This window comes from Cygnus olor, chromosome 4 (genome assembly GCF_009769625.2).
Source record: "Cygnus olor isolate bCygOlo1 chromosome 4, bCygOlo1.pri.v2, whole genome shotgun sequence".
Taxonomy (NCBI): domain Eukaryota; kingdom Metazoa; phylum Chordata; class Aves; order Anseriformes; family Anatidae; genus Cygnus; species Cygnus olor.
The window spans coordinates 12954744-14108176 of NC_049172.1; the positions used below are offsets into that span (position 1 = coordinate 12954744).

Sequence of the window (1153433 nt, forward strand, 5' to 3'; positions counted from 1 at the left end):
TCTTGCTGCTGTAGAAAAAGTTGTGTCCCATCGTCCGTCCGTCACCCACTCCCCCAAAACAACAGGCTGGGGAAAGTTTACTCTGAGGAAGAAAATCTGACAATGTGAAGCATGTATCAATAATTTTTGCCATGCACTATGTCAATTCTTGGCATAAAAATCTTCATTGTTAGCCTGTTCGAAAACTGTATTGTTGGCTGGTCTTTAACTTGACCTAACACTCTGCGAAGGTACATGGCTTTCTAGGTTGTGATCTAGTTCAAAAACAACTCAGAGTCTTAATTTTAGTCTTCTCCATTTGTGACCTTACATGTGTATCCCATGTGACATGCAGTGGCATGAACTTCCCTGCAGACTTGCAGCAAAATGCTGTATGGTTCTCCCTAGGGTCTTGTAGGCTGCTTGTTACCTCTGGTTTTGTAGTGTGCCTTTCAAATGAGAGAGTGAACATGGCTCTAGACTTTCCCCCACCCACAGCAGATAGCTTATTGAAGCCATGGGCTGTCAGCCTCAATTATTTTCAATTGATCTTAATAAAGGTTGTAGTTTTCCTAAAAACAACAGAAAAAAAATGCCACTAGGGTCAATTGTCCTTTCTTGAAAATTCATTTCATGGAACTCAATCTCTGGGAGATTTGAGGCACTCCTGGAATTACTGCATAATCAACTCACATCTTCTCTGGGGACTTCACTACTGTGAAATCAAATAATGTTGTAATCTCTATGTGAAAACCAACTTCAGTCAGCACCTTTGATCTCAAAGGTTTGAGAGTGTCACTGAAAGAATTACTTTGAGCCTGATGTCTTCCTATCAAATTGTGCCAAGCATTGACTATGATCTCTCCAAAACCTGCAACCCAAGCAAGAAATGGCCTAGGCAAGTGAGATGCTTCCAAAAACCACTCACACGATGCGTGAGAGGTGCTGGTATTTTAGCAACTGTTGATTTCCTCAAGGAATTTCTGCAGTAGCAGCACTGCAGTGTGGTTTAGTAACTAAAGGGATTACCTTTTCCACTGCTGCACATAACTGTGCTCCTGACTATTTGTGGCCTACAGTAGTTCCATGGCTTTATTTGGAAGAGCTTGCTGGTATCTTTTCACCCAAACAAAACTTTCTACATACAATGGGCTTTCATGGGTCATGCATCATTTTTATTTCCTTTAAAAAAAATATCTTGCAGAAAAACAAAATAGGAGGAAGGGGGAAAATGCACTTTCTTATTGCTTTGGTCAGTCTTTTCTGTTTTCAGTTTCATTTTTCATTTGCAACAAAACAGATTGTTTTCTCAGGCATTTTTTTAGGATGAAAAAGTTCCTATGAAAAATAATTGGTGTTTTTCAACTGCCTACATGTGAGAGTCCCATAAACTCTAATCCTGCAGCTGAGGCTATTAACCCATATTTTTGTACCCTAGCAAAGCTGTGCTGAAATCAATGGAGCAGAGCACATTTGACAGCAAGAATGATTATAAGATCAGTAGCCAATTAGGCAAAAAGACAGCTCAAGACTGGTATGATATTGGGAACTAAAGCACCGTCTCCTTAGGTAACAGAGATGAATCACTGAAACAGAATCCACATGGTTCTTTAGAAAGGTACCAAATACCAGTTATAACAAATGTTAGTGGATCGGGGGGAAATGTCTTTTTGATAATGTTTTGTGGTGCTTACTTAAATAAATATATCTAGAGAATAGAAATACACCATTGGTTTTTGTACTCAACTTGATGGGGTGAGAAAAATATTTGTTTTTCATCTCTACCAGTTTAACTGTGGACTGTAATTGCATCTTGTGCTGTACCAGGGGACACATTCAGCTTGCCATGCCAGCTAGCTTCCACCAAAGTTAGGGGAAGTTTTATTTGATTATCATGCTAGATATAGAAGAACATTTTCATATAATATTTGTGTTTCAGCCACTCCCTTTTAAGTATTTTGCACAAGAGGTTAGTCATGACGATAATCTGATTTTTATTTTATTATTATTATATTTTCCTGTGGAAAGAAAGGCTAGGCAAACATGCTATTCTTCTGTGTTCCCTTACTCCCCAAAACTCTGGACCTTTTAGACCTCTCTGAAGCAGATCTAACACAGGGCATAGTTTTCCAAGCTTTTATTTTTCTGCAGAATCTGTAGAAGGAGGCAACCGGTTTTGCTGGAAATGGCTAAATGAAGGTGATTTGGGAATGAGCTGACACTTTGTCAGTTGTCAGAGCCACAGCACAGAAGTGAGCTGTTAGCAAAAACCTGGCTACAAGAAAAGCCCCAATTGCAGCTTGTATTTTCTTGGATCCCAAAGCCTGTCTGCTCTTAGACGCAGAGGTATTAGACCAGGCTTGGGCAACTTCAGTGCTCACAGGCAGTACAGTGAAAGCTCACAGCATGCAGTCCATAGGAAAATGTGTCACACTGGGTTTTCAGGCTCCCTCGGGCTACAGTTAAAAGAGCAAATACCTTCCAGGCACAGAGAAAAAAGGGACCAAGTTACGAAGCTGAGAAAGTGATTAGTAATTCATTAAAGGGACTCTAAGTATTAAGTCTAAAGAAGTCGTGATCTACTCATCCATACTCTGCGAGTACAAAGAGATAAAATACACCAGATAGTTTATCTCTTGTACAGGATATGCTTTGTTCTAGCTGCTTTTTTTCCTATATAATTTATTTCTCTCTCATTGATTTTCCCTTTCATGCTGTTTCCTTCTTTTTAAGATTATTTCATTTTTTTTCTTTCTACATTATGTGCATAAAAAAATAAATTAATGAAGATACTGAGATGCTTAAACAGCTCTAAAGAGCTTCTAAAGAAGCTGTTTATAATCCTCTGCCTGGGACAAACACTGCTGCTGTGTTCAACAGCTCAGAATACTGTAGCTTTATCTGTCTGCTAAAAAACTTGTAAATCACTACTGTGGGCAGTCTCCACTTTCTTGTAAATCAGGCAAATCTCAAGCCAGATCTCTCAATGAGATTGTCCAGGCACTTTAACTGCCTATACACCTTCTGTCTTCATCTACTCTGTGGTACGAAACCTTTTCACTGATCACTGCTGTGCATGCAGCCTGGAGTTTCACTGAATTATTGGAAGGGGAGAGTGAGGTTTTTGAAGACAAAATTTTCATGCTTATAAATTTTATTGTTGTCATCTTGTTCGTGAGATATACGCAGGTCTCCTACAATATCTGTGACATCCATATCCTGCCTTATAATCACACTGTGCCACAACCATCACAGTGACTAAAGGGATTACTTTTTTTTTTTTTTTTTTTTTTTTATGTGGCGAGATTAGAGTAGTTCAGTTCAATAGAAGAAGGATGATGAAGGAGTGTAGTTATATACAGTGATCAGCCTTTGGAGGAGGTCTTTAGAAGAGCCCTCCCCATGTCCCTGAGGTCTCAAGAAGAAGCATTTCTGAGACATAAGAGAGAGTGGGCACCTGTCTCCTGCTCTCTTTCTGGGAGAGCTCAGCACTGGGTCCTGCTTTTGAAATAGATCTTACCCTGACGAAAAGCCTTCAGGACTGTGAAACCCAGGGGACAGACACAACATGGTCATGAGGCAGCAAGGAGCTGGTTTGATGGTTGCACCGGGATCGGTGGTGTCTGTATCCCACTGTGGGATGGGCAATCATGCTCCAGCCAGGAGGCTCCAACGGTAGCACACCTCTCTGCATCCTCTTCTACACATCCTGCACCTCAGCTCCTCCCACCTATGTGATGCTGCAACTTTGCTGCTGAAAATCACAGAATTTTCTTTGCTGTTTCCGTTTTTATCCACCTTCCTGCCACTGCACTGATCTTCAGTGTCTTTGTTTGGCTTTAGAGGGTGTTTTTAATTGCATCTTTTGTTTTCAACAAGGCTGTCATTGTAGTAGAGACAATAATAACTTTTGTGTATCTTCTACCTTGTAATTATTAAAATAAAATTTGGGGCTGACTGTACAAAGAGAGCAGGGTGGTGGCAAAGAGGTGCAGCTGCTGGGCCAGACCTAGATCTTATGGGCCTGTAAGTCCCAGTGGCCTCCAATGAGTCCTGCTGCATTCCTTCCCCTACATTTGAATATTCGACAGAGATTAATGTTCATCTTCTGGTCTGTGCCCTGTGCAAACTGTTAGCCCTGTGCTACCCCTTAGCTGTCTGGTTTTAAAGGGCAGTGAGTGATAACACCACATCCTAAACTGCCAGACAAAGGTCTTCCACTGCTACCTTGTACTTTGAAATTATTTTTAGCACTTAAAAAAATCATTCAGATATAAATATGCAATGAGTCATTGCTCAATTTTAGGAAAATTTTCAGCAGATAGGGTTGGTTGAAATCACATCAATTTCTTAAACTACCTGCCTCAGTTTTCTCTTCTGTAGCTCCAAACTGGTAAGAGCTTCCTGCCTTTTAAGGATGCTCTGGAGATTAATTATGTGCTGTCCAGATTATGAGACAATTTGAAGTGTTACTTTCTTTTCTAAGTGCTGCTGTTCTACAACCATAATGTCCCTGGGAAGAGTTTAAGTGGCTCACTACCTTCTTACACTCGTGTTCACCTTTAATATCTCGTTCTTGTCCCAAATGTTACCAGGCAGTTTACAAATGGTTGTCAAAAGCAGCTTTTTGAGTCTTGCTACTGGTCACAGCAGAGGGAAGGATTGTAGTGAGGGAGAGGGATACCCTAGTCTGCTATCCCATTCAAGCCTCCTTCCCAGTTTTTCAGGCAGTTTTGCTGCCTAAACATTAATACATATCCTGTGCATCCAGAATGGACCACATTTTATAACCTCTCACTAATGAGCATAGCAGAAAAACTTTAAGTTATGTGTGATGAAAATTCAAGAGCAGTTCCTGATGCCCTCATGTCTGCTGGCAGCAGGCAGGTTTCCCTCTCATCAACACAAGCGTTTCAGAAACTTCCCTTTAAAAATAATAATAATAATAATAATAAAAAGGATGGCAATTACCACGGGGTAGTTTCAATGTGTGCTTTCAGTAACTTCTTTGCAGTGAGGCCAAGCTTGATTATTGTCGGATGCGGGAACACGTCGCCCAGCAGAGGGAGCACAGTCTGCCTGCCGCCTGCGGACACTGTGCATTGGCAGAAGCGCTCAGAAAGACTTCCTCAGTCCACGTAGCAGGTATGTGTTTATCCACAGTCCCAGGTGTGGGTCAGTAGGGGTTGGTGTGCCACTAAGCCCCACAGCCACAGAGCACAGGGATAAAACAGCCTTCAGCTGACCAGGTACCGCACAGGTGCTGCTGATGCATCCAGACAGACACAGCATCACCTGCTGGGGGTGCAGTGCTTGAAATCTATTCTTTATACCTGCTTATTTAAAATAGTTACCCCCTGACAAAACTGGGTTTTGTTCACATGGATGGTATCCTGTTTTCCATACACAGCAAACAGTGTGTATGGCTTCCTAAGCAGCTAGAGTAAAAGCTTAATTTCGATCTTCATTCTGGACAATTTTCGCCTTTTTGTGCTTAGTTCTATGCGTTGTCCAAGGGGTTTGCTGCACCAAGACCCCAGGGGGGCTGGTATTTGAAAGCCTTTTCTGCCTGGAGGCTTGGCTGGCTCACTGAAGGGGGAATTGGCACCATGCTAAAACAAAAAACATAAACTTAAGTGGAAAATTAATAAATAAATAAATATCAGTGTCAGAAGATAAGATATCTTTTTCTGATTACAAGTAGTGCACACCTGCCTTTGACCTTCTTAGATATGACTATGTGTAAGACCATCTAGGTATTGTTATCTAATTAGTTTACAAAAGGTTATAAAAGCCATTAGATGCATATTCAGAATATTACTTCATGCATTTGCTAAATAGGAAAACTAAAGATAGCATCAGGTTTTCCTGTAAAGCAGCCTGGCCACATGAATAAATCCCCTCCTGTTACAGTAATGCCAAAATCATTAGTGCTATTGTATTTACGTAATTCTCTGACTTCAACACAATTTTCTTTGTCTTCTTTTTCTTTTTTTTTTTTTTTGGGGGGGGGGGAAGGATTGAGACAATTGCTTAGACAAAGACCATAATCCTCCCTAAAAAGTATATGCCATAGTGAGTTGAAAAAACTGTTATATATTTTATGCAAAGATATTGAATAAGACAATTTTTTTGCTCCTTTACATAATTTTCACAGCATTAATTTACTGAAATAATTTTCACCAAAATGAAATCCACCCCAAAATTTCAGGATTTCACTTATTTGAAGCAGCAAGAAGAGAATAATTACAAAATAGTCCATCAAACTCTTCCCTTTTCTCTGAAAGACAGAAAAATTAAAAGATACAATTAAGAATCCTACCTACAACAAATATGAAACAAAAGTTTGAAAGCCTCACATTAGATTCAAGTATCTTTGGATTAGCCCTCAGGGGACAGACTCTGCTCTGATTTGCTCCTTTCTAATTCCAGAGTGATTTGAACAGGAGCTCCTTCATCCTCTACACACTTTAGCAAACAAGCTAATTAATCAACAAAATAACAGTAGGCTTTTGTTACTAATTTGTTTTATTTCAGCATTAATAAGTACACAAGTTGCAAAACACTTGACCAGAATAGTTAATAGAAGAACATATAGGGAAGCTAGACTATGTTTCTATTTGCGTTCAACAGTAATAATTAAGGAGCATTTCATATCAGAGGCATGCTTGTAAATGAGTTGCACATGCTGAATCAACTTTTGAAATCAATAGGAACAGAGTATGGAAAAAATCCATGCTATTTCAGTTCCAAGAATTACTGAAGAGTTCACCAACCTCTGAAAAAAATTGTTAGCAGAACTGACACATATCCGAAGTGTATTCTGATTTTAGCTAAGCCTTATCTTCTGGCAAAGAAAGGTTTTGTTGGAAATCTTCTATATTTCTCTTTGTGTTATTAGCTTTTTCTTCTTCGCTTTTTTAATGCAACAATTATTTTGACTCACCGTGTTAATCTGAATAGAAATAAGCATGTATTATTGTTCCGGCAGTCATACTGCCTTCAGTGGCTTTCTTTTAAGTGAAAAGACACCTCAGCAGTATGAATGGGAAGGCTACACATAAACACATCGAGCACCTTTGAATATTTACAGGAGTGGCAGTTAGCAATGGGTAGGTTGTGATGGCTTAACTGCCACCGTTACACAGGTACTGAAAGCAAATACATGTGTGCATTTACAGTTCCTTAAAGATGTGTTTATTTGATCCATAATGGATCACTTCAGGTTTTTTGAAAGTGTCTGATGGAAAATACCTTTGTTCCCATGAATAGGAGTGGTTTGCTTTTCTGTTCTGCTTTCCTCCTGCTGATTTTATTTGTAGCCATTTCAAGTCTGGCTCGCTGCAAGTGCAATTTGGGTGCAACACATGCGTGAGTGCCCTTGAATTCTTCAGCGCTGGTATTTTACATGTTTAAAATCTCCACATAACAACTGCCTAGAAAATATACAGTTATTAAAAATAGTCATGTTAAAAAAAAAAAAAAAAAAAGAATCACTATAGCAGTCAGAGCCCCAGCCAAAAGCTCAGCCCAAGCACCGAAGTCATGCGATGATTTATTTGGGTGTGTAACTTCTTATGCACTGGCTGACCAGATGGAGACCTCTGTCTCTCCTGAGAATCAGGACGGGGCTGTTCCCAAGAGCAGCCTCACCTCCTGCCACAAGCACAAGCCTGGAAATGAAGCCAGCACTGGTCCATGCCTCCACCACATCCCAGGCCTGTGGCAGAGCTTGTCCTGCCCATCCCCACCTTCAGAAATACGTCTTTCTCCACAGCATAAGCACAAGCGATTTTGCAGGGCATGTGCAGTTAAGTGCATGGTGGAGCCCTGTTTTTCACACTCACACTTTTTCATGCTGCAGGTGGTTTCCTGCCCAGGGTTTCAAGCTGTGCCTGGTGTCAGAGATGCAGCTGATGAAAGCCAGAGAGTTTCGGAACAGGGAGATTTGCTACATGCAAAACACCAACTAAAGAGCTAATTAAGCATCCCTGGGCTCTTCACTCACTTCAGGAGAAGCTGGGCCTCTAGCTGAAATAAGCATGGCCCCTGTGAGTGTGATGTTAGATATTTGCTCTTGGTATAATTAGAAAAACCTCAGGATCAGGAAAACAGCTTTGTGAAAATAAATTGCAAGCCCTATTCTCTTCATGTGAACGCTGAGTGTTTCCTACTGTAATAACACAGAGTACAGACACGAATGCCAAAGTAAGTTGAAGGACACAAATGGAAATGAAAGACAGGGAGTTACTCAGTGATGAGAACTGGTTTCTGGAGCCCACGCACTAAGCACTGGAAACAGTGTGAAACTTCAAAGTCTGAAACAAGAATATAGTGTGGAAGAAGGCGGAAGGGGAGGAAAACAGCACATCACATAGTTTTGCTTTATCTGGCACTCAGATGTCTGCACACAAATTCTTTTTATCAAGCCATAAATAAAGAAAGAAATTACAGGTAATGTGGCGAAAGCAATGAAATGGGGAAAAGACTTAAAACTTATTTTCGTTATGGGGATCATCCCTTCGGGATGAGTTGGGGCAGTCTGTCTCACACACACATACATGCATGCATACCCTTTGTAGTGCACCTGGGAAAAGCACTCAGGTGAAGCAGAGGAGTGGCTGGGAGTGGAGCAAAGACAGTGCTCCTCTGCACACCCACCACCCAGAGGGGAAACCCCTCAGCCCTGGTGCCCACAGGGGAAACACCCCAGTGGTGCTACCGAGGCAAAATCTGGGGGCTCCTCTCTCTCTGAGCTGGTACGGCTCTTCATTGTTAAGCATAGACAGGTTCAAAGCCATGATGTCAAGCCTAACAGTGACATCCTGTGAAAAAGGGTCAGGCAAGCAAATCATGAAAATTGCTCCTTTTTTTTTCCTTCCTCATCTAGTTCTAAATCTGTTTCACTTTTATGGAGGGGAATAGATACCAAAATACAGGTGTGTGATGCCTTGTGTCGTGGACATAATGACTCCTTCATTTTCCCGATTTTCACTTCATCTAAGCTCCATAAAAAGGATGGGAAGCATTACTTTAACGGTGTGATGACAGTTTAATAAATCAAGATTTCAGCGGAAGGGGGAGCACTGAGATCAGAGGCAGTTTCGGATTAGAGTCAGGACATTTGCTGTTTAGCCTCCTTCCAGTCCACCTACACAGGGTCAGCTGCTTATATGGGCATCTGATTTTCCTTGCAGGTACTGCATCCCTTCCAAGGGCTGGTAATTGATCGGATGGTGGGGTTACAGCATCAGTTGTTTTTTCCTCACTTTCCACATCTGATGTTTGTAATATCAAGGTTTGTACTCAGCAGTGTCTGAATAAACAGCCAAAAATAATAATAATAGAAAAGCTAGAGAATTGGGCCCATGCGAACCTAATGAGGTTCAACAAGTCCAAGTGCAGGGTGCTGCACATGGGCCAGAGCAATCCTGGACATGAGCACAGACTGGGTGAAGAACTCATTGAGAGCAGCCCTGCGGAGAAGGACTTGGGGGTTCTGGTGGACGAAAAGCTCAACATGAACCAGCAGCGCATGCTTGCAGCCCAGAAGGCCAGCTGCAACCTGGGCTGCATCAGCAGAGAAGTGGCCAGCAGGTGGAGGGAGGGGATTGTCCTCTACTCTCTCTGCCCTTTTGAGACCCCACTTGGAGTGCTGCATCCAGGTCTGGGGCCCCCAGCACAAGAAGGGTGTGGGGCTGTTAGAACAGGTCCAGAGGAGTTCTACAAAGATGATCCAGGGGCTGGAGCACCTCTCCTGTGAAGAAAGGCTGAGAGAGCTGGGGCCATTTGGCCTAAAGGAGAGAAGTCTCCAGGGTGACCAGATTGCAGCTTTTCGGTACTTAAAGGGAGCTTATAAAAAAGATGGAGAGGGACTCTTTGTTCAGTCAGATAATGACAGGACAAGGAGGAATGGTTTTAAACTAAAAGAGGGTTTAAGATTTAGATTAGATATTAGGAGGAAATTCTTCACTCAGAGGGTGGTGAGGCACTGGCACAGGTTGCCCAGAGAAGCTGTGGATGCCCCATCCCTGGAGGTGTTCAAGGACAGGTTAGATGAGGCCCTGAGCAACCTGATCTAGTGGGTGGTGTCCTTGCCTATGGCAGGGGGGTTGGAACTGGATGATCTTTAAGGTCCCTTCCAACTCAAACCATTCTATGATTCTATGATCCTAGCCCCACCAAAATTAACAGCAAAATTCCCATTGACTTCAGAAAAAGGCAAGCTGTTATCCTCAACTTCCCACTTATAAAACAACAACAAACATACAAAAAACACTCTCCTTAAATTAAAGGGACTCTGTTTTAAGAATATTTTTTTTCTGAATGAGATGCCTTCCACTTGCAAAGTCTGTGAGTATTTAAATTGAGTCACAGCCTTTCTTATGAAAGAGATCCACAATGGCTGTACAACAGCTCTGCAGAGTATGGTGGAGAGAAATTAAGCTAATTGCTGTAAATAATGGCAGGGAAAATATATTCCGGTACATTGACCCCCATTCTTCCACATATCTCAGATTTTAATTACTACTGAGAAATAAACAAAAACTCACACTTGTTTTTCTGCACTAATTTATGTATGAAGGTACACAGGATGCAGCGTGCACGCTCAGGAATCCCACATGGGAGATATTTTGTAGATCTTTTCCCAACATCTTACTAGAAAAAGTGAGTTCTCAGCTGGCTATTTAGTAATCTCCTTTAATAAAATATGTATTTGCTAACCCTATACCTTATTTACTATTTGTTATGATTCACATAGTGCATTAATTTTGCAGTATTTTCCATTCCCTTGCATTTATTTTCTAACATTCTGATATACATATGTTAAGACTTTTTTAAGGTTTGGAATTTAGAGAAAAAACACCTTTTTTTTTTTTCTTATGCCATCATCCTCTGCCTTATGTATCCAATGCAAACTTTTCTCCCTGTTAAGCTCTATCTGTTAAGCACAGACGTTGGCTAAAACCTTGCTTTAACTCATGTCAGAGAAGAAATGCAGTACAAGGAAACTTTCTCACCTTCAGTACTTCCAGTCTTTTATGTTTAGGTTCCCTTTTACCTTAGCCTTGGCTTGCCTGACTTTTAATGCATTGATTCTCACTGTATCAGCATCAAGCAGAGAAGAGTGATGTGTCCTATATTCCAGAAGGATGGCCAAGAAGAGTTTGTGGAATATTAAAGAATTAAACATAAGTCTTTCACCCACCAAGCAACCACCTCCAACACCAGACCACACCAAACAATACAGCTGGCTGCCATGAGGGCCCTGCCTGGTTCTTACACAGCCAGGACATCTCCAAGACATCTCCTGTCTGAGCAATGCCTGACTATGTACCTGGGTCCTCCTACTCTCCCCATTAGGTATGCTGTTAACCATTTGAAAAATTAGATACCTGAAGAAATGGGGGTGATCTGTGATACAAGTTGGATATTGTTTCAACAGGGAACAGTTGGACGTTCATGTAATTATCAGGGTAAGCAAGACTGTCCTTGTTATTCCATAGAGGTGGTAAGGGTATCTGGGTTAAGTTTTGTTCTTCTCTGAGAAAAGATGAAGTTAACTGAATTAACTCTTCTATGTCACATTAATATTGCTAGAGCTGAAAGGAGAATGTGGCCTCTTAAGCTTGTATAATAATCGCTGGGTTTTGTTTAAATGCAGAGGTCTTGTTTTTACAAAATTTCCTAGAAAAAAAAAAAAACACAAACCAACCAACCAAACAAAAAAGTGTTGTTTCATCTTTAACAGCACCTATCTTTTAAACTCCAATAAGCATGGCATGAAGTAGAGTATTATAGAGGGTTACTATCATGAGTGCTGTGGGGACATTGAACATCAGCTAGTTTGCATTTTGCCACTGCAAGTTACCCAGATAAGCTTCCCTGTAACTGAGCTAATGATAAATCTGCAACTCTGAAAGAACATCTTTCTATCTTTAGGTTTTAGTTATGCTTTTCTTTTGTGTGTATAATCTATTTATAGAGCTCTGCTGTTGAACTTGAATGTCAAATAGAAAAGCATCCTTGCTTAAGTTGTCTATAGATATCTTCTGGAGGAGCTTAAGGGGTTCCACTGGCAAGGTTTGAAGCCCTCAGTGTCCTGCTTTTTTTTTTTTTTTTTTTTTTTTTGGTCTGATGGCGTGTATAAACATCTAACCCTCTTGCTGGGGTATCACATGGCAACAGGTTGTGTAGGCTGATCACTCTCTCAGCAAATGTGTAGTTTCTTTTAAGAGTTTTGATGATTTTCCTGTTTTTTTGACTCTGAAGAGTTTTGGAGCTTGAGCTGGAAGCAGGAAAGAGTAGACAGAAATACGCCTCCATAAAATAACTCATTTTAACCTCCCAACACTCCCTTCTGTATCTTTTGAAGCAGAGAGTGGCAAGGACAGTAATAAGACATCCAATACAATTTAATGCAAATTGCATAGGGCATAATTATTGCTTTTTCACCCTTCTCGTGATTTGGTCATATGGTATTAGTGAACACTCCCATACTTCAGGGTGGAATTGTGGCTGTATTTCAGGGTATTGCCTTCACCAACCTCCAGCAACATCAAGGTTGTCACAGGTCTTCTCACTCCCTCTTGGACACCGAGGACTGGAAGGGTTTCCTGGAACAGTTCCCTTAACTGAGCAGCCAAATCAAGGGTCATATCATCCCCATTGATCGGTTCAAACTGCTGATTTTGGTTTTAGAAAACATTCATGGAAATGAAAAATTATATTTATGCAAAGAGGTTATGAAAATAAATCTGTTTTCTGATAAGCAGTGAGAAGAAAACTCTTAATAGGCCTAGAGCAAAACAAATTTTCTTTAAATTTTAAGAGAATATTTAAGAGGAGAAAACTGCAGCCTACACTGAGCCTCATTTGACACTGGAAATATGAACATTGGTCATAACTCTGATAGCAGAGTAGTAGTATATTTAAATTCATTTGGGTAACCAAATAAAATTTTTCTAAATATAAGCAGAAAATTGCAAGATAAATATGTTAAATTTAACTTCAAATTATCAACTAATAGCCTTATTTACAGCTGATTCTCTGTTTTAATCTATTGTCAGTCATTTGAAATCCATAGAGTTCATTGATCTCCATCCTATAGGAATTTATGTTATTTTGATGTTTGTTCTCATTTTGGGGGGTGAACCTAAAAATAAGATTTTTTTTTTCCAAAATAAACTTTAGAGCTACTTTATTTGAGATCAAATATCATTTGAAACTTTGATTTGGTAGCACCTGGAATGTTTCTATCAATTCTTACTTTTTTTTTTTTTTAATGTTTCATATGAAAAATAATATCCAGGGAAGGCTCCATTCCAGTGATGTTGAAACGAAATAGGAATTTGTCAAACAAGAATCATTGTTGGAATGATGCAGCTTTAAAAAAAAGCCCCAAAAGTCACAAATCAGCCCCCAAAATGGTATGCTGGCTTTATCAAAAACAGTAGGGAATATGCAATCCAAAAAACATTTCACCCAGCTTCAAAAGGACAAAAATGTCTACTTATGAAATTGTGCAAGAAGCTAAACAGGCTGGTGCCACCATCTGTTGGGTAGTATTACACTAAGAGTTTGTTTTTATTATTTTTTTCAGCTCATCCTATACATCTCAGGTCCTGCAAATACTAAATGTCTTGTGAGTACTTTTATTGATGTGGCACTTAAGTTTTTGCAGGGTTGGGAGCTGTAAGAACCTATGTTACCCCTCCAGGATGCCCAGCACGGGGAAAGGCATGAAGGCAAAGTTTACCTTGGGAAAAGATTACAGTAAAAGTGGGATTTTCATTGTGTGTCACCCATTTCCACATCTTATTTCATGGGATGCTTGCAAAGCCAGGCCAAGTTTCTTATGCTTATGCATTGTCACTAGAAATAGTGGTTTTACAAGACAAATATTGCCTGTCTTACCGCAGGAGGAATATACAGGTATAAAGGAGAAGATAAGTAGAACACAGTAATAAAGTTTCAAGCCAAACAACAGTTTCAACACCAGTTGAAACAAAAGGCTAGTAGACTTTTGTACCACATTTAAGCACAAAACAGAGTCCTCTGGTCAGCAGTGAAAGTTCACTGAAGCTATGTTAATTCTCCCACCAAAAGTGCCAACTCCTGGTAAGGAAATAAAACATTGCATTTCTTGTTGTTTGTATTCAGAATTCACCAGGCTTAAACTTTTTGAGGAAGTTCTAGGATCAGAGGACAGAGAAAGCAGTAGGATTAAATAGACATGAAAAGTCAAGTTAAAATTGGGGTACTCAAAATAGCAGTACCCCGGGTGATATCAGAGCCTTAACTCTTCACCTGCTTTCTGATATGACTTAAATTATCAGCAGAACTCACTCTGTTATTTAAATTCAAGCAGCATGGCTAGTGCCCTCCAGCCTTACAAGAGGTCATGTATTGAAATGCTTAGACGGTCTTAGGTTACCGACTCTAGACCAAGGAAATAAAACTCCTGTCTAGAAATGTGTCTCTCAGGCATTTTGTTACAACAACCTTGTTTGTTTGTTTGTCTGAACTGCTTCATGTCTAAACGGAAAGGAGGACATAACCTTTCAGCAGAGACGTGGAGAAACTTATCAGGAACATTTCCTAGTGTTTTCAGGTCAAGTGGAAACCAGAAGTCAGATGTGACCCCTAGCCCCACACACCTGTGTGTCCGTCACCATCTCCTCCCTTTGGTCCAGGCTCTCTCATCAAAGAGAAAGGGAGAGTTCATCCAGCTGTTAATGCTCTGCACTGAAGTTAAGCTGGCAATACTGTGTAGATGTTATTTCAACTGTTTGGTTTGTGTGATTAAACATACTCTTTAATGTGCACAGTCTGAGCAGTTGGATTGATTTAACATCAGCGCAGGAACCTTAGCTTTCAGTTTTCATGAATTATGTGTGTTTGAATTCTGAACCTTAAAGCTGCACTAATGTAGCCATTTGCATTTAATGACACAGCTAAGCTGAATAGGCCTGCCACCTCCTAAACTCTTAAAGGTTTTGGCTCTATCAAAACATCTTGCTGAAAATAAGAACAACATCTGATAGGTTTTCTGCCTGAAATGTTTCAGATTTCATGATAAAAAAAAAAAGAAACACAGCATCAACAAGATCTTTTGGATCTTGTGACATAGTTTTATGACCATTTTCATCATGTTATGCTCCCTATATCTGGAGTCTAGTAAGAATTAAATAAAAAAATATTTAAAATTCACACGGAAATATAACTATGGAAGGATGCATGACAGTCACCAAAGAAATAACAGAATATTTGTCTCAGACTCTTTAAATGTTTTAAAAATGAAGAGATTAATGAGATTATGTAGACAGAGCTGAAAGAAGATATCAGAAGCATTCAAAACAGCCTTGCTCTGACAACATGGTACAGTTGAAGTTACCCTAGACTTTGAGTGACAGACTCTAACTGCCTTCCTGCTGCTGAGTTGTGTCCTACTCCATCAGCAGGCCCATTGCTTTCATCAGAGCTGCTGTGGAGTACTATGTTTTGTTGCTGAAGGTTTTACTGCATTCAAGGAGAAGGTTCATTAGTGGGGAGGCTCACACCATGGTATTCAGGGCTTGTGACACCACGGTGTTTACTCTGCCAAATAGCCTCAGGGGAGTGCTCGTGCAATCGCTATAGAAACTGGGCTCTTGGGGTGGGAAGAGGGTCATCTCCAAGGAGTGATGTAGAAATCGCATTTAAGTAGACTCCTAAGAGTGTGCTCCAGATTGCTGTTTGGAAATAGGTCTTTCTCTCTCATAGCTGCAGACAAAATCAAGATAGCTGCAGACAAAATCAAGGAAGCCTAGTCTCCTAGCCTGTAATTCTTTAAACAAAAAATTTGGTTCAATTTATTAACAGTACTTCCATTTCCCCCTAAAATTTTGATCTAAGCATTTCTGACTTTATCTCAGACTGCTCTGGTCTTATCTTTAGACTGTAACAACAAGTCTTTCTTATTAAAAACAAAACAAACAACACCAACAACAAAAACTAGTAGAATGTGCATTCCAAAACTGATTGTTTTTAAAACTGGCTTTGCATTTTGCTAAAATTAAAAAATAAAAATAAAAAATCTTTTTCACATGAAAATTCCTCTCAGAGTTCAAAAATGCATTGACTATAGTTCTATTTTTTTGACATGCACTTATAATAAGTTATCTTATTATGAACTTGTGTTTGAGGCCTACCGATCAAGGGGAGCCTGTTGATGCTTCTTGCTTCAACTACAAGAGCATTAAGCTCGCACTCTCTCTTCTTGATGGGGGACTTCAACCACCTGGTTGTCTACTGGAAAAGCCACACAGCAGGCTGTAAGCAGTCCAGGAGACTCCCAGAGTGCGTTGAGGATAACTTCCTAGTCCAGGTATTAGACAAACCAACCAGAGGAGAAGCATGACTTGACCTGGTGCTCACCTATGCAGAAAAGTTCATTAAAGAGGTCAAGACTGGAGGCAGTCTGGGCTGCTGTGACTATGCCCTGGTTGAGTTTGTGATCTTGAGGATTATGGACTTGGTGAAGAGCAAAGTCAGGACCCTGAATTTCTGAAGAGTGATCTTCCAGCTGTTTAAAGACCTAATAGATGTCCTGGAACACAGTCCTTAGGGACAAAGGAGCTGAACAGAGCTGGCAGCTCTTTAAGGATGTTTTTCTTAGAGCACAAGAACTCTCCATCTGCCTGTGTAAGAAAATGAGCAGGGAGGGCAGAAAACTGGTATGGCTGTGCAATGACCTGCTGGTCAGACTGAGGTGCAGGAAGGAAATGCACAGGCCATGGCATGAGGCAGGGACATGTGGCCTGGGAAAAGTACAGGGATGCTGTCTGGATGTGCAGGGATGGGATCAGGAAAGCCAAGGCACAGATGAAACTGAGCTTGGCAAGGGACACAAAAAATAACAAGAAAGAATTCTATAGGTACATTGGTCAGAAAAGAAAGTCATAGGAGTGCGTACCTCTTCTGATAAACAAGAAGGATGAACTGATAACGACAGATGTGGAGAAGGCTGAGGTACTCAACAACTCAGGAACATGTTGCCCAGAGAAGCTTTGGATGTCCCATCCCTGGAGGTGTTCAAAACCAGGTTGGTTGAGGCCCTGAGCAACCTGATCTAGCGGGTGGCATCCCTGCCCATGGCAGCGGGGTTGGAACTAGATGGTGGTTTAGGTCCCTTCCAACCTAAGCTGTTCTATGATTCTGTGATTCTGATTCTTATTACATGCAAAATTAGTTGCTTTTTAACTTCCATGGAGCCAGATGGGATCCACTCAAGGGTGCTGAGGGAGTTGGGGGATGTGATTGCTGGAGACTTGCTAATGTGACACCCATCTATAAGAAGGGTCATAAGGAGGACACAGGGAACTACAGGCTTGTCAGCCTGACCTTGGTGCCAGGAAAGGTGATGGAACAGGTCATCTTGAATGCAATCACGCAATGTATGTGGGACAACCTGGGGGATCAGGCCCAGTCAACATGGGTTCAATAAAAGCAAGTCCTGCCCAACCAACCTCATCTCCTTCTATGACCAGGTGACCCACCTGGTAGATGAGGGAAAGGCTGTTGATGTAGTCTGCCTAGACTTCAGCAAGGCCTTTGACATGGTCTCCCACAGTATTCTCCTGGAGAAGCTGGCAGCCCATGGCTTGGACAGGCACACTCTTTGCTGGGTTAAAAACTGGCTGGATGGCCAGGCCCAGAGAGTGGTGGTGAACGGAGTGAAATCCAGCTGGCGACCGGTCGCCAGTGGTGTTCACCAGGGATCAGTGTTGGGGCCCATCCTCTTTAAGATATTTATTGATGATTTGGATGAGGGAATTGAGAGCACTCTTAGTAAGTTTACAGATGACACCAAGCTGGGGGAAGTGTTGATCTGCCGGAGGGTAGGAAGGACCTGCAGAGGAACCTGGACAGTATGGGCCGATGGGCAGAGGCCAGTGGGATGAGGTTCAACAAGGCCAAGTGCCGGGTCCTGCACTTTGGCCCCAACAACCCCATGCAGCGCTATAGGCTTGGGGTACAGTGGCTAGAAGACTGTGAAGAGAAAAGGGACCTGGGAGTGCTGATTGATGCTCACCTGAACATGAGCCAGCAGTGTGCCCAGGTGGCCAAGAAGGCCAACGGCATCCTGGCTTGTATCAGGAATAGTGCAGCCAGCAGGACCAGGGAGGTGATCGTCCCCCTGTGCTCTGCTCTGGTGAGCCCGTACCTCAAGCACTGTGTTCAGCTTTCAGCCCCTCAGTACAAGAAGGACATTGAGGCCCTGGAGCATGTCCAGAGAAGGGCTATGAAGCTGGTGAAGTGCCTGGAACACAAGTCCTGTGAGGAGCGGCTGAGGGAGCTGGGGTTGTTTAGTCTGGAGAAGAGGAGGCTCAGAGGAGACCTTATTGCTCTCTGCTACTGCCTGAAAGGAAGGTGTGGGGAGCTGGGGGTCGGCCTCTGCTCACAGGTAACTAGAGGGAATGGCCTCAAGTTGTGTCAGGGGAAGTTCAGGTTGGAAATGAGGAGACATTTCTTCTCAGAAAGAATGGTTAGGCATTGGAACAGGTTGCCCAGGGAAGTGGTGGAGTCACTGTCCCTGGGGGTGTTCAAGGAAAGGTTGGACGTGGTGCTTAGGGACATGGTTTAGTGGGTGACAGTGGTAGTAAGTGGGTGGTTGGACCAGATGATCTTGAAGGTCTTTTCCAACCTTAATGCTTCTATGATTCTATGATTCATAAACTCCTAAAACATCTAAATTTTTCACAACAAAGAGAGACACATAAAGGTCTACAATGGAAGAAGAAAAATACAACTCCTGAAGGAATATCAAATCTTTCACCTTGAGGGTTAAGTACGGGCATAAAAAACAATACAATTAAAATTGAAAACAAGGGTGTGCTAAATTGCCAGACTGTAATAAATTCATTATGCATGGATACAGGAAAGCAAAACAATTCATAATAAATACATATGCTTCTTAAGTACAATTGTTTGTAAAAATAATTAAAGTAGAATCTGAGTCCCAGAAAAGTGTTCTCAGTAGCCTGGTGGGTTTAGCAGTGCAGAAGTACCGGCACCACATGGGGAGATAGGAGATGTACATACATAACAGGATAACAACCTCTTATAAAATGTAAGCCTTCTGTCTAAAAAATAGGAAATAAAAGTGGGAAAAGGATGGTTCTCATCATTAAACTTCAAAGACTGTACCTTGTGTTTCTGTGATTTCAGAGATTATGTAAATACTAATTAAACCATAGATTTTAGTTCCCCTCTTGTACTAACATGATGCAACAACTGCAGTTAGGTATTCCAAAAACCTGATTTCCCTATTTAAGCATCTAAAAATGTTCTCATTTTCAAGACAGTTTATCCCTGGCAGTTCCAACAATGGCAAGGGTAAAAAGGCAGAGCCATTTTGCTCCAGAAGCCAGTTTCCTTTGTGCCTTGGCTACGTAGCCCAATGTCTAGTAGGAGAGCTGGTCACCTAAAAGGACCAGCTCAGACCTGCCTGTGGAATTTCCTATATTAATGTAAATTAGGATTTTAAAAGTATGAGGTATAAGGCTTTCTTTAAATGATCATTGTTGTGTTTCCTTTCCTTTCCACAGTTTCAGGAACTTGTTCCCCCAACATTTGGGGGACTATAGTAATTATTTGAGTAAGAAGAACTTGGTATGAGAAAGACCAAAAAAAAAAAAAGAGTTCAGAGAAAAATAAATAAATAGATAAATACAAAAACAAATACAATTGCAAATACAAATACAATTACAAATACAAATACAATACAAATACAAATAAAGCCAAACCAAAATAAATAAGTTAAAATTAAAAGCAACCAAAATGGCAGTGAACCCATGGGCCAGGTGAACTACTGAAAATGACAACTACCTGCAGTCTTTTCACCAGAAGGCTTTGCTAAGAATAGTGCATGAAGTATTTGCATGCAGACACTGTCAGAGGGCAGGCTTACACAATGATTGGGGTTGTGCAAAGGAACTGATTCATCAGGATCCAATGGACTTTTAAGGATAAAATCTAGAACTAGTGCCATTATTTCAGAGTACATTTCTCTCTCAGAGTCAAGATTCCCAGGAGCTATGAAAGGCAATCACACAGTTCTCAAGTGATTGGAAATGGCATTAGAATGTAAAATGAAAAATACTTAATCCCCACCACTCTTTTTTCCATAACTTTCTCCTGCCTGGACAAATGTTTCTTGTCATTTTCTTGAAAAATACATGGACATAATACTATTTTCACTGCTAATTGGTGGTGTTGTTTTCTATCATTTAAAGGCAAAAATGGGAACAAAAAACTTTAAAGAAAATGTAAGAAGTTTGCTGGCCAAGTTGAGTGGAGAGGTATTCTGAAAACTGGGAAACCAACTCGAAGAAAATATCTCATGAACTGGATGGTAAACAGCAGTGTTTAAGGATTATCATATCCTCTGAAAGTGCTGACACAAAGCATGGGACAAACAGGCCTCTGGATCTCAATGAATGGACTTCCAAAATCCTTCACTGCTTATAGCAAGGAATGACCCAAAGAGCAAGGAAGAAAACTGACTCCAGATCACAAAGCACAAATCAGTCTGGTCCCATATCTCTTGTAGATTTTTTTCTGCTGGATACAACTACCTTACCTAGGCTACCTAAAGAGTAGTGCCTAGCTTGATAAAATACATCTCTTGAGCTATGGAGTTGGTTCTGTAAAATTCTGCTTGTCTTGTTTTTTCTCAGTTCTCAGTCAAGCAAGCTCAGATTACCTCTGACTTCAGAAAAGAAAAGAACTAGGCCAAAAACTATTGTGACACAGGTTCCCTGGTTATCATTATAAATCTGAGGGTACAGCAATCATCTCTCATTAATTTTTCAGTTTATCATTTTTACAGACCACTACTTGTTGATCTGATTCCCCATAAAAGGCAAGCATTCACTTCATTTTGAAGAGAACAAACTGAATACCACACGGACCCGTATTTGCCATAGTTTTTTGCTGTTCTACCTGTTTTGCAACTCTCCCACCTCATTTCACAGGTTAGTTCGTCATGACACAAAGAAATAGCCTTGTACACAGGCTGACAATGATTATATGGAGTGTATATTTTGTCTGCAGTAACCAGAAGTCATTAATGTTGGCAGGCTATGTCAAATAACTTGGTCTCCCTCTGATCCTTAGAAGGCAGATATTGAAATTTTGGAAAACCACCCTACTCTCATAGTGCTAACCATCAAATTTCTCCTGTGAAAGCCAGGGAATGGGTGGCATTCAGATTTAATTTCCCTGTCTGAGAAACTATGTCTCCTTCTAGGTGCTGTGCCAGTATTGCATAAGTACAGAGGAGGTGGAAAGTTTACAGGATTACCTGAGAATAAAGAAATAAAGAGTTATTTGCACAAGGAAAAAAAAAAATGTAATGCTAATAAGCAAAAATGGTATTGCATAAAACAAGCCAGGCATCCTTATAAGAAAAATATGTGTCATATAATACACATATAGATTAAAAAATATAATAAAGATGTAATTCCTGGTAGATATAATTTCTATGCTAACCCAAGCCTGCTCTTTCCCCTGTCATCATAACAGAGATGATTTTTCTCACCCAGAATGAATCACTTCTGCTGCAAGCCTGTGGCAACAAGCATGCCTCTCCAAAAAGGGGAAAAAAAAAAAAAAAAAAAAAAAAAAAAGATTTGATAAAGGGCAATCTTTCCAACAGCAAAACAGGTTGAAACCTGAATTCCTGACTTAGGGCATAATGAGGCAATGCTCCCATTTTTTGACTGCCATGGGAATGACACACGTATAAAGGCTAGATATACAACCCAACCTGAATAAACCTTATAGATAAGGAATAATATGTTGTAAAAAGTGATTGATCACAAAATGGTAAAACAGGCAGGTGTTATCACAGATTTTTCACAAGGGAAACCTGTTTCTTTACATTAGTCTCCCACAGAAAGATATTGTGTCAAGTGTGTTAATATAGGTATGCTTATGGATACATTTATAATGGCTCGTGCCTTTAGGTGTCTTTATTTGGATGAATTAATCTTTTGCTGTTAGGTTAACTCCTGAAATATTTTTCTTTCTGTTTATTTTTAGAAAGTCCTTAAATTAGAACAGCCTGAAGTGAAAGTTTGGTGGTTTTTTTTTTAATTGTTTGTTTTGTTTTGTTTTTGTTTGTTTGTCTGTTTTGGTCCATAAATAATTTATTCACAGAAAAATGTATCTTCCATCAACCCAAAGCTACTTGTGAATCTAGGTAAATTCAGTGAACAGAGACAATTGAATATAAAGTGGAAAAACTTAAGTGAAGGCTAGAAAACTAGAAGAAGGTGTTGAAGACATCCTTTGCAGCCCATTTCTCAGACAGTCCATTGTTTTGGTCAAGCCACCATGCAAAATATTTACCAATACATAAGAATATAGGAACCACATTGCAGAATGGCTATGGTATAGAAGGACCAGAGTATAAGAAAATGCCTTGCTGGATCTGGACATTCTTCCAGTACACTCCTCTATGAAGTATGCATAGGGCAAACATGATGTGGTGCTTCCCTAGAGTGCTCTCCCAGGCTCTGCGGGGTGAATTCCTAGACCTGGGGTGGGTAACTTGGCATCTAATAACTCTCAAAGCATTTATTTTCTTTGAATGTGCCCTGTTGTTTTTTGTTATCTACATAAGGTTTCAGCAGCTATGACAGTTTGTGGCCATGAGTTCCCCAATCTAATGATGCAAGCCATGAAGGAGCACATGTTTTGATCCCGGCCCTGCCTGGTTTCAGTTTGCCTTTTAGTTCTCAAACTGGAAGAGATGGGACATCGATCCCTGTTCAATATGCTTTTTTTTTTTTTTTTTTTTTTTTTTTCCAGTTGCATCCAGGCTCAAACCACAGAAGGACACCCAAGTCTTATCTGCAGCACTTTCATTTTCCAGAACTATCATCATATGAGCATCTAAGATGGTTAAATCTAAAAGCCACTGGCATAGAAACTTAGTTTTTTATGCCAGTGCTCAGTTAGCTGCCTGCATCTGACAGCCCTTTGGTGTGACAATGGATGCTATAGCCTAGAGAACACTTTGAAAATCTGGGCCCAGTTACAAGTGCTGTGCTCTTTTTAAAACCTGCCCTGATGTGTACTGTGAGTTTTGCATCCCTGTCAGATTTTGGTTTCTCTCCTTGGTCCCCTGTGTTAACAGGCCAACCTAAGATTTTGCTGTTTGTCTAGCTGAGCTGACAGTGGGAGGGTTTTGTCACAACCATTCACAGAGGCTGTTTGGGATTTAATGGCTTCTAGCTGGGAACTGAAGCAAAATGTCCTATTGTACCAATAATTTCAACTCAGCTGTGACAATTTGCACAAGCCAAGGATCCAGTCCCAAATAGGGTGGCTTCTAAATTCACATTTTTCTAAGAGTAGTTGCGAAATATTTATAAGCCCTGCAAGAGCCTTAAAGCAAAAGCGAGGAAGCATGCCTGTTCTAGGCCTCTGCCTGATGCCAGGGAAAGCTACTTTCATTTCACTCGTAAAGGCTTGAGAAAATCACTTCCATTGATGAGACTGGGAGATGGGGCAAGAGTTACTACGAAAGAAACAATATCATCCAGCCTTTTTTTCTTTTTTTTTTTTTTTTTCCACTTCTCTATGTGGGGGAGTGATACTGAGATTAGTGCTTAAACTGTTTTAAGAACTTTATGGTTTTGCAGCATGATGAAAACAAGCGCACACAACTTAGGCACGTACTCCCTTACAATGGGGTCCTAATGCTCCCATGGTGGGTGACTGGTGTTTCGCCATGGAGTAGGACTCCCTACAACAGTAGGCTTCTTCTTTTCCTTTTTTTTTTTTTCTTTCCTTCTTTCCTTCTTTATTTTTTTTTCCTTCCTCTTTAGTTGGTTTCCCCTAATGTAAGGAACTCCTTAAAAAATTGAAAGAGTGTTATTTAAAGCTCACCTGCAGTCTGATTCAGGGGCTGGTCAGCCCATCCACCATTCTTTATGTAGCCACCTTGCTGCATGTATCAAAATCTCTCTCCTTTTAGGCAAGCAATGACTCTCCACGTTTAATGAATAGAAAACAAGAATGTCTCGGATATTTTTCCTTGGCGATAAAACATTGTGAGCTCTTTTGGCTCTTCTGTTTCTATTTGCTGTGTATCTTAAAGTACAGTTGTCTTCCACTTTCTTCAAGTGTATGATCAAACAGAAAAGACTTGGCATCTTCATGTCCAAGCTGTATGGGAAGGGACAAGGGTGGCCGTGGTCCCTCACCTACCCTGCAAGGTGTCCCCCCACCACACTTTCTGCAGGGTGGGGAAATGGTTATTCGTGCTTTGCCTGCAGTCCAGATATGTTGTATCCCAGCATGGTCTGCTGCAGAGCCTCAGTGAATCACATCCAACATTTCTGTAAACATTTCTCTTCAACAACAGCCCTGCAGGCCACCGCCACATATTTGCATTACTGTACAAATACTTTCCGTTGTGAGCAACATAAATCATCGCCCATTGTGTTTCAGCTCCTTTAGCATTTTCTGAAAATAGAACATACGCTGAAGTGGCGTAATGTTGTGCTTCGAGTCTGGGTTTGAGGGTTTGGTTTTTTTCCCTCCACTATGTTCATCCTCTTTCAATGATCTGGTGGTGAAGCATCTGTCACTGAACACCAAGTTTTGCACCCGTATTGCTACTTCTGAGGCACTTGAAATAAGACATCCTCCTTTTAGCAGAAGGCTGGATTTTGGTTACCAGCAGATGTACATTACACCTGTATGTGAGGGGCAGCTCTGTCCAGGGCATGGCACACCCACTGCTTAGCAGCATGCAACACCCAGGCAATGAAATAAAAACACTATATCAAGATGAAAATGCAAGATAAGTGCAGATGTGCTTGAGTGTAATACAGTTCAAGCTGAGATTTGGTCTTACTTTGTGTATTGTGTCACTTTACACCATGGTGGCTCTGCATTTTTCGATTAATTTAAGGAGCCAGATTTGTTTTTAATTTTTTTTTTTGTGTTTGTGTTGTATTTGAAATCGGCATTCTCACTAGAAATCGTGGGTTTTATCATTAAAAATGTGACAAATACAGCTAAATTCAAACCCTGTGATGCTGTATATGTATTCATACCACTTACCTACTTCTGCTATGAGAATAAACCAGTCCAACATAAGCACCTATGTGTCAGTAAAGCTGCACTCCACAATGAGATATGAAAGTATCCCAGCTGTTGCATACAGGAAAGGCTTTGGGTCTTGGCTCTTAGAGGTGTTTTCCTGCAGTTCCCATCCTGCTTCACTAATTCCCTCCCTTGCTGCTCTCCTCCAGGACACCTCTGCTGTGGTTCCCACCAGATCAGCTGTTTTTGATGGCTGAGACAGCATGAGGAGCCCACACCAGCCCCCAGCCTTGCTTCTCTGTGGTTTCTGCTGAGTGCTGGGGAAAAGATCCACACTGGTGAGCTAAACCTACATATATACACATATATGCACGTATTCATACATATATGTGCACATATATATAAAAATATACACATATAAACATATATAATTATAAATATATATATATTGAACATATATGTGTATGTAGAAATGCACGTGTTAATATTAGAAAAAATCACTGGACCTAGATGATCTTGAGGTATTAAACTGATTTCTATCCCTCCTCCCCACCCCAATAATATAAGAAGGAAAAAAAAATTATCTAGTGTTTTAATTCCTTAATAAGAATCCTTGAAATATACATTTCATTTGATCAGCCTAGCTATCTGACAAGGGCAAAGCTATTTATGACAGAACAGATATTTTATCTCCCCCCAAAATATAATAAAAAATCAATTTCTCAATGAGAAGTATTTCAAGAAATAAATTCAGCCTGATATTCTACTATAGCACAACAATTACTACTGGGAACTCATAAACAACCAGAGACCCATCAATATATTAGTGAAAGGTAAATATGGTATTGATTTTTGAAAGAAAAACAAAAGTAAGAGGTGAAAATGCATCATAGGGAAATAAATCTTCTAAAAAAATGAAAGAACCGATATCAGCGGAGTTATATCTGAGCACACAGAGGAAGAAAAAATGTATAATCTCTGCTAGATCCCATAAAAAATAAGTCTCCACTCATATATAATTAATATAAAATATAAAATATAAAATATAAAATATATAAAATATAAAATATATGAAATATAAAATGAATGTTTTATTTATTTGATTTTTATTGCTTTATATTTTAATATATGGTATAATATATAACTATAATATATTTTATGTATTTATATGTATTTTGTTAACAAAAAATAAAATACAGAATCAGTGAGTAAAAGGTGTTTGGTAAATGTGGTGCCATTGATTTTACACCTTCATAAGATATTTTTTAATGGAACTATATTTTAGAAATATAAACTGATTTACAGACTCTGAAGTAGATTCATGCATAATACAAAAACCAAGTGTTTGTGATCACTCACTAGAAGAAAAACACCTGTAAAGAACTGACAAACTCTCATTTGTTCTCTGTAAATTTTGCTGCAAGATACTTCTGGTAAAGCTTAGTAACAGTCTCTTAAATGCCCGGTGCTTGCTTTTGTCATTTTATGGTTTCTTAATTGGGGTTCTTAAAATATTCACTTAGCACACAGGGGAGGTAAAGCAGTACTGTACCATTTAAGTAACTGATCACATCGCAAAAAGCATTAGTCTGGGATGTATTAATGTAATTTGCCAGCAACCAGCATATTAAACATGTTTGCATTACACGTTTCTTGAAAATATTCAAGTAACAAACAAATCAGTAACAATCAGACTGTACGTACTTCATGAATGAAAATAAGAAGCAAAGTCATTAATGAAATGTTTCCCAGTTCTGCTCTCAAGCGTACTGAGATCTGGCAAAAAGTCCACAGAAGGAGCAATGGTAAATAACAGCACGTAATATGGAGACGTGATCAGGTAGCGTAACACAGAGTTTAGTGGCAGGTCCTGACTTAGTCGACATTCTCATTAATGTTCTGAAAGCAGGAGTAAACAGAAACATAACAAAATCTGTGGACAGCTGGTAAGAATTATCCATGCTACTATCAAAGAAAGGGGAATAAATAATCCAAAAGAAACGAGGTGTGTCGATGCCAAATAAAATGAGATTGCTTGCTAAATCAAATGAAGAAAAATCTTCCATGCATACTTATGAGGAGAACCACATGTATGTCTCTAACTAGTTTCCTGGCCAGGCACCAATTACCAGGTTCTCAGCTGGGAATAATCAGAGCAGCTCTATAACAGTCGATGGAGCTATCAGTAAGGAATGAAAGAAGAGTGAGTTAGTGTCTGCAGTCTGACAGGTATCCTCTTGATAAGGAGTGACAGGGAATGTGGCAAAGACCAAAAGGAAGCCTTTGGTGCTGTGTGGTGAGGTGGATCATTTATGTGGCAGAGAGCAGTGCTTCAGACACAACCTAGAACAAGTCTTCTTGCTGCCAAGGCCGCCCTTAATCCTAGATCCCTAAATCAAGCTTATGCTGTGAGTGCTTTCTAAAATCTGTGATATTACCCTTTTTAAAGGGTGGGGGTGAATAATACCAAAGATGTTTTTATAGATCTTTAAGCTTGAAATGATGCACCTAAAGGTGGTAAACTAGCATATGACTTCCGGAATGTTACTTGCCCTGACCATCTGTCTGATTCCATACTGAAAAAAATGTTGCTGCTGAGGTCTAGAAGTACTATTTTGCCTGTTGTTCTCATTACAAGCCACTCACGCTTTATTCAGACAACTCCAATTGGTGTATATGTTTATTCTATTTTTCACTTAAACCCTGCCAGTGAAATCAGCCTCATCTCCAAATAGTTCCGCATTATCAGTAAGCGACTACTTTCCAGTATTGCAAACTTTGTGTGTTTAATTGTCCCTAGAGAATAGGGAAATATATCTTGGTAGCAGAATAATTGTTTATGTGGCAACGCAATGGTCTCACATTTATTTTGAATAGAGAATTCTTCTCACATAGTTGGTTTCGGTATTTTTGTTGTTTCGTGCCCTGAAGTTTGTCATAGTGGGGGAAGCGAGGACAGGGAGACACCTGCTGTGATTCCTTAAAAGTAGGTTAGGAACATGTGGGAATGACAGATCAATTTAACTGGAAGGAAAAAAAAATGCCCTATGAAGGGGCAGCACCTGGCTATGTCACTGGTTAAGGACAGAAAGTAGGTAAAGTAGGTGGTATGAGTTAATGACTGGCCTCAGTGTGGATGGAGCTTGCTGACAGAGCTCCTAAAAGTTGCATGCTAAGAGTTGTCCTGTTCAACATACTTACAAAGAATATAAAGTGAAAACAAGGGTTGACTGAAAAATTACAAATTATATTCTAAGGTGGAGAGGCTAGGTAATAAAAGAGCAGGGACTGGAAAGACTTTCAGAGGAGAGTGACACAGGTGCCAAAGAATGTGGGACAGTTTCTCCATGACAAACGAGCAAACAAGCTATGAATTCTTGCTCCGGGGAAGATTTGACTGAGAGGAAACCTGGCAGTCTGTAGGCTATAATGCTAGGATGAGGCAGACACAGAGGAAACCCATGGAGGTGGTGGGGTGCAGCTTTGCTGAGGTTTTACCATGGGCTGCTCTACTGGTGCCTCACATCTTTGTGGCTTCAAGGGAGAAAATGAGCTTATATGGGAGAAATGCAGAGAGCATTACTAAGCTTGAAGAAACCACACTTAAATGAGAAACTCCCTGAGAAGAAAATGGGTGGGAAAGTATTTAGGAGAAAGTACCATGTGTGCTCATGCCACTCTTGCACTCCAGCTGTACCCTTACGAACACATCTAGGGAGGAACATGTGGTGTGTGCGTAAGCTGTTTTCATCCAGAACATGAACCATCTGCTGCTTTTAAAACTTCTGAAACTGAGCAGCCTTCTCTCCCTGATCGGACCTTATCTTTAAAATGATGATCAAATTTTGGGACTTCCTTCTGTTCTTGCTTTTGCAACCCTGAACGTTGCTCTTGGGAAGTATTTTGGAGTGACAGTTTCAGCAACTGGAAGGGGAAAAAGAAAAAGACATGATAATCACTGTCAAAAAAAAGGACTGGACAAAGACACTGAGAGATTAATTATGGCTGCAAAGGAATGGGCTTCTTGTACGAGCAATGATAAAATAAAAATAGAGGGAAGGAAGAACAGCATGGGAATTGCAGTCAGGTTTCAGAGGCTATTAGCTGTTCTGCTAATAATCATACCAGTATGGCTAGAGATTATTAAAACGGTGCAGCCTAAAAGGCTGTCAGATTGTGCACCATGTATTCTTCAAGAGATACAGAATACAAGAAGTTTTAAAACAATAGGAAATTGTTGGAGATGTGTTGCTATCTTGGTCCAAGTGAGAAAAGTTAACACATAAAAATCCATTTGAGATTTTCTTTTTTCCTTTTAATGGGCATAAGGTATGCATTAGCAGATCCAGCATAGTGGCCTTCAAAAGAAGGGAGGGATACTACAACATCATGGATACTGCTTTTCTACTTCACGTGATTGTCAGACTGAGAATGTGGGAAATGACAAATATGTATGATCAACAAGGACATGGAAAGCATAAATGCAATTACTTGAAAATTGCACAGGAAAACTAGTACAGTACTGCATATATTAGAAACACAAGTCATGGGTTCCCTCCCCCCCCCCACCCCCTCAAAAAAAAAAGTAAATAACAAAGTAATAGCATTCAAATTCATTAATAGCTGGACCCCCTGAAAACGTATATAGTAGAGGGGGAAAAATAATAAAAACTGTAACAATGGTCTTTGGTTATTATTAATACATCTACAGGAACATGTACTAATGTTTAGTATTTATATACTATAGAATAGAAAAACCGGATGCTTCAAGATGAATATTGAGATGTGGCTGTCTGCAACAGGAAGGAATCCAACCTGAATAAGCAGGTGGCCTCTTCTTGCCTAGTATTCCTTGTACAGGAAGGTCATGCATAAGTGATAATACAGGTAAGCCTGAACAGCTAAAATGCTCTCTTCTGTCTTGCCCACTTCACCCCCTCCAGCTTCTGTGTGCATCATAAATTCTGTGGCTTGAGGACATCTAACCTTCAACCCCTGTTTAACCCAGGGACTGGGATATGCAGGGCTATTCTTCTGAAGCAACAATTAAAGGTCCCCACTGTGAGTGCAGTATCTTACTACCTCTTTCCCTCCCTGAATTAAACAGTAGTTTTATCTCTTTTGGGAAAACTTTTCCCTTTCAATCAAGCGTAAAAGTAAATATGTTTTTGCTTTAAAAGTATAAATGAGACCCAGAGACTTGGAAGAGGGGGATGTTCAAGGTCAGAAGAGGGAAAGCTAGAAGTCTGCAGGTATTTGGTCACTGAGCTAACATACAACATATCCACATATATGTCAGTCATTGGGAGGTTATGAAGGAGTAGGCAACACCAGAGCTTTGAATCTTTCAAGTTAGAGGACAGCCACTTCCACAATTTAAAACAAGCAAACAAACAATACCATCTAGTCCATTGGTAAAGTCAGCAGTAATAGAAGAAAAACTTAATCCAAGAGCTTAATCTCTGCTTCAGTATAGCAGAGCAGAAGGGCAAACAGCTAGTATGCAAGAGATAACAAGGAAAGCAGTGGAAGTAAAAGAAAACAAAACAACAACAACAGAAGTCCAATGTAGTGCTGTCATGTTTTTTGACTTGAGACAGAATACTGCAGAGGTCAATGGTGTTATGCTGCCTTAGGATCACAAATTTCATGGGTAAACCTGACTTCTATCTTCTTTGCATGCAGGTGCTTATCTTCAACATGCAAGCAGACACACAATACAAAAAGTTTTACGGGCTCTATTTAAAAACACTTGACTATTGCAGAGCTTTAAAAAGCAATGGGCAAGTAACGCGTGCCCAACATAAACTTAAATCTAGGTTATCTCAGATGGATCACTACAAAGTGGATATTTTGTTTCCATCAAATTTGATGGATTTGGGAATTTCCACTCCCAAATACAGGGTATCTGTCCATCTCCATGAAATAATTGTGAACAGGCATGTGGCACCAGGTGAGAAACACTGGAGAAACAAGCTGTGCAGTTCTCTTGCTGCACAGATCAGCAAGTTGTGGCTGAGTAGGATTTACCAGAGGAAAAAGGTGTCCTGGATAAAGAAAAACAGATGTATGCTCTGTGCATGTTGGTGAATATACATCAGCTGAAGTGAGCTAAGGTCTGGGCCCCATGGCACATTTTCTGGGGAAGGAAGTTCATCTTTGTGGCTGTCCTCAGATTTCAGAATCAACAGAGCGCTCTTGAGAGGTAAGAACCTGCTGGCAACTGCTGAGGCTTTGTTTTGAGCACAGAACTGATGTCGTCTCCAACCCATTTATAGCTCAGTGTTTGAGTGTTGAAACGGGAGTTTGCTCCTTCTGTTTGTTCCTCCATCTGGGTGTCTTCATAGACTGCAATTCCTCATGTGTAATACTGAAGAGCACAAAATATGGATGAAAGTCAAAACTGACGTAGCAGTTTATTTGGAAAATGAGACTTCAAACTTCTGTCACTGTTTACTGGTATCTGGGGGGTCGACTGAGACCAGTGAAAGAGTGTGGTGATATAGGAGCCAGCCATTTGCTGGTCAGTTTACAAAAGTACCACAAGTACCAAAGTCTCCAAAAGTACCACATCTGGAAAGCAGTTTGGACGTTATTCCAAGTACTGCCTACTCCTCTTCATTATATCGATATTCATATCCCTCAAGTCACTATTCTGCTCTCACCTTGTTTCAGAGAAACTCTTGTGTATACTAATCTATTTGTGGTACATCCTATACATTAGGGTGTCTGGATTAATTTGGAAATCTTAAAAGACGTACTTGAATTATTGATTGTACAGCTCAGAAAATGAAGTGGGATGGGACGGATTTCAGTGTTATGAATGATAAACACTGCTGCTCAGGCGCAGTTACTGAATGATGAGTTCAAACTCAAGGAGATGCTACCATGACACATTCTATACATGCTAATATCAGGCTACCTACAGTCTTTCTACATATTTATTTTATTTAATAGCTATGAAGTAGTATGGATTAATGTGTAAGGGATTTAGGAGCACAAGTCCCGTTGGCTTGTGTTGAGATGATGTGCCTGAAATTTTTTTTGAAATCTGCTCCTGTTATCAGTCAAGCTCAGATTTCCATTTAGATACTGAAAGGTCCCTGAAAGTGCACACACCCTCCTTTCCCTCCCCCCCCCCCTTTTTTTTTCAGTGTGCTAGTAGATAAAACTTTATAGTCCAGCCTATTAGCCTTCATACAAAGTGTTAGATACATCTTGCTGGCTCTTCCTTCTCTTTCAGAATGTGTTTCAGCAAGTCTTTCTCAGCTCTAATGAGCACAAAACAAATTGGATTCTTCTATAACCATACTTACAAACATCTAGCACTGAAGTTGCCCTATTTATACTGTTAGTGTCAGTATCTTTGCAATGGTAAATATGCTGGCACTCAGCATCTCACACAGTCCTCTAGTGAGGGTCCACTGGGCCTTTCTATGTGTTGTTAATCTCTTCTGGTTTGTTCTGTTCATCAGTGTTTGGTTTGCTTTCTCTTCCATCACCTCACACTACACTAACTATCTGAAGATTAGATCTCCCGTTTGTTGTGGATCATTTTCCTGTGATCCTATCAAAGTAAACATAAAAAGATTTATAAAATAAATGTGCAAAACAAAGATGTGCCAATCAGCTGTACAGAAGGGGGTAAAATCATATTTCAATGACAACTAATACAAGTTAAAAGAAAAGTGAACTTATTAAAAAATCATTCCACTGATTTTTGAAATGGAACCCAGAAGGCAAAAAGATCATGAAGGAGACCAAAAAGATCAGTCACCTGTCTTTACACAGCAACTGATTTCTTAAAACCATGATTTTATGTATAATCACTTTGGCTTTGTTTTGACTCAGTCTTATCTATTCTTTTGTTTGTTTTGTTTGTCTTCACCAAATTGTATGCACCAAGTATCTGCCTAAGACTTCACTTTATGTATGTTTAACTGAAGGGGGCTTCTCTACTGTTTGGTACAAACTAGTCTACCTGGTTTCATTATTTGAAATCTTCCAAAATTTCCCTTGCAATATTGATTTCTTTCGTTTTGTAACCTGATTTAGCTGCCTTAAAAATTAGGATTGCTTTACCCCTGCAGCATAACCCCAAGCGAGAAAGTTAATTTCCTATTCAGTTTAGAGTTTTGTCTTTAATACCATGCATACTAAATTCACATCACTGCGGTTGAAGTCCTCAGAGAGAGCCTTTAAAACACTGACTTCTTAGCTATGATCATTTCCTACTTTTGTTACACAAATGGCTTTAAATCCTCTCACTGTGTTGCAAGAAGAGCAGCGTTTTCCCTTCATATCTTCTCTTGATACTGCTCACCAGGAGCTAGGTGAGATAAGTGGTTACAGATGATACAAGCATTATAGGATCCATGGCTAAAAGTACTGCAAAAGCGCCATGCCCACCAGTCCCTGAGGGGCAATACAATATTCCTGCCAGTAGCTCAAATTTCTCTAAAGCCCAGCAAGCAATGTGAACTGGAACCTTATTCTTCTGGACATCAGCATAATTCATCCCGCATGCTAATGCTGCAATGGATGCCAGGAGTGGATTTCCTCCTCTTCTTCATGGGGGATTTTGGTTTCTTGTAGCATGTAAAGGCTCCGTGGTCCTGGCTGATGGAGTCATGCTAAGGTGCAGCACACAGCATATAGCTTCAAATATCCTATAGATTAAGACTAACATGTTTTCCTACGGAATATGAGTGCCAAGTAGATATGTGGTGGTGTACTGTTCATTTACAGCATCCTATTTTCTCTAATGTCATAAAAGAATGAATTGACAAGCAGCCTGGAAATTACTGCCTGCCTCCTTCACAGGTCCTGAGAGTCATTCTGACTCTTCTTCTTAATCCCAGCTGCTGCTTTTGCTGTTTATTGAGTTTCTCCTGGTTTCCCTGAAGTTTTCCAACTTTTACCAGCAGCTGCAACCAATCAACCCCCTTGCCTCCAAATCTGCTGCCAGTCCCAGGGAAACCTCTCTGGCTGCATGGCTTATTTTCCCTCTCCTATTTCTGCTTCCTGTTGTTTCAACAATAACTACGTGGAGGGGCATTTAATTGCTCTTTCTATTTAGCCTGGATGAAGTGTACTCAGCACACCAATGTGCTTTAGCATGGCTTCTAGATCAAAGCCCCTCTTTTACAACAGTTATTTACATCTTCCAGACTAACTTTTCCACCCACAAAGAGAGGCTTTTACCTTCCTTTTCCAAAATGCGTATAGCACTTCAAAAATGTTGAGCCAGATCTGTGAATTCAGGAGTCAAACTTAATTTCAGAGATCAAATTAATGAAAGACAAGACTAAACAAGTTTTCTAAGTACTGGTTCTAGTGACAATTTTTATTTTCTACCACATTATTTATATACTGAAACAACATAGGTCATGCTTTCCAAACATCTAAAGTCTTACAGGAACACGGTATTGTTGAGTTTCAATTAAGCTAAATTATTAATGATTTTTGTGTCTAATTGCATTATTACCTCAATTATGGACAGATTTGGGTCAGCAGCTCAGATAATTCTTATGCAGAGCTATTTTGTGATCCATGTCCAAGCTACCAGTCACCACCAGTTTTCTGCAGTGTGTTTGCATGGCCTTCCCAGTTGCAATGGCTTTGTGAGCAAGGTGGATCTCGGTACGTACATCAAGAATGGTAATCTGCTTCAACCAGCCGTCATGCTTTTGGGGGCAGCACCCTACCCTGAGCATCTGTGCTAGAAATTCTTCCTATGTCCCTACTGAGGGGAACTATAGGCCTGTTAGTTTGACCTCGGTGCCAGGGAAGCTCATGGAGCAGATTATCTTGAGTGTCATCACGCGGCACTTGCAGGGCAACCAGGCGATCAGGCCCAGTCAGCATGGGTTTATGAAAGGTAGGTCCTGCTTGACGAACCTGATCTCCTTTTATGACCAAGTGACGCGCTTGGTGGATGAGGGGAAGGCTGTGGATGTGATCTACCTTGACCTCAGTAAGGCTTTTGACACCGTTTCCCACAACATTCTCCTCGAGAAACTGGCTGCTCGTGGCTTGGACTGGCGTACGCTTTGTTGGGTTAAAAACTGGCTGGATGGCCGGGCCCAAAGAGTTGTGGTGAATGGAGCCAAATCCAGTTGGAGGCCGGTTACTAGTGGAGTCCCCCAGGGCTCAGTGCTGGGGACGGTCCTCTTTAATATCTTTATTGATGACCTGGATGAGGGGATCGAGTGCACCCTCAGTAAGTTTGCAGATGACACCAAGTTAGGTGCGTGTGTCGATCTGCTCGAGGGAAAGAAGGCTCTGCAGGAGGATCTGGATAGGCTGGACCGATGGGCTGAGGTCAACTGCATGAAGTTCAACAAGGCCAAGTGCCGGGTCCTGCACCTGGGGCGCAACAACCCCAAGCAGCGCTACAGGCTGGGAGATGAGTAGCTGGAAAGCTGCCTGGCGGAGAAGGACCTGGGAGTACTGGTTGATAGTCGGCTGAATATGAGCCAGCAGTGTGCTCAGGTGGCCAAGAAGGCCAACAGCATCCTGGATTGCATAAGAAGCAGTGTGGCCAGCAGGTCTAAGGAGGTGATTGTCCCCCTGTACTCGGCTCTGGTGAGGCCGCACCTCGAGTACTGTGTTCAGTTTTGGGCCCATCGCTACAAGAAGGACATGGAGGTGCTCGAGAGAGTCCAGAGAAGGGCAACGAAGCTGGTGAGGGGTCTGGAGAACAAGTCTTACGAGGAGCGGCTGAGGGAGCTGGGGTTGTTTAGCCTGGAGAAGAGGAGGCTCAGGGGAGACCTCATCACTCTCTATAGGTACCTTAAAGGAGGCTGTAGAGAGGTGGGGGTTGGTCTATTCTCCCACGTGCCTGGTGACAGGACGAGGGGGAATGGGCTCAAGTTGCGCCAGGGGAGGTTTAGGTTGGATATTAGGAAGAACTTCTTTACTGAAAGGGTTGTTAGGCATTGGAATGGGCTGCCCAGGGAGGTGGTGGAGTCACCATCCCTGGAGGTCTTTAAAAGACATTTAGATGTAGCCCTTAGTGATATGGTTTAGTGGAGGACTTGTCAGTGTTAGGTCAGAGGTTGGACTAGATGATCTTGGAGGTCTCTTCCAACCTAGACGATTCTGTGATTCTGTGATTCTGTGATACTGCCTCCCCTTCAAGAAGCACAGAAACAGCACCACTGCTTACAGAAAGAGGGGTACAGAAGGAGTACCTCTTCCCCTGAGAGACTAGGAACCCATCTTCCACAGTGCAAGACTTTTGGATTACTGATATGGACTGAGAGGAAATACGTCAGCTACAAATTAGGGACTGGATGCTCCATGGCACTTTCTGTCCTTTGTGCTGTTCTGATGGTGCCAAGCTGTTACAAACCTGCTTTAACTGGCTGATGTGCCAGTATTAAACAAATTATTATTAAATAAAATTATTATTAAATGAAAAGGTATTATTTGATATTATGTCTTACAAATAATCAAAAATAATTATTTATTGAATTTGTTAAGTAATATGTGGCGTTCTTTGGTTGTACTTTCTGAGGCTTGGGTCGGAAGAGACATTAAAGATCATCTAATTCCAACTCCCCTGCCACAGGCAGGGATGCCACCCACTAGATCAGGTTGGCCAAGGTTATATCCAGCCTGGCCTTGAACGCCTCCAGGGATGGGGCATCCACAACTTCTCTTGGTAACCTGTTTCTGTGCCTCACTACTCTTACTGTGAAGAATTTCCTCCTAATGTCTAGTCTAAATCTATCCTCTTTTATTTTAAGACCATTTCCCCTTGTCCTATCATTATCTACCCAAGTAAAAAGTCCCTCTCCATCTCTTTATAAGACCCCTTCAAGTACTGAAAGGTTGCAATAAGGTCTTCCCTGAACCTTCTCTTCTCCAGGCTGAACATCCCGAGCTCTCTCAGCCTTTCCTCATAGGAGAGATGCTTCAGCCCTCTGATCATCTTTGTAGCCCTCTTCTGGACTCTCTCCAACAGGTCCACATATTTCTTGTGCCGGGGGCACCAAATCTGGACTCTGTACTCCAGGTGGGGCCTCACAAGGGCAGAGTAGAGGGGGACAATCCCCTCCCTCCACCTGCTGGCCACCCCTCTGCTGATGCAGCCCAGGATGCAGTTGGTCTTCTGGGCTGCAAGCACGCGCTGCTGGCTCATGTTGAGCTTTTTGTCCACCAGAACCCCCAAGTCCTTCTCTGCAGGGCTGCTCTCAGTGATTTCTTCTCCCAGCCTGTACTCCTGTCTGGGATTGCCCCGACCCAGGTGCAGCACCTTGCACTTGGACTTGTTGAACCTCATTAGGTTCACATGGGCCCACTTCTCCAGCCTCTCCAGGTCTCTTTGAATGGCATCTTTTCCTTCTTTGGTATCAACCACACCACTCAGCTTGGTGTCATCTGCAAACATGCAGAGGATGCACTCAGTCCCATCGTCTATGTCATTGATGAAGATATTGAAAATCACTGGTCCCAAGACAGACCTCTGAGGGATACCACTCATCACCGGCCTCCACCTGGACATAGAAGCATTGACCACTACTCTCTGGGTGTGACCTTCAAGCCAATTCCTTATCCACTGGATGATCCACCCTTCAAATCCATATCTTTCCAATTTAGAGATTAGGATGTCATGTGGGACCTTGTCAAAGGCCTTACAGAAACCCAAGTAGATGACATCAGTCGGTCTTCCCTTGTCAACTGATGCAGTTACTCCATCATAGAAGGCCACCAGATTGGTCAGGCACAATTTTCCCTTGGTGAAGCCATGCTGCCTGTCTCCAATCACCTCCTTGTCCTGCACGTGCCTTAACATTGCTTCCAAGTGGATCTTTTCCATGATCTTTCTAGGCACAGAGGTGAGGCTCACTGATCAGTAGTTCCCCAGGTCCTTCTTTCTGCCCTTTTTAAAAATATGAATGATGTTTCCATTTCCCAGTCACTAGGGACTTCACCTGAATGCCAGGACTTTTCAAATATGGTGCAGAGAGGCTTGGCAACTACATCAGCCAATTCCTTCAGGACCCTGGGATGCATGTCATCAGGGCCCGTAGACTTGTAGCTGTTAAATTGCACCAGGAGGTCCCAAACTCACTCTTCGCTTAGAATGTTCATGGGCCTAGAGAAATGGTATTCAAATAAAGGTGAAGCTATGTATCATGAAGAGACTGAAAAAGAAGGAAAATTTGTGCTAATTGTCCACAAACTAATGATTGCACATCCCCAGAGTTTCATTTATTATAGAAAGAAAAGTGAACAATAATGCAAGAGATGTACCATTGAAGTACTGAAAAAGTCTTACCTCTGACTTGTTTTTGATTCCTATGAAAGCAAAAATTCATGACTAAAATGGGAAATGTCTTTTAAAAACAGTTAAACTGAATCTGCAAAGACTAAAATGCTTTAATCAAATTATATGGTATGGCACGACATCTCTACATAGCAAGTAAAAAAGCATTATTAGCATGAGTGTTTTGAACATTAAAAGCCCCTGTGCAGTAGCTTTTTTCTTCCTCTCATCAAGAGGCTTTCATGTCTTCGTACGAGACAGCAGAGTAATGGCCAGTCTGACTACCCAGGCTAGCCCCAAATGTCAAACTCCCATTGATTTATGTAGGGCTGGTATTGGGGTACCAGTATCCTGATGCCCAGGCAACTTGTGTGCTACTATTTAGAAGTGCAGGGCCTCAGAAGAGGTCCACGTCTGGTCCCCCATTTCTGGAAACCAACTCCAGCAGGGAAAACACACCTCCTGAAGGAGGAGAGAGCCAGGACCTGCTCTCTTCGTTTAACCTGGCAGAAAAGGGTTTATACCTTAATCCTGAAGCAAAGCTGTGTGCTGGGCTACCAGGCATGTGCAGGGAGAAGCAGGGTGGGGTGGGAACCATCTGCTCTTGACTGAGTTGGAAGCAAAGGGCTTTGGCATGCTCCGCACACCCAGCACAGCTGCTGGCATGAAGTCTGTGGGAGGAAGGTGATGCAGGTAGCAAATGAGAATCTTGCTCAAGGGACGAGATGAGTTTTGCAGGATCTGTTAGGAAGCCCTTTTTGTTTATTTGTATCATGCCATATATATACATATATATATATATATACAGTTGTTGTATTTTTGTTATAACAAACTTCACATTGGAAAAATAAGTGAAAAGCAATCCACATAATACTTGATCATGAGGTAAAGAAAGCATTGGGAAACATATCTAGTACAGGAGAACTGGCTTAAAAAATAAATACAAAATAAAAAGCCTGAAAAGCATAAGTGTGTACCCATGAACTTGTGCAGATGACATGCATCTCTGAGAGTAAGGTAATCCATTACAGAATGTAATGGCTCAGTGACAGTTGTTTATGGAAGTTCCTGAAAATCTGAGAGAAAGCCAGAAAGTAAATGGGACACAGATCTTCAGAAAGAAAGAAGGAAGGAAAGAAAGGAAGGACGAAAGGAAGAAAGAAGAAGAAACGAAGGAAGGAAGAAGAAAAAATCAGTCACAGGCAATTACAATCCATTGAACCTAATTTTAATCCACAGTAAAATAATGAAACAGTTATTAAAGCTCTGCATCTACCTGGGGGATAATGAAATAACAAGCAGCCTGCAGTGGTGGGACGGGACAGCCCAGGCACTTTTTCACTGGTTCACTGCTTTCTTCAGAAGAATGGCAAAATTGGTGGCTGAGGGGAACCTGCCACACTGACAGCACCAGGATGTGAGCAAAGCACGCTTCAGCCTGTTTTGTGAAATGAGATCTGGCTCTTGCAGTTAATTCAAATTGCTTTGGGTATGAACACTGTCACCAGGATTGGGAGCAGACTGAGGGAACAGGCTTTTATTCACTTGTTGGCATTCTCACGCGAAGACTGTTTCTGGTGAGGCAATGCGATGACAAATGCTGTATTTTGTGTCTTTATTCATGATTTTTTGTAGGGAAGGGTGAAAGGATCAATTATTATATTTGCCAAAAATACCACATGAGTACTTTACAAACACTCCTGAAGAAGAAAATGGATTGGAAACCCAAAACATTGGGTGAGCACATTCACATAATGCATCTGGAGAGCATTAACTTGAATTTTTTTTTTTTTTCATGTGAGAAAGAGTTCTGGAAACCTCTAAGGATGCAATTTGGATCTGGCACAGGTTTTCCAGTGCAAAACACCAAACTGAATTTGAAGGCCTAATGTCTATCTGTCTGTGTGAGGAAAAACTCGAGTATGCTAGGGTGATAACAGAGTAGATTATAGACAGTCTTACAAAATGATAGAGCAGCAAAACAAATCAATGCAGTTTGGGGTTGCCAGTGCAGGTAGGTTATATCCTTCAACAGCAAAAACTAACTCTTCTTCACATATGGAATATGGCATTATATTGCACTACCTCATTACCTGTTTTTACAAAACACAAACTTGAGGGTATTCAGATTCAGAGAAGAAAAGATGTCAGATGCTTGGAAGACTGATACACAAGAGGAAATTAGGTAGCTTTAATATATACCTTATCTAATCAATAATTAAGCAAAGGAAGGGTGATGGTTTAAAAATATGTAAGAGACAGATAAGTATTTCAGATGATGCATGGTCCCAGTTCAGCACAGTACTTAAACACATGGACATATCCATCAGTTCTGCAAAACACTGACATACGTGATTTCAACGGAGCTTAAGCACATACCTAAATCTAAGCATGCACTGAAGTACTTTGATTAATTGGGGCCATAACCACAAGTAATGGGATGAAATTAAGAAACGGAAAATGTAGACTGAACAGCAGGAAAATCTTCCAAATGGTAAGATATATGAGACGAGGGAGTAATCACTCAAGGGAATTGGTAGAAACCTCATCCCTGGACACCTTTCAATTTTCACTGGACAAAGTACCAAGAAAATATCCTTTAAGGAATAATCTTGCAGTTGCCTCTACAGGAGACTACAATGGCGTGACCCAACAAGACTTTTGTGTCTCATAAGTTTTTCTGGCTTGATTGCAATATTAAGCCCAAATCACACTTTTAATATGCAACCACAGCGTGACAGGCTGGTGACTTTCTGAAGCTCTTCCTTGACTTGCCCTGAAATTCTTTGTTTTGTTGTTGTTTTTGTTTCATCTTCATAATATGTAATACTACAAGAGAAAAAAAAAAAAAGGACTATAATTCTGGTGGTAATTTGTCTTTTTCACTTGCTGACTAAGCACTGATTTCATTCTCACCTCTCCATTAAAACAGATCTTAAAAATATATAGCAAAACTAATTTCAACTTGTACAGCTTCGTTCCATTCCCAGAGCAGATGTGGTGAATATCATCAGAGAGGTAATCATATTTTGGAGAATCTCATATCTCTGAGTACCCCAACAGAGGCACCAAGCAGAGGTAGTGTTTTTTCTTTTCATTATTATTATTTATTTTTATTTCTATTTATTTATTTTCCATGTGGCCCCTGGAAGAAGGCCTGAGAATGGAGCAATAGATTCCCTAAGGCTGAAGTGAGTGCTTTTCCTACTAGAGAGAACAATTTTGCTGAGCCAAATGCAAAGCTTGAAACACAATGGGCCTTTTAATTGTTTTAAAACCTACTTTTACGTAAAGTAAACATTTGCAGAAGGCTGTGCCCTATTTGCTTGGACTTTTGGGGTTATTCTGCAGCCTTGCGGGGGAGGCCAGGTGTTCTTTAATATGACTTCACACAGGTCTACTGGAAGTGGAAACTCTTGAGACAGATCTGTTGTAACTTTAGATATTTTTTTACCTGAATTTCAACATGGTTGACATTTTTATCTTCATTTTTGCAGTGTCAGTGAGATGGGCCATGATTTTATTAGTGAGAAAACAGAGGGTTTATGTGTATCAGTCTTAATTTTCCACAGCACATTAATACTTCCATAATATCACTTCTTAACATAAAATACGCACTTCCATGCCTATCTAACCAGCAATGCATATTGGAACGTGTGTTGGCATTCTTCTGACTCGTGGTCTGAGCTAGCAAATGAGATGAATTAATTCCTCTATCCCACTGAAAAGGACAGTCTTGCAAGGTTGCACAGCCTCTGCCATTGGAGATCCTTAAGATTTTGTTAAAGAAATGTGACTGGGATAATAAATGTGTTGGTTCTTGCACTGGGGCAGTTGCATGGACTAGGTGGCCGCTTTTGGGCCTCTCCAGCTCTCTGGACTACAATTTTTCTACATTTAAAGCCAGCAATACAGTATCTAAGCAGACAGTTGTGGTCACTGCTAAAAAGTATGGTGCGTTGCTTGTGTCAGCACTTAGGCACCGGCCCATGTTGGTGGTGGGTGCACATGTTTGGGTAATTCAGCATGGCCACCCACATGGCCACCCTGTATTTTGTGAGACTGAATTTGATTTGGTTTGTGTCTTTCTCTCCAAAACTAAAGGCAAATGGACAATGAGGTCAGGGAGGAAAACATTTATTATGTTTCAACCAAGCACCTTTATTTCTAGAGGCCTGCTCTTAGCACTGTAAAAAACTGTTCACACTGTAAAGCAAAACAGAGTTCTTGTCCCTTGCCCAGATTGTCCCTGGCTCTCCGGAGAGCAGGGGATTCACATTTGGGGAGGGAAGCAGGGGATTTGGGGAGTATCTTGTTTAATATCTTTATTGATGACCTAGATGAGGGGATTGAGTGTACCCTCAGCAAGTTTGCAGACGACACCAAGTTGGGAGGTAGTGTCAATCTGCCTGAGGGTAGGGTGGCCCTTCAGAGGGATCTGGATAGGCTGGACTGCTGGGCTGAGGCGAATGGGATGAGGTTTAACAAGGCCAAGTGCCGGGTCCTGCACTTTGGCCCCAACAACCCCATGCAGCGCTATAGGCTTGGGGTACAGTGGCTAGAAGACTGTGAAGAGAAAAGGGACCTGGGAGTGCTGATTGATGCTCACCTGAACATGAGCCAGCAGTGTGCCCAGGTGGCCAAGAAGGCCAACGGCATCCTGGCTTGTATCAGGAATAGTGCAGCCAGCAGGACCAGGGAGGTGATCGTCCCCCTGTACTCTGCTCTGGTGAGCCCGTACCTCAAGCACTGTGTTCAGCTTTCAGCCCCTCAGTACAAGAAGGACATCGAGGCCCTGGAGCATGTCCAGAGAAGGGCTATGAAGCTGGTGAAGTGCCTGGAGCACAAGTCCTGTGAGGAGTGGCTGAGGGAGCTGGGGTTGTTTAGTCTGGAGAAGAGGAGGCTCAGGGGAGACCTCATTTCTCTCTGCAACTGCCTGAAAGGAAGGTGTGGGGAGCTGGGGGTCGGCCTCTGCTCGCAGGTAACCAGTGATAGGACTAGAGGGAATGGTCTCAAGTTGTGCCTGGGGAGACTTTGATTAGATTTCAGGAAAAACTTTTTCTCTCAAAGAGTGGTCAGGCACTGGAATGGCCTGCCCAGGGAGGTGGTGGAGTCACCGTCCCTCATGGTGTTCAAGGAGTGCCTGGACACGGTGCTACGAGATATGGTTTAGTAGCTCAGTGGGCAGTATTGGCAATAGGAGGACGGTTGGAATAAATGATCTTTTAGGTCCTTTCCAACCCTGTGTTTCCATGATTCTATGATTTTCCACCTGCTGGGGACCTGGGGTGGGGCTGGGGAGCTCTCCCTAGGTAGGGCAGAAAGGAGAAGGTCGGTGCCCAGGTGTCTGGCTGCGTGTGGCTGCTCGCAGAGGGACTGCAGTGTGGCCAATCCGGAGGTGGGGAATCCATCCTGGAGCAGCCTGATCCCGACATCCTGGCTGCAATTGGCCGCTTGGGAGGGGATCAACGGGCTGAGCAGCCAATGGGCAGGCGGGGAATCCAGCGGGTGATGGCTCTCTGCTGGGCGGGGGTCGTCGTGGCTTGGCTCGGCTGGGCTTGGCGCGGTGCGGGCCGGCTGCTAGGTGGAGCCCGCGTCCGCGCAACCCAGATCCGGGCCCTCGCCGCTCCCCCGCCCCTCGGCTCGCCGCCCGCCCGGCTCCGTGCGGCCGCCGCCGGGCAGGGCAGCAGCGCCGCGCCGCCTCCCGGGCCCCGCTGCTGCGGGTGCTGCGGTTCCCGGCCAACCCCCCCCACCCCCCCCCCATAGCCGCGGGCCCGCGTGTGTGTGTGTGAGTGTGTGTGTGTGAGTGTGCACGGGGCCGCCCGCGGCCATGGGCCCCCCCCGCGCCCGCTAGGCACGCCCGCCGAGCCGAGCCGCTCCGGGGCTGGCGGTGTCCGCAGCGGGAGGAGGAGGAAGAGGAGGAGGAAGGATTCGGGGTGCCGGCGGGGCCCGGGGGGCTGAGGGCCACCCGCCCCCCTCTGTACGGCCGCCTTTGTGTCGTCCCCGAGCCCCGGCGGAGCGAGAGGCCGGGGGCAGGGTAGCGGATGCGAAGAGCGGCTGGTGCTGGAGGAGGAAGAGAAAAAGGGGGATGGTGGAAGATTTCTTGCCTTTTTTTTTTTTTTTGGTGGTCTCTCTCTCTCTCTCCGGCAGCGGCTGTTCTTCCCCAGCAGCAGCAGCAAGCAGCAGCAGCAACACAGGCAATGACTGTGCCGCATACGACTCGCCTGGCCGCTGGTGCCGGCTCCGGGGACGTGTCGTTGCCCTGAAGTTGCCCACCTGGAGGAGGTAAAAGCCGGGCTGCGGTCCCAGGGGGTCGGCGACGACGGCGGAGAGGAAGCAGCGGTCGCCTCCCCCATCCCCACGCACCCTCCGTCCTCCGGGAGGGAGCCAGCGTTGCAGAAGAACGAGGCTGTAAAGGAGAGACTTTTTTTTCTTCATTTTTATTTTTTTTTTCCGTTTTATTTTTTCCGTTTTTCCTTCCTTGGGCGACAGTCCTTGCTTCTCGTGTTCCCTTCCTCCTATCTGGGGGGGCTTCGGTACTGTGGCCAGGTCTGCTTCCTGCCCCCCCCCCCCCCCCGTTTTTTAATGGATGGCTTGTGGCAGCAGCTCCCTGCTGCAGGTTGTTGAGGAGCCGATGGGGACTTGCATCTCAGGAGCCGGAGGTGACTAAAGGTAACTAACCACCCTACGGATCGATGCTCAGCAGCCCTCGCCTGGCCGTGAATCACACCCGAGCCCAGCCCCGCCAACCCGCCTGGCTGCGCTGGGCTGAAGGGTGCCGGCTGCCCTGGGCACGCGCTTGGATTGAATGGTTTCATAATAAGGATAGTTGCCTCCAGGAGAGGTGCGGGGGGGCTGCGTCCTCCAGGTAACGAGGGAACATCTCTGGGTCTGCATGCTGGAGGGCACAGCGGGGACCGGGGGGTGCCACTAGCTGCGAAATGCCTCTTGGCTCCTCTTGGCTCCAGCCGGGTTTGGAAGGGATGGCTGTGGACAGCTAGGGTGGCGGGTAGACAGAAGAGCCCCGATAGGTTTTGTTCCTGCTCTCTCCCTTCCCTTTCTCTATGAAAGGCACCACCACGTTGGACTGGTGCTGCCGTTATCCTGAGATATTCCCGAGTTTTCCTGGCTGCTTGGTTGCTCACCCCTTTGTGGATGTATGTTTCTGTTGAACTGGTGAAGGGTGCCTCAAGAAGCACCCGCTTTCCTGGATGGCAGGAGGCGGTGGGTGGGCAGGGGCCACGGGCAGGGATGTTGCTGAATTTGGGGTGCATCAGGGGCTGTGTGTGCGTAGACGTGGGGTAGGGCAGAGGTCTGCATCCAGCCCAGCTTCCCTGGGTTACAGGTAGGCGCGAGCCTCTGTTTGCCTTACAGCCAGAGAGGGAAACATAGGCTTCAGGTAGAGAGATGCCTTGCTAGAGATCTTAAGAACGTTAGTGCTTCTCACCTCCTGCCTGTAAGATTGTGTTTGCTGGCTGTAACAGTAGGGCTGGTATTCAGCAGAGAGATTTTTTTGAGTAATAGGGATCAGTATGTATGGGTGGAGGAAGAGAATTGCATTCCCCCCCCTTCTTTGTTTGAGTTGTTATTTGCTTACTTAATTATTTATTTGCTTTTCCCTTGCAATCATCTTTTGACTGTTTAACTTGGAAATATGCTTGTAAGCCTGATGATTGCTCCCTGCCATGAGCCGGAGAGCAGTCCTTTCCTGTCTCCCAGTCTAAGGAGTCTTGCTCAAGCTGGTGCTTTTATTGCTGATGAAGACTGAGGTACAGTGCCCCAGAAATGCGTCCTGGGTACCTTAGCTTTTGAGGTCTGTGTCTAATCAGCAGGCTTGTGTCCAGAGTTGTCCATAGGAGCAGCATAGTCGTCATCGTTGTCCCCCCCCCCGCCATGCATTTACTTGTTTTTTTCACCCTTTTCCCTATAGATAGGCAGATGTTTGTTTTTGCAGGAGGGATTGCAAGGTAGGAAAGGAGCCTCTCTTTCTTTCTCCTTTCCTGATAGGCATGTGATTCTTCTCTGCTGTAATTAAAACGATTTTTATATGGCCAAAAGAAATGGCTTGTTGTGTCCTTGTCACTGTAGTATTCGCAGCTTTAGCCAAAACAACGGAGGTCTGTTGTATTTACTTTCCTGTTTAGATTCCTCATTGGGAGGTATTAGCATTTCCACTCTCCAGGCAGCTAGCTGCTTAGGAGGAGGCTGAGATGCAGGAAAAAGGGTGAAAATGCCATCTATGTCTTGCTATAAGGCAGAAAGGTGGTCTGCTAGCATGCTAGTTGCAGCTTCTTTCTGTATTGTGGCATGGATTATTCCGGGGTGCTAGATCAAGATTTTCAAAGCTGGGAAAAAAAATAAAAAAGTTCATTGGAGTTAAAAATAAATACGTTTCTTTTTGTTGTGGAATGCCGTCTCTTAAAGATTGCTGCCAATACTGCTTGCTTGGTATTGAGTAGTAGCGTGTGCCTTGTAGAGCTCATTTATCATAATTTCCAGGGGTTTGCGATATGAACAGGCTTCTACTGTGTATTCATTAGGAAAAATCCTTCCACTGAGTTTTATGGGGTAAACCAGGTGTTGCAGGTTAAAGAGGCTGCTGTCAGAAAGCCTACAGTCGTCACTTAAGAATACCAGACCAGGAAGAGAGAAAATCTGCGTGCCCGTGCTGACGGTGGGCGACAAAGTTCAGATTAGGGCTCTACTGTAAAGCGGTATTTTTCTAGAGGTAAAACAACTGCTCTTGGGTTGCAGGAGGCGCGGTATTAGCAGAAGGGTTACAATCCCCTTGTTGTGGTGGAGGCTGCTCCAGATCGTTAGGAGTACTTTTCCTTTATTTAGTGTGGTTTGCTACACAGTGACTGTTGTGTTGGTACCTGCCAGCAGAAATAAAGCTGACACAAATCTCTTGTGCGTCTGTTTCCAAAGGGACTGAAGTTCTTATAAAGCTAGGATTGGCCCACGACTTCTGTGGGATTTTGTTATTCAATAAAATATGAATTCCCTTTTCTTCAGGGGGCCGTTAGGAGAGGATATGTTTAATTTTGCATTTAGTTCCAGAGCAAGCTAAGTGACGGTGCATATCGATTACGCTCAAAATTTGGGTTACTTGGTTTCGTGGCCCTCTGGAAATCGTGGAGTGATTTCTCAGCTCAGGAAACTTGTCCCCTAGGGCATTTGAGGCCACGCGTGGCAGGGGCTGGGTCTGTCCCCTGCCCTTTGTTTGCTGCAGCTGGCGCTCAGCGGCCGTGCATCCCCCAGGTTGGGATGCCACCAGGGTGTGCAGCCGGGGCGATGCTGTGGAGGTGCTCAGCTGATGCCTCCTGGCATTAATTGCAGAAGAGACTTTTGCTCCCTCAGCAGAAAATGAATTGCCCTGTCCACGAGCGTGGAAAAAAAAAAAAAAGAAAAAAGAAGCCAATGCCCTTTACTGGTTGGGAGGGAAACGCGAGCAGGTTTTTAGGTGAAGATGCATGGAGGCTGCCAGCTGACAAGCTGGGTGTCTGCACGCTTCACAATCCCAGGGCTGTGGTCCTTAAGGTATCTGCTCCGCCTGGTGAAACCGCAGATTGTTTTCCCAGCGAAGCATGCAGTGGGAGATCTTAGCTGAAGATCTTTTTAAGGTTTTCATAAGGCTGTCTGCTGTTGCATTCTCCTGATCGTCTCTTCCTTTTCAATTCATTAAATGATATGCGATATGAACCCATTTAGCTGCTGCTGTCTAATTAGATACACTTTCTCAGTTTGCTAGCAGAAGGTTCAGAAGCATGGAAGCAAATTTGTTACCATTACTCTTTGAAGCAAGAGTCATGGAAACAGGCTCTCTAGATAAAACAGATAAAGGTATAAAAGCGGATGGACTGAATTATTGGCCAGCGCTGGAGAGCAAAATGTGTGACCTTTAGCCTCGGTCAGCACGTCAGTTGGGGAGCATGATGCTGCTCTGAGGGCTTTTCGCATTCAGAGCATGAGCGTCTGCATCATCAATATGAGTAAATGAGATGCATACAGGAGAGTGCAGTCTTTGTAAATGGAGTAGTCCTGGGAGTTGCTGATTTATTATTGCAAATTTTGATACTAATAGTGTTGGGACTGGTGTAGATTGACTAGGAAACTGTTTCATGCGTGGCATAGTATAAAGGATGGGCTGAAGACCAACAAAAGAAATGAAATTCGAGGAGAAAGAATGGATCAGGGAAAAGCTAAAATATGGAGGATGGGCACAAGGCTTGTTATGCTTTTAAAAAGAAGAAAACTTAATTATATTGCTTGTTGGTTGTAGAAACAGCTTAATGCTCTGATTGGGGTGGTTTTGACAAAACTTCTTATTCCTTGGAGCATTCCTGCACATCACAAGAGAGTGTTGGAAAAACAACTCAAGAATTATTATTTTGTAGGAGGTGGTGATACTGCTCTGAGAGCTAGGCATCACGGCATTAATGTGTTGGCTGGGAGAATGCTGAGCCACCAGGACAGCCCTGCAAAGTAAACAAGTGTTTTCCTGCCACTTTACAAGAGGCTGCTTACCAGAGTGGGATATACGTGGTGAGCGTTGAAGCTTTGAAGAGATTTTACTGTAACTCATGTGGACTACTCGTTCTTCCCTGCTGGCCCCTTTCTTTTTCGACAGATGCACTCCTGCTGGGATGTGAATACTAGAAATGTACCATGTTGCCAAATTTTGCATGTATATACACACTTCAGTCTCTGCTATATCTATAGGCCGTGCTTTCAGATGTCTGTATTACGGAGCTGGGAAACGTGTTGTTTATAGCAGTTCATTGTGCCCTGGGTTATTTGTAGGAACATAACTGTCCCAGGCAAGGCATGCTGGCATCTGACTGCATCATTTCCTAGGGTCATGAAGTCTTCGTCAGCATCCTCACCAGCACTTTTTCAGACACTCGAGTCTCCACTTGGGATGCATGTGAATATGTCCTCGTTTTTGTAGGTGCTGAGATCCTCTAACGTTCCCTGATCTTCTCATGTCTGCAGGCAGTGGAAGCTCCTCAAAGCAGACTGCTAAAGTAGAAGAGGAGGAGTTTGCTTTTAAGCATCTACTTCTAATTCTTGGCTACTTTAATGACAAGGAAACCACCTCCTACTCAAATCTGCGATGTGATTATATCTGAGACGTTACCCATTGCCTGTTTTTAGCCTCCAAGTTTGCGGTGTAATGCTTTCTTTACATTTCTCACTAGATAATATCTGCAGTGCATGGTCTGAAACGCATGTGTTTCCTTGGTTCGTGCAAGCCAGCCAAGTGTTCCTTTTTAAGATGACTTGTCTAAAGGCACCTTGATTTCCATTGTCGTTTTCCCTAATGAGTAAGAGTCTGTGAGATTCAGTCACCCCACTGTGTGCTGCCAAGTAGCAATTTCAACCTGTTTTGAACTTTGCAAGCCGTCTATACATAGTCGTTGCTCCCTGTGAGATGAATAGGTGCTCTTCTACTGAGTAATGCAGCAGGGCAGAGATTGTGATTTCTGCAGAAGGCACATATGGGATGGAAACTGCAAAACTGAGACAGCAGACGGATTGGGAAAAATGGGCCCAGTGTGCAGGCCCATTTTTCCTCAGTGGTCTTTTTGAAGAGCCTTCTGACTTTATAAGTCAAGCACATTTACCAGTCATTGCACCGTACGTTTGTAGCTATAGGAAGGAAGCTAGCCTTTTCAGGCAATAAAAACTTCATCTGGAATTTGTTCTGTACCACTGTATTAATTATTAAGTAGTGGTCAAGATGGTATTTTTTCAATAGCTATATTTATAATAACTGTGTTACAACATAGTAATAACTATGTTTAAGTCTAGCAGAGAAAGAGGAACCAGAAGATTTTAAAATGGCTTTTTCTTTTTTTAACCTTTCATGTCTACTTCTTCAGGCCTGTAGCTGTCCAAGGGAGGTGTCACTATAGCTGTGATCGAGTTCCCACTATAGTCGATGGAGAGCTTCTTTTGGCTTCAGCCTGAGCAACTTCAGGTGCAGGAGAGGGAAAGGAGGCGTCCGTGATAAGCTCTGCATCTGCTCAAGAAATACCATTGCAGAGCACAGTGATGGAAATATGACCCATGCAAAATACTGCGTCATCTGTAGTTAATGCACTGGAACAGAAGGGCATCCTGTCTGAACCTGCAGGCAACAGATCGTATTGTATGCTAGTGAAACCTATCCTAATTTATCTAATCTGAAGGTCTTGGCTGGTTAGCAAGTAGTTCTGTGGTTGTTCTTTTGTTTGTTTTAGTTTTCTAATGTGAATTATGAGTAGTGAAGATGGGGTAATGATTTTTTCCCCCTGTCAGAGTCAAGAAGAGCTGATGCTCAGGAATCCTAGATGTGGCGTCTTTTCAGACACATGCCCCCACTTCAGTATCACATTTCTAGTAACTATATTGGAATAGCCTTGCCAGAGGTGGTATTTCGAACTGAACAAAGCTGTGTGAATAGGTGAAAAGTAGAAGAATGTTCAGGCTTCTAAAATCTGCTTATGAAAACAGATAAAATTAAGACGTTTTTGTTTCAGACCTGACATTTTTGGTTTCAATGGGCATGAAATAGATATCATTCAGAAGGAATCATTGAATTTTCTCTGACTAGAAATTTGTTACTATTACAGAGCATCCATTAATGTATGGCCTCACACTACCACGTTTTCTTTTTTTTTTTTTTTTTAATAAGCATTTTAGTCAACACTTGAGTAATTGCATAGGAAGCATTTCAGTGGTTATAAACCTAATGCTTCAATTCATTGCAATGGATACCTTACAGGGAACATGTTTGAAATATTTTGTACTATATTTTGAATAGATTGGATCATAGCTTTCCTACTATTAATTGGAATAGTTTACCGATTTGTTTGCAGTTGCATTGATTTACACCAGGTAAGAATCCAAGTAACTGATTTAAAACTTTCTCAGTGGAATTATGTGTTTCTTAAACTTTTGATGAAACATCAACATGAACATTTTCTTACAACAGTGCAAAGGTAAAATGAAGTGAATATGAGTGCATTGTGCTTTTACTGAAGTGGTGTGCTTAAAATGTGACCAATGCATTGCCATACTATGGAGTCCCGTGCAAAGGTGCCGGTGTTTACTGGTGCTGCTCTGAAAAGAGTTCTAGTCTAAACCTGATGCCTTCAGATTACACTTTGGGGATGCTCTAACTGGTAGAAACCAGCAACGAGTTCTTTACTTGTAATACTCATCAATATTATATAATAAGTCTCTTCTCTATTAACACTTAACCTTTCCCACTCCACAGGAGCCAAAGATCTAGTTGCAGGCATGAGGAACTTGAATGAATGGACACTGTTTAAAATTAGAGGGCTAGAAAGTGTTGTGATCTTTTAGGGAGCAGACACAGAGCTCTGTTTTTTTGGTCTTTTGGTCAAACCTGGGGGAGTGGAAAATAGAGAGCTGCACCTATACTCCAAACATATGTGTGCAGGTACGTGCATGTATGTATGCTTTGTTTGTGAATGATGCTGTTGATTCATAGAGGTCTTTTTAAAATTCTGTTGCTGGAAAATTCTCTATCCCGCTTGATTTTCTGACTCTTTATCAAGTTCTAGAGATGTAGATGCAGTGATGGACAACAACAGCAAAACACTTTTTTACAGTTTCAGAGTTTCGACTGAGTTTCTAGGTTAGTGATCAGATGCCAAAATAAAACAAACATTTTTTTTTTCAGATAAACTGGGCAACCACTGTTTTTGTCAGAGTTGGTGCTGGTCCTTGTCTATTTGTTCTAGCAGCTTCTCTCCATTTTGAAAGTACTGATTCCGGTCCTGTCTTAATGAGAAGTTTTTCCACTGCCCTCAAAGAGAGCAGAAGAGAAGTGTCATTGCATTGTGAAAGTGCAGTTTGCAGCTTTCTTGGGAATGTTAAAATTTTCCATTAAGTGAGGGGTAGGGGATATGTCAGAGATAAGTATGCTAGCCAACTTTGAGGTGATCTAGCTTAGACAGAGAATTTAGTTTAAGAGGCAAAGCCGGGCCAAGAAGCTGAGCAGCCTGCAAGCTTCATTTGGTTTAGCTTAATACGGCAGAAGAAAAAAATCTGGAAATATCACAAATATATAATTGCGTGACTTTCAGTTCAGTCTTGTATTTTCTTTCCAATCATTTCCACAGTTATATTGGAATATAAGACTTGCATACCTATAGGCAACCTGGATGAAGGAGGAAGCAAAAGGAAGATGCTGCAAGAGTTCATTTAGGAGATATCACTTGCATCAGTAAGCTTGAACTTTGCTTACAGCATCGTTACACAGCGAGGTGAGACCGTGACTGTCCAATGCTGAAGATATTTTAATTCCTAACCGCGCTAGGAAGGGCCAGGACAAGCTGACTTCGAGCCTGCAAATCTCAACAGTCACACAAACGTTTCCTTGCAAAAAGTGGCTTCAAGATTGTGAATAAAATCTGCAGCTGAAGCAGTGAGGACGGTCCATAGGTTTTGCAGGCTCTGTGTCTGCTCCCGGTGGTGGGTGAGCGCTCAAAGAGCCTGGCACAATGAGCTGTGGGCTGTTGACTTTTTTAATGTACCCGGTTGGTTGTGTTCGAGTACACCGGGAGAAAAGGAAAACGTTAAGCAGAAGCGACACCCCCGTTCTGTTTGATCGGCTTGTGTTGCTGTTTACAAGCCCTGCAGAGGCAGCGCACGTTGCTATTCAGCACGGTGTCAGAAGCAGAGCGTTAGCCTAAGCCTGTGAGAATAGGGGAGGGACCCGAGCCCAGTTTTTGATGTTCTGCATGGGTGGGTAGCCTGAATACTAAAATGCATTTCAGTGACAGCTGACCCTGTAAGGAGATTTTCAATAGCTCTGTGTTTTTTTTCTTTTTCCCCTTCTCTTCCTTCCCTCAAAGCCATTCCAAGGACTGCTGGGGAAAAGCAAAAAAAAAAAAAAAAAGCACCCATCGAAGCCATCTTTTGAATAGGTTTCATAGTTGAATAGAGTCGAGAAGGGCTTCAGAGATCATGTTAACTCCTCTTACTCCTTTTCTTTTACACTGGTTTAGCATCTGTGTGTGTTACTGTCACATCATCATTTAGAAATTCCTGTCACTCCTTTCAAAGGAGAGAGTTTTGTGTATGCTTTTTTCCTTTTTTTTAGTAAGAGGTGTACTGAAGGTTTTGTATCAAGAAATATCAGCCACGTAATGCAAATCCTAATTTGCGACTTCTTTCTGTGTGTTCTTTTGGGTAATTCTCCCCCCACACCAGTAACAAAAGGCTTTTGGGTTCTGCCCTGAATGACTCCTTATGTTAAGGCTAGGTGCACAGAACTGGTCTGTAATTATGTAATAGATTATCCAGACAACAGTCATTTTTACCTTCAGCATACAAGACATTGCTAAACTGGATGCCATGCCTCTGCTTGACTTCGTTTGGAGCCGTGTGTGATCTAAACTGTTATTCCTCCAGTTTTAGGATGTTGCAATCATGTCCTTTAATCATTTGGAAACATGGTGTATATATTCCACTTCCTTCTGAGGGAAATTACGATGTGACTACTGCACTTTAAACTCCCGCAGCACAGCCTTCTTCAAGGAGAATGTCATTTTGGATTATCTTTAATGGATGCAGGTGTGTGGAGTGGTTGTGTGTCTTTTTCTCTTCTTTTTAAGAAGGACAATAACGTTACAGGCTGCTGTAGTTGGTGTGACTCTGAAGTGATGCATGTCCCTGTGTAAAACCTGCCCTGATAGGTATTTGAAATATAGTGATTAAGCTGCACAGAGTGATAATTTGTGACCTTTTGATGAGCAATCCACAGTTACAATTGTAATGTACTTTATAGATCGCTTTAAGTAGGTCACCAATTTGCAATGAGTCTTCCTAAAGCCTGTGTAATGCATTTCGATTGTGGGAGTAGGGAGCACTTCCCCATATAATGTTGCTGATTTTGGAAGGAAGGCTAAAATGTAACAAGATAATTACATCTGTGCAAATATCCTTGATTTCACAAGAAATAAGGGTCTATAGAGTGCTTGACACTGTGAGCAGCTCCATTCTTGCAGCAGGGCTGAGATGTTAGATAACTCATCAGCACCAATAGAAAGATGATGTTTGTGCCAGGCTAAACTAAGAATTTGTAACTTTCCCATTCAGAGGGGAAAATCTGGATCTCTGCTGTGTTCAGCAGGGCATCTGTGAAAGAGGTGTTCATTGGGGCGTTTCAAGCAGGGAAAAAGGCTTGGTGGGGGAATATATCTAGAAGCTGCCTCCCTGTTTGTCTCCTCTGGCTCTGGGAGCAGCAGATGGGGGAGTTGTCATCTCCAGCATCTTTACACTCGATCACTTTCTGTGAGTGAAGGGCAGACCAGCGTAACCCATGGGCCAGGCTGCAGGGGTGAGGATACAAGTCTTTGTCTGACCCTTTTCAAGCAGTGGGCTTGATCACAGCTAGGGTCCGGGGTTCTTCCCAAATTCATGTAATTTCAAGCCTGTTCCATCAGTAGTCATTGTGATACAGCCGTCAACTTAATAAATAAATGAAATAATAGAGAGATGTACTGGACGAATTAGTGATGAATATTATGGAAGTCTGATCTGTAGTAATATTGATGTATTTTGTAAATGTAGTAAAGTAACACTGCTTCTTCAACCGGTCCTTCCTCTTACTGCTGCAATAAAATGAATGGCAAAGTGTATGTTGACCTAGGGGTGCCAGGTCCACTCCTGATTCGTAACTAAAATAAGTCTGTGCAGCGCTGCAACAGGAGTTGTAGTCAAACACAGAGCAGATAATCATGTTTTTTTCTTCTGTAAATCAGTTTTTCTTTTATACCGTAGATGTTTATGTGGGTGGTTCCTCACTGACCACAAAAGATGTGTTTTTTGTTGTCTTTCTTGTGCATTCTGTATTGAATTAGCAGAGTTATGCAGTTTTGGCTGTCACACTTGGGTGGGATACTGCAGTGATTTAATTTAAAATGAAAGAGAGATGTCTTCATTTTAGGGAAAACCACGGTTAAGTGGTGAGAGTAAGCAGGTCTAGCCTTTACCAGAAACCCTAATTAGAAGAAATCCCATGTACGGTTGACCTTGACTATTGAGACAACCCTCAAAGAAGAAAGAGCACTAAAAATTAGTATGCTGCCGGTGCTGCACTTTTATTATTTGACGTTATTAAGCAAACTTGGTGTGTATTTCTTTTTTGAAGCGTTTGATTAAATGTGTGATCTTATCTTGGTGAAATGGCCCGCTGGGCTGCAGACAGTGGTGTTCAGAAATGAAATTTGTTTAGAGCCTCTGAACAGACATTTATTCAATGAGACCTTTCTTGAATAATAGATGACAGTGAGATAGCTGTGCAACGTGTTTTTTGGGTTGGGGCTTTTTTTTTTTTTAAATGTGTAGGGAGTTGCAATGTGATAGTGGGCAGAAGATAACACAAGTGCACAGGAATGAGAATAGGATGTGTATGTAGAGAAATTATCCTGTCGTACCTTGCACCAGAGATTTGGGACCTTGTATTTGATGTTGTTTCGGGCAAAATCAAGCCCTGATTCTGCTAAGAGTTGCATTTGGGCCAACGTTTGCATGTTTTGGGGCCTCCATGTTGTTGTATTGCTTGGCATATCAAGTGATGCACATGCATCTCTGACTCTGTATCAATAATGTTATCCTCTAGCTATAGTTGCGAAGATACTTAGATTTTGTGGAAGTAAAAAAAAAAAAAAAGTGGAAATATCAAAACCAAAAATATAAAATAAAATCTCTAAACAAAAAAAAAAACAGTTTGGTAGTTGACTCTTGGGGTCAGCATTATCAGAGATGTGATTTTATACATCTGTCGTTTTTTTCCAGCAAAACAGTCAACTTCATGATAGCTTCCCATCCAGCTCACAGAGATAAGACTTTGTTGAGCATGTGGACTGCACAGGATTGTCAGCTATCAACATGTGATTACATGCCTCCCTTTTCCCAAAGTGAAGCTGAGAAGGAACATAGATACCTGAACAAAAATATATATATATTTTAATTTTTCCCCCAGTAGCGCAATTAAAAGGATATACTGTGGTGATCTCTGAGGATGAGAGATGAGTGAATTTTCTGACAAGCTTAGTCTTTCCCTGCAAAAGGGCCTTTTTTAGATAGAAAGTTTGCTTTCGAATGAAAGGAGTCCCGGAGTGCCTCTGCTGTAAAACTGCGTTTTGATCAATCTCCATCTGCCCCAGTGCTCCCCTGCATTGTACAGCAGCTGTCTTTACATCAGGTTAGATGGTGATTAAGCAATTTCTCCTTCCAGAGGTAAAGCCAAAGCCTTCTGTTACATGAGTCGGGAGAAGATGTGAGCTCGATGCCTTAATGATACGCTGAGGTGCAAGGTTTGGACTTCTCTAGCATTTGATGCTCCAGCTGCTCATCTTCCCTGCTCTTTGGGTAGTGTGGTTATTTTTCTTAAAGGCTGCACGGCTCTCAGGACTTCTGGATACTTTTAATTACAGAGCCATTCTTCTTTCCTGTCACGCAGCTCATCCCAGGAGATGCCAAATATAGACTCCTGAGACTGGTTGTGAAGTAGGGGAATTCATGCATCTGGAAATCCTGCATATTTTGCTACAACACTTGGCTCAGCTTGGGGGGATGATTTCTGTTTGCAAGGTGCCTGGCTTTGCAAGGTGATTTCTTTATATGGTATACTGAAGAATACAGCCTGCGAACCTTACATGTTATGGGCACTATTTCTTTGGCGTATTTTAAAGAGTTATTTCATAGATCTGAAGCTGGACACAAGTCTTCTCTGAAGCAGAGGCAGCAAGCCCAGAGCCGTGGGTCAAAGGACACCACACATGGTCCATCTGAGCATCCTGGATGGTGCCTCCACGGCCAGTCTGGTGTTGAGGGTGGTGAATCCACTCACCAGCTATTCCTGCACTGAAATCCTCCCTCTGGGATGGCAGCGGGCAGTGCACAAAGGAAAGGTAGGGGCGAGGAGACAAGGAGAATCACGTTAGTAGCTGCTGTGTTGGTTGTGAAAGGATGGCAGGTGTGCTTGGCTCTTAAATGAGCATAGAGAGATGCCCAGATGGGCCATACCTCTGGCTACCTGTGGGGAAGCTGTTAGAATCCAGTCTTTATATATATATATATATATATATATACATATATATATATATATATATATATATAGACAGACACGCACACATACATACACTATATATATACATATACCATCACTTTTAATAATATATTTAAACTTCTAATAATTAAAGTATTAAAAATGTATTAAAATATTTAATACACATCAGTGTGTATATATATATATTTTAAATCATTCTTTCTGCAGGTGAAGCTTGCACTTTAAAGGACAGCCTGCTAGAAAAAGTAATGGTCCCATTATGCTCTGTTTGAATTTGAAGTCAGTCAGGAAAATTAAGATGGAAAATTGACCAGGCTCAAGTCTGTTTGCCATCTGCTCTTCTATAGAAGTAACTCGGTCTAAGTAACTTTATATGTAGTGGTCAACAAGGGAAGTTTCAAAGCTGAGTTCGTGGTAACGAGTTTATGAACTGGAAATGGCAATTGGATGTATTTTTTTTTCTTTTATCTTTATGCAAATGCTGCAGAGCATTTCACCTAATTTTGAACTCTTAATGGGACTATAAAATAAGAAGAAAAATCCGTCATGAATTTTTAGATGTAACTTTTTTTTTTACTAGTGTTGCTTCTAAAGATAATCCCATGTTTTTAATTAAAAAAATAATTACATCACCTGCTTGGGGTGTTGTATATGTTCATGCTTTGGATGCTCTGCTGATGCTTCCATCGCTGAGAAATGCGGTGATCCTTGGCAAGTGTGCATGGGAGCTGTGCTTCTCCTTGTTACAAGAGGCACTTTTATGGTCCTGTTGCCCGACCAGAAAGTCAGAACTTGAGGACTGTGTGTGAACTTTGGGGCTCTGGTTCCTGCTGAAGATCCCACGTTTACCAACACCGTTTTTCCTCTTGGTGGTGAAAACCAAGGGGAAACTGACCCTGCCAGGTGTTGAACAAAACACGTGAAAAGGGGATAGTGTGTGTGCTGGAGGCAGCACACGGCGTCTTGCTGCAGTGTATCCTAATTATTCCACTTTGTAGTGCTGCTTGCTTTCTGTTACTGTGTTCTTTTTTTTTTTTTTTTGTTACAGTGATGGTTTTCTCCAGTGTAAATTAATCACCTCTTGTCATTTAGCATCTATGTCTTCTGCTGGATTTGGGGTTGTGTCTGTGGTTGACAGGAAAGCTTGTCTAACCTCTCTTGAACTCACTGTTTCTCTGCCACATGTAGAGTGTTATGGCTTAAACCATGCAAGTCTCACATGGCTAATTTTTGGCATGTTTGGGAGCAAGAGACTAATCACAACCGTGCAGTTACTGTTGTGTGTGTTTGCAGTAATAAGGTTCAAAGGAGGCTGTGTAATTATGTTAAATTTCTAGCCTTCTTGCTGATTTTCTGCTGATTGAGGGGGGAAATGAAGATCCCTTTGTGCCCTGACAAGTGTCTTCCCTTTCAGCAAGGCAGGTGCTGGTGTCTAACCACCCCAGGCTTTTCCCAATCATATGCCTGCTCTATTTTCTGATAGTTTCTGCACTTTCAGACTCATCACATCAGATATCTAGGGTATTTAAAAATAAGTGTATCAACTTATCCTATTGTAGCATAGACCAATTATTTAAATTAAGGAAGAGGACATCGCTCATCGATAGTGCAAGATAAAATACTGGTTGGTAGGAGCACCATTTTGTTTAATGCAGGTCTGTGGCTTTGGTGCTGAGATTTCAACAGCTGGCAAGGTGCTTAATCATCTGGGAAGACCTGCTGGGAGCCACAAATTAATCACATTCTGATATCTTGATGTTCCCTCACAATGTTTGCGTTGCAGCATTCAGCTGTAGGTGCTGGTTTGGCTTCACAGCAAAAAAAGCCATCAGCATGTGCTGATGGAGGAAGATGAGCAGATAGCCTTGCTGTTAACGCTGTTTTGTGGCTGCAGTGAGCTGTGAGGGATTTTTTTTTCTTTTGTCTTTTTTCACCATCACCAACTTGCCTATTGGTTCTTATCTTATTTACATTTTAGGATATCAGGCCAATGAAAAATGTAATCCCTTGATTTTCCTGTCGGTAGGATTTTCTTGTCTCTATGTTCCTCTTGTCGGATAAATGTATAATGAAGAGTCAATTTTCTCTTTTAAATTGAGAAGAAGCTGGCTTTCCCTTATGAGCCTGGCTTTGGCCAATTCTCTGAACTCTTCGGAGTGATAGGAAAATGTCCCGTAGTTTGCTTGGGTGGAGGCCAGCAGAGGTTTTCTTGTGTGGGCTTGCTTTGTTTTCCTCAAAAATCGTGTGTTGATTCAGGCCAGTTGCTGCTGATAAAGTTGTTGGATATAGCATTTGTAGCTAATTAAAAGTAGTCCCTTATTGAGAGCTGAATGTTGTGAACTTGAATTTTCCTGCGCTTCAGCTTGGATGAGAGTTTTACTGGTTAAGCAAGAGTGAATTTGCTTCAAGATGCTTGCAAAGACCTGCTTCCTTCAATTTGGAAAGGGATAAAGATACATTTGAAAAGTAGTCTAGTGGTGACTCATAATATTGCTAAAATATGTGGGAAATTGAAATTTCTTTATAAGTGCTGCATCTTGTCACTTTTGTGGCTTTCAGAAGTATATTTGTATTTGCTGTAAGTAGATATTGCACAGTACAGAGAGAGGCACGTGCTCCCCACAGCTAGGGGAGCTGATGGAGAGACAAGGGAAGATCTCTGCACTGGGATTCCTGAATGCACCAGGAGGCACTTCTCTAAAATATATGCTTTAGGTACTGTATTTGGTGCAGGAGTTCGTGAGCCATAGCACTGTCTGCATAATCTTAATAATAACAGGAGAGCAGATAATCAGAATTTCCTTCTACCCATCTTTGCTATAGGGGTAAAGATTGCAAAACTGTTGCATGAGTATTCAGCTGAATGTGCCTTGGCTGCATTCAGGTTATGGTTTTGCTTGCTTTCAGTGAATACCTGAAGGATTATTTTGTCCCGTGTTGAACGGTCTGCAGCATCTGGATCTCAAAACCTCACCTCATGTGTGGTTTATGCTGAGGGCACTTGGCTGTTTGTGTGAAAGGAGCAAGGAAGGAGCTGGAATCACGCAGGCTGGGGGCTAGGAAGCGTGCAAGAAGGTTTGCAGTCAAGTTATTGTGCTGGTAGAAGGAGCGCAGTGAAAAAGCTGAGTGGTTCTGAATTTGAGATCTTGATCTCTGGCCAAGTCACTGTGAAATGAAGGTGAAGCTCCTGATATGTTACTCCCAGGTTGTTAGTTACATGAGATTAACAGGGCCATCACCTGCTGGTGCCAGCAGCGGAGGTATTGAGTTCAGGTACGCTTTCTGGAGATCTGCAGTTCCCACCAGACCTTGTCTAGAAGGAGAGGTCACAGGGAGAGTGTGCCTGTGCCTCGCTGCAAATGTCTCAGCTGGTACAGGTCCCTGCTAACACTGTTAATCGTGATGTCTCTGGGATGTCCTTACCGAAGGGTAAGAAGTTTCAAGTTCAGCCCATCAAATGAGCGTGGCACTGACTCTTCTGGTGTAATCCCCTTGTGCCACACGATCGATCTGATGCACCTGCTTCAGTCTCTGCTGACCTTTCTGGTCTCTTGCCTTTTATTTTTTAGACAACTGTATGTATGCCACTAATTAAAAATGATGTTTTAGTGCTTCAGCTGAAAGGTGCGTGTGTCCAATGACTTCACCAAAATTGCGACGTGCCAAAGCCTGTGAATTTCAGAGATACCTTAGCAGTTCTTGCTGATCCGCAGTTAACACGTGTTATAAGCTAGATATGAAAGGAGCAAAGGAAAAAAGATGCAAATTTTTTTAAAAAAATATTATTTTGTGTAGAAATAGTGGATGATACTTGGATGCTGCTACTTTGTATTTTTATATTGACAACTGCTTTGGTTTCTTTTGCATCTAACCTTGACTCCAAATTGTTTGAGCTTCTGCTGGCTGCTTTTTGACAAGTATGGCATTCTTGAAAGTTTTTCTCTTCTCCCAGAAATTATTGAATAAAGTTACTTGATCCTATGGAGTATCTAGAAAAGCTTCACAGTCTAGCTGCTCTTTTGGTACAAGGGCAGTCATGGAGCCATGCAGAGCGAGAGGCTGCCCCAGCTGGAGACTCATCAGGACTCTACGCTTGCCTTCATTATATTTCATTAAATTTCTCCCCGCCCAACTCCCCGGCCTGGCTAGGTCCCCTCCAGATCCACCATCTCATGGTCGCTGCAACTGAGGCTGCCCTCAACCTTCACTGCTTCAACCAGCCCCTCCTTGTTAGTGATCAGCTGGTTTTTGCTGTAGGGTGCTGGCATGTAAGCCTGGGATGGTTCACAGGGTCATTAGAGAGGTTTTATTGCAGTGCTCAAGTGTGGTACACAGGAAGCAGGCGTTGTTCTGGCTTAGTTGTTTAGCTAATTGATATTTTCATAATTCTATTCTTTTATTCTTTACCCAATTGCTGCTGTGGGATTGGTGCTTTGATTTCTTTCCTTCTCATGCAGACATTTAAAATAGGTCAGAGGAATTGCACCCTAAAATGCTTATTTCTCTCAACTAACTGTAGAGGAAGCCTAAGGTGAAAAACTCAGAGGCATTTACGTTGTGGGATACCTTCAGTTAGAGGAGGTGAATCCCAGGAAATTGCTCTCTTTGGCTTGCAGTACATTTCCAATTTAAATTTGGATCTGTGTGATAAGCTGGTACACAGCACAGCAGCGCTGATCCAGCAGAGTCAGTGGGAGTGCATGTGGAGGAGTTGACATGGCCCCAGGTCTTCGTGTAGCTTGCACCCAGGAGAAGATCTCAAGAATCACATTGGCATTAAGGCACGTACCTTAAATATCACAAAAATAAACGCAAGGGTGGTGGAATGTGAGTGATCCCTCCTGTTTGTTTTAGTGGGATATCAAGGTTTTGTGCTCTACATTGAGAGTGGGATTCCCACTGCATGCTTTTGTACCCCTGCTTCTTTCCCTGAGGCTGTGTAGTATGGCCATCCATGAGCCTGGTCAGTTCCACCTTTCACCTCCCATTTTCTTTCAAAAACTGAAATGTCTGCAAACATGTTAAAAAGGCAGATGCTAGGGGACATGTCTGCCTTGACTAGTGAGGGAAGGCATCCCAGGGCAGGTGTCTGGGATGGTGAGCCTGTTGGTGGCAGAAGAGCTTCCCAGGTGGCAGCCTGGAGTTCCTCATGCCCCTGGACAGATGAAGGATTGAGCTAATGAAACTATGTCCCCTGAATATGGAATGCATGGATCCTACTACTGTTTCTTCATAACACTTGGAAAAAAAAATATATTTTTTGCTCTCCTTCCTTGAGTCACTGAGAGCTGCGGTCTGGACAGATGTTTCAGCGCAGGTTTTGGCTGCTTCCCCCCCGCCCCCAAAGCAAACCCTTCCTTTTGCCATCTGTTTCTGCGGCTGTATGGGGAACCAGCCTGGGAAATGCATCTCTAATTTTAAAACCTACGTTTGGTTTGTAGCTCTTGATGGGCTGTTTTCAACTGGGATTGGTTTCCTGGCTGGTTTACAGCTGATTTTGAGTAGCTGTGTGGTACTATCACATGTTAGGGGACAGCACAGGGGTCAGATCTGCTCAAAATAGCATCACTTTTTGTGTGGAAATGTTCATTGAACTACAACACGCGTGGTAGATATCTCATTGTTTTTTTCTCCTCTTTTTTCCTTTTTTTTTTATGTATGGATAGGTGTGTATGTGCATATATTATTATACACACTGTATATATAACTTGGTATGCAAGATATGTTGTTTTTCTCTTCCTTCCAACCATTTCTGATACACTCAAGAAAAATGGGACAGAATTTAACCTCAGCTTCATACAATCTCAATTTACAACTTGCACAGAACTTTTGAGAGACATGAGAGGAAAGTGCACTTCTCGCATCTTAAAAGCGGTGCTATAAATGGATAGCACATGCCCAGTTCCATCAATATTGCAGATACGTCGTGTTAAATTCACTCACCCTATTCCTAATTATTTGGTAGTGATTTCTTCTCTGCGCTGGTGGCTTTAATTTTTTTAGGCAGATGCCTGACTCCCTGAACAGTCCTTCATTTTGAGTTGGATGGAGATTCGGATTCCTAGGATTGCACTAAAGCAGCAGTACTCTGGTGGCTGTGGCAGAATCTGTGCAAGCTGATCTAGAGCCTCTCTTCGTTTGGCCTGTGCAAACATGCTAGAAGAGTATTTAATGGGATGCCATCACTTGTGTCCTCCGTGGTAGCTGCTGTGTTCAATTATGATCAAGTGATCTCTGCATTCTTAATTACGGCGTACAAGGTAGATAAACTCATATGCCAAGTACTGCAATAGAAAAAGTGCATTTTAGAATATCAGCTAATGATGGAAAAAAATTAACACTTCTGTTGTTCCGAGTAAGTTTTAAACAAACAATGAAAACAAAGCAGTTGTAGCTGAGTATTTACTTCAGTGTGGTTTAAAAATTCAGTTTGTGCTTTACAGTCATAATAGTCAGATCAAATTAAAAAAGCGAACACAAGCCACATGGGGTTGCATCCAACAGAGTACTTGATATGACTTATTGCCTTAAAAAAATAAAAATTAAAAAAAAAAATAACTTGAAAATTTTCACTGCCTTGGCTGAAAATGACCAGTTCTGATTCATGTGATTTTGGAGTATTCTCTTCTGGGTTACTTGGTAGCCCTTGGAGTTGGTAGTTTTGTTTCAGAAGTCATGGGCTATGAAGTATATTCATGCGTTCCATGATCTTGTGAAACTGTGTGTGTTTCCTTACAATGAACTCTCTCAGATTTAGGCCATTTCTATGATTTCTTTAGGTGTGTTTGCAATGTAGCCGTGTTGATTTACTCCAAGTATTGGGGTTTTATCTGTGCACCAAACTCTTTTGCTTACTTTCAGCATACTTTCTTACTTACCCCATATCTACTGTGGCTGTGTAATACGCGTTTGCACAGATCTATTCCTAAAAATGTCTTTGGATCACAAAGACCAGTGCATTCTGTTTGAATAAAATTAATTTGCATAAAAACAGTGTAAGCACCACAAAGGCTATGAATTAAGAACTCGTAAGTTTGAGTTCACAATCTGCCTGTTTCTCTCCAGAGAAGTACTTACAAACAGAGCCAGGGGCCAAGGGAATTAAATATGATATTTCAATGATATCTTAGTTGAATCTTATTTTTTATTAGTTTTTCTAATATTTGCAAAGTTGAAACCTGAACAAATCCTCCTCTTATTGGACAAAACTTAGATTTCTGGTTAGAGTTTATGGTACACTAGGGACACCAGTCAATACAGCTTTAGCATCTGCCTCTGTAAGAAAGAGTTGATTGAGCCTGAATGACATTGAGGTGTTGCATTAAGACCAGCCTTTCCTACCAAACGACACAGTTGAATAGCAAAGTCCAAGCATTAACTTCTCTCAGAAAATCATCCCGTATTTTTGCAAATTTGCTACTCTCTTGTTGTGAGAATCTCAAATATTATTTTAATGCAGGCTTGTGTTCCTTCTGGTTTTACAGCAGCTGTTAACGCAAACTGTTCGCAGAGCTGCACTGATTTCTGTAGTGTTGATTTTTATTTTGTAAGATTTTTTTCTTTTTTTTTTTAAAAGAGTAAGTAAATTTGGAGCTCCGTTAGAAAAATTGGGGCATGGGGACTGGTTGGCAGACATGTGAAAGGACAGTTGCAGCAAACAACAAGCTTGTTTACAGACCTGGAAACAATGAGAAGTTAGAGGAGGCACTTCAATAATAGTCTTAGCAGCCATCAGTCTGATTTCTATAGGTTGGCTTTAGCACTAGTATGGGGTTGCTCTTCAGGTTTTATTTCCCTTCCCTCCCCCCTTTTTTTTGTCATGTTGCATGAAAACAGGCAGTGTTAACTCCAAACGTGCATGCACGAGACCTGGTGGAAATTTCCCAAGATATCAGTAAATTACTGTACACTAACCCGAAACTGCAGCAGTTAATTAACAGGGAAAGGAGCTCTAGCTGTGTGTGAAACAATGCAAAAACACAGAATGATCTTAGGCAGTAGTCTGAATACAAAATGGGCTTGCTTACCCTCCTTGTCTTTGCGAGAATGAGCTGGACTCACTCTGGGGTCTAAGGCGTGGATCAGAGGCAGACTGTTGTCTTTCAGATTTTTTGCTAATTTACATTTCCAGGCTATTTGATGCTTTTAATAAGGTGTCAAGTGTCAGGACTTTGTTAAACCATATTAAAGTGATCTCAGGCAGGAGAAGGCTTAATGGCACAAGCCCTTGTCTGTTCCTCTTCCCATCTTGAAGATATTTCCCAACATCTCTCCTCAAAGGAGTGACCCTGCAGGTATTTGCCTTTCAGGGCTTGGGTTGAAACCTAACACCTTGGAGAGAATTCAGGTTTATATCATATTCCTGGTTTGCAGAGAATTGTCAATGGTCTCTTAGTAAGGTGACACGTTGATAGCTCTTTTTTATCAGGTGGCTTTTTTTTATTTTAGCTGAAAATCTGGGTATGTGCAGTTTCTAACATTTATATTATTAGATTAACTTGACTTTTTAAATAATATTTGGCCTCTATAGCTTACATAGCCTTGTGTACAATAGCACTGGTTTGTTTAACACTGTTCAGGAATGGTGTCTGTGTTTGTTCTTTTGTTGCAGTGATTTATTTTTCATGTTTTCATTCTTCTGTTAAAAAGAAATCTTAAAAGAAGTATGGTAATTACGAGTTATTAACCTTCATTTGCTATTATTTATGTTGAAAGCTGGCATCACAAATGCTGTGAGCTTTAAGAAATGTTTTAATTGGGTCATTAAATCCTGTGTGATTTGGTGATTGCCCAGAGAGAAATGATAACAGGAAGAGGTGTAAATGGGCAGAGACTTAATTCAAAAAAGCATTTATGCAGATGTACTACTAGAGCTTAAATCCTCCTTTGCAGTTGAGCATAGGCTTTGCTAGGTTAGAGCCCAAAATGGATTTTCTCCTTAAACAGGGAGGGCTCAGCACCTTGGCAGATGGAGGTGGTGCAGTGGAACTGGTGAACTTGGTGAGCTGGGCTCCCTGGACACCATTTCAGATTTAGCTGGAAGTGGTGCTGCGTGTTGGGAATTTGCCTTGGTATTTATTCTTTGCTGTATTTCTGCTCTGGGAATGTTGTTCATCTGTTGGGGGAGGAGAGGGGCTGGAAGGTAAATTCTGCATGGAAAATGACATCATGTTTTTCACTGCACTGAGTTTCAATGGGTGCTTTCACTGTTGTAACTTAAGTGTATATTTTAATCAATATAAAAGAGCAATTCTCTCTGGGAGGAAAGCTTCATAAAGGGCCCTTTGGCTGCCTTGATTTTCCTGTCTTGTCAGTGAGTGGTTTATAGCAGGAAGCAATGGGTTAGGTTTCAGAAGTCCAAAATCTTGATGTTTGATTGTAGAGGATGTTTCTACGTTCTACTCCACTAGAAAGGGGAAGAGCTTCAGCATACTATTTTTTAAGAGAAGTTTAATAACCATAAAATGTCATATCCTCTGCAATTGGATTGTAACTTTTTTTTACGGCACAATCAATAAGATAAATACTTTATCACATATCATTCCTTTTTCCCACCTTAAAAAGCCTTTTACAAAGAAAGAGGCTTATTTAATAGTTGCAGAGGTTGGATTACCCTGTGTCATGCCTTGGTGGCTTTTGAACCTGCTGCTGAATTTCATTACTGGTGGCCAGAGGAGAAGAGGTCTTAAATTAATTTCTCCAAATTTGGTAAAAGCTTTTGCCCAGGCAGAGTCCCATCAGCATCTTGTTATGGTGAGGGCCTCACCATGAGATCGGTCCTTTGTAAGGCTTCAAAGCATCCATAGCTTCCCTTGCAAATCCCTCATAAATCAGGTTTCTCGTTTCATGCCTGGTGGAGTGACTTGTTCTTGGAGGGTATGATATTACTGATAATGTTACAAATGTGACTTTTCATAACCTCTTTTTTTTTTTTTTTACGACCTAGGACTAGCAAGACCTGATTCTCAATGATGTATTGAGACTGCTTCCAGCACCTTCAGTGGGACTGCATTCTATTTATACCATCTGAAATCTGTCTTTAATTGATGGATTTTTGTACCTTTTTAAGTGAACATAAATTATATGAATGCTTTACAGTCCAAAGTAATAAAAAATTTGAATTGTCACCATTTCTTTCTAATTGTATCATAAGACAGATTCCTGAGTAAAGTATGCACATAAACTTTTAGCCCGTTGAAATATGCATATATAATTTAATTTGCATACATTAAATTCTTAGTTTCATTAATGATTTAAGATTCTTTTGCAGTTGGAAGGCTCTGTCACACTTTCTTCTTGATTGAATCGCCCATTCTATTTAAATAAGACTTTGTAATATTGCTTGTGTGTTACAGAATGATAACTGGTGACTTTGGACCTTTTATAGAATTATGGAAGTATGGTTTAGGTTGGAAGGGACCTTAAAGATCACCCAATTTCAACCCCGCTGCCATGGGCAGGGACACCTCCCCCCAGACCAGGTTGCCCAAGGCCCCATCCAGCCTGGCCTTGAGCACCTCCAGGGATGGGGCATCCGCAGCTTCTCTGGGCAGCCTGTGCCGGTGCCTCGCCACCCTCTGAGTGAAGAATTTCTTCATAGTATCTAATCTAAACCTCCCCTCTTTTAGATTAAAACCATTACTCCTTGTCTTATCACTACACCCCCTGACGAAGAGTCCCTCCCAGCTTTCCTGTAGGCCCCCTTTAGGTATTGGCAGGCCACTGTAAGGTCTCCCTGGGGCCTTCTCTTCTCCAGGCTGAACAACCCCAACTCCCTCAGTCTGTCCTCACAGGAGAGGTGCTCCAGCCCCTTAATCATCCTTGTGGCCCTCCTCTGGACTCATTCTAATATATCTGTGTCTTTCTTGTGCTGGGGGCCCTAGAGCTGAACGCAGCACCCTAGGTGGGGTCTCACAAGGGCAGAGTAGAGGGGCGGAATTCCCTCCCTCGCCCTGCTGACCACGCTTCTTTTGATGCAGCCCAGGGTATGGTTGGCTTTCTGGGCTGCAGGCACACATTGCCAGCTTGTGTTGAGCTTCTCATCAACCAACACCCCCAAGTCCCTCTCAGGGCTGCTGCACGTTTGTCAGAATGACTCATTTATAACTGGCCACATATATTATTAGCCATAGATATATTACAGTATAAGACTTCCCCAGAGAGGAAATTTTAAAGTGCAAGTAAGATGGCAATTTCAGGGGATATAGCTGAGAAGGTAAAGGAAAGAAACCTTGGCACCTTATGTGAAAAGAGCATTTTCATATTAGCATTGTTAAAAATGCAGTAAACTTGATTTGTGGTTTCCTTATAAATAACTGGTATAGCAAATGCAGAGAGCTTTTTTTTTCCTCCCCAAATTATGCTACAGCAGAACAGTAAATGTTGACTACTTTAAAGAAATTTTGAACAGCAGCATGCTAAATGAGTGAAGAGCCTTATTTTGCTGCTGGCCCAATGCTAGGTTTGAAGCTGCTGATGATAACTGACTTCTTTTGAGCTTGTGGGTCTATCACCCTGCTAAGACAAGCTAAAATCATCGTCTCAAAATTTCCAGTGACTAATGTGTCAACTTAACCCCATCTCTGTTAAAAGCAAAATAAAACAAACTGCATGTACTGACTCTTGGGATGTGTAGTAATGGGACTTGGCCTTATTCAGAGTTGACTTTCTTACAACATTCACTCGCTATGGTGCTTTTGGAGCTTGGTTGGACTTCTAGGATCTCCTAGCCCACCTGCCTGAGGTCTCTAGAGCAAAAGCTGGATGAAGAGACAGATACTTCAATACCTTCATCTCCTTCTTCACCCAGAAATGCAAATATATTTCTCTGGAACAGAGCAGCTCACAGAATCCCTATCCAAACTTAACAAGAACTGTGGAAAAACTAACCCAAGGTGTTTAGTGTCTGGCAAAGGACAGGCTTCATTCTGGCAGATGCCTCTGATTTTGGCAGGGTTTTCACACTGGTGTTCAAAAGAGAGCTGAAGAACGAACAGAAATGCCTACTTGTGCAGCACCCACCTTTCCAGAAAGATGGGTAGAAGACCTGGGACTTGGGGACTCCCGAGAGCAAGAGGGTCCTTGTCTATTCAGATCTACTTTGTCCGTGGAGCACCACTACCACAATTTCCAAGCACTGGAGACACTAATAGATGAAGGAACCGGTTTCTTTGCTGAAATGGTTCTGGTTTACCCATCTTGCCAGCTCTACTCCTCTCATCCATGTGGTAGTCGGCAGATCACCACGGCATATGCATGCAACCACTCCAGGGGAAGAAAAAAAAGTTTTTAAGTGGCTTTCTTGAGTGGCTTTCCGCAATGGACTGAAAAAGCAGCTTCTGAGAAGCACAAATAGTGTTATATATATAATTTTATATATATATTTGATGTATAATTTGGACAGGCACGTGTGGGTTGCTTAGCATTTTTTTGTTCACGATCTGAATGTTTTGAATGTTTAATTCATGGACTGTTTGCAGCATCAAGAGAGAGCTTTGTAACACAGAGGGGCCCTAATAGTGGCTTTTGCATCTGGTTTGCATCCTGCTTTTGCTTCCCTGTCCACTGTGTGTGTTTAAATGGGAAACAAATCTGGACTATCGTCTCCAAGAGGGGGCTGATGGAAAAGAATGAAGAGGGATTGTAATTGCCCACAAGGGCCCTGATCCCATAGATGCACGTGTTATCTGTAGAAAAGAGTGGTACCACGAAGCTTAAGTAGGACATCTTAGCTATTTAAATTCATGTTGCGTAGAGGAGTGTACTCTGAGCCATTGGTTAGGGTTGGGTTTGGATTCCAGAGGTGCTGTGATTATAGAGAAACGAGGACTGAAGAAGGAATAAGAGGGAAAGTGGACAATTACTGAGAACAGAGAAATCATGCAGTGCTGAAAAATCTTCTTTTTTTTTACTGAGGATGAGATATTCTCAGAGAACCTACCGACCCTTGCTCTTGAGTACTCCCAGTTTGCACTTTGATATTAGTTGAACCAAAGACTAGAATTCCTGCTTTGTCGATTGATTTTATTTTTTTTTAATTTTAAACTGATTAATGTTTTCATTTGAATAGCACTGCTGACTCTGCAGAAGATGTGATCTTTTAATTAGCAGATGTCAGGATTAGCATTAGTGTTGAGCTGTAATTAGCATTTGTATGCATAGCAAAAGACCCAAGCTCAACTTGGCAGAAAGGAGAATCAAATTATAGGTAGTGTTGTAACTTGGCGCTTTCCTGAATATCTGTAATGTTTTTATGGAAAAGTGAAACCCACAAGTATGATCAATGCATCAAGTCTAGTGGATTAATTGCTGATAGAAAAATTACACAGAAATTATTGGTATGTGTTCTGCTAGTTAAATCATAAGTTTTGTTGGCCTAACAGAATTTAATGTATCTAATTGTCACACACTGATGCTCTTAAATTGAAGACTGTGAAATGGTAATAGTTTCTTGGCTAGGCTGCAGCAGCACACACAGACTCGGATGTTTCTGGGAATGTTATTTTGTGGATAGAGGAGACCTAGCTGAAGCATGTGACGTTTGTGGCTCTTATAGTCCTACTTCAGATTAAATTAAAGAACAAGAGAGCAATGACTTTATGTCCCTATTTGCAGAAGTGAAGGTTTATTTGAACTGGGCTTGTATGGCTCTTTGGGTCCCCTCATTAGCTGTCTACACCTGGGTGACACTCAGTGTTGTCTTGGCTTCGTTTGGTTTCCTTCCCTGAGAGCATAAACCTCTACAGACATTAAAGGTGAATGTGTAAGTTAGAAATTAATTTCTGGCTGTTGATAACATGCTGAAATACCTTGAATTAATGGCCTTTCCACAGTAGATGGACAGAGTCCACTGCTGTTTTCTAGTGAAGATGTTTCTGATATTTAAAAAAAAAAAAAAAAAAAAAAGGCAAGCTAATTCTGTTCTTGGCACTGTTTGTTGAGGGCAAAGCGTGTTGCACTTTGGACTTTTGCTTCTCAAAGCAGCTATTTCATGTGATCTTTCTCTAGCGAGCCTCCACTGAAATTAATTAAAATCCAAGCAGCAGCAGTAGTCAAGGGAGGAGGAATCCATGAGGAAGCAAGAGGTGAGGAACAGGGCAGGGCATTTATCACATGCTAGGGATTTGTAGAGGGACCCAGGTACAGAAAGTAATGAAATACGGATGTCGGTAGGAGGGAGACTTTTTCTTTTCTGGTGATGAAAAGCATCATTCAAAGTAAATGAAAAGAAAACATAATTGGGTAACGTTGGACCTAGAAGGTGATGATTGGTTATTGTGGGGAAATCTGTTTAGCAGCGCTTTATCCATGTAAAAGAGAAATGCTTTGTATGTGCCTTTATAGTGCTGCTAGGTAATTGAAGCCAATGGTGATTTTTGTTACCATTACTCAAACAATTAGACAAAACTCAGCAGCTCCACTTTTTGATTCTCCAAAGAAAAAAAAGCTGCTTGATTACAGTTCGGGAATGGAGCTTTAGAGTTTGCAGTGTTGGTGCTTGGAGGAAGAAAAGGAGCTTTCTATAGAACACATCTATGATAATGATCATAATGTTAATAGTAAGTAAATGAGATTGCTGTGTTTCCAGGGCTGGACAGGAGAGCAGAATACTGTTCCCAGCTCGTGTGTGCAGGTCGTTCTTTGTGTTTTGGCTTCTCCATTGTGCCCATAGGAATAAGGTTAGTGATTCTGACCACCTTTGTCAAGTGCTCTGAAATTCATTGCTGAGAAGTGGTGTATCAGGGTGACACGTTATTTCTGCTTCCCGCACTGTTTTTGTGTTTTTGGTCTTCTGAATGTTCTTGGAGTTAAACAAGAAAAAGACAAACTTCATGCATGTGAAGCTGGTGCTTTAAAAATGAAAATATTTTGGGAGAAAATGTAGAATTGAAGTCTCAATCTGTATGTGTTTTTTTCCTCCCACTTTAAAGCTGGATGTTAACAGGTAATGAGGCTTTCAGAGGTTTATAGTAGCTGACAGACTATTCCCCTCCTGTATGCTCACGAGGGAGAGGTGATAAAGATTTAGCTATCATCTCACATGTCTAGGTATACTTGTGTGCAAAACCTACACCCCCATAGCCCCAACCACCCACCCTTGCATCCAAATCCTACTCAGATCTGTGGAAGCAGCCCTTAGTAATTTTAGGTGCAGAGCAATATGTAATTAATGTACACTGTTTTGGGTGGTTTTATATGAGTGTGTGCTTGAAAGGGAATTGGATTGAGATTTAAATTAATTTTAAGAACAACCCTTTCATAAGGTACAAACATAATCCAGAGACAGGTCCCAGCTCTGTCATGGGCCTTGGAAGCAACTTCAGTCAGGTAAAGCATTCGCCCTTGTGAAGCGGGAAGAGTATGGGAACATGCAGAGCATTACCTTAAAACGAACAGCAACAACAACAAAAAAACAGCCATGTGTTGAGTGGTTTGGGGTGAGAAACTTCATTTCTATCCGGGAATATTAATCTGTGAAATACGCTGAAGATAATAGAGTGATTGGTGCAACTTTGAGGTGCTGGTTATGTGTTAAGAAAACAACAAAGCAAAAATGCTTTTTTTTTTTTTTTAATGAATCTGGCGTGTGCAGAAGTTACTTTCATTACTTTCTTATCCTTTTCCACACCTGCACTCACTTCTGCTCAGCTGTTCAAGCATCTGGTCCAAAGCCCAATGGAGTTACGGGATTCAAGATTTTTTTTTCCACGTGTTGTTTGTACTGGGGTTCAGCTAGATGTTTGTGCCTGAAACCTTCTCCCTGTAAACGTATCTGACTTTTGAAAAAACGATGTTCAAATGAAAATTGACCTTTTGAAGATCTGAAACAGGATGCGTGGACAAAACTTTTCAGGCTTGAGTAACATGAGTGCAACCGGTGAACATTTCTGGGACATCGACATTTGGTGGACAGCAGAACACTGCTGGGACATGGATGCTTTGTGGACAGCAGAGGCAGTGATGGGGCTTGGTGCTTGGGACCATGGCACCCACAGGGAACGAGTGCCCCATCTGCTGCTTTCACTGCTGCAATGTGCCAGAGACAGCTGGAGGAAGGAGGTGCCTGGCCATTGAGTCAATGGGCATGGCCAGGATGGGTTACCTCCATGAGGAGAATGGAGGTGTGGTACAGATTGCATGATGTGTCACCAAGAGAAAACTAATCTCTTAACTCGAGAGAATTTGGTTTAATTTCTCTTGCAAGAATAGCCTTTTCATTTCCTTATCTTCTTTTTAAAATTCCAATTTGAACTTCCCTCCAGTACTTTATTTCTGAAAGAAAAAAAGAAACAATATCAAACATCAAAGTTGTTCAAGGTGTTGACCTTTCAAGGAAAGTGTGCATTACACGCAAAGCAGTGTAAACCCCGAGTGATTATTCAATGAAATAACATTAAAAGCTATGGTGAGTCTGATTTGTTAAATGAAGAAGTAGTACATCTCACCTTCCAGCTGAATAAATACAGCTTGTAGCGGAGTGTAATGTTGTCATCATAACATAATTGAAATTATATTATTGGAATGTACAATTCAATAAAACTAACCACAGTAGTGGAATTATCGATTTAAATTCAGTTAAAAGCAGTTCACATATTCAGTTCAAAATATTTCTGATGAATATCAGCTCTGGTAATATGATTTCCTTCATTCAGTAGCAAAAAAAAAGAAGTTTTTATCAGCCTAAAATATCAGATAAAATGTTAGGAAAGAATTTGATTTTGCTCCATTGGCCTGAGCAGACTGAATCCTTAACAGCGAGAGCACTGTTTTTTCAGTATGCGTGTTTCTGGTTCATGCCCACTTTCTACTGTGGTTTAAAATAGTTGAATAAAGAGGTTTACTTAATGACATGTGTCCAAAGGCAAGGAGTGCTTTCTGGGAAGCAGCCGCAGCTCGTTGTAGGCGTGATTATTTGTCATGTAAATGTCTGGCTCCAACCTCTCCTGAACCAGAAGAAAGAGTCAGTGGTAATTACTTGGGTTTTTCCTAGTGTAATTAGCAAGTAATCTGCTGTGACATCTAAGTACAACATATGTAGTCAGTGTGCAAGTAAATATGTTGTTTAGCGAATTGTAAAGCAATGTCGCCCTTTTTAAGTGGAAACTGTAGTATTGCAGAAATGCCTTGTTCATACAGTGGCTCTCGAGGCTATTTTTTCCTGGCTCGTTCTTAAAGGTCATAGAAACATGGGGAAGCAACTGCGTAGATCATTTCACGTGAGGAGCAATGAAAATATATAGATTTGGCATTTGTTTCTTCCTCATGGCAGGATCAATACTGCAGTCCTAGGGCCAACATTGCCCTTCCTTTTCTTCTCCTTTTTCTGTTCCTTTTCTCATCCCTATTTTAAATCCACTTTTAAGAGGGCAGCACAGTGATTAGTAATTTGAGGATTTAGGTCTTGCCCTATGTTGACTAGCTTGTTAGTTCTCTCAGGCTCCACTATCAGAACAGCTATTCTCTGATTGTAAAACAGCTCTTATTTTCCTATAGGAGAAAAGCGAGAAGCTTAGAAAAAATTCACACGTCCAAGAAAAGTGGATCCAGTGTGCCCTCTTTTTTTTTTCTTCCCCCTCTTTCCGTCTCTTTTAAGGGTTCATTGAGCACACATCAACATTTTGGAAATAGATTGTGAAGCCCACTTTGGGAATGGCTTTGCAATCCCCATGGACAGCCCAAGTAAGCAGGAAGGGTACTTTGTGTTGACACCCTCCATTTTATATATAGCTTTTACCAAAAAAGTTTGTCTCCCCCCCCAACCCTGTGCTCTCCTTTTGTGCTTGCTTGCTCATACTAACATACTCGCGCTTTTGTAGGTCCTTCTGCTTTCTAGAACATAAGCATGGCATGTTACAAAACCTCTTGCGGGAGCAACAAGCAAGCTGTATGCAAGCCACTAAGCTGGCCTGAGACCTTTGCTCCATCTGTTAGATTACTTCCTTACCCCGAACCTGAGCTTTAAGGCTTTTATTCTGTGTTGCTTATAAATGTGATGACAAGGAAGCAATTGATAGCCACAAGCATGTGACAAAAGCTTTACATTTGAAGGTAGATTCTTTGCATTTGAATATATTTGATTTTTCCTGTTTTCTTTATCCATAGAGATGCAAACCATTTTTTTTCTATCAGCCTCACGTCTAATTGATTTCAGAGCAAGGAAGAAAATAGAGCTGGAGCTCCTGGCAAACATAATTTCTCCTTGAAATGTTCTGAATACTTCAATTTTCATACTGTTCCAGTTATAATGAGGGCTGTACCCTGACAATCCAATGAATGAGCAGTGTCTACACCTGTGCATGGCAAGACCTTGTTTGTCAGGCTACACATCGTTTTCCTTTATCTGTCACTGCATAAATAACGGAGTGCTTGGGTTGGTTGTACCCTACCTGAGCCAAATATAGCTGACAACCTGCCAGCTGCAACAGGCTCTGAGCCCGTCAGAAGGTATCCGTCTGTATGGTAGACTTCTAAAATACCATATTATGGACCCATCAGCATCGTGCAGTTTGTGCATTGATAGAAAAAGTGGGGCTTGTTCTTCATCTTGGGTGATTAAGGGTTTCTCAGGCTAGTCCCAAATATGAGGTCACCTGTGGGAGGCATTTTTGAAGTTTGTTTGCTAATCATGGTGAGGCAGTCTTCGTTATCCGAGCAACATTATTTTCTGCAATTCGTGCATGCAGATAATTACTTGTGTTATCTTTCCATTTGAATTCAGGGTATTTTGGAAGATGAAGTTGTTACCTGCGCTGGCTTGAACAATATGGGGAGACTTTTGAGGAGCTTTGGAGAAGTACCACTGGAAATACCTTGTTTGCTTTGTGTACATCAGGTAGTGCTGTGAATAGCTTAGGGAATGAGAACTCAAATTATGAGATATGAGTTGTCCTGAAGATGGCTCTTGGTTCATGTTTGGAGTGGTTCCAGCCCACAGTCAACATCATGAACTAAGCTTGCCACAGATGTAAGTGATCTGAAGTTAGGCAGGTAACCTTGTGTTTATTGTTAATGGTATAAGGCTGTTTTGGAAGAGAATTTCTAATTTCATACGTGCTATCAGGGTTTTTATATTTTTTTAAACTATGGAACTGTTCAAAAAAGGAACCCTTGCGCACCATATTGAGCTGACCCACCATTCATTTCATGGGGAAGACTGTGTTCCATGCTATATACCATCAGTGTGCTTGCTTTGTTCTACCAAGAATGGAGTTTAAAATACTGCAGTGAATAACCCTTCGTGAGCTGCTGCTTCCTTACCTCCTTGATCATGGAAGTCAGTCTTTCTCAAGTAGGAGAAGAAATAAAAAAATAAAAAAATAAGGGCTACTTTGGTCTTCTCCACTGCATGACCTTCCTTCACTTCCTCCTGATTTAGGATTTGTTACAAACTCGTGAAGAAATGTTTGAGGCAGCCTCAAGCAAGACTGCTGGTGGTACCTATCTGTGCTGCATCCTAATCTCCTGCAGTGGTTTAGATGATTGAAATTTACATTCATGACAGTGCTCAGCATTTGCAGAGTTGTCTGAATTTCCTGAACTATAAGTTACTTATTTTAGTTTTATCATGCATTTAAACTTTTTTAAAATGTAGATGACTTGAGCACGTGTACTGACCCCTGACAGCCGCGCAGTTTTTGATGTAAGTGCGTGGCTAGCAGCATCCTTGTGACTCTACTCATGCAGCGATGCCATAGTCCTGCTCTGCAAAAGCAGCCAAAAGCTGGGGCTTGCTGAAACATCAGCAATTGAAGTCGATGCATTTCTAACCACGCTGTGATTTTTGGATTAGCTTGGTATAAGGAAGCATCGAGCCGTTCAGTGAATGAGCTGCTGGCAGGCTGTTAGCCTAACGCTGAGTGTTGTGGGATAGGCTGCACAGCTGAGTGCCTCTGTGCTACCACCAAGTGCTGCAAAGTGGCTGCCCATGTAAGAGAGCATGACACGAGTGTTGGAGGGAGAATGCCACGGATATAGTACCACCCCCATGGCCTTGAATGGGTTGGTTCAATGTCCCATTGAGTTTTGTTTCCTTTATAGACATGGGTGTTTATAAACATGGGTGTATAGAAGCCATCTTTTACCTGGCAAAACTGCTGGATCTGTCTTGTCTTGGAGATGCAAAGTATTAGGAGCAGAGAGCCTGCAGGTACTATGGCATCAGAGGGGTGATGTCACACCATGTCCTCAAGTCTCCCGTAGGCCCAGGGTGCAACAGAAATAGAAATAAGCCCAGCAGAAAGAAGCCTGTACAGGGGTGTGAGAATGATTTACTTGGGAGGTGATCGATATGCACAGGAATTGTTGTATTGGTTGAAGTGAGCCAAGGTTCAGCGCTCTGAACAGGAAAGAAAAGCTGTGCTAATATCTACTGCATATGTATGAGCTATGATGGTTTGGCTGATTTCACCTCCTGGGGCTCAGCTATTCGAGCAGGTAGTGGGAAGCAGATCTGCTCAGTGCGGGTGCATGCGCAAATTCATTAGCACAAGGAAATATTCCCACCCTGACAATTCTGGATCCATAACGTGAGGAGGAATGCTGACCTTTCCCAGGATTTGGCGTAGTGGTCCTTTAGGAGCAGGCATCTGAAGGGGTGGTGCTCTGCCCTGCCAGGCGAGGCTTGAGGGCTCTCATCTCCTTCCTTCCGCCTCGATAATAGCACTTGTCATCTTGCCGCGCGTGTGGATTTTACACAGCTCAGCATGCTTTCCAGCAGACACCAAAATATTAATTATAATGCTGTAAAAATTAATTGAAACACAGCATAATCTCCGTTAAGTAAGGTCACTGAAATTGGCTTAAAATAGACCCCTCAAGAAATAAGATGAAATCTCTCAACAGAAAAGCTTGGCAGATTTCCTGTGCCCGTTCTCTCGAGATGCCTCCTATTACCATTAAAGTGCATTCAGTATTTCTCTATTTTCCCTCAGAGTACACACCATTTGGAGCAGAGAGAACCTGCTTTTCTGTCCGGGTCATCTCTGCTAATCCATTAGAGGTATTTTGGCCTCCGTTGCCCAGATAGTTGGTGTAGGACCAAGCGCTAACCGATGGCGTCTCCATCTGAGTGTGGACTCCTTGCGAGGGGATGGTGGACGCGCATGGAGATCCAGTCTGGCAGTTCTTTGATTCCCATCACAGATCTAATACCCGGCTGACTCACCCTTCTGACTTCTTGCCAGAAATGTGCTTTTTGTGTCAGCTTCTTTGTTTCTCCCATGCTTTATGACAGCTGAGGACATTTCTAAAGAAAGGGTGGAGAGGGAGGCTGTGTCTGCGGCTGGGTTGTGTGCCTGCAGCTGGCATGTCTGTTCCTTGAAGTTCTACGTGATTTCGGTACAAAAGCTCAAAACCCATCATTTGGGGTTCCCCATTTTCCCTAAGCCTTTGCCCTAGAGCGATTTGAGGCAGGCGGATAGCAGCAGTTACCTTCAAATTCAGGCTGATACGTTAGGTCAGAGGCAGAGCAGGAAAGGGAAGATGTAGCATACACATTCTTCAGAGCCTAAGTAAAACAGGGACTGAATGTCATCCACACATCTGTCTGTGTTTTGTATGAAAAGCAGCAGACGAGAGAAGGGTACTGCTTCAGTCCTTTCACATGTCCGCTCGTTTAAAAAATACTTGGTCTTCCATTTTTTTGCACCTGCAGGGAGAAAAACACTCCATCACGAGATTCGTTGATTCCAGGGAGTTTGCTGAATTACCTGCTAAGATTTTGCAAGGTTTCAGAGCAGAGCTGGTACAAAACATTTGGTTGGTCATGCACACCAAGCACGTACAAAACTGTTCTGGTGAAATGGGTGCAAAACAATTAGAAGGATGAAAAATTTATTATTTTTATTTTAATTTTATCTTGTTTCAAGCCAGCAGCTAGTACTAAATCTGTTTAGAGTTGTAAAACAGAGTATGTGCTTATGCTAGAGGTTGTTCACATTATGTTGAGCTGGCAATAAATTACACTAATAATAAGTTTCAGAAACACTTTTTTTCCTGCAGATAACTCAGATGACCCACCCATAACTTCACTAACAATGCCAGCCTGCATCCCAACATGGTACTGATGTGGTTACTTGAAGAAATTCAAGATCCCATGCAGTGCCATAAGCCTTTGAGGAGGATGTGTGAATGGCATCCATGGCAGTCTGATTTTGGGTGACTCCTGCACCATTTTATTCGAAACTAAGCTGCTGTCTGGAAAGGTGGAATCACCTTGTGTAGGCAGAGGGGGGTCTCACTGGACAAAACGAGCTTTGAGACTTGTAACAGCGTGATCTTTCTCCAGCTCTTGTTTTTCTTTTGGTGTTGTCAAGTCCTTTCCTCTGACTGGAGACCAGTGGTCAGCAGAAGTAGTAACCTTCAGGTGGAGGTGAGGCAAAGGAATCCAAACTTCAGATGAGCAAGATGGGAACCCAGGTGGAGGAGCTGATACGTTGTGTGGATGCTGTGAGTCTCTGTGCCTTTTACCCCTGTGCTCCAAGCAAAAGCCCTTCTGCAAACCACTGTTTCCTTCCCATTGACAAAATCTGCAGGAAAGTAGTAGGTGAAAAGCTAATAGAAAGGGTTCACTTGGCATCACAGTTACGTGAGAAGTCCCTGTCCTGGTGATTGTAAGGTGCTGGCAGCTGCTTACAAAAGCACATGTTTAGAGGATCTGTTTCAAGTCCATGCTGGTCTTTCTGAGCATCATCAGCACAGGGTAGCAGTTGCTACGTAATTCTAAGATGTGCATCTTTGTAGCCTGTGTTTCACAAGAAGCTGTTCTTTCCTGTACTTTGCTGTGCAGTGTGGTGCCCTTTTGGAAGGCAGGACCAGAAAAGGAGCACCTGGAGTTTTGCAGGACTGTGACTTGCACATTTGGAACAGAGGAAGGCTTGAAATAAGCCCTTAGGATTTCAAAAGAATCATGATAAATTTGACTGATTTCCTTCCTCCTCTTCCCAGAGCACTGCAGGGCTTTGATGTGTAGAAAGTACAGCAGTGCACCATGGTGTGGGAATGTCCCTTAAACTGTGGGAATGGTGATCACTAAATCTATATTATATATTACATTATATAATATATATATTATATGATAATATATAATACTATTATATTTTAATATAATTTTTTTATATTTGCTAAATACCTGTCCCCTTCTCACACAGAGCTGGCACTTGTTTTTTAATAGGAGGAAGAAACAATTTTGTACTGACTGGCCATGTTGCAGCAAATGGATTTCCAAGATGAGGTCAAGGGGAAGAGTCTGTGCTGCTTCCCCTGCCCTCCAATAACAGTCCCTTATGAGATAAGCAAAACTGGGAAAGAAAGGTAAAATGCAATGGGTCTTTGGTTGGGAAAGGCAGGAGCGATGGAGATGGGCTAAGACCAGAGGCGGACTGGGGATTATCTCTGCCAGTAGTAGCTGGTTTCTAATTTGAACGTGTTTTTCCTAATGACGTACTCTGTTTTGTGTATAGCTGTTATCAGTTATGCTGAGATCTGCTTGGTTTATGCCCAGTGCTTCAAACACAGGGTGTTTTGGGAAGGGGAACTTGCTCTTGCTGCAGCCCAGGAAGATCACAGGCGGGTAACAACTCTCCTTGTTTGAAGCTGGGGTTGTCGTTTCCTGCTTTGTCTTTGGGCAGAGAAGAGCATCAGCTGTTTCCTGGAACAGAATGGTGGTGCCTGGTTCATATTACTTAGGTGCCAGCATGGTCAGCCATCTCAGGCCCCTGTGCTACACTCTTGGAAGGAGCTAATTTCAACCATGACTATGAAAGATGGAAGTCTTGCTTGCTCTGCCTCTCAAAAACATAAGGGAAATACATTTATCTTGTTTGTATGTTCATTTTTGTTTTCATTAAAAGTCACATTGGTTTGGAAGGACCATCCTAAGGGAGGGAGGATTACTGTCTGTGAATTTTTTAATTTACTCATATGATAGAGGTTTCAGGAAAAAAAAAAATCTTGGCATCCCCTCTTTCAGGGGATATCTGAAAATGAAACAGCCACTCCTCCCAGACCTGGTTTTACTCAAGACATCTGAACCGTGCAATATCCATCTTCTAAAATCTGTAACTAAATTTTGCAAGAAAAGCGAGATCAAACTTCATGTCGTGATGATAAAGGGAGGATCCATCATCATAGTGGTGAGGCTCCAGTTATTCCAGGCAGCTGCCGTGCTGTAAATATTGACTCCTTACCCCAATGTCAGCAGCCCAAGCCTTTTGGAGAAGGAAGGGGCAGACGTGGTGAGACAGGCGGCACGTTTGCAAATGTATTCTTCCTGTGCTGCTGGGCGTTAAAGCACTAAAAATAAATTAAAAGGCTCCATCGTAGGATATTATTACCAGTTTATGATGCAACTTTGCTGCTGATAGACAATCTATTATAACAATTCCTTCTGGCTGCTGACAGCTCACTAGGTGCTTGGAAATGTCAGCCGCTGCCCCAGGATATATGGAGAGGTTATGGTGTAATTTTCAGCTCTTCCATACTCTGGGAGTTCTCTGTGGGTGGAGAGTAGCGGGGAGGTGGCCCCAGTGGTGTTACATCAAATGGGTGTTTCTTGGTATTTTCTTTGCAAACCTTGTTGCTGTGTTTCTCTTCTGTCAGACTTGTGGATTTTGGTGCATTATGGTCTCCAATGTTGGTAGTCACATTTTTTGGCTTACTAAATCCATTTCATTGTATTCACTTGCTGCTGCTCTTTCTTTTTTTTCCCTCTTAAGGAGGTACCCGTTCAGCCTCACTGGTATGTTTGGTAACAGTATAATTAGAAAGCTAAAAATAATTTACTGAAAGCAGCAGTTTCATAGGAGGTGTCCCAGTTTGGCTCTGGTGACACTGGGCTCTGACTCACATTTGCTTAGTGAAGAACCAAGGTGTTTTAAGGCAGTTTGGAGCTGTTCCTTTTCACTCACCGGGGCCCCATTAGTGGCAAAAAAAAAAAAAAGGGGGGGGGGGGATGCTTTGCTGAGAAAGGCAGTGAGGTAGCTGATATCCTTGGTGGCTGCTAAAATGGCACCGATACAAGCTGTTGTGCTGTAGAAAGGGCTCACCCAGTACAAGGGCAGGTCAGGCAGATGGGGACAGTGATTTCATGCATGGTCAAAGCTGGAGCTTTCCTGTTGATGCTTCTCATCTCCTGTACCCCCATCTTCATCTTTTACCTGCCACCAAACGTGGTTCTCATGTAGTAATGCACACCTGCAGTATGTGGGTATGCTATTTCTCAAGTTTACAGTACATATGATGATGACTTGCTATTTAGAAGGAGAAGATGCCTGATTTCCAGGGTGCTTCAATGGACTTGAATTCAAATCCACTAAAATGAGAAGGAAAATTTTCCTCAGATTTTCAAGAGGTTTGTGTTGTTCCCAATTAATGTTATTTTAGAGCAGTTCTGCTCAGCATGACCCCACAAGCAAGCCATTTTTGTTGTTGTTTGTGTTTTAATGCACCGTCTTTAGATTATGTGACAGTATTTATTTCTGTATTTATTATCCTTGCCCCACGTGGCTATTTAGAGGAGTGGAAAGCGGGCAATGGGCATTGCCTTTGTGAGCAGCCAGCATTTGCCTGTGCTTGGAGCCACATAATTGAGAAATGGCCATTGAGCCCCAGTTCTGCTAACAGCAAAATATTTTAGATGGAGATTTATCGTGCTCTGTGTTTTTTTAGGATTTATTGCAATGCTTACCAAAACCCTGCCCAATGCTGTAAGTATCTTGGTGCGAGCAGCAATGATACAAATCAAGGAACAACTTCCCCATCTCTGTCTGGCAGCTGGCAGGCCTCAGCTCTATCAGCAATAATGCTTTTATCCTCAAAGATAGCACTGCAAGCAGTATTCATTATAATTTTTTATTATTATTTTGCTTCCTTGCATACACTGACAGACCATAAATTCCTCTTGCACTAGTTTTTATTATGTATTTGTAGTGTGCTAATTCTCAGAATATGAACCAGAATCAGGACCCCATTAATGCCCGTTTTTACAGACCCACAGTAAGAAAAAAGCTCTCTGAGATGCTGAGCAATCCTCTTTTCCCACCTAGCTGTATATTTTGAGTTCATGCTGTTCTGGGGTAGAGTTTGCATGATAGAAAATGCAAATTACAAAAAAAAGGATTTCATCCTGTGCTCTTGGCGCCAGATGAAATTCCTCTTGTTGCTAACTCCTTGTCGTTTTTTATCACGTCTTCCAGTTTGCGCTCTTTTTCCTCAGGTCCCATCCCTTAGATGCATGATACATCAATATGTGCACCTGCAGAGCAGAAGGTGGGCATAGACAAGCCCTACGCCTAACTCCCTTGGACATCTGCATCTGCTTTGTGTGTGTCTGCAGCACAGCTGGGTTGGTGTTTCTGCACGTAGCTTGCTTTCTCCTTGCAGCTCACCCATGGGAGCACCAATTTCAGGATAACCTAGTTGTGCGAGTGGGTTCCTGGGTTCCAGATGTGCTTCTCCATCTCTGCAGGTGTGGTTCCCAGGCAGTTTTTGAGTAAGTGTTTTGGGTTCACATACAGCTATGCTGGCCTTGGGCCGATATACAGCATTGCTGTCCATGTTGATCATGCAGCTGTTGAAGTCAGCAGTGGTTGTCACTGCAGGCTTAGTAGTGCAGAATCACGTACTGATTTAGGGAAGGACAGGCCTCAAAACAGCGTGGATGCAGCCTCTGCTATTGAGGATAAGTCACGTAGCAAAGATCAGAGGGAAATGGCAGATGCCATGGGTGTTTTGGGCAGGTCAAGTCCATGCGAAGCCAAGAGCTTCCCTGCAGGGTGGCAGCAAAGTGTTTTTCCCCTGTTTTTAAGGCTCAGCTCCCGTAGTTACCTTGGAAAAAAAGCCACCGTGTCTCACCTGGGCTAAGCCTTAGGGAAGAAAAGGTCAGCTGCCCAGTTGTATGGTGGTGCCATGCATTTCTCACCCCACCGTCTGGATCAAGGCACATGGCTGAAAAACCAGCATTGCTGGCCATGCAGTGGTTTGCTGACAATAAGAAGCAGGAATTTGAATCTCAGAGTCAATAAAAAGTGTATAACTGCTCTCAGGAGGGACAAAAAAACGTGTGTGCATGTATGATCTGGGTGGCCATGGGTCACCTCTTTATTGCCTGAGCACAATGTGGATCTTTTTTTATTGTTATTTGTTTAAATAAAAACAAAACAATACAGAATTTAGGAGGAAAAGCAGGGAACACTGGTTTGTCAGTATCAGAACACCTTCTACATCTATTCTGTGTGCAGGCAGATATATCTTTATATCCCATTTTGAAATTCTGATGCTGTAGATTAAGTGTGGGATGATGGCTGACATTTCAGTTAACTTCATATTATATTATTTTTAATCAGGAGCTAGTGCTCAAAATAAACACTGAGTCAACATCAGTGGTCTCACTAAGTGCTAATAAGCATTGTGATGTTATTCTTTGCAGTATAATTAATAACAATGCATTTAAGGGACTTTTTTGGTAGTTAACTTTTAGCACTGTAAACTCCTTTTTAGAGAACTCTTAAGAAAAATTGATATGCAGAAGCATTTCTTTGTGTTCAGGACAATGTTCACAATTGATAGAAATGAAATATTATGCTGACCAGGCTTTAGATGTAGTACAGAAGTCAGTGGGATTTACAACTGATTTTGTAGTCTCTGGCCATTCCCGTCTTCCTCTGTAAGAAAGCTCCTTAAAACAGAGGAAAAAGTCAAACAAAGGACTGTGCTATATCAGAGTTCTAACTAAGGACTAAAGCTTGTCCTTCCTACTGTGTTTTCCAAATTAATTTGTAACTAATATTTTAACAGAACACGAAATCTTCATGCCATCTGCAAGAAGGGCTTTATTTCCATTTAATAATATTTTCTTGACAGAGAAACAAAAGAAGAGTCCCACAGCGTTAATCACAAATATCCATTGAGAATAAACAAGTGAAATGTTACATCAACAATGTCCCTGTGTATGCAGTGCTCTGAGAGCTGTTGCTATTAATAATATGTTCAGAAGGCATGGGTGTGCAAAGGAATGGAGATGTTATATGCAGATACATATATTTATATATACCCACCAACTGTATAACCTACACGCTAGACTTTACATAGCACAGTATCAGTTTCATCCTACTGCTGCCTGCAGGACTTCCCTGGACTTAATTACATGCTAGAGGATCTTCACAGCATCAAAAGGTAAACACATTATTAACAAGAAGAGCTTGGCAATGACAGGAGCTACAATCAGGAGCATTAAGGTGTAAAAGGCTGGGCGATGGCTCACGTTTGCCAAGCTCACTTGCCACGTGTGCACCCGGGTGTACTTCCTAACCAATCCTGGCTGCAGGTGGAAATAAAGCTAGGCAGGTAGCTGGGGTGAGAATGGATGTGTAGCCACCTGAAGTTTATTTAGATAATAAACAGTTCCTGTTACAAAAAAATCATCCTTAAAAGATGAGTCCTGGGAATTTCTTTAGAAGAGAATCTGTAGTTGCTTTTGCCCCAAGGAGCAAACCAATTTGCTTGTGAGAGCTGGTGAGCAAGCTGCCTGCTGCCGGCTGTGAAGAAAGTAGCGCTGTGAATCACTGCAAAGAGCTGAACTCTGAAAAATCACATTTTTTCATGTCAAAGCTGGGTTACTCGGGTTGCATTTGGCACCACAAAGCAGCTTTCACTCCCTGCTTCCCTCCACCCCCCCCATTTTATGCTGTATAAAACAAGACCCCTTCTCTGTGGGAGAGAGAAAAGCCACAGTAATGAACCACAGTATCTTGGTTCAGATTTGTTTTGTTGTGTTTTGTTTGGTTGTTTTTTTGTCGTTGTTGTCTGGCGTTCATCAGACTGTGGTGCTTGGGGAACTGATTTGCTGTGCTCTGTGCTCGGTGGGCTGGGAGAGCTCCAGGGAGCAACAATGAACACCTTAGGGCCCGTGCTCAACGCAGAAAGCATTTATGTACTCTTAACTTCAGCCCAAGGTGACTTTTATCCCTGACCTCCATCTGTAATGCGATCCCTGGGTCTAGCCCTCTCTGTTTACATACCACCATCCTGCTTGAGGAATGTGCGCTGCGTGTGCCTGTTTGCAACATCCGGGTGTGCCCAAAACCCGCACGCCGTTCTCTGTCTTCCGTGTAATAATCCCAAATCTGCCTGTTGCTCCTGGTCCTTGTCTTAATCCGTGTCCTCCTGTTGAGCAAGGGAGGCTCGACGGGATGCGGTGTTCGCTGAAAATCAGCGTTTCACTTTGATAGTCAGGTTTGGCGCTCTGTTTATTGCTGGTGATAACTTCAGACAGTTTCACTTTCTGGGCAATTTGAAATGCTAATGGTAATCAGAAATTATAAGTGGCTGCTTCTGGGCGAACGACAGGACGCCAGAATCAACATTTATCCGTTAAAGCCACTCTTCATTACAACAAAAAACAAGTATGGTCTGTTTTCAAACCCACGAGTTTCTCAACGGGTTTCATTTATTTATTTATTTATTTATTGCTAATTTATGTCTATATAATGAACCATGCTAGACTGATATTTATTTTTTAAATCTAATTTCCAATAAATATATTCTACATCTTTCTGTTTTTTTCTGGGGGAAAGGCGGGTGGAATTTGGGTGGAGAGGAGGGATTTTGGGGGGCTAAGAGGGGGGTTTCTTTCTTTTTTCCCTTGATTTATTTCTATTTTCTTGATGCAGTCCAGTCCACTGCTCCTTTTCACCAAGGAATAATAACTTTTTCTGAGCACTGTGTGGAATGAAGCACTGTATCTACCAGCTTGACCGGATTCCTCTTCCTTGTGATCAGCACATATGTCATGCACCACCTTTCTCCTCCCTGGGTCTGAGGCTATGGGGATTTTAATGGGTTTAAAGACTACTTCAGCATTAATAACAGGAATGTTCATTTATTCGTATTGTTTCTGACATGTTATGCAGATATTGCAGTTATTGTAGCATTGTGTGTAACTCGGATGTCCTTTGATAATTTTACAAGCTGTGTTTTGCCTAATTATCCAGTCCCCAATGAGTTTAGGCTCTCTGTGATGTTAGGGCAGCACAGGGTGCACATGCTGCAGATTCCCAGGAAGGGATTTAACGTCGTGGCACATTCCTGGGCTTGCTGGGGCTCGCACCGGGCTGGCAGAAATAGCTCCTTCTTGCCTCAAATATAACCCAGCGTTGTCTCTGCCACCCATGGCTTGGCTCCTGCTCTGGGCTATTCCCTGCTTGGACAAAACAAAACAAACAGAACAACAACAACAACAAAAACCTTCTTGTTAGTGAGGCTGGGCTGATGTGGTGACTTTTCTGATGGGCTTCCCTTGTCCTCCAGCAAACCCAGCACTCTGGCAGCTGTGCTACCACCACATGAATTCATCACAAGAGCCCTGGTGCTCCTCAGCAAAAAAATCACGCTGCTTTGCACCCAGGGCAAGCGCTGTGTTGGGAGCAGTCCTGCTAAACCCTCACTGCTGGCGTCGGGTGTGCCCGGCTCTGTTCACAGCAAAACTCAGCACAGCAGCAACCTCTGCCAAAAGTCTCTCCTGAAAGACCACATTTCAACCACCTGTGAGCAAGGCTTTGAGCACTAAGGTAATTTTTGGACTGGCGGATGCAGTAATTACAGCCAGGCGATTGTTATTATGTGATATTTTCCAATTTGTACTCTATTGTCTTTGCAGAATAAGATGGTTTACCATCTTTACTATTAGGATAGTTGCTCCTAAGTGCTCTCCATAAGCCCCCGTTCGTGTGTTATGCAGTAACCTGTGTATTTCGTACCTTCTGTAGGAGAAACACAGCTTTTGCAAGTGTTGACTCGGCAGGGAAGGTGAGCCTTTCTGAAGCCCCATCCTGGCATCACTGGCCAAGTGCTTTTACGAGCATTAATGGCCAGCTCTGAGAAGTGCTTCCTTCTTTCGTTAGTATCAAAGTTGGCCTCTCCTTGTTTTATCTTTTTGCCATGTCATCCCCAAAAGGGCTGCTGCGTGCCTTTGATGCAAAGCAGGCAGTGAATTACAAGCAGAGGATTACAAGTTGGAGAAGCTTGGATGTCTCATTCCGGATGCAAATCATAAGCTGGGATCTGAAGCAGCTGCTCAAAGGTGCAGGAGACCAGTGCTGGTATCCTGTAAACCTTTGCAAGAATTTGGGGTAAACCTTGAATTTGGCAAAACCCTTTGCAGCCTTTTGGGCATACACAGTGTGTTTTCTGGAGATGAGAAGAGCAGCTTTTAGATAGCCCACATTACAAGGTGATGTGGCTGGTTCTGTGGCCTGCTTTACGTATTTACTTTTTTATGTATTATATATTTTAAAGTGACTTAAAATGGTTGTGTTGCACGCTGCATAGCTGTGAAGGTGTGTGTCACCCTGAGCACCCCACAAGTTCTCTGTTAGGCACCATGCGAGCAGGGCACTAAGAACCTGGTGTTTGCTTTCAGCATCAAGAGGAGCAAATAGGTTGTTTCTCTTGCTTTCCTGCCTTCCCAGTTGCCTTGGTTTTGCTTCTGTCTGAAGACCCTGAAGTTAGGTGATGGTGCAAATGAAACCTGTGCTTGGTGGCCCGTTTGGGAGGCAGTGCTCCTTGAATCGCTCTTGAACTGAAGTGGATGAATGTGGCTGTGTGAGCAAACATTATTTTACAAGTAAGGAAAATTGTCCCAGTCATACTTACTGAGTTCGCTTCTTTTTTTGGTCAACCTGAAGCACCGTGTTTATTTTAAAAGGCTGAAATTACTCAAAATAACTGGATTTTTGGGTTTGGAAGTCAGTTGTAAAGTAATTTTGTAATGATTTCGCTGACTGAGACAGCAGCATGTTATATTTCTGTTCCTCATGTCCCTTAAGACCTTCTTAAAATGAGATCTTCTACCTCATGAGCCTGTCAAAATGACTGCATTTTAAAGTAAATATGAAGACATCAGCGAACATAATTTTCTTTGAGTTCAGTCCAGGCCTAATGGCTTTGACAGAACATTCAGTTAATTTTGCTCTAGGCTTCTCCTGCAATCTATCCAAAGGAAATTACCGGGGATGATCAGATTTCTTTGTTTGTGAGAGATGAATGTTGCTGAATTGCCTGCTTTCTCCTCGCTGGTGCGGCCACGAGCTGGGCTGGGCTTTCCAGAGCCCACGCTGTGACTTTGCACAGGACTAAATGTCCTCAGTGGTCAGGAATATCTACCTCGGTGTCCTCTGCATAGACTGGTTGGATTTTAGTAAGGCTCTAAAGAGAGGAGAGCTGTAGGCTTAAGGAAAGAAGAGTTTAGGCAACTGTCTATTATGGATCATTTAGATGGAACTGACTCCTCGGAAGGGGTAGGAGGAGGACTGAAGGATTGCCGGAAGGGGTGAGTGGAGGCCTAGACAAACTTGCAATATTCTTCCAGCCTTATCTTCCACAGTACCTTAAATCCCAATGTGACAAATTAGGGCTTCAGGTGCAGATACGCTATTGCTGCTGATTGCAGAGCTTCGTACGTGATCAAGGCCAGACACTGTCCCCGTAAACCCAATGTCTATGTTCCCTGGCCAGCAGTAGATGTAGGCCTCAAAGCCTACTTCAGGTAGGTTTGGGGCTGATTCCTGCTAGCTCTATTGTACGGGAGAAAAGCTTTTTATTAATCCTTCCAATTTTCATCTGATAACCACAGCATGCTGTTCTTCTTGCATTTAAAAACCACCTAGGTAAATGTAATTCATTAGTAATTAAGCCATGAGGCTGGGCATGCTTTACCATCCCACAGGTTCTTGTGTTGTAAGATGAAGCATTACTTTATACACACCAGCAGTGCTCAGCATGGACCAGCAGAGAAGCTGATATGGTGCTGTTCCAACCCCTTTCTCCTAGCTGTTGTCCAGCTCACGGTTAGGCGTTTGGCTTGTGGCTATGGACAAATGAATGCACAACTCATTTTCCGTGTTGAAAGTAATGCAAAACAGCCTTGCAGAGACAGGTGTTTGCAAGCTGTTTATTGGGGTGATGGTCCAGGGGGTACTCTGCTTGCAGCGTTAAGGCATGATAGTTAAATCAGGAGGTGAAGAAAAGAAAATGATGTGTATGTGATGCAGCTGGGTAACCGAAATGATAGCAGGACAAGGAAGTAGAGGAAGTATGGCCTGCAAATTTTGAGCAGCTGTTTGAAGTTTACTGTTTCCTTCCAAAATGGCTTAAAGCAGAAAATAATTAGGGAGAAAGTGACTACTCTTAATGCAGAAAAAATAAAAACAAGTGTGAGCACAAGAAGCAAGAAAAGTGGAACATGAGTGGAAAGAAGGTGTTAAAAAGTAGACTTTGCTACTTGGGAGCAAGGCTCATGCAATAAACTGACCAAGGCCAATTTTATACCTCTTTTTTACTTCAATGGAACAAAAAGTGCTCCCTTTCCTTCTCTTCCAAAATGGGTCCACCTGTGGGAGCTGTGGTCTTAGACCTTATAGAGTGCAAATAGTCAAAATTATTCTTTCAGTAGGTTTGAAAACAGTGCACTTAGAGTTTAAAAAAAAAAAAAAAGAACAAATTGGTACCAGGCCTTTGATCTGAAACTGTTGTACTCTTGCATTTTAAAAGCGGTAATTTTGGACTTTGAGTCTCAATATAGTCTGAGAAGAAAAAAGGTTGTTTAACCTTAAAAGGAATAAAATGGAGCCCAGGTTTACTAACTAAATAGTCTTTTTGAGTAAATTGTTTAATCAAAAATGTTAGCATTACAACATATTTTCATTTTCTATAAATAGTTTTTTTTTTTCTAGAGCATTTATGGAAAACCGTACTGTTCTGTATTTTCTGCAGAGATGGAATTTATAACCAGTGCTATGAACTATTTCATGCTTTCACCAAATCTGCCACTACATTTTAAAATGTTAGAGTAGCTTTTCTTAAAAATCCAGCAAATGTAGCCATTTTCCACAAGAGGCAAATTTCCATTTTCTCCTGGCTGGTACTTCACTGCACCAAATGACCAGGCACAGAGTTGTTCACCTGCCTTCCTTTTCTCCTTGGAGATGTTTGCTGACAATGAGGAATGAAATGTCGTATATACAAGATGCGCTTTAGGTTACATTGCATCTGAGCAATAAGTCATGTGGAAGTAAATTTTATACCTGTGCATTTGGTACTCTTGGATGCACGAACTTTGGAGAAATTCAGGTGTCCTGCCCTTTGGCTCATTTGGGGCATTTTGGTCTCAATCTGGACAGCCAAATACAGTTTTCTATAGCTGCAGCTACACAGGGATATTTAATTATTCCAGCTACGGAGCATGAGGAGTCCAGATGCAAGCCTGGCCTTGCTGTTTCCGAATTGACTCAAGGACATAACCAGTACTGGTCTGAGCTAGCTGAGCTTTGTTGGACTTTTGACCTTATTCATCTCCTTGCATATCCACAGGGCAAGCATTTACCCAGGAATGTATCCCTGACCAGGGTTTTAGAGACAGACAAAGCCTCTGTATTTACTGCCACAATTTTGAGAGGACAAAGTTGTCTTGAATCAGTATCACACAATCACTGAACCAGTTTTCCAGGAGATAAAATACTCTATCTCACTGGTTACTGAGGTATTAATTTATTGCTGCAAAGAGTTGTTAGGCAGGATTTACAAACAGCCCTGAAGGTTGGGAAAACTCAATAGGTGCTATACACTGTTCTTAAATCCTCTGTAAATCCCAGACCTACTATATAGGTAGTGTCGCACAGCCAGGTACTTCAATCCTCTAAGCCATAGACAGTATGACCCGTTTAAACGCTACATGTTATGACATGCTGAAATCTCACATAGTTGTTGATTTTTTTCTTATAATGTCTCAAAAACAGGAAAAAAAAATCTTTTTTGAAATGAATGTTTCCATCATTAGCAGCTATGAAAAAGGATGCTTAATGGGAGTCTTGCATGGCAGGTTTCTGCCTTGATGAGATTGAGTGAGGACACGCTGGAATATGAGTGAAGATGTTATTAAGTGTTATAAATTCAGATATTTTACTAAGTATCTTTCTGAGCTTAAAAATCTTTCTATCAATTGATCATTATTTTCTGCTTCCATGTTATTTTCAGGGTTGTAAAGAAAAGCGTTTCTAGAAAGGAGGAGGAAACGTGGTGTATCTTTATTTTTATATTATTTTGTATTATTTCCTTTTTTTTTTCATTTCTCCTCATCCATTAAATGATAGGAGCTGAAAGTACTGGTAATTTATGAACTGAAAAAGCCTCCTTTAAATAGCTTGAAAGTTTAATTCTATATTGCCTTTGGGGAATATTTTTAAAGGTCTGTGCCTAATTCTTGTTGATTTCAGTGGGAAATAGGAGCCTAAACACCTTTTAAAAATCTTTCTGGTAGCACTTAAGGCACTTTACAAGTCAGTGGGATTTGTGTGCTTATGTCATTGAAGCACTTTGAAAATCACATTTAACAGCTTTGGAAGCAGACACCCCATTGGAAGCTATTGGGATTTGTTTTACTAAGTTGCTTAGGCGCTGCTGATAACCTGAAATGATTGTGGGTTTCCTATTCAAAACAAATTAAAGGCCCCTTCCTTTGGCCAAGGATCATTTTTCACTGCCTTTTCTATTTTGTTTCACGTGGAAAGTAGAAACCATGGAGGCTCTTCATATTTCGGAGAGTAAGGCGAGGCACCAGGAGCTGCTTTTCCCTAAAGCGATATAGAAATCTTAATTATAAAGACTGAGGAGAAGAAAAGCATTTTACTGTTAATATAGCATCTATTATCACTCCTTAGGCAAGTGGGCAGATCAATTCTTATCTGACTTTCAAAATAAATTTGCACTTAAATTGATCCAGGGTTGAGCTGCATATGGGGAAATGCTCATCGGGAGCTTGCCAACGTTCAAAGTGAGGATGGGATGTTGTGTCCGCAGCACTTCTGCACCCCTGGCTCAGCTGCTTAAGTATAGGGGAGCTGCTGCTGAATGCCTGGGTCAAGGTATGTATCTGTAAATTCTTACGTGCAGAAAATCTCCTACTTTGGTTTCAGAGGGAGCTGCAAGTTTAGCATGCTTTTTTTCCATCGCTTTTTTTGTTCTGTACAAACCCATACAGTTGGGGCAGGAACAGCGATGTATCTCATAGCAACACGTTCAGGAAGAAACAGGATGCCCCTTGAAGAAGGGCAGGATGACCTTTCAGAAGAGGAAATGGTGCCTTGTATAAAGAACGTTTTCAGCTTAGATTTATCCTGGGTGAAAACCATTCCCTCCTAAAACAATCCTCATTTATCCTCTCTTGTCTCTTTCTGCATGCAGTGTGCTGCCCTGGCTGTTGACAGGTTCCAGCCGGGGAAATCAGTAAAGAAAGGTTGGGTGGTGGTTGGGTCTTTTGGAAATTTGCCCCTAATGTTAAAAAATAGGGCTGAGAAACACTGAGAGCTGTAAAGGGGTGCTGTAGAGCATGACTGTCATTTTCCATCTCCATTAATCTTGCAGGGGAGTTCATGATGATACCTCGAGCCAGGGTTAAAGCGAGCCATGTCCCAGCACTATCTCCTCGTTTCACAGCTTCAGTGTTTATACCTACTAGAAGGCTCTGAGTGCCTGTAAAATATTTTAAAGCATTGCTTTCCTGGAATTGCAGCATGCTGATGGGACACTGCTGTTGGCATCGTGTGGTGTTTCTGTGGTGGGGGAAAGGGAGGAGGGAATTTCCTCATGTTTTGCAATTAAAATAACTTTTTTATAAACAAAAACACTGGAACTAGTTAGGAAACAAACAAGAAAGCGTGTAACTCAACCTAATAGTCTGCTTTGGCTCCTAGTATAATTTGAACAATCATTATACCTTAAATTTAGGAATTAAGGGTTTGTTTTCTGAATACTGCTGCCAGACAGCATGCTTGGGGATGCTGTAAGAAAGCTTAGGGATTTACCTGCTAAATTTAGCTCGTCTCCATTTCTCAAGACTTTCCCTTTACTTCTTGCTCAAAACATTTCTGAACAGTTTTTCCTGCCATAAAATAAAGGGTGATGTAGAAGAGATAACATAACCCTCCTAAACACACAAATGCTTATCCCCTCTCTCACCACCGCTATTTGCAGAGATCCTCCAGGCCTCTTTAGCCCCTCCACAAGTTTTCTTCAAAGGGAAACTTTCAGAGACTTAAATAAATACTTGCTTTGAAACAGTTGTAAAGATAGCAGCTCCTGGAGCAAAGCCCAGCTTTTGCAGGAGTCTGTCAGCCAGGTGTGAGAGTCTGCGGGCTGCTTGCCAGTGTAAACCCAATATATTAGGTCTTCTGGCCAGTGTAAATGCAATAGCATCTCCGAGGTCTTGCAGCTTTGAAGCCCTGGAGAAGGGGCTCTGAAGCACCAACAGGGAAACAACCAAGATTAATTTGGGAAAGGTTTGCTGGCTCAGTGTCCCTCTGTGGCAGTGCTGCTGGTGGCTCTGGAGAGGCCGCTTGCTGCAGCATGGAGGGTCCTGCTGAGAGGCCAGAGTTGCTTTCTCCGTGCTGCCACTCGACTCGTTATCGCTACCATCGTTGCCTCTTAACTATTTTTAAGTTTCGAGTAAATGTTCAGTGAGCAGTTTTTATAGCACTTCTGGTTTATCTCCCAAACTGTCTGGTGTCATCAATTTGATTGCTGTGAAATCTCGAATGATTGTGTAAGTGTATTGTAGAGCAGCAAAATGCCATTGACTTTAATATGAATATAAAGCTGTATTGGTGAAAGCTAAATTACGTGCTGGTTTTAAAAAAAAGAGCAGATGTCTGGTTGGCATGAATCGATCCTGAGCTGGTATGAATTCCTGGGAGTGCCTGCATTTATTGCTAAGGTGGGTGATGAGTTCATGTGCCATTTGTCTTTCCCTGGGAGCTGAAGACAATGTGTCCCTCTGGGGCTTACTTCAACTCTTCCTCCCCTGACGTAAAGCTCTGGAGCTGAGCAGAAACTCGAGATCTTTCCTGAGTAAAAAAAAAAATCTTGTTGGCCGTTCCTCCAGATTTTCTGCAGCAAGAAGAATTTTGAATCAATCTGTTAATTTTGATGTACTGGTACTTCGCTTGTAGTGACATGAGTTTTATTGAGTGAGGTTGCTTTTGACCTTTCCAATGATTTTTCTGGTTGTCATTAGCTCATGTGGGTGAATGGAGGAATTAGCAGCCCTGGCACATCATCAGCCATGCTTTCTGCTCCATTTGGACACAAAGGTGCTTGCTCCAAGGTGGCTTTTCGTTTTTTGCTCTTAAATTTGTGTGGCATTCTGCTCGCTTTGCCTCTCCCATGTGGTGCTACAGTAAATCTTTGCTTAGGTCTGTAGTTTACTAAACTTGTGTACAATGCATCATCAAGCTGGTGCTAGAGCAATCTGTAAAAGGATGCTTCCTGTGCATGTATGTATTTCTTAGTTGTCTCAACCATAAAATGAAGTGCAATATTTTCATGTATTTTGCACTGAAGCTAACCTTCATGGATAAATAATGCAAACGCTCTTGTTTACCTGTTTAGAAGTAATACAACTCTTTGGTTAAAATGCAGTCCTCTTTTGTGAGTAATCTGAGTATTAGTTGTCCCTGTATTTATTACTGTGAAAAGACATGGGCACCTGAATTTTGGCGCACCTTGGGTTTGGAGCTGCTTTACTTTCAGATAGTCAGACTTGACAATTTTGTTGGACAAACCTCATTAAAACTTGTTCGTTCTCAAAATGGAAACGCAGACAACTGCTCATTGCTTGTAAAAGTCTTGGCCAATCTTCAGAGAGATGGGTTTATTTTTATTTAGTAGCAGTTGTATGATTGCTGTCACAGTGATTTTTTTTTTTTTTATTTCTAGTCCATTTTTTTTAATGGTTCCAAATAGCCTGACATCACTTATGAAGTGACAGCAGTGTGAAATGAAAATTTAAGCATCCCTAGCTGTAGGAGGAGCTATTTCTTCCTTTCAGGAAGTTGTAGAGAGCTTCACCAGCTTCGTAGCCCTTCTCTGGACATGCTCCAGGGCCTCGATGTCCTTCTTGTAGTGAGGGGCCCAAAGCTGAACACAGTGCTCGAGGTGCGGCCTCACCAGAGCAGAGCACAGGGGGACGATCACCTCCCTGCTCCTGCTGGCTGCACTATTCCTGATACAGGCCAGGATGCCGTTGGCCTTCTTGGCCACCTGGGCACACTGCTTGCTATAGTGAGATACCAGATATTATCGCAACATGTTGAAATATTTAACCTGCAATCAAGAGTTCAAAAGAACCTCTATCAAAGAGATAACTGTTTTTATTGTAGGTATAATTCTGTAGACTGAAAAATAATTAGGAAAATGATTACATTGCATGAAATAGATTGGCATTCTCTGTTTTCCTTTAGATATTTTTGTTCCAACACATTGGAAAGATGAATGGGTCATTGATATTTCTGCAGTGCTCACAGTCCCTACGGAAAGGAGAAAATTATGAAAGCAGCAGGGAAATGCTACGCTCTGAAACGTGATGAAATGTTGTCCAGAACCTCCTGGTGATGCTTTTTGGTAACCTCCCTTCCTCTGCTAGGAAAACAGTATTTTGCAGATATTTAAGACATGCACCAAACTGTACCATGAGCCAGGGAAGAGGTGAGGGGAAGAGAGGGCTATGTCCGCTTGTTCATGTGCCTGCCTAGCTTAATTGCCAGCTAATGATGCTGTGTGGGTCAAACCATCTTGGTAAGGGAAGATCAAAGAAACAAACTCTTACAGTCTGTTTTGCTTGGTCTCTCACTCCAAGCAAAACCTCGGCCCTGAGCAAGGGCTTCTCTTTTCATGACTACCTGGGAAATGTACTGTATTTTTTCCCCTCCTGGTGGTGGCAGAGGTGGTGGGTACTAGTAGAAGGTAGATAAACCCTTCCTCTCTTCACAGATCTCAAAGGCTGCAGCATTTCTCTTCTAAACTCACTCGTTCAAGCCAGTTTTGGATGCAGTGTCTGGTTGGTGCATTTAAACTCTGTGCGTGTTTGTGTGCAAGCATGCAGTGGGAAAACAAGCTGTGTAAAAAGGCTGCAGGCCTGTTTTGGAGTTTGGTCGTAAGCTGTTCTGTCATGCTGTAGAGAAGAAGTCCCCGTACAGCTGCATCTTCAAGAACCGCAGAAGCAAGTCAGCAATCTAAAGATTTTAATTACATTGTCAGTCTTGAAATCCTGGCTATATTGAGGTTGAAAGGCGTATTCACGTGGACCTCATTGGGGCCTGGATTTCATAAATGGTATTTAAAAAGGATCTGTGATATGTGTGCGCTGAACAAAATTATAATTCCCCAAATTCTAAGCTCAAATGACTAAAGTCTTCTTTTTAATGTCTTTCTTAAGCAGGAATAATTTGTATCCAGGGAGAAAGTAGTATAGAAAAGCATGTTTTTAGGTCAGAAATCAGTGAAATATTGATAGTGCTGTGCTGAACAAGAGCATGCTGATACCCAAATGCATCCTACCTTGCAGCTGAGCGTGGACCAACACCATTGTGGGCTGTGGGGTGGCATGTCAGGTGGGTGCTTGAGATGGCGTGCAGGGTGGGAGCAACCTGTGGGTCAGGAGGATGAAGCCAGCCAAAAAGTCAGGCTGGCAGGCGAGAACAAGGGAACATATTGCCCTTGACTGTTTTATCCATAATCTTAGTAGGAGCAACGAAATAAACAGAGATGGAGGAAAGTTTATTCGATAATTTTAAAGTTTGAAACAATTAAATTCCCCATGTGCATAGCCGAGGTATTGTTGTGTTAAGAATCTTAAAAGTTTAAGAAAGAAGAAGCCTTTAAATGTATGAAACGGGCAACTTAAAACATTTTGTTTTTATGGCAAAAGCTATTTGCAGAATTTATCTGCCTGGTAAACATAACATATATTTATAAATACAACACTTTTATAAATGACCATTCCTGTTGCCAATAACAGGTTTTATACAGCACATTGCCATGGCACCTGACTTGCTAGAAGTTTTTGATAACATGCAGATAAAGTCGCTCTTGCATTGCATCTTGTGGTCATTGCCTCCTGCAGTATAAATACACGTAACGATGTTGTTTAATGTGACACATCCTTTTTCACCATATTGACATTTCCATTTTAATACACTATACCTGTCTGGTGAGGCTACCTTTAAGTGCACCACAAGCATAAAAATCATCAGCAGAAAAGAAAAACAGCCCACCTGAAGAAATGATAGCTAATTTACCCTAGTATTACTTCTGGGAAAGTTTTATGGTTGAACAAATGTTGCCGTTTTTCAGAGCATGTACAAACCTCAAAATGTGTTCTGTAGCCAACGTAATAAGATGATGATTGGGCTGTGGAAAAGATGCTGCTTTTCCCAGGGGAAGCATTGCTCCTTCTTGTTCATTTAGGCTATGGCTGTTTTAAAGGAGTCATGGGGTGCTGAGATTAGGTTATGCCACCTGTTAGGAGCTGATTTTCAGTCTTTGTTAAATTACTTTGGAGATGTGATACCAAACTTGAAGGACAGTATGACAGCACTGAGCATCACACTGTTTTGAACAGTGGGGTGCCATATAAGATGCTAGAGGTGGCAGAACTGAAAATACAAATATTGTCATTGCAGCAGTTGGGGTGGTAGGGGGCTGCTCCAAGCAGGAGGTATGTTGGGACAGGAGGGCCTGTTGAACAGAGTTAGTCGCAGGGAATCAGGGTGTTTCAGCTTCTTGGACCTCACTCCAAAATGCCTTCTCTCCTCTTTGCAGACCACATACTCTGCTTATCATAGAATCATAGAATATCCTGAGTTGGAAGGGACCCATAAGGATCGTCGAGTCCAACTCCTGGCACCACACAGATCTACCCCAAAATTCAGACCTATGACTAAGAGCACAGTCCAAATGCTTCTTAAACTCCGACAGGCTTGGTGCTGTGACTGTATCCCTGGGGAGCCTGTTCCAGTGCGCGACAGCCCTCTCAGTAAAGAACCTCTTCCTGATATCCAGCCTGAACCTCCCCTGTCACAGCTTGACACCATTCCCTCGGGTCCTGTCACTGGTCACTGAAGAGAACAGATCGGCGCCTGCCCCTCCCCTCCCCCTCGTGAGGAAGCTGTAGGCCGCCATGAGGTCTCCCCTCAGCCTCCTCTGTCCAGGCTGAACAGGCCGAGTGACCTCAGCCGCTCCTCGTACGTCTTCCAATATATCTGTGGGATGTGATTGGTACAGGTGGTGTCCACGAGGGAGGGGAGAGAAGTGTATCCTCAGCGTGAAAATCAAATAGATGGGAAGAAGGTGGGTGGATGTTTAAAACCTGAAGAAAGGATGGTTGGGGAAGGAATGTGCCTGGAGATGCTGGGGGAACAGACCTAGGAAGAGCCAAGGTGCTTGTGTGGCCAGGGGGCTTGGGGGAAAGGGCAGCATCCGCTGTTTCCTGAAGGGCTCATAGATGTGAGGAATTCTGTGGCTGATTTTTATTTAGCTGTAAAATTTGAGAAAGGAAAGCAGAGAAACAGATGATTATTTATTTTTTTAATGCTCCTGAAGACTTCAGAGAGAGTTCTAACTTGTAATACAAAATTTAGTAGACTCCTAGTGCATAAGGTAAAATACTAATTTTGGATGTCCTGGAGAAATAAAATCATACTGCCAGTACGTTCCTTCATGACAAGCATCTATTTACCCCCTGCCCTGCAGGCAATGTGTTTGTGCACTGTAGTATGCAGATTAACTGGAGCTTCAATTTGTCCCCAAAACCATCTGCATCCTCCTATCCTGACAAAGTAAATCCATAACCTTTTTGCTTGGAAGAAGCGACGATTGTGCTTTGGTGAGCGTAAGTAAGAAGCGACATGGTCGGCAGGAGCGGCTTTGAATCGGGCATTGTGTCCCATTATGTCCCTTTGTGTCCCGCGCCAATTACAGGTCATGTGCAGGGCACAGCAGTGGGGACACAGGACTAGCCCTATTGTTTGTACATTAATAACCACGGAGATCAGAGGCAGCTGAAAAATTCGGGGGCCAAACTCAATTCTCGTAGGCTGTCAGGGTGAGGGAAGGGTGATGCTGGAAAAACTGTAAGGGCTGCTGCGGGTTCGTGCCTGCCTGACTAAACACAGTGGCCACTGATGCCCCCCTTGAATTTCCCTCAAGCTACTGCTGACTCTGTTATCTTCCCCCATGCTTTGTGGTTAGGAAGCTCTTTGGGCAGGGACTCCATTTTCCTGTTCATATTGCTGTGCAAATGGGATCCTCCTCTCTGGAAGGGCTGTGGTGATGGAGCAGGCCTGCTTTCCAGCAGTGTGTGACCCCAATGTTTTCTTCCTCCAGAGCATTCCCTTGGAGGATGTCAAGGGGCTTTAAAAGCAGTCGCACTTTGGACGTTGTGGCAACCCTCATTAGATGAGTTACCAGGCCCTTTTTTTTATATGTCCCAAAACCATGTGAAGAGATGTTTTGCCTCAACATACTGAAATATCCGTGGAACATTTTGGGATGGGTATGCTGTGAGTGTTGTGGTCCGAGTAAATTCCTAGTGCCAAGCTGTGGCAACGCAGAAATCCCCCAAAAATGCAGGCCATGGGAATTTTGCAGAGTGCAGTCATTTAACCAGAGCTGGGAGGAGCAGCCTTGTTTGGGGATGTCTGCTCCAAAGTTTTACTTGCCACCCTCTTAACATCAGCTTCTTGAGTTGTTGGCCTTTTTAATGCAGTTATTCATTGCTCTGGCTATGTTAGAAGCAAGAAGTGACTTTTTAATTATTTTTTTTTCCTAAATAGTGGCTGTGTTCAGAACTGAGTTAGGAAATGAAATAGAGGCAACAGGGCCTTTTCTGAAAAACAGGTCTTTCAGGCAGGGGCAAGGTCAGGAGAGAGGAACAAAGGCAAAGGTGTTGCTCCTGCTCCTGAAATGTCTTGCAAATGTAACAGGGAACCACTGGGGAACCTACGTGTGGTTTTGGAGGCTCAATACAAGAAAGCGATGCAAATCAGCAGCTCAAATACAGTTACTGCCGTGCCATATATCTTTATCCGTAAATTACCATGGCTGAAGGCAAAAGGCTAAAATGGGGTTGACAGGAAGGGATAATAGGTCTTGGGCTGGAATTAAGAGTTTTCTTTTAAATGGCAAGCTAAAACTACTGCATGTCAAAATACAAGATGCCAAGCAAATGTAGAGAGAAGACGACTTTCCTTTGAACATGCAGGATGGGTGAACTCTGGCTGTGGTGTTTCCATAGCTTAATGTCAGACTGAGACACAATCTTCTGAATTTGTAGCTGAGATGGAAGAAGTAATGGTGCAAATATGCCACGCAGCAGAATTAATAACAGCTGTTAAACCATATTTCATAGTCCTCACTACTGGAAAGCATACTTTTTCAGCCTCCCCAACCCTGCATTGTTTTGTAGGGGCTTTATTTCATGTTGGGCTTGACAATTTCATATTAGATTTCTTCCTCTTATCTTCTCTGGGCAACTACTCAATGTTGCTGTCTTATCTTGTGATTTTTATCATGCTTCTCATGATTTTATTTTATTCTTTAATTCTGGTACAGCTCCTGGAATTGCAATATTTCGTGATAATTTCTGCTTTCATTAAAAATATACTTTAAGCAACAAAATCCAGCAGTGAAAGTCAGCAAAGGTGCACGGAAGTCTTTGTGAAGACAAAAGTCTTTGTTGGCAAATCTCTCATGTTTTCTGAGAGCTATTACTGCCAGGGCTTGTGTGGTGCACAGGGAAATGAAGGAGGCCTGGAACTGAAGATACTCTTTAGTCACAGGTTACTGCTGCGTTTTATTGTAGTCTAATCAGTGTTTCCTCTGAGAGACAGGATGAGCTGATGAGGTACCTGTAGAAATTAATGGAAGGGCAACTTTTTCTTCCAGGTCTGAATTGCATCCCAAGGTGAAACCCTGGTTTCATTGAAAGGATTGCCAAATTCACATTGACTAAAGGCAGTCGGGACAGTACAGGCAGTATTGTTGCACTGCTTGCAGCTAGAGCATTATAGCAATTTGCAAAAAAGACACCACAGGTAGCATTGACTTTGTCTGCTGCAGTAGGAAATGCGTGGCTTAATATAATGAATGCCTGAATGCTTGGAAATGTTTTAAATGTGTTTTCTGTGTTGGGGCCTGGTTCCAGAGCACCCTGGTTTCAGCTTGACCCTCAGAGGCTTTGGGGCAGGCTCTTAGTGGAAAGGACAGGTTGCTTTGTTCACCCTGTCAGATCTCTTCCTGGAGAAGAGGAACGAAGCTAGGCTGGAAATGGCAAAGTAAAGCCTTCCCCATGGTTTGAAAGGGGGCTCTGTGTGAGAGGAGATAACCAGTGTAATCGTCCGGTGTGCTTTAAACTTACTTCTACAAATGGGAGTCATGATGGGTCAGAAGTGCCAAGCCTCTGGAATTGGGGCCAGGTTTTTGGCATAGCTTGTCCTGTGGGCAGTGGAGCTGCCAGGGTGCTAAGCCTGTGCCAGTGCCTCACGTAGGGTAGAGGTCCCAGACAGGAGGAGGGACTGGAGTTGTCCTTTGGTGGGTGTCCCTCTCCCCCTCACCCAGGAGCACCGTCCTTCTGAATGATGGCGCCCCGTTTGGGTTTACCACCAGCATGGCTCATGGCTGGTGTCTGATTTCTCGTGCTTGACAACCTTCACGGGTGAGCTGGCTTTCCGTTCCTTCATTCAGCGCGCTTCTTGGTTTATTGCTCACACAACAGAGTTCTTTGAATTGAATTTATATTTGTTTGGGTAGCACTTGTCGTTGTGGTATGAATCTTCATTCAGGTTCACTTGTCTTTTGCCAAGTTCGTACATAGTACCACGCTCCGAAAACGGAAGGCTTATTTCCCCCTAAGGGTAAGTGCAACACTTTTGGGGCATGCCTGTCGTGTATCCTGTGTCCATCTGGTGCTTGCACCATTGATCCCTTGTCCCATACTGCAGTACTGACAGACACCAATAAGTTTTTTTTGTTTTGTTTTATGAAAATTGAATATTTAGATGAAACATAAGTGTGGTTATTTTTAATACCACTGAAGAAGTGGGGTGAGCCATGAGCCCGTGCCTGATGGCAGTGCCGGGAGGAAGGGAAGGGGTTTGCATGGTTGGCTGCTTTCTCCTTGCCCATCACATCAGATGTGCAAGGTCCGCCCCTGGAAGTTGCTGAGAGTGGCTCCCCTTTTTCAGACTCCGGATTGAAAGGCCTTAAGACCTTAAGAATTACTGACACAGGAAACATGGTGACAGTACTGGAAAAGGGATAAAAGAAACAGAACTGTAGTAATTCAGTTAACAATATGTTCGACAGAATACATTCATAACTCTTTCTTCTTAGGGATACAATTTGCTTGCTGTATTATGCCAGTAGAGATAACCCTTAATTCCTTTCGTATCCTGTTTTTGAATCATTTTGTTAAACAAAGGCCTTTGAGTCCTCTTTTGTTGCGGAGAACAAATGGTGAGATTTTGGGGACTGTAGCTACTTTTGTTATTCACAAATTCCAGAGCCTTTCAAAATTCTTCATCATTCACATTCTCAGCTTCACCACACAATCATTCATTATGTCAGCAGCTGCCCGGGGAGTCTCACTTCAGCTCATTCAGCCAAATAATAAGCCCTGGGACAACTGCTTCTGCATTAAAATAATAATAAAATAATAAATAAAGGTCCTTGCAGGCGCAAAGCAGTGTGGCTATCTTCTGCTTTTTGACACATCCCTGACTGGAAGTTTGGAGAAGTGGTTTTTGCTCAGCATCTGTGTTGAAATAAACTTCAGCATTCAGGAAATAATCTTTTTTTCTAAAGGATGCTTTGATATGGCTGAAGTCACAGAAGGCTTTACTTTTCCCAGTGAATCATTGCATAATTTTCATGCTGGTTTCTGTGGGAGTTAGAGCTTAAATTCTGCCCAATTTCTAGGAGCGTTTTAAACACGTTGTCTTACTTCTCAGACATTTTTATGTTCCAGTCAATCAAAAGGAGGTTTTGTAGTGCTCACCTTCGATGCCTTTGCAGGTATATTAGCATATAAGCGCAGAGATATGGAGATAACACAGCCCAGCAAGCAACATGGTTATTCTTGACATGGAAGCTGGATTGCAAATGAGTGACAAGTACTGTTTTTTTGGTGCAACTGTTTTATTTTTCCAAGTGAGTGCATCTGAAGAGCTAATAATAATGTTAGTGTGATGCTTCGTTCTTCCTCTTTAATTAGGATAAGGAAAGTAATTTACAAAGTAAAGCAGAATTATTCCTTCCCTGTCCTTTGCAAACAGTTTGCGCTAGCTTCCTGTGCAGATGTATGCAAATATAAACGTCCAATGTGAGTTCAAGATATCAGTCCTGCAATCTCCACAATAGCTGACTAATCCAAACTGCCTTTATCCAGATGTCGTGCCGTCCCAAAATCTGAAGTGATATACTCTGCCTGTGCTGTCATCCTGCTCATCTAAATACGAGCAACGTTTAAATACTGATTGAGATCAACAAAGGAAAGCTGTCTGTTAACTTTTCAGGCATGTCTAGTTTCCGATGCCTTGTCCAGGCTGTGTGCGACGTTGCCACCTTTTGCTGAACTCTTCTAGCCAGCACAAAGAGTGCCACATGCAAGTGAAAACCGCTATTGATGGCGTTGAAGCAGCTTGCTCTGTTAGAGGAAGTCATTTAGATGTTTATGGGAGATGCACGGAAGAAAATTTGCTAGTTTATTTATTTTTTTTCTAAAGTGAGCGTGAGGACTATACGGAAGCAAACAGATGTTCCCAAAAGGCTGACATTAGCCAATTGTTGGGAACACTGCTTGAATAAGAAAAATTGTGAAAGCGGTAGAGAGAAGTTTAAAAGGTCTCTGAATCTCCTCGGTTTCACACTATAGCAGGGAAGTCTCATAGATTATTTTTTGGGGGGGGAGCAGCTGGGAAAAATAAGAAACCTTTTTCCCTTGAGAGGCTTTCTTACCTCCCTAACTCCATTTTAGATGTAAGACTGGGTCTGAAAAGGTTCGATGAGGATTTCTTTCTGAGCCCAGATAACAGGTCCGTACAAGGGTTGTCTTCTTGTGTTGTCCCACCCAGCTCTCCTTAAACTTTTTCATAATTATACTGGAAAACAACAACAAAAAGGGCCAAGAAAAGCATTTAAATTGTGTTTGTGTCTGTTGTTCTTTTTGGTAAGTTGCAAAGAGCTTGTGTTTTTAAGTGACATAAATTGTTTTTTAAATATTCAACCAGCAACAGGAGCCCCTTGTAGCCTGCTGTCTCCTCTGGACCTCACTGACGTTTGAAAACCTACAGCCCTGCTTTGATCTGCACCATTTCTTGCCACAACCATGCTGTATTTCCTTCATTTCACAGAATCACAGAATCATCTAGATTGGAAGAGACCTCCAAGATCATCTAGTCCAACCTCTGACCTAACACTAACCAGTCCTCCACTAAACCATATCACTAAGCTCAATATCGAAACATCTTTTAAAGACCTCCAGGGATGGTGACTCCACCACTTCCCTGGGCAGCCCATTCCAATGCCTAACAACCCTTTCAGTAAAGAAGTTCTTCCTAATATTCAACCTAAACCTCCCCTGGCGCAACTTGAGCCCATTCCCCCTCGTCCTGTCACCAGGCACGTGGGAGAATAGACCAACCCGCACCTCCCTACAGCCTCCTTTAAGGTAGCTGTAGAGTGCGATAAGGTCTCCCCTGAGCCTCCTCTTCTCCAGGCTGAACGACCCCAGCTTCCTCAGCCGCTCCTCGTAAGACTTGTTCTCCAGACCCCTCACCAGCTTCGTTGCCCTTCTCTGGACTCTCTCGAGCACCTCCATGTCCTTCTTGTAGCGAGGGGCCCAAAACTGAACACAGCGCTCGAGGTGCGGCCTCACCAGAGCCGAGTACAGGGGGACAATCACTTCCTTAGACCTGCTGGCCACACTGCTTCTTATGCAATCCAGGATGCTGTTGGCCTTCTTGGCCACCTGAGCACACTGCTGGCTCATATTCAGCCGACTATCAACCAGTACTCCCAGGTCCTTCTCTGCCAGGCAGCTTTCCAACCACTCATCTCCCAGCCTGTAGCGCTGCTTGGGGTTGTTGTGCCCCAGGTGCAGGACCCGGCACTTGGCCTTGTTGAACTTCATACAGTTGGCCTCAGCCCATCGGTCCAGTCTATCCAGATCCTCCTGCAGAGCCTTCCTGCCCTCCAGCAGATCGACACACACACCTAACTTGGTGTCGTCTGCAAACTTACTGAGGGTGCGCTCGATCCCCTCCTCCAGATCATCGATAAAGATATTAAAGAGGACGGGGCCCCAGTACTGAGCCCTGGGGGACTCCACTAGTGACCGGCCTCCAACTGGATGTGACTCCATTCACCACAACTCTTTGGGCCCGGCTACCCAGCCAGTTTCTAACCCAACGAAGCGTACGCCAGTCCAAGCCATGAGCAGCCAGTTTCTTGAGGAGAATGTTGTGGGAAACGGTATCAAAAGCCTTAGTTTTGTTTTAGTTTGGTCAGAACTTATCTTGCCCTACTTTTTTCTTCCTTTTTCCTTTTTTAGTTACAAGAAGTGTCCTCAGCTGTTGGCAGCTTTGGAGGGTAGACTGTGTTTTCCCTTCTCCTTAAGGAGCTGCTAGCCCAGGGAGCCTCCACCAAGCTGGGCATCCTGTGGCCGCACAACTACCAGTTATTTACTTACCTGCATGCTTTTTTTTCTTTCTTTTTCGTGTGGGGGTGATCTGAGCTTCCTAAGCCCTTGTGCAACTCCGAACCCAGATGACAGGCTTGGCCTGGTCGCGTGAGCCACATTCCTGAACTGTCACGTAGCAAAGAGCCCTTCTTCTCCCACCCCCCTCCACACCCTCTGTACACCCCAGTTTGGCTCCCAGCCTTATTCCTCCTATTTCCACACCTCCCTGCTCAAACCTCTGCAGAGGAGGCTCCGAGCCTACGCCTTCACACAGCAGAAGCATCCCAAAAGGGTACGGATTTGCTGACTTCAAGGTGGCGTGGGCCCCAGCCTCTGTGTCCAGCACCTCCAGCCTGTTTTTGGTAAAGTAGTTCTTTGTCACTCCCCTGCTTCTTCTCCTCTTACTCTTTTGTCTGTCCACCTTTTGCTTTTACGAGTGTTTTTTCCAATTTCTGTGTGTTTTTTGCCTTGACAGTGGTGCTTGAGGATGAGGTGGGAAAAACACATTTTTCCCCTGGCAGAGAGACAGAGAGGTGGCATGGTGATGGCTCCTTACGGGTGAATTCAGTGCTGGGCTTCACGTAGAGTTTTACACTGGGGGCAGACAGAGGGCTTTTCCAGTGGTTCATCTTTCAGGCAAACTTCATACATAAAAATCCTCTCTTCTCGAGGACATCCAGAGCACAGAAGAAAATAAGCAAGGAAATAAATAAAAGTAAATAAAGCAAGATGGGCTACAGCCTGCATGGACAAATCTAACCATGTCTTTCAGCAGAGTTAGGTATGCTTAAAGAAAGAACACAAAAAAGGAAATTGATCCTGATGGGGAAATATTCCTTAGTAGAATTTCTCACCTAATTTTTTTCCCAAGGTTTTGGGTATAAACTTCCTAAACAGCTGGAGTGATGTCTGTCTGTATGATAGCTTCCCAGACCTCACCCAGCACTGTGGTGTAGTCTCAAGGCTGTCACTGCTTGGCAGAGCCTTATGCATGTGCCAAGAGCAGGGCACTGCCCGTCTGCAGGGGCAGGACGACGCTCGTGCACTGACTTGCATTCAGTTTGCGCTTTCCAGGCTGGGAACACTGGCTGGGCATGAAGAGGAATACCTGCTTCCCTTGGTAGATATTACTCTGACGGCTGGGGCCCCGTTTGCAAAATTGAACCTGAGTCTGAGAAGGGCCATAATTACATCTTCGTGCAGTAGCTACAGAAGTTATGCTGCAGCTATGAAGATGAGCATGTTCTCCACTGGCCTGTCCTTTTGGCAAGCAGTGTGCTAGTTGTACATGCTGGTAGACACCCCTATCTGGGTCAGAGGACTCCCTCCCTGGGTTCCTCTAACTACTGTTGACTCAGTCCCTGCTGACTATAATAAAAGCACCCAGGAGGTGGAGAGGCAGATAGGTTTTGGGACTGAAGCCCCCTAGGTTCTTCCTTTTGGCATTATATGGAGCCCAGCTCCCTCCTTCAGGATTTAACCTGCCCATTGTACGGGTAACCCTTAAACCTGTACAGCTTGCCCTGAAATTTGATTTCCTCTGGGCAAACCTGTTTGTCAGTCAGAGCCATGCCTCCAGGAAGGTTTCTCTGTCCGTATACTTCCTAGAGTCTCCATCTTAAGGTTTGGGGCAGCTCTCGCTTGCTGAGAGGGTCTGGGGTTACACGGGCATATCGCACAAAATACCAGAGTGGCAGCACGTGCCCTTGTCTTCCTGCTCTTGATCATCCCTTTCCCCTGACAAAGGCAGCAGATGTGGCCAAATACCCCAGGTAGAGGAAAGCTGCCTGGCTGCCTGAGGAGCAGCTGCTGATAATTGCAGGAGGTTTGTGTCCCGTCCCTCCTGTTTTGCTCGGAGGGGTCCCTTGGGGCATGGGGCTGCTTCCTGCCATGCCAGGCTGGCTGCTCCTCCCAAGTGTATGTGTCTGCGTGTACGCAGCCTGTGGCTCTATCTGGTTGTGTAGTTTTAATGAAGCAGTGGTGCAGGTCCCCCGGGAAAGCCTTTCCTGTGTTGGGGAGCATCTCTGCCGGGGGCTCTGGCTGCTCCTGCAGGGACTGATGCCCCACCCAGAACATGAGCTGTGCTTAGGGAGAACAAAGAGAATATGCTGCTGTTGTCTTGGCTTTGTTTATTACTTATTGCTGATTTATTACTTTGCATGCTTGTTTTAGTTTCCTCTCCTGGCTCTGAATCTCACTGATACCTCCATGGATGCACCCAGACCTTTCCAGCCTTCTCTGTGTGCTTCTGGTTTGTCGGGGAGGCCTTTCTCCTTTGAAGAGATGAGAGCTGAATGCTATGCTTTTGTCTCTGGGAGCTTTTCTGCCATGTTTGTCTCAAGTTTCATTTGTCTTTAGTGTGCCAGGTGACCCACAAAAGCTGGTCTCCCCCTCTTTTTGCCTGCCAGCCCCTCTACACACAAATTTACAAGTTGTCTTTCCAGATCTCCCACATCTTACGGGTTTTGATTATCTGGGGTATGCATTTTTGTATGTCAGTAGGGAAAAATCCCTTTTAATCTTGCATTTTGTGCTTTGCTCACCAAAGTCAATATTCCTCCTTGGATCTAGATACCGGCTGACTTTTAAGGTACTGGTTTGACTTCTTGGCTTTCGCACCTTAGTCATACAGACTTCGATCCTCTCTTTGGTTTCCTACATCTGCTTTTACACTGAAGGTGTATGTGCCTCCTGTGTCTCAGACGTGGCATAGCTAAGAAACTTCACCGTTTAGCTTACCTATATTTCTGCTTCTTGGCTGCTGGAAGCCTCTTCTCTTCCCCAAGCACCAGCGGTTGTCTTTGTTAACTTGTGTCACTCGGGGAGGAGAGGCGTAACAGCATGAACATCTTTGTTAATCAAGCACCTTGGCTATGATTCAGTTTCGACTCGAAAGCCCTGTTTTGGACTATGTGAGGAGCAGCAGCTTCTGCAGCAAGTGGGGTCTAGAGTCAGCCTGGCAGGGGATGTAATTTCACGTGCTGAAACCCTCCTTTCCTAGGGTCTGCACCATCGGTGCGTTCACATCCAAGTCATTGAGCTTGCCTGTTTTTTTTCTGTTATGGGTTCTAGTCCTTGCTACCTTTCACATATCCTCCTCCTCAACCTAAGGGTGTGTTTACAGGTGGCAGAATATTTGATAAAGAAGGAACGATATTTTACTTTAAGAAGTCCTTATTTTTTAAATTAGAAGCTTTTGGAAAACGTAATAGTTACACATTCTTTAAAATATCATCATCATCATTTTTTATTGATTTTTATTGATGCAGATTTATGAAATACTAGATGTTAATAATCATATGTCAGTAATCAGCCAGAAAATGAGTCATTACGGACTGAAAAGAAGCAAGTTTGGCTTTTTGCATCCTGTACCACTTGCAGCTAGGGCTTTTAGACTCCTGCTTATGTTTGAGAGCCCATCATCTTTCAGAAATGCCTGAAAGATCAGCCTTTTTCTTTCAGCTATTTGAGTTCAAGCAGTTTTTTGTTTTAAGCAAAGGACAAAATTGAACCAAAACCTCATTCATGGTGCTTTTATCTCAGACCAGAGCAGAGCAGCTTTGGCCATAAATCACCAGGAAGGCATTTTGGTTCAGCTATCTATTACTAAGCTGTCCTCAATAGCATGTGATAAGGGAGGTTTTAATTTTGGCAGTGTTGTTGTTTTCACCGTGGTCCTCTTCCTGCTTTCTGGTCCCCCTCCAGTCCCCGTGATGTCAGGATGTCCCATCGTGTCCGCATTCTGAAGCTTAGATGATTGCCCTGGAAAGGTACCAGCCCTGGCTACCTGCTTTCCTCTTCACCTGTTGGTTTGAGCTGTTCCCAAAACAGCGTGTGAACTCTGTGAGCTTCAGGGTAGGATGGGAAGATAGCATATGTCCTTTCTGCAAGACAAAAACATTTCTGAAAACCATGTTTGTCCCAGTCTTTGTGTTTTTTTGGCTACTGAGACTGCTGCTCTCTGGTCCCAGGGCAGATCTATGTGTATTTGGCCAAATGAGAAAATACTCCTGTGGTGGTGGTCTCAATCCAGGCTAATGAGAGAGGAAACAGAAATTAAACATATAGATTTCAAAGGAGGAAATCCACCCCCATGGTTGGAGTCTGGGGCACTTAGCGTGCTTCCATTTAACCTGCAGCCCTGGTTGGCCACGTTTATTTAATCCAGCGGCATCCAGGGACGGATGTACTGGCAGGGACCCTGTGATCTCTAGCACTGCAATTAGTCCTGTCTCTTTCCCTGATGGGACGCTGGCAGCACATCTGCTCTCCCGGTGGCTGTATGGGGCCGTGGGCTTTCTGGCATCTTGCAGCCACAGGAGGAGCTGCCGTGTTTTCCTGCGTGTGCTGTGCCAACCCTTGCTCCTGCCACGCAGGCTGGTATAATGTAGGGCTGATTTTTCTCCTGTCCCCCAAGTGAAACGGTGGTCTAAGATGAGCGGATGGCTTAGTCAGCTGTTAACATCAGTGCTTCGTTAGCCCCAGCTGATCATCAGCCACAGTACCTAGAACAATATTACACGAGGACGATGATAAAAGAGCTGTTCTTTCACTTGCAACTGAAACAGGGCAGGTGCCTGGGTCAGAGTGTAGCCCTGACTGCACATAGTACAGAGGATACACGCGGTGGCTAGCAATAAGCAAAATTGCTTTGTGGCCCAACATCTAATGTTTGATTGCTCTAAGGGGGGTGGTTGCTCCCTGTGCTGCCTGTTGGCCTGTGCTTCTAATAAAGCAACAGCCAAAATTGCACCCCCAAGCTGACGGTGGCACTTTTACTGCGAATTTCAACAGAGATGGCATTAGTTAGAAGGAGATAATTTTGTAAGCCCTGTGCATCACCACTGACACTTTTTTTTTACATTACTAGGGAGGGTGTATTTTTGTATGTGATAAGCTTTCTGAGTGCAAGTAGCAATCTTCTTCTTTCTGTTGCAACAGGACGTTTACCTTTCTGACTTTGTGTATGTCAGGAGAAAAAAGAGACCCGCTTCTTTTCCTTATACAACTTACCACGGAAAGGGCAAAACTTTGTAGGCTGGTTTAATGCAGATGTTAAGAGTTCATATTAACACCGTGCTTGTGTAAGGACAAAGCCAGTCACAAAGGAATGATATCTGAGGTCTTCAGGAAAGCACAAGAACCCAATCTGTCTGAAAGGAAACCTTCTGCAAAGATGGAGTCCCTGAGTATAACCACTCTTTTGTAAGTTGTTCTTCTTACAGTTTGTGGCTTTGTTTAGTATCAGATTTCCTTCATCTTGCTAGTTTTGTCTTGCAGGCTTATGCAACTGGAGTTTATCAGAAGTGAGTGACATGTAAAGTGTTTGCATATTCATAAATTAGTCTTTTTAAGACGTCTCAGTGGGACTCTTAACTGTGCTTAGTCTGTTTATCCACTCAAATCCACTGCTGCAGTGTTTTAAAACTCGAAATCATAACTGCATCTGAATTTTACCGTGAAATAAAATATTGTAAGTGAGGACACATGTTAGTAATCAAAACAGATTCTTTCAAACAAGCCCTTGTGCTGTGGGACAGGAGACGGTTCGCAGGCAAGTATTGACAGACCTTGATCACTCAGAGCCTGGGGCACTGAAACCCATAGCTAGGCACAGAGGTAATGCACACCAGCTTCTGGAGCCACTCAGGGCTTCTCAGCGATGAACCAAATTATTTTGGTACCTTAACTATAGCTAAGCTTCATCAGGCTGCCTGGAAATCATGCCACAGGGAAGCTGCAGAGGTAAAAGCAGTAAGGAGGATCTGAGGATCTGCCCGAGTTGTGCATCTGGAGCTCTCACGGCTCTTTCGCAGTGGAAAGGCAAGGCCCTGTTTGTCCCCAAGTGCAGACTTTTTAATTGGCAGCAAATTTTCTGTGTAGAAACATGGGTCGTGTTGAAGTGTTGCTCTTATCTCACCCGTTCTTGTTATGAAACGGGCTGTGTCCAGTCTGTAGGACTGCTGATTGGATTTATTCAATTAAAGAAGCTTTCATGTTACAGAAATGGAAATTCATTTATTTTTTAATTTTATTGCTGGGTAGTTGAACTGGCCAGCTTAGAATAAACTTCTCAGAAGATAAGAGGCAGTGGATTAAAGTTAGGAGGCATGGCTGTGATTTTCAAACAGACCAGAGATCTTGTGTGTCACACTTATTAGAAGCCTAAGATGGGGCTTTTCTAAAGAGGCTTCATTTTTAACGGGCAAGTATGCACCACTTCCTCCCCCCCCCCCCCTCCCAACCGAAATATATCCTCCTAAAGGCAAATTGCTTTGCACACTGAAAGGAGCAGTTGATTTTAAAACAAGCATTTGGGTGGTTATTTTTTTCTCTTTATTATGAGAGACAGATACTTGTTATAGTAGAGAGAAGTACAAAAATGTTAAGACGTGTTGCATACAATACTATGGGGATGCCATTGGACAAGTGCTGTTCCCTAGTACAAAGCACTGCAGATGGAAGAGCTGGAAACTAAGGCACAGAAATATCTTCAGAAAAGACTGTTGTAGCTGGCTGACATTAGAAAAGAAGGAACACCTCATTTATTCTTCTAGAGGGAAGAAAAGAACTTGTAAATCTAGCAGGTAAAATTCTCATTTAATATTTTTTTAATACTTCACAGGAATTCATTGATTTGCAAAGCTCCAGGCCATGTCTTTTTTTATATATATTTTTATTAAATTGAAATTATTTCTACTTCTAAGCCACTATGAAGTTCCTTAATTCATTTGACATACCTTTGCCGATACAATAGCCGAATAACAAGAAAGAGACCTCTGATCCTGGTGTGGGCATATTATGCTCTACTGTACGGCAACCTGCATTTCCTGGCGGTACTCTTATCTTCTCCTTTAAAGCAGTACAATTTAACTTTGCAGGCCCTGTCATCCAACAGTAATTTTCTGGCACTGCAGGATACCAATCCCTTGTTTGCAACTCCGATGCATTATAACACTTCACCCCATTAGCATTGCAGCGTTGTTTGAGGACTTACGTAGGTAAGATTTGTAAGCTGAGTTTCCAAAGACTGAATTCACTGGCTTGTTTCAAATGTCGAGCACAGTTTTATTTTATTTTTTTTCAGGTTTTTCTTTTTGTCGTGGATATTTTATTTTGGTCCTTGTCTTATATTTACTTTGTGGCTGATTAAAAATAGGCAAAAAAAATCTTCTGACAACTCCTTATTTTTGTATGTTGCTGGTAGTTCTGGTACTTGTAGCTAGACTTGCGTGGGATCATTTAATTTACTTTTTCTAGGACCACGAAATTTTATTTCTTTAGCCACTGATAACCAAATTAGGTTTGTTTAACAATGACTTAGTAAGCAAATGAAGAAGATTGGAGAGAACCCAAAGAGGGCTAGAGAACAGCTCCAGTCGGAAGAAATTACATGTATAAGTAAGAGGACTTAAATATCTCTGTAAGCTTAAAGAAAACAAGAAAACAGAAAATTAGAGAATAAGGGAAAACAGTCGAATCTTATGCAAAATGTTTAAATATTACCATGTGAATAAGCTTCTGCTTTTTGTATGTAGATGTGGGAGGTAAAGTCAGTACAGCTGCTGATTTGTGAAGGGTCAGAATTCCACTTGCTAGAGCTGAGAGTTTCTCGTGGTTTATTATTTTCTGTATTAACCTGGATCTTTTGGCGGGGAGGCAGATGTCTGGAAATCTGTGCCTCCTTACTACGCTACAACCCTATTATAACAGTATTATTCAATGACATTGTGAGCAGTTTCACTGTTGCTGAATTTACATTTCAGGTGATTACATTTGATTTTTACTCTAGCTATTTTCAAGTTTGTCTGTTTTCAAAAGACACATTGTGTTAACGTTCTTTAAGCTCTGTGGTAATTGTAAAATGGGTTCTGTAAATAACAGATGTGTAAAAAATCTTTGTTAAAAAAGCATTGAGATCCTCGGTCTCTAGAAGATGAAGATCTTTACCATTGTACACTTGAAAAATGGCCACACTCAGACGTCATCTCTGCAAATGTCACTGGAAGTTTTCAGCTGTGAAGGTGGTGTTTTAGGTTAGAGTGCAGGTTTGGTGCAGGTCTAGTGTGGTAATTCAGCAAGGAAAGCAGTGCTTTTAATTTTATTTATGGTCTTTGTTTCCCTGCTGTCAAGCAGCGCAGCAGTGCCTTTCATGTCTGTTGTCTTTGGGTGCTGGCGTGTCACCTCCATGGGGGAAGACCCCGTGGATGCAAGCACTGACAGCCTCTGGATGCTGTGGGGTCTCTCCAAGAGCCCTGTTCCAGGTCTGCTGGAAATCCTCTGTATTGACCCCATAGGTACTGCAGTGCGATACGTGATGCAGTAACGTGCAACAGCTGTGAGGGGAAGCCATGCAATTTCCCAGCTTTTGGAGCATTTTTTTAGTCCTGTGGGCAGGCATTTTCAGCTCAGCACAGATGGTTTCGTCTCCTCCTTTTCTTTGCTGTAGAGCTATTGCAACTTCGTATGGATCAAGCCCCAGTTCATTTTAAGTGGTCTGAAGAACCGGTGAACCTGTAATAGTTATAGTGAGTGTAAATGGGGAAGGAATCTTTCCTCAAGAGCCTTTTTTTTTTTTCCTTCCCCTCATATTTTAAGGATATGTTGTATTTCCTTACCTTTAAACTTGTTTCTTCTCAAAGATGCGTAGGGCTAGAAGTGAATAACAAACGACATGCAGAGTGTGGGGCCTACAAGGAACATAGCATCACCAGGTTTTCATTTACAAAGGTAGCGTTGGTGTGGGGTCAGAGCTGAAAGCCACAACGCCTGGCACAGTTAGAGGTGAAGAAAAGGGGAAATCATCTGCAGCAGGACAAGCAGTCATTACCTTGTTTGGAGCATTTTAATTACGGACAGATGGGATCAAAGAAACGGTCATTCGGGCAAGTTGTCTTTTTAATGCAGAGTGCATCACCTGGAAGAACTTTGGGGCGGAGAAATCAAGTGGTGGTTTTAATGATGCAGCAAAACTTAATGATGAAATATAGTTCCGGAGGGCGTATGTTTCATCATAGTGTGTATCTTTAAAAACACAGGCTTCGGGGGGTAAAAATTGTAGCATCTATCTGTGCAGGCTTTTATTTGACATGGTTGGGTAGACTATTGAATTCCTACTCCCTGCCTTAGCTTAGCTGTGTACTATATGTTCTCCACAATGCCTCAAGCTGAAAATTGATCTACAGTCAATACTGTGCAATGATTCGACCCACTCCATAATCAGCACCGCTCTGTGAATGAAATTCATCGTGGGAGGCCTGATTATTGTCTCCAGTAGGACTGACCTGACTGAAAGGGCTATCAGACTGTCTGAATTCGGACACTTTGGACAATTGCCATCAGGAATTATCTATGCTCCCAGAAAGGGCTAAATTGAGCAGAGATGAAGTGCTGGTGTTTATTGATTTTTTTTTTTTTTTTTTCCCCTCCTCCAGACTAGGTAGAGAAGAAGCAGATGCAGCTTTAGCTACATGCACTGGAGAGTTTTGGATAGCGTTGCTGCAGTGATACATGAATATCTTTCCTGACCCTGTGTCAAATTGTCTGCAGCGTGTGCTGATTTCAGGGCTGCTTTCGAAGGAAGGACCATTTGTCAAAAATGCTGTGACATATAAAATACGTTCACAGTCCTCTTGGCTATGTGCAGTGGTTCAAGTGAAATAGAAAAGTGCCTCAGATGCGGCTGAGTGCTTCTCACGTATCAGCCTTGCATATTTGGACCCTTGAAGTCTGATCTAAGCACACAAGCTATACAGATCACACTAAAACTTGTTAAATGCAGAATTTAATTATATGGGTATCTAGTCTTGCATTGGGTCTATAGAGATGTGTGTATATATAGAGAAAGCATTTTAGGTGGCTGTGAACTGCACACAGGTGTGGCAAACTCTTTGGTGTGTTGCATGGTCCTGGGTCATCACTGCCGTGGCTCGGTGTCTTTCCATGGTGCTGCATGCAGAGGCTGGGGTTCTCTCTCTGTTCCCCGCTGAGCTGGGCTAGATTAATCCTCTGCGAGGATTAATCCTGGCACAAGCCCAGGAGAGAGCCCTTCCATCTGGACCTTTCCAGCGGCTACCTTTCTACATATCCAGTAGGACAGGAAATATCTTGGGTCCGGTAGGATGGGACATGAACACACGTGGCAACACAAAGGGAACAGTTCTCATTCTGTGGACACAGGGAAGAGAAGATGAAACCTTCAGGTGCCTGGCTGGCGAGAAGTTTGCCATTCAGATGTGATTTCCATTCAATGTGTGGATACACTAGTCCATCAAGTTTTCTGGAGTTATATAAGCAAAAGGGACATTTTATGCAAGCACAATGAAGAGCTTATTAGCCGTTAGCAATATTTAAATACTTGATCTTTGGTTAGATAATGTCTTTTTTCTCTTAACCTTTGTATAGGATTACAGAAAGTGGGGCACATTTTTTTTTCTCACCTTACCAATGTGGAAATTTTAGCTATGCTGTTAATACCAATGTTGGAAAAACAGTTTTTCTCCTAAAGGAGATCGGTGGCAATCTTTATTAATGTGTGTGCAAAATATCAATAATGAAAAAAGTAGAAATGCCAAAACTGTATTTACTTTACAGAACATTTCTGAAGTTAGCATGGACCACAGGATGTCAAGCTTTAATCACAGAAAAGCGAAGTAAGGCTCACTGGTGAAACTGGAGAAACTATACCCTGCACTTTGCCTACCTTAACAGCTTTGTGTGGTACCAGTACATGGCCGAGGCTTGTTAATGGCAGCATTTCTCTTCACAGTAGCAACTCTTTTGCCTCTGACTCGAGGGACTGGACTGAAATCTTAATTCACTGCAAAACTCCCATCGACGGGTATGGACTTTGCTTCAGCTCGGTTTGATGGAGTGTGGTGGAAGCTTTAAAGGCATTCAAGCCAGAGACACTTCACCAAGTGTGTTGTGCCTGTTTGTCACAAGATAACCTCTAGTCTTTTAATAGAGTTAAAGCTTCGTGGGCAGGCTCTGCCCTTGCTTAATGCCATGGCATTGTTCCCATTGGCTTCAAAACGAGGAGGCACTTAGACCAGCACTCACAAAGGCCCTTAGGAGCCTAAGTCCCATTCATTTCCTGATTTCAGTGGGACTTAGAGTCCTAAATCCCTTTGTGAAACCAAGTCGTAATGCTCTACAATCTAGGCACAAGCATTAAAACGAGTTCTCTTTTTATCCTCTTAGCATGGTAAGCCTGGAAAGTGGAGCTTCTTATTATCTTCCCTGTGCTCCTGAAATAGGCTGAAAGAATGTGTAGCTATTTGAATATGGAAGTTATCTTTTGACTTGAGTCTAGATTATCTTTTCCAGAACTACAAAAGCAATCAAGTCTGGATGGCCTAGCTCCTTTTTTGGGCTGAAACTCTTCGGGATGGGTATTCAGGTGGAGAATGGTTAAGCTGAGTCAAGGGAGAGGAGTACTTCATGGCTCTAACCCCTCTCTGTCCTCCAGCCAGCCTGATCCCTGGGGATGCACGTGGAAGTCACAAGGTGCCAAACCTCTTTTTTCCCATACTGGAAACCATGCTTTTGAAGAGCCCTGTGCTATAATATCCTCAAAAGCTTGATCCATGGACTCTGTGCACAAGCCAGGTACACATCAGTAGGACCATAAAGTCAAACCCTCAGTAAGAAACCTTCATAATAGCCTCTTGCTCTTATTATTTGAAGGCCAAATGAGTTTTTGCGTCTGCTTGCTCATTTCTAAATCTATTGATGATGGACCCAGTGTTCAGCTGATGTAAATTAGTTTAGCACCACAGAAACTGGGTCAGTGACTGTGTTGATTTATCTCATCTGAGGAGCTGACATAGGCTCTCTGGTTTTCTTGTACTAAACACTTTTCTCTTCTCTAGCAATTTTGCTTCCATTCAAGAGCGATGTGAGTATAGGATAGGTTTTGATATTCTGAGTAAAACAAAGAGCTGTACAATCTGTCAAAAGCAAATAATGTATAGGCTTATAGAGGATCTAATGATTAGATGTTGGCATATATTCTTGATAGATTATGAATCCTTATCCCATTAATGGGTGAACTCTTAGCCTCTGTGTTAAGGAGCTGTGATTGACGGAAAAGCAAAATGATGAGATTTATTCTCTTTGCTATGACGATCCTAAGAAACTAGGAGTGTTTATGTCTGAAAAATCCTTTCATCAAAGTAAATAAAACACCAAATCAATCTAAAGTTAGCGCAGGGAATTGCTACAGAGGCGCTGCTCAAATCTTACCATTTAGAGCAAAACATGGCTGCATCAGTTAAGACTAACATAACCGAGTTTGTGTTGATTTTTGAATCCATAAAATATAAGAGCTTGCCATCTTCTGTTGTTCCAGAGGGGAACAGCGTAGTGATAGCTGTGAAGTTGATGGGAATAGAGAGCATAGCTTGGTTGTCCGTCGAAGGTCTGGAGGAATGCTGCTGGGCTTCATTCTGTTCCTCCCTTAGTGAGCCATGCTGCTGAGACAGAATGAACTCCAGGGAGCACCATGACGTTGGGTTTTTTTCCCCTCCTGTCATGGATTGGTGGTTTTAATTGTTTGTGCCAAGTTTTCTTTGCAAACGGGGCCCTTCCGGTTTTTATGCAATTTTGCTAAAATTTAGTGAGTCCTGAGTGCTGTGTGGAGTTTTGTGACTGTGTTGACAACGGAGGTTATCAGAAGGTTTTCCATCCTTAAGGGACATATGTTCTGCACACTTAGTATCTGTTGGGGCGTTTGATTACCTCATATATCTGTTAGGTCCTAAAATCCTGGGAGAGGCGCAGAGCACAGCTCCAAAACACTCACTTTTTGTAGGGCAGTCATTGGGCCTCTTTTCTTTTCCTTGCCAAATAAACAGCCTGCCATAGCAGAGAGTGGCATTGCAGAAAGGTGCATGAAGTACCTCACCACGGTGTTTCGCAGTGCTGGCACAGGCTTCAGTTGTGGGGCTGGCCTTGTGGTAGGCTTCAGACTGCAATTCAGATGACCTGTGCTTGCTTCCTGGCGTTGCCATTGATTTTTCATGTGACCTTGTGCAAGGCATGTCACCTCCCGCTACCTCGGTTGGCCGTCTGCGCTGCAGGGATGATGTTGCTGCCTCTTTCATAGTCTTTTGTCCTCAGACATACTGAATATATATCGTTCAGGGGAGAAGGGGATTTGCTATATGTGTGTATAGTACTTAGCGGGTGGGAGCTTAGGACTCCTCTGGGATTTTTGGGTACTGTGGTAGTAAAATAATGAACGATATCTTGCACTCTGCTTTCCTCCCACTTTATTACCATTGCCATCCTAACCCCTTTTCTGCCTATAAAGCTACCATATCAGCTTTGAAATGGTCTCCTGTGACCATTAGTCCATACAACAATTCACGAGTGATATGTAGCTTATGCAACTGACATGTATTTTACATTTTTATTTCATTACCAGTTGCAGGTACCTTGCTTTGGGAACAGTCCCAATCTGTAAACTCATTATTTACTGAAGCTGTGCTTAAAAATTCAGTGGTATAGCAAAAAACTTGAAAGAAGATAAACCTGACGTGCCCTTGAGAAGTTTGTGTTACGCCATGATTAGGAATCATTGCTGAAACTTTCACAAAGTTAGACACATCCTGGCTTGAATGGGTATACTGGAGCAAAACCTTAAATGCTTGTTTGAAAATCTGTACTTAGACTTGCTGGGGAATGGTTATAGAGTATATTAGACCAAGTGGCTTTTAAATAATTTTTAAAGCAAATTCATCTTGTTCTCAGAATTCCTTTCTGTAGATGTGCCAGTTGCCGTGACCAGCAGGTCTCCAGTGACTCGCAGGAATGTATCATTTTTAAAGTGATTAGAGATTAATTAAACAGAGCTTCGTCATCTGATAGAATAGCTGAAATACACGTTTGCTTTATCGTAAGTCAGCAATAAAAAGGATATATATGTTCTCAGTGGCCAAAGGCACCGCCGCATATTGCAGAGGCAGCATGCTGGCCTGTTGACTCTTTGGCAGGTTCTTCATCTCTTCCCTCCATGACTTTGAGGGTAAGACAGGAGCACAGTATGGGCAGGTATCATCTAGGGTGTCAGAAACAGGGAAGGATCATGGCCACCTTTCAAGAGACAACCATAAATCTTGACCGTGATCTTCCATGTTTTGGGGGAATAGCAGCTTTACTGATAACGAGGAGGTTGGATCCGTCTATTTAATCCCCGTGTCTAAACGATGAAGCTTTTCTTTTCCTAACTGACGTGGTGGTGGTGGAGGGGGGTGCCTTCTGTGCCTTCTGCACGTCTGTGTGTGACTTTCACTGGCAACTTCTCCTTGTCCAACTGTTCGTAGCTAAGATATGTGCTTGTCAGGAGTGGGAGAGCAGGGTTGTAAACACATGATGTTCTCCAACGTAAAGCAAATCTGTTGTCCTCTCCCCCACACCCAATTTTGTATCACAACTGATTTTTCTTTAAAATACTGGAAATAGTTTGAAAATGCCTGTTGTATGCCTGTAAAGAATAAGCATAACCATAACATCCTGCGAGCTTACTTAATTCAAGGTCTTTGTGGGCCATGTTCAGAATGGTGCTTTATCATGCAACTTCCTTTTTAATTTACTTTTTTTTTTTAAAAAAGTAGAGATTCCAATTTTCTCCTGGAATTAACAGAGTCTTTGTCAATACCGATTTAAATAATTCCAGTAATGAAAAATTGCATGATTTTTTAAGATTGTTGCTCCTTTTTTTCACCTCTTTTAGGAAGGATTATAAATGTATGGAAAAATGTATGGCTATTCAGGTCAAATAATCCTTAGGCAATGACTTTTATGTTTTGAATCGTGCTCTGATATCCATATGTCAGAACTTTGGAGGCTTAACTTTTCTGATCCTGAATGTCACTTCCTTTTCTGACCGCAGGGTGCAATTCTAGCCTTTGAGGGACAGAAGCAGAGATGGTTTGTAAGTGGAAGAGAAACAGCTGTGACGTTGAACAGGGCCATGCACCAGTGTCCTTCTATTTTCAATTTTAATGACTAGATTTAGCCTACAAATTTAGCACAATAGCTCTTCAGGAGACAGGGGATTTTCTGCAAATACCTGATTAGCAGAATATTTCTAACTTATGCAGAGGGAACTTTAATAGATGTCAAAAAAAAAAAAATCCCCCATAGTCCTGTTCATTTTGCTTCCTTGTTACTGCCAGAGTGTGGTCCTCCCTCAAACTCTCTGTATACCTGTGTGCATGTTCACTTTTCCAGCTGTGTACTGACACATACAAAGGTGCTGAATGTAGCTCCATGCTGAAAAACCAGAAGTAGTGGTGCCACTGTTCACCGTGGCTGGCTTGCTATTCCTTGAGCATTTCTGCCAAGTGCTGTGTAACACGCAGCTTGCTGTGTTCAGAGATGCTGTCACCCAGTCAAATTCCCATGTGTCACCCCAAGTGCAGCCTCGTGGCAATGCATCTCACGAGTTGCATCAAAAAGTCTCCTTTTATCAAGCTGCGGTAAGGTGTCACACATTTCCATTGTGTTTCTCTTCTCCTTGGCCAAGGAGATGAGGTAGCTGGGCTTCTTCCAAGTCTATTTGAAATCCTGTAGGGAAAGCTGTGGGGAGCCTTTGGTGGAAAGCTGTCTGGGATTTTCCACTGCACTCAAGTAAGAGGGACTCTGCTAATCTCAGTTCTTACTCTTTTAATTAAGGTCTGAATAAGAAAACTGACCTTAGGAGGTAGCTGCATAGTTGTAAGATGTTACTGTGCAGTTTTTCTCCTAACCTACTACAGTATATCCTTGCCTTAGGCGTTACAATGTGCAGATTGTCAGAGTATAGTCATACCAAACAAAAAAAGAAGGAAAAAAACCCGTCATTTTGTTCTGGCCTTAAATGAGGCAAGATGGCAAAGGAATCTAGTGTAAACCTTTAGGCAGTCTGTTGCAGCCTTTATTGCAGCCCTTGAAAATAATTCACCAATAAAAGCAAACAAGCGTAATTTGGAGTGAATACCGATGAAATGCTCTGTTCTGCTTTAGTAAGCTATCTGCAGCCTTCAAAGGCAGGTGAAATGGCTGGTGGGAAGAGGAGTTGTGTATAGTCAAAGGGACACCCTTTATCCTAAAAATGACCTGATTGCCTAATTTTTTTTCTTTTCTAGTCAGCTGTTTGTATAAATAGAAGCTTCAAATGGACTTGAGGGTTTAAAGTGGATCTGTTTTTACATAGTGCACTTCTCATTTCCTCTCTGCAGTTCAAAGATTTGCTTTTTGTGGCTTTGTTTTTGTCTTTTCTTTCCTCCTCGCCCCCCCCCCCCCCCCCAAGCAAACAAAAACCTTAAACCAAGCCATTTTGTCAGGGGTATGAAAACCTCAGGATCATGATGCAAACTTGACAGAGGTATATCTAAAACTTCTTCTGATTTCATTGCTTAGGATGGTACCTAACAGTCAGTAATACCTTTTTTTATGCAAGGATACCCTAGTCCTTAGCACACTGTGTGCCAGATGTTCTGTTAACATAGAGTCATAGAGTATCTGAGTTGGAAGGGACCTGCAAGGATCATTGAGTCCAACTCCTGGGTCCCCAAAGGACCATCCAGAAAAACAGACCGTGTATCTGAGAGCATTGTCCAAACTCTTCTTTAACTCCAGCAGGCTCAGTGCTGTGACCAGTGCCCTGGGGAGCCTGTCCCAGTGCCCAACCACCCTCTGGGTGCAGAACCTTTCCCTAACACCCAGCCTGACCCTCCCCTGTCCCAGCTCCATGCTGTTCCCTCGGGTCCTGTCGCTGTCCCCAGAGAGCAGAGCTCAGCGCCTGCCCCTCCGCTCCCCTCGTGAGGGAGCTGCAGGCCGCCATGAGGCCTCCCCTCAGCCTGCTCTGCTCTGGGCTGAACAAACCAAGGGCCCTCAGCCGTTCCTCATACATCTTCCCCTCTAGGCCCTTCACCATCTTTGTTGCCCTCCTTTCGACACTCTCTGAGCAGCTTAATATCTTTCTTATATTGTGGCACCCCAGACTGCACATGGTACTCAAGGTGAGGCCGCACCAGTGCAGAGTATGGATGTGTGTATGTATGTATATATATGCATATCCACTAGGTAATGGAATGGAGTAGTTCAGTTGGAAAAGACCTAAAAAGATCATCTAGTCCGACTGTCTGACCACTTCAGGGCTAACCAAAAGTTAAAGCATGTTATTGAGGGCATTATCCAGAGGCCTCTTGAACACTGACAGGCATGGAATACCAACCATCCCTCTAGGACCCCTGTTCCAGTGTTCAACCACCCTCACAGTAGAGAATTTTTTACTAATATCCAGTCAGAACCTCCCCTGGTATAGCTTAGTGCCATTTTTTTGTGTCCTATCCTTGGTTACCAGAGAGAAGAGATCAGTGCCTCCCTAAATGTAAATAAATTATTCACAAGGTCCTTAATTTGCAATGATATCATGTAGCTAACAGTCACTGCACCCTCCTTGGCACGTTCACAAGAGAACAAGGAATTAGCAGCCACCTTTCTGACAGTGTTTGAGCCGAGAGCTTTGCCAGTGGCTGCCTTTTGCCCTTGCTGTGGCGTTCATCGTGATGGTGCAGGAGGAGCCTGTGACAAAGCAGGGAGCAGGCACCCAGGACCTGCTTTTGGTGTTTTTTTTTCCTGCTTTTTCCTGGGGAAAAGCAGTGAGCTTTAATGTTTGCTTTTTCTTTTTCATGCGAGGGGACCACCTGTAGCCTCATTTGTCCGCAAAGCAAGGTTTTTCCTCCATTGCTTAGAAGGTATGCATCATGCATGTCATCATGCATCAGTATCATGCTCCAACTTTTGTTTGCAATATTTTCATATGGGGTTAAATGCCACCCTGCATCATCCCACTACTATAATTTGCAAGTCGAAGATTAAAGATGATTCCCAGTTGTAGCAAACACCTGTCTGCAGTAAGGAGGGCAGGAAACCCTTCGTTACAGTTTGCATTGAAGGGAGGTCAAGAATTTGTGTTGAAGGGAAGTCTAGCCCAGTGCAGAAATAATTTGTATTATGGCTATGAGACTGGCAAAATCAAAATGATGGAGTTTACATGCTATATTTTAAAGCAGAGGTAGGAAGTGTTTTGCACAGTTTCTTCCCTTCTGCCTGGTGTGGAGCACTGTTTTGCCTCCAGAGAAATTAAGGGTTGAAACATCCACTGTAGTGGTTGAGGGCTGTGGTTTTCTTAAAAACAATCCTGGTTTTTCTCTGAAAAGTGGGAATGGCTGCTGAGCTGCCTGGCTGGAAGTCGGGCTGCCAGGGGCTGTTAGCTGGCCGTGTGCGTCGGGTGGTGGTGGAGGGAGGAAATTTGAAGCTGGAAATGAAACAGTGCTGGGGCTCCCCTCCGCTGAAATCTTTCTTCCCCAACAAGGTTAACCAGCTTGGTAGCTGAGGGTAAACATTTTCTGAAAACATGACATGACCTGGTTTCTCTGCCTGCCCAAGGAACTTGCTTTTCTCACTGTTTCGGATGCCTTCAGAAGCCCCTAGGAGACCTGAGCGTATTTGGCTTTAAAACATTTCAGTCCTAACTTCATTTTATCCGGCAAGCAATAGGCCATGTGGAAGGACGTGCTCAAAAAGCTTGAGTGCCTTTCCTGTTGTCAATAGCTTCAGTGTGGAGATGTCAGCTCCATTTGTTAGCCTTCCTCCCCTTGGGAACGGGAGCCTTGTGCTGTACATGGTGAGCTTCATGCACCCATGCAGTGCGTGCGGTCAGATGTGCCCACGTAGTGAGCACATGTCTTGCTTTGTATAATCAAAGCACGGGCTCTCTGGACTTCATCTGTAATTTTGTGTGCACACAAGTTTTGAAACAGAGATCCTGGATCCGGAAACCCATAAAAGAGGAATATACAATTACTGTCCACTTCTGAAAAGCATGCATGCCATGGATTTCCTTCATCAGTGAGTGCTCTGTGGGCAGCAGGGATAGAGCCCAGTTCCCCCAAGGCATGCAAGCTCCACAGCCTCAGACCCTCTTCCCCTTCTTTCAGCTCCCCTCCACCATCGTTGCCTGTTCTCCATCCTACTGGAGCGTCCACTTTGGAAAAGCCAGAGCAATGAATTAATTCCCTTTTTCAGGGGCTGGAGCAGACCCAAGAGGAACGAGTAGATCTCCACTGAAGTGTTGCTGAGCGCCCAGTGTCTCCCAGCACTCATCTGCCGTTACCTCGTTGGGTCCTGCCAGCTCTGCACGCCTCCAAGCCTGGCTGTATTCTGCTGAATATGCTCTTTCCTTGTGAAGCTGAGTTCGTTTTCCTGCAGTCAAGTCCCTTGCGAGGTTCCCCGCCTCAGGAATTCATCAGTCAGCCTTCAGGAGATGATGTCTGCAGGATTAAGAAGTAGCTTCCAGACTTCTGGATGGATTCCCTGGCTGGGGTGAGCGGAGCAGCCCTGAGCAATGGCTCCATGGCTTCCAGCGCCAAGCATTACCTCTAGGCATTTTACTCCATACTCCATTACTTATCTGTGTAAAAAAATTTAACAGTCGCTTTGGGTTTTTGGTTTCTCCGAAGCCTTATGTTGCCTGTGGCTGACTTCCAGCCACAGCAGAGGATGGGAAGCCTGGCTGAGCAGTGCCTGCTCACCCTGCTGCGGTGACTCCCGGGGGGAAGGCTGCTTTTGTTCCAGATGCAAACAGGCTCCACACAGCTAATTGGGAAGCTGTCACTGCTGTTTTCCTGGTACCAGTAAGTTCTTCCTCCCTGGCAAACAAAATTGCTTCCAGGAATAAAAAGTCAGAGTGGACTTTGGAAGCAAGCCGATGCTTGGGGTCCTGCTGCTTTCTCTCTTTTCTGCGCTTTTTTCAAAGCGGAGGAGACAGAAAGGGGAAGAACATTTGTAAAACGCTCAGCCCTTCCTCTTAAGTAAGTGTTCTCTGTGTTGTCTTATTTCCAGGCTTAGGCATAATGTATCTATCAAAGCTTCCCCCTTGCCTTTGTCATGCAGCGTAGCATATTTTTGCCCTTAAGCAACAGGAATAGATGATAAGCTGGAGCTAACTGTCCTTGTCTTGAAGCTGCCAGAGTGGGGCGAGGAGTCCCAGCCACAGTGGGTACGTAGCTGGTACAAACGCCTGTCTTCCCTTTAATCTATGCCAGTTTCCAGCTGCCTCTTTTCAAGGCCGTTGAAGGAATTGAGCTCAGTAGCCAGTCTTCCACTTGTGTTCCCAGGAAAACAGTTTTCAAACCTAGGCGTGTCTTTGTTTTGGCAAATCTGGTGCAACCATATAAATGGTGCAAGGAAGGCCCACAGGGCTTGTGAGGGTGGATGGTAATTCAGTGTGTGCTCCATTCTGCCTGAGGCAGCTAAATGGGTAACCCAAAGCTAAGTGTCATAAATTATGCATATGGGTTGGAGGTCTTTGGGGCAGCAACCTCTTGCTGTTGTTCAGTAGAGAGTAGGAGCTTAATGTGGGAGGGCAGCTTCTGCTATTTACTGCTATTTACCCCTAGGACAGGCAGACCTTGCCTTGATTTTCAATATTTTTTTTGACCCTAGTAGGAGCAGCAGGAAGAGACAGAAGGGGAAATTCTTACATTAGGTAAAAGCAAAGTAGTGCCAGAAGGAGCACCCAGTGCACCCAGCAGTGTTTTCCCGTGCACTTAATGATTGCCTGTTTGAAATTTAGAGTTCCTGGAAAGCTGTCTCTGCTCGTACTTGTAGCCAAAGGTTGATATTTGCAGAAGATATGCAATCCTGTCCTGATACCTTCAGTAAGTACAGGGCGTTGCTCGGATTTCCTGTATGCTGCCAAAAATACCAAATCTCTTGATTGCCCTCAAAAACCCGGAGGCTTTGTAGCACTTTCAGACATTTTCACTGTTGAAGTGTTAATATCTCCAAAACAACTGTAGATCTGTATGATTCTGATTGCAGTACAAGGCTATCAAACAGTATCTGTCCCCATTTCACAGTTTGCCTTTTGCTCTCTTCCTAGAAATCCAAGCCTGTGCCTCACCTGCCCTCCACTCCAGGCTCTAATTCAAGTCTTGCAGGCAACTCCAGCAGCATCGCTGCTTTCAGAAAGGCAGGTGCATGCTTTGGTTTGACGAGGCTCATGCAAATATATCCACCTCCTTTAGGGTTAATGGTGGGTGATTCTTTGATCCAGTCTCCCATCTGAGATTGGGTGTCCAGTGTCCCAGTTGAACATACATAAGTTTGTAGGCTAGCTAGATAGGAAAGATAAATATGTGCCTCGATGTCAGAAGCTGTCCTGGCACATTGACCCATCAGTCAGGCTTCCATGGGCTCCTGCAGTCCTTGTATTTTCTCCAGAGTTTCTTTCATCCCTGATGACAAGAGAGACGTACCAGCTTCTTTCTGTGGAGTATCCCTGTTGATGTAGTCAGCAGTGTGCAAGGCAATTAAGATTATTTACTCTCCTAAGTGCTGTGACTAAAAGAGAGAGCTGACTTGTAAGCATCTTTGATGATAGACATAAGAAGTCCTCTGTTATTTGGGAAACAGGAAAACAAAACAAACAAAAAAAAGCAGAACGCAAAACGGGAGCTGCAAAAACGGTCCAAGAGATAATAGCGGTAAAACACTTCTATTTATTTGCCGCGCTGTGTATTTTTTTCCCTATTTAGCTGGATGGAGTAATGGAGTAGTATTTTATGAGCTGTATTAACTAGATCTTGGCTGCAAATTGACTCTGACTTGGAAACTGCTTTAAAACATAGAGATGAGCCAAATCAGGGATCTTTCAGCGTAGTGTCTGGAGCTCTTGTTGATAGGAAATTCTTGCACCTTGCCAGTACATTGGTTTTTGGTGGCTCTCAGGTCACAGGGATGCAGGACACAAGTCAGGCTGAAGCATGCAGATACTCAGGAAACAGAGGGCTGCAGGCATACTGAGCAGGACTATAGATTATTCATGATGTTGCATTTCCACAGTGCTCTGAAAATTGTAAGTTCTCTCCAAATGTTCATTTGAAATTCAGCATTTATTAAATCCCACAGAGAAGTCTTTTGGACTTTGTTTTCAAAATGTTGTAACTGGGCAATCCATTTTCATTGTGGTTTTCTGGTTTTGTTCATTTAACTATTTATGGAAATTATGGGGATTCTGTTAAGAAAGCGGTCTTGCAGTATGCAACTGGCTGTCCTAATGCCCGGCCCTGGTTCTCTGTTGTGACTACAGAACCAAATGCTGCAGATTTTTGTTTTCTTCATGTGGCTGGAATAAACCATGTGTATGATGAGACCAGGGAGGGGAACCGGAGTTTGATGTAGTTCTTCCCTGAACCTTAAAAATGTTGGTTTTGATAAAATAACCTCTAGTTTCCCACTTTCTGGAGCAGGGCACAGACTGACCATCAGTTAGTGCACTCAGTGTGATATGAGTATCAGGCTGAAATCCTCTGGCGTGTGTTACACAGAATACCCAAGCACAGCTGATCCATCAGTCCCTTCCAGCCTGGAGATCTGTGTGTCTGGGCCGGGATCCAGGAGAACAATGCCCAAAGTGAGGCTTTGAAATACAGCCTCCCAAATCTCAGACATGCTTAACCCCCCACCAGCTTCTGCTGATGTTGGAAGCTGGTTTGGAAGCCTCAGCACACCTGAGGATGAAGCTTCCTTATCCAGGTGACCGAAAGTGATTGGCTTCAGTGATTTTGGAAATCTCAGCCTCTGTTTCTGCAGCGCAGCCCCCCAGACTTGTGTTGACAGCAGTGAAGAGGCTGCCCACCTGATCAAGGTTTAACGTACAAGAAACTACGTGGTCCTAGCAAATGATAAAAATATGTAAGATTTTTTTCATTATTTTTCTCCACCCCCAGTGTGTCTTGCTGTGTGAGGTGGTCCCTCTCAGTACAGTTTCTTTATTCTCTTATCCTCCTACTGTGCTGCACAGAGTCACACCCTTTAACCCTTTTCGCCTTGTTTAATTCAATGTACATATTAGTACAGCGAATGAGTCATCTGGCATGTTTAAGTGCAAACCTTAGGAGGAGACAGCTCTAAAATTGCCTTTTCTACTGGAAACTGATAAGTTCATTACATATGCAAAAATAGATGTGTGTATCAGACAAAGCCAATGTATGACTTGGGAGCGAAGACCAGTCTGAAAGACAAAATATATGTAACGACGAATTTAAACACCTTGCTAAATCATAGCTGTGCCATTTTATTAGACATTGTTTCATAAACTATGAAAGCTTTAGCTATCATATAAATCTGTCTCTTAATGGGCAGCAGTTACATTTCCTTATAATTTATTTCTCTGATAGTGCTCAGCAAAACCCCACCTTCCTGGCAGCTCTGCTTATATACATTTTGTTTATCACTGCAACTTTTTTTTTTTTGTCATTCTCTCGCTGCTGGTACCATGTGAATAACAGAAACATAAGGGGAAGTATATATATAAGACAATTATATATTTAATTATATGTATTATTTATATATTAATATATATATATATATATAAAATAAGTATATATCTTAAGGGGAAGGGAAAGAGGTTGTGAAGATAGGGGTTATAGAGAAGTCCTTGTGTTGCTGGTGTTGAGCAAGGGATTGAGATGGACAAGCAAAGAGCTGCTCCCATTTCTAATGTGAGATCACCCAGTGCTCAGAATAGATGTGAGTGGTTTTGATGAGCATTCCAGGAGATTCCAGCTGGCAAGTGCCTGATAAATTACAATTTGAGGACGTTGAACGTTCCTCGTGATGCCAGATGCTGGTCAGGTTTGTGTATGGACTGCCTTTCGAGGAAATTCATACTTCAGCTGGCATGGTCCTCCGAAGCCAGTCTGTGGGGCGTGGTGGTTGGCATCGAGATCTGCAGTGGGTTTGTTAATCCTTTTTTGCATCAGTGGTGTTTTACCATCAACTTCAGTAAAGCAAGAGAGTGGTACCCCCCACTCCTAACTTTACCAACCATTTCTGCAATTTTTGGTCTGTAGTAGCTCTGCTGGAAGCTGTGGGGTAGGAGATTGGAAGAATTTATGGGAATTAGAGGAAGCTGTGTGGGAATTGGTGCCCACAGCCATAACTGAGCAGAATATTGAGAATTCTGTGAAAAATAGAATCATAGAATTGATTCTAATCTAAATCTAAGATTCTAATCTAAATCTATGATTCTAATCTTCTAATTTTCAGAGTTTGTGAATCCGCCTGTACAAAGGGCATGGATTTTGCTCCAGCATATACGAGGGGTGCTCAGCAACACCAGCCATTACATCATGCATCACTGAGGCACAATGACTTTTTTTTCTTTTAAGATTACTTTCGTTTGTGTGTGTACAGATCATTAGAGGGAAAAGAAAGAAAAGAACCATGATAGAAAAGTTTTCTTCAAAGCGGAATTTTTACTGATAAATCTAATACTGCATGCAAACATATTGCTTCTCAATATTCTGCTAAATGGCTAGCACTGCTTTTTTTCATGCTGTTTAAATGATTGTGTTTTCCTTTTGTCATTCATTTGATGTTTTTTCAACCAATACCCTTGCTCTGGTAAAATGTTTAGAACAATGTTTCTCTGTTTATACTTCTCCATATCAACGAAGAAGCACCAGCAGGAATGGGGATAATCAGAAATTCCTCCGAGATGTTCAGCAGCTGATGCTTTTTGGACAAATGACCTCTGTAATGGTTCATTAAAAAAAAGAAAATTAAAGCCTTTTTTGCTCCAATTACTGGAGTTCTGTCGTCTTTTTCTCAGGTCAAACCATTAGTAAAAGCTCCTCCTACCTTGATTAGCCTCGGTCAACAGTTACACTTGGAAAAGTTGGGCAATGCACTGCTGCTTCCATTTTAAGGAAAGCCAGAGTGCTCGTCATTTTAAGAGTCAACGAACCCTCTCTCATATTTGAAAACAAGACAGCTATAAAAAAAACATTGGTATCCATTGGACACCTGTTTGTGCAAAACTTCCTTAAAGGAGCACTTAAGAAAAAATGGACTTTTGCTTAATGCCTTTTATTTTTTTATTTATTTTTAATTTGGAAGGGATTATTCATTTATTTATGTGACTATAGAAAAAAATGTGTCCACTAAAACCTATATGCCTAGAAGGTAGTCAAACACAGCTATTGGATACAAATGAGTACAGTTTTCTAGAAGCTGAAAGCATCTGTGATGTGGGCTTGCTGTGGGTACAGAAATGTCACCTTGTGTGTTGGTGTATTTGTTGTGATGGACCACCACACAAAAGCTGTTTTCCCTGAAACCAGTCTGCGAGTTGCTAGGTTTTTCTTGCAGACATCCCACCCAATATGTCTCTGTGATGTAAATAACCAGTAATTTAGCTCCTTTAAAAAATATATGCTTACCTGAAATACTTGCCTGCATCTTAATTTGCTTTTGCTTGTGTCAGACTACTGATGACATTGCAAAATGAAATGAATATTTGATTGCAGTTTATAACAAATGCAGGTGTAATTGCTTCAGCCAGTTGTGTTCTTGTATCTGATGCGATCAAGCCTCTCTTGGAAAAATACAGCCAGGCCCCAGTACAGCAGGGTCCTTCACATCCTTAATTTTCATCCATGGTATTTTTACAGATGCTGATGAGACCCCTCAGTTGTCAGGAGCTGAGAAGGGCTGGCTGGTTTGCCTTGCTGCAGCAGTAATGCTAAGTTTTAAGTTTTAAACCATTTATAAAAGATGGCATGGCAGCATGCACCGGTGAATCTTGGGGTTTTAGAGCATACATAGAATTAAGCTCATGCTTAAACTGTGCAGTTAGATGCTCTCAGGCTTTGGAGTGGATAGTAAATGTACTCATAAACTAAATAAAAGAGAAGTGCTACCAGGAGCATCCATCTTGCCTGAGATTCAAGAAGAAGCTGAGAAAGTGATATTTTTGCTGTTTGGTCAGGTGTGTCAAATGCAAGCAGCAGCTTTGCAACAGAAGGACTCTTCTGTCACGGATATTTAAGCAAGTTATTATAACACTTATTCTTGTCCTTTCTGTGAAAAATTGTGGTGAGTATTTGAGAGATGATTTGTTTATTCTGGCTAACTGCAAACAAAACTTTATTGTTTACCTTTTAAAAAATTTAGAGTGAAACCAAGCAAGGAAATTTAAAAAAAGAAAAAAAAAAATAAGCTGTTGAAAAGCAGTGACCTTCTCAAATACACAGAGAAAATCTGTGTTAGTGAGAGCTGGGTATGTGCTACCTCTGGGTACCAACAGCAATGACAATTAAAATCCAGAGTTACCTGCTTTGAAATGAAAAGCAAATCAATTTGATTCTTGGTTACACTTTTTATATTGCAATGAACGAGCTGAGCTATTTGTTCTTAATTCCAGAAGTTGCAGCAATTTTCCTGAAAAGGGAGGATTGTACAAACTGCTTGGCAGGAGTTCAGCAGGTAGCAAGCAGCTGAGTGCCTGTTTTAACTGCGTGCCCAGGTCACAACAGACGTCTCTCTATGGCATTAGGGACATTACGACATTACCCCACCCGTGTGAGGTAGCGTGCTGCATCAAGACCAGGTATGGATCTCCAAATCTTCATGAGAATGCTTGTAGAGAGAAGTCTTGCTTATGAGGAGGTTTTTAATGGAAGCATAGGTGTGTAGCAAACATTAGTAGGGACACCGTTCAAGGTGCAAGTGCCCAACATCAGATGCACACTCAGAAATATTTGCCAAACACCTATAGCAGCACTTGCTGCCTCTTGGGTCAAGACGTGTCTGACACTCAATCCTGGCGCTCCTAGGAGCCAGGGCAGCTGTTCAAATAGCTCTGCTATAAATCACCCTGTTTACAGATGGGAGGTGTGACATCTTGCAAACCGCAGGCTCTGCATGTCGGAGAACCGCGTAATGAAAACCATGGAAAGCAGAGACCCTGATGGCTTCAGTGGGGTGGAGCGGTGTCTTGCACGGCTGGAGGCTGAAGCGATGTCAGCCCGGCAAAGCCAGGTGGATCGTCTTTCTGTTTCTGATCTGTTCCACTTTCTGGTGCAAAGAAGAAAATATTTTTAACGCAAAATCTGTTTTAAAACATAGCACACACACACACAGCCCCTAAAGCTGTTGGAAAGGTGTTTGGAAGTATGGCGTATTAGAAATAGTCCCAGCTGAAATGGATTAGCAGGCAGAGTTCAAGTGAGGAGGTCAAACGTGTAAACTGAATGCAATTTATCTTGTGGCACCGCAGTTTATCACATGGTTGCAGAAATAAAGAAATACCACACACATGCACATATTCACACCTAATAATTTAGGAATAACTGGAAAAGGTCTTAAAAGACATTAAAAAGCTTCTGATAACGTCGTGGTATCTGGTGTAAGAAACCAAAGACAGTTGCAGTCGGTTCCAAAATAGCTGTAGTCAGAGATGTCTTTATATGTCTGTCATTTTTATATTTATGTATATTTCACTTCTCAGAAAAAAAGGTATTGAACACTCTTACTGCATAGTAGCTTATTGTGTACTGCTTGGCGGGGGGTTGGACTAGATGATCTCCAGAGGTCCTATCCAACCTGAAGAATTCTGTGATTCTCTAACTGGGGAGACACTTAAAGGATTTTCCTTCAAGAATTCCTTAATGCTACATCTCTTGTAGCATCCCTTAACATCCTTGTAGCCTGTCCTTTTGGTAAAGGGTTATTTTCTGCATTAGGAGCAGCAGGAAGCTTTCTTTTTTTCTTTTTTTTTTTTTTTCCTTCCCTTTTAATAATCTTTATTATTAGCTAGAGGGCCAGTCCCCCTGGATTGCAATAGTAGATAATTTAGATAATTGAATTTGTGAGAATATCTGCAAAGAGACTCCTGTTTCCATGGTGGCTTTTGGCTCCTGCTCATAGCGGATCCTTATGGTGAAGATTTACAGTACATGCTCACCCCTCACATTGGATTTTATTCACGTGCTCCATTTTGTGAATGCCAGCAATGATGATCAAAAAGCTAAGGCACATCTTTTAATAGCTTTTCCACTATATAAGCTCTTGCTTCTCATCCCAGTACAGGATTTCCAAAGCCTGTGCTCTGCTGATGCCCCAAAGTTGGTGATATTTGGTGTGTCGGAATTGCATGCAATATATTGCTTGACAGGTTGCAAAGCTCATAAAATGAGCTTGTGAAGGCTCGATTAAAGGTCATGGAAGACACTCATCAAAATCTGGCCATCCTGGGACTTGTAGATTGGACCTCATCATCTTGAGACAATGCAGTCTGTTAGCAGTCTTTATTCTTGTGTTGGGTATTAATATCATCTAAGGCTGTGCCTGTATGTGAGGCCTTTAAACTCTGATGTGGGAAGGTCTTCCTTTGCACTTCAGAAGATGTTTACTAATGTCACCAAAATAGAAAAGGGGATGGGCCTCTGCATGGAGGAGGAACTGTGGCTGGTGAGCCACTCAAAATCAAAAGGTCAGGATAATTTTGCATTTCAGTCATATTGAATTCTAAGTTTCATGATAAATCCATCTTAAAAAAAAGTTATTTAAGTGGCATAAAATTCCAGTGAAGGATGCTAGTGTCACGTTAATAATAATTACTTAGAAGTGTGGAAAACTCATCCTGAGTAGCCTCTATTAGACACTATCTCCAAATGAAATTTAAAGTAGGAGGTAATTTCTAGGTGCAATTAAAAACTTGTCAGAGTGGAGAAGCAACCACTTTCTGTCTCATTTTGATTGTAAGCACTGTAATGAAGTGGAGCCGCCTGGCATTTCACTTCTTGGAGCCTGAGCATAGGCAGTCCTAGTGCAGTGTCTGGTGCAGTTGCATTTCTAATGCGTTAGGCTCTGATGTCGTTCTCAGAGGAAAAAACGCGTAGAACTTTGTTTTCTATGGTAATCTTCTTATAAGGATTTTTTAAATAAGCCTCTGAAATATCAGCGGCCCTTACTTCAATCATAACCATTTCAAGATGTGATCTCTGCAGTAAGCTATTGAGGTAGCATGCGCGTAACTTTTCCTTCTCCCTGCATGCCAGTTGCTGGGGGGATAGTAATTGGAGCATGGAGCCCTCCTTCCAGTATGTCCTCCCTGGCTGCATATTTCTGGACTCATTCTTTGCTTTTGTTTGCTTATCTTTTACAGTATTAAGGAACTTGATACATACAAGAAGTGCCTCAACAACAGCCTTGGGGCACAGGGAGGTTGTCTGCTTTGGTTTCAGACCAAACCCTTTTTCCTTTGCTGTTTCTGCAGTCCCTGTGCATTGCTACCACTGTCCTAGTCTACTTCTGGCCTGGGTAGCTCCTGTGATCAGGCTGTGGATGGACTTTTGAATTCTGACCGTCTAGCACTGAAAATGAATTTCTGTGTCCCTGAACCTGGTTCTCTGACCTCAGTTTCTAAGAGCCATTCATCTTGTTTCAAGTTAGCAGAATTTGGGGTACAGTGTTATGGAGAGACCATCAATGGGGCCAAGATAATTACTGTATGTTAGTTTGCACGTTTTTGTCTTCATGTTTCCCACAAGTGGGCCATTTAATAACAGGATCTGTGGGCGTTTTGTCATGATTTCTCACAAGGTTGGCCTTTTCAAAGGAACTGCTGGGCGCCCAGGCAGAGAGATCTCATTTTAACTCAAGAGTTATGGGACAAGATGCTCTTCAAATCTTTGGTGCCAGTGACTATGGTGAGATTGCATCTTAGTTCACACACCAACTGTGGCCCACAGTGACCATCCCCAGTTGTTCTCCATGAGGTTCAATGAGATCCCTGTAGGGCCATCCACTTAGCAGTGTATTTGCATAGTTTAGGATGCCCTTGGGCAGTGGTTTGCGATGGATCTTCATGAAAGACTCCCCAGCTGCTGTCAACGGCAATACAGAGCTGGGTAGATGCCTCGCAGCTCCTGTTTTAAGTTGCAAATTTTGGGATAGGGCTGCCTGGTGGCCTGCAGTTCTGCTTAAGGGTTTGCCATGTCCTGTCACCCAGCAGATCACAAGGCCGATGATTTAGGTTTTGAAGAATGCCGTTTTGGGAAAACACAAAAGTCTATAAAGCAAGATGAAAGCTAATTATGGCTTGAACTTGTGCATAGCAGAAAGGTTGCTTTAACCCTCTTTTATAAGGACGTTTAAAGAAACCCTCAGAAGATTGATTTAGCATGGAAAAGATGGAGACAGTATCTCCTAAGTTCGGATGGTGGTGTCTGGTGGGATTTTTGCTTTGTGTGTGTTGTTTTGGTAAGGATTGTCAGGGTTCTAGGCTTGTGTAGCGCTACGCATTTTATGGCATATTTAAATGTCTATAATATAAATAGCTTTACCATCAGAAGGCATAAATGTCAGCCTATTGACACATTATAAAGACACAAATGGAATGTAGCCTGGCAGACTGGTGCTGGTTTTGAGATTTAATAGTACATCTGTATCATTTATCCCAGTGGGAAATAACACAGGATGTTGCCTTGTAATTTTTTACTACTGTATAATAAAACGTAACCATAATAAATGGTGTCTAAGCAAGTAACACAGCAGATTCTGGATTTCATCCAGTTTGTCTTCACCACTTTTTGTAGGTTAGTTTGCTCCCCCAACTTTAGGCAACATACTATTTTGACTGAATACAAATTGAATGTGGTTCTCTTTAATGTGTTACATACATACAGAGAAGGAGACCCCTCCTGTGCCAAATGCATCCCACCTCTCGGTTTGCTGGGGTTAGCAGTGTGCTGTGTTCATTCCTCTTTAAATCATTCACATCCTGAGTTGAACTGTCTTTGAAAGGATCTGTTATGCATTTCTTCATTTCAAGAATGCCTTTGCACGTTGATTGCTTTTCCAAATGTCTGTACAGTGGTACGGTGTTATGTGAAAGTAGCCTTTTTACGAAAATTCAAGTAACATTTCATCTAATTCAAGTAACAGTATTTCTTCTAAGTGTTATCAGTCTTGTGCAAACTGAGAGGAAGGATTTGTTGGGTTCATCTTGTTAAATTTAACTCATCACTTGTTCCCTTCCCAGAGCTGCTGGGGCATTTAGGCTCGTGTAGTGCTACACATTTTATGGCGTATTTAAATGTCTATAATATTTATTTTCGTGGGATGGGTGTGCACTGGGTCTAGGATGGCAGCATGTCTTCTCTAGGCTCAGGCTCAAGTTTTGCGTTGACAAATGGACCACGAAGAACTGCTGTTTGCTGCTTCCCCTCTTTCTAGCAGGCCTTGGCTTCGTCTCTGGGCTCGGAGGGTGATGTCTCCCTCTAGCTGGAAGCAGCAGGGCCAACGTTTTGTCCTGCTTGGGAGGTGCTCTGTCCTGTCCAGTGCTGGCTCTACCCTAATTGCAGGGTCTGGGCTGTCCCACTGCTCCAGGCTCTGAGCTTTTCTAAAGGCAGGAGAAGTCTGAGAAGTACTCCACATGCATTTAGGCATTTCTGCGGGGGCCCAATATGCAGAAGGGCTCTGTGAGTGCTTTCTAACATCTGGCCTATGATGCTCCAAGTGAAGAGAAATATGAAAACATTATTCTGTGCATATGAGAGTATTGCACATTTGTAAAAAGACAATTAGCATAGAAATGAGGGAGGCTTTTGATTCATCAAGTAGATTCAACAGACTGTGTCATTTCCTTGATTCTCATTTTAATTAGGATTAATCAGTTTTATCTCCTAAGGTCTTTGCTGGGAATTTACATGAAACAGAAGACTTTGGTCAGCGGTGTGCCAGTGTAATAGCCCCTGCTTGAAGAAATCCAGCTGTGACACGTATACGCAGGATTAGATTTGGCAGGACCCCAGGCTCCCTTCTCCTCTCAAATTAAATGACTTGCTGTTGCAGGCAACCCACTGGGTCTTCCAATACCAGGGCCTGAGCTTCACATAGCTGCCTGGTTGCTTGCTTCCAAACTCACTTGGGACTAGTATATTGCTTGGAAAAGTCCCTGGGATGCCAGTGTGAAATAATGGCTGCTTTCTGCTCCAAAGACACACACAAAAGTCTCGCTTAATCCCAGCAGCCATCCATCCCCACAGCTGGGAGCTAGAGCCAGTTGAGACAAAATGAAGCTGACCTTTTTATCCTCAAACTCAATATATTTCACAGAAGCATATGGCTTTGGATGGAGTTTTCTCAGGTTCTGTTTGATATGTTAGAAGTGGAAAATGAGGGAAGGGAGCCAGGTAGTTATATTGGAAAGAGAACAGTGTCTCAGCTGCCTCGTAGGGGAGAACGTTAGGCTTAAGTGTGTGTTCTGCATGATGCAGAGCAGAAGCATGATTCCAACATCCCTTAGGTGAGAGATGCTGTCCCAGTGCTAGGCAGTGTTCTGTTTTTCTTTTTTTCTTTTGTTTCTCTTTCTTCTTTTGCTTCTTTCTTCCTCCATTTTTTTTAATCTTTACATTTCTTAAAGTCTCTTTCTCATCCCACTGAGAGAAAAAAAATCTTTAAAAAACTGGAATCAATTTGAGAGAAAAAAATATCTTTAAAAAACTGGAATCAAATCCATCTTTCTGTTTCAGTCGCTAGATATATTTAAGACCGACAAATTCAACTTCGGAAATTAGAGTCATTTGCAAACACGATAAGTATTTTATTGTGATTGTTTTTCTGTACCTAAATAGATGTCTTGCAATGAAAGCTTCCCTGGAATACATAGGTGAAAATTTAGCTTGCAATTTGTTTCCATAGTGGAAAGGATGTGATTGTTACAGAACATATGAAATCTAAATATTGTACTATTAATTATAGGAGAACAAAATTTTCATCCACATGGGCACCACAACAGTAAGGGTGGTAGGCTTTAAGCTTCTTCCACTCAGATAACAGATTTGAAAGCTATTAGGCATATGAACAAGAAGAAAATGGAGACAAAAGGCAAAAAACTGCTGAAGGGAAAATCCTACTGAAAGCCCACAAAGCATTTTCAAGCTTGCAGAAATGACCTGCTCCGTTCCTGTTACACAGAAGTGTTAAAATGAGAGCAGACGACCCCTCTACCCCAAATCATTCATCTGTTATGTCTGTGATGTATTTAGACTGAATCCTTTCCCAGATGCTGCGGATCTGTCGGTTCCAGTGGAAATTAATGGGATTTTACCATTTGCTTTGAGGCAAAGAGGACTGGACTTTCTCTTGCTGTCTTTGGCAGGAAGGAGAGAAGAGCTTTCCTGTCTGCTCACTTTAAATATTGCATCTTTTTAAGCCTTTTTGCCAGATAGGCTAATTTGTGTTACTGCAATATACCATGTTAGAAAATTACAGAGGTTAATGTACAGCACTGTGATACACAACCATAATGGTAGACTCTAATGTTTTTTAAATGGTAAACTGAACGAATTCATAATACGAGTTGCCCTGAATTGCCTGTAATTCTTGCCAAAGATTAGTTTAGCATTGCTTTTAATATTTTATGTGCTAAAGTTGTTTACAAAGACTAAAAGCTTCCCTCACTTTGCACACTAGTACTTTGTCCTTTCACAATACAAAGCGTAACAGAAGCACTCTCTTGCAGACTAATTGTATGGCAGGAAGTTTGACTAAATTGCAGTTACACTGTCTTTGAAAGATTTTTCTAGTAATCAGTGAAAACTATATAAGATTTATGGTGTCGTATCTCGTCTGGGTAGTTAGAAATCTAATCTTTCACAATATCACTAGTTGCATATTAATATTTTTAAGTATCTAAAACACAACTGAATAACATAGGAGGTTTTGACTTTAAATGTTACTGTAGAGATTTGACTGCCCATAATCCCATTAAAATAGAAGAGTACAAGATAAAATGATCCATTTGCAATTATAATTATGCATACCAAAATTGACCATTCCTTAAAGAATTGGAAATGCAAGATGGAGAAGGGCACTTGAGCAATCACTCTGTGTTGAAAGCATTGATGGAAGAATAAAAAGTTGAGGGGGGATCGATTTGTCAGTAATGTGCTTGAAACATATGGGAAGAATTTCTATGGAAGGTGAAAGGAAGTGCACGGCGGGAGAGGGGCAAAAGCTGGCACGTGGCACAGGCAAAGCAGGCTCCCTGTGGCTGTGTCCTGCTCTTGCATCCCTCTTGCTCCAACAGGTCAAGAGGATCCAAGCCTGTAGCATCCCATGTGACTATATTCTGCATGTCTTTGAGGTGTATTTGTCAGGTGAAAAACAGAGAGATGGCAGAGATGTCCTCCATCAGGTGGTACTCACACTTCTATTTTTAAGTGACAGCTTTGGTTTGTCACAAGTCAGGCACTCATCCACTTCTGTCGCATGGTGGATGTTTAGCTGGTCACGTTGTAGGGTTTTGTCATGTTGTAGGGTTGTGTTGACCGTTCCTCTTTTCATGATTCAGTGTTTGGGTGCCTTGTTGTCGAAGGACTGGGTACACGTCTGTCCTCTACTAAAATGTGTGTCTTGGGATGCTGAAGATACTGAGCAATGGGGGCAATAAGTACAGGCTGTTGTTTTAAAGCTGGTCGCTGCTTAGGTCCAAGAGGCTCTTGCAGAGGGAAAAAGGGCCTGGGGAAACAGCAGGTGTACTTTTGTATGGGACTGGACCATTACCAAGGCAAAGAGTTCTTTTGGCTCCAGTTTTGCACATGGGGACTGCATGTTTTGCCTAAACCTCCCTTACTATCTTACAATTGTGATGCCCACTTAAGGTAACTCTTACTGCCATGGCTAGCTTTGCGTGGAGAGCCACCACAAAAACACGTATTACAACAGAGAACAGCAAAGAACACTACGAACCACTTTACCTGCTCTTGACACTTGATAAATAAAGTGTATTAGTTGATCAGCTTTGTATGGGAGAGTCAGCATGGCCTCATGAATGGGGGTGTGGCTGAACAGCTGAGGAAATGGGCTTTGTTCTAGCTCCTCCAGTGGCCTGCTGTTTGACCTTGAGCAACTTTTTTATTTTGTCTCCATGCCTGTCTTTCTGCTATTCTTTGATTTCCTCATCTTGGAGGATGAGCTCTTCGGGAGAGAGATTTGTTTGCATTGTGTTCTGTGAACAATGAAGTCTGAGCCTAGCCAGCGCCTCTAGGGGCTTCTGTAACACAAATTATAATTGTTAGCTTTAATCACTTTCATCAAAAAAAAAAAAAAAAAAAAAAGCCTGGTAATGGAGGATGTCAGTGTGTGGGTTTTGGAAAGATCTGTAAGGGTGCATGTTAATTAAGCCACTGTAGGTAGAGAATTCGTGGTTTGGTTTCACAGGGCTGATGTAGAGACACTGGTGCCCAGGAGTGATGCCGTGCTGCTCCGTATGGGTTTTCAACCCCAAAAGCACTGCGCTGGGTGCTCACTGCTGTACTGGAACAGAGGCAGAACATCAATGGCTGGTCGGCCATTTGGCGTTGTGGTGAAGACAGCAGCTTGTGGGTGAGCCATCCCATCGTGATGGATTCTCCTCCCAGCCGTTGCTGTGGCTGAACAGACAGTGTTTATCATTCCTCTCCCTAATAGCTGCTTCTGTTTTGGCACAGGGGTGAAGCAATGCACTGGTTTGCAGATTAATTGCCCTTCTTTTGGCATCCAGAGAGGCAGAGCAGCATGCCCGTGTCCTGTTCAGGCGGATGCGTTACTCACCATAGCAGAAGATTCGGAAACATTTAGCCGCATGAACACCAGCAGTCACATTAGGAAGAGCAGGCTTTGTTGAAGTATGTATGCTACCCCTTTACGAGTAATCTCTGCAGGTAGAGCTCCAAATAACACGTGACAGAGCAAGAGGGAGACGATGATTTCCCCACTTCATCAGTATCTGAAGTGAAACCTCATGCCAGAGTGCACTTGTGGTTCAGAAATGTGACCCCGAGTCCATAGTCCAGGCTGAGTACAGCTGGGTGAGAAATGACAAATGCTTCCTGAGAAGAAGTGCTGTTGGTTTCAGAGCAGGTTGGTAGAGTGATTTGGAAAGCAGTGAAAGAAAATAAAAATGAGCTCCCACTGCACAGGGGGCAGGTGCTGTAAGGCTGTGGGTGTTAACAGGAGTCAGAGATAAAGCAACGTCTCCTCCTTTAAAGTGTTCATTCTATGTTTTAGGGCATCATCTAACGCTAAACCCCCGTAGTTCCTGCTCTGCACCCACTCCCAGTCAGTTCTGACTCTCTAGCAAGTATTTTGCAAAATCTTTGCTGTGCTGGAGTCTAGGTATCGTTCCCTTCTGTGATTAAAATAAGATCAAAAATTCCCCAAACCACATTTGAAATCTGCATAGAAATAGCATATGGCAGAGGCCAACTCAAGGTTATACACTTGACATTTGGGGAGGGAAAGCAAGAAAGATTTACCAGTCAGTACGCTCACATTATGATAAAATAAAGGTAAGTTGTGAGGAGAACATGCACTGAATCCTTAAAACAGCACAGCAGAGCCATAAACCACTGTATGTTGTGCTATCTCTAGCCCTTTATGATCTAAGCAGAAGCGAAACCCCGAGTATCATAAATGAAACAGAGATCTTGTCTTAATTTCATTTAAAAAGTCATTGCAAGGTAATGGGGTAACAGACATTAACTTGTTCAGTCTCTGCGAACCACCATTCCTGCTCTAAACAGCTGCCATCAAATTGCTTATTCTCCAACAGCTTCTCGGAGTCAGGTGGAGTTTCTGCAATAAAATATAAGTAGAGTAGTCTAAACAAATAGCACTTTTCCTAGAAATAAAGTATATGGATGCCCTCATGAGGTGTTGCCTGGTCTGCTCTGCAGTTGCAAAAACATTCTTCCTACTGAACCGGTATATATTTGATCAAAATCCAAGGCTGCAAACAGCTCACATCTGGGGACTTTTTCATTTGTACAATGAGAAATAATAGCCAGTCTTACCCTGAGTTTGCCTGTACATTTCTTAGATTGTCCACAACCTGTTTATTGCTTACAGAGGCAATTTTGCTGACGTACAGGCACGGAACAGTCTCTTTTTCTTCCCGAGCATCCATTCTTGCCTATTATAGAGAAATCACTCAAAAACTGGCACGCATGCTGGACTCTCAAGCATTGTTTTAAGTTTTAATTTACTTCTGACTTCCAAGGGTACTGCGTACAAGTGATTGCTCCTTTAGTAAGTAAATAAGATTAGTTATGCACTGGGGACCGATGCCTCAGCCGTATGAGCTCCTTCCTTTCCTACTCCCTGGGGATTGTCTGTTGAAGAATACGTAGAGCTGGGGTGAAATTTTCATTGGGGCATCAGAGATTAAAGACGACCATTCTAGATCGGCTGTGCTGTGAAACCACAGCCCTAGGGCTGCTGGTTTTTGTCTGCAGAGTTTTTACAGTATGGGATGAGCTGACTGTGGGGTAGGGAACTGGGGCCATGGCAATGGAAGGAGGAGGGGGAAAGCTGTCCTGCAGTCCATATCAGGAAAGGTTTTAGGGACCCACTGCCACACACGAGTCTATGGAAGCAACTGGACTCAACATGGGATCCTTCTGTTTTCAGGCTTTGCAGTTGCTGTTTGCCATTTTAACATACTTCTTCTAAATTGTATATCTTTTGTTGGAAACAAGATGTGGGGAGGTGAAGTCATTGCTATATCCCTTCCGTGGATTTTTTTATTTTCTAATTGCTTGAATGGGGCTGGGTAGCATCCCAGGGTCCTGCGCCATCCAGCTTGGCTCTGACAAAACTGATTCCCACTGAAGTTTCATTTGTAGCAACCCCAGCTAGGAGGAGCAAATTTTTATGTGCAATTGCTACTAGTAAACTCAGCACTTCCAGGAGGCTGACTTGGATCCACGCATTTCATGCTTTTATCAATTAACGTTACATTTAGCATCTAGCACTATGTGTAGAAGAAAATACTGAAGATATAAGGGGAGGAAATTTATGGTGTAACTGTTGAGGAACAGGAAATAGCATCCTTACAATTATAATTCATTTTATGTTATTTGCAAACCAGATGTTTCTTTAATATTCTGGCGCAGAAATCTCTAAAACCATATGATAAATCCTTAAGTATAAAAGTAGTTTATCCAGATCCTGTTGGTGACTGTCATGGTGTATATGTGCATATATGTGCACATATATTTGAAAGTTACCTGTATCTCTTTTTTTTTTTTTCTTTATTTTTCCTGTTGGCAATGATAGCTTCCACTGATTTTTCATCCAGCCTTTGATAGCTGCGTGCTATTACTGTCTTCCTATACAGAGATGCGCTGCATAAAGATTAAAATAAATTGTACAGGCTTTTGAAAATCAGATCTGTTGTCCAAAAACATTTGTTCCTTGCTGTATCCTCTGTCGCAGAGGACGTTTGTGTATTTCCGTAGAGCAGAAAGTTCATGAGCGACTAATAAGTCCTCAGAGGCAAGTATAAATGTTTTTTAATTATTTTTTCTCTTTGTTTCCAGAAATGCTGAATTCGGTACTCTGCAAAACTAGCGTATGGATTTTTAGCACCTGAAGAACAAGAAAAGGTAATTACTGCATCTCAAAGTCTACCTTTATTTGTTAGCCATGCTAAAATATTAAACCTCTCGACCCGATTATGTTGTGTGAGCCTATAGCATTGTCTCTGTATGTGTCTTTTGTGTATTTCAGTTTTCAGTTATGCATTCACAGTTGTTTCTTGAAAATATTCCTGTATGGAAAGGGAGCAGGGAAACAAAGGCAGCAAAGCATAAAAATGCTGAAGTAAAATGCTATGGAATAACATAGTGTGAATTTTTTTCAGTGCATGTAAATGTGAAACAGGTAAAAGAGAAAATCAAGGTTTAGGTGTGCCAATGGAAAATGCTGTGGAGCTCTTTATATTTGCAAGGGCACCTCAGACAGCCTTGTAGCACAGGGTGCAGGTATCGAAGGAGGCTCGGTTTTCAGCACTACAACAGCAGCCTCCCCATGTTTTGGTGACCAAGTCACTCGTGGGGTGGTGCACCCTGCTCTGGGGGTCGTGAGGCCTTCTGCTGCCTGTGAGCCTGCCTCCTTCAGTCAGGTCCTCTGATCCTCTTGGGTCGTGACATTTTGCTTGGGTATTGCAGCTCGACAGGGCTGTTGCTCAGTTGCTGGTGTTAAACAAAATACTGGTCATCAAACTTTCATGAGCCACTTTGCCAGGGGCTGCATCTTGAAAGAGTAGGCTCTGGAAAGCAGCAAGGAAAGTGGTGCAGCTTCGTTCAGCTACTGTCTCGTGTATTTTGTTCCACCTTCTTTCCAAGGCTGAGAGGCAAGCACCTCTGCAGGACCTAGTGTGTTTTTGCACTTTCCTTCTTTCTGGAGGCAAGTGACATACAAGTTGGGCAAGGAGGGCATGGCCATGTTGAAGAATCGTGGTCCTATTTCATCTAGTTCTTCCCTCCAGCTGTATAGAAGTCATTACTTCAAAGTGAGGAGAGATGCCTACATGCAGATGCCACAGTATGGAGAGCAAAAGGAAATATATAATGTGAAGTCTGTACACTTAGATATAAAAAAGCTAGCACAGTGATATTTAAAAACACAGATGTGAAGTGGTACGGAGAGCACAAACAGGGAATGTTGTGGGGGTCAGGAAGGCTTCCGTATGCACCCCTAACTTATGAGTGCATAGCTTCTTATGAGACACTTAATTTCATTGTTTTGGTTTGAAAAATGCATGTGAGTGACATCTTGTGTTCAGTATGTCTGCAATGCTGTACTGGTCACAGACTCACAGAATGGCTGAGGTTGGAAGGGACCTCTGAAGATCATCTGGTCCAACCCCCCTGCCGAGCAGGATCACCTAGAGCACATTGCACAGGATGGCATCCAGGTGGGTTTTGAATATCTCCAGAGAAGGAGACTCCACAACCTCTTTGGGCAGGCTGTCCCAGTGCTCTGTCACTCTCCCAGTAAAGAAGTGCCCTCTCAAATAATTAGCACATGCATTTTAGAGGCAGTATGTAAACAAAGATGGCAAGCACAAACAAATCATGTAAGTGGACCGATGCCACCTTCATGTATCAGTATTACAGTTCTTTGAAAGCCCATTTTCCTGCACAGCAAATGGAAGTGTCATCTCGGTTCTCAGCAAATATGTTGAAACACAATAAAAGGGCTTACATTTGCAACTTGCTCTCATTCTTGTGTATGTTTTGTAGTGGACTGCATTCATCAGTTTAGTAGGAAATTATGACAGGAGAGGAAAAATATGAGATTGAAGGAGAAGCTCTAGAATCAAATAAACATTTGAACAGAATGCATTAAGTTTTTACAAACCACACTCCCCTGTAGTGTTGTCTCACAGTGTTTTGAATTTCCTTCCATGTGATGATGAATGAGACTCTTTTGTTGGATACTCCCATTAGGATTTACAGTGTCACATAAAACTGTAAAGCGTTGTGTGACCATCCCCAGCTCTCTTCTCTGCCCTTGGACTGTTATAATGTGTATGGGAAGTGTACAATAACTGTCATGGGGACTCAAGCAATTCATTGCTCTGAGTATAAGGTTATTTTATCCATGTTAAAAAGAGAAACTCAAAAATCCAATTTCTTTTAAATCATAAATTTTAAAAAGGCAGTAATGGAAAGGTGTTTTGTACATTTTTTCCCCCTAGGTATCTTGCAGATTACAGTAACGTGCTATGTAGTGGCAAAGACAAGAACTATGCTGCACTGTGGAGTTCACTGGTATTTTGATTACTCGGTTCTCTTCTTTAAAAAAGTAAAAGTTTAGTCTTTTAAGTTATCCGAGCAATTTAAAATGATCTTAGGCAATCCAATCCTTTGTATTTATTTATGCTTTTGGTACAGTTTTAAGGAGATTTCTAAGAAATCTGTATTTCTTGTTGCAAGCAAGGAAAGAACTCAATATACCCCCAGATTCATCATGGCTAAGTGCTTTCAAAGGACTTGCAATGAAATTCCCTGTGCTTTAATGCAATGTGGCTCAAACAGGGGAATTATTCCCACTGGGTTTCTTAAAAGCTATAGGCATTGTTTTAAAGTTCAGACATAAACAATACTGTAAGTAGATAAGGTTTTGTGTGTTGCAAAGAAATGTCCACCCCTGTTGTTATGCATGATCAATATGTCATTTTCATCAGCTTCTCCTGTTCTCTGAGGTCAGGTCACACACAATTTTTTTAAGCCCACGAAATGGATCCCACAGAGACATTTAGCTCTGTCGACTGTACGAGCAGGGCAACCACTAGTTCCATAATTTCTCAAGACCTGGATTCAGCAGTGTCCTTTCGCTGGGTACAGTGTGTCACCAGGTTGCTGTGGCCAGGTTAGGTACGTGTCAGATGCTTGCACCATTTTCATCTTATTGAATAGATTCTAGCTTCTCCATGTGTGTGCTGTCTATCCCCTGGAAAAGCATTGCCTCATCTTCTGGGAGAGGTGACCTCCATGTGGGTATTCACCCCCACGAAGAAGGAGTTGAGGGCTTTTTGCAGATGGAGTCGACTTCATGCCACGTGAGGGTCTGCTCTTGTCTTGGCTCAGCTGTTAGCATCGGACCGAAATTCTAGAAATTGAGATTTTGCTTTTATTCTCTGCTTGCTCAGGCCAACGTAAGAGATCCCAAGGCTCAAGGGCATCAGTAGCGCTCTCTTCTTTTGTACTCCATGCCTTTTTTTCTTTTTTAACTGGCTGGCCATGACATTAAGATTTCTAATTAATTTAGAAACCACAGGCAGTTGAAGAGAGTGAGCAATGTAATAACTGGGCCATGGGGCAGAGTAAAAGCACATCAATTATTCAGGCAGTCGCTGCTGCTTATTCCCTTCCCGGAGCTGCGCTGGCTGTCAGTGTGTGTCAGCTATGCCGCTAATGCCCTTCAGAATTTACATGCATAAACAGTGGCCTTTTAAAATCTGCACGAGGGTAACTTCAGCATTTCCAACGATCGCTGCCAGCGCAGCAGGTGAAGCGTGCTGCCTGGTGAGCGGTCGGGGTCCCAGCCAGTATTTTGGGTGCATTGTTCAAAATGGGGATTTTGGCAGGCACATCCACCAGAAGCCTCTGCAGTGAAGTTATTCCTCAAAAAGGTGAGGGGCAGTCTGAGCCGCGGGAAGAAGGAAACAGACCTGCTTTAAAATGCAGATCGTGTCTGAGAGCGTTCTCTCTGAGCAAGTGAACAGCAGCATCTCTTTTAATGTATCATCCTCTCCTGCTATTCCTGTGAAATCCCCAAAGTGGAAGCAAGGAAGTCATGGATGCCACCTGGGCTGGACCCAGTGTGGTTCCTCTACAGGGACTACTGCCTGCTAACCAAAGGTGCTTCTTCCTCCACTGTCTCCTCCTTAGTGCTATGGCTATTTCACATCCTGTGCTTTGACTTAGCAGTGGGAAAGTTTGGAAATGAGGAAACTTTTCTTGCAAGGAAGAAATATATTTGTGGGACTACAGTGATCACCTTACTTGGGTGCACTGCAGAGTCTCATGTTAGCGATGCCACAGTGAGGAACTCTGATTTCCACATTGAACCCACGAGGGAACTGAAAACTGGGGACCCTGTAGGATTTTCTGCCGTGGACTACAAGCAGAGTACAGAGCCTCATTTTCCTGTCTGGCCAGCATGCTTCTGCCTACTGCCAGAGGCAGCCACCTTGCTTTTTAAAAAGTGGACTAATTTGTGAAGGCGATGATATAAAATGAGCCTTGCTAATTATGCGTTTTGCTGGCGAAATGACCAGCTTCAGTTTGGAAAATGCTGGCTGTAATTAACAGTGAAAGGCTTTATTCTCTGATCTGTGCAGCCATTTATGAATCACTTCTCCCCACGGAAACTTTTAAATCTGTCTCACTGGGGAGCCTGAGGAGGAACAGGTAAAATGGATTTGCTTTAATAGCTGTGGTTGTAACTTAAACACTTGAAATGATATTAAGAATCTTTCTCCATTAGCATTTCATGTTGATCCTGATGATATACCAGCCGAGGCTAAGACAGGATCAGCATTCATTAAGTGGAAGAAACTAAACTCCGTAGACAAATGCTCTGGCTAAATGGGGCCTTCATTGCACTGAGAACAAGAATGCAATTAGCTGAAATGTTTGTTTACAAAATCTAATTCCTGGGGAGTATCTTCTCAGATTGCCGCTTACATATCTTTGGTTAGTTTTGTTGCCAAGGCTTGCAGTTTGACAGCTTTTGTAAAGCTTGGCTGTGACACGTGTATAATGGATCAGTTAAGCATGCCATTAGAAACGTGGATAAGGCTGAAGAGCATGGGCTGTGCAGGCAGGTGGTTCAGGGAGGTGCCCCTCTGGTGCTCCCAGACGTAAACAAGAGCGCTCGGACTTGTGAAACCACTCCAACAAGGGGCACCGTGTACTTTTGCCTCATTTCCCTGGAAATGCAGCCTCTGTTGGGTTTAATCTTTGGCCTTTAGTGGGTGGGTCTGAACTGCCAGTTGCTCTTGTAGGCCAAAGACCACAGGCAGGATGGGTCTGAGTTCTGCATGTTAAGGTGGAAGTGACTGTGCTGAGAAAGAAAAAGGGATTTGCTGGAGCAAGGAGCCAGCAGCCTCGCTGGATTAGGAGCCTCTGGGATTTCCGCTGGACAGTGTGGTCCTGTTGGCAGTGACACCTCAGACACCAGACATTCTGCCTCCCCCCGTCTCTTCTCCTTGCCTCCCTGCCCCTGTGTGTTTGCTTCCTTCTTAGAGGACACCTTGCAGAAAGGCACTTTTATTTCTGAACTGATGGACAGTCCTGGCATAACAATTGTCAGATGTCTGTTTTATATGATATAGAGCTGCTGATGTGCCAGAATTTATTTGTACATACCCCTAGTGTATTTTGCAGTAATTAGGTGCCGTTCCTAGCAAAATAGCTGGTAGATGTTCTAGATATTAAATGAGTAGGCTGACAAAAAGCTCAGGTGGTGAAGTGCCCATGGTGAGAATTGATTAGTCTCTGCATAGCATTTGTGGAGTATAAGTATCAGATGTTCCAAGCATGTGTTGACACCAACAAAATATCAAGTATTGATTTTAAAGGATATAATAAAAACTGACTATTGTTGTCAGCATCCTCCTGTCTCCATCTCAAGACTAAACCAGGAAAATAAAAATAAATTCCAGGTGGGTCAGGATGCATCTTTCTGAGGGTACTGTCATGAAGAGCCTTGTACTGTTCTTGTACCAGCTGAGAAACTTGGGTAACCTCGGAAAGTGACTTAGCATATCTGAGATGTGAGTTGTGCACTTGGAAATCCTACTTCTCCTCTGGTCACAGAAGGAGCCAGCAGGAAGCACGTTCCCATCAGCCAAGCGCCACTATCCAGGTATTAGGTGGTTGGGATTTTTTAGTTTTTGTGTGTGTGTGTTTGGTTTGGTTTGGTTGCTTGTTGTTTTTTGTTTGTTAAATTCAGGCCAATAACATGGTTGAAAGGTTATATTTAGGTAAAGTAGGAGACAGGGGAAAACTATTGTAGGGAATTGAAAACACGGCTTGTGGTAGCCAGGTGAGAAAACTGATCTTGACAAGAATAAAATGGCTCATGCCGCCTTTAATATTGGTTATGTACGGTGGGAAGGGAGGGTGGGGACTTGGGTTTTTTACTCTGTGCCTTTGCTCAGGTGATGAAGTGCCCGCGGTGGGGTTTGCTTTGTCACCGGATAGCATTTGTAGTGTGAAGTATCATACATTTTGAGCATGTGTTGATACCAACAAAATATCAAGCATTAATTTTAAAGGCTGTAATAAAACATTACTTAGCACGCGAGAATACAGTATGGCAGTATTTATTAGCTCATTTACTTCTTGCTATGTGCAGTAGCTCTACTTTCTTTGCAGTTATTTCTTGTGGCTTCCTTTCAAATGAATAGGGTGTCTGGACTTATTCATCAGGTGACATCGGGCAAGTAAGCATTTCCTGGACACATTTGCTTCATGTGTCTGGTGGCAAACATTAAACAGTTACCAGAATAATACAATTTCCTCCCCATTTGCTGAATACAGGATATTAATGGAATAGTCAGTATAATCTGTTTGGCAATGGCTTATAGGCATGTTAAATGACGGGGAACAGACTAATGAAGACCATCCTATTGATGGATAAGGGTGACAATTTACGAACCCAGAGTAATTGAAATAAAACAAAGCTGCTTTTGCCTAATCTGCAGTGTGGCAGGCGACATGCAGGTTTTCAGTGGTATGTCCGTGCAGGGCCAGCGAGCTGCAGATCTCTGCAGGAGGTCCTGATGGGATGGGGCCGCTGCAGAGACCTGTTACCTCTTTGCAAGAAGAGAAGTCTTCAGGTCTTTCAGATATCCCAAGCATGACTTGTTGATGAGCTCACAGACAGTCTTTGAGGTGTGGAGGTCTTGCTGCCTACCCGCCCCGTGCAGTGCTCCCCTCCTTCAAGCAGTGAGAAGGGAATTGCAGAAGGTTCATGTAGGTTCAAGCCAGGCTGGGGGGAGGCAGGGGTATTTTGCAAGACAGAGACCTGACAGAGGCCCTGATGCAGCAGACAGTCTGAGTTCTGTGCAGAAATTTGCTGTGCTGGCACCAGATTTTCCTCCTGCTGGTAATATATTAAACCAAGGATGCATGGCCAGAGCTTCCACTTTAGTGCGGCCTTTGCTTGGGTGAGCGCTCCTTGCTTGAGGCTGCTCATGGTGTCCCTTGGGATTTGGTGCTAATGCAGCATTTAAAACGCCACTTTTTCAGCGTAAACACTGGAGATGACAAATGCTTTCTTTAATTTGCAAGAAGTGTTCCCGGTGTTATGTAAAAACATATGCCTGAGAGTCTATTCTCAAGATGGTACAGGGGTCTATTTCCTATGAAAGCTAATTGCACTATTAAGAGAAGACCCTGCTAACTTAATAGCATACATATATTTGTGTCATAAGCATATTTTTGCTGAGGTGATTGAAATCCTGAATGGCTGCAATTTTTATTTGAAGTGTATTGCTCTCCCCTGTCCCTTTCTCTCCTCTTCCCCATGTCAAAATGATTCTGGAAATACAAAATACTTAATCAGATAGAAGCACACAATTCGAATTGAAGACAGGCAGCATTTAACTGAGCTGTAGGGGAATTCATGGTGCTGATGACTTGAGGCTGATATTTTCCTGTGGGATATTGAGGAGGAAGTATCATTGCCAACAGGGCCGCATGCATTAAAGGTATTGAAAACATGGGGGAACAGTGAGCACTGTGGTAGAGGTGGTGCTCTTGTGGTGGACTTCCATTTTACCCTCCTCTGACATGACTTTGGCAGACACCCCAGCCATCACAGGGGTGGATCAAGTGTTTTATCTCTTGATAAAGAGATAAAGGCCCAGGGGAGAGCCTGGGCCTGGGCCTTCTACTCCTTCCCTCCTCTTTCTCCTCCAGCACTGAGGGAAGGACTCATCCTTTCCAGGCTGGCCTCCCACCTCCTTTTGGCATCCCACAATGCAGATTATCTTCATCTCCTCCTCACTTCCACAGACGGTTGCACTGCTATTAGGAGCTGGGCCTTGAGGTTTTGTAGCAGCATGATTTGAATTAAGTCTAATTTAGACCAAAGTTTTAAGAGCTATCTCCCCTCCTTCCCATGCAAAATAAATTGGAGAGTTTAAATGCACTGTGTCTGGCTTAGAGGCATTTTCCTGTGGTTTATTACTTTGTTTTTTATTGATGGGCTGTGTTTGCTCTCACATAAACCGATTAATTTGAAGTCGATGATTTGTTTCACAGAAGTTGTTTGCACGGGGATGAAGGCCGAATTAAGGATTTTTATGGGGTGGAAACTTTAGTTCCTACAGAATTCTTCAAGTCCTGTTTCCCCATCCTGCAAAGTTTGTAGAAACTCAGATAAAGTGGTCTTTGGCCAATGTATGAAGATGCAACCTGTCAAAGTAGCTGTAGGAAAAGCAGGTAGATATGCTAATTTACAGACAGCTTTTGAAAATTTCTGAATGTCCTGCTGAAGCAAAACGGAGCCTTTTTAAAGTGTAAGATGATCTGATTCTGATTCTTAATATCCAAAAATAAGAACAAAATGGAAAAAATCAATCCAATTATATTAAAATATGAAGGTATGCAAAGTACAGTAGCATTAGATATGTATTTTTTTCACTATAAATACACCTCCAAGGAATCATTCTATTTTTAAGATGAACTTAGTATTAAGATAATGCAAAAGAAGTCTATAATTTATAACTCCAATTGGAGGTGAAGAAATTTAACATGTCAGCTTCTCTATTCATTACCCCAGCAGTCAAGACTAACAGGCTGTTCCTTCACCTTCGGTGTCAATCATTTAGATAGACCAATTATGGATTCAGTTAAAAATATATACATCAAAATGGGAAAAATGCAGCAGAAGAAGGTCCAACATACTAATTAAAAAAAAAAAAAAAAAGGTATATTTAGTCCTACACTTGGAGCTTCATGGCCAATACTCTCCAACTATGACTCTGGTCATTGTGGAGGTGCCGTATGGACTACATTGAGAAGTGGTTTTTCAGTATTTGTGTGTTGGAAAAAAACTGGTGACAGCTGACAGTCACTCCTTGTACCATTTAGAAACCCTCATTGCTTGGTGGCCTAAAAACAAGAATTGGGAGGAGGAGAAAGATGAGGTCTTATGTCAGTATTTGGGCCATGGCTTTGCAGAGCCGTTCACAGATGCCGAAACATGAGCATTCTGGCTGGGTTGAGGTTACTATTAATTTTCAACAATAGTTTTAGGAGTTTTGAGCCTTCAGGTCTCTAGTACAGCCCTTCTTTAGCACTGAATTTAGAGGGTACTGTTTCCTCTTAAGATGTAGAATATAATTGCATTGACCTCTGTTCTGCCAGTACTAAATATTCAACATGCTCCAAAAAATCTGCAGAACTGGAAGTGGAAAATCAGATTCCTTATTGAGATGCATAAATAGTTGTGGGTTTAGTAATCTTGTTTTAAAGCAGCAGCATTCCTTTGGGGTAAGTTTATTATGACAAAATATACATGGCCAAACTTAAATATAGTTAACCTAATATGATCAGACTGATTTGGAGCAGAGGTAGGTCAACACTAAGTGCTTTTGAAAATCTCATCCAGGCTCTCTAGAGATTAAGGCTATGAGTGCAGAGCATCAGCCTAAGTCATGCTGAAGAGGCAGAAGGGATGTTTCTCAATGGAGAGAGGCTTCAGTAGGAAATTAAGAGTGCAAAACAGACTGGAGGGGTAAGAAAGAGCTGCACTCAGATGGGGAAGTATCAAGCTTTGCCCCAGGCATGAGTTGCTGGGGCTTGAAAGTTAAGCCATTTGTATGCATCCATAACACAGTGCTACCTGCAGTGTGTGTGTATGGGCAGACTTGCTAGTTTGGGATGGGAAGGGCATCTTCTCCTGTGTTTTGAGCAGAACTGCTACATGTAGGGAGTACAAATCAGACGCTTCAGGCTGCCAGCCTCAGGTTTATCTTTGATTTTGTCTTCTTTCTAAAGAAGGCTTGTTGCAAAGCCTGTGTCCTTGGGTTTTATAACATTCGCTGGAATCTCATACTATGGGAACTCATTTCCAGTGCACTTTTTTTTCCATTTTATTACTTAAAAGTGAAGTATTTTAGGTATTTGTGTGGGTAGAGTCTTGCTGTTGAACATGGGAAAAGGCTTGAGGGCTCTTTTCTCGAATCTCTATGAATAGCGCATGTGACTGAGTTAGCAAAGGAGTTGATAATGCAAGGTCTAGTGGAGACCATGGAAAGAGTATTAGCATCCTTTCCATGCACGGTTTTCTACTGAAATAATTGTGAAATAGTTGTGATAATTTAAAGTGACCTCTAAGGTTTGAATTTGGCACCTAGATCATGTGGACGTGATATGAGATTCGTCTGGATCCAAGGCAAGTAGCATCAGTCCATTTGCCATCAATGAGGTGATCCGTTCTGAATGCCTCACCCTCAGATGATCTTCATCATTAACACTTCATCCTGCAATAAAAAAAATGAGGTGCCTATTATAGAAATTTTTGTACAAAACAGTCTGTGGGGTCATTCATCTGTATAATTCATCTGTGAAATGGGCTCAGGGTTTCAGTAGGCAGCTATCCTACTTCCTCCTAGGAACTGGTTTGAGAAGGAGAGGAGGTGAACTCCCAGAGCTACAGGGTAAGGAGCAACCACCTTTCTGCTTTACCACCCAAACAGGAAGATAGAGTGGTACCATGTATTTTTGGGCCACTCCAAGCACAAGGCTATCTCACCTCACAGAAAAGCATCCCTGTGGCACAGCTTTCCCCACGGATACCCAGGCTTGCTTCACCAGGGCTGAAGTGATGTGTGGTCTGTCTATGCCCATGCCTGTCCTTCCAATACTTTGTTATATTGTTGGCAACTGCTATTAAAACATATAAAAATGCTTGTCCCGGTGTGCTGGGACATTGCACTGGACCCCAGTCCAGCCAGTTGTGCAGAGGACTTGCAGTGAGGTTTACCCTGGTACTATCTTAAAAAAAGTGACAGAAACAGTCAGATAAATCTGTCCTGTAAGGCTGGCAGTGGCTCTGAGCCTGGTCTCACTCACACTGGTGTTGTGGTGGTCCAGCACAGTAACTCCTGCTTCCAAAGGCCTGGCAATTAGGTGGGAATAGCGCACACCCTCCAGATGCAGCCCATTAACCCTCCTCTCCCCCCAACACACACACGCCAAAAACTTGATAGCAGTTAAGAGGGAATAAAAGGCAGTAGGCACGCACTGTGGATTTGCCATTCAGCACAACACCGTGCTGCCTTTATCACGTGTCTGTGCACAAACGCAGCCCTGTGGCCTCAAATTTGCCCGCTCTCTTTTCCTGTCGAGCTGAGGGAGCTGAAAGGTCTGATCTGGAGGTGCTCTGTCGTTCTGGAGAATCGGCACTTGGCCCACGTCCAGTGGGTGGAGGTGCTTCCCTGGTAAGCCGGGGCATCCCGGCATGAGATGCGTGCAGCCTGCTGGTGCTTTCTCTGTGCTCGGCGGCAGCTGTGTTATTTTAAGCCCCCAAAGGAAAGGCAGTCTTGCCAGTTTCCATAATATTTAAAGAGTCACTTTGTCTCTCCTTATAACTATTGTAGTTTTTTCAAGTGACAGACTGATTTGCCGATGAAACTTCCTCTTGAACCATGTGTTCGCAATTTTAAGTGTGGTTCCTGCTATTAAAAAAAATGTTGCATAAGCAGTAAGTTTAGCCCTTAAACTGCAATAGTGTGGTGCCTGTTGTAAAAGCACGTAGCTGCTTTATGTATAAAAGTGCATGAGTTGAAATCAACCCCTCCTGGGTTGATTTTTATGATCAACCATTGTATAGAAGAACACATACATGTCTTTAAGTGGCTCTACACTTATGGAGTCTTTTCCTTTGTGACTGACTTTTGCACATCCCTAATATTACATGGCGCCTGCAAAGGACTGGAAAGACATTTTGTCTACATGTATGTATCCCTGGGCTGGACCTGGTACCCATATATATGAAAAAAAAAAAAGAAAAAAAACACCTGCAAAAGCTCAAGTAGTCTACAGGCAGAGGATAGGAAAGAAAAAGAAGCAGCACGTTGAGTAAACAGCTGGGGCAGGCCAGTGTAAGAGCAGGATGGTTATGGTGAGCGTAATGTGCAAAGTCACAGAACATCAGCTGGCTAATCAGTGTCGAATGATTTGTAGGCATCACAGCAGAGGTGAGTTTTAAGGAGATTTGAAGGAGAATGGTACTGTGGCTCTGCGGATTTGTACTCTTCACCTGCAGAAACAGTGACTCTGAAAAGGCATGAAAGTTATTGCTACAATGCTGTTTTTCTATGTATTTTTTATATTTTTTTTCTTATGTATTTTTTCTTTCTTTTTGTCTTATTCTTTTTTGTTTGCATTCTCTTCAGAACCTGTCTAATAAGACAGGGTGATTGTGGGTCTAGATGCCATGCTGTAAATGCCAGTTTTTAAACCAGCTGAGAATCTGGCCTGATATTTAGCACTCGCATAGTACTTTCATCTTCAAGTCCTGTGCAAACATTAATTAATTCTGCTGGGGAGCTCACAAGAAAGCGGTGTTGGAATAGTTATGCAGACTGCAAAGCAGGGAGAGATGGCAAGGACAATATTTCTGGGCTTGTGAGGTCTGTACTTACATACATAATTCTGCAAAGGGCTCCACAACAAGTGGTTTCATGGGAGCAAAACCTACCTTAAGATGCCTGTTTTTTCCACCAAGTGGGTACTCGGTGCTTCCAAAGGAAGAGGGTATATCGCCACTGCTGCTGCCCTGCTTCAGAGACAGAGTGACCTGGGATTTCTGTGCCTGCAACCACCTCTTCAGATGGATTCAGGCTTGTAGAGGCAGTAACCTCAGCAGCCAGGCAAGTTCTCTGCAGTTCCTAGGTGCTGAGATAAAGGATGCGCAGAAGCCAAAGGTGCAGTTGCGTGCTTTTCACGTGGAAAAATCTCACAAATGTATTAGATGTTTTCTGCACATGCAGACTTGGAGATGGACAGCTGCTAGGCTCACTACTTGTGGCTCTTTGCATATGCAAAAATATTTTGCCCATGCAGATGTTGACCTTGTTATGAGTGAAAAGGCAGCAGGGGCAGTTTGTGATGTTACTGCATGAAGTAATTTCTTTCATGGAACAGCTGGCAAAATGGACTGTGCAGAAACACTTAATTTGTTCTTATCAGGGCCGTGCAATCAGCCATGTTTACAGTGTGGGGCCTGTGAACCTGCATGGGAGAGGATGAGGAGCTCCTACCACTGAATCCACTCAACCAGTCATTGTATTGTTAAAAGGAACTTTTAATGATGACACCTACTGACGCCAAGTAATTAGTACCGAACCATGAAAATATAAGATTTGACTAATGCTGTATCAGTCAATTCCAGGTTGAAATGTGCATCTTGCTCGTAAGTTTTGTTTTCTTTCCAAGTCTTTCAAGACCCATGAAAAAGCTGATGCAGGGAGAAGGGCTTTGCTTGAGGCAACACTGAGCTGGTGCCTCAGACAGACAGGACGAGGGGCAGAGGCGAGGAGGGAGGTGGGCAATGCATTAGCAAGTTGCGCTTTTTGTTTTCCAAGTCTTGGCCGTACCCCAGCACTTGACCTGAGAAATTTGTTGGCAAACATGAGGGAGGAAAGGGCAAGAAGTTCCAGGAGACCCATGTAGGCTGATGCAGGCAGATCTGCTGCCCGACTGGAGCATGTTAGTTCATGGCCAGTATCGGGTGTGTTTCTACCCCTTTCAGAGAACTGCTTAGTTTTTTGGGGGGTCTTTTACTGTGTTTTTTCCTTACTGAGTTACATGGTTAACTCACAGCCTTTAAGAGTAAGGGCCATGGCAGGGCTGTGATGCAAAGATAGCCCTTTGCACGCAAAAGTTTCCATCTGCCAGGACTTATTTGAAAGAGGTGCTCTCCTGAAAAGCATTAGTAAACCCTAGCGATGAAACTACCAAGGGTTGGCCTTTGGAGTATTCAACCACAAACGAGAAAAGAGTTGTGAGTAGATTTCGTTGGAATTGCCCGTATATTTCCTCCCCTATATGCAATTTGTTGGTGTTACAAGGGTAAATAAGTCTTGGAGAGCTAATGGGTCATGAGGATGATCACAGGGCTGGAGCACCTACCTCTCCTATGAAGACAGGCTGAGGGAGTTGGGGTTGTTCTGCCCAAAGAAGAGAAGGCTCCAGGGAGACCTTACAGCAGCGTTCCAATACATAACGGGGTGTAGTGGGTTTATGTGGCAAGGTTTTGGTAGCAGGGAGCCATAGGGGTGGCTTCTGCGAGAAGAATCCAGAAGCTGCCCCATCTTAGATAAGGGCCTCGCCCCTGGACAGAGCTGGGCCAATAAGCAATGGTTTTTGTGCTCTGTGAGAGCAGATTTAAGAAAGGGGGAAAAAAAACTGCTGGGAACAGCAACTGGGAGAGTGAGGAGTGAGAACCAGCCCTGCAGCCCCCAAGGTGAGTGCAGCAGGAGGGCAGGAGGTGCTCCAGGCACGCAGCAGCAGTTCCCCTGCGGCCTGTGGAGAGGCCCCTGGTGGAGCAGGCTGTCCCCCTGCAGCCCATGGGTCCCCCATGGAGCAGATCTCCACGCTGCAGCCCGTGGAGGAGCCCCCGGTGGAGCAGGTGGATGTGGCCTGGAGGAGGCTGCGGCCCATGGAGAGCCCCCGCAGGAGCAGGCCCCGGGCCGGAGCTGCAGCCCGTGGAGAGGAGCCCACGCAGGTCCCTTACAACCCAAACCATCCTATGATTCTGTGAAAAGGAAGGCAGAAGAGAGTATGATGTCAGAAAATAGCACAACTGTAAAGAGATTTCGGTTGTTGGATGTCTGTTGTGGATTGGATGCAAATCTGTGCTTTGGTCTAAAAGCTGGAGGCAAGACTTGTCTTAATATTGAGTGGAAACAGGTCTTTGAACAAAAGGCAGATTCAGGTTGACAGAATGGGAGCTGGGTTTTGGCTTGACTTCGCTGACCTTGCTCAGATGGTGAGGTCTGGGGAAACTTTAAACTTCTTGCACAGCTAATTTAATAATGCAGTGGTGATTCTTTGAAGCTGTATAAATGCATTTAGAAAAAAAAAAAAAAACATATTTCTTTTAGCTTTGGGGAAATAGGTAGATAAAATGTTCCTGACTGCATGCAGATTTGCCTTCATTGAGATATGTAGTTACTTACTGACAGTTTTCTGAATTTATTTTTCAAGTTGGTAAGTTCAGGAGCAGAGGAAAGAGAGAGCACGACTGAGGCAGTTACATTTCCATCTTGTACAGTCTATGCATTTAAGATAGTGAAATTATGCCTAGAGCAGTGGTTCTCTTCTGTTGCACTGTTTAGATTTCCCACTCTTCCTTTAAGTTCAGCAGATTAACACACTCAGAAATATTTCTTCTCAAGCTCAACATACTGCCATGTCTAGGTTTGCATGAAAAGCGAGGCTGGATCTCTTGAGGCTTGCAAGCTGTAATCAGATATGTTTATATGAAATTTTAGTGTTCCATCATATCTTACCATCTCGGGAGTGAAAAAATAAACTTAATGAACCTAGATCAGACAGATTTGTGATGAAGTCCCAAAGAAGAGAGAAGATTTGCAAGTAGCTGTGATTTTGCTGTGTGATTTTAATTTTATGGGCCCCTGTTGTTCAACATTTTCTTCAGAGTAACTAAGAATTGCATTAAATATTAAACAAACGGTGTGATGATTCATAAAGAGGGTCATGAGCTCCATATGTGAGTGAGAAATTTAATCTCCAGCTGGTTTCACTAAAATCCATGTCATATGTCCAGGATCAGAGAACTCCAGTATCTTCGAATAATTAGTTAGTGATCAAACCAGAAGAAATTCCACTTAAACAATTTTCTCTCAGAAAAGACTGTTTCTTCAACACAAAATTGGTTGTTAAAACTCATCAATTTTAATGACGTTTTCTTTTGGGTGGAAATAAGACAAAAATAATTCAGAAAATGTCAGAATGCCTTCCTGATATTTGCAGAATTGATAATATTTTTAGTGTAAAGTGACTATCTTTAGAGTTGTGACTTACTGTGTTTTAATGGGAAAAGAGGACTATGAGGCTTTTCCTTTTCATCTAATGTAACTTATTTTAATTAACCTAAAATGAGTTTCTTTCTAGAATGTTGTTTCACCAAAAAGGAAAACTTGCTGGCTACACAAATGGCCACTGGTATGGGGTTTGTCCATGGAGCTTCTGTGTTGGCTTTTTTGACTAACATGGTGGTGAGAGATGGAAATTCTGCGTCTGGCCACTGGAAAATCATGTCAATGAGAAAGAAATTCGCATGAGGTGCTCTTGGGTAACCACAGCCCTGGAGGTTACATTTTGGCTCTGTTGCATCTTAACTTTGAGCTATAAAAGTACATATATATATATATTTTTATATATACTATATATATCTCCACTGCACTGGTGGAGATACCACCATCTCTCTGATGTCCCGTCCCAGGGCACCGAATGCTTAAAATAAGAGAAATGCATTGAATAAGTTGTGGGGGTGAAAAAATAATGTCCAATCAAAAAAAAAATTAATCTACTTAACTGGTGTTAAAAACATGCAATTAGGGAAGTATGCAAATCATTACACAAGCAGAAGTTTGGTATCTAATTGTAAATTAGATAGACAGCTGCAGGATATCGGTAGACATATGGCAGGAATGTAAATAGTTTGCTCGCACTTTAGTGACATCCTGGAAAGCTGTGTGTAAACTTTCTGAAGTGAAGAGAGAAAAGATGATTTACTGGAAAAAAGAGTTTTCAAGAGAAATAATCACTAATAAATAATCTGTGTCCCTCTGGAAGGGAAGGTTTTATTTTTGCACTCGATTAAAATGCAGCCTCTAATCAGACTGCATTTTCTCATTTGGCTGATGCGTACTGAGCAATCTCAAGAAGGCGCTGATTGCATTTTATTGCTGGAGCAGTTGCAGATCAGAGCTAGCTCCTCCATGGGACCTGCCTGCTGATTTCAGCATAACCTCACGGCAGGTGACTTGTGTCTACCAAGATTTAGGGAAGATGACAAAGGAGGGTAAACACTTGAGTAATTCAAGAGTGAGTGTCAGATTCCAGAATGTAAGTTCGTATGTCAGTGGCCAAAACTCTTCATTCTTCACTTTCTGAAATCTCTCACCAAATCGAATGCAAGACTTGCCTGCATACCAGCTGTAGAGGTTGCTGCTACATAGAGCGGCATTTAGAATAATATCATGGAATGCAGTACTGTGAGACGCTAATTCTGGATTATTTTGTAAGCTTGTCTAAAAAGTTAATGCTCTGATGTTAATAGTTCGCCATCACACATGTTGGTTTGCATAGGGTGATACTACTGAGGTCATACAAATTCACAGTCTAATGTTGGTTCTTGTATTATCAAAGTACAACCAGTGCACGAGATATGGCAAGAGTAAACATCAAATAGTGTGCTTGATTTCTGGGTGGGTATCTAGTGACTTACTTCTTAAATAATTCTTGTAAAAATTGCAGTGCGCCAAATTCTGGATCTACTGAGGTCAACGATAGCTATTACAATTTACATTATTGGGATCATGAATCTGCCTCAGAGACTGATTTCGGTCCCATAACTTGTTAATTGTAATTTTAGTCAAAAGGCCAGACTTAGTGGCTTGATGTAAATATGCATATATATATATATATATAAAGTATTTCTTGATTAACTTTCTTACCAAGATAATTTCTGAAGGATACAAAGAAGCTTTTTGTGGAGTGGAGCACTGAAAGAGTGAGGAAAATCAAAGAAATTCAGACATCAGTAATGTTTCAAAAGTACATTTCACAAAGGAGTTTTCCTTAACTATCCTTCAAAGATGACACGATGAAAAAATTGGTTATTAATCAATGATACTATGTCTCTGTTGGGTTCAAGAATATACATTTTTTAATGAAGATTAGCATTTGGTTCAGTCTACACAGAATTTCTAGGATTGTAAAACTTTAAGTAACCATAAATTACATAAAGTTCATAGAGGATTGATACAAAAACGTTTCAAGCGTTGTTCTTTTAGAGGTGAGCTTAGCCTGCATAGTCATAGAGTTGTGTCATTGGTATATCCTTACTAAATAATTGCAAACATATAGCACAAACCATTCCCTGGAATCAGCTGACATACAAATATACTAATAGGGTATTTTATTATAGTAGAGCTTGAGAATTGCAAACCCAATTTTCCATAGAAAAATTACTTTAATGTGATTTGAGTGCCATGATTTGGTTCATTTGAAATGCTGTAAGTCAAGCTGTTTGCTGATGTTCCTAGCAGGCCCCTGCATTTATTTATAAAGACCTAATTTATATTAGAAATTATGCCCAGTGCTTGTAAATAAGAAATTGGAAGTGTGTGTGTATTTAACCAGATAATTTTCCACTCATGAAGAATGAAGGAGAGGCTCTTATCAACGGTCACTGTTTTTTGAAAGATACTGCAAAGATGAGAGGAGATTGCTATTTTCTCCTTTATCACAGCGTGTTTCTGCTTTGGTTTGCAGCAAGTAGAGGACCTTGCAGTCAGCCTGTAGCCATAACGTCATGGATGTTTTTTTTCCCTTGACTGGACTTTGGTATTTCCGAAGCCCCGGGCTTCTTCCACAAAACACTTTTGTATTGGTGTTTCACTTAAACAATAATAATGTTATGCCCCTGCTAGCTGTGGTGACACTGTTAGCATTTTAATGGCAGTTTGCTGGCATTTTAATGACTCTGCAAGCTCATTTCTGCTCCAAATGAGTCTAGAGAACAGCGTGATGAAAATCTCATCACATCCATGTGTGAAATGATTTGCTGGGAGATAGTACCTGCTAGCATTGGTAGCAGGCTTATTTTCTGACTGTCAGAGCCCTGGCTGATTTTAGTGCTGGATGCTGGAAGCTCCAAAAGCTTGGGACTGTAAGTGTACAAAACACCTTTTCTGGAAAGACTGGTGAGTATTTTTGTGACTACTGAACATATCTATTTGTTAGGTGGAAGGGCTGTGGCCGTGCATATCTGCCAAACAGGTTACAGGCAATAGGGCCTCTTTATTAGCAAGAGGATTAGCGAAAGGCTGGGTTCCCTTTGGGCAGACACTGTTCCACCTCCAGGCAGACAGCAGTGACTGGATGGCATCTGTTGTTGTTGGGAAAGTTTGAATTTCTTTGCTGGTGCTTATGAAAACGCCTGTTGTGGTTATTGTGTGAAGAAGCCACGTAAACACTGGAACCCCCCCAACTTGTATTTCGGTTGAGGCAGATGGTATTTTAGTTGCAGTGCTGATCGTTGCTCAACACTATTGCTTTTTTTCTGTTTTCTTAAGCAGTTCTATGGAAATAGTGCATCAGGAAGTCCTCAGCCAGACCAATAAAATAAACTTTGCTTCTTTGAAGATATTTAAGGCACCTATGCAGGAATAATACTTATGGCACACACACACAAGCTTATTCGAGATGCTTGTGTAGACACGGTTGCATAAATCCCTTGAAGGAAGTGTTCACCAGCTGTTGGTGGGTTTCTCTGGGAAGCCTAGATAAAAGTTGATCTAGGTCAAAGAAGTCTGATGGTTTCTTTTGCTCTTAAGAAACTGTAAGTAACTACATTATTTTCTACCGTGCTAGCTAAATCAAACACAGTTGCTGTTGAATCAAGCCCTATAAAAACACTTAGGAATGAATTCCTAAAATGCTAAAACCTATTTTTCACCTGCTCCAGATGGACAGGTGGATGGCATGCTTTATCTGCTCTTGTCATCAGCTCCCCTCTCTTTTCCTCTCCCTTCCCTAACTTCCTTCTCCTTTGGAGACTGAGGTGTGGTCTATAGGGAGCTCTGTGAAAAAATGAATGCTTCGTACCTTTCTTTTTTCCTGTTTGAGCAAAACTGTTCCTGGTTATTACTTGCCTTTTGTAAAGTCCTTTTATGTGTTTTTTTTTTCAGTGCTTCAGCAAATATTTGGTCATTATATTCTCCTTCTGGCATTCTCTTTCTCTCTTTCTTTCTGGTTGGAGTCCATTTTAGCTGTCCCAAATGGCCCCATGCCACCCTGGGGCCCATAGATCCCATGTCCCATTGGAAGGAGTCTCCAGTGCTGGTGAGGGTGCTCTGCTGGGAATTGCCCAATTTTGCTTCAGGCCCAGCAGCATCCTGTTGCGGCTGCTCTAGAGGTGATGAGTGCTCACTGTTTTCCAATAGTGCAAAGGAAGAAAGGGAATGGGTTTGATTTGCAATTAAAATAAATAAATAAATAAAAAGGAAGACCATCTTACAGGGAAGACCGTGCAGAAGAGCGTAACTTGTTCTCTCCAAGGTCATTTTGACATTGGTTCACGCCATCCTGAGCTACTGTCGTACTTCCCAAGCACTGCACAGCTTTTCCCCTGCCAGCTGAGCTCCCCGCCCAACTGCTTTCCCTGAGATGCTTTACAACACTGTCACTTCCATGCTGCCCACTGATAGATTAGCAGAGCTTCTTTATCAGGGGAGCATGAACCAGAGGAGAAAATTGAGTGCTTCCATGCTGTGAGAGGCACTGTAGTGGACAGACCGGTAGAAAACTGTTTCCCAAATTGTTCTGGCTTGTTTCAACTAAATTAAGTGGTTTTGGAATAATCCCTTTAGTTTACCTGGTGGGAATTTTGTTTTTGCTTAATATTTTTTCTTCTCGGGATGTTGATGAAATGTCAACGTTTCTGTTTCAGCTTTTTCAGGCAGTTCAGTTTTTGCCCTTTTGGAAATACCTGTGTCGAAATAAAAGCAGAGTCAGAGCTGGTATTCTTTTCTATAGGCTTTTCCACCTGGAAGATTAAGTACAAAACTTTTTTTGGAGGAGCTGAGTGCTTAAAAGCTCCTGTTATTCTGGCTGGGAGCTGCTATATGGGACACATTTTGAAAAATTGGCCTTACCTAGAGAAGCTAAGAACTTTTAAAAACTCATCCCTGAATTATTTTACCTATTTTAAAAGTCTGGATTTACTTCCTTGGGGCATACACTAACCTGCTGAGTTAGAGGGTAAAAAAAAAAAAAGAGTAAATTAGGGGAAAAAAACAAAACAAAACACAAAAGCCCCACAACTTTTTTTTTCTTCCTAATATATAACTATTTCCTGTCCCAGCTGCTGCTGGCTGGTTGTCTAGATTAACTTATTTTCTGGACTGGTATAACTGAAGGTGCATATAAATTACATGTTTACCAATGTACTTTTTTTCTTTCAGTTGTTTCAGATTGACATAGACTTCACCCTCTGGACTTGCTGTGTTTCACTCTCTCTCACATTTTACGGAAAGCTCAAAAATCTTTCCCATACTTATTTCCCATTTTAAAATGAAATTGTTACACTCCAAAGCTCAGCAGCACAGTATTCTTTAATGCAATATGCAGTTTGCACTCAGATCACTTGCTCCTGTGTATAATTTATACATGAATCATGAATTACGTTTGGATTCTCAGGAAGCTAAAATAAATTGTGTAGAGCCACATCCAATTATGTAATGAATTCCTCACTGCGAAATTTATGGCAGGGATGTTGCAAAGTGGAACATTGATAAAAGATTTCTAAAAGATTTCCAAAAGATTTGTTGCAGTTCCTCCTTATAAAAATAAACCTCTGTCCATTTTAGGCATAGAAGAGCCATTTTGATTCAAACAATAAAATATTTAAAGGTGCGCGGGATTGTTTCCCATTGTATCTTACATAGTGGCGCATAGATCAAGGAGGAGAAGAAATACTTTAATCAGTTTCACTGAACAAAAGCACTTTCCCAACATGCTATAAAGAACCTGTAGCGTAAGGCTTTTTTATTCTTCTAAAAGCACTTTCCTGACTACATCTAACGGATTTTATTTTGAGGAGCTGTTTTCTGACCCTGGATTTGACATTTGTTATTTTTTTTTAACTCTTCTGAACCCTGGCTTACTTTGCAAAATATGGCAAGTGAGCTTTTACAACACAAGCAAACCACTGGTGTCACTGCCACAAAGCATTGGTAATTTCACCTGTGTTTGTGGCATTTATTTCTTTTAATAGCTTTTTGTTTGCATTTCCTCCCACGTTTCTCACTGTTCCTTGACCCGTTGCCCATGACTCAATTTTCTTTCAGCACTCAGGTAGCCAGCCTTGGGCAGTTTTCCTGAGCAGGACACCCCACTCTTTCCAGTGAGACGTCCTTCAAAACCCATAATATGGCTCATAAAAAGCAGGTATCTGAAGCAGAGGGGTGAACAGGTGGGTATATCCGTGCTGTTGACATTAAGTAGGATGAGGAAGTGCCGCCTACCTTTTCTCCTTCTGATACTGCAGCTCACAGGAGAAACATTTCATGAGTGACCAATGACTTATACCATATAGACATCAATAGCTATTACGGGAATGCTTTTCTTTCTTTGCCTCAGCAAATTTTCATGCTGTTTGCACCATGAGGAGGCAGCTCTTGTGTAGAAAGCGGGATAGTGGTGTCCCAAGAGCTTTGCACCTGCACTTATTTATCCTGCTTCTCTCTGGGGCCCCCAGCTTCGAGTCGTCGTGCCTCTCATCCCAGCACTGCTCTGGGCAGCAGGCACTAACCCACAGCTATGATTTTTTCCTTGGACTGAAATGATTGGCAGGTACCTCTTCCGCTCTATGAGGCTACCTTTTTATGTTCCTGATGCTGCCAAGTCAACACTAATACAAGAAATAAACGTTTAAGCCATGTGCTATCTTCGAAGCTTAGGTTTTATAAACCCAGAAGCCTGAAGGTAGGCATTTGAATAAGGAAACTGGTTTTATTTTCCTAGGTAAGTGGTGCATCTTAGCAGCTCCCGTGGCTTTTTAGAACATATCATTGATTAAAAATAGAAGATAGATTGGCTAGATGAAATTTTGAATCACACCTACACCAGCTAAGAGCTTGGGAGCCTGCACTTGTAATTCCTGCTGGTTTTGAGAGAGGTTCCGCTGGTGGTTTTAATTTTGATGAACGCTCCATGGGTAAAATCTTGGCCTCCTATCAAGCTGGTAACGGGATGTTTGCCATCATCATCGATAGGCCAAGGATTTCCCTGAAGAGGTTTAACATTCCAAGGGCAGAGCATGAAGGAAAGTGCCTGACTTGACACAAAAGCAGCCTCAAACATGCAGGCTCAGATCTTCTGCATGGAGTGAGCTGACCTCTCCTGACAGCACCCACATGGTAGTTTATGTGGCTGTAATTCACGCTTTGCATCAAGGGTTTGATATCTACCGGCACAGGCTGCTCAGAGAGCTTGTGGAGTCTCTGTCCCTGGAGATCTTCAGAGGCTGCCTGGACCCAGAGCTGAGCAGCCTGCGCTGGGTGTCCCTGTTTGACCTGCAGGGTTCCCTTCCAACCTTAACCATTCCATGATTCTCTTTTAGAATGGAAATGTTTGCATGTACGTGCAGTGTCACCTGTGCAGGTAGTGGGCTTGCTCCTGTGGTTGAGCTTCCACATGGCACAAGTGCATGGTCAGGTGCATATCGTTAGCAGGGCTGTTTGCAGGGCAGGTTTTCTTTATTCAGCAGCAGCATTTCCTAACATCGTTTGTATGGATCTGTTGTACAGAATTGACAAACGCATACGTTCCTCTGCTGCTGGGAACATGCACAAAATGTAATTTATTTATGAATTTTTCTTATGCCGTACCGGCAGCAGCTTTTTGTCACTGTGCTATCGCAGGAGTCGTGGTTCAGTCTCCTGTTTGCAGGAGCATTTCATTGCTACACAGGATCCCTCATTGAGGGGAAAGTCAGAATTGGCTGGAGGATGCTGTTGCTGTCTGTGCTATTTAAAATCCCACAGAAGAAGGCATATCTTCTGAGGGGTTCTTCCAAAAATCAAATCGAATTATTCTGTCCCCTTGTGTTTCCTGCAGTGATGACAGAAGTCCAGTTTTATCACATCTGATCAAAGCAGTTTTTGACAAGGCTGTTCTTCATATATACCCAATCCTCATCAGATTGCGTTTTGTGACAAGTGCTTTCCAGCTTGGCAGGTCAGAATGGAGCTGACACAAGTTTGATATCCACACTCACAGCTCAGCTCAAACTAGATGCTTGGCAAAAGAGTCCTGAGTGAATACTCGTTTGACATCAGATTCCAAAGCAAGGTAAAGTGGAGCTGTATTGTTCTGCAGCTTTACAGCTTTCCTTTCAGTCTCACCTAAGCCAAACTTGACTTTTTTCAAGTGCAAATTCAAGCTGAGACAATAATTAGCATCTTGTTTGTTTGTTTGTCACCTTGAAGGAAGAAAGGTCAAATATAGTCTGCCGGAGAACTACTTTGCTTTTCCCCCTTGAAGCATTTAATTAGATTTCTCATGCAATGTAAAAAAGAGACAGTGCTTTCAATACAACAATCAGAGCTTGCTAGAATAGCTTATCCATTTAAGACTTTTTTTTTTCCTTTTAGTTCTCACTGGCTTCATAGCCCAATTTGTAATTTTTCTGAAAAAGTGTCAAGTTTAAACACTTAACCCTTCTTGCAGAGGGGAGTCAGTTTGTTTTGTTTTTAGAAGGGAAAGCTATAAATCAGCACAACGTACAAACAAAACCACTGCTGTGTAACATAGTAAGAAGCGCTTAGAAGATGCCCACGGTGAAAGTCTTATGGCGTGAGCATCTTTTTTTCCAGTATTACATACATAAATCCTGTATCTATAGCTCTTTAAAACCCAATTATTCCCTGTTTTTTGCAACATTTTTTTTGTCTGGATCTCTTTTTTTTTTTTTTTCTTTTTTTTTTTTTCTTTTTTTTTCTTTTTTTTTTTTTTCTAGAGGAAAGGCTTGCTAGATAACTGGAACTGTGCATGTTAGGCGGTGAGCTTGGTTCACTGATCTTCATGATTGGAAGCAATTCGGAGGAGGTCAGAGAGGCAGTACGTATTGGTGGGTTATAGACCAGGCTTGCTGAGTGTCACCACAGCTAAAAACATCCCTAAATGAACATTATTTTTTTTCCTTCAGTTGTGTCCTGGTTCGATGGAGTTAATACAGCAGCGAGGCTGCTTCCCTTATTCTCTGTCTTGCAGTGAAATGGTTCCTCTGCTTGCATGGGCATAGTCCCTGATTTTCTTCAAAATCCACAGCTTCTGCAGTATCTGCAGCAACGTCTCAAAAAGGCAGCTCGGTGTGCACGTATCTAAGTGGTTATTAACAGACTGCATCTAAATGCATGATTTAAAGATGAAAGGCTGTGTAAAAATTGTATGTTTATTTTCTTGTGGGACCCTGAACCAGTTCTTGATGGACCACGTGGGAAGCAGAGCTGTTCCTAGGGGACTGCAGCCTGGCCATGAACGTTTTGTGTGTGTCTGTAACTCAGTTTGATGTACATGCAAACAAACTCATCAATGTCCCAAACTGTGTTCCCTAACACAGCTTCTCTCTGTGCCCAGTGCACTGGGTATCTTTTACCTATGTGTATATACTCATGCACTGTTTCAGGTGTGCATTAAAGAGCATATTTAAACAACAACGACAAAAAAAGACCAAAGCAGAAGAGTGGGTTTGGAATATAACCTGTGTCATGGTATTACAATAACTGGAATTTTTCAGCAATTTCTTTCCCCTTGGTGCTTTCCCATCAATTTTATCCTACAGACAAAATGGAGTTTGTAACAGCTTCTAATCCAGGTCTTTTTGCTGTCATAACTTTTAGCAGTAATGCAAAGCCCCGGAGGGGATCAGCCAACCTGAACATTTCAAATTTTAAACTCCACTAAGTCTTGAGCTATAAGCACGAAGAAAAAGCCTTTCCCAGTCATCCTGAAATCAACTTATTCTGCGCTACCATACCCTCCTCACTCCCTCCTGCAGTAAAACTTTATTTATTTATTTATTTATTGTGAACGTGGAATGAAAACTCTCAAAGGGAAAAATCTTCCTCATCCTTCCTGGGCATGGAGAGATGACTAAGAATAGAAGATGACAGAACACAAGGAGGATTTCTCAAAACCCTCTGCGAGCAGAAGTGCTCCCGTTGACCCCGACCCCAGCCAGCATCCCACAGTCACTAACTGCACCCTACTTTTAGAGTAAGCACCTAAACCTCCTGGGTACAAAGAGGGGAAAGTCGAGGGTCTCAAGGTTTAAATCATAGAAACTATTCTCCAAATGGCAAGACGCCACATTACCCAGAGGAAATTCAGAAGATAGGTTATAATGTAAACCTTCAGAGGGCGGCTGCATATCATTATTATCCAAGAGTATTTTTCTCCTATTATTTGCAGCCATGAAACCTCTGATGATGTTAATCTGGTCATTTCCCCCTCCTTCCCCAAAGTAATGGTAATAAAGTGAGTATCACTCCTGTAAATCCCTCCAATGGGCACCGTTTCTCCAGGCATAAAAAAAATCGTTGTGTCCCGGAGCTGAAGCAACAGATATAATATTTCTCATGTTTTTAACGTGAGAAATGATGCTTTTGGACTTTCGCAGCTTCTAGAACGAGGTGCTTATTTTCTCCCCAGTTTCCACCTTAGGTGTCTGATCTTTCTTTGCTCTGCCTTTCCATATTCCATACAGTGATGAGCCTCACAGGTTCTGCTTGGTGGCTGAAAGAGGATTGCGTGGGAGACTTCGGGGAGATATTTTACAAAGGGATCAAAAGTCAGCAGATCTCCTCATTCCTCACAAAAGCTGCTTGGTGGAAAGTTGCTAAAAAAAAAAAAAAGAAAGGCCATTTTTATGACTGCTTCATTTAGATTTCAGTACCTGAGGCACATCTGTGAGGATGCAGAGGCATGCAGAACTGATTGACACCTTCCCAAAAGGTTCTTCAGAAATGCAGCAGTGCTTGGTGTCAGAAATTAAGATACATACCTTAACAAATGCCCATGGGCTGGAGTCTGTAAAATGAGGAGAGGAAGACAGATTTACTATCGCACCTGGAAGGAAAAAAAAAATCTTAGAAAGTGGGGGAAACAGTAATGTGTTTACTGCAGTCAAAATAGTTCCATGGGCCTCTTTTTTTCAGTGATGGAAATATATCAATTTATTTCTGCAAAACACATTTGTATTCGTACTGCTTAACCATGGCATTAAGATAGCAATTTAAAAGTCAACATTATATTCAAATGTCAGGTGGTTGAGATTTCAGTGATTTCCTAGCAAAAGGGCTCCGACAGGGAACTTACTGGCCGATAGTCTCATATGTGGAAGCAGTCCGTAATGGGTGATTTAGGACAAGGTTATGTGTGAATTGTTGCTCTCATATCTACATCACTCAACAGTTGTGATGAGCTGTGACTTGTGATCAGAATACCAGGACAAACATAATGAATAGTGCCACGATGAGATTAATCGGTGAGTGGTTTATTTCATTTGGGAAGGTTAGAAGAAAGTCCACCAACAAAATCACAGCTCTGCTCGTAGTAGCTGCAGTTGCCCAAGGAGCACTTTGCCTGGGGAACTGAGTGGTATGTCAATAAGGCAAGCATCAGCCAATACATTTATTTTGCTGCTTTGCTCTTCAGTATCTTTGTTTGTTCAGAATTATTCAACAGTAAAAAAAAAAATAAACGGCCCTTAATGGGTAATTGATTTCCATAAGCATTTTGTGTTTGCTCTGTTGATTAGTTGTGATTCTGCAAGATTGTGTCTGTTGAGGTGCACTCGCTGCTTCTGTCAATGTTTGTGTGTGACTTTGCATTTCCTTTCCCTGCATAGTAAGTTGGAAGTCACCGCAAACATTTTGTCCTAGGAAACTGAAGATGGTGGCATAATGTGTTGTACTTTGCAGAATTTGGAGTCATTCAAATTGTCTACTACAATTGCGAAAGGGTTTGGTACAAGTGTTTAGAATCGAAGGTGAATCCATCAGCAGGTTGTGTCTATGTTTTCAGTGATCTTCAGGTCCGGAAAAAGAATAGGAAACATCTGCTTGAAGGGGGTAAAAGGTATTTAGGGGAATATCTAGGTGATAAATATTCACTGACTTGCTTGTGGTTTAAAGCATGCGTGTTAATTATAGCCTTCATCTGGCTTCGATGTAAGTCCTGTTTCTACTACATCTTGTTCCAAGCGAGAGAAGTAAGGAGTCCCACATATTTGAGTAGGAGTAAGGGTTTTTTGTAAATAGCTCTCTACCTTATTAAAATGAGTTCTGCATGTTCAAGAGGAATTGCATTTATTCTAGAGCAAAATGAGGCTTTAAGGACTGGTATTTCTTTTCTCAGGTATATGTCAAAAAAGGGAGCGAGGAGAGCAAGGAACAGTCTTATGGTGTCCTTGGGTGCTGCTGCCTGGACATTGTGGCTAGTTATTGTCATCAGAATTGCAGCTGGTGGTACAGGACACCAGCCTTGCCTTCCCCGGAAGGTTACTGGGGCATCTCCAGTTTTTGGTTACAGCCGTACGCAGGAGGGGAATGTGTTTATTTTGCTTGTGAGCTCCAGTCAGCTTAAAAAGGTGCAAATTAATAGCGCTAACAAAGGGTAGGATTCAGACGTGGTGTATCGTTAGGAGCACAGCTGTAATTCACTTATGATATATTAAAAAAAACAGAAACACCACAAGCTGCATTAGGTGGTGTTGATTGCCGGTTCCCTCCCGCATAAACGCCATTAGATGCCTAAAGTTACAAATTGCTTTAATAACTTTCACAACTGATTGGTAATCACCCTGCAGTTAATGAAATAGGGAAAACACCTCTTGCTAAATGCATTGTCTTCATTTTCTCCTGCATAATTTCCAAAGTGGAGAGATGATTTCCTATCATGCCCATAGTAGAAGAAAGGTCATTTGTTAAGTTTTACTCATATTCATGTTTCTATTTTCCTTTCTCAGTTCAAAAACGTATATCCAAGCTCATTCTCTGATACCTTGTTGCCCAGTGTGATTTTGTGCATATGCTCCAGCATTTTACTTCCAGTTAACTCCAGTGAAATCTTTGCCAGCTTAATGGAAACGATGCTGAAGACAGCTTTGCCAGAGGTGTTCTTGCTGTGTGTCCATCCAGGCAGACGGAGAGCTGTGCTGTAAAATTCCTTAGTAGCACTTCAACCCATCATCACCTAAGGCATTATAAAACCACTTGAGGTGGAGGATGGTAATTCAGGATGGACTTGTTTGGATGTGTTTTTTTTTGTTGGTGGTGGTTTTTTCTTTGTTTGCTTGTTTTGTTTTGTTTTGTCTTCCCAAAGTGGCAAGAGTTACAAGAATTGGAAAAGTCCCATAAAATTGTATCGTCATTTAAGGATAGAATTAGTGGCCACTAGTTAATGATGCAGGGATTAAATACATGGCACTGAACTGAGGCCAACGCTTTACCTCTTGCTGCTGATAGATTTCAGAGGCCTTAATGTCCCTTAACAAACATCTGAAGGTAATTTCAAAGGGTGGGGGAGGTTATGGAAAAGAGCACCGTGGTGTTTTATAGTTGAGATTGCCTATATATTAGACAGCTCTGACAGAGCGTGTAATTAATTTTTTAAGTGTTTAGACTAAAGAATAAATAACAAGTAATGCATACGGCACATTTTATATGTTTCACGTGCGCTATAGTTGTGCTAGATGTTAAGCCATATCTTTATTGTGGTTTTGAACAGAGTCGACGGATGTAAAATTGGCCATTTAGGGTCAGGTTTTTTTTCAAGTGTATTTAACACACGGTTTAGCGTTGAAGCACTGTGGCCTGGTTTTGGAAGCTGTTTTGAAAGCACCCAGGCTGTGCATCAGCAAAATTCAGGAGCGTAGTGGTGGTTTCAGCCATTCTTGCTACCTTCAAAATAATCAAATGATTTTTTTTTCAACAGACTCTGCTGCCAGTTAGTATCTAAATGGGTGCTGAGCGCTTTTGAAATTCTGGTCCTTAGCTTTTATATGATCTATAATTTTATATGCAGTGCATCTGAAGAAGAATATGTATGATTCATATGCACATACAGGAACCAACACAGAGGGATAATTTTAATATAAATCCCAGTGCTGTCTGTTTGTTATGTTCTGAAACGTTGCATGGAATAATTCAAATATTTATAGATGGTAGTTCAGCTGCTGCTTTGCTTGCAGCATTTGCCTTTTTTTCGAGTCTCAATTGAGCTGTTCTTCCTTCCTTCCTTTGCACTGAAAACATTGCCTGTGCCCAGCACCATCCTTCTGCTTCATCCTCTTGAAACTCAAACTGTGAAACACGTCTTAGGGTCTGGGGCTCTGTTTTCTGCTGCAGGCACTGAGGCTGTGCCAGGGAGCAGGGCTGTATTTCTTTGCCATGGTCCCTGTCAGGAACGGAGGAGTTCGCTTTGCTCCCTGTGAAGCGTGCCCTCTTGGGGCACCTAAGACAGACCAGATGTTTAAGGGCTCCTTGCACGCAAAAGTAAGTTATTGCTATACTAAATGCGAAGCGATGATTAGGAGGGTGTTAACATTTGCATGTTCTTGCTGAACACACACAGTGTCTTGGCGTGGCAGTCCCACCTTCGGGGCTTGCTACAAAGCAGCTTCTTTGCTTCTCTACAGCGAAAAAAAAAAGAGGAGTTTTCTTTTCTACCAGGGAAGTCCCAAGGTGCCCCAGGTTGCTCGTAGGTTTGAGATTTGCCTGGAAAGCAAGGCTCTTATAATTATACCTAGAGCCTTGTGTCTGTCATCAGCCCTGTGGGTGGGGGGGGTGGGAATTTAATCAGCACACATAAAGTCGCCTGTTTAGGAAGCTGCACATTTTGCATGTTTTTCTTTTTGCTTGTGCTTAATTTTTTTTTTTGCCGCCTGGCTGGGAGATAGGGCAGCAGTAAAGTTGTCAACATTGAGAAGTGTAATATAATATTAAAATGCTATAGTTCCCATTGAACGGACGATGGCAAGAAGTTATTTTAATGGTCTTGTTGAGAATTGTGCTTTCATAGACTCTTAAATTATTGCAGACTCTGCTGCTGGGATATGTATGGGAAACAGCCATTTTAATTAGGAAGATACACTTGGAAATGAAAAGTCATTTTTTAAAGGTAATTTCCTTCATGAGTGTTTTACTGACCTCTTGAATTTATTTACCACACAGACCCAGCAATAAAATAGGTATTTATGGGTTAGTTTTTAATTAGAAATAATGGCTGCTAGAGTCGAAGTGATTAATCATTTTATCCATACAGGCTGTGGTAGTAGTCCCAGTGAAAGACAGTTGCATTGACAGTTTAGAGAGTGATCTAAGTGCCTGCTTTGTCCTTAAACACCACCACCAGCAATGCAAGCACAGTTTGGCTTGGAAGTCAGGCTCTAGTGCTCTCGTGAACTTGACACATGGGTGAGTAAAAAATCTCCGCTTGTGGAACAAAGTTCACTTTTTGGCCTTCTGGGAGTCACTGACGTTCATAAATAATGCTAATTAAAAAAAAATAATCCAGTGATGTGATTTTTTTTCTGCATGCAGATCAGGCTTGCAGGGAGTCAACCAGTAGCGACAGATTTATGGTGCGAGTATTCATGACAGCAGGCTCGCTGCTGAAAGGCCTGGGCAGATGCAAGTGTGCATCATTTCGGGAAGGATCACAGATTTTTAATCAGCCTTTTGTTTTGTGGCTGGGAAGCATGGGGATAGAAATTAAAAGAAACCCAACTTAACAGCTTTAATAGCCTCGAAAGAGAGAGGCTAAGAGTTTGGGGAGAGTGGCACGAGGAAGATTTTGCATGTAATGCCAGTTAGCTTTATTAAGCTTTGTATCGACTCATATATTTCCTTTACTCTCTCTGCCTGAGGAGTTTTTCACTCCATACTTCAAAATGCATCACAGTATACATTTCAACGGGTAAGAAACAAGAGCCAGTGCATATCATTTTCTGGAAAGTAATGAAATGTCATGGCAAGAGCATGAAATAAATGTATTTTTATGTACTCGTTTTAGAAATCAATGTAGTGATAAGATTTGGCTTTTTATTAAAGGTTCTTTCCAGAACTACTTTTGCGTAACCAGTATGCTAAAGCAGATGGATTTAGTGGAAAATGTGTTGAGCGTGTCTATTTGAGTACTAGTATAGTATTAACGTTATATCTATTAGTGCTTTTGAGGTCTCTGTTCGGGCACTGTATAAGTCTCAAATATCAAACCACCCTGTCTGTGTCAGATGAACCAGAGAGAAGGGCAGACACCCCAGCCTGCTTTGTGGATTTGCAGAGATGCTCTGATCCCAGGGAAATACCCACCTTCACGAGGAGAGCCTCTACAGGAGACTAACAGGTTTTGACCACCATTAATGAAAACAGACAAGGCCAGAAGGTCTGGGAAAGCAAGCACCTGGACTGGGGCAGGATGTAATTGTGGCGATAACCGTGCTTGGAGTTTGACTAAACACGTCCTCTGCATCCAGGGAGCTGCCTGCCTGCCACTAATGGCTCTCCTCTACCTACCTTTCACTCCGAAAGTCTGTTAATTATCTCTACAGGAATCAAGGTGCTTTCTTTCTTTCCAGTATCCATAGGAACCCATCGGGGATGAAAAAGCCTGACATTTTGATTCCCGGCTTTTGTTTCCATAATAAAAAATAAAGGCATAATGGATGAGATGAAGCAATTTCGTTCAGTCTGCTCATCATGGCAAGTTTTATGATTAGCCTGAATCCCACTACATTTTATTTTATTATGCCTCTGTTTGAGTTTGCAGTATCACTACTGCAAGGAGAGCCTGCTGCAGCCCAATTTTTAATAATGTGTGTTTTCTCATAAGCTTAGTGTTTACCAGGTAAGCTTGAAATTTCTCACTGGCTTGCCTAATTTCTGAGTTGGGTGCAGAAAACAAATTGCTCCATGCCTATGTGTCCCCGGCCTGTAGATTCGATCCCATCCTGTCTAATGTAGGCAAAAGAGAGGCAGGGCAGTGTCATACTGCTCACTAATTTTGTTAACAAAATGGGCTTTGCAGAGCCACTTAAATTCAGTTTGCATTTGGAAAATGAAAACATGGTGCAGCGTAGTCTGCTGGCAGATTTACATGCTACTTGGGTATTTTCAGAAGTAATAATCAAATATTTTGTTGTCATGCACACATGGTTTCTGTTTGAGCTGTGGTCCTCTTGTTTAGCTTGGTATGAAAGTGAATGAATGTTGTTGCTTGCACGTTGCAAAAGTCCGTTCATGGGAGTACTGAAATGGTCAGCTGCTCTGAAAGTGCTGTTTATTGACTTGAAGAGCAGTTGAGAGACAGTTTTGTCATCCTCTGAAACTCCATGTGGTGCTCCACAGCACGCAGGATGCTGTAGACACCCTGCAGCAAGGTACCCACCCCGACTCCCCATGGGTCCCAGTGCAAATATTGCTGGATCTGAGAACTTTTAGGTCGAGACCTTACATGTTTCACCCTCTTAGAAGCCTCTTGCCTTCCCGGGCTGAAATTTTTGGTACTTATCTCCCATAAAGAGGCTTCTTATTTTAACTACAATGTCTTAAATTGTCCTTTTGACAAAGGGACAGTGGGACAGCATGCCCACGCTGCTGCACCAGGATGGATAAAACACGCCATGATGACACAGCAAGAGGTGAGAAGGGAGAGATTTGAGATCCTGATGCTGTCAAAATCATTAATGAGGTTTCCATGGATTTCAGCATGAGCCAAGATTTGCCATTAAGAATTCTGGTGAGGATCTAACTGCACATAAGCCTGTTAATGGCTCAGAGCCGATGGCAGGGGAAATGGGAGGCTTCATCCCTCATTTCCAAATTTGCAAGGTTTCTCCTGTCTTCCCCTTCGTTGCTCGAGGCCAAAGGAGCCTCAGCTAGTTAAAACTGGTGGTTGGGCAGTCTGGCAGCTCCTCCGCTGTTTCCTTTGGATCAGAGTGAGCAACCTGAAGAACGAATAAAATGGACACAGGCCAGCCTTCACTTAAAGCCTCAGCACATATTTATTCCTGAAGAGGTACGAGGTCTGACATAGTAGGAAAGCCCTCTTGGTGGAGGATGATGGCTGCCTGCTGGAAGCTGGCACAAGTAGGACTGCTTCCGAGCATGTGGTGGTCATCACGGAGCTGGGCATTGCTTCACGTGGGGCTTGAAGCAGGTTTTGGCTGCTCCTGACTCTTCACGTGTGTGTGTGTGTGGGAGCGAGCAGCCTCTCAAACCATTTTCTTTTCAAAGGTATTTTTTAGGAAAGGCTGCTAGTGAGACTTCATTTATTCTTCAGATAGAGATCCTATTTGATAGTTTACAGCCAGTATGTATGAAGTAAGTATGGCTTTCATTAAAACGGAGACGTATTTTATCTCAGCTGGGGAATGGGGGAAACATGGGCAATAAAGCCAATATTGTAATAGAGTCTCCCTTTTTAACAGCAAGCTGTGTGCTGCACTTCTGAAAAGCTTGCAGTTCTGGGGCCTGAGCTGATCAGAGCTCAGCGTGCTCTTTTTTTGCTGCCTTATCACCCTTGTTAACTTTTCAACTTGTCAAGTGCGTGGTGGTTTATGAAATTTTAAAGCTAACAGTGTGCTGTGCAGGGATCACGGCGATACAGTAGACTTTTGAGTGCATCCTGAGATGAATAAATCATGAAGTCTCAGAAAGTTGCAATTAAACAACCCGAACCTGGATGCTTGAAATATTATACCTGGGTTCGTGTGACTTTAAATGAGCAGCAGGGCTGGAATTGGTCCGCACTTGAACTGGAGATCAGCAGAAGGAAAAATACATAGATGTCTGTGGCTCGTGTTTCTTCCTAGGCATCAGACTGATATTTACGGATCTGAAATGGAATTATTGTTGATGGAGTCGATTGCCTTCAGCTCAAACAGGTAGACATAATCCCACGGGAGATGGAAGTTGCTCGGTCTGTTTTCCCCGTGCAGTGGCTTCCTTAGAAATGAAGCTAATCCCGTGTTTGATGCTTACTTAGTTGGTGACCTTCCTGTGTTTTGCCAAGGCTCCATGAAGATGCTGCAGGTTATTATATTCATTCCTGTTAGAATCCACTATGGCTTCAGCAGTTACATTGCGACTGTGGGTCAAGCCAGGGTTACATTAACTTTTCATCCCCCCCCGCCCCGGCTTCTGAGTTGCATTTCAGACATATCTGATTTTCCGCAGACTTGAGACAAGAGGCTGATGCGTCTCATGCTTGCATCAGTTCTTATTTTAGTTTTCCCCTTGAAAAATGTGGAGAAAAAAAATCAAAAATCCAGGCACTCACCACTGGGGCTGGTGTTTGCTCTGCCTTTCACAAGGGTCTCTGTGGGAGTCGTGCCTTTCCTGCCAGCAGGGACACACTGTGATTCACATCTTTGACTTCACGAGCGTGAGTAATCTCACTGACTTCAACAAGATTACTGTGGCGTTTAAAATAAGACCGCGTTGTAAAGGTTTGTGGGATTATGAGCCCAGATAGATCTGTTGTGTGACTAGTCATTGAGATTTTGTTTTAATTTCTCCTTTTATGAGTTGGAAAAGTCAATAAAAAATAATGCGAAACACATGCATTATTAAGGCAGAGACTTAGCTGTGGCTCTGTCAGGAAGTTCACAGTTAGGGCTTTTGCAGGAACCACAGGTTTATTCTTCCTTATGCATTTCCACTGTAAAAAATGTGCATTATGCATTCACATGTATGGACTGATAACACTCCATCTAAGGTCATTTTTAACTGAAAGCCAATCTATTCGATCATCCTGCTGGGGCCAGGTGGACATGCCACTTCACCTTGATTTTGTGTGTTTCTGTTTTCTCTGCTCTGCCATTTCTTGATACGGCTCTTATCGCTGCAGTTTCCAAATGGCTTCCAGCAGTGCACATCTGTATGAGCTCTTTCATCTGCTCCCCAGGGAAAGAAGGATGTGAAGTCAAGTGTTTTGGTTTGCAAGGTTTATATAATCATGCGCATGTGTATGTGGGTAGCGTATATGTCTGTGCTATAGCAGAAAAGGGAACTCAGTGCAAAATCACCGTCACACCCCAAGCCGGTCTACAAGGACCCTCGCGGTAATGGCTCAGGACATGAGCTTGACTGGGACATTTTTCATTTTCTGCAGGCTGAAAAAGGTTAAAAGTCACAGGGCTGTAGAGTAACTGTGTAAAAAGTGTAAAAAGCCCATCAGTTACGTGGCAGAGAGAATGCACTTCAGCCCGCTGCACACTGCAGGATTTCCCAGAGCTGTATGTAAAGGGGGACCTGCATGTGTACAGCTCTGGAGCCATTCACCCCATCGTCTTCTGGCCTCTTCTTCTAGGTCTTCCCCTGGCTCTGAAAGCCAGGTGCTGACATGAATGCCCTGTCACTGTCCCTCACCTTCAGATGCCAAATAGATCCAATGGTAAGGGTTCACATGGGGAACATTAACACTGGGAAAATGTCACTGGAAATACATAAACATAATGGTTTTATTTTATTTCATCTTGCTTTCTGAAAATTGACTTAGATTTTTATTTTTTTTTCCATGAAAGCTTTTAAAAATGCTATCAATATTAACCTACCAACAAAAGTTCTTCATTTGTGTGAAAACCATGTTTATCTTGAGGGGGAGGCTCATGCAGCTGCAAGATAATACGGAGTTTGCGTGTACCTAATTTAGGTTTTAAAACAGAAAAGCTGTTGAAACTGATCGCTGAGATTTGAGAATACCTATGACATGAGGTGTACGTCTGTCTGAGATAAACCTCAGCTGACAAGAAAGAAGAAACACTTTGTTTTTATCAGTTCCCATCAACATTTCGTTGAGGAGACGTGTGTGCGGCAGTGGCAAATACAGGGTCTTTGTTCGGGACAGGGGAATGGTTCTCTCCCACGCGCAGCCTGTATAGGATGGGGAATTCAGGGTCTGGTTTCATGGGTGTTCTTCCGCAAGGTTTTTTTGGCTCATTTTACTTCAGCTAATACTATGCCTGAGCTGTTTTCATCGAGATGTTCCTTAAAGGAGAATAATTTGAGCATGCAGTCCTTCCCTTGCCTCTCCCTCCCCTTCCCGGCTCTTCAGTAATTGTATCCTGGTTCATATTCATTTGGCGTGCTAATTGTTAAGAGTTTAGAAATAAGAGACTTGGCAAGATGTAGAAGAATTAAAGTGAGTGCCCTTTTGTCTGCAGAAACAATGGAAGCTAATAATTATTACCGTTATATTTTGGTTGTTAAAACTTCTCTCTCCTGAGCTCCATTTCCCAAACCTCTGTTTTTCCTTTGACAAAAAGCAGTCTGATTTGATGTACATGGGCAATACTTCAGAATCCATCACTCATAGCCACAGCCTTCCCAGCCTCCTATATATTAACAAGCAGATGTGTCATCCTTCAGACTGCTCAATAATAGATCTTTTTAAGAACTGCTTTTCCTCTGTGGAGTTCAGTTACTCCAGAACTAGAATTTAAGCACTGCTTTCATTTTATATAGAGATATCAGAAGGTACTCAGCTTAATGTAGAGTTGTATATTTGCATTTGCAGAACATTTTGTCTTCCTTTACTTTCTTTGCAGATGTAAGGTTTGGAATGCCAAATAGCTAGTTAAGTTATATAGCGTGCACGGAGAAAATAATGTTAATGTCTAACTGTCTGGTTCGTTTTGGTGTTTTGGTTTTTGTGTGCGTTTTTTTTTTTTTTTTTTTTAAGCATTTATCAGTTTCAAAGGAGCCTAAGAAACTCCAGAAGTATGTTGAACCTAAAGTTTGTTTTTCTTTTCTTATGATTCTTGCAAAATTGACCCCAAATTTGACAGAACACTCAACTTGTCTCATCCCCGCCGTTAAACATATAGAGGAGCTATGGCAGTCTTCTAAGAAGACATAATGAAAAAAGCCTCAATAAGGTTAAACTTCCATTAATAAGCACGTTTCTATTCACCCAGCACATGGGTGGGCACTGGCTCATGAGTACACACTCATCACCGAATTACAGAGTGGCAATTAGAGCCCCACAGATAAAGTGAATTCATCTGAGAAAGGTGGCCCAAGCAGTCACATTTCTGTCCTACATTTTTACTTTGAACACAGAGGTATTTCAAAACCGTGTTGCTCTTTTTCAGTGTGAAGAATAGGTTTTATGAAACGGTTGTAGGTATGCCTCAGACACAGTTCATTGTTTTGCCACCTTTGGCACAATAGCCCTATCTATAGACATGTGTCTGAATGCACAATCCTTGGGAGCAGTGGAAAACATTTGTGATGTTTGCTTTAAAAGAGAATTAGTTATAGCCAAATTCCCAGTCTTCCACGAACTGTGCAGTCATTGCATCCCTGTTTCGTACATTATTGCAGGTGGGAAGCAACATTGGCCCTGCACACGCAGACCACTTGACCATTTCCAGGTCCTACTCCAACCCACCCCAGCCTTTGCTTCTAAACCTCTGGCTGAGCGTACGAAGGCTTTGCATGCAGAAGGACAGCATTTGCTCGTTTACCCCTGTGAAGCACACTAATTTTGGAAATCTCATCTGACCAACTGTAAAACTCTGTTTGGCAGCAGACTTAGCAGGGGGAAACGGGGTAAGCCCAGATTTCCTCACCTGGCTGCTAGCTCCTGAGGATGCAGGGATGCTACCCTGGTCAAAGCAACAATTGAGTTGCAGGGGCTTGCTCCATAGTTTTCCTTTGCTGTTTTCCTCCCTTGTCCAAGCCTTTTGTGTGTCCACGCTGGCCAGAACCCTGTGGATGAAAACCAGAACCTACCTGTTTTCTATTAATTTGAGCCCCTCCTGCCTTCAACTGAAAATAACCAGGGCTCTGACTGGCAGGAGGTGACCCAGCTGGAACAGGGCAAGGATGTAAAAACGTGTTGGAAGGGAGGAAGAGGGCTGGGAGCCTCCGAGAAACAGGACAGCGATCCACATCCACTGTGAGCCTGGGCATGCCAAAAGGCAAGACCCATTAAAAACACAGCATACAAATTCACTATAGGTGCAGGTAGGTCTGCATGGCACGTGTTGATTTTAGTGGCATGTGTCATGCCGGGGGTTTGCAAAACAAAGCACCTTTGTTTTTCAAATAGAGTGATTCAGGGGAAAAGGTTCCTGTTAGTGGCAGAATAGAAGTGCATCTTGGTAGCAAGTGAGAGGTGAAGCTCAAGATGGAGATATGCCATGAAAAAAAAACAACAAAAAAAAACCAACAAAACACACCCAAAACCACAGAGCTAAAAGCACAGCATTTATTCTGAAAGCGTGAAGCAGAGGCAACCACAAAAGAAAAACATGGAAGTGGGATGTGGTCAAAGCAGCAAAGTGCAGAAAGGATGTCTTCAGGACAGCACACTGAAGAAAAACAAACACAATAAGATGACTTTCTCTTAAGGCCGTAAAAGAGGATGTTGTAGTAACCAAATCATAATGTAACGAGGAAGGGCTCTGGCTTTTCATGGATCTGTGAGCTGCTCCCTTCTCAGCTGCAATGAGGTAAATCTGTGCATGCACAACACAGCCCTAGTCTTCAGGATGTGCCCTGTTTATCAGTGTGCCCCAGGAAAGATGCAGCAGCTGTGCAAGAGCTTGCTCTGCCACCTGTGAGTACTGGGACACAGTGAGGAAGTCAATGGCATCCCAGGGAATGAAAGAGGGAAAGGCAAAATTGGGGTGTGGGGGCTGGGAAGTTAAAAAATAGGGCAAAATGGCCCCAGGCTGCTCCTCACATCGTGGTTAAAATTTTTGTAATAAAATGGTTTTGGAGGGGAGGCCGCATGGTGGGGCTCCCCCGTGCAGAAGGAGCATAGTTTCCCATGTTATGGCGCTAAAGATGGTTTTATCCTGAGATCTCATGGGCAGCTTGTTGTAGTTCGTGTTTTGTTTTAACTCTGGTGTTTTCATTTTTGAGTAAAACATTAGCTTTTAATTTTGAGCTCGTGTCTACTAATTAGTCACTCATCTACTTCCAAGTTGCATCTAACAGCTGAATTTTACCTGCCTTTCCCTAGGCAGTGGGCTGATTGGCATCTCCTCCTCTATCCAGCTGCCTGCATTCACAAATCATGAAAAATCAATTTATCTCTCTACCCTTCCTTCAAACATGATTGAAAGCAGCCAGTGGGTTCAGAGGTATAGGGCAGGAAGACAAATAAAGAGACCAAAAAAGTGGGTCTGTGTTGTTCTTGTTTCCTTAGGAAACAAGCAGAAAGCTTACACCCCTAAATTATGGGGGGGGGGGGGGGGGGGGGGGGAGAGACTGTATCTGGAGACATATTGCTTTTTAGTTTTAAACAAATTTAAATTTGTTTAGCAAATTTTGTTAATTAATTAATTTTGTTAGTTAAATTTTGTTGCTAAGTGGCAGAGATTTTTTGTTTTAAATGTGGTGGAACTTCTGCCCAACCTTAATTTCAGTTTTCTTGTGCAGTTGTCATTTGATGGGGTTCAAAACCACAGTGTTTTCTGCTTCCTGAAACTGGAAGGAAGGTTTCTTGCCGTTGCAAGGGAGAAGTGCAAAGTACCTGGCTCGGTGCTAGAGCTTTGGTTGTAGAAGCATTTCTTAAAAAGTACTAATTGATTCTAAAAACGAAGTCATTATGTAAATGTTTATAATTCTGGGTTGCTCTGAGAAGCTTCGTTAGGAGGAATACAAGAGCAGGAACTAATTTTGCTGATGTGCAAAGGTGAGCTGCTGTGTCCGGAGGAAAGGCTGCGAAGTGAAAGAGGGATTCAGGTGCTCCCCCTTCGCTGGCTCTGTTGTGCGATGCCATTCTCCAGGCGTCTGCTTCCCTTTCGGTTTTGTTTTACAGGGCGATGTCTTCAAATATATGGCATCAGATTACACTTTTATCGTCTGCCATGAATCCCTCATAACAGTAGGATGGTGTGGAGGTGTGCAGGCAATACTGCATTATAGGGAAGCATTAGGAGCCTCTATCTCTACCAGTAATGTCCAATTAATGACCACTGAGATAAGCTAACGAGAAGTCAGGGCTACTTAGAGCTTTAACTCGTTATTTCTTGACCACCCACAGACAAAGAGGCCATTATTTCTATATTTTTACTTAATGACTATTTCAGATGAGTACAAGGGCTTGCTTCGCACCCTGGGGGACTGCCCGAACGTTTTGCTTCCAGCCTGGGAGATACTTGTAGAAAAATCAGGTAACAGAAAATCGCAGATTTCAGTGGAGGCTGGAAGATGCTTGTGTAGCAGCCACTCAGCTGAGCAGTACCCATCACAGGGCTTGGACTTTCTGCTTCTTGCCTTGCTTCTGTCACTGATCCCAGAAGAGGGACCACCAGGCAGTGGAAGCCCATTTGTGGTGGTGAGTCTGGGGCCAGCACTCAGCTCTCACATCTGCCTGAGCAATATCCTTAGGATTTTGATGACACCTGATGTTTTGCAGGTGACCTGAGAGACCAGTTCTCTCGGGTGTGCTTCAGCAGATGTGAGTTTGCTGCCTCAAAATGAGGCACAGATCTTGCTACCTTCCCTCCCATGGAAGTAGAATCAACTACCAAAAGTCCCATCGGATTTACTGCGACAACTCAGCGAGAAAAAGTAGAGATGTCAGAGTAGGTATAATTTCATGTCTGTTGGTCATCAGGTTTTCAAAACTATAGTGAAAGGGGAAATCATCATTTAATTTAGCAGGCACTTTGTGTGGTGTTCTGGCTTTACTTACGCCTGTGGGTACACCACCATTTAACAGCCCTGGGGATGTGCATCACACTCTGTATGTTGGGTTTTTGGGGCTCCACTGGTCTTGTCTCAGAGCTGGGTGTTTAATGACTGGCACTAATAAAAGTTATTGACCGGTTGAGATCGCCTGGAAGGACAAGAGGAGGCAGGAAAAATCTTGAAAGACTAAAAATAACTTGGACTGGCCAGGTGATGTCATTAGATAGAGAAAGCCAAACAAGATGCCGCTGTTACCTCCTTCGATAATAATAAGTGCCCCAACACAGAACTGTGGCTGGGGACCTTCAGCACAATTTGAGGGAAACCTGTGGCACCTGGGAAAGCTGTGACAGCTGTAACTTTGCTGCAGACACCCACTTCATGCTGATGGGGACACACTTCCACCTGCTGCTCCCCTGCTCTGTGGGCACCAACACTTGTTGCTGCTGGGAGCCATGGGTGCGCTGTGCTGGATGTGCCCTTTGTTTTAAAAAGTCAAAACTCTGGATTTTATTGCTTCCTCCTGTACAGTCTCGCTGCCTTGCACAGTGCAACTGTGTGATTTCCCAGGTTTTATAATACAGGCTTCCTTCATAAGGGCTTTCATTTTTATTTTTTGTTTTTAATAAGGTTGCTAAGCAGAGTGGTAGGAGATGATAGGTGAATGCCTTTTGGTATCGCCCAGGCGTCAAATATAACTGCTTTGTAATAACAGAAAGGGACAGACAGGGGAGCCCTTGTAAATATGTTTAGAGAGGCAGTGGAGGTGATACAGAGGCAGGTTTGTATCTGTGGCTTTGGGAGGGAGGACAGTTAGCTGTTTCCATGCACATCCCATTCTGCGGCTGTACTGTGTCCGTCCCAGGAGACTTGCAGCATCCCCAGAAGGGAAGGGAATAGCAGGGAGGGAGTAAGGAGATGTCTGTGGCCAGGCTGCCCAGGTGTGCCCGTCAGCCCCCAGACCTTCCCCTTCCCTCTGGAAGGAGGTGTTATAGCTCCCAGCTGCATGCAGGGTGGAGGTGCTCAGCTCTTCTCCTGCCAGGAGGCTGCCAGCCCGTGGGGGTCCTGTTTGCAGCTCTTTGGGAGGTTTCTGATATAGGATGGTGAGAGGGGACTGCTGGGGAGGGGGGTATTGGTATGCAAGGCAGTGTTTTAGTGAGCTTTAATGTTAATCAGCAAAAAATGTGCTTTTCGGGGCTGTGTTTGTGAGGTCTCTCAAGCTTTGAAAGAGATGGGGTTTGGGTGAAATGAAATCCAAGTGTTTGCAATGTGGGGCTAAGTCTGTTCCTGTTGCACTCATCGGCTGCTGCTCTGATGTGTGCCTGGCTGGCTTGCCGGGGCCTCCTCTGCTCCTTACTGCTGTCATTGCTCCTCCTTTTGCCTAGAATACAGGTCATGCCTTCAAGGGCATCGTGAAGGCTTAATTTTCATCTCAGGCATGCAACCCAGTGCCCAAACAGATGAGTTTTTAAAATGAGTGAGCATTGGTGATGTTTGCAACGTTCCTCAGCCAGGGGTGGAAATGAGAAATAGGAGATGAAGGCTGTGTTATTTGCTGCCTCATATAATTGCTCTTTGAAAGGGTTTATAACGTTTTGGTTACTCGGGGAAATGCAGAGGTAAGACACAAATAGGTTGTGGATAGCTTCACGTCTCCAAAGCCCTGCCTTCATTACGATGCAGCACGAGTTGCTGCTGGCACCAGGACAAATTCCACTGTAAATTATGCGTGATTTACATGAGAAGCTCATTAATTCCCCGACACCGGATTTAGATGGTTTCATTTGTAAAGGGTGTCATTTTAAACACTCCTCAAACATATTTCCCTCTAGCTGCTGACTCAGAGTGTGTGCTGAAAGATGATAAACAGTGAAGTGCGCGAGTGTTTATAAATACATGCGCACACAGGGACGAAAAATGGTATTAATTAAGAGGTACATTCCTTGTTTAGTGATGGTGTCACTGATACGCAAATTTAATAATTTCGACTGTCTCACTGTTTGCGCAACCTAGCGCTTGCAGGTTTCATATTGTGTTTATTAAAGTATTGCCGCCTTTTCCTTTCAATTTTAGTGTTGAACCTGGATCCTAGTAGATAATCCTTATTATCTACTCTTCTGGTCCTTTTCTTTTTTTTTTTTTTTCTTTAAGGGTACTTCCTTCTGCATATTAGCTGGCATCAACCCCAACAGTAATGGTTGTGGGAGGGGAAAGGTAATTTTTCCATGGTGAGGTGGCAGCTCACTTGTGCTTGGAGTTGCCTTCTTCAAAGGCAAAACCAGTTCTTAAAAAGCCCTTCAGCCGCAACACGGAAGGATGCAAGGCTCTCCCTTCTTTGGTGTTGGAGCCAGTGTGAAGTTAGTCCACACCATTCAAGCAGTCGCATGTTACTCCATCATGTGGTGTACGTTTAGGGTTGGAGGGACCTACAGAAATGCTTGCTGTTGGCCAAATTCTTCTGATTGTCAACCCCCCATTGATCTTGGCAGGACTAGAGCAAGGCCAAGGGGGATGTCTTTCCAAATCCAGCTGAGATTGCGTAGCAGAGGCGGTATTTCCGTGAGGGAATGGCATGCCGAGCATTGTACGGCAGTGCCATATGAGGGACATGGGACTTCTGAAGCTCCCTTCAGAGGGACTTCTGACTTCAGCAGCAGAAAGGCTTGGTCCTGAACAAGCAGCAGGACCACGCTGGAGCAGCTTGCTAACAAAAGCAATCAGCAGGGTGTCTTTTTTTTTTTTTCCTCCTCCTCCCTTATGTATTCCCTGTTTTTCCCAACTCTGCTCTAATTTAGAAGTTTGACTAAAAGAGTAGTCAGGGAAAAATAATCCCTCGGTGGAATTACCTTTTTATTGGAGTCCCTGTCTCTTTCTCCAGGATAGATATAGCCGATGGGCACAGCAGAAGTAGCTGTTGTTGCGGCTCATACATTGAGATAATGTAGTCCATACTTCCATTTAACATTGCTGTTGCATTAAGCAGCATGACCATTGTGCATTAGCTGAAAGAATTATTTGCTCATTTTCAGCTTGTACTTATTGTTTTAATCCAGCATCTGGAGCTACGTGTTCTCTGATATAGGGCTGATGCTGAGACTTGGATGATGGTGTAAGTGTTTTATCATACATTCATGTGCTGTTCGGGTTTAAATTGCAGCTTATAATTATTTTAAATGGGCAGTTGCTCTTTAGAAAATCATAAGGTTGACACAAACAATAAATGCAGGACAAGCTGCCAGACTCACCTTTGAAGTCTCTGGCCTAAGGAAACTGTTCCTTGACATCTCATTACTTTCCTTCTGTTATTAGAAACAAATGTGGACTTCCTACATGTAGATTAAATATGGCATGAATTAAGAAAGCTGAGGTAGACAGCAGCAGAAGAGGAGAAATTATGCCGCGCTCCGCTGCGGTTTTGTTTATCAGGATGTAAGTCTGAATTTATTATTTTTTATGACTTGTAAGTTAGCACAAGGAAAGAAAAAGGAATAACATTTTTTTTGTGACTATCAATCTACCATGATTCAAAGTGTAGTGTTCCATAAGCTTTTAAACAATTTTGCCACAGGGAAAAGAAAACATGCCTGTGTTAAGTAACCCGAACGTCTATGGCTGAGGTTGTCCTTCTGCATGTAGGAAGGCTTTCCTTGCTTTGGGTGAAATTCTCCCGCTGCCTGGAGAAAGTGGCTTTGACTTAGAAAGCATGGAGAAGTGGAGGACGGGGTTTTGACAGAAGAGGAAGGAAACCTTGTAGCTCTCTGCCTGTGAACAGCACCTGTCAGACCTTCCCTGAACTTTATTTTGGCCCTCAGATTGAAGTCTTCTGTCACAATCTCTGCGCAATATTTGGAAGGAGTGCATAAACATATTTTTGAAAATAGGAATATTGACAACATTTTTGCAGCAAAAACTTCTCTAGTAGAACTCCTCTCACTTATTTGAGGAAAATTTATGAGGGAAAACAAGCAAACTGAATATTTTACAGAAACGTGCCATTTTCTTGTTGTCTTCAACAATTTACTTCTCAGAGAAGAGCATCAGATCTGCATTTTGTCTGATTTAACAAGACTTGTGAAGGTGGTAACTGTGACTTTTTCCAGTATCTTGAACTCAGGATGCGTTTGGAAGGAGATTGGACGGCAAAGAGGTGGAAATATAAGTCAGTCCTTGCTCAATCCTCCCAAATGAGAATGTGCTGGGACTATTAAAAGTGGATGTTGTCACGTGGTGCCTCCCTACACCAACCACCCTACACACTGTATATGTAAGCCACTGACCATAAAATCTTCGTCAGTTTGATCATTTCATTTTCCTGTAGTGCTGAAAGGAAGTTTTTCTATAGCACTCTTTTTTTTTTTTTTGAAGACCCAGCACTCCTATAAGCATTGTACGAATTCTTCTTTCCTTGTTGTTGGTTTACTTTGGCTAAAGTTTAGGTCTTGAAAAGTATTTAAAACTGTTTTATGCTTTTTATTTTTTCCCTCCCTCTGGGGGAATATGCTTAGATCAACTTGGCTTAAACTGTCCTAAATATCTCAATGTACCCTCAGAGGGCGATTGTTAGCTCAGTCCCTTAAGCACTGGGAAGGTCTGTGCATGGTGCAAATCTGTGCAAGTATCATGAAAAAAGTTGTAGGAGCAGTGCCAGATGATACCATCTGAAAAGGTGATCCCAGGTGTTATTGACAGTCTTCAAGCATCGTGATCTAACACAACATTATTTCTCAATGTAGATAAGCCCTCCACATGATGTTCCTGTCTTTTATCCATCCTCATCATGCAATATACTGTTTTTAGTGGAATATTTTAATTCTTTCTAAATCATAATAAAAGTTGTGTCTGTAGTTCATAATGCAAGTGGAATAGCTCATATTTGTTTCTTTTTTTCTTATTTTTCTTTTCCTCGAGGGTGAGAGCCTCATTGGTTTAGGCATGTAGATGAACACTGTTCCATCCTGAAAAATATGCATCTCTGGGTAGACAAGATGGATAAAAAGTGGGGAAAAAAGGAGGGTTATCCTTATTTGACAGGGACTCTGCTGAGGCAGAAGAGAAAAAAGGTCCTTGGTTTTGTAGACTTACAGGTTTGTTACATCTTGCAAAGTAATCTCATTTTGAGAAATGTGATGGAATAAGGCAGAGTGAAATTTCTTCTGATTTCTCTGAGGGGAAGCTCCAAGCTTGTTTTTTCAGTTTGTGTGCCTGGTATGTAATAGGCCAGGCCAAGTATTTGCCAAAAAATAAAACAAAACACTCTGCCAGCAACTGTCTGTGTGTCTATGTATATTAAAACAAAAAAAACAAGTCTTATCCCATCTTTGCACGCCTTTTCCATATGAGGAGACTTGGGTTTGGTTTTTGCGTGATGCTATACATTACCAAGCATGTATGTGGGTCATTTTGCTACCGGCCAAGGTACTGAAGAAAATCGGCAGTTATTGCTATGTGAAGCAGAATGAGGAGAGCGTGTCACCTGTAATATGACAACATATTAACTTTCCAAGTCAGAAAATGGAGCTAGACAGACTGGAAGCTTAATCTGACTCTCGACTGTTGTGCCAAATAGATCTTAGCTAAGTGAGGCAAATGTTTATAATTAATTTTGGAGCGACTTGATTTTTGCACATTAAACAGGTTGGTGTTTTGTTCTAGGCTCTGAAACAGGGAGGTGCCTCGGTATGAGTCTGCGCGTGATTTAGTTAAAAAGAGACTGGCTTAGGTGCTCTGAATTCCTGCTTGCGGTTGAGCCGATGCTTGGTGTTAGCGCACTGGCATGGCTCCCTGAGTCAGCACCTTCACTGAACTGAAACCCGAAACTTGGAAATGCACAGACAGGTTCATAACCTTTGAGTATCTGTTTCTTTTCTTTTCTTTGTGGTGGCTTTCTGCCAGTGTGATTTTCATGACATCAGTTGCTTAATGAGTGATGCTACCATAATAAAGACCTGGAGAATCATGCTTTGTCCAGGCAATGCTATTTCTCCTACAGTCTTTGGCTGCTGCTAAAATGTCACTGTGAAACTCTGTCCAATGTTTCTATGGTTGAAAAAGCATCAGTTGACCAACAGTGGCTCAATGGTCTTTGCCTTGGGTGCTTGGGGTCCAAATTTTTATTCTCCCTTTCAAGCAGTAGCCAAACCCAGGTGTGCTCAGTTTCCAAAGTGGGACAAAATCTGGTTTATAACTATTGGTGGAAGCTCTGATGAAGGACATTATACCTAAGGTGAACCATCAGTTGTTTTAAGCACCTGAAGGATTACCATTAAATGGCTGGGGAGACGTAAAGTAGCACACGGCAGACATCATTGTTGCTTTAATGAAGGTGTGTACAGTCCTTTGAGTTTTACGACATTTCTCGTTGGGTTGCTCGTTGTCCCATCCTTGCTGAATGATGGCTGTTGTCCTGTCTTCTCACTGGACCCTCTCCGGCAATTCATGTCCACTGCACTGCCCAAGCAGAACAAGTTAATGTTTTATTTCGAAGTTAATGGGTATGTTTAAGATGGTTTCTCTTTGGGGCTTTCCCAGTGAGTTATGAGTAACTTGTGGTTGTCTTTAAACCCTGGTACCACTGAAGTTGAGAGAGGCCTGAAAACGATTATGGAGGAAACACGCTAGTTCTTAAGACCCTACAAATGGTGTTTCATTCCTCCCCCCATGCTTTTAATTCTTTTAAGGATCCCTAAATAGGAGCTTTTTAAATCAAAGCAGCAAGGAGCAAAAGCATGTCAGAGTTACGAGCCAGATGTCGGTCGCAGTTTCTCAGGTGCGCTGTTCCCTAACACCCACTCGGCTTTCCTTGTGGTGGTTCCCCAGAGGGGGCCTTGAGGCTGGATGCAAGCTGAAATCAATCCTCAGCCTCTGGCATCTGGTTGCTGAGGGCTGGAGCTGAGTTGAAGTTGTGTGAACTGAAAAACTGAGACAACGTGATGTTTGGAGCAAGCCTGGGTCTTGGGAACATATTGCTCAAGCAACCAGAAACCAGGCTTCTATCCTTCTGCCAAACCAAAGTCAAAAGCCACATGGGTTTCAGAGCATTTTATTTTTTTTAAACAGCGTTAAAGAGTAAGCTGGATTCAGTGATTGAAAACTTGTTGCTTTTGCCCTGCTGTCTGTAATTTCTGCTTTGACTTGTGCCATACCCTTGAGGCCTTGCATTAGAGGAGCTGAGTACTCACAGCAGAGAATTTGACTGAAATGTGGATGTCTTGAAGTGCATTGAGGAATGTTTCTGGAATATATAGTGTTGCCATACTTTGTTGGCTCAAGGTAAAAATGGGAGGAAAGATTTTCTTATAACAGCTTCTCCTCTGGCTTTTCCATAGGTTTGCTTGGGACTCTGGCTAGGATATCTTAGGATGTTGCATTCAGCATTTTAGTTATATACATACCCATAACTTGGCACAGACAAAGTAAGAGACAAATAACAAATTGTATTGAACTTGCTTGATTTCTGAACTGGGATGTGGTATGGCGTGGAAGGGGAAGCTTTCCATGTGGAACAGAGGAGGAAGCCAAACATGGAAAAAGGCCACACTTGTCTTTTATACACCCAAGACCTTAATTTTCTTTCTTTGCGAAGAAAGAGAAGAGATCACGGGGGCAGACTTGTGATGCTGCAATCCTGGGACATTTGGCTCCAGTGAAGCTCTTGCTGGTGATTAGATACATCTTGCAATCAGCTTTCTCAGCAAACACGTAATTACTGGAGTTTCATACTTACTTCAAATGGTTAACATATGATGTCCTTATACGTTTGTTTTTCTTGCAGCTCATTTTTCTCTGTAATTCGTCTGTGCAGGATTTGTGCAGTCTGTGATGATGGTGTCTCACCTGACAGTTTGCTGTGTAGAAAGGTTAAGGCTGCTAATGGAGCTAGTGAAGACAGAAGGATCATGATTGAGTCCGATGTTACTTATGCTGATCTGTTTGCAGACTTGTTTGGCACTAAATCTAGGAAGCATTGACTTCTTTTTTTTTTTTTAACTAGATGCCACAAATTTGGGCAGTCCTGCTTGTGAACCTTACAATCAGGTTGATGAACCAGTCAAAAATGATGAAATTCGAGGGCTTCTCCTCTTTTGATCTCTAGATCTCTCCTTGAAAAATGGCAGGGGAAAGGGAAAATGTAGCAAGCAAAAAATACAGTCTTCATCCTGTTAACGGACCAAATAGCTTTCTATAGGGGAAAAATGGAAAACTTAGAACGTGCTACAGAAGTTTGCATTGGAAATTCTGAACCTCCTTGCAGGAGGTGAAACAGTGCTCTGCTACTGTGCTCTGCAAAGGTGATTGTGAGAAGTTATCCAGCACTTGAATTTCTCTTGATACTGAAACTAGATTTAAGATGTAGTGAATGTTAAGATAGTTGCTTTCTCTTTTTGTTTGGAAGATGACCAGGCACTGCAGAGGACAGGATCAAAACTAAAGGAGGGTTTATTCATCCATTGAGCTCAAGCGCTATTCAGGGAAAGGGTTGTTCATCTTTGTACAGCTAGGATCATTGGATGCCTCATCTGCAGCTATCTAGGTGCTGTAATGGTCCTAATGGAAATACCTAGATTGTTTTGTCATGAGTGTGGTTCTTGGTCTGGATTTGGCAGAGCCATTCATTGATGAGGCAAATGGTGAGCAAACATGCAGGACATCTCACGACTGACAGTCTGGTGAAAGAAGTGGGCAGGAGTATTTACTGGTCCTTAACCCTTAGCTATTTTCATGAACCTAATATTTCTTTGAGTTTCCTTTTACCTTTACTGTTTGTTACTCTAAGGAGTCATACCAAGTACAAGAAAACTTCTATCAAAAGCTGCTACTTTGCAGTTGAGAAGTTAAGCCACGGACCTTACTTGTGTTTTTTCCCTCAGTTTTACCTTAAAATTTTTTTTGACATCTCTACGTAGCCCAGCCCCACACAGTTGGTATCTGCATTTATCTTAAAAGTATCTGAAAGAACAACACTGTTTTTATTTATTTATATTTTGAGGCATAAACATTAGTTAAGAGATGTCCACAGCAAGTAAAACAGTCAGATTTGTGACCATCCTGGCATTCTTTCTATTCCCATGGTTTTTCTGCAGTGACATAAGATGGAGGAAAATATCTTTCCAACATAAAGATTAGTTATGAGGAACAAGCGTTTGTATGGGCTGTGCACAAGGACAGATTCCACATGGACCTTGATGGGAAGTACTTTTGATTACTTTAACATGGCTGGTGCACACTCAGCTTCAGAAGAGAGCTCTGCTGATTGATATTTTTAATGAGCTAGGGGAGAGTCTTCAAACTGCCTGTCTATCTACCTACAAGCCCTCAGGGTAGAGAGCTAAATCACTGTGAAGCATTAGAAGTAGGAGAAACTTGGCAGGTTATCCCACTAGCCATATTCTCTGGTATATATGGTATTTGTGTATAGGCACATCAAACTTTATTTATCTTCTTGCAAAACAGCTTGAGTGACTGTTCCCATCAGCAGCGTTGAGTAGCTTTTGTCTAGCTGACAGCCCAATTTCATTGCTGGTTTGAGCCACTGAAACAAATTCAGTCTCCCTGTTTTTTCTACCCTAAAAATAGAAAAAGGGGAATGCACGTGGAGGATTGAATGTTTGTGTATATATGCATGAGAATGTAGTCATATGTGCGTGTTTGTATTGGTTGATAAACGTCTGAGGAGGGTCTGGAAGTATGCCTGTGAGTACACTACTTTATCATAAAAATAAAGGGGGTATTAGAAAACCCTTGGTAGCAGAACTTAATGGCATCAAGGAAAATATTGGATTCTGGGTGCTATTTCTAAGTCCTTTTCATCAGAATGGAAGTGGCATAATCAATATGTAGCTCTTTGGCTGTTAACTCTTCAGATTTAGCAGAAATCACATTAAATGGAATAGATTTTATTCCTGGCTCAGTCAGAGAGGGTTATATTTAACTGAACTCTCTGGAAGTCAACTATTCGGGAGCTGCCAACTCTTCACAAAATAATGATGCCTGTAGCTGTAAGCAAACAAATCATGATATCGTTTCTTTGTCATTAGCAATGCGGGCCCCGCTTTCTAATGAACTAAACAGAAGAAGGTCTGGTGGTGTGCATCCTGTTTGTTTTTCTTAATTCTCCCATTGATATCTTCGTCTGTTTGGCATTGGGGGAGATTCATCTTGCTCTATCCTAGGGTATCTTTGAAAGAGAAGGCCTTCCTACCATGGATTTGAAAACCTCTACTGTAGCCACTGAGTGTAACCCAGACCACAGGTTTGGGAAGCACAGTGTCTGGGCTGAATTTGCAGTTGTAGGGAACATCCGTAACCAATAGAGATTTCAGCAGGAGTAGTCATACTTACTGCTGCTGCAAGTGGCATATAACAGTATTTAACATTCAAACTGAGTACATGTGTGTTGGCAACATCATTTTTACACCACAGAAGTACTGATACAGGTAAGAAGACTACAACAATTATTTATATTAATTACTGGAAAAAAAAAAACACTATTAATAGCAGTGTCTGTAGGTCCATAGGAAATCAATGTTTCCTATAGCAAAACACTTGTTATTTTTTTAAGGAGAAAATTAAAAAAAAAAACCTTTATGTTCTGGAGATGGTGTCATGAGGGAGGCCTCCTAGGTAGCATCTCTTCACACTTCCCACATATTGTGTAAATATATCTACCTCAAGTATTTCATTTTCCCAGAAGTCATGCTTTCTTCTCCAAACAAGAAATCTGGAATCCTCTTCCTCTTACAGAGCCCACCTGTAGCTTGGCAGACTACCAGCTTGAGGCTGTGTTGTTTTTTTTTTCTTTTTTTCTTTTGATAGTGCTCCAATTTCAAATTTTGCATAAAAGCTGTAAATGTTTCTGGATTTACACGTGATCTCATTTCCCCCTTTCTCCCATTCCCCAGGAACATTCCTAATAAGTTACTCAGTTACTCTCTCTACTGAACAGGAGAATTTCAGCAATAAATAAAGCAACACTCGAAACTGTAAATAATGTTTGGACAGCTTGTGGTGAGGGTTTTCCAAAGGGAAGAACCTATTTTGTTGTGGCAGCGTATCGTGGGGCTGTCCAGTGTCATGCTGGAAGCTGATAATCGTGGTTCAGAGCATGCTGTTACATGCGTTGAGTGTCCTGACTCCCTACGAGTCGCGTTGTTTTATTTTTTCCAAGGACTCCTGAAAAATTGGCACGTAGGACAGAAAAGTAAATCACGTTGATTAGAGATGGGGAAGGGAAAAAGCAAGGGGGAGGATGAAAAACAACAAATAACCCCTGCTAAGAAATTCCGTGCTAAGGCTGAAACTGCAGGCCTATCTTAGGTCTTGGTTGAAAAAAAAAATGGCAAGAGCATATGTCGATGACAGATTGCCAACCTTAGCATTTAATTCCTGGCATTTTGTGGGTTTATAGGATTTGCTGACAAAAAGATGGGGGGAGGGTTGTAGGGAATGTAATTTCCTGAGCTTTCTTCTTGAAGGGAAAAATCTCAACCCATCTTCTTTTATTGGAATATATTGGAAACAGCATGAACAATTGTAGTTTTTCATTAGATTAAATACCTTTGAGTTATGACGCTTTCTCTTCTTTAAAAGCGATGTCCAAAGCATTGGAGAAGTATGCATAATTAAATTCTTTCCTTACTTGAACTTCATTATGATGCAGTCTATTTTTATTTCGTTTGACACCTCTGAGCTATGTAGACTCATGATCTGTTAAAATGTGCGTGTTTACAAAGATGTGAACAACCCCAGTCTGCCTGTTCTACAAAGATGTATAATAAGCAATGTTTTGAAAACTTATGGGAAGTATGAAAATGAGGATGTTAAAAACAAAGCCATGTATTGTACCTGGGCGCTTATTCAGACACTAGCTAGCCATAGTGTATAAAAATACTGTGTCCTTCCTTTGCCTTTTTCTTATCTCTATTTCATCACCTGTCGAAATATCCTTGATCTGAAAGCCTCCAACCTGCTTTTGGTGTGGATCCTTGATAGGGAACTGTTTTAAGTAATGCAATTAGAAATCCCGATGAACCCTTGGGATTCCATCTGGATGTCTCTGAGCATTACACGCTGAATGGAGAACCTGGAGGAAGCAATTAAAATGTTTTCAGGAAGATCGTGAAACGATTTAAATATAAATTGTTATTTTCCCAAACCCAGAACAATTCCTGGAGGAAGGAGGGGGGGAATAGAAGGTTCTTTTTCCTTTGGAGGTTTGACCTGTTTCTCTCTTGACTGAGGAAACAGCTTGGGAAAAGGAGAGCACTTCTCTGATAAAGGGTTTGAAGACATTTCACAAAGGATTCTTTGATATGTAAAAGATCTTTTAAAGTTCACAAAGGCCTTGGGTCTATTTAAGTGTGCATCAGTCTATTCTCATTGAACAATAGTACTTGAAACTGCTCCTAGTGGTTGGGTGCCAGAGTTTCCAAAATGCTAGACTGTGTTTTTTTTCCCTTTTGCATCAGCATCTAAGAAGGCAAAGGGCTCATCTTTTGGCTCTGTGTCATCTCGGCATGTACTTTGGTGAGCTTGGGAGGTTGCTTGGCCATTCCCGAAGGAATATGCACACTTAATAGTAGTCGTTATTCTTTTCTATAGAGGCTATACAATGTGTCTGGGTCCAAGTTTGTCGTCTGCAGGCGACACCTCTGGTAGAAATTAAAATAGCCCTCAAGTCCTTTGTTTCGGGTTTTATTGAGCCGACAAACTGCTGTAGCAAAATGATATGTTTTATAATCTCCATGAGTTAGTTGTTCATTTCAGGGCTCATGAAATTTAAAAGCTAGGCAGGCCAGTCAACAGTACTTGTAAAGCCCGTGAGTCTGTCTTTTCAGGTCCAGGGATCTGCAAATCCCCAATGGAGTGTGGATGTCCATTATAATCTCCACGGATCTTCCATGAAAGGGTTTTGGAAGTTTGTGAAATACTCTGGTAAACCAGAAGATTGCATACCACATATGGCATGCCATTTCTTTTGGCATTCTGTTAGGGTTTTAATGTGCTGAAATCCATCCTTTTCAGGCTAACCAAGACTACAAACTCTGTGGTGAAACTGAGCAGTGTTTGTAATCCTGCTCTCTGTTCTGAGGATCTGTGGGTTTATGGCTGTGTGTGATTACAATCGTCTCTGCTCTATTTCATTTGGCTTCCCCAGCAAAGATTTAATTTTCATCAGGCTTTCCTCGTGCGGGTTGGGTGCCTTAAGCCTGGTCTTTCAGCAGGTAGAAACCCCAAATTAATGTGGTGAAGGCACAGGCCTGCTTGTTCTCCATGAGAAATGCTTATGTATATGACATTCAAACGTGTTGCTAGTGTATCCAGTCTCATGGCATAGGCGTAAGTGGAGGACAAAGAAAAGTGTAGCTTAGTAGGGTCTCTAGACTTCTTTTTTCTGCCTTTCATTTTCTTTAGCCCTGTGGCAAACATGGAATAAGATGTTGAGAGGTCTGTCCTTCTTGGCATGTATAGGTAGCAGAGTTTGGGGTAAGAACATGCCTGCATGGATAAATAATTTTATAATGCTTTCCTGAACGGTGCTGATACTTACATCTCTAAGTGTTAATAAACTGGCCTGAAATCCCTTGCTGAGTTTTCCTCATCAGGGGCAGTAGCAAGGTGGAGTTGGTGCATGGAGCGCTCCGGTCTATAGGCAGGTGCTATGTATGACTCCAGGGCAGGAAGATTTATGCATTTCCAAACTTGATTTTGGTAATAGCAGTGTATAATGATTGCTGTGTTCTTTCTGAAGAAACATCTGCCGGAATGAAATCTTTTGCCCGAAGCTGTCATTAGGATTAGCCAGCAAATGTCCCATTTTGACTGTTGAGTACCGAGTCCAGAATCCCACAATGGGATTTCATTCCCTAAAAGAGATTTGCTGACTTCTCTGGCTTGTGTGCGTGCACAGGCACATATGTATGTGCATACCTTTTTAAATTGTAAATTGCTCTAAATTGCTACCAGCTTTTGAACTTCATGGGGAGGACCCCCCAAAAAAAAAATCAAAACAGGGAAGAAGAAAAAGGCAAACTAACAACAAAAAAAAGTCCTAGCTTTCAAGTACCTCAGGATCTCCTAACAAAACCTGTATGCTTGCAGGGCTCATTTGGCATTAATGAAGCACTGACAAATATTTTTGCAGCTGGGTTAGTGCTAATGAAAACCATTAGTTGGGAAGGACCTCTGTGCAGAACTGAGTTTTGCCTAATTTCAGGTCCCTGAATTGCTCGGGTCTGGGGGAGAGTGTCTGTGGCTATGTCTAAGAGCATGTCTAGGGCTGTGACTAAATGCTTATCCTGTCCTGGTGCGCTGGGCTTGGCATCCACTGTCGGCAATGTTGGAATATAATAGCATGTCTGTGTCCCTGTTGTATCTCTGGACCAACACCAGCTCATCCCGTAGGACGTAGGGTGTTTGTAGAAAGAAGAGAACCAGGTGGGGAAAATGGGGCTGTTTGGCTTAGGCTTCCTCTCTTGTGCAACCTTAGACTTGGTTCATCATACATTGTAATACCTAGGGTTGTGGCCTTCAGTTTGCCCCGTGCCCTGGAACAGCTGTATGCTGCCTGGCCAATCTCTCTTAAAGACATTTCCTCTTAAAGATGTCATCTGCCTTCATTTGAGGTTTTGTTCCCTTTAAATTCTCTTCAAAGAGGACTGCATGGGTAGTATTGCATGAAATAAACATTTTTTTCTATATACATTTATTTTGAGGGAACAATGTAAATGTATGCAAGTAGGATACTATTGTGTGAGAGCCGTGACTTATTTATATAAAGTATCAGAACACAGAGGGCTTGATTTATAACGCTGAATAGTTAATGGGAATAAGTCATAAATTACAGCATTAGACTTACCGGGTGTTTGAGATCCCTGCTTCTTTGTGTGAGCTGCTATATAGGAGGATGGCAGGCTGATTTTTCTGTGCGCTTTGTGGATTTTCATATGTTGGCTTTATATTATTCTGTCAATTCAGTCAGGAAAAAGGAACATTTTTAGTTGGCAAGTTTTGCAAGCCATGAGAAATAGGGGAATTTCTTTCTACGTCTACCTGTCCCCACCTGCTTCCACTTTGTTTCTGAAAGCAGCCCTGGTATCCGTGTCTGCAAGTGCTGCACTGGGGCTTCGGCTCCAAGGCATCGCTCTCGCCGATGGCAGCAGTGCACAAATGGGGTGAGGCAATAGCTAGAACGGCCAGACAGCAGGATAAATTGCATGCAGGGTGCGAAAAGCAAATGCATCTTGGAAACGTCCTTTTTGGGGACAGGAAAATAATGCCACAAGGAAAACTTGGAATTTTCCTTTATGGAAAACAGAATTATTTGCTTCTGGTTATGCTTCAATGAATTGAAATTAAGACCCAGTCAATAAGTACAGCATTGATAATGTGTAAATTATTGCCAGTGAAAGCAGGAAAGAAGTTTTTCAGGGTGAAAATAGTTAACAATAAAATCCACTAGTCATTGGTAGGTCTTTGAACATTAGAGTAATGGGAGCTATCTGGATAGATGGCTTGCGTTGGCTAATTATTGCAAGGATGAATCTGTAACATACAATGAGGAGATGTCAGAAAAGAGGCATCCATCCTTGAATGGCAAAGCATAATTATGGTTACTACAATAATTGATACATAATTATTGTGTTGACACAGTTGATAGTGGCTGGTATTGGACTCCCGCTAATAGTTGCTCAAATGGTTAGATGGGCACTTTTTTTTGTCACATCTCAGACTTGGTCCAGCAGCAGCAAACATCTTCCATCAAAGTGTTAGTTCCTTTTTATTTTTTTTCTCCTTTCCTGTTCTTTTTCAGCCATTTGACAGCAATTTACTACCTTGCTTAGCTTTTTAGTCAGTTGTCTCCCACTCCGGAAAGCCAGGTTTCTTAAGTGCTTCTATGATGCCAAGTTAATTGCCCGAAAATAAGTGCTTGAAGATGGATCAAGTATTGTCTCATCAGCATTTGGCATCCCTGCCAGAGCATGGGGGGGAAGGGAGGAAGCACCAGGCAAGTTTGAAGAAAAGAGATGGGTAACAAAGGCAGGCAGGACTGCCCTAGGACCAGTGAGCCAACAAAGCTCTCCTGGATGCAACTCAATCCCTAGTTCCTTTGCAGGTGGTACTGTGAAACATCAGCAGCACCACAGTGCACAACACTGGTGGGAACGATCTACCCTCTGCAAAAATTGCAGGGGAGGTCGTGCTTTTGGGTGGCCCTGACCTTGACTCTTTACAAAGGAAAACGATTGAAGTACGTGTCTACCTACCCAAGCAGTGCTAGTGCTTTATTTTCTCTGCTTCTATAGAGAGTGGATGGGGGCTGGTGTTCCTGACTTGTCTTTATGGCGAGGGTGATTTCTAGATAAATAAGCAGTCTTGGAGGTCTTTGTAAAATGTGAAGATATACAACAGCTATCCTACAAATTAAATTGGGAAGAGCAGAGGAAAAATCACAGCTGGCTCCTGCAATTCCTCCTTGCTGCTGGTATGTAGCGTAGTCAGATGCAGTACAAGACTGGATATATCACAGCAAGTGTTGAATCTTTTCCTTTTTATTGCAATGGTTAACAAGCAAACAACAAACAAGAGGCATAGCTAAGCACTGTGATGAAACTATTTGAGGCAGGTCAAGGAAGATTTCACAGATAAAGCACCCAATCTCTCCCTTTAGGCTTGCAGATGAACAGATTGGGACTTCGAGGGAGCGACGAGGATGACGAGTGTAGCTGAATGCCAGAGCTACATTAATATGTAGACAAATGCCAGAGCAACGTTAATAAAGGCCATGTTGTTCAGGGACTGAAATGCAAGTTGAGTCCTGCTGAAATCCCCGTGGGGTCTCAGTGCTGGCAGCTGTTTGCAGGGGCACGAACGTGTTTCAGGTACCTGGTTGTCGTGCCCTGCTCCTTGGCTCGAGCTGTGATCCCCAGATCTGGGATCAGGAAGGAAGCTCCCACCCCTCTAGACTTGCCGTCACTGCTGGGGCTTTGCTGTATTCTCCGTTGCCGAATAGAGCTGGGGCCACTCCCTGGGATTTAACAAATCCTCTACTATTTCAGGGCCCGAAGGCATTGGCAAGACTCTTGATCCCTTGTGCCCCACTCTTCCTCTGATTGATTACTTACCCTCCAGTGCATTGGACTCTGAGTCTTGAGGGATTTCTTGCAGTCCACTGTTTGTGGGACCCATCCAGCAACTTTGCCCTAATTATATTTGTGCCAGCCCCTTTACCTGACTTCAGTGAGCTGCAACACACTTTCTGCTCACGTTTAATTTGGGAGTGCATCCCCGCTCCAGAGAAGGAGCAGGCTTTTACTCTGGCTTGTGCGTTGTCAGCGGATTTGTTAACTAAGCTTTATAAGTATAAAACCTTTAATAAATGGGATGTCAGCGCTTTAAGGAACTTGCCTCACTTTTACACCTCACTGGCAGGGCTTGCAGTCAGAAGCTGAGCAAATCTGATATAAGCATGTGAATATGTGTGTAGCCTGTATTAGTAACTTTGCAGGGCATACATGTTATTTTAAAACATTTTCTACCATTCAGCCCTTATCTCAAGATCAGAAACACTGCAGTCCTTGACTTGGTTAGGCAGCACTGAAAGTAAATAATTACAGTTGAAAAGAACTCTGAAAATATTAAATATTGCTTTAATAAGTGCTCTCTGTCTACATTTCTGTCTCTTGTCAGATATGCGACCCTCGATTAATGCGTCAGCCTTCCTTTACCATTCATCTGTGAATGTTACCCCACTTATCGCATGTATTTTTGAAAGACCTGTCACCACTGTGTCAATGCAGCTCTTCCATATCTCATTTGCCAAACAGGTTGGGACTGGCAATAACCAGAAAGGAGCGTAATGAGCCAGAGAGAGCCCAGCATGCCTGAGCACCAGACCCAGTGCATATATTCAACAGAATCCTAGGTGATAAATTCACACTTATACCTTTGTCAGTGCTCATGCAGTAATGTCAGTTCAATAACATCCCTTCAGGACAGTAAGATGCTTTTTACATTTATAATGAATGAGATAATTTGATTATTGTTGCTAGCAGCAAAGAGGTTTAGAGATAGTCCAGCTCTCATCCCCATGAGAAGCAGAAATGATGAAAGAAACATTGCGGCATTCCTCGGCACACATTTGATCCATCAATCACCCAGACAAAGTATGTACTCCTAAACCATTAAAGTGTGACATCTTCTCCTCAGACTTCTGAGTTTACTAACTTTAAAGCAGCAAGTCAATTAGGAAGCCAAACCTAAACTGAGAGAAGAGGGGGAGAAGGAAAAAAAAAAAGAAACAAACCCATACCACCATTAGAACACTAACCTGACATGCTTAGGTTTGTTTGATAGGCTAGCAGACTGCTAATATTTAATTTTAAAAACCTGGATGCAGTCCAAAGCAAACTTATGAATAGCATAAGTCATATTAAAGCAAACTTTCATTAAGCAACAGCTTTCTCATAATTAGTTTCAGCAGAAGGATACGGTTTCAGAGAAACTATGGCATTTCTTTATTTCAGTAACAGGGCTTTCTGCTAAAGGTTATTTCCAGAGGGTTACTCATCGTGTGGTGTGATGAAATAAATGGGCGACTGATAAATTTGGAAGAAAATCTAGACCAGGAGTCCAGCTCCTGTTCTGTCCCAGTCTCCTGGACAAAGCAAGTGTCCCGATACTGTCGGACCGCTACGAACAGCTGCTGGGGAGGTGTTGGGGTGAAGTATGCTGGTTGTAATCCTCTACTGGAAATGATCATGTTTTTTACTGGAGGAAAATTATGAAGGAATACAGTGTGGTGTAGTTCTGAAATGAATTTTGCTGTGGCAGGGAGAGGCCAGGCAGCAGGAGAGGTGTAGTGGAAACAGCTGCCTAAGGACATTACTGTCGTGGGAGACTTGTGCAGCGATCACATGTCTGTGCCCCATCCAAGTGTCACAGTGATGCACTCCATGGCCAGCAGCACTGAAACTCATAATGCTTTGTTACCAGAGAATTGGATCTGGTGGGATATTTATCCTTTTGCCTTTCCGTAAACTGCATTAAGTTAATTGCTGATGCGAGGGGAAGAACATGCACAGAAATACCCGCAGAGAGTTAGGAGCCCAAATTCCCTTGCCCAAAGTGTCCTTGATTCCTGAAATAGAAACACACACATCCAAAAATGAAACAGTTATCCCAAAATAATTAGATAGACATGGTGATGTTTAATTAGTGATGTTTTTATTATTATTTTAAAGCTCGTGCACTTACCTAGTTTTTCTAGCATTTGAACTAGTAAGCTTTTTGCGATGTCAAGGATCAAGGGAGGTTTTATTGTGCATTGCCGTGTGTTTATTTTCAGTGTCCACGCCTGAGAAGCTGTACTGTGCACGTGTGACAAGTGTTTGTGTTTCCTGGGCGAAGGGAATGAGTTTGGGGAGATAAAGGGGTCAGTGGGTGGTGTGAGCAGTAAGCCTTAGAGGTGGCCCTTGTCATGAGTCCCGCAGCTACTTCTCAGAGGCACAGGGGTTCGTGTTCTCGACAGCTTCCCCTCCAAGGTCTTCAGATTGGCTCTTAATTGGCAAGCTCATTAGCAGGCTTGCTAAGAGGAGGGAGAGCGAGCCAAATTTGTATTCTGTCAGCACTTGCTGTGAGGAGTCAGTAATCAAATGGCTTTTTTAGTGTCTCCTTCAGTGTCTGCTTCTGATGGCTCAGGTTTGTAGGCCTGCTATAAACCCCAATAAATATAACAGCCATTAATAACTGATTGACCAAAGGGGTTTGTGTAATCATGGGATTACAGATGCTAATTCCTTTCTCCAGTCATGTTTCTGCATTTTATTGATCGTGGAACTGGCTGTAGAACTGATTTAAACTAATGGCATGCCAGCAAATGGGTGGCTTTAATGCCGTACGAACACCAAAACACGGTTTGGGTTGAGTGATGCTTGGGCTTGGTTTCAGAAATGCTGGAAGAGGAGGGAGCTGGGAAAGTTACTGTCCCCCATAGACAACTCCAGGAGCTGCAGCCAGCCCACCTATTTATTATCTGCCTCAGAGAAAGTGGCCGTGCTGGGCTGGATGTGCTCAGCTGCAAATAGCTATTTTTCTTAGGATATCTGGCACACTGTTTTGCCTCATAAGGCAGTTTGCAATCCATGGTCCCAAATGGGAACCATGCTTTGCCACCCGGAGTCAGCCCGTTAGGCTGAATGTCCACTTCCCCTGGTTCGTGTGGCATAGTGGGGCCGATTGCTAAGGCTATTCTGTGTGTCTGAAACTCATGCTCCTAAATCCCCTTAGGTCTCTTCCAAAAATTATTACAAGGGTTTCCTCCAAGGAACCCAGCCTAGGTCTTTTGTGACTGGCCAGGTCTTTCCCCTGAAATTTGACCTGAATTTTCACCAGAAGACCAACTTTTTCTGAGATGTTAGTGAAGTGAATTCTGGTGGGACGAAAGTTTGGCTTGCTGTACATAGGATATTTCTGCATTAGTGAGGTAGAATTACAATAGGGTACAGTTAATAATGATCCACAAGGCACAGCAAGGCAGTGCTGAAGACATAAGGTAGAGCAAAGAGACACAGACATGATGAAAATGTATGTTGGCTCATCTACATTTAAAGCAGGCTATGGGAAGTGCCTTTAATAAAATATCTTTTTTTTATCTTAAAGTAAACAAAATGAAGCTGGAAAAACGTTGAACAGAAAGCATCAGGTACCCGCGGTTGACAGCCAGCGTTTGTGATGTGGAATGCGCTCTCGGCTCCCAAGGCAGGGGATGCAGGTGGTGCCACATGTGCGATGCCTTTGAACGCTGAGCACGCCAGCTACATCTGAAAGGTATCAAACCCAAAACTTCAGCAGCAGTGAGCGCCCATCAGCTCTGTCAGGCAAAACTCTCTGTGAAAATGGCTGCTGGTTGAAAAACTGACAGTACGCAGAGATGAAGTGCTTTTCATCTGTTTCCGAACTGGTTGTGTTGTTTTTTCTTTTTTTTTTTCCCAAGCTTTATTAATAATAATAATATTGGTTTGGAAAGGCAGCACTGACTGCTACATAGTTACTGTGGATAGGAAAAAAACATAAATAAAATGTGAAAGTGAGCTTGCTGTGCTGATGCCTTTGCTCTCTCATGGTGTGCAGAGCGTAGCTTCTTGTAAAAGGTGCGGGTGCCATTTTCTGCCACATGCTCCTATCCAACAGCAAGCAAGTTAGGCCTTCCTAAGAGCAAGGTCTTCCTAAGACCATTTCTGCTCCCACCCTCTTCCTGGGACATGTTTCTTCTCTGCTGGGCCCACATAAGGGCACAGCTGAGGGGGAGCTGCCTCTCCTCAAAGGCAATCTCATTTTCTTTCATTACGGCTCTGTTTTACCGCCCTCCTGGGGTTTAGTTGGTATAGAAAGTAACATCCCAACTTTGTGTATCTCTTAATTATCTTTTTTTTTTTTCTTTCTTCTTTCTTTAATTTACCAGCAGCTCAGAACTGAATGTAGCAACTTACATGTTGTATCTGGGCTCTCTTTCAGGGGACAGCATGAATGAGCAGCAGACGCTGGATTAATGCCTTGTCCTAATCTCCTTTTATTTGCAAATATCCAGTTCCTTGCAGATGGCTCTGAACAACAAAAAACATACACGGCCTGCCTCCGGGGAAAATTAGGTTGTTTGTGGCCACTGCTGTCTGCATTATAATCCCCGCTGGTAATTTCTTCTTTTGGCACTGGAGCAGGGGTCCAGTCACAGTTTGAAGGCACAGCACGGTGAGGTGGGTGAGGAGGGATGAGGTGGCATCAGAAGCACCATGACTCAGGCTCTACAGCGCAAGTAGAGAAAGAGGAAGGAGAGGGCTTTGTCTCTTTAGAGAACAGGAGGATACAATTTTTCTTTTCAACATCCTTTCACCAGTGCCGTAACAGACAAGGGGGCCAGGACAACTAGCTCATGTGACAATTAATTGCATGTGAGTGTCTCTCCTTGTAGCATGAAATGCCTTCCTGGGGCAATGGGCTGACTCTGGAGCTAATTTCAGGCCAGGCTGTCAGTTCTCCATCTCGACTGCTGTCCCCAGGCTTACTGCACAGCCAGGTAGTGCTCATTCGTGACTTAATCCTCGGCTCGTCAGAGCATGATACCAGAAATCAGATTTGATGTGATGAATTGGGAGCAGGGCTGGGCAGTAACTACTCTTGAAAAAGGGAGGCAAGAGTAGTTATTACTGATGACTCAGGAGGGCATTATGTATCTTTGGAGTTAGTGAAGCCCCTCAGACCTTCAGTGTACGGCCATATGCTGGTCCGAACCCATAGCTCCACTAAAAATGATGCAGTTTAGGCTTTCCAATCATGTGAGCATCTTTAAAGGAGGGATTAGTTAGGAAAATTGTCAGAGCAGCTAAAAAAAAGTCAGCTAAAGTTCTTTTGAGAGTCTATGAAGGACAAAACAGTAGTATTGTTAATTGTAGTTGCACCGTGAGACCTTGTTTGATCAAGTTTACTGTGGCAGCAATGGCAAGGAAGCTGTGGTGGGACAGGCTCTCTTGTCACTCCTCCTGGCACTCGAGTTGGGGCGATCAGGCACTCTGCAGGTATGTCGACATGTTTTAATCTCACCTTTGACAGAGATACAAATGTGCCTTGAGGCTTCCGCAGTTTCGAAAGTATGCAGTTTGTCTTAAAGCCTAGAAATTGAAATGATTCATATTTCTGTCAAAAAAGAAAAAGTTACTTATCTTGTTCCCCTTTACACTTTTTTTTGAATCATTCCAATATATGTGCCCAATCCTAAACCCTATGTGGATGCTTCACCAGGTATGAGCAGTGGCAGTATTGAGCCTGACTCCAAACAAGAAACAGCTTTCTTCTAAAGAATCGCTTTCAATTTAGCCTTTGCTCTATTCTCCCATTTTCTCCTTTGTCATTAGACGTTTTTGTTCTGTAATTGTAACGAGCTCTGCAAAAGTTTTTTGGGTGCAGTGTCTAGGAAGGAAGCTCAGCCAGGTGTGCTCCCGTACACGTGTCCCTCTAGCTTAGATGGTTTGAGCCATCTGTGTGCCTAGTGCCTGCCTCTGTCTAAGATTGGCCCACTGACTTTTAGGACAGGAAGGCTGTTTTGTTGAATAAGAAAAATTAATTGAGCTGTTCTGTTTCCAGATGGCCATTAAGAGTTGTCCAGTGTTCATGCCATGATACTTTGCTCTGTCTTAACTGCTTCCTCGTGACGCTGGTTTCCATTCCTCTCATCTTTCCGTGGCAGACTGTTCCCAGGTGGTTCTACTCAGGTGTAGCACATCGGGCAGCTGACTGGAGGTTCTGCTTGAAAGAAATGGTTGTGCGTTTTGTTTGTTTATTTTTTTAAAGCGTTGGACAGGCTGTACTCATCTCAACTTCATTTAACTATTTTTTTTATATATATTTTGTTCCTGCCCCTTTTCCAATGCATCTCCGTCACTTATTCCACGTCACTGAATTAAGGGTGTTAAACAAGGTTTTGCAGATGATGGCCCTCCTGGTAGGGGATTTCTGTTTGTTTTTATAATTATTCTTTTGGGTCATTTTGTAGATTTGTACGGTGGAGATTGAATCCCTAGGAGGAAAAAGAAAAAGAGATGCAGTATGGCTTAAAAGTGCACACATATTCTCCTAGTAGCTCCTGCTGGACATACCCTTGGGTAGGAAGGATATTGTAAAGCATGCTGTGTGTTTTCCAAGAGGAGAAGAAAATTTTGGAAGACTGCATGCACCTGCTGCAAGGCAGAAGACAAGAAGTGAGCCTGTCCTGGAGCTTACTTGGCCTCCCCACTATAGGGCACATGCTTGTACTGACTGATGTGTAGGGAAAGTGCCTCAGCACCGTTTTTTCAGAGTGAACTGCCAGTTTCTAATTACACCAACACTGATAAAGCCATAGTTTGGTTACAGCAGATCAAGACAGATCAAGACTGCCTGCTCGAAGCATAATGCCGTCTTCAAAGCACATGGAAGAGGATTAAACAGTTTTCCAGCAACCTGCTGCCATCTGTGCAGTTTCCTAAAATGTGCTGGTGAATGCCTGCGGGAAGAGCCGTGAGTCTGCTTGTGTTTGCAAACCGGTCCCTTAGTCATTGGTCCTGCCTGCAAGGTCGGAAGGCAGCAGCCGAGGTAGAAAGGCAAAAATGGGAGCAGAGCAGGGACAGTGTGGGTGCATGAGGGGATTGAGAGGCAGCTGGTGTCAGAGACCTGGGAGTTTCTGAATCCTTGCTCGGCAGAGACGTCTCTCAGAGCATCCATGTTGTTAAGCAGAGATGGGCCATCTTCGAGCTACGTGGCAGTCGTGTTATCATTAAATGGTCTCTGTAGAGATGAGGGGCTGTTAGTTCTACAAATTTTCTTTGAGCCAGATCCTGCGGTCTCTGCTTGCGCTCAGCAGCTTGGTTTTCTGATTCCCATGGGTTTTGGTGAGAGCTTCTGTGCGCTAAGCCCTGCTCAGTGTGAATATTGGTGGGATAGTCTGTTCTTATTACCACGAGCATTATGTTAAAACTTCGTAATTAAAAGGGAGGGGGGAAATTCAAACCATCCTTCTTTTCATATTTCTATCTCGCTCAACAAATGTATCTTTGAGAGAAGCCTTCGCGCTGAAGTGTGTATCTCCACAGAAGGAAAAACAAACACTGCCTCTGACATAAGCTCCATTCTTCCTTCGGGCCTGTGAGATAGCAGCATAAAACATGACATTTAACATCAGCCTTCTCTAAAGGCTTCCAGATAATTGTGAAGGATGCCTTTGTTCAGACCAGTCACTTTTCACAGCTCTTCTGGAAAACTCTGAAGGGGGAGGATCAAGAGCAAGAAACCCTCCCCTCTGGCTTGGAAAACATTGCACTAAGAGGTCAGTTTAGCATCTGTCTTACCTCAAAACTGATAAGGTTCAGCTGTTGCCCTGGTGAGTTTAAAGTGATCCAAGCCTTGCTTTTTCTTCTTTGCTAGAAAACGGTGGGTGCGTTACCATGAATTCAGAGCTGCTGCACAGCCCTGCCATCCTTGGAATGAGTTGGGACTGTGAAGAGCCCTGCCCTGCAAAATGTGTCTGATGATCTCTATTTATGCAGAGGCAGGGTTAGCCATTACAGCTTATTTGGCATCTTGCCATCAGATGTCACTTATTTCATCTGGAAATGGTGAGCTCTTGGAGGTAAAAAACTGTCATTATACCACCCAGGGTAACGGGGCTCTGAGCCAGGACTAAGGTCTTCATTCTGCTGACATTATTCCGGAGAAGACATTTTGCTTTGCAACCGGAAGCCCAAACAGCCAAACAAAAAATCTTTCAGTCATGGTAAAGCAGTTGTCTTTGGTCCCAAGTCTTTTTCTGAAAGATCAGAGAGTCAGTGTGAGGTGCATAAGCAAGCTAGAGTGTGGTCCTCTTTAGAAGAGGGATCTGAAACCAAACATAGCGTAAGTGGTGAGATGCAGGAGTGTGTCAGGATAGCCAGACAAGAGCTTTCCTTAGGCCTACGTCATGGATGAGTTGAAGAGGTCCAAGCAGAAATCGGGTTCCCAAATCCCAGCTTCATGCTTCTCCCATGGACTGTGCTGCTCCTCATCACCACGCAGGGCAAGAGGAATGCTTTGTTTCCATTGGGGTACAACAAGCAGCTCGATTTGGCCCGAAGTTTACCTCAGAGAAAGAAAATTTGAACTTTGCATATGCTTATTGGTCTTGGACCACGCACTGTCTCTCTGTTCCCCCAGAGCATGCTGAATTGCTGCTCTAAATGCTTGGAGAGAATGTCAGGTCTTGGTTGAAGACTGTGCAAAATCGTCCATTTGCATCTGGCTTTGAGTCGAAGTCATAAATACTTGTCTGGCACCGTGAGAGAAAGCGAGGGGTTATCCCAGCCCATGGCCCTCGCTGGGGTGGTGCTGACACTTCTGTGAACTCTTCTGGGGGCTCGAGCTGAATTTCAGATTTGTAGTGAAACCTGAATGCAGGTCAGCATAGTGCTGCCTCAGACATGGTAACAAAACCTTGCTCGGTGCTATTTATAATCTTTTAATTTGTATTCTGGCCTGCTGCGCTCTCCGGGGGGCTGAAATAATGGTGACCGTAACTCAGCCCCCAAGAATGAATCGGTTCCAACAGGGTCGCTCTCTTTCATACCTATTGAGTCCAATTTAAATGATCCTGTTGACCTGTCTTTCTCCCTCTCAGAGGGACGTTATAACATGGCACAAACACAGCCAATGCTTTTAACAACCTAACCGACACAAGTAGGAAGAAATTTGTGCTGTTGTGCTTCCCCCTGGAAGGTTCCCAAAGCTGAGGGTCCGGCAGTACCTACCTTGCTTCCTTGCTCCTCAGACTTTTTTTTTTTTTTTTTTTTTTTTTTTTTTTTTTTTTTGAGATCGATAAGATCTTGGCAGTACGTGTTTAAAAACAGAGCAGAAATACTGCCAGGTAACCTGAAGAAGGAGTAAAGAAATGCAAGTTGCCCGTGGAATATGGGGAGCTGTAGTCTCGTGGGTTACTTGGGGGCCAGTGATTTCCTCTGTTGCCTGCCACAAGTGCCTTGACTTTTCCCATGTTTCCATCTTCGAAACCATTGTGCGCCTTGCTGGCGTGTTTGATAATACATAATTTATGGCTAACCATTTGTCTGGCATTTTGGATTTAGCTATTACAGGTCTTTACTACTAGGAGAGACCATTAGATCATCCATTTTAACTTCCAGCATGTCAGGAATGAGATTTTGTTTATTTATTTACTTATTGAGCTGCTTCTCTCTAGATCCTTGTAGCCTAAGTTTTAGTTAGTGCTAAGTATTGCTGTTATCCCTGCCCTTTTGGGATGTGTGGGGAAGTAGAGCAGCAGGGTCTGCCTGCTTTAAGTATGCATCTTCTCTCCAAATGACTTTTAAATGTGATTCTATTCTGGTTTTGTTTTGCTTTAAATAAAGAATAAGGTGCAGGATTGCTACTTAGAACTCTGTTTATTTTTATATATTGTGAATCTATGGTATTTTTATAAATCTTACAGTATTAGTAATACACACAGGCTGCAGCTGACTGATGGCCAGATATGTAAGAGCTGTCTGCTGCTCATCCAAGTAACCAAAATAAGCACAAGGCTGGGGGAGGAAATGGAGTTACAGAGCAGGGACGGGACCGATTTAGCATTTCGCACTACTCTTGTTGAGTGCAATTCAGAAATTTCAGGTGTGCTTTCTCACGAAGGTCATATCCATAGCTAGATACCTAATTCATGGGGAAATTACAGTGAGAGACCCCGTGCTGGCACTTCATGGTCCATGGGTACACATCTGCTGTTGTTCTGCAGTGAATAGGACATGCTTTGAGATAGGAGCTTGCTCTCCTGTGAGAACTGCCTCATGCTTACCGTGGAATTAAGCGTGTGTATGGATTTACCAGAGAGTGTGATCTATGATAACTTGTTTCAGAACACAGCATTCGGGACCGTGCAGTGCTAAGATGGGGTTTATGGGCGTTTTGCTGTTCCTGGCAGAGTGTTGTTTTGGCCCAATTCCCACAATCTTCCATTAATTATGGTAGAAGCAATTGGGTCCCTGGGAAATAGAACTTTTTATTGTTAAAATTTATTGTTCTAATTAAAAAAAACTATGATGGCCAAAATAAAGTTAATGTTTCATATTTGCAGATAGGCATCAGTTCCCTGCTTATTCATATCCATCAGTACTTTCCTATTGTGGCAGAGTGCAGTTTAGGTGAGGCCATTACACAGCATTCAAAAATGATGAAAGAACTTCGACTAAATCCTTGCCTGTCTGAGGCAGTTTTATGCTACTTCAGTGTATTGGATGTTTTGGCCTTGAGCACAGTTTAATGAGCAGCTGCTTCAGAGAAGAGGGTTCCTCTAGCTTCTCTAGAAGCTCAGAGGCTCCCTCCGTTGTGTTCTCAGAAGAGAGGACCATAGCTGGGGAAAAGGAGCTGTGCCTTTACACGCAGGAAAGGTGTCTGCTGGCAGCATGAGCCAGTGAGAATGACTGTTCAGAATTGCTTCTTCCAGCACTTCAATTGTGAAACTTCCTGTATTTGGTGTCTTTCTTGAAGCCTCAGCTCTTCCAGTCCTGTTATTGCAGAAGAACTGCAGCTTCAGGTTTGGTCTCTGAGCTGTACGTCTCCCCATTGCCCCCCACAATTGAAGGACATAAAAGGCAAATTAATCCAAACAGTTCTGAAGGTACCTGTGTGTGCATGGGTTTTCTCCCTTTAAAAATTAACTTCCCAATTTTCGAGGCGAAGTGATATTTAAGAGCAATTTGAGGGTTGCCTTTGTGCCCTACCTTTTAATTTTTAAAATCATCATTTATTTATTTATATTATTTTTCTTATTTATTTTGTCTCAGCATCGGGGGCAGAGGTTCCAGCTTCTGGAACCTGCTCTAGCCCTTGGATACTACAAATGCTTTCTGTCCTGTGTTCATGCTTCTCTGTGCTGATATGTTATGAGCAGGTGAGTGGGGGCTTTGTAGCAGGTGGAAAAAAAAAATAGAAGCAAGTCATGAAATTTGGTTTTGCACTTGTTATGCAATCGTTGCTACTTAGGTGCAATATTAGGTTCTTTTAAACCTATGATAAAGGTAACAGGAGCTTTAAAAAAAAAAAAGCATGCATATATGCATGCTGTTTACTGTCGGTCAGTAAACCCTGGGGAGAGGAGTTTCATCATCTGCTGGCTGAGAACTTAAAACCAACAAATCCCTCCCCTGCAGAGATAAAGCCCTTGTGAACAGTTAATTATCGAAGTCTCTGTTTTGCTCTTAAGTTCTCCTTTCCTTTGGAGAAGGACCTGTTTAAAAACCATTGTGTGTCAAGGACCTTGGGAAGATCCCTGCTTGTTTATGGGCTGTGTGTGCTGGCAGCCTGGAGGAGAAGGAAGGGTGTGCGTGCACGTGCTGCTGCCCAGTGTGTCACCTGTTGAGGTGAGGTCTGTGGGAGGTGACGTGTTATTTCCCACTTAACAGCAACAGGACAGCACCATTTGCTCAGCTACTACATCTGCCTCCTTGCTGATGGCTGGGGTTTGTGTTCTGGGGGGGATAAGCACGGCCTCTTGCTCAGGAAAAAAAGAAAAATGTCCGTGTACTTGACCTGCATTGCAGTGGTGCTTGGCAGTTTGATTTCAGCTAGTGCTCTGATGTATATTTTCAGAGCAGCTGTGACACTGTGAATGAGGGACAGTGACTGACCTGAATTTTGGTGGAAAAAACAGGCAGTTTCATCAAGTGCCACAAGAAATAGAAGATAGACTGGCAAATGCTGTTATATCTAGAGAACTGCACAGCTTTTTATCTCCTGAACTGCTGGTGTGGTTTCCAGCCATTTTTCCCCTCCAATTGTAAATGATAAACTCTTTCAGGGAGGGACACAACCATTCTTGTGTTGAAGGTAGTGCTAGGATACAGTGGTGCTTAAACAAAGAATGGATACTTCATTCTTTTTTTCCCCTTCCCCCTTTTATCCCCTTTCTTTTCCCTTTCCTTTCCTTACGGCTTCTCTTTTTATTGCACAGCCACGTACAGTAAAAAGCATCTTCTACAGCCATGCTTGGACGGGGTAAAATTTTATAACCCTTTAACAGAAATTAGGTGAAGATACCCGATAGGTGTGCTATGCTGAGGAACACTATCTATATGTGATGGTAGCAAACTTGAGGAAAATGGGACCTATTCCTACCCCTTTTGCCAAATTACTCCATCACTTGTTGATTGAGATTTCTGTTGTGAGCAGCATTGCAAGTTTTCTTCTAAAATGTGCCTTCTTAGGAAAAAGGAATAGTTACCTTTTTCTCCCTTTTCTCTGACTGAGTGCCTGTGGTTTCATCTTTGCAATCCATTCACTTCTCAGGTGACTCCCCTCGGCTCCACATCAATTGGAATTGGATGAAACCATCTTCCCTGTGCGTTTCTGCTCCTAAAACAGTATAAGTTTTGGGCTTTGTGCCTGTCTGTGAGCTGAATTCTCACTCGAACTTCCTTCTCCAGCACAGGAGACAGCAGACATGCATGGCCAACGGCTACTCCTCTGCAGGAAGCGTTGCTTAAAGGATGCAAACTCCAAAAGCAGATGTACTGTTGAAAGAGGCTTTCAAATTGAGAAAGTCTTCCAGTTTTACTTTTTATATTCCAAGAACCACATGGGCATTTAATGCTCTCCCTAGTCCACAGGAAATGAACTCCAGGTTGAATCAAAGGGTGTCTCATGAGAGATCTGTCTGTGAAACACTGCTGGAAAGTGAATAGCTTTTGTGGTGGGTTTTGTTTTCTTATTCTAAGCATGCACATCCAAGTCCTTTTTTTTTTAAGAAGAGGGAACTTGTTTTTTTCTTTTTGTTCAAGTGCTTCAAACTTTCCCTTCTCTGCATTCAGAGAAGGAAGATTCTCTTTCATGTAGCAACACTTTTCTGTGCAGCCCTGACATCCAGCCTGGTCCAGTGTCATACACAAGCGTGCAGACAGCTACAGTGAGGGTTTCCATTTATATCCTTTTCTGCTGCTGTCAACTCTTACTTGTTTTCCTCATTTGTAGGTTTTACTTAACATTTGGTATTGCAGGCCAAGAAATGTGCCTTTTAATCAGGCTGCAAATCACTTGGTACTTTTTGAAAACTGTGTAATAGTGATTTGCTGTCAACCTCTCAAAGCTGCAAAGGAAGTTAAAATAAATCCCTACCAGAACAAAGGGTGATCACCTTTTGATGAATAAACTCACAGGCAGTTAACGTAGTAACTGTAATCTCTCCAGACATCTGTCCTCTCCCTTTTGCCAGCTCTCCATATGGCACATAGTTTGCAGGCTGAGAGCAAGGAGGAAATTCCCCATGAAATATGTTGCTGCATTCCATGGGACCATTCCATACTCAACTGCCACCATGATCAAACCCTGAAACTGGCTCCCGAACGTACAGCACAAGGGGATGCTTCTTCATAAGTGAAGGCCTGCAGGTCTTCAGAGCCCTGAAGATACCTGCTGTCACAGCAGCATCCAAAGCTCTGCAAAAGATGAAACAGCTCACGAGCAAAACTTTGTTATAAGGAAGATTTTGCCACCCACAGAGGAGGGGGCAGTGTGTTCTGGGGGATGGTTAGGATCATGTGTATGTGGAGATGGCTGATACCGTGCAGAGAGGGCACTGGGGATATTTATCATTTTTGTCAGTGTATTTTCCAGAGAAGAAAAAAAAAAGTTTTGGAAATGGCTCTTAAATTCCCATATTCTTGGTACACAGCAGGAAGAAAGCTTAAAAATTTAGAACTAGCTAGAAAAGACTATGGTCGATAGTATAGAAAGGGAGGGAGAATAGAAATATGTATTTCTAATTATTTTTAAAAAAGATTGCTTATTTATTTTTAGCCATTAACATGGAAGAGAAGTTGTTTTTGATGTGCTCTTGCTTGTATTACTTCTGTCATGAATTCCTTGGGGTGATGGCAAAAGCTAGTAAGAATGTTTGCTTCCATGTTACCCACTTACTGTCGCAACAAACCTGAAAGTTTTGACTTTTCTCTCTCGTTTCTTTAGATCAGGAGCAGTACAGGAATTGCCAGGTCCCTCTCATCCCCTCTGTTAACAACATTGAACTTTCTGCTTTGTAGAAAGAAATGTCTGATAAATGGTTTCAGGATAACCTGGTCACAAGGATTTTGTGAGCTCTTGAGGATTAGGGGCCGGTATATAAACATTTGCTGCTTTGTGGATTGGCTTCATCACCCTATTGTGGCAGTGAGTTCCCTGGCTTAGGTGGGACGGGGAGAATTTCTTCGGGCTGTTTTTGATTTGCTGCTTTTTAATGTTACTGCAAGGTGAACAGCAAGTGTCCAGGTTACCTGAACCATCTGTTGTAATCAAGCTTCTTCAACACTGCTTTGAAAGTGGTGTCTACCTTAGATGACGTGTCTCCATTGTGCATAGGATGTATGCAAGCAGGGTATCTGTGGTTGTTTCTGCTTTGGCGAGCCTGAATTATTGGTTTCCTTTGCACCACTGGGATAAAAAGATTGGAGTTGTACCAAGTTTTGTAGAAGCAGTGAGGCTTCTCCCTAGATTAGAGCATGCTTACCGTTCTGTGAGTGTAAAACTGCTTGTTAAATTAGTACCAGCTAGTAACTAAAGGGGTGGTGGAGATTTAGAAGGCAACTCTGTTTGTGGCCCTAAACAATGTGTTGGTTTCATACCGACTTTTACGACATGAAAAGAAAGTATTCACTTGATGATAAGGAAATTAAAGCACTGGAGGGAATGGCGGAAAGAGGGAGTATTGGAGAATTGGAGTAGAAATTGGGGAAAGAAAGTGGAAATAAATGATTTCTGGTTGTGTTATAACTATACTTTCTGACCAAACTTTCTGTATTCCCAAATGCTCTGAGTCCTTTCATATGTTAGTGAATAGGTCAGCAGTATTATAGGTCAATATCCAAAAGATTGCTTTATCCTGCTTACGTGTGGGGAGGGAATAGTATTTGAATCATGAGACTTTGAGCACAGCTCATTAGTGCAGAGAGGGGATAAAATAAATTGGGGGAGCCATTAACAACAATGATTAAAATTTATCATAGCGTTACTATAATTGGTACATCGGCTGAGGGAGAAGTGAAGTACTCCATGCTAGTTGTATTAAGTGTTCATTTCTGAGAGGCTGACAAAGATTTATGGCTTCTTTTCCATAAGTCCCATTTAGTCTCTGTAGCACTACGTCTTTTACTGTGCACATAAGAAACAGTTACTGTTAATGGCTAGACCATTGCTGTAAAGGATATATTTAAAATGTGATTATTGTGGAGGAGAGGGGCAGGGAAACATTATAGATCTTAGGCTACCTTTTCCAAATGATGAATTGTTTATAGAGTAGTATTGTTGGTGCTTGTTCACTACTTAAATTTTCTTTATTTGGTGAAAGGCAGCAGCCAATTTCTTGCTGCACTTTGGCTTGTTGAGCCACTTTGGGATTCCCCAACGGCTTCAAGACACTGAGTCTCAGATGATGAGTCTTCTGCAAACCATTATTCCTCACCATTCATGCGCATAGACCTGCTTAGTGTAAAAGCCATGTTATACCAAGAGGCTGTTTAATTGATATTGAATACCTCTGGACCAAGATCTGAATGAACCATCAGAGGCTGGGTCTCCTCTCCCAGGTGGCTGGGGCCCCTTGGGGCCCTCAGCACAGATTTCCACAGAGGGGCACCAGTGGAGACAGGTACTTGCAGTCCTGGGGGACTCTGGTGGTGAGGAATGGGGCAGCCCTTTGGCAGTCAGCCCTGGGGAGGTGGCTGTGGGGAAGGCCCCATACCCCCTGAGGGTAGTAGGACTGCACAGAGGGGCTGAGTGCCCTGAGGTGGTGCTGTCCTGACTGGGGCTTTCACCCCCTCCCTCCACAGTGAGGGGAGCGAGCAGCACTGGTGGTGGTGACAGCCATGGTCTCCCTGAGGCCCAGGGCACGGCCTCCCCTGAGAAGCAGCTCAGGTGGTACACAGGACTCACAATGCCAGTTCTTAGCCTCACTGCTTTCTTCAAAACACCCTGTCATCCACAACCCCAACCTGTAACTTGTTAAAGAAATCCCTTTGGAGGTTTCTGGTACTATGTCAAGACTTTCCTCCCCATGCAGCCCTCTGTGGAGACAGCGCTCAGTAGGACAGCACTAGTAGGAAAAGTAGCCCTTTATCTTCCAGGCCTTTTTTTTTTTTTCTTTCTTTCTTTTTAAAATTTAAATAATAATAATAAACTTAGCTGTATACAACTTACATATATTTTTCAGAAGAAGAAATATGCTTTATCTGTCAGTACATGCTGCAACTGTGGTCTTTGAACTTGTAATCTTCCTAAACATCTCTTGACCTTCATAGCTGTCTAGCTAGTATTTATTGTTTTAGCGATGTGTTTATCCCGGAGCTCTCTTCTAATCGTGCCCTGGTTTTCACCCTGGAATGGGGGGGGAAGGAGCAAGGAGGAGGTGAGGGAGGGGAAGTTAAGGGCATCTTCAGAAGTCTTTCACCTGGCTGGGAAGAAAGACCAGGACGTGCAAACTCCCAACCAAGTCTCTGGTGTCTGATGTGCTTTTCTTCCTATAGACACATGTTAAAATAATCCCATTCATTAATTTACTTGTTTTTGTCCCCATATAGTGATGTGTACAGTTTTGTTCTTCTAATCTTTCATGAACAGGTCTTAAGGTGACATTGTGTTAAGGTGAATCGGGTTTTTGGCCTAACTTTTTCACTATTTAATAGCAAAAACATGTTTTTGAGTAATCTGGGAATATATTTTTGTGGCGGTGTATAAATACCTGTAAACAAACAGGACAATAGTTGACCATAACTCAGTAAGTTGGACCCTAATTACTACTATTTGAGGCATCCATTGATGCCCTGGTTTAAATATTAAGAGGTATTTATGCATTTGCCTTATCTTGCTGTCATCAAGCACATTTGTCAGTCAGCTGTACCATGTTATGAGCCAGTTCAGGTATCCTTGCTAAGCTGTCTAAGATTGTCATAACTAACTATTCATCCTGATAAACCTGTAGCTGAATCATTTAAAAAATAATAATAATAAAAAAAAAAAAACACATTTTTGTTCTTAACATAAGGCATTTTGACAAATGTATAAAGCAGAGCATACCACTAAGGATTTTTGTAATTATGTAAGTGTAACTACAGATTTTTAGGAAGTATTAATTAGAAGTTTGTCTCTTATTTTCTGTTTTGTAAGGTGATAGGAACATTTCACACTGTGAAGAAAATAATGTAGAAGTATAGCTCTACAGAATCAATAGGTTCAACATTGCTGTTCTTTGGTTAGTGGCTTACCAATATTGGCCCTGAAGAGTATTGATTCTTGTTGGTTTTTGTTTTGTTTTTTCCACTATTACTACAAAATAGCTTTACTTAGTACCACACAGATAAAAAGTTGCATGTTTCCAATTTGCAGTGATTTTCATACAGACTCCCTTTGGAATTGCTAGCCTCATGGATAGAATTATTGGCTTTGTGAAGATGAGCTCTCACTTTGGTGGTTATCCTAACAATCATTTTGCTTCTGCCTCTGATAAGCACACTGTGGTGTTTCTGATACGCCTGTTTCAGGTGTTATTTGGATAAGATGATGAAGGGACATGTTTTAACAGTTAGGGCTTGCTGTGTTTCACAGGAATTTCTCCAGTTTAATTTACAGCAGTGAGATGTACAGACACTCCAGGGCTGTAAGGAAGGCTTATTCCTGGTAAAGTCTTGAAGCGTGGACTGCAGGTATTCCCTGAAACTATGTATGTGACAATGTCTTCATTTGGAAGGGTAAACCAGACTAATTTACATTCTCACTTAAAGTGGATAAAATCCTGCAGCCAACTGGAAGATTAGTATTTAGAAAAAAATCAAAAGTGGTGGTGAAATGCTGTGGAGAGCAAGGCCTACAGATTAAAAGGAAGTCCTACAGATCAAAAGTACTATGCTATCTAATTCAGAATTCCCCCTTTTTTTTTAAATCCTTTCTCTCTCTCTCTCTCTCTCTCTCTCTCTCTCTCTCTCTCTCTCTCAAAACAGAGAACCTGGAATAGAAGCTTTAATTCCATTTATTCCTGACATGAGCTTTTTAGGTCTTCAATGTTGACTTGGGCAATGCCGCCATGCATGGTCAGGAAGACTCTAACACTGCCTCTCTGGTACCAGTCATTTGTAGATGAGAATAGCAAAACCCAGATTAGGTCAGAGAAAGATCAGTGAAATAACTCTTCAGTCTCACGCCTTGCTTCTTGGAAAGCTAAATATTAGTGAATGTATTTCAAGGCAGGTGGAAACTGAAGTATGTAGAGGGAAATGAAACACAAGAGAGTCTGTGTGGCTGGCAGAGGAAAGTGCTTGAACTGATTGTGTAGCACTTGAGGATGGCAATGTTAGATCATGCTGTATTTCTTTGCTTCTCTTCCCTACCTCCCTGCTCTTTTGCCCAAGTAATGCTGCAGTTGGCAGGGATGGACAGAAGACCACGTTGCATTCATCCTTACAGCTGGTACCGGGGAGTTTTCCATCATTCGGCTAGCTGTTTGGGTTTAATTGTGACTAATTTCTAATTACTTAGTACAGAGAATATAATTCCATAGAGAATTGTTTTCTCAACTACTCTTCACTCACTAGCCTTAAGCAGTGGGCTGATCCGTAACTTCTCTTCTCAGTCTTGTTTTTGCCTAGAGTAATGAAAGACTTGGGCTCATGGCAGAATGTTCAGGGAAAAAAGTACGGAGTTTGGGAATGAGTCCAGTGGGGTGGAAGTTAAGTGTATACGGGCTGAAGTCTACATCATAGCAGGAAAAAATGCACTTGTAAATGTATGTGGGTTTGGCAGTAGAGGAAGCCAGGGGGAGAAAAGATTTGCCCCGTTGCTGAGGGAAGTGTAGCTGAAATGGGGTGGGGGCTGCTGGGGCCAGGGCGGGCCTTCCAGCACCAGCCTTCCTTTGTGGAAGGATGTTTTGTCCTCCCAATTTTATCTTCAGCTCATAGTAGGGTGTCCAATGTGCTGACCATTTTATGCAACAGTGATTCGATTCATTGCATTGCACAGATCTTCTCTATAGAAAAGAGAAAACTAAGCACTGGGCACATTTTAGGAGAAAAAATCTGGGGAGTGTGCTATTTTCTCTAGCAAACTGATCGTTTCCCCCCTTCAAAATAAGGTACCAGCCAGAATGTTTCAACAAAACTGAAATCTTTTCTAGTCTGAGCGCCTTTGTTTCATAAAATGAAATCCCATAAAATTAAACCTTATCAGAAAGAGTAATTTTTAATTGGATAATTGGAACAATTCATCTTAAAAATATTGAAATGGGTAACCTGATTATTTTCAGGAGAACATGAAAATCAGAAAAAACCTCACGTGGATTAGCAGTACTGGGGTCACAGCAAAGCTGTATCTTCTATTGCTCTAGAAGAATAATTTATATCTGCCAAGGAAGAGATTAAGGTAACTTTTCGAGGATCTCTCTGTTTACATGCAGGTTGGTTGAAGAGATTTTGTTGTACCCCAGTCAAGTGAGCAAAGGGTCTTTGGAGCCATAGAGTAAAATTCAGCTCTGTAGCTGGGTAGGTTGGGATGTTTTCGTTGCTTCTGAGATGATCAACTCCTTCCTTTTCTCGTGATGTGGCTCATAAAGACTCCAGGCCTGTAAAAGCACCTGTGACAACCTAATGCTCTTCTGTTTGGAGTGGACCTCGTTGCTCTCAAAAAGGAAAGGCTTTTAAAAATGAGGGCAGTTATAACAGGGAAGGAAGTTCCTGGAAGTTTCCTAACCTGGTTGCTGTAAAAAGCATTTTTTTGCCTGCTGTTAATGTGCGATGTGTGACTGTGGCACCTCGGCATAACTCCTCATGGATGAAGACTCAACCTCTGCCTTCAGTAGAATTCTCTTTGGCAGACATTGTCCTCTCCCTCCATAGCTGTGATTACAAAGTTGAACTGTGGGAAAGTACGTTTTTTGTTTTTTTTTTTCCATCCTTTACTCTGCAGATCCTCAGTGATCGTCGCTGCTGATCATCAGTGGTTTAACTCCTAATGTATGAAGAAGAAATAACGCAGAAACTCTTTGATAAAGGGTCTGATAGCAAGCGGTGTCCCGCTTGGGTTCTCCCTAGTTTCTCAATCCAAAGCTATCTGCAGCATGAAATCTACTGGCATGTTACATTTTGGCTTTCTACGCAGATTTCCAAAGCATTTGATGCTAAAGTGTTCATGGTGATTGTGTCCAATTTATGAATGCTATTTCTGTTTTCAGTAGTGAGACAGCCTGGCTGGGATCTTGCTTTGCGGGTTTGTGTATGATACACTTCTGAATTACACTGGCTGATTTTATGCTAAATGTATCTTATGGGTAAAGGCAGTGTTAAATAGCGCTATTGGAAGGGACACTAGTGCCAGGAACTTGTCAGAAGACAGCCTCAATCTTCCCTCCCTATTTCTATTGCAATCCAAACAAAGCCTGGATGGGAAAACATTACTTTGGAGAACACTACTTTTAGGTACTGCTCTTTTTGTTGGTGGTCAGTTTGGCTTCATAGAAGATCTTGGCCTTCCTCTGAGCTGAAATACAGTTTTCTTTCAATTCAGACATTGCCTCTTTGGTGTCTTTTTGCTTTGGAAGTTAAGCTTATGTAAATATAAGGTAAGCAGTGGATGAAAGGATCTTAATGTTAGATTTTTAGCCATCAGTTGGCTCTGTTACATCTGATAGATTTCCCATCACAGGCGATCTGTGTTCTTGCTTGCTCAGATCCACGCTGCTGCCAAGTGCTAAACAATGACACTATATATCTTTCTGCACAATTTGCCAATTTTGGTTACTTTTGAAGCCTGGTGTTCCCTCTTTGCCCTTGTGAATCTCCCTTATAGGGAGAACAGAATGAACAAAGGAGTGATTGCTTTAGCAAAACCTTTAGAGTTGTTTTATTTATTTATTTATTTATTTTTATTTCTTTGGGTCGGTTTCCCCTTTGTTTTATAAACTAGAGTGCTTACACCTCTTACAGTAAATAAGTCGAAGTAAAGATGTAGTAAAAAGTTGGTTTGTTGTTTATCGTGAATGGCTTTTCAGATAATCGAATGAAATACTTTATTGCAGTTCCAGTTCCAGCTATGACCTTACATAACAAAGGTTTTACTTGCTGCTTGCTATATGTAGGGTGATATTTTCAAAGGCCCTCTCTTGGTCATGCTGCGTCCTACAGAAATCAGTGGGATTTTGCCTGTTACCTCAGATGATCTAGCATTTGAGTAGTGCTTTCAAAATCCTCACCTGCAGAGGATCAGAAATGTGGGCTTCTTATAGGGAAAATTTCAGGGAGTACCAAAATGCACTCCACACCACCAATTCATCTTGCATATTAAACATAGCTACATTTTGTTTTTTTATAAAGTCCCTTGCAAAATATCATAAAAGACAGGCCCATACATCAGATGAATTATCTTCCTTTATAGTTACCAGAAGTGCTTAATTTCTTCTTTGGAATCAAATGTGATATTTACAATTAAATGTTTCTCCCTGACTACTGAGACATCTTGCTTTTTCTAGGTGGAAGCACTGCATTAAGACTAAAATCAGTAGTGGTCTTTCCTAGTTTATATGTACCACCATAAATAAAGGTGTTAGTGCAAATTGTACAACTATTATATTTAGGGTATATGGAAATGTTACTGTTTGCTGGGTTTTTTTTGGAAGTAATAGAAACTGAATAATTAAGTTCATTGCAGAGTCCCGGTGGCACTGCCATTACATTTCAGTCTGACTGTATCTGGTGGCGATTGATTTTTGCCAGATGCCTCTGAGCTACCCGTTTATATTTTCTTGACTATTTTAGGTTCAATGTGTATTTAAAAATGCAGAATGTTATAGAAGTTCATTGCCTCAGTTTGGCAACCTACAAATGAGACCACTGTTGTTGAATACAGTCTCTCCAGTCCCGCAATAATTTATGTAAAAGATTAATTTCAGTATCTGTATTTCAGGGGTAGTCAAGTAGGAGTTACTTGGTGAAAAAATCATGTAGAAAGTTTCACTTAAAAATCTTTTTCCAAAAACTAAGAACACCAAAGATAAAAGGATAAGAAAACTTATATTGTGGATCATGGTGTTAACATTTTACAGCTCTGTTCATATAGAATCATAGAACGGCTTGGGTTGGAAGGGACCTTAAAGATCATCTAGTTCCAACAGCCCTGCCATGGAAAAGGATGCCACCTGCTAGATAGGTTGCTCAAAGCCCCATCCAACCTGGTCTTGAATACTTCCAAGGAGGGGGCATCCAAAACTTCTCTGGTCATCCTGTTCCAGTGCTTTACCACCCTCTGAGTGAAGAATTTCCTCCTAACATCTAATCTAAATATCCCTCTCTTTTAGTTAAAACCCTTGTCCTGTCATCGTCTGTCCGAGCAAAAAGTTTCTATCCTTTTTATAAGCCCCCTTTAAGTATTGAAAAGCTGCAATAAGATTACCCTGGAGCCTTCTCTTCTCCAGGCTGAACATTCCCAACTCTCTCAGCCTTTCTTCATAGGAGAGGTGCTCCAGCCCTCTGATCAACTACATGGCCTTCTTCTGGGCCTGGTCTAACAGATGTACATAGTGTTGTTAATATAAGTATTGTAGAATAAAAGTATACTATACCCAATACCCAATCCAACCTTCTGTGGTAAGAACCACATTCAGTTTTCCCTCGAGTATTTTAGAGACTGATACTCTATAATAGGCTATTAAGAAATGTGTTTAATTTGTGGCATATCAAGACAGGCAGATTATAGTTTGACCAATTGCCCAACAGGTGTATTCTCTGTTTTGGTCAGTTGTTACTGATCCTCAGCTATGAGGCATGAAAGTAGGGTGAATGTCTCACATTCCTCATGCTGCTGCCCAAGACAGTTCTCTGAAAAAGCACGTTTGTCCTGATTGTCCTAGCAGTTAATTTCAGCAAGAAAGCACTCAAGGAATTAATTAATTTTAGCCTTTCACCCACCCAAACGTTTTATTGTTTAGACATTTTATAGTACTCTTTAAAAAGAATACATGCTTAGCTAGAGTTAGTCTCTTCTCTTTTGCAAGGACGTATGTTGCCTTTAAAAATGCCTTTTGCAAGAATTAGAGGGCCATTCGTTTAGCAGAACTGGCCACCACATGGCTTTTGATAACTCCAAGGCACGATGCAAGCACAGAGACTTCAACTGGAAGTTCCTGGTGAAGTTCCAACCGTGTTTAAAAGGTCTGTTTAGTTAAGATCCCTCTTGTAATTTCAGCTGGAAATATCTGGCCTTTGTTTTACTTCAAAAGGGAAAAGAGAAGTGTATGCGATCCATATTGTATAAATATTTTATCCATCGAGAGTTTCTGGTATAGAATGTTTCCTTTGTAGTACCAAGAGAAGCGTTGGCTTTCAGCTGTAGTGCAGTGGCCCTTTGTGGTTGTAAATCACCGTAATGTCTAGTTGTACAATGCTCCTTATTACAAAGGAACCAAAGGAGGTGCAGTCGGTCAGTTGGAGTTTGAGGAAGGGGCTCGGGGTTTCACTGGGGTACATTCACACCCAGGTGAGCCCTTGCTTTGTCATCGGGTGGGTTTAGCAGCAGCACTTTATATGTTATTGGCAATAAACTCGTCCTTCATCTTCGGGAAGGCAGTAAGAGGGATGCTGAGGGTTGTTGTTTAATTTCTGGAAGGTCCAATGAGAGCTTTAGTATCCAGTTTACTAATTGAACTTCAGTCTTGGAGCAGGCCTCTGAACATTAGTCTTGAAGTAATAGTCTGGAGAGATCCCAAAGGATCGGCGTGTACCTTTGGAGACAGACAACGCTAAGGCAACTGCCTATTACTGGAAAAAAATAAATATTTTAATCAGAGATTGTTTTGGGTATGGTTGCTTTCATTGGGAAGGGCTGTTTCTTCAGGGATTAAAGAAGTGCTGAACATTTACTACTTGTTATCAAAGTCAGCTGGAAATAGTCCACTTACTGGCTGAAGCTTTGTTTTCGGAGTTGTAGAATGGCACACATGGAAATCCCAGCCGTTATCTCTACAACACTATTTTCTGCAAAAGAGATGGTGTGTTTTTTTCTCCCGTCTTTTGTTGATTGGATAATACCAGGGAGGAAAAGGGAAGGGGGACAAAAGATGTGTTTTGCTGTGAGAATGCCCGGGACCTTTCTAAACTAGACTTTGGGTTAGATGGTGACCTCTGTTACCAAAATATAAATAATAATAAAAAAGTAACTGTGCAGAAAATGAGTACGATAATTAAATCTTTTTCTTCTCCAAAGATCAAAGAGACCGGACTGTTGATTAATATGTAGCATAAGTCATTAACATGGTAAAATGTGGGAAAAAACAGCCTCTTTGTTATTACTACACAGACTTTTGTTACAGGGAACTGCAAATTCTTTTTGTTCTGATATGTGGTCTATTAGGTTTTCTATTATTCCTGTGTATGTAGCTCACTGGAAAATACCACACCCACAAATTTAGATACCACATTTACTCTTCTGCATGCATCTCTCCCCCTTACTATTTCTGACACACGGCACTTCTGTGTTGCTGTCTTGCTTTCCCACTCAGGCTGTGGACCGGCTTTGCCTTGCTTGCCTGTTCTTCTTAGACTACACTGAGTGCTGTTTGTTTTTCTCCTAGCAACCGGGTTGCTTTATTGTCTTTGGGTCTAAGAAGAGCTTTTTTTTTTTTTTTCCCTACCATGAGGTATGAATGTTTAACGTTAACCACCTGTTTTGAAAAATGAATCCAAGTTTCTTCATTTCTAATACCAGTTTTTGAGAGTGCCCACATAAAAAAAAATATATATAATATATAGATATATGTATACGTATATCTATATCTACAGTTTCTTCTACATGGCAAGGTCAGGAGTTTTTCATACATTTTACTTCTATCCAGACTGTTTCTTAATTTGCATCATTTGGTTGAATAATATAACCCTCCTAATATTTTCCAAGCCACTTATACTTAAGTAATCACTTACACTTATCTTCAGCATAAACCTCATTGATTTTATTTCTCATTGAAAACATCAGTAGTAGCAAATATGATCCTATTGGCTTGAAGTCTATTAGAAATAAAATTATATTAAATGTCTTGTGGGGTGTGAAGAGGTTAAGTCAAGGAGAGTCGTCCGAGAAAGTCATCCTGGTGTAAACCATAAATCTGTTTTATATTTAAACTACATGTCACCCACCAGCCAAAAATAGCAATGATCATTAAAACCCAATTTGCAGCTTAACATTAATAGACATTTATTACATCATAACAGATCTGAAAGACAATTAAACTTAACTTTTTCCTAGATAACTTTCTTCTAAAAAAAAAAAAAAAGTGTTATTCATTTGGCTTTTCCCATTAATTTCATTTGCCAGGGATTTTTTTATTTGATAGGGTGCACGTGCACACAGTTGTGTGCACACGTGTATAGGTGATCTCTTGTTGTTGCTCTAATTCTTTCAACAGCAGTGTATTTTAAATGGGAAAAGCAATTAACCTTGGTTATACTGCCTGTTAATTTCCTAATCAGCACAAAAGTGAAGGAAATTACATTTTCTTAGTGCAAAACGAGAAATATCTGTTACCATCCATTTGAGAAAGGAATAGTAAGCAAGAGCAGAATAAAAAGGCACTGGAGACACATTTTACATACAGGAGAGAGATCACAGCTTTGGCGCTATTTTCACTGCAATCGCTCAGGCAAGTAGTACTTTTTTCCTTTTTATTACTGCATATAGTTAGTTATATACGCACGTAGTGACTGGAGCTGGAGTCAGTCAAGGGCTGAGGAAATACAGCAATGTCAAAAGTACTGCTTCCTATGACAAATGTGGTTTTGACCGCATTTGGTATTTCAGTTCACACGCTGCTGTCTGTCGGGTCCTTGCTGCTGGGGCCCCACGAACTGCATGATCCACAAAAAAGATTGGTCATTTCAAGAAGCCATCTTTAACTTCTGCCACTTTTTGAGAGCAAACAGCTCTGAAAGCATGTGCACCATCCTAAAGGAAGAAAATTAGAGGTGGGATGAAAGGGAAGTGAGGGAGAGTGGAGATACTGAAAATTATTTTAAAGGTTACATCCAGAGACACTGAGGAGTATGCGTCCTCTGGCCCCAATATCGCACTTCGCTTAAAGATGTGCTATTTCAACTCTCATGGAGTCTTCTGTAATTTCTTGTGGCTAATTTGCTTCTTGGAGGCTGTCACTTTCTTGGTTTAAAGCAAGACCCTATGCAGAATTGGTGCCATCACAATTACAGCATTGATAAGACACTTGAATATATTCAACAGGGCCAGTGTGTATGGGAGAGGTGATGCCTCAAAATACAAGCCGTGATCATGGTAGCAAAGGGAAGTTAAATTTATGTGGACCCAGGAGATAAGCTTGTCTCCATTTGCAACACGTGCACCACATGTTTTATTTGTCACGGAAGAATTGCCCAAAGCTCTGTGACATGCAAATAAGCATTATGAGAGTATTGTCAAACCCAGGCTTTCAACAGCATGAATCATTCACAGAAAAAATTATGAGATTGATTAAAAGTCATATGAATTTTAAATTAAACAAATATGTTGAGTTGTGTTTATTTACCACTGATTTGCTGAGCCACTAAACTGCATTTGGGTCCTATTTTTCAGCTTTTCTCTGTAAGGAGAAAGTAACTTGAAAATGAAGCTGAAATTTTCATTATTCCAAGGAATTGCCACATACTGAGAGTCACGCAATGAAATCATGACTGTTGGCAACGCTCTTAGGAGTGTTTGCCTGTGTATTATTTGCCTGGTAAAGGAGATGTACTACAACCTAATACATTTGAGAAAGATGGCATATGATGTAGGTATGATAAATTTTTAGAATGATCTTAATTCCCCCTCCTCCATCCAAAAAATAAAGTTTTCAGACCATATTTGTAACAACAGTATATTATTTTGTAGATGATTTGTATGTGATAATGAGATGGAATTGTTTCAGGTGGTCAGAAGTTTTAGGATTACCTAGCTATTTGCAAGGCATATGGGGGGATTTCTCCTTGGCATTGGAGTAGTGGAGGGGATGACTTGCTTCTTGCAATCTATGAGCTGCTTTAACACATGGTGCTTAACCACTGAGAGTTACAAAGCTTTTTGTCATCAGTTTTGGGAATACCTGCTGATCTAGGAGCAGTAAAGGAGTACAAATATTTGCATGTTTAACCACATGCTCAAATAATACACTCCATCTTTTGAAATGTTGTAAGCGTTATCGTATATTTGCATACATTTAGGGACATTGTGAATGCTGTACGTTCCTCTTTTAAGTCTGTAATGAAGTATGTTGCAGAGGATAACCGGCAGGCACTTAAAGCGAGAGCATTCAGTAGCAGTGCTATTGTGGTGGATACAATTCAGTACAATTTTTAAAAGCTTCTGGAAAGCATTTCCAAGACTTTTACTTTTCTCTCTGTTCCTTCCCCCCTATCTTCCAATGTGTAGTCACAAGACGTGAGTAGTTTCACTTTTAGTTTGGTTACCATTTTCCTCTGAAATTGCTTTGATCCTGGATTGAATGGGAAAACCAACAAGCAGCTGATAGCTTAAATTCCCCCTTTGACCTTTGGGAGAGCACAAAAACCTCCCATTTCACCTATACTGAGGAGAGAAAAAAAAAAAAAAAGCTATTAGATTCAGCTGGTCTGTATTCGGGTGTGCTCCTATCAAAGGCTTGATTAATCTGAAATGAATTAACTCACTTAACACTTGAGAGTTATTTTGCCGTGAATCCTGTAGTACATCTAAAGAGTTCTTTGTCACTTTGAATTACGGCCTAAACAGGTGGTTGATGAGGCTCGGTTTGAGCTGACAGTGGTTCCTTGCTGCCTCTGCTGCTCCTCTTGGGGGAGTGTAGGTAGCGCTGCAATGAGATTTGAGAACGTAGAATGAATGTGAACTTATCAGCCATTGTTGCCTGCTTTTAAGGTTTTTAAAATTACTTCTCAAAGTGCTACGCTACAATGCGAGATATAGAGGAGGAGTAAAGGGCAGAATGCACCTAGGTTTTCAAACAATATGGATAATATTAATGAAGGCATGTGCCATTGGGGACGGAGGTGCAGGTGCTCTTGTCTTAACCCTTGCTTGGGAATGGGGACTTGGAAATATCTTGTTGCTTTGTGCATTTGGGATGAGAGGGTTGCGTAGCTTCCTTTGACGTTTGCAGGCCCAGCAGAGACGTGAGGAAGAATGGGAACAGAGGCTGTGGTACAGAAAGGACGTGTAGACACAAAGCAGGTTGAAGTACAAGCTGGGGGGCGCACTCACCCTAAGATGGGCCACTGGGCCGACTGCCCCGACTCTCATAAGGCATCCATCTAACAAACTTAAACCTGAAATGAAGCGCCAAAAGGGCTGCCGCTGTTAATTCTGAGTAACCAAAACTCGTTTTCCTCAGCTTTGTGAGATCTCTAACTTTATCAGCATTTGCCATATAGGATGAATCTTCTCCTGGGCTAAACGCAGACACAGAAAAGTTGCCAGACAGTCCAGAGTTCATGTATCAGTAAGGTGTTCCTGACTTATAAAAAATGATAATTGAAAAAATCCACTCATAAATAACCCCTTCCCTCTGGTGGCAACTTCGGTGGGTGGACAGGAGTGAAGGTGCTTGTGGTTCCATTGAAATGCCACAAGTGCTGCCCTGCTCCCGCTGGTTTGTACCATGACACGACCCTTACATGGTGGGTTGCATTGCTGCCCCTGAAGGTGACCATGGAGCCATATCCTGAGTGGGGAAAGGATTGAAAATTGGATGAAGGTGGGAAGGGCAAAACTCTTCTTTTTTTGTAGTGGTGCAAAAAATTAAAAAAGAAAAAGTGTTTTGCAGACAACTTGTAACCAAATGTATTAGAGCAATAATTCTTTAGCTCTGCGTAATGGGAGCAGCAACGCAGGACATTCTTTTACTTGAAAGAGACTTCTTTAACTTTAAATTCCAGTGAATTTATTTACTTCTGAAGAGATTGCATTTTTTTCTTTTCTCTTGCTGTGGTTATTTCCCTTTTCTCTTTTCTTAGTAAAATTCTGAAAATAGTTTCTGGTATAAATTGCTCTGCAAGTAGCAAATGCTGAGATGCTGAGAATCGCATCCATGGTTCCAATTTGGCCCATCAGCTTCAAACAGTTTATTACTGCCAAACTTTTGTTCCTGTAAATAGTGGATTTAATCAGTATTTGTTTGAAACATACTTATTTTTTACTTAGTAAGCAACTTCTGCCAAAGAAGGAGATATGTGTAGGAATCTTTTCTATTAAGGAATATAAAGCAATCCTTGCATCAGTGATTTGTAATTTTAAGTTAGTTTTGCTAAACACATTTTCAGGGGAGGGGAGAAAATTGTTTTGAAGTAAAACTGGGCAAGAAAAGCGGTGCATTTCGATCTGACTTTTGCGAATCAATGTCATTGAAAACACTCCTGCCCCTCCTGTGGCTACACCATGACTATCCAGAACATGCTGGGTGCCTGAGGAAGGCAGGAAGATTTTGCCAGGCAAGAAAAGGAGTGTCTGGCTTTGTGCAGGTGCAAATGCTCATGTTTGGGCAAAGGCAGTAATTAGGGGGATTTGTGACAGGTTTGGCTCGTGCTGCTCTAAATTCTGCTTTGAATTCAGACTTTGTTCACTCACTAGATAGACTGGTTTCCTTTTCTTTTTCACCCTGTCTGGATGCCGTCAGGAGGTGAGCTCAGAAAATGCCCCAGTGTGCTGCTTCCCATCAGCTACCAAAGGAGAGACTTGGGTAGATGTTGAGTTAGTGTATCCATAATACTCCTTTATGAATGAATGCCTTGACAAATACTTCATTGCATATCTCTACCTCACAAGGCTGTAGTTTCCTTTGGCTTTCTCCTACCCTGTCAGTACCACTTTGGGTTGGATTTTGGGAACTGTCAGCATGCAAATCGGGTTTGGGTGATGCTTGGCAGGAGATCAGCCCATGATGCTGTCAGGGGCAGCCCTATAGGCAGAAAGGTCATTGAGCAGAAGAACTTTCTTGTAAATTAATGCGGGCTGTGTCATCTTCGTGGTTCAAATCCAAACCCCTTAGGTCAAGTGTAACCCTTAACTCTTTCACTGTGATAGTATATCCCCTTCTTGCATCAATAAATGTAATAGAACTCTAAAGTTCATGGGTACATGCTCTAGTTTCTCCCTTTGGCTGTACATTACGTGGAGATAATCCAAAGATGAAGTGAATTTTGTTTTGCAGACCTCTTTTTGCATGTCATAAGTGCTTCTTGAGAGAGGTTGTGTGACCATTAAAAAAAGGTTTGCTCCACTTGTTTTCTGTGTAATTGTTCTCCTGCATATTTCATGTTCATGAGCAGAGTACGATTATTTGACCATAAAAAAATACAAAACCGAACAGAATTTTGTAGCACTACAATGTGTTTGGTTCATACAGCGGTGCTGAAGTTGTTGAGCAACTTCAACAGTTCTCTATGCATGTTGCGGATTTGGTAGGCTCATGCACAAATCTTAAGGGTTTGAACAAGTCTTTGTAGGAGCAGGCTTAAGGGCAAGGCCATGTCCACCAGTGGAAACAGCTGGACAGGCTCTGTCTCTGGCTCCTTTTACTCTGTTGGGAAAGAACATGTAGTATTGGGACAGACTTTTTACCAGAGGAAAGGGTGCCTAATGAGCTAGTCCTATCACTTCTGTTTTGCACAGGAGCTCTGTGACTGGATAATGTCCCTTCTGGTAGGATGAAATGTTTATATGCACTTCTGTCAGGTTGCAGGGCATCAGGTCCCCAGTTTAGTGTTTGGACTCTGTGAAAAGCAGGTGAATCCTTTTGCTTCCTGAGTCACAGCCCAGGAGACCCCAGAAGAGTTATTGAATTCAATCATGTAGGAAAACACAGGCAGACAAATAAAAATTATTTTAAAGACTACCATGTAAATATTTATTGACAATTATCCCTTCTCTGGGATAGGTATTGTAAATCATTTGTGATTTCTTGAGTTTATACCCAAAAAGCTTTTATTGCACCATAATGTTATCTCTTTCTAACAGGTTCAGATTATCCAGAACTTGAATCAGCTTACACTAATAAAAATTAGAAAACAAACCTCCACTCTTTCACTCCCTGACTGAGTTTTTTCCTTCAGGGCAGTGTACCTGAGATCAGACAGCTTCCCCCTATCTCTGTGTATAGCTTTTCAAATTTTGTAGCACAAAAAGCTTCTCACTTTTAAAACTCTTTATAATGATGATGCTATCGAAATAGCACACGTAAACAATGGCCCATGGGGTATTTTGATGTACACTGCTTGTTTTCTATAATATAAATGGAAAATTTGTTCACTATTTCAAAAATATAATTTAAAATATTCATAGGTCTTGTCTTCCTTTGGAAAATAGGCTTTAAATATTGTCAGTGGCTAGTGTCCTAGCTTGAGCAAGTTCCCGTTTCTTGCTTGTCTGTAAAGAAGCCACTTGCCTGCATATTGACCTTGGGCTTTTTAGTCACCACAGTCAGAGCTGAGAAAAAGCCTCAGACACTAAATGCTACATTTAAATGAACAAATTACAAGGGGAGACTGGTGAGGAGAGAAAAGTGGGAGAACAAAATTTTGGCAGAGCAAGCAGATGTACTTATCAGAAAAAATGCAGCTTCCTTATAGACTTTGGTGCTGAACAATATGGGGTTTGACTTAGTTGATCAGCAAAGATAGGAGGCAGAACAAAGGCCACTTTGTCATGCCTGAGTTTCAGGAATATATCCACATCACAATGGCATGCAGCATAGTTTTTCATAGAGTTTTTTGGCTCAAACTGGGTTTTGGGTAAGAACAAAAATTGGCAAAAACAGCTTCTTTGCTCGGAGAAGAATAACTTCTGTTGATCAGAGATTTTTTTGAGAGATTTTTAATTAGACCAGTGCTGTGAAGGCTGCAGAGTCTAGGGAGTTCAAAACAGATATGCAAAGTACTTTACAATTCCTCATATTTTATCATCATTTCAAAGTCAGCAGGGAGCTAAGTCTCAAACTGATGCCATGGCTTAACTCTGTACAGTTGTTTTATTCCTGCCAAGTTTGAGTCACTGTGGCCATCTAGGCCCTTCTTGAGAGATTAAAATGATGGGAAGCTGGAATCCTTTCTGCAATTAAATGAGTGAATGTTTCTATTCAAGCATAGATTCCAATTTCCCCATGACTTCCTGTAAGAGTGTGGGATGGACAAGAACTTCACTGTGGGGGAGATGGAGCACTGGGACAGCCTGCCCAGAGAGGTTGTGGAGTCTCCTTCTCTGGAGATATCCAAAACCCACCTGGATGCCATCCCGTGCAATGTGCTCTAGGTGACCCTGCTCGGCAGGGGGGTTGGACCAGATGATCTCCAGAGGTCCCTTCCAACCTCAGCCATTCTGTGAATGAATTCTGTGATTCTGTGAGCTCGACTAGATGTGAGTGACTGAGCCACTGGCAGTAACCAGAGATGGTAGCTGCAGGGTAAGTGGGACTTCCAGGCTCTACTTGGCTTCAAAGCCTGGTCCAGATTTGGTGATTAAGAGCCATATAGGAGACCTCAAAGGAGAGGGGATAAAGAAACTTTTAGGCATGTTATCAGCAGACGTACTCCCAAACCATGTTGCTGACCCCACTGACTGGCATCTTTGTGAGGGCCTCAACAGAGCGAGTGAAAGGTTTTAGTAGGAAGGAGTAATATGGTGCCCAGCTACGTGGGGAAGAACTGGGTTCAGTTTCTGCCCAACTCTTCAGGACTGTCAGCTTTGGTAAGTTTAGCAAGGTTAAAACCTAACTTCCTTCCCTTGCTCAACATTACTCTGAAGAGGGAACCCTGGTGCTGTGAGGAGGAAGTTGTTGAGAGGCCTCCCATGCTGTTGGCGTGCAAATGTGAGGCTGACCAAGGTACTGCCTGAGTCACAGCATTCAGGACACATGGCCAACGTGCATTGATAACTTCTGGTCAGTGCATCGACCTGGGTTAAAAATAGAGATTAAAGATTAAAGAGAAGCAGGACTATTGTGCAGGCATCTTATCCCCTAGGCTGCGACTAATCCATCTTTTCCAACCTAAGCGACTCTATGATTTTAAGCACGTTGCGCCTTCCGTGTGTGCTCACGGGTATGGCCTAGACCAAATGGTGAAGTGAACCCTGGCATCTGCAGTTTGTTGGTTTGCCTACGCGCTGGCAAGTTTGCTCTTTCAGGAGCTTGATTTTACTGCTGGGCCCTGTACCTGAGGGTTTTGGGTGGAAAGGAAGCAGCTGGGGTGGAAATTAATCTCTTGCAGAGAAATAGGCCCAGAGCCTCGGCACCAAATAAACCCTTTTCAGCAATGAAATTTCTCTCATTTTTTGATTTGTAAATACACAAGCGTTTCCCAGAGAGTTGCAGGTTGTTTTAGAAGTCCCATGTATGTAGGTTCTAGTGCAATCCGTACGGACTTGCTTTTTCCAGTCACCTTTCAAGCCTGTAGACTCCCTGGGCCCATGGGCATTATGTTCAAAACCACTGCCTTAAGCCCTGCTTTAAGAGGTGAAGTGGAATATTAGTGATGCACAAACTGTCTCTCTTGGAGACAAGTTTTAATTCCTATTGTACATAAAGAACATCTGAAGGGCTGGGGGGAAGATACGTTTGCCTTTACAGCTGTTGGCAGCAGAGAAATGCAGCAAGACTTGATTGAAAACACCTATCTTAGTGTTTTACTAACTACATTTTTTTTCCTTTCTCATTTCTAGGTCTCAGATTCTGGATACTGTCTGTGGGATTTTTTTTTATTACTATTTTTTTTTATTATCATTTTTGATTGGCTTTTTCCCCTTTCTCGGATGTGAGTCGAAGGCCAACAGTCGAAGTGCTGGAAGCAAGTGCAGGAGGACGCTCACCTTGTTTTGTTTGAACCCTTGTTTGCTGGGATACTTTCAAGCCCTCCTTCACAGTCATGTGGTCATCACAGCTGCTGTTCTTCACAGTGCTCTTAACACCGTTAGCCCATGGTGAGTGAGAGACGGGGAAATTTGCCTCCGGGACGGGAAGAAAGAATGGAAAATAGCAAAGATTATGTCTCTACTTTTTCTACCTAATCTGTTTTTTCCAGGATGTTGTTTTCTCTTCCTACTTCCACCCCAAGGTCTTTGAATTCCCAGGCTACGTTATGACTAATTAAGTCTTGAACCAAAGAATTCTGGTCACAGAAAGATTTCTGTTCTTGAGTTTAGCTGCTACAATAAGGCAGACTTTCTTCCTCATGCCCAAGCCTACTCTGTTGTATGTGTGTCACTGTGATTGTCTCTCCTGGCCTCTACAGGGAAATGATTTTCCCTTTTGTGAATACTGTTCAACAGGGGGCTGTGTCCCCCTCTTTAGCCACAGCTCCAGCGAGGGTGGGATCTTAATCACTGTCACGTCAGACCATGAGAACCAAAACCAGTATAGGTGCCTTTAGCCTGGTATACCGTGTAACCCACCTGGAAATGCAGCGTCATTAGCTGTAGCACTGTGCAGATGCAACCAGGCAGCCTCTGAGAGCTGAGCTAAGATAAGGCACCACTGCTATGCTGTGGGGGTATATTAGCTCTCACTCCAGAGTCTACATACAGCGTTCAGTTGCCTACAGTGTCCATTACATATATATATATATATATTTTTAAGTGGAAAAAATTTGTTGATTTTATTAGCCAGGAAAAAGTTAAGTGAAATATGACACGATTAATTACTTGGGATAAGACTTAAAGGCCTTGGATTGTTTTTGTTTTGTTTGTTTGCTCTTATTTTTAATGTGAGAAACTCCAACGTAGGCCACACAAGTAAATTTCCAGATTTCTTAAATGCTAAAGGGTTCAGGAGCTCATCTTCTCAGTAATCGATTTAGGTTCCTAAGTCATCAGAGCAGAGCTTTGGAAAATTTGGCTAGTTACTTGATGCCCAAATGGAAGGTGAGCTCCACTGAGTATCCCATTTTAATTTCAGTTCAGTGGGAGCATGTCTGTAAATAAGATGAATCCTTGTATTTAGCCTGTGTGCCTCTGCATTGAAAATGCAAAAAAAAAAAAAAAAAAAAAAAGGCCTTTATGCTCAGCATCTATTGTGTGTGTGCTCAGACTCTAAAGTGAAGTTTTACAGCAAAGAAGGCTAAAAAAAATGAATTCCATGTAATTGGCTGAACATATCTATTTCTAGAGCACAACCCGTCTGCTCATATCACTTATAACACCTTTGTGCACAAAGGTTATCTGTACTATCATTCTTCAAGCAAAACTCCTCACTGACTTGAAAATTAGAATGAATAATTAAATTGAGCAAACCAACTGGGGTGGAATGGAAAGAGCTATTAGGAAAGGTGCTCTCCATTCTTTTCCAGGAAAGTTAAATGGTAAATGTTTTGTAAATCTTTATAATTAAACAATATTAACAGTTAAAGCAATTAACAATTTAAACATGCCTCTGGCAGTTCTGTTTTTAAATCAAAGTGCCACTGTAGCTGGAAAATCCTGCATGATAGTTGCAAGAAATGAAAATGTCACAAGTATCTTAAGAGTCATATTGTGCTACAGATGAGCAAATACCAGGGATGCAGAAACTAGGCGCCTGGAAATGTTGTTACAGTTGTAATCTTTATGCTTTTCTGCAAAGTGGGTATATGGGGTGGCTGCTGTGGGTTTTTTTTGTTTGTCTGTTTTGGGGTGGGTTTTTTTGGTGTGTTGTTTCTGTTGCTTTTTTTTTTGGTAGCAGTCAGTAGTGGTAAATCTGACCCTTACATGTTTTCTCATCCCTGTAAATCGCTAATAAGAGTGCAGTAGAGGCTCCTAGACATTTTTGAGTATTGGATAGTGAAGACCTTTGGTCTGAGCACAAGGACTTGGAATCAAATTTAGCTCTCCCTGTTTTGTTCTCTAATATTGACCAAGATGCAGTTAGCATCTCGAAACTTTGTTCTGTTGCTTTTCATGAGGGAAGCAGGTACTGAGCATGTGTCTGGTTTTTAGGAGTGGTATGTTCTTGATCCTAAACAAAGGGAAAAAACTACAATATAGCTGTGTGTCCTGATAAGAGTATGTTTGGTATCAGCTAGCGCTGGGCAGTCAAACCCATTCAGTCTCCCATGGAGAACAAAGGGCATGTGCATTAGAGTTGTACTGGAAGTTGAAATAAATCGTCTAATAGGGCTTCCAAGGTTTTGAAATCGGATACTGAGTGTCTGATGGCTTTCAGGTACTCTCCCTTACTGCCCTTCCCCCTGCAAGCACCTACAGAAAGCTGCATGAAGCAGATGGCAAGACAGTGTCAATGCAGAAGTTGTTCCTTCTGTTCCTTCAGCTTCACCTTGCATATAAAAATGATCAATTCTTCCATTCTAGTAATCCCCTTTCATTATACGTGGAAAGGTTTTGTATTTTGTTTAACGGGATTCGAACATTCGAGTCCCTGTGTCGTGGACTGTAAGGGCTCCTGTCCTGCAGCGATTACCTGAGTTGATACAAACTGCTTTTGCAGTTCGTGGCTCACTACATCTCATTCCCTGTTTGAGTTTACACAGTCTCTTCATCTGCAGTGATTGTTATATAATAGATGGATTCCATAAATTATTATTATTATTTTTTCCTTTGTTCTTTTTTTGGTGAGAGAGGCGGGACGTGGGACAGGACCGACTCTTTTTTTTTGCTCCCATTTCTGGGGGTATACTTTCTGTCTTGGGTTATGACAAGCGTTGAGTCAACAGCTATATGACTTCAGTGATCTGCAAGATGGAAAGTAATCCTCCAGAATACTGCCCTGGTACAGTGTCTTCTTGCTGTTGTTCTGCAGCAGTAATGACAGGCGAACGAGTCTTGAATCCTTGCAGTTTCTTGGTGATTATGTTAATCTACTGTATCCTAAATGCAGAGGCACTGTGATGTCTGGTTTTGCCCAGACTGCTCTGAATCATAGCTCAGAAAATGCTCAAAACATATGAAATACTTAAGATAATAGCAGATTTGAGTAGTGCGTGCTTTCTTTACTGTTGCTCTTTACTTCAATGGAAAATAGCGTTGTGTGCCAGTGGACCAGTGCAAAAGACCCCAGGAAGCTCTCCCCCTCTTTTAAGCTCCAGCAAAGTCTGTAAATCCATCTGTTGAGTAAAACTAAACCAGATATACACAATTAGAGAATTAACTGAGATAGAAAACAACAATGCCCAGGAATAAAAAATAATAATAGTAATAAAAAAAACAATACCACCAACAACAAGAATAGCAAATAACAACAAAGCAAATGCTGTCAGTCTTTGCAAAGACTCTGCAATGGACTCTGCTTTTGCACCCCCACCTCCTCGCTGCTCATTCAAAGTCTCTTTCTAAAGCACCCAAAAGCCTGGGCTCCCAGAAAAGTGCTGCTTGGCTTGCATCCACCCCATGCACACCTGAGCAAACCGATCCTGTAATGTGTGGATGTCCCACAGGCGTTTTGTGGAATGAGCAGCTGTTCTCATCTTCCTCAGCCTTCTTCCCCTTGACCCTAAAGAGAGCAGATTTCTCTTTACTGACAAATGAGTGCTGTCAAAGTTCACCCAAAATGAGGTAGACGTGACAGGCAGCAGCTCAGCTTGCGAGCCCAAAGAGATGTACGCTTGCTCTGTCACATTGCTTTCCTGCTCATGTGTGGATTTAAGACTTCCAGGCTACTGGATAAAAATGATAATAAAAATAACAAGATTCAAAACGGCATGCTGCTGAGAGCACGGCAGAAAAGATACTATAAAATGAAATTTTGCATGTCTTCAACCAAGTAACTTATCTTAGGTTTTGGAAGAATGCTGAAGGCCTGTTGTATCCCAAGATCTTTATCATCCCATCAGATTGTTTTATTGTTTATTTGTTTATTTTTTAGGGATTGTATTGTGCAAATAGTTTCACAACAGACACCTGAAAGACACAGTATTTGAGGATCCAAGAATGAGGGTTTTTTTGGTCACTGTAATGCTTTAGTAGTCTGATCCAAAAGTAGAGCAACTGCTTATTACTCCGATTGAAGCAACAACTCAAATTGCCCATTTTCTTTTGGGGATCATTACAAATGCAATCAAATCATCAGGCACAGCTATCTGCCCGTTTCCTCTGCTGCTAAGCCTTTGTCCTGCCAATGCGTTGTGAGAGGGAACCATTAGCATCCAGGTTCCTGCCTGAGCAAAACCCAGTGTCAGTGGTGGGGGTTTCTTCCTTCTTCCTCTGGGGTCTTCAGTGTGCTTGGGGTTATTTTTTATGTTTTAACACTGTATTTGTTAGTGGGTTATACACTTTATCTCCAGATGATCCATGGGGTTAGTTAGTGATTCCTCTGATTACTTAGGCTTATAAATCTTTTTCTCCATATAAAACTTGATTTTGGGGGAAGGGGCAGAACCACACACTTGTCCAAAGCTCAACAAGACTGAAGCAAAAAAAAGTTAGGTGATAATATAACCAAAGCCAAGCTTGACATTCACAGATCAGTAGATCTCTAGTACTAGAGTAGTTTTTACTATTACAGCATGGATAGGCAAGACAAGAGTCATCTGATCATAGAGCAAGGTGCAGGTGTAGCAAAGATTTCAAGATGGGGCTGAACTAACTCGTTTGCAGAGTAGAAAATGAAATTTGAAGTCTTCTCAAATCACTTCAGCAGCAAGAAAGAGAGCCTCGTCTGGTCTACTGTTGTGCCCCTCTACGCTTCTGCAGCATCGTCCCGATATTTCTGGGAGATGACGATGGTGAGGTACGGCTGTGTCTTTGTGAGAAGGTGGCCCTGGAAGGTTAAGCTGATCTCTCTAGGCATTAGCAGGTCGAGATGCCGAGCCAGTTTCTGTGGGAACAGTGGAAATATTTATTACTGACTAGCACTGGCAGTTGCCTGGTGACAATGATTCTGTTAAGGCAAGCAGCATTATCTTTCTTGGGGGAATATATGATGCTAGCAAGCTGGTCCTCAGTGACAGAGTGCCGTTTAATGTGAGCTGAACATTTGCCTCACTACTATTTTAATACAGTGAAAATGCTGTCACTGCTTAAAATACATACTGTGTTTCTTTTATACTTGTACAATACTCTTCATATAGTCAAAATGAAATACAAGAGACATGTTTTATTAGTTGTGAAATAGCCAAGCTGACTTCCAGGCTTCTGCCTAACTTCATTGTTCTAAAAGATTAATCATCCTTGAAATATTTATAATATTTGCTATTCTTGGCAATTTGTATTACCTGCAGCAGTGCCACCTTTCCAGCAGCAGAACAAGTGATCAAGGAAGGCTTTCCCTGACAAAAGAGGGTGGTTGTTCTGTGTATATACTACAGTGCTTTCATTAGTAGGAGTGTACTAAAATCGGGAGTATTAAGTTCTCCATCTGATGACTGACCAATCTATAAGCTGATAGAGGGTGAAATTCAACCTTGCAAAGACTCTATGCACCACTTAATTCTCACTTAAACCATTAAGCATGAGCAGAGGTCTGTGTGCAGACCCACTTCACTCATTTCTAAATTTCACACTAAATAAAGGAGGAGATTTTAACCTGATAATGGTTTTGTGTGTGTGTGTGTGTGTTGTTTTTTTTTTTCCTCCATTTTTTTTTCCAGTGTTTGGCAAGTGCTCATAGCATCTTCCTACATTATGGAAGGAAACAGGATCTTTTTCCATTTTCACTTGCCATTTGCAGTGTTAGGTGCTTATGCACCAAAGCACTCTTTCCATGCAACCCATAGCCATCAGCACAGCTGTAGTTGCAATGAAGTTGAAGCTGTAGGATTGGAGCTACAGAAGCAGACTAGTGACTAGGGTCCAAATCAATGTATGGAAGTTATCCTTTCCTGTAGCCTTCTGAATATTGATGGCATGGTGCAGCAGGACATGCTCGTTTCTTTGTGGGCTCCAGCAACAGAAAGAGTTCTTGCTCTCGTAGCAATAGGAAGTGGGGAGTTGTATTGTCCTGCAGGCCTGTAACCTCTGGTGCTCGTTGTGTTTGTAACTGTTTCCTGACAAGGCTGGTTTCTGATCTCTAGTGACCAGCTCTGTGCACTCTGATTTTTGTAGTGTTAATTGAGCTATAAGATGTGACAGCATGTGAATTACAGTGTAGTAATTCACGCCCAGCACATTCAGGCACAAAGATGAAGGCCAAATGGCCTCTGTGCAGCTAAGTGTGAATTATTGTACCATAATTTAATTCCCATTATATTTTACTGGGATTATAAAACTGTTTTTGTTAGTGAACTTCTTTAAGAAAAGTTATCTTTCAAAACACAGTATTGAAAAGTACAACACAGATCTTGTCACAAAGCAGGGTAAGGAGCTTTGGGAGAAGAGGGAAGAAGTTTTGCTGAATCTTGGCATCTATAGGCTTTTAGGTGTATTTGTGTAGTTATTAGCCCTAGGAAATGAATGGGTGTTGTGGTGCAGACATCTGCCATTTAAAAACTGACCTAACACTAGCTATTCATTTCATTTTGGGTGCCGAGTAGTTGCTAAGTAGTATGGCTAGGTTTATTTATTCCTGACCTGGTCTGGTTTGATCTGGAAACCTTAGCTCCCAACCAGTCTCTTGAGCCATCTAATCTCTTTTCGGTTCAGACTATGCAAATGTGCACATCAGAAACTCATTACTGCTGGCAGATTTGGTTTGGGTCCTAGCGAGTGATGAGTGAGTAGAGGATGGGTTGTCTGCGGGAGGGTGAAAAAGCACTGGAGAAACAAGGCTGATGGGATTAATTGCTTAAGGGTAGCTGGGATAAAACTGTCCTATCAGTGAATTGTTTTCAATGATATAATAAAAGAGCTCCAACATCGATTTTTTAAGGGATTTTTTAAGGGACATCGATTGGTTAGATGACAGGGTCTCTGGGGAAGTGCCTGGACGTTTCTTTCTCTCGCGATTCAGGTGAACGTTGCATTTTTTCATCCACACTGATCCTGGTGTGTCTCTTCTGCAGAAATCCCTGGATAGCAAGCACCATTACCTAGTCCTGTCCTTGACTACTCCTCGTCCTGCCTAAACGCAAAATAAATATGCAATAGCTATTAAAAGTGGACTCTTCCAAGAGACTTATTCTCTGAATCAGTTTTACTCATAATCCCAGAAACTTCTAGCTGATCAGGATATTAGTGGGGCTAGGACTGTTTCACTCTTGGTGGATATTTGGGTTTTAGGAACATTATAGTGTCCCAGTGAAAAAAATACGATAATGTACTATGTAAGCCATAACAGCCTGTGATATAATTAGTATGGACTGAGTTTAGGTGTAAACATTATTTGTAATTAAAAAAACAACAGCAACAACTGATTTTTCACAGTTAAATACATCAGAATGGTATTTTTATACAACTTTTGGGAGTTGATAATCCCAAGCAACCAGCGCTAAAAAAAAATGTAGTGGGTCCAAGTTGACTGTTAAGGATACAGGCATTCCTTAGCCAACAACCAGTGGTACCATGTAGCACCAGGACTGTTTTCACATCTGTGGCTACCTCTGGACATAAGAGGACAGCTTGCCCCCTGTCCTTCTGGACATGTAGGATACTCCAAAGGGACTGGTGCCAAGATTAAGTAGGGCTAGTGCAGTGGAGAGAGAGAAAGAAGAATAGGAACAGGCAGCTTCCCTTTCCTCATACCATACTTGTACTGAGTAGTGGAGATAATTGCCTACTTGGTTTGCTTTCACCTATTGCATTATTACCTGAGTGGGAAAATGGAAATCTATGTGGCTCATTGCTAGTTCTAGCTAATACTTTGCTAATATTAAACTTCCTGATAAAGCTTTTATACGGTGAAGATGTCAGTAAGCTACCCCAGAGGATGGAGAGAGCCTGCTGTTCTGGGCTGCGTACAGGGTTTTGATGGATGAGGCTGTGCCAAAAGGCTGTATCTTCTCCCTGATGCTTGGGGAGGTGCAGGACCTGAAGACAGTTTCACAGCCAACGTAGCTGTGCAGTGCTGGGGCAAAGCCACCTTTCCAGCAGCGCAGGAAGGGAGCCATGGCTAGGATTTGAAAGGGTCGAAAGCTTGCATCTGTAGCACGTCTTTTCTGGAACTGAATACTCCCACAGATGGGATGTCATTCCTGTTTCTTTTCCTAATAACTTCAGCTAAGCTTAAACCACGGGAGTTAGAGAGGGGGAAAAATTTCTTCTCAGGGTTATCTGGCCCTAGTTCTTTCATCCTTAAAGGCTGGGCACAGTGAAGTACTTTAAGCTGAAATGAGAAAAGAGCGAGAATGGGGGAATGAATTATGGCCACCTTCATTCTCTTACCGCTTCCTCAGTTGCTGCTAACCTGCTCCCCCAGGATCAGGGCAAATCTGCTGTTCTCCTCTGTTAAAAAGAGCACACTTGGCCCAGCACTAATAGCAAGCAGAAGCTCTTTATTGCAAATGAAACTGCTGATTCCCTAGAAGAAATCTTTAACATCCATTTTATCAACTCTGCAGTCATGTTAAGTGAATCCCAGAGCCATCTGATGTTTATTACTCTAGGGCACATTCACTGTTGTTCAGTCGGTTCCTTTAGCGATCACAATTTCTTGAATTGGTTATGTTGTTTGGTAATGTGGTTTCATTTGAATCTGGAAAGGTTTCCTGCTGCTCAACGAGCAACTCATCTGGGAAAGACACTCTGGAAAGGGAAGAAATTAAAAGCGTGTCAGGGCATTTAGATGCTTTTCCTCACTTGGAATTTCCATGATTTCCAGGAAATCGTTTGGTGCCAGGCAGCTACCTGAATTACCCTCCCGGTGCCTGGCAGGACCATCTATGTCCCCTCGTGAATCTGCTCCAAGCCCGGGGATGCTCAAAAGGTTTTCAGCCAGCACCACACAGATGTTGCAGTCTGCCCATCCTAAGCATGTAGGAGCGGATTAATGTGCTTGTAGTCACGGTGCGGTATTGAACACACACCTTAAACTCAAGGAATTGTACCCAAAGCAATATCTTCTTTAACATATTTCCTCGTGCTTTGCTGTGTGGTGCTGCTTTCTGAAGTGGCTCAAAGTGCTGGGTTGCCTTGCTGCAGATTCCTGAGGTGTAAATTTGAGATTCACTTAACGTTCATAGATGCCAAAGATCCTTGAGTCAGTCTGTGCATTAGGGTGGTTGTGTAGAGTAAGAAGTATGGGATAGATGTATGTAATTCTGGTACTGTTACTGCCTCTTATGTCCTAATCTGTAGAAACTGGAGTGCTTGGTGGGCTTTAGGAGCTCAGTCAAATTGTTTGATGTTCTTAAATTTCCAGAACATGAAGCCATAAATAAATGGCGTATTAATACAGAGTTTTTAGGGCTTGATCCAAATACCATGCAAGTTAGGCATTCCATATAAATGTACTTCGAATCTGGTCTACTCAGCCTGGAGGGCTGGGGAAAGCTGGAGCATAATGTGGGAGAGATCATACCTTGGGTTTGTGTTTGCAAAAAGTTAGTGAGCTGACCAGGTCGTGGGCTATTCACCTGCCCCAAGAACTGCAGCACTGCACGCAGTCCTTATTCTCAGGGGATGCTGTTCCCCTTCAAGCTCTTATCGGAACAATTAGCAGTCATCAGTGCTGCTGATTTAAATGATTTTTTTCTTCTTCTTTTCTCTGTGGCTTTTGTTGCTCAAAGACCTGTCTCCAATTTTTAATTCGCAGTGTTTCAGTTTTATTACTGAAATGCTGGAGGCTGCAATAAGGGTTGATTTAGTATCAAGAGAGCAGAATCTCATGTAAGGCTCCACTCTCTATGAGGCTGGAGGGGAAATATGTGTGTTGGTTTACAAGCAAGGACATCAGACTGCCTAGGCTAGCTGCATCGAGTTGGCGTTGAGCTGGGAGCTGGGATCCTTTGGCGTTCAGGGTGCAGATGAACAAACCCACATGGCAGTGGTTTCCCTGCAGTCAGGGAAAACTGGGGTGGTGCTCCACAAAGGCAGTGGTAATCATGCCACGTTACCTACCATGCACATCTCAAAAATGTGGCATTTCCCTTTTGCTACGTGTCTGCTCCCCTGCTGCAGAGGAGAAGTCAGTACTGGTGTTGACAGGTGGTCCGGTGAGGACCCCCTCTTACTCCTCCAGCGGAGGCAAGGCTGTTCTCTGTGAGACAGATCGATGGCCAAATCCTATTTCTCACTTAATATCTTCCTAGAATTGCTGCTCACATCTATGCGTATGTAATTTGTAGCATGTTTTAGGGAAGAATGCCTACTTGTAATATCTGTAGGAAAATCCACGTCACTGGATTAATTTTTTGTGTATGTTATGTGTGTGTGTGTATTTGTGCTCATATATAATTTTCATACTATATATACAAATAAACCTATAGAGAGGTGATCTGTCTAAACTTAGAATAATGCAAGGAACTCTTAACAAACCTTCATTTCATTGGCGTGACTTGAAACGTGGCCTGTCATTGCATTTGTAATTTTATAGGCATATGCAATTAAAAATCTTACTATTAAATATTACTCTGGGGGAATTCTGAGGCCTAAGAAATCTAATAATGTTTGGTTGTTTTCCTTAATTGATTGAGAAAATAAATAAATAAACAGGCCTGTTGATCGGAAGCCAAATATATAATGAATTCGTATCATCAGCAGACACCTCAGAGTCTCCAAGCCCCGCTGATAAAAGGGCTTGGAAGTTGTATGTTATAGTGTCAGACAGCCATCAAAAAATAAAGTTCTTCCTTAACTTTGTGCTGTCTGACAAAACAGGTCTGGCTGTAAATTGTGTGAGGTGACGAGCACTTAGTTGTGAGAGGATTTTGGCATGTGCTTAGCATTTCTACCTCTCCAGGCACAAAACAGTCACCACGAGGAGCTGCAAGCGTGTTTTTGCATCCTGACAGCCACAATCCTCATTTCAGAGAGCGTCTGAATTCACGGGAGCCATAGATTAAAGGGGTGGAAAAGAGTAAGATGGAGGAGATGAAGAACAAAATGGATGAACGTGTATGCTCTGTTTAGCGTCCTTGGGGAACTGATGTAAAACTGGAGGCAGGAATCCTGTTTTGCAGAAACCCGGATGATTTAGGCTGTCTTGCTGTACGCCATGATTTGTAGCGCTAGTGCCAAAAACTTCATAGCAGTCTTCAGGGGGCAGGACCAGTCTGTTTTGATGCCTGGCTTGATATGGATTGATGTTCTGTGTCCTGTGCTCTGTCCGCCCCAGTAATGCTGGATTGTCTCCCATCCACATATATAATATCTGAGCTCTTCCTGTCTTTCTCTCACTACGGCATTGAATTGCGGTCTTTTCTCCTCTAACTAGCCAGCAGATCTCACAAAGCATAGTAACTTAATTATTTAGGGTCTGTACTGATTAGCCTTACATCTTGAGGCTATGCAGACTTGCAGCCCTGGAACATCTGGTGCGACCCTGTTTTCTCAAGGCCCTATTCCTTGTACAAATACAGCCTCTTTCTTTGGGGATAGTAAATATATGACAGATGTGAAATTCTCCAGCTCTTGGGGGAGTGCTGACGTGGTGAACTTCATTATCCTTTTTGGCCAGTTGGCAAAATGCAATCAAGAATAACTTTTGAGGAGGGATGGCGTATCCAATATCACTCTGGAACGCTATTGTAGTGAAAAGCTTAAACAGGAACAAGCTTAGGGCACAAGAAAGTTGATACAAGGAGATGGGATCAGTCTAGCTAGCACTCATAAAAATGCAATGCATTAGAAAGGGTAAACTTTGAAGTCAATAGGAGCTACGAGTTACAGACCTCTATGAAAGCTAGACTCACAGCTAGGTTAGATGCCAAGACCATTTCAGTACCTTTCCCCACAGCTTGCGAGTTTGATGGTTTGCACTGGGAATATGGCGATCTGAAAATCTCACAGAGGTGGCAATTGCAAAGCTGTCAAATGTTCCTTACTTTTTATAAATATATCCATTGGTGGTTTTGGAGTATAATGCCTAAACTGCTACAGCTTTACATAGGAAGCAAAATACACGTACGAGACGTATAGCACTGAGATGCATCATCTGGAAGGGTTGGTATTACTAGCCAGAGCTGTGCTGAAGTGTTACAGCACATGTATATCCTTCTGGGGAAGCGTGGGGGAATATTTGTTTAGAAAGCTGAATAGGTGGCTTTGACAAACCTAAAAAATCTATTTTGACACAGCGTTTGCTGTGATGTCTCAGGTGGTTCGCAAATCCCACAGCTCCCTGCGGGCGTTTTCCTCTCCTGGTCAGTCTCTTCGTCCAAAATGCGTTTCCTGAGGTAACCCACCTTCACTTTGCAGGTCAAAAGAGGAGGTGGCAAATGGGATACCATCATACAGGGAGAGGTTTAATTTGAAAGAAATTTTAGGAGTTACATTTCTGTGCCACCTACCTGAGGCTCTAAAATGAAATGTGAGGTGTCACGCAAATGAAGCATTTTGCTAAAAGCTTAAACACGGTCTCACATCTATGGCAAATCTTTTGGACTTGACCCTTTAAGATAAGCTGTGCGAAACAAAGCTCATGTATGCAGACACTGCAAGTTCTTCCAGTCCTGAGCAGAGAGGTTGATCAAGTTCTGCTTTTATTAGGTTATTAGACTATAGAGTTCAAAGCAAATTTGGGAGAAAACCATGCAAAGAAAGCGAATAAACTATAAATGCTATGTATTCATGCCAGTAAAATGATTCTCCTTGTGTTGTAGAGGGAGCAAAGAACTTTTCTCATTATAAAGGTCCTTAAAAAACTTATAAAAAATTGTAATCGACTTTTGTTTTCCCTCCTTCACCTTCATTCCTTTCCTACTTCCAAGACAAGGAACGGAGAACCCCCCCCCCCCCCCCCCCCCCCCCCCTTAAAATACCAAACCGAGAAGATCATCTGGTCTGCTGAAAATTGTGACTGTTCCTCAGAGACTGTCTCCAGGGTAACTTTGTTTGCGAGGTCCTCAAGGGGATGCTGCCCTTCAGGCTTTGTTCTGGGAAACAAAGCTTTTGCCTTTTTGCCCTCAAATACATTGCATTATAATGCTTTGAATACATTTGAGTACTCATTTGAACCCTGCAGAATGCACAAGACTGTCATGCCAAAGTGGGGCAGGATTAAATAGGTGTCACAGGATGTCTAGCAAATGTGACCGCTTATCTATTAAAATTAGGCGTTCACTGAGGCGAGCTATTGGCTTGAATACAGGGGTATCTGGTTTAAACGCACACTCTTTGTTTCGGGAACTGTGTTCTTCCGAAAAATCCCTTTCTTCGTGTTGTTCCTTGCTGCGTATTAACTGATGGCCGGTTAACTAATTGACTCCCTTTCTAATTCAGAGCTGTAGTAAACAGTTTATTACATCAGCAGCCCCAGCTGAAATTATGGGCACAGCACAAGCAATATATCCGTTTAGCAAGAAGAAAGGAACATAGGAAACCATCTTATTTTTTCTCTGGCAGCTTCAGTGCAGATCATACATTGGTATCGGGGAAACTCTTTTCTTCACATAACTGTATTCTATGCAAAAAGACCTGAAATGTTAGAAAACTTAAGAAAAGTTCCCTGAACTTCTGGGAAATAGTCTGAAGAGGTTTCCCTGGTGTTCCTTAGGGTAGATACTAAACAAGCTTTCTCATTTTGAAAACGTAACTTGCTTCATGGGCAGAGGAAGTAATGGAGACTGATTTCTTGTTTTGAGTTCTTTTCTTCACTGGGTCTGTCTCCACTGCTCACTTCCATGAAAGTTACAGAAATCAAATCATTGATGCCCTCTGTCATTTTGCCCAACTGGGATCCAAATGGACACCAGACTAAAAAAAGATTAGGGGGACACTGACCAATAGACATAGTCTGCAGGCTCGTATTAGCTTCAGTATCTTCAAAGAAGGAGCCAAAAGAAGTTAAAAATGAAACAAAACCAAAAAATAAACAAAACCAAACCCTCATTCCTTCTGACTGCTTCATCGCTGCCTGCTGCTTCCTTGCGTGGATGGCATCTGCTGGCCCAACACCTTCATCCTTCTCTGCATTATAAGGTTGAGGAACCCTGTAGGGGCCACAGTACTCCGTAGCCTTGAATATCAAGTAAGCCTTAAGGGAAACACAGGCTGTCTGTTGGTGTAAGCGTGCAGTTTCACATCTAGCAATGCAGACGCCATTCACAGTCCTATGCTTCGCATGTAAACTGCAGCAAAAGTTGTATAGACTAAGTTGATTCTATATAATCTGTCAACAGCACTCATAGCTAAGCAGAAAGAGGATGCTCATGGAGGTGGGGGTCTATATGAGGTAAATGCTCCAACACCATTGAAGCTATGCGACAGTGCTGTTGAAATGAAACCCTATAGGGTACTATTACACATAGAGCTTCATTTTCCCAAAGCTTCTGGACTTGACACCGGTTTCCTTAATTTGACACCTCTTTGTTCAAACAGAATATCAAAATGGCACTTAAATTACACTCTGAGTGAAGAGCTTAATAATAACCATGCAGTGTAATGTGTTTAAATTAAAGCACAGTGTTGTTTCAGTCTGGGGTTTCAGATTTAACTTTCAAATGCTTTTCATCTCCGTATTGCAAATTTGACAGATGCCTTTTATTGGTAGTAGGTTGTAAAGACTATTTCATTTACCTGACCTAAAGGGGACAGAGTTTATTTGCGTTTGGGCGGGCATTTGCAGCATAGTGAATTAGCAGTAAACTGATACTTTAGTTCTTGTGTTTTGCAAAAAAACTAATTCCTCCAGGCTTTGAATTTATTATTTTTTTTGAAAAATACCATAATGTGTTTATACAAAGCATTTTTTTTGGACAGAGAAGTCCTATTTTCTGTTCAGGAAATCACGTGGAAATTCACACAGACTATTGGCAAAAATCAATAAAATCTCGTAAAATAGAAACAGAACAATATTCTTTGAGACTGGGCTGTATGCCTCTTAAATCATAATTTGAGTCCCTTAAATTTCATACGTGTAGAATGTATCAATGTGAATTTACAATGAAGATACCCTCTGTGCTCCATACTTTACAGATATGCTTGGTGCTGCTTGTATTTATGTTCTGTGCTATTTTGATTTTACTTCAGTTGAATTCTGCTTCTAATGCAAGTTTTAAGTCTGCAAAGGTAACAATGAAAAATAGCGAAATGCTAAAATCCAAGTGTCCTTGGCATGGTGAATCTGACAAAATGACACCCGTTGCTGAGGTGCTATAAACACGAAGTCTTTGGAGCCAAAGTCTGCTTGCTAGTTAATTGCAGAGCATCTAGCATAACATCTTTGCAGGCTATGTAGTGTCTTAGTACATTTAGTTTTTCATTTCATTTCATCTTCTTATGCCAGCATCTATTCCTATCTGTCATTTGTTGTTATTTCCATCTGCTTGGTGGTGGTGCGATCAACTATTTTGTCTTCCCTGCAACAAATGTCTTTGTTAGATTTTTCTGGATGCTGTGGTTTCCACTCGACGGCTTCACATGGGGCTTCTGCGTGAATGTGTCTGAAATGTGGGCAGCTCTCCCTTTTTGGTAACGATGTAGTATTCTTAGATGATATGTACTGAAACTTCTGAGCTGGCTCTTGGAGATGTGAGCATGAGTAGTATTTTAGTAGTTAAAAAGCAGAAGATAGAGTGAAAAATGTGAAGAGGGAGCAGGCATCTGTGTGTCTTAGCACTCCTAGCACTGAGTAATTTTCACAACTGTGGCTTCAGCTGCAATCTCTCCCAAAGGTGACTTAGTTTGGGCTGCTGTGAGAAGGAACCGAGGAATTGCCACTGTAATAATTTAAATCTGCCTTTGGGAACACTGTGCAGCAGCATCACCACCACCACCAGGCATTACACCGTGCAAACGATGGGGATTGCTTTCTGAACACGTTATGTCAGTGCTTCAGGTGAGGCCTTTCCTTATCACCAAGGTCCTTCTCCTCAGGTGATCCCCAGGTAGGGAAGAAGTACAACTGTACGTCTCCTATGCCCTGCCAGTCTTCTGCCATTTCCCTGAAGCTCAGAGGGTTTATTTGTTCGTTCATTCGTTTGTTTACCAAATAGGCTGCCTCCTTTCTTTGCCCGGTTTTGGATGATGATAAATTGAGGGGATAGTCAAAATAACACACTTGTTGGTGTCATTCCTTACCTTAGTTGATAACTTCTTTGCCTGGTAATTAGAGTGGTATTACAGGGTGGTATCTAAAGGGGAGCAACAGCTGGTCTGTGTGTGCATCAATAGAGATGGAAGAGACGTGATATCGGGGTTATGCTTCCCCCAGGAACTGAGGTAAAAGCAGTCAAATCCAGTCTTGCTGTTCATTACACCCCAGTGCTTGCTGAAGCCTAAGCTAACCACGGCTTCCCTCACACTTCCGTGGAGAATGAGCTTGGATAAGTCCAAGAAAATCATCCAGGAAAAATATTTGCTTTGAGTAAGTTCTGTCTTTAATGGGTCTTATTAAGTATTTCCCTAATTTTGGGCCAGCTATTTTAGTAACAAGCTGGGTCATCATCAGAAACAGCACATGCACTTAGATCCCTGCTAAGATGCAAATAGTTCCTGAAACTCCTGACGTTAAAGACACTCTATAAAAATGCTGGAAACTTTCACAGAGGGAATAATTCACTTGACTCACGATTTTTTTTTTTTAATAAGATTTCCTATTTTGAGGTTTGACATTTTTCCTACTGTAGCATGATTTTTCCCATCAGAGCCAGCTGTTGGCTGAGTTTTGGTGGAGACATATTCAATATGTGCTTGTTAAGAAAGCTCTGTATCATTGTGAAGGCTCCTGGAAACCTCTTACGCTTCATTTGCCCTCATTGGACGGAGAAAAAACAAATCCACATGAAAAATGTGATTTTTCTGTTTGAAGGCCAGGCCAGAAATTGGAGCAATAAAGTAAGAAAAATAGTTATTTCTTTAAATCCTTGGGGGGTGGGGGATCAATTTTCTAAGTTGGAACTTCTAACCAGGAGGAAACCTATTGACAAAAAACACTTTGGATTAAATTATATTTCATCATGAGTACAAACAAAATGTTTTATTTTTCATTTTAGATTTTTTTAATAATGTTTTAGTCTAACCAGTTATTGTAACTCCTAGGTTATCTCAAATAAACCTACAGAAGGCACTTAAAAACTTTAGAAATGCTTTGTGGTGGCTGGACTTATTAATTGAAAAACTCGTGTCACGTGTTAGGCAGAAAAAGCTCGTCTCCTCTCCTGTAGCATCAAAGTTGACATGGTTAAATTATATCTTGTGATGTTTTGTGGCATGCCTTATGATTTTTAGTGTTTTTACTAAAATACATAATATTTAGAAGTGATTACCGTAGAATTTCAACTTCTATTTAAAAATAAAAAAGCAAAACTTGTATCACCCTCAGTGCAGTGCTGTGCGCCTTTTTAAGACATGGCTTAAAGTTGCTGTCTCCATAAGGCAAACAGAATCACCATACAGATATAGCTGGGCACACCAAAACTGGTGATATGTGTGTGTATGAAGTTACCTCTCACAGTAAGCTTGGCTTCGTTTTCCTGTTTGCGTCATGTCAGACTCGTGCTATTTGACTCTTTAGCTCGATAAAAATGAGCGTAGTGTGCTAAGCTAGACTCCCTTCTATGTGGTCAATGCGGTTAGATGTACATAGAATCATGGAATATCCCGAGTTGGAAGGGACCCACAAGGATGTCCAGTGCATCCTAAGAACATCTAGTTTTCAATCTAGCGCATCTTAGATAGACCCCTGTATATCTTCTAGTGTCTTCCTAAATGTAATTCATGTCCACCCAGGCATCTTCAAAACATCTTGCCTACAGCATAAAAAGATCCTCAAATGTATTTTTTCAAACAAATGTGGTGAGGTTACTGTACTTGTGAGGAGACTTTCAGTGAGAATTTTTTATTTTTTTCTTAATTAAAAGGTTTAATTTTTATGTTGTGGAACCAATTTCATCATAGAATCATAGAATATCCTGAGTTGGAAGGGACCCACAGGGATCATCGAGTCCAACTCCTGGCACCACACAGATCTACACACAAATTCAGGCCTATGACTAAGGGCACAGTCCAAACGCTTCTTAAACTCCGACAGGCTTGGTGCCGTGACTACGTCCCTGGGGAGCCTGTTCCAGTGCGCGACAGCCCTCTCAGTGAAGAACCTCTTCCTGATATCCAGCCTGAACCTCCCCTGTCACAGCTTGACACCGTTCCCTCGGGTCCTGTCACTGGTCACTAAAGAGAACAGATCGGCGCCTGCCCCTCCCCTCCCCCTCGTGAGGAAGCTGTAGGCTGCCATGAGGTCTCCCCTCAGCCTCCTCTTTTCCAGGCTGAACAGGCCAAGTGACCTCAGCCGCTCCTCGTACATCTTCCCCTCTAGGCCCTTCACCATCTTTGTAGGCCTCCCCTGGACACTTGCCAAAGGAGATACCACCTGCACCTTTTTTGTCCAAAGTTATGTGAGTAAGGACTTAGGCTGTAAAGGACATGTGAGATGGATAGTGTATAGCAATAAAGCAGTAGGAAAATCTCTTTACAGAGCTGGTAGGAGTCGAGCTGTTGCATGCACAAACCCAAAGCCGTAGGTTACATTCATGTTCCTTGCTTTTCACTCCACTGCCACCATCCTGCTTTTCTCTGCCTCTCGGCGGTGTGCCCCTTCCTCTCCCGTGCGCCTTTTGCTGCTCGTGCCGTTCAGAAGCACTGGTGGTATGCATGGCAGGAACGTGAGCTGAGTCAGAGAGCTGGAACAGGCAGGAGAAGCGATGAGCTCTGAGAGAGATTACAGCGTTTTAAAACAAATGAGAATGAAATGAAATTGCCTGTCTTAGGAGGGCAAGGCAAACGCTTTCAAATCTAGCCTGACGACTGACTTCTGCAGTGCTGATGTGGGCAATGCTTGAGGAATGCAATCGATTGATTTGCATTGTGGGGTAGTTTGGTAAATGAACGCTGCCTTCTAGCAGTGTTTGATGCTATTTGTTGTTGTCAGCATACAGCAGCTTTCAGGGAGCCAGAGCAAAAGCATGCAGAAATGTGTAAGTAACAAGTAGTGTATAGGAAGCAGCTTTTTCATCATGCTATACACGAAAATGCAATGAACAGATTATAACTGGGTGCTAGCTAGAACGAAATACATCTGAGGAGCAGAAGTGGTTTTTGTTTACCACACTGATTGTTATTCGGTCTTGACTACTAAGGCTGCTCTGTGCTGGAAGACAGGTTTTGCAAGCATGGGAACTGCGCATGTGATGTGTCGGACTCACATGGCAAAGAGACAGCAAGGACTGGGGTGCCTCGTCTTTGTGGATTTTGTGTTGAATGAGATGATTTGCCTTTCTCTTCTTAATGCACTTCTAGGACTGTGTAAGACAAAATCGGTCAGAGTGAGCAGCAGAAAGCCTCGTAACCTTTCATGACCTATGGTGTCTGATTAATGATCTCTGGTATCCTCAGGTACCGAAGGCACACAAATGCATCCTTCCATGATACACCTGATAGCACAGGTTAACTCGGACTATTGTGTCACCTATCAGCTCCTGGCATGTAAGCAACATAATTAAGCAGTAGACTTGAAAGACAGAGAAATTCAAACCTAATTAATGCATTTTTTTTAAATGTATTATTTCTTACAAATTCTGCTGGACAAACCTTTCTGTAAAGCCCATTTTTTTTCAGTGTATATTCAAATGCAGAATTGTGTTGCTGTTACTGGGTCTCTCAGACTCGCAAAATATCAGTATCATCTAAAGTAGACTCACAAATGATTGGACAGGGCAGTGCAATCAAAAGGCTCATGGAGAAATGCAAGTTCTCAATGCTAACCTGCTTGTAGGAAACAAGGTATGAAATCACCCTTACATGTGCTGCTCATCTCTCTGAGGAGAGATGCCAGAAAGGTAAAGAAGTACAGCACGTGTGTATTTGTCAACATAGATGTCTCTACAAGTCTATTATTAATTAGAAAAGTGTTCTATTACAAATTATGAAAATTAACAGGAGACTGATTTCAGTTACTCTCGTTTGCTCTCATTAACACTTTAGCATAATGCACACTTCAGTCAGATAAAGAATGGAACCTTTTTTGTGCCTTTTGAGAGTGCCTCAAAAAGGGCCTTGATTTATACTCTACTTTTTAGCCTAATTAAAACTGATGATTAAAACATGCGAGTCCCTTAAGATGACTGTGCTAAAGTGGTTTTTTTTATAAGCTGAATGCTGTTTAATGTTCAGGGTAAAACTGTCTGAAAATGGAATTACAGCATCTCATTATGTTTTGTATTTAAACTTAAGTAATTAACATCAACACCACCACTGACTGTGGATATCACTTTCTTGTGGAAGATTATACACAGTCACTGAAATCACATATGAATGAGTGTTCAGAAAGGCACAGCCTCAGGTATTGAATCTCCAATATTGAGTAACAGACCCTTTTCTCACCTGGTTCATGTCTCACACGGGAGCTGCCCAGACCTGACCGTGTCACTGCTGTGCATTTTGCAGAGGCAGTCGCTGTGTGCATGGAAGTACCCAGCTGAGCATAAACCTCAGGTTCCGGTCTCTGTTGGGTCACATCAGTGATAGAAATGAAGGAGCTGCAATGGCAGATATTCAATGTAATGTCTTGGTGTTTTGGTGACTAGACCTTGTGTTGCTTTGTACTAATTGCCAGCTGTACCTCTGCTGGCTCAATTAAAGATGTCCTTACATGCTGATTGAGGTGAGGTGTCTTCTTAGTGATGCTTCTGTTGTACCTCTCCTTTTACAGATACCACATATTTTAGTATTTCTGTTTGAAAATGTAGTCTTGCTTTTGTTTCTCTGCATTTGTATTTTTCCTGCTCCCACCCTAAGTGCAGAGGGGTTTACCCTGCTTTAAGCAGGACTCGGCCCTTCTCTGCACACTCATAAGGGCTTCTCTTTGCAGACAGACTACTTAGAGCAAAGGTTGGGCAAGGGAAGCTGAAAGCTTGGGATGAAGGGGATTGACCACGTGCCGACCTTCCTCCTCGATAATATTGCTCCCAGCAATTCTCAGGGCTGCACAAGGGGCTTTTTCCATGCACGGCATCCATGGAGATGCATTCGTAGGTTGGCAGAAATCAGGAAGGCCAGCACATACACTTTCCCCCTCGTTGGTACCATGACATCTTGCAAGTCTGCAGAATTCAGCCTTCAGTGATAGGTTTGCAACCTGTGGCTCCTGTACAGTGCAAAAATATATTTTAAAGCCATCTGCACTATCACTCCTGCTTTTTATGCGCTGCTGCTGTATTATTTGAGATTAAGGGCTCTGTTTGGCTGTCACGCTTACAGTGCATGATTTGATCTGATTTGATTTTGGTTAGCGATTTAGACAAGCCATATCACGTGGTTTATGGATTCAGGAGACCAGGCAGAGCTCAGTCCTGTGAGGTGCTATAAAGCGTCCTTTGCCAGAAGCAGAGTAATCTCATTGCTGGATGGCTTATATGGGAGCTCTGGGCAGCTAGAGTCTCACAAGATCAAACTCTGAGGATTACAGTCATTATTCCAAATATTCAAGGCATTGCTCTGGGTCACATTACCTACTTGAGATGGGGGAAGTGGGTATAGTTTGTGTTTTGGGAAGCAGAGACAAACATTAATACCGTTACCATTGCATAAAAGCTGTTGCAAACCGTCTCTTGTAAGAAACATGCATGCACAAAGACAGCCCATGCCAAAACATACACGGTAGGCTGTTAGAGAGCCTGGTATCTACAGCATCCCCAGTGATGCGTCAGGGTCTGCATTTAGCCCAATGAACAAAAACAGTGCTTTACCAGTGTACAGAATTCACTGGGGGAATGAAACCTTAACCTTTTTCACAGCTTTACATGGGGGCGTTTGAAGGATTTTAAATAACGAGATCTGCTGAAAATTATTATCTTGTATAAACAAGAATATAAATGCTGTAAGTGCACGGCTGCTATAATCTCGAGGTTGCTTTATTTTGTCTGTGTCTGCCTGACTGAGTTCAGTCGGACCCTCCCCAGTATGTCTTATAGATCCTTTACTCCCAGGAATTGCTCACTCCTTCCTTCTTGAGCAGTGATCAGACCACCCATTTTCTAAGGCAGCTGAGGGTGGATTCCACCGATATTGTCTGTGTGGTTCGGGCTCTTAGGCTGCCTTTGCCATGGCAGCGTCCAAACACTTGGCAATATCACAGGGATTGGTATGAGAGTTAGATGCGCTCTGCTTGTCCCCCAGCAAATGCACTGGGATGCCTCATGGGCCTGGGTATTTTCTGTTGCTCTGAGATGGATATTTATAGATATAAACCTCCAAAACAGGGTGACTGCATGCAGCTGACTTAGGCAACGTGGTCCTTTGCCAATGTTAAATCCTTTGCCGTAGCCAGATGTTGGAAGAAAGTTGTTGCTATAGGTGAATCCTACGCCGGGACCAGTGCTGACAGCTTCCATGTGGAAGATCCCATGCTGGTGTTTGTGGCCATGTCCTGGTCTTGTTTAAATCTGTGTTGATTTTTTGGGGGGCAGTCTTTGTTTTTTTATCTTGCATATGTTGTATTCTCACATTGCCCCGTGTTCATATGTGACAGGAGTGTGCCTCAGGTCGCACTGAATGTGGTGCCATGCTTGAATACCGACAATCCTGTGCTGGTTTGGAGGGCGCAGCCCCTGCAGCACCTGGAGATACTGCCCAGGTTCCTGAAAACACAACTCATTCTGTCATGAAAAGCAATACCTGCTCCCCAAGAAACCCAAGGGAGCAGCAGTATCCACAAGCAGCTCGGCAGTGGGAGCCGCACGGCCTGGCCGGGCCCTGCCCTGCAGCTGCTGATGGGCAGCTGCTCTGAGGCCTCAGGGACACTTGACTGCATCTAGTGGCACTGAACCAAAATCCCTGAAGGAGACCAGGAAAGATGATCTGGAAAGCAACTGGCCTCCCGGGTCGTATCTCCTGCAGAGCTACAAATGCCACGGAGGTAGGGCCCTGCGCCGTGCCTCTGGGCCCAGCTGGCATCCCTCCAAGGGACTCCCTCCAGCACGGCTCCATCACAAGTTGGATTTAGCAGCAAAACTGTCCCCGTGGCACAGTTCCCGCTGTATTCCATGTCGGCACGCCTGGGTGTGGACGTGCAGATGAATTTGCTAATGGATTCTTAGAAAATTTCAGGTCACCGTTTAAATACCTGGTGTCGTTCCGTGGTGCAGCTGTGGGGGAGTATGGAGTAGATGTTACAATAAAATGAATGCAAATATTAACGTGGGAATGTTTGTGTAAGGTTGTGATATGTATGTTTTCACACTTCCTTGAAAAATAGAAGGCCTTAGCCCTCTGTGTTTAATAGGTTGCAATGAAATGCAGACATGGATATCAAAGGAAACAGGTTCTCTAATTTTGCTTATTTGAATTTCTGTCCTTGAAACAAATTGTTTTTTTCTCTGTTTTATATCTAAAAGGAAATCTTAATCCCTCACACGTTTATCTAAAGTGTAATAGCCTTTTGTTTCTGCTACTCTCTCTTCCCTGAGGGTGGGGGAAAAGATATTAATTGTGCTTAGATTTTTGCAATTACTTACAGTTTGGCAGTCCTTTGTACAGCAAGTGTTGGATTAGCTCAGAGCTCTCAGCTTCATTGTTTGGCACTTTGGGACACTGAGACCCTCTTTGAATAGTTGTAAATAGCAGTTTATATGCACGGTGTTTGGAAGCCTGAATTACTGGGAAAGAGCTTTTGAAATTTGCAGTTGATTCAGGCTTCGTGGTGGAGAGCAGCCTGTATTTTACTGGCCGGGCATCCTGTGGTGGATGCACGTTGGCTGCTCCTTCTCTTGACTGCAGGGTCAAGAGTGGGGAGGTAAGAGGAAGGCAGACAAAATGCATTTCTCAGGTACTATCTGGCTCAGCTGCCTTCATGTGCTGTGTGGCTCTCTGTGGATTCTATCAGGTGGGTCAAATCCCCAGAGGCAATTCACGGGTCTTGTGCCAGTAGTTTGCCTCTACCCTTGATCCATGTGGGTAGGGATGATAGCAATTCCTTGCCCTCAGGCAGGGTGCTGTTGAGAGTCATCCGTCAGTGCAGGAGAACATGGAAGACGCAGGCAGACAAGCTCGATTTTGAAAGTGCTAGAAAATGCCTCCTCTTCTCCTAATAATCCTGTTGTGTGTTTCTGAATATAATTAGTGCAACATTCATAGCTGAAGAAGCAAGTATCTGATGAGAGATTGCTTTCTTTTCCTGTTTTGAAGAAAGCTAATGATTTAATTTTCCTTTCACTGTTCCTATACATGGCAGTTAAATAATTTAGTTGTTTTGCTTCCTCATTGGAGGAAGTCTCTGCTTTAGAAAAATGAGATCTGTTTTTACATTTCATTCTCATAATAAAAGGAATGTGAATTTCACTGAGTCAATGAAAAATAGCTCTATTACAATAGCTACTAAAGGTGAATCTTAAAATTTATTTTTTAGTGAAGTCATGAAAGGCATTGGCAATATTAACAGGGTGCTTAGGTCTCTTCCTCTCTTTTTTAATTAAAAATAAATCTTCTGGTTCCATTTATGTTAATGCACTTAGTAAATAATTTGGTAAAGAAAAAACAGCAAGAATGAGGCTGGGAGTTAACATCCAGAAGGGGAGCACAGTGGACTTCAGTTGTAGTGTTTTGCCAAAAGACTTTTTTTTGTCTTCCAAATGTTAGAAGCTTATGGTCCTTTAAACAGATCTCCACTCTCAAGGTCACTGTAAACCCTCTGTGCCAGGAGTTAAATGTGCTGTGGATGCTCTGGGACTGTCTTGACATTTTCGGTAAGACACATGAGGATGCTCTCTCTGTCCACAACACTTGCTTCGTCTCATCCATCTCTTCACTGGTTTTCTCTTTCTTCCTGTATTTTAGTAGAGATCTGTATTTCCTCCTGCTTTGTACTCACTGAAGCATTTTTTTTCCTTACCTACTCCCCTCCTCTTTCCATCTGCCCTTTGTGCAGCAAGAAAAAGAAAAAAGAAAAAAAAAAAGGGGGAAAAAAAAGGATAACTTCTTTTTTTCTCTCTACCTTTTTGCTCTACCGTCAGTCTGTTCCCTCATCTGCGGGGTGATCCCTTGCCCTCTCATGCTTGAACTGTTGCTCTTTGTCTCAAGATGTGCCAGAAATTAAGTTCTCTGGGGCACAGCGTGTTTCATTTGTGTCATCTTTATTTGCTTGGGAAGGTGCCACGTACATTTATGGTACTGCAGTTGTTGTGATGGTAACAGGGAAGGAACGGCAGAGTGCTGAGACTTTCCTTTGCTGAAACTTTTTCCTTTTTATAGTTTTGATTAAACAGTCTGGACTGGGAGGTCATTAAAAAAAATAACAAAACATTTTTTCTTGCATCCCTAACAAACATGATCTGATTCTATTGGCATGATATCACCAGCAGTGCAAGATTTATGTCAAAAACACCAAGATAAATGACAGCTACATTAATTGGGTAGGCATTTGGGCTCAAATTGAGTTTAACATCTTTATAGGTGTGCTGGGGGGCAAAAGGGGGAAATTTGATGAAAAGTTACTGGGCTATGATATTAGCTGCCAGGTATGCTAATAAGAACACAAGCCATGCTCTCTCTGTACATCTTGCGTTACTGGAGAGGGAGTTTTGGGATGCTACACACATAGCCTGAAGGGAGATAGGCTCTCTGCGTATATCTTTTTTTTTCACCTGCAGTCCCTGAGCACAAGGGGAACTGTACACAGGCAATATGAGCTGCCTACTGATCAGGCACGCAACTGCTACTTAGGCTGGGATTTTCAGGGAGGTTTAAGGGAGCTACAGATGGATCCAGGAAAATAATTAAGCAGCTCAGCTGTCATTGAAATCCATGGGAAGTTAGGAAATAAATAAGATGTCAGAACATTGGTACTTTTGTGGATATCTGTGTTCAGCATTCAACAGAGCAAAAACTTATGAAAGAAAGAAATCCCAGTACTAAATTGCGCGTGGATTTTCCTGTAATGTCAGTGTTGGATCACAGGTCACGATTTGGATGCCCAGTAGTCTCAGCAGGTTATGGAGACAGCGGGTTCTGCCTCCAGAGGCAGTGAAGAAAAAGCTGCATGCTTTGCATCAACTGCTCAGTTCTTTAGGACTACAACAGTTGGTTGCTCGGGAAGCTGTTGGATGGAAATGTCCTTTTTAATAGGTAAAGAGATCACCTGCTTTGACTAAGTTACTGTGATGCAATGTCACCTCCCTGCTCCAGCTCCTGTTTGCCTCAGCAGAAAACAGTATTGCTATATTTATATTTTAAACTTCCTGCCAGCAAACTTGAGCTAAGAAAGTTAGTTATTCTTTCTCTGCTGTGTTGGAGAAAGCATGGCTTGCTAAATTTCTTCTACATGGATAATTAGTTACACTTGTGCATCTCCAATAAATGCCATTAAATTGCAACAGCTATGATTTAATTTGCCCGAAGAACTTCTCTTACTTACGATGATAGGCAAAAAGAGATGGATCCCGGGCTGGTTTTCTAATTCCAGGCTCAGTTTTTGTTGGCACTGGCAGTGAAGCATTGTTGTTCTCTGTTTTCATGTCTGAAAGACCCCAGCAAACCTGCGGTATTTGTGTGTATGTGCTGCTGGCATTTAATATGGAAATCACAGAAACAATAAAATCGGAGCCCTGCCACGGTGTCTTTATTTATTTATTTTGGTAAGCAAGCTGCGTGTCAGAGCTGAATCAGACTTGCAAGCTTTTGCTTGCAGCTAGGGAGTGAAATTGGAAAGGAACTGAAATTGCAGAGGGCAGAGAGACGTACACGTTTTGGGGGATTAATGACATTTATGGCCTATCTAATTTTCCACAAGTGGCAGGCAGGATATATTCATTTTAACTAACATTTGTGCTTCAGATGACTTCACATTTCAAGGAGGTCTTGAATCAAGTCTAAAATCTATTTGCTTTTAGTTTATGGTGTTGATTAGTTAACGGATTGCTGTTAAACACAGCAGTTTTCAGTTGTTCTGCCCTGTTCATGGCTGACAGCAACTGTCTGGACCTTACCCCAGGATCAGTGTGGGCATTGCAAGTGTATGAGGCAAGGCTTGAAGGAACGGGTGATCTCATTTCCCCGATGAGACTGAAACTTTGTCTTTTCCCTGACAGAAAACAGGAGAATAGCTTGTACAGAGAAGTTAGCTCAAACCAAACGCTTGGCACAGCTGGCATAGTAGGCTCACAGCAGTCTCGGAGCTCAAGGAGGCATTGCTGGGCCAGAAGGGAGGTAACCAGAAGAAATACCAAAACATGCATTTTTTAGAAACGGCTTTGATCTGGTGCTCACCACGTAAATAGCATGGAGAGTATCAGAAATACAATAAAAGTGATAATGGCTGTGGGGGAAGCGTAGTAGGGAGCTGATCAGCAGTAACATTAATAACCCAGAACTCAGGTTTTCAAGTCACAATTAGCTGCTCAACAGCTGTGACCTTCTGGAGTTGCCCATTACTGTCAGGATCAGGAGCTGGCTCCCACGCTGCAGCTCTCTGACGTTGCCCACCCCAAAGGTCGCCTGCAGAAACTTCAAAAACCCACTGTCAGCTCTGCTTGTGCCACGTAGCATTTCCTTATGTTAAAAAAAAAAAAAAAAAGTGATAAATCGTTAATATGGCTATAGTGAATGCAGCTGTTCTGCCTGGCTTTAAGGCTTTTATGCTCTGTGCTGATCGCTGCTCTTCTGATAACTGGTGAGAACAGTCGGCGACAGATGGTGCTCACCAAATTAGCAAACTTTTTAATGGTGCTGGTATAGTGTGCCCTATCTTCAAACTTCGCAGGTAGGTGAGTTCCCAGTGCAAGGAGAAATCATTAAACTACTTCATATGGAGGAAAAAAAAAAAAAAAAAAAGGAAAGCAAAGAAAAAACACATCAGGTAAGGGAATAAAATCCTGCAAGAATCTCCTGGGAGCACTGTCTTTTCTCCATCTCGTCCTGATGGAAAATGACCAGGTCTCATTTCAGGTTTTCCCAGTTGAGTCAGACGTCCAGGAAAGGACGATTTTTTTCAGATGTCTTGAATGTCAGAAGCATGGGGTGAAAATGGCAGTGGTAATTCTAGCTCAGAGGCAAAAAGGTTGCAATGGTTTTGCTGCTATAACTACTTCACCTGAGTCTGGATTTGTGTTGTGTTGCAGTTGTTGTCAGAGAGGTTACTTTTACCAGAAAGTGGTGGTGGTGGTGAATTACAAGACATCTCTTCCTACACAGCTAGCTCCTAAAATGTGTCATTTGTGGCAAGGCTTTGCAGTGAGTAATGGGGATTTTTCTCTGATATTCTCTAAGAAACTGAATTTTATGATAAACATATTTATTCTTCTCATGCTGTCTTCTATTTCTCATATTCAACATTCATTAGAGATTATTTGTTCCATAAAATCGTAATCCTAGAGGAACTCAGTGGAGTGTGGCTGTGTGCATGGCTGTGACAGTACAAACTCCCTACCTACTAAGAAGAGTCAGAGGAAAAAAGGCTTTTTTGGTCATGCTGAAATGGCCAAGACAGAGGAGAAAAAAAGGAAAATTTTTCCTTTTCCTGACTGGAATGTTAGTCTATCAACCATAATCAGCGTATAATTTGGGAGTAGGGTAGAGGGCATGACAACTCATCAGTGAAAACATTGTATTTACTGTATTTGGAAGCACTACATTTTAATTTCAACATTTTTAACAATAAAACCTTTTGAATAATTTTAAAAAATAGTAAGAGTTTGGAAATTAAAAGGCATTCTAAACTAATTTAATCCTTTCATTTAGAAGATGTTTAAGTAGGATGTTTTGACAATTTGGAAGTTTTATTTTATGTATATAAATATAAACCATATATATATATATATATATGGTTTGGGTTTTTTTTAATCTTTTTTTTTTTTTCAGAATTTCCTCTCTTCCTATGAACAGATTTAGTTTTGACAGATCATCATTTTCTGATGAAAGAACAAGTTTTGTCAGAAAATTCTCAACCAGCTTTTCTCGGTGCTATGCATACTGAACAACATCGACCTGACAAGCAGGCTTTCTTAACCCACATGTGCATCAAGCCAAGTGTAAAAACAGGTAGATGCTAACTAGAAAAACATTTCAGATTTTGTTGTCTCTTTTAACTTTTTGGTATTCCCAAATAACACAGTAAATTAGAGATGAACCAATGATGGCTTACAGATATTTTATTTTTTTTTTTGAATTTAAAAGTGGCTGTGTGTAATTTCTGTAGTGAAAAAAGCAATGAAACTGGGTGGTATAGTGTCAAACTGAAGTAGTAGCATACTTCTTTGTTAGGAAGTCGTGTTGTTCTGCCATGGACTATACTTATGCTATATTGAGTAGCTTGAAAATGTATAACTTGTGGGGCTGGCATCTGTACACATGGCAGGCCTTGTAGGATGCACGCTTGTGTTTCTCTCAGAAAAGCTGCTGTCCTCAAAACTGAAATATCTGAAATACCTCTGGTGCAGCCTGAACTTTTCCTGCTGGTTTTTGAAGTCAGCTCTTACGCTAGAGTGAAAATGAATTGTCTTCTTTTCTGAAGAGTGTTTAAAAACCTGGCTTTAAGTCACCCAAAGTTTTTCTGCAGAAATAGGTATAATAAATGTTTTCTAGTAAATCCTCTTTCACAGTCCTTTTCAGTAAAGTGAAAAGGCTTTCCAAAGAAGACAGGTCGTGTGTTACAGGTGGGGATAGCAGAGATGCAGCCACATGCAGTAACCCAGAGGTCTCTGGTAGGCTGGTGTGACTGATGTTAGCCTTTAGCCATGTTTTCCCGTATGCAAGCAGAAATATAGCAGAAAACTGATTTCCTCAAACGCTTGTCAATGGGTCATCTTCTAGATGTGGGCTGTGGGGCCAGGCAGCCTCTGCTCTTCTGAAAAGCGTGATCCTTGCAAGATGATGGTGCTTGCTGCTCCTGCCAGGCTGTCTGATGGCTTTGTGCGCTAGACCCCTCTGTATTGCAGATACAGACACTCCAGTATTCACCTTAGTGGAAACAAGGCATTTTTAATAGTCTTTCCTGCATCTTTTAAAGGGTAGATAGACAACAGCAGAAGGAAGAAACCTGAGGCTCTTCAGTAATTTTCCTGCATGGGCTGGGGGTGCTGCCGTAGACCAGGCTGGAAGGTAGTGGTTCTCTTGCTTTTCCCTTTATTTATTTATTTGTTGTTATTATTTTATTTTATTTTATTTTATTTATTTTATTTTATTTTATTTTTTTATTGCTCACCCACCCTACTAACTTTCAGAGATCATCTTTGTTATCTTTCAGAAGGCAGATATTTTTCAAAGCCCTAAGATGCAATGGTGCAAGCACTTCAAGCACCTCGAAAACTGCAATTCCAATGTTCTTCACGATAGCAAAGAAAGAGAAAGAACACTCCAGTAGACAGTTATTCAGACCTAAATATTATTTTTCACCTGGGTGCTGCTATATGTCATGTGATTTCAGCAACTTCTGCTAAGCAAAGTGACTATTCTGAGGTTTCTTTGGATTTATTTCCTCACTTCAGCGAAGCCTTTTTAGTCCAATCATCTGTTCTTTCAGCATCTGTGATGGTACTTCATTGCTTGTGTTATCTGAGGACATCAACAGCAGTTTTCTGAAATGGCCCGGTGATTTTGCCTGTCCAGGCTGTTACTGCATTTCACTATACCTCTTTATTTTCAATGTATTACATAATTTTTATATAAATATTTTAAACGCTGATAGAATGGCATAAGTACATGCTGCTTAGTAAGCTTTTTTTCGGCTTTTAGTAGGTGAATTTTGAGCTGCCGTGTATACCTTGTTAGTTTTATGCAAGCTATAGATTTGATTAAAATGCAGTCGAGAAGTGTCTCAGGTATGTACGAGGAGTGAGGGCAAACCTTTCCTGAATTATTGCATGGATCTCATGTGAGGCTTGCTGGGAGAAGCTATAAAAGCTGAGTGATGTGTATTAATAGAACCATGCTAAAGATCACAGGAAAGTGTTTTATTATAGTCTGGAAATATTGTGTCTTTTTTTTTTTTTTTAAATGGTGATTTAAAATGGCAAGAACAAAGTGAAATCTTGAAATTAATTTGACTGTTAAAATGTAACTTTGCCGTGAGCTTACGGTAGGACCAGTAGCACACAATTAGTTCTTCCTACACAATGACAGAGCTGTTTGACAGCTGCACCATCTGGCTGGGTGTGGGATAGACTAGATTTGATCAATATTTGTTTTATAATTAACCCCTAGGATGCTGGTCCCTAGAAGAAGGGTACCCATCCAAGAAGAAGGGATTTAGAGGTTGATTCCTGCAGGGTTGGCAGCAGGGGGCTGCACTGGGAAAGGTATTTTGATGACTGGAAAGCAGAACAAGGTTAAACTCTCGTGTGGAGTGGCTCCTCCGGTGTGGTGGGGACTCCTGAGACTTGAATATGGGGTTTGGGTTAGCCGGGCATTGCGCGTTGCAGTGCTTCACATGTGGGAGTGAAAAATGGTGGTTGGGAAGGCACAAAGCATACTGGATTTTCTAAGTGTCTGTTATGGACTGAGCTCAAACTACAACTTAGTCTGTGCTGATAGGATTTCTCTCTTCTGCTTGGTTACTAATTCTTACTGAATAGGTAGGAAGCCAATCATCAGTGAAATCTCTTTTCCTTTACTCAAACGTTAGTGACTTGGTGGGCTGTATAAATACAGATCTGGACATAGCAATATTACACAAGACTTGCTGCCATCTGACACAGGACTAATGCTAAGTCCAAGCACAGTATAAGGTTATACTGGAGTTGAGGTCTTCAGTCTGTCCCTGTTTCTACTGCTTTTGTGCAAACAAGCCAGGCCATGCTCCTGTGATCACACTTGACTTTGTCGTGTTGCTATCTGAGAACTTTATATTCTACTTCAGTTCTTAACATTTGAGGTGATAGAGACAGAAAACGTGTGTTGGGCTCCTGTTTAATGTTTCCCTTAGTGATTTTTAGCCTTAGTTGGAGGATTAGCATGTGAGATGTGCTCTCCCCTGCTGCCATTGCTACCTCCCTTCAGTGCTATCATCGAACTCAACAGGAGTTTCAACAGAGTTCAGGGAGAGCAGTATTAAGCCAGTGGAAGCTTTGAAAATCTTTTCTTTAGGAAATAACTTTTTCTACTGATGTAATGATACCTTCTTTAATAGAGCAATAGGGTGCAGGGAAGAGGAGGGTAATGCATGTCCTTCTTAAGATTTTCTCTGTGCAATAGCTGGATAGAACGTGACTGACATTAATTAGTCCTGATTTTCCCCTCTTTCTCACAATCACACTTCGTTTTGTTTACGAACTTTAAGGTGACTTCGAGCATCCCCCTACCTTACTCTTTCTTTTGTTCCACGAAGTGAGAACTATAAGGAAAGCCCTACTGAATCCGGCTGTAAGACCTCCTGACTCAGTGTCCTGTCTCCATCTGTTGTTAGCAGCAGATGGGGGTAAGGGGAAAAGCAGTATGAGAATAAGGGCATATCTGTGATATTTGTTCTGGCATACACTACGTGTTTCTGATTTAAAGACTACCTAATCCAGAGATAACATCTGGACTGTCATGTTAAAGCCACTGATGGACCTTATGCTACATGAATGTGTCTAGTTCTTTTTGAATGTCTTTGACTTCTGCATTATTCTGTGGCAATGAGTTGCCAAAGTAGTTATATGTCATGCAAAATTGCATCATTATGCTTGTTTGAGCCTTGAAACTGTGAGTAGTTTATTGGTTGCCTCCTGGTTGTATCATGAGAAGTACTGAAAAATTACTTCCTATTTACCTTCTTCACACCATTACTGATGTCATTAAATTCAAGCATATTCCTTGCTGTTACCTCTTTTCCAAGCTGATGAAGCTAGGTCAGTGTTTCCGTAGCATATTTATAAAGAGGACTTCAATTTCTCCTTGGATGGACACCATTCCGTATCTCCAATGGTTGGTCTGTAGTAACCAAGCAGCCTTCGAGTGAAGTCTAGATGGGGATGCTTTTTTGATGGGCCTTTTGGAGTTTAAGAAGACATGAAACTTGCTGCTGTACCTTCATCTCTGTCTGCGTCTTTTTCTGCAGCAGTGAGAGATTCGTGCCTTATGTGTGCTTTGCAGAGCTGAATTGCCTCTCCTCCCCCTACCTGTCAAGTTAATAGCTGATTCTTTAATGGTCTCGGTGAAAGCCAGAAAGTTACTTAGAGCAAGGAACTTCCTTGGTGTGGGAAAGCTTGGGAGAGAGTGCTTCATAATAACAGGGCTTTGTGCTTTGGGGCATATGCACATAGACTGCTTGTCAGCATGCCCATGCACCAGGATGCTGCCTGCTCACTGTGCACGGTCTGACCAGTCCTGAGGCAAGGAGAGAGGCACAGCAGTGGCTTTCCTTGCCCAAACATTTCCAGCCCTCTCAACTGGCTAGCAAAACTATCTGGGTTGAGGATCTTGCTCTTGCATAGACTCTTTTGCAAGTCTGGTGAGGTGCTTGGACTCGTTACCATGTGTTACAAAGCTCGCTGAGATGGCTGGTGAGGGGGAACAAGGTGCTTGAATGCGGCTCTGGCAATCGTGAAGCTACCAGAGATGCTGATAGAATTGCAAACCTAAGGCTTGTAGGGGAGATGCACAATGAAGGGTGAGTGTTGTCTTGGATCAAGGCTCATACCAGTCCTTCCAACAATTCCTTTCTGGACCTGCCTCAAAATCCCTTCCAACGTTAGTGTATAAAGTGAGGACAGGACCACTGTTCTGTCTGCCATTGCCCGGCAGACAGAAAAATGAGAAATGTGCTCAAATGTGGGAACTGTGCCTATGTAAGTGTGTAAAATAGCCTTGACCGGGGACTGCGTTTGTCTTCAGACTCTGGTTAAGGTCCTAATGTTGCTCTATCAACAAATATACTGGGAGTAAGTGAAGGTAACGAGGTCAATATCCAGAGAAATTGAAAACACTGAACAACCACCAGGTGCTGTCATTTGTTTTAAGGAGATAAAATAAGGCATAACCCAGAAAACTGGAGCAGTCTGTGTAGTTAGAAGTACCTATTTTCTAATCTCTTTTAGACCTTGCTTCTCTCCATCCTTTTAGTGTATTGGTGATAGATGTCTGCAGGATCATTTAGCAGCCCTGAGTACTGCTGAGAACAGAGCTGCTGTTGTAATTTGCCACTAAATTTTGTTCCAAGTTGTTGTGTTTTTTTTTTCTTTATTATTCCTTCTCATTCCTTGCTTTGACATCTTCCCTTTGTCCTGCCTACCAGTTTGTTTTTGTTTGAGAGCTGTATGGACATCTCAGAGAAAGTGTTGAAAGCCAGTAGTGATGACTTAAGGCATTTGCAACTGCTCTTAGCATAAAAAGGTCTTATAACTTGTTCTGACTACTCATTGTGACCGGTTTGTTTCATGAGTTCCCTGTGCCCCTAATCTTGGAGGCAAACCAGGTTTATAAACAAGATGAAAAGAACACCCACCAGGAGCCATAAACGACCTAGCACATACATTTGTGAAAGACGTACTGCAGTTTCTTTTGACAGGATTGCAGCATTTTGTGGTTGTTGTATTTGTATGGCAGCCCCTGCAAGTACGTAGGAGCACTCACACTGTCAGAACATGGTGACACGCTTGCTGACATGTAGGAGAAGCTCTTAAAAAAAACAGGGCAGGCACGTGTAGTGCCTCTCACCTGTGCTTGCCCAACCACTGTCTCTTTTCATCTTTGGAACTTCCCCAGCCTGATGCAACTCTACTACACTGAGTAGTCCCTGTTACATAATGGGGAGGTGTACATTGACACGCTGCCTGACCGCCCTTGCCCCAGCTGGTGCAGCGTCTGGGTCTGGGTTCTCCCTGACTTTGTGCAGCATGTGCAATTGCAGGTTGGCCCCCTAACACTGCTTTGTAGCAGAGGCAAGGCTTGCATAAAGGCTTGCTGTTTCTGAAGAAGTCTCCATAGCAAACTCACAGGTATGGGGAGGAAGGAAACCAGGCTGGAGAAGTAAGAGAAAGGCAGCCTATGAACACGGCCAGGGTATGTGCTGCATTGTAACTTTACCTTTGCTAATTCTATTCCTGAAGTAACAGTTCATCTTGGGTTGTTATATAGAATATGAAGTTTAAAATATGGTGGTACCAATGAGACTCACAACAGACAAGAATTACAGCAGCGCTGGTTGGAAGGGCCCTCTGGAGATCTTAGTCCAACTTCCTGCTCAAATCAGGACAGTTGCCAACCATACATCAACACGAAAGTGTGATTAAAAGGAGAAGAAAAAGAAAACCACTATCAAACTATATTGAAGAGCTTTATGCAAAATCTCAAGCACACAGCAAAACATTTTCCGAACAAAAGTCCCTTTCAGGAGCAGGGTGATATGGAAAGGAAGATGTGAATCTGTGCACAGACCTACCTGGAGAATAAAGATAAGAAAGCAACCATTAAATTTGCTTTCCAACTTATCTTGGAGCCTCTGTTCTCCCATACTGAGAAGCTGCTACTGTGAAAACTGCCCAAGGCTGACTGGGGTTTTGAGTGTCCTTGCGCCAGGCAGAGCAATGTAGTTTCTTTATCCCAGAACAAGAGTAGAGGAGAAGGCAGACTTAACTCAGATATACAGCTGAAAGCTCTGGCTCTGGCATGTATTTTCTGGAGACAGTAAAGACTCTCTAGCAGGGAATTCATGTGATGCATGCATATTAACGGGAGGAGTGTAGACTAACAGAAAGAACCAGTGAAGGACTGAAAACATAATGCAGAAGCACACATGGACTGCAGGAACCCAGAGCACAGGAGGTGCAGACCTACTGTCCGCCTAGAATAAGTTGCTAAACATTTAACTGGCATATTTGCAGCTATGCTACAAGTTAACAGCCCATTCAATTTGCTCTGGGTGTCCAAGCCAGCATCTGTGTAATCCCAGCCACACTAATAAGTGGAAAATATAAGCCTAGGGAAATGTGACCAAGTCTCAGTGAGATACAGTGCAATCATTCTGAGACTAGTGGGCAAATACAAGCGTATTGTGATAACAAGTCTATGCAAGAATATACATTTTTGCCTGGAGGTTCATGCAGCTGATGTACAGCAATACCATCCATGGTGAGGCATGGATGTAGTTGTAGCACAGCACTGAGGAATATACTGGAGTGGGGAGGCAGAACAGATGTCTGGGCCTTGTCCAGTGTTTGAATATAACATAAGGATGCATCTGAAGGAAGAGTGTGTCTACAGTGCAAGGTGAGTGTGAGCCTCTTCTCTCAGCCTTCTCTTCTATTCCCTCCATCCATGCAATACCCCTATGACTTCTCTGGACAGACTGGAGAGCTGGACAATCACCAACCGCATGAAGTTTAACAAGAGCAAGTGCCAGGTCCTGCACCTGGGTTGGGGCAACCTTGGCTATATGTACAGACTGAGGGATGAGAAATTGGAGAGCAGTCCCACAGAGAGGGATCTGGGGGCTGTGGTTGATAGCAAGCTGAACATGAGCCAGCAGTGTGCCCTGGCAGCCAGGAGGGCCAGTCATACCCTGGGGTGCACCAAGCACAGCATCGCTAGTCAGTCGAGGGAAGGGATTGTCCTGCTCTGCTCTGCGCTGGTGCGGCCTCACCTCGAGCACTGTGTGCAGTTCTGGGCACCACAGTACAAAAAGGACGTGAAAGTGTTGGAGAGTGTCCAGAGGAGGGCTAGAAGGATAGTAAAGGGCCTAGAGGGGAAGATGTACGAGGAGCGGCTGAGGTCACTTGGCCTGTTCAGCCTGGAAAGAGGAGGCTGAGGGGAGACCTCATGGCAGCCTACAGCTTCCTTGTGAGGGGGAGGGGAGGGGCAGGCGCCGATCTGTTCTCTTTAGTGACCAGTGACAGGACCCGAGGGAACGGTGTCAAGCTGTGACAGGGGAGGTTCAGGCTGGATATCAGGAAGAGGTTCTTCACTGAGAGGGCTGTCGCGCACTGGAACAGGCTCCCCAGGGATACAGTCACGGCACCAAGCCTGTCGGAGTTTAAGAAGCATCTGGACTGTGCCCTTAGTCATAGGTCTGAATTTGTGTGTAGATCTGTGTGGTGCCAGGAGTTGGACTCGATGATCCCTGTGGGTCCCTTCCAACTCAGGATATTCTATGATTCTGTGATGAGATTGGTTCCACAACATAAAAATTAAACCTTTTAATTAAGAAAAAAATAAAAAATTCTCACTGAAAGTCTCCTCACAAGTACAGTAACCTCACCACATTTGTTTGAAAAAAATACATTTGAGGATCTTTTTATGCTGTAGGCAAGATGTTTTGAAGATGCCTGGGTGGACATGAATTACATTTAGGAAGACACTAGAAGATATACAGGGGTCTATCTAAGATGCGCTAGATTGAAAACTAGATGTTCTTAGGATGCACTGGACAGCAGGCTGTTCCAAACCAGCCCAGCTTGTGGGAAAGGAAACGTGTGAGCCTGGGGCTCTTTCTTCTGCAGAGCTGCATGGCGGTGCACAGAGAGCAGCAGCAGATCCCTCAAAAGGGTGACGCAGACAGCTAGCTGCTCCTCGAAAGAAGCAGAAGTTTACAGGTCTCATGAACCCCTGTTGGCTGGGACCAATGACACCAAAGAAGAGAGGAAAGCGGTTTTACTGGTTGTCATTTATTATTATTATTGTTCTTGTTGTTGTTCGTGTTGTGGCTTCATCTTCAAGCACCTGTTGGGCAGCCTTCCCCTCCTCAGACCGAGACACCCCTTGGGGCTGGGGGCACAAGAGATGGCACCTCCTCATGCTCCAAGGGCAGGGGCAGGTGCTGGGGACAGCAGGGAAGGGCTGGCACACCACTCGAACACCAGCAAGGCTTTGATCGACTGCTGGCAGACCTAGCGCAGGCCGGCCGCGCCACCCTTTCCCACAGGTGGGATATCTGCATGCTTCGCCCCATCCCAGCTCCTGTCAAGCACAGGGGGCTGCAGCTCTTGCAGGGAGCCATGTCTGTGAGAGGTTGGGGGTAATGGAAGACCCGCAACCCTCCCAAAACATTGTTGCCACCCTCTGGTGACACAGGGACCCGAGGAATGAGATGAGGAGGGGGCTGGAGGCCAGGGCACAGGAGGGGAGGCGGAGGGCAGTCCTGGTGCCCAAGGGGCAGCCTGTCTCTCTGGCAAGCAAAATGTCCCGAGAGAGCCACCCCCAGGAAAGGGGCCCTCAGCCCCCCTGACCCTCCTCCTCCTTCCACACGAGGGCCTCTTTCAGGCTGCACAAGCCCCCTCCCAACACGGCCATGTTGGGCCTGGGGCGTGGTGCGCCATCACAGCGGCCATCACAGAGGCCTCCTGATGTCACAGTGGAATCTGCCCCCCACCTCTTTGTCCTGGGGCCTATAAAAGCCCCTGCGCCTGGCCCCCCACTCACTGATCTCCCAGGCCCTCTGGCGACAACCAGCGACTGTTGGTATGAAGAGGTCCTGGGCTGACGGTTGCCCACTGCTTCTTGGGAGCAAGTGGTTTGCGGAACCACAGAAGAAGTGGAGGCGGAGGAGCGCTGGCCGAGAAGGAGCAGCCGCGGCAGATGGTGTGGAGCCCATGGAGGTGGATCCACCTGCGGAGGAAGAGCTGATGGAGGTGGATCCACCTCCATCCTATCTGACATGGCACAGCGTCATCGTGCCAGGGCTCCCACCAGCGAGACCACACCATCGTCTTCGCAGAAGTGCCCGGACTGCTCCATATTCCTGGCCCTGCCTCCGCAAATAGGGGGGAGAGGCCATCCAGTTACCATCATGCAGGCTTGCCTGCAGGATGGCCTCTTCCCCCCCCCCACCTCCCGCCCCTTCCCCCATCCCCGCCTCTCCTGTAGAGGTGTCACCTCTTCTGCACGGAGTCCCAAGCACTGGGTGAGAGCGCACTCGGCTTCCTCTGGGCTGCTGCACCGGGGCAACAGGAGAACCCTTCCGAAGGCCACGCTGGGCATGGGGTGTCTCGGCCTGAGGACGAGAAGGCTGCCCAAGAGGTGCCTGAAGACGAAGCCGCGCCCTGCATGGCGGTGCACAGAGAAGAGCAGCAGATCCCTCAAAACGGTGACACAGACAGCTGCTCCTCTGAAGAAGCAGAAGTCTTCAGGTCTGCCTGGAAGAAGCGCGGGAGTGCAGCGTAAAGGCCCCTCAAGATGCTTGGTTACCAGTTCTTCCCAAGACGGGGCAACAAACTGATAGAATAATCAAAAGAAAAATAATAAATAAATAAATACATTACAACAAGAACAACAACAATAAAGAACAATCATTAAAACCGCTTTCCTCTCTTCTTTGGTGTCATTGGTCCCAGCCAACAGGGGTTCACGAGGGGTAGGTCCTGTTAAACAAATTTGATTTCCTTTTATGATAAGATCACCCGTCTAGTCGATCAAGGGAAACCAGCTGATGTGATCTTTTTGGATTTCAATAAAGCTTTTGACACAGCTTCCCATAGGATCCTACTGGACCAAATGTCCAGCATCCAGCTGGACAAAACCATCATACGATGGGTGAATAACTGGCTGACGGGTAGGGCTCAAATGGTTGTGGTAAATGGGGCCGCATCAGGCTAGCAGCTGGTCACCAGTGGAGCCCCAAGGCTCCATTTTAGGGCCAACTCTCTTTAACCTTTTTATAAATGATTTGGATGTAGGACTAGAAGGAGTTCTGAGCAAATGTGCAGATGATACCAAACTGGGAGGAGTTGTTGACTCTGTTGAGGGTGGAAAGGCCTTGCAGAGAGATCTGGACAGACTGGAGAGCTGGGCAATCACCAACTGCATGAAGTTTAACAAGAGCAAGTGCCGGGTCCTGCACCTGGGACGGGGCAACCCTGGCTACACGTACAGACTGGGCGACGAGATGCTGGAGAGCAGCCCCGCAGAGAGGGCTCTGGGGGTTTTGGTTGATAGCAAGCTGAACATGAGCCAGCAGTGTGCCCTGGCAGCCAGGAGGGCCAGCCACACCCTGGGGTGCACCAAGCACAGCATCACTAGTCAGTCGAGGGAAGGGATTGTCCTGCTCTGCTCTGCGCTGGTGCGGCCTCACCTCGAGCACTGTGTGCAGTTCTGGGTGCCACAGTACAAAAAGGACGTGAAAGTGTTGGAGAGTGTCCAGAGGAGGGCTAGAAGGATGGTGAAGGGCCTAGAGGGGAAGACGTACGAGGAGCGGCTGAGGTCACTCGGCCTGTTCAGCCTGGAAAGAGGAGGCTGAGGGGAGACCTCATGGCAGCCTACAGCTTCCTTGTGAGGGGGAGGGGAGGGGCAGGCGCCGATCTGTTCTCTTTAGTGACCAGTGACAGGACCCGAGGGAACGGTGTCAAGCTGTGACAGGGGAGGTTCAGGCTGGATATCAGGAAGAGGTTCTTCACTGAGAGGGCTGTCGCGCACTGGAACAGGCTCCCCAGGGATACAGTCACGGCACCAAGCCTGTCGGAGTTTAAGAAGCGTTTGGACTGTGCCCTTAGTCATAGGTCTGAATTTGTGTGTAGATCTGTGTGGAGCCAGGAGTTGTTCTTGATGATCCTTATGGGTCCCTTCCTTCTTGGTATATTCTATGATTCTTTGACTTCTGAAGCACAAAGTACTGCCAGTGTTTGTGGAGAAATCATTGCATCCTTTGATACCACCCCATCCTCAGTGCATGCCTGACAGCGTCAGGAGAGCCCTTTAGGAAACCAAGGAGTTGGTCCAGTCCAAGAACATTAATGCGGATGCAGAAAAGAAGCTGTTGCCAAGGGTAAAAAGTACACTTCTTCACTGGTAATAAAAATGGCTGTTGCTGTGGGTTATGGCAAGCTGACCTGGATGACTTACTCAGCTTTCTGACGTCAGGAAGTGATTGCAGTGTTTCTGAAAACACTTGCCTGTGGTGGAAGAGTTTCTAGGCATGGAGATTGTTGTTCATCGTATTTGCGTGGCAGGAGCACAAAGACATCACAGATGATGATCAGCAGAAATCACAATGCCAAGATCTGTGTGCACGTAAAGGGGGGACAATAGAAAATACAGGCAAAGTCACCAAATTGAACCAAACCCAACTGATGATAGCCCACAGCTCCCTCATCTCCTGCCCTGCATCTCTCCATCTCATTGCCCCAGTTCTCTTGATGAAACAACTGAGGAGGAGAAGGGAAAAAAAAAAAAAAAAGCTCCCTCCCAACTGCTATGTTGGATCCAACGAAGCTTTTCAGCTGGGCTGAAAGGAAACATTTCCTGTGGGTTCTGTTTGTTTATTTCGCTTAGCTGTTTTAAATATCATTTAGGGAAAGAAAAATATCTTTGCAAGGTATTTGCTTTGTTTGGAAGATATTTCAGTGGAGCAGTGTTGGCTATGTGTTTAAAAATGAGAGAGGGAGATATTACTTGAATATTACTTTCCAGCTCTGGTGTGCCTTACAGATTGCCGTGTTCATTGTGAATCTGGGAGAATAACACAGTTGATAAAAAACAACTGCCACAACTTTCTTCCTATGGTTTTGAAGTTAACTGAAGTTGTGGCACCTCCTTATATAATTTTATTAAAAAAGAGAATTTAGTTGTAGAAACATAGTGTTTTGTCCTGTCCTTGCCTGGCACAAGATGTATAGAAATAACTCTTGAGTTTACCAGAATCACTGTGCTCTGCAAATGCTGGAAAAGGGATGGCGATTTGGTAAACTTGGTCACAAAAATGGGAATTGCCATCAAACCTAGGGGTTCTGGACTCAAGCCATGCCAGAGGGGGCATTGTCACGTTGCGTGACAGATCCATTAATAAGAAGAAGTAATTAGAATAACTTTGTATTTGGTCTCGTTTTCTTCTTGGCACTGGTGAATGAAGGTGAAAGCAGAAAGGGCTGCTTACAAAATGCCTAGTGGATGTAAGCTAGGCCTTTGTCAGCTTTTTGTTGTACTGCTTCAAAGGTTAGTCTTTTTGATTTTGCAACATTTTGGGGCTGTCAAGAGCACTATCATGGTCTTATTCACACTCTTGTTATGCTCTAGGACCTCCCAGAATGCTGCTGGAGCTCTTCTGTTGCCTTTGGTGTTAGAGCAGGGGCCAGGACGGAACTGGCTTCCCAGTCTGGCTGATGCTGTGCATCCCTCGCATGGCACCTACTGGGGAACCATCCCTACATGGGCAAGAAAGCACAGTGAGCACCGTGCCATAGGTTAGAAATGGGAGAAAGAATGAAAGAAATCTGCTTTCAGTGTGACAGTGAGCATTACAGAAAGGTTTTCAGGAAGTCGTCTCCTACTTTTTAGATGGCTTATTAGTTTAATTTTAGCAATTTCAGTGAATTAAACTTTTTCGCTTCACCTCACTTAACTTCCGTGTGCATAGAGGCCTAAGCAATTGATATGACTTCTGCTTTTGCAGCTGTTATTTTCTCAGGCGTGTTTCTGATTACTGTTGTCTCTGTTGCAGTAGTTTGTTCTGCTGCAAAAAGGGAGCAAAGCGCTCCTATTCTGTATGTATTTCATTAATTTTTCCTCACATGCATTGCTTAAAAAAAAGCAAAGAGGAAACAAAAGCATGGCTTGGGGTCCCCACTTTCAGACATTTCTCTCCAAGCAATGAGTTTCTCATCTGTTTCTTAACATGTATTAAAATCAGAAAAGCAATATACTACTTGGGCTTTACTCTGGAAGTAGCTGATTTTTAGATTGTGAAGTAATCTCATTGAGCAGCTGAAGAACGTATGATGCTTGTGATACCGTATCTCTGCCATTTCTGTGCTTGGCTTTTGGCGTAAAGCCTCGCTTGCCTGAGGCATAATAACCCAGCAAGACATGCACACTGTCATGCCTTCAAAATGTAGAGCTGTTTGTTAACAATATGGGATTGTTTCTCCAAAGTAACTGTAACCCTAATCGTCCCCCCCACCCCTTCTGTCTATAGGAGTAAAGGAACATTTTGGATTTGCTTTGTGTAACAATATTGTGACCTACCCACCTTATTGTAGACTCTTCCTGAAGCCTAACCGAGTAGCAGAGGATGGATATGTTCTCTGCAGCCTGCTTGTGGTGGTAGTTGGGGGACTGATTGGCATGTCTTCTGCCTGTCTGGTGGTATTAGTATTCATATCAAAGGAAGCTGTTTGGTTCCCTTTCTCCTGGGCAACTGCAGGAGTCAATCACTGCCACCTGATGTGAATGGCAACAAAGGCAGAGAAACCATTCGTTGACTCAGAGCAAAAGAGCCCAAGCGGGTGCTTTGATTTCATAGAAACCCTGCCCTGGGAGGGCTCTGCAAGGTTAGTCTGAATGCCTTCCTCGTAATTGTGACTCCCAAAGCGTTTTGGCAATGAAGCAGTGTGAAAGATAAGCAGGTAGGCCTCACGGATAATTTTATATTAATAACGATGACTTATAAATGCCACTGTAAGACAAGTGATTCCTCTGTGAAAGTCAGACCATCATTAAAATATCTAACGCCAGAGAGGGTCTACACTGGTGGTAAATGGGTTATTGACTTTCAGCTTCTGTTTTGACTAAAACTATATACACAGCCTAAGGACTCCAGTGGATCCCAGTGCCTAAGGTGGTAATGTATTCTGTAAATCAATAATATATTAGTAATAAAAATGACCAAAGCATACATCCATTAAGGATTCATAATAAAAATTTGTTTAGGTTATATACTGCGTGTATTGATTGCTGCTATTTAAAGATAAAGTATGTCTTTCAAGCAGAGTGCTTATATGCATAGCTGCCTACATTTTAAATCCATTTATTTTTAATATGAAGATGAACTTAAATAACATGAGGAAATATGTATGAATAGAAGTCAGTATTTTAAATTGCAAAGCATTATAGGGATGTAAGTGTGCTGAGAAGCCACAAATAGATGTCTGACATTGCTGAGACCTAAATATTGGGCCGTAGCAACATAATAAGCAATGTACATGGCACTCACTGTCTGCAGCTCCAGGCTTCCCAGTAGCTTAAGTTTTTCTTTTCTTTGCGCCTTAACATTGAATTGCTCACCTTCCTATGTCGAGGTATAGTACATAATGTAATATAAGGTAACATATGCCCTGCTTGGCCTGAATGGCAGAGCAGGTTTGTGGAACAGAGCTGTCAGCGGAGCGGAGGCCCTGTATCTGTGCAGTGCTGCTGGCTTTCTCTAACTTTCCGTGCCTGACACGAGTGGCTGCACAGTCAAAGAGGACTTACGGGACCACGCCGAGACAGGGGACATTTGCATCAACATGACTGGGATGTAGGGTTTCGGAAATAATGCCTTCAACCCATCCCAGTAACATCATACCAGGACCATAACTGCCTCTGATGTTGATGTGGTATTGTACTGTGCACATACTGGAAGGCTAAAGTTAAAAAAAAATAAGTAAATGAATAGGCAAACAAAAAGGGAAAAGAAAAAAAAAACCCACAGACAAACCTACTGAAAATGTCAGTGTAACATCTATGCTTTCATCTGTCCTAACTGTCCATCTGGCTGACTGGTCCAGGTCCACTGCACCTTCAGCAACGAAGAGGCACCTTTGGTAACAAATGGTTGAGAAAGCAATTCAAGTGCTATAGCTGCAGTCTTTATGTTTCCCTGCAACAAATAGAAACTGTTTTAGATTACACAGATTATGGTTCATTATGAAAACAAAGCAAGCCTCTGACTGAAATCCCATCTGTTGGTTTGCATTAAACAATTCCCTTCCTCCTCCCTGGCGTCTTTTATTCCTAGGAATTCAAGGAAGCTGTCCTGGCACATTTTTGTCCATCACAACCATTAGATAAAGGCAAGATACAAACCTTCTTTGCATGGATGAGCGCAGCAGGTATCTGCGTAAAAGCTGACTGAGACATTTTTATTTTTTATTTTTACTGAGATAATAAATTCGGCAAGTTCCTTGCTGCCAAACGTCCCTCTCTCTTCCTGTTTTCTTTCTCCTAAATCTTCATAGATCTTTAAAATACAAAGAGACTACTATGATCAACAAGCCAGACTGTGCACAATAGAGATCTCACCCCGTGATTTGTGAATCAGGCTCCCATATCTCCAGTTTGAGCTGTAACATATCTTCCAGAAAAATACCCAGTCATAGCTTAGGGACTTCAGCTGATAAGGAATACGTCACATACCTAAGTAAACTGTTCCATGGTAAATTACTCACACTGTTAAAATATGTACCTTAATTCTAGCCTGAATTTATCTAGCTTCAGCTTCTGACCATTGCATCGTACTTGCCTTTTGCTGCTAACGAGCTCACTATCCTTAGAAATATCTTCCCTCTGTAGAAACCTCCAGACTGCAGTGTTTTTTTGAACTAGTTAAACAGACTAAGCACCTTTGCTGTCTCACTGTGAATCTGGTTTTCCAGACTCTACTTCATTTATTTTTTAAAATTTATCTTAAGCTCTTTTGCAAAACCTCTTTCAAAGTTTCTGACAGTCTTTTTGAAGTACAGAAACCACACTGTACATGTTCCAGTAATGGACTCATTAATATCATATGCAGGGCAATTTCGTCTTCCCACTTCTCCTTGTATTCACCTCCTAATACTCACAAAGATCATGTTTGCCCTTTGAGCCACTGTGTAGTGTTCAAATGCTTATCAATCATGCAAACAGTTTTGTTTCAGAGTGACTGCTTGCTAGGCTGTGGTCTCACATAATGAGCACTTTTTGTATTCCTCCTTGGGCTTGCATTTGTCTGTGTTAAAGCATGGTCTGCTCGAACAGTATACAGATCAATCTGCAAAACTGACAAGGTCCATATCATTAGTTAACATTTTATCAAGTTTTGCACTGACTGCAAATTTGGCAAGCCTTGAGTTTATTTTCTCTCAGATCATCAAGAAGTGTGTTGAATGTTACTGGACTGATGAGGTTCTTGCTGAACTTCCAGAAATGCATCAAGTTGGGATGACAATTCCATGTTTACATTATTTTTGAGAAGCAAGAGCTAATGCATTTTTTTTCTGTGTGCAATGGGAGTTATGTTCTGTTTTCATAACCTTGATTTCTTTAAGAGTTGCCAGTAGCAATGTGCCAGTGTCCCAGATCAAGTTAAAAAGCAGCACGGGGTTCCTAAGAGGGTGTCTTTTTTCTTTTTTCTACAAACTCTTAGATATAAGGTATCTAATTCTGCAGAAAGAAAAATACCGGGCTGTAGCACTTGCTGTTATATCTTTCCTAATATCGGATGGTGATAAAGAGGTGCTTTTGTTCTCTGAATTATGAGTACATCTGTTTGCTTCTTTCCAAATAAAGGTTGGAGTGAATTGGGGAACATGTGTAGAGTGTTTATTTAATGCTTTATGACTGGTTGCATTTGTCCTATACACCTTACTATTTTAAAAATACTGCTGCTACTTAAAATTTTTACAAGCATAATTTTTCTTAATCTGATGGTAGGCAGGTTTTCTGTGTTGCTGTTGTTTTGTTTTTTAATACTTCGAGCTTTCATAACTGCAAGCTTTGTTTCCAAACTGCAATTTGTACTTGTTAACTACATTGCTGCCTTTGTTTTCTTTTTCAAGTGAGGGTAAACTTTTTAACAAAAGAAGCTTTTTCTCGTGATTGTAGAGTGGGGAATTTTGTCACCTGGAATCGGACTTCTCAATTTACTGTTCACATTTAAATGCTTCCATTTTTTTTTTCTATTCAGTTTGGTGTGAAATATTTTCATCTACAGGATGCTGTTCTGGGTAAAACCCCCAAGTAGATATGTTACCAGGGAGGGCTGTGGTCTTAACTTTGCTTTCCAAGTTAAATTGGTTTGTGATTATTTGGCCATCGGCACCTTTTTGTTTTGTTTTGTTTTGTCTTCGTCTTTGTTCAACAGACATAAACTATAGGAATAGGATCCTGTATGAAACTACCCTCAGACAGTCTTGCTATAAAATTTCCTTAACTTTTTATGCTCAAAAGTAGGCAACAATACCTTACTAGTTTTGCCAGTCATGTCTGAGACTTCTAGCATATACTTCTCAGACAGTAATGCCATGAAAAAATTTCAGAGAGAGATTCAGGAGCTGCTCTTCCTCATTCCTTATCTGAGTCAGGGGGAAATGGCAACCCTCCACCAGAGCAACATCCTATGTGGTAGCACCTTCACCCAAAAGTCCCAATGGCAAATGTTCCAGTGCTTTGAAAACTATTTTTTAAGAAAAAATGGGTTCAACACCAGCCTTTCTCTGTGACCTTTGGTATCTTTAGGTAGTTCCCTCCATCCCCTGCCAAACAGTTCTGTAACCCTACCTCTGCAGTGTTGCCAAGGTAAATCCTGTGGGGATGCTTTTAAGGTGCTTTACTGTGGAATAATAGGAGGCATGGAAGAATAAAACCTAAAAAAGTCTGATTTCATTTATAAAGGTTTTCCCTCGTACTCCAGCAGTGCCCTTGGAGGGCAGTGGTAGCAGAACAATTTCCTCAAATATGAATTGCAAGCACAAGATGATGGAAATATGCAACAATTTTATTCTGAGAAAAGGCAGAAAATTCTAGATGTGAAGTATATATGACTCCAGGATAACAATGCCTGAAATACCTACAGAAGGAAATGGGTATTAAAGGTACAGGAAAAAGTGCTTGAAATGGATCCTTTGTTAGAAAGCTCACATAAATGTGCTGTAACATAATTATATTAGAAACTTAACTAATAACTTTTAACTAACTTTGCCCTTCCAATTCTGCTGCAGGCTGCCTCTGAATTGCATCCCTGCTGCCTGTGATTCCTCTGCTGTCCCAGCAGCTCTGTCTTAATCTGGGGTTTGAAAAGGCCCAGCTTTTTCTGACGCTGTATCTGTAGGGGAACAGCCCCATTTTTAGGAATGGAATCTTTCATCAGGTATTATGTTGAAAACTTTCATTTGCCCTTATCTCTATCTGGTTTTGTTGGGCAGATAGATTTTTTTTGTTGTTGCTGTTGTTGATGACAGATCAACAAAATATTTAATTTCATCTACCTAGAGAGAGAGCTCTTGCAGGAGGAGAATTTGAAACAAGATTAGTGAATGTGTTTAGAAATAAAGCCTTCCATCCATCATAGTTGGTTGCAGCGTGTTTTTCCTGAAGCAAGTTAGATTTTCTTCAGCCATATTTTCATGGAACTGGTGAGCATTGTGCCCTCAAGTACATCTGTATCTGTTTGTTATCCATGCCGCATGGCTATCCTTTTCTGTGCTACCATCGTTCCCATCTCGAATGTGTATATATTTCCTCTTCTGTTAATTTAGTTTAAATGTCCTTTGTGGCACAGACCCTCTCTGGGTTCAGTTGTGCACACAGGTGTCTTGGCCTGTGGCAGAGCCCTATGCTTTCCCACAGGACGAACCATAAATCATGATATCCAGAGCTGTAGAGACTTTCATAAACCGGGGTTTCATAAACCCGACAGGTTTCAACTGATGCCACGTTGCTTTCATCGAGTACAGTGTCCTTGTGACTTTATTCATGCTTGTTTTTGCTTCCGCCTTGGCATGCCCCAGCCACCCTGGTTTGCCAGTGGCAGTCACGGTGGTACCGCAGGACAAGCATCCCTTCCCCAGTGTGAACCCTATGAGCTCTCAGCTCTTTTGCAGACCTCTTCACCTGGCTCTTTTGGGAACAATTAATCTGTTCAGAGCATTTGGGGAGTCTACAGGTAAGCGTTATTTCAGATTTTTTTCTCTGGCTCACCTTGAGATGGGCAGTATTGTGTGTGTTCATATATACGCACATGAACATACACACTATTTCCAGATCAATATCTGCACAGGATGCATTAGGGGGAAAATACTTAACCCCAGTGTTTACTGTGAGCAGGTGGGTGCAATAAGAAACCTGGACACTTAGGATTTTTGGTTTTGCTTCCTAGCAAGCGAACCATTTTGTAGAGGTAATTTAATTCATTAGTCTTAATGTTTTGTTATTTTCCATTGAGGAGGAGAGTTATCTGCAGGAAAAAAAAATGTGATTCCCTGAAAATCTGTTTTCATTTGGAATATATTTCCACCTGGAGCACGTGTGTGCATTTCAGTTCATTCCCAGAATTAATTCTCCTATTGTTCTTTATTTTTAAGCTTGGTGGAAGTAGATAAAGTTGGCCAACGTTCAGATGAAAGCGTACACTTCTGCAAAGCTTTTTTTAGATGTTAGTATATTTGGAGTGAAATCCTTGATCTTTCAAAGTCAGAGGGGAGTTACATTAAAGGCCTCATTGAGAGTCAGGATTTGGAGGGTCACAAAGAATGGCTTAACAAAGCCTACTTGTAATTCTTGTTAAAGTATCAGCAAAAAGAATCCTGGACCTCATGCCTGTATTTCTGAGATGGAGCTAATAGATGCCATGCTTTGTAAATCCCTATCCAGCAGCTGGGGATGGGTTGCCTTTGTAATGTAGCCAACAGGTCGAGGGGAGGTGATTCTCCCCCTCTGCTCTGCTCTCGTGAGACCCCACCTAGAGTGCTGCTCTGGGGCCCACAGCGCTAGAAGGACATGGATGCATTAGAATGGGTCCAGAGGAGGGCCACAAAGATGCTCAGAGGGCTGGAGCACCTCTCCTATGAAGACAGGCTGAGGCAGTTGGGGTTGTTCAGCGTGGAGAAGAGAAGGCTCCGGGGAGACCTTACAGCAGCCTTCCAGTGCCTAAAGGCTTACAGGAAAGCTGGGGGGTGGGGACTCTTTGTCAGGGGGTGCAGTGATAGGACAAGGGGTAATGGCTTTAAACTAAAAAAGGGTAGATCTAGATTAGATATGAGGAAGAAATTCTTTATTCTGAGGGTGATGAGGCACTGGCACAGGCTGCCCAGAGAAGCTGTGGGTGCCCCATCCTTGGAGGTGCTCAAGGCCAGGCTGGATGCAGCCTTGGGCAACCTGGTCTGTGGGGAGGTGTCCCTGCCTGTGGCAGGGGGTTGAAATTGGATGATCTTTAAGGTCCCTTCCAACCCAACCCATTCTGTGATTCTGTGATTAGTCACAGAACTTGCTGATAAGCACCCAGGGGTTTCTAAAGATCGGTGACTTCTAAGGTGTGCCAAGTAGCAGACCTCAAATTACATATCGATATTTGGAAAACTACACTTTCCATTTTGCCTGTTGCACTCATGCCATGCATTTATAGAAGTGTGTGTGTGTACGTATACATATATATTATATATATATAAAATTTATGATGGATTACAATTCTGAGAGGCAAGATCTTCAAGCAGTCTGACTTCTTTACAAAACTTTCACAGAGTTACAGCTAGCGGAAAGAGCAAATTCTCTGTTGCTATTGATGGCAGAGACTCAAAGAGGCGGTGATGTCTAAAGCACCAAGAAAAATCACAGTTATTTATTTAATGGTCTACCGTTTAGCCATATTACTTCCTGAAAAATGGCTTGTCTTCAAGTTCTGGGTAACTTCTTGTAAAATTAACTCTACGGGAGTCATTCTTGGCATTCTGTGATGTGACAGAATTGGTTTAAATGTTAAATGTTTGGCACCCAAAATTTGTATACAGGTCTTTGAATAATAGCCTGTAAAACTTGCAGAGAAATTCTTCTCTTTTGCCTACTTTCTCTCTGGACATTTCTTCAGATTTCACACAGTTCTCCTTTCTGGGCAATGCAAACTTAAAAATAGATTTACTGCTTTGCTAAACAAGTCCATAAACATCACCGAGTAATCCTCACCATGCTGTTCATCATTTCTTTAATAATGCAGATATTTCTACAAGAGCTTTAATGTTCCCCTTCAGAGGCTATTCAGGGAACTGTAAATCAAAATTAAACTTTAACTTTGAGGAGGTGTTACTTGGTAGGAATACATTATTTGCTGTCACAGTATTTCAGCTAAACCCCAAGTACGTCTAACCTGTCTGATTTGTATCTACCTTAAAAAGGATTTCTGAACCTGCTGACTTCTGGATTGGGTCCTGATTTTTTTAAAATTTGTTTTTTGTTTTTTTGTTTGTTTGTTTGTTTGTTTGCTTGTTTGTTTGTTTATAATTTTTTAATTTGTGTGTTTTTGTTTTCCCCCACAGTGGGATAGAAATCGGGTCTAGTCTCCTTGGTCTCCTTATCTTTATCCCTGTCCTGCTTCAATGCTGCTACCTCCCAGTTCATGGTGGTGCAGGTGATGGGGAACAGCATGTCCTCAGCTCCTGGGCAATATCCAACTGGGGACACCATTAATCCTTGTGTGTGTATGATTTAGTATGCCTTGAAGCCCATTCAGATGACACCTAAAAAAAAAAACAAACCTCTACTGGTTAACAGGGAAGTTATTCCAGATTTACATTATTTTAGCATCTGTAAGAATTTAATCTGGTGTTTTAGGTGGAAGCAGTAATAAAGTGTAATATCAAATGAACTTCTGATTTAATATGAAATCTGAGAAGGATAAACAGATCCTTTTTCCTTACAAGGGCTAAACCCTTGATACTCATTTACCTGACTGCCTCTATGAGCATACCTGCTATGGTGGTTTATAAAAGTTTTTATCTGAGATTAAAAAATTAACCTTACTAATGGCTATAATAAAAAGCTACAGTGGAGTAATTTAAAATGAGGTGAATTTTGTTATTACTCAAATTCCACTCGCTTCACCACATTAATTTGTACTGAATTAAATTTGAGACTTCAAGGTTGTTTGGCAATGTCAAAGTCAAAGCTCCCCTGCTTTTTGAAGACAGTTAAGCATCTACTGTAACAGCAGTAACTTTGGGTTGGGTAGGTGGTAAATGGCATGTTTTTCCTTACTCAGGGCTCTGGTGTGGTTTGTGGTATGTGGATTCGTTATAAAACAAACAAACAAAAAGGAAGAATGGTCTCTGTTGCACAGAACTTTTAAGTTTCCTTTATTGAGAACCCCAACGTCTGAATTTTGAGGACGAGGATTTCAGGATTTGAAACCCTGATATTTAAATGATGTCTATGTTAGGCTGGAGGGTAACTTTAGCATGATAGTTGTTTATAGGTCTTCTGTTCTGCAGTGCAGGACTTAAACCACAGGTTCTTACCCTATCTTTACAGTTTTCCTACGCTTGAAAGTTAATTTCCGCAAAGGAAGACTGAATTTAAAGAGCAGTTGTATCTGAGTATCTTCTTGTTCATGCCTTTCATTATAAATGAGATGATTCACTGCAAGGGAAATATACTTGGGAATAGATTTTTCCCATGATGTGGCCTAAATATTAATATACTTGCTTTGGACTGTCCCCTTGGAGACAGGATGTCTTTTGTCTGTTGTTCTCAACTTGTTGTTTGTACTTTAACTAAATTCAGTTAAGTAACATTTAACTCAGGCTGGGACTGGACTTCTGACCTCTAATTTGAAGGTAGGTTGTCACGTATTTTTTAAGAGCACATTAAATTCAGCCTCCCGCCCTTCCTTTCGGAATGCTTTGGTTCTTTTCCATGATCTTAACTAACTTTTTGTGAGTTGAAACAACTCTGCACCCAATGAGAAACCTATATTTTCTTTTTGTTCCTGCTGGTTTCATTCCTTGGCAGACTACTGAGTTAACCTGCCTCATGAAAGGCTCCAGTGAGCACCAGTATGGGCACAGGACCAGCAGCTGAAGCACGTGGGCTGGAGACAGGAGGCCTGAATAGGGCTTCAACAACGGTGGCCTGGTAACTTGGCTCATCCAGGTTCTCTACCTCTTCAGTGGCATGGAAACCTTGGCAATGTCTTGCTTGCAATGTGATCCAGGGTAAATATTAGCTGCAGAAGTGAGAGATTTGCTGGTGGTGCATGAAAATAATTTTTTGTTGCAATTCTCAGAGTACAGTGTCCTGTTACTCACTAACATTACGGCGGCCCAAGAGATTAGGTGAGGACCATCAGTGGTATGAAGCAGAAGCAGAAGTGTCCCAGGACGTAGCTTCTCAGGTGCTTAATCCTTTGGCTGCTGTTGCTGGGCTTTCTGGACTTGCAGTAGGTGGTGAAAAGGTCCGTTTATCTCTGCACTGTCCTGAGAGATCTGACCTCTGGGATGCCTGGAAATGCAAAAGGAAGAGAGCTCCTGCGGAAATAAAGGGTAACTTCCGGGAAGCTGGTGCCTGGGGGCAGAGGCTTGCTTCAGAGATGTGCTCTTCTTGACCTGGCCAAGCTTTTCGTGGTGCTCCTGTCTGCATCCTTGCCTGTGCTGACATGGAAGCTGCACTCTCTGTGTGTCTGTTTGGCAGCCCCTATAGAAAACCCATTCCATGTTATGCTACATCCTCCTCCTGTGTCCCCTCTTCATCGTGAGGGAGTGTGGTGGATGTGAACATGCTGCCAAACACCCCTTGTAATTTCACTCATATCACCTGGGAGCAAATCTCTAGCAAGTGTCACTTGAATGTTATAATGGAAGTGGATTAAGCAATTTATGGAACCATATTTGACCTCAAATTGCACATAAAATACACAGGGAAGGACTTGAGGTTTTTTTTTGTTTGTTTGTTTGGTTGTTTTTTTTTTTTTGACTTTTATTTGGTTGTCTTTTCTGGGTTGTTGCACAGCATTGCATTTCTTTTACAGTCTTTTTTGTATACTCCACTCCAGAGTATGATCCTGCAGTTAGTGAAGTCTGTTCACAGCTGGCTGTTTGCTGGGTGGGGGTGGGCTCTGCTTAGGGTAAAGATGCACAAAGGGAAGTCACAAATTGTTCTGGATATCTTTTATAAAATAATAAAGCCCAGGATAGCCTGGGGGTGTGGGTATTCAATTCATATGAGGAAACACAGGCTGAAGCCACATTCTTCACCTTCTGGGGTTTCTTCCTTTCCCTAGCAGGTTTTGGAGTGCTTAATGGTGAAGATAGTTTTCTCATTTTCATAAATAAGACAGCAATCAACTGAGGTATGGAGGGGTGAGCCCGGAGTGGAGTCCGGCACTGCCTGGCTCCAGCCTTGCGCTGTCGGAGGCTCCAGCCATTTGGCCACGCTGGCTGCCTTCAGTCTTCATTTCCTCCCTGGAGAACCTGGATATGGATGCTGGAAGCATCTGCTGCAAGGACTCGGCACCAGCCACTGTCTGTAGGATCCACCTTTAACCCCTCTGCGGGCTGAGAGTAGAAGAAAGGCTCCTCTACCCCATGCCGCTAGAAAAGACGCAGGCTTCTTTGCTATTTAATTTGTTGTCAGCATACGCAGAGAAAGTGGGGGAGAGAGAACAGCATTTCCGTGTTTGTATTCCAATCACAAGTTTTCTGAGAACTTTCAACCAACCGGTATTTTTAATCTTGTCAGAACTAAACTAATATTTGTGAGCATGAAAAGGCTGGGGGAACGGGCGCAGTGCAGACGGGAGAAATGTTTGTTGTCGCTATCTTTAACTTGAGTTTTTGTTTGCTGCCAATATTGTTCGTGAGATCAGAGGCCAGATGTAATTTGGATTAAGGGAGAGAAGAAACACTGAGCTATGTTTGCATGCTGCAAATGAATGCAGTAACGCTGCTTTATTTCTTAGCAGGAAAAGTGGGACCCTGGTTTAGGAAAGCACTTGAGCATGTGCTTTTCTTTGGGGAGTGACAGTCATATAAGGCCTTTTAACCCAAATGGGATTTCAGCCTGTACCCATGCCAGAGTAGGCTTCAGAATAAGAGGGTGGCTTTATATAAATATATATATATTTTTTTTTTTCCCTGCAGAATCAAAATGAATGGTGGGAATATTAAGTACTGTGAAATTAAAAACACAGAAGCATTTCTCCAAACTAGCAGGAAACCTTTTCCTCCAGCGTGTTGTGTTTGCCTTTGGGAACAGTAAGTCAGGTGTTTAGCTGGGCAGACCAAATCCTGTGCAGAGCTTGTGAAAATAATTATCTCTACATTTCCAGCTTTTTGTTTCGCTGTACTTAAATATGCACTTAAATTCCACTCTGAAAAATCTGAGCCAGAACATCATTTCTCTGGGAAAATTGCATATAATACCTAATTAAAAACATCATCCCACGCTTTTCTTTTAAAAGTACATCTACTACCATCATGCCTCTAAATGTAACAGAGCTCAACAAGTCTCTAGCAGCCAAGAAGAGACGTAATTTAAAGGCTATTTCAGCATTTGATTAAGCACACAGTGATAACTACAAGCCCATGCCCTGCAGGCATGACAAGAGGCAATTATGTTCTGAGGTCAAAAGCAAGGGGGAGAAAAAGCGCAAGATTTTGATGACTTACTTAATTTTCAAGCTCCTGAAATTAGCAGAGACAAAGAAGTTCTAAATTGCTGAGATAAAATCCTGTCACTGTCTCTGACTGTTTCTCCCTGTGCTCTCGCTTTGCCCTGTATAAGCTCAGGAGCATGGGTTTCCACCAAACGGCCACAGTTAGAATATTCAAACTGGCACACGGTTAAATGTTTAAAAAAAAAAAAAAGTGTTTTTCAATTTTTTTTAGGTTCAGCTGTCTGTACTAGATCGGTGTCTGCACATAGGATCCTGAAAAAAGGCACCTGTTTTCCAACGTAGTGAGCAGCCATCAGCTCTTCTTGACTCCCAGCCAACAATTAGGTCACTTATTTAGGAGATTAAATAAGGAGCTCAGTGAGAGACTGCAAAGATAGGGAGCTCCTCAAAGGAGAGAGAATGGATTAATGAATTAATACAGTCGTGCTGTGTATTTCACAGATGGGCTTTGATGTATCTTATTTCATAGCAAGAAGCACACACACACAAATAATAATAAAAAAATCTTTGCTCCTCACTGGAAAACCAGTAAAAATGATAAAGATTATCACATAGGGACACAACGTCAACAAATGTGCTTGCAAAGGAGATAAACAGCCAACCTCAAATCTCTCTTTGGAGTATTTATTGCAGATATCAGGGTAGAAAAAAGCCACGTGGAGCAACTCATTTGACAGAGAATGGCAGGATGGAAAACATGCACCATTGATTTCTCCTATTTTGTTGTATTATGGTGTTCAGTTATCCCTAATTCCTGATCCAAACAAAGCTTGTCCGAGGTGTCACATTTATTTTATGCCACATATCCAGGAAAAAACTGTTGACTGCATGATACCACAGTAAGGTATGTATAAGCGAGAGCTGTCCTTCTGATAGCAAGTGGTTGAGTGACTGTGTGAGAAACAAAAAGGTGAATTTCAGTATATAGCAAGCCACATCTGGAAACGTTTGCATCTGTCCAGGTATTCTTTAATGGGAAGTAGAATATGAGCTGTTTGGTTTTCCCCTTCCCTTCCCTTCCCTTCCCTTCCCTTCCCTTCCCTTCCCTTCCCTTCCCTTCCCTTCCCTTCCCTTCCCTTCCCTTCCCTTCCCTTCCCTTCCCTTCCCTTCCCTTCCCTTCCCTTCCCTTCCCTTCCCTTCCCTTCCCTTCCCTTCCCTTCCCTTTCCTTTCCTTTCCTTACCTTTCCTTTCCTTCCCTTCCCTTCCCTTCCCTTCCCTTCCCTTCCCTTCCCTTCCCTATTGACATTCATGCAGTTTTAGTAGATGGATGCCATAAAGCCTCATGTGCATATAGAACATACAAGAAATGTGCTCTCACATCTGGTACAGAACTGTGTGTAATAGCTTTTATTAAACCTCTGTATTTTCATATTAACTGTAAAATCCTCCACTTTAAGTACTGCATCATCCTTGTTGATAGACTTGCTGTGAGATGAGGGCACTGTCTTTGCCCTCAGATAAGCTTCTATTTTAATGAAACCATATTGCTGGTAGCAGCTCCTAATGTCCTATTTCTAATAAAACATGAGAGTTAAAATTAGCTGCGTACGTACAGGATTGCTCTTTGACAAATGCACCAGGTTTGTATAAGTGAATTCCCAGTCAATTAATTTCTATGATTTTTAAGCAGGGTTTTCTTCAGCCATCATATGTTTAATGCCTGCCTTCCTTGACAATGTAGCATAGTTACTGCAAAAAAGGCATGGGAATTAATGGCAAAAATGCACTTTCTGAAGCATGTCAACCAGAGGTTTGAGTTTTTTGTTGTTGTTGTTGTTGTTTGTTTTGTTTTGTTTTGTTTTTTGTAGTGGGAACTGCAAAAATAAATTAGTTTTAGCAGCTATCTTTGCGGTTATGGTAGTCTACAGACACATCCACAACCCAATGGAGCAAGCGGCAAGAGAGGAGCCTGCTCTGTTTTCAACCCTTTTCTTTTGCATAAAACAGAACTGGTCATTAACCTCCTAGAGAAAAGTATCCAAATTCCCCAAGAAACTGGCCAAAACTTAGTCCCAAACAGCTAATGTTAGCTGTATACCTCATTCTGCCATTTTCTTGGCACTTATTAAGAGTCCTCTAAGCACATGGCAGTAGGAGAGAGTACTCTTGGCCTCAGCATTCTGCCAAAAACTGCTCGAAACCACCTGCCTCCCATACCGCCAATCTGCTCAGGCTTAGTACGGAGCTAGCAGAGAGAGAGCTCACCACAGCTCCTTCCAGAGCCTGAAATTTTCTGGTCAGCAGTGGGCCTGTGGTCACAAAAGGTAACGCAGGCAAATAGAAACTCTTCCCTTTTGCCATCAAGTCAAGTGTTGGGCTTTTTTCTTTGCTCAGATCTTGTCTATGCCTCCATGTCCTATTCCTCCTCCACTCACCTCGTAGTTGGTTAGTAATATAAAGCCAAAGGTAAGAATGAGGTATTACATCTTGGAGGTTTGTGCTTTTTCTCCTGGCTTTCCCCTTTCTGAAACAAGAGAATTTGGTTTCACTAAGGGCTTACTGCATTAAACAGATGTATGGTGCAATAAGAGACCAGGGCAAAACTGTTACTCTAATCTCGGGAAAGAAGCACATCCTACATGATCCAAACCCTAAAGCTATGGTAATTGGAGAAGCTATTATTGAAGAATAAAATGCATGTCTGTCTCAGGAGTTTGGCAATTAGTCCACAACCCTACCACATCACTAGTATCTGCTTTTAGAGTAATCCCCGCAAATTTACAGAAATGGAAACGTTTATCTGTCCGATAATGCGGATCTCAGTGAGACAATTGACAGTAATAGGATGTTGCACAGAAGTTAATGTAATGTGTTGGATTGCTGCCTGCCAGACAGACAGACAGAGGCAGCCTTCATACAGCAAAGGGGTATACAAACAGCAATGCACTCTTTTTCCATAAGGAAGCACAGAGTGTGTGCACCAGGTTGAAGTTTTATGGGAGAAGACATCGATGCAATGGCACATTGTCCCTACAACTGGAAACGTTTGTGGTATGGGGTTTTCATCCTTGTAGAATTAGGAAAAGTAGGTGTTGGCTTTTGTTTCAGCTCATGGCTGGCACGTTTGGCTGGAAAACAAGTAGTTGGTTCCCAGCTTCACCATGGGTTTCCTGAGAGATCTTCTGGAAGACACATAACACTTCTGTGGCTCAAATGAGAGTGACAACACGTAGCTAGTTCACGTGGGTTTGAGGGCATTGATGCATTCACATTTTTCAGGCTGCTAAAGATCTTTGGATCAAAGAGACCGTGGAGATGAGAAGTACTGCTGCTTCTTGTCTTTCAAGTTTGTGTACTAATACTTTGGGCTTTGTTTTCAAGGCATCTCAAAGCACGTTTCTTTTTTCATTGCCAACATGGAGCCAACATTTTTTTAAAAACAAATAAGATTTCTGATGTCTGCTTAAATGAAGTTCCCAAGCATGTGGCAGTATCGAGTGCACATAGATTGGCCTTCCCATGGAAAATATCACTGCGGGTACCAAACTTCAGGGTGGTTACCAGAACCTGCAGGGCAGCCCCTGGCATGCCGCAGGCGGTGTTGAAAACCTTTTGGCACCTCTGTTCTGAGGACCTAGAAAAGGACTGGGAGCAATGCAGATGTTAGGACATCTGCAGCAGGGCAGCTGCAGTCGTGCTGAGCAGGTGGGATCCTGGTGCTTGCATTGCTCATTGACAGACAATTTCCCCCAGCTGATCAAGCATAACACAGGGCTGTAATTTTATATATCAAAGCTTTTCACCTAGCAAGCCGAAGTAATAACAATGCCATAGTTGCTGTTTACCTCTTTCAATACGGCGTTTCTAAAGCCCTCTACAAAAGGGATCGTTTGCGTTTTCTGTGATGAGAAAAGCAAGCAGCTGAGTGGGGAAGTGATTTCTCCAGGTGGCCAGCAGGCTGGGGATCAGACCTCACTTCTGCAGGCCGTATCGTGAGGGTACCAAAGCTATCCAGAGCGCATCTTGGTACAGCATACAGCCAAAAAAACGCTGCTAAATGTCATTCTGCTTTTAATCCTCCTATCAGTGTGGAAAAGTAAATGTTTGCTGTGTTTCTGTGTTAATCCTTGCAGCTTTCAGCCGAGCCCCGGTCCCCATGGCTGTGGTCCGAAGGGAGCTGTCCTGTGAGAGTTACCCCATCGAGCTCCGCTGCCCGGGAACAGATGTTATCATGATTGAAAGTGCCAACTATGGGAGGACTGACGATAAAATCTGTGACTCTGATCCTGCTCAGATGGAGAATATCCGCTGTTATCTGCCAGATGCCTATAAGATTATGACTCAAAGGTATAGCATTTAATATTCTTTGTTTGCTGACTGTTGTTTTTTTAATCCGCTATGTACACACCAGTTTGTTTGTGTGTTTGCATGAGAAAACGCAGGTACTTAGTGTCTGTGTATGGGCACAGAATTACAGCTATCATTGCTAAACTGTGCATTTACCAGAGGAGGTCAGGATCAAACAATATAAATAACATTTGCGGTAAGTACTGCTAATCAGCCCTCTTGATATCCACAGACTCTCGATGTTACCTCTGAAATGCCTGTATATCAATGCTCTTCATGAATATATGTGAAGTCTTTCTCATATGCGCCTTCCTTCTGCTCTGCTGTCTTTATATAGATGGCCAGTAATTTCCTTTGAACTATTAATATTTTGTGTTCAGAATAACATTTTCAGTTTTCTAAAATACAAAGGAAATTCTCCAACACTCATCATGTTGCCAGCCTCAGTTTTAGGTAGGATCTGAATTTGTAGTCAAGAATTTGTTCGGGATTACTGCTTTTGCAGAAAACTTACTAAATTTCTGTATAAATACTAGTTGCTAACACTGCATCTGAAAATGGGAACTGAGGTACGTTCCACATGGATGGACTCTTGTAGTGCAGAGCCAGGGCCTAACAGTTTATTCCAATCTATAGATATCCTGGTTATGAAAAACCTTTAACTACTGCTAAATTTTTCAGGATATTCTTTGGCACAAGAAGTGGTGTGGGAAGGATTTCTAAGTCACAGTTCTTTATATTTAATCACATTCAGTGTGCTTCTTTTAATAACTACACACAAATAACTATTCAGTGCATTTTGCTATTAATTAAATAGTAATAGAAATGAGTGTTTCAGGATATTAATAATAGTATCGACATAAGCAAAGTGCTGCTAATTGATGTCATGACAACAGTGTTTGTATGGTGACCTAATGGCTAAAGCAGTGCAAGGTTTTAATGGAGTATCTTGCTATTGTTTGTTGCAAGATACTTTGCGCTAAAAGTGGAGTTATGTGAGCAACAGAAAAGAAAACATGAGTTTCATCTATATTTGACACGTTAATGGATATTTTTGAGTTCCCTTCAGAGTTGCTCCATGTCAAAGATTTAGAACCCAAGTTGCTGAGAGGTCTCATGACAAATGTGCTCATCGCTGCAAATGGCTTGTATAAGCCCATTTGACTTGGCACTTCTTTAAGTCGAACTTCCCTGCATTGCTGCTTGAAGTCCTGTTTGTGAGATTGTGATGATTACTTTTTCAAAACAAGTGGCAAGGGTAAGAACATGACATCATCCAGTGCCTTGAATTCAGCATGGTTTTAGCAGAATTACTGTAATTCTCCTGTACAGGTTGTTAGTGGCTTCAAGCAGAAACCCTTTATCATCTGCATGTTGGCAGAAGAAAACCATGTCATCCCCTTTGTGGGGCCGTTACAAAGTACTAATATATATATATATTTATATATATATGGTAATGTCCTCCAAGCACTAGCTTCCCAGCCACACACAGAGCTCTGCAAGCTTCTGGTCAGTTCCCATGTGTAGCAAAACTGCAATAAATGTTGGCACCTTGCTCAAGGAGAGCACGTAATCATATTGTATGCCCACAGTGCTGGGATGAAAACTCATGTTGATTACTTGGCTCTGCACACTGTCACTGCCAGCCCAAACTGCTTAGCAGAGAGCTAGCAGGGAAGCACATCTCTAAGGCAAAGCATCTCTGTTTTCCCATTTAGGCAGAAATGACCAGTGAGGGGGAGATTTCTTGAAAGGGAAATGTGAATCCCTTCTGCCTGAATATTAATATCCTTGCCTGATGCTGTTTTTCAGTAAGGACTCTCAGGAAAGGGTGGTAGCTTTTTCCATTTAAGTATGTGATGATCAATTTTCTTGAAGAAGTGCGCAATCATGTTATTAATTGGGTACTTGTGAGTTTCTTGAAAGTAAATATGACCTGCTTCTAGTTAAAAGGCAGGTTAAAAGGGGAGGGGGATGACGACGACACTCCATTTTGCATTTATATGCCATTCTCATTTCTCTTTTATCTCCATTAATACAAAGAGTTGAAAAAAAATTAAAATAAAACCATTAAAATGAAATACATTCCTAAGATGCAAACCAGTCTGCCAGTTCACAGCTCAGAATATGCCTTATAGCTGAGCATCTGAAAAAAATACCGTAAAAGGAAAATCCTGACAGCCTAGTCACTGTGACATTTTCTTCCGAAAGCCTCTACCTGCAAAATTAATCAATTCAGCATTATTTAGGTGGTTTTGCAGATGAATGCAGGTTTTGATACAATTAACTTGTCTTTGCTAACGCGATAGAGTGGGGGCAACGTAACCCTCGTGGTAATCGAAGCTGTCTGCATATGGAAAGAAAAATCATATGCACAGTGCATGATTATTCTGCATTGATTAATTATTGTATTCACAAATACACGGTCCCCTTGTAGGTTTTATAATAAGTTTTCTAACTGCTAGCAGTTTTTAATCAGCAACATTGTCCAGTCAACTTAGAGGCATCATGGCGTGGCTTGCGGGGCTAAGAGTGAAAGTTAGGGAAGAAAAGTGTGTGTCTGAGAGACGGAGCTATTAGTATGTGAGCCAAGGCTGCGAGTGAGCAGATTTATGGTAGATATTAGCAATTTTTCCCTCAAGGACTCCTCCCTCCCCCCCAAAATTGAGCTGGCATGCTCCTTTCTTCTGTATGTTTATTTAAATTAATTTTGCAGACGAGTGCATGGGGTTATTTTGAAAGGGAAAGGCATAAATCTGATGCTGTGTTTGCGGAGCCCCCTGAGCAGTGAGAACACAAGGAGTTCTTACTGCAACTGTTGCCCTGAAAATCTCTAAAATCTTCAGAGTATTTCTCTAAGTAAAGAAAGTTTAAACAGCTTGTAGGGAGCTATTTTATAGGAAATTAAATCTCTGTGGCCTATTTTGTTTTCAAACTTGCCGGCTCTTCCTTCCAGCATGAGAGCAACAGCTGCCCATAAAAGCTCAGAAAGAGTGCTTTATGGACTGAAGTTATTCTGATATAATTAGAGAAAAATTATTTCATAGCATGTTTGCTTTGGAGAAATGTCTTTCTGAGGACTGTAACAAACAATTAAATTCTAACCAGGTCCATTGTAAACTGTGTGTACAGTGCCATGGGAGACTTCACCATGTTCTCCCTTGAGCAGCTCTGCCACAAAGTTAACGTGTCGTCCATTCAGACAGCCAGAGTCCTCCTCAAACAATAGGGAAAAGCAGTCTCCTATTCCCATAAGAATTCCCTTTGTGTTTATAAATGTTAACACTGTCATTTACTCTATCAAAAACAAAAACAAAAAAAAAGAAAAAGAAAAAGAAAAAGAAAAAGAAAAAGAAAAAGAAAAAGAAAAAGAAAAGAAAAATAATTGCTTTCAGCATTCTCTCTTGCATTTCTTGTGGATACTTTCCGCCAAGGAAATAAATACGTGTCCCAGAAAGATAAAACCAGCGTGGCTCTTTTTGCGTGCTTGTGGTTTCACTTTAGTCTTTGGAGCTAGTCACTGGCTAAAACTGACCCAAAAATTCAAGGCTTCAGCTCAGGCAAGGGAGTTAAACGTTTATTTGCCTCCTCCTTGATTCGGACACACATGCCAGCATGTGCTTCTTTTTAGGCACATGCTGAAGTGTTTTGTTGAGCAAAGATCTGCCCATGAAGTTTCCTGAGTTAAAGCCAATGGAAGGAAGATGGTGGGTGGATCAGGCTTCACGTGGATGTTCGCAGAACTGCTTGCTGTTGGTACCACCTTTGTTTTTAACTTAGTAATTTGAAACAGACCATTTTACTGAGCTTTTTGTCCTTTCCTGTCGGCTTTAACCTTGAAATGAGGGGGAAAGTCTGAATACACACACACACACAAAACAATTGCAGTTTTTGCCTTAAAGGCAAGTTCAAAGCTTTCTTGTTGCTTTCTAGATATGAGGAAAAAAATGATCCTTCTCTACCCTAGCCATTGTCCGTTGCTCTTAAGCTGGAGGAAGGAGAGGAAGAAGGAGAGAGGAATGAGACAAAACCAGCAGGTGTAACAGAGGAGCCAGGAGAGAAATATTCACAGGTCTTAACATCTGTTCCCAAAATCAAAGCCAAATTCTTTCTCACTTTTCAAATTTTTGAAGGTAGAAAATATGGAAGCTCTTGCTAGGGAACTCTCTTGTATCTCTCAGAAACTCAGAGCTCAGTATGCCAAGGGGACCACTTGCACAAGTCCTTGCACAGCTTGTGCAAGTCCCGTTTTTTGCCATGGTAGTGTGTAGAGAAAGGTATAGCTCCCCCCACAGAGCTGTGTACCATCTGCTCTGCTGTGGCTGTTCATGTTGCCATTTGCCCCCCCAGCAAAGTCCCCTGACATGGTGCAGGGTCTGGGCCTTGCAAGTGGGCATTGCATTTTACCTCTGTTGGCTGAGCAGAGAGAAAATTTCTAGTTGCTGAGCTGCAGTTCGATAGCTGAGGTAGTTTCCTTTAGGTTCAAGTCTAATATGCATGGTTTGGTCCCTGTGGTTTTTGTGGTGGCATTGCTGATTGCTGGTGAAGTGTGTAAGTGAAGATCTAGAATATTAAAAAAAAAAAAAAAAAAAAGAAGAAAAAGAAAAACACAACAACAACAAAGAAAGTCAGTGAAATTAAGAGCATAAGAGTGTTGTCAGCTCCTAGATGCTCTCTGGCTTCCAGTGAAGCATTTGGCTCCACAAGAGGGCCTGATTCTTTTACGCGAGGAGGGGCACTTCTAATTTCCCTGGGAGCTGGAAGGATGCTGGCAGACACTTTGCACAGGGTGGGGGAGAAGATTGTACGAACCAGCTTGCATTACATTGCAAAGATTTTTCATCTCCTGAAGGGCTGTGTTTTGTTAATGTTTTTGGTTGATGACCTGAAAAATGCAAGAGTCTGAAACGACTGTCATTATTATTGTAATAATATTGCATCTCCTAGCACACTGTTATTGATGCTATCAGCACCTGTGATTTTCAAGACGCTTCTCAAATGCCAGTGATCTACTCTTGTCTTAGGAAATAAAGAGGCTGGGTTATCTCTATTTTACAGGTAGAATAATTCACGTTAATCATTCCTAAAGTGTCTGCTGGTTTTGATCGTGCCAATTTTGGGATGTTCTCCTAGAATCTTTTATGTAAAGTAGCTTGTTCTGTTAAGCATGCAGAAGATGTGCAGGACAAGGAGAACTGCAGACCTGGAGTCTCTGCCTTGTGATGTGATTACAAGGCCATCAGTAGAACTGAATGAGCAGATTTCAGCTGAATTGCAGCACACTTGTGTCAGGCCCTAAAAAATGGATGGCGTATTTCTCAGAAAACAGCACCCTGCTTAGGCGTCGTCATCACCTCTGACTCAGATACAGAATGCCCCATTTGATAGGAACCCCTCCGCCTTCCCCTGCATCCTGAGTACATTTTGTGAAGACTGCCAAGATACTACTCATTTTTCTAAATTTGTTATTACACAGATGGCATGGGAAGTGCATTTCTGAAGAACTGAGAAGTTGCAGTGGGAAGCTAGGCTTTTCTCTCACTGGGAAGCATGAGTCTGGCGCTTTAAGATCACCATATGAAAAGCATCAATATGGAAAAATACTAATGTTTCAGTTAAAGCAGTGTTTTCTGTAACCAGTAGAAATGAACAGGGAATACTGAAGCTCATGTTCATCAGATTCTGAATTTAAATCCTAGAAAACAAACCTTACCACTTGGTTAAGCAATCTATTTTCTTGCTGTGCAGGAAGATAGATTAAAATGAAGCAAAGTCTACTAATCTCATCTGCACCCTGACCCTGGGACAAGGGCACGTACACTATTACTAAGAGGAAAAAAAAATAATCAAATGCTAGTGGAGCAGTGTGCACTGAACTGTTGAATTACTCTAAAAAAAGACCGCTACTTCCCAGCCTGTACGGTCTTAATTTATCCTACCTCTTCCTTTCTTGAAAACGCTGTCAGACCAAGCAGGAGTAAATTCTGCAAACGACAGCCCCCTGGAATTGCCCTGGTATCCCAGTAAATCAGGGCTTGTCAGCACCAGCATCTCTGCTGATTGCAGCTGCCATGGTAACAGATGAGGAGAAGGTAGTAGTTTCGGAAGGTAATTAGGTTCCAAACCATGGAAGGCTCTGTAGATCAAAAGTAATGCCCTAGGCTTCCCCAGGTACCAATTGGTAGCCATGGCCAGCTATAAAACACCCCACTTAAAAAAATAAATAAATAAGCAGACAGTCGCAGTGTGCAGTGGCTGCTGGTTTTTGGTTGTTGTTAAGATGTGACTCCAACATGCTACTGTTTGAAGAAATAGAGGCCTGAGCTGGCAAAACATCAGGCAACTGTTCTAAGGCTGTTTCAGTTTGCCAGCTTTTTTATTTTTCGGTTGTTCCCCCCACCATCTGCTGGCCTGAACCGACAAATGGAAGACGTAGGATAATCTCTTGGGTAACTCCTGGCTTGAAGAGGCCTCAGAACTGCTGAACGTACCAGGTGCTGGAATCCGTGCAGGCAAAATCCAGGTTTGTTACTCCATCCATTACTCTGCTAGCGTGAAAGTGGCCGGCTCAAGCCTGTCAGAGGGAAGGGACGAGCTAACCCTTGGCAGCCTGCCGCGTGTAGCTCTTGCCGGTGGGAGAAGACCTATGAGAAATGTGCTCCTGTCATCTGTTTTTTTTCTAAACATTTGAGGCTTGTTGAGAACAGCTACTAATTTGTACCCGGGGAGGAACCGTTGAGCAGAGATGGAGATGTTGCTGACAGTGGAGTCTGCCAGTTGAGACGTGTACTGCATTCATTACCACGTTGCAGGAGGTGGGTGCAAGCACACGGAAAGCCTTCCTGTAACTGTAAGGAGGGCAGTGCAGGAACGTGCTGCTCTAGGCCCTCAGGTACAGTTCTCCCGTATTGCTGAAATAGGTTCTGTACGATTATCCCAGGTGCCCAAAGTGCAAAATCTGAATTCAGGCACCTTCATCCTGACCGTAGCACCTAAATTGCTGAAGTGATGAGCACTGAGATGCTTCTGCTCAGTCCTCCTACATCTTTAACCTACCTGAATGTGACAGTCTTAACAAGGCCGTCACAGGGCTTGTCTTCAGATGGCTGGTCTTTTTGTCAAAAAGATTGGATAGATGTGGAGCTTTGCACAACACTGTGTAAGTTTTTTTGTTTTGTTTTGTTTTGTTTTCAGGTTAAACAGACTTATACTATCTTAAAATAGCAAAAAAATAATTTAGTTTGAGCAGAAAGATACATGGGCGGTCCTTTTTCATTTAGTCTTCTAGCTAGAAATAATGGCTAAAGGGTTGGGATGTAGGATGACTTTAAAGTCATCTATATCATGTTTTGTTTTGTTTTGCTTTGGTGGGTTGTTGTTGGTGGTTTGGGGTTTGTTTGTTTTTTGGTTGGTTGGCTGTGTAGGTTTGTTGGCTGGTTGGTTGGTTGGTTTGGTTTCTTGTTTTGTTTGTTTGCTTGGTTTTGGTACAAAAGAGCTCAGTTAGTCTATTCCTGAGGTCAAAATTGGGTTTACACACAGGGGTTTGTCAATTCCCTGGGATATTTCAAAGCTTTTATTTAGTAGATTTTTCTGATTGCATCATTTTTGGACTGTTTGGTGCTTTAACTCTTTATTCCATTCTCAAATGGGTAAAACCAGCAATGGCCTGTATACCTCACCCTCTTTATGTGGGTGACTGGGATTTCTGCGTTTCTCTGCAGGACTGCAGATGCTTTCTGCAGACCTTACTCTCACCTTCGCACACCAGCAGTTTGGCAGCCACCACAGGGCTTTGCATTTTCTGTGATCACTCTGCTGATACCAAATGCTTGTGAAGCTTCAGTGTGTTTGCCTGCGTGATGATGAGACCCAAACAGGTGAAAGATGTCTGTTAAGCACAAATCCTTCACTTGCCAGTGTCAATAATACGGCCTGGTGCAGGCAGGGTTCCTGGATCGTCAGTTCAATGTGGTCCCGAAATTTAAGCGTGAGTTTTGCTAGTGGGATGAACTGAAGTTTATTTCAATCTCTTTGGGGAAAAGAGGGAATGAAAGGCTTTTATTGGAAGCAGTGACCCAAGAAAAGGTTCTGCTGCCATTATGATTCAGGAGAAGGATTTTATGTATCAGTAAGCAGAGCGTACGAGATGCCATGCCTCATCTGTGATGTAAAAGAAGGATAGGATGTGGGATTTATGATTAGAGCCATCTTCTATGCATTATGCATAAGATAATGCATTGGTGTCAGTTATATACAGTAGAAGCCTTAATTCAGCTGGAGTCCTGCTGACATCGTAAACTGGGAGACAGCAAGTAGTTTATGGGCAGTAGTAGAGCCTCTGGACTGAATTACGGCCTCAGCATTCAGTCTGTTACCGAGTGTTGCAGTTTGTAGTAGGCAGTATATTACATGCTTTTACTCAGAGTAGGACTGGTGACAAAGAAGGAAGAACTTTATTGCAGAGACACCGTGAGGAATGGGAGATGGAGTTATGGGCAAGAGAAATGTACAAAGCTATAAAACTAATGCAAGGGATGAAGGGGGGATTTGGAGCTGGCTGGAAGGAAGTAAGCCAGAAAGAGAATAGGGTTTCCCCGTGCAGTCACTGGTCTGCCCTAGTGCCCTGCAAGGCCCAATCCTCCCTGCTTCATGGGGCAAGACGTGGCATCCCTTTGCGGGCAGGTACACGGACTGTCTCTGCCACCCCCACACCTTCCTTCATCCTAATCCTTTGTAGTTAGAGAGGGGCTTTCACCCAAATGCTCAAGACCTTTTTCATATCCTTTCTAGATTGTCTTTGTTAGCATTCACTGTAATTGCTGGGTATTCTTGATATCCACACAAATGCCCAGAGCCTTTCTGAATTTCATTACGTCCCTGGTCTTGACTTCCAGGAGCTCTATGTAAAACAGGATAATAGCTTAATATGTGAAAAAAAGGATTGGTTTTTGTTAGGTTTTAATTTCGTTGCTGTCCTCCTCATCTTGTGTCCTCAGACTGAAGACAGAGGTACCCGAGCTACCTCTTCCATTTCCATTCATGAGCTTGTATGTATTTGTCATATTACTTCTAATGTGTTCTCTCCAAGGGAGAAAGTTGTGATCTTTCAAATACTTATTTAGGGGAGTTGTTTTTGGTTTTGTCATGTATGTGTGAAGGTTGCCATTGTTTATCTCTGAATGCCCTTTAATTCTGCCTTGCCATGTTTGAGACAAGATGAGCTGTACTGTACACTGCGTTCCAGTTCGGGCTGCATCATCTACCCGTAGAAAGGCAAAATATTATTTTTATTACTTGCACTCATTTTTTTCTTTTTTTTTCCCTGTGAAGCCTACTCATATGATGAAGGTTTTCTTTATCTTAAGCATAAGCAAATGGGCAGAGGAGGGGAGAAAAAATTGTTTGTGATAAATACAAGATTTTGAGGCCTCCTTGGAAAGCCTGCTTCCTCTCTCCCTTTCCCAGGTGGCTTTGAATTACGCAGAAAGTCCCATTTGACTCAGTATTACGAACCACACAAATATAATAATGTCCTTCCCCAGATGTCTGTTCTGTTCCTGATAAATAATCAGCTCTTTTGGCCACCTGGAAAGTTGGTGGACCAGGGTGTGTGCTCAAGTTAGTACCTTGAATAATCTTCTGCTGGGTAGTTGAGGGTTGACTGTGCAAAAACAGATGAGTGATTTTTCACTGTTGGCATTTGTAGGAGCAGGGAAGAAATCCCTCTGAAATGTGCCTGTGTCAGAAGAGTTCCTTGGCATCCTTCTGAATTACTGGCAAAGCTGCAGACAGCTAAACAAAGGCATATAATATTCAAGAGACCCTAACAAAACCAAAACCAAAACAAAACAACAACCAGAAACCCTAACTGCATATATACACAAAGAATATAGGTCACCTTCAATGCAGTGGATTAGACTGAGCTCTGGAAAATCAATTTCAGTTGATTAGTTGCACTTGTAGGTAGATGTAAAGAGTTAAAGTCAGGCATCAAACAATGCAAGCTAATGTCTGATGTGTTGGGTTGTGATCCAGAAAACACTCATGTGCTTGTATAACTCTGCATGTGTGAAAGGAGCTGTTTGAAGTCGATGCAGAGGTAAAAGAGCTTAAGGCGATCTCTGCAAAGTTGTTTTTTTTTTCGTCTGGAAAACGGCCAAAGAGTGATGGCACCTGATGGGTCATCTCTCTGAATAGCTGGAGGTTGATGGACATACAGGTGACTAGGCAGCCATCTCCTTCCCTACAAACCGCATGTGCGAGCAGCTTTGCAAGCCAAGGGTGGGTGGCATCCTACTGTCCTCACTTCCCCCATTTCGAATTACTGCAGTCTTCTATATCCAGAGATGGCTGAAGTGAAACTGAAGTTGTCAATCAGTTAAAAACCAGAAGAGCAGAGGGAGCGGAAGGAAGAGGATGAAAAGTTTCTTTTACATTTCTCGAAAGACATCTCATTGCATCAGCTTATAGGCTCAGTTTCAATTAACATCATGTCCCCCTAAGGTGTATTTTGTCAGGAGCCTTTGGGTGGGAGTACCTTTGGGAAGGCCCATACATTTGTGCTGGTATTGAGAAAGTGAAATAACGTCCTTTATTGTCTTAACAGCCTTTCTCAATAGCTTAAATTTTAAGAGTTAAAACACTTAAAAGAACTCATTGCAGCCAGGAGCCTGACTCCCACTGAACTGGCATGAGTCCCAGGTTCCCAGTGTCCAGAAATTTCTTTTGGAAATGGAAGTTCACTCTTAAGTGGCTCTAGTGCCTTTTAATATTTCACTCATGATCTAATTTGGATCTTAAGTATACCAATTTGGAAACAGCTGCCTGACATCAAGCTCTGAGTTTTTAAACTCGTATGGTTTGATAAGATTAGCTTGCTGCAGTTCTGATACAGTCTTCAGTGAAATCTCATTCAAATTAAGAATCAGTCAGAGGGGAAGCAGCCTCAAGCAGAGAGCAGGAGTGAGGTGGTGCCAAAAATCAGTGCTCCAATAGGCTCTGTTGTCTCACCCTTCGGTGAGAGCAGAAACCTTTAATTGCCAAATTAATGCACCGAGGGGAAAAAGTGTAATTAAGAAATTAAAAACAAATATCCCCCTTTTCAGCTGTCATCTTTGGAGATGTACACAGATACGCACACTTGGAAACTATTACTATAGTGAAAGACTATGCTTTTTGAGACTCTATAATATGTATTAAAATATGTGGGAACTGAGTTCATTTTTACATGTCTGCTTGAATTATCAGTAATAATTCACAAAGTAGAGCATGGCCACTAAAATGAATGAATAAATAAGTGAGTTTATGGAGTGTTCCTGCCAAATCTGTGTTTTTGGGCTCTCCTGCATAAAAGAATTAATTCATGTTTTTTAATCATGTTAGTTTCTTCCAGTGTTTCCTTGCATTTTAGGAGCTGAACATCTCCACCATGAATTTAATTTCCTCAGTGTTGGTATGGGAAATCCTGATTGTGTAGCCTCTTTTGACCCAAGGTTGCATCTTAATCCCTTCTTCCCAGGGGCATACCCTCAAATTTGGCAAGTACTGTGCAATTTTCAAATGTGTACCATATTGATAACATGTATATGGAATTAGGGCCCTTCTGGTTCTGATTTGAATTCTGAGCATGTCGGGCATTTTTTGTTCTTTCATGAAGAAGAAAATTCTCAGCAGAGTTTCCATGCATAATTTCATTCGACTGTTTCAGCAAGAATAAGGCAGCTGTGGAAGAGGAATGTGAAATCAAGAGCCTGACAGTTTTTGAATATCACAAATTTTATTAAGGATCTTACAGAAAGGAGGCAATCTGTAGGACACATACATGGCTTTGGTTACAGTCCGGTGTTGCTCAGCTAGAAGAGAAACAAAGCAGCAGTAGCTGCAGCACTGATTTAAAGACATGCTTAGCACTGGCAGCCAAAATGGCTGTAGTATTTAGTCATGACTATAAGGACCACAGGTAAATGTTGAATAATCTTTGAGGTCTGCTGGGAAAACTACACAGCAGGCTGTAAGCAGTCCAAAAGATTTCTAGGGTGCATTGAGGATAACTTCCTGGTCCAGGTATTAGACAAACCAACCAGAGGAGAAGCGTTACTGGACCTGGTGCTCACTAACGTGGAAGAGCTGATTAAAGAGGTCAAGACTGGAGGCAGTCTGGGCTGCTGCGACTACGCCCTGGTTGAGTTTGTGGTCTTGAGGAATATGGGCCTGGCAAAGAGCAAAGTCAGGACCCTGAACTTGCGAAGAGCAAAATTCAAGCTGTTTAAAGACCTAGTAGCTGAGATCCCCTGGAACACTGTCCTTAGGGACAAAGGAGCTGAGCAGAGCTGGAGACTCTTTAAGAATGTTTTCCGTAGAGCACAAGAGCTCTCCATCTGCCTGCGTAAAGAAGCGGGCAGGGAGGGCAGACAACCGGGATGGCTGAGCAAGGCCCTGCTGGTCAAACTGAGGCCCAAGAAGGAATCAACCCTTATCTCAACCCTTGAGCCCTTTCCATCGTATTTTCTCTCCTTTTCTCCTTTGAGGAGGGGAAGTGAGAGGGCGGTGTAGTGGAGTTCAGCTGCCCAGCTGGGTAAAACCACCACAGGGAGAGCTTAACAAGAACAAAATGGTACTAAGATGTTTTGACCACACGACAAAATAGATTTTCTATTGAAAGAGAGACCGAGATTGGCAGAGCTGTGTCTTTTAATGGTGATGGAAGTAGTCCTGTCCTACCTTCAGTGACAGTTAAAAACATGCTTATATGCAAGCTGATCTGCTGAAGTTCCTTGCCATATAATGTAGCTTGGGTGTCTTTGTGTGGAAAAAAAAAGTTGCAGTAATGGTTAATTTGTTCACAGAGTAAGAAGTAGCAAGTAATTTATTTTTTTTTCATGTAGGTTGGCAGAAGTATAAAAATCTAGTATGGTTACATTTAATTATTTCTTCTCTACTTTTTTCCTTTCCAGATGGCTATTGCCATAATAGACCATATACAGTATGATGTTTTAAATGTATGCATTTCTTTAATGTGCAATATTTGGCATGTTTGTATATACTTCTTGTATGACTGCATATATGTAGAGAGGAATGTACACATACGAAAGTACAGCAACGTGCACAGAAAAATAGCAAATGACAGCAAAATGAAGAGGAAACTTCACGATTTGTGTCTTTCACTTCCACAAAGAGTAGAACTGATTTAAAGTCAGGAAGCAATGCATATCTCTTTAGAGGAGAATTAAAGCCAGTATCAACATTCAGAAGACCCTAAAGGTCTTGCAGCATGCTAGCAAATCCAGATTGTTATGTTATGTATCTTTCGATGATTTGTTGGTCATCTGTTTTTCTTTCAAACCGTGAAGCAAATAAGGTGCCCTGGATATCTGTTAAACTGGTGCTGCTCTACCACATGTAATGCTGAAAAATTGCTGTCACATACAGGTGTCATGACTTTCAGCTCAGCACCTCCAGACTTTTAATGACTGCAAATCTATGAATTGACACAGTGACCATATCTGCTTGTTTTTCCTGTGGTGTGTAAGACCATGGTTCACAAATAGGATCCAAGGGAGCTAGCTCCATAATGTGCTCAAGGATATAGCCTTTGGCTTTTATCATCTTAAGTTTTTCCATCTTATCCAAACTCTTTACTTTATTATTATCTTATTATCAGGCAGTGAAGGAAGCCGTAACTCTTGCTTTTAATGTTTTCTCTTTTATCCTGACTTTATATCTGCTCGATTCCTTCTTTCTTGCTAGGTGCTTCTCAGAGTCCTTCTGCTCCCAGGTGATCACCATGTTTTCTCTGAAACTGTGAAACCCATGCTGTTGCATATTTCTGATTAATCCTTGTATCTTTTTGATGTGGTTGCAGGGACTTTCACTAGACTTTGTGGACTTCTGTCCTGAACTTCTCTAGGTTAGCTGCAACTGTCAACTGTTAACTGCCAACTGTAGTCAGAGCACCCTGATTTGCAAGCACTGAGGTTCTATACTGTTCAACAGAGCCCTTGTGTTGCTGCAACAGCAAATGCTTTCTGCAGGGATATCACCCTGTATGCCAGGGAGGGCAGTTTCCATGTTCAGTGATTTCCTATGACCAGCATTATAATGAACATTGGATGGGTAGGCTATCTTTGCATCCAGATTTGACACCAAACAGATTTGACATCAATCTCTATGTTGGTGGATATATCACATAACTGGTGAAGAGGGTAATTTCTTTGGTGTTGCATGGTCAGCTATTATAGAATTACGTTAATATTTTACAAGGGTTTTGTCCTCTGACAGCATTCACTCCCTTTGATCTTTCCACTACGCAGGGAGGCAAAACCCCTGAGTTTTGCTGGGCTGTGCTTGTGGCTCTATATGGCCATCAGAAACAGATAAATCCATGCTCATATTCCTGGCCTCGGGCTGCATTGTGGGATAGTGAAAGCCGTGAGACGGGGGATGTTCCTGCCATTTTATTTCAGCTTTGAGTTAGTGATCATGCTTCATTGAGGCTCTGAGTAATTTGAGATGCAAAGCAATCAGGGCAGCAGAGCACGGTGGAAAGTATAGGGCTGTATATACAAGGAGCAAAGCCAGTTGAGTCTGTAGTGGTGGAGGTGTGTGCAGCGGTCACTAAAGTTTCTAGTGGGGCTTTGGAATATCAAGAGCCTGGATCTGATTCTGGCAGGGCTGCAATATTTTAAAGAACTTTTTTTTTTCATCAATGGTTCAGTTTAACCAAGTTGTAGTGGTTAGTCTGCTGAGCAAATCTTTGCAGGATCCAGCCTATTACTTTTGAAGATCTTTTGCTGCGGATTTCAGGAGCCCACAGAGAGGAGGGAGAGGGAAGAAAAAAGTGCAGGGCAGTAGGGAGAAAGAAGAACATTTTAGAGTGAAACCTTAATTTGAGGAATTGGCTTTTTTCATCATGTTGTAAATTCATTAGTCATGTACGATGAGGAAGCTGATTTATGATTGTTAACTATATTGAACTGATGAACATAACTTCTTGAAATTTAGTGGCCAAATGAAGGCCTCTCCAGGCATTAATAAATTAGACCACTTTAAACAATTTAATTATTTATCCTGTGCAAATGGGACAGGATATTTCTGGAGTGATGTGTGTATTGCTTTAGATATACTTTAGTGTACATGTGACTAAAGCTCTGTTTGTAATTCCTACCAATTGACTAATTGCATGGAGTGGTGGAGGATGGGGAGGACCTTGGCTGAGACTTAAGAATTTTTAGTTTTGGGGGATTTCCTGAAAAAAATCTGATTCAATCTAGGGCTCTGTTCGTTTGCTTCCCATAAACTCTTACCAGCTTCTGTTTGTAAAGGAGTTAAAGGAGCAAAAAGGAAGGCTATTAATAGCACAGGATGTCTGCATCGAACCCTACTATTATGCATATGCACTGCTATTTTTATTGCTGTAGTATGCGGATCTACTGATGTCCTATCTTGATAGGCCCTGCGTATACATAATTCCCCACCTGTAGACTTTATAACATCAGTGTAATTTTTTGTAAGTGATCGTGTCACCCAGTCATGTCATCTCCAAAGGAAATGACTGCACTGTAAGTGGCTCATCCTTAAGTGCTATCCAAACCAGAAAGAGAAGGAAATAATTAAGACAACATGAATTATGTAAAACAGACTTGAATAAAGAGTGACAGAAGGGTTGGCTTTGACAGCTGGATGTTAAATGAAATTTGTTTCTGTTGTTATAGATGCATAGACTGTTTTTAAATGTATAATTTATTTAGATTTATTTAAGGGGTAGAGGAAAGAAACAAGAAATCCCTGATGCGGAGAATTGAAATAATGAGTTGTTATACACACATAAATAGTCATTACGAAATATTTTATTGGTCTATTTTTGCTGTATTTATAAGGGCATTTTAAGACTCCTTGAGTCTGCATTTTACATCCACATAGATACACTGCATTTTATACAGCAATCCTTACTGCGTGCTTAATTGAGTTAATAACATGAAAAGTGAATACTCCTGGCTCCTCCAGCTTGGTTGTGCTGAGAGAATGAATTTATCCTGTAGGGCAGTATATCAGGCTATCTTTATTCCTCATACCTTTAAGGAGGCCAAAGCCGTAGGTATGGGAAAACTTTCTACTCAAAGCCACAGGAACTTCTTTATGAAGTCAAAACCTCTGCAAAGTACTTAATTTACATTAAAATGGCGGGGGGAAGCAGGGGTGGGGAAAAAGGGCCATTTCCAAAGAAAGCCTTGGAATGTTGTCTGCGGTGCCATTGATCCTCTGGTTAAAAACCATACAGTGCTTTGTCATTGTCCAGCACACTGTGGACCAAGAATTAACGCAGAGAGGGGAGAAATGGTTTCTGGTTTTGTTAGACTGAGTCTTGTCTGAACTCATGTGCTATTTGCTAATGACTTTTCCACTTACAGTATATGCAAATGCATGCTATTACTATAAATGTTAATCTTTATAATGATTTTTGAAAACCAGAGTATTCAGCATCCCCTACTGATTTCATGGAGATTTAACTAGACCAGTGCTCAGGACACTGTGAAGCAGGCAGTTGTGGTATAATTTGCCTTCAAGGCAAATTCTTCCCTTCTCTCCTTTCTGATCCCTGCTGTCACTGATTTAGTAGGTTTCACCAGATATAATATTACACATCATGTTATTCTCTATCCTGTTTTTCTGGCATCTGAATATTGTGTTAGAGCTCTTGGATACCCTTGGGGCAAGTGGCAGAAGTTTCTGTGGTCCTAACCGGCTGGCTTGCCAGCACTGTGCTTTTGCTTTTCTCAGTGCAAACACCTTCTGGGGTTTTTAATGCATATATACCCGTTCAATGTAGAAAGATCTCTATTTTTGTGCCTGTCTGTGGCACTTACTTTTCCGTAAGTTGTTTAGAGTGAATTGATGTCGCTGATCCTGCTTCTGCTGATCCATTTTGTTGCAGATGTACTTCATGCTTCTGATTGCTGCTGACAGCAGGATTGTGTGATAGTCTGTATCTCTGGGTGATCGCTTAATTGTCTCTATGACACCCGCAATAATATGGTCAGGAATTTGTCACTCCAGTCATGAAAATCATAAAACGTGGTTTGCTTGCAGATAATGTTGTCACACTTATAGAGAATTCAAACTTGAGCTGCTTCCTTTTTTATTTTTTTTTCTTTTTTTTTTTTTCTCTTTCCTACTTTACTCTTGCACAGTAAAATTTACTAGGCATACAGGCCAAAATAATGCTATGGTGGGGATCTTTGATCCCTTTTCCAGTGCAGACACACGCATGGCAAGCTCAACAGAGAGGAAAAAGGGCTCATTCCCAAATTCTCCACCTCTCATCCTGATTCCATCCAGAAACATGCAGTGAATGGATTTCTGGGATAATTCCCATTCTCTTTTGTCCTAAAGAGGAAGGCATGTGCCTGTTCATGTCAAGAATTAAGATGCAATAGCAGTATTTCATGGCTGTGTGTACCTCTGTTGTCTGTGTAGGTGACAGACAAATGAAAATTTCCGCAGGGCATTGGGTGCTGAGTTGCATGGTCAAAGCCTCTGGCATTTCTAGAGGTTCATATAATCTTCTTTCTTGTGTGCTTTCTTGGAAACAACCTGAAGAAAACAGACTTCCCCTCAGTTAAGGTTTGCAGTAGCTTCTGTTTTTTGAAATGAGAGCTAATGCCATTCGTGTAGTCTTTCCTGTGATGAAATGATTGTGTCTAAATCTATGCCTGGATATAGAGTATTGACCAAAATGTCAATGCAGTATGAGAATTATTCTTTAATAATCCTTGTTCACATGACTGTTATTGTTATATGGAAATATACTCTTTCAGCTTCAATGTTGCTTATCAAGAGACAAATGCCTTGTTGAGATTGCAGTCCTGTGAGCAATTCCCACAGGGCTGAAGGGAGTACTGTATTTTTTTGTTTATTTTTTGCCATAACTGTTGAGACACTTGAAGGTTACAGACTGCTTACCGAGATTTTGTCACCAGTGCCCTTTCTCAGTAAGTAAATGCATGAATCCAGGATGGATCCTTCCTATACCAGAGATGATGAGTTTGTACTAGGTTATCAAGGAAGGTTATCAGCAGCATCGACTGTGACCACTCACAAGTGGCACAGTGCACATGGAGCCTCTCCCAGACCTTTGGCTGGTCCCTGTGGCCACATGAGAGTTTTGGGATCTCCACAGAAAAGTGGCTACTGAGCCCTGCTGCACTGAGACCAGAATGGACAGGAAAGCTGGTTGTGACAGGAATCTGCCACATCTTATAGGAAATTGCACTTTGTCTACTTCTCTGTAATTTGGAGGCACTAGGTTTCGGGCCCTATGGAACGGCAACTATTGAACAAAGTAAGAAAAGAGCAATTCCTCCTCTGCAAGCCATTTTAATGTGTGCTTTGGATCAATAGAAAGAATGAAACACTTGTCAACACAGAAATCCTGGGAAGAATGTGTTGAGGGAGGCTGATGCCATAGTTACCAGAGGAATATATTTGTCTCTTGGCTCTCCAGAAGCCAAAAGACCGTTTCATTCAACTAACATAAAAAATACAAAATAAATGTACTAGCAGATCAAATTCAGATTATTGAAGATGACTTTTGTGTGCTGAATCAATGTTTAGATGAATGTTATGAGCAGAAAGAACTCCCCTGGACAGCCGTTTGCAACTATTACTGCCAATAACCTTCAATTTCTGTTCAATTTTTTGCCTACAGGTTGTTTGATGTGGAAATGGGTGCTATATATTAATTTCAGCATTAATTTATATGGGACGGGTTACTTGTGAACAGTCAGTAAAATTCCGTTTCCAAGAAATATTAGAAAACTTCATGTCCGTGACATTCTCGTGTATTAAAATACATGGTTACATCAATAGAGGCCAGAAACATATTGGATGATCTGTAAAGCTCACTTGGCATCCTTTCCGTTACCATTAAAAAGGTAATGGGGAAGAATGACAGTGTCTATATTAGTAGATTTTTTATTTTAATTGAACATTGCATCCTTTACAGTGTTTAATAAAGATCTTTCTGCACATAAGGGTTTGCATCCATACCAAGCAGTTCTTTCACTCCTGCCTCTTAGAGGAGTTTAGATTGAAACAAACCCCCAAGCTACTGAAAACACCTTTGGGGTAGAAGAGTTGTGCACGAGGGTCTGGTGGAGGACTGGATGATCTTGTACAGTGCTGGATGGTTGTTTTATTGTTGTTTTGGGGTTGTGTTGGTTTCGTTGCTGGTTTTTTTTTTTGGTTGGTGTTACCTTTGATGTACTGCGTACTAGTGAGTTGAATTCAGAGAATGGCAAGAGATCGAGGCATGCAGTGGGCACAGCCTGGAGGCAGACAAATATGGTCAATCTTAAATGGGGTGGTTGCAGGGATGGAAGTCTGCATGATGATTGAGAGAGATTTCAAGGAAAGTATTTTGGAAAGGAGTCTGGAGAGAGGAGTTGAGGAAGATGAGAGGGAAAGCTTCCGGTTGAAGGCAGAAGTAAGAGGCAGAAGAGCTCGCTGATACAGATGCAAACTTTGATGTGGATCGTCAGGCATCTAACTCAGCAATCCTCCATGTCCTCTGGGGCATGGAAGAAAATGGAGGTTGTCCCTTACTTCCATCATATCCCAAATTAGATTGTGCCCATGGGGGAGATGTAATTTAATTATCTGCGAGAACCTCAGTGTCGCTGAGACACTGGGAGTGGCTTTACAAGCAGTCCTATGACTTCACTGTGCATTCGTTATCCCAGCCCGTTCTCTTGTCGTGCCTTCCCCTTTCCAGTTGATAAGAGCCTCTGCCTTTCCATTTGGTCGATTAAATGCTGTAAATTCTGTGATGAGGGGCAGAGCATTAAATTTCTCGAGCGCGTCTGTGCGTCTTATCGTGGAGCCGCTTCCATGTTGTTAACAGTATTTGGTTCATACTGAAGGAAAATTGATGACCTGAATCCTCCTCATATAAGAGCTCCATTGTTAACATCTCTTGTTCTCGGTCACCCCCTTTTTTTATGCCTTCTCATTCAATTTATCAAACATGCTTTCAGCAATCAAAGGCTAGAAAATCGCTTTCATTCTTGAGGAAGATATTCTGTGTCATTTTGTCGAGATGCAGAGCTAATATATATAAAAAAATGCTAATAAAAAGGGGGGTCACAATGCAGAGACTGCAGCTTGGCACCAGCTCCCAAGTCATGTTAATGGAGGATTGCAGCCAAGGTGACAACAAACCATTCACGGTAAAAGAAAGCTCCCTCACATGCTCAAGGAGCTGTGGGTAAAATCGCCTTTCTCATTGCATCAGTGTTCAGTGCCGAAATGCACACAGTCAGCTCAGGCACATGGTAAACTGCTCGGGGAGGAGGCTTTGAAGTGTGTGAGTTAGAAGCTGTGCAAGGGTCGCGTGTGGATTTAAAAGAATAAGGAATATCGAGGGAGTAAATAGATGAAAGAAAAAGGGCAATTAAAACTGGACGGACAGCATCAACCTGAGTTAAAATGCCCTCTGTGAAGCGGGAGGTTAGAGTTTCAGATGGATTTTGTAGCCTGAGTCAGCTCACTCTGTGTGAACAAGCTGCTCTCACCATTAGTAAGACCTCTATTTCATTCACACTGCTGAGACTAATTCTGACTCTCCTTTTAAAACAACTAATTCCCTATTTCTGTAGACCTGGTGGCAGAATGATCTGACTTACGAAAATACAGAAGTAATTAAGGATGTGGTTGGCTGTGGGATGGACCCCCGCTTAAAACGAGGTGTGTGCTCAAGAAGTGTCTGGAAGACAGACTTGTTTGTTTTTTAAATAACACTGAGTCCATGAATAATCCAAATGAAAACAACTTTATGTGCTATGTGCTTCCAGTGATGATACGTGTGACTATCCAGTTTTGAGGGATTTGGCATTTACTGTCGGTACAGTCTCTGCTCCAGACGAAGCATGGTAGTATGGCTTTGTGCTTGTGTTTTGACAACTGAAAGGGTTAAGGCTTGTCATTTTGGAAAGTAGCTTTCTTGGGGAATAACAGTGTGACTTACTATTTTGCTGGCTGCCAGACCCTTTAAAGATGGGCTGGTTCACTTAAAAGCCTAAACAGGAGCTGAGCACTTGGGAGAATCTAGTCCAGAAAATATGATAGTCGTTCATATAACCTTATCCTGGGTATTTCACATTTACACGAGCAAGATGCATGCGATTGCCATTTGTTGGAAAGAGGACTGAATAAGATTCCTAAAAACATAATTGAAAACATCTGTCCTCTAGTCATCATTTCAGTTTTCTTAGAACTGGTAGGTCTGTCTGCTCTGTGGCAACTGTAGTGTGCCATCGGAAGGGATGGGATGATCACTGATGTTCATACCGGTGTGCTAGTAAAATGGGGAAAATAAGTGTGTGATGTTTTATAGAATAAATTTCTATAAATTACCTGTTTTGAAAGCTGTTCGGTGTACATTGGCTGGGCCAGCTGGCTACCACTTCATCGATAGGTGTGATTCAGGGCACTTCACACTGGTATCTTGCATTCAGGCTGGTTTGGCATTGCACCTTTCATTAAATCGGAGCAACATGGTACCTTGCATTGCATGTCATGTAATGTAATCTTCAGGGAAATGTCCATTGGCCCTGAATTGTGCTCTGGTAGGAGGTTTCTGAGAGTTCACTTTGAACTAATGCTCTCAGGAGTGGTTTGGGCAGACTTTGTTTGGGGCACATTGTCAGCACTGTGTCAACACAGGGAGCTGCCAGCTTGAGGGTATGAGCTTTTTGGTAACTGCTGTACAAAGGAAGTGAATGGGTGTTAAAATCACACGTTTCAGAGTTGTCTGGGAAGTTTCAATCAAATTCTGATTTTTCACTGATAAGTAGGAGAAAGATTACACCTCTGGAAGGTTGTTGATTTTGTCCAAAAAAAAAAAAAAGAGGAAAAAAATTACAACTTGACTATCCAACTTGACTATCTAATTTAAATATCTTCATTCCATGCTTGGCTGCTGTAACCTGCCAGCTTTTTCTTTGTGGGAGCTGTTGTCTTTGTAGTCCCAGTAACTGTTGAGATTGTCTTGAGTTGTTTTTCTCTTCATTGGTGCTTGTCACTGCCACCCTCCTAGAGAAGCAGAAAAAATCCTTTTGTACTGAATTATCAAGCACCCTATATGATTCACACTATTTATGTCCTGCTCCTTTTTTCCTCTCGAATGCCTTGGGTGTTTCAGCACCTAACCAGAAATTTCTGATGCTAATCGCCTCCTATCCATCTAGCTATTACATCTGATAGATAGGTAGTACAGTTGAATAGCTTGAAGGTATATGCTGTGAAAACCTCTGGGAAATGGTCAAAAATTGCATTTCCAAAAATCCAGCTGGGATTTTTGGGTACACTCCACTTAGGTTTGCCCAGGTGTTTGGGAATGTGGCTTTTCTTCTGGTTTATTAGCCAGTTTGGGGTTTTGCAAAAGTATTACTGAAATTGTTTTGAAGCATTAAAGGTGGAGCAGAAGGGAGAGGCATGAAAGATCCTGAATGGCTTTCCAAATGCACTTCACGTGACAGCAATCATAAACTAGCAACGTTTTCATTTCTATAATGTTTTAAATTAGATTAAATTGATGTTGAAGCTTTTTTCAGTTAGTGGTTTCACCCTGATTTGTTTTCTTATATTTGTAACAAGTAGCACATGCTCAGGCTTTTGTTGTTGGTAGGTTTTTTGGTTTTATTTTTTGTTTTGTCTTGTTTTGTTTTTTAGATATTTCTTGCTAAGTGTTGGTTAGCTTGCTGTGGAGTTCTCCACAGAATAACCTCAGATTGAGGCTCTGCCCCAGCCAGTGGTGCTGGCTCGATTTAGTCCCTTTGCATAGTTAATTTATCTTTTAGTTACTGGTTTAAAGATATCAGAGCTAATTACTTTGAATGCTTGGGCAGGGTTGGGGTGGTTGCTGTGAACAACAAAGCACTGAAAATAGAAGTGAGAAAAAATCTCCCCTCTTCGTTTTCCATGTGCAATATCACCACTATCACAGGTCTTTTACTTTGAAGTATGCTTCCAAACTTAGTCAGAACCCATGTATTCACTATTTTCCATGCCTGTTTGCCATGTGTTGTATATACATACGTATTTTCCTCCGATGTAGGTCATAAAACCAAACTGTCAGGTATGTTTTGTTATGAAAGGGCCACTTACTGTAGCAATGAATTGTCTTCGCTGAATTCATTTTCGCTCCAACGTGGCTTTCAATGAAAGTTTACAGACACTATAGTTCAGGCAGGCAGCCAACGCAGAAGGGATTTCTGCTTGCATTTCTTTATTTCGGTGCCAAAGGAGGATTAGCTCGTGCTGAAAGGGGGAGAGAGGTGAGCTAGAAACGCTTGACCTGGTCTTTAGTAGACATTTGCTCATTATTTTCTTTTAAGCGTTCTGCAAGTCCTTCTTCATGCGTATGGGCAAGAACAGGTTAAAAAAAGACCTGCCAAATCTTTACAAATCTCTTTACTAGCTTTATTAAAACAAGCTAAAAGTTACTGCCTGTATCTTTTTTCCTTCTTTTATTTTTTCCCCAATAGGATTTGGGGTTTTTCTTTCCAGCCCACACATGTGTACATGCCTGTTTGGTATAGGAGCCACATTTTCCTAGTTCATTAGCCTGCCATTGCAGCTCCAGCCTGTCAGTACCCCTGACTCTGTGACGTGTTCAAGACTTTGTTAGGTTGCTTGTGACCACGTCTGGGTGAGTGCTGCGAATTTTCTGTAACATATCTGGTAATTTGCTTCAGTGTAGCACGAGCTGGAAGATGGGAGTGAGCCTTTGATCTCTGACATTGTGATATCAGCAGGGAAGAAAATAAAAAAAACACTTCAGAGTCAAGATGTGTTAAATTAGTTGAAAAGTAAATTGACAGAGGGTTGGCAAGAAATGCATGCCATAAAATCACTAACCCTTTGAGTAAAGTATGGGTATTTTCCAGCAGTCGAAAGTAGTTTGCCCTAAAGCTTTTGTCTAAGAAAACTGGCTAGTAGTAGCAAGAGCTAAGGCTTAACATTTCTATTCTATATCCAAGAACTTGTTTGAGGATGCAACAGCATTACCTTAAGAAAATGGAAGTTGTTAATATGATGCCAAGAAGCTCTTCACGTCTTATTTGGAACTCTTAAATATTTGTTTAAGGCTGCATTTCCTATTAATAGTCTATCACGCTGCATTTTGTGCCAAAAACTATGCCTCTTTTTGCAAGTCAGTGCAGTTTCCTCGTTCCCTTCCCTGCGTTGCATAGTAAATGCAATGTAGTTCATTTAACAACCAAAATATTGTTGGGTACTGACACTGTCAACCGTACTAGCACATTAAGGCACTTAAATCATTGCAATATTTTGATCGTAATACACAAAATATAACCAAGAAGCTACACTGAGCTGGGAGTCCCACTGCTTCGTACTTTGAAGGAACATGTGCATTGGTGACATGGTAAAGTTGTAAACTAATTAGTTAGTAAATTAATTTCTGTGTTTAGTGGCTTTTCTTGAAGTTTCTGAAATGGACAGTTAACAAGAGTTCATTTAAAGCCTTTTGGATCACTTCCTATCAGTCTTCTGTGAGGGCTGTACGTTCAGATCTCTTCCCAGAACTAAGCTCCCTGGGCAAAGATGATGCATGGTCTAAATAACTTGTGTGCAGATTTCTCCTGCACAAAATCTGACAGCGTCTTTTTGGGAACAGTAGTTAGGATGGGTAAACGCTGAATGCATTGCGACAAGGAAATGTGGAACAAAATGGGAACGTTTAAATTTAGGCGAGGAAGCCAGAGCACCTCGAGGAACAGCTCTGAATTAAGGCAGTGCTCTGGGTGTGGGAAGGGAGCAGCCAGGGATGGGGAGGCAGAAGAAAAATCAGGAATTAAGCTGCTTAATCAAGTTACTGACCCACAAAGGAGCAGGTAGGATGTATCCATATTCTGCAAGCATGCGTGTAGTGTGGTAGCATTTTGTGTGCATGCTTGCTTCCCAGTCTGCAAGTGTTTACAGTTTTTCCAAGCATCCCTCTGTTTTTAATAAGATCCGACTCAATTATTGAACTGTGGACTTCCTTCCTTGAAACCCCACGTGCCTAGATTTCCTAACACTATGCCTGGTACACAAATACCTGAGTAATTTAAACAGGTGGCTATTTGCAGCATAATTACTGCAGTTGTTAATGATAAATAACAGGCTCAGCTTGCAAACCCCAAGAATGTCTAATTTGCTTGCCTGCCTGCAATGGATTGTCTTCTGTGCAGAATACAGATGATCCTGCTATTACAAGCTGTAAAAAGGAATTGATTTCAATTCATCCACTCTGGTCCTGGAAACACTAGCAATCTGTTTGCGGGATCAGAACCATCATTTGCTTCTACGAGAGAAGCTGGTCTTTTCCAACTTTAATAATATCCCAGCTTTGCAGAGTGGAGAGAAACCGAGGAGTAGCTTTTTGAAGTTTCCAATGCTAGTAATTTTCTTCTCACCTTTAGCAGACTGAATGTTTTTTCTCTTTAATCTCTAACTGATGAAGGCATGTTGTATTTGAACATTTTGAAACAATATTTTTACAGTTCAGCTATTCAAAAACATTTTTTTTTGAGAGAGATTTGTGCTCAAAGGTATAAGGCAAATATCTCTGCTCTTCACATAGTTTGTTTCTTAAACCAATTTAGTAATTTTAAGGGGATTAACTCATGATGTTTAAGCATTTGCATTTGGCAGTGCTACTCAGTTAACAATTGGCATAGGTTCTTGCTAATGAAAACATGATTTGGGTGAATCTTGTTTCCATTTCAGCCATTTCCTAAAAAGAACTTTTGTCAAAATACTGAAATAATAAGCCACTATTTATACTCTTCATAATCTTAACTACTTCCTTCAATTCCCTATATTTCTTTGCTATAATATATTACATAATGAAGAAATGAAGAATTATTATTACAGTGAAGAAATAGCCCAGCAAAACTGTACATAAAGAAAACATCGCCACCTTACTGTTAACTAGGAATAAGGGCATGCATCTTTTCCCACTTAAGAATTCCATATTTTTGTTGGTTTGTATGGTTTTCTACCCATGGAAATTATGCTAATCAGGAAGCACATTTATATAAAGCTGCCTTCCCTTCTTAAATTCCAATACTGCAGAGTTTGTTTTCTTATAAAACCCTGCTTTAAGGTGTATGGTAGACATTGAAAAAAAGAAAAAGATTTTCTTACTGATAATTAATCTGAGGTTGTTTATCACATCCTAACATCATAGTACTAATTTTAGTAAGTAAATGCTTTAATGTCTTAGAGACCAATGCTTCAATACTTCAATTTGCACTTTCCTTTTCTGTTTTTTTTTTTTTTAATCTTTTAAGAACTTTTTTTTTTTGAGATAATGCGTCTGAAAAGTCATCCTAGTATAGCTCAGGGGATGTAATAAAAGACCTTGCCTTGCTTTATGTCCATACACCTTTACACCTTATGGTATCATTGCATAAGAAGCTTGCAATGGCACGACACGGCTTTAGTTCTAGAAGACAAGTTGACAGAGGGAGAGAGAAATTTGGTTAAAACTGAATTTTTAAAGAATGTCAAAAAAGAGATGCTATTCAGTTGACCATTATTGTTATTATTTCAGTCAAGGACATTTCTTCGATCTTTCAAAGCTTGTCTTCTAATATATATTCTCAGCTGTCTTCTGGGGAGCTTGGAGTTGTATACCTTCTGTCTGCCTACAGACTTTCTCAAAAGAAATAAAGCAAAAATAAAACAAACAAACAAAAGCAAAGATGTAGTATAGCTCTGTGTACAGACGTTGAGCATTCATGTTAAACCTGCATATATCACACAATGTGCCTCACAGGAAATACAACGTAAAAATTTTTAGACAGTTGAATCATAAGCATTTGTTGATACCATGTTTGATATATTGAGCTCTTCCCTGTCAGTAACCTTTTGTCGTAATGGACGTCATCTTTATTCTGAAACTTTTCTACTAATTGTTGATAGTGTTAGTCCGTGTTTGTTATGAAACTGCTGCATCCTTATGTACGCAACTTTACTGTTGAATGCTATCACCTATCTTATGCCTCCATTGTTTAACAGTGTCCTTTCCCATGTCGTTTACATTTTACTGGCCACAAACCCAGTTTTAATAGTTCACAGAGTAAATCTGTGTTTTATATTTGGATGAAGCTGCTTTGGTCATATCCAAACAAGCTGCCATTGCAAGCTGCCAGAGCTTGGACCACTTTCATTGGACGTGTTTTGTAATGGCATAAGAATTTTGGCATGCTATGGTGTAGAGGCTAATGTCAGTCAGTGCTGTCTAAACACGCTAGATTTCCCATCAATTACACTGCTAAATCTTTGACAGACTATGCCAATCTTTGGGTAAATGCTTCCCAATTCTTCATTTTGACAGCAAGAGGAGGAGAGGGAAATGAGAACTCTTCTGCACAGAATGCCCAATATGGCAAGTGTGTCAAAGTTTTCTCAGCTGACTTTTTCTACAGCTAAAAAATATGTGTAATAGATTTTGGTTGTGATACAGTCCCTTCAGATGCTTTACATCAGAAATGTCCTAATATACTGGGTTTGATTCTAATTTAACTTAGTAAATCAAGATTTTTTTCAATATATTTTAAGCAGATGGTATGTTGGGTTTGGGTATCACATTTAACCAAAGAAGTTTAATTGAATGAAAATGAAGAAAAATGTCAGAGTATGTAGCACTGAGGATTTCCTTGCCTTGAATCTGACGTACTGTAATTCTGTCCCAGGTGTCTTTGAAGCAGTGCTTCAGTGATGCCATGCAGGAGGCTTCCAGCTTGTGTCCATGGCTATCTGCTTGATTTTCTCCTGCTCAGAAAGTCAGCGGAATGCTCCATGGAAATGAGCATTTGGATGTACATGAGTTGCCTCATGCATGTGCCTTAAACCAAATGTTTCCCTAAATTACTGGACCCTTTGTGCCTGTGCTGTGCAATTTCATTGGTGCCTGTACAGTGTGCATAGCCAAGATTTCTGGACCTACAGTAGCTCCAGCTGGGCTACCAGCTGTCCGGACATCTCTGCATTCACCATTGTAGATGTGCAAGCAGTCCTCAGAGCCATCCAAACAGAATTTCCAGGAAACCTGTTCAGAGAGCAGTCTTACATGTGCTAGTACATCATAACTGATCATACTTGGACTCCTCTCTTCTTTTGTTTGTTGGGTGGTGTCTTCTGGAATATATTATACCTGGATGTTACCTGTGTATATATTTTCGTATGTGTATTTTGAAAATACGTATGTGCATTTGTATACTTATGCCTCCAGGACACAAGTAAACAAGTAAAGTTGTGTTTCAGACTAGGAACTTACTATTAGCATAGCCCTGTGTGTAACTGCTTTATATGAATGTGTGCAGAATTACATTCTATTATTAGGAATGTGATTTTATACAGATGTGATTAACATCTGAACATAATGGTTGAAACACCGTCCCTATTAAAATCATTAGCTGTCTACCTGCAGGTACTTGGTAATGGCATTTCAATAAGCATAGGTAAATCATTCAAGGAAACAGGAAAAATAATTAGGGAAAATGAACCTGATTTATTTTATCAAGGCTGTTCTTTATTAGTCCTTTAAATAAACATTATTTTTGTTGGCTCAATGCAGAGCTAAGTGACCACTAAAGAGAGGAGTCAGAACTCATTTAACATACTAGTTCATTATGGCTTTCAGTGCTGCTTTTACTTGCTTTTATGTGACTACAACAGTTAAGCATAGGTAAATTAATGCGACTGGAGTTGCTTTGAAACAGTTACGCCAGGAGGAGAGAGATGGTTTCTCTTCTGGATTTGCTTGAATGGTAGTTTTTCTTTTGAATGGAAATCTAAACCCTAGGTCTAACAAAGTCTGGCTTAACACTTTGTTGTGGTTCTGACCGTTCCTTTACATTTTGCATCTCCCTCTGTTATTACTTTATTATTATTATTATTATTATTATTTTCTTTTCCCAACAACCAAGTGGCTTTGAGATTCTGGTTTTTTTGGAAGGGATTTTTGGTGTCTCCCCCTGCCGCTGTCCCTCCTATGTTTTTAAAGAAATGTTTTCTTTGGGTTTTCTTCAGGGTAGGGAATTTGTATTGTGGGTGACAGTCACTTACAGTGAGGAAATTCTTTTTTTAAGCCCTTAACTATACTTGAGCAGGGAAGGAGCTTGTTCTTTCAACTTGATTCAGGGAAGCATTACTGATGATATAAGGATATATTGTTTAAGAAACTACTGAGAAAAGCTGCTGTCTGCATTGCTCTTTCCACCTTTCCTTATCCAGGATCAACTTAGGAGGAACCTTCACTCCCTCCTTGGGTATGCTGGTTTTCATTGTGGCTGCTTTGCGAGGGGGAAGGAAAAGGAGGAGGAGAGGGAGCTGCTGGCATCATCCTTGGTGTAACTCAGCTTATAGCACAACTGGAGGGCTGAATTTTGTGACGTGCAAACGGTTCATTAATGATCGGCACACACACAACCACAGCACTGAAATAGAATTTTCTGCTCTTGATTGTCCACAGTCTCTCTCCCTCTTTTTTTTTTTTTTTTTTAATTATGAGAAGAACGGCATTTCTCACCTGCTTCCTGCATGCTTCAATTGTGCTATTAATACAGCTTCCTAAAGTCTGTGTGCAAGCAGCCTCAGTAAGTAATTTAGCAACACGGACACGCGTTTGTGACAACATTGAGCAACACCACAACCATGATTTGTGATTTTAAGGGGCTAGAGAATGGAAGTTAACATGTAACGTGTTTTGAAATCAAGGACTCCAGTCTTTGAACCAAACTTACATTAGCAGACCCTGCTATCATCAGGTAAATTTTAGGAGGAGTGATTTTCACAGCTAGAACTGAAGGGTGGGGGCCCAATTGACCGCATTATCTACGTGGGGTTACTAAAGTAAACTGATTTGAATGTACTCTTAAAATGGATTAATTAAAGTAATTTAATGGGATTTTATGGCTGCCTCCATCAGTATGAAGAAGTGCCTCTGATGCTTTGTAGCTTGTTTCATTTTCTGAGTAAAGGGGAAAATTGACGTCGAGCACTTCCCTTCCGAAATGCTCCGAACTGAATTAGAGCATCTTTAATTCTGACTGGGAGAGTCCGTGTGTTGTCTTCTTGCAGTTTTAACTCATCACCTTTAAATTCCCACCTTTATTAAATTGGTGTTATCTTTCCCAAGTGCCCCCTTAAGGGTTCGGAGGCCTTTTGAAGAACATCTAACACCATGTTGGTGATAGCCAGAATTGAGTTCTCATACCATGTTGGTTGCTGACTGGCAGAGGAATAAAAGATTAAATGGAAATTACAATCCATCTGGAAAGGATTTGTTATCACCAAGGATGGACCGGAGTCAACAAGGGATTTCATTAATTCAATTAATAAAATCTTTTTTTCTCTCCCTGCTGAAAGAAGATTAGATAAGGTGGCTGGAAAATAAGGTGTCAGTGATGGGATTAGAGAGGTTCCTGCAATTTTTCAATCATTTGCTTTGAATTAAACAACATTCAAGCTTTCCTTTAGAGGTAATAATGCTTTTCTTCTTCATTTCAGACTATAGTTACAGACTTTATTTCTCATCAGGCCTCATGTATGCACCTAATTTGGACTACGTAGAGGCTGCTTTCTGTGGTTAGTGTTTCTGGCAGCTTGCTTAGGTGTTTGTTTCCACGTGCCCATGTCGGCTGGTTCACCCAGAATTAGAGCCCTGCTCCTCTTGCAGTCCTGCCTGGCTGCTAAACGTCCATTGCTTGGACTTTGCTGGCTGTGGTCACATGAACCTTGTCGGCAGGGTAAGATGCACAAACTGTTTAAGCACTCGAAGATTCGCACTTTTATTTTGAACTAGCTCCTTATCGGCAGGCACACACCAAACTGTCTGGGAGTTGCATTAAGAAGGAGGCTTCAGGTGAAAGCTTTATTCCTTCCATCTGTAATTAAGTGATTTGTTCCAAACTCACAAATCTCTCCTTCCTCTTCCCTTTGCCACTGACTAGCTCATCCTTGCAGCTTTATATCAGATACTCCACTCCCTTTCTAGATCAAGTTTCCTTCATTGCCTTCTTTCTTCTTATACCTTCTGTGGTTTTTGAGTGTTTTCTTTAACCACTCCTCGTGTTCCTCCTAGCTACCTCCATTTCCACAGCCTTTCTGCAGGGAAACTGGCTTGTCTTTGTCTGTTTGCCCAGCATCTTCCTGTCTAGTCAAAGCTGCTGATTTTTGCCTGGCTCCTGACCCTAGCACGATTTTGGAGCCGTTAGTTGCTTGTGGGTAAATTAGCCGGTTCTTCCTTCTCCTTCCATTTCTTTATGCATCTCACGTGTTCCCCATCAATCACCTTGTGCCAGCCTCAGAGCCTGGCAGGAGAAGCTGGCACCTCCTGCTTCCCCCCTCCTCCAAAGGATCCCACTTTCGGACTGTTCCTTTATCCTCACCGGAAGGACTTGCTGCTGCTTTTTGTGTGCTTTGTGCCCTGAAGAGCTGGCCCCCTCCCTTGCACACCTCATCCTGCCTTTGGTTCCTCATCCTGCCTTTGGTTCCTCACCCTGCTCAGCTCTCAAGATGTGTGTTCTCTGCAAACTGCATCCAGCTGTGTTTAGGTGGTCTTCAGCCTCTCTGCTTCTCAGTGCCTTTCACTTTATATTACCCAGCTCTTATCTCCTGCCCTAGTTCTCCATAAAGTCTCTTCTGCCCTAACTTCTTGAATGTTATTCTGATTCAGATGTGGCTCCAGGGGGAACTTTGGACCACCAAAAGAGAAGATTTCCATTATGAGAAGACGCAGTTGGTGTGTGTGTGGAAGGTGATGCTGGTGGGACTGGGGAGATTAAAATTACCTTGGAAATCTCAGCCAGCTCTCCCAGAGATTGTCACCACTGTTCCAGCTCCCAAAGGTCTCTTGCTCTTTTGATCATCAAAGATATTTAACTCTCACTCTACCTGCCTAGGACTGTAGAAGAACTACATCCATTGAAGAGTCCTGGCATTGCCACCACCTTCCCATACCGTTATCCCATCCCTTCCATAATCCTTGACCCAGCATGAGTTATTCTTAGTGATATTATCCAGATAGGGCTGAGGCTCAGGTAAGATCTTATAACTTTGTATGCTTTTTTTTTTTTTTTTTTTGGTACATTGCTGATTTGAGATGAGAGAAAGAAAAGAGTTACGCTCATACAGGCATTCAGAGGCATGCATGTCTTATTTCTTAGGAAGCACCGTTAGTATCCTTGGAGATATGCTGCAATCCCGTCATCCCATAAGCCAATGTTAGTGTGCTGTTATTGTCCCGAAATCCATGAACCACTGCAGTAAGCAGTCTCCAGGTTTGTTTGCTTTTACTTGATCAGGACCTGCACCCTGTCCTGCGTGGTCAGTACAGTCAGCCTTGACTCTTAAGCGGGCTGCCAGCACAATCGGTAGATAATTAGGAACCCGCACTTAGAGTCAGGTTTTTCGTTCAGAATGTTAACTAATTTTCAAAACCCCTGTTATTTGGAGGAATGGGACCACAGTGGCAAGATAAGGAAGGTCAGTCTTCTCTTCCAGATCTCTTACACTTCTGAATTCCTATCCTCCTGCCTGCCAGTCAGCCCCACAATAGCTGGGGTAGGGATGTGAGCCAGCCCTTTGACGCTCTGGAGAAAATACTCACACGGTTCTGCTCTCCATTTGATAGCCTGTCCCCTCTCCCCCTTTATTTTGCATCCTCTTGTAATGTCTAATTGATTCTTTACAAGGCCTCTGTGTTCAGTTTCTGCCTAAAAATGTCAGTGCTGCTCTGTGGGGTGAGTACTTAGGGCCAGGAGACTGGCTCTGGCTTCACATCTTCTTTCAGAGTGCCCGAACCCCCTGGGGCAGGCCGTGACCCCCTCTGCCTACGCAGCTTCACATGGTTTTGGGGTGTGCAGTTAGAGCCAGGTGCTGGAGAACAAAATGCCTGCAGCCTCTGTAAATTCGGGAGCGTGTCATGTTGTTTCCCTCCTTCCACCTGCAAAGCAGAGATAACTACTCTTAACCCATCTGTATCAGAGGAGTGTTGAGAGATTTAATTAGCTCCTGTCCACACAGCTTTGAAGGTGTACAGGGTGTCTGAAATATTTTTAAAGGTTTTGCTAAGATTAGCCTTGCTGAATTTTGCTCTTTCCTGTACAATGATGACAATACACATGTACACGTTATGTGTGCGGATATGAAACAGTTAATCGTTCTCGTGTGTCTTTAGAAAAGACATCCCATTAAAACAAAACAACACATCAAAGTGAATTAAGCCCTTCTGAAATAATCTTTCTTACTGTATGTGGTTTAGGACAGCTGAACCCTCTGAAAAGGCGAAGCAGGGAGTGAGAGAGGGAGAGGGGGAGAGAGAAAGACACTTATTTATGTGAAGTCTGTCCCTCTGTTTGACTTTGTACAGCCAGAAACCGAAAGAAAGGCTTCCCTAGTGTGTCCAAGTTTCTGGTGAATGGCTCCTTTGGGTGCGGAAGTGAGCGCCACGGATCCTTTCAGCAGAATGGAACAGTTAATGAGTGTTTCTCTGTTCTGCACTGCTGGAATGAGACACATCCCTCTTTCTAGGTCACTAAGTTAATCAAGTCAAGGATTTCTGTCCATTGTCCTTCTTATCAGTCACAGCTGCATTTGCATTAGGAAGCTTTCTGTTTCTTTAAGCCTCATTCATGTACTGATTAAATCCCTTTCCAAGGCTGCAAAAGCAAATGTCTAATGTATTATATAGCCATCTCCCGACCCAAGTGAAAACAACTTACAGTAGAATGTGTTTAGAAGCAGATGAAAGAAAAAAAAAATCATTGCTTCGATTAATCTGATCATCAGTGATAAAACAAAGGGGCAAACAGGTAGAAACTTACATTTCTAATGGGTAATTTTTAGCTTGATGACGTGTAGCATCAACATGAATGTGTACCCCAACGAACAATATGAGGTGAGAAGTGAAATTGTTCTTCTTGGATGTTTGAGTGAACAGTGACATAACGTGTGGTAATAAACAGCAGTTGCCACTGCAACATGTTAGATAATAAGTTGGTCTTGTGTAACCAAGGTGTAGTAGTGTAAAATATATGTGTATATATATATATATATATGTATATATGGAAGTTAACAGATGAACAAAATCAAGTTTCACCAGGCTAGTCTGAACAGACTTTCTTTTTTAGGGCTCGCTCTTAACAAGATCATGGTCAACCTGTGGTTGTGCTTTGGTTTCTCTACTGATTCATAGTCTTGGTGTTTGGAGACACAAGTTAAAAGGTCCATCTTACTGATTATGAGTAAAAGATCCCCTTGTCCTCTTTTTGACTGCTGCAGCCCTCCCACATCCCAAAGGGTGCGCTGCATTATTTCTTTCCCTGACTCTTCTGAGTAACTGGAAGATTTTGACCTTATTCTTCTGGCAGTCCCAGTTCTTAGTTTTAATGGTGATGGAAAAATCACCTTGGTCATCATCTTACCTTCACTGTGGCTATTTGTCCTTTTTGCAAACCTTCTCTGAAAAAGTTGGGAAATACCTTTTGGTGAGCAATAAGTGTGCTGTTACGAAAACTGAATGCTCAGTGGTATACAAATTGCTCATCTTAAAAGATATTACAGTGCAGTTGGACCATTCCGAAATCTCTCCCTTCTCGTGAGCCTGCTTCCTGCAGAAGATTCGAGTTGTCTCTCTCTGACTACTTCCTCCCAGGCTGCGGTGCTCACATGGTCATGATCGCACTCGCCTTGCATCTTAATGCTTGCAGATCTGCTCAGCCAATCCTTTGAAATATGGTAAGCATCCAGAATTTGGGAACCAAGGAATGGCTTTGGCTGGCTAGAAGGGTACTGGAGGTCAGTGGCTTTGCAGTAACTCCCAAATACATTTTTATAAATATTCTGAGAAAACCTGTAGTAATCTCAGGTCAGTTTGAGGTAGTTTGTATGCTAGTGAACAAGGGCTGCATTACTTGACATTTGCTGAAAACACACTCAGCTGCTGGAGAGCAACTGTATATTGAGTTAAAAGATGTGAAGAAAACAAAGCGATTCTTGGAGTTGCCTGGAGACTGAATATTCTGTGCTGCAGGAATTTCTGCCATTGCATGACAATGTAAAACAAATCTGAATCAGTGCAAGATCAAACATTTGTAAATTATCCATAAAACTAGTTCTCTGTTGAAACAGATGTTTCTGTTGAATCAGAATATTTTGCTTTTCGAAGCTACATTATCAATTTTAACAAGAGAATATAAAATGCATTTTAAACTGTTTTTTTTTTTTTTTTTTTTTTTTCCCTAAATGACACTATACAAGTGGCAGGTTCCCACATGACATTTTGATTCAACAGTTAATCATTTTCCAAGAGAAAATAGTTCATCAAAAATACTTGACTGTTTCAATTATATGGATTCACCTGTGCTGATACAAAACAACCCAGCTGTTATTTGTGTGGACACCTAGGAGTGTCTGAAGAAGAGCAGAGGCTGGAGCAGTGCAGTGGTTTCGGTAACAGCTCTGCTTGCATTGGGGATATCAGGGGGAGCCCCTTGGAATCTTTATTGACTCAGACCTGCGAAGGATCCAGCTTACTAAATATGCAAGATAACGCTATTTCAAACCTCCAATGTGCTTAGAAGCAGATGACAGACAAGCTACAGATGATTTGAGTGGTTAATTATTCTTATCATTTGTCCACGTTAGCCAGTGGTTTCTAGAACTGCACTTTGATTAAACCTCTTTGATTAAGCAGATGAATTGACAAGATGCATGTTCCCTGCAGCCCTCCGGAGCGTGGTTTGAAATTACGAACTTTTTCCTGCTTTAGCTTTCCTTCCTGCTTTCTCTCCCACCCGCAACCAAGTGAATTTAGGATGAATCGATAGGGACCTAAATATCTTTTGTCACAGTATGTCTTATGTGAGCAAACAACACAGCTGTAACAGAAAGAAATAAATAATTTCTTAGTAGCTTTTCGAAGACCATAGTGGTTTTTTTTTGTTTTATTGGTGAAATAGTAATAGATCCCTGCTTAACATCAATAGCAAAAAATAAAAATAATAAAAAAAGAAGGGGGCAAAGAAGCAGAAAGGCCTTGACCTACTAATATAAATGCTTAGTCTCTGTAGATGGATATTTAGGCTGCATCTGAACCAAGGTGTGTGATTCCCTTTGCGTTGCTATTATCAGCACTTGCCTGAACTGGAGGGCGATATGGGAAAAGGCAGTCAGGGTGAGAGGGTTTGGCGTGTATGTTGAGGGAGATTCCAGGTTTATGCCTTCGTAATTATGCTGTGAAGTAACGTGGAGGGGGAGTCTTAAGAGCAGATGTTTAGCGATACATTGTCACCAGAGGAAGGAAAAGCCGAATGGGATTTTCCTGATGTGTGTGGAAGCCTTTGGCAGTCACACTGGACATCTGTCTCCACTCTGGTCTGCATTAAACAGTCTTTCCAATGCGGTTACGCTGGTTTGCAGCATAGGAAGACATTCCACCACACCTCTAGGATTCACAATTTGAGGACAGCTCTATTAGCAAATAATTTAAGGCCAAGGTAGCCAGTTTTACAGAGGATGAGGAAAGCTCTACCAGCAAAAGGCCCTCAATTATTAGCCTCGTTTAATTCATGATGGTGTTGAGTTGGTTTAGTTTAGATATGGTTATGCCAGAAAGAGGTTTTTATGAAGCAAGCATTATTTTTATTAAATGCAAATGCCAAACCTTATTCATCCCACCTTACTTTTATTGATACTCTTAACAGAAATGTTTAGGAGGTTTGCTGACTTTGCTCCCTGTGCAGACCTTGGGCAAAGACTAGCTCCTCCAACCAAGGTCCTCTCTCCTGGATGACGTAGGAGTCCCGCATGCTGTCCTAATTTCAGAACATTATTTAGAGCATCCAGTCTATTGCAGGGCCTGCAGGCTGGACTACCAACTCATCAGGTCAGGAGCTACGCTACAAAACCAGGGCAGGATTTGGTCCCCCAATGGGGGTCACTCTTCAAACTGTTATAGTAAAAATAATTGTCCTGCTTGGAAACAGTTAGGTAATGAGAAATCTGATCAGATTTGGTAAGTGTACAGCTCTAATGAAGTAACCTAGTGATGTCAGACCACCAGTGCTGCTGAACAAATGTGCCATATGTCTGATTATTTACCTTTTCATCCTAAAATTTATGGGTGAAGGTTCACCAAACAGGAGCAAAAAGCTTTCATTTTGCTGTGAGTGCTTGTCTGCTATTTCACTTTATGTAACAAGTTCCAGGTGAACAGGCAAAATGACTTTCACTTCTCTGTTATTGGACTGTTTTTTTAATAAATGCAACCAGATTTTAACACTTACATCATCACGAGAAAGTGCTGATCATTTATCATATCCCAGAGTGTCCCCTTTCGAAGGAACATAATCCAAAGAAGTCTATGACCCAGTTTCTTAGCAGTGGGCATCGCGGTGCTCCTTAGCACAAACGTAATTGCAGGGGCAAAGCTGCAGAGGGTTTGATTCACTGCAGAGTTCCCATGCTGAGGGACTGGAATAACTGCTGAAATCAATACTGCTATACCAGTGTACAAACAGAGCCTTGCCGGGGGAGGTTTTTTCCTTCCAAAAAAAAAGTGTGCATGGATTTACTCACCTCGTCAGTAGTCCTCTTAATTTTACTCACATCAGTAACGCTTCTTGGCAGGGGCATAGTAGAGTCTACACTCTTGGCCTGGAGAAATTTATTATGCTTTTTCTGTAAAGCTATCTGCCTGATTTGTTGTTGTTGTTGTTTTCCTTTTTTTCTTTCCCCTATTTTCAGTGGAAGCTGCCTTGTGTTTGTCACAGGTCATCCCACATCACTGCAGCTCACTGGTGAAATGGCAATAATTGCACCGCTTGCTGTATCACTGCTGGCCTTGCTCTCCCCAGTTGTCTTATGGCATGGTGTTGCTTTGTTTTGTAAGGCAGCAGTTAAGAGGGCAGGGTGAGTAGCACTACAGTTGCATCGGATATAAATGTGCACTGGCTCTTCAGGTGTTAATGCAGTTCCAGGAGCAGAGCAGGAGTGCCTCAAAGTGAAACAAAGAGAAATCAAGGAGGAAGGAGGAGCAGGGAAAGCAGGAGAGAGCAAGGTCAAAATGCCACCAGCTGCCCCAGCAGCTTTTGGCAGTCTTGTTGAAAGCAAAGGGCTGAACAGATCTTGAAAGTACTCTCCAAGTATTCCTAAATGGTAGAGGATGCTGAAAGTTGCTGGAGAAACAGCTGAATGTTTGCTTCCTTGTTGTCATTTCCATTCCACTTTTGCTGATAAAAAGAAGACATTTATTGTCTTCTATACAAATGAGAGTTACTCATGTGCTATAGCAGAGGTGTGGGGGTCTCCAGGCTGTCTTTCCAAAGCCTTTACTGTTACTAACCATTTTTGCAAATACATGTGTTGAAGCAGAAGAGAAAGGGATGAAGCTGGATGTGATTTGTTAGACCAAACAACAAGTCTGAAGCTGTAGTTCTCTGTATCACACGGTTAAGAACAGATCTCATCAAGGTTAGTAGGAGGTAGTCATACGATATTCAAAGATGTGAGAGCCAGGGTTTTGCTTCGGGAGGCACATCAAGCCGTGTAAACGACAGTACCATGGTGGTATATCCATGCTCCAGCTGTGTTAGAAGTGGCCTGTGGAAGCCCCAGGGGACTTCACCAAGCTCTCCACACTTGGTGGGACATGTGAAGACTGCAGTTGCAGGTGCCTGAGTAGAAAGGGTTGGAGGAAAAATGGTAACATCCTGTGCGGGACAGAGATCCCAGAGTGAAAAGGGTGGCCCTAGGGCACTTAACCCCACTTTTTTTATCCCCTCTGTCTAGAGGATTCTTTGGAGTTAAATAAATTTCTAGTTTTGAATTTGTTTAATTTATTCTTGCTTGGAGACACATGTAGGTGTTTTAATGTGCCTTACTCAGTTTTATCATAAGTCAATTAGGAGCAGGTATAAACTAAACTGATTCTTTTACTCTTAACCAGGGGGTTGTATCAGCTTAATGAAATCAGTTTAATGAAATCAAACACTACTGCAAGGAGTCTCCCAAAAAGGTACCTGTGCTCACGTGTGTGTACACAGAAGGTGTGTGCATGTGTTGAATGTGCGTGTAACCACATGCAAGCAAGCAACTTTCTAAATACCAACCTGCGTGTCTGTCTGGGCATTTACAGGTTGCCAATTATTTTGTTATCACCACTAATGGAGAGATGTAAATACCCCTATAAACTCAACTCGCTGCTTTGGCGGCTCTGCTGACAGACCAGTAAACAATTTCTATGCAGTGTGATTTTCTACTTTAGGAATAGAGCCACTTAGAGTAGAACTCAGCGGTTTAGTGAGAAATGTCTAAAACGTTTACATAACCTATTTACATATGAATGCAAACATTACAGGCTTTATATTAACAGCCCTTGTTGTTGCTCATTACTATGCATAGAAAAAGACATCAGCATTTCTAGTAGCATCTACAAAATTATAAATATGTGATAGAGTAATTACTGATTTGGAAATCCAAATTATATTAAAATGATTGTAGCATCTGTGTCTCCAAAAACCTCTCCATTTGTCAATTCTAATCTTTTATTGCTTAGGCAATAAACATGATTCTGAAGTCTGTTTACACAGTTCTTTATGAATCCCCCCCATCTTGAAATTTAAAAAGTGGAGGAAGGAGAGATTTGAGGCGGAGGTATCTTAAATCAGCCCACAGCTGTTTCTCTCACCTTTTCTTTCCCCAGCTACCTCAAAAATACAAGACTTGGTGGCAGCCCTTTTGGATTTATCTAAGGTAATCGGGAGTTGCCAGGAAAATTGGGTTGGAGCTAATGAGATATTGCCTCCATGCTCTTCACGCTGATCAAAATTACCAAGGAAGCTCCTTACCAGACCCATTGGTGTGGGGCTGATCCTTTACTCTTTTACTACAAACTGGCTTAAGTCAAATGGATGTGAAGCTCCTGTAAGACAGGGGAGCATTTGGTGCGCTCCATGCCATAAGTGAGTACAACTCAAGCCACGATTTATTGCTTGCAATGCAAAGTAGAAAGTGAGGACATATTTTGACACTATTAATCTCAACAATGTTTTACTTCCAAAGGAGTCCCTGAAGAACCAGCAGGTTTCAGAAGGAGATTCACTTCAGTAAATAATAGTAGTAATAACAGTATTTTTTTCATCTGTGGATCTCAGAAGGCTTTGTGGGGAGGTCAGTATAATGCTTCCCATTTTCCAGGGGGAGAAAGAAAGGTACCAGAAGAAGAGATGTCCCCAAGCTCACTCTACCTGGTAGCAGAACTCCCAGGAGAGTCTTCACCGCTCCCTACCTTGTCTTCCAGCCACTGGAAGAGGCTGCCCGAGGGAATTCATTCGTCACTCACTCAGCCATGATCATTTGTAGCAGCCTCTCTTTCCAGGTTTTTCATTCCTTTGGCTGAAATCCTGACTGGGGGAAGTCAACGGGAGATGATTTGGCTCGAAATAGCGCTCTTGCTAGTAACAGCGAGTGCCAATGTCATGGCTGCACTGATAAGCTGGGCATGGTCTCACAGCGTCGCGCTGACCTTTAAAACGGTCTTTGAGAACAGGTCCTCATTCTTCATTTTGCCCGATGATGGAGAGCGAACACTTTTTCTGAAGGGGTATGTTTTTTATGGCGTATATTTCACAATTTAGCTGAGCCATCCTCAATTCACCTCTCGGCTTTAATAATGGTACTGCCTCTAGTTTTCATCTCTTTACACCTTCTGCTTACACCACACGGGGTCCTAAAGGCCTGTATTTGCATAGTAACAGTTCTGCAAGATGAAATGCTGCTGTATAAATAAAGCATTCATCACACCTGCAAGGGAGGTTTGAATAAAATCCTGCATAGTTTTACTGCATGAGCAATGAAAGATCAGAAATGACAAATGGGTTGACAAATGGTGTGCAGTGCATAAATAGCATTATTTATTTACTCGGTCATGTTGGAGTAAGTGAAATGAAACTCACTGGCTTTTTTTAGAGAGATTTCAGAGTATGCATAAAGACAGAGGCCATGGCATCAAGTGCCTGAGCCCTTCGTTATTACTTACAGGGTAAGTAGTCGTTAGCTGGGAAACCGAAGCATCACTTTCCTGGGCTGTGTGTTTCCAGGGAGTGACAGATAAGAGCCTTGCTTGGGATAAAGGGGTTTTCTTACTTTACTATTTTAATATTTGTATTACTATTTTACTATTAATATTTGATATTTTAGGGTTTGCTCATCAATCTGTTCACAGTTAACTATTTCTCAGCAGTGTCTGTATGCCTGCATACACTAAATTCAGCATAATGAAGGGCACTGGCTGTTCATATACAACAATTTAAAAAGCCTGGAGTGACACCAGTGCTATTAAGGGCATTGATGGCATAAGAAAAATCCCATCTTCTCAACATTTGAAAAAGAATTGATTTTCCATAGATGCACTGAGAAAAAAAAAGGAAGAATTGGGTGCCACCTGTGACTGAACATACTACTTTTGTGTATACTAAGAAAGAAAATAAAACATTGCCCGTAACCTATTTTTCTTCAGTCGTCAGGGTTAGCAGTAGTGAGTATATGAAGAGTTTCTTTAACCATGAAGCTAAGTCAAGATATCCTCACCTGAGATACCATTCTCCACTGTTCTTCACTTTTACTGGAAAAATACTTGGGAGAGCCAGGCTGCCGAATGGATTACTGAAGTCCTGCAGGATTTTAAGTCATCATAATTTTAATGATATTACATGGAACTGAATGTATCACTTTTTCCAATGCTGCTCTCACTCATACATAAATGGGTCAAATATTCACCAAGTCAGATAACAGCAGAGTCTGCCTAATACTTTATTCTATCAGTCCAACTTTTACTAGGAAGATAGGATGGCATTTTCAGCCCCTATCAAAATGCTTCCTCAGTTACTCAGAAGAAGTGAAGCCCATTGCAAAGGGAAGAAGTTGGACTTTGGCCCCATAATGGTGTTCTGCTAGAGGATGCAAACTAAGCGTTGGTGGCCATCCATGGAATTAAATCCAATTTGCAGATACCGAACAAAACCTGCAACCACTGAATTACTGCAAAGAGTAGGAACAAATGAGGAGTGAGGGACAAGGTAAGGTCAAACGAATATGCTGAGCGTTATGGTCCTGATGGGGTGCAGGACTTCAGAGATTTTTGTGACTTTTAAGCGTGAGGTGTCACATTATTGTTAATTTGTGTGAGTTATTGAGATGAAGCCTGCTGGCTAACAAGAACAGAGGAAGTCTTGCTAGTCACAAGCAGGGCAGGTGGCTTGTCAGCCAGAGCAGTTCTCCTTCAGCTGATGCAAGGGGCCCCATGTAATGAGGCTGCAGAAGGAAGGAGTCAGCTCTAAGGTGGCCCTACGGGACTGTAGCCGTCACCTCTGCACCCGTGTCTTTCCCTCCTTGAGACAATCAAGGTTTTTTATAAATATATATGTCCACAGGGCATGAGTAGAATTGGATGTGGCAAAAAGGTCCGGTAGCAGCTCTGTGGTGTCAGTCATCCAACACGGAGTTCACTAGGACCAAAAGCCAGTTGGCAAGTCACCCCTTGGCTGGGAAGCACTGCAGGAGCTACCATATGTTCACAAGTCACTTTCTGGCTGTGGTGCAAGTGGTGTAGAGCTGCCCAGCTGTGGCTCCAGCTCAGCAAGGACCACCATTTGTGTTTTATCCCTAACAGGGAAGAAATTTTCCCACGACCTCACCAAAAGCTTCCAAAATTTGTCTGAGCATCCATGGTCAGTTCAATGAACCTATTCATCCAGAGGGGCTGGGCAAGCCAGGGAGTGTTTTCAGACAGATGTTTGCAATTTAAGCACTTTTTATTATTATTTGTAAAATACCGGGGCCAAATTTTCTCCCTCAAAACCAGGTCTTTTGGTAAATCAGAGCTGGTGACCTATTTGTGTGACTGCAGGAGAACAAGAAAGCAAAATGAGCATTTTAGGGAGGAGAATGTGGTACCTGGCTGATAATCCTCGAGGCAACTTGGTCACGGTCGCAATGTAGGGTAGCGACTTAAATTTATAATTTATAATTTAAAAATGCTTCTATTCAAGGGAGGTCTTGGGTGGTCAGTCTGGGGAGTCTATTCAGTGACATGGACTGCTAAAACTCTTCTTGTATGCATTTTCTTAAGAGAGGAGTGCACTTGATCATGGATGACTTCCTTCTGGCAGGGCTGAAGTATTCATGGCCAAGCCCATGACATAGCTGGGAGCAGACCATAGCGTGCAGGTACAGTAGATACCATAAGTTAACCCAGGCAAGTACCAGAGGCTACAGCCCTCTGCACCTTGGTATTACCTAGGAGACAGAGCTAGCCCCACTCAAGGAGCTTTAATGCATAAGAATATCGTGTATGTTCTTAGCTTTCAAATGCAACGGGAAGGAATGAGATGGAGGGAGCAGCATTCTCTTGGGAAACCCACTGCCAAATCTGAGAGCTTCACATGGCTGCAGCAGTGCAGCTCCTTGTCATAAAATGGAGTATTTTATTTGCTTTTATTAAGTAACAGAAGCTTAATTAAGTTTCTCCTGAATGTAATAAAGTCATACAGCTGAATGTAGGTCAGTCCCAAGTAATTGTTTCACTGTTTTAGCAGCTGTTTAACTGATGCTCAAGTGTTAAATAAGAATGCTGGATTTTTATTTTATTTTTTTTTAAAGGGACTAAGTGGTCTCTTTCTCAGGGGACTGGGAGGTTAGCCTTGCCCCTTTGAACCTAATTAATCAACAGCGAGGCTTTCCCAGTGCTGGCTATGGAATGCTCTTTAATTGCTCACTTGTGCAGTCATTTGTTTTGTTTAACCTGCGCTGGATTAAACTCTGTTACAAAGGTCTTTGCTTCTGTAGTAGAACAACGCCAACAGCTCCAGCAATACAACAGCAAGCTCCCTGCTCAATTCCTGACACCAGGGAGGAAGAGAAGGACAGCTCTACCTGCTGTCCTGCTTGCGTGTCCGTGGGTCCTCCGCATCGCTTCTGCCAGGGCTGTCGTGCTGGTTCTCGGGGCTGAGCACTTGGCAGAGCGAGTATCATTAGCTGTTAATAGAACCCAAGAAATCTCCAGATATCTCGCACGCTATCTTTCATTAAATGTGAAACTTCAGAGACAGAAACTTTTAATGATTTTTGTGTGCGTGTGTGTAATACCGTGTGCTCCGCTGGGACCCCTCAGACAGCTCACGTCTCCCAACAGCTGTCAGGCAGCTCAAGTTCTTTCGCAAACTACCAATCTCCAAAATATTTCCTCCTTTTCTCAAGTATGGAATTTCGCCCCTGAGTCAGAGGGTCTGTGAGAAGTGATGATGGGATTTGGTGACAAAGTTCAGGCTGCCAAAAAATTAGGGCCAGAAATAAGATCTTTTATACTAGCCAAGGGGAGCGTCAGGGGGAGAACCAGGGCTGTGAATCTGCAGGCTGCAGTGGGACTCTGCTTTCACCTCCAGCCCTGGTGAGTTGTTTGGAGACAGTGCATTCCTTGTAATGCTTGCCATTAGCATGCAGAAGAAAGCTAGATCATTTTAAGATGTTTCAAAAAAGGATGTTAAAATTTATCTTCCTTTTTATTAGATCCAGTGCACCAAGGCACCCAGTGGCTTTAGAAATGTAAGTAATGAAAGGCAGAGAACAAATGTGAACTATAGAAATGATTTATGGAGACATCTGATGAATTTATCCTGCATCTTTACCCTTTCATCCATCTCCCTGGACTTCAGCTAGTATGTCTGAGCAGCATCAGTCACATTTTTTTTAAAGTTGTCTTGCAGGAGTCATGCTCCATGCTCAGGAATGTGGTTTTCCCAGTTTCTGCCCCACCTAATGCTGCTCTGCAATCCCAAGCAGGTTTTTATTTTTATTTATTTATTTTTTTTTTCACAGAGCTATCTGGGTTGGATTACCCAAGTGGTTAGGCACTCCATGACATAGCCCGCTGTCTGCTGTCTGAAAAGCACTTAATAGCCATCGGCTTTGCTGTTCTTCATGAGAATCAAGGAGTCCCAGGCTGTTTTCAAACAGCTGGGCCTTTTTGTAGCTACTCCAAGAACCAAACTCATTTGAAAAATTCACCTCTGGTGGGAGGCAAAGCTGTTCTGGAAAACTTTGGCTTCTTCCAAGGAAGCTTTTTTATATATAGCAAGTTTAATTCCATGAGCATAGCATTAGACAGACTCTGCAGTATGAAATAGCCAGTACTCCACTAATACAGTATTTTCCTCATCTTTACAAAGAAGGCTTGAGGTTTCCCAGTAGCTCTATTACTCTCTTCCTAGTAGTTGTTGTCTTACTGATGTTCAGAAGCTGCTTTCCTAACAGCTTTTTTCTTGGGGGAGTCTTTTTAGCCAAATCTGTATGTATTCTAACCATGTAACTAAGGGCAAATAAAGTACACGATGTGCAAGCACTGTCCCTTTCAGGAGGGTGACTGGAGAGAATGGGGTAGGGAGAAAAGCTGGTGTGCATGTAGAGCTGAAACCTCCCCCAGGAAGGATGGGGAAGGACAAGTGGGGAGGGAATGGCGTGATGGGAGGATAGAGGTGTGTGATCCCAGACTTCTCTCAGCTTTGTGTTGAGCACGACTGAGAATGCCCAGTGGATCTACTGGACCAATGTACTCAAAAATGCATCCCTTCATCTGCTCCCATGTTTCTGCATACACCTGCAGAAAGGTTGGTGCTATGTTTAGACACTGTGAGGAACATGACAATGGCAGTTTCAAGTACTATGTCTAAGATTAGGCTTTTTATTTATTTAATTAAAAAAAAAAGTTTCCTTCTGTATATGCTTTGGCTATGCAACACTGGGCTGGAAAGCGCATGAAGGTTTTGTGATGCTGTGCTCTCTATTGAGCTTAGAATCAAAGTGCAGGCTGCCTTTATTCAAGCTTTGGGCTGAAGATCAAAGAGCCAGAGTTGGCTACGTTGGAATAAAAAAATAATTCCTTTTGAATATCAAAACCATACTTGGTTCATTTCAGGACTCTTTTTTTGAGAAAGTTTGGTTTGTTTATGATTATTATTTTTACTGCTTTAGTGCCTGAGCCAGAGACTGGCCAAGACTTCTTTGCACAAGGTGCTGTACAAACTCAGGCGCTGTTAACAGATGCTGTATTAATAGTATATGACCGTGGCAGGCTGTTTCATTCATTAATACTGTCTTTTTGTCTGAACTGATTCAGCTGTGATGCTAAAGGCATAACCTGTCACATGTTGATCCTATGGCTCACTTGGTTGGGAAGCTCCCTATCTCAGCCTTCCCCCCACAAGGCTGAGGGGCATTTGCTTTCATAACTAAAAACTGTGGCCCTTCACAAAAAAATCACCTCAGTATCATGCCATTGGCAAGAATGATGAAGAGAGAGGTTGCTCTGAGTTTTAGAAACAGTGCTGCATCGATGCCTCCAGTTCACTCCTGAGTTCATCAGGGAGTTGCCCAGCTTTGACCTCCTGTGCTGTTTGGACGTATTCATTTTTGTTTCATTCAGACATTCAATTATTATGTCAAATTTGAGATGGAGTGCCATACAAATGATTTTGGCCCAAAACCTTTCTTTAACCCTATTCACAGAGGTGAAAGGCTAATACATTAAACCTATCAGCCCATGAATACAGATTATTTTAGCCTGTTTAGAGACAGTGTTCTCTAATCTCACTTTTTCCTTTTGCAGGAATCTGTCACTGGCCAGGAGGGAAGCGTTGGGTGCTGACAGTGAACTGCAGCATCACGTTTATTATGGGCTGTGTAATTCCTTCCTTGTACTGCAAGGAAATGTGACAATTATTGAGTGGGGATGCAGTGGAAGTAATACAAGATTTTCCCTTCCTCTTTTAAGAACAGGACAGAATATCTTTTGTATTAGCTTTTATTAATATATTTAAAAGGTGTCTAAATGTTCTTGTTCGGATTTGCCCTAAGGATGACTGGCTTCTGAGAAGAGAAGAGGTGGAATGTAGCAGCAGCTTCTGAGAATGACAGGAAAAGAAAATGAAGTCTTTTTATTGATGCCTGGAAAGGTGAAGCACATCATGCGTGAGCCACCTCTCCTCTCTGCCCTGAAATGTGTGTTCCTGACCCAAGCTCTGGCTGTTCCCGCTGCAGTAGTCAAAGCTGTTGCTGCCTGCAACTGCCCCGAAGGCTCCGCATGAATTAGCAGCCCTCCAGCAGACTGAGCATGCACAGGGGCAGCATTGCCTGGCACAGCGAAGGTGGTAGGCTTGTGAGCACATCCCAATGTCTTGCACAAACACAGGGAAAAGTCCTGGGCATCAGTAGCTGTCAGCACCAGTTGCAGGCTGGGACCTCCACCCACCACAGTGGGCTGCTCTGTGAGTGTGAGGCTCCTTGTGCAGCACCTTGGTGTCTGCCATAGCACCATCCCTGTGTTTGGGCCACCCTCCTGTGCTGTAGATACAGGGGATGAGTAGGTAATGGTAGTCTGCTCTGAATGCATTTCAGAGCTCTCGTAGAGGAAATAATCCTTTACCTGTTGCTCTGGCTATCCCAGCTCCTGATGGCAGCGCTGAAGAAGCAGAAAAAAATGGGCTTTAGCTTGCATTGGCTTGTGTTAAAATGGCAATGAAGACAAAGTAGGGTGGAGTGCCAGCTGAAATTCAGCCCAGACCTCCTCTAGCCTTTAATTTGACCTCCTAACCCAAATTAAAAGCCAGACTGTTTTCTGTTCACAGTTATTTTAACTAGTGTTAACTCTGGCTAAACCACCGAGCATTTTATGGGTTGGTTTGTTTTAGGCGTTTACTCTCCTCTCCAGATTTCCTGCCAGTGTTTTGTAAAGTGGATTTTTATTAGGGTGCTACAGGAGTTTATGGAGTTGGAAGAAGTAAAGTACCTGTAAAAGGGGAGATGTAGTCCTTTAAAAGATGAGCTTTACAGCCATAAGGCTTGCCTGGTTTTGTTTTCAGCCCTACAGATGCATACAAGAAAAGGTGATAGCATTGCAAATGTGCTTGTGTCCTTAGCTCCTCGCAGCTGGAGCAACACTGCGACTACTTCAGAGGTGCTCAGTGCAGAGTTTTTCTCCATGCTAACCCCAACCTTTTTTCCAAATATACTGGATTGCTTGCACAGATTGTCGTTTTGTCATTTCTGACCTAATGACAAGTGTTTCTTGCAACAGGCAAGTTCAGGTTCCCCGTTGCCACAGGGTGGCTGTAGCCAGGCACATTAGTACAAGGCACTTGTCAGGCTTTCCTCTTGGGGTGCTTGTTGCTTGCCTTTGGGGATGTGAGAGAGAAAAGTTAACGCACACAACGGTGCAGCATGGAAGAGAAAGCTTTTGTTGCCTGGGGGAACTGTCCTTTGGAGGGTGGGTGACAAATCCATGCTGTCCCCACTGGCAGGTGTTGCCCCAGACCTCAGCCTCCTGAGCTGAGGAATCCCTGGCATTGGAGCAGATGCAGCATGTCAAGGGATGCCCTGGATTGCTCTTAAATCTGTTAAATCTTGTGAATTTGCTGTTAAATGTTTCTTGTTAAAATTTAAGGGCCTTATCAATGTGTTGAAATGGCTTAATCACTTTTTTTCCCCTTTTTTCTTTTTTCCTATGTAAAACTGGTATTTAAATTATTTCCAGGACCTATTTTCCATCTTGCTCCCAGGCTCTCCCTCATACATCTAGGCAGTCCCCTCGGTGACCTTTACTGCTCAAATTCAGGTTGGCTCTGCAGGATTTTTCTGCTGTTTGCCTGGCTCGGGTTTTGGTGTGGTTTCGGTGGTTTGTTTTTCTTCAATCTTGCTTTGCTTAATATAAAATAATAATCAGAGGAATGAAATGGGTCGAAGCTATAGAGAGAGGAATCTATTTCAAATAAAACATCGTAAGATTTTACAATAACCATAGCAGTTTAAATGCATCTCGTTGGCATGCTTCCACAGAGCCGCTTGGTGTGGCTGCAATTAGAGTGCTCTGTGCCTCTCTCTCTATTAGTTTGATCACATAAGAAGCAGCCTAGCTGACAGCTCGGGCACCTGGATAGATAATTAAAACCTGTCAATAAAACAACAAAATGCAGCGTGCAGCGGGACTCGTCTGTGCTAGCATTAAACACCACAGATAATTACACCGCACAGCAGAGGTTGGAAAGCCAGCTTCTCCATGCTCCGAGAGATCAATAAAAAAGACCAATTCGTAATGTAGAAAATGTTACAGGAACTGGATTTTCATCTCCCTGTCATTAGGTCCTTTGCTTTTAACGTTTTGCAGAGGCAGAGAAAGATTCTGTTGAGGAATTCTTTGTTTTTGAAAGCTAAACATGCGGAGGATTTAGCTTTGCTTTTGTGCAGAACGTTATTGAAAGCAAATGTGGGGAACCAAAGGCTTTTCCCAGGGCTTGTGGTTCTCTTCTCCCCCTCCACACTCCGCTGCCTCCTTTCCTTTTCTTTTTTCCTTTCCTTTTTTTTTTCTTTAATTTTTCCTCTTATTTGCAAGCCATCATGTTGACTCCACTTAGACTCCTCTTATAAGTGAATTTTCTCTTTGCTTCCTGTTTACTTTCTCCAGGGTATTATTATTTTTTTTTTTCTTTTTGGCCCTTCCTAAAGGGTTGATTTGGAAATATCACATATTGACAGGGAAGAACACACTCCTGGATGATTTATTCACCATGACAGGCTTTTTCTTTAAGCAGTCATCCAGAGAGAAGATTTTCGTGTTTCAGAGAGGAAAAAGGATGTCTTGCAGCGTTGCCATGAAGGATAATGAATTAAGTCTGTCTCTTACTGTAAAACCATTAGAAAAGTATAATAGACCTTGAGAAACAGGCTTGGATATTGATGTCTTGGCTATATTAGCATGTGTAGTCACATGATGGCTTCCTTGTCTTTACATAAAAAATAGTCTATATGAAATAGGTGTTTCAGCTGAGGGAAGAGGGAAAAAATATCTTTGGGTTTTGGTGACTAGTGCTAATGAACACAGATGAGCAGGCTTGGTGGGCACACGTAAGCATTAAGAATTGCCTTGTGCTACAGGAGGAGGGTAGAACAAGTTACAAGCAGGGTTTGGCAACAGCAGTAAAGGAAATGGCAGCTCAGGGCTTTCCAGTTTAAATCCAGGTTCATGGCCATGTAGCCTGAAATTTTCCGTGCTGTGTTTAAGACCTCTCCTGCAATAGCCTGATTCTCATTCTTCCTCTCTTTAGAAGCTAGTGCAAATAGTGTAAAAACGCCCTGAAGTTGTAGGCCAATAAACATTTTAACTATTAAAAGCACATATTAAAAGCTGAGCTATGTGTGCGTGAGATCAGGCATTTCAGAGCTCTGGATTAGGAGTGGGCATTTCAGCGGGAGGATAGCACCGGGGTCAGAAAGGTGACTGCAGTGGCTCTGGGAAAATCCATCTTCTGAGCAAGGTAAATTATACAGCTCTGAAACTACCAGGGCTGTGAGAACTGGTTAAGAGATAGAGGCTAAGCACCTCAAAGGCGTTTGAGACCCTACTCCAGGGCTTTGAGCTCTAATAAGTTGCATCCTTGCTTTCCCCCTGGTGTCAGAGGGAGGTGGGTGATGTCCCCACTTGGAGTGGCTTCCAGCACACCCCGTTCACAGGAGCTCCCAGCCACACCATTGTGTAAGGGTTGCTCCACCTCACAAGAATGCCTCTGAGGGATAAGGACCAGGAGGAAGACTGTGTGTTGAGGATGAAATGGACATTTGGATCTCGAAGCTTTTTGCAGCCCTGTGCAAAGATTTCTGCTTGCTCTTCCCTCAGGTCCCTAGCTCTACAGGGGCTGCCCCCGTGGTTTTTGGCACTCGCTTTTCTTGTCTGGGGCGAATGACCCATCTGCCTGGATGGGGGGAGCTGGAAGGCTTACTGCTATTGTGCCTGTGATGATTAGTGCTGAAAGGCTTCTCTTTGGGATTGATCTTTTATTTTGTGCTGTCTTTGCATTTTTTTTTTTTTTCTGGCAAACATAACACCCCAGACATGTCTAGCCTGATGCTGTTGACATGTCTGTGCTATTAAAGTTTCTGGAAAGGCCTAAAATAAACATCACCTGCCAAACTATTCTTTCTTTCTTTCTTTCTGGTTTGGTAAATATATCAACAATGTCAGCATTGGAAAAAATCAAAGATGTCAGACCAGGAATAAGCAGCTGTTTATGTCTTAAAGTGCTTCTCCCTCACTATCATAAGATGACCTTGTCACTTAAAAATCATAAAAATGTTGCTAGGGAGAAGGAATGGAAGTATGCTGAAGGGAAATTAAGTTTTTGTTGTTGGTGGTTTTTCTTTCTTTCTTTTTTTTTTTTTTTTTTAAAGTCTGAATTGAGAGTTGCAAACAGAGTTGAGCCCTGAAGCTGATTCTGAACTCAAATGTTTCCTTCAATCCCACTGTTGTAAATGGAAAACAAATACCGCATGAATTATTATTGTTTCACATTAAACTCCTGAAATTCATTTTCCACTGGAACAGGAAGAAGTTCTGCAAAAATAATCCCGATTTTCTGTTACAGTGTATGTGTTGTACTGGATCAACACCTCCCTTCTAGGATAAACATTTTTCCTTATCTGAAAGACAAAACAGCTACCTTGATAAGTGGAAATAAGTATAGTTGGAAAAATAACAAAGCTACCCTTCTTTTCCTGTGAGTGGGACAGTTTACGTGCTTTCCAGGAGATGGGTTTTCACTCCAAAACATGTATGTAAATAACATGAACTTCTCTTTCTCAGATGCTGGGTGCTTAATGCTGCTGAGTGCCTCAGGCTGACTTTTAGGAGGGTTTGGGGTATTCTCCTTTCCTGAGCATACAGCGTTCAGTCTCACAAGGCGGGGTGAAAATGGAGATCTCTGGTTATGCTTCGTTTTCAGATCTCTTGTTAGGCACCTGTACCTTTGCAAAGAAGTAGATTTGTTTGAAGGAGCCGATGGATCAGCACTGGAAATAAGAGGTGCTTGTGAAAAGGCAGTGGTAAGAGGCACAGATGGATGTGAAAAAGGGTGACTGTGATTTCCTGGAATATTGTTATCCTAGAGCCAGTGATGCAAACAGATCCTGCCCTGTTGGAGGAGGATCAAGCAAGATGTGGAGCTGCTTTTTTGTAGTGTAATGCAGGGGGATGCTGACCCCTTTCCACAGCTGGCTAGCTTCAGTGGTCTCCACAAAAACACACACAGGGTGCCATTTAGGGCAGCCCTCTTTGCAGCAGAGACATATCCCCACCAGAAACTGGATGGGGCCCAACTCATTAGATGCTTAGCAAGCAGTAGGCCACCAAGGGCTCTTACCATGGTAATGACTTTTTGCAATTACTGACTTGGGCAGAATTCGAAGGTAGAGGTGAAAGGTGGCATATCCCTGAGTTATCTTTTCCCTGGCTGCAGTTGCCCTAATTTATCTCAGCAAATAAAAGGAGCCTGCTTTGCCATTAGTGCCAAGAAATCACAAGAACTCAGTATAAAATACCATGATTTAGAAAGAAAAGCTAGTGCTGCTCGTGGGCTGGTTTGCTGGAAAAAGAATAAGGTACAATTACATGTTTTTCCATCCCTTTTCAAGGCTTCAGATGCATCTTCTTTTATGCATCTCCTTTTCTAAGTCACCTCTTGTGTGTCACTTAGTGTCATCTGGGCATTTAATGTGTCTGGAATGAAAAATGACAAAACCAAAGAGACCAAGAATCTGTTATAAAAGTGGAAAAAAGTATGAGCAAAACCACGGCAACCAAAGTTTTACCGATGAGTGTTTCTTACCCCTTCCTTCCCTTAAAAATTTTGTAGGCTGATGTCTGACAGTAATAGTTGGTTGAATGGGTATTAGTTTTTTCTAACATTTTTAGACCAAATTGCCTTCTTCCTTTAAGCATGCTGGAGTGAAAACCTGCAGGTTTCATCTCGGGGTCTTAAAAAGAAACTCAAAATGCCAAGTACAGGGCACAGTTTTGCTGCCAGTATGAAATGTGCCGAAATGTGTGTGGGAAAGATTTTATTTATTGTTTTTATGAGCCCTTCTTTGAAAGTTATGTGAGGTACTGATACCACTTAGTATTTCAGATTTCGTTTGGGAGTTTTTCATTTTGTTTTCAGTTGTTTTTCCCCAGGTGGCACTGACAATTTGATCTCATCTTCTTCTGAAGTTTCTGTGCTTGGTAGGCACATGTTTTGCCATCCTCTATGTAGGGAACTGCTAATGTATAGGGAGGCTGCAGCACTTCGTAGAGTTAGGGGAAAAAGCCCATCCTAGCACCCTGTGTTCCCCATTCACCTCTTATATTGTGGTGATATTCCAGAACACAGCACACCTTGGGGGATATTAAAGCTGGTGTTAGCAGCCTGAAGCAGTTGGGCTTATAACTCAGGTTTTCAAACATTGGTTATGAACCTGGAGCTTTCTAGGTTGCGTGTTTTTGCTTCTGGTTTTTGCATTCAAAATGCTGGTTCCAAGTTCTTGCTGCCTTGAAAGCATGAAAAAGAAATGGCTTTAGAGAAAGGCTTGGCCATTCAAAGCAAATGCTTCTTTACAGACAGAAAAACAAGAAAATATATGCAGATGGGCCCTAAATGTGTCTGTTCTTGCTCCCTTCCATGTTCCTCCCCCCTTTCAAAATCCTAATAAATTTGGATCCTGACTCATGATTTTGAAATGTCTCTTTGATCCATTGCTCTTATATTCTATGTAACATGCCCAGGGTTGTCCCTACTGCCAGTGAAACTATTGATTAGGCCGGTGCAATTGCTTTTTGAAAGGCACATTGAGCCCAGTAAAGGATTTTTGTTGAAAGTGAAGTTTTGGATGATGTTCAGTGCTTCTCCTGGAAGGCTGCCCACTTACACAGTCCAAACTACCTGTGATATCCCAGCCAAGCCACCTGTCTGTTAGTAGTGAGGGTAAGGACAACAAAGTCATCCTTTCTGTTAATAAAATTATTTTTCTGTGTATATGATAAAACTAGTCACTTGCTGTGATAACTGTCTCCTTTCAACAAGAAAACATGAAAACATCCCAGCCCTCTGGATTATCTGTTATCCAGCAAAAGAGCCTGATGAGCAAGCATATCAGCTCTTATTAATCTTTCCGTAAAATTAAAGAAATTATGGAGCTTAAGGCAGTGACTAATGAATCAATTTTAATTTATGGGCTCAAATAAAATCCTCATTAAGCCTGACAAACTATAGCCTCAGGTAAACACAAAGCATTTCCACTGCAGAGCTAAATGTGTTCTGTGCTGTATGTTGTGGCTTCTGCCAGAAGAGCAGTGGGGTCAGAGGTCCCATGTCACATCGGAGGAGGTAGCGTCTTAGAGAAAGTAAATGTAGTGGTCTAGCCCTTAGGAGATCTCTTTCTGGCATGCAAAACGATAAAAAATCAAAGACTAATTATATTTCTTCCTGCCTCCTGTTTTTTTTTTTTTAAAAAAAAGAAAAAGTAAAGGAATTTTCTCCATAGGATTGCTGTTTCCTGAATGTGTTTGCATCCCCAAAATACTTAAAAGTTGTACACAGAAGTGCCTGTACCATGACAACAGAAGCAAATGTGGGTGTTCACACACGCACAAGTCAATCACCCATAACTGTGAGCCAAGTGTGGTGCAGGGTTGGTATCTCTCAGGGCCCAGCCTGGGTGTGCTCTTCACCTGAAAGACACTCTCTGCAATGGGAAGGGTCGCTTCCCTCCGCATGCAGGGGAACAGTAAAATCTTCAGTGAGAATAATGTTCACTTTCAGAAGAAAGCATACCACCTCAGGAGATGCATCCATTCTGGGCAGAATGATTGAATAACTTAGCCATTTACAGCTAATACAAGCGTGTTGGCTGTGTATGAAAAAATACTATTTTCACAGAATCATAGAATATCCTGAGTTGGAAGGGACCCACAGGGATCATCTAGTCCAACTCCTGGCTCCACACAGGTCTACACACAAATTCAGACCTATGACTAAGGGCACAGTCCAGATGCTTCTTAAACTCCGACAGGCTTGGTGCCATGACTGTATCCCTGGGGAGCCTGTTCCAGTGCGCGACAGCCCTCTCAGTGAAGAACCTCTTCCTGATATCCAGCCTGAACCTCCCCTGTCACAGCTTGACACCATTCCCTCGGGTCCTGTCACTGGTCACTAAAGAGAACAAATCGGCGCCTGCCCCTCCCCTCCCCCTCGTGAGGAAGCTGTAGGCTGCCATGAGGTCTCCCCTCAGCCTCCTCTTTCCAGGCTGAACAGGCCAAGTGACCTCAGCCGCTCCTCGTACGTCTTCCCCTCTAGGCCCTTCACCATCCTTCTAGCCCTCCTCTGGACACTCTCCAAAAGTTTCATGTCCTTTTTGTACTGTGGTGCCCAGAACTGCACACAGTGCTCGAGGTGAGGCCGCACCAGCGCAGAGCAGAGCGGGACAATCCCTTTCCTTGACCGACTAGCAATGCTGTGCTTGGTGCACCCCAGGGTACGGCTGGCCCTCCTGGCTGCCAGGGCACACTGCTGGCTCATGTTCAGCTTGCTGTCAACCACAGCCCCCAGATCCCTCTCTGCGGGGCTGCTCTCCAGCATCTCGTCGCCCAGTCTGTACGTGTAGCCAAGGTTGCCCCAACCCAGGTGCAGGACCTGGCACTTGCTCTTGCTAAACTTCATGCAGTTGGTGATCGCCCAGCTCTCCAGTCTGTCCAGATCTCTCTGCAAGGCCTTTCCACCCTCAACAGAGTCAACAACTCCTCCCAGTTTGGTATCATCTGCACATTTGCTCAGAACTCCTTCCAGTCCTACATCCAAATCATTTATAAAAAGGTTAAAGAGAGTTGGCCCTAAAATGGAGCCTTGGGGCTCCACTGGTGACCAGCTGCTAGCCTGATGCGGCCCCATTTACCACAACCATTTGAGCCCTACCCGTCAGCCAGTTATTCACCCATCGTATGATGGTTTTGTCCAGCTGGATGCTGGACATTTGGTCCAGTAGGATCCTATGGGAAGCTGTGTCAAAAGCTTTACTGAAATCCAAAAAGATCACATCAACTGGTTTCCCTTGATCAACTAGACGGGTGATCTTATCATAAAAGGAAATCAAATTTGTTTAACAGGACCTACCCCTCGTGAACCCCTGTTGGCTGGGACCAATGACACCAAAGAAGAGAGGAAAGCGGTTTTAATGATTGTTCTTTATTGTTGTTGTTCTTGTTGTAATGTATTTATTTATTTATTATTTTTCTTATGATTATTCTATCAGTTTGTTGCCCCGTCTTGGGAAGAACTGGTAACCAAGCATCTTGAGGGGCCTTTACGCTGCACTCCCGCGCTTCTTCCAGGCAGACCCGAAGACTTCTGCTTCTTCAGAGGAGCAGCTGTCTGTGTCACCGTTTTGAGGGATCTGCTGCTCTTCTCTGTGCACCACCATGCAGGGCGCAGCTTCGTCTTCAGGCACCTCTTGGGCAGCCTTCTCGTCCTCAGGCCGAGACACCCCATGCCCAGCGTGGCCTTCGGAAGGGTTCTCCTGTTGCCCCGGTGCAGCAGCCCAGAGGAATCCGAGTGCGCTCTCGCCCACTGCTTGGGACTCCGTGCAGAAGAGGTGACACCTCTACAGGAGAGGCGGGGATGGGGGAAGGGGCGGGAGGTGGGGGGGGGAAGAGGCCATCCTGCAGGCAAGCCTGCATGATGGTAACTGGATGGCCTCTCCCCCCTATTTGCGGAGGCGGAGGCAGGGCCAGGAATATGGAGCAGTCCGGGCGCTTCTGCGAAGACGATGGTGTGGTCTTGCTGGTGGGAGCCCTGGCACGATGACGCTGTGCCATGTCAGATAGGATGGAGGTGGATCCACCTCCATCAGCTCTTCCTCCGCAGGTGGATCCACCTCCATGGGCTCCACACCATCCGCCGCGGCTGCTCCTTCTCGGCCGGCGCTCCTCCGCCTCCACTTCTTCTGTGGTTCCGCAAACCACTTGCTCCCAAGAAGCAGTGGGCAACCGTCAGCCCAGGACCTCTTCATACCAACAGTCGCTGGTTGTCGCCAGAGGGCCTGGGAGATCAGTGAGTGGGGGGCCAGGCGCAGGGGCTTTTATAGGCCCCAGGACAAAGAGGTGGGGGGCAGATTCCACTGTGACATCAGGAGGCCTCTGTGATGGCCTCTGTGATGGCGCACCACGCCCCAGGCCCAACATGGCCGTGTTGGGAGGGGGCTTGTGCAGCCTGAAAGAGGCCCTCGTGTGGAAGGAGGAGGAGGGTCAGGGGGGCTGAGGGCCCCTTTCCTGGGGGTGGCTCTCTCGGGACATTTTGCTTGCCAGAGAGACAGGCTGCCCCTTGGGCACCAGGACTGCCCTCCGCCTCCACTCCTGTGCCCTGGCCTCCAGCCCCCTCCTCATCTCATTCCTCGGGTCCCTGTGTCACCAGAGGGTGGCAACAATGTTTTGGGAGGGTTGCGGGTCTTCCATTACCCCCAACCTCTCACAGACATGGCTCCCTGCAAGAGCTGCAGCCCCCTGTGCTTGACAGGAGCTGGGATGGGGCGAAGCATGCAGATATCCCACCTGTAGGAAAGGGTGGCGTGGCCAGCCTGCGCTAGGTCTGCCAGCAGTCGATCAAAGCCTTGCTGGTGTTTGAGTGGTGTGCCAGCCCTTCCCTGCTGTCCCCAGCACCTGCCCCTGCCCTTGGAGCATGAGGAGGTGCCATCTCTTGTGCCCCCAGCCCCAAGGGGTGTCTCGGTCTGAGGAGGGGAAGGCTGCCCAACAGGTGCTTGAAGATGAAGCCACAACACGAACAACAACAAGAACAATAATAATAATAAATGACAACCAGTAAAACCGCTTTCCTCTCTTCTTTGGTGTCATTGGTCCCAGCCAACAGGGGTTCATGAGACCTGTAGACTTCTGCTTCTTTCGAGGAGCAGCTAGCTGTCTGCGTCACCCTTTTGAGGGATCTGCTGCTGCTCTCTGTGCACCGCCATGCAGCTCTGCAGAAGAAAGAGCCCCAGGCTCACACGTTTCCTTTCCCACAAGCTGGGCTGGTTTGGAACAGCCTGCTGTCCAGTGCATCCTAAGAACATCTAGTTTTCAATCTAGCGCATCTTAGATAGACCCCTGTATATCTTCTAGTGTCTTCCTAAATGTAATTCATGTCCACCCAGGCATCTTCAAAACAGCTTGCCTACAGCATAAAAAGATCCTCAAATGTATTTTTTTCAAACAAATGTGGTGAGGTTACTGTACTTGTGAGGAGACTTTCAGTGAGAATTTTTTATTTTTTTCTTAATTAAAAGGTTTAATTTTTATGTTGTGGAACCAATTTCATCATAGAATCATAGAATATCCTGAGTTGGAAGGGACCCACAGGGATCATCGAGTCCAACTCCTAGCACCACACAGGTCTACACACAAATTCAGGCCTATGACTAAGAGCACAGTCCAAACGCTTCTTAAACTCCGACAGGCTTGGTGCCGTGACTACGTCCCTGGGGAGCCTGTTCCAGTGCGCGACAGCCCTCTCAGTGAAGAACCTCTTCCTGATATCCAGCCTGAACCTCCCCTGTCACAGCTTGACACCGTTCCCTCGGGTCCTGTCACTGGTCACTAAAGAGAACGGATCGGCGCCTGCCCCTCCACTGCCCCTCGTGAGGAAGCTGTAGGCTGCCATGAGGTCTCCCCTCAGCCTCCTCTTTCCAGGCTGAACAGGCCAAGTGACCTCAGCCGCTCCTCGTACGTCTTCCCCTCTAGGCCCTTCACCATCCTTCTAGCCCTCCTCTGGACACTCTCCAAAAGTTTCATGTCCTTTTTGTACTGTGGTGCCCAGAACTGCACACAGTGCTCGAGGTGAGGGCATACTGCTGGCTCATGTTCAGCTTGCTGTCAACCACAGCCCCCAGATCCCTCTCTGCGGGGCTGCTCTCCAGCATCTCGTCGCCCAGTCTGTACATGTAGCCAAGGTTGCCCCAACCCAGGTGCAGGACCTGGCACTTGCTCTTGTTAAACTTCATGCGGTTGGTGATTGCCCAGCTCTCCAATCTGTTCAGAGCTCTCTGCAGAGATTTCTTGATAGTATACTTGGTGAATAGTTCTTTTTCCTCTCAGTGTTACTGCTTCCATTCTTTGCTTTGCATTAAACAGCATCATTCAAGATGACTGTTTTTGTGGAAGCATAAATATTTCGCAAAATCTATTTATTATGCCTGCCATAAAATATACAATGATTATTTTTGCCACAAATGTTGTTGCTTTAGTTTTTACATTTCATTTAGTTGTGACACTGATATTTAAGGCTAATTTCAAGAACTAGAGGGCCACACACCCATATTCATTATTTATAAATCTTCTTCTCAACTTGTTCTGAAAAAAATACCTCCTGGTGCTGTAAGAACTGCTTGGAGGGGAAGGGGTTTTGCACTGTTCATCTCCCCTTTTGAAAAAAAATTCCTCTTCATTATGTGTACAGGCAAAGCATTATCTTATGGGTATGATTTAGCTGGAATTTAGACAGCATGCAAGAAAACGGCTACCTAAAGAGTGGTGATAAGCTGATGTGGACGTATGTCAGTGTTTGCCATCAGCCTTTGTATGCTCTCTTGGGGAGCTTCCCAAGCTGATGCTGAAGTCCCGGTTTCTGCATCTTCACTCCTGCTGGTGCTGTGCCAGAAGATGTGCCAGACCTGTCCTTCTGCCCAGGTTGTTTTCTGACTCTCTTCTTTTGCTTTGCAGATGCAGTAATCGGACCCAATGTGCAGTTGTGGCTGGCCCTGATGTGTTTCCAGACCCTTGCCCTGGGACATATAAATACCTAGAAGTTCAGTACGAATGTGTCCCTTACAGTATGTATCTTGATATATTTGCATTTCTTTCTTTAATGGAGAACTGATTTATTGTGGAGAATGGGCCAGCCTTGAGCTTGTCTCTTCTTGCCTGAGGACAAATAAACACTCAATGACAAACTATATGCATCATGTGAGACTGAGGTGGTAAGATATGAAAAACTGTCCTCTGTGCAAGGTTTGTGCTTAGGTTAAAAATATCCTAGTAGTACCCCATGTTTGGCCTGTTATGCAGTGTTACAGTTATGTGTCACCTTTTTGGAAAACATTTGTAAAGCTCCATTAGTGAATGCAAACCGTAGGAATAAAACATTATTGCTAGCTTATAGCTTCTCTTTCCAGAATTTTATGCTTGTCATTGAATAGCAGTGCACTTCCTTTTAGTGTCCTTTTAATTGGTGACATTTGATAAGTGCCTTAAATACAGTATTGTAACAGCAAGGAGATAGAAAGCTTATGTTTTGGGAAATGTGATGTTTGATGGTAGAAACTACTAATTTGTAAGCTTCAAAAATTATGAAGGCAAATTGCATACTTGCCATTTAGCCTGAATTTTTGAGGGCGGAAAGACAGTCATCTGGGATTACAGCAAGATGGGCTGAATGGGAAATGTCAGAGTTGCAAAAAGTTAAGTGTACCTCAGAATTTGCTTTCTGTGGAAAGGAAATCTGTTAGATGCACTTATGGTCATGCTGTCAGAAATGGCATACCTCAAAAAGAAGTACGACCGGTAATACCAGGAGTGTACTTTTTATTAGCAGTTGTAAAGAGCTGAGCAGTGAATAACAGCACTATTTCTAGGTTTTCTGTTTGTGAAGGCCAAAACCCAAAGCTCATAGTATACCTCTCAAAATAAGAAGACAGGCTCAGGAATGGGTGCTTTTAAGCCACAGAGTTGTGTTGAGAGAGTATCAGGAGACTTCAATTTGACGAAACTTAAGATTCAGCTGGAGGACTAAGAGCATCGTCGTTGCAAACAGGCACTGCACCATTGCCTCAATCACGGGCTGCAGGAGGGCAGACATGGCTGAGAGATGCCAGGCAGGCTGTCTGGAGGGGAAGCGGTAACCTCACAGTTCCTCGTGTGGTAGGTGACCGCCTGCCTGCCACTGTGACATGGAAAGGTTGCAGAGGGTTTCGTTTGTTGTGAGACAGTTGGAAACCACAAAGTGGGGGCTGCAGCTGAGACCTCATCTGTGAGCAGAAGGATCTCTCTTCACTGAGGGACTCTGTGTCTCTCTGCGTTCGGGTGAAGGGGGGTGCTCAGCGGGTCTGTATTTGATTTTTCTACACAAAAATGTGCAGCTTCTAAATACGGTGATGGAATATTTTTTATGGGGTGAGCTATTAAACCCATGGGAAGCGTGACATTAAGGGCTTAAGGTCTGCCCTAGCAAATGACTGGTTTGAAGGTATTCCACTTTAAATGTGGTCTTTCATTGTACAAACAACGCTGTGCGTAGGGAGGGTGAGGGGGGATAGGTTTCTACTTATCATAGCAGGTTGTATTTCCTTATGATTTGCGATTTGCATGAGGTATGCTGTTCCCTCCTGAGACTGGGCTGGTAAAGCAATAGTCATTACCTAGTACCCCTCTGTAGCCTTTGTTGTATATAAAACAAAGAGGAATAGTGGTGCCTTGTGAGAAAGGTAATATGTGAATATTATGCCCCAAGGTGTTAATCGGCCTTATGTACAAGATTTAAAATAACTCTTGTGAGAGGTTGCTCAGTACCAAATGTACAGTAGGGACTGAATGTGTTTTAATGACCTGAATGATGTGAGGAAAACAACAACAACAACAAGCTGTGCTACCTTTGCAATTAAGTTAGTGACTTTGGTGGCTCTTTGCTCTGTTTGCTCATGAATCAAATATACTGCCTATGTGAGTAGAGTTATGGGAGGCAACGGGGGACAAGCATGTTGTACATAGGATGCCTTCTCCCACGTTTATTGTTCTGCGCCCTTTGACTAAGAAATTTGGGGTCAAATCCTCATGAGTGTAGCACCATGGAAGTTGGCTCACAAGCCTGCATTCATGCAAACCGTGCACTCTCATCTGCTGCGATGAAGTGTGAAACCTAAGGCCTTCTCATACCTCAGTCTCTCCCTGGCTTTGTTACTGCCTTCTACTTCTTCTCTCTGAAAATGACTGGCGTGACTTAGCAGATGTTCCTCACTTGGGCCACAGGAGCACCCCATGGCTAGTGCCACAAGCAAAGACCGTACAAGCAATGGGGAATGGGGTGAGCTCAGGAAAAGGGGGTCAGCAAGGGTGTATCTGGACCAAAGCTACTCCTGGTGGGTAAAATCTGTTTCCCCCTCGGTGATGCCTCAGCCATTTGCCATGGTTCAGCTGGTCCTGCACAGAAGCACCATCTCCCACTGGGTTCTTGTCACCAAGCCCAGGTGCTTCAGCCCAATTTGGGTTGCTGCCGAAGTCCTTTCATATCCATTTTTCTTGGCACTGCTGTCTGACCCCAGCTACAGTTCTGGATGCTTGGCTGCAGGAGAGGAGCAGGCTGTATGGTCTCTTCAGTGCTGTTAGGGAGATGCCTGGGAAATCCTTCCTCAGCCACTGGCATTTGCTCTGCAGCTTTGTGCACCAAGCCCGTGGTGAACAGCAGCATCTACCAGATGGCCATCTCCTAAAGAAACACAGCAGTTGCGTAACAAAGGAATTAATATTTCAGCAGGCACGTATATTTGTGTGCAATTCCAGCTTGCTTTGTCGGGTCGGATGGTTTACTCCCTAAGGTTTCGAATGGTTGCTTGTAGACAGCGAGGTACGGTTTAGCCAAGCGCTGACTTGGTGGCAGAGGGGAGCTCGTGTGGGTCTCAGCAGAGCAGCGTTTAGGAGTCGTCTTTAACAGATGTTAGGACTGACCTTAGACACTTACACTCAATAAAGTGCTAGTGTATACACTCCCTCAGAGAAAAGTTACAGAACTTAAAACTCTCGGTTGGGTTGCCCGCTTCTCTTGTGATTTTTTTTATTTTATTTTAATTTAGTTTTTCACTCTTCCAATAATGTGGAACATTTTCAAGAAGAAAATATCCCCCTTTCCTCTCAGGAGGGGAAAACCTCCTCTTCTAACTTCAGTAGCTCATATATTTTAAAACACCCTTTATATTACTCTCCCTGTAGCACTCCTGTGGGCTTGCTAGGGTTACCCCTGACAAGGAGCATTTCATGAGGCTGCACTAACTCTCAACGTGGGGAAAACAGATGACTATAGAGGTAGTCCTATCCTCTCCTCATTTTCCTGACCCTGCAGTAAGTTTATGTGATGGCAGATGCTATGTACATAAATGGGGAGTCATTACAAGAAGCCGTGTGTGTTGTTTTTGTGCTGTTTTTTTTTTTTCTCTGATAATAACAATCAGGTGAAAAGCAGCAGGTGATTGCAGCAAGTAAAAAGATGACCTAATTTGATAGGCTTCACTGGCATCAGTTACCATATTTTTCTGATCTCAGAAATAGTCACCAAATTAATCTTGTCTTAAACCAGACCTTGGTGTATACTGTTTTTTTCTCTGATGTCTCTTTGAAATACCCCTCCTTTTTTTCTGAAATACTGATTTTTTTTTTCAATCCATGTTTCTTACAGCTGAATTTTATTTTAATGGTTACAGACCAAGAGAGCTTTTCCATGGTTTTCTATTAAATATGTGCTATTGTAGATCTGCAGTTCGCCATTGTTGTGGAGACGTGGCACACTGCAGAGATATGTCTGAGACTGCATTTTAAGCTACATTTTGCTGTGTGTATGTATGAGAAACCCCGTGTTGCAAGGATCCCTGTGATCCCGTATTCTATTGTTATTTCTTAGCACATCCGTCTCCCCTTCTTTCTTTTCTGGGCAGTGTTAAACGGGTAATGGAAACAGCCGTGTTGGAAGTGGTTTTGTGAAGCTGGGTGTAACACTCGTAGTGGATACTACAGAAACACTTCCAGCATGTATCTGCTTATGGCACTTTTATTCTCCTGTTCTCATAGTGACTGTATGTCTAGGAGTATAATTTTCCTTATTTCATCTTTGTAATGTGCTAAGGGACTTCCCGTTTTACTTGTGAGCCAGTGCAGAAAGCAGATGAGCAGTTTATCTGCTGTCATCCATACACGAGACTGGTGACAAGCAAGAGTCTCCAGGACTAATGGTGGTAGGAGAGCTGCTGAGCTAGCTGTCATCGTTAGCAGCCACATTTTCTATTTATAATCTGATAAATCCAAACCAATGTATTGGTTTTGCCTATGCAAATATAGCCTGTGTATGCACTTTGCAGTTCAAGCCCTATGTGTCTCTGTAGTCCTGCTGGTATTTCTGAGACAGATAAAGAGAAAGAAGGGCATACTCCAGGCTGATGAACTTCCTTTCCCTCAGTCCCCGGAGCACACATGTTTGGTGGGCTGTGGCCATAGTGTTGCACTTGGTGGGTCACACCTGAAGTCAGAGCATGGGCAGATTTTCCGATCTGTGAGCAAGCGTTTCCCACTGGCTTCAGCTGAAACCTGGGGACTGCCTGCATTTGGATCCATTTCAGCTTGGAAAAAGGTGTGAGTTTGAAGTGTGGAGGTATTTTGGAGTGTTTTATCTGTTCATTTTCTCCTTCAGACAACTGTTCAGGCTCTCATGGATCCATCATGTTGTTGGAAAGGGGATAGCTAGGTCAAATTTACCTTCAGTTTTTCCTGAGCTCTGAAGTCCCCTAGGTTCTAGGTTTTGGAGATAAAAAAAATCTTGTGTGCTGTTGTCCTTCAAAACCCAGCTGTTTTATTAAAGAATGTGAAAACCTGCAGGAGGCTTAGAAATATTGTGGTATAGAGCAGGGCAAAGTGGAAAAAAAGGGTGGGAGCTCCACAGGACCAAGCGTGTTGCTGCATTGATAGAAAGGACTGCAGAAGCAGGAGGGAATGAGATTCATGCCCTGGGCTTGGCAGCAACTCACCTATCATATCACACTGTGATAACTTGCAGCTCGTCCGGGCGACAAGTCTACTACCAGGTTTTAATATCGGAAAGATCTATTCCAAGGACTATTTCCTGCAAGGGAAAAATGTGACTTCTGAGGAAGGATAAATTGTCCTCCCTTTCCATTCCTCTAGGTAATGAATGTTAGAGAGGGATCAGATACCTTTGGTGCGTACAGACATTTTCCTAGTCTTTTAATGCTAATAAAGGGAAGGAAAACAGTGGTGGAGCAGTGTTTATCTTTTCTTAAGCCTTTTTTTTGTTGTTGTTATTATTATTTTTAAACATGGAAACTGAAATCGCATTTCCCAATTGCTATATTGATAGAAGGAAAGGTCATTTCTTTGCTAGAAATATTCCTTTTATTGCTGACAGAAGAGAAGATAGGCTCACATATCAATAAAAGTGAGGGATGGTAAGTGTGATGTGGGAACAGAATTCAATAAAGTTTTATTGTATCACAAGTGGACTGAAGTGCATTTAAAAACATTAAATGAAGGCCCACAATATCTGCTCCGCTGGACCTTCGGGCCAGTGAATAGACAGATAATTGAATAATGACATTTTTAAGAGAATACAAGCACTAGAAAGCAAACTGATATTTTCAACGCTCCAAGATTGCTGGTGGAAAGGGAAAGAAGCGGGAGCAAATTACAATCTGAAAACAATTTAATGAGACCACTTTTTCCAAGAACATGGTTCTTAATTATTTCTGGAGTGCTGTAAGACTCTTATGAGGCTTCCACATTTTCCCTTTGTGCGTTTTCTTGACACCTTCCCTATTGGTTGAGAAGCAGCCTGTGCCCATCGAGAGCAATGCCATGTTTTGGTAAACAAATGGGCTTGTGGCTTCTCCAGTTTTCTTTTGCTCTATTTTTTTTTCCTTTTTCTCCCCAAGAGAACTTTCCCCCAGAGAAAATGGAGACACTTTGGTCAGTAAAGAGTGAATTCCCCCTCTAAAGCTGGGCATCCTTTGTTTTAGTTAAATAAATGATTTGTGCGCGTGGGCTAGGAACAATAATAATAATAAAAAAATAACTAAGTACTCATTATGATTATTTCTGAGCAAAGACTCTTTACTTTGTATCCTGCTGACAAATTGCCTTTCTTCCAAGGCATACAATTTCACAGGCACTGCGGCCAAAAACCCTCTTTTGTATTCACTGAAATTCTCAGCTTTGCTTGTCCGTCCTTTTTCCAAGGAGGCAGAAACAAAGGACCTGTTACTTCCCCTATCAGTCTTCTTTCACTATTTACTGGTGGGGAGAGTGCACATACACAATAGCTGCTTGGAAAGCACCCTTAATTAAAATAACTTGATATTGCAGGGCTTTGCGAACCTGAAGTCTCTTAGCCTGAAGGCTGAGCTATCTGCATAGGTGTAGGCAAGGTTTTCAGGAATGGGAGGAAAATTACATGCTGACAGATGGGGAAAATAAATGTGTTTGAAAATTTGAAAGTAGTCTGAGATGAAAAAAAAAAGATTTTTTTTTGTGAGAAATGGTGAAATCAATGAGATGTACAAAAACGTGCTTCATTTTTAAATATGAGTTGAATTTGAGTAAAATTAAAGAACAAGGTAATTTAAAGTGTTTATGCCTGTAATGCATACTTGTTTAAAGGCCTGCTGTCAGCAGGAGTACTGTGGATTTTCTCGTGAGGAGAAGTTAGACAAATGTTAGCCAATTCTGTATCATGAAGGCCACCACAACCTGCTCCATCCATTATTTCTAGCATGTTCCTGTGAAAAGCCAGCTCCTGCTGGCTCTTGTCATCTCTGTCCTTTCCTCTAGATTGTGGGACACTTCTTCCCCAACTTGTGCCAACATGGGTGTTTCTGTGAAAAGTCATCTTTTTTCTCTTTTTTTTTCTTGAGTGTTCGGCAGGTCAGCCCCTGAACTGGCTCACCACCCGGGCTTAGCATATTGAAATGCCTCCATTACCTGATGTGTCAGTCTTTACAGCACATGTTGGTTCTGAAAATCATATCTGCATGCCCGACAGAGTGTGTTCCCTGATGTCTTTGAATTGTGCATGCTTATTTATTGGAAAAGACATCTTAATGTTTCTGCTGAGCTGAACTGGATTAGATCTGAAATGCGGCAGGGGAAGAAGGTTGGACAAGGTTATAGCTTGGGCATCCATGAACTTGTCAGCTGATCATGGTGTGTTTTATTCCACATTTGCTTACAAAGTTAGTAGGGACAAAATCTGATGGACATGTGTTAACATCACTTAGAAAAATGGCTTTGTAGCTTACCAGCTGAACAGATTGTTACGGAAGAGTCGCTGCAGTAAGTACACGTTTAGTCATGTGAATATTTGAGAGTTACTTCTCTGACCATCTTGTTTTCAAACTGCACTCCTAAGTAATCAAGGAAGTGAAGTAAGCCTTAAAATGAAGTCTGACATTTGAGCTGGACACCTACAAGCTTCATAGTTGTTGAAGGTCTCACACTCAAGCACAGTGAAGATCAAAATATTACAGGAGATAGCAGGGGAGAGTTTAATTTGACCACAAGGAGGATGTACACCCCTCCACATTCTTCTTTGTCAGTCCTATTGTAAGACTTTCATTACTTCCAGACTTTTTGTGTTTCAGTCCAAAGAAAAATATTTTTTTTTTTGCAGCATTACAAAATGGCTTTTTTAACTGAAGGCTGAACTGACCAGTTACATGATGAACTATGAGAGCGGCAGCCAGGAGCATGATCTGCTGACAGGTGTCTGAATGGCACAACGTGTTGGGCTACACGTGGCACAAATTTAACACCCGCAGCCCAAATACAAAGACTTAAGGCAAGAAAAATGGCTTTATGTTTGCTTACTTTTTTTGAGGGAAATTCAGAACTTCTTTTTCCGTTTCTTTGGAAAATCCTGAGGATCTTTTAGGAAACATTGAATGTATGTGAGGGAAACAGCAGGAGTGGTGCAATTCTTTTCCTGTAAAAGCTTGAGTATCCTGGTGACAGATATAATTAAGAAGAAATTATTTTTTTTCTTTTCCAATTAATTCTTAAGTAGGTGTAAAGTGAAATGGAGACCAGTGACAAGTTTGCAAGAGTAAAATTCACAAACATATTGAGGGGAATGTTGGGGAGCATGCTAAGCATGACAGTAGTTTAATGTTCATTAAAGTTTTTAGCAAATACACTTGTGAGAAGGTTTCTTCCTTTCTTTGGATAATCTGAAAAGGTTCCTGTGGTAGAGGAACAGATAGTACATTCGTATCTGTATCCCTACCATCATCTCATGCTCACAAATTTTGCATTGCAGAGACCTAGACTTCAAATAAGTCAAAGACTTTACCATAGATATGCTGCGTGTTTCTCATGTTGGATGTTCTCCTTGAGGTAGACCTCTGTCTGTTCTCCTTAAGGCCTCCATGATTGGTTTCTGTTATGGAAACTAAAGATGGAAAACTGTGATGAATAGTGTGATTTATCTCATTTTATGAAGATTATGAATCTAAGGGAGTAACTTAATTACTAGCGTGACTTCAGAGCACTGTTATTCCTCTCCAGTCTTGTCCCACTTCTGGTGAGAAAGTGTACACCATTGCTCTGGGTTTAGCCACTTCAACTAAAATTTGCTTAAAAATCTTTAAATCTGTTGTCTGAATGCCTTTGCATTTGAATCAAAAAGTCTTTAAAGGCACTGGGAAGCTTTCTTTCAATGTCAGCAAACTTTGTGCCAGGTTTCTAGTAACCCAAGGCTTTCTGAAGGTGTTCATCTTTTTCAAGAAATCCATCTTTGTCACACCCATTTCCAGCATAGTGAGTAATTGAGAGTATCTCAACTAATAATGGAAATTGTAACCATGCTGGGCAGAAAGAATAATGAAATTCTGGCGAATTCCTCAATATATTAATAATCCATGATTTTCCCCACCTAAGTGGCTGATGATTCCGTATCCAAATAATGGAACATCTTTCTAATTTTTGAAATATATCTGTGTAGGATTAATTAATAAAGATGGCTGGAAAACATAGCAGTCTGGCCCCTGCAATCATGCTTGTCCGCTGTACATACAGGAAGAAACCACTGACTTTAGGTCCTTTGTACTAACCAGTATTTCTTGTCTACTCCTGACAGGTGTACCTCTAGGTATTTGCCACCAATTTGCCGTCTAAACATGACCCCATAGCTCACAATTGTTTCTGAACAATTCTGTGTCATTAAGAGGAATGTATTTCTTCCCATCTTTAACAACCTATTGTCTAAATTGCGCCATTATGCCGAGCACCCTCCAGAGAGGCTGATATGGATTTCATATATTTTATAACAGATCTTCATGAAGATAATATTTATATTTCCAGATTTTATTCCTGTTATCCTTTCATATCTCTCACAATAAATACTGCAAAGGTTTCTTTCATTGGTGCAAGCAGTGTAAGGAGATTAAGACCATCCTTGCCAGGTGCTATTATAAATCCACAAAAGAAATGAAATACATTTATTGGTTTTTATTCTGGCCAATAGGGAAAAGGGAATATCTGTATCCAGTGGTTAAGTTTAGGATTGAAGTTCATTTCTTCTAGCACATCAGGGAGGAGGAGGGAGGGGGAAATTTTGAGTGTATTAAGGTAAATCCCTTTAGTGTGCGAAATAGTAAAGCACATCTTTCCAGATCTAAAAATACAGCTTTGTTGAGTTCCTTTATATTAAAAGGGCTCCCAGGAAGAGAGCCAAATGGATCTGAATGTATTACTTTTTTACTCATTTCCTCCACTTTCCTTGCTAACAACATTTCCAGTCAACTTTTAATAACAATATAGGCCTGTATAAAACCATAGTAGTTGTATATACCTCAAACTCTGGCAAGGGAGACAGAAACACAGACTGCACAGCATTTGATTTTGGTTAGCTTCTGTCTCCGTTTCCAAGAGGAATTAAATGGCAGGATTTGTGGGAAGCTAAGGCAAAGGGGCCCTCCCCAGGGCATCCTTTTGAAAAAAAAAATGATAATAAAATAAAATAAAATAACTTACCCCTATGAGTTTCCTTTCCTAAACCTCGCCCAAAATTTGCCAGTTGCCAGACTGTGCAGAAATGTTGACTTGCTCAGTGGGCTCATGTCCTTGCCAGCTGCCTGACCAGCTCTCATGGCACTGCAGGAGGAAGACCTCAGCTGCAGAGCCAGCGATTCCTAGCTCACAGCTGCAACGAGCTGCAAGGCTCGTGCATTTTTTAGACGCTGTCTAGCTTCAGAAAAGACTGTGCAGTTATGGCAGATTGTTCCTGAAGGGGGCTGAGGGGGCTGTCTGCCTTTTGGGAGCTGGGGTAGCGACCGATTCCGATTAGAAAAGATTTGTTCCAAATGATTTCCCAGATGAATGTACTGCTGAGGGTCTAAACTAATCTCCTCCTCCAAAGTCTTTTTCCCTCCATGGGTAACTTAAATATGTCTAATGTAGTTTTAAAAAACGCCTTAATCTCATTTATCTTTAATTTCTCTGTTCCGCTCTACAGGCCCACATAAAAGGATTTACATGGAGTATTTATCCCTTCCAATATCAAAAGCAAATTCCCTTCCAGATCTCAAATTTCACTGATAATCCTCAGAGATGTATAATTTTAATTTACCTTGCAGATGACATCTACCTGGTTTCTCTCTGCTTCTGTGAAGGTATTATTCAGCAGTGCCTCATTAACTCTCAATTTTTTTTTTCTCTCTTGTGCATTGAGTGGTCTGTCATAGTGAAACTATTGTCTTTTCCTTTGCTGGAGAGCACAGACTAGTTCAGCAGAGGCTGGGGCTAGCATATCCCTGCATAATCCACCAAGTCATCATCTTTTTTTTTTTTTTTTTTAATAACACAGTAGAAGCAGTGTCAGGCATTTATCCTTTTGCTTTAAAAATTAATAATTGCACATTCTTCAATTTAAGCTCTTGCATAGGCCTGTGGGACCACACAGACATGCAAACCTGAAAGCTTCAGAAACCTCGGATGTTCAGATCGGCAAAATAATAGTTCTGCTAAACAGAATAGGAGCTATTGCACTCTGTGGGATTTTGAAAATGAGCCCGTTACATTTAGGTGCCCTAATGAAAGCTAAGCTTCCCTGGAAATCTACTTTCAATGTCTATATATGAAACACTCTAGAGTTACTCCACCTATGTTACTATTTAAAGCAACAAAACGTGCATTTAAGTGCTATTCCGAATGCAACCTTAGGAGACATTCCCATGTTTTTGCAGCAAAGCTAAAAGGGGGGCAGGAGGAGGGAAGGTGTGTGTGTAAAGGCGTTGTAGCAAATGCAGACTCAGGCTTGAAAATTTGACCCTAAGGAGATGAAAATTCAGGAAATGATATGTAAGTGATATTGGAGATTTTTTTTTTTATTGGTAAGATTTGGCACAAAACATTGAAATTGTAAGGTACATGACTTTGATATTGTAGCCTCGCTTGGGAGAGAGGAAAGGAGTGGCTAGTGGCTCTCTTTGGTGTAAAATTACACTGAATCGCTACTGGTGGTCTTTCTGTTATCATAAAATGAAATTAGCCCTGTTCCAATTGCATTTGTGTCCTGTTGCTTCTCTGGGTATTTATGCTCAGGTTAGCAGCACCTGAAAAAGGGAAGACCGTTAGTTGATACTCGATATAAAGCTAAAAATGTGGAGGCATCATACACTAAAATGTAGCAGTGAAAATGCAGTAGTATGTGAGTGCTGCCAACAGGTTTCATTCACATGGTGTATTTACACTACACAGGTTGTATGTACAGAGAACGTCTGCAGTTGTACCCCAGGTTTCACTGAGGCTTTTCCCAGGGAGACCACCTGTGTGTTTACACCTAGGCATGTGCTTAAATGCTTGATGAATGTCAGCGTGTTTACATTTTATATATGCTATACACAAATAGCATAAACCTAAATTGGGGATAGCTTTACATGCTGAGGCTGGATTTTTGAAGAAGGAACAAATCAGCCTTTGTCCATTTAAAGACTTACTCAGAAGAGTGAGCACATGCCGTGTACGTTTTAAATGAAGTCAATAATGAAATATGTTCCAGATGACTGTTGTGTGGGGGGACATAGTAATTATCATAAAGTGACAAATCCGCATGCTGGTGCTGGTGCTTTGGAAACAAAAAGTCAGTGTTTCAAATCGAGTCCGTTGCAAACACATCCTGGTAAAATTGTCATCTTTAATTTCTGGAGTTTAAAACCAAGCAAACAATGGGCTTAATAAAGGTGTAGCTGTCTCCAAGCCCATGCTTTTGATGAGAGCCCACTGAAACACCTGGGAGTTTTCTCGTTGACTTGGAGGTAATTTGAATGTACGGATTGAAATTGGGCATCATTAGAATCAGCGTAGCCTTGGTTAATAAATTGGGTGAGTCTGGGGCTTCAGATTTGTGAGCTGAGAAATTTGAGCTGCGGTGATGTTAATAGGGAGAGACATTTGCAGTGCAAAGGAAAGGCTTTTCTTTCTCAAAGGGGACTACTCCGTCCTCCCTTCTCTTCTCAGAGACAAAATTAAATGGCTATCAAAGTCTCAAACCAGCCCTAGAGTATACAAGACAACCATTCAGTTTTTTACTTTTTATGAGAAAAAGAGTGCTTTCTGTTGTGTATCCTTGCATTTTAATAGCTCTGTTGACACAGAGTCAACCGTTCTGTCCAGTCATACAAGCATCTAGCAATTTGGTTATTAACTGTTTGAGGGAAACAGCGCCTAATTATTAACCTGTTTTTGTGAAGGGCAGATGCTGATGCCTTGCAATGACTTGATAAATCGGGTTTCCAGAGCAGCATGTGTGTGCCAAGTGACAGTTGGCCATCATTGGCTGCAATGTATGGAAAGGAACAACAAATTGCTTTGCAACACTTCTTTGTATGCACGTTGATACTCATGTTAAAATGGGTTTTCACAGTCAAACTCAGCCCAAATCTTATCAATTATGAATGGCTACAACAGATGGTATGTATTATTGTTTTTAAGAATGAGTGATACATTTCAAATGAGAAACACATGTTGCTCAGCAGCTTTAGCTGCCATTTCTGAGACAGGAACCAACTCCCTGACCCCTTCTTCCCCTCCACTTGTTGGATAATATCCTATTTTAATAACCTGAAAATGGAGACCATGAAATACTGCATGATGGAAAACTGTGAGCAAACATCAATTCCGGTGTAAGAGGATCCTGCTCTTTTTCAGCTCAGCTTGGTGAGAGCTGCACCTGTCTGGGCAAGGGTGAAATTCATGGTTGCAGCACAAGTACCAGTCAGCCCTTCCTAAGGGGCCTTGGTTAACAGAGGTCCTGCATAACTTCTTACCTGAAGATTCAAGAAGTTTTTGCAGTGCTACTGTAAGGGGCTGATTTGTAACGTAAGACCAATGCATATCGTGATGACATTGATGAGTGCTTTTTCAGGTGCCTGGTTTTGTAGAAAATACTGTATTTTCCATCAGTAAGCCGATTTTCTTTTCAATCAATATCTGTTGCATTGCTTTGTTTGAGAAATAAAATGGTTTCTCTAAACACAACACGTGAAAGATCGTTGGCAGAATAAAAGCATGGCTCTTGAGGAGCAATCCAGATGAGAGCAAAGATGTAACTCGTTTACATTCCGATGATCCCAGCCCAGTAGTCTTCAGAAACTGGACTAACCATCTTGGAGACTACATTCTCTAAGCATGTGCCTATCATTACTATTTTACTATCTATGCACATGCCTTATGTGGAAACAAGTAAACTGTGTAAGCATCTGCAGGATCAGTGCTTAATTTGGTGGAGAACAGGCTGTTAAAAATCTTCATCACTTCTACAAAACATGCTGCAAAAACATTTGCTGGCTATGATGTGAGATACATCATTAAGGCACATATTGCCAGAACAAATGAGCCAAAGGTATTTTGTGATAGTAGCCTTTCAAAAATAAAATCACAAGCATTTGTTTACTTTCTGATTTATAAAATTGCTACAGCATGTTGGCTGGAAATGGGAGTAAAAAGCATGTACGTTCTTCCTCCAGCTTTTTTAAATTCACACAACATTCATAATACATCAAAATATTCATTTCTGCATCTTTAAAACCAATCATATTAGTTATTCCCCTGCTGAATTTAGTGCTTATTCAAATGCACTCTCTGCTCTCCTTGAAAAGAAATTCTGGCTCAATTTCTTTAGCGCAAAGCCCTTCCTTAGTGCGTAGATAACACAGTGTTATCTTATTCTGTAATGCTTCACCATACAAAGCAATCTAAAACCCAAGGAAGCATGCCAAGAGACACTGGGCAAAAAGCCCTTATATAAAGTTTGAACTTCTTTCCCTTAACAGTGCAGCATTTACGCAGCCCTCTCTTCAGGAAAAGAAAATAAGTGAATCAAAATAAAGCTGTAAAGTTAACCAAGAAGTTTCTTAAGTACTGTGTTATGTATTTATTTTAATTGGAAACAATTTGTTTCACTTTTATCAGAAAAAAATGGGGGAATTCTGCAGTGTCCTTTGCTAAGCATGGGACAAACTCCCTGTATTGTATTGTTGGTCAGACCTGAATATAGAGGATTTTCAATGAAAAAGCATACTTAGTCTTTTTGTAGTGAGATATGCTCTATGGGTCTTCCTCACCCTCTGCAGGAGTGCAGTGGGAGTTGTGCAAGGCCTAAAGGATTTATTTTCCCTAGACTTCAGGGTGAAAAGAAGCAGACTTAGATATGGATAAAGTACCTAGGCAAGAGTACCTCAGCCAGCACCTCCTGCCACCACCCAAATCTGGCAGCTTGAAGCTCCACAAGACATGAAAGCTTTCTTCTTCCCTTCCTCCCTGCTCATCCTCCTTGTGATGCTTCTGGTCCAATGCTGAGCTACTCCATTTAATGGGCAGTCAGTTACCTTTGCAGCACGGTTTGCAGGCTGAGTAAATCTGAGCAGGCTGACAGGCTCATTGCAAAGCAGAATTTGTTGGAAGGAGCCCCAGGTAGCCAAGATTTGTTGGTTTTCATGTGATATCCAGAGTCCATGGAAATCGGGCATAAGAATGCCATTAAACAGTGTGGAGATGCAAGCTATCTGCAGAGAGATTATTTATCGCTTTCTTTTCTCTCTGCCTGAATTCAGGGAGGTTTTATTGAAAATTCACCCCTTCCTCTCCCCCTTCTATGCTCTTTCCACTTCATTTCTCAGATTCTCGCTTACTCTACCATAAATATACCTGCATGGATGTGACTATGGCTTTACAAGCTTCAGCCTCTTAAATCCAAATGCTGTTCCTTGCAGTTGACCTGACCTTTCAGGAGCAGAGGGTCTCCTGGAAGACGAGGCTCCAGGAGAATGTCTGCTTGTAGAGTGTTGGATTTACTGCTAATCGCTCAGCTCAGGCCATTTTTTCGTAACTTTTTCTCGTCAAGCTGGCAGAGAGTACTGAAAGTCTGCTCAGTCCCAGGAATGCAGAATTAGCCTAACTTAATGCTCACATGGCTTTTGCGGCATCAACGGTGTGTTTTACTTTGGTCAATCAATAGGGTCAAAAGGTGAGAGTTTGTCTGGTTTATATCACTGTTTGCCTGAAGTCAAATAGGTAGCCAATTAAATTTTCCAATATTGAACAAGAATAGAGCGAGCGGTAGTGTCAGCTCTTCTACAAATGGATATTAAATTACATGATGTAAAAGTGGCTACAGATGATTCACAGCAATGATATGACCCAGTTACGTGTTTATCGCATTCAGAAGACAATTGTGAGGTTGATTTCATTGCCAGCTGCGTGGTAGTTAATGATCAGTAAGAAAGCCTCAAACTGAGAACAACTTCTGTTCTAAATACAGCCCGCCAATCTCAACTGCACAAGTTCCCAGAATGAATCGTGTATGTGTAATAGATCTAAAAATAAGGAGGAATATGCTTTTATTGAAGAATAACAGTATATATTCACTGTAAAACTGTTCTTCACTTAAAAAGAAAAATCTTATGCAGAAATGACTGACTTGCTTCTAAATGCACATAATTGCGCTGACCTACAGCTATATGTCTCCTGATTAACGGTGGCAATAAATGAAAGCCCTAATACAATTTTGAAGCCTATGAAATTAGCAGTAGAAGCCAAAATTGTTACTTCCTCTTCAGACTGACATTTTTACTGCAACCATTAGTTTTAAAAACATCAGGCAAGCTCTTTACCCCCAGTTGTCTGTCCAGTATCAGTGTTTTAAAAATTCATTTCTGGAAAGAATTGTGCATACGATAAGCATCAGTTTGAAAATTCAATTTACTGCATAAAGAATTTTGGGACACAGTTTTTCATAAAACAAAATAAGTCAATTAGAGCCTCCTTTTCACACCCTGCAGGTTTTCTTTTAAGTGAAATAGTAAGAATTGTTTTTAGGTCTATAAAAGCATAGACATTAAAGCTCCAAAGAATGATGTGCTACAGAAAATATTGAATTGGAGGTACCTAAGAGAAAATTAATGTTATAGTGCTTTTCCTTTGATTGTAGGTTTTATTATGTGGCTTGTTAGTTCCATTAAAAATAAATATGCAAATATCTCTTGTTCTAAAACACATTTTATTGGAAAAGCCAAGATTTCTTTCACATGTAAATTAAAACCTAGCAGCATCCCAATGTCTCTTTTCAGCCAGTCCTGCAGCAGAGACATTTCTGTGGTGGTGTGTGGCAGCTCTGTAAAAACCCATGGCAAAGCAAGTGATGCTGTGGACAGCAAGCAAATAAAACTGTGGCTTTACTTGCATGTCTTTCTAGTTGAAAAAGAGCGTGTTATATGGACCTGAATTTTGAACTGGAGAATGCTCCTGTTTGGCCTTTTGGGAAGGTTTTTGCCTGCCTTGAAATGGGTTGGAGCAGAAAAGAGAATTTCAGCACTGCTACTTAAACCTTTGAGCCCTCCTCAGCCCTCCTCTTATCCTAAATCTAAACAAAAATCACTGTAGTTTCTCAGGGAGATGCCTGATCTGTCATGCTTGTACAAAGGTGAAGCTTCCTCACTAGTACAGTACCTAGTGGAAGAGGTTGTGTTCCTGCAGCATGCAATTTAACCCTCATTTTTTTGGAATAGGCACACAGAAATAGTGAAGTGTTGTAAAAAAACGGTCAAGTCTCTGTAAAGTTTAGTCTGCAAGAAATGATTAATGCAGCCTTGTTTGATGGTTATCTTGCTAAAGGTGCTTTGCAGTGGACATTTTGTACTGCCTGTGATACTCCTGGCTGCTCAAGCAACTGAGTAATTGTAAAAGGATGAGTGAGAAAAATAGCAAGCCTGGCAGGTGAACCTTGCAAGTGAAATAATAGAAAAAATAGTCTTCCATTTACTGTGAAGTCATCATTAATAGAGTTTTTGGGCACTCTTTCTCTTTTTTTGTCCAGAAAAACTAATCCTTGACGGTTTCACTGGTAGTGGAGCAACATTTTAAAATCTCGTGTCTCGTTACTTAGGGTGGAACTTAACTAAATGTGTTGATGTTAAGATTTCATTGCTTTTAAGCAAATTGACCAAATAAAATAATAAAAAGCCTGCTGACTGCAGGCCTGTGCATACTTGACAGTAAGTGCAGAACCTGTGGGTTGATCTGAACTTCTCAATAAATTGATTTAAAAGAGTTAGAACTATATCAGCTGAAAGACATAGTAATAGAGTAACCACATAGGAACTGACAGCAGTTTGTCTGTGTCCCATCATTTTTTCCAGTTCCTTTTGTGTTTTTTTTCTAAACGTTGAAGTTTCCAATACTGATATGAACAAACCACCAGTACCTCTCTCTCTTATTGATACCTGCTCCCCTGAAATGAAGCTGTTACTCTAACACATGCATATACCTGCAGAGCCGAAATTGCAGCTTGGGGTTTTTGTTCTCCTAGCTTCTGGTGGCAGAATGAAGCTGCCAAATGCAAGCTGTTTGAAAGGTGCTTCAAAGGATGCCCGGGCTTGCCACATGGCATCCTAGGCAGAAGAAGGCTGTCTGTGATTATGGAGCTAATTTAAACCAGTTGCATCTCAATGTTTTATACTTTGGTCAGAAGCATTGCAATGTAAAGGTATAAGGAGGACAAGTCATGCTTTTTTTTTTTTTCTTTTTTTTTTTTTTTGTCATTCCTGTTTCACTCTTGCTAATACCCTGACTCCCTAGTGTTAGATTTCCATTGTTGGGAAGGAAACAGGGTTTGGCTTTACAGCTTCACGTTGGTGCTACAGGCTGTATTTCTAGCAGGTGTAAGATCTGTCTCTCCATCCTTCCTTCTGCTGGATATTGCTTTTAAATAAACTAGCAATGAGTTTGCACTAGTAAACTCAGTGTTCTTCCTATTGGACTGCAAATTATTTTGGTCATAATGCATCTATCCTCTTATCTTCCCCTTTCTCTTTAAAATGTTCACTGTAATGCTTTGTCTGATAAGAACTGAAGGTTTCTTACAGACTGTTGGATATCCCATTCGTATTTCCCATCCCCAACTCCAATATGTAGAATTAATCTTAGAGAAGCTGAAAAGTCTCTTTGTTCCTCCTTTGTTCGCCGTAAAACTTGATGGCAATAGCCTATGATGATGCTATTAGTGGTTGTAATTTTGGATTGAAGTTTCTGAACACGTATGATCCTATGAGTTGTTAAATTTGTGCTCTGGACACACCTTCATTTATTTATATGCATTTGCTTAAATGTACACACTGAGGGGAAAAAAAAAAAAAGAAAAAAGCCTTAGCCTTGTTTTAAAAGAATTTTTGAGCACTTTTAAAGTCCCTTTAAAAAAAAAAAAAAAAAACAACAGTGTGTATATATATTATTTTTCTCTTTCTATTTTTCTTCCAAACATGCACTGAAAACTGCTGAATGGTGATTCTCACATTCTCTGTGTGGAAACTATTCTGTACGAGAGACCTCATGTGTAACAGTGTTGAAAATCTAATCAGGAATGCTTCATGGAGCTGCAAAATCGTTGCTGGATAAAGCATTTTAAAAGGAGAGTGGAGCTGTAATTGCCAGAGAAGGTCACGATTGCAAACACTGTGTTGACTGGATGTGACTTGGATGAATCCTGATGGTCCAGAAGGAAACCCAGTTATGCCCTAACCTGTTGGCTACTATTTTCTGTTCCAGTTTTCTGCTTGTGAAACATAGTCATTACATGGCTAAAGGTTGGAAGACAAATCAGAAATTTTGATTACAGTCAACAAGCACAGCACTCTGCACACTCAGGTCCCTGGTGTGATGATACTGTGTACAGCGGTGCCATTTTCCACTATCGACTTTGTGAGCAGGAGTCTTCCCTGACCTGCTCTATAAATAAGGTCCGTGTTGCATGTAAAGCCCAAAGTCCCCTTTAGATTTATTAACAAAGAAAGTAACAAAAAAATATCATGCTGAGCTGCTCCCAGAGCTCCTCCCCGAGGACTGCAGTGTTCGGAGCTGAGGTCCTCTCTGAACACCGAATGTTCTCTATTTATCCTCGGTGTGAGCAGCGGTAGCAAGATATGCTTTGCAAAGCCACTTAACCCCTTCATGGAAAGAACTACATGTCATACTGTTTCTTGGGGAGGGGGAAAAGGGAAGGGGTTGCTGTTTTATTTATTTTCTATCCTTACCACATGAATATGCTAAATGACTTTTTCTATAATCTAATAGGCTTATTGCTGCCGTTATAGTAGGATTCAGAGTCAAAGGTCCTGTGACAAGTTGTTGTGTGCATGTGTGCATGTCACAAATATCACAGCATTACACCGCTCATGCAGTCATGGCCAGGCAAAGCTGAAAACGTAACAGAGGGCCTACCCTGCTGTGCCCCACTGGTACCTGTCTATCTTGGCGTTTATCTTCCTGAAGCATCTGAAATCTCATTTTGCTCCTGCTCTTGCTGTTGTGTTTTCTACTTCTGATGAGTCTGGTCTGTGCTTTTTGAAGGTGGCATCTTGGTGATCCTTCGATTCCTCTGCCATCACTAGGAAAGAAAACAGGCCTTTATCTATTTGCCACTGCAAACTGGGGCAGCTCTGTTTGTGTCAAATTAGTGGTGAATTGGCACATACTCTTCCTCATGATTAAACTGGCATCTATCAGGCTGTGTAGACACCAGGAATGGGGGAGAAGGAGCACCAGGGAGAGCACCATATGCCCTGGTGCTCTGCTAGAGATGTGAAGGACAGCAGCACCCTTGGACCAGTTTCCAAAGGGGCCGTGGCTCCAACCCCATGTTGTTTCCCTGCATTTGGTGCCCTTGAACAACATCCCTCTTTCCATCCCCAGCTGCCTCAGGCCTTCTTCACAACAATGGATCACCACTGGTGACCGTGCTGGTGGCATCTCAGCAGCTTTCACTGCTGAAGATGAAGGCTGTTTCCTCCTTTGCTGTTCCTGTTCCCGGGATGGGTACCGTCAGCAGGTTCATTCACAGACAGCTGCTCCAGGGGGAGCTGCTTCGGGGTCTTTGCCAAGCATTGTGGTGACTTGAAGTGTATCCAGAAGGCAACTGGCACTTTGTCCAGGGCACAGACCACGACCCCTCCTCTTGGGAGCTGACGTGTAAAAGGGAGCAGCTGTGTTGTGCGTCAGATTTAGCCTCCTGGTAGTTGTCGAAAGTGCGGCCTGTTCTGGGAGTTTGACCTTAAAATGGCAGAGGCCAGGCCTGGCTCTCACAGGAAAAGAAACAAGCTTTTGACAAGCTGAAGAAGACAGAGGAACATTCCACACAGGCTTTTCTTCCTCCTGCTACTCAAAGAACCGACCTTTCAGAGTTGAATGTACTGGGGAGTCTGTCACTGGGAAGTGCATGGGCAATTGGCAAGCCCGACAGCTGAAAACGATGCTGTAAGGTAAGAAACGTTTTCAGTCCCTTCAATCAGATTCCCTCATGCACAGTCATTCTCTAGTCTCACCTAGGCTTTGCTGACGACAACCAACAAGCATCCAGGTAGGCTGCAAGAGAGAAGATAGCTCTGAGTTCATGGAAAACACATCAAAGGCCTGAATTGAGCATCTGAATCTGACCCCTCCATGCTCTGCCCTGAGAAAAAGTGATCCACGAGGGTTCACAACACTGAAGCTGCAGGACTAGATGGACAGAAGAATTATCCATTATACAAGTTTCTATGATTCTATGATCTCTAAAAGGAATTTACCACGGTGTGATCCTCCCCCACCCTTTAAAAGTACCTGGCAAGGTGTCCTTGCCAACTTGCATGCAACACACTGGAAGGGTGCCAATAGTTGCATTTGCAGTTATCATCTCTTGAAGAAAGGATCCATGGCCACCCCTTACCCTTGCACTGTTTCTTATTTGATATTTGACTATGGTTAAAGCCCTCGAATCCAGGTTTGGCACCATTTCCTATCTCTGCCATGGCTTCCTTGAGTGACCTTTGACAAATCAGGGGATATTTTCCTGCCGCTGTTCCCAAATGGGAATCTTAGTCAATCTTTAATTAACCCTGACTCTTTTGTTTGTTTAGCTTGCAAGCTGTTGGGAGAGCAGTCTTTTCTCACATTAGCAGTGGACCATTGCCTGTTTCCACTCAGGCCCTGGGGCATTGCTATAGGAAAAGTACCATCAAAAGCAACAGTACATTTCCTTGCCTGTTATCTTCGCAGCTGTGGCAGTCACACCCCCAGTGGAAGTGCTGTTGCTGGCTTGTTGATCCACAATTTGGGATTTTTTTAATCCCAGCATACATAACAGGAATGTTGAGAGAAGCAGTTTTGCAACATCTGTGAGGCTTGTGTTTAAAATAGGATTATGAAGAACAAAACGAGGTACATCCATGAAAAAGCCATCTTTCTTCACGGCAAAACCGACTGTCTTAGGGATTTTTACTTTTTATTTAGTGTTGATATTATTTTCCTAACTTTTACCAAGTGAAAACAAAATACCTTTTTATCTCTGAAAGCCTTTGCTGAGGAGAATCAGCATGACAAGTTGAGACTATATATAGTTCTTAAACTAGTATTTTTTTTTTCCAGTGCACATAAGTCATGAAGCCATTGTTTCATCTCTTTTCTTTAGGAAAATGAGCCTTGTTCTTTTCGGCTGGTATTTTGTCTCTATATTTGGTTGTGATGCAATCAGAGACGACCAGAATTTTAAGTAGTAAAACAAGTTTTTGAGAAGTTAAAATTGCAACTCCAATCCAAAGGGTATGTGGCTTTGGAATTAAATTGTTATTATTATTATTATTTAAATATTTTAAAATACCTAGTTTGGGGTGGGGGGTTGTGTTTTGTTGTTTGTTTGTTTTTTTAAACTTACACATATTCAAGTCTCACAGCCCCCACTCCCTCAAAAAAGAGAGAGAGAACAAGAGATTGTAAAGTGCTCCTGCTGTTTATACCGTGAATGCTTTCTCCTGGCTCTACTTGTGTTTCAGGAAGGAATGATGCATGTTTAGCAAATGGAGGTCCTCTGTGGGACATCCAGATCTCCGAAGAGCTCTGACAGTACTGGACCTGTCATCTCAGTTTTTCATTGAACAAACTTCTCCTGTCCTTGCGTTCATGCATGGCTGTGCATATGTCAAACAATTTAACTTCACTTAATTCGCTACAGATTGTGTTGTGAGCACCTGGTTCAGTTTTCCTCTGACTTTGTTGCACGATGTGAAGCAAACTGTAAAATCTTTTTTTTTTTTTTTCCTTTTGCCATCCTGAAAACTGCAGTAATAGTATTCCTAGAGAGTTGTGAACTAAGAATTGCCGTAAGCAGTGAATTAGATACCTGACAAATGGCCAGCTGTGCGGGGTCACTGATCCTTGCTCTGAGAAGGCTTCAGGGTGCTGACATTTGTGTTTGCTTCCTTACCTGTAAAATGGGGATAATTCTTACCCAGGTGCAGTTTTGGAGGGAGTAGCTGTGTAATACCTAGTTCCAATATTTTGCAAACTCTCAGAGAGGTCTTCTGAAAGAGGTGGAAGCCAGCAAAGCGGCCTGTTCCCAGTTTGCATTTCTTGCCTGTTGGTCATGAAAAGAGCGATGCCAGAGCCTTGTCAAGAAGGTTCCCAAGGCTTGAAACCAGAGGCATCTGCTGGCGTTATGAACTGCTTAGCAGCCTGGCTTGGTGGCGGGGGTTCCTGTAAATTGATCGGCTCTGTCTTTACCTATACATTTCGCAGCTGTTGTGGGGAACACTTTATTTGCTGCACAGCTGCGGGGGCGAGAGTGGCAGATAAGTCGACTGGAAGAGATGGATGTGTGGTCACATAAGCAGAGGACAAGAAAGCGTGGATTTGTTCAGGCTCTTCTGGATGTGCCTTCCTGCAAGAGCGCTGTGGGGATTTTTGTGGGGATGGGGATGCCTTTTCTTCATCTAATGTGCCCTGAAACGCAGTATGAAGTGACTGGGGAAGCCTAAAGAAAGCATGTTTGTTCTCATTTTGTATTCCTTTCCAATGATGTGTTTCAGTGGCACACGTTCTGTTGGTTGAAGTCATAAATCATGAAAAAAGCTCCTAGACTATGAGCTGGCCTGGCCTGAACACTGCAGCCAGTGATGAGCTCCTTTGCTGAAAGCTGGGCCTGGGGTCATCAAAAACTCAGTACATCGCATTGCTGACATGCGTGCCAAAGGGCAGGATGGCTCTGCTACCTTCTCCTCCACCTCCTGTGTCAGCTGTGTCTCCCAGCTGCTTGCGAGCATGCAGAGCTGGAGCTGATCCATTTATCTTCCTTTTTTCCTTCCCCTGTGTCAGAGTTTGACACCAGGACAGGCAGCACCAGCTGCCAGGAGCCCCCTCCCTGCCTCCCATCACCCCCTCCTTTTTCTTTCAGAGAAGGGCGGTCTCGGCCTTTCTAGATAATACATACACTTTCATCCTTTCTCCGAGTCTCAGGTCACACAATCTGGTGTTATTAAAAGTCTTTGAGCCTCCAACACACGAGGTGAAAATACCCTAGATCAGACACTGAAGGAGAAGAGCCAGAACTGCTCTTCTGTGCCGTTTTCTGAGCATTTCAAAATGGGTTGGACTTCTGTTAATTTAAACGAATGCCCTTAAAGCCAACAAGCAGGTGTTCCAGCTCACTGGGGCCAGGTAGAGCCATCACAGGAACTCTCTTGTTTTTCCCTTTAGCTCAGGGACAATGTGGTAACACGCTGAGAGTTCTTAACATTTTTATAAAAGTAGGCATTTGTGAAATATCAAGCCACATGAGCTTCTTCTACTAGAAGGGTGGGCTACCCACAATCTCTCACTAAAGTCACTGCTCTTGCTTGCAACACCTAGGGTTTCATACGCTTGTTGAGGCCAAACAGTTGATCAAACCTTTGTTGGATTATGCCTACATGTCATCTGAATTTTATAATGATTCACTGATTTCCGGGATACGTGTTTTTTTTAGCCTCAAATATTGTTATCATTTTGTTGTTCTGCTGGTCATCAGAAACTGCTGCCTCTCTCAGAGAGGTGCAAAAAAAAAGCAGGCTGGGTTAGTGATGAGCTGCGGTGGCAGGAAGATGAATGCATGTTGCTGCATGGTCTCCGGGTTGTGTTTTCTCACCAATCTTAACGGTGATGCTTCTTAAACTGTTTCACTTCTAGCCTAGCACAGCATCTTTTCACCAGGTGATCTTAGGTCATCCAAGTGTGTTTGGGTTTGGTCCAATTCTTCTCAAATGCCCAACTTCCTCCTTTCCCTCCCACCCCCAAGGTTATTTAGTAGTTTGGTGGAAAGATGCATCTTCAGAAGCCTCTCCCAGGAGACACTAAGCTTTGTTTGTGCTGTTCATGGGCTTAGGCTCTAACATGTTCCCGTAAGATCTGTTAGATGAGGCCACCCAACAACACAGAAGAGAAAGGCTACAATGAAAGGAAAGGGCTGATGTCCCATCACCACCACCATATAGGCATGGCTTCACTGATGTCTCTTTGGGAACCTCCAGCAATGTGACCATTTGATTCTTGGGTTTTTCCTCATCTAAATTGTCCAAAAGGGAGATTTCAAAAGAGCGTTTACCTGAACCAAGCATAGCCCCGGCGTCTGGCTTTGTCCCTTTGACCTCTTAGGGTCCCTCTTAGCCCTGTTTCCTATTTTCAGATTACTAAAAGCTGGGCTGAAAACTGAACCTCACCCTTAATTCTTTTTCCAGTTTGAAGTTAGCAAGATAAGTAAGTGTCGTTTTACATAAAAACTAAGCCTTAGCAAAGTGGACAGATTTATTGAATTACCTCATAGCAAAATGAGTGTGTTTCATTGTCACATAATTTTTTTCTTTTTACTCCAGTGAGATTTTTTTTTTTAATCTATTGATGCCATGGTGAAAATACTGCATTGGCTAAGAAATAGAGAGAGGGCACCACATACTGACCGCTGTAATAATGTACACCAGTAAATATCGTGCAAGAGCCCAAGGATCCTAATTTCCGAATATAAAATATATTAGAAGTTAAGCTGTTGCAAAAGCGCACAAAAGACTTTTCTGAACCTTCATAAATTCATATGCTTTAAATTAGAAATAAAATAGTCTTTTTTTCATTAATGGTGAAAATGATAGGTCTTAGTAGTGCCTAATATTCAGTTCATTGCAAATAGTACCAAATTTCTACGTATTCACCGCATATATTTTATTGCTGTAATTTGTGGTTCTCCCAAGCAGAATAATATTTTTACTTCACCAAATATACCAGTGCAAGTTAAAGGTCTCAGATGTATTCCTTTAAAGTGACAGTTCATTCCAGCTAGGTCCCTGCTTTATATCAGTGCTTATTCATTAAAAAACTAAGTATAAAATATGTCATCCTTCTTAGTCCTAGGTTCATACGGTAGGGAACCAAATCCTGAAACACATAAAAGTGCTTTTTATTTGTGCGTGGGCCCAGAGCACACATTTGGTGCGAGCTGCCCTCCGTTAATGCGTTTACCTGCGTGCTTCATTGTCAGCACATCGCAACACCAACCTGCCAGAGGTCCGCTTGTGTGGCAGCCGCAGCCGGTGGCAGCCTGGCTGGTGCAGCCTTCCCCAGAGCACCGTGGGGACCCCCGCCAGCCCCTGGCTCCGTTTCTGCTCCTTCGTCAGCTCGGCAAGTATGCGAGGGCTTTCTGCGCGGTCCTGTAGCTAGTGATTAATGAGTTCTTGGCGCGGCGAGGAGACAAGCGAAACAGAGGTAAGAAAGATGCTGCTGCACAGCGGAGAGAGGGAGTTTTGCTCAGCTGGGGTTGGAGGACACCCTGAAGTTTAGTGGAGGAGTTGCTCTGAAGCAGCACGTTTAGTGTTGCCTAAATCTGCATCCCTCAAGGAGGCGGTTATGCCTGTCTGTCTTGCACGTACGCAGGCATGCCCACAGCCTCTCCCATCTCCCCAGCACATCTGGAGCAGGACGTGGGGAAAACCACGGGAGCCTGGCCTTTCACCTTCAGCAGGACATGATCTCCTCTAAAAAAAATCTGCATCTCAGCATAGATTTTGTTGCTGAGAGCTGGAGGAAAACAGAAAATGAAGACTCCTAAGCAGTGATACTTGCCTTGGTGATGTGTAGTTGGATGTGGGTGTCAGACTATTGCTGCTCCAGTGACTGTTTCTTCAGAGCATTTTGGGAGTGTGCCTTGAAGCGTAATCTATGCCAGTACCTAAATGAGTGTATGTGCATTTGACATGGTTGGGCGAACTATTTAAATCTGAAAATATTGCAAATCATTCCTGTGCATACGTGTAACTTGGGTTAATTACTTACACCTGAAAATGCTAGAAGTTATGCCCTGATTTTTATCCTGATTCTCCTTCTTCTTTTTTCTTCTTTTTTTTTTTTTAAATTCTGCATGTTGTTAAAATTTGCCGTGCAGCTTTTAAAACCTTGTTCCAAAGCACCAATTCCAATGCCTCCTTTCTCTGCTCTTCACTCGCTCTCCGTAGCAGTTGCGGTAAAATCCCACCTCTCCAGCTACTTCGTAGGTGTTCCCCGATTCAGAGAGGAGAAAACAAATGTGTTGGTTTATTGCTCGGTTTTGTGGAAAGACTTTTCTTGTTTTGATGGGCATTTTACTCCAGCATCCAGTTGGAGACACTTAAGAATAAGTACTATTGAGAGAGGCAGCTGATGCAAAATCCGTCCTCACGGTTTTCTCAACAGCTAAAACGAAGTGGTGTTTTACCTACCAAGCATTATTAAAGGAAACTCAGCCATAGCAGCCGGTGTCAGCAATATGCCTCACAATCAAACAAGAAATATGGTAGATACTCAAAGACATGAGATAACTGCCAAGGCTTATTGCAGAGCAAAGAGCTTTTCAAAAAATGTTTTCTCTGAAGAGCATCAGATTTCACTCACTTCTCACAGCACAGACATGCCTTGGCAATCATGATTAGCCTCATTTGGGCCTGTGGAATCCATTATTTTATAGCTAGTCTCTGAACTGGCAGGATGACAAACAGTTTATTCCTCTTTGGAGAGAAATCTGACCAAAAGACACAGAGCTTCAATTCAGCACTCCCCCACCTAGGATGTTTTCCCTTCCCACTTATGGCTTAAGGCAAGGTACCTAACGTTTGCCTTGATGGCTCTGTCAGGCTCTCGACATCCCAAATTTATCTCGTGCCTGGATGAGGACAAATCTTTAATGAACATCAGGCTTTTGTTCCTTTTTTAAAGGCAGACAAGGAGGGTTTACAATTAATCTGGCAAAGAAGACATAAATAGCTATGCAAATAATAATTATCTGAATTAGCTACATTTGCCGTGTTGCCAAGTGATCTTTCAGTGCTTTTAACATCGCAGGAGGAGGAAGAACTGGGGTGGTTTTCTGGCCCTGTTCACCCAACCCAGTTACAGGTGGACTGAATGACCAAGACCGGTAAGACCTAGACTCCAACTTGCTTACGAGAGCTTCCAGGGGTTAGATTGACTGTACCAAGCAAAACTATTTCTGAAAAAGCTGTTTGTGGGGTTTTAAACCATTTTGTTGTCTGTGCCCCATTTCTGAGTTCTCCTGGGCTGAGTGGGCAATACAGACAATGAGGTGCACCATAGGTTTTTGTCCTGGAAAGTTGCATTCAGCAGTTCTGGAGGACAAAACCCTGCTGCCAGCACTTCTTGATCCACCTCCACATGTGCAGAAGCCTTTCCTGATGGCGGGGAGCAGCAGCTCAGTGCTCATTTTGTGCCCAGACTTTTTTCAGAGAGACACTAAACGTTCTTGGAAAATGCTTGGCTATCTATTTTTTTAACCTGGAGCTGAAAGTAATGCACAGCAATGCCTCTCTATTTTAGAAAGCAGCTCACAGCCTGAATGAGGTTTAATTCAAGCCTCCATCTCAGGGGCCAGACCTCCACCTCTTGCTCTTCAGAGCTGCAGGGCTGTGTTGCAGAAGGCTGGTGGGTGCTCAGCCTAAGACTTGTCATTGGCAGCAGTAGCCAGCTGCTGCAAAAGCCCTGCAGACAGTTAGCCCTGCAGTGCTTACATCCCCTTCTGGATCTGGGCTTTCTTTTTTCCTTTTCCTTTTTTACTTTATTTTATTTTATTTTATTTTATTTTTTTGTTATGGGAGAATGATGTCCAGGTGGCTGATTCTGCTGCAATTTAGTAGCAGCTCACTCATCTGCTGTCATGCTGGAAACAATACGAGGCCAACTGCCAATGAAAGTTTGGCTGAATGACTTATATAGCTGTAATTGAATTTCACACAGTATTTGTACAATCCTTTTTTTTTTTTCTCTCGCACAAAACTCATCTTTCTGCTTCTTTTTAATTGCTGAATTTCAAAAGGAAAATCCTGGTGCACAACAACTTGGGAGAGTTGCAGTAGATTAAGAAGTTACTGCTTGTTTTTTATATAATCTAGAGGTAACAGAAGGATGCGCGACAGCCATAGGGTCACACCAGAAGTCTGTTTGGCTTGTTTATCTGCCCCTGATGATGAGCAGTGGCCAATGCTCGTGGCACTTCTCCCATCTGGCAAAAGTGGTGGCCGTGGTCTTATCTAGGCAATAGTGCGGCCCTGCCCCATTTTGCCTGGTTATGTTGCTTCTTCAGACAGAGCAGAGAAAATTAAATGATTCACCTCTGACAAACACATTGAGTAGCATAAGCAACCTTTTTGTCTCCTGAATGCCTTATCAAGGATGAATTGGGTTTTCAGGTTTCTTTATCTCTAGAATGGCACTCTAAACATAAAATCTCACCACAGAAGAGATTTATACACATTAAAAAATCAGATACTTCTTCTGAAGATGAACTATGAATATAACAATACCTGCTACTTTTTTCTTTTTTTAATATATATTTTATTCAGTGTAGTATATTTCAGGACTCATTATACCTTAAGTGAATTATCTTTACATGAGCAAAAAATATTTACCTCTTGGGTAATACATTTAGAAGCACAGCACAATCACATTCAGCATCTGCTGAAGCTGATGAAGTGGCTGCCTCTTCAGGGGAGCCAGTCACTGTGACTGCCACCTAGAATAATAACAAGAGGAGAGAGTCAAAGGAAGAATAGAAATTATTCAGAGAATTTCAGGAAATCTGAATGTTGCAAAACAGTTGAGAACTGTCTCGCTGATCTCTGCTCTGCCAAAGAGCATAGGCTCTTGCAGGGCTGGGCACTTAGCAGGGGTTTTATTGTTTAACCCCAAGACTCAGAACACAGAAGTTTCATTGGCTTTCTGCAAGACTGATGCTTGTTTTTTTTTTCTTTCCCCTTAACAAAATATTTGAAGGCATAACTTTTTGTGTGTTTTGGTACCTAAAATGAGGAAATGAAGTCATAATATTTAAGCTCCTAGAAAATTGGCCTCGAGGGGACAATGCCATGGAAAAGCATTTGTTATTTCTTGGGTTTTTGGGAGAGTCCACATGAGGGCTAGGGCCTCTGATGTCTGTCATTCATTATACAAATCTCTAACAAAAAGATGGCTTCTACCCAAAAAGTCCAAAATTTGATCTATAATACACAAAACAATTTTGTAGGAAGCTATAACTTTTTTTTCATCTGTCAGAAACCTCTGGTGGACAAGAGTTAATGTACATTAGTGGTTTCCTGGGTCCTGATGACTGTAAGTTACGCTGACGTGTGTTTTAACATTAATAATCCTTAGTATTATTTTAGTGAACATCTATTAAATTTAGTTATTATGTATTAAAAAGCAGACTGAAAGCACTGACATTTTAAGGAAGCCCAAATTAATGGTTTGAAAGGGTTCACGAATTTATCAGATGAATAAAAATCTAAAAAAAAAAAAAATCCATTTATGAAAAATGACAGCTTTGATTTCTGCAAATCCATAGATACAGTATTTAAGGATCTAATTTAGGTTGTGGTTTGTGAAAGCGTTTATGGATTATTGACATTTCCAATCTCTGTAACTTCACAGTGAGATTAATTAGGAAGTGATAATTTTGGGAATGCGTTATATGAGGCCCCTGTAACACAAGGTACTTACAGAGCACCTTTGTTTATGGATGCCTGGGTATTATATGAAAAATATAATTTGGAAAGGGAGCAAGTATTCCTCCCTTTTATTAAATAAAGGATTAGCACTTTATTTGCTGTGAAATGCAAGCATTTCTGCTGTGCAATAAGTCATGATTGTCCAGCATTCTCCTGGAGAAACTGGCTGCTCATGGCTTGGATGGCTGGACTGTTTCCTGGGTGAAAAACTGGGTGGCCAGGCCCGTAGGGTCATTGTCAGTGGAGTTAAATCCATTTGGTGGCTGGTCACAGCCGGTGTTCCCCAGGGTTCAGTGTCAGGACCAGTTTTGTTTAACGTTTTCATCAATGAGCTTGATGAGGGGATCAAGTGCAACCTCAGTACATGTGCAGACAGCACCAAGTTGGGTGGGAGTTTTGATCTGCTTGAGGGTTGGAAGGCTCTGCAGAGGGATCTGCATGGGCTAAACTGATGGGCCACATCCAACTGTATGGCATCCAACACGGCCAAGTGCCGGGTGGTACACCTGGGTCATAACAACCCCATGGGGCGGTATAGGCATGAGGAAGAGCGGCTGGAAAAAGTTTAAAACTTAGCTTGCAGAACAGTTTTGGTCTGGAGGAGAAATGCAGTAGGGAGGCTCAAAGCTGTGTGGGGTTCTTTCATAACAGAAGTTGGCAGCTGTGAGAAGGTTAATTAACAGCAATAATTGATAAGAATAATCTATTCATTGCTCTGGCTGGAGACTGGAAGTCTGTGTGCTTTACATTCAAGTGTCAAGCTGCTCTTGGACTGCTAAGGCAGGTAACGTTAATGGGGCCTGTTCCCCCAAGGGAGATCCCCCAGGTAAAGCAGTGGCAGGGCACAAAGCACAATCTGTTATGTATTTATTTACTGTACCTTGCTAAAGGAACCTGACATTGTTCTTGCTCTGAAAAGTAAGGGAAATGATTTCTAGTAAACCTGTCATGTTGAGGGCAAAGTAAAAAAAAAAAAAAAAAAAGAGGGAAAAGAAAAGTGGTAAAATGGAATCAGGTGGCAAAAATGGGAAGGTGGCAACAGTACATACTGTATTTGCAAAATAGTCTCAGAAAACCTAATTCCTCCATTCTCTCTGATTGCTCCTGAGCCTAGACCCAAGAGAGCTTCTCTGGCTGCACGTTACAACTTTTCACATGAAAAGCTCGTAAAATAAATGCTTCACGGGGGCAAACAGGCCAGGAGCTAAGGGGTCAGCTTGGTGAGGAGGGAGGCTTGTGTCTTCCGTAGCGGGAACAGTTGCACTAAAGGGACAGAGACCAAAGACCAACCTGCTATGTACCGTATTGCTGTTGCTCTTCCTTTCCCAAAAGTCCAAATGTCAGCCAGCCTTCTGCTGGGTGCAGCATGCTGCAGTGCCTGTGACTGGTTTTGCTCATTATTAGGGTGTTTAGGGTGCAGCAGCCACCCAGCTGTGCTACAGTGGGACCCCAGGCTTTCATATAAGGATGAGAGAAATGGTCCGACGTGCTTCGGTTTGCCTGTGTGCTGCAGGGAGTGAGCTCTGAGCTTAGCTATGTGGTCTCCTTTGTCATTTTAATTACGTGTCAGGAGAACAAAACAAAACAGGGACTGGTACTCGCACAGTGTTTTGAACTTTAGGTTGCCAAAACGGCTTGTGTCATATAGATGCTGAGCTATCTATCTCTCTGACTGTTCTTCTGGCAAACCATACATTGTGGGTTGTGTGTTTTTAAGTACAAACTAATGAATAGTAACATATTTCCATTCTCTGGGTTTAGAGGTGTTTACTTCAGATCTGCTGCTGCAAAGGTCAGCTTTCCTGTAACTCTGCTACCTGATTAGGATCTGTCTATGTAACATCCATGTTTCCTGGTGGCACCAGGAGCTTGAAGCACAGAATGGTACTGTCCTCTTCAGCCTTTCCAGCTGGGTGCTGAGGTAGGGAACTGGCGAGAAGATGATGACCCTCCTGCAAGTTGCATGCCCCAGTTGTGTTGCCTATGGCCTGTTGGCTGACGTATTTCCTTGGGAACCTCAACCACTTTTATAAATTGTAGGGATTGGGAAGAGAAACCACTCAGGACCTTGTGTGCTCTATTACTGTTAGCATCACCGGGAATACATCCTACCCAGCAGCAGATTTTCCTGTAGCCTGGAGTTTCTCTAGCACTGACTGCTGGGTCCTGTCATCAACGATCTGCCACGCTGAACATGCTGTGAATCTGATGCTGTTATCATTTGTATATTGCCTAATTGCCTAGACTACTGCTTTCTGTTGTGACAGCTAAAAGGGAGTTTATTGACATGTGCTTTGGTGGACTGAATTGTGAACAAGTCTCTTGTTTAACAGTCTTTTGGTATAGAAACACCAAGAATCCTGCACCCAGATGCGTCTTCAAAAAGGAAGAGCATCTTCATCTCTGAGCAAGTTCTCCCTGGGCATGCTTTGGGGTACCTTGCTAGGTTTGCAGGTTCCCAAACATATTTCTCCTTGACCCACTGAAAGGTGTGTGTGTGTGCTGGGGAGAGCCATGTAAATTGGGAAAGCTGTCTCTGGGTGCTGTAGGGAAGCCCTCAAGTCAAAGGCTGAGAGAGTTGTGGCTGTTCTGCTGTTGGTCCGAGGAGCTTGGAGTCTAGGGGTTAGAGAAAGAAAAGGCTGGAAATCCCAAGACCATCCTTGTACGAGGAGCCCTGGCACGAGGCAGCTTCCAGATTTCATTTTTATCACATTAGAGGGAGCTCAATGCTTGAGCCTGGTGCAGCAGAGTTCAGGGACAAATGGTGTGACAGTGACCACCTCGCACTATGGGTCATGTGTCGGGAAGGCACAAAACCAGCACTGTGCCTTCTGGTGATAGTTTTCCCCAGTTTGTTTCCTACTGCCATCACCACTTCTTGGCTTCACCTCCCCATGTATCTGCTCAAGCTGGTTGGTGGGGGCAAGATAACAGCAGTTAGTCACATCTGGCATGGAGCACCCTCAGAACAGCTGAAATGCTGCATCTTATACCACTAAGGTCAGCCTCAAAAAACTGTTTTAGAAGTCCTTCAATTTCATCATTAATTATGTGTTTAATGCTGAATGTCTGTATATTAAGTTTGACCTGGGAAGGACAGCAACAGGGATTGGATTTCGCTTACTCTGCTGTTACACATCTGTCCTGAAGAAAACAGCTGGCAAAGTACAGGGCACAACTTTTTATTTACTTTTGCAATTGCATTTAACATCCCCCCTACTCGGATCATTTTTTTCCAGGAGTTTTGTGCTCACGTTGTGGGTTTGAAGTAGTGCCAGGGAGAGAGAGCTCTCTACAGGACCCTACTGATGCCACAGTGTGCTTGTGCCTTGTAGAGTTGAGTGCAACTCAACGTGGTGGTAAGAAAATGAGCAGTTAATGTTGTTCAAGTGTTAATTGTGCCGGAAATTAAGAGCGTGTTTTCAGAGCCTCTATACCCAGCAGCACGAAGAGTATTTAATTAATTTGTTTGTGTGATTTCTCTGAATGGGTGGCAGGGAATCTGCCTGATTGCTCGGCTCTGGGCTCAGCAGGGGCAGGCTGCAGCAGCTGACAGTCACACGTTGGGCTTGGTTTCTCTCCCATCTGAAGAAATGGGTGAAAATCAGGGCGCGTGGAAAGTCTTGTAACTTCCCCCAGCCTCACCGAGGGGTTCTTGATTTCCTTCCAGCCTCTCATGCTGTGGAAGCCAAAGGCACTGGCCTGCAAGCAGCATAGGAAATCAAGGTGAAATACCCTTGTTGTGTTCAAACGAATGTGCCGTCAGTAGTAGAAGCAGAAGGTCTCACTGAAAGAGAAATAACTGTGTGTACACATTTTTTTTCTTAGATCCCTGTAGGGGAAGATGAGGTGCCTCCTGTGCTTTTAAATGCTACAAACTGGCACTTCTAATGTATTTTGGCATTGCAGAGGTGTAAAATGGACTGTAATCAGACAAAATTCAAATAATTCTGTCAATGCTGTGTACAAACAGATTTGCAGTGGTATTTTGCATAAATGAGGTGATAATCAGACCCTAATTCAACCCTTCCTTTTGATATAATTCAATGAGGTAAGCCCTCCAAGCTTTCCTTGCAACCTGTTTGAATAATAGAATGTTGTCCCAGTAGAAGCAGAGGAATTAGTGAAATTTAAAAGCATTAAGTCTTAAATCAGAAAGTATGTATTTGGGATGCATACAATGGAGAGCACCAAAAGCACCATGCAGGAGCTCACCAAAACATCACCGTGTCTGGGATTGTATGTGTATAATATATATCACAGAATCACAGAATGGCTTGGGTTGGAAGGGACCTCAAAGATCATCCAATTCCAATCCCCCTGCCGTAGGCAAGGACACCTCCCACCAGATCAGGTTGCTCAGGGCCTCATCTAACCTGGTCTTGAACACCTCCAGGGATGGGGCATCCACAACCTCTCTGGGCAACCTGTGCCAGAGCCTCACCACCCTCTGAGTGGAGAATTTCCTCCTAACCTCTAATCTAAATCTCCCCTCTTTTAGTTTAAAACCGTTCCCCCTTGCTCTGTCAATATCTGACTGAGCAAAGAGTTGCTCTCCATCTTTTTTATAGTCCCCTTCAAGTACTGAAAGGTTGCAGTGAGGACACCCCAGAGCCTTCTCTTCCGTAGGCTGAACATCCCCAGCTCTCTCAGGCTCTCTTCATAGGAGAGGTGCTCCAGCCCCTTGATCATCTTTGTGGCCCTCCTCTGGACCTGTTCTAACAGCCCCACGTCCTTCTTGTGCTGGGGGCCCCAGACCAGGACGCAGCACTCCAGGTGGGGCCTCGCAAGGGCAGAGCAGCGGGGGGACAATCCCCTCCCTCCACCTGCTGGCCACCCCTCTGCTGATGCAGCCCAGGATGCGGTTGGCCATAACAGAACTGGCTGTGGCACTGACCACTAACAACACATACAGGCTTTTCAGGATAAGGGTAATCAATGCTTCAGGTCACTCAACTGGTCGTGAATATATTATCTCCTGCAGAAGCTTCCCTTTTCGTACTTCAGGATATTGCTCGGTTGTTGGAGTGCATTACAAAAGCTTTTGCTCATTGTGAAACGTAAAATTACAACCATCTACGCTGCCAGAGGTACAGTATCCCATTAGGCCAGAAGAATTGGTGTTGCGTGAAGGCATGTATTTGGACGTCTGTCATTACTTTCTTGCTTTTGCAAGGGATATTTAGTGTTTTTATTAATACCTTATTAACTGTGCCCAGCCACAGCCTGGGACAGGAAGAGCAATTGCTTTGTGAGTTTCTCCAGTCGCTGGGTCCGGTGCCTTTTAGTTCTGCTGGCTTTTTCCCTTGCAAAATCAGGTACTTGCACTGAAATGTGTTGTCTCTGCTCACTAGAGCCCTGATATCCACATGGGGAAAACATTTACCTTTAACCTCAACCTGTTACAAGGTAGAAAACAGTCTGAATCAAAGCCCAGGTAAAAAAGACTGCTTAAGCTTGGAAAAATGTTCGTTTTGGGAGCTTCTGTTATATAGCTGGCTCTGGACACGCGCCTCTGCACATGGTGAAGTGCAGATCCACATGTCTAGCCAATGCATTTGCAGTCTTATCCTGAAATCATTGAGCCTGTTGATCTTCCATTTAGCCTGCAGTTTCCCATCCAAATGAACGAGACTTTTAAATGCAGAGGGTTTGCAATCCCAGCACTGGAGGACAGTCATTTGGCAAATGTCTCAGTCTGGAAGGGGCCAGAGTGAGCTCTGCACAAGCGAAAACAAAGCATGTGTGCATACCTTTGCATTCCTGTCTCGCTTCTCTGAACAGAGATCTCTCAGCTGTCAAAACTGTACTGTTTTACTGGCAAGTTCTCACTTCTCCTTTGGTGATATTTTATGGGGCCTGTCTTCTCCTATACCTTCAGGGAAGAGACCCTGCAGAACCAGCAAACCCAAGGAAGGGGAGTGCAGAAGCTGTCTGGGGGCCTCACCTTGCCATATTCTTGGTTTTCTTTTCAGAAAAGTGCTGTGTGCACTGAAACACACAACACATCGCAACTGATAAACGCAGGAGCGATATCCTGACATTTCAGTATATTGCCATGTGGTTTTCTGTGTACCACTTGAAGGAGAGGCAGGTGCACAGAAAACAGCGCTGTTCCTTTGTTAGGGCTGTGCCTCATTTTCCAGGTTCTACCCTCCTCTAAAGAAATAGTTTTTTTTTTCCAGAGATTTGACCATTTGGCTTGTTCTGTAGGCTGCCCAACTCAGCCCTGTGATTGCTGTGCCCTGCTGTCTTGGCATGGCTTGTGAGCCAGCACGGGCCAAGCTCACGATACAGGGATCCAACCAGAGCACCAGCTTTTTGCTGACCCTATGGCAGCATCCTGCCCTGCAGACAGCCAAGCATGGGGCAAAGGCAGGCAGGACCCTCATCCCCCTGGGATGCACCCAGCTGCTGCTGCAGCCAGAAGAAGGGGTTGGTGCCACAACCACAGGGGGCTTTCAGATGACAGCCCCCAGAGCCTCTCACAGAAGGCTGTTAGATACAGAAAGCGAGCATTTAGAGATTAGTAAGTGCACTGCATATATTTATTCTGACTGCAAGGGGCTTTGTCCAAAGGGACACAGCCTCTTCTGCAGCATCATTATGCATGGTGAATAATTCACATAAAAACATTCTGCAAGATGTGGGGTTGGGCTTTTTAAAGAGCGCTTAGATAAAGATAAAGAGCTTTTAACTTGTTATCATTATCAGTCGTCAGACTCTTACTGACAATCATGTAAGTATTACAATATTTAAAATGTTTTTTTTTTTGTTTTTTTTTTTTTTTTCCAAGTCCTCCTAAGCTTGTTTCTCAGAGACATGGGACAATATTCTGCAAATGTCTACCAATGGGCTTCATTTGACTCTCACAAGCTCTCTATTAGTGTCATAAGGGAATATTCTTCTGCTTAATAAAGTAGGCATCTCTATTTTACAGGTTTTTTGCTAAATATATGAGGTTGTATATTTTATAATGTTTCTCCTTGAACGAGTTCATTCTATATATAAATCTGGATCACTTGTATTTCAGAGTATGGGTATTTCATTTTGTTCTATGAACGTAGTCCAAGGCTGCTGACAAGGTCTCTCAGAAAGTTCAGGGGGTTTGGTATGTCCCAAGTATTGTTTTTTTTCCTCTTAAAATATTCGTAAAGTTAAAATATGCCTGTATTTTGATCAGTTTGTCTGCATATTATTCAGTGTATGTGGGCAGAAGGGCTTTAAATATATATATATATAAAATGTTCACATAATGTAGTAGTATCTAAAGTAAATTATTAAATCTTCCTTTTCATATGAAAGAGGTAAAGAAAAGTACCTGGCCAATACAGTACCATTAATCTATTCTCTTTTCTCCTTTCTCTCTTTACTTCTCTCTCTACAATAGAAGTGGAACAAAAAGGTAATTAAATACCTTTCGAATTATATATATATATTACTTATGTATAGGCTAAGTTATTTAACAGTTTAACGTTTTAGTTGAAATACTTTGTCATTAATTCTCACTACTTTTTTGTTAAAGTTTATTTAGTCTCTCTGCTGCTCAACTTCACGAGATAACTCATTTTTGCTGAGAAGTTTTACCAGTACCACTTCCTTTCATTAAATTTCTATTCAAAGGTTTAGATAATTCCCTTTTCTTCTGCCCCAAAGAATTTGGAAAGCATGCGTACATACGTATGTGCATAAGTATATCTAATTATGCTGCAAAAGCCTTTTAGAAATGGCACCCCTTTATCAGCTCCTTGGGGTGGTTACCAAGACTCCAGTAGAGCAATATGCTTTTACACCAGCTGCTAAATCTGATTTTCCTCCTGTTTCGCTCTCCAGAGGATATTATTTCTGAATTTTCAAAAAATAATTGGTTAAACTCCAAGCAGGGAGTACAAATGTGGGATCCCATCTGCTAGCCCTGTGCTACCATAATCCCGTGGTGGGATGGCTCCTCGTGGCTCCCCGCTGCCTATCTCATCATGGTGGTTATTCAAGCTCATGAAGATCAGCATTACAAACAACCAACAAATATTCTCCCCCTGAAGCACATGCAGCCCCTCCAGGTTGGAAGGGTGCTTACGTGGATGGTGAGGGCCAAGCGAGTCTGTTTTGCTCCGCAGCATCCCTCACACACCGCTTTTGTCTCCCCGCACAGCCGGTTGGGCTGTTGGCCTTTCCATGATGCCAACATCTGCCCAGAGCTTCCTCCCATGCCTCAGCCATGAGCCAGTCCCCCTCATCCCCCCAGAAGTCTGAGCAGCAAAGCAGCCTGGTTAGTCCCACTGCTCCTCTGTGCTCCTCTCATGTAACAATAGAAGGTATATGTTCTTAAGTTTGAATTACTACTATATTTAACAGGACATTTTTTAACTGATTAAAATCTAGACCTTGGGTTCCTCTCCAGTGAACTTGATGCTTTTCCTTCTTTCCTTTCTTTCTTTGTTCCTTTGCTCCTTCTTTTCTTCCTTCCTTCCTTTCTTCCCTCCTTCCTTCCTTTCTTCCTTCCTTCCTTCTTTCTTTCCTTTTCTTTTCCTTTCAGCATTCATACATCGTTCATTTTCAATTGTGTGGACTGCATGTTTTGTGTGTCCTGTAGCGGCTTCAAAAACTTCATTCCTAGTTACACTACTGGTCTGTAGTTGGGTATTCCCTTCCACTCCCTTTGCTTTAAATGCTCTTCTGAGTTGCTAAGGGATTCACCTCTGCTTTGCTATTGGTACCCTTTAAATATTTAATATCACTTGGGCTATAAGGATGGGACTTTCTTTCTTTTATTTCCATTTCTAGGCCACTCTTCAGTGGGCTGTTCAAAATAACTATGTGGAACAATTCCCCGGGAGTTTACTCCTTCACCTAGTAGGTACAGATTCACTGCAGAATGTAATCTGGAAATACAAACCCAGAAATCCTTTGGGGGCACATACTCATTTCAGAGTTTACAAAGGCGAGTGGTCCAAGTAAGTACACCTGTAAAAATAGATTTGAAAAGCAATAAGAAAATGAGCCGAAGTTGATAGAAAAAGCAGAAAAACAATCAATTTGGTGGAGCAAGTCTTGTTCTAGAGACTTGGCCGCTGGAAAGGCTGGTCTCCAGTTACAAGTCATTGCTTGTGGGTTTCCTCTGATCTCAAGTGTCCTCTGCTGCAGAACTAGAGGCTGTTTCGATGTTTGGGCCAAGCACCCCTGGACTCTCATTAACTTTGTTTTTTTGTTTTAAATTCTTTTCATCTCCAACAGTTTTTCTTTGCCCTGGATTGCTAAAAGGAGTATACCAGAGCGAACACTTATTCGAATCTGACCACCAGTCCGGTGCCTGGTGCAAAGACCCTCTGCAGGCATCTGACAAGATCTACTACATGCCCTGGACACCATACCGAACAGACACACTGACGGAGTACTCCTCCAAGGATGACTTCATTGCCGGGAGGCCAACCACAACCTACAAACTCCCACACCGAGTGGATGGCACGGGATTTGTGGTGTATGATGGGGCTTTGTTCTTCAACAAGGAGCGAACCCGAAACATAGTCAAGTTTGACTTGCGGACAAGAATAAAAAGTGGGGAGGCGATCATAGCTAACGCAAATTACCATGACACCTCTCCCTACCGCTGGGGAGGCAAGTCTGATATAGACCTGGCTGTGGATGAGAACGGGCTGTGGGTAATCTATGCAACAGAACAAAATAATGGCAAAATAGTCATTAGCCAGTTAAACCCTTACACATTAAGGATAGAAGGGACATGGGATACTGCCTATGACAAGAGGTCAGCTTCTAACGCCTTCATGATTTGTGGGATTTTATATGTGGTGAAGTCTGTGTATGAAGATGATGACAATGAAGCCACGGGGAATAAAATAGACTACATATATAACACTGACCAAAGCAAGGATAGCATGGTGGATGTGCCCTTTCCAAACTCCTATCAGTACATTGCTGCTGTGGATTATAATCCCCGGGACAACCTCCTTTATGTATGGAACAACTATCACGTAGTGAAGTATTCCTTGGATTTTGGCCCACTGGACAGCAGAGCAGGTAAGGGTTTTGATACTGAACCAAAATATAAACTGGGTTTTCTATTTGTCCACACAAATAGGGTGTAAAATTGAAATATGCTTCTGTGTTAATGATCTGCCTGTGTTTGTAAATTTAGCCCCACCACAAGACCTATGATGGATATTCAGTCGTTAATACACGCAGAATATATTTTTAACATCTTAGCTTGAAACAAAATAGAGAAAGGAGTGTGCTACCCATAACTAACCCGAAACAGTCTCCAAATGTCCGTGTTCTTTTTCACATCACAGGAATAGTAACACTATTTTCTTCTTAATTGAATTTTGCTCCATACATAAGATCATTATCCCTTCTGCAGGAATTTTGGCAAAATGAAGCATGGAAGATGCTGTCACTGCAAACAGCATGGGGCAAATTGCCAGCCAGTTTAAATGAGTTAGTTCCATTAAGCTGGGGGAGTCTGGGCCTTTTACAGAAGCCAACAATAATTGCGCATGTGAGCGTGCACCCACAAGTGTATCTCTAGAGTCAGGAGAGGAACTGACAACAAAATCTACCAAATTGTTGGTTTGTTTCCCTTTCTTTAAAGTTGCTCTTTTGTTTTCTTTCTTCTTCTTCTTCTTTTTTTTTTTTTTTCCCTCCATTTCGTTCAGGTCTATGTCTTAGAATACTTTCTCTAAGATAGGAATATCCAGTCCTCAGAGGATTTCCAGCTTTCTCTTGTGTTTTCCGTGTCATAAATTACACTGGTAGTTACTTAGTTGGGTTATAGTCACTAAGGATTACCAACTTCATCATTTTGCAACTATTGTGGTCACAGTTGCTACTTGATTAGTACCATGACTTAGCCTAAATTGTGGTGAGGCGTTGATGGTGCAAGAATTTCCAAACTATATTAGCTCAATATCTTTCAAATGATTACTGCTATACATAAACATATTTTAGTCAGAGTTATCAGGTATTTCTTGTGGTGGACTATGTATTTAGAAATGCTGAAAAAGGAATATGAAAGAAATATAATGTAAATGGTAAACTACTTGGTTAGTAACATGGTTATGCCAAAAATATTCTTTTTTGATAATAAGAAATACTAGGAAGCAGATCAGTGGATTCAAAGCTTCAGATTGCCAAAAGATGAGCAAAGAGGTTTTTGCTGCTGACCTTTTCTTTTCCTTTGTGCAGCCTGTCATCCATATTTAAAAAAAAAAAAAAAAGAAAGAGATGCTGAAAGAAACTGACGTAAGAAAATCTGGGGAGGGGTGGAACAGAAGTAGTAAACGAGCAGTGAATTTCCAATTTTATACAAAAATGTAAGGAAGAGGAGAAAGATATCATGAAGAGGCAAATGAACAAGCCCAAGTGACTGTTAAGGGAAGAGCAAGGAACCTTTCAATGTTGTTGACCTCTGCAAGATCTCAGATGAGCAAAAAATGAAGTAATACTTTTCATTCTCCCAGCTTAATGATGAGCATGTACTTTCTGAGTGGTGGAGTGAAGCAGAGCAATTTGTGAGCTATTGGTTATTCCCAAGGACTGAAAATCAGTTGCATCCCTTCTATTTCACAGGGTTTCTCTCCTTTTCAGTGAATCATTTACAGGTATTACAGTGGACTCCCTACTACTCCGTTTTCATACGGTGACCATTTTCAGTAATAGCATCTTTAATAAAAAAGCTGTAATCAGTGAAAAACTCAATCTGCACTTTTTTTGGTGAAAAAACTAAATGCCTTTACCACATCCCGTTTTCCCAACTGAGTCTAAGCTGGCGAGATGTGAGGGCAGCTGAAAATCTTGCAGAGGTATGGAAATCTGTTAGGTGTAAGGCTTTGATGTATCCCCATGTCATTCTGTTTGCCCCTTTAATTTCACCGATGTCTGGATGAGAATTTAAAACCCAACAATGACTACAATGGAAAGCTGAGGTAGATATTGGCTTTTGATGTTGGAAAGGAGAGGGTTAAGTTGATGTCAAGGAATCTGGTAAGCATTCTCGGATGTTCCTTTCGTACATTTTTGATAGCTTTGTAATGTGGGCATGAAGCTGAATTTTACATGCATTTCTCTTTTCTGAAAATTGCTGGGATTTCCTGTTTGGCAGAACTGTGTTAGTATCCCATTACCTCACTGTTTTACGGGTTTACAGGACTTTTGAGAGAACTGCTCTGACAGAAAGTGAAATTTTCGATTAGACAGCTCAAATGGGCCACGGCACTTCAAAGTGAAGAAAAATATCTTTGCAGAGGCAGTTCACTGCTCCATTACCTGCACAGCCTGATTAGTGGGAACATTATTTTGCTAGTCAGTGAAACAGAAGCACTGATTTTGAATTGGATAGGTGAGCAAACACTTGCTCGACACCAATTTCTTTTGTAGAGAGGAGCTGGTAGACCAGGTCCGTGTGATTCTTTTTTTTTTTTTTTTTTTTTTTTTTACTGAGTTCAGGATCCAATGCAACACATTTTATGGCTAATATGAAATTTCATGCTGCATTGCTCCATATATAATACTAAATATATGGCTGGATTAAACCCATCATGGCTCTTCCATCAAAGAGCAGAACAGGAGCCAATGCAACACTGGGAAAGCAGTGAAAACCCAGGACATATTTTTAATATTCTTTTATTTATTTATTCATTTTTATAGATAGTGGACTGTGGATATGTTCTCCCTCTTTCAAAATTGCCATTGTTTCTCACTTTCTGTAGAGCAAGGTAATGTTCAGAGAATGCTTTTTGCAGCTACTATGTATAGCTTTACAGTTTGAGTAACAAAATATGTAAACAATATCAGCTTAATTAGAAAATAAAAGAACGATTGTAAAATTGATGGGTCAAACAAATTGGTTGTTAAAAAACAATTAAGGGTGAAGTTTTAGAAACAGAGCTCTTAAAACCAAAACATTGATCATAACAAGAAAAGTGATGTATTTAGCAACCAAAATAGCCAGTAACATATTTGAAACATATTTGAAATCTCTAGTATCATGCATTTCAAGGATATGTGAAATAAAAAAAACAGGTGCTGGAGGGTCCAGTTCACTTAGACTCAAACATTTTTAGTCTTTTCCCAGATTGTCCAGGGAAACTGGGAGGAGGCAGAAGTCTTTTGTCTTACAGGAAAGGCAGAGATCATATCCTCTTACTCTTCACAGTGATTTAACATTTTCTGTATGTTTTAATTAAAGGTCTGTTTGTTCAAGTAGGTTTGGTGCATTTGTGAGATCTTCAATGTCATAGAGCTTTTCCAACTCGTTGATTGAAAAAAATGGGCTTTTACATCTCACAGAAAATGTGTCAAAATCAGGAGTTTCCGTGCTTGGCTTCTGTAGCAGCTAAAGGTACAAGGAAAGACAAAAAAATACTAAAATCTTAGGTGAGCTACAAAGCTGGATTCATCTGACCTAGAAACAATTCAGGGCTCTGGATTGAATTAAACCAAGTGTTAATTTTTCTCAAAAATTGAAAACAGTGCCTTTTAAGGATTTGTCCCATTTTTTTTTTCTTTTCCTTTTGAATTTTTGGATTTGCCTGGGATTGTTTTCAGTTATCACAAAAGCAGTTTTGAAAGTAAATACTCCTGATTGCCTGCAAACCCCATGAAACCAGTCACTTCGAGAAGTGAGCCTGAAGGCACCAAAAATCTTTGAAGCATTTTTCCTTCAGCTTTTGGCCTCTAAAATTAGTCTTCTTTTTTTTTTTTTTTTTTTTTTTTTTTGAGTGTGTTTCTCAATAAATGCTCCTGAGTTGTTTTTTTTCTTCTTCTTTTTTTTTCTTTTCTTGTGTAGCTGCTGTTGAGTTTGCCGATTGGATGAGATAGTGAGAATAGCTATGAAAATCTAGGAGTATTTTCTGTCACATGCTTCAAGATGCTTAACCCAGAGGGTGTTCGGGTTGATGTTTTCTGTACCCCACTAGATGTGCAGAGAGGTAAACCTGCCTGTATCAACAAGAATGAAAAATTCTCTACAACCTAATCAATCTTAATATTCACCAGAGTTACCCATTTTAATCATCACCCACTTGTGATACAGTCTGCATAAACAAACTCAGGAAAATATCAACAAATCCTCCTCTCCAAAAAGCTGAGAGCTCTGATCCTGCGCTCCCTCACATCGCTGCATACAAACAAGCGCCTCGTGGCTTCTCCATGGCTCCCAGCCCAGCACCAAATGGCCAGTATCTTCCAGTGGCAGATAGGCCAGAGGAAAAGTTTTGTCTTCTAAAGGTTTGAAGTGCTGTTCTTGTGAGGGAGCTCAGGATGCCTGGTCCCTTCGGGCCAGAGGTAAAGAGCGGGGAGCCCTGTCCCATAGCTCAGCTGTGAAGAAACCCAGAGCGGAGGATTTTCTCTCAGTGGTCTTTTTGGGGCAGATGGCTGCTCAGTGCGGTGTGACACACCACCAGCACCTGCTGTGCCCACCCCGGTGCTGTACCCTGCAGGGATGGGGGGCGGCTGTGCCGTGACACACACGTGTCACTGAGTGCTGTGGCACGGGGTCAGCAGCTGTAGCCACAACCCTTTTCAACCCCAACCTCTCTCTGATGGCACAGAGTGATTAAGAATCTGCCCTAAGGTAGTATTTGCAGTGTAATTTATACCGGTAACCTTTTATAAAGGCATGGTCTGTCACATTGCTTTCTGGCAGAGGGGTGTTTTGAAGTGGCGGAGCCTGACAGGAGGGCTTTAGTGGAGGCCAGGGGTACGTGGCCTCTCTGGGCAGGGCACGACCGTGGCTTTCTAAAGCTTCAGGCTTCCCTGCAGCCCCCTCAGCAGGGCACACATAGCTCCTGTTAGTTCCCTGGGCAGCTGCAGTAAGGCTTTGAGATAAATCAGCACCAAGATAAGGACCCCTATGTGCGCGTTTGGGAGCTGGCTTTTGTGGCAGCCATCTGCAGTGACACTTGGTGATGACGGAGCTCTTTGCAGGCACATGGATGGTAGAACTGGAGCGTGTGGCAGTGGGGAGAGAAGTGCTGCAATCATTGCCTCGCTGTAGCTATCTTCTGCTGGTAAAGCTCCATTTAGGCCACTAGTTATTTTCTGTGGCAGGAAAGAAAATGCAGGCCTACTACTTTTGAGGAGACATTTTGTTCTTCCCATTAAGTTATGTCCAGGAGACCCTGGAAATACAATATTGGCTATTTAATGGCTGTAAGAAGTTAATAAATAAATATGCCCTATATATGAGAAAGATAGTGACATGATATAGGACTTATAATTCAGCCTCTTTGTGCTTAAGTGGCTTTCCTATATTGCATATTAACACTGTGGAGTGCCAGTCTGGTAATGAAATGTGATGTGAGCCTTCCATCCGTATCTATGATATTTTAAAAACCTCAGAGGGTGCCTGTCAAACTTTTATCCTTCACGTTTGTCTTAAATATTGCAGGATGCTCTCTTGACATGTGATTGCAACCATTTTATTCGGTAAGGGTGATGTGTTTTTTTTTTTTTTTTTCCTAAAGCAGTTTTACAATGCAGATAAGGTGAACCCTCCGTCCTTATAATATGCTAATTAAGTGCATTTGTGTCTTGGGTAAAAGATGTGGCGGTATGGTGATGAATAAGAACTTTAAACACATATGACACCTCGTTAAAATGTAATTTTCACATCATAAATCTGAGGCCTTTACTTTGACAGCTGAGTAATGTGGATAGTGGGCAGAGGATCTTGAACGTTTCAAAGCTGTCACGTGCTAATAGGTAGCTGAAAGCAGCTTCCTGGACTGCTCGCCTTTAATGCCATACATCCTTGCCTGGGAAATGCATCAAAAGGGCTGCCGAATCTTAAACCCCACTTGTGCACAGGATATGAATTGCTATCGCTCCGAGATCCCATTGCGATAAGACATGCTTAGCATCTCTGAAGTTGAATCCAGGCTGCATTTTAAAAGGCCAGCTGAGCCTTTTTGGTGAGCAGCTTCTCCTGGCAGACAAGGACCGTTTTTAGGGAGCTGCTGAGTGTTTAATTGCAGCTTCTCCTGTGTTTTTATTTTCCAGTTGCTTTCCTCCCATCTAGGAGCATCCCTAGCTCTCTCACTGCCGTTCCTCTTCGTTGCTTACAGTGACAGCTGCTGGTTGCACAGTGTTGCTGGAGGTTTTTGTAGAGATCAGCCCTTGCTTTCAGCAACCTTTGCTAATTCACGTCATGAATTGGAGCCTTGGCTTTTATCCTTCAATATTTGCACATATATGCCTGTCCCATTTATTCTATTAATATTTCAGTCCCCTTTTTGCTATTCAAGATAGAAAGACGTGTCTAAGTTCTGAGGTGAGGAAAGCAGCACAGAGACTCTTCATCTTTTATAACAAAGCTGGCATCTCAACCTACATTTGTTGGACAGCCAGTACATTAAGCTTAGAAGGACAGGGGGATATTTCACCTAACTGGGATACACTGGGATCCAGAAGTGCACAAATCACGTTCGTTCACCAGTTTGAGGCCTAATCTCTCTGTTCGTTTTTGTCCTGTTTATTTTTTTACCTCTTTATAAAGCAGTGTTAGATTACAAAATAACAAAGCATCGTACCACTGGACACTTTTCTAAAATTAGTGATTTCTGCCCTTTACCAAGAAAGCTGAAGTTTGAGCTCCTTCCTCTATCTTTTCAAAAAAAAAAAAAAAAAGAAAACTTAAAATGCAAGATTCCTCAGTTTCAAAATACTCCCTTTGTGGAGCACTTCATAAATATTAATACTGTTTGGTTAGCACAGCGGGAGTATCTTCACTGCCTCTCCAGTACGAATAAATATGTGGTTGCTCCCTTCTCCTAAATAACAACACACTTCTCTCAGTGGGTGTGGAATGGGAGGCAGCCTTACCATACAGAGGCAGAGAAGTCCTCTTTGGGGCACCTATTTAAGCCACCCTCAGAAGATGTTACAGCAGAACTAATCCCTTGGGGAGCTAAACTGGGCTGCTGCTATGTCTCTTTGGAGTTGAGTTGTCCCTGTTGCAAACCATATGGGAATTTGCCATAAAATCTGCACGCAAGTCACAGCTCCTGTTCCCCACAGGCTGGGACGTGTCCGTGTCCTCTTCCTGAGGGCTTACAAGCTGGAGTGCTTTGGGACTGGGCTGGTGGGCAGCCAGCATGGGTTGGCATAGAGGAAGGTCAGTGAGAAAGAAATGATTAAGCGAAACTTGACTTTCAAGCTTCAAAAGAAAAGGAGGCCGGTGATTTTTGGATGTACTGCTGGAGATAGCGGGGTGGTCTCAGAGGGAAAAAAGACATTAAATGTGTGTGAAGGATAGCGGCTTTTCCATTTCTGCAGCAAGCTACTTGACTTTAGGCACCAGCCTGGAGTTGTGATTAATTGTCATTTCATTAAGTTCGAGACCACTAGGTTGTTGCACTACCATCCAGCACAGCTTATCGGCCTGATGCAAATGCTCTGCACCAAACCCAGCTATCTCAGGGGCAGGACTGAGCAGTTTGAGCAGTTTGCCAGCAGCAGGGGAAGAGGCAACACACAGCAAACACCCGAGGCAGCCTTTTGCAGGAGGAAAGGATTGCATCAAGTACTTAAGTGTTGCATTTTCACATGCAGTTTTTATTGACATGCAGCATTTAGCCCTTGGCCAGCAGGTTTCTCTGGTTTGGCTGCAAGGAGCGAGGTCTGCGTGGGGTTGGGGGTGAAAGACTCCCACTATATTCCGTTTTTGAGCTGTCACATTTACCAGGTCCTCTCCTCTCACCCTAGAAGAGGAGTATAACCTGCCAGGCTTCTTCTCAATGCATTGCCCTCTCAATTTAGATTATAATTCTGCACCTAATTCCTCGTGGCTCACCCCATAGGGTGCAAACACCCTGTGCTCCCTGCAGCTTTGCTCTGGTGTGGCTGCAGAGCTACTCGCTTGGCTTAGGACATGGGGACAAGGCGGCCTTCTTCGTGTGCCAGCTTGTTTGTTTTTTTTTTTTTTTTGCTACTGTATTTTTTCAATGAGCAGCCTTTTTCCTGCTCGCCACTGAAAATACCTCCACCATGGCTCTCCTCGCTTGTCTACCACTGATTGTGTTTGTTCTGGAAATGAATACTGTAATATTTTTAGCACCACTTATTAAGGCTCGTCTCCTGAAGCCTTGTTCAGCGTTGCTAATTAACTTCTTCAGTGCCGCCAGCACTCCTCAGTGCTGCCATGCCAGGTTTTCTTTCCTCTTTTCAGGCCAAAAAAAGCAGATGCAGATGCCCTGACGCTTTCTGCTTTAGAATCAAAGCAAGCAGAGGACGCAATGGATGCTTTTCAGGATGCTGGCCTTGATACTCAGGTTAAAGAAGAGTAATAAAGGTCTTTAGGAGTAAGCTACAAAATTAGTGAACCTTTGAAGGAGGCTTTACAGAGCCTTCCCTTGACTTGAGGAAGCTGTGCCCTTAGCATCTCCACATCCTTCAGATGTAGCAGCAAGTAAACTTTCCAGACACCTAAGGTATAACTGCAGGGATGAAAAGTACCCAAAGGATACATGAGGAGTGGAAAGGTCAGCCTAATACTCAGAAATCCACCTGAACGCTCATGGTAGGGTTGGATTGATGGGTTGATTATAGGAAAATTATTGAATTTACGTTGAACATGCAGAAAGAGTTTTGGTAGTTGGTTTGTAGATCTTCACATTTCTGGAGAAGTGGGACCAGCTATGAAGGGCTGTGAAATGCTAGTCAGTGATGCTGTCAACAACCTGACATGGGAAGACTGGCAAAGCCTAGAAAAAAATAAAATAAATTTAAAAAAAGGACACTTTGAAGCATACCTTCCTGAAGTGCATTTTGGCATAGTGACTATGTTAAATCAAGAGAATTGGTAATGAAGAAAGCAAGAATAAAACAGTGTTCATTTGTTTGGGGTAAGCAGACTTCCAAGCATGTACAGGCAAAGGTTAATACAACAAAAAAGTTTCTGGAACAAAATCCCTAAGTTCCTGGAGAGCCATTCTTTAGATAAATCCTCCGAAGCTGGTGGGAGTCTGGACCTGGACTTCAGGAACGAGTCCTGGAAGAAATGGGTGCTTTGACTTCCAAATTCATGTCTAAATCACCAGAAGAGGACAATATAAATTGTAAGCTGAAACAAATAGTGACTGCCCATGTGAAACTGAGTCACAGTATCTGCCCTGCGTTTTTGTTCTGAGAAGGCTTTTTTCAAGGGTGCGCTTATGATTGGGTGGCAAAGCAGATGATGAAGGCCTAGCTGAAAGAGATGCGTCCATTAAAACAACACAGTGATTGTTCTCTGTAACAGAATTTCTTCACTGTAATAGGATTTTTGCTTGATTAAAATGCGCTGAGAGGAAACAGGACTTAAGGTACATTCAGTGAAACATAAAAGACAATTTAAAAGGACTGGCACTAAATAAGCAAATGTTTCATGTTACATACCTACTCAGGTCTGTGTCCTCACAAAGTACCAGATGCTTCAGGCTCAAAAGGGCTGGGGGAGAGGGGAAGCAATGAAATATCAGAGCTGAAAACTAGAGGAATTTTTACATTGGCCATTACAGAAGATGGGAATATCAGCTGCCTTTATACCAGTCTGTGCAGAACTACTGGGGTGCCATTCATGGTTGTCTCAAATAGCTGGAATAAATTGGCACAGCCACTTGGGAGATCAGGCAGCAGACAGCTCTGCAATGCTTTTGCATCTGCAGATGTTTAAGATGGACACGGGGAAGGGGCCAGGGGAGGGTTTTGTTGTGTGCTGCAAATGGAGAGAAAAAGTAAAGGCAACAAGTAGAGATGTGCCAGCAACGATGGAGAATTCCTTAGTCAGTTGGTAGCATATTTCCAACACACCATGTGAAGAAGAACTTTTGTGAGCCTCCATTTATTGGCCTTAAATTCGGTTGTCCCCCTGACTGCATTAATTTATTTCCTCTGTCTAAAGCATGCATGAAGGATGCTGAGGCTTGCCAGGGTTGATCAGCCTGAACTCACGTGGTGTTTTGTGCTCTTGTACTGCTGAATTAAGCAAATGACTGGTAACAGTTCTGTGAGTGCTGAGGCTACAGGAGGGAAGGCAGAATGAAGAAGAAAAAGAATGATTTTATTTATTTATTTATTTATTTATTTATTGAGGGAGAAGTAATAAAATTGCTTTGCTTGACTGGAGCTTGGGTATACATAGGTGGGAACCTCAGTAAGAGCAATGAATATTTTTGACCCTCTCCACCTAAGCTCTTGTTTTTCTTTCTGGGCAGTGTCTGCCAAGTATTCTGTTGGTCCAGTGTTGATTATGTTACTAGGAATACGCTTAGAGCAGCTGGAACTGGTTTTATTGGTAAAAGTATCGTTCTCTTCACCACGGCAAGGATCAGGGCAAGTGAGGAACGCCAGCCAAACAAGCCAAGGTAGAAAGCACTCAGGAAAGTTTCTGATGCATTCACAACATACAAGTTCGAGATTCATTCAGTGTTGGGCTGGGAGAGGATCCTCTGTCTGGTGCCTTCCTTGTAAATACAAGCTCTCCTTGCAGATAAACAACAAAAGCCTCCTTCTGAGCTTGGTGGGAACTAAGCAAAGCTTTTGGGTAGCCGAAAAGTGTATGGTGAGAGCATGGCGTGTTGTGTAAGGCCACTGCAATGTGTTCTTTTCATATAAATGAGTTTAAATTGACTCTGGTATGAAGAGTAGAACAGAGAATTAAATTAGATTAATAGATTTTTTAAGACCAGAAGGGACCATTAGCTCATTTAGTCTGACCTCTGTAATGCATTCGATTGGATTTCATCTGCTTCCTTTTGTAGTGAGCCTAATGACTTGACTTTAACTAAAGTGTATCTTCCAGAAAGGGCACCCAGGCTCCAAGAGACAATCAGTGTGGCACTTCGAGTGGTGCATTTCTTGTGGGGGTATTCTCTCCCATGCTACGGAAGTAAAATAATACTTGTATTAGAAATGTTTGGTTGTACTGCCCAGCCATTGAATCCAATTGTACCTTTTTGCATCATGTGTAAAATAAGTCACAGAAGTGCTGCTTGAATTACACACTTTGCACCTTACTCACCCCAGTGCTCAGGAGGTTGCCTTCTGCAGGAGTCACTGGTAGCTCTGAGATTATGTTTTTTTAAAGGTGTTAGAAATTTCTTATGTCGAGTTGGAAATTCCTAAATAGACTGAGAAAAGTAATTCACTAGCAGTGGCAAAGTAGCTTGCTGGGCACTGAAAACAAGAAAGGAGCCTTCTACTTTCAGATTTGTTCTTTATGATGAGCATCGCTAAATGCTTCTGTAAACTCTGTTTTTTAATTAGAAGAAATTACCAGTCTGCAGTGCTTGCATACTGCTCTCTTAATGCCACTTCCATTTTTATTTGAACCAGTGCGGTAGGGAGTGACATTTAAACCTCAGAGTTTGTCATCAAGTTCTAATTTTCTCGTTGATGAGAACATCTGTCCATTGGAAAGGGCAAAAACTCATTCCAGCAGTTTTTCCATAAGGTATTGGAAGATTTAGTTCCAAATGGGTTTTCTGATTGTTGCTTCAGTTTTATTGCCTTTTGTTTTCCCCACTTATTTTGTTTAGAGGAGCCTGTATTTATACTGAGTAAAAGACAGGCAAGGAAGTGAACCACAGAGGGTAGAAGAAGCACTTTGGGAAATGGCCATTAAATTATATCACGGGCAGAGTCACACTGGGTTTTTCATGTCAACATGTATTAGCATTTTCTGGTGGAAAGAGGTTGCCATTTTCTTAATATGAAATCATGAATTGGCTGCACTAAAAAATGTCTCACTTGTTATACTGTGATATTACTATATAAATATTGTATTTTTTCATTCTAACACCATATTTTGTGATATTCTGGGTAAGCTTCACCTTTGGGCATTTCTTTATGGTTATTGACCACCAGAAACCTACGGTAGCTGAGAGAGGCTTCATCTGGACTTGTAGTTTCATTACGTTAAGCACTGTGAAAACTGATGTGTTACCCCCTCTTTCTCACTTTTCTGTTGGAAAGAGGAAACATTAAAATGAGCATTTATCAAGGAGTGCTACGCAAGTCCTCTCTTCCCTTAACAACAAAATTTGGGACCACAGTGCTCTTGTGCACATTTGAATGCCATCACCCCAATGCATTTGGCAACAGATGCATCAACTGTAGCCAAATATATATCCAAACGAGCCAAAATGACCCTTAAATGGTTTGGGGACTAGCTGGTGCACAAGGTGGTGCCTTGTATTTGGATGTGGAAGGTAGTAAGCATATGCTCCGTTGCATTGCCCAACCATGGTCTTAAGCACAGCAATGAATTTGCTCCTCCTTGTTACTTCCAGACTTGGGGGGAAGGATTTGGGGAATAGTTTCTCTCTACAGTTAGTTGACATTTATCAGTGACAAATGTATTTGCTTTAGAGAGTAGATCTAGATCTATAAAAAATGGTGAAAGTTTAGTTACAGAGACATTACTGTCCTCTCCATGCTCTAATTTGAAAGCTGATTTTAATTTGCAAAAGGAATACCTGTTAAAAAATGCAGCATGCATTTCTTTAATCCATCTCCCCTGGAAGTCTTGCGGATGCTGAAACAGCAAACCTGGGTTTGTGCATACCGGGGGTTCACCCGAAACTTCCTGACTTGTGTTTAAACATAAGTCTTGCTGCTGTGCATGTGTTGCAGAGACCTGGTTGGCATCGTGGTGCTGCTGGAGGAGCTTAGAGGAGTTTGTTGCTTCTTCTCTTGGAGGTGAGGAGCTTTTGAGGGAGCAGATGCACTGGGTGATTTGGATGGTTATCTACTACCGTGTAGCTTGGGACCAGCCAAGGATGCCAACGTGGCATCTCTGTGGGTGAATCTTACTGCAGAGGTTGTCTGTTAGCTCTTGCAGGTCATGCCAAAAGTGGCTGCAGCGGTTGGGATCAAGCAGGGAGCCAGGGAAAATGCAAGGCTTGCGGCTGGCAATGGGTGAGCTCTTTAATCAGAAGCATTCATGCCCGAGATGGGCCTGAAACTAGAAAAAATGAGAGGTTGTCAAGTTTCATGAAATTTCTTAACATGTGTGGCAAAGCCTCTGACCTATCATTGGGGGTAGCACTTCCCATAGCTGGTGTGACTAACTGAAGAGACATCTCTGAGCCCTTCAGTAAAAGTATGTTTGTATGTATGCATTTATTTACCTAGAAACCGTGTGAAAGTCCCCTAAAAATTTCTCTATGGGATGCCGATGTAATCTTGTCCCCAAAGTATCCTAATAAACCTAAGCTGTTGTTGATTCTAGAGATGTGTTTTACCTATTCTAGGCTTGGCTGCATGTCACTCTTCTCCTACAAGAGATTGATGATTGATTTTTTTTTTAAATTGCATATTTAACAATAAAAATGAGTGATGTTCTATTCCTAACTGGGTCTCCAAGGAATGCAACTGTTTCTCATTATAAAGGGGAAAAAAAAGTAATTAAATTTTAATTATTTTTCCCTTTTGCCCAAATATCTTCACACAGTGCAAATTAAATAAAATTATTTAACCATGACAAGCACTTCTGCCAATTAATCCCTGAGAAGTGAAGCTGGAAAATGTGTGCCACACACATGCAGGCAGTCACACGCGGATGCCTGGAAAAAAAAAGAAACCCAAAGGAGTCTGAGAGAAGCACGAGTTAAACAGCCCAGTGGAGCCATGAATGGTAGTTTAAGTGATAGTGATGTCCAGCCACGAGCTGGCCTGAGCTCTGTGCAGCTTCCCTTCTGATGCTCTGAAGAATCCTTTTCCATTCTGGCTTAATAGCTAGAGATTAATTGAAGTTCAAGAACTCGGTATTTCTAGTAGCCTTTATACTGAAATTTAAGATGGGTAATTTAACTTTGAATTGATTTTTTTTCTTCAATTTGAGCTTTTAGTATGTGCATATTTTTATCTCATCTGCACTTGGGTTTCCTGAATTACAGGCAAGATTACCAAGAGATATTCATTAGACAAATGTGTTTATTAACAACATAAAGATTGTTCTACTGAATGCCTGAAAAAATAGATCCAGTTATTAGAAAAGAAAAATCTTCAGGCAATTTCAAAGCATTAAGGAAAAAAATTGTCTTTACAGACTTTTATGTACCTGGATTTGTAGTCTACTGAAATACACTGCTTTTTTTTTATGAGCAGTGCTTCAAGGTCAAAGTTAGCCCCGTTTCTAAATTTCAGGAGATGAAGAACCTGACTTGAAGTCTTCTCTAGAAAGACTTTGTGTTGCTTCAGCAGGACAGTTCTTTTGGACAGGCATCTGGAGGGCCCTTTTACTTGCCTGGTAAAAGCCATCCCCGCATCTCTGAGATGTTTATTGAGGCCTGTTTGGTATTCAGGCTTCATCTCTCGGCAGCTGAAATCAGACACTGAGCATAGACTCGTCTACAGCTAATGCTGCTAGAGGAAGTACCGTCAACAATAAGTTGTACACATTTGAGATACGTCTATACGCGTGTATATATAGAAATAGATAATTGCACATTAATTAGATAGATTTGAAAAAATAGGGTTTGCAAGTTGACTCAGTTGCCAAGGTGATTTAACTAAATATACATTTATTCTCATGGAAGACAGGGACATACTTGCTAGCTTTACAGACAGGAGGTTTTTTTGGTGGTGGTGGTGGATTTTTTTTATGTTTAATTTTTTTTTCTCCTTGGATGAAGCTGCCCTAAGCAATGCACATGTTCTGATAGATAAAAGCATTTGGTAGGATTCCCTGACTTTAGTCAGACATCAAGATGCCATGCAGGCCTAATTAATTTGTTTGATTCCCCATGGTACTCCAAATACTGTATAGGGAATTGATACATTTCCATCATTTCACCTAGTTTCCTGCCTGCAGGATCCTCTGGGTGAGACTAGCGTGAAGTAGGGCTGTAGCAAAGTAATGACAGTCATCTGCTCTGTTGGATAATATCGGATGGCCAACAGTAAGATTAAATGTTCTCGCAAAAGGCCTACCCCAAACTAAAGCGACGCAGCAAGACTTGGGACAGCAGCTGTGAGGGAATGGGCAGATTTTCTAATCTGGACATTTTCTTACAGTTTGTAGTGAAACAACGACTTCAGTCCGAACTCTGACATCGTAATGTTCTCTTGACTTCTTAAGCAGAGGTTCCTGAGTTGACCTCTGACGTTCCCAAGTATAGGCACGGCTGTGAAGAGGAGAGATCGCCAGCCTGATGAAAATTCAGAGGCAGAATTTCACAGGCAGGAAAAGAGTCATCCAGGTGGCAAATGGGGACAGTTGAGACACCACTGCTTTCAGCATCCTCCTCTATTAAGGTTAAAGGTTTTTTATGCCACCCTGGGGCTTAAATGTAAAAAAATATACATTTAGACCACAGCACATTGTCTGTCACAGCACATGGACTGTCATTAGAACATTTTTTTTTTATGTTGGAAAATGTCCCATTGATATAAAACCAAAATATTTTGCAGGCAGGCACTTGTCCTTCTTTGGCAGGAAAGTATCAAAACAAGTAACTTGGATGCTACCGTTGCCTTCAGCAATGTTAATTATTCTTTTTTATTATTTGAATTTTATGTATAACATGGAACATTTTAATATTACCTGAGGGGGAAAAAAATCAGTTCTATGAAACTGAAAGGTTTGGTCACCTCTGAGTCAGTGTTCTTTGAAAGCCACAGTCCTTCAGAACTTTTAGCTTTGTGTTCAAGGCCATAACAAAAATAGGTCCTCACACGTCAGAATTTCCTTCAGAGGGCAGGTTTTTTTGACCGACACTGGTTTGGCTCCTCAGTCCTGCCAGAGCAATGTAAAGCACTTGTACTTGTGATTGATTTGAGCCCTACACCCTGGACCAAGGTGCATTTTTAGACCAAGCGGAGAAACCATGTGTTTTAACTACCTAGAGAGGATCTTACAAGGAGTATTTCCTGACCTTTCTAGGTGGCACTATAGCTATTTTGTGACTCTTTCATACTCTGCCTTTTTCTGTAGCTTGTAACTTTCCTATGCAGGTGGCAAACGTCAGAAAATCTCAGCAGTCCTTGCTGGACTGACCAGGGAGAGTTGGTTTGTTGATCACCGAGTAAGAAGATCCGTCATGTGTCCTGTATTTTGCTTTGGGGCGAAAGGAGCGAGCACGCCAAGTGAATTACTGGATGATTTATTTATTTGCAATTCTGCGATGGAATCTTTTATCTTCATAAATCTCGTGTTAGGAAGATATAGCTATGCCTGCTGGTGACATATTTGTCTATATAAAAATCAACACATGAAGTCTGCACAGGGAGCAAACCTTCATGTTCCACGCCAGCTGCATTTGGTATCTCAAGTTAGCCAGCACTGTCCAGTGTTTAATTACATACTAAGACAAGTCTGCATATTTCCTCTGTGTTGCTAGATGCAAAGGCTGAGATTCAGCTTCAGGCTTGTACAGTGGGGTTGGCATTTAGCAGGGGGTGCTGCGTGTGCCAGGGTTTGTGATGGTTGGGTGCCTTGCACTAACAATGAGCCAGCAAGGGGAGCTGAAACGTGCATAATGTGGCTGAAAATGCACAATGCCAGGAGTGGAGGCCTGAGAGAGAGGTGGCCAGCAGAGCTAACTGTGAATATGGCCCTTTTTATTTTGTAGTTGTTTCACTGACGTGAAGGGTGCACAGTCCTTTCCTAGTAGCACAGGCTTACTCTTCGTCTTGACATCATAGGGCCCTCTTTCAACCACAGCATCTCCTGAATGCTTGGATGCTCATTGAAATTCCAGCTAAGTCATATTTTGCATCCTCAGATGGTCACGATATTTTCTCATTTCATTGCACTCCATGCTAAGCTTATCGTGTACTCCTTTCTGTCCACGTTAGTGCTGTATTGATAGTATTTTAAATTGAATTCTGGACCTTTGGTCTGAAATTGGGAGACATGGACCAGATCAAAAAGAGTTTGCTGACATCAAAGCGTGCCTACACAATCTCTACCTGACAGCAGCCTATCCTTGGGTGGTACATACCGATCAGTTCTGACGTTTTCAATGGCTTCATTTGTCTACGACAATTTTCTTAGCTAAAGTTTGAGTAGTAGGACCGCTGACCTCAAATGACCCTGACTCCATGCTGGAGACCTTCTACTCAATGGGAGATCATTGTAGATGAGACTGATGAAATTTTAGTAGATAATCATTAACTTTTGGGGATTATGATAAAATTGCTGTTTTCCTTTGTCCTCTGCATGGTGAAAATGTAAGATGCATCAGTTTGGTGAGTGGTGCCAAACTTCATAAACAGGATTGAAGATCATTACCAGCTTCAGAGTGTAATGCCAGGTATCTGCTCCTCTCCTGATCTCTTCCTTTTTCCCAGCTGCCCCTTCTAAAGAAGCCTACTGACAAATGAGACAGGTCAGCACGGATGAGGATTGTTGCTGGCAGCCAGTCCCTGCGTTGCAAGCCCGTGTTGTATCAGAAACCACTGTAAAAGTGTCAATTTTTCCTTTCCTGCACAATGGCTTCTTCCCAGCTGAATGCAGTTCATTACTATTTATATCACTGGTCTTGTCCCAGACTGGAGATGCTAGGTCCAGAGCTCATGTGGAAGGGTGTAGCCCTGCTGAAGACAATGCAGCTGGTTGCACCACCTGAAGATTTGTCCATTTGTCTTGAAAATGGCTTACCATCTCTGCAACCCCAGGGCATGTTGCTCCTTGCTTTCCTAATTCCCAGTTTAATCAAAACCTGACATGCTGTTTCAAATATGATTTCTCCCACTGAACAATTCAGGCCGTCTCACTGTTTTTGTGCATGTGTCTGGTATAGGCCTTGAATAGCTAAAATGTATGGCTGTAATAGCCATGTTCCAGTTCCCAACTTATCATCTCCTTGTGGGGGAGACGATATTCCCAGTGGAACTGGTAGGACATTTTCATCTCTGGAGTTAAATTCCAGAACTGTCAATTCTAGTGACAGCATCGTTGAGCTCAGTGATGATTTTTTTTTGAGACCCTTAGCATCTGTGATCATGGTATTTTCAGTTTTGTTTAAAAATACAAAAGTCTTCCTGCATTTCTAAGCGGAAAAAATGCTTTAAAATACAGTTCACGAAGATCTGGGACATAGTAAAGAAAAGCCTAGATACATAATAATTCTTATTTCTTGTGAGTTTTATTTGCATTTTGCTTAAAAGTCCTAGGATATAATCTTAGAATAATCTTAGAATTTAGGGGGTGGCTCTCCAGACTTTTATATCAGAGGCTAACAGTGAAATGTCTTACGAGCACCAGCTTTTGAGCAATGTCATTTCAAGCTTCTGACAAACCTAGGCATTAGGCTTTTTTTTTCTTTTTTCTTTTCTTTTTTTTTCTTTTTTCTGTTTGTCCAGGGAGCTCTAACCTTGTTCCAGTCATTTGTAACCTTTGCAGTCAGCATGACTGAAGTACCCAGGGAAAACCTGCTTCCCTGCTCATCCAGCTCATAAGGCAGAAGATATAGGTATCTACCCTCAATAGCGCAGGTATTTTTTTCCCCTCTACTTTGTCTTGTGATTGCTCCTTTCTCCTGATCTCATCCCTTAATAAAATCTCCTAGTATTTTAAACCTCTGCTTGTCCTGAGCAAAAAGCCACCTTTGCATCAAGTAATGGACACTTCACAATCCGGCCTCTCATCTACGTGAAACTAATTGGAGATTTTTGGCTGGCTTCTTGAGAATTAAAAGTTCCATGATTGTAGTGATATGGGATTGAATGCCAGGATCTCCAACCTTCAGTGAAGGCAAGCAAGTCTTGTGCTGTTTGTAGATGTGTTGGGTGTTTCTTTGGTTTGTTTAGGGATTTTTTTCCCACTATTTCCTGCCCATTTTTGCCTTTGTTTGAATTTCCTGGAAATAACAACAGCGTGATTCCTCAAATCTAGTAACTTGAGAAGAAAAACCCTAAGTCATCCCTGGAGGGAAGGACCATGGAAGATTCAGCTCCCACACAAAGAAATCTCCTGTGAGAAGGAGCTTTATGTGTACATTATGTACACATAATTCTTGCTCTGGTAGCCACTGAGCGAGCCATTTAGCCACTGCTACTTAAAACTGAATCTATCGTGACTATCAGAGCTGGAGTGGCCAATATTATTGAGAGTGGGTCTTCAGTCTCAAGGAGCCAACCCAGAAATCATTCCTCCTTTTGAGTGGCATCAAAGACACTAAATGTAATTAGTATAACCCCAAATGCTGAGATGCAAAACAATGATTAAACACAGTTGTTTTGTCTTTTCCCTGATCCAGGGAAGACAAGCGTGTATCCATCCTTGGTTACTCAGCAATGAGGTAGTCATTACCGTTGCTCAGTGTGAAGCTAATTCTTTAAAAGTTTTTATTCCCATGTCATTGGGACAGCTATTCAGAAATACTGGCATTTCTTCTTTGCTCAGGTCATGAGAGGGTGAAGAAAGAGCTTCATGTCACTGACAGCTGCCAGTTTGGCCAGGGAATTGAAGCTTGCATTTGTCAGTTCTTTGATCAAAAGACTGTTTAAGAGACCCAAATGCAAGGTCAAAGGTTAGCCTGTTAGAGGAAATTTAGCTTGAGATAGTGGTCAGGACCAGCATATGGACATGTAAATCTATATATTCATTAAAGCAACCAAGGGGTTGTACTCCTAAAATAATTTAAAAGTATATATCATTTTTTCTCGCTGTTGGGTGATGTTTCAGAGGTGATGGAGTATATGACTAAAGACAAATTGAATGTTGCCTGTTGCAAAGGTAAATATTCAGAACTAAAACTCTCTGTTATTTTTTAAGGAGCATCTTTCACTGCAAAGACTAGGAGCCTAAGGCAGAAGGAGCTGAAAGAGTTTTCATTTGGGCTGAAACTCACCATCTTTTGGTTGTACTCCTCAGACTCCATGACCTCATTTTCAATCATGCTGTATTTTTCCTGCAATCCTTCTTTGGGCCAGACAGGTGCATCAGAAACCATGTAGCATGGCTCTTCCCCCTCTGTGTACACAGAGAGGTCAATGGATCAGGAAATTTGGCAGCCTCAAGACTCTTGTCCCAGTGCTAGTACCACAGAGCAGTGCCCTTGCAGATCCAGCTACTACCTGTGAAGAGGACAGACATCCAGCATGGCTCATACAGTGTGAAGGAAGCTTGGGCTGGAATTAGTATGTATTATTCAACAAGTACCAATCAGGATTGTTTTATTCTAGGAAATGTGCAGAATTGTAATCAAAACTGTCATCCAAAGGCCTTACAGTAACATTGTGGGAACTAAGAAAAGAATAGTCTAGAGACCCGAATGAAATGAATTAGAGTTTACATTCAAAATACAGAATATCTACTACTAATATATATATAGATATGTGTATTTTTGACCTTGTACGAAACATCTTACTTGCAGAGTGATGTTTAATATATGGACCTATGCTCTGCACAGAGCTATATTGGTGGGTTTATGCACTTTGTGACCCATTGCAAACTCCTCAGTCCCTGGCCGTCTGGAAGGAAGTAAGTGCAGGATGGCAGGAACAGATGGTGAAACCTCCTGTGTCATTTCTGGCTTTGTGAAGCCATGGAAAGGGACGTAATGATGTTTATGGAGTCCATAGCGGGCTTCACCAAAATTGTTACACCACAAACTTTAGATTTCTTTGAATATATAAATCAGCAATTCTGCTGCACAGGTCTTTTAAAATAACTTCTAAAAATTATTTTTAAAATTGGTCACATTGAGCATGGTTTCCTTTAGCTGAGTTGACAGCAGGTGAGGAAAATGGGAAGAGAAATAAAAATCAACGTGCTTTGATAGTTGGCTAGAAAAACTGTGCAGAAGCTCCCAATGAGCAAGTTAGAAGTCAAATTGTAAAGCTCTGTTATATGCAAAAAGAGTGCAAAAAAGTGCAGCCCCAAGTTGTCTGTGCAAGACGCTTTCAGGCTGCTTGGCCCTGCTTCACCTTAGAGGACTAGAGATTTCCAGAGTTCCCAGTTGAGGCAATATAAAAAGATGCTCTTTTACTGACTGTGACAGCAGCATGCTTAATCTTTGCTATAAAGTGGTAAGAGTGCTCCCAGGATTTGACCATCAAAAATTGTATTCAAAATTGTCACTGATGCGGAAAGGTTACAGATATATTCACAGCTAGGGACAAGGCTTAAAAATGCTTAGATTTCATTTTCTTTGGGCTGAGGAAGGGGGAGATGATTCCTGATGATTACTGAAAAAACCTCAGTGAGGCTTTCTTTGGGCAGTTGCTCCGGCTGCTTGCATGTTATTGGCATTTGAGATAAACTCAGGCCTAAAAGCTCTGCTTCCTACGCTGTCACCGTCTACCTGCAAAATCTATCAACTCAGTCCTCATTGGTAGTCAGAAAGGCCGTACACAGCTGATATTTGCAAGTTAGAGAAGCCCTTGTATTCAGATCCTCTTTCTGTGTGTGACATCTCGACTGGGGAGCTGCAAATGATTTCTGAGACCTTCTTCTCCCTCTCATGGGTTTGTCCATCCACCTAGGTTACAGAGCAGTGCCGCAAAGGTAGGCGATCTCTTCTCTTCTTCCGCTTCTCTAAAATGGGACTGAAAACCTTGGTTTTTTAGAAGGTTTTTGATTGAGAGAGAAAACATGAAAACAGAGAGGAAGTCTGTCAGAGTTGGATCAATTTGCCCAAACAGCTCAGTTTTTCAGCTGACAGCATTTTAGCACTCAGAGGGGAGTTGTCAAAATCTCTCTACAGGCAGCCATGTCCTTCATGCTGAGACATACCTTATATTATCTCGAAAAGAGAAGAGAAGAGAAGAGAAGAGAAGAGAAGAGAAGAGAAGAGAAGAGAAGAGAAGAGAAGAGAAGAGAAGAGAAGAGAAGAGAAGAGAAGAGAAGAGAAGAGAAGAGAAGAGAAGAGAAGAGAAGAGAAGAGAAGAGAAGAGAAGAGAAGAGAAGAAAGAAAAAAGAGAAAAGAAATAAAAGAAGAAAAGAAGAAAGAGGAAAGAGAAAATGAAAGAAGAAAAAGAAAGAAAAGAAAAAAGAAAGGAAGGGGGTGAGGTGGCTTAGATTACTTTTTTTTTTTTTAATTCACAGAGAAAATATCCACCCTCCTTTCATTTCTTTACCAAATAACCTAGTATTGATCTCTCTTACTGTCTGATCACTTCCTTTAGGGTTAAGTATATCCCCTCTTGCAGGAACTCTGCACCTTAGCTTAGCTCAAGCTTGGCAATAAGCTGGCAACAGAGGCAGGCAGGCTGTGCTGCTCATCTCAAAGCTTCTGTAGTCGATCAAAAGAAGTGATTAATGAAGTTAGGGTGCATGGACCCAATTGGAAAACAAATTGCTCATCTTCTTGCACTTCCTTAATGATAGAAGTTGATAAAAATACCCGTAATGAGGAAGACTCTTGTAACTCTTTATCGTCTGACAGTCCCATTTGGGCTGCAGTCACAATGCAGGACTGGTCACGGAAAGTGCATCTGAAAGCTGTGGAAGATAAGAGTTAAAGTTTGTGGTGTGTGGTTTTGTGGCAGTGGAAGATGGAGGTCATTAAGCAAGATGAGAGGGTGCCTGTAAGGAACTGTGGAAGCAGGCCTGCGTGTTTATATTGTTTCTTGGAGGCTGTAGTCATGAGTTCCTGGAGAGAGACTTGTCTGATGTAGAAGGTGAGCAACAGTAACGGCTCACCTGCTCAGGAGGTGACAGAGGGAGAGAGGATCACAGCAGAGGTATAGGCAGTATCAGGGAGGTATGACATGGGGATGGAGACCATGCTGGCTATGCAAAGACATACAGACTGGAAAATAAAAGCATATTGGAGTGGACATCTGCTACAGGCTGTCACAAATGGAAGAAAGCGAGAGTGACAAATTCTTGGACTGCATCTCACACTGTTTGAAACCACAAGACACTTCAATTACCATCTCTGTGCTGGTGAGTCACATATCTACCTGTCTGCTTCAAATGTGTCTCCTACCATGTAATCCGGCATCTCAGCTGATTTCTCTGACAACCTCCCCTGGATGCTTTGCCACTGAAATTTAAGCTCAACACAGCAAGAAGTGCTGCCTGATTTCTTCTCTTCCCCACTGCTCCCCTTCCTGCATTAACAACAGCTGCCCAACTAACTGAAAGACAGGGCTGTGTCCCGAGCTCAATATGCAAGGAGTGAGCGTGCTGTAATGCAGGTGGCTTTCACTAGAACCTTTGACCTGGAGCCGTGAGATGTAGCTCTCTAAATTATCCTGGCAGGTGGATTGAAAGCAGTCTGAAAGGCGGCAAAGAAAGGATGCGACCGGTGGGAGTCTCCTGGGGCGGGGAGAGAGCCTTGTGTGGGAACAGAGGGGCACCTAGACACAATGCTACTGCTGTTTCCAGGTGTGGTTTTATGTTACACCGAGACTGAGAGCTGTCCCCATCACCCCCCCAGCCTTGGCTCTTTCATGTTTTATCGGATCTGGCGCTGCTGCCGTGACAGACTGAAATGGTGGTGCTCATTGATCCAGCTGAAAACCAGTAATTACTGTTTTCGGTGGGTCGTTTTCCATCAGATCAGCTCTAGCTTGCTCTCTGCTTGCATTAATTGCCAGATCTGCTGTGAGGGGGAGTGGAAATGCACGGCAGTGTCCTGAGAGAAAGGAGACCACTGTTAAATGGGTTAGCTATGATGTGAAGCTGCACCCTTGTTTAATAATGCCCAGCTCATGGAGGTGGGAGAGGGAAGAAATGTGAGCATTATTGAGAGCACAAAAACAAAGTGCAGGGCTAAAGAAATGCTGGTGGGGAAAAGCAACAAGAAACGGGAAAAAATAAGGCAGAAACAGGCAGGAAGGCAGCAGAATCCCTCCCCCAGGAAAGGGAAAACAAAGATGTAATCTTGACAGCACGATCTGTAGATTGGTGTCTTGGAGGAAGCAGTGGGCAGCCTCGAGGAGGTACCTTTCAAAACAACATAAGGAACTATTTTGCCTCTGCAGGAGATGGACTGGATGGCTTTGGCTGGGTTTCCCCTCTTCCAAACTTCTCTGTCCCAAGTCTTTTCAGTCCCATCTGAGGCAGAATTTGCTGGTCTTGGTCCACAGCCCATTAAGGCAGTTGAAAACTTCCTGTTTGACTTTTGGGAAAAGAGAGGAGTTTCGGACAGCAAGAGCTGGCACAGTGCTCTTCATATCAGATTAAATCTTTGAGAGGTGGCCAAGAAAACCTCCTGGGGCTTAGCTGTGTTTGCCACTGCTAAAGCCGCTCTGGACAGTTCTTGCTTATGGATATTCATTGTCTCCTCCAGGGCTCTGAGCACTGCATTGCTCCAAATCCCTCAGTCTCATCTGCACTCCCCCCTCCCCAGTTTCCAGTGCAGGTGACTGGTAAATCATATTTCATAGCACGATGAACACATCTGGGAGGAGAAGGATAATATGATGTGTCATCTTTCTTTCAGCCTGCTGGGCAAGCTTTTGGGGAGCACGTCTTAGAAAATGCACAGCCCTGCAGGTCAGCTCCCTGCCTCAAGCTCTGGGGAAAGCCAGACCTGGAGAGGGCCTTTCTCCACGTTCTTCAGTATGTGGGGAAGACAGGAGGTATTTAACATTATTCAATTATAATACGTGAAATATTTCCTGACTTTTTTTCCTCTTCCTCCCTCGTATACCAGGCTCTTATACTGCAGAGTAAATTCTGGGACGTTTGCTGGAGTCTGCAGAGCACCCCTGGAGTCTAGGCCCTGCTAAAGCCAATGTTTTAAGTCTTTAACCGAGGGGTGAGGTTCATCTAAACACAGAACACAGATTGCAATGTTTGCACAGCATAGGGAAGAATCTCAGTACGACTTGAAGAAGCTTCCTTACCTCTGACTTCAGATGGGGCTTGAGTTTCTGAGTCCCAAAAGCTCATTTGAAAGTATGCAGCTGCCACTCGTGAAAAGTCTCCAGTTGCTTCAGCTGCTGTAACAGTCAGTCTTTAATCCATTCCTCTGGCATTATTCTTGTCTTTATCTTTGTATATAGTTCAAATCTGAGTTGCAAAGCATTCCTAGAAATTCAGCTAGCATAGATCCTCCTGTGTAATGGCTGTCAAAAGAGGGACAGTTTGGTCATCAAAAAATGCCATTTTGATTTCCTTTCCCCCATGGTTAAGGGTGTTGTTTATTGTGACAGATTCAAAATAAGAATAGTACGTTCTTGGAGAAGATTAGCCCATTTTACCATGCTTTCCACTCACACAAATACGTTGTCAGGAACTGTTCATGGATTTGCATTTACTTTAAAACATGAGATGCGTGTATGACAGGGACTTAGCCAAACATCTTCCCAACTCACCCCTCTCCCTGCCTCTTTTATCAAGGTTTCTTCCTTAACTCCAAGGTGGTTTTTTTTGCATTTAACAGCCCTGTGGCTGTGCTTGCAGGTTCCTCTGGTTGGTACTGGGGAACTCGGCCACAGCTTCCTACAGGGAGATGAGAACCGACCTTCTCCTCTTCTGCAAACTGATTCCTCATGGGTTTTCCTGTAGACCCCTGTCTTTGGAAGGCAGAGCAGTGAAATTCATGTATCAAAGCAGATTTCTGGTGAAAAAAAAAAAAAACAAAGCAAAAGTAAAAAGTGCATTCCTGCATTTCCTACACTCTTGGAAGATAAGATACATAAGCACACAGCATTGGCATTTGTGAGAGCTATTAAGTACATTTTGAGACAGTTTCAGAAGCAATGTATAACTAAACAATGGGTAGAGCTGCAATAATATAACTTCGCTTCGGTCAAGAATAGAATGGGAGGAGAAACATTTTCTTGTTATGCACACTGTGTGCAGAACCACTCTCCTTCGCGTGATTTGTAGCCTGTCTGTAAATGCCCATTGAGGCTTTTGAGGTTTTGGTAACTTCCAATTGCCAAAAGCAGCTGTGACCTGGAAATCCTCCACACGCAGCTACCATGTGCCCAAACAGGCTGCCCACCCTACGACCATGGTGCCATGGAACCCATCCTCCTCATTTCAGAGCTGCTCCTAGCAGTCCTGCCCTTCCCACAGGCATTGCACCTGGACACAGCTTTGCTCACAGATACCATACTTTTCCCTTTGCAGTTGCTTTAAGCTTGCAATCATTCCTAGTATGAAATAAAAGAGGTAAAATGGCAAAAGAGCAGAGCTAATGTACTCAGAGAGCACCCTTTGGAAAAGAAGTTTTCTTGTATTCGGAAGTGTGCAAGACTTCGAGGGGAGGACGAAGAAATAATCCTGGGAGAGAGAGAAGAAGAGGGAGTAGATGAGTTACAACAGCCTTAAGGATTTAAAAGGGCAATGAAAGATGAAAGAGAGATGTACAGATGAAAGAGAGAAACCCCATAAAAGTCTGTGAATAAATGAAGCGGTGGACAGAATCAGTGCTAACTCTGACATTTCTGAGGTAGGGAATGGCTTTATAAAAGCTTTATTTAAAAAGAAAGCTTTTAATGCAAAATGGAAAAGGGTGGGCAGTGAGGAAATGATGTTTTGCAAAGATAGTCATTGATGAAAGGCAGTAAAAAGGCTGCTGGGAGAAGCCTGAATATATGCAGAGTAACAGGTCTGAATGAAATTTGTTTAATGGCATGTCAGAAGGGTTTGTTAGCAAACCTACCAGCTCTTTAATTTCCCTTTCCATATGTTTTTATATATGCATACATATTATGCAGTTCAAAAAGACCCATGACTGGAGAAAAAATGACAAGAAAAATGTACTAATTTTAGAAATTAAAGAGGATGAGAGTGATGATCCTGGAAATTGCAATCCAACAAAGTGAATGTAGTCTTCATCTAGATAATAAATTAGATTAAAAAAAAAAAAATCCTGTTAACAGAGGATTACAGAAATGTGGTCAAAAAGTAATGTTGTTTTTTACAGATCAGATCAATCATACCAGACGAACTAGATTGCTTTTGAAAATGGAAATGTTCAACTGGAGGGGGAGAGGAGCAGGGGGGAAGGAGGGAGCTGTAGCATGTAAATTAAACTTTATATGTAACAATTTTATTAAAATTGCTGGTATGTTTTCTGAGACTTTTGCTTAGAATATGTATATTAAGATTAAGTGGTGTGTGCCCATCCCATTATTATAAAAAAATGAGATGAAGAACTGAAATCAAAGTCTCAGGAATCAATGTGCAGTTTCACGGTTATTAACTTACTTGTTAGTGGATGGATAAACAGAATGAAGAGTTCAGTCCACAGAGGTGGCTGTATTCAGAGGTGCTGAAAGCAAGGGGCATAAGAGAGGCAGTGCAAGGGAGCAGTGAGTTGTGAGAGGTACAGGCACAACATTAAATGAAATACTCTGGGTGAAATGCTAGCTAGACTGTCTAAGAAGGATCTCAAGAAAAGAAGGGAGTCAGTGGAAGGAGAAAATATACCAAAAGAGGCTGGAAAATGGGTAGAAAAACAAGCAAGAGATACAGTCTGACATGACAGCAAAGAAATGTGTTGCAGTGATCTCCCCTGGATGGGGACAGTAGAGATAACATTGAGATAACCAGGCACTAGAAACTTGGAATAGGGTCAGAAGGGGGTTCTGTACTGTTACATGCTACAAATGGTGGGTGTGTTTCCAAAAAGAACCAGGGGGAAGTGTTTTTAATAGATAAATGGATGAGACTGCTGTATTGCTACTTTTTTTTTTTTTTAGTTCATGCATTTGCAGATTTTCTTTTGTAATTTTATCACAAAAATCTGTAGACTAAATTATTTAAGGCCAGATTTTTGAAGATGTGTCAATGTTTGTGTTTGTAAGCATTCAGATCCCTTAAAAAATTCCCTCAAGCCATGCATGCTATTATGTTTCCCACAGTCCTCACAAAATACCATCTTTGTTCTTGTAAGTTACTGGCTTTTTAAGGTGTGCTGCATCTCTCATGTATAAGACCTGAAAAGCCAGGTGCTCCTTCTAATCCACAAACATCTCCTCTGTTTCCTTTTCCTGAGGGAGGCCATGTCACCAGGTGGACTTTCCAGGCCATGTCTATACTCCTGGAGCACAAGTCCTATGACGCGTGGCTGAGGGAACTGGGGTTGTTTAGTCTGGAGAAAAGGAGGCTCAGGGGAGACCTCATTGCTCTCTACAGCTACCTGAAAGGAAGGTGTGGGGAGCTGGGGGTCGGCCTCTTCTCACAGGTAACTAGTGATAGGACTAGAGGGAATGGCCTCAAGTTGCACCAGGGGAGGTTCAGGTTGGGAATTAGGATACATTTCTTCTCAGAAAGAGCAGTCAGGCACTGGGACGGGTTGCCCAGGGAGGTGGTGGCGTCACCATCCCTGGGGGTGTTCAAGGAAAGTTTGGACATGGTGCTTAGGGACATGGCTTAGTGGGTGACATAGGTGGTAGGGGGATGGTTGGACCAGATGATCTTGGAGGTCTTTTCCAAGCTTTTATGATTCTATGATTCTCTCCCAAAATTGCAGCTACCAAACATCCCGTTGCCACAGCATGTGCTTTTGGCCTGCCTGCTGTGGATGCTCCCTATCCTTGCTGGGGGAGGCAGTGTGGGTGGAAAGAAGGGAGGCAGGGTGTTTGTGGCTGCCTATGTCAAATTCGGTGTTTTCTCTGCCTTGGCTGAGGGTCTGTGCCGCAGTGGGAGGGAGCGGAGCCGGGGTTTTGCTGACTGACTTGATGTACGGGTGAGAGCATGAAGCTGCTGGCAAAGAAGGTGTTTTTGATCTTTATGCAGCATTGGCCCCGCTTGAATCCTTACAGCATGATACACAGAAAAAACAAAAAAACAAACAAAAAAAAACAGCAGACAGGGACTGAACCATTGTAGCACTCCAGCATTAGCCCTTGTTTTTAGCAGATTGTATGGCACAAGAGCCTCCTTACCCATCTTTTGCCACTCACAGGGGGGCCAAGACTGTCAGCCATCAGTGCCTGCCTGCCTGAGGAGGCCGCTGCCATGACGGTGGCTGGGCCTCGCAAGCAAGAGGAGTGAGGGAAACGGAGCCCGACTGAAGTGATTAGATACAAAATTGGCAACTTCATCACGCATTACTTTGATGATTACGTTTGATTGCTGTTTACTTTTTTACCTGAGAGCCGGCTGCAGAAACACCAGATGGTTATAGTCAGAGTGGGATTTGGAGAGGGCCGTGCAAGCTGTTATAATACAAGGCATGCCCAACTTTCCATCAGGAACGGAGACATCTTGACCTTTGGTATTTTGTTAGAAACAGGCTTTTTTCTCCTTTTTTTTTTTAATATTTTAAAAGTGGGTCACTTATTTAAAGAGGTGCAGTTATTTTTAGAGTGTTCTGTAAAATTTGGGGAGGGCCTGACGCTAGCCGTTTCCTCTCCCAAAGGGATGGGTACCTGACCAACAGCCCAGTGTTGGTTAGCATATGGGCAGCTCTTCACGCTTTTGAAGACTCAATCAAATAGGTTTGTGGAGGTGGAGCAATAGATGTGCAGGTGTAATCAAAGCTTGATATACTGAAAGATGGTTATGTGGGCAATGGAGGCCCACGTCCCACCTCCTGGTGCTGCAAGGTTGGCAGCACAGACCAAACACATGCAAACAGCAGAAGGACTAGGGGATTTGGAGAGGGAGATGTTGAGTGTTTCTGCCTGCGCTACGCCACCCCCCCCCGCCCTTTTTTTAAAAAAGATTTTCTCATTCCCCTTTCCAAGTGTTTGTGGTAGCTGGAACTGGAAAGGGGAGGTTGTCTGGGGTCACTCAGTCCTAAAGCTGAGGCTTGAAGTAAGCACCTGAAACTGCTAAACTCATATGAAATGGACAGGGGTTGGCATCATTTGGCAAACCTGTCCTGTCAGTCTGCCTTGAGCTGCATCAGTGATATCAGCCTCAAAATCTTGCATGGTTTCACTGGACAAAGCTGGGTTTTTTAATGGAGTCATTGGCAAAACTTTTAATACTGCTAAAGCCAGAAGAACCATACTCTGATACTCAAGTTTGATTCCCTGACTCAGTTTCCTCTGTGTACTTGCACAGTGGTCCCATTGCTGGGGCTTCCTCCAGCCTCCCTGCCTTGCCTCACTTCCCTCAACCCACTCAGATGTAGCTATTGCAAGTAATAGTGAAATCAAAGAAAAAAATATGTTTCTGTTGATTAACAAGAAGGTTTGCAAAGGATCTTGAACCTGAGCATATAATTGTGGCCATAGATAACAGTGGAGAGCTTTTTTTTTTCTCTTATGGAAAAGCTATAATGAATCTGAACAGAAACTAAGTTGGCATTCTTGCCCAGAAAATGAAGTACAACAATTGTATGGATTGCTTTTTTATAGAGAGAGTATTAAAACCCAAAATTTGATTTATTAATATTGTGAGAAATATACAGTCTAACAGGAGTCAAGTTTGATATTTTTGGGATTAGAGTGTTTTCTATCAGCAGCAAGTAGATAAAAGCTTTCTGCAACTTGTTTCATTTATCACATGTAATCATTTGATGCTACCGCTTCCTCCATATTAGGTAAAAGCTTTTATAAAACATTCATAAACTTCCTTAGTTATTACTGAATCATAATGAGTGTCTAAACTTACAGATGTTCTGTAGTCTTTTATACTGCATATGTATCTTTACTCCAGCCTAGCCCTCCAAACTTGCAGAATCATTTTTTTTTCTGTTTTGGATCACTAGCAATGTGATAGAAATGTGCCCAAGGGGCAAAAAAGAGTACCAGTATCCTGGGCTGCACTAGGCAGAGCATTGCCTGCAGATTAAGGGTGATGATCCTGTCCCTCTGCTCAGTATTGGTGAGGCTACACCTGGATGCTGAGTCTCTTTCTGGGCTTAGCAGCAGAAGAGAGACAGGGAGGAGCGGCTGGGGAACTGGGGTTGTTTAGTCTGGAGAAAAGGAGGCTCAGGGGAGACCTTATTGCTCTCTGCAACTACCTGAAAAGAAGGTGTGGGGAGCTGGGGGTCGGCCTCTTCTCACAGGTAACTAGTGATAGGACTAGAGGGAATGGCCTCAAGTTGCACCAGGGGAGGTTCAGGTTGGAAATGAGGAGACATTTCTTCTCAGAAAGAGCAGTCAGGCATTGGGACAGATTGCCCAGGGAGGTGGTGGAGTCACCATCCCTGGGGGTATTAAAGAAGTTGGACGTGGTGCTTAGGGACATGGTTTAGTGGGTGACATTGGTAGTAGGGTGATGGTTGGACCAGATGATCTTGGAGGTCTTTTCCAACCTCAATGATTCTATGATTCTATGACTTCCTGGAGCGAGTCCTGCAAAGGGCCAGAGATGACTGAAGATCTGTGGGGAGAAGCTGAGGGAGCTGGAACTGTTCTGCCTGGAGAAGACATGGTCCAGGGGAATGTTATCAATGTACATAAGTACATGATGGGAGTGTGGTGATAGAGAATGAAGAATACAAAACCATATTCTTTTCAGAGGCATCCAGTGACAGGAGAAGAAGCAATGGGCACAAACTGAAATACAAGAAATTCCACTTAAACTTAAGAATAAGCTTTTTTTTTTTTGCTTCTTTTTTTTTTTTTTTTTCCTGTGCAGGTGACTGAGCACTGGCCCAGGTTGCCCAGAGAGGTTGTGTGGTCTCCCTTCTTTGGAGATCTTCAGACCTCAAATAGATGCTGTCCTGGGCAACCAGCTCTTCCTGCCCATGGGCTAGACTAGGTAATTTCCAGAAGTCCCTTCCAACCTCAGCTGTTTTGCATTTCAGTGGTATCTGTGATGCAGCAAATGGGGAGCCTGTCCCATAGTTACAAGGGCACCGATTCTGCTCATTGAGCAGCTTGGAGTGAGAGTAGACCATCTACCTACTTCCACTGCAGAACTGAGCAGCTATTATATGATAACTTGCATTCAGTAATGACATCAAATGGATTTTTAACATGTAAACAAGAAGGGGAAACCAGAGTTACTCATTATTAGAATATGGGTTTGCCTGAAGCAGATTTCCCATGTTAAAGCACTTAAAAGCAAAGACAGAATTTATGATGTGTCAGTAGATTTTAAACCTGAATAGCGTCCAGTTGTAAAGGCTACTAATAATGCAAATTATCTAAGTCAGGCTCAGTGTAAAGCAGTAAATATAACCTGTCCATTCAGACACACTTCTTTTTTTTCTCCCCTTTCCCATTAATATTTTATCCCCTTGAGGAGATGCTTTCAACATATTATGTGCACCAGCATACTGTGCTCATGGTATTCCTGGATGTCATTACAAAGAAGCCTGAAGACTGTACCACTGCTCCACTGCCTGTGACACTAGCTTGGAAATTGCTTGGAGCAACAACAGCAAGTGTCAACAGGGAGCCGTATTAATTATTTGGAATGTGCCTCATAAGAGGAATCAACTGCTTTTATTGCAGCACGAATATTACTTGAAACAGGAAGGTTACTCTAGCTGTTATCGTAATCTATGTGTCATTAACTTTCCGTGTTTAGAAAAAGAGATTAATAACCCTGTAAATTGTTACAGTAAATAGATGAATTATAACAACATGTTTTTATTATAAATAAAAGTTTCTTGATATAGTTACCTCCAAATTGCTGGAGAAGAATTGAGTCTTTAGCAACTGGGAAACTGCACAGCAGCGTTGAGAACTGAAAAACTTCCATTCAGGTGAAAGCAATGCCAAGCTCCACAAACCCTTATCTGCAGGTGGGACAAACAGATGCAGTTATACTTCATGCCATACGTCCTTCACAAATTGTTGCGATACAGAAATATTTGCTTCCCTCTCAGCGTTAAGATTAACAGATTGAATGGGCTTGAGTGAAATTGCTTGTCTTCTGTGGCATATGGCCTCTTAAGAGAACACTGTGCAAAATGTACATGGTAGTGGTAAAGCAGGTATAACTTCAGTTCTGAATAGCTACCCCTATGTGCAAGGAAAAAGCGAAAGAAATGGGAGTGTTTTCAACTTCCGATCACAAAAATGATCACTTTCCACAAAATGGAAGTTCATCTTTGTTTTGAATGTCAACGAATGTGAAAAACATGCATTTGAAAAAATACTTGCAAACCCATTCTGAGTCCCATGCCATAAAAATATTGTATGTTTAATTATAGCCCTGATAGATCTCTGCAGGAAACAGTGCCACTAAAACACTTATTTATCCACAGGGCAGGCTCACCACGGGCAAGTTTCCTATATTGCCCCACCGATCCACCTCGATTCTGATCTGGAGCGACCACCATCCAAGGGTGAGTCAGTGATGCAGTCTCCATGCACATGCATTGCAAAAGAGCCATAGACATGAGTGTATTTCATTCATTTCTTCATAGAGCCTCCACGGCAAAGTTACCATGCTCCATCCAAGGACACTCTCGGGAACAAATTAATTCCTCTGGGACAGTTGTATGAGAGAAGACCATGTCCCATGTGCCGCATTATGTAGCTTTAAATATGCCATCTGTTTCACAAGCCACATTGCTGCCTCACTACTTTACTTCTGCAGGGAGATGTGTACTTTAGCTCCTGCCCTCTGTCTTTCTCATTTCCTTCCTAATGGTATTGCACAGGGAAAGGGGGCTGGTGGCAGGATGTAGAAAAGCAGGTTTCAGCTGCCTTCACGTGACTGAAGGCACAAAAGGAGTTGCGCGGTGGTTTGGGTCTGGATTCAATCCACATTGACATTGCTTAAGGTTTTTTCTCAAGTTGGTAGAGAGACATGTCCACTCCAGAGGTTGACTCCAGTTCTAAGTCACTTGATTGCCCTTGGGAGCAATGCTAGTAGCTAGTATATATGCATTGAATCCACAGAAGCCCTGCATAGGTGCCTCTGCTAAGTGGTGAAAATAAAGTGGTGTGAATGTGAGCCTTTGATTTCCCAGTCTGATCTGAAGGATCTTCAGCTGTCTGTGTAGTGATGAACCCTCACTGTTTTCCCTGTGTCCAGCTCCACAAGTGTGTATGAATGGTGTTGCAGTGGCAGGAGGGGTACAGGCTTTTCTTTTGTGGTGATGTTGTTATCATGCCCCCGTGCTGTAAAGCTGTGAGTAAGTTTGTGTGCGTATATGTTTCTCTAAGTGCTCGCGGTTGAAAAATACATTAATGCAAGATTAATCTGGATAGACCCACTGTCATTATGTAATATGAAGAAATCTGTCTTCTAAATCTTACTTCTTTGCTAATATTCTGAGAGACAGAACAACCCTTGTATCGGTGAATTGCAGCTGCAACTGCAAACATCCCCCTGCACCTCCAATGGCCCAAGGACTTTGTAGGCTAAATGAAAGCATACTGTTAATGCACTTAGCATGAAAGGCTCCCTTAATTTCAAGTGAGCTTTTCCGTCACCATCCATGCACCTTGATGTGTAACTCAATCAAGTAAACATTTGCTTTTTTTTTTTTTTTTTCCTCCTTTGTTAAGTGTGAATGCGTGCTTTCTTAGCTGATGCAGTAGTGAAAACTAAGGAATTGACTCTGCTGTACAAAAGCAGCCTCAGCACGGTTATTCATCGGTGGTTCCTTTCTCATCTCTGTGAGGTGGAACCATGTGCTGGGTGGCAGAGCCTGGGCGTGAGGATGCCAGATTCACAGTCCTCTCTCCAAAGCTGGGCTTGTCATGAGTGAGGCTGGTCATATACAATCTCCTGGCAGTCCACCACCTCCATTCAACTTTGGGTGAGTTACCCTGAGATTCAACACATGCACTTGAGATTGTCCACTTCTAAGCCACTTGGAAAACCTCCAGGTTTGTGATAAAATTTGCTAGCCACATTTTTTAGCAGAGCACTTCAGTAATGCAGAGACAGGTGGGACATCCAGCACCTCCTCACTAAAAACTTTTTTGAGGTAGAGTGTGATGATTCAGAGCTTACTTAGAATAGGTCAATGTAAATCTTTGCCGTGGGGTCTCGAGCAGTCTATGAAAGACTCAAGGACGATGAAACAGCAGCAAAGATGATGCCGTGCCTTGCTTTCTCCAAGGTAAAAGAGCTAAAGACTAACAAAAATTTTCAGCAGTCTGCCATTCACAAGGGCATAGCTACCTCTGTGAGATGGATGCTCCTGCCACCAGGAACAGGGCAAAGTGTGTCAGGCAGAACAGCTGCAGCACTTGAAGAGAAGGTAAAATAGAGTTTATTCAACATAAATGGCTGCATTAACTGCTTCCACTGGGGCATCCCCCACTCCAGCTGAGACATCTTAAAGAAAGGACTGCTTAGAGTGGAAGGAGTGGTATTACTGCTGCCACATACTGGAAGAAGGACTTGAATCCCTTGTATAATTTAACAGGAGAAGGCCAGGGAGGCAGCCGGCTCTGAAGACATCAATCCATTAGCTGGTGACTGTGGGGGGTCTTAAAAATGTGGTAATTGGTACTGTCTCCCAGGGAAGAGCAAGGCTTTCTTTCAGCCCAGGGGCATGTACATTTCTTTATGCATCTGTTGACTCATTTCCAGCCTCAGCACCCCAAATCTACTTGGATGTTCTAAAAATCATGATTTTTTTTCTAAGTGTATGAAGGTTATGAGATTTTTCATTTGCTTGTTTGGCTACATTTCCTGACACCATGGAACACACACTCAGGTTATGTTCTAGGCCTTATCTCATAACCACGAGGGCTATTTTAAACAGAGAGGGCAAAAAACACCTCTATTCTGAAGCTATTGTTGATTCACCACAGTTCCAGTAGCTCGTATTTAAAAAAAAAAAATGTGAGTTTATGCCAATAATCATTCTCATGCCCTTCATTTCCCTTCCATGTTCGCCCTAGCACTGACTGAACACAATGTACAGGTCAATGTTGCACTTACAGTGGCAGAAAGAAGAAAGGTGGTAGCCACCTTAAAGTTTTAATTATAATAAATGGAAATGAAGCCAGGGTAGGGTTATAAAAACATCTTTCCTTCCTGTATTAAAAATGATACAGATTTACTGCTGCTGCGGGTCTGTGCAGCTGCAATTCTCAGCTGGCAGATTTATTTGTAACTGCTTCTTCCTTCTCCTTTTTAAAAATTTTATCACTGGTGACATTTACCCACATTGTTTATGCATGCAGTGCATTTTTACCTGCCTTTCAGAGTCCTGATGCTAGTTCTGAATAGAGTATAAACTCCAGTAGTTTACTAGTACATTAGTGTCATCATACATTACAGGGTAATTACTCTGAGCCACTGCTCTGTATAGTACTGCAGTAACGACACCGTAAATCACTTAATAGAAATAAGGTGCTGAATCAGCACTTGAAGCGAGACACTGACTTTTCCCCACCCCCTTTTTAATTTGACGGTGTTTTAAAATTAATTCTATTATACGAAGCACTGTTCACCGTTATTTTTACAGCTCCTCTCATTCTGATGATCCAGATGCAGTTACATTATTTTGGCACAACTGTTTACACCATCTGCATGCAGAATGATTGCAGGGGTAGCCAAGACCTTGCACCACTAGAAATAAGTAAAATGCTGTGACATTGCTGAGGCAACATTTGTGTCTTCAGCTTCATCATGCATGGTCCTGAAGATACTGCAAGCCGGGACTGTTGGCTGGATGTTGAGGCTAATACATAAAGAGAAGAAATCTGTTTACCTTAGTGAGCTCTATTTCGTGTCCTCCGTGAGTAGTTATTAGCTGCTAGTATTTCAGGAGCCTCTTCCTTTCACTCGGGCAGCCCTGTCTTACTGAGCTGTAGATGTTAATCGTTGGTCTGTTGTGACAAACCAGTCAAACTTTTCTTGTACCCACCAATTGTGATCTCCTAGGCTGAGGATTGAACCTGCATTTAAAACTGGATCGTTGGTTACTGACAATAGCAAGGAATTTCAGAGATAAATGGTAATTCTGATACTCTGGCTTAGAAAGGAATTTTATGGAATTATCATATATAGCAATAAATTAAATTTAGAGTTTGGACTCAATTTCTGCCAGGTACTAAAATACAGCGAATAGAGTGAATTAAACTTACTGAATCTACACACTAAAACTATTTATAAAGCTTTATAGAAGCAGATTTTAGTGTATGTGTGGAATCATATTAAACATGAAATCTATGCCTGGCTTTTACAGCGAGGCAGTCCAAGAAGCTCTCCTACCCTGTTGAGCTAGCATTTTGTAATGGTTTCCTTCAAAGTCGAATCTCAGGAGACAGAGTTGTCTTGGAGATTGATATACTTGAAGTCAGTGTATGTCCAAAATATGAAATTATAAGCAAAACCATTTATTGGTCCCCAGTTCTGCAAGTACATAGCAAATACGGGAGAGGGGTTCTCACCTTTCCGTGCATATTTCTCAAGTGAAGAAGTTGTTCTGGCCCCAGTACAGGCTTTGTTTTTTCTCCTCTAAACCTCGGTTGTGTGGTTCAACCTCCTTAGATGCAGAATCTCTTCCTTTAGAGAATCCTGTAGGACATGGTGTCAGGGAGACAAACAGAAGTTTTGCTGCTTTTTCTGTCTTTCCTCTCCAACTCAGTGGTGTGCCCCTTCATGCATTTTTGCTTCAAAAACTGGGCCCACTCTATCATTTATCTTTGCATTTGCAAAGTCTGAAGAATAGTCAACTGTTCCTGAACATCAGAAGCATTGCAAAATCTTATTACCAAAAATAGATCAGATTTTTGAATGCACGCATTCTGGGTCATTTTTTTTTTTTTTTTTCTTCTTCTTCTTCCTCCCAGAGGTCCCAGAGAAGGTCAGTGGCTTTGCAGATGCAGCCCGGTCCTCCTTCCCAGACCCAGGGAAAGGGAGGATCAGGGCAGTGAGGCCCTATGGTGCTTCCTGGATGAATTCCAGCTGACACATGGAGTCACGCATCCCATGCTTGCCAGGCCCTGAAACACCCACCCTTCTGCCTTCCTTCCCCAGTTACAGTGCTGTGAGAGAGTTGTGTTGTTTGATGGCCCTGTTCTGAGCTGGTGGTGGCCAGATACCTCCTAATTCCAGGCTTTTTCATCGCTGGCTTGAGTCCCCCTAGTTTACGTAGCTTGGGAATCTTTTACAGTGCCTCTCTGGTTTTCCATGAGGTCTCACTTCTACTTACCTCGCTCCTTCTCTTTAGGGTTAGTTACAGCAATATGTTTCCAGCTTCTTAAGGTGAGTTTATTTTCCTGCTGTCTTTCAGGAGGGAGTATCCGGCTGAGAGGTTATTTCACTGCTTTAGAGCCAAGACGGGATCATGCATGTACTGGGTCGTAGTCGGGGTCTCCCATGCTCAGGGCCCTCACTCCCTTTCCACCCTCTGAGTTTCTGCATAGTCCCTTGCTCTTCCTCCTGTCTCTCTCCTTTGGTTTTCTTTGCTTTTGCTCAGCCTTTTCTCCATCCATGGCTGCTCTTAGGACTTCTCCTTCACAGCTGCTTTGTGCCCACTGGAGAATCTCATTCCCCCTAAGCTGCAGCAAGCAGCTAGGAAGGAAAACACAGCGTTTTTTCATTGGGTCTGTCCCACGTGGCTTTTTAGGCAAGTAGGGTGTATGAGGCATAGAGGTAGCTGGTGTTTCACCAACTGAATGAGAGGCAATCATTCACAGTAAGCTCACTGTAAACCTACTGTCAATGGAAAGGTTTTGCAACAACCATATGTGCAGTGAATTTTCAGTTGCCTTATCTTGAACGCATCTGTACAGATCCATTTGTTGACTTCTTTGCTGTTTATTTTTCATTTGAACTTGGCTTTTTGTCATGATGGGCTGCTCATTCAAAGCTTCCATGCTGGAGATGAGTCTTCAAACAACTTAATGTGGAGATGGAGGGGTTTTTTTGGGGGGTAGTGGGGTAGATGCAACCACAGGGATGCGGCTGCCAGATATGGAGCCTGTTTGAGTTGTGAATATGATGGATTGTGAGCTCTGATAGAAGTATGTGATGCTTTTCCCAGTCTCAGCCGCAGCTCTTCAAAAATCTGTCCTCACAGTTCAGATCTGCACTGAAACGTTCATCTGCCTGCAATACACTGATTTCCCTGGAGCAGGCAGCAGCTTTGAACATGGGCCATGCTCAGTATTTATTAATTCCTCATTTAGATAGCATGAATGAGGATAGCTAGTATCCTAACCAGAGTAGCCAGAGCTCCTGGAAACCTTGCAGCAAGCCTGCAATCCTCCTGTTCGCTTGCTATGATCAGCAAGGTCTGCTTCACATCCTGTAGCTATCCGTAGTCAGAAAGAGTTAATTGAATGCCTTTCGCCGATTCCTTTTTTACTATGGTGTTGAACTGTTGCTCTTACTTCTTTGGAATGTGTGTTTTCATTGCAGAGGGGCACCTCAGGGCATTGCTGTTTATTTATAAGATAACAGCATTTTCTCTAGCAGTAAACCGGAGCAAACAAAGTCTCTCAAGGAGGAGTGCTAAACCCTGCATGCTGGTGGGAACTGTTCAAAGTATTTACCACTTGAAAATATTTAAGGAATTGAGGGGAAGAAAGAGTCTGAGTGATGTTTAACACCTTTTCCATTATTCCTACAAATGTTTTTTTTTAAAAAAAAAAAACATTATGACTTGCTTTTTTACCTTTTTTTTTTTTTTTAGGAGTTTTTCTATGGAGATCAGCATAGACTATCATTTAAAGATGCTTTGAAATTTTGTTATTTTTTAGGCTGTTTTAAGCTACAGTACAATCTGATGTGTTCAAAGTGGACAGAGATGTCCACCCAGGAGATTCTTTTGACAGTGGGCTTCATTTTCCGTTGTACTGAGTTGTGCCAGTTGCCATCAGCAGGGGAAGTTTTCACCCATCCGACAGTGGCAACAGCTGGAAAGCAGAGACAGCTATGCCAGTACACCCTCAAGCATCACTAATCCAAAGTGAATGTCCTATTACCAGCTTCAGAAAAAAGCCGTGGAACTAATTCAATGTGGAAAACGAACATAGCGCTGCGTACAGCATGAGACTCTTCTCAAACTTCTTTTTTTTCCCTTTTCTGCCAGACTAATTTTTGGCTACACTTCTCTTTCTGAAATATTTATAGGGCAAATAACTGTTTTAAATGAGCAGATGGGGGAGACATAAGACAAGCTGTTAAATTAATAAACATGTGTGGTGCTTTATCAGTAAGGGAGCCCATTTTGGCATTTCTTCTGGATGATTTGTATGGCCTATCACCATTGCACCTGGTGCAGGGACAAGAAATGGGCACTTAATAACCAAACAATGTGCAAACTCCTTCCATTATAACTTCATTATGTCAGATATAATCGTCTGTAACTAGATGTCAAATACATAATTTATGTCCAGCTCCCCTGTGGAATAGTGGCCATATGAATGAATGGCCCCATTAATGGGAAGGAGCTTTTACCATAACTTTTCCCCTCCTGGTACATGGTCCATTTTGTCATCTGGTATTAATTCTGAATCATTTCAGGCCTGTAGAAAAATGCCTGTTATATTTATATTTGTGTAATGGGAGAGGATGGCAAATAAATCATACAAGAGATCAGATTTCAGGTCCACGGATTACCGAAGCCATACGTATGTTTGAAAGGGAACGGTTATCGGTCTGTAGCAATTTGATTGAGAGGCATAACTGGCCTTCATGTTGCCCATTCAGAGAAGTTTAAAAGGCATACGATGTGAGATAGCACTTCTTATGGGAACTCTCCAGCACAAAGGACGTAGCCTGTGGAAAGCAGGGCAACCATGCTGTTTGCATCGTTTTCAATATCTTGTTTCTTGCGTCATGTGCTGCCTATTTGTAGAAGTGCTCCATGACTTATATGATGAAGTATTTCATCATAACTTGAAAAACTAAGGTGGGGCATATGAGGATGATGTTTTATTTTAAAGGAGTCCTTCAGAAACATGTGTTTGCATTAGAGTGGGACATAAAATCCCAGTTGTTGTTCGGGGCAGGACCTGTGGATATTCACAAATAGGTACAAATTCAAAGGGTCAGGTAGAAACAGGTCCCATTGCAGAATTACTTTTATGCATTTTTATGATTTTTTTTTTTTAAATATGGCCTAGTTTGGGCAGTGGAGAACTCTGGTGGAGAACAAATTGATACTCTAAATCTGGGAAGACAGTTAGTTAGCAGTTGAGATAGGAAGCCACCTCTTGCTGCAATGTTGATGTAGTTACTTAATGAGAAAACGGGTTTTATTCTATTGCAGCTACAGAGGTAGTGTTTGTTTTATTCTTCATCAGGTATAAATTAGGATGAAAAATGATCCAGTTAACACCATTTATAATAGCAGATGACTTCTTAGTGTCTGATAGAGTTTTCCATTGACAGCACAAAATGATTTTTAGACTAGATAATGAATGGTATGTTTACCTAACAAAAAATTAATGCTTCCCAGACTTATAACTTGGATTTGTGAGTGGCATGTATGATAAAATATTTGCAGCGGTGGAATATTGCATTACATCTATAACATCTTCTACTGGCAAATATTTTTCTTTATATTTTTCTTTTTCTGTGATTGTTATTTTAGAGTTTTTATGTCATCAACAAAAGCTGCTAGAAAATTCACTGTGAGTATGTATTTAATGAAAATCACTCCCTTGGAAGTTCTTTTCCCCTTACAAAAGAAATGTAAGAAATGTAAGGTTTACTTTAATTCCAGTAAAATCTATGGTATGGAGCTGGATTGGGAATAAAACAGGTTCAGTCCCTCTCATAAATGATGTCCAACTACATTCACCAGTAGCAAATTACTTGACAAAAATGATCCAAAATGACCCTGTGGTCAAGTCTAGATTTGAATATGAGACAAGTTAGGAAAAGCAGCTGATAAAGACTTGGGCTATTCACTAGTGGTATCTGGCTGCCTTCCAATAAAGCATAGAAGTATTTTAGTAGTCAGTCAGTACGTTTGATGTAATCTCGTTGAAGTTCGTCAGACTCATGACTCTCTGGAAAGGCAACCAATTCCTCATACGAGCAAATCATGTTTGGTTCATACTTGCTGTTGACAGCACAGAGTCAAAAGGGGAAGGAGTTTTCATGTTCATTTGGTGGATCTTCAGAAAGCTCTGCAGTGGGATTTTCTGCAGGTAAACAGTTGTGGGTTTTTTTGTTCCCTTTTATTTTTTTTTTTACACTATTTGACGCTTGGAATCATTTTGGGTTGAATCAGAAATTGTTGAGAAAAAATGAGATATTTCCACCACAGAGTCAATGGTCTGATTCCTTCTAACATCTTGGCTCTTGAATTTCCTTAAGGCAATTTGATTCTTCACTTTTTATATTGCTCTGTACAGGGGAATTCTGGTGATGTGTTATAATCCATTCAGAGGGAAATTTATTTCCATGAATTGGGTACCCAGCTCTTGAAGTGTGCTTTTGGAAATCCCAGTTTTAATAAATGCAATCTACATACTGATTAACAGATAAACATTATGTAGACCTGTTGTTAAGATTGTAACTTGGCTCTCTCTTAAGACTTCTCATTATTTAAGACTTTCAGCCAAGTCACTTTGGCTTGATAACTGCAATATTTGCTCAGAAGACAAGGACTGCTGTCCTCTAGATCCAAATGGTTTGTTATTGTCTTCAAATTGGTTCAATGTTTTTCATTCTTCTGGAAAATTGATGGAAAGCAGTATTTAAAAGATCTTGATTGCCTTTGAGAAGGGAGATTATGGTTCATAAGATGTAATTATAGGAGTTAGAAGGACATGAGGGCGCGATCCAGGCCGTGGGGCTGTTGGCCAAGTTTTCAGGGATGGGGAGAACAAGCTGGACATGGGGCAAGGAGAAGATTTTGCTCCCACCCAGCTGAAGACACCTTTACATGGCAACTGTGTGTTTTAGATGTATTTTTAGTACAGCCAAATATACCAACCTTCACCTAAGGAAATGAGTTTCACGAAAGCCTCTTTCCCTATGGGTGTGAGGGCTAAGCAGGCTCTCACCTCTTTGTTTTTTTCTTTGACAGATCTGGTGCACTGGGAGTCTTATGAATGGACAGCTTTAGATTAAGCATATTAATTTGTAGCAAGTGTATCCCTTGCCTCACTGCAGCTGTATTTTTCCTGGAAAAAAAAATTAGTTGTGTTTCTTCGTTTAAAAAATTACCACAATTATGGGTACTATGCTGGCAGTCTCCCCTTTAGATTTGCTGTTTTTCTCTAAGTCCTGTTTTCATCTTTATTTCTTTCAGACTGCTGCTTTGCACAGATGTGTGTGTGTGCGTGTGTATTATGCCCACAAATTTAATAGTAGACATGCAGCAAAATAATACTGAGTAAACAATTACATTTCATTTTCTGGAATAAAAAGGAATGTGTGTCCATAAATCTTCCTTTACAAAATCTGTGCTTGAGAGTAAGAAGAAGACAAGGTTTCTAAATTCATGAAGGCCTTTTGCGATGGAATCCTGTGTGCCACTGAAGTGTAACAAGCTTATTTATATTTTATTGTGCTTCTAGATCAAGCTGCATTATTATGGGCTGCATTCCCCAGATACTATAGCTGTTGCTAAGGAAAAGGTACATTATGTTAATATTTCTTGATAATAACTATGCAAGCTGGGTTTTGTACATTAATAAAGTTACAGGGGAAAAAGTGAAGTTAACGCACCATTTTGATTTAATAGATTGTAGGTCACATTTAAAGACAAAAAGCAAGCTTGAATTTGAGAAGAATTCAAAGAGAAAAATGTGAGAAAACCAAACAATTGACAGAATTTATTTACTGAACTTTTAATTTGCTTAGCAGTAGGGATCTGGAACCAGCTCTGCTAAAAGAAAACTTGGCAGAAGCAAACTAAATGCTTTTACCAGACATTTCAGTGAAGAATTTCTCAGCATTTCTCATGCCTTAATGTGTTTTGATCATGTAAACAGAACATTCATCCTTAATTCCTGTTTCCTGACCATTTCCAGTGCTGTTGTTATGTGATTTAGGTACCTTCTGATTCATTTAATGTTAGGTTGATTCACTAAGAGCCCACAATCAAGTAGTACACAGCACAATACATAAAGTAAAATGGCGACGTAATGCATTAGTTTTGGTGTATGAAATCAAAGAAAAGGACAAAGTCATGAGCAAGATAATGATGTCCATGCTGGGTATTTTAAAAAATATGCTATACAGACTGTATCGATGAGTATTACAAAAATGTTTACAAAACAAGGAAAATAAACAAGGAAAGATCTTGGCATTCCTCCTAAAGGAATGTTCTGAACTGACTTTCCCCTTTCAAAACTGTTTCCTCATTAATAGTGCTGCCAAGGCATGAAGCAGCCACAAAGAGAGGACTGGATGGGTAGGAGCTCATCCGAATGCTCGCATACCCTGCAGTGAGAGCCCTGCACATAGCTGATTTCACCAGGACAGTGTCCTCAGGAGCATCTAGGGTTATAACGGGCACAGCACTTGAGGGCAGATAATTTTTTCTCATCCTACTGCCTCCATCATTTTCAAGCATTTTTAGCAGAACAGGGTTTGCAACTGAAGGCGAGGCGAGGCAAGGAGAGGAGAGGGATTGTTGGGCAAGTCACACAGTTCAGAGTGGAGGAAAGCAAGATGAACTGGAAAGGGAAGGACAAAATGCCTGTGTTATGTTATACATAACATGTACAGAGGTTTAAAATGTCCCTCCTCCAATGCTTTAGTTTGGGACAGGTGGGAATTTTGGCTGCTGGAGTAAATGAACTACCTCCTCCAGCAACTGTACACACAGTAATAAAATACCGCTTACTCTCCTGATTACCCACCCCAGGCACCTGCCAGCTCTCTTCTTCCTAGCTTTGCACCAAGTCTCTGCAAGCTAACAGCAAAAATCCAGCGTTCTCCTCGAGCATCATTAACTGCTCCTAACCTGCAGTAATACAGAGCTCAGCCCAAAAGTTGGGAGTGGCACAGATCGCTCATGTTTTTCAAATCTGTTGAAGTCTCCTTGTCAAATGGACCACCCAAATCTTCAGTTCCTGTCCCTTTCAGACCAGAATATCTGTACCTGGTGGCTCCAATGGCTGCGGACAGGGATGTCCAGAGTCTTTGTCCCCCAGTAATCCACCCATGGTTTTAAAAAGTGTGTGCCCCCTCATTGCCAATGGTTTGTGCTTATCTTTAAAGCACATTGCTCTTCCACATTGTGTTTGGTTAAATAACCGCAGCTTGGAGTAGATACTTCGCATATAAGCTGACAGGGTTGACACTGTGAGTATTTTGCAATCATTTGTTTAATTAGCTGAAGCTCTTTGGGGAGAAGTTTATGAAATGGCATACTCCCAAAGTCTAATTTAAATCTGTTTTGCTTTTTTGATGGAGGGCTCATAATGCAAAGCATTAAAAAACGTATGAGTGAATGGAAAGTGACAAAACCCCTTCTGTTAACGGGCAGTGCCTCAGTAACAAACTTGTCCAAATACAGAAAGGAAATTACACTGAGTAAAATGACCTACAAGAGGGGAAATTGGAATTAAGTCCACGCAGCTGTCATGTCTTTCTTTTTTTACCTGTACTTCCCCTCTGTTTTCATTTAGTGCAATGCTTAATTAAGCTTCTCCTTTGTTTGGAGGTTAATTCCTTCTCTAATCTACAGCTATTTTTGCAAAGGTGTTCATTACTGGAGCAAATGAACGCCTAAGACTGGAGAATGGCAGGTGCCGAGCCTCCTTTAGCAGGAGGGGATTTCTGCTCCCAGCGTAACCTCGCGGCCCAGCTTTCAGATGCAGGGCTTGTGTGTGGTCACGCAGACGACACCTCTGTGGCTCTCTGCTTTCAGTAAAATGGTTCCCGTTGAGGAGCTTAATTTTCTGCCAAAGTGCCATGGCAGCGCTGCTCTGCCTGCTCACTAAATACACTTAGAGCCCTTCACTCGCAGCAGACACTTAAACGAGCACTGGGAAGCGTGGTAGTGATGCTGAATTTTGCTGCCGAGCTGGGGACCAGGCAGTATTGATGGAGCAGAGACCAATTCTGCACAGGGTTTTCAGCCCATCCCTCCTGCAAGATGTGCTTCCCCTTTTTGCCAGATGGAAGCGAACTTGAGAGCAAGAGCTAAAACGGCTTTGAGAAGGATAAAGCTTGTGGGCAAAGGAATGAAAGAACGCCCAAACAGTTACAAATAGGACCACTGTTGATCAGCATAGCCCCGCCGTGAGCGATGTGGTGGGGCCACATCTCCAGGCACTGCCTTGCCCACCCACTCATTCCCTACCCTGTGGTATATCATTTATGAAGGGTCGCTCCTTCCAAATAACACGAAAGGCTGGGCATAAACACGAAGCCATTGCTTGTCATACAGGGAAACGTTGGGCATAAACAAGAAGCCATCTCTTGTCATACAGGGAGCAGATTTTATTGTTATGTTTCCTTGTTCTGATTGTGGGATTAGTAATTTCATGCTTCCACAAATACATCTAGCTTCTGTAGTAAGTGATTTTTAACTGTGGTGCCCTGTGGATATTTATTTCATGTACTGTGGTCTTTTTGGTTCTTTAGAAGCTCCAGCTTTGGGGGAAAATAGAAAAGGCAGTCGTGGAGCTGGCCAGTTACTGCTGACACAGCTTAATTACAGTGCTAATATTTCTGAAATGAGCAGGTATTGACAGAAATATATGCCCTGTCCTATACACACGTAAAAGGGAAAAAAAAAAAAAGTACTTTTAGATACATTTTTCTTTGTTGTGCTCTCTAGACAGTGCTGGTGGTAAACTGCACACATGGGTAAAACATTTTGCACTTTCTGACAATTTATTTCTTCGGAAGAATTGGCATGATGAGAAATGGCACAAAGAGCTCAAGGAGCATCGACTCTTGCAATCAGTAGCTAGTGAAATTAGCCTATTCCTTCTGTTTTGTTTGCACAGACAATTACAAATTAGATCAAGAAAGTATACTCCCAGAGGTGTGTTTGTGCTTTATAAGAGAACATTGGCATGGGAAGGGGAAAATGTATTAGTACAAAGCGTTTTAGCCCCATTTGTAGCTTGTACTGCTGGCTCCAAGCTACAAGTCTTGCAAAAATTCAATAGAAATGGAAAAGAAGAAAAATGGGGGAGGAAAAGCAAAACAGGAGAAAACAAAGAGCTGTGTGAATAGCTAATTAGGATGAATTGGGTTCAGCCGTGCAGGAGGTGCTGGGAAGATACTGGGTGTGTTATGGGAACAGTAAGGATGGAGGAACAGAGGTGCATGCTGAGCAAGGTAGGTTCTCCCACCCACTGAAACTGCATCTCTGAGCGTTTCTGCATATAGAGGTGGCTTTCCTGAGGGGTCTCTCCACCTGGGACCTCCCTGTTTCAGGGACACCAAGATGGGGTAAGACCAAGCACCATCTACAGCTTGCTAGAAATACCAGCGTGAGGTTAGCATTTGGTTGTGTGGCAACATCAGCCTCTTCGCCAAAATCCTCACCCTCAGAGAGGGCCCCAGCACCTCTCCAGCTCCGATGCTGAAGAGATGTTAAGTAACGAGCAGCTTTTACTGACTGTAATTGCGCTTGAATTAACTAGCTGCCTGTGTGGTTGGTGGCTCCCGCAGCCTGACATCACTCCTGTAGCACTGGGAACCTCATTGCTTTGCCTCGCAACAGTTCCTATGCCAGGAAGCTTCAGAGGGCACAGCTCGCTTGGCATAACTCTAAAATAACTTGGCAAGTAGGCTCTGGAGGCTTAAACTCTTGCCCTAGCTGGGATACATAATGATCTAGCTACCTGCAATCTTTGATCTTCCCTTTGTTCTCTGATTTTCTCAGTTATCATTTGTTCACATGTCAATAAATAAATAAGTAAATAAACAAACAAACAAAAAAAAAAAAAGCAAGAGGGAAAAAAACAAAAGGAAGAGGATTGGAAACACTCGCTGCAATTTGCAGGCAGGGCTGAGAGGCAGCCTTGGCTCTGCTCTTTGTGTCCTCAGGGTGGTAGTGCAGCCATTGCTTCTCCGTGCCTTGCAGGCTGGCGGGGAGCAGGGAGGCACGTTGTATGTTTAATTTACTGCTTAGATGTTTGTTTTTAATGTGCATCCCCATATTTAAATGGCACAAATGCATATGCTCGTGTGCTTTGTTTCCTGAAGCTGTGATGGGACTGCAGGGGCAAGCTGCAACCGGGCATTTTTGTGACAGCATGCTAGATGAGAGGGTTTGGATTTGGGGACTGCAAGTCACTGTCAGATGAGCAAGGATTTAGAGAAAATCTCTTCTGCCACTCTCTTGCAGCCTCAGGAGACAGGGCAGAGCAGCAGGCAGCTGGCCAAAAGATGCACAGGTGAAGAAAAAAGAAAATACAGGAACTTTTATTGGATCCAAAAATATGAAGATTTTTTTCTCTCTTTCCACTTAAAGACAGCTTATCAGAAATCTTTACAGAAGCTAATGGTGTTGATTGGGTAGCTGAGAGCTTTCTGTACAGCAGCTTTCAAAAGGCAAAGGTGCTTTTCCTAGTTCCAGCAACAGCCCTGAGCAAAGGTGAGCTGCAGCCACCCCCGGCATAGATACTGAGGCTGCCTTTGGTCTGTACCCCGCATGTGCTTGTTCCATCCTTATATTTCTTTTGCCGGGGTTTGTTCCCAATGTTGATGGACTGATACTCTGAAAAGTGACATATTAAAGGAAAAGTTAATCACATAGTGGGGATTTAAACCATCAAAGAAGGGAGTCCACTTAAAATGATGAGTATAGCTAAAGCTCTCCAGACTTCAGAATTTTGCAGTATGCAGATGATAATATACTGCAGGACATCCTTCACTGGTAGGAAGGGCTCAAATCTGTGAAGCTTTCCAGCCTTCATCTATGAAATCACTTTAGTGCTTGGGATTTTCATTTGGCTTTCTACTCTATTTGATTGTGGCCATGTTTGAATAATGTCAGAGCGGAAATTGGTTTTATTGGACTTAATTTTGTCCACAGAAAGATGTGCAGTGCCTTGAAATAGGATGTAATTCCCGAGCAGAAGGAGATGGGCTTCTCTTCAAGTCAGACCTCAGCTCTGGTGTCTTGGTTTTTAATAGTCCAGGCTGCAAAGTAGTAGGAAATGGTGGAAATTGCAAGGTGGAAGTGGGTTTAAATGGCAGTAATCTCTACCCTTGATGCAGGGAGAGAGCTGTAAATTGCTATGCTCCTTCAGCTGGGAGGAAGCCTTAAAGCAAGCTGTTGCTCTGCTTTTGTTTGACGGCATTTCACCTTTTTTTTTTTTTTAAAGTGGACAAAGGGAAAAAAAGATTATAGGGAAAAGAATGTAATACAGAACTGAAAAAAAAAAAAAAAAAAGAAAAGAAAAGGGTCTGTGTCCAAATACCTCATATTGTTGGATATGACCACTTGTCAGATAGAAAAAACTCCTTCCTAGGGTGGGTGCACAGATGGAGACACTGGCTGTGAGTGAGGGATAGCTGAAGGTTTTGATTGAAAGTGGTTGAGTGAAAAGCTGAAGAAACACGGTGCAAAATCTCCCAAAGCCCTGAAATGATGCACAGCTCATCCAGCAGACACGCTCCAGGTTGGAGGCTCCCAGCCGCCTCACTTTTATCTGAAAAACCAAAGCAGGAGTCTCAGCCATGTGAAGAACTATTTAAATAATGATAATAATAATGGTGTTGCTCAGATTTTCTGGTTGCCATGGTTTTTTGGGACTGTAGTATTCGCTGCATTCCAAATACCAAATATAGATGTAACTAATTTCACCTGGAGAAAAAAAAAAAAAGTGATGGGATTTTCTCTGTTTTTTAAAGTGGAGATTTTGTCTGGTTGTATTCTACTTGCAGTTTTGGGGAGGGTCGCTTGTCTGTTTATGGGGTATTTGTGTGTGTGTGCACAAAAATGACACTGAGTAAGGCCTATGGTGAGTTGTTTGGGCTCTGCTTGATGATGCTGGGGTAGCTTGAGTAGCTCTGTAAGTAACTCATTGCAGTCAATGCCTGTATCAAAGATAAAGGCTGGCAAGCAGATTTTTGGCTAACAGTCCCTGCTTTCTCAGCAGGCACATGTGCCAGTTACTCAGCAAGACTGATAACCCAAACCCCAGAGCCTGTTTGGGACAGAGGTACCCAGGCTGGGACAGAACTGGCCATGCTCCCCGGAGGTCAGAGCTGATGCTGACGTTGTGCCTTCTTAGAGTGTCCATTTGTGTTTTTGAAGAGCAATGGTTTCTTCGAATGTGCATCCTGTAATGGCCTTCTGCATTATCCTTTCAGGTTTGGCTGGAAATGAAATTTCCCCTTTTCTCCTTTCAGCCTTCTGTGGGATTTGGTGCATTTTTAAACCGCTGATATATTCAACATCAAAGGCATTTTGTGTTTGCGCATGGGAATAGCTGTCTTGTCATAACGAACGTGACCTTAAAGTTTGCCATCAACTAAAAAAAGAAGATTGTCTCATAGCTGCACTCACATTTTACAAAGATGTTTCTCTCACCCTACACAGTGTTTAGAAAAAAAACAACTTATAACTAGGATCCAGGAGGGGCTGTGCAAGTCAGAGCATGGTTTGTTCACTCCATATTCAATCTCCCCTTGAGCCCAGCTCAGTCCATCACTAATCCAGCTGGATTTGAGCTGAAAGCTGTGATGTACCAAGAGAAATGTATAGTGGGGTGTGATTCTAACAGTGTGAAAAACATGAGAGAAACCAGCTGTTTCTAGCCCAAAACTGTAGCTGGGACTGATGTTCCTCCTGCTCTTCTCTAAAGAGATCCCAGGTGGCACACCACTTGCCGTGGCAAAATTTTGGGGCAGGGGTAGAGAGGGAAACATGGCTTGTAGGAGACAATGCCTAATGTATTCGTGCACATTATCTGGACTAGAGATAACGGTGGGGATAACCAAACTAATTTCATTTTTAGTTCTGCTGAATGGGATATCCTCCCTGCTAAAAGACACGTTTTCTATGCCTTTGACACCTGTAGCCGTTTTCTACACCAGTGGAAGGAAACTGAGGGTAAAAATATCACTGTGATGATTTGGTAGTATTTTACACCAACTGTGCTGTCACTTTGCACAGGCAGAAAATGACTAGATGAGGTAAGGAAAATCAGTCTGTAAATCCATAAAAATCGTGGGTTTTCTGCATCTACTGATTTTCCATTGTCCATATTCATTAACGGAGAGGAAAATGGATGAATTAGTGCTTGGTTCCAGGCAGCTGTTCATCTAACTTCCCCACGCTGCACATGCTGCGGGTGTTTAGGATATTTTCACTTGCAAAGAAATAAAAAATACCCAGCTTCTGTTATCTCTCCCCCTTTCCTGTGTAGTCTTCTGAGGCAAGGGAGCCCACTACTGTGTTATGTACTTTCCTGAAGCCTGGCTCTGATTGTGGGGCTGCCTTTGAACAAAGATTTCATGCCAAAGAGTGGCTTTCGCAGGGATCCTTCCACTTCATTTCCAAATGGTTCCCAGCCCTCGGCTGCCAACTATTGTGTTTGGGGGTACATTTTCCATTAAAAACAGCCTGGGAGTTGCTGAGCTCCACTTGCTACATCAGTCCTGCCAGAGCACACACAAAAATAGTCTCTAGATTGACAACAGGAGATTTTTGAACTCAGAAGAGCAGTGGGAAAGCTTTGAGCCCACTGTAGCAGTGTAGTAAAGGGACTCTGACTCGCATGCGTCACTCACCAAGAGATAGAAAGGCTTGATTTATATTATGAGAAGCCATCTCTTTCATTGTGTGCATCCTCAAGGATGTGGAAGGTTGAGGATTCAGCAGCTTTTGACAGGGAGTTGGCAGGAGATCTGGAGGAGGCAAACATAAACTCGTGGCCTGGGGGAAGAAGGGGTTTGGAGGAGGGCTGGAGGTGTCCTGCTGCAGCGGGCGCACCTGGAGCCAGATCTCAGGTAAAAGCAAGCCAAGATCTCAGGAATAAGCAAACTTGTGCTCAAGGACCTGCTACATGCTAGAAGGAGGGTGGAAGGCAGCTAAACATGATTTCAAAAGGAAGCACTAGTCTTGCTTCTTGTGCCTGAGAGCTGTGCCAGCAGAGCCGGGCAGGGAGGGACAAGGGCTGATCTTGGGCAGGAGAGTGAGGAGAGAGGGGCAGATGCTTGAATCTGCCTGGATAACACACCTGAGCAATTTGGGCTACAGATGGCATGTCAGAGAGGAAGGCTGTATGGGTTATTAATATAGTAGGTGGCTTTCTTGGGAACGGGGCTTCTTGCGCTGTTATTTTTCTCTCTTTTTGTGGCTCAACGCTGCCGATTACAAGGGGGGCAGAGGATTATTATATATATTAGCTATTTAGACACTGGAGATAACTCACAATGCTGAAAACTAAACTTATCTCTGATTAAAATTTAATTGCTCCCAAGCTTCCACTAGTTACTTGCATTAAGTTTCACACCATCGGAAAGCGCTCATCAACCAGTGCTGGATTTAACAGGAATTTGGCAGATGTTAGTGAAGTGCTGGAGGAAATCCAAACCACAAGATCTGCGGCGTGTAATATGTTTGAAAATTTGTTGGCAGCTGAAAGAAAAATCGAAAACCTGGAAATAGCAATAACTGGACGCAGATCTCTTCTAATCAAACAGCCAAAATGTTGGACCGCCACCTCCAGCACCTGGAGCACCAGCACAGTTCGAGGAGTGCTGAGTGTCGGGTGTCTTGTGAGGTGTCAAAGCAGCAGATTTTATATTATTGGCTTTTAGAGTGCTTTATGGAAGGAACACTGGTATCTCCATGGAAATCTTAAAAAAAAAAAATCTGTTCCAAGGCAATTTAACAAATTAGTTATGTTTTATAAATCTTAGGTTTTCATTACAGCTTTTCCCTCCTCTTGAGGACATTTATTCAGAAACAGGGTCCTTGTTCGGTAAGAGACTAATTTATTTCTGTTATGTATTCCCTTCCTATCAAGCTCTGCCTGTGGCATTGTAACTTCAGCATCGAACAGCTTTTTTCTTTTTTTTTTTTTTTTAACCAGAATGTGCTCCTGGCACAAGGAGAGGACAAACACAAGTAGCAAACAAGGTTGGAGAAACCTTGATCCATTTTTTATAAGTATATCCAGAGGAATGACAAAAAAAGTGCTTACCTACACGTGGGTGTGTAATGTTTTGATAGCCTCGCTAACTGCAGCACAGAAGCAAGGCGAGGCTGCAGAGGCTGAGGATGCCTCTTTTAGACGAACGGGAGCTGAATTAAAATTTAGGATGGTACAAGTCCTTTTCAGAGAAATGACTGCTTGTGCTTAAAAATAAATATAACACACTCTGTGATTTAGTGTCTGTCATGTTTTAATGCATGCAAGTATCTCGACAGTGCTTGTGGCAGGAGTTTGTGTGGAAAAAAGTAAATCTCACCTTAAGCCTTTTTCAATTGAAACAGCATTTGGTGGAGTTTGTGCAGAAGATTAAGTCAGATTCACCCCTTGTTGGGACTGAGCTGATGGGCAGAGCACACAGAACAGTGCCTGGCTTGTGCTATTGAAGCATTTGATCCCTTATATATGATTTCATTTGTTCTGTGGTTCATAGCAAAATGCATTTCATATGCTCTTCTCCTCTGTAATCTGATCTGGACTCGGCAGATCTCAGCCGATAGGTAGATGCTGCTTGGGGGAGATGCTGGATGCCCGTGTTAATTCTGCCTTATCTGGATTTTTTTTCATCTCCCAGGGAGAACAGGAGTGAACGAGAGTTTAGAAGTTTGGGTCTATGGCTAGGAAAGGAGTTCAGCCCATGCTATATTCTGAAGTGTTGGCTCCAATAACCTTAAGCCTAGGCTTAAAAACTGTACCGAATCGGAAACTGTATGCTGCCACGGTCGGCACTGCCATGTTAGCAAGGTTAACATGCAGTCAGCTGTTGTTTTTTTTAAAGTTATGTCACGTATAATTATTAGTAATTACACAGTTGTTTTTTGTTTTTTTTTTTTTGAGAAAAAGCAAATCAAAATACTTCAAAACTATCAGTCTCTTTCAGCTCTGGTGCAAATCACACAGTCACAGAATCATCTAGGTTGGAAGAGACCTCCAAGATCACCTAGTCCAACCTCTGACCTAACACTAACAAGTCCTCCACTAAACCATATCACTAAGATGATACCACAAAACCCACCAGTGCTTTATTTCACGTAGTATTTTCTGAAGATTTCTAGAGTATGTTGTACGATGCAATCCCAGAATACATGGATAGAAAAGCTGTTTCCAGCAGTGAAACTTGGTAAAAAGCTGAAAAGAAAAGATTTTTTCGAACACCAAAAGCACTCTATTTGATGCTCTAACAGTGACGTGGGAGGCAGAACGCACACGTAGGCTGTCACAGGACTCTTTGCCAGTGAGTGGAGAGAAATAGGGCAGCACAGGCTCTCTGCAGGTTTTTCAGAGCAAATCTTAGTTCACCAGCAATGAGACACTGCTCTCTAGCTACCAGCCCTAATCCAACCTGACCGTAATAAACATTGGTCTTGCTGCTAATTTTGTCCAACAAAGATGTGACGTGTGCTGCCACAGCAAACCGTGGGAGGTATTTCAGCCACCGTGAGATGTACTGAACATTTGTTGGGTTCCTTTTGCCATTGAGGGATTAACTCCAGATTCAGATTCAAAAGCACATGCAGAAATTGAACATGCAGAGATGCATGAAGTGGATGTTTGTGGTTTTCCAGTAATTGCAGGTATTTTAGGAGTGATATAAATACTGCAGTCGATGCTTTGCAAGGTGTAGTCAGGATTTCCCAGCTAGGCTGAGTGAAACGGGTGCCTTAATCTTTTAGGGCTTGGTTAGGTCTGGCCTCACATGTGCGAGTTCATTAGATTGGACTCACAGGCTGAACCTATGCTATGCAAAGATGAAATTCAAAGGGAAAGTAAGGCCAAGACACCTAAATAACCTGATACATGAAAGGGCTGAGCACAAGGCAGTGCTTTTTGAAGTCAGTGGGAGATACTGCTTTCTTAGTGCTTTTAAAATCAGGCCACTTTTTCAGAGACTAACGTTAGGGTACTGTTTATGAAAGTCCTGACCTGCATGTCTTATTCATTGTGTCTGCATTTTTTTTCCGATGGCAAAAATAGTGAGAACAAAAATTAGGGGCAAGGAAAGCCTGCAGAGTCCTGCCTGACCCACGTGGAAGGGCACGGGCTGCGTGCGGCTCTGGTCACAGCACAATTCTCTTCCTGCTCTCAGTAAGACAATGGGTTTGTAAGTATCTAGTGACCGAAGAGTTTTCTTTATTTGCATAGGACTGTAACAGCTCCAAGGCAATAATTTCAAACAACCAAGGAGCCCCAAATCATGCCTCCTTTCCAAGCTTTGTCACTGACCTGCAGAGCAGGAGCTCCCCAAGGAGAGTATGCTTGACTCTTTCTCTCGCTGCCGGCACATCTCTGTCACAACTTGTTGGTGTTCTCGGGACAGCATCTGGCTAGCTGCCCTGCTTTTCAAGGTCTGAAGTACTTTTTCACTCTCTATAGCTATTTTCATCCTTGGCCTCCTGGCTTGGGGAAATACAGGCTTTGCTTTACCCGAGAGAGGCTGCCGTGACCTGCTGGATGCGCGCTGGCATCTCCGCTCTGGGGGGTGATGCTTTCCTCCTCCCTGACACCCTGTGCCACCTCTGGCATCGCTGGGCTGGAATAAATTTCCAGCTGCTCTAACTGCAACCTAAACCTTCTCCGCAGGCAGGCATTAAGACAAATCCTTCTCCATGTCTCCCTCTGAGGGCCCAAATGACGGGCCGTGCTCCTGAAATCATTGCCTCACATCACTCTTGCCTGCAACGTGCCAGCTGCGCATCTGCTGCAGCTCACCTCATCTTGGCCACCAAGGACAGTGTGAAGCGAGCCCATATTTCAAAGACAAAAGTGAGGATGCCCTGCCAGAAGGAAGGTTTAAGCAGAGCTTCATTGTGGTCCCATTGTGCTGCATGGCAGAGTGGCCAGGGAGGCATGCAGCAAGGGAGATTTCACTGACACGTGTGTTATGTTGGGAAGTTTTGTTCTACAAAATGCATTCTGGCCTATGAAAGATGCCTTTGGCTTCAAGCTTGGTTGTTAGAGGATTAAGTATCTTGTAATTTACTTTTTTTTTGTAAGCTCAGTTATTATGGGCAAAAATATGTCTTTGCCTACCTCACACACCTACCTTAAGGAAGCTTGAATCACAAAGGTCTTTATGAATATCAGTTATGGTTTAGCTTGTCTTTAAAAAAAAAAAACAACACACACAACAAAACTTTTAAAGGATACCAGTTACACAGACAGGTGTTTTGAGTGAAAATCTTCTGTCACATCCTTTTTCATGCGCTGTTTGATCAGACGCAGTTAACTCTAATTGTAATTTGTTTTGTGGAGGAAAAAAAAAAAAGAGTATATACAGAAATATAAACACACACACAAACGCAGGTAGCTCATCTGGTGGTTCTGAGGGTGGGAAAATGAATGTTGTTTCCACCTTGCAATCAGACTTCAGCACTGCCCTACTGGTGATGGCTCTCCAAAGTGGTAATTCAGCAAATAATACCACTGGGATGTAGCACATCAGCCAGAAAGCAGGCTTTTTTCCTCCCCTCCCTGTATCCTGCTGTGTTGGGTTTTGAAGAAGGAAAGCTGATGATAAATGTTAGCAAAATGCCTGGGATGTTATAAGCGTCATTTGCCCTTGGTACTCAGGTGGGCTTCCCTCGGTTCATTAGAGCCCTACCTGGAATATGAAGAGGTTTGTCGGGAGAATTTGAGATCTGGGGATCTGCAGTCCTGGGCAGAAAGGCCATATATGTTCCCCTTCTGCACAGGAACCCTTCTGCCCCTAAGGGAAAGCAGGGCAATTTTTAAAACTCGGTGCTCTATCAAAGCAGCCAAGCCTTAGCACTCCCTGCGAGTCTGCAAACAGGTGAGGGGGGGACCTGGCAACAGTTAGGGTGCTAAATTGTGACTACTGGACTGTGCAATTAAATTGTGGCTACTGGACTTTTAGGAGGGGGACAGACGTCAAGGTCAAGGAGACATCCAAACCTGTTGGCATTGGGAGTATCCTTGGTTTTGGAGTTAAGGAAATAGCTGAGATCTGGGCGTGAGGCTGAGGAAAGCTGCAGGTCGGGATGTGTCTGCCAGTAGGAGCTCTTCTGGGAAGGCAAAGGAGATGGAAAACAATGGAGAAATAAAGCTGGAAGGTGCAACTTGTTACTCAAGGGGCAGATGGAGAAGTGGTTCGTAGGCAATGACAGGTGAGGCATGCAGGGGTAAGTTTTGGAACTGACCTGGGATAAGAAAAAGAGCTAAAAATAGTGATTTAAGTTCCCCTTTGGTGGAGGCAAGCCAGCGCCGTGCCCAGAGAGCTGTAATGCAGGTTTCACATGAATGAAGTTTTATTCAGCATGCAGGGAGAGAAATCTGGGTAAGAGGGAGATTGGGGGATTTCTGAATGTCAGCCTGAAGTTTCAGCAGGAATCCTATCATCTGCGAGGGCTCAGCCTCGCCGGCACAGTGTTTCTCTTGGCTGATGAAGGCAATCTAACACCGCATTTCCCACTTGGAGGATCCCTGCAGAGAAATTGTCTCCAAAGAAAAAAATGTTCAGTGACACTGGCTAGCTCATACTGCTTTCATCCAGCCAGGCTGGGCTTTAAGATTTCAATAGTACAAAAAGGAAAACATGCCACCTAGAAAGGGTCAACTTCACGTTAATTGTACAAGGAAGGAATCGTTAAGCTGAGTTGGCCCTGGCACGTGGTTTTCATTTTACACACTTGGCTCCCTCTTTCCCTTGCTCCCCAGCACTGTCCCTTCTCCTTCAATACGCTCACGCTGTCCCAGGTCAGTTCTTCCGTGGTTTTGTTTTTCATGTAGGCAAACAGCACAGCTTGGACTTGCCTCGGCTTGACAGAAACGGACACATAATTTTCTGTTATATTGTTATCAGAATGCTGCACGCTTCAGCTGGCAAACAGGTCGTCAAACATCCTTGAACAATATTTGCTCAGAGTGTAACAGAGAAAAGAAATCTAATACCTGCTTTTAGACCCAGCTCCTTCCTTATGTGTTTTATTTGGTTTTCTTTGCACACGCTTAACATTTCCTTTCTATTAGAGCATATTCAACCAAAGCTGATTAATCAGATTTGTTATCCGGTGGGTGCTTGCTCATCTCTAAAAGCTGGCTGGACCAGGAGGTGAGTTTTTTCCTTATGTCCACCTCTTTCCCTCAGTGGTGGTGAACAGCGGTGAATACCAGCTCCTCTCAGGGACACGCATCCCTGTCTCCACTGAGAGCAGCAGCTTGCAGTGGGCTGAAAGCCCCGTGTGACAAATAAATGTTGGGTCACCGTGCCCTGAGAGGTATGGGTGGCTTGGAGCACGCTGGGCAGGCTGCTCTTAGACATGCTCTTGGATCTCTTCAGTACGGGATGCAGCACCTTGCTATTACTGAACATGAAATGTCTCAGTTAGGATGCATAATTTCACATTGTTGCCCCCGGAGCTGGAAATGATGCACGTTGAAGAAATAAAGTCGCATCTCCCTTTGTGACAACCCATTGCTTCGTTGGAGCCTGTTCGCCCAGGCATCTCAGAGTCTATGAGATTTCTGTGCACTCTGCTCTCGACGAAAGCTGGAGACGGCGGTGGTTTAACTGAATCAGTGTCGCTGTTTTAGCTCAAATATGAAGTTTAATAAGGGAAAATAAGAGTTTAATTTGGAAAAACATCTTGTAGGCCAGGGGGACTGACCTTGTACAAGTGACTGCTGCCAAGAGGATTAGAGAGTTGTATGTTGTACTCAGAAATGTACTGTGGACATGCCAGGCTTGGCACAGATGGGAAAAGTGGTCCATTCGGTCCCATACCTTGTCTGAGCCTTGGACTTTTCACAGGGAGAGTCTTTGGGGAATAGCCTGGAGCGAGAGAAGGGGTCTTTCTATTGCATTAGCTAGCAATTTCCTCATACTGTAACACAGGGGGACCAAAGCATTCCTTGCCCTCCTTGCTTTACTGTAATCCCTGGCACATCTCAGCACCTCCCAGGAGCGGGTTGTGGACTATGGCGGATGATGTCCTCTGCAGGAGAAGGAAATAAGGACAGCCAGTTGTCTGGTTTGGGTTGAGTTTTGCCCTGCCTCTGCCCACCAGTCTGTGATCATCATCCACCCTGGATGAAATTTGGGATTTTCTGGTCATCCATGAGAAGGTTTATGCCCTCCCCAGCACCATCTAAAGAAAGGTGAGCAAATAGTTGAGGCACATGCAGTCTCAGGCATGGAGATTTTAGTGTGGTGAAGGTGATGGCATTGCAGGAACCCGTATGTTGTAAGCTCCTGTTGTCATCAATGTAGTGAGGCACCTCCGAAGAACACCTCAGGTCCTGGGCTTTTGGTTGCTACTTTTTCCTGTCCATTGACTGGCTGATTCAGATTCTTAAATCAAAACCTCTTTGTCCCTTTCTCTCTCTTCAAGTAAAGTCATGTGTTTTTTCTGAACCGAATCAATCCCTGTGGTAGTTGAACAGAATGGGCAAGCCAGTTGCTGCTGCAGTACTTACACTTGTAATTTCCATTTTGCTGAGTGGCTCCAGGTTGGCATGCCAAGAATCTCTGTGTTTCAGATCAATGGTCAGTCAGGCTCTACTCTTATTTTTTATTTATTTTTTTTTTTAATTTAGAAGATTTAAACATTTGTTGTCTTGCTTAGTGCTGACCAGAGGGTCTATCACAGGTGACCTTCTTGCTCCCTTGCCATCTCAAGCTTGACCAGCATATTCGAAATTCAGTTATTTCATTTATTTCCAAATGAGTTCAGTATTATGCTCTGTTTTTAGCATTCCTGGCCTGACAGATTTCCTCTTGTTATAAATTATTCTGTCTGCTTCAGCTGTATGCTTTTTCTCATTTACATTTAAGATAATGGAAGAAGAGTTGCTTTTGATGACATAAGTGAGCTAGATTTTGGGTTAGCATTATTATAAAATGAGAGTTCTGCCTGGATAATGTAAAATATTAGGGATTTTGAGGTTTTAGTACCTTTAAAGCACTACAATGACTCGAAAAACTAATATACTTCTTCCCCATGAATTGACAAGACGTCTCGATGCATGCATGGAATGTGAAAGGCTCAAGGCTAATAGCATTACAGGTCCCAACACATGCACTAAATGGTCTGATGTGAAATATTTACAAAACAAAAATATTTCAGTATTTGATGCTGAAGGTGGAGGGGGATAATAATCACAGTCTAGATTGGTGTATTTATTTTATGTTGCCTGTGAGAGCTATAAAATGAGCTTTAGCCTTTGTGCTAGAGGAATACAGCAGCTCTCTAGCTCTGTATTGTGTCGGTAGTTTTATCCTATACTTACAGTAATATCTGAACAAAGAGTCTCTGCTGTATTTCAGAATCTGATACAAATTGCTTGGCTACTTATTTTTTTCTTTCTTTTCCTGGTTTTCTGTTATGCTTTTGAGTCTTTTAATCACATAAAAATGCGTTCACATTTAACTAGACAGTAGTTATATTTTTAAGATATGTGCATTAGACCAGGTCAGACTTCCTTTTCTCTCTCTCTCTCTCCCATCTCCTCTTTTTTCACATGTTGAATATATGAATCTGTTTTTTTCCCCTACGAGAGACATGATTCTTTTGCTCAAAGTATCACATTTCTGCTTTGCACTCAGGCACTTAATTCTACTGGCATATATATTACACAATGGCAATGAGTTTACACGTTTTAAAAATCTCTAAAGGCTATCATTTACTTTTCTCATTCCTGTGTTGTCCTACCTGCTTTTCTTTACCAGTTCCAACTTTTTATTCTGCTGCTGCTTGGAGGAATCCACAACACCTTTGTTGGTAGCCCAGGTGGATCAGGTGCAGTTTAGGCTTCCAGGTCAAGAGTACATTATTGAAAATCTCCTCTTTAACACAGCAGCATCTTAATGTTCCTCTGTGGATTTTGTGCTCTGGTTTGGACCAGTAATTCCTCTGGGTGCCTAATCTTTAGCACTTTTCTCTTTTCTTTGCACTTTGTGTGCAAAACCAGATACCAAACCTGGGGAGGCAGGAATATGGCTTTGTCCTAAAATACGGTGCACTTCAACACCACTATTCACTTTCCGGTAGGTTTTTGATGTCTGTCTTTTCTGTGGGACCAATTCAAAGCCCCACAAGGCCAATGGGTATATTCATCCTCTTCACAAGAACAAATACTAAACTTACATTGCAGTGTGCTGGTCTGAACTAGCCATTAGCAAGAATAATCTGAAAGCCGAGAGGTGTAAAGCTAGAAATCAGTGTTGAAGGCTTTTCCACCTTGTTCTTAAGTATTGTCACCTTGTTATCAACCCCCTCTAGTTAGAGTTTGAAACTGCACCTTGGCCAGAGCTGACTTGATGAGACTTGGCAGCCCTTGGTGGTGTTGAGTCAAACAAGTAGGGATAAACCTCCTTCTTTGAAGCTGGATGCTGGTCCTTACAACCTCTCAGCTTTGCAGTGTGACTTTTCAACAGAGATGACTAGCCATGACAATGACTTCAGCACCAGAGTCTTCAGGCTGGAGATCTCTGCATCTCCTTAAAATGATGCTGGGGCAAATTACTGCATATTCAGCATCACTACCTGCACCCCAATGTCCTCTCTCAACAAAAATACTCCCACAATACAGGTAAGGGATGCTTGTGTGTCAGCCTTGGTAGGACATCAGTGTGGTTTTGATAGTGTACTTTTTTGCCTGTGTCTTTAAGTGCCAAATGCTTGTATGAAAATGTTACCCAGTTTGCTTCAACTTAAAACTCCCCGTATTGCACAATTTGATTATTTGTTATAAATCTGCTTCGCCAAAGCAAATGTGTTTTTCATAATATTAATGGCTCTTTCATTGTTAAAGCCCTCCGCAGAACACCAGATATCTATAAAACAAATTTAGATATCAGTCCTCTAGTTAAGCATTGTTTAGGCAGATCCCTGAGCCAACATGAATACAGCTATTAGAAGTGAGCTTTACAAAATATTGACGTTTCTACATAAGCAATAAAGAGTTTTGGAAAGGAGCTAAACAGTATTACGGTTTGTCAGGGAAACTGCTTTATTTCTTAAAGCAGCTGAATATTGATATTCTCACAATGGAGTTTTGTCAGCTTCTTAGAATTTGGTTTTATGAAAGATTTTTTTCTGTTTAGCGCTAGCTTGTTCCCTCCCTTTCTTCTATCTGTCCTGCCAGTGCTGTATGGTAAACTGGCAAGTCTGGTGAAAGGATTGACCTAATCTGCACTATAAAATGCAAAATGAGATGTGGCTGAGAAGCTGAGGCCATCCCTACCCTCTCTTCAGGAGCAGTCATTTACAGGAGAGGTCTTCACCCCACATCCACACTGAGGTGCATGAGAGCATACTTGAAGGACAAGACAAGACAGCCTTTCTCAGCATTTCCCTATTCCTGCTAGTTTGAATAATCAGCTCTCCTCAGAGCTCAGGCTGTTTTTCTTGCAGGAGCAAGAATAAATGGAATAAATAAGTAACATAGAAGCCAATGCAGTCAGAGACTGAGCAGAGCAATTCCCCTGTAGAGAAAAATCACTTGGCAGCTTTGGAGAAGGATTTGGTTTTTCTGAATAAGGTTTGAAATAAACAGTGGGTTGTAGCAGGAGGAGAAAATAGACAGTTTTGGTGAAAGACAAAAGGTGAGCTTTTGCTGGCAGGTTTATCATTCCCCTTGCTCCAGAGGATGCTAGAAGTGCGGTATGGGTTTAGCATTTACTGTATAGACGGCAGTCCCAGCTTTCAGCCTTCCTGTTCATTTAGGACTGACAAAGTCAGTCCTAAAATTGGCTAGATGAAGAAGGGCATAAGCAGCCCTAAATCTACCTTTTGTATTTTGGGATTCTATTTCCCTTTTTTATTTTTTTTTTATTTCAGTTGACCAGCCCACCCATGGAGTATGTTTGCACTTAAAACGCTGGGCATCAGGGCTCATTTGGATGCTCAACAATGACATGCAAACCTGAGAGAGACTCAAATCCCGAGCCTCAGAGCAGCTGGGATTGAGGGATGGTGCACATAGTGTAAGGGGAGATGCCCAGTAAATACAAAAAGCAGCCTTTGTAATTTTAATATGCCAAATCAGATGGGAGGAAGGGAGGCCAGAAGGCTCCCACCCACCTCTCCACCCATGCCTCTTGCACAAGTGCGTGCTGCAGGGCTGGGGAGTTGCTGTCTTGTTGTTTCAGCACATCGTCTGCTTGGGTTTGGTTGTACTCTGCTCTCTTGTTCAAGATAAGAGCACAACACAATCAGGTTTTAAATATTAATATGGAGATCACAGGAGTGTAGCTGGGAAGCACTGTATCACTGAGAATTGAAAACTCTAATCTGTACTTTTGAAAGCTGTCCAATTTCTTTTTTATTTACAGTCTTTGAACCATTTCACAAATTGGAAAGTAACTATCCAGCCATTTCACAGGCAGATTATGATATGTTTAAAGGAGTCCAAGGCATTTATCTGAATGCAATTGGCCATCTTGCGGCCTAGCATCGAGATTGGAGATATTACACACACAGATGAGCAGAGACTACTTGAAGATGATAGTTTGCTCGTATTAAAGTTGTGCCTGAGCTTGCACTGAAGAAACATTTCAGACAGCAATATAAGCTGAGTGCCGTTGGCACCTGGAAGCACTTGTCGTGTTGATTGGGTAGGTCAGAAAATGCTGGGGCATGAATAAGTCATTTTAGGGCTCTTGCACTTGCTTCCATTCATTGCGAATGCAGAGGTGGAGAACTGCTGGAGAAGGACTGGCTCCATCTGGCACTGACTCTGCAGAAGGCTTGCAAGTTCTTTGATTAAAGATGCAGAAGTGTAGGTAAAAAGCAGGAAATATACAAAAGATAAAGTTACATCCGTCGCCAAATGGACAGGAAAAATTATTTTCCCCCTTAGCAGCTACACACGTGCTTGTTTTGCATAGAAATCTAAAGGTGCATTTCAGCTCGCACGAATAAAACATATACATGGTTTAATTAAAAAGAAAAAAAAAAAAACTTAAAATGTCAGCCTCCAGTGAAACTCCTGAAGCTGTAAGCACAGTGCTCACGTGTCTGTGCTCTAGCATGGTCTGAATGAAAAACTGACAGCACCTGCTATTGAAATCAAAAGCGATTCCTCTAACAATGGGATACAGGGGAATTCCTACTGGGTTTCTCTTTAATAGAGTTTGAAGGATTCAGGTTGAGAGACAGTACATAAGATCTGCACCACTGGCTCTGATGGATGTAAATCATGCCAGGGGACAGAGATTGTTGTGGAGGTTAGAAGTTCACTCCATACATTCAGTAATAATATGCAGCTGGTGTGTCCTTAAAAAGGGATTTTGTGCTTTTTTCCCCCTGTATGAAATAGCATGTGGATTATAAAAAAATAGTAGTCAGATTTTATATGTTAAAGTCCATGAATTCAAAATAAAAGCAACCATATCTGACAGTGGTTTTGAGAACTAGAGCGATATAAACCTAGATTGCCTAAAAATAGCTCTTGAACTGAACTCTCAAACCTATTTGATTAGTCCATTTGTAATAAATCCTGATGTACTGTCTATTAGATCTGCTCTTCTGTAATCTTTTCCTGTTTACCAGGCATCCTATGGGCATAGTTCATCAAGGTTTCTAAAAGCATTGCAGAACGATGTTGAAAAAAATGCTAGTTCTTTATGTCTTATACATGACGGTCCAGTTAAATTTCTTCCTGGTTGAATCAGAATCAGTTGCAAAGTCTGGAAATAGCAATATGGCATCAGTGCCCTCACTGGATGTGGACTGAAGGGTATGAGAGATTTGCAAAGGTGGATTTGACAGAGATCCTGGGTAGAAAAACAGGGCTAAGTACTGTCTTTGGCCACTGAGACTGACAGAAGAGGACCGTGGTGGAGACAGCAGCCGATGCTCATGTGCTGTAGCACTGAATTTCCTGTCCTTACTAGGTATGCTGCTGTGCTCTAGCCCCCTGCCAGTGACAGGTAAAATGTTATCTGATGTCTCTGAAGTTACTCATTTTAAGCAGGATCCCATAATTCCTTGGATAAGAATGGGTCCAAGAGAAAGAAGAAAATGAAAAGTAGCTTATTTTACTCAAATGACAACTAAACTGGGGATCTGACACCAAGAGCTGCTGGGAGCCAGAATGGTATTAAGCACTCACCCCCAACCCACACACACTTTTCTGGGAGGGAGGAGACTCATAAAAGTGGATACCTCACCAAAAAAGAAGAAAAAAAAGGTTAGTTGTTTGGATTCATTTTTTTTTCAGGCAAAATGTGGAATTTTTACAATAATAACTAGACCGCTTTCCACAAAACTTGACCTTTCCATACCAATTCGGTGTATGTAGTGAGCAGTTGATCACTGTCAGAAATGTGAAGTTTTGATTCAAAAGGGCTTGGACAGAGATGGGTTTTTGCCTGTTGGAAATTGGTCCCGTGTGGTGGTTGCTTTTAATTTTCCTTGCTGATATTTGTGGTGCAGTGAGAAGGGATGAGTTTGGGCAGATTGACTGGATTTGAACCTGTTGTGAAAATTTTGCACACTCGAGTTCTCGTTCTTTGTCTTTTGGGTTAATTTTAAGCTCTCAAATGGAGATCCAGAGGAAAAAAAAACAAAACAGTGTGTTAAGTGATTCCAGCTTGAGTGCAGAGAAACAGCTGAGTTTTCACCAGATCTTGGACCACAGCAGAAAGTTTCTCCCTAGTGCTGGGAACTCACTCAACATCTGGCCCATATCCATCGCAGCATCCATCCAGGCTCAGCAGAGTTGTTACATGTGGGCAGAGTAGCCTTGAGCACAAATCACGGTCCCCTGCTAGGTGAGGTAGGAAAAAAAAATCCAGAAAGGATGTTTCCACTTGGCAGCAGTCCACAGCGAAATGGACCTTTCTCCTCTCAGATGCGGAAACGCACCTTTCTTCTCTCCTTTCTGCTATCCCAGATGTTAGGTAAAGGTGAGGAAAAAAAGAACTATGTATCTGTAAGTATGCACTCATACTTTATACAACTTTCCCAGGGTCCAGGACTACATGAAGTCATGTTGTACAAGACGACATGACATGCTGAACACTTTAGGACCATCATATATCTAATCTTTCTTCCCACAAATAGTTTTTGTGAGCTTTTCATCAGTCTCAGTCAATAAAACTCCAACAACCAAAAAAAAAAAAGAACCCTCTGAAGTTGTTCACACACAACAGTGTGTGAACTTTTATGTTCACATATGATTCTGGCCTAGCTTACACAAGCTGTTCACTGTGTGTGTGAGTACAGGTGAGAGCTGTTCAGACATTTGATGTGAAGCCTGCTTGGCCTTCACTTGCAATAAAAATAAATTCATATTTTCTGTCAAACACATGAAAGGAGCTGTACATAATTTCAGGCTAATCTGGCGTTGTTGATTCTTCATGCTGCAGCTCCTGCGTGGCGCTGATGTGTGGCCTTTGGTCTTCCACTGGACATCCAGTCTGAGATGGTTTTGCGGGGTGATGTCTTCTGAGGCATGGGCTTGGTGTAACATTGCAGAACACCAGTGTGTGGAAAAAAATGGGACTATATTTATTTTCAAATAATATTTTTTTCTAGTGACTTTCAGAAAATATTCTGAAGTGCGTTTGAAAATGCCTGTAGAAAACTAATTCCCAGGAGATGCATTTATGTGCCAGGGAAGGGAAAAACAGCTGTGGTATAATCCTCCAACTGCATTAGGTTTGGGCTTCTTCTTTCAAGACATGCCTCAGTCTTCTTATTGCTATTTAAATACAATTTGCACCATTGTTCAGAAGAAGAAATGAAAAAAAGAAGTGGACTGATGTAAGCAAATGATGCATTTGCCAAATACAAGGACAAAATTAGTTAAAGGAGATGGGAGACATTCAGGTTTTGTGGTTTGTGCAGCCTTTCAGAAATCAGCCATGCTATGTTTGTCTTTGTGCAGCAGTTAACGTGCATAAATAATTGTGAACGCAGCCTGGACATGCTCAAGAGGGTAGCTGGATTGCTTTATCCTCCCCCAAAAGTTGAACCCCTTGGATTAGTTGTACCTCAGTTGCTTGAGAGCTGCCAGCGAGTGGCTTGGCATGCACCATGTGCAGCGCAGGGAGCAAGCGGGGGCTCTTGGCCACCGGTGCCCCAACACATCTGCTCCAGCGTCAGGCTGGGGAACGCAAAACCCGCAGGAGAGTGAAGTCATCAGGGCTTGCTTGGACCTTGCTCACGAAATGTCAAGTGTGGTCTCTCCTTCCAACTACATGAGCTGGTTATAGGCTGGATACTTCGGTGCAAAAAGATAAAAAAAAAAAAAAAACAGAAAAAAGGAAGCTTGGTAGTGATGGCAAATACTCTTGCCTGCAATCAAGACCGCTTTGCACAATCTTTTGTGATAGGAAAACGGTATTCAAAGACCAGTCACCCATGGCTGAGAGCACCAGGAAGATGTGAACAGAGTAGAAAGCAAGGCATCTGTGCTGGATTTTCCTAGTGGCCAATATGAAGTGCTGGTTGGTTGTGCGCTTGTCATTTTAGGCCAGGAAAGAAGAAAAGAAGGAAACGGAGAGAGAAAAGAAAGAGAATTTCATTTATATAGAGAGATTTTTTTTTTTCCTCTGAGCAAATTCCTCCCATGATTTTCCCCTGGCCATGCAAAATTCCTCCACCAGGAGGCTGAGTTCTGTGTACAGGAAAAAGGAAAGAGGGGAAAAGATTGGCCATTTCTTTTTCTCGCCAGTAAATGTGCAGGGAATAGAGAGAGGTTCCTCTGGGAATTGCAATTACTCCTCTGTGGAACTGGAAATGCTTTTTTTTATAGCTGCCACTCTGGTCTGACTGATGGCAAAACTTAGTCTTCTGCTCTTAGTGCCAGCTCTCTGGATAGCGCAGGGGAGAAAAAAGAGAAGTATCACTTCGGGGTGTTTCTGGGAAAGAGATGTTTCCACAACCACACTTTGCTTTCTTAGGAGCACTGTGAAAATACCTGTCCCAGCACTGTGCTGGGGGCGGTGCTTCGTGGGATCGAGTTTTGTAAAGTCTCATGAATGTTTGGGATTTGAGTGTAGGAGTAAAAACCGATTCTTGCCTAAAACATGTTTTTAAACTCTTGATATGGCAAAACATGGTGAAAGCAAGCAGTAAAATTAAAATAATCGAGACTATACATTCCTGTTTGTAACAGTGTGGATGATTTTTAAAGGTCACCACTTGTCTATAGGCAAGGACTTTACTACGAAGTATTTTAGGAAGAGTTCTTCTATTAACGTGACCTCAAGCAGTGCTGGTTTTCTCCAAGTTAAAAAATTGCAGTTTGTTGGCAGCCTGAGATAATCTGGAGGTTTGATCTCTGGTCTGCGCTTAGGTAATTTTGCACAGGTTGCAGTCTTTGCGTGGTTTTGCTTGGATTTGAGAATCATTTATATGTAAATGATGCTGATCTCTTGTTCCTTCCCTTCTAACCAATTAACTTTGTTTTAAAGCACATAGTTGTGTGAGCAACATCAGCAAGTGGCGGGGCCTCTGAAACCGGGTGGTGTTTAGTGCGTTCGTCATGCTCATTGGGGCTCGTTACCAAGTTGAGCTGTTGAATAACCAGACCTCTGAGCTGAACCCAGTGCTATCCCATCCATCTCACTCCATTAGACCACTTCAGGTCGACTCTTTTGTATCTTTTTATAATGTATGCTATGTAAATGGCAGAGATGTGTATTTTTACAGAGAGAAAGCCCAGCTGAAGAAGGAAAAAATTAGAAGAACAAGCCCTCAAAGAGATTTTGGCACCAATGCCAAGGGGTGTTGAAAGATAAAACCTTTTTTTTTTTTTTTTTTTTTTAATGGCTGAAGGAAAATACCAGTAAGTCCCTTGTGCATAGCTGACACAGTAAACTTGCCAGGACTATTCCAGAAGCAACATGCCACAAGATATTCAATAATCATCAGTGAAAACTAGGCTCAGAAATGCAGTACCCCTGCGAGCAGGTCAAGGGGAGCTCCTGGGTGCCTAGGCACTTTGCTGCCTCTTCCATGGCCTAATTAGGGCTCAATACAACTCATTTTCAGGAACTTTTACAGAAAAAAAAAAAAAAAGTTGTCTTTTAAGTTTCAGCTAGTAATTACTCTTCTCTGTTGGCTGCTGAAAATTTGTTTCTATCTGCTTGCAAATGACTCTAAGAATGATTTTAAGGGTGTTTTACCAGTTTTGCCCTTAAAACTGCATCCGCTATTTCTACTTGGTACTTCTGTGCCTGTAGTGTATGGTGTAGCTCATTTTGCAAATGGAAAGTAACTTCTTACTGCATGACTAAATGGGAGAAGAGCTGCAGGTTGTTATTTATCAGTCTGATTGTTATTATGAAGACATAAAATATGTACTCATGGCAAGACCTGCCGTGGTAAAAACAGACAATTTTTGTTTAAGTTCTCTACAAATTTCTGTCCTCCCTGCAACATCAGATGGAAATCATGTGCCGCTTCGTGATGTAGCACAGCTTTGAGCGGGACCTAGGAGATATCTGTCAATGTCTGCAGAATTTGGCTTTGTATTTTTTGGAATTCGTTCAAACCCAAGGCTCTTAGTGGAAGGGAGGTGGCATGAGAAGGCTGGAAAGTCTGATCAGTGAGTTCTGTGATTGCTGAAATGTCGACATTTCCCAAAACTTTGAGCATCCCATGTGTGTGTGTGCAAGTGCACATGCAGAAACCACAGCCTCCCGTGCTGACAAGCACAGCTTGTAGAGTCTCCAGTCAAGGCCCTTAACCCAAATCAGTCAAAGTCCCTGTGAGCATTGCTGGCCTGTATCTGAGTGAAGTGCCTCCCTGCAAAGTTAAAAACAAGGGTACTTGTGCAAAGGCTGGGGGCTGAGCCACAAATGACCGATGTTAACAGGGGGAGAAATACAAAGAGCAAGGAATTGATGCAAAGGCATCTGATATACTACAATAGCAGCAAAAAAAAAAAAAAAAAGTAGATCCCTGAAGTCCTGCTGTCCACCGACCTCTTGGCTCAGGTGGGAGACTAGGTTTTGGATCACGTTGCTTAACCTATATCCCAGTGTAAAGGTGAGCACTGTTGCTCACCTTTTTGGAGGCTGGGGGAGAAGATAATCTAGTTTTCCTAGAAATCACGGAGCTGGTATTTGTAAGTGGAACATTTTCTGGAACAAAAGCACTGATGCCTCAGAAAGCTGTGTTTATGATGCTTCTGACTTAGTTTTAAATTTTGCAGAAAGGGTTTCTCAGGCTTGGATTGAAATTATCTAAACCCAAAGCAAGCATGCACTTCAGCTGCCACATTATTGATTATGCTGGGGCATGGGAACTGCTCACAGCACCATGGTTTGGCACAAGGTAATTACTTAAATTACAAAAAAAAAAAAAAAGGCTTTCAGGATGGAAGATCTCCTGTTCCACACTAAAGGCAGTCATCTCTGTGCTTTAAATAGGTTGACTTGAATGAACGTTTACCTGAACTCCAGTGACAGCAATATCATTATACATTAATAACGAATATTACATTAATACTGAAAGTGGTCTGCTTCGCCAGTCCTCAAAGAAAGGAAAGTCTTGGCTCTCAGGAGGTTGCAGTCTGAGCCTGCTCATGCAGCTGAATTGTTACCAGGCTGCTCCTTGGGGTGAAAGGGTGATTCTTGCATTTAATTTTAATTTCTGGCTAGGCTGGCATTCACATGTGGCTGTCTTTAATGTAGAAACTCGAATTCCTGTTGCTGGACATGGTACAACCATTGCCTTGAAAGATTTTTGGGTGCTGGAAGAGACATTAGGGAGATGTGGCATGGGAATTTAAGAGGGACTGGTAACAGACAAGTCCTCCTTGGCTTGTTGTGTCTGTACTGCTGGGGGGATTGGTGGGACAGTCATGAACATCTCTTATTGACTAGAGTAGAAGCGTTATGTTGAGAGAAGCAGGAGGATGCTTATCTTTGGAACGGGGGAAAAGCAGACTTCTGCACAAGCCTCTGCACTTCGGGGCATGGCGGGGGTGGTGGAGGTAGCCAGCCTCGGCTTCCAGACCTGAGATTTCAGGTCAAGCCACAAAGAAGACACGTGAAGCTGCAGTCAGTGCAAAAAACTCAGTCTAAACAGGAGGCAAAACAAGGTAATTAGAAGGTGGACATCATTCAATATTTACCACACTTAGCGCAGCTCTGGCAGGATGTAGGATGGGTTAATGCATTTCTAAAAGAAGTTCGCCACCTCTTGCTGCATGACTGCCCACCATTAGTTGTAAGTGAAATAGCCTTTTGAGGATTAAACTCTTGAGGATTTGGCTGGGCTGATGTGTGCTTTTGTGCCTGCTGCGTGGCCATCAGCTTGAGTTGAGCACTGCTGTTGCGATGAGGCAGCAAGACACGAGAGAGAAAATGAGGGACTTGCTTCAGAGAGCACCCCTGTATTCATCCCTCCGTGTGCTTCATTTTGGGGGGGGATGGGTTTGTGGTGCAGGTTGTTGTTTTTTTTTTTTATTATACCATGGAAAATGTTTTCTTGTCCAAACCAGCTGGGTCTTCAGAAACACTAAAAAATTAAAAGCACTTCTGTGCTAGGTGCTCCCTAAAAGATGGAAAATAAGATTGTACATTAAAATGCCAGAAAGAAAAATGGGGAGGGCATAAAATGCTGCTTTATTTTCATCAGATGCTAGTGCTTTTGGAAAATCAGATGTGCTCCAGTGGTCATTACCCCCCTGTGTGCTTTCCTAACTGTGAGTTTGAGCATCTCTCTTAAAGGCAGCAAGCACCACACTAGCTGTAGCTCCTGCTACACCCTGCAGGCTGCTTTGAGTGGTAGGCAGAGGGGACATCCTCGGGACTGAATCCACTCCATCTGCCTTTTTTTCTCCCTCTCTTTAACCAGCTTTGGCTTTGTTTCAGGAGTATCCACGTCAGGGGCACTGGGCCCGGGGAGCACCACTGCCAGCACCACGCCGCGGATGGCCACCAGCAGCACCGGCCGCCCCACCACCACCTCCGCCTTGGGCAGGAGGAACAGGAGCACCAGCACGCCGTCGCCCATGGCTGACGTCCCCGACGAAATGACCACACACCTGCCGCCTGCCTCCTCCCAGCTGCCCCCAGTGGGTGCAGAGAGCTGCGACCCCATGGAAGCTCGTGATATTATGTGGTCTCGTACCCGGCAGGGGCAGGTGGCAAAGCAACCGTGTCCCATGGGCTCGATAGGTAAGTCAAGAGGTGGCCTGACCACAGGCTCCCGTGGCATACACATTTTCATCAGTGGATTACGCTGCTGCCCTTTGTCAGGTCTATACTACCTTGGAGAAGTATGGCAGACAGCTGGTCTGGCTGAAGCCTCAATGTGCTGAGCACATTGTGCAGGATCTTTGGCATCCCAAGCTCTGGCTGAAGGAAAGGAGAAGCTAATAACCTTTTGGGGTTGAGCTTGATGTGTTGTAAGAAATCCTGCCTCCACAAGCTGTATACAGTACACCCATTATCCCTGCTCTGGCTGTATTTGTAGCTTCTGGGCTCACTGACTGGTGTGTTGATGGCTAACACTTCACTTATTTGGCTAAAAAAAAAAAATCAACAAAACATACATCTTGATGAAGCTCTCTGCTTCACTGTTTGCATTTCAAAGGCAGTGGCTGGCCTTTCCAAGCACAGGTGTTCCCAGATAGTACTCCTGAACCACCATGAGTGATTTTTCAAACTGCAGCCAGCATCCGGTGCAATCAACAGGGAAAGCAGGGAGAAAACAAAGCCACCTCTTTCAAAATGGTTTATGGTTTATTGGGTTTTGTTCCTTTTCTTCTACTCTTCCCTCAGTTGTTTTCTCCCGAAAGGTTGCTTTTGGAGATTTTCTCTCCAAATTAAAACACAATGGACTGAATAATGGGCTTTGACATATGGTTTAGTTTACTGTGTTTTAACAAATGCAGTTTTTGAGAAAGAGTTTATTTTTCAAGCTAGTCTTGGTGTCCAGACCTGAGAACCAGCTTGCCAAGAAGAAATCGGAAGGTGGAGGAAATTGCCTGAAAATAAGGGCTGGAGGGATCTGGCTTGCAGAGGAGGCTCTATTAATTCTTCACTCTATTGCCCTGGAGAGCCATTCACACCTGTGTATACAAATTCTGACTCTCTTGCATTCAGTGAAGTCAGGCTGATAAAATGTACGTCAAGTATGAGAGGCATGGAAAGACATCAATGGTGAGAGTAGGTAAAAAACATTTTTACCATCTTTCTCAGCCCCGCTTGGTAAAATTAGGTGTGCAAAAGGTATCATGTGGTTCCCAGAGAGAGGAAAGGGTAGTCTGAACTGAAGCTGTGAAAAGGGAAAGAAATGGTAAAAAGGGAAAATGAAGGCTGGATGCAGGGAGCTATTTTCTAAGCAGAAGAGCAAAGGATTGGATGGAAATAGCTAAGAAAAAAAAAAAAAGAACAAACCCAACTTGTTGACAGGGGATGGTCTGGTGTAGGCAATAAGCCTTTCCAGTCTCTAATTTCAGTGATTCATGTGATTTGTTAAAAGCCATGGTATATTAGCAGTGGGCCTCTTCCCACTCCCTTTGAAGGCATCAGCAAACCCTCACTGTTTTTAATCGGCGCTACTATCAGACCTAGTATGTAATTCACTCCCCCGTTGAAAAGTTTAGCTCTGCAGGGTAGAGCACTTTATAGGATGCAGAGTCTTTAATCTATGTACTGGCTTTCTTGCTTTTTAAAGTTCTTTAACTGCATCATTTTGGATGCGATTCTCTTTGTCTGGAAGGGCCAGAGACTCTTTACTGTCTTTTGCAGCAGGGATCTGGGAAGTATTTGCCAAACAAAACTTTCCTCTAAAGTCCTTCTTAATGGTCAGGGGTGGATGGTAAAGCCCAGCATTACATCTTAGCTTTTTAGCATTTAAACTTTTGCGTGGTTCCACCCAAATGGTTTAATGATGATTCAGAGCAGTAAAACCTTCATAAAGCAGTGGGGGGCAAGGAAGTCAAAGCTCGGGGTCTGATACTGAGGCACCAACAGCGGGGCAGAGCAGGCAGAACGGCCAGCCCAGCACTTGGGATGCTGGCTCAATGGTTGAGATCCAACTTCAGTTTCTTACTCCCTGGGAGCTTTCCTGTCAGGCCTGAGGCAAAGACGTCTGTCCATAGTCTCCGTTAGGTGAAATGGAAATGATATCCCTGCACTACTTCATTAGTCTTTTATGCCTTAGAGCCGTAAGCAATAAGGTGATGGGAGATTAGAGCACTGAGACTAGTCAGAGGCATCCTACTGAGGTCCTAAGCACTAGTAAGCTCCCAGGCTTTGCATGATGTTTCTGTTGGTATGACATGAAGCCTGTGAGATGGAGTCCTGTGGGGGAAATTCGGCTGATAATACTGAACACGGTGCCTTTCCTGTTCCAGGTGTTGCAACTTTCCGGTGTCTTGCACCGGATGGGATCTGGGAGCCCCAAGGACCAGACCTCAGCAACTGCTCTTCTCCCTGGATCAACCACATCACTCAGAAGGTAAAACCTTCTCCACATGTTGACCACGCCAAGTCTGTGCAGTGACCTTCCTCAGCTCCCTGGTTGTTTCCACAGCAGAGGCCCCAAAGTCACCAACAATCACGCTTAAAGCATGGGCCGTGTGTAGTAGCTAAGTATTGCACGGAGAAAAAAAAAAGACTGTAAAAATGTGATGGAAATTAAAGTAAAGAGGGTGAGGGAAGGAAAAAGAAAGGGGCTGGAGAGTGGAATTAAACTGGAATGAATGATAGTTCTTGTTTGTGGCAAGAAAAGGAGGAAGAGAGGGGAGGAGGCAGATGGACATATGGAAAGTGCCGACTTAATGCAAAAGGAAACTTTCCCTTTCATGCATCCCTAAGGATTTTCTCTTGCCATGCAAGCACAGGATAAACACTGTAGCTGAGAAATCTTTACCAAAGAAAGGCAGGCTCAGTATGAAATGTTTGTATTGCGCTACTGACTTTCCGTTTTTAACTTCTTCCCAAATTGTAAAAGGAGTGGTGGAATAGAAAACAATGCTGCAGTAATGCATATCTTTTGACTTTTAAGTCCCTTGATGAATGTTTTGTAGCATTTCATCATTTATCAGTGTTAAAAGTGCATTAACATGTGACAATGGAAGTTCAAGACAAGCAGAGCTTATTTGGTAGCAATATGTTGAACATTTTTGTTATTAATGCACAGTGGTGCTTTCAGCTGATTTCATTACAAACAGAGACCAGATGTGTGTTTACGCCATAGAATCTGTGGGCTGAATCCTTATTATAGCAATTTGTGTGGATTTATTCACTCCTTTAGCTGGAGCAAGAGATTCCCAGTACTGCAGGCTAGCCGTGCTGCGCTCTGGGAGAGCTTGTGCTCACTGGTGAACAGGATGGGATGACCCTACAGATGGGGCTGTCTGTCTTTCTCCTCCCCGTCCCCCATCTTATTTGAGGCTCGGCAATCTGTGACTGACTACCCCCAATCAACTTCGTCTGTATTTATACCCATACCTCCCCAAAAACAGGGGGAGACATCAATTAATGTGGGGCTGCTGTGGTACAGCACAGCCGTTATGAAGCCCCTGGTCCTTCCCGGTGCTTTTGTCCCACACAGGAGGTTGGGCAGCTCTCCTGCCATATGCTAAGGCTAGCTGATTAATAAAGACTGCCTTTGCTGCCATTAGCAGCTGTGCAACTCTTGTTTTATGACCCACGTACTTATCCTGGAGGGGTTAATATTACTTACTCTAGCCATAATTCACCCAGGCAGCTGGGAGACCTCTTGCTGCTCGGTGAAGATGACTAGGCCGTTAGCCATTAGCAGAGGGAAATAATAGCCTGCACTGATGAAATTTCCATCAAGGTTAGGCTTATTTTATTTGAAACCACAGCTATCATTTGCCTAACAAATGAGGCACATTTAATTTGTTACGTGCTTTCAAAAGAGGCTAAAATTGAAGAGCCAGGTTTTCAGAAATGCTGAGCAGGCCACAACAGGGAATGATTTTATTTATTTATTTATTTATTGAGGGGGAAGGGTAGGAGGATATTGTTTTTCTGGAGAAATTTAGCTACGTTCAGCTTTGGGGACCTTTCACCAGTCAATGAAAAGACTAGGGGGATCTGCCAAACAGCTCTGGATCTAATGTTTTGGTGCCTGTGTGGGAATCTTCTGGGAACTTGGGACCGTGTGGCCCAGCCACTATGGAGATCTGCCTCAAGCCTTTCCAGGAGTGACTTCTGAGAGGAAAGCCATGACAGGCTTACCTAGGGGCTTGTGTTGGGGTTTTCGTTCAGTAATTCTTACAGCAAACAGAATTTTAAATTACTTATGAAATAACCAATAACCACTTGGTGTGCCTGCCTGAGTAAGGAGGTTGGAAATCATCACTGGCCTTAGAGTTGGAGACTGATTTATTCATAAATTGGGCACTGGATTTACGCATCCCCAGTCTGGACAGGACAATTCCCTTGGTAGGGATGGTAGGGGAATGCCATGCTTGCATTCACATCTCTATAGCGAAGTAAAGATTATTACTTCTGTTCTTTCTCCTGCTCTGCTCAAACCGTACGCTGGGTGTTTGCCTGCTTGCATCACGGTATTAGGTTTTACAACCCTCTATTAGCTTCCATTAGAGTTATCGTGCTTGATGGAAGATCAGAACAAATGTCTGCTTCAGCAATTCATTGCCCCCCTGACATTTACTTTAACTTTATTGTTGGTGCCTACTATGCCCTCGTACTTGAGCAGGAGAATAAACTTGCCAGTGCTTTTGAATTATGCACTTCTGTGTGGGTTACTTCCAGAGTCAAGCAGTAAAAGGAAGCAAAAAGGTCAGCTTGGATACATTGCATCGCCCTAATCATGAGGTCATACGTTCAGCCTTAGCCTGTTTGTCTTATCTCTTACTTCCATCAGTACTGGCCTTTACATACTGTGCAAGATGCCTGAAGATGTCATTTACTCACTGTGACTTTCAGTGGAGGGTCCTCCCACTAAGCCCAGCTTTGAGGCTCTGAAAGAGAGGATAACTTTTTTTGTAGGATAATAAGAAGTGCAGTGTCCTCCAGGAATGCCTGAAAAGCCACATGCGGTGCTCTCAAGCATCTCAGATGACACAGGCAGAATGAGCAGATAAACCCTACTGCTCAAAGTCCATTCATCAGGCCTCGTGGATCTGCTTGGCCATGTATGACAGAAAGAGTGGGGTTTTGTGGAGGATATCACCACCTCATTGTGTCCAGGCCTGAGGGTGAAGTTACAGCCTTGGCGACACCACCATGAAATCCTGCATCCAGGGTGCTTTTGACTGTGTTGAGAGCACTGTAATGTACTTGGTGCAGCAGGTGCTACAGCTCTCAGATATTAATTGGACATTAATTGGATTTGGAAGTTAGCTGGAGTGACACTTTCTTCAGAAAAAAAGAGAAGGATGGTAGATATGCTCTGACCCTATTGTGTGAATGCATGTGCATAATGAAACCTCTGCCAAGGAAACAAAATGGCCACGAAGTCTTTGCAGTGTCAGAAGTTGTCCCACAGCCCCTGTTTTGGCCCTACTGGCAGCTGGTGAGTCCTGATGAAACCTGTCAGATGTTTGTCCCTCCAGAAAATGACATCAGCTCCGTGGCCTTTAAAGCTGACTGGTCCATCTGTATGCCACTATTGTTAAAATCCGAGTTCAATCTTTCATACCATCTTTTCATGTTTTTTTATATCGCTGTCGGCCCCAGGCTGCAGGAAAATATTTTTGCCATTATGCCTGCTGATGTTTCAGCACATTTGCTCCTGTACCCGGCATCTTTCTTACTACCTATGATTTTTCTTCCTTAAAGTCGTCTTCTCTGCAATTTCCCTCATTTTTATTCTACCGTCCTCTTCTTCAGTCATTTCCTTCTGAGAAAGGCAGGGATGAAACAGCAAGCACGCCGCAGAAGGCTTGTTGTTAGTCTTTCCAGACAAAACTCGCTATTTCTCTTCCTTGGAGTATATGAAGCAGGCAAGAAAACATGCCCTACCCAACAACCATTACTTCACAGTCTTTTCAGTCGTAAGAATACGAGAGACGGTGGTATAAACTAGAAAAATGTTAGCGAGGGTTGCACAGCATGGTTTCAGGTGTGCCAGTGCTCATTTGTAAATCTGGACTGAATCCTGCCAGCATGCTCAAATGAGGAGGGGAGCATTTTTTGACAGAGCTAGAAAAGTATGGTTTTGTGTGCTTAGATTTTTGGCAGGAAACACATTCTCTCTCCTTCAAATTAGCATTCTAAGACCAGATTTAACCAATTTGCAAAAGGCTAAAAACCACCCAAAACTACCAGAAATTAAATTTAGTTTGAACAGAATGTTTTCTTTTATCCCACAATCCTCTTTATTTTTAATCTTAATTTTTTTCACAATCAAGATAGAAAATGAAAAAAAAAAATAGTGTCAAGTCAAAAAGAGATGTATTATTTTTACTTCATTTATTTTTCTTCAGCCTACCAGCAGAAAACTCAGTTATTTGTACCTTTTTTTCTCTACTTCTTGCCTGCCTTGCAGCGACAGCCTGACCCTCAAAGAACCTTGTAAGATTGTTCCTGCTTCCTGCGGATGGTGGTGACTGTGTTTAGTGTTTGATTTAAAGAGTACTGCACTTTTGGGAAGAAATAACTAATAAGAAGCTTGTCTTCCTTGCAGCAATAATGAAGGGGAAGCTGTGGAGAGGTGCTTTACAGAAGGGAAGTTCCCAAGGAATATTACTTAAATGCGTCCTCTTGGGCAGCAGTGAGCTTTGCTGTGTTACGTATAATTAATGCAAAAAGTTCAGTCATGTTTTTACACAACACCAGGCATACATTTTAGTCAGTGTTTAGGGACTAATAGCAGAAGTTGGTTTTGACAGGACTGCATGGAGGACACCTAAACCGCAGCTTCAAATGCTCAAAAGAGTTAGGAAGGTTAACATTAATAGGTCTCATGGCCATCACTGTGGGCACCACTCGCATTATGCACGCAGGCAGGATGGAACGAGTGTCTCAGCACTGTTGTGGTGGCTTGTAGCTGCATCTTCTGGGTGACAATGAAGAAGTTTGGAAATGAGTGTCAGTGCTAGGAAGTAGTTCATCAGCCACTCAGCCAGACACGATGTTCCCAGGGAATGGTGCGTCAGGAAATCTGGGTGCTTGGCGTGAGTTTGAGCAAATACATCTGGGTCCCAAGACTTGACAAATTTTGATCTTTACTGTGCCTTTCCTCAGGCATTTCATCAGTTGTTGCCTATTTTGGGGGGGGTTATTTGGTCACACTAGAATTCCTCAGAGTGGCAGTTTTTAGGACTGGTGATCTGTCTAAGATACAAGGAAAGGAGCTAATGATCAGCCCAAACTGGTTTTGCAGACAGGTAGGAGCAATGATAGCTTGCAGCTCAATACAACAAGCGGTTATTCCAGAGGAGGAAAACTCTTGGGTTTGACTTTGTAGAAGCTGAGCCATTTGTTATGAGTAGGCCAGTCTGCAAAGGTGCATGGTCCAAGAGAAAATGGATACATCAAATGTTGAGTAGCAGGGTTTTTTTTTCTGATGCATCAGTAAAAATTGCACTTCTTAGACTTTTGCAGTTTTCTGTAGGGCTCACAAAAACATAGTCTGTCATGATACATGTTAAGCTCCAGGGACAAACTGCAGGAAAATCCTGTCATTGATTTCTATATGTAAAGGGATTTGTTGCAGTCATTCTTTAAAGGCCTCGGTGCCAATGGAGGAGGTTAAAATTCAGCCCCTGTGCTGACACGTGGCTTTATCAGCTGCTTAGGAGATCAGGCAGCTGTAAGAATAGGATCTGGTTTCTATGGCATTAGCCTTGTGTGTTACAAGGAAGAAATCATTCAATTTTTGAATATATGTTATCATTGCTCTAATGGGAAGAACAACACATTATCTCCTTTATTTGTCTTATCTATATCATCATATGCTTTAATTCTCTGAAGATGAGCATATGAACGTCTTCAGTTAGATCTCATTAAATCAGATGGGCTGTTGCTGTCAAATTGATGGAAGTAAGTTATTCATTTATAACTGAGCTAATTGATTTACTGAGAGGTAGAAGCTCTGTCTGCAATCTTTCTCTGGAATCTTGCTTTTACAATAAGCACCAGAAATTGAGAGAGGAAGAGAAATATCTGATTTCTAACTGTTGGAAGATAAGACAATTGGAAATTTCATATGAAGAACCCAGCAGAGTTGGTCATTAAGCCTGACGGAGAAGTGGGACCTTCATTTAAATGTCATCCTGTGTAATTTCTCCTTATACCTGGCATATTCCCTATGGATATGCATTCCAAATTGGAGTGGCATATAATGAAGGAAGATTAGGAAGTTGCAATAGTATTTCTGTAGTGGGCTGCTCATAGAAAGGAGATGGGACTAGCTGCCCTGACCGCAATCCTCGTGGCACGGGAGAGGAAAGGGACAGCAGGTGAGGAGAGAAATACAGAGCAAGAAAGAAGGAAAAAACATTATGGAAAGAGAGAGCTTCTCAAATAATTACACAGTGAATTTCTCTACAGGTGAGTCATGAATTTTATGACTCAATTAGACAATAAGAGTCTTTTAATAGCAGATACAACCAAACAGCCTACTTGGTTTTCCCTTCCAGCAAGCCTTTATTTGAAGGCTTAAACCTTTTGCTCCTGAGTTAGTATGTTTTTAAGCTAAGAATCACTAGACTTATTACAGAAGTAGTGGCCATTGTGGTAAGGAGTACATCTCTTGTGTGCAAGCACTAAGTGTTAAATTAACAACTGATTGCTAAATCCATGCAATGGAATTTGTCAGCTTTTTTTCTCTTGTTTGTCTGAGCTGTCATCTATTTTTGTTTCTTTTCAAGGACCTTTTTTGTGCAGGAGTTGTAACAAAAATCATCTCCCCATTATCAAATAAACTTCTGGAATCAGAATCAGCTCTTTCTTGATAGGAGAACCTATTTACATGTTGTTGGGTGGGGCTTGGTTTTTTTTGTTTGTTTGTTTGTTTTTCAAGTGGAATAGATAAAACAATGGGACAAGCTAGCTGAAGCCCTCCTTAGCATCAGCATTTCCTGGAAAGCCATGACGGCTTTGGTCGCATCTGCTTCAGTGCAAAGAATTAGCAGCCTCTGAGTTCCAGTGGTGCCTTGTGAGAAAATCAGAAATGGTTGTGTTGAAGCCAGCTTGGTGGGTGACCACGTGTATCAAAAGCATGGGAATCATACTCAAATGCTGTATGTGATCAAATCCTGAAAGTCCTCGTCAAAGTTTCCTTCCTGAGAATGTTGCTTTGCAGGGAGCTGACTCACTTAAACCTGTGGGGCTGGGGGGCCTGGAGTAATGTCATACTAACAGTTAGGGACAACCTTTTCCCCTGCTTTCTCAACTGCAGATGAAGTCGGGAGAGATGGCTGCCAATATCGCCCGAGAACTTGCGGAGCACACGAAAAACCACTTGTACGCTGGTGATATCACGTACTCCGTGTCTGCCATGGTCCAGCTGGTCAACTTGCTTGACGTGCAGCTCCGAAACCTGACTCCAGGCGGGAAGGACAGCGCTGCACGCAGCTTAAATAAGGTAAAAACAAAGGGCCTTGGGAAAGGACAGGAGGCTGAAGAAAGGTTTGGCTGTCCCTGGAGAGCTATTAGAAATCTCATTCTGAACGAGTGCCATTTTAGGGCAGCCATTCTTTCTTAGTAGACAAGAGTACCTGGCAGTTTTTCATTTACAGTGCATTTTATTCTGCTGAGAAACGAAACAGTTGTAAATGCCAAGTGTACTGTTGGTGCTGGGAAGTGTATACCCTTAGATGTGTAGATATATGTACTCCTGGTACTTCAGTGTGGTCTCAGCACTCGTGGCTTGGTATGAGAATAACTCAAGTGATACCATGGCAATTATTGTGGATTTGTGCCAACATGACTGAGACTAGACTTTTGCCCAGCATTTCCAGTGCTGAATTGTCTGTGAAATGACATGTAATATAATCCAGAAAATTTGAGTTTTTAAAACCCTGAGTTGCAGAGGGAGTCTGAGTTTTGATTTTTCATCTTGTAACATTAAAAGACACTGGATGTGAAGGTCAAATGGGCACTTTTATGCATAAATATAAACAAATAAAAGCAGATAAACATTTATTTACACTTGAGATACATTTATCAAAGTCACATTAGATGGCAGCTTATTTACGTCTAAGGTGCTTAAGATGTTTTAGTATTAGAGGGCCTTTGTAATAATTACCTGTGACAGTCCAGAAGCACCTTTCTGCACGATGACTCTGTGGTTTATGTGCCCTCTGAAGAAAAAGAATTACTAGTCATTTTGTCATTTCTATATTTAAGTGCACCTGCTACATACTAAAGATGCTAGACATTGCCGATTATGGGAGAAAATATTGGCTGTGGAGTCTGTAAGAATATATTTAAACTTGTGGTTTTCCTTGGTCCAGAGCCGCCTTCATCACTGAATCTCATGTAAATGCACGGGATAAGAATTATCTGGGACTCAGGCAGTGCATTGTACAGGCCTGGTCATCAGAACAAAGAGAAGCTGAATCCTGTGGCTACCAGCACATGGTTATATTGGCCACCTACTTAAAATAAGACACCAGATTTTGTTCTCAACTATGTATTTGGCTCTGACAGTTCGGGCATCCATGTAAGTGAGAACAGAATTTGGTCACAAGGGTATACGGGGAATAAATGATCCCAGCTAAGCCTGAAATTTCTTCCGTGTCTTCTGAAGAAACATATTTTTCAGGGAAATAACGTTGTCTTTCTGTTGTAAAATATTATTGTGGACTTATTCTGTTTTAAATGAGAAGGGCTTCAGGATTGTTTAAAATTACAGCCACATGGGAATTGAAGTCCTGCATATCATGTGCTTTGCATGTGCTATGAATTGGGTTGTCCTGATGCTTTTAATTAGCGCTGCTTCCAGCTATTTTATAACAATGTAGGTAATACTTGTATTAACTGTTACATCAGCATAACATTTTTGTTATAATCCAAACGTGGTTTTATTTGAAATTATGGCGATATCTGACAATATGAGGTAAAACCAGCAATTAATGTCACCTACTAACAGGTTTCATGATTCTAGTCTGCTTGCTCTTCTGAGTATGTCCGAGCCATACCCAACATTTTGTCACTTCAGCTTTGCAAACACATATTTTTCATCTTTTTATATCCTACCTTCCAGTATTTGTTCCGATTACACGAAATGGGGTTGTATCTTGGGGAAAGGTGGGAGTTACCGATGTCACGGGAAGGTTCGGAAAGGCAGAGCTCCTCAGCTCTGCTGTCCCTCCTGTGGTTCCCCTTGCAGATTCCCCCACCGCCACCACCATCAGCTTTGCACAAGCAGCTCATACAAATCAATTGCACTCCACATTAAAATTCTGGACCGTGTGGAGTCCTGCAAAACAACGATGCGAGTCAGTGATCCAAATGACAGGCTCGGTAATTTACTTGCTCTCATTCCCCACTTAATTCTTTAGAAGAGCAACTGCTCTGTGTTCATTTAAGAATGCATGAATTCGACTTGGAAGTAGTATCGGGCAAACAAAAGGCAGCAGAGTTACTGCTCCATTTTCCCCTTCACTGATCAAGAGTATTTCCAGAAAAAAAAAAAAAAAAAAAAGGAAAAAGTAATTTACAAAGAGTTTTAGTTAGTGTTGTTTAGTCAGAAAGGAGAAATAAAGTAAGCACTAGCCATTAAATATTCTTTTAATCATTAAAGGAAATGTGCTGGGGATTTACCTTCATGCTCCATCTGAAAGCATTCACCTGTGCTCTTTTGTTTTTTATTATTTTTTACAAACTGATGTACAATGAATTAAAGTAAACTGGCATAATCAGAGTTTTTAAAAGCCATCATCTTTCAGGAGCCACTTTCCTGTCACTAAAAGCGTTGTGCTTTCCACGGGATCAGGCTTAATTAAGGTAATAATCATTCTATAGCAGACTGGTGAGACCCCCAAGTGGATAGCTCTGTAATTTCCAGCAAGGCTTTCTTTGATCTCCATTTGTGTCTGAAAAGTCTTCATACTGGCCAAGTTTACCCAGAGAAGGTTTCTACTGTTACAAATTGATGAATTAGAAATTGAAATTAGACACTGCCTGATACCTGAGTGTACTTTGTTTGTTTTGGAGTCTCAGAACTCTTGGGTACAAATCTGGCTCTCAGCTGTCCTAATGGGATGGCACTGCTGTGAGCTGAGAGTATGTTACCCCGAATCTCCATTGACAGGCATTTCCAACTCAGATACATCAGCAAAAAACAACCCAGCAAAACCAGTGGCTCCGAGCAGCCTGACTTTAGTTGCACTGCTGCAGAGCGGTCTCATTTCTAGCTCACTACTGCAGACAGCCTGCAAAGTCCCAGGGAGGTAAATAAGTGCCTGTTTGAATTTCATGACACATTGAAGTGCAGTTATCAGGCAGGAGGCATGCAAGTGCATATCAAAGTACAGTCTTAAATGTGGCTCCTATTAAGAAGGTGGGATTCTTTATGGAAAAGCTATTCAGCATATAAAGTATTTAGGCCCAGTAATTACAAAGGAAAGCACAATGCAGTATAAGAGAAAACTGGAAAATTCAGTCCTAAACAAGCAGCTTAATCCAAAGAGGAGAAAACGGCCTCAGCTGGAAATATTAAATCTGATTCCCATTTCCTAGTTATAAGCTTTTCAATGGCCATTTATGCATTCAGGAACTCTGGGCAATGCTCTCTCCCACAGCTTCAGGTGTGATCGCACTTGACATGCTCCAGAGCTGGCATTAAGGTGAGGTAAAGCTAGATGAGAGGCTCTGCCTTGAGTCTCAGGATGAGTCTAGGCCTATTTATAGATATATCCTGCATACAGCTTGCTCCCTGCTTGTCCAAAGCTGGGTTATAGCTCACTATGCCATCAGCACTCTCCAGCTGCAGAGCCCACTCTCCTTTCACATAAATAACAATCATCCCCTTCCTTCCCAGCATTGTTTGACATGAAAACTCCAAGCTGTAAGGAAAAGGTTGTATTCTGACCACCTCCACTTTACCTAAGTGTCTCTGCCATCTAACAGCTGCTCTTGCAAAGTTCCCGGTGTGTGCTTAACTGAAGAAGGACTAACCTTTATTTCTGGAGCCCGTCCTTCCAGCCTTCCACTGCTGCCTAACTCTCATGCTTCCTTTGGTTTGGTTTGTTCTCAAGAGCTGTTTAAAAGAGAAATGAGGTTTTTGCATAGGCATTTTCTTCAAAAATTTTTTTCCCTTGTTCTGTCACTAACTTGTTTTTTCTATTCCGTCTTTAATCTGCTGTCTTTATGGACTCAGCTTCAGAAAAGGGAGCGCTCTTGCAGGGCCTATGTCCAGGTATTTCTTGTGTTTTTAATACACATGTCCAGTTTTTGTTTGACTGAGTGACTGTGAAGTGGTTCTTGTCTGATTTTACCATCTTTGTGGCAGCAAGTTCTAAGGTTAAGGTTACAGGATAATATGATCATTTCATTATTTGTTTCCCTTCCACACTTGCCCGGTTGTTCACAGCCTTGACAAAAATGTGGGACAAAAACTCCGAACAAGAAAGTGGGGGAGGGAAAAAAAAAAAGAGAGAGATCTGACAAGACCCATTCAGACACTGGAATAAGCAGAGCAGTCTGGATGCATGCAATTCCAGAATGCAAAACCTCCTGCTCACAGAGGTGTCTCCAGACCACCTGGGTTTTGCTAGCAACATGTCACTCAAATAGCTGCTGCATGCAATTTCTTGTTTTTCCTTCTTCTTTTGCAAATTTAGAAACAATTCAAAATTGCGGCACTTGGCATGAGGGAGGAGGTAGAATCATAATGAAATGCAGAGTGTCCTCGCAGAGGGATGTAAGAAGGAGGAGAGTGCTGCAAACTAAATATAGGATTAGGAACATAACATCCCATAAAGTTCACCCAGCTGCGGCCTGAATTTGCAGGCTCACATTGTGTTTACATGAACGAAGTCAAGTCCCAGTGTTTTGGAAAGACCTGCCTGCACTCTTTTCAAGAGTGGGGCCTTGGGTTATGACGTTATTTATCCTGTCACCTAGGTTTGTAGCACTTGCTCCAGTGACTTTTGTATAAAGCTGTTTGTATACTATGGATGAGTTAATGCTGCTTTAAGAAATGTGAATGTTTTACCTCCTAATTTCTGTCTTGTGCTTGTGAACTTCGATGTTAAACTTACGGATGGTTGGTCATTATTTATATGTGTATATGTAACAGAGGTGTGAAAATGAAACCCATGTTTGCGGAGGGGGCTGTCAGTACCTGATTTTTTTCTGCATAGTGGAAGTTCCTACATCTCATATTGACTTTATTTTGTGAGGCATACTTCATTTAATCTGGAAGATTAGATGGCTTAGATTCTAGGGCATTAAATATAAAACAGTTCACCTCTGTGCTGGTAGCCTGTCTGTCTTCCCTTTGGTCATGATGGAAAGCCATCCCTCATCTATTCCCTTCCATAAACATTAATGGATAAAGATGAGTCATGGAGTTGTATGTATCATATCTGGACTGACCTCCCTTAAGATCCAGAAGAAGGTAACTAGCATTTTAAGGAAATTTTAGACTGCAGTGCTTACTCCCAGTTTAGCTATCTTATCTACAGTTGAAACATGGTGAAGCTGGTTTGACATGGACTGCGCGCCCCTGTTGGGGATATTGGATGCTACTCAACCTTGTCCTTTCCCTAGCTGCACAGGTGTACTCTGCAGACTCATTGCAGGCTCCTGGTCTTTTTGTCTTTTTTCGAACAACACTGAATAGTGGATTTAATATACTCTACAGAAATCTTGGCATTGATAGAATAAAACTTGAATTCTGTATAGACTTAAGCTTACCATTAATTTCAAGGACTCCTTGCCTTTCACTTGGAAAGACTACTTCTATGTTTAAACATTAATCATTTGCCTACATCTGTAGTAGACCAAAGCTGATGAAAGCTCATTGCCTAAGCTGTTTAGTGTAAATATGAACAAAGCTGGTAAATCTATTGAAGTGGACAGTCCTGTAATGGAGAGCTTGAAGAATGAATTAGATGACCTAATTGAAACCTTTCCAGCTCAGCTTTGTAATATATGTAGGTAAAATAATGTATCTAGACATATTTTCATACAGTATGTTCCATTTGGAAAATCACGTTGCTGAAGTGAACAAAAATCTTGTGGGGGAGTGTTTGTCTGTCATAGCAATTAAATGTGACTGCAGGTATTCCTGTTACAGGCCACTTACGCTGTACCAGGCAGTGAAATGTCTGGGCTGGCAAAGACAACTTAGCAATAATTTTTCAACAGATCTTAAATGGGGAAGTCCCAGATCTTGTGAAGTCGATGGGAGGTGGATACTCCATGGAAATATGCCACCGATGGCAGAGAAATTGAGTTTTCAGCCTTGCTGACATGATCTCCTTTTGCTGATCCCTTTGTCATGAAGAGCATCCACAGCTGTGCTCCCTAGGCAGAGGAAAACACTGTACAAAGTCTATGTGAGAGATGTTCAGTAACTATAAAAATCAAATGTATAATTGAAAACAGGTGAATTTGTGGGAAGGGGAGGGTAACTTGAGAAGATAATAATTACTAATATCAGTCTCAGTGGTTTTTTTGGGCTGACAAAACCTAAGTGGTTATGACAGAGCCCCTGTGCCAGCTGAGGTGTAAAGTCCTATAGAGTCCAAAATAAATGAATAATACAAATAAATGTGTAAAACGGAACTGGAAATTTTCTGAGTTATTCAAAGATGAGATGGTGGGGATGCAGTATCAGATTACCATCTTATTTTTCTGGGTAATGTCATAATTAAAACAAGTATTGATTTGATATGTCTGTAAAATGCCACAATATTTACTGAATTATAAGTTCAGGGATTTTATTTAGTGAAGACAGAGATTATGGATGCTCCTCTTTTAGTTGCATATGTGGTAGATGATCTCTTTTCTCTCAAAAATCCAACAAGAGCCAATCCGATGGGTGATATGATAAATACACATTAATATAATGACCAAACAACAGCTTGGGGTTTGCCAATCGCCATGATTAAGAAACTGCAACATAAATTTTAATTTGTGATAGTAGGAGTCACCTAGATGAACTGAGCTTACAGAGGTGGATGTCCAACAGGGATGGGGTGAGTGGACTTGGAAGGGTTCTCCATCGGCTAAGGAGAGCTTGGAGCAGGTGACTGGCTTTTTAGTGGCTGAAGATCTCTGCACCAATTCCCCTTGGAGCTGCACCTCCCTGCATTACTCAGGCCCACCTTTCCGCAGTGCACTGTTCTTGGCACTCTATTTTGGGAATGGAAGGAAAAAGTATTTGTGCAGGAGAGTGAGTCACAATGGGTGACACACTTGGTGAGTGTAGCCTCATTGGTGACTGATGTGTGACATAAGCTGGCCAGAATTTTCTGGATTTTTTTTTTTCAGAACTTACTCATTTTCCGAAGGTGTTTCTCCTTATAGTGAAGCTCTGGAGTTGTAGGAACTCTAAACATTTGTCTACTGAGAACTGTGAAACTGGGTTTGGTGTCACAGATTTCTTCCATGCCCTTCAGCAAGTGACACATGCTCATTGTTTCTCAGCTTCTCAGCCCCTTCCCGTGTGAAACTGTGTGCTGCATTTGAGATGCAGATCTCAGAGGGCAAAAACTTCCCAGTGGGGTCCATTATTCTTTTTTTTTTTTTTTAAGCCAGTCTCAGTTGCTTCAAAGCTGGAGGATGGTGAATACAATAGATAGACAGAGTGGCTGTTCTGTGGGAGGTGTGGAAGGAAGCAGCAGAGTGTAGCTTTTGCAGCATTTTCCTGGCTTAACAGCATTTTCTGCTCTGGTTTCCGCTATCCTCTGGGCTGTCCTGTAAACCAGTTTGCCCTGTTTTGTAATTTGGAGCTTGTCTGTACACTAAATGGAGATTATGGAGGTGCCACCTGCTCCATGAGGGCCCCAAGAGCTTCTGGGTGCAGGTGTCATTGCAGCCACCAGTGAGGCCAGTGTTGAGACCCTGGCAGGGTCCAGGTAGCAGATGGCCAGCAGGTGGTTGCAGTCAGACTCAGCCTTCCAGTTCTCCTGGAAGTTTTCTGAACACTTCACACTTGTAACACGGGCTGTTGGAATTGCTGTACTAAGCAAAATGAAAGGCTTTCCCCCAGGGGATTCAAGCCATTAAGTTTAGGACTGAGTAAAAGAAGAGACTTTTTTTTTCTTTTCAAACCCAGCAGCTCTTGGTAGATAAAAGGTATGTCTGGGACTTTGCCAGTAATATTTAAAATGGATTAATTCTTTTTTTTCTCTCCTTCTTGCTTGCTTGCTTGCTCAGTTGGCTCAAACTTCTGTGAGGATGAAACGAAAGAAACTTGTAGCTCTTGAGACGGAGAGTAAATTGAATTACGCCACGTTTAGCTGTGTTCTTGTTGTGCCTGCAACAAGAAAGACTCTAACCTCCATTTATAGAGAAAGGGGCAAATTAATGAGGATTTTCGAGTTCCTTGTTTGGTCACTTAATTGGCTGTATGACAAAGAGCTCCGCGGTGCGTGTCAAACAACTTTCAGAGTCCTCTAATGATTTGTGCCTTGCTCAACTCCTGATGCCGTTCTGCGTGGCCTGTCAGGAGAGGTATCGTTGTTAAAGTGGCTGGAATAAATTGGTTAGCAGTGTGCATACAATGTAGGATATTAGCTATAGCTATGGGGAGTACTTTCAGCAGCTTTTTCAAGACATCTAGATGTTTGCCCATAAGCATCAAAGTGCCCCAAACTTCCATTTGGTATAATTAAAAGGACATCTGAAAGAAGTGTGACTCACAGCAGGGTTCTGTGGTTTGGTAGCCCTTTGTTAAAACTCTGTGAACTTAATATACTTCACAGCTTGATAAACCTGCACTTGATTTGTGCCAGTAAGAGCAAAAATATAAATCCCCACCCCTCATGTTTCTGCTGCACTGAGCCTGTTGTTAGGGGAGAGGAGGATCAAAGCCGCAGCCTTGGTTTGTCGCTGGAATCCCAAATTCTTCACATAAATATTAAAAAGGAATGTGACCACATGTTCCTTACCTACAACTAAGCTACATATATGATGATACTGTCACATGTAACACAGCAAAACTGAAAAAAAAATAACCTAACGTTTTCTGTGTTACTGTGTGCTTACTTTCTGCTTTAGGCTGAGCCAGCCCTTAAATCTGGTGGCACAGGAAAAAGTCTCAATATGAGTTACCGTAGAGGCAGTGGGAGATGTTCCTTAATTTGGACCACTGGGAGAAAAGAAGAATCTCCATGGACACCCTAGGAGTTCCCCTTGAAGGCTATGGACTTCCATCAAAAAAGCACTTATTGTTTGCAAGCCATTTTCTTTTTTTTCTACATCTTTGCTCACTTCCCCTGGTAATTATTCTAGCAGTTGCTTGTATAGTCTCAAATCCCAAACAGTAGGGCAGCAAATACAGATGATTCATAAATGCAGTTTCAGCTTTTCTGCAGGTGAAGATCTCATTAGATGAAATAGATCCTATGTTATTCCTTCTTCCCAATCAATTGCTTTTATTTCAGTCCTACGATGCCTTCTGACCTTAAAATATTCTTCCTCATATACTAAGCAAAGTAAAAAACCATACCCTGTATGTTTGTAACCTTCTTTTTATTTCTTACATCTCCTATTTTTTTTTGTGCTCACCACTAGGAGATTACTGGTAGTTCAAGGCCAAGATTGCAAACTTGCATGCCTAGTGCAAGACCATTAATTCCATAAGAACGTTTGTAGATGGCCTAATTGTAATAAAGGTCAGTTACCTTTATTCCCCACTGCAGTGAGTTTCTCAGCGCCGCTGAAATTCAGGTCTTTCTGATTTGGTACAGTTCCTGTGCCTGGAGCAGACACATTTTCTGTAGCATTTAAAAGAGGAGATTGCATACTCTTACTTGAAAACCTATACCCTGAATCTATGGAGTCATTTTGGAAATTCCTCTGCAAGGCCAGTTGAAGATCTCTACTTGCCTTCACCATGAGTAGTAATCATGGGTTTTGGTTCAGTTCACCAAAACTGATACCATCAGTTGCCAGTCACCTACTCTGGTGTTAGACGTAAACTGGTGTTTCTGGGTTAGTTTTGAAGGCAGATGCGGAGATTAGCAGTAGTGTATTCTAATGATTTTTATTTTTAACCACAGTTCAGATAGATTCAATCTAAATATGTGTCAATCCATTTCGGTGAATATTTTGTTGTTTATTGATGACCAAATTGCTTTGCAAAAAGCCTTAGACACTGGCTGGACTTCCCTGTAAGAAATTGTCTCCAGTGTGCTTACTTATGCTTTGACCAGAGACTAATTTTAATTTGGAATTAATAATGACAAGAAGAAAAAAACATGCAAGGGTTGAAGAGCCTTGTCAGACATATTTGAATGCACATCTCAGCTAAGAAACAGGATGTAATGCCACCATTTAGCCAAAAAGACGCTTTTCTTGTTTAGGGAACTGAGGAAATAACGTGTATATCTATTTTTGACCTAAGCCCTACGTAGCAGAAGACTGTTTCGGTATGATTGGTGACCCTGTTGTAGAGGGATTGGTGGTGCCATTCTGAAGTCCATCATTTCCTGAGCCGGTCCCTTTCAGTGCAATTACCTTGCCAGAACCAGCTCTCCTTGCATGCCCAAATCCAGGCTTTCATCCCCATCCTCTTATCTGGAGTGCCCATTTTGGCTATACTGGGTATATTCAGAGTTAATGGGAGCTTCTCTTGTACTGGTACTTTTTAGGGCCAGAGGCAACAATTGCACAACTTCCAGCAGAACTTGTCTTCAGTATCATCGATTGTGCCTTTAACTCAATTAGTTTGAGTCTTGCAAATATCGATAGCTTTAAAAAGGGCTTATTTTGGCACTGGGTGTTTCATATGAATACAGACAAAAATGAGCTATTCTTGAGCAAGGAGGCAGGTAAGCTCTTTTAAAGTACTACTAGTTTCTAGTAGAAAGAGGGAAAAAAGAGCACAATATTGCAATCATTGAACCATATCCGCATTTCAGTGCGTCTACTCTCTGAAGTGTTTTTCATTTTCACTGTGCACTTTAGACCTGAAAGGGTTTTCGTACTTTTTTCTCCACCGATTTACCATAAAATCTCAAGCTGCTATTAAAAAGTGGGCTAATAACGTTTTTTGCATGCTTTGAATAAAGATGATGATGCACTTGTTTTGGAGTAGTACCCAGAGGCCCCAAACAGGACCAGAACCTCAAACTGTAAGCACAGCCAAAGGCTGCATCTGTGCGATTGCCCTCTATGGTCTTAGCACCACTGTTCTAGGAAAGAGTGAGCAAACCTTTCTTAGCAAAGCTGTACCAACAAACACCTTTGTACAGGGGCAGCGGTACAAGCACTGCTTTTTTCATGCACCAGCAATGATTTCAGTCTATCAATGTAAAGCACAGCTTGTTGACGTAGCTCCTTCTGTACTAATTTTTGAAAGTGCATTGCATCAAGTATTCCTGTTAGGTCAAGGAAGACGAGTGTTAGCAGTGTGAGATAGGGCTTTATAAGTTATAAAAAGCACATAGTTTTAGTAGAAATGTCATTGCAAAAGTGGTACTTTAATGCCATAAGCCACTGTCCTTATTCACCCAGCGCTGCTATAGGATCTTAGACTTTTGATATAAGGTGCATCAAAATAATTTATACTGGTTTCAGTCTCATCTTAAGGAGGTGCTGTTTTGTAAGGAAGGACAACCCGTGAATTTGAAAATTACTGAGCAGAGGCGCTCAACCAGCGTTCCCTGTAGGGCTTGCTGGTATTCACTTGGCACGAAGCAATATTTCTCTCACACTCTTGAAAATGTACTCCAGTCCTAAATTCATTGGGGTTTCCGTTCTTCCATCAGCTGCTCAGTGAAGGCTAAATGAACTATAAAGATTTAGGATCTAACACCTTTAGGACCTAGCACCGGGAGAGTTGCTGGTTTTCTAAGGTTACAATTGCTGTGCTTAAGCATGGCACAATGAGCTCTGGTCCAAATTGGCAATGAGATTAGCAGGCCTGACATCTCTTGGTAATTTCGAGGTTCAATTCCCAGTTGAAGACAGATTTACATTACAGTCTACTTCTGTCAAACAGCAATGCTTTAGGTGTTGTTATGGTGAGAGATAAACAAACGGATGTGGTATCACTGGGTATGTACTATCCTGTAGGTTTAACTATGTGTCACATAGACAGATATTCTTGCCAGGCATATCTAGAGATAAAAATAAATCAACATGCAAATTCAGTTTACGGAATGAAGCAGCTGTCACAGAGGAGATCAATGGGACATATATGATCAGCCTTTTAGTATGTGTAATTACTGTAAAACTCCTAATTAGTTGCCCTTTTGACAATACACCTTTTAATACCAATTTATAAGTGTTTGAGAAGGAAGTTTTACATTTTGTTTCTGTTTTGTAACCTCAGGACAAATCAAGAAACCATGAGCATATGCCCTTATTTGGGGGAAAAAAAAATCTCCCTCCGCAATTTATTAACATTTATTTACATTGAATGTATACTCTGTGATGCTGTATAGCCACATAATGAAAGGAATCACCATCCTGGGATTTATCTTCCACACTTGGCATTGCTCTTCTCTTAATGTCCAGTTGAAGCCACTGTTGGAGACAGAATATTGGACTCATTGAACCTGTTATCAGACCCAGAATGGTTGTTCTGTATGGCTTGCATTAAGGGGGTTTAGCATTCAGTGAATGTATAGGTACCCTGATACCGTAGTCAGCATACAGCTACACCTACAGATCTCAGGATAAAAACACAGATGGGAAGTCTTCTTTCTTGGTGCACTTTTTCCCTCATTTCTTTATACTTTAAGGCTGCAAACAAGCAAGCTATGCCTTTTGAAAGCACTCTCTTGATGTCATTTAAGTTACTTTTGTCCTTCTCCCTGGACATATATGCGCGTATGCTTTTCATTCTTAAAGCTTCTACAACCTTGGCATTGGTTTTGTGCTGTGCTGTAGGGGACATAGAGTTATTTGGAGTCCGTAAGGCTCACGAGAGTGCTTTGGCTCACTTGGAAGTTGTTCGCCTAGTTGAGCTGCTTTTGGAAGAGGAGTAAGGCAGGGGAGAGAAGAAAAATACAACAGTGGAATACCTTCAGCTTGGGAAGCAGGGACAAGGTCTTCAGTAAAGTAAACATGCAGAACCCTTAAATAGGTTTTGGGTCCTTCGGGGACAGGATTAAACTCACGTGTCTTTGGGCACCTACATGAAGATGATAATTCCTTCTACTTTGACTGGGAAGAGACACTAGAGAGCTTCTGGGCTTCTGACTTGGCTGCATGTTAAATTCATTAAAGTGAGGTGGGATGAAACTGGGTCAAAACTTCCTTAGCTCCCTCTGAAAATACCCGCCTTTATCAGCATCACCAAGGGTCTCAGGTAAAACCCAACAAGTCATCAGCTCACTAGCAGACCTATCTCATGCCTTCTTCATTTCAAAGGTCATCTGTCAGGGCTAACCCTTCTGCTGGTCACTGAGAGGCTTTGCTGGAAGATTGGCACTGCTGCTCCTATGCTGGAGCTTCATCAGACCACAAAGTCATTGGAGTTGGTGCCAAACCCACCTAAACCACAATGTCTCAGCTTAAATGCAAAGACACAGGCGCAAGTACTTGTCTCATGTGCCTGACTTTCCACAGTTCCTGGTTCCCTGCCCAACTTTTCCCAGTTGGCATCTCTGTCTCAAGAGACACTGTTGCTTTAACAGCTGTTTTGTTTCGTTTAAAACACCTACCTCAGCTCATGTCCAAAATGCAAACATTTCATTAGCACCTCATCTCCTTAGCTTCAGCCTGCAGCACTCAGCCATAATGAAGTGCTGCACTCAGAAATATAATGCGGGGAACACTTGATTAATGCACTGAGGCAGGTGAGGGGATTGACCCTCGGGAAAAGCTATGGACTAAATTCATCTTGGTTGTAATGCCAGTGATGACAGTCTACCAACTTCACATCAGATCTGTGTTAAGGACCTGAACCAAGTCCTTGGAAATCTTTCCAGAATTTTAGCGTCAGACCCAGGATCCAAAGTGATAGGACATAGCTGGTTTCAAGTTAGTCATTTCTAGAGAATGCTCAGCATCACCATGCCATTGGATGGAGAGCACACGTTTTGCAGGAGGAATCTAACCAAGGTTCTCTGTCAAGCTTTGTACGCATACATGCACACATGCTTTGTTAATAATAAATAAATAATAGCTAAATTATTTTTTCTGGGGAAATATCTTTGCAGCATATGTTTAACCATAACACAAATATTTAATCATCTGTTTCATATTTAGACAAAATAAGCATTACCTTTCCATCCAGAGCCAGGAGCTAGATCTGCTGCAAAGACTATTTCCACCACTCCGATATTGATGAAAGCATATTGTTTTAGCAGAGATTTAAAAACACCATTAGCAGCTGAGCTAAATAGAAGTAAGGCAAATTGTAGTCTGCACAGTAATATTGAAAGGTGAGAAAAATCCTTATTTTCTGCTTTCCAGGAATATAAGATCTTTGTGAGAAAACTCCATGTTGTGTAGAGCCAGCACAGCAAATAGTTGATTTTTTGGTCACTGTGAAGAATAACACCTCCTTTTTGCCTGCAAGGAGATAAGCTACCAAAGTAAACTACAGAATTTTATTAAGAGCTACAGCAATTAGGCTTCAAGATTTTAAAACGCTGAAAAAAAAAAACACTTAAATGCAATGTTTTTTTTAGTATTTCTTTTTGGCTATGAAGTTAACCTGTTTTTTCTGTGCACACACCACATTTGTTGAGATGATTTTTAGACTACTTAGGAAAATTAGTTTAATAATTAGTTTAAGAAATTGATGTATGGTTAGTAATTTCTACTTAACAGCAAATGAGAACGGGATCCCAGCTCTGAAATGTAAAAGCTTGACAACAAAAATATTTTTGCAGTAGCAATAAAGGAAGAGATTTCCGCCATTTTAATTTGCTTCAGTGATGGAAGCATTGGCTACTCTATACTTTGGAAACCAAGCTGCGAGGCTCAGGAGAAATGTTGTCTGTTAATCATGGGACCAGGGCAGTAGCTTCCAGGGAGGGGAAGATCTGCTGAAGGTAAAGGAGAGATTTGGCACAAAAGCAACTGAGTTAAGTTGTCATTAGTTAGGTTGGAGAGTAGGGGCTTTTTACTGTCAGGGGTGCCCGATTCTGCCTCTGTCTTCCAACAGGAGCTGTGGTGATATGAGAAACCATCCAACTTGAAGGACATTTAAGTTTATGATACACATGGCATTATCTAAGTGAAATGCCTTTGCTGGGATTAAAAGCACTAGCAGTGGCAGGTCTAGATGTCCTTGCTTCTCCTTTAACCTTGTTGTAATTGAAAATTCTTGAAGGTCACGTGGATATAACAATAAAATCCAATTCTGGTTCGCTGTGGTTTTATTCTCCCATTGTATCCGACTGTGACCGGTGAGGTGACATCAGCATGCCTTGCACTGAGAATCACAGAATCATTAAGGTTGGAAATGACCTCCAAGATCATCTGGTCCAACCATCCCCCCCCTACCACCAATATCACCCACTAAACCATGTCCCTAAGCACCACATCCAACCTTTCCTTAAACACCCCCAGGGATGGTGACTCCACCACCTCCCTGGGCAACCCGTTCCTATGCCTGACTGCTCTTTCTGAGAAGAAATGTCTCCTAATTCCCAACCTAAACCTCCCCTGGTGCAACTTGAGGCCATTCCCTCTAGTCCTATCACTAGTTACCTGTGAGAAGAGGCCGACCCCCAGCTCCCACACCTTCCTTTCATGTAGTTGGAGAGAGCAATGAGGCATTTGTGCCATGTGTTGCTGTTGTAATGCTCTTCCTCAGCGTTCTGCTGGAGAACAGGCCGTGCTGTAACCTCTTTTCACACATCACATTGTGGGTGTGTTTTGAAACAGTCAGGAGTAAATACTGAAGTATTTTCATTAAGTGAGCCATGGAGTGTACTTTAGGCTTGCAACATGTAGAAATCCCATGGGACTGTCTTTGCTTTGAAGATCAGAGGTATGGGGTTTGATGACTACACTTTCAACATGCAGAAAATTGTTGAGAATGGCAACTTCATCTCAAAGGGAAGGTTGGATTCTGTAGTCAGTGATAGCTGGTAATGGAGGTGTTCTTTGTGGGGCAGGCCTGCCTCATAGCTAGACACTAACCAGCAGAAGAAAACACTGTCAAAGTATATTATTTATCTCTGCACAATCAGTTTCACCAGCTGGTGCGGCTGGTCTCATTAAAAGCCTTGCCTGGAAGACAGTTGAGTCAGTTCTGGTTAGTTACTAAGCAGAGGTTTAAGGCTGAACGAAACCTTCAGGTTGGGTAGGTCTCTAGTGCTGTAATTGGGCGATCACAAGGCCAGCATGGTTCCGTGTGACCCTGGATGTGCTTCTAGATTAACCTGTAGGAAGCTACCCATGGGAAAGCTCTTTGTGCAGGGTAGCCCGGGGCGCAAGGTGCACCACGGGAGGTCCTGAAGTTGTTACTGTGGGGCCGGCTCCTTCCTGAATGGAGCAATTTGAAATGCCACGGCTTATCAAAATCTCTGTGGGGGCACCTGCTGGTTTCTCTGGATGAAACGGTGTAACTCAACTATCTCTCCATCGCCGTGACAGCCTGACAGAGGTTACGTGGTGGGAGGTGTTCTGTATGGAGCCTAACCCTTGCAGATAGTTACTGAATAGCTTCCATGGGTTCCCCAGCCCTGCTTCCGAATTCTGGTGCAGCCGATAGCAGCAACCTGCTTCACAAATGGGTTTTGAAATATATTCTCGTGCATGTTTCCTTAGGGATTTCCCCATCCCCACTCTGTCACCCCTGGCTCTAATTCCTTCTTAATCTGAGCACAGAGCTGATGAACACAGAAGCACTATTCCCAACCTGCGTTAGAATAAAATCAAGACCTCTCCCTCTCCTGTCTAATGCAAATAAACGATAACTAACTCCATTTTAGGCTGCCCGATGGTCAAGGAGAGGAAATGTTGCCCTGTCCCTATAACTAATGTGTGTGGAGGAGGGAAATGAGTGCATGTCAGAGGTCTCGACTTTAGGTTCGCTAAAGTCCTTTCTTACTCAGTTCCTCTCCCTTGCAGGCCATGGTGGAGACGGTGAACAACCTCCTGCAGCCACAGGCTCTGAATGCATGGAGGGACCTGAACGCAAGTGAACAGCAGCGCGCAGCCACCAAGTTACTCGACACCGTGGAGGACAGTGCCTTTGTGCTGGCCGATAACCTGCTGAAGACAGACATCGTCCGGGAAAAACACCGACAATATCCGTAAGAAGCAGAGCCCATAAATACTGAGAGCAGCCAGAAGGAGAGTAAGGGCTGGGGAGCCTGGCTTCTGTCTTGGCCATACATTAACTGGAGAGCAATCTGTTAGATGTGGCTTGGCATTTTGTCTGAAAGACTTAGAAGTCTTTCCAAAAGAGCCTAAAGGAATAAGGCAACTCTCTACCCTTGAAATCCCATGGAAAATGAACACCTAAACTGCCTTTATTACTCCTGGCTTTAAGTGCAAAATATCTGCTAGGGCAATGAGAGCATCGCTTCACAGGGAGATGGTTCATTGTGATGCAATTGTGTTTCATTTCATACAGATTTGTGTCTTTATTTGGCTGATTGTGATTTTAATTAAAAAACAAGCATGATGGAAAGCACCAGCACTCCCACTGTGCATATGTAAAATGAGAACAACCTTCTTTCTTTTTCTATGAATACAGATCCTGAGCGCTGATAACATTTACAGAAAGTACCAATCGCCAGTGGCAAAGAAGTAACGTTTTCAGATTTTCATTTTAACCATTGTCCTTAATATCCTGAGGTTCTTGTTTACAAGAACTGGTTGTCTTTTGTGTTCCACAGAGAGTAGAATTTATTTGATTTTTTTTTAATTAAATTTAAAACTTCTTCAGGGCAGAGATTTAAAAAGAAATAGGAGTCCAAACAGAGTCTAGTGTGAAACACTGTAACTTGATTCCTCTACTTTCAGGTGGTCTGGAGCACCATTTCTTAACTTCAAAGTATTGTGCAGAGGATTGTTTCAGTAGTGATTTTTCTTATTGTTGGTCTCTCTTGCATGCAGAGCTGGAAGTTGCAAGACTGAGCACAGATGGGAATCTGGAAGATCTTAAGTTTCCCCAGAACATGGGCCATGGTAGCGCCATTCAACTGTCAGCAAATACCTTGAAACAAAATGGTCGAAATGGTAGGTCCAGAACTTCTGGCTATGCTGGCCTTCTGAATCAGTCATGCTTTAGGCATTGTTTATGAACAGCTTGTAAACATTGTTTGTGTTTAATCAATTGTAAGCATAGTATTAATCACTGTGTTAATATTACATTAATGTTAATGCCAGCTTCCCAAGCCCTTAACTGCAGGCTAAGTTGGCTGACAAGGAATGTATTGTATTGCCGAGTGACTGACAGCCTTCAAAAGCATTACGTGCTGGTAAAAACGTGCCAGATCCCTAAATGATGTTTCTGTTGGGGCACTGCGCTGAGTCCAGAAAAGTCCTTTTAACTACTATTGTCTGCAGTGGGAGCCTTCATATAGGATAAGAGGCTTGTTTGAGTAACCTGTTCCACAATGGGCACTCTGCAAATATCTGAAAAGAGAGGGAAGAAATAACAGTAGCATATATTAGTAACGAGCCAGTGTAGCAGAAAGGTTGATTAACTGTTAAGAGTCTAAATCTTCAGTGCCTTTCTCTCTGTAGCTTATGAAGCTCCCTGATATACCATAAATTAAAGATGATGTTGTACGTGAACGGTCTTCAAGCTGCCAAGTCATTTATTTCCAGATCAGGAATTTGAAGACACATTTGTTGGTCTCTCCAGCCCCACTATAGACCAACTTCAAACTGCTAGGCTTTCTACTAATGGGCCTGACATGCTCTTATTTATGAGTTCCTTAAAGCTTGTACCCTATTTGGGTACTTTACCACTCTGCAAGGAGTATGCATTCCATGGGGCTGTCTTTTCAACATTAACCTGTATGTAGGGGAAAGCACTCTACTACAGACTTCGATCACTGTAGGCAAAGCATTGAATGATAGGACATTATTACAGCCAGACCAGATGCATTAAAACTGCCAAAATTTCTGACAATTTTTGAGAGAAGAATTTGGTTTTGGGGGTTCAGAAAGAGAGCTTTGCCATAGAATTCCTTGATGGGGTTTGGTACTTTTGTATGTACGATTTAAAGAAGAAAGCTTCATTTAGAGTTGGTGTAAAACCCAAAATGAGTAGCAAAATTGCAGTGGGATGTGTATTTCACTCCACTAGTGGACTTTGGAGAAGATTAAAAAAAAAAAAAAAAAAAAAAAAAACAGGAAAGGGAAATTTTGTTGGCAGCAGGGAAGGGAAAGTCTGTATTTCTGAGCATGATATCAGTGGAGTTCTGGTCAAATCAGGAGACCCCCATCAATTGTACCAGCTTGGCACCCACAAAGAGATTGCCAAAGAGCTGGGCATAAAATTGTCATAGAAGGATTTAGGTTGGGAAGGGCCTTCAGAGGTCATCAGTGCTTCACCTTCTGCAGAAGCTGGGGTGAAACAAAAGATGCTTCCCCACAGCTTAATATTTATAAGGCAAACTAATCACATTTGGTTCTTATTTGTAGTCTGTGAAATAATGTGCAAAACTGAAGGCAAACTGGATGGGTTTCAGCTTAAAAAAAAACGGTTGGTAGTATGTTGTGGGTTTTTTTCCGCAGGCTCCCTGTTGGTGGATTTTTATAGAAAGAGGGGCTGTCCGATTGGCAAATTTCTGCAATTTCTGTTTTATCCTTCATGTGAGATTGGAATTGTGTTGGAAAGTTTTGGATTTCTTCTCCAGATTTGACTCCACACTTTCTGAGGTTGTCTTAATTTATTAATGGCGTTTGCACTAGACTAAATTATAGTATGATATATTTATATGGCATCTCCATGGCGGACCAGAATGAAATATGTTTCCCAAGCATTGCCTGGAGAATAGTGCTATGTCAGATGGGAATGGGCCACCTGGCCTCTTTTCCCTGGAGCCCGTTACTCCCACTTATGCCAAAAATAAGCCCACCTTTGCTTCTGCTCTTCTCATCCTTGGACCTCCTATTGCACCTCATGGTGCTCATTTGAATAGGCAGGAGAACATGAATTTTCATATGCCACATCTTGGTCCTTTTAACATTTTCTCAAAAAAAAGTTTTAAAGTTGGTTCAGAGAAGAGGTTTGTCATCTAAAACAAAACCTAGTGTGATGACCTGGATATTGAACTTCTCACTACCCTTCTAGGTGAAATCAGGGTGGCCTTTGTGCTGTACAACAACTGGGCACCTATCTCTCCACGGAGAATGCCAGCATGAAATTAGGAACAGAAGCAATGTCGACTAATCACTCCGTCATTGTCAACTCACCTGTCATCACGGCAGCAATAAACAAAGAGTTCAGCAATAAGGTTTACCTAGCTGATCCCGTGGTGTTACTGTCAAGCATATCAAGGTGAGTTTGAAAACTTTTTTTTTTTTTTTTCAATTTCTAGAACAAAGTGCCACAAAAGTTGGCTGATCTGAGGCCCCCAGCAGACCTTGATTAGATTAGAATTATACATTTTTTCCTCTGCACTTTGTGTTATTTATGGTGAATGTCTCTTTTACATTGCATTAATAAAAGTAACAAAAGTCTCCTTTGAGCTGATGTCCATTGCTCAGTTGCTGACACACGTCATTCTGTAATTAAAAACTAACAATATATTAGAATGGGCCATAATGTTATTTTATCATGGTGGCAGGGGATATTAGAGGAAAGTGGAATTACAGTGAAAGAGGACAGCTAGTCCTATTAGCCAAGCACAGTCATTGCAAAAGTTTGATTGCTTAAAGCAATTAATTTCTCTGCTCTGCAATGCAAATGAAGCAATCTGGTTTTTAGAGCTGAATTTAGTCTATGTCTGAAATTAATCAAGAACAAAGAACTAAGTTTGCATTAGCAAACAGAGGAGCAATAACCTAACTTTCTTTGGTGTCGACAAGTAATACTTGACATCTAAGTCATTGCTGATTATTTATCTAAAATTAAAGGGTAAGAGTTACAAAATGCCTCTGGGAAAAAAAAATAAATAACGCATATAGAAATCTCTGAAACCCTATCATTTTACTGCATTTACTCATTGCTTCCTTGCAGCAGTCAGAAGAAAATTTCAATCCAAACTGTTCGTTCTGGAGCTATACCAAGCGTACAATGACAGGGTATTGGTCCACCCAAGGATGTCGCCTCCTGACGACTAACAAGACACACACCACGTGCTCATGTAATCACCTAACCAACTTCGCAGTCCTGATGGCACACGTGGAAGTTAAGGTAGGCATTGCAAATTCACAGGCTGCCAAGGGACTGGTCAGAAAAAGTGGCTAATGTAACACAATTTATGTGTCACCCCCACAAAGGGCAGCTGCTCGGGGAAATTGCTGTGTGATGGCAACTCACACCAACAAATGGTGGGAAATATCTCATGTAAACCTTCTTTCTGCAACATAGTGAAAAAGGAGACAGTCACACCTATGCAAGGCTGCACTGAGCTCCTGGCATGGGAAGTTCAGAGCTGCAGAAGACAAGTGAGCAGAATTGGCCATTAGTACCACATCCTTTGCTTTACTGGTCCAGAACATCTCCTGGCTGGGTCCTTGCTTGCGGGGTCCTTGCTGTGCCATGAGGGAGTAGAGAGCACCATGGGTGGTGGGACAGGATCGGACAGAGCCTGCCTTGTGGGGTGTGAGTCGGGTGCCCTGCTTGCAGGGCAAATACAGTGCTGCATTTATTTGTGAGGTGCATGTGTGGAGCCGTTTTTTTCCAGCCACCAGCTAAAGATACGTTCTCTGTGTCTCACTGTGTGGCAGCAAGCTACACATAAAAGGAAGCTATTATACCATCCTGTCTGGATTGTCCATCCATCCAAGGCTGGTACATGAGCAGTTAGTTCCTTCGCCTGCATTTAGGTCTGTGGTGTAATGCTGGTTTCTCACATGACTATCCCCACTGGGGCTAATGAAGTTACTCCTGAAAATATGGGATTTTCAGTTGGATTTTTTTTCAAGAATAGGAGAATGGTTGAGTCAGTCCTCCATTTCCTGAGCTGTCTTGGCAGTCTTTAGTTGAAAACAATCTCACCGGATGTAGAAATAAGAGAAAGCCCTGATTCCTGAAGGACTTTGTCTTCATGATTTTCTGTGTTGTAATGTCTCCATTTTGTGTGCCTGGCACCACTGCAGAATTCACTGTTCTGAGCTAGATCCTGTAGGAGCTTCTGTGCGGGCAGAATATTTCAGAGCCACTTCCATGGCTGCATAACCACAAAAACTATTATAATTTAAAAAGACCTTTTCTTAAATAGTCTTCCAGTGTCATTCCTTTGTATATTTTTGTTTCACTTAATAATCTGAAGAGGAATGTGAAGAGCTGCAATAAAATATATATTAAAGCACTGTCATGCATGACCAAAGCTCTGCAAAAAAGAAATGAGAGCCTGGCGGCTCATTTGCCACAACAGCTGGGTCCAGCTGAGAAGGACAGGATGGATCTGCTGCTGCAGAATGACATATTCATTGTATTCTGCAGGATTCACTACCAGTCCAGGAGATATGTCATCAAATGGCTATGGCATTATCCTGGGGGTTGTCTGAAGAAATGCCCTATTCAGAGCACATGCTTACAGGATAATGGTATTCAGCAGTCTAAGTCCGTTTTTGCCAGTTTCCCTCAACTGCTTGAATTTTCACAAGAAATGTATGTTTGTCTGGTTACCACCTGCCTGGATTTAACAGATATACCTGAGTCACCGAAGTCAGAGGTTGCACCTGGGAAATGCAGATAGCTTTCCACTCCACTGGTGTGAATGAACATGAGCTGTACTGCATGATGCAGATACGGGCTAGCACTGAACAGGTCTCTTCCCAAACTTCAAGTAGGTCGGCCTTGTCTGCATGGCATTTCACCTGAACCACACTAGACTAGTAGTGCTGGTGTTATCTCATCTTGCAGAAGGAGAAAGCAAGACCCTTGCTTGTCCATGCTCATCCAACAGTTTGGAAAGACCTACAACTGGAAGCTTCCTGAGTGCCAAACCACTGTGCTATCTGCCCACGGATGTTTTGGGTGTTAGTGAGTGCTCTCAAGATTTTCAGGTCATGTTTTGTCGTTTTGCTGAAGCCAAAATATCGTTGATTTAACAGCCAAATTGGCCCCGCTTTCTTGACTCTGATACAACTGGACAGCTTCCTGGCATGTCTGTCTTACTGATCATGCTAGTCTCAGGGTGAGGGCGAGTGTTTGCCCTGCAAACATCCGTAGCTCTTCCCTCCAGCTACTCAGCACCTTGCTCTTCCTCATTGTACCATCTTCCTCTGGTCTGCTGGTGGAGATGGCCTTATGGCTAACTTGAGGTAAATAATGGAAGCAGCATGTATCACATTTCTTATTCTGTTGCAATGAGTTGACTTTAAAGTCTTGCTATGCAAATACCTGCTGGTTTGGAGAAGTGGTGTATTGGGTTTATGTGGCAAGGGTTTGGTAGCAGGGGGCTGCTGGGGTGGCCTCTGTGAGAAGAGTCCAGAAGCTGCTCCATGTTAGATAAGGGCCAGTTTCAGATGGCTCCAGAGGGACCTGCTGCAGGCCAGAGACAAGTCGATAAGCAATATTGTTTGCAGCTTCATGAGACCATACTTAAGAAAGAGGAAAAACTGCTGCACAGCAGCAGCTGGGAGAGAGAGGAGTGAGAAGCAGCCCTGCAGCCCCCAAGCTCAGTGCAGCAGGAGGGCAGGAGGTGCTCCGGGCACGCGGCAGCAGTTCACCTGCAGCCTGTGGTGGAGCAAGTTCACCTGCGGCCCCTGGTGGAGCAGGCTGTCCCCCTGCAGCCCATGGGTCCCACATGGAGCAGATCTCCACGTTGCAGCCCGTGGAGGAGCCCCCAGTGGAGCAGGTGGATGTGGCCTGGAGGAGGCTGCGGCCCATGGAGAGCCCCCACAGGAGCAGGCCCCGGGCCGGAGCTGCAGCCCGTGGAGAGGAGCCCACGCAGGAGCAGGGGGTCTGGGGGGAGCTGCGGCCCGTGGGGGACCCGTGCTGGAGCAGTTTGCTCCTGAGGGATGGACCCCGTGGTACGGAGCCATGTGGGAGCAGTTGTTGAAGAGCTGCTGCCTGTGGGAAGACCATGTAGGGTCAATTCAGGAAGGACAGCATCCAGTGGGAAGGACCTCCTCATTCCCATGTTCTCCTGTGACACTCAGGGGGAGGAGGTAGAAGAGGGTGGATGGGAGGAAGGTGTTTTTAGTTTGCTTTCAGTCCCTCACTTCTCTAGCTTGTTAGTAATAGGTGAAAAATTACATTAATCTCCCTGTGCTGAGTCTTTTTTGCCCATAACCATAACTGTTGAGTGACCTCCCTGTCCTTATCTCAGTCCTTGAGCCCTTTTCATCATATTTTCTCCCCCTTTCCCTTTTAGGAGAGGGAGTGAGAAAGTGGTTGTGGTGGAGCTTAGCTATCCAGCTGAGTAAAACCACCACAGGTGGTGGTTTAAAAATAAATGGGAGTTGTTGTCATCCATTGACTCACACTCATATCTTGCATGCATACTTTGCTGTCTTGTTGTTGTCTTGTGTTTTGTACAAAAAGCATTCCTTGCCTCAGAGGCTTTTTAGTCATCTTTGAGATAGGACAATCCTTGGGGAAAGGATGCTGCGTGCTTGTGCAGGACCTCATATAGTGGTGTTTTGGTCAGTGGCTAAGGTCCCTAAATGTGACTGGCATATACACAATTAATAGTATTCTAGAAGTTTTGCCACAAAAACAATTTTCTTCTGTAATCGAGCTCTGTAATTTAATGACTTCAGTTTGGTGGGTTTTTGAAACCGTAGTTTCTTCACTGTAATGAGTATTCTCAAAACCTTACCTAATAGGACTGAACACCACACGTCATGGCAAGTGGACATCTGAGTCCTGCTCCTTAATCAAAAGGCAGTACCAATCTGACAAGTGTCATTTCTGGTCATGAATGATCTCCCTCCCTGGTAGCATGGCAAAAGAGCATGTTCTCCTGAGGAGACCTCAGTGGCTGCTCTGGGAGCTGCGGGCTGGGATTTAATTATTAGCAGTGCGTATGTGGCAAGGCGGAGTTGGAAGGTGGCACCGTTGAGCAAGTGATTGATGGCCATCTGGCTCTCAGCATGACACAGCAATATGTCTTTGTCCAGAGGGGCAGAAAATGACATTGGCTGACCATGGGTGGCAGGGATTTATTGGTATGCATCAAGAGACAAAGTTGCTGGTATCAATTCCAGTCTTAATAGGACTTCCATTAAGGGGAGGAGATTTTACTTTTGAAGGTGCTTTCTGCCTGTTAAAATAAGTTGGGCTCGGATTTGCTTATGCACCCCAACAGAAAGCCTCCCTGCAGACTTGATTTACATGCACAGTGACTTGGAGGCACCTAGAAGCCCCCCTGGAAGTGACTTTGTTCTAGAAAGAGTGGCCATGGAAAACAGGCACGCCTAGAAAAATCCTACCTTAGATATTCTTTTCCAGGACTGGGACAAATATATTTCAGGAGGGTAAATAAAAGTGCCCCAACCCAAGGGCCTGCTGTGCACACAGTCAGGGTGTATAGCTGCGGGGAAGAGCAACGCACCATGGGTACCTGCGGTACCCCTTAGGCTGCTGTCAGGGTCCTGTGTAGCATGGGAAGAGAACAGCATGCATGTCGTGACCTGTGTGTGGGACCTTGCTCATGCTTCCTCCCAGCAAGGGTTGACCTTATGGACCCATAGTAGTCCTTGCCCTTTTGGACATTTTCCAGAGAAAATGGGAACCTCTCTTTGGAGAGAGAATGTAAGACTTGGAAACAAATCACTCTTTTCATCAGCTGGGAAGTGCATTTGGCTTGTTTTATAGGAAGATTATTGCAGTCTCGTGGATATTTTGCTAAATTATGAGATACATTCAACATGGGTGAGGTCTATGTGAAATATCTATCAATTGTTTGTATCAGTGAGATGATCATTATGACCCTTAAATGCTATAAAAACATAGAGGTTACCATGCCATGGGAGAAAGCCCATAGTTAAATAAACCATTATTCCTATGTAATTGCCGCAGAGTTACTTCTCAAAATTTACAAGCTGTTTTTCATATAAGCTTGCGCTTTGCATCATAATAATTATAGCAGATGCATCTTAAATGTACCATGGGAAAAATATGCAGCCAGAAAACAAGTTCAGAGTTAGTGGGAAAATGCAATTAAAAATCACCCAAAACGGAATAAACAAAGGTACCTTAGGGTTGATAAATGTTGCTTATCAGTGTGTAGTGAATGCCAGAGCTTACTCTTCTTTAAATAAATATAAAAATAAATAAAACAAAAAGGAAAAGTGAAAAAAAAAGAAAGGTGTTTTAACTCTAGCAATTAATCTGAAGCTTTCAAATGTTATTCAATACCACACACACATTACATCATGCTAATTATTTGGGGAATGGAAGCATAAGGCAAGCTGGGGAGAGAAAGGAATAAAAATATATGAAGTCTAAATGGAATGCAGTGGTCCATTGCCTAAAGCAATACAGCCATTTCAGATAAAAAGAGCAAGCTAAAGTTATTGCAGTGCTGTCTTATCCATATATTAGCACTTGTGGGATTAAACAGCAGTGAATGAAAGCAGAGGTGGGTGAAGGATTGCAAAAACACTAACTGCAGAATTAAATTACTGAAACCGTTATATGATGAATTTTGCAAGACAAATCATTTTGTACCATCAAAAGTGTTATTTCTCAAAAAAAGGTATATTACACATTGCAATACGTAACTTATTGTAAGGTTATTAAATAAGAACTGTTTTAATTAAGCAGAGAAGTTATTAAATCTGCTTGTCTTGAATGAGATTTTAAAATTCCAGATACAGCAATATTTCAGTTTGTGTTAGGAATAGAAATCTGTGACACCGATGAACTCCAAGAATAAGATGTAAAAGGCACATTCAGTTATATATTGCATACTGCTGTTGCTATGAATGTTTTACCTACAAAACGATGTTAGCATTTGTCTAGCCACTCTTGGAAAACTACCCAAACCTTGTTGTTAAGAATATCTAGCGTGCTCTCTGACTGCCCTGTCATGAATCACAGAAATTATCTATGGTGAACCTATTAGGTCAAGTAATCTATGCCTACAGGGTCGATTCAGAGTGGTAACCGGTGGCAACCCTTGAGCTTTTTGTCTAGGTAGGCGAGTAAATCACTGCAGGGAGTTCCTTGAGTTCCCAACCCTCAGTTTAACATACACTGTTTTGAACCGAGCTGTAGCTCTGTCTTGCTAGTCCTAGTTCTGCCAGCTGGACTTTCTTGCTGGTCAGCATCTGGGCATTCCCTGAAGTATTGATGCAGATCTGCTCAGGTAACTTTGGGGTGCCTAGCCTGAAAAAAAATGTAGAGTCTGGCTTCATAAAGATTTAGGCTGAACCGTGGAATCTGCTGCTTACTGAATTTGCAGTTTCTGAGCTCTGCACTTACAGGTGCCAGAAATTTGAGCACACAGAAGCTTATCAGCCATGGCTTCCTTTCCCACCAGTTCAGTGAGTATTTATTTACTTAGCATCGTCCTTCTTGGCTCTCTGACTCGTGAGCTGTGGCTAGACCCTTGGTAAGGAACTGTGTCGCAGAGTGGGGACTGCATCACCCCTCTGTTGTAAAATTCACCATTGAAATAGCTCCTGTTCACAAGCACTAAGCCTTGCCCTTTTTATTGCCACCACCTTCCTTTCTCACTAAGTGTAAGGTTCAGGGCAAGCTCCCCCTTGGTCAGATTTTAGGCTATAAAAGACAGTATTAATCTCTGGCTAAATGTGCATCTCTTTGATCTTTATCCCTCCAGTCCAATTCATCCTACCATCCCATCCCCTAAATAAAGTCCTTAAGTTAGGGAGATTGTTGTGCCTTGATCATATTTAGGCTGAATTTTTCAGGCTCATTGTGTGTCTTAACCATTTGGATTGCTCTTTGGCAACCAGTTCAAGTCACATTTTTGAAAGAGGTGAATGAGGTGAATAAAGATAGGGAAAGATTATGCTTTGGCTCTTACAAGAATAAGCAGGATGAGATAGTGGATGAGAGGACACACAGCTTGTGCTGTTCGTTAGCTTAGAAAGTGTAGCTGAGTACTTGAGGACTGAAGGGAAGGTCATGGTGTGGCACAGCCACGTCCCAGCTGTCTCCTGGAGCCGGGCTGGGTAAGGCCATCAGTGTGCGACAGCAAAAGCTGGCGATGCTGTGACCAGATTTTGCTGGGAACTCAAGCTAACAAGCCAGCAGCTAGGCTGGCTAGACATCTGCAGTGTGAACTTGGCACCACTGCCGTAGCGCATTTCTTGGGCTAGAGATGCCTTATGAGTAAGCAAAGCTGTGCTGCTTTACTAACTCCAGCCAGCATGGGAGAGGGCCAGGACGTTGCAATCACTGGTCCGAGCCACTTCACACAACCGATGCTTCGCTGCATCACACAACTGAGTCTCTCCTTGCCACAGGGAAGTTGCAGCAGTGTCAGCAAATGAGATGGAAACCCCAAGCTCTTTCCACACCCTACATCCACAGCATGGTCTATAATGCATGGTGAGGTGAGATCTGCACCCAGTTATCTGTCTGTGTATGGCCTTGTATCTCTTTCTTCTGGCAGTGAGGGGCTCCGTGGCTTGTGCTGGATGCTGTGTCTGGTTTTTGCATTTGGGGGCGAAGTTTGTGGGAAAGGGTTCTGGCAGGAGGACTTCCTCTACCAAGAAAGGCAGAGGAGCAGGAGGACGGGTCGTGCAGCCTGTGCAGAATGCAAAAACAGCTGTGAGGACTAAGACGAGGAGAGGAAAGGCGACTTTGCGTTAGTGCTCGGGGACCCGAGCCTTATTTTAAATGACCACAGTCAGGAGTCAGTGACATTGCACAGGGGCTTCAGGTGGGAATGAAGTTCTTCTATTCCTGGATTAGGTCCTGGCAGTGCCTGTGACAGCAGGACAGAGATGTGCTGCCTTTGCAGAATACGGAGGGGGTGCTACCTGGTTGGTGGCTGCTTTGTCCTTGTGGAGCAGAGGGACAGAAAGGAGGGACAGGATGGGTGCTAGAGCAGTGGGATCCCTCCAGCGCATGTCCTGCATAGCCATGGAGAGGGGAAAGCCCCCTTGAAACCTCTCGTGCCTGCATAACCACAGCAAGTGGTGCCATCAGGCAGCACAGACATGCCACAGGAACCCTTGGGGTTTCCTCCCAGTCTGTGTAGCCCAGCTGACACTTCTGGCATATCTACAAAACCATTTGCTTGTAAAGTAAGTCCTTTGTACTTAGCCACGAAGCATTACAGCGAAGCTGTAGCAGTAATCCTCTCTTGACACCAGCGATGGGGAAAAAGGGCAGAGGGAGCCCACGCGGCTCTGGAGAGCTACAAATCTGAGGAGCAGCATTAGCAACGTGCAGGAGTTCAGATCTGTCCCACTTGGGTCTCTGCCCAGTCCTGCACTGCCAGCTCCTGCTGGGCACCAAGGAGTCGTATCTGAGCAAGTCAATGACACTGTGTTTTTATTTACTGCTTGCTTATTCCTCCACCCCCAAACGTATTACTCTTTCCTTTCCTGAAGGGACAGATTAGGCAAAGGAATGTGTCCTTTGCTGCTGGCAGCTCAGTTTGGCTGCTGTTTTCTTCTACTGATGTTTTTAATAAGGAAGGAAATGGCTGTTCATCTCGGGGAGAGCCATTCTGTCATAAGCTGACATTCCCTGGGATTTGTTTTTATTAGCTCAGCTCTGGTGTGCAGGCACTGCCAGAGCTGCTCATTGATTTCACGGCCCGGATAATATCTCGGCTGCCTGCTCACCCTGTTGTGGTGGCCACCAGCGCTCCTGTAACTCCTCCTGCAAAGCTTCCCATCAGTGCTCCCTTCCACCAGCGCTCTTGGCCCCTCTGGACCAAAAGCAGGGCTTTATTCCAAAGCCAGGGAGCTCTTCCTTCGCTGAGATTTTGGGTCAGGCTCATGCCCAAATTGCAGACGTAAAACTTAATTAATTGAGAAACCCTTTGACAGAAGTGGATTATTTTATTTCTATTTTTACAATGCTCGTGCAAACTTTGCTGCTGTCTTTTAAGCCTGCCCTGCAGTTAAGGAATTCAAAGGAATAAATCCACCTGGGAGGTTTCACACAGTTTACTTATGAAGCTGTTCCTATACTGAAAATAATCCGTGTGTCAACTTATCTGTAAAGTTAGCGTCATTTTAGCAGTAACAAAACTCAGTGGCTTGCATGCTGGGTTGTGTAGCACCAGTCTTGAAAGTCATGACGTGTTCGGGCAAGTTGGTGTTTGATTGATACTATCAGAAAATTGTCCCTTGTCCTGACATCTGTCATCTCCCATGGGCTCTTCTGGCTGCTGAGGTCTTCAGGAGATTATTGAGAAGCACAAGTTGACTGTTACCAACACATCGATGGTTTCAGATGCATTTCACGTGCTTTAGGGACCTTAGGACTTGCAGAGTTCTGGAATGATGTCATTAGTGCCTGTATCAAAGCCATTTTGTCCTCGGTCAGGGAATGCTTGAACAGTGCTGGGCAGGAGGAGCAGGGGAAAGAGAAGAATTTATTGTTCTGTGGGTCTCTGTGGTTGGGGTAATGGGCTCAGACGTTGTGATGCAGGTACAAAATCTTAGCTTGTTATTTATCATACTTAACTCTGCAAAGCCACATGCTGTTTGTACGAACCGGGTATGTTTTTGCCTTATTTGTCATGCCGTGATATAGGTGGTGGCAAGGATAATCTCATGATACTGAGGAGTGATTAACCCTAATTACTCCTTTTTCCACAGTATTCGTGAAGCTGGCATACCCTATCTGACCTGTTGGCAGCGCAGTATTCTGCAGGTTTTGGTCTCCAGTAAAAATGAAAACACCCTTTTGTTGGACTTGCTCGTGTGAAAGCTCTGCATGTATCTGGCCAAGGGACAGGTGACACTGCCAGGGAAAGAAAACCGGTGCTTATCCAGTCCTCACTGCCCTGGGGATTCTGCTGTGGCACCCAAAATTGGTTATCCCAAACGAGATGGAGCACACCTAGCCTTTGAAATCTGTCCCACTTCTTCTCTTGGACTTTACAAGAATAGCTGCAAAATCTTTTTTTATTTTTTATTTTTAGCCCTGAGGTGTTTTTAAATTGCTCTTGTTCCCAGTTTATTGTTATTATTCCTCCTTGTTTGTTCTTTTGCGAGTTTGTTGAGGTTGGGGAGGAGGTTGTAATTATGGAGAAGCTGTTTTTATGGTTGTTTCCCAGTACTCCAGGGATGGGTGTGATGTACATAACAACAGTATTAACGTTACGATTAATATTAAAAAGAAGAGCAGTAAGAGTGATAACAATAATACAGGAATGAAGTTGGCATTCCTTGCTAAGTAGGGCGAGCGTCGTGGGCAAGCAGCCCCTCCCTGAGGTTCATGCTCTGTACAGGTAGCAGGATTCCTTTCCAGAAGCAAAACCACCCGTTAATCCTGCATTGTGTTTTCGTGTCAGTAGAGCAGTGATTTCTTGATAGAAGTGCAGGAGCTGAGACCTTGTGAGGTTTGCTTCATGCAGAGGAAGATGCTCCGAGAGTGTTCCTTGTGCCAGGCTAGCTTTTTCATGGAATATGTAAGTATGTGCCGTTGGCCTTGTGTCACTCAGTCTTCCCAAGTCCGTGTGGTTGCTTTCTCCTTATATCCACCCACCTACCAGTCCCAGAGCCTTCTGTCACTTCTGCTTAGCAGGTCCATCTAATCAGGTGAGCTGGCACGATTGCTCGGGGAGATGTTATCTTGCTGTTCCCCGGCAGCCTCAGATGAAAGAAAGAGTGATTTGCAAGACATGATGTTTGCATTAACATTTTTTTGCACTGAGTTAAGAGGGATGGATGAGCTGGAACAGCACCGAGATAGAGCAATGCGCAGCCACCAGGAAAATGATGTGCACTTCGTCTTCTTGTTTTTCTGGGTGCTGCTGAAGTAGCTGGATGTAATAGGCATTTCGATCATGGTCTGCAAGAAGCACATGAGAATTTCTTGCCTCTCCGTTGTACTCGAGACCTTTAGCTCGTTAGAGACCAGAAATGCTCGGAAAGAACTGCAGGAGCATTTGGGGAAAGGAGCCCTCATCTCTCCACCCCCTTCGGGGAGTCTTCCTGGAAAGAAAACTTCCATCATGGAAGAGATGGAGGGGAAAGTCACTCCCCTTCTTTCGTTATCATTTGATGCCTATCACTCACGCTGATAAAGCCAAAGAGCTGAAAGGTTTGAGTTGCTGCTCACGGGTGCTGACATAGCAGAGTGTATATCAGGAAAGGCCTGACATTTGATGTGGCTTTATCATTGGCAGGCAGGCAAAGAAAATGGATAAATTAATCACCTTTTCCCTCCATCTGTCATAGGCTTTTATCCTACAGGGAGGAAAATGTTTCCAGTTTGTCCTGGCTTTTTGAAGTGTGACACTATTGTATTTGCCAGCCTATATAATGCCGAAGTCATCAAAATGCCAGAAGTGGGGAGAATGTGAATAGCATTTATAACACAAGCTGGTGGACCACAAAGCTGGGTTTCAAGGCTCTCAGGTCTTGTTGAAAAGGCCCTGGAGATTTCCAGGCAATCTTTCCCTCAGCTCATTGACTCTAACCACTTAGCCCCGAGCAGCCTCCTTGTAACTCACCATATATTTCTCATTTCTTATTTACATTTTACTAAGTAATGATATCTCTAATTTCACCACATCTGGTGGAAACCTGTGGAGTCACTGGTGACTTTTACAGCCTTAGTAAGGTGGTGGAATACCCTCGGTGTTAGGGTCTCAGCACCCCCTCCTTTTTTTGGGAAGTGAATGCAGCGCAAGCCTGGGAGCAATCCAGAGATTTATCAGCAGAGATAATCAGCAGAGAATCCAGAGGTTTATCAGCAGAACCCAAGCACACCTATGCTGCCCTTTGCAAAACTTTGCTGCTGGGTTGCCTGATTTGTCCACTGCAGTGGCCATGCTTGCATGGTTTGGGGTAAATCCGTGTTACAGGTTCAGCACAGGGAACTTTCCAGACCATCTTCAAATTGCTGTTCTGTTTCAATTTAAAACAAAATTAGTGTGAAAAGTGATGTCTTTTCTTCTGCGTAGTGTTCCAGGGTTCAGTCGGACTTCCCAGGAGTTTTAAAATACAGCTCCAGGGTTTCAAAATTCCCTTCTCTTTCCCAAGTGAAAAGAAAGACAAGACATTTAAGCGATCTTTTTCTGTCCAAACCCTTCAAGCTCGTACACCTCTGTGGATGTTTAAAGAGAGTCTTTTTTCACTGTTGGTAAATGGTTGTAACAGAATCGTGGTTTTCATCTCCACAATGTTGTTCATATGAAACACTTTTACACCTAATCAAAGTGTGTGATGGTTCTTTAGACAGTGTGTCCTCTTGTTTGCCATGTTTGTGAAAAATGAATCTCATCCTAAATCCAAAACACAGCACCATACAAGCTTCTAGGAAGTCAGTTAACCGTATCCTAGCCAAAACTAGTCCCTTGTGCCACAGCTTGGTGACTGGATAAAAAATATTTGGGGAAGTGTCACAGACAACCTCACTCTTTGCCTCAGATAAATTAGAAATCATACAGCATATGACTGATTTTTTTTTTGGTTTTATCTCCAGCACAGTGATGCAGTACATGACCTGCTCCTGGACTTTATCACGTGGGTTGGCATCCTGCTGTCACTCGTCTGCCTCCTGATCTGCATCTTCACCTTCTGCTTCTTCCGTGGGCTGCAGAGTGACCGCAACACGATTCACAAGAACTTGTGCATCAGCCTCTTTGTAGCAGAACTCCTCTTCCTCATTGGCATCAACCGGACTGACCAGCCGGTAAGAGGCAAAGCACTTCGTGCTCTCGCTGCAGGAGGGAGCAGAAAGTGCACTCTCACCTCTGCATATAGGATGTTTGGTCATGGAGTGGGATATATTCCAGTGCTGCCTTAATCTCATGCATGAGTCCTTGCAGGGTGAGGTAGTTAATTGGAAATCAGATCTTAATTACCAAAAGAAGACCAAGACGCTTCCTAGTATTAGCTGTCTTGAGATTTCTTCCTGGATGAGTGGGAAAAGTTATTCCCTAAATGATGCCTTACTGCGTCTGTTTAATTCTTGAAAGCATGTTGCTGTTCAGTTTTTGAAAAGAAAAGGCCCTCTTCATAGAACTGGAATAGATTTTGCATTTTCATAGTCTTTCCAGCTTTTCAAATCCCTTTGCCTAACTCCCTTCCTCTCACTATAACTGTTTTGTTGGGAAACCCCCAGCGTGCGTCCTACTGTGTCCACAGCACCCAAGGATATTCACAAGGCATGTTGACATTTGGAAAGTCACTCGGGCAAAAATAGTCGATGGGGAGAATTTGGGAAGAGAAACACAGCCTTTGTGAATCTACAGACAAAACCCCAGTGTGTTGGGGCAGTTATGATCTAGTCTGCACACTTCTGCACATGTATGCATGCATTCATGACTCTGTCTGTCAACACACACACCAGTCAGAAAAGTAAATATATGTATACACACATGCACGTTCCCTGGAGACACACTGGAAGCTGAGGGTCTGACTCAGAGATCACAGGAACGATGGAAAAGGTCTGCTCTCATTTCAGAGGCTGTATGCTCTTTGTTTGTAAATAATGCGCGTGTATGTGTTTAATCAACAGGTTATAAAAATGTGCTTATACTACACACATCTTTATATGTTTATTTGCCAGATTACATACATACCTCCTGTTGTATATTTGAATATGGTTTGCATGCACAGATGTGTCTCTTTGGAAATAGTTCTTACACATTTCCCAAGTGAAAGAAAAAAAAATTCTTACTTTGGAGATGAACTCCCTCATTCTTTTGAAACTTCCCAGTAAGAGCCTGTCTGCATGTAATCTTGACTGTTGCATTAAGTTAGCATAGTACAAACACCTTCTCTTGCTCTTTTAAACCTGTCTGCAGATCGCTTGTGCTGTCTTTGCTGCCCTCCTGCACTTCTTCTTCCTGGCGGCTTTCACCTGGATGTTCCTGGAGGGGGTGCAGCTCTACATCATGCTGGTGGAGGTTTTTGAGAGTGAACACTCCCGGAGGAAGTACTTCTATTTGGTTGGCTACGGCATGCCTGCACTGATCGTGGCTGTGTCAGCAGCAGTGGACTACCGGAGCTATGGCACAGACAAAGTGTGAGTGGGGCTTGGCATTGCTTGGATCTGGGCCAGAGGATGGGAGGGGGGACGACAAAGGGAAGCCAAAAGGCTGGAGACCGAGCAAGTGAAAGCTGCTTGTGCAGGCAGCACTCAACTGGAGGGCATAGCTCCATGTCTCCCAGTGTAGTCCATGATCGTGGACTGTTCCCCACCATGAAGAGATTTGCAAAGGTGTTTTCCTGGGAAAGTCTGATGGGGAAAATTTCATCACATCATTTCATAATATCAGCAGAGGTGGCTGTCCCAAGTCTCTGCCCAGACAGCCCAAGTCTCACTTTGGTCCTGTATCAGCAAGGTCATCCTTTTTCTCTAACCAAAGAGTATTTCTCACATAGATGATGAGACATTGCCTTCTTCTTTTTCAAGTGTTCTATCAAATTATTTTGCTTGGAGGCTCAGCTAGGTGGTGACTGTAGGGTACATTACCCTCTTTGCAAATCAGAAGAGCTACATCGCTTACCATTATGAATATTCTTAAATGTCTTCAGTATTGCTGAAGCTGGTATCAAAGCACAATTTAGATGCTCAGCAACACCGTCTAATAGAAAACAAAGGGAAAATTGAGCCTTTGATTTCTTTGCCAGCTTTGTTACAATAGCGCTAACAATATATTTTTATTGATGTTATTTTATTTTATTTGTTGCTTTCCCTTGTCAGGCTGCCTTTCCTTTGTCATTTTAACTCAGTTAAGAGCTCAGTCTGAAGGCACAAGTAGCAATGAGCCAGTGGCGTTTCTAAAGCTCTTTTTGAGCATAGGTTGGGTCAGGCTGTGGCAGTAGTTGATATTTTGTTAAATCTAACTGCAAAATTTTTGCCTGAAAGCCTTATTGCCATATATGAACCCGATTCTTTGCAGAAGCAAATCTGTAGTGCAGTAGAGCTGCTCACGATCCATTACTGTGCCAACAGGTAGGGTTGATTGCAGCTGGATATTTGCATCATGTTTTTTCCATGAGTGGGAGAATAGCAACCTGAATTTGTATGTGTCATACTTGGTGGAAAGGAAATGGCCCACACAGGATGAGGGCAAGAGGGAGTCAGTTTTCAAGGAGCTCTACCAATTTATCTCAGGTAGTGTATCCTACTTTGACAGGCCTATGGGTTAGAGAAAAAGTAGCAGAACATCCAGTTGCAGTTTCTGGAATTTGTGCAGTAGGTGAGAGTGTTTCCATCAGCTGATTCCTGCTGTTCACGTCCTGTCGTGACAAATCAGGTATTGAAACTTTCTGCCTCAATAGTCTGTTCGTCCCTTCAGGCAAATTTGTTCTTGCTGTGGTGTTTCTACTGAGGACACATTAGGGCCGAAGGGACATGAGTCTGGACCCCTGGAAGGCCAGCTGAGATGCTCTTTTGCATCTGCCATTGCTGGAGCTGCATCTCCACCAGTCTGTTTGGCAGTCTGGTTGTTTAGTGCCCTCGGGGAGTAACTTGGATGACGAGGCACAGGCTTGCTTTTCTGGCTGCCTCCCACGCTGTTCACCCCGTGATTTCTGTTGCAGGAGTTAAGCACCACAGCAATTCTTCTGCATACTTTCCCAATGTTTTGTGCTGTGCACCAAGAAAACCCATCACAGCAGCTAGTTTTTGATGAAAAGTAGCACCAAACACATTGTTTTACAGTGCTCTGTCGCTGTTGGGTATTGAGAATTTCTTGCAGTTAAAGGAATTCCTCAAGCCCAAGGTATCACTTTGGATGTGAGACAACCGTGCTACATCAGAGTTTGGTTGATTTGCATTTCTCCCATCTTTGCAAAGTCCATCTGGATGTTCTGCAGGGACAAACCACATACAAATGTAAGGTGTGACAGTTACCTGCATGCAGCAGCCAGTTGGTAGAGCAGGAACATATGGCACCTAACCATGGTGCCCATAAAGCACCATGGCAGCTTTGCATTGCTGCAACATTACCACTCCTATAAGTGTGTATAAGTTCCTTTCTGAAGCACAGCAAAATAAACATATTCCGTGGAAGATGCTGCCTTTTCCCAGCCCAAATATTTCCATACATAGGTGGTACAAGCAGAAAGTTTAGCTGAAATTCGCTGGAGATGAACAACAAAACTTTGCTGTCTTTGTGTTGATGAGGCAGCAGTCAAATGCCTCTGCCAGCAAAAGCTCTCCCCCTCCCCACAGCATAAAGTAGTATTTTTAATGACTAAACATGTATATACAATATTTTGCAAATAAATATTTACAGAGATTTGTAGAGCCTAAAATATTTATTTATAATCTCTAATTCTAGAGTGCACAATTTTATCACGTTCTCATACTGGAAAACTAAAAAACATACAATATGTTTTGTATAACTATCATGCTCCATCTGGTTGATGGATGATGATGTATTTTTCTGTGTAATGTTATTAGAAGGGTAGAACTGATTAGAATTTGTAGTGAACTATATGCCAGGCATACATAATTTGATTGCAAGAAGTTGCTTGGTTTTGCCGGGTTTTGTAAAACATCCTCTGGAATATATTACTTGCCTCCCTCCATTATTTATTGCATTTGTTTAAGCAGGACTTATGGAGCTGTTAGTGTTATTTGTTTCTTGCCTGGCATTTGGTGCCACCCTTCATACATATCAGAAGGATTTGCTTAGAGACCCCATGTAGGGTTTCTTGATTTCATTTTCCTTTCCAAATCCAACCCTCATGCCCACATTACATAGTCAAAAACAGGCAAATACAGTTAAAAACAGTTCCTCTCTCTGTTTCTTTGCTCATCAGTTGGTGCTTGTGATTTTCTGCCCCGGTGTTCATATTGATATTTTGGAGGAGCTGCCCAGTAAAGATATTGTCTGACGGTTAATTATTCCAAAAATTGGCATTGATTCTTTCCCTTTTATTATTGTTTGTTTAAGAGAAGTTCAAATCACCCACAGCAGAAGATTTAGGGCTAATTAGTTCGATGCTATAACCAGGCAGTAGCGTAGCGATTACATTAAAAGACCATCCCATTCAGGTCAGTTGGGAATATTCATGTGAGCAAGCTGAGCCCTGTTTGCCCTTTCGCCCAAATTCATCAGAAGTGTTGCATCTCACCTCATTCTGACTGTCATTTCTAAAGTAAATGTGAAAAACAGGTAAACCCCACTGCAGACACTGAGGTCAGGAGACCACAGGTGATTCTGGCAGTGCTCACATGAACCTCCAAGTGGACATTTCTTACAGACCAGGTCTTTTCAGCAGCACGAGAAAACCTGAGGTCTCAAAAATAACTGGAAGCAAGCATCATGATCTGAAGGCTGTAACAAATCAGCTGCTGAGTCTTAAATGGCCACATCTTAAGTTTTGCTGGAAAAAAAATGTGACATCAGGATTGCAGTTTTAAAAACTGCACTTGCCTTGTCCTGTGTGTTAACCGAATCCATTTATCTCCTGTCCACATCTGATGTAGTGGGCAGTGCTGCAAAATGCAGAGGAAAAATCGTATTTGCAGTTGTTGTTGTTGTGTGAAAATAACTTGTGTTTAAAATTCAGTAAAAACCTGGATTAAGACTTTAGCAGCCTCCCTGTGAGAAGACCTGCTCAAGTAGCAGGCCATCCTAAACTGACAGTCAGAAGCTACTCTATATCACATACTGCCCTGGGTTTTATATCAATGCCTATTACAAATCTCAGAGGAGAGCAGCTATGCTTTGAATGGCTCAATATATTTTACGAAACGTACTTGTAGGTATATTCATCTACTGGTGATCAAATTCATCGTGCCAGGAATCTCTCTATTGTTTCTCTCCCTCCCCTCCTTGGTATGCTATAAAGCAGGATATACGTGGCAAGAAATCCAGCTGTCATAAAGCAAAATGAAAGCCTGGTGTATATACACAGCCTCCAACTCCATCAGCCAGCTGCCGACATCACTTGCATGTTAATGTTGCTGGAAAATAGCTCCTAACAACGCGGTACTTCTTGGATGGCCCCATGAACTTGTTTTATTTTCAGTGCTTGTGCTGGGTATTTGGTGGAGGAAGCGTGAGCAATGGGGATGCTGGAGAACATACATTGCACCCCTGAAAGGCACAGCTTGTTCATACATATCCCATTACCACACACAGCCAAGGAGGCTGTATGGCCATGTGAAACGAACTGCTGAACTCCCATGAACAACATGATATGTTAGGGCTCTTCGCATTTTATGGTCCAATGGCAGCTAATGATTGTTTATTGGTTATATTTAGTACACACCGGGGATAGTTTAGTATTTGATTTCTCTTCATGCAGAAAATCGAGCAAACTCTTTGTAGTCTTTATTACTTCGAAAAAGCTGTAGGTGAATATAGTGACTTGTCATTGTGGAAAAGGAGGAAATTAAAAAGGAAAGGAAAGCAGCTCCACGGCACTCATTACAGGCACAGCACTGACTATGCTGGTGTGGCTCTTCCTAACGGTAATGGGCTCTGGAGCAGCGTTTCCCCATCCGCGGATGTGCAGATAATCTGCTCTGCATTGTGCTGAGCCCTGAAGCAGCTCATTTGCTTAATGGCAGCAGAGTATAAACTTGTAATAAGCAAGTCCGTGCTCACAGTGCAGCTGTGCATGGGGGTCAGAAGTAACTCAGCAGCCCAAGATTAGCAACTTTTTGGAAGTGAGTTGCCTGATTGCTTCCTTGTTTCAAGGAGCTCATTTATGCAGCTCATTGTGCGTGTGGTTTTGTCTTTAAGGGAAGAAAAGCTCAGTGTGGTACTTGTCTGATTAGCAATTTACATCTCTGCAACAGAATTGGCAGGACGCCTGTGTTTTGATGTTTTGTTCTTAATTTGCATTTTTAATGAGGTAGGACTTAAATGGGTTCAGAGTTGCACCGCTCACCGATGACCACGAAAAGCCTGGCTTTTTAAAATCCCCGTGTGGATTGGATGCAACCCTGCAGCTTTCAGTTCCGACGCCCAGCACTGACTGTCATACAAGGTTTCATAGAAAGTCAATTTTTCTGTTCAAACAAATAAAAAAATCGCATCGCCTTCCTTAAAGCGTGCAGAGAGGCGAGAAAGCCCATTCTGCTTTTTTTGCAAGCTGCGTTCTCATTCTTGCTCAGATGAATCTGCCTCTCAGGGGATGGGGACCATTCTGCTCAGTGTCTGCCCCACGTGGCTGGAGAGCAGGACCTTTGCATGCCAGCATAATGAATCCCTGACCTGCCTTCTTGGCTGCTTGCCATCCACGGGACCCCTCCATCATCACTGCATTGCGCTACATAACCACAGGGACAGCTTTTTAGGGGAAAGCAAGAAAGTTCATTTGGCTAGCAGGGAAGGAACCAGTTGCTTCACACTTCTTTGCTCCGCCTGGCACAGCTTTTCCCTCATCTTGTTGTATTTCAGTCCTGGGATCCGTGGGGAATCCAGGGGCTGGGATCAGGGATCTCTCCCAGAGGCGAGGCAGGACTTTGGTGTAGGCAAATAGGTGCAGGTTTTCCCTGTGTCCCAATCTATTCGTGATCAAAACCAGATGCCTCAGCTGTGACCACATGGCTAGCCAATGTGTTTTAAGGAATGGAGACAGGTTTTTATGCCTTTTGTCCTCCATTGGCTTTCTGAGAAGTGTCTTGCACTTCATGCCAAAGGAAAACTGAGTGGTTGGGCAATTGCAGTGCATCGTGCTCCCAACTCCCTGCAGCAGGGCTGGGGGATTTTGTGGATGATAACTTTGCAAAAAGGCTTAAAATATTGACATTTAAAAAAAAAAAGAAACACCACTGGGTCCTCTCCCACACACATTCCACCCAGCACTCGTATCTGTGGGAAGAAGTTGTGGGGCTGCCTATTTCCCGATTCATGTTTGGCAGCTGAGGCATAAGCACTAGGTAATTTTTTTTTTTCCCTGTGGGATGGGGTAAGTATTAAGACTTAAATGTCCCATAATGCGTGAGCTGCTGCTATGCAAACATCTTTTTTCGTGGCAGGGGGACTCTTTACAGGTACTTCATTATCCCTGAAACCTCTATTCCTCTGTCAAATCTAGTTGCAATTGGCTGACATTTCAGGCGTTGTTATGGGTGATGCACAGATGTCATGATCGCATAAACCCTTTCCTATAGGAAATCAGGCTGAAATACTTTAGAGTCACTCATGTTGCTCCATCACCAGCTGCATCTAAATCACCTTGAACTTCAGCAGCCGTGGAGGAAACAAGATTTCCGTGCAGTCGCTCTGAAAGCCCCTCTGCTTGCCGCTCCCATCACGATTTGGATGCAGTCACATTAAGATTTTTGATGAACAGCTGCGGAGTCAGTTCGGGAGTGGTGTCATGGAAGTGACTGTATTTTAATTTGTGATAAATACGGGTATGATCGTAAACATTGATACTTCTTTAAGGCTGCTGAGACACGCAATGTATATAGTCAGGGAGGAAAATGGGAAGCTTTATCTACATCCTTGAATTTATTCATATCTTGACTTTTCCCAGCCATTGAGGCTCAGGGCATGTTTTATTCTCTCAGCAGAAGACTCGTGTTGATCTCTTCTGTTGGGCTGCTGGCACAAACCTTTCTGCTTGTTTCAAAGTCCATTGGAAGGGAAAAAATTGAGCACATGCACTAGAGCTGTCATTTGTGAGAATCGCTGTCTCTTCCACCATGATAAATTCATATATACAGTTCCTGTCGCTTATCTAATTATGAAATTTCATTGGACGTTTAGTATGAGTGTTTTTACGCTTTCTTAGTCCTCTGCGTATAAATGGAGCTGTGATTTGCAGCGTCGCAAACACGACAAGATATTATTATTTTAAATATCATGTGAAACTTTCTTAGAATTTACATTCATCTGTCTTGTAACCAGTCACTTCCATTTTATCTTCCTGTCGCCTGGAATGAACTAGGAATGGAAATGTAATTTCCCAGGGGCCTAAAAAATGGGGGGAGTATTAAATGCAGCTGAAATTAAGCGATTAATAATTTAGTTTTAGGCCATGAATCAACTTCATGGAATAGCACAGACCATATGCAATGCTCGAAACATTAGTGGAAACAAAACACTCTGGAGGTTCAGGGAAATAAAACACTCTAAAGGGGAAGTTGCTGAACCTAATTAAACCTCAGCCTTCTGTTAGCAAAATCGTGCTTCCTGTTTGCACAAAATTTGCTCCGATCTGCTTGATGGAGAAATGTCACCTCTCTTGACAGCTGACAGACAGCTTGTGTTGCATCAGGGCTGGAGAGGAAAGCTGAGCTTAAAGCGAAGAAGCTCCATGGCTGCTCATCGGACTCCTTCCTTAAAAAAAAAAAAAAAAAGGTTTTAAGATTTTTTTCCAACTGACACAGAAAGCCGTAGCAACTAGGCCTTGTGCCATTTTCCCCCTCCTTCCTCCAGAGGTAATTATCTTACTCCATCAATAGCACTGTCAGAAATTGGGCACATAATTCAGCATTTAAATGAACAAGCAATGTAATATTTCCTGTCTCCCACCGGCGTGTTTTGCAGCTCACATTCTTCTCTGTCACTCGCTCACTCTTGATGTATGTCCTGGGTGCAGTCCTTGAATGCCTTCTCTCCCCTGTGTTTCATTACAGATGTTGGCTCCGACTTGACACCTACTTCATTTGGAGCTTTATAGGACCAGCGACCTTGATAATTATGGTAAGAACTCCTAATTAACTACTCCATCTCTCAGGTCAAGAAATAAAACTTTTGCTGTCCCTTTACTCTGTATCTTTAATTTACACAGATTAATTTGAGAAAGGCATGTTCTTCTGTGACCCCACCTGGCACAAGCAATTAGATGCTCGTTACGGGAGGCTCTTTGCATTGTGAAACACTTGATCAAAACAGGGAGGGGAGGGCATGTGGTATGTGCTGTGGACACTGCCTCAGAGCGGGTGCTCAGACAGTTTGGTTTGTACTGCTGGATGCGTAGCAGTGCCAAATTGCTTTGGTGCCACTTGCTGTCCCCCCTTTTGAACTCGAATAAACCTGTGTATGGATCCAGCAGAAAGGGAAATCTGAGGTGTGGGGGATGAAATAAAGCCCAAACTGGAAGAGAGGTTTTATGGGGGTTTTTTCCTCCCCTGCAGAAGTTGGAACTCCTGTGACTTCACAGTTAGCACGCTGCCAGCGTATCAGCTAACACCGCGGCAATGTAGAGCACACAACTTTAGAGACAGCTGGAGTTTTCTCAAACTTTAATCGCTACAATATGGCTTAAATAAACCATCCGTTGTTTTGAATAGGCGAGGGTTTGGCTAATGCAGCAAACCAGGCACTCTCACGTCAATGCAGACATTGTCCCTGGTTCTCCGGCAACTGGGGGCCTGTTCAGCAGCCCTCCGCATCAGGGAGGGGGCTGAACCACTAGCCAAAACTGTTATGGTATTTTTCTCCTCCGTAAGCAATGCATTAATGAAAAGATATCTTCCCTTTCTGATAATGTCTAAAACACTGGTCCGGGCTTTTGGAAACTCTTTTCCATGAACTGGTGGCCCTATTAGCACTAAGGCATTGAAACAGCATCATGTCTTTTACTGAACAAATCAAACTGTTTTTTTTCAACTTTGAATTGTGCTAAGCATCATCAACAATAGCAATTTCCCTGCCCATCTCCCCTATTAGAACATATTTAAAAGATAAAGTCACAGAAATTCACAGAAAAAGATGGTTTTATTGGGTTTGATTTCTATGGGGCTAGCTAAGCAAGAAGCTTTGAGTGACTTTTTGCAACACTACACCTCCCAGACACAGACGAGCCATTAGAGCAACTGCTTTTCATTTTCTATAACGTCATTTGAAGCACTACAGTTGATGTTGGAACCAGCCCTATATCAGTAACACACCTGGCACCACAGCTTTAGTAAAGCTGTGGCATCGCTGCTCCGCACTCTACAGGCCAGGTCACCTTATAAAACGCTTGGCAATTTTCTGTGATTCAGTCTGTATAAAACTGTAGTGAGAGCTAATTTTCTAACGCAACTCATCTGTTACAGAGGAGAGACTGACTTTCTCCCCATCACGTTCTGCCGTGTCATGTAACCATTTTTTTTCCCTTCTCTCTTTTGCAGCTTAATGTAATCTTCCTTGGGATTGCTCTCTATAAAATGTTTCATCATACTGCCATACTGAAACCCGAATCTGGATGTCTTGACAATATCAAGTAAGTGGTTGTCTTTTTTTCTTTCTCTCTGCCTCTTTCTTTCTTTTGCTGTTTATACCCCTGTTCTTCTCTGAAGGCATACAGGGGAATCAACTCTGCTGACAGCAATGATAATAAGGGGCAATAGACTGGATTACAGCGCTGCAGAGTGGTTTCTAATGGATACCAACAAGTGGCTGATGATGAAGGACTGTCTTTGAAGTGACTCAGCTTGCATTAGTGTTCAGTCAGTGCCTGTGGTGGCATTTTCCATTCAATTTTGCATGAAGGAAGCAAAGTTACATTTGCTGTCCTTGAAGTAGGTAACCTCCTATTCCCTTTACATAAGAGGAAATTGTGCCCAATAATTACCAGGTAATTATTGCAGTTTCTACAGGGAAGGTGTTGAAACTATTGATCATTACTATTTCTCTGCACTGTGAGCACAGCCTTGCTTCTTTTCTGTTTATTTTGGCCACTGACAGATTTAATGACCCAAATTCTCCGCACAACCTGATTAGTTTCAGCAAAGCTACCAGGGTTTACCTGGGGGTGCCCACAGCAGAGGATGCACTTGCCATCCTAGGCATGTTTTGCCCTTGACTTGGATGATGTCTGAGCCAGGGCATCTTACTGTCTAGCAAGCTGCCTCATTATATTGATAGAATATTAGTTTCTGCCAGTGCCTGTTTATCCAAGTACTTCTGGCTTTAATTACTTGCTTCAAAAATATGACTGGGATTTCAGGTGCAGCGTGTGATAAGATGGGGAGCCGGCTAATTAAGAAAACCATCTAATGAACTTCAGGAGGAAATTGTTGGTGTCAGTGCTTTAGTGCACATCCAGGAAAGAAGCGTGTTGTGCAATAATGCTGCTGGAAGTTGGTTGTCCCTTCTCTTCCATGACAGGAGCAGGAGAAGAGGCGAGAGGGGAGCTCGATAGGAAATGACTGAATAGCACAGTTGCAAGACGATTCTCAGCAAGTTATTGTTGTTAATGCTGAGCTGCTCTTGCAGATGTTGCTTTAATTCAAAGTAGATCGGTTTCCCCTTGAAAAGCTCCCCAGCAGGCAAGGCTCACTGTGCCACTGGCATACCATGCCACGGCATGGTCTTTGGGGTGAAGTTTTTATATCTTAGGCTCAGATTCTTGCTGGAGGGCTGGAAGGAAATGGGACCAGCTCCCTTACAAATGCAGGAGACCTGGTCTTGCAAGCATGCAGGCACAGCTAAGTGAGTCTGTGATTTTGTGAGTTCAGGGACCTGCGGGATGTTCATCTGCCGTACCTGTCCCTGCCCGGCTTGTGGGCAGGCTGCTCTGTGGTGTGTCGCTGTTTCTCCTGCCGTCACCCAGCTGTAAGACAAAACTGGAGGAGCAGTCCCTCCTGGATGTCCAGGACTGAGCCCAGCATGACAGTCTTTCATTCGTTTCAGACAGGCTTGGATGAGGCGCTAAAGGAATGGTCCATTTAATAACACTTGGGACTTGCAACATGACTACTCGTCATGCATTAGTGCTATGGGGTTGTGTGCTGAAACAGTCTTTCTAAGGTTACCCACACAAAATCTGTCTAGAAAGCCATTCAGGATGACATTTAGATTAAAAATTGGGGGAAAAATCAACTAAAAAAAAATACCAAAACCCTTATAATTAAAGCAGAGATAATAATTGCCTACTGAATAATCTTGCTTGTGCTAATCTGTAGTATCTTTGTTTAAAATGCCAGGAATCTATACAACCAGTTATGTCAATTACCATGTCATTGTAAAATATTTTATAGGTTCTTTGGCAGATGAGTGTCTATTCGTGATTTGACTTCATTAAAACATTTTGAAAACACAAGCAATTAAAACTCTTTAAAGTATGTTGCTGATAGCCTTCCAAACATTTTGCTTCATTACAAATGATTTTTTGTTTAAAAAAAAAAAAAAAAGAGAGAACATAAAGTAAACTCAGGAGGACCCCAAGCTCAGCCGAAGTTTATCAAAACAAGATTTTCAGAAGTGACTTGATTGCAATTTATGAAAACCTAAGCAGAAATTAGATGTTTAAGTTTCTAAATCAAAGTTATGTGTTATCGCAATATTGGATATACTTGAGTTAGGGGAAGGTGCAGATTTTTAACAGAGAGGGGAATTTACCTTTTTGAGATAGCTTTCCTAGAGATGTGAGGGACTCACCATCTCCAGAAATCCTTTAGGTAGGATCATAGTCTTGTTCTAGGTAAGAACAAGATCTTCCTAAATCTTTTTAGAAGTGACCAGAAAGAGCCTTTCTGAGCTTACCTCTGTGGCTTTACAGGGTTGGTCAAAATATACCCAGATCTCTTTCTCTATATGCACGTTGACTTCAGTGGCTCTCAGTGTGGTTCCAGAGCATTGGATCTTGTCTTGTCAGTTTGTGTTAAAAAAAGAACAAACCAAACCTAGGGCCTGGATTGGAGGGCCCCTTGCTGTGATCTGCATTTGACAGCTTTACGGCACACGGGGAGCTGAATGGGAGTTTGTTCTCCCAGTTCATTTCCTAGCACTGCTCTGTGTAGGGCTGTGGCGAAGCTCTCGCAACATAAATCCTGAGCCAGTTCAACAACAGCAAAATACTTGATTCCCTGTGGCAATGTAAAAATAAAGGCCATAAAATATTTTAATAGGCTGTTAATAAGAGCTCCTGCAATCTGGTGCTTGCCTATGTCACTTTAAAGGTTAGAAATACATTATGAAGTATAGAAAATAGAGAGCCAAATAACTCCACTTAAATTAATGAACTTGATAAGGGATCAGGTGTCACCTGGGATACCTTTAATTACTGCACCAACAGAAAAGCCATTCAAAGGGCAGTGCCTGAACCAGATGCTGTGCAGCTGAAAGATTTGTAGGCACTGTGCAAAGTTGTAAAAATAAACTTCCCTAACCTTCAGGAACAGGCTCTGTATTATTGTGCCAGCATGGGAGAATCTGACATTCCTGCAGTGGAGCGCTGGGTACCTAGGGGTTACCCAGCAAGAGATTCAACGAGTAAATAGCTGGTTTACTTTTTACCCACATTAACTTTTCCAGCTTAGCCCAGCACTTTGGGGAAGGACAAATCTGTTGTTGGGTAGGCACAGTTAGTACTTCTCCACTAGGAGAGCATCCTGCGTGTGTCAAGTGGGTGTTGAGCCAATTCAGGGGGTTGTACCCTCTAAAAGTGAGGTTCCTGCTCCAGTCCTGCTTTGCAGCCATGTGGTTTCTCGTGGCAGGGTTGCATTTTCGGAGGGAGAGGCTTTATTTTGTTTGTATTTCCATATCAAACATTCCCGTGTGGTGGGGAGATGTGAGCTTGTGTATGTGCTGTTCAGCTTTGCAAGGGTTTCTGTGCCAGCTGCTGACACCAGGAGGGCAGACTAGATGCCATTTCACGACAGGTACTGTCAACAGGATCTTTTGAAACAGAAGGGTTTGATTTCTGCCTTCAATGCATTTAAACAGAAATGTTAAGAGCTTGCCCTGGGTAGGGATCTCTTCTGTCTTTTAAAGATCACTTCTGTATGAAGCAGTGCAGAGGACACCGAAAAGGCTGCATGCATGGATGCTGCACGTAGCTTTTGACCCTGCCTCCTCAGATGCTGAGTGGGAGGGAAGATTTCCTCCCAGCCTTTTCCAATGGCCGTTTCTAGGTTGGAGTTGTTTTAGTCTGCCAGTGTGCTAAGGTCAAGGCCCACTGTGGCCATCACTCTTTCTACTCTTTGTGGCTTGTCGGCAAACACAGGTTAGCTGAAATGGATAGCGGAGAGGATCCTTTAGGCTTTGGTAGCTCTGTCAGCATCATTTGTGTCTCACTTGTGGCCCATCTGAGAGTGTAGCTGGGATGTGAATGGTCCACGAGGTTGCTCATGAACACAAACTGATCCACCATCAACACAGGTATCTGGCAACGTGTTGTTTTGGCGTTTTAGTTCCTGCAGCTCTTCCGAACCTACAAGGAAAGCGTGTTGCTGATAGGAAGGCAGTTCTTCCAAGCCAGGGACATGCCAGCTTTCTGGATGGTGAGAGCCTGCTGTGCCGCTTGCATCTATAGCCTGCGAGGTGGAGACTGTAGGCATGTCGGTACGGTGTTGATGCACCCTTGCTAGCAGATGGCTCCTCGTGAAGTCATGTTACCAGCTGGAATACTTTAGACCAGCTGTGAGGCTGTTTTACCGGAGGTTGCTGCTGTGTAGAATGATTTCTGGAGTCAAGTAGCTCAAAGCCTTTCCTTCACACTTTGCCATTGTGCCAGGTAGATGTTAGATGTGTGAAATGTCTCAGACTGTCGGGGACGGGAGTACACTGCATCTTTTTTATATTCACATTCCTCTAAGAAGCCTTATGTGACAAAGGAGAATGCATCTGTATGTGAACTAGTCCAGCACGGTTCTTAAGCTTTCCATCCATCAAATCCTTTCTGGGTGCAAAGGCACGTAACTTGCTGGACTAGGTCCTCACACGTCAGGTTTTCATCCGACCTGGAGCAGATGCTGCAACACGACAAAGCATCCGCATGTCTCCTAAGTCTTAACCCCATTCTCTGTGCAAAATGCAGGATGAGTGAAAGCCTTGTTCTGCAGCCGTTTAAATACTGCTCATTAGAGTCGTCATTAGGGTTTTAGTAAAGGAACAAAAAAAAAGATGGGCTACACTGATCCAGACATGGTCTTCACCATGTCTGCTGAAATCTGAGGTCCTCTCTCTGCTGCGTGGTGCACAGTATAGGGCTTGCTAATTAACGAAATGGCAAACTGGTAGAAAATTGGGTAGGGAGAGCAGTTATTTAGTTAATAAAGGGCAGGTCCTGTAGGCAGCTTAGAAGAATTCATCAGTGTGGCTGGGACACTGCCATGCCTGGAATTACACAGGAATCCCAGCTGATCTCCAAATGCCCAGAGGGGAGAGAGCGAAACCTGCTTTCTCCTAGCAGAGGCCAGAAGCCACTCTTGCTGTTCCTTACAGATGCAATCTTCCCTTTGAAGCTCCCGCAGACGCTTTTCCCTCTTCCCCCTGCTGCCTTGCTGCGGTGAGGTTTGTTAGTGTTTCCCACAGCTACACGAGCCTTCCTGACGTCCTTCTGCACTGCAGTATGTGGCAGTGAGATTTTACTGTATTTACTTTAGAAGGGTGACACGTGGGCTTTAGCTGCTGAGCACAGTTACAAACCCACTGAAAAGAAGGCAGGCAGCAGAGGGCTTTGTCAGCTCCCTCCTCTTTTGTCTTACTTAGGTGGGTGCATTGTTGTTTTAGCCATGATATAGCTTGGCTTGTGCTGAGGCCACCAGTATGCTCTTTAGAAAGGAAAACTTGTGGGGACCTTTTCAAAGAAGAGTGTGTCGGGCTGTAGTCCTGGGCTTGTATGAAAGGCTTGTCCAGTGCAATAGAAACCTGCCCCAAAATCATCCAGGAAATGCAATTTTCTGTCTCTCTTTCAGACAGGGATATCCAGACTCTTAGCTGGTAGCTCCTTTTGTTTCGAAAGAGTCAGTATTAATTAGGGGCTTTGTGATAGTTTAATCCTGGCATTAATCGCTGTGCTCTTCTTGCAGTTTTCTTCCCTCTTGTGTAAACGTGCTCCCATCTCTTCTTCTTCAACAATAGGATAAGCACTCCATCAAAAAAGCGAAATTTCCTTCAAAATGTATTTATTCTGAACACGCAGGAAAGAATGTTTTCTGGTATTGTGGCTGGATTCACAAGAACACATGCTGAAATCCTATTAACGTGGATGATGCAGAAATGTCCAGCACTTCAGAAATCAATCCCACCCCCCTAGCCTCCAGGTAACCAAAATGAGCCTCCCCAGGCTCACCAGCTGCCATGGGAGCCTCAAATGGTCTGCGGCTCAAGGCACACGGCCCTGATTTAATGGATAAATAAAAAAGTATATGCTCTCCTTGGTTTCTGACTCGAAGAAAGCTGAATGGTCTCAGCTAACTTCAGTAATTATTTTCTCTCTTGAACTTACTCCACAGTGAAAGGCCACGTTTCTCATCTGCTAATTGTCCTCCGAGGAAATGCAGCCAGTAGCGCCGTGGGCTGTCATAGGCTTCATCATTGAGAACCAAGCTCAGGAGGAGGTGCTGGGAGAGGGGAAATACCCATTCGTCTGTGTCCACAAGCACAGAGAAAAGCAGGTTAACCTGCTACACTGTCCTGCTTGAGGATGCGTGTTATTCAGAGAGGAAGACACCAATGCTGAGTGTCTAAAGCAGGAATTTGGCCTCCGTGACTCACAGGGCACCCCTTTGCAGCGTATTCAAGCCTGATTTTCGGAAGCACAGAGCTCTAGTAAGAGCTAACGACAATGAGGAGGGTATACAGCTTCACTGTCAATACCATTTGGGGTTTACAGCAAACCTTGAGTTGGTAGACCTTTTTTTTTTTTTTTTTTTTCTTAGAGCCTCAGCTCCCAAATTAAACAAGACTCACACCATGTTCCTCTAATTTTTTTTCTTTTTTTTTTTTTTTTTTTCCATAGGAGTCTCTTGCTCACAGGCTTACAGAAATAAATCTGAGAATGTGCGACCTAAAAGCAAAAATCAGGAGCCAAATGCAAAGACTCAACATTTAATATTGCTATATAAAACCTCACATAGCCAAATCTGGGCTCTTTTAGGGAGCTTGGCCCAAGCACAGGGAGGCGAGGGGTGAGGGAAGTTACATGCTGTAGACAAAGTCTGTCATGCTGGGAATTATGGTCAGGTGTACTACAGCATCAGACGCAAAAAACGAGAAGCCCCTTTTCCAAAATGTGCCTCCTTTTCAACTTTACAAACCATTTCCATATCCTGCTCTCCCCATATGTTGTATGGGTGTAAGTGATTATCTGCTCATTTTCTTGCTTCTCAACATATGTATTTTATTTAAAGAGACATGACTAATTCCATCCCCCAGATTAGCTTGTTGTTACAGTCCTGCAGTTCTTCTTAAGTCATAAAAAACTCCTCGAGAGTTAGGTATAAAATTTAAACTAAAGGTTAAATAGAACTTCCAAAAAAACATCTGCAGAATGAAATCTTTGATTTAACACAGCAGTATTGTGCTGGCAGGAACAGAGGTTTACCAATCTCATTTTATTTACCCAGCTGATTGAAATGCAGAAAAAGTAAACATCCTGGGTTTGGTGCAGTGAGGAGCGAGCTAGATTTTTGAAAATGCAGGATTCCTTATCCTGTGGTAGGAAGAGCTTACATTACTGGTGCAGACAAATCATTTGTGGAGGGTATCCTTTTACTAAAGAAAGATTAATTTGTGCTTTTAGCCATTTTAAAAACAAGTGAAACTAGGGAGACAGCAAGGATTATTTCGTATTTTTTCTATTGAGATTTAGTCGATTCACCTATCAGTTTCTGGATTTTTTATTTTATTTTTAAGACACTATAACTTGGATATAGTTTGTGATGCCAAAGGCTCTGGAATTGAATATCCCATTGGATTCATACAGGGGGCTGGACTTTCAGAGCACTTTAATCTTTCATTATGTCTGGGTTTGCAGCTGCCTGGGAGTGCGCAGCGAGGATGCAGCACTGCGTAAGGCTCCAGCCCTTGGGAGCACGCCCAGCACAGCACCTGGGTGTTGTAGTGGATGCAGAAGGCCCAATCCTGTGTGTTCAGCATTCTCGATCCCCATCAAAGAAAGAGCTGAGGGTATGTGCAAACTGACAGAAAGGAGGTCGTGAAGACAGCAGCCGGGGCAGTATGCAGGGAGAGGGGGTTACGTGCATCCACACTGAACCCTGTGCAGATGTTAGGAGGTGTGTGTGTTGGCTGGAGTGGTGGAAAGGACAAGGTACAAAGGGTTTGAAACACAAGCTACAGAATACAAACAGTTACAGGAGCCACAGTGAACCTTTGTTAAACGTGACCTGAAACCCTGACTGGTGCATTACCTATAACTTAGCGTGTTAAATAATACAGCAGTGCCTGTAAAAACAGGCTGTTAAAATTTTTGTATGGCCCTACTAACAAAGTAACAAGACAACCTGAGTGGGCTGTTCAAGAAGGTTGCATTGAAAATCTCTGCTTCCCTGCCAGCTGTGCTGTATGCTGCAGTTTTGGACTCTTTAACTTCTGGGGACAGCAGGCTGGGAGCACAGCAGCTCCAGGGGTGCCTCTCAGGGAGGAATCATCCTTTGATTTCCTCTGTGGGGAAGAATAACGTGATACCAGGGAACAACCAGAGCCCCCATTCTCTGTCACTGGAAGACTTTACCCTTTTTGTTTTTTTTGTGGTTTTTTTTGTAAGCATGGTCAAATGATCTGAATGATCTGCGTGCTTCTGAAAACAAGGCATAGGTTTTTATCTCCCTTAGAAAACCTACCACCACACAAAGTTTAGGAGCTCAGGCTATGATCTTTTTTTCCAATATGGCTTTGAGAGCTCTTATCCATTAATACCATGCCTTCATCAGCCCAATGGTTGGCTTCTTGTCTTCCTGGCTCTTGGGCAAGAAAACTCCATGCTTTGTAGATCCCTGGTTACCTCAGTGGTATTTCTATATAGCCTTCATCTGCATCTCTCCATGGCAAACTTTGAGCAGGCAGCCTAAAACAAACCCAGAAGAATCACTTAGAGAATCACAGAATGAAGTATTTACGAGCTTCCTACCAAGAGAAGATATAACACATTTATATTTTGTCAGGGCGTGGAGTGTGTGAGCACCCTGGAGACAGAAACCCTGCTTATGCTGAAAAACCATCTGAGATTGTATTTCCATGTGCCTTTCTTGCCCACTAATGTCGATTGAAGCATCGGATTTTTTTTGTTGCTGTCTCAGTTTTTTACAGCATGGTTTGGTTAATATCTGACTGTTTGGGCTTTGGGTTTTGCTTCTTTATCTGTGGCTTTTGTGATGGCTGTGTTAATGTTGCACGGTGATTGGAAAGCACTAATCTTTCCACTGACACGTGTCATCCTCCCAGAATTTGGAAAAAAAAAAATCAATCAGTGGTTATTGATCTGAGAGTGTGTTCTGGAAGATATTAAATACTTAAGGTCTTTCTGTGAACACATAAATCAAGATTATTGTTTCAAAAGGCCATACATTTTAAGTATTTTGTCAGCAAGTCCTGCTGGTGCTGTTTGTGAAATACAAATGTGTCTGAAGGCTGTGCAGAATCTGGATCGTGTGGAAACAATCAGATATGTGGTTACACATTAGCGTGTTTTGAATAATCATGGCATGCCTTTGCAAAGCTAGGAGGAAGGAAATAAACAGGGAAGGCAATTCAGAGGGTAATTAATTACTTACAGAAAATTAGGCGAGCTTAACAGAATTGCTCTTTCCAATTGCAATAATTAAGAACAAATCTCAGAAAGCAGGCCATGACTTCCCCAGGAAAGCTGAGTGGGAAAAGGGTGATACTTCTGCCTTTGACAGAGAAAAGCAGACATAGGCCACCCCAAATCATGCAGGGCCAAGGGAAATTTGGGTTCATTTGTCCGGATAAAATCTTCAGAGCTACTGGTGGCACATCCCCAGTGCAGATGGGATGTCTGGTGGCCACACGTGCCGTGGAGGGTCCATCTCTGATCACACAGCCCTTATGTGCTCATCATCACTTCCCTAGGAAGGGTGAAAGGATTTGTAGCCTGCAGGAGTTGCCTGGCATCTCCCTTCTGCCAGGAGGTAGGACCCTGACCTTTACAGATTTCCAAGGAACGTAAAGCCAGGGGTTTCTTCTGCAAATGAAGCTGAAAGGCACATGGCTCTTTTCACAAACAAGTCAGTCTTCCTTGAGAGCAAGACCCACAAACGAGCACTAGTGGGCTGGGGGAAAATGGAGGATGGAGACTTGTTGTCAAAGACGGGGAAGCAGCCAAAAGATGAGACCTGGAGATTATTTCTTGGAAGCCTGTGTGATGTCAGGGAAGCCTACAGCAGCAGCCTAAGGAAGGTACTTAGGAAAAGATTTGGCTTCATGCCACTTACGTGGTAACTTTGTCACCAAATGTGAAGACAGATCCTTTAAGCACTCCTTTATTGCTTGCTATTGATTTTTCTCAACGTGAAGATGCTCCTCCACTAATTAGCGATGAACTCGTTTGCTTTATGAGGGCAGTTCTGGGCTTTCCAGCTACTTCCTGTAGATTTTCAGAAGTTCAATAAATCAATCGTTTGTAATCCTTGAAATTAAAAATAGAAAAAAAGGAAAAAACAAACAAACCTCCCTATTGCCTCATATTGGCAGACAGTGGGGAGGCACAATAGCACGCTTTATTTTGTGTCTCTCATGCTTTTCTGCAGGAAACATCTGTCTCTGTACTCTATTTGTGCCATATTAAAATGAATTCCATGGGTCTTTCTGAATGTGCTAGAGGGTACGCATCATCCATCTATTTTTATTTGGGTTTCATCACTCATAACAGCTACTAAAGGTCCTGTTCACTGTGCATTCACTTTGGCATTTTTTGCTTGTGAGCCAAACCATGTATTTTGGGGCCCGAGCTCTGAGTCCACATGCTTACTCCATTCAGGCCTTTTGCTGATACCAGAGATACGGGAAAATACTTCAATTTATGAAAAGACTGATAAGATAGAGTTAGATGAAGTTAAACCATAAAGGGCTGAGTAAGATGGTAACATGTGAAGTCGATCGATTACGCAGGTTTTATTAGAGGTATAGTTTTACAGTAAATGTGGCTAAAAACTACACTTTTTAAATAGAAAAAAAAAACTCTTCAAAATGTACGAAGAACAGTCATTATTCTTTTAAATGAGAGTTGCATAGCTGCTTTTTGATAACAGGCATTGTCAATTCATCAGCTTTTTAAGATGAATGTAAAGGTAAATTCTTGCCTTACTGTTCCTGCTTCCAAAAAATGAAGGCTTTAATAATCCAGAGTGATGCCAAACTACCTATGTGGAAGTGGTTTGCACTGTAATATATAACTTACAGATTATCTGTGCCCCTGTATTGAGCTGTCTGTGTATATTCTGGCAGTTCGGTCACCTTGTGTCAAAAAGGTACATGCTGGGGTTTTAAAAAGACAGGCAGCTCGAAGGAAACTTCCAAGCTTCTGTCTTGTCTGTGTGTTGAAAACAACCCAGGATGCATTAGTTTTGAAATTTCTTAAGCATCCAAACAAGGACATAAGCAGCTAATATTAGCAACTTTAAAAATCTGTATTGATCTGGAAATATCACTGGAACGTAGGAAGTAATATGAACAATCCTTTCTCATAAATTACAACGAAAGTGCTTAGGGAAAATGAAAGACATCTAACTTAAATAAGATTTTGAAAGAGTTTTACATGATGTGTAATTAACCTTAAGAAGTCTTTGCCCCAAGGTAATGTCAGGGCTTTTTTAAGATTCGAAAATGGATTAGGTATTTCTGTGGATTGGTAGGCCATCCACTATCCATCATCTGGGTTGTGAAGAAACTCAAGGGAAGGAAGGTAAGATTTGCAGAGTTATAGGGATAATACAGCTACTGAAGATCAACTTTTTAACTTCAGGTATTTGAAAGTTAAGCCCCCAACTAAGACATTATTCAGATTTCCTCCCTAGTCATTAGAGAAGGGCATTTCTTCAAGGAGTGGCAAAGTCTCACCTGCCTTAAATACCTAGTCGGGATAAGTTGCAATTTGGGGGTGCCAGTCTCCTGTTAACTGTGAAGAGATCAGAGCTGCATAGTTAAAGTTGAACGGGCTGAATTCCATGGTTACCACCAGGAACCAGGAAGGATTTATCCCAATCAGTTCTGGAGAAACCATTTTATCTCCAGCCTCTCGGGCTGTGTTAGGCTAGGTTTTCCAAGGATTTATGCTTCGGCTATTATTTGCTTGCACTGTTAGTAAACATAATCTCAGTTTTCCAGTTAGCAGCTACATTTTCCCCTGAGCTAAGACTGTTCCAAGGCTTTTCTCTCATCTAAGTGATGTTTTTAAACGTGTTGCAGATAATAGCACTGTATTAATGCAGCGCTGATAGGTTTCACAGATTTTACCTGGAAAAAAAATATTCTGGAGTAATTTTTGTCAGACATGAATTGTTGCTAACACAAGAGTTAGGCTACTTATGACATTTAAATTGTTAAAATGAAAAGGAAGGATCTGTATTTCACGAGGAGTATCAGAGAGTAAGTCCTACAGGCCATATGTATAGAGAAGTGAAGTGTTTGGGAGTTAAGTGTTTGAATGTCTCACTTCTTCAGGCACCTGCATGCTTTGGGCAGTGGGTCCTAGGCACATCCATACCCAAATGGAGTGGAAATGGGGTACAAACTGCTCGGGTGTTTTTGACAGTTCTCTCTAGAGCTGCTTTGAAGTGTTACTCTCAAGCTAAAAAGCAATCCGAGTTTAGTGATTTCATGTTTTGTCTGTACAAAGATGAAACAGAGCCTTCAGTTGCCTTGAAGAAAGGCTACTGCAGTTCACCGAATTACGTTTGCAAGGGTCTGGGTAGCAGCAACAGAGAAAAAAATCCTCCGTCACTCCTCCAAAAAAAAGTCACTCCTCTGCAGGGCCATCGTTTTGGTGGCTATGCACAGAAATCATATGGGACACGCATGGGTACCTATCACACGTTTCCATCCATTGAAGGCACTTCATTAGGATTATGCAGCATGTCTGTAGCTGAACCCAGAAAGAAGCCCCTAGGCCCTATTTTCTTCTTGTGGTTTTTAAATATCAATGGCTTTTCTCTGTTCCTGGTGCCTCCAGCAATGCATTTGCAGGCGCAAAGAGCACACTGCCTCAGCCCTAGATGCTAAGCCAAAGGAGCTGAGCTTTTCTTTGGCTTGGAAGTGGGGACTCAGTTTCCTGCATCAAGCCACCTCCTCTGCACTCCTTCATCCCTCCTGATCAGCACAGGCTGAAGCATTTGAAGGGAATTTATCACTGAATTAATACTTCCCCAGTGCAACAAGACTATCAAGGTGTGCCTTGTGCTTTCCTCATTTGTCATTAGATACTGTTATTGAGGCTCAGCTCTCGTTCTTTTCATTGGCCTGCCCAATTTCCCATTTTCTGAGCACAGAGATGAGTGCAGGGCACAGGAACAGTGGATATATTGCCTTTATACCCAGACAGAAGCGGTACAATTCAGTTGTGTGGGATGAGGCATTCATTGCCATGGGGTAGCTTGGATGTCCTCACAGGGCTGGCAGATATGACACAAGATCTAAGGCATGCAGCTTTCAGCATGGCAGCAGATGAATGGAGGAAAGCCTGCAGGGACGGCAGCCTGGGAAGATGAAAGGGTGGTTGGATGCTGGAGCAGAGCTTTGGGGATCTGTCAGTGACTGGCAAGGATGAAGGCAAGTTCAGTCCCAGGAGGCTACAACAGCAGTTCCTTGAGTAGTTGTCCCCCATGGTTTTTCCTCCTGCAGATGAGCCCTGTTGAAGCCAGGCATAGGTTTAGGTACCAACTTGAGCAAACCAGTTCATATGTTCACATACTAATACAATTAACTATTTTCCATGAAGCTCTGAAAGATGCTCATGATCTCCTTACAGCCTACATAATGGTTTTTCAGTCTGCAAGGCTATTGCCCATCTACTTGTTTCTCACTGCTCAGAAGGGGGCTAGGGTGAATGTAGGGTAAAGTGCGGCCAGATCAGCCCATTCGGTGATTTTTCCTATTCTTTCCCGAAGCCCCTGAGTGACCATGCTAGGGTGAAGCTGGGAGCAGCATCACTGCCTCTTCTGTCTCAGCCAACGACAATGCAGAAGGTGTCCCTACATGGCTTTAGCCATTGCAAGGAGAAAAAAACAAAGCCTCATTTTGGAGATACCTAGTGTCCCTCTCGGTCAAAAGTTACTGCCAAAGATCATTCACCATCATCCAGCTTCTTTCTAAATCTAACATGAAATGAACATATTGAGCCAGCCTCTACCTCTGGCACCCGTGGCGCTGCTGCCATGGATCACTGGGTCAAAAGCACTGGGCAATGAGGGAAGAGAGGGCCTGGGAGGTGGCCTGCTCTCTATACCCATTGTATAATCAGCCATCACGCAGGCAGGGAGAGGCACAGAGTTATGGGTACAGCTAATTTTGTTGTCCCCATGGTGGCAGAAAGTTGTTTGGAGTGGGACACAAGCTGCTCCTTCACCAGTGGCAGCAGGCTTCTTTGCTCTGCTGAGTCCTCTCTTTGTCCTTCCTTGTGAAATGGGAGTAAATAGGTCATTGGTTTCTGTCTTCAGGCTTTTAGAAGATCTTAATGCCATTATCTCAAAAAGAAGATAACGCTGTAGTCTGGCTCCTAAGTCAGCAACTTGGGAGTTACGCTTACGAAAAAACAAAAAGCAATAAGGAGGTTCCTGTAATACACTACAGTGCATCAGATGGAGAGCACTGGAGGTGCAATGAGGTTTTGCCATCTGAATGTGTGCAAGCTTTCCATGGTGGCTGTGCAGGAGTTTCAAAGCTAGTTTTCTCCAGAGAGATACGTTTTGGGTGTACCAAGCACACCTGATGTGGTTCTGCCTTCGGTTTTGGTGATGGCTGGTGGGAGAAGGGGGGGGGACTAGCAGCAAGCTATATTCTCTATACGTCGTTATATTTCTAATGTTGGTGTTCTTGTCTTTATGTCTACGCATTCTTTAGCTATGAGGATAACAGACCCTTCATCAAGTAAGAATGACCTGAATGGCTGATAAATTTCATTTATCAGTGTGGTCCCATGAACCAGCTGTCAGATCAATATGGAAAAATCATTAAAGCTTCTGTCATTCACATTTGAGGCAGAAGAGCAAACTGTGCAGGAAAATGGCCAGGCATACAGCTAACATGCAGAGTAAATGTGCTGCATACGTATCGCCAGCCAGTTGCCGCTGTATTGGTTTATGTTCTTTGATTGGGCATAACTTGAATTCAGGGTGAACGTTCCCGATTAATCTTGTGTCGTACAGACTTGTTATACCAATAGCAACCTTCCAGTCCACTGTGCTCTATCCCTGAAAGTGCTTTATGACAATACAAATACAGAAGTAAATTTTAAAAAAGGTACACGGGTGGTACTCCACACGATTCACATTCTGGTTAATGGGTGCAGTGCATGCTAATCTGTATTCAGTGCACAGTCTCCTTACACACTGGAGTACCCAATTGTCCCTAATTGTACGCCTCTAATTTTCAATTATACGAGAACATGATTGTTTTATTTCTTTATTGCTCAAAAATTGCACTATAGAAAATAAAAAAAAAAACATGAAAAACCAACAGCAAGTCTGTACAAAGGAAAAAGCAAAAACCACAAGCCACACCAAAACAAAAACAAAAACAAAAACGCCAAGCAAGCCAAAAATGCCTAGAAATTACGTGCCTTAGGGCATCCGTGCTTTTTTCTCCTGCAAACAAAAAGTAAAGCACAGTAGCACAAAATAGAAGCAGATCGACTTTGCAGTAGACTTTCAGTTTGTTCTTCTGGTGAAGAGTCCTTTGTGTCCATTCCTGCAGCATCATTCACACATTCTCTTTCATTGCTTGGTTCTTTTTTCTGCGGGTGTGGGACGGACCCATTCAAAGTAATCTCCATGCCCTCTTTATCTCCAGGTCTGTTTTCTGAAGCACAACCCTGTATCTCGTACAGTTTGCCCTGTTGAGGGTCTTCTAACCCAAAGATTCCTTTCCATCACTGAAGGTAGCATATTTCCACTCTCGTTGCTAAATAACTGTTTCACTCCTGCGCACCGCTGCAGCCAAAGGCTCTTTGATCGGGTTCAAGAGCTGGCTACACTTTAGGGCAGCATAGTTTTGTGATGTCCTGTGGATCAGTTTTGAAAGACACTGTTAATGTAGGAACCTTTTAATCACGGTGAGAAGGGGGAAGAAATAAAATGGTGTTTTCCACTTCATTTATTTTTGTTTGTTGGTTGTTTTTTAAGGAGAAAAAAAATTGTATTTTAAAAATTGGCCTGCAATTAAGATGATAATGTGCTCTCACTGATGGTGGAATCTCAGGGAGAATAATAAACCAAGTGGCTAAATCTGTAAACTTCATCTAGTGGCTACCTTCCCGAAGTGTTTTGAGAGTGCATTTTCAATTTGCATCACGGTAAATATTTATTAGCAGGATTGACTGGAAATGCTTCAAAGGAGCTGTTCTGGTCTGATAGATACATAATAGTGATTTTTAAAGAACTGTCTAAGGAAGCAGTTACCTTAGGGAGCTCTGCTGGTCATGTGGTTAAATAATACATATTTTATAAACTTCAGCGGAAGACATAATGCTGTATTTTCATTCTAATACCTAAAGAAAAACAACAGTGAACATTAATACGACATCAGTATGATTCTGTTTGTCTAATACCTAAAGAAAAACAACAGTGAACATTAATACGACATCAGTATGATTCTGTTTGTGACAAGCCCTGCTGAAAGCAAGAGGATTTGAAGCTGCAGCTGCCATAGAGACTGTCAGCCTGCCCTGCACACGACTTCTTTTTCCCCTAAGCTGCTGCTGCCTTATCTTTCTCTCCCCTGCCCCATGCCCTGCTTAGCAGACGAAAAACCACATATGCCCAAACTCCAGACATGTTTCTACGAGGCTGAAGTGTCTTAGTGAGTTAAAATTTAGGCAGGTCATTTAAGCCCTTTTGTAGCACCCTGGGCTGCTTCGGGGCAGGCAAGGAAGCAGAGTTATCAGTTGGCTGCAGGCTTGTCTGCTCTGGGGAACCAAAGGGTTAAATGGTGAGGAAAGGGAGCAAAGAATGGGGATGACTGATGGGTATCACGGCTTTCATTTTTATGATTTTATACCTGTTTATGCCAGGGGTAGAGAGAAGAAAATCAAGGTCATGAGGGAAAGGGCAAAGGGATGCTCACAGCGCTGCTTGCTATGCAGCTGTGCTTTCCAGCTGGAAGTTGACTCTGTCCTCTATGCAGCAGCTATTCCCTTATAGCTGTAGGTAATTTAGTAAGTGGAAATTAGGTGGATGGTTAGGAGCAGGACCCAGTCCCCCCTCTGTCCCTATCCTTCTTGTCACACTTTACCTCATGTCCTGGAATTGGAAGATTAGCCTCTGAGGAGTTAATTTAGCACATGGCTAACTGTTATTTAGTACGGTGACATGGAATGCTTCTCCTGCCATCTCAGCTGGGCTTAAAGCTTGCCTAAAATCCATCTGAAAAAAAAAAAAATGACATGCAGCAGCCATCCCTCGTCCCTGGCTCCTCCGCCTGTCCTTGGCATCTCCACGGGGGAGCCAGGCACCGTTTCCCAGAGGCGCAGCAGAAGGACAGTGGGACACTGTCTATGCTAGCAGAAGGTTGCTGGGAGAATGCAAGTCAAAATTACAACCTGCCTGTGTTTGCTTGAGGAATATTTTGGGCCAGGTAGTGGCTGCCCCCTGCTCACAGATCCGTCCTGGGGTAGAGCAAGCAATAATCTTAGTTTTGCAGCTGATGTGAAGTAGGATTGGCACTCCTTTTCTCAGGGCAGCAGCTGCTGTTGGAGCAAACGTGGTGTGAGAGTGCACAGATGTTTATATATATGTATTTCCCTCATCACACGGTGGAAGAAGTGTGAAGCAGGGTCACAGAGAGCCTCCTTTGGTGGAGCTGATCTAGCAGGAGCTGAGGGCTTGCCCACCTGCTTGTCGTTGTTTGCCTGGCTCACAGGCATATGGCAGACTAGCTAAAATAGAGCAATAAACGTGTCTTGGTGTTGATGGTAAAGCAGTTAGTCCAGCTGGCAATCCTGCCCCAGTGAAACCAGTGGACACTAAAAAAGTGACACGTAGAGTTGTTGTTTTGGTTGGTTTGTTTTCTTTTTTTCCTGCCATGTACAGAACCAGCATCTACATATCATTTACATAAGCACTGCTTTTACATTAAAAAAAACAAACAACATCAACAACAAAAATCCAGAAACATTGCAGATACAAATATGCTTTGGTTATGATAAATTTCCATGCTCATAACATTTCCATTTCTGTATATTTCCTCAAGCTTGAAGACTTGCAAACTGCATCCAACTGAAGACAAAAATTCCTACAACTCATATTGATATGCTATTTTCTTTTTGCTAAAACCACAGCCAAAGCCTTCCCTGTTTGCAGACATGTGCCTTCTTTTGTAGACAAAAAACCAATCCCTTTCTTTCCCTTTTTTTTTTTTTTTTTTGTTTTGTTTTGTTTCTCCTAATAGGTCCTGGGTTATAGGTGCAATAGCTCTACTCTGCCTATTAGGACTGACCTGGGCGTTTGGACTCATGTATATTAATGAAAGCACAGTCATCATGGCGTATCTCTTCACCATATTCAATTCTCTGCAGGGAATGTTTATATTCATTTTCCATTGTGTCCTCCAGAAAAAGGTAAGACAGACGGTTCCCAGTGGCAAAAGCGGTGGTAATGGTGTGTTTTGTTGCCTAACAACCGCAGCGTAACGTTATCTGTGTGCCCTCAATTCCTATCTAGCAGATTTGTCTCTCTGCACCTAACAAGGGTGGTGTGTGAGGCTGGAAAGCTGCAGGTGCAGGGGGATGAGGTGATAAGGAAGATATGTGGCGGTGGCATTTCAGCAGCCGGGGCGCTGGCGATGAGTGTGGTGGAGGCAACACACGAGACAGCTCACGGTTTGCAGGGCTTTACGGTAGCAAACCTGTAGAAGGGCTTTGCCTGCTGTCGGGCAGATTCTCCTTTCCCTTGTGCCAGTGTGAGATGATGGGAGCGACTCCACAGGCATCCAGAGGGTCCTCATGTGGCTGAGTGCTCTCACAGCAAAATGAGGCTTTACATCTTCATTTGGGCCCTGCAGGGAATCACCCCTTTCTGCAGCAGTATATACTGGGGGAAGTATGTAATAGGGACTGCTTCCTCTACTCTTTTAAGGACTGAAGGACCTATGCTCTGCAACAGTTCATTCGACTTCTCATTGCTTGGTCCTAATGGGGGATTTTGAAAATCTTCCTTGAAACAAGCACAGTAAGTGCTTCTTGGTGGAGCTTGAAGTATGCCCCAATTAACATTTGCAAGATAACAGTGGAATAACTTAGGTAAACTCTGATTAAAAAAAGAAAAATAAAAATCTTTGTGTATATATACATCAAACTTACAGCCTCTGGCAGTCAGCAGTAAATATTTCTAAGAACCATTTTATTCTCCACTGAAATTCAGTAGTGCAGAGCCCTCCCAATCTGTGCATGTCTGCTGATAACTTTCAATGTACATCGTGGTTTCAAAGGCCAGTTTCTTCATCCAAGATAAACATAGGGAAGAGATGTGGGTACATCTGGGCCCCAGTTTCCCAGTGTGACCAGTGGCTTTTGCTGGAATGGCTTACTGGGAAAAGTCAGGGTCAGGTTGAGGTCTGTTCTTCACCCAAGAGCCTCAGGCTTTCTTCTGCATCACACGTTTTCCTATAGCTTTGAATGGGAAGTGAGAACTGGCCTAGGAGAACAGAAACGAAATTCCTCAGAGCAAGTGCACTCTGCAAGTGGTGCTTCAGGAGGATCTGCAGAGCCATACGAAAACATCATTTTTGAATCTGAAGACTTTCGTGGTTCAGAGTTTTGTTGCATGCCATTTCATCTCAGACTTGTGCAATTTAAAGCTTTAGCTAGATGCAAATGCAATGCTGATGATCCTAAAGCATTTGACAAGAATGTTTCCAGGCAAGATGATAATAAGAATGTAGGAAGCTTCACCAGTGCTAATTAAAACTGCAGGTGCCCCTCTGACAAGGAGTGTGAATTTCTGCACCATTCTCACTGTCCCATCCTCTCACCTCCAACCTGCCTCGCAAAGGGTCAGTCCCTAGCACGGCATCCCAGCACGGCACTGTACTCCTTGCCTATCAGGGTGCTCGACTGACACTCAAAACCCATGCTCCCTTCTCCCTCAAGCCAGTCTACACTCTTAAACCATCCCCGATGACTGTGGGATTGCTCCTGATTTATGGCTACATAGAGGGGAGGAGAGTGCAGCCGGTACCTGGCTGTGGGGGGGGTGCATCTCTCTGATCCAGGAGCTGAGGGAGGAATTGTTTGAGAGGAGAAAAAAAAAATCCCTTCCTTTCCTATCTGTCATGGACTAGAAAATCAGCAAAAAGCTGCAGAGAGGCAAGCAGTGGGTGGCTAATTAAAGCAATTGAATTATTTTCCCTCAGCAAAGGATTGATTAGGCACTCAAGTATATTGGGCACTCGTGGTATTGTGTTTGTCTCAAGCGCTTAAGGAAAAGCCTAATGAAAAAGCTGTAATTTGCTATTTAAACAGTTGTTTCACAGAGTTTTCAAATGCTCATAGACGGTCTGGGGAAATTTCACAGCTAAGTGCATGCTCCAAGTAACCTCAACTGGTGTTTTGGGCAGGCATGTGTTTTTATTTTTTTTCCCCGTCAATGGGCAACACGACCGGCTTTTGACTTTTCAGTACAGTCTGTTCATTTTCAGTCAAGTCCCATCTGCTTTCTGGGTATCGTTGCCCATTAAGATCACACGTACTCAGATCTGCAACTTAGCTCCTGCCCTGGCCCAGCTCAGTGTAGCTCCCAAAAAGGTGGCAAGGCTTTACTCGAGGTGAGGAGCTGCCCAGGTTTGACTGCAGTGCCCATTTAAAACATGACTGGCTTGTGCTGTGCTGTGGCTCCAGCCACCCCTACAGCCTGTGAATATAATCACTAGGGATGCTGGCTGTACAGTTTCCTCAAATTTCAATTTGACTGAAAGAAACAAAATTAAAAAAAAATAAAAATCAATAGCTCTTATATGTTTCTTTTGGATTTTTTTTCTTCGTAGTCCCTTGCCAGAAGCAATAACTTCTAGTAGCTTGATGAGCTAATATGCCAGTTTACATCAAATCTATGAGGATATTAATTTTCAGTCATAAATAGTGTATCTGTAGTTTCTCCAGTGCTCCTTTGATGTGCCTTAGAGGTAGCTACAACCAACTGGTGTCAACGAGCAGCTTTGCTGCATAAAAGCAGTTCCTTATGCCGTCGTAAATGGTGAGCTAACATGTTGGGAGCATTCAGCTGCAAGGTGTGATGGGCTTCTTCCCTGCAACAGCTATCGTTTTAATGAACCACCAAGGAAAAATCAGGGGCTGTGTTGAAAATCCTAAGGCTGTGGGTTGGAGGAGGAGCTGCCTGCTAACCACCATTACTGTTTCTTTGGCTAGGTACGTAAAGAGTATGGAAAATGCCTGCGTACGCATTGCTGTAGTGGGAAAAGTACAGAGAGCTCTATTGGCTCAGGAAAAACCTCGGGGTCACGGACACCTGGAAGATATTCCACAGGCTCACAGGTAACCCACACTTCTTGTGCACATCCCAACGCTTGGCACTTCTACACCAGTATCATTCGCGTTGGGTGGGAAGCTCTTCTCCATGCCCCACCCTCCCAGATTACAGCAAGAAGCTGCCTTAGAGCTATCCCCAGCACACTGCAAAGATTTCCCTCCTTCACAGACCTGAATTCAGCATGATTGCTTCTCTTGGGATGTGATGGCAATTAGTGCCTCTCCAAGAACTTTCTAAATAATTGCAAGGAGAACAAAAAGTCCAAATTTGCCTCCCAGAGACAGGTGAGTGCTCATAACCTGAGCTGCACCACCTGCTTTCCATGGAGATCAGGAGCTGGGAGCATTTTGTCAGCTTTGTTCCACATCCTGGAATGTCCTTTAATTGCGAATCTGAAGGTTCTTGTCACTGCTATTGCCACGTACAGGAATGATACAATAACAAGTATTTTTCTTGCTAGAAAAGGACTCCAAGAGTCTTGCAGCCCTTCACAGTGAAAGGCTTTATGGCATTCAGTGGTTTGATCAATTCCGTTGCCTCACTGGATATTCCTCAGTTTATAGATCTGTTAAGAGAATCCATTGGGGCCAGATTATTTTACTAAGTCACTGGATTTTTTATGCTCTGGTCATCTAAATTTCGGGGTTTGTGTAGATTGTACACTTAGTAATTTTCAAGCTAACTTGTACACACAGATACAGATTTATGGAAGAACAGTTAATATAAAATGAAGAAGCTTACTTCTTAATCAATAGGAACCAAACACAAATTTATTCAGTATTACTAATGGAAGTAATTATACATGACAGTTCAACTATTAAATTATGAAAGACATGCAGCGAATAACAGTCTATAACCTCCCAGGAAAACATAATGTGCGATTTATGTCTTGGAGCAAATTGTTATTTATTTTCTATGGCTTCCAAGATGTCATCCAAGAGCTCAACTTTGACATTTACTTAGGTTTGGATGTTATGCAGGGAAAATAGCAGCAATAGAATATGGGTCTTCTCCCCAGTAGGCCATCAAATCCTATAGTAATCAATAATGTACAACAATAATGTATCCAGTAACATTTAGGTGGGTGATTTCAAAGCCACTGGCAGCAACCCCCTTGTTGCAAGGGAGTTTTGAAGTACAGAGGCAGATTATTTTTCATTTAGAGGCTTGTCCTTGGAAAGGAGGGAAATGCTTGAGTCCTATCACAGGCAGGAGAAACCTCAGAGAGTGGATGGAGATCTGAGTTGTTGAGTATATCTGACCCCTAACTAATGACTAGAAAAGTCTAAGAGGAGCAAAACTCATTAGATCCTTTTTTTACCTCTGAGAAGCACTTAGGATACAGAATAATTAATCCACATGTATCATGTCAGAGGAATACAACAGATTAAATGTCCAGGTGAAAAATAATTGCTATAAAAGTGCATGGGCTGCATGTTACATTGTGGTTCCATTTCTAGAGGGCTAATGCGTGATTAGGAGATGCCATTAATACATAGCTAACGAGTAGAGCAGGACACACTTTCCAGCTGTGACCACATGAGTAAGGCCTGGATGATCTTGCATGGCTACAATTCCACTACAGGGAGCACTGTCTTGTTAGCTATTACAAAAAACATGGTCTGTCACAGTGGCAAACAGCATTCTGGATCCCCAGGACAACCTAGCAGCATTTTCACACAGCCATGGGATGCATCAATCATAGTCTCTGAGGTGAGGTGAGCCCCCTTGGCAAGGGGGCTGTAGTTGGACCACTCACGAGATGTGTGTAGCTGACTTTTTGATTTTTTGCAAGGTCTACATGGGGAAGAGCAAGACAGTGGTGTAAAAGCCATGGAGGTAGATGCTTCACTGTATATCTAAGAAACAAAACAGAAGGCCAGGACATTCAGGACACTGTTTCCCCAGCAGCAGAAGCTATACCACAGATGGCAAAATCAACACACTTTTCAGTAGGGGAACAGAAGTTATTCATACCTGTATTCCCCAAGATGGATCGTACCTGTAGAAAACTTCCATTCGTTCAGGAACACCAAGACACACATCAACTGTTCTGTTACACTTTGCAAAAACTAGACACAGGCTATGCAAGGTAATACAGGAGGCATGCATGCTTCCCTGTGTAAGTTATTTTTCAGTTATTGGGTGCTATATTGGTAAATCTGTAGCTCGTGTTGGTCTGGGTTCATCTCGTATGAGATTTCTATTGCTTTTTTTAATTAAGATGTAAGCAATCCAAGCAATCCTATTATGCACATCTTATTTGAGGTAGGCATTTGTGTTATGAAGTCAGGCAGGCAGTGTCTGGTATACACGAGGCGGGTTATAATGAAACAGCAACTGCTTGCTTACAGCTGGATAGAAACAAGTCTCATCCTGAGCTAGACATGCCAATAGCCATCTTTAGTGAGGCAGAAAGAAATGTATCTGCAGCTGCTAAAAATTCATTACCTGCTGTGGTTCAATCCCTCTTCAGAGCCGGATTCGTAGGATGTGGAATGACACAGTTCGAAAGCAGTCCGAGTCTTCCTTTATTACTGGAGATATAAACAGTTCAGCTTCACTCAACAGAGGTAATTATAAACTATTTTTCTTATCTCTAACTCTTGTGATGGCTGTAATGAGTCTAAAATATATTGCCCCTTTTTTTCCCCTCTCCTTACCTCAGATGGCATCAGACCTTATTCACTCACACAAGACATGTTACGTTATTAAGTGGGAGGAGGTTTTGTGGTGGTTGTTTCCTGTTTTCTTTTCTTTCTCTATTTTTACATACGCATTTTTAAGAACTGTCATTTCTAGAAGGGAATTAGGAAAAGGAAAAAAAAAATAAGTGGAAAAAAAAACCTCCACCTTCCCCCAGACAAACTCTGAGTGCCATAAGTTGCTGAGGTGTTAGACCTCATTGCTGGCAGTGAAAATGGGCCGTCACAGTACTGTACAGCCTGTGTTAAGCATCATAGACATTGTGATTGCCTTGGGTACATAGCAGTTCTGTCATCTCTGTGGAAGGAAAAATGAACAGCAGAGCACATACGTAAGGAAAACTGTGTGCTTGGAACAAAATGGTCTGCGTCGATGTTAATACCTAGTCTGAAGAACTGACTAACGTGAACTTTACAGACATCTGTGGAGGAAAGGCTATCAGAGAAGTACAGAAATAGAGGCATGACAAACAAAATGTGGTGCCTGGCACCAGAGGAAATCTGAACAGCTTTTTTTTAAGAAAAAAGTCTTTTCAGTGAGTTATGGGAAAACAACAGTATGGGAATACGAGAAAAAAAGCCTCAGAGATTGGTTTGTTTCACCTCCAGTGCAATTACTTTAATGCTCAACTTTGAGAAACTAGATGCCAAATTCTGCTTTTAGTGCCCACCCACTTTATGTTGGAATTAAGAGGGGGCAGAATTTGAGTCACTGGGCCCACCTGTTCTCTCATGACGGTGAAAGTCAAAAGTATTTCCAGTGCTGATGGTCAGACTGAAAAGCTCAACTGAAAATTGAACTGGGACTTTGGTTCTATTTCAGTCTTTATTCACCCATTATTCCCACTGATTTCAGGGCAAATTTGGCCTGTGTAATAATATAAGGATAGGCTTGAAGGATTTTGACTGTGCTGTTAGTAGCATTGCCAACTGAGTGCTGGGGAACTAAGGATATATGATTAATTTCTCTGAACATTACATATATTGCCCAAATCAGTGCAAAGGGGAAGGCAGTGTGGTTAACATGGAGGTTATTTTATCCCTCAAACCACTCTGAAGGATTTTGTGCCGGTATATTTTCATTTTGCACTGGAGATTTGTTGATGAAGATGGCTATAAGATGCCGTTACTGCAAATGCCTCTGTTCATATTGATTTATCCATGTGTGTTGCCCTTGCATTTCTCTACATCTTTGCATCAAAGACTGGAGAGCTACAACCAGGCTTCTCTGGGGCTAATTTAGAGGGGGATCAGTTGCTGTAAAAAGGTTACAGCAAGAACCACAGTTCCCCTCTGCCATCCATCACTCAGTCTCAGTGGCAAACCAAAATGTGTTATGCATGAAATGTTCACTCCTCTAGTTAGCACAGATTTTTCCTTGTTCTCTGATGCAGCTGAGGCTAAAAAGGGAAGTGCTCTGGCAAACAGGATCATCTTGGGTTTGTTGGAAGAAGAAAGGTATCCCTCCCTTTTCAGTTTTGGCTTTTTTCATGCAAATATGGGAGTATGACCATAAATTGGGAAAGCTATCAAGAGGCTTTAAGTGGGTAATCTTCATCCCAGTGTGGCAAGAGACCGTTGCTAGATGTACCTGTTATTGGAAGGTCAGTTGGGAAATGAACTGCTGGGGGAGGCATCTTCAAAGTGGATTTCATCCGGCTATTTCTGTTGTGTGCCATTGGATGAGATGAATCAGCCAAAGGGCCTGAATTTCTCCACAGACTGCATGAACAGCTTGGTAACTGTCTTCAAAGGGTTGCCTTTTAGGTGGGAAACTTAAGCGACTTGTATAAATTGTACTATTACGCAGAGGCACCCCTCTCTCTTTTTCACACAAGCAGGCAAACTATTTATTTTGGTTTTGTTTGTTTTCTTTCTTTTTTTGGTAGACAGATCTGCAAAATGGAAGTTAAAACATTTCCTTGGGAGCTAGTGTCTCTGAAGCAGCAGGCGGTCAGTTGTGCTAGGAAAATACACCTGACATCAACAGGAATCCAGCTGCACGGGGCCCCAGATATTTCACACTTTATCCTGTTTATTCCAGCTGGAAAGAAATGTTCATGGTCTTAGGGCTCTGCATAAAGCATAAGTTATTTCTTCAATCTCTCCAGAGGGAGCTGAAGCCTGAACGGACCAGTGGGGCAATGTGGTTTTCACAGTTCTTGTCTTCCTCTTAATATTTTAATATATATCAAGCTTTAAAGGAGCCATTTCATTAATGTTTTATTTACAAGTGTGCAATTAAAGCTCAGAGGAGTCAAGTACAAACCTTGAATTGTCTGGTTGGTATCTTTCCCTGCCTGAGGTTGATACAGCAGGCTTGTGTACCCTGTCAGAAGTCTCTCTCTAGGCTTTCCAGACTAGATACCTTCTACATGAAACTGTCTGTGTAATCCCAAATTAAACATTCTTTGTGCACTGGTATTTTTCCCAGAACCTTCAGACAGCAACCCAATTTCTAAAGTAGGGAAAAATATTATCCTTTCTCTGCAGAATCATCCCATCCTTCAGCTCCTGGTCTGACTCAACATTTCCTAAGCTGTCGCTGACTTTTCATGCTCCTGTCATGGAAGTGGAAAGCAGTGAAACTTCCTCTAACTGGGTACTTTCTCATTGAAGCCTTTTTTCCTTGATCGCATTCACAGCACTTGCAGCCCCCTGCTGCTTGCTAACGTCCCAGGCAAGTCTGCTCTTGCTATCTGTTTTCCTGTTTTAAGATTAACATCACCTATATCACCCTATCCCTTTTTCTCCTTCTTCCATGAATCTCATAGGCATGTCTGGAATATCATACCTGTATTGGCGCATCCCTCCTTTGGACATGTAAATGTACCTTTTTCTGATTTAGCAGAAGTCACATTGCTTACAGCTTTTTCCAGCTCCAGCCCCTCTTTCACCCGCTACCTCCCCACAAAATCGTTGGCTGTAACGTTGTTTTTTCACCTCTTGCCTGATGTTATTTTATCCTACCAGGAATTTCAGACGTAAACCCAAACTTGCCTGATGTATCATGTTCTGTAATGAAAGTTATACTCACTCTTGACTCCCAAGACGTACATGAGCATTTCAGCTATTTTCTGAAGGCAGCTTCTAGTTATAGATTAGTGTAAAATGTTTCAGGCTTTGTTCCTCCTTGCTTCTTGTCGTAGCTTAGTGTGCGGGTTTGGGATAGTTATACCACTGAAACCAGGAGGAAGGGAACAGAAACTGGCTGTGGATTTCCCCCTCTACTGTCAAAGGAAGACCATGCCAGTCCATCCCGTAGACATGTACTCCATTTCAGGATCCAGGGGCCTTCCTGCTCCTCACTTTCCAGCTCTGCAACTTTGCCCTCATTTTTCCCACTTGGGTCTGGCTGGATGTTTCCGCCATCTATTTCACATCCACCCTGTGCTTCTCCCAGCAGTGAAGATTTGAGATGGATCTGCTGCTTCAAGGACTTAGTCTCAGTGGTCCTCCAGCTTGTCCATGACTCCAATCCCTGCCAGATAAAAAGCACAGACATTACTTTGGGGACTTTCCTCATCTCCCTGTGCTCATGATCCTTTTAGTGTTTCTGTTTTTCTCTGCATTCCTGTCCTGTTATATCTCATGTGTGACACAGCAAGGACTGCCCTTTATTTATGTTAGGCATGACTAGACTGTAATTCACTGTGGAACAGCGTGCTTGCAAAGTCCCCAAGCCTGCATTTTGTTATTCGTCTTGCCTGACTAGGAATTGATGCAGCTGGGATATGAATGCCATGACTTCCAGCTGACTTCAGTCTCCCAAGTTGCTTCCTCTGATGCAGAGTTATTTAGACTTTGCTACACCTGAGCCAAGGCTGTGGGGCTGTGCTGAACTCGGACAAGTGCCACATGGCAAAGTAATGCTGGAGCTCTAGACCAGTGTTGAATTAGCATCCCAGATGTGGTTGTTTAACATCTGAGGAACAGCCTGCCCAAGCCAGACATGTCCCATCAGTACTAGGGTTGGGCATGCTCACAGTGTCGAAGTTATAACTGGAAGCTCTTTCAGAGTGAGCCACAAAAGGTGAGTGGGATAAAAACTGAACCAAGCTGATCACCTTGTGAGTGGAAAAAATAAGTCTTCCTTTGCCTATAGGACATTTGGGAGGCTTAAGAGGTCTTGATACAGACACTCAGAAGAAATGCTGAAAAAATGGACCAAAAAACCATGCTGGGATCCCTGAAGGATGGACTGTTGGCTAGAAATGTTTCCATGAAGGCTGAAAAGTAGAAGGCATAAAGAGAAATCAACAGGCAGAACTTCACTTTGTCTTAGGTTCATCAGAAGACAGAGCAGATAACTGTGTGGTTGTAACAGCAGATGCTTTGGTACCTGGGGTTAAGACAGTATTTAAAAAGAGCAGGAGATTAAAAGCAATTAACATCATTACTGTCTTCCCAATTCTATTGCACTTCTGCTTTTGAAATCTAGTCACGGGCTTGCACAGCACACATGGATGGGGTTGGAATGGAGTTGTTGCTCAGCACTGTGCTGATGGCAAGAGGAGCAGATTGCAGGGGACCGCTGCAAATGTGAATGTTGGGCTCTGGTGGTGTGGCATGGACCTTAGCCTTGGGTACATCCAAGTGTCTACATCCTGAGCGCGAGGGACAGGTCTGTTTATACCTCGGGAGCGTTGCTGTCAGAAACCACTCTGATAGCTTAGACAACCTTGCAAACAAGCAGTCAGCACAAGACAGCAATGTGACTCCAGCCTATTTTTATCCATGTCTTAGGTGAGAGGTAATACAGTAATTACTCTCTCTCCCAGGGTATGAAACAACCGAGAGAGAAAAAGTCATCATGAACCCTATGGTACTTTGTTACCTTTCAGGTTTTCAAGTTAGGGATTTGATGTATTTTTCTAGAGGAAAAGTGGGAGTTATCTGTTAAAGGAAGGAGTGCTTCTTGTTTTGGTGAGACTTGAGAGCACTAGAGAAAAAGGAAGAGTTTGTTGTTGGTATGACATAGTATTTTGTTACAGGAAAATGTGCTGATAGAGCTATGTATGTCCATTGAAGTTAGCAGGTAAGGGGAACTGTATCTTCACTCGTGGCAAGCACTTAGTGTATTAGTAATACTCGGTGTATTAGCAGTGGATTTTTCCTCTTTGGGAAAATAAATGAGCTAGGAATAGAGAAGCCAAATTTCTTAGAAAATAGAAACTACTCCAGAAGTCTGTTGTGCTTGGTCAAGTGCTGTACTCCCACTGCAGTGCTGTGTGTCTTGGCTTACAAACTAGACAGCAAGTATAATAGTCCAGTCCCAGTCTTCCTAGAGAAACACGAGTATGTGCACTCCTTGACTTTTCGCTCTACGCTTTAGTCCACTCACACCCAAAGCAGTGCTCACAGTCTCCTCTACCCTCATCCATAGAGGTCTCCTAGAGAGATTTCTTGGTAGTCTGCATTGCTCCCCATGTCCTTGAAGGCAGAAACATCAGAAAAACCCTGAAAGCTGGTGCAGGATTGGAGTCCAGAACTTCTGGCAACTCCTCCTGCAAGGTGGCAAGTCTTAAATATGAATTGTTCCTTGTGGCCCCGGAGTCTGCTCGCAAAGGTGAACGCATACATGGACTTGCTAGCAAATGTTAGATGCTGGATGGGGGTATGAAGGCCAGAAACACCATCAAAATATTCACTTCATGTTTCTTCCCATGAAAATGAACCGAAACGGAAAATGGAAATGAGGGCATTCTTTGTCCCTGTCCCTTGCGTTTCCTTTCCAAATGCCTAAGTGTCATTGCATGTCTCAGCTTCTAAGTAGTGCTTCAGAATAAATACTTGATTTCCCTTGCCTTTATTATTTCTCCCCTGTATTTTTATATCAACCACAAAGACATAATCTGAAACGTACACAGGAAAAAGGGAAATTATTGCTACTGTTTTCAGGGATAATCAGTTTAATGTCAAATTCATGTGGATTTCTTCATAATGAACAGAACAAATTGAGCTCAAATTCAAACAGTGGGAATCTGAGTCAGAGAAGAAAATTAAAATGAAGAACATTAATATCCTGATTTCTAACCCAGCTGAGACCTGATTGTTTCCTAAATGAAATCTCCCATCAAATTCCTCCCACCCACCCAAAAATATAATTAAGCTGTGATTTCCATGCTGAAACCCTATCTGTGCCATTTACTCAGCAGGGACGGCTGTGTGTGTTTTAGGGAGGGTGGGTGAAGTTTTAAATTACCTTCAGATGGCCATATCAGCCTGCATTTTTAGGAGATATTTCTTTAGGAAACACATCAGAAGGTGAAATCCTGCCTTTGACAGGAGGCTGTCACTCCAAAAGTAGCTGCAGGTTAGCACCAGGGAAGCACAGAAATACTAAAGTGAGTCAGTTTGGGTTGCTTTCCCCAGATTTTCCTCTTTTATAGGGTGAGAAGAAGATGCTTGGGTTAAGCTGTCTGCATAGGGTTGGTGGTAGTAGCTGTCACGGTCTGGACATAACTTGGCAATACAGCAGTGAAAACAGAGTGGCTTTTGGTGTGGTTAGAAGGAGAGACAGACAGAAAAGGTAAAAAAGGGAAAGAAAAAGAAAGAGTAGAATAAAAAATCAACATTCCCTGGGAATCTCAAACCACAAGCCTCTCTGGTAGAGGAGCTCCAGCAAGCCACGCTAACAGCAGCTCTGCCTGTCCCTCTCACCAAATTATACCCCACAAAACTGCCAGTGCCTGTGCCCAGCAAATAATAAATAAATAAATAAATAAAAACAGTTCCTATCCCACAAATTAACTTAAGCTGCCCAGGAATGGCTTAACCTGGTTCAGCATTTTTTTCCAGTTGCTGGCTTCAGAGCAGGTATCCGAGCTGCCATGCAAGCCGTGTCAGCCCCTGTTCATGAGCTGAAATAATTTCTCCATGGTGAGCCATCCCCATACACTTCAAAGAGTGATTGTTGCTCATCTGAGCCCATTGAAAAGCTGACCCTTTGCTGGCAGTGCCTAGAGAAAGTGGAGGGCAGGTGGAAATGTGGATTGTGGAAACGTTACCGTTGTCAGGTGTCAGTCTTTTCTCAAGTGGCTCATTCTCTCCCTGATAGATTTATGTGACCAGTGTGACAGTCAGATTTCTGCCAAATTTATGTTGCATATAAGACAAATAGCGAGCAGTTGAGCTCTGGGAGAGGTGGGAATGCCTCTGCTCATCTCGATAGGATATTCGGAGGGCGCCATGAATTGATATATCACAGTCAGGCTAAATGGTTCTTACCTGCTCTGAGTAACACCAATCACTCTTCTCGTGGCTGGAAGATATTAGAGAATAAATACTTTCTCTGGTTTCTTTCCATTTGTTTTCTTTTTACAGTTAGCAGCAGGCAGTGCTCCAGTTTCTCCTGTGAAGCCAGTCAGTTTTCATATCGTGTCTTTCACAAAGATAGTTTGTCTGTTGATTTTTTGTTTTGTTTGTTGTTTAGTTTTGCTTTCATTATAAATTAGCAGGATGGGCTATATGAGCGCACAAGTTGGCGGGCAGAGTTAATGGTGAGCAGTACAACGTTTAAGCACATTTTCAAATGTGCTGGGTTGCTCTTTTTCTTTTATCCTCACTCCTATCGTGGCACTGTCGTAGGCAGGTTCAGCACAGCAGACCGCCAGTACGTCCAAGGCACCTGTGGTTGCTTTCCTGGTTCATGAATGAATCTGCAGATGCCTAGAGGGAACTCATCACAATATTCCTGGGTGTAAAACTACTTTACATTCTTTCTTTCTAAGCACCAAACGGTTCAAGAATAATTTGACTAAAGGAAAGTGTCTGTCTCCCGCAGACAGTTTGCCCTTGGCAGTACCATCACTGCACAACTGGGGACGTGGTGCAGAGCAAGAGGTGCATCTGTTTAAAGCTGAGCTTTGCCCTGGAGATGCTTTAGATGCTTTGTGCTCAGTTTTTTAGTGATTCTCAGGGTTTTCTGGAGAGGAGCAGTAAATACAGCGTACTTCTTGAAGTTCAGCCCAGGATGGCCCTGGTAGGGGATGCAGCCTCTGTGACCATTTGGAGACCATCATCTGCCAATGTGCAAATCTCATTTCATCATCAACACTGCTTTCAGCCAGGGCACCTTTTCCCAGAGCCTGTCCTTTTTGCAGAGTGCTGAGAGGTGTCTATGCTCAATGCTCCCCTGAGTCAGCAGGTGCACAGTGCTGCACAGACCCAGAGGACACAGTGCTCCTTGCCCTCGAGCATTTCCCTTCCCACTTTTCAGCCCAGCCCTGGGAAATTTAGTCCTTTAGTCCCTGGTTTCAAGGGTTTCAACAGTCCTGGAGCCTGGAGGCATCTGATTTATCCACAAACAGCAACAGCAATGAAAACCCACTTTCCTCCCACCTCAGGCGTATGATTAGCTGTTCAATTTCTGTTTCTTTATGGTCAAGACTGCCTCTTGAGAGTGGAGTAGTGCTTTTCTGAGGTGTTTATGTGTCCCCTGGATGTTTGGTGGAAGTCAAAGGGCAAGAAGCAGGGTGAGAGTCCCCAGAGGCATCTGCTAATCCAGAGCAAGCCCGAAGGCTCTTTTCCAGCATCTTGTCTAACTACAGTTTCATGAGTGCTGTGGCTTCTGCTCCCTTTCTGGGGTGAGCAGTGCTCAAGAGCACATGCTGTCCCAGCACCATAAATGCCTGTGCCGGTGGTCACAACAGCGGGGAGATCCTCCAAAAGAAATAGCCCAGGGATTTCAGAAGCTTGATTTATGTCAAGACTCTGAAATATCCATTTTGCCCAGCGCAGGAGGCCGTTTCTTTACCTCACCATCTCACTGCCCCTGGCATTTTTCTGATGAAACTGGCCAAGTTTTAACTCTTTGATTTCACACCCTGTGCCCCCTGCTTTTTCTGTTACCTCTCTGTAACCCTTACAGAGCACATACATCCTGCCCTTACACTCCCTGGCCCTATGGATACCCCCACCTGGGTCCCACACCCAAACGGATGGCGTATTTGGATGAAGCAGTCCACGTGCAGCTGCACTGAATCAGCCGGGAGGGATTGCTGTTTGCAAGGCACAAATCTCTGCAACCGTGTTAAGTGGCTGTTGTTTTGGCTAAATGTCAGTATCTGGCATCAGAATGAACCATCCTGATAATTACATATGAACTAGAAATGAATTCCAGGGAGCTGAGGTAGCTGTAAGCAAATTAATATTTTCTGTTTTGTAACGTAAATGCAGTATCCTTTTGGACTAGCGATTGCCATGCTCTCTCTTTTTATTGTTCTGTTGTACTTTTTTTTTCCAGTCAGCCATACATTTTGTGCCAGGAAAATTATGATTTTCTGCGTCAAGGATCAAAACTTAAGGAATTTAACTCATATTTCTGCTTACGTGCGAAATGAATCCCAGTGCTGATTGTCTTATAGTCTGTTTTGCCTTTCTGCTGCCTGGGACTGAGTTAGCTGAGATTTGTTGCAGTGATTTCAGTGAGTGACGTGGCATTCTTCCTTTGGGAGATATTATGAACTGGCTTTGATTTTAGGATTGACAGCCATATAATTGGAAGTTCAGTCATTAGGTGGATCAGATTTAAAGAGGAAAAGTAAGGGCAAGGCAATTTCTGAAATCAGAGCGGGCTTTGGGGAGTATTAGATCCAGCAGAGTATTGCTGCAGAGCAATCTTAATATGATGACTGTGAAAGAGGGAGGAAGAAAGCATGGCTGCTTATACAGATTCCTGTAAGTACAGGCCAATTTCTGCCATAGGCAAGGCTCCCTACAAGTAAGAGCTTAGGAGTAGTGAGAAATAAGTATAAAGAGGAACAATGAGGGATAATGCACCTTTGTATAAAGAATTATAAACCCTTTGAAGGGGCAGCAATGGTAAAAAGAAATGTCCCATTCTGGGAACGTGTTTCTGCTCTGAGCAGTTGAGAAGGAATCAGTGCAGTGATGGCCTCTATCCTGGGGCAAATATTTATAAATCACTGTAGACTAGCAATATGTTTGGAACGTGGCCTGCAGATTATAATCCAGCAGAGCTTTGTCATCTGAAATCATTACGTAAGAAAGGAAGAAAATAGGGAAAAAGAAATACTTTCCCTGCCCTGTCTCTGCATAAAAGCATGGGATGTTTCATTTTGTTAAGCTCTGGATAGCCCAGAGCTTAACAACCTCATTTGCTGAAATTCCATTTCACTGCAGTCAGTATTAATAGGTTCTCAATGAATAGATTAGATGCTGCAAGTGACAACAAACCTATTTGAGAGAAATTTAATAGGGAGGTTTATTGAAGTTTATTAACTGAATCCTGTTGGCTATTATAAGAACACAGTTCGATAAATCTAAACATCAGAGCATTCGTTGAAGGGAACCAGGAAAAATGCTGAAAATGCCTGTTGTCCTTCAGCAAATGTGTGATTTCACTTTTCATAATTGCATTAATTGTTTGAATAAACTGCAAGAGAACATGTGGAAGACCAGGATTCTTTAAATACATGAAAAATCTGTGTGTAATACAGTAAAGGACACTACTGAATGCTGATAAGGACAGTCACGATGATAACTGGAGCTTTGACTCACACAAACCTGCTTTGAATATATTTTCTTTCCCTGGAAGTAAAGCGGAATAAAAAAGTTAATGCTAAATGATGTACAGAGCTAGCCAGAACTTACAAACTGAGATCTGCGCAGCAAGATTGGTTCAGTAACATTCAGGTTAAGGAAATGATTTATTTACTATGGTTAGGATAAGGCAGATTTGTTTGCTTGTTCTATTGTGGTTTTTTGTTTGTTTGTTTTTGTTGGTTTGTGTTTTTTTTGTTGTTGTTGGTTGGTTGGTTTTGTTTTTAAATGAGCGCTGAGTAAAAGAGTCATCTCTAACCACCTAGTTGGTGTCAAGGATGCACCAGCCACCTGTGCTCGCTGGTAGTTCAGGCACTGCAGTACCTCCCAGGGACTGGTCCGTTCTCTCTGCAGGGTGGTCTGAAGTCAAATATATGAAGTGTGAGAAGCTGAGGTGCTTGATTTATGGTGGCTGTGGACAGAAAGATAAGTTGGCTGCTTCGGGAGGCAGAGTGGGCGGGAGCACAGCGCCCTATCCTAGCCCTGTGGGATGGAAGTAGCAAGAGCTGCATGGATGGGAAAATGTGAAGTAAGATGAAAGATTAAGGTTGACCAAAAACACAGCAGTACATGTTTTCGTTGTTGTTTTTTTTCTTTGGGAAACAATGAAAAAAGACCAAGAAAAATTACATTTGGGGACTCCCGGGTCAGAGGCAATGAAACATTTTGTTACAACTCAGATGTGCTTTTTCAAAGCTATTTATTTCTGTTTCTACTCTAATGGAAAGATGACATCATAAGAAAAAGTCCAAGTCAGCTTTCATACAAACCACTCTTTAGAAACAACCAAAAAATAATTTTCATTTGGAAAACATGGAGTTTCTTTGGACATTTTTGAAATGCTCAGTTGATTCACTACTTTATCAGATTCAATTTGTTAAATGCTTTGGTCTCTTTTCTCTGCAAAACTGCACTTCAGGCATGTCTGCTGGGTGTTGGGGAAATCTTCCCTTCCCCAGTGTGTTCCCACCCTGCTGAAATACACATAGCAAGGCTAGAGCCAATTTTGGCATGGGATTGAAGAGATAGAAAGCCAAGAGTGATATGTGAGGGCGTTGTTATCTTTGTGGACAGATGACCCAGACTAAAGCAGTCAAGCTCAAGCCATTTGCAGCCTGGTTGGGCCATGCTGAATGACGTTATTTTTCAGAAAGTCTGGAAGAGCACTCGGATACATTTCCCTTCCTGCTGAGCAGACCACGCAGATGATTCAAGTTAGCTTAAATGCCTTTGTGTGGCTTTGTCAGCCAGCTGCCCACGAGAAATTGTTTGAATTTTGTTTCTGAATGATACAATCTAGAGTCTGGTGACACACACTTGTCATCTTTCTTTTCATCCTTTGCTTTTAGCTAGTGTCTAAATTTTACCTATGTTTAACAGGGTGCAGCTTTCTCTTATGGTCATAACACCAAATTCTTGCTCTACTGATGTTAAATACGGGCTCTGGTTGTGGTCCTCTCATCCCACTGAACAAGCAGATGCCCAGGTGAGCCTTTGAGTTTGAAGCCTCATCTTTTTCCCACCCTTAAGGGCCACATGCACACAACACACGACAGGTTTGGAAACAGAGTGAATTTCCTTTCAGCAGGGTATTTTTGGCTAGCAGAAGTGAAGGTGTTTCAAGGCAGCTGAGCCGAAGCCAGCCAGCGTAATTAAGCAAATAAAGAGCACGTTTGGTAATTGAGTGCTGGGCTCAGGTGCTTCAGGAGATGGAAGAGGGATCATTTGTGTAGGGAATCTTACTGCTGAAAGGGTGCGAAGCAAGGACTCCGTGATTTGCTGGGAGAAGTTGGTGTCATGCTACAGAAGCGGACAAGAGCTGAGGACCCAGCCGTGAGTAAAGAAAAACAAGTGATGGACAAACGCTGCTTGCTGAGGATGTTAGGCACACTGCCAGCCTCAAGCCAGGTAGTTGCTGAGGTACACATTGCGAAGGAGGAGATTCGGGGCAGTCAGTTGGTACAAGCAGCCCTGATCTTCCTGCCTTTCAGTCCCCAGACTTGCTTTGGCCATTGCCAGCAGCAGCTATCGCAGCACCAGTGGCCCGTCTTTGCTGCGCACCCACACGTGAGACTGTGGCACATAGGGTCAAATAAGCCTATTTACTTTCCCTTGTATTTAGGGAGAGAGTGCTGCTTTGATCCCAGGCTTTCTTTATCGAGCTTTGCTGGCTGTTTATTACCAAGGCCATTTTCATGCAAACGGGGTCATAGTCTGGTAGCCCACCTGCTTCTTGTGCTCATGCCTCATCTGCAGACTTAATCCATCCTTTCTAATAGCCCTGCTGGTTGCTATAGCAATGATAAAGTGTTATGAAAAAGGCAGGATGGTACTTAAATGTATGGCTGGTGTTACCTTTTCCTTTCTCCCTCCTGGGAAGGAGAAACCCAATAATGGGGATTTGGTTGTTGTATTATTGTTTTATCTAAAGCTTTAACTACAGGCTCTCTGGAGCCTTAATGCAGTTCTCTCTCAAAATCCTTTGAGGCAGGGACTGTTGCAGCTTTCAAGCAGCTAAGGAGAAACAAGAGCCCAGATTAATGAATACAAGGTGTATGCCATTTTCTTTTTAAGATGCCAGAGGTTAAATTTCCGTGACCTGCACAGAAGGTGAAGTTCGCTGTGGCCAGCGCACCTGCTGCTGAGTCCTTAGGGCCCGGCCCAGTGCCTAAAAGTATTGAAAGCAATCAGAAAGTGCTATGGGTGGGTTTGTTTTGGCTTTGCATCAGGAGAATTACTCAGCACTGCCATCACAAATGGCATTTAGATCAGTAAATTAAAAAATCTTTGCCCTCAGGAATAAAGGGAGAGGAAGGCAGAAGATACAATATTTTTGCTTAGTATCTGCATACGGGCTGTTTTGTTATACCAAGCATCCTCTTTTACACACCTGAGAGAAAGAAAATGACTTATTCTGAGTTTTCAGCCTTTGGTGGTGTTTATAGTTGGAATCATGGCTCTGCATTAAAAGTTGCCAGAAATGATCTAGTCCAGAAGAGCCAGGTTTGTGTGAATTTAGCCCGTTTCAGAGCCCACTGGGCAGCAAAGAACCCCCCTGGTGCCTCTAGGCAAGCCAAGCATTGTGTGCTGACACAGATCTGTCCCTTCTTGTCTCTTGTCATGCGACACAAGCAGCCCTGGTGTTAAACGGTCCGACCTGCCCAGCTGACACAGGGAGCAAACCCCATGAGCATCCCTGTCTTTGTTGCAGGAGCCCTGTCTTCTAGACAAGATCAGACCAGGAATATATCGAGTGAGGTGCTCTTTCTGGCAGCTGCCATTTAAAGACGCCTCGAGCAAAAGCATTCGAAATCACGTGGCAGGTATATCCTCCTCTTCCTTATTAAATCTCACAGTGACCAACTTGGAGATTGGGTTAAATCTCATATGGGAGGATTATATCACTTCTGGATTTATGACTGGCATTAGCTCTGGACATCCCTGTTACCTGAACAAAAGTGAGTCCCTTTTCAAATCTTTTATGGCCCAGCTTGTTTAGAAGTGGCATAAAAGCAGAAACACTTTAATGCAGCTAGTAGTCACACTGGTATAAAGCTAGTGCAAGAAGACAAGTTGTTCCTACAGTCCCTCACCCCACATGTACATGAGATTAATGGATAAATGCGTTACCTGAAAGAAAGGATTGACTCATTTGACTATGAGTTATATTCAAGGTTGCTTAGTTAAGTGTTCATATAATGTTTTTTTACAGGAGACAGCTTTGTTTCCTTATTTCCAATCACAACAGTTCATCAGTATAGCCAAAACCATCAGGTGAGAGACAACAGTATTTTTTCCAGCTGCATGTGTTGAGGAGCCTCCCTGGCATGCAGCCCTCATGCAGTGCTGCCTTCTTACCATGTCCTGCGCTCAAAAGGCCAAGTGACCTGCTAACGCCATGTGCCTCGGGGTGGGAGGGCTGGGGGGGAGCAGAAAAGAGGGGCAGGACAGCAGGCTGCTTTCTCCTGATCCTCTGCAATTGTAGAGCAGTGCCATCATGGGACATGGAGCCAGTGTATGAGCAGTGCGGAGGCACCTCTGGAGCTCTGGAGGTCCTTGGGTTTGGCCAGCTTTTGCTTTCTTAGATACTCTGTTGGTTTGAGCTTTCAGAGGGTTTGCTGATAAGGCAAGGCAAAGCAAAGCAGAAGCCAGGTAATTATTTGCAGAGAAGAGGTTGTGCCCTGAACCCCAAGTGCCTTGCAAAGGCTGCCTCCACAGGGCCACCTCCACCACCAAAGGAAGCAGATGGTGGTCTCCCCTACCCCAAAAGTGACAAAGGCATCGCTGTGAGAGTGGCTGGTTTTGAGGAACTGGCTTTTCGATTGCTTGTTTGGGTTTGGTCCAGCAGGTATTGGTGACAGCCAGGTAAGGCAAACAGTTTGACTAGCGGCCAAGCCAGGGCGTGGGAAGCTGGGAAGGAATATTTGGAAGGCTTGCCACAGCCCTGGATGGCAGCAGGCTGGGGAAAAGGTGGTGGTCTGTTTTCTGTGCTCCTTCCCTTCCTCTTTGCCCTCTGATAGCCCTGTCCTGGCTGGCTGTAGTCACCCCCATCAAAAACTTGCTTGTTCTTGGGAAGGTTTTGCTCTAATGGTTTAGCCCAAGAGGTTAAAAAATATATGTCCTTGAGTATTCCTGGGGATTGCCCTGGGATGAGTTTTTGTGTCAGCTGCCTCTCTGGATCCCAGAGGAGTCTTAATGGGGCAAGGGCTTAACAGATTCGTGGTCCTGCAGGTCAGCTAAAAGGAGGGGGGAGGCTTTGCTTCGTGGGTTGATGCCCATGGTGGGAAACACGGTGGGTCTCAGCAGCCACCTGCCCAACCATGATGATCCTAAAAAGCACAAGTCCGGAGGCTGCAACCACAAGGGACAGACCTGAGCAGGAGGCTGACTGCTGGCTGCGTGGTCAGAAATGACTGCAAGGAGGGCAGGGAGTGCTGAAAAAAAAAAAGGTGTTTGCTTGGAAAAAGGTGAGCAAGAGGAGAAAGCGCATCTCCATGGTCCCCTCTCGCTCCTGATAGAAACACCTGCTGGGGCTGCGGTGCTCTTGCTCCCCACCTGCCAGGAGGTACAGGGAAGCTTTCAGGAACAGGAGCTGAAGTGAAACTTGCCCTCTTAGCAATGAGAAACTGGTTCATGAAGCAGAGCTCTCCGATAAGTGCCGAGAGCCTTTCGGAGAGGATGCAGTTTCCACCCTTTCTTTTTAATTACACTTTTTTCAATTTTAGATGTGTTTCAAAGGACAAACAAAAGAGATCCTAACACATAGTGGGAATTAAATGTGCTGTTTTATGTTAATCTTTTTTTTTTCTTTTTTCCTTCTTCATTTGGTACTTTCTGGAGAGTTCCCCCCCCCATTGTGTAGGCTGCCATCTTCCTGTGTTTATTTGTAGCAAGCATGTGGGCATAGCCTTGCTTACACTCAGAGCAACTGGGGAACCACCATAAATGTAGCTTATCTGCTTTCTGATCCATTTTCTTTTGCATCAGTTTGGATTTGTGCATTGTCAGTAACATCTGTGCTGCTTTAGTGGCCTACAGTTTTTGAGTCTAATTAGCTGGCTGCTTGTAATCCGGACTATTTCAACTGTTGTCATTCTGAATGTTCTTTTTTCCCTTTTTTTTATGCCACATTTGCCTGATTGACCTTTTTTTGTTGTTTTTTTTTTTCTCTGTCTTTCTATCGGGCTGCTCCAGGAGCCATGGCTAATCATCTTATAACCAATGCTCTGCTTCGTCCTCATGGCACTAACAACCCTTATAATACATTGCTCGGGGAATCGGCGGTCTATAACAACCCTTCTGTCAGCATGTACAACGCACAAGGTGTGCTGGAGTTTCTCTCTAATTTTTCTAGTGAGAATTCCATTTTCTGTGGCTTATTTTGGCCCATTTCTTTCTTTTTTTTTTCTTCCTTTTTTTTTCTCCCCACACACACACTTTGTTTTTTTGGAACTGGGCACAAAAATGATCCCCCCCTTTCCTTTCATTTCAGTGCATTTTTCCATTTTCCTTAGGCTTTTTTTCCATGAGCGATCAAGTTCACTTTGAGAGACACTCATCAGTCCCACTCAAAGCATTCATAGTAGTTTTTATTTTGATTTTTTTTTTAATCCCCGTGCTTTTGTATTGTTTTGGTCTTGTGTCTGTGTTTTGTCAGACGTATCCATTCCTCTCTTTGTTGTCAGCACATTTCCTCGTTAAACCATTCATTTCAGAAACAGGAACACCTTTGAAGGTAAGTGAAGCTAAAATGGCCTTTGACACCAAAGCTGCTCGTTCGAAATGGCAGAGAGAAATGCGGTCAGCAGCGCACCGGCGTGTCTGCCAGAGGTTACAGGAGTAAAAATGCAAAACAAAGCAAAACCGCCCTTGATCTGTAGGAAAAAAAATGACAGCTGAAGCAAGGAGTGGAGGTCGGCTCTAACAAGTAGAGCTTAGACATTGTAGCAAATGTTTTGCCGTTTGCATTAATACGTTTTCTATATGCTCTTAGAAAGTAAGAAGAAAGAAAGAATAGAAAAAGATGTAGGGGAGACTAGGAGCTCTTGGCATACCCTCCTTGTGGCGATGAAAAGGGAATAGGTAGAGTCAGTTGTACCTAGCTGAGGCTCCTGCTGGGAGATCAGCCTCTTGTCACCTACGTGTGCGTCTCTGCTCCAGCCGTGGGGACCACTGGGGTTTGTAGGCAGATGTCCTGGTGCTGCTGCTAGGGACAGGCAGATGTGTTTAACCAGGACCTGAGGGGCAGCTGGGGAGGATGGAGCTCTGCCAGCTCCTCTCTGCTGATGGCTCTGTCCAGCTCTGCCACCTCCGTTTGATTCTGGGGGGATTGCTTGAGAGGAGGCCAGATCCTTACAGAGTAACGCTGCTTCCAAGCACAAGTTTGTCAGGTGTCCCCTCCCTATGAAGGTGTCCCTTACCAGTAAAGGATCTCTAAGGAAGGGAGAATAACGATGGTTATCATGCAAACACTAAAATCCCTGTTATGCTATATAGCAGAGTATTGTTTACAACAGAAATAGATATCAAACTGTATCACTAGGGTATTTTCATTCAAACCACAAGGAAGCATGTGTGTTTGACCTTTTTGCTGTTCATAAATTTCCTAAGCCATGCTAACTTTGTGTAATAAATTTGCTTTCACTAATGCTTTTTCTAAAAGGGACTACAGTTAAGCTTGAAATGCTCTGCATTTTAGGAACTTCTATGTATCGCAAATGTCAAAACAAGCTTTGATATTCTGTATGTTTCTTTGCATGATAATGTTGAGATTTGAGGGACTTTCAAAATAAGTTGCAGCAGGTAATGATGGGTCAACATCTGGCTTAAGACAAGCCCTAATGTTCAAGTCTGGGTGCCTTGAGCGGAAAAAAAAGTGTTTTGAGCAGAAATGTGACAAAAAGGTTTTATGTACATTTTAATAATCTTGTGTTCTTCTAGCTTTTAAGACTGGATTCTGATACAATTGCCTGAGTTAACAACGTATTATTCCACAAATAGTGTTATTGATTTGAAAGTGCTATTTGGTGCAACACAAGCAGATGGAAAACAGAGAAACCTGCCTAGTCTACATCTGTAGGAGATTAAAGAAAGTGGGACCACTACTGATCCCATTTAAGCTGCAGAAGCTTTACCATTGACTTTACCGGGCAGCAGAATGCAACCCATTGTGTTCAGGAAGCTGCAAGTTAATTAATGATCAAAGAAAGTGGTATAGCTATTGCTTTTCAAACTGGTTATTGTCCTGGGACCAAGCATTCCATTAGAAAGTGTGAATATTAGGAGATCCCGCAGGGGAAACAAAGGTTAGCAAAAGCAGTTTGGGCTCTTTGGGATTAAAGACCCTGCAGCCAGGCTAAAGCAGGGATAGTGCATTGTAAAAGTAGGCACTTGGCACCATCTCTGGGCGTGCCTTGGCTAGGACTGGTGTGCAGTGAGGGCACGATAGCTAACGTCATTCTACTAACTCACTCCATGTCACCAAGGCTATGATTTTTTTGCACCTTCATCTGCCACTTCTGGTGCTATCCATTGACAGAGGCAGGACACTATAAAGAGGGTAAACCTGGGGTCTTACCTGTTCTGTCCATTCCTTCCCCTTCCCCAGTTACATGCATTAAAATACCCTCTCTGTTCAAGCTGAAGCTGCCACATCCATGTTAGAGTCTCAACAGGAGCCCTAAAAAGCATTGAAAAAAGGCTGGGGATGAGAACCCAAAAGGCCAAAGCCTGTTTACTGGTGGCAAAAGCAATTCCTTCAGTGGGACAGAGCATAGAAGAAGGAGGAGGTGGTAGGTGAGGAGCCTGGCACCCCGCAGCACGTGCACAGCGCTTGCTGCCATTTGCAGCTGATGGATGTACGCTCGCTCGGTCTCTTGGATGCCTAAGTGTCTCAAAATGGCCTAACCACTTCCATGAGTGATAATTTTAAGAGAAGAAGGAAATCACGTAACAAGCTCTGCTTAAATCACAGCGTGCCACAGACCAGTGCAGAGTGGGAAGCTGACAGTTAAAAATGGCTCTTCATCTTCATCTCTGGCTCTCCTTTTTTTTTTTAATCCTTCCTTCTCGATAGCTTCATTTAGAGATGCCATTATTCGATCTACTATTTCTCTCACCTTTGTTTGCAAAGTCCATGTAGCTTTCCATGCGTTTTGGTTATAAAAGAACCGGAAAAAAAAAAAAAAAGCTTCCTTGCAAAAGTTTGTAACGTGCCAGCAGCCCCATGATGAGCAAAGTCGTACTCTTACAAAGCACTGTTGCAAAGGATGGACAGCAAAACATTTTAGCAAGGAAATGGATTTCAGTTTCAACTGCCAGGGGTTATTATAACTAACAGTAAGTAAAGCCATTCATTTTAAGACTTTGGAAATGACATTGACAGTGCCTGTCTTTTCAAGCATGACTGTTGCGAGCTTTAGACTTTTCTTAAAATTTCCAGGGATTATTTCTTGATTTGTGTTGCACACTGGACATTTATAATGGCATTGGAAAAAGTTTTAAATGTTATTATTTTTTTTAATAAAATGTAGTATATTGATATTGCGCGTAAAATAATTTTCTGTCTAAAATGTCAATATTTTTAACCTGAAATAAACCATGTAACAAATTCATGTATTCTGGGCAGTGAAAATTATTTCCGTTAACTCTCTTCTGCATATCATCAACTTGCTTTTTACTCATGTTTCTCCTACTGTCGCTGTAAGCTTACTTGTTGTTTTTTCTTTCCTTTTCTTCATGCTGTCGTTTAGAGCCCTACAGAGAGACAAGTATGGGAGTAAAGCTAAACATTGCATATCAAATGTAATTTTTTTTAGTTCACTTTTATTGCATCACATATAGATGATGTAGTTAATAAAGGAAATTCATCTCACAGTTTTGAAATTGGAAGAATCTAAAGCTTATGAATATACATATGTATATATACATGTGTGTGTGTGTATGTGTGTGGGTATATATATGTATGTGCACATACATATATATAGAGAGAGAGAAGATTAGATGGTGCCTTCTTTGTTTATTTCCCGTTTTTGTGGTATCATTTACCCAGCCTAGTTTTTCATTTAGCCGTGCGTACAATTCTTTTGAACTTCACCTTTTAATTTGCAAGGTCGTAGCATTTTTATACGGCGTGTTTCATTACAGAACCTGCTCTGTTTTCACGTGCAATGCCTCCGTTTTATTTCCCTGCTGAACCCCCTGGCCTCCAGCTCTATGCATTGGCAGCAGAAGTGGCACTCAGTGCCTCAATGCATACAGTGCCCAACCATCAGACAATCACTGTTCCCATTGCATACAGTCCTCCCCTAAAACGCTCACTTCTCATTTCTCCCTAAACATCATGGCTCGTTGGGAGGGCTTCTAACGTGAAAATAAGTGGCTTTGCTCTATGTCTGTGATGGCTAGCTAACTTTTTTGCATAGCTCCCTTGTTTTCTGGAAACACGGGACACAGCAGCACACTCTAAGCTTCAGAAACCTAAACTCAGACACATTTGGGGCATTTCACTCAAAAGAGAACAAAATCCTGCAGAAGCATTTTCCAGCCGTTGACATACACAACTACTACATCGCAGATATAGACTAAACCCTGTATTTTCAGAAGGTACACATGCCATGTAGCAAGCATGGTGTGAACAACCGTTAATCCTAAATTGTTGGCTAATGGCTCCTCTAATCAACCGCTGCTTGCTGGGAGTTGCTTGTGATTTTTTTGGCAACGCCCAAAACCCTTAGCTGAAAGGTAGATACATGATTTCGTGCATTCCTCGCTCTGGGTAGGCTAGTAATACAAAAAAGAAAGCAGGGCAGCTTAAACTGCCAGTGGCCCGAGTTTATCCTCCCTTGCCCACTTGTCCCACATTGCTTTCAAAGCACTTCTCCACCATCCCCTGCAGTGCGAGGGAGGCACGAGTCAAGCCCCAGACTTGCAGACAGGCAGTGTTGATGCAGGCAGTTAGTGGGACAGAAGCGACCAGGCCCATTTGTTGCTAAAATCCAAACGTCTCATCTGTGGCTGTATGTGCATTATATATTCCTCATGCAAGCCAGGCACCTGAATTTCACTGGGCTGCATTTTCCAACACAGCAGGCAAGGCAGAAAGATAGCGAGCCAGGCCTAGTGGCATCCCCAAGACCCTGTCACTCTGTGCAGGTCCCCCTGAGCCTGAGATACCATGACAGTGATGGTAGTTTATCTTCATTAAGCCCTCTGCTTTAACTTGGAAAGTAAAATAGAAGCTACTTCTAAAGGCTCTGCAAGACCCCGCAGCAGCTGTCTGCAGCACTGATTACATTAGAAATGCCACCTGTCCAGTATCAGATAAGTTATTTTGGCCACGGCCTTGGACCAGGAGAGGTAGGGCATTTAGCCTTGTTCCCAAAAAGCTTCAGACAGGAAGCGCTCTGCGCCCCTGTCTTGCATGTCTGCACAAGCTAATCACCAAATCTTGCCTTTAGGGCCTATGCCTTTCCTCTGACGTGGAGAGAGGATTTATTTTTCACCTTCAAAGCAAGTAAGGATACAGTCCTAAGTGAAGTCAGGGTAATGATTAACCTGTGCTGTGAATACATTTCCTCAGCTGGGGTGAATTGCCAAAGAGCGTGGAGCAAGGGCTGTTTGGACCAGCTCAGGCTCACGTATCCCTCAGCTCCCCAAAGACATACAGAGCAAAGCCCCGAGCCTCTGGAAGCAGCCGTGCACTATAGCCACATAGGATATATTGGTGAGGAGAGGTTATTCCTTCCCACCAGCTCTTGCTGCATCAAGTAAAACACCTGGCAGCACTTTTCCATTTTTCGGTGGCCAGACCTTAAGTCGGCGAGGTGGAGCCATGCCCTCTTGTTTTGGCCAAAGCACTCTTCTCGCTGCTGAGCCTGGCCCACCAGTTGCCTTCCCCCAGCAGCGTGGCAGCCTAGGAAGGGGGTTTTGAGTGTGCACATCCCGCGTGAGTGTCCTCCTGTTTGTACAAGTCACCCTCTCTTGTGTAATGTTTTTCAGAGGGGCTTCTGAACAATGCCAGGGATACAAGTGTCACGGATACTCTACCACTGAATGGTAATCACGGCAACAGCTACAGCATCGCCAGCGGCGAGTACCTCAGCAACTGCGTGCAAATCCTTGACCGCGGGTACAACCACACCGAGAACGCCCTTGAGAAAAAGATCCTGAAGGAACTCACCTCCAACTACATCCCTTCCTACCTGAACAACCACGAGCGCTCCAGCGAGCAGAGCCGCAACCTGATGAACAAACTCGTCAACAGCGTGGGCGGCGGGAGCGAGGACGACGCCATCGTGCTGGACGACGCCACCTCCTTCACCCACGAGGAGAGCCTGGGCCTGGAGCTCATCCATGAGGAGTCGGACGCCCCGCTGCTGCCCCCCCGGGTGTACTCGGCAGACAACCACCAGCCCCACCTCTACAGCCGGCGGCGCATCCCGCAAGACAACAGCGAGAGCTTTTTCCCTTTGCTGACCAACGAGCACACGGACGACCTCCAGTCGCCCAACAGGGATTCTCTGTACACCAGCATGCCCACGCTGGCTGGCATGCCCATGACAGAGAGCGTCACCGCCAGCACCCAAACCGACCCCCCGCCAGCCAAAAGCGGTGATGCCGATGATGTTTACTACAAAAGCATGCCCAACCTAGGCTCCAGAAACCACGTCCATCAGCTACACACGTACTACCAGCTAGGTCGAGGCAGCAGCGACGGTTTTATAGTCCCGCCAAACAAAGAGGGAACTCCCCCGGACGGCAATGCAAAAGGACCCGCTCACTTGGTCACTAGTCTATAGAAGATTAAGCAAAAATTAAGCAAACAGACAACAAACAGCCCCTCCGTAACACTTGGTTTACTGTTCTGAGTTAATACAAGCAGTGGTAATATTGTGTGTACTCCTAAATCTTCATGCTGTTCTAAACAAAATGAAACTCTTGGACTTTTTTTACTGGAATTTTTAGGCCAGCCCGGAAAAAACAAACAAACAAAAAAAAACAGGAACTGCTGCCCCCCCTCTTCCTCCCCATCCTTCCTCCCTTCAGACAGACTTCATTATGTTAATGAAAGAGATAGGACAGATAACGGCACACTTCGTGGCCTTCTCAAGTTATGCTGTGTTTGTTTAAACAATCCTTGATGCTGTGTTGCTCTTAATACCGAAGACCTGATTTAAGAAAAAAAAAAAAAAAAGCAAAGAAAAAAAAAAAGGCCAAAAATGTGCATTTGAAACTAGTAGAGATGACGCATCTAGGTGGGAGTGCTGCACAAAACAAACGAGCTAGCAAAGCTGTTTATTACAAATCCAGATCACGTAATGGGTTTTGGTCACTCACAGCTCGGTTTGACCGCAGCACCCTTTGCTGCTGGAGCAAACCAAACAAAAATTAATGAGACGGAAGGGAATCCTAGAATTATATGCTAAACGCATATTTTACATTTTGCTGTATTAACTGATGATAAAAAACTAATGGCAGAAAAAAGAGAATCGAACAATTTCTATGTAATGTACAGATACTAGCATTGCACATATAGTCTGCTTTCTGTTCCTCCAGAACTTGCGTCCCTGTTAATGTAGTGGAAAAAAAAAATAAGAACTTTTCTGTTGTGCTGGTCTTGTAAGTTTGTCTACCAGTAGGAGCAAGGTTTTTCATAACTCCTATTTTTCTTTTCTTTCCTTTTGCCTCTTCCCCTGCCCCTCCCATCCCGGTATAAAGTCTCACTGGGCCAAAAAAAAAAAAAGATACAAACACCGCTTTCTAAGGACCATTTTTAGTAACACGATAACAGTTTCTTTCCAGCCAGGGGAGTCTTTTATTTCCTTGCTGTGTCTCTCTCTTCAGCCGGTGTATTGCTGGCAGACCTTTTGCAGAATAGAGCAGGGCAAACTTTCTGTTTACAGTGCACAACCGATCATAACAGTAATCCTGTGAAGCATCTTTGGCAAGCAGCCCCTCACCCAGGCTGTAGGTTTGCATCTAGAAGCCAAGAGGTTTTCGTAGTCATAGCGGGGCTTCTGCATGAGACGGCGACTTCCCCGTAGGAGTTCAAGGGCCTTCACGGCTCTGCCCGGTCCCCAGTTTAGGCACTTGTACTGCAGTGGTTACGAAGAAAACTGATTGATGCGTAGTGATCTAAAAAGTACTTTTGCAGTGATTTTTAAAGAAAAGAAGTCTTCTGTTCATTATTTCGCCTAACAGGAAAGTTATTTATTTGACAGGATTTTAAATAACATAGGCTTTCCAGAGGTAAATTAGCAGCACGGAGAATAATTTCTTTTTTTTTTTTTTCTTTTCGCTTTTTTTTTTAATTTATGATCATTTTGTATGGTCTCAGCAGTTGAATGACCTCATTACTAATATTTGTTGTAAAAGTGAAGCTTGTTTGCCAACCAATAAACAACTGATCACAATTTAGAAGACACTGTATGTATGTACTGTACGGTTAATCGCTCTTCTCTGTTGTTCCTCTCTCCACTGCTGTCTTCAGTACGTTTCCTCTCCTGTAAGGCATGGGTGAGCAATGCCAAAGAAAGGAAGCCGAGCTGAGCAATTTAAGCACAAACGTTACACGGCTACGGCTGACTAGAGACATCAGGCTAGCAAGACTTGTTTAGGGGCGAGAACAAAGCTGGTCCACATTTCTCGCAGGTTATTCTAGGTCTGTTTTGTGCCTACTGTATATACTAGACAATGACATGCAGATGATTTGAGTATAGTATTTCATGTGTCGTACTTTTTAATCATTGTAATTTCCTTTTTTTTTTTTTATTTTTTTTATTTTGATTCTTCTGAGATTAAAAACTGCTGGTAGCATGTCAAAGAGTAAAACAAGTCCCCGTTAGGCCTCCTCAGTCTTTGTTTGCTGTCTCTTTATTTTCTTGCTCCGGGCGTATGCAAAGCTATTCCTCACAGAAGGCGCCATTGCCACCGCCAGCCACGTTGCACTAGAGACCCCGTCAGCCTTCCCATCCCACGGCCAAGGGCCCAGCCTGTCTTCGTATCCCTCAGGAGCAATCAGGTCTGTGCAAGGGTCTGTTTTGGGCCACCTGAGATGTTCCTGCAGCCAGGTGCTCAAGCCAAAATGCCATGGGGAGGAAATGAGGTCTATTCCTGACCAAGCTGTTCCTCCCGACGGGTCTAGATTTCAGCATTTCCCATCCTGACCTTGGGAATCCCCTGGTGTCATAGCGTAACAGTTGTCAGCCAGCCAGGTTGTGCCTCCCTGTTTAGTTTTATCTTTCACGCCAGCAAGGACTGAGCTGGGAGGCGTGTGGCAGAGCTGTGCATGCAAGTAAAACGAGCAATTCGGACCCTGTGGCCACGCCGATCTGTGCAGCAGTCCAACCGAGGCTGCAAAGCCTTGAAACACTTGACACACCTGTATTTTGGAGAAAGTTAAAAGGGCCCATTAGTATCAGTCTCTTCTACCCACTAGTATTAGTCTCCAAAAAACCAGGTTTCCAGGTGGGATTAAAGTCACACAGAGGGTGAGATCCACTGTAGCAAATATTGCCATGATAAAATGGGAGGGGGGTGATTGGTGCAGTGTGTCTGAAACTATGCAAGAACAAACCAGTGATGGATTTGCTATGGGGTGACTTGTGTCCTACCGAATATCTTTGTCTTTCTTTCGTTCTCTTCCCATGAGTTTTTGATTTATCGGTGAACAGGCTTTTTCCCCCCTTTTCCATCCCTTCTTTCTTGAGCGTCTCTCCTCCAGCCTACTTGCCTATTAGCGCTTTGATTGCAAAAACTGCTGCTTATTTTCAAGCTGATTATTTCCGTCCCCAGGCTGATCTGGCACCACAGGGTTCGCTGTTGGTGCTTCTTATAGATTTGGTAACAGCTGAATCACAAAAGAGGGGAAATAGACATCATTAATTACATTAAGCCAAAAATGTTTTAAAACTGACATTTGGTTCGGGGAGGGCAGGGAGCAGGATGGGGGTTATTTTTATCATTTTTTTCCCCGTCAAAGCAGTCTCTTGTCATGTTAGATAGTTGATTATGGGCATGGTGAAGGTTTCTGCTCTTTGATCAATGGCTCAGTAGAGGCAGGCGTTATGTGACTGGGAACACAGCAGTGTCGTCTGTGCAGACTGCAGCACATGAAGCTCAACTCAAGCCCTTGGAGCCTAAACTGCTCTCAGAGTGTGAGGGAGAACTACAGAACTTCTAAGGCATTTCTTCATGGTGGGCAAAGGTGGAGAGATATGAGAGAACAGCACGTGGCACACACAATAGCCTGATGAAGTAACTATTACAGTATTATATCTGTACCAACGCTTGGGGCACGCAACTTGGCAAGCCGGGTCAAAGTGTATAGCCAGCCCTGTACTGGAGGGATCTGCTTTTTAAGAGCTGTGTTAAAAGAAAGGGAGGAAAAAATGCATGTAGAGATAGATAGAATATTAAAACTTCATCATTCAGCTGCAGTAAGCATCCCACTTTCAATGAAAAACAGACTAAAGGCAAAAAGGCAGTGCTTGGTCCTACAAAGCCATCCACTTGATACATAGACTGCTCTTTTTGGAAACATGGCACTGCCTTTTGGAGATGCTGGTTGCTGGGCATGTACGGAGTGAGATTTTCCAGTGTCGATATGTAGCTTGTGGCATCCTTCCTTCATAAAGTCTTGCTTGCAAGTGGGAAAGGGGAAGGGAGAAGCACAAGGCTGTGAGATAAGCACTGAGCCACGCTTTGTGCATTGCATGCTCCTGGAAAGCATCTTGGGATGTTTTGCAAGTGGTGAATCCCTTTTTCCCCCTGCTTCTTGTAATCTGCACATAACCAGGGTTACTTTCCCTGTGCATTCCTGTCACAGAATGCCCCATAGCTACCTGATGCACAAGTTTGCTGGACTGTCACTACGTTTCCTACTGCTCAAGGACACTTTGGCTCTGATGGGCATTGCTTGTCAGTCTTCTGCAAGAACCATAGGAGACAAGCTGCATAAGACTGTAAAGATCTCCCTAAAAAATGCGAAGGAGAGGCGCAACGGGAAACACACGCCAAGACAAACTACAAGACTATGTAGGCTGGAAGTAGGGGGGGGATCATCACAGCTTTGGAGACACTGTGTAGGCAATACTGTTTACCACAGTGCTGCTCCTTTCCTCCTTTTGATTGCATTTAGTTCCCTGAAATCTGTGTTTGCTAACCAATCTGCTCCCTTCCTCCTTGCCCCCAGACAATGAGCAGCAAGATGCTCCAGAGGGATGGGGGACAGGGAGGTGCTGAGCCGTGAGAGGTCTTTGTGTTTCGCTACCTGTGTCCCTATTGCTTCCATCCCGCTTCCCCCACTGGGGCTCTTCTCTGGCTGGCCGGCCTCTCTGCCATACAATCCCACATGCTCTTGATCTTGCGAGGTTATAAAGAGTGCAATACCCTGCAGACTTGCCTAGATAACAGGAATAAAAGGGTAGCTCATCTTATAAAAAGCTCTCTCAGGAAAGCCTAAGAGCACTAGCTTGGTCATCTGTCACACCCTGATCTCCTCCTTACACTTAAAAAGAAAAGTTCTTTATTTTTAGCTACCTGCTGCATTCAGCTAGACTCTATGCAAATTTTATTTAATGAATATTTCAGGGTTTAAATAGTCTGTGCTCACGAACACTACTACATAAGTGTCATGTCGTCGCAGGTTCTCTGGTAACAGAGCAGAGAACATCCTAAGGAATGAAGCTGAAACCAGATAAAATCAGTGATTAATGCTGCCGGGGAAAGCAGCGATGGCCGCATTATCCATGGGCATCCTTGGCAGGGACAACAGCAGAGGTTATTGATGAGAAAATAGCAGAGGCTATAGATGAGGAAATCATCACTGCTGCTGCTGACTTCTGCTGCTGGGTGTTGGCCAGGGGCAGGACAGAAGCAAGGGGCTCATTGCTGGCTTGGAGGGGAGCTGGAAGAGCACCTAAAGGGGTACCCGCAGGAGGGCAGCAAGCCCTGGGGACACGTGGGTCGTACACCTGGTCACACGTCTTCCCAGTTCAGGAGAGGTGATCTGTGCAATGCTGAAATGTTGAGACTAGTCAGGACAGCCAGAGCTTGGAAATCTTACTTTCGCACACCAGAATAGCTTTTTACAGGTGGTTACTGCTCGTCGTATCTGGTACTCCAGGTGGTGATAGTCTTCTCCCACACAATGCCAACAAAAAAACTCAGCTTCTAACTAATTGCTGTCTTTTTTATTTCCTCCTCCCTTGCTTCTTTTCTTATGTTTCTACTCCTTAAATACTCTGTACACATGTAAAAACCCAAACTAAAACCTCAATAATAAAAAAATATATATATTGGTAAACCCAGAGCAGTTATTATGTGCTGGAAGCAAATGCTTGATATTCTCACAGTGCTGCTTAAACCCCCAAACAACAACTTAAATGCACAAGCCGAGCTGCACGACCGACTCAGCTGGTGTGACGGGAGTGCTGCCAGCAGCTCACGGCCTCACGTTGACTGGGGCCTGAATCCCAGACCCTTAAAAGGGATATTATGCCCAAAGACAAGAAGCATCCACATTTTAATAGGCAAATAGTCCCATCCTGGTGACAAGAGTGAATATAGCAAGAACCTACAGGTGTCTTTTCCTTTTTTGTCTTGTCTTTTTCTTTTCTTCTTGGCCTTGAAGCATTGAATATTTATAGTTTTCCCTTGGTGCCACACATGCCATCATTCACACCGGCTCCCCGTGACCGGAGGGGCAGCACACATACCTCTACGGTGCAGAAAAGCAATGGTGCTTTGCTCTGAACTCCACACACACAGATGACCTGGTATCTTTGACTGCCGCTGATAATCAGCTGCATGTACCGTTACGGCTTTAGAAAGGTTATTTCCAGCAGCAGGATGCTCCGTGGGTAAATTATGGCTATAATAAAGCTGTTTTCAACCTGTCTTCTCCCACTTCCCTCTGAGGCAGCTCACGCAGAGTTTAGTTCAGGTCCTTATGGCAGGAAAGCTCAATGCTCAAAGCACAAGCAAGCTCCTGCGCTTCGAAGGTTTTGTGTCCCACCTTGGAGGCACGAGCCTCCAGTAACCTCTGCTGATAAATGTTTTTTGGGGGGTGAGTGGTCAACAGACTTGTTAGCCGGGCTGATTTTATGGAAGATAAAAAAGGGGATTCAGGGCATGGCACTCAGGGAGCAGCACCATCCAGGTACGATGGGGGGCCAGTTGGAGCTGCAGCATTTCCAACACAGCGTGGCTGGGAACAGCAGGCTTATGTCTTGCAGCTGTCGGGCACCTGCACCAGCTCGCCCCTAGTCTCTTCTCTTTAAAAAGGAAAGTTTTACGGTTCACAGCCTTGGCAGCCCTTTTGTGAGAGGCTCACCCCAACAGATAAATGTGCTGCTTTGGTGCAGGTGCCTTCACGGCCTTGCATGTACCTGTACTCTGCCTTTCAGCAGCCTCCATCTGAGCAGGTTCCTCCTTCTTGCTTGTGTTGCTGCCATTCGTATGTATGGATAAAAGGATAGCATGACATTAAAGAGTGCTTCATATTAAATAGGTGGGATTTTCTAGTTTTTCCCCACAGTTACAGTATGTATGCAGGCGTTTTTAGCTGCTAGCCGTTTACGCCACGATGCAAAGCAGCCCACCGAACTAGCAGCAGTGTAAATGAAAGGAGAAAGGGCATCCCACTGCTAGGGAAAAAAAAAAAAAGAGATTAGCAACAAGAACTGAAGAAATTCCCTTCTCTTCCGAAAACCCCAAAAGAGCAGCAAAAATAGCCACATTGAGGGATAAGCCTGAGTAGTTTCTGGCTCTGTCCACCCCCAAACCTTCCTGGTGGTATTTCCAATGGCACCGTGCAGATCTGCTGCAACAGGGATGTTCTGGCCCTTGGGTGGGTGGGAGATAGGATGAAATGATTTATGCTTAAGAAACAGCTCAGGGACAACATTAATCCTTCTTGGAAGCGTCTAGTCTTTCTTAACCTCTCCCTGAATGTTATTATGAGAGTGTCTGCGTGTGTCCACTCCACCTCAAATAGCACAGATAATATCTGATATAAAAACAAATACGTTTACTCTGCAGTTATCCCTACCGATTAAAAAGGGTGTGGATGGGGAACATCCATGTGGATGAAAAACACCGTTTGTTCAAGCAAGCCCCACTGGGTTGGTGTAAGCTCAAGGTTGCAGCTCAGCTCTGGGCTCCCGTTGCTGGAGCAGGGCTACCCGTGAGGAGCAGCAGGCACCTTCCTCCAGTGACCAGTGGGCAGTGGTGGCCACTGCCATTAATCCTGCCGTTTAACCAGCTACTGCCTCTCCTGGGGACAAAGCCAAGCAAATCTGTACCACTGGCTCCACCAGAAGGGGTGGGAGGATGGGATGCTGTCCCGTAAATATTGAGGGAAGCCTCGTCATCTTTTGGTTGGGTCAAAATGCTCTTAAAAGTAGCAAGTGGTTGCATCAGGGAGGTCTGCATCCAGCTGGACACCTGGCTGGTTGTGGAGCGTGGCTGGGTGCTGCTCGGGGGCTTTACCAGCTCTCTCCTTGTTCTCCACAGAAAGCAGCAGGACGCCCAAGCAGGAGCCGGTCTTCAGAAGAGTGACCATGGAAGACAGTGTCATCTAGCGCCCGGGGCACCCGCAAGCCTGCCCCAGCGAGCCGGTGCTGCTGTGCTGCCTCAGCTCCTCCGTGCCTCAGTTTACCCATCCCTCAACGGGATCACACAACGGGAGAGGCCCAAGAACCAGTCTCAAAAAAACCCTTGGCAAACACTCTCATCCCCACGGAGAAACCAGCCCCGCTGAGATTTCTGCTGCCCTGTGCCTGGCAGTGCCCCGGGAAGCACGCTTGTTGGTTGGCCAATTCTTTTAAGCAGAACGAGCAAAAAAAAATATATATATATATCTTTTGTAGTAACAAAGGAGTCCTTTCTGCTCCAGATGTCGGCTTCTTGACTTGAAAACGCTTAAAGACAGCTGAGCGTGCTTGCCCCCCTTCGTGAACCCCACTATGTGCTCACATACTGGGCTGTATAAAGGCGACCCTGCTGCATTGTAGGGCCCTATTGTAAATACAGGGAGGGTCAAAGAGGGAAGGAAAAAATAAATAAATAAATAAAAAAGGGATGAAGAAACAGCCCTCACACCAGAAGAAGGTGAACTTGCCAGCAGAGTGCTCTCAAGCTGTCACTTGTAAATAGGGACCGGCACGTACGTCTAGCAGCAGCTCTGCTCAGCAAAAGCTTCCAGGGAATGCTGCTTGGATTTCGCTGTCACGTGTAAATAGAGATATTTTTTGGAAAAAATAAGCCTTAGTTTCTCGAAGATAACGATTCTCCATCAGCTCAGCTGTGAATGGATATATGCAAAGCCATGGCATCTGCCTGGCATTGCGGCAGGGGTCTGGCAGCCCAGGTGTGCCACTGCGGAAGGTGCAGGAAGCACCTGAAGGATGGTGGGCAGGGGGCTCCGCAGACATTTTGCCTTCATTCCTGTCAGCGAGGTGAACTCTCTGGCCCGTGTTCTCCCCAGGGAGCTATGGCCTGCTGAGGACTTTGGCTTCTCGGTGCAGGCATGGCAGGTGGGATGGGCAGAAATCAACAGTAAGGGATGCAGACCCCATCAGTGTGGTTCCCCTGAGGCTTTTAATATTAATTACAAAAAGAAAAAGAGGAAAAAAAAAAAAAAAAGGGAAAATGTACACCAAACCCTGAAGACTTGCTAGTGGTGTTGGGCCAACTCCTCTGCACTGAGTCGTCACCTGCTGTCCCTGCACGCGATGCAGCAGCAGCGAGCTCCATGGCTGTGTGGCCATCCTGCCGATGCTGTGTGCTCCCAGTAGAGCATGGCTGTGCTCCTGGTGGAAACCACAGGGGAGCTCTGGAGTTTCCCCTTCATCCTGCACAACTCAGAACTTACTTAGTCCTTACTTACCCTGAGTCCAACAGCATAGGTTCATGCAGCAGAAGAAAATTACATAGCAGATGGAAAAAGATGGCCCAGAATAACTTTCCCTAGACATAAAAGCCTCTATTTTGCCTGGCATTTTTCAATGAAGTAGTGCCAATGTGGAAGTGTCCCCTCTCTATGAAAAGCCAGATAGCACGGCTATCTGGTAGCTTGCTGGTAGCTATAGAAACACCTATTGCACAAATCTGGCATGATATTTGGGGCAGAGCCCTCATTCCTTGCAGGGAAAGGCCAGCAGCTTATCAGAAACTGCCTGATACTGCCAAGGGGTTTAGGCACCCACACCAGTAAGTTTTTCCCCCAGGGAAAAAAAAGAATGGGACAAAATACGAACAACCTCCCCTGCTTTATGCTGGAAAGGTTCTGGAAACTAGACAGGGAATTTGGAAGAAAATAAAAAGCTCCAAAAAGTTTGAAACCTCATGATTTTTTCAGTCACAAGGGGATGGTCCTTATGGTTTCTAGAGCCTAGAAGGGCAGTGCTAAATCCTGACCTGAGGCTGCCCAAACCTTGGGAGCTCTGGGGTGCTGCTTGGGGTGAAAGGGGGGCTGCAATTGCAGGAAAGCAGAAATCCCCTGTTTTTTTCCAGCAAATTACTGGAAAGCAGCAATCCTCTGGATTGCTTTTTTTTTTTTCATTCAAGCCCTCACTGTGAGTTTCTCTCCCCAGACAATCCTATCATCCTGCACCTTAAACCTTTGACACGATGTCTAGAAGAGTTATTCTTGGAGCCAGTTACGACAACGGTCGCTGTCTCTTTCTTCAGCCCTGACAAGGCTGACACCTGGTAACTGATGGTGAGGGCTGTAGAGACCAGCCCAAGTCCCAATAAAAATGATGAATCCTGTCTACTGCCTCCACACCGATGGCACACAGGTTACCTCTTGCAGATATTAGCCACCGTGAAATCTCTGGAAGAGCACCTGTGCATTTTGCGTGGTCTTCTCCAGGGCCCTGGGATAACGCAGACAATCAGCTGCCACCGAAGGGATCCAGGAACTTAATTGGCAAAGCCAACATATCCCATTAGCAAACCCCTCGGCCCTGTGGTTCCCCGGGGCAGAGTTTTGAATTCAATCCAGCCCCAAGTCAACAGTGATTTATGTTTCACTTGCTTTATATATCTTAACTGAACTTCCTTACTCCTCAGGCATGGAATGAATCTTAATACATTGTAATTACTGTACTCCTGTCGATGAAACCATATGAAAAGCTATCACGGAGAGCATTAATAAAATGTACATTATGAAAAAGAATTCGGTATTGTCTGAAATTAATAGTACGCCAGACTATTCTCATCCACGCCTGCTCATTACAGGCCTGCCCTTGAGTTTTTTTGTTAAAAATGCCTCGTTCAAACCACTCACATAGTTGTATTCGGTGCAAGTTACGTGCTGTAGGTCTGCATCCCAGGTAGATGTACCGCATGAGGATTTATTAATCTGTTACGTCTTTCAGGAATTGATTTTAGTGACATTTATATAATGCTTGTATGACTAAAATGAACTGATTGATTCATGCGTATGGATTAGTTTGCGTAAGACTTTGAGGCTAGGTAGGTTTATCATGCACTGTAACGACAGAATTCATCACTGTATTATTTACAAGAGACTGAACTGGCTGCATCTCAATAACTGAAGAGATCTTCACTGTTTTATTTATGTATAAATGTTTACTTAATCAGCCACCAATTTTGTTTAGCAGAATTTGTTAGCAAACGGAAATTGTAAATGATAACATGGTGTCTATTTTTAAATTTATAGGCTTTCATCTATAGCAAAAATCCAAGATTTCCAAAGTGTCTTTGTCTACTGGCAATCAACAAGCTCTCTTGTATATGCTTTCTGGTAATTGCAATTAGCTACCGCAATCCTTCACATTAAAAAAAAAAAATACAACCCTAATACAGGAGATCTAAGTGGTAGTATGTCAGAGTCACCATAAATACCCCAACTATGTAGAAGCATTGCTGTAGGTGCCAAGCTACTGGCTTGGCTGTCCTCTGAGCGTTCGGCAGTAGTTATATGTATGTAAACACAATGTGATGTGAAAAACACAGCCAGCATTTGTAAAAGACAGCCTTCGTGGAGGTGGAGGATCGACTCGGCTACATCCCCACCCAGGGCTCTGCTTCGTGCTGGGTCGAGAGATCGTGAGAAAACCCCGATTCCAGATAAAATGAAGTGAAAAGCTTCAGCGCACATTGGAAGGAATGATTTGAGCTGCTCAGCTCTCTGCTGCAACAGCTTGAGGAGAACTCGGCCAAAGGGGGGAAGGAAGACATCAGCCCACCGAGCACCCCAGCTGGGAAAGTGGCCAGGCAACAATAGGCTTTTGCTGGAATAATTCTCCGAAGAGGCTTAATCCCAGGCTGCTGATGGATGGCACGTGTTTGCTTTGAGCTGGGTTGCCCTCCGACCATGCTGCTCCTCCCAGGGATCCTGAGTAAAGAGGATTTATTAAACCAAGGAGGAAACTCTCCTTTCAGGAGCCATATGGAAATATTTTTAGTGCAGGGCACATAAGAAGTGACATGTTAGAGGGATATAAAATAATAAGTAGTGTCCAGAGAAGGTGAATTGAGCGTGCCAGTTCTCCTTAGGTAATACAGCAAGTGGCTCTGTGTGGGGAAACGAAGAGGTGAAGGCTTAAATGTAGTTAAAGGCATTTACCATTACCTCATTACCCAGCGCACAATTACCCCATGGACTCCGTGACCCAATACACCAGTAAGATGATGGACAATGAGCTTCAGCAAAATGTTATACCTTTTTACACATGCCTCACACCCTTGCACCTCCTCACTGCAGAGCTATTAGGAGTTAGAGCAGAGCACGCAGGGAGCATCGCTGTCCAGAGATGCTTTGTTCCCATGGCCAGTGCATTGCTTGTGAATGTTTGGGAAGGTTGCCTGCCACCATGCAGACTGCTATTTAGCCATGCAATTCCCATGGACCTCAGTGGCACTGCCTTCAGCCTCAGCCATTTGTCAGCACAAATAGCAATATTTGGCAGCATTGAGCTTAGCAGAGGCTGCGTGTAACCAGCATGTTTTATATTCCATGCAAATGATGGGACACTTCTGCTTCCTCACGGTCTTTAGCCTGCAAAGCCAGCAGAGCTTGTAGTGTCTGGAAATTACCCCAATGGGCAAATCTGGTGAGAGCAGCTGAGCCTCGGGAAACTCAATTCACCAAGGACTAGTACACATACTCATTGGGGCATAAAACGAAGTTTTTAGTTGCTTTTCTTGGAGAGTCTGTAAATGTGAGCTATGCAAAATTAATCAAAAACATCAGTACAAGCTAAGAAGTTAGTCATGCTTCATGAGCTGTTTATACAGGAGGCAGCTCTTGGCCTTTTAGCACCGGGAATGGGAAATGCACTGATTGTGAGACTTTCAGGTGTTAGGACAGACATGACACCCTGCCATCCTCAAGTGCAGCATGGGCTGATTTTACCCTGGGGCCACACCAAACCACACGGCTGGGTGTGAGATGCTTTGCCCCCTTGGAACAGGACTTTAGCTGCTGTTTGGGATGTGTCGGACATCTTTGCAAGTGGGTTCCCATTGTTCCTTCTCACCTAGTTACTATTTTATCTGTGATATCCATAATCCATAAAGGTTGGTTACTCCTTAATTTAAGGCAATTAGGAGATGCACCTGACAAGGTCTTAAAAATGAGATGTTTTAATCAGCTCTGTGCCCACCTGGATGCTAGCTATGGTCCTTAACCATAGGATGCTTGGGTCTTGCTTAGAGGCCCCCTAGCAAACCAAGACAGACACTGACACCCTGTGCAGACACAAGCAACAAAGCTGATGGTGCTGGCATCATGTCTGTAACTCCTGGCTGAGCCAGAGACTATCCTGGTACTAAAGTACCAGGAAGGTACTTTAAGTGACTGCATCTTTTGAAGGAATGAGGAACGTGTTGGACCCCTTGGTAAGTCACTCTACATGCTAACTACTCCTGCTGATGTACAAGCACTGTAGTTTGCCTCTTGTCTGAACAATTAGATTTTATTTCCTGTCTTATGCCCTGTTTATCCATGCTAATATCTCTCCTAGATCTTTTTGGATAATGCCTGCTGTGTAGGGGAGGTATATAATCGTAGGAAAGGCTGAGAATTTGTCACCGTAATGTCACCAAAATGGCCTTGACTAAAAGGTGGTGCTGCAGGAGTCTGATTTTTCACAAGCTTCCCTCCACGCGGATGAGCTTTTAGTTAGTCATGTTTCAAAATAAAATCGAGGCAAGCCTCTTTTTTTAGCTTTAAAGCTAAAAACGAATCTGTTGTGTGCGTGCTCCCTTCTGCTTGGATGCACTTGCTGGCGTCTGCTGCTGTGGGAAGCTGAAGGCATCAATGGCGAGGTTGAATCCAACCCCTCCAGTACGGGGGGGAGGGGTGTGGGGTGTGGTGTGTGTGTGTGTGTGTGTGTGTGTGTGTGTAAATCAGCACATGTATCATGGTGCGTGGGGTGACGGTGGGTGGGTGATTTCCACGCTGACATCCTCTGCTTAGAGCTTTGGTGTCCAGGGCGTGCAGCAGCTGCATCAAACACTCTTAAGAAAAACACATTTTTTTCCTTGCAAGCTCTTTTACCCTTACATGCCTGTTATCATGGATTCACCTGTGATAAATGCTCTGGTGCGTGCTCCTGGTAAGCAGCACCCAGGAGCTGCCCATGGGTCTCTAGCTATCCTGAATATTAAGCAGTTTCCTAAGTGCTGTGAGGCTCTCATGGCTGAACAGCTTCACCTGCACACGCATCCAGCAAGGAAATCAAAGGCATGATGTCATCAGCATTTCTCATCTAAAATTAAATATCTGTCTTAAGTCCCTAGACGCACACAGACTTTGTATTAGAAACATGTACAGAGAGTTCAAACTCTGAGTCATCTCATATATATTTCACCAAAGCCAAGGGAATAGCAGAAAGAACAGACCTGCAAAAGAGCAATTCTCCAGTCTAGCAAGACGAGGGAGGAAAACTGTTCAGGGAAAAATACTAATGGGTTCACAAGCAAAAAAATCTTGCCAATGAAGTTGTGGCTCTAATATTCTGCACCTTTGCAGTAAAGCTGTGATTTGCTGCGGAAAGTGCAGCAGAGAATAAATGGGTCAACTCGTGCTCATTAGCAGTGGTGGCAGAGCAAGTGGCATTTCAAACAAGCCTGCTTGGAGGGAAAGCCAAATGATTTATTCTGAAATAGTAAAATGTTTGTTGTCACAATTAGCTTCTCCGAGTGCACAGCGCAGAGCCATGCAGTGCTCCTGGCCGGGCAGGGATCAGCGAGGCTTTTGCCAGGAAGCTGAGCACTGCACTCCTGCTGCAGGTCTGTGCTGCATCGCTGGAGGCGCAGGCTGGTGGATGCTGCACCCTTTCCTGGTGTGTGCTGCACGTGTTTCAGTGCAGTTGTTGAATCACAGGATCATAGATTCATAAGGTTTGGAAAAGCCCTCCAAGATCATCTGGTCCAACCATCCCCCTACCACCACTGTCACCCACTAAACCATGTCCCTAAGCACCACGTCCAACCTTTCCTTGAACACCCCCAGGGACGGTGACGCCACCACCTCCCTGGGCAACCTGTCCCAATGCCTGACTGCTCTTTCTGAGAAGAAATGTCTCCTAATTCCCAACCACATATCTGAGTGGTCAAAGACTGCTTTTAAGATTCCCTTTTCCTTTGTTAGCTCCAGGCCCACAGCAGTCCCAGCCATTCCTGACCTTCCCAGTGGCCTCAGGTGGCCTAAGTGGCTTGCTCCTTGCTGGCTCCCTCTCCTGCCTCAAGCCATTCACTCAGGCCAGGCTCAGAAATGTATTTAAAGACATGCCCAAGAGGTTGATGGAGTGGGATTTGTGCTATTTTCAGCTTCCAGCGCTGCCTGGCCCCTGTTAAGCCCCCAGCTACATGGTGGCTCATTTTCCCTCCCTGATCTAATGCCGTGCCCCTCATTTGCTTCCCAGCGGGTCAAGTTCAGTTGTTATGGGCACAACCTGGCTCCTAAATGGCCTTCCCCAAGGAAGCTAAAGATGTTCCCTTCTCAGCAAAAGGGTCTTCTCCTCCCACACACAGTTCAGGCTGTTTGTTTGTGGGGAGGAGCTGTGTATCAGGGTCCCTTGGGATGTGATAAGGAACCCAGTGATGCTGCCAGTGCAGGAAGGTGTGGGGCAGAAGGCAGTGCAGGCACCTGGGGAGCTGCAGAGGATAAAATCTCTGCTCTGGGCTATTCTCCACCTCTCACTGGAGTACGCCGTGGGCCTGTGGCCTGACAGATGTGCTATCAGGTATGCAGCATCAGCCCAAGAGCTGTTCTGGCTCCATAACTGGAACCAATTCCCTCCCCTAATGTGCAGTTGTTGAGTTGCATAAAAATCATTATTACACATTGTGAAATCTAATTACATTATTACACACTGCGTATACACTCTAATAAAGGCGGTGGATGCAATAACACTGCTGGTAATACACCATTCCACCGAAATTACTATTGCTGTCAATTTTACTTCCAGTTTTCTTGATTCACCCTGAAGAGTGAAGCTTGCAGCCTGCTTGCTCCAGCAGGTGGATGAAGTGAGAAGACCTTACAGCAGCTGCAGCACCCCACAGCTCCTGTTACAGCTGTCAGCATGTAAGGAGGGGCTACCGTGTCCCCACTCCTATACACAGTGGTGAGACGTGCTCCTGCGAGGGTTATCAGTGCTGTCCTGAGACTGGCTCAAAAACAGCCCTTTGAAAGTTCCCCTGATAATAGCACTCATCATTCATCCTTGGGAACATGTGCTCTTTAGCATTTGAAGCTAGACCAGCCCAAATGCCACCCCACACACACCTCCAGAGGTTGTGGTATGCAGCAGGAGGAGGACGGATTGTTCTTAGGCTTTTTACAGACTTCACAGATATATCCAACAGTATGGATGTGACTGCACTGATGTGGTCCTCACCAGCACTAGTCTATGCAATGGGACCTGCACTCAGCTGAGGACAGAAGGCACCTTCTCAGCTAGACCAATGAAAAGAAAAAAAGCAGGAGGAAAACTGACATCTGGAGGGTTGAGATGAGAGGGAATTTAGCTCTCAAGGAGTATTTTCAGTTCTCTGCCTTCCCACCATTAACTTCTCACCGTGAAGCTCATATGATGAATACTATCCGCTGGGGCTAACCAGCTGGTGCCCTGCCCTCTGGTCCCCTGTCCCACAAATCAGAATCAAGCTCTTCTTAGTAGTGGAAGAGATGAAGAGGGGCTCCCTAAACATCTCAGCACCTGTGAGGGGATGGGTGTGCAGTTACCATCCATTGAAACACCGCTTGCAGTGTGCCCTCAATCTATTAGCTGAAGAAACTGGGAGCTGAGGAGAGGTGGTTGTAAGGATTGTGGTGATGTTCTGAAGATCCTTATTTTTTATTTTTCTTAAGCTGTGGCAAATGAGTCCAGGGCTAGGTCACTGTAGAAAAAGAAAATGAAAGGGGAAGACATGGAGAAGAAAAAAGTATTGCTTTGTAAAAAAGGCAAAAAAGTATACTAAGAAAAAAGTATTGCTTTGTATTTCCTTTGCTAGACAATTTGGACGCTGGAAGATGCCTCCCTGCTGTCCCCTTTGCAAACTCTTCAGAAGGAAAGGAGGTGAGCTTGTGGTGTTTCAATATGTCTTTACTTCTAAATGAAATAAGATGCTGAAAATTAGCCCCTGAACAACACCTAAGCTTTTACAGGAGCAAACTATCCCTCTGTTGCAGGAATTCCACTGGTTATCAGATTCCACCAGGAGAAAGATGGGGGCAGGAGGCTTGGCTCTAATTCATCCAGCCACTGATTATTTTTTAATCACCCTGAGCTTGAAACAGGTTAATTAAAATTATCAGTTAACTAGTCCTCCACTGGGAAGGTGTGCAGGAACTTAGCTGTGTGTCCTCTTGGTCACCTAAATTACTGTTCTGCATACACGTTTTACTTTAAGGATACCACTGCTCCTTTTTCTGTCTAGAAAACACAGATCCCTAGCTCTGGTTGCTGTCTGGCCTGTGGCAATCCTTCCTTTAGGAGGTGTTTGTCCTCTGGCTTCATTTTTTCTTTCCTTCTCTTGGACAAAACTCCAGAGAAGCAGCGTAAGTTAAACCAAAGGGAAATTTGAGAGGAAAAGGAGGCAGTGAGGATGCACACCTCCCTGGCTTTCTTCTTTGAAAACAGAATTTGGAGTTGGGTCTGAGACTGGTGGGAAGAGGGTAAAGGCTGAAAAATAAGGGGAAAACACCTTAAGCAGTCCCACCATCCTTCCCTGTAGGGTAAAGGGTCGTGCTTCCACAGCACACAGCTGAGTGCTAGTTGTACTTGTCAAGTTTTCACTGAAGCCACTACCTGATTTTTCCCCTGTAGTAAATTGCTGTGGAAGCCAACAATATTTCTGCCTTTATTGCAGAACCTTCACTGTCAGACAAAGAACAGACGTAAGGGTCATGTTGATAAAGACATAAGGGTCTCTTCCTCTCCCCCGCTGCAGTGATTTATGAGCAGCCTTAGCTTTCCAGGCCCTGCTGTAGCAGGTTTCCCAGGAAAGAGCCTGTTCTCAGTCTCCCACAGACTGAAATGATGGTGTCAGTGTTGCCTGTGGACAAACAGGGGCCTCACGAGACTCTTTGCCTTCATAAATCATCTGATGTGGGACTCAGCAGCCAACACCAGTCTGCCCAAGCTGCAGGTGCACAGAGCATGAAGGCTGCTGAGGAACGGTCAGCTCACTGCCCAGCACTGGGAGGACTAGAGCCTTGACACATCGCTCCTGTGCAGTGACAGTGTCTTGTCAGCAAGTAATGATCACCCGGTGACTGGTCTTGCTCCACAATACTGGGCAATAACACACTTCTAGTGGAGATATCTCCTAATAAACGGTACTGAAGAGTATGTACACACCACAGACCTACCGTCTCCTTCCTCCTTTACCATGAAGTCCTTTAGCAATAATGAGCTTTTTCATATTAGTTTCTGGCCTTTATTTTTTTTTTCATGGAGAATTCAAATTAGTCTCCCATCCTGCAGGTGCAATTCAGCCTTCACAGAAAGTTAGGCACCCTGCCAGTCCTAAAATTCAGCTGCATCCTTCACTTACGTTCTGATGCTGAGGACTGGTGACACGCCAAAACTTTGCAAAATGCCCTGTCTGCCAAGAAATGCTGCTGCGTGGCACAAGTAGCAATCCCTCTCCATTGAGATCCACTGCACTGTTTGGAGAAAAACAAGAAAAATTTAGGCCCCTATAGAAGTGAGACTATTGAGGAATTAATGAAATCTCTCTGTTTGGAGACTCGCAGATGCTCTTCTATTGGGAGTGTGCCGAGGCTGTCAAAAAACCCCTTTGGATAAGATGCAGTAAACATCTGGTACCTTTTTTTAAATAAAAACTATAATTGTTTTAGGCCTTGTTGTCTGCACATGCTGGTAATGTGCCTGCGAGGTCTAATTAGTTGACAAGTGACAAAAGAGGCCACTGCAGTGAAAGGAAGGCTGGGTGCCAGGATCGTTAGATAGGTTAGGCAGGAGCCACAGGAGCCAGCAGGAGATGGATGCAGGAAGGTGTATTATCCCCTGCTGTTATAGATGGGGGGACACGAGGAAACAAGGCAAATTGATAAGCCAAGGGCTCCATATTTTGCTATTTCTCTTACGCAAAACTGGATCTTCAGTTTTCTGGGAATAGACAGAGCAGGTCCCTCTCTGATTTTATAACCCAGGCTATGAGACAAGATCATTAGCTAAGGAGAGCACAAGCTGACTGTCTGCTCTGCTTAGGTCTTCTCTGGAGAAATCCTTGAAATGTTGCTTTTTCCTGAAGCTGTGCATAACTCCCTAAGGTTTTCCCAGGTAGCTTCCTGTTCATGTGTCTTGGCTCCTTTTGAATGGTTAACTTGGGGGGGTAAATGATGAGTCCTACGGACAAAACAATGGTGAATAAAGTGTCTTTTGGTTTGTGTTTCCTAGCACTCCTGTGAAGCATGCAATACATTTTCCTGGTGTTCCTGTGCAAATTCATAGGTAGATTCAGAGATTTCATAGCTATTAGTCTCATACCTACAGAAACATCACGGCTGGGCTCCCCAGCCACGCTGCAGGAGTGAAGTTCATTTCTGTTGAAGCCATCCTGAATCACAACTGCTGATGAGAAGGAAGTGCATAAAGGGGATCATCAGAAGTCAAGATGAGATCACCACAATATGTGCCATCAAACTGAAAGTCAATAGCTACGTTCGTTTCCCAAATATTCAATAGTTCCCTCCCTTTCTTCCACTGCTCTACAGGGACATGCTACAGACAGTAAGGAAAATACCAGCAGAGACAGCAAAACAGCACTTTCTCCTTCTATAAATCAGGAATAACACTACTAAAGCTAAGAGAGTGACACCAGGATAAAACTTTGTAAATTAAAAGAGGACAAGTCCCATTCACATTTTCTCTTGTCCAAGGCACCATGAAACGAATATTTGGAATTTACAATGCTGCTAACCTTAAAACTGTGTCCAATATTTTATATATATTTATACACACATACACACACACACACTCCCAAGTTCATGTTTTGGCAGCCAGTTAAGTGGCTTGATTTACAAATGACTGAGCCAGCTGGGGTCTCCAGAGGTATCTATCAAGTTGCAGTAGGAGCTGTCGAGTGCTGAGAATTTTGTTTAAAAAAATGCAACTTGCCTTAGACTTCTAATCTAAACCCCATTGAAACCAGTGGAAATAGTTCCATTGATGTCTAGGGGCCCTGGGACCAGACATTAACGCAGGGTCATATTTCTGTCTTGCCTTCTGAAACACACAGAGAGCAACCTGGACTCATCTGTCTGGAGAAACATGACTTGAATGAAACCAGTCCCGAGTTTGGTTTTAGCATGATAAATGGCGACAGAGGACACGGTTGAATTTCCACATGTAGCAACCCCAAAAAATTGCTCCAGAACTTGTTTTAGTTTATCCCCGCTGAGCAAAATAAACAATACTTAGTGAATCTCTTTCTGCCTAAAATATCACTGAAGTTATAGGACAGCCAGAGGAACAGGAGAGTGGGAGATTGAACGAAGTGGGTAAAATACATTTAAATCTTTTAAAAGAAAGGCTTTGTTATTTAACAACAACCCTTTCCATGATACTCATCCCCCTTTAATGCTTTGGTTCCTTTATTCCTATGGGGGGGAGGAATCCAAAACCCAAAGAAGGCAACAAAGCTGTGCTCTTTCTTTGTTTGCTGACATACAACACAATTCAAGTGCAGAACACTTACATTTTGATTTTAAGATCATAGGAAACGAGCTGCCACCATCTTTACATTCCTGGCATGATCTGATTCTCAAATGAAATGCTAGGATAATGATTATTACTTAAAAACAATGACAACAAAGGCAAAGTAGAAAAGGCACTGTAAATGCAGAAAAAAAAATTATCCAGGCAGTGTCTGCTTGTTTGTACATGTATATGTGTACATAAAAAAAATAAATAAAACCTGCATTATTGAATACAAATGAGAATGACAAAAAAGTGCTTCTCCCCAAACAGTTGCATATTCCAAAATTCTTTCAAAAAAAAAGTCTTTCCTCCCACATCTGACTTTTTATTGTTGCTTTTCAACCAAAACAAAGTGAAAAGAGATTAAAAAAAAATAAAGAGGAAATGGTAAGCTATTTCAAAAGTAATTTCTGTTTTTTTTTTTTAATCATTTTCTGGCATGGTGACAAAAGCTGCCAGCACATGTCCAAAGTTATATCTGGTGATTTATTATTATTATTACTATTATTGAAAATAAGATCAATGTTTGGAACACGAGAATGCCTGTTTCCCAATTTCAGGAGGTCACAGGCTGGGGAAAAAAAAAAAAAAGAAAAAAGGTCTGTTTTGGATGTCCAGCCTCCTCAAGCCGCCCTGCACAACCCATAAACAGAACAAGCAGCGGACGTGGTGCCACAACATTGGTACAGGTATTAAGACTTGCAACCCCAAAACTGAGAGCTGCTCAGCCTACCTACACTTGCGAGTGAGTCAGAGGTGAATATGGGGTACCCAGCTAAAACCCTGCTCAGTTCAGGATTAAGCCATGTAACAGCACTTTTCAGTTTCTTGTCCAGTGAGTTTTGCAAGTAGCACCTAAAAGAGCTAGCTGCTGGCACACGCATCATTTGCTGGCACGCTGGTTTTATTCCCTTTTGTTCCAGTGCATAATTTATAAGCATATCTTATTTTTGGAGAAGTTTGCCCTAAATGGTGCTTTTTGTTTTCGCTTGTTGCATTGCAGCTGTGAAGGCAGGCAGAGCCGTGCTGTGGAAGAAATATTTTTGCACAATTTTCCTTTTTTCTTCTTTTATTTTTTACATGTGAGGAAATACTTTCTCCCAGCTTTTTAATTCTCTCCCCCCCCCCCCATCTCTTCTAAGCAAACGGTTGTTTACTAAGAACTAGCACATCCTGATACTCATAGACATCTGTGCCACTGAGAAATACAATTGTACTTTCTTCTGCTTTGTCATATGTTTTTTCAAAGCAGGCGCATGCTCTTCCACGGGCTTGAGGTTTTTATGTGCAAATAGAGGTCTTGGTTGACTGCTCCGAAGCCTAAGATCCCACAGAAATCAAAAGAACAGAAGAGCGTCCTTTAAGTGAGATGTGCTAGAGCGATTTCCTTAACAACAGCTGCAATTTCCAAACTTCCTCAGCTATAAGTTTGTATAAATTTACCCTTGGGGTTCCACGGGTTTGGGCACTGATGGTGTGAAATATCACAGAATCACAGAATCATTTAGTTTGGAAGAGACCTCCAAGATCACCGAGTCCAACCTCTGCCCTAACACTAACCAGTCCTCCACTAAACCATATCACTAAGCTCTACATCTAAACGTCTTTTAAAGGCCTCCAGGGATGGTGACTCAACCACTTCTCTGGGCAGCCCATTCCAATGCCTAACAACTCATTCGGTAAAGAAGTTTTTCTAATATCCAACCCAAACCTCCCCTGGCGTAACTTTAGCCCATTCCCCCTTGTCCTATCACGGAGAACATGGGAGAATAGACCAAATCCGAATCTCTGACCAATATCCAAATCTCCATTCTTGCCCACCCACAAGGGAAATGCCAGCAGACAGCCCGTACCCCCCTAAAAGATCTCTTTGCTCTCCTCTTTAAAGCCGGGTTGCCGTGCTGAAGTAACAAAGCAGGAGATGCTCTCATCTGATGTAGAACCTGGCGTGCTAGCACACCAGTACAAATGTGATCACCTCAAAGTAACCCATGTTGATGAAAATGGACCTTGCAGGCCTGGAGCTGAGCCCCTAAAAAGGCTTGTTTTAAGGACTGAGAGATGATGAATCGCTTGAACACAAGGTGAAATGCAGGGCACCCGTGTTGGTGGAGATAAGTCCGGCTCTGTATCAAGAGGTCACCTCAATTTCTGCTGGTGGTCACGGTACTCCTACTTTCCCACAGGTTTTCTCAAAAATACGGCACATTCGCTTAACAGATTCAGTCCACCCCAGTATTATAAATGTTCATGCTTTAAATAATGTGTAACCGCATTTTATAACAATATCTAATAGAGATTAGGCCTAGAAAAGAACTCAGCCTAATCCTGTTAAATAATAGCAAGGATATTTTGCAGACTATAAATCAAATGCTCCCCACAATAGGAAGCTTCTTCATTACTCTGTAAGACAGATAAACAATCAGCCACACTCAAAAAAAGCTTAACTATAAGGTATATGTTGTGATACACAAATCAAAATTTAATTGCTACCAGCCCGCCTGTCTGCTTGCGGCCATGCAACATCCCTGTCTTGTACTACAGAGCATGTGCAAAGCTTTCAGAAACTTCATGCATTAAAAATGCAATTATGGAAACAATTTATAATCAATATGTGGTTATTAGGGTAACCTGCATGTATGGGATATTTTATAGCAATTATAATCCCAACAGTCCTTTCTGCGAATGAAATTTGCATTTTTGCTTTTCCCTTTCAGAGGTTTCAGTCCCAGCAGTGCCACCTACTGCTGAGATAACTTTGAAAATGGAATTTATTATTTCCTCGGGGGAAAATTTTCAGAGACCATCAGCTGCAGGTGGGCTGGAATAAAAACTCACAGGAAAAAAAAAAAAATCTCCCTACCTATATGTGGCTGAGACCAGAAGTAAAAAATAAAAATAGAAATCTCTCATTTGTAATCTCACATTACTGAAACCAAGTGTTATCACTCCTCATTTATGACAATTTATTTCTTTGCTGGTGGGAATTGTCCCAGCTCCAGTGAATAGCAGGAAGTTACACCGGCCCTTCTGAGCTCAATTTCTGGCCCAGAATTATCAAGAGAAAAATATGCAGAATTACTTTTTTTATTTTGGAGACAAAAAATAGGTGACTTTTGGCAAGAAAACCCGCAGCCTTGCTTATTTCTTAGTGATGGGGAAGCTACCACCCTCTTCCGAGAATGTGTGAAGTAATTTGGTTAATGAAGGATGTGAAGAACAGTTGAGGCAGGATCTCAGCATCTCTGGTGCAAGTGTAAGGAGCAATGGGGTACTGGCTTGGCTTTGCAAGGCCACTGCTGACAAGGCAAGGTACCAAGGATAGGCTTTAAGATCCTCAAAACAAGGAAAAAGTATAAAATTGTGGAGTTTTAAAACAATCTGCAATTTTGTAGTGGTTAAAATGTACCTCTGGTGGTACCTCGTAAGGGTTTGTGCCTTGTCCTTCCCCAGTGCCACATCTCCTTCCCATAAAAATAGCCTATGGGCTGGGCTCCCTCCCCAGGATGCCCTTTTCTGAGCCAAAAGGGACATTTGGCTCCACTCTGGGAAGTACAGTCTGGCTTCAGCTATAAGGAGGAAGGGTATAAAATACTGTGTAGCACTGTCTGAGGTTTGGGGTTGCTTCCAGCCAAGGATTTATTAGAGGATAAGGGGTAGAAGGGAGCAAACATTTTTTTGGCTGAGAATGTCAGTTTTGCAAACTGTTTTTGTTAAACTCTGAAATAGAAGCACTCTGGAATTCACATTTATATATTCAGTTAAGCAAAGAGAGATGTTTCTCCAGTGTTATCTTCACAGCATGCTGCTGGTTAGGTGAAGCCCCTCTGAAACTGGCAGATGCTTCTTGTTTAGGCAGGAGGAGGTAAGCTGGATCTTGCAGTAAGATGACTGCAGGTATAAAACTGTGACCCAAAACGGGGTCACCAGAAAGGCTGGAGAGACAGTAAGTGGTTTCAGTGAGGAGGGATCTCTGGGAACTGATGGCAAATGCTGGGGAGTGATTAGTATTTGACAGGGCTCTTTTATTTACAAGCAGGCACAGGCTGAGAAGAGCTATACAACGGAGCAATCAGTGAGATGAGCACAGACAGACTTACATGGGATGATGTCCAGAGAGAGGGTGCTCTGGGGTGAAGGCTCAGGGAAGAAAATCTTGAAAGTTTTTGGAAACTGGTGTTTTTCCTCCCTGATGTTTGCTGTGGTTAGGGAATGGGGGCTTTGGGTACTCTCTCTGTCAAGATGCAGGCTTGTATCAAAGAAAACCCTTTCCCGATAACATTTCTCCTCCTGGAGGAGACAGGCCAGCAGAGCACATGTTGATTGACCTCCTAATGCTAACCACCTTGACTTAGAATAAAAGCTCCTATCTATTCTTTTCTTGGTTCACACAGTCCCATGGATAACCTGGCTGACTGCTCGGCTTTATAAAAACACCAGACATCTCACGTCTGAAAATAACCAGCATCCTTACTGCCTGCGACGGCAAGAAAATCACAATAAGGGATGGAGATGGCCGAGCACCATCAGCTCTTTGCGCTTTCCCTCCTGCAGGCAGGCAGGAGGCTCCAGCAGCACAAGGGAGCAGGAAGGCTTGAAGGTGGTAATTGCAAGGCAGGTGTGAATGCAGAAAAGAGAGGTATCTGATATGAGGTTGTTGGGTTGGTTGGTTGTTTTTAGGGTGACTTTCCTTGAGCTAAGTATTCCATGTTTCCCTACAGCTAGCCCTCTAATTGAACATTTTGGACTTATTTTCTATGCAGATTTTGTGATTTTTAACTTAATCTTTGTCCCACTCTTACAGGGCAAAGCAATAAAATAAGAACAGGGAGAACATCTGTCCTATAGGATAAATGGCAGGCATTATCTATATTGGGCTTTACGCAAACCTCTGTAAATACTTGTTTCTAACCACTTGCTTCTGCTTACCTCACCAAATACCCTCCATTACCAGACAAAGAATATTTTATGAAGAATAGTTGAATTACCTTCGTGTCAAAATGACCTTTCTGTAGATGGACAGAGAAGGGTGAGGTAAAACAGAAAAGCTGTGGAGGGTTCCTACAGTCTAACTCCCAACCACTGGAAGAACCCGACTGAGGCATCTTGGACAATGCTGGGTACACTGACCACCTTCAGAGGGTCCTCACTTCTGTGTAGGGACCACAAAGCCTGGGATGGTGAGGCTTCTGTTTTACAACACAGTCTGTTGGGAAATTATTGAGTCTGCCTGCTGGGAAATTCATTGATATTCCAGTCTGATGTCCCCTCACCCACCCTGATAGGATCTGCGTACCCCAAAGATGCTTCTGTTTAAATTTCTGGATATCGGGTAGGCTGCTTTTCATTCCAGCTAAATGAGACCTTTTCATTGCATTTCTGTAAACTGCATTTTCCAAATTATATATATTTATTTCATATTTATATATGTATAAGTTGATAGGGAACTCTTTTTGGTGGTTCTTAGGAGAGTGATTCCAGCATGGAATGAAAAATAAACTTTAAAGTATAATTTGCCACTGTCCTTTCCAATCTGCTCATTTGGACTTCACTAAATGTTTCAACGCAGAACACCTCCAGCTGTTCCCTTGCCTATAAGAGAACTTGAATTTCAAAACCAGCTTCCACACACCCTGTCTCTGCTGGGAGCCCAGCTCTGTTCTGCAGGATTAAATCTGGACATTATTAAATTCTTCTGATCAGTGACAGAAGTGCCTTCAGAAAGAGTGCTGAGCAGCTGCTTAATATTGTTTTTGTGGTGATAGGGAGGCAAATGCCTTTTGCATTGGCTGGGAAAAGCAGTTTGTGTCATTCCTAGAGGCACTTTATTGTGGAAACACAGCTCAGAGTCATTCTTTACAGGCCAGTTGCCAAAACTTCAGCAGAAGCAGAGAAGCTTGCAAATAATTAGCTGGACTGCCTCTAGCAGGTGTCACTTCGGAATTCATAGTTGATGATAATCCTCAAAGATTGCAGAGAGGGGATCTGACTGGACAAAGCAAGTCTAATATTCACATATTACTCTGAGAGCAACCACTCTCCTCACTAATGCACCAGCTCTGATGGGAAGCAGCTTGACAAAAAATCTGCAATTAGAACTACTGGATAAAGAACGAATAAATTGCTCATTTTAACTTGGAAAAAAAAGAATGCCCCCTACCCCCAAACAAATCAATACAATGTCTTGAATTGGAAAAGGATGCTGCTTAATTGGAATACAGATCCTGCATGAAACCCTGATTCTAGCATGAGGTATTTAATACTTTCTGCCACAATAAAAGAAGAGAATTAATGGACTCAGTGGGAAATCTAGATGGCATTTAGCTCTGAATCAGACTATTATTTTACACTTGGCATTGATAGGAGTCAAAATGAGGCCACAAGCCCAAGACTTTCTCAGCTCCTTGCGTGTGCCAATTCCCTTTATATTCCCATGATCCCTGCTTGGAGGCTTCCCTTTCTCCATCACTCAATCATAGCAACAGCAAACTGAGGTAATAAATTATGAAGTCTCTCCAGGCTAAATGTGGGTAAAAAACGCATTCATTTTCTCTCTTTTTAAATATGTGGCTGTTGCACATACATGTAAGATGTAGCTGACAGTTTTTATAATATATGGTTAAAAAGGCAGACACTTATTACAGAAATTTTATTCTATAAATGCATGCTTAATCAAAATTTGCTGCTTGCCCTATAGAGGATGAATTTCTTTTGTCACCACTCTGAGTGTTAAGACATGCATGTATATTCAGGGTGAATTAAATGGAGACAAGATTTGAATGAATTTTTATACTTCCTAGGGATTAAACTATTGCAAATTTTTGCAATATTTTTTTTTCCTTTCCCCAGTGTTTGAGGAAGATTATAGCTTGTAAGAAATGAGGAAGATGAAGGAATTATATGAGTAAAAACACTGTGGGCAACTCTCCAAATCCATCCTTAGACTTTCTTTCTAATTGGAAGATTTATTTGGAAGGTGTCATGATTGTCAGCCATCTCAGAAGCCCTCACTATAACAGTCCTCAGGACACTGGATCTATCAGAAGGGCTGCATTGCCATTTTCCCCCAGGCCCAGCATTATGCTGACTGTAAACCGTGCAATGCTGCATGTAGAAGCTGTTATTTATAAACCTGGGTCTGATTAGTCCTCATGATACCTTCAAAAGTGGATATATAAGATTATGAATATCGTGCTTCAAGCCAAATGGCAAGTGAGGAGCAGAAATGAGGCTGGGATTCAAGTTCTCAGTTCCCATGCCTTTCATACAAAGTCCTGTCATACAAAGATGAGGTGTGAGAGCAGTAGTGCAACAAGAAAAAAAAAAGCTGATGATGATCACCAGGTGCCGTGTGCTCATTCCGATGCTTTTCTGGTTATTTCCCTCCAAGCAATCTGGCTTCCCTGTTACCTGAAATACCCAAGGACTGACCTCACGTAACTCTGCTTCCCCCAGGGGAGCCATGAGATGCCTTTTCAACATTTCCCAACCAAGCTGTGGAGCAAATCAAAAGCAACACTTTCTCCAGACCCCACAGAGCAAGGCTGCTTGGATCAGTGCTGGGGGGAAAAGGTAGTCTGCAAAACCAGACAGTGGGCAGCAGGAAAACAAGTGGGAACCCTGCTCCTGGAGGCCTGGTCAGAGAAATGACATTGGATCTGTGCTGGCAGACAGTGCTTCATCACCAGCTCCCTGGCTTGGGGCTTACTGGCCAGTTTCATCACATATGGCTAGCTTGAAAATAGATATCTAGAGTGAGAGCTGAAAAAGTCAGTTTGAGAAAGACTTAAGAGGAGTTTCTCTCTCCTTCCCCAGAGCAAATGCTCATAATGAGAGATTGCTTTGTGATATCCCTGGAGCCACCGAGCCATTTCCAGGCTATGGAAACCTCACCGTAGTGCAAAGAGGAATGGCTCAGCTGCAGGGCTCAGGTAACTTCAGGCAGGCTGGCTCTTTTTAGACCAATAGTGTTTTATTTCAGAAGTCAATTATGCTTTCCAAAAGCTTGAGCTTAGCTTGGCAGAAGAAGAGCACTTTTGTCCTCTCTATCTTCTCTCCACAATGACCTTTGGCTTTACAATCTGATTGCCTTTAGGGTTTTATAATCTCAGACTTGTTGGTAACAGATATCTTATGCTGGTGATCCCCATATTGTGAAGCCCTATTTTAAAAATAATTCTGCTGAAGCAAAGATAAGCTATTGTTTCCAACTATAAGGTTTTAATAAAGCTGGTATATGAGAGGGCAGGGATCCAAGCCAGTTATAACCTAATTGACCCTCTTATTCCTTCTTTCTTATCTGAAAGCACATTCTTTGCCAGTCAGGCTCGTGATATCTGTTGCTTGGAAAGCGTAGTTTTCAATGACCTGTTATCTACAGCATTCCTGATCCAGATAAATAAATGCAGGCATCTACCTCTAGTTGGATGATTGATTTAGTTACAGTGGTCATAACTGGTCAATTAGGGAGACTCAGCCTGCTAAAGCCAGGAAAATGAGCAAGAGATGGAGGGAATCTGAGCACAGGATTTACCTTGACAGAGGAAACAATTTAAATGAAGGGAATCCAGTGTTGCCTATTTAATACTCCATAGAGTATGAAAAGGCTTTCCGGAAATAATTACTCTCCATATACACTGTTGTAATGAGGAAAAATTAAGTCACTGGCAAACTGAAGTCACCATTTTCCCATAAGTTTTCATGGTTCGTTTGGCATTACTGGTTGGATGCTCGAGACTGGAGGAGAAATGAGCAGGCCATGCTGATCAGCTCAGGGGTGGGTGGCCCAGGAGCATTCTGTCAGCACACCTTGCTGCTTAAATTGGGCAAGAGGCATCTGGCATCAGCACAGCTCCTTGCATTCATTGTCTTGTGTCTAGCAGTGCTAGGAAAGGGTTTGGACAAGAGCTCCTGTGGCATGATGAAGAATACTGTATAGCAGCTCAGGCAGAGAGGGAATTGGAGAGTGAAGCTATGAGCAGGTAGATTAATCCATCCAAAGGGCATACAGTGGCTTGGCTGGATACATGACGTGAATTCAGAAGAACAGATTTGCTTCTTGCTTCTGAGCAGGAATACAAATGAGGAAATCAACTCCTACTGCTTCTCCCTCCTAAAGACTGAAGCAGGATCCGGTGTGCTGCTCCACCAAAAGCAGGGCATGCCCAGCACAGCAGCCAGGCTTGCTGCCCATAGCCATGAATTCAACTCTGTTCTAGACTTCTGCTCCAGACCCACCTTTCAAAAGGAAGGGAAGGCGAGATCTGTCCTCTTCAGAGAGTCTTTACATGACTGCAGCAAGTACGTACAGACCTCTGTATCTCCCCAGACTGTCTCCTCAGCTATGACTCCATCCTCTGTAGCACATACATGCAGCGTAACACCCAGCAAGTCCTTGAAAGAAACATAACCAGGCAGTTCTGGTCTTGTTGTCTGAGATGGGGGGAAAAATTGCTTAAATGGGCTTCTAAGGGTTTACACTCATTAGCAGTTTCAGATGCTAATGTTTATACAGCATTAGCAGTTTCAGATGCCTTTTTTCTGATCAGTGAGAAATCTCACCTTGGGCATTTTCATAGTGGTGAGGGAGGGAAAGGGTGTGCATGCACCCATGTAAGGGGGTGTTCAAGTGGAGACAGGAGATGTGGGGTCCAGTTGCTTTCTGGGGCTGGGAAGCAAAGGCAATTTTTCTGCTACTGGGGCTCTGGGAATGCTTGTAACCCGACTTTCCTTCTCAGACATTGTCATGCCACAAAGCACAAGCTTTTGGGTAGCATCCTGAGGGGTTGTGTCAGGTGGCACCTTCTCTTTTATTTGTTGGCTTGAGTACCATTGCCTTTCGCATTACTGCCTGGTTTCAACACCTGCATTTCCAAATGAGCCCTGTGCTGTTTTGTGCCCGATGTTGCTTGGGCTGGGCAAACTATCACTTTGGGGTCACAGTCAGGGAGACAATTTGGTGCCATCACCTGCAATATTTAACAGAACCCAGCTGCAGCTTGCAATATGAGACATCCCTTCCTCCCAGCCTTAGCCCTCAAATCATGGCATTTCAGCAAAGCGCACAGGAGAGCTCCACACGGAGCTAACAAGGAGTGGGTGCTGGGAGTCACAGTTTTGTGGCATTGAAAAAATCTTCAGAATTTTTTGGTCTCTTTTGCGTTTCCATTCCACGTTTGTCTCTAGTTTTCACATGTATATTTGTTGTAGTCCTTGCAGTGTGGAGATCTGCTCCATGTGGGACCCATGGGCTGCAGGGGGACAGCCTGCTCCACCAGGGGCCTCTCCACAGGCCGCGGGGGGAACTGCTGCTGCGTGCCTGGAGCACCTCCTGCCCTCCTGCTGCACTGACCTTGGGGGCTGCAGGGCTGGTTCTCCTCACTCTCCCAGCTCCTGTTGCACAGCAGTTCTTCCTCTTTCTTAAGTATGGTCTCACAGAGCTGCAAACAACATCGCTTATTGACTTGGCTCTGGGCAGTGGCAGGTCCCTTTGGAGCCATCTGACACTGGCCCTTATCAAACATGGAGCAGCTTCTGGATTCTTCTTGCAGAGGCCACCCCTGCAGCCCCCTGCTACCAAACCTTGCCACGTAAACCCAATACAGTTGAACAAGCTTAAACATTGCTGAATGGACTTCAAGAGTAGCAGCATTTGTTGCTGTTTGAGGTGGAGCCAGAGCACGCATGTCAGTCACGGTAGCCTGGTGCCTGAGCTCAGTGCTGCTTGCTAAATGAGCAGAGATTTAAAACACAGCTTCTTCATCCTGGGTTTGTAGTGAGCAGTTGTTCTGTTTATGAACATGATGTGCTGTATCACGTTGTTTATGCAACCCATCAATCATTTGCAAGTGTTTGCTTATTGCTTTGGTATGTTTGTTGGGAGAAAAGCTGAGCCCCTCAAAGCAGCTCCTCTTTCCTCTCATCCTTCTCCCATGCAACAGGTCATCCCTGTCCCCCCCCCAAAAAAAACACTTGGAGGGAAACATCTTGGGTGATTCCCACAGTGGGGGAGCAGAGGGTCTCATTGGTCTGCAACTGCAGTGACTGGCTGCTGGAGTGCCTTGGGTTAATCATACCTTGCATTGTTCAAGTCTAATGCAATTTCAAGTGAGGACAAAACTGTTTTTAACGTGCAGAGTCTGACCTAGGAGATGGGATGGGTTAACTGCCTGTTGGACAATGTTATAAGATCAGGTGCTGTGATGGGAGATCAGGTTAGGAGGCAGACGGTGCATCCTGTCCAAAATACAGCATTTAAACTAATCGTTGAATTTTTGTCCCTGTAATGAATAGTTGGGACTGAACCAGACATATTCCCAACAGGTAGCAAAATGAGGTGAGTTTCCCAAGCCTGTGCTGTTGACCCGGATCTCTTGCTGTGAGCCGTGAGCAGCACTCAGTACCGATGCTCATGGGGTTGGAGGCTACTGGGCTGAATCAGATCCCCCGTCCCTCACACTGCAACCAGTCTGAGGTAATTCAGAGGAGCAAATGGTCAGCAGCTGATGTTAGCCAAGAGTAATCCTACCCTAAGGGAAAGGGAGGAAAAAAAAACAAAACACGACAGAGGGTGAAATAGAACAACTTCTGCAGGAGGCAGTCCTGGACCTCTCAGGGGATGCTAGTTTGGCACAGAGGGAAAAGTAGTAGGCCAACACAGAAACAAAAATACATGGAGCAGAGCAAATGCATATGTGCATGTCAGTGGGGCCTTGGTGTTTCAAAAATGTGCCGCTAACTAATGTAGATTTCCCCCACATATATATGTATTTATTTAGCTACTAAACCAGAAGAGGTGACATTCTCTTCTTCTGTGGTGAAGACCACCTATAATATTCAATAATGTAATAATACAGAAAAGCCTTTAGTATGGTCTTTAATAAAATAGCCTGACCTGACAGGTAAGTTATTGACTATTATAAAGCTGTTAGATTTAATATGAATCTCCTGGGCAATCCCTGGTATTCATCACATTTTCATGAGTAGAGAACGGTTGTAGATATTGCCAGATGTGGTCTCAGAGTGGAGAGCAACTGAGATAAAAATTGCAAAAGCAGATAAATGATGCATGGGCTGAAATCCCATTTCCAATCAGACCCAGAGAATGCTGTAAAAAGATTTAGTGGGCTTCCTCCCAGCAATTTGAAAGTCTCCTGAACAATTTACCCAGCTGCCCTGGGAGAAAGAGGAGTGGGCAGAAAGTGAATAATCTGATCTTTATATTAATTTTATCTCATAGTTAGATTACTTTAAATCCTGTAGCAGGGGATTGTATAACCCTGTAGTATTTTCTATTGCTGCTCTGAAGGGCTGCATAAATGTCTGATGCCAGAACTTACTGAGTTTGACTTTGTTAACATCTTACTGTGGCCAGCATCCTAATATTTTGTGCTGCCTTTCTTGTGCTGTCTTTCATTTTAGAATTTTCTGACCTTGTTCTATGCAGTTTTGGATAAAAATCTTGTTCCAAACTTCTGTGATACAAAGTTTGGTCTGTTTGAATTGCTCATCAGTGGAAGAGAGGGAAAGGCTGCTGTGAACTTACTGCCCTCTTTTCTGTAACTCCCAAACTTCCAGATTTAGTGTTTAATTTCATTTTGCAGTCATGCCCAGAGGGATCCCCTATCAAAGTCTTAGCATCATTGCTCTAGGTGCTGTATATGCATAAAATAGTAAACCCTATGTCTGTGGGAATGAGAGCTGTGGGATTCCTAAACAGGCTGGGCAGATTTTCACAGAGGGGCTGTGCTGAAACAGCTCCTGATGGTCTTGGTGGGAGATATGTACTCTTGCAAATCACAAACCAAGCACATATCCTCTGATTTTCCTGTGCTGGGATTGGATTTTTTGTTGTTGTTGTCATCTTTCTTCATTTTATTTTATTTTATTTTTTTTCCTTCTTCTCTATTAGAAGATAGCAATACTCAGCCCTCCCAAGTGAGGATTCCTGTTGTCCAGGCCTGTGCTGTTTAGCGCTCACCAGTTTGCTTCTGCACCCCCTGTTTCTATACATCTTCTGTGAGCTGTGAACACCATGGTTGTCTCTTTCCAGGCTTATGAATCAAACAATGGTTGTTTGAGCATTTCCAGAGCCACTGCTCAGGGCAATAAACACCTGCAGAGAGAAATGATAAATAGGTGGTGACTAAAACAATCAATGAATTTTTTGTCAAATTGGTAGCATAGGCCCAATAACTTCAGTAACCAGACAAAGATATTCTCTGCCAAATAATGCTGTACTGAAGTATGAGTCTAATATGCCATTTGGGCAACATTAGGTTACGGTGTCCCTTGAAAGAGTTAACATCTAATCGCAGATTTGGTTTCCTTGATTGACAGACAATTTTCAAAAAGAGTGTGGTTTGTCAAGAAGTTGTTCCCTTCTTCTTCCAGAAATCTCTTTGAAACCAGTGCAGGCAATTTCCTGTCTGTGATGGCATTCAAGACATGAGATACCCTTGTCTTTGACAGCAAAGGACGTTGGTTTCATTTGAGCTTTGCCTTATCACTGACAACAATAAAATTGACAAGTGTGTGATTTGAAACATCAAATTCGGTATGAACTTTTTGTGTAAGCAAGGGACATTGGACATATTAACTTTTTTCTCCCATCTGTACTGATATATGGGACATACCAATTGACAAATGGTAACGATTGGCTGATGTATGTGTATAGCAACTTTTGTATGAACTATCAGCAGACCAACAAGGTTATAATGAAGTCATCTTTTGAATTTAATAATAAATTTCACTTTGTCAGCAGTGGTCCAAGGTAATGATGTGAAGCTTCTTAACAGTGAATGCAGGGGAAGACTTCACAGCTGAGGAAATGCTCATTTTAATTGCAGGCTTGAAATACTGTCTGTCAAAGTACCGTAGCATTATTTTATTTTTACTGAGAAACCAAATGCATTGGAACTTGACACCCCCCAATAAATAAATAAATAAATAAGCAAGCAGTCTCTCTGCATTCATAACAAATCGATCATGTTGAATAACAGATGATTTTGAGTATTTTGGTTTGAGTCCACAAAGAGTGAGACTTGAAAGTCACCTGAAAATTGCCGTTTTCAGGCTTGGTTTGTAGGAGCATAAGCATTGCAAGGTGTGAATGAGCTGTTTCACTGAAAGGAGAGTGGATTTCCTGCATAAACCATGACTTCAGTCTGTCTTATGTCACGCTGCTAGCCTTTGTGTAATGCGTATTGTTATACTATGGCTCTGGCTACAGCAGGCTCAGGTTCCCGTTGGTGGCATTAACTGCAGCCATGAATGTGCCTTACACCTCACGTTAAGTCTTCCTGACGGTCTTTAAAAGAAGCTGTGATCAATTATGTAGAGGATATTTTACAAGAGCGAGCCCTTGTGAAAGATGTTATCCTGCAATGTTATCTCAGTGGGTGACTGTAGCTGCTGTAAGACCAGACGTGTGCCCGCAGCCCGTGCTGCTGGCCCCAGGTCAAGGGGCAATGTTACTCACTAGCACTTCAGCTCACTGCCTGTGAGGAGCAGCACGGCTGCAGGTACCTGCCTGCCCAAATTTCACATGTACTGCAATGTACTGCAGAGCTCCCAGGTGTATGAATCCAGCTGCCTGTCTCAACACCTATTAAAGAGAATTTTTCCCAAGTAACCCAACTCCAGATCTTTCCAGTTTCTCCTGTTGCTGAATACCCCCAGATAGCCTTTCAAATTCTGGTTAGAAAGTTGTGGTTTTGTTTCCTTTTAAAAATAAATAGGCCTTGTCCTACAATCACATCTCAATACCTCTTAAAGCCAGTATTTATCATGGGAATTGTTTCAAAGTCCATGATGTCCTCCAGTGGGTCCAAAGACCTCTCTCATTGCAACATCAGTGGACAACAGCACCCAGCCCATAAGAGTGTTGGTTAGTCCTCCAGCCCTCTTTCCACTCATAAGTTCCTGCTACCTCCAGCCTCCAAAGAGCAAAAATACATGGATGTATGACTTCCCCTGTAGTAAGAGCGATGGGTGCAGTTTGGTGCTGAGTGGTAACATCCTCAGCTGAATTACAGGCAAAAGCCGAAATCTAAAGGGTGTTTATATTACTTAGTGAAAATTATTCAACAATAAAAGTCTAGTTGCTGCTGCTGGGAATATAACTGTTAGAATAAAACTTAAGGCAACGGTAAGATTCAGCTATGGTATGTTAATCTGAATCTGCAGTAAATCTGTCAGGATTTCAAGTCAGTTTAAGAGGTAAAATATAATTGTTGTAAAACACCAAACTGCAATTTATATATATTTTTCCCAACCACTTGTGGGCTAGCAATATTTCAGCTCTATAATCACAATTTGAACCTTTTAGAAGGTTCTTTTTTATACAAGTCAGCAGAAGTAGTATTTTACTTCTCTTTTGTGTGGGATTCTTTGAATGCAATGCACTTCTGGGGAGGAAAATAGTTTGGGGAGAAAAACCAGCAAAGACTGCTTTGCACTTGCTTCTCTTTTCTGAAAGAAAGACGTGCCTGAGTGTGCAATGATCAATTTGTCAGTCAGTTTGGAGCGCAATGAAAACGACTGTCAAGGTGAGGTTTTGTTAGTTAGATGTAAAATACCATTTGACCTTACAGACTCGCTTTCTGTAACGGCATTTTGTGATAACAGGTAGACGTGGTTTAAAAAAAAAAATCTTTTAGTCATCCATCCAACTATCTTTTTTTAAAAAAAGCCTCCTCTTATTTTTAAGTAGAAAAAGACTGTAAAGTGCCTTCAGTTTATTAGTTTATTAAACAATTAGACTAATAAGTGTTTTAGACTGTCAGCTTTTAACCCCAAGCTTCTCCCGGGTGGTTTTTCACAACAGCCTGAGCCTTGACTGTTCATTTGCAACCCATCTTCCCAGGTGAGCTTTGGGCTGCTGAGGAAACCGAGAGGAGACATGAAGCAGGTTGCCCACATCATGCTTTGGGCATTCGTCTAATGTCTCAGTTAGGAGGCAGTCTTCATGTTGTCACTGGAGAGCAGGGAGAGCATCTGGAGAGCTGTGTGTGACCACCATCCTGTCACTCCCGGAGGAGAAACTCAAGGGGTGTTTGAGGAGAGGCATTAATGCCAGCCCAGAGGGCTTGGTGCCTCCTGGGGTGCATTCCCAGGAGAGAAGTCCCCAGGAACCAAGTGCCCTTTGCAGGAGATGAGCTCATCAGGCAGGGTTTACAGAGACAAGTGGTTTGGGGTGAGTCCTTATGGATGAGGGATGAAATATGTGAAGAGTTACTGCAGAGGGCATGGTGTTGTCTGAGGTCAGACCCACAGGAACTCCTTGGAAGATGCCCTGGGAGCCTCTTAATGGAAAAGAAAAGGCAGCCTGTTAATTTGTCCTTATTTGGAATCATTTCTGAAGGCTTGTAAAGCTTCACTGCTCCAGAGGAAAGTTACATCTGCTGATTGAGGGGAGGAAGGGAAATGATAATAAAAGTTACTCAGTTGAGGCTAATATAGCCTTTTGAATTTTGCAGTCAGATGAGTCTGAGAGATTAAAAGGATAGAGAAAAGGATGATTTGCATGCTTAAAAAAGATAAATAACCCTTTGTACTCATTATTTTGGTATGTGTTTGCATTTTTCTTTTTTCTTTTTTAAAGCATTAAGGAAAAGGGGACTTGACAATTCTTTAGCAAGTATTAGACAAGGTTGAATTAGTGTGGAGAGACTGCTGGCCATCTGCGTAGTTTGGGCTGCTGTGACTTTTGAAGCTAATGCACTTTACATTAATAGGTTTTGATGGCCAGAGTCTGCACAAAATAATAATAATAATAATAATGAGAATGAAGGAGATTGTTTTATTTTGTTGCTACTTGCATTGAGGCATGGCCTTTCCTGTTTCCAGCAAGGCAGGGTCCAGCTGCCTGTGTACTGCTTGCACCATGGTAACAGTCCTCTGTCAGCATCCTTGCGCAAAGAGAAGATACAGAGCCTGTTCCAGAGCGTTTACAGTCCAAGCAGATAGGTGAAAACCACATTGGACTCAGGAGGAATAGGGTGGCAGAAGCACAGCATGGGGAACAGGTAGTGCTAGCAATCCCTGCTGGCACCATGACCAAAGGAGGGAGTTGCCTGAATCTCAGTTGGATCTGCTCTTTGCCTCACCTTTAATAGAACGCTGCTCTTTACCTGTTCATGAGATTTCTTCTGTTTCAAGTCTAGTGCCTGTAAACTTAGCAATTCACTCTGTACAGACACAAGTAAGACCTTGTCTCTGGGCCTTGGCAAAGGAGTGAGGGTGAGCAGTGGTCCTGCCCCCTGTGTCCCTCCACAAGTGGACAGAGCAGATATCTGCAAGGAGGTGGACCGCTGACCCTAATTCATCATCTGAACTGGTGCCTGCTGACAATTGCCTTTCTGATTGCGTATCATTTTCAAAGAGATTGCTGCATATAAGGGGAGAGAAAGCCTTTCAGATCCTCTTTGATGCGGTCTCTGGGTTTCAAAATCAAGACATCATTTAGCTGTCAGTGAAGACTGTGAAACTTGCAGGAGAATCCTCTCCAGTTGCTATTTCCCTGTAACAAGAAGACAAAAAGAAAGAAGAAAAGGCATTTCATTGTGAAGTCTCTCAGGCTTGCAAATGCACTCTGCCACTTAAATGCCTTTTGTTTGGATTGTGCTTGGCTTGGCAGGAACCTGCCTCATTAACCTTTTCCATCCCTCTCTCCTCTTCTGCTCCAAGATAATGCTGTAACCCCTTCAAGGTGCAAGGGATGGAGGTGCACAGAGCCTCACTCTTTGTGTACTCAGACAGATGAGGGAAAGCAAGCTGAGGGGAGCTGCAGTGATGTGTACTGATGCATGGACTGAGGGAGATGGAGAGTAACAGGGCCAAAGAGCAGAGAAGTGGGGCCCTAGAGCATCTGTGGGAAACGGAAAACCTCTGTTGGACAGCAGAGAGGGCATGTGCGTAATGACACTGCAAGACGGTCCCAGCATGTAGCCACTGTTAAGAAAAGACTTTGAACGTACTGAGCTGCAGAGAGCAAGCAAGATGGTCTGGTTGTAAGACACCAAGGGCTGCAGCAAGAGGGTGACCACCTGCCCCTTCCTCAGGCACTCTGGAAATACATATCACAGCAGATGTCCTTTCTTGCCTTTTTTTTTCCCCATGTTCTTCACAGTGTGGTTTGCTTTTGCATCAGGTACCACGTTGCTTTCAATGCCATGACTGCACAGGAGCAGCTCTGGAGTAGCTAGAGGTCACAGCTGTAGCATGTCTGGCGCTGGGGTTAGCTTTGCTCCCCCTATCCCCTTGTGCAGGAGCGATGCCTCCAAAAGCCCTTCCACCACCTGTTTGGCTGGACGGAGCTGAAGTCCTTTTCCCCTAAATATAGCTCTGTGCACGTGGCGGAGCTGAGCTCTGTTGGCATAGCAAAGCACAAGCAAAGGGAAAGCCAGATGGCTGATTCATGCTGAAAGGCAGCATGAGGGAGTAGAGAAGACAGGCAATAACTTGGCACAGTGACCAGTTCAGTTTCTTGGATGCCTCAGAGAGGCCATTTTACCTTTCTGTCCCACACTCTCCACCTACCTATAGCTTTTTTCAGACAGGAAGATCTCTGCTCGCCAGGGACTGCATCTCCCAAAAGGGGACAATCACAGAACACAGAATTTAGCTATATGGAATTTGAGTTGAGGTATTTCCTCAAAGGAGGGAGATGGGTTCATCCTCCTGGAGACCCAAATTGTCCCTCTCTCTTTGCTGACTATAGTGAGCAGGTAAGTGTGGTTGTCATTCCCACCCATTCCCACCAAATCTGTGTACTGCAGGATCTCCCTGCCATACACAGGATTACATTTTCCTTAAATCAACTGGGGAACATGAGACCATGTTTTATGCTGGTTTTACAAGGACAGCCAGTACCTGATGCAGGAAATAATTGCATAGGTCAGATCTAACTTTACGTGTTTTTTATTTTGTTGTTGTTTGTTTGTTTGTTTGTTTTTGTTTGTGTTTTTTTTTTTTCTTTTTTTTTTTCTCCCTGTATGTTTTTGTGGGTTGTTTTTTTGCTTGTTTGTTGCGGGGGGGAGGAGGAGGGAAATTTTGCTTTTGTTTTTGAACTCATGGGCAAGCAAGTAGGCAACTCAGGGCTTAGTGTCATTTTTGACTGTGTAGTAAATAAAGTTTGTGGAGTGAGCCCCAGTCTATGATGCCTGACACAGGCATATTTCTGAGCAGGTGCTGATATGGGCTTCCTTCTCCTAAACAGAATGGGTGGGTGGATTGGTCCTCTGTTAAGACTCAAAAACTGTACGTTTTGTACTTTAAGCTTTCCTCTGACCTGAGACCTAGTGTGCTCCTTAAGCAGGGCAGACTATCCAGGTTCAGCTTTGCAGGTTGCCTCTCCTGGGTATGCTGCAACTCCATTTCTAGAGCCAAAGCTTCTAGGGATGATGAACTAGTAGTATAACTCTGGCTACTAATTTCTTGTGTGTAAACTAGACTATGACAGTCTGTGACACTTATACGATCCTGGAATAGGGGACCAGAGAGTTGGAAGGATGCTGGGACTCCTCGCTAGACGTGCATGTGGTGGGAGGTGGGCCTCAAAGTTTCTAGCTTTGCACATGAGACTGTGCTGCTTGGGCTGGTCTCTTGTCTGCCTTGGCATGTGTTAGGTTGGAAGATGATGCAAGAAGTAGCAGAGACTGAACAACGCACTAAGATACCATTTTCTGCTAAAACACACCAATATTTACGCGTACATGTGGCTCAGATTTGCAGTGAGCAGGCTGCTACGAAAGGTGTGTATGTAACAAAGGGGTCTTTGTAAACTGCAGAGGAAGAAACTGGAACCACACTGGCACAGGCTCTGGGTGACATAAACACTGTTACAGGTGCCGAATTAGGTGCAAACATTTCAAATTTTCACCTTCTTTGTTTGCTGTCAAGAAGATGCAAGTTAGTTGGCAGAAGAACTAAGTGACACCGTGGTGCTAAACACCCCAAACCACAGTGAGACAAAAGGCATGCCTAAAACTTTTGCTGATAATATACAGCAAGCTAGAGTGCAGAGTTGTCCCAGTCTGGGTAAAATGGAGTTTGCTGGTTTCTTGTTGGATTACCACTGGCTCCTTAGGTGGGACATCAAAGTAACTCCAATTACAGGTCTGTGACAGTTGCCAACTTGCTCTTAAATTGCAGTAAGTGGGATGAACCATGAAAAACTGGAGATAATAATAATAATAATAATACCTGCAAAGACTTAGGCATCTAAGTAGAAGCGGCCACCATGACAGTAATTTATAAACAAGAAACTTGATTGAGTAACAAGAGGAGAGGTATAGGGAAAAGCGACATGAACATGGAGCTCAGAACGTCCAGCCCAACATTACAGGGATTTTTTGTGCTGCTACAAGATTATTGTGTCGGTGTGTTCAGGCCATGCACATGCTGTATCCTTGTCCCTCGGTTATAATCCCATGCCTCTGGGATGGTATGAGGGGCAGCCAGCTGGTTATCTGTTTTGCCAACTTGCAATGTTCTCGATCTGGCTCACAAAAGTCCTGTGCAGTGGAAGATGGCTATTATGGCAATCCACATGCATTTGCTTTTTCTTAGCTGTGTTAAGGAGGACATGGGTGCAGAAACAGGGAGGTGCTGCCACGAAGACACAAAAATAAACCCAAACTCGAACTGGGAAAGGGCTGTTGAGATGTGGTTGTGTGGATCTGGTATGTGCTGCAGGTACAAACTGAAACATTTTCTTCAAGTGCCGTGGAACATGGGATCAATATTGCTGGCTTGCTAGCTGATTAAATGAAACATTGCCTTCCTGGAGGAAAATGGGGCTTTTGAGGGGTTCCTGCACCAGCTGCTGTAGCTTATCAGGCTATATTTAATCAGAGCCCAGAAGTACAGATTGCTGGCTTTTGTCTGGCTGCTGAAGGTATTTTTTTCTGATGACTTCTGGGCATCTTGAACCAGCCCCTCCATGCCCTGCTCCTAGGAGTGGGAAGCTGATAACATCATAGAGCATCTCTGCAGTCCTCCTTTGAGTCTGCATGTAAAGATCGCCACCGGGGCTTGCATTTCCCCTGCATCTGGGACACATACAGATTAGTGGGATTTTGGACTCCTCTAAATCCCAGGGAGTTTGGTGAAACCTTGCTTTTCTGTGCAAAAGATTGACTTGGTTATTTAAACAGTGCTACACTGTCAGCCTCCTGCAGTCCCCACAGAAGGAAATAGCTTCAGTATTGCCTTCTTTATTCATCCATTGTGCTGTGTTAGAAAGGGCAGAGCACAGGGTTTTCCAGCAGTGCCCAGGCTGTGCTTGTGTATCCTGCTCCAGCTGCAGCTTCATGGAAGAAGCCTTTCACCCCCATGCTGGGCTCCCTCCCCTCTCTTCACCTCTTGCTGCCAGTCATCATCATTTTCATATAGTTCAAACAACATAATTGCAGTGTAATTGCCCCCAGTCCAGCTTAGCAAAACAAAAACAGGCCAAGATTAACCCATTTATCTGGTCGGTCTTTGCTGATCCAGACCATTTGGACTGAACCACGTTGTGGAAGGATGATTTGAGCCTGGAGACATGCCACGTGTGTGGGTAACCCCACTATATCCACTGCCTTCCAGGTGTGGATGTGAGCAGAGCCTCCCAAGCTTCTCCACCCTGAACTGCAGAAGAGGAGGAGTTTCAAACTGGGAACAGATTTGCATCCTCCAGGAGGCAAGAGGAAGGAAGACGCATGAGGTGCATAAGCCATGAGATTACTTCTGCATGCTGTGGGTTAAAATGCTATCATCTCTCTGAGTAGAGCATGTAAAGTGCGCACATCTGGAACGTGTGCGAGCTGCTGCGGCTATAATTACGGGACTGTGGCACACTGGGTTACTGCACAGGCTGCTGAGCAGCCCTGGCTGTTTGAGCCTGGACTAACTTTGGTATGATTCATGATGTTAATGATGCATTTTTGCAGCAGAGGAGGAAGAATCCTATTGTCCTTTCTTCTTTGTTTCAGTATATTTTTGCTTTATATCCGTTGAATTCTTTGTTTCCATTTTGTATTAATTTTGCAAATTGGTCCCTGTGGTAAGAGCATGTATAACGGTTTTATGCAGCCTTTTCTAAGCCTGCCTTAATGTCCCTGCATTTATCTTTTGAAGCTAATAATTAAAAGGGGAAAAACACTGTCTGTGGACTTCTATAGCGATGCCAGTTGAGTCCATTTTCTCTCTTGTTGGTAACTATCTGATCTGACTCGCACCCACAACAGACTGTCGGGGGGAAAAAATAGTCACTGCTTTTATTTCATGTCTGGCCTGATGAGAATAGTAATGAGAACAGCAAAGCAGTTGCATCCCCAGCTAGCTGGCTACAAAGTAGGCAGGCTGAGTCCTCGATGTACTGTCAATTCCATGCATTGTGTAGGCAATTAACATTGATGCTAAAATAATTAATGATGAGAAAACATCAAAGGGTTTGGGTGCTTCAGTTCAAATGAGCACCAGAAGCTCAGTTTGTTATCCAGGCTTGTCTAGTTGTCCGAAAATATCTTATAACTAGCTTCTTGGTGCTGCAAACCACAAAAAGGCTGGCACTTCCATTCCGACTTACATGTGTTCAGAGGTCTAGGAAGCTCCGGGAGAGGTTTCAACACGAAAATGAGCATTTGTGTTCAGTCTAATATGAGCTGTTTTGTAAATATTTGATGAAAAGATTTAGAATTTTTCAATTTCAGAAATGCACTACACAAGTTGATTTACAGAAGGTTATCAAAGTCACAAGCTTGTTCTAATTTCCAAGGTAGTGATTGAACTTTTTTGAAGCGATCTCTGGAGCAAGCAAATATACAGTGGAGGAGGTTGGTAGGAATGCCAAACTAGAGCTGGGTTGAACTTGCCATCTAAGGCAGCACTTCAAATCCCCTATTTCATACTTAGAGTACAGAATTAGCTCATATATTTATTACAGTTATTGCTCAGTGGGTAATTGCATTTCTTTTGATGGATCAGAGAAACATCCGCAACTAAAATGTCCAGAAAAAATAAAAAATAAAAAAAAAAAAAGAAAAGAAGAAGAAGAAGAAAAGAGGAAAGAAAAAAAAGCCTCATTTGTAAGTCTGGCCTGGATCTTCACTCCACCATGCACTGGTCCTTTGCATCTCATTTATTGGACTAGATCTGATTATACACGCAGCAGTGTCTCAGGTCCTGTCCTACCATCATAAACATTTATTTTTCCTGTAGAGGAATGCAAGTCACTGTGCTAATGATTGAACTGTTTGTCTGGTGCAAAAAGCAGTGAAAGACAGAACTAAGCATTGTGAGAATCATTTAAAGTAACGTGCGTTGCAATGTGTGGAGTGCAGCACAGAAATGCTGCTGATGGGCCACAATGTAGATTTTCTTTCTGGAAGTCTGTCCTCAGAGTATAATTAGGTGTGTGCTATCCCATGCGTGCTTAGAATTTATTATTGACAACAATATTGAAGCAGCTAAGTTTAAAAATAAAAAGTATGAACCAAAGAGAATGAAAGTGGTCAACGTTTTATTATCTAAAGAGAACTTTGATGTAGAAAAGTTGCATACAACACAAATCATCTATTAAATTGACCTCATCTGTGGCCTGCTTGATTTCAAAGGCCTTTGAGTAGACTTTCACAAAGAAAGTTTTAAAAGTTCATGCACAGAGGTAGCATTTAAAAAAAAAACACATAGCTTATTTATTTTTAATAAGTTATACGCATACCCCTTGGTTCCTCGACGTAGCAAACCAAACATCTGGCTTTTAGGCTCAGTGATGTTTGGATCATGATCAAAGGGAAAGGTTGCCAATTAACCCCCCATGATCTCTCCACCATGTGTGCTTGATGCCATCTTTTTTCCATTTCATTTATTCCATCTGAGCTTGATATTAAATCTCTTACCAAATTCAGATTAGCCATGGCTTTCCCATTGCTCTGACAGCACATCAAAGCTCCAGAGGACCCAGAAGGTTGAATTAGCCACTGTCTGAATCGTCACTGAGCTGCTCTGAGAGAGATGTATCTGTGTAAGGAACAAAGGGAATAGATGATATCTCTGCTCTGAAACTTTCAGAAAAGTTAAATGGTAAGACTGAGCTAAATTTAAACAAGAAGTACTGTGCAGAAAGTAAGTAGATACAATAATGAGGTGTTGTATAGTTTATAGAAAAAAAATCTAGAAAATAAGTAGCAATAAAGATCTAGAATAACTTGGAATAATTTCAGTATATATTTCAGCAAATGGGAGTATGTTACATTACTAAAGGTAATATATTTGCTATTTGTATTAAAATAACATTAGTGAAGTAGGAAGGAGCCTACAAGGAAAAACCACACTCTATTGTCATTGCTCTCATGATCTTCAGTTACCTTCAAAGCAAAAGGGCAAGCATTTTTTTGAGGCTGTCCTGGGGAGCTAAGCTACTGCCAAGAGCATGCAGCAGTGTGGAAAAAATGCAACCAATATGTGTGAGGAAAAAGGGAACGGGTTACATAGAAATGAGGTGGGGACATTTAGCTCTTAGTAACTGACAGTTAAAAGCTTCATCTGTGTACGGGACTGGCTTGACTTCACTACCCCAGCAGGAGAATGGTACCAGGGCGCTGCCACTTCAGTGGACATCATCCCCAAGGGTGAGTTATTTGCTGACATGAAAGTAGCAGACTGCTCACTGAGGTTGTGAGGAGCACGAGTCAGACCCTGATTTAGTGGAAGGTGTCCCTGCCCACGGCAGAGGGGTTGAACTAGATGATCTTTAAGGTCCCTTCCAACCCAAACTGTTCTATGATTCTGTGGTTTTATGATAAATGAGCTTGACCTGGTCCCATGCCATTCTCGTTATAATTGTGACAACAGCTGGAGGCCAGGCAAGGCTTTGCTGTCATTGTCTGGGGTAATTCTCTACATGTCCTCTGCGAAGACACAGGTGGTATCAGATATTCTGATGTTTGTATAATTTCACCTAGTCTATCTTATATGATAGAGGGTGATTTGGTACAAAAACTTGGGTCTAACAATTGAAATTAGGATTACATATCAAAAGTTGATCAGAAGTCAAGGAAGACTGGTATAAATCTTTGAACCTGTGCCACACACAGCTGGACATTTTATTGTATTTTCTCCTTCAAATGTGATGCCACTTTCTGGTGAACCAGTTCCTGATTTTTCCATTCGGGCCATCCCAGGGTGTCATTTCAGAAATGAAATACAGGCTCAATGTGAGAAGAGGGAACTGAGGTATGCTGAAAGCATGAGCTGAGCTGTAGAGGTGAGCAATTCATTTGGGACCTTGTGGAGGAGCTATAGAGGATGGGAATCATAGAATCATTAGGGTTGGAAAAGACCTCCAAGATCTTCTGGTCCAACTACTACCAATGTCACCCACTAAACCATGTCCCTAAGCACCACGTCCAACCTTTCCTTTAACACCCCTAGGGACAGTGACTCCACCACCTCCCTGGGCAACCCGTCCCAATGTCTGACTGCTCTTTCTGAGAAGAAATGTCTCCTCATTTCCCACCTGAACCTCCCCTGGTGAAACTTGAGGCCATTCCCTCTAGTCCTATCACTGGTTACCTGTGAGAAGAGGCCGACCCCCAGCTCCCCACACCTTCCTTTCAGGTAGCTGTAGAGAGCCATGAGGTCTCCCCTGAGCCTCCTCTTCTCCAGACTAAACAACCCCAGCTCCCTCAGCTGCTCCTCACAGGACTTGTGTTCCAGGCCCTTCACCAGCTTCGTAGCCCTTCTCTGGACATGCTCCAGAGCCTCGATGTCCTTCTTGTAGTGAGGGGCCCAAAGCTGAGCACAGTGCTCGAGGTGCGGCCTCACCAGAACAGAGCACAGGGGGACGATCACCTCCCTGCTCCTGCTGGCTGCACTATTCCTGACACAAGCCAGGATGCCGTTGGCCTTCTTGGCCACCTGGGCACACTGCCGGCTCATGTTCAGGCAAGCATCAATCAGCACCCCCAGATCCCTTTCCTCTGCACAGCTTTCCAGACACTCTGCCCCAAGCCTGTAGGGCTGCATGGGGTTGTTGGGGCCAAAGTGCAGGACCCAGCACTTGGCCATGTTGAACCTCATCCCCTTGGCCTCTGCCCATCAACCCATCAAATTATCTGTAACAACAGTGTAGATTTATCGACAGTTCCTTAAAAAGGCAATTGTTTAAATATTAAAGCATGATACAGTGGCATTGAAAGGACTTTTTTTTTTTTTTTAAAAGGACTTGTGTTTGTAAAGGGAAGAAAAGATCAGAAGAGAATATTAAATATACAGAGCCAAAGGTGATCACTTACAACAACGGTCTCATAGAAAAAGTCCCTCTGCTATAGGGAGTATCACACATATTATGAGAACTGGAGCAGAGACCAACTACTACAACTTGCAGGTAATCTGAAATAATTCTCTGGAGGTGTTAGTTATGTTGCATAAGAATGTGAGTGATACCAGAGTCTGGAGATCAGCTGCCTCTGTATGGTGGATAGGACAAGGACTGGTGGTCTTAAATTGCCATGAGAAGAATTCAGGTTACGCACAAAGAAAATGTTTTTAACTGCTGTCTAGAAGTGTCCTGGACTGAGCCATCTGTAGAGGTCTTGTATTCTGTAGCCTGCAGCCTTGCTTCACTCAGGTATGTTTAAGTGTAGATGTAATTACATACCTTTGAAGTCTGACCAGTTACTGACTTCGGTGTGTTAAAACCTGAGTGGAAAGGCAAATGATTTTTGAATTCTCTTCTCTGGCATTCAGATTTTAGTTTCCCCCTAGAATGTGATTATTCTATGCCAGCAGAACTGTTCTGGTTCCTTTTCCAGGAAATTTTATATATTTATATAAAATCTTTCTCTCTGTAGCCTGAGATTATGTTTAGCTGTACAGCTGCTTTTACATTTTTGTTGTAGCATGCTAATTTATACCTACAAAACCATCTTCCTCTATAAAAACTTCCTTGTCTTCTCCTGCTTTATTTGTATTGGCTTTTGGGGTCACCTGAATTGAATGAACATGCCTCTCAAAGCTTCCTGTTGACAATGTGTCTCCAGACAGTTTATCTTTAGACAAACCAGCATCCCTAGGTGGATCACCAAGTTTTATTCCAGTGTGGAGTCAGAAGTCTTGTGCTGTTAGACAGTGAAATGGGCTTTGCTCTTTGTTAACTATTTCTGGGCCTGACTTGCTCGTCCTTTATAAAGGAATGATAAACTGATGGATCTGAAAGTGAGAATGGAGCCGGTATCCTCCATTAAGCCTCAAGAACAGGGGGCAAAACATTTCATCCAGCTGCTCTTAGAGGGAACCTGGCAACCTTTCTTTACTTATAACTTGATCTTCATGGAAAAAAAAAAAAAAAAAAAAAAAAAAAAAGGAGTCTTAGTTATATGACCTTAAAAGGAGAGAAATCACAACATTTTCTGATGCATCAGATCTCATGGGATCTTGCTGTTAACAATCTTGCACCTTATTTCTCAGTTGACCTCTCCCTACTTTTATTTCAACCATAATTATTTCTAAAGACAAGGCATTGAATTTAAAAAAAAAAAAGAAGAAGAAGAAGAAAAAAAAATAAAAAAGTTGATTGCTCAATCTCCAGTCTCTTAACAAAAAAGAGCCACTCAGAGCCACCCCAAAATAGTAACAGGGGTATGCCCCAAGTCTTCTGCAACTCCTCCAGTCTCATCTCCCCTGACTTTCATGCAGGCTGGGAGGACCAGGAACATGGAGGAAGGCTTTCAAGAGCAGAAGTTACAAGAGAAATAATTTGCCCTTTGTTATCCCCTTTGCCTAAGGAAAACGGGGTGGAAACTTGATGTTAGGCAGAGGCACAGCAATGAATCAGTGTGTAAAAAAACATGGGAACTGCCCTGTGTAACCAGACACACTATTTTTCCCCTAGAAAAACTCTGAAGGCAGTATTAATGCTAGTACAGAAATGCAGACACTTAGAGTTCAGTTTTCAAAATCAGATTCTTAATTCAGCAATTAAACACCTACACACTGATTAGTGATTCAGAGAGCCTGTCGGCGCTTACCTTTTTCAGTGGGTGTCAAGTGCCAATTTTAGGTCTAAGTGCAGATGTAGGTGCATGCACAGAGGGTTTCAAGATTGGAAACCAGGCTTTTAACAACAACAGGTTCATCTGCCTGTGCCTCCTCTGCACTGCACAGTAAAATCAGCTGAGCATAAACGTGGAGGCGAGGAATAAGGAGCACGAACCGGCTAATAGTTGCTGTTATGAATCTGTCAGACGATGACTTGCTGCCTGACAAGGAAAATACTGTTCTGCTAAACGGGGCAGCAGGCTCTTCAGCTCCCAATTTATGGCATTTCCCTGCTTTGCTTCCTTTTGATTTCTGAACTATTTTCCAGTGCCTTCACCTGCAGATCAATCACATTGTTTAACAGAGTGTGGCACCTTTTGAACCCAAAGAGGCTGGCCACTGTTTGACTCCCTTCCTCTCCCACGGGGTAGAGGCATTACATTAGGAGGCAGCAAGGTATTCTATGCATTGAATAACAAAGGCTCCTTGCCTTAGCCTGAATGAACAGAGGAAAAGAGTGTAAGAAAAGACAAGTTGCAGAATGAGACGTTGAAGGTAGCAGGGCAAACACTGCACCTGTCATCAACTTTTTCCCTGATCTGGGGACAGATGGCCTACCATTTCTAGTCTGTGCTTTCAGATCCCCTAGGAGATGTGATCATGTATTTTCTTTAAATCCAGGCTGACATGTTGATAGTGTGAGTCACGTATATCACATAAGTGAGGTATGGATTTCTGCCTTAAACCCGGAAAGAAAGACAGCCTTGTCAGCCTCACAGTAATATCTGCTGGAATGTTTCTTGGGTGGAGGAAAGAAATCAGTTTGGGTTTGTGAAAGGGGTCTGTATTTCTGCACATACACAGCCAGACGCTGGCTGAGACAAAGCAGCTTGCTTTTGAATTCTGTATATAAGGCTCAGGGCAGAGACAAAATGCCGTGAACGTACTTGTGCAGGACCTGGAGGGGGCGCATTGCAGAAGAAATACCAAGAAACTAGCCTGACCTGCTATAAAAATAAAATAAAATAAAAATTTAAAATGCCAGTAAGGGAAGATAGCTCTTCTCCACATAAAACTCAATGAAAGACCATTCTCAACCAGAGCAAGGGTCCTCATTGGAATTAAGAGACTCAATTTTGTGCATGAAAAAAACAAATTTCCTTCAGTCTCAGAAGGCAGAGAAAGCACTCCGGCAATGTGCTGTCAAAAAGTGGCATGACCCCAGTCTCTGGCTCCCCGTGGGTGGGAGAAGGATGTGGAGAGTTACTGGGTTTGCTGCAATGAAAAGGAGGGATGCCTCTTCCCAAGTAAGAGCGCTGCAGGCTGAACTGGCTTTTTGGAGATCTGCCTGAGTTAGCCTCAGCCTTAGCACAGATGGTTACATAGTGCTGTGCTAGGGAGATTGTCACATCAGGAAGAAAATGCTGCTTGGGCTCTCTGGGCAGCTGTAGCTCTAGCAGTAGAGTCTTGAGACCTCTTCTGCAGGTTGCAAAGACTGCTGTCCTGTAGGTCCTGGGCCCTTGCTTAGTTTAAAAGAGAAGTTTGAATACCGTGATTTTGAGTTTGAATAGCTGATATTCATAAGCTGATCAGCAGCATTATCAAAGCAACATCTAGAGCATAGAATCAGTCCATGGCAGAGCCAGCAGACCTTCAGTTATGCTTAGCAATTCTATTTTATTGCATTTCCTTTTTGTCTTGGCTGCTCCCTACCTCTACTTCAAGTTTTGGCCTTAGCTGCTTGGATGAAGAGCAGTCTGACATGGACAGCAGGCACCTAAAGCTGATGGGGACCAAAATATTATTTTTACCAAAAAAAAATAGACTTGGAATTGGTAGGAAGAGGTTTACGATTATTATCAGTATCTCAGTAATGCCAAAAAATGCCCTTGCCAACAAGAGAGCCCCAAGATTCCCAGTATTGTTACGCGTGTGTTGTAGAAACAGTCCCTCTCTGCAAAGAGTTTGTGCTCAAAGCAGGAAAGAGTGGGAGAGAAGGAGGAGAGAGACTGACTTATGAAGGATCACTGCAGTGCTAGAGCATTTGTTTCTGTTTGAACCCAGGTCTCCTTTCCAGATTGTGTAACTTTTTCTACAAAAAACATCACCCCCTTGTCCTGTGTTGTGCTGGTGCTGCTAAGCATCGTAGATGCTCTTTTAATAGGGGCTGTTGTTGCAACAAAACTTTAATGATTCAGTTGCTGGAAATTTTTATTTTTTTTAAAGGTAAAATATGTTAAAAAAAAAAGTAAAAAAAAAAAAAGCCCTCAGTTCTTAGACTGCTTGTTAAATCCCACTATAGCTAAATAACATCTGGCTTTCTATAAATACAGCAAGCTAGTCATTAACAGTGGGACTATTCACTGTTTACAGAACTGCATTTGAAAAGAACTGAAATGCAAAGTATTCATTGAAGTCTGCAGAGCATCTGCCTGTGATAGACTTTTGATAAACCCAGCCTTGCACTCCAGTCATCTTCATGTTCCAGCGTTTGGATGTCTTGCGTATGTCTTATCTTCTGGAGTCACAGACATGTTACCGATGCAGGCAGCATGGGAATTTCTAATGTGCACAGAAATTTCTTGTGTGCAGAACAACCACCTTGGACTCACACTCATATTTAGATATACACAGCTGGTCTATCAGTCCCAATCAGTCTTTTATCCAGGTAAAGCCCTTTGCTGCCTCAGGAGAAATAAACACAAGTTGCGCGTTGCATTAGGGCTATTGCAGTAAGTACTTTAAACCAGGCTTCTCTGCAGACACTGGAGGTAGTGAAGCCTGTTTTCTACCACCTCTCTCCTGTGCAGATATGCCAATGCTTAATAACGCTTATTAGACATTTCCCCAGGGGCTAAGGAGAGGGAGGAATTTTTCCCTACCCACAACCCAACTCCATCACACACATGTAGGATCTAAATGCCTGTGAGAGATCCATCCGTTGTGTTTAGGAACAAATGGCCAGAGAGGTTGAAAAACAACCTCTGAGTGGAAAGGCAAGAGTGCACACAGCAAGATCACATAACTGCCCCTGCCAGAGAAAACCAGACTGGGTAGGAATGCTTGTGGCCAATGACACAAATGCGTGGTACTGAGGTGAACAGGGAGGTGAACAGGGAGTCATTCCTCTCTCAGAGGAACTGCTACACTAGTGATATTTCCAAGCAGGATTCTCCACAGGAGGTCACACAGGAGGGCCAGAGGAACTGCTTTTTTATTGTGAGAAACACTGGAGAGCTGGCATACTCCTGGTTGCTCTTGCAAAGTTATATTCACTTGTATCAAGCTGGGCAGCCACTGGCACATGTTGAAGTTAGAAAATGGCATTTAAGGCATTGTAAAAGCTATTTCTAGCTATTTCCTCTTCATTATAAATATACGCAGGGTTGGATCCTGTGCTTGACCTCATCTAGATCATGGGCTTTGAACTTGATGAGATTTTTGGTGGAAAATATGCCTGGAACTATCAAACCAAGCTTGCATAGGCTGTCCTCTCCTATTACACCATGCTCAAGCAGGCAGATGCGATGTGGGCTGAATGCTTTGAAATACAGCTTGGTAGCAGCACGTGCTATAAAATATGCACTTCTTAAATACTGTCAGTAAATCAAGGAAAGCTGTCGGAAACTGGTGTAACTTTTGATGTTTAAAACAGTAATGGTGGAAGTTACTGCAGTTTTATGCATTTGAAAGGATGTTTTTCCTTTATTTTAATTTATTTATTGATTTATTTCACTGTCAGCATGGGAAGTTTCTGTCATCTTTAAAGTAAAACATGCTAAGGGAGATATATTAAACAGGATATTGGCATATTATGATAAAAAGCAGTAACAGAGGGTGTTTATGATGAGTTCCCTTCAGCCTGTGGGCTTATGTATGTATAGCACACAGGCAAAACATCTTGTTGAAACTTTCATGCAGTACATCTAGCCTATAGGGCAAGAAATGAGAAGTCACCAAATGAGGAAGGAGGAGGTCTGCTTCCTCAAATTAGGAGCAGGCAAAACCATGGGGCACTCCCAGCCCTGGTTGATACAAATCTTTGGCTTAAGCATTACAACAGAGCTGGAAAGAAAGCATAGCCACTTCACGGGATGTGCATCTGCAAACCACTTTGACTGCACCATTAACTGTATGTAACTAACCTGAGACAAAACTGACACAATGCTGGACATCTTCCTGAGCTTAATAAATTCCTTTAAAACAAGGAAGCCTGAAATATACATGCATCGGAATAAAACACTGCAGGAAATACTCTTCAGTCTGAATTTAAAACTTGGCCTGGAAGAAAGGCTTTCATTTTATTGCTGGCAAAATATCTGGAATGACTTTAAAGTGCATTTTATCTGGTCTTTCTATAATATAAACTTTTAATTAGCCATAATCAACTTAAGAGGGGAGAAGTGTGTCCGAGCACCAACATGAAAAATGAGAGTTGCATCCCTAACCTATGCCAGCCTTAGGGAGGAGTTGACAGAGGCTGGTGAAAGTAGGTTTTGTAACATGAAATCGGGTGATTAGTAATTAACGTAGCTAATAAAATAAACCCCAAAATTGGTGCTTTATTGTGTTATAAGTACTTGCCACAATGCAAATGGATGCTGAACTAATGCTGATTGCACTTTACTACTGGCGTGTGAGCCTAAGCTGCCAGAGGAAAGACTGCATTTGGCTTCAGGAGTCCTTGGACCTGGCCAAAATAGCTGGAGCCATCTCCCCTAATGTTAGCCATCAACAGCAGGCAAGCTCCTGGGTATCCAGGCTCCCTCCACAGTTAATGTGAAGTGCAAGGCGCCCCCACAGACTAGTTGGTGTACAGCCCAATGTACCCAGTCGTATGTAAATGGAGGCACAACTGGATTTGGAAATAGATGGCTTTGTTTGGGTGGTAATACATGGAGCATGACCGGCCCATTCAGGTTGCTAACTCATTTTGCCCTTGCAGCAGGAATCAGAGAAGATCCATCCATAGCAGAGTTAGCAGTACAATGGACACATTGCTTTTGATCCAAGTTCTGAGAGAAAATGTTCAAAGCATCATGAGAACACATTCTTGTTTTATTTGTGCAGAGATGTGGCTCATCAAAATCTGCTTCAGAAGGCAAGGATCCTGGTGAGATATACACTAGCCTAAGCCACATGCTATTATACATATGTGAGATTGTAGTTAAAACAGATTATGGAGGAAAATGAGCCGTAATTTCATTTGCAGTTCTTGTTAACTTTGCAAAGAGAAAATGTAAGGCCTGCACGATGCACTGCACAATCAGGTGAAGAAGGACAACGAGTGGTATCAGATCTGAAGGCACTTTCCCACCATCACAGAGCAACCCACTGCAGAGCTGCAGGGAGAATTCAGCAGGGGCAGAGCAGGGGGAAAGCAACTGGAAGAAAACTCAGCATGAAAATCTGCACCACCCCCTGCCCCTTTTTCCTTTTAAATCTGTAGCTACTTGGCATAGTACTAGGAGCTTTTTCCGAAGGATTGTTGTTATAAATAGTGCTCTGTGTTACAGCCTTCACATATGACAGTGTGTGTCTGCAGACAGTAAAGTGTGTCTCTGCTTATCGCCTCCCTTTCTTACCTTGGTTCATCACCTTAATTTGCAACTGCTACCTGAGAGCTGACAGCTTCCAATTACAGTCACATTTGCAATGCCAATAGAAAACATCAGGGCCCGGTTTTCAAGGATTTGATCTATTCTTTTCTGAACAAGTTTTCTCCTGCAATCCACTCAACAGCTTGTTTTTGAGATTGTGATCTTTTTCACAGATGTGGTTTGAACTACTAGTATAACCTGTGTGGAACCAATGCAATCCACATTAAAAGGGTTACATACAGTTTCTGGAGATCTCAGCTGTTACTCTGAATGCCCTATGCATTAAAATAAAACAAGATTTTGGAACTGGAGTTTTTCCACTCCAAAAAGGGCAAATGGGAATTAGTCCATGGGTATGAATGGGAGTCATTGAGTAAACAAGTAAATGTAACTATGGGAAAATATCTCCAGCTGAAGTCTTGCTTCTTGCACATGCTTTTTCCCTATTAGCAACCAGATGGTTGAAGAAGGGACCTCAGTTTACACCCTTGGATGAGAGGTCATTAAATAGAATTTCTTTGTGGACTTAAATAGGGACAAGTCACAAGTGTATGTCTTTCTACTCTGTTGGGATTTGAATGCAAATAGATCCCACTTTTTAATCTCACAATCACTTTCAAAATGCAGTATAAAGAGTAATTCTGTCCCTGCTTTCAAAGAAATTAATTTTTTTTTTTTGTGGTATAAGAGGCTGAGAAGAAAGCAGGAAGGGACTGGTGGGGCTATGTGGTCTAGCAGTCACCTACCCCCAGCAGCTCTCTTTTGTAGCTGTAGTTAATAGATTAAAACTAGTTTGGCTTCTTGTTCTGCTAATCATGATAGGGAATTGCTCCTAGCCCTGAGGATACATCCTGCTGGAAGTGGTGAGTACAGTAGCACTTCTCCAGCCCTGTAAGCACAGTGTAGCCAGATCAAATGAGGTGATCCAGGTGGCAGTCACACTGTAGCTGCTAGATGGGTTTTGGCATGGGCAGGACTACGTAAGCATGCCGTAGCCCCATTGCCCAAGTTCAATATCAATACCCCTGAAGTTTTACAGTCATGTACTGGAAAGTACACAAGAAACTGATTTTCAATATGCAGGAAAGAACAGCTGCATCTGTTTTGTCTCCATGGTGGCTAAGCAGTGAGACAAGTGGAGGTGCCTTCCTTGGGGCACTGGATCTCTGAGGTAGAAGAGAAGGCTCTGCAGAGGGTGGCACCAGCTCCTGTGTGTTGCTTTTGAGATGAATATTTTCCTCCACAGTGAGGCTGGGGCTGTCACAAGATGCACTGCACAGGTATTTGCTGTTTCCCATCTAAATGTCATGCAGCACAGATAAATAACAAGCAGAGACGCCTGTGCCTGCACTTCAGCTGATCACTCCTAATTATGTGACATATTTAGGTGGGCCAAAACATACTAAAACAACCACTTAAAAAAGAAACTGGTTAGACTTGTGTGACTGACTTGCTGATAAAATTGCCGTGCACTTAATACATTGTGGAAGATCCTGGAGCACCAGTTGGATTTGAGCCTGATCCTCTTTTCCCTTGCACTGATGCAAGTCAGGAATGACCCCCTTCAGTCAGTGCCCATGTATAGCCACACACATGGAGGCAGGGAGGAAGTAACGCATTAGAGGTGGGTATGAAGCCAAATTTTGTGTGAAGAGACCAGTAGTTATGTTGAGTTTGCCTGTTGCTGTTGCATAGCATCACAGGCTGCAGAAAGCTCAGGTTGAGGAGCATACATCTTGGGCATTGCTGCCCCGTTCGCATGTCTGACTATCTACACACTGCTGTTGGGTTGTGAAGGATGAAGGGCATGGAAAGAACAAAGAATACTTTAAGCAAAATGCCTTAAAAAAAATATTGCTGTGTTACCTGGCAGGATGAGGTACTGTGTCTTCCTTTACAAGCCATGGAGACAAGATAAACTATGAATGCAGCCCTCTGAAATTGTTGGAAGCTGCAAAATGCGAACAAACATGCAGGACTGGGAGAAATAAAATATCACAAATGTGTGAAAGAACGGTTTACTAAAGCACCTTTGTTCTTGCCCGCACACAATGAATTGCTGTCCTTTCTCAGAGAAGCAGCAAGGAAGTAGGAGCACGAGAGAGACTGTTACAGAAACTGCGGGAGGGGAGAGAGAAAGGGACACCAATTTTGCAGAAGGGATTTATCACACTTCCTAGCAATTTGGGGGCGAAGGAACTCTGTGAGGGTTTCAGTATGCACTATTGTCATAATTTCTGCATGTGCTTTTACCCATGCTGCTGAGCATCCTGTTGTGCCAACATGTTTCGTACTGCTTTACAGCACTTTATGAATCATGCCCGCACCGCACAGGGTTTGTTTTGAAGAGCTATGCTATCTAATGAGAACTTTGCCCATCTTCAGTATGGTGTGATTACTTGTTGGAAAAGAAGCAGTTATGTATGAAATGGATGAATGACATAAGCAACTTCTTTTTAACGGGCTCTTTCGGCTCTTCTTCCCTTGATACTTTGCATCATCCTGTGCCTCCTTTCCTCACTCATTCCACTGTAAAAGGGTTGATCTCAAAAGAGCAAATACCACTTTGAAAGTTTTTTTTTTCGAAATCATTAGTGACTGACAGGGAGACAACTTAATAGTGGGAGATGAAACTGGGACACTGGAGATAAGAAATTAATAGGGGAGTTAGTCACATACACAAAACAGCACTGAGATAGGCAGATGTAAAACAGCTCTTTGATATCCTGGATGGCTTTCTGGAATGTCTGTAATGAACAAAGCCTTTTCTGAACATCGTCAAGAATAGCTCTGTGACCAAAGTCTACCAATGACTGTCACAAATGTAGGTTGCTGTTGGCTCCCAGGCTATACATATGAACTAGCTGGCTGTAGCTGGATAGAAAAGGTGCTTATATTCATGTCACTGAATTATAGAGAACTCCAGTACATTGAAGCCCACAAGATCAGTGCCAGAGGAAGATAAAGGACAAAATGTACAATTATTTCACAGCAGAACTCCAGTGTTGTCACCCTGCTATCTTCTCTTGAAAATACAGTCGGCAAGGAACTTTTAGATGTGGTCTTTGAGGTCAGTGGCATCATCGGTTTCATTAAAAAGGGCTGCAAGTACAACATGGGCGTGTGTATTTTAAGCACAGTGTTACTTGTTTGAAACAAGAGCTTCAAGGAAGCAAAATATCTGCTGAATTTGAAGGAGAGATAGAGGACTTCTGAATCACTTGTGTTTGCACGGAGGAAAAGTCTATCACATCCCTGATATGCCAGAGTTTTGTTGTGTTTTTCTTTCTTGTCCATTTAGAGATGGTTTGAGCTATTCCAGGATGTCCCAGGCTTTCCATGGGGAAGTCCATTGCTCAGACCATTGCTCTGGGAGTTCTAAATCATGGGTTAAAACACAGCAGTGTGCTCTTCATAGGCTTATTGCTGTAAGTGGCAGGTGGAAAAGGGGAGATGCTGGCTCTGGGCTGAAGGACCCATGAGACAGCTCTTAGGATACGAAGTGCAAGTCAGCTCCAAGCTCACAAGTTGCAAAATAAATACATAAATAAATAAATAAATAAATAAATAAATAGGGGGGAGGTAGGCCTTTGAATCTGTAAATTAGAAGTGAAGCACAGCAGGAGGAATTGCTGCCTAAAAGCAGATGACTCTTTTATGGCCATATTCACCCAGCTATTTAGAAGCCTAACTCTATTAATTTAAAAGGACTTGGCTTGCTGTTTTGTTTCTTTTTTAAATTATTATTTATTATATTAATTTCTCACCTATGCAAAGAGGGAATAATACCTCTCCATTGCTTCACAGAGGTGTGAGGCTCAGGTAGAGTGCTGAGAAAAGGACAGAGCAAGTGTATTGCATATCAACAGGTGGGTGAGCTGTCATGCTGATTTTAGGGCAGAAGTTTAAGGATCTAGTCCATGTGCAAGATGAAGAAAACAATTTAGATTGAGTTCCTACATGTTATCTGCTGTTTGTGGCTCAAACCAAAATTGGATGTATATGCCCAAATATAAGGTAGTTGCTGTTAATTTTTTCATAACTTAGAGGTTATAATTTCTCATATGGTTTATCTTCATACAGCTGACCTTAGTAACTCCATGCCATAACATGTCATGGTTTATTGGTATCCTCAAAATTTAACTCATTAAAATGCATATTGCCACTGTTTTCCATCTATCTCTGACAGACAAGCCAAACACAAAATCAATCCAGACTCACCCCATGTGTGTCTCTGAAGTCTTTCTCTAGGTGCCATCACTAACTTAATGCCAAAAGCCTCCTGGTTTTCCTTCGCTTCACTCAGGGCCATACAAAGAAAAAGATACTGGCAGAGGACTTCAACCATCACAAGCGCTACTTTAGCAATTTTAGTTGCTTTCAATAACCTTTGATTAGTCTTCCCTTTTGCTGAGATCAGTAGCTCACCTATTTCTTTGCACTGCAGCTAGCCTTAGACTTTGGAATACCTTTGAGAGAGCAAGGCCAAGCTGGTGTTTAGTACTGTTAACCCAGGAGCTAGTAGAATGATGTGTAGGAACCTTCCTACGTTGCAATATACTTTTTTTTTTTTAATTATTATTATCGTTATTTTTTGTGTGTGCTTTAACAGGTTCAGTGTGTTTCTGCCTTCTTTCAAAGCATCAGGTGCTGTTTTTGTTAAAGGAAGGCTACTGGCATCGTTGGACTTTTGAATCAGGTATGACAAATTCTGCATGTTGTAAAAGCAAATTGCACTGGGGTAAGGAACAATATTGTATTTGCTATTCCAGGCTTCACATTTTTTCCCGCCCCCTGGTTTTACTTTATTGATGCCTGCATAGCTGCTCTTGATGCCTGCCCCTGTAGAAGAATTATTCTATATTTCATCTGAGCTTTGCGATGCTAAGGAATAATTTGGAGGCTAACCTGGAAGCTCTCAGCATCAGTTATGCCTTTACTTCTGAAATACAGCTGCCTGTGAATGGTCACGTGTGTGGACTTTTTTTTTTTTACTGCTAATTGGAAAAGAATCTCTTGTGGTTGTTAATTAACACTGCTCCAGATTTACCATGATATGAGCAGGATAGCCTCAGGATGATTTTAACCCCTTGCTCTTCTGGAAGCAGTTTAAATTACTTAGTCTTGTTCAAGTGTGTAGGGTGACTTGTTGGCTGGGCTTTTCAAAGGACAGGCCCGTTGGTGGGGGCTGCTGCCCCAGTGCCACTGAAATCCAACAGGATTTTGGTATTGCTCATCCCTGGGGTCAGACTGATTATTGCAGTAATGGGTAGCAATTACCAGGCTTGCAGTAAGTTGCAGAGGTCTATCATCTGAGAGTCTTGATTGCCCAGAGCAAGAATGAATTGCATTTTTTGACCCATTAGTGATCTCCAATTTTATGTGGAGTATTGCTGCTTAATTCACTTATTGAGGTTAATATTGGAAAGCTTCGCTTACTCTGAATACTTTTCCTTGTAACATTTGCAATTAACAACAGAGCAGTAGAGAGAAATGAAAGATCAATAAATCCTCTCTTATCTTTTAATATCCACCTTGTCAGGTGAAATTCTGTTCCCTGAAAGGGCCACAGTGTTGGGTTCGTTCTGATGATGGATTTTTGAGGCTGCCTGGCAACTTTCCATCACTTGTATGTCAGATTTGATCACTAATTCCAACCTAAGCAAAGGTTAATGGAGGACTGTTATGTGTGTAATCATGCCTCATTGAGAAAAGGGGTCAAATACGTTTATAGGGATGAATCTCTATTGATTGTTAGGAGTATCTAAAATAATTGGACTCAGACAATCAGATTATACAGTTATGATTATGAGATATGGTTATGTGGGGCAATTTACATACTCAACACATGGATTGCATCTGATCCAGGTCCCTTTTGGTTTTAGTATGCTGAATTTTTACTCATGTTCTTGTCAAAGTTGAGAGTAATTAGAACACGTTTTAGGCAGTGGTACATAAAATTACATAAAAATTCATACGGTAGTATGCAATTCCCAGTGAATGTATAGAGAAATGTGTTTTCACTTGTGAGGGTGTGAATAAACTGAGTGTAACATCCTGAAGAGAATGAGGTCAGACTGTGTCACAATGAGAATTAAGATGTTCCTCTTACCTGAGATACCCGAAATGTGTGAGTCATTCTTCTGTCCTCATAACTGTTTGCTGGAGAGAGGTGGGAAACAAAACAGATAAATAAAAATAAAAATGCAGAAACAGCTTACCACTTGGAAAGCAGAGACCTAGACTTTTATTCACCAGAGTTAACCTTTGGAAACTTACACCCCTCACAGGGATCCCTACATATTGCTTCATTCATTTAGCTTTGGGGTCCTCCCAGCCAGGAGGTTGCTTTTACAGTGCCGGAAGGGACATAAAATGTATCTCTCCAAACTGTTGACATAAAAGAATAAAAATGCAGAGAACCCAAAATGCGTTATTTTTGAAATTTTGTCATTCTTGCCCTGTTATCCCGATTCCCTGTGGACCAGCTCACTGTTTCAAACAGTAGCAGTTTGCAGCATCGAATCCAGGTTTAAAATGTATTGTGCTGCAGGGATGTATTCAGAGCTGACGTCCTGGGGAAGCAAACAAAATACTCTTGCTCTGCCTTAACAAACAACCCAGAAATTCATCTTGCCATGACTTTCAAGCAAGCAGCCAAATTGTATGTTAACAAATCTGTTTCTGTTTAAATTGCTCTTCAGAATACTGACTTCCCCCTACTTTGGAGGTTATACTATGAGAAACACATTTGTACACTCCTGCTAAGCTGCAGGCATTACCATTTCTTACCAAGTGAATGCATGTGCCATAACTCAAGACATCATCAGCTGGAAAATCTGTTCTGTTAGTTAAAAAAAGGGGGGAGAATACATTTTGAAACATTTTAGCAAAATTCTTTAAGACAAATCAGCAGTCTAGTGATTTTTTGTCCTGTATGTCTTGAATATTGTAAGAATGGTCCTGCTGGGACAGACCTTAGGTCCATGTGGCACAGTATCCCATTTTCAAACAAGATGAGGAAAGAGGAAGAAGAACAAGGCTTGCATACAGTAATATCTCCCAGCAAGTACACTCACAAGTAAGACCAAAAGCCAGAAGTTTTGTCAAGATCTTGTGGTTTAATAGCCTTAACTTTATGGTAGTCAATACCACATGACAAAAGCTGAGTTGCTGTACACATGTTTTTCAAGGAGCTTCCATTACCCCATGAAGTTTAAAAAAAAAAATGTAGAAAAACTCACAAAGCTGGCTGAGAGCCAGACTCCAAGTTCATAGCTATCAAAAGAAAGACAGCATGAAGCAATGTGAGCTTTGGGGTCAGGGAAGGGGAAAACAAGTTTCATGTTGTATTTTTTAATTGGCATTACCGTCATCAGTCCTGCTGGTGCAATTTGGAGGTGAATAGCTCACTTATTCCTGTCATCCAAGCACTTTTTTCATAATCCAGACTTGCAGACTTAATTGTAACATGCCATCCTCTCGAATGCACAGTGCATCAAAGGGTACTGGGGCAACCGCAGACCGTGAGCACTGGGAGTTGGATGTTCTGCTTCAGCAAACGGTACTGAAAAGGTTAAGGCTGTTGACATTTAAATGTTATTAATTACATCTTAAAAACCTTGCAGACCATTTTCCTTAGGTGAGAGCTTGGATGCTGTAACAATTAGGATATCCACCAGGAGATCTCGGCGATGTTTGGGCTTCCCCCATGCACCAATTACCACTAGCCTTGGGCATACGCTTTAAGACTACTGTAAAAGCTACCACTGGGTAAAGAAAATTACACTGTTGAAACCTTCCTTCTCTCTCCCTTTTTTGGTTTGCAAAATGTTTTACTAACATTTGCAAATTGCCTTATTCATCCAGTAAAGGTTTACATACTGGTTGTACAGATGGGCGAATAAAGGGGAGGGAGGGAAGGATGGACTCTTGCCATCCACTTGCAGATCCACTTTACACCATTTCAGCCCTACTGACCAAGTGCTATTGGAAAGGGCTAAAAGCCCTCACTGGTTGTTTCTCAGCAGTTTTTCTTGTGCAATATCTCAAGTGTTTGTGTGAGAAGCAATTGAGGTCGCACCTACACTGGCAATTAGAAATTGATTTTCAAACCGTCTGTGAGCAGGGGCTTGCCAACCCTCTTTAATGCAACCTCCTCCCATGCTACTGAGCTCCTGGATGGCTTGTTCATCTTTGTGCTCCCAAAACCTGCAACCTCTTTGGAGCTAACAAAGGAGAGGGCTTAAGTGTTATAGGCTCAGGCCCACAGAGTCAGCTGGCAGGCCTCTTGCTACATGCTTTCCTCCCTGCATTGTCTGTGCATAAAGATAAACCTAAGGAAGAATGTGTGTTGAGCACAGACTGTTTCCTTCAAGACCCCTGGAAGAGGTTCTGGTACGTGACCTAGGGCTGCACTAAAGGAAAAAACAAACAAAAAATCTTGCACAGTGCAACTAGCTTTGTAGAGAGCATGCATGCATGCAGGGGCATGGGCTGTGACATTACGGCTTGCGCCAGGCTCACGAAGGTACTTCTAGCAAGCATCCATGGCTTGGGTTCATGAGCCAGTGTGTATTTTTTAATTAAATACTACTCTTTTGCTCCTTTCAATGAATGGCTCAGCAAGGAAGGATAAGATTCTATTGAACTGAATGAGGACTGTGAGACTTATTGTGCTCCTTTGTATTGAGGGGTTACTGATTTACAAGGTATACTAGATCACGCCATGGCTATTTGCTTTATTACTTCAGAGCTGGTTAAAGATATCTTCTTCAGAAGCTAGTGTTCCTGGGAAAAGCTGCTTTTGCTGAAGGACAATATCAACAGAAGCTATTCTTTCACAGATTTAGGGGAGTTTTAAGGAAAATAATACAGAAAGCTGATGAGGGGAGGGCAGGAAGAAGCTCATGATTTGGGGAAGAAGAAATCTCTCATTTCCCTCTGAAATAATAGTGGTTTTAAAAAGAAAACTTATTCTGGTAGTTATCCCACTAGAAGGCCTCAGCTCTTCTACAACACACACGAAGCTTTCTCATGGGCATGCATTACCCTACATCCCTTGTGCCAGCACTCAGAGCACCAGGTGGAGGGCAGGACTCCTGTCTGTTAAATGCTGTTCAAAGACAGAATAAAAGGATAGTCTCTGCCACAGTGAGTTTAAACCCCCTGCTCTTACTCTTAACCTTGGTTGGTATTTTAAGTCCTGAGGCAGATTTCATGACATGGGCGCTGCTGAGTTGCTGCTGTTAAGAGATTTCTGAAGTGAGCAGGCTTTTATTCACAATGCTGTATTAATTGCTAATATGTTTTGCTTTCCGGTTGCAGCATGTCAGTAATCTGCTGCTTACAAATACCTACTCCCTAGGGGGAAAATAAATCGTATGTATTTTTTGGAACCAATGCTGATTCAATACTTAGGAAATGTATTTGGTAACAATATTGGCTGTAATCCTCCTGAGAGAAATTAATTATAAACATGTAGCAAGGTAATCACGAAGCTGTTCTTGCTGTGACATTGAGCAAAGAATACCAAAGTGAACAGAAGGGTGGACTGAATTAAAAAACAAAGCAAGCCGTATTCCTAGAGGTCATTTAGTACATAATGCTGTGCTCAAGATCCCTTGGTGTGGGGAGAAAGGAGAGTTTCCTTGGACAAAATAAGGAATTATAACAGGATGTTCCCTCCAGAACTGCTGATGTGCTGGGCCAAAAAGAAAGACCATTTCTGATAATGTGGTGGATGCTGCTCGTGATCCAGGCTGTGTGAGAGGGGTATGTATATGCATGCGTGAGTGCATGTGCTTCCTTGTGAGAGGAAAACATTTGCCTAGGTTATGAGGGAGAGCAAAACACCCCAAGGGTTAAAATAGCATCATGATCAACAATAAGCTATTATTGCAGTGCCCTATTGTACAGCTACCTGCTTGCTCTCGACTTTCTATTCATCCCTGGTACCTCATAGATACCCATCTGCTCCTATCATCTTCTCAGCACCTTTTCTCTCCTCTCTTCAAGCTTTTCTTCCAGGTATCTGCAGGATGGAATTTTGTTTTGCCTTCACTTTGACCTTCCTCCTTAACATCTCCCAATACTTTAATACAAATTTTTCCACCAATCAACCGCAAACGAATGTGATTTTTGTTGCAGCAACTTCACAGGACAACAAAGAAAAATATTTTCTGCTTTTATCTCTCTTCCTGTTGCTTTTTTTTTTATTTGTTTGATTTTTGGTTTTTTTGTTTGCTGCTTTTTGGTTTGTTTGTGATTTTTTTTTTTTCCCTGTACGTATGATGGCTCTTTTTTTTTTTTTTTTTTAAGCAGTTGGACCTGTTCAAAGGTATGGATTATTAGATGTTAGTCCATATATACTGAATTAATGGGCTAAGCATAAGGTAGGTGATTAAAATTATAGCCATACTACTATGTAAAGATATATAAAAGTATATATTGCAAATATCTCCTTAATGTTCACCTTCAGGTAGTTACTACAAGAGATCTAAGCTGCTTTCTGCAACATTTAAGCCCTTTCTTAAAGCTTCCAACTCTGTTTTTATTGGGGACCAGGTTGTTTTTATACATGTCTAGTTATTTTTGCCCTCTGTTTTCATACAACTCTTCTTTTGCTTTTCTTTTCCATTTCACCTCTGGGCAATAGCATCTACTTTAAAATACCTTTTGTTAGCTTTGAAGCATGTAGGAGAAAGGAAAACAGTTCAAAGAGAAGTAGAGAATACTGAAACCAAGATACTGCTGCTGTCTTTCAAGCAATGACAACATTGTCATTTTTCCCTTTCTTTTTAGGAGATTAAAGCTGAAAACACTGATGATGCTAAGACTTATGCATGTTTAGTTTTCCTAAGTATTCACATCAATGTAATTTGAATCATTTCCATTCAGCATATCGTTGTTGCTTTCAAATATATCATTGTCCTTTGGTAAAATTATCTCATCCTGTGTAGTTCATTCTTCCAGCTATCTGTATGGGAGGTCCCATTTTTCCTTTGAAATGCACTGTAGAATGAAAACTCAAGGTTGACATCCTTCAAGAACTGTAACTTGCTATGGTCGAACGGCTGGCTTTTAATGAAATGACTTTCTTCATGTTTGAGGACGGTAATTTGGCAATACATGCCTTCCCCGATGTCCAGAAAGTACCCAATGAACATGTTCCACAAGGCTAAAACCCCCTAGGTCTTTGTTTAAGGTATAAATGTAAAAAAATAGACACTGGTATTGCAAAACAGCCATCTTGATCTTCTAATGTGATGGAGTCCACAGATTGCCAGGTCTCCCTGAAGGCCTCACAGTTTTCTCTCTCCCACCGTATTTGGCATCATTTTTGGAGCCAACCTCTTCTCTCATTTAAAAAGGCCCGGATGCAAATAAATCCCCTACAACACTGAACCCTTTCTTTTCTTTTAGCTTCAAGTATTACCAATGGGCTGGAGCCCACCAGGTGGCTTGGTTTGGGTCTGGCCTGAGCTGGTGGGTTGGCAGGCATCTGGTGCGCAAGGGGGGAGGCAGCACTGCAAAAGAGGGAACCAGAGTGCCAGGATGCTGGGTGGGTTCATTATTATTAGTTTTGTATCCCCACGAGCCTACTTCCCATGAATATTTGATAGAGCCTGAGAAGGTCACTACAGCTTGTTTACCCTCCATATGGCATTTTGGCATGTCCCTGCTCACTCTCTGTGTGCGTGTGATTTTCATCCTTTAGCTGTGGTACTCAGCCAGATCCCCCCTTTTTCCATGCCTAGTTAATTCAGGAAAGGAAAAAAAAAAAAGGGGGGGGGGGGGGGAGGGAGAGACTTCTATATTACAGGTGAAAAGCTGTATGTACTGTGAACAAATCTGAGGGGGAAGCCTTCCTATACTCTGTGAATATGTGCGTGAGTCACTAAGTAAACCAATTACAAAGGAAGAGGTTTCTGAGAACCCTAGATGGCCTGTTCATGCTTCAATGGGTTTTGCACATGAGTCCAGTTAGGTTGGCACCCTCCTCAAGGAGAAGCAAGTTTTTTCATCAGAGAGTTCCCGGCCAGTACAGATTAAAGCGGTTGACTGGATGGAGCGAGCTAAGCTTGGGAAAAAAAAAAAAAAAAAAAAAAAGGGTTTTGCAGGAGTAATTGTATCTGTTTGTTTTTGGCTGGAAAACTCAGATGTGCTCAACTGTCATGTGACTCTGTCCCATACAAACCAAGCCTGGCATAGCTCTTACAACGCAAGTCATGAGGTGAAACTGTTCTTCTCAGATGTGGTCCATGGTGTACAAGGGCTGGTGGCTTTGGGAAATTGCAGCCTCCAGAAGTTACCACCCTCAGAGAGAAGTGGGCAGAAAGAACCATGTGCCTGCACTGACCTTGCTTCAGCCCAGGGCCTCGTGTAGTAGCTGACACCTCAGTAAGAATCATAGAATATCCTGAGTTCGAAGGGACCCACAAGGATCATTGAGTCCAACTCCACACATGGGCTCCACACAGATTTACACACCAATTCAGACCTATGACTAAAAGCACAGTCCAAACGCTTCTTAAACTCTGACAGGCTTGGTGCCTTGACTACGTCCCTGGGGAGCCTGTTCCAGTGCGCGACAGCCCTCTCAGTGAAGAACCTCTTCCTGATATCCAGCCTGAACCTCCCCTGTCGCAGCTTGACACCGTTCCCTGGGGTCCTGTCACTGGTCACTAAAGAGAACAGATCGGCGCCTGCCCCTCCCCTCCCCCTCACAAGGAAGCTGTAGGCTGCCATGTCTCCCCTCAGCCTCCTCTTTGCAGGCTGAACAGGCTGAGTGACCTCAGCCACTCCTCGTACGTCTTTCCCTCTAGGCCCTTCACCATCTTTCCAGCCCTCCTCTGGACACTCTCCAACACTTTCACGTCCTTTTTGTACTGTGGTGCCCAGAACTGCACACAGTGCTCGAGGTGAGGCCGCACCAGCACAGAGCAGAGCGGGACAATCCCTTTCCTTGACTGACTAGCAATGCTGTGCTTGGTGCACCCCAGGGTACGGCTGGCCCTCCTGGCTGCCAGGGCACACTGCTGGCTCATGTTCAGCTTGCTGTCAACCACAGCCCCCAGATCCCTCTCTGCGGGGCTGCTCTCCAGCGTCTCCTCACCCAGTCTGTACGTGTAGCCAGGGTTGCCCCGTCCCAGGTGCAGGACCCGGCACTTGCTCTTGTTAAACTTCATGCGGTTGGTGATCGCCCAGCTCTCCAGTCTGTCCAGATCTCTCTGCAAGGCCTTTCCACCCTCAACAGAGTCAACAACTCCTCCCAATTTGGTATCATCTGCACATTTGCTCACAACACCTAGTCCTACATCCAAATCATTTATAAAAACGTTAAAGAGAACTGGCCCTCAAATGGAGCCTTGGGGGACCCCACTGGTGACCGTCCGCCAGCCTGATGTGGCCCCATTTACCATAACACTTTGAGCCCTACCTGTCAGCCGGTTATTCACCCATCGTATGATGGTTTTGTCTAGCTGGATGCTGGACATTTGGTCCAGTAGGATCCTATGGGAAGCTGTGTCAAAAGCTTTACTGAAATCCAAAAAGATCACATCAGCTGGTTTCCCTTGATCGACTAGACGGGTGATCTTATCATAAAAGGAAATCAAATTTGTTTAACAGGACCTACCCCTCTGAACCCCTGTTGGCTGGGACCAATGACACCAAAGAAGAGAGGAAAGCGGTTTTAATGATTGTTCTTTATTATTACTATTCTTGTTGTTCTTGTTGCAACGTATTTATTTATTATTTTTCTTATGATTATTCTATCAGTTTGTTGCCCTGTTTTGGGAAGAACTGGTAACCAAGCATCTTGAAGGGCCTTTATGCTGCACTCCCGCGCTTCTTCCAGGCAGACCTGAAGACTTCTGCTTCTTCAGAGGAGCAGCTGTCTGTGTCACCGTTTTGAGGGATCTGCTGCTCTTCTCTGTGCACCGCCATGCAGGGCGCGGCTTCGTCTTCAGGCACCTCTTGGGCAGCCTTCTCGTCCTCAGGCCGAGACACCCCATGCCCAGCATGGCCTTCGGAAGGGTTCTCCTGTCACCCCGGTGCAGCAGCCCAGAGGAAGCCGAGTGCACTCTTGCCCACTGTTTGGGACTCCGTGCAGAAGAGGTGAAACCTCTACAGGAGAGGCGGGAATGGGGGAAGGGGTGGGGAGGGTGGGGGGGAAGAGGCCATCCTACAGGCAAGCCTGCATGATGGTAAATGGATGGCCTCTCCCCCCTGTTTGCGGAGGCGGAGGCAGGGTCGGGAATATGGAGCAGTCCAGGCGCTTCTGCGAAGACGATGGTGTGGTCTCGCTGGTGGGAGCCCTGGCACGATGACGCTGTGCCATGTCAGATAGGATGGAGGTGGATCCACCTCCATCAGCTCTTCCTCCGCAGGTGGATCCATCTCCATGGGCTCCACACCATCCGCCGCGGCTGCTCCGTTTCGGACAGCGTTCCTCCGCCTCCACTTCTTCTCTGGTTCTGCGAACCACTTGCTCCCACAAAGGGGTGGGCAGCTCTCGTCTCAGGATCTCTTCATCCCAACCATCATTGGTAGTCGCTAGATGACCTGGGAGATGAGTGAGTGGGGGGCCAGGCGCAGGGGCTTTTATAGGCCCCAGGACAAAGGGGGGGGGGGGGGGGGGGCAGATGCCACTGTGACATCAGGAGGCCTCTGTGATGGCCGCTGTGATGGCGCACCACGCCCCAGGCCCAACATGGCCGTGTTGGGAGGGGGCTTGTGTGGCCTGAAAGAGGCCCTCGTGTGGAAGGAGGAGGAGGGTCAGGGGGGGCTGAGGGCCCCTTCCCTGGTAGTGGCTCTCTTGGGCCGTTTTGCTTGCCAGAGAGACAGGCTGCCCCTTGGGCACCGGGACTGCCCTCTGCCTGCCCTCCCGTGCCCTGGCCTCCAGCCCCCTCCTCATCTCATTCCTGGGGTCCCTGTGTCACCAGAGGGTGGCAACAATGTTTTGGGAGGCTTAGGGGTCACACACCCCTCACAGACGTGGCTCCCTGCAAGAGGTGCAGCCCCTCTGTGCTTGACAGGAGCTGGGATAACCTCTTCCTGATATCCAGCCTGAACCTCCCCTGTCGCAGCTTGACACCATTCCCTCGGGTCCTGTCACTGGTCACTAAAGAGAACAGATCGGCGCCTGCCCTTCCACTGCCCCTTGTGAGGAAGCTGTAGGCCGCCACGAGGTCTCCCCTCAGCCTCCTCTTTTCCAGGCTGAACAGGGCAAGTGACCTCAGCCACTCCTCATACGACTTCATGTCTAGACCCTTCACCATCTTAGTAGCCCTTAGTAGCCCAGTAAACTGGATTTGTATTAATGGTGTGGCTGATGGGCTAGGAAAGCTGCTCTTCTGACACCTTGTGTGGGTTAGATAGGCTTAGGCAGGGGGTTGCAACCAAAGCAGTGGCAGTAGTGTTAACCTCAGTAAAGAAACTGCTCAGTGAACCTGAGTCCAAGCTCTGTCTTGTACTTTGCAGTCCTGTTCTTTCTTTGGCCATGGCTTGGCAGCCCTGTGTGCACAGAAATTAACCTCCACTACTGATAAAGAAAATATTTTGGCATTCCTTACATAGGGAGGAAAATGAGGCACAGTGTGATAATTCAGACCAGAAAAAATGAGTTGTTCTTCTATCACTGAAAAAATCACTCTCTCTTGGTGTAGCTGAATAGCCCAAGCAAAACTGTTTCAGTATTTCCTCTTGCTGCTTTCAGAGATGTCTTGAAAACTCCTGAGTACAAAGTCCTTCAGCCATGTGGTGTATCACATGCTCCCTGGCTCCATGTGACACCAGCCTAGTTTTCTGCTTTCCTCTGTTGACAAAGGATGGTGAAGGCAGAAAACTACTTGTGCTGTCTTGGGAGATGTCAGCTCTGGACCTCTAAGTGGTTGATGCCTGCCAATGCTGACTGGTAAGTCTGGCTGTGTCAACACATTGCTCTGGGTAATGGGAGAGCAGCTGAGAGTTTTCATGGATGCTGTTCTTTTCTTATTTACATCCTTGTTCTCCTTAGACTGGCTGTTAACTGTATCTGCACCTTTTCTTAATCTTCTGACAAAAGGTCTTTGGAAAGACGTGGCATGTTGGTGCAGTATTTTACACGTTGCAGTGGATGTGCACAAGACATAACAGCAAATCCAATGCTTGTGACTGCCTATACCTCCGATAACAGTGGGAGGTATAGAGATGAGAGAAACCTTTTTGCAATCACCACCATTTTTCTCTCTGCACCAGCAGGTGCATAAGGGAGAAGATACTGGGTATGGACTCTTAATAAACTGTGATAGTTTTAATAAATTTAAACATGCTCTGTAGCTTTTTCCTAAGGGATTTACTCACAAGGAATAAAGATGATTAGTATGAGAATATAGCTGGACAAAACAGATGGTGTAACAAAAGGATCTGCAAGTGTTTCACGTGTTTTGAAACTGCTCCTATTCAGTACTAATGAAGAGACTGCCATCTCCTTGTGTGTTAATTCTCTACAGATTTTGTAGCTTTCTTTTGTGTTCTGCTCCCCCCTCTCCCGTTTCCTTTGTCTTCCCATGAAGAGTGCTGTCCCCAGAGCATGATATGTTTGAAAACCAGCCATGCAAAACAGGATAGTCTATAACTTTTACTATAGCTTGTTAGAGGAAATGATTGGCTGATGAGCAGAAATTAGGACCTGCCTTGTCTTTACTAATCTGCTTTTTCACATGGTCAAACCCATCCCTTTCTCCTAAAAGCACACCTGTACAGTGTCTGCTGTAAAGGTTTTCTCCAGCTAAGAGTCTCACACATGCAATTTCCCTGTGATCATCCTCGCTCACAGAACATTGCTGATGCAGGAGCTGGGATGGGGACCAGCAACCCCGTGCCAGATCCATGCAAGACCGTCACAAGGGGAGGACAGGGACAGCAGTTGCTCTCTGCATCCAGACTCTCAGCTTTCCGGCAGGCCTGAGCAAGTCTTTGTCCTTTATCCCCGACTGCATGTTTCCCTGATGCACCAGGCATGTATAAAGCCCTCCTCCAGCTCCTGTTGGTGTTGACACAAGTCTTGGTATTGCTTTTCAGAAAATTTGGCTCATGCTTGTGCATGCTGTCTAAGAAAGCAGAGGGATGGCCACATGGGCTGCCAAGCCCCCGTTGTGGAAGTTGGCACTGCACCCCAAAGCAGTCCCACCTCTCTTCTCTCCTGCCCTTGGGGATTCTAGCTGCTTTTCTCTGTATCTTTGTAAACTGGAACAAAGCCAAAAGGAGAAAAAGGCACCTGCAGGGTCTCCTCTGCTTCCTGAGCAACCAGGACCATGGGAAAAGCTTTTCCATGGGCTAAAGAGACAACTTGAAGGGAGGACTAACCTCATTGGATTGGGTTGGTCCAAATGACCTTTGGACCTCTATACCATGAACCCAACACAATCAAGATGATACAAACAAGCATTTATTGATTTTTATATATGCGGGGTGCTTGAATGTGCTTGGCTTGTCCTGGTCTCTGGGAAGGGAGTAAGCATTTTAGCAGTGGCTTCAATGAGAATCTAGAGAGAACAGAAGGAAGTAAGTACCTTTGAAAATCCTACCTTCAGTTTGCTTTTTAATGCTAGGAAAGCATAGGAAAGATGTATGTCTTTTTATCATAGGAAAGATGTATGTCCTGCGTCAGCTAGAGTTTTGTAAAGGATGATGGATGATACTGAGATCAGATGTTGCGCTTTACAAAGACTTTGGGTTGTTTTCTTTCTTTCTGCACAATTACTTGTTGTGAGCTGTCCACACTGGAGAGCAATGAATTAATTTTTTTCCTCAAAGTTTGTGCTTTAATACTGAACTAAATAAAAAAACAATTAGTACCAGATGACTGTGGCAGGGCTATTTTTTTCTCTGACCGATATTTGAACATTAGAAAGAATTGTTAGAGAAAAGAATTATTTAATTTCAAAGTGTCCTCGTTTCTAATATTTAATTAAGTGATGTTCTCAATGATAGCATATCTTTACAGTAGAATAAGGCAGAAAAAAGCTCTCCTCTACTCACTGACTTGAATATCTCTGCTAATTAGAGGAACAGTACTTTTATATAGTAAGCATTATCTTGTGTTATAGAAGCTCTTTCCCTATCTTGTGTCTGGTGAGAGGTGAAAGAAGTGTCTGAGTAAACAGCCCAGAATGAGTACAGATCTGCTGCAGTTTCTCTTTATTCACAGGGTGTAGGTTCATCCTACCGCTCTCAACATGCTTAGGGCAGACGCACTATTCCAGACTCATACCAGGTGGCACAGGTGCTTCAGGCAATTGTAGATTCAGAGCAAATTCTTCTCAACCTCCTTACAGCTTTTTACTGGATACTGGTGGCAATGTGAGCTGGTGGCACATCCCCACATGGGCACCATGAAGCTTCACCCTCATGGACACAGCAAGCTTGTCTACCTGTGGCAGAGGGGTGGCCAATCCATGGCTGAACACAGCTCTAAAGGTCTTCCTTGCATTTCCGATTTTGACACGTGCAGGAGGAAAGCAGCCCTGAGGGTGATGCTTGCTCTCCTCTGAACATTTGGGCTCCCCAGTGCCATCCAAGTTCTAAAACAGGGCACTGAGACCCAGAAAAGTGCAAGTGATTGGTGAAGAAGACCTGTCTATGACATTAGGAAGTAAGATTTTAGTGCAGTCTGTGATCACATCCTAGGGAGAAAATAGAGAATTATGTTTTTATTATTTTAGAATTACTATAACTAACCCATTGCACTCCTGCTTGGGGAAATCTCTAATGAGTCACTACTCACAATTCTTTGAAAGCAGTGGATGCAGAATGAAATAAACAATCTGGAAGGTTGGACTGAGCTAGGGATGTGGCATGTGCAATCATGAATCACGGGGACTGAGTGCTGGCAGCAGGATGAGCTCCTAGATGTAAGCAGGACCTGGAGATAGGCTGGGAGCCTGCTGGAAAAGCACAAGCCCTCCCTGAAAGGGGTTCATCTAGCTGTTTAATCACCCATGCCAAACTCCCAACATTGCAGCCAGAAGTCAGCAAGAAGACGCTTGGTGTCATGTCATGTTTTGTGCTCCCAATATCTTTTTATCCCAGACCCCATGCCTTCCTTTTAATCAACAAAACAATTCCCTCTAATCCTCACCAAGTCAGGTGAGATTCCTCAGTGCAAGTACACAGTGAGAGCTTTGGCTCTGCACCAGAAAGGAGGCAGAAGGATGAAGGAATGCTCTCCTGGCTCCCCTCCAGACAGCAGGGAAGGGGACGAGGACTGTGAGTGTCCACAGCAACTGCTGGTCAAGGATGGGGGGAAGGAGAGGAGGGCACAGCAAGGAAGGGGAGCTGTTGGAGGCAATGGTCATATTGTGTTTCCCAGGAGCCCTGCACTAATGTACCCATCTGAGCTTTCCATTTGAGGTTCCACCGGCAAGTCACAGCTAACCTTGTCGTGACTTGGGATTTCCAGCTAGCAGGGAACATCCTAGACTTTTGTAGATTATTCCTCTCTCAGGCTGGATGTTGAAAAGATTTATGGAAGGAAGGGAAAGGCAATGGTCTCATTTCTTTGATTTTTTTTTCCCACTGGTATTCTATTAGAGCATCCTCTCCCCACACATTTTTTTCCCCAAAAAAGGTTTGCCAAGGTTTTCCAGAGTTTTTGTCAAGCTGGAGTCTAAACAAATAGTAATAATAAAGGGGATTATGCAGACAATAATCATTCTTCAATTGTACTTCATGAAAACTTTCTGCTCCATGGTATAAGATTATTTTTGATTGATTTTTTAAGTGCTAAGCAGATGCTCCACTGTAATGAGAGGAAACAGAAGTGGAAAATGAGGAGACTCATACTTAAACAAATGAACAGATGCAGGGAGTGGAAAAACAACAAGGTAAACAAATGAATACTTTGAGTAAACAACCTAAAACAAATACTGAAAAAAAAATAAAAATTACAAACAATCAGCCTGCACCAATCTGGAGCTGGGTTTAATCACCTCCGCAAACTTTTCCTTTTTTTTTTTTTTTAAGTTCAGATGAACTTTTCTGGCAGTTTTGCAGTATATCTGCACGTGGAAACCCCTGCCACTGCCCTAGCGCTGGGATCATCTCCCAGCCCTGGATAGAGTTATGCTCATCCTTGCTTTTCCCCCTTGTACTGGGGGGAACAGAGGCCTGGTGAAAGTGGGAGGCTTGCTGACAGTAACCCAAACTCCCAAGAAAAGCCAGAACGGAGGCGTGGGATCTGTCTCACCCTTTGTCCTAGGAAGCATTATAGACCATGGTAAAGAGCTTCCATGTGTGCAGCCTTTCTAGCCCATATTAGATGCAAGAATTTACTGTGCTATGCCTCATACGGAGATGGAAATAGGTACCAGTGCTTCTCCAGATGAGTGCAAAGAGCAGAGAGGAGAGAGGGCAAGATCAGAAAGACAGAGGTGAGCCTGGGCCACGCTCAGGGCAGTAGGGAGCATCTCTGAGCCAAGCCTGGCCCTGTGAAGGGAAGAAGGAGAGGCAGAAGTGCCATGTCAAGCTGGGTGGGAAAGGGTAGTTGAAGCTAGAGAGGAAAGACAGTCTGCCTCTTGATGGTGATAAGAGCCCTGCTTTGTGCTAAACACCATATTTGAGGAGTTTATGAGCAATTTGGATGTGACATCCTTTCTCCCCATGTCAGGTAGCACCAATTGCCTTTCTCTCCTCTCCAGCCTCTGCCTGGCCTTTCCTCCAATTTCTCTTGACCATGTGTCTGCATGAACAGGAGCAAGACCCGAGGCATTTCTGGATCTGCTTTTCAGTAGAGCAAACATCTTGGGTAACAGACACTGCTCTGTTCATCTCTGTTAAGGGGCTTTGCACAGCACACAGACAGTATTCAGGGAAAACAATCCCCAAACACAGCCGGTGCCTCTGAAAGGGAATCAGTGTTCAGTACCATGCCACTGACTCCATTTCCTTCCCCCTTGACACTGCTTGGTGCTTCCCTGTCCAGCCCCAGCATGGTGGCCCCATCCTCTGCATGGTGGACACTGTGGTGATAGCCAGCAGGGAGAAAGGTAAGGGCAAACAGCAATCTACACCGTGGCCACTGCTGGCAAAACTAAGGTCTGTATGCCTTTCCTGAGAGCAAATCCTTGAGCAAAGAGCCTGTGTCAGGAGTCGTTGATGAATTTGGCTCCCTGACATTTCTGCGATAAGGAAAAGAAGAGACAGGCAGCACTGGATTTCTGAAAAACATTTAGACAGTTCTGCAAGCTCTTGCATATTTTTAGCTTGGTACCTCATTACCTGCTTTTGAATGAGGTTATTATTCATTCTTTATAAGACCTCCTCCCCTCTCCCTGTCATCATTTATCCTTCTTAATTAACAAATGCCATCAATTAAAATGTCAAATACACTCTGCACAGAACATGCCAAAGCCATGCTCAGTCGTATGTTGAAAAGAGAACATCCCCACGTGGCTCAGAGGAGACAAGGATAGAAAATCTTGTCTGAAATGCAATTACTTGCAATCCATGTCTGTAAGTGAGGATGGCATTTGTCTTGCACAGAGGAGCAGGCTTGACAGCCGTAGAGCTTTCTGCTGAAGATCTACCCGATTTAGGTGGCTGGCTGCTTGGGGCCGGAAAAAGCTCATTGCAAGGGTTTTATATTATTTTAACTACCTGGCCCTGGGGTCAGTCCTGGGTATCTGGGCTCCCTTGAGAGTCATCAGGGGCTGAGGAGGAGAGAAGCATTACCAAAATGTGATGCAAATCCCTAGTTTACATGCCTATTTGAGGATAGCATGAATCACCCTCTCCTGCAGAGAGGCAGGTATCTCTGGGGGACAGCGAAGCCTGCCAGAGCAGCAAACCTCCCTTGAGTGCAGTGTACCCAGGTGACTGCTGTGACAAGGCCGTTAATCTCTTGACAGCTGAAATTAGCTGAGATGTTCTTGCAGTGCTTAGTGCTTGGTGTGAGGGCACGCTGGCTCTTTATCAGGGGCTCTTCAGGATCCTTAATCAAAATACATCACTGCAAAAGGGCATTTAGAGGACATGACCATCATTTTCTGGGAACAAACACTACTTATCCACTAAGGCCTAATGGTACAAGTCCTTCAATGTGAATGCTGTGCTTATTTCAGGTCCATTGTATGAGCCAAACTGTAATTTCAGTTCATGCAGATGGAGGAGAAATGCAATTTGTACAGAACAGGCAGGTAATGTTCTTCCCTCAAACACTATTTCATGATGTGACTCAGAGCAAGTCCCTTATCTCCATTTACTTTACTTTCCATGGCAGTTTGCAGAAAAACGTTTACCAGCTTGACAGGAACCTCTTGATTACCGATCAGGTCTTGGGATCACATTTTAGCCAAAGAGTTCAGGTCATGGACCATGCTGTTGTGCTAGAGGCTGTAAAAGCATGCAGTAAAATGGTAGAGCTTGCTCTAAAAATCTGGGGGAGGCTTTTGAAGCTTTGGATGTGAAGGCAGTGTGCTAAACTGGTAAGGCAGGTCAATATTTGCTTGTGTAGCTTAATGCAAGCTGTCAGGCACAGCAACATCTCTCTCCTTGGAGAGGTTTTTGTGCTTTCCATACCCACTGCCGTGCTTGGAGCTCCTGTGGGAAAGACTTTTCCCAGCTCCGCACCTCTGTGTGGTGTGGCTTTCCATGTCCTGGGCAGCGAAAGAAGACCAAGAAGAAATACTTTCCCAGTAAAACACAAAAGGTCAGATTAAGTGGCTCTTGCTTCCCAAACAAAAAGCAGGCAGAACATCAGGGCAGTGATCTGATTCGAATACTAACTTATCAGAGGAAATCTAAAGCTCAATAATTACTTTTTTAAAACCACGAGTGCGATTAATCTGATGTGCATACACCTCAAGGGTCTCCTGTGGCATTAAACCAAGGTCAGAGAAGCTTTTAAAGAGAGAGGCTGATGTTTTATCTTGATTCAGATTTGGCAATGGTGATGTGATGTGTAAGGAGGTGATTGGTGATGGCTAACATGGCTTCACTAGGGGCAGATTGTGCCTGACACATCTGGTGACACCTTCTATGATGGGGTTACAGCACTGGTGGATAGGGGAAGAGCAACTGACATCATCTACCTGGACTTGTGCTAAGCATCTGACACTGTCCCACATGATATTCTTGTCTCTAAACTGGAGAGACATGGATTTGGTGAATGGACCACTCGGTGGGTAAGGAATTGGCTGGATGGTCACACTCAAAGAGTTGTGGTCAATGGCTCAATGTTCCAGTGGAGATTGGTGTTCCTCAGGGATCAGTACTGGGACCCATGTTGTTTAACATATTTGTCGATGACATAGACAGTGGGACTGAGTGCACCCTCAGAAAGTTTGCCGATGGCACCAAGCTGTTTGGTGCAATTGACACCCTGGAGGAAAGGATCCATCTAGAAGGACTGGGACAAGCTTGAGAGGTGGGCCTGTGAGAACCTCATGAAGTTCAACAATGCCAAGTGCAAGGTCCTGCATCTGGGCCGGGGCAATCCCAAGCACAAATATAGGCTGGGCCGAGAATGGACTGAGAGCAGCTCTGAGGAGAAGGACCTGGCGGTGTCGGTTGATGAGAAACTTGACACGAGCCATCATTGTGGGCTTGCAGTCCTGTGGGCTTGCAGTCCTGAAAGCCAACCATATCCTGGGCTGCACCAAAAGAAGTGTGACCAGCAGACCGAGGGAGGTGATTCTCTCCCTCTAGTCTGCTCTCATGAGGCCTCACCTGTAGTTCTGTGTTCAGCTCTGGGGCCTCCAGCATAAGAAAGACATGAACCTATTAGAACAAATTCAGAGTAGGGCCACAAAGATGATCAAGGGGCTAGAGCACCTCTCCTGTGAAGACAGGCTGAGGGAGTTGGGGTTGTTCAGGCTGTAGAAAAGGCGGCTCTGGGAAGACCTTATTGTGGCCTACCAGTACCTAAAGGAGGCCTACAGGAAAGCTGGGAGGGACTTTTTGTCAGGGGGTGCAGTGATAGGACAAGGGGTAATGACTTTAAACTAAGAAAGGGTAGAATTAGATTATATATAAGGAAGAAATTCTTTCCTATGAGAGTGGTGAGCCACCAGCACAGGCTGCCCAGAGAAGCTGTGGATGCCCCATCCCTGTAGGTGCCCAAGGCCAGGCTGGATGGGGCTTTGAGCAACATGGTCTGGGGGTAGGTGTCTCTGCCCGTGGCACGGGGGTGGGAACTAGATGATCTTCAAGGTCCCTTCCAACGTGAACCATTCTGTGATTCTATTCTATGTGTGCACCTGGTAGCCTGCTGTGGTTGTTTCAAGATCTCCCCTCAGTCTGCAGCTCCTTTTTTAGCAAAGTTTGTCTTGGATGCAGCTCTCATTTCTTAAGAAGGCACACATTTGCACTTGCTGGTGTAAAATAATTCTGATGGGTGATTTCAGCACGGGGTTCATTTCTTAAGCTATGCACACTCAATGCATTCCCAGTAGGAGAAAACCTAGGATTTAGGAAGTGTGGGTTTGTTTAGTTAATTCATTCAGTAAGATCTTTTTTCAGGAAGGCAACTCCACTTAGAAAGTGCGTAAGTTTACACTTAAATTCAAGCAAATGCTGAAATGTTGCTGGAGATGAGAAGATTTGCTAGGAGTGTAATGGTAACCATGTGCTTAAATATTTAGCTAACAGCAGTGGTATTAAGCAGATGCTTACGTGAGTTTCTTTAGCGGAGAGAGCATTGCAAGAGAGAAATATCCAGAATCCAGGTTTACAAGGCGTCTGGAACACTGGGTGGATGTAACTGTTTGAGAGTGGTTTCTGGTACATATCAGTTAGAGAATTATATGCTGGAGATGACATTTTGCCAGTTGGGGTGACTCAAAGCCTTTTTTTCTTCAGGATGTAAAAAACTCATTAGAGACAACAGCCCTGCATGGGGTAAAAAATCTTCAAACCTTCCCACATATAGTTATGGGCTCTGAAGTGACTGCTACCGGTAAGGAAAGAGGTCTTGGAGTTCCAACATCTGCTCAGTCCTCATTAGCACTTATGCTAAAAATTATTAGGGAAAGAGAACAGAAAATACCCTCAGGCTGCTGTTTAAATGTGTGGTGTTTTTACATCTTGAGCACTGTTTGCAATTCCAGTTTGTCTAGCTCAAAAATGATCTAGCAGAGCTGGGCAAAGTCCAAAACAAGGCAATAAGGATTATCAGAAATATGAAATAGCTTTATATAAGGGGTGACTAAACGGCCTAATGTTCTTTGGTTTGGAAAAGAAGTTCCTGGGGTATATACAAGGGAAACCTATAGAAATGTTAGTGTGGTAGAGAGGGGAAAGTCAATTGTATTTATAATTCAGGAGCTAGGAACATTAAATTGCCAAGTGACAGATCCAGTACAAACAAAAGCAGCCTTTTTTTTTTTTTTTTCCAATACCATGGGCTAGCCTAGAAACATACCTGGGTTCAAAGAGATTAGACAAGTTCACGGAAGGGAAAAACCCATCAAGGTTGGTTTGGTGTGATTATATCTCCTCTGCCTCAAGGAGTCCCTGATACCAGACAAGTATCTTTACATACTTACTATGGACTATAATCTCTGTGCACTCAAATCTCTAGAGTGTTTGGTTTAACAGAACACCTCTGACAGTACAGCTATATGACACTGCAGGGCCAAAATACAAGCAGATTTTGCTGGCTGGGTTGGCATCTTTCCTTGGGACTGAAAGGCTCATGTATTCTCCTATTTAAAATATGTACTGGAAAAGCAAACAACCAATCTGTACAGGATGGGCATTGGACAAATGTTAGAGGAGGAATTTCAGCTCCTTGCTGGGTGATCTTGGGGGGAATCACATCCTGAATCACTTTTCAAGCATGGAAGTTTTTTCATAGGTTAGGATTCTCTAATCCAACAGAAAAGGGCACAAAAAAAAAAAAAAAAGTCCTGAAGACCTGGATCTTTTTCAGTTAGCACATTGAGTTCTTCCACAATAGAAGGCAAATCCCATGATCTTTCCCATAGATTAAGGAATCCCCATATTGAAACTAGCATTTTCCTAAACTACTATTCTGTCTGGAAGTCTGTCATTGATAGGAATGAACTGCCTTCTAATTGGCAGCCTTAATTTATTCATGACTTTGCTAAATACATTTATTCTTGTACCAGTTCTAGCCCTCAGCTTAAAAAACAAATATTTCTTTTTCTATATGGTGTTTATAACCCTCATATATTTTGTAAAGTGGCAGAAAAACCTACATTGCAAGCAACTATTTATGGTTAACTAGTCCCCATACTTGCCTCAAAGCCAACCCAGTTATCCCGATAAAGCTTCTAATTGATATTTTTGTAACCTGTTCATGAAGGCAGTGGAAACTACATGCTGCTCACAGGGGATGCATACTAGTGTTTTGCTTCCACCTTTACCTCCAGAAACAGAAAATGTGTTTCCAGATTTTTAACTTCACAACGGGAAATTTAAAAAAGAATGAATAAGAAGGAAAAAGCTTACTCTCTAGTCATCTAGCTAAACCAAGCAGGAATAAATACATGAAAGGAGCAGTTGAAAGGGTCAAATTATTGGATTTAACCAGCATTCATTTATTCTGTAATCTATACATTTATGTATGGCAGAGTAGAAGTTCAGAGTAAATGTGTTATCCACCGTAAAAATAAAATAAAAATAAACAAATAAATAAATAAAGGTATTATTGTTAAACAGAGTGCTAAAAGAAGACACTAAGGAAACACAGAAATTCTGTTTCAACACACACACAAACAAACAAACAAACAAAGAAAACCACAACCCAAAATCAAAGAAATCTCAAATTCTGGAAAGCTAAATGCTAAACTCTAATAAGAGCCAAGAAGATGTTTCTTGCTAAATACAAGAGAATACTTTCTACTTCCCAAACACATCAGAAATAAGGATATTGCCATCTAGTCTATAAGGGTAATAAAAGATTGAGTCACAATAGGGGACAATCAGAAAGTTCAGACTATGCATAAAAAGTCATAAAAAATTAATTATTTTTGGAACCGAGGGAGTTTTCCCACATTGCAACATTTTTCTGGGACGCTTTTGTGACAAGCAATCAGAAATTAAATTACTGATACAAAAGGTTTCCAAATAAATTAACAAGATGAACAGTAACCAATTGTGAGTACTAACTAATTCTCACAAGGGGCGTAAAGGAACTCAAGTATGAAAGTGCTGACCTACCAGCTGTGTCTTTCACGTGCTCCTTAAATAGCCCATTGTACCAGCAGAATGGAAAATGTAACATATGTTTTCGAAGCGAAGTCTGGGAGCATCTGGTGTAAACTGTAATTAAGAATGGAATGAGTAGACATTTGGACAAATATGATACAGTGGGAAAAAAAAAGTCTATGTAGTTTTTATAAGGGGAAGTTATTACCATGCAAATCTATTAAAGCTCTCTGTAGCAACAAATATATTAATAAGGAGAATCCAATCAATACAAAACATTGGATATTGAAAGTCATTTGACAAAGACTCTTTCACCAAAGCCATGGAATAAGTGAAAATGTTCATTGATGTATATATACCATTCCTATATATTAATTATTTGTAATGGATTTGTTCCTATACAATGTTTCCTCTCTGTTAAAAGGTAAGCAATGAAGGGAAGAAAAAAGGGACATCCTTTAGTGATCAGTACCAGGACTTGGTATGTTCTGCAAAGTCAGAGGCGACTGGAATAAAGGTGATTGGGAAGCAGCAGAATTCCCCAGCAGTAATATGCCATCCCAGAAAAACAAAACTAAAATTTCCATTGAAGAGTTGAAGACAGGAAGTGGCTGCTTGATAAAACAGAATTCAGTGTCAATAAATGCAAAGTAATACAATGGAAAACAGTGCTAAATATGCATCCCGAGCAAGAAGTTTAAATGAACTGTTTTCCAGGAAATAGATGCTGTAATTATTGTGGTTATTCTGTGAAAAGAAAGAAAGAAAGAAAGAAAGAAAAAGAAAGAAAGAAAGAAAGAAAGAAAGAAAGAAAGAAAAAGAAAAACACCCAATGCCTTTTTTTTTGTTATTGTTCCTCCCCTCTCATTTTAAAACAAAAATTTGTAATATCTTTCCCGAGAAGGCTATTGATCGAGCTAGGTCTCAAGCTCCTTTCTCCAATTTTCTCCCCTTCTTAAGAGTGCAGATCTGTCTTAGGTTTAGTGCCTTTGATATGAAGCTGTCCTAGGCACTTCCTAATTCAAAACCTTGAGTTCTCTGATACAACTGACTTCCACAGTTATTTTCCCTAGTTTATCAAAATTTGCCCTGCTGATCCATATCTGGAAACAAAACTGTAAAAGTCAAGGTGAAACTCTCAATCAGGGCACTGGAAGTATTTAACCATGGGAGTAGACCACCTGAAGGTGATGGCAAATTCTCTTCCACGTCAAGGATTTCGAGTGATATCAGACCTCTCCTGCTGCAAGGTCAGTGCTGGTTCAGACACAGGATGTTGAGCTCAACTTTGGTTGAACTCCTCTACTCTGCACTACCTACCTCAAATCTCCTCATGCCTCTTTCCCCGCTGTCATCTCTGCTGTATGTGCACTTCTTCCTGACAAAACCCTGCACCAAACGTATTGCATTTACTAATTAGAATAGTAGTTACTAATTAAGTTTAAATTCCAATGTACCAATCAAATTTTATTTCCTAATTGTGCTACATTATCACTAATTAGAATAGCAGTTTTTACTTAATGGATTATATTTAAATTAAGATGTCTCCATCCAATGTTTTTTCCTACTTACATTTTAACTAATTGGTGCTGCAATTATTAAGTTACATTTAAATTGAAATATATCAGGCTGGTAGGGAATCATATGATAGCTTGCTTACAGTCTGTATGATACTAGTACGAATGATTAAGATACAGTCCAGTTAATTAGTTCTGGAATCAAAATAATTTCATAATTGTTTGAATAAGAAGTGAGGGTACACTACTCCCTTGCCACTCTATTAAGGAGGAGCATATTATGAGCTCAGCAGAAATTTAACATGGCTATTGGTGCTAATCAGTGCAGATTCAATCTGCAAATATTTAGTCCCAGGTTCAGGAGGGCATTTAAACCTATATATCCATTTAAGCATGTTCTTAATGGTTGCCCCACATGTCTGAATCAGTCTTCTGATTTCTGCTTGTCAACACTTCAGATATTTTTGTGACGGTTAATACAAACAGGTCTTTGAAGATTTATTTACCATGCTCTCCTCCATTGTATTTGTTTGCCATAGTATTCTGCACTGATGGTGACGTAAAGCAAAATTTAAGACAATTACCAAGTGCTGACAGTTAGTAAAGAGGCAGCGAGTGGCTTTAAACCACAGATTTGCATCAAGATCCAGCACAGAGGCTTACTAGCAAAGCTAGCCAGAGCACAGGAAGGAATCATTGCTGGGCTTAAAGGAGCTGTGATTCCTGCCATCTGCTGATGGTGACCCTAAAGCAGCATGGGGGAAAGCATTTCAGATTGCAGCAAATGCTTTGACCTAGGGGTTTTAACACTGCAGCCCTTCAAAGCAGCATAGTGTGGCATGCAAGCACTGAGCTGTGCTTGCCCTCCCTGAGCACCAGCTATCCTTCTTTGTCAATGTCACCTCTGCTCTGCAAGAGCGTGAGCCTCTGCACTTGTGAGCAGCGGGCATGGGGACGAGGAGGTGCAGCCTTGCAGAATCCCTGAGTATTTTTCTTTTGTTGCCATCATGAACATAAAGAGAAGGAGTGAGGTGGCTCTTGATAGATATATACATATATCTATATATGCATATGCATGACCACAGAGGAGTCACATCTTCTCTCTTTGACAAAATCAGCTTTACACAGATGCTGGGGAGACATTATCCTCTGCACTGTGCAGGTCACATTAAGGAGCTGCAGGACATCCTTATGGAAACTCTGCCTTTTTTTTTGTGGCCCGACACACCTATATAAATCAGGAGCGCCCAAAAGCTTCAAGGCAGCACTGTAACAGAACCATGAAAGATGCAAGTATCTGGGAAAGGAAGTTTGTAATGACTTACTAACAGTTGCAATATTACCAAGAGCAGATGGGGGTATGTAACGATCCAGCTGAGATCTGTAACAGGTTAACAACCTTCCTCATAACAGGTGATATTTAAAAGAAACTGGCTACCAGCTAGATATAAGGGGGCAGGGGTGTGAGGGCAAAAGGCAAAGATAAATAAATGAGGGTTAAGTTAGGAGGAAAGGTTACTGTTTCTTCAAAGACAGAAGGGCCTATGAAATTGATATTAATGAGTAAACTTTTGAATCAGTGAGTTTTTAAAGAGATTTTAGCAATATCCCCTCATCTCTATGTAAGTAAATGAGGAACTGAATATTAGAAGTGGTATGTGTTCAGTAATACGTTTCTCTTCCCCCCTGCCCGTTCTTTTTGACTTTTACAGGAGTAGAGCTGAACTCTAGAGAAATCCATCTCTGTTTCAGGGGTCTGAGTCCTTTCAAAAAGGCTGAACCATTTCAGGGTAAGTACAAAAGAAAAGATACCATAAAATCAGATTGTCCTCATATTAAACAAGATCTGAATTTTAGAAGTTTCATAACTGCCAATGTCATCAAAAGCTCATACTGCACTGAAGAGGAACAGAAAAAGTCAATGGAAAACTACTTAACTGAGGCAGAAGGATCAGCTTGAGAGGTAGGAGATAAGCCATGCTGGCAATGTGCGTTTGCGAGACTGAGTGTGTCCTTCATTGTAATGCAGCCTCAGACATGAAGGCAGATGCTGTATGATTATTCTTTAACTGTGAACTGTGAGGGGATTTTATCTATTTTTCTAATTTACTCTGACTTTGTAAAACCATGCTCCTCCAAGCTCTGCTCCCTGTTCCAGCATGCTAAGGACTCCCGTCTGTACAAAGTGAACACATTTTGAAAGCCCCAAGCTGTATTTTTCCTCCTGTATAACTTATTTTAAGGCAGTATGTGGAGTCTTTTCCTCCAACAAGTTTTGGTAGCTTTTGGAGTCTGGTTGCTTTCAGCTGAAATGCTGAACCAGAGGCCAGGCAAATTTCACAATGTTGGGTCCAGTCCTGAATACGCTCTACAGATCTGCCACCAAATGAATATGCAAGGGACACAAGTAAGCATATGTGGGGTACTGACACTTAATACAGGGTGTACACCCCATCCTCAAAACGCCTTTCCTCCGCCAGCTTACTGAACTAGGCATACAGGTGGACACGTGTCGGACACTCAACTGGTATAAATGTATGGAGCTATGCTGATTTACAGCAGCTGAAAAGCTGGCGCCTGCAATCTGTCCTAGAAATGATTTCATTTCATTAGTAGATCCCTAGACAAAATATGGTCTGCAATTCAATAACCATTCTTGATGCTTACAGGAGGTGCCTTCAGCTAAACTGTACAGGAACCAGTAAGAACATTGCTGTTTAAGCTAGTCTCAGCCAGTATATGATGTCATGTCACACCATAACACTTCTGGGCTATGCATTCCTTTTAGTGATGTTTCCACATCTTTCTGTTTTCTTAAACTCCTGGGATTTAGCACACTAGCTTTGGACGTGGAAAAAAAGATTCAGACCTTTGCACTCTCAGCTCCAGACATCCGGGGTGAAAAATCATGCCTTAATTCAGACTAAGGACTAGAAAGAGCTTATATAAATGGAGTAGCCCTAAGGCTACATGCAGGAAAATCTTAACTTTCAATCTATGGGTAGCAGGGGAGAGAAAAAGACATGAGATTCGGTTTTTGCAAAAAGCATCTAGTGAGGTTTGGTTATGCTCCACACTACAGTTCAAAACTTCCATAGCTACCATGAAATAGAAACAGGCTTATTGTCTGATCAGCTTTACATTCAAAGTGTTGTCTAAAACTACTGTACAATTGTGCAGGTATACTTCTTCGTAAATAGATGAAAGGTACAACTGAGTACTAACAGTATGAAATCAGTAAGGGTAATCGAGGAGGAAAACATTAGTGGGAAGGGTACTGATTGCACAGGTTGGGCATTAATGTACTATTTCTATTCTCAGTAATTAGAAATGTCAAAAAAATAAATAACGCACCGTGTGTGTACAGGTGTGCCTGTATGTGTAAGTATGACAAACCAGTTAACAAAACTGAGGAGCAGGTATTTGTTAGGCTAGACAAGGCTGAATTTATGCCAAATTTTATTTAGCCATAATTCTGGTGGAGAAATGTCTTATTATCTCTCTCTGAAATTTCTCCAGCACAGCCCCTGCCCCCCTGCAGATGGGAATTCATTTACTAAAAGGAGAGTTGGCAGCAGAGACCATTCTGAGCTCTATGGGCTGTGTCTCTTCAGGAGACAGGATTATTGCAAACACTCCCTTTGTGCTAAGATATTTAAACAGTCTTCCTGGCAATGTTAAAAATGTAAGGTGTACATGATTATGAAATATAACTATACAATGACTTTCACATTTAGAAAGCAACAGGACGCTTTCCAGCTGCGGCCGCCACGCTGGCAGAGTATGACATCACTCTGAGCATTTATTTCTGGAGACAGAATTTTGCTCCCTCTACAAAGCTTTCCCCTCTGCACCTGACAGGCTCTGCTGTTTGAGTTAAGTACCACCATTACCTGTTAGTTACTCAAACTCACTGAGAAATCCAAACCGTGAATGCAGGACAGTACTTGGGAGAAAATCTTCCTTTTGCCTTCATGGGGATGAGATACTTCCACAGGTATCCCATGCGCTTGTAGTACTGTCTGGCTCTACCTTTGTGTAGGGTAGGCTGTCATATCAGTCCAGGTTTCCTGGCTAAACCCAGATGATATCTGAAAACATATGAAAGGTGTCATCTAGACCAAAATCTCCAGGACAGTTTTGCTGAAGATAAGAGACAAATTCCCAACATAAATGCAGCAGACACCTGCCAGCTTTCTGAGTGAGCGGGTCATAAAGCAAGCACAGCTCAGAAAAGTCGAGGTGTATATGACATCTGAATGAGAGGTAAAAGATAAAAACAGCTTTTGTACATGTGTGGCTGGGAAACAGCCGAATAAAACAAAGTCAATGTGAATGCCAGCATGGTTTGCAGCCCAACAAAATGCAAAGCCACATTGTGTGGAGTGAAGCAAATAGCCTCTCTGATTTTGAAAGCTGGAAGAAAAGCCAACAGGAGAAGGGAAGGAAGGTGAGCTGGGAGCAGCAGCTGCTGGATTCTGTCAAGCTCTTCCAGATGAGGAAGGCTGTGGGAAGATGTGAGGCCATAATAAGAGTGCATTGTGATGTGTCTTCTTTTGGTTAAAATGGAGAGGAACAGCAATGTAATCCTGTGGATCAAAATCCAACCAGAGCAACACAGTCTGGCCCTGCTGTGTCCATTCCTTTGCTGTCATGGGTAACAAACGTTCTGTCCAAAGTGACCAGAAGACATCCATCCACTTATGCCCCAATCTACCAACATCCAACACTTAAGAAAACAAGGAAACTGGGAGCCTAGAATGGCATCTTCCTCATCAGTTGGAAATCTCAAGTAATTTATCCTCTCAGGAACCCAAGAGTAATCTCACTGCTGCTCAGCCTGCTACTTGGTTTTGGCTGCGTTTCTTATAGAACCCTCTTTATTCTTGCTTTCTACTGCCGAAGTCTCGTTGCCTCTCACGACTGAGTTACCTGTCTGCTATTTTGGACTCAGTTGTAGTGTATTCTCTGTGATTTCTTTTCATCTAGACTTGCCTCTGTGTGTGTGTTTGCCTTGTTCCTTGCCTGATGGACTTTGAATGTCCCTGACCATTGGACTACCTTTGGGCCATCCTTGTTGCTCAGACTCCCAGCCTCAGCTCCACCTTGGTCAAGGTACTGGGCTCCCCTCTGGGTTAGAAAGTTCTCACTTAGCTGTAGTCCCTGACCTTTTTTCACTGTGACTCCCATACAATGATCCTTGTTGCAAAACACCAGAAGTCATACTGACTAAAATAGGTCAACACAAAACAACAGACAAATGAGGGGCACCTACAGTAATTAGGAATTAGATGAAAGGCCCCTATGATCCAAGGAGATGCATTCCCATCTTCCTTCAAACTGTCACTTCTGGCAAACAGTTTTTGCAAGTAAGTTCCACCAGCCAAAAACCTGAGCATTTTTCCGTGTCATCCTGTGCTTGTTAATGCAATATGTGTGCTTTGAAAGCTATGATTATTTATTATTAAACTAAGAAAAACATTGCCTGAGTCTGTCAGCCTTTCAGAAATAGCGTGCGCTCTTCCACATGCCTTTCCATTATGTACAGTTTGGCACCTTCTAATGTATTGTTTCTGTCTGTGTTTATTTTAAACTGAGAATCTTAAAGAAATACACAAACAGTCACAGGGGAGAAAGGCAATCAGTTATTTATAGTATGAAGCAGTTAAGCTTTCAGGATGGTTATTAGTATGTTTTGTACCGAGCAGCGCCCTAATACTGCAGGCATTTAAGTGCATCCTACACCTGATACATTAGGTGAGGGGTGCATGGTTTCAAACATGTCATCAAAGTCACCTTTGAAAGTGTACTTGTGTTACCTGGAAGCCTGGGCTTGGGCATCACTGGACGTACCTCCAGACGCATCTGGGTGTCCCAGGACAGCTGGTGACTCTGTATGGTGCCAAGCTGGAGAGCCCATAGGGAGGAGAGAGCACCAACTACACTGTTTGGATAGACAAGACTGTCCACAGACTGCAGAAGGACTGCCCGTGTTGCCTGAAGGAGTCCGTGTGGGGGCATTTGCAGAAATCAGACTTAGCTGTGGCTACATGGTGTTGCCAAAAAGTAAAACATTACACGTCACTTCTGAAATTTGAAAAGAGGGTATTTGTCATAAGAAAAAAATCGAGACTTCACTGCAAGTGCTTACTTTTTTTTTTTTTTCCTCTGCTTTGTTATTGCCCCATCCTGCACAAACTTGTCTTTTTTTTTTTCTTCTTTTTTTGGTAAGATTTTGTTTGTTTGTTTTGTTTTGTTTTCTAGGATGCTTTTCAGCAGCTGTACACATTTGTCCTCAAGGGGACTTACTGTTGAACTGATCCTGTTAGTGCTACAAAGAACTACTGGTGCTGACAGACACTTTGATGTGCTAAACTAAGTCCCAGGAGGCATAGGTACCGAGAGCAGCCCTGCAAAAATACGGCTGGCAGATAATCATAACTGGCCAGAATTTTTATTGTAATAAATCAATATTTGATCAGCAACAAATATTTCCTCTGATCTTTCTTTTGCTTCATAAGGCAGAACACAAAGGTAGGTTGGGGTATTTCAAAGCTTGCTGTAGTAGCCTCATTAATCTCTTTTTGGACTCAGTGGCAAAGTGCCTCGTAACACCTAGTGGGAAATGAGTAAACAGTAAGCACTTTTAAAAACTCATATTGGTTGGAGGTACTTGGATAATGTAGGACCTGGAGCTAGGTTTAACCAGAGGGTTTCAGTTGTGGCTTAATTTCACAGTGCTAAGAAAGATGGGTCAATAAAATATTTGTGAGAAATGCCAAATCAGTGTTAGAAAACACATTTGCCATAATGGTAGACAGGAAATTTTCTGCTTTTCACAACATTTAGTTATGCATTTGTTGCTCATTATGCTAAGGTGAGATGCTTATCTTCAGGTGAGCCTGCTGTAGCTACGTTTCACTCTTGCTAAACATTATCGTGAGCTTGTGATCTGTCCCATGGTGGCCATATTTCAAATATGGGTTTGCCTACACTGTGGCAAAGGTATTTCAGTCTAGCTTCTGCCCTATAGCCAAAGTTTCAAATACCCAATATACAGCTAGTTGTTTTGTGCTTTGTAGTAGGTTGCATGATGACCTGTTTCTTCCCTTGCCAGACAGATGCAATTTTTTGAGTTAAGAGAAGGATTTAAATAAATCCCATGTAATCGCACAATGCTTCTGCCACAAATACTCATGTTTGCAAAAATGCTTACAGCATTTTATTTTTCCTTATGTGCTGCTGAACAACTCTTACATTAATAAACAGTGGGCACAAATATTTTGGAAGCAAATTCAGAGATTTAGTCTAGCAAATATTAGCTCATTCTCTCTTTTTTTCCCTGTCTCTCTCCCTGTCAAGTCCTAAGCACAGCTCCCCAGGATGACGCAGGATATTTTAAAATAATTAAAAGTTTCTGCTTTTGCATGACTTCTATTGACACCACATCTGCTTGAGCATGGTAGGAAACAGCTCCAAGCCAATTAAAAGGAGATGGGGGCATCGTACAGTTCCCTTCTCTCTTAGTGAACTTTTGACCAAGAGGGCACTGTATTGATGAATTTCATTTCTTCCTAATCTGCTTGTACTCTGCTTGATAGCTTGGAGCTTTGCTCTCTTCTGTTTCAGTACAATGACCCTGCTCTTGAGAAAGCCACGAGTTTGAAGTAAAGCAAAGAATTCAAGTTACTACAAGATGCTGAACACACGGGTCTCTTCTTGGCTGTCTGCAAGATGTTGCCTGAAAGTCGAGAAGGGCTCTGACCTGGCGGAAGAAGAAATGGTAAGGCATTATTACAGGGCTTTCAAGGCAGTAACAAAGAAAGAGTTCACCCTGTCCTACCTAGCTAAGTAGACTCAGTGCGTTAGAGTGCGTATATGGAAAACGAGCAAACTAGCTACACCCAGGGGTTGTGTCAGTGAAAAAAAAATAATCATGTCAATTTGCCAGCTTTTGTGCCTGTTCTGTAATTGTCTGTCTTGAGCAAAGTCTAGTGAATGGGGCCAAGGAGGCAGAGCTGCAGAATCTGCGCTCCAGCCTGCCTGCCAGCCAGACAAAATCAATTTGCCTTTTGGTCTTGTTGTCAGATGATGAGTTTTGGTCAACAGACAGTGTTGGCCTCAAATAGCTGTTCCTTGGGCAATAGGGAAATGTTTTTTTTGCTGGTTTTTGTCTATGCACTGGTAGAACCGGGCCCCAGATATCTTCCTGTGATCAGAAGACCATGCTGAGAAGAAAGACTTTTACATAACTTCCAGGAAAAAAAAAAAAAAAAAAGAAAAAGAAAAAAACAGGGCAGCAAAAATTGAGCTTTTCATTCAAACGGAAGGAAAATCCCAACACCTACCTCTTCATATTGGAAAAGTTCTTTGCTTTACATCGACTGCATTTTCAGGATCTAAGTGACATGTGGAAGTAACGTTCTAAAACAAGTACAACGCAAATTTCCATTTCCTTAGGAATTTAACATTTATAAAGTGGCTTAGTTGTGAACTGCTATGACAGTATCACAGCATTAAAGATTTGGCTGTCCTGATAATATAAACATCACCGCTTTCCCCAAGAGCATTTTGACTAGTACCTGTTCCAGTCTATTTTAAATTTTATTTAATCATGACACTCTGCACATGCAGAATGTGTCTGTGGCATGGAAAGGAAGTAAGCATGACCTTTATCAAATAAAAAATGTGCATTGCAACTGTGACAATGACTAAGTGTAGATGAAATAGATACTTTTATTTACACAACGTCTGGAAGACAAATACTGACCAGATCTTTTTATCACAACTGCACCACTCCAAGTTAATTGGAAAGACAGAAGGACATCACAGAATCTCATCAAAGGGATTTAGAGATGTCAGTCTGAGTTTCTAAACTTCCAGTGAATTTGGCACCTAATTTTTTTACCTAGTCTTTTGGAGTTTGGAGATAATAGAAAAGAAATAATGGAATGGATAGGACAATTTAGGAAGAAATTGTGTTTGAAACCGTATTATCAAATAAATCACCCTCTGTGGGAGAAAACAATAGAGTGGGACCTTGACTTTACCAGTTGGATAAAGATAAGTATTCAGAATGGGACAACTAAAGCTTAGGAAGATAATAGCTTGTCCATCAAGGGCAATGTTGCCAATTAATGTTAATAGCAGCATATAGGTCTCCTCAGTATTGCCATTGAGAATGCTGGGAATATTTTTAACGCCATTGTGCCCATCTGTTATTAAGGGACTGGAGAAGCAAAAGGAAACAAGAAAGAGCAAAGCAGAGGGAGGATCAACTCTTGCTGAATAAAATTGTTTCTGGTTATTTAATTAAGCAACATTTTTCAGGGCCAAAAAAAAAAGAATAAGTGTATCTGCATTTGTTTTCTATGTGCATCATCCACAAACCCAGCATTTCTTGAAACCCAGGATCAGAAGAGATATTTTGCCAATAGGAAAGCATCATTTATGCTCCTTACTAAACACTGTTTGAACAGTTTGTTAATGTTACTTCTTCCTTGTAATTCATTTTTGTTTCAGATAAAGCCAGCCATATTTTTTTTCCCAGCATGGACATCTCCATAAAAGGAAAAAATGGATAATGACATAGAGGCTGTGACTTGAGGAAAGCTTGCCATTATCTTATCTTTGCTTGTCTGCTTGAAACTAAATGGAAAAGACTTTCTGTAATATCTTTCATTCTAGGTAAGGGATTGTTGTGCCCAGAAATGTTTTTTTTTGTTTGATTTTTTTTTTGGGTGGGGGGTGGGTTGTTTTTTTTGTTTGTTTGTTTTTTGTTTTTGGCAGAGATTTTCTCCCCTGTGGAAATTTCAGTATTAGAATATTCTAGTGCAAAATGGATTTATTTATTTTTTTTGGTTTATATCCAGAAAGACTTTAATTCAGAAATGCTTCTATTTTTCCTTATGGAAGTTGCAATCCTGACCTAGACAGACAAAGCAGGTGCCCAAAGTACCCTGTTTTGATCCACTCAGGCTACCCTTAATGACTCCTGGAAGGGCAATGACATCATGTGAGTCCTGACCTTGGTGCACCATAAAACCAAGTCGAGAGCCTTTTCTGCAGAAGAGAAGGACACCCTGCAGCATCTGAACCCCGGAGTGTCAAAAATTTTTTAAAAATGAATTGTCAAATACACATAATTTATGGCTTGATTTAAAACAAAACCAAACCAAACCCTAGTTTTCACTGCCTGGCATCTCTGGGAAGGAAAGGGAAGGGAAAGAATCATAGAATATCCCAAGTTGGAAGGGACCCATAAGGATCACCAAGTCCAACTCCTGGCACCGCACAGGTCTGCCCAAAATTTTAGACCATGTGACTAAGTGCACAGTCCAATCGCTTCTTAAATTCAGACAGACTTGGTACAGTGACTACTTCACTGGGGAACCTGTTCCAGTGTGCGACCACCCTCTCGGTGAAGAACCTCTTCCTGATGTCCAGCCTAAACTTCCCCTGCCTCAGCTTAACACCGTTCCCGTGGGTCCTGTCACTGGTGATTATGGAGAATAGGTCACCTGCCTCTCCACTCCCCCTCGCGACAAAGTTGTAGAGTGCGATGAGGTCCCCCCTCAGCCTCCTCTTCTCCAGGCTGAACAGGCCCAGTGAAAGGTAAGGCAAGGCAAATGTTTTCTCAAAAAATTCCTGCAAGTCCTGGTTTCAGTCCCCTCCCAAAATCATGGTTAACAACTGAAAAGGATTTCAACATAGACATTTTTAGCACTCTCAACCCTCTGTTGAAAATAAGCAAGCAGAGAAATAACAGCATGCATTCCAGTTAAACAAAGGTATATGCATTGGCCTGACAGATGGATAAATGGTGAGATATGCTTTCACTTCTAGCCTGCCTTTCAGCATTTGATCCTGGACTTAAGCATCCAAAAGTAAATCAAGACTGGTTGGCAGTGCAACTGGGGTGTTCTTTCTCTCTACAAGCCTTGTCTGATCTCTCCTTCCGTTGTGTGTGTGCCCTTGCGCAGATGAAGTCTTCTGCAGAGATGGCAGCAGGTGTGCCAAGTTTCATGGCCCCACTCTTCTGCTAGTAGAGCTAGTGATGGGCAGATGTGTGCAACCATCAGCAAAAGGCAAGTTCTGCCACAATGTTAGCTCAGGAGCTCTTCTTGATGTATGTCGTTTTTAATAAGTCTTAAAAAGAAATGCATTTTGCAGGCTGCTGACCACAAGCACAGAAAAACTGAGCATATCCACTCACACCACTAATGAGAGCAGCACCAAAAAATGCCACGGCTAATTGGATTCACAGTCCATCAGTAGGCCTTCCTGGTAGGTAAGGCTCTCCTCCATTCTCCTGCTGTTACCCTATTCCAAATTTCATTTCTAAGCTCTGGTTTGTGAAAAGGATTGCATCATTCCATCATAACAACAGTTAATTAGGAACGAAAACCCACCCAAATCAATTACAACAAATCAAATGACTCTTAGGACAAAAACGCAGCAGTGAACATTGCGGTAAAATATATGAGAAATACTTCATACCAGTCCAGTATTTATAGTGGCCAGCAGCCACTGTAAATTCCCCAGTATAACGGGAAACAAACAGCACGTGTGAAATGATCTCATCTCTTCAGGGTGCTGATTTTATGAGCAGCTCTGCTCATGCCTATCTTCACACATGTAGATAGATCCACTGAAAACAATTTGCTTCGGTTTCTTAGACAGCAGGAAGAAAACAGCCTTGGATAAAAGAAAAAGGAAAAAAAAATGAAAAGGAAGCAGGAAATTGGCAGTTAAAAAAAAAAAAAAAAGAAAGAAAAGAGCAATTAAGTGGGAAAAGATCCTTTTTTTATTTTTTTTTTCCTCTGGTGAACTAAATTTACTGGCCTCTACTGTCAGTGTTTTTGCAAACAAGCTGTGTCCTCTGTGCTCTCCCACCTGCTTGGGGCTCGTCCAGCAGGCACAAGAAACCAGTCTCTTTTCAGTTGTGCCCAGCGACAGGACAAGAGGCAATGGGCACAAACTGAAGCACAGGAGGTTCTGGCTGAATATGAGAGGGCACTTCTTTACTGTGAGGGGGACAGAGCACTGGGACAGGCTGCCCGGAGAGGCTGTGGAGTCTCCTTCGCTGGGGATATTCAAAATCCGCCTGGATGCCATCCTGCACAATGTGTTCTAGGTGATCCTGCTTGGCTGAAGGGTTGGACCAGATGGTCTTCAGAGGTCCCTTCCAACCTCAGCCATTCTGTGAGTCTGTGAGAAGAAGCCTGTCAGCATGGAGAGGTACAGGTATGTCCCCATCCACTACATATGTCCCCATGAGACTATACATGTGACCAAGAAGGGTCCTAGCAAGGCCTGCAAAGTGAGCGGAAGGGGAAAGTTAGGCTCTGGCTTGAGCAAGAAATGAATGTTTTAGAGAGCTGTGTTCTATGATGGAAGAGGGGATGAGGGGAAGAGGTGATAGATGGGAGTGCACCAATGCTTTGAACCATAGGGACTTAAAGGCATGGCTAACAGCACATGGAATGTAGCTAAGGCTTTAGTGTTAGGTCTGTCCTTAAAGTGGAGCACGGTGTGAGGTATGGGTGAAAACTCTTGAAGTCATCTTGAAGTAGGTTTTGACCCACACAGAAGTACAACCACCATGAGCTTTAAAAACAGGTTTAACCCACATTACAGGCCTTTAAAGGTGTAGGGAAATGACCCATTTTCAAGTCTGATTGCTGGCTTCCCAGTCGCTGCCCCTCTGAAGAAAGAAAAGTCAAAGAAAGGTGAGCTGAGCTCCCCGCAGGATCCAGGTCAGTTTGGGCAAAGATGAGGGGGTACCAGGGAGAAGAGAGCAGAAGGACCTGAGCACCCTCCCTCTACCTCCTGAAATGGGACCAAAGTGGTGCTGGAATGCCAGGGATGGTCATGGGGTGCTTATGAGTGTTGGTGCAGAAACATTGGGGTTTGTACTTGTAGATACGATAGCTGAATGACGAAGGGTTGTGCTATCGCAGGGAATATCCAAAGCTTTTTACCAGTGGTATGTTCTATGCAGCACTGTAAATACGGCTAGACTGGAGCAGATGACAGCAAATATAAATCAATTGCGAGCAACTAATTAACACCAGTAAGGGACTCGCTCCGGTATTTCAGCTGTTGTAAGGAGCTACAGTTCTAGTCGGGGAGGTTGAGATTCGGTGATGAACTGACACAATTTTAAAGGTTTCTCTGCTTTTCTTAGGATGTCTGCTGGGACGGACTTGTCTGGCCCGTCTCTGAAGAGTGTGAATGGCTGCATGTCACAGGGCTATGTCTGTATGAGGGGAGGAAATAAAAGAAAAAAGGAAATGTAAAGGAGTCTGAGAGACTTTTTTTTTTTGTATATCATTAAGGATATGAGGTTGGTATGAAGTGATTGACTCCCTCCTGTCCTTCTTCAGGAACATCTGACTGAATGGGCCAATTTTAGGTGCAGTTGGGTGAGGTGGCACATGCCTTAGGATCTTGGTTTCATGAGACTTGGTGCCCAAGCAGAGGGAGGAGTCCCACTCTTTACAGCATGTGCCCTGTCAGATCTCAAAGAATCAAGTTGTAAGGTAAATTCCTGCTGTATCTCCTCAGATACAAGCAGAAGATGCTCTTTTCCTAGGGAAGAGATCAGGATACAAATCAGGATGCTGCAAAAGGGTGAGTCACCTCCCCCAGGGTTTCTTTCTATGGCTGAGGGAAGATGGGAAAGGATGTATGGCTTTCCTTGAACAGTAATGCCTGGGAGTCTCTGACAAAGTTCTTGTTTATTTTTATTTTTAATTACTATTTAAAATTTGGATGGCTTCATTTTTTTTCAGAAGACTTGAGTACTTTTAGGAAATGTGTTTAGGTATGCCAGGTTATTTTACATTTTATTTCAGTGAGATATGGAGGAGCCATGTCCAAAGGGCGAAATAAGCTGGGGATTTCAAAGCACAGTTAGGCTGAATGCTGGCAATGCTCATAAGCACAGTCCCAAAAAGCACATAAATGACTGGGGAGGAACTTCAGATTAATGAACACAAAGTGCTTGTTTGTTTCTTTACTACAAACAAAGAACATTGAGAGAAATTAACACAATTGGGGAAAACAAGGAGATGAACTTGAACACCTTGCCTGCGGTAAATGGATTTTGCCAGCATTAATGTATGTGCTAGTGACACTTCAGGTATAAAGGAGGACTTAAGGAGCTCTTAAATTTGAAGATGAAGATGAAACATGATATTCTTCCTGTATTTAAATTAGGCTGAGCAACAACTAGGTGATTTTTAAGCCCTCTCTGATCTATCATTTCTTTTGGCTTATTAGTCCTAAGTTTCTCCCCTTATCTTGAAGGAATTTATTATTGTCCTCTTAAAGAGGTTTACTGAATTATTTTTGGGTCAGCATCATTAGCTTTGGATGCAGGTACAAATCAAGATCCTTGTGTGAAAAGATGAACATATTTTGCAGACAACAAATAAATAGAGAGAAAACCTCATCTTCAGTGTAAACATTTCAAAGTAGTTTGATAACAACTCTCTTTGCTAAAACAAACAAACGAGCCAACTCAAAATCTTGTATTACATGCACGTTGCCTCCGTATGATACATTTATGGAGAACTCGTTACTGAAGATTTTCCAGGCCTGCTCTATTAAACTCAGTTTGCATTTCACTGATTGTGAGACCCTTTGTTTTTCACAGGTACTTTATTTGCATTCATAATGGTATTCATGTCTGCGAGGAGAGATAGGGAGGGGGTAAATATCTGGTACAACCTAAATGACTGCACTGTTTGTTGGTACAGAATAAAAGCTTGAAGGTTTTCAGCATGCAGTGAATAGATCAATGTGTATTAGGAGCAGAAAGAGCCTCCCTGCCTATCCAGCCTCATTCCTGCAGGCTAAGTTGTGAGTGATTCAGCTAACAGTCCTGGTGGTTGGACTTATTTTTCTTTTCTTGCAATTAAGTCAGGGTACAGGACTGTTTGAAAGCACAGTGATTTTTCACTGCTTTGTGGAGACAGATGAGTTTAAGTTAAATGAAGGTACGTTTGTGTAGCATCCTTGGATTGCAGATGCTGCACAGAGATCACCGTCCATCCTGCTCACTGCCTTCTCCCATTCAGAAGTCTCCATCTCCTCAGATCTGCTTCAACCAAGAGAACCAATGTTAGCAAAGAGCAGTTATTAACTACAGTTCTGACTTCGGCTGAGAAATGTCAGGAGTACTCACACGAGCAGTAGATCTGGAGATGAGTAACCCACAGCAGGGAGCAGCTGTGGCTGCCTCGGTGGGGAAGAAGAGGGTAGGTGGAAGCCAGTTAGCTCTTCAGATAGCAGAGCTGCTGCTGGGAAGGGATATGCAAATAAACCCCAGTGCCATGGGCCGCATTCACCTTTCTTCTGAGGCAAAAAATAGCACGTGCCCAATGCAAGGCAGAACTGGTTGAAATGTGAAACTGCTGAAAACAAGGACGCGATAGCTCTGCTGCATGTCACGGGCTGTGGTTTTCTGGCCAATTTATGATTTCTGCTCCCATGGGAGGTTGCAGAAGGTATCCTTTGCCTTGTGTCATGGACAGCTGGGAGAGCTAAGATGCTCTTGGGACCAGATGAATCCAATTGGAGCACCAAACTTAACTGTAGATTTTCTTTTTTTTGCTCTCTGTACATGCCTCTCCCAGTGCTGCAGAGAGAGGTTAAAGCTAGGCTAGATGAACTGGGCTTTCACAGAGCCAAGATTTCAGGGTGAGCCCAGCACAGGGCACTCAGGGTGCTCACAGAGCACCTCATTCTTTGCTTTGTAGCCCATTTCTAGTTCCTAGAGCCATTAACTCCTCCTAAGCTGCTTATTAAAATAATTATTTTAGGAGCTTAGAGCTCCTCTGTTATAGACTGGTCCTAGGAAACCAGTCTTTTATTTGCAGTTGCTTAAAGTTAACGAACAAATTGCCTGCCTCCTTCTCTTTGCAATGGTAATCTAATGACAAGGACAGCATTTGCCATAAACATGTTCTGTACTGGTTGCTTTCAGTAAGACTTCTATCAGATTAAATGAATTTTTGCTGTCAGTGGAAAGGGGTAATATAGAAACTGGCCTACAAACAATGAACAATTATGATGGGAATTAATGTCCAAGGAGAGGACAGATTCTTTTGGAATATAACCAGATGGAGATTAATAACAGGCAAACGTGTAAGATTTCTGACCACTACATCCAAGTCAACCAGAGTGCCTGTTTTCCCTTGTCTGCTTTGCAATAGAGCTAGAAGTTGGTACTTCTCTTCCAGCAAATTTTTAGTGTCAAGTCTCTGCTCAGTAAAAGCAGATGAATTTTATGGCATTCATGGTATTGCAGCTTTTTTTTTTTTTTTTTTTTTAGGAGTGGAGGAAAAAGGAAAACTGTGAAAAAGGAGCCTAATTAGAGAAAATGAGCTTAATTTGGAAGCCACAGGTACCTCTTTTATAAGCTTTTGTTGAGCTTTTGCCCACAGTAAATTTATACAAGCTTTGGATAGACGGTAAATCTCTGTTTGCTATGGCCTGCTTTAAATGGGGAGCTTTCAGCACTGTTTTGCTGACAGCTAAGGGCACAGATGAGGTCATAAAATCAACAAGTCCTGGGAAATGCCCATTCAGCTTGGAGAAACATTTCCTTGGATCCCTTGTTTCTTTGGATCTGTGTAAAATAGTATTTATTGTTTCACTGAGATGCTTGGTAGCCACATCACTTTGGGTTTAAGAAGCACTCTTATGAGATTCGATTCCTCAGCTCTCTGCTGCCTTCTGTCTTGCCAGTCAGGCATTTCAGACCTATTTCAAAAAGACTGGCATTTATTATTACAATTGCATCTCATGGGTCCTGGCCAGCCTACTTCTGGAAGGTTTCATTGAAAAGAATTGAGTGCTGATTGAACTGAAACGCCTGAATTGAATGAAGCGTGACCTGTATATGCCTGTCAATTGGATGGGAGTCACTTAGGTGAATTACTATTTAAAAAAAAATAATAATAAAAGCAACACGATCACATTTACAAATTGCAATTGTGCTTGATGAAGGTATCTAACGAGATGACCAGAATGTGGTATTGTGGCTTGCACAGTGCTGTGACTGACCACGAGCAAACCCTGACAGTCCCAGTTTTCAATATGGTCAATCCCCATGAATGTGATGAGTATATAGGTTCAGCTCTAGCATGGACTTAACTAAAGAGGGATGTCAGGGGTGGGCAACTTGTCATGTCCTACTACTGCTTGCTAGCAGCAGCATGCGTGCTCTTGCCCTGCCGTTAACAGGAACTGTCTGTCCTGATATCCAAGCTCATGTGTCTTCTCACCTGCCCAAACCAAACTACAGAGCAGCCACTTGATCAGCAGAGATGAGAAATATGGCACCTGCCCAGGCTTCATGTGGGGGAAGGCCCAGTTGGTCACATGTTTAGGCCTGGACTTCACTTGCTGAGGTAAAAAGGCCTGCTCAGGCTCTTAGCTGGTACCACTCACGATCTAACAACTCTGGCAATGATATTTAGAGAGCCTCAGCGGGGTCTCTGGTGTTACCCTAATGACTAACACACTAACAGCTTTGCAAATCTACGTGCAAGGGGAGTTACCTGCCTCAAAAGCACTCTGAAAATCTGGCCACATGTGTCTTGTGGTAGGTGCCCAACAAGTAAAACACAATTAGTGAATGCTTAGTGTCTCTTTATCTCTATACCACCACTGTAAAAGTGGGATAAATTACATTTGGTGGATGAAGATGTATTGTTTGGTTTAAAGTGGTATGAGATCTCTCTGTGAAGTTATGTTAAATTTGTTGTACCTCTTAGTAAACGTGCTGGAGTTGAAAGGGGAGCGGTCTTGGCATAGGATGGGAATGGAGCAGTTGAACTCCCCTGCCCCGATCTTGTGCCATTGAAAAATGAAAAGTTGCTTCTGTCTGAGAAAAAAAAAAAAAAAAAAGGAAAAAAAAAATATATCCCTGCTGAAAAAAGTCGGGTCTAATTATTAAAATGGCATTAATACAGTCTCCCAGGTAACTCCGAATGCTGAAAAAAAGCACAGCCTTTGAACTTCAGCCCTTTACTGATATGAAGGAGTGAATTTCTTTTATTAACAATCAGAACAGCTGTGCTACCCTGAAACAATGCAAGTCTTCCCCATGAAGGAAAAGTGTTTTCAGTATGGCACATATTTTATTGAAATACAGTGCTCTTTCAGAAAGAAACCATTGTAACTACTGAAGTTCTGAAAAACATTTGCGGAAATGTTTGTGAAGTCTCAACGGACTAGAGGCAAAATTGATTTGGGGAAATGACAAATGACCATTAATTCAGGAAACTCTGGCCCTTTAATGAAATGACTTAAAGGGCAACGCAGGAAAAATGATCAAAGGCAGATCCTTTCTTAGTAACTACAAATGTGGAGAAAAGATAAGAGCGAACAAGTGTCTGATTGCCTCTTACAATGAGATTATTACTCTCTGTGATCATTAGATATGAATGAGGTCCTTTAATCACTGTAGCTAGGTCTGGTCATTGCCCATTGGGCGAATTCTAACTGAGTTGTTAGTGTAATTTCTTTAATATTAATAGAGGTATTCCCTCCCTCACCAAATAACTTATGATCTGTTTGGACTCATGGTCTTGGCAGAGCAATGGGATGATTTTGTTTGAGTTTTTGGCCATTTCCTGTGGCTAGTGAGTGAAGGCTGACGCCCTTGTCGCTTTGAAGTTTTTGGCAAAGCAGCAGTTTACACTTTTCTCGTTGAGCGGACCTATATGCAAAGTTCATCCTTTATCCCTTACTTTCTTTAACTGTAAAAATAATAGCCATAAAATAACACATTAAACTTGAATCCTGAGACATGCTTACATCCCAGTGGTCAGGCCCAAGTTTGGTGCATATAGTCACAGCTTCATGAGTTATGGGATTATCTATTTCTCTTATGTTTCTATTTCACTTTAAAAAAAAAAAAAAAAAAAAAGTAATAATCAACATGCAAATAAGTCTATTATTTCCTCCCAAGTTTGCAGACAATCTGAAACCATAATTCTGAAAGTGGAAAATTCCCTCTGTGTTTCTAATACCATCTCAACACAATAATGTCAATATATTGGAGGAGGACAAGGAGAAAAGGGAGTTTCCTATATTTAGCACTCAAGATGGAAATACTACTCTGGGCAAGTAAGAGATCATACTCAAGGCAGTGGAAATAATGCTGATGCCAAAGTGGCAGCTGGCTTTCCAAGCCACCAGAAGCGTGGTCCAAAGCGAAATGCACATGTAAGGACTTCATCTGTTCTCAGCTTTCCACTCTGCAGCTGCTCATCTACTCCCTCTAACTGACTATTCCAGTATCTATCTGCACCATCTTATTTCATTGTGGATTACTATATCTGGACCTTTCTGATGCAGTCCTCTCTTGGGCATCTGATAGATGTCAGACATACTGATTATTAATCTTTTATCCAACTGCTATTCAGTTTCATTCTCAAATGCCTTGTTACATCATTTGCACAGCCACACTAATTAGATGTAATACTTCTCAGGGTTTCTGAGCATCACTTCAGCCTGTTCCACTTCACTGAAAAATGTCTCTCTCATCACACCAGTCTCACAATTGCCCTCCCTGCAACTGCTTTCAGCATTTCCCAGTACTGACTGGGCACCAAATTTGTTGAATCTACTTCCACTGTACTGCAGCGAAAGGTATGTCTCTGCATTACTGGCATTTGACATTTTGTGATAATAGCTCCCCCTATCAGCTTCCAGAAAGCACTGAATACTGGGGGGGTGGGGGAGAAAAAAAAAAAAAGCATCCCCTCTGAAAACCTGCAAAATGATCCTAATAAAATCAGTAATGAGATATAGTAATAAAATAGCATACATCCATCTCCTACATACAGATAAACGCAGACCTCCGTTGACACAGTGGATGCCAAATTCATTCCATGCTCTGGCTTGAAGACTGACCTTAAAGCATCGTCTGTCTTTCCTTAGGTTAATGCTCCTCAAGTGCTAATTCTTTTGAAGCACCAGCCCAGAAAGTGAAAATGTTAAAGAAACACAACACGTTAGTGCTCAGTTGGTTTAATGTGCAGAACACAGAAATTATGGGATTCTGGATACTGGTTAATTAAAAGGATTACTGGTGGCAGTGGTTTCCAATGAGGAATTTCAAATCTTAATTAAAAAATCAAGTATAATAGTGGAGAGAATTGTTTTTCTACCATAAAAACTACTAGTAGCTCCTCTGCTTTACCTGACACCTTGCCTTTGTCTCATAAGCTAAGGGGGCTGTTTTTGCATGGATGTGCAAAGAGAATTTCCCTGCTGAGCACAAAGTCATCGTAAAGGTTTGCTAAATACTCACAGTATGAAATAGCATATATAGTAGAACCCTATTAATCATGTACCATAAATCAATTATTTTTCCCTCCAGATGAGAGTGGGGAGTAATTACTCTAGGAAGGGACATTGTCCTTCAGAGATTGTAGTTACATCACAGCATTTGTAACCAGGTTTTCTATTATGGTCATTATTTTTTTCCCTGAAGTCAAAATCATTTAATCTTAATTCATAAGTAATAATTATTTCCATACTGATGATGTTTTTACACATCATCCCTGAGCTAGGTACACTAAAGTGCACCTCGCAAGTGCATACAAGCATGACATCTCCAGAGTGTTAAAAGCTACAATCAAAGAAATGAGTTGATTTAACTGCCCTCAGATAAAGTAGATTTGCATTAGAATTGGATTTCAGTATCTCTGAATGGCTACAGCTGAAGCCAAGGGAAAGTTAGAGATCTAAATCCATCAGATAATTTTGGATGCCCAAAAGAATTTCAAGAGATGAGGTTAAGTTCAGAAGGAGCTCAGGGGTTTACATTGTTCATCCACTAGTGGAGCAACCCAACTTTAGATGTGACGAGATGGCCCTTTGATGTCTCAAATGCAGAATATAACAAGATGTCAGGGGAAAAAAAAAGGCAAAACTGTGCCATGATTTCTGGACATTATGGTTCTCAAACAGAGGAAGGTGACAGGATGTGTTTCTAATCTTGAGTTTCTGTTGTAGTCATTTCTGGGTGCATTATTCACATGTGCGTGGGACAGCATGAAGAAAAATAATGAGTGGTGTACTGCATGTGAACGTCATCTGCCTCCTGGAAAGTTGTTTTTATCCTCCCTCTCTTCTTACGGTCATTCTCCCTTTAGTTTCTTCTACATAGTTTTCAGTATTGTTTTCAGTTCTCGTGCTGCATATCACATGCTGCAGTGTAGTTCTAGCTCAGGTATCAAGAATAATTTAAATTTTACTTCTCATCCAGAATTTTAGTCATGTCCAGTTCTTACCAACTATTATTTCCAGTTGCACTTATTGTTGCAATTAAATTTATTCACATTTTCTAATAAACTGGAAATAAATGTTTCTTGTATTTCCTTGTAAAACCCCTAAGAGGTGCAGCTTGAGTCTCCATAAAATACATAAAATGAGAAAATAGTTAATCTCTTGATGCTGCAGCCAACATAGTGTGAAATTCAACTCTGTAATGGCAACAATGTAATTCCATAACATTCCTGCACTTCTTTATAGAGATCAGCTTTTTAGCCACAGTTCTGTTCTAATGCTGCCAAAATCACGGTGTTCTAATTTCTGTTAATGAAATGGCTAACTTTCCAATTGAGTTTTGTTTTTCTTAATAAAAATACCACTGCTAGGCTTTGAGCAGTAGGGTTTGGGAACCTGTGCAATAGCAGATGAAATTTCCCATTCCTGAGGAAACGCTTCTAATGCTTTACTTTTGGGGGAAACTCACCCAAAAAATGAAGTGGTAGGAGTGAAATGAATAAACCACATGAAACAAAATCGGTCAAATTAATGAATTAGAAGTGTTTCATGGAAGAAAAACATTTATTTTATGTGGTTGTGGGCATGTAGGAAGCTTCTTGGTGGAGCTGTTAGCTAAGTGTGTGTGTGTGAGTATGCAAGGGGACAATGTGAATGCTACTTCTGTAGGTGTGCTCCGTTCCCAAAGGCTACAGGTCATCATTTTATTATGCCTTGAAGATGCAGAGTCTCATCCCCAAATCAGGCGTACTTCCTCTTGGAATACAGAATGAAGTTTTCCAGTAATGTAAAACAGAAATTAATTTCAGGTCATTTCAACTCAACAAACAGAACTCAAACACACGCACAAAATAAACACAAATGAATACAGACCTTAGGGAACCGGGTGCCTCTAGCAGTTCTCTATTTGCCTAGAGTTACCTAAATAACACAGCTCATCAAACCTTCCATTGAAATCATATTTATGGATACGCTACTTGGAATAAACAGTTCAGTATGTAGCAGAACTAACCAAACTCTATTTTCTACGACTTTTTACCTTCTCTCAGGTTATCTTGCAATATAAACAAGTTAAGCTTGCTTCCAAACCCCTTTTTAATAGCAGGTGATGTTAGAAACAGCAAAGACTACGATGTAGCTAGACCACTGCCTCTGATTGCTTCACCCAATCGTACTGTTTGACAGCTACTGTCAAGCATGACATGAAACAGCTGAGTGCTCCTCTCCTTTACGTTAGAGAGAACACCATATAGCTGCTATTTCTAGCAAAATCTGGGAGCCCTGAGCTAGTGCTAAACCTCCTCTCCCTTTATTAAGCTGGAAATTCAACAATAGCAGTGGATGGGATGGTTTCAGTAGTGTTACTAGTTTGCAAGAATTACAAGGAATTTGTAGTTATCCTGGTGGTAGGAGAAAATACTGACTGTTCCCTGCCCCGCTGTGTGCAAAGTACTTTGTGTGTGAAGTACTTTGTGTGCAAAGATTTGTACTAACTCTGAAGCCAAAATTTTCATAAGGAAAAAGCTCCGCAGTCTCTAAAATGTGAGACTCAGCTTACTAGGCAGCTCTAGCCTCCTGCGGAGTTTCAGATGAATAAACAAAGTGCTTTGCTCTTCGACTGATGCCACCAGGTAAACTGAAATACAGGTATAGATTTGGTTTTGATGTGAAGGAAGATATGCTTGAATGAACTCAATACATCTGCATCTAGCATGTGCATTGAGTTTATTCCAGAAGGAAGTTAGATGTTGGTGCTCTTAACTGTTAATTGGTAATTGTAATACATTGGTTTATAATGTCATTTCTGCATCCTGCAGTGCTTGGGGATTTTCTTCTGTTGTTTCGTTTTTTTTTAAGTCCCTTCCACAGTTCCTTGCTGTTTTGCCTTTCCTAACCTCATCTCTTTGGCCTGCAGAATTATTTGAAGACTTTTGGTTACTTAGAGTGCGTGGGTATCAGTTCTAACTGTGTTTGCACACTTTTGCAAAGAGATCCTGAAAGTTTGGCTTAACCTTTAATATTAGCCCCTCCACGGCTTGCTGAAGTGGCTGCTGCTGTCTCCAAGGCTGAAGACGCCTCTCTCTGGGGCTGGAACTTAGAAAAGGTGAGGGAGAGACTTTCTTGTTCTGTTTGTTTGCCTTTGTCCCCCAACCTTTTTTTGCCCCCCCAATTGCTCTTCGCATCCTTGCTCAAGTTCGACTGTATTTTGAACGTCCCATTGCCTTGCCAAAAAACTGTGCGTAGCGTGTGTCCCTCCTCCCTGAACTGCAGCTTTCCTCACCCCAGCCACCAGGAGCTTATCAGACGTCTGCTTTGACATTTAAAACTACTTTTGTTTCTTGGCCCTGGCCATGCCTGTGATTTGTTGACTCATTCCTCCTCACAAGCTGTACGATCTAGTGATTAAGTGAAGGCAACTGCCATAGGCTTTAGCTCTGTCTGTTTTACGGAGTGAGAGGTAAGGGCTGTTGGGCTCAAAAGGAGATAAATGTGTCTAAAGCCTGAGATTAACTTCATTCAGAACATGCTTTTTGTGATCTGTTATTGTGACAGTTCAGTCTGTAAGCACTACCTGAACCTACCCATGCTATCTGAAGGGGAGGAAGATGCTCCTGACCTCTGCCCGTGTCAGAATCCCATCTCAGCTGGGACATCGTACTGGGAAAGCCCTGAACACCAGGAAAGGGAGGTTTTTGACTTCTGAGGCAGAGTCCTAACGAGGAGATGGCAATATGTGATGGGCAGACACTATTATGAGTTTTGAGAATTCAAGTCTAGCTTTGCTTTTACCACTGAACTGCTCTAAAACTTTGGGCATGTCACTTTGCCTCTTTTGTGTTTCTAGCTCTTGGTTTTGTCACAGGATATTTTGGCAATATCCCAGCTATTGCCTAAACCAGCCTAGCTAATTTAGCTATACTTGTAATATGCATACTATAGTATATCTTAGGGAAACACTAATGGTATAAATGTTTTTATCAGTGCAGCTACACCCTTATGAGGATTCCTGACTTTTACTGACAAAGCCAGGCTAGCGTATTTCTCAAATTTGTTCACCGAGTTTGTGCAATGTGAGGTTAACTTCTTTCTTCCCACTGGGGACAAGCTAAAAGGATCCCACATCACATGAGTAGGAGGCCTAATTAATTTGATGCGAAAAGCTAAGCAGGGCTGTGTGTAGGGTGCAAACAAGAGACCTGCATGGATGAGACTGGGGGCATGCATACCTCATGGTTAAGGATCGTGTGTTCCTTTAGAGCAGGCACACAATGTTAATTTAAGGACTCAAAGTGATGTATAAGTGGGAGGGCAAAGGGGCACCAAGTTCTCTTACTTTATCCTCAAATGGTATGATCTAGTAGCTGGATACATCCTAGAAACTTATAATTAAAGGTCTCTGCAGAATATGTGAAGGTTCTGCCTGAGCTTCCTGCATAATTCTCAGTGAACGAAGAGAAAAAATCCTTTGAAAATATATGAGGCAGTGAATCTGTCCTCTCTGTGTGTTAGAGCTCCAGCAGAGCTGCTGAGACCTGACATCACTGAAGGAATGTAATACTTGAAGTACAGCATGATCAAATAAAATATGCAGAAACCAAGCACAGCCTTAGGCTCATTTCATTTTAAACAAATAAAAAACAGTAAGGGCTGATCATGCAGTTAGAAATGGCACGAGGAAAACAGGAGACAGAAAAAAGGAAACCTTAGCTTTAGGAGTTTGTGGTACGTGGAAGTAAATTCTAGGGCAACAACAGGTCATGGATACCACGTGACCCAAGCTTACGGACCACCCTCTGTAATGGCCTCTGGGGTTTTGTGGCTGTAGAGCCTCAGAGCTGTCTGCTTAGGCAACTGTCTTTCAAATCTAGCTGTGTGGGTAGGCCTGTGTGCCTGTAAAGAACAGGTGACTGTGAACTGATATTCAACATCGCTGCCATGCCAGTATCTGCTGTGCTTCAAGGTGGGCACTATCTCTGCCAGCATTTTTGAGTTTGGAAGGGAAGTGTGTGCCCTTAGAGGGCTTCTGTGATCCCTTGACACTTTAATCTATTTCTCCTTTCAGCTTCCTTGCCATCCAGAAAGCAAATGTAGATGGTATGGTTGGGCCTATGGTGGTAAGCAAAGAGAGTACCTTCACCAGATGCAAACTGGTCTTATTGTCTGGGGTCCCTCCCCAAATTATCGGCTTAAAAGAACTGCCTCTCTCTTGTACTGCCTCTGTTCTGATGAGCTTTCTTGTCCACCAGCCTTCTTCTGTCTTCTCTTTGCCACATTGCCGTTAAAGACTTTCACCATCCCTTCTGCTGGGTACAGCACAACATCACTTGCTGTTCACAGTGCTCTGCTGTTCTTTCCCATTTTTTTCCCCTTCATTCTGTAGATGTGTATTTTTCCAGACACTCAACATTGGGTAGAGTTTGTTCAGCCCAGGAAGTTGGAAAGAAAGAGGAAAGATTTTATAGAGACACAGTGGAGAGGGATATTTGTTTCCAAGTCTTTTCACTTTTTTCACTTAACCTGTCTCTGTTTTGTCCTTTGCCATTTCCTTAGGTACATCACATCTGTTCCCATACAGTGGTTTTTTTGTTTTGTTTTGTTTTGTTTTCTGGAGCACAGCAACAGGCATTAGCCAGGAGACGGCTGAGGAAAAACGAGGACAAGCTTCTGCAAACTGCCACAGTCCCCACTCAGGGTCACCAGGTCTCAGTCAAAGGCTATTTATTATACATATATAGCAGCCAGTGTCCTGTCTTCTTAAGACAGGCAATTCTGTTTGACTCCAAGCTTTTGTGATTAAAATACATGTATGAAGTGATAAAACATGTTTCTGTGGTACCAAACAACTTCAGAACTGCTGGGCGTTTTTGAAACCACGTGCTGCTGATCCTCTTTCACCAAGGAAAATAGTAGCATTTTGCACTTTGTAGACAATGGGAGTCTTATCGCTGCTGTGTTAAAAGCAGAGTTACACCAAAGCTGAGCTGTTTTGAAAATCCCCCCTTGAGCTCCCAAACTTTAATCTCCTGGTCTTGCAAGTAATGCACTGTATATCCCTCCAGCCCTTCTCTTTCTTTAAAAGAAGTGATCCTTTTGAGTAAGCTTCTGCATCAAATGTGAAGTGATGTGGGGATGAATGAGGATGGCTTACATGGACTCAGGAGTCACCCTTCCATTTTTTTTTACTGTATTGTCATAGCAACAACAATCTGCCCGTAGTATAGTCAGAAATGATCACTGTGTGCTAGCTATACTTTACAGAGAAGTATGTCACTTTTTTTTTTTTTTTTTTTTAAATCTGGAAGGATGACAAGGCACAAGAATGAATCACAGTGACTTGAAAAACCCCAAGCGCCGTTTTGTGCATGGCACCGCTTCTGGTTTGCATTTCACGGTGTACCAGTGGCAGGAAGAAAAAAAAAAAATGTAATTACTGCCATAAAGCATGAACTTCCAATCCCTTGAGAAACACAGCAACTCCTTGTAGAGTTTTAGTTGACATGGTGATATTTAAAAGTAGCAATATAAGATGCTGGAAGCCATGGTAACCCTTACTGTACAGAGATAGTATAATGTAAGGCACCCTGTGGTGGATTGTTGACAACAGGGCTTGAATGTAGAGTCTTTGGCTGTAAAAGTTACAGGTTCAGTAGCTAAAATAGTCATCCTGTTACACAAGCCAATGCATCAGCCTCGATGTATAGCCTAGTAAATGCAGGCTCCACGTTGTACAGAAGCAGGATGTTATGCTTCCAAAGTGGCCATCGATTGTTCCCCTCCTAAGATGGCTGGATCAGTAGCTTTGGTGTGTCTCTTGCTGCTGAGCTGTGGCTGATGGCAGGCAAATTGCATTGTTTCTTTTCCTCACCACCAAGCCCTGAGAGCCCTCACGCAAGGCTTTGAATAGGTTGTGTGATCAGTCAGCTTTCAAACAAACCGATGTAACGGGGAATACGTGCAGTGATAGTGGAGCTGCCCTGCTGAGAAGACTTGTGATGTGAAAGGCTGTCAGAGGCAGGTGGCATTAGCTACCTGTCTGCGTGTTTCTTTGCCCAGGAGAATTACCTGTATTGCCCAGTGCTGCCCTTCTGCAAAGCTGCTACTGCAGGGATCAGTCTGTTGACATACCAGCTACATCTTGGAGAGGAAAAGTGCTCTGCCGAGTGGCGCATCACAATGCGAATCTGGAGTCCAGCACTCTCCATCGAGCTCCCCTGGGGACTTACTGTGTTGTGTGGCTTTCTGCCCTCTTCTTGGCTCGGGATTATATCCTGGCTCCACTGAAATGGGCCAGGCTTTCTACCAGAGAGGTCTGCAGCAGAGATTTTCTCTCAGCGTACTACACAAAAATTTATGGGGGCCTGATCTTGCCTGGAGCTTCTAGATGATAAACCAATATTAAGATTCGCAATAATAACTCATTACAGACAGAGTATCAAAGCTGTTCCCACAGGGCCCTAGATGAAATTCTTTTTGAGGCATATTTGGCCATATTACAGACCTCTCCCTAACGCAAAGCTAACCTTTTAATAGCCCGATGCACTGGGTTCTGCTGGACTTGAGCGGTCAGTGAATCACCAGGGAAAAGCCAGGGCTGGGACTGGGAGGCTGTGCTGAGGCTTCACAGATGTTCTTCTGTAGCTGGAGGGACATGGTTGGCGTGGTGTGGCTACCTTGGGAACAGTGGCTCTTGTTTTTCCAACAGCATTCAAACGAAGCTGAGTGACATTACTGGTTATTTGTCATTCTTCTTCTGGCAGCAGATGGTGATGAACGGATAAATGCAGTCATTTCAGATGTTAAGGGTTACACCAGACTGAAGCTATAATGACAATACTAAAAACATCAATAGTTTTGAAGTTTAGAGAGAAATTACAGCTTAGTGTTACTGTTGTTGTTTGCTTGCTTTTTTAGACATATCAAAAGTGGTTAGATGTTCCCAATAAATGCGAACTAACCTCTCCATCCAGTTTTTCTGAGACTATAGTGGTGGCCACCTTCATACTAGTGGTCCAGTGACTGAAGAGTTTCATGCTGTAAACCTTGTAGATTGTTTTTTTTTTTTTTTTTTTTTTTTTTTTTTTGGCCTTGTGTTGGTCTCTTAAAGTGCATATTTTACTGTGCAGATAATCTGTATTTGTGTGCTGTTGTCATGGTTGCATAGGTATGGACTTTCCCTCTCTCAAGGACCGAGAGAAAAGCTAACAGCACTTTGCTGAGTGTGTATAATCACAAAGGAGCACGTCTTCCAACACAGCAGGATCCTATTCTCCCTCATCTTTTCTCTTCCTGAGTCCCTTTTCCTCCAGTTCTGCATGCTAACTTTAATCTGTGTTGCACACTCCCTATGGGGAGCTCTTCAACTGTTTAGCACTGACCCGAGCATTGATATTGGTACGAGTGTTATCAGTAAGATAAACAGAAGAGGCAGACTGGTACACAGAGCTTTTGGCAACCCACCTTTTATGTCCCTGTTCCACTTCAGTATAAAACCATACATGGCCTGCCCAGGTTTGTCTACCTTGCACCATTTCTTACCAATCTCTTTTTCTTCTCCAACCTTATCTCCTCAAATCTCTAACCCTTTACCTCCTTCTCTTCTCTACTGTTTCCCAGGGCTCTTTTACTGATTTCTTTCTTTTATGGGGAGATCAGGCCAGGAAGCACATGATAGGTCTGTGTAAAAAGTGAAAGGATTAGAGGATGACTGAGTAACTGTGAAGGACCAAGGATGAACCTAGACCTTTAGAGCTGCAGATACCTCTTCTGTCTTCGTGATCTTGGAGGGTCTTGAGCAAACAGCTGAGGGTCAGTGAACCAGCTCACTTCTCTGTAAATCTGACTTCTCTATAAACGGCTGGAACTGTACAGTGAGGCACTTGGTGTGTAGCAGGGCTGCCAACATTGTCTCTGTCTGGACCCTTTTGGCATTTTGTTTTGGTGCTCTGTAGTAAAACGAGCATGGCTATAGCAGTGCCTAGAAAACGTGTACTGCTCTGTGTTGACATGGGAAAGGAAGGCAGTAATAACGTACCAACAAGGACTAAATATATACTTGCAGAAAGGGTACAAATGCTTTCAGTGAGGTAGGTAGATATTTAGGTGACTAAGGCAGCTGTCCCGGTGTTGCTAGCCAGCAAAGTCCTTACTGGTGGTACCTGAGACAACTAACTGGTTCTACTCTGGGAGCACACGAGTTTGCAGCACCAGTGAAGGAACCAGATCTGGATGTTCAAAGCAAAAGCTGAAAGCCTTCCTGGTTTTCCTAGTCAGTCTATACCTGGCAAATGTGCTGAAGCCTTCCTTGCTGCGATTGTTTCCCTGCCGTATCTCTGAAGGCAGCCACAGGGATGCTGGCGTTTGCTGCCAAGGTGTCTCTGCTGTGTAAATACACTCCTAATGTCCCTTGGGATGTGTTGCTTTAAGAGCTTGGGTTTTTTCATGTTAACAAAGCAAGTAATGGGAGTCGCTGCGTCCTGCTGAGACTTTGGGGGGAATGTAGAGAGACAGAAAGCAATTATTCGAGTTAGAATGTGTGCAGAGCACTTTTATTATTGTTATTCATTTTTTTATGACCACATGAGTTGTACTGAACTACGGAGGAGGAAGAGAGGACCATTGGCAAAGCAAGTGTAAATCAATGAATTTGATACATTCTGGCCCTTGTTTTTTGCCAGTTGAGATTGCCACATGCATTTTATATGTGAAAGATTGGGACTGCAGGTGAGATGAGCAATAAAGAGGGGATGGGAATGAAAAAACCAGGCTCAGAGGGTGGTGATCGGTGGCACAGAGTCTGGCTGGAGACTTGTGACTAGCGGCGTTCCCCAGGGGTCAGTGCTGGGTCCGGTTTTGTTCAACATCATCATTGATGACCTTGATGAGGGAATAGTGTCTGCCCTCAGCAAGTTGCCAATGACATGAAGCTGGGAGGAGTGACTGACATGCCAGAAGGTTGTGCCGCCACTCAGCGAGACCTGGACCGGCTGGAGAGATGGGCAGGAAGAAACCAAATGAGGTTTAATAAGAGCAAGTGTAGAGTCCTGCACCTGGGAAGGAACAACCGCATGTATCAGTACAGGCTGGGGGACGACCTGCTGGAGAGGAGCTCTGAGGAGAAGGACCTGGGGGTCCTGGTGGACGACAGGTTGACCGTGAGCCAGCAGTGTGCCCTCGTGGCCAAGAGGGCCAATGGGATCCTGGCGTGCATTAAAAGGAGCGAGGCCAGCAGGTCAAGGGAGGTGATCCTCCCCCTCTACTCTGCCCTGGTCAGGCCTCACCTGGAGTACTGTGTCCAGTTCTGGGCTCCCCGGTACAAAAAACACAGGGAACTCCTGGAAGGAGTCCAGCAGAGGGCCACAAAGATGATACGGGGCCTGGAGCATCTTCCCTATGAGGAAAGGCTGAGAGACCTGGGTCTGTTCAGCCTGGAGAAAAGAAGACTGAGAGGGGATCTTATCAATGTGTATAAATACCTGAGGTGTGGGAGACAGAGGGATGTGGCCAACCTCTTCTCAGTGGTTTGTGGGCACAGGACAAGGGGCAATGGCCACAGGATAGAGCACAGGAAGTTCCGCACCAGCATGCAAAAGAACTTCTTCACGGTGAGGGTGACGGAGCACTGGAACAGGCTGCCCAGGGAGGTTGTGGAGTCTCCCTCTCTGGAGATATTCACGGCACATCTGGATGCCTACCTGGGCAGCCTGCTCTAAGGAGCCTGCTTCAGCAGGGGGGTTGGACCTGATGATCTTTCGAGGTCCCTTCCAACCCCTTCGATTCTGTGATTCTTATGGTCTGGTGGATGATCACTCTTCTCCTTGGCCTTTCCTCTCCTCTTCCTGCCCTCTCCACTCCTTTTTTTTTTCTTCTTTTGCATCTGAAAAGCTCATGTAAACATTTTCATAATACTCTGACTACTGCTTATGTTGTAAGAATGAAATAAATTGAGAGGAAGGGCATATTTTGGAAGCTTTGAGGTGAATAGAACTTAAAATATCCTGTTTGCATCAAAAAAGATGTTTTTTCCTTCTCTGCCAGCACCATGATTAGGCATTTCATGCCTTTTATTTGGATGGTAGGCTATTTGCTGTTCAGACGTCTGTTTCTTTACACCTCCCCTGATGCAAGGTGCAGCCCAGGGATCCCCTTGCACTGCTCTACACAAATGGCAGCTTGCCACGCATGCAAGTTCAATGTGAAACTAACCTGGTGTTTCAGTAATTTATTAGTTAATAAATTTGTAACATTTATTAATTGGGCTGGAGGAGGGGATGTAACTTGTCATTCCCTGTTGCTTCTAGAAGCTTCCCGTGGCCTCTGTGGCCACAGCAGCTACTGGCCATTGATGTCAGCTGGTAGGGAAGGGTGGGGGCTCACACAAACCTAATTAATGGTCAGCACCTGAGCCCCTAATGCTTGGAGGGCTTAATCATCCTTCCAGAGGCCAGGGGAGTGGATTCTGAAATAACATTCTGTGCCTCTGTCCTTGGCCTAGCCTGGTCTGGCCCTAAAGTAAGCAGAGAGGGGAGGTCATGTTTAGCATGTCTGCATTGTGCTTTTGTGCTTACTCCTGTCTTTTGATCAGAAAACCTGGATTTTGTTTCTCTTTTCAGCAGTATGCTCAGTGGGGACTCCTGTGTGGGTGAAGGGACTGTTGTGCTGTGGGGCTTGCTTTCTGCTGATGTGCACCTCTGAGGTATTGAGCAAAACTATGGAAGAAATGAATTAGTATTTCTTTCTTTCTCTCACTTTTCTTTCTCTCCTGTAGAGCCAAAGCAGTCATCTATATCAAGATGTAGAATAATGAGACAAGGTAGTTTACAGTATCTAATCCATATTCATTTTCATGCTTTTAAAATTAGTTTAACCTTTATGATTAGCAAATCAAGGTTTTTAATAATCATTACCCCTGAGAAAAGGGACTCTTGAAAAAACCTTGATCTTGCTTCTTTATATATTCTACATTAACTTCTTTTTGCATATTTGGGTTGCTGCCAAGCTCATAAACAATACTGGGTGATGTGCCCTGCTACCCCACCGGGCAGCTCCTCCTAGGAGGCTATTGTGTAAAATATTTCCCTGACATCAGTATTGCAATGCAGTCACGGTATTGCTATGGCTGTGTTACTGTTAAATCACCTTGTGGGTGTTTACCAGTGCCAAAACAAATCTAGAAAGCCATTTAACCAACCCATTTTAACAGGCTGTATTATGTGTATTCTCCACTCTAGCTTTTAATGTTCGGGCTTGTTCTAACCTGTGTATTTAAGCTAATGCTATGTATGCCTGTAGTCTCAGTGCTGACTATGAGCTAGCTCTCTTAAGTTGTAATAAGCCCTCTTAGGCTTCAGACCTAAAAGCATACTACTTGCATTTTTACAAAGCAGAAGTCACAACTCTTTCAAGCCTGTTCTGTAGTTTAATGATGCAAAGTTGTGAAAAGCTGTAGAAGAGAAGCTCTCAGGGAATTTTAGATTTCTCTAAAAAAAAAAAAAAATAAGTATTTTTTCCTATTGATCTGAAAGTGAAAATTTTTGTTCCCATATTTTTTGTAAAGCAGAAACTTTAGCCTTTCAAAGTCTACCAAAAATTGTAAAAAGTATTAGGTGAAACACTGTTTCAGTGGTGGAGAGAGACAATACTGCTTAAACAAACAAAAAACCCACAAATTTTGGAGGAGAGAAAAACACTTTGAAGAGAAGCAGTCAAAATACTGCACCTTTAAGTAGTTCATTTGACCGTTTTCATTTCTACTGTCTCTTACTCCCTGCTGTATCTATCAGCTAAATTTAACTTGAGCTTGCAAGTACTACCAGACAAACCGAAACTGTATTTTAAACTTGTATTTCTTGGTAGCTGATTCTATATTCACATGGAGAGCGTTGTCTAGCAGTTTTCAACATAACAGACCTCACTTATCACCTCCAGAAATGGACTCTGAAATTTACCATGCATTAGAGCCATCTACATCACCAAAAGAACAGGAGACCCTAGTCTTGGCTTCTTTCCCACCCCTTCTTATTGTGAATGTTTCTGTCCTGGCATGAATACAATGTGGCTGTGCTGTGAACTATATGCTTGGGCCTGGATATCAACACAATCGGCAGATGCTTTCTTTTGCCCAACTGTTTCCCTGCCCCATGAATCCTTGAAGGAAATCAGGTGCTTATATCAACGTGCTTCAGGGATAAGAATGAGTTGCTGGGAAGGGAGGGCATCTCAGGCTCCTTTGGTAATGGCACTGCTTTATTACATGATCTGATGTTTGCTGCATAATGTTTGCTGCACAAGGTGGACGGAACCTGAATTGCATTAAGAGTCCTTCTGTGATACTGCTTGTTGCTGGCATTGGTGCTTTTGGCTCTCTGCTCATTGCTTCCCTGCATCCTTCCACATTGCATACAGTACTTTGCTGGACACGGAATATTGTTAAATATTGCAGGCTGAATTGGTGTTTAGCATTATGAAGCTTGGATGAAGCTGAAGGAAGAGAAAGAATAGCTCAAGGAGGAGCACAGCTAATGAACCTTAGTTTCCTATGAGTTTGTTCCTTGAGGTGCATCTCCTATGTAGGTTCTCTGGTGCCTGGCCAGGGGGAGCACCCACAGTACAGCCTTTTCCTCAGCCAGGTCCTAAATGGCCTGTTCACTCCCTTTGCAGCTGATTCCTGTAAAAAGCATAAATGTTTTTGAGGCCTCTTCCTTCCTGCCAAAAGCAGTTGAAATAGGCTAATGAGCTTGGAATTAGCAGAGGGAGACAGAAAGGCACATTCAGACCACATAACTGTTTGGGAAACCAAGCTACAAACCTAACCTTTGGTAAACACAATCATCTGACGTGAGGAGCTAGACTGCCAGAGGGTGTGGGAGGGGGGTGAGATGGCTATTATCCTAGCATTGTGTGCGGCTGCTTCAATGGTGGGTGGGAAACTCTTAAAATTCAGCTTTGATCAGGAAATGAAATTGGTTATTAGAAAAAGACTTCTATTTTAAAACTGCTTTCCTCCCTCTTGTGTCCCATGGTATGACTAAGGGGCCTTGCCAATTGAGAGGAAAATAGAGAGTTTGACTCAGATATTAAAAGCTCCCTGAGGCTGTCAGCACTTCAGGGCCCTGAAGCCAGCAGGGCTTCCAAATTGATTTAGAATCAAATGAAATAGTGGGGAGGGAGAGGAGGAGGCATAAATATTTTTCCCTTGCTAATTTATTTCCCCTTTTCATGCATGAGCTAATGCGATGGAAAGCAATGCAGCTAAAATGAGTGCATTCACGGGGAGCTGTGTACTGTGTTACTCAGAGTTTGGGTGGAAATTGCTCATTGGTCTTTTAGGCCAGCCTGTTCCTTCCCCCTTCTGTAGCCTCTGGGATCTCATGAACAAAGTGGAGTAATGAATGCAATTCCAGTCAGCTAGCGTGCAGAATGGAGGCCAAATCCTGCAGCTGCTTTCACCATTGTGACTGTCTTTCAGGACTTTCATTTGTAAAAGGGAAGACTTCTATCTGGAAGGAGCAGTAAAATGGCAGGGAGGTCCATCTGCAAAATCTGGACTGTGGGCTCAGTGCTGGTGAAGACTTCCAGCATGATCGATCGCATGATCTTCCCGTTGCATCCTCTGGAAGCAAGAGGGCTCTTCACAGCTAGGTGCACCTCAGGCCTCGCTCCACACTCCTCCTTGCATACAATGTGTATCTTTTAAATGTTGTAATGCAGTCTTTTAAATGTTGGAATGCAGTTCCTTGTATTTTCCCCGTGGCACACCACTTCTGCACAGACTTGTCCATGGCCTGCATGTTCTAAATGAAACTCTCATTTTGATGCATCTTCCATCTGCTTAAGTGTTGCCCATAAATAACAACATATTACAAAATTGCCTTCTTGTCAACACACAGATTGTTTATGTGTCATTTCCTCTATCCTTTGTGCTGCTGTAACTTCCTAGGGAAGGAGGATTTATTGGTATAGCAACATTTGGGAATGAAACCAAGTCCTATGGGGGTATGAAATAAATATAGGCACTTTTTGGTACTACATTTTTATTTACTTTTTACAAAATGTCTTCTTTCCTTGACGGTTTTGTATCTCACCATGTGGCATCCACTCACTTTGCAATATCATCTGTTATTTAGGGTCTTATATTTCCAGAGTCTGTTTGCAAGCTGCGTGTAGAACTGTGAACCACTATTTTTGACTGAGAGCTAATCTTTAATTTCCATTTACTGTAAGCTAATCTTGAATACCCACAAGCCTCATTTTAGTGTCATTTCGAAAGAAGAGCTTTATAGATTTAAAATGCAGGTGGGAGATTTGTCTGAAGTCATGTTAGGAAAGAAAGCTGAGGGCCTGCTTGTTCTAGTGATAAGTGCTCTTGTTCACAACTAGGTTTCAAGTAGGTGCAACGGGCAGTGTGGTAACAGACTTGCACCATTGTACGTGGTAAAGATGAAGAGCTGGTTCTCAGTGACTGCCCCTTGGGCCAGCAGTAACAGAGCTGCCCTTGATGCGAGATTATCTTTGTCCATGTGTTCACTTCAGAAAAAAACAAACTTCTTTTTAGCTTTATGCTTATCGAGTATAAGGATGTATGTGCTAAAGCTCATCCTACACATGCAAATACATTTCCAAGTAGATTTACTTTGAAAATAAAATACTTGCCTTTTGCTGTCTCTTCTGCACAAGGGGCTCCATCCCTCACCCCCCAGAAAGAGATTGTGCTAAACAAGCCAGGCATTTACTTTTGGGAGGAAGGACCTTATGTGAATGATGAATGTTCCTGGGTTCAGACTACTAAGTTGGACCAGGAGAGATGTGATGACAATTCAAGAGCAAAAACTATGCTCTGCAAGGCTTGCTGCCATCTCTGTGTAGACATAAGTCAACTCTGAGACATACTGCTAGCCATTTGATAACAACATATGTGAGAAATTCCCAGAATCTGTTACTCTAACTTTTCCTGACAAGCAGGCTTCAGAATGCTTGTTTGCCTTCAGGTTTATCAGACCATTTGAAGAACTGACAGCATGAATAGCTGCTTTTTTATTATTATCATCATTATTTTTCTTTTTAAATAGTTTCCTTAATCTTTATTGAACTTTTTTGGCTTTAGTGATGCTACATTTTACTACCACTGGTGAATTTGATGTAGAGATCACTGGCTTAACTCTGTTTCTGTTCAGATCTATGGTAAACCTGCCAGAAAGTCCCATTCTTCATTTCCCTTACCTTGAGTCAGAGCTTGCTTATAAAAATGCCTGCATGGATTTACTTTTTGCATGCATGAATTAATCTCTTAAAAGAGAACTGATACGTGTCTTACTTTGTGAGAAGGCTGGAAGGCTTAGGGTTGTTGGGAAGATGGAAGGTCACCATAGGGCTCTGCAAAGTGCAGGAAGTGAATGCACAGTTTGGCCTCTGCTGTAACAGGTGGGCACACCATAGGGATCTCAGGGCTCACGCAGAGCTTGCAATGACCCAGAGAGCCTTGGAGGTGTGGCTGAAGCCTTGCATAGAAGACATGCAGCGAAGACAAAGTAGGCAGGGGGATTGTTTATAGTCGTATGTTTCTCCTTGGTATTTTTGAGGGATTTTTTTAAATTCCTTTAAATAAAAAAGGTGATTGGCTTCATTTATTTCTGATGAAAACTCACCTTTTGAGATTTAAAGATGTCTTTTTGGGGTGTTTGTTGCTAAAAACAGGACAAAAACTTTCCTCTGTGGTATGTTTGTAACATAAAAATGACTCAATTTTATTCCTAGTATAAATTTATGTTCTGTAGAAATAGACTTTGTAAATGAGCTTATGCTGACCAGAAAGTAAGTAGCACTAACTGCAAGAGGCAAAACTCTGATGTACAAACGTCTTTGTTAACAATAGGGAAAATGTTTTCCCCAAAACAGTAACATTTCAGTGTCTGTTTAATTTGTCACTAGAATGATAGGGAGGTGTATTGCCAGATTTTGGGTGTATTTCCCTATCTTAAGAGTAATGGTGATTTACAGAATATCAACATCTTTGGAAGAAGCTTCCTTTTAAAAAGAGGAGGGAAATGTTGTGAATGGCACAGGACTTAATGCACCTAAATTTCTGGAAGAAAAAGGTAGATATTAGGAAAATGTTTTCCAACAGAAAAATACAGTGGATTAGACTTTCTGGTCAGGATCTGAGTCTCTGCGGCTGGTCTTTAATAGCAGGTCAGGCAAATATTGATCAGTTATGACACTGGCAAAACTGAGCTTACTTTGATGCAGGAGCTGACCGTGTGACTTCTGAAGCCTCTTCCATCCCTGTGGGTGTGTGGTTGTTACATGCAGCAAGCACTCTCCTTCCTGACACCTGTTCCTTCACGTTGTATGCATGTGGGTTTTGTTTGCCTGTAATACTAGAGGCGATCGGCTCCGGGGCAGTGGCGTGCCCCAGCGGAGCGGGGGATGGCGGCGGGCAGGGCTTTTTGTACTTTTTTTAGGTTTTTTTTTTTCATGCCCCGAGGCCCCTCAAGGCAGCCGGGGGAGCCGCCAGGGCCCGACCATCCTCGTGAGGGCGGCTGAGTTGGCGCGAGCGGGGCCGGCAGCGACCCCTGGCCGGCCCTACACAGCCGGGCCCGGGGGGGGGCGCTGCACCTGGGGCATAACAACCCCATGCACCGCACAGGCCTGGGGCAGAGTGTCTGGAAAGCTCTGCAAAGGAAAAGTATCTGGGGGTGCTGAATGTGAGCCGGCAGTGTGCCCAGGTGGCCAAGAAGGCCAATGGCATTCTGGCCTGTATCAGGAATAGTGCAGCCAGCAGGACCAGGGAGGTGATCGTCCCCCTGTGCTCTGCTCTGGTGAAGCCGCACCTCGAGCACTGTGTTCAGCTTTGGGCCCCTCACTACAAGAAAGACATCGAGGCCCTGGACCATGTCCAGAGAAGGGCTACGAAGCTGGTGGAGGGCCTGGAGCACAAGTCCTGTGAGGAGCAGCTGAGGGAGCTGGGGTCATTTAGTCTGGAGAAGAGGAGGCTCAGGGGAGACCTTATTGCTCTCTACAGCTTCCTTTCAGGTAGCTGTAGCGAGGTGGGGATTGCTCTAATCTCCCACATGCACAGTGACAGGACAAGGGGGAATAGGCTAGAGTTGTGCTGGGGAGGTTTAGGTTGGATATTAGGAAAATCTTCTTTACCAACAGGGTTGTTAGGCATTGGAATGGGCTGCTCAGGGAAGTGGTTGAGTCACCATTCCTGGAGGTATTTAAAAGACATTTAAACCTTATCACTAAACTCTGCATCTAGTGGAGGACTTGTTAGTGTTAGGTCAGAGGTTGGACTAGGTGATCTGGGAGGTCTCTTCCAACCTAAATGATCCTCTGGAAGGTTAAGCAATATGATTTTATAAACTGAAGAACCATTGAAAAGAGAAAGAGGTGGGTAAGCTTTCCAAATCAATGCTGAACAATTATAAAGCTTTCTGATTATGGATGGGTTTGCATTGATCGCTTGTCCCTTTCTATGTATATGGTCTCATAGGGTTTTAGATACATCATCATGTTTTGTGTTTTTTTTCCCCATAGGATCCCCTTCTCAGCCTGGGCAGAGAGTGCACTTGCCGAACTGGTAGTTGTTCACTGTTGGTTGTGCTTCTCAGAATCAGTCCCTGTACGTTTCCAACCTGCATGTTGTCTGTATCTTGCTCTGACGGTAAGAGATGTTTATTTTTTTCAATCGTTACTTGCAATGGCTGCTTCTTAGAGTAATACTTAATGTTATTCGAGTCATCACTGTGCACTTTACTGTTATCAGCTTCATCCTGTAGCTGAGATTCAGTCATAGAGGGAGTCAGGCTAGAATCAGTAAAAATATTCATTTATTACCTCAATTAAATTATTTGGCTATATAAATTTTTGTTTTCTTCTGTGGTGTCAAACTCCAGTCTCTAGGCAGCGGCAGGAGCAGAAGTTGTACTTCCTGTTCCTTGACTAGGTGTTCCAACTTGGACAGTCAGGGACACATTGTTAAAGATCATGCAAAACTTCATGGTTGCTAAACATGATAAAGGTGAAAACTTAGTGTCTGGAGTTACTAACTTGGTGCTAGTCTTTTCATGTAACAAAGTGGTAATGGTCCTAAGGCCAAAAAAAAAAAAGACTTGTGATTCTACTGTGCTTCATTTTCCTTATAGGTCTGAAATGCATCTTGGTTATTGAGCGGGAAGGGGTAGTATTGCTATGTGCTATTTCTTGGGTGGATATTCATAGCCCACATGTCAGTACAGCAAAGTCATGGGCTCTGAAACAAAGTGTGAGGAATACATTTGAAATGTTTCTTGGTGTTAGTAATTTTCAGTACCAGTAATACTAGACTTGCTAACAAGTCTCTTCCAAGGGTTCACTACACGTTTTTTCTGCTGTTAGCTACATTCTGTCAGGTGTTTGACTATACAGGAAGAAATGGTATTAGCACAGTGCCTTGTTCTGTGTAATTCATGAAAGGGTGCCTTTTCTGATGTAAGACTGCAGGTTCTCTTCCTACTATGGCTAGTCTCTGCTCTGTTGTTTCTTTGAGCAGAACTTTTTCCATAAGCCATTGACCCACACTTCATTTCTTATGTTGTCTGTTGATTTCCTTGCACTTCCATGTATCATCAGGGTTTGATGCTCCTGCAGTTCAAGCACTTGCACAATAATGAAAAACAACATAATTGCACTTTCCCTTTAGTGGGGTGGAGGCAGACACATTTTTTTTCTGAGGTCCTGTTCAAGAATGTTTTATGGAAAACTATGAAACGTGGGCTGCTGAGAACAGTGGAGGCGTCCTCCGTGTAGCAACTAATAATTTTGTCTTGGCAAATTTTGTAGAACTGCAAATCTTCAGACTTCATCTACTTTTTCAACTGTTTCTATCTTGGAGAAAGCTATATAAATGAGCCATCTCTTTACATGTGTGCACAGAGACAGCTGTGAAGATGATGCAGATCATACTGTTTCATAGAGCCAATTGTGGAACGTTCATACATTGGTGCATTCAGTAAAGCTATTGCGTTATTGACATTTGTAGTCCAGGACTATACTGAATAGGTGTTGCTGGCTGAACCTGGTACTTGTGAGCAGATTCTCTCTTACCTTTGTGTGCCATGCTGTCTTCCCACTAAGTGGAATTATAGTTCAGTACGAAACAATGATAATAAGACTCAGTGAATGGTGTTTTTCATCAGTATATGCTGGGTTGCTTTACAAGATAAGTCTGCATCATTGATATAATCTGATGTATGTAAAGCTGAATCACAGGGCTGTGAAGTCCTTAGTATGTTAGGTGTGTCATGCTGCCCTGGTTTTGGCTGAGATAAGGTTAATTTTCTTCATAGTGGCTGATATGGTGCTATTTTGGATTTAGGACAAAGATAATGTTGGTAACACACTGATGTTTTAGTTGTTGTTGAGCAATGCTTACACTAAGTCAAGAACTATCCATCTTCTCATACTGCCCTACCAGTGAGGAAGCTGGGGATGCACAAGAAGCTGGGAGGGGACAGAACCAGGACAGGTGACCCAAACTGGCTAAAGGGGTATTCCATGCCATATGGTGTCATGCTGAAAAATAAGACTGGAGGGAGCTGGCTGGCAGGGCTGCTGTTGCTTAGGGACTAGATGGGTATTGGATAACAGGTGGTAAGAAATTGCATTGTACCTCATTTTTTTGTATATTCTTCTTATTATTTATTATTTTCCTTTTATTTTCTGTCATAATAAACTGTCTTTATTTTGACCCATGAGTTTTACCTTTTTCCAATTCTCTTCCCTATCCTGCTGGGTGGGTGTGAGGAGGAAGCGGCTACTAGCTACCTGCTGGGTTAAACCATAAAGCACAGCGTGGCGAAACAGAGTTCTTACAAACAGGTTGCCGGACAATGCAACTGTGGAGTATTTTGCATGGAGTTCCTGGCCTTTTAACCGTCTCGGTTATGTAAAATACAAGTAAGTTCCCTTCTCTTGGCTTCTGGAAGCTAAATAATTTCATTGCTGCTTTCCCTTGTAATTCTGGATCAGTGCAAAAGTTGCATCTTCTAGGAACACTTTGTTCTGATAAACAAAGTGGAATGCAGAGGACCTGGAGCCAAGGCTGGGTATATTGAGAACAATGTGAAAGTGAGCAAAACCAGATTTCTCTGTTACCTTGACTTCTAGAGAGCCAACAATTGACTTCAGGACTTCAGAAAACCATTTCTGTTGTCTTCTGACACTTTGGAAATGGCTTCACAAGAGTCATTATCATTCAAGCATTTGATAGAGGTCTGATTTTCACTTATGGTCTACTGATGCATACAACACAAAAGATGAATTTTCTGCTCAGCCAATCACCAGCTTATTGTAGTAGAAAATTGTGCTCGGCATTATGTTGTTTCTTTTGATGTACATTACACGTTATATTTCTAGTGCTTGAATTAGGATTACAAATTTCCAGAGTTATGGGATGACAGCATAACCTTGACCAGATGATCTTGAAGGTCTTTACCAATCTTAATGATTCTATGAATTATTTTAAGATGGTGTGGCAGGTAATATAGGACCCAAATTTATATTTGGTAATTAAAAATAATAAAAAGGCATCTATAAAATTTAATATGGACACAAATATGACTTTGCAAATCATTGCAATGGAAAAATTCCCTTGCAAAACTTTTTACCCAAAGGCAACACTTAACTTCAGTGAGGATACCACTGCTGCTAAATGTGCCTTTGTAGCTTTCTGTCTTACAGAACGATGGTAGCAGAAGGAAGTGGTTAAGGAAAAATAATAAAAAAAAATTTATTGTTGGCTTACTTTCAATAATCTAGGAAGTTATTAATAACTGTGGCTGCTTGAATAATTTATAAGATGCATCTCAGTGTTTTTTCATATTAATTATTTGATCATTTCCACTGATTATTGTTGTTTGTAATTACAGTGGTGCCTAGAGGATCAAATTAAGATAAGGGTCTCTTACTCTTTATGCTAAGTAAATAGATGCATTTCTTTCCTAAAGAAGCTGCAATCTGAGCTGTTATGGTAGAGAGGGGAAAGAAGATAAACAGTTGCCTCAGGGTCATAGCAAAGTCTGATGGAGAGAGTTGGCATCATTTAGGAGTCTTACTGCAACCCATTGTCTGTTGGGCCATAATTTATCTAACTGTTGATATGTGCACTCCTACTCTTTTCATATACGGCATGACAGGTTGTGAGGTATCTCTTTGCTTCTGCTTCATCCATACCTGTTGCCGAGCAAAGAAAGGCAGCTCAGATGTGTCCCAGTCCTTAGTGCCGGAGTGATGGACTAGAGATTTGTCTTTAATACTTAGAATTATAGTATTTAATGATACTGGTAAGTGTAGAAAGAGAAATGGAATCCAGTTTCTTCTCAACAGAAATGAGAATGAGTATGAATCTGTAAAGGCTAGGATGTGAGGATATTTTAACACCTTTTTTCCTGAAGCACTTATCGTCTTGCAGAGCTTGATCCGGAAGCCTGGATCTAGCGGGCTCTGGCACATTGGGTGGATCTCAGGTTGGATGTAACACAACTCAGTGTAGACTTCAGATTCATTTCAGTTCTTTCAATTGCCCTGATAAGAAATGCTGAAACTGTATAATTACATTTCTCTGGTTGGATATTACTTACTGTAATTTGTTATCTTGATGTAGTTTATGCAGTGTTTGCCATCGTAGTTGGAGTTTGAGAACTCAATAAATTGTGATTGACTTATTTCCATTAAAAAAGTAATTTCAAAATAAGATTTTCTCTGTAGTGCTGTAATCGAAGATTGAAATATAATGAGAGCAAGTGATTGTTCTTCTGTAGATTTCAATGTGCCACTAAAACCAAAAGAAAATGGATGAAAACCACAAAATCATTCTCCACATTTTAGTTTAATGGAAAATTCAGAAAAATGTCTGTTTTCTAAAATGGAGACAAGTGAGTTCAGTTGTATTTGAGACCAAAGAAATAGGAGTTGAATTAAAATATTTTAAGAATATAGTAATTTGCGTGAAGATCTAGAATATTGTACTGTTTTCTGCCTGTTAGTGTTAAAAACTGTTTCCAGTTGCCTGTTGATTGAGCCAGACTAAGGGAAGGATTTGTCTTCCTTTGTAGCTAGATTTGGGTCTAAAACAGTAAATCAGACTCTGCCAGTAGTCTTTGGGCAGAGAATGTGTCAGAGGCTGATTCAACCTGCCTGATCTGGAAGGCAGTATCTGAACAGAACTTTGGAGTACCTGTCTTTCTGCATCGGACTACCTTAGATGAGAAAGTTAATCCTTAGGAAATGACCTTTTCAGACCAAGATGTTTTGTGGTTGAGTTTTTGGAAAGCGAAGAAGAATTTAGGGGAAAACATGTATTGTCCATCTACTACTTACTTTGTTATAAAATTCCATAAGAAATGATGTGGAATCACAGGAAAATTATTTAAGGATGAATCTCAAAGGCCAGGTACTCCATTCCCATGACCTGAGAAAGATACCCTTGTATATTTCTTTGGTGCATGTTTGTTTGGAAAGTTCCAAAAAACACACTGGTAACAAAGATTCCACATCACCCTAAGCAACCTCTTTCAAGGCCTGAAACCTTGAAGTTTCTGTTGCAATTGAGAAAGATGGTCTAGAGGTTAAAATGCTAGCTGCCTTATTTTTTCTTTTTTTTCCTTTGTGCAGATGTGTCAACTTTTATAATTTCGAGAAAAGAAACACCAGGCATTCATGCTGTAAAGGATGACAGGAAGTGTTTTACTGGTGCAAAGAGATTACTGAATATAATATGGATGAAGATTGTCTCATTCTTCTGAATGCATCTCAGCGCTTGGAGGATTAAAGCCCTGATATTTTTGGTTTTGTTTTGTTTTTACATTATTTTTAACGTATTCCTCTTCTGGCATTCACCCATTCCTTGGTATATGACCAAGGTTCCCATGTTGCCTGTTGAGAAGGAGGGTTATGGATATGGAGACCTTAGTGCTTTGCAGGGGAATAGTTTCCTCACTTTAGACAGCAGTGAAGTCTCGCATGTCTCTGTCTAGAATGGTCTGGTAGAGGTTGGCCTGTAATTAGTAGAAACGTAAGAGGTGACTTGAATTCTTTAAAAAGTATAATATGAGAGCTGTGCCAGACAAAATAACAGTTTCCTGCTGTAGGCTTGGAATTTGATCATCAGTCCTTACAAGAAAACAATCCAGTGTGCCTAAATCTTTATGGCACCTGGGTTCTATCCAATTAGGTTTCATTGCCTTTGTCGGTCACACCTTTTCAGTCTGCTTAGCTGGATAGGTATGCTTTCCATCACCAAGAGGCAAATTGGTCTGGCTAGGGATACGTTAATGAGTGACGTAATTACAGAGGTCATCAGGCAGTTTGGCTGTGCATCAGGACACGTGTGACTTCTTGGTAATTCCCAAGTTACTAATGTTTTAGGTCTGTTTATTTTCAGCAAAATATTATTGGTGCATGAAATTACTGCTAGGATCTCAAGAGGTTCCAGAGGAGAATGTTAATATTGTTAGGATCTAGCACTTTGAAAAAGGAGCTGGGAAAAGGTATGTGAAGGCAGGGAGGTGGAGACTAATTATGGTCCCAATTAAAATTTCTGCAGGAATGAAAAGCGTAGTCTAAGAGCTAACAGACACAACAGAAAGCAAATCCTTCACTGGACTGCGGCTTCTGTGACAGAAACCAGGTTTTGCTCTGGTTTTACAAGGGGATTGAGACTGCTTAATAAGAATACTTGAGAAAAGTTAACCCATTATAGATTATATAAGGTTTTTGTGTATAAAATAAAATATATATATATATTTCTGTGGATGTCATGGAGAACCATCTGTTTGTGGGGATCCTTGTCTTTTCGGGAGGTTTGATTTTTAAATGTATTGATCAAAATATTAGTGTTAAAGGTGGTGTTGCATTCACCTGTGTTTCATTCATTCAAATGCATAGCATAATGCAATACAAACTGTGGTTTATTTTTATTTTATTTTATTTTTTTTAGCTATCCTTGCAGCTCTGTAGAGGAGGAGACTTTTGAACCTCAGTGGAAGTCGTTCATAGCCTGCTTTCATTGGAGAAATTTATTTTCTCTTTTTTGTTGTTCTTGTCCCTAACATAAGCTACTTTCTAGTATGCTGAATGAAGGAATAAGAAGTTGTGGAACACAAATTGCTTGCACAAAAAGTAAGATTAGAGAATGAGTAGATTAATTTCAAGGCAAGGGAAATAATAAAAAGGCAAAATGAGGGGTAGCATGCAGGAAAAAAGATGAAAGAGGTGTTCATTCAGGAAGGAAAGGTGGTAAATGAGGCTGTGCTACTAGATCAGCAGTCAGTGACTATACTGAATAGGTGTTGCTGGCTGAACCTGGTACTTGTGAGCAGATTCTCTCTTACCTTTGTGTGCCATGCTGTCTTCCCACTAAGTGGAATTATAGTTCAGTACGAAACAATGATATGAATGTTTTGTCTTCTAGAATTGCCAGCTGTATTTGTGAAGTAGTATGTTCTCTTTAAGAGGCTTGCTGTCTTTGTGGACATGCATTTTTTGGAGTGTCCATATATTCTTCGTTGGCCTTGGCTGGACACAAGAAGTTAACATTCAGTTCCTCTGAGGGTCATGGGGGAGAGGTAGTGCCCATGGCACAGACAACCTAAGCTCTTTTGCAACATCCCTGTGAGGGAAAACTACTTCACTGACATGACATAAATCTCTGGATCAGCTGAGGTTTTATCTATTAGACTCTTGGAGTCATGTGATTGCAACAGCATCATTTGCAAGAATTAATAACTCTTGAGCTCTCAAGAAACAACTGTGGCGTGCTCCTGTGCATGTGTGTATAGTACTGTTCCTCTGACAGTAAGTTCTGGGGAAAATAAAGTGCCTATACTCAGACATATTGTTTGATGTATGAAAATCCTTCCTTTATCTAACAGACCAGAGCAGCATTCCTTCCAGATTTCGTGAAGTGACCATGTAATCTGTTGGTAGGAGCGAATTACCAACAGATAGAAGAGGTCCTCCCTGGTTGATAGTGGATGGAATCTGTTACAGTCCCAGCTAAAAGATTATCTTCATGCTTTTCATAGGTGCCCTGATCAGATCCCTGGTCTCTACTGGTCAAGGTAGCACTGACTCCACGTAGTCAAGCCGTGGAAACAAGTGCCTATTTAAAGCTCAGTATGCTGTTCAGTGCTTTGCTGAATTAGAGCCAGCGTGGGTCAGCACACGGTCATATTCCGAGCTGTACAGACTTGCTGTGGCAGACTGGAATGAAAATACCAAGCATTGAAACTGTCTGTAGGACTGAGAGGACTTTCAAGTAGTGAAACAGAATGAGAACCCTACTGTGGGATAATGAGCCACAGCACAATTTATCAGAGGCTGTGGTTGTCCCTGACTCTGGACGTTTTTTAATCCCTACTGGATGTTTTCCTACAAGGTCTGCTCATTCAAATAGGTTTTAATTTAGGAGAATCCTTTGCCAGAGGTCAGGCACAGTAATTATTGAAGTATTTCATGGCTTCGTTTACATTTCTATGGGCACTTAAGCAGTTTCAGGGTATGTCAAATACAAGAAGAGGTAAAGACAAAATGCTTTGCACTAAAGTTCAGACTGAAAGCTACAAAAGCAGGGTTCTCCCATAGTAATTAATAGTTGTATGTACCTGACACTGTAAAGTGTTTATGTAACAACCATATGGCCTTAGGTTTTCAACTTGGAAAGAAAATGTAGATTTTTCAGGAGTAAATCTTAGTTATCAAATCAATAGGCAATGGATGGTTTCCATCCCTAAACTCTAGTAAAATATCCTAACATCTACAATATGTGCAAACTGATGACCTTGGCATAAAGCCTACAACTATAATAACTCCTTGAATAGGTGGGAGGAAAGTGATTCAGGATTTACAAGTGATTTGGAAATTTTATGAGTGCATCTTTGTTTTTCAAGGAAAGTCAAAGCTTCATGGTTACCACTGAGTATGTAGAACAACTCAGTTTAAAAACGATCTGGGGTAATGTTTGGGCCTTTTAAAGTTAATGGCTTATCTCTCTTGATTTCGCAGACTTTTCAAAAACAAAACTTAAAGAAGCTTAAGCAGTCAGCTGCCATCTAGTGCCCTCTTAAAATCCAAGCAGAACAACCACCAATCCTTCTCTTACTGAAGTCCCCTTGACTGGGTAGTGCTAGATTTGTGAAAAAAAAATCTTTTTTTTTTTTTTCAGGGTTTTTAAACCCTGAGTTTACAATTACATGTGGGTATTGATAAAGCTTGACAAAAAGCTTTATAAAATAGTTTTTTCAGATTTTACCAACAGGGACTTCATTGGAGTCTCAGTATGGATAATAGTTCGTCATGATGCATTTGCCGGTGCTGCAGATCATTACATTCCCATATAAATGCCAATACTTCAAATGTGTAAGATGTTTCGGCATTGCTCCCAAATGCTCAGCTTTCTGGCAGTGGCTGATTGCTCGCTGTGAAGTCTTTGTAGTTGAGGGAAAGTTGAGGGAATGTGGATCTGGTGCTAGCTGATGCTGTTTAATTATTTGATTATCCTACTTCTGGTATTTTGTTTGATTCTTTTCTTTGGTTATGATTGACTTGAGACTTCCTTTGAGAACTCCTGGGTGCAAAAAAACTTTTATTGTATTCTGTATTTATGACAACAGGATCCTCATTTGCTTCTGTTTTGCCATGACACCACCTCAATGGAAACGATGGTAGAATCTAACTTAAAGTGGGTATTACCGAAGATCAGGAGCCTTGATTCCATGCAGGTACCTAGCTGACTTGTCAGGGTGATGTGCAGGTGACGGTGTATGGCGAATGTTAGCTGTGTGAAATCATCAATCCTAGCTTTTAAAATATGGGGCAGAGATATCCTTCCCTTTTTGGCTTCCCTCACAGAACTCATGGCTTTGGCTTGGGATTTGAGATGTTTATTTTCTGAAACAATTCCCTAGTGAATATAAAGTACATTGCATTTGCATTTCACGTGCAAATGGGTACAAGCAGCATATCTTAAAGAGAAAATAAATTGCTGTCTTGAAAATGAATGTTCTGACAAGCCACGCACTGACAATTTATCATACTAGCCCCGCTAATTTGAGTCCTAGTTTTGTGTCTAGCACTACGTGCTGTCCATCTGCGTGGCGGGGTATTGCGCTGTCTGAACTCACAGACCTGCTCAGGAACTGATCTTCTGAACAACCAGTGAACAAATGATAAAGCAGGGGCAGAGAATACTATGCTGTGGTGAGTGGGAGGCCCAGGAAGCTTTACGGTTGTCTTTCTCAGTTTGTCCACTGGCTGACCTTACTACTAGTGTGTCTCGGATAGTGACTGATATTCTTCAAGTTAAAAAGAAACTCAGCCTCATAACTATTTGGCAGAATATGTACATTTAAAGGGGGGTCTATTTATGCTGAGATGCAGAATGGATAATAACTAATGTCATTGTTTTTTAATCTGAACTGCAGCTTTTCATAGTAATGAGAAGAACTACTTGGCCCAGCAGTGTACAGTGTTTCTGATAAATGAAGGTCTATTTATTGACTTGAATGACATAGGTGATTCCTAAAGGGTAGACATAGAGATTTCTGTGCTGAAATGATATTTGGGAATGACTTTAATGTAAATTTCTGAACAGCGAGCCCGAACATTCATAAGAGATGGCCCATACGAAAATCTTTAGCTTTTATGAAAACAGTAGCTTAAAATACCTTCTCTGGATTCACAGGGAAGAGGCTAAGTCAACTCTACTGGTTGCACATGGAGGCAGCAAATAACCACAGAAGTTGTATCTACTTGATGATAGAGATGGTGAGATCAAGGGATTTATCTTAAAGAAAAGTGAAGACATATAAGCAACTATTTGAGAAGAAAAGACTTGAAAATGTGTCTAATCCAGACTAAAGTACATATATTGGATAGTCAGAAGTAAGTACAGGTGTGGGTTTTTTCTTTTTGAGATTCAGGTCTGTCAAAGGTGACACAAACTCAGATATGGTATTAAGGCATTCCTGGGCATGTTGGTATTTGTTTTGTATTTTTAACTATGAAGTTACCACCGAAGAACTGAGGCTGACTCTGCCACATTTCCTCTTCCAGTTCTTCCTATGCTGAGTTCTTGCAGCAGTCCCTGTTACATTCCTCAGCATAGGAATGTTGTTTGGGTCCCCAATTGACCCCAATTGGGTCCCCTTTGATTGTCTCCTGTGAGAAATGTACATCCTTCAAATTTCTCTGAAAATGGGAATAAGAGTGCAGTGTCCAGACATGAACCAAAAAAAAAAAAATAGCATCTTTGACTCCTTTTGGGAGACTACATCACATAGTGCTTTGCACTATGACTTGTTTCAAACAACATGACTTATTTCCCAGGTTAGAAATCAACTATATTCTCTGGAATGGCCAAAGGATAGGGATGTGGTGGGTGTTGTGGGGTGCATGTTTTTTCCTTTTTTTTTTTAAAGTGAGATTTTGAGTACTGTCTTCTGTTCCTGGTGTAAGCTGAGTATCTGTAGCACGACTGCAGAAAGATTGTGTTCAGAACCCCTTCATTACTATCCTCTTCAAAAGCAGAGGGAACTCTGATAGTTGAAAGACATTTGGCTGTGTTGGTGATCAGTTTGAGAAAAATAACAACAACAAAACCTCATTCGAATGGCAGTCAGATGGCCTGTAATAATTTGAATAGGTTCGGACTAACTTTTTCTCATGGTACTCAACTGCATGGTACGTGTTAGAGACTGTGTTACTGGAGTGCAATTAATCCTACCACAGGCAAAGCTAAAAAGTAGTAGAAACTCTTGGCATGTTTCAGAGAGGATGATGGACAGGAAAAATGAAATATCTTTTGTAGGATCTGAAGGAAAACTGAAAACTCTGTGCACATGCTGATGTTGATAGTGTCTACAGCAGGGAATTTGTGTTGTTAAGAGTTGAAGGATGCTGTTGGCTTTTACCTAGGTGTATGACCATCCACAGCTACAAGAAACATGTTTCCAGTTGATCGCAGATGCAAACATCTCTGTGTCACCTAGAATATTGTTTTGGTTCTGAGGAAGTAAAAAAAGGATGTTCAGGGTGATGGGATATGAAGGAACGGCGCTTCTTTCTTTATCTCTGGGCCAGTTCTAGACATGAGTGCTGGACACCCCAGTACCAAATGGGGGAACAATGGATTTGTTTTGCTGCTTCATTTCTCATCTCTTCCTCCGTTCTTTGATATGGTGTGTACATACCCACTGGAAATGCATACCATTCCAAATACACATTAGTCACGGAGTTATTCGAATCTAATCATGCATTTCCCATAGCCATATTTTTCAATACATAACTTTACTAGCCTGTTACAGCAGTGCATGTGTATTTTACTATTATTATTTTTAAATTAAGCTAAGTGCCTGGCAGAATTGTTTCAGGGCCTGTCAAAACTTAGGCAAGGAGGCTTCATTTTTAAGGATATAAATGTATTTTCTAGAATAAATATACTGTATGCTGCTTTAGTGACAGCTTTCTTCTTCTGGCAAGGAGACGAAGGAAGATAGTTTGTTATCAAGTGCACTGTATGCCATGTAACTTAGGAGCAAAGAATGATCAGGAATGGCTGGAATTATAAATGAGTACTTCTTGATATTTAAGATTGCATTCATACAGGTGGGGTGTTCACCCCCCAGTTATGCTGGGTTTCTAACCTGTATATAAGTCAGCATTTGTTTCCCTATGAGAACAGGTGGAAAACAATGGTTTTGTTTTGTTCTGTTTTTCTGTTACAAGACTTCTGAAAGCTTAGATCTTGAAGAAAACATGCTAATCAGAGCTGAGACTGGTTAGATATAGATAATGTGTGCTATGTTCCTACCTGGGAGACAGCCACATATATTAACAAATTAATAAAACCTCTTCTGTTAAAAGAATTATGAATAATGATCAATATTCTGCACCTGCTGTGAACTAGAGAATTCATACACCTTAGCATGAAGCAGTGTTGAAATGTCTTAATTTTTCCATGTGGTCATGTCCTGTCAACAACAATGATCTGATGGTGCTGGTTAGTCCAAAGCACGCTTCTATTTTGGAGTTCTCCGTTAGCTGTAATTATCACTGTTAGTGATCATAACCTTTTTACCCTGTGGTAATGCCTCAGGAAATTTTGTGCAGGATTTGCTGTAATGATAATTATGCTTCCCTAGGATAAGTTTATCTTCTGCATGGCAGTAGTATTGGGCAGTGAGTTCCTGTATATGGAAGTGTTGCAAATAGTGACTTGTCTATTAGATTCCACAGTAGAAACAGGATCTGATCCATGTGGAGATGGATCTGCTTGCTGTCCATCCAGCATTGTCCAGGACCTCCTGCAGCAGGCTGTCTCATGTGTTTAGGCACAACCTGACAGTTCATGAACGCAGAAATGGACTAGCAACAGAAACAGGCCTGTGAGGACTTGAGACTTGTGTCCAGCCCTCTAAGCCTTGCTACCACTACTAGTCATTAACAAACTATAAACTATGATATGTTGGATCTTGAATGTTGAACTTGTGCATCTCTTTGTATAGTAGAAGGCCCAAGTCCACAGTAAGCTCCCCGTAGGTATAGTCTGATGGGTAATATGCTGTGTCTGCCATTTTTCTGCCTCGGAGCGGAGCAGATTAGACGACTGCTTCCCATCTCAATTTTCCATGCTGTGGGGTTGATAAGACCTTACCTTTGTGAGACAATTTAGACTTTAAATGCTCTGCATTATAATAAGGAGCCAAAGTGCGTTATAGTGCTTCTTGTCTGCCTTTGTTATTAAATCAGTTGCTGGGAGGCCACAGTGAGATTCTGATTTTAATGTGCTGCTGAACTTTGACATTACCTCCTCCTTCTTCCTTTTTTTTTTTCTGGTTAAGAGTGGAAATGTGTCCAAATCCACTCCAAAAATAGCACCTTGAGTTTAAAACTTGATTTACCTTTCCATTTTGAAGAGTACGTGCAGCACTTGCAGCCTGATCTTTCTATTCCTTTCAATCTAACCACAAGCCTTTTATCTGTGAATGCATTTTAATTACAGTGGAAATAAGAGGCTTTAGGAAGTAAAACTGCTGTCACTTCAGCCACATTCACCTGCCTGGTGCAGCACGCAGAGAATATCCTTGTCAAGAGGAAGCTTTGCTCTTGGAATTGATTTATAAATAGACTTCCAGGATGTGAACCTCCCGTATACTGTGTGAGGAAATTGGCATACACTTGAGTTGCATTGAAAGATGGCCTTGCCATGAATTCCTTATGACTCTGTAGACACGTTGCTTGGACTTTGAATAGAAAACTCAGTGAGTAATGGGTGAGTAGCTGAGTAATGAACAACGGTGTTAATTTTCTTGTAGAAAAGCTACAGCATATGAAGACCTTGGCTCTTTATGTGAGCTGCCATTCCACATAAACTTTTACAGCTACTGGTCACACTGTTAAGTTTCCATACATGCTTGAACACATCAATTTTTCCTTGTGGATGAATCCTTGGTCTTTTTAGTTCATTACCCCTGTATAAAAAGGGCTAATAGTACTCAGTCGTTTCACAGGTGCGTCACAAGGACATATATATCAGAGGCATTTGGTTATAGGGCTGGGAGTGCATGCATTCCTTGGTACAGCAAGGTGACAGTGTATTTGGACAGAGGGCATTGATCATTCTCAGGATCTGGGCCAAGGCTTGGCGTAGAGGTGGGCTCCAGCTCTCTGTAGTGATCCTGCTGTGAGGTGGACACTTGAGAAGGTCATGACTGGGAAAAGGTGGCGTTTTTGTCCTCTAACAGCTCCTTCTTCCAAAAGCATCCTGCCTTTTGGGCTGTAGTGAAACTGGGAGTCTGGGAGCACTGGAAGCCCTGTGGTCCCTGCTCTGATGAGGCTCCAGTTGCTGAATTCGTAGTGGAGTAGTGGAAGTTTGGGCTGGACTTGGAGTAGAGCTGTTTTCCAGTCGTTCATCTAGCTCTGAAGGGTGACAGGGTAAAGACTTCAGGATTAACGAATCCAGTTTGGAGCTTAAAGTTGATACCATTTTGTTCAAATACTTGGATTATGTGTTTTTTTCTCTAAATAAAGTGTATGTTTCTTGTTGATATTTTGAAAAATCTCATTGGCTTAAAAACCTAGATCAAATGAGTAATGGATTCTTCAAAATAAGGAGAAACCGTTGTGGACAATTTTTCAACACTTGACAGCTTCCCAACCAATTTACTAGCTCTCAGCAGAATAAATGAAGCTAGCCTGTCTCTAGTGTGACTGCTGGCTATTTCACACAGCTACCCTGACTGTTCTCTAAATTGAGCCCACGGAGAAGTTGCTGCAATGTGGAAGAACGGACTGAAGGTGCGGGGAGCTAATTAAATTGCAGACATGGGAGGCTGTGAAGCCATGGTTTCATCTCAGAGAAGTCAACTGTATTTAGGGAACAGATGTCCATATTAGCGAACACATGTTTCCTGAGATCTGCTTCCATGCATTGTGTGGACATACGGCAGATGTAGGAAGCAGACAGCTGAACTTGTCTGGTAGACCTGGATTCTGTCTGGCAGGGACTGGAGCTGACAAGTAGTAAGCGGTGGTCAGCTACGAATGACATCGCACTAATCATTAGTTATGGAGCTTCTTGCTAGATGTTGCCTCCCGCTGCTATGTGTAAACATGATTAATTTGTCATGAACTTTTCTAGTTCTCTTTGGAGTGTTCTGGTTTAGCTTTTTGCCTTCCAAAGTGATGAGTGGTAAAACAATTACCTGAGGCCACAAAGAAGGTCTGTGCCTGAAGGCATTCAGCCATTTGGTTTCAGTTTGGACACATACAATCCCTTGGAATCTCAGGCAGCTGTAAAACAGGTTGGGAAACAGCGAGAACAATCTTTTTGGTGTACTGGAGTACATAGTACAGGCAACAAGGTAATGCCATTGCAGAAAATGTAATTGTTAATATGCTGAGATGCATTGATAGGAACGTATACATTAGGAGAGGTACTTCTACTGTTTGATAGAAGAACCCAGTTAGATTACTGGTTTAGGCATTCCTGCGAGTGTTGCAAGAACGTATAGATTAATCTGAGTCTCACAGTAACCTCTATCCCTTTCTACTAAGAATGGTAAGCTGTAACTGTTACTGAATTTTACCTTTAAGAAAAGCAACTGCTTGTTCAATCTAAAAATGAGATCTCTTTTAGTGTATAAAGCACTTGCAAGAGGAGGGCAATGAACACACCTTCTGCCTCTCTTTGAGGTTAAGCCAGGAAGTATTTAACCTAATTAGAAGCAATAAAAATCTACGGTTAATACTAGGAAAAGCATCTTAACAGTAAACACTGAAACTGTGTGGCCCATGTGGCAGTGGAACCCTGGTAGAGCTGAGTTCACTACAGAAAAATGGGGACAGTCTACCATATTTTTCCCGTCTTTAGGTTGGCCGGTCTGCTGCTATTTTTAATTATTTTTTTATTTCTATTTTTATTTTATAAGGGCAAAATAAGAATAAGTGAAGACTTCTAGTCATTTGTTTTGTTTGAAGGACAAAACAGTGCACTGAGGCAAGGTAAGCTTCTAAAGAAGGAATGTTCAGATCTGCTGAGTGAAGCAGTCTTTTAATGGGAATCCTAAAAAGTTCCACGCTGCTCAGCAAGTTTCTTTGTCCCACTTTAATTTCACAGATTTCAGTTGCTTTGGGTTGCGCACAGTCCAAGGATCCATCCCCCCCATTTTGTTTTAACTACCACACAGCTGCTCTCTCATTCTACTTCCTCAGCAGGATGGTGGGGGAAAGAGATGGAGGAAAAAAAATTGCGGGTTTGAGATAGGAGTAATTTGATGAAAAGGAAAAAAAAAAAACGACTGGAAGTAAAAGAAGAGTAAAGATATTCTCTGCTTCCCATAAGCAAGCAATGTTAGGCCAATTCTTGGGAAGCAGGGCCTCAAAGTTGCCCAAGAAGACAAACACTTTCATAATCAGTCTGTTCCCCCCTCCTGTTTGGGCTTGAATGAAATTCTGCTAGTCACTCACACTGTGTTCATCAAAATGATCCTAGCTGAGAAAGCACAGCAGTACACTGCAAAGTGTAGCCTATAGACTGGCTGATAGATGTGTGAAGTTGCACACTCCATAGTTCTGGATAAATGGAGTACTTGCTTTGAAGATATACCTTTCAGGTTTTATGGAGTAGAGGAAATTCAGCTTCTACTCTCTGAGGCACCAGCTTAAAATTTTGCTGTGGTGTCAACAGATAAACGAAGAGTACCTTCTGCATTCTAGTGTTAGAGGTGTAATGGAGAATAAAATAGCATTTCACTATTACTCTTTGACAGATGCAAAAATCAGACCTTATTATGTGTCATAATGTTCAGGTATGGATTGGAGAGAGTAGCTAGCATTTATATCTTGTGGTGGGAGCCTAGGTTCCTGAGAAGTCAAATGCAGGTTGCAATGGTTTCCTAAGAGAGACCACAAACTGCTCCTGCAAGGAACTAACTTACAGCTACCCATGTTCAGATCTATCTTTCTAGTGCTACCCGTACCATACTTGCTTATCTATTGCTAGACTTTAATTTTGGTGTGCAAATAAGTACACGATAGGTGTCCTCTTGAGTCCATGTGAACACTGTCTTGTTTGTGCAGAGACCAAGCTCTGGATCAAGTCTAAGAAGAACCTTCAATGTATAGGTGGTTTCAGAGGAGACTTTTCAAAATGCTTCTGTAGAAAGGTTGTCCCCTTTCAGAAAGACACTGCCAGCCCTTTCCTCCCTTCCAGTCCAAAAGCCTTAACTGAGTTGTTCCGCAGTGTCCCGAAATAAAATGCTCAAGGTGATATGGGTTCTATTTACTAGGCCCTTTGTGTTAGTGGAAGAGTATGTGGGAGGAGTAAGCGAAGAGAAAGATGGTCAGTGATCACTAGGAACTCTGCAAGGTGTTCCACAGTCGAAGACTTTTTCTTCCCAGTGTACCATTTTGTTCTTAAATAAGTGATTTAATTACTAGAGGTGAGGATGGAGAATGATGTGTGCAAATTGGGTCTCTTGATCAAGGAAGGTGGGCACCCCAGTGGGGGCAACGGTGTTGAAGGGAAAGTTTGTGTCATTTTAGATTACTTGAGAACTAGGAAAAGGTGACTCTTTAACCAGGCACATTGTGACCAGAGACAAAGTAAGCTTTCTCTAAATAGATGGAGTTAAAAGCTGGGGAAAGAAATGAGCTACTTGAGTTCCTTGACAACACCTGGTGGGGGGGGTGCGGGGAAATGGCCACAACTTGACTGCAGGTTTAGCTTAGACCAGAAACTGGAAGAGATTTTGCTGCATAGAAGAGGAGTGAACTTCTGGAACAGTCTCCCGGTGAGCGTGTATGTGTTTGAAGGGGGGCAATGGGGTCACCAAACTGCATTTAAATGGAGTTAGATCACTTAATGGTTGTAACTGTGTTTACGGTGGTAGAAGTCTGGATTTTGAGTCAGGAGAGGATGTCCATACACTCTTTCACCTCCAGATTACCATATAGACATTAATTTAATTCTTTAACCTCTTCAGGAGGTATGAACATGTTAAGTGCATTTTGCAACAACATTTACAGCCCAGGCTGTGGTTTAGGGCCTGATACAACTGAAACTCTGCTGCAATTAATGTAAATCATGCAGTGTAAATCACTGCAATTAACGTAAATCATGCAGAATATTACCTGGCTGCGGTGACATTCATAACGTGTCTCTAAGCTTCTGTTTGTTTTCAAGTGGTTTGGACAGTTTTTAAGCAAATTATTTGTCACAGTGGCTGGACAGCGTGTCATAGGTGAGCTCAGTTATGTACAACAGATCTAGGTAGGTTGATATTAAGCTAAGTTTCTCCCCCAGCTGGCTTGCTGTGTTGACAGCTGGGTTGGTCCAGCATGCTTGGTTTCACTGTGAGGCTGGCTCCTGTGTAGAGGCTTACCTGCCATTTTTGCTAACAGATGCCTAGCAAGTGCACAGCTCAAGGTGGAAGCAACAAGGAATGTGTGTGTTGTTTTCTGGAAAGAACGTTTTTCAGTCCTGAGATGGCTCCTGGGGGATGGACCCCGTGGTACGGAGCCATGTGGGAGCAGTTCTTGAAGAGCTGCTGCCTGTGGGCAGCCCCTGCAGGCTCAGTTCGGGAAGGACGGCATCCCGTGGGAGGGACCCCGCGTGGAGCAGGGGCAGGGAGTGACCGTGAAGGAGAGACAGAGGAGAAGTGCTATAGACTGACCACAGCCCTCATTGCCCTGTTCCCCTATACTGCTCAGGGGGAGGAGGTGGAAAAGAGTGGATGTGAGGGGAGGTGTCTTTAGTATTTCTTTTTTTCTCACTGGTCTAGCTTGTTAGTAATAGGCAATATTTTTTTTCTAATCTCCCTATACTGAGTCTGTTTTGCCTATGACAATAACTGTTAAGTGATCTCCCTGTCCTTATCTCAACCCTTGAGCCCTTTTCTTCGTATTTTCTCCCCCTTTCCCTTTGAGGACAGGGAGTGAGAGAGTGGCTGTGGTGGAGCTTGGCTGCCCACCTTAGTAAAAACCTTCTCTGTAATTTTTCCAGGTTCTGAAGTTCAGATTAGCAGATCTGCAGTTTCCTGGGTCTTCTCTCACACTCTTCTTGTAGATCGGTATAACTTTGGCTAGCTTCCAGTAAATTGTTGAGAGGGCTCCAGCTATAACATCTGCCAACTCCTTCAGTACTCGGGGTTGAACTCTGTCAGGCCCCGTGGACTTATAAATGTTCAGCTGACACAATTGGTCCCTTACAATTCTGATGACCGCAGATGTAAAGTCACTGTTTCCCCAGTTGTGGGCTGCCAACTCTGAGGTCTGGGCAAGAACAGTCATTACTATTAAAGACTGAGACAAAAAGAACATTAAAGGCCTCTGCCTTTTCCTTGTCCTAACTTGTTAGCTGACCATCTGCATCAAGTGTCTTTCCAGTGTTTTGCTTTGACCTCCTCTTGCTGTTGACATACTTGGAAAAAAACTTTATTTTTTGACACCACAGTGGCCACTGCCAACTCCAGCTGGGTTTCAACTTTTCCTGCGTTCTCCATGCAGATGTAAACTGCAGCTCTGTAATCTCCTCATGAAGCCAGACCTTGCTTCCAGAGGTCATATATATATATATATTTTTTTTTCCTAAAGCCAGTTCCCCGGGGACACTGCTAAAATAGTTCCCTGTGAAACTTAGTTTGCTCTTTTAAAATCCAGTGTGGCAACTCTGACCTTGTCTCCTTACACCAAAATTTTTGAACTCAACTATTTCATGATCTCCGTGGCCAAGACAGGCACCTACTGTCACCTTTCCCACAAGGCCTTCCTTGTTCTCAAACAACAGATCCAGGAGGGCACCTTTCCCAGTCGTTTCACTTAGTACTTGTAACAGGAAGTTATCTTCAACGTCTTTTATGAATTTCTCAGACTTCCTTGTCACAGCTCTATGATATTCCCAGTTTGTGTCTGGGAAGTTGAAGTATCCCAGAAGGACGAGGGCAACTGATCCTGAGATTTCCCCCAGTTTCCTATAGAGCAGCTCTTCCATGACATTGTCCTGGGTGGGGTGGTTGACAGTATACACCTACAATGACATCTGCCTTGCTATCCACCCCCTTAGTCCTCACCCAGGTTCTCTCTACCACGTCATCCCTAAAGGCAATGGCTGTACGGTCCCATCTCTCCCTTAGGTACAGTGCCACACACCTCGTTTGCCTCGTTTGCCCTGCCTGTCCCTCCTGAACAGCTGATAGCACTCCTGTCATGAGACTTATCCCACCTCATAACGCTCTCAATTCGTCTTGCCAGGTTATAGGCCAATCAACTTTTCCCCCATTGAGAAATGTAGGTCCCACCAGCTGCCAGCAGACCTCTCGTCTGAAAGATTCTTTCATGATTATAAAACCCAAAATTCTGGCAGAGGCACCAGCCCTGGAGCCAGGCACTGCTGACCTGGACTTGCCTGCTTCTTTCCCTGTCTGTCCCCATTACTGGGAGGACTGAAGAAAACGCTATCTGTGCTCCTGAATTCTTTAGTCATCCTCTCAGGGCCCTGAAATCTCTTTTGATAGACTTCAGGCTTCTGGAGGCTATTGTGATTCTGAACTAGCCTATCACAGAGATCTGTGAAACTCAAAAGAGGCACTCAATTTTCCACATTATTTTCTTTCCTAGGAAATGGGTGTTTGTACATGTAAAATAATCAAATCTTTACTTTCTCAACACTGGCAAAAATCAGTTCAGGCTTTGGCAAAATGACTTTGAGGTGGGCTGTGTACAGTTCTCTCACTGGAATTTTTGCAGCTGTGTTGCATGTTCTGAAACAATCTAGGCTTGTCAGAGGAGGATAAGGATGGTGGGTTATTAGGTCTGCAGTGGGTTAGAAGGAAGAACCTAGGAACATGGTTGTGCTCTGCTACCAGTTATATTCCATTGTGAGTCTGTGATGACTCTTAATTTAATTGTGCCATCTGATTGCATGAATAGTCTTGTGAAATTCAGCTGTGATCTTTACTTTCTGAAGTTAGTGTTGCCACTGGAGGTAGTGGAGCAGAACTGCCAGTGCTTCCAGTGGAATGAGATAAAGGCGTTGCATTCTCCTTAACAGCCCTATGTTGGCAGGTCACTGTTGTATGGCATCATGACAAGTGCTTGAATGTTGGCAGTTTTTATATGGCAGGCAATTTAGTGCCCTGTGTCTTGTTTGATGATAATTTGTAAGGAAGACCTATTTAAAACCCTGTGGCAACAGCATGGAGAAGAACTTATTAAATCACTGGTGTCAAAGGCTCAGAGATGGTGTTTTGTGGCAATGAACATCATCGCGTTTCCATTTAACACAACTTGCCGCTGCACGATTTATAAACCTGACTGGTGAATTGGGAATTGGGATGGCTTCTTGGGCAGATGAACATCCCAAAGACTGAACAGCAGCTACCAACATTATCTGTCACTTCTTACGAGCACAAAATCCATCACAAAAAAAAGAGAAAGCAATTTCTGATGCTTTTTTAATGAACTGTTTCTCAGAGAGAGAGTAAGAGGAAAAAAAAAAAGTCTGTTCCCGCATTACATAGTAAAAAGTTGGCTATAGAAAGCTCTGGATTTCTTTTGCGCTAGCTTCATGGTATGTAATATCACCAGGATTGCACTCTGAGCCTCTCTAGCTAATACTACAGCCTCTTAAACACAAACATTGAATTTGGAAGCAGGTTTTATTGCAAACGCTTAGAAAGCAAAGAAGATAAACACAAGAAAATTATTCCAGTATTTTGACAACGAAGTTTGAGAGCTGTTACACGTTGACTCTTAACAGTTCAGGATGTCAGAATACTGAAAGTGAAAGCTAGTGACAGGAAGAGGCAAACAAAATATGAACCTAATGCTCCAACAAAATAATAATTAAAAATAAGAACACATAGGAAAGATCTGTTTTTTTTTTTAAGGTGCTGAAACAAGAATACAGGATTTTAGCTTATGTGGCCAGGGCACATATGGGGGCTTCATTAAGGCTTTTATGGCTGCTGCTATTAACAAACCAATGATGTGTCCACTAAAACTCAACATCAGCCATTGAATATCAACATGGGAGCTATAAGAGCATAATACTAATTTCTCTGCGTCTGTCTTTTCTTCCTTGCATATAATCCCTAATTGCAACATCCGGTTCTCTCTCTCCCTCTTTCTCTCTCTCTGTGTGTGTGTGGTGACCTTCAGTTAGGTTAAGGTTAATGTGATCACACTATTGGAAAAGTGCATTGAAGGTTGACAAGTTGCAGTTCCTGAGAATTTCAATGATAACATCACCAAATGAAATATTGGAGCAATAACAGTTCTCAGTCCACAGAAAGTAGTTTTTCCTTTGATGCCACTTTACTTTCTTTCTCCCAGAGGACAGCTCTGCTCCTCTCCCCTGTCCCACTCCAGTTGTTTTCTTATTTCACAGTGTTATGGTCATATTCCACATATCGGTGTGTGATGCCAACTTATTCTTGTCGTAGAGCAAGAGATTTGTAGAGGGGGGAAAGACCACCCCCCAAAACGAAGCAGTTGAAACTGAGGTAAAATTCTTGAAAGAGCATGGTTCCTGTGAGCATAATATCAAGTGTGAGCAACCATCCTTGTTGTGTGGATTAACTTGCACCTGTAATACGTTAGTGTTAGGCCTTTGAATATCTCGGGTTATTTCTTTAATTACATGTACATGCTCAGCGTTGCTCTGTGCTTATGTATTTTTTTATTTCTTCTATGGCAGAAGACAACTGATTTTCTGTGTTCATTTCATATCTTGGGTGTGTGCTTATACGGTACCAGGTTCTTATATTTCTTACCTTGTTGTCCATGGAATTAAACTCAGTCCAACAGAAAAACTGTTGACAGATGCTGAGCAACAAGATCTTGGCTTGATGGAGATATTGGCCACTTCTCTAGCAGCTACCTCACCCTACGACACCCTGTCATGGGGACGCTGGGGAGCAGTGGTCTTACCTCTTGTTCTGAGATGTTTAATAGTATGCCTTTATCCTTGTGGATACTGGTTCTTAGTCAGAAACGTGTTGTATTTTGCCTTCTCCACCATAGAGGCTCACGTTTGGATGGGAAGGCTTTAGATTTGGGCATGACTGCAGACACTGATGCTTGCTCAGAGCCTGCAATATGGCAAATTGTGGGTCAGTTGAGTGAACCTGCTGAAGCCCAACTTGCATCAAGTGTTACAGTATTGCTGCTGCCCACCTCTGTCGTTTTAATTTTTTGAATAGTCAGGTGTTTGCTCTTGCAAGGTAAAAAAAGGGAACACTAGGGTCTGTCAGAAAATACTTTGCCCAAATGTTAGATCAGATTGTATAGATGCAAGAGTAAGAACTGTAATTTTATGGTTTGCCCCGCTGCCAAACTGAGATCTTTAAAGCAGTTGGCTTTTGGGCACTTGGCATTAAGGAGGAAATTAGAAATCAAGTTGGTGCTACTCTTTCCTGTTCAATTTTATAGAATCACTACAGCTGTGTAGAAAAACATAACTTTTTTCTCTGGATGCTGTGTAACTGGCTTTTAAAGTGAGCACTGTGCCTCACAAAAGCTCAGAATTATTTGTATGACAGTCATCTTTGTAACAAATTTCCTCTTCCATTTCTCTCTGTGTGGGAGAAGGGGTCTGCATTCAGTGCTTACCCTAAAGTGAAAATTGTGAATATACTCCTAAGAATGCTGCTGCTGTTGTAAGTTGTGATGAATTCAGGCATGATGGTACTTCAGTGTGATGCCAAGAGTTTAAATTTAGTTATGCTGGCAAGTTATTTGCTAGAAGGTAGTGTTTGGTGGCCTTTGTAGAAGTGGGTGGTCTCAGACCATTTCCGTACAGGTGGATGAGTCATGCTCCATATGAAGTGTTGCTGTGTCGTGGGCTTGTATTAGAGGGCTTGAAAACTGAGATTAAATAAGGTAAGTTTAAATGCCTGGTATGTCTCCTTGTTCATGTGAAGCCTTCAGGCCACAGGTCACCTTTGGAAACCACAGTATTCTGGCCAGCAGGGAGTATAACAGCATGGCAAATCATCTGGGAGATTGTAACGGAGGCTTGCAGTGGTCCTGAGCTTCACACACGTAGCTTTAGAGAACAGAGCTTTTCCTGTGCTAGCACAGTAAGACTTTTTCATCCTGTAATAACATGTTACTGTGGTTTTATGTCTTCTGAATCTAGAAGTACCAAGTTCTGGCCCTGCTTAGGGTTCTTCAGAGTGGGTCTACAGTATAGGCCCTACCTGTTTCTGCTGTGCTGTTCTTGCCCTGGTAATAAGCAGTACATAATCGTTGTTTCTTCTTTGGCTGTGGGCAACTAGACAGAGACGATCATAATTTCTAGCATGTGGAAAAGAGCACAGTCTTACTATATTCCAGCAATATGTGAGATGAAAGCCATGTTGCTAATTTGTGCCAAGCATGAGTTCGACTCTTTTAAGCAATTGAAACCAAATTGTGCTGTGAGGCATAGGCTTGAGCAGTGCTTGGTACCTGAACAGTACCCCTCCTGAGGTTCTGCTGAAATGTTACTTGCTACTGTTTCAGAGAACTGCACTGTAAGGTAGCACTGTTTTCTTTTTTGCCTTGGGTTATGTTCTGTAACCAGCCAGGGGCCCTTGGGAGGCAGCAGGGAGAGGCACCAAGAGCTGCTGCTCACAGAAGAGCAGGACGATTCCTGGTTCAGCCGTTTTTCCTGACTTGGCTGTAGGAGGCAAAGTGCAGGAGGTGAGAACTCTGTACAGTTTGCAAGGTGGCTAAGAGGAAGAAGAAACCTTGTCATTTAATATTTGAGAGGGCCCAGAGACTGTTACTATAGTCCTAACGGAAGGTCCCTTCTTTCAGTCCTCCTACTTGGGTAGTTGATGAAAAATGCCTATGTTTGATAACTTCAGCTGTGGGGACTAGCTGGCATGTGATGCTCTTCCTTCAGCTATTATGGATGGAGCAAAGGAGGCTGCTGTGCAAACCTCAACAGTTAGCATGTGGTAGCATTGCTTATCTGAAACTGTTGGGTGGATGAGACCATAATATGAGGTTAGTGTGAAGGTAGTGGAACCCATTATACCTGCTGTAGGAAGGAAAAACTGTTTGTATGTAAAGTCCTAATCATGTTAATGACAGTCAGAGAAGAGAGACATCTGACAGACTTGGGGGAGGTAGTACTTAGAGAATATTGCCTGAACGGTTGTGTCTTGTCACCTGAATCTTGCAGGAATTGTTGAGGTTTCTAAGAAAGGTATTAGTTGTAATAATACCAAATGTTGCTTTGGATATATAACAGCAGCTGTCATTTAACCTTCATAGAAATTTTCCTTTTTTTTTAATTTCAGATTTCTATAATCTTAGTTATACTGCAGCAGCTCCTAGTCTGCTTCTTCTGATTCGTCCTTTCATAGTAATAATGGAGGAACTGTGTGCTTTTTACTTCAGAAAACAAACAGGCAAACAAACAAACAAAAAAGTTTGTTCCTTTAAAATACAGCTGTGAGATACTACCTTAGAAACATAGTTATGTCCTCAGAATTGATTAAGAGTCTGATATTTTTAATGATAATAAATTAGTGAGACAGCACATTTTCTACATGGTAACTGACTGGAAGGCAACAAGATTACTTACAGTGTTTAGTTTCAAATATTAGTTTTCTCTTCTTTAAATTACATTAGTTATATCTAATGATAGGTACAGTTTGTGGTAATCAATTTGAAGCATAACGATGTGAGTTACCCCTCTCTATAAAAAATATATTTTGACTTGGAACATTAGAGGTATTTTGAATGCTGTGTGATTTTTCATTTATGATTTGATTACATAGGTAATTGAAATGTGACAGACTCTGATAACATTTTGTTGGAACAAATTGGTGAGTTCAACTTGTTTCTCAGATATTTTCTTTTTGCCTTCACACAGGCAAAAGAAATGAGTTTCCATCTGCTTGCCGTACAGATGGTTATGAAGCATTTGATATTTTTTCACTGTCTTACTTGTTTCTTTCCATCGTGATGTCCATTGGAAGCAAAAAATAAAACAAATAAATCAAATACCAACCAACCAAAAATAATCAATTAACCCACCAACAAATTTATTACTGCCCAATGACAATAAAACAGATTTAAGCGTGCACATACAGAGGTAATTTAGGTGTGGATTGTAAGGAATTTATGTCAAGTACAAACTCTGCCACTGCAGTTATCATCTGCTAGTCGTAAGAATTACCTTATGTTGTAAATGAATTACTTCTTGATTATGATGAATTGCAAAACTATGCAGTCACTTAATAAGGACTTTGCTCAATATTTAGTAAACGTTTATAAAGGCTATATTACAACTTTTTCCTTGTGATGAAACTGAGTGACCAACCTAACCTGAAATGTCAGTTAAATCAGGTGTTTTTATTTCCATCTTGTGATATGTCTGGAGAAAAAGCCAATTGAGTCACTGCATGCAAGTCAGCACACGCAACCTTAATTCAGAAATATATTATTCAAAATAAACTATAAACAAAATGCATCAAATGTGTACTTAAATGCTATTACATGTAATTAAATTGAACATGGCCAAGTTTTTGTCTGATTTTAGAGTCCATGTCATGCAAATATACACACTTAGATTTACTTATGAGCAGATTAACTGCAGCAGCTTGTTCATTTACAGTGAACTAAAGCGTGTATATAAATTCCCTCAGGATTGGGACTTAAATATATTGTGGTAAATTGTTTTGTCGGAATGGCTATAAACAAACAAAAACAGCCTGACCAGAAACTGTTGGTTTGTTTTGGTGGAGAAGCTGGGGAAGATCAAGGGAGGGCTGATGAAATGAGAGCTGTTCTTCACCAGCCAGAAAGAAAAACTTGCCTCTGAAACTTCCCAGAGAACACAAATTTCCAGTAAGTTGATTCAGGATCATCGATCCGTATTGTTATGGATACTAATGAAATGTTTCATTAGCAAAGTGTCTAAAATTTAATTTAGATACTGTTATGATAATTTGTGCTTACTACAAGTATGGGTGCCCTGCCATACGTAATATTATAGGAACTCTTCTAACACCATGATTTGTAAGTTTTTGTTTCTCCCATTTGTAGGTAGCTGAAATTTTTCCACGGTAAATATGCATTCCTGTGTATTAGGTTTAAACTCACTAAAAGCAAACTGGTAACCTTAGAAATTGTCATAGATTTGTATAGAGTTGTAAGGTTAAATAGAGCTTTAAACTAAGTTTGAATGTCTTGCTATTGGCCTTTTTCTTTCCAATTCATTATCAGCATTGTTCAAAAAATAGCAAAATAGTTCTTCTGATAACTTTTCTTTTGGTGAAAAGAACAATTGAAGCTAGCTTCTCTTAGTGCCTAGTACTTGTGTTTTAAAAAAAAATAAATAATGAAAGGACCTTTCATGAACCCTTCATTCTTTGGAGTATGCATGTATTTTGTTTTGTGTGATGAGTTTTACTGTGATGTCCTTGCAGAACTAGGTGGAAGTGTTCAGTTAACATGTTGAAACAGACGATTCATGGGTTTCCTGGGGTTTTCTATGTGCAAGCTCTCACCAGCCTTGACTGGGGCAGAAGTTTGCCTGGCTCCTTCCAAACGGTGTCCTTCCAGTGCCACCTCTTGGTAGGCTCACTCACTGACATAGCTGCAGAGTTTCATGAGTTGAAGAGGTAAGCGTAGCAAATGTTTCTGGATGATCTGGCTGATCCTTAAAAAAGAAACAGCCTTCATACCCATTAGCTGCCTGCTGAGCAAGCATTAACCTTGTCTGGTATCAGTGGATATGTGGAAAACTGGACTCCACATGTATTTGTTGAAAATACAGTAGTAGGCCTTATTCAAAGCAGAGCTCAGCTGTTGCACCCACCACTCCTGGGTTTAGTGATGTTGTGACAAAAGTTTCCATGTGTTTAGATTCGTCCCAGTAAATAAAAAGCTGTAGTGTAATGTTATCCAGCAGATTTTTTAAATCAACTTAGTGTGCCTAGTAACTTGGCTTATAGCATTGAGTGGTCAGTCATTTTTAGTTTTACAGCAGATGGGAACGGATCTGGTTATATAGAGTTGCATTATCTTACGTGCCCTGAAGAGTAAAATCAAAAATCTTTCATGTTTTTTCAGTTAAGGTGGTTGTAATTACAATGCTCCTCATGCATTAGTTTGCCTTCCTCTGGTCCTTATCTGAGTAATGGTGATGATACCAATTTTCTGTGTATTGGTTAGCATCATACCACAATCCTTCGCAGTTGTGACAGGCCCCTGAAGAAGGAAATGCTGTCTTGAATGGGGTTGAAGAGTGTTCAGTGAAGAATCACAGAATGGTTTGGGTTGGAAGGGACCTTGAAGATAATCTAATTCCAACCTCCCTGCCACGGGCAGGGAAACTTCCCCCCAGACCAGGTTGCTCAAGGCCCCATCCAGCCTGGCCTCGAGCACCTCCAGGGATGGGGCATCCACAGCTTCTCTGGGCAGCCTGTGCCAGTGTCTCACCACTCTCATAGGAAAGATTCCTTATATCTAATCTAATTCTACCCTTTTTTAGTTTAAAGTCATTACCCCTTGTCTTATCACTGCACCCCCTGACAAAGAGTCCTTCCCCAGCTTTCCTGTAGACCCCCTGTAGGTACTGGAAGGCCACAGTAAGGTCTCCCTGGAGCCTTCTCTTCTCCAGGCTGAACAACCCCAACTGCCTCAGCCTGTGCTTAATAAGCCTGTGCTTAAATGACCATGTGCTGAATCATCCAGCCACCTTAAAGAAAACACAATGTGAAATACAATACTACGGCTTTTAACCCAAAGCTTTATTGTTGCTGTGGTTGTTTTTTTTCTTTGGGTGTGTGAAAAAAGCAATTCCTTATGAATGATGCAAGAAGATGTGATGATCACAAGTCATATGATGATTGATCTTTTGAAACAGAATCTCATCAGGTGCATCTTGTATGTATAGTATAAATAGCTTATAAAACCCATGGAAGCTTGCAGAAAAAGTTGAACAAATTCAGTATGTTAAGGAGCCTGTCCTTTCCAAATTTCCTTCTCCCAAGATATCCATGTTCCTTCAGATTTTAGGAATATTTCCAGGTGGATAATGGCAGCACGCACAGCTTTCACCAAAAGAATCTAAGAACAAAAGACCAAAGTGAGGCAGGTACCTAATACTGCTTCTTTGGATGTTTGTTTCTTCATTCTGTCTTGATTTGATTCCTTTGTCCATTTTTAGCCTGTTGCTTAGCATTTTATATTAATTTTCAAAGTAGTGTAACTGGTAAGTCTGCAGATGAATGTTAGTTGCTCAACAGCCCTTGCATGCATGTATATTCTTTAGGCAAAGCAGAACCAATCCTGTCAGTTTTGTCCTATGGCCAGTTTGTGTTAAAATCTCTTATTTATGGAGATGGTATTGGTGGTGATAGCGCTATAATCAATAGCTCCCTTACCCTTTACCTTGTTACGGATTGTGCCTATAAGTGCTGAGGAAAGCCAGGGATGAAAAAATAGCTTCAGAGAATACTCCATAAAGATGCTCATCTAATCTAATAATACAGACTGAACAGATGAAAAGGAACTGAAAAAGTGCTATTCAAATGCCAGACAATACCAAGGAAATCATCCTGCAAAAGTGTTTTACAAGGATGATTAGGAAAGAAAACCACCTGTAACTGTACCTACATGGATGGGAACAGGGAGGTAAAAAGCTTTCATTATGTCAGTGAAGAAGAGAAAAAGCTTAATTTTTCTTTCAAGCTTACTCCTAATGAAGTTGTGGCTTTCTGACACAGCCCAAAAACCCTACTGCCAATATCAGTTAGGGTATCTTAATCATTTCAACAGCAGATACTTAACGTTTAACCGCTTCATCATTTCTGGTGGCTCTCCCTGCAGTGTTTTAAAAGCCCATCATCATGCTTTTTGAAGGGCATACACAAGCATCATCAGTTTCTCTTGGCTCTCGGGCAGCTCTACTGGCTAGGTACAAATCTCTAGATTCATAGAAAAAAAACGAGTTTTCTCTGTAGTTTATCTTAAGGACTTAAAGATGCAGAAGGGTATGAATTCATAGAATCATAGAATATCCAAGTTGGAAGGGACCCACAAGGATCGAGTCCAACTCCTGGGTCCCTAAAGGACCACCCAAAAAAAAAATCAGACCATGTGTCTAAGAGAGTTGTCCAAATGCTTCTCTCAAACTCTGGCAGGCTAGGTGCTGTGACCATTTCCCTGGGGAGCCTGTTTCAGTGCCCAACCACCCTCTTGGTAAAAAAAAAAAAAAACTTTTTCCAGATATAACAGCCTGAACCTCCCCTGTCACAGCTTGACACCGTTCCCTCGGGTCCTGTCACTGGTCACTAAAGAGAACAGATCGGCGCCTGCCCCTCTCCTCCCCCTCGTGAGGAAGCTGTAGGCCGCCATGAGGTCTCCCCTCAGCCTCCTCTTTCCAGGCTGAACAGTCCCAGTTATTGAGTTCCTTTCATAGGCATGTGTATATATTTTTTTTTTTTCTGGCCTGATTGGTGGGTTACTTAACAAGAAAGAAGAGATAGCATCTTGCCATTGGCAGCAGAATTAACCCCTTTCACAATTAGTGAAACTTCTCCGAAGAGAAGATAACAGACTTAATGCAGAATTACAAACTGCTCTTAATGATTAATTTTTAATCTTATTTTTTTTGTGGTTGCTGAAAGTATTGACAAAGTTTGTTCATTCCAAAATGTTGAAATTCATATTAGGGATTTGGCACCATCCCTCACTCATGGTGGAAATTCTCTTTTCTGGTTGAACATTGAATAGCTTATGAGTTGGGATACTTCTCGGCCCCTGTTGGAGGTAGGGTTTAGGGCTCTGGTTTACATGATTCAGAGCCAGGGCTAGGATTTTTATTATTATTATTTCTTCTTTCTATTGAAAATCAGTCTACAAGATTATCTAGTGTGAGTTTCTCAGCTGCCTGTCATATAAGAAATTACTATACTTTCTGTAAATGCTACTGACCCAGAGAGAAGTTAAAGTGATTGAGGTTCTAGGCTTGTAAATTAGGACACACACCTGGGACACAAGAGGTTGGCCAAGTCCAAGTGTGGTGTCTTCATAAAACCTTTTTTTTTTTTTTTTACGGTCAAAAAAGAATTACTTTGATTGTCTTCATGGTTCAATGAGATTCTCCTTGCAGGCCTCTGCACGATAGTTGTGTTCCAATACCACACAATTTGGAGCTCTGTTGGCTCATGTGATTGAAGCATGTTTCCTCACTCTAAAGCAGTGGAAAGCAAGCTGAGCTTTTCTGAACTGTCTTTTAAGCAGCACACTTGGTTTATATTCTTGTGTTACATATAGCTTTATAGCTATCCTGTATTTATTCTCATTTCAGATACTCTTGGTAGAGAGGAGTGTTTCTGAGGTACCCAGCCATGAGTGGAAGGTGTTTGTGGCAAGGTTTGAATTCTGAGGTGCAGCTTGTTCTCTATTTCATCAAACTCTTGGCCCAGCTGAAACTCATGCAAATACTTGGCTTTCCTCCTGAAGCCAGCTTTTCCTGCCCTTCATCTGTGTGCATACTGTCAGCATATACCTCTGTAAAGTAATTAATGCTTTATTTCTATGATTATCTGCATGGAAATAATGGAAGAAGAAACCAAAACCAGTGCTTGATTCTACTGTCACATTCAAAGTGTGAAGGGAAATGATTTGGTCTTGAAAGTCTCTGAGTAGGATTTAAGGAAAATATTTGTGTGTCTGTCAGTGATGCATGTTTGGCCTTGCATGCAAGGCCTGCTCCTGTGATTCATTTTACAACAACCTTTCCACAAGGTCAGAGTCTGTGATGTCCTTTTGTGTTATTACATGGCTTTCTCTAAAATGCAACAGAATTGTTGGTGGTGGAACCTGGTGATTGCTCCCACCACAGATTTTATAGAAAAAAATGATTACAATGCAAGTAATCTGTTGCAACAGGTAATAAATAGTCAACATGTAATAATTGCTCAGATACGTGGCAACCTGTATCTACAATCTGGCTTCTATAATTTGTTATGTATGTTTCCCTTTCTTACATTTCTTCTTTAAATCACAGAAGTTTTAATTGGACATAGAGTTCCTAAAAACTTCATTTGTCACAGACATACTGAAGGATGTCTTCATTTTTTCAGGAGATCTTCTGCCAAAATTCTTTCTTTGGTTTGAATGGGTGAGATAAGAAATTGGCACGGATGGTTGGAGGCTTTCACTTCCTCCGCCTTGCAGGGATGCGTCCCAGACTTGTGGCACAGGGAAAGAATAGTTGGAAAGAACTAAGTGCAGCATGTTTTAGAGTTAGGTTGGAAGTAGGAATAGGTTATTAGGTGTGACAGTAATATTCTGATGCACCAGGAACTTGGTGATGAGAAGGGGACAAGTCTTACTTGTGCGATGGTCCTGTCGAGATGACTCTGCTATTATGCATGAAGACATATGAGAAAATATGATTAACATAAGTGGTACCGCTGATTTCAGGCGCAGTGGGAAGTTTAAACAGCTTTCAGGATAAGAGGAACACTTCAGAGGGTATTTGCTCCCAGTCTACTCTCTAGTGTCACAGCAGTTGAAGAACATGTTGAAAGGAGATGTAGTACAGGTGACAAGATGTTTCTTTCTTTGTCCTGAGAAGAGCCCCATCAATTGTCTTCTGTGGTGAAAGCAGAATAATCTGGATAGTCCCAACTGATACTGTGGGAACCTCAGAGTTCATTTTCAGTCACCAAGAGGGACTTTGATCTCTCCCAGGGTAAGGCAACCATCTGAGCTAGTTGTCTAGGCCCTTCCTATGTCTAAGATTTCTCTTAGAGCAAAATACATCTTGGGCGAAATGAGTTGCCTTTTGGTGATGTGTCTTTTGGGTCCTAATGGGAAGCTTATTTAACTGGCATAGGCTGGATAGCTGACTGAAGTTAGGTGAGGCAGCCTCTGCCAAGTTACATGGTTTATTCCCTAAGAGAAAGCCTCAGTTGGGCCAAAACTTTGCATCCTGGTGGGCAGGCTGGATCTTTCCGATCGTACAGGCAGGTATTATGTTCTTGCAAAGTAGATCTGTGCTTTTCTCGCTCAGTGAGACCACAGCCCCTGTAGCCTCTATGCTGAAATGAGAAAAGAGGGGTCTATGATGGGAGGAGGAAGAGAAAGGCCTGGAGAGAATCTTGATTAGGCTGGTTCAACCTTCTAACAGCATCACCGAATACAAGTGTAGTTGGAGGTGGAGGTAAACTTACCTGAAATGTAAAATGCTACCACTGGTAGAAATTCTTTCCTGATAACCCAAACTGCAGCATGCTTTTTTGTGTGGCCTGACAGAATGTCTGGTATGTTACCTTTGGCATAGGCTACGCTGCTTTGTTTCATGCACTGTAACAAAACACAACGCGAGTGTCCAAAAGTAGGAATCAAAAGAGTTACAGTAGATGTAATGTTTGAGAGAGGCTTTCTGCTTTTTCATCTTCTGTAATATCTGAATTAAACTAGGTAACTGGAACTGAGCAATTTGTCCCTTAAATTCAGCACCAAGTAAAATTAATGAGTGGTGCTCTGGTCATATACTTTCCAGGTAATTTTAGGAGATATGCCCATTGCAGAGAATAACAAGAAGATGCTTTGTTGTGCTGTGATTCTTTTGCAAGATCTACCCTCTGGCAACACCTGATTTGGAGAGCTATAATGAATGGATGAGGTCCCCAGTGAGTATCCAACCTAGGAAGAACAACAAGGATAATATTGAGAATTTATTGCTCAGTCTTTTACTCTGAGCATGGACCTAGTTTTTAAGTGTCAATGCGAGTTAAGCACTTAAACCCATTTTCAAAGGCTTTTAAGTGGGGGTAAACCAAAGTTCATCTGAGTGGCACAGAGGGGCCTAACAACCTAAATCTTTCAAGGCATTTGGGTCCCTACCTCCCAGTGACTTTCATCTGGAAACTGGGGTTCCTTAGCAGTTCATGAACTTCGGAAATATTTACCTCTTCTGTATGATGCAGGAGAGATTGCAGGAATAAAATGCAGTCAGGTGGTTTAAGTCCTTTGAAGGAGGTGTGTAAGTGTGTCAAAGAGAAATGCTTGTCCTGGCAGTTGCTGGGTAGAGGCAGAGAATGCCAGTGGGTGAATTAAATAGCAGGTAACTGAATAATGCATTTGCTTAGTTTCACGAGAAATTGTTCACCTTTTCTTTTTGCTTTTCCATGTTGCCCTGAGAATCTAGCACTATTTACAGTTTATTCCATACTGAATTATTTCGTCTGCTTGTTATTCCAAATAAGAACTTTCTGTAAGTCTGTATCACAGGTGAAGAAATCTAAATATATCAAGCACATCTGCAAACAGAGTTGCTGCTGTGTTTCTTATGAACAAATAGGCAAATGGCAGGAAAAATATTCTCAGCTCACTACTGTGTCAATTTGTCAATCGTATCAGGATTAACATCAGTCCGTGGGTATCTGTTTAACTTCCTTCACACAAATATATGATTACATGGCACTGGTTACCCTGTCCATACCAACAGAGACTTTATTGCTGAGATTAGTTATATGTATTGAACGGAAACATTAGCACAGCAATTTGAAATGACCGATGTGTGCGGTACCTTGTTCAGAAAGACAGTTAGTTTACTGCTTTTGAGGAGGCAGTTTAACCTTTAATTGTTGATAGCGATCAAAGTAGATTGCAATGTGGAGATGGTGGAATTTTCAGAAGGATCTAAGCTTTTTAAGCCTCCTAGTTCTTCCAAAGTCTATGCACATTAAGATGCCCTAGTTCCTAAATGACTGAAATGTTTCGGAAATACTTCCCCTAAAAGGGGGACTGAAAGAGTCATAAGACCTAGACTTCATTTAATTTTTGCATAGGTAAAGTTTGGAAAAATTATCCAGACAGAGATGGGATGTGTTTATTCGTTTATCTTTGAAGTTTGGCTCTAGAACTTCAAAGGCTATGAAAAGTACACGGACTGTGAAAGTACACTTTGAAGACAGAGGTATATTTCAGTACTTTATCTCAAGCTTTATGTTTTAAAAATGGATATACTAGCTAAGATAATGTTGTGTGCTAGATCAAGAAGTCTCCTGTAAGGATCACTGGTATTCCTGACCTGTGTGAAATCTCTAATTGACTAGTGCTGCTCTGGTGATCTGCAGTGGCTGTAAACCCAGTGTAATTCTTAACTTGATGCACTTCTGTCATGCCTCACTTGTTCCTTCTAGCTTTCTGTGTTCATGTTATCTCCTTGTATTAGTCTGGTGCTTGCATGCTTCAGCCATGCTTCTATCTCTCATCACGCTTGATGCCACACAAGCGGTGTAAAAGGGATAAAAGGTAGGGGGAGAGAGTCGAGAGGATTTGGAAGGATGTGCAGAGAAATATGGTCACATTGCCTTTAGTCATCTTTGTTTTAGCTTAAGCAGGGATGAAAAGATCATGCCTTCATTAGCTAGGGTGGTTTCTTCTTTGGATAAGGTCCAGCTTTTGTTGCCTGCTGTGGGAAATGTGGAAAGGCACTGAAAGAGCATGAGAGGGGAATAAAAGGTCTAGTATCTGACACATCTGCATTTTGCTCAGCTTTTCTTTGGGCTTCTGTTGAAAAATAACTACTAAGTTTTGTCATTGTTCTAATTGTTGGTCAGTTTCAGGTTGCTCCCATGATCTCATCTTGCATGAGAGAGAAAAATCAAATCAATTTAAAAAAAAAAAAAAAGAGGAGAAATCTAATTTATGACAGAAGCCTGGCTTCCTTAGAGCAGCAGCTGTCTTACCAGGATGACAGCATGAGAAGCTCTATAGCCCTTTTGTTTTTATAGCAATCAGATTGTTTCATCACAGAATCTAAAATGTTGTTGGAGCATATTTACTCTTCTAGCCCTTCCACTTTTCAAACAAGCATTCAGGCTCTATTTAAGTTGGGAAACAAAATTGCAGGAATTGTCTTGTTCCTCCTCATGGATGTCTGTCTTCACCCATCTGGGTGGAGGGGTCTTCTTGAGCCCAAATATCATGGGGAAAGGCGAAGTTATGGCTCACCAGCCACAGAGAAATCAAACTTTGCTGTTGATGGCAGAGACACTGTAGAACAAGTAAGAAGAGCAGCAGATCCTGAGCACTACCTCATGATTGATGAAGACATGGGTGCTCCTGGTGGAATTTCCCAAAGCATCCAGGACTGACTGTGACCCTCTTGCCATAAATCACTCTGGGAAGACCCAGTTTGCCAAATGATTTTAAACAGGCTTGATATAGAAGAAGAGCTGCGAATGTCAAGCATTGATTTCTTGCCCAAAGCAAGATTGTCTTATGCAATATGGCAAAAAATCTATGTACCTGACTTTTACAGACCTAATTATGAGGATAATTATTTTATTTTACATTTTTTTGGAAACTGTCCTAAAATCTCTTTTAAAATCATAGCCCTCCCTATTCAGATTACATGATAAGAGACAATGTGCAGATGATATGCCATAGATTATTTTGGTAGGTGATAAAGAAAAGCAAGATGTTCAGAAGACATATTACTTAATTTTTTAAAAAGATAGTTAAATATATAAATCTTTCCTCATAAATCTTCCTGAATGGACCTAGTTGGGAATTTATCACGTGGAAGTGTTTTAGTTTCACAATTCATTTTTTCCTGCTTTACATCTTTAAGTTGGAGATTGATGCCTGATTAAAACATCTCTCCAACACCAGAGAAGTTTCCAATTAAAAAAAAAAAAACACAACTCTTTGGCAAACAGGAATATGTCAAATTAGAAAAATCACAGCTACCTGCTCTGTGGATTTTCCACCAGATACTGACATCCGAGGTCTTTGTAGGTTACAAGAATAATTACAGTCCATTTGCAGAGACTGGTGCTGAGTCCTTGTAAAATAAAAGCAGGAAAGGATTAGCATGCTTATTCACAGACACAGCATGTTATACGATGGATTCTTGAAATAATTCTCTTTTGCCCCCCCTTCATTGCTGTATAATAATTTTCTAGCTTGAAAGATTTAAATATAACCTTGTTTTCAAATTAACTATATTGCAATTAGTAGAAGGAAACAAGTAGATTCAAAATCGGTTTATAAGGTAAATATTAGCTCACAATTTCCGAAGTGCTCTGTAAATGTGAGACATACATGGATCATAACTCAGATGGTATTTCTAGGTGGTCGAGGACAGTCAGGATGCTCAAAAGATAAGCTGTTGACACTAACTGGAATCAAATATCAGCTTAGTTTGCATCCTTGCTAAAAGGACAATTAAAAATCTCAGCAGAGATCAGGCCTCTGAGCGTTAGGTTCTGTACACAGACAAAGCATATTCAACATAAGATCTGTATGAACAAGACCCTTAAAAAAGAAAATGAAAAGTGTTCTGAGAGCCGTTCCCTGACTCAAAGAATTGGAATATTCCTTGTGGGTTATTCAGTTCAAATACCTTCCTTTAAATGTCAAATTGTTCCCAATGCAACTGATTTTTATCTGGTCTGTTTGTCTTGGCACATCCTAACTAGTGGAGCTTCTGCTGTTCCATTTAGTAGTTTTTTTTTTTTTTTTTTTGTCTGTGCCTCACTGTGAAGTAATATTCTGCTGTTGGTAAAGGGAAAGGGTTTTCCTACAAAGGAAAAATCAAAGGAGAGCTCTGACTCTTTGCGGCTATATACAAGGCTGCTCTACTGATAGGACCAGTAGTGGTAGGCCTAAACTTCAGAAAGGAAGGTTTGGATAAGATTTGTTAGGTGAAATTTTGTAACAGTGGGAGTAGGTAAGGGCCTTGGACTGCCTGGGTATGATGCTAAGTCTCAGGTAGCAGAGATTTTATAGGAAAAGCCTGGACATACTTCTGCAGAGGAAGGGGATGGCTTAGGCAATCCTCCAAGATGCTTTTCCGTTTCCCTGACCCCCAGATGCAGAGCTATTTGTTCACATGCAAACTGTGACTTCCTGCCTGGAATCTGAGTCACCTCAGGAGGCTGTTCACCCTTTTTTTTTTTTTTTTTGGTTTGACAATCATGGAGCCTAGTGCTTGCTGCCAGGTGGAGCAGGTAATCATAGAATGGCTTGTGTTGGAAGGGACCTTGAAGATCACCCAGTTCCAACCCCCTGCCACGGGCAGGGACACCTCCCCCCAGACCAGGTTGCCCAAAGCCCCATCCAGCCTGGCCTTGGGCACCTCCAGGGATGGGGCACCCACAGCTTCTCTGGGCAGCCTGTGCCTCACCACCCTCAGAGTGAATAATTTCTTCCTTATATCTAATCTAAACCTACCCTCTTTTAGTTTAAAGCTGTTACTGTCCTACCACTACAACCCCTGACAAAGAGTCCCTCCCCAGCTTTCCTGTAGCCCACTTTAGGCACTGTCAGGCCTCTGTAAGGTCTCCCTGGAGCCTTCTCTTCTCTAGGCTGAACAACCCCAACTCCCTCAGCCTGTGTTCATAGGAGAGGTGCTCCAGCACTTTGATCATCCTTGTGGCCCTCCTCTGGACCTGTTCTAATAATTCCATCTCCTTGTGCTGGGGGCCCAAGAGCTGAACGCAGTACTCCAGGTGGGCAGTAATGTAGCTCCCAAGATGCTCAGTCTAGAGAGCTTTGTCACAGCACTTTGGACTTGAGCTCTGGAAGATACACCTGTACTGGGAGATAGTTACGGGACATCACGATCTTCCTTTCTGTGTGCAGAAGGATGCTACTTTCCTTTTGAAGTTGAGTGGAGTATCTGAACATTGATGGATACATACTTTAAAAAGGGGGTGGGAAGGCAGGGACAATGACAAAAGCATGTAAAAATTGTTCAAACTTCAGATTAATCTGCCTGTCTTATGGAGGATGCACATTTTAATTACCTTTCTTGGCCCTTGAAAGAGAAGATGCCTTCTGAGAATTAAATTATTTTCATTATTATTGTTCACTATTGATTTCTTAACTGTTAGTGGGCAGAACACTGAAGGGAGTGCAGAAGGACTTGCATTTTCTTCACGTTTTTACTACTAACCTTTTGTGTGACTTTGTAATCTGTTACTTAAATCTACTGATCAGAGAGACTGCAAGAACCTTCTGGTGTGTCTTTGTTACAGGGATAGGACATCGCACAGCTCCCTCAAATGTTAAAAATGCACCTCTTTTTTCATTCATATGAGCTTTTGGTGATCAGTTGGTGTACTTAATGCAATTCTGCAGCTTATGTACTGCATTGAAGAAAAAAATGCTTTCCCTTTTTTTTGTTAGAGTATGTACTCTCTTCCTTTAATTTATTTCTGGGTACTAAAACTGCACATTAACATTGCTAGAGAGTTCCTTATTGCTTTGCTTAAAAGAGGCATTAAGACTTAAAACAAATACATGAATAAATTATTTACCCAGCATCGGTGTGAATTACGTTCCTCTTGGCTGTAAAGCTATGCAATGTGAAAGTTATTTTTGATCCTGCAAATTGAAGGGGTTCTGAGATTACGGGCTAGACTTTTGGAAGCGCTCATAGCTGCTCTCACTGAGAACAATGGGGAAGAGCTTCCCCGTTGAGAACAAAGGGAGCTGCAAGGCGATGAGCATGTTTGAAACTTTGTCTGTACACCCATAGACTGGGGATTTTATTAGGGATTCTTTCTGAAGGTTCCAGTAGAAAGATGTGGTTTCAACAGGCAATAGCACCAAGGGATTTAGATTGGTGCAGGTCTGCTGCCTCAGCGCTGCACCTACTTAGAATTTCTCCCTTAGCATTCGCGTTCGTTTCCCTCTGATGACACCAGGTCTTTGCCTGCTTTTTTGACTAAGCACTGTCTCCAGTACTTGGTCTCTCTTTCCAGGACTGTTCACAGAAGTCTTTGGGCCTGACTTTTCAGAAACACAAATCTCTTCACGCTGCTTTGCCACCAATAAGGTCTTGTTCTAAAGCAGTAAGTGCTTTTCAGAACTTTTTTGTGTGTGTGTGAAAAAATTGAATGGTCTTAATTTAAAACAGATATCTGCATCGCTTTGCTGCCTGTTAATGCCACAGTATGAAAGTGTTTCAGTACAGGCTCTCATATCTCTGTGAAGCAGAAAAGTACTTTTATTATCCATTTTGCAGAAGAGATTTAGTGCAGAGATGGTATTGCGTGACATTTTACTTAAACAGGAATGTACAAAATCAATGTGGTCCATATGAAACTACAATAGAATCATAGAATCACTTAAGTTGGAAAAAAACCTTCAAGATCATCAAGTCCAGCCATCAATCTGATCTACTAAGTCCCATCGCTAAATCATGTCCCTTAGGGCCGTGCCCACCTATCTCTTAAGTATCTCCAGGGATGACAGCTTCACCACTGTCCTGGGCTGTCCGTTCCAATGCGTGACCACCGTCTCCATGAAGAAAGTCTTCCTAATATCTAGCCTACACCTCCCTCGGCACAACTTGAGACTGTTTCCTTATGTCCTATCATTACCAGAAACAAGAGAATGACACCCTCCTTCCTGCAACATCCTTTCACGTAGTTTTAGAGAACGATGGGGTTTCTCCTCAGCCTCCTATTGTCTGGATTAAACAACCCAAATTCCCTCAGCTGCTCTTCATATGTCTTGTTTTCTATTCCCTTCACCAGTTTCATTGCTTTTCTATGCACACGCTCAAGAAACTATCTGTTTTGTGAAGGGCCCAGAGCTGAACACAGTACTTGAGATGCAGTCCTGCTTAATTTGCTAGCACCCTCAAACTTAATGAAGGTGTACTCGGTCTCCTTATCCAGACCGCTGACAAAAATGTTAAACAAAACTTGCCCCAATACTCAGCTCTGGGGAATGCCAGTAGTAACCCGCTGCCAACTAGATCGAACTCCATTCATGACAACTCTTTGAGCCTGGCTACCCAGCCAGTTCCTCCCCCAGCAAGTTATACACGTGGTCAAACCATGAGCTGCCAGTTTCTCCAGGAGAGTGCTGTGGGGAAACATTGTCAAATGCTTTACTAAAACCCAGGTAGACAACATGAACAGCCTTTCCTCCATCTTTTGTGGGTCGTCTTGTCATAGAAGGAAATCAGGTTAGTCAGGCAAGCCTTTCATAAACCCATGCAGGCTGCATCTGATCACTCTATTGTCCTGGACAGTGAATCTAGAATCACTGTAGAAGTACATGTGTGTCTATCAGGAACCTAGATAGGTTGGCCCAAATGATGGGTGCCCTACTGTGATTATGAGTCAAGAGACTTATATGAATTCTGAATACATAAATGGCACTTCACAATAGGAGAACAGCGTTTACATTACTTGTGCTTTGGTGCTGGTGTGACCATTAATGGAATGCATCTTTAATTTTCATGTCTGTAGCGTAAGCAGGAGTGAGAAATTTGAGAAGTGCAAGAAGGCTAATTGAGATCGTGACAATTGAGCTATTTGTTATAAGCGCGCTTTTTGATGTATTTTATTTCTTCAAAGAAAAAGTGGAATAATTTGATCACAGTCTAGCAAATATTAATTTGGAAGTCTGAAAAATTGGATAACCAGATACCTTTTACCATATGAAGGTGCTGCAATATACAGTAACTATAAATTGAAAGTGCAGCTTTGGTTTGAATGATCAGGGTAATTAATGCCTGAAACAAGTTTTCAGGGGTTATTGTGTTCCTATGCCACAGTGAAGATTAAATAACAAAGCAGTCCTAGAGGGTGTTTCATACCAGATTTAAGGGTAGAAAGTCAAAGTGGTCCTTAAATGGCTGTACCACCCGTGTTTTGGTGCAGTACTTAACCCCGAGTTTGTGGCCACTTAATTTTTTTTTATTTTTTATTTTTTGCTATTTCCAGTTCTACGAAACTGAATCTGTCCTATTTACTGCTCTCAAGACTAGAAGCTGCAGCGGTCTGCTGCATCTGTTCTCTAAGAAAGGAGAACAGTAAGAAATACAGGAACTCTGGCAGGAAGTTAGGATGCATCCCATTTCTGCAATATTACTAAATTTACTTATCTATTAGATTAAAATGACAGCTTGCTACTGGAGTAGCTCAGTACCATTCTTTTTCCTATTCACTCATACCTGTTCTTCTAAAAATTAATTCAAACTAAAAGTAAAATATCATCTTTACTGCTTATTTCATTAAATCTACCACTGAATCCACCAGTTTCAATAAAATATATCCAGAAGGGTACTATGTCATTTTCCTGAACATTGCAGCAGCCATTAAAATATATATGCTAATTGAATGTAGAAAAGTGCAATTTGAAGGTTATGAGCTCTCTTGCTCTTCCTAGGTATTCTGTGTTTGCCCTTATTTTTATGTTGGTTGCCTGCCAACTTCTTTTCTGTATAAAGTAATTATATTCAGGATTAGGTAGTAGGATAGCAATAATAAGTATTTTTATTTTAAACAGCGTGGTATGTAGTCACGCTCAAAAAAATTCTTTGGCTATGGCCATGATCTCATTTCCTTCCCCTTCTTTCTCCATCACCCATGCATTGCTGGGACGGGCGGTCATTGCCAAGTACTGAATCATACGAGGTTCAAGGGGTATTTTCACTTCTCTCATCAGCCAGGCTGAAGTGCTTGCCGCAACCACGGTAAGGACCAATAATGTGCACACTGATGAAAAAACGGCCAAGCAAACAAAAGTAAAGCAGCCTTTTGTGTTTGAGATTCAGCAGACACACAGATCTGAGAGCGCCTCCTCTGCTTTGACGTTATCAACAGGCTCAATCTACAATATGCTGATTCTATCATAATACAGAAAATTGGTTAATTCCCTCTGGAAATTTACAATAAAAATAATTCTCTCCTTGAACTGCTCTTGCTTCTTCCTTTGATTGGATGATGCTATCACCTTTATACTTAAGTAAGAAACAAAGAGAGTATTTTTACAGCGAAGTATGTGCATTTGTATAAAAGCTGCACACTCTGTGCATGTACTTTTCTCTTTCTCTCTGAGTATTGGCAAGTGAAGGTAATTAGTCAGGCATATTTTCAAGTGCAAGTTGCTAGGGCATGTGGGAAAACTTGCCAATATGGAAGTGGCAATCAAATGTCTTGAAATTTCATCCCCCCCTCCAAATTTTGCCCTCCCCACCCCTTGGGTTCTTCCTTTCTTTGCGTGTGTCCTCAGATGGGCTGACCAGCTCTGCATTGGAATTACAGGCTACAGTAATGGCTCTTTTGGTAACTCTGCTGTCCCTGTAGAACTTATTTTGCTAATTAAATGGAGCCATTTTATTCATCCACAAGTAGGACTGAAAGCTTAGCAGCAGCAGAAAACTCGAATTTAAAAATTATAGTTGTTCCTGCGGAATAAAAACTAGCAAGCAGGTAGGAATAAGGCACATCTTGTTTTGTCAGGGAAGGTAACTAAGCACTAGTACAACTTCACTATCATGTGGATGAACCCTTTAACTTTGTAAAGTAGCTGCTAAGGATTTGACAGTCATCATGAGCTTGTCATGGTTATTAGGAGGCATGGATGATGACACGAAAAAAATCAGATGAAGGAAATGGTCATCATCCCTCCTGGCTTCCTAATCTCAGGCACCATGTGTTTCCTGCTTTTTAGCATTTGAGAATAGCATGCACTTGAAAGTCATGTAGCTTTGCTGTTAATGCATAGTGGAACAAGTCACCTTTTATACTAGGATGCAGCTTCATTTTTCTCTGTAACCCTCGAAATGTAGGGCCCACAGAGTGCAATTAGGAAGCTTTGTGGTTTTGTGTTTTACATGGGAAGCATCTTCGTGTTTCCCTTCTGAATTTTGTTACAGATAGAATTCATATCCAATGAATAAGTTCTTAAAAAAAAAAAAAAAAATGTTACCAGGCACTTACCATGTTAAACAAGTTAGCACACACCAAAGCCTTGAGATACAGTGAAAATAGATGGGCTTGAAGATGAGGGCACTCTGGGAGGAGATAGGACTACCTTGCGATGTCATGTTGTGTATGTGCCCCAAAAATTATTTGTTAAAAGTTGCAGGCTAGCTGTGTAGTCCACAGGAGGAAATACATACCCTGATCAAACCCGAGTACTTCAGATTACTTGGCCTTGCTTGAATCATAGACTAGTAATAAGATGATGTTAATATTTTCACAGATCGTTATTGTCTATTAATAGTTCTTTTATTAGTACTGCTTGTGGTAGAAAACACAGATGTAGAGAGCAATGGTTTGGTAATATGTCTATGCAGTCTTTGAGGCCTGCCAGCAAGTATTAGAACAGCACAAGATGCGAAGCCGTCCTTTGTAAGCATGTGGGTTCCAGAGCTTGGGTGGGTTTGTGAAAAACTGCAAGAGAAAATTCCTTGCTACAGCTGAAAGAAGTACAATTCCTGCTTCCTTTTGAGCTTTACTGACTTGTTTAGTTTTCCGTAAAATACAGAAGGAAGGAATCTGCTCTCCAAAATCTTGTGGTTTTTTTTTCCTTCTCTCTCACAAGAAGCCCTTTTATGATCAGTTACTTTTCTTTGCCCTAGAGTAATATTGTTGTTGCTCATTTCACATATCTTTAATTAGACTAAATAAATAAATAAATAGAAACTTAGGATAATAGTAGCATTCTCAGCAGTTACTGCCTCTACGGCCAACGTCCAATAGCTGGTTTGAGTTTCCATTTCTGCTCTAAGTCGGAAGCACAGACCAGACTCCTCCTGTGGCTGGCAGAGGCATGGTTTATGTCATTTCAAAGGCTGAGAAGCTGCAAAATGAATCTGCAGTGAAAACCACTTAATATTCCCATGAGCTCAGCCCCAGGGGATGGGAAATGAGACCAAGGCTACTGATACTTAGGCCCTTTCTCTTATATCTTCTGCTTCTGAATGCAATGTTCTGTAGTTTTTCTTCTTCTCCCCCTATGAGGGGAGTCGGGTTAGAATGTATTTTGAGGCATTTTGAGCTTGATACCAGCTGATAGCAGTAAAACGGAGGAAAGACTTTAGAAATAAAATGTCTCAGTTGCTTGTGTGAAGCAGGATGTTGTTGTTGTTTAACAAACGGTCTAGACAGAACAGAACTTTTAGAAGCAGTTAAAGAATCTTACAGAAAACAAGATTTAGTTAAGCATTAAACTCTTTTAGTAGACCCGAACAAAAAATACTCTTTTAATGTATCATAAATAAAAAAACAATTTGTTTGCAAGTTCTTTTCCTTCTCCATATTTGGAAATCTTTTCTTTAATAAGCAACCTTTCAGTTATTCATGAAGAAAGCTATTTGTAAGAGCTCTATAATACTTTTGCCCATCAAGTAGCTTACCATCATTTGGTGTAATGCATTCCAGACAAATAGTTTATTACCAGCCAAATGAGTTTATGATGAACAGTTGAGTTAAAGTATCATTCTTGTCTTTGAACTGTTCCTGCAGTATATTACAGAACAGTGAGCTGCAGCATTACCTGCTGTGAGAACACACATAGCAAATAACCTCACACTTAATTCTGTGTTTCTATTCCCTCGTGATTATATAACGATGTACTTTCAGTTTTGTATCAGAATATTAACATATATTACTGTTTTCAGGATTGATGGGGATTTCTTTTTAGGGAGTTTATAAAAACAATCCTACTTGCTTGACAGGTTCATATATCTTAGGTATAAAGAAGGTCAGAGTCCAGCAACTTTGCTTAAAGTTAGACAAGGTAGAATAGGGCACATCAACTTTGTTCTGGCATGCCCTTTAAAATGGACATAGATTACGTAACTGTTCTGAAACAAACACAGGCAAGATCATAATGATTTTGTGAAGACTGGAAACATTCCAGAAGGTCAAAGGCATGGAAAGGTTTGAGTTGCTGCTTTCTGTTATGACAGATTATTGCTTTGGTGTCATGTGGCCTGGTTTGGAGGATGACAAGAGACCATTGATAGAAGACTGATTTCCTAACCCCCTAGTTTGGAGACTCTCCTGACAGTATTTCCTACACCACACTGACCAACTACAGTAGAACTAGACAGAAGCATCCAGAATTGCTTCAAAAACATAAAACGCAGCCTGGTCCTTGACTGAACAGCCTTAACTGTGGGGTGGATGGGAAACTGCCCCACAAGGTTTTACCGAAGGCTGTATCCTGCAAACTCTGCATCAGTTTGTGAATGAAGGATGAAGAAACTTGCATCAGTTTTAACTTCAACGTTAAGCATCTTTGTGTGTTGCCTCTTTTGACTTGTTGGACTTTGAAGTCCTGGGACAAAAACCTGTTGTATCTATAAGATTTGCTTGAGTCTTAGCGCTTGCTAATTTTCCCCAATGAAATGAGATGAACAGGCTCGCTCCCGTATTTCCTGTGTTGGTCCACAAAACAAAGGGAAGTAAAAAATGTTGAAAGGAACAAAATGAGAAACGTCCTGTGATGCTGATGAACCCTGAAGGCACAATTTTGGCAATCTGGTGCCAGTGTCACCAACAATAATGCAGTAGGATCCTCTTAGTGATTAAATATCCTTCTTAACATCAGTAATAATTACTGTGTACACTTAAGCAATAAACTAATCCCTGACTCCAATCCTATATAATTAAGCTTAATGAATTGAATTGTCTTTACTGCCAGATAGGCCCAAACATTGCCTAAAACTGTAAGGGAAAGAGATATAATAAAAAGCTCTTGCAGGCATAATGCAAGGGTATTGCAAAATTGTGTTTCTTTAAAATAGAAATATCTGCAATTGACCAAAGCATGTCTACTGAAAAAAGAAAAAAAAAAAAAGAAAGAAAAAAAACAATGAAAATGTTGTGGTTCCATTTTAGCCTATTGTCTCCCTCTACCCTCTGGTTTGTAGAGACTGGTTATAAATTTTAAGAATTCCAACAAATATTTTGCTGCTGTGTTTATACCCTCTTTTTAGCTTACTTTCTTATATTATTTCTGAAACTGTTGTCAAAAGAAAGAAGCTGGATAATTCAAGTATTCAGTAGTGAGCTCGATTTTCAGAGTTCTTAGTAATGGCCTAGTTCTTTTCATCGTTTGACATGAAAAGAAGCAGTATTAGGACCAGGAGAAAATTAGGACCAGGAGAAAGCTCCAAAGTAATGCTGCATTTGTAGCTGTTTTAAAGACAAAACTAGTTTCTTCTCATTCAATTTTGCAGAACTGTAAAACAAAGCAAAACAAAACAAAAAGTCTGTGCAGGATCTCGTGGCAAAAAATAATAGTGAAAAAATTGCATTTCCCTAAGTTATGACTTCTAATCAACTGATCCTCATCATTCCAGACAACCAATGGTGTAACAAAGCATTTCATTCAATCCAGACAGATTCTTCCGTGTGTAATATAAGCATTTGCTGAAAGTGGGTGAGAGATGGAGAGGGATGTTGGATCCCGTTGTTTCTTCTTTTGCTATTATTACCTGCTGTAAGGACAAAAAAAAAAATACAAAGAGACAGGTGTTGTCTCCTCTGCCTCCATGTCTTTGATAGCTGATCTTGATGCAGAATGATTTGGAACCATTTATTGCTGGGGCATACACATTCGGTGGCTCTGTTGCTCAATGCAAATGTGAAAATACACAGGGGCTGGGCAGAAACCTCAGCTGTAGTAAAGTGGTGTCAGTGGACTTTGGTGCAGACCGATACAGCCCCAGAGAACCACCAAATCTGAAAAGGCATGAATCTTCTGTAGGCTTCAGGTACCTAGATGTGCACTTCAGTAGCTATTAGTGTCTTTAAAATGCCTGGTATTTGCTGGTATCAGCTTTTCTGAAAATTCTGTTAGATGGCACTTGAGCTGCCTTAAAAAAAAAAAAAAAACATCCCAAACCCTTAGACAATCCTCATTAAATGAAAATGTTCAGTCATTTCAATCTCAATGGGAAATTTTTTACTCAGGCAGAACTTAATGTGGTGCTCATTCACATCTGTAGGAATATATTAAAAAATCAGAATGACCCGATGTACTAAAGTGAAGCCCATAAATCATATTAAAAGTCATTAATCAGGTTGCCATATGTCGTTGCCAGCCTCTGCTTAATTTGACTGGTATATAGCAAAACATAATGCTATGCAAAAGTAGAAGGTATTTTTAAAAGGGATAAAAGTAGCATGTACTCCATTACTATTTCTATTTTTTTTTAAATTAATGATCAAATGGAAAAAAGCTCATTTGCAGTGGTGATGACTTAAAAACTTGGCAGTAGTGTTTTTACGTTCTTTGTGACATAAAAAATGTGAAAGGGCACGTGTGCCTCAGAAATGGCAGAGGTTTGTGTCCATACATAAATGTGTGCGTATTCACATAATTTTCGTAATCCTGTTTAGCAGCTTTTTTAAACTGGGGTGATGGAAAAATGTCATGAATGACACTTCTCTGGATATCCTCTGCACTTTCAGTGCTGTGAATTATGTAAAGGCCCAATGAATCAAGTTCTTTGTAAGGAAAAGTGCCTCTGATTTTCCATCCTTTTATGCGTATGGGATTGCACGTGTGGTTTTCCTGACTCAGAGAGCAATCATCACGTAAGAAATCCAGTAGTCACAGTCTGGTTTGCAACTGGCTGTGTGATTTTAAAGGTCTTTTTATATGTCTTTCCTTTCACTATTCAGCATAATGATAGTTATTCATATCAAGATTTGGCTGCTTTATCACCATTCTCATCAGAATTTCTGTCTTTTATTTTTAAAGAATGTTTTCAAAAGGAATAATCTCATTGTGGTTTTTACTGCTTTCTGAGCTTGACATTCAGAATCATGAAAATCTAAAAATGTCAGTACTGCTACCATGCTAGAAATGGATATAATGCATGCTAATTAAGATTTCAAAGGAGAAACTATTTTTATTATTTTAGTTTAAAAATGACAGATCTGTTTTCTTGGGTTAACCTGAAAAGCAAATTTGAGATGGATCATTTCAGGGAAGAAGCAAAAGGAGATATTATTTCACAAGGCTGTTCCTTGTCATCTTAAATTTATTTTATTTTATTTATTTCTTTATTTGGAGCATTTAAATTCTGGTAACTTTAGTGGCCTTTTTGTGGAGCTTTAGTGGACTGCTTGAAAGTTTCTGTAGCTGGTTGTACACTATCTCTTTCTGTCTTCATATTTTATGGAGCTTGGATTGAAAATGCCAGCATTGTAAACAAATCATAAGCACTGTGTAAAATGTAAATATGAACTTCTAAGCTTAGGTGACAATTGCAATAAAAGCTCTAACTTTGTAATAAAGATAAAGCTAGTTACAGATACACTTTAGTCTCTGCTTCAGAATTACCGATGTGATGTTTGAGGAGCTGAAATAAAACTGAGGATTTATTTTCTTTTCCTGAAACCCCTGTCATCATTGTGATTATTTAAGATAACATTTCCTTTTCCTTCATTGCTGCCAATGCTTTTGATGCTGCTACTTCAGAAGCCCATTTTCCTGATTCCTGATGCTTCCATATTGCCTACTTCAAGCCATTTGTTGTATGAACTGCAAAGGTTGCTTAGTGGCCTGATGAATGGTTGTTAGTGTGGTATGGGAAAGAAAAGGCATATAGGGCCCACATTGCAACTTCTCAATCTCAAAACTTCGTCAATATCCTATCAGAAGGCTGCTGCTAAAGTGAAATGGGTGACTATATGTGCAAATCAGTAAATTCCTTGTTCATAGGGAAGTCATCTACGTGGGTCCACTTAAGCTGTACATGCAGACTAGAATTTCTGTTCTGACCATGCTGCCCTTGCTCATCTGATCTCTGAAAAAGAAAGGCATCTGCTTTCTTCCTATGGTCTATCTGCTAAGGAAGATCTTGCTTTGTGTTAGGTGACTTCTCGTTTGTGCAAATGGGCTCATGACTGTGAGTTGCTAGTATCGTTGAATTACAGACTTTACTCTGTAGAGTTAATTGCTGTATACATTTTAAGTGATAAACAGGTAGGAATTTACATTCTATGCATTGTTTTCCCTCTCACTCTCTGTAAGTTACTTGCTCCATATTGCATTTGCCTGGATGTTGCTTTTGCACTACTATGCTCTATGTCTAGTCCAAGGCGATCCTTTAGGATGAGTTCTCTTCTCAGTATCACCACACACCCTTTGCAGGAGCTCCGCAGAGGAGACGATACATTGTGGTTCCAGGTGTAGCTTCATCTCAAAATTCAGAACTGAAAACCAGCCTTGCCTTGTTGGTAGCTTTACAGTTTTATTTTCAGGGGCTGCAACTAACATGAGTACTTTGTTTTGGGTTTTATGTGACACGTATTGAAGAATCCTGTCCCTTAGCCTCTAGAGACCAGCAGAGAAAATTGAGGAAATAGAAGTATACACCTCTGTGATGATGTGTTCAGGGCTAAGCAGTGGTTTGGTCTTGGAAATTATTTCTCTTTTTCCCAACAGAATTGTGTACAGAGTGGGCTATGTTGTACTCTTGTGCTGTAAAGCCATCTCCACTTGTCAGGGGTACAGGTAGCTTCCAGCTTGTCATTTGCTCGATGTTACTGGCGCTGAAATAAGTTTTCATATGTGTGCATTCTTGCCAAGTATATCCTTTGCCTGGCTGAACCTACCTCAGTTCTTTCTAGTTTTTAAGTGTGTAACTCACACTAAAGTCAACAGAATTTTCTGCTGGGAAATGGCACTCTGAGCTGAGAAAAGGGAATGATAAATAATGAGGAAAGGGGGAAGTAACGTAGAAGTTTTATCCTCTGAAAATGACTGTGGCATCGAAGTCCCCAGATGAGTGAAAACACAATGCGCCAATGTTTCATCACGGACTCATCAAAACTTCAAATAGAATTTTTTACATTCATATACTATCATGAAGTATTTATAATTATTGTGCCAGGAAATTTAGGCAGTGATTCTTGCAAATCAAAGGATTAAAAATAAAGGAAATATAAATAAATAAATAATTATAGATTCTCTCAGTACATTCTCTAAACTTAAGAGTGTCAAAGTTTTTCTGTAGTGGGGGATGACTGACGTTTTCAACTGAGCTCCCTAGGAGGGAAATACAAAGTGTGCCAGTAGAGAAGGGAAGGCTTTATTGTACAGAGCTCCTAGAGAAATACATAGGAGTTCTTAGCTGTGTGGCCCCTGTAGTTAGTCATAGAATCAGGGAATATCCTGAGCTGGAAGGGACCCACAAGTATGATCAAGTCCGACTCCTGGCTCTGCACAGGACCACCCCAAAATCAAACCACATGTCTGAGAGCATTGTCCAAATGCTTCTTGAACTCTGACAGGCTCAGTGCTGTGACCACTGCCCTGGGGGGCCTGTCCCAGTACCCGACCACCCTCTGGGTGCAGAACCTTTTCCTAACACCCAGCCTGACCCTCCCCTGTCCCAGCTCCATGCCGTTTCCCTCGGGTCCTGTCGCTGTCCCCAGAGAGCAGAGCTCAGCGCCTGCCCCTCTGCTCCCCTCGTGAGGGAGCTGCAGGCCGCCATGAGGCCTCCCCTCAGCCTGCTCTGCTCTGGGCTGAACAAACCAAGGGGCCTCAGCTGCTCCTCATATGTCTTTCCCTCTAGACCCTTCCCCGTCTTTGTTAGCCCTCCTTTGGACACTCTAACAGTTTTATGTCTTTCTCATATTGTGGCACCCTGTATTAAGTTTACATGGCAAGGTTTTGGTAGCAGGGGGCTGCAGGGGTGGTGGAGCTCAGCTGCCCAGCTGAGTAAAACCACCACACACCCAAAGTTTTTTTTTTTTTTTTTTTTTTTTTTTTTTTAGTATCTTCAGGCACCTAATAAATAAGCAACTGTTTGGCATCTGAATATCTCTTGTTTGTAGCCCTTGCACACGTAGATGATTATGTTTAAACATTGTGATATTTAATGCATAGGGCTATGCAGTGTAAGGAAATTCTTAATTCTGAGTGAGGTCTTGGGCTTTCCTTACAGTATGTGGAGAGAATTAGGAGCAAGGAAAAGTGGTTCTAGGCAAGCAACTGAGCATGGACCTCTTAACGTTATCAGGAGGGAAAGACCAGAGAAGTGCAAGTTGCAGGTGTGCTGGGCTTTTTGTCTGCTTGGGATATTGCATGAGGGCCAAGCCAGGTTGGAGAAAGACACTCTGGTGGTGGAAGGCAGCAAAATCTTTCAGCAGAGAGGCAGTGAGAAGCGATGGAAAATGCTCAGATCTGTCTGGTGAGATCAGCCTCTTTACTGGACTTGGGAACTTCACTGTCTTACCCTGCTCCACGTGGGGTCCCTCCCACGGGATGCCGTCCTTCCCAAACTGATCCTGCGGGGGCTGCCCACAGGCAGCAGCTCTTCAAGAACTGTTCCAGTATGGGTCTGTACCACGGGGTCCATCCATCAGGAGAACACTGCTCCAACCTGGGTCCCCCCCACAGGCGACAGCTCCCACCAGATCGCCTGCTCTACTCCTTCCCACACGCTGCAGGTCCACCCAGAGTCTGCTCCGGTGGAGGCTCTCCACGGGCTGCAGCCTTCTTCAGGTCAGATCCACCTGCTCCACCATGGGCTCCTCCATGGCTGGAGCATGGCTATCTACTCTGCTGTGGTACACTAATTTCTGCAGGGGGACAGCATGTGCTACCAGGGTCCTCTCCACAGGCTGCAATGGAACTTTTGGTCTGGTGCTTGGAGCACCTCCTCCCCCTTCTTCTTCACTGACCTGAAGTGGACAGCCAGGAAGAGAAAAAAAATAAATCAGAACCCTGGTCAGGATTCTGTATCTTGATCCAGGAAGCTGTTTATCCTACTTGAGCTCAGTTTCGTAGGAATAAGATTCCATATTCTTTTATGATTTAGTACTGTAGCATTATTTCTTAACTTATGCATGTTTCAGCTTTAGGTGACACTCTTGTCTGCATTCAGTTGTTCTATTCCCACTGCAAAGCTGAATCAATCTTAGTGCCACAGTTAAATACTAGATGATTTAGTGTGCCATCAAAAACTGTATAAACTGCCTATTAGAAATATATTAAACTTTCAGCAGGAAATGGACTGTTCACATATTTCCTCGTAGTAAGAATACTTAAATAATATAGCAGTCGTTACCTAAAATTATCTAAACTTAGTTAATTGCACAACAATGCAATGATGATTTTGTGAGTGATAATTTGATTCATAGAGCACAAGAATAAAGTATGACAAAGACATTTGAAAAGATGGGGCTGGGTTTTCATGGGCAAACAGCAAGAAAATGTTTGCAGTGGTGTTCCCTAATCCCTGCCAGGATCTAGACTTTGAGACCTGTGACCTTTTCTGCAGTAGGCAGGTCTCAGCTCCAGTGTTAACAATTCCATGGTGACTTCAACAAAACAAATTCCGTGTGCTTCACAATAACAGAGCTAATTTACTTTGCTAGATTTATGTCAAGGAAAGAAACAATTTTTCCGGCATTTTAAATTTTTTGAACAGATCTGAAAGATCCCTGGAGGCCCAAAATGGCAATGTGTGTCCCGACAGTGGTGCAATTCCTTTACTGATGGAGTAGGCTCATTGCTTGATTATTATTCACACACAATAATGAAAAATACTAATTGTTAATCAGTATGTTACTCTCATTTTGTTATGAAATATCTGATGGGAAGCCAGTTGTAATGGTTCAGAGTGTGATACACTTTTTCAAGAGGCTTTAAAATGTCTGACCCCATTTTGAGATAGACACTCTTCCATATGGCTAAAATACTGGGAGAACATGCACCCAGCCTCCAGAATGAGGGGATCAGTCCTGGGTATCTGGTGAGGTCTATGCTGACTGGAAGCTAGCCAAATGTTATACCAATCTACAAGAAGAGTGGGAAAGAAGACCCAGGAAACTAAAGATCTATTAGTTGAAACTTCAGTACCTGGAAAGAATATGGAGAAGGTTACCCTGGGTGCCACTGAAATCCATTTAAAGAACAAAGCTATTATCAGGCATAGTCAACGTGTGTTCATCAGGGGAAAGTCCAGCCTTAGTAACTTGATCTCGTTCTATGATAAGGACACCCACTTAGTCGATGAAAGGAAAGCAGTAGACATCTTTCTGGATTTTAGTAAGGCTTTTAACACAGCCCCTCAAAGCATCCTTCTTGGACAAGTTGTCCAACTGTGAGATAAAGAGGTGTGCATTAAACACAGCCGGTCAAAAGAGGTGATTCTCTCACATTTACCAGTGGTGTGGTCTCGCCTTGAATATTGTGTGGAGCTGTGGGCTCCACAACGTAAAAAGGATGTTAAGGTGCTTGAATGCATCCAAAGGAGGGAGACAAAGCTGGTGGAAAGGCTGGAGAGCATGTTCCATGAGGGGAGTCAGAAGACACTTGGTTTAACTTGTGTGGTGAAAAGGAGGCTAAGAGATGACCTTACTGTTCTCTGCAGCTGGCTGAGGAGGGAAGTGAAGAGGGAGGTCTCCATTCAGGCTCTATAAAATTGCTTTAATTTGCATATACTGTTTTCGTGGTATAAGAATGACAAGGAAAGCAACGTTGTACCCATAAGGAAATGCAGTGGAAACAGCTGCTAGTCAGGTTTTCTGCTGATGTTGGCCATCTTGGGAAAATGCAAGGATGTTTTCTGAAAAGATCTCTGTGACAGTCCTACACTGTAGACAAAAGACTCAACATGTCTCCCTCTTCTTTTTCCATCTCAGTACTGCTCAGGATTTTACACCATCAGAGGAATGAAAGTGTTTAACTTTTAAACATGTTGTTGAAATATTAAACAAAGTTGTTTTTTTTTTCCCTCTGATTGTTAATGCTGTATCAAAGCAGGTTTGAAACTGCTTCATAATCTCTTACATAATGCTGTCACGCTGTTCATGTCACTAATACTATTTCATCCTGATCACTGCCACCAGCAGGAGGCTCAGAAACGTGACTGTAAGCATTCTCAAATACATTTTAAATAAATTTTGCAGTTTATTCTTGGGGAGATGCATATTCTTACCTTATAATTTTTCAGATGGGAACCAAATGGAATACTCCATTAAATCATTCTCAGTTGTGCATCGCAACACAGATAGTACTCCTCTTCCCCACCAGAAGTGAATGATCCTTAAAGTAGAATCATAGAATCATTAAGGTTAGAAGAGACCTCCAAGTTCATCTGGTCCAACCATCACCCTATGACCAATATCACCCACTAAGCCATGTCTCTAAGCACCAGGTCCTTGGAGCAGGGTTTAAGAAGACCCTACTCCAGCAAACACAGACTCTTACTGTGTATTCACATATAAGCAGTTCAGGGGTTCAATCTTTTGTGACATCTTCCACTGCACCACATTTTGCAATTTGTGCCAAATAATCCCCATGTGCCCTGCGAGGAGTCTGTGATTGAAATCAAGGAGGGGACACCCACTCCTGAATTTCTGGTAGCTGATGAGGTGATTCTTGTGGGATTAGGAGATCCTGCTTCATCTGAGTTAAATGAATATCTCGAACAACATCTTTCCACTTGAATGGCCATACCAGTGTGTGAGTTTGCTTGGGTATAAGAAGGCTGTGTTTCTCTGGAGGAAAAAGAAAGGAAAAAATCTTCAAAAAGATTGTGTTCAACCTGCTATGGACTGGAATACATACTGAAATAGAAAATATATTTTGCCAGCTAGGAAACGTACTTGGACTTGGGCAAGAGAATTTTTCTGGATTATATCCTTAAAACCTCAGCATAGAAAAGTTACTGAAGCATATATTGATCTCTTCTGTGATAGTCATATGCTTCACTGCTTTCCTGAAGCACAGGGTCTCCTGGAATTGGTCTTCAGGTAAATATACTTTAGTCATGTTTGTTTCACTTGGAACCATCATGGGCAAACCTATATTCAATATTGTCATCTGAGAAATGCTACGGAATGCTTTTTTGTTAGAAGGTGAGGGGGCAGGGGAAGGGAGGGAGGAGGAAGAAGCAACACAGTAAGGAGTGCCCCCCTCCTCCATTTCCAATCTGATGGTGTATTTAAAATCCAATTTGATGGTGTATTTAACAACAAAAGAATATAAGCCCTGAGATACTTGTGCTGCTACACAATCAGGCAATCACAATTGCTGTGCCTCAAGGCATAGATTCTTTCAGAAAATGCTGTCATGTTTCTTGAAAATCACTCATCTTTCTCCCTTGAACAAAACCTGTGCAGCTTTTTTTTAGGGTAGTAGTAAGCATCTGGAAAAAAGAAATGACTCAGTTCGGGATGCTATGGGAAATTTATGAATAAGAAATAAACATTATTTCTGTGGTCTGAAAGCAGAACTACCAGAAGGGAAGCTCAGAGGAAGTCCACATATGCAGCAACAGCCAAGGAGGATGACTGAGATACTGAAAACCCGTGTGTATAGCTGGATTAAGCAGAATTGTCTTGTTAGGATCACGATAAAGATACTTCTGTCAGAAACCCAGTCAGAAGGATTTGCTATTCTGTCTACTCTTTGCATTTGTATCAACACTTAGTAGTTGTAGTGGGTTGTTTTGATGTCGTAATGCAGTTATACTGTGCATCTCCCTGAGTATGGAATAATTAGCCAGCTAACTTTTTAGTCTAATATCTTATGCACTGAATTCAATTAAAAAACTTCTCAGTTTGGAACAAGTTCTAACCAGTCCAGCCTGTTTGAAGGCTGTAGGTGTCTACACAACTTGCTGAACAAATATACGAGTCAGCCTGCCTCGTCTTGTTGTTTTGGTGTTTATCTTTCTATAATGCGTTCTTTCTCTTTTGATACAGTATTTTCCTGCACTTTTCTTACTGCACTGATTAAGATGCACTTGGCTTTTGCAAGGAAAATCCCATTCTTATTGGAATTTGAGTCATTGGAGAAAGAAGGGTGCATTTTCCCCTGGGAATTGATTGGCTCACTGGTGTTCCTGCTGCATGCAGCAATGCTGTTTGTAAGCTTGCCATTTTGCATGTGAATATAATTTTATAGTATCTGGGCCTTAAAATTGAAAAGGGTGATTTGGAAGATTTTGCAAGGTACACAGCTAATTTTTATTGATAATAAAAGCAGATCTCATCTGCATTAATGGTAGGAAGTTGACAATCAATCTGCATATTTTTTCATATTGCTTAAGGAGGACAAAAATCAGGATCTCTAAAAATAGAAGTGAATTTTAAAATATTTTAAATACTGAACAGATTATTCCAGTTGTCACTACAGCTCAGAGCCTGATACGTGATACAATTTTTCAACTTTGATCTCCGCTTTTGCAGAGGAAATTCGTAGAAGGGGTTTATCTATTTAAGGCTGGGGTAAGCTTCCCAGCTCCAGCAGAACTGTGTTTTGCTGTTAGCACACTTGCTGATCAGCAATGCAAGTGCCAGCCTCACAATTGACTCCTTTCTGCACACGCAGAAGGAGAGCACAAAGTTCTCAGGCATATTCCTGCTACGCCTATAAATCTGCCTGGAAAGGATTCTTCCCCTTCAGCAATCCTGTTGATTAATTAGCTAGTATGAGTCTCTGCAATAGACTCAATCGCATTGAACAAGTGGTGTCTCATTCCCTTCCTAAATGTGATTATTGCAAATGTCCCTGACATTGCATCAGGTTCCTTCAGTGAGACCTTTCACTACTACGGAGATTACAGAGCTGTTGCTGCTTTCATTTGCTATCAGGCACCAGAACATCTTCGGCAATTTCAGCTGTAAAGCAAGGGAATGCACATACAGATTTAGGACATATTGGAAACTTTATCTGCACTATTAAGTGTCACAAAATAAATATATGCAGGATCAAACTGTACCTACAAGATAGATATTTTAGGGGATATATTTTATGACTGATAAATCGGTCTTGAAAATGTGGTGCTACTGCTTTATTCTTGGCTTGTACTGCTTGCTGCAAACACAAACCTCTCCTCGTGCAGCTAAATTGTTTGGCTTCAATTTTACAGGGCAAATATTCCCCTAAGATACTCCTCCTACTCATAGTTCCTCTACTTTCTGGCACGGCTGCCCCCTGGCTTGCATCTAATTCTTCAAATGCTCATATATGTAGAGAAAGACATCCTCTCCAAGAACCTGTGAGCTCAGAAATATGGAGTTAAGTATTGAGCGATACAATTAAACGGTTAGCTCATAGTAATGGCAGTGGTATTCGTGGATGAATTTTGAACTAACTGGCATTTCCTCCTTGTATTGTAATTTCAGCATGTACTGAGTCTCAGAAGGGTCATAGAAAACTTTGGTTGTGGTGCTGGTACTTCAGAAAGTGGCATTTAGTGCAGACAATTGCTCGTGTGTCTCTCCCACTGTACCTGGCTGTGCTCAGCTGGTTCAGCACAGGAACAAGCCCTAGGGAGCCAAGTGCTTTCTCTGTGGGTGCTGCCACGAGTGACTCCTCTTACTTTTCTGGTGTTGTGTTTCTGATACCTGGAAATCTTTGTCTGTGGCAACCTACTGCTGTGTTTGAGTGCAGTGCCATCTGGAATTCCCCTGTTTGTCTCTGAATGGTACAAAGGGTCACAACAGAGAAACAAGAGACAAAGGAAGCATGCAACCCCAAGACAAATGTTGGGAAGAGGGATGGGGTCCTGGGTATCCTAACACAATATTCTCCTGAGTAAAGTGCATCACAAAAATACAGTCCTGGTGTCTGACAGACCACAGGGTTAAAGGACACTTATCTGCAAGAAAAATAAAGCCTGATTTTCTGTGTTATAGGAAAAATCTTCCTGCATGTAGCTGTTTCTTGGGCTCTGTTTTGTCTGCTAATAGATTTCGCTGGGGAAAATGGTGTGGATTTTTTTCCACTGTGGTTTGTAGTAAAGATGCTTAGTTTGAGAATCTTCTCAGCCTTTAGTGGCCTTTATTGTTCTTCATTTTGTATTCTTGAAGAAACGTAGTGGTTCTGTTCCATCTTCTGGTAGTGCTGTGTCCATGCTGGGATTGTTTGGATCTGCTTGCTCCAATGTTGTTGTCATTAAATCTGTTCACATCCTGATCCACAGATGTCACATGCTGATAGTTATTAAAGCTGGAGATAGGGACTGAGCTGCCTAGCAAGGAAACCAATAGGAGATTAGCCTCTGTGAGTGCAGTTCCAGACCTGAATGCATAATTGAAGTGGAGATGTGACCAAAAACAAAACAAAACAAAACAAAAAAAAGGAGATAAATTCAGTTTCAATTTAGAGTCAGTGCTTCTCCTTTATATGACTCCAAGAGGGAATGTGTTGCTTAATCGAGACAGGTGCATAGCAAGTCTTCTCCTAGTGACTGCTGTTACTTACCTTCTGGATCACTACCTGTGTCTTGAGGGATTTCAAACGTCCTTATAGAAATTTGACCATTAAAATAATTCATTTTCTAAATGGTGTTTCAGAAGTGAAATAGGCTTGTAAGTGTAGACAGAAAGCCGGTGGGATCATGGTATTTAAATGCCTCCTCCTTTTGTAAATGCTGCCAATAATCCCTTGGCCTCAGTTTCCACAGCTGAAAGAAGGCTCTGATATACTAATGCTGACCTCCTTCCTGGGGGGACTTGGCTTTGCCATGGTTAATTCGTTCCTGTGTTCAAAGCACTGTGGGTTGCAAAATTATGGTTATTAAAGCCAGCTATTAGAGAGTGTTGTCTCCTTTGAGAATATTGATTTAACCACATGTCTCTGTGTATTTAAAGTTTGAAGTGATATGATGTGCAAAGATCAATTTATTCTATGTTTGTATCTAATGAATAATTACGGAGTCTTCTCTGTTCTTTCTATAATGAGAAAAAATAAATGTTTTTAGTCAGGAAAGACAGGGAACGTGCCTAACAAAGGATGCCCACAAGACCATGCTACATCAGCATCTTTCTAGTCTTTTTCCAGGTGTACTTTTTTTGTTCCTTCATCCTTTCCCCTCTCCTCCCCCCCCTTTTTTCCCCCTATCAGTGTTCTAGTCCCTACAACAATTTATTCCCATCCACCAGCTTTGTGGAAAAAAAAAAATACTTTTCTTTTTTAACACGAGGATTATTGTAATTCTTACTGCTGCCTGAGGGATAACTATTTGAATTTAGAGTTTGCTCCCTAAGGAGCTTAGTGGTCAGAAGACTGGTTCTTCTCAATTAACTTAATTACCTATTTTAGTATTGATACTGTTGTGGTGTGATACAAGAGTAGAACTGTATTTGAGGTGGGGAGCTATTTGTGGGACATCCACTGAGAATCCTATCAGTGCTTTCCCAATGGCATCCCTGACCTCACGTGAATGGCAGGGATGCGCTCCCAGAACACATTTCTGTTTAGGAAAACAGTTTCCGTGGGGAATGAGGTGTGGAGTAGCTGTGCCTTGAGAGCTGAAGGTGGAAGATCCTGAGCCTAAGGGCCAGAAACTTGCCTCTGATCTCAGTGAGGTCAGTGATTATCTGAGATTGTTAGGCATATTGAAGACTCTTGTGGCTATCCCTTGTATTACCTGATTTATCAATGAGGATTGCTGCTTGTGTATTGATTGGAAAATTCCTTTCCTGCTACTGTTGAGGTGCCTGAATGAAGCTTCATGTTTCTCGTGACCAAGTTACTGTGCTCCTCTCTGAACTTCTTCTGTGTCCTGGTACGGAGACTACCGATAAACTCCATGTTTCCATAGCTACATATCTTTCATGTCACTGTTTTTCTGACCACGTCCCAAAAGGAAAGAGATTTATAAAGGAAGGTACGTGTCCAGCTGAGCACTCCCAGAGACTGTAAATCTCCAGCTGCAGTGAAGACTATTCTCCATGAGGCTGCCAAACCTTCTAGAGCAAAAAACTACCAAATGTGTATGTATGGCCTCATTAGTGGGGATGTAAAACCAGTGTCAGGAGGGGCTGACCTTTTTCTTCACAGCCACTTCAAAACCGTCTGAGATTGCAGACAAATGTTCGTGTTTGTCATTGCTGGCCATATGGCTTTCTCTACATATTATGGCTTGGGCTGAAAGTAAACGTGTAAGAAAAATAGAGCTTGCTTCATTTGAGCTGTTTAGTTCTGTACCGAGGCCTCGGGGTTCTCTGGGTGAAGGGGAGGCAGCTCTGAGAGATGGAGTCAGACCCCTGGGGAGTTGGTACAGGTGGGGCAAGGCTTGAATCCAGCCTGTGTGCTCGCATGGAACTGGAATCAGCGTGGGCATCTTGGTTTTCTGAGAGGAAAGGAAGGAAGAAGTTTGAGTTTCATTCAAGCTGAATCCAAAATTAAAAAACAAAACAAAACAAAACAAAAAACAAACATAAACCCACCAGCCCTAGCCCTCTAACACTTCCTAGGCTGTCAGTGCTGTTTTGGCCAGCTTTCCTAGTCACAATTTTGATCCTCTCTTAGAGAGAGGATTTGAAGGATTGAAGCATTGCTTTGGGAAATGAGAAATACTTGCAGCTCCAGTGAGAGTTGATTTGCTTTTATTAGACTCTCTTCCGTGTTGAAATAAACTAGGGCATGATGTTGCAAATTGCATGTTGCAGTATTACCACCAATAATGTCAACACTTAATATAATCTCTGTAATTCACTGTATCATGCATCATTGTTTCATCTCTGGATTCGTCTTGTTGTGAGTGTAATCATTTTTGCGGTGTGTTAAATTAACTCTCAAAGAGGTCTGGTACTCTGTTACGTTCTCCCCCGCACCCTCCAAAGGATACTAAGATATTCGCTGCTTCAAAGATGTTATGTTTTTATTGTGAAGTGATATCATGTATTGGAATGCTTCCTGTTATGTGGAAGGATGTGACAAAAATATCCCCTTTAAAATATTTCCATGGTACCACAGTGGCTCTAAGATCTCCTGCTTTGTGCTGTTCCTTTTGGATAGGACACTAATTATGTTTTCGTCCAAGCAGAAGTTTCTTTGTATCTTACCAATTATCTGAAGTCATTTTTACTTCTGCAGCCTGCTGGGTCTGTGTTAGTGAACTTGCTTACTACAAAGTAAGGACAGAGATATTTCAGCTCCACTTTTAGGCATTTGTATTATCATCTTTTACCCACTTTATACGTATTTAAACTTTATTTAATACTCATTGCTTATACTAGGAAGCTGAAGTGAGTATTGTGGTCATATTTTAAAGTTGCCATCGAGGTGTTTGCTCCTCAGCCAGATGCACTGCAGATATTTCTTCTTCTGCAGAAGCAATACAAGGCAGGTACTTGGGAATCTGTGTAACCAGGTGCACTGGATATGGTTAATGCTGGTCTGCCACAGCTTTTTGAAAATACAGATGTAGTCAGTGCCTCAAAGTTTCTGGCCTACAGATACCTTCAATTTGGAGGTAGTGTTAAGGCTGAAGTTCAGAGCAAAACATGCTTTTTTAGCATTTAATTCAAAATGTTTATGTATGTGTGTGGTGGATGTCTCAATCTCCGTACCAAGCTGACACAGTTGGTGAGACATTTTGGTTTTAATCCAGGTCAGGCCAATGGTTTTGAAAGCCCACCTGAAATGTAGTTGAAGTTCTTCTAAAGGACATGCACCTTCAACCTTTGTCCCATACTTGTTAGGCATAGTCTTGACATTTTCAGAAATGATTTTCAGATGATTTTCCCATAGGAAATTTCATGTTATTGCTGGGAATCTGTACTAGAAGATAGATCTCATCTCTGTGCTCCCTTCTCCTGGGAGAAGGCTGACTTAACAGCTGAGACCTGCTACCCTGAGCAACCAGAGGAAGAACAGAAGCAGCCAGTACTGCAGTGTAAGGCAGCCAGCTTGGACTCCCACACCCAACAAATTCCCATTTTTTTCTGATGGGATTCTTGGGACTGGAACGAGAAACTGGCTTTTTGTTGTTGTTGTTGTTTTGTTTTGTCTTCCTCCTAAACACTGTTATACATTGATATTTCCTTTGGAAAAGGCATCTAGTTTGAAGGGCTTCTATTTTGTAATCAGATCTGCTGTAACAAAGATTTTGCTTTAGAGACAATAAGAATTCTGTGGTTTTTTTTGGTTTTGTTTTTAATTTACTACCACTTTTTCATTCTTTGTACATACCCTTTCCTATGCCACAAAGAGTTTTATAATAGTAAATTTGGTCTTTATTTTCGTATTAAAATGTTTATGCTGCACATAAACATATCTTTTTTTTATGCATCATATCTTTAGTTTAAAAGTAGGTCATTTTCTATTTTGATTTCACTGCATCTTTTTCAAAGTGGGAAGAACTCCCATTAACTTCTGTAGATCAGACCCAGATTATTTATGTTGCTAATATTATATGAGATGATATATGCTGTAGGTAGTAAAGTGGAGACTATCATTATTATGAAAATAGAAACATAATGTATACCCTATTAAATAAGGAAACTTTTAACGTTGCATATTAAACTGAAAATGGAGTTTTTACAGGACTGCTATGAACCAGAGACACGTCTTTGGTCTTGGCTTGGTTCTAGATTTGAAATATCTATGCATGTGAACACAAAAACCTGCAGCATGTAGGAAATGAAGCCTCTGCTATAGAGAAATGGAAAATGCACAACCCCTTCAAGTAAACAGATGATTACCCAAAAGTCTGTGTTAAATACTAAGTTTCTGTGCATTATATGTACTACTTTTCTTTTTTCTTTTTTTTTGTATTTATTTATTTTTTTAGGATATAAAATTTACTGTGGAAACCCTCTATGTGAGTTTTTAAAGCACCAGCAATGTATAAAAGTCTGTTCTGGTAAGGGTTAGCAACAAATCAAGTGAATTAATTTGAATCTTCTGAGAATAGTAGCAGTAGACCAGGAAGGCAGGAGGAAACAGCCTACAACAATTAGTGTCTCTAGTAACAGCCGTTAGGTTCGAACAGGTCAGTAGGACCATTCTTCTTCTAGTGAAACTAATAGCTTGGACTTTCATTTACCAATTTCATTTAATAATGAAACTTCCTGCAGTGTTCTTTAACAAACACAAAACTTCTGAGATGGAGGACAGGGATCCAGCATTCAACCAGCTGAAGTTACTTTTTCTGTACAAGTAAGGATGGAGACAGGAAGAAAATTTTATTTACTGCTTGTTATTGCTTACGTATACTGCATTTCTACTTGTAAGATTAGCAATCAGTGTTTTTAAATGGTCCTTGTCATTGCTTGCAGGAGAAAGAGAATGTCACTTAGTTAACTTGAACAAGTACAGTAACAGTGGGATCCACCACAAATACCTGAAATTGCTGTTTGTTTTTAATGGCACAACAAGACTGATCTTAGAAGAAAATAGCACGGTAATTGGAAAAAAAAGTTTCAGTTACCTTAATCTCTTAAAATATATTTCTGAAACTCTGAGAAGGATCTGAAATTATCCTTTTTCTATTTGTCTACAACTGAGGCAAAAGCAGAAATGTTAATGACTTGATGTACATTGGGAGTATGGTAAGAAGTCCTCATTTGCAGGCAACAATGACTCATAAAGGAAATGCCATGATGCAAAGGATTTTTCTGGCTTTAACTTACAGTTTGATTTCTGTTATCATTAACTGATAGTAATAGGCATAGCTGGATGCCACTCACACTTAAAAAACAAAGAGAAGCAAGCCTGAATCAATCACCTTCCATCCTGGGGAAGTTCAGAACTGAGTCCTCACCAGCCTTGTTTTTCCTTTTGAATGCGATTGGAGAATAGAGTTTCCTTCACAGGAGAAAATAAATGTTTTGAGACTTCCTTTCAGCATACATCAGGATGAAAACAAATCCCTTGACTCTGCTTGTTCCCTGTCCTCACCAGCCGTGCTATTTCCTACATCCTTCCACTGCTGCTCTGCATCAGTCACTGTCTTTTTGCTTTCAAACATGCTAATGCCTCTCTAATGTTATGTTATGAAACATCCCCTACATCCCATTCACTTCCATCACTGTCACCTATTCTTATGTTCCTGCCTCTTTCCGTGCTTCAACTCCTTAAGCAAACTGTGCCAATTTCTTGGCTGCTCTTTTCCAGGAGTACATTTGCACCTGTCTTCCACTTGCTGTGTGAACTTGCTGCTCAACGCTGAGCAAGTCCATCCCAACTGCTTTTTGAATCCTAAGCCTGGACTGCCTGATGGTCTAAGATCAAGGCCATGTTTCGTGGCTAGGATGCTCAGCGGCTTCTTACTGAAAGCCGTAAGTACACCTGGTAACACTTTTACAGGTTAATTTTCCAGTTGTGAAGGAAAAGTGACTCTGGACACAGATGCCACCCTAAACATTTCCTTATCCATTCGATAGAAATTCAGACAACTTGTTCAGTAACTAGATTCACAGGTAGTGATTTCTACTTGTTCTGCTGTTTGGACCTGTTTTCAATATTTTGGCATAAATAATGCAACTGGGACAGATAAGCATGGCCAACAGAGTAGCAGTGTGGGGTCCTTCCCTCCAGGCTGCTGCAGGCTCCCTTCCAAAATTTTGATTCACTCAGGTTCAGACACTGAGACCAAGGGGTTTGACATCTGAAGCTTACTGATCTCTTTCTGTTCTTGTTCTCCCCAGTGTCTTTCTTGCCTTTAGTGGGAAGTACTTCCATTTTCTCATAGAGAGAGTTGTCCTTGAAGACTGTGCCATCTCGTGGTTGTCTTCTCTGTTGAGTATTCCTTTACCGGGAATTATCCCTTTGGTAACATAAAACCAAATTGTGTTGTGAGTGCACCGTGCAGAAGGTAGGGCCTAGCACTGTAGAAGTTGGAGAAAGTTTTTATTATTCTCTCCACACTGCAGCTGAGAACCTGAATGGCAGGAAGGTGAAATAACTTGCCTGTTTCTGCACAGTGAGCATGGGACAGGAATGTGGACACAACTACCTCCCTTCAGCTCTAGGCTTTATCTTCCGAATCATTTTCTCTCCCTCACCTTCCTTCTGACAGCTCAGCTTTTTTCATAAAGAAGGAAATATTTTCTGCAGTATTGCAACAATACATATTTGAAATTTGAAAAAAAGCCCATACCCAGCTTTTCCTGCCCAATATTCTTGGCACTATGACATCATAACCCCTGCGTATCCTGTCACTGAAACAGATGTATGAAACAGTTCCACTTCTCCTCTTTAATTGGAACTAGCTTGTTTCAAGGAGCTGAAGAGGCAGACTGCTCGCAAAGGTTAGTGGGGAGAAATATATCATTGTCTTGCAGGATGTTCTAAGTGGGTCTCTTGAGTATCAAGGTCAGAGTTTATTTAGCAGCAAGTTCTACTGGTATGAATCATCGATAGCGTTCCTTACACAATTTATCAATGCCTGGCAATTATACTTGTTTCTCTAAAGAAATTTTACTCTTTTCCTCGGAAAATGGTACATATTTTTAACTCTTCCTTGTCCCTTCCAAGTATAATTCTCAGTTTCTTTGATGCAAACTGATGGATATGTGGAAGCACTGAGTGCTGGTGAGCTGATTTTAGATCAAAAAATTAGTTCTGTATCAAAACCCTGATTTCTTCAAAAGCAAAGTTGCTTGGGACAGAATGAATTCTCAGTAAAATCATATTTTTCTTAATTTTATGTGACTTGGAAAACATGGTCTTGGGGCAACAGAATATATAATAGTTTATTAAATTTTTAGTGAAAAAAAATCACTAACCTTTTACCCTGGAAAAATAAATATATTTTTACTAGCTTAATATACTGAAAATACTTATAATCTTATTGAAACTTACGAGGTTTAGAAAGCTATTAATTACTTTCTGAGGATCTATTGTGACAAGGAATCTCTCACAAGGAAGAAGAGATCTCTGCAGCAGGCATGACCTTGAGAGGCAACAAGGCCAAGTGCCGGGTCCTGCACTTTGGCCCCAACAACCCCATGCAGCGTTATAGGCTTGGGGCAGAGTGGCTGGAAAGCTGTGCAGAGGAAAAGGATCTGGGGGTGTTGGTCAGTGCTCACCTGAACATGAGCCAGCAGTGTGCCCAGGTGGCCAAAAAGGCCAGCGGCATCCTGGCCTGTATCAGAAATAGTGCAGCCAGCAGGAGCAGGGAGGTGATCGTCCCCCTGTGCTCTGTTCTGGTGAGGCCGCACCTCGAGCACTGTGCTCAGCTTTGGGCCCCTCACTACAAAGAAGGACATCGAGGCCCTGGAGCGTGTCCAGAGAAGGGCTACGAAGCTGGTGAAGGGCCTGGAACACAAGTCCTGTGAGGAGCAGCTGAGGGAGCTGGGGTTGTTTGGTCTGGAGAAGAGGAGGCTCAGGGGAGACCTCATTGCTCTCTACTGCTACATGAAAGGAAGGTGTGGGGAGCTGGGGGTTGGCCTCTTCTCACAGGTAACCAGTGATAGAACTAGTGACTGGCCTCAAGTTGCACCAGGGGAGGTTCAGGTGGGAAATGAGGAGACATTTCTTCTCAGAAAGAGCAGTCAGGCATTGGGACAGGTTGCACAGGGAGGTGGTGGAGTCACTGTCCCTGGGGGTGTTAAAGGAAAGGTTGGACGTGGTGCTTAGGGACATGGTTTAGTGGGTGACATTGGTGGTAGGGGGATGGCTGGACCAGATGATCTTGGAAGTCCTTTCCAACCTTAATGATTCTAGTCAAGGGGAGATCCTGGCATGCAGCCAGATGTCATGCAGAAATGCTCAGAGGACTCTTGGTCTGCTCACTATTTATGGGGTAAGATGATGGACTAATAGTAATATTGTTTTTTGGCACATCCTCCATTGGCCCTCAGCTGCTGAGCAAGACCTCTGTCTGTCAGTTTCTCAGCACCTAGCTTGAATTGATATTGTGGTTGCTATCTGCCTTGAGTGTAGCCAGTGCACTGGTCACCCTCTGCCTGAGCAAGTTATCAAGTGGGGACATTTGTTTCTGTTGTAAACCATCATGAAATAATAACCGCACTAGAGCATGAGGGAAAGGGGAAGGAGCTGACATGCAGTAGCCCTGGGATCTACACAAATCTTTAATTCAGTCACTTAAGTCAGCTTAGAGGAATTTGCCCATGTGGCAGTAAGGGACATAGCTTAGTGATGGGACTCAGTAGGTCAGGTTGATGGTTGGACTTGATCTTGAAGGTCTTTTCCAGCTTAAATGATTCTATGATTACATGCATTTTGGTCAAAGGCAGTTTGTTTCAGTTTAAAAGACACATATTTAGAGCTGATTTCTTACTTGTGCCTGGACACCCACTTTTCTTGCACCCACTTTCATCAGAAGTAAAATTAAACTGGTGCAACTGAGTGTGTGTAGGAAGACTCTGGACATGTCTTCTCTGTGCAGAAGTAGTGAAGCAGAAATAACAAGTTCTATTTGACAGACCTATCACGAAGTCTGGAGGCAGTATAACCATGTCAACATAGAACTAAACCTGTTGTAATTAGCCTAGCCAGGAGACAGAGTTTATTTTTCTTGGCTCAGCACTGTGCTGTCAGGCACCCTGTTGTGCAAGTAAAAGTGTGCAAGACACAAAAGATAAAACTTTTTTTTCCTTTTTTTTTTTTCCCTGTAGTCGGGGAAAAAAAAACACTATCAGACTAGCATTCATAAATTAAAGCAGCCAGAGGATTTCATGTTCTCAAGCTTTCCCCTTTTTTTCAGGAAAAACAACAACAAAAAATTATTAGAGGGCATACTCTGTTACTTAGTGGAAGTTATTTGGTCCTTTTGCTTTTACCTGATTTTGAATTATTAAGCCTACTGGTTGCCTCAGATACAGTTTACTAAAGCTGATCCTAGTTTCACCACAGTCTATGATAGCAGATTATTAACAAAAAAATTAACAGTTTTCTGTTAATTTTTACTGAGCATTCTTAGAAAATAGGTATAGCAGTTAGACCTTTGCAAGCACTGTGGGAGGCTTAATCAGCATATTGAACAAATAGAAATAGCACTGCTGGGGAAATGGCAGTGTGAAGTGGTGGTGGATGTCGTGAATAACAAACACTGAAATAGAAATGAGGAAATCCTCCCAATCTCCTAACTTCTTATTGATTAAGGCTTTTTTATTATTATTTTTATTTTTCCCCAGGCTGTTACTAACTGCCTGAATGTGTTCTCACTGCTTTGTAAAACTCCACCTCTTGACTCAGCTATGGGCTGAGTCAATTCAGTGAACTCTGAGTTATCCTAGTTTCCACAGAGAAAAGAAATTACTTGGGTAAATTGTTAATTGCAATGAAAAGCCACATTAAATGCAATGTGCAGGCAGCTGGAAGATCTTACCTACTTCTTTTGCACAAAATTTTACCTCTGTAAGGGTATTCTGTGGACAAGTCATTGCCCTTAACAATTTTCGTAGAGATAATAACATCCACTGATGGACCTGGTATATAGCTGATACACGATGTCCATGTCCCTACTTCATAGCAGAGTCTGGAGATATCCCAGCATGTTCCTGGTAGGAAACATTGAACTTCTGCCTTCTTCCACTGCTAAATCTCTGATCTTGCTCACTTACCTTGTTCTTTTCTTCTTCCCTCTTTAAGAGGAGAAATTTATAGCACTAGACATTGCTTCCCCCTCTCCTTCAGTATTGTTTTGTGAAATGCTGATAAAACAAAATCCTTGATCTGTGTGGGGACACTGTGGGACAGATATTTATGTTCTTACTTCATCTGTCTTTTAGGTATCTAAGAGGAAGTGCTTATTTGAGAGGTACACCCAGACTTTTAAAATAATTCAAAAATGCAAATCCAAATACACCCCCGAAGAAATAATCATCAAGCTCTTCTGAAGGCAGTGCTTTATTTCTGGTAACAGAGGACCTCACCTCAGCAAGTTCAAGCGTAAAAGCTACTGCAGGACCAGCCAGTTACTCTGAGCAGCAGAATGAATGGAATCTACTTCCTTATTGCTCTCACCTTTGTGGATTGCCTGGCATGAATGACTAGCCTTACTCTTCATGGAACCACTGGTCTTGTTTTTCTCTATAGACATGCCACTTCCCTCATAGGCCTTGAAAATCCATCTCTGAAACCTTTCTCAGATCTTGTTTAATGTGTCTTATGGTCTGAGACATTATTTGGCATAATAGGGACACATACAGCGATCCTATACTTTTCTGCTCCTTAAGACACAGAGCAAGAAAATAATACATTATAATGAGATCAGTCAACTTCTTTGGCTTATAGCATACAAATGGTAAATTTACAAAAACAGTTTTGAAGCATTATTGTTATAAAACTAGAAGAACAAAATATTTTGTTCTTCGCATGCTTCTTTTATGATGTGCTGGTTTCAGTGACTCTAATTCCTAAGGGGTACAAATTTTTATGATTTTTTTTTTTTTTAATTCTACCAAAGTCTCAGGGCACGTGTGAGGCTATTACTCTGGTATTACTTTGACAAGAAGCAGACTGAGCATTTTGGGTGAATGCACAGACAAAGCATAGCTGACTTCTTCACAAATGGAAGGTGTAAGGAATTACCTTTCAGTTGAGTTTGCCATGTGTTCAACAGATAGAATCAGCCTTAAGGCCTCTGCTTGCTTACTGTCTTTCAGACACTGAATTCTTCACTGTAACTGTACAATCTCTGTGCCTACATATAAGTAATTTCACTGTTACCATCTTATGTAGAATACATCTTCCTTTAGTGGTGAGGCTCTCTTTATCTGAAAAATTATTTCTGTAGGTAGTTAAATTTGTGAGGCAATGGACTTTTCTGTAAGATTTTTAACGAATAATTTGACAAAGCTGTAAATGTTGGCAGATTAATATTTTGGCTTCAGTCATCTGTCATCTCTGCTTTTTTTTTTTTTTTTGCTGTTGTTACCTTCTTTTCTTAATGAAAATAATCAAAAGAGGGAAGTCTGGAAGAAATAGTCTTTGTTGTATTATATTCCAAAACATTTTTTTTATTTCCTTTTTTTTTTTTTGTCAAAAAGAAATGTCTTTCTGACTTATTTTCAAAGAAAAAAACTTTAAACATTTGTAACTAGTCTAATAATGAAACATAGCTTATATCCTCTTCATCCCATGTGTTTTTGTTAATCAGCCAAACAAGGTGCAGTGGTGACCTTGCCTGCCTTCTGGGCACAGGCATACAGTAGGGTAGCCCTTTACTCTCCCCTACCCGAGGGTAAAGCCCTGTAGTGGATTCTTTCCTAGAGCAGTGTGTTGTGTGGATCGGCAATGACTTCTCATTGGGCAACACACAGGTTTTCTCAAGAGAGCTGCAACGGCTATCAATTGTGCAATACGGCAGCATGACTGAACCAAAGCATTGTGAAATCTTCATAACAAGGGAAACAGGTAAGACTGACAGAGAGGAACCTGCAAAATAAAAAGTAAAAAACAGACTACATGTATACTTCCATCTGTTCTAAGGCTTGCTATCTCCTGGAAACTTAGGAAAACACTAGTGTTGTCTTAGACCTGAGCAGGAATCTGTTGTCCTGTTTCAGTCTCCCTGTTCATGTAGGTTGGGTCCCAATCCCCATGAGCCAGGTCGATTAGATCTCTTCTTTCCTAAGCTTGGCATAAGAGCAGCATGGCTCTGGGAAAGCAGTCTCTTCAACTGACTGCAGGCATTGTTCACTAGTCTCCTGCCCTGCTTATTGGGAGGTTCTTTATCTGGAACCATTGCATTGCCTTCTTGACTGCCTCCTAGTAGGTCTACGATGAACCCGTGAATGCAGAGTTAACCCTGTCATCACATAACAATGTGTTGTTTTTTTTTTTCCTAGTGGCAAGGCTACTTGGAAGTGCTGTGACAGAAAGCATGGCCACTCCAGTCCTTTGCTATGCCTGCATTACTCAGTGGGAGATCATGGGGTATTATAAATAAATAAAGGCAGATCTAAACATGGTGTGTGGGTTGAGGCAGTCTGGAGTTGTAATTTTTTTGTGAGATACCAGAGATGTCCAAACTTCAGACAGAACCTCCTCTAGGCTTTTCAAGACAGTTGGTGAAGAGTGCTTCTTCTCTGAGCAGTCTAACATGTCTGAAGTGAAAAGTCCTGGAAGATCATCTCTTCCTGTTCACTTTCAAGACCGTGGGAAGCCTTGCCTTTCTGCATTGATACTTGGGAGAGGGGTTCTTCTTTGCAAGTGCTGTATGTGTCCGTGACATCTGCAAGCTGCTGCAACCACGACAAATCCTACTTCTCATGGAGCTGTACTGCAAATGGCTGCTATAACCTGCCTGGAAATTTTTGAGCTGAATTCCAGACAGTTGGCAAGCATGAAACATTAAGCATCATAACTTCCCTAAAGATACAGCTTAAGTAGTAATATACTGCAAATAAATTGCTCTGAAGATAGTGAAGATAAACGTTAAGGCAGAAGATGTCATTGTCACCTGCTAAGCTAGTGATATTTTGCAGTAGGTTGTGTTGACTCCATCAAGATTCTGCAGTGGCCTTTGCTCATCTGTATCAATGGTTGGTGTCAGACTTTCCTGTTATGCAACATAAATCAGTAATCTCTCTCCCTTCCAGGGAAAATGTGCAACAGTTTATTGCCTTGTAGAAGGAAAAATAAATTAACAGTGCTGACTGTAACTACAGTGAAACACAAGGGAAATCAGTTTGCCGTGAAAACATCTGTAAAGGAATTGTCTTGCTGAGAATCAGGTATGAGAATTGCCACTTTAGTACATGACTAGCTTAGATGAAAAGCTGAATTGCTGAGCAGCATTCCTCATACTGTGAGGTAATATAATTCTAATGCAGACACATTAGCTGAGGGCCAGCTTTATGATGCCTAGAGTCCAGATTCTTGGACGCTTGCCTGGGTAGAGCAAGGCTTACCACATACAGGAAAATTCCAAGCCCTGTGGTTAATAAGATGATGACTTATAGTCATCTTCCTACAGTCTTTGTAACAGTTACAGTCCTTGTAACGTCAGAAGGGTCACAGAGAAAAGTGAGGGCATTTATATTTGAAGGTTGGTGGGATTGTCTGAATTCTAGGAGGAACAAAAAGAGAATACGTTGCAGTGGAGAAAAATGCAAAGATTGGACCAGCTGAGGAACAAGTTTTCCTTACTTTAGGCTGACAGGGAGAAATCTGGAACAGTTGTCTGGGACTTGCAGTCTCATGGGGTCTGGTGGGGCAATGTCTTCTGCTGAGGAGCTCGCGTGACTTTGACCTTTGCTCCTGCTGAAAACTGCGTGCAGTTGGTATAGCTGTAAATTGAGTAGAAAAGCATTTGGGGTAGGGGATCGAAGATGAACAGTAATGCTGGCCAGATTTCGCCTGTTTGTGCCATTGCTATGGAAACAAATAACTTAGCTAACCCAGTGGACCAAGTAGGTGTGGGTATACCTTTGACCTCTCCTCATTCTACCTTTTAAAGCTACTGGAGGAATGGGAGGGAATAAAACGTATATAGGAGGAGGTAATAGGATTTTGCTACCTACAGCTTAAGCCAGAATGAAAGGGTGTGAGTTTATTTGAGCAAATGGACTAATTATTTTGAGCATACTGCAGTCTCCTATATGAAGGTATCATTAAAGTTTTGGTGGTGGTGGTGTTGTTTTATTTTTTCCTTCCCATATCCACCTTCCTGGTAAGAATTTGGTGTTGACACAACCTGGAAAAATGGGGAGTGGGGGCAGACAGGATGGACACCCACCATACTCAGAACCCCCAGGGTGCTAAGAGCTCTGTTTTAAACCAGTTGACAGATTTCTCTGTAACATGGAGCCTGGTTCACTACTAGAACTAGCTTAGTATTTCTATTTGACAACATCCATGGCATTTCAAGGATTTTAGGCATTCACGATCCTTCTTTTTATATCACATTCTGATTCTTGAAGTCTTGATCTGTTTGCTACTGAAGGACTTCAAATTTTTATATATCACATTGAGAGAAGTTTCTTGCTTGTGAAATTTAGACAAAAATGAGGGGGAGTCTGGACGTATTGCTACTGCGGGCTCTATTGGACTTGGTAAGTATTGTGCAGATTGTAAAGAACCGGGCTTAATTTCTTATATCTGATGAATTTATGTTCCTGTGAAAGTAATCCCATTAGTTCATTGTGTGCATGTAAATAAATAAAACACAGAACACCACCATCTCCTTTAGAAGACATGCATGTCCTTTTTCTGTGAAGTAGCTATGTAGGGTTACTCAACCTAAATTCCTAGACTTAATGGATATGTGGTGTGACTTTGCATAAAGCTTTTTGATGGGAAATTATGTCTTAAACTCTCTGAAGTCATCAGTTGTTAAAATAATTTTAAGTAGTCATTAAGTGCTTCATTAGAGTGTTTTCATCTTAAGATGCTTTGGTTCGATAAAACTGAATTGTGCCTATTTCTTATTATCCATTTTTACCTTCTCTTTTCCTAAATGGACTTTGGCTCATGTATTCTTGAGGTTTAATATCAGTTCAGCTGAATGCTCTTGAGTTCCTGAATTAATTCAATCATTTTCTCTTAATGACCATGAAGAGTTTTGCTAAGCTAGAGTGCCATTAAACTGAAGCGCTGTGGTGTTTAGAGCCCAGCAATCACTAGGGTAAAGCCTACAGGTAGAAAATAGGATTGGAAATTGAAGAGAGCTGTGAGGGGTTCATTTGCTGTGAATCCAGCGATAATCACCTGGAGGCTACGTGTCTGAAAGTGATCTAAAATCAGTAGTTTGTGGAAGGAGAGACTGCTAATTATTTTTTTTGGGATATGTTTTCCCGTGGTATCTACCCTTTTGATCTGGGCCTCAGCTCTACATTTTCCTCTGTAAGTCTGATTAAAAGTTCTTTATGTATTGCAAATTTAAAAATCTTATATGTTGTGAATATGTTTTACATAGCTGGTGTTTACTTAAGAAAGCTCAGATGGCCTTGGTATCATTCTCTGCTACTATTCCTGCTGTTGCTGGGGAGAAAAACCCAAAAACCAACCAACCAACCAAACACACACCAACAGGGCATTTGAAATGAAAAGCCTTTGAAATCTATTTTTTTCAAATTCTTTAAAATTCTTTAATATTCATATTATGTGTAAATACTTCTAAACATTTTGGCATCATCCAATTGACATTTTCACAAGGAAGCATCAAAATTTAACATTTTAGCCTAAATCTGTTGTAGTAATTCTAGTTTAAGCTGAAGTCAGTGTCATATGTGAATGGAGGAGAAAAACTTTCCAGGCCGTTCTAAAATTCTGAGTCATAGGGACCACATCTAAGAGTGGAGGGCAATAGGAAAGGTGCAGACTTACCTAAATCATGATGAACTATGTTGTACATACTTGAACCAGGCAGGCTTTTCAGAAGTGGTCGGCCTTGGGTTTGCTTTCCTGTTGCTGAAGTTACTGGGATTAGCAATTTTGGCAGGCTGCTGACAGGCACTTTGAGGAGCCTGTTTACACATGCTCTCAGAGTAGGATGGCTTCTTGCCATTGCTGCCACAGAGAGGGGTGGGGGGTGAGATGGAGAAGAAAGGATGTGCTTTAATTCAAGGTAATGAACTTCAATTAAAGTCTTAGTCATGCCAGAGCAGTTTTTAATCTTCTCATGAATTAGCAGGGTGAGTTTAAAATGAAGAGTTTACCTTCACAGCTAACACTTGCAAAAAATGCCGATTGCTTCACTGTCCTTTTAAAGCTAAGATATCTATGTGGGGTTGAGAGGACTGTTTTTTTCCTCCCCTATAGAGAAGGTATGGCTTTTGCCCTTTTAGCTAAAAATAAGTTCATGATTTCAGGGTGTTATGTGCTCTCCCAAGACTCTATTTTTGGGTTTTTCTACCTGCTGCCCCACTCTGCTAGGGTTGTCCTGATTTACACCTCTCACTAGAAGATATTTCTTCTCTGAATATTTATCAGCACAGAAGAATGGATTGCCATGTTGTTATGCAGTTTTAAGTCAGGTTAAGTTAACTCAGGTCAAGTTAAAGATATTAACGAAATACAAAATAGGCAAAGTCAATGCAAATGAAGTTTATAGTGACAAAAGTGAAGAAAAGGAAAAGAAAGAACATGCTTACTTGCTGCAAGATCGTCTTTGAAAGGTATTTGTGTTAAATCTCTCTCTCCTCTGTTTCTCTCATATGGCAAACTGGGTCTAATACCAGACTACCTAGGGCAGGAAGCTTGCTCCTACAGAATGCTCTATCCTTGTCTCTTTAGCAGACATTTTGCTGGAGCAAGAGAACGTGCTCAAGGAGCTGTAGTACGGGGGTTGTTCAATTTCTCATTTTCTACTCCAGATTATTAATCCTTTCTCAGCCTATACTTTTGATACCTCCCGCCCTCCTCCAGTACTGCATGTCACCTGGACACCTGGAAGGCTGGCTGCCCTGATATACATGTATTCTGCACATGACTGAACTGTTAGGAAGCTGTTTGCCTGCTCTCTTCCACTTGTAAAGCAATGGTTAGACTTCAAGTATGAAGTCTTTTCCTACCCTAAGTCTTGTGATTCCCATCAAAATAAATAAGCAACCTAATTTTATCTAATATTTATGGCAAGTATGCATGTGAGGCTCACTTACGTCTTCTGACTTGGTCCTATGAGAGCTCAGGTGGATGGGATGGGGAGAAGTTTTTTTTGGGGGGGAATACCTCAAAATGTGTGAGGGCTACTGCTGTAGAGTCCATTGACCAATTCATACGAAGGGCCTGCTCACACTATCTATGTGAAAACTGTTGGCTAATAAATGAGTGAAATGCTTGGCTAGCACAGATTTGGATATTTCTGAGCTGTTGTTGTTTAGCATCCTCTCCTTACAAGCTTTCAAAAAGGTGCAGTATCCAACTTTTTCTTGACTGACAAATATATCTTAGTAAAATGCAGGGAGAGAGCTACTTCAGCAAAGATCACCCATGCTTAACAAGCTGCTGTGCACTTAACAGATATGCTTCAGCTTCCTTTGAGACCTTTGAAGTAGAACAAGAGTAGCTGTTAAGTTGGACAGCTCTACATCGCTGCAGCATGTTAGTACAGCATGAGAACTATTTATCTCAGAATAGATTCTAACCTTACAGCAAAAAAAAAAAAAAAAAGGTAATAACTGGGTGCCTTCGCATACTGTGGAAGTAAAGTTAGAGCTCTGGCAAATGCTCTTCTACCTGTAATAGATCTCAAGCCCTATCTTTTTAGGCTGTGAAGAGGCAGTGCCATTCCCTGACAGCATGGTGTGGGAATGACTCGTCTTTGCTACAAAAGCCCCAGAAGCTGTGCAGCTCCTACTCGGTCTCAAACCGATTTTAGGAATGGAGGAAAGTCTAGAAAGAAACGTAACCTATAAGCTGTAGTACCTTAAACTATCAGGAGTGTTTTGCAGTTCCGGTAAACCCTGTGACATAGCTCTTTGGAGGTGGTGGTGGAAAACTGGTTGTGGTAGGGCTCACTTAGGCAGATTTGTCCCCCTGTTTTCTTCTCAAAGAGTCGCTACAATCCTGACAGGCTCTTTGGCAGGGTCTCAGCATCTCATGACAGGCCTTCTCTTTACAGTCCATTCAACATTCCTCATTCTCAATCAATATCCATGACCACAGCAATGCCAAGCTGTGGTTTGCCATTGACCATAGGCAGGTTCATGGTGTTTGCATTGCTCTGTCCCTTTCCTGACACACTCTTATGTCATTTAAAATGGTCTGAAGATGTCAGTGTTCTCTTGGATCTTGTACCACAGACCAGCAGGATCAGTTGCCCCAGACCATGTCAGGAAACGTGCCTTGCTGTGGACTGGATCTATGAGACAGTTTTGCAGAGAGTTTTGGGGAGAGATATTTTTTCTCCATGAACCCAATCTGTGCGTCTCTAGCTTATGCAAGCTGTTTGTGATGGAGGCTGCCTATTGCTGTGTGTGGACACAACACCGGTGAATTAAAAGGGTCAGAAGTAGGGGAGCTCTGTATGTGCCTGAACTCTCTTAGTGCATAGGCAAAAATGCCTGTTAAAAATAGTTGCCACGTTTCATTTCTAAATGCACTAGGGAAAGCTAAAAATATATATATATATGATTGCAGAATCTGAAATATAAGGGGTTAAACAGTAAGATGTAGTTAGCCAATATTGTTTACTTTATTCTTTTTTCTTCAGAGTCACTGAGAGGAGGAATACTTTTGAATCCTTTGCTGGTATTAAAAGATTGAAAAAGAGCACAAAATAGGTGAGATGGGCTAAAACTGCTGGAGTTCTTGTTCCTGAAGTGTGATCAGGTTTCCTTGAAAGGAATTAGGAATGAATACTTCTCAGAGGGTTGAGGAAACAAGAGCATGGCTAGCTTGTACTAGCTTGGTTTGGGCTACTTTGTTATGGGATGTTTAAGGCTTTTTCACTGTGCTTTTATCTATTGGTATGTAGCAGTGCTGCAAAAGATTCTGCCTTGTTTGCGTAAGCCATGCCCTTAATGTGTGGAGGAAAGAGAAGAGTGGTAAGAAAAAAAAATAAATGAAGAAGGGGAAAGGAAAGGACTTAGAAGGGTCTCTTTCTCTGCCTTGTTATGGAATCAGAATCTCAGTGAGGCATCAGTAACAGCATGAGTGGAAAAACATCGCAATTAAGGTCTAAGAAAATGGTGGTAATTGTGCTCCCCCCATCCACTTTTTCTCTTGGCATCCTGCTTGAATTATGCTTCCTGACCTGTTCCACATGAAGGATGCTGGAAGGAGGTGATGAAAAACAGAACCTGTTTTTACATTTATAGTTTCAGCAGTTAAGTTTAATTTTTGGCATGTGCTTCTAGATTCTTTGACTTGAAACTCCACGCTGCTCTAATTCAGTAGCTGTATTCTAACACCATCTGAAGGCAGATGAATACAGGCTTTTGTTTCAGCTAATTCATCATTTTTATGTACTATTTTATATCATGAATTGTGTTGGAGCCTTTTACCTTTGACAGTTTAGAATACATGCATTTTACCTGGTAACCTCTGTACATTTCCCCTTGATTCTGTTCTTACGCAAATAGCAAATAGTGTTATTTAATAACGTGCAATGAATGCAACAGTTGGCAAAATATGCATGTAAGCTAGTAAACGTTGTAAAAACAACAACAAAAAATCCTGCAGCCATTGCGACTCCATTTTTGAATAATGATTTTGTCATTGGGGAAGCTACTGAGAGAGATACAAAATTCCTCAAGATGTTCTAGCAGCTGGCAAGGTCTCCATGGTTACATTGGCAAGAGATCTTGGAAAGCACCAAGAGCAGTTTATTGCTCAACAGTAAAATATCATTGGGGAATACTCCTCGGATCATTTGAGGAAGTGTCTTAAAGAAAAGCTTTAATTAAAAAAAAGAAAAAAAAAAAGAGAGGGGGAAGAAAAGATGGAAGCAAGGCCTGTTTATGGAAAAAAGCTTAAAATAGAATACACATGATGACAAAGATATGTTTAGGACATCTTTAATCACAGGTTAGCAACTACACAAAGACCCAACTGCAATTTTTATGTGAGCTGTTTTCTCTGCTTATTTCATGGATTTGTGTGGCCTGACAAGATCAGGAAAATAATCTGGTCTGAACTTGAGCAAATAGTCACAGAGATGTTAGCTATCCAGATAAGATTGCTCCTTTCTGTGTCATGGGATACAAAATGCTCCTTGCTTCATGCTCATGGATGAGAAGGTTCTCTGAGATTTCAAGGCATTGCACTTCTGCAGAAATTATAGCTTCTAATTCTTAAGAATGTCAGCCTTAGGCAAAATATTTCCTTAATAAAAAATAGCAAGCTACAGCTGTTTTTAGGTGAGATGTGAATCAGAATGCATAGATAAGGTTTCTTTTTTGATAATGCTAAGAAAAAAGGAAAATCAGTGCATTTTCTAAAGGTATTGTGTTTCTAAAAGTCACCAAACTTGTGGCTAAAATTCAGTGTAATGTATTGAATTTCAGCCTCTTCAATGAAACTTTTATGGCCCAATGTTCAAGCTGGCCTAAATCAGAAAGATTCTCCTCAGCATTGACTGGCACCATCTGCTGACAGTAGCTGCAGTTCTCATAATGTTTAAGGGGCAGTTCTTTGCTCTGAGTTCTCCACCCACCACTCATACATATTCAGCTGAAAGGACTGGGGCTGAATACTCATCTGATAGTATGCTATCTAGGAGTGCTTGTGATAAATGTTCATCCATGATAAAGATATTTGACTGGAATTTTCTAGACTATGTTTTGACCTCATGGATACTTATGATACACAACCAGGAAGTTAATATTTCTGTTGCAATCTGGACTTAGGCTCATTTTGGTAGTTATGCAGTGCCTGGGCAGTGGTAGGAAAATTCCCTGAATCCACTGATTTCTGGTCTAGTTATATCCTAATTTTATTACTCTGAAGCACTTAAATACCATTACTTTTCCCACTGTACTTCTCCGAGGCTCTTAACTAAGTACTTTAAAATAAAGTGGTCTAATTATTCCCCTTGGTGTGCTCAGTCCGACAAATGTTGCTGACAAGTTTGTTTCCTTGTGTTTTGTTGCCTGTCTATTTCTTACCTAATAGATTACATGTGGGGCAGGCCCTTTTCTTCTCCAGGCTGAGATCTCCTCATCCAGGACTGGGAATTAGAGGCAGTATGATAGTAAAGCTAAAATAGATACCCAAACAGTTTATTTTCTGACTTTATCTTCAGAGCCTCATTCTGAAAATCATTAAAGTGAAATGAAACCTCATATTTATTCTTTCCATGACTCAAAGGGAATAATAAAAATTCATACAGAAGACTATTACTCCCATTCAATATTGCTAATGTCTCAGCTGAATGGTGGTCCAAACTTTTTCTTTTGTCTGTATAGTGGTATCTGAGACTGCTTGTCAGACTGTTTGAGCATTTTCATTTAACAACTCCCCTGCTATTCACGGATCTTAACATTGGTGTATAGTTTTGATCTCTTTTGCTCTTTCTGCTGCATGCTGTAGTTTTTGAGACCTTGCCTTTTTATGTGGAATGATTGCAAGTTTGTTTTATGATGCTGGGGAGAAGGATAACTGTTGCTGCTGGTGTGGGACTCCCTGAACTTGGTAACGCATCTTGTTGTGTTGATGGCAACCTTCCTGTCATTGTCTTTTCCATTTCTGCTGTGACAGGTTCCTTCCAGGTCTAGAAGAAGAAATACTGGAACTCCTTCTGAGTGAGGTGCTAAGGCTGTGAGTAGAATCATAGAATATCCTGAGTTGGAAGGGATCCATAAGGATCATCCAGTCCAACTCCTGGCACCACACAGGTCTACACAAAAATTCAGACCATATGACTAAGAGCTGCTTAATGCTCTTTTTCAGCCAAATGCTTCTTAAACTGCGTCAAGCTTTGCATCAGTATTACTGATGCTCAAGAGAGCTCAGGAGACCCTTAGGGCAGATTTCTTAGGTCTCCTCTGTGTGAGAAGTGAAACTTTCCATACTGCCTGTGTGTCTGATGATCCTTGTTACAAGTTTTTCTCTTTTCTCTGGAGCTGAAGTGGCTTTCAGAATTGCTTTGCAGAGGATTGTTTGATTTGGCAGCAGTGCCCAGGGCAATGGCTGATCTCAAGAGGGCAATTTTGAAAAGACTGGCCACTTATTGATCTTGCTGCTCTTGCAGAGCAAAGACACTGTGAAACTTGATTTGGGCAGGGATTCATTTACAACTCAGTCACTTGCACCTTTGGTTTCTAGAAGATATATTTTTCATAGAATCATAGAATATCCCAAGTTACAAGGGACCCACAAGGATCATCGAGTGCAACTCGTGGCCCCACTCAAAAATCAAACCACATGTCTGAGAGCATTGTCCAAATGCTTCTTGAACTCTGACAGGCTCAGTGCTGTGACCACTGCCCTGGGGAGCCTGTCCCAGTGCCCAACCACCTTCTCAGTGAAAAACCTTTTCCTAACACCCAGCCTGACCCTTCCCTGTCCCAGCTCCATGCTGTTCCCTCAGGTCCTGTGGCTGTCCCCAGAGAGCAGAGCTCAGCGCCTGCCCCTCCGCTCCCCTCGTGAGGGAGCTGCAGGCCGCCATGAGGCCTCTCCTCAGCCTGCTCTGCTCTGGGCTGAACAAACCAAGGGGCCTCAGCTGCTGCTCATGTCTTGCCCTCTAGATCTTTCATCACCTTTTTAGCTTTCCTTTGGACATTAACATTTTTATGTCTTTCTCATATTGTGGCACCCAGTATCGGGTTTACGTGGCAAAGTTTTGGTAGTGGGGTGGTCTCCATGAGAAGAGTCCAGAAACTGCTCCATGTTAGATAAGGGCCAGTTTTCTGCTGGCTCCAAAAGGGACCTGCCACTGCCCAGAGCCGAGCCAATAAGTGATTTTGTTTGCAGCTCCGTGAGACCATACTTAAGAAAGAGGAAGAACTGCTGTGCAACAGGAGCTGGGAGAGTGAGGAGAACCAGCCCTGCAGCCCCCAGGGTCAGTGCAGGAGGAGGGCAGGAGGTGCTCCAGGCATGCAGCAGCAGTTCCCCTGCGGCCTGTGGAGAGGCCCCTGGTGGAGCAGGCTGTCCCCCTGCAGCCCATGGGTCCCACATGGAGCAGATCTCCACGCTGCAGCCCGTGGAGGAGCCCCCGGTGGAGCAGGTGGATGTGGCCTGGAGGAGGCTGCGGCCCATGGAGAGCCCCCGCAGGAGCAGGCCCCGGGCCGGAGCTGCAGCCCGTGGAGAGGAGCCCACGCAGGAGCAGGGGGTCTGGGGGGAGCTGCCGCCCGTGGGGGACCCGTGCTGGAGCAGTGTGATCCTGGGGGATGGACCCTGTGGTACGGAGCCATGTGGGAGCAGTTCTTGAAGAGCTGCTGCCTGTGGGCAGCCCCCGCAGGCTCAGTTGGAGAAGGACGGCATCCCGTGGGAGGGACCCCGCGTGGAGCAGGGGCAGAAAGTGACCGTGAAGGAGCAGCAGGAGACAAAGTGCAATGGACTGACTGCAACCCCCATTCTCTGTTCCCCTGCAATGCTCGGAGGTAGGATGTAGAAGAGTGTGGATGGAGGGGAAGGTGTTTTTAGTTTGTTTTGAATTTCTCAGTGGTCTAACTTGTTAATAATAGGCAATAAATTACATTAATCTCCCTATGCTCTCCAGCCTCTCATCCCACAGTCTGCACATATATCCAGGATTGCCCTGTCCCATGTGCAGAATCCAGCCCTAGCTCTTATTAAACTTTATATTGCTGGTGGTAGCCCAGCCCTCTAATTTGTAAAGACCTCTCTACAAGGCCTCTCCACCCTTGAGGGACTCAACAGCTCCTCGTTTAGTATCATCCAGAAACTTAGTGTGCCTTCAACTCCTGCGTTCAGATCATTTATAGAAACATTGAGAGCCGGCCCTGAAATGGAGCCCTGGGGAACCTCACTAGGGACTGGCCACCAGCCTGATGTAACCCCATTTACTATAAATCTTTGAGCTCTGTCTGCCAATTGTTCACCCATGTTATTATGTACTTGCCTAGCTGTATGAGGTTGGCAGACTGGAAAGGAGTGCAGCTATTAGTAGAATTCCCAGTCAGTGAAAATCAGTCATGAATATTCTGTTTCTGAAATGAACAGAGGTGGCCCATCTGTGCAGGGTGCTTGTTTTCTGGACCAGTGGAGACTGTTCTTGCTGTTCTTTCTGGGAGTGGTCAATACAGGGGAGATATGTTTTGATTTCTTCTGCTGTTTCCAGTGGGTATGTAAGTACTGGGAAAAGGAAATACTGGGTTAAAGAGATGCTGCTCATTCCCACTGCCCATAAGAACAAAAGCTAGAAGGGTTTGTAAAAGTGTGAACAGGGGATAAGCTTGCCAGGGTGGAATCTGAGAAACAGAATATAGATTGTCCTTCAGCCATACTTTCATTATTCTAAAATTTCAAGAGGTTTATCTATATTTTGAAAGTCAGTGGATTCTTGTGGATGTTTTAAAAATACATAAATTTATTGATCAACGACTTGTCTGCTTTTTGTGTGTGCTGAAACTTATCAGAGTGACAATAATAGCTAAAGCAGGGCTGAGAGGATGGAAAGACTTCGTTTTTAACTCCCTAGCTTCTAACTAGCAGCAGGGACTTCTGGAGCACTGGCTCATTGAATGACGTTTTGCAAATGTTTGTTTTGATATTCCTAATTATAATTAGCATATTATTGGCAGTCAACCCTGTGTTGCAGTTGGAGCATGATCACATAACTTCCCTCTGGTATTTTGTTGTGCATCATCTATGGGAGTTGTGCCAGGAAAAGAAGCAGTCGGAATTGTGAGCCAGTATCTAATGCCTGCCTTTCGTTAGCTCAACCTGATAATTTCTCTGGGCGTTACTTCGTTTTCTGATGTAGTCAAGTTCATCCATTAGAAGGTAAAGCCAACCTGTAATACTAAGTAGTAGCATCGGATTACTGGGCAGCAGTTTCAGCACAAGCAAGCAATACAGATAACATTCAGCGCTGTTTTGTCAGTTCTCATGGGCTTCATTACAAAATGTCACTACTTTATCAAGCGTTCTATTCTGTATCTGAGAAAAGACAACACCTCGTGGGACTAACATAGAGTACTTAGGAGGGTCACTATTTCAGTGTATTGCTGCAGTCTGTCTGGTTTCCTGCAAACATTTTGTCTGTCTCCCACAGAAATCTTGTGTTGGTGGGGGCAAGAAAGAGCTTAGGGTTGTTTGCTAAGTGCTCATGGATGCTGAGCAGTTCAGGCCAGGCAGTTGATTTAAATAGGTTCCTGCCTGATAGAAATCACACAAAAATGCCCTGCACCTATGCAGGTCAGCTTAACAGTGCATGTGCAGAAAACCTGAACCTCTCATGATTTTCCAGAGCATCTTAAGACATGCTGAACCTTGATCTGAAATATCTACATGAAGACCAGTTACGATATAGTTGGATAGGCTGGTTCTAGTGCAGTGCAAATGCTAGTGCTTCTGCTTAGGAAACTGGTGGAAGGGGATCTTGGCACCTGAACTGCTTAAGACCAGTCTGACAAACCCAGAGACTAATGAAGAGGTTTCACTTCCACTGCCAAAGCAGGCTACCATCCCTTGAGTGGTGATCTGTGACTACAAGTTTGATTGATCATGGTTCTGTGATTCTAAGTTACAAACATTATAATCCACTGTAATTAAAACTATTGCCTTACTCGGAGTGTTGGTGCTAGGGCTTTTCATCACATAAATCAGCTGCATCCCTGTCATTTGTGATTAATCCTCGGCGTGCAGTCTGTGCACTTGGATGCGTGGGCAAGGTAAAGCATCAGTAAATGCTTGGCTCTTCTGGTGAAAGGTTAGCAATCACTGGATTCTCTGCTAGGTCTGTGATGTTCATAAACAACTTGGAAAAGGGTGTGAGCATTAAAGTGATAAAGCTGGCTTCTCATATGAAGTTACTTGGGTTTGCAAGGACAAAGGCTGTCTGAAGGTTTACAGAATGATCTTATAAAACTGAGTGAATGGGCATTAAAATCGCAGATGAAATTCAGTGTAGACAAAAGCAGAAGGATGCACTGGGGGAGAACAACACAATAATGGCCTCTGAGTGAATCATTACTGCCAAGCAGCAGTCATGCAGCTATGAAAACTAATTGCATGAAAACATCACCTCAGAGCTGGGAAGTGGTGGGGAGGGGAGGAAGAGTTGGGTGCTATGAAAAAAATAGTGATACAGAAAACATCATTGTGTGCTATACCTTGAGAAATGAGTGCAGGTTTTGTCCTCTGATCTCAGAAACCATTTTGGAGAGTCAGGAAGTTTCAGAGACAGGCAGCAAAGATCAGAGGCATGGATAGGATTCTGAATAAGGAATAGTTTACCAAGTTGTGTGTATTTGTTTCTGGAAAACATAATTTTGCAGAATATACGGTAGGGCTATATAATTATAAATAGCTTAAGGGTGGATACAGATGCTTTTCGGTGTTTCTTCCATTATCAGGAGGGCTTTAAACTAGATGTGGGGGAATGGGATGCACCTCTGAGTGAAGAAAGAATACTAGTGAATGCTATCACTCCAAGTAACAACAGGGAAATACTTGTGAACTGTCCCAGTGTAATCAGGAAGGGTTCTGGAAATGTGATATGACCAATAGCCAGCTGAAGTGCCTCTACACCAACACACACAACATGGGAAACAAGCAGGAGGAGTTGGAAAGCATGGCACAATTAGACAAATATGACCTGTTTGGTCATTTTGTCCAGAAGGATACTGTGAGAGACAGTATCAAAAGCTCTTCTGAAATCCGTAAAGATTACACCAACTGGCTTACTTTGGCCAACTAGATGGGTGATCTCGTTGTAAAACAATGGTACGTGGAACTTCCCTCAGCAGACTTTTCCACAGCCAGTCCTACGCTGCCGAACAGGGTAGGATCAGGTAGAACACCGTAAACTGCAGAACTGTTGTAGTTCTTATTGTGCTGGCGGAAGCAAAAGAGAGAGAACAGATTAAGTCCCTAGATTCCAGTTCCAGACCCTGTTCTACAAATCCTCGCATGATCATCGAACTAGTCTTGTTAGCATTGGATTTTCTGGTCTCTTCGAATGTAAAAAGAGGTTATGTCATAAGAAATACAGTTTAAGGACCTCATTCCTGATGAGTGATACAGCTTGCGTATGGATAACTGTGAAGCTAGCATAGTGAACCTTATCACTGAATCCTGAGCACTCCAGAGTGGTGTAAAAGGGTGTCCACTAACCTTTGCTGCTCATTCAGTATCTTTCACTGAAACTGGTAAAATATATAAAAACTGACAATGTATATAGATAAAATATATATGTAGAACAAGAAAACTGTGCAGTGTACCATCCAGAATAGATTCTGTTGTCTTGCCTGCCTGTTGCACTCATTATTTGGGGTGTCAGCAGGCTAAGCCCCAAGCCACAGTGGAAATAGAGCACGAAGTGCAAGAAGAATTAAGAAATGTAATGCTTTCCAGTGCTCTGCTAAGCGAACCTCTCCAATTATATCTCAGTAATGAGTTTATTAAAAAAGATGGATGAGAGCAGTAAGTGGTGAGATGGCAATTGTTTTTCATAACTGACCTTAGCTAAATGTAATTTGAATAGACATACATAATGTTAACTCAGAGGATTTAATTTTGGTTGGGATAATCATGGTTTGAACATTCCATGCTGTCTTAATTCAAGACACTAATATATTCCATATTCTCTTGAGGGCCTCAGATATAAAGTTTTGCTAACAGATGTACAACAGATTGAGTTGGGAACAATCTAAGAGTAGTCAAAAGAGCTGCTTTGATTGTAATTTATAACAGGTATATAGTTTCAAATTTAAAAATGTATGACTGTCTGACTTCTAATGCTTGTGATTCACAGGCAGTTACCACCAGTTCACATTAATGGAAAATTATGATGATTTACATAATGCTAATATCTATTCATTATTTAAATCCTTAATTATGTGTGCAGCCATGTGGTGCAGTAAAATAGTAAAGTGATAAATGCAGAAAGTAATGGTTCTTTCAAGCAAGTTGGAAGTCAGGTGGCCATTACACTCAAAGAAAGAAGATAAAAAATCATGGTTTCAGCACCTCTTGTGATCTTGTGATGGTTGCTGGGAAAGGGAAGACTTTCACCCTTTAGTATATTGGCAAAATTGCCAATATATAAATTGTGTGTGTGTGTCTATGTATTATAAATACATAGTATAGTATATCACTATATCCCAATTACTAGGTAATATAATGACAAATATATCCTTAAGGTTTGGGTCCTGGTTCTGCTGCTGACTTTTGCAATATAGCTTCAGACCTCCATTTTGTTTCTCATATTTCATGTGAGAACTTTCTTATTCCCATACAAAAACTGGTTCTTCATCAGAAAAGCAAACTGCAACTTCTTCCCCTGTTAGAACTGCAATCTCGGAGAGCTCAAAAGCACACTTGTAGGTTTTCCTGCTCTATGATTCTTTTGCTTTTTCAGGTCTCTGAATGAATCTCATGGGCTACAGTGTGGTCATTGGTGGTCTGTCATGACCTTTTCCTTTAGTTTCGTGTAAGCCTTAGCCTGTTAACACCTGCTCACAATTTATCCCTTCACTATTTTCCTATTAACTGATTCTTCATTAACACAAATCTACATTGTACTTCAATTTTCATCTCAGTTCATATCTATCCTTAATTTTCTTACTGTCTAGAGTTTGAAAATTGAATCTTATTCATCCTAGGTATATTTTGTGATAGCAGAGTTGAACTGACTTTTTTTTTTTCCCTGCAGTTAACAGGCAAGAATATTTCTGCGAATGATTACTGGAATATTGATCTCGTGCTAGATTAGCACAAGGGTGCTGTTCCAGGATGAAAAATAGAAGAGGGGATATTAAGGTTGGATGGCGAGTAAGAGCTCTCTTAGGTTGAGGTGGAGATAGCTGAAGGATTGCCTGTCAATTTTCCCCACTTCCATTTAACTCCAAAACATAGTAATTAGAAGTCTGTGGCTGTCAGATATTAACGATTGAAGTCCTGTCCTCAGACACAAAGCTACTGTTGCAATTAGGTAGATGAATAGCTTCCAGGTTGTTAACGATACACAAAAGGGTTGGGTAATTGGTGCTGCCTTTAAAATTCAGGAGTCTGATTTGTCAGTGATGTCAAATGGGTAACTGCTGGTGGCATTCCTGAAATGGGCTCGTTACCCTCTGATCTTCCTGCGCAGCTGAGGAAGGGGCATGAGTGTGTGCCATTTTGTGTTTCGGCCAGGCAGTTACCTCCATTGGGCTTGTCCAGCCTGGTAGCTGCTGCTGGGCCTTGTGTTCTCTCCCATCCTGGAAGAATACACGTTTACTCTCTTTGTTCCTCTCTTTGGGATTGAGCAGCACAAAGGAGAACTGGGCTTTACTAGGTCATTCCCAAGTACAAATTTTCACAAACTTCCCAAAGAGAAACGAAAGTTTAGCTGTTCAGTGCCAAGATTTACCTCAGAAGACTCTGTCTTTACATGAGCTATTACTATAGACAGTAGTATTTCATGATTTGCGTGCAAGAAATGCTTGTAGGCTGTGATTCGTGAGCGTGTGGTGTGGAGGGGTAGGAGGATGTAGCAGTGGCATGTAGTTGAACTGAGGTCCCTCAATGCGTGCCTGCAATAGGCTGTCACTGCTGGTTTCATCCAATTGCTGCTGCTAACCTCAGCGGGCCTGGGTTAGCTCTCAAGATGCGGTGACGGGTCACTAGATTTTGATTTGCACATGAGTCTGTGCAGCATTACTGTAGGCTGCAATGACCATCCCTAGGAGCTTGCAGTGCCTCTTTGGCTCTAGGTGAGCAAGGAAGATGCCAGATTTTGCCCCGTCTCTCCAAAGCTTCTGTACTCCTGCATTGCTGATGGGGTCTTACTCACAGGTGTTAATTCCTGTCAGCTACAGAGACCCCACAGTGCTCACCAGAAAATGGTCTGTAAGCTTGGCTGTCATGAACGGGGCTTCACAGGAGAGGAAGGGAACAAAAGCTACCTTACTGCATCAGTGCTCTGAAACTGCCCACTGTAAGCTGAAAAAAACCTGCACGTTTCTCCCTGTTGAGGTCTCTTTAGGGAAGACTGCTTACAACTGGCATGGCTACAGCATGTCTTAACCATTCCAGTGTACTCTTACATAGCCCTCTGCTTTATTGTGGTTGCACTGGCTGCCAGAAAACTTGAAAGCAGATTTTATGACTGATATTTCTATTTTATTCAAACGTTTTATTTCAGGCTTGCTCCAATCAGCCTTTGAACAATGGATTAAGATTCAAGCACCATAGGATTGCTGGGATGGAAATAGGAGTTCAATAAATGTCATCTTTCATGGCACTAAATTGACTGTTTAAAGGGTTAGGCCTTTGGTTCAGCCCTTCATTGAACCTTGGTTTCTGCTGATTGAAACCTTTGTTGAGGGCTTAATATAGAGAACATCTGTTGTGGCTAAAACTATCTGATTGCCCGGGGCTATTTAGAAGCCCGTGTCCTATTTTGAAGAGTGATTTTTGTACCAATCAATCTGAAGTACTGCTGTCCTTCCTGGAGCCTTGAGTTTTCTCGTGTCTCAGAAATAGCCTCCTAATATGCTTAGGTGCTGAAAGCAAAACTTCACAGCAATTTAGGGATCAGAATCCCAAAATGTCATTAGAAAAAGCTGCAAGCTGTACGCAAGGACCAAAGGTATTGCAAGTATCATCTTTCTTTTTCCCTAGGGTCTTAAGGGAAATGTAGCTGGGACTTGTCTTACGTCCAGGACTGACCCAGTTCAATAACTGTCATTGCTCCACCCTTAGCTCTATTAAATTCTTTCCAGCTTTCCTGAGGGGTTTCATGTGCACAGCACTCACTAGGTGACTGGGAAACCTCCAGACAGTTCTTCCTCAGCTTAAAGGGGATCTAAATCCCATTTAAATCCCTTTGATTGCCATTCTGGAAAATGTGTTGATGACTCAGCTGTTGTCTAAAGTTTCTTCACCTTCAGTCATGCAGGAAGAAAACAGTGGGGCTGACAACCAGTGAGAGCAAGGAGATGAGTCCGTAAGACATGCAAAGTGATGTGGATTGGACTTCCTCTGGTTACTGCACTTTGAAACCACAGCTTTGCCCACTGCCTGAAAAGAAAAGAGATATATAGGTTATTCTTTGCAGGGATTATTTGATTGGGGATGTAGGGCTCATCACCCCTGAGAGGGATGCGAGTTCAGGTGAGCTATGTTTAGTATTTCCTGCTGGCAATGTTTGCCAAGGGTGCGGGTTTCTCAGGACTGCATCTCATGTGTGTGATTTTTGCTAGTCACTCTTCAGGGTGCTGTGGTTGCCAAGTATTATGTTCGGTGTCAGGTTGGCTGCCCTGTGTTTCTATGCCTGTTTTGTATTATTTAGGGGGTGAGTATGAACAGAAGCACTGGTGAGAGCCTGGACCTTAGTTCCTTTTGCAAATCTTACACTGCTTTCTGTCCTCAACTCCTGTAGGACAGCGAGAATCACTGCCTTCTCTGCTGTGTGCTGCAGTGGGCATTTTCTGACCAAATGTAGCTTGCGTGTCCGACCACAGAACTGCTTCCCTCTGTTGCTCTACTGCTTCTGCGCTTTGCTAGGTCACATTTCCCAGCCTATTCCATTCCCTGTGCTCCTTTAGTGTACCTGCCTGGGGCGAGATTCAGGTACTCCATTCCTCCTCCTCTGCAAAAGCCAAGTGGCATTCTTCAGTAGATTCATTCCACCCACAGATGCAATTTTAGATCAACTCAAATACTTAATGGAAAACTTCTGGGGTATCCAAGTTCTTTAGGAACGTTTTTACAGTGCTACAATGTTTTCTCAGCCTTTTTCAAAAAGTTTTTTGTCAGAATTTGAAAGTGTTTTGTTGAAACACATCTGACGACAAAACTTCTTATATAGAAAGGCTTGAGGACCAAGAATGTAATACAGACACATTTTTCAGTTTGCCAGGAAGTTTGAAACACTCTCAGCACAAAGCCACTTAAAATATATTTTTGTTAATTTATTTTTTTTTGTATTGGGGGTGGGGGGGACACCCACATCAAACTTACTGACAGATTAATTGTTTATCCCAGCCTCCCCACAGATCCCCAATTCTTTTTCCATCTTTTTTTTTCTCTCTGTCACAGTTAACTTTCGCTGGTTGACCCAGAGGCTTCTCAGCCCTGCCCTGGGGCATCATGCCCATTTCCACTGCAGCATAAGATGATTTTAAAGGTCATTTCACTGTGATACTGCGGCCTGCATTTTCCTCCATGGTTAAAGACAGGGCATTAACAGAGAAGTCCATTTGCAACCCCTTTAAAATTTACAGGACACTTTGTCCTGTGAATGACAGAAAAAGATGCAAACACTTCTGGCTGCAGATGTCAAAGAGAAGCTCCCTTCATAAGGGAATATGGCCTTCAGTGGAGTAAGTCCTGAAGAAGAACTTACCATTTGTGCTTAATTTTTCACAGCCACTTACTGCAGCAGTGGAGAAAATGAGAAGGAATTGGCTTAATGGAATCCTTCCCTGAGATTCAGCTCTTGAGCTGTGGAAGAAAAATACGTTGAGCCTCTATCATGCAGTCAGGTTACTCTACGAATGTAAGTCTTGACACGAGTATCTTGATCCTTTATTTTTCCCCTGGGTTCTAAGGCTGATGCTTTTGAGCTTTATAGACCCTGCTGCTCAAGTCCTCTGTGCCTATGCAGTAAATTTATCTCTTACTGGGGTGCCTGTGGAGGATGGGGCAGTGTGCTGAGGCTTATCCCATCCATTGCTGCATGCTTAACTGGGAGTGCATTAGCTAGCTCTGCGGGTGCTTCCACATTGCTCATCTTATACCTCTGTTAACAGAGAAAAACAAGATGTGGAAAGCAGTTCAAATCTCTGGCCTCTGCAGAGGGTGATCCAGCACAACTTTTTCTCTCTTTCTCTGCATTGATTCTTGAAGTGATTCAACTATGCACCATGAGTCAGATGGGGCAAGTCTGGGTCTGAGTGTCCTCCCTTTTATAGAACCATAGAATCATTTAGGTTGGAAAAGACCTCTAAGATCATCTGGTCCAACCTTAATCACTGTACATGAGATTATTCCACACAGATCTGGAATATCATGGCACAAGACAGGAATCATACCGAGCTGATCATAACAATAACATGAACAGAGGCAAGGACTTTAACACTAAAAACATAAAACCTTACAAGTTTTCCCCAAAACTGTCTTCTATTTTTCTAACAATAAGCTAAAGCTAGGCCAATGGAGAAGTATCTAACCATGGTTTTGAGTGCTTGGCCCAAGCCCATACCAACTGCGTGTCACCAGAACTACAGTTCATCAGGTTTATACCCACCAGTATCTGTGACTTTGGCCAGATACGTATTACATTGCAAACTTACTTTCAGGATAACAAGTCTGTTTACTACTATAAAATAAAAGGTTTCTTCTACACAACCTGAAAACAAAACAAAAGCTGGCAAAGCCCACATGTTCACAATAATGAAATCAATGCTTAATTAGTCTGAGTATTTATAGAATACCTTTGAATAGTTACGAGATTTGGTTAGGGCTTTTCCAATTTTGCTTGCTGAAGCTGGATCTTTTGGATTTTTCTTCAAGGCCTGCTCATAGATTTCTATGGCTTCATCAGGCTCTTGAATATTCATGTGACCTCTGCACAGGCTGTTTATATAAACAGTCATTGCACTCCTGCTGGTATTCTGTGCATCATCTGCAGAGTCCTGTGGCCTTCCTTCCCAAGTCCTAGCCTCCCCTTCCTTCCCAAGTCCTAGTCTCCCCCTGTTTTCAGTCGGGTTTATTCAAAATTGCCCCAAAATATTTCATAGAATCATATTTGGCCCCCTAACCATGAAGATTTGTAATGAGATTAGTGCTTCCACAGACAAGCTGCTGTGGATCGCTGCTCAAGACCTTGCACAGTGTTCACAGAACATTGGGAAGACAGGGTGGCCAACTAGAATAACAGAAGTGCCTGTATAAATATTCCCTTCCATTGGCAAGCTTGAAACTCCCACCAGAATTACTCTTTTATCAAAGCACTGAGAAGTGAAATATACTGCTTGTAGTGGATAAGCAGAAGTAGGAACTTAAAGCAAAGAAAAACTCCAGGCAATTTGCAAATATTTTGCAAATATTTTTAGCAAGTCAAGTGAGGATACTTCCACAATCTTCTCCTGTTCTGGTTGGGATCTCAGGAGTGGAGCTAGTGGGATGGGCAGTTGGCTATTTTAAGGCGCTGTCTTCTCAGTTTTCTGCAGAATATAAGCAACAAACCCAGTCTTCACCCTTTTCTTGATCATTGTTTATTATTTCTAGAACAAAAGATAGGTCAGCTACTGAGAACAAGCTGCAGAACTGCACAGGTGCCACAGTGTAATGCAGTTCATTATCCAGTTGCCCCTTGATATCAGCAAATGTTACACGGAGTAGACAAGTAGCATTATTCCTTATTTAATTACTTTCTTTCAAGACAAACTGAGCTGCTAGGAAGCAATGCTGGATTTTTATGACATTTCACACAAAAAACGGGATCCGGGAAGCTGTCCTGTTACGGTAAGCATAAGAAACCTATCCTTTTCCTTCTCCTGACCTGCTGCTCCTAGTACATAAGTTTTTATACCTCAAAACTCTTTGTTTGCCTATACTAGTTCACCATGGAAAATGGCACTATATAACAGCACTTTTATGGTTCCTGAAATATTCTGTTACAATCCTGTTCGTCCACTTACTTCCAAGCAGAAGCCAGCATCTGGCTAGAGTGTTTCTTCCAGAAAGTCTGGTCTGGATGTGAAGAGGTCTTGCTGTAAAGACTCGTGTCATGGAATAGGTGGGAACCAGTTTAAGACAGAAAGCGTATTTTGTTGTTTGGAGACACCATGGTAATAGTCAGGAGAGCAGTGGTGAAGGGGGACCTTCATCCCTCAGGCTGCCCTGGTCCTCTGACTGCCAGCCTGAGGGGAGCACCCAGTATTGCTGGTGGATTTGGGCAGCTGCTGTGCCCGGGGGGCTCTGGGGAGGGAGTGCGCTGGAACCTGCAGCCATGTCTGCCTGTTCCCACATGGGAAAGGGCTGAAATCGGTCCTAGCACATGAGACATAATGTCTGTCCCCTTGCTTTTCTGTCACTAGCTGTGATTCTGGGTTTTGTGCTGAGGAGAATGGGAACTTCCTACCTGACCTTCTGTTTGTGATGCTGTTTGTGTTCTACTTCTATTCATCTCCTTTCTGAGATGAAGTCCCACCTCTAAAATGAGGTGAGCTCTGGGAAGACGTTACTGCAGCCTTTCAGTATATAAAGTGGTTTATCAGAAAGACAGACTTTTTACCTGGAAAAGTCTTAGCATTGACATAAGGGTCAACAGTTTTTAAGGGTCAACAGTTTTTAACTCACAGAGAGTAGGTTTAGGTTAGATATTCAGAACAAATTCTTTCTTATGAGGGTGGTGAGGCACCAGCACAGGCTGCCCAGAGAAGCTGTGGATGCCCCATCCCTGGAGGTGCTCAAGGCCAGGTTCGATGGGACTTTGAGCAACTTGGTCTAGTGGGAGGTATCCCTGCCCATGGCAGGGGGGTAGGAACTAGATGATCTTTAAGGTCCCTTCCAATCCAAACCATCCTGTGATTCTATGATGCTATGAAATTTCTTTATTTACTTTCTTTTCCTTAGGCAGATGCATAAATGTTTCTGTGATTTTTATGTTACCCTGCCTGAAAGAGAATATTTAAAAAATAAAAAATATATTTAAAACAGGAAATCTCAGTGTTTACCTCAACACAAGTGTGCAGATGCTACATTTGAGGAAAAATAGAACATGACTTAAAAACAAACAAACAAACCTGAAATTAAAATCTGGAGGAAGTGGATTGCCAAAATGTAAAGCGTTCACAGTACTCAACACTGTGTCAAAAAAGTGCTAAGAGCTCCTGTGTAAGCTAATAAAACACACTGACTGGGTGATACAATGAAAACAGTCAACGCTGAAAGATGTAGTGATGTATTTGTAGGATGAGTAATGCGCTGTAGTGCCATACATGTTAGAAGGCTTAATTTGAGCTGTACAGAATGTGAGACTATGTTAATTATAATCACTGAAGGTGGACAGTGTTCAATTTCTCTGATAAGAGATGCCTAGAAGGTAGGCTCAAGCTTTTGCTTAGATACCTAAATATAATATGAAAATTGTTAGAAAAATGGTGTAGGTGCAGGAAACAACCATAAAAATGTGCTGAGGGCTGGAGAGAATACGTGGTGGGTGAAAGGTTTAAAGAACTCCATCTGTTCAGCTTATCAAGAAGGAGATTGGGAGGTGACCTGATTGCTGTTGAAGGACCTTTACAGGAAGAAGAAACTAGGCAGTAAAAGGACTCTGATCGCACAGAATTGATCTTAGTGGTATCTACATCATGTCTTCTCAGGACCGTTAGGTTGTAGAATTACAACTAACTGGGAATTTTTGAATGAGCTGGTTTTGAATCGAAACCAGAAGGCACCATTTTTGAGAATAGCCTTTATGGAAAAGGCTTCACAAGCTCTGGATACTGCTTCAAGCCAAGAGTCTTTAGGAAGGCCAAGAGAAGAAAGGTAAATGTGTGGGGTGTGGAAAGCGAAGTTATGTGCTGTCATAGAACATAATTCGTACGAGTTCTCCTGCCACATTATGGAAGGGAGTGTTTAATCAGCTGAGATACCTGCTGTTCTGGGAAATGCCTTTCTTTTTTTTCTTTTTTTTTTCCCTTCCTCTTTCTTTTTCCTTTTATCTTCTTCCTCTCCTTTTCTATTTTGACCTCCCCCTTCCTCATCAATAATACTTCCTTGCAAAAACAGAATTTCCCAAAACAAAAGCAGCCTTTCAAAAAATACCCATGCTGTCCGGATACAGGACAGAAGATCCTTGAACACAAGAGAGTCCCAAGAAAGGGAAACTGTTCCCTGCATAGCTAGTGAAAATGCGAGGGCAGCTCTTCGTGCTGATTTTTGCCTTGTAATTATCAGGCTTTCAGTACTTCTGATGTAGGCGGCTGCCTGTGAGGCCCCTGAAGCAGATGTTATAACATGATGTAATGCTAGCCCTGTGATTTTGTTTACTCAAGGTACCAGTTGTACTCTATGTGGGACAGACAGCGTTCTTTAGATAAAATTTCCTATTCAGGCTTCTTCTTCAGCATTTTATTTATGCACCAGTGTTTCAGCAAACATTTTGCTTCTGCCACAATGTAAATAAGGCAGTTAACTTGTAAATAAAATATTGATCGACCTAGCAGGAAGCATTTGGGTGTATATCACATAATCAGCTCTAACCAAGAATGGAGCGTCTATGAGAACAGGAGTAAATAAAAATTACATGGTGTTTGTATAAAACAGAAAGGTGCAACATTCTGTGAAGAACAAAGACCAATTCTTGGGAGAATGCTGTCAGCAAATTTAGTTATTTAATGTAAAAAGTAGTGCTTGCAAAACAGGATAGATTTGGATCTGGATATATCAACTTTGTCTCATTTTGGGAGGGTTTTGAGCAATAAGGTTTGTCATCTGTAAACTAACTACCATTATAGGATGGTGATTTTTAATGAGAGTTTATGAATTATGAATTTTCCTTTTTGACACTCCAAGTTAGAACAGATTAATCCTGTTTCTCATTACAGCACACAAGAAATGGTTCTTGGTTTTGCAGGTTCTGCTGATGTATCATGATTTTCTTCTCCCTAGGGAAAGATATTCCTAAAGGAAATGGTGTGTTAGGGTAGTCCAGAATAAAGGAACTCTGTCCTGTATTTGAATATACGTTCTCGAAACCTTGTACATTGAAACACAATGAATATTTTGACTTTAGTTACACCAGTCTAGTGGAACTCAAGTGGCTGTGAATGGTTTTATTCAGCAAAGAAGGGATGACAGTGCAGGATCAGCCTGGGCTGACTGCATGTGACGTTACCCTCTGTGCTGGGTAGGTTTTGCAGCTCGAAGGACTTTGAGCTAAGGCAGTTTTGTTGCTAGCAGGAAGGAGTTTCAAATCTCTGTAGACCCAAACTTTCTGTTTTGCCCACTTGCAGTCATGATGTTTCTCACACTCTAAAGGATTAAAGGAATGAGTGAAGGATTTCCTCAGAATTGCAACATTGAAGTGAGATATGCCAACTGATTTGGCTGAAGCAATATGCTCTGGAATTTTTCAAGGAACCTAAGGGAATCAAGTGCCCCGTGGCCATTGCAGAGCAGTAAAATTTGGGTATCTGCGATCAAGCAGTTTGAAAGGGTGGGTTTTTTAGTCACATGGTATATCTGACTTTCTCTCCTTTTTGATCACTGTTGTCCATAGTGCTGAGCTTTGCTAGCTCAATCCGGAGGGAATCGCTTTGCAAGACAAATACGTTGGCACTGCAGATAAAATAAACAATAGCTCCAAAACTGGTGGTATCATTACTGAGCAGGGCATCAGTGGACTGCTCAGTTTTCTGTGTTTGCCCCAAATAATTCTTTTGTTGCAAATATTTATCAGTGCCTGCAACCCTTGGTGCTTAAAAATCAATAAACCCAAGCTCCTAATGCCCTGACTTCCGTGGTTCTCTACACTGTTTATGCTTCAGGAAAAGGGTTGGCGTAAATTATAAATGTCAGTTTACATCAGTGACATCATGAGGGAATCCTCAGCATGTCTTTCAAAGATGTGGTAGTGAGGAGCATTAGTGCCCTGACAAATTGGGCTTTACAGCAGAATCGTATTTCCTCCTAAGTACCACTCTGAAGCCTGCATTTTATATTGCGCATGGTTAAGGTACGTATAAGGAGCTGAGTATCAGGCAGTGTAGGTGGGTTCAGCTCCACTGCCTTGGTAAATTTGTGCCTGTTTATCTTGAATGAGAATCCAGATCAGATTGAAGCAAAATGATACAGTAGTTTCTTCTTATTTATAGAATTTGTTTTCAATGCAAAACAGTACTGGAAACTATTCAGAAATAAATACCCTTTGCATCATCACATGCATTCCATTTGGAATTTGCATTAAAATAAACTTGCTGTGAGACCACGGGCCAGTTTAAAGAGCTTTGCAACTGAAATGAAATCTCTGGAAATGTTTGTGGGTTTTGTTTATTTTAAATGAAACTCAATTTTTTCTTAAATAGTAACAAGAAAGGAATATCATATTAGAAAAAGGGTGAGTACCTGAGGTCTAATCCTACTGGAATCACCCCTGGCATTTCTCCTTCCTTAAGCATTTTTCCTTTCTTTTGTATTCTTTTGAAGAGTACCCAAGATGGTTGCTCTCCAGATTGCTGAGATTTTTTCCTTGGGAGTGCAAGTCAAAGATGTGGCAGGAATTTTTCTTTATGCCTGTAGCCCTTTATTTTATTCCCATCTTGCTGTGGAAAGCTGTTGGTTTGGTTTGGTTTTGTTACTCCTAGGTATCTTCCTCCTTCTGAATGTCAAAACTCATCTCCTATTGAAGTTTGTCAACTTGGCTTTAAAGTGGTCGTCTCCAGGATTGCCAAGTAGTTATAGGAGGTTTCAGGAGGTGTGTCTTTTTTTTTTTTTTTAAAAAACTTTAGTGTAGTAGGGATCTTCATCCTTTCCTAGCAGTTTTCTTTCACATTCTTTCTCAGTTTCATTTCAATAGCTGATGATAATTGGTCTCCTTCTGCTACCCAAGAAAAAAAGATGTGTATAAACATATTTGTTGTATAGTGCAGCTCAGCTATTGCTCTTAAACAGCCTTAAGAAAACACACTGCCATCCTGTTGCCCTGTTACAGGATTCACATCAAGGCTTGTTAACTTTGTGTTTTAGGCACACCCTAAGCTGTCTGGGAGACCAGAGCTGCACTAAATAGAAGGATAATTTCTAGAAGGAGTACTTCCATCTTATGCTTTTGCATCTCTGGACAGAAGCAGCAGACTGGAAGGCCTGCAGCTGTGCTTGTGGTCTGTGCACCTGTCTGAGATTTGTTTTTGGTTTGGGAGCGTGTGCACCACCGAGCACCTTGGTATAGCTGGAGTGACTGACTGACTGCTTGGTTCCAGAGGAGCTGAGGGTGTCCCTGAAGTCTGCGTTCTGCAGTTGTTGCCCCACCCCGTAAATCAGGAGAAATTGTGCAACTTTATCAGCCTTTTATGATAAATAAATTTAAAAGGGATTCTGAAGTACTGCTGTGATGGTCAATATATAGGGGAGAGGACTGGATTTCATTTCTGTTTCAAAGCCTTTTCAAAAAGGAAGGTAGAAGGAGCCTCTACAAAATGGGGGCTTTTAGGTCCTGATGTCTGAAATAAGATCTGAATCTCCAGAAAATATAGCTAAAGCTTTACATGGGCTCAGTAACAGCAGTGCCGAAGTATTCTGAAAAGCACAGATATTATTTCTGTTGCAAGCAAAGCAGTTCACAGCAGTGGAGGTGATCTTGAGTGAAGTGGGGTCTCCCATCTCAGTGAAAGATGCAAAGCGGTGATTATTCTAGAAAATAGTAAAATACAGGTATTTATACTTCTCTGCTTTAAAAGTATTGGGGCTATATCTGCTTTAGTGACTGTACAATGACAGCTTCTCTGGTGATGAGGAGCATGTAGCTAGAAAAACGAAAAAGCCCTTTAAAGCTCAGATCAAAAAGGTTTAAAAACATAAGAAATGGCTAAGAAATGCTTTACGAGTGAAAATGTCCTCAACGGAGGCCAGATGTTTAACTTCCTCCTCTGTTGTCTATATTTCTGTCCTTTGCCTCATTGGATCAGTCTAAATGTTAAGAACAAACTCAGTGAGATAGTGACAATGCTCATATCACTGCGAGTATTTACTAAAATACTTAAAATAGCCTACATGGCTTTTATGAGACGGTATTTTTCTCTTAAATGTCATGTTTTTCTGTTTCCTATTCTAGAAGAGCTTCCCTTGGACTCACCTTTTTAAGTCTCTGATAGCATCCTAAACCTCCAGTTGCACAGCTTCCTCTGTCCCTGTCGTCCCAAGCTGACCTTCATATGTCCAAAACTGTGGGCAAGTATGTTTGTAAGTGCCACGTGCTTTAGCCTGAGGCAGGTTGTGGTGTAACAGGCGAGCATGTAGAACCAGATTTTGTATGTATTTCAGGTTGTGAGCAAGTGACTCTGAAATTACCGTAGGGTAAGTGTGCCTCTGCTTGAGCTGGCATCGCTTTACTTCTAATAACCCATGTTCGGAACTCAGAGCTTTTTAAAAATAAAAGCAGCTTGAGTTTTCAAAGGTTAATACATTAATATGTCCACAGCTTTCTATCCAGTCCTGCTTTCTCTCCTTTTCTGGTACCTTCTTTGAATTCAGTTTTGGCAAATTCCATCTGTTTTTGCATGGTGAGAGAAGGAGAAGTCAGCAGTTATTTGTTTAGGGCTAGTAGAGGCTGCCTGTATACGTCTTACGTCTTTGCTGGTGGGCAATTATCTTTATTGCACAAGACTTCTCTCCAGCTGTGAGACACAATCCAAGCAGGGAAAGTAGGGTATGATTCCTGACGGTGTGTCAGCTATTTGCTTCCTTTCCAGTAACGTGCTGTTTTCTACGAAGAATTCTCTATTCATGCAGACCTGTTTTTAACAGTAAACCAAAGCTGCATTTTCTAAAGCTCCTTTCTTCATAAGCCAATTTAATGACTATTTTGATTGTCAAGAATTACATATTGTATATTTGGACCAGTGCATTTGAATGTGTACTGCAAGTGTACATTCAGTGCACTGAGAGTGAACATTCGTTTATGTTATAGCTTCTCTGATTTCCAAATGCCAGTGCTAGTTCAAGGCATAAAGACAGATTATAAAAGAACTCATTCGTAACTTCAAAGATTGAGACCTCTGCCCTGATGTGAGTGTTTGTGATCTGTCATCTTAGGAACAGGAGGGGAATTTGAACATGGATAACTTTTGTGTGACCCACAAGAAATAGTGAATATCTTTAATATCATTCTTGTGCTGGTGGTTGTGTTGGAGGTGTGTTGTAACCTGGAGAGAGATCAGACTTTCCCTTCAAAATTTGTAGAGATGGCATTTTCTCTTGAATAGGAGCATTACACCTGAGCAGAAATGCAAATCTAAACTGTGGCAAAACAGGAGAGTTGAGTTATCAGCCCAACTTTGCAATGAAGCCTTCAGCAGCAGATGGAAAACAGAAGACACGACAACAATTTTGTTAGCTTGGGTTTAATGAGCTAGCTGTTTGCATCCCATCTCAAGTGCTGAATATTGGAACATTTGATCTATTCTGTGACACTGCTATCTGTTGCTGAACTTCAGTCATGCTGCTTTTTTTAATGAATGTCATGCCATAGCAGTGCATAAGTGACAGTTGAAAAAAAAAAAAAAATGCCACTGAGCCCAGAGAGATTTAGGTTGGTTAACCCTCAAGGTGGGCAGACTCTTGTTGTTTGTATGGGACACTGGGATTGTACAGATACTTTTTTGTTTGTTAATGGAGGTACTTTTTCTATTCCTCTCCGAAGTGTTGGTTTGGGTCCTTGTAAATCATAGAAGCAGCAGATACCTAATAAAGCAGGATGAATATGTTGAGGGCAGAATATGAGATGAACTGGATTAAAAACTTGTTAATGAGGAGTTGATAGTATTCTGGGGAAAGCTGAGAAAGGAGGTTGAGAAAATAAAGCTTCTTACTGGTAAATTTTAAATATGATGGGATTTACTTTTTAAAGACTCACACAGTGTCTTTCTAATCTAAGACTTGCAAAGATGACACAGTGAGTTCCAGACTTGTGGTAGTTAGTCCAGGCTTACAACAGGACTTGCAGACAATGAATAGAATTGGTCAGAGTAAGGAGAAAAATAATAATAATAAAAAAAAACACTTTCAATAAAAAAATTCAGGTTCTAATTGTCATAAAAAAAGTAAAATAAGAAAATCCAAAAAGTTATTAGGGTAGGGTTATTTTAATACCAAATTTGACCATTATTTCCCCCATACTTTCATTAGGTACACAAAGCCCTTTTTCTAACTCAATTATTGTCTTGTGAGGTAGAGACTGTTCTGCAATGTAAAGGATGCACAATCTTTGCTGTGTAGCATAACTATCATGTAGGCATTGTTAGCTAAACCCCAGATAATTGCTGGGTCTATTTAAGATCTGCTTTTTAAATGTCATTGTAATAACTAGGGAAGATGAGGGTAGCCTGAGTTAGCATAACTGTGGCAGGGGTGTTCTGCCATTGCAGAAAAATTAGGTAAAATAGTCCCACTTGTGTATTGCTGCCGTAAGAAGAATATCATTAGGTGCTGTCATTCATTCAGAAGTGTTTCTGTAATGAGTTCTTTAACAAAGGTTGCAGAAATTGCTAGAGGAAAATAGAGGAACCCTTTGTTCCACTTAGGAAATTGCAGACAGTTACTTTTGTGGTGCTAGTGAAACAATAATGCTTTATTAGAAAAAGAACTGGATCTCAGACTAGAGCTTTAATTAAAAAATAAATAATAAAAAAGGGTAATGGGTAGCCAGGGTAGTCATTTCCTACCTCTTCAACTTCTAAAAGGAATCTCTTCCTTCCTACAAGATGAAGCCTGCATGGGTGCTGGTCTTGTAGCAGTAGGCAGCATACTCCTTGTTCATCCTGGTTTTTGTGCACAACAAACATGAAGACGCCGAAGTAACGAGTCAGTTATCAAAAGATTATGGGGCAGCTCAGGCTCTTACTGGGGCTTATGATCAGGGTGCTATTGACTCTTACGTGCATCAGCTCTTCCCCCAGTCAACCATGCGTTGGCTAGGGAAAATAATGACAAGGGAGACAGATGCCTGCAAGACATTTTTTCAGTTACTGCTCTCTCAGCTGTAGACCTTTCATATACATACTGACATTTTTCAGTGCCTCCTGCCCATTTATTAAAACCAGGCAGACATTGAACATGGATGAATTGGGCTTTTCTTATAACTGCTCAGCTGTCAGGTGGCTTGAATTAAAGTTCTCACGCAAAGTGGCAGGGCACATCTGGGCTTGCAACATATATGTATTATACTTGTTTGTCTGTCCCATGCTATTATATTTCTTACCTTGAGGTCGTGCCACTCTGTGCCACTGCAGAGAAGCTACAGCTCTTGCAAAGCTACCCAAAAAGAAGTAGCTTTTTTTTAAAAAAAAAAAAAAAAATTTTGGAGTTTACTGTTCAGTGCATTAAAGTAAATCAGCACTGTTTTTGATTTACCATAATACATTGGGCTGCAAACCACTGTGGAGCTTCTTCGTAGGAGGCCAAGTAATTTCTGAAGGCAGAATTTGCTGCGGGGAGGGTCAGTAACTGCTCCAGCTACCAGTAGCATCTAACTTTACTCCATCATTCTTACTAAATTTGCTGTGGTTGTGTATCTGATATGTGGCAAAGGGGAGCTAAGACACTTTAAATGCTTTTCATGGTGAACTAGAAAGTCTAGTACTCTTTGTATGCAGTAAAGCAGTCAGCATGGTGTTGGGGAGTGTATAATTTATGTGTGCCACCAGTAGTATGTGGGGAACATAGCTGTGTAGTCATAGAGGCTCAGGATTAATTTCAGTGGAAGCAAAGTTAATTCAAGGTTGATTCGTTACTGCAGGTTTTCAAAATGCTGTTTAAATTTGATAAGAGTTCAGGGCACGGATGCCAACGCTAAACATTGTTAGGAATGGTATGTGTAAAGGTAATTAACCATCAAACACCTTACCTAGGAACATGGGTAGTTCTCCACATTTTTGATCAGGATGAAGGAGTATTCTGGCAATAAACACTGTTGCCCAGCATGAAAAAATGAAGGGTCAGCCCAAATATTCAAGAGACCAGAAGAAGTGGCCATAAATGTGTTTTCTCTTCCTCCCTTGCCTATCTCCTTTAAAAATGCCTGGAGACTGACTTGAAAAGAACAGTAGAAATCTTCCCAAAGGGCAAAATACATGGAGGTTTGGTCTACTCACCCACCATGTCTTGGCACTTCCCAGTGCAAGCCATACCCAGTAGGTTGGACACCCTTCAGGAAAGCGGCAGACAAAGCAGTGCGGTGGATCTGGCCAGGCTGCCCTTCGTCCAAGCACTCGTCTCCTTCAGGCTTTGTCCCTGTAGGAAAGAGCTTACAGTGGCAGTGCTACCAGCTGTGTCTTAGCTACTCTACTCCAAGGCTTTTGCTCACAGCAAGATGAACCAGGGAAGGCCTTCAGAGAGGGAGCAGTTGGCAACCTGTGTTGGAGAGAGGGCTAGATCTCCTAGGCTGAGATTAACAAGATGCATCCATTTTCATCCACTGTGGCTTTCTAAGGTTTTATTCTCTGAGGGAAACACTGAAAATCAAGCAAGTATTAGTGTTTTCTGAAGAGCCACGTGCACGTCAATGGGTGTCAGAGCATCCCCCTGCTTCTGAGAGCTTCCCGAACCTGCCCTGTGAGATGGGACAGGCGGAGTTTAACACAGACTTTTTCAGTTTGGTGGTTTCACCCCATCAAGCATACCCGTATTTAGCAATTTGTTTTACAATGTAAAATGATGCTCTCTGCAGCACTTTAAGGCTTCCAGATGATGTTTGGACTCTGCAATCAGGTTGTGATTAGCTGGTTTACAATACAGAATCTCTCTGACAGCTGCAATTTTGTGGCTGTGGTGATGGGAGCAAAGACGGTTCTCAGAAACTCCTTTTCTGACAGTGATCTTGCAAAGAGTGTCTGAGCTTTGGCCAGAGGGCTTGGCAGAAGGATTTGTGCAGCTGGCTGTATGCTTCATCCTGTACAGTCTGTCGGTGACGGTGGAAGTTTGTCAGACACATATCTGCCTACGGTCCCTTGTCAATGGTAGTCGAGTCCTCCTTTCTTGCATACCCTTGCCTTCTCTTTTATTAACCCGAGGGCAGGATGACTAAAGCCCTGTCATGTCCACTGTGCTGAACAAACCAGCAGATTCCCACTTAAAAATGCAGTCAGTCATGTCTTGCTGGGAAGATTTTATTCACTTTTGCCCTGTTGCCAGCACCACCAAGGTGGGATTTAATAGTAGCCTGACTACTTTGTTCCAGTTTTGTTATGGAAGAATACCTTGGAAATGTTAACCTTGTAAAAATAAAAAGCAAGCATATGATTTTCATTCAGGGATCCAGAAGACACCTTATAAACTGTTTCTATTATAATTGTCACTTGGCTTTTGTAATTTTAAGTTTTATTTTTATGGAAGCTGTACAATGGTGATGACTCTTGAGGTTGTTTCAACAGCGATGTCCACTTTCACTGGAGTTTATACAGAACCTTTGAGAAGGCTTTTTGGGTGACATCCATCTGGCCAAATCACCTTTTCGGAATGAAAGGCCAGGTTTTACCCTAGGTATTTCATGGTCTTGTTTACTTGTTTTTCTTTAAGGAAGAGGATGGAAGGAGGCAGGGGAAGCACCTTGGATCCCCTCAGGCTTTTCAGGATGACAGTCATCAAACTTCTTGCTCCTTGGTGAAAACTTTTTGATTTATCTGGAACAGAGTATTTCTGCGCGCACACATTTCATCGAAAATGTTCTTACGTGTTCTGCTGATTGCCTCAAAATCAAATGGAAAAAATGCAATGGTTTCAAACCAGTTCTTATAGCGAGTAACAAGTCCAAAAAGAGTTCATAGGAGACCTCCTTACAGTTTTACCCACTTAAACCAGGTAGTTTCTTTACCTAGTAGTGGCTGTAATTCATGACAATATCAAAATGCTCTTGTAAATGGGTTATTTTATTGGGTACACCATGGCAAAACTGTTCACTTGTATTTCATTAGAAGTCAGAACTACTGAAGATAGAAGCATGCGAAGCATGAGTTAAAACAAAGCCATTTCTTAACACTCCACAAGTTTCCGTTAATGAAAAGATAAACACATTCCCTTACATTTTCCACAGTTACAAATTGTCACGGTTGCATTTGATATTAAGGGCCCATTTATAAATATTTTATTGCAGTTCAATAATTGATAAAGTGATTTACAAGTGCCTTGATAATACATTAATGCATGCAGGGTACATTATGCTAACCATACTATTCTGAAAATACGTTTTGTAATTGTAGTGGTTTGTCAGTGCATCATCTGTTAAGCGTTTATTGCCGAAGCCTTTCAGTTATTTCTTTGTTTTGTTACTTCAAATAGCTAATTATTTATCCGAAAAATGCCTGGTCTTTCTGCCTCTCTTTTTCATTAGCACCTGTGTGATACATGTTCAGTACACTCCTGATAAATGCAAAGTAGCAAGCTGTTAAAACCCTTTCATGGTCCAGCATTGTGGGGTTTTGTTATAAATGAAAACTCCTTGCTCTCCCATCTGTGGAAAAAGCCTCCCTCGAAAAAAAAAAAAAAAAAAAAAAAGCCTGGTGACCTCAGGAACTGCTCAGTCTCAGCTTTTTCCAATGTCAAAAGGAATATTGCAGCCTAATTTCTTTTTTCATAGACTTGTCAGTATACCAGGAAGAAAGTTCATGGCAGCCTAACAGCTGACTGCTGAAATGCCCAGGATGTCCCCAGGAAGGGTTTACCCACCTCTACAGTGACTTTTGTACTTTGTCTTTAGGCTGTAGGTAGGCCAGAAGAATCCTAGATGAAGGTAGCCATGATAACAAACATGGTAAAAACCTGTATAAAGGCAGTGATTTTTTTTCTTCACTCTGCCACCTGTGAAACTCATTTCAGGTGAAAATCTTAACAGAATTAAAGATAAACTTGGATACTACAGTGATAACTAGATTATGTACTGGCAAGAGAAAGTACTAAACAAAAGAGAGAATTTTGGAAGAGATTAAAACAAAACATACTTCAACAGGGATCACCATCTGCATATTCAAAGTTGGGAGGATGCCATTCTGTATCTTGGTCCAAAAGTCTTCTGTGCATCTTCTTTTGAGATATCTGGCATTAACCACTGTCAGTGCTTGGGTATGAGACTCAGTACTCATGGGTTTAACCCACTCCAGTGGCTGATATTTTTAGTGAAGCTTTTGAGACATGTTGGCTATAATAATAATCCTTTCTGTGTCCTTTTACCTCTGCATGTGTACCTCTCGTGTAGGCACGAGAGCAATGTCTAATGCATCCAACCAACTTAACTGAGAAGGTGCGTGTTAGAGATCGCCATCAGTATAAGCCATAAAAGAACAGATATCAGGAATACATATTCAGGGTTGGCTGTAATTGAAAAGATATTTCCAATTATAATTTGAGTGCAGTTTAATTATCTAATTCATCATCATCGTGTTCAGACTAAACAGGTTTTTGTAAGGCTAATCTAAAACAGCAGCAGCTGTTTTTCTCTATCACACTCCTTTTGATTCTTCTTAGTCAACATCTTTACAGGAGGGGAGAAAAGAAAAAGCCACTGCAATTCACTGAGTGCTTTGTTTTTCCTTTTAATAGTGTTAGAGGTAAAACTCTGGGTGGAGAAGGGAGTCTTACGTGGGCTGGATAATGGAAGTTTGGGGCCAGATCTCTGTACTGTAGCTCCTGCTGAGAGCACCGAGTAAATAAAGTGACAGAAATTTCAGAATTGGCTGTTCTGGCTTTCAGGAGATCAGCTGGGAGCTTCAGGTTGCTGAGCTTGTTTGAAGAGTTGGTTCTTTGTAAAGTTTTGATTTGGTCTAATAATAGGTGTGCTGGTCAAGAAACTTCTGCTTCCTATGTCAAATTGTTACATAGCATTAGTCCTCCACTGTGACATTCACCTTATGTCTTCCCTACCTTCATATCACCCATTATACGTAGCAAAAGCTTTTTTTACACTGAACAGTTTCTTTAGCTATCGGGCATTAGTACCTTTCAAGCAGTGCTGTTGATTATCATCTCTCTGCTCCTCTTGCATCTTTGTCTCTTTTGTGATTCAGAAATATGCATGCATCTTTTTATTTGGTGACCATCTTTTCCAGGTTAGTAACTCTCTGGGGCTCCTCTAGGAACTCATTCAGCTTGTTCATTTTTCAGCAATGGTTTGTCTCCTGTCCATGCTTGAGTAAAGTTGCTTTTGATTCCCACAGAGGTAGTTTGAATGAGGACAGGGGAGGTGAATGCTGTGCATGCTGAGGTGTCCCCAGGCTCGCCTGAATGCCCACCCCGGTCATACATCTCAGTGCAAAGCTGGGGCTATTGGGAGTCTTGTCATGCCCATCTTCAAACTGGTCTAAAAACTCCTCTTGGGGATGCCAGGTATTTGCCTTATGTGGTGAAGTTTGGTTTGGCTGATATTTTAAGGTCAGGAAGGTTGCCTCTCATGCCCTAAAGCTTATATTAAGGTTTGTGTCATTTTACACGTTGATTTTAGAAGTAAATATCTGATGAACCGTTTGGCTAGACCTCTAATGAAGATCTTGGCTTTTGCCAATAATCTTATACTTGATGGTGAGCTAAAAGGAGCTCATGTCCACGCTTTGCTGTCCAACATTAACCTCTGCTGAGTTAAAATAAGAAGTGGCTGAGTAGCTGAGGGCTTTTTGGGACACAGAATGCCTGAAGAGGTAGGGAAAGTGAGGTATTGGGAAAGACCACACACCCCAAAAAAATAAAATAAATAAAAAAACCTTCTCCCCTTAATTTTTTGAAGTGAAGAAGTGGCTTGATGTGTTATTAATAAGACCAGGATAACACCTCCTGAGGTAGTGTGAGACTGGGCCAACATCCTCAATTTCCAGTAAAGAGAATCTGAAACACTCATCCTAGAAAACTCTTCTGGATGGAAGAGCTGTCGTGTTTTTGAAGAGGTATTTCTGATTCTAGAACTTGAGTAATCACCAGAATGCAGTGGCTTTCAGGGGATACTGCAGTCTCAATACCTGTCCAGGACTGACTCAATCAGAGGGACACATCTTGGTTTTGAGTGGATTTTGGATCAAACGGATTTTGGAAGGTAAAGTTATGGACATTGGTCAAGCATTATAGTGCCTACATTTTAAACAGAGTAGAACTTTGCCCACAGAAAGGAGGTTAACCTAAAATATTCAGAAGTGGCGGGGTGCACAGGGACACGGGCTGCAGGAAATTTGGAAATCCTAGTACGTATGTGCTCAGCAAAATGTGCTTCTGGCTTTGAACTAAGGTTTCAGCCTCCTACTTGTCACTTGAAAAATTAATATTGTTCAGCCTTGTAGTTATCAAAGATTCTAGAGGAAAGTTTGAAGTATGTAACAGATAACTGTGTTATCTGAATACCTTTGTTGTCCAGAAAGTTGAAGGTTCCCCACAGTTTCTGTTATATTTGTCATCTGCATGTAGATGTCCTTGGCACCCAGTGTGTGCTGACAAACACCCCCAACAAGGCACCTGGGTCACCCCAGTAAATGACACCAAAACTGAAGTTTATTCTAGAGCCAGGAGTAATATTCTTAGATTAAAATTATCAGTAGATTCTAAACGGAGGAGAAAGAAACAAGAAGCCTGTTGAGAGTGTTAAAATCACATTAGCATAACACAGGAGCGTTCAGTTTACAAACCTGGATCTCTGAAGGTGTAAATGAACATCTGGTGCTGGTGCTAATTGTAATGATCTAAAGTAGGTGACTGTGATTTGAGGAGGGAGAGATTAGCAAGGCCCTGCAGTACTGCTATTGATGTCTGAAAGGGGTAATTTTAGAAGTGTTCCTCATTACATGCAAAGATTTTTTTTTTTGTCTATTAGCTTCTAAATCAGACCGCTTACTTGCACACACAGTCTGCTTTCCTACTACTGACATGCCTTTGGTATTTAAAATCTGCATTGATAGAGGGGCTGTTGTTTTGGGGTCTCTTTATTCTTTTGATTGGCCAACCTCTACTACCTCTACAACCTTCTATTCTTTTAGCAGATAAGGAAGATTAAACCAAAATTTTATCAGTCATCTCCCTGGTGAAATAGATGTTTGTCATAAGAACCCAACGCCATATCCACCTCCAAAGTTCACCTCTTAATGTTACCTGACCCATTATGTGTTTTCTAAATTAATTCATGATGTCATTGTATTTAGATGTCGGAAAACGTTAGAGGAGATGAGCCAGACCTCAAAAGCTCTTTCTTCTTTGGAGAGTCCTGACATATTTAAGAGGGGTTTGTATTCCTTGTGCATGTTACACTTTATGGAAGAATTGCATTCATACTCGAGGGAGAGTCTGAACTGAGCAGTGAAACCAAAGGAAAGGCAAAGCTGAAGGAGGTCTAGTTTTGGTATCACCACTGGTAGGACTAATTCTTTTAAAAAAGAAGGTAAAGAGCCTGTTTATTTCAAACTAAAAGTATGTGTGGTTGTTGATTCCACAGCCCTGTATTATTTAAGCAATATTTATGTCTTGCTTTTGAAATACAGCAGGGGGCACAGATTTGATCACTCTGTTGCTGTGGAGACCAGAACTGTATGTATCTCAGAAATTTTCATTTCAGTCCTGGTTTCAAGGTCATGTGTTATCCCTTAAAAGTGGTGGTGTTAGGAAAGACAGCGCCAATGCAGAAACCAAATTCTTTGAGGGGGAAACAGAGCTGATGGCATGTGGGGAAGTAACAGGACCTGACAAGGATGATAGCTAAGAAAAATAATGTAGGTGGGACTTATATCTCAGCTGTTGGAAGGAGGTAGGTTATCAAACTGGGAATTTGACTATAACACATGTAGATAGAAAGACTTTTTACGCCAGTGTGAGCTGTGTAGAGACTAGCTGGATGTGTGTGTGTGTCTGGCAAACACAGTCTTTGTCATGTTGTAGTGGAGTTACTTGTGGTCTCTGCATGCATGTTCCCATCAAGTGGAAAGGAAAAAGATGAGTTACTGAATCCAATAGCAAGGCCTGAGGTAGAAGATTTGAGACAAGAGTATGTGATAGCATTCTCTGAAATGCTGCCAGTGCCACATGCAGGGACAGATGGAGTTGGGAAATCTCAGGTCGTGGAGTAAAGGAAAATAACATAGGGGAAGGACATCATATCCTTTAGAGAAAAAAAAAAAAAAGGAGGAAAAATTGGAATAGATGGAGGCTGTATGGGGACAGAGAACCTATGTTGAACCAGCCAGGTGGTGTTTGAAATTTAAAACTCATTTAGATCTTTTTTTCAAAAGAAAGGTATGGGAAAGCTAAGCAATGTAGACGTGTTGAGGGGAGATGGTGATGGGCGAAGCATCATTTCAGGGAGAAGTTACAAAAATATTTTACTAGACAATAAGCAGGACAAGAACTGATAAGAATAAGATGGGGAATAATAATAACAACAGCAAAGTTTGAAAAATGTAAAGTCACAAATTATCAGACCATGGAGACATCCAGCCTGACTCCAAATGTGTGCAGCCTTCCTGAGAAGACTAGGAAGTAGCCAGAACAAATGGAAATATCTGATATAATTGAAGATGCTGATACAACATCTAATTTAGAAACTTGGTAAATGTTAAAAAAAAAAACATTGGACTCTCCTGTATTTGGATACAAAGTCTGTACAAATGACAGAGTATTAGTTCCTTGGAAGTGAAGTTACATGCTAACGAAAGCACCCAGTGCAGGAAGCAGACTACCAATATGGATTAAAATTCTTTTTGAGAATGGAGAGAAATCCTTGTGAAAACCATCGTATCAACCAATCAATTTGGCTAGCTGCGGTAGTTGTCCGATACATAGATCAAAGAGTCCATGAAGATGAAATACCATGGCAGTGGAAACCTCCATGAGATATATGGGGAGTGACAGCAAGACAGTATTTTAAACTCAGTTCATAATTATCTGAAGTAACTACTCTTCCGGAGGAAGGGAGAAAACTTCCTTGATATATCCTCGAGCAGTAGTGCTCATAACGTATGCCTGAAGGCAACAGCCTTCAGTGGTCATTTTCCCATGAGGAGGGGGAGTGAGGAGAGGAGTTGGGGACAGCCATACACCAATATTCACCAATTTGGGGTTTAACTTTAAAACAGAAATGAGAAAGCTCCTTAAAAGGAAACTTTCAGAGACCGTCTGAAAGCAGTTGCTATGTCTAGTTATGGGACAAGAATTCTACAAATTCATTGCTCATATTACCTGTTTAGGAGACCTGACTGGTGACAAGGATGCCTTTTAGTGACACTATATATAAACACATGACAAAATCACAGTCTTCATCCTAAAATGTTGATCATTCCTAGGAAGATTCCTAGGAAATGCACGATATTGTAAAGATATTTTTTAATTATTTTTTAATATAAATATCTAAAAGTGTGGACTCCTTGGTAAAACCGGAGCTTGTTCAGTTAAGGTCAAACATTTCTGTCGTAGGAATATACATCCTTTAAAAATAACAGAATTGCTAGCCATGGTAACACTTTTCACCTTTAGTTTTTGAAGCATGAGTTCCAGAAAACTTTGTAAATTGTATATGCATTATAAATTGTACCTGTATAAGAAAGGTCATGTTCAGAAGTAGTTTGTGCTGCATTTGCTATCTCGTGATATAGCTTATAATGTTCTATTCAGCAAATGTGATAAATTGTCTCTTGCAAAGAAAAGACAAAAGACTTGAGGAAAAGGAACCCTTAAAATGAAAGGGACTGACTCCCTCATTGTGTAGATGTTAGATCTTGCCATGCTAATTGCGATGACACAGGTGTTCTGAATCACACTCTGTTCAGACTTTGTGATCCCATACAACTGCATTTTTGCTAAATAACCTAGCTGTATAGTTCAGAGCCACAAGTTTTCAGGCTCATTTTAGATGGAAAAGCTCAAAACACCTATCTTATTTCTCAGTACATGTATTGTACATTTAAGTACCTTGTTTTCAAAGGATTTGTGTGTGTATCTTACTGCAGTCCTGAACAGGTTTTCATACATCTGTTGCAATGGAAGTTGCTGTGCAGGTGACTTGCCCATCTGTTTTCTTCTGTAAATCCTCCCTGCAAACCCCACAGTTCAGAGACTCACCCCAGTGTGCTGCCAGGGCATTAGGTGAGGAAGGGTCGTGATGCCTCGAGGAACCTGAGCTGTTGGTGGGGACAGGGGCTTGCCGAACTAAAGCCACAGTCAGGCACCTACAGTGCTTTCACACAGAATGGTTTGTTTTTGTGAGGTTTTCAGGTTTGATTCTGTGTGCGTGTTTGTCAGAGGTCAACTTCCCTCTGAAGAAGTGTTTCTAAAGTGAAATTCAAGAGTTTAATGCAGAGAAAAGGTCAAGAATTGCTTTTTGGGCTGTGCTAAGGCAAAGTAACTAAGAGAAATAGGCTGAAGGAGAATTAAAGAAAATGTCAAGTAAGATTTCCTAACAATGAGGTTCACTAGTCTCTCAAGGGAACGATAGAAACCCTGTGTTAAATCCTTTAGGCTACAACTGAGGAAGGCATTTGGGTCAGTGCCGTTTTCTCTTCTTCCAGTATCATTTGCCCCATTCTCTAGAGTTAATTTAGTATGCAGAGGGAAAGCCTCCTCCCTTCTCTTCATACCAAGGAGTCCTTCAGGGGCTGAACTTGCGCAGTGCCAGCTGCAGATAGCAGGAAATAATGCTACCCATTTTGTAGGGAGTGGAGTCTCTATTTGGTCTCCGGTCATCATTTTGAAGTATAGCACAGCTTTCCCATATGGAGGAGCAGAAGCACTCAGAGTCTGTAAAACAGCAAATTAAAATAATATTTCACATGCATTTTAGCACTGAAGATGAGAAAAGTTGCTACAGACTCTGCGAACACAATTAACAAGTTTACCAGGTGAAAATAAGCATTTTTGATGTTGCCAGGCTGCCTGGATGTAGCGCAGCTGTATACTTTCACACGTGTGCCACTTGACTTCAAACCAGTAATGTTCACCGTGTTAGCCATGCCTCAAGTCTTGTGGTTGGTTGGGGAACCAACTTGAGGATCTCGAGAGTGTACAGCAAGAGACTGGAACAAAAATATTTATAAGTAGTTTGGCCAGTAAAGGTTTCCTCTTGAGATGCATGCCTTGCATGGAAATTCTTCATTTTACTTCATGCCAAAGAGCGATGTTATCTTCTTCTCTGTACTTTATTTCCTTATAACTCTAATCTCCTTATGTTGGAAAATGAGTTTTATACTAAACATGTGAAGATGACAACATAAAGATTACCATTAAACCCAGTAGGGAAGTTGTTATGGTTTCATTCCAAGTTGATCCTCCAGAATTTATATATGACATGATCACACAGAACAGCCTTCGTTGAGGCCCAATGGCTAATAACAGGTAACTTCTGCTTTGCTGCTAGTGGAACTGATAAGAGATAACTGCAAAAGAAGCAGAAAGAATTCCATTTTCAGAATGAGGTAGTTTGTGTGTTCTTTTAGAGGATGTTTACCTAGGTGAAAGGAGAACATTCTATAAGGGTAAAATACAGACAGCATTTCATACTCACATTTGGCTCAGGCTTGGAGCAGACATAAGCTGGCAGAGCTCCATGAAGTCACTGAAAGACTGGTTTACAACTGTGGAGAATGTAATCCAAAATGTGCATCCAGATTTGGTATGGATTATTTTTGCGAGAGGGAAGAGAAGAAAGCTGAAGAAATTGCTACCTCCAATGTTTTCTGCATTGCTTTTCTATTTCTGCATGCCTTACAACATGATGTAACTAGGATTATGCCTTTGTGCTATACTACCCCCTCGTGTATGACACAGCCTGACTACCTGATGATTGAAAGAAATACTATAAATTCTGTTCCAAAGTGCCAAACAGGGGGTTACAAATCCATAATAATTAAGCTTTCACCCCTCAACAAAATAAAGTAATTAACATCTTGTTATAGAAGAGCTTTAGCAGCTCAGGGCTTACCCAGCTGTGATTTTGCTGAACGTGATGAAGTTGAAGTAGGTGATTAATACCTGTTGTATGTAAAGGAATGACCCTTACTACAGAAGTGTTACCAGACTTCTGAGTAATCTTTCAATAAATGTAGCACCCCTATAAGATGATGCAGTGATTTGGACTGTTTTTCCAGGCATGCTTCTCTATGAGGAGAAATAACAGCGGTAAAAACAGTGGTTATTTATTGTATCTTCCACTGGATAAAAATCAGATGCTACTAAAGAGAATATATCTGGATTGTAACCTTTAGCTCTTCATTCACTGAAATATGGTTTTCATTGTTTTGGTTGCTGTTTGGATACAGCACTGGATATTACATGGAGCTCCCGAGTTTTCAGTACCTCCCTTTTTTCTTATCACCAAGTGAGGAAGAAGGTGAAGGTTTGAAAGCTGTGGCCCATATTTCGGTAGTCTGATTACCTTTTGCATAGCCAGTAAAGGAAGCTCGATGCCCTTGTAGACTTCAGCGGAGTGAGTCTAACGGTTTAAGTCAGGTACTGGACAGAAAGCAGCCTAAAGCCAGTCTACAGATACCTTTCCAGAAGCTTAGGTAGGATCCGGAAAACATTCCTCAAGGCCCCAGTTTGGATCCTCATGTATTACTCATGTTTCCAAATAAACAAACTTGACTTTTAAAAAATGTTTACAGCACTTAAAATTAACATGTTCGCGGAAAATAGTTGGGTGAGAAATCTAAATCATGCTGACTGGTGCTTTGCCAAACCCTACTGTAATGTAAAGAGCTTTGTGGAAGAGGAGAGAGATTCACACCAGGGATGGAGGAACCTACATGTACTGTCCAGAGTGGAGACCTGTGCCTTATGTAAGTGATCTCTGACAGCCTCTCCACACCCTGCTGTTGCAGTTTACATGGCTCCAGCAAGAGAAGCTGTGAATGGCCTGAACTCCCTGACATTTTCTGTTCTGTATTTGGCAAATAGAGCGTTTGTGGCATCTGCCTGGATGCACTTCTGTGTCTCTCTGGTCAGTCTAAGGTTGGAAACCTATTAATATGTAAGGCACTCTGTATAATGAAAGAATGAGTCCCATGTTTGTGTCCTGACCAGCGTTTCAGGGCACTGCTTGAATTACTCCTTAATCTGGATTAAGGAGTCAATTAATTGCATTTTTAGTAGTGTTCTGGATTTTTTGGTATCTGGGAAAATATTATATCAATATTTTGTGTGTATAGCACTGCCATTGCTGAAAACTAGTCTGAAACATCCATATGTCATCAAGCTAAAATTAAAGTATATGTGTATTAGCTTGCCAGAATTCATGCCCTCTGCTCAGCAAAATGTTTTTTTGTGTGCCAGCACTATTCATTTGTGTACTAATATTTGAAGATATTGCACACTTTGGAAAGGTTTGGGTGCCCATTAGCAAAATGAAGTGCGAAGGAGATGAGATTAACTAAGCAGGTGCTGTCTGAAATGGCAAATAAAATCACTAGGTGCTCAGATGTAGACATTTGGTCCTTGGCTAGTAAGATGATGCAAAACACAGATGAAAAAGGAAGGTGCAATCCTGGAGTAAGCTGCTTGTTTATTCCTGTGATGTGAAGGAGCAGGGAAGAAGTATAGCTTTGTATGTACGGACAGTATGTAAGCCTCTCTGAGGAATCCTTTGTATATTTGTATGCAGAGGAATGAGCAGCATGATGTATTTGTGAGAGAACAAAAGACAGGGGATTCTAATCTTCACCGGGATCTCTGTAAACCTGTAGCCCTTTGTGAACATTCATCAGGACTCCTTGCCTCCTTACATCCCGCGGTGATTCCTCCATAACTTATGTTACTGAATGGCTTAAGAGCACAGCTCAGAGCATCTCAGGCCACTGGCACAAGCAAGCCTGGTGTTTGTTGCCTTGGTGGGAATATGGCAGTGGAAAGGGAGAAGGCTGTGTCACTGAGTATGAGCTATTGAATTCTAACTCTGGTTTTTGTGTGCATTGTCATACAGTCACAAAACGGTTTGGGTTGGAAGGGACCTTAAAGATCACCTAATTCCAAGCCTCCTGACGTGGGCAGGGACACCCACTCTTGCTGAAGCTGTACTGCTACTTACCTGTAGTTAAGAAGCTGCAGAAGAGGAGTCTTACCCTAATTTTGCTGCTGCTTCTGCACAGCTAGCTTAGTAGGACCCATCCTTCCAAACTCCCAGAGCTGAAAGCCTGGCATCCCTATTAAGCAATTTTAGTTCACTCTTGATGGAATATTTTCCCCAACGTCTGATATATCTGTGAAGTGTTAGACCGTGATTTCTTGACCTTTTTCTCATGGCTGTGGTAAACATATCATTCCCTTTGCAGCAACCTTTTGTGTATTTAACAAACTTTTAGCGGTGGCCTCACAGGTCATAGCCTGTCTTCTAGTCCTTCCTCACATGTTTTATAGTTTACTTTTGTTGTCCTCCTCTGGCCTTCTCTTGCCCTGTCCATGTCCTGTGTGAATTGTCAAACCATGCCGAGCATTTCTTCCGTGAGCTTGCTGCTGTTGAGACTAGGAGCAGTCTGTTGTTGCTTAGGTTACTCTCTTTTTACATCTCCTGCCAAAACATTTGTCTTATCTGTGACAGATTATTTTGACTTGCTTAGGGCTAGTCTGTGGAGGCCTTATGCTACCTGATAGCCCCCAGGGGATTTTCTGCTGTAGGTGCTCCTCAGCCAGCTTGTTCCACAATCTTGAACTTGTGCATCACTTTCCCAGAGCAGAAACCTTCCCATGCAGACTGAATCTCATACATTGAAGGTACCAATTTTCTGTTCATCAAGGTTGTTTTTGCCTGGATTCTGTCATTCTGCCTGCTCATGACCCCGAACCACGTACAGATCATCTGTGAATTTTGGAAGAGTACTTCGTATCCCTTTGTCCAGGCTGTCAGTGGACAATGCTGGAGTAAGAAACACCTCTTTGGGACTCTTCTTGGTAATCTGACTTACTAGGTATATAGTCACATTGTTGTGCTTCAAATAACCTTTCAAAGTAAATTTAAGTCATACATGAAAGTGTAACTTACATTCTCAAATCATTTGTGTGACTTGTCAGGTTTTATAGTTATGTCACTTATTCCAGGGCTGATTCAATGTGCAATTTTTCAAAACATCAGAGGAGATAAATATAGCTGCAAACTTATTTACTGTATTGTGCTGAAATTCCTATAATACGCCTTACTGCAATTAACAGACTTAACCATCAATTTGTTAAAATCTTTGGTGAAAAATTTACTTGGAAGTAATTGAGTGTAAGAATTGGGCATTTTGTGTCAGAAAGTGCTCTTTCTCGTGCCTGCTTTGGTTGGTTTGTAAAGGCAGTTTACAAAAACCTAATAACCTGTGGCAAAGTTAGGTGAAGAGAACTACAGGCATTACATTGAATGTTTTATAGAAAATATTAATTTTTTAAACTGAACTGGAAATTCCCTGGAATTTTGTTCTGTAGGATTATCTTTGTTCTTGCAAAACTGAAATGCTCTTTCATTCTGTGTTCACTGGAAATTTTTTTTAATATGTGTATATACACACACACACACACATTTTGTTTGTTTTAGGAAAAACAAACATTTACACAAAAATTAATATTAAACTAAAGAGGGTTAAGGAGACTATCTAGCTAAGAAAGCAGCAGAATATCTAACATTGAACAGGGAGTGTTAGCCGTAACTGCAGTCATCAAAGTAGTGCAAAGTGTGGTCCTGAGGGCTCTGGAGTCCTCAGGAGATGAGTTTGCAGTCTTGGAGTGGTGTGTGTGGCAGAGCTCTAGCTGGCAGCAGGGTTTCATCATGCACTTCCCACTGGAGTTTGATTGAGAAGGAAAGTTCTGGATGGGAAAAAAGTTGAGTCTCTGTTTCTTATTTTTTTCTCTCTCTCCCTGCATCAGGTTTCTTCCAATTTCTAGAGAACTAAATTTGTAGCATCATGAGTGCTGATTTCCGCAGAAATGCATGGTCAAACAAAACATGGCTGTAACTGAGGTCTGTCTGCCTTGGGTGAGCTGTTTTGGTTCTTATTTAAATATGACATACCTGTGACCATTGTTTCCAGGCTTTGCCTGTTCTTCTCTTTCTTGATTTATTTTTTTTTTTAATTGAGAATAAAAAATATCAAATATAATTAAGCCACGAACCCTGCACTCTCTTGGTGGACTAAATGGACCTTCCATCAGCAGGAAGGATGTAGCAACTAGGCCCCTTGTTTGTTTTTAGTTTGCTCCTTTGTAGAATACAACTGAGCCCTGAGACGAAAAGACCTGTATTGAGGGTGTCAGCTGTCAACGTGTGATTTTTATTTGGTTTTGTATTATAGTGAGTTTTCTTATTACTTTGGTAGATCTTAGCAGTATTCTCAGGTGCCAGTGAGTGGAGCTACTAGGGTAAATTCTCTTTTTGTCTAAAATAAAAGTGAAAGTAAGTATTCTAGTGGGAACACGAATCAACAGGAATTTGAACAATGCGGTGATTGATTTTTATTGTCCTAGAAGGTGTGAGTAATTCATTGCACATAAAAATTACTGCAAATTTTCTCCTTGGAAGATGATTTCTGAAAGAAAATGAAATGGGTGAATGCACAAGTAAATGAAATGTTAGTGATTATAAAATTTGCCCTATAGTTTTCTGGCTACTGTTCTTAATAGGATGTTGAACACTACTGTTTTTGCACACTTCAGAAGTTGTGTGGGAAGGTTCAGACAACGTTCCCTCTTAAAATGCCAAAGGTTCATGCTCTACTTATTGTTTGACCATGAATTGAAAAGTTCCAGAAAAAAAATCTTCACAGATGTTGAGCAGCATTTCTGGGTCTAGCCAAATGATTACAGAATCATAGAATCATTTAGATTGGCAATGACCATTAAGATCATGATGTCCAACCATCAGCCTGACCAAGGAGCTTAGTGGTGTTTTTTATCTCTTGCTGGTACCTATACTCATAAGATGTATTTATATCTTCAGCTAGATGTCTTTCTCACTTACATGAGAAACTTACATCATTTTTAAATCATGCACAAGTTAGTAAACTTTTGGATCATGTTTTTTAGAACAGAACATCTCAAGTTGGAAAGGACAAGGATGATCAAGTCCAGCTCCTGGCTCCACACAGGACTACCTAAAAATCAGACCACATGTCTAAGAGCGTTCTCCAAACGTTTCTTGAACTTCTACAGGCTTGGTGCCGTGACCACTGCCCTGGGGAGCCTGTCCCAGAGCCCGACCACCCTCTGGGTGCAGAACCTTTTCCTAACACCCAGCCTGAACCTCCCCTGATGCAGCTTCATGCCATTCCTTCAGGTCCAAACACTGGTCACCAGGGAGAAGAGAGCAGCACCTCTCCCTATGCTTCCCTCCATGAGGAAGTTATAGACCATGATAATATGACAGAAGTTTGTAGTCTAGCTCATAGGGTAACACCTTTGTCTTTCAGGACTTTCTGGATGTCTCTGAGCTCCAGGACATGAAATGTGTTTTGTGTCCAGAACGGTTGTGAAGTCAGTAACCTCCTGAGGAAACTCCGTGAAGTTGGAACCAAGCAAAGTAGCAGACTGCCTTCAGAGATGATGTTAGCAGGTTCTTTCTCTTTGGAGCAATGACCAGGAAGGATCGGAGTTGGTTTCTTGATCAGCTGTGCTCTCAGATGAACAGGTATGTTAATTTCTTGTTACATAAAGCCAGTTTTACATGCTTTGCCAAAGCATATCAATGTACGGTGTACAGAAAACAGAAGAGTAAAGATAAAAATAGCATTTATTGCAAAGTAAAAGCACAGATATGACTGGTACAAATGAGACCCGAGGCCTGTCTACTTGGGGTCATTGGCTGTGGTAGTGGCCAGCACCAGATATATCAGGGGAAGGTGTCTGTCCTGCAGGATGCATCTGGGGTATAACCTGCTGTCCCACACTTCTCCTTTGGTTCTCTTGTGACTTAAGCCTTCAAGCAAGACGTTTGATATCCTCACCACAACTGTTCAGAGTTGTTTATTTGGTCCTGAAATAGAAGTACTGGTGTGTGAACTTTTGGTGATGCATAGCCCCAGTGTGAAATCTTTCATTGCATCAGCAAGAGAGGCAGGTAAGACATGTCTGCCACTTACCCTACCAGGATTTAATTACCTACCCGTGATCTAGACTTGACAAGATGTATGGTATGCTATGAAGCTTGGAAAGCCAAAGGGGAGACAACAGGGGCTTTTGGGAGGTAGTTTATACTGCAGCAAGGCTTCCAGAGGGAGCTGGTTGTGTCCCACATTATGCATGACTTCTACACCAGTGCTTTTTTTCTAGACCATTGAGTTTCAGTCTTCTCAATTCACAGATCTTTGGAAATTTTCCAGTGCAGGTGTGGACCCCAGTTGAGTAAATATCAGCCTTCTGATAGTGGGTTTTCTTTTCTTCATTACCTCTGCTGCCATAATTAGGTATTTTTGCTTGGGAAAAATGAAAAACCCTAAATGTTTGCATAGTTCCCAGCACCAGCAGTGCTGGATTCAGCCTGCTTCTTTATGTGCAATGATGAGAACTGCCTTAGGAACGTGTGCTGCCCTTTAAAAGAGAAAATATGTGTGTTGTGCTTCCAGTGACAACGTGATCTTCCCCTTTCAAACTGGAAAATGCTTTCTTAGAGAAGCTATGGAAACTGATGTATAGAATTTTGGTTTTATGCTTATTTCATCTTGTAGCTCAAGGGCTGCTGCAGGAAAAGCATGCCAATAGGTGTAAAACATTTTGCAAACACTTCTAATCCTTTCCAGAAATTCTTGCTGGTGATGCTACGAGAGCAAAGCGTAGGTAGGGAGTTTATTCACAGCTGTGTCTGTCTGCTGCTTCTTCCAGTTCTGCCACATCTAGGTGTGCTCTGTAAGGGGTAAGTGCCTTGTGCTGTTGTGGCCATCCCAGGTGTGTGAAAGCTGGAGAAAATATGTCTTATGCTCTGAACCTCTCCTCACATTATGCCAGATTTACCCTATTAAGTGCTCCTGGATACCTTTGTCAGCCTGAGATGATCAGAAGAAAAACTAGGCATTTTCGTCTGAGAAGTCCACCGCTGTTGCCCACGCCTAGGAAACTGGTGATATAATTAGTCCGTACCACACTTCTGCAAAAAGCATGTTATGGTTTCCGTGGATGTTGATCTGTTCTGTCAGAGGCCTAAAGTTTATTATAGGGGGCGGCAGCATATGTTCTTTAGCCTGTGTCATGTGAATTTATCTAAAGAATTTATCTTGTGGATGCTCTGGGGTGCAATGGCCACATCAGTGTTGTCTGCAGTAACTGCAGTAACTAGTACTTCTTGTCCTACACCTTTATTATTTTTTTTATATTATTATTATTATTATTTATTTGATTTTTCTTCTGTGCTTTGAGACACCATGTTTCCTGAGCATGTCCCCCAGCTGTCACTGGCCAGAGCTAAGCCCCATAGTACAGAAACACTTCTCTGGTTCTGGTTCTGCTTTTATTTTTAGATTTGGCTCTTCAGGGTCTAGACAATCATACTTACATGCTTTTTAGTGCTAAGAATCAGACTCTTGCTGAGAAGTATGCTGTTTAAATGAGCATATTCATTGGGGAAAGCATCCATTTAAAAGATATTTTGATTATTGAAAAGATCAAAAGGAAAGGATGCATTTTGGGTTAGTTCAAAAACAGTGTCTTTCTGGAATTGAGCTATTGTGGTGCCATTAAGCTGTTGTCAGTAATTCCTATTCCTTCCTAAAGCCCAGCTTCTGGATTGACTGAAGTCCCCAGTGTTTGCCATGAGGGCACACATTGCTAATGGTACTCGCTGATGAACAGAGATCAGCTCTAGTAGCACCTTCTGCAGCAAAGGCAGTGTCTTGAACGGTCCATATCAAGTTTATATGGACATTGCATTGCCTAGATTTTGAGTGCTTGACTCTAACAAAACCGTGTCATTTCTTCAGCTTTCTTTATTATGATTATTTGTAACAGTATAAAATAGCTGAAATTCTACTGTGCAGTGCTACACAGACATTGCTGGATGAGCAGCACAGACCTTTGGCTGTCATAGCTTGTGAATGCAAAAGCAGCCCCAATTCCTGTTTCAGATGTGTGTTGGGATCCTCCTTGCTGGTTTTCCCCCCAGTCATTCTTTCCAAGTGGTACAATTTTCATAGTAGTCTTCCCTCTGAGCTCCGTGGTTTCTCCTCATTATCATATGCTTCCTCTTCAGTTCACCCATTTTTCTGCTCTCTTGAGTCTTCAGTTACAGCTGATTGCATCAGTTTTCTTGGAGCTTCTCATCTGGCTTTGTTTTTTGCAAACATTTCTTCCTCTTTTCAGATGCTTCCTTTTAACAGCCTCCTTTACTTCTCAGGAGTGAATCCCACTGCCTAGTCCTCTCTTTCACAAGACACTGCTGCAGCGTTGCTAATTTCTTCTAACACTTCACTATCCATGTTGCATTCCAGGATTTTATTTATTTATTTATTTATTTGTCCACGAGGAAAATGGAAACTTCCTCTGTTCTAAACTACTGCAAAATTGTGAGCTACATTCCAGAGCATGACTGCCACTCAGTGAAAAAAAAATGTTCAAATTTGATTTGCTTATTTATGTTTAAAAGGGGGACAACAAATGTGTTTTCTGTAATAAAGTCTGTTTCCAATTTTCCGAAACAATGGAACATTTTCTTCTGAAGCCCCATCTCCATCCGCCCCCAATAAAAAAAAAAAAGAAAAACCAACAAAACAATAGTCTGAGGTATACACCTAGCAAAGGAAATTGCTGGCAAAACAGTTAATTTGGCAAAGCTGTAAGTAATTGAAAACAAGGTCTTATAACGAGACATGTCAGACAACTTTAAATGTTAGGGTTGCTGCCAGTTCCATCTATATGATCCAGCGTTCTCTCCATGCTGTTCCGACCTTGCTTCTTTTTAATGAATCCAGATTTTTCCCTTTCCTACTGACAGGGCCTTTGATTTCAGTGTCAGGCTGAAAACTATTCTGAAAAGCATTAGTTTGCCCCTGCCAAACATCCTCTCTGAAAAGAAATGTCATGGCTAAATCATAAAGTAAGCAGAACCAGTTGGTACCATACTGATTCGTTCCTGTTTAGATGTGGTAACCATATGGAAATCATTGCACAACCAAATACCGGTGCCAAATTGTGGGGGGGAAAAAAGCCTCACTGATTCCACAAACAGAATAAATGCTTCCCCATGTCTTCACAGGAGGAGACTTGAGCAAGGTGTGGGATGTTTGTTTCCAAAGCCAGTCGCTCAGCTCTTCTTCAAGTTCCCTGAGTGACACGGTGGTAAGGGGAAGTCTTAACTTTGTTTTTTACCTGAATGCTTTTTTCCACATACTGAAAATGTTTACCAGATTAGTGCCCCATTAATATTTTAATACTGTTTAATCATTTTGTGTTCTTTCAGACAGGATTTTATTTGCGTGGTTAATAAGAATATTTTGACTTTTGCTATGAAGATATTTTTCATATTCTTAAAGTGACCTTGGGGATCTTTCTTCTATCTATTTGTGGAAGAAGATGGCATCACATTTAGAGATGTGCTTGCCTAGAAGAGCATCCTAGTGGAGAAAACAGCTGACTGACTGTGGGTGGTTCAGAAGATCTAATTTCTTTTCCTGATTACAAGCCATTTCCCTTTCTTTATGCTTCTACTTCCCTCCTTGGTAGCACAGACTAAACTGAATTTTGTTAACTGCTTTAGGAACTGCTAACAAGGAGCAATATGTAAGGGTTAGTTTGTGCTTCTTCCTCTGAAGTGTTTTTCCCTGGTATTTATCAGATGTAAGTAGGCCTGATTTAGTACAGGGATCTGCTATGTCTTAAATAATCGGTCTGTACTGGGCATGTGCCCTTCATTACTGAAATTCATATTTAGAGATTACTTTAACACTTCCAGACCAAGAAAAAGTGTTCTCATGAGCCCATATTGTCAGCTTGGGTTATTTAATAGTCACTTCATCTGATACTGCAGAGATAAGCCTGGAGACTGAGATCAGTAGCATAAACAGAAAATAAACTCTTCTCAACTTATCTGATTTCTTGTACAAATCACTAGTGTTGCTACTTCGAGTGCGGGTACATTTGGCACACTTTTCTGCTGAGTCTTTGTAGCTTGATTTATATTTGCTGGGTGGTAAGAGGTGGTGGTATCATCCTTCTGGTAACCGTGCACAGGGACTCTGCCTCAGAGACCACTTGGTTCACCTTTGCATCCCACCTTTCTGGTGAACCTTCTCATGGAAAACTGTTATGGCAGGGACCTGAGGTAGGGTTTTTGTGTATGTGGCACCCAGATATAGACATAAACAAATTGCATTAGTGTGTTTGGCAGTTCAGGGTTTAGCCCTGATGGGGAGCTTTGTGGGCCAGGGCAAGGAGAGCTGGTAGTCCATCAGTCTGGCTGATGGTGTGCAGCAGAAAGGAGCAAGGAAAAAGAGAGGCTATAGTTGCAGAATGTCTTCTGTGGGCTCAAAGACTGCTTAAGAGTAGCAGTAGGAAAAAGGGAGGTCATCATTTTAGTACAGGGTAGACTGAGGGAGAAAGAATTGGAAGTTGGTTGAAGGTGGGAAGGAGAGCAATGTTGTGATGATGTAGCAGCGAATCTTTCGCATTTGAGAGTCCTGAGCTTGGGCTGAGCTGTGCTCTCCTGTGCTGTTAGAAGAGCCTAGCCTTTACGTCTGCTCTAACTTCTGACTGAGTTTGAGCATATGGTCTTTGTGTCTCCAAGGTGTTCTTTACTCTGAGATATAGCTTCATGCTGCAAAACCTTCTGTATACATAGAGCCTGTGCTGCTCTTTCCAGGAGTTAGGTTTTTGAAGTGCTGCTGTTCCTCTGCCTCTCATGTCCAGCCCTACTTTTGTAAGGTAATTTTCATAGCATGAATATTCCTATCAATAGCGAGGAGCCAGATGCTTGGAGAGGCTTCAGTTTATCTGTAAGAGTGGGGAGGATTAAACAGAAACAGCTGCACTTATAGTTATCTACTGAGATCAGTACTTAGGGGATAAATAAATTTTTCCCCAAGGAGGCTAAAATAATACTGTTTTACAAAGGCAGTTGGTGTTCTTGCTTTCCCATTCACTTTGGATCGGATTCCCGAGACGAGCAAAGCAATGTAGGTAACAGTTCTTTCAGGCAGGGGCTGGGGGCTTTTTGTTTTTTTTTGAAGGACAGCTCTCACAGGACCCTCTGTCAACCACGGGGGCTGTTCAGTATCGCTCAATTTCCGCTGGTGCCCGTGAGTCCTGCTCTCCTGGGTATTGCTGCACTGCTTGCATGACTAACTGCTGCAAATGGTGCTAGATGTACTTACAGGAGTCTGCATGCATGTTTCTTTGGGTGAAACCCCTCTTTTTTTTTTTTTTTAGCAGACTATTTTTGCTGCTGCTTTATTCTCTTTGTCAACAAAAAGCCTGTACTAATTGGTTCAATCTATTAAGCATCCATTTGACTCTGTAGGACAGAACAAATGATCTGAAAATCATTGGACGTAGAATAGACAGAAACTGTACAATTCAAATCTTTGTTTTTCTGTTTTGCTTGGCAATTATCATTAATATACTCCATCTTTCAGATAGATGAACTTCTGACTAACGAATTCATGACAGTAAAATCCTGCAGCAACCTGTTGATCTCTGTGGAACCTCTTGCAGGGTGCAAATTTAATCCCTGTCTTAGTTTAGCTGGGTTGGGGTTTCTGTGCTATGCATGACACCTCTTCTAGGATTCTTTCACAAGCTTTCCTCTAACAATGCTTCGTTCACCGGCATAGGTAGTATTTTTTAACATCACAACATGTTATAAGGAATGTATCGTGGTAAGTAAGAACAATATTTGGCCACAGTGTATCAGCTAGAATGGATCTGAGAAACAAATCCAAGCCCATCCATCACAGACAGGGAAGCCTTTTGACCAATTACCAAGTTTTATCACCTTGTATACATTTTTAATTCCTGCAGCTAAAAGGCTTTTGTTAAAGTGCGTTCAGAGTTTTGTTCTATTTGGGTTATGTTGGCTATGGATTCTGCTGTTTCGTGAAATCCAAGCATGAGCTATATGAATGAGCTGGGTTTAGGAAGCTATTTATTGCCTTCAGCAACCTTATAAGCTCTGCTGAGCAATATGGTGACAGGCAGTGGCAGACAGAAATCCCCAGCCACGAATCATCTGAAGGTTTGCTCTCTGTTGTAGGCAGCGTGCACTACAAGATTTCTGAAATTTTGGCTGAAAGAAGGGTGGAATACCTGGCAGAGAGGTGTCTCAGGGGATTCATCACCAATCTTCTTAATTTTTGCCTTGTGTGTCACTCTGTGTGATATGTGTGTCTTTAATAGTAACCAGATTAATTGAAGGGAAAAAGAAAATCCTTCTCCCATCTTAGGCTGCAGGAAACATTTGACAGGCAGAGAACGTAACATCAGATGTCAAACAGAGTTTGGTGGTAGCAGCATGTCCTCAGGTGTGAGAGTAATTGCGAATGGCTACATGTGGAGTGCAGGGTGCTTTCAGATACGCTTCTTCTCTTTGCAACCTGTATCTTGCAAGCTCTTTGTCATTGGAGCAGCCTATATTCATGGGAGTAATCCCATTGTTGTAGCAGGGTTTATCCTGCAAGTGGGGCTGATTGCTTGCCTGGATCAGGTCCTTCACTTGATGTGTTGGTGCTGAGCTGGATTCAGGAAAGCATGTAGCTCAGAAGTGCTAGGGGGCACAGAGAGCCCCCACCACTCTTGCCCCAAGTGCCATGGCAAGGACCTTGCAGGATATCACCTCTCTGCTTTGCTGCCTGTGCTGGGTGCAGAAAGAGACAACTGACTTTGCTTTTCCTTCCCAGAGAGCAAACTGGCTGAAATGAGGATAAGCATGAGGCAGCATCACAGCCCAGGGTCCTCTCTGTGGCACACTGGGAAACAAGAGCGGGACCCCAAGCAAAGCCACCTGTGGGAGCACGGTGAGCAAGTGGGCTTCTCCCCATTGGGAATACGGATGGCCTTAGGGGGGAGGAGGCTCGAAGTAAAGCTGTTAGCTTGAAGGATTTCAGCTGGTGCTTGCCTATTTACTAGAAGGGTTCAAAAATGCTTATATGCATAGTGATGCTGAAATACACTGACAGTTAACTGATAAGAGAGGAAGGTGGGTTATTTTGTTTGCTTCTTCGGGTTTTGTTTTTGGTGTTTTTTTTTTTTCCAGTGGGCCTTGAGCTAATCTTCCCTTGTCTGCTAAAGAGACAAATTGTCCTTTTGTGGGACAAACTAAAGAGGAAAGGGAGTGTAAAGTTTGCATAAGAGAACCTTTGTCAAGACCTTTCTTTTTTGTTTGTTTCCTCGCTTTTTGTGGAAAAGATGTTTCAAATGTTCTGCCTGAAAAATTGAAACCACCTCTGCAGCTTAGAGTAACTTTTTGCAGAGGCTCTTGCTTAGCATTCACTATACTGAGCTTTTCATATGCTAGACATCTCTAATAGTGTTCTAGTCTCCAGTGGTGTTTTTCTTGGAAATTCTTTCTTTGAATAATAAAACAAAGTGAAATTGCCATTGTTGTTTTCACACTGTATGTAGCAATGCCTTGATTTCTGTCTTTTTGAAGTCACCTTTAAAACAGAGCTGTTGTGTAAAACTGATTTCTGAGTGATACACAGTATATACAACTAGTTGAAGATACAAATGACCTCCACTTAATTAGCTGGCAGTGGGTAATGAGTGCTAGCCACATAAGTATATTTTATTTCAGTAGGCACACTTATGAAAAGACATGCGAAGTCACAGAGTTCTGTGAAATCAGTTCATTTTTCTCTACTGATATAGCCCTACTAGAAGCACCTGTTCCTATGTTTTCTGCTGAGAACTGTGTGAAGGCCCATGAAGTACATGCACCATCATGCAATGTTTGCAAAGTTAAATTAGTGTTTTCATGGAATGGTGGAGCTAGTGACCTGAGTAGAAAATATGGGGGTAGAAATGAGTGCTAAAATAACATCAAAGGCTGAGAGCCACCTAAAATGCCTCATATTGAACGTTTTGCATTGACCTTTACAGGAGTATCAGGTATTCCTTCTGTGAGGAGGAAGACAAAGGAATTGTACATTGTCTCTGCCTGAACAGCACTTGTAGGAATGTGAACTGTTTTTCAATAACTTGCTTCTGGTAGCAGTGTTCCACGGTAAGGCTGGCAGTAGTCAGTTTTTCAGCTGTCCTACCTTTTTTCTTTCCCTCCCCCGGAGGTCCTTGCTGGGTGCTGGTGAATAGTTGGTATTCTGATGGTTGAGGTAGGTTTGCTGCATTTTCCTCGTACATAGCTGACCTGGATGTGTGAGGCAAGATCAATGCCTCCCGTGTGTCCTGGCCTCTATGTGTATGTACGTATCAATTTTTCATGGGCCATCAGTCCCGTGTGGACTGTTGGAGCAGCTGTGTGCATGTGCTTTGTGCCCTGGCATAGCGAGCAGCATAGCTGGACTTCTGCAAAACGAGACAGTGAGCCCATCTGTGTTACACGGGTGTGGAGTCTGGGGAAGGGTCTAGAAAACAAATCTTATGAGAAGCAGCTGGGGGAACTGGGGTTATTTAGCCTACAGAAAAGGAGGCTCGGGGGAGACCTTAGTGCTCTGTGCAGCTATCTGGCAGGAGGTTGCAATGATGTGGGGTCGGTCTCTTCCCCCAGGCAATAAGCAATTGGAACAGGCTGCCCAGGAAGGTGGTTGTGACACCATCCCTAGAGGTATTTAGAAGATGTGTAGATGTGGTTCTTAGGTACATGGTTTAGTGGTAGGCTTGGCAGTGCTGGATTAATGGTAGGACTTGATGATCTTAGAGGTTTTTTGCTCCCAAACGATTCTATGACTCTATGGAACTAGTAAGGCAATTTTGCATGGCAGACTTTTTCTTATGTTGTTGTCCTGAAAGATAGTTTGCTCCTCATCTTGGAGCACAGAGGTAATCTGTCAAAGTCTGGATGATATGTTTATGTGTGTGGCAGAGTAAAAGAATTAGCATCAGGTTAAGCTTCAGGATCCCTGGCGGTAACGGACTCCACTTCTGCATGAAAGAAATATAAATTATCCAAATTTTGAATCTCTTATGTGGGCAATCCTGGCATTAAAACCAGTGGAGTTGTGGATATTGTCTCTGAAAATCAGACTGCATCCTAGGACATCTGCCTAGAGAATTGGACCATTAAGTCCAGGCACTCCAATCTGAAGCACTCTGTAGCCTTGGTCAAACATAGGGCAGCAACTCTAAGCTGTAGCCTTTATTAATTGTATGACAGCTTTAGGAACATTGTGGCACAAGTAGAAAAGAACTAGGCCCAAGAGACCTAATTAATGAGGTCCTTTGTTGCTTGGCAAAAATAAATGAAATATAGCTGTATAAAGGTAGATGTAGCAGTTTGCCATTTGACCCATAAATGTAGCCCTCTGTTAGTTGAAAAGTATAAGAAAGTAAAGACTTCTTAGGCTAAAATACATGTAGACTGAGTTTAAAAACCGTTGTAGTACTAAATGTTTGGAAAGCTAGATTATCCTAGTGTCACTGTAGGACACTATCATACTGACACAGAAATAGTGCACATGGGGAATGGTTAGTTCATAGGAAGGAGGATACAAAAATGTGGATCCGTGGTCTGTTTACTTTGTGAGTTGGAAAAGGTTACGGAAATGGCACAGTGAGGAGAAAATCTACTGGTACTGCTCTTTCAAGCTCAGGCTTTTGACTTCCCATAGAGGACAGCAGGTGCAGCCTACAGCTGTGCTGGCTAGGATGTCGACATGGGTGAACACCGGAGCAGAGCCCCTTGGTCTCAGTGCCATTTCTGTAGATCCTGGCAGCGCTTCAAAGTCACTCTGCTAGGATGTCCTTCTCTGTACATGCGTTATGCCTGATTTTCTTGCATTTTGTTTTTCCACTTTCAGATTACTTCCTCATCTCTCATTCCTTCTCAGTCTTTTGCAAGCGTTCTTGGCTAAGGCAGTGTGATTTCACATCTTGGCTGCAGTCTTGGGAGGCAGGAGGTGGTTGGCATTGTTTTGTTTTTACCAGTGCTGTTTTGTTACCCTTTGTTTTCTTGAGCCTCTTTTACAGCCAAACAAATTTACTGCCTCCTCCTTGCTGCTATTTTCTTCGTTATTGGATTCCCTTCCCCCCAACCCCTCCCCCATGGCTCTCCATTTTCCATTGTCTTTGTTCTTTATTTCCCCCCTAAGATCCTGAAACAGCTCTGGGAAGATGAAGCATTCAATCTTATTTTCCATCTCCAGCTAGCGCTTTATTAATAACCCATATTTATTTAGCATCTAGAGCCTGCCAAATACACACATTCATACACACAAAGCCAGCCACCAGTGTTTGCTGTCAGGATAATGTCTTCCCGGAGGCTTACCTCCTTCTGCCAAGCCTAGCTAAATGCCTCTTTGTGGAAAGGAAAGAAAACGCTGCTCTTGTTGAATGATGTTTATAGTCCAGCATCTCCCTGAAGAAAAATGAACATGGGTCAGAAATGATCCCGGACCCTGCTATTCCTGCAGCAGACTGTGCTGCTGAGTGTATTGTATTTGCAAGGTGAAGACGTCAGTTAGGGTTGGAAGCACAGCCAAGATTGCAGGGCTTAAGGGTGTGGGTGGGTGCAGGGAAATGTTCTGGACTGGTTCATGGACCTCCCAGTTGCCCTAGGAAATGCCCAGGTCCTGGCTCTACCACGGCTGTGAAGCTTCTGGGTTGCACCTGGGCACTCCCCATCCATCACAGGACAACAAGGGCAGGATTCATTCTCGCTCTGACTGCTGCCCAGCAGTCTCTATGCTGAGACCCAGTGCACAAGGAATCTAGCTGGCTGTGCTTGAGGGAGTGAAGTCTTACCCAGTATATGACAGGCCATGGGGCCATTCACATGGCAACATTTTGCTTGGCAAGCTATGGGTGAGTATGTCCAGCCTGGCACCAGCAAGGACTGCTATCAGTGCAGAAGCATGAAGAGCAGCAGCAGCAGGGCTGACTTCAGGCATACCACATGGGCTCTTGCCTGGGCGGCCCCAACAACTTGCGACAACCAACTATACTAAGTTGCTGCCTTTCCTGTTAAATAAACCAGACCAGGGGGTATTTCCTAGCTGTAAGAGTTAAGCAAGAGCGGCATGACTCAGCTCACATCAGTTTTTCCTAAATTCTTCTCTCTGCAGATGATAGCCTCATCCAATCTACCAAATGGGAACGAGTCCTGAAAATCCCCTTGCTGTGTCCTAATACTATTTGGAATAATCCTAACTGACCTGGCAAAATTCATGTGAAAATTATTCCAACAACTGCACAGTTTGGATGGCTGAGTGTCTCTGCTAGGGCTCCCTTTCTTCCCTTTAGAGGCCTAGATCCTGTCACTGAGTCCTAACTCCATCTTCTAAAGCAGAGGCAGTGCCAAATGCTGTGTGGGTGCACCTCCCAGTAGGGCCTGAGAGCCTGGACCTGAGCTTTCTGGAAGAAGTCAGCATCAGATGGTATGCTGGTCATGCCTATGACAGCATGATGAGCTGAGTGGTCCTCAGGGTGCTCCCAGTCTCCAAAAGCTGGCCTTGATTAGCAAAGTTCCTGCAGGAGGATGCCTGATCCACGAAGGAGCTTATACAAATAAGCAGGAAATGGTTGTGAGGTGTTGGGCAGTTGGCCCATCTCTTATCACTCCTTTATAGGTCATACCTGCTCCAGGGATCAGAGAAAGTCTCTTCTTGTGCATTTATGGAACTGTAAAATAAGAAACCCTAGTCTCATATGAGGCTTGAACATCGTCCAGTAACCCATTTGGATTCTACAGGCTTAATAGACTTTAAATGGTAGGTTTCAAAGCTGCTTGGTTTGTGAATTTGAATCGCGTTGTTTTCCAAATGTCACCGAATGCATGTTCTTTGCTGTGAGTTATTGTCGAGAAAGTGTGTGTGAAACACAGAAATGTGTTCTGCCTAGACAAAGAGTTGGGCTTTCCGCTCCCTCTCTCCTTCCCTATGAGGTTTTTTTATTAACTTTTTTTTTTTTTGAGTAAGTGAGTGAGACCAAAGTAATGGAGTGTTGCTTGTTTAATGTTTTAATTATAAGTAGACTTGAGGGAAGGGGAAATAAAAGGGTGTCATGGGGGTGGTGGTGAGAGGGAATCAAACCTTAATTTGCAGTGAGAAGCACAAGGGAGGCTTCTTCCAAGAAACCCCGATGACCCCAAGGATCAAACTAGTCTCAATCTCATGTGAGAACTGTATCTCAGCTGGAATGAACATGGACAGATTTACTCAATTCATTCAAAAATCACTTGGCATCTGATTGGGGTAGACTTAAATTCTTAGGGAAACTAGTTGGTTTTTTTTTTTGGATGTATATTGGGTGTCTGCAGAGAGTAATTAGGATCAAAATGATTCTGAATAGAATGAACAAATAAGATAAAGGAACTGAATGTACATGTTGTGAGCAAGGCATGCTTGTGCTGGAGCAGTACAACTTCCCAGAGTTTGGCCTGGGCCTATCTTAATTGTGCTAAAGTCAGTGGTGAACCTGAATGGAGAAGCAGTTAGATCAGGTGTAAACTAAATCTTTTCCAAACTATGGCAGTCAGCAAAGGATTCTCCACAGCAACCATATGTGTATTTTTTTTGTGTCCCTGCCTGAGATGCAGTTTGCAAGTTCCAAGAAACAGTTCACCCATATCCTGATTTCACTGTAACAGCCACTTGGAAACCATTCTCATTCTCCTCATAATAATCATCACATGGTAATCCTGGTGGAAAGTGATACGTGGTTTAAAACAATGGGGTGGTGTTCACATTGTAAAATGGCTAAAATATTTTTTATCCATCAAAATAGAGCTTTCAACTTCCATTATTACTACCAAAGTTCTATTCCTGTTTACAAATAGATGTATCCTGCAGCCTTACCCACTGTCTCTTTGAGTTAAAAGCAAAAACTTGCAATGACTTCAAGGATGCTTAACGGAAAGCAATGTGCAATCCCGATCATGTAAAACAATCTTAATGTAAGATACAGTGCTATCCAGAGTCCAGATTGAAGGCCTCTTCTTTGAAACATAAATGCTAGTTCCTGTGTGCCTGTTATGCATTTCCAGCTCTGCCACAAAACTGCTGTGCTAAGAGGATGTGCAATTTTTGCAATCTGTGCTCTTCAACTTTTGAGGATTTTTTTAATAAACAGTGCTGTTTTGTATACAGTTTAAAATGTAATAAAACAGCTATTTTTCTGTGCAAGGATAATATGTTATTTTTCTGTAGTACATTCACATCACTTTTGTGCTTAAAAGGATCTTGTTACTAGTGCTCCAAGGAAATGCACTCACAGTACAGAAAAAAAAAATAAAAATGTTGTTATTCTCTGCATTGTATTTTTTTTCCATCTGCTTTTGTCTCTGTACGGTATACTCTTACAGAAGGGAATAATTAAAGGCATCTGAAATTACGTAGGGAGTGAATCAAACTGTAAACATTAGGCCAGCTTAGAAAATCGTACACAAACCTTACCAGAGTCACTGACTGACATTTTGGAGGACAGTTTCATTAGTATAATTCTTATTGACAGTGTTGCATCCAAATTAATAGCTTCTATAATGAAGCTGGTGTCACCTGCCAGTTTCTATTGCGTTGAGTCTCTCCCTTCAGACTGTATTGTTTTTCTGCCTTCCAAGATCCTGAAGGCCTCGTCTCTTTTAAGTGTCTCAAGCAGATTGAACTGTTAAACAGTTTTTGGAGTTATTGTAGTTAGCTATTTGTTTTTCTTGTCAGTCAGTATAATTTAACCAAGGTGACCTTGGTAAGATTTCCAGCTGTGCAATTGCAATTAGAAAAAAAAAAAGTAATAATCACTTTGAGGACTACTTAAGTTCAGTGTTTTTGTTTGATTTGCAGTGAGTCTGCACAAGGTTGGCTTTAGGAATGTAAAATCTTTCATGAAACAGGAAAAAAAACTGTTTTTTTAGCAAGTGGGGCATTTCTGACTTTCTGGATGGACCTCATCTCCACTTATCCTCGGGGTACTCAGGCTCCTGACCTGGAAGTCTGGGATGGGGAGCAGGAGAAACTCCCCACGATTCAGGTGGAAACAGTTAGAGACCTGCTGCTCCACCTGGACTGTCACAAGTCCATGGGGCCAGATAAGATCCACCCGAGGGTGCTGAGGGAGTTGGCAGATGGGATTGCTGGCCTGCTTTCCATCATCTGTAAGTAGTCATGGTCATCCAGGGAGGTCCTGGATGACTGGAGACTTGCTAACGTGACACCCATGTATAAGAAGGGTCATAAGGAGGACATGGGGAACTACAGGCATGTCAGCCTGACCTTGGTGCCGGGAAAGGTGATGGAACAGGTCATCTTGAATGCAGTCAAGCAGCATGTGGGGGACAACCTGGGGGATCAGGCCCAGTCAGCAGGGGTTCATGAAAGGCAAGTCCTGCCTGACCAACCTCATCTCCTTCTATGACCAGGTGACCTGCCTGGTGGGTGAGGGGAAAGCCTGTTGATGTAGTCTTCCTAGACTTCAGCAAGGCCTTTGACATGGTCTCCCATAGTGTTCTCCTGGAGAAGCTGGCAGCCCATGGCTTGGACAGGCACACTCTTTGCTGGGTTAAAAACCGGCTGGACGGCCGGGCCCAGAGAGTGGTGGTGAATGGAGTGGAATCCAGCTGGCGACCGGTCACAAGTGGTGTTCCCTAGGGGTCGGTGTTGGGGCCCATCCTCTTTAATATCTTTATTGATGACTTGGATGAGGGAATTGAGTGCACCCTCAGTAAGTTTGCAGATGACACCAAGCTGGGGGGAAGTGTTGATCTGCCGGAGGGTAGGAAGGCCCTGCAGAGGGACCTGGACAGGTTGAGTTGATGGGCAGAGGCCAGTGGGATGAGGTTCAACATGGCTAAGTGTCGGGTCCTGCACTTTGGCCCCAACAACTCCATGCAGCGCTACAGGCTTGGGGCAGAGTGGCTGGAAAGCTGTGCAAAGGAAAAGGATCTGGGGGTGTTGGTCAGTGCTCACCTGAACATGAGCCGGCAGTGTGCCCAGGTGGCCAAAAAGGCCAGCGGCATCCTGGCTTGTGTCAGGAATAGTGCAGCCAGCAGGAGCAGGGAGGTGATCGTCCCCCTGTGCTCTGCTCTGGTGAGGCCGCACCTCAAGCGCTGCGTTCAGCTTTGGACCCCTCACTACAAGAAGGACATCGAGGCCCTGGAGTGTGTCCAGAGAAGGGCTACGAAGCTGGTGAAGGGCCTGACTAGAGGGAATGGCCTCAAGTTGCGCTAGGGGAGGTTTAGGTTGGAAATGAGGAGACATTTCTTCTCAGAAAGAGCAGTCAGGCATTGGAACGGGTTGCCTAGGGAGGTGGTGGAGTCACCATCCCTGGGGTTGTTCAAGGAAAGGCTGGACGTGGTGCTTAGGGACATGGTTTAGTGGGTGACATTGGTGGTAGGGGGATGGTTGGACCAGATGATCTTGGAGGTCTTTTCCAGCCTTTATGATTCTATACTCATCAGAGGTCTGTAAATGTGTCTTAGTTCTTGACAAAGTTCAGGATTCAGGCACAGGAACATGTTTAGGAAGTGTATTCATGGTATTGGTCATTTAGCACATACACAGAATGATGACATTATCACAAACTTTTCCCACCGGGAAGGATTTTTTAATCCCACTCATAAAACCTCTGAACCAGGAAACAAGTGCTCCTAGATTTCACTGCAAACAATCAAAGAAGTGGATGCCATTATACAAAGCGTCCGGATTCCTCACAGCTTTCAGTAAAGGACTGCATTTAGCATCAGAATATGACCATTATTAATAAATGTCTTACATCCTTTCATGTATTATGTTCTGATGGAGAGCTAGATATGTGGATGGAACTAGACGATCTTTAAGGTCCTTTTTAACCCAAGCCATTCTATGATTCTCTGGTTCTTATTACTCTTAAACCTCAGGTCCCATTGTAGGATTCATGCAGTTATGATTTCCAGGCTGTTTTAAAGTCACTCATAGACATCTGAGCAGCTAGGGTTTTTTGTGCATTTAAGAAAAGAGTTATTTTATTAGGGGTATTTATTTTTGAAGACAGTCAAACAGAATACAACAGACAGTAATGAAGGGAAATAGCAGATAATTGACCACACAAGGTTCACTGAACGCTTAGCGATTGAATTTTTTCCTCAACAGATTGTCTGTAATAAATCAAATAATAAACAAATTTACAGTCTGGTACAAGGAACATTTAAGCTATTGTGATCTAATTAGTTTGCTACTTCCATATGCCAGAATTCAGTGTGTTTTGCGTCAGCCCGGTTTCCGGTCCATTACTATTTTTTCTAGATAGCAGAAGAGAGCAGTATTGTTTCCAGCTTGCAAAGCTTCTATCATGGTGCCACTGGAAGAATTCCTGAATGGAATTGCACTGTGGAGATGAAATGACACCTCTGCCAAGGCACAGGTCAGCCAGTATTCAGGGAGCAACTAGGAGTTCATGTTAGAGAAATCCAGCTGAGGTGGAGGGAGAGAGCCTGAGGAATGTGAGGGTGTTTGGCAACAGAAGAACTTACGGAAGGGTGATTAAACATTCTCCTTTGGAAAAAAAATATCTCAAATCAATATCAGATATTTTGCAGTGATGTATTTCTTGAATCACTTATGGGTTATGTGTTCAGTGAGTGAAATCCCACAATGCTACAGCAGCTCTCATGAGCTCACCATCCCTACAGCCTTGAAATCTAAAGATGTTTTCAAAGTGGACTGTTGCTCCGCTCATTTATACAACAGAGGTTTAAGTGTTGCCTAACCCACTTAGGGTTAGGGATCCATAATTGCCCTTATGACCTGTGCTTCTCTGCTAAAGAGGAGAGAGGACGGCTGTAACTCCAGTACTTCCTTCTTCTCTGTGGAAATCAGTAATAGATACTATTCAGTGCTTTAAATTGTTTTTTAAAAGCTTTCAGGAATTACTAGAACATTTTTTTTCCTTGTGTCTGCATTTAAAACCTCTTAGAGGGAACCTTGGAGCCATAGTTTGGTACTCTGTCCCTGCAGCTTTTCTTAAATTCTGAATTAGAGAGGAGGTTGACGTGGCATGGTAGAGATCAGGTTCATTCAGAGAATGAGAGTGGCCTAGATAATGAACAAGTTTGTATTACAAATTCAACAAGAACACCATTTTGGCCCTTAATGGCATTTTTGGTGCTTTTGTTTCTCATCCTTGGCCAGAACTCAAAACAGAAGAAAGACCGTGAGAATGAACGATGCTGATGAAACCAATTCACCCTAGTTTTGTGAAAATCATAATAAACTCAGTCTGTGTTTAATTGACATTTTGGACAGTTTCTTTAGAAATCTATTCAACCCTTTCTAATTAGTGTGTAATCTTTGTGTGAGTAGATTATCATTTGGGAGCAGCTGTACCTGCCGATTTTCTTTCTGAGACGGTGTGATGGTAGAGCTGATTCTGTGTCACTTCACCAAATAGCTTCTTGGGAGGAAGGGGATGATTTTGATCTTCTAGCAAAAACTGTGTGAGTATGTGCCTGTACAAATAAAAGAGGGAGCAGTGGCGGGATGGACAAAGGATTATCTCTTCTTTTGTGAGTTCATTTAGGGAACAAGAGTAATAAACAACAAAAAAATCTTGCAAAACAGCTGCAACAAGATTTGATTTGCAGAAGCAGATGCCCAATCAAACTGCAGATCTTCTCCTTCTAAACCTTTTGTGATGAATGCAGTTGGGCAGATTGGCAGTGGTATAGGACTGTCCACATTTGGGATTCTAGAAATTATGGTTATGGCTTGTGTACTGCTGTACCTCACACTGCATCTGGATTTTTGCATGGAGTTATGAAGTTATTTTGTTTGAGATATTACACAAACATCAAGAAACAGGCTGCCCGAGGTAATGCCAACAAGTTTCCTAAGGAAGGCACTCTTTCAGACAGAGCCAGCAAAGTAACAGCTTGTGCTAAGGGGCAGCAGGAGATGGTCCTTAAGCCAGTCTCTTCAGTCTCCAAGTGTATTTGTCTGTGCTGGGTTGACAGGAGTCAGAGCTGTAATGTAATTGTTTTCCATGTCATCCTTCTCCTCAAGAGTGCTCTTAGCATCCTTGCACCATGCCTGGTTGTGCAGTAGGATGGGTGCAAGTTATACGGTAAGAACTATCACATAGTCTCTGGGTAACAAGTAGCAACGGACTCTGAAGTAGCACTATAAAGGATTTTCTCTGAAAACTTTACTGAAACATAAAGTATTTGTTTATTAACCTGAAATTACAAAGTCATGTTTCTGTGTTCAGTTAGTACTATGATTTTCACCAGAACACGGGGCAGCAGCAAAAATAAATAAATAAATAAATAAATATCAAGTGCTTGCTTGCAGTTTGTCATAATTTTACCTCGGAACTTCCAGTTAGTAAGTTCTAAATACCAAGTACATTTTCCTTTGGAGATTCTCGATGAAAATGAAAAAAATTCTTGGAAAATCAGTCTTTCTTAGCTTTCAAGTTAAGGAAGGGTGATTCTCAACAGCTCAGCTTTTGACTTGGGCAATGACTGCTGGGTCAGATGATCACTTTATTCTTTCTAGAGAGAGTCTGCCAAGGCCCAAGGAGAATGAAATCTGCTGCAGAGATGGGATTTTTTATCTAGTACTCTAGGCAGTTGAGTTTGCTTCCAGATTCCTTTGATTATAAATATCTGGGCATGGTTCTGCTAAAATCTGCTTAGCAGTATGTTTGTTTCTGCTCAAAAATCTTAGTACACAAATTGCTGACGTTGGTTTTCCTCCGGAATGAGTAAAATATGGTATCTGCTAAAAATGTGAAATCATAGAATCACAGTCAAAGAGGTTTTCAGTCTTTGAGGTTTTTGACAGCGTATTTTTCCTTTTACTAGCATTTTCTGCTACTTTCTGTTGACTTTATGGCTAGCTGATACAAAGCTTTCCTTAACAGCTTTGTGGGTGGTTGTTTTGTTTTGTTTTGTTTTGTTTTTGGTACACTTACTTGAGTTTTCTGTAAGCAGACATTACGTTTTTTAATATCTTTGCATGGCTATTTCTCTGTATAGTGAGAAATTACTTTTTTTTTTTTTTTCTGGCCTATAATGTGAGCTTTCTTTCCTGTTGTTTGTACATGAACCATGATGACACTGTCTTAAAACCTTTTCTACCCATTTAGTTATCTTCTCAGTTTTCTCACTGAAAATAATTGTTTGATTCTGTGAAGTCTGCAGATAATTTTTTTTTTCTTAATTTATATACTTTTTAGCTTAAAAACAAAAAACTGACCAGCGGTATTCAACCAATTCCTTAATCCATTATAAATCTCTTATATCTCTTGTAAATCTCTTATAAAACATGACCATTGGCAAATCAAACGTGTTCTCTGTATGTAGGAAGCCTCTTGTGTAGCTGCTCCAGAAGACTTTGGAAGCTCCTCTGAAGTATATTCATTTAGAAAGGTACCAGTGGCAAAATGCAACAATTGTACTAAAGATTGTTACAAGTTGAGGAAATCCTAATGTAAATGTGGCCTTTACTTCTTACAATTCAGTTTCTTCAGTGCATAGTAAAACATTGTGAATGATTAAACAAATTAGAAAACTCTGAGCACATTAGACATAGGTACAAACTCTGGCTCAGGAAGTCCAGAATCTGCTGATTGCTAGAATATGGGAAAGTAACTGGTAAAAGGACTGCTATATGTTTGTGATTTTTCTAGTGTCTTCCTACTGCTAGATACAGAAAACTGAGCTAGATGAACCTTCAGTGTGTTGCTATGAATGTTGCATCTGCTTACAACAGTGGCTTTTGAGGGCAGAATTTGTTGGCCATTGTCATCAGCGTTTCTGTTTCAGTCTTCTGTATATGTGTAGCGGGTTTACATGGCAAGGTTTTGGTAGCAGGGGGCTATAGGGGTGGCTTCTGTGAGGAGGATCTAGAAGCTGCCCCATGTTTGGTAAGGGCCCCACTGCTGACCAGAGCCGAGCCAAGAAGCGATGTTGTTTTGCGCCTCTGTGAGAGCATATTTAAGACAGGGGAAAAAAAAACGCTGCGCCACACAGCAGCTGGGAGAGTGAGAGGAGTGAGGAACAGCCTTGCAGGCGCCAAGATCAGTGAAGAAGGAGGGGGAGAGGTGCTCCAGGTGCCAGAGCAGAAGTCCCCTGCAGCCCGTGGTGAGGACCATGGTGAAGCAGGCTGTCCCCTTGCAGCCCATGGAGTACCACGATGGAGCGGGGTTCCACGCTGCAGCCCGTGGAGGAGACCACGGTGGAGCAGGTGGACCTGCACTGACGGAGACAGCGGCCTGTGGAAGACCCCTGCCGGAGCAGATTCCAGGCCGGACCTGTAGCCTGTGGAGAGGAGCCCACGCAGGAGCAGGTGACCTGGCAGGAGCTGCTGCCCGTGGGGGATCCAGGTTGGAGCAGTTTGCTCCTGAGGGATGGACCCCGTGGTACAGACCCATATCTGGAGCAGTTCTTGAAGAGTTGCTGCCTGAGGGAAGCCCACGCTGGATCAGTTCAGCAAGGACTGCATCCCGTGGGAGGGACCCCACAGCACAGGGGACAAGACTGACCGAGAAGGAGCAGCAGAGAAGAAGCGCTATAGACTGACCATAACCCCCATTCTCCTGTTCCCGTGTGCCACTCGGGGGGAGGAGGTGGAAGAGGGTGGAGGGGGGGGAAGGTGCTTTTGGTTTCTTTCCTTTGTTTCTCACTTCTCTAGCTTGTTAGTAATAGGCAATAAATCTTACTATCTCCCTATGCTGAGTCTGTTTTGCCCCTCTCAATAATTACTGCGTGATCTCCCTGTCCTTATCTCAAACCTTGAGCCCTTTTCATCGTATTTTCTCCCCATTCCTCTTTGAGGAGGGGGAATGAGAGAGCGGTTGTGGTGGAGCTCAGTCACCCACCCGAGTAAAACCACCACAGTATGCATCCTTCACTGTTACTGCTCAGAGTGTGCTGAAATGGGAATTCCCACTGCATGGAAGTCCATTAGTTGGATTTCAAGGACAGAACTTCTTAGCAGAATGAAAAAAAAAAATCCCTTGAGAACAGAAACTCTGAAATGGTACTCAGAAAAGTGAAGGTTTTTGCTGACTTCGTGTATGTGACCATAGAAAAACATGCAACCTAAGTCATGAAGGTTAAATTTGGAACCTTATCTAATGCATTGTCACAGGAAAAAAAGGAGGATTGTTATTTGTTAATCACAGAGAATGACTACCTTCTACTTTTTACTCATCAGGCCTGTGTAGCTTCTGGTGCTACATAGTCACGGGGTTTCAGAGGCGAGCTGTTAGTAGCATGACACTACCTTCATCAAGACAGCAGTTGCAAAAATACACCAGGAGTATGACGGATATCATCTGCTCATCATGTGAACTGTTTTCAGCACCTTGCATCACAGAAAGCATTAGTGAGACAGAACCTTACGGTGTGTTTTTCTTTCTTTCCCCTTTTTTAGTGGGTTGGACCTCTGGCTAAGTATGTCTGATTTCTTCTGTAGAAGGAAAGATTGCAGACGTGAAAAACCACAACTGAAATGGGTAGTGTGTGACAGTTTCATCCTTCTAGCCTATTGTTTTATGATGTGACTCTCTTCAGTAACAGTTCTTCAGAGAATCATAACCCTTTGTGTGATTTACTGTGGTTATCCTGCATGCCACCTGTGCATGGTATTAATTAAGACCTGGGGAGACAGTGCTATAAAGCTGAAAAATTCTCTTTGCCAAAAGGTAGTGCTATGAAAACCAGCAAAACCTCCACATGAAGCAGCTTGATAGTTCTTCCAGAATTGGTTTATGACTCTTTCCTCAAGAGCTTGAAGTAACATGGCATCTTAAAGATAAACTTACAGGTTCAATTGCCTGTGTAGATGTACAACCGTGCATTTTGTCCACTTAAATTAAATGTGCCTAAGGGACTGAGTTTATTTTTTGCATCGTTCAAGCACGCAATTGAAATAAACAGCATGGTCCTAGCAGCATAGCATGCTAGCTATTAATCCACTAAGTACCCTATTAGTACCTGTCACTTTGGATTAGCAATAAGTTTTTTATGTTCATCATGTATTTAAGTATACCGACTTTTGGATGGATTAAATCTCTCTTGTTCAACTAATTCCCCAAAAGCATCCATCTAGAGAACCTTATGCCTTAGAAGTCTATTTCTCGGCAATAAGTCCAAATAAGATGGGTTTTATCATCCCAAAGAGTCACTCAGGATGAGGTAATGGGAATAATAATTGGTTTATAGGGTTTTAAGTTTTTGCTGCTAGAAACTTGCTCATACATAAATAAAACAGAGATATTTCATTTCTGTCAGGCATTTAAATTGTTCAGCGATTGATTAAATGTCAGGCAACATAATAATTAGTGTACCTGAGTATCATTTCAAATGTAAACTCCCTAGGTGGGGATTTTTCTTTTTCCTTCTCTCTGTATAATCACCATCTCAGGTCTCACGGTGCATGATATGGGTTCTTTAACTGCTGTCATAAAAGAAATAATAATGTCTGCACAACTCCCCAGACTAATACCATATTCTCCAGTGATAATCTAATCACTTCATCTCTGAGGCATGTCACTGTGCCTTTTTGGAATGCTGCTTAAAAGGGACAACATAGACTTTTACGTCATTAATTTTTCTACTCTTTCAGTCCTAACATACATATAGAAAACATCTCACAAAGGCTGGCTGGCTAAGACCACCTCTTGGGCCAGGCAACTCTTGACTTCTTGTTTTAATCATCAAGGTTAATAGTGTATTGAATTGAGAGGAGCAGAGTGTGAATGACAGACAATAGATTAATACCCTACTAACAGTACTTAGCAGTATTATCAAGAAAGAGAAGAGAAGAGAAGAGAAGAGAAGAGAAGAGAAGAGAAGAGAAGAGAAGAGAAGAGAAGAGAAGAGAAGAGAAGAGAAGAGAAGAGAAGAGAAGAGAAGTCTGCACAAAACTCTTCCGAGAGGAAAATGTGATGACAGTCGTACAGGCTCAAGCCCTGCTTTCATCCAAACAACAGAGACAGTGTGCAAGTGAGGACAACACAGCTGCTGCATTAGTGCAGCTATCTGTAAAAGAAAGCTGGGAGAGATTGTGGGCCATTTACTTAGCCCTTGATCTCTCTGCTGAGGCTGTAGCTGTTGGAATGAATTTTGATAATGTTCCTTGTGGGGGTCTCAGTAAGAGATATCCACCAGTCAGTTTTCTTTGATCAGCATTGCAGAGCCATTTCGTAATGTTCTCAGAGTGGTTCTGCAGTCATAATCTCCAAAGCAAAATGGCATTTTATTGTGAGGAGCTGATTCCTTAAGTTTTAAGTGTCTGGTAGTCACTGAAATTTTGCTTGAATCAAAAGCATTTGGAATCTTGGACTTTTGGCAAGGAGTACTTGTGTGTATGATAGCTAACAGCACAGGGATATGTCAGGAAGAATTTGTGGCATCCTTCCTATCATACCTTCTTACAGCTACTTGGTGGAAAGCTCTGCTTCTTTGTTTTGTAGTTGGAATTAGTGGGAAGAGGAAAATCCGTTTTGCTGATCAATTGCAAGATCCTAGAGAGTTACTTCTAACCACTTTTTTTTCTTTCTCTGTTTTATTTTATTATTATTATTATTTTTATTTTCAGCTTTGAATTAATGAAATTGAAAACAAAATTTTGATGGGAAAAAAAAAAAAAAGACAATTTCCAGAGAATCAGTAGCCATGATTTTTAGCCAGTTGAAATTCCACTAGAATATTCAATGTTGGGATGAGAAACTTGCTATGGAAGGAATGCTGGGTCTGTCTTCTGCTCTGGTATGTCAGTATGTCACTCAGACAGAAAAATGGTTTCTACTGGTGCTTTCCAGCCCCTGCATGACTCCAACAAAACAAGGTTCCCTTACTGTGAGTCCTTTGCTCACCAAGAGTTACCCATGCTTGCAACAGAAGAATACAGTTGTATTTTCCTAAGTGGCTGGAACACCTAAACTAAGTGATTAAATTTTGTCAGTATTTTGTAGGTTTAAGGAAACTTAGAAAAAAATAATTATAAGGTGTTTTTGGATTTTCTACCCAAGTTCTCCATGGATTGTTTGTTATTTCTGCATCGCTGGATACTTACATGATTGGTGTTTCTGCATCAAGGACCTGCTTTGTGTTGCACATTTGAGTGTGCTCAGAATTTCTGTGTATGAAAACAAGCCTTTTCTCCACCAACTCTTCCTTGGAATTTCCTATTATTTGTCCATTCTAGTGCAGCTACTGTATAAACTTCTACATGATGCATTTTGTGGGACAACTTTGCTATATGTGCTTTCTTAGCCTCCAGCAGAATCAGCTTTCAACCAATTTGAAAGCTAATTTTCTCTCTAAAAGAACACAAGAAGTGCAATGTGTTCCTGTCTTGGCACCCTGAACTTCTGCCACGTAGCTGTCCGTTTTGTTAGGATACTAACAAGTTCACAACACTGTTCAGGCTATCTGGTGGTTTCAGAACGTCCAGGCTGATTTATGGATATACAAATATGTGGGCTCACATCTGGGACAAGTCTTCCCTTGCATTTCAAGATCAATCCAAAGGATGTAAGTGCCGTAAAAATCTGCACGGCTTTTAGAATGTATTTGAGAACCATGACCAAGGTGCTCATTGTCTCTGAAGAGTGCTCAAAGAGATTTAACTTGGTGACACACCTATCTGTTATGTATGTTACCTCCTGGTGCATGACGAGGTCATTTTGGGATGGTGAGCCTAATCAGGCACCCCACCGTGCTGGCTGGACATATCCCAGGAGTCTACAACAGGACAGCTTCAGCTGTCAGGTAGGCGACAACTGAACTGTGGCACCTCCTGAACTAGGTGCCAGTCAAGCAGTTCATGTCATTTCAATCTAAGTTGCAGATATAGGTAATTGTGCTGCAGTCCTTTGTGGTGCCAAAGTCCTCTCTTGGATGTAGTTCCAGGTGAGGCTGCATGTATCTTGCTACCCATGTGCTGCAGTCAGCTCTGTTCTCTCAAGGGCCATACCCTTCTTGTTTATATTTTTAGTGATCTACTCCAGAAGAGAATTTCATGTAGTTGGGTTATTAAATTTTCTGTCTTCATCAGCTCATTTCTGGAACTCACCTTGTACTCAGACCTGGAGATCCAACTCTTTAAAGAACTGTAGAAATATTTTTAAGAGTTGCCTGCATCTGGTTCCAGAAGCCAAAACAGGAGAAATGTTCAAGCACATGTGTCAGCACATTTATTTTCTACCCAGCAATCAGCTATATAATCTGGACATAACCCAATTAATCTTCCCTGATGGGGAACTTCCTATTCTGTTTTTCCATTAACTCTCTAAAAGGTTATTATTCTACCTAATCCTTTGTTTAGTCCCAAAACAGCCTGAAAAAGAGGCATCTTGTGGTGTGGGTTGTTGGTGGGTTTTTATATATACATATATTATTTTTTATTATTATTTATTATTATTGTTATTATATTCTTTTTGTCTGTGTTACGATGGCTGTTGGTTGCTTCTGAGTTCAGGAAGTATTCCACATCCCACAGGGGAGAAGCACGTAACTGGACTATTGGCATCAGTGAGCTATTTGTATATTTGAAGTATTCATTTACAAATGCAAGGAGGACTGTTCTGAAAACTGTTTTAATCGAAACAGGATGGAGAGGTGTGAGAAGCTTGTGGTAAATATGAATGGGAGAACGAGCAGCACCCCCCGTGCCCCATTTACACATTGCGGTTGTATGGTTATTATGCTTTCTGTCATGCACATTGAGTTATTTTTTCTCTTATTTCTGCCAGCATTGCATGTTTGAATTCCAGCAGGGCAAATGGATTATGATTTTTCAAGTCTGGAAAGGGGTTATTTGGACTTGAGAGTCAAGTGATTTGATAGTCAAAGGGGAAAGGGAGGTGGTGACGGCGTGCATCCTGTTGGATTTGATCTGAGATCTCTGTCATCAGTGGAGGAAGGCAGCCATCATGGAAAAGCTAAGCACAGTATATCTAGCAGGCACAAACTTTCATTTCATGGATATCTTGGCTACTTGGGTTTCTGATATCTCAGTTGAAAAATGATTGTTCTGGATTAAAATGTATATGAAAAACATGAGTTGATAATAGAATGTTTCACAGAATGAAGAAGGAAATGTATCTGTGCTATCATTTCAGGATCACATGCTGCATGCGTTATAACATTACTGTAGGTGAGCAGCACTGCTACTGAGACAAATTGATGGTTCATCAGCTTTTGATTTGACACAGGTGGAGTTGGCTTGTGGTCTTCATAAGATACAGGCACTGTAGAGCTATGCCTTCAACTCTCCCACCTACAGAAACCGCTTGGGTCTCATGGTCTTGATCTGGATGCTTTATGTTGACTGTATTAAAAGACCACAGGACCACTGAGGGTTTCTAATAGCTCCAAACCAAGTGTCCAGGAACCCACTGTGCAATCCATCTCCAGAGATTCTCCATGTACCATCAAAGGGACACGCTCCGAGTGCTGCAGATGCTCTGGTAAATCCCTCTGCCCACGGGGAAGATTAGAATGGCAGATGCTGCCTTGCCCCAGGGGCTGTTGGCTGACACTGGGCCCTCTAGCTTTGAGAGGGGGACAAGAGTGCTTAAAACTGCTTGAACTTCCTCCTCCTTACCCTCATTATTTGCAGTTTCTATGCTGCAAAATGCATTGCTTTTCAGTGAGATGATAGCTCCTGTGTCCTCTTGCAAGCAGGAGCTCATTGAAGTAGCTTTGAAAACAGTCATCCGTATTTGTAGGGCAGCAGTGCTTACTGGCTTCTGGCCCACCTCTCTGTGGCACCAGTATATATGTCTGTGCTTCTTTTTCTTCCCCTTTCAGTGCCCTCTGTTAGCTTTTTAGATGGGAAGCTGTCTTTCCCCCTGTTAGTGAACCTTTGGCATAATGGCACACTCATTCCCACTGGGGTCTGTAAGCACTGTAATAGTGGAACTATTTCTGTATGTGCTTTCTTCTGTCTGGACACTTGGAAAGCTCCAAGCCTGTTTTCTCCTTCTTAATAAAAATGACTAGTTACGCTGCATCAGTATGTATCATCATCAGCAACAACAACCTCATACCAGTAATGCCTGATCTTTCCTTGCAGCAAAAATGATTGATTTGGTATCGGAATGGTAAATATTTGATAGCTATAATAGCTACACCAGAAGAATTCACTACACTTAATAATATTTTGATTTTATTTTCTGCTAAGATTTGCTAAAGCAAAAGAAAACGGGAATACTAGGTGCATAATTGTGAAAAATCCAGCCCAAATTAAAGCATTTGCCTGTGTTATAAAGGAAGAAAAACCAACACACTTTCAAAATCTGGAATCTGGTACCTGTTGGCTTCACCCAGCAGGCAGAGAAGGGAAATAACTTCTCCTTTCACTCAAACTCATTCACTAATTGATGGTGATGTCAGACCATAAGAACATAGCCAGACCACGCAAGGACTAAAGTATTAGCTGTTTTCCCTGGTGCCCAAGATCCCAAAGTATAATCCTAATTACTGGACATGTCCTTCAGCTGTGAGATTTCCTGTTATTTTGAAGACATTTCCATTACATCTTTCAACAGTACAAGCCTGATTTAATGCTGTTTTAGGAAGAAATTGCTATATAATGGAGTAGCCCAGGTACATAGGAAACAACAGGTGAGTAGAGGGTTTTTGACTCCAGTTGGGTACTGAGTTAATTTGCTTTTTCCTCTTGGTTATACAAACCCAAGGAACCTGTGGACCTTGCAGTGCATGTGTGGGGGAAGTAATCATACATTCTTCCTTGAATCATGTACAATTCTGTGTTTTAAGTCTATAACAGTAGGCCTGCTCTTGAATGGGAGTTTTGGGATACTAACGTGATCCCAATTTGTGACAGTAGTAACACATGCATGACTGAGGGAACAGGGACAAATTCATTTTTGAAATATAGATGAAATTACACTGGGTAGCAGAAGCACAGTGTTTCATTTCTTAAATATGTTTTCCAGCTAAAGATAGTTCTAACTTCCATTTATATACTTGAAAAGTGATGTTTAAATTAATTGTTTTAAGATTTTTAAACAAGAAAATGAATGATTTTTCCAAATATTTATAAGTCATTGCTGTGAAGTGTTAGACCGTTCAACCTCGGTAAGCAAAATTGTATCAAAGTGTTGAAGCAAAATTTTTTATTTCATTGCTAAACAGTTCTTTCAGTTTGGGATGTTCTGAATGAACATAAACATAATTACTCTTCTCTGAATTTTTTTATATAACCTTTTTTCCTATGCCACTTCCTCTTGTGTACTCCTTTAAGCATATTAAAAATAAATTTTTAAGTACTTAACTTTTTTTTTTTTAACTGAACAGATTTTGATCAATAACAATTTTAATTGCAGCAACCAGGAAAGTTCTCTGGAAGAATGCACCTCTGATGAATAGCCGCGTGCCCATCCCTGAAGCTGCAAACATCCTGAAAGCCCAATCCAGAAAGACGTTTTTGTAAGGTAGGCACATATCAGTATCTTCACTGATATTAAAAAATCAAATGCCCATCGTTTTTTCTTGCTTTAGCTCATCTGTGTTTTGAGTGGCAGTAAACAGAATCTCAATCCTCAGCAGAAAATGAAAACTGTACAGTGAATAATGATGAGATGCTTTAAGCTTACAAATCAGAAGAGTAACTCTACGAACATGTACTGAGCAAACTCCAAAGCACACACCTTTAACATATGGGACCATGTCAGAAATAAGCCCTTCTGCTTAAACTTGTCAACTCCTTACTGTCCATGAACAGCATGGAGATGCTCAAATCCAGTCTTCCAAGGTCTGTATTTGTCACATAGTTAGAGCTGGTAATATTTTGATGATGGATTTTGTGTTGTGTATACTTACAAATGTTATTGGTCTTTCTAGTGCTCACGTTTCCCATTTCAACACAGATTTCTGGGAATCTAAACCATAATTCAGTTACCAAGACCATGTGTTTCCGCTAGCGTCAAGATGACAGAAATAAAGATTTCACAGAACTCCTTAAATGTTTCCATGGCTGAAAGAATATGTATCAAATATATATACATGATATATATATATATTTTTTTTCCCTTAAGCTTTTTAGGAACATTTTATTTTTTCCAAGAATCCTCCCTGACCAGAGCAGGGAAAAATGTAGCTCAGAAGTGACCGTGCTCTGCCTCATAGCAGTCTGACAATCCTGTGTCTACCCAGGTACCATTTTCCCATTTTGCTTTCAGTTATTTCACTGAAAAGTTGATTCTGAAATTCGAACCACCTCCAGCAGGACTCAGTGCACAAATGCCGGCCATTTTTCTAACTCCCTGTTGACACTGCTAGGTGATGTTTAATGTCTCATTTTGACTCCCATTGCTGTAAATCAGAAAGGAACACGTAGAGAGTGACTTGGCTCAAGAAGGGCCTTGCAAAAGTCCAACAGCATCACTGGCAATAGGAAGTCACTGTGGAGCTCCAGTGAACTCCAAACCCAAGGCCTTCAGTGCTGTTTTCTGCAGCCAGGTCAGGGTACAGGGTTTGGCTCTCATGGCCAAAAGCAATCCTGTTTCTTGCAGCACGCTCCTTTTCATACTCTGCTGTGGGCAGCAGCAAGGGTGTTCTCTTTTGCCTTGCCACCCAGGAACTCTCGCTGCTGTGTTTGTGTCTTCTTCCTCAGTACTCCAGGCCAAAGAGAAGATGGAAAGAAGCCAAACATGTTCCCATCTCATGCTGATTTTAGATATATGGATCAGTAGAAAAATAAACTGTTTCTTTTGTGTACGTTATATACATGCTGTTTGCTTCTGGGATGGCATTCTCAAAGCCTTCTGGTGACATTTGGACTTAAGCTCTCCTTGAGAGCCAGCGGGAGCTTGCTGAGAGTCTGATGTCTGCAGCTGTTTAAGAAGAGTTAATATTGTTTTATCTTACCTAAACATACCAGGTGTGATGCATTTCCGTCAGATCTCCTGTCAGTGCTCTGCGGTAGCGGCAGTTTTGTCTGAGCAGTGGAATTGGGAAGCTGTGGGTGAAGAGTGGAGGCACCCCCTGTCTTCTGGGGCTAGGGGGAAGAGGGCTGACAGTGCAGGCTGCCCATCTGCGTGGTGCCAACCCTAGGAAGCTGTGTCAAGAAGTTAAATCAGATATTCTGGGATGCGAATGAATGAGATTTTGGACTCTGATCTGCATGTGCCGAAGAAAAGTTTTTCATCCCATTCGTGCCAGTGACTCGAATGCAGCCTTCTGGCACCCAAGTGCAGTATCCTTTGCATCCTCTGGCTGTGCAGAGTGCAAGGAGGTTGTTTCCCACACATACAAAATTGTGTACAGTGTTCGTAGGCCCCGAAGCTGCCTGCTCTGTCTGAGAGCAGAGGGAGGGTCAGTACGCAGAGCTCCTGGCTTCCTCTGACTCTTGCTCATGCTTGTTTGTCTCGGGATTTTTATAAAAAATACTAATGTCACTGGCACGACAAGAATTAGCTGTGAAACCCTAACAACTTGCATTTAATAAATTGCAGTTTTCCTATGATACAGAGTATCTTGCAGTGCAATGAAATACCCCCCTTATTGGTCTGCTAGTCCTTAAATAATTTCTCCAACTCAGTTTATGTCTTTCTCTTGCCAACTTGGAGACTTATATTGCTTTTTCAGTTAAATCATGGGCTCCTAATGATCCAGCTGAATTTTTATGCCCAACCTATCCCCCAGGAGACTTTTATATACACTGTAATAATATTGTTTGCTTGGGCGCTAGCAGTTAAGTGTTCTAGCACCTCATTTTATAGTCTTTGGTACATTTCTGAGAAAAAGTGCTTAGGCTATTTATGAGAGATGAGGATGGCCACTGTATTAAGGCTGTGACCACGAAGCACGTGCTCAGCTTTATTTAGATGCTCAAAACTTTACCTGTAATTAACATTCCTCCCTATACTGGGCAGGTTACCTCTCCTTTGTCGATGTCACTGCTGCATCGCTGATGCCATTATCACAGACAACAGGAGCGAAGGGACTGGAAGCTGGGCACTGGCACATGTATTACAACAGGACATCTTGACTTGACGGATCCCAGACAGCCTCTTGCTGTGTCTGCTCAGCTTGCAGGCTCTTTAGGATGTCTCCCGCAGCCTACCTGTTGTATTTGATGCTGTGTTAAGTGTGAAGCTGAACTAAGACAACTAAATTAGCTGGTTTAGATAGTTTTTTCTTCCTTTGTTTTGGTTGGTTTTGTTTTGAAAAAACATAGTGGTTTTTGTTTTGTAAAATCATAGTGTTCCTGGGCCGTCAGAAATAGAAATGTCACCATAAACCAACATTGTCAGAGGTTTTCAGTCCAAGAACCCCCTAATAAATAAATAAATAAATAAATTACTAGCAGAGCCCTTGCTAGGAGGCACAGCTTTCATGGCTTTGCTTGTTTCTTTCTGTTCTTGCTTCTATCTTGGCTCACACCTTGAGGCCAGATACCTACCGCAGGAGCACAGAGGCCCTGCTAGGTCTGTACCTCCCCTTCCTGGCAGGGAGGCCCTCCTTTACTTGTGCATCTGCTAAATTGCTCATCAGACTTTCTTAGCATCGTTCCCCCTGGCACATGGCATAGGGAGTATGCATTCATCACTCCTGCCACGAAGCATTGGAGGATAAGCAAGCTACGCTACCTACTGGCTAGCTGACAGCAACTATCTCAGGGCAAGGGACGTGAGGACAGTGTGTGTTTCTGTCCTTGCTGCCTGTGGAAGGTTGGTAGCAAGAAGTTGAGAATAGAGGTCTGGCTTGAGGCAGCTGTGGTGTGGTGGGCTGAATGTCCCTATACTGTTTATAATTTGGGGCAATTGCATTTTACCATGTTGTGACAGAGCCCTGCCATCTTGGCCCACAGGCTGGCTTCTGTTTTGAGTTTTCCACCAAGACTCAACAGTTCCTGCAGACAGCTGGAAACAATTTTCTTACAATGCAGCGTTATAAACTTGCAGGCTGCAGTCCAAAAAAGGTAAATAACATCCTCTTTTTGATTTCAGAAGTATGTTTCACTTGGGGGGGATGTATTATGCAAAAAGAGGTTTTATAGGCCACTGACACGTCTTCCTACTCCAGAATGTCTTTATTTGCAAAGCACTGAGATCATCTCACAGGCTAAATCTCTCTTTTGAAGTCTGAATTCCTGCCCAACCATGCGATTCAGTGTACCAGTAATTTTGAGGACATATTGAGGTGTTACAGAGTAAGGTATTATTAAACGAGGAAGATGGCAAAGATTTAGAGAGTCGTGTTTTGTTTCAGTACAGGAATATGTGTGCTGTGTGCATGTAAAGCAGTAGTAATTGGTGCTCTCTGCAGGAAGCAGGATTGAGATTTCTGTGAATAATTTAAATTTCTTCCCAAAACTCATTATTTCCCCTTTCCTTGTGTTGCAGCCTATGTTCTTCATTTACTTGGTAGAGTTCTGTGGTGCTTTGAGAAATGCTGTGTAAATAATAGGCTAACGATCCCTATTCATCTAGCCTTGTTCATGCTGTTTGAGATCATTAGGCGGACACTGGGCCCCCTCCTACCCGTGTCAAATTGCTGTGTGATTTCTAAATAATGATTTTGTGTCATATAACTTAGAGAGGTTAACAGAAACTCATGGACTGTAAATATAATATTGGTACTTGGGCATAGTAAACGTGTCATGAAAGTCTGCGTTACATAGCACAGTCCCTGGTATTGAATATGGAGATCACAAATGATTTGCAATCACTATATTACAATGTCCAGGACAAGATTTGCACAGCATCAGTGTTGTGCTACTTCCCATTAAAATCAAAGGGAGTTTTTCCACTGGCTGCAATTAAAGCAGCTGGGCAGCACTGAGCTGGAGGGCTAAAGGCACATCCTTCCAATCACAGGTAATTCAATCAAACCAGTTTGTACTCTTGTTTGTTTACTTTTTGAATGGATACCACATACAGCTGCAGGGGAAAAGAGCAAAGCAAGTCAATTTGATCATCTCCTGTTCATTTCCTGACACTGTCCACAATGATAGAGCAATTTATATTTATTGGCAGGAGAGGAACACTTTGTGGATGTGAAGTTATGACCATCACAAAACACCCTTTTAACTGTACCACAGCAATTCATTAAGTTGAAACCCTAAGTTATAAATTAATAACTCTAACCCAGAAACAGCCAGAGGAGCCTACTCGTAGGCTTGCAGTGGTGTTTGTCTGGACTGAAGTGAGCTTTCAAGGTGAGTGTGTGCAGTAGGCTTCGTTCCTCTGATTAGTCAGATAGCTACAGGTAAACTTTTTGGACTTGGGGTGGGGAGGGGGGAGATTTGCCAGAGAGGGAAAAACTTGAAAAATCAGCCCCAACTGTGATAGAGCTCTCCTTTCTTGGGAACTGCAACCCTTGACTTGTGGCCACATCAAACAGCATTTCCGTGAAAAGCACGTTAAGGATTTTCAAACAGAAGATCTCATAGTTTTCAGTGGACTACTGCAGGTGCAGTTTGTTGCATGAAGCTGTAGGTTACAGGTAAGATGCAGGCCTGTACCCTTTTGTGAAGTGAGAGCCGTGCTCCTCCTAAAGCACTGCTGATATTTTGTTGTCGCTGTCAGATCCAGACTTCAGCCAACACTTGGATTTACTGCCATTCAGGGGGTGGTGGGGACGTGGGAACACTGTGCAATGTCTCCATCTCAGAGTAAAGGTACTGAAAAAAGGTGATTTAAAATAATAATAGTAATAATGGTTCTTGTGCAGCCCGTGATACATTTCTTCCCAGTGACAAATGTATCATGGCAGCATATGCCCATCTGCTCCTTGAGCCATAGAAGAACATCCTTGCCAATATCTTACACGTTCAGCAATTGGTACCACGTGGCCATAGACTGCTGTGAAAGCAGAAGATGGCAGGCAGTTTCCCAAGGACACAAAGTTCATGGGGCTAGGAAGACTGCTTGCCTCTCTGCTTCCTCAGCAGCATTTGCATTTACTCGCCGCTTAGAACAAAAGTTGGCTGAAGGGCAGGGATTGTAGAATAAAATGTTCCTAAAGCATACCCGAGAACTTGTGATGGGGTAGAGGAGAATGACATCCAAATTGATGCCTCTGCAGTGGCAAAGAGGGCAGCAGGAGCTCAGCCACTTTAATTAGGCACTGGAGAATCTGTTACCAGAGCACACTGTAGGAAACCAGGCTGCATAGTTCAGGCTACTTGTTATTAACAGGGTAGCCTGCAGGGGCCCTGGGCTTGCAGCAAAAGTTTGTTTATAATGCAGCACATTCTCCCACTCTGCCATAAGGGAAGTCTGGATGGGGTTTAGAAATCATATTTAACTCTTTACTAGGACTAGTCTATGCTCAAAACAGAGTCCTGGCCTCCATTCTTCTCCTAACCTTGCCTTCTTTTCCTTTTTTTCTGACCTGAAACTAATTTCCTATGAATTGTGTGGGTCACACACACTCCTGCGAAAAAGACAGAACAAAACAGTTCATTTTGCTTGGGAACCTCAGAATTCCCAATCTGATGGGGAAAGATGTGTGAGCAAAACCTTGATAGGTAAAAGATCCTGCTGCCCTTAGGCTGTAGAGTTCCTTATATATATATATATATAAATATATATATAATATTATATTTATATATATAAATATATATATATATAAATATATAAAAAATAGATTTATATACACCCATATAAAAGAAAAAAAAGGGGAGGGATTTGAATGTGTAGAGGGTAATCAGTCATGCAGGCTTCTGTGATCTTTTGGATGAAACAATTTTAATCTCTGTGTTTGTATGAGAGGGAACAGCAGTATTTATTTAGCAGGTGTGTGGGCACACTCGCTCTGAAGCACACAAAGAATAATAAATCTGTATTTACAAACCTGAGGAAGCCTGCGCTGAAGTCAACATGTTAAAGTTCTGAGAGCAGCTCGAGGGATGATTTGCATCGAGTGCTTTCTCCCAGGTTTGCCGAGACAGAGAAAGGTGTTGACATAACATGTGTTTGAAACATTGCTTACACTTTCTTACATGAAACTTCAGCTCCTGTTTCGAAGTTTGCCATATGCTGAGCTGAAGCAGAAAAATACTTTTAAAAAATACTTAAAAATCCCTTGTCAGATGCTTTGCTAGATGAGAGAAAAGACAAGAAACCAAGTACAGTATGCAGAGAGCTGACTTCCACCCATTAAAATCTTAAATTTACGCCCTATTACTCACAAATTTAACTAGACAGAGAAGATCAATATCAGAACTCTGCTACCAGCATTAGTTGCTGTATACTCCAGCAAAGAATAACACGATTTTGTGGAACTCTTTGGGAGAAGTCAGGAGCTGGACTTCAAAGAGGTCTTTATTCGGTAGGAGGTTATGCTGTTTAAGGCTAGAGAACACTGCTTAGCGGAAAGAGGTAATTAGAAAGCAGTAGTAAATGCCACTGCTCCAGCAGCACGGAAAAATGTAAAACACTATCGCTGTGTGCAGCAGGCTGCAAAATGAGAAAGCTGTATGGGAAATAATGGTTCAGAAAATCAGTGTGTTAATGGATAACGGAAGGGAGGACTGCTCCACCTTCTCATTGCTTGGGATTTTGTCCTGGGGAGGCCAATGGAAAGAAAGCTGAAAGAGGGGAAGCGCTTCAAAAACCCATGTGTTCCCTTTGCAGGCAGGAGGAAATTGGAAGAAAGTCTACATTCCCACTGAGCGATGGACAGCCTTCTCTCTTGTCCTGCATGGCTGGTTTCTTTTCCCTGCAATCTCTCTATTTAATCTTGAGTTGAGATTGGATATTTTCCACCCGATGTGCGTCTTCACCTGTAAAAATGGGGGTGGTGGTGGTGAAGGCATATAAGGTCTGTATTACTCACTTGAGCAGATCAGATGTGCATGTTCTTTCAAGGTTTAATGGTTTCAGGTGAAAAAGTTTAGCAAAGAACTCTCAGATAAAGAAATAGCGCAGAGTGTGGGCCCCTGCTCTTTTTAACTACCACAGCCAGTTTCCTGAGACCCCGGTTGTTACATCAGCTCTGTTTTTCTCTTAAGCATACAAGGCCTACCTGAGGGGACCAGAAAGCCACCAGGCCTGTGAAGCTGCGTTCAGATCAAGCTCCCTTTCTGGGAAGAAAGATGTTAGCTTTTGCAAGATGAATCGCTGCTTTCTCTGCACTCAGCAGTGGGATATGTAATAAGTGATGAAAGAGCTGATGAGAGCACACATGCTGTCCCGTGACACTAGTAAGTGGTCAGAGGAGCTTTGCTTGTGATTTGCAGTCACCACGGTGTTAAAGGAAACCATGAACTGGACAAAGACTTGGGTGCTTGCTTTATGTCATCATACTATTCTACCCTCCATTCATAAGGGCTCTAATTATACAAAAAAAGGTAAATAGTGCTTATATTTTCTCCACACAGTGTAAAGTAAGATTGCTGTTGTGCTGTTGAGACTTCTCAGGTCTAACTGTAGGTATTTATTTTACGGGGAAGAAAAGATGATTAACTTAGTCGACTATGAGCAAGCCTCCATGCAGACAGCCTTTTGTGCCAGCCTGGAGTGAGAAATGAATAGGGTGTCTGTATGTGTCAGGGTTTGCATGACATATCTCTTTAAAACCTTTCAAGTTTTAAAGACCCTACATTAAAAACTATTTGAAAGTTATTAAATGTCATCACATGTCGCTGAATTTATTTTATTTCCGTGTAAGTTTAAAAGTTCACAGATGGTCTAGTCACTTCAGCTTTTGTCCTGTGCCTTGCTGTGGCTGCCATGCAATTTTCTTTGTTTCTTTTTAGTTCTTTGGTTACACGTGTGACAGAACAGTCCTAAAATGTGACACTGTCCATCAGTTGGACTTGCCTCTTTTGGGTTTGCTGAACCTGGTTGTTGGTGTTGAGTGACTTGCAAATGCTAAGAACAGTGATTTTTATTTATTTTTTTCCTCAAGTTCTCCTTCCTCTGGTGAGAATTCATGGCTTTTGTGGTTCCTTTTGAGCACTGCATATTTATCAAGGTCCCTTTTATTTCCTTTTGCATTACATAGAGTACTGCAGCTTTAAATTGCACTATCACAGGTGGCAGCTGGACCTGATTCAATTCTAAGTGACTGTAAATAAACCTCCATATTTCAATAGAGTAAAAATTGTATTGCTATTTTTGCACAAATAGGCAAGACAACAGCCACGTTTATTTATCACAGTGCAAAGATACCTGTACAAATTTACAGCTTTTCCTCTGTAGCATAGGTGCTTTCACCCAGTTGCCCTAATTCAGTCTTCGAGTCCTTCTGTGTCAGAGCAGAGTGTGCAAGTCACCCAACCTCAGCTCCTACAAGTGTGGCATCTATTCTAAGCTAGGTGTCATGGCTTCGGTGTTTTGTAGAGGTCATCATAACTTGTGGGCCTGTATATACAGAGAATAAGCCTGGACAGCAAGCTTGGAGAATGGGTCAGATTTCTCTCCGGCAGCTTTAGCAGGTAGAATAGGATCCATCTCCCCATATCTTTATTTTGATGGTATGCAAGTGAGTTCCAGTTCAGACATAGACTCTTATTAAGAAAAAATCATCTGAATGAAAGAGGCTGGGACTGTTCAGGAACTGTTATTATACAGGTATTATACTTCAGTACAAGGATTTGAATTGCCCTGGGACCTTGCAAGATTTGGCTTTTAAAGAAAACTTTCTGTACAACAAGGAGGCTCTCACATGTTCCTCTCTTCATGTGCTCAGTCAGAGGTAAGTAGGCTGTGCTGATGCAACGGGAAACAACATATGAGACGGACACTTGTAGCAAAGCCTGAAAATACGTGTGATCTCCTTGTCCAGGAAGAAAAAGGAAATATAATCCAGAACAAACTGTTAAAACAGTGACCAGGGGTATTCTTGGATCCAACTGCAACCTAAGCTTCAAGGGGCAGCAGGGATCTGGTGTTTTTATTTGCAAAGGTTCCACTAGAGTGGAAGTGGTGAGCATGTGACAAAGCTAAGAGCAGGAAACTGCAGGACTTTAAACTTTAATAAGCCCTAAGGCTTTCTGCAGAGTTCATTGCTTCTTCTGGATCCCAGTGGCAGCTACTTGCCTGTCCAGGTATTGAATAAAGATGTACTCAACGAGTCCAATGGCAGAAATTGCCTGCTTCCTCCTACATGCTGTTACTGTGGGGAGATGCTTGCTGGTAAACTCTTTAGTTTAGTACTGAAAGTTTTAGTTTAGTACTGAAAGCAAGGCTTATGTTGTGTGTTCTCTATTTAAACACACATCTCCTGCATTTGCAGGTCCCGTGGCTGGAAGAGCTGCTCTTTTAAGTCTTCCTGAGCTGCAGCCTAGCACTGTCCCTGGTGTAGGACCTAAGAGTAGGAGCCAGCTTTTGGAAGAGCAGATAGGTGGTAAATCCAGCCAACAGCTGTGACAAAACTGTACAGTAGCATAATTATAATAATGTTTTAAAATATTCCAGTATCACTTACATGGATTTTTTTTTTCATCTTACACTTTGAAAATAACCTCTGATCATCTGTGGAAATGCATCTAGCATCTAAATGGAATCTACATGTTTCCCTTGGACATAGAGTTTTGGCTAGAGCTTTCTAAAGAAAAATGAAAATCAGACAAAAGACCCTTATCCTTTGATAATGGTTCTGTTTCAGTGATGTCTTTTAATTATGCTTGCTGGCTGTGTAAACTTAATTGCATTAGAGGCTGCTAATTATCTGATTAGGAAATGCTTGGCTGTAATGGCTTATTTTAATGAATTGACTATGTATGCACGTGATTTTTAGTTGTTTAGCTGTTAGCTCAAATTGTTAAACTCTTTAAGATGCTTTGTCTTTTTTTTTTTTTTTAATCTAGTATGTGAAACATGAACACATCTGTCTCGGTCTTGAGTGGTTTTTGCCTACCTGTAAATAACCATATTTCTGTCACTCATGCTTGTTTTGGTCACCCTCCCAACCTTCTTCCCAGCCCCCAAAACTGCCTCTAAGTCATCCATTAGGTCATGAGACTTCGCAGTTAGAAGCTGAAATCTGTATAGATAATCCAAAGAAGGACACAGTGGGGTATTCGGCTTCTCTGAACTCCCTGAGATAGTGTCACGTTTGCCAGAAATTGCATGAGAAAGGAAGATGGCACAGAGCTAGCATCTTCTGGCTAATAAATTCCAGAGGATTTGGTCCTTCAGGTCATCTTGCATATCTGGATTGTTTGGCTGTATGGGGGCTCTTATCTCCAGCCTAGGGGTCATGGCCAAGTGATACCATGAGAATAAGAAGCAGGGGTGTGAGCCTAATGAATCTCATTTCTCCAGCTGCTTATGTTAGTTCTTGGGAACACAGCAAATTATAAATCTGTAAGTAGAGTCATGCCCAGGAACATTTCTGAACAACTGTCCAAGCTAAAGTAAGGCATTTGTTCTGTGGTTTCAACTGATTTTCAAGGAGTGATGTCTTAAAACACTTCTTGCCCTTTTGAACACTTGCTGAGTGCCAGGGGGATTTTGGAGTCGTTGCAGAAATGATGATAAAGGAGATGAGATTAAATGAAAGAAGTTCAAGATGTTTAAAACTCCCCTATTCATTTAACCTTTCCAAAGTGGCATATGAGCCACCCATATGGTTTTGAAATTCTAGAAAACAAACAAAACCAACAAAACAAATAAAAAGACACTATGGCATAGACTGAGAATTTTTATCTTTGCCTTACTTAGGGTAACTCTCCAGCTAGAATTTTCTATGTCAGTAATGCTGAAGGAAATGTGTGCTCAGAAAGCGAAATATAATTGCATCATGCAGCAGATTTTTTGCTTCTGATTAGGAGCCAGGGATAGTATAAAGCCTGAGTGTGCTGCTCAGAAATAACAGCAAAGTAATGATAGTGTCTGGAAGTTTATCTTAATGTATAGATGCTGAGTAAACTCTCTGTGAAGAGATAATGTGTGTGTGTGTTTGTGCAAGTGTGTGAACCTACGTGGACATTCTGGTAACCGAGGCAGGCTGACTTCTCGATCTGTTAGTCCAAGAAAATTTCTGTTGGAGCTTCCTGGCTGTGGTTTAGCCTTATTCCCGTGCTTGGCTCTCACATGGAGTCCTGCCTTCCTTTGCAGTGGACTTCCTCTCAGATACATCCAAAGTGGGTTTCTGAATGTTCCCAAAGCCAGGCAGTCCTGCTTATCAACAGATATTTCCTGGGGGATAAGATAGCTGCCATTGAATAAGACTTGTATCATGCTGCCACTCCCCTCCAAGATTTCTTGTCTTAATAGCAGTGCCCAGCACAAGTAGTCCCACTTGCCTATTTTGGGTCTGTTTACTCCAAAAGAAGTAATTCCATTTACTTGTCCCTCGCAGTGTCTGACTCTCAGGAGCTGGCTGATGACCAAATGAAACCTCAGACCCGTTCGTCTGCTTCAGGAATGAAGTGGAAGGTGTGTGAGACAAATCTCAGCTCTCACCTGCCTGGCCTAGAACAGCAACCCTAAACATGCAGACAGGATCTAATGACAAGGGATTAGGGTGTATATGGAAAGCAGCTAGGCTAACATGAAGTGTTCAATGCAGTGGCTTTGAATTGGTTCTTGTGGCAGAGGTCAGGGTCATTTTGCCTTCAGCAGAGGCATCTCGAGGCTCCTGCTGAGCTTCCGTAAGCACACGTAATTGCAGGTCTGGAGCAGGGCTGGTTACAGCCTGTCCTTCTGTGGAAGGCCACCAGCTGCCTGAGCTGTAGGATGGTGCTGAAGGGGCGAGCTGCACAAGCCGGGAAAGCTGGGGACAGAAAGCAGCAGAGGATGGGAAAGATAAGAGGGATGAGAAATACGGCTAGAAGGAAGGGGTTAAGGTAAGAGCCACTGCTCAGTCTTCTGTCTTGCAGAGAGCAATTAGGAACTCGAAAGCAAGCCTCTGTCCTGCTGTAGTCTCAGCTCTTGCTGCCAAGTGTTGCAAGTAAAGGCAGGCACTGCCACTTTGCATTTAATTGCTGTTTGGTAGATAAAGCTTTAACTTTTCTTTTCCTTTTTTTTTTTTTTTTTTTTTTTCCCTTGTTGCCACCTCCAGTGTCTGCAGGTGGAAGAGGCAGAAGAGATTGCTTCAGAAGCCCCTAACATGACAGCCCTGCAGAGCTGGTGATAAGAATTAATCTCAGGCATTTTTCTTTTTCTTCTTCTGCTGGTGGTTGAGAGTGTAGGTGGAAAGGTCTATGGAGATGCTCTGAGACTAGTTCTTCTGTTTTTTGTTTGTTTTGTTTGGATTTTGTTGTTGCTGCTGTTATTATTTATGCTCTCGTTTTCCTAAAGGATTAGTATGGATATTAGATGTGTAATGGCAGAAAGAATATAAATGGAGGGGGAAGGAGTTATCACGGAGTTATTTCTTTTAGGGGAAAAAGAGAAAAAATATTTTGATGGTTTCTTGTGGTTTTGCTCTTGGATGTTTTTCAAGGTAATGGTGCAGTCTATAGTACCACGTAATGCAGGCCTTATAAAGGGTGTTTTTTCCTAATCAAAACAAAGCTTTCTTGAGTGTTTTACCAGGATTGCAGATTGTGCAATATAAGCACGTAACGGTAACTAAGTATAGATCCTTGCCGTGCTGAAGGTAGCCAGCAGATTTTAATTTGCTCTGTGGATTTGCATGGCTGTGTTGAATATTACCTCCATCTTCAGAGATGCAGTTATTATGACTGTTCCCCTCCCCGGTATCTGATAACATTAATGCCAAGATTAACTTTCTCTTTTCCTTCCATACAAAAAAGAGATTGGTGTAATAAAAAGCAAATTAATATAGCCTGCTAAGTGGGAATAGCCAGCTATAAATATCCAAAGCATTTCCTGTTAATTACAGTTTTGAGACTTGACTTGCAATTTTCTGGTTTTCCCTTTCAAATATTAAAAAACTGACAGTGATGGGCTGAAGTAAAACCTTAAGAGAACAACTGCTACTTTTCATTAATTTAAGGCACATTTTCTTCAGTAAAAGGTTTTCAGAGTTGAAAGGCTCAGGAGCTCAGATTCCATGGAAGCCTGTGATATCTGGCCTCTCCCAATGATGAGGTGTAGGTGAAAAACCTGCCTGAAATCTGTTTGTAAGAGTGCAGTAATAGCCACTGCAAAGATGGTAGTTTTGGATTAAACAGATCATTGGCAGATGTCAAAAATACAATTAATGGTGTAGAAATAGATCGGAAATTTGCATGGTATGAAAACTATATATCTAATTTGTTCCCAGAGGATGTATTTAAGTATAGCTCCATTGACTTTAATAGTTACTTGACACTTCAGAGTAGTGTCAGTGAGAGGAAAATTGAACCCAATTTCCTTAGAGTAAGCAACTGCCGGAGAACTTATGAATTAGTATTTTTTTCAGATTTCAGTTATGAAATTGTAGTTCCACATTATCTGTCTCAAACATAACTCTATACAAAGAGTTATTTGCACTTCTTTTTGATTTTATGGTCAAAGTTCCTGAATGAAAAGGCAAAATGTTTAGTGTTGAAGTCAGTGAAATACAAGGTTTAAGCACATCTAAATTGCCACACTACTGGCTGAAATATCCAAGATGGCTTTGAGTGCTTCAAAATGGGGTGAGGTTGGCACAGCCAGCAGTTCAGTCTGGCAATACAGACTCCAAGCTGATAATCTTGTCTTGCTAACTGGCAGGGGCCTCAGGACGGAAATTAGGGGGGAATTTATAATCTTGTTCTCAAGCGCCGAACACTTCCTGGCACCCAGCTTTCAAAAAATTACTCTGAACGTCCCATTTTCTGCATTCTGCATGACGGAGTGAGACTGCAGCAGCACTGCACTGGGCTGCTATTCCTGTCACCCAAGACAGTAGCTAACCTGTTGTTTGTCATCACAGCCATTTGTCCTTCTGATGCTGCTGTTGTTTACCGCACAGAGATTGTTCAGGAGTAGAGTTTGTCTCAAGTTCTACACAGAAAAGCTGGTTGTTATCATTTGAGTACTGTTGTCATTGAAGTGGAGGCAGCTTTAGTTTGAGATAACTCTAGATACGTGTGAGAGGAAGGGGAGGTCAGTCTTCTCACTCTGTTTAATTGTCTGTCTTCGTGTAGAGACAGATGCCATGTGGCCACCTGAGCTCCAGGAAACGCATGCTCTCTGTATGAACTAAATGCAGCTGTGTTAAGCGTCATGACTTTAAGTCTTGGACTGTGAGAAGTCTCCATAATCCTGGGTATTTATACAGCTGGAGCATAATACTTCTGGAGCCCTGTCTTCACTTCTGATATAGGAGAGCAGGAGGAGGCTCAGACTGCTTATCAGTTTCTAGTGCCTTGGTCAATGTCCATTTCTGCTTTGCTGGAACATTATAATAAATGAAACCAACATTTAACTGCCTTTGAGATAAATGCTTCTGTTTAGCTCACTTTTATATATTTATAATATATACCTATACCCTATATACCAATACCTAGCGAGATGCTGTATTTTAAAATATCTTGAAGTACAGTGCAGTAAGCAAGGAATAGTTTTGTGCATTGGAAACAAAAGGTAGGTCCTTGCTGAAGCTGCAGACAGTCTCAGCCTTCTTTTGTTTTAGTTTATTCTAAGATTTGGGCGCACACTGAGATTTCTGTGCAAGATGGTAGATTTGATTTCTGTTAAAAAACTTTACAGAAGTTTTAAGTAAGGTTTCTATTTGAGTTAGAACTTTTTTTTTTTTTCTTAGATCATATTAATTTGTTTAGGAAAACAACCTAAAACCAACCCCAGTTACACAAGTAGAGAAAAAATTCTAGTTCCCTCTGCATATAATGATTGGAAACTTCTCTGTCTGTTGCTATAAGTTTCTTAAGAAACATGAAGGCAGAGAGAAATTACACTTTAGTAGACCTTTCAACAAGACTTCAAGCCTGAAGCCTTTTAAGAAAACAGGGTATTTACAGCATATGAGAGTTGCATATACAACCATTCATTTAGCCATGCAAAGAGAACTCCTAAAAGGTAGAAAACAGGCGCAGGACTCCGTGATCCATTCCCACAGTAGTAGAAGATTGCCAGTGGACTTCCAGAGGGTTTGTGCTGGGATCAATGCTGATATTCCTTCATATTCATCTATTCATTCTTGGTATATACATAAATGAGCTGGAAAAGGTGTGAATTGCTATTACGAATGTGCATTAGTACTCTCACCAAATGTTACCCTTAACAGCAAAGATGAAGGCTGCCTGAAAAATTATGAAAGGACCTTATGAGACTCTGGACAAGCCATTAGCCTCTGGGAATATTGGGAATATTAAAATTAGAATAGAAGGGAATATAAAATACATTATCATGGTGCTGTAAGAGGCTGAGGCCTGCTTGTATCTTGAAAACATGGCATGACTCTGGTCCCCTCATCTCAAAAAGGATGTAGTGGAGTGTGGAAAAGATTCAGAGAACAGTAGCAACGCAGCAGAGGTGTGAAGTGGCTTCCATGCCTCTTCTCTGGGAAGAAGACAACCTTGAGGAAGTACGATGGAGGTTAAAAACACTGAATGATAAGGCAAGGATCGTAAATTAAGTATTCCTTCAATACCAGAACTGTGGGCCAGATTCCAAAGAAACAAAACTATTCTTCACATGAAGTTTAATTACACTGTAGAAGTCTTTGTAACAGCCTGTCATGAATGCTAAAAATGTCCTGGTTTCTGTGAAACACTGGATAATGAGTACATGCAAGGAGTAAATGGTTGCCCAGAGTCCTGGGGACGTTCTTCAGAGGTGAAAGTACCAAATACAGTGGATCAGTTCTTACCTGTTTCCCTAGGCATCTGCTTTTGGTAGCTGTCAATGAAAGAATACTGGCTCAGATGGACCTTTGGCCTGACCCAGTGTGCTACCCTTATGTTCTGAACATGAGACCACGTGGTCACTCTCGTATTTATAAATTCTTACCACCTCAGAAACTGAGGGCAAGAAATATAATTTCCATCTTCTTCCTTCTTCTGTCCTCCCCAAATGATAATTACATTGTTTAAAGGCTTCTAGAAAAGTTTGAAGTCTGTACACTGAAGTAACATATAGATAAACTGGCTAAGAACTTTCACTGCCAACAGCACATGAGAGCCTACAGCATGCAATTTAGCAAGGCTTTTCTCACTCAGTTGTGATACTCTGGGTGTTTCTTCAGGGCTTCCTTTTGTCTGTTGTAACAGGGGCATGTATTGATCTCCTTCTTTTACAGGGGAGTTTATTGAAGCTCGTTTCACATTGGAAAGCTGAAATCAACTCAAATTGTGGGTAAAAATCATAGAATCATAGATTATCCCGAGTTGGAAGGGACCCACAAGGATCATTGACTCTAACTCCTGGCTCCACACAGATCTACACAAAAATTCAGACCTATGACTAAAAGCACAGCCCAGATGCTTCTTAAACTCTGACAGGCTTGGTGCCGTGACTACGTCCCTGGGGAGCCTGTTCCAGTGCGCGACAGCCCTCTCAGTGAAGAACCTCTTCCTGATATCCAGCCTGAACCTCCCCTGTCACAGCTTGACACCATTCCCTCGGGTCCTGTCACTGGTCACTAAAGAGAACAGATCGGCGCCTGCCCCTCCCCTCCCCCTCGTGAGGAAGCTGTAGGCTGCCATGAGGTCTCCCCTCAGCCTCCTCTTTCTAGGCTGAACAGGCCAAGTGACCTCAGCCGCTCCTCGTACGTCTTCCCCTCTAGGCCCTTCACCACCCTTGTACCCTTCCTTTGGACACTCTCCAGCAGTTTCATGTCCTTTTTGTACTGTGGTGCCCAGAACTGCACGCAGTGCTCGAGGTGAGGCCGCACCAGCGCAGAGCAGAGCGGGACAATCCCTTTCCTTGACTGACTAGCAATGCTGTGCTTGGTGCACCCCAGAGTACAGCTGGCCCTCCTGGCTGCCAGGGCACACTGCTGGCTCATGTTCAGCTTGCTGTCAACCACAGCCCCCAGATCCCTCTCTGCGGGGCTGCTCTCTAGCGTCTCGTCGCCCGGTCTGTACGTGTAGCCAGGGTTGCCCCGTCCCAGGTGCAGGACCCGGCACTTGCTCTTGTTAAACTTCATGCGGTTGGTGATCGCCCAGCTCTCCAGTCTGTCCAGATCTCTCTGCAAGGCCTTTCCACCCTCAACAGAGTCAACAACTCCTCCCAGTTTGGTATCATCAGCAAATTGCTCACAACACCTTCTAGTCCTACATCCAAATCCTTTATAAAAACGTTAAAGAGAACTGGCCCTCAAATGGAGCCTTGGGGGACTGCACTGGTGACTGTCCGCCAGCCTGATGCGGCCCCATTTACCATAATGCTTTGAGCCCTACCCGTCAGCCGGTTATTCACCCATCATATGATGGTTTTGTCCAGCTGGATGCTGGACATTTGGTCCAGTAGGATCCTATGGGAAGCTGTGTCAAAAGCTTTACTGAAATCCAAAAAGATCACATCAGCTGGTTTCCCTTGATCAACTAGACGGGTGATCTTATCATAAAAGGAAATCAAATTTGTTTAACAGGACCTACCCCTCGTGAACCCCTGTTGGCTGGGACCAATGACACCAAAGAAGAGAGGAAAGCAGTTTTAATGGTTGTTGTTTATTGTTGTTGTTCTTGTTGTAATGTATTTATTTATTTATTATTTTTCTTATGATTATTCTATCAGTTTGTTGCCCCGTCTTGGGAAGAACTGGTAACCAAGCATCTTGAGGGGCCTTTACGTTGCACTCCCGCGCTTCTTCCAGGCAGACCTGAAGACTTCTGCTTCTTCAGAGGAGCAGCTGTCTGTGTCACCGTTTTGAGGGATCTGCTGCTCTTCTCTGTGCACCGCTATGCAGGGCGCGGCTTCGTCTTCAGGCACCTCTTGGGCAGCCTTCTCGTCCTCAGGCCGAGACACCCCATGCCCAGCGTGGCCTTCGGAAGGGTTCTCCTGTTGCCCCAGTGCAGCAGCCCAGAGGAAGCCGAGTGCGCTCTCACCCAGTGCTTGGGACTCCGTGCAGAAGAGGTGACACCTCTACAGGAGAGGCGGGGATGGGGGAAGGGGCGGGAGGTGGGGGGGGGGAAGAGGCCATCCTACAGGCAAGCCTGCATGATGGTAACTGGATGGCCTCTCCCCCCTATTTGCAGAGGCAGGGCCAGGAATATGGAGCAGTCCGGGCGCTTCTGCGAAGACGATGGTGTGGTCTCGCTGGTGGGAGCCCTGGCACGATGACGCTGTGCCATGTCAGATAGGATGGAGGTGGATCCACCTCCATCAGCTCTTCCTCCGCAGGTGGATCCACCTCCATGGGCTCCACACCATCCGCCGCGGCTGCTCCTTCTCGGCCGGCGCTCCTCCGCCTCCACTTCTTCTGTGGTTCCGCAAACCACTTGCTCCCAAGAAGCAGTGGGCAACAGTCAGCCCAGGACCTCTTCATACCAACAGTCGCTTGTTGTCGCCAGAGGGCCTGGGAGATCAGTGAGTGGGGGGCCAGGCGCAGGGGCTTTTATAGGCCCCAGGACAAAGGTGGGGGGGGGGCAGATTCCACTGTGACATCAGGAGGCCTCTGTGATGGCCGCTGTGATGGCGCACCACGCCCCAGGCCCAACATGGCCGTGTTGGGAGGGGGCTTGTGCAGCCTGAAAGAGGCCCTCGTGTGGAAGGAGGAGGAGGGTCGGGGGGCTGAGGGCCCCTTTCCTGGGGGTGGCTCTCTCGGGACATTTTGCTTGCCAGAGAGACAGGCTGCCCCTTGGGCACAGGGACTGCCCTCCGCCTCCCCTCCTGTGCCCTGGCCTCCAGCCCCCTCCTCATCTCATTCCTGGGGTCCCTGTGTCACCAGAGGGTGGCAACAATGTTTTGGGAGGGTTGCGGGTCTTCCATTACCCCAACCTCTCACAGACATGGCTCCCTGCAAGAGCTGCAGACCCCTGTGCTTGACAGGAGCTGGGATGGGGCGAAGCATGCAGATATCCCACCTGTGGGAAAGGGTGGCGCGGCCGGCCTGCGCTAGGTCTGCCAGCAGTCGATCAAAGCCTTGCTGGTGTGTGAGTGGTGTGCCAGCCCTTCCCTGCTGTCCCCAGCACCTGCCCCTGCCCTTGGAGCATGAGGAGGTGCCATCTCTTGTGCCCCCAGCCCCAAGGGGTGTCTCGGTCTGAGGAGGGGAAGGCTGCCCAACAGGTGCTTGAAGATGAAGCCGTAACACGAACAACAACAAGAACAATAATAATAATAAACAACAACCAGTAAAACCGCTTTCCTCTCTTCTTTGGTGTCATTGGTCCCAGCCAACAGGGGTTCATGAGACCTGTAGACTTCTGCTTCTTTCGAGGAGCAGCTGTCTGTGTCATCCTTTTGAGGGATCTGCTGCTGCTCTCTGTGCACCGCCATGCAGCTCTGCAGAAGAAAGCCCCAGGCTCACACGTTTCCTTTCCCACAAGCTGGGCTGGTTTGGAACAACCTGCTGTGTGCGCAGTGTAACCACCTGTAGCGGTGGCATAGCAGCATGCTGGCACTACTGGCTTCTTAACTCTGCACGCACGTGCCCTGCTTCCAGTCCTGCAGCAAGGCTGCTGGTGGCACAAAACTGGGAGGAGCGGCTGATCCACCGCAAGGCTGTGCTGCCGTTCAGAGAGACCTGGACAGGCTGGAGAGTTGGGCAGAGAGGAACCTCACGAAGCTCAACAGAGGCAAATGCAGGGTTCTGCACCTAGGGAGGAATCATGGCATCCTACATCCTGGGCTCCTCACGGGCAGGTTACAAGCACCGGTGGAAACCAGCGGTGAGATCCCCCCCTCCCCAGGGCCCGGCTGTGTAGGCCCAGGCAGGGGGCGCTGCCGGCTCCGCCCTTGCCTCCTCAGCCGCCCTCATGAGGGCTGCCGGGTCCTGGCGGCACCCTCGGCTGCCTCGAGGGGCCTTGGGGCAGGAAAAAAAACAAAAAACAAGCCCTAAAAAAACAAAAAGCCCTGCCCGCCGCCATCCCCCAGTCCGCTGCAGCACACCACTGCCCCGGAGCCTACCGTCTCCCGTCGGGGGTCTTTGTGCAGGTGCACATCTCTTTCACATCTTGGTAAGCAAGTGGGTGTTTTATCCACGGGCCCTTAGGCCTCAGCGCTGTGGTGAAGCGGTGTTACCAGGGTGTGCAACATCACGTCCTTCATTTGTGCTTTGCCTTTATGTTGCCAGGGATGGTGGTGTAATTTTTGCTTTTGAAAATAATCCATAAATGACAATGGTGTTTTTAGTCCTCGCTGTTGAAGTGTGTGCATCATTTGCATATGGCTGTGAGCTTGCTATTTTTGGGTCTGCAGAAGTCCCTGGAAAAAGTGGAATAAATATTTTACACCTTGATTTGGGGGAAAAAATACTGAGGGATACTTCTTTCCTTATGTCCTCTGGCAGTGACTCCAAAGAAAACCAGGTGGTAATGATGACAAAGGAAAGACTCAGATTTTTAATGCAACTTAACAAAAGTGACAGTGAATTGTTAGATTTTAATTTGAACTTCTTTAATTAAAATCTTTAACCTCTGAATCCTGAAGCTTATTTAGAGAACCTAATGGGGAAAAAGTGAAGTGAAACTGTCTCTCATTTTGAGAAAGCACCAGAAATTGGAGTCTGGGTAAAATTCTTCCTCCTGCTATCGAAGCTGGCTTTATCTGGCCAACAGGCCAAAGCAGAGGCCTTCAGGGATAACCTGAAATGTGTTTTAGACATGAAATGCACAGAGAAGACCCTATATACTGTCTCTGAATACTTTGATGCCATTATGACAACCTTCCTATCTGATTTTGTTTATGATTACATCAAAATTACCCTCCTGGTAAAATGCACTATAAACTTTAATTGAATTCTGCTAAGCTCGCCACACTGTCAAAGGTAGGAGGAGACTGTCACGGCTTTTTATGTGCAATATAATTGCTCGCTTCTATTTCCTGAACGCTTTTAAAAACTTTGTAGATGTTAAGAGAAATCCCAGAACAATAGAACCTGCCCACGTTGTGGACTCCTCTTAAGCACCTTGCATATAAATTTTTCCATCAAGCATGGTGTCTTTACATCTTTCATCTGAAAGTGTCCACATATCTTCTCGCCTTGCCAACAACAATGTACCACTGTGAGAGGGTATGAAAATGTATGAGCACTACCAGAAACAGGGATCCCTGTGGATCGTACCTGGTTCAAAAATACTTACCTGGTCCAGGCAATGGAAAATGCCACAAGCTGCAAAAGAATACAAGCCAACTAATAATGTTTTGTGTTCTGAGCAGAGGAGAACACCAAATTTTGCAGGTTGTTTAACCTTGAGTGTGCAAGCGAGAGTGTGCAGTGAAGGAAAAGGGAAAACTAGCAGGCTTCTGTTGAACCAAAAAGAGGGAGTGTTTCTGTCTAGCAGAAGAGACAGCCCTTAAGGCTTGATATTAGGTAACTCAGGTCTCTCCAGGAGACTGCAGTGGCTACAGTGGTTTCCCAGTAAAGCAAGCCTAGTAAGCTACCCTGAAGGAAGTAATGGATGGCACCACAAATTTGTGATACACAAACCGAAGGTTTCAGACTACTGGTCACCTGCTCAGAGCATCCTGTAGGCTCCTTCATAGGAATTGCAGAAAAATGCACGCTGTAATTTTGAATGAATGCATTTGAGAAGAGGAGTTGCCAATGTCAAAAGACTGTTGAAAGAAAAAAAGCACTGTTATCAAGAAAGTTGTGAAGAAGGGTCCATCTGAGGATAAAAGTTTCTTCAACCACAGTACCAAGTCACAGGCTGCTAGAGTAGGAGTGCTGAACTTCCTCTGGCTTCCTTAGAAATTGTGGTCTAGTTCAGCTGGCACACTGACCTCTTTTGCAGAAGTGCAATGTTGTTTGTTAAAGTGGCTACCAAAAGTAAATGTTTTTCTTGCTTAAATTAGCAAACTGAAGTGAGTACCTAGCTATTACAAATATGTTTTTTGGCTCGTGAGAAAGAGACAAGATCTTATTTCAAATGAAACGTTTATTCATGGCAAATCTATTCGAAGGAAATTATTTCATTTGTATTTATGATGTAGGATCATAATAGGATTTTTCAGGTGATGTTGATCTCGGACAATCCTGTGCTCTGGTCAGTGATCTTATCTCTTGAAATGGCCCTAGCTAATTCATCATTAATATGTAGGCAGTTCAGATCGATCCTTTATTTCTCAATCTTGTCTTAGTTGTCACCTCTTTATGTGGTTCTTCTTTGAAGTTAAGGAAAAAAATCAAGGTAAACCAACTGCAGGAGTGATTTTCTTCTACTTTGATTCTGAAACTTTCTTTGGGTTTCTAAACCATTTTCTATCTGCATAAGCTGCTGGGACTTTGCTCTTGCTTGTATTCAGTGGAGTAGCAGTCCATCTGATTCCAGAAATCTCTGCAATCTGTAGTGTCTCTTTAATAATGCAGCATAAATAATTACCAACTTGCTCTGCATAATTGATATTTCCCTTGTTTCCATTGCAGCTTCCTGATTACACTGACAAAATCATACTTCTGCTTTCTCACTTTTTAAGTTCTTACCTTGAAAACTTAGTACATCTGCTTCGTTAATTCAGCGTAGGTGACAGCAGGCATGGGCCATGGCCCTTAGTGCACTGATTACAGGGAGATAATACAGACAGTTTCTCATTAATATGAATATAATCAGTTTATTGTGGTAGGGTCTGGAGTCTGCAATGAAGGAGGGCTCCCTAGTTTTAAAAAGAAGAGCAACCTCAGAGACCAAAACAACTGAAAAATACAAAAAATGGAATTGGATGGGAAGACCTGCCATTAGCGAAGTTTAGATAATTGCTGAGTTCCCCTTGGTGCAATGTTCTTTTTCCAGGCCAGTCCTTCCCAATATTGATTTTTGTTGTTGCTGTTTGTTTGTTTATTAAACCAAAGATCTGCCTAACATCTCTTTGTAATCTTCATCCCTGTATTGTTAAACTAGCTTTAGATTAGAACTGAGTGAAGATTTAAGTTGACATTTTGGATTTTTGCCTCCTGTTGTTTTTTTTTTTTTTCTCCCATCACTCACTTTTCTTTTGTGAATGATTTTGTTGTGTGCGCTGTTCAAATCCTGTGACACAGCTGACTGATGGTCAGGAGCTTGATCTTCTAGTCTGCCCTGCATTTCATATAGTGAACCCTCTCTGGCGGGACAAGCTAAGTCTTATTCCCTGTCTCTTTACAAGAGTCCTCTAGGGAGTTTGTTTAACATGTTTCCTTCAAAACCTACATATTGGGACACTCTTCCTACAGGCTCATAAATAAATTACAAATAAATTATGGGATGCCTTTGAGTTTGGGAACCATTTCTGTTCCCAGCTGGTCTATAATCCCATTTGAAATACGGAGCTGACTTGCCCGTTTTGCTACCTCTGTGTCCACATTTTGGGATGAAAGTTTCTGTCTCAAGATAGTTAAATGTGTGAGTTGATGACATGTAATTGATACAGCCACGTGGAGTGATGAGTATGTGCTGCAGGTGATTGGCTTTGATTCTGACAGGACATGAATGTAGTTGTTATCACATGTTATCACAGAGATAACATGACTTGCTTGAGCCTTCCCAGGTCTTCAGTACTAAGGAAAGCTGAATACGCTAACAAGTATTGGGCAGTTGTCCTACAGATTGCTTAATGAAAGCTGGGCTCAACTATCCATGTTTGAATGATTCTACAGTCAAAATGAGCAACCTTGCAAGAGGAAAAGAGAAATATTTTCTCTGTAGTCATCTCTACCTGTATCTTAGTGTGCTAAAGGTAATCCTCGTAAGTCTTAAAGGACATGCAGATAATTGCACCCTGTTTAATTTTCTTAGAGGAATTATGGACGTGGTCCTGGAAGTAAGCCCTGACCAGGACTTAGCAAAACTCTTGTTCATCAACGGTCCCCGTGCTCCCCAAAGAGGTGGCTTCTTACTTTGAGTTACACACATTTTTTCAGTAGGACCCCATTTGTTTTGTGTCTTGCGAAGTCAAGTACTGCACTGTTGCTGACCATGCTTTTATTGTGCAGCTTCTCAAACATGCTTGGATTTGACCCTGGAGAGACATTTCTGAGGGTAAGGAAGTACAGCTGCAAAAAGTGATTTGTATTCTGTGTTGTGTTCCACTCAAGGGAGAAAGCCTGGCACAAGGAAGCCTGTGATGCCTCATATAAGGCAGGGAGATCAGTCACTTGTCTGTGACAGATGCAGACAGAGCAAATGGTGAAACTGGGATAGAGAGGGGACAGAAAATGAGGGGTAACAAATGATGAATGTTTGGGAAGTGCAGTCACTTCCCTGACAACTTCTCTCCAGCTCCTAAACAGATAATGTCTCTTTTCCTGAATGGTTCCTATGAATGTGAAGTGGCAATTACTTAGTATACACGAGCCGTCAGAGCTGGATGCTGATATGGAGAAGAGAATTATATGCTTCAGCTGGAGACCAGCAGAACTGTACAATTCCACCTTCTCTATTCTGTCTGAAAAGGTATAGAGGGGAGAACTGTACAGTGAAAAGGCAGGCAAATAAACCAAGTGTTTGAAGTTCCTCTTTATTTTGATGTAGAATAGAATCATAGAATAAACTGAGTTGGAAGGGACCCACGAGAATCATTGAGACCAACTCCTGGCTCCAAACATGACCACCCCAAAATCAAACCATATTCATGAGAGCATTGTCCAAATGCTTCTTGAGCTCAGGCAGGTTCGGTGCTGTGACTGCTTCCCAGGGGAGCCTGTTCCAGTGCCCGACCACCCTCTCAGTGAAGAACCTCTTCCTAACATCCAGCCTGAACCTCCCCATCACAGCTTCATGCCCTTCCCTTGGGTCCTATCAGTGGTCACCAAAGAGATCAGCACCCGCTCCTCCCCTCCGCTTGTGAGGAAGCTGTAGACCTCAATGAGATCTTTCCTCAGTCCCCTCTTCTCTAGGCCGAACAAAACAAGCGATTTCAGCAGCTCCTCATAAGTCTTTCCCTCTAGGCCCTTCACCATCTTTGTAGCCTTCCTTTGGACACTCTCTAACAGTTTTCTTTCTTTCTTATATTGTGGCACCCAGAACTGCACACAGCACTCGAGGTGAGGAAACATCAGTGCAGAGCAGAGTGGGACAGTCCCTTCCCTCAACTGCCCAGCAATGCTGTGCTTGATGCACCCCAGGAGACAGTTAGCTCTTTTTGCTGCCAGGGCACACTGCTGGCTCATAATCAATTTGCTATTGACCAAAACCCCCCAGATCCCTTTTCACAGGGCTGGAGTGTATCTCTTGCTTGGACCATCTTCCATACCACTTTCTGGAAACTGTTGAGCAAGATTGCCTTCCCAGATGTCTAACTTCCTACATTTGATATTTCAGGTGTCAAATGCTTGGCATTACTTACACTGTTTCCCTTACTGTCCTGTCCTAGAATAACCTGTTATCTGGGGGCTCCAGGTGAAGAAAGTCTCTGCAATCTGCATAATGCTGATGTGCCCTTGGTTTTTCATCAGGTGCTGTCCTGAATAGTTAGGAGCTTCTCCTTGTGTTCTTCCTTCCTAAGTCTTGTACTTATGCACCCTCTAACACTGCAGGAAGTCATGTTTCTAGTATCTCTCACTTATGGCTTATCCTTTCCCTGAACGGAATTTCACATACAGGGGCTTTATTTAGGGTATTTTTTTTTTATTATTATTATTATTATTATTAAGTATATGCTGTTTGTGTTATAAAAGGGAGCTAAGGGAATTTACATTTGAATGGCAGGGAGATAGGTTGCGAGGTTCTTGCATTCCTAGGGTGGAAGTGCAGAGAAGGCGTTTGTTACCTCCCAGAGGTGCTTTACATCTTGTTGCAGGAGATTCCGTTGCCTGAAAGAACAAACATCAGCCTTGCTCCATGCTCCGTTCCCATGGAGGTATGCTTGACCTCATTGGTTGCACTCCAGCTCAAAGCACGCTATTGTTTAAATCCGTTTGGGATGAGGCAGAGATGGATAAATGGACTTCTCTTGTAACTCAGGAAATACGAAGTTTAAGAATATAAATACAAGCAAATGCATGCTCATTTTCCTTATTTATTCACGCCATTACCTGCCCCAAGCAACACATCTCCTCAATTCTAACATTTTTTTCATGCAGTGGTAGGTTCACAAGATGCACACATCTGGCTTGCAAGCTGACACAATACCTGTGTTTTTGCAACTCCGAATGTCTTGTATTACTGTTTGATCTCCCTCTTGGGCTCAGCTTGCTTTGCTCACCTCCATTTTCCACTGTGAACTTGCTGTGGTGCTAATTTCCATCATCTATTCCAAAGAGCTTGTTCTCCAAAAGGAACCCAGCAGAGAAATGTCCGTGTGCTCCGCACCTTGCAACTGCTGTGACAAGGCCCTGAGACTAAAATTGTCCTGGCAGCTATTCTTGCAAATCCCAAACCCACCCAACCAACCAGACAGCTGTCTCAGCTGCTTACCTGTACCTCACGCCATGGATATATGTGTGCTGCCAGCCTGAGTTACAGCAGAACATTACAGAATGTCTTTTCCAACATCAGAGCGTTCAGTCTTGAATTTTCTTCAGTGGGGAAACAAAAAAGTATCTGAGCGTGAAGCGTGAGTTCAAGCTGTCTATTGTTCGAAGGTCTGTGTTGTGACATTGATTTGTTTGGGTGATAGATATCTTCGCCTCTAAAAGAAATTCTGTTGTGAAAATGATACAAAGGAAGCATAGAAATGCATGTGTTTTTCCTTTAGTTCTCTATTTGGTTACATTTAATATTTGAAGAAAGGGAACAGTTTTGATGCCGAATGCATGAAGAGAAAATACCTAAATTTGGGTCACATAAGCGCCAAGCAGGTTTATTTCACTTTTGAGGTCAGGTATCAAGACAAACACAAAAAAGAAATACTGTAAGAAATATGTAGAAAGTCCTTGTTGATTAACAGGAAAAAATCTTATCCTGAAACACAGATTAGATACTTTCCACTAACTGTCTTTAGAAGGCAGATTTTGCAAGTTGTGCCTCATGTTCAGGTCTCAGTGTCTCATCTCAATTCAGGTCTCCAAAACTTGTCCGAAAAGAAAATTCTGACAATAAATATGATTCATTGGACTCATGATTTCTGTCTGTCCTGTGGCTCTATAAGGCTTTTAAACTATTTCCAGCCTTGAAATGATTTGTCTGCTCTTCCTACGTTACAGCACAGGGTATAAACCTGGATGAGCAGAGTTAAGAAACAAAATTAAGAATAAAGTCTGTTTTTGCCTAGGGTATACATCTTGGACTGTGCTAGAAACTGCAGGAATAAAATAAAAACAAATTTTAAAAAATAGTAAAAATAATAAATTAAAAAATAAACAAAACAAGCCTGGAGTGACTCAAGTCTAAAATCTCCAAATAATTAAAAAATCAGTGAAGGGTAATGTTTTACTGTAAAGTATATGTGACTTCTTTTAAAGTTTGCTAAATAGCCTCTTTAGTAACATCTTCAAGGGTTTGTTTGGAACTTGGAGGCTACAAATACAGCTGAATGAAAATGATGTTTCCTCTCCCCGCCATGATTCTCATATATCATGTGGTATATGTTACCCAGGTTCCCATGAAACTCTTGCCTCAACACAAATGCTGAAAATTGGCATGATTTTAAAAAACAACTAAAGAAATTTGTAAGTCCAGTATGTGGAGCTCTGGCTCAGGAAGACTGAATTGCAGATGCTGTGAGACTGAGAGTATGTTGTGGGGAACTTGGTTAGGGAAGAGGCTGAGCCATGCCCGAGCTAACCTTGAAGGGACGTGATGTGGAAGTGCCCGTAAGGACCACCTGGTGTTGGCTCCTTGTGAGTAGGATCAGTTGACCTCTGATGGGTCGTACTGTCTGGGACCCTGTTCCATTCCTCATTTAGCTTAATGCTGTACAAATTAAAAACAGGCCTGGTTTTTGTTCTACTGATGCTCATTCCTTGGGCGTTGTGTTCTAGACAAAGCGTTTCCTTCTTCTCTGGGTAGCCCGATACAGCTCTTGGTGTCACCCAGGCTTGTACCTTATGCTTATTTGTGAGCTTTTGTCTCTGCCACAGAACAGCTGCTAAACCGTTTCTTACCCTGGATAATGGATTAGATGGCCAGATGGGGAAACTGTGATAGCCCAAGGTTTATGTAAATACTGCAGGAATTCCCGTCACCACCCCAGCCTAGTGACAAAGTTTTATACGAGCACTTCTGTTGCTGCGGAAGGAGGCTAGCAGGCTTGTCTGCAGTGGGAGATGTAGCTTTAACTCCACGCTCTGTCAGCGACCTCGTTTTAATGTGGGTAAGTCAGCCTGCCTGTGCTTTAGCTCTTTCAGTCGTAGCCTGGGGATACAAGCATCAGGAATCATGCAAGAAACCAAGAAACGGGCTAAAGACCGCAGGATGCCCTAATACTATGCTAATGGATGCGTAAGTACAACAGGCAGCAATAGGCAGCAGTACAAGGCTCTTATGTCCCTGGTATGCAGAGTATGCTGTCTAAGAAATGTGTTTAATACCTGTAGGGATGGTATTCTTTATTGAACTCGCAGTAATTTCTTCTTTGTGCTTGTTATTTCACTCAGTAGGTTTAGGGCAAAGGTTACCAGTTGAGTTTAATTGTGATAAATGAACATTGTTTTAGTGAGATGGGCTAATACACTAGTTAGCAGGCTTCACTGACAAGCCCCAAAGGAATATTTTTAGGGCAGCTTGTAACAATCAAAGGAAGGCTTTTTCCAGGGTCTTGGCCAAGTGTGAACTCATACCATCATTTCAGAAGATGCCAGTTATAAGTCTGTTGCTTGACTGCTTTTATTCCTTTTTGTTTTGGGGGCTTTTTTCCTCAAACATATCTTTGTTTGGCAGCCTTCCTGAACATACTGTGCTGCCACAGTATGAGCGTGTCCATATGCTCTATTTTTAAATAAAGCTTTTAACACAGCTGCTGTTGTCACTGCTATTTGCAGTGGGGCATAGATGCCCAAGCCCTACTGTGGTTGAAGTTACAGAGGCACAGCAAGGGTACATCTGCCCTGCCTTTCAGTTATGATCTCAGCAGCTGCAGTAACTTTCCTGCATACCTCTGTCCACAGGGACTTAGGATGGTAGGAGGTTGTAGTTCTTTGATCTGTGCTCCCTTTTCCTCAGATCCTTTGACTCACACTCCTTATTAGTCCCTTCTCATCTTGAATAGTAAGGATGTATTCTGTGTTGTGATCTCAGAGTCAAAGGTTCACAGAAATCAGGACTGGAAGGAACTGCAAGAGGTCCTTCCTCTAGTCTCTTTGCACTGAAGTGACGCAGGGCCAGCTTTATTTATTATCCTTTATAGCTGAAAAGAATATAGTAGTTTTGTTTTTTTCTTCTTTTTGAAAGGATAGACATAGATCTTCAGATCTGTAATTGCAAACTTTATCATGTTCTTGTGTTCTTAGATGACTGCAACTGCAGCAGCATTATTATGAAGTTATTTATGGCAGAAGATCCTGAAGACCCCTTAGGTCTAGAGAAGCCCAAAGCAATCTATTCCATTGCTTATCCAGAATACTCGGTGGAAATTTGCTCTCGTAGATGCTGTAACGGCTCTTACAACCTTGTCCTTTGCCAGTGGAGACTCACAGCTCATTTTGTGCATATTTTATTTTTATTTTTTCAAGGCAGGATGGTGGTACGTTTTGGGTACTACTCACTTTTACGGAATCTGATAACTAATTCCAGAAGTAATTATAGAAAGAAGTTCCGTGTAAGGAGAGAAAACTTCAGTGTAAATCATTGCAGCTTTGCCACTTTGAGTTGATTACGCTGGTTGGCTGGGAGTCTGGGCTTGTGCTTGACTCTCTATATATCTGAAAAATAGTCTTCAGTAGTAAGGTATTTTTCCCTAAGTGTGGATGCAGTGGTTTGATTTTACTAGAGGTTACCTCCTCTTTCCGAAGCTCCTGTTTCCAGCAGGACAATTTCAGAAATCAGGGCTTGTCTTGGGTAGGAAGTTTTGTCAATGCCATGCTTGTAGTGATGGCTTTGACGTAGGTCACACTCTCCCCCTGTGTTTTGCCATTTCACAGATTAATGCAGTGTGCTGTGCACACAACACGTAGGGGCTGTGTATATCATGCTAACAGACAGTGTTTGCAAAAGCTGTAATTCACATAGGCAGAGTCACAGCAATGAATTAGTGCTTTTGGCATTTGGGAGAGAAAGCCCATTTGAAATCCAGCTGCTTGCCAGCTGTGGCTATTCAGGGTGAATATTACACCGACTGCTTTTTTCGCTCCAACTTTTCATTTAAAAAGTGTAATGAATGATTTTATTGCCATCTTAAAAGTCTATTTATAATCCATTCATCACAAGATGAATGTGTGCATCTCATTCTCCACCTCTCTTTGATACTGTACAAAGCAGTGTTACTTAGTTTAAAGTTTTCTTGGCACAAATGTTAGACATTCACATTTCTTAACAGATTGACTGACCTTAACTGTTCACTCCTGTACTTCTAAAATGTGAGCTTTAATGGGTATTTAATACATATCTATTTCTTGCTAATTTTTTTTGTTTCTCTGTACCTCTTCTTTTCACAAACCTTGTGCTGCAATATCTGGGGAATGACTAGGAGGGCTTGGAGGTTTTTCAGTATGGGCATAACCCTGTTAGTTCTTTCTTAAACTGCTGTGTTTTTTTTTATACCTAGGTGCCTAAAGGAAGGTATCTGATAGTCATTGCTCTGTTTTAAACCTGCTAGTTCTGGTAGCTAGTAGTGAAGGTACTGAAGGTACCGAAGGTAGGTAGCGAAGCAGGAGCAGTGCTAGCAGAAGGAACAGCAGAGGCTTAAACATCCAAGATGGGCAAGGAAGGGGGTTTTGATCCTTGAAATATGTGTCTGGGCATCACACTCAAATATTTCCTCCTAATTAAGGCCATTTTCTGCCTTGTGTTCATGTGTTTAGCTGCCCTGCCTCAGCTTTTCCTTTGGAAACTGGGAGATTTATGTGTGTGACCATGTTTTTCTAAGACATGTTTGTCATCCCGTACTCTTCCATGCTGGCTCTTCTGTCCTATGATTATTAGAAAAATTGCTTTTCTGCCTTACCCATGTAGGGGAAAAAAAACAGTCAAGATAATTTCTGGAAAAAAAAAAAAAAAGGCAAGACACAGATGCCTCACTCCCGCAGCTTGGCAACCTTGGTATGAAGCCAGCCTTGGGGTAGAGCAGGAGCTAGACTTTGTTGCTCTAAATCCTCCTTTGGAGGGGCCCCTCTGACATTGCTGCTCCCATCAGAAGCCCAGCCTCTCAACCTGGGAATCTGAAAGGAGGGCTGGAACAACACCCCCCTGGGTGCAGCTGGGCTGCAGAATATTGGAGGCTGCCCTCGCTCCAAGAAAAACAAGCTGGAGGCTGTACAGCCTGGCCAGTGGGAGTTCGTGGCTCGCGATGTTTACTCCAATTTAGAAAAAAAAGCTACTTTTTCATAATTGCCTGCCTAAGCAGGAAGAGAATTGCATCCATACGCAAGTAGTAATTGAAGGGACCAAGAGAAAATGAAGCTGAAGGATTTATGACAGGAGGGGTATGAGGTACGGAAGAGGGATGTTAATCACAGAAAGCCAGGCACGTAGATATGCCTTGTGCAAAGGCGCGTGTTTCTGAAGGCAGTGGGTAAGATTCAAGGCTGACCAGACAGCTTGAGCCCTTGTTGTGCACTAGAAGATTGAGAAAAATGTGGCATGTATGCAATTTCCCTCTTTGTTTCTTCATTTCCTTGTGTGTAGAGCTGGGTCTGTGCAGAGTCTTGTCTGGTATGCTGTGGCAAGTTCTTCCCTTGTGCTGTCAGTTTCTTTTTGATAGCAGAATGTGAGGCACAATGGCACGTTCTGAGGCACCAAAATTCAGAGAAAGTTGCTCATCCTTGCTCTTTTATTTCTATTCATGACCAGAAGTTTTTATACACCTAGCAGTTATTCTCTTGACCATCAACTGAAAGTACAAATCCAGGAACAAAAAAAGAGTTGGTTCTTAAACAGTGAGGAGCATATCTGTCTCTCTTGAGTCTGTGACTTCATTTCCGTAGGGCACATAAGAGCAGGCAGTGTGTCAGAGCTGGTCCCCAAATCACCTCACTTCGTTGTGAAACTTCCAGTCGGATTTGGGCTGTGTAAGGTGAGTCGGACGGTTTGTGTTATACCAGCAGTGCAGATGATGGCATCCCTAAGTCTTTGCGTTAACTAAGTCCCACTGCATCCATCTTATCTCCAGATTCCTTTTGTACTTGCTTACTGGATGCCACATTTTACTGTTGTGATGTGTTCAGTGTTACTCTACTTTCAAAAGTTTCAAGCTTTCTAAAATGTCACCGTAACTGTATTAGATAGCTTTCTTTTATCTGTTGCTAGCTAAAAAGAAGGAGAAATGGCCTGTGAGAGGTAGCATTAGGGATAAGAAACTGAGAAAGCAAAAGAAAATTACTTGCATATGACTTACCAGCGAACTAATGGACTGGGGAAAAAAAAAAAAAGAAAAAAGAAAAAAAAGGTGCAAATGCATTTTTTTTAAGTGTGTGAATACTTCTAATGATACAGACAGCGTCTGCTTTAGTTCCTCCTACTTGTGTTGCCATGTGATGTACAGCAGCAGGAGTCATTAGCTGCCCAAAGAGCTCCTTGCAGTTACCACTCCTTCTGTGGGTCTGTAAGTTCTGCTGTGTCCCTGCTGAAACGGGACTCCATCCCGCACATGCTTATGCGTGCACCCAGTTGGGTTAGGAATGTGGGAGTTGCTTGTTTAAAGCTGAGTGTGCACATCATTCGGTGGGGCATCCAGACCATTTTAGAGTAATGTGATACAAATTCTGGGCTTGGTTAAGAAGCAGAAATAAATAATTTTTTAATATATCATGCAATGAATTCCAATTTATATACTGTGTTTCGGAAACACGCAGATTACCCCGTATCCAAATCTGGTTCCCAACATAAATGGTATTTTTTTCTCTTGAACTGAAATTGTCTAATGTTCCTTAGCATCCTTGTAGAAAAACAGAATTCTGTGTAAAGCTTGAAGTCAGCTTTTGTTTATTTACTATTCTGTATTTCATTTTCTATAGGGTTTCTCTTGCCCAAGTCTTTCAAAGCTATTACCTAACTTCATGAATTTCCAATTTAGATACACTTGCCGGTTTGATTTTGCAGATAATTCTGGGTCTTTGTGGGCTATTTAAAGTGGCTAAAACTGCCCCCTCCTCACAAAGTCAGGCACCTACGTACCTTCATGCAGATTTAATATCTCTTTGATGTTTTTGCCAGTGTGCTCTCCAGTATTTAGAAGTCTCGTCACAGAAACTAAGAATAATACTGTTTGGAAGGACCTTTGCACCTTGGAAAGTCTTGCTAGTAATTGTTGTAAAATCACTGTATGAGTTAGGAATATGTTTTTACTTTCTAATATGAAAATCAGACCATGAAATTAATATTCAGACACAGTAGAGTAGTCCTTTTCATTACTTAAATGGGCTTAATTGGAGTTACAGCAATTTTAGAAGGCGTACTAGCAGCACTATATAAATTAGGTATGCATTCCTATGAATAATAAAGCCATTATCCAATTCCCCTTCTTCTTAATTTCATTCTCCTTCTTAGAAGAAGTTAAAGCTTTTGTCACCTACTTAATACGAATGATATTTTGCTCTTAGGAAGGAAATAATAGAACAATAAATGGTGCCACACCGTAAGACAACAGTGTGAATGTCACTGGGAGCAGTGGTACAAGGCTTTTGTCTTCTGCAGTAATAAGTGCCTTGGATTTTGCCATGGTTTCAGCATGATGATAAAGTGTAATGTGCCATGACCTGCTACACTTAGCAGACAATGGCAAGATTTGGAGTCAGCAGTAAAACCTCTTTGTTGCTTTTTCTACTTGTGCTCACATCTACACTTGTGCTTGTTTTCCTTTATAATTGAGCAAGAAATATCTGAATGTACCGCTATCATATGCATCCGTTCAGAAATACTTCCTGAAACAGCGACACCGCTCTCATAATCCTACATTTACTAAAGGGCTGCTCTCTTTGTGTAGATGGTGTGCTAGGTGGTGGGTTTGACTCTGTTAGTAGATGAGAGAAAGGAGGTGCATCCTTGAGGTCACCTAACACTTTTGCTCTTGGAAGTTAGTGATTTCGTACATGTTGCTTAACCTCCAAATTATCCAGAAGAGTGAGGATCCTGGACAGAGGTGGTCTAGGCAATGCTATAGCTTTCAGATGGAGATGCCACTGAATTAAACTTCCTTGTAGCAGCTGTTTACTCAGTGTTTTTAATAGGTGATCTAGTATCCCTGCACAGAGCAGTACGTGCTTTCTATGAAAAAGGTCCTATTTTTCAGACTTCAGAAAGCCCACCACAACTTCCATTTCCTCAAATGAAAATATTCTCCATTTTGTTATCCTTCAGCAAATGCTTGAAAAGATTCTACTAAAATGGGAAATTTCCCTTAAAAACTTCTATTTGTTTGAAAACCACTCTTCAGAAAAAAAAAATTCTGGAAAAAATGGACAATTTAACTTTTAATTTGCATTTGATATTTTATCCACCTTCTCAAGAAGCGGTCAAAGATTTTAGTACCCAAATGAGAATTAGGTTTGCAAAGCCTCTCAGCTTTCACTGGAATTTGAATGTTTCTGACTTTGAATCTTTTGAACATCCTCTCATAACAAAGGTGCTGAATAAGCATATTCTTTCAGCTCAATTCTGGGCTACATTTTAGGGTCAGAGTTACTTTTTTAATCGCCATTTGAGCCTTTCTGATAGTTTCCATTCTCATAGTTATTCAGAAATGTGCATGAAATGGAAATGGATTTGAATATTTATCTTGCTTCCCTTTCCAATTACTTGCCATGCTTTTTATAGGCTTAATTTTTCCTTCAGTATTTATGATATATTCTTGTCTGACTTCAGTTCTGAGCAGTTGTTGTAACTGAGACTTAATGACGGTTTTTGATGGTGAGTATAGATGCATTCAAATAAAACATTTTATTGTAACATATTCTAAAAACTTACCAGGGGTATTAATTGCACCGTTAGTGATTCAAACAGCGAACTGAATTTTTGGTTTGTAGAGCCTTATAATAACAGCCAAGTAAATCATTGATACAAAACAGTTTGTTAAAGTACCTGAAGTTTCACCTCACGGCTTAGGAAGCAATATTTGTTTTCTTTCCTATATTCAGTTGAACTTGTTCACAGATAGTCTATCCATATGCACTTGAAGTTCTCAATTTTTGTAATGAATATTTCTAGAAGTATTTTCTTGATCAGCGAGTTTTTGTGAGCAGTTGATTGCAAGTAATTGGCAATCAAAATGCAAGCTGTGCTGATTCATTTTTATTAGACATATCACTTATAACAAGGTATTGTTTCTCTCCCCAGACAGAGGTTCCATTTCAGGGAAATATTAAAGCAGAAATTTCAAAGGGACTTCAGAAAATGCGTAAAGGTAAGTATGTTCCTAAGCACTTTACTGAATTCAGACTATAATGAGAGTAATTCTTAAAAGTAAGTTTCTGCTATGAATAGTTGTGTTTATGAGTTTTAAAATCCACTTTCTGTCTGTGTTCTCCAATGTTAATTTAAAACTTGCTGCTTCCATTAACATCCCTGCCAGGAAATTCACTTGCCAGAAATAGCTGTAGAGAGGGAGCAGAACAAGAATGTGAATGCAACCACAGCAAATGCTGTTTTTGAATGAATAGTCAGGGGAATAGGAGGTACAATTCCAGTCTAATTACAGCCTAAACAATGTATGTCATCCATTGAACTAAAGGATTTAGAATAAAGGCTCTTTTAATGTACATTATCTAGCCACCCAAATATGGAATGAATTTGTTCACTCTTTGGTGTTGTGTTTTTTTCACACAATGAGTTATACAAGACAAACGGATGTTTACTGCTCTCAGGTTCTTCTCTTTGCCATCAGAACAAAAGATTTTCAAAAGCAGTGGTATTGAATCAAATGTACCTATGCATATTGGCAGATATGACCATCTCCCTCCCTAGTTTTGTCATGTAATTTAAGGAATGCAATCCACAGCACTCCAAATGATGTTTGTCAAGTAATCTACAGCATGTCATACAGAGGGGCTCAGGCTTCATTAGAATCTCATTCCTAGCCAGAGGCTGGAGGTGGAGGGCTTGGTACAGGTAAGTAAAGTTCACTGCATGATCAGAGCCTGAGGAGGTCAAATTTCTTCTGCCACCTGCCAAGAGATAGGCCTGCTGTGCAGCTTGTTACGAAAAAGCAAAAACGTGTGGTGGACTTTTTTCTGGACAGGGTAGCCCAAGCCTACGTTTAGGTATCTAACCAGGGGATTGGCAGTTTAGGCTATCTCCAGTGATCTTAACAGTATCTTAGCTCACCCTATAAAGACACTTCATTTACAATATTGGAAAACACTTATATTTTCAATGGTTAAACACGCGTGTGCGCACACAGGTTCAGTGAACTTTAACATATCTGATGTCATGCTTTTAACTGTATTAGAAGGCTAATCTTTTTTTGGCTGATTTTCTGAGTTAGCACTGGGTACTAAATTTTCATTATCAAATGTCTGGTTATTATGTGTATAATGTATTAATGATGTAATTTTATAATAGCTGAAAATATATTCACAGTGGTGTAGCATTTTACTTGCTGAGTTTGAAATTGTAATCAACAACCTGTTCTTTAATTTAGAAAAAAGAACTGTATCAAACGCAAATATTAACCATTGTATCTTTCAGTGATACTTTTAATAACAAAAGAGCTGGAAGTAAGTCACTAAAACTATCAATGAGTATGCGCGTGTCCATCCTTTACTAAGGAAATGGGAAGTCTTGCTTACCTGGCAGAAATCAAGGAAAGAATAGTTTCTCCTTATTGTTTTACAGGTATTTCTATGCAGTTTATAAATGCAAATACTTTGAGTATATCAAAATACTGATTTTTGCTTTCTCATCAGCGTTTCCTGATTGGAGTACGAGGGTAGATTTTGATTTGATGAGAGAAAAACTTCTGAGAGACCTTGGCCCACTCAAAGCCTTGTGGCAACTTGCACAAATAGGTGTCACTTGCGGATAACTAAGTACAGATAGATGTGAAACAGTGTAAGTACTTTACAGCTTGTTCTCTGCAAGAGCATGGAGAAGGAAGAAAAGCCAGAGTGCCAGCGGTTTGTTGCTAGGAGAGGATGGAGTCCTCAGCTCTGCTGCTGGGTTCTCAGCTCTGCTACTGGTCTGCTGCACACAGTCGTGATATTTCCCCTTTCATTTTGTTCGGTCAGTTACAGCATCTTTATGGTCACAGTGAGACAGTAAGCTCAGTTGGTCCCTATCGGTGCCTTCTTAAATTTAAGTCTAGGAAAGCCATCTTCCCCTGCAGTGTGGGCTAGGTGAGAGTTAACCTATGCTGTCACCTTCTGTTTTCTGCATTTTCCTCCTGGGAAATACAGCCCCACTTGAGTAGGAGTAAAATGGGTTTATTAACAAAGATGGTTGGAGAGAGGAAGTGTTTTAAGGCTACCTGAAAATTTTAAGTTGGAGGCCATGTGGGATTTCACATGTACTGGCACAACGCTTTGCCTTAAAGCAGCAGAAGGTTAAGGAGCACAGTGTCTCTTCGATATCCATCCCTATAAGCATGGTTGCCAAGGTTATTGTACATAAGCCAAGGAGTCCATAGTTCCTGTTTGCTAACAGTTGCTGTTTCAACCATTTTAAATATTTTCTGTGGTTTTCACACTCAGTGGTTTGTGTCAGAAGGGCACAGATCCCTCAGACAGTGACTTTTACAGGTCTTGGTAGCTGTCACCTCACAGCAGCGTAGAGCTCAGTGTGGCTCAGTTTCTCCTGGGAGCATCACAGTCTGAATTTGTAAGCCTAGAGCCTGGGCTCCTGTGTTGATTGTTGTTTCTGTGCTGCTCCCTTTTGTATCGCAGTATGATGCTGACCCAGGAGTTCACGGCATGCTGACATGTACCAGACCTTTGAACAGCATAATACTCTCAGCAGCTTCAGACAGCGGTTGTTCAGCAGCAAATGAAGTTGGTCAGCCAGTGACTCAGCTACACACACACACACACATTCTCATCCCATTAATCGCCGTTATCTCTGGGAACCTATCAACTTGCCTAGCAAACGGCTTTTGCAGAGGGCTTTGGAGGGCCATCAAATTCAGCTTGCTTTAGACAGCTTTTATAATGGACCCCGCGTAGGTCAACCACAGGATTTGAACTGGGGAATTTCAGAGCATTAGTGAGCCAGGAAAGGGCAAGGGCTGTCATTCTGAAGCAGTAACAGAGTCATTAGTGACTGAGGTCAGCTAGCAAGCAGAGGAGGAGGGAGACCACACCAAAATGCATGGAAGCTGTAAAGCAGTGGGAAAGCCATGCAAGGTGTTTTCCCCTTTCACACCATGCCCTGCTGTCACACCATCCTTCCTCACTCACAGGGGAGATAGCCCAGCGTTGAGGTGTGCAGAGGTCACCTCCATGCCAGCCCTTTCACTCTTCACTCTTTCAGCAGTTGGACTGGTGTGCTGCTGGGGTGGACTTCAGCCCATGAAACAAGCACATGTAGCATCTATTAATGTATTAACCTGGCTGACCAGATGGCAAAAGGCTCCACACTGCCCTGAACTCTCTGAGAAGAGACTAAATTGGCTAGGATTCCCTAGTCGGGGTGAGAAATGACAGAGGGAGGATTACGAGAGACTTTTTATGAAATTATGAGAACTGGAGGATGAATGGGAACCTGAGGGGGGACCTCATCGCAGTCTACAACTTCCTCACAAGGGGGAGTGGAGAGGCAGGTGACCTATTCTCCGTTATCACCAGTGACAGGACCCGTGGGAACGGTGTTAAGCTGAGGCAGGGGGAGTTTAGGTTGGACATCAGGAATAGGTTCTTTACCGAGAGGGTGGTCGCACACTGGAACAAGCTCCCCAGTGAAGTAGTCACTGCACCAAGCCTGTCTGAATTTAAGAAGCGATTGGACTGTGCACTTAGTCACATGGTCTAAACTTTTGGGAGACCTGTGCGGTGCCAGGAGTTGGACTTAATGATCCTTATGGGTCCCTTCCAACTCGGGATATTCTATGATTCTATGATTCTTTAGTTTGTGGCTTCTTATTAAGTAAGTGGGCCTCAGGTTAAAGCAAATAAAAGGAAGGCTTTCTCTTTACCAGGTGTAATTAAATTGTGCATGCAAGTTGTTGCTTCAGGATCCTGTGGGGGTCAGGAAATTACATTAGAGACATTTGTAGAGTGTACGTCAATCCATGCCTAGTAAACATTGTGGTCCATCCTACCGAGGTCTTCTCCTGCTGGGACGATTTTTAAACTTTGTACAGCCAATATGAGGGGAAATACCGCTTTCTTCTCTGCATTCCTAAGCATCGGTACTAGCTGCTGTCAGAGACAACATCCTGGATAGAATGCTTGGTATAAATCTATATAGTCACTTTGATTAGAAGTTTTTGATCCATCTCTGAATTAAGACATGGGGTCTGCAGCTTGGTACTTTGTAGCTTCAACCTGTCAGTAAGGAACTTTCTAATGGGGTTAACTCACTTCCCAGCCAGTGGACTGGCAGTTGTCTTACCAGGGAGGAGAGGGGCGAGTGATTTAAAGTAAATCATCCAAGAGCTGTCTTCTCTGATCTGCAACATGTACATCCTGTTGCTATTGCAGCAGGATCTTCATGGGAAAATGAAAACACAGAATTTCATCTAAAGCATTCATTCTCCCAGAGTACTTTAAAGCAGACATGATTTTATATTCACAACACAAAAACTTGATCCATTCAGTATTTCACTTGAGCACGTCATTTATTTTCAATCTCCCTCTGAGTAAAGAAAGGTACTACAATAATAAATGAAAACATAAATTCCTTTGAATTGCTGTTCTTTGCTTACTTTTTATATTGCTGCTGAGATTTTTTTTTCTAGCACTGGTTTCTCTTCCTTGACCACTTTCTGGTCTATCCAGTGAAATTTCTTAATGTTGGCATTAAGAAGAAGAGAAAATTCTCTCTAAAATGCTGGCGGGGGGTGGGGTGGGTGGGGGAGGAGCACACCAAATATTTAAGGATTGGTATGGAGAAAGTGACTAACTCAGTAGCTTGTGGGCATTCAGCAGGACTGCCTTCAGCTGCATGTATAATCCTGTGCATTTTTCTTCTCTCATATCGAAGGTAATTGCTTATGACTGTTTTGGAAAAGTGTGTTCGGCTTGCATGTTGCATCACAATTTTTCTGTGGAAGTTCTTGATACTGTCCTGTTTGTGGAACAAAACCAAATGCCAGAGCCTCAGCATTTGTGATGAAATAAAGTTCTTGTTTTCCACATGGGCCTGCCGGTGACATGGAAATGCTGGCAGCACAAAGCAGCTGTTGTGACACAGCTTGTCAGGAAAAGAAATCTAGACCTTGGGCTTTCACTGCCCTGGGCTTCTGGTGACAGGTGCCCAAATTCTCCTATGAAGAAAGGCTGAGATAGCTGGGGCTGTTCAGCCTACCGAAGAGAAGGCTCCGGGGTGTCCTTCTTGCAGCTTTTCAATACTTAAAAGGGGCTTATAAAAGAGATGGAGAGCAACTTTTTGCTCAGTCAAATAATGACAGGACAAGAGGGAATGTTTTAAACTAAAGGAGGGGAGATATAGAATAGAGGTTAGGGGGAAATTCTTCAGAGGGTGGTGAGCCACCGGCACAGGTTGCCCAGAGAAGCTGTGGATGCCCCATCCCTGGAGGTGCTCACGGCCAGGCTGGATGGGGCTTTGGGCAACCTGGTCTGGGGGGAAGTGTCCCTGCCTGTGGCAGGGGGGTTGGAACTGGAGGAGCTTTAAGGTCCCTTCCAACCCGAGCCATTCTGTGAAGTGGCCACTGCCTTACTGGTATGCTTGCATCTACACACAAGACATCATTAAGTCACAGCAAAGAGGCTAGGCATCCAGGGAGTACCAGGAACGAGATTACCACAGAACAAAGGACTTCCAGGTATGATCAGATGCCATTACATCTTTTTTGTTTTAGCACTGCAGTTTCAGTGAGCAATTCTTTATTCTAGACAACGCAGATGCTGTGTTCTTATAACTGTTAGTGCTACTATGAGAAGGAAGAGCCAGCCTGAAATACTCAGTACCTAGCTCTCTCAGTGCATAGTGCACAGTTGACACTTAATTTCCTTTTTAATCTCCTTTAGTACAGTAATATACCCACATTTGATGTAGCTATGGAATGAGAAACCCCGATTTCTTATATAGAGAAATACTTCTAATAATTGCCAACAACACGAAGTGGCTGTAATCCACAGTGTGGGAAACAAGTGAGGCCAACAGGCTTGGGCTGCTGCTCATGAGGCAAGAAGAAAATGATGCTTTTACGAAGTGTTTTGTTCAGGAAGCTCTGTTAAGCTTCACCAAATATTTCTTTAGATAAATAACTGTCCTCCTGCCATTTCAGCTACATGGTGGATCAACTAACTGTGAGTTGTCCTTATCTTGTAAAACTGAGTCAGTCATCGAGTGGAAGAAGTGTGAATCTTTGCAAGTCCTAGGACATATATTAGAAGCCTTTAAACCTTTAGAGTTGCATGTTCTTTACTTGTTAGCTGAAGTTTCTGAAGTATTTTTCCCAGTAAGTGATACTTTTTATACAACTGAGGAGCCCCTTGAGGGACAGCTTACAGTTCTAAATTGTTTATAAATTCTAATTAACCTTTACTTCAATAGATGCTGATTTCTGCTAGGTTAACATATACCTGGGGAACAGTAAGAAGCCTCTATACAGTATGCTGCCTTATGCAGAACTTGTGACTAAGCACATCATTTCAGTTGCTGTTGATGTGGCTTAATCAAAAAGCTCTTCTAAGTTTTTATTTTATATTTTATTTCATTTTATTTTCCTGATTGCAGATGCCAACAAAGTCACATGAGAATTTTCATACCACGCAATATTACCTGCAGAAAAGCACTACCATAAGAAAGCAGGGAGACAACAATGGGTACACCAAGGGCCAGATTTAAGGGAGGAAAACATCTACGTCTTAGAGGCATGTAAATCCTTCTCAGGGTCTGAGTCAAACTCTCTAAGTCCTTTTAAAAGCTATTGGCTCCTTAAGGCCAGATTTTTAGCAGTATTCGTAGGAGTGTTGGGGGACTGTGAACTTTGGTCAATTCAGCATTAAGCACTTCAAGATACAGATAAGTACCCCGTCAGATTTTCAGAGGATTTTCATAATATTAGGTACTTAGGCATTTTTCAAAATTATGCTACTGTCTGTATCTGCATCTTTAAGCCCTTAAATACTTCTGTAAATCCAAACCTAACATCTTTAGGCTGCTTCTGCATGTTAGACTTCAGCATTCTTTTTTTTTTTTCTGGTGAAACCAAATAAATGTCCTACTTTTTGGAAATCAGCAGGAGCTAGTCAGAACTTCTGAAGGTCAGACTTTGATTAGTAATATTCTTAGCTCCCTGAGGTTTGTTGCTTTAGGTCTGTTAGTAAATTTTTTCTTGAGTAAATTTCTTACGCTGCTTGGCTTCACACTCAGCTGCATTGTGCAGGGTTGGAGCCTCTGAATCATGCTTGGGATATAGCCCTACGTTGGCACCCGAGGTTGCTGATGTCAAGGGGAGGTGCAGCAGGCCCAAATTCCACATTTGGGAGTTTAGAGAGAAAGCAGAAAATGGGCCAACATGTCCAGGAGTTTTTAGTCTCTATCTGCTTCTCATTTCATAGATGTCAGCTGAGGATGAGCACAAGACTGGAATGCATTTAAGTATTAGGGTGATAAGGGGCCATAAGACTTGGGTATGTGTCAGGTTTTGGATAAAAATAATTTTACTTCTCTTCCTGATAGCATGAGTGTGGTGATAAGCCCCGAGGGATCATACTGCTCTCTGACAGCAGCATCCAAGATCCTCCCTCTGCTCTGGGGGCGTTTCATTTCAGAGAAATATAAGTAGAGTAATAAAAGCTTCCTCCCCACCCTCCTCGCAGAGCAATTCCTCAGCTCATAGCTGCCTATCCAGAGCTACGTCAGTAATGCTCCAGCATTCAGCCCAATAAAAATTTTGTCAAGGAAGCATAAAGTTCCTGTCAGATCTTTTCCATTAAAAATCATTTTTATAGCAGTGAGCTGTAACAAGCGTACGGCTATGGAGCAAAAGTGTGAAATGATGAGAAATTTGGACAGTGTTATCAGCCAATGGGGACTCAGTGGCAGGCCACTTAGAATGCCTCCAGAGTACGGAGCGTGACAACCAGAATATTTTTCACAACAGATTATAATGTAAGAAATGTATTACAGATCTCAAAGGGGAATAGCCCACACCACTGATTCCGGTCCTGCCTCCCAGATATACTACTCAGATAATATAAAGTCATAACTCTCTTTAAATTATTTATGAGCTTGTCCCACCTTAGATTAAAAAATATTTGTACTGGAGACTTCCAGGGTTAATATCTGTAGCCTTGTGTTTGATTTGCTGAAATGTACAGTTATTTCTGTTGTCAACAGGAGATGCACAGCATTTTCTTTTTCTGGTAAATATAGAGCCATAGCTGGCTGTGAACTCATCAGAAGCAAGACATGAAACCATGACCAGAACACGTAGATCTAATCGTAGTCAGCTACTGTGTACAGCCAAGGTGGAGTAAATTTATTCAATGAAAGAATTTGCATTGTGGGTGCTGACTGAAATGAATCAGATTTCATGGGATAGCTCTGTTTAATCTTTCAGGATGGATCATGATGACGTGAACCAAACCTGACATTCATCAGATTAATTCCTCATTTTCCATCCAGAAGTAAGGAATGCTGATAATGTGCAGCATATTTGTAGTAGGCAGCAATGCTTGTGTAACAGAAAATGTATGTCAACTAGCAGTTCTGAGCATTCATGAAGGAGCACACTGTGCAGTGACTTAAGAATTGGGGAATCACAGGATGGTTTAGCTTGGAAGGGACATTAAAGATCACCTGGTTCCAACCCCCTTGCCATGGGCAGGGACACCTTCCACTAGATCAGGTTGTCCAAAGCCCCATCCAACGAAAATGTAAGTACTCTGAGCTAGCGGCTTCCGTTGTGAAATTGGAGAGTTAACAAAACCGTGCATGAGTTAGTTTAAGAACAAAGAGTGCGCTGTGATCTGCGCCATAGTTTAGGCTGTCATAGACCAACCAAAGATGCTAGAAATGTACCAAAGATTCATACGGTGGTAAAAATGAAGAGTTTATGAGCAATGCAGAACTAATCATGGGAGAGATACTTGATGACATGCTTTGAAGGTATCAAATTGTTTGGGACAAGGAGAGTTGTAATGAGAGAGATTTAGCCACATCTGTCTGCAGGAGATTTACCTTTGCCTTCTGAGCATCTTGTGCCTGGTCATTATCAGATACAAGATGATGGTCTTGAGGGCACACAAGTCTAATCTGATCTATTGTTTCTTCTATCAGCTACTTCCAAACAGCAGTGTTCTTCATTTATTAATGATAGGTTAGGAGAAGGAAACCAGAATGACAAGGCTGACCAAGATCCAGTTTAACAGTATACTCTCCTAGGGACCCTGTTTCTTAATAATGTAAGAAAATACCTGCAAAAGTCTGTTCCCTCTGTTTTCAATGAGGCTTCATGGTCATACTGACCATGAGCTGTTCCAAGGAGCAGCGCGTACCCTCAAATCCAGCAGTGGTGTGGCGGTACCCATGCTGCAGAACTGAGCAATGGTTGCATGGCATCTTATTATTTCACCTGTGAAAGAATGTAACAGCTGTGAAAACCATGTCCATGCTGCACAGGTAAGCTAAGAGTGAAATGAATATATCAGGGCTTTCATCTTCAGCAAGGTTTTGCTTTTAGCTCTTAGTAGTGCTGCCCAAAACTCACTCTGTGTATGATTGCAGATTCTTTGTTGTTGTGTGAAAGAAGAAAATAAAAGTATGCCAAGTGGCTTGCAATAACGGTGAAATTAAAAGGAAAAGTGATAAAGCAAGATTAAAGCAGATAATTGCACAGCACCATAACCTGAACAGAGTTACAGGTTACTATCTGGTTGGAGGACTTCAGCTTGTGTTGCAGAATGCTTAGGAGAAAGTGGCTGAGGTCAGTCCCTTTGGGGTGGTTCAGTATAGAGGGATTGTTTCTTGGTAAAATGTGATGGACACAATATAGATAGTCATCATATCAATTTACATCATTAAACATAGTTGATACAAAATGTATGATATATGTGCAGTATTTGGGGTAGGTGATTTTTAACAGTGAAGTAGACCAATGGGCTATGGAAGTAAAGGAATTCTATTTTTCTTCAGGTGAGTCCAATTGTTACTGTTTTGTTAGCCAACTGTAGAATACAGTAAATAAAAGAGGTACTTCTTTACCCGAGGAAAGGAAACCTTGTTCATTTTACTTACAAAGAATGGACAGACTCTCCTGTGGATTAAAAGGGAATAAAATGAATGTAGACGGTATCCCCAAAGCTGTCTTGATCCCTTAGGAAAGAAAAGAGGAGAGATCGGGCAGGAAGGCTACAGTGCTCCCAGCAAGAGGGGTGAACTTAAGAAAGCTTCAACTACATGTTATTCACAGCGTAACACAGAGGTGTAAGGACATACGTCTGGTGGGATAACTCACTTGTTGGGGGAGAGAGAACTGCTGTTGGTTTCATCTTATCATAAGAAGGTTGAGTATGGTCATCACTGATGTCCTTTACAATTGTCTAGTTGAGTTTATTGCAACCCTGGACAAAATATTTTTTTTGGCTTTGTCAGAACTTGAAAAGAAGGGTCTGTCTGCAAGCACACAGCTCTGCAGGACTCTCTCTTTTCATCTCCAAAGACCAGGTGGAATCAGGTCAGGGACTGAGAGGAAGCAGAAATGAAATGTCTCCCTAACATGCTTTAAAGGTAGTGTGGTGCTTGCTTAAATCTGCTTGGCAAGGACATTAGACCACCACGAACGTTTCAGTTCTGATGGATTTAAACATCCATCTGTACTTTTCCTTAATTGGGTCACTGCGCTTACTGCTGGAAGTGGGGCTGAGGGCTCAATCTAGAAAGAAATTGCTTGTCATACCCTCTTCCAAAGGAAGGTTTGAATGAAATAGCTTATTTTTACTGTAAATTGTGTTGTTTGATTTTATATCCTGATGTATCGGCAATTTCATCACTTGGACGTCTTGATTTATTGGTTTTATCTTAACCATGACCTTAATTTGATCATCACATTGTTCTGTCTTTAATTAGCTTGGTAAAATTGTAGTATATTAACTCAGTGATGTGCTACTTTAAGTGCCTCTTTGCTTGCTCATCCTCTTCAAGAAAACTCATTTTAAGAAGTCAACAGAACAGGCTTCATCTATCAAATTTTGCAGTATGGGTACTGTATTCGGTGGGTGCAAATAACCTTCGGTAAAGAAGATTGCAAGCCAGTAGCTTTTGAGACCAACCTAATAGCCAAGTCCCTTGGCCTACTAGAGAAGACGCATCGCTGTACCAGAAACCATAGGGTGGTACAAGGATAATAAGCCATTCCTGAAAGAAAATTCACAAGCAGAACACCTGCCGAAGTGCTCCTACGCGATGAGTTGTATGGATTAATGGCCTCTCCTAGAGCCAACGAAGACAAGGAGCGGGATCATTTCAGTGAATAATTTACAGAAATCAAAAGATCTAGCTTCAGAAATCAAGACCTAGTTCATTGTGCTCATACGGGCAGCTTACAGATAGGATTCTGCATAATGGGCATAGACCCAGAGGAGGAGTTGTGGAGGACATTGTCTGGACCCCCAAATTCCTGCTCCTGTCTGAACCTGGATGACTGAACTGCAATGCTGCTGCTACAGCACAGCAAATGGGTCAACTGTGGGTGGTAGGACAGCCCCTCTCAGCTTGATGCTGCTGCGGAGATGGGAAGAAGGAGGGGAAAGAGTATGCTGTTTGGCAGTGGGAGGTGGAAGATGATGCTTTTGAGAGGACAAAGGGTACATCATGCTTTAGAGGTGGCAGGTATCCCAAAAACTGGATGCTGCGAGCTTGACTGACAAGATGTGTTTTCTCAGCAGACAACTGTGCATAGAATCATTTAGGTTGGAAAAGACCTCTAAGATCATCTGGTCCAACCTTTAACCTAGCACTGAAATTCATTCGTTAATTAATGTGCAGTTAATTAGTCAGATGCTGCCCAGAGGTCTCTGTTTTCTGGTACCAAGGATAATTCACTTATGTCTAGCCGCTAGAAATAGCCCCAAAGAAATTTTGAGAGGTGTCTTATGACGATATAAAAAGCCACCTAACTGAGTGCACAAATACACAATTACATGTGCACAGCCACGCAGATGCTTCATGATTATATAAGCCATTTCAAACGTTTGTGGGATGAGAGGCATCGTTGCTGTCTTACAATGGACAGTAAGGACACTCAAAGTTCAGTAGCAAGTAAGAGGTGAAAAGAAACTTAGAGGAAATACAGTTGAAACTGCTCCAGAACTTAAGGTTTGACCAAGAACATCTGCCTCATGACTGTGAGTACAGGATTTCATCTTGCACCACTGCAAAAGCAGTTGTGAAAAATACCTGGGGTTTGTGCTCTCTTGTTGTGTTTGCAAACTCCCTACTCTAATGTATACGTCAAAAATAGGGAAACACAGAGGAGAAAGCAGTAACTTTCTAGAAATGAGCACTGAAGTAAAAAGTTCTAGTCCGAACTAGAAACTAGCAATTTCCTTTGTATTTGCTAGCTCTCTGCATTTCAAATGGCAGTGTGGTCTGCTGCAGGGATTTATACTGGTGTCCCATTAATATTTATCTATTCCTGCAAACCAGTCTCAACTATTTGTATTCCCATGGGCAGCTCCAGAGATTTTATTTTATTTTTATTTTTTTTCAATTAGGTCACATTTATTTGTAAAAACATACACGTTTTTGCTTGAACACCTCTAATGCTTATACTGTAGGAAATGAATGTGCTAGAATAATTTTCAGGCTTTTGTACTAAAATACCTGTGGAGGTGTTCCTCCACAATATGCATGTTGTGCATATTCTCTAAGCAAGTTTTCATCACCTGATGGTTTTCATAATTTCTTCTGGATTCCTTGATATTGGTGAGTAACTTTCTGGAAGTGTGGTACCTAACACTAGACACGGGGCTAAAACTGGTATGGAGCAGGGCAGAAGGATTAGTTCTATTTATTGTATAGGCTTGTCTTCTTTTGCTATGTCTCAGACATTTATGTTTGCATGTTGGCAACAGCATTTTGCTGTTGATACATGCTCAGCTTTTGGTCAAATATGTGCTTATCAGAAGGCGTTTAAAACACGTACAGAAAGCAGACTGAGGGTGGGAGAGTCTTTGCTAGTACTTAGAATTTGAAGCTGTTTGTCCAAAGCGGAGTTTGGGTGCAGCAGTCACACTTCAGGCCAGATTTTGAATCCATCACTCCATGTGGACTCCACACATATATTCACAGGAGTGGAAAACTCAAACAGGTAGCTGCTGTCTAATGGAAAAAAAGTTTTTAATTTCTGCTCTGAACAGCACTGTTTGTAGCTTTTAACCAACTTGGAGTGAATAAGCTCAAGCTCTATTACAGCTTTGGCAGAATTTGAGTAACTCCAAGCGGGTTAGATTTTTGTTAAACTTCATTTGGATGCTTAGGCATTTTCTTCTGCTATATTAAATAGACCATCTAATATATTTTGATTGGTAATGCAGCCTGAAACCTCCTTACTTAAAAGCTTTATTGCTACCAGAAGTGTGTGTTTTCACACTGTGATGGAGAAAAAAGAATCTTTCTGGTTGGAGGCTGGTGTTTCCAAACTGAGAGATCAATGAATTGCCTCTCTTTTTATGACAGACCTGAAATTTCCACTCCGTGTGCCCCAAGTTGCTTGTGGATAGTGCTCCTTAAAGGAGAATTCAACTGTCACAGTGGATGAGATGCCAGCTTTCAATCTGCTACTGAAAACCTCAGTTTCGGCAAGATAGGAAAGTAAGGCTATTTATTAAGGTAAACAAAAGCCATCAGCATGTACGAACTGTTGCCTTGCTGGCTTCTGGGTGGCTAGTTCATATTCATTCTACTGAAGGCACTCGTGTCCTATTATCCAAAAGCATTTTCCATTCTCATTTTCTTTTTTTCTTCTGTCCTACTTATTTAACGTGAAAGCCAGTTAAAGCATGATAGCCAAGTGGAATCAAAGTGAAGGAGCATTGTTTGCTTCTTCATAACCAAATGGAGAAAGGTATTATAAGGAAACAGACAAGCTGTCTGCTATTCAGTGCCACAGGTGTGCTGCTTTCAGAGATCTATTTGAAGGCATCCAGTGGTGCCCATATTCAAGGCTACTTCTTAGGAGGAAATAAATGGTCTTAACTAGGAAGATGCCCACAAGTATATAATAATGCTGCAAATATAGTATCTCAGTGACTTAAAATTGCTATGAAGTTGCCCTTCAATGGTGTGCTGAGTGTCTGAGAAAAGTCTTAGTAGAACTGATTGATTGTGTTGAAGAGAATGACTGCTGCAAAGCTATTTCTTTTCTTTTATTGAAGAGCTGGGATTTTGTGTCATGTTTTCAAAAGCATCAGTTACCTGTCTCATGCTGAATCTGTGTGACAGGGCTGAAAGTTTCTTGTAATTTGTATTTGTGCTTTGGTACAGTGAGAAAGTGTCCTGCCAAGATGTTGCATCACTGGTGTGCAGGGCCTGTTTTCTGCCAAGGAGAGCTGAAAGTCTTCAGGCAGTACTGAGTTTGGCTGATGACCGTGTGTAATTCAAAACTTGTGGCACTCTGCTTTGCTTAGTAGCAAGAGTTTCTTCAGACCTTTTTCATGCCTAGATAAGGGTGATACTGCAAGTTGCAGCCTTCTGCCTTGAAAAATAATTGTGCATCTTACCCCTCAGGCACAACCTTTCCTGTGTTTCCAACACAGAATGTTCCTGCATCGCTGCTATGCTGCAGATGAAGATGTAAGGGTGTGGGTGGCTGGTAAAGAGGGCACTAAGCCTCCCTTTTGTGCCTAGGGTTGCAGACAGGCGGATGATATGCAGCCCTGATGTGCATCAGTCAGCATAGCCTAAGTCATTGCAGAAAGGAACTGAGCTGTACTTGTACGTGGAGCATAGGTCCAGGGACAGAGCTGGGCATCTTTTGCCAACAAAATGCTGCCTCTTCCACAGAGCAGGCAGGAAGAGCTGTAGGCTTTTATACTTACTGCAGAAATATTCTATGGCTCTAACTGTGTGTAGGTCATTAACAGAGTGCCATCTACCGGCCCATGGTGTCTGCATCTTTAGGACGGGTGAAATGAGTGCTGTAGCTCACATCACATGGCTTCCAGGTGAGCCCTGAATGCAAGGGGACAGTCTAGCTATAACTCTTCAGCTGGTCACAGCTTTTATTCCTTTTCCAGGCTTTACAAAGTCTGTAGCAATCCCCACATGCTGTGCATGGCAGAGCTCATGGACTTAGACCCACCTCCTGCTACTTGAATCATAGAATCAGAATCACAGAATGGTTTGGGTCAGAAGGGACCATAAAGATCATCTAATTCCAGCTCCCCTGCCATGGGCAGGGACACCTTCCAGTTCACCAGGTTGCCCAAAGCCCCATTCAGCCTGGCCTTGAGCACCTCCAGGGATGAGGCATCCACAGCTTCTCTGGGCAGCCTGTGCCGGTGCCTCACCAACCTCTGAGTAAAGAATTTCTTCTGAGTATCTAATCTAAATCTACCCTTTTTTAGTTTAAAGCTATTACTCCTTGTCCTGTCACTCCATTCACTGATAAAGAGTCCCTCCCCAGGTTTCCTTTAGGCCCCCTTTAGGCACTAGATGGTTGTTATAAGGTCTCCCTGGAGCCTTCTCTTCTCCAGGCTGAACAACCCCAACTCCCTCAGCCTGTCTTCATAGGAGAGGTGCTCCAGCCCCTTAATCATCTTTGGCCCTCCTCTGGACTCGTTCTTATATGTCCATGTCTTTCTTGTGCTGGGGGCCCCAGAGCTGAACGCAGCACTCCAGGTGGGGTCTCACAAGAGCAGAGCAGAGGGGGAGAATCACCTCCCTTGACCTGCTGGCTGCACTTCTTTTGATGCAGCCCAGGATACGGTTGGCTTTCAGGGCTGCAAGCCCACACTGATGGCTCATGTTGAGTTTCTCTTCAACCAGCACCCCCAGGTCCTTCTCCTCAGGGCTGCTCTCAATCCATTCTCTGCCCAGCCTATATTTGAGCTTGGGATTGCCCCAGTCCAAGTTCAGGACCTTGCACTGGGCCTTGTTGAACCTCATGAGCTTTGCACAGGCCCACCTGTCAAGTCTGTCAAGGTCCCTTTGGAATAGAATGCCAGGTTGCCTGGACAAACTGGTTTGATGGATGGTTGAGACAACTTGTTTAAGGGTTGCAGTATCTCACAAAAGGGTGTACATAGATTCTGCCAAATGTACTGCATGTATTGTTCCTCTTATGCATGTCCTCAGGTATGCTCCCTTGGGTCTTAAAATACTTGGGTGGAAAAGCTGAGAAGTTCAGCTGCAGCACCAAAGAAATACAGTTCATGAGGTTTGTGGTTTTTGTTGTTTGTTTAATTAATTCAATAAATGTATTCAATGAAACAGGAGCCGTATCAAAACAATCAGCACCAGAAGGTTCTTTATTCTTCTTTTTTTTTTTTTTAATTAATATTAAATCTAGCTTAGTTCATGCTGCTAAGCTTTATTTTTCATGCAGAGCATATTTCTGTGCAGCACAGGTGCAGGCTGAGAGGATGGCAGGGGCCATTCTTCCCGTGTAGGAGGCAGGTAGGTCTTCTAGCACTTGGTAAAGGCGGGGTACGATTGGGGGATTTGTAGCTCAGAGTTGTAGTGGAAAACAGCTGTGTTTCTTTTTGTTCAGAAGAGAAGAGAAGGTAACTTGTGCATTTCTTTCTGTGGAAGTCGTCTGACAGAACTTTGTAACAAAAATTTGTCCTGCTGCTTCCTTTGGTTAGGAGAAAGCAGTTTTTCTGCCTTGCAAAAATGTTTGACATTTAAAGGATATATGAAAAAATCCATTCTGCAGTAAGAGGAAACTAGAGCCCTATAAAGTTTTTCACCAAGAATAACAAGTACTAGAATAGACTGGGCGACTCATTCAGGTGATAGAAGCCCCAGTCTCAAGCTCTTGTTAGAAGAAGGAACTCGAACTCAAGCCTGGGCAGACGCCCAAACCACACAGATGTTCCTGAGGAAGGTCTTTGTCCCTCGGGCGTCTATTGTCCATCCACTCTTGAGAATCACGGTGACAGCAGCTCTACTTACAAAAGAACTTGGCATTTTTCTGCTGGAGAAATATATTTTCTAAAAGACTGCCATATGTCTTGAGCACACACTTTATTTAAACATCCAAAATATTGAAATAAGAAGCTGCTTGCAGAACAATCGCGTTATCATAAAACACACCCTGCTAAGAACATGATTTCTGTTTCCATTTAATGTGAGGCAGTGCTCCTCATTATTCTCTCTGCACACCGAGCTTCATCTAAATCAAATTGAACTGAAAAGGACAATAGTGCCATTGATTTCTAGTACTAAAAATAATGCATAATAACCTCACTGTACTGTCAAATCTGTTCAGTGAATGAAATTGCTATCACAGAAGATGTATCATTATTCATCAACATTATTATCCTTACCAAGCAGGCTGGTATCTTCATTCAGGTCATTTCTTTGGAACTTGACTTAAGCAAGAAGTGACAACATGATCGGTGTTTCTTGGTCACCCATGCACATCCAGGAGGTGTTCAAACATCTTTGTTCACGTGAGGAGAGCAGGGAGGTGCCTCCTGCTGAATGTGTAACTGGGGCTGTAAGGCATGGAAATCTGCAACTGAGTTGAGAGTAGGACTAGGTGAGGGCATGCACACTGTTTTCTTTTTTTTGTTTGTGTGTGTGTTTTAAATCTGTAGGCAACTGTGCCAGCAGCAAAGATTCTTGGTTTAAAAACACGCATGACTAAAATCACAACTAATTTGCTCTATTCTACCAGCTAAGTTATAAGCTTTTTGTTTTCTTGCTTGTTCAATACAGGGGAAGTCCTGTGGTGCAGCGCACCAAGAGTTATGTTTGGGGACAGGGAGTCACTGTTGCATTGGAGGTTCAGCTGCCATAATGTGGCTTGGATTCACAGATGACATCTTTCTTCTCTGAAATGCCCTATGACACGACTTGATGCACAGGTCTATGCTGCTAGTGTTGGTTATTTTTAGATGATAACCATGTCATTCTGGAGGGTCTTTTAGGCAGTCTTGGGAGACCATAAGAAGTAGGAAGTCCGTGGCATCAATAACATAGAAATTGTGAGAGCATTACTCAGGGAAAGTGCTCAAGCCAGGTTCTGGTCAGAGAGAACCACCAACAAAAGTTGACACTAAGCGTGGATTTTATTGTATTGTATTGTATTTTTACTTCTTGCATTATTCTTCTTCAAACATTCACTGTGAAGAGTTCCTGATCTAATATACCCTGTGCTTTATAACAGTTTATCACTTCCAGCTGAAATCCAAAACTAATCTCCACCTCCTTGTTGGTGTTTGCTTTTGCACTTCCAGAGGACCTACTGCAGAAGGGCAAAGGTGCCATGACTGGGGCATGTTTCACTGGTTTCCAAGTTTGGCTGCTAATGGGAAATACTGGCACAGGAAAGCTCTTTCACTTTGTCGTCTCAGCCTCTCTTGTAAGTTCAGGCAGACTGCAGGGTTTGGGGTAAGGGGAGGTAGCTGAATCCAGCCTCTAAAGTTTAAGCTGACTGGAGACATTTACACAAGGTTGCAGTTCTGTTTCTGTGTGGGTAGTCATCTGAAGATGCACAAAATAAAATAAAATAAAAATATAGTGTGCATGATGTCCAAAGACTTTCCTGATAAACCCCGTATTTCTGCTCCCAACTTCTAAGGGCCCTGCACAATCCTGCCAGCATTTGGTTTAAGTTTCTGACTCCCCCAGAAAAAGCCACTTATTTCTGTTATGCTCTTCTTCCCAAGCCCTCTTTTTCTCCATCCCCCTTGGATTTCTTTAGGGAGGAAGAGCATGTGAGTGGGAGGAACTGGCATAGCGCAGAGTGGTCTGCGTATGGTGAAATGCTGGTGGTGGGGCTGGAGACCAAAAGCTTTTACCATCAGAGGCAGAGGAAAACTTGCTGGCTTAGAAGGGCCTTTTGAAGCAGGGAAGCTCTGTTAGATGGCATTGCAAAAGTATAGGAGCTCTCGGAAATAGAGCAGATCTTTAGCTAAATGCAAGGCCAGGATGGCAAGCAGCTCATTTAGAGAGCTGCAAGAAATTTCTTCGGCTCTCCTTGTGGCGTGGACTAATTCAGCATTGAGCTGTCCGTTTACTTGACGTGACCTAGGTGACACCTGCTGTGGAAGCATGCTTCACACAGCAAGGCTGGTTGGTAATAACCCAGCTCTTGTGAGCTCCTGGCCAGCGTCAGAAGCCATATTTTCCTAATAACCCTAAAATGTGTTTTGTTTTAATGTGATTGTGGATATTAGGTTGAACCTTTCCCACTGTCGGGGATTTCTGAAACCTTAATTGCTTTTCCAGCTTAATTGCCCCTGGAATGAGATCAGGAATTAGCCTTTTGCTAATGGGGAAATATTTGAGAGCTGTTATGGCTCTGAAACTATTATTTTTAGACCTAAATTAAGATGGGGAAATGAGATGCAGATAGCAATCGAGGTTTCACCATATATACACTAGAATGCACTAGGAATTACAGGATTAAATGCAGCCTAAAATGAGCCAAAGAACCTGTTCCAAATGAGTGTTCTTGAGATGAAACGCCCAGCACATTCTCCCAGCTACATGCAATCTTGATGCTTATTTTAATGCAAAGGTCTTGTTTATAGTCCTCATTCCATTAATAAATTCACTGGGCTTATATATTAAAAGGACTGAAATCATTCTTTATTGGAATAATATGGGAAGATTTTAAGGTTTGCATTTTTCCCTCGTCTTAAAGAAAAACTACGAGATTGAATAATGACCTAATTGGTTTTAGCAGCTGCTCTGCCAGCATGTGGAGAATTCATGCAGTATGTCTTGTCATTGGGAGACTTTAACCATTTTTGAGCACTTTAAAGCTCTGGGAAGCAAAGCAGTAATACCTTGCAGTACTTCTGAGGCATATGCAAAATTCAAGTTTCAGCAGACACAGCTTAAAGCACAGCAGTTGTGAGAGTGAAAACTCGAGTGTAGCAAATTAGCAGTTTTATTTTATACCCAAGTCATTACTCAAAGATAGAAAACTATGCCAGAAAAGCACAGCATGTGATAAAAATGAATGTTATTTTTATTCTTAGGAAGAAACTTTCATAAAATTGTTACTAGTGTTGTGATTCTCATTACTTACTGATTTGTTTAAAGGACCCTTCTCATTTGTGGTGGTCCCTTTGAGAAGAGAAACCACGCAAAACACAAGCAAACAAAAAAAGCAGAGCCCTCAGTCAAAAAGTCTTGCAGTTCAAGCTGATCATTCTGCGTATTTAGGTCCCTCAATCATCTTTCTACCAAGACTTTTCAATTTGTGGGGCCTGTATAAACTAATATTTTGAGACCCTGTAAAAATGTAACATATGGTTCTTTAATTAAAGGCTGTCAAAATGCATATGTGCAACATGACCTAACTAAGATTTCGTTGGGGAAAAAAAAATATCACTTAAACCTGAATGTAAACAATTCTTGTTTGTTTTTGTGAAGCCAATGGAAAAAAATCCCACAAATTAGTCTCTAGATCTTGCATTGCTTTTCTCTCTCTCTCATCTCCTTTTACCCCATAAATGGGGCTGTTCCATGCTGGAGACCTCAGAAATCCTTCAAACCCTCTGGGAGAAGATATGCAAACATTCAGCTCAGAGATAGAGACAGGAAAATTAACTGGACCATCCTGGTCCAAGCAGGTGAGCTCGGAGACCTTCTCTTTTGGGAGAGGATGGGGAAAGACATGAAGGGGCCCTCTGTATCTTAGACCTATTGTCTTATGGCTGAACATGGTGAAAAAGGAGGAGACATACTCCCAAGGTGGTGTACGTGCCCAAGCACACCTTGACTTTGCTTGGAAATACAAATATGCCATCAAACTGATCCTGCTTGTCAGCAGAATTGAGGGGTTGGCCAACAAACGGAGGTCTTCTCCATGCCTGGCTGTTGGAGAGGCCATGGGTTGCATTGCAACTGTCATGGGAACATGTGGTTGTACAGCTGATCCCTTTCCAGGTGTTTTCTTCATTGAAGAAGGTAGGTCTGTTCTGGATTCCTCCTGGCAGCCATCTGGTCAAACTGGGGTTCCTGCAGGTTTTTTTGCACGCTGTGCAAAACCAGCATGAACCGCTTCCGGCTCCATGATGGCATGCTGGTTGTGCTGGCAATGCACCACTTCTGTTTCTGCAGGATAAGTAACATAATTTCTAGGAAGTCTGAGAGCTAAAGCGTATCTGGCTCTGACAGGGACAATCAGATTTATGTAATTTTCTGACAGACAGTTAAGCTTAAAGCTGTATGAACTGGAAATGCACTGTCAAGTTAATATTTTAGAAGCCGAAGGTTTTACGAGGCAAGACACTTAGACCTCTTCTCACAAAGATGCTGGTGCTTTCTCCTGTGTTTCTAGAAGTCCTCAAATGTTGTGCAGCTGTCAAACAAGATCCTACACATGCAAATCTGATCCTTATTAATGTTAATAAAAAGAACATTTTTAATGAGGGGCATGTTTGGACTATACCATGACTTACAGGCTTCGGAGTGTGTGTGACTGGCAGCAGCAGTTCTCCTCCTTTATTTGCAGCAGGAACAATAAGCATGTTTGAAGCTCACTAATGCAGGAGAGATGATATGAAATGACTTAAAAGCTGAAGTTGGGTTAAGATTTTCCAGCCAGTGCAATGCTCTGAAGGTGTCCAGAAACGTTATGGCAGTTCCTTTTGCAGCCACCTTATTACACTGTTCCCCTCAAGTAATTTAGGAGTTTCATGGGTATTGGCACGAAGCCTCAAACCTAAGGTTTAGCTACGATGTGTAGGTGCCAAGGCCATGAGGGACATGTAAGGCTGAGCTTGGTCTACTGCAAATAATTCTCCCATCCCTGTCCGTCTGTGTCCTGCCACGAGGGTGGGTCGCTTTATGCTTCCTGGCTCTGTGTCACAAGCTGCAAATTGTGATGGTGGAGTACGTTTTTCAAAGAGAAGACAGCTCAAAGTTAATGTGAGGTTTGTGCTGTGGAACAGGCACAATGTAGATTCTGCACCGTGTCTGGGTGGTCTGACTGCCCCTGGAAATGTGCACAGGGACCTGATGTGCACCAGTGACTACAGACTTTGGGGCCCCAAACGAAACTATTTTAAAGGAGTCTGGCTTTAAAAGGTCAGGATTTGACCAAAACAGCTTGTACCCTGAATTTTGTCAAGATCTAACAAAGGCAAAATGATCTGGAGATGCCAAACTGTCTTAAGACTGTTGATGTCCTTTTTAAATTTTTTTTTTCCTCCTGAAACTTCATAATTAGAAGAGAGTTTCTCTAGGTGACTGGGTTTGTCACACGGATATTAGTGCAGGATCAAAATCAGGAGGCTTTTGGTACTGTATTGTCCCAAGTTCAAGGGGCATTCGTATTTCTCCTTGTGTTTGATGCGTGTGGCATAGGATGAGGACAAAAGCTTGAAGTGCACAAGTCTCTGTCAGGGTGAAGAACACAAATAATTATGTTATTTAAAAACTAAAAAAGCAAAACTGTTCTTCTGAGTAGCACAGCTTGTGCTCCGACTGTAATTCTGCAGCAAATTACAGTACTTTAGGATCTTCTTGCTGGAGGCAGGGCTTAAACCTAATTTTCCCTCTTCTTATTATTACAAAATAATTGTACCTGTTTCTTCTACATTCTCATCAATTTTCAGTGTAAGGGTTTAACCAGCTATGATGCTAGCAAACATGTTTAAAGACAACAGATAGCTTTCCCCTCTACAAACACATTCTACTGTGTTTTTTGTTGTTATTGTTGTTGTTTTTAATGAAGTAGTTCTGAAACCTAAATGTCTCCTTAATGCTTTAATATCTCCTTCAATTACATACAGCACCTCAGAAAAGAAACAAGTATGCAGGAAATGAGCAAAGGAGACGGTATAAGGAGTACAGCAGCAAGAAGAGGCACTGGATTACTAAAAATACTTCTATTTTTGTCTTCAGATGTAGGTATTCCACTTGACTAGTCCCTATTTATCTGTCCAACAGCAATTGACAGGAACGCATTTTGAAGGCTTGTCAATTTGAGTTAGGTGCCTTCCTGCAAATTGCTGTGCGCTGAGGAAGTGGGGCTAAGTGTGTTATTGTAGAGAAAAAAAAAAAAAAGGTAGTTTCTGGAGTCATGATGCTCTTCTAACAGTTTGTTTAGGAAAAGCAAAAAAAAAAAAAAAAAAAGGAAAGCCCTTTGGGAACTGTACAGTATAGCATAATTGTGTGTCTCATTAAAATGCTCTTCCCTTTATTATCCTTGTGTTTACTACAGTAGGGGTTTTGTTTGATGTTGTGATGATTTATGAGTGCTTCTGAAATGGCAGAAAAAGCAGAGTTTTTGGGAAAGGAGAGATGAATGATTGCCCTTATAAGACTATGGGATGCAGAACTGCAGCTTTGCCTGGCAATACTTGTCCAGTTTGTAGAGTTCCAGTTATTCTGTAGTCTTTCAATGGGGTACAAATCTGTAATCATCAGTGCCGAATGCATATTTTTCTGAGTAAATGTTTTACTTAGATTTTAGGTGTGTTTCTGGTTTGCAGGGGGTGGAGATTTACTTGGTGGTGGTATCAAAAATACATTTGAAAGAAGCTTAGGAGCATTTAAAATATTAGTGAACCTCAAGCAGTTTAGCAAAATGGATGGGATTTTATGAAACGCTTCAGTGTCGTTAAAGGAACATTTTTCTCACCCTCTCCCTGTCCTTCCCTGCAGTGTTACCTGAAACTTTGGCAATGTTGGTGATGATTTCTTTTGGTTTGCTGTTTGCAAATCTGAATGCAGATGGTCACTTGCCACAATTGACCCTAGCTCAGTAAAACAAGTGGCTTAGCTTTCTTCATTTCAGTGGAGTAAATCCAGAAATCAGTGGCATGCTGGTGATTGGAGCACGTAACATGTTGAAGGTGAGGTTAGATTACATTTATATGGAAGCCACTGAAGTTTTGTGCAAAAGCTTTCATATTAACGTAGCTACACCAGCTTGGATCAGAGGAAAATATTCCCCCTGACCCAAGTGGAGCCTTGTTGCTTACATGAATTTTTGATAAGATCTTTATATATGTGAATTTTCTGTTTACCATTTCCTATTGATTTTCTTACAAATCCTTTGTTTGTAATCTGCTTGCTTACTTTTTGATGGGTACTTTAATAACACTTTTTAAAATTTAAATTTTATTTAATCCTTCCTATTTCTAATTACCCATATTCTGTAACATTTTAAAAACAAACCAGAAACTTTGGCCCTGTGTGCCCTACAGTATGTTAAGCCTTGTTTAGGCTTACTGCAACACTGCAATCAGAGTTCTTGTAGCCTTGAGGGAATTTTCTTGTGTTTCTTAATTTAATTAAGCATTTTCCATTAAGTTTAATTATATGTTAAGATGGAGAATTCTTCCTGATCCTACAACAATAAGTGTTTACAAAACAAAGTACAGTTCTCACAGGATTTCTTCTGGGACATTATCTTGTTTGACAGAGCAAATAGTTTAACAGAGATTTTAATATTCTGAGTTTTTGTGAAGCCTGTTTCTTTTTATCTCCATTCAGCTCACTGGAACCAAGTTTGGGAGACAGGTTTCCACAACACAGTCGTTATTGCTATTAAAAAGTTAGGATCACACCTACGCTGTCTGATTTTGTCCAGTAGTGGTAAGTTTGCATTGGTGCAGTGCTCACCCAAACATTTTGACACGTAATCACTTCCTGGGGATTGTCCATTCTCTATTTTGAGGCCATGGCAGTCAGACTGTATTGAGTTTATGCCCTGTGTCTGTGTGCTGTCAGCAATGGGCTCTCTGACTGTCTGTTGGGAGCTTTGGCTAATGTGTAATGTAACTAGGTGTGCAGGTAGCTATGCTGATCTTAATTAAAATGCTGCAGTGTCATCTGAAAGCTCCTTCAGTGTTTTAAGAGAGTATTGTTGCAGGTATGTCACCAATAACCGATGTATTTCCATATTTCTACTCAGTGGGGTAACATTTTTTCCTATATCTACATGAGAGTGATTGAAATTACAGATTGCTCGTTGATCTATTGGGCAGAAGCTATTTCATACTCCGTTTCAAAGTTTTACGTTTTGGGGCTTTTGTGTGTGTTAAAGACAGTTTGCTATTTAAGGGAAAAAAAAAGTGACATGAGAACTGTACATCTCACATGCTAAACGCAAGCTTGCTGAAGGAATTTCTTGAAGGCTGTTTCTGTAGTCTCCCAGCTGGCTTATGATAGCACAACATGAAATTCTAGAAAGAGCAGAGTCCCATCAACATCACATCTGTTCAGATCACTCGCTTTTTAGCTTCCATGCTGAAGTTCATAAATATGAAAGGAAAGAAGGCTCACAGTTCTGTCTGATATGCAGCACATTTTATGGTATCAAAATTTACTGTAACTATTTTAGTCAAATACATTATTCTGGCATGACCTAGATATAAACACAGTAATTTTACCTTTTATATAAACAGCTTTTCACATTAAAAAAAAAAAAAAAAGGTTTGTTTTACAGTATTTATACGCACAGAAATACCTGCTATAAAAGGTAAGCTCCTGGCTGTGTTGGCTTTAGTGGATTTCACTATAAATTGCCTTTATAAAGAAAGGAGGCTTGGAGCCAGCCCACCTTGCTTTCTCTCCCAGGTTGAGCTGCTCACAACAGGTAGGAAGTATTCAAAGGACGTTTGAAAGCAAGTTGTCTGTGGGGAGAAGCTGTTTCTTCTCCGTGGTCTGCTGGAGGTATGGCCTGCACTGTTGGTTTTAGGGGCTGCATTTTAGTGTAGGGCTGAGCTTGGCCCTGATAGTCTTTGCAGTGTCATTTATGAGTGGAAATGTAGGTGAGAAATACCCGACCAAGTCCTATACCTTAAAAAGTTGCTCTAGTTCATGAACCGATATTCATAGGCCACATCACAGGGGCAGGCTTGCTTTGCCAAGCTTCAGAAGGTGACTATACTTTGAGAGGTGACTTGCTCGGTGCCACACCTGCATATAGCTTTCAGGATCAGCAGACCAGAGCCTTGTTGGTTTTACGCTGCTCTGAGCACAACATTACCATCGCTTGTGGATTTATCATGGTTCTTGCGGTACCTTTTGCCACTGGTCTTGTCTGAATCCAGTCAAAAAAGTCTGTAGCCTCCAGCGAGATGCTTGTAAATCACTTATGTTGAACGCAGATTAAAAAAAAAAAAAAGTCAGAAAAAAGGACTTGTCTTTCTCTTCCCATTTCCATTAAAATACCTTGTTTCCTGAAGTCAGTCTCTTAATTTTGCAACCTAACTTGTAACTTTTGGAATTGTTAGAATTGGCAGCACAGGAAGGGACAGAAAAATGCAAAGGATTCATGTGATTCCAGGGAAGACTAGGCTTGAGTTCATTCCTGAGGAGCTGTGCCAATGCATAGAGAATACGCGTGAAAAGTCCATTTTTCTTAAGAAAATGTGTCTGAATACACAAGGTAAGGTAGTCTGTTGAATAAGAAGATCCTGATTTTATGCAATCATTTTTCAAGACAAATCCTCCTTTAAGATCTTTATGTAGGTTGTTTCTGTCTTTAGCTCCTGCTCTTTGGAAGGATAAACATTGAGTCATGTCTATTGGTGTTTGAATTTGTAGTTTAAGATGATCTGATAATGATATATGTAACTTTCCTTCCCTCAGTTAGTACAAGAGCAAATGCTGCAGTAAGTTGCACATTATATGTATTTCAAAAATACTGAAGACAAGTTTGTTTCTTCCTTTGTTAAATAGCTGCAAGCTTCTAGTAACTATTATTAGTTTTCGAAAACTAAAGTTTTATGTTTTTATATTTGTATATAGGTTTTATATTTTGCCTAAAAAATGAGAAAGTTTTAGCTGAAACATAACACATGCCAAACATTTGTGGAAAGGTGGTATTTATTTTTTGACAAAGAGCAGAAAGTCAGCAACGAAGGTACCAGTTCTCTTTTTAATGAAGCTTGCTCCTTAGCGTTGAGGTTACCACTTTTTGAGTGAAAAATATGTGTTATTGGTGATCCACTTGCTGTTTAATAAAACTTTTGTTCTGATGAATTAAAAATGGGTTTAAGATTCTGTGTCTTTCCAAATGTGCCACGAGCACATGGATACTTGTCTTGGAGATAGGGATATTCACACATTCTTAAGTACTTGGAAAAGACCACAGTGGCTGTACCGTATTGTATTTGTTAGGTACACAGATTTGTTAGGTCACACAGATGACCTCCTGGCACTGGATCAAAATTACTTTATCAGAATTCAGCACTGCTGTTCAAGTGTGAGAGAAAGGGAACACTAAAGTGGGTATAAAGCCTATACAGCTGGACCCACAGAATGTCTTATTTTTTACCTGAGATAGGGAGATTTTTCTCATATCACTTGTTGATTCCTCACACCTGCCCCTTTATTCTGCCTGGTTGAAAACAGCATTCAGGGAAAGAAACAGCACAGGGAAAAAGAAATTCTGCTAGAACTGCACATTGTTGCTGGTAACTCTATTTCTTACAGCCATGCTGCATCTTTGCCGTCGCTGTTAGGAATCCACTTCAGGTATGACTCAGGCTGTCGAAAGATGTGGAATTGAATTCTCATCCTGGTTGGCTGTGGGGTCTCCAGAGGCCAGTGATCTCAAGAATTTATGCAGTGTATTTCCCCCTGCGTGGTGTCATGGCGTGGCTGAAAACCATATGGTGAATCCGTCTGTGTAGAAAAGCTAGCTGATACATCATGGGACAAGCCCGGTAGCAGGGCATGTGAAAGAGCAGGTATAGCAGAGGACAGGCTGAGCATGTCTGAGAGCAGGTTTCCTGGGGCAGCAGTGGGGGAACTCCAGCAGAGACACTGGATGGGTGCATGGTGGAGGAGGTTTGCAGCTGTGAGAGCCTAGTGCTGCCTTCTGGCTGAGTCATTGAACAATGCATTTAATAATATTGAAAAATATTGAGCAAGCAGCAACCAGCGTGAGAGGCAAACAACTTTATCTGCTTCACGGAGACATTAAGGGATTACTTTCTAAGAAGCAAAGGAAGGCACTTTTCAAGGAGTGGGTATTGAATTGTTAGTGCATGCTGTGTACGTTCCCCTCTCTCTTTGAGTGCCTACACTGGGTAGTCTGGACAAAGATGCTCTGCTTCATACAGACGTTACAGCAAGAACATGGATGAGAATGGGGCTTCACTTGATGATCTGTGTTCGTTGTGTTACTAAATGTCTGGGTTAGGTTTCTTATTTTTACTCCCATCCATGTTTTCTTCTGAACAGCTATAGACCATAAGCATGGAGCCAGTAAGGGTTAAGGGTCGGTGGGACTTGCAACACACCAGTAAGAGCAGAAACATCCCTTCAGCAGGCTAGCTCCAGTAGCAAGGCTGAAAATGAAGACATTTAGAGATGAGGTCTGTACCCAGTTGCATTGCCTGGGTTCCTTCTCTGACTATCATAAACTGCTTTATTGTTGCTACCTGTACAAAGAGTGCTAGTGGCCACTCTGACCCATCTTTTTGTGAGCAGAGAGCAAAGAAAAATCAGGTCTGCATCAGGTCTGTGTCTGCAAGATCATGTATGTAGTCAGTTCCTACCCAGAAAAAGATTGTTGGCTGTCTGGTTGAAAATTGAGAAGGTACTTTGCTAATTGTTTCAGACAGAGGAGTTGAGCCTTAGTGTGCTGATGCCTTGATTTTTGTTTTTCTACGTGCAGCATTCCTTCTCTATTGGTTTTTAAATTATTTTTGAGCCGTTGTTAGCTGCAATCTTAAACTGATGACACAGCTTTTCTGAGAAGGGGGGCGTTGGAAGCCGTTTGAAAATTGATATCGCCAACCTATAGGACCAATAATTGAAGTGGTTTCTTGCAAGTGGTGAAATCAAATTAGCAGCCCAATTTGCCTATGATTTTCAAGTGGGGAAAAAAATGGCACTCCTATTTTTGTTAGTGATCACTGCCTTGAAGATAAATGACTTTGTTCCTTGCTGCAGGCCAGTGTACATAGCCTTAGACACTACACAGTGGTTTTTTTTGTTGTTGTTGTTTTGTTTTGTAATTGATTTTTTTATCAGAAAATTTCAGAACAATTTCAAACCCAAATATCTTCCCTCTGCCCTTTTATTTCTTACTTGCTCTCTGCCTGATTTGGCTGTCAGTATAGTGCACTGACAAATAAATCATTGTCAGGGCTCAGCTCCCCAGTGCCCAAGTCATGAGTCCCAAACTAACCCCCCAGTGCTGCAGAGGTCCTTACTGCACAGCTTTATCAAAGCTTGCTGACTTTGCGGCATCCCGTTGTGAAGGCAAACGCATGCCTTGAAAGACACTATCTTCTTTACACAAGAAAAAACTAGAAACAAAGGTGCTGTACAATACAATATAAATACATTTAACATGAGCAGTGTGACTCCTTTGCAAGGCACGTGGCCTGGTGGGTTAAGCACTGGTTGCCCATTTCTGTGTGACCTTGAGCAAGCAGATTCCACCCCTGTTTCGTTGAACACTTGCTGCATACCTGGCTCTCAGTTCTGGGCTTTGCTGCCTGTCTGATTCCCCATGTATAGTGCTAATAAGCCATCCTGGAAAAGCCTCACTTTCTGACAGTGTTGGGGCCAATTTCTGTGGCTTGCCCTCAGAGCAAGGGAAAGATACAGCATTGCAACTCACAGCTTCACTGCTGCCCTTTGAAAGCTTCGCACGAGGTTCAGAAGACGCTAGATCATTGCTAAGTGTTTTGCCTTTGTTCCTTTTCCAAAGCATTAAAATCTGACCTCGCAGCCTGCAGAGGAAAGCTTCTTTAAAATACAAACATGTTTAATGAAAGTTGACAAAACCCAGCAAAGCCTAAACTCCGACTGATCATATGGTGCAAAAGCAAATGAGCATTTGGGAATTCTGTGCGAGGCTGTTTCATCTTTGGCATGCTGGTGCTCGATTTTATGGGGTCCGTGGGTTGCTGTAATCATTTAACTTCTCACCGTACTGCAGACATTTGCAGTGAGCAGAAGGCATCAGATGTAGGATAGTGAACTTTTGAACTGCTGTGAAAGCAAAATATGCTAAACTGGAGAGTGAAAGGTGATGCCACCAGCAGCCTTGGAAATTTCGCTTCGTTTAGTTTTTCAAGGATAAGAAACAGATGAGAGAAAAACTTTGTTGTTGTTGTTGCTTGCTTCAATGAGGAAAATGGTAAATTCATTTTTCAAGACAAATCAGAAATGAGTACTATTCACTTCTTCAAGGAAGGCCCGAGAACAGAGACACAAACATTAGAAGTGTAGGAAAGTGTGCTAAGATTCTTCTAACTTTGCTGAAAGGTAATCAAAATAAAGCAAGAGGGGTTAGAAAGACTGCAAAGAACTTAAAAGATGAGCAACCTCCAGAGAGACCCTTCAGGAGGTACCACATTTATATTATTAAAAACAATCTTCATCTGGAAGTTACCAGTAAATGAGAATTTTAATAATAAATTATCTCTGTGATCATTATTTTCTTTCTCTTGGAATGGCAAAAGACAGATGGCAGCTGAGCTGTTGTGCCTGCTGCACAGTGCACTTCTGATCATCTGTGCTTGGGAACATGCACCTTGGCTCCCCTGCTGCCTGCTCGCAGGTCCCTGAGGAGAGCTAGGATCCGTGTGTTGGAGGTAGAGCACAGAAGCAAACTGTGAAACCTGCTAGAAGAGCTGTAGAAGGAATCGGGGTTGTAGCATGACTGGAGGATGGCAGCATCCACGTCAGACTTGGTGAAAGAGGAATGGCACAGATGTGGAACAGAAAGGTGTGTCTGAGGAGCACAAAGCCCCTTTTGCTGGTGGCAGTACTTTTGTCCTGCATTTGGAAGCCTTGCCCAGAGCTATGTAATTAGATACCTGCAATGAGATTTTAGCGCTCTGACCCTAGGTCCTGTAATTGACATTTTTTTGCTTATAGGCACTTAAGAGAAGTTTGCCTTGGGATGCATTTCTTCTTAGGGTGACTGCCAGTTTGTGACCTTACTTCTGGTTTTCATCCCCTCCAATCTTACGCATGTATCCTTTGCTTTCCTGCAGGGAGAGAGAGATATGCAGACATGTAAATGATCCTTCTGGAACTCTTGTACAGGATTTCATAGTCTGTCACAGAGGAGCAATCGTCTGTCACATTAATATGGTTCTTATTACAGTATTTATGTCAAAACCCCTGTCTTTCATCATTTTCATTAGCATGAAAAGTAAGGTTTTAACAACTATGGTAATAGGTAATAATGTAGCATTAGAATATAAATCTAGTGACAATACAGATACCCATGAAGTGACAGGGAGATGTTATAATTTGCTTCCAGCACTTATTTTAGGGACAGATTTGTGTAGGTGGCGTAATTTTTAGGAAGTATTTGCTATAATTATCAAAGCTAACAGGAACTCTTGGCAAAGAGTAAAAGGTAAAAGAAATCCTCGGCCTGTAATTAAAGGCGAGAGGTTACAATTCCAGATGAGCAGCTTTCTGGTGGTGCTTGGCACACATTCCCTTTCAAATTCTGACCAACGTGTGCCTAAATGTTGTAGTAACAGGCGGATTCATGGTCAGACTTGGGTAAAGGAAGGACACTTTGAAAACAGTATGTGTTCATGGGCATGGGTAGGTAAAACGTTAACAAAAGTGAACAGATCTCTGCTATTTAAGTCAATTATTTTACCTGTTAGGATATACTTTATTGCTGTCAGAGCTGTGAAGCAGTTTGTAAGTCAGTGACGTTCACTTTCAAATTACGGCAGGATAATGGTCAGCTGTGAAAACACAGCTGGATAGCCAAGGTGAACACCACAGTTATTGGTCAGCACACAACTATTCAGTGGAACTCTTTATAGGGGAAACTCTATACTAGAATTCTTTATAGGTAGGAAAAACACAGAAAAGGACAGTTTTCCTACACAGTAAGGAAAGCAAGAGGAATTTAGTTATCCAAACCAGGACTTGAACACAACCTTGCAGTTAATTTGCAATGTAATGGACTGTTTAATGGCTTTCAGCGGTCAGGAAGTTGGTTTTAGAAAGAGTGTGGGTAACAGTTTTAAAGACATCCAGGTGATTTACGGCACTTGTACACAGAATCACAGAATCTTCTAGGTTGGAAGAGACCTCCAAGATCACCTAGTCCAACCTCTGACCTACATGGCACAATGCGACATGGTGCCGAGAGGAGCAAGGATCGTCTGCTGTGGTGCCAGAGCTGAATGCAAAGCTGAGGTCTCTTGGCAGCTCTGCTGCAGAGCCCTGAGTCCCTCCACCCGAAGCACACGTTGGCAGGCCCAGAACTATCTTGAAGACTGTGCATAGCCTTGTGTTGCTCTTCACAGAATAGCCCATTTATTTTAAGGACCAGGACTGTTTCTACCCTGCAGCACTGTCTCTGGCTGAGCTGTGGGATCAAGTACCACATCCTTGTAGCTGAAGATGTGCACCCAGCCAGGACATATGCCCACACCGACTTGCTCCTGAACAAGCCATGAGGCTTGTCTGCATGAGGATGGTGAGGCCCAGGAAAGTAGGACACGAAAGTGTGCGAACTTAGGCACTCTTTTTTTCCAGTGCAAATCCCTGCACCGGTCTCATAGAGCAGGCCATCGCCAAGAGCATCTGGCCACTAGGTTCGGCAGCTGTCCTGTGAGCTGAGGCTACATCTCGGTGCGCTGAGCTGTTCCATCAAGCCCTTGATTGGTGACAAGGTGTATTTGTCAACTGCTGCCCTTTTAATTTCCTTCCCATGAGTTAATCAGTCATTGTCACTGGTGGAACTGAGCCGACTGGTACTGGTGTTGGTTTGTGATACAAACTTTTTGTCTGTAGAGATCAGAGTGCTCTGCAAATGAAGGTGAATGCTCTTATCCCCATTTAACTGATGGGAAAAAAAAAAAAAAAAAAAAAAAAAAAAACCACAGTGATGAAAAGCAATTTCTGAAAAGCAGCAGAGCTGGTAGTTAGCCATTGGGAATAAAATCCTGTCTCTTACTGTCCCTGCGTGGGCTTCATAAATTTCAAGTGTGCATAATGTGCAGCATGAGACATGTTTTGATATATATCTTTTTGACAGACAAATCATAGCCTATCTTTGTGTTTCCAGACGGGATGAGCCTTGTTCTTAAAATGAGATTTCCAGTGTGAATATTCATGTTCACAAAAACAAATTCTGTTTATTTAAGTATGTTGCAGTATCCATAGATCCACAGATTTAAGCACATACTCTTACCTGGTAGGTTGCTTGCTAGGGCACTCACAAAAAGAGTTTGCAACCTGGAATTAGCTGCAGTCAAACGAAATTCACTTGAATTATACAGCTGATTGTCTTTGCATTGGTTAGAATCACTTTGTCTTCTTTTCAAAATGGAAGTTCGGTTCCACATGAATAATGAACCATCTTTTGTTATCCCCATCACCTTTGTTTCAGTACAGTAGATAATTCATGAAGATGGGAAGCACTGGGAGTCCAGGCTGTTGACTGGTGCCAGTTCGTGCCCTGGGAGGATCTGGCTCAAAGCCTGTCACCTGCAAGAGCCTGTCCCCTTGAAAGTGCGCACACAGCAGAAGGGACAGCTGTGTTGTGTGACTGACGATGGCAGGAAGATGGCTGGTTGCACCATCAAGCATTTATAATACCCGTGCACGGGCAACAACTTCTCCAAAGTCCATTCTGAAGCAAACTGGCAGTTTTTAGTTACTCTGATAGATTGAGTCTAAATGCCTTTAGATTTGCAATGGGCTGCTACAGCCACTACTTCCTAATTATGCTAGACCTTCCAGCAACTGGCACTGTTTTCTTGGGTTAGACTTCTGCTTGCATACGTTAACTTATGCTTATTTCAACATTCAGGAGCGTTGCACCCTACCAGTAACCTTTGTCTGGTTCACGCCTGCATGCACAGGTGTGCAGACCTGCCAATGTTTACGCTTCCATTGCCAGATGTATCTGCAGAGTGACATCTATCTGCCAACGGTGAAGACAAGCAGGAAGAAATGCTGCAGGCTTTCTTATTAAAAAAAAAAAAAAAGCTGTTGCCTTTATATTTACATAGCATTGCTGCCTGATTATTCAGGAGCTCTGAGGCTTATCCCAAGATGATGATTTTTACATCAAAAGTAGATTAATGGAAGTCGACAGCCTCATGTCCATCCAAACGCAGTGTGAAGTGATAATAAGTATAGAATTGCTAGTCAGTAGGGTCCCATGTCACATACTCAGACTAGATAAATGATGAATATGTAATGAAATTACATAGAATTGAGACAGATGGCTCTAGCTTTTGATAAATGCATATATCTTCACAATCAGATAATAATGCCAATGTGTGGAAGATCAATTGGGATATAACAACTTTGAAAACGAAAATCATTTTTCTGCTTTCACTTTAAGATGCACATTTAAATCAGAATCAATCTTAATTTAATTATAAATGTTTTCATCATGAAATTAAACAGGAAGAAGAAGAAGAGAAATCCCAGGAAAAAAATACAGGGACATTTTCATCTTATTTTCTTTGAACTGTAGTTATTTATCCTCCTGCATATAATGAAATACCATCACCAAAAAGAAAAGACAATTATTTTCTCTCCAATAGACGTTAAGATAGATTGATGATCCCCACTATAAAAAGGACTAAATGAAATTCTTGACATCTTTTCAGGAAGATGTCATTTGTTCCTATGAACTCCAGTTATGAGGAAGCTTGTAATACGGTCCACCTGTTATTGATAGGGATGTTTAATATTTTACTGACTATTTAAGGTGCAAAGTCCTTGAGATAAATCAACCTCTCCTTCTGTCTCTTGATTTTACCATTTTACTTTAGGTACATCTTTCAGAGAATTGACATGATCGACTAGGGACATGGTGTAAAAATTACCATTTGAAATAACGTCATTACCAAAAAGTAAGGATTTTTGAGAACAAAGTAATTATGAAGCTTATTAAATTCAAAGTTTCTGCGTATTGCAGATTAGTAAAAGAGTAATGGCAGCAACTCATCACATAATTTTTGCACGGTGTTTGTGTATTGCCTGAATTACTGTCACTTCTTTTGAATTTAAAGTTCTTGCTTGTAAAGATAAACAAATATATCTGTCCCTCATGTGCATGGGATTCAGGATATCTTTAGGTGAAGTGGAAAGAGCTCGTAGTTTTCTGCAGTCCGTCAGCCAAACTTTGAGTACTACATAATGGAGAAAAAAACATAGCCAGCCGAGAGCTAATGTTTTAAGTGCTGCAATGCACAAAAAAAAATGTCTTGTGTGTATGAAGAGTTTATAGTCTTTGTCTTTAAATGGTAGCAAGGTGAGAGGAAGAAATGGGCTACTGAAGCAGTTTTGCTAAGTTGGGTAAAACGTAGTACTACATGAGAGCCCGACAGTCCGCTGTGCTTCTTGGCTTCCTGTGCTGCTCCCATGGGAAACGTTACAGGTGAGGTGGTGGTTGCAGAAACCCTGAGTCAAGAGCCAGTCCAAGAGAAGTCAAGTCACATCTAGCCTGCAGCTGGAGGCTTTCCAAGGGAAAGCCTTGTGTCATGCTGCACAGTACAAATTTCTGCCTTAGGCTGCTGGCTGCAGAGCCAACACAACAGGAGCACATCTCCTCCCACACCCACGGGTTTGCCCCCTCACTGCTTCCAAAAATCACTTGCAACTTTCTCAAAGTGAGTACCTAAAGCTGGAGGCTCCCTAATAAGGCTTAAGCACCTTAGTACTTACTGAGCAAGAATTCTTTGCATTTATCGTTCAAGTGGAAGAATCTCTAAGTGGCTCAAGCATTTCTAGTGGTATTCATGTCTTCAGTCTGCATTCATGTGAACTCATGGAGAATCTGGGATTTGATCTTAAAAGAGCCTATCACTGTGATATGGAGAATTTTTTTCTGTACATCATATCTGTGATAGCTTATTGATCAGAACGAACCAACTTTCAAAGGAGAAAATAATGCCATACATTTTACTTATGATATTTGTGCAGCTGCTGAACAATCGCACCACAGTGAGCAAACTCCTTGCCAGTGGCCAGTGAGGAGTGCTCTGTTCTCACAGATGTCAGGTCTTTCGCTTTCTATCAATGCATTTTAAAAACCAAACTTCATTATCCATTAGGGCAAGTCCTCATTTACCTCGTAGGCCACCAAAGATGGAGAATTCAAGGTCCCTGGCCCAGATGTAGCCTGCAATTCAGTTTCATGGGATGTGTAACTATTTAATTCTTTACATTATAGCAGATTAACACTGTCAGGGTCATTAAAAGTAGTTGGCCAAAGGTATTAGAAAAACTCCTGGCTATCAGCAAGAAAACGATTTGACATCTCTGTGGTTTAGAAAGAAGTAAAAATGTAATTTAAAATCCTTATTTCAATACTTCTGCCTGAGTATAGAAAAACTTGGAGAAGTGGAGATTCTGATCGGAGATTACTGGTGCTATTAAAAACAGATTATCCTATAGGTGGAATTCACAGTAAATAGCTCTTACATATTGTGTGTGACAGTTTTAGCACCTGCACCGTGGATATATGTAGTGAGAGAGGAGATCTGCAGAAATTTAGGAATGCCTCAGAGCTTACCAACTGTCTTTCAGTGACACACACAATATTTCTGGTGTTTCTCAAGCTTCTGCACCACTATGCCAGACCCTCTCACATCCTTCCTCTCCGTTTGCAGTTGCTGGTAGTACAACCATGAGACACTTTTAGAGGAGGCACCAGGTAGTGGAGTTGGGCAGACTTCTGTGGAAAGTGCTGCTTTGGGAATCCCATAGCTGTAGGACTTAGGGAACCAGATGAAAAGTCCCCAAACCAACTCACCTTCAGGTTTGCTTGGTTCGTTTGAAAGCTGGGAAGAAGAGGGAAGGGGCAGAACCCAGGAGAACCATTAATGTGACTGTACACCTCTGTCCAGGGCTTTATTTCCTTCGATAATGTGAACGTTTGCTGGCAAAGGCTATCAAATACTCATTAGTAGAAGGCAAAGTGCTGCCGTTCTCTTTTTTGTACCTACTTCCTAAATATATTTGCAGAGATGTATGTGCATATATTGGAGTCTGTGAGTCTGCGTTGTATCATATAGTTTTCTGCATCTCTTTGCAACAGAAAATGTGTTTTTCTTCCTCCGTGTTTCACCCCCTCCTAGCTCCAGCTTGAAAGCTGTTTAAGTAAAATTCAAATAAAGGAATGTGCTAGAATTGGAAAGATAATTATAAGACCCAAATCCCTCACACTCCACTGGATTCTTTCCCTCCTGATGCAAACTCTGGATTTGCTTGTGAAAGCAAAGAAAAAGCTTTCTTTGGTGCATTGTCATTAAAACAGTTAGAGTCTGCAAATCCTGTACAGTCAAGACAACAGCAGGATTACGTTGGAATTATAAGAATGAGCAACGGGTTCTGCTTAATTACAGAAGTTACGGAGGGAAGGGATTTATAGACCGCCCTGTCCATCTCCCCTCCAGTGCAGGATTGGTCTCTCCAGAGTGCCACTTAGTCTTTTCCCATGGCGTTACCTGTTCCAGGTGGTGGATCATCTGCTGCTTGACTGGGGGACTGCTTGGCTTCTGTGGGGTAGCCCACTAGTTTTAAAATGACATTGGTTGCCAGACCATATTCTCAGTGTGAACTTGAGCAAAATTACTTAGTTTAGCATGGCTGGGGCCACTGAAGCTGGATGAAAAAGGAAGGGTAGCATCTTATGTCACTGTCAAGATGTATCCCTCAGAACTTAGGTTTTGGGTTGGTTTTTCTCAATTTTACTGCGGATTTCTTCCTCTTTACTTGCTTTTGAGCATTCAAAAACAGTTCCTCCCCATTATTTGGGTTCATGCCCTCTGGTTTCTTGGTCTTTCCCTACTGTTTTGGTAATGTGGACTTTACCTGTAAACAGTGCTTCTCTTTGATCATAGTTTGGCTCGTAGGAAATTCCCTGCTGAAATACTGTGTTTGAAAAAGCAAATTGGAGGAAGCATTGGAATTCTTAAAAAAAATAATTTATATATATATATATATTTTTTTTTTTTCAGAAAGCTGAAAGCTTTTACTTTTCTCTTATTTAGAGGTTTGGGTTTTTATGGGTAGATTTTTGTGGCTTTTATCTCTGATTTAAAAGCCAAGCATTTTTTTGTAGATAAAAAAGCTTTTCTCCCTCTCTGTAACTAATGGCTTGCACACATTTCTGGGCAGTTGAATCTTTCTCTCAGATGTCAGCAGGTTATATATAAAACCTTATTAACTTATCCTAACGCTTAACTCCTCCTAGATGTGTGACTGAGAACCACGTGAGAAATCCAGCCAGTACTTTGTCCAGCAAAACTGCAGTTTTCTATATATCTAGGCTCCTGCTAGTGTCCATTCAAGGTCTGATTCTGTATTGTTTCTGTCAAGGTTCTGTTCTCTCACAAAGGATGCAAACATTTAATCACTTTTCCCTAAGCACTCACTTCATGAAGTTGGTTAACATTTCTGTAACAGTGGTATTTTAATTTTTTTTTTCTTCAGACACAAACTTTAGTGAAAAAGTATTAAGCTAAGGAAATGTTCTTACTTAGAAGTTTTCTGTTTCATATTTTATATAATCCAGAAGGAAGAAAATTCCTAGCTTGAGGAAACCAAAGCATATCTTTCTCCCTGAAACCTCTGATCCTCCCTGACATGAATAGAAAAAGTCCCCATGCTCAATATATCCCAAGAAAATATTCAGCATTTTCTGAACAATCCCTGCTTCACTCCAGGTTACTCAAATTATGTTCTTGTATCTTTCCACTCCCTTCTCTCCCTGTAAAGATGAGTCAATTATATTTTTGCTTCCTGACATTCAGTGTCCCTGACATTCACATTTAATACTATCTGTAAAATGTTATTAGCAGGATGCTTATTCTACTTTAAAGTTGCTCCAAATGTTTGAATAGGTACATTTGCAATTTTGTTCCTTGAAAGCAAGCTTCTTACAGACAGAAAGCTAAACAGCAAAGGGTAAAAACTCTTATATAACGGATGAAACTAAAGTATTGAAGGGCAATTACAGCTAACGTATACCTCTAGAAAAGAAACTATTGAAAGAAGAGCCTTTTTGCATCTCCACTGCTATGACAGCACACCAGCAGCACTGCTAGCATCTCCCCCAGTGCTTCAGAGAGTGCCACAGAGAGCTTGGGGTTTGGCAACTAGGTAGATGCCATGTTAGCATGTAGCTTGTCTGAAAAGTGCACTTTCCAAATTCTAAGCTGTTGGGCAAGATCTACAGTGGTATTTTACGTTTCAAAAGCAGATTGGTTTTATCAGGGTTTAAGGAATGCATCTCCTGCAACTTCGGTGTGTTAATCATCTTGATTTTAATAGGCTTTGTCTGCCTAAGAAGTGTAGGTGGTTTTGGAAGTACTTATGGTCTCGTTATGCACATAAAGGGCCCTTGCAGCTCTGGTTCACGCTGCTCATCTTTGCCTCCATCTTCTCAGGAATGCTATGGTTTAGCCAATTCAAGCGTTGGCTCAAAAAGCTAGTGGACTTGTAAGGTCAGGAGCCCCTAATTTAAGATCAGCTGTCTGAAGTATGTGTTTTGTCTAAACCTCTGTGTCCTCTGGAGGGTGGAGAGTGGGGTGGGAGGGAGCTCTTCCAGTCCTTTCTTTCAGTCTAGGACTGGATGACATACCTGTGTTTCCACTCTCAGTTGAAACAGCATAGGACAACTAACTTTTATAGGAACTAAATTCATCACAGTCGTTTTGTCCTGTGTTACAGTTTCTGAACTGATCCCAAGGAATTCCCTGTGCACAATCCTGTGCATGTGGCACTTGGAATGGTTTCAGCTAAGTATCATGATGAAAATAGACATCCTAAAAAAATATGCCATTTTTTTCTGGATCCCTTATGTAAAATAGTGATGCTTTGGTTCCTCTTGGAAAGTTGAACAGACACCCAGCTTAAAGGTCTCTCCCTTCATGGTTGTGCTTTAGGCTATCTAGGAGGAGAGAAGATTGAACAGTCCCTCTAGATTATAGTTTCGTGTCCCAGTAGATCAAAATCCCAGGACAATTCTTTACAACACCATTTTCTATGACAGGGGGAGACTTTAAAATGACTAGAGAGCCATCTATTGCAGTCATCTGTCAATAAACAGGGTCGAAACTAACTTTATCAGTAGCCTGAAGTATAATTACAGAGTTGCACTCTGCCAGAGTGGAAGAAAATAAAATGCTGGTGTAACAATCCCTGGAAGTAGTTGGGATCACAAAGCAGCCATCTTTTCTATAAACTGGATTAGCCAGAGGCAAAATGCTTTCATCAATTGATGATTGCCAGAACTTTTTTTTTTTTTTTTTTTTTTTTTTTTTGGTATTCAGAAAGCTTTAGAAAGTGGAAGCTCAGATAAAGAGAAATGTTCTGCTTCAAAGTGTTCAAATATCAGTTCCTGCAGGCACTCTCTGGGGATTATAGTATTGTTTAGCAACTCCCTGATTGGGGGATTTGGAAGCCTGCAACCACAGAACTGCAGTCGTGCTAGGAAATCGTTGTTGTTGGCGAAGCAGCAGCGCTAGTTTCTGGGCCAAGTTTCTTTGACTTCATAAGAAGGCCAAAGCACCTTTAGAGAAATAGTATTTGGGGTTTGAGCTATAGGCAGTATCAGTCCCGTGAAGTTCTTAGGCACCAGCTCCTTTGTTGGAGAAAAGTGGTAATTCTCTTCCTTGGTCTTTTTTTACTATGTGCTTTTATGCCAACGGAAACTTTCCCCTACTTGGCTGTGCCAAGGCAGGAGTTGTTCCCCCAGCTGTGCTGTACAGAGTTCTGTGGGGAGGCGAAGTCACCAAGATGTTCCTCAACTTTGTTTCAGTAGTTATCTCCAAAGCCGTTACTCTCTATCAATGTATGTCATCAAATAAGAGCCTAGAGAACTTGTTCTTTTGACCCACCCAAACCACGGCAAAACGTGGTGGTAGCAGCTGAGCATTGCTTTGTTATTAAGGCCATGACACGACAAAATCTCCTAGGAGTTATTCAATGTGTAGGACTGGCAATCCTCAAGCTTTGCAAACCTTAATTGGTTCCCCACAGTACTGGCCTCTGACAAACCACCTTTGATATATGGGGAGAGTGACAGCTCTTTCTATGAGAGAGAGAGCAAAATTAAACGTCTCCTTTCTTTGGCATAGATTTGGTATATTCCACAGCATTTGTTGGATTCGGGATTGTAGGAAGGATAATTTTTAGAACGTAAGCGTACAGCCTCTATTTTGGCTCTTGAAGGGACTTTCTTCTTCCATTGCCAGCCTTTCCTTCGGCTCACCCAATATGCTCATCTTTGAGTGAGAAACTATTTGAAAAATAGCAATGTGATATGAGCATAAACCGTTCCTCAGCTAGCTGATGCTCCTGGTAAACCTTCAGCACTACTGTAGCCTGGAGATCTCAAGAAGGTGTATGGAGACTGGATATTGAGTTACTACTAGTGACGGGAAGCATTTTAAGTAAGCTAGTTTAGTTGATGTAAAAACTACACCTTTGAAAATAATCTGCATGTTGTGTCACGACAAACAGAAAAGCAGGCATTGCCTTTTGGTAATCTGTCACACATTTTGATGATTTCTGTCACCCGTTTGTAAACTTGACAATTGAAGAATAGGACAGCAAATGTATTATGTGGACTGTTTCCTGAGAGCACCCACTGCTATCTATCTCCTTAAAAATGTGGGCACTTTGACTACTTCATGAATGACAGGTGCGTATACACAGCAAACAGTGAGCATCCTCATTGACGATACATGTTGAGCCAGTACCACTGAATAGTTTTAGTCCCATTACAATAATATACAAGCAGTAGGGTCATTTTGAGCAGGCAGCATTCATCCAAATCAGTGACAACTCACAGCTTAAACTCCCTTATAATTGCAGTGCAGACCCAAGGAGCTTCTGCCAGTTTTTAAAACTCATTCTTACATTTTGGGTAATTCAATCACTGTTTGTTTGAGTGTTTTTTTGTTTGTTTGTTTTGTTTGTTTTGTTTTTTAAGTTAAAACACTGAAAAGAATAATGATAGTGAAAAGAGCCTAGCAGAAAAGTATCTTCTCTCTTCATCAAAACTCTCAACAGATCTTCGGTAAAGAGCATAATTTTTGAGATCCTGTGTTGGGTTAAGTAAGGCAAAGACAACAGCTCTGATCCAGAAAAACAAATAAAAAACAAACAAACAAAAAAAAACAACAAAACAACCCACACAACAACAGCAACAACAACAAAGCCCATGCCACTAACACAAATAGGCTGTCATGATTTTTCAAATCTGTTATGTGACAGGTTTGCGATTTGAGCAGTGAGAGTTCTTGGCTTTTGGGAAGCCATGATCCTGTAGTGGCAGCCTCCCAGCATGAAGTATTCCTGTCTTGTCAAAGAAGCTTTGAAAGGAACAACGCTATTCATCACTGTTTTGGAAAACTCTTGTGTTCGTGGCATTTTGTGTACTCTTTAAATAACAAAGTAGAAATTATATTTTATGATAGCCCAGTGATCAAAGGGCACAGTCAGCTGTCATCTGCAGCATCACCCTGCTTCTGTCTGTGGAGCTGCCAGGATTTTTACATGATGCTCTAGCACAGAATTTCCCCACAGGCAAAATCCTGTCCATCTTTCATTCCACACCATAGAAAAGGACAGAGAGGGTTGTTCCAAGTTGTGCTGTCCCTTTTCAGGCATCTTCCAAAAACGAGGCCAGAGGAGATGAGCCTTCTGCAGATGGTGCATGCGTTTAGTCTCAAGGGCTGGCAGCCCGTTTGCTGCCATTCGTGATCAATGCTGTGGTGACATGGATTTTTGCCACGTGCTTATTCCTCTGTTGTTTCGCTGTGTTTCCAAAGAAAATGGTTCAGGGAAAAGAAAGCAAACCCAACACTGTTGCTATTATAGTTTAGATGTCTACTCAGTAGTTTTAAAACCTTCGTCTCTGCAACAGGGTTGTATGTTGGTCTCGTAGCTGGTGGAGAAGCTGTGTCCCAGCTAAACTGGTAGCTGATGTCTTACAATGTCCAGGCAGATTGCTTCTGTAAAGGGTAATTTCTCTTCCACACGCTGCCTACTCCTCATCCAGATTCAAATATGAGATGGGAAATTGCAGTCTTATTTATTTCCTGAGAGGAAAATCCTCTGTTATTGGAATAAGTGTTTGAGGTTCTCTTTGTTATTTGATGCATCTGTGTGCAGTTACTACATGCTACTGATTCTGTTTACTAATAGTTTCTGATTTTGTTATATTTTGAATGTAAAGAGTTACCAGAATAGGCCTACATTGGAAAAAAATACAACAAAGGATTTCAGTGACTATTGTTAAACCGTCTTTCTTCCTCTCCCCCGTATTAATATTCAGCCCTTTTCAAGTAGTGGTGTGTTCTCTATATAGCTCCAACCAATTGGAGAGATAACAATAAAAGCAAATGTTGAGATGGTTGGTCCTTCACCATCAGAGAATCGTAGCCTTAGGGAAGTATTTAAATAGCATTTTTGAAGGACTCCTTGTTTAGAAGCTAACTATGAAGTTTTTCTCTTTTCTGAGGCCGTGCGCAGGGTATGAGGCTCAAAAGAAGGCAGTGTGCTACTAACAGACTGTGGGATCAAACTTTGTAGGGCTTATAGGGTCATCCCTGCAAGTGTATGTTGCCAGTGCCATTGGGGCCAGGTCTAAGCAAGTGCCACAGGGGTGACTCCAGAATCCCTGGGATATTACATTCCCAAGCAGAGGTACCTGTGGGTACATGTGGGCTTTGCTAAACAGCAACGAAGGATTTGGCTTCAGTTGGTGTCAGTCTGAGGTCACTAATCTGTCACTTGCATACCAAAATCTCTGAGTGTCGATGAGGGTCAGACTGCAGCTGGATGACCTGGAGAGGTGCAGATGGAGCTTCAGAGCTGCTAAAACTGCTTACTACCTTATTGCAGTTTTATCTCGAGTGATGAAGATTTCCCATTCCTCAGGCTAGCCCCTTCATTTCAAATCCCTGCATCCTTCAGACTTCTCGGCACCCCCTAGTGTTGGTTTGCAGACACTAAGGAGCTTGTACCTTTATGTAGGTGATTCATTCCTTCCTATCATTTCTCTCTTGACATTTGAAATTGGATTTTGCAGAGGTACCACTTGCCTCTAACTGATAAGAAAGGTTCTTTCCTAGCAAAATGGATTTTCTGTCTTGCTCCTCTCCTTGCTCCCTTTATCTGCCCCCTTTTGCATTGTTCATTCTGTTCTTTGCATTCATTTTTGTCTCGTTTCTTTCCTCAAGCACCCCTGCCCCCCCTTCCTTGTCTCCGTTTCTCTACTTTCTCCTCCATTCTTCACTCATCCCCCTTGGTCTCCTTTTGCAGACTTTGCTGCTGCTCAGCCCACCCGTTTTTCTGATGACTCCCTGAGCTCCTGCAGTGGCTGCACAGACTCCAGCTCCTGCCTCGCACATCTGGTCTCTGCGTGTCCCGGTCAGCTACAGATCTCTGTTCCACCAACATTGGTTTCATTGGGCTTGTTTATTAGGGTTTTTGTTCATGTTGTTTGTTTGTTCAGCCACAAATGGGTGTAGTTGGCTAGGACCAGCACGTGTGGTTTAAGAGATCCTGCTTGAATCTGTTGCCTTCCCAGGTTACAGAGAGAATTTAGGCCGTGGTCATCATTTCTTGTTGGAGTTTCATTTTGTGTAAAAAATTAAATATGATTGAGGCCAAACAGACTCTAGGCCAAACAAAATTGTAGGTTAGGCATTCACCTGGAGAGGAAAACCCTGGGCATTGGTGAATTAGCCACTGGGCTAGCTGCCACTCTAGTCTTTTGCCGTTATATTTTCCAAATGAAATCTGTTTTCTGTTTTGTCTTCTCTTCACAGGGATGAAGGGGTTAGGACAGCAGCCCAGATCCTGAGATTGGGTTAGGGCAATCAGGAATGAAGAGAAACAGAGATGAAAATGAGAGATGGGGGAAAAGAGGAGGCCTGGAGGCAAGATGGAGGCTGGATATGCTGAAATAGTGACTGTAGCCAGCTGAGGAGGTTCCAGCGATGGAGCAGCAAGGCTTGAAGTGTTGGAGAAGATTGGCTGAGATTCTGGGGTCTGGATCAGAGCACTGGATGTGGAAATACATTGCTATGGCATGTGAGGCAGCCAGACAGGGTCCCACCGCGGCAAAGAGGGCTGAGGAAGGCTGGAGCTTAAAGCTGCCTGCAGAGGCTCTTGGCAGCACTTCAGGCTCTTCCTCTGTGTAACTGGAGTGATTTTCTACCCGGTGCTCTTCAGGGCTTACAGATGGGCTAGGGGAGAGAGAGAAAGGCAACCCGCTGAGATCCTGCAGCCCTTTTCGCTGCTGGCGGCGTCGCTGCCCAGCATCTGCAGCAGCTCGCCTTTGGTAGTGGAGCTCGTTGGGCTCCCACCGGCACCTTGCAGAGTTGAAAGAGATTTGAACCGCGTGTCTCTTTTGTTTAGCAGGAATCACGGAGACAAACCAAGAGCAGCAATCCTTAAAAGCAACCCCACGTCACCTTCTACTTTAATATCATCTTTTCTTATGCGCGTTGTGCTTGACTGTGACTCTCAAAGGATAATTCATTAAAAAACTTTCTTAGAAAATGTAGCCACATGAAGTGACTTGCCATCTCACTACTTTGCTGTTCTGTTCATTCAGAACGGGAGACTTTTATCAAGTCTTTAATTTATCTCAAAGCTTTATTCCATCATTGCTCTATTTCCAATTCCATTTTAATAATAACAAGGCTTTCTTTTATTACATTGGTGAAGCCTTGAATTCATAAACTGTTGGAGTGATTTTAATGTAAAATAAGGTTTTATCACTGCATATAAATATATTTAGCCCGAGATTCATTCTGAGTAACCTTTTGTGGGCTCAGAATAAATGTAACACTTTTTATGTGTACATACCACTAGATTTAAAACTAGATTATGACATTGATTGCCATTGTAGAGAGTGGGGGAAAATATGGGGAATACTTCCCAGTATTGAAGGCTGCACCACTTTGAAATAATAAACCATTCTTTCTGACTTCAAAGTAATTTATAGACATATTTAAAGAACGCTGAGAGTTTGTCTACTGCTTTTGTAAGTTTTATAATAAGCCAGAAAAAAGACACATTGAAAAACGGTTTTTATTCATTATTGTTTGTATAAAAATACAGCCTATGAACCACGAACAGCATCAGAGCCTCACCGCATGCTCTGTGCTGAGCATTGGTAAGAAAGGGATAGTTCGTGGCAAAGATACGGTTGGATATTCCAGGCAGAAGATGTTTCTCATTATTCTTCCCTGTTTTGCAAGCAAGATACTGTCATGCACAGCCATACAACCTCCTGTTTTAGTGTCTCACTACACCAGAGAAGAAGGTTTTCAGAGGAGCTTAGCCAAGGTCACAAAGGCGAGTTTTACTGCAGAGACATGAGCTGGACACAGATTCTCACCAGATGCAAACATACCCGCTCTAGTACCGTGGTTAGAGTGCCAGGATACCTTCCTGACATGCACATTGACTTGGCTAAAACTTCCTTGAGCATCTTGCCTGCTGCTGGATTTTTCCTTCAGCTTGTTTGATTTTATTGGCAAACTTGTTTGATCCCCTCCTCAAGCAGATGTTGCTGATGCTACCCTTTCTCTTGGAAAAGTTTGGAAAAGTTATGTCTGGTGCTATTAGCTCTGCAGGAAACATTCCAATTGATTTATCAATCGTGCTGTAAAATGAACTATGCAACTACTGTATTTTTATTAGAGAAGTGACACAGACAAATTTTGTCACAGGATTCGCTCAATAGCTGTTTCACCAGGAGCTTGGAGTGCCTTTCGAGCGGCAGTACCTCTCAGTTATGGATATCCTGTCTTCTTTTTAGTTTTCTTGTCACAAAAAATATATGGTAACTACTGTCTTAGGTGAAATTGTTAGTGACTGAGCCTTTGACCCGTGTGCAAGAAGTAGAGAAAGAGCTGAGGGAATAGAGGATGGGGCAGCAAGCCAGTGCTCCAAAGTTGCTTTGGTGCTGTTGAAGAGAAGGGTGAGTTCTGGTGGAAAGCAGCACTGCTGCTGTGACTTTGTGGGTACAGGGGTGGAAGCGGCTGGTCACACCCATTGTGTGCATATTAAACCTTGTCAGTGTTCAGTCTGTAGTCTCCATCTCTGTGGGAATCTGTACCCAGTGTACAAAGGTCTGAAGAAGAAGGAGAAGAAGAAGAAGAAAAGAAAGAAGCAAGCATTATGTGTGTACACTTAACGTGAACACACAGGGAATTGCAGCTTCTCTAGAAAATGTCTGATGGTGCACAGATGGAAGAGTATTGGAAAACTGCACATGTATGTAAGTGTCATTTTTGTATGTGGAATGTAAAGGTGTGAGTTGCACCTTCTACATGTGTAACATGTGCCTGAGTGGATTTTATATTTAATACATGTTCATGTGACTGTCTTCTGTATGCACTGCATGGAGCAGACAAGACGGGTGGTTTCCACATGTGCCCTGTGTACTTGAAGAGGTATCACCTGTAAACAACAACTGATCTTCTTCTCCACTATAGAGTCGGGATTCCTGGGGAGGCCATTACTGAGCTTTCTGGGTGAGCCTGTCATGACAGATACCAGTGGTATTCCTCCAAAGCCAATATACTGACACTGATGTCGGGTTCGACCTCTTTTTGCTTTTATTTTCTTCTGTGGAAATGTTTCTGTCGCTAATGTAGTGCACCAACTGCCTGCCAGATATATTGGACTAGGTTACTAGTGAGCTTATTTCATGGCTACTTTTAGAAAATGTATTTCTCAGACTATTTTTGATTACCTTTGTTCTTGCTTTTCTGGCGGGTTTTGCTTTTGATGTGTTTGTAATCATGTATTATTCCTTAAAGGAAGAGTTTGGAATCTCCTTTTGTTTCTAAGGCAAACTCTCGGCTCTGGGGCTGTTACCAGCTTGGCACTCTTGCTTTGCATAGCTTTAATTTAAAGGGCAATTACTTTTATCTTTCTTTGTGTTTTTGTTGTTGTTGTTGCTGTTTTTCCTTTTTTTGGGTGTCCTTCCTTCCCAGTACCAGGAGCTTTGTTCTCTGATTAGTGTCCTGATTGGCAGATAATAGAATTGAACCGCAGTCCCTTAAGTGCAAGAGCTTGCTCATTACCCATTGCATCTGGCTGTATTTTGTAGAATATAAAGAGATTTTATTTTGCCTGGGTAAAAACAGCCAGTAATTGAATTCATGCTAAAATATTTATTTTCCTATCCATCCTATCCAACACTAGCAGATGGCTGATAGGCACATGGTGCTTAAAACTTTAAATGAGATTTGTAATGTTATTAAAAAAAAAAATCTGGATGGCTTTTGATTCAGCCTTGATACAAAGCGGAAGATTTCTGGGTATTATCTAGTTTGAATTCAAAATTAACTGGGACGAGCCCCAGTGAGAACAAAGAACTTTTTTTCTCTTCATTTTTTTTTCCCCTGGATGCTAAGCCAGTTGGGAGTGTTATGGTAATCCTGTCAGATCACTTGAATATCACAATTCATCCAGAGATTCCTCTGTCAAAGCATCTTTCATGTTTGATTTGGTATAGCTGTGAGTTTTGCTGCAGGCCACCTGGACAGTTTTCTTGACACGTGGATACACACAGGCAGTGCATTTCAGTGGAGTCTTGACATCAATAGCTAAAACCACCAGCGTAAAGATGGTTTGCAAATGAGTAGAGGTAGTTATGTCCTTGGAGCAGAACTGGAAATATTTTATAATGGAAAACACTTAAGGCACATGTAGGGAGTTTAGCTATTTTTCTAGTGTTTAGATGCCCTAACACCAGCAGACTACTCGAAGCACATGTAGAGCACAATGAAGCATCAAGGTGAAGAAGCTGCAAGAACAGGGACACTGGACAACCTCAGCTGCAAGAACAGGGACACTGGGCAACCTCTGCATGCTGTCTTACTTGGTGACTAAAACTCTTTTTCCTCCAGTTCCTTTGTGGAATATTGTATGTAGTATTGCCCTCCATTACTAAACAGCGTAAGCAAAGTCTTACTCTGGGGCCATGCATAATAAGAGTGACGGAACCAGCTCTGGAGCAGAGATTTTTTCAGTCAGCTGAGGATGTAACATAAGAATACAGTGGAGCTGTATTCTTTGCCTGGTCCAAAAGTCTGGCTCGTCCAGTACTGCCTACCAGTAAGGGTCCCTTGCAGCAGCTTGAGGAGGGAGTTTAACAAACAAACCACGTTTTGAACGATCTGCCCCACCTTCTGGCAGTGTCTGGCTAAGGGGCTACCTAGATGAGGGGTTGCAACTGGGCTGCTGTACGTAAGAACCTGAGAGAGCTGGACTCCAGGAATTCAGCTAATCCATCTTTTAATCTGCTTATTTTTGGCTTCTGTAATGTCCCTGTGAGTTCCACAAACCAGTTATGCAAGAGTTGAAGAGTACCTCTTGTTTCTTTTAAACTTGCTGCACCGTCATTTCTCTGGACGCCTCAATCTCACCGATAGGAAAAGCAGCAAACATAGCTCCATAGTCATTGTCCCCACTCATGATCCTATAGACCTTCATTAAAACAATCCCTCTACCACCTCCTTTCCAAGCTCAGCTGTCTGTATCTATAGTCTCCTCTTAAAGCAATGCCTTGATTATTTTGACAACCCTCTTTTCTCATCTCTATCCTTCTTGAGGTGGAATGGTAAGAACTGTGCTTGAAGCCTTGATGTCAGTGCACTAGGAACATAGATGGAGATGCAAGAAGAGTGCTACAAGTGAGGTCATCCCAAAATATTTTTCCAGAGAATAAACACGTTAGAAACAGCAATCCCTGTTTTAAAAATAAGTCCTCCCCCTGGCTACTTACAAAGTTGACAGGTCGTCTTGAGAGATTTAAATAGTATCATTTTCTTATATTGTAGGTAAGAAATATCAGATGTACAAAATAAAGGATGTTCTGAACTGCCTTTAAATCACAATACCCAGAATAAGAAACCCAAAACTCTGAAATACTTGAGTCACTTATGAGGGACAGCATTTTTCTTTGCCATATCTTGATTTAATTGAATGCATCATATGACATTAGCGAAATGTGAGTTGTATCTTGAAAGACAGCATAACTCATAAATAGTGTAGACATAATCCAGTTGATGGCTTACTTTTAACCAGATGAATCTAATATCCTACTTAGCTGTAGGGTATGTGATTTTTGTATATGCTCCATGCTCCTGTAATTGTTTGTTGCAGAGGATGGTGGATTTGCCAGTTGCCATGAGCTCATTTCTTGCCTTAATGCCTTATATAGATAGATATTTTTTAAGGGTTCTTTGAAATCTCAATCATATTTTAGCAGTTTTCTGAATATAATTTTCCCCATGGCAAAGAGAATCTGTGGAGAAAATGACTACAGGCCAAAATATTTATTGAATTACAGACTATTTATCACTGAGTTTGTTTAAAAAGATCCATGAGGCTTCAGATTTTTTGGCCAGTCTCAAAGATATACAACTAGATATGAAATTTCTTGTAAAGTAAACTATATCATAACAAATGGCTTTATTGAAATTTGCCCAGAAAGATGTAAGGAGAACGTCAAGAAAAATTATATTCTAACCCTAGTCTGACTTCTCAGTCAGGAGAAGAGACAAAAAGTGCATTTCAGAAGTAGTGGAAAGGATTAATTTGAAAAATAACGTTACATCCATGTATATGTATTTGATCTGAAATGGTCATTCATTCAAGAAAAACAACAAACAAACAAAAAAACCGTAACTTCTAGTTATTTGACAAACATCTAAACAAGTGTTGGATATTGTAGGAATAATTCTGTGAAATAAAAATAATAGTAATACTGTAGTTTTTGATACTTCAAATCAACAAATCTGCAAATATTCTGATCAGTTCATGGGCCTTTCATAAGTAACAGCATCAGCTGACATTAGGAGCTGTTTTGTGGTTTATTACCAGGGCAGATTTATAAATGCCATTAGGAATAAATCACCAAAATCATTTACTTGTCTTGAAAGCAGCAGAAAGGAATAATTGAAAACAAATAGGAGGTGTACTTCAGACAACTTAATGATGTTTCAGCCATTAAAAGCCATGGGAATCTCAAAGTTTGAATATAAACTACTGTCAGTGAGTTTTTTGTTGTTGGTGGTGGTGTTTTTTAAAAATTCTTTCTAAAAAAGAGCACTTGCAGTTAAATGTAGTGCAAAGTCACATGCCTGTACAGATACAAAGAGGAAGCACTGAAGTATGGAAGAGAATTTTGGATACACCGTGGTCTCTTCTGTCAATAGGACTATGTAAAAGCTCTTCCAGGTGAGTGTAAATTCCTGGATACCTACACTACCCTTGTTTGGATGTAAGACCTATCAATCGATGATATATATCAGTGGTGGAGAAAGTGGTACTCTATAGTTCGTTTCTGTGCTAGGGAGAGAGAACCTGGAAAGCTTGGGGCCGGGAATTAGAAGAGGTACCCACGTGGGTTTCTCCTTTCACTCACCCTTCTTGCAACAAAGCAGCTCCAAATAAAACAAGAGGCTGCTCTACCTGAGAATGGCCATTCTCATGTAGAACATCCTTGCTCCTTGATTAATGGCATATTTTCCTTTGATTTATAACCATGCTTTGATTCAGGTGGCATCAGAATAGTAAGGAAAAAATGAGGTTTATTAATGAGGAAACTTGCCTGCCATGAGCTACACTGTGTGATTCTGTTGAGTCTGAGCCCTGCCCGTGCTGGGTCCCTCTGGCACAGTCTGGGTTTTGTTTCTCTCCCAGTGGGGAGAGTAAAGGGGCTGATGGCTACGTGGAGTGCAAACCCATTCCCTCTTGCAGCTCTGAGCTGCAGCCTTGGTCTGCATACAGCCCTACAGCCAGCCTAGGGACAGGACCTCCTGCTGTTTGGCACAGGATATGTTTTTAAGTAGAAACAATGACAGCATGGCAAAGGAGGAGAAGACACAGTAGGAAAGCGGTAGGTTTTACTTCAGAAAAAAAGGAACTGCTTCAAACAGTATTTTGATCCTGCTTTTACCCAGGCTCGTGGGATGAGGACAGCAGCTCTCTGGTCCCTCTCAAACTGCCTGCTGATGAGTTCTCTGTTGAGAAGGCCCATGCTTTTTTCAACATCTGATAAGTCTTTCATGTATTTATTTATCATGTTGGTGTAATTAGTTACCTAGAACACTTTAAAATCTGATATGACACGAGCAGCTGGCTTTATGCAGTTGAACTGTCTGCCTTCCTAAAGTTACTGCAGCCACGCGTGGCAGAGGACACGAGAAGCAGACAAAGCTGACAGTGCCGACTGCACCTGAAAATGTTGCTTGTGCCGCTCTGGCAGCTGATTTCCAGTGGAGACAGGTATCAGCAATTATGTGTGGGCATGAGTGTCATTTTTAATGATGGGTTTAACCTCCTGCTTTGCTTGCAGTTAGCTGTCCCTGGAACCCTGGATCAAGGGTTAAGGTTGTCTGTAGGATAACCTTCAAAGGGGAGTACATTTGACATTTCCCTGCTAGGGGAAGCAGGTTCTGCGCTTGGCACTGGTGTCCTCATTATCCGTAGGAAAAAAGCTTGGAAATAGGTCTGGGCGTGCCTTGTGGAGCCCCTCTGCTTTGTCATCTGCAGCAGACCCAATGTCTTAGAGTGGATTTAATGGAACAGGAGGTTCAGTAAAGCCCATCTTCAAGGTGCTTATGGGATAGCTATTTGCACTGGTGCTGGGGTCCCCAGCTTCCCAGAGAGCGTAGCTGTTCCAGAGCAGGTGTAGCATTAGATGCCTATGTGGGAATTATAGACTTGGAAAATCAGAACTGGTATTTTTGGGAACAGATTCTGGTTATGGTATATTTAGCCAGAGTGAACTTAGCTGCTTATAATTTTCTTGGCTGAACTAAGAGGAAGTAAGGCCAGAATAAGAGAGGAGAACAGGATTAGTTATTTGCTGTTGCTAGTGTTGTTACTGCTGGTCTCAATTATCTTGGGTAGTGTTTGATGCTCCAGAGGCAAATGCAATGCAGTAACCACTCTGACTTGTGTTTCTTCTTGTTTGGAGATTACTCAGACCCTCAAAATAACTTTAACATCAAATTACTCTTTTTTCATTTGTGAATTCATTGTATGAAAAGAAATGTGTTTATATACAACTTTGTGCCTTATTTATGATCTTTACATTTCAGTCGAGTGTGTTTATTTTCATTATTTTTCTTAAGATACATGAAATCTGCAAAGGAACAAAGAAGGACACATGCCAAAAGCTTGCCTTCAACACTCTTTTAGCTGGTGCTAATTTTTTAGCCATTATTCAAGCAGCTGGCCAGGTCAGCAGAGTTCAGACAGACTTCTTCTGTGCCACTTGCACAGAGTCTGCCGTGGAGGAAGAGAAGTCTGCAAATTGTTAAGCATTTGGCAGTGCCTTCCAGTTGTGTTAGATTATAACTGCATCAGTTGCATGATTAAGAGGAAGTGACAGGTAAGCAAAACGAGAACAAAAGGCTCATGCTGTTACAAGCAAATGTCACCATGTCATACATAACTGTTATGTGTACACCGATACTTTCTCTAAACACACACATAAGAAAAACAAGAAATAACAAGAGAGGAAACATCTGTGTATGTGTTAATATGTATGTGTGTGTTGTATACATTGACATTTACCTCATGTATGCAGGCCTCTTTCTGTGTGTGTAAGCAAATGTGCCCCCGGAATTATGGCACAGGGAGTAACAGTACGCTGGAAATGGAGCCTTCGTATGTCCCATCGGTTGTTTACTGTCTTGCAATTTTCTGTATAGGCATTTGGGATTTTTTTTTCAATGAAATGGATTTTGGGAAAGGTATTTATCATATTTCTGAAGGGTTTATTTCTCTTACAATCTTTTGTGATCCAAGTAAAATGAGGAAGTATTCCATACTTTAGTACTACTATTAAGTATTAGCTCTACTATGATTAGAAATGACTGCATTTATTTGTGTATCGTTTCACAACACTGTTTTGTAAAGTTGAAAGTTCTGCAACTAAAAGAGCTTCACGAATGTCCAGTGAGCAAGACGGATAGTTGTATAGATCACAGAATCACAGGATGACCGAGGTTGGCAGGGATCTATGAAGTCATCTGGTCCAACCCCTCTGCCAAGCAGGATCACCTAGAGCACATTGTGCAGGATGGCATCCAGGTGGGTTTTGAATATTTCCAGAGAAGGAGACTGCACAGCCTCTCTGGGCAGCCTGTCCCAGTGCTCTGTCACCTCACAGTAAAGAATTGACCTCTCATATTCAGCCAGAACCTCCTGTGCTTCAGTTTGTGCCTGTTGCCTCTGTCCTGTCGCTGGGCACAACTTAAAAGAGACCGGCTCCATCCTCTTGACACCCTCCCCTCAAGTTTTTTGGAGTCCCCACCATTACCTTGACAGGTGAGACTTGAGCTGAATGTACAACAGGGCAAACTGGTGCTGTTGGTTTCCAGCTTGTATCCCCCCTCTTGTATTTGGGTTTTTTAATTAACCGCGAATATTAATTAATTTAATCAATTTAATTAACCAGGAGAATTTAATTAACCAGTGGCAGAGTTTGGGTCCCAGTCCTCCAGTACCCATATATCCCTGTCAGTGTGGTCCCAAGGAGCAGCATTTGGGTCTGGAGGGAAGTTCAGTTTATATTTTAAAAATATCAGCACATACATACCAATGAAAGTGAAAACATGAAAAAGCACAGATAGCAAGTTGAGCACTGAAAGTAAAACAATGTTCAGGAGATAAGATCGCCTAAGTAACATTAATTCCCCTGTCTGTTTCTGACCAGTACTGTCATGCAGGGTTAATGGTCCCATCAGAAAAGGAGTGGGCTTTAATACTCAGATTCACACGAGACACTCATAAATCCTAAAGAAGAGTGTAATTTTGCATCCTGGAGATGCCCACGTTAAGTAAATTCAGAAAATATATTGACTAGCTTGAGCTTCTCTCATCATATTTCCACAGATAGAAAATGAAAATGCCATTCAGCTTTCCTGCTACTATATATAAAAGTTAAATCTACGTATATCATTCACTCACAGGCCCTTTGGAGGGAGGTTTCTTGTGTTGGTAACAGCAGTCAGAAGCCTTTGGTTGCTGCTGGATAGGGAATTTTCATTTCTTCATATTTATAGTAATAAACCCACAGAAATTCAGAGACAACACGTCCCATTTTGTGAGTACTTAACGTGTGCAAACACCGGTGAGAAAGGGCTGTTGCTTTTATTTCACCACCAAAAGATTATTTTCTTAACTATTTGCTTCTTGAATTTGCTTATGATGTTACCAGAAAATCTTGACTGATGAAATCTCCAGTGGGCAAGGGGAAAAATCTTCACTAATTTCATTCAAAGAGAGGTGAACGGTTGTTTAATCTTAGTATACCTGCCTATGCGTGGTTTGAAGCTAGCTTGAGTGCCTGACCCGGAGGCACCAGAGCTGGTCAGCCAAGCTGCCAGGAGTACATTTCTCACTGCAATTGAAGCTGATGTCTGAGCGTCTCTTTATTTCACTGGAGCCAGTGTTTCGCCCAGGTGTCTGACTCTGCAACTTCATATCTTGGGATGCTTTATTGATTAATATTGTACAAGGTATGTGTATCTTTTTTTCCAGCAAGCATACCTGTACAAGTCAAATATTAATGCCTAGGGTATTCTGTAAATAGCATTCATAATCCTTCTCTGAAGCAACTTTCTGTGAAGCCATTTTCCACTCTGTTTCTCAGAGAAAAACAAATATATAACAGAACTATGAAACTCCTTTCCAATATTTCATTTGCTGGCTTTCAAGCATCATCCTGGGAGCAATGAGACAAGAAAAGAGTCTTTTCTTCCTTCAAGGTCTGCAGTGAACAGTGTAAAGCCACGCACAATGGATTTGGAAGAAGTTTTATATATTATGACAAGCAAGTGTATCTCCAGGGTGCTCTGCTGTTGTGGAATGTAGTTATAAGCCAAATCATCCATTAAGTCACTGAATGTGGTAAAATTTCTCAAGTTCTTAGAGACGAAAAGCACACGAAGAGACACCCATGACTCAGTTCTTACGAATGCAGTGAAGTAAGGTTATCAGCCTAAATTGTCTCTATTAATCAACAGCGTAACACTCCAGTGATAGTCCCTGTGAATCTGGGGAGTTTTGGGACTGAGTTGGGTGGAAGGAGTCTGACTGCTGGTTTTAGGGTCATGTACTCCATCTAAGTCTCAAACTGATCCAGCTGAAAAAAAGAATACAAAGTATATGTGCTCTTTTCTGGGGACGTGTTCACATGGTTAGGAAATGCTTGATTATGACACTGTTTCTACATGGAGAGAGAACTGGTTTTTGTTTATTTTTTTTGTTTGTTGCCCCACCCCAGTTTTCATTCTCTCTCTCAGAATTTCTCTTTCTTACCAAGTCCTGAAATTCAGCATTTCAGAATTTGTCATGACAACCAAAGACGGGCATGGCTCTGTGGCAGTATTATTTGTATCGTGCCAGAAATGATTTAGCTTTGGTGTACCTGCAGTGATGCACATCCATACGTTCATATATCCATACCTTCACCTTAACTTCCAATAAACCGCTAAAGATACATAAAATGAGGAGAATGAACCCCATTCTCTCTGATAATCAGAAGCCAGTATTGCTTTCACTACTTTTACTTGCAATGCCTGCCATCGAAGGGATAGTAAGTCCTTTCTTTAATCTTTTTATTATTATTATTAATTTGTCGTCAGTGTTTGTGTACTTGTCTGTGTATTTTTCATACCTGTGATCTAACTGTTTAGACTATGTCTTTGACTTCAGAAGTTGTATTTTGTTAATTAGCTTTCATAAGAAAGGGACAAATTTCATAAAAAAGATTGCAAAGTTAATTAGGGATGAGAAACAAAATAAAAGAAAGTGCAACAGCCTGACTAAGGAGACGGAAAAAAACATGCAGTACAAAAACGGTATCAGAAACTATGAGAATTAGCAAAAAACACTTTTCAGTAATTAAAATGGCTCATCATTAAAGCATGTCTGTGGATAATTTTAAGACAGTCAGCATACTGGGGCATCCACAGCTTCTCTGGGCAACCTGTTCCAGCGCCTCACCACCCTTAGAAGTGAGAGTCAACACTTGGAGAATTGAGCATCCAAAGAGTGCAAAGTCACTTGTGCTTACGATTAGTTTTTATACTAAGTAGTCTACACTGGGAGCTGTAGAAAGGGAGAGCAGAAAAACATGTTAAGGTGGGACTGGAGGTAAATCCCATTGTGTCTCCTGTGACATCTCTGCAAGATATGATCTCCAGTAGTGAAATGGCCTGCAGATGCCATAACTTGTTTCAGCACATGACATCCAATTTCGCAAGGTCTAATGACAGGCACAGAGTTAACTTGGGCTGCTGCTCTAAGCATGCCTGGGAGCTGCTTACAAGTTCCAGCAGCATGTCAAGATGTTTGCCCCATCTTTTTAAAAAGGGAAATAGCCATCAGCATGGGCATTTGAAAGAGCATCAGTAAATTCAGGTAGAAACTGAATAGCCATTTCAGTACTTTCCTTTGCATCGGAAGTTAAATGTTATTTAGGTATTTTTATTATTATCATTATTGAATTCTAGTGTCAAGTCCCTGAAGACAGGGAGGATATGCATAAGATTTTTATAGACATTCATTAGGGTTCTCTTTAAACTAACACAAAAGCAATAGAGTTAGTTTTGGTAGACAGTCGTGTTTCTGTGGTGGGATGTTTCTGTTATCTTTAAAATTCTACAGGTGGGATTTAGTTCTCTTGAACTCTGTGATGTGACTCAGAAGTCAAATGAAGTTATTTTGTTTTCAGTTTTAAGGGCAGTTCTTTAAAGTGTTACATCTAAGAGATGAATGCTTTGGAGAAGATCTTATCCTCAGGTAACTGTTCCCATCAGTGCAATTACTGTTTTCTATATTGCACTCATATAATTTTCTCTTCTGGTCTTTTTTTTTTTTTTTTAAACAAAAACTCAAATCTCTTATCCTAAAGAACAGTGGAAAGTTATCCAAAAGAAGACCTTGTTATACTTTTTGCATCCACCGTAATGAATCCTGATTAGGAACCCGTGCAACGATGTTATCCTGATTGGTGGGAAATTGGTGAAGGAAATAACCAATTTTCAATCAACATAATTGGTTGCTCAGGAGGTTTGAAATCTAGAGAAATGGCATTGCATCTTCTGCAGATGTGTTAAAAGATTATTCTGGAATAGCAAAAGAAATTTAGGGTAAGAATTGCGTATTTCAGAAAATATGAGTAGTTGTTTGTAGAAAAGAGATGTTTCAGATATTTTAAGAATCATCAGTGCTGTGGACTTTCAGTCATTATTAAACCTCAGTAAGTCCACATTTTATAAAAGACGTCTTAAAAGAACCAGCAACTGCAACCCCCTGCCCAACAAAAAAGGATTCTTCATTGTCATTCATAGCTTTTAAGTACATTTTTATTTGTTTAATGGAGAATCAGTTCTGTACTACTAGCCAGCTCTGGAGTTGGTTACATTAAACCACCATCAAGCAGTCCAACTTAGGTTTGACAACAGTGATGAGGTAGAAGCACAGCAAATGGGAATGGCAAAGTCACTCTGTCCCACATAGCAGAATCCCTGCAGTGATATGGTCTCGTATTGAACTGGCTATAAACTGGGGGAAGTTCTTGAAGTCAAAGTCTGTGCTGGCTTACCCAGCAGGGTAACTTAGTTCGTTGTGTATTATGAATGCATGGCTTGATGTTGTCTGCTTCTAACCTGATTGAACTTGATAAATAACTAAGTGAAGAAATAGTACATAAATTCCCATACAAAACAAGTGTAGCTCTTACTTGTTTTAGCTGTATTTCAAAAGTGTATCAAGGATAGAAATGGGACTACTAAACATGTCAGTCTGAACCAATTCTACTGAAGCTTTTCCTGCTTTACATTTCTCTGTGAATTGATGGGAGGTCAAAGCTACCTTCATGAACAAGCCAGCGACTTCACTGAAGTAAAGCTGGGCAGCACAGCTGACTGCGTGGCACCACCTCCAGCTAAAAGCTAGCCCTATAATAATGAAGCGTATTTGCTACTTCCCTACCTGTGAATTGTGAAATTGCAGTTGTGTATGCACATCTCAGAGGAGAACATGGCTGGATGTACATGGCTGTATGCATATATCCTTGCACATTCTTGCACTTTGGATTATCCTCCCTTAAATCAGCCAAGACGTGAAATGGCCATGCTGTATCTGGGCATAAAACATTTTTGCATCACTGTGCTTTCTTTATCACCTTGAGCTGTCCACTCATATGTAAAGAGAAGTTTCACTACCCACCTTCAAAATTATAGTTCCCATCTATTAAGAGAAAGAGGCTCAAAATCTTTTTGAGACGATAAATAGCACAAAATGCTTTGATTCATATCTGTGTGCTGGAAGTTTCTCACATCAAATGAAATACCATGAATACATCATTATTTTGACAGCTTTGTGAAAAAGGAGGCAAGAGGATCGTATTGTACAGATTTAATTTCTGCAGTTTTACAGCTTTGTGTTTTGCAAAAGAATCAAATCCTGCCATCAGTGCAGAACAGGTGGTAAACCGAAGGGCAAAGTGGAGATACTATATAAAGGCCTGTCAAATCTTGTACTTGGAGTGCGAGCCCCCACCAAGGACTCCCCAGACAGAGCTCCTGTGTCTCACACCTTCTCAGAATAGTACCTTTTGTATTTTTTCAGGCTCAGCATTTCCCCAGCTGGAACAGGAGGTCACAGAAAAGGAGGGGATAGATAGCAAGAAGAGAGTTTTCCACCAGGACTATAACAGGCAAAAGCAAACAGACACACTTTCCCTACTGGAAGATAGTGGGATTTCCACCACCGCTATGCTAGCTGATGTGGGAATGTCAGTGGGGAAATGCAGAGTGGAAAAGCTGAAGTGCTGAAGACATACAGCAAAGCTCTCAGTTTTCTCCATTGCTGGCACCACTGTTGAGAACGTTCTTTAGCATTAAGTTAAATTTGGGTGTATTACACAACAGAGTGAGGGTCCTGTGGACAAGAAGTAACATCCCACTTGCAGTGAAGCAGTTTATGTTGATGTAGGTGGAGGGAGACTGGGAAGAGTCCTTTGTTTCGCTGAGCAGTAGTACCCTCCTTTGTTCTCATGTCCCTATGGTTGCTAAGCTTTACCACCCGAACAGTCATGCAACTTGTTTTTAGAAAATATTAAATTTGAAGTACAAGGACATTTAATTTTCTTTTTACTTCCTTTTGAATCATTGTTTTGAGTTTCTGTTTAATTACAGAATGAGAAATAACACTTCTAGAAAGCCGAGGCCTTCTTGTTTTTCTCTCCTAAGCCACGACTTCATGGCCTGAACCTTTATAAAAATAACAGGTACAGGCACACAGTTGGTTAGGGTTGTTAACACAAACTTCTTCATCTTTTGCTCCCAGTTGCCATGATTTCCTGTTCCCCTTGATATGGGCTAATTTAGGATTTTAGCAAGCATGTCCTTCCTTGTGGAGCAGAAGCCTGACATTGGCTTTGATATTGGCTTAAAAGTATTTATATATTCACCAATATTTATATTCAAGGTATTTATATATTCCTTAGTATTTCACTTGTGGTATTTCAATGTTTTTGCTCCCATATCTAGCATAACACAAAAAATTGCATGGATAATGCAAAATCATAATTAAAACTGAAAGTGAACTGAAATTTTGTCAAAGCTCAGAAAACTTTTTGGTAAAGTTCACATTTTTATGTGCTTGTTATTTTGTACAAATCCATTTTCTTCTTTCCTGTCACATCTCAAGACCTTTTTGTAAAGAATCTCCATCTCTTTTCCCCCTAATTTAAATTCTGCTCTGTCTCTTTGGAATATTAGGTATGGCTTAGCGGTGAAATTATTTTAATGATGTGGCTGAGTGCTCGTATATATTCAGGCAAGCAAACATAAAATGATCATTCTTTATATTAAGGGTCCATCTATAGTTTAGAAAAGGTAATAAATGATAGATTGAAGGCATAGATGGCTCCAGTAGTGGCTGGTGTGTATTACAGAGGTTATTAGCCCATCAGTTGAAGGTATCGTAGATGGCTGCAAGCCAAGCGTACAAACAACCTATGCAACGGATGGAGTCCATAACAATTGATTAACTGTGTATTAACATGCAGATTAACCCTTTATCAGCTTTTTTTATGACATACATGTGAATGGCACCCAAATAGCGAGAGTGGACATAAAAGGAGACACTAAATTTCCTTACGAAGGGCAGTTCATGGGCTCTTATTTTTGTTTAAACATGGAGTGTGATTTGCAAGGTTGCCTGTGCCACCTGAGACTGAAGTCTGTTTTAGAAGAGGCATTGTGTGGTGCTAGGCTCATTTCCAGTCAGGACTAGGCCTGACAGAGGCCAACTAGGCCTCTAAATCACTTGCGCTGTCCTGAGTGTGTTGCTATGCTGATTTTTGTTGTTGTTATTGTTTGTTTGTTTGTTTTTATTGTTATCATTTTATCATTAAAGTTTCCATTTTAAGCCCATACCTTTTCCCAGGGTGTGTGGAAAGGGAAGGGAAGGAATTCCGTGAAGCTCCAGAGTGGGCATGAATCATGCTGTTCAATGTCTGGGCTCCCACTGAAAGGGTGACTGGAGTTTAAGTTGTATTTTTGCAGCCACATTTGTTTCATATTCAGAGATTAGGTACACTTAGGCTTAGTTATACTGGAAAAAGCTCTGTTGAATTGGCTGGGACAGGAGCATATGGTTTGTGTTAAGGAACCTTCCCTCATCTTTTGATCTGTCTCACCCAGCAGATTTGAGCTGTACATCTACAGTGGTGCCTTTCTTCAGTCTGGTGCAATATAGCTCAAAAGACTAGAAGTCCCTGGTATACATTCTACCAAGAAAATATGGGACAGATCTACCAAGAAAATATGGGACATCAGAGACCGAGGTACTCTGACCTAAGATGGGCAATTTCATCATGAAAACAGGAAGTCTGCAGAGCTTTTACCACTTGTTCCCAGTAGCTGTAGATTCCAGTAGCTCCTTTCCATAGGCAGATATCATCATCCTCTTCCTATATTATAGGATAGAATATAGGACAGTAATGCTAATAACTGAAAGAACAAAGTCAGAATGCAAGCTGTAGAGCTAAGAAAATACGATAGTTATTTTGTCAAAGACCCTCACCCGTAACTTTCCAAAGGAAATAGAGGAGCCTTAGGTATAGGATTTGGGGTTTCTCATCCTGCAGCCTGTTACTGGGCTGTGGAAAAATAAGCATGAAAGAATTGCTAGAAGTGAGGCAGACTTAGGTAGTCCAGTCTGTCCAGTGCTTGGACAGAGCCAGACGTGCCTGAGCTTCTTCTGTGAGAGATACAGGTAGTTGTTTTGAAGGTGAGTGAGAGAGACTGCAGCTTCCTCTTGTAGAGCAGTCCAGGGCTTTATTGCTAGCAAGTATTTTTTTTTTTTCCTTTGAAATGCTAGTGTTTCTTGCTACAACTTAAGCCCATTATTTCTTTCCTGTTCCTGGAAGTGGAGAAGAGATTGCTCCCTTCTTTTTTTTTTCTTTTTTTTTTCTGCAACCATTTATGTGTTTGATTACTGTTGTTATGTCTCCCCTCAGCCCTCTGTCTAGTTGCAGTGGTTGTCCTTGTTTCATGGCTTCGTCTTTTCCAACAGGTAAACTTTCTGTTTCTTTGTGTAACTTTCTGTTACACAAAGTGACTTTGGATCAGGCCCTTTTAGAAGAGCAGCAGTTGCTAAATAAAGCTCAGTGTTGAAAACATCGTTTTAAGTTGATCGACATTGTATATTGGGATGGCAAGCGTTACTTAAAATCGTGAAAAAATGTTATTTGCAATAAAGAAGGTCACATCCAGACTGCTCCCAATCTTTATTTCTCTTTAGCTACCCAGCCCTATTTTCTCTATTAGTGTACCACTATTTATGATTCTTCAGTAACCAACACTGTAGGCTTTTCTTAAATTACCATAAAATAGCCTTCTATTGACCAGGGACAATAAATCCAGAAGACTACAGTATTAAACCGTTCAATGTTTTGGTTGGTTTTGTTTTTACTTTTGTTTCTTTGCTAACGGAGCTGTTTATCATCAGAGGTTTCCAATAATGGCTCTAGAAAGCATTGATTATTTTTCTGCCTTCACTTAAATTTATAAATTTAGTTTAGCAGAGAATGAGAAAGAGTAAAGCAAAGGTATGAAGGGGTATACATGGCTCCAGGTAGTTTTACTGATTTGTTTTGTGTCTTGTTCTCTCTTATATTTTATATAGGTATAGATACGGAAAAATAAAAATCTGAATAAATGGAAAACTATATAGTTTCTCCATTTATTTTGATAATTTCTTTATAGCATAGAGAAATGGGAACAAAGTCATTGTTGTGTAAATCTTGGCAGAGAAGAAGACTGGGCTCTATATTACGTGGCAGAAAAGAGGAATGATCCTTGTGGTTCTTAACAGCCATTTCTTCTCTTGGCATGGCTGTGTGGAAGATAGAGGAAGCAGTGAGCTGTTTTACCCTCAGTTTTGTAGCTGAGAAGGACATGCTGCTGCTGTCTGGTGCAGGTGGGACCTCCAGGACAGAGGGGAGGGAGACCCAGCTGGGGAGCATGGTCTGCTGGAGAGGCTGACAGTGAGCAGGGAGAGAGCAGGGCAACAGAGGCAGGGAGGCCCAGGGTGTATGGAAAGAAAAAGGACTTGTGAGGTGTTTTTCTGTGCCAAGAAACTTCTCAAGTTTGTTGATCTGGAGTGATGCAGACTCAACTAAAATTCATGAGTCCCAAGGCCAGGTTCCAGATTGATATGTTCAATTTTTCTTTTATTACAAATGTACTGTGTTTTTGTAGGGGATATCAATAACCTATATATTATTTTGAGTGAACACATATATAGGTATTTTCTGAACAAAGCTGCTGCTTTTATTCCCAAAGGGTAAAAGCATACTCTTCTTAGCAGGCAGTCCTTAGGCCTGGAGAGTTCAGGAGAAGGTGAAGCTGAATAGGTTTATCAGGACATACTGGGCATGGCTGTATGGTGCAGAGGCAGCAGAGAGAGAAGATTCGGTAAACTGGAGTAAAAGTTATTGAGGGAAAAGGAAGGGGAAAGGGAAGGGTTATTTAGTTTGAGTCCATGGTTGTACTCTGAGAACTTAGCAATTCACGTTCCCATTGTCTTTTGTGCTGAGAGTAAATTAATGTCTCCAGAACTAGGCTCAAGTTGCCTTCGGATAAGCAATTGGAGGAGAGTTTGCTAATCCCCTCCTGTCAGGCTGTTAGGTTTTTTGCCTGTGCTTTTTTGTTTGTTTGTTTGTTTGTTTGTTTAGAAATTCTCATGAGTATTCATCTCTGCAAAGCTCCAGGTAAGATGACTATGCCTCTTCAAAGCACCTTATGAGCACAGGGTTTGACAGCCACATTAGTGATACCTCTGATCTCCTGCTTGCTAAGTTATTCAGATGATGGAGAAAGCTTTGATTCTTCCAGTAGTGGAGGTGGGTTGTACAGAATCAGTAAGGCACAAATGATAATCAGGGAAGATTCCAGATGGGAATTGTTGTTCAGGTTACAGGAATTATGCTTGAACTTCTCTCCATCTTTCCTCATCAACATTAATAAACCAGGCAGTAAAGTATTTAGTAAGTAATGGAAATAAGTTGAGTATCCTGCAGATGTCTGCCTCATGGCTACTTGTGAGCTCTGAGTGGGAACATTTGTGAAGATACCTGATGCTGGTGAGCCCCTGCTGTCCATTAAGACATTGGCACAATGCTGGTCATATCGAGTTCCATTTATTTTTTTCTAAGTTAGAGTGTCTTTAAGACTTTAAGTCTTTAAGACTTTAAGACTTTAAGAGTGTCTTTAAGACTTCTCCTACTTTGTTGGATTTGTTTGATCAGAGGTTTAAAAAGCCACCAGTATAGGAGAGGTAATAAGTATACCTACAACCCTGTTTACCTGAGTGAATGTCACCTCCTTAGGAAAATAGGCTACAAACATTTGGTTTGTCATCTTTTATACCTGGCTTGTCTTTACAGTGGTCTAACAGAGGAATATCTGCATGCTGTTGGAGGTGGGAACGAGTCCTGTTATATGTTTAAAACTTGAGAGGTTTGGGAACATTTGGAAGTTATTAGCTTAGGTTTGCCTTGTACAGTCAGTTTCCCCCGTCCAGATGAAGCCTGAAACAATTTGGCATGTGCTCCAGATCCTCTGCTATTGATGGATGCCATTTAGCGAAACATTTGCATGATATTTTGAGCAGAAGAAATGCATACTTGAGTCCTTTTCGAGGCCTTGACTTTGGATTTGTTCCAGAAATCCAGTCTTGCTGCTGTTCTTAGCTCCCATCCCAGTTGTTATTTCCCACATGGTATGTCATGAGGTCACGGTGCTGTTTAGTCAGGGTGGCCTTTGCTGTGGCCTGCAACTTCTCCCTGCGTGCTGTGCAAGCATGGAGAGAGGGAGGGACGCTAGAGCTTCCCAGCGCCGTCCCCTGCTTGTGCACACTTCCAGGTAGGCTGTGAAACACATGCTAAATGATGAGAGCTGTAAAGAAGCGTGCTTGCATCCCGGGTCCCTGCTGCTGGGGAGAAAACATCTTAGAGAGCAGATGGTGCTGAAATCATCTAGAGGTGAGCAATTGGTAAACACAGCTAGCGTGTACAGGATGGGGCGGAGGCATAGCGCACCTCCTCACGCTGTGCGGAGGGGAGGCAGGCCTTGTGCAATTTGCTGCAGTCATTCAGACCACTGTAACAAGATCCTGTGGGCTGGGAAGGGCTTTGGCATATGCAGCGGTGGATGGCTGCACTGCAGTTTTGTGTTGAAAAGAAAATTCTCCTCAGAAGTCCCTGGCTTACAGAACAGGGCCTCTCTCGGTGTCCCAGGCCCACTCTCCGCAAGGGCTGGAGGCATGGCTGGACTTCATGTGGCGCTGGCTGAAGGCAGCTGGGGAGAGCAAGAAGCCGTTTAAAAGCCCTTTTAAGCCCTTCCTTAAACATGGAAGCTCTTCCTATGTCTGTCAGGAGAGCAGCCTGCTGTGTCTCCTGTATGCCCAGCTAAGCACCGGCAGGATCTGTCTCTAAATGAACTGATCTTTATCTGACTGTTTACAGCTCTTGTGCCATACTTGTTATTTATTTAATGAAACATTCTAGTAAAGTAGAACAGCCATTCATAAGCCCCTGACAACAAACAATCATGAAAATTGCCTTTGAATTTCCCTAATTTGCTTGTAAGAGTCAGAACAATGGGAGAGAATAATTGCAGTTATTAAAAGAAATTGCTGCAGACAAAATATAACCCATTTTAAAACTCATATCCAGGAAAACAGAAAGGGGGGCAAAAAGGAGAGCCGCCCGGTAAGATGCCTCGTGCTCCCAGCCTCCTTTTGTCTGGGAAATGAGAGACTTCACCTTGCTTTTTCCTCAGGCCCTGTTACTTCCAGGGAAAATCAGAGCTTTTAGTGTCAGCGTAGTCCAGCTGCGTGTGGCAGTGCCTCGCCTGGCAAAGCCCTGGGAAAGCTGTTTCCTTCCCATCTGCTTTGTGCCGGTTCAGAGCTATCCCTCACTGGAAGCTAAGCATATTGGAAACCAATAGGAAGAAAAAAAATCACTCTAGCATAAACTGCTGGACAGAGAGGACTGAAACTCCTTCCTGGGCCTGAGCTGGAGTGCTTGTAAAGCTAGGAGACCTGTAGGGTTTTCCAAAGAGCACAACTAGGTTTTTGTGTCATGTAACCCTGAATGAGTTTTGTGTCCCTGGGTGACTAAAGATGTATCTCTAGAGTCCCTGGGAATTTCTGTTGGCTGGTTCTGGCCTGGCTGACTTTGCACATGAGGTGAGGAGCTGCTGTCAGCCCTTGCCTGGACAGAAAACCCCTAAGCAATGCCAGAAACAAATAGGACTTTGCCTTTTGTGTGCCGCACTTCCTTGGAAGAGTCAAGCTCCTGAACCGGTTAAACACTGCAGCACTAGGCAAAGCGATGCTTAAGCACTTGTAAAACTTGTGCCTCAGAAACCAGATGGCATTGTAAGAAGAACCCATGCTTAACACAAACTGCATGCTTTTGTCCCAGCCAATTCAATAGGGCTTTGTCCGGTATTACTGAGCACGGGGGTAACTCTCCTCTCCGAGTACAAATGAAATGTATTTGGCTCTCCCTCCATTTTATAAGGAGATAACAGAACAAAGGATTGCTGCAATTTGGGGGCATGAACCTTCATTTTCTCTCCAGTCCACCTAAATAGAAAAGAATTTCTTGTTGGCCTGTGATCTTCCCTTCTGCAAGTCAAAGCCCTTTGAGTTCCTGCTGCAAGTAATGGCAGTTTACTCGCAATTTTTCAGCTGCATATGATACCCCAAATTGGCCCTCCTGATGTAATGAAAAGCAGCCCGCCAACACAGAGGTCCTTCCAAAGAAGCCAGGCTTTTGTAAGAGGAGAGAGCGCGACTGTGGTAATACTCCTGGATCGCTGTTTCACTTCATGCTTCGCCACGGGAGCAAAACAAGGCAGCGCAGACCTCTGTAAAGTGTTTATGAATGTTGCTTTCTGACAGAAATGATTGTCAGGTAGTGGGCAGTGACTATAACAAAATTTTAGCAGGAGATAGGTTTTTTTTTTTTTTTTTTTTTTTTTTTGTATGTGCAGGCAGCTGGCAGTCTTAATTGCTCTGAAGGGAAAAAAAAACAAACCACCAAACCCAGAAATTTATGTTCTCTCGTTGTTTAGGGATGTAAATTGTGGTGTTTTAACTCCGTGCCTCCCTGCTTTATTTTCCCTTATCAAAATAAACGTGAGTGAAACTTCCTCTTAGTTGCCTTTTTGTACGCATCAAGAATATCCAGTAAATGTCTCTGTTCTGCATTGATTCAATGTGAGTAGAATTTAACCTATATTCAACATCCAATACTTTCAGTCATTTTCCCAGGTTAGTACAGAATATTGAATAGTCAGTTTGATCAGCGTAATTCAAGGGGAGCTGAGAATCCATATTCATAGGAATTTTACCCACTGTTTACCTTTATGCACTTTTTTTCTTCAGGCTGTAGAACCAAATACTGTTTTGCTGTCTGAAGAGATCTCAGCAAAGGGACAGGAGTTAAAGAGGAACGATTACATTGTAAAAAGTCATAAAACCTTCCAGGATTAAAAATCTCAGGAGGTAAATGTGTCAATTTAATTGAATTAAAATATTCCAAACCATTCCTTTCTCTGTTTGCCACCTGCCAGCATGCTACAATTCCCTGTGCAGAGTGTCATGGGTTGGTGATGCTGCAAATATACATGTGTTTATAATGTGTTTATAATTGCTGAATAAGAAATGCTTATCTTAAACTCAGACCATGGCAGGAAAGAGCCTCTGAATTGATTTTTTCATTTTTATAGTCTCCATTTTCTTTTGCATGTTAGGTTTAGGCCAGCATGCAAGAGGGAGTAGGAATAGATAGCCCTAATGAGGAGGCAGCCAAGGAGCTTTCCTGAGCACATCGTGGGGTGAGGCTGATTTGGGCTGTGCTCCACTTAGCTGTTCTGCACCTCTCAGGATGAATCCTCACCTTGGACACTGTTGTTCAGTCATCTAAAATGCAAATTCCCATTATCTACTCATTGCCACAAGGGTGTTTTTCTCATAGTGATGTTTGAAGATCTAAAAACATTTTCTGGGAAACTGAACAACCAAACAGGTCATCTCTTAGCAAGGACCAGAAAGCCTCTTACATGAGCACAAATCGAGAGGATTTAAACAAAGCTCCCTGACTTTACATCATGCTACTTCTGCATCCATGCTACAAGTTACCTTTGCGTGTTACTGTCCTTTAAAAGCGAGGCTACCTTGCAGTCAGTGAGTACATTGTGCTTAGTCATAGTCATTGGAAATTTGCTTTCTGTTCCCGCTAATTAATGGCTTTATACTAAAAGAGGGAAGATTTAGATTAGAGATTAGGAGTAAATTCTTCGCTCAGTGGGTGGTGAGGCACTGGAACAGGTTGCCCAGAGAGGCTGTGGATGCCCCATCCCTGGAGGTGCTCAAGACCAAGTTGGATGAGGCCCTGAGCAACTTGATCTGGTGGGTGGTGTCCCTGCCCATGGCAGGGGGGTTGGAACTGGATGGTCTTTAAGGTCCTTTTCAACACAAGCCATTCTATGATGCTGTGGATATAATCAAATATAACCTATGTTTCTGTGATTCTAATTGATAAAAAAACAAACAAGCAAACAAACAAAAACCCTGAGAAACAAGGTTTATTGTAGAGTTTCTTGTAATGTTTAAAGCAACTGAGAAATGGGGGATGATAAGAGAGAAACAGTGGGATGTTGAAATTCAAACTTTTTTCCATAGGTTACACTGTGGCTATGAGGTGATTTTTGTAAAGGTAAGTTTGCCGCCTGGACACCCTTTTCTGTGGAAATACAGCCAAAGCTGAACACCACTGGTTCCATGGCAAATGCAAATAAGTGCTTTTCCATATGTATACTTTCTGCTGCATTTTCTAGAATGATGATAAAGATGCTTAGAGAAATATGCTTAATGATTTTAAACACTTTTTATAAATCGAAATAAACACCTCTATAAATACTGGGGAATGTTATGGCAGTTTAAGGCTGATGTAGGAATATTGCAGTTTTTCTTTGGCTTGCTCAACTATCTCATTGACTTAGATCTTTTCACTGCGTTTTTGTCTCATGGGTGATTTTTATGACGCTTAATAATTTCCTTAAATATGTTGGCACAGATGATTTGACACAGCAAGTGGCCTCAACAAATCATCAGCAAAATAGGCCTCTTTTCTCTGTAATTCCCATAGCTAGGAGAAAAAAATGGAGGGATGAAGGTGGAATAGTCCAAACAAATGTATTTTGGTCGGTAACTTCTACCCTCTTGTTTGGACTCTGGAGCCATTATTTCTAGAGTCATTGAAGCAAATAATGTTAAGAGTAAATAGAAGTGTATAATAGAAGAAAATCTCAAAGATTCTTCTGTCATCCTTCCTATTTTTATAGGAACTTTTGATGATTTTCTTGCCAGTCTAAGACAGACTTTGTTTTGTCTCTCATCTTTGTTTTAATTCGAGACAGCTTCAATATGGAGCCACACACACAAGAATGCCAGAATGTGGACCCTCACCTTGTTGGCAGTGGTTTTCCCAAGTACACTGGCTCCTGGTTAATCCAGAGGTTTTAAAGCAGAGCTTCAAGCCACAAGTAGGTTTCCTATGAAGCTGTTCAGTAAATGTCTTTCCACAGAGTGTGAATTGTAGATAAAGCAATAGGTGCCAAGGGGTTCAGGCTGTTAAAATATGCTTTCTGTTTTACATGGGTAGAAGGCAAAGCAGTTGCAGCTCAGACACAAGAGAAGGATATTTTTAGTTTCAGGAGGAGAAATGCACAGTGGTGGAACTGTTGATAAAACAAAGGATGACGGTTTGAAACCTGGAAGGGGATATAATATGTGAATCTGTAGAAGGTACAGGATACGAATCAGGCACAATATTCCTGGAAACATTGTTGAATTTAGGGACTTCTTTGTGGCATCAGTATATGCTTTGGGCACCTTGGAAATTCTAATCTTATTCATATGGTCACTTCTATAAAAGAAGCCAAAAATAGTTTACAGCAAATGAAAGCAGTAGTGAAGCAAATGTAGCCCTTTATGTATTCCCATACTAATGGATTCGCCAGACTCTTTAAAACTACAACATAGTGTGGGTTACTGCTTCCTCTCCGCCTCAGCAGATAGGATCTACAGCTCCTCACTTTAAAACACTAGGAATAATAAAATGCATTATTAACAAGTAGTCGATTAACAAATAAATGCCCCTCTGGTAAATCCAAAAAATAATGTTTTGAAATACTGCCACCTTCTGATAAGTTTGGGACAGACAACTGAGTTGCAAGGAATTTGTCATTTTTTTTTTATCAACAGTAATAATTCACTTCCTGATTTTCTAATGTTAGAGACATGTTGCACCATCTGTTGCAGTGCTAACTTTCACTCTATGTGAGACTATGTACACTGTAGTGTAAAGCAATGAAGAAAATGTAGTACGATTTCTTACAAGTGATGGGAGAAACAGCATGAAACTTGCTTGTAGTAAGGAAAAGCATTTTGGTGCTTCATGTGTGAGTTTAAGGATTTAAAAACACAAAGCCTATGTTTTAAATTGTGTGTGTTAAATGCATTACAGTATTGGGGATAAAATGTTGGTCTGACCTGCAGGCTGAGCTTGGCCAGGGGAAAGGTATGTGTACTTTGGGTCTTAGAGAAGAGGACTTCCCTACTCCTGTGTAACTCCTGTCTCCAATGTGAATGTATCATTGAAGGGTTAATTCTTTTTAGCAGTTTTACTTTGCTAACATTCAGATGATACTTGTCCCCATACCACCTTTGTGTATATTTTAATTATACAGATGGTGTTTTATGTGTCCAGCCCCATACCATTACTATATTACTTAAACTTGGCAGTGATAGTTGGAAATAGCTTTCCCCAAGCTGGCTTTTTCTGGCAAAGTTCATCCAGTTTCAGCTTTCTAAAGGTCCTTTGTGCAGTGACAATATATATTGTGTACCTAAATGGCTCGCATATCATTTAAATTCCCTTGATAGGGAAAGTCTGCTTGGCAAAGACAATAAGCTTTTAAAAGTACTAGGAATTAATACAAAATCTAAGCTAATGTGACCTTAAAGTTACCATTTCAAACTCTCAGAATTTAGGCAGTCTGAAACTTAAATTTCTTTCGATTCACTTGGATTTCCCTGAGTCTGTTGGGCTCCTGTGAGATGGGGATGTCTGTGCCATGCTCCACCTGTGGGGGTGTTACAGACATGGCTGATGCCAAGGTCCTGCCTGCACCACGTTTTTCCTAAAGGATGCCCTAAAAAAGTGTTTTTATAGTAGGCACAGTGTTTTTTCCCTGGAAAAATGGGTATTTTGAGATGGTGGCTGAGAAAACAGCTTCTTCCTTAAATTGTTTGTTATTTGGGATGTTAACAGGACTTCCAGAAGCAAAGAGAGACAGTGACTCAGAAGCTGCAGCATTGCTTTCTTGTGAATTCATCCCATATCATAACTCTCACCCTACTAGGAGGTTCTGTGACTGGGTACTATATGCAGCGCCTAAGGGATACATGGTAGGAGTATACAGACCTAAACAGATACGTTCCAGGCAGAGGGGCAGTACCAGTGGTTGGGCAGGGAAAGCACATCAGCTGTCAGTGAGGATCAAGGCCCTTCTTGCAGTCGGTGTAAGTGTTTGGGCATTTTATTTATGTTCTCCTATTAATCAGCTTCTTAGACTTATTACTACACATACCATGGCCTTGTGTTTGGCTTGATTTTTTTTTTTTTTTTTTGACTTTCAGTTTTCCACCGGGGTAATATTTTAACTCATGAGCTGATTTCAGCCTTATTTTAGGGATGAGAAGTCTGCAGTGTGCTGTGTTTCAACAAAGTTTCTGAAAATAGATGGGCAACTAAAGGAGTCTAACCCATATCAGTGCCCCACTAAAGGGAAAGACTGAAATTTGAACTCAACTATATAATTGTCCATCAGGGAATCCATGTGCGAGACAGATGTACTGAATGAAAGCACTTGGAAACCAGGCTTCAAAAGCTCTTCTGTGTATGTATTGACTTGTATGTTGGGTTTGAAGGCTCCAAAGTGGGTAGAATGGCTTGTGTTCAGCCAAAGAAGCCAAGTCCTGCAGCGGGACTGGTGATGCAGTCTGTCTGATAATGGCAGGGGAATGTCAAGCTCTGTTACCTGCAAAGGGAGCACCTTGGAGATGAAGCCTGCTATGACCAGTAATGGGCCACTGGGAGAGACAGGGGGAAGGACTTGTTTGTGCCTGATTCACAGCTAGGTGTATTTTGTGAGTTCCCATTCTGCTTAAACACGACTTTTCCCTGTAAAAATTATAAGGGATAACCGAGCATTTAGCCTTTGGGAGTTTGTTGCCAGGCCCTAGAGATCGGTTGCAAAGCTGTAGATGAACTTGAGTGACATTACAAACCGAAAAGAAGAACCCTTTTCTCATCAGAGAGGTGAGTACACTTGACTCCTGAACATCTGCTTAATGCAACAGATGGAGCTGTGCTGCCTTCTGTCATCCCAAAGAGTTTATCTTCCTGGCTGAGGTCTAAGTACAGGTTTCTTGTTTCCAGTTCAATATAGAAAAATGTCTTCTGTAGACAGCAAAAATTTCATCTCTTGAATTTTGGATAAGGGACTATCCCAAAGCTGAGTTCCAGAGCTTCCCAGACTCTGATAGGTGCAAAAGACACAAGTTACACAGCCAGATCTGATAGCCAGCTCTGAGTGTCTTTAAAACAGACCTTAACCATATGTGCAGTGTGCCTCTTCTGCTGTTGTATATCGAGCTCAGGAGAAGGCAAGTAACATAATTGCCTTCAGCAAAATTGTCAGACAAGGAAACCTTTTAAAACTACATAGAGGGGGAATGTAATGAGAGCCCTGGAAGGAAGAGGCTAAGAGAAGAAAAATTGGCAGGGAACATTAACATATACTTTTAACAAGTCTTTTCACAGAAAGAAGAATGACCCAGAGGTTTGACTGTTGTAGTTCCTACTTCAGTGAAAGGATTTTGTATGTGCTGCGTTGTAGGAGATAAATGCTTATTCCCCCTGTGTTATTTTATATTTCAGCTTGGAAGAGCAAGAGGAAGCTTTATTTAGACTATTGAATCCAACCCCACAGTAATACAGCATGTAAAACTTCCAAGAAGTGAAAGGCATGCAGTGCTCGCATTGCAGATAGTTTTAAGGATAACTCCTCAGCTGTTATAACCGTATGTCATACTAGTCATGAATTATTAGAAATGATTTGCTACAGTCTGCATTCATATTACCTCCCAGGGACCTTTCAGACTGGATTTTTGGAGAGAGATGTTTCCTGAACCTTTTTTTTTTTTCTTCTTTCTAAAGAATACTACAGATTGCAGGACAAATCAAGGTTTGATAGAATAAGGACTCCAGATTTGAATTGCCGACTGATACCTAAGAGTTAGAGTTAAAGAGTGCACCCTCTGGGGACAATTACAGATAACTATCCACGAGGACAGTTATATCTTGCAGCAATTCCCGTTACAAGTGGAGGGATGATTGTTTGCTTTATGATAGAGGTAGATCCCACTGAGGAGCACTCTTGTAGCCTGTTCCTCTTCTGAGGGAGTTTTTTGGAGAACACCTGTTCTCACACAGGCGTGTGAGAGGAGTCCTAAACATCTTCCTTCTAGGTGAGCTGGAAGCTGTGGATTGAAAGCATCTTTAGGTAAGGGCAGGTGGTGGTCTCCTGGGCCTTAGTGGTTGAATATAAACCTGCAAATAGTAATCTGCAGGTTTAACATAAACCTGTGAAATGCAAGTGAGTCGTATGTTTTTTGTGGTGGTTTTAGGAGTCTGCATGGAGGCTCTGTGCTCCACCCTAGTTGTTTCTTGCTGTCATGTACCTTTCTAGAAAGTTTTCTTTATCCTTCCTCTTCCACTGCAGCCTTTGCCTGCACATTGAGCAGCTCACAGATCACACATAATAGAAAACCTTTGCCAGGAGATCTGCTGTAGGTGGCTTGCTCTGAACATTGCAGATGTTACCATTGCTTTTCCTTTCTTTTCAAGGTTGTCATTGCCCTTTGAGGAAAGTCTTGCCCGAATCTAGAAATGCCATCCATCCCATGTCTTCTTGCCCAGATCCCAAATCTTATCTGTCCTAGATGGGCATTGGTAAACAGCCTGGATCCCATATTCCTCCAGGCTGGGGCAGCTGAATCACAGCTAACCCTGTGAATACAGGGAGGGCAAGACAGTGATGAGCAAGGTTTAGCCCTTTGCTCGGTCTGTATTTCTGGAGTCAGTAGGGATAAGGTGTAGCCACCTGGCTCTTTGTGAAAACCTACTGCACACTGCGTGGTGCTTCTAGGTGTGATATAATAACCTGGTCCTCGGTGATAGGGGAAGGAGTCTGATGAGAAAAGCTTTTCATATGGAGGCGTGTGAATAGAGAAGTGCCATAATTAACAATAATGACCAGTGCTGGTGACATTCCTTTGTGGTTAATAGCTGGCGGTGTGAAAAGCCCTGAGGCAGAGCCTCAGGCTGTTAAGTTAGCAGGTGAATTGCTAGGCTGTTTGACCTACGGTTCATTCCTAATATAAATGGTGGGGCTGTGAAAAACCTGAGCAAAATGTTCATGAGGACGGTCAGGTTTGCAACAACTCTTTAAGAAGATTCAGAACTGTAAGCATATCTTGCCCCTTCCAGAGGGGAAGAAAAGCAAGTCTTACACAGCTGGGAAGGTGTAAACAATTATCACAAATTCTGCAGTAGAAAGACTGGAAATTTCCATCAGTAGAGCCATTAAGGTTGCCCCAGGATAAGTGGGGGGACTGAAAAAAAAAAAGGGGGTGCTGAAAGAGGTGACTGCGCCTGGACTATCCTTTCCTGCAGTGTTTCCATGCCTGGATATTTGTTCTCCAATTCTTCTAAAAAAAAAAAAAAGAAAAAAAGGCTGGAAATGGGCAGCTGGTACTGAGTGATTCTGCAGGCAGGAGAACAGGGCTTTGGACCAGGAGCGGGCAATGGGACAGCTCTTTGTCAACCAGACCCTGCAGGGGTGTTTCCTGGGTGTAGCTTTTATTGGTGGTTCAGAAATAGTTCGTATTCTGCACAGGAGGTCTTGCCAGAGCAGCCACGTTGCCGATGGCATTGTACTACCACCCCACCCAGGTCTGGCAGGGTGGGATGCAGCAGCCAGGTAAGTCTGAGGCTATGCCAGGGGGGCTCCTGTGTCACAGGCTGAGCAGGGTAACTTTATTTGATGCAAACGCATTTCAGACTGAGAATATGGTTTCTACAAGTCCTGGCCACCCCAATAAATTCAGCTTTGACCAACTGGTGTGGGGGAGGGAGAGATTTTAGGGGACCCTAAATATTCAGGCAAGCAAAAGCCAATACATTGTTTTTAGAGTGCTGATTAAAATACTCAGTCGTGCTGAAGTTGGAGTGGAGGTTGTTCTTAAAGCTTGTTTTTGATTACCTGCTCACCACAAAATCCATTACTGCCCACATTTAATCCTGACTGTCAAAACCATTTGTCTCCATACATTGCCAAGTGAATAGCTACAGATGTTTATTGTGCTGAACACAGGGAGACATGCTAACAAATCTGCTGTAACAAGAAGCAACCCATTACAGCACGAGAAGACTTTCCTCTGAAACAAATATCTTTAGACTTCAGTCTGAAATACAACCTACTGTCGTGTTTTCTGCACAGCTAGCAATTTTACTCTATGGCACAACAAATCTCCGTTTGAAAGAGCTGGGTTTTATACTCCACTCGAAATTGGACCTGCTGCAGCGGAGCGTATCAGAATTAGACTGAAGGAGTGGGCTCCTACCTGTAGTTGAGTTTTCACAAAGCTCTGCGGAGAGAGCTTTTGAATACTGCCTTACTCTCCAGGGTCATCGGGTTTACAAAGCCAAGCCATACCGTTAATACTGTATGGGTGCTGCTCTAAAGCAAAAGCCAGGTGACAAGTCCATAGCTGGTATGAAGAAGTACACCACCAGGCATGACATTTTAAGTAGTTCTTTGATGGCAGAAAGATTTGTCCCAGTTTGAATTCATGTGAGATCCCTTCTTTCTAGGTGACAGTGGCCCCTGCCCAGCCAGGCCTATCTACCGGCGCTCTCCCATCTCATGTCATCAGAGCATCTTACCTGGTGACTGCGCAGTTCTCTTCACAGCTTCTCCTATCTCATTCCTACTGTTGACTCTTAGCATCTTGCTGAAATTCTGCTGGATTTTTCTACTGGATGCATGGCACATCTCTGTCACCCAGACCATTTCTGTATGAAGTACGAAACCCTGGCTTCCACCACATGAAGAGATACGACAAATTAAAGAAAGCAGAGAGTTTCTAAGTCCATTTTATTTTGTTTGTCAGGTCAGAAATGTAAAGCTAATGAAATCATTATCTGCCTGTACCTTCTATACCCCCTCCAGCCACTCTCCAGTAACTTTGCCTGTTGACCAGTTTCACCCAGAATTAACATAGGACAAAAATTTTGTAGATACTTAGTTACTGCATGAGTCATGAAAATATCTTTCTGTACCAGGTTATCTGTTAAAAGCAAAGACTGCTATATGTACCTGCCTGTTAGCACACTAGAGAACTCACAGGGAGGAGATATAGCCCCCATTTCAGGAAAATTTCTGCAAATTAGACAGCAGAGTTACCAAAAAATAAACAAAAGTTATGGCCAGGCTGGAGTGAGTCACCTTCTTGATGTGTTGTTTGTTTCAGTGTGGGCCAACTTTCCTCACCTCTTATGGGCTTTTTAGGAGTGATTGTTTTAAGGCAAATACCTGGTGTACCATAATACAGGTCAAGGGATAAAACACTAGCAGATTTTTAAAGTACTGAAAGCAAAGTCTCATAAATAGTCTGCTGGGGAACTTTACTTGGTGGTCTTCTTCAGGTTGGCAAACAACTGGATTAATCGATGTCAGTCTGCACAACCCCAGGCTGTGCGGTGACGCCACTGGAAACAGACTGCAGCTTCTGAGTTAGACTGCTGGAGGAGCACCTTTTAAAATATCTCCCTTCTTTCACCTGTGTGGTTTTCAGTCTGCCTCTGTTCATGATCCTTTGTTTTGGCTGTGAACCTCTCCAGTGACATCCCACCTGCTGAGCAGCTGACGTATCGGTTTGTTTCTATGGAGTTAATATTAAAATTAATGTAAAAGAGCAAACCCCAAAGATTAAATTAAAATAACAGAAGAGATATTACTCACTAAAAGGAAATGAAATGACAAAATTAAACCATAGACCACCAATTAGATTTTCCATGGAGCTCAGGTCCTATTAGGCAACAGAGCAGAGGCACTGAAGGGCTCGGCCTCTCCACACTCCCCTGCTTTTCAGTATGAGCAACTGCATATAGCCTGTTTATGGATCTGGCTCCTTACCCTTGGGGTATTCATCCTAGTTTGTCACCAATTGAGGAGATGCAGCCAGGGGGACCTGGCACAGGTCTTGCTGTGTGTGAGCAGGCGTGGGATGGGGTGGCTTGGTGGGAACAGGCCCTCTCCAGACACCAGCATTGCTGTGGAACTTCCTCTGTCAGCATTAGTACAGTCTTAATCCTCAACAAGTCTATCTGTTGGCCTGACTCCAAATTTTTTATTTGTCAAGGGCTGTAGTCTCATCATGAGGTGCATATTTTAGTGTTTTTCTAAGAATGAATGGATTTGTAGTTCCTCTTCAGGCCAGTATTTCAGCTGAGACCTTGGTAGCTCCCGGTGTGATCAGTATTACATTGATGCTCAGCAGATACAGTTCGGCTCCATGCTACATGAGCAAAACAGTGTCCTAACAGTACTGAGGGCTATGAATTAATTACCAGGTATAACAACTTGGTTCCTTCCTATTCTAGGGGTTGAGGCAAGGACAGGCTTCTCTTCTGCTCTTCACACAGCAGCACTCACAGGGTACAGGACTGCTTGGCTGTGATGTGGGGGACACAGGTGGGCGAGCATTTTAGGAGCAGTTCTAGGTGGGTTCTTTAACCTGCAGGTGGAGCAAAGTGGCCCTGAGATGAGAAGGTGTATGATGGGCTGGGGAATATTTATGACTAGTAGGGTTGAGTTGCTGTCAAATCTGCAACAGAGGTGGAAGTATTTTGATAGGGCAACCTTGTGCATCTGCAGAGAAGTCTGAAGGTGAAGATAGGCCTGCATTCAGGTTCTGCCCCTTCCATTCTTTTTTATTATGGTGTTGGGCAGGGCCTTTCTTTATCATGGCCACGTTTGTAAAATGAAAACTTGGAAAGGACAACTTATAATACCTGTATGTAGCCCTGTGGTTACCCCCCTGTTCTTGACTGACAGGTCCCCTTTCACACAAGGCTGTGCTGTAACTCGGTGCTGTTCCCTTGGCTGGAGGTTTGGTTCCTGATGCCATGTGAAGGTGAGGGTGCCATAGGGCTGGCATGGACCAGGTGGACATAATTTGGCAGGTATGTGTATGTGGCACTGCCACAAAGAGCTCGGCCTGTTAGATGGTTTGAACTGGACGGGCCCAGCATCTGAGGAAGTACAAGGTCTTTGTTTCCCATTTGCATGGCAGAAGGAGTTGTTAACTTGAACATATGTCTTGGGAAGAGAAGGAAATGTGCTTTATTACCTAGTCTATACTAGGTGGGCATAGAAAAGAGATGAACTTCTGTCATCATGTGGGACTGAAAAACATAAGTGCTGAGGTGGCTTATTCATCTCCACTCCCTCTGTTATGCCCTAAATTGTTACGTCCTTCCCCAAATGTATTTCTGTTGGCACAGTAGGAAGTTGGTGTAACATAAAATATGGGCTAGCTATCCTGTAACCGCCTTTATCTCATTCACTGTATAAAAAGCTACTATCAGTGATTAGTCACCATCATAGTAAGTATGTATTCATTACAGAAATAATGCGCCATCTGAAGTCCGACACGACCTTTGAGAAAGCAATGTGTTTAAGCACATGGATAATCAGCTACCTCACGCTGCAGTACAGGCATCAGCAGTGGCCTGGTACCTGAGTTCTGCTGAGCTCAGGGGGATGTTTGGGTTGTTTGCTTCCCAATTTTTCCAGAAATGTCTCAGAAAACTGATAGAAAAGGCTGGCGATGGGTCTCTAATGCCAGAGAGAGCTCTTCTGTTCTGCTGATGCTGAATCCCTTGTTCCGGTTACTTGAACAGCTTGGCTGCTGTCTCCCATGTTTGGAGAGTAATAATCAGAATAATAAAAGAAAAGACTATTCCTGTGCAGTTATGGTAGGCTGTAACATTTTCTGAGTGACTTCACCCAGTCACATTACTACGGCCCCAGGAAGCCTATGTTTCAAACATGATATATTTTCCATTAACGGCCACTGCACAGCAATGAGTTTGACTTCAGGTAGGCACATTATATCAGGCGTACCTGATTATGGATCGTTGTGGTGAAAGCAGTGTGCAGATGCAGTTTCCTACATATCTATGTGAATCGGTAGGTGGTAACTCTGAGTATGCTGCATATTTGACCCAGATATGAACATAGCCAGCTAATCTGTCTCATTTAGCTGGCAACGTGTCTGAGACTGTAGGTGATATGTCTTGAATGGTGAATTGCGTGTCTGACTCAGCAGTTGACTAACATTTCTCATGCTGGAGTGTTTCATCTTCAATGAAGACTATATATATAGATACAGATATATATACACACATTTATATTTTTTTGTTAGCAGATGATCAAGCACACACCAGAATGAATCAGTCCTACTTTGTATGCAAGAGGATTTTTTTTCCTGTGCATTATTCCTTGCGCTCAGCCATTATTTTTACAAGTCAGATTTTGGGATGCATTCAAAGCCTGGTGGAAACCACTGACTTGAGGTGCTTTGGATCGAGTCCTGTAAGCAAGACCAGACATTTCCACTCAGCAGGAAGGACTGACTGTAGGGAAAATCCTTCATATACGTTCCTGCCCTGTGATCTATTAAGGTGTCCCAAAGCAACATTTCTCTTTTTTTTTCTTTGCCAAAAAACTATGTTGTATTTATCTTGGAATGGGATGAGATGGGAGGTGTGTGGCCTTGAAGCTGATACAATGTACAATTTTACTGCTTCCACAGTCTGTTTTTTTTTTTTTTTTTTTTCTTTTTTTTCCTAATATATTACTGCTGGATGAAACAAAAAGGTGTGCGTCTGTGACTGGCAAAAGCTGTTTGCAGGCTTTCTTGGCTCTCAGCACAGAGAAGGTCCAGCCCCTCTAAGAAGGAATTGTGGCTGTTTTCTGCACAGAGACCGTACTCTGCCATCCCTGTAGTAACCTAGTCCTCTACCCAGCAGGGGATCAGTACACAGTCTTTCAACAGTCTGTGCTCTGCAGGATCGTGTAATTTTTCTTAAAAGGGCAAGATAGGTGGCAAAGTTTGGAAAGCTGACAGCGCAGCACTGCAGGCCAGTTACTGCTCAGCACCACTGGGGTGTTCAGCACCTCCAGGGCTGTGCTCAGGGCTAAGGAACAATAATACTGAAATGTGGCTCAGAGAGGAAGCAGGGCTGCCTCCCTGCTTGAGCTGGCAGTGCTTGAGGAGCCATAGGAGAGGAAAAGCTTATCTGGTGAGTTAGCAGAATGCCTAATGGGAAGGGAAAGTGATCATCTGATTAGCATTGGCACGTTATCCTCCAGCAGCAGGTTGCCTCAGGCAGTGGGCACAGAGCTATTCATCCCACACGGGTTTCACGTTGTTCTGCTCCGTTCAGCTTCTGCTTTGTTTTGCTTCACTTATTTCACATTTGGAGGAAGATATAATCAATAAATGTTGAGTACAAGTTGTTTGGCAGAGGGCTGCACTGCTGCAAAAGGCAGTTTTTATTCTTTGTGGGCATGCATAGCTGCACACCTGTCTGCCTGTGCTGTTAGCATGTTTGCTCTTAAGGGTGCACAGCTTTTGATGTCAATGGGAATGCTCTCACTGCTGCTGGCCATTTTTTAATTTTTATTTTTTTAAGAGTTGAATCCCCACTGTGCAAATCTCCAGATGTGCCTGCTGCTGCTGAAGCCACACGAGTAGCAGCAACATCAACCCAGCACTTGCTGGTCAAAATGCTGTGGGTGGCAGATCCGTTAGTACAGCATGGAAAATGGCAAGCATGGGTTTATGTCACTCAGCCACCGTGCTCCAAGTTGCCTTTCCTTACGTGAGAAATCCAGTAGGCTTTCTTCTGATTACCAAAAAAAAAAAAAAACAGCAACTCTTTAAAGGGCAAGCAAAATGTTGCCTGAAATGCTGCTTTGCTGCTTGCAGCCATTCCCAAATCAAGCACGCCCGTTCTTTCTCTGTTAGTTACGGATGAAACTAGGAATGGGAAACTTGCCTCCACCTTACTTGAGTGTCCTGGTGCAGAAATTACCGTGTGGTGAGCAAACAGCCCAGCAGTGCAATAATGCTAGATGTGGGCCTTTTCTCTAAGAGCAGTTGCTGAGTGGTTGAAGTAAATCAGAGCTCTTCCTTGTTTGCCAGAGGAAAGTGTACTTCAGGAAGAGTTAATGCACGGTGTTTATCTGCCTTTCTTGGACTGTTCACCGTGCAATGGGGATGATCTGTGATGCTATCGATTCTCCAGCATTTACTGGAATGGCAGCAGGGAGAGCCCTCTTAGTTTAAAGCCTTCCTGGGTTTGGGGCATAAGACAGATTAGTAGAGGCATCTGTATGGCTCTGGTCCCCCTTGCTCGAAGTAGGCCCTATAAAAGCAGGTTGCTTGGGTCTTGTCCAGTTGAATGCTGAGTATTTTGGACAATGAAGATTCCACAAGTCCCTTAACTTACCCCTAACTCAGGATGCCTTCTTGTTGTTACAGGATTGCTAGCAGAGGAAACAAAACTATTTAGCAAATACTGGCACCTCTGCGACACTTCTGTGTCAGTGCTGGAGTGGTCCAAACTTCTTTAGGACTGAAGTCAAACAATATATATCCTCACGTCTTCAGTGAGATCAGAGATGCCAATATTGGCTATGTTGGAATCCAATATCCAGTGTATAACCTGGTAGGAACATAACTAAAATAGCTGCTAGTTTCTGAAATGGTTGCAGAAGAATGTTGTGGGGACCGAGCACAAAAAGAAAGCTTCCTTTGACCTTGTAAATCTCCCCTGGGTTACTGTTGCTGGGTGCTTTGAATTTGCATGTTTTTTTCTGAGTTTTATTGGAACTATGGAAAAAAAATAAAATAGTTGTCAGGTATCTTTGACAGTTCAATCAAGTAGGAAGCTGCCATCATGTATTGTGCTAAAACAATGACAAAAAATAGTTCTAGGTCATTGTGTTACAACTTACAGACAAAATGTGGATTGCTTCGCTTAAAGGTAGGATTCAAAGAAACTATGATACTGTTTTCAAAGATCTCATTAATCAAGATGATGTTTGTCTGTTAATGTTTCTGCGTCGTCCTTTCATTAAAATAATCAGAGTAAAACTCCTCCATACAGCTTCAGTTCCTCCCTCCAGCAGTAAGTGCATTAAGCCATAATTTTGAAAACAGATCAGTGACGTGGGCTGCCTGGGTTGAGGAACTGTAAATGAGACTGATTTCCAGACAGAAGTTGATCATACGCTTTCCGTAAACCTTGTCCATTTAAGTAGAAATACTGACTTCTATAGCTTTTATTTCCCTTTACACTGGTGAATCTTTTAAATTGAAAATGAGTTATTTCTTTTAATCTGACCAAATATTGCAGTTCAGTTACAACTGCTGTCTGTGGAGGCAAGCCGTAGTGCTGCTGGCATTTGTCACGCAAGCGTGTGCTGCAGCACAGAATTGGTGCTGGAAATGTTCGTACCCACCTTCTCTTTTAGTGTCAATCGGAGTTGAGCTTCCTGTAATTAATTTGCATGTGGAAAACTGCCTCTCTGCCAAGAGATAAAGCAAATGATTTCGAGTTAGCACAATTATGTCATAAAGTGTATTTATCCAGAAGCCTGACTCTTCCAAAATAGGTTTCTCCGTAGTGCATATTAAGTGCTGTGTCCCTTTTGTGGTTTGCACGCCGTGGCTGCGGTAACTGACAGCTGAAAACATCATTGAGAGGCTGTCAAATGTGCTGTCTGCATAACTGGTGATAATCTAACCATTCTTCAGCTTCACGTATCAAACTGCTGGGATAATGCTCGTTATTGGCAACAGTAGGTGGAACTGAGTGATCCGGTTTGGGTGTCAAAGGCCTGTGATGCCGACAGGAATATTAACCTTACATCAAACCCAGCACAACGGTGGTGCCAGGCTGGAGCATAAGACAGGACCTTGCAAACCATCCCGTGCCTGCCTGGACCCTGCTCACAGGACTATTCCCAGCACCTGAGAGGAAGAATGAGCAGTAGGTAGAGGCTCCAGCAGCGATGCATCTAACTTAAAAGCAGGAAAGAGCGATAGAGACCGAACACGTGATGTGTGAGATGGCTGTGTGCTCTGCTGAGCACATTCCCAGTTGTCTTGCAGCCTTGCCACGCTGCAGAGGCTAGTAAAGAGCAGGGGATAGCTCATCTCCCATCTGGCCGCTGTTGTAAAGTCCTGCGCTGATAGCTGAGCCTTGCACTTGCTGTATTTTGTAGCGTTTGCAGGGTTGACATTTGAAATATCCTTGATTTAGAGCCAGCTTGCGGCATTATTTCCTGCAGCAAATAGTTCCCAGTTGCAGAAGGGACCGCGCTGCCTGCATTTTGGCAGCTCCTAGCCCCCAAGGTGAGCTGGGGAGGGAAGGTGTCCGACTCCAGCTTCTGTGTTACGAAGTGAACCACAGTATTGGGAACTGTTGCTCCTGAATCGCGAGGATGTCTGGGTGGCTGGTACAGTCAACTTGCTGACTGTTAACTTCAATGGCTTTTGGTCCTTCCAGATGCCAGTGCCATGTATCCTGTTGCCTTCACTGACTGCCTTCCAACACAGTTGCTCTGGCGACAGGCTTGGCATACTCTGCTTTCATAATTAGGGCCTAGATTATTGCAAGTTTTACGTGCCCTTGAAGGTCCGCGACTTTGGTTTCTTCACTGTGTTATGCTGAGATGATGCAAAAAGAGCAAACGGCGCTGAAATGTGGGGCAGAAATCTAACTCTAGCTACCTCTATGTGAAAAACCTTTAGGGAAGGGCACTGCCAATTTTTCTTTTTTTTTTTTTTATTTTTTGCAATTACTTGGAGCTTCTCAGCAGGGAGTCAGCTAACAATATCCAGAGCAACCCAGCGAGCAAGAAGCATAAAGCCAGGAGCTAAGCAAAAGACAGAGATTTCATTATAAATTAGTGTTGGAAATTAGAGCCAGGCTGTGAAATAACCCCAATTAAAATTCAGAGAGCAAAGAAGAGAAAGCTTACCTAGTGACCCCTGCTTGCTGCATAGGGTTAGAGACGAAGCTGTGCTACTTTGGTATTCTAGCAGAACTTGTGCTTCACTGAAATCCTCAGGAACTTAATGGAAAACCAGGGGCCTGATCCTTAATGGATGAAAAGCAGCTTAACCAAACTGACACCAAGGTGGCTAAACTAATCTATGGGATCCATACTCGCTGTGCCAATGTGGACAGAAAAAAATGAAATGGCTCTTATTTTCTGGTAAGCCTCTGTGCTGGTCTATATGCATCTGTTCAGTGGGTCTGAGCTGCTCAGGAATAGAGGCAATGCTCTTGAAATTAACTCCTGGTTGAGAGAAACAGATGCGTAATAAATCAGATCATTACAAGATGATTTTTTGTGGTGATTGTTTGTCGAATTGCTTTCGATCAATTTATTTTGCCAATACAAAACTAAATTGTTCCCAGTTCAGATTTCTAACGAACATTAAAAAGCTAAAATACCAAACCAGCAAAGAATTAATACTGGAATTCCAATGCAAGAGCTCCCTAGAAACAAATTCAAAGGCAGACAAATAAAACAAGAGATTAAAAAATACAAAATACTGCAATTTAAAAAAAAAATCACTGAATTATTGATACTGCGTAGAAAAGATGTCACAGCAGTGCTTCTAATCAGCCTGATTAAAAAAACACACTATCTTTTTTTTCCCCCTCCTTTGATGTCAAGAAGTGTATTGTAAACTTAAAAAGATGTATGTAGTTCAAACAGATTGATCTGGAAAGTTCAAAGATACTGTAATTTTCCGAGTATTTATACTTTATCCCATGTGGTCAAAGTATGTTGCGTGTATACACAGCGTAATCCTTTTAATACTCTTGTAGGACTGCAAACAGAGATGGCTCTTGTACAGAGTGAAAAAAATTACTAGCCTCTATAGAACAGCTCCATGCTGACCTTCTTTGTGCTGTGTCCGTACCCAATGCAATCAATGCAGTAAGTGCCTCACTCGCAGGAGTACTTTGTTCTCCCCAGTTGATTATTTTGTTATAAATTTACATACAGACTTTGTGAGCTGCCTGATAATTGCGGCACCAGCTGGAAAATTGGAGCTTGAGGGCAGGCTCTGGACCCCTGCTCTCGGAGCGAGGCTGACATCCTCACGGCCAACGAGGTGCACAGGGTTCGTGGTGGTGATTTTGGTGAGTGATACACCATCCAGTCGCCCTCACTGGGTGAATGTGTTCGGGCAGAGCTGCCTCCACAGGAGGCTGATAGCACTGTGCTACTCGGTACGTAGGGGGCCAGAAGGAGTGCTGCCAGAGGGGCTCTACCGATATTAGTTTTTTGCAGAGAGAGGCTCATGTTTTAGCAGGCAAAAATGTTATTTCCCTAATGGGACGGGCCAAGGTTTTCCATATATTAGGTGCTGTATAACACAGAGAAGCTTTCTGCCCTGGCAGGGAGTTCTTGCCTATGCTTCTGGCTGGCGGAGCAGCACTAACAGCTTCTGCTGGTGGTAGTGAGTGATGGTTATAGGCTCTGCTGGGGCAAGGACTTCTTGAACTGACTTTCCTATTGTGAGTGCTAGATGTGCAAGGGGTTGGAACCCCTGCCCTAAAAACTCATTTAAGTAAATGAAATGGAGAAAATACCATCATTCCCCTTTTGCAGAAGAAAAATTCACTTGTAGACCAAAGGAGTACTTTAAGGCCCAGTGAAGTAGATGGAAAGGCAGCATTAAGTCGTGGCAGGTTTTGACAAGTTGCTTAGGGATTTTGTGTCTTTGCAAAGGGCTGACTGATCTCAACACTGTCAAGAAGAGATTCAGAGCCCTGCCTCTAGTAAAGACAAAGCTGAATTTAAGGACTAGTTTTAAGGATTAAAATCTTACAGATTTTTCTCTTCATTATATGTAATTCGAGGCAGAATTTATTTAGATTTTTTTTTTCACAAGGAATGTCATGAGTAAAATAAGACACTTGGGTTCTTCATCTTTTTATGAAAGCTCTCAATTTATTTTGACATTTCTGTAGACCAGTGGCCTGTGGATGAGCCTGCAGAACGGGCCTTGCTTGCTCAAGGTCTGTATCAGGGAATAAACCCAACTGGCATAATTGGAGCTACATCTATTTACACCAGCTAAAAGATGTGACCCTCTGATCTTTGATTACTCTGGCGAAGCAGGATGCTGTAAGGCAGGGATTTTTCAGTGGTCCTTTATCTGCTTGAATTGCCTGGCCAGCTTCAAGATACAGAGGCTGTAAACAAAGGGAAATTGGGACGGCAAACCGATCAATTACAGAATATTGAAAAGATCAAGGAAGTGGCAGCAGTGCTGCTAAAGCCAATATGGAAAAGCCTTTTTCATCCAATAACCCCATTCTCGTGACAAAGGTTATAACAAGATGGAAAATGGCACAAGGTGAATGCATTCTGGTGGCAATGATTGCTGTGTGAATTGGGACTGGGTTGTACTTCACCCACTCTGCCTGTCTTCCCTAGATGCTGTATCCCAGGCAACCCAGGCAGAAGGTGTTATATTTATTGTGTCCCCGTTGCTTTTTATCTCTCCTAGCGAAACCCGACATTAAATTCTCTCTCCAGCCTCCACTCTCTTAAACAAGCAGGAGCACGTGGTAGCATTGCATTCACCCAATTTCCTAGTTAGACCAGCAGAATCTATTTCATTCTTTTCTGTTTGAGAAAGTCCGTGCGGCCGGTCTCTATTTTCTTGCCCAAATTGCCAAAAAAACGGTAGCATGTTTTCTGCCTCCTCACGGCCAAGGGGTTACCCTGTGCTTTTGGAGACAGCCTTGGTTTCATTGCCACTACGCTGGAGTCTGAAGGCCTTAAAAGAGGCAAGGTATGGAGACTGTACCTAAAGCCTCAGAGATGGCACGGTACCTGCCTGGAAGGGGTAACGCTTGCCCTGTCTGTACTGGATCTGCTGCATAGCTAAAGGCCTTGTGGTTAAAAATACATACAAATAAAAGAGGTGTCAGTCCATTGCAAGATTCCTAGGTTCAGCTCATGAAATTCTTTCTCTTTTTTTTATTTTTTCTGCCTTGAAAATGTTTCTTTGAGCCATTGAAAAGGCTTTTTACATCCCAGAGGTTGTTAGCAAAAGGAGGTGTGGAGGGAGAACCCAGCTTTGGCAGTAACAGGATCAAACTTGCCAGGTCATACCGGTATTATTTTTGATACGTTAATGGATGTTAAGGTCATCTGGGTAAGATCAGAGCTGGTAACCGGCAGCGAGAAAGTGACAGCTTCTTACAGCTGTCCTTGAATGGAGCTTGTGGTGCAGCTATTCTCTCTCTGTGCAAAGTGTAATGTGTCAGCATAAACCAGTGCCTGCAGGCTGTTGTGGTGGAAAGTTTCACCTCCAAGGTGAGAGGTTGGAGTGCTTTAACCCAGCAGGCAGCTCAGCACCAAGCAGCCGCTCGCTCGCTCTCCCCATGTGGGATGGGGGATAGAATTGGAAAGGTAAAGTATGAGAACTCATGGGCTGAGAGGAGGACAGGTTACTAGGTAAAGCAACAGCTGCATGCACAGCAAAGCAAAACAAAATAAGGAATTCATCCACTGCTTCCCGTTGGCTGGCAGGTTTTCAGCCACGTCCAGGAAAGCAGGACTCAACACTTCTAATGGTATCTCAGGTGGGCAAATGCCATCACTCCGAACATTCCCCCCTTCCTCCTTCTCTTCCCCAGATTTTATTACTGAGCATGACGCCATATGGTATGGGACATCCCTTTGGTCAGTCTGGACCAGCTGTCCTGGCTGTGTCCCCTCCCAGCTCCTGCTGCACCCCCAGCCTCCTCGCTGGCAGGGCAGCACGAGAAGCAAAAAAAAAGCCCTTTGCTCTGTGTAAGCACTGCTCTGTAACACCTAAAAGCATTGGTGTGCTATCACCACTGTTTTCATCAAAAATCCGAAACACAATATCATGTGAGCCTCTACACAGAAAGTTAACCCTGTCCCAGCTCAAACCATGACAGTACTGCTGCTGATCTGGGGGGCAGCAAACACAAGCTGAACACTTAACTGCATGCGCAACAGCCACAATACACGGGGTCAGTTATGGGATAACAGCTTTGGGATAAGCTTTTGTCTAGTCCTAGTGGGCCACTTTCCTTTTGCTCAGCTCAAGCCTAAATCATGCACCCTGACAAGGTTGGCTAAAGGATGCACGTCCTGATAGGGTCCCAGTGAAGGCTCCTGTTTCTTCCAGGCTGTTTCTTGCCCCCAAGATATGTTATCCCTAGTGAAATCAAGGCTTTTTTCTTTTCTTCCAGCAGTCACTGCCGGGTACCTGATGCCATTGCCTGTAAAGGGAATGGCAAAAAGAAAGGAAGAAGTGTCAGCCAGAGTCAGAAACAGCTCTGTCTCTTCTGAGAAGTGATTCTTCAGGGTTTCAGGGATTCTTCAGGTCTTCAGGGCAGGACTGTGAGACGCAGCTGAAGTCCCAGTCTAAGCACTAACACTAGCTTGTGAGCTGCTTGCTGTCTTGAATCTCTGGTCACTGCTCAGTTCCAGTGGGCTGAGGGTGGAAGTGGAAATGCCTGCAGCCTGCAACTGCAGCTTGTAATCCTGGCCTGGAGGAGCTTAGCTGCTGCTGATTGAAGATCACGTGCAAGCAGATAAGCCAGAAGAGGATCACACATTCACAAAGCCTGAGAAATCCTGCTCTAATCCATCAGGGCTCCAAGATGTAAAGCTGAGTGTAGCAGTTTGCTCTTCAACATAAAATTCCAATTCCCTTTTGTTTTGCCTGGCGTTCTCCTTCGTGGATTCCTCCACACTCCTCGGCACACCAAGGGTCAGGACTTTGGTGCTCCTTGGCACTTATCTTAGCCTAGAAGAATACAGAGGGTCCTTGCCACATGCCTAGAGGAGTCCTCATAAGGCAGCTAGGGAAGAAAGAAATTCCCTGCTCTGGTGATAAGAAATGCCTCCTTCTGTGCAATGTTCTGATTTTCTTCATCCTTACCAGCGTCAGGTTGTTCCATTCCCCTCACTGTGGATGATCAGCTTGTAGCTCAAAAATCAGGGCTGCCATTTCAGAGCCCTTTAAAAGCTCATCCTTTCGTTTTGCCTCGTTCTGCAGCTAGGCCAGGACAACAGCTTGTTACTGTTTAAATAAGCCCATCCATATTTTTCCATGAAATTCTCAGTCATTTAAGCCTGGTGTCTGGTCACTGTAACATTATTATCTGCTCTCTATTTAAAGGCTTTGCTTTTAAACCTAACTAGAGTGTAACACCATTATATGGTCAGAGGCTCCCAATGGAGAGAGAATTCGGAGCCCAATCTGCCATTTATGGGGAAGGGTTGGTTTGTTTGTTTGTTTCGGTATTGCTCCTAGACAGCAAGGCCCAGGAGGAGGATTCTGCACCATTTAGGTGAAAATAAGGGATATCAGAAGAAAATCTGGAGCAGGGTTTGTGTATGGTATCATATGCAATATTTCTCTGGAGCAGGGTTTGTGTATTGTGGTATATGCAATATTTCTGATGCTTCCCTAGAAGAAGCTGCTGAACAGCTTGTCTGTCAAGTCCTGCCTAACGGGACATGCTACCACCCTAGACAGAAAGGATATGCCCTAGCCACCTTGTCTTGGGAGGCCAGCTCTAAGTCCACTGCAAATATGGACACAGATTGCAGTGCTGTTGGCACCTGCTGACCCAACACAACCTGACGCTGCTGACTCCTTGCCTGCCAACTAAAAATTACAACTCATTATCCTCCTAGCTCGAATCATTCAGCTTCAGGATGCACAGGGCCTTTGCATCTCCCTCTGGGGCAGGCCTTCAGGTTGCCTAAGCGTGTGGTAGCTGTCCTGGCAGAAAAGGGAAACTCCAGATCCTGAGTGCAGTGAAGTCCTGGGAAGCCAAAACAGGACCACGTGTGGCTTTGGGATTTTGCTTTTTCCCCTTTTATGTTTTGGGCGCTGTTTGCCGCTCCTATTTGCATTAGAGCTTACGGGCGCTATATGCCAACTAACAATACGTATGTCATGAAATCGCCAGCTGATACACAAGCCAAACTGCCGTAGTGATCCTTGGGTTGCATTTTTGTAACTGACTTGAATCCAAGGTTCACAAATTTTAAGTAAACCCACGTTGGCGGAGATCCATGTACAGAGAAGTATGTCACCATTCTGCTAAGTGACTGGCTCTTCCCCCAATAGCTCTTCTTTGGTCTCCTCCGAGGCTAAGTCAACTGTGGCTTCAGGGCAGGACATGACAGTCCAAAATGAGCTGAATAAAACTCTCCAGAATATCTCCCCTCCTCTCCATTACCTTAAAAAAATTAAACTTCTGTTTATTCTGAAGGGCTTCTGTTGCTCTCGAGCCATATCTTCTAATGGGTTTCTTAGAGAAGCATTTTTCTCTATGCAAGTAATTTATGCCTTACATGCCCTCAAGCCATTTTTTAATTAAAAGAAAAATAGGAAATTCTTGGCCCAAGTAGGGGGCTTATGCTGTTGATTGACTACAGTGAAGAATTCCATAGGAGTGTTGAATTTTGCACTGTCAGATATGAAATCAGCCCTATAAGTATAACCCTGTCCTGAGGCTGGGATTTTTAAAATGAGTTTCTTAATAAGAAAGGGAAGAAATAAATTTGACTTTGAATAAGCATAATGCAATTTCCCTTCACACAAATTACTCCTTTATTATAGCACAGATATTCACATTTATCAGTCTGAATGCTTAAGTCATATGCGGCTTCATTTTGCCGGACTCAGCTCGGTCCTGCCTAAGAGAGAAAGCATTGCTAGGGCAGCTTAGTTCATACAGGTTCACCCCATCCAAAAGAGGTAGGGACTGTGTGGTCAGAGCAGTGGTGTGCATGCAGCTCGTCTTGGTGGTTCCCATGGGCATGGGGGGCATCCTCCACTGCCATCCTGGTCTTCATTTATGGGAGAAACCAGCCTGGTTTTTGCCCTCTTCTCCTGACAAGATAGTCTTTAGGTTTAATAGAGAAATGCAGGCAAATTTACAGGGTTGTCATCAAGCAGACTATCATACACTGGTTGTATGACCTTATTTCCCTACCTTTGCTACCAGGACACGGTCACATAGGTGCCAACCCACTAGTATAGGGCTGGCTGCCGTGGGTGAGAGACAGGTAGCAGTACAGGGGGCTGGTGAATGTGGCAGGACAAGTCCAGTGGAAATGGGGACATTGGGTAAATAAACCAGTCGGGAACCAGTTAATGGTAGAGCTGCCACTCCTCTCCATCAGGAGTTGGACTCGATGATCCTTGTGGGTCCCTTCTGACTCGGGATATTCTATGATTCTATGATCTACCTGCCTTATATTATGTGCTTTCTCACAATGGGCTGACTTCATACCAGTAGCTGGGGGAGAAAAAGGCTTGAGATCATCACTGTTTGCTATATCTTCCTCTTTATTTCTTTTTTTTTTTTTTTTTCCTTGTTAAGGCTGACTTTCTTAGTTGAGAACAGGCTAAGTATGTACAAAGCAACTCAGCAGCCAGTGAAGATAAAGCCGGGGCTGTCAGAAAACGCCAAGTAGAGGTATTTTTTGTAGGCTGAAATGAAGGATGAGAGAGCCCATTTGGATAAAAAAAGAATTAACCTTGAACCTCTCCCTGAAGTCTGATTCAAACATGAATCTCATTTGTATTAAAAAGGAAAAGGGAAAATATATATAATTCACTTAGCTCTTTTATGCACTGTCTGCAGTTTCTGGTTGGGGCAAGTGATGAGCTAAAGAGAGAGAGCGTAAGAGAAGGTGTTGAGTACAGACATCACCTGCATGGGGGCAGGAGTAGAGAGACCATTAAATTTTTCCCCAAAAGAGTGGTTTGTGCCTTGTCCTCTGGGTGGTATGCCAGGGCTGGTCATCAGGTGGAGTGTTGCCCCTTGAAGGCCTTGATACAGGTTATTCTTTGCAGTATAGAGAGGGATACCTGTGATGGCACCACAGGCTCCTTACCTGAGGGATTGGATTAACCCAAGGCTGTGCTTAAGATTTTGTGAGGTCCTGGTAAGGAATAGTATTCCCTATTGATCCCTGGTTTAGCTCGAGCATCTCTGCATGAAGCTCCTTTGCACAGAGGAGTGTTGCTTGTTGGATACTCTGCTTCACCCAAGAAGTAGTTTATGAGGGAATGGAGGAGCGAGGAGGAGAAATGGTGTATGATTCAGCACACAACCAAGCAAAACAAAGTTGCAGGTCAGACAGGAGCGGAGAAATGAATCTGATTTCTTCTTGGCTGATGTGGCTGTGTGATGCTCCTTTCATCGCTCCTGAGCCAGCTGATTCCTCTAAGCTGAACTTGCTGATTCAGCTCAGCCCTTCGATGAGCAATGATCCTGGGAGTCATTTGTTGTGGCTGACAGCCCCTCCACATGCCAACCAGTCCTTTTGGAAGTGAGCAGTCATTTTTATGGAAAGGATTATCAAGGTACTGGCAGCCCTGTGGCAACAGGCTGTCCTCTGGCCCCTGTGGTACAGCCATAAATCACACGGAGAGGGACAGTGAGGAACTACCACAGCCATTAGCTGCTCTGCTTTTTTGGGGGATGAATGTTTTGCCAGTTTTTTCAAATCCAAAACTTGACGGGTGCCAGCTTCACACCTGATTTCTAACAGGAGGTGGATGTGTGTGTCAATATTGGGAAAGAAATGCACACCTGGGAGATGCATCACCAAGACACAAGGAGCTTGTGGGCTCGTTCTCTGTTTGGATTTTTGGATTTACACATGGTTTGGATTTACACATGATTTTTGGATTTACATGTGATTTGGACCTTGAGTGCAGCATGTGGTACAAACTAATGAGATTTACTACCAGGACTTAGTGGGCTCCTGGAAATATTGATATTGCCCTGGAGTCCCACCTCTCCGGTCAGCTCTTTACCCAGGATCTTGACTCCAAAGCACCGTGGCTTGAAGAAGGACGTGGCACAAAGTAATCTGTGCTCAGTTCTGATGGTTAACGTGCTCCCAATTACGTACACATTGATTTACAAAAGTGCTGGTGTATGTACTCATCCATAGGCCCGTACATTCATAAAATACCACGCACATATCAAAAATTTCCACTAAACTCCACTCCCACCACTTTCAAATACCTAAAGAAGAAGGGGTCAGAGAGGAAGAAGTTCTGCAGCGAGCTCTGAACAAGCCTACAGGGATGTCAGTATCCATGAGCTGGTGAACCCCCATGTCTGCTTTTGCCTTCAGGTTTACATTCCTCTTTTTCTGTGCTTGAAATCCTACCTGAAGTATATTTTCAGTGATAGGTGACAAGTGATTATCCCTTGGAGAGAGGTGGCAGCTCTCCTCCGGAGTCCTTGCTTTTGGTGTGAGCTGGGCAGAGCAACTGGGCTGCTTGGCTGAGAGGGATCTCAGAGGATGAGAAGGGATTTAATTTTCTTTGAAGTGCTGCAAGAGCAAAGTCCTAGAGAGAATTTCCATTTAGGCCACTTTTTTTTTTTTTTGATGGAAAAATGAGCTTTTTTCCTGTTTAATCAAAAGCCCAGTTTGCTTCAGCAGTTTTGATGGAAAATTTTCAACATAGGTCTTTGTTGTAAAATACCAACACATCAGAATTATCCCTTTATCTCAGCAGATGCACTTTCCAGAAGGGGAATATCTCAGGTGATGAAAAACACAGCAGCTTTGCTGCCTTGACTCAGTCAGACAGGTTTTTGATGACAGACAATTTTGTCTAAACAGACTCTTTTCATTAAAACTGAAATGCTTTGTGGACAGGTTTTGGATTTGCTCAAGTTTTCACCGCTTATTTTTCTTTCCATAGTTATGTGCAGCGCTGCCTTGTGTAGTGAGGGCGTGTGTAGTGTTGTGGGATCGAGTCTCTGCTTCGCCTGGATTCAAACTAGTTTGGCCTGAAATGATTCAGATGAAGCCAAGCTGTGGTATGAAAGGCTCTTGTTTCTGAGGCTGCTGGAGGTATTAGACTGTTTGAATCTCCCATCTGGAATTAGGAAGTGGTGTTTGATCTACAGAGAAAAATTTTGGCCTGACTCAGGTTTGCAGAATCCTTTGTGGGAGGCTGGTTCTTCCTTCCTGAGGGCTGGAGAAGCCTAGAAAGCAGCCCTAGAACGGATGCCTAATTCTGCCAGTGACCACCGTGGGTGACTGTGCTAGCACATAGATTCATGAGTTTAGGGAAATAAGTTGTATAAAATCCTGTAGGAAGCAGACCGGAGTTTCCCATGCTCCAGTCTCAAATAGCCCTGATGACAGGCTTTCCAGCACAGGTTTCATCAGCTCCCTCTTGGCCCTGCTACTATCCTCAAAAGCACATCCAACTGGGAAAAGCATCTATGAAGCTGCAGAAATCCCAGAAAGGATGTACCCTTTTACATACAGAACTCGATTTACAACAGAAACAGCACAATCTCATAGTCTAGCAGGGAAGGAACAAAACAAATAGCAAGCAAATTTCTTTTTGGGGAGGAAAAGTCCTATAAACCATTTTTGCATCCTTTTAGTATCTTACAGAAGAATTGTTCATGTATTCCATAGTGTATGAATGATCTGTTATAAACTTTGGGTACTGCATGCTGTTTCTATAACTTACTGGTACATACATTGCAGTGATGTTAAAAACCCATGTATGCAACCTTTTGTGATGAAGAGGAACAGATCCTTCATACAACCCCAGCTACATTATACCTTTGTGACCTCTTGTCTTGAACCACATCTTAATTACACTGAACAGTGATTTCCCACATTAGTCAAAAGAGACTCTTTACAAACAACCCTTCTGTGTTTCTTTGACATGAATGTGAATTTTTTTTGTCAGGGCGCTGCTGGGACTGCTGACTATCTGTCCAAGTAGGAAGAGCAATCTAAAGAGAATTATTACAGAATTGAAATAAAAGGCTTGTGATGCATTTAACCAAAGATGTTAAATATGTTCTGAGTACTGAGCTTTTCTATCTAGGTTATAACAACTGGACATTACATTAAATGTTTTTACTAACATTTAAACACAGGTAACATTGACTGAGTTTCATGACCCTGCTGACAAAGAACATAGCAAGTAGCATAGAGTCAGAGTCTGCTGTGACTGGTGCATGTTTTCTGCTTTTCTTTTCAATTCTGCGTAGCAGGTAACAAGGTGACAACATAAGTGATATTCTAAATAAGTGATGAATCAACAGCTTCCACTGGGTAAAGTGTAGAACAAACTGTGCTTGGCTCTTTCCCCACTTATTTATAACCTACAAGATCAGCTTTATTTCCCTGTATTAGAAAAAAAATAGCTCACAACCTCTCTTCCTTTTGCTTGGGGATTGGCAGGAGCTTGTTGAAATCTGTGAACCACAAGGTCACAGGAGGAAAAAATCTGATGGGAAATTCTCCCGGTCTATAGCTGGGTGGAATACGGATTCAGTTCTATCCCAGCAATTAAAGCTTTGGTTTATTCCCTTGAAACCCTTCAGCTGGCATTTTTCAGAGATTTGCAAAAATCTTACAGCATAGACAGAGACCACTAGGAAGGGACGTAACTTAGAGCAGAGCTTCCAACAGAACTCTTTACTCCGTTCCAGTTGAATGTCATGTCAGTCTGGGCCTCATATTTATTTTCTTTTCCTGCTCATTAAAACTACCACACACGACAGAAAATGTTAGGAAAGGCTTTGGTCTAATTGAAATAAATTGACTTGGAGAATGCGGCTGGGGAAAAAGAGGAGAGAATGGTCAAGGGTAGGGGATCCTGCCCCTCTTCTCAGCCCTGGTGAGGCCACACCTGGAGTGCTGTGTCCAGTTCTGGGCTCCCCAGTACCAGAGGGACATGGAGCTACTGGAGAGAGTCCAGAGGAGGGCTACGGAGATGAAGAGAAGCCTGGAGCACCTGTCGTATGAGGACAGGCTGAGAGAGCTGGGCCTGTTTAGCCTGGAGAAGAGAAGACTGAGGGGAGATGCACCTGCAGTCATAACTGGCTTTGTCTCTATGTGACTGAAATGTGTGTGATGTGGCCGTAGTTTTTCAAGAGAACATGGAAAGTCCTGTGCTGAACATCTCATCTGCTACCACCTGTGGCAACTGAAGGTTTTGAAGGGTGCAGGGTCACTCCATTCAGCCAGCCTAACCCAGTGGATTAGAAAACCAAAGACCGATTTTCAATCAACTCAAAATCAGCCAGCCAGCAGGTAAATTTAATGACTTTCTTTAAAAATCCTTCTTTTTTCCTTTAGGAGCAGTTGGAACTCCGGCCATGAACGCTGTGTGAGGTAGTTTTAAGAATATGAGAAGGGAATTGCACGTGTTTAACACTCACCAGGATGCCGCACCTTGGATGTGGTTGCTTTCTCCTGACCAGCACTGCCACAGGAGCCCCTGCTGCACCAGGCTCTGTGGTGTAGCACAGGGTGGCCATTCAGAAACGGCAGCTGGCCGTTTCTGAACCTTGCACGGGATGGGCAAGGCTCCCCACCTCTCTTACATCTCCTTGGGTTTTGTTTTTAAATAAACCGGCTTATACATCTTCACACTTACAGCTTCACTTTTCTACCTTAAGATATTTCCATTAAAGATTCAGGACTCTTTGCTGCATCTCGTTCAGGTTTGGATCACAGTTCCACAGACAGTTTTTCTTCTCAATTAAGCTCCCAAAGTAGTCAATCTTCAGACAAGATCATTAGTTTGGTTTCCATAAGGCTCAGTGCAGAGCTGTTGTTTTATTCTAATATCTGTAACAATAATAACTGAGAGGAGAAACCATTGTTCATGGTGGGGACGAGGATTTAGTAAAATTATCTCCGTAGCTGACCAAAGTGTGACAAAGACAGTGTGTTTAGCAATGGAAGAAAAGTTGTCTATGATGTTTTCCCCACCAGTGAAGGAAGAGACATCGTGGTGTGTCTGAAGATCTGCATCTCTGCAAAGTGGTGAGATGTAAGCACTATTTATTCACTCCGCCAGCTACAGGCATCTTCTGTGGCCATTTCACGCTCCCGAATCCCCAGAGGAGAGGTGCCATTTTATGACCCCAGGGCTGTGGTTACAGCATGAAAGTACAATAGCTTTTGGTTCTGTGGGAGAAGAAAATGATGGTGGTGATGAATCCAGCAGCTGTGAAAACTCCTGTTAGCCCTCTTTAGGAAAAAAGGAGAATAAAATACATTTGTTCTGAATCAGGGAGCTTGAGCGTTTATTCGGGTTGTAAGAGAAATAGTAAGACCAGACACTACTTGTCTTTTGTCATTGTTTAAAGATGGGTTTTTGCAAATTGCTGGTCCACTCCCCCATGATAGGTAGATAGATGGATAGAAAGAAAAATCATTGTGGCAAATATGTTCTGCCACAGTAGCATATAATTATGTGACAAAAAAAATACATCAGGCCGTGCTGCAGGCAAGACATTGTGTCTCATTAGTGTTTGGTGGTCTTGATCACAAATAACATGTTTCAAAACTGTCAGCTCCTTCTGATTCTTCTTCTGTGCTTATATGCACACACAACCATGCTCAAAATTAGCCAGTTCTTGGAAAGAGACTTCATCTGGCCGGGCCTGTGTCTAATAATTTGTTTGTGGAATTAAAGGGGCACGTCCTTCACCAGCTGCACCCAGAGGTACTGAAAGCAGGCAGTAAGGGAGCAGGAATTTTTAACCAGGTTAATGACACCAAGTTGTCCCGTGCTGCAGGTTACAGTAACTGGCTCAGTGTAGTTCTCAAAGAGCAGTATTGATCATGTGCAATGCTGCTGAAATACACAGGCACAGATGATCCACGAGATCCCGTTTGAGACTGTGCATCCTTTGGCCTCACAATATTTTCCTCCAGCTGAGTGAGACCGAATGCTGCAAGAGCACGAGCAGCAGATTGGCCAATGGCTGGTGGTCCCTGCCTTGATGCTCTTCTGCTGCAGGCCATCTAGGAAAGGAATGGGGAACCTGCAGCTAAGGGTGCAGTCTCATTGGCCATTTTTGCAGTAAATAATTGAAATAATTGAGGCCAAAATTGCCTGTGCCACTGGTTGAACTTAACACCATTTTTTTTTTTTTTTTTTTGGTATTAGGACTTGAGCTTGAGGACAAAGGGACTGTGAGGAAATCCTTGCTGCTTCAGTTCCGTTCACTAGCTGTGCATTGCATTGTTGCTGAAATACCTGCAAGCACCCAGCATTTAGCTCCTGTCTCTGTTCCCATCACTTCAGGCAGTAGAAAGGAAAGAGAGCTTTGTTTCTTGGTACCCACAGGCCCTTGTAGATACACCCGGTCCAATCGCTTTTAGTTGAGTCAATTCCTGCTGATTGATTTCTCACATACTTTACAGATTGTTTCTATTTTCTTGAAACACCAGTATATGAATTTTAACATGCCATATAGTCAGTGACAGACCATAATAAAGCACACCACTTTGACCTTTTCAGTTGTCTGCACTTTAATTTACTGGCTATTCTCCTTGCTCTTTGTTTATGGCTCCTCAATATAACTGGCAAGGAGAAAGTAGGTGGGGCAACTAGGCAAGATGCAGATTATTTAAAAGGCTAAAAATGGACTTTATCATTCTAGTAAAAGTTTATGGTCTTTTGTGGGCAATATTGGGCATTAAAGTGATGATAGGTCATTCTTAGTTATGGAAAAGATTGTAGCTGGAACACAAAGTGACACAGGTTTAACAGGGGAACACAAACTGCAGTCCAAACTCCTGCTCAAGAGTGTTGCAGTTTTCTGGTGCTTCTGGAAAGCTGCAAGTGGGATCTATACATTAAAAAGAAAAGGGATGTTAAAAAAGGGGAGGAAAAAAAACAAAAGAAAAGAAAAAAAGGAAAGAAAAAAGAGAAAAGAAAGAAAAGAAAAAAAAAAGAAAGGCAGCTTTGGTCATTTGGTTTGTTTCATTTGCCCTCAATCAAATTGTTTTGATTCCAGGCTTGCCATTATGTTTTTAATTTTTATGTCTGTGTAGGATTGCAATAAAAAAATACAACTAGAGAATGAGGAAGGGCAGCCAAAGGTTGATTACAGTCTGTTGCTCATTGCATAGATTTGTAGGTTTCTGTGGCAGAAGGGACTGTGATGGTCCTCTAAAGTGACCTGCAGGCTTTACATTTTACCCTCTGAGGCCTGTACCAAGCCTAAAAAACCTGTGGCTGAACTGACTCATAGTTTTTAAAGTCTACATTCAGTCTTGATTTAAAGACTCTTAAAGAGATGAAGAACATACAGAGAAGACCTCTGGATAATCTCTTCTGCCAGTTAGAAACTGAGGATAAAGAAAAAAGCAAACAAAAATACATCTTTCTGTTTTAATATTCTGAGTTTGGTTTGCAGCTGACAGAGATAGGAATGACGTGTACAATGCACTGAGTCTTAGAGCCTTAGAAGCATTAAAAATGCGCTTTCTGCTTGCATGAATTAAGGCAGTGGTGAATTCTCCTTTCTTCTTCCTTCCTAGAAAGCCAAGGGGAAACCAAGAGGAAATCACACCTCATTGATCCATAGAGCCCGACATCACCGGACTGTGCTGCTGAGATGCATGGCTCAGCTGTCGCTGCTGAAGATGCTGACTGCAAAGACACTGCTTGGCTCTGGGAAACCGCGGGACTCACTGTTAAGCATTACCAACAAGGTAAAAATGTCAGAATGAAGAGATGCAGATATCTGGTAGAGTTGGCTGAAAATTCTCCCTCCTAATGCTTTCCTACTGAAAACTGTGGTTTTGATGAAAGCATTTGCTTTCCTCAGCAGAATTTATTGTTCAGAACTTGAACATATCGTTTTCATTTGGACTTCGAAACATTCTGGTTTTCTTTGAGGGAAGACAAAGTGAAACTCAGCTCTGCATTAGAAGTCAAAGCTCGGCAGCAGACTTCGATAAATTCAAACACAAGTCATAGTTGTACAGGAAGAGAAAATCTACTTTCCAATTATGGCTATTTATTTAACTTATTTTTTCAGCCACTTCTAGTTTTCTTAAAATATATCAGGGATTTGTAGATATTCAGAAAAGAACTGGCAAAAAAAAAATTGAAACTATGAGTTGTCTTTGAAATATTCGATACTATATTAAAGTAAGAGGAAGCTCAGAACATGTTTTTACAAATGTAGACATTTGTCCTAGCTTTCTACAGTGACATAAATTAGTTCAGCTCTTTTGCAGTCATGGGATCAGATTCCTAGTCACTCTCAGTCAAATTTACATCTGGTATAAAGTGACATGGCTCTCTTCACGAAATCAGGTGGGCCAGGTATGCAGGGGCATAAACATAAATTCAATAAGTTACCTGATGTAGATCAGTGACAGATTTGAACTTTTTAGGTTTTTATTGAACTGGCTGAATTACTGGTGAGTTCTTACCATAGATTTCAGTAACTAAGTAGTTGGAAGCAGGGTTGCTTGGTCAGATGTTTCTAAAAATCAGTCCTTGGAGGTGCTAACTCTGTCACTGCCGTTCTCCATGGAATAGCTGAAAAAGGAACACAGAGGAACCATGCTTTTATTGATCATGCACAGAATGTGCTAAATAGTACAAGGATAAGACCTGCAATACGTCCTGTGCTAGCAATTTTTGATTTTCAATTCTGTCCAATTTTTTTTTATCTTGGATGATTTTTACTGCTACTTGGAGAAATCTGAAGAACATTGTCATGTGTGGGATGGAGGGACAGAAAATCTGACTTTGTTCCTTGACCTACAGAGAGAGCTGAGAAGTTTTCTTCCACAGTGGTTTCTGCTTTGTGCCCAAGCAGCCTTTTCCTAGTTCCTCACAGAGGATTTTTCAGATGTATTCGTTAATAGCTGCTCTGAGGCTCTGCATCCACAAGGTTTTTCATAGCCAGTAATCCTTAATGAAGATCACAGAAATATCTGAAGAGAAGAATTTGAAATCTGAAATGCAGCAGCAAAGCCCAATTCCAAAAACCACGGAGAACCTGAAGGACCTGATGCCGGGTGCTTCTTCTGTCTGAGCTTGTGTTGCTGATCGCATAGCTGAGATGAACTGTGCTTAGAAAGCTCACATCTCGTTTTCCATCACATTTGTGCCATTTAATTTATTCATTTAATTTTCTTCCATAATGGAATAAGTTTTTGCAGCTCTTTCCTTGCAGTCCCAGGCTAAAGCTCCAGCTTTTATGGTCTATATTTCTAAGCATTCATTTTAGGCATTTGCCTTTTATATACTGTCTTGAATAAGCAATGTAAGGAAATAATATGAGAGGGTCACTCGTCAGAAGAGTCCCCTGTTTTCATTGGCAGGGCTCAGAGGAGGTAAACTTTCTGGGAAATATCTGTTCCTGATGTGAGATGATTGTCTGTTTGTGCTGACCCTTGGCAAAACTCATCCTGTGCTTGTCAGTGAAAAAAACGGAAAAAAGTCAAACAGGAGATGATGACGAATGCAAAAGTGGAAGTGCTTCTCAGAAATTCTCTTGACTGTTATGAAAGTGCTTATCCTTGTACTATGGCTCTGAAATTTCCTGCTGATCTCTCCCAGAGCATTCCTGTACAATACCCTTGTGAAACAAAAGTATTCAAAAACCCCTCCCTATGAGGACATCTATTCTTCCAAAGTTACTTCTGCTTTCCTGACCTCTGCTTTGAGGAGGTGAGTTTGTTGAGGTCTGTTTCTAGAAAGATTTGGGCTTACCCCTGCTTGCAGAATTATGTTGTTTTCCGTCCCCCATATGATACATGTCAAACCAGACTGTATGTTTTCTCTGATGGCACCTTGTTATCCTCTGAATTGCTTGGAGAGTTTCTTTGGAGGTTGTTACTTGCTAAGGTACACCAGTGCTGATGATTTTAGATTTGGTGCACTCTTCTAATTTGCCAGATCACTTGGAATTGAGAATAAAAGCGCATATTCAGTTAAGAGCAGCGTTTAAGGATAAAATTAAGGATAAAATTAAGGATATCCTTAATGTAGTCTGCAGCTTCTACCTCATCCTCTTCTGTCAAACTGAAATCTCTATTCATTAATATAAGATGCAGATTTTTTTTAGCCAAAACAATTGCTGCTAAAATGTGACTATGTTGCTATTATTGCATGGCAGTTATCCTTCTTGTCCTATGTGACTGTGGGGCAACTGTTTTAGTACTGTTAGTGAAGACTTAAAAGCTGAGGAGTCCTTTCTTTGTTCATTCTCAAATAGCAAGGAATCGGCAAATAAATCCAAGGTCTTACACATTTGAGTTTGTTTTTATTTCATGGTTGTGAGCTCAGGGCACGCTACAACATATTTTCAAGCTCTTCAGGAAAACAATGACAAGAATATTTTAAATGAAAATGTGTAGCGTGGCTTCAGGAGCTGGAATTGTAAGAAAGTACACCAACTATCAATATTTAATAAAACGAGAATTGTTGGTCAAGCTACACAATCCATGTTGCGTTTCAATAACCTCTTGCTATAAAGTCCCCGATGCAGTTTAGCAGGGTGATGAGATAAAGTGTGTGTTCTGCTGCGTTACTACAGTTTGAGATTCATCTTTCCTGATTCATGAGAAAGTTTTAGTGTAAATTCAGAAGAAAATTATTTTATCTACAAAATTAAAAAGATAAAAATAAAATCCTTCCCATGCAGCTCACATTAGTAGAAGCGTTTGCCTCACCTAGGATGCTATACGATATTCCAGAATTATTGTGACTGTAAACAACAACTCTGCTTGCTTTATGGCTTTTCTGGGCTCTAACAGTAAAACACAGTATCTCTATCTGGCTGGAATTATGTGTTATAACAGTTTTATTGTGGGGGGATAAAGCTCTGATAAAGATAAAATAGAGTTTTGCTTTTTTGTGTGACCTTGTCATTTGAAAAAGCATTGCACTCTAACGAGATATAATTTAAAAGACCTCTGGGAGCAAATTGAGTTTACTGAGATATTTCTAAGAGTAATTACTTACTGTGAGTTGTCAGTGTGCTCTGTTACAGTTCCTTTCCTAGCAAATGTAGATATCTGGGACTGTGTAGAATGGATTAGAGCTCCTACCATTAATGTTTGATGGGAGGCAGTAGTGAAAAAGATGGATGCTTATATAACTGACATTTCCAGCATTTATGGCTATAGACTAAAATGCCAGGCGCATAATTTCAAGCAAAATGGCAGACCCAACTCAATAATATTTAATGATGTAGTAGACCTTGGCTGGGAGAATAGCTAACGGAAGTCATTGCGCTGCATTTATCGAATTGTTAAAATGAGTTGAATAATAATTGTGTTTTGCAGGAGTTTTTGTTTTAGAAATTTATTTCTGAGATCTGGTAGTTGGAAAGTAAATTATTTATCATTCCAGTCAATGCAAAATACTGGAAAGACTTGGAGCTAGTTAACTGATGGCAAGATTTTCACACTGACTTTGTCCCAGTGTTTACAGCGCAGAAATATATTCAGTAGCTCAGGACACAGCTTGGAAGATTCGGTAAGATTGATTTGAAAAGGTAATGGAAGATAAAATTACCTCCCAGAAGGACCTGCTTTTAGTAGTTTGACTCTTTCCAAAGTCGGACCTTTTTGTCTATCGTTGTACTTCCATGAATGTCAGAATTTAGATGCTGAGGAGGTTGTTATATCAAGAGATCATTGCATGCCCAGACTGTGACATCGCTGATGATACTGATAAACAGAATATTGACTGCGTCAGTGCCCTTCTGCTGGTATTTTGGAGAGCCTTAAATAGTCTGTGAGGACTTAAGCTGACGAAGAACCTCAAATCGATGGAGGTTTGTAGGTGTCTTGATACCAGATCTGTGGCCACAGTCTCCAAGGGCTCCCTCACTGACAGGGTTTGTCTGTGGGGAAGGGACAGAACAAAGGTGGCCTGGAAGAAGAGGTGTGCATGGCTATCCCTTTGTGGGCCTCTAGGGCCTGTAAGATTTCCATCAAAAAGCCAGTGCAGCAGTATGTGAAGTTAACTATTCCAGCCAGAAGTGGGTGATTGTGCACGCTTTTCAGTAATTTCCAGATGAAAAATAGCCAGTATGTACATGCATTCAGGTTCAAAAACAACAACAGCAACAAAAAGCACATCTTTACTTTCTCATAGAGACTTTTGAAAGTGTTTCATTTCTGCCAAAATTTAAACATCTTGTTTTGAGTATTCTACCTATTACCAAAAAAAAAAAAAATAGAAAAGAAAAAGAAAAAGAAAAAGAAAAAGAAAAAGAAAAAGAAAAAGAAAAAGAAAAAGAAAAAGAAAAAGAAAAAGAAAAAGAAAAAGAAAAAGAAAAAGAAAAAGAAAAAGAAAAAAATCGGCTGGAAAGAAATGAAAGAACTTGATTTTTCAGATGCCAAGATTAAGTCTTGAATTTTTCAGGTTAAACAAATACCAGATACATAAGGTGAATAAACAGAACACTGAATCACCTCTTCATCAATATGTATGTGCTTCTTTTACGTACGTATGGAAGAGTTCTCTAGTTGTGCTGCTTAGCCCTAAGACTTCAGGAGGCACAACAGTTGAGGATGTGAGGTAGAACAGAGGTCCCCTGAGCAGCCCCCCTCCCTCAACTGCATCCTTAGTGTGCCCTGTGCTTTCACTACAGTGTCTTGCACCCCTGAAGATGACTTTTCAATGGGTACAATCCCCTCAGCCCCAGGCAGAACCAGACAGGAGACGGTGTGTCCCACCCGTTAGGGCTTCACAACAGGCTTTAGTTTTTTCTTTGTGGATTGTCACCTTGAGGAACCATTGTAACTCCATTCCACCATTGACCAGGCTATTTTGTCCTTTTATGATTTTTTTTTTACAGAGGCTATATAACTACCTGAGGTAACTGTAGGAGATTTTTACTTGCCGTATACCCGTTAGACCTCGTTACTAGCTATCTGAAAAGCCTGGGTCCTGAATATCCAAACTGATTTCTTTCAGTGAAAGCAATGCTTCATTTGTTTTTTCTTTCAAAAAGCCTACTTGTCATGGCCTTGAATATAAATATTTGGAAGCTGCATTGTTGTCTGTAGGCCATGTTGTGGCTCTTAGCAGTACTTAGTGTATGTTTCTGTTCTGTACAGAAGTAAAACTGAAAAGGGGAATAGCTCGACCTGAGAAGTGGACCAGATTAATGTAAAAGTTATGGGAACTTCTGCTAAACTGCAGAACATTTTGAAGTAATTCAAGCATGGGAGGAATGGAAAAGCCGAGGTTAATGGATGTAATGGGTAGGGCTCCCATAAGCCTCCAAGGAACTGAGAGGTGGAAAGTTTCCAGGTCCTACATAGTGGTAGCGAGCATCCCAAGAGCAATAGTTTAGGTGCTTACTTTTGACCTTGCTTGTTTGGTACTGCAAGAACCATTTTGCCAACCTGAGCAACGTTCTGAGCTGATTTGCCTACTGGGGTAGGGCAAACGGCAGTCCTAAGTGTAAATTGCTGTCAGTGACAAAATTCCCTCTCGCTTCAACAGGGCCAGGATTTTCTTGTAGTGCTAATCTAAGAAGTTCTGCAAATCTAAAGTAAACTGTGTCAGAGCTACCATAAAAAAAAAAAAATAAAAAAAAATAAAAATACAGAAGGAAATCCCCCCCCTAAAGAGTCTCAGAAGGTGCCCAAAAGAAATCCACAGGGTCAGTTAATTCTCTGGATCCTACCCAACTTCTCTTTAAGTTAATTGAAAAAAACTCCCATTGACTTGAAGAGGGTTTGGATGTGGCTCAAACAGCTCTTAGTGGCAGCAGATTGCAAGAAGGAACCCCACTGTGCAATTCCAGCCATCTGCCTATGGGTAAGCATTTGATGATACAAATGTATTTGCTTGGAACATGCAGCAAGGCACTTGGCTTCCAATTAGGCAGTATTTCAGGCTAAAGGAGATCTCTCCCTCTCACCTGCGGCCTTTGTTGTCTAAGATCTATTCTGAGCTAGGGATCTGTAAAGCAGCAACACAAATGGATGCCCCGCAATGTCAGGAGTTTCTTATCTCTGTTCTCCATTTGTAAAAGATAACCAAATGCTTTGTTAAGTCAGTGTTCAGATTCCTGTGTCTCTGCTGGCTTGATGCAGGGCTGTTTGCGTAAGACAAGACAAAATGTCTGTTGTTGCTTCCATCACAAACCCAAGCTCAGTGAAGTCATTATCGTTATCAATCTTTTACTACATTAACAGTGGCATTAGATAAGAGGACTGTTTCGGAAACAAAGCAGAGAAGTATGCTGAGTGCAATGTATAAGGGACTCTCTTAATTAGCGCCCACAGCTGTGTGTTGCCCTTTTCCGCTAGAAATGGTGAAGAAGGGGAATGATGTGTGCAGAAAGCATATTTGAAGGATGGTTGTCTTTAGTAGTATTGCAACATAACAGAGAATCAAATGAGGTTTGATGTAAAACACAGCCAGAGACTGTGTAAATTGCCCCAGCTGATTAGGAAACAGCAAAGCTGTTAGCATCCTGGAACATGATGCGTGTAACAAAATTGCTTGATGGTGTGAATTTAGAGGAGAGCTACTGAGCAGCCTTATTGTGTGCCAGGCCTCAGTGGTGTCCTGTGCCTGGTTTAATCATCAATTACTGTAATGCTGGGGCAACCCACCAACAACTTAATTATTGTCTGGAGCTCCAGGCCATAGGTAGCTCCTCTGGGCTATGTTCCATAGGAAAGCAATTCAGCCAGTGTGCAGGACTGCGAGAACTGTGTTGTAGCCTCTTTTTCAGGCAATCCTTGGGCTTGGGCTGAAAGCATCTCAAGGTTTTCCTCTGTCAGACTCGGTGTGTTTAAGGAAGAGACATTCTCTAGTTGGGGAACCCAAGCACAAGGATAAAATGGCTGCAATATATTGTACAGACTTGGGGCAGCTGCATACTCCCAGTGCCGGCAGATGTAGCAGAAGGCACTTCTGGCTGTGGAAGTCATTTCTTTCTTGAGAAGGGTGAGTCTGAGAGAAGCCGAGGTTTTGCACCATGTAGAAAAATCATAGGAGGAAGTTCATAGGGGCTGCCGAGACCCTTGCAATGTCTGTCAGTCGGTTTGGTCAAGCCCTTGGACTCTTCTCTGACCAAGTGTTTGTATGCATCCAGGCATGAATGTGTGTTAGCAATCTTTCTGTGCTGGGCTAGATTGTGTCCTTGCTAGAAATTTCCAATATGGGTAATGTAGACCCTTTGCTGCTTGTGCTTTTTTGTTTATATTGGTCAGAATTACATTCAACATCCACTCCTTTGACAAGCAGACATTACAATAAATGTGTTTTAAGCAAGAAGAAAATTCTCTGAAGGAGAGAGCCTTTAGCTCAGCTCTGAAAACCAGCTGTGATCATGAAGCCAGCAGTAGGATACTGTCAGTTTTTCTTTGCTCTGCAGTTGCTCTACAGTGTCAGGGCCCGTAGGTCGTAGGTGGGTGTTTTTTTAGGAAATTGCTGCCTGGATGAAGTATGTTACAATACAAGGATGCGGAGCGAAATGTGAGATTTCAACTTGTTGCAGGCTGCTCTACTGGGCATGGACAGTACAGTGCCAGCAAGCCCCTTGCCCACTCATGCCAAGAGGTCATTGCTTTGCAGAGCACTGTCTACTTCTTAAATGTTCTTAAAAACTTGACATGCTAGGGCACAGGGTATGGATGTGCTATTCACGAGACTGTCACTTGTTACAGAATGGTGTTGCTGCTGCCCCATTTAATGGAGCAGAGCCAAGGAAAGGCTGTCCAATGTCTCAAAGAGCTGAGTTTATGAGATCCAAGAAGCCTTTGAATACAGTGAGGTGGGGCTAACTGGCAAGAAAGCCTAATTTAGGGCAAACAAGACTGTGCTGCCCCAACATGGTGCTGTTCCTTGACCTGAGGATCAGGTAGGGACGTGTACGTCCTGAAAGCTCCTGGTGGTCTCTGTGTGTGGCACGTAGCAGCTGTAGAGGCCTGCAACAAGCCACAGGAAACTGAGAGTTAACATGCAGGCCAGCAAGTCCAAGTTATTAAAATTCCCTTAAAGATAATGGATTGGAAGAGCTTGCCCATTGTGCTAAAATGCCCACTTAATTTGAGAGACAAACAGATGGGAAGTTTTGAGAAGGTAGGAGAGAAAAGCAGACAACAGAAGCTGCAGTTACAAGATCTGCTCAGAAATAACAGCGATATATGGAAATGATTTGCAGGATATTGCCCATATGCTTCCCAAACCTGAGCCCTGGCTGCAGTGCTGCGGATTACATCCCCAAATGCTGTCACATCTTTGGTGGCTCTGTAGTTAAGAGGAATTTTGGACGTGAAGCTGGCCGGGCAGAAAGATTAATTTCAGTATTAAAAGCTGATGTCCTTGCCACGCACTCGCTCTTGTAGGGGCAGAACATCAGGCCCAAATCTTCAGGGACCTGCACTGGTCTCCCCATCCCAGGTAAGCCTCCTTCCTGTGCCTTGTGTGGCTCTTACACATCAGCTGGTCTCCAGATGTCAAGATCAAGATTTTAGTTGGTGGTTTAGATTTAGCTTGGCTAAATTTAACTTTGACAGATGCTTTTGAACGTCTTGGCATAAAGCACATAACCCACTCCCCACCACCACTACCTCCTTGCAGACGACTTGTGGCACTTTAAGGACCTGTTTGGCTGTTCTTGCTTTCTTAAAATCTCTTAGGGCTAGGATCTAATATTCTATCCCCTTGTTCTTTTTTTTTGTTGTTGTTGTGTTTTTCTTCCCTTCTGTATACATGCTTCCACTTCTGAAAGCAAAGGGAAATACCTTCTTTTGTGTGGATCCCCTCACACACACCAGACACAGACAAATATCCAAGCAGCTTTGGAAGGAACATGTTTTTTTCACATGGAAAAGCGAGGATGCAACAGACCTGTCTCCGCTCTTAAAAACCCTGAACAAGCCTTCATTCTTCTGTTTCTCATCTGTGAACAGGGAGCCAATGTCATTAACCTTCGTATTCTGGGTGGTTAGATGATAAAATATCAAATGAAATTCAGTGTAGAAAAAAAAAATCAAGTGCTGCACATTGGGGAAAAATCAATCTTAGCTGCACACTCAGCAATGGGTCACCAGCTACCTGTTAGCCTTTCAAGGGGAAGATGTTGGGGTTAAAATAGACAGTTCTGCCACAACATTGGTTTAATGATCAGTAGCAGGTGTAATGTTAGGAATTACTATGAAAGAACAGACAACAGGGTAGAAGTCATTATTATAGCGCTGTATAAATTCATGACTCTCACATCTTGAGCACGGTGTATTTCTGGCAGCCTTACATTTTAAAAACGTTGCCGTAAAGCTGGAAAAGATTCAAAGGACGCATCAAGGGCAATCAAAATACAGAACAGCTTCAGCCCAGGGAGCGATCAAGCAGCTTAGGACTTTTCAAGCTGGAAGAGCAATGGCTGGAGGACTGTGAAATGAGTTCATGTAAGAGAAATGGTAGCTCAGTGTTTCTTCCAGGACGTCAAGTACTAGAATTCAGTGAAAAAAGCTGTCACACGGGCTTAAAACAATTCTAGGAAGTTTCTTTACCTTTCATGTAGCTCAGCCATGGAAACTCTTGAGGCAGTACATTGTAACCACTGGACGTTTACAAGCATTCAAAAAACCAAATAAACAAAAAACCAAAAACCTGAAAAATCCACACAGAAGCAAAAGCAAACTACTAGAAGAATGACGACACTTCTGCATCTGAGGTCTCCTGAGCTTCAAGTACCTGTGCAGGAAGGGAGCGTTATTAGAATCTGTAGCTTTTAATTTGATTTGATTTCATTTCATTTCAACCCTTTATTTTATCCTTGCTAAGTTCTGCAGGACAGCTTTTTCTTCTCCCTGTCAGCATTATGGAGAAGTGGCTAGCCTGGACTCCTGCCTCTGGGCAGGCCTGTTGGAGGACTGCCTCACAGAGAAGCCCATGACCTAATGTTTGCAGGGTGGGTACTGATTTCTTCACTTCACGAAGGACTTTCTTGAAACCTTGTACTACAGTTCATAACATGAAATTGGTCTTTTCTGAAGGAGTGTTTTCTTCCTATGGTTCTTGGGTCTTTGAAGGGAAAGTTAAGAAGAAAAATACAAGAGATCACAAAACACTTATTACAGTGGGATGCAGCAGAAACAGAAAGGCAGGAAAAGGAAGTAAAATACAGATTGCTCAAAAGCGGGGTGAAGAGAGGAGGCAGGAAAAATGCCTCCCATCTAGCAGGGAGGCCAGAATTAGTCACTTGTTTATTGATCTTATTGAAACCTGAAAAGGTGAACGCTGAAGTTGGAAGCAACAAATGCCCCAAGACGCTTTGCAAAGCTATCAAATTCTCATCACCTCATGCAACGCTGCACCAAGTGGAGGTCCTTTCAGACTAAGGGAGTTGCCCATTACTCATTGGCAGCAGTGTCTGGTCTCCACCAAGTGGATTATGGATTCATTCCCTCTTCCCCATGCGATGTAATTGGATTTCTGGCTTCTTTATAGGCTGGTCTGGTTAATAAAAACACGGACTAGGAGTTGTGACCTGATTTATATGGTGGGCTCTGCTGCTGAGAGCCTGGAGGTCAGTCAGCTCCTCATGACTATGTCTCAGTTTCTCCAGATGTTGAACAGAAAACACAGGTGTTTTATTTTATTTTTTACATGGTGTGAGATCAATGAGAGTGAAGAAGAATTTAGATAATCTCTGAGCTAGCCTGCTTCACAGCCGTGTGCCCCCCTTGATTTAGGCCACCGCCAAAGTGCTCCTGTGGGCCTGCCAGGAGTTGCTGGAGGTATTGTACCACTGCCTGCTTGTTTTTCTTTTTTCACCCTCCCAGGAAGGATGCCTGTCCTGACGGCTGTAGTGTCTCATCAGTCTGTGCAAGATATCTGATCCTCTTCAGTACTGGGAAGGATTGAAAGGAATCTGTGTTGCTTTGCACCAAAATGAATTGGGAGTGCTTGCACGAGCCATCCAGGTACATGGGCTGTGATGTGTTACAGGCAGTCAGGGCAGTGATAGCTTAAACTTGCATGTGCCCTGTGTATGGCAAATATCATAGTTGCACTACTGTGGAAGCGAGCTCTGAGGAGAAACACAGTCAGAGAGCTGATTAGCGGTGTAGGAAGCTTTGAGAAAAGCCACCATCTTCAGTAGCTCAGAGGAGAATAGCTGACAAAACACAGAGCTGAAATTCTCTGATGGCCTCCACATCCATCTGGACGCACCCAAGAGCCTGTGGAAACTTGGTGTTGAGTTATCTCAAACAAAACGAGGGTGCTGGGGCCATGGTCCAACCATGAGGTACCAGAGCTAGCTTGAACCTGCGTTTTACTTGGAGAACCAGCAATGAAGCAGCATGGAGCTCGATGCAGGCTGCTTCATGAGCCTGGACACACAGGCTGCTTCTCCCTCCTCCAAGTCAGAGCAGTGGAGAAGGCTGATCTTCTCGGGCCTGTTCCTCCCTCTTCGCAAGTGACAAACATCTGGGGACAGTGATGGGCAGGTAGGGCAGTGCCAGCACATGGCTTCTTGGTTGGGAATACAAAGCAGAACTTTGCTGCTCCCTTGATGAGGACTGATGGCAGGGCTCACCTTCAGTAACAGGCTTTTCGCTGCCAGATCTCAAAGGCCTGTGTTTATAATCTTTTGAGGAGAGATGATTTGTTACATGCCTGCAACCAAGGCTCAATGTAAATGCCTGTGAGGGGATTCCTTCTGTAGCTCCTGGCTTCTTTCTCATTAAACAAACAAATGAACAAACAAACAAACAAACAAAAACCAACAAAACTGTCTCATTTACAGTCATCTACTGAAAGGAGATATTAAAGAAAACTTGAAATGCAATGCTGAGAGCACAAGACTGGGATTTAGGTTCTAAGTCTTTTCCTGAAGATACCAAGGTCCAGTTACTACTCGGTCCTGGGAGAATTTTTTGTATAATTTGTCCATGCTGATGGGCATGCATGACTTTTCTTCAAGTATGATGTGCTTAGGGGTTGATTATTTTATCTGCGGTACTTAACTTCTTTTTCCAGGCTGCAAACACTGGAGCATCCTTAATTTTTTTCCACACGATTATCCTCGTGCCTCCCTGTGTTATAGCACCTATTATTTAGAGGGTAACTGAGACAGAGAGGCAAAGCAGATTACTTTTATTCTGTACAACATCCAGCTTTAAAACATATTCTTCTGAAGCCATGTACAGACAAACACTCACCAAGCTGTCTCCATCTTCTTCTGCAAGAGAAAGAAATTCCCACTGAGAAGTGATGAGAAGAGATCCTTGCAAACAGACAGTCTGAGTAAAATGCAGCAGGACATGGGAGTGTATGCCTTGCTCCTCATTAGTGGAGGAATCTGCACAGCACATCAGAGCACACACAGGCTCATGTGACAGCTAGTGTACCTCCAAGCTCTAATACCTTCAAGCTGGGAGGACACAAAAGTGAGAAATTTGCCTTTATTCTCCTAATATTGTTTTCAGCAGGTTTTAACTCATGCAATCTCTCTAAATGTACTGACAACTGCTTTTAAAGAAGAAATTTTAAGTGAGGCTGAATTGCTTTGTGCAGGAAGGGTTTGTGGCCACATTTTCAAGTCAGAATTTTAAAAAGCCAAAGCCAAAAAGCATTTATTTTCAAGCTATTTTATTTACATCTATTTTAATGTAAACAATAAAACAAACAATAACCATGGTCTCTCTTTTCAAGCAAAAGAAATAAATACTCAGTTTGGGCTAGGGTTTTTGTTGCTTTGTTTTTTGAGATTCAGTAGTGGGAAAGTATAAAGCTGATGATATTTACAGAAAAGCAAAACAAATGATTGTTGTGGAATCATAGATTTTTGTGCTCTGAAATGTTCAGTAGACACAGTAAAGCACTGATATACCAAAGCAAGAGAAGAATACAAGCTTACAGACTACTGAATAGCTGCTAAAGAGCTTGTAAAGGGTTTTGGGTAGTATACATTTGACCTTAGTAAATGCATTAAAAATGCAATAAGAAAATCCAGGAAGAATAAAAGAACTTGGTCTTGTCTGCTATGTTACCACAGCCCCTTATCAGGAAAGCATCAGCCCATGTGTGTTTATCACAGATTCCAACTTCTAATGACTTCCTCGGTACAAAGGACCAGCAGCACCATTCTTTAAAATAGATGTCATCTTTCCAGTGAAATCCATAGGGACTTTGCCTTTGTAAGACAGATAAGCCAATAATTTGTTCTACTAGAGTCTGTGTAAGCTTGTGTATCATGAGACAGTGAAATGAGAGAAATAGAGGCTGGACTGAACTGCACTGTAGTTCTTAAAATCAGTAAGATTGACCCCAAGCAATAGATTTGTTCCTGTGTTGCATGCTTTGAAAATGGTATTTCTGTACCTAAACTTGGTACTTTGTTCAGTGGGAGAAACACAGGTTTTCAGTATTTGTAAGTATTAAGCTACAAATACGTTCCCTGCTGCTATTTTCACTCAAAATATGAGTACCAGTAGGTACACTTGTACCTGTGGTTTACTTGTCAAAGTTAGGGTCTCCGTTGGTTTTAGTTTGTTTTACTTCTAAATACATGACTGGAGGTATCCCTTTTGTGAAAGAGAGTTTGGAAAGGTCTCAGACCAGTGAAGTCAAGGAATTAGCTGTCACTGAGTTCACTCTGACAGGTGAAGGATGCCCCCGTGGCCCAAAGGGCTGCAGCCTGGAAATTGCTACTCAATCAGAGCCTTGCATGGAGAGATGCACTAATCAAAAACTACTCGGAGCCATGTCTCAATAATGCCTCTGTGTGAGTACTAAGTCAGAAAACACTGCCGATTTTCATCATTAAAGCCTGCCTCAGATCAAAAGGTGACAGCTCTGCTGCCACAGAGCTGAGAAGCATTAATGCCATACATATTTATCTTCTTACAAAAGAAGGAAATTACAGTTGAGTCATGTTTTCAAATTTATAGGTGGTCATCAAGGTTTCTGAAATACACTGGAGCATAAATGTGTAACTTAAGTTACAGAACTGAACGCTGAGGCTGGTGAGAGGCAGTTCAGGCAGGAACATGAGGCTGAGCACCTTGCTGAGTGGAAAAGAGAACGCCAGATCATGCCTCATAAACACGTTGTCTTGTGTGTGCAAGTCTCAGGGACCACTACATGGGAATCCAAGCTCATAAAATTAAATCAAATTGAAAGGAAACCATCACGATATTTTCATGCTCTAACTATTTTTGTCCTTGCTGGTTTTTATTTTCATACAGTCTTTAAAGCCTGAAACTGAAATATTTTCTAAAAACGATCCCCACCAAACACCAAAAACAAAGAGACAGCTGCCCCCGCTCCAAAACAAAACAAAACAAAACAAAACAAAACAAAACAGTAAAACTTCCTTCTCCCAAAACTGTACTCTTTTTTTTTTTTTTTTTCCCCCTTTTGGGGCTACTGCCTGTGCAGGACCTGATCTAGTGCCCATTTCAGCACTGAAATCTCCTGCCATTCATCATTAGAGATTTTGGATCAGGCTTACAGATGAAGACTTTCAAATTGTTTTCCCTGCTGGATCTCAAACTACACATTCAGAAACTCCGCTGTGCTATTAGCTGTGAGAGTGGGATCCCTGATCTATGGCTGCACAATTATGTCGATAAATTATCCAGTTGAGATCTATGCCTAAGAAAAAAAAACAAATTGGGGATTTGGAGGGTGACCTGCCAGTCCTAGAAAAGGAGACAGTAAGAAAAGGGCAAGGGAAAGGGCAAGGGCAAGGAAAGGGAAAGGGAAAGAGAAATGGAAAGGGAAAAAATAAAGGAAATAAATATTTAGATGTTTTCTATCTCATACCTCATTGAAAAACATATTTTGCCAAAGCCCATACTGAATATTGTGTTTTGAATAAGACTTCTGAAATATTTAAAAAGAAGAAAATTTCAAGGATATTTCCAAGCAGGTAACTGTTTCAAAAGGAAAAATTAAAATGTTTTGTCACAGATACTTAGACAGATTCAGAGCAACTGGTCTGGTTCAGAGTAAAGATTTGTGACATGCTTGCTGGTACTGTGAAATCTGCAGTCTTATTTTTTTAAAAACAAAAACAAAAACCTTCATTTGTCCCAGCTGAGAAGAGAAGCACCCCGATTTCTTGTCACTAATGATAGCAACATCTTATTTTGTTCACAGCATCATGTCTGCTAATGATACACAGAGCTCTCAGCAGGCGTATTTCTGATAGAGTATTTCTCTTGCTTCTACATAAAGTTAGATTTAGACATGAGTACCCTACTATCTTATCAAACTCATAGGTCAATGCCAGATTTTTTTATTAATATTTAATAATTAGCCTTGTTTAATTTTCCACCAGAAGAGCTCAGAATTACGATACTGGTTCAGCTGCAGTCTTGCTGCATCCCAGGCTGGGATGTGGATCCTAATAGTAGCACGTCTTTCAGTCCCCATTACTGTGCAATATCTATAAAAACTAAAGCTGCTGTTGGTACATATGTTCCTCTTAGGTATGAGATACAAACAGGTCCAAGGAACTGCAGCATGGGAAGGTATCTTCAAAAAGTCATTTTGCTTAATTGTGTTAAGTTTTGCTTGTCTTAATCTCCAGTTTTGAAAATCAGCGCTGGCTGATGCAGCAGTGGGTGTGAACAGCACATCAAGGTCTCTTGCCATTGCTCAAGTTTCAAAGTTTTTTGGTTTCTTGGCAGGAACAGGGCAATGATAAAATATTTGATAACTTTCCAGAGCACTGCTGTTACGTTGAACCTGCTGCAGGAAAACAGGGATTACAAATGAGATTGTAATGACAGCATAGCTGCACAAAACTGAGGAATTAATTTTTATTGGATTTAGCAGATACAGAGGTATTCTCCAAAGATGACAGTTATTTATACCTGAGATGTATGGACTGGAATGGTTTAATTACAGTGTTTTCTGCTAAGCATGCTTAATGGATTTAAGCCTCACATCTGCCTCAGGCTTTGGCAGTTCAGTCAATTCCCCCTGAATTCTTGGCTCTGCCCCCGGTGCTGACATCTGGGGAGAAGTCCCTCGGTTGCAGAGGTGCAGAGGAGCAGCAGTGCTGGTCTTAGTTTCAATGGGACTGTTTCCATACTGGTACTAAACTAGCCCCCATTAAACTGATTAAGCTTTTAACAAATGATGCAGCATGCTGAAAGGTTACCTGTTGTAGCTACTGACTAGTCACTTTTCAACTCATTAACAAGCTATTTATGACACCTTCATGTACAGGTACAAAGCCTTCTCCAGAATCCCTCCAATTTAATTTCTCTAGCTTGAAGCAGAAAGGAGAGAACAAAGGCAGAGCACGCAGTCACTAATTAAGAGGATGAAGAAAGGCAGAGGGGATGCTGACAGGAGGTGACAGGATCATTGCAAATAAAAAGCTACATCCTGAGTATTGGGAGATATTATAGACAATTCTTTGAGGCTTGCTGCAGTGCAAGACTAATCCATATCTCGCTACCTCTTTTTATTAAAAACCGCTTTGTCCTTAACTATTTACTTAATACTGCTCAAAAGCAGCTTAAAATTTCACCTCTGAAATAATACTGAGTACCAATTCTGATTTACTTTGACAAAGGACTTGGGTAGGACATGGAGTCCCTCAATTACCAAATGCTTCTCAAGACCCTTTCAGAGGAGCCAGGCAGGGAAGCACGATTCCCTCAGTCCCATGAGCGTGCTGTATGAGGCTGACACACCATGCATGTCAGAATCTCATCCTTCTCAACTAAAAAGCCCTTATCTAAAATAAATAAATAAATAGATAGATAGATAAATAAATAAATAAAGATCCTTGCCCCCCCCCCCCCCCCCCCCCAAACAAAAAACGCAAGGAGATCAGTGAATCATTGATCATTCACTTTGGTGTAAACTCTTTGCCAGTCCTTCTACTGTCCTCCACCTGTTATTTATTTTCTCTGTGGTTACTTGGCCTCTTCATTCACCATTATTCCATCCCTATTATCATTTATCCTTTAATCCCCTTGTCTTAAAAACCTAAGTTGCTGGAGTTTGTGCAGCTGTGATCGTTGCCTTCCTACATTGCCATAATAATTGCCATTTTGGTGGCAATTATTGCCTTCCTAAGAGAGATGGCAGAACAGGACATGCCTTGACTGCTGCTTTTCTCAGCCTTGCTTATTGAACGTAAGTAAAAATTGTAGTTTGTCAAGCTATGAAGATAGATGCCCGTCAGGCAACCGAGAGGTGGATACCCTACATCCATAGAGCCAACAGAGCTGCTCTGTTCTCACCACTGCTTTGCCCAGTTGAGTCCCCATGGAGTGTTCGACAGAAGTGGGGACCCTTGCTCAGCCCATGACACAGCGGGCTCAGTCCTCAGCTGGGGCTCTGGCACTTCAAACATGACTTTATTATAGTCATAGCCACAGGTCTGACTGAAGTTGTTCTTGGTAAATTCCTATAGCACCTCTAACCGGTCCATAATCCTGAAGAGAAGGAAATCAACAGCTGAAGTAGTAAAGCTTAAGCACTGCTAAAGTGCTGCTTTGTGGCACTCGAGCTGAATGGGAGCCCTAGCTGAAGAGGAGGGCTTCTTTGCACAACTGGCTGTTTTTCTTTGCCAGTTTCTAGAAAATGGTGTTAGCAGAATAACTGTTTCATTAGCACACTGATTAACTGCAGAATTTCTCCGCTGAAGAAGGTGTGTGAAGGGCAATCTCTTAACACAAAAGGAGCAATCAAGGGGAAGTGGCTGGTTGCAGCGTGCATAACTGATTACTGAATGCTCTCACACCATCCTGGTGTATTTACTCATGTACACAGACCCTGCTCTTTGACATACGAGGGACGGGAGCTAGGACAAATGGTACAGGTGGGTGAGCAAAGAGGTAGGAAGCTCTCTGAAGCACACCTGCTTCTGAGTATTGCCAGGCTGAATGCAACGGGGAGAAGAGGGCACGGCACACTGGAAGATCCCCATCATGAGAGCACTGGAGACAGATGGGAGATGGGCTGGAAGGGAATACAAAGGTTGGCTGTGCTTGGTCTTGCTAAGGAGGCCAACTCCAAAAGAAGATTTTTTGCTTTTGTGGGAAAAGCAGTCAGTCTCCGGTCATGAGAGCTCCAAGTCCTTATCACCAGGGCAATGCTGATTCTGACGCTGCTGACTCAGACCATCCGTGCTGGAGCCATGTGTAACGCAAGTAAGACACACCTGGGCCAATTTTTGGCCTTTCTACTGGCCTTTCTACCTTACATATTTGATAAATAAAATGAACACGCTATGAATTTTGAGAAGTTGGCCATACGACAGATACGATATAAGGATCTTTTCTTATCTGTTAGCCTTAATGTAGAAGGAATGCTTCAAAAGGTGTGATATAGTGCACACTGAATTCAGTGGGATTTTTTTTCTTGTTCAATGTGAAGATTTTTTCTGGTTTTTGAGCAATCAAAATGGAAAGTTTCATTTAAAAAAAAAAAATTTTTCAACAGCAACTAATGCCTAATTTTCATGTTGCACAGACACTTCAGTTTTGAAACCCCTTTGAATTTTTCTCAGTAAAATCAACTTGGAAAAGTTGTTCCTTTCTAATTAGTTTAATCTTTATTTTCCAAAAGTAAAATTAGATAAAATGTTTACCCGCAGGCTATATTATACTCATTTCAATTTTTCGTAGTAAAATAACGATCTCTAAAATGATACTGCTTTTTTCTGTTATAGGATGAAAGTCAGATTCTCCATCCACCATATGTCTGGTGCCATAGTTAGGGTTCTTCCTGTTCAGTACCTCTTACTTCCATTATCTAAGCAGCCACTTTTTCAGCACAATAACTGACTTTTCTAGTGTGTGATTAATGTCCTTAACCAGGTACACCTATCAGCTGGCTTGAATGGGCTAGAAGTATTAAATGAATTATGCAGATTCCTGGGTGAAGTTGACATTTGAATACAATTCCCTTTATAAAAATTGATCTCTCGTTTTTCTCCCTTAATCAGTCATTCATCCTCTACTTGTTGTTTTACTCTGATCCTTCTTTTTTAATTAACTCTTTCATCCTCTGAGAGCCTTTGTAGCTTGACTAGAAGCAGATCTGCTAAGAAGGTCTGTCTGCTTCTGTCATTAAAAATAACACAAGTCTGTGTTAAGAACGTGATAAATGGGGCAGTTTGTTTCAATTAAAACTTACAAGGAGTGGTGCATTTGGTAAGATATAATTTTGCTTTTACTTTTTTTTTTTTTGTACAGAAACCCTAAATATATAAAAGTACTGTGCCAGAAAATTACCAGCATTTATGCAGACCCTAGCTTTTGAGCTATGCAAGGGAAGTTGTATAAATATATACTTAAAGTCTTTGTCCCAAAAAGCTTGTAGTCTTCCAAGAGAAGAGGAGATGGAGGAGATAGAGTTTTTGCTCATTGTTGAATTACCAGTTTGTGTACAGGGTCAGCTGGAAGCAGACCTTTTTTAGATGTTGATCCTAAAACCCCAAAGTCAAACAAGTTGTGTGTTACGAGTAGAAGTGCTGGCATTCCTGCCCATGTTGCATTGGTGTAAAGGACCCCAAGGTGGTGGTGATCAAGACACTCAGAAGACAGTTGAAAAGGTTGTGGATTTTTATAATGATGAAAGGACACTTTGTGTTTGCAACAAAGAAGTAATTATTGCAGTGCACTTAATTTTAGTAAAAAACCTTGTTCTTTCTACAGCTGCAGTGTTCTCTATGCCAAAGAAATGCCAGAAGGTTGTTTGGGTTGTATATATACATGCCATGTATTGTTTGGCTGAAAGCTGTCATGTTGAAAGTGAACATATATGTCTGCACTCATATTTCAAACTAATGTGAATACCATACTTGCAGTGTAATTGCATTTTAGTTACAAGATAATGACCTACTTTTTCATATTTGCAGTTTACTGTTAATAATATAATCAAACATTTCTCTACAAGATTTATAACAATTGTAGAGTAAATATACTTGGCTATTAGCAGTATATATCTTAGTTCGTCAAATGCGTAATATATATAATATCGTCATTACCTTCAACTTCATTTTGATCACCTTTAATTACATGATGAAAAGGAAAACTTCACAATCGAACAAGTCTGTAGTTACCTAAGTCTTACTGAAAAGTGTGATCACATATCTATTAATACCCATAGCTAATCTTTACTTTTGGCTGATTCAAACTCTGGCACGTCTCTAGTGACTGCTCTGGAGTGTGGGTGTAAGGTAATAAGGTCTTTTGCACTAAGTGATAATCACTATGAGGTCCTGACCCAAATTGCCTCCCAGCACCAGCAGGTTATGAAATGTTAAATAAATGCATATAATGGGAGGAGAACGAGACCCTGAGGTTTAAATGAGACATGCTTATAGCAAACGAATAGTTATGTTGTGTTTAAAGCAGATTAAAATACATCTTAATGGATTTCATTCTTCTTACAGCCTTCTCTGCATAAAGTTGTATTGTAAGTAGGGTTTGCACTGCAAGCCGGTGGGCATACAGAAATAACCTTGTACTCTTAATGCTGTCACTTCTCTACTGGTGACCCTCTTTTCACCTTTTTTTTTTTTTTAATTTTCTAGAGTTTATTTTTCTTCCACCTGCTCGGTTTTTGCAGGCACAGAAAGAGGTGAGTACCTACTTTGGCTTTTCCTCTCTCCATGCCTTATTTCCCTACATCTAAAAAGGGAATATTGACATGATGCCAAGTTTTTTTGTGAAGATAAAGTTGTGGCTGTCTGTGAGGCTTTTATATATTATGGTAATGAAGGTTGTCACGCTTAGAGTACGTGGCAGATGAGCGAATGCTTTTGTAGGAAAGTGTCTCAAATCATAGGGGAGCTCTGATGAGGAGTTTTGGATGAAGGACTGCATTTCACTGTAATGGTATTCTGACCCTGCTAATATTACTGATGTATGTTATCTAATATCCCTACACAAGATAATTAGATGTAATTAAAGTGAGCAGACTTCTCAAATAAGTCAAGATCCTCTTCTCAAAGGGAGAATATAGCTGAGTAATCATTGCTGTTCAGTGTTCTTAGAAACTAAATAGAAAGACAGTGCTATAAAATTTATACTGGACATTTTGGGCCCTGAACTCAGCAGAAGAAAACTCCAGGCAGAACTAAATCTGTCGATCAGATTTGGGAGAAGTTGTGCTAAGAAAAAATTACAAAATAAAACCCATCAGCTGTGTGTAGACCTTTTCATAGTGCTGCCTTAGCTGGTCCCAGTTCTGTACATGTCTATCTCCCACTTGTAACCCTGATGACGTGTTGTGAAAAGGAACTGTGCCAGCCTAGATAAGACACCTTATTGTGTTTTGTTTTTAGAATGGTTGATGGAGATTTTCCTTCTTTTTTTCTGACCCTGTCTCAGATGGAAATTGCTTTTTTTCACAATAGCGGCAGGAAGTCAGTGCCTATACAGTGTGAGTGAGCTCTTGGTGCTTTTATTCATGCTTGATGACCTGTGGTTCTTACATGTTTTTGTCATTTCGGAAAACATTCTTCCTGGAGTTTGAGGAACACACACCAATGCTACTCTGCATATTTTTTCCCCAGCCTCCCATTCCCCTTGCTCTGCAAACTTGCTATTTCTGTTCCTGGCTCAGCTTTACCCATTTAGCATCCTTATCATAGCAACATGCTTCTTTCCTTCCCAGCTAACATGTGTGCATCACACACAAAATATGGCTCTTCAGGAAGGTTTGACTTTATAGAGAAGTCAGGATGGCTTTGTGCATTTGAGCTGATGGGAATAGGTAATCGTACTTTACCTGCATGTTTAAGATGGAAAAAGAACAGCAGCTGATTAATGAAATAGTTCTTCAAGTTCATTGTGACCTTTTAAGTCAAGATTTTGAAACGTGCCTGAGATTTTAGATGGTTGAATGTTAGCAGACTAATTTAAAGTGGCTATGTACTTACTCTGTACTTTGAGATCAAACTCCTTTCCAATAGCTCAATTTGAGGGGCAAAAATAGAAACAGCTGAAATATCCCAAATTAGTACTGAAGCATCGGTCCATTTATTATGGTTAATTTTTAACAATGCCACGTATTATGCCATTTGGAGATGCGGGAGGCTCTTGTTTTTTATGAAAACAGCAGTGCTTAATTTTTGTTTGCTTGGGAATAATTACGACAGCTTTGGACGTATGTTTTTGTACCTCTCTTCACAGTGCTTGATGATAGTCAGATGCTGGTATCAGTCAGTAAGCCACTTCTTATTTGAAAACCACACAGATAATTTCCAAAGGGTTCTTTCATTGACATGGCATAAATATGATTAAATATGCTATAGCTAAATTACAGAATCCCTGAGCTTTTAATCTCAGTAAACCTGAAAAGTTAAACACCTCATATTGCTTTCAGCACTTTATTCTACCTAGAAGAAACCATCTGCTTTCCACCAAAAGTCACTCTGTCTCCTTGATCTCTTCAAATTAATCCTACTGTGATTAACTTCAATCCAATTAAAAAGAACATGTAGGCAGCTGCACAGGTCTGATTACATGTGGACAGGATAGTAGGGCTCCTCATAGGGGAACCAGATTAAGGTCAAACGTGTTAGGCTGGAGGAGGCAGGTAGTGATACTTCCAACTCTGATATCCTGGCACGACAAGCAGTGTATAATAGCACTCTACTTGCTACCTATAAAGCTTCTTGCAGTCAAGGAAGTCAGTATTTTTCACGTCTATATATATCATTACACGTCCCTTTCAAGATGCTGTGTGTTGGAGATTGAGCATTTATGTCTCTAACAAGAAACACGGCTTTATTTAGTGCATAAGGCAATAGCGTGTTTCAGGGTACAGGCATTGCCCTTGGCATTTCCACGGGTCTGTGGCAAATTGCATCTCCCTCGTCTCATTTCAGTGGGACTGCCAAACGCAGTAACTTTGAGGGGGATTTGGAAGCCCATAAGAATTGCAGGAGCTCTTTTGTCTTCGTATATAACTTGAAAAACCTGCAGAAGAGGGACAGAATTTTAGGCACAAATTCAGAGAGCTCAGCCTCCCGTCCTGTGCTTCTCCTGAGCTACCTCTGGCTTTCCCATTTGCCTTTCTGCAGGATTTTGCCGTGGAAATTTGTCTGTCCAAGTATGTGCGTTTTTCTGTTTTAGCACACAGGCTCCCAGCATTATGAAAGCTTGTTCCACGTCACGGAGGAATTACCATCAGCTCGTGCCGATAATTTAATGAGAAGCACTTCAGAAACATTCATTGTTATGAATCGTATCGCTGTGAGTAGCCCTGCGGTTGGTGTTGGGCCAGACATGGAAAAAGCTCAGTGCCCAGCACATCTGCTTTCAGCTACCTGAGCACGGAGGTTGGTGGCTGGGATTTGATTGTTCCCAAGTGGAACTGCTGGAGACCACGTCTTTCTGAAAATCCAGCCTTGGAAAAAAAAAAGCAAGAGCAAACACAAAATTGGGAAGTATTTTAGCATACGTAAAGAAAGTAGAAATGCCACTTGCAGTCTGATCTTTGAGACATCTTTGGAGGGCCTGACCACGGCGTGACCAAAGCAGAAAATAACCCGAGCAGCAAGATTATGAAAAGATAGGAAGAGAAGAACACTTTTCAGTAATGAGTGCAGCATTACAAATTACAGCTGAAATATTTTGTGATTGAATGCTACCATTACAACCTGAACATTGGCTTCTTTTCTGTGTTTGGAGTAGGGCTTTTTTATTACAGCTGTTTGTATATACCCATAGCTTGTCATGAGGGGTTATACACTGGTTTGCAGGAAGACAAAATTATTCCATTGAGTGTCACTTCCACTTCTACTCTTTTTTAACTTCTCCTTCCTCCCTCCCTCCCTCCCTCTCTTTTTTAACAGAAAAAGGTGGAGAAGACTATTAGAAGAAGATTTATGTAAAAGCAGACCTAATTCAGACTAGTGTTCTAGTAGTCACATAAAAATGATTCAATGCCAAGCTTGTTGATGTGTTTAATAGCTCCTGGGATGTTAGGAGTCCTCTTCCCAATGAGACCACTTCTGAAGGACTGAAAATGTTGAAGATTTTTCAGTAGGGCTGCGCTGAATACTAGGGTGATGAATCAGTGACTGCAGGAGCACCTAATTAAATGCTCTTTGCCAAGAAACATGGCTGTTAACATGAGCAAACAGGTAGGTTGGTTTCCTGTTGGCCTGAGAATTTAAGATGTTCATCAAAGATTTTGAGAACAGCCCGACAATATTCATCTATGATTAATGCAATATTAGGCCAGGTAGAAAATATGAAGCTAAGTGTTACCTGGTTAAATCTGATGGTTAGTAAAAAAAAAAAAAAAAAAAAAAAAAGCCAGAATGTGCTGTTTATTAGTTTCTTAATATCTAGCATATTTTTTGTCTCTTTCCCAGTATGCTTTTTGTGTTTCTTTTTTCCATACCCTTCCATGTCAGTATTTTTTATCTTCAGACTCTGGGCTGCTGACTTCAAAAAATATATTCTGTTTTCACTTTCCTGACCTTGTACAGCTTTAGCTCATGGACCTTCTCACACCATAACAACAGCTTTCCTAGTAAAACTTGGGCAACCAAGTGCATTTGCTGTAAAAAATCACCACCGTTAATATTTCCTTCACCTCTTCCAACTTTCCTCAAGCGTTGATGGCACGTTGAATCAAAGGGTTTCCAAATACTCATAAGAGAAAGAAATGAGTGGTCACCCCTGAGTCTCCTCTACCTTTCCCTCCACCACCAGCGTCTTTATAGGGACATATTTCAGCATGGGGAGGTTGGTATATAGAGGCTTAAAAAGCCAGATTTCCTTAAGCGCTGAGCAATAACATCATCTAAGAGTCCTTAAGTGATAAAGAGATGGAGAAACTGCAGAATTTGGGGTTTGTACTTTGTATTGTTTAATTGGGATATACTGGTTATTACATATTGGTTAATACTTGTAGCAGGAGCTTATCTCACTTCTGAGGCCTGTATTTAGGCTATGTAAAGTAGCCTGATTAAAGACTCCAGCTTTTGCAATATCTGTCTTCAGAAGTCTTTAGACGAGGTTCTGTGTAGGCGCACGCTGCTCGTACAATGCACCAATATTATATAACTACAACTTTGTAATATGTATTTGGAATATGCTGAGAAGGCAATATCATACATAGCATAATATTTACATCTCAATTTGGTTCCAAGGTGGTGTAAGGTAGTTCACAGAACTGAGGAGTGGGCTTGGAGGCCTTAAAAACTGTCTGCTAGGAGCTCTTGTTAAGAATGATCTAGATTAAACATCTTCCCTGCCCTACTGGAGTGTCCTCACTGCTGCTGTGGGTAAGTTAATTGACCAGACGTTTTCCTGAGGTCACTTCCAACTCTGTTTGCTAAGATTTTAGGATATCCTAAAGGTAATAGCAATTGCAATCAGAGAGAAAACAGATTTATCCAGTGGTCAGTTATTTCCATGAGAAATTAACAAACCGTGACATTAAGTACCATGCCTTGCGACGTCAAAATACACAGCAGGCAGACCGCTGTTCCACACATGGGAATAAAACATGGGGAACACCACAGAAGGCAATGAAATTACAGCGACACAAAACTGGCCTTGGAAATAATGTTTGTGTGGATCAGTGCTTTCCCCTGCACAGACAAAAAAAGTGAATGAGGATCTTTAACCTTGCACAGGGTCTTTGCTGTTTAGGTTCAAGAGGTGCCTTGCTGTTTTTGTGGCAGATGAAAGGGTATTTTGCAAGTATCGCTTCTGAAACTCCTCCAGCACGTGTCAAGCAGAATTGCTTTTAATATCTGAGTTATTAGGAGGTTATCAACATGAGGTCATTCCCGGTAGCATCCTTTTTGTGTGCTGAGTGATCCCAAGCAAAGGCAGATAAAATGAAGTGAAAGTAGGCATTTGTTAGCTAAGGAAAACACTCGTTTCTGGTGCCCCCAATCACGTGCACAGACTGAGGGAAAGAAAGATTAAATCATGGTGAAGGCATTGGTCATTCAACTCAGCTTGATTTTTCAATTTTTTAAACAGTAGGAGGCTCAGAAAGAAACAAAGAGGAAAAACAGGGCTATAGAATAAGCAAATAGAATCAACTTTTGATTCCTATGCCATTTAAATACAAATTATAGTCATTTACTCAGTCCAGAGAGCCTGAATTTTCGCTGTTTTCCAATTTAGGCAGCTGTGACAGCAGAATCCATGAAAAAGTCCCGCTTCAAATTTAATTGATAAATTCACATGTCCTTTTTTTCTCCTCATTCCACTATGGAAAATGTAATCTCATGTAGTTATTTGCGTGACAAACAGTACGGACTGCATAATAACCTTTACAGTTAGCAGGATAAAGGATGAGTCGTTGATAAACTCGTAGCCCCTGACTCCCATCCTGCTGGATCTCGATATTATATCAACACTACAAGAACACAGCCCGTCTTTGGAGTCCTGGTTTCTGCTCTGCTCTCCTACAAGAGCTGTGTGGACAACCAAGGCTTTGTCTTCCCTGCAAAAGAATAATTTCTAAAGACAATAACTATAACAGTGGTAATTATTTATTGTCAGATTTTTCAATCTGAAATGAAATATTAATTTTTTTTCTCTGTTTTAAAAATTCCAGGCAAAAAGACTGTTCCTGTGCCTAAGAAACACTGCCCTATTTATCAAATTTTAATGCCCGTAGATTTGTTAAAGTTAACATTCAAGTAAAACAATTTACTCAAAATCAGAAAAGATGTGATGAAAAGCTTTGTTTGACCCAAATCCTTCAGCAGTTCAGTACTTTTGGGTGTTAGGGCACAATATTTTGTCTGAAAGAGTTAAGCATAAATGCAAATAATTCATATTCCTCAAGATCCCTATGCTTTCCGTGGGATGGCTGGAGACCTTCCCACTCTTTGCTGGTAGGACGTGTGGGCATGGGGATTTGGGTGGAATTTTAGTTGTTTGTGCCTAAACTCTGGCAGGCAGGCTCCCACTTTTTTTTTTTTTTTTAAATCTCATCTTGTGGCCTCCCCTATATTCAAAGATGTTTTGAGCTGGATTAAAATCCCTGTACAATTTTTGAAATGCAAATTCAGAAGCCCTCACGCTGGTTTTGGCAGTCCCAGTAAGTGGCTGTGTGTAAACATCACCGTTACCAGGGCACGGAATATTCGTGGGTTCAGCGAACACAGGATTTATTCTAGTTATTGTTGAGCACCCTCTCCTGGCTCTCTTTTCTTTGCAGATAAGTCATCTCATCAATTAGGAGTGCTCTGGGATGAACTGCAGTGCCCATTTTAATTCAGAAGGACGTGATTTTAGATGGTGCGAGCTGCTGCTCTGCTTTAAGCTGACCAAGTTTTGTAACAGCCTAGCTGGTTTATAGCCGATAAATCCTTCTTCTAGTGGTAAAATTCCTCAGTAAGGGTTTTTTTCTTTCCTCTAATGCTGCTTCTAATTGCTCTAAGAAAAGCACCTGCAGACCTGAGAACACAATGCACCAGGCATAATCTGATAAAGGGATTATGCCCAGCTGGTAAAAGGTTGTTTATTGGGTGACTGAGCCTACATTCACATCTGTCAGAGGATCTTATCTTTCTGTTAATACCTTAGGAGGCCTAAGGCTGAGTCTAGGGATGAATCAGTATGTCATAAAGCAAGTTTATTTGCAGGGATTATGGCAACAAGCAGCAGCTACAGTGAAAATAGGTGAAATTGGGGGATTACCACTCAGTTAAGAGCTCCAATGTGAGAAAGAGCCATCTGATTTGTGGATCTCATAATAAATAGAGTTGGAACACATGAAAGTTTTCTTGCACTTGTATGACTATCTGCTTGCCATGACTAATGCAATCCAAAATTGCTTACAGAAGTCTTCATAGGAAGGGCAAAAATCCCTCACTCTTTATTGCTTGCCTGGTATTCTACAGCTCTGCAGCTGGGCAACATTATTGCTAAATTTAACTATTTCTAGGAATCTAGTCTGGATCCACCCAGTATCTTAAGTATCTCATGAAGACACCTCTGTTAGATCTTGACCCATCGTCATCTTTGTCGTTTGTGGAAGGAGATAGGCATCCCTAGAGGGATATTCGGATGTTCCACATGGCCAGGTTCGTGCTTTGGAGCCATCTGCGTTCTCTGAGTTCAGCAGAAGCCTGGCGAGATCACGCTCCTAATTTCAGCCCCTGATGGGTAGGTGGGGGGCTCTGCTGTCCTTACCAACCCTCCTCTGTGATAACTTTCAGAGGCTGATTTGCTCTTGCTGTGTACTGCACCTTGAGGCTATCATAGCCTACAGAGTCCAATAACCAGGCTTGTCTGAGGTGCTAACAAAAGCTTCAAAACAGCATCACAGCCAGTCCCTTGAGTGCTGAAAAGCTTCAAACATGCAATTTAAAGTCTATTTTAAGTGCTTTCAGGCTGTCTTAAAGTTGTAGCATCACCCAAAGTCTCTGAGATATTTAGTCTAATTATCAATAAATAAAACTTTGGTTGGACAAATCTAAACCTAAGTCTTGGACTTACCAAGATTATTCCTCCCGTGCTATTCTCAGGCAGTGTTCTTGCTCAGTACATGGTATTGTCAGAGGAAAAGGACACGTCTGAGCACTGGGAACATCATCACAGAGCGTGCTCCAAACAGTAGGAAGCCAATTTGTAGTAGCTGAAGATTACGCTACGTCACTTTCTTTTTTTTGCATTGCACTCAGTGGTTTTGCATTCTAACACTGCGCATATGACCCTGGCTTTTATGGAGGGAAGCTATCATCCACTCCTAGATGCTATCATGGGGCTGTTTGGTGTAAGTAAAGATATCCTATTCAGCTCTTTGATTACATATTTCTAACCGGCTTTCATTTTGGATTACCCTCAATTAAAAGGTACTTTGAATTTTTCTGCTGTTTAACGGGAGAATAGGAATAAAGGAATAGGTAAAAAACAAAGAGAATACAGAAGTATTTTCAGGCCATTGCTAAATCAGAGCAGCAATGTTACTGAATTTGAGTGGATGTGAGCAGGGGCTATTTCAATTTGTGTGGAGCTTTGATACAAGAAACGAGACCAAAGTCTTACAGATTAAGTCAAGAGGCTCAAAGAATAAATTGACTGCAGCTGAGATCTGAAGCAAAATACTTGGTTTATTTCCTTTGTATGTGTGAGAGTACACCTTTAAACTGCAGAAGAAACTCCCTAATTTGCAATAATGAGATTAACTGGAAGAGAAAAAAACAGCACAGTAAGCGACACCATATCACAGAGTGCTTGTAGTTATTTGTTCCCTTCTGAATACAGCAATCCTGGCTTTCCTTTGTCAAATTTCTAAATCACCAGGACAATGTTTCACCATGAGCACACGCAAGTATGTCCGCTGTTTGCAAAAGGCCCCTGTCACCAAATGACCCGTCTCATGCTAGTGGGGGGAAAAAAAAATTGTAATATGAAGTTTCATTGTATATGTAGCTTTGCTAGACAACATATATTGCTGCTGAGTATAATTTTTGGCAGATAATAGAAGCAAGGGGAGACAGCAGTAGCCACGGAGCAAGGATGGCTAGCCAGGGAGACTCATGAGGATGATGGTGAAGGTAGGAGCAGGCTGCTTGCCTGCCCGCACTAACCGTGTTGACCACCGTGCCATTTTGCATCCAGGCTGCAGCATTTCTGGCAAGGGCTCCCTACACACACGCTTATTATATGGCATAGGCCTGCACAGCACTTGCTGCTGCCAGATCTGGTAGGTCCATGTCATGATGCATCTTTAGAAGGTTTCTAACACAACCCTAAGTCAGTGATGATGCATTTTTTTGCATTCACTATACCTCCAAGACAGCAGATGTACTATAGTACTTATAGCAGAGGTACTACAGGTACTATACCAACAGAGCACAGGCAAGCTGCAGCAGCGAGAGCTGGGCCCTGCATCTTTAAGTAAGTGAATTTGCTCAGCTAATTGCGTGCAAGTGCTCCCTCCAAGCACCTGTAAATTGTTGAGTTTAATAGGGTGGCAGCTGTTCCTGGCTGCCTGGGCTCTTGCAGCCTTGGAAGTAGTTGGGAGATGAGAGCGGCAACTTGCAGCATGATTATCTTTTTCTCCATTTCCCCTCAATTTCATTGTCATCTTCTTCTCTCTTAAGAGTGCTTAAAAGCTTTTGTTGCTCCTTATAACACCCACAGGAGCTGTTACGAAGTGCACTTTTTGTGCTTAAGGTTTTAAAGCTTAAAATCTCTGACCTGAAGAGGTTTGGAGAGTAGCTTAGTTTGAAGCCTGCTGTTGTGTAGACACCTGCAAAACATTGAACTTAACACTGGCACAGCTGGAGGGAGGGATGGTGTGTAATGATGGGTGGCTGTATTGCTGCATGGCTGGGTTTCAGTGCTCTGGTTGTCATGTAGGAATTAGAGTTAGCTCTTGGCTGACTGGGAAGTGAGTACCTAAATGTTTGGTTGTCTCTAGTTGTTGGTTTTAAGATCTTGATGCCTATAGAGGGGTAATTGCCTTCCCTAACTGTGGCAGAAGAGACGTAGAGTTATGAGCAATGAATGAGAGATGGTTTTTAGTTGCATGCGCTGACAAGTTGTGCAAAATCAGAGCTTTCTTAGTCCCCAATTCAACGTGCTTGACTTCAGTGCTTAACTGAGATGTCAGTTGCCCTAAAAAAATGCTTCTTGCCATGGAAGGAATTTGCTACCTGGAATTTGGTCTTGGGATTTATCTAGCTGGGGTAACTTTAAATCTGCAGATGGCAGGGTGAGCTGAGGCTTTAATGCAGGTGCTTCCGTCAGTTCATGAGATGTGCTGGGGAAAATCTTCCTTGTGGTGCCTTACAGACAACCAGGAAGAGCTCTGGCAGGAGATGTGTGGCTATCAAGCTTAGTTGGGCTTTGCAAGCCCTTCACCATTCCCAAAGCAGGTAAGGATTGTTGGTTCTGCAGTTACAAGGGTAGTGTTCAAGTAAGAGTTAATTCAGCCGCTTCAGATAAGAGGTAGGATGCCATGGACTTTCTAGTCCTTCTGTTCTTGCAGGATAGAAACCTGTGTGTGTTCTGTAATCCTCCAGCAACCCTCATCAAGCATTGCCTCTGTGTGTAGCTTCATGCTGCTGTGTCTATTCTGTCCTCGGTAGCAAGGTATGTGCTGGTCCAGGCACGTCTCCTTGTGCTGCAACTGCACCTGGGAAGTTTGACCTATAGATAAAAACTATCTTTGAGGTGTATGGGGAGATCCCCTGGTTTAAGAGTACTGACTGTAATCTTTAGAAAAATAAAGATTACAAATTGAAGACTGGGTGTAGCAAAGCCTGAGCACCAGACTCTTCCCCAGTGCTGTCAGTAATTTTAATTCAGCACAGGAGACAAAGAAAGTACAGTAGATCTCACCCCCAGGCCTGACAGCTAAATAAGCTGGCAACCAAAGGATATACCTTGGATGGGTTTTGAAAACCTGGCCTTTGGTTTTGGAATTGGATTTTTGTTTTCCTCTTTTTATTTTTCTTTTTACCAAGTGGCCAGGGACTCTGCCCTGACCACAGATTACCTTTTTTGGCTTCAAAGAGGGACTAAATTTAATCATTATGTTAATGAAAGGACAAGGCATGTCGCTATTAATAGTGACATGAAATCATGTGTGAAGAACATTCGGTTACAGACATCCTCAGGAGAGAAGAGTTTCCCAAATATATTAACAGAGAGAAGGAGAAGGGACAATTTGTCTCTCTCCCCCACTGCTACTTGGAGCAGCTAAACTGTGCTTGGTTGGTTATAGGAATTCGGGCATTCCAGCTTAGGACGTGTTAGGTGCAAGTCTTTAGACTTCAGCTAAGGCCCTAACAGGGCCAAGCTCTTAGCTGCTGTGGATCCAAGAAAGCTGACTGCCTTCAGTTAGGAGTTGGCTTTGGCATCCATCGGTCAGAGCAAGGGGCACTACTTAAGGCAGACCCAGGAGATGAGAGCTGCTTTGCAGACAGTGGCTGTTCAGGAATATTGCTGCTGCAGAGTGAGTCTGGGGGAATCAGCAGGATAGGGGGGAAAAGAATAGTAGTAAAACCATTGAGTTGTTGACTTTTGATTAAACTTGGAATAGCATTCCCCTGGGAGCTTCTCTAGCTTGGGGGCCGTTTGCAGTTTGAGAACATTAATAGCCAGCTCTATTTCCTCCCATACGATGGGTTGATGCGGTGTATTCCTATTAATTTGTCTGGGCTCGGAGACAGAGAGGGAATATGAAGGTGTCTTCAGGTTGCTGGTACCTTCTGGGATCTCTGGCATATAGAGGTCTTGAGAAATGTTGACAAGTTCAGACCTGGGGGTACGTTTTCAAAGCGCTTCACAGGGGTTTTGCTGCATGTTAATGGAAGTGTTCGGGTAAAATGTTGCAGAATAATTTCAAGTAAACACTATGGTGTCTGGTCCTCTTTTTGTGGTTGATTTGTTTTGAGGGAGTGATACTATCTCCAGGAATATACTAGTCTTTTATTTGGGTTTCCAGAAAGTTTGCTGATACCCTGTCCAGTTTGTACGCTGTACATAAAATGGGTTTGCATGCTTATAGCCCTGATCAGCAGCTGCTGTAAGGGTTATAGCCCAAATAGTCGTAGTGACGTCTACTGAAATGTGCCTGGGTTATCACCCACAAAGCAGCTGCCCCAGCCAGCTTCCTTCCCCCTTAGTTTTGTTCTGTGACAGGGAGCAGTAGCCCACTGACTGAGCTCTCAGCTTTGCCTGAGAGGATTTAAACCCGCTTGAAAAAAGGCCCGTGAATTACCAGAAGAGGAAGGTGAAAGATGACCCTTCTGTTTTCCGAATCGTTGTGAGGTTTGGCATCTGAGTCTTGCTGCTCCCTGGAGCAAAGTGAGACGCTTGAATTGCTGAAGGAAAAGAAGTTTTCCGCCTCTTTGTATGTGGGTTTAGCCTGTAATTCTGTTCTAGTCAAACTTCCCAGCGCTGTCCCTGTCCGTTTCCACAAAGCCTCCAAGCATACCAGCCCAAAAGCCATTTGTATCTGTTGTTCATCCCGGCACCCTTTATGCTAGGTTGTGGTTGGCCCCAAAAGACAGTTGAGACTCAGAGAGCTGTTCTCTGTACCTGAGATGTCAGACAAGGAATGGACCTGGTTGCAGACATGTACACAGCCAAAAGAGAGGTGATGCTGGAAGTCGAATGGCACAGAAGCCTCAACACGGGGCCCACTTCGTTATTGCCAAGGGTGTCCTAATCCTGCGTACTCGGAAGACACCAAGGATAGAAAGCAGCGTAAGTAGGGATGATACGGCATTTATACGTCATGTGGAAGAGCTGGTATGTATAGGTTTCAGCTGTGTGCCACGAGAACTAGCTCCAGAGGGGACAATGCCTCATTGATAGAAGAGAACAGCAGAGTATGTGTGTATTTGTGTGTGTAGGATACAGTTAATCAGCAAAGTGTGCAACCATTTGCCTTAATGGGAGAGATGTACCTTGATCAGCAAATTATCTGCTTGCGCATTAAATTATGCACTGTGATCTCTGAGGTGTATTAAATATTGAAATCAGAATTTTTATCATTAATGGGAACTTAATGAACAACGACATTATGCGCCTCAGTTGGCTTTTGTCAGAAGCAACCCATTGTAGTTGGAAGGTGACTTTTCTGGGTCTCTGGTGGTAACATGCCAATTATTTCACTTATCAATGCCCCTGGAGGTTCCAGATGCCTACTATGGATGTTTTCCCTCAAACTGTGTATGGAATATGGCCTCTAATATGTAGATAAAAGTGTTTTTGAATGGACTGGAGGAGAGACCTGTTTCTACCATGCAGATTTCTAGCTAAAGGCATTCCACCAGTTCAGCTGCTTTAATTCTGTGAGGTAGCTTTTAGGAGTGTGGTTTCATTGGACTTCGGGATAATAAAAGCACAACAAGGTGATACCTTTGCCTACAGCTAATATGCAGGTGCCTAAATTAGAATATATACATATTCAATGCAAGAAGTGCCTGAGGATAACTCTAGGTAATTCTGTCTCTGAAATGTTTGTTATTAGGATTACTGAGGTATCAGAAATCCCAATCAAGATCAAGGACCTGTTATAGCAGACAGCCTCTTCTGTCCATGCTGTACAGTTTGAACAGAGGGGTAGGAAGGCACCATGGCTTTTTCAAGGTGACTTAACTTGTCAGTGCCAGACCAGTAGCTAAATGGGAGTCTTCTGCTCTTATGTTTGCATTACAGTACAAGTGTTGGATTGCAGTGTATATTTATGTCTAAGTTATCTTTAAACTAGCAGGATGGGCTTCATCTACTGAAGCAGAAGTCCATGCTGCTGGTCTCCCTGTCCATACTGTCCTTTCAGAGAGGCTCAATGTGTGCACATCATATCCATTTACACCAAGAAGCCACGTACAAAGAAAGCTGGAGGCTTTGCAAACTGCTTTTACCTGCCTTCTTTCTACTCAAGTGGGTAGGTTGAAGCCAATTTTGGATGCATCTCTGATTATCCATGGCACAGGCTCACAACGGATGGGCAGCAAACTCCAGTTTCTGGTCCCTGTTCCTCAGCTGGAGCATTGGAGCTGGATCCAGCTGCATCCCAGGTGCAGATTGGTTAGGAATGAGTGGAGCCATGGCTCTCCTTGCTCAGGCCTGTAGAGTGCAGGTTTAACCATTGCCTTCATTAAGGCTTGTTTTTCACAGCTACACGTTACTGCCTGTTAAGCTAACCAGATTTTCATCTGCTTTGCCTCTGACTGTCTTCTGTAAAAGTCCATAGCAAGCCACAGTTTGCCCAGAGGAATATTCCAGGAGAGGAAAGGAAGAATGCAGGAACGATAATAATACAGCCCTGGTGATACTACTGAAAAACAATACTACAAAAACATTTAGGCATGAAAGAATGGTTCCCCCTTTACAGTGCAAAGGGAATAGCTCCCCAGGGACTTGCTGCTCGGAAGAGATTGCAGATCTATTCTGTCCTCTGCAGACACACATGCAGTTTATAGGTATCTTTGAGGTGAGCAGTTACAGGGATGGTGTCTTCTCTTCCACACAGTTCCTGTCCTCTTTATCCCCAAACGGTGGAGGAGAAATAGGTTATATTTGATTATATTCATGGAATCACAGAATGGCTTGGGTTGGAAGGGACCTTAAAGATCATCTAGTTCCAACCCCCCTGACATGGACAGGGATGCCACCCACTAGATCAGGTTGCCCAAGGCCTCATCCAACCTGGCCTTAAACACCTCCATTTATTCCCTCAATTCAATTCAGCTGTGTTGTTCCCTTGTTGGCTATAGCTTGCCTGGAGGTTTTACTAACTTTACCCTGAAATACGTACCTGTTGACTTTTTATGCTATTCTGAGGCGATGAAATAAAGGCACTGTTAAACTGTTTACGTTTTCTTGTACAGCAGGCACTGGGCTCCTTATCCTACAGCACTGGCAAGGGCTGTTCTAGGATGGAACTTCTGTGCAACGTGGGCCAAGGGTACTTACCGTGCCCACCCCAAGACACAAGACAGATGCAGAGGCAGACTAGTTTTTACAGGGATTATTGAACAAGAGGCAGAGACTTTGGGAGAGACATCTATATAAATGGTCACGGTCTTTTAATGGCTCGAATGGTTGTGAGTAATGAGTGTTGGACAGAGGTATCCCGGCACTGCTTTGATAGCTGAAGTTTGCTGCGATGAAGCTAAGGGTGCTGGAGAGCTGTTTGTTTGTACCACTTCTGTGGCTGAATGTGCAGTAGATTCTCATTTTCTCTCGTCAGAAATGACTTGTGAGCTAACATTGAGGGCTGATCAGCTTGCAGAGAGGTGATGGTGACACATGGCTGTTCATTGCTGTACGTTGTATGATCAGTCACTGGCTGGAAGATTAACGTGACAAGGAATAAAAGATGGATTCCGGTACCATGAAATTCAGGGAATAGTCAGAAGTAGAACTGAAGAACTCATCTTATTGTTACAGGAGTGGGGAGGATTCAATACTTCACAGAGCAAGTGATACGTTATTCCACAGAACAAATAACGATGAGGAGAGGTAGAGTTTTAAATATCAACAGTCTGTGTTCATGGTCAGAAAGCATCACAGGAAGAAAAGACAGAAATCAGAAGAGGAGGTTCAGGAACATTCAAATAAACAAAAACTCAGTGAAACACTATAATCAAGAATAGTCCAAACCAAGGCCAGATCTCAAAATAATGGTCCTAGCAATGTAGAGGGACTGTCATGATGTTTTATTTTCTTCTGCTTCTGATAGAAGAATGAGATTTACTGCAGGAAGGAGAAGGCAATCCATATTGCCAAACCCCATCTCTCAAGTAGTAGGAGTGAGACCTAAATCCTAAGCTTCCTTCTTGTTTTTGTATATTTGATAGCTTCTAATTCTTTAGCAACAGCTTTGCTTTGTGTGTTTCGGTTTTAATTGCAGCTTTCTCCAAGTTAGATGGTTACAAAAAAAAAAAAATAATAAAAGGAAACTGAAATTATCTGACAATTATGAGAGTTTAAGGTTTATAGAAAGAATATTGTGAGTCTTGCAATGAAATGGTGATACTTGTTCCCTGGGAAGGTACTCGTTCAGTTCAGAGGAATAGTGAGGAGGACATTGTGGCTGAGCACACACTGTTGAAACCTTGATCTTAGTCTACGCTTAGTCTATGTGGCCAGAAAAGCACACTTCCACCAGCATCTGTAGCTGCGTTTACAGAAGTTAAAATACTTATTTAGCAGATGTGTGCCTTCAGATATAAAACTGCTCTCTGGAAAGCCGCAATTGATGGCTGATAATATCCCAAATGGTTATTTTCAAACACTATCTCTGGCCATTCAAGAGCCAGATGTGCATTAGTTCAGCAACATCCTGGCAGGTCAGGTTTCCTTTCTGCTCACAGGATGTGTGTGGTAATTGATGGTGTCCTGTTCAGCTGGGTTGTCCATTCCCATTCTGTCTTGTCCAGCCTGGTATTTATGATAATAAGATGTATGCCGACTTTAAATGGACTGGGACTTTGTATCTCATTCCTGGCTTCCTGCTGTTGAGCTTGCTCTTGGATGAAGTATTTTACAGCTTTAATGCTGAAGAAGTCTTACTTCTATTACACCTTGACATTATGATTAGAAAATATGGGTGTGGGACTCACTTATTCCAGACGCTTTTGTTGTAAAGATACCTTCTTTGGTGAAAACAAAACTAGTAATAGGTGGCAAGCACAGTTTTCACCTGATGGATCAACTGTTCACATCTTTGCGCAAAGCTCTGTGATTGTATGAATGCTGGGACTATGGGAGAAGCACATATGTAGTACTGTGAAAAGATATTCTCAGGGATGATCGTGATTGGTAAGTCTAAGTGAAGAGAAGGAAACATTTTTTTTTCTTATTGTTTTTTGTCCCTAGCAGTGTATTTTGAGGAAGGGTCACCCATTAAGACAGGAACTTGCTTGTTGTTGTATGTAGGGTGTAATTCAAGACAGCCCTTCAACACTGTCTTCCTGACAAAATTCATCATTCTCTTTGAGTGTGAAAGTGTCTGGGGCTGTCTGTGCAGACATCATTTGAAGTGACGTGCAGAGTAAGCAGGCCACAACCCGGTCTTTCTAGGAAATGCTACAGCCAATTATAGAACTGATGGAAGGGATTCTTGCCACCCTGCAGGCTACAGAAACACACACAAATATGCAGGCTCCATAGCTGCAAGCAAGCCCTGGGGCAAGGTTGTATGCAAACTTTTTGCTGACTTTTTTAGATAACCTGTAACGCCCTCTTCTGCCTTCCAGCATCCGAGTCACCAGTCTTGTGGTCAGAGTACTGGGTTCTGCTGTGAGCTCGTGCTAATCCCTTCTTTCAGGCTACATTTTGTTCTTCATGGCTATCTCTACTGCAGAGGTCAAGCTGTTGAGGCAGTAAGTGCATCCCTCCTTCTCCTGAACTAGTTACCTTCTTGCTCGATCTGCTTATTCATTTAGGGTTTGTGCCATTGTAGCGTAGTTACAGCCTGTATACTTCAAAAGCAGATTAAGCACCTTAAAGTACTGTTATTCTGTCTATTTTTTCCTCTGGCTTCACAAACTATTTCTTACGTCAGGTATTGATATCCTCGCGAAGGCATTCTTTGTCAGGAAGCAAATTAAATTCGGTGGCGACACTTGATACCGAGTTTGTGGGTAATTGGTGATTAAGTTACCTCTGAGAGGAATTAGGCTCCCAAAGAGAGAAACAGTATATTCTGAATATGCTTTAGTCTACTTCAAGTTTTTTTTGACGTGGGGGAAGAGTTACAGAATCATAGCTAATGCCATATAATTAGCTCAAAGATTGTCTTTCAGAGAACAGGAGCTCAGCAGGAGCAGAAGCAATATGGCAGGAAATACAATTATTGGGCTAGCTTGGGAGAGGGTTGGAGGTTTTGTTGTTGGGAGGGATATGATAGATGGAAAATTACAGTTTTGGCCAACGTGGGAAATGATGATATCTCAGGACCTTGGGGCCAGGAGTGATTTTGTCACCACCCACTATTGCCAAGGCATAGACAATAACTGCTTGCCAGACTGGTCAGTGTGTAGCCAGCAAGTCCCTATTTGAGGTCAGTTTCATTTCCTGTAATATGGAATGGTTCAAAACTAATCAGGTGGTGAAGGTTTTGTTAGTGTTTGTTTTCCCATGTTCTGTGAAAATTACATGCAGAGATCATCCTGGTCTTTTCCTGCAGTCTGAGCAGCCTAAAAGAAGAAGCACTGTTAAACTTTTCCCAATGCACCTTTTCCGGCTCATCAAGGCAGAATCGGGCATACGGTGCTGAGGTCCCAACCTTAGATTTCGTGATTAGCCATAGCATTCTTGTACCTCCATTTTGTCTTCAGGTTCACTATTTTAAGACTGAGCAGCTGAATTTCTTCTGCCTTGAGTCTTGATTCTGCCAAGAGGTCTTTTTCAAAGGAGGATTTTGTGAAAATCAGGCACTTGGTTTGCTTTTCTGTTCTTCCAGTGTCCAAGCCTCAAAACTTGCTTGATGATTGTGGCCTTGTGACATAGCAGTGCTCCTCAGTGCCCAAAGTTGATTTTTGTTGTTGTTTTGGCGGTTGATGGTTTGTGGTGGTTGTTGTTTGGCACATTTTCTAGAGGCTACAAGCCCAAATTGGTTTGGGAATTGCTGGAAGACTACGTTAGTGCCCTAAGCACCAACATCTCAGTCCAGCAAGCCTCTTAGGAGTAGGTTTAACTTGGAACATGTGCTCTAATTACCTTCATGCAAAAAGGACTTTTGTGGACCTGAGGCTGTTCAGCCACGCTTTGGGGCCAGTAGTATACCTACTGAGTAAGCCATGGGTGTATTTGGCCGTGTGTGGCAATGTTGGTCTACGTTTTCTTTCCCTGAAGATGAGGATTGGAACACGATTTTAGCTAGGAGATGTGTTATTCTTGCAGGCTGCCTACAATATTTAGGATTAAAGTGTGCTGCTCTCCCTAACCATGCTGTTTATTGGCAGTGCTGCTAATGCAGCTGTCTCAAGCTCACTGGTGAATGAATGAGAGGAGCTTGAAAATGTTTTACGCCTAGACAGAAGCACTGAGAGTAGAAAGAAAGAAAGAAAAAAACACGTGGTTGCTTTGCACAGAGATGAAAAAGCTGCTGCAGACTGTTCTACCCAGGATGGGACGTGGCAGTCTGAAAAAACAGGAATAAAAGTAGATTCATTTTGGCTGGTGCCAAAATCAGTGAATGAGCAATAGCAGATCATATATTCCTGAAAAAGGCATTAGGATGAGAGATTTTGAAGTGTATGCTTCTTTTGATTTGTTGAATAATAAGCATCAGATCACAGCATCTTTCAGTGCCTCAGTTTCTTACAAAATAAAGGGAAAACAATATTATGTGGTATTTGGGGTTGGATTTAACCTCCATAACACAGAATATAATAGAAATAAAAAAGAGAGGAAATGAGCCCAACTGAGATCTGAATTGCTCCCTGGGGTTTTGTCTCTGTCCAGTGGCTGGAACTGCACGTCCTTTTCAGGCTTCTTGATTAAATGCCTGCAGGAAAGTGGAATGAATCAAGAACTTGAGGGCTACAGATGTTACCAGATTTAAACTGCCCGAAATATTTTTATTGGCTATAAAGGAATTTTCCAAGTATAATATCCGAAAGTCCCCTCTCTCTAAGATCCCTGGTGCCTAGACATGGTTAATCTCTTTCACTTCTGGAGTCTTATGCTAAAATTGTCGTAAAGAAGATATTTTTTTTTCTATTGACATGCACCCAGCATTGCATTTCCAAGTGCTAGGTGTCATTTCGGGTCATTAGGTAGCTTTTTCTGCTGCAAACTTGGGGAAAATGGTGACTGACCTCCTGCAAAAGTAGTGCTGGGATATTAGAACTCATAACTCATAATTAAACAGCGCTCTGAGCACTGCAGTTAATTAAAAGGTGTTTTTATTGGAGGGGTTTTTGTTGTTGTTTTGGCTTTTTGTTTAAAGAGTTTGAAGTCTATTTCTTTTTGGAAGGCTTGCCTAAGCACTTTCTAACCATTATAATGTCATTATATATGGGATTCATTACATTAGAGACATTAGAGGAGATTAAAAAGGATCTATTGAAGGCATTGGCTGAAAAAGAAAGGATAAAGACTGGTTGCAGTTTGAGCTTTTATTACGTGGCTTGAAACAAATACTGAAATATTGTATTTAAACTAAGTGTGTTTGTTGGAGGGAGCATTAGGAAAAAAAGCAAGGCAGAAAATACTACTCTCACCATTAAAGAAAGAAATCACAATGGTTGGGAACAGTGTGTTAATTAGCAAACTAATTTCCTTGTACTTTAAGTGCATAACAAGTTTTAAATGCCTTCTGAATGGCTTGATATCAATTGTGTTTTGTTCTTTGAATGTAATTGTTTCCATGGCAATGCTGAGTTCTGCTGTATGTGGATTATGTCTGTAAAGCCTTCCAGTCATTTATGGGAAGTCTGTATTAGCTTAGTGGCTGACCTGTATTCAGGCTATATTTTACTTTTGTTGCAGTTGTTTTACAAGCAAATTATCAAAAAAAAAATAAAAATCACTGGAAGTGGGTTGGATTCTCAGTCAATCCCATTTGACTTTGTTTCAGTGATTTTTAGTGAAGCTGTGCTGCATTACATCAGCCCCTGTTCTTCTGAGTGTCTTCTTTATATATCTCATAACAGGAAAAAGGGCCACAAATGCCATCTCCCTGCTATTACAGGCCACCATTCAGGTCGCTTTTAATTTGCAATGTAGTAAGATGCTTTCAAGTAAACTGCTGTTCCTCAGGGAGAGCAAGTAACACCAGGGAATTGCTGTAGGGCCACCAGCCACTGATAGAAAGCCCTAGGACAGTGGCAAGAGGGGACTATTGTGTTCAGGGACAGGACTTATTGATTGAAGGGTGACCCCAATGTTCCTGTTAGTGGGAGGGGAAAAAGAAGTACAGGAAAAGGGCTACACTGGCAACTTATCTCATTTCGTTTTTGAGCAAAGATGAAACAAACTCCTTTTCTCTGCCAGCTGTGCCTTTTCTCATCAAGTTCTACATGAGGTATTGAGATTATACCTTGTTCAGAACCCCTTTACCTTTTCCCATGCCCATTAGTGTTTTTTATTCAGGTATCAGAAAGAACAGTCTGTGTTCAAGAATTCACTGGAAGCTTGTGCTTCTTAGCCTGGTATTTAGTATATTTAGTATTGTATATTTAATATAAATTTAATATTGTATTTTTTTGTTGATGGATTCCGCCCCAACCCTCTCCCACCCCCATCAGTGTTAATATACACACACACACACACACACACACACACACACACACACATATATATATATATATATATATATATATATACACTGTCTACTTCAGGAAGAAGAACCAAATACCTACATGATGATATTGAAGGGCTGACTTCAAGTCCTAGCTCTGGCACAAGCTACTTTGCTAGCCTTGGGTACATTAGATAGGGACCAAGGCTATGAAACTATTGTGTAAAACAGTAATAATTTTTCATTTCCATCACCATCTGTCATACCTTTCTAGTCCAATTGGACTGTTTGTTTTCCACTCGGTGTTGATGCAGCACTTAGCAGAAAGGAGCATAAGGTCCTAAGACCATAGCTCTCACTAAGGGGAAATAAAAACACAATTATCACCACTTGATTTCCTTGTTTCATAATTTCACAGAATCACAGAATCGTCTAGGTTGGAAGAGACCTCCAAGATCACCCAGTCCAACCTCTTACTTAATACTAACAAGTCCTCCACTAAACCATATCACTAAGCTCAACATCTAAACGTCTCTTAAAGACCTCCAGGGATGGTGACTTTTCACAGGTTTCATGTAAGATTAGTTCTCTTAAAACTGACATTGACAGGACAGGACACTGTGACTACCACATTTTGGCTTTCTCTTTTTCGTTTAGAAATGTGAAGCAGTTGGATTCATCTTTTTGTTTATATAGCTATAAAAGATTAAATAAAGGAAATCCATAGACAACTCAGACTAAATGGAAACACTTATACAGAAGGTTCAGCAGTTTCTTGTTTGGGGCACATTCGCTTTTTCCAATTTACCTTTCTTTGCTCATGACAAAGACAACAAACAAAATCTTGACCTTCAAGAAAGCCTGACGTGTGTGACAGAATTCAGGAGAAATGTACCCTTTAAAAAAGTTAGACCCAGGTGTTTATGTTTATGACTTAGGCCTACATGAGGTGAGGCGTAAATATATAAAAGGCAGTCCCTGTCTTCAAACATCTGCTAACAATGAGGCAAAATAGAGGGGGACCAAAGTAAAATTTCTTTTTGCTTCATTTGTAGGAAAATAAGCTATGGAGGAGAGGTTGAGTGATTTGCCTGAGGTCACCTAGCCCAGAGCTGGGAAGGCAGAGTTCACACACTGGGTAGACTGCACTATCACAGTTTGTAGCTAAATATTCAATGTAATGAAGATTTAAGGTAAGTAGGCAGTGGTGTTCAAGCACTAAACTGCTAGAAATGTACTTCTGCTTCAGGGACATCCACATGAGGTAGATTTGGAGGAGCTTTGTCATGTTCTGCTGAAAATTGTCCGGGCATTGAGTTTGAGGCCTGTCACAAGGCCTCCTGCGATGCCTGAGCACACAGTGGTTTGCAACGAGCAACCTATCTGACAAACAGCTCTTCCCTTCATGCTTGGGTAAAATATGGATTATCTCTGAAATATGAGTCAGCACCTGATGTTCCCGAAGGACTTTCCCAGGCATTATTTCATGGCATTTCTCCCTTCTGGAGTTCTCCCTGAAAACACTCAACCCAGAATCAAAAAAGGTTCCAGTCTGGGAAGAGAAAGACGTGACTTTCCTCATTTTTGCTACCTGGCAGTGTAAAAAGTGACGTAAGTAGAGAAATTGAAGAAACCCTTGCTATTTGTATGGCCAGACTCTAGTTAACTATCCTTATTGTAAAGATGAATGAAAGCTGGTGTAGTCTAAGACCACCACTCTGGTGCCTCTCAGTCAACACTAGCCAGGTAATGATAGCTCTTAAAATACCTGGCCTTGGGAGGTGGTAATGGACTGGCAGGTTCAGGGAAGAGCTGTTGAGAAAATGGAATTTTGGTTCAGCAATCAAAACGGGTGTCCCAGACAACTTGGTTTTGGTTTCTTTTAGGAGAATGGAGGGGAAAACAATAGAAAAATACACTTTATCAATCTTAACATTTCATCTATTTTTTAATGCTTTGTTTTGTAATTATTTCAATTTTAAAAAGAAATGTTGCTCCAAAATGAGATGTTGACCGCCTTTATATGTAAAACAGGGAAATAAATTTTACTTGTAGAACTCATACTTTTATTTTCCTTCTGCTTCCAATACTGTCTTTTGGCCTTAACTACCTGCCCTGTTTGACCCAAGCAGTTTCAGTTGCATAAAACTAGATTTATTTATTTATTTTAACATCATGCTGCTTGGAGAAATTCTTGCAGCATCATCCCTGGCCACACTTGGAGAAAATCCAAGCTCACTGTTTCCACCATACTCTTCCTCCTCTCCATGCAGTCTGCCCATTCCTTTCTCCCCTGGAGCTGACAGGCAGAGTAAAACTCCAGGACAAAAACAAACAAAAAAAACTTCAAGCACTGCATTTTTCTTGGCAGCTCATCCCACTGAGGCTGTGCCCTGTGCTGGCTTGGTGTTCCTGTTCAGCTCAGCCAGGTACCAGGCTTTTCATGCCTCCCTCTACCTCTGGCCTCCTTCAGGTAAGAGGGATTGCCTCTTGCTGCTACATGCTCTGAATGTATCCCCACTGTGCAGGGGGGAACCTCTGCAAGGCATCTGATTTCAGGTACTAACCTATGGAGTTTGACTCACTATGGTTTCTTCTCTCTCATCTTTCCTGCAGGTAACAAGGAGAAGTCTTAGAATTGCCTTCTCTGTTGCACCATGTGGAGTTACGTGTTTAGCCTTCTCCCTGGTAATGGCAAGAAGCAGCTGTCAGCTACTAACTAATAATGTGTTATGCATATGCACCTCACCTCCGGTAGCTTAAAGAAGCTTTGAACTTGAGGACACCTTCCTCCTGAGTTAGTACATTAACACTTTTACCTGCTTGTGTAAAGGCCCTGTGGCTCTCCAGCATCCCACAGAACAAGTACGTTAGCACAGGAATGCTGGCACCATGTTGCTCGAGTATTTAAACATAGGAAAGTTATGGACGAATCAGTTCCTAGGTCTGTCTGCTCACTGCAAGGACACTTCCTTCTGTTCCTTCACACCTTCAGTGCACCTTGCTTGGTGAGAACAATTACATTCACTCGCTAGGCCGTATTCACCCCCCCACACCCCCGTGTGCTGTGATGCACAGTCATGTCACACACCCACTCCCATGTGTGTGCATATGCTCATGCACACACATACTGTCTTTTGCACAGTTGGTATAATTTTTGTGTTGGAGTGTTTTTTTCTATGCTTTGGAATTTTCTGGGGATTTGTTTCTGGGTGTGACTCAGAGCCTGCAAAGGTACTGAAGAACTGATGCATTTTCTTCACTAAAAGAGATGATAATCATGTCAGCCAGTCTTGCAATGGACCAATGCTCTCAAAATTTAGGGGTAACCAAACACCCTAAAGACTCATTTCCTAATGATCTATTTTGATGGATTCTACTCTCAAAGCACCTGGTATCTTACAGGAGACCACATATCCTGGGAGTTCTGTTCCCATTGGAGTGTTTCAGGCTCTGCATCTGAGAAATTTTAGATTCACAAGGATAAACAATTAACTTTTTTTAAGTTCAGAAGAATTAAAAATGAAGTGAAACTTGCACCATGAACTGTAGAGCATTTCAAGCTTCTTATATTGATCACCTTAATGTATGAGAGACCGTGATGAGTTGGGAGCATCTATTCTAAATCCCTTTGAGTTTTAATCTGGGGCAGATGAGAAGAAAAAAAATAGAGGATTTAAAAATAGATATGTGTCTTCTGTAGTTAATTCACTCTGCAGGAAATCTGAACAATATTCAGGAAATACTCTAACTCTCAGCAAAGCCTGTTGTTTCTAAGGAGAGCCAGTCTGGTCTTATCCACGCTGAGGAGCAAATGGGATTGACAGGCATGTAACAGAATTGAGACAGAAAGTGTGAAACTGTGTTTGAAAGCAGAGAGACACTTAGAGATAACCTTATCTCAGTTGTGCCTGACAAAAGAGGAGGAAATAAAGGGAGTTCCTTAAAGGAATTCTTTATCGTATGCAGTTAGAAAAGGCAGCAGGCACCTGAGGAGGCCAAGGGAAACCTAAATAAAACTATATTGAAAGCTAGGCTTCTGTGCCATACACCAAAAACGTAGCACAGATCGTTAAGCAGAGCCCACTTGGCTGGGTGATGCTGAACAAAAGCCATCAGCATGGCAGCAAATGACACCTGCTTTGCATCCGTCATTCAGGTGAATAAATGAGGGTAAGGAGCCAGTGCGGAGCCATGTGAGTTGTGGAATGAAGGTCCAGACAACTGAACGCAACCCTCATGAAATAACTGGCTGAGCAGACTCAGCCCTGACTTCAGGCAGGACATCACTCAGCTGAAAATTGAAGGTTGAGATTCTAAACAACTGCTTTGCATCGGCAGTGGGACGTTGTTTGTGCAAGTGCATCCACTGTGATAGTGCTGACTTCTATTGCTCCGGTCGTGGGAGGTTTGTGGTTTTGGTGCTGCTTTAAGCTAGAGCAAAATTTGCATGTTTACTTGTCCTGGGTGGTTGTGGTTACTTTTTAGGAGGTTTTTGTGATTTCTAAAAAAGGAGACAGCCAACTTTGCAATGAAGCTCTTCCCTCTTCTCTCAGAAAGAGGGAGGGAAATTTTGCTTTCAGATAAATGCCTGAAAGCTAAGTACCACTCAAGGAAAGTTGCATAGGAAGAGATGGAAAAAAAGTTGTTGGGTTTTTTTGGTCAGAAATGAGTAATATGTTGCCTTTCAAGTGGCTCCTCAGCACTGTAGAGTGTGTGGGAACACCAGGCTGTGTTTGCAGAGATGGTCGTGCCTGAGCTATGGCTGGAGCTGCAGCATCTGCTTAGGGCTGAGTAACACCTGCAAGGGCTTTTTTTTTTTTTTTTTTTTTAGAGCTGGAAGATGAAACTTTGGGGCTACAACCTGTACCTTGATTCATTATATCAGCCCAAGGTTAAAAATGCCTGTAGCTTTATATGCTTTCCTAGTCCTCTCTGAGAAATGCCAGCCCCAAAACTCTCCATATTCTTCCTGCCCATAGCTGGGCATCTCTTTCTGCTCAGAATTTAATGGGGATAAACCTGGCTAAACAGAAGGGATTTGTATACGCAGCAGCTGCTTTCATGAATGCGATGAGCACATGCAAAGCTGCCGTTTGAGCATATAACCTACTCACAAATACTTAAATAGAGTCAATTTGTGAAAATCCTGCAAAGTGTGCTATCCGTCTTTCTTCAGCTAAAAAGCATTTGTTATTTTTCAACTCAGTTATTCTCTTGATTTAACTGTGTTCAACCATCTGTTGAGGGCACAAGAAGACAGAAGCGAGTAATTAAGCAGACCAATTGCACTACACAAATAACAAATAATTGAGATGAAGCATTCAGAGCCAGTTCATAGGCTAACAGTCATTTTTCATGACTGGTGAGTGCTTATGAAGAATATATGCAGTTGTGAGAAACAGGAGTGGTGAACAATTTGCAAACCAGGAAAAAAAAGGTCTGAAATCTGGAAATGGATTTGGGGTGGACTTTTTTCACCTTGCTGTGAGTGAAGGTACAAAACTAGAGGGTAGGCTGAGTGCCAAACCTGAAGTTTAGAAACAAGCTAAGAGGACAATAGATAGGAAGACAGAAACATTGGCTGAAGCTTCCCTTTTTCCTTCCACAGTGGGCAATATCACTGAAAAGGTCATTAGATACAACCTGAAACAGACTTTTTAAGTAAACCTACAACTAAAACCTTTGACATACAATCCAACAACTGAATTACAGTCACCTCAGGCGTTTTCTTTAGCATTTGCATTAAGAAGCTTTGTGTCTGCACTGTGCTGAGCACAGCCAAACAGATGCAAGATCCTCTGCTTACCCAAATGAAAACCCACTATCCCCTTTCTCTGCCAAACAACAAAGGTGACAGACTCCCCTCAATGCAATGCTGATTTCAGAGATGTTCTCTGTAGAGTAAACACCATCAAATTCTTTGAGATTATCACTTAGATTGATGTTATTAAAGTTTGCTTGCTGATCATTCAAGAAGCTGTGAATTTTCTTTGACTGCCTCTTTACACCACTTGCTGTGTTGCAAAGTTTTGCCTTTATTTATACATTTCCTCTAAGCATTTCACATACCTGGTACAAATGAATCTTCCTTCATCTCTACCAGAAAGTTAGCTGCTGGTGTCTGCATGCATTTTACTGTTTGGGATTAGAGAAAGAAGTGGGGTGAGAGGTGGGATGCTGCCAGATTCCAGGAACCCAAGGCTGCACATGTTAGCTGGGGAGAAATTCTGCTCACTGAAGATAAATCTTAGCTCTTTTTGCACCAATCACAAGGTTTGCGAGCACCTTGCTATATTCAGTCCAGATGCTTGTATATGGGAATGAAGTGAGCAGTAACTCTGGAGTTAAATTTTAAATTAGTTTTCCAGTGAAGACCTGCCCATGGAGTTGCTTTAGTGTGACTTACTGATCACCTTCAGGGTATTCTGCAGGAAATGAAGATTTATTACAGTGTTGTTACTTGACCTGTGGCTTCTACCTTTCAAGGATGAGCATTTCTCTTAAGCAAAAGGAAGCAATTAGTTACTGTGACTGGAGGTTTTCTGGAGGAAGCGGCCATTTCTCCAAAAGAACAAAGAGGGACTGAAAGGTGGCTCAGCTGGAGGACACTGAGGCAACCTACTGGCCTCAGGCAGAAATTAAAAGTCAGACATGCACAAGGGGTGGAGTGGTTTATGTCATAGATGGGAAGCAGCAGGAAAGCCAGAAATAGTTAGGAATTAGTAGGCCAGTTTGGGCAAATATGGCACATTGAGAACTGGGTCTGTGAGCAAAGCTTGCAGTCTTCAGCTCCTGCTGGGGTACATTTAACTTTAGAGACACTGAACTATCTAAAGATAATATTCTAAATAAATCAAAATTAATAGTTAATAATAAGAATAAACAAAAATAAATAATAAAACAAATAAAATAATAAAATTCAATAATAATAAATTAAAATTAAAGATAATATTCTAAAGAAATCTGAGTACGATCTTCCAAGAGCATGGAGTCAGCCAGTTTTCTGGAACAGGTATTAAATATTGTGGTAATAAAAGTTAGGTCTCAGTGTAGCCATTGTGAGCTTGTCCAGCTCATCCCAGTAACACCGGCTGCCACTTTTCTACCTCTTTCTTTGCAGATTTACCCAGTCTTTTGTTCTTGGCATCTGGTAATACCACCCCCTACTCACTGCATGGAAAGGGCATGGCAACAGTTTGTGAAGACTAATGAACAAGATCTGTTTTGGGAGTGATCATAACCTGATTTAATATAGTAGGTACATAAGAAAAGAGAAATCTGTTAAGTTTTTGTGATTCTTAAAGGTGTACGTGCTGATTTGCTTGGACTTCGTGGAGCCATGTACCTCTGGAGTATGGAGAGATATTCATCGCTTCTGTTCTTATTCTCAATTGTGAGCACACTTATTAAATGGAGGCAATTGCCTTATGCTGAAAAACAAATAAAATATGACCCATCTTCGTTTCAATGTAATTCCTTAATCGACATTATCTGTGATGTATTTTCGTACTATTTTGGGAAGTTCTGGTGGGAGAAATACGCTTATCACTCATACTGTTGCCAAATTCTCCGAGGGAGAACATCTTCCACTCTGGTTTGGGTGCAGTCTGGTGCAAAGGTTCCTGCAGAACTGCGTGTAAGGATGCAGTGTATTAGAAGTTATCAACTGATGAGCAGAATTACTTATCAATGTTATAGTGGTTGTGCTTTGACAGGTATTCAAACTGAAAGATCAATTTACATTTTCTGAAAGGAAAGAATATGCAGTAGATTAGTTTTCAAATGGTTTTTAGTACAAGGAATGAAACTACTTACATTGGTGATTTTCTAAGGTTACATTTGTTTTTGCTGTTTCTTTTTCTCCTCTTCTAGATGCAATTCCTATTTGCTAAGGATTCTGAGCATTACATTAGAATAAAGAAGACTTGGAGGGCAATTTTAGAGAAATAGATATCCAAATCACTAGCATAATCTTTCTGGGTCTTTGAAAATGAAAAATAGAGTGTTTCAGAGAGCGATTTATTGGAAAGATTAGTTTTATCATGAAATTATTACTTTAGCACATGGTTTGAGATTGGTCATTACCTTAGAAAGTTCACAGATGAAAACACAGGGAAAGTTGCCAATAAAAAAGACCTAATGACTGAAAGAGTCTTTTCCTTGTGTGCTCCGTTTTCCCCCTATAGCTATGTTTTGGCTTCACCAGGGAGAAGTAAATCATCTATTAAAAAAGCAAAGGATGGAAAAAATAAGTTAAAACTGTATTATAAATCTTGTAAATTGACTGATTTTATGGTGGAAAGCCTTCTTGTTTATTTATTTATAGGGCTAGGTAAGTGTTGAAAAATCCAAAAATATTTATGAATAACATATATTTTTTACAATAACATTTTTGTGTGTGTTTTTTTTTTTTCAGGAGCAATGAGGCTGCAAGTGTTTACATGGTAGACTGGAAAGGAGCTCTTTGTCTTTCTGTATTTGTGTGCGCATATGTGAACAGCATGGAACGATGTAACTGGCACATTAAAGAGAAGGCTTTATCTGCAGAAGGTCAGGGCAATTCTTTGAAAGTTTAGTAACGCATTGACGGTCTTAACCTACCTTCTTTATTATAGGTAAACCCTTGGGGAAGACCTCATCAATATGATGTAAAAACAAACCAGCTGCCAGTTAAGTTGTTTGTTTTCTTGCAGCACCGTTTCACTGATCTGCCCACTTGAGTTGTAGCATTCCAGGACCAAACTGTCTTTCATGACATGATTACTCAGTTGCCCTGAAATTTGTCATGCTGTAAGGAATGGGAGGATTTCTTTATCCTAGTCTACATTTCATAGTCCTTACACGTGGAAAATTCTGATGTCATAGTGACAGACCTTGAATTAAATACCTGGGTAGATGCATGCTGATGGCCAAAGCTGCTATGGAGACACATATTTTGGAAGAATACTTTTAGTGCTGTAGTCCTTTCTCACTCACTTTTGCCTATTTTAACTCATTTCTGGCCAATGTAGGAATTCTCTTGAGTAAAACCTAAATGCTTCCATCATGTGTCAGTCCCCTTGTGTTGAAATTGGAAATTAAAAGAAAGCGGGTTTTGAGTTTGAATCATATAGCAAATTTTCATGTCAATTTTCATGATGAGAGGAAGGGGCATTATGGAAACTTCAGAAGAGAAGTGTGAAAGGAGGAGAGTAAAGTCAGTGTCTCTTTAAACATCTTACACGTATTGCATGGCAGCAGGATTATATCAGTCTTGGGATGCTAGCATTTTATTTGTAAAAATAAATTCTTCCAGAAAACATCCCAAACCAGTGTCACATTGTTGAGTGCTAATGGCTGCATTAGCAGTTATCCGCGGTTATGCATGTGTCCATCCATCTGCCTTATGACTTTGCATCCGAGGAAGGTGCTGTGCGTTAGTTATTTTACTTAAAAGTCTGCTTTTTATGTTTGCAAGTAAAAAGATTACAAGTGGTGATGCACAGGGCTAAAACCACTAATTGTTAGCCAGATTAAGCTGCAGACACACTTGTCCCTGTGTGGAAGGAACCAGAGTTAAAACCAGGCTGTAAAATGTACTTAATGGACTTTAGAACACGTTTTTCAAGCTTTTCTTAGTCAATCTTAACATTTTAATTTATAACTAAAAATCCTTTTAAATTGTCAAAAGGACTCTTTTCTTAGAGCAGGTTTGTTGGTTTGTCTTGCACAAGGCACTGGAGTATTATTGCTGGAGGGGGTCAAATCTCACAAAATGGCATTTGCATATACACATTGCACTTCAATTGCAGTTCATTTCGCCTGCACCTGGGTCTGCTTTTAACTTGCCACAGGTAAAGTTTCCCTTTTGGCAGCGAGCCAGTGCAAAATTATGCAGATTCAAATCTTAGTGAGACTTTGTGCTGAGTCTTCACATGAGGGTAGAATTTATAATAGAAAACATAGTGGTGGAACAGGAAGAATATTAGTACCTAGCCCGATAGCATGTCATGGCAACATGTTGTTTATTCATTTTCTTACTATCTCTCTGTCTGGGAAGTTTCAGTCTTCCAGTGGGAGAGGAGAGACACAGACATGTAAGACAGATGCAAGTGAGATGTAACACATTGTGAGTACAAATGATTGCTTTGAAAATGTCTGAAACTCCACAATGTGGCAAAAAACGTCCTTGTAGCCATCTGACAAGCATGCACGGAATTGGGCTTGAAAATATATTCTGATCTCCAATGGTCAGTGAGAGAAAGGAGACAAATGTACAGCAAAATTTAACATGCTATTTTCCATGAATAATTCAAGTTGAGCTTGTATATACCAACTAGTGTTTGTTCCAGCGGCCCTCAAGCTCATAAGCATGAGCTGGTTTCTGTATGTGCTGGTTTATATCCATAAGGTTCTCATACGTACATTTCCCTTTCTGCTCCATGCTTTTTGAAAACATAAAGCTTCTGAAGACGTGGAAAATAGCAGGGCTGATTAGCCCTGAACTGGTCAGGCAGTCGGACTTGATCTTTGTAGGTCCCTTCGAACTGCTCTGTTCTGTTCTAATATCTTGTGTTCACTCTTTAAGCAGCTTCCATTTGTTTGCTAGTAAACTGATTTTGCAGTGAGTGGAGAAGAGAAACAACCTCCTTTGTATAACTTTGTTGCCAGTGGCTATCTTGTGTGCTTTCTTCGTGGTCTGGCACAAGTCGTTGTCTTTGCTTTCCTTAGTGGGATGGGATTTGTACTCACCCCTTCTTTCCCGCATCAAGAGGAGGTGAACTACTGCAGCTGTTTATTAAATCTGCTTGTTGGCTGGTGGTATCTACTTGTCTGGCTGGCTGATCCAGGTATTTGTAAAGTTCTCTGTAAAGTGGAGTGTTTCTTGCTTTAGGAAATAAAATGAATGAATTCCCTGTTTTTGTAGAAATACAGGTCACGAATCTAGCTTCATGGCAACTTTGTGCAATTCCTGCCATTTTCAAGGAGAGGGAGATCTGGGAAGATGTTTCCCTGCCATTCATCATCTTTAGTGGTGGTTTTCCATTTGAGAAAACAAAAAAGCAACAGCTAAAGCAAAATTAACTGTTGTTTTTTTTTTTTTTTCCCTCTTATTCTTAGTTAATTGATTCTCCTTATCTGCTGTGTTTCTCTTGTAAAAAAGGTAGAAAGTTTCACATGATGGAATGGACTGTGCTGAATTTTAGTACGGGTAGTAACTACAGTGGTGCCTTCCAGTGAAAGCCTCTGAATCTCTTGATGGGAACAGGCATTTTCTGCATCTGGCCATAGTAAGACATCTGATACATGTAACGCCGCAGTCCTTCCCTCCCTCAAATCAGTTCAAAATTGATTATACAAATCTAAGGCAAATCTGATCTAGCAGGCAAGCTGCAGATAAAATGCTAAACAAGCCTGCAGGATTGCCAGCTGTGGCATTTAAGTATTACAAATATTCCCACCTCTCCAGCTGATCATTTCCCAAAGGAAGTGGCTGGAATACACTTAGAATAGATTCCCTCACAATCTGAGATGTATCGTGGTTTTTTCTTTTCATTGACCTGCAGCTTGAAACAGTGAAAACTGTTCTAATTGAAGCTGTGGTGTTTTCATGCTGTCATTGATTTCTGTAAAGAAGTACAGAGGCAAGGAACCTTCCTGTTATTGACCATGGCTTCCTCTGGTAGGGAAGTTCTGCTGGATGGAGAACAGAGGGAGATGGGTTGGGGTGACAGCTTTGCTAACTGGGCCAAGTTAAAGCAGAGATGGTGGGCACCACAGAGGACCAAAATGATCAAATTTGCACAGGCTGCTCTTACATTTGGTTCAGAGAATTCTGAACTAGGTTAGAGTGTTAACGTTTTCAGTAGCTGAATCTTAGGGGGAGAAAGCATGTGTCAGAAGACTTTGGGCATCACAGCCCTGCCTGAGCGTGAAGTCCCAGAGCATGTCCCCAGCTGAGCTCAAGCATCCCTGGTTCGTGTCCAGTGCAGTGGTGTGGTTTCAACTAAATGTGGGACAAGTGCTAGACTTGTGGGCTTCCCTTTCTGAGAAGGACTTGCTCAGTTCCCAGGCTGGTAACTATTTTGGGGTGGAATGATGCCTTTCCCATTCATTTTCCAAGCAGCAGATTTGAAAGGTGTTTCTCCTATTTTTAGGGGACCTTTTTAAAAAGCACCGTTTCACATTGGTACAGGGCAGGAAGAAAAAATACTAAAACTTCAAAAACTCCCCCAAACCAGGATGATTGTTTCCTTCAGCACGAATTAGGGTAAAGTATAGCAATAGTGCTCCTATCGAATTAGTTTGGGTGTATACTCCTGCATATAAGTTGAAATGTATTTCCTGCCAGCACTTCTGAGAAAATTTCCGAACTTGCATCTTTAGAGGAAGCGAGAACACATCTCCAAAAGGAATTGATATAAACGCTCAGGCATATAATGGTAGCAAGTGTCTCTGCATTATTTGCCTTTAATGAGAACAAACCGTCATTGGCATCGTTTCCAGGCAACTACCAAGAAATGCTTAACCTTACGTGGGGGTCTCGCAAGCCACACATTAAAGCAGGTAACGGATGGCTTTACAATGAAACTAGCTTGACAGAGCAAGCAGAAAGTGTTTATTTAATCTTAGTTTTAATTAGCATTTTTCCTGTTTTTTTCCGAGCAATTATTTTTCTGTCAAAGACTTGCTTCGCTTAACTAGGAGAATCAAGTAAAAGGTTATATTTTTTTGCGTTCTGGTTATATTTAATCAGCTGAGAAATACTGTAGGCTACAGGAGGTACTGTGGGGTCATTTGGAAAGATGTGGACAGTTTGAGAGAGTTCCCTTGTAACAAAAATGGGAAGAGCCAGTAGGCAAAGTGGAATTCCAGAGGCTCCCAAAGAGACTGGAGTCTCATCATGCATCGTGTGCACTGCGCATGGTCATCTGTTTTAACAGGCTACAGTCTAAATCAATAAAGGACTGACAGAGCATTGAGGGTACAGTAATGAGTAAACCAACTTGCAACAGGTTACTGTCTTTCCCAAGTCCCAAACAGCATCTCGTGAACAGAGTGAGGCTTCAAAAATATAATTCAGCCTGGCTTTGAAATTGCTTTTCACTAATTTTTTGAAATAGTTGATATGTGGTATCAAGTGTTACTGTGCTCCACGTTTAGCAGCATCTTAAGTTAATTTTTGTGGTTGTATTAGAATGTGATCATCAACATGTTTTCCATCCCCACTTCTAAACGGTGCTTGATGACTAAGCTGGCAAATAACTGGAATTTCTCTTTGGCAATTCATTAAAGTTTACAATTTCTCATCACAGCGCTGTTAACTTTGGTGTGAAGAACTGATACAGCAATAAAATAGCATGCAGTGAGCAAACCCTACCCACAAAGAATATTCCTGCTCCTGCAGTAATCAACATGAACACTTTCCATGTTTGTCCAAGCGTTAAGATTGACCATTAGGTAAGTGGCTAGATAGCAACTTGTGGCTCTGCTGAATCCATGAGGCTTTCTCAGTGCACCTTTGTCCTTAGACAGAGAATCCACAGCCATAGATGACCCAGTGGAAGGTCTTCCTGCTGTGCAATCAGGTAGCTGGTGGAGTATTTAGTAATCTGAAATGGAAATGGCCAACAGCAGTAGCAAAATCTCTCCAGTATGTTTGCTTGCCCGGTTCCCTCAGCCTTCAGGGGACATGGAGGGAAAGTGGAGAGAGGTTCAATATGAGAGATTCTTGTTGACAGCTATGTTTAGGTTACACTAATTGCCGTGCTCTTCTGGCAAGTGAAAATTTTCCGATGGCAACATGTTCCCAAAAACCTGAAGCCAAAGCAGTCCTGCTTTCTTGATCTCTGCCGAGATAGGCTTTGCTGCCTTATCTATGCCAATACACAAATGTGATGTCTTTTTTACTTCTAGCAAGAAATTCATGTAAGGCCTTGCACAGTGTAGCCTAAAGTGAGAAAGAGATTTGTCATTTTTTGACAATAATTCACATAGACTCCAAAACAAATGTACTTCTGAACAGTGACTCTGTGAACAATAAAGCAAACACTCTCAACTACCTACCAACCCATCCATCTTTTTAAATCATGTCAGCAGACTTCAAATTGTTCCCCAAGTTTTATTGTTTTGTAAAGAAGGAAATAATTTGTGGTGAAATACACTGAGCCATTGAACTTTGCAATTGTTTATTACTTGGTCTTGATTTCTTGCACATTCCCTCTTCATCATTTCCCTGTCATTTGTTTTAGGTGGCATGGTTTATTCTCTCTTCGTAGCTACCTAAATTGCATAGGTAAATTTGTAAGTTGAACTGCACAGCCTCTCTGCTTGCAATAGCATCCACCCCCTGTTTGTAAAATTTGTGGTAGTGCCGTGTGCGTGATTTTGTCGTAGGCTAGGTGTGAATTCTTCCTTCTATCAAGAAAAACACGTTTATGCAGTCTGGTGTGAAGCTTGCTGGCAAGGAGACAAGTCAGGCTTTTGTTTGAACTGGACGGCTGATGAACAGACTTTTTAGAAAGTAAGCTGGACGCAAAGTAGTTGGCATGGCAGGTAAGGTAAGCTTTATGCCATGAGGAAGATCTTGTGGTGCAAGAACAACTCTGGTCAGGGTCATTTCTGCGACGTGAGGGAGAGAGAGGTGACTGTCTGAGCTGAGCCTGCTGCTGCTTCTCCCACATTGCCATCACTGTTATAAATGAGTGCCCTAATTAGAACCGAGGGAATTTATGGGCAGATATGAAAATGTGGTTACTATAGTTACCAGGTGCTCCGGCTCAGTTGGGAAATGTTGCTAATATAATGATAGCCCAAGGGTAAGCACATGAGGCAAATGATGAACAAGCCCCCCTGCTCCAGGAGAAAATCTTTTGCTTTGCACATTGTTTCGTGGCTTGTTCTGCAAACCAACATCCACCACTGCAGTTCGTTTTCTGTTCGCTTTCTTTCAGGGGAGTGATTTTTGCTAAGGATAAGGAGCTCTGGGGAACAGAAAGTGCAAAAATGAAATAGCATTTAGAGCAAGGTTACAGATCTATTTACATACGCTTTAAAGCTTTCTGCTAAAATCCCTCGCCACTCCTCTGTATACAGTCTAGACAGCAAGGCAGGCTATGTGCACCTCCACGAGCTCAGAAATAAAATTTCTCTTGTGTACTTTCTCTGTTCACCCTAATTCCAGCAATGACCCTCGATGCCTGTCTCAGCCTATGGACACGGAAGGAGGAGAATGAGCAGTGAATCGGCTCTCCCCTTGCCCAAAATGAGGGGTGTCTCAGTGTCTTGCTGCTTCAGTCCAACTGCTGGCATTAGCCACCAGGTTTGGATTCAAGGAGAAAAATGGCATTTTAAGTGATAAAGCCCTACAGATGTGGTTGGAGTGGCCTCTTGCTTGGTGCTGCCTACAGGCAGGATTACACAGGTTATTACTGTTTGCTACAGGGAAAGGAAGAATTGTGGAGTCAGATTAATTCCCACTGCAATTTCTCTGAAGTCAACGAGGTGACACTACTGATTGCTTTGACATAGATTTTTCAGTCCTGAGTAATTACCTGGCCCTTTAGAAAAAATACAGGAGTAGACAGAAAATCAGAACAGCTGCTGCTAAGGGAGCTGATCCGCACCACCTTAAACAGCGCTGACGAGGAGTTCCTCTCTGGTTTTGGAGGAAGCCTGCAAGAGGAGAAAGCCTAAAACATTTACATCATGCTCAACCAGAGAGAAGCTTCAGCTCTACGTAGCAGTTTCCAGCATGTTGCCTCCCACTTGTTATTGATGGAAAACACAAAACTTTTTCTGTGAGGTGTGTTGAATCCTGTGATTCCTTACATGAGCACAAGGACTGACTCTGGTGATGTTACAGGGTAGCAGGCCACAACTGCAGCAGTGGTCAGGTCAATGTTAGCACCGTCACAGGCTAAGCAAGCACCTGCTCCTCTCTAGGGCTCACTTCAGGCTGACAACCACAAAGCTCTTTGAGCTTTCTAAAGCCAAAAGCCAGAGACCATTGCCTATCTCATTTAGTCTCAGATACCTAGTTGAGGTCCTTTAATCAGACACTATAACCTCTGTCTTAAACCTTGGAGAGAGAGATTGGAGATCCAGAGCATGATTTGTTTACCCTAAGGTCTGAACTGCAGCCTGGTATCCCTGTCTCTCCATTGGCTAAAGATGCTAAAAGGCTTTGAACACAGTTGCTTCAGCTCGGATCTTAGTCACAGTCACGGCTGCCTTGATGAACCTGGCCATTCTGAATGGCTAAATGAATTTGGAAGGTGGTTTTGCTTCATTAGCAAGAAGGTGAGGTACTGGCTTCTGTCTTAAGCCTTCCCCCAGGAGGGTGCATGTGCCGAGGTGCAATGAGAGGGCTTTAAAATTTCGCAAAGCGCACATGAAAAGGCATCTGAGTTGGCAGTGCCTCGTTTCTGTAAACACTTCCCTTTCTACCCAGAGCTTTCTGGAGTGCTGTGCCAGCACCAGATGTAGATGAATCAGGTTTTAAGTGTAAGTAGCCAGCCAGAGATTACGTGAGGATCTATGAGCTGCTGCTTTGCTGTCGGCTCCAAGCATTGCAGTGGCTACAGAGGGCTCATCTGCTGCAGCCTGCGATCCCATATGGAGGAGAAAACCCAACTTATCCTTTCTGAAGATAGTCCTTTACTGGGTGACCTGGGGCATGGCTGACAACCTCAGGGTCTGTTGTTATAGTCCAGCTGCTGTTCCTCGTCATCTGCTGTTTGCAGTGAGATGTGGTTGCCTGCCACAGCTCATTTTTCCTGTAGTTGGGCCCACCACAGTTTGCCGAAATGGGGGGAATAGAAAATATTTTTAAAAATAGATATGCGGTAATAATGAGGGTGAGAATTCCTTTCTCATGATGCAAGAGATGACACTGAAATTAAAGTGCCAAAGATGCCTGCTGTCTTAAGATAACCTAGATGGACTGCTGGTCTGACCCTAGTAATAGCACATCTCCCTCTCTTTTGTTTTGTGGACTCAATCCCCAAACCAAGGATAAAAGAAAGTAGTCTAGTTGTTTGATTTGGGTTTTAATTTTTACATATTTTAAAGCGTACAATGAATAGTTAATTTTACCAAAAATAAAATCATTTCAAACTAAAAACAAGCAAACAAGAACAAAACAACAGCACTTCCTTTTGCAAAATATTGAATTTGACTCTTGATCTTAGGATCTTGAATCTGAATGAATTCAGCAGCACTGGCACATGAATTATGGGGGAGTGTTAATGAGGGGGAAATTTCTTTAAAAATATTCAAATAGAGAAATTTTGCTCATCTGCCAGAATCCTTTGCAGCCCCTACTCTTGTGACGACACGGGAGAAATCCCATCTTCCTCATGTTATTAAGATCTATGGCAACTGCTGTGTGCTGAGTCTCTCTGTCTTTGCTAAGTTGATTACGCAGATTCCCCCCCCCACAAATTAATATCATGTTGTAGATACTCTAATTACAATGCTGGGTTTCTCTTCACAACATGAATGCAGCACCCAGGCTTTGCCTGACAGTGTGCATCTCTTTAATTGCGTTGGATAGTTCCACTGTTTGAATTTTGGATTGGACAGGTGGCACGAGCCAATATTTTATTCTTTGGGGTTTAGTGAGAACCAGCTGCCAGACTGTGGGTAAGCTGTGAAAACACTCTTCTGTAGAGCTTGGCTTTTTATCTTGGCCACATCTTTAATGCCAAAACAGTCCAGGAGCATCTCGCTCTCATGTGGTCTATCAGCCTTGAAATAGTGTTGTATCTCAGGCTGCAGACCCAACAAAAGTAATTTTCTCCATACAATTTCTACAGGTTTTGGTCTTGCAGAATGTTTTGAAGTGCAGTATCCACAGCAGTTTGTCTGTTTGTTTTCCTTCTTTGGAAGACAAAATCCAAGAGCCCTTCAGTCTCTGAGGACACAGAAAAGGGGCTTTTGCTCCAATGGCTGAACTGCTATAATACTCTGGACAAGGGTATTAAATGGCAGTAAGGCAGATTTGCATCCTGCCGAGTTTTCTGGGTTAGCATGGAGTATGAGGCTGACAAGCTGGTTGACTAAGACTGGGTAAGTACACACCTCATTTTCACACCTCCTGTTAGCGCCAAGATAAACAAGCCTGGATCTGAAAAACAAGCTAGCTGCGAAATGATCTCCCATCTCTAAAAATGTTCAGGATGTCAACGCTTTGTCACTTTGGTCTCAGCTGGAGCTAAGGCCGCTGCAAAGTCCTCCTTTACATCTCTCAACGTCTGCTGTTACTCAGGTGGCTGGGGCCATATGGATTCTCCAGCTACAAGGTGGAGCTGCTCTAGGTGGTGTTTTCAAAATCAAGTCAGTTCATGCCATAAACGAACTTAAAGACTGGTGACTTTGAAAGCCGCTGCAAATCAGAAATCTGGTAGCTGGGACATGCAGAACAACCTGGACAAAGCCAAAAGTTGTACAGGGCTCCTGCAGGCAGGGTAAGGACCTCGTGCACCACACTATCACCTGCTGTGAGATTCAGGAGGTTTTTTTCAGTAAGTTCGTCTGGAGGTTGAGAAACATTTTCTAAGCAGTTCTACCAAAATTAAAGAGCCGAGATAAGTCACTACCATTCTGACAGTTCATTTAGGAATTAAGGAGAGGAATAAGCACTGCTGCTGTCAGTATTTTTTTTTGCTGATTTCTTACAGACGTGAGCTCAGGCACACTGTGCTGCTATTTCTTCATTCGTCCTCTTGTTTTCTTGGTTCTACCTTTCGTAGATAACTTCTGAATTCGTTTTCCACTTGTAACCACAAATAACACAAGGGTATAGAGCACAGAAGTAATGAAGCTTCTGTGATAAGGTTGGTCAGACATGGGAAGGTGAGATACAGTATTGTATATCTTGCCAAAAGGGCACGCACCACCACCAGTTGCAGTGAAGCAGTGTTGTAGAAAGGTGTCCTGACAGCAGAAGTTTGTAGACATCAGCAAAGTCAGCCAAAACGATGGAACTACTCAGGAATGCAGATTTTCAGTAATAGTTCTATATGAGTGACTCACTTTCAGAAGAAATAATTAAAGAAAAAAAACATCTTAAACGAAATAATAGTATATGTCACCTGTGACAATACAATGCCTATGAAGTTATACACTCTGAAAGCATTTTTACCAAGTGAACTATGAAGACAGGCATTCACTTAAGGAAGTAACATAGAATTTCTTCTGAAATAGACTTGTTTTTATATTAAATGCCATTTTATAAAGAACTTGAGAGATTTGTGGGAACATCCTCAGCATGCATGTTTCTGCTTAATTCCTGTTTCTAGCTATAAAAATGTGCTGTTTGCCAGTGGAGCAAGCTGGTGCCATTGGGTGTACGTTATACATACAGCTCACGGAAAGGTGTTATAATCAGCTTATTCATTATTGTCTTGAATTTCCATTCCTTGAATGTTTAATTTTTTTTTTCTGATAGTGATCCCATACGTGCTATACAGACTGCCACATACCTGAAGTATAATTAGCAATTGCTCGTGCATGCATAGGCAGTGTAACAAATAGCATGAGCTCAGTGGAGTGATGTCTTATCCACATGCTTGCACAATGATGTCACACACGGTCCAATCTGAAATCTAGCCTTGTTCTTTCTCATTCATGTCACCCCTCAAGTACAGCTGCGTGACTTGTGAAATGGCTGTTAAATATACCAAAATATTTCGTGTTTCATTTGGTACAATTACTAAGTGCTTAGTGTCCTCTGAAAGGATAAAAAATATTTGGAAGCATCTAGATGAGCATGATAGGAGACAAAACAGTTTCATCTCTCTAAAATGTTCCGTACCTTTTTTGGAAAGGAAAGACCTGGAAAAGGGTTGGTAGTTACCATCTAGAGGTGGGTCTTTCCGTTAGAGTTCTTTCTGGGGGTACTTTTATCTATCTGTTGGAGAGGTAGGATGTTAGAGGACCGTAATCCCTAAATGGCTGGGTAGGATTCAAGTTGGAGAAAGCAAAAGGTGGCTGGTATCTGAGTTCTGTCAGAGCTCCCATCAGCTGTGGTGAGTAAATTAAACAGTAGCAGAGAGTGGATTTGGGCTCTTTGGCCAGCTGGCAGGACTTGGTCTCGTCCACGTGGCTGAACTCCTTGGACATGGAAATTGGATACTGGATGTAGTTTCTGGGCTGTGGTAATGGCAGAATTTGGGAAATGCCTTGTTGGCATAGGCTAAAGTGTGCTGGAGCTGTTCTGCAGATGTAGGAGCTGATGGTTAGGCTCCAGTGTCCAGAAGTGTTTCCTGGCACTGTATTTTTGACTTGTGCAGCTCCAACCTGCCTGTCTGCCTCTGGACACTTGTATTTATTCAGCCAGCCTGTTATTTCAGAGATCCCAGTTATCATATAGTCAGAAATCTGGCATGTTGCAAGAAGCACTTAGTGTTTGAAAATACCTTAAACTTTTCCCTGACTTTCTGAACCTGACTTAGGCAAATCCTCATTAGTCTTGTTAATGACATGAGGTGCCTCCAGAGCTGGGAGAGTGGAAGTTGCTTTGCAGTAGTGACAACTGATGTTTTGCAAGTCAGACGTGTCACGGAGCTGTGACCCTTTGGAGCTTGCAGCTTCTTCCTATCAAAAAAGGGAAAGCTCGCAGGTAGTGTGGAAGGAGCATCATCAGGCAGCCCGATTCTGGAGTCAAACAGTTGTCTTTCAGAACGTGTCCTAGCTTTTAACCTCTTGAACCAAGAACATGGCAAATCAAATGGAAAACACATGGTTCGTTGCTCTTGGTTTTGATAGCATCAGAAAGGGGAATCAACGATTAATGGGTGTAACTATTTTCTAAGCCTATCTGTAATGCTTTTAGCTCAGTTTCCAGTGAAAGTAGTGTGTCTGTAGTAACCCTCTTCTGTTGTTTTTTCATCCTCAGTAATTCTTCCTCTGACCAAGTTTAAACAAAGGTGACAAGTATGTTAGTCCTTACACATTTTATCTAGCCATGTATGAAAGAGAGTCTTGTTAGTGTCTCCAGCAAGGAAGGACAATGTCTGAACTCAGCAAAAAAAGGAGCAGAGATTGCACAAGGATGAGTGTTCCTGTAAAGACCACAAGTGAAGGAAGAGCTTCACAGTGGGTTTTCTCCTTAATCGGCTGAGGTCCTTAAGAAAAGATGGCTCAAAACCTGCCTTTCAGGTACTCTCCATCATACCTCCGTCTTTTCCCAGAGGAAACATTTTGCAAAAGTGACAAAGTAAATAAAAGTTACTTGGGAAGGCGAATATACCTTGCAACTATGCCTTGATGGATAAGATCAGTAATTACTAGAAAAGGAGGGCAACATGAGGCTCTGCTGTCTGGAAGTTGCATTGCTCAATGAAGCAAGTTGCAAAGGGATCTAGCAACATGATCATGCAAAAATACTGTGTGCTCTGAAACCTGTCTGTGTTGTGACTTGTTTACAGTGTTAATAGACACGAGCAAAGAGGTTTGTTTTGCCCTGAAATGTAGATTTTAAAACACTGTGTTTGAAGGTGCCCAAATTCCCCAAGGACAGACAGACACCTACCTACCTTCGTTATCTTGCTTTTTGAAAGCTGTGTTTTATTTCCATGTCATGGGTCCAGCAACCCAGAAGTGTCGCTTCAGAGATGGGGCCAGTATCGAAGAGGCACAGATGTGACATGCGTTTTCCAGTCCTGTGGAGTGGTGACTTTTCCCAGCACGGTGGGAATTGCAGGACATGGCATTGAGGCCAACCAAGATAATATCAGATTCATCCTGAAAACCTGAAGAGTCTGGATTAGCTCTTGGCTTTTCAGGTCTCTTTGGAGCAAAAGGCCAAGTACGCATCAGGCTAATTTGACACCAAATAAGGAGTCGTGCATATTACAAGCTGTGCTTGATTTGTCCTGCTTCTTAGGATGTTGTAGCTGCTGTTGAAATATACAGATTGTGTTTCCAAAGTCGGTACGACTGTGTCTTATAGGACACTGTGCTTGGCTTTGGGGAGAAGTAACAGTCTGTGTAGAGCTGTAGGATCCCACTTTTCGGGAAGTGTTGTAGAGTGTAACTCCAGCAGCTGCATCTGAGATGAAGCCCAGCAACACCTTTGAAAGCAGTCAGTTCCTGGCCATGTGCTAGCAGAGATTTTGTGTGTTTTAGGAAGGTTCTACAGGGAAAAGATGATACCTGCCAAAAGGGAATAAACTCAAGGAAAGGTTGTATGTTTAGAAAAAACAGCGTATGTAAGGATGTGACCGAGGGTGTAGGCCTTTACGAGTGCCAAGAATTTGCAGAACAATCTCTGTAATTTGTAGCAACAATGCTGTCCCACAAAGGCTTTGCTTCATCTGCAGTTGCATCGTGTTTGGTGGTAATATTAGTAATTTTCAATGTTCATGTGGTGCATTTAGCTGAAAAAGGGAAGCTGAGAGACTTCCAGAGACTTTTCTTCCTCTGTATTTCATCACTATTGTCGCTGCTGGCACTGTCTTAATTCAAACACTGTGACTCGTGTGGATCCCCATCACATGGAGTGTATGTTCAGTACCGAGGCAAGCTTTCCTAGGTTTGATGGGGACCCACTAAAGACCAAGCTTGAGCATCTTTATTCTTATTAGAACAATGCCATGTCCTCCCCTGATCGTGGCCTGAATTTTCTGGCCAGTTACCCAGGGTCATTTGACACACAGGTATTGGATTTGCAGTAGGGTGAACCTGGGGCCGCTAATGATGCTCGCATCCAAGAGAGACACTGACAATGAGCTCTGGCTCTCAGCCATTTCGGTTTGCTATTATTTTGGACCATTGGCCATGAATCAAGTTCAAGCCAAATTGCACATGCGCCACTGAGAACCGCAAGTAAAAGGTCTCCGATGAAATTAGCAGAGGAGCCGCTAGCCTCGTGCAGCTCAGGTGAGTCAGCATTGCCTACCTGCCCCTAAATGTCAGCACCACTCGTCCTGCCTCTGCACTGCTTTACGGCTGAGAGCACAAAGCCTCGGCAGTGCTTGACTGCTGCTGTACGCTTTGCCTTCCTGCATTTTGGCATTTTGTGAGCATGCCAGCTGACCTCTAAAGGTTTGACGGCGGGGACTGATGTCTGTTATGGCTCCGACAGCACGCAGGTAGCAATGGGGAGGCTCTTCTGCATTGTCCTTCAAGCGACCTTTGCCATTGCTGGAGAAGAGAGGCTTCTTTCACTGGCTTCTTGGCAGCAGTGCAGGAGGGCTTGGAAATTATAGGCATCTGCCCCAGGGACTCCACTTAGACCAGTTTCGGGAGGGGAGGGGGCATGACAGTAAAAAAAAAAACATAACACAAGAGTTTGTTCTGGAAATGGTAGAGGACTGGACAGCTTCTATTCCAGACCCTGGAGCTGTGAGGTTTTGTGTGTTTGTCAATAATCAGGAGAGGGGACGCATCGGTTCTCTCTAATGGTCTCTTTAATTTTCTTTAATCGAGGGAACGACACTTTTTGTAGAAATTTCTCTCCACTGGGCAGGCTAACACTCCCAAAAGCTGCTTCGGGCATTTTGTGCAGTAGTGGAATGAATGGGAGAAGTGCCTCTGCCTGCACTGCATTTATTCTTTGCCTCCTCCTCGAGGGGAAGGTTAGTGTATTGCAACATGATTAAGGGCAACAGAATCTTGCCCTAAATCAAAGAAAGCTTAGGAAGAAATTAAAATTGACTTCCTCAGGCCACATATATTTGTTTGTTTTCTTTACGTGGTCTTTCCCCCATTACGGAGCTCAAGTGCTATTGGCACGTACAGTCTAATGGGTACTACGGGGCCAGCAGCATGATGGATTTTAATGTCACAGAGAGAGTACTGAGTGAAGCACATAGGGGGAAAAAAAAGAGAAAAGATCCTTGGATTTCATTGCACAAATAAATGTCAGAATGAAACAGGTCTGGCATTACTTCAGCTCCCTGCTACCCAAAGTCAATCAGAGAGAGACAGTCATAGAAGCAAGAAATACTGTACTGCTCAGGTGTGGGTGAAATACGGGGTCTAGAACAAACCTTGTTCACCACTTAAATGTCGCCTGAAATTTCAGACTAGGTTTAGTAGCACTTCAGTTCAGTCTGGGGCTTTTCACCTGGCCTTTCAGCACAGGCAAACAGTCCTGCAGGTTACCAAGCCTGGGTTGGCGCTGTGTCTGCTGCTGTGTTGTGGGACCCAATTTAAGCTTCATTCACCCCTTTTTAAGTCCCATGCATTTAATGTGAGAGGTGTGTGTCTTACACTGTCATCAGCAGGTCTCAACTCTGGTTTTGCACAGTGCCAGTCCCTGTTTCCCAAGCTGAGCCCAGGCATCCCCAGCTCTTGTGTCCAGCTTGGGAGCCTGTCTCTCAAGGGCACAGCAAAGGCAACTCGACGCTTTGCTGTGATGCTGGCTAGCGTGGAGGTAAGGGTACGGTCACAGGGGAATTTAGCACCGTGTACCTAATGCAGACCATACAGCTGGCTGCCTGCAGATGTGCTGCTTGCGGTGCTGCTGTTACACAGCAGCTCAAGTCAGCTCCATTCAGTAAAGGTTTAACCTGGACCTGTTTGGCTCAGGGGAGCAGCTATTGCTATTTAGTGGGATTACAGCTATTGCTATTCAGTGGTTTTCACTGGGAAGCCTGTAAGGAGAAAAAGCCTGGGTTTGTTTTGCTTTTCTCCCTCTTCCCCACTGCTTTCCACAGCCAGGCTGTTCTCTCAGTTGGAGCAAAACATCGTATCTTTAAACTAAAAAAGTAAGATTTAAAAGTACAGTAAAATCTTTCTTTGCAAAACAGATTGCTTGTAGGACCCATTAAAAATGTTTTAGCTAAGATATTCATGAAAGTCCCTGGCAAGGGTACGCTCGTGCCCGGGTCTAGATTTCAAAGCCATTTTTTTCCTTCATTAGTTCCTTCATTTCACGTAATTTCTGCAGGCATTGCAAGGGGCTTAGTATGTCTACCTTGGTCTGGAAACAGTCTAATCTTTATTTGCCAAAATGGTAGTTTAAAACTAGAAACTAGCCTAAGAGCCATCATGTCAATTGAACAAATAATCTTAACAGCTTCCGTGTATCCTGCAAGGTTTTTCTTATTAAAAAAAAAATAAAAAGGAGCTGAAAGCAAGCACTGAATCTTTCTGTAACCTGGTGGGTACACAGACAATAAAATTGCTTTATATGTGTCCCTCTCTTACCCTTATCTTTCTTCAAAGTATCTAAAGAGGAAGGCAATAAAAACAAATACTTTATAGCATGGTAACCTCTGAACTGCAGTGCTTTAAAGAAGTAGCCATATAATCTAACACAATATGATGGTGCTGTTTCCCTTGCTGAAGCCCTGCTGAAATGTAAGGTGAGGGCTGTGTCCTCTGTGTAGCTTTTGAGCTGCTACTTGAAAATTTGGCTTAGTTAATGTGGTACAGATGTCTAGAGTTACTGGTATAGTGATCCCCTTTGGGGTTGTTTCAATTAATGATTTGGTTTTATGCTGTAGTATTTTAACTGTTTGGGATGGAAATCCCAGTTCCTACATAGTTCATTAATACAATTAGCACAAAACCTTAATGCAGAACAGAATGGTGTGAATACCTTTTTTTTTTTTTCATGGGTGAAATAAGGAAAAAAGTAATTAAAAAACTCTGGTTGTCCTAGTTGAAAGAAACAAAAGCCCAGTGTGTTGAAAGAACTTATTTGACCCAAGTCACTGAAATTCAGAGTTTCAAGCACAGCATTTATCTTGAAATTTAAATGATACTTGTGTTGATCAGAAGTATTGTCTTTACTTCTGGGCACTTCCAGAATTCACCCATTCCTCTTTTCCTCCTCCTCCTCCCCTTGTTTTTGTCAGCATCACCATGAGTTTGCTTCATTTGCTATCTGGGGCACATGTGATAGGCTCTTTTTAGGTAAAGGATGGCAGTCTCAGAAGATGTCCTTTAAAAACTGCTAATTCAACTGCTTGTGATCACCTGGACATACTTAAAAATTCATTCGTTTCTTAGTTTCTTACACCGCACATGTACTCTTCTTGTTCTTTCCTTTGAAAGCTAAATATTCATTAATAACTTGTACGCTCTGCACAGGGACAGAGCTGTAACTTCCCATGGGGTCATGAAATCCTTCCTAAAAAAAAGAGTTTGCCTACAAGCTGCCTGATGTGTTTTTTCGGGGGTTGTTCTTTGCTGCCTGGGTAAGTCTCTGCAGCAGCATCCTTCCTGCTGACTCCCTGGGTGCCGCAGACATAGAGCTCTGGGACATGAAAGGGGAGGGTGAGTTGAGAGGGGATGTATCACACACTTCTAGGTGAGAAGAAATGGGCCAGATTTACCCATCTCCACATTTTTATGATCCTGTGTTAGGACAAGAGGATGTTGATAGCACAGCTAAAGAGAGAAAATGTTTCTCAGTAGTACAGCCCTTCAACATCAGGCAAGTGTAAAATTGAGGATGTTTCCAGGGACTCACTAAAAACTTAGCCATCAGGGGAGAGATGTGTGTGCCCACCTTCCTGTTCTGACCAGTGAAGAAGATTCCAGGTGTGATTTTTTTTCTTCTGGATTTGTACAAAAAGTACCCTGGCATAAACGTCAACCTGGGAAGGGCTTAGGCAGAAGTGGGGTGGGAGTTGCCTATGTTTTTTTTTTTTTCTTTTCTTGTACATCTTTTAGCAGAGACATCAGCTGCTTCTGCAGCAAAACAGCAGAAAGCTAGGATGTCACAGTGCTTGATTTGCATCTGATCTTTGGTGTCTCCTTTCTGGTAATGAAATTCAGTGAGTTTCCACGTGTCTTTGGTGTCACCAGGTGATTCTCCATGCTCTGGGATGCAGGCTTCAAATTGTTAGCTGTCTAGCAGCAGAGAGCTTCAGTTCATCCCCCAGATGCAGCCCTAGCAAGATTTTTTTCTGTTTGCTTTGGTGACGAGATGGCATCTTTGCCTGTGAAAGACAGTCTGGAAACTTTCCAGCATGGTAGCACAAAAAGGAATTGAATTGATGATCGGTACTTCTAGATAAGTAAAGGTATAACAATCTGCATCTCACTGGCAGCAAATGAAAGGTAAATATTGTGGGTGGTGCAGTATTGGTAAGGTATGCCCAGGATTTAATCTCTGGTGCTTACATGGCAAGAGTAATCCTTCTGGGCTCCTGCAAGCAAGGTAGAGGCAGGGGCTGATTGAGAGGGTATCCTGAAGGGCTGAAATTAAGTTTTACTCTAACACTCCAACATGTCTTAATTTCCAGGCAGAGGAAATCCTTGGCCACCTTGAGACATGCACCAACAGCAGCTTAGGAGACCAGAAGGAAAGCCACCCTCAAAACGTGGTGGTTTTGTCACTCACAGGTCCATGTAGAGATAGAGTAATCAGAAGATCCTGCAGGTGTTTGGAGGGATGCTTTGACTGTGAGCACCTTTATTCTTGATGTTTCTGGGTACAATACCAACCTGTAGCTGCTTCACTCTTGCAAAGTCCTTCCAGCAGCAGCGGAGCAGTCTGGGCCTTCTTCAAAGGAGATGTGATAGAGCAATAGCATCTCTGTTTGGTACATGTCTGTGGAACAGATTGCTTCTGCAACCAGATTATTTCATTTACTTGCTTTCAGTCCATGTTCTCATCTCTTTAAAATGGGCACTATAATGCTGTCTCATTATGCACAGACTTTATGGGAGAGGTTCAGTAATCATTATGAAAAGGTCAGATGCTTCTGTGAAGGGCACCTATAAATGAGTCTATAAATAAATAGTCTGGAAGCCTTTAGGAGAGGCTAACAACTTATTTATTTTTTATCCTGCTGGTTGCAGGGGATGTATAAAAGCACTAGTGTACTGCTAATTAGTTGAGTATTTGAGTTTTGGTTTGGGGGCACTGAGACACAGCTGGGTGTAGCAATTGGCTTCATACAAGACCTGCCCAGCACTGAGCTCATACCAGTGTGGAACGCAGCTCCATGAGATCTGTGCTTAGCCTTGCTGGGACTGCATTTCTTAACTGAGAAATGTGTGTGTTTTATTGAGATAATCCTAGGCTGCAAAATACATGCTCGGCAGCAATGTGGCACCACTTGGCTTGGAGGAGAAGAGCGACTGTTAGCAGTGCTTTTTATTGACTAGTCTGAGTGTTGCTGCTTGTTTGGATACTGTTCAACAGTGTCAGGTCTGGACTTGAATTGCTCAGCTGTCTGGAAAGAAACTAGTTTAATCATAGAATCATTCAAGCTGGAAAAGACCTCTTAAGTTCATATAGTCCAACCTACATTTCTTCGCTAATTCTACGCTCGGGTGGTGTTTAAGGCAGATGGTAATAAACACCTAATTTACTCTGAGCTCATTCATAAAAAGTTCACTCTTTATGGGGGAAAACATACCTGAGCTTCCTGTATTCCAGCAGGACAGTTAGTTATCTTCATTTATCATCTGCCAATGCAGTGTTCTGGCTGTAATGGGAAGGGGTGTGTTGGAACACAAAGTTCTGGAGGATGACAAGAGATGGAGGAAGTTTAAGGGCAACTGGGAGAACAAGGCAGACTGGCCCCAAAAGGGATAGACGAAGAGCAATTTTCTCCTGCACACTACTCTACAAAATGTTAGGAACTTTCTGGGGTTGAATGTGTCACAGGCACCAAGAGAAAAAGAAAATACTGACCTAAAAGGTGCTGCTAAGACTTGGGGAAGCAACCCCAGAGTAAGGCACGTGCTGTCTGGTGTTCCCATTTGATGCCTCTTTGAAAGTCTTCTCCCTGGGGCAACTCATTTAATCACTTTGGTATTTGCTTAGCTTTTCATCACAGGAGTTTCAGCAATTCCAGCTGCAGAGAATCTGACAGACTCGGTGTGGTGTTCACAGACTCTGGCACCTGATCCCTAAAACACAGCTCCTAAGGAGATCCCGTCCAGCTCATTGATCCAGGGCTGCAGACTGAAGCACAGAAAAGCCGCTTTACTTTAACTGCAGGGTATAGAGTGCTCCCTCCTTTAATCTCCAACCAAGGCAGCTGGAGTTGTACTAGGACGTTTTGGGACTGAATTCCCTTTACATCTTAATCCGTACTGCCCCTTGCTGCAAATCTGCTTAGGCCTCTGACTCTTCATTGTGTCACATAGTTTAATGCCACACAGCATTGTCATTACTTGTCTTAAAGCCCTGAAAGCATTCAGCCAGGCTCTATGTTTATTTTTTAACTGTTTTAAATATCTGGGTTGAAAGAGTGGCCTTTTTGTTTGACAGCCTGATCCTGCCTGGGTTTGTTTTTGTCAATAGTCTGAGGGAAATAGGGCTCAAACCTTCAGTTGCTTCATGACAGACAGGCTCATTTCTACACGCCAGGCTTGAGTAGGGTGGTCCTGGGTGTTTGGCTCTTTGTGGGTGGGTTTTTAATGATTGCAACCTTTCTTCTCTTGCTGAATTAAAATCCTGAAAGCCCTTCCTTTCAGAGGGAGAGGAAATGTGAGTTCATGAAGAGAGAGAGCAGGGATTACTTAAAAAGGGAAATGCACCAATGCAGTAGGAAAAGAAAAAAACAAACGTGCCGGCTTTGTTTTTCACTGGAAGATGACTGGTCTTAAGAAGGCAGATGTGGTTCATGTCTTATTTTGTCTTCAGTCTATCCACTGTCTGTTATTTTTATCTCAGAATAAGGAATGTTCTCCCACTTTGGCATTTGTACGACTTTGCAGATGCAGAGAACCGCGGGGCAGCCCTTTTTTCTGATGGGGCACTGGGACAATTCAGCCCATAAAGAGAGAGAACGCACTGTCTGAAAACTAGGAGGCAATAGGAGCTACAGCAAAAGGTACAGCTGAAGAACACCTGTATTCCTGAGGGCCCACACCATGGTGTCAAACAAAAGAACTACAAAGGGCTTAGGGCTACAAGGATGGTGGAAGACCTAGAGGGAAAGATGTACGAGGAGCGGCTGAGGTCACTTGGCCTGTTCAGCCTGGAAAGAGGAGGCTGAGGGGAGATCTCATGGCGGCCTACAGCTTCCTCACGAGGGGGAGGGGAGGGGCAGGCGCCGATCTGTTCTCTTTAGTGACCAGTGACAGGACCCGAGGGAACGGTGTCAAGCTGTGACAGGGGAGGTTCAGGCTGGATATCAGGAAGAGGTTCTTCACTGAGAGGGCTGTCGCGCACTGGAACAGGCTCCCCAGGGATGCAGTCATGGCACCAAGCCTGTCAGAGTTTAAGACGCGTTTGGACTGTGCTCTTAGTCACAGGTCTGAATTTTTGTGTAGACCTGTGTGGAGCCAGGAGTTGGACTCGATGATCCTTGTGGGTCCCTTCCCAGCTGGGATATTCTGTGAATCTGTGATTCTATAACTAAACAGTTTGTTATCACACTGACAGCTTTTTTTGGCAGCTGGCCAGCCTTCCTGAGTACTCAGGGCGTGTGTGTGGTCAGGGTATTTGGTTTATACAGAGTGACAGTGCCCGAGTCGTGTAAGCTTTTGCAGAACCAGCTCTGAGCAGAGGCAGTGTCTCTGGAGCCTGTCTGATCACACCTAGCAGATGTTCTGCCTCCCGAGATCTTTGCTCCTGGCTTGGATGGAGATTTGAGCCCCCAGCAGTGGATAGCACATCTGTTGTTTCTGGAAGAGACTTGCTTCAGAAAGATGGAGAAGTAAATCAGGAAGCATAGTCAAAATGTGGTTTTTTTTTTGAGCTAATTCTCAGCTCTCACCTGGAATCACCAAATGCAGCTATCAGTGCTTGATATACTGTGTACTGGGAGTTTACTTGGGTGATACTCACTGGTCTGTGGAGTAGGCTTCAAACATGGTGATCTTTAGCAGCAAAGCAGTTCAGTTCCCCCCCTCTGTATATAAACGTGTTAGCCAGTTGTGTATCCCATCTGAGTGGCCACTGAATTGTGCATCCACGCAAGGAGGTGTGTTGTTCCATGGTACTGCCATGGTGCCCTGGGTGGAAACATTGCTGGCGCTGTTCCTTTTTGCAGTTCATACAGCCTTGTCTTGTGGGGAAATAATATATATGTATGTATGTATGTATGTATTTGTGGTATGTGTTAATTCAGCAACATAGGAGCTTTTCCATTGGCATGCCTTGCGTGAACAGCACTCTCCTGTGTAAAACACAGAAATGTGCTGGACTCTTTGCTTTTCTAGAAAAACCAAAGGCTGAGAAGAGCTAAAGTTTGTGTCCCAGCTAGCTGGGCAGTGCCCACTGCCTGTTGTGTCACAAAGATAAAGTACTCCATCTCCAGATCAGCTTGGTGTTTTGACCCCTGTCTTTTGCCATGGGGGTCTTTCCTTCTTCCCTGTTTTTTTTTTTTTTTTTTTTTCCCCCCGCAGATTCTTTTCTCACTAGGGATCACTCTACTTCACTTCATGGTAGCCTTACAAGAGGAGTTCAGATGTGTGATGTTGTTAGACAAGGCAGAGGAAGAGCATTGATGGAGAATTTCTAGGTAAATACATCACCACGTTCTTCAGAAGGTTACAGCAAATTTCACTTCTCTTTCTCACGTGTGTGTAGCCTGTACTACATGGGCTTATTCTTAGTCCAGAACAAGGGGGTTACTTCAAAACTTTAATCAGCACTGAACAGCTTGGGATCTTTCCTGAAAGGAGGCAATATATTTTTGCAAGCAAAGAAATTAAGTGTCCTGATGACCGCTGCAATAGACTCTTTCCTTTCAAGCACAAAGACACATTTTTGCCGACCTGAGACTGCCTGCTTTGCTTTGGGAATCTCTAGTAAGTTTTATAGTAATTCCTGGCTGAAACGTCAGTCCTCCAGGCTCCATTTGCAGGAGTTAGTATGTGATGTGTGTAAATGAGATTTTTTCCAGACCAAGACTCACACCATATAAAAGTGTATGAAGCCAAGACAAGACAGGATGTAGCTTTAGCTGGACACTATGGTGTTTCAGCTGTAGGGTCATTCATTCAAGCATTCATTTGATATTTTTTATTACTGTCCAAGTGCTCTTCTAGAAAATTTTCACCTAAAAGTTTCACCTAGAGAACTGGTGAGTTCATTTTTTTTCTAGTAAGCTGGTGAAATGAGATCTGTTTCCTCAGTATCTCTTCTGCATGACTTTTTTCCTGCAGTAAAGGCAGGAACACTTAATCACTCTTTGTTTATGTTTCCTCATTCTGAAACAGGCATTAATGTGTTGCCTTGCTAGGCAAATGTATGAGAATGATGAATTCAGTACTGCACAAGAAAAGGACAGATCCTGCATTGAGTAGCTTCCATGAACTAGGAGACGCTGAGCTTCATCTCAGTATATCACTGCCCAGGCTATGGCCTGGCCATGGGAGATGACAAGCAGCTGCTACAGGCGAAGATATTTCTGCATAAACAAGAGTACTTTTTATCTCAGGATAGAATATGATCGGCTTGTTTATGCTTGCAGCCTTTTCATTTCTTAAGGAACAAATTTGTTACATTTGCTAAAGGAGAAGTGGGGATATTTGTTCTACAAGTACTGCTTCAGACAAAATATTTCATCTCTATTTATATTCCTTCTTTCTACAACGGGCAACGTTATTTTTGTCTCATTATGCATAGACCTTTTGAGGATTAATTAAGCAATAATTGTGAACAGGCCAGAATTCTTCTTTAAAGGTTCCAGATCAACAAGGCAATGAATAAATAGGATAAACAGATTTTACCAGGGCTTACAGTGTATTAACTTCATCTCATTTTTCATTAGTTTGGTATTGAGCTTTTCTTTCAGTCTGCTGGAGTTGCACTGTATACAAAAATCTGCTCTCAAAAGCAAGTTGGTAGTTTTGGGGATTTATAAATATTGATGGCTGAATGTGGCTCCCACTTGCATTATGACATTTCACACTGCAAGTAAAGAAAATTCAGCAGCTGTGCAGTGTCTCAAGATCCCTTGTCACCAGCCTTTTTTTCTCCCCATTCAGCCTTTCTTTTCAGCCCTCCTAAGGGCAGTGACATCTTTTTTTTTTTTTTTTTTTTCCTTGGGCTGAACTTATTTGGAAAAAAATCCTTTGGATGTGTAAAATCTAATAGCTAACTTATTTTTTTTGCTACTCTTGTTAAAAAGCCTGCCTTATCCACATGCCTTTAGCTGTGCTCTCGAACATGGTCAGAGGTTGTGCCATTCCATGGTCATGGACTGAGCTGTCATAGCTGTAATGGTTCATTTCTGTGAAGTAGCTACTTGAATTCTTTGCCAGCCCAGAAATGAGGAATAAATGTCATGCATGTCCCTAGGAAGGGAAGAACATGTTGTTCCATCTCTCTGCAAAGTTCATCACAAAATAGAAGATACTTGCGTGTGTTTGTGTCTTACTGAGATAAAAGTGATACTATTCTTCAAAGCACAGATGCTGAGAGCATTCAGGGTATTGATTTTTTTGGCCCAAGTTCTTTTGTTCCAAGGAAGAAGGTAATTCATCCTTACATTAAACTGTGGTTGGATTAGACACTGGAAATTTGTATAGCAGGGAGAAAAGGAATGGCTACCATAAAAATTCATATAAAGTCTGCATTCTCTCTGGAAATATCAGTGTTGTAGCTACAGAACTGGTGATATCTCATCATCTTTGAACAGTTGTTGTCCCAACCAAGGGGCTTTTGTGTGTTCTTTTTTTTTTTTTTTTTCCTTGCAAGTTTGCACCTTGCAGGAGGGTGGCTGAACACCAGTCTCTGTGCAACAGCTTTCTCTTGTAATGAGCAAGTAATGACATTTTATATTTCTGTGTCTGTATGCTTCACTCTGTCTAAGCAGCTCTGGTAATAATATCATCTCACCATGAAAACTTGCTATTATGACAAATGCCATAATAACTGGAGAGATCAGCTGTTTTAGGGAGGGGCTCCACTTGTAAACTGGTAAATAAACAGAAAGCCTGTTTCACAGTGCTTTCAGGGGAAAAATAAAGAAGTCACGTTTCCCATCTCTCTCCCTCTTATGAAAAAAGTTTTCTTTTTTTTTTTCTTTTTTTTTTTTTTTTTCTGTGACCACTAGACCACCAGAACAGCACAGTATTTGGGAAACTTTCCCAAAATGCCTTGACACAGTCAGGTGTTGTCCGCTAGTGTCCACAGTTGCTGTGCTCAGAAAGGATGGGACCTAGTATTTAACCAATGATGCTTTGTTGCAAGCTTAGATGAAAAGGATAATGTTTTTTCCCCTGTTCCCCTAACCCTCTCATTTATTCCTCCAAGGAGAAAGCAATTCTGTTTAGAAGATACAGAGGTGATGCAACAGGACAGTGTCAGGATAATTTTTTCCTCAAGGGAATTTAACCCTTACTGCATGAGATGGATGGGTGGATGGATGGATGGATGGATGGATGGATGGATGGATGGATGGAAAGAGTTTTGGTGCTCAGATGTTTGAAGGTTTGGGGCATGCAAGCTTAAAACATGTGTCTGGCAATGTAGTGATTCAGTTTTGCCTCCTGGTACCAATGAAGACTATATAAAAACATATCAAACATATAAAAACATATAAAAACATATAAAAACATATAAAACATATAAACATATAAACATATAAAACATATATAAAAATATATAAAACTCTTTGTACAGAGATGAACTGGCACTTACTGTGCCCCATCTTGTCCCACATTTATGTGAATGTGTGTGTCTGTCTGCCCCCCTTAATTATATACTTCATTACTCACTGTATGGGTGCAACCTTGAAGTCTTACAGGTGCTTCTGTGAATTTTGTGAAAATGAGTGTCCAGATGGAAAAGAAATACCCCGTCTAGGGGAGAACTTCCAAATTCATGCCATATTAGACCTCATGGAAGCCAAAGAGTGGAGCTTGCTGGGTAGCAGGTTACGTTAACTCTGTTGAACTCAAAAAAAACAACCTGTTGGGTGTGTTTGATTTTTAGATTGCCAGCAACCCCCCCGAATCAATTAGTCATGCAGCTCTACTTGCTGTGCATGTTGTCCTGCTGTTCACAGGGAGAAGCCATTTTATGTTATCTCTAATTATTTTTGCATTCAGCTTTTCTTGCTGGCTAAGGCAGGCACTACCCTTTGTGGGGGAATTAGGTTCAAGGTAGCTCCTGGGCTTTTCAGATCTGCTGTAATCCACAATGAAGATGTGCACTGGCATCATATTCCAGCCACTGTTCGTATCATGATTTGGCACACTTATTGAGGAGGGAGGGAGGCAGGCAGGTGACTGTTTAGCCTCCCCCCAGAACCTTTCACACCACTGTGTAAGGTAATTAGAAGTCCACTTCTTCCTATGGCCTGATCTCCCTGTGTCTTTCCCAGATTCAATAGGAACTTGAGAATTCAGCTCAGAAAGCAGGAAAATGTGATCATTTGGATACACTGATTTTAGTAAATTGCTTGTGTACATACTGGTATACATGCGTGTGTATTGCAGTCTTTAATGTACGTGAGCCTCACTTGGCTGGACAACGTGCTCAGCACCTGTAGGTGCTGTTCTGTTTTGGGTGTGCACAAAAGGTTGGGATTCAGTTCTCCCTTTGAAGAAATTTTCACCTGTTAAAGATGCTGTTTGTCGAATGCCAGTGGGAAGAGGGAACCCACTGTGGTTTGCATTGGGAAGTGCCTGTATTATCCTAGAAAAAAAGTGTATCCAAGTCCTACTGTATTAGAAGAAAGCGCCACTGCAGAAATTCGTCTGTGATCCAGGCATAAGCAAATGTTTTCTGTTCACCGATGGCCCATGTTTTAATCTTAGCTTTAAGGCCTGGCAGAAGGTCCTTTTCCATTACGTTCCAAAGGGTTCTGAAAGACGTGGAAATCACCACCTGGAAAGCTGTACTTCTGCAGAAAGCTATGTAAAGCTAGATCCATTGCCTATTGCATGTGTAAACCACAATCCTATTTTCTCCTGTGCTGTAAGGAATTTCTTTGCCAACCCATCCTATCTTTTTCAGTCTTACTGATTCTCACTGCAGTGAAGTACCCAGAAAGTTTTCTGAGCCTACCACCATGGTCTTCACAAAGTCCGAGGAGTTCATTGTTCTAGGCCATCTTCACCAAGGGCAGAAGTCCAGTCCACAGGACACTGCATGAGTGGTGGTCCTAAGATGCCAGAACACAGCAAACGACTGCGAGCTACTGAGAGTGTGTGCACAGGCAGGAGCCAGCAGGTATTAACCACATCTTTAGTTTGCAGTCTGAGCCATAAAATGAGGATTTTAGTCATCGATTTTACTGAACTAAAGCTGAACCTTTTATTTATCATAGCGTCCTCCTAGCCATCAAGCAAATGTAGGAAATCGAAGGGGTTTATATTGGATGCTCAGCCAGATGCTCTTCTGTTCCCCAGCGTTTAATGAAATTTTTGTGTTTGGTTGTGTCCCTCTTGACAGATTGGGCTATGTACCTCAGGTTTGGTTTCTCCTCCTTTTAGAATGTGGCCCTTCTTCTATGAAAGGGAGGTAGAGAGAAGGACTTGTGCCTGAGCACAGTGGGAAAATTTCAGGATGTGCATTTTCCTAATGATGTTGCTATAAAGCATGGGCTCCTACAGAAGCAGTCATTGCTGGCTTTTTGAAGGGAGCAGCTGTAAGTGCAGCAGTTAATGGGGGAAAGTTTGCTTGCAAAACAAACTGGCGATTGATGGTCCTTTTAAATCTGCGGCAATCCCTCCTTTAAAAAGCTGCATCAAGCTTCCACATCGCAGGGCAGAATATGGCCCTTGTTCAATAGCCCATGATCCTTTGTATCTGTGCTTGATGCAAAAGAGAGCACGTGTATCTTTTATTTTAGCCATTTAGTCAATAAAAAAATAACAGTCCTTTTAGTGAGATGAATTGTTTTGGCAGCTGTATATTTCACATTGGGAAAACTCATTTACAGAGGGATTATATCACCCGCATTGGTAAGATTCGTCTGGGATGCACTTTACATTTCATAGCGTTTTCCTTTCCCGCAGTGATCTTTGTGATGTGGGGTGAAAGCTTTGAGTCTGTTGCTGTTTTGCAAAGAGGTGTTTTGATTCCTGCTCTTGGAAGAACCAGCATTAAGGCTGGACCCTAATTCCCCAGCTGCCACCCTAGCTCTGGGGAAACATTACCCTGAAGGCAAAATAGGGTACTCCAAGGAAATTTGGCCAACTTGCAGCTGTCTCTTGCAGGCCACTGTCCTGCCAAGGAAAATGCAATAGGGGAGCATGTTTCAGTTACCCCGCAACATCCCTTATTTTCTTTATTTGGAAAAATCCAACTGTTAATGTTTCTCAGTGCTGAAGGAGATTCTCTCCACTACCTCCCTCTCTCCTCTACCCACTTGTTCCAATTTGCCCTCATCAACCTGGCCTCCTTTCTCCCTCATCTTCAGCTCCCTGTCCCTGAGTCCATCCCTCTGCCATCTGCTAATGGATGCCCAGGCTGGAGACAGCATGGTTTGAGGCTCGCTCTGAGCTGCCCTGCCCTGCTCAGCCACCTGGCAGGATGCACGTCATGAGAGACCGCAAGAACCTTCCGCTTACCCCAGTTTTCACAGCTTCCTGGGACTCATCTTGGAGATTTCTGCCTCAGACATTCATAGTGCAACCATGCAAACTCATGCCTCTAGAAAACCAGGGCCAGAAACTTCCCATCCCATTCCAGCTAAAGAGTAAGAACATAATAGGATCAGCTCACCCCAACAGAGAGGTGCAGGGTGTCCTGTGAGAGAAAAAATGGAAACGCTGCCTCTATCTCTGCCCTGTCCACTGGCTGTCCTAGGAGCAGCATGGAACCCGAGATAATTTGGTAATTTCAATCTTATGACTTTGGCTACCCTTAATGACCTTTAAAATTGATTTGCTTCATTTGCTTTGGTTTTAAGAGATTATGCTTAAGTAATGCTTTGCTGCATTTAATGTTTTGTTGTATTCTAATTTACTGTGTAATGACTCTCTATATTAAATAATAGTAACAGTATCTGAATTTATTAATCGACAAAACATGACAGACAATGCATGTTAAGCTTTCTATAATATTTTGAATCACGTATCTCCCAGGTAACATAAGAAAACTGTTAAATCATACTGAACCAGATTCCTCAGCTGATGTAAATCAGCTAATATACAGCAGCTGAATTTCTGGCCCATTATGTTTTTCCATAAAAGATGTCTTTGCCTTCAGAGTATTAATTATCCATGATTCTTTTACTTTTCTTGTTTTTCTGCCTTTGCAGGTGCTGCTAATTCACCCATTTTCTTCCAGAAATGGGAAAATTGATCTATATTAGGAAATATGTTCTTCCTTTCTTCAGTAAGCTGCATTTTCATTTTTGGCATCCATATTTAAACCCTAATGTACATACACATATGAATGATGTGGGCTTTACTGCTGACAGTTTTAAATCCTACCATGTATCAGCTGCATAGGCAGCTTAACCCCTTCTTGGCTTCAGCAGAAGAAAATAGTTTTCTTTTTGCAAAGAGGAGGGTGGGATGCAGTGTGTCACACTCTGTGGAGAGGTCTCCATCGATAAACCATCCCTAACTTCGAGTCCTACCATCCAAAATCAGTTAATAATGCTGATAGTAAGTGATGCACTCAGCCTGGATGCTGGGGGGGGGATGAAGGGAAGACTCAGAGCTCCTCACCCCACAGCCTGCTGGCACTGGCAGATGCACCAGAAGTTCCCACTCAAAGGGATGTGTTCGCAGAAGCTCCTTTTCCCCCCTCCCTGATGACCCCTTCAGCAAAGTGCAAAGCCCAAAATATCTGGGCATATCTTTTCTATCTCTCATTGTTGGGGGTGGGGGCTTTTGAGCAAAAGCAGGGTGATGCCCGAGAGAAATTCACCCCTGGGGACCTGCACACAGCAGCCACGATCAGCGCTGTGACCTTGAGGGCCACCCTCTCCCCATGAGTCTGTGGGTGCAATTCATCACCCCACAGCATTGCGCCCAGCAGCCACAGGGCAGACAGCTTGGACAAAGCAGGGCAGAAGATTAATCCTCCTGTCCCTACTAGATTTTAATTGGAAGAGAATCTGTCTTTGACTTAATTTCCTCTCTTGTCTTAGCCAAAGTCTAGTGGATCAAAAGAAATGCAAATTGAAAGAGAATATTTTGGATGTGCCTGGTTTTAAAGTTGAACACGAGTAATCTTTCATGCCTCTGACTTAATGTCTGTATCATTTTTCTCACAAAAGCATTGAAACAACTTATATTGCCTTGTGTGACAAAAAGATTTCTTTTTTCAAGAGAGGAAACCTGAATGATACTGTTGTAGTATTAGAATGTAGCTACTAACTGCCTGATGTTATCAAACCTGAAATTATCCTTTACATTAAAATACTATATGTTTGTTTTGTAATGAGAGGGCAAAGACCCACTTACTGCAGAGTGTCAAGGTAATGTATTTGGGCTGCCATTATGTAGGAGGGTATTATTCACAAAGAACTTCAATCGACTGATTATCAGATTATTGGCCAATGCAATTTAATATTAAATCTTTCCTTTTTTTTTTTTTCTTTTCCTTTTTCTTTTCCTTGTTATTTTGAATTACAACACTACAAAAGTATTTTCAAGTGGTTAACTTGAGTTTGCTTTCCAACATCTCTTTATTTGGGAAGAAATGAATTCAATGGTTCTGTTTTATTTTTAGTGCTTGTGAAAATGAAGGATAGTTGTGCCTGCACTACAAGAAGGGTGATTTAGGTAAGTGTCTCTGAGGCAGCTTGAGTCAATTTACCTTAGACTTGCAGTGAAATTCTCTATTGCTTTGCTGCAAAGCTTCCCAGGAGAAAAGATTTACTCTTGCTGAGCTGGATTTGAGTAGAGGGTGGTTTTGTTGGTGTCCTATGTTACACCTGAATAAAATGGGAGGGAAAAATGCTACATTGATTGAACCACAAAAGGAAGGAGAAGAGGGTTATTTATTTATTTGTCCACATATTCAGCTGAGGGTGATGGATGTCAATTACGGCATAAGTAAAATTCACATCAGACTCAGTCAAGAAACCTGTAAGGATTTTTTTTGTATCAAGTGTCCTTATTAGTAAGTATCACTTGGTTTATTCCTCATTTTCAAAGTGAAAGAGACTTTTCTGCACCCACTTAACTGCAGATAGTAGAGCCTTACATGTTGGCTGCCATGTTGGTAGGATAAATGTCCAGCCTTCTTCTCTGCCCTTGCTCAGGACAGTCCAGATGTACAGATGTGGAGGGACGGGATGGGACACAGGACTTCTCCGCCATTCAAACCATACTGTCGTGATCACTTACCCCAGATCTGCCCCAGGGAGCGTATGGAAAGGCAAAGCCCTGAGCCCACACAAAGGGAAAAGGTGCAAGACCAAACGCTGTTTTTCCATTATCATGGCACTTGTTTATAGATTGAGAGGAATAACTTGCTCCTGTTCTCTGAACAGAGCCATTCCTTTGCTCATGCAGAGACATCTCGCAGGCCAGCTGTGCTGTCTCCGAGTCACTTGTTATCAATTCTTACAAGTGTGGGGGAAAGCAACAAAATCATGACAATGATAAATACTGCTTCTTTACACAGTTACATGATGCCAGCCCAGTTTGTGGTCCAAATACACCACTGTGGTCTGGCTCCAAGTAAACAGAGCTATTAGCAATCACAGGAGGCTGGCAGGTTGCAGGTTTGAGCTGACCAGTTGTTACAGAAAAACAACAGATTCCTCCTTTTTTTTTTTTTTCTTTCTCCTGGACTCCTATTATTGCTGAATCTTTTGCACTCTGGAGAAGAGCACTGCTGTTGGCTGGTGGCTAAAAGCAAAATCACATAAAGAGAGGAGAGAAAGGATCATAAAACAAAATGTCTCTCATTCTCAGCTTGATAACAAATGCAGCAAGTGGTCCCTTAGGCACACTAGGTAGTGCCCCAGTAGGCTGGCACAGCGCCTATGCATGCCATCTGCTGAGTTTGAAGCCTTCTTCTGCTCCCCATCCTGCAGAACCTCCTGCAGCTGGCTGCTGCTTTTCTTCTCAAATCACTGCAGTACATAGCCAGCTTGGGTTAGCACCTTGCTAGCATTTACTACAAAAAAAGGAGAGAGGGAGAGTATTACACAGAGGAAAGTTAATGTGTGCTTTGTATTTGTACAGTTATAAACTCTACCTTGCTATTTGTGAGTGTAATAGGACATTTCTTTAGCTATTTAAAACTGGTCAGGACAAAAGCCCTAATTCCTAGATGCCCTTTCACTAGAGATGTTGGTGTTTGGCTACTTTTGCTTCCTAAACGTAGCTTTTAGATGGAGGTTAGTGAAATTGCCTCATTGGAATCACTGAAGTGATTAGGGGGTTGAAGGAGAACGATAAATAAAGATATGTTGTATATATATATGAGATGCAGGACTCAAACTGATGAATATAAAAGTGGGAGTGAAATAAGAAATTCAGACCAGGAAAAAGCAGTGATAAAGCATTCAGTATATTATTTCATGTCAGACAGTTTCTTTTCTATCTAAACTGGCATATTTCCCAAAACAATATCATTTAAGAAAACAGCTGGTCCATCAGAACATTTTCCTGCTGCTGTGTCTCATCAGCCCAGCGTTTTGTTCTGATCAGAAAGGTAAAGAACATGAGCACAGAGCAAGGCCTGAAGGAAAAAAAATTCCTCTTGTGCCCCTAAACAACAATACAGCAACTCAAAGCAGTCATAGCAGTATAAAAGAACCTCACCGATAAATCGAGCATTTACATTTTCAGCAGGAGAAACTACAATGCCCTGACTCTCATAATTTCTTTCAGGTTATATGAAGCCAGATCATCAGTACTTCAAATTAGTAACAGAACACAAATAGTCTTGGAGATTGCTATAAAGCTTTCTGATTTTCCATAGCACAAGAAATTAAAAAATAAAAATTCAGGGTTCGCTGTATTGGAGAGTAGCTGCGTTTGCAACAATTGTATGTACATTGATATTTTATGCTGGGGTTTGAAGTCTTCAGTAGGCTCCTTAATAAATAACAAGGTATCCCAAAAGGATGAGTACTAGGTGGCACCTGCTGAGTTACTAACCTTTACTGTGTTCATTTTATAATCTTTTTTTTTTTTCTGCTAAATATCTTGTGATCTCAAATGCAGATCCACTAGTTTAGATGATTTTCTTCTGCAGCAGCTCTGCTTGATCACTACTAAGGTTTTTTGAGGGAGACTTGCCAAATTTGCCAACGCTAATCTGGAAGCCAAAATAAATATCTTTGTGTTCTGAAGAGCGGAAATGCTGGAACCTGAATATCTCACCCAGAGCTGTTAGCTCTTTTCAAAGCCTAGCATCTGTATCGCCACCTCTACTGAAAAGCCCTGAGATCTTTTGAAAAATAGAACTCCACATATGCAGGCTGAGCATTAAAATAGTAGGCTTTTGGTTCTTTTTGGAAACATGGGTCTGCAGCCCGTTTGGATCAAGTTAAGGCAACCATGGCATCTCCTAAACTCTGCCTACTTGTGTGCAGGTGAATGTGGAAAAATGTCAGTTAGCATTGCCTTGAAAAGCTTAATTGCATTTGGCTAAAGCAGACATTTTTGCTGAAAGGATGTCTCCCCAAGAATGGTTCAGGTACAATTTTTAAAATATTGAAACAAATTGTTGAGAACTTTTTCGTTTCCTAAGATACACGTCAATGCTTTTGCATGTAAAAACGCCAGTTCAGTTTCGAGAGGTTTGCTTGAGGCTGTAAACAAAACTTCTAAACAGCTGTATTACACAGGCACATGATGGAAACTCTAAGTACGTGGAGAAGTCATAGTTTCTGGACTTGCTACAGTTGATTTACTGCAGTTTTAACTTGACAATCTAAAGTTGTATGTCAGAGGCTTACATTGCTTTTCATTTACTAAAACTCCCCTTTCTTGCACAGCTTGATTTTGGCTAAAGGTGGGTTCTCTCCTTCTCCAACAGCAGGATGACAGGGTGAGGAGCTTTCCAGCTCTGCAGCAGTAGTTGCTACCTGGGCTCGATGCCCAGCTGGGGCAGCAGTCCCAGGAGAGAGTGCTCAAGGTGCTCCGTCAGCCGGCCCAGCTGCAGCTGAGCCAGCCCCAGGACTTGCTCAGGAATCCCCACGCTGCCTGGTAGGGGGCCGGGGAACTTCAAACTTGCAGGATTACAGCTGGGTGAAATCAGGTATTGCAGTTATTTGGGAGAAGCACAACATTCAGCTGGAGCTAACTGGAAATGGTTTACTTTTTTTTTTTTTTTTTTTTTCCCAAGCAAAATTTCATTTCAGCTTGGCTTAAGGCATTCTGTTCAATCACCACCAAGTGTTTCAGGTTGCTCGTTTGGGGGTTACTGCTTTAGGCTGTGCCTTTTTCAAGTGCTTTGTCCAAATATTTCTTATTGAGTCTATCAGCTTGCAGTGCACTAGTGTGTCTTATTTTCACTTGCCTCTTCTCTAGGCAAAACTGTTCATCAGACAACAAGAACTTGATCTTCCCATTCGCCACGAGCTGGTCCTTGGTCTGGAAAAGTAGCTGCAGGATACTATCTGCTGAAGGAACACAGGATTTAGGATCTATCAGCACCACAGTACCAAGAGTTTGGGACACACCAAAGCTTTTATGTCGCATCTACTGACCTCCTTTGGGCAAGCATGTAAGGATCTTCTGCAGAGCTGCCCTCAAGACTATGTGTTGGGTGAGTACATCCAGTAACAGACTTGATACGTGCTGGTAATTATCATATAATAAAGCAACTCAGGGTTTCTGCTAGTCATGTTGGACCCACCACTGTGAGGTATAAGGTGTTGCAGCAAGTGTGCAGCCTAAGCAAGGTTGTGAGGTGGGGCCACTTGGGCTGACCTTTCTGTTGGAGCTGAATTTTAGCCTCAGAGCCATGCACAGAATAAAATGAGCTTAGTGGATGGCAGAGCTCCTTTTCCTGAATGTTGAAATCCCTCCTGACAGATACAGGGAAGCTGGAATTGCTGCACAGCCCCCTCAACTAATGCAATTGCATTTTTAATGTTTAAACAACAGTTTAATTTTTCGAGGAAGGAAGTTTCTCTAAAATTTCTGTGGGGAAAGCAAAGCAAACCTTTAGAAAAAAACTGCAGATGGAAAGCTTGCGTTTATGTAAAATGGAAGCATGCTGCGAGTCATTGGAGAAAACCTATATTTTCTTGACAATTATAACAATATTAGGTAGCAGCGGAGGTTTCCAAGGCAACCTGGCCACGGGTGCATTCATGTGGAGTGTGTGTGACTACCTGCTTTGTCAAGCCAATGGATGGATGGCAGGAGGTGGTGTGCGCATGTGGGGCGAGGGAGGGGGATAGCTAGCATTTCATCAAGCTGCACTAACAACACTGTTTAAAAGCGGAGTTATTTTTTTGAAGTATGTCTGATCGCACCGAGCCTTTGCTGATTTTGTTTCCAGAATAGTCGTGAGAAATGTATGGGAGCCAGGTGGAAGCAGCTGACCGCTGAGGTGTCCCTCAATTAGAGGAGGCCTTTGGGGCTATTTAGAGTGGGGTATGCTTGTAGATTCTCTGGCTTAAATAAATACACAGCATTTGCCCTGAATACCTTTATTATATAATTATATAATTACCCCTTCCTTTTGTGCCAAACCTGACACAAGCCTGTTTTTCCCAACGTGATAAACTAAAGGTATCCTCCCAATACCTCAGGTTTCTTGCCATCTATTGCAGTGCTTGGTACCTTTTTGCTTTTGCCTGTCCCTCCTTGTTCCTCTCCCCCACATCTCTGGTTTGTGTATGGGAGCTCTGCTGGCCTCCCCAGCCTTCCAGCGTAGAAAGTGCAGCTTATGGAGTGTGGTGTCCTGTACATTGCTCTTCAGGCTCTCTCACGTTCCTTCCTAACAGTCATTGCATTTAAATGTCGTACAAGAATCCCCCCTGTTGATCTCCAGGGATTTCACTGCCTTGTCTTTGACCTGTAAAAACTTCCAAGAGTTGCAGATGCAGTTGGCTTAGGAAAAAATGTCAGGGCTGTACAATACCTGATATTTCTGTCGGGAAAAGAAAAATACACCCCCCCCAAACTTCCAAGGGAATCAGGAGAGGAATGCTTTCCACATGGTGGGGGGCAGGTGCAGCTCAGCCGTGATGTGCAGCAGCTGATCCCTCGTTTCAGCAGGTTGGGGAAGCTGAGCTCGCAGGTTTGTGCTCGTATGGCAGCAGTGCAGGTTGCTGGGGGATGTTGTTGTAGGTTTGGCTGAGCATTTCCACTGTTGTTGAATAATAAGTCCCCTTTCCATAGGAGTTTTGCTTGGGAAAAAGAGAAGGAGGCTTCTGCATTCTCTTTTCTAAGCCAAAAGCATTATTGGGCTGAAACACGCAGCTCCCCCTGGGAATTAGCCGGTTGCGAGAGGCATTCAAAGGAGCAGATATTCAGGTATTGAAAACCGCCTGTGCAATCCCTTTTGGCTCTGGCGTGAAGGCTCTCAAATACATTGAAACTCTCGCAGCGTGCGCGGCTGCGTCCCCAGCCCCACACTGCTTTCAGAGTAGCCACGGCAGCCGCTGTGTGTGATGAATGTCAATCGCACCCTGAGCGCTCAGGAAAAAGCTTGAGTGAAAAATTAAGATTCTGGGATTCTGTGTTTAAATTATTTTCCCTAACCACTGCTTTTTACCGTGGATTGCAGAACGTCCTCTGTGCATACAGATGCGCTCACAGCTAGCCTGCTCTCGAGAGCTCGCGCTTTTGTGCCTACAGCTGCGGCTCAGATGTGCGTGGAGCTGTGCCGTATCCCTCTCCCCGCGCCAATGTGTACACTGCCATCCAGAGGTGTGATGGCAGCATGTGCAGGTACACCCGAGCTAGCTGAGAGCCTGGGATTCCCAGCACACACCAACGTAATGGCAGGGCTGCTTTTGCACCTACAGCAGCTGAGACGTGGCTGGTGCCATCAGGCACATGGGCTGCACCCAACTGCAGTGCAAACGTCAAGGAGTCTGCAAATGGGTTCCTCTTCTGAAACCAGTTGTTTGAGCAACTGCCAAAGGTGTATGGGCAGGAAATAAAGAGGGGAGGATACAAGTCAGGAACCCACACAGCTGACCAAGCCAGGAAAACACGCTTTCACTGGGATTTTCCATTGCTTTGACTGTCCTGAAATGTTGGGCATAAGACACTTTTTCTGTTTGTGGGCAAGGAAAGAAGAGATGTGGAAACAAGCCCGCCAGACATCAGAGCCCAGCTATATGGAAAAGGGCAAACTTACATGGTTCGTGCTCGTTAGTGTAACCTGAATGCTAAGCACCCAGCTCTGCCATAGCGCAGGAGTATGCCCAGGCTGCCAGGATGCCCACTGTGTGCACCAGTTGGGTTTGTTGCAAGGCACTTGTGTTTTGAGAGAAGACTCTATCCACTGGATTAGAGCGTAGGTGAGCTGCTCAGTTTGCTTAGGGCTTCCAAGATGGTTTTCAGTGCTAGATCTTGAGTACAGCTATAACCGAGACATTGATGGCAAGTATCTATTTGGCAGTAGTTCCTTAGTGTTGAATGTGTTACTGTATGTTTGGGCCCAAGTGATTCAGGCACTCCTAGCACAGAAGTCTTGTGTTAAAGGCCCTCAACCACCTTTAGGCTGTGTTTTATTTGGCATTTTGGTTCCCAGGAAAAGGTGTCTCAAGCATTCGTCTCTGGAGGTAAAATCAAATGCTGGATTGAATTGCCTTGCCTTTGTACAATGTGGGGCACTTGACAGAGCTATAGAAATCCTATTTTAAAAATGATAGCTGTTGATTTTCTGCTTGCTGAGAATTATTAGGATTTTTCTATCCTGCAAAACCAGCCATTAAATCAGTAAAATGCTTTGGCGTTAGAGCCGTTTGGAATGTAAAAAATACTGCTTCTTGTTGTTGAGCTGTGAACGTTCAGTTGCAAAGTTAAGGAGAAATCTAAAAGGACAAATAATGATCTTAATTTGAAAGACATTTTACAAGTAAACATGCTGCAGTTGTAGCTACAAATCAAGTAATTGCTGAACATTTTAAAACCCAGGAGTATAAAATTAAAAACAAGAAAATCAAATATAAGTGTAAACAAATAGCAGGGGAATTCTAAGCAGAAGGTTTAGGTTCTTTTTTTTATGGACCACTTCTTTTTTTCTTGGCAACCTCAAATATTGCATAGTGGTCTTTATTTAATCATCCAGGTTATAATATTTAAATGAACAGGTACTTTAAAATAGAATGGTTTACAGTCATTTTTTCTATTACTGTATAAGAAATGTAGCCATGAAACATAAAAAGGTCAATCACTTCAATGAAATAACTTCTTAAAATAATACAGTTTTACAGCGATACATAAATATATGTATTCTATTATGTCGAAGAATATCAAATAAATGGCTCAGTGTTAAGCTGCAACTTTTGCAAGGAGGATACATTAGCTTTAAACTGGGATATATGATCATTGAAATACATATTTCTGCTTTGGACTTCACTTTTCCAAGCAAAATGGTTTTATTCTCCCTACTTCCCATCTTTAGCTGTTCTTTTTCCTGACTTGTAACGATTTACCTATCAGGGTACTAATATATCTTGTCACCACATGTATCAGGGCTGTGACAGTCCCCTGCATACTACCCAGCTCTCCTGTGCCAGGACAGCCTGGCTGCTCTGACCTCTGTTTTGAGAGGGTGCTGGCAGCTGGGTGGGGGTGCCAAGCTGAGGGACAGCCACGATACAGGTGTCAGTGAGGCTCTGGATATATCCCTAGGTGGGATGGAACCTTTGCTAGGAGGAAGATGCAAGGAGTTCATGCTTATGGTCATGCAAGTGGAAAACTGTTCTGCAGAACTTCCTGAGATGGTAGAACGAAGGGGAAAAGAGACCACAAAATAGATTTTGTACACACATCTGGTCCTCCTGTCTACCTGTGACAAAGATTTGCTCATCCTCTGAGAGCTTCCAGATTCCTGGGTAGGTTTTGCAGCTTCTGGCAAGTCTGTAGTAGCCCAGATATTCACGCTGAGCTGCAAGCTAACTAGATCCTCCTGCACAGCCTCCCAGCACATGACACTCAATACTAAAATGCCATAAATACAGATTCCAAAAGCATCCATTGTTGCATCGTTAACTAACATCATCTCTAGGTCACACCTGACCTAAATTTTATGCAAGTAATTAAAAGGGTAAGTTTATTTCTGAGGAGCGGCTGTTCACAGTGTCTGGAGATAGAAGTAAGGTAAAAGGCATTCCCATTCCCTCCACATCTTTCCTCTAAAGCAATCAATAAGTTTAATTAGAGTGGTTAGGAATGAACTATGAAAGCAGCAAAGTTAGTACCAGATACATTAGGGAAACACTGGGACAGAAGATATACATATGACATTTCTAACAGAAATCTGATGTACATAAATTTAGCTGTCCTGGATCACCTCCTTGTCCTGCATGTGCCTTAACATTGCCTCCAGGAGGATTTGTTCCATGACCCTCCTAGGCACAGAGGTGAGGCTTCATTGGTCTTTAGTTCCTCAGGTCTTCCATTCTACCCTTTTTAAAAATGGGAGTGATGTTTCTCTTTTTCCAGTCGCCAGGGGCTTCGCCTGACTGCCATGATTTTTCAAATATGATGGGGAGTGTCATGGCGACAACATCAGCCAATTCCCTCAGGACTCTGGGATGCATGATGGAAAATATTTTTTTGCATTTTGTATTAAAGAGGGAAATACACCACAGCAGTCCTTTTCAGAGTACCACTTGAGACAAAAATACATCCCAGAAGATGTGAGCACCCCTAGATTTATCCTCCTATATCCCAGATGCTTAGAATTAGAAGCCTAGTTGGCATAGGAGAGTGAACAACTGCCTACCTACAGTTTTGTTACCTTTTGGAGATGCCTGTCTCTCTTTGTTGGCCATGAAGGCCCTCCCAAAAGAAGTGCCGTGTATCTAGGCCGATATATTTCTACACCAAGTTTAGGAGGGTATCTTGAGCAATTCAGCAAAGCTGTCATCACTGAACTGGGTTGTGCAAGATATCGCTGTGTCCTTTACAGCTTGTCCTGGTAATGCCGTGAGCTTCGCGTGCAGTTCAAAATAAACCACATCTCTCCTACTCCCTCTCCCTGGTGAGATGGACCATGCTTCATGGAGATACACTCACTGGGGTTGCTTGTATACTTTTAACAAAATAGTCCCTCAAACTTTCATAGCAAAAATCTCTGTGAAAAATGCTATAAAGCTGTCAATGGCAGAGCGTTTTGTGGGCACATCCTTTTTGTTGTTTTGATGCATTAAAATACCTGAAATTTGAGGCACTGAATTTCAACATTATGTTAGCTGAAACATCTGGACTTTCAGTTTAAAATAGCTCTTCTAGAAGCTTAAAATCGAAACATTTTGGTTTTGTTGCTGTGAGGAAGGGGTTTATTTAGTTTGGAGGAGAGATCAAATTGGATTACTTAGTCTAAAGGAGAGAAGATGATGAAGGATATCTCTCCAAATAAATAAAGGCTGCTGCAGCAGTGAGGAAGGCAATAAATCTGCTTTCCATGTTCATTGGGGATATAAGAAAAAGTAATGGGACTCCAGTAGCAGAGTGGGAAAAAAAAATAATCAAGCTAAGCATTAGGAAAATGTCCTTTTGGAAGGACAGCTCTTGTAGAAGACTGCCCGACAGGAGATCTCCACCAAGAGATCCCAAACCTGTTCTTGAAGACAGGCACCGGTCAGGATAACAGGAAGGCCTTGTCCTGCCTGAGTGCTGGATGAGCTCCTGGGTCTCTTCAAGCCTTGGGAGTCCTTGATGTTGATGTCTGTTTTCTTGAAGATAAAACACTATTTATACGGAAGCCGTCTGATATGAGATTGTAGGTGCAGCAAGCAGACTCTCAAGGAGAGTTTCTCTCAGCCGGTGCTGTCCTTAGCAGGCTGATTGTGACTGTCCACAGTGTTCATGTGTGCCTTGCTCATACGTGATCTGTATGTGCACGGGCACAGATGGGGCTGGCAGAGGTGACACATTTCTTTTAATCCTTCTAAGAAATTACGAATTAAGATGTGATTATAGAACTGTTAAAAAGGAATTGCCACAGAGGAATTTCCAGATGGTCATGCAGAATAACTAGTGAAGAGTGAATAGCAAGGTTGAACTATTTATCTAAATACGCTTCTCTCTTCTCCTTATTTCCACTTGGTGAGTCCTTTGCCTTGTTTTGTCTTTCAGCCCATGTGATAATTTCTTTCTCGGTCCAGTTACAATTACTGGTCTGCCTCATTTTCTTGTCTAGAGTTGGCAGTATTCTTTTAAACTGAATTCTTCAGGAAAATAAGTACAAGAAGGACATCGAGGCCCTGGAGCATGCCCAGAGAAGGGCTACGAAGCTGGTGAAGGGCCTGGAACACAAGTCCTGTGAGGGGCGGCTGAGGGAGCTGGGGTCATTTAGTCTGGAGGAGAGGAGGCTCAGGGGAGACCTTATTGCTCTCTACAGCTACCTGAAAGGAAGGTGTGGGGAGCTGGGGGTCGGCCTCTTCTCACAGGTAACCAGTGATAGGACTAGAGGGAATGGCCTCAAGTTGTGCCAGGGGAGGTTCAGGTTGGAAATGAGGAGACATTTCTTCTCAGAAAGAGCAGTCAGACATTGGGACAGGTTGCCCAGGGAGGTGGTGGAGTCACCATCCCTGGGGGTATTAAAGAAGTTGGACGTGGTGCTTAGAGACATGGTTTAGTGGGTGACATTGGTAGTAGGGTGATGGTTGGACCAGATGATCCTGGAGGTCTTTTCGAACCTTAATGATTCTATGATCCTGTTGTAAGCAGAAAGCCTGTGACATTTCCAAAAACACCAGCACCTGTATTGTGGACAGGTCCTGTTCCAAACCCATGGCTCTGTTATTTTTCCTTCCTTGACACTTTTTCTTAGAAAGTTCGTGATTTCTCCTGTTAAAAAGTTTGTGGGTTCTGGGAGCAGGCCACGTTAAAGGCTGCCTCCAAACTCAGCATCGGTTGTCTAGTCTGGTGTGGCAGCAGACTGGGGTTCCCAGCAGTGCCCTATGATGTTCGTATGGAAGCACATGGTGAATATAGAGCCTCACCTAAGGGAGGCAATCTAGACAGAAGTGTGTTTTTATTCACAGTATAAATGTACTAAGCAAAAGATATTTGTTGATGGAAATGGTTTCTTTAGCATTTGGCAAGATCTTTTTTCAGCACAAGGACTTGAATAAGATCTTTGAACTTGCAGTGACAGTGAAGGAACTGCGTTTGTAGAGAAACTGGGCCACAGAAATACTCACTTCACAAATAAAGAAGCCTTTTTTCTGGAGGTTCTTGTTTATGTATCCATTCATCTGCAGCTGTCTTCCAAAATGACATAGGTCTCCAAATGAATAAAGTAAAAATAAACAAACAACAACAACAAAAACCCTTTACAGTAAAGTAGAAGGATTTTTCTATCCACAGAGCAGTATACATTTAACTACGTGTTTAATGGAATATAGTTTTAGAGGAAGGGAAAAGGAAGACTCGTAAGAAATGCATGCAATTCTGTGTGATACGGTATCAGAACAAATTGCTGCTGATAACCTCCCAGGTTAATTGTTGTGCAGCGAGTGACCCTCTGCTTTGAATCAACACATTACATTTAATCTGAGAACACTCTGTGGCTGCCTCTTTGTGCTGACTCAGTAGCACCAGAACTGGTATTTAGGATGATTGGGTGATACTTGCTTCAGAGCCATCTAAGTGATTTAAATACAGCAGTTTAAACACTTTGGAGGATCAAATCCCTGTAGAAGTTTTACGCATTCCAGCTAATAATTCCAGCAGGTAATTCCTTATCCCCATCAAAGCTTGTAAATCCCTATTTGTTCTTCATGTGGTGGCTAGATTTTTTTTTTCCGAGTGCTGAACATAAGTTGTAGAGGTCACAATGAGATCCTGATGGATTTATAATCTAACTAGAGGTTTCTGTATTTGATAGCAGTGGCCAAATTATGTGTTAATCTAGATTGTCCTTTGGGACATGATCCCAGGGATGGAGGAGGACATCATTCAAACCAGTGGGAAGATTCCTGCTGCTGTTGCTCCTTTGGCTGAGGTCCTTAGAAACTGTACAGAAATCAGAAACCTCACAGAGCATGGGATTTGTTGCTGCTGAGGATTGGACTAGATTGCAGTTTTACTAAGGAAAGTTTCCCAAGGCACTTTATAAGAACTAGATCCATGTTCCTATTGACTTTTCTTGGAAAATTAGATTTTGATACCTCTGGAAAAAAAAAAAAATTGCCTTTCTGATCTAACTGGAGCAAGGCTGTTCTAGTCCTAAAAGGCATGCTACTAACATGGCATCGGTTTCCCTAAAATAAAATAATAGGAAAATAGTACGTTACTGCAGGGCTGCACAGATCCTTGTTCACAACTTCATGGACTAGTCACAAGGTGAGGGGGACTGTTACTCAGTGGTTCTTCACTGTACACATCACTTGTCTTCAGCCTCCTTTTCCATCAGGTTTTGTGCTTCTAAATCACAACATTGTTCACGACAATTTATTTAAGTATTCTTGCCATGGAAGTCTGCAAAAGAAACAAGCTTCTGTTCTTCTTCTAATTTTAATTCCTAAGAAAGTTTCTCTCTATGATGCCCTGTCTTTCATTTATTGCTGTATCGCTCACAGCTTTATTTTACGTCGTCTCACACCTCTGCATTTGCAGCATGCCATCCGCAGTAATCAAGGGTGTGACTGAATTCACATCACCTCGAAATGACAGGAGTGGGGAAAAAAGGAAGGGAGACAATGCTGTAGACACCCTGTTCGTTTAGGCAAAATGAAGTCTGTGTACACAATGTGGCTACCTCAGCTATAGCAAAGCCTAAAGAAAACGCTGTTTCCCTGCTTTGCAGTCAGCAAGGAACTATTACAAGAACTTCTACTACAGGGGTCAAAATAAATCTGTGCTTCCAGATTGAGCAGTATAAGTTTTCTTTGCAGGTTCAGAGTAGTTCTCAGTCTACTTCTTAGATATGAAATCTGTGCAAGGAATGTGTATTCACCATTCCATCAAAATGCAGATCTCTGTTTTGTAGTCTGAGTCTTTCCATTGCTTCCTCTTTGTTTTCAAGGCTGGTAGCGTGCTGTTGGTTAACGCTGGTAAAAGTTGTTTCTCTTCAATTCTTCTCCATCACTGGTTGGATGTGCAGCCTAAGACTAGCTTATAAGCTTTAAAACTAACCTCAAGCATCCATGAAAGAAACTTATTGCAAATATAATGCAGTGGTCTTTCTGTAACTCTTCTGGCTTTAGTTTGAGGAACTACTTTCTTTTATTATTTAAAAGTTTAACTATATTTTAAATGAGGATTTGAAACAAAATATCCTTTGAACTCATAAAATCCACCTCTGTAAAAGGTAGCATGTGGTTCAAAATATATATTGGTGCAGGAGTCAGTTCTGGCAATGATATGCTCTTAACAGCTCTTCCCAAGCAGAATGACTAACCTGCTAAAATCATACTTATCAGCTCATACAAATGAGCAGATAGAGTTCAGTAAAATACAGGATTTTTCTGATCAATTGTCAGCATTTCCATGGAAATGACAAGGATTTTGCTACTCAGGCTATTTCAGTGTATCCTTTTTGTCACAACTCTATACTCTTTTTTTCATGCTGTACCTGTGTGAAAGATTTTACAGGCTGGAAATCACGATCTCTTGTTTGAGGAGAGGTTCTGTAAAGACTATCTGCTGATGATGATCGCACCTTGGTGTACTACAGCTCTATTATTACATCTAGATCTTAGCATTGTCTACACATTAGGCAAGGCTTGAGGATACTTAGCCATAATGGATAATTTTGCATTGCAGTCTGATGGAAAAAAGGAAAAGATGGGAGGTTGGCATTCAGTATTAAGTAGGAATATCCTTCAATTGCAATGAAAGCTGCCTTTATATATGCAATTATATATAGTATATAGAAGATTATTATATTATATATATATAATATATATAGATTATACATTTATATTATTTATATTATTTATTTTTAAATTATTTTTAATTATTTATTACTTTATTATTTTTAATTTAATTATTTTTATATATTATTATTATATATTATATTTATGTGTGTATATTATATTAAATAGTGTATATTATTACTGGTATATGTATATACCAGTAGTTTTCTTCTTGTACCCTGCATATTTATCCATATCTTTCACCCCCTATTTTGTAGAAGAGTCCTGGAAGAATTTTACTAGTGATTCTTAATTCTTCTAGAAACCACGGTATGAAAACTTGTGGTTTAAAACTGTGGAATATTGTAGTGTGTTATAGGTACTTTCAGAACAAGAGGTTTTTGTTGGGGTAGATGCTTTCAAAACAAACTTTAGTCTATAGTAAAAAGTTTCCATAATGTTACGAGGCAGCAAACATTGTTATTTGTATAATAAGGAAAAAATAACTTTAAAAAAAGAAAAAATCCACTGTTTTGGCCAAATTCAAACCTTTGGGGGGATCACACATGATTTTTGCACATTTTTAAAATAATGGAAGATGTAATCAATGATATATTCACATGCTATATGCTGGAAATAATGGGGCAATTAATGCTCTTAATGAGAATCAATGTTTTCACCCTGAAAACGTTCTATGTGTCTTGCTTCCTAGCTGCATGAATGCAGACACCATCCATGTAACCTTCTCCTACACCATGTTCCCAACACAGAGGGTGGTTTGTAGCCTATTTGTTGTGGGATGTGTGTGTGGCAGGAGGTGTCTATGCATTTACACAGGTGTGTCAATGTTCTGTATGGGGGTACAGCCACCTCTGTATAGCTGTGCATCGCTGCTGCCACAGATGAACAGGCAAGAGCAGAAAATGCAGCTGGAGAGTTTCAGATGCCCCAGTCCGGTGAGCCTGGGCATTTCCAGGTTCGGATTTTGCAGAACCCTTGCAAGGAATTCACTCCTAATCATGTGAGATCCACGCCTGCTTTTACGTACAAGAAATCTCAGCTTTGTGAGTTGCGTATGATTGGAAAAAGTCCCAAAGGATGTTGCAGGTGGTACTGTGGGTACAGAAATGCTGTTGTGCTGTACGCCTCTTCAGTCCCTGACAGTGCTCTCCAGTTAGATGAAGTGATGGATATGCCTTTGCCTACCTTAGTGTCAAGTATTTTTTTTCATAAGTTTAGGGGCACAGCTAGCTACAAGGTGTGGGCAACCAGCCCCTGGGGCCCATGAAGCTCACATCTGCTTCCATGATGTTTTAGGTCATACTGGCTAATGCCTGAGTCTGCATTGCTAATCCGACTCAGCTGGTGCATGACTCTGTGTGTACAAATTCAGCTACCTAAAGATAGCTCTGTCACGTTGCAGTTTGCCTGTAATCTTTGACCAGTGCTTTGGCTGCTGACATACTGTAGGATTTTGGTATCTACATTCTGGATTAAAACAGTTTTGTGATTGCTCTGACTATCCCAGGGATCCTGGGATTAGACTTAAAACGTGTTGCCTTCTTGGGAAGGAACAGATCCAGTTTAGTCTTAGATATCCTAAGATATTAGGATATCCTTAGATATTAGAGCTCCTCATTACTAATGTCCCTAAATTCAGCTTTGCAGGGATGGGAATGACCAGAATATAATAGTAATGAAATAAGGAGGAGAGAAAAGGCAAGAGTTTTTTCATGTATGGTTGTCTCTTTAGAGGAATGACCTGTAGAAGCTGTAGAGAGTATTTGGTAATAGCTAAAACTCACTGAGCAGTCTAATGCAATAAAGACAGTGTTAGAAATCAGCTATGCTACATGAAAAGGTACAGAAAATTAACGATGCATTCCTGAATATAATAATATTTCTTAACAGAATAGGCAGAAGATGATGCTGTACAAGGACCAATCTTTCATTGCTTTTGTGTTTTAATGAGAGCATAGCAGCTACCTTTTGTCATGAGTAAAAAGTGCTTTCTTTGAACATAAATGCTGGTGGTTGCATAATATGAAACTTAGTGATGCATATAATGTTAGCAGAGGGCCGTCTGAGCAGAAGTACACTTTAAATTAATCTCTGCACAGATCAGCAAGCACACGCTCACTCTCCCATGTTGACAAGAGCAAACATACTTTAGAAGTAGCCAAACCTTCAAAGCCTGGCAGCTGGAGTTTGCAAGCTTGTCGTTCGTTATTAACTCTGTAGACCTTAGGGAAAGGGTAATGGATGAGATGATCCCTTGGGGTCCCTTCCAGACCTACTTTGTTTGGTTCATGGTTCCTAACCAAGCAAGCAAAGCAAAAATGTTTTCTGAAATGAGCAGAGGGAAGGGATGTATTAATTATGTAAGATGCTCAATCCAGTTCAAAGCAATGTAGCTGGCACCAGATGAAGTTCATCAAAGGGCAGGTGAGAGGAGCCCAGAGGACAGGATTTGCTGGGGACCCCTGTGACCCCCCAGCAGTGTTGCCGACGTACCTTGGGATGAAAGCGTGAGGCTGTAAAGAACGTGTTGAAGGAAGTGTTACCAAAATCACTCAACACAAACTGGCAATACTAGGGTTTGAATCCTGCAGCGCCTCTCTGGTCTCTTTCCCTTTCCTTGACTGCCCTCCCAGAGAGCACAATTTAATCATACAAGGAGCCATAAAACGCTGGCCATGAGTCCAGCAGATCCTTCATCTGCTTCCAGGACCAGGGTTGCTAGAGGAAGGCCTGCAGGTTTCCTGAGACCTTCAGGGAGAAGGAGCAGCTATAACTCAGCTCTTTGCAGGTATTTGGTGCTCCAGTTGTCATCTTCACTTGTCCATTCCCTCTTGGGTTAAAGAGCTTTTTTTCTTGCATTTTTAGCATTTCAATAAGATCTCCCCTTCCTTTTGTGAGGAGGAGGAAGGGCACCTTTGTTTTGAATAAAGTCTGTCCAAGTCTTTTTGCAGTGCTTTGACCAGAGAGAAACTACAACAAAGAATGTGTGTTCCTCCCTTTACCTTCCTGTAATCACGTAAGCCCTCAGTTCCCATTTTAACTGAACCTGAATTATCTGTAGGCACTTCTGTTATATATTGCAGAATATCTGTAGGTTTATGAGCACAGGTTGATTTCTCCTTCGGTCTAAAGAATTAGATGTCCTTCTCCTCTCAGCTTTCTAAGGGTCTCAGGAAAAGATGCTGAGTAATTTAGGTGTCTGCTTTCCACCAGAAGGCACTGGGGCACAGGGCTCTATGTGCTTTCAAAAATGTAACTTTTTATAATGTGTTAAAAATCCCAGCTGGATTGCTGTAGCAATAAGGTGTAAGTTGAATTGTTCCTTTTTTAAGACAGGATAGTTTTTCTGTGTTCTGGCAGATTTACAGTCCAGAAAAACAAGTCATTATAAGATACATTTATAAGAATAAACAGAGTTGACAAATAAAGCTGGCTTTTGAAACTAGGCTGAAAGAGTATTTTTTTCTAAGGAGGTGATGATAGGTTTCAAAGATGAGTCCGTGCTACTTAATGCCTACACCATAATTCTTCTCCCAATTAGCTGGTTGTAAGGCAGTGCCATCTTTCGCTTGTCACATTATAGGCTTTATTCAAATGAGTTGCAAAGGGAAGAACAAGCTGATACTGCTGTCATTACCTGAAACAAAAAAGCCCAACCTGTCCAGCACAACCAAGCAGAATTCTATTATGTAAATCTACTTCCATATTTTGGGAACAAATGATAGGCAGGACATAAAATGGAAAAATAAATTATACTCACACAAGTAAAAGATCAGTCAGGCAATGTACTGAGATATCATAGGGCTGATGAATCACTATTATCATTACAAAAATAATGCATAATACTTCAAATCCAGTATCGTGGTTGACTTCTTTGCTGATGAATATTTATGCAGTTTCTTTTGTTTCTTTGTGTGTCTAACAGATGCCAAGCTAAGTTCAATAGACAAATTGCATCTCTGTGAACTGTCACAGCCTTGTCCTTGTTTTTTCTAGCAAACTGAAGTTAAATAGCAAAATGGAATAAATAGCAGAGGTCAAAACCCCCATCTCCCTACAAGATTCAATCAACTGATAAATATCTTTGGAAGTATTCTGTTCAGATCAAAGGAGGAATGAAAGTTAGAGCTCCATTATTTGAAATGAACAGTTTGCTTATCTGTACTCTGAGGATTGTAAATTTAACCAATGTGTATGTCATAATCAATTAGTCACTTACCTCTATTAAATTTCTCAATATCCCTTGTGCCTGTACTCCCTTACCTTCAGTGTGTGATAGGAAGATTGTTATATATGTATGAGTATCATTAGAAAATAAGGCTTTTAACAAAATAGAAGATTACAAGAAGGAAAATAAAGATGATTAGAGAATGTGTTTGTGGGGGGTAAAGCTGAAGTCGCTATCATTTACTACCTGTTTCAAGTGATAATAAATCTGTTCAATTAATCAGTGTCTAGGCAAAATCTTGTTCCAAAGCAAACTTCTATCTTAGCATGATAGTATTTATGGCAAGTGATTAATTCTGTCTGTGTGTGAAAAGAGAGAGGGACCTCCAAATGTACAGTTCCTATTGATTTGCTTTGCAAGCTTTCTGTGGACGGGAGAATCAATGGTGCCCTGTCACCCAAACAACTCTGAAGTAGAATTTATAGATTTGGAGAAATAGCTTAATTGCTGAAATGACGCTTGCAGCTAAGCCCAGTCACTTAAACCTGTGTAATGACTATACGTTATCCAAGTATCAGGCAAAAATGTATAACAATATAGGAACACAACTGGAAAATAATGAGTATTTCTGGGATGTTATCACTCATGTGAGGACTTATGCTGCATTTAACTGAGGGGTACACTCTCTGTGCTTTCTGCTCATTCTGTCTACAACAGCTTGGAGTCCCTTGACATCTTTTGAGATACACAGGGCTTCCCACAACTAACTTTGGCTGTAAGCAGTCAGAATTTCCCATTTAAAAACCACACCAGCTGGAATTAGGCTAAGGACATTCTCCTGCCTCAGTACTATCCATTTCTTCCTGTCATCATGTGACTGGCCTCCACTTGCACGTGGACATATGGGATTTGGTAGTGATTTGAATGGCTGAACAGGTACATACCTTTTCAGAGGTATTTAGCTTGGCATCACTTGGCTAAATGATATATTTGCAAAGACAGTTGCCTACTTTGATACGCAGAAACCTGCACAAAAGCAGGTCCCTTGTCACCTCAATTGTCTCATTGACTGGTTTTTCAATGTAGATGGTATCCATTGATTAAATTCCTACCTACTAGTTGTGTCCCACTCTCTTTGTAGAGGTCTTGTGGTCCCTCTGTTGCAACTTCTCCAGAGGATGAACTTGATGATAGCAGTGACAAGACTTCAACCAAAAAATGACTGATTATTTTTTGGTCCAGTAATGCAACATGAAATGTATCATCCATATGACTAAGTAATACGAGGCATCGTATACATCTTCTGCTGAGCTCTGTTTCTCTTTCTGACAGGGCCATTTTGGATCAACAGGAAGAACCTCTTGTTCAAAACAGGCCAAGATTTGAAATGTTTAGCCCAAGCTGGGTGTTACATACTTTCTTGCAATCCTGTAGGAAACCAGTGTAGCTGCTGTATGCATTCTGGTAACTTCACCCAAGGAATTTTAATACCTGCATGGAAATCAGTGTCTGCCTACACAGAAAGTATGAACACTGCATGAACACCTACTTTCTTGCTGCTTGGCCAATGCCAGTAGGTTTTCTAGAGATGCCTTTGCCAAGAGATACAACAATGTGTAACACCACACCATTTGCTAGCACTCCTGACTCCTAAAGAAAACATTGGGTCTGAGCTTGGGAGACAATTTTTATGGGGAGATCTTCTCATACACCTGCATGGTTCTGTCTTTGGCGGGTAGCTTTCCAAGTGGCAATTTAAAGTCATTTGAATCCCTTGCTTGGTCAATCTCTAATTGGATATAATGAAGCAGTGTGAAACAGCTGTATGCAGTCCCTTTAACATTGCTTGATGATCTCTTCCCTCTCTGTGATAAGAAGAGCATGACCTTTTCATACATGCGGGGCTCTCTACGCCGCTGCCAGTCCCACCCAGCTCGTCAGGCTTTGCTGCTGTTTAGACATTGTTATGGTTTTGCTTGCTCATCCTTAGATTTACACTTCATGTTTGCCTGCGAAAATACTGCATGAGTGTATTGGCTCTTTAATGCAAAACAAATGCATGGTCTGTTGGTATGTATTACACATACATACCTTTTACTAAAAATCAGCTGTGCATTAAATGGATGGTGTTTCTATTTAAAACAGCAAGCGTGCTCTGAACTGAGACATACTGTGACCAGGTTGCCTGGGCAACAAAATTCCTCAAATTGGAGGGATCTGTAACAGAACATGCTTAGATAGCTTTAATTTTGGGGCATGGTTTCTAAAAATCTTAATTGACTCCTTTCAAATGTATTTTATCTAGTGATAATACTATGTTTCAAGTATCAACTAGTACAACTTCATCTATTGTGTCTCTGCTACAAATTATAGCTATAAAGTGTATGAAATACAAGGCAAAGGGGTAAAGAGAAACTTATTTCACAGTTTGGCAAGCGTTTAGATCAATGAGCCTTGCTTCTTAGCTGTTTTAATTACTAAACTTTTATTTCTGTATTTTTTTCATATATACAGATCTTTTTAAAAGCACCAAAAAGTACCTTCTTCAATTCAACTGCTATTGGGCTAACAGATACCAAAATTCTTGACCGTGTTTTTATTAGGTTTTGTATTTTCTGTGATTGTTACTACAAGGCTCTCTGCAGCACACTCACTGACTCCACATGATTCAGCACCGTGCGAAATGGCTCTTTTCCATCTTGGGAATAAAGTTGAACCCATTATTGAGGTATCACAGACAGTTTTGCCTTTGACCCTGAATAGGACTTTTCCTCTTGGTGGGACATAACCGCAGCCTCCCTTAATAATTCCTGCCCTGCAGATGGATATAGAGGCAGGGTCGCAGGTTAACATGACATTGCAGCAAGGCTTCAGGGCTTGTTGTGGGGTACTTTCAGGGCTGCCTCAGGCTTTGCTGCCATACATGGTGCTGTGGGGTGTTGCTGTTTGTCAGAGTGAAGGTGGGGTTGTCTGTCCATCTATCCAGATGGATGCTGCAGCATGGGCTAGGGGATAACCATTTCCGAGGCATCAGTTTCCCAAAATTTCAGTGCCTACAGCTGGAGGGAAAACATCAAAAGGCTTATCTCTCATTAGTCACCTCTGAAAGTTAATTGACCAGATAGTCAGAAATACTCAGTATTATGATTCTTCTGTTGTTTCTGTAGTGCCTGGGGTCTCTCTAAAACCAAGCTGGTCGTGGCTGCACAGGCATGTCCTGCAGACATAGGTGGCAGCTGACAAATGGCTTTCAGAGGCAGTTTGCGTAAAGTTCTTCGTGCTCAGGGGATTCCTCAGGAAACTCGGTTTGCTGGCTTTCCGGAGGCTTTGAAACGAATGAAAATTAATAGGAAGTGAGCATTCAGATCTCTTAGGAAGTGGTTTCAAAAGCACAGGCTTAATGTTTCTGTAGGCGATTTTTCCAAAGCTTTCCAGAGATTTGAGAGCACGAGGCCTCCTGTGAGGCAGCAGGCCTACACTCCTCGGTCCCGCGAGGTAGGTTGTGGGCTGCCTATTTGAAGCCGGGTAGAAAGCAACTCTCCACGAGCAAGAGGTTGAGAGTTTTTTTCCCTTGGGTTTCCTTTCTGTCTGCCTAGATTAAACTGATCTGCACTTAAAGCAGATGTAGGTCTGAGAATCAATAGCGTATAGGCAAGTGCTGCTGTCTGGATTTAGTTGTTTCTTGATCTCTGTCTGGAGCTGAGGTTCAAGGGAAGGATGTTAGTTTTTGTGAATCGTCAGGCCTTTGGGGATAAATAAAGAATTTGCCCTGCAGTCTGCTCTGAACAGAAAAAAATAAATAAAAAAGAGAAAAACTTGTGCAGATGATAATATTCTTTTATTTTTCCTCTAAAACTGAATCTATTTCCTCTCCCAAACTAACACTTATGTCACCAATGTTAACTGAAATTTCTCAGCACTTGGTTTCCTGAGCGTTGTTGCTTTTCAGTACTCCATTTTCCTTGGACACATGCTTAAGTAGAACAAGTAGGGGGAAGCCATCTCCTAGTGTGATGATAACTACCTGACCACAAGTCACACTGTCTTGGTTTGTGTACGCTGTAGACACTGAGGGTATTTCTGAATTGATCTTCAGTACAGAGTTCCCTTGCCCTCTCACATAGTATGTCTCCAGGACGAGTGGTAATAAAAAATAAATTGTTGAAGCTTGGGAAGTTCTGCTTTACACTTCTGACAACGTCAGAAGTTGTGACCAAACTGGAAAACCAAATTACAAAAACCTTACACTCTTCCACATTTTTCCTTTGGGAAAAGTATTATGAATGCAACATGTGGAAATAGTTGTGTGCTCTTGTGTCTTCCCACAATGGAAGTGAACTAGTCTGACAATGATTTGAGGAAATCTGGCAAAAAATGACCTGTCAAATGTTACCAAAGTCCCAGTGCCAAATGCAGGCAATGAAACATTCTTTAAACTGGCTCATCGTCTTCTTGATGAATACCCGTGTGCCCTCCTGAGGGCAAGATCTTTCTCTCTCACTCTCATTAGGTTTCCCTGAAAATTCATACAGTGTTGCTTGTTATTATCTGCTGATGGTTTTTGGCCTTTTAAGGGTTGGTCTTGCTGTATGATTCTTTTAGTTTTATCTGATACCCCTTAAGCTTTTGTGAAAGAAATTGAGCAATCAATACCTATGCACCTGCTCCATGCTACTCAGTATTAAAAAGTAAGAAAATCTCTTTTTCAGTTTGATGAAAAATAAACACAAAATTCAAAGCTTTAGTTAACTCAAATTTTTCAGAGCAAACATTCCCCAGCTTTATGTATTTTTTTTTTCACTGAGCTTTTAAGATTTTTTTTTTTAAAGTAAGATGGAAAGAAGAAACTTCTGAAAAGGAACAGTCACTTGCAATTGAGTGACAGGAGTGCTTTGTTTAAAGAAAAAAACGTAAATACCAACCTGAGATATCTAGATTATTACCATCTTATATCTCGTTCCCTCCCCATTCTCACTGGCATGAAGAAAAGAAGTGGAGGTAAACTGACAGGTTCTTTTCTAAAATACTGTAATATTACTAGATCACCATTTTCCCCCAAAACATTCTTTGATAGAAAAAAAGCGCTTTACATAGTACTTGTCCAGGAGCATGTGACATCCATCTGAAGTTGCAGGTGAGCACAAGGAGAACTACAGATCTTCTGCTATCAGCAAAAAACAGCTTTAGAGTTCAGCTCTGCACTAGAATCGCTGAAATTGTGTTCAACTACAGGCAATGGCAGCACAGTCCTTTAGGAGAAGAACAAGCAAACTGAAAACAATATGTGGAGCATTTATTAAATCACATAGCCAGAATAATGCATTCAGTACTTAGTAAAATCTGCTTGTGGGAAATATATTTAAGAGCAAAAGTGCTTATGATTTCTTAGCATCATTTTACTTTGCTTTATTTTTCAAGTTACATTAGGAATAGCTTAATACTTTTCCTGAAATGTGGTAGTGCACAGAATTTAAAAACTGGAGAATGGCAGGAAACCTAGAAATGCAGGTAAGCAGTATATACAAGTGGCTGCTGAACGTTTACTATCCTGTGTATGGCTTACCTGAAAGCCAGGCACCTGATGCTGCTATATATGCTGATTTGCTCCTAGGGACAGCAGAAGTGGAAAGTGCTAAGGTGTTTACTTCTAGAAAATGTCATCTTTTCCTTTGTATCTGTAGGAGGCTAAGACAATTTGTTAGAATTTTCAAGAAATGAGCATAGAAGCCGGTGGGCTGCAATGGTCCCAGCACTACACGAAAAGGAATTGAGAATTTTCTCATGCAGATTCAGTGACCTGAACTAAGATGATGATCCCTGTGTCAAGTCACTTCATGAATCTGTACTGCAATCACTTGTATCATCTGCAAAGTCACCTGCAGAACAGCTAGGCAATGATTTCCTGTGTTAGATGTTTAGCCTGTAGCAATTGCTTGGGGACCACTTCAGAAAATTTATGGCCAACAACTTGTCGGGCCTGGCTGATTAGAGAGGTGTTTCTCCAACCTCCATATGTAGACTGCTGACCCAAGTTTTTCTGCTCATCTCAATGGAGAGAATACTTTTGAAGCCCATTTAAATCAAGGGAAGTAGATATGGTTCCATCCAGTAAATTAGGGAGAATTTTTCCTTGAGAGAACCCCATTGTGGAGGGGGAAGCCTAACTTCAGGCAGCTAGTTCTGTGAATAATGTAATGTTAACCTGTTTGCAGATTCGTTTCTCAAGAGGCAGATTCATTTCTCAAGTTTCAGAGATTTTCCACGTTTGCTTTGCATTTCTTTAAGCTGCCAGAATCTTCTGAGGTTTAGGGTCACTTCATCCTGCTCTGCAGGATATGGGACAGTACTTTACAACCTCTGATGGTATCTGTCCTTTTTCTTTGCAATCATTTTTGCTTTCCTTCCCCATTTCTATGACAATGTCCCCTCTGTTATGCAGTTCAGCATAACTTGCCGGAAAAGCGTGGAAAAAAAAAAAAGGTAACTTTTCAGTAGGGTCAGATGTCAGGCTTTTTAGAATGAGAATGAAGATTTGGCTTGCAAGCTCGTGTTGGCAAAAGAAAAGAAAATTCCTTTGTGAGGAATCTTGTACAAAGACCATACAATATGGTCTGTGATTGCAGGTGGTATGTCTCTGCCTCATGTTGTCATTTACCCTAGCGTGAAGTAAATGCAGGGTGACAACAACAGAAGGGAATCAGTCACCTCTCAGGAGTACCTGCCTCCTTTTAGGCAATTGCATGTATTTCTGTCATTGTAGTGCTTCATGGGTTTCTCCAAAGAAACAAAGCGCTCAGTCCTCTTGTTCTCACAGCACTGTGACAACAGGGCATGTTATAATGAGGCTTTGCTTTTCGTCTCACTTTAATGAGAATCCGGCACTGCCCAACCACTCTCTCCTTGCCTTGTAGCAGTCTTGCACAGAAGAATGCAATAGGAAAACTCCATGTGGCACATTCCGTGCTCATCAGTTCTTCAGCAACTCCTCATGCAGCCACTGCACTGATCTGAATGACAGTGTTTTAGCTGAGGTCTTATAAAAGTAGCTGGCATGGTGGTTGGTCCTGCAAGGGGAAGTTTTCTAAGTTCATGCCAAAAATGACAGCAGCAGAATCTTTTTCACCACCTTCGAAGAAGCCACAGGTGTCAGACACTTCTGAAGACCTAGACTCCTCAGTATAGGGCTAAAATATTCATAGGTGCCTAGTGAAAGTCTGACCCCAAGTAGTTTTGCCCCTCTAGAACTGAGACCATAGAATGGTTTGGGTTGGAAGGGACCTTAAAGATCATCTATTTCCAACACCCCTGCCACAGACAGGGTCACCTCCCAGTACACCAGGTTGCTGGAGGCTCCATCCAGCCTGGCCTTGAGCAGCTCCAGGGATGGGGCATCCACAGCTTCTCTGGGCAGCCTGTGCCGATGTCTCACCACCCTCTCAGTAAAGAATTTCTTCTTAATATCTAATCTAAATCTTCCCTCTTTTAGTTGAAGGTCATTACTCCTTGTTCAATTGCTACACTCCCTGACAAAGAGCCTCTCTCCTGCTTTCTTGTAGGCCCCCTTTAGGTACTAGAAGGCTGCTATAAGATCTCCCCAGACCCTTCTCTTCTCTAGGCTGAACAACCCCAACTCCCTCAACCTTCTTCATAGAAGAAGTGCTCCAGCCCTCTGATCATCCTTCTAGCCCTCCTCTGGACTCACTCTGATAGGACTATGTCCTTTTTATGCTGGGGGCCCCAGAACTGAGCGCAGGACTCCTGGTGGGGTCTCATGAGAGCAAAGCAGAGGGGGACAATCCCCTCCCTCGCCCTGCTGTCCATGATTTTTATGATGCTGCCCAGGATACAGTTGGCCTTCTGGGCTGCAAGTGCACGTTGCCAGCTCGTGTTGAGCTTCTTATCAACCCACACCCCAAATCCTTCTCATAACTGTTCTCCATCCACTCATCCCCCACTTTGTACTGATGCTTGGGATTGCCCTGGCCTAGATGCAGGACCTTGCAGTTGGCCTTGTTGAATTTCATGAGGTTCTCAAATATTGTCTGTTCTTAAATAAAAAAAAATCACGTACATAAGGTACAGCCAGCAGTCAGAGATGTCTTGGTTATCACTGATACAGTTCGTTTAATTTGTCTTCTGTCCTAGGAAATGTAACGTGCTGAACAAACATGGTGAAGAGAATGGCCAGACCGATAAGGATACCTTAAAATGAGTGGCTTCCCTCAGACAAATGAAGGAGCAAGCACCTATGTTGTTCAGACACTATCTGTCAGCCTTGTTGTACTGAGAGGTGAGGGAGGGGCTGAGATCCTGACCAGCCTCCCCTGGGATGGGAGTTGAGATCTGGGTCTGGGGCATTCCCAGCAGGAGACGGCAAGATGTATCCCCAGCTTCTCTGTGAGCTGTGGGAAGCCGAGGGGTTGCACTGGGGCAGTCGTTTTCTTTGCACTTGTGTGCACCTGGATGGTGGTGATTGGGGGGAGACAGAAATATGGCACTTGTTATTTTGAAGGGGTCCTTCCCTCCATTGCTCAGAGCAGCTGTCAGAAAGAGTATCCCTATTATATACGTCTGTTCCATGTAAATGCAGCCCTGAAAACAAAGACCTGCCTGGAATTAATCCCAGGGTAACTAAAAATACGTGGGCATGTTTTTGCTGGCTCCTCTGCCTCAGCACTTAGCACAGCACTTGAACCTATCATAGCTGATAGGTATTTCCATTAATGCATGCACAAGCAATTCAGAGTTGCTGCTAGCAGGTCAGACTGGGGCTTTCAGTGGCACAAACCTGAAGCAGAGAACAGAAGTCGTGTCCAAATGCTACAACCAAATGCTTGTGTGAGGTAGCACTGTTGAAGCACTCGGTGCAGGGAACGTCAGATGGCACAGAAGCGTTGTACTATACAGTGACACCAGGCTAGGACAGTTAGTCATTGCCTGGCTGTCTCTTTTACTCTCTCTCGTAAGTGTGGTGTATTGAAAGCTGCAGGATGGTGCTTATAGAATCTGCAAGGATGGTGCTTACTGTGCATCTGGTCTTGGCAATAACATGCCATAGTCGAACTCTGCCTGGTTTCAGAGGCTAACTTGCATCCTTGAGCACACAGTCCTGGTGGGGGCTGCTCCCTGCCTAGATATATCAGTCATTTTTCCCACCCAAGAGTCCATGGGAGGGGAAGATAAGAATAGAGGCATGATTACCTGTTTCAGAGATTCATTTTCACTTCTATTTTGTGTGAAAGTTTTCATGTTTTTTTTTTTTAAAAAAAAAACTAAACTCATTTCCCCTCCCCTTTTGAAATCATAAGCATATTCTGCTGTGTCTAGTGGAAGCTTGCATTTTAAACAACCCAGTGCTTTGAAATTAGCTTTATATTCAAACACCATCCCTTCCTCACTCAGGAACTGTTGTATTTCTGAAAATTAAAGAGAACTCAAGGGTGTTGGCACATGCATTTCCCCAGAATGGTCCCACGGTGCAGATTTTGAAGCATTTATGAGCTATTTTGATAATTCCTCTGTTGAGCTACTTTGTAACTCTGGGTTCCAAAATACTTTCCTGAATCTGGCCCAAATTACTTCAAAAATGGAATTTAGGCACTTAAATCATTAGGAGAAATAATTCCTACCGGTAACATAAGCTCTTTTGAGAATATGACTCCATGTCTTTGGCAGGAAGTCCATAGACCCTGTATGTCAGGCAAGAAAGCAGGTTTTGCTAACAGGAAAATCCCCTTGACATTGGGAATTAAACTGCCATGACGCTCTACAAGTCGTACACTTCTTCCAGCAACCTGTCATCAAAGTTCAACATCTTGTTCAGGTCTTGCAAACAAGAAAACAGTTGCCTATGTAAACCAGAAGCCACCCAGGCATTCCTCTGGAAAGAGGGGAAGTGTGACAAGTATCTTCCATGTCATGTCTCATACAACAAAATAATTAAAGAGTTTTAAAATGGTGCACAAAACCAGAAACAAAAATAATTAGTGTAGGTAACTCAGATCAGCTATCTAATTATGCAGTAAACAGATGATGCCTTTTTAAGTACACATAGTAGAGGACTTAGATCCTGACCTAGGTTCTTCAACAAGTCTGTTCCAAAGGTGTGGTTAGTTGGTGTTTGTAAGGGGAGAGTAAACCGTATAATCAAGCAACTTGCAAATGTGGTGCTTTGTAATTCTCTGCACCCTACACATAGAAATAGTTCCACATAGAACAAATTTAGGCATCCAGATTTAGGCAAACATAACGTCTAATGTCCCAGAGCAGATAGGAAATACGACCTGTGGGAGGCAAATATTTTTCAGGGAGAGGTAGCCCACTGCTTGGTTAGATACAGAATATGGGCACTGTTTTCATCATCTGTCTTCAGTATGCCTCAAGCACTAGTTTGTACAACTCACCACATCACTGGCTACAAAGGGAACATTTGCCTATGCTTCCTCATCTTTATTTTTCCTTCTGTGGTGCATGCTGGATGCATCCCGTGAGATTCCTTTTCCAGGAGCTCAGGATCTTCTTTAGCTTTCCCATTTTTACTTGGAAGAAAAAACAAAACAAACAAAAAAACAAAACACTGATTGATATTTCTCCTCTATTTGTACACACTTGGCTTGGGTTCCCCTCCTCTCCCTTCCCCTTTGTCTTTTTTTTTACTTAGTGGTGAATGGATGACATATATATACATAATATATGGCATACTGTTACTGATGAAGGTACAATTTGATTATTCAGCATCAATATTTACAGTAGACTCTTTTCCCTGAATTACAGACAGGCTGCTCCCATTATGGAGTCTCTGAGACTGTCAGCTCCACAGTGCAGCAATGAAATAGCCTAATTCTGAGTCCTTAAAGGACTGAGTTTGTCGGTGTTCTCAGTGCATAATGATAACCAAGGTATACAAGTGTTAAAATAGTTACGCAGATTTTCATGAAACACAGGAGAGTGAACCAAATTGACCTTATTCCCAAATCCTTCTGCTATCCTGAGACCCCTGAAATGCAATGCCCACAAAAAAAGTGCAGGAACCACTCGTTTCGCCTTGATTATAATGATCTCAACTGTTCCTTGCCGAAGGAAAACTGAAACGCCTGCAGAACTTGCCGTGCTAGATTATCCCACTGGACTAATATTTGGTATAACTGATGCACGCTTAAATTGAGTGCCTCCAAAGTCTTATGTGTTCATCAGTCATGTTATTGACTCGGTGCTTTTTCTGTTACAGATTTTGCTGATTTTATTTTGGGCAGGTATGAAGTATTCACATAACTTAATTTCCTGTGATTTGCTTGTTTCTTGTACATAAGATCAGATTTTTAATAATACGAAGTGTAATGCAAGTTAAGGCTTAGAAGTTCATTTTCTGTTGTGCAAAATTATGTTTTGTGAATTAAATAAAAGGGTTATAGATCTCTGCATTTGTACAGTTCCTTTAACAAAATAATACTGGGAAGTGAGATTTCTGTAGCATTGGGACAGGATGAAATGTGGCTGCATTAATCTAACTTAGTGCACGTGCACGTTTTGATCAGTATTGTTTAATTTACTTTGATCAAATCAGAGAGCCATCACAGGGAGGGCAACTCAGAGCAAGCCCTTTCTGGTGCTATCCTGATGAAGTCTGCAATCTTGTGATTTAAGTATTCTGAGTGCAAGTTTGTTATGCCAATAATACAAGCATTATATTCTCAATCACAGAAGCCTACGCTTCTCACCTACCGCTGTAAACAGCTTTACTTTCCACAGGGGTACAAGTTGGCAGCCGTTTCCTTTTCTCCTTCTGCTTTGGAAGTTGGCTGACATGGTGTGTGCAGGGCAGCCAAGTCCTAAGGGGTGCGTTCCCACTAGTCCCAGAAATTGTACAGAGACACCATATCTGTCCTCGTCCCTAATGGAGAGTTGTGTGTTGTTACAAATGGCAGCACCAGTAACCCTAGGTAGTTCGGGATGGACTGCGGGCATGCAGATCAGTATTTAACTGGAGGGAAGGTGCTGGAAGCTGTCTGGTCGTCCCCGTGTTGAAGGATGTGTTCTTGGCTTGGCAGCCCCTTTGACTCCACAACTCCTGGGGGAAATTGTTTATATGCACCTGTAATTGCATGGTCCCTGTTTACCTCTGAGACCATGCTGTAGCAGCATGAGGTGTGCACCAAATCTAATTCTGCAGGGAGTCAGCTCTTCACTTCTGTGGTACATGGACTGACTTTTCTCATTTTTTTGGCTAGTCGATTATTTCTGATTGCATTTCCATTGTGGCAGGCACCTCACAGCAGAACAGTGTTCCAATCTTGGAAGACTTCCGTAGTAGATGTGTTCCAGCTTTCGGGTTTAGGGCTACCTCTTCACTTCTGCACCATCTTCTGCTGTTCAGAGGAGGTCTTTTATATCAGAATTTCCAGGTAAAGGCTTGTGGATGATATTTTTTGCCATCTTTGCCAGTAGCATTACAGTAGCAGAAAAAGGTTCCATTTTTCTTTCTTATGAAACTCTTGAGAGAAGGACACTGGTACTGTTTTTCCTGGATTGCCCTTGAAGCTCTAGTCAGCTGAGGTTTGCAGGAGATGTGACACCTGGGATAAGCATTCTCTCCATCCCTCTTGACTGCCAAAATCCTTATTATATGGGTTTTCCAGTCCAATTCCAGTGAAACTAAAGCTGCAGTTAGCTGCTTGGGCTGTAATTGGCCACTTTCAGCCATCTTCTTGTCTCACTGCTACTTATTATCGTATTTTGGTGGGACTTTTTTTGGTTTTGCAGAGGTATTTACCTCCTTCAGCAACACCAGTGGCACTGAGGCAGCCCATCCCTTTGAAAAGGGAATTAATCACATACCAGCTAATGACAGAAGCTACCTGATGCTTTTGCATACACAGACTGCATGCAGTAGATTAACAACTCGGTGAAATACAAAGCAGGCAGGAAAAGATGCTCAGGTTTCTGTGTTTTGAAGAATAACATCAGTAACATTGTTATGGCAGGAGAGCTACCAGTAAATCAGGAGGGAATACCTAAGCCTAGTCACAATAAACATTACGAAATGAGGCTCTGGGTATCTCCTGAAGTTTTTCTCTGGAGGTGTTATTTTAAGGTAGTAAAAATAAGTAAAGAGATCTTGCTGAGGTTGGTTTGGAGCCCACAAAGAAATCTTATGAAGACCAGGTGATAGATGTGTTTTGACAGAATGTGTGGCTTTCAATTCAGAGTTGAAATACTTATCCTAAAAATGTTTGCAGGAAGGCAATGTCTGGCTGACCATAGCCCAAATGACAGGAGGACTCATAAGTCCAGTTGGAGAATATTATCTGGGGCACTTCACCTAAATGTGTTATTCTTTCTCCCCATAAAGTTCTCCCTGAACACAAGTGTTAGTTTTCTCAGGTCCTTAAAGCCAAGTATGTGGGAAGCTTACCATAAACTTTTCATACAGTTTGTGCCAATGTCCACTGATCCATCTGCTTAGCCTTTCTAAGTGTATGCTCATCTTTAATCTCCTCTGGGTGTTTTTTTTTTTTTTTTTTTTCCCTCCAGGATAAAAGCCTGGCCCAGTAGCACTTAATGGGCCACCGTACAAAAATTGAATTCAGAAATGTTGGCAAATGTACTAATAACCAACAGACTCTTTTGAAACACTCTTTATGCTTCTTTCAAGTGAAGTTGAGAAACATTTTTTACATGGAAAAGCTGCAGGAGGTTTTCCTGTCCCTGGTAATTTGACAATTGTCCTTTGTACATACTTCCTGATCCTGCTACGCAGAAAGTTGGAGGCAGCTCCTGAGTAAGCAGCCTAAGGAAATTTTTATTCTTAGTGCCTTTACTACGTCCAAAGAACATATTACATGAGTGAAGGCTTTTTGTTTTGTTTCCTATCATTTGCTTCCATTTTCTTCTAGTTTGTCTGTGCTCTACAAGAGCCCAGACAGTTCTGCTTCAGTTCATGATCAAGCACTACCTACACATCCTGTGGGACTTCTGGTCAGGTTCATCAGATCCTCACATTTGAATTTTGGAGCTGTTCTGGACTTAGTGCCTCAAATGCAGAAAATTCACTCTCACCATGCTGTAGGGAAACAGTTTTTATTGAAGAACATTTTCTAGCCTGTGCTGACTATGCTCAGGTTCCTCCAACTACAGCATTCTGCCGTTAGATTTGATACAAATCAGGGGGACATGCACACAAAACAGAACTGACCACATGCTGTTAGAAATCTTTGTAAACTGAAAACCAGGTACCCAGGCTTCTGAAAGGCATCCTGGTTTCATCAGGCTCTGCTCAATCTCCCTGTCAGTCTCTCCCACCTGCAATGCTAACAATGCTGACTGGAGGGAGCATGCTTGATCAGCACAGAAGTTGCAGCACTAATTGGCTGTTAAGCTTTCTGCAGGTGCATTACTGGGAAGTAATTACTGGCTACCTAAATGACTATTAGCTGCTAGTGTATCTTCCAAGCTCTATTTGCTTCTTAGCATAAAGGTCTAAACTCTGTATCAGCCAAGAGCTGGAAGAAAGGACGATGCTTTCATTAGAGACAATTGTTTTGTATGCTAGCATGCACGCAGGCTTCATGATCTGCCAGTACAAGGTTATGGGGCTCCAAGAAGACACAGGTCGAAGCCCTGCACAGCTCACCAACCCTTCAGTCCCCAGCAGGCAGCGCCATAGCACAGCTTACTTGCCCTGGACACAGCTCTGTCAGCAGGAAGCACTGCAGCCCACTCACTAACCTCTTCTTGCCTGCTGCTGGGATGAAAGCTTTCAGCATATGTGCCCAGTTGCCAGTGTGCTGTAACACAGGCATCAGTGTGCACTTGGTACAATAACAGATGCTAATGGTACTTTATAGTGGATCATATGGCCAAATGCAACAGTCCCAGGGCTGAGGGGGCCTGAACCAGTCGTATATTAGGAGGCTACCATGTCTCCTAACTGGCAGGCTGTAGAGATGTATTTTGGCATGGTGGATAACCTGAAATGCGGTTATATGCTGGTAATGCAGTTTATTCAGAAATCACAGAGCAACTTGCTAGAAGCAATTTTTATCCATGAGTGCACAGCGCTGGCTGCTCTCCTTGTGTCTATGAACCCCCACTGGGTCTGGCTCTGTTGCTGGTGGATTGTGTTCTACTACGGGTGCAGTGCAAGTGCAACTTTGAAGTGTGGTCTTACTGCTAAGGTAACACGCTACATGTTTTACAGATCTGCTGAAAGGACTTCAGTAGGAAAATAGCTAGCCTTCAAAAAGGGCAAGACATATGAAGAGTGGCTGAGGTCCCTTGGTTTGTTCAGCCCAGAGCAGAGCAGGCTGAGGGGAGGCCTCATGGCGGCCTGCAGCTCCCTCACGAGGGGAGCAGAGGGGCAGGCGCTGAGCTCTGCTCTCTGGGGACAGCAACAGGACCTGAGGTAACAGCATGGAGCTGGGACAGGGGAGGGTCAGGCTGGGTGTTAGGGAAAGGTTCTGCACCCAGAGGTGGTTGGACACTGCGACAGGCTCCCCAAGGCAGTGGTCACAGCACTGAGCCTGTCAGAGTTCAAGAAGTGTCTGTACAACACTCTCGGATATACGGTCTGATTTTTGGATGGTCCTGTGTGGAGCCAGGAGTTGGACTCAGTGATCCTTGAGGTTCCCTTCCAACGCAGGATATTCTGTGATTCTATGATCCGTATTTTTACAGCTACTTGGTTAGTCATTTAATAATAAACCTTTCCATGGCTTTCCAAGCTGCCACGTACCTACCTACTACAGACACAGTGTTTTGACATCTCTAATCAAGAAAGCTCTGGAATCTACCAAGTAGTACTTTCAGCTTTTTTTAACATACTTTTTACCTCTTCAAGGACCATTGATTTCTGTAATGGTTTTCTGAAAGACATGAAAGTATAGTTCTCACTTCTGAAGTTGTAGAGATAGCTTAATGATAACAAATTATACTTTGCCAGATTGCATGTGGGAAACATTTGGACTTAATTGAATCACTTGTTTCTTCCAACTGAAGTATCATTTGCAAATACACGTAATTATTTCTATACATACTTGTATACACACTTCACAATTTGTACATAAATATATTCATAATCAGGTCATTCTGATCACATTTAGCAGTAGGAGGGAGACAGAGTTTCTCTTGCTCGGACTCGAGAGACACCTTTGAATTTGTACCACTTGGGTTCCGTATTTTCTTTCCTATAATTGTGGTCATGGCCGTGAGTTATGGTATCTTTTTCTTCTCATATGTGATAATAGAAAATAATTAAAGCAAAGTTAGGCAGCAAGTAGTTATCAGTATCTATGGGGTAGAATGAATAGCTTGCTGTTCTGTAATATTTATGAAAGATTTAAAAATTAACATAAAACTGGTGTTAGTGATTATCTTAATTAGAACATCTTCCTCCGTAGGAATCTGATTCTAGCATCCTATTCAGATTTTTTTTCTTTTTATTCAATTTATTGGCTATTCTTAAAAAGCTGTTCACCAGATTGTTTGTATGTTATTTCTAAATTCCATCTCTTGCCTACAAGAGAGAAAGTTTATAGCTTAAAGTTCCAGCTGTTAAGTTTAGGTATAAATTTCACTACCTTTTTTCCTTTACAGGAAAGGTTTCAACATATAACTTACAATCATGCACTTTAGTGTCAACTTCAGGAAACATGGAATGTAGCAGTTAAGCCCCAGTTATTATGATTATCCTCTACTAATCTATGCCATCTTTCTTCAGTGTTACTTCTATTCTGGTAGAATTAACATTTTACTATTCATTATTCTCTCCCTTGAGATTTCTCCTATACTTAGACATACTTGCTTGAAAGAACATGACTGAAATCAGCAATTCCATTAGTAGGTTCAGCTGCATCTTTAAGCTCTCCTCATTTAGAAGGATCACCCTGTACAACAAATCTGGGAGCCCTACCACAAGCCCATTAAGGTACTTGATTCTGTAGCATTTTCCTGGTAGCTGGTTGAGACAGAACTGCTTTTTAAGACTATCTATTCCTGAAGTATAAACGGTTTGTCAGTATCTTCATTTACTTCATAATTTGGGCAACCCTGTCCTTTGTTTTCCAGTAGTTTTTTTTCAGCTGAAGATAGTATTTATTTCTTGAACTTGAGGGCTGTTTCTGCTTTTTAACTGTCCTTTCTGGGCCATTATCTGGTTCTCATATTTGTGATTAGCCTCTGTAGCAGGCCAGCATTACCAATTAGTGTTTTCACATAGTCTTTGATATATTCTACTCACATATTCAGCTTCTCCCACTCTTGGTTATCCCTATAATAAATGCTGTGGCATTTCATCCTGTATTTAAGAGTAGTTATTTGAATGGCATTCATTACAGCCTGCACCTCCCTGAAGTTTCTACATAATATTGATAAGTGCACCAGTGTCCTACAGAACCGAAGTAGTATTAGTTTATGTAAACTTTGTTAAACATGAAACTGCAAACTAAAAAAACCTGAGGAACAGAAAAACTAATGAGTTTACTGCCATTCCTTCTTCTAATAATTTACCATCTCACTATTTTTAAGGATACTAGGAAGTCACATTGGTAAGTGTGTGTATATATATATATATATATACACACACTTACCAATGTGATAATAAAGTATAAAAAAGTATATATATATATATATATATATATACTGAGTACAGTACATATATATTGAGTACAGACTGGGTGAAGAACTCATTGAAGGACTTGGGGGTTCTGATGAAAGAAACGCTAGACATGAGCTGGCAGTGCGCGCTTGCAGCCCAGAAGGCCAACTGCATCCTGGGTTGCATCAAAAGAGTGATCAGCAGGTGGAGGGAGGTGGTTGTCCCCCTCTATTCCGCCCTCATCAGGCCCCACCTGGAGTACTGCTTCAAGGTTTGGGGTCCCCACCACAAGAAGGATGTGGAGCTGTTAGAACAGGTCCAGAGGAGGGCCACAAAGATGATCAAGGGGCTGGAGCACCTCTCCTATGAAGAAAGGCTGAGAGAGCTGGGGCTGTTCAGCCTAAAGAGAAGGCTCCAGGGTGTCCTCATTGCAACCTTTCAGTACTTGAAGGGGACTTATTAAAAAAAAAAAAAAAAAAAAAAAAAAGATGGAGTGCAACACGTGGGAATAGTTTTAAACTAAAAGAGGGGAGATTTAAATTAGAGATTAGGAGGAAATTCTTCACTCAGTGGGTGGTGAGGCACTGGAACAGGTTGCCCAGAGAGGTTGTGGATGCCCCATCCCTGGAGGTGTTCGAGACCAGTTTAGATGAGGCCCTGGGAAACCTGATCTAGTGTGGGGCGTCCTTGCCTATGGCAGCGGGGGTGGAACTAGATGATCTTTGAGGTCTCTTCCAACCCAAGCCATTCTGTGATTCTATGATATGTATATATATATATATATATATATATATAAACATAAAAATACATATAAAAATCAAACACACCACAAATTCCTACAAATCTGGTTGTTGTTTTTTTTGGTTGGATGGTTGTTTTTTGCAGGGGTGGTGGGAGGAGGAGATTGTTGGTTTTACTGTTCATTCATGTGTTTCTGCAGTCAGCTTCTGAAGGTCAGAGCAACAGCTCTTGTTCACCCTAGACCACAGCAATTGTTGTTAACCAAAGTTTAATGGATGCTTTAGCAGAAGCAACCTGCCATGGGGAGCTGTTTCTTAAAGCTGTTTTAGTTATATGAGAGAAAGGCAAATGATGCTTCTCAACAGAAGCCAGCTGTGTCCCCAGAGCAATATACAAGCTTCTGTGGAGAGGGTTAGGATGGGGACTACCCCAGCACAGAGCCACAGCTGCCAACATCCCTTGCACACCAGTACCTATACCTGGGGCACCACCACATCCTTTTGGTCATCATTGTGACTAACTTCACTATGGCCCACCCAGCCTGGTTGCCAGGTGGTTGCCAGCCTGGTCCTGCTGGTGGTGGCCTCAGTGGAAGAGGCGCAAAGTGTTTGTCATCTTGTTTCTCACTACATGATCTAGTAATTACATTTTTATTTTAATTGGCAATAAATCAAGTTTTCCCTGGGTCCTGTCTGTTTTGCCTGTGATGGAAATTGCCCATGGGGAATCAGGCACCAGACCACAGCACCACTAAGAGCATGAGCAGGACCCACAGCCATGCCAGAGCAGCGCCTGGGCCTAAATCTCCAGCTCTCTTCTCCCTTGCTGAAGGCTATCTTCCACCAATCTCCCCCTCAAAGAATCTGAGACGGATCCTGACCACGTGGGCATGGAGGGAAGGCATCTTTCCAGCCCCATGGGATGGTGAAACCCTGACCTGCTTCTGCCCCACTACCTCACTGAGCTCTGGCCAACCACATGCCCCTGCCAGGGCAGTGACTCGGGGCTCAGCCACCAGGAGCAAGGTAGCACCAGGCTGTGGCATCGCTGCTGGGGGGAGGGAGAACTGCAGAGACCCATGGGCATGACAGAGCAGTGTTCAGGGCCTGATTCATTGGGGACAAAACTCCTCCGCTCCCTCACACAAGGCCACCTTCTGCCCAATGCTGAGGGGAAAGGGCTGCGCTGCTGGCTCCTGCCACCTGCATGGGGGTGGGAGCGCAGCTCCAGCTCACTGTAGTACCAGGGAGCCTCTTGACACAGTTGTAAATCAGTCCCTGTCATCACTTGAATATAAGTATCATAGTTTAACATTGAGTGCGTGTTGAGTAATCAGTTTACAAATATTTAATAATGAATTATTAGTCTCCAAGTATTGACTGATTAATAAACATTTAATAATTAGTTAGTAAATACAGCAAGTATTATAAAATGTATCATGTGAAATTGAAGATGTTGTTTGGTTGTTTCCTTGATGTGCCTTTCTCTCCATGGCCCTCCCAACCCACCCATGGCAGGATGCCACCAGCCCGGCTCCGTGGCTGACACATCCCAGGCCGCACAGAGCCCTCCTTCCCCTGGAGCTGTTTTGGGGCTGTGGGGTCTCAGCAGCCACAGGCCTCTGCTCCCAGCTGCTGTGTCCCCAGGTCCTGCACCGGGCACCAGCATCTCTGGGAGGGAGCAAACCTCCCCACAAATTCCTCAGTGCAGACAGCGCAGATGCTGCTCCCTGAGGAGGGGGCAGAAGTCTGGATGTAGAAGTTATTTCTCACAAATTTCAGGGGGCAGGAGATTATCATCTTATTAGGACCTGAAACTCTCATCTCTCCTCCCTAACTAGGCATTGAACTGATTTGTTTATTGTCTTTGGCAGATCTCCTCCCTGGCTGAGAACAGCTTAGGGAAGAGAAGATGCTTTAGGGGCTGCGTGTCTCTCCAGGAACGACACAAGGAGTGTGGAGGAAGGCATCCCAAAATTCTGGGATATTGTCTAAGCTAATTGTCTGTTTTCCCTGTTTCTCCTAGAGACACTTCCAACACTCAGACAGCAATGGGGAACAGTCCTGCAGGATCTGATGATGCTAATAGGCCCTAATTGCCCTGAACAGCCTCACAGTTGATCATCCCACACGCACTCACCAGCATTGTCTACATTTAAGCTCCATCTGAGATGCTCTTATTTCTTTCCCTAGGCTGGTCCATGCTAAGCTTGGTATCTTTTCCTGGGTGTCTCAATTTCATCACCTTGTACTTGCTTTTTGTGTGTTGGGTCTTTGGCTGAGCCTGCTGCTGCTTCCAGCTGGGTTCTGCTTCCTCTGCTTGGGTGCTGTGGGAGGTGGGCCTAGTCTGTGAGGTCGATGGCTGTAGGGTACTTGTTCTTGGTGTTGTTGTTTGTTTTTTTTTTGTTTTGTTTTCCTATCATGGGATTGTTGGGGGCTGACCTGGAGTCTTGGGTCAAACTGCAAATGGTGTAGGAGATCCTTAATGGGTTGGAGCTGTGCAGAGTTCTGGGGCACTTCCTACACTCCAGAACCTCTGAGGGATTGAGGTGTGTGGGAAGTGAGGCTTGTAGTTAAATGTAGTTCATTTCTCTGGCTCCCTAACAGTTGTTAACAATATGTTAGCTCCTAGAGATGGCTTGAGGTGTTATTTGAGTATGGAGTAATGTTTGGACTGTAGCACCAAAACCATATTTATTTGCTCTGGGTTGTCTTTTGGGGACCATTGTAAGCAGAGTGCTATTGCAGACAACAGGCATCCCTGCACAGTAAGGTGGTACCATCCCTCATGTAAGTTAACACACAGTTATGTGTTGGAGGTCACATAGATGAAAATGGCAGGCCTTTAGGGAAGGTGCTGGTAATGGAGAGGGATGTCAGGGAGCGAAAGGTGCCCATGGTGAGATAGATTTGCCTTTCTCAAGGTCCTACAGTATTAGCTCAACTTCTTCAAGGAGCAGGAGAAGACATTGTAGGCCTGCGCTCAGCTGCTAGGTGCTTCTGAGGAGCAATTCAAGAACATGTGAGTGAGTACAGGTTGCTTGCATGCCTCGTACACCTTCCTGACTACTCCTCCTCTACCCTGTGCTGGATCTCCGTGGGTTACAGGGTGGCACCTCTCTCTGCCCTGATGTCCAGCCACAGCTCAGGGGTCAGCACCTCTGGGAGCAGGTAAATGGTAGCTGAGGCTGCCTGGGACCTTTCTCTTGCCTCTTGCATCCTCAGGGAGAAATTGTGAGCAATTCGGCTCCTCTGGTGGGGCTACTGGGGCTTCTCACCAGTGACTTGCTGATAGGGAAATGGGTGCAGACAGATAGGGCTTGGCAAGGGCTCTGTGACAGGTCACCTTGGGCTGCTTCAGCTTCGAGAGCCTCAGTTCATCCTAGCCTGTAATAGGCTGTAAAGGCTCTTTCCTCCCACTGAATTAAGGAGCCAGCTTCACGAATTGGAACTGGCTGCTGTTGAATTTCATGATAGATTGAACCTGCAAACTTGAATTTCTTGTATTAACATATACTTGTTCGCATATCTTGTCTCTGCAAGTCCTGTATAACAATCTGTGGTTCTCTGTGAAATTGGGGTGCTCCACATCTCTATGTGCTGTCAGGGCAGCATTGATCTTCATGAACTCTCTTGGTGCTGTTGTCAGAATACAAGATTTGTGGATGAGAAAATATGAGGGGAAAAGCTTCCAAATGCGTCAGCTGCACAGTATATGAAAACACTGTATGCACTGGAGAGTGGTTGTGCTCTCTGATCTAATTGCTAAACCTACAACTGTAGTTCTTTTGTGTTTGTGAAGAGCTGGAACAAAACTTATGTTGCTTTTCCTCCGTGTGTTTTTTTTTTGTTTTTTTTTTTTTCTTTTTTTCCTCCAGACTGTTTGTAAAGACTTCTCCCTGCCAAACACAGGCTGCAGGTCTCATGACCAATATCCTGCCAAACTTGCTGTGTCCCAGACCCACGGATGTGTGAGGACTGGATGATTGTGGTGGTTTTACTCAGGTGGGCTGCTGAGCTCCACCACAACCACTCTCACTCACCCTCCTCAAAGGGAAAGGGGGAGAAAAATACGATGCAAAGAGCTCCCATATGGGTCTGTACCATGGGGTCCGTCCCCCAGGATCACACTGCTCCAGCACGGGTCCCCCACGGGCGGCAGCTCCCCCCAGACCCCCTGCTCCTGCGTGGGCTCCTCTCCACGGGCTGCAGCTCCGCCCTGGGGCCTGCTCCTGCGGGGGCTCTCCATGGGCCGCAGCCTCCTCCAGGCCACATCCACCTGCTCCACTGGGGGCTCCTCCACGGGCTGCAGCGTGGAGATCTGCTCCATGTGGGACCCATGGGCTGCAGGGGGACAGCCTGCTCCACCAGGGGCCTCTCCACAGGCCGCAGGGGAACTGCTGCTGCGTGCCTGGAGCACCTCCTGCCGCACTGACCCTGGGGACTGCAGGGCTGGTTCTCACTCCTTGTTCTCCCAGCTGCTGGTGTGCAGTTTTTGTTGATTTTCCCCTTTCTTAAATGTGCTCTCACAGAGGTGCAAACAACATCACGTATTGGCTGGGCTCTGGGCAGTGACAGGTCCCTTTGGAGCTGGCTGAAACTGGCGTTTATCTAACAGGGAGTAGCTTCTGGATTCTTCTCACAGAGTTGTCCTGTCTAGTGGCCTGGGAGACTTTCTGCTTTCAGGAACTACTTCTATAATTCCTAATGTAGAAACTCTTGCTATGGGAGCAGTCGGTACTTGCGGCAGCCTTAGTCAAGTTTGGAAAGGTTTGCACGTCACAACCAGTCACTGAGATGACAATTAGTGTGTGGGACTTCAGTCCTTCACCTGGAGAAGGGGTTTTATGAGCATGCAGTGCTCACTTTTTGGTAGCCTTTTGCTGGCACTGTTTTCTCAGTGTCTAAGAACCTCATTTGGGGAGAAGGAAAAGCATGCTTCAAAAAACATAACCTGTCTGCAGCCCACGAGCTGTATTAGCTATTTCACAATTAAGATGGGACGTGTTTTAGATGACTCGAGCACAGAGCTTTTGACAGCAGCAGAGCTTACATTTGATTCTTAAGATAAAATCACCTCAACTTTCAAATGGCTGTTGTAACTTTCACCGGGGAATTTAATATCTAGCAAAGGCTCTTGCAAAACCTTTAAGGTGACCTGTAATGAAAAACAAGATTGTGGTTCTATTGTTGAAAATAACTTGATCAGTTAGGAGGTCTATTTCTTGCCCAGTTTTGCTCCCCTGGCCCTTTTGTCCTTAAACAAAAAGTGAATGACAGTCCGCCTTCCAAGAAGAGAAGAAATCTTTCCTCCTTTAAGACTTAAAGGTGCAAGAATCTTTAAAGTATGTACTTTGGAGGTAGTGCTTAACATGAGCAGTGTTTTCAGAGCTTTGAAATGGGTTCAGAAGTACTGTAGCTTGTTGTTTGCTGGCAGTGAGCCTCACACACTTTAGTTTGCAATACTTGGAATTAATATGGTTTTTGTTTTTCGGAGCTGGTCTGTAGCTGGAAGGGAATATGGTTGGGAGAATCAAGTGCTGTGCATGTCAGTCTGGCAGGAAAGTCCTCGTTGGAAGCCTTGCTTTAAGTCAGCTGAGCCTTCTTACATGCACTGCTGAGAGCTGTTGTGCTTAGCTGGGGTAGGCAGTGATCAGATTGAGAGTGATAAATGAGTTCTGCAAGGTCGAATGGGGTTTTCTCTTGGTTGCTTGTGTTGACAGCTGAGCTTGAACACAAGATGTGCTGTTGCTGAAGACTACAGAGGCAGCATCTGCATACTGCAGCGTGGCACTGTTTCTCAGAGGGACAGAAGACCTAATGATCTGAAAGGGCATGGCCAATAGGGTGGTGAAGAAACAGCTGTAGAGACTAACGGAAGAAATGTTATAATTGATGCTTTTCGACATTAATGATGTCCTCATCTAGTGGTCCTTCATATACCTGGAAGTAAGATGCTAAATGCCCCTGTGTATCAGAGTGAATGGGTGCTCACAGGATGTAGGTATGGAAGAGGTGAACTGGCATTTCCATGTGTTATGCCACTAACTGGGTCCCAGCTGTCTGGCCTACCTGCAGAATATTTGCAGAAGTGCAGTATTAAACTTTAAGTGGACAACTGATAATTTAGAGTGTAATTTAGTGTTTTCACTTTCATTTAGTTTTTGGTTCATATAAAATGTCTTGTTTATTTTCTTGATTATTCATTTCAACTGTACATATGATTAAAAATAATGAATGGTTATTAATTTTTATCGTTAGTACTATCATTATACCTACTCATCCTTTGATATTATTGCTAAAATTATCTTTAATAGTTTTAATAGGAACTATTATCCCATGCTAATGAGGATATAAATCAAAGTATTAAACATGATAGAAAGTACAATTTTTGACTACATTCTGAAATCAAATTCCCCTGTGGAGTGGATACCTTCAGGCTTTGCTCAGAAGAGTAATGATGCATATCTCTTCCATGCACTTGCATGAGATGGGGTTTAACAACTTGACTGGCATCAATGAAACTGGCAGCAGGGAGACAAAACTTAAAGGTGAGATAATACATTGCTGAACTCTCTCCTTGTACAGGAGGCTTTATGCCAACAGCTGCAACAAGTTGGATTTTAGCCTATGCTCTGGGAAATTGCACCTGAAGGATTTCAGCATAAAGTACGCTGCAGGAAGCCTGTGCTCTGATACTGTGTAGGTGTTGGTCATTAAATTCCATAGCAGCATTCAGGGATGTTCTCTGTCTAATAACTAGGGTGCGTCTCTGTTAAAGCTGAGACATGGCAAAAAGGAATAAATAATCCCTCTAGTAATCTTCCAGTGGATGTCTTCTAAACATGGTAGAGAGTTTCTGTCCTCCGATTGTCCTCTGCTTTGCTGCTTGAGTAAAGCCTAGCAAGGATATTGTGCTGGCAATGGATCAGAAAGTCAAGGTGGCTTCCTGTGCTTTCTTGTTCTATTGGTTGTTTCACTCAGCTCTAGTTAAAATGCCATTAATTTTTGTGAGGCTTTTTTTTTGTGTGTGAATATTGAACTCCATACAACACAATGCTCTTGTCAATAAGAGTAAAAGCAATATAGCAGGATAATGCTGTTTTCTGTATTCCTAAAATTTCCCATTCATTCAGATCTGTGCTTTAAGAGGATTGTGGACTATTTGCTACAGACCCTGCTAATGAAAGGTCTTCTGATACCCAGTTTAAGCTAATTGTTGTTAGTCCCATCAGTTTTTGAGGCCAAGGGCAGTGCTGCACTATGTAGAGGAATCTGTTAATGAATCGTATGAAGCTGCTAGAAAGCAAAAGCAAAGAAGTGCAAAGAAAACTGTCAATTACACACGTAGACTAATTCTGGCTAAGTATTTCGAGCAATTGGGGTGTTTAGTGACTTTAATGCGAGTCTGCTGGCTGTGTCTGAGGCTTTGGCTTTCTCCTCTATTCTCTGTTGAGCCCTTGTCCTGGAAGGACAGCGGTGATGGCAGGTAGTTAGTTCCATAGTTAGGTGTATCGTGGCTTTGGGTCTGTGCTTCAGTTTCATCTTTCTCATGAGTGATGTGGGGTGGAGACTTAAGCTTCCCACAGGATGAGAATAGGCAGCAAATGAAGTCACTGGGTGGAGAGTTTAAAACTTTTTTTCGTTTGTTGTGCTTAATTAGCCTACGGACCTCACTGCCACGGAGTGCTGTGGAAGGTCTTAGGATAACTTCAAAAAGGGTTAGGCAAGTTAATGAACATGTTGAATATTCATTAATAGAGTTAATGGTCTAGAAAACACTGTTGCTTGGGAACACTCATCTCTTACATGTCAGACTGGAAGGATGTAGCGGGGTCAAGATCTGCACTGATTCTTGCTCTAAATAACTGCTAAGTAGAAGATAACAGCTAGCTGGGCTTCAGTCTGATCCTTTTCGTTTCCCATTCCTATGTTTTGATGAGAGCTTAGGCAGTGTTGTTCCTTAACAATTTAGGTGACAGCCTTTGGATGTGTGCTAAGTAGCCTGAGCCTTGAAAACTGGAGCTGGCACCTACCTAGAAGTGCTACCAAAATTTCCTCTTGACTTGGTTGCTGCTGTTAAATTAGAGGCTGAGCCAGAGGGTGCTTGTCCAAAAGCTCTGGAGTCAGAGCGGAAGAAGGAAGAGCTGGTGTTGGGACAGTGAAGCCTTTCTGGGTGTTGGTTTGTGGTTGTGTTACACGGGCAGGGTTTGTCCCATGGAGCTGCAGGGAGGGAGGGTGACCAGAGCACCATGACTTGGCCAGGGGCATGTGGCCAGCCTGCAGCAGTCACAGTGGGTCTGGGTCTGGTGTCCTGAGCCAGAAGAGGATGTGCCTCTCAGTCCTTTCACTGGTCAGCCCACACTATCACTGCCTGATGAGTGCAACCATCAGGCTGGCGTAAGGCACATCTGGGGATAAATGCTTTCAAATAGACTTGGCTTTGATAACAGGCTGTAATTGAGGTGGACTTGAAAAACTATTTTTTTGGTATTATATAACACTTCTGCGTTACTGTTGGTGCTTTTTTTTTGCAAAAGATAATGAAAACTATACAAGCAAATGGGGGGAGAGGGGCGATTACAGATGCATTTTCTCTTTGACCTTAATAAATGAGGTTTTCAGTGCCAGTCATCTTTCAAACTACTTGATTATATATCATCATGTGTCTCTGTCCAAGACCATCATCTCTCGTTTGAATAGCAACAGCTCCCTCTGTCTACCTCAGTAAACAATGGACTGTTGCACACTGATAAATGATATTTTTTTTCCTGCCCAGTGAAATTTATTTTCTCTAGATACGTGTGTGGCTTAAATGGATTAACTTTATGATGGTTTTAGATTTTTTTCATATGTTTTTAGGAGTGGTTGTAAAATTCTTGCTATTACTTCAACTTTCAGATTACAAATGGAGCAACTATTTTAGAAAAGGTGGCTGGGGGAGGAAGGAGGCCTTCTCTGCATTACTGGAAGAGACTATTTTTTTGTTGAAAGTGAGCTTTGAACACCCTGTGAATTACTGACACGTTAAACATGTCTCTGGAGACTTGAAAGTTTTTTTTACCCTGTTCCAAAGTGCTGCTATTGTCTGTGTAACAAATCTGAACTGAGCCGTTCTGCTAAAAGTAAGTCATGCACACTTAAGATCATAATAGTAGTTGAGCCTTGACAATGCTGCTGCATTCATTTTGGCAAACTGTTATTGTAGTACAACTGCAGCTCAAGCTAGACGTTTACCTTGTGATGAAGAGCCAGCATGCTATTAAAGGCATACTGCTAACATTTCTTAGCTCTTTTCTCACTTTGATATTTGTCCCATATTGGGATTTTTGATCACAGTCTCAACAATGGAATTTAGTATGCAGAGCACTTGAGGGCCTCAAAAAGTCTCCTATAAAGGGTGTATCGTACCTCATCTGATCTTTTTTGCAACTGGTAAAGGAAAAACACTAGGAGGGCTGGAGTTTGTTTTGGCTCAAAATACTTTGATCAGAACTTTATTTCTGTTACTTTCACATATGAAGAGAGCTAGGTCTTCAGCTCCAAAGTAGAGCACAGATGATGGCTTGATGCAGCCAATATCTACTACTAGAAAGGTGCTTGTGATGCGTTAGGCTGCAGGATGCATTCAGATGGCAAGCCAAGAATTGTTGTTCATCTCCACCCCAGGAAGGAAGCAACCTTGTGAAGGTCTACAGGAGATGTAGTCCGGTAAGAGCAGACTGGATTCATGTGACATACACAAACTCTTCAGGATGGTTATAGCTCCTGTGAGGCTTTGCTGCAGTATTTCAGAATAAAAGTATTTCAGGTGTAGTGTTTCAGCCTTTGAGGGATTTTTCTCTTAAGTTAGAATTCCCATCTGGGTGGAAGAAAAGCATTTTTCTGTTAGGTTACTGCTGCCTTCTTACTAGATAGCAACAAGGTCACTTCAAGTGCTTTCCCCAAGCCTTTAAAAAAAAATCAAAACAAACAAAACCCAACAGTGTCAATTTGTTGCTGTTCATGAGCTTCACTTTTGGAGTGAAATAAAATTCCCTTTTCATCTGTGTGCAAAGCTGTAAGAGAAATTGCAGTAAATGTGGAGTTTTGTTTCATGACGTTTCAAACAAGTTTGTGTGCCTATACTTGTGAAAAGCTTTTATAAGAGCAGCAGTGTATATAGTCTTCTGGTCTTTCATGCCTCATAAACAGCTCTTGGGGGATATCTTTAAGACAGGCAACTTGTGGAAGACAAGGCTGAAGCTTTGTCAACTGGAATGTGGTTGCAAATTTTGTTCACTTATACCATTAACTACCAACAAACTGTTTTATCGCTTAAGTTTCCTCCCCAGAAGTGACTATCCCATGGTGGAGTGTGACATGAGCGCACAGCGTCTTAGGGATCTCACTTTGTCCTTGGAATAAGGTGGTGGTTTTTGATGTGCTTTCATGAAATGGAACTCCAAAACCAAACTTGTTTAAGGTGTGTTAGATGTCCCCTTCCATATTTAACTCTTGCTTATTATTTATATGTATAGAGTATATAAAATAAAAACATTTTACATGTCACTCCAAATTCATAATGCATTTTCTCATATTAATAAAATCATTCTTTCAGCAGATGATTTTTTTTCTTTTCCTTCAGTAAATGTTCTCTCCCCCCTCAAAACACTCATTTTATTGGAAATCCTTCCTGGACCTGTATGCATTCTGGTGAAATTATCCTTAATACAAGCTTTATATGTAGAGAGCTTGTTTCAATGAAATAAGGCTTTGTTTTATACGTACATACATACATACATATACATATATAAACCCTAACTAGCGTTGTTTAGAAAGAGAAGTGTTATTGTCTCAAAGGAATGCTGCTCCTACAAAACTTAGTTATGCTTCACTCTACTGTAATTTGTAACCTAAACTTGCCCAAAGGAAAAGAGTGTGTTGGTGGCAAGGGACAATGTACATATGTAAGAAATCATTCTGTTGTCAGGGATGCTGATAACAGACCTGCTAGTTAAAGCAAGGGGAAGTAGATGAACATCACCTTATTAGTGACAAAATGGGGGCTGTTGGGCTTGGTGAACCATCGTGTTGAATATTTTTGAAGAAAACTAAAGTGTTGTATGTTGGTTTGCATGTAAAATAACTAAGTCTACAGCTAGTTCTGTTCTTTTCCTATTTAAATATAATCCAGTGCTAGTCACGGCATTGGTTTTGTGATGCTTGGTATATTTTTGGGAGCAAAGAGCATATGCCATAGGGAGACAGATACTTTGCTGATGAGTACCAGATAAGTGAATCTAGCTAGGTAAATTGGATAGATGAACAGAGCAGACAGTTAAACTCCCTGTGCCACACTCTTAAGCCAGATGTCTGGCATCGACTTTCTGTTCTCTTGGTGTTTCTTGCCTGAGCACCTGCTTGTTATCAGGGCCAGCTGGCTGCAGGGAACCCTCTGATGTGCTCTTTGAGGGTGGTAGCTCCCAAATCTAACTAGTATTTTGGGGTATCCCATGAAGTATTTGGATAAATGGAGCTATGCTATGTATGTCTTGAGGTGGGAGGAAGAGGACTGAGTGAGCTGTTTGTTTGTTTTTTTTGTTTGTATGTTTCTTAGATGAATTAAAGTCTACATTGTTGTTCCAAGGGGAAGTGAATTTTTCTGAGCTGGTGTGATGCTCAGAGTTTTAAAGACAATTTTTGTCAACTGCAGTGAAAAAGGGTCATTGGGTTCTTGGCTTTGTGTTGTGGAACATCAATTGCTCCTGCATACAGGCAAGCCAGGAACAAAGGTGGTTTGGCCTGTGTATCTTTTCCCCTCCACTTTTCAGACACAAGTGCGTCACTCATGCTCGTTTGATGATGACCATGAGAGAGCTAAGGTACCTACCTATCCTGTGCAGAACACTTTTGCAGTGAAAGAGGGTCAGGGTACTAAAGGGGATGCTTGAAGGAGGTACCACACGGTGCACGAAGGAGATGCTCAGCTGGCAGGCAGGCTGTCTTTGTCCTCCACCTTTGGGAAACACCCAGCTTCTGACATCCAGCCTGCACGCACTGTAAGCATGAAACCTCCAGTGAAGTCTAAACTGATGTAACAGCCAGAGGCCTAACCAGCCTCTGGTTACTCCATCAGTGCTGTCCTTGTCCCTGGCCTTCTGTCTGCTCAGCTGCACCTGCACGTTTGAAGGCTGGAAAGAAATCCTGTTCAGACTTGAACCAAAAAGAACAGCTGGGCTTTGTGTGCACAGAGGGCTTTATAAAGGTCAAGAATTGAGCTCTTGTGCCAGTCTTTTTGTGGTTTACTTCTCATTGTTTCTCTTTCTCTGTGAATTCTTCCTCTGAATTGGCATCTGCTGACTTTGTGGGGGTTTTTTGTTTGTTTTTAACATGGTGTTCTGTGTTGCAGGTTTTCTGTCAGTGCATGTCTTAACATCTTTTTGTTGGAAAGCTGGACTGCTGTGAAGGTCTGTCACTGCCTCCATGTGTTACTAAATCCACTGGTGTCGTGCTGGAGGGTTATTGCTTGTTTTTTTGGAGGAGGAAGGACCAGCTCCAAATTCTCTGCAGCACTGGGTGTAAGCTAATCTGTGGGACAACAAGGAAATCCACTGTGTGTGAGAAACAGTCAAATCAAACCCACAGTCATTTGTTTTTACAAATAGTTCTGTGGTTTAGGTCCACAAGGGGCTTCATTCATACTCATTCATAGGCCCCCTTGTTACGAGTTCTGAGCATATTTTGAACTGTTTTCATCCTGATGCTGTTAAAAAGGTGTAGGCACAAAAGACTAGCTGCAAAGATGCTTTTTCTGGTCACTTGTTATAGCTCTGGTTTACTGCTGCACTCAATCTCATTGATTGTTGATATTATAGACCAGCATGGTTCCATCTCTCGTGTCAGTAACAAATGCTGTAAAATGCCTCAACACTTTTGATGAGTAGTGATAGAGTTATTGCATGTGTGCAGCCTTCATAAGTATTTCTTTCAAAACATTCAAGGTGATTAGGTCACACTACAGGTATAAAAAAAATCCTCATAATTCTTCTGGAAGAAACCAGCATCTTTCACAATGGGCGAGTGAAAACTTCTGTTGAAGCCATCCAGGTACTGTTACTGTTTAGTAGCTGACGTGTATTGATTGTAAATAGACAATTGTCACTACCATTTTGTGATTTCAACTTTGGCAGAAAAGCGAAGGCTGCACTATGTAAAGAAGGACTCATGGGGAAGGATTAATTTGCCTATCTGCAGGGCAATATCTAAGAAATGCTGTAAGCTCTCTACAGTATGATAGGGTTGCCTCTGAGCAGAGTTTGATTTCTTTAAGACAACTAGTTTAACCTATATGACTGACTTCTAGCTGTTTAGTGTTGGGTAAGATTCTCTCCTGCATATCTATATTTAGAAACAAGCTGTTACTTTTTTCAGTTTTCTAGTCTGAAGTAATGACAAGATTTCAGAGGATATCCTATCAAAAAATAGAAATCAGGGTGGGATAAGTATACTTACCTATCCCCTCTTAATGCCAAAGCCTGCTTTGCAGATGGAAGGCTAAGAAGACTGGTGAGTTCTGGGTTGTGCTGCACCCCAAGAAGATACTGAATGTAAATATATTTAAATAGTGAAGTGTAAGGCAAACATTATTTACTAACGTCAGGCTTCATCACAAGGTGACTGTCGTTCCTCAAGGAAAATGTATTGCATCTCCTGAACATCAATAAACTCCACTCCATCTGTGTGATTTGTGGTACTGGTAAAACACAGTATCTCATTTCCTTTTGTCTTGACAGGTTTTATCTCATCTGGTGCCTTCCCTGAAAGGTTTAGGTTTCTTTGTCTTTTTCTTCTCCTGGGGTCTCTGAACTTAGGTAGTCCCTAGTTTCCTTGCTGTTTTTGAGACCTGAGATAATATGACGTTGCTTAGTCCCCAGATATGAGTCTCCCAGATTAATTTCCCAGAAGGTAGACTTTCTCAGGAAGCTGTGTTCAGCTAGGGGAAACAACCCTAATCTGGAAGTGACATTTGGAGTTTGGCATCCTAGTGTTATACAAAACTCAAGGACCAATTATAATCAATTATCTGGTTTCTGTCTGAAAATCCCATCTTCAAATAAAATAAAGGCTTCTTAAAGGCATCTTTGATAAGTGAGAAAGAACAGAAATGTGGTGTGAAGAACTCCAAACTGCCCTTTTCTTTTTGCACGGGTTTGCTTATTCAAGGTCTCTCCCAGAAATCCAACAAAATTAAATGACTGAACAACAGGGGATACTGTGAAGGCTTCTGCTGACAGTGGTAAGCTTGAGGTTGTGTCATTAAAATGAGCAAATTGTTTTAATGTCAGACACAGCCTTGAGACTTCCTGTCTTAAAATTTGTTTTAACAGAGCACAGTAAATACGGATTGGAACAAGACAACCCTATAAATAGTGAAAGCTCAGGTGTGTTGATTGAGATGGATTAAATGAGGCTTCATGGACAAATAAGGCCACAATGAAGATGCGTTTTAGTTCTTGGGTTTGGTATAGGTGTTCCGGTTGATTGTTGTTTTCCCCTGGTTAACACTGCTTCATCCTTCTGCTTTCATGAAAACTGAAGCTCAGTCAGGAATTTTGCCGAGTCTCCATGGTCAACCTGGAACTATAAACTGTGGCTGGCTGTGCAGGTCTTTCCATACCAATTTTCACATTATTCCCCCTTTACCATCACAATTTAAACTTTCTCCTATTTGAGACAGAGTAGACTTTGTGGGTCATTGATTTGAATGTACAACGTGACCTTCAAAGTTCAGAAGAAGCATGTAGAAATCAAAGACTTGACATGAAATAAGTGGATTTCTTCTGCAAATAGCAGTGCAGTTGGTTCTTCCATTGAAGGGGCTGTATTGCCTTTAGGTTTCACTGTAATCAAGAAAGCCACTTACTGTGTATTGATAATTTAGCTGCTGCCACTATGGAAAAGGTAATTCACTAACCACTGTATAATAATTTTCTCAGGGGTTGTTCCCCAGTTGGTTACATGCACTTCTCAAAGGGCTTTTTCTTTCAGTTTTACTTATGTTAATGTATATTATTTTTCTTTTGCATAAGATCCCCAACAGCAAGTGGAGTTCTCATGCTGGAAAGCAGTATTTTCATTTTAAACAGCCACAAATCTCCTTTTGTGAGGAGGCAGAGGCAGGGGTATGGCACTATTCACGTAGCTTGACCACTGAGCAGGCATCTTCCTGTGCTTGCTGAGCAAGACTGGCTGGGAGCGGAGTGACAACATGGGGCTGACACCTGGCAGAGCTGTCTGCCTCAAGAAAAGAAATCCTGCGGTTAGCAATTATGATATAACCTACCTAAAGCCCCATAACCAAGGACTGTCTGTCATACATCCAAGTTTGAGAATTTCCAACAACACCAACATTTTTTGTTGTTGTTTTCTAGCATTTTTACGCCAGGTCTGTTGCTGTGTCTGTCGTATTCTTTTTGAATACGGTCAGCTCAGCTGTAATCGTGTTGCACAGGTTCAGGGGTATGTGCCAGCCCCGCAGTGCTCAGGTTTACAACTCGGAAAACAGGAATTGATTGCTGTAACTTGGCCGCCTAGTATGCTAAGTCCAGATGCTCCTGATCCTGAATAAGGGACCGGTTTAGCCATGGCTATCTTAATTTCTTGATCCCTTTCTCCATGGTTCTCACGTCTCTAATGGTAAATCTTCTTCTGGAGGCACTGTGGGGCACTATTGCAAATACTCCTCGGTGTGGAACCTGCATTTTGTTTGTAAGCATCTCTCACCCGGTGTGATAGGTGTGCTGCTTGCCAGGGGTGGGAGGACTTGCTCTGCTGGGCTGCTGGTGGCATGTCTTTGCTTGCAGTGCTCTTCCAAGTGCAGGGCCCTGCTGAAAGACAGATGCTCCCAGCTCCTGGGCACCGTCATACCTTTTTCCATGCCATTTCTTCAGCCTTTGATGCACGATGGTAGGAAGACTGGCATAGTAGTAAACGAACAAGATCCACCGCAGCTGTGGGGGAGCACTAGAATAATTTTTGCAAAGAACTGGCAAATCTTTGCAGGTCTCATATACACTAGGTAAAGCAGAAAATAGCTCTCTAAAAGCCAAATAGACTGAACCACGCTTAAATGGGTCCTGTGTTCTTCCCTGAGATTCCCATGTACCTTTGGCATCCTGCCTGGTCAGGGGAGAGATGGAAAGAGCAAGCATGCATCTCAGAGCTATGAATTCACCTACAGTGGAATCCTCAGTCTGTTTTAAATCATTTATGCTTTCTCAGTCCTGTTCTTCCCAGACCTTGATAATTTCACCATTCCAGCTGAACAGGAGGTTTACCTTGTTAAATTCAGGGAGTGCCACTCTGATGGCAGCAGTCTTTTATCCTGTCCTTCTCATTTTCTGCCAGGCCCATAATGCATGATTAATCTCAGTATGTAGCAAAGGGTGCAGCTACCTGTTTCTTTTGTCTGCAATAAAATACATACTGTTTGATCTAATAGCACAGCATCTGTATTTGGATTTTTTTTTTTTACCTGTCATCTTTTATATTGTGAACCTACAAAAAAAGGTGCTCTGTGGCTCTGGAAAATGTAATTTTTCCTCTCTTGTCCTTCTACTTTTAATGAACAGATTTCACTGTTTCTGATGCACATCAATTTGTGTGCCTTTACCACCCAGCCATGCTAAGATTCAGGTTTATTGATTCTAAATATGCATTCCACTAGTCTTCATGCTCATTGTCAAAAATCAAAGCAGTCAGTTACATCTCTAGTCCAGAAACCCAGCTTTTAATGGAGGTATCGCTCTAAAAATCTCATATCCCCTCTCTCTATTCATAGTCTAGAGCAGATCCTGCACAGGTGTAAATTGTTACAGCTCCATGGGGCTATCCAAATGGACACCAGCAGGGGCTGTGATCTTCCAGAGTAGCACATTTTCTGACATCTGTTGCAGTAATGCAGCTCTAAAAGTACTTAAGTTCAAGAGTGGGGAAACACTTTACCCATCAGTTTGTCCTGTTCCTTGAAGTAGTTTCTGCATACTTTTTCCTCCAATATTTTTTTGGGGGGTGAAATGTTAAAAGTGCAGTAAGATGGAAATCAGTTGTACTGAAACATCTTCATAGGCAGCTTAATCACTGTTTTGGTGGGGCAGCTATATTAGTTTATTAACGTATCGTTCACTTTGAAAAAGATTTTATTTTGTAATTTTTGTATTGTAAATTCAATACTTGCTATTATTTAAAATTGTGTAAAACACATTGCTAGTTCTCAGGATTAAGCTTACTATAATAACTGCATCCAATGTGTGGATAGCTTGAAAGTCTAGTGGATTCCTTGCAGCTTCTTAGCAGACACGTTGATTATTGACATATTTGCTTCAATGTGGCTTGTCATAGATTAACTCTTCAGATGACCAAGGCTCAGACTTTCACAAGTGGCCCTGAAAAGCCCGGTGACTACAGAAACAATTCTGCAGCTCACTTGATTCCTCCTGTCCTCAGGAAAGGTTATGAAGCCAAAGTGGCCACAGTTTTCTTACTTGTCAGCCACACCTCCCCAATACATTGATTCACAAGTGTGCTGTTTTGCTTCTCTGACCTTATTGACATGCCATCTCGTAAGCTGATGGCTTTTAGGGCCAGGAAGCGCGTGAGGATCTTCTTGGTAATGGTGGTGTGAACTCTTGTTTATAGCCAGTCACCTGCTGCCTCTGTAACCACCCTTGGCATTAGTGGTGGCTTTTTTAGAAATGTGCAGCCGCTGAAACAGCGGGCTGATGCACAGTCTCCCATCACTTATGTTTAAAAGGTATGGATGACCTCAGAAGTATCTGCTCATTTTATGGACACTCTGCCTTTGAAGTCATTAGTGCTTAATTTTCACTGTTGCTTGCACTCAACATGCAATGTTAGTAGTGGCTTCATGAATTACTAATGTGGTGCTTAGTAAAGACCTTTTCAAATTCTGGATATTTGCATATACAATGCAGATAATTAAGTATCTGAGGCAAGTTTTTTTCTTTACCTCCTTTGCTGATAGGGTGTTCAATAGAAAGTACATTTAATATCTTTTGCTGCTGAGGATTAACCTTTGTTTAATGCTGTCCAGTCCTATATGATGTATCATATACTGAATTAACCCTCATCTGCAAAGTGGCTTCTTGGGTTCTGTTGTGTTTACACTGGTAACCTCCAAGAGGTAATTACAGAGCTCTTTTGTTAGAAATTAAGTGCTGCAGATGGACTCTTTTCCAGTAAATCAGAAATCACAAATAGAGTTCAGTTTAAGAACTCAGGGAAACTGTATTTTTCGCTTCCCTCTGATTTTTTTCTCCATCAAATCAAAAGCAGTTCTTCAGAGCATTGAAGTGTATGCTTAACATTATACTCTTCAATTTGGTGAGACTCTTCTGCCTTTACTAAACAGGGCTGTCTTTAAACAAAGCTCTTAAACACACGTGTAATTAGTTATTGACGTGAGGTATGGTGTGTATAATATAGTCTGTACTTCAAAAGAGGGATCTTTTTCCTAGTAGGTTTCTTTAAAGCAGAAAACATGCTTCTAGCTTGAGTAATGTTTTTTTTTTCTTTTCCAATGGTATTTCAATTCAGTATAGGTAAAAAAACGATCTTTTAAGAATGAGTCAAAAGCTTTAATGCGTGTTTAACGCAGTCCCCTTTGAAACCCAGTTCAGATATACAGCTTCTTTGAAATAAATAATTGTGTAAGGAGCTATGTTCATCAGGAAAATGTTTTTAGTATCACCTGCGTAAACGAAATCACAGATGCTTCAATCAAGGATCATTTCTTTAAAGAAAGGCTTTAAATTGCCTACTCCGCAGTATCGCATGCTTACCCATAATTTAGTGCCTTATCCACTGGAGTGTCATGGGGATTATCTTCTTTTGGAATGTGGAAATGATTAGAAGATTAAAAATCCATATACAATTCCCTGACTTTTCACAGAATACTAAAAACACTGGATAAATGTTTAAATTATTATAATTCTGAATCATTGTTGTAAGCATTCTTGCTGCCTTATATTGTTTCATTTTTTTCACCAGGATAATGAGTTGAACTTCAGGTGTGGGTTGTTTTTTTGTTTGGCTGTTTTTTTTGTTTGTTTGAGGGATTTCCACTCTTGCACATCTGAGCCCATTGCTTTAGGAGTGGGAGAACTGTGATGCTTTCCATCTTTACAGTGGCAGATAATATATGCACAGCTTGCTGTCTTCAGAAGGGATCATTATCTGATGGCTGTTACCATTGGACATGGCCACTAGTTGAGATGATTAGAGGGAGCAAAGCCAGGCGGTAGTGCAACTACACCACTGTTTGTTTTAAGCTGCCTTTTCACGGTCCAGTCTGGGAGCACTAGTCTTCAACTCTGCAGCTTCTTCTGTCAATACACTCTTTGCTGTTGGATGGCTTGTGTCATGAACCAAGACAGCCTGTGCCATTTATTTGTATACAGTGCACGTATTTAGTGAAGCATAGGCCTTTTGGTTATGCAGGAGGGAGGTGAATTAACCCAGCAACAGCAGCATCTGGAGGAATCATACTGAGGGCACTTTTGCTAGGGCCATTAGCAATGTCTATGGTGTGTTGGCTAATGGGCTTGTCCTCCGTGAATGCAAGAGTGGATATCATTACCAGAAGCGTTCAGGAAATGGGTGGCTAGCAGTCTGGTTTGCCGCAGACCAAACAGAGCTGTGAAGGTTCAGAACACTCTTCCTACAGATGGCGACAGTCTGCCTGTACTATTTCTGATGCTACTAAGCAGTTTTCAACTGATGGCCATGCAAATATTTTCCAGTCACTGCAGATCTATTTGGAAAGTTCAGGTGCAGAGGACTATGTGGGCTGTGTGGATCATCCGCAGGTTCTGATGCCATAGTGAAAATCGCTGTTAGCAAAGACAACATTTCATCCTGACTAAAATTGATTATTCAAAGCTTCACTGGAAACCCATCCTGACCTCTTAATTTGTAACAGATGGTAAATAGAAAGTTCTCATATGCAGCTACATGCTCACCTGGATGTGCTTGTTGATATAGAGACTGAATTGTGTGCTTCTGGATCCAGTGAAGTACAGACTTGATTACAGAGAAATTTAGGGGTGTTGATTACCAGTTTTGAATGTGCATCACGGGTGATTTGGAAGTGGTTCAGCCACTAATTTGTCTAGCTGCAACTAAAGCTGTGAATGAGAGCTGCAGGGGGCTTGAAAGTCCTTTTATCTGGTTAAAAAGGTAGCTTGACAGTAAAGCCTGCTGCACATCTGGAACAGCTGCTTGTGAAGGAACAAATGGATTGATACTGAGGGCGTAAGCTCCATCAAATTCAGATATATTGTTTCTATACAGCTGTACCTAATGACTAAGAGACAAAAGGTTGCTCTCCTGAAGATATATGGGCATCTTCATAGGTTTTGTTGCAAGGCACGTAAGTATCAGTGTTGCATTATAGACAAATGATATCACTGAAAGTGATATCCAAATTATATCAATTGGATGGAAATACTTCATACTTACATAGACGTTGTCATTTTACCATTTACTTAGCTAAGTGAGTGCTAAGCAATTAGTTTTCCTCCTTCCAATCTACCTAGAAGTTGCCATACTATCCTCAGGTCTGAAGTGGAATGAATGATGTTTGCTGTTTTATGTGAATTTATCTGCTGTTAACACGGGGAGTTATACTTCTGTTTAGCAAGATTTTCTTTTGTGATGTATGAAAATACTGAAGTGATTCAACCCAATGAAAAGATTAGGTTTAGGATGTAGCAGTTGGGTATGCTTTCCTTTCATGCTCTTATATTCCCCAGAATAGCTCTTAATTGCAGATGCAGAGGTGACCTATCACCTCTTTGTAGGTGGTTGCATGGTCTTCAATCACCACTGTATCTGTGCCTCTTGCAGCATCTCTGGAAGCCAAGGAGTGCCATTATCCTAAATCATTCCTCTGAAATCAGAGGAGATGAGTGGCAAAGCAGGACTTGAAGCCATGCCAGCACTCTAATCTCTGCCATGTCACTGCCTTCTGTTTAATGTCTTTGGGGGTCGATAGGAAAGCCTTTGGAGCGCTTCTTCGCTGGGTAGAATCTTGCACACTTCATGCTAGATAATATTCAGCACAAAGACACCTACTTCTGCTCAATGCCACAAAAACTAAAGTGTTCCTGATTGCAAATGTGTGGAGATTGTAAGCAGTGAAGTCAATTGACTGTAAACACCTGTTCAATGGTAAATGTGTGTGTAAATGTAGCCTTGCGTGTGAATGAACAGTGGCAAAAGCTGCCAGGCTCTGGTGTTGTGTTTGGCAGCAAGAAGTTTACATAGCAGAAGGTTTTCTTGTTTGCAGATATGGATGCGTTGTGGCATCACAGACAGGGTCAAGAAGGTATCCTCAACGAGCTGTCCAGCTTTTACTGATACTCTTTGCTCTAGTGGTGAATTCACTGAAGGTTTAGGTCTGTACCTTTCCTTAACACTAAATTCACGTGGACCCTTGTGGAGTTGAAGGCGGGGAGGAAGAGGGAAGAGAAAGAAACACAGCTGCAATCTTACTTTTCTAAGAGACTTATCAGCTGCTAGCAAGCTTTCCCAAGTAGATGATTACTATCTACCTTGCAATAAACATCTGACTTTATCCAGGCAATTGTGAAATAACTTGACCAGTGTGATGTAATGTACAGGCATCTAGAGACCCGACCTTTACAAATGCAGCCTTAAAAGTTAAATGTCATCCTCTACCCCAGCTTCTATTCCTGTGCTGCCAGCCTACCCTCCACTTGGTCATTTCCCTGTCTAATCTTCATTGAAATAACTCTGCAGAAATCAGAGCTGCTTTGCTCATTTATGCCAAATGCAGCTCTTGCTTTTAAACCCTGAAGTCCGTAACAAAAATCTGAAAGCCATTAGGATTTCTGTGTCCAAGTAACCATATTAGTGATACTGTTCACTAAGTGGCACCAGTCCTCTCCGTGGATATTCATGGACTCAGGTGGGGTTGGGAGGCAGAAGACCTCCAGCCTTTTGCGAGGTACCTACCCATCAGCAGAATTCCACAGGGGAAGAGAAGGGTGGAGTGAATATCCCATCAAACATAATTTTTTTTCTCTCTTCTTTTTTCTTTTTCTTTCTTTTTTTTTTTTTTTTTCTGAGCCTTATCCAAGCAGATTCAGGCTACTCAAAACTTTATAACCTTTCAAAATATTCTCCATTGACATATTCTTACAAGCCAGCCATAAAGCAAGAGCTCCCCTTATTTAACAGCCAGCAAACCAAGGTGTGAAACTAAGAACATGCAGTAGCAAGAAAGATAAGAAACCTGCCTCTTCTGCTGCATTTATCTTTAATAAGAGGATGCCTAAGAGCTTCAGCTTTCTGTTATCTTTCACTAAGATTTACCAGAAGCATGTAGTACTAAGCTTTTAGCGCTTTTGCTTTACACATTAAAAAAGGTAATTTTTATTTCCATTTTCACTCAGCCTGATTTGAAAAACTTCTGTAAAATAGCATTCTCCATTTTGAAAGCTATTTTTGAGATGCCAAGTAGTGCTGATTATATCAATAGAGTACATTGATTATTTTTTTCTTATTTGCCCTGTATCCTAGTAAGCCTGATATTTGACATGATTTATTTTGTTTCTCTCTTCATCTCCAAATTTCCTTGGCAATAATCAGAATTACATTGAACAATCACAGGAGATTTGTCACAATTAAGTTCTGATGCTGGTTTCAATCTAATGCAAAATGTGCAGTGTGCAACTTAAAACCTTTGTCTGTCTTCAGGGTCTGTTTATGCCAATGCTAAATTGATACCTTTTCCTCTGACCTGTTGTTATATGCTGGATAATGTGCTCTAATTTCTGATTTGGGGAGGTGAGATGCAGACCCTGTAAGTTAGCAATTCACCTAACCCTTTGGTGCTGGTACAGGAGGTCTGTGTTATTGCAAGGACAGTTGATCAGAGGATAGTACTGTGCCACTCTGGGCTTCTGGTGTTCCTTTAATGCATGCTGGGAACAGTCACTGTAGATACGAAGCAAAGAGTTGCATATATCACTGTCCAGTTTTATTTCAATATTCACAATGGTCTGCTATGGGCTTAGTTAGAGAGGAAGTTGGCAGATGTGAATACTGGGCTGCTTTCTATCGTCTGTCAGCGGTCATGGTCATCCAGAGAGGTCCCACATGACTGGAGACTTGCTAACATAACGCCCATCTATAAGAAGAGTCGTAAGGAGGACCTGGGAAACTACAGGCCTGCCAGCCTGACCTTGGTGCCAGAAAAGGTGATGGAACAGGTCATCCTGAATGCAATCATACAGCATGTGTGGGACAACCAGGGGATCAGGCCCAGTAAGCATGGGTTTATGGAAGTCAAGTCCTGCCTGACCAACCTGATCTCCTTCTATGGCGGGGTGACCCACCTGGTGGATGAGGGAAAGGCTGTTGACACTGGGGGTGCTGATTGATGCTCGCCTGAACATGAGCCGGGAGTGTGCCCAGGTGGCCAAGAAGGCCAGCGGCATCCTGGCTTGTATCAGGAATAGTGCAGCCAGCAGGAGCAGGGAGGTGATTGTCCCCCTGTACTCAGCCCTGGTGAGGCCGCACCTCGAGCACTGTGTTCAGCTTTGGGCCCCTCACTACAAGAAGGACATCGAGGCCCTGAAGCGTGTCCAGAGAAGGGCTACGAAGCTGGTGAAGGGCCTGGAACACAAGTCCTGTGAGGAGCAGCTGAGGGAGCTGGGGTTGTTTAGTCTGGAGAAGAGGAGCCTCAGGGGACACCTTATTGCTCTCTACAGCTACCTGAAAGGAAGGTGTGGAGAGCTGGGGGTCAGCCTCTTCTCACAGGTAACTAGTGATAGGACTAGAGGGAATGGCCTCAAGTTGTGCCAGGGGAGGTTTAAGTTGGAAATGAGGAGACATTTCTTCTCAGAAAGAGCAGTCGGACATTGGGACGGGTTGCCCAGGGTGGTAGTGGAGTCACCATCCCTGGGGGTGTTTTAAGGAAAGGTTGGATGTGGTGCTTAGGGACATGTTTTAGTGGGTGACGTTGGTAGTAGGGTGATGGTTAGACCAGATGATCTTGGAGGTCTTTTCCAACCCTAATCATTCTATGATTCTATATCACTCTGGAACTATTGATTTTAATCAAGTGATGGTAACGTGTTACCCAGATCCCAGCATGATGAAACTTGAGTCTTAAAGCCAGTCCTGTAGAGGTCTGTTGTACTGCTTGTGAGATCTGCTAAAGCCCAATAGCTTCTATTCCTGACCAGAGCTGCTATTTCTAGTACAAGCGCATGGCAAGACTTCTTATTCCTCTACAGCATGTTTGTTCTCTAGTCTCTGAAACATGGTTTGCTTGCAAGGATTAGCAAAACTGTATAGCCAGGCTACAGGAGTCTGTCTGGGAAATGTCTTCTACCTAGCAGCCACAGCAGAACTTCCTACTACATGTTAGACACCAAAGAAAAGATTCAGTTTTTAATTTAAATTTGCTTTTCTTTACTGGGAAGAGGAAAAATAAATAAATAATAATAATAAAAAAACACAAATTAATTGGCCCTGCTTTGCACAGAAGGAATGATTAATCTCCTGCATGCAGGAGCATCTGTCTACTACTCCTGCCTGAATTCCTCAAAAGGCTAAGAGTGTTTCTAATGGTCATTTAAATAATAAATGCCACTACACTCATTAGGGGTGTATCAGCCGTTCGTTTTCTGCTCTGCTGCTTGTTGTATTCTATTAATATTTATTGAATTCAAGGAAATTCATTCTGAGCTACTGGTCTACATTTCTTTTCAAGGTCACCAAATATAAATATTTTATTTATCTAATTTAGAAAAACGACATCAGATGCTATGCAGCAAACATGACAAGAGTATGAATTAGCGGAAAGCTTCCCTGGGGAAATGTATCCAGGTTCCAGTAATGGATAATTATAAATCCAATAGCTTTTCTCCTACCAGGTAATAAAGATATATAATGGCGATACAAACCCTCACCTGAAAGCGTGCATGTGGCAATAGCAGTGAGTAGCAAAATAGACTATTTACTATGAGGGCAGTGAAAGCATCCAAATCTTTCTGGTATTTGGGCCCTAAGTAGGCTTATTAGAGCTTCAGCTTCAAAACTGTTCATGGATAAGCACGTGACAGATCTCCCATAGCCCCATGTGAACAAATGTGCCTACATCTATTAGGTGCTTGATGATGTCTCTCACGTGCTCTCAAAGGTGCTGGCTAAAATGTCCCTGTAACAATCATATGAGTGGCCAGGTAGCTTGGCTCAAGGATTACACAGTGCTTTCTCACCACTAGCAGTCTACTGTTTCTCCTTCAAACAGGGTTGCATTGCATACTTGCTGTGTATGCACAGCCCAGGAAGGTCCTCTTTCTTCCCCACCAGTAATGAGACAGAGAAGAACCCGATGAAATGCTGTGTTCTCAAAGTTCCTGTAAGTTAAACCCTCCTCACCCTTTTCTGCTGTGTGTTCAACTTCTGCATATTTGGAGCCTATCTTCCTTGTGTTCCCTGGGAGTGTAGAAATTCTGATATTATGATTATTTCATTTTGAGCAAGAACCATCTTTCATGTACATTCATCCCACCCTCCCCCCAGAACAGAAAGGGGAGTAATGGTGTCTGCCTTTTAGAAACGAATAATTCCATTCTTGCAAATGTTGGCTATAAGAAAATTGTGCTTAAAAAAGAAAGAGGCAGTAGATTGGGTTTACCAAGGGACAGCTTCTCTCTGCCATTGAGTTTTGAGCTGTCAAGAATCAAAGAAAACAAATGAAGTGGTGCTTAATTTAATTGAAAATTATGCTTGTGGATTTATGAGTCTATTCAATTTTTAGCACCATTATTCTCTTTTTGTTATTACTAAGGTTAAAATTAAAGTGTTTATTGCTATTGTCTGGAAATATTACAGACAAAGCACAGGTTCTAAAGAAGTGGGTGTTGAATAACTTATCTTTGTGGCAGTTCTGTTTTTAAACAATGCATACATACTATCTAAGGGAAGATATTAGAAAATTGGCTGTACAAAGGAAAGGTAGTAACTGGAGTTTTGACTTAAGTGGTCAGTGACCTGTGCTGCTTCGGTCTTTTAATGTAAGCAGTCTTACAGCCTATAAAACTGGAGATTTTATGGCCCTGTCCCACTGTTGATGTTACAGGTATCAAGCTCTAATAATATATCTCTAATTGGCAACTCATTGATATTCTCAGCCCCAAGGCCTTGAAGAGAACAGCTATGGAGAATAAATCACGGCATCTCCCTTCTTGGAAAGTTTATCAGGGAGTAGGTCTGAATAGCTGAATCCTGGTAGAAACCGTATCAGATCATCTTTGGAGCAAAAGAGTAGAAATAAGGGCCTTGTGTAGTCACAGGAATAAGCAAATCTCTGACAAATCTAGTGGTGAGTTGCTAAAGTACGTGTTGAAAGAATAAAGGCTCTCATAATTTAACCCTGACTCATGGTGATAGATGGGTTGGCTACAGGAGCACAAGATGCCTGAAGAGGGAACGGCAGAAAATTGAGGTAGCAGGGAAGATGGAACTAAATGGGAGAAGCATACATCTCCCTGCATGTATGGTCACAACATAAGATCGATGACTGGTAGGCTTTTGTCATGAATAAAATATGTCTTTATGTATAGGGCACATAGGGTAGAGAGCAATAGAAAGAAGAAATAGGTGACCAAAGAGCTCAGTAAGTCCCCCAAGTGGGGGGGGAGAGGTGTGATGAGTGTGATAAGCTGGATAACCTGTTCAACAGAGCAGGACCACTGTTCATATAGCAGGGGCATGAAGAAGAGGGTATTTTGAGGACCGCCAGTGCAGCAAGCCAGGAGGGCAGAGCAGCAGCAGCTTGTTGAATGGGTTTGAGTTGGAATCAGGTCTGGAGAGGGGCCCAGTACTGCAGCAGCAGCATGAGAGCGTTAGGCTGGAGAGGGAGGAGGGGTTTCATGTGCTTGGCAAACGTCCATAGCAGGGCTTGGAGTTTGTCATGTGCTTGGGCTGAACAAAAACAATCATGGCACCTTCACTGTTGCTCTTCTCTAGAATCACCTCAAAAATTATGCCCGCTGAATTAGTGTATATAACTTTGTGCAATACACCACATCCTCCCCTGATTTCAAACCAAATGGAAAATACACATGGCAAAAATCCTTGGCAGTAAGTTCTAGCATGACAAGCTCCTAAGTAAATACTGAACAGTTGCTAATTAAAGTTAAGTGCGTAGTCCCTGATTTTTCAATTACCACACTCAATATATAGTGATGCCTTAATTATTTTTGTGTCTAAATATACTTAAAAGAATTCGATAAGTCTGGAGGTGAACTTCACAAGGCAGATGGTTCTCTCTATTTTCAATGGCAGACTGGAGGTAGATTGAACTGAAGTTGAAGGGAGGCCGTCTTTGAAAAGTAGCATTGGCTGAAAAACTTTGGCCTTAGATAACCTAAGCTCTTTACAGCAACTTTCATTTATCTTCACTTTAATCTCAGGTGATCACTTTTCAAGCAATCACTTGTCCCCTAACTAGCCTTGGGGGCAACTAGTCTGCATATTGGCCTTCATTTGATAGTTCTAGTTACACAGACCATGATCCACATTCTCTGCTGTGAGATGTGGAAGTACTACAGTATTCTGTTCAAAACTAGCAGCTGCTCTCCATCTCTAGCTGATGAGGAGGAGCCTGAATAGCCTTGTCATGAGATCACTGTGTGACAGACGAGATGAATTGCCCTCCAGAAGTGCCTGCTCTCAGTGGGGACCAAGGAGGTAACTACCTTAAACAGGTCACATAACAATCAGGTACGTAAGGGTGTGTGAAAGCAGGGAGATGCCCATGGCTTAGCTGATGTCTGGACTCCTGAGTACCTAATGATAGCCTGCTGCTAGCCTGTTCCCATGGCAGCAGTCATAATGGCCATCCATGTAAAAACTGCTGCTTCTAAAAATATACACCTATACAACTTGAGGATAATGGTTTAAATCATTTGACATTGGAATTTTTCAGAAGCACTTAGCGTTAAAACTTGTCAGGATTTTCTTGAGCAAGTATTTTTAATCAGAAAATGTCAGCTTATTGAAACAGGAATTTGAGGAGCAAAGGTCTGTCTTCAAGAAGTCATCTACAAAGTTAAAAAAAAAAAAGTCTAGATTTAAGGTATTTTCATGACATCATGTTAAATGAAAAGTTTCTGTTGCTTAGTATGAAAAAATGTTTCAAAGCATGTGTTACTTTGGTGGGTTTTATTTTGTTTACTGATCAAATTTAGAAGAAAATAATTTGAATCATCTAAAGTACTAAATAGAATTGAGCTGACACTGTGCATGAAGTTCGGGGTGTTGGTGTTTGTTTTTTTTGCATTTTCAGTGTTCCTGTCAACTTGACCCAGGGAATGTTTTTCACATTTTGTATGTTCTGCTAGGCAGAAAAATAATGTACTGTCTATGTAGAGTGCTGGTCTAAACTTGTCCCCATTTAGTACAAGGGTAATTTATGTTCCAAGGCTCAGTGGGAGAAAATGTTGGGAAAATTCAGAATGCTTTTGGAAATCTTTCCTATGTTTTGCAGTAGCAGTACTACTGTGCTCAGGGTTTTAATGCCAGGAAGTGTATTTTGCTTTAAAAGAAAGACTATGAAGTTTTCTTTACTTTGGAGGGACTGGGAAAATGGGGGATGCCTTGTAGGATCGACTCTAGCTTCTACTGTTAAGAAATATAGGCTGCCATTAAGCTATGAAATTTAAACCTCAAAACAAAGTAATTGGGATGAGAATTGCTCTAGCAGTTGGCTGCTAATTCTGAAAAATAATCTACCACCTGTTGTTTAGTCCTTAGGATTAAAGAAGGTTTAATGTTTGAGGCAAGAGAAATTTATTGCTCCAGATGGAGCACGATTTAACAAAAAAAAGTTTATGGGCAAAGATCATATTCAGTGGGCTAGCCTACCACTCTTAAAAAGGCAGCTTGGTATAAGCCACAGCACTCTTAATAGCAACCTATGGACAGACCTGTTTTCTGCCTTTGGGAATTAAGTTCTTTATATTTGAAAGTCACCACAGATGAGTTTATTGCTATTCTCGATAAGCTGTGCGATTGTATTTTTTTTTCCCTGTGTACATCATCAGATTTTAATAAGAGGCAATAATTTTATTGTCCCACTGAGAATGTAATCAAAGATGTGTTTGGTACACAAGATAAATAGTTGCTGGAGATTAAAATGTGAAAATTCAAGGGTTATTTTGTTTGCGTGTTATTTAGTGACCATCTGGAAGCAGGAAATGCTGGAGATGAGACTTTCAGAAATCAGCAGTATGAAGTAGATGATAAGACAGGATAAGATAAACCTATTAGTTGAACAGACTGGATTATACTGCCGAGAATCTTTCTGCTCAGGAACAAGCAAACAAAACTTTCTCGATTAAATATATATTCTGGGGACAAAAACGTGTGAAGGAAATACTTCCTAGCTTGGGTATATATACAGAGAAAAGGGGAAGAGAAGGCATCCTGTGCTGGATAGGATTCATGTCCCTTCTGCTCAAAGAAAAAAAAAAAAATCCTTGCTTCCAATTGAGCTTTGTGTCAAGCATTTTCTTCTTTGTACTTTCAGCTTTGTTCCATTTCCACTCTAGTCTTTTCTTCTCCTTGGATTCAGTCTTCTTGCTTTTTCCCTACTTGGCCCTAAAATTCTAAGGTCTGCTGGTTGAGGAAAATTAAATATTTGTAGGTAAATCTGATTTGTCCACAGAGCCCTTTCAGGGCAGGTCATTTATTCCAGTCCAGGAATTTTCCAGGACATCCTGGGTTTTTAACAAGCTCATAGGCAGTTGTATGTCTTCTTCGGTCATGCCTGCAGTTTAGCTATTTAAGTGCTGGCTGTCAGCTGCTGCCTGCTCCCCTCGCAAACTCCCAGTCCCACACCAGGTGGTTTTCTCTCCTTTTTTCCCAGTCAGGTTCATCCTGCTGAGTGTATGAAGGCTGGAAATCCATAGTAGCCAAGATCAGTGTAATCACCACAAGCCTGTCCTTCCCATCACTTTCCTGACCATGAGGTCCTGGCACCTGCCATGCACTCACATCCCTCTGACCCTGCACTCAGTCTGCTGAGCCAGCAGAAAAATGGGGAGAGGTTGTATGGGGCTTGGTTTTTTTTTTTAATATACAGAGCAGGCTGGGCACAGGATCAGATGTGGGACTTCACGGCACGGCATGGTGCTCTGGCACGTAGGGTTTGGATCCATTCAGTCTGCTTTAAAGCCAGGGGTCTTGGGCCATTTTATCAAAGGAGCCACCCCTGCCTTCTGGATGGGTCTTTATTGCCTAGAGAGCAGGAACAAGAACAAGGCAAATACGTGCCTTGTTCCCTCCTGGCCAGCCACAGCTTTTGGAAGAAAACATAATGTAATGCAAACTGAGAACAAACTAAGCAGCACTGCCATCTGTAATAGGTATATGGGGTGATATCTTGGTGACTTTTGACAAGCTTTGTAGATGGTGGCGACCTCAGAGTGGGCCTTAACTACAATTTAAGTGTTCAAATTAAAGGGTCTAGTTTTTGGTCACTAGCACTTTGCAGTTCAGTGGCAATAAATATTCAAAGGTCCTGAGACATGAAGAAATACCACAAGTGCTGTAACTTCTTGTTTTTCTTTACCACAAACACAAGCATTTGTCTTTAAACGAAAGTACTTGCATTTACTAAAGTACTTTGGTTTTCTTTAAATTTTCTGAAAGAAAAGACTTTTAAGCATAAAGATTGTTTGTAGTCTTCTAATGCTGTAAGAAGTACTGATGTTTTGAAGTGAGCTATGCAATGCAACAGCTTAGAAGCAGCATGTTTAGCAGATCAATGGTACTTGAGAAACTTTCAGGGGAGGGAGCCATCTTTTAAGCCATCTTTCTACCTGAAGCACATTCTGGCAGGCTATAAATGTTTGCCATTCTCAATGTGTGACCCACCCCAGTGCTATGGTCTAGTAGTTGTGTGGTTGGTATGGCAGAGCAGAGGTACAACTGTTGTGCTTTTGTTCTGGGTGCCTTGTGTGGTTTGCAGAGCTGCATCCTGCTCTGGTATGCGCTGCTGCCAGTGTTGGTATTGCCCCTGTTGCTGATGGTAATGTCTGTAGTGACTGCTCAGTCCTGACAACTTGCCGTGGTTTTGGTGGGTGAAGAATATCATTATTCAATGGTAAATGAATCCTAGGCAGTGACCAAAGATGTCAAGAGAATGGCTAATGTGTTATGCAGAATATTTGCAAATACTTCTTTACAGTCACACCAATCCCACTGTAGGAAAAATACTATGAATTAACGATGCAGCCCAGGACCATAATATTTCTACTGCCCCATAGTGGCAGTAGTCTTATAAGTAGGCAGTGGACATCTCATCAAGACATTGCAACAAAAAGATACCTGTAGTGTTTGAAGGCCCTTGATCAAAAGACTTGGCACTATTATGGCAGCACCCAGCAGCAGTATTTTGTTAGGTGTTAGCGTTTCACCATGAGCACTCGACCCTGTCCAGATCTTTCAGTAGATGTTTGAGAACCAGATAATCTTAGCACAAAAATCTGCTGAGAAAAGAGACCGATAGCTAAAGTGATGCACACAGAAACTCATGCATTTACATCCCATCTAAGTTAATCTCAGGAGTGGCAAATAAAAATATCCTCAAATTATCTAGGATCTACCCCCTCACTCCAGTCTTTTCTTAATTCATTTATTATAGTGACAGTGCAATTCTTTGGTGTGGAGATGAATGTTTTTTGCTTTTTTTTTTTTTAAATGACTGAACTGACAAACATATAGCAGACAGTATTTCAGATAAATGGAAGGAAACAAATCCGTTGACTTTGCCTTAGAAAATCGGTAAATGCTGACCTACGCGAAGTGCCAAATGTTAAGAATTTTCTCCCTGACAGAGCTGAATGAAAGATAGAAAACCTGAAAAAAGTGAGCCAGTAGTACATACAAATGCCGTGTTGCTGTATTTAATCCCTCAAAGAAAATTCTATTATCTGCAGCACAACATCAGCAAGTTCCATGTTTTCGTCTCTGTATTTAATTCACAGGTAATTTCACTCTGGAGACCAGAAACCTTAAACTCTTCAAATGAGTAGCACGTGATACAGATAGCAGTTGTGCTTGGGGAAAATGCCACTCATCTCATGAAAGGTTTGCTTCCTTGGTGTGTGTGGAGGATACCTGGTGCAGATTGTTCATACAAAGGCACATGGGCATCATGCAAGCTCCAAAGACTTGTCCAGAAGTCTGGAGGAAGCACTGGTTTGGGTTTGAGAAAATGTGGTACCTCGTCACTCTACCATATAATTCTTCTGGGAATTTGGCAAATCCTTTAGTGCAAAAGCATTGGTAATTCAGTGCCTGAATACCCTAAATATGGCCCCCCAAAACTTTGTGTCTGGGTTCCTGGCTTGGCACTGACACAACTGGTCAAGGTTTTTGTGCCGTATCTTACTGAGTTTATGAGGACTTTTGGGGGTGGGATTTTCTCATTCTATCAGAAGGTTAAGACTAGTGTGAATTAGATTTACCAGTGCCTTTGAAGTTCCTATTTGTCATCTTCTCAGCATGTGTTGGCTCCTAGATATGTTTAAAATCCAGCCTCCTGACTGTAGCACTTGACATACCACTGCCATAACAAGATTGGTCCATTAAGAATATTTCTTCAGTTTTGTTCTCCTTAATCTGATATCCCAAAGTAGCGAACTTCCACCACTCTTCTGGATTGTTTAGGATCATTTCACAAGCTGATAAAGTCAGGAAGGACAGATAGCAATTCTGCAACTTGTCTCGATGTGCGTGAGTACCCTGCCAAAGTGTATTACAACATATTGAATGGGTCTGTTGCTGGCTGCACCTGGGCTATACAGAATACTAAGAAGGACTCAGAAAAAGTATTTTTCTTCTTCTCAGTTGGAGGGGAAGAGCTGATACTGTTTTAACCTTACTCTATCTTTCTGTTCCTAAGTTGAGCTGGATATATCTAGGTTGGCTACACTTCAGCTTCCACAGTAACAGATCTTTTTCTGGCAGCAGAAAAAGATTCAAATTATTTTCATGTGGCAGGTGTTTCAACCAAATATCCTGGGATCAAACTAACATTTATCAAGTACCTTGAATCACAGCATTATGTACTCGGTGGGCATTGCCCATGGGGAGGTAATGCATCAGCAGGCTGAGAAGCTTAGAACACAAAGGAAGAGAATAACAAATCACAAATCAACAAACTCAATTGTATTAAACGTGCTGCCCAGGGATGCTTTCCTCTGGCAAGAAAATATTCAGATGCAAACTTACCATTAGGAGTTTAAAAAATAAACCAACTGTAGGTAAATGATAGTTATTTGCTAACAAATGCAAGCGGTAAGGATCCTGAGCTCCATTTCAACTACCTTCCAGTTGTATCCCAGGTCCCGGAAGCAATCGTTATTGTTGTTCAGTTAAACTTGATTGGGTATGACAGAACGTTACCAAATACTGGCCTCTGAAGGGGTTGTTCTTGCTAAGATTTGAATAACATGCTATTATGAATGATGGTGTTTTAAATTAGTAAGGATGCTGAAAGAAGTAAAAATAGACAAGCCATTGTGAGATTTCCCAGCAGCTGATGTTTGCTTCATTTGAAAAGACACATGAGTTTCAAGCAATCTTAAATGCAATGCCATATAAATTAGACGGGAAAGAGGTTTGCAATGTGTTTTGTTTAGTCAAAATTGGAAAACTTTGAGATGTTATCTTTATAACTTCTTAGTTTCTGGGAAGGACGGTGAATTTAGATTCCCCATAACCACATCCTTTAATGTGGCCTTCTGATTCCTTATCGTTTTGAGCTGGGATGAAACTCAATACAGTCTGTCAAAGACAAAGTGATAAAAGGGGCTTTGTGTTATTTTTGCAACTCTCAGATTGGATAGCCAACCTGCTAATGAGGACTACTAGTTAACAACCTTAGTTATTGCAATAGCTAAAGGGTATACAGGTGCTGGGAAGGGAACCACTGCAAGGTACGGGTATCCTGGGGTGCCTCCAGTTGGTGGAAATTTAGCAGGCTCTGGATCCCAAAACATATGGATCCTGGCAGCGCAACCTAGCAGCTCCAAATTTCTGGCATAGGGAACAGTGAAAGAAGGTGACTTCTCTGGCAGTCACATAACGTAACATCAGGAGTTGGTAAAGGGCATGGGGACTGAACTGAAAGCAACCTCTTTCTTTTGTGATAATTTTGTGTTTTCTCATGTGTCCTGTCTGGAGGAAAAGAATTGTGTTAGGGTCTCTTTGTGGCAGCACTCAGATGGGGTAGGTGAGGTAGATTTCAGACATAGGACATGAGAGATCACATTTTCTCCATTTTGTTTCTTAGTTTTCTGTTGTTTTTAATCTTGACTAGTCTCCTTTTAGATCTGAGGTTCAAGCGCTGGAACACTTCTTGTTCTGGAAGGCTAGAAGGCAATGCTGCTTTTACTTAACTTTGCACCTTAAAACTCTGCACAGTCAAAGAAAGTTAACAGTGAAAGAATTTGCCTCTGTTTTCTGGTTCTGCTATTCCACACTTTTTTTCAGAAGGCCTTCCCTACCAGTTAGGTCCCATTGTTTCCATCAGTGGCATCTCGTAACAAAGCCTATATTTGGATTGTCATGTTCTTTAATTGAGCATCCTTCAACTCTTTAGTTTCATTTCTCAGCTCCTTTGATGCTGTCTTAATAGTAGTTTTCTCTGAAGACTTCTTTGCAGAGCTTCTTTTCAAATAAATTGGTGTTGAAATGATCATAACCTGGCTTCTCTATTTTTATTTAACACACGGAATTATCTCAATTGGCATAAAGTTCAGGGAGTCACAAGGCCAAATGCACTTTCATAAATCTGAGATGACTTCACTGAAATCTTTGAATTTACGGTCTCTTAACAGAGAGCACAAGTTGACCCCAGAGCCCACAATATTAGCTTTAATGGGAAATTAGAATTTTCTGGTGCACTGACTTCAATGACACATGGGTAGGATTATCTGAGGATGGAAAGCAAATGTTTGCTGTACCATAGCATGCCCATCTCCTTTGTATACATGCCTGCTCTGTTTGAATGGTGAATTACAGTGACTGAGACTCAGGGTGATCCTGTTAATAACCAGGGTTAAACTGAAAAGAGTGCTTCTGCTGAGAGGATTTTTCCTTCCTGTTTCAAGTGGAGTTGTGGGCCAGGGTTTGGGTTCATTGTGTTCTTGGTTCTTTCAGTACTAATCTTCCTAAGGGCTTGTCTGTGGCTGCAGCACTGTCCAATTGCTTGTCACCGTCACAGCTACTTCCCACAGCCTTACCCCAGTGATTACTTAGGCAGGAGCAGTAAACAACAGCAAGGCCCAGAGCATTTCGTGTAGGATGTACAGGGAGTGGATTCCGTTAACTTTAAAGATGGTATGCTGGATGCCAGCACTCATCTTGTGCTCAGGTTTTCCTGTCATTAGTTTTCTGCTTTCAGCTTACAATGTTATTAACAATGTGAACAACTGTTCTGTGCGTGCCTTGGTCAAGGAGGATTCCAGGTAAAGCTGATTTCTTTTTGCTTGTTAACTTCTTCACAAATCGAATTCAGTGCCCCATCTCTTATATGTTTACACTATCAATCACATCCGTTTTTTTGTCTTGTTTCAGGACAGCATTTGTTTGGAGTCTATTAATGACAGTCAAGGATCTGACCAAAACTACATCTTTTTATCTTGGCGCTGAGTGTTGCTGATTAATGTGGGAGGAGTAACAGAGAATGCAGTAGAAGGGCTGCTCGTTTAGTGAGGTCTGTATACACAACGTGTTATAAACTGCCCCCCAAACATGCTATCCTTCCATATCCTTTTGTCATCTGTTTAAATCAACAGGACAGGCTGTATTTCTATACGCAGCTAGTCTGTAAATGCAAAGTCACGTGTCAGAGGGTTTGGGTAAGCCAGGAATACCCCGAGCAGACCTGTCAAAGATGGCTGGAACATAGGATGCGTTCCCACCTGGCAGATACCAGTAAAGTATCTGAGCAACTACAAACCACTGCAGGGCCTGTGTGGGAAGCAAAGGCAGGCTAAAGCCAGGCGTCGTTTTCCTCCATGTCCTGAACAGAATTTGACCACAGTAAAATGATGTACACTTGGCTACTACAAAGCAATCTCATGCATGCTTTAACTGGCATGGTAGGATAAATGCATCCTGCATTATATAACCATCAATCCAGCTCCCATAGCAACAGCATCCATGTCACCAGTTCTGCCAGCGATAACCATGTTGTAGTAATCTGCAAATATTTAAATTGTACATGATTGGCTTGTCAGTTTTGTCACATGTGTTTATATGCAAACAGATCTTATGACTAGCGCTTCCAAAACTCACTAGGAATGTGTAAGCCCTGAACACTTAACAGGTTTTGTTGGTTGGGTCTGACCTGAATGTTAATCACGGTTTTCCTCAGATGAGCATTAAATCTCTTATGCTTCTGGAGACGAACATCAAAATTCAAATATTTAATTTGCTCGTTGACATTTATTAAAATAGCTTCATGCTTGAATATGAAGTTAAGGCAATGGCAGCTAATTTTGTTAGTCTAGATGACGTTGGAAGTAAATTTAAATCTGATTGAGAACCATTTAATACTGAGAAAAGAAGGGAATAAAAGGTCAATGGTATAAGATTATGATATCGTCAAACACGGCACAGTTTAAGGTTAGGCTTTAGAAGTAACTGAATGAAGCATCAAAAACAGTAGCAACTGGGACGTGTCAAAAGATTAGAAGAGGGGTCTTTTAATGATTACCAAAATAGGTGTTAGTGTCACAACAAGGTGGAGACCTCCTCTTGCCTAGAGATGAAGTCAGAGATGCTCACAGTTTCTCAGGACTTAAGTTTTACTCTTCAGCCTGACAGTTCTTGGGCTGGGAGGTTGACTTGGGATTCAGTAGAGGTGTATGTGTTCTGTGAGCCTTCATTTCCATCTGAGGAGAAAGTTGCTCATTAAAAGGCAGCCATTTAAATGTTTGTGTGTGTGCATGCACTTTCATGCATACATACTGTAGAAAGGCATTCAAAACAAGAATGATATTAAGTACATGAGATCCTTTAATTTCCGGATAATGAGGAAGGCGTTTGCAAATATGTATGCGAAGGAAAGTCTGTATTTTTCAGATAAGTTTCAAAAATAATGAGAAGGATGGACAAGAATACTTGTCAACCTCTTTAATCACCTGCTCAAGTAACTGGCTTGTCTCCTATCAGTAACTGTCTTCTTGGATATAATTCCAGTTTTACACCACTTGCTTATATGATTGCTTCTGCTGTTGGCCTGGAACACTGCGAATTGTGAATTTATTGTTAAATTCCTTTCCATTGTGAGACCACGATGCTGTTACTGAGAGAGAAATGGCTTTAATCCCCTGGGGTAGGGATCAGCTAGGGTTGTGTAAGTACAGAGGATTATATTTTTTTTCTTTTTAAGAAAAGCTTTTGTATATTGACCGATCAGTAGATTGGTACATATTTATCCAGTAAATCATGGGGCTAGTCCGTTCTGCAAACACTGCAAGGTTTGGTTTGAGTTTTTCTGTTTTGGTTCTGTTTCATTGTATTTCTCTGGAAATGCTTCTTTTGGACCCTTCTGGCGAGGTGGTTACCATGTTTCCTTAATCTTGGCTGTCATGCTGAACTAGCAATGACCTCCTGAAGAAGTTAGTGTTAAGTGAAACTTCCCAGTTTCAAAATACAGCTGTCTGTCACTGGTGCACAGGGGTCCAGTGCCTAATGCCGGTTTGAGCAATTTTTTTTTTTTTTTTTTTACCTAGAGAATAATGCTCTGGATTTTCAGTGGAGTGTTCTGGAGAAAAGGATGAAAATTCTTAAGATTTCTCAGACTGGGAGTCAGTTTGAATTAACCCTATCTGGGAAGACTGCAACTGGGATTTCGTACTGGAAATCTCTTCCTGGATGCTCTATTTCAGGAATGCATGGGAGGTAGCATCTGGTCATGTTGAAGAATGCAAATGAGGACATCTCCATTGACAAATGGCTTGTCAAATGCGTACCCTAGAAAACAGAAAAAAGTGACCATCTTATTTTGCAAGCAACCAAAATGCAGGGGACAGTCCCGGGGGGTTATGTGAATGACATCTGTTGCATGCTGTTTGGCAGACATTGCTATTCTCTGAGGACTTAGAATTCTGTGTACAAGTTTGGGCTCAGAAAGAAATTCTGTTGATAACATTGGTTTGATAAAGTTGCCTTGAAGCTTTTTAAGCAACTTCATAGATCAATATGACTTTCCAGAGTCATCTTGTTCATCTACTTGTTTGCGATTGTATGGCAAAGTACAGCAATGCTTTACTTTCTATCACTTGGTCTTGGTTTAGTTGAAGGAACATAGAATGACTTTTTACAGCATCAAAGTTTTCATTTTTTGAAAATTAACATTGAGAGGAAATGATAGAGGATTCATGGCCTCAGTCATTCAAGCAGAGACATTTGGACCAACACCCAGTTGCTCTCCAAGCACAGTTTCCCACTGCTCTAGCAATCAGCTTATCTGAGAAGTGATGCTCACTGCTAATTTACTGAATACCTTTGGCAGCAGATGAGCAACTTCCCATACGCTATTTGAGGAACATGCCTTCCTGCAATCTGGAAAGACCATATGTAGGAGAAGGCTGAGCTTCTGTACTCTTGTAGTCTTTGAACTGAGTCCAAGCAGTGCCGGTCTTCCCGAGACTTTTTGTGCAGAGAAGACTTCCCTTCACAGCCATTAGAAGACCATTGAAAGTAAACTGCTTGGTCACAGCAACACGCTCTCTCTGAGATGAGATCTAGAGCTGCTTAGGAGAATCACTGCCAAAGCCTCACAGCATTTGGTTTTATAAAACCAAATTTTCCAACAATTGACATTTCCATTTCCAGACCTATTTCCTGGCAGACTGGATTAACCCTGCAGGCACAGTAGCTCTGTGGAAGCCAGTTACAGGAGCTTTGCAAGCATTTTGGTTCCTGAGGTCAGGCAGAACCTAGGGAGTGTGGTCCTGGGGTTTGCTAGGGCTCCCTTGAGCCTGATGAGTAATCAGTTTTCTTGGACCTTTGGTTCTGGCAGTGTGGGGATTTGAGATCTACTGGCCCCATGCTGAAGCAGGCAAAGTCATCCCAGAAATCTGGATTCGCAGTCTTCCCATGTTCTGTGCAGGATGGCAAGGTGTGTGCGCAAATGTATGAACCGTGGCTTTTCTTTACATAGATGATGTCAAAGTTTGGAACTGGAAGAAATTACATATTGAAAAAAAAAACAATTTGCTTGTGAAATCATGTTGTTTATAGCTCTATTCAGGGTATTAGAAAATGAAGCCTTTCTGTTTTCAGGATGGATGGAAAACAGGTACTTGCCAACCTATCTGTATCCTCCTAACAGCACCATCATACCCTGACCATTCAGACAGAAGCTGCATGTGAATACTCTTCTCTGTTTTGCTCCCTCTCTTAGCTCATCTTTAAGACTTTGGATTTGGAGATAGAATTAAGAGCTAAAAAATAGGCTAAGTTTTGAGAGAGCTCTAAAATGAACTGTTTTTTGTTGTTGTTGTTTGTTTGTTTGTTTGTTTGTTTTTCCTTGAGTGTGCTGAAGATTATGATCTTTTAGCTAACTTCAGTGGGGAGTTTCATAGGTATTAGCCTATTGCCAATTAAACTCATGTTTACAGCAAGTCTTTGTCGTAACAACAGCCAATTCACCACGAATTAGTGCCAGCCTCTTTAGGTAACATCCCTGCTCTGATCACGGAGGGCAACGTGATCCCTCCAAGTCAACAGCAATCCCTGGAAGACTCATCCTACCCTATTTTCAAATATGAAGACCAAAAAATAAAAATAAGAAATGCACTCGGTTCTTCCTAAATTGGTCACCCTGACTTGTGTCAGGGGGTGTTTGCTGTAGGAAGGTGTTGGCTCCAGCAGCTGTGAAGAAAGCAGCATTGCACAAGCCATTGTTTTTAAGTTAATCTCAGATAAGAAGTGGGCAGATATTCTTGCCCAGCCTCTGTTGGAGGGTGGGTGCGATACCTTGGTCCTCTGCCGGTGGGAGAAGGGTCCATCAATAAAGAGGCCAGAGAGCAGCTTCCAGTAATTTTTAGATCAGGCATGTGTAAAAGGAGAGATAAATGTGAGAGCTGGTGATACATAGTGAAGTGAAAGCAAGCCGTTTAAAGTTATTTCTGGCTCTTCCTTTCACCCTGCTTCCTTGTAATTTCTCCAGCCATGTCCAGGTTTAGATTTATCCAATCTCTCTTCTACATCCAAATACTTGCATTTCCCAAGGACTGGCACAGCTACGAGCTGATGCTGTTTGTATTTTTTGTATTTGATATAATAGAGATATAGAGCTGAAAGACCTGACGTTTCTGCCAGCTGGGTCTAAGCCTTCTCACTATCTATCTTTGCAGCTGCGTGTAGATGCCAGACTGCATAGGGAAAGAAATTTGCTCATTTTTATGGTGCATTGTTGTGTGTTTATCAGCTTTAGCAAGAAAGAAGGAAAATTAACTAGAACTGGGTGCTTTCATTAACTCCAGGCAAATCTTGGCATTGTGTTGTTGGTGGTTTGTTTTTTTTTTTTTTTCTGTCCCCCCATTGTTAATTAAACTCTCGTGACTGTGTCCTTTGCCTTCGGGAAAATTTTGGCGATTTAGATCTAAATACAAGAGCTAAACCCTTCTTAAAAACTAAATGAGAATCACAGGGCCATGGCTGGAGTGTTGTATATTTTGGGAAAGCATTCTTAGCAGTTTAGTTGCTGCTTTCCGTAACTTGTCTGCATTGGCAGGCAGTGGGAAACCCACAGGAGTCTCTCCCTAGCTGTCTGCTCTTACCATCCGTTGTAATGCAAGCGGCCAGCTTGCTCTCAGATTCTGACATAAACAGATTTTAAACTAAAGCAGGTATTGACAGAGCTGGTTAAAACACGTGGCATTTTTTTTAGCTTGTTAGGTCTAGTATTAGGGAGGAGTGAAGTGGGTATATTGGAGAAAGCAAGGTTTAAATGTTTCCTAGTTCCCGGATGGGCATCAGACACTTAGGTATTCTCTTTGTTCTCCGTTGTTTCTGTACAGGACACAGGTACCTGCTCTTGGCCTAGCATGTCCCATTCAGAGTATCTTCCTTGCCACCGACATGCCCAGATGGGATCTGTTGCCTGCTAACTTCAGTGGATTGTCCTAGCTGACTTAACCAGCATTGCAGATACTTCCCTAGCTGGAAAAAGACCTTCGTTCTGAGGAGTAGAAACTGATGTGCACTCTTCATTTTCATTCTTACAATAGCTACGCTCTGCCAATTATGCTATAAATAAACTGGTGTGTAGGAAGGTAATATATACAGTATGTTCCTGGCTGTTCTCTCTGTAGCGGGAACTCTGTAGGTTCAGTGTCAGAACATTTTAGGGATTAAGGGTTGTTTCACAAGCTGGTCAAGGAAAATAATTGACATATCTGCGTGCCTGCAGCCCTCTCGGTGTACAGCAGGAGAGTAGATTTCACAGCTTTAAAGCCACATGCTGTGTTTTGGAAACTCATCCCTGTCTCTTAAATCCCTGCAAATAGGCACAAGCAAGGACCTGATGGATTGCTTTACCTGGAGCCAGCTGTCATATATCGGCATGTCAGAGTAGACTCTATAAAGCTTCCTTAAGCATTTGCTTTCATCCCGAAACAAAAAAAATCAAATCAAACCAAAGTTTGCTCTACAGATGATCTCCATTCAGCTCTCAGGGCAAGTGATACAGTTTGCAGATGTGCCTTGTGAAAAAGACACAAATAAAGGGTGCAGATAAGTGGTGGAAGGGATATATGGAAACCCAAAAGTGGGTCAGGTACTTTTAGAAAATCCTACTATATTCTCAGTTTTGTTTCCATGCTAGCCCAAAGCCCATGTTTTAAACACTACCTGAACTTAGAAAGCAATTTTAAAGGCCTTCTTAAGTCAAATAGGAACCTTAGTAGAAGTTAAACTCCTAAGCATCTTTCAGAAATGGATCTTAAGCAGCTAGGTGCTTTGGAAATTTCTACCTTGTGAGCCTTGTTACTGACAGCTATTTTGAGTTGCCAGGCGACAAAGCAGTGGTTCCTTCTTGATGGCTTAGACCTGCTAGGAACTTGAACAGAGCAATCCACTTCCCTGAGCCGGTGGCAGTGCTTGAGGACTCCTTTCAGCTTTGGGAAAGTGACACTGGAAGTGAGAGGGTGGATTGAGGGCTGCTGGGTGGGGAGGGAGGAATTGGACTTTCTTTCAAAAAATACTTAAGGAACCGGTGTGTTTAGTGAGAATAACCTCAAACGCAGAACATCCAGTCCATCATGTCAACATGAGATCCCTTTGGAGGCTCCTCTGGGGTCCTTTTGTTCTTTCCTAATTATTCAGAGCTGTTGTCAAAGTTCAGGCCCTGCTCGGCTGCTTCTGCACCCCTAACAGAAGCTTTCCTTTATCACTTTTTCCTACTTAATCATTCCCTATCTTATTTGTGTAACGCATGTAGGTAATGCAACTACCTTTCTTTTTTTCTTAATGTCTTATTTTTCATCCCTCCTGATTCCCTCACCATTTTTTTCACCCAACCCCAGATACAATTGCAAAGAGGATCCTGTAATCGGTAAACCCTTGCCTGACTGACTTTGCTCAGATGCTTTCCCCTCTTTCATAAGAGAGAACTGCCACACTTATCATGTGCTAAATGCATACACTTTTATTTTTCCTATCACTCATTCGAATATAATTTGATGTTTTGGAGAAGCAGGTATCTTTTTACTTCTTTTTTTTTTTGTATTCCATGTTAAGAACAAATAGAAGGTTTCATGTCATTAACAGCAATGAAAAGGCATGATTTGAAAAATTAAAATGCCAGTACAAGTAAGTGTGTATGTGTATGCATATGTGTGTCTATTTGTAGATGATGAAAGGATGATAGGGTGATTTGGATTAGGAGGAGAAGATGGTTGTCAGTGGGCTCTCAGGTAACTGGTGTTTATTTCTGTAGTCCTGATTTTTTTTAGCCCTGTTTTCCAAGAGGAGTGACTGAGGCAATTAAATTGTTAGGCAGTTCCTTCAGTACTTGTAAAAATCTCTTGGCCCAGTTGCATAGAGGACTATCTAAGGTAATTGTGTTGTAGTGGATGGAAGAGGTGAGCTTTGCAGATTAGTGCCCCTGCTGAGAGCAGGACACAAAACTTGGCTCTTAGGAATTGTTGGGCAGCAGCTAGCTTGACTGCTGGCCTGCCCATAGCAGCTGGCATAATCTGCATGATATTTACTCTAGGTTAGCCACAGCATACAGTAGCTCCTTCCATGAAGAGTAGTCCAAGAGAAAAGGGGAAAAATGCAGGAATTGTATGGGGAAAAGTGCAGGAGTTGCTATTATGGGACACCCGGCCTACAGGTGCACGATACCACCTTCACTGGTTTCACAACTTCAACAAACTGCAAATTGTTCCAATAGTAGTAAATAACACTGCCGGAAGGTAGCAATGGGACTCACCTGCAGGAAGTTTGCAGCCTTGTGGTTTTAAACTTTCTAACCTATTAAACATGTGGATTAAAGTATAAAATGTACTGTGCACTAAACGCACTAAAACCAGCCGTAGAATCCAGCCTTTTATTTCTTCACTGTGACTTCTTGGATAGCTCAGAATAAAGCTGGAAATATTTAACACGGAGGTAGAAGGTGGTAGCTTTTAGATGAGAGATACAGATTCTGAAATGGAAAAGCAAAGCAACGCTTGGTGACATTGGTAGGTGGAGTTGTAATACAAGGTGATTTACTGCGTTGCTTGTCACTAGAAAAATCATCATATAGGAGATGTGCTTGCCCTGAACTATGGAGTTCATCACTCCCATTATTTTAAGGATTTAATAAGGTGCTATAAAGATGCACCAGTTTCTTTCCATTGGCATAACAGCAAGTCTGACCTCCACTTCTGAGAAATTTACCCTTGCATTGGAGAGACCTTGCACTGGGCAGAAGTTAAGCTTTGTGAATGTGGGATTTAGCCCGTGTAACCCACCTGGAAGCCCTTTGGGGGGTAGGATGTCTTACTGAGGATGCTTCATTCATGCTTCTGGGTACTGTATATTTTGTTTAGCTGTAACTGCAGAATCTTTCTACAAAATGTTTGGCTCTTTATTCAAGTGTGGCTTGGGATAGTGCCATATTCTGTATAGCTTAGCTTGCTATTTCTCTCTATTCAGTAGAGCATTAAGCTGTTTTAGATTCCTGGATATGGTTTTTCACTACTGTTAAAAGCAAGTAGTGCCACTGCCTTGAAATCTTACTGCTTATATTTTATGAAGTACTATGTCTGTTCCTAGAAGCATTAATAATGTATGTACTCTGCAATTTCAATACTCAAACACTGAAGGCACCTGGTACGTGAGAACCTATTTAAGTAGATAAGGCAAAGCTAGATGAATAGGATTATCTGTTTCCTAAGCGTACTGAATACAATGGCATGTACATCGTATGCATTCAGTGCTCTTTATGGAAATGTCTGGGAGCATGTTTTAGTCCTTGCTTGGAAACAGTGGAATTGGCATTAAAAAGCACAGAGTTATTAAATTAAGAAGGGTATTAATGGTAAGCTAATGGTCCTTGTTGGGTATCTATGTTGCCAACACCTTTTTGTCAGAGCTGAGTACAGGGCATGGAAAATGTCATAGAAAGAATGCAAAAGATAGAATAAGGATGTTCCCAATGTTGATGGGGTTTTTTGTGTGTTTTTCTTTTTCTTATTTATTTTTTTTCAGGAGAACCAGAATCCAGTTCCTTTCTTAAGTTTTGGAATTGCTGTCAAATCTTATAGCAGACAGTAGGGCTGCAGAGAGCTTCAGCCCAAAGCACAGCAATTCTAATACACCTTGCTTGACTTAGAGAAATGTGCTAATGAATCATCAGCAAAACTTCCTTCAGCCCAAGGCCATTCATGAGAGCCATCACGGTCTCATCCTCATCTGCTTGTGCTGATCCATAGCAGAAGACTGCTGGCAGGACCAGAGCTCAGGGAGTAGTGCTGCGGGGTCTGAGTTTACCACTTATATTGCTCCAGACTTCCTTCTATTTAAGAACAGCAGCTTTCTGAATTCTCTAGTATGAGGTCAGCATGCTACAGGTCTGTAATACTTGTTTTGGAGAGTTTCTCCACAATGTTTGCAGTCCATCTGGAAAGGTGCCTTGCTGGGGAAGACACGGGAGTGGAAATGTACAGGGAACTGAATGGAAGTTGGGGCAGCTGATGTGTAAGAGCATTCCCCTCTTTACATTGCATGTCATGGGAGAACAATCCCAGCTAACTTTTCTCTGGAAAAAAAAAAAAAAACAAAAAACAAAACAAAACAAAAACCACCAGATTATACCAGCTTGGAATAATCCTATTAGCTTCAGTGGATTGCTCTTACACTCAAAGCTGGAAGGCGCTTTGCTGAATGAAGACCCTTGTAATGAATAAGGCAGGAGGAAAATGCAGCTTTTGTTTCCTTTGATTCCTTAGAAACTCACTGACCCTGAAGAAAAAACTTTAATAAGGCAACATTTCCACGAACGTTAACAGGAATTTTAATTAATAAATATGCCCATCATATGGGGCCATTGCTTAGGAAAAGTGGGTGGTAGCAGAGTTCCTTTAAAAGAGAATTTTAAGTAATCCAGTCCAAATTAAAAGGCTGTTGGTACTTGGCAGTTGTTACACAAGAAAGAATGGTGAAGCAACAACATGCATAATGTCTGGATTCCTACTGATGTCAATAGGAAAACCTCACAGTTGTCTGGTCTTGCCCTCTTTTCTATACCTAACAAAGGAAGCGTGTGATGTCCTGAATGTTGCTCTTTGGGAAGCGCAATGTATACAGGCTTTTTTAAGTCAGTACCTGTATTTTCTGTCAAAGCACAGCGGGGCGGATGCTCTTTGGCTTGTGCAGAACAAAGGTTTAGCTCCTTAAGCTCTTACCTTTCTCGTACTTGTGTGCGCTGTTCTGGCCAATGTCACCAAACTGGAGTCACAGCCATGTAATCCGCCTCAGGTCTTTTAGGTTTAACTGTAATTGTTACAGCCAGGTTGTTAGGGAAAGGAAAGACAACAAGGGATAAAGGAGACACTCAGAATTTAAGGAGGGTTATGGGGAAGGCTGAGGAATAAAGTAACAAACACATCCTGCCCCTGCTGTACACCCCTCATTATAAAAGGCAACACCAGCTCCCACAGTCCGAAAATGAGCGAGCTGCCTGCTTTTCTGAGGGCAGCTGGTGCCTTCAGGAGCTCAAATAAGCAGGAGCCTTATTTCAGAAAATAATAAGAGGAAATGCCCATTTTGATGAAGAGAAAAAGCTTCTTTGCAGAGAGGTGGGAGAACTTTGTAAATAAATAAATAAATAGATGGCAGTAAGAGCAAGATATACTGCAAGTCACAGGAGAATTACAGCTAAGGTCCTGCCACTGCCCTGCTGCCTCCTTGAAGTGCCCCTGCCTTTTGGCTGTGTTTGGCAGACCTGAGACCTGGTTTGCTGAGCTCTAGTGGGCAAGGATGAAAGGGTATATTATCTGTCAACTCACCACGAGCAGAGCCACAACTCCAATTTGTGTGTAAGGGCTCTGAAAAAAGAGGAGCATGGCTGTGCCCTTGCTGCTGTCTGGTTGCATGCCTCTGCAATAAGCTAGAGGTTCCTGCTTTGGCTGGATGCAGTTGTGATGGTGACAGCAGTGTTTTCTGCCAAAGGACGAGACAGAGAAGCTGCTGGCTTCTGCCAGATACTTTGAAACTTGTCTGCAGGTACTTAGCTGGGACTGGAACTCCCTAAAAACCCCGAGCTCTATGTAGTTAATGTGTGATAGCTGGTTCTCATATATTTGTATATTCCAAAGTACTGTTAGTCATTACTGCGTTAAAATCTTGGATCTAATTTAATAAATAATTCCTTATCTTGGAGTGAAACTTTCGGCATTAATTAGAATATTAATTTAGTAAATACAGGTCAAAACTTCTTTATGCTTTACATAAGGAATGAGAAAACTTAATCTCAGGGTTATAAACAACATTGCTGTTTCACAGACAGGAAACACTTCCAGCTGGAGTCTCTGAAATGTAAATGAGCCCATTTTATCCCTTGATCTTCACAAACCTCTCACCATGTTGCCACTACAGAAGAGAAAAATAATTCTATTATCGCTTCCAAAGAGACCATGTGTTTACTCAAACCAGCCTACAGCTAGGTATGGGCACCCTGTTTAGTGCAATTTATAGCATTATTTTTAATATAGATTCGCCACAAATGGTAGCTTGCAGCAGAATCTGTTTTTGTACTGACTTGGGTGGAATCGTAATGGGCCCAAGCTGCTACTTGGGTATGGATGCTTCACGGTGGTGTTGACACAGCTGCTAAATTTGCATCTCCCAAGGGGTCCAGTGTCATTAGCATACATGTAGATACCAAGTAAGCAGAACACAGCTTTGGACTGACATTATTGTGAATGTGGAGATCAGACCAAGGAAATGGTTGGGTAGCCTGAGCTGATGCTATGAAATCTTGCAGACCCCCAGGAGAAATATACTGTTGGATCTTGCAACATCCTTTGATTTACAGCTTATGCCTGCACAGATCTCGTAGTTATCTTGTTGCAAGGTTGGAGAGCAAGGCAGAATATGTGTCTTTGTGGGTGTATCAATGAAAAAGAACAATCTACAAGATGGACTGTGCTATACAGTGCTAGGAAGAGCAGGACCAGAAGGGCTGAATAATCCTGATGATCTTACAGGACAAGTGAGAAGGCTACCCTAAGTCTGGAGCTAGTTACAATTCAAAGGGCTTAGAGGTAAAAGGATGCACTGAGGGGCCTGGAGAAGAAAGTGATGTCTCAAGGGGTGGTGGGAAGGCAGAGATTTCTAGAAGGAAAACTAGTGGTTTTGCCTCTTTTCCACTTGAGGGTAGAATCTCTTGTGGTTTGCAGCAGTTTACGGGACTGCTATCTCTCACAGACCTTCTATCTCGGTATCTCCACATTTGGAACCTAAATAATTCTCCACCAGTTCAACCTGCTGATTTTGAGACTGGGAGTTTGGCAACTGAGTTGCAACTTCACCGAGAGAAACTGTAGCTGCTCAGTGATAATCAAATTTAGTTTGCTTGACACATAATGGGATTATTGATTAGACACCCGCAGCTTGCCATTTCAAATCACATCTCCTCTTCATTTCCAAGGGATGATTGACATAGCCTAGCATGCTCAGCATCATTAAATGGAAACAGTTATTTATGGTGCTGCATCAGAATTTATCACTAATTCCCAGATCTGACAGAAAAGAATCACTTTGTGTGCAAGGCATTTTTATCTTGCCATTAAAATGTGTATCAAAAGCTTTAGATAAGAAGTGAAGCTGAAATTCCTTCCCAGACTATGTCCAGATAATCTCATCTGAAAAACTGAAGCAGGGAGTGCCAGAACATGTTTTATATGCAAGTCCTGATGATCCCTTACTAACTTCTTGACTTATAATTGTAGCTGCTAGAGTCTCTGGATCTCAAGTCAGAGCATGCTTATACTGAGCATCACCTCTGTGATGAAGCTCTCTTAGTCTTTACTCTCCCCATACACCACTACAACTTCATACCAAGGGCATCAGCCACGGGCCTATTATAGCAGCCGAATAACAAGTGCTATGCGAGTCTTCATTTAGGAATTCATAAGGCATTGTCCCCATTCAAAGCAGGTGATATTTACTAAGAACAGGTTTAATGTGTTTTTATTATATTCTGCTTTTCTTGAGGGGAAGGGCGTATGGCACTGAAAATGGCAAAGGAGATGCAATGAAGGGGCACCCTACTCTTCCTATTGACCTGAAGCTGTTGGTTTTATTTTATTTTATTATTTTTTTGTGAACCTCAACCATTTCTTCACACTTCTCTCTGATAATTTGAAAGAGCTGAACAGGAATCCTGCCAGACAGAATGACTTTACTGTAAAGTATCTAAACATAAAACCATAATATTCACCCAGTTTTCTTGCAGATGCTTATGCCATTTTACTGTCAATGAAACTGAATAGCGCTACTGGGCAAAAATATCTTTTTTGTGAACAGTCCCTTGACCTCATAAGAGGACTTCTGTATGTGTGAGACATCACTAGCCCCACACTTAACACCCATCTGGAACCAGTACAGTTCTAGACGTTATTTCAAGAAGTGTTGTGAGGCTGGAGAAGATTTGAAGAAAACACATGGTTAAACAGGCTGGAAAATAATGCATTATACAGAGAGACTCCAGGAGCTTTCAGTATTTGTCTCATCAAAACAAAGATAAATGAGCAACTTCTTCGTAGGCTATAATTACCTCTGAGGGGAACAAAAACATTGATAATTGACAGCTTTGAGCTTGACCCTAGGAAATAACAAAATCCCGTAGTTGGAAATTGAAATCTGGAGTAGAGATCAGATACAAAAATCTGTGGTTAAGTAGCTATTGGAACAAAGAAGTTGTGGTAAGTTTTGTCACCAGTGATTTTAAATCTAGTTTATCATAGAGGTTTGATTTGGAAGAGACCTTAAAGATCATTAGTTCCAATCCCCCCCTGCCTTGGGCAGGGACACCTCCCACTAGACCAGCTTGCTCAAAGTCCCATCCAGCCTGGCCTTGAGCACCTCCAGGGATGGGGCATCCACACTTTCTCTGGGCAACCTGTTCCTCTTGTTTCAACAAACAGATACTGTGCAGGCGTAATCCTGTTTGAAAGTCAAAAGATGTGTAGATGTGGTGATTTGGGACATGGTTTAGTGGTACACTTGGCAGTGTTAGGTTAACAGTTGGACTTGATGATCTAAGAGGTCTTTTACAACCTAAATGATTCTAGGATTCTTAGTTAACAAACATAAGACTTATTTAGGTTTTCCTGTTCTTCAGATGCTGCCTCAGGATCTGAGTCAAATGAGAATCAGAACTGATGCAGCTAGGCTTTCACTCGCTGTTCTTGCTTGTTAGTTTTTTCCTCTTTATAAACCTAAAACCTCTGTGTGATAATATCCTACCCATATTTGATAACTGTCAAATTTTAATCCCTTTGCAGCCCCTTTTAGCTAATACAGAGCATGAAGAAATCTCCTGTACATACCTCAGGCTCAATTCTAAACCTCCTGTAATAAGAAACATTTGCATAATTTGTAACAAACTCTGAATGTGCTATGACAAAGATAAAATAATGATTTTTTATTAAATCAGAAATGCCCGGCTTACCTGAAGAGTGATATGGTTTTAAGTGGAAGCTCTGAATTCTGAGGGTAAATGGAATGTGTTATTGAAACAAACCCCCTAGGTTTATTTTTAGGGAAACAGGTAAAGTTTCAGTCCCAAAACAATAAATTCTGGTTCTAAGTAATTGGAAACAAATTTTGTGCTCTCATATAAGTGAGTGAGCTTATTCTGTCACTAAAACTGATTTAAAGTCGTCATCTGACTCCTTCAAGGAAAAAAAAAAATAGCATTTTTAAGTTCTCACTCCAGATTTTAAAGGCAGGGGAGAAGGGTATTTTGAAAACAATCATCAACAGTTGAAATCCCCAACTTTACATTGTTGAAAAATGGGAGAAAAATGTTCAGTGGGGTAGTGTGGGTGGTGGGCAATCAAGTGAGAGATCTGCTCTACTTCCATTGAAGCATTAATTCAGGTATCAAATGGCCATGTATTGTTGGTAAGACAAAGGTTTTAAATCTGTTATCTGCTATATAGCACTTGTTTTTGATAGAAGGTAGATCTTACTTTCTTTTTGCTAGAGGAATATACCTGTACTGTGGGATCTTTGCTGTTAGGACAACACACTTATGTACAGTTGACTCCAAGCCCAGCCCTTCTTACCAGTATTTTTAGTGGCCCCCAACCAGTCTAATTATTGCGGCTCTGCTAATAGGCAGAGCAGGACCTTTTATGCCTTTCTAGGCATAAAACTTGTCAACAGCACTCTCCTGTCTGGTAGATGGAGCTCTTCTACATGGCACATAGCTTGAGTGTAAAATGGAGCCTGGTGGAAAATCAATGTGTTACATTAGGATTGTTTCCTTCCCCATGTGTATCACTTTGTAATCTAGATTGAATTTTGTCTGCCATTGTGTTGGATAGGTACCAAGTCTTAGGTGTTCCTCCTCTGCAGTTTGTCAGGTAGTCCTCATGCTTTTACTCTCCTGAATAGCTTGGTATCATCAGTGGAGATGAAAGTTGTTGTTCCTGTTTGGGAGGGAATTTGGTCCAGTGTCATTACAAGGAAAACAACATAACAGTATAAAAAGCCAGAATCCATTGGAGCTGAACTGGCCATAAGGGCTCAGCCTGGGATCAGCGAATTCAATAGTAAGCCTTCTGCTGAAAATGCCTGGCCTCAGGCTGGACCTTTTCAGCCAAACAGGGGATTTCTCTTCTTCAGTGATCCACAGGAGGTATTCACAGAGTGTGTTTTCATGCATTGCCATTACTTGGCTTCCTGCACAAGTCTCAGCTCATCCCTTGTTCTTTATGCTCTGAAACAAGGTCACCACATGTTGTACAAAGAAGCCGCTTTGAATGACTTTTGAATGATTTAGGTAAAACCTAAATGCCACTCTAGACAACGTGCTCTTGCAGTATAGCTTTTTCAATTGCTCCCAGCAGGAGATGACAAAACATGAGAACAGGGTGTGCCTATCGATTCTTGCACATCTACAGATACCATTCCCTTCCAGCTTTTTTCCAGAGTTTTTAGTTACTGTAAATAACATGCCAGCCAAGGGAGAGTAATATATATATATATATATATTTATTATTTTTTTTTAGACTGTGGAACTCATCTGATGAGGTTACCAATAGGTTCTCGATGCTGCCAATCAGAAGTAAAGGGTTCTATTTTTCTATACAGAGATTTGGTAGAGGTTTTTTTTTTTTTGCCTTTCATTTACCTTTTTTTAAAAAGCTAAGTGATGAAGCTTAGCGTGACCTTGATCTTGTTGGCCTCCTTTAATTTCAAAGGGCTATAAAACAGCTGTGACATGGGGGAAAAAAAAAAAAAAAGCCTGCAAGAAACCTGATGGCCTTCCCAGCCAACCCTGGCAATGGGAGCAGGAAAATGAGACTAATTTTACCCTCATCAGGAAGAGTTTTGTCCAGTAGTGCCCATGTGCAACTTGTGGAGACTCCAGACACTTGGTCATTTAGCTCCATCTTCTGGGAGAAGACAGAAGTAACAGAAACCACTTGAGTTTACATTTTGTGAGTCCTGTCACACATCATTTATTGGTCTTTTATTACTCTTCATTAATGCTTCCATGCAAACTCACAATGGATACAAACTCAGTAGGAAACCTTTTGCTTTTCTGGAGGCTTTTTAATGGGAGCAAGAAGTCAACACACAAAAAAATGTGCAGAAAATCAATAGCTTTTTTGTTTTCCAAGGCTAAGAAAGACAGTTATTGAATGTTTGACTTGCAATTTAAGTGATAGAAAAAAGCAGAGCTCAGGTAAATGGCTTTTTGATTCCTGTACAGATTTGAAGCATTAGCTCTGACTCTGGTTCAGGTAGCATATTGTTTGTTCTCTGTTGCCAGAGCTTTGAATAAGAGAAGGGGATATGGCATTAATGCTGTAGCAACCCTCAAGTGGGTGTTGTAGATGGTCAGAACAGCTTATTTGGTTGTCCAGCACCGTGGGCCAGCTTAGCAAAGCTATAGTCACATCCACTTTTTTGGGACTTATTTCCAGATTTCTGTAGGGTCTTTGAATTTCCCCACTATTCCACAATTAACAAGGCCTAAAAGTCCCTTCAACCAGATCTCTTAAGACTTTCATCTCCAAAGACTGTCCACCTGACATTAGTCCATTCTTGGGGCAGCACTAGCGCCTAGTACAGCTTCCCACCCCTCTCTTGTGGTTTAGGCAAAAGCAGCAGCTGGCCTACAGCCATTTGCTGTGTCTCTTGGTCTGCTGCTTGGGCTGGCACTCAGGATTTTGCTGAAGGGTGCGTGTGATGTCTGTGTTGGAAAGCTTGAGGCTTTCCTAAATGTGCTTGGGCCTCCTTTGGGCTAATGACGGGTTGGGGTAGGGGAGCTCAGGCCATTGGTGTCTCCAGCTTTGCAGAATACAACCAAGCTCAGACATTTTCACAAATTTACCACAGATGATTTGAACAACAGTTGTAATGTAGTTGTCGTGTGTGCCCTCTGAAAAGACATAGGAATGCACAGAGTAAGAAAAAGAAGTTTGATTTCCAAACCAGCCCAGCTGTGGGGTTAGTGAAGCAGGACAGCAGCCACTCTTCTGGGCTGGTGCACATGCCCAGGCTGAGTGCCCTTCAGGTGTCCTCCATTAGCAGGAGGACAGGCCGGGCCCACAGCTGCCATCATTCCCCCCATGGGCCCTGCCTAACACTGACGGACAAACATCTCCTCAACACTAGCAAAGTAGTTCGTCTGTGGAAAAGCAGCAGCAGCAAGGTAAGGAAGACATGCTTTGGAGGTGCTTTTTGTTGCTCCTTTTTCTATTATGCTTTGGTTTCTCAGTGAATCTTAAATAATGTTTGTTTTTTGAGACACTGTGTGTGGTGACTTGCTGCTGGCGGTGAACTCCCAGAGGCATCTGCTGATACCTGGCTGGCTTCAGCCTGTGAAGGGACCTGTTTTGGCTGGACTGTGGGTACAGCTCATGTCTGCTCTTTCCTCATAGTAATGATGGCAAGGAAAGACCTGGGAAAGTGCTTTGTGTCACTAGGTAGTCATCAGTACCAAACTGATCTGCTTGTTGGTCTGTCCGTCTGTCCAGGAGCCTTCACTCCAAAGTAGACTTACAGTAAGGAATTAAAGTATTAAATCAAACCTCCGTTATGATCTAAATCCACTGATGCTGTATATTTTGTTTTCCCCCTGTGAGTTATGAGAGGTGACTAAATGGTTAGTACACTCCTAGGTAACCTTGTTTGACACAGATTACATTGGAATCATGGTTTCTATTTATGCATACAATACCTACTTCTTAGGTAACATGCTTAGAACACTTATTGTGTATTTATTGAATCTTTAAGAACACATTTTAACATGTGTCCTGCCATAGATGGGAAGGTACCTCTTCTTTTTTTTGTATTCTGGGGAAGGTAAATTTTGTTGAAGGTTTTTGTTGTTGATGTGAAAAAGACTTGCTGTCTGAAATGAAGCTAGTTAATCAAATAGGGTGCACTTTAATCATAAAAATCTAACTTCAACTCAAGTGTGTGCTGTCTGAGAAACCTTTATTTTAGAATAACTAATTTGCCATTTGGTGGAGAAAGAGCTGCCACACAGCCTCCTCAAGCAGCACTGGCATGCAGATGACTGCTCCTTAGTTCAGTCCTGTAAATTCACGTCTCCTAGCAGTGGTCCTACCTGTTTGAATATTTCTGTCTCTACTTTGAAGGAATACTCCTTTGACTCCTTTCCTACAGGCTTTGGGAAGGTAGGACTCTACAGCTGTCTGAAAGGGGAGCTTGACCTCTTTTGGCTTGGGGTGACCCTGATCTGGTAGGCCTGGAGAAGGCTTTGCAAGTCAGGTCCCTCAAGAGCAAGAGCTGGAGGACAATTGGTTAGAACTAGAGAAGCATTGAGTTGCTGGGGATGTCTGGGCTTGTCTGGAGTTAGAACTGTAGGTACGAGTGAAATTTTGGAGAGAAGAAAGTGTATTTGTAGGCTTCAGGCCCTGTCTTCCTTAGGCAGCAGTTAATACAGGACTGTGCAGTTTGGGATTCGTAGATACAGTTTGGGACTTTTACATGAGATGCTGCCTTCCAAGCCTTTTACTGGGGCTTGCCTTTTCCTACCATTTGCCCTGAAAGATGATTTGATACTTGTGTACTGTAAACTTTGGTCAACTCCTCATGAGGCCTTTTTTTTTTTTTTTTTCTTCCTTCCTTCTTTTTAGGATAAGTTCTCAAGTAAGCCTAGAATTTCAGCCTAAAATTTAATAATTGAGGATAAAGAAAGACCTTCACTCCCCACACCTTTCTGCTTCGTGATTGCTTATGCCAGTGAAAGCCAAAGTGATTTGTGCTTAAAAATAACAATACTGACCAGAAAGACATAGGCAACTGGAAATATAATGGTTATGTTCTTGAGTTTCCCCAGTCTTCTCAAAATTAACCTAGTTCAATCAGAACTTTGAACATTTCTATCTATACTTTATCCCATCCTGCTGATCTCAAAACGGTAGCCCCTTAAGCTTCTGGAATATGTGGCTTCACCACTCAATCATGGTGAGTATTAAACTGTGTAGGTCCATTGTCCTGGGGATAGCCATGGTTTCAGGAAGGTAAGAAGAGGCTCATTAGGGACAAGGAGGGCACACAAGGGCCCTGGAGAAGACACCTGAGGAAGGTGTCACCTAATTGTGAGGGACAAAATCACTCCTGGCAGGGAGCTGTGTTCGAAGGATGTGCTGGGGGGATGCAGGAAGACTGGCTCTACCCCAAAGGCGTGGCCCCCTCTAGGTAAAGGGGAAGACATACTTAGATCTGCTTTTGACTGTTTCCTTTTCTGCTTTACTTTAATTCCTCTGTGAAGCCAAAAGAATGTGTGAGCAGCGACTCTGCTAGCAGTGGGCCCCCAGAGGAGAGGTCTGCTGATATCCAACTGACTATAAACTGTGGGTGAAGTGGATATTTCCGTCGGGCCTTAGTTGGCAGCTTTCAGAATGCATCTTTTGATTAAGCCTAAATGAATTTCAGCTGATATTCTGAGGACAAAAATGAAGAATGAAAGAACTCTCCCTACAAAGAGCCCCAGAAAACAGCACCCTCTACATGGTTGCATTAGATAGCTATTTTCACAGAAAGCAGAAAGGCATGGGCAACTTTAAATATAGCTGTTACTTCCTGCAATAGTTGTTTTATATGCACAGACATAAATATATAAATGCTGAAAGGAAACTGAGTGGTGCTGCTATAGAAACACCGTGTTTCAATGAAGCAATCCAGAAGCCCTGGCATGGGACACACCTTGCAATCCCATTCTGGAAAGCACCAGGATTTGCACTGCAAGTTCTGCAGTACCTTGGTCTCTGGCCCATTTGGAGTGTGCCTGACTGTATCTGTGCTGCAGGACAGCTGTATTCTGTCCCATGGTGCTTTTGCTTCACTGGCTCTCTATGCTGGGGACTTATTAAAGCCATTTTTTATTCCCTCATCCCCGTGGATGCATAAGGGTTTTCCTTCCAAAGGAAGCCAAGATATTCAGGAACATGAGACCCTTGGACTAAAGGTATGTCCCAGATACAAGATGCCCCTTAGGACATCTGGCATGTTGGCATAGCCTGCTCAAGTGTGTCATCTAGTTCCCTTCTACCTGCTGTTGAGTTGTTGTTGTTTTCTCTTAATACAGAAAGACAGATCAGGAGAGAGTTGGAATAGATGGGCTTTGCCTTTTATTCTTATGTACTCCAGACCTCTTGGCTATAGAAAAAAGATGAGACGAATTGGCAGTGGCAGTCAAATACCTAGCCCAGGCATGAACCAAAATGGATGAGACAGTAGCTGAGTTCTCTGCAATTGTTCCCATTGCTCTGTGTGAACACATCAAATCAGACAAAGCTTACTAGCAGTGAGCGCTTGACGTAGTTGGTTTGCTTCAGGCAACCTTACAGTAATAGCTGTTATGTGAAAACACATGAGCAGCATTTCACGTTCCCAATTCAAACCCTTTATCCACATGAGATAATATTATTTTTTTTGCTGGAAACACTTAGCAATAAAAGTAAAGTGTTGAAAAAATGGATGAAGTTTCTGATCAGATGTGCTGAGAATTTACTTGCATTTTCAGATGCCATTTGGAAAGGCATCTGGTTTGTGTCTGCTTGTTAATAACAAATAATACGTATCATAAATATGACCAAATTATTGGTAATCATAGAAGTATGTTAAAGAAACTGATTAGAAATGACTTCTCCAGTGAACTCAGTTAATGCTGCTTGTTGGAAGATTAATACTGATGAACCATCAATTAACTAGTTGTTACTCGATATAAATTATTTATAACTAGAGCTGAAATATGAGCTGTGAACACTCCTGTGGCCAGTCCAGAAAGACCCAGGCAACAAGCAACTTTTAATCCTGTTGGTTTGAGTGGGACTAATAGTCAAGGCTTCTTGAATGAGGTCCATATGCATTCTGTGCTTTTCATTAGTGTAAGCTGCAGGACTTTGCTGACTTTGTTGCTGACCTTGGACTACTGAAAGCCAAGGTGAAATTCTCACGTAATGTTTTTCAATGCACTGGTCTTCAATGAAACTGTTTAATTGTTCTTTGAACTCATGCAATACTTTGGCATTCACGTAATCCTGTAATTATGGCCTTTACATTTTGACAGAATGTTACATGGGAAATTGTCACCTTTTGTTTCAAAACTACTACCTGAAAATTTGGCTTGAGGCTTTTTAGACACTCTTATAACAAAGTTAATTCATTTGATATTCATTTCACATTCATTTTTTAACAGTGTTTTTTTTAATTTTAAACCTGTATTGTATTATCCTTCTTGATTGTGTTCAGGCTGAATAGGTATAGACTATCTAGTTTTAACTCATATTAGTCATTGTACTTTCGGTTACCCTTTTAGTTCTACAATATATTTTTGGAGATGTGAGAAGCCGCCAAACCTGCAAGCAGTATTCAAGTCAGGATTACTTTGGATTAACATAAATATTTTTTGTTCTCTGCCTTTTCTCACCTAGTAGTTTCTAGTATTTTGTCTACCTTTTTGACTTACAATTGTAGAATATCCTGAGTTGGAAGGGACCCACAAGGATCATCGAGTCCAACTCCTGGCTCCTCACAGGTCTACCCCAAAATTCAGACCTATGACTAAGAGCACAGTCCAAACGCTCCTTAAACTCTGACAGGCTTGGTGCTGTGACTGTGTCCCTGCTCTTCCTCCGCAGGTGGATCCACCTCCATGGGCTCCACACCATCCGCCGCGGCTGCTCCTTCTCGGCCGGCACTCCTCCGCCTCCACTTTGTCTCTGGTTCTGCGAACCACTTGCTCCCACAAAGGGGTGGGCAACCGTCAGCCCAGGACCTCTTAATTCCAACCATGGTTGGTGCTTGCCAGAGGGTCTGGGAGACGAGTGAGTGGGGGGCCAGGCACAGGGGCTTTTATAGGCCCCAGGACAAGGGGGGGGGGGGGGGGGGGCAGATTCCACTGTGACATCAGGAGGCCTCTGTGATGGCCGCTGTGATGCTGCGCCGCGCCCCAGGCCCAACATGGCCGTGTTGGGAGGGGGCTTGTGCGGCCTGAAAGAGGCCCTCGTGTGGAAGGAGGAGGGTCAGGGGGGTTGAGGGCCTCTCTCGGGATGTTTTGCTTGCCAGAGAGACAGGCTGCCCCTTGGGCACAGGGACTGCCCTCTGCCTCCCCTCCTGTGCCCTGGCCTCCAGCCTCCTCCTCATCTCATTCCTGGGGTTCCTGTACCACCAGAGGGTGGCAACAATGTTTTGGGAGGGTTGGGGGTCTTCCATTACCCCCAACCTCTCACAGACGTGGCTCCCTGCAAGAGGTGCAGCCCCCCGTGCTTGACAGGAGCTGGGATGGGGCGAAGCATGCAGATATCCCACCTGTGGGAAAGGGTGGCACAGCTGGCCTGCGCTAGGTCTGCCAGCAGTCAATCAAAGCCTTGCTGGTGTTCGAGTGGTGTGCCAGCCCTTCCCTGCCGTCCCCAGCACCTGCCCCTGCCCTTGGAGCATGAGGAGGTGCCATCTCTTGTGCCCCCAGCCCCAAGGGGTGTCTCGGTCTGAGGACGGGAAGGCTGCCCAACAGGTGCTTGAAGATGAAGCCACAACATGAACAATGATGATAATAAACAACCAGTAAAACCGCTTTCCTCTCTTCTTTGGTGTCATTGGTCCCAGCCAACAGGGGTCCACGAGACCTGTAGACTTCTGCTTCTTTCGAGGAGCAGCTGTCTGCGTCACCCTTTTGAGGGATCTGCTGCTGCTCTCTGTGCACCGCCATGCAGCTCTGCAGAAGAAAGAGCCCCAGGCTCACACGTTTCCTTTCCCACAAGCTGGGCTGGTTTGGAACAGCCTGCTGTGCATGCGCAGTGTAGCCACGTGCCACGCAGAGATACCAGC

General features: G+C 42.3%; 1 protein-coding gene and 5 long non-coding RNA genes across 17 annotated transcripts; 5 read left to right on the forward strand and 1 right to left on the reverse strand.

Annotated features, from left to right (window-relative positions):
• The first annotated feature begins 45063 nt into the window (after positions 1-45063).
• On the forward strand, positions 45064-570266 carry ADGRL3 (adhesion G protein-coupled receptor L3). The gene is given in 30 exon segments (XM_040555050.1): positions 45064-45230; positions 145227-145292; positions 237956-238213; positions 297263-297476; positions 357160-357269; positions 394960-394974; positions 396804-397604; positions 430541-430621; positions 469090-469395; positions 471582-471685; positions 478571-478756; positions 482498-482536; positions 495334-495501; positions 495503-495518; positions 496327-496449; positions 498518-498550; positions 498553-498702; positions 498705-498724; positions 499406-499582; positions 511934-512143; positions 513261-513481; positions 521015-521081; positions 522497-522588; positions 537129-537155; positions 540672-540840; positions 543646-543771; positions 546243-546339; positions 562732-562860; positions 566289-566306; positions 568537-570266. Coding segments are annotated over 28 exon segments (4554 nt in total). The 5' UTR covers positions 45064-45230; positions 145227-145292; positions 237956-238158; the 3' UTR covers positions 569337-570266.
• Positions 570267-651373: 81107 nt separating this feature from the next.
• Positions 651374-662242, forward strand: LOC121069850. Of its 9 annotated transcripts, none has more exons than XR_005819678.1 (7): positions 651374-651783; positions 653763-653840; positions 653938-654013; positions 655570-657165; positions 658315-658584; positions 659680-659833; positions 661573-662242. It is a non-coding gene; the product is annotated as an uncharacterized LOC121069850 (long non-coding RNA). The 9 variants fall into 9 exon arrangements; XR_005819674.1 differs by lacking the exon at positions 651374-651783 and adding an exon at positions 653141-653629 and having other exon boundaries at positions 655570-657419; XR_005819670.1 differs by lacking the exon at positions 651374-651783 and adding an exon at positions 653141-653629.
• An 89231-nt stretch (positions 662243-751473) lies between these two features.
• LOC121069770 lies at positions 751474-755229 on the reverse strand. Its single transcript, XR_005819610.1, has 3 exons — positions 755126-755229; positions 752460-752521; positions 751474-751744 (listed from the first exon to the last, which is right to left on the reverse strand). It is a non-coding gene; the product is annotated as an uncharacterized LOC121069770 (long non-coding RNA).
• A 188416-nt stretch (positions 755230-943645) lies between these two features.
• Positions 943646-970403, forward strand: LOC121069519. The gene is made up of 4 exons (XR_005819475.1): positions 943646-943766; positions 944946-944979; positions 945683-945808; positions 970296-970403. It is a non-coding gene; the product is annotated as an uncharacterized LOC121069519 (long non-coding RNA).
• A 23978-nt stretch (positions 970404-994381) lies between these two features.
• Positions 994382-1037344, forward strand: LOC121069886. Of its 4 annotated transcripts, none has more exons than XR_005819720.1 (7): positions 994382-994504; positions 996895-996941; positions 1020630-1021021; positions 1022173-1022320; positions 1025137-1025270; positions 1026433-1026566; positions 1035815-1037344. It is a non-coding gene; the product is annotated as an uncharacterized LOC121069886 (long non-coding RNA). The 4 variants fall into 4 exon arrangements; XR_005819719.1 differs by having other exon boundaries at positions 1020630-1020814; XR_005819722.1 differs by lacking the exons at positions 994382-994504; positions 996895-996941 and adding an exon at positions 1006631-1006691.
• Positions 1037345-1119111: 81767 nt separating this feature from the next.
• On the forward strand, positions 1119112-1129037 carry LOC121069933. Its single transcript, XR_005819770.1, has 4 exons — positions 1119112-1119232; positions 1119610-1119720; positions 1121956-1122089; positions 1126358-1129037. It is a non-coding gene; the product is annotated as an uncharacterized LOC121069933 (long non-coding RNA).
• Positions 1129038-1153433: the final 24396 nt, after the last annotated feature.